The 1,045,266-nt window shown below is 39.2% G+C and overlaps 11 protein-coding genes, 3 long non-coding RNA genes and 1 other non-coding gene across 38 annotated transcripts; 6 read left to right on the top strand and 9 right to left on the bottom strand.

Annotated features, from left to right (window-relative positions):
• Positions 1-73,175: 73,175 nt before the first annotated feature.
• Positions 73,176-462,301, top strand: vps13b (vacuolar protein sorting 13 homolog B). 5 transcript variants are annotated; one of them, XM_003226609.4, is made up of 62 exons: positions 73,187-73,343; positions 74,394-74,560; positions 80,385-80,528; positions 110,776-110,893; positions 112,837-113,004; positions 114,291-114,472; positions 117,894-118,068; positions 122,070-122,326; positions 124,669-124,764; positions 125,698-125,820; positions 126,354-126,491; positions 129,731-129,818; positions 131,770-131,961; positions 133,122-133,291; positions 133,537-133,731; positions 134,031-134,155; positions 142,932-143,113; positions 201,032-201,166; positions 207,489-207,662; positions 239,225-239,334; positions 249,782-249,923; positions 253,272-253,402; positions 264,912-265,146; positions 269,419-269,639; positions 273,794-274,000; positions 279,271-279,442; positions 280,689-280,803; positions 286,396-286,537; positions 288,476-288,884; positions 291,414-291,525; positions 309,361-309,564; positions 320,384-320,510; positions 322,153-322,296; positions 346,655-347,348; positions 348,816-348,953; positions 354,753-355,160; positions 370,192-370,394; positions 379,768-379,975; positions 380,259-380,443; positions 390,744-390,940; positions 393,485-393,666; positions 396,462-396,811; positions 409,316-409,477; positions 416,915-417,070; positions 418,083-418,346; positions 420,157-420,240; positions 420,412-420,587; positions 421,110-421,280; positions 422,951-423,152; positions 427,000-427,188; positions 428,410-428,556; positions 429,387-429,658; positions 433,268-433,395; positions 433,718-433,917; positions 439,188-439,303; positions 440,349-441,172; positions 447,553-447,729; positions 449,278-449,448; positions 455,008-455,184; positions 459,086-459,188; positions 459,707-459,956; positions 460,068-462,301. In XM_003226609.4, the coding sequence occupies exons 2-62, from the start codon at positions 74,414-74,416 to the stop codon at positions 460,314-460,316; spliced, it is 12,063 nt and encodes a 4,020-aa protein (XP_003226657.2). In that variant the 5' UTR covers positions 73,187-73,343; positions 74,394-74,413; the 3' UTR covers positions 460,317-462,301. The 5 variants fall into 5 exon arrangements, with proteins under 5 accessions (XP_008117694.2, XP_008117697.2, XP_003226657.2 ...); XM_008119485.3 differs by lacking the exon at positions 286,396-286,537 and adding an exon at positions 285,781-285,847; XM_062980141.1 differs by having other exon boundaries at positions 73,187-73,347.
• mir875 (microRNA mir-875) lies at positions 301,584-301,663 on the bottom strand. The gene has a single exon (NR_129987.1). It is a non-coding gene; the product is annotated as a microRNA mir-875 (primary transcript).
• A 5,225-nt stretch (positions 462,302-467,526) lies between the features above and the next one.
• On the bottom strand, positions 467,527-473,357 carry LOC100560876 (cytochrome c oxidase subunit 6C-2). Of its 3 annotated transcripts, none has more exons than XM_008119484.3 (4): positions 473,220-473,357; positions 469,897-470,023; positions 469,433-469,588; positions 467,527-467,633 (listed from the first exon to the last, which is right to left on the bottom strand). In XM_008119484.3, the coding sequence occupies exons 2-3, from the start codon at positions 470,008-470,010 to the stop codon at positions 469,463-469,465; spliced, it is 240 nt and encodes a 79-aa protein (XP_008117691.2). In that variant the 5' UTR covers positions 470,011-470,023; positions 473,220-473,357; the 3' UTR covers positions 467,527-467,633; positions 469,433-469,462. The 3 variants fall into 3 exon arrangements, with proteins under 3 accessions (XP_008117691.2, XP_008117690.2, XP_016852451.2); XM_008119483.3 differs by having other exon boundaries at positions 469,462-469,588; XM_016996962.2 differs by lacking the exon at positions 467,527-467,633 and adding an exon at positions 467,646-468,471 and having other exon boundaries at positions 469,462-469,588.
• Positions 473,358-479,836: 6,479 nt separating this feature from the next.
• rgs22 (regulator of G protein signaling 22) lies at positions 479,837-576,403 on the bottom strand. Of its 2 annotated transcripts, XM_062980139.1 has the most exons (28): positions 575,957-576,403; positions 572,365-572,393; positions 567,763-567,825; positions 563,325-563,564; positions 557,760-557,845; positions 555,058-555,223; positions 552,858-552,999; positions 551,084-551,161; positions 548,066-548,699; positions 547,262-547,423; positions 543,338-543,515; positions 541,552-541,706; positions 539,737-539,845; positions 536,509-536,634; positions 534,587-534,688; positions 519,101-519,295; positions 518,112-518,204; positions 516,696-516,868; positions 515,771-515,933; positions 513,532-513,690; positions 510,987-511,055; positions 505,724-505,885; positions 500,791-500,970; positions 497,663-497,812; positions 494,957-495,082; positions 493,879-493,987; positions 492,846-492,980; positions 479,837-481,325 (listed from the first exon to the last, which is right to left on the bottom strand). In XM_062980139.1, exons 1-28 carry the CDS (start codon positions 575,979-575,981, stop codon positions 481,309-481,311), a joined length of 4,026 nt encoding a protein of 1,341 aa, XP_062836209.1. In that variant the 5' UTR covers positions 575,982-576,403; the 3' UTR covers positions 479,837-481,308. The 2 variants fall into 2 exon arrangements, with proteins under 2 accessions (XP_062836209.1, XP_062836210.1); XM_062980140.1 differs by lacking the exon at positions 563,325-563,564 and having other exon boundaries at positions 575,957-576,402.
• An 8,211-nt stretch (positions 576,404-584,614) lies between these two features.
• fbxo43 (F-box protein 43) lies at positions 584,615-605,401 on the bottom strand. Of its 5 annotated transcripts, none has more exons than XM_062980135.1 (7): positions 604,746-605,401; positions 600,394-600,463; positions 597,121-597,180; positions 594,390-595,912; positions 592,225-592,327; positions 585,889-586,074; positions 584,615-585,202 (listed from the first exon to the last, which is right to left on the bottom strand). In XM_062980135.1, the coding sequence occupies exons 3-7, from the start codon at positions 597,139-597,141 to the stop codon at positions 584,954-584,956; spliced, it is 2,082 nt and encodes a 693-aa protein (XP_062836205.1). In that variant the 5' UTR covers positions 597,142-597,180; positions 600,394-600,463; positions 604,746-605,401; the 3' UTR covers positions 584,615-584,953. The 5 variants fall into 5 exon arrangements, with proteins under 5 accessions (XP_062836205.1, XP_062836207.1, XP_062836206.1 ...); XM_062980137.1 differs by having other exon boundaries at positions 597,121-597,176; XM_062980136.1 differs by having other exon boundaries at positions 604,991-605,401.
• Positions 605,402-610,728: 5,327 nt separating this feature from the next.
• On the top strand, positions 610,729-616,597 carry polr2k (RNA polymerase II, I and III subunit K). Its single transcript, XM_003226601.4, has 4 exons — positions 610,729-610,872; positions 612,920-612,983; positions 614,065-614,157; positions 616,437-616,597. The coding sequence occupies exons 2-4, from the start codon at positions 612,923-612,925 to the stop codon at positions 616,457-616,459; spliced, it is 177 nt and encodes a 58-aa protein (XP_003226649.1). The 5' UTR covers positions 610,729-610,872; positions 612,920-612,922; the 3' UTR covers positions 616,460-616,597.
• Positions 616,598-619,291: 2,694 nt separating this feature from the next.
• On the top strand, positions 619,292-655,276 carry spag1 (sperm associated antigen 1). Its single transcript, XM_008119481.3, has 19 exons — positions 619,292-619,414; positions 621,983-622,124; positions 622,660-622,819; positions 623,261-623,383; positions 626,492-626,559; positions 627,842-627,954; positions 628,688-628,793; positions 630,991-631,121; positions 631,819-631,925; positions 634,435-634,591; positions 636,700-637,116; positions 637,512-637,611; positions 641,808-641,960; positions 646,294-646,451; positions 646,829-646,970; positions 647,537-647,663; positions 649,530-649,694; positions 653,523-653,894; positions 654,008-655,276. The coding sequence occupies exons 1-19, from the start codon at positions 619,354-619,356 to the stop codon at positions 654,137-654,139; spliced, it is 2,934 nt and encodes a 977-aa protein (XP_008117688.2). The 5' UTR covers positions 619,292-619,353; the 3' UTR covers positions 654,140-655,276.
• Positions 655,277-663,454: 8,178 nt separating this feature from the next.
• On the bottom strand, positions 663,455-722,889 carry rnf19a (ring finger protein 19A, RBR E3 ubiquitin protein ligase). Of its 6 annotated transcripts, none has more exons than XM_062980132.1 (11): positions 722,838-722,889; positions 721,744-721,990; positions 683,293-684,069; positions 678,911-679,119; positions 676,880-677,027; positions 674,797-674,959; positions 673,585-673,699; positions 671,856-672,017; positions 669,188-669,401; positions 668,058-668,201; positions 663,455-665,621 (listed from the first exon to the last, which is right to left on the bottom strand). In XM_062980132.1, exons 3-11 carry the CDS (start codon positions 683,907-683,909, stop codon positions 664,928-664,930), a joined length of 2,466 nt encoding a protein of 821 aa, XP_062836202.1. In that variant the 5' UTR covers positions 683,910-684,069; positions 721,744-721,990; positions 722,838-722,889; the 3' UTR covers positions 663,455-664,927. The 6 variants fall into 6 exon arrangements, with proteins under 6 accessions (XP_062836202.1, XP_008117685.1, XP_008117686.1 ...); XM_008119478.3 differs by lacking the exons at positions 721,744-721,990; positions 722,838-722,889 and adding exons at positions 711,188-711,319; positions 716,158-716,298; XM_008119479.3 differs by lacking the exons at positions 721,744-721,990; positions 722,838-722,889 and adding exons at positions 711,188-711,319; positions 715,908-716,116.
• LOC107983405 (uncharacterized) lies at positions 716,250-719,924 on the top strand. The gene is made up of 2 exons (XR_001730843.2): positions 716,250-716,389; positions 719,820-719,924. It is a non-coding gene; the product is annotated as an uncharacterized LOC107983405 (long non-coding RNA).
• Positions 722,890-736,479: 13,590 nt separating the features above from the next.
• Positions 736,480-907,338, bottom strand: pabpc1 (poly(A) binding protein cytoplasmic 1). Of its 4 annotated transcripts, none has more exons than XM_062980134.1 (15): positions 906,793-907,338; positions 898,623-898,816; positions 898,408-898,523; positions 897,453-897,592; positions 895,213-895,307; positions 894,681-894,818; positions 894,496-894,591; positions 892,357-892,629; positions 891,462-891,552; positions 891,246-891,356; positions 890,919-891,073; positions 890,028-890,112; positions 889,605-889,735; positions 889,412-889,509; positions 736,480-736,489 (listed from the first exon to the last, which is right to left on the bottom strand). In XM_062980134.1, the coding sequence occupies exons 1-14, from the start codon at positions 906,983-906,985 to the stop codon at positions 889,417-889,419; spliced, it is 1,911 nt and encodes a 636-aa protein (XP_062836204.1). In that variant the 5' UTR covers positions 906,986-907,338; the 3' UTR covers positions 736,480-736,489; positions 889,412-889,416. The 4 variants fall into 4 exon arrangements, with proteins under 4 accessions (XP_062836204.1, XP_003226647.1, XP_016852448.1 ...); XM_003226599.4 differs by lacking the exon at positions 736,480-736,489 and adding an exon at positions 887,660-888,091; XM_016996959.2 differs by lacking the exon at positions 736,480-736,489 and adding an exon at positions 887,660-888,088.
• Positions 800,786-814,413, top strand: LOC134298814 (uncharacterized). The gene is made up of 3 exons (XR_010005905.1): positions 800,786-800,908; positions 812,727-812,813; positions 814,107-814,413. It is a non-coding gene; the product is annotated as an uncharacterized LOC134298814 (long non-coding RNA).
• ankrd46 (ankyrin repeat domain 46) lies at positions 805,464-825,373 on the bottom strand. 2 transcript variants are annotated; one of them, XM_008119475.2, is made up of 6 exons: positions 825,175-825,324; positions 819,221-819,351; positions 818,318-818,392; positions 814,418-814,758; positions 811,975-812,133; positions 805,464-807,398 (listed from the first exon to the last, which is right to left on the bottom strand). In XM_008119475.2, the coding sequence occupies exons 4-6, from the start codon at positions 814,726-814,728 to the stop codon at positions 807,182-807,184; spliced, it is 687 nt and encodes a 228-aa protein (XP_008117682.1). In that variant the 5' UTR covers positions 814,729-814,758; positions 818,318-818,392; positions 819,221-819,351; positions 825,175-825,324; the 3' UTR covers positions 805,464-807,181. The 2 variants fall into 2 exon arrangements, with proteins under 2 accessions (XP_008117682.1, XP_003226648.1); XM_003226600.3 differs by lacking the exon at positions 819,221-819,351 and having other exon boundaries at positions 825,175-825,373.
• Positions 828,739-869,830, bottom strand: snx31 (sorting nexin 31). Of its 2 annotated transcripts, none has more exons than XM_008119473.3 (14): positions 869,638-869,830; positions 866,027-866,101; positions 862,796-862,910; positions 861,215-861,279; positions 847,090-847,200; positions 845,983-846,073; positions 844,298-844,385; positions 842,143-842,212; positions 839,325-839,417; positions 836,154-836,357; positions 834,148-834,246; positions 832,428-832,505; positions 830,173-830,226; positions 828,739-829,762 (listed from the first exon to the last, which is right to left on the bottom strand). In XM_008119473.3, exons 1-14 carry the CDS (start codon positions 869,701-869,703, stop codon positions 829,664-829,666), a joined length of 1,308 nt encoding a protein of 435 aa, XP_008117680.1. In that variant the 5' UTR covers positions 869,704-869,830; the 3' UTR covers positions 828,739-829,663. The 2 variants fall into 2 exon arrangements, with proteins under 2 accessions (XP_008117680.1, XP_003226651.2); XM_003226603.4 differs by having other exon boundaries at positions 830,173-830,229; positions 869,638-869,829.
• Positions 907,339-966,897: 59,559 nt separating the features above from the next.
• Positions 966,898-997,847, bottom strand: ywhaz (tyrosine 3-monooxygenase/tryptophan 5-monooxygenase activation protein zeta). 3 transcript variants are annotated; one of them, XM_003219460.3, is made up of 6 exons: positions 997,742-997,847; positions 992,688-992,991; positions 973,102-973,225; positions 968,421-968,584; positions 968,236-968,331; positions 966,898-967,939 (listed from the first exon to the last, which is right to left on the bottom strand). In XM_003219460.3, the coding sequence occupies exons 2-6, from the start codon at positions 992,979-992,981 to the stop codon at positions 967,880-967,882; spliced, it is 738 nt and encodes a 245-aa protein (XP_003219508.1). In that variant the 5' UTR covers positions 992,982-992,991; positions 997,742-997,847; the 3' UTR covers positions 966,898-967,879. The 3 variants fall into 3 exon arrangements, with proteins under 3 accessions (XP_003219508.1, XP_003219506.1, XP_003219507.1); XM_003219458.4 differs by lacking the exon at positions 997,742-997,847 and adding an exon at positions 997,062-997,220; XM_003219459.4 differs by lacking the exon at positions 997,742-997,847 and adding an exon at positions 997,044-997,217.
• A 17,997-nt stretch (positions 997,848-1,015,844) lies between these two features.
• Positions 1,015,845-1,042,271, top strand: LOC134298813 (uncharacterized). The gene is made up of 3 exons (XR_010005904.1): positions 1,015,845-1,016,104; positions 1,041,812-1,041,917; positions 1,042,152-1,042,271. It is a non-coding gene; the product is annotated as an uncharacterized LOC134298813 (long non-coding RNA).
• Positions 1,042,272-1,045,266: the final 2,995 nt, after the last annotated feature.

The following is a 1,045,266-nucleotide window of genomic DNA, read 5'->3' as shown; positions in this document are numbered from 1 at the left end:
ATATTGCAGTTGGCCACCTTAATTAACCTTTAATGGCCTTGCAGATTCAAAGCCTGGCTGCTTCCTGCCTGGGGGAATCCTTTGTTGGAAGCAAATAAAAAACAACATTCTGAAAACGGGAATTCCAGACATGAAGCAATCAGGGCCAGCTAACATCTCCTAACAAAGGATTCCCTTGGGCAGGAGGCAGCCATGCCTTGAATCTAATCAAGGTGATCAACTGCAACATTCACACCTGCCACAGACAGACAAGAATTCTTTCTCCCAACTTGGACTTTCCACAGATATATAAACCCCGCTTTCCCTCATTTCCAACAGACCTCATACCTCTGAGAATGCCTGCCATAGATGTGGGCAAAACGTCAGGAGAGAATGCTTCTGGAACATGGCCATACAGCCCGGAAAATTCTCAGCAACCCAGTGATTCCGGCTATGAAAGCCTTTGACAACACACAGAAGTCCAGCTATTGAAGCCAAATGTATTTCTGCATTTTAAGTTTTTTGTTTCCTCTGGGAAAACATTTTGATTTTTTTAAAAAAAATTCTGTTATATTTGTAAAAAAAAAAAAGAGCCTCTCTTTGCTGGTGTTTCATGGTGAAATCCTTTTGCATGTTTACCCAGTTGTAAGTCCCACTCAGATCAGTTGGACCTTGCCACTTGGAGACAAAAGACTGGACCCTTCCAAATACATTGTGCAAATATTGCCTTTTGCCCTTCTTTGTGGATTTTTTTAAAAAAGAAAAAGCTATGGAAAGATGTGACAAATTTGAAAAGGAATATAATGGCAGTGAAATATTGGAAATAACTGCACCCAGTCTCTGGGCACATATCCCTTTGGAAATAAGTGGCAATCATTACCTTATTGAAAAGGGAAAAATGATGTCATCCGTTTGGCAAATGTGAATCTCCATGAACATGTGGACACCACCTTTTGAAAACCACTACTCAAGAAAAGCATGTTCTTGTTAGAAGTTAACCCTTTGAACAAGTGCATTCACAAGCATTCATGTAATGGCACACAAATAACTCAGCTGTTAGACAGAAGAACCATGTCACTGAACAGCCAAGGACAAAGGTATCAATGAAGTGCATAAGTCATGCTTCTCTACTGAAGTCCAAACAGCAATATGCATCCACCTTCAATGAGGTGTTAAGCCAGCATGGACAAACTTCGGCCCTCCAGGTGTTTTGGACTGGCCTTGGGCCTTTTCCTTTCCCCCCTCAGCAGCAGCTGAGGGGGAAAAGGAAAGGGCCTGAGGCCAGGCATTGTGGGAGTTGAAGTCCAAAACACCTGGAGGGCCAAAGTTTGACCATGCTTGTGTTAATCAGACACCTGCACCTCCACTGAGGTGTAAAAGCAGACACAGAATGTAAAATGGAGTCCTGAGTCTATAACCTCTCCCACACCAAAGTGGTACAGTCAAACTGGCAAATCAACATACACATAGAATACAGGCCAGCAAATATATAAACAGTAGAGTTTCACTTATCCAACATAAACGGGGTGGCAGAATGTTGGATAAGTGAATATGTTGGATAATAAGGAGGGATTAAGGAAAAGCCTATTAAACATCAAATTAGGTTATGATTTTACAAATTAAGCATTTGTTATATAACAAATTTGACAGAAAAAGTAGTTCAATACGCAGTAATGCTATGTAGTAATTACTGTATTTACGAATTTAGCATCAAAATATCACAATGTATTGAAAACACTGACTACAAAAATGCGTTGGATAATCCAGAACGTTGGATAAGTGAGATTCTACTGTATTAACAAATAAACAGTGAAAGGCTTGGGAGGTTGCTATTTCCAACATGAAATTCCTTTTTATGTTACATTACACATTGATATTTGGAGACAGCAAATACAGTAGAGTCTCACTTATCCAACATTCGCTTATCCAACATTCTGGATTATCCAACAAATTTTTGTAGTCAATGTTTTTGTTATATCGTGATATTTTGGTGCAAAATTCATAAATACAGTAATTACTACACTGCATTACTTCGTATTGAACTACATTTTCTGCCAGATTTGTTGCATACCTTGATGTTTTGGTGCTTAATTTGTAAAATCATAACTTAATTTGATGTTTAATAGGCTTCTCCTTAATCTCTCCTTATTATCCAACATATTCGCTTATCCAACGTTCTGCCGGCCCGTTTATGTTGGATAAGTGAGACTCTACTGTAACTAGGAAGTGAATGTAGCTTCAGTTCAGTGCTAGCCAATGGCCATGTTAACTGATAAGTCAGTTCATTCAATTCATGGAAGTCAGTTCAATTCATGGGAGTAATAACGATGGGACTTACTCCTAGGCAAAGGGGACGAATTTGTTCACAATGTGGAGGGTGGACGCTGATGTCCAACGTGCCCCCCCCCCCACACACACACCTTTTAAACTCTTGACATCTTGATCAATCCTCTCTGTCCTTCCCAGCCCACCTTGTCCCCCGCCCCGCCTGCCCCGGATTCTCCCTACAATGACCCAAGAAAATGCCTTGAAATCCTCTCTAAAACGATTTATTAGTAACTTATTGGCAATCAGGCTCCAGAAGCAATCCTCCCGGGCTCTTCTCTAAAGATGGCCTGAGATAGCCTCTTCTTCCTCGCTTAGACTTTGGACGGGGAGGGGGATGCCTTGCAGTCAGAGCTTGGAAGACAGGGACTTTATCCTCCCCAAGACGCGCCTCGGGAAAGCAGGCTCCTTCAGGCACCCGTTGGGGCTCCTCGGAGGTTTCTCTTGGTGGGAACTCTGTGGGAAGAAGGGGCTTCCGAAAGGAGGGCAGGAAGCGCTGGAAACCCACCAAAGCACCCCGGGTCTGGCCATCCCAGCAAAGAGATTATAGAATGTATGACTACACAGAGAAGCCATTGAAATCCACAAGCATGTGGACAATTTCAACAGAAAGGAGGAAACCATAAAAAATGAACAAAATCTGGCTACCAGTATTTAAAAACTCTAAAGTTGGGACAGTAAATAAAGAGCAACACTCAGAAGACAGAGGAATTTAAGACAAGAAACAATCAGGGCCAGTTAACACCTCCCAACAAAGGATTCCCCCAGGCAGTCAGCAGCCAGACCTTGAAGCTGAGAGGCAATTCAAATGCTAATCAAGGTGGCCAATTGCAACATTCACACCTGCCCCCAACAGACAAAGAGTCCTTTCTCCCATCCTGGACATTCACATTGGCCTCCAACTGACAGAGTTCTTCTCTCGCCCTGGACTTTCCACAGATATATATAAACCTTCCTTGCTTAGTTTCTCCATACCTCACAACCTCTGAGGATGCCTGCCATAGATGTGGGCGAAACGTCAGGAGAGAATTCTTCTAGAACATGGCCACACAGCCATACAGCCCGGAAAACATACAACAACCCTATTCCACAGATGTATAAATCCCACTTGCCCAGTTTCCAACAGACCACACAATCTCTGAGGATGTCTGCCATAGATGCAGGCAAAATGTCAGGGAAGAATGCTTCTGGAACATGGCCATACAGCCCGGAAAACGCACAGCAACCGAGATGTTTGAACTGGAAGAGACCCCAAGCCCCATCCAATCCACTCCCCTGTCACGGGTGCACACAATCAAAGCACCCCTGACAGATGGCCATCCAGTCTCTGCTTAAACTACACTCAGAGGCAGCCAAAACAGCTCTTCCCGTCAGGAAGTTCTTCCCCGTGTTCGGATGGATTCTCTTTTCCTGCAGTTTGAATTTATTACTCCACGCCCTAGTTTCTAGAGGGGCAGAGAACAAGCTTGCCTCACTGTCCCTTCAGATGTTTAAACATTGCGATAATCTCAGCCTGTCTTTCAAAGGGCTTGGCTTCCAGACCCCTGATCATTTGGGTCGCCCTTCTCTGGAAGCTTTGATATAGCCTTCTTGAATTGGCTGCCCAGAGCTGGACCGCGTGCCAAGGGAGGTCTGGCTAAAGGAGATTTCCCTCCATCCACAATACTCCTCTATGAAAGGCACTCACCCAACCAGAGAAGTCAGCCATAGCAGAGCACTTGATAAACCAACCTATACACAGCGTATTATGGGAGAACACAAAAATGTCGGACCACTCTAACCACCACGTCAGACTACACAGAGAAGCCTCTGAACTCCACAAGCATGTGGACAATTTCAGCAGAAAGGAGGAGGAAACCATGAAAATTAACAAAATCTGGCTACCAGTATTTAAAAACTCTAAAATCGGGACAGTAAATAAAGAACAACACTCTGAAAACAGAGGAATTCCAGACATGAAACAATCAGGGCCAGCTAACACCTCCCAACAAAGGAGGCAGGAATCAGCCAGGCTTTGAAGCTGCAAAGCTTTTCAATGCTGATCAAGGTGATTAATTGCAACATTCATACTTGCCTCCGACAGTCAAGAGTTCTGGTTCTTCCGCAGATATATAAACCACACTTGACTAGTTTCCAACAGACCTCACAACCTCTGAGGATGCGAAACGTCGGGAGGGAATGCTTCTGGAATATGGCTATAAAGCCCGGAAAACTCACAGCAACCCATTCCTAGATTCCTTCAGGGACAAGAGCTCGAGACTTGTAAACGTGCGGCAAACGCCGGCCAAGAGCTGCCTGCTCGGCTTCCCTTCTTGTCTTCGTCGGGAAACACGCGGTTTTCTTAGGAGGAATGAGATGAAGCCCTGCAATGCACCTGCACTGTGGAATGAATGCAGTTTGACCGTGGCTCAGTGCCATGGATTCATGAGAGCTGCAGTTTGGTGAGGCACCAGCAGCACTCTTGGGCAGAGGAGGCTAAAGAGCTTGTAAGACAACAGCCATGATTCCATAGTCTGATTCCAAGTGATACCAAACTGCATTCATTCTACAGTGTAGATGTATCCTTAGATCATTTAAGCGGCTGAGGGGGAAAAGGAAGGGACCTGAGGCTGTGAGGAATGGTGGGAGTTGAAGTCCAAAACACCTGGAGGGCCCAAGTTTGCCCATAGCTGGTGTAGACTCATATCATCCATTTCAAAGCAAATAATGTGGATTATCTGATTTGATAATATGGATTATATGGCAGTGTAGATGGGTGTCAGAGTCTTTCAGTGTGACTCTATTTTCAATTTCCCCCAGTCAAGCAAAATATTTCTACAGAAAGTGCTATTATATGGTCAGCTCCCAATGGAAGCTTTGGCAGGGTAGTGCTGGAAGTCCTACAAATTCCCAGAGAGATGTTCTCTCCGGTGAGAAAAGTATTATTTTTATTAGCAGTGTTTTACTTTCCCAACCCCAGCAAATGTGAAGGGCTGACTGTATGTAAGAAAAGAATCAGATGTTGTTTCTGTGATGCTCAGAGATGAACCCTGCCATGGAAAAATGTGTTTAAGAGCACAAAGTGTTTGTGTATGTGCCTTCAAGCCACCTGTAGACATATAGATTTTTGCAGCCTCTTTCTCTGAAATACAGCCTATAGCATCTGGTATTAGTCTCCCACACAAGCACGAATCAGGGCCGGCCCTACTTAGCTCAGGTTAATTCTAATGATCATTTTGTTTCACTTTTGGTATTACAAACTCAAATGCTTATAAGCCAACTGCATACTGAGCACTGGTTGGTTCCAGTGGAGAAATTCCTGTCACAAGGGGCCATGCCAATGAGATCACAGCCAGTGCCAACACCCCCATTTTATAGGATTCAACTGTATGTTTGAAGCCCCTCCAACACTCTTAAAATCCTAAACAGATCCTTCAATGCAGCCTGTGCTGCCCACTGCTTTATACCATATGATATTTCCTCAGAAATTATTTATATGTATTGAAATCCACAAGCATGTGGACAATTTCAACAGAAAGGAGGAAACCATGAAAATGAACAACATCTGACTACTATAGTAGAGTCTCACTTATCCAAGCTAAATGGGCCGGCAGAAACTTGGATAAGCGAATATCTTGGATAATAAGGAGGGATTAAGGAAAAGCCTATTAAACATCAAATTAGGTTATGATTTTACAAATTAAGCACCAAAACATCATGTTATACAACAAATTTGACAGAAAAAGTAGTTCAATACACAGTAATGTTATGTTGTAATTACTGTATTTATGAATTTAGAACCAAAATATCACGATATATTGAAAACATTGACTACAAAAATGGCTTGGATAATCCAGAGGCTTGGATAAAAGAAGCTTGGATTAGTGAGACTCTACTGTAGTTTTTTAAAAAACTCTAAAATCAGGACAGTAAATGAAGAACAATACTCAGAAGATAGGGGAATTCCAGACAGGAAACAATCAGGGCCAGCTAACACCTCCCAACAAAGGATTCCCCTAGGCAGGAAGCAGCCAGGCTTTGAAGCTGAAAGGCTTTTCAATGGTAATCAAGGTGATCAACATTCACACTTGCCTCCACAGATACATAAACCTCCCTTGCCTAGTTTCCAACAGACCTCACAACTGAGGATGGCTGCCTAGATGTGAGTGAAACATCAAGAGATAATGCTTCTGGAACATAGCCATACAGCCCGGAAAATTCACAACAACCTATATATATGCAGTTTTATCTTCTGCAAGTATAATATGCAGTCAGATTTTTAGCCTTGCTATGAAGCAATTTCTTTTGCTTCCAATGACAGTAATAAATATTCTGCCTTCCATTAGCCTGTGGCTTCTGTTGGTATATTGAGCTTTAGGTACCGTTTACATTTTAGAAGGTTGCTAGACATAATGTTATAAAAGAAAAAGAACATTTGGCCTGCTGGTGGTGTTTCTTACTGTGTTTCCGAATAGGACTGAGAACATCTCTGTGTTTCAAAAGCATGGTGACATGAATGGAATGGACCGGCCTTTCTGTGTATTTTGCTGCTCCTTTTGTTTATAACAACATGATTGCAGGGCTTTCATTTGCAGCACTGGCCTAAACAAGTGAAACTGATATAAGACAATGCCTAAGCCCTGGCTAAAAATATTCAGGCAGCTGGAAGCAACATTTCTCCGGCAGCACAGAGAGTGGGTGGTTTGTGTTTAAAGACTCTGCAGTAGCATTTCCTCGTGATACTAAAATATGGCGGTTCATAACACCTGTCATGAGTTTCAACCACAGTAAAACAGAGAGCTTCAAAACATGAATATTTTTCAACATAAAAATCGTTCTTAAATCATGCTGCATTTTTCAGACAGACTCCATGATTTTGTGCTGAACTTTCTTGGATGACAGTTTTGAGAATTTTTTGCCCAGTATGGCAATAACAATGTGACTTGAGGGACCATTCAACAAGTAATGTTTCCAAAGTCAACCTAAAGAAAAAGATCACTCTCAGATCATTCCTTCAATATCTCTGGGATACAGTAGTTAGCTGAAATTCATTTGGGAAGTCACAATTTCAGGGCTTGAAAGCTGTTATTTAAACATACAAACTGTTAAAATGTATTAAAGTTGCTCTTTGGCTGGATTACACTGTAGAATTAATGCAGGTTGCTTTAACAGCCATAGCTCAATACTATGGAATCCTGGGATTTGTAGTTTGGTAAGGCACCAACACTCTTTGGCAGAGAAGGCCAAATGACAACTTTCACAATTCCATAGCACTCAGCCATAGCAATTTAAGTGGCGTCAAGCTACATTCCTTTTACAGTGTAGATGCACTTTCTGTGGTGTGTGGCACAAGACCATTTTCAGTAGATAGCAAGAAAAACATGTAAAAATAAATTTCAAGATGCTTTCAGGAAAAAGAGGACAACCATTGCCATTAATTACTCTTATGACAACCACCCAACACTTCATAAATTTAATTGGTTGGCAATACAGTAGAGTCTCACTTATCCAACATTCTGCCGGCCCGTTTATGTTGGATAAGTGAATATATTGGATAATAAGGAGGGATTAAGGAAAAGCCTATTAAACATCAAATTAGGTTAAGATTTTACAAATTAAGCACCAAAACATCATATTATACAACAAATTTGACAGAAAAAAGTAGTTCAATACGCAGTAATGTTATGTAGTAATTACTGTATTTACGAATTTAGCACCAAAATATCACGATGTATTGAAAACTTTGACTACAAAAATGTGTTAGATAATCTAGAACGTTGGATAAGTGAGTGTTGGATAAGTGAGACTCTACTGTACTTCATATTATTAATGTAGAAACAGGAGGATTCTAGAGGTACATCAAAGATGGGAAACCTATTTTATTTCATTGGTAGTTTGTCTCCAGTTTCTATCAGACCCATGGCCAATGTCCTCCAACTTCTACTGGACACATGGCCAATGTATCCAACTTCTTTCAGACTCTGGAAGGCCAACATTCAATAAAAGGAAAAGGTCTTGTGATCAAACCGAGGGAAAAATTCTAGAACTACAGCTTGCAGAATTTCTTAGCTAACATACCCATTGACTATGCTGGCTAGAGGATTGTGAAAACTTACACACCAAAAATAGTATTTCCAGTATAATGCTTTATCTGGCCTTTGGTACCTGCTGAGATGTGTTTCCAGGGCCACCAGTTCTGTAGATGCTCCAATTCAATTATACACCATGGTGTAGTAAAATGGCATAGTTATATAAAAAGCTGTACTGCTTAAACAAGTGTCTGAAGGAACCTGGGGATCTGTGAAATGGCAGGAGGGTACAGTGGGGTCTGCCTCCATAACAGTATAAAACCAATGCTGTTTTTGGATTTGTATCTCCTCAAGGTATTTTTTGAGCCATCGTTGGTTGAATCTGTGGATACAGAACTTATAGATATAGGCTGATTGTACTTGAAAAATGCAGAACAATGGAAGAACAATTTGTCTCACTGCTCCAACTCCAGAAAAGCTGGAGAGCAAATAGACTGCATAGTAGCACTTCTTAGTAAGAAGGTGACAAGAATGACACAAGAAAGAAGACTGTCAGAAGGGAAGGATCAGATTATCCTCTGAATCAGGAACCAAGGAAGCATATTCGTGGTTGTAGCACACTGAAGTCATGTAAGTCTATCACTTAATAGTTAGGTTATTGTGGGGCAAAGATCAAAACCATACAACTCTTGAATTGCTTTGGATTGCAATTCCCAGCAGCTATGATTAGCACACTCAGTCTTGAGGAATGCTTTGAGTTGCTGCCCAATATCTGGAGGGTCACACAGTTCCCTGCCTTTGGGGCTGACAACCATGAAATAATCTGGGGCAAGAAGGAACTAAACCAGTCGCCAGTGAACATAAATGCTGCTATAGCTAAAGCCCTGACAAGATGTAAAAGCTATGAGGCTATTATTGGGTGATCCAAACACAGAAATGACATAACCACTGTTAACAGGTAAGTTCATTGATCTATAGCAGGCGTGGGCAAACTTAGGTCCTCCAGGTGTTTTGGACTTCAACTTCCACAATTCCTAACAGCCGGTAGGCTGTTAGGAATTGTGGGAATTGAAGCCCAAAACACCCGGAGGGGCGAAGTTTGCCCATGCCTGATCTATAGCCTGGTAAATTGAAAAAGACTGGCAGCCAGGCCTAAAAGTATAAGACTTCTGACAAATTGCAAATCATGAGTTTCAAACATTAGTACAGTAGAGTCTCACTTATCCAAGCTAAATGGGCCGGCAGAAGCTTGGATAACCAAATATCTAGGATAATAAGGAGGGATTAAGTAAAAGCCTATTAAACATCAAATGAGGTTATGATTTTACAAATTAAGCACCAAAACATCATGTTATACAACAAATTTGACAGAAAAAGGAGTTCAATACGCAGTAATGTTATGTTGTAATTACTGTATTTACGAATTTAGCACCAAAATATCACTATATATTGAAAACATTGACTACAAAAATGGCTTGGATAATCCAGAGGCTTGGATAAGCAAGGCTTGGATAAGTGAGACTCTACTGTACCTGTTACAGGTTGCACATCCCTTATCCAGAACTCCAAAATCCAAAATATCCCAAAAGTCCAAATTGTCCACCTGGGCAGCTAAGACAGCCACCCTTTTGCTTTTTGATGGTTCGTTGAACAAAAATTTCACCGTTTGCACAAAATTATTAAAAATGTTGTAAATAAAATTATCTTCAGGCTATGAGTATAAGTTGCACATGAAGCATAAATTGATTTCGTGGTTTGACTTGGGTGGCATCTCCAAGCTGTTTTGCTGTGAATATACAAGTATGCTGACACACAAAAACAAATCCAAACTACAGAAGACTTGTTTTTCCAAGTCTTTTAGATCAGGGGTATTCAGTCTATATTACAATTATTTCCAGTAGTTGGTTTAGAAAGGTGCTGGGCTCAAATCTGTGATTAAGCAAGGGAGGCAGGCCTCTTCATGCAGTTGATCATTTGGGGCACAATTAAAAAGCACCAAGCTGTCAGTTCTTTAATTAAATCTTACATTTTTACTGTGTGAGAGAAGACTTGGATTTTCTGCCTCTGATGTCAAACCTTTTGGGCTGACTCTGGTGGGATGCATGTCAGTTTGGAAGCCGTCCTGCTTAATCCCATGAAACCTGCTATGAGCTATGATTACTCAGAGATAACAGGAAGTATATTCTACACATGCTTAGGGGCACTATTTTCTGAACTGTTACACATATATTCTAGTGCGGAGATCTTGTTATTGTAAATACTCTGGATGAAATGAAGTCCTGATTATCTCCTCCACCTTCACAATGACACACAAATGGGTTTTCATAAATCAAAGATCCTCTGGTTAATAATCATTTGGTTACTATGATGTTCAGTGTGTGGTCCACTGAATATTTAACTTCAAAGTTTGGAATTATAAGGCTTATGACGTTAATTTCTGTTATTATCCTTATTGATACCATTAGTTTATTCTTTTTTGCAATTACAAACATAACAACAATACATTGGGGAGCTATGGGGAGTTGGTTAAGAAAAAATAGTATTATTTATGTCATTGCTATTATTATTTGATACATAACAAGATTAGTATACTGTACAGCAAAGACGATCACTATGCTGGCTGTTGTATTGGATCACATGTCAGACACTTCCCAGGTGTCTAGGACTGTGTGATATATTGGCAAATAATGCGTGCAGATCCGAATAGGGTGGCCTTTTGCAGCTGACATGGTAATTTTGTCAGCGCCAATTGTTTTTAAGTGCTGGCCAAGGTCTTTAGGCACTGCCGATCACTGGATACAGTGTGTGTTGTTCCTATTATTATTATTATTATTATTATTATTATTATTATTATTATTCCAAAATGATTTAATTGAGTTGATTAAAATGCTATTTTTATTTTCCTTATTTAGAAACTGTATTTCTTTTATTCAGTGTTTAAATCAAAATGGAGGAATACAAGGATTTATTTGAGAAATATCAGCACAGTTAAATACAATACAAAATTATAAGGTCAAAAATTGTTAAGTGTCTACTGGTTTTCTCTCTTCGCAGGTCCCAGTTCCATGGATAAATTTAACTGAAGCAATCATATTCCATGAATTGTCAAAAAGACAAATAAATGAGTCATGCAGCAAATCAGGACTGAATTCCCGCTTGAAGCAAAAATGACTAAACTAAGGCTATTGTACATAGGACATAACATGATATGATATGATATGACAGACTGGAAAAGGTAAAACTGAAAAGTAAAGTTGAAGGCAGCTGGAAAAAAGGAGATGTCAGGTAATGAAAGCTACAGCCCTGAGTTGGTCCGATCTGAGTGTTTGGTGAATCTCTTGGAGGTCTATTGTACTCATATAGAGTTGTTATTAATCAAGATCAACCTGACAACATACAGAAAATTCTGGGCGGACCTATCAACATGCAGTGAAGTGAATTTCTGTTTTTCCCTGAACGTTTATCACATTTTGGGAATCAACCTCTCTTAGACTAACCTAGTGGTCTAAAATAGCCCTCCAGGCCATGTGTATTGCAGGATTCATGGGCTGTACATGCATATACACATGCATACATGCACAGCCCAGCTATCCTCTCTCTTTGCTGGGAAGGGAGACTTCTCATGCCACCACAATTTTTCCTGGAAGCCGTGAGAAATGAAATTCAAGTAATCTGATAACATGTTATTTTTCTAAATAACAGCAACACAATTAATGCAGTTTCACACCACTTTATCTGCCATGGTTCAAGGCTACAGAATTATGAGAGTTTTAGTTTTACAAGATCTTAAGACTTCTCTGGTGAAGAGCACTTGAAGCCTCATCAAACTACAATTGAGCCATGGAAATTAAAGTGAAGTCAAAAGTGAAATTAAAGTGAAGTCAGCCATTCTGAGTCCCCTTTGGGGTTGAGAAGAGCGGGGTATAAATATAGTAAATAAATAAATAAATAAATAAATAAAATGCTTTGATTTTACAGCAGAGATGTACCCTTAATAACATTCAAAAGTAAAGCAAAACATAGGAAGGATGCTGAAAGACTTGTAATGTTTGCTAATTCCTCACGTTACACTTCAAAATACATTGTAAGCATAGTTTAAAAAGTTTTATGCCATTTTATTATCAACTTTATTTTTTCTGACACAAAAATAATGAAAAAGCAAATGAAAAGTAATCATAAATGAAAAAAATCTTGCCACAGCAATGATAGTCAATTACAGTTTTGGGGTGCTGGGATGAATTACACAGCAAATTGCTATTAAAATTTTATTTTCCAGGCTCTGACACAATTACCCTTTATATAGAATGGTTTGTATGAGATTGTTACAAATTGCCAGGGATGGAGATCCAACAGTGATGGGGGATCCAGGCACTGTGGGGAGAGTTTTAAGGCTAAGGAGGGATGTTTTTTGGGAACCTTTGATCTGAGGTTGAGCATTTTTAGCATAAATCATGAACAAGCGTCAGTTTGATAGCTAACACTCAACATGGTGCCTGTGTCGTGTTAGATCCTCTCTCACACTGTGGGTAAAATAAATGACATGCATTTGCTAAAGCCGTGGTTTTCAGTCTCTGGTCAATGGATGAGGGCCAGCCCACAGGCTTCTTGTTCCTGGCAGTGGAAGGGCCTAACATCCTCTGGCTGCCAGATGGAAATGTCTGTTCCTTTCTCCCTCTAGTCTAGCTCCAGGGATCAAGTGCTGAAGGAACAAACCAGGGGAAAGTTACAGCCTAGACTACATTTTTGGACCCCAACCCCCAGAATTCAGCAAGCCGCAATATTACTGGCCACTTTCCCAAACTCTGCCAACTCAGTGTTTGAGTTTCTGAGCAGAACAGACTGGAGTTGATACATTTCCTCTCAGGGGATCTAGGAGCTGCACAACCACTTTTGTGGAAGTACACATGGAGATTAGTAAGCAAATAAGAGCAACCGAGGCTAACTTTTTAATTTTGTCTTCTTCGGCCTCTCACTTCCCGAACAGGAGGAACTCTTTACACATGCTGCTATACTTCACCTCTAGCATTCCATCTATATAGAACGGATGGAGTGTAGACCTAATGCGGTGCTTCCCAAACAATGGTCATCCAAGTGTTTTGGACTTCAACTCTCAGAAGCCCCAGTCAATTTGACTAAAACCCAGGAACTCTGGGAACTGAAGTCTAAAACATCTGGAGAACCAAAGTTTGGAAACCATTCTTCTAAAGCACATTTTTCTCTACACAGGGTGTGGATAGAGCAGGTATGGGCAAACTTGGCCCACCCAGGCATTTTGGACTTTAACTCCCACTATTCCTAATAGCTTCAGGACCCTTCCCTTTCCCTCTCAGCTGCTTAAGCGGGAGCTGAAGTCCAAAACACGTAGAGGGCCCAAGTTTGCCCACACCTCGGATAGAGGATCTTCCTGTCTGTCAGGGATCTTACTAAAGCTGAATATCAAGAAAACAAAAATTATGATCCAAAATAATTTACAAAACATGAAAGTGGACAGTGAAGACATTTCCATAGTTCATGATTTTCCACACCTTGCCTCAGTCAGAAATCAAAACTGAGACTGCAATGAAGAAATCAGAAGAAGGCTTGGACTTGAAAGAGCAGCTGTGTGGGATTTAGATAAGAGCTTCAAGGGTAAAAATAGATAATTGAATAAAAAAGCCAGAATCATCCATGTCTGTTTCTGGGCATGGTTTAGAAATCTGGGCAGTGAAGAAAGTTAAGGGGAAGAGAATCAACTAATTTGAAATGTGGTGCTGGAAGAACGTCCTATGGACATTATTGACTGGGAAAAGCAAAAGAAAAAAGAAAAGATCCTAAAGCAAATCAAACCTGAATCCTGCCAACCTAGCTGTTTGAAAACATGCAAATGTGAGTAGATAAATAGGTTCCACTTCAGCAGGAAAAGGCAAAAGAAGCTCCAAGCAGTCATGCTGGCCAAACAACCAGGAGGTGACAATGCGGCTCCTTGGCTTGGAAATGAAGAAGAGCACCTCCGCCAAGAACCAGAGATGATCTCCACCTCCAGAAGCCAGAAATGAAAAGAGAAGCCTTTGCCTTTGTCTGTGTATGTGTGTCTCATTGTATTGAAACAAGGCATTGAATGTTTGCCTGTATCTGTTCATATATACTGTGATCTGTTTTGAGCCCTTTGGGGGGAAGGGCGGAATATAAATAAAGTGTATTATCATTACTAAAAGCAAAGATGATTAAATTGAGGGTGTCATATTTTTGACATATCATGAGAAGGTTTGACCCTTTGGAAGAGATGATAATGAGTGGTTAAATGATTGGTTAAAGGCAACAAGAAAGTAGGAAGATTATATGTGGATAGACTCAATCAAGACAGCCATAGTCCTGAGTTTAGAAAACCTGAGCAGGGTGGCTAATGACTGGGTGCCTAGGAAGTTTACTCATTTATGAAGTCTCCAAAGCGAACTTTATTTATTTATTTATTTATTTATTTACAGCATTTATATTCCGCCCTTCTCACCCCGAAGGGGACTCAGGGCGGATCACATTACACATATAGGCAAACATTCAATGCCTTTTAACATAGAACAAAGACAAGACAAACATAGGCTCCGAGCAGGCCTCGAACTCATGACCTCCTGGTTACAGTTACTAATAACAATAACAATATAGGAGAGAACTCATTGCAAACCCTCAAAAGGGTAGTTTATTGCCATTAATGTGGTAATTTTTTTGGAAAAGTATCTCATTATGTTATTTAATTATTATTTTTATTGTGGACAAGGATGTAAAATGGGCGAGAATGGGATAGAACTTGAGAAATTCTGCAAAGAACATTACCAAACTGCCCATTTAAACAGTATTTTAAAAGTAGCTTTTTAACTATTTATACCCCAACCCAAAGACGGCTTTGTTGCCACTCATTATATATTCCCTTTCGAATGTAATGTTATTACACTCTTGTTACAAAACTTGTAATAAGAATTGTTACGAGGAACTATATTACCTCCAAGGCTTGCTCAGAGGGAATGTCTTGGTGGATGGGGATGAAGCCAGTAATGGTGGGTCAGATCAAAAATCTCCCCTCTTCTCCTAGCCCTTTTTCTTTCCCATATCTTTAGTTGTCAGGGGAAGGTTAGGTCAGTTTTGCTATAGCGACAGTTTTGCTATAAGTCTTAATAGAATGCCCACAGAGGACTTCTGCAGTCAGGCCAATGGACAAAGATTGCCCACTGCTGGCATAAGTCATGAAGGCAGGTAATGTGCCAGTTTTCAGAGGAACCAAATGCAGTTCCTTAAGTATTTGTTCAAAACATTTTTGTACAATTCTCTACCCCCACCTAAATAAAAATCACAGAGCAACATACAAACGTCACCAGTAATGCAATATAAAATACATGGCAAAGGGAAATGTAGGAGCAGGGAGTAATAAAAGAAATCATGGCCAAATTCTTTGCTTACCTTGTTTTAAGAAACTAAGCAATGAGAGGATTAGTTTTTGCTTCTTGAATTTAACATTTTTATGTGCCTGGTGCAGATGTTTAAATGAAATTTCTTTGGGCACCAGAAACACATCTATGGGTTCTTCAAGCAGTTTTCAAACTGTGTTCGTAAAATATTTAGATCTCAAAAGCAAACCAGACGATTTATAACAGCAGACAAGCTTTCCAGTACTATGGCTACAATGTTCAGCAGATTAATTGGCCAGATAAGTTAATTAAAACATGCTTGAGTGAGCTGAAAGAGGACAGATAATTGAGGAATGGTTTCATTTTTTAAAAAATCACCTTCACTGAAAAATAACCCAAAACAATAGACTGGTGGATATAGTGGTAGTGATGGTGAGGGGAAAAAACAAATTGTTCAAGTAAACTTGTATTATCTTCAGAATATAAAACTTATTGGCTGGGTGATTCTGGGTGCCAGGAAAGTACATTTTCTATGCTCTGCACACATTAACATGATCTACTGAACATCAACTTCTAAGTGTACAAACAATTCAGATTTAAAATGGTACAATTACTGTACCAGAAAATTACAAACTGACAATGGGAATGATTAAGACAGCACAAGAACTTAGTATAAAAATATCTTCCTGCAATATTGGTTTGCAAAGTCAGTTCTAAACTAAGTGCAATTTACTCAGAACAAGCTAATTTCCAGCAATGTCTTGTAATAACAGGAATAAAGCTAAGCTGGTGACTTTGGTAGCTATATTACAGCTTGCTTGTCTTTTACTTATATTTCTTTGTGAAGTAATTTTTCTTTTGTATTTTTAAGGTTTAAGTAAAAATATTTGATGGATTAGACCAGAGTCTCCAATTAACCAGGTAGCATATTTTTTAACTATTTAAAATATAACAAATGTAAAAAAAAACCCGGCAAATTACCCATGCCATCTTCAAAGCTTTCTTGTACTTTTTTTTTGAAAAGAGGAGGAATGTCTTTGAAACACAGTACTTTTGTGATACATCAGCTTACTGCTTAAAAGTGAAATGTTTCTATCTTAAATACAACATGTTTTCCACCAACAAATTTGTGCAGATATAATCAACAGGAATGCATTATCTTACAGCAATAATTCTGAACCATAGGTCTTCAGATATTGCTGGACTACAGTATCCAGAATTCATTACCATTTCTGGCTAGGGATTCAAGGAGCTAAAATCCAAACACCCCTGAGAGCCATGCCACTGTTTTGCATATTTACCTGAAAGTAAATCCAGCAGAATCTCATGAGCCTTGCATGTCTGAGTAAACAAGATCTAATCTTTGTCTCTCAAAACTGGCATCCTTAGGAGAGTGATAAGGGAAATCTAGGGTTTATTTGTAACCATCTCTTTTAGGATTTTTACAGAACTAAATGTTTTGTCTTTGAAGGCAGTGTGGACTGCATTTCAGGGGAGAAATATTTGGGCCAGATCACCTTAGCCCCCATCTACACTGCCACATAATGCAGTGTAGATGAATATAATTTGGTCCAATCTATATTATATGTGTCTGTGGCCCCACCTACACTGCCACATAATGCAGATTGAACTGGATTATAACAGCCTACACTGCCATATAATCCAGTTCAATGCAAGGCCTTAGTTTTTCTGTTCTGGACTGTTGCAAATATGACTTAGAGTGGATCTCCATACAATCCAATTTCTGGATCCAGATTATCTGCTTTGAACTAGATATTTGTCTACATTGGCATATAATCCAATTCAAAGCAGATGATCTGGATTCAGAAACTGGATTATATGGCAGTGTAGATGGGGCCGCAGACTGAGAGTAGATTATCTGCACTGCAGAATTGTAGCTGTTTGTCACCACTTTTAATTGCCATGGCTCCATCCCATGGATTTCTGGGAATTGTAATTTCTTGTAATACTCTTGAGTTCTCTGACAAAAAAGTAAAAAACAAAACAAAACTACAAATCTAAGAATTTCATATCATTGACCCACAGATGTCAATGTGATTAAAACTGCTATAATTCTCAGTGTGAATATAGCTCAAGCATACATCTACACTGTCGAAAGATTGCAGTTTAACAGCACTTGAACCACCACGGCTCTATGCCATGGAATCATGGCAGATGTAGTTTTATGAGGTCTTTAGTCTTCTCCTATAAAGAGTGTGGTTGTTACACCAAGCTACAACTCCCATTATTCTACAGCATTCATGACAGTTAAAGTGGTATCAAACTGTGCCAATTCTGTGTAGACACACCCTAAGTCTAGATTCAGACTAATATCTTTTGCTCATCATCACCTAATACATGAAAATCCCAGTTAAATCTCTACAGGATAAGAAGATTTGAGGAGAGTAATGTTTTTTGACCTAAAATGTGCCCAATGGCATTGATACAGCGAATTGTTGAATTAATTGAGTAAAACTGGCTTCTCTTTTACTATTGTAACAACAAGGTGAAAAGGCTCCATGACTTTTCCAGTAGTGGAAAACCTTTATCATTTTGTGTATGTCACACAAATAAATTAAATGTGATGATTGATTTGACCAAAAGGAAAAAGGTAGCCAGACATTTTGCTTTGTCTTAATGAAAACTCCCAGTACTTTGCAAAGCAGAAGCACTCTGAATTGTCAACTGACATCCTTTGGCGTCATTACTATCTTTGTGAAAGTGCTGGGATTTCTGCCGGAGGGCGTTGGAGAATGCTTCAAGGTGTGTCACCCATAAGACATGTCAATCCTGTATCTCCTTGGCATGGATTGAGCAGTACAGTTTCTAAATCTTCTGGTGACCCATTATTTATGGATCACCGGTAAGAAGGAATGCTATTGCTTCTGTCTATCACATTTTTACAAGTTTGGCTCTAGATACAAAGCAAGCCAAACAGCTACATATTTTACTGTTATCTTCAGGTTGAAGGTTGGGCTAGAAGCAGTAGCATTTATCAACACAGCGTAGTGAGCAGTTTGAGTCACCTTATGCAACGCTGTTGTGTAAGTTAAGTAAAATTCCAGCTCTAGTGCAAAGCATATAATTTATTCATCAGATTTGTATTTGCATTTCTTCCAAAGGACTCAAGGTGATGCACACAGAGTGAATCTTTCTTGTCTTCACAACACTATTGTATGTAGCATATGAGGCTGAGAAATAGTCCCAAGGCCACCCAATTTGCTTCAAAGCCAAGGTGTTATTAGATAAGATGTTGACTAACTACTACATTAGCATCACTTGCCCAATTACTTAAAGATCTCGTGGAGAATGAATGACATTTCTGCACAATTACCACTCATGTGATTGCCACATGTGTGATGCACCCAGAGGTTGTTTCATGGTCGAACCGCCAAGATGTTTTGCTTAGTTGACATTATCTTCCAGTCCTTCCCATTTTGAGCTTAGCTCCACTCCTCACAGTAGCTCTTTGGGAAATGGATATTCCTAGCAGCAGTACGTTTTGTGATGGAATATATTTTAGTCTTCATCTTGAATCTGCATTTAAATCCCATTAGTTTTACAAAGTACATGCTTCTGGTACTATGAGTAGAACTGGTTTGCTCCTACTGACATTTAGGAATAATCTCTGGGACTGCATTGATGAGTGTTTGCACATCAATTTTCACCTCTGTATGCTGGTGCAAAATCCTTTACAAACTGAATTAGAGGTGGAAGAAAGAACATCAGTCTTAATAGATGCTAAATCACCCTCCTCTGGCTATAATTCTACGATCCCTTATTTGAGAGTGAGCATAAGTAAAGCTAATGAGGATTTACTTTCAAAGACTATATTTCATCGATCGTAAGATCCACACTATTTTCAGTACCACCAACAACCAACTATTTTCAGTACCACCAACAGATGGATAGATATATCAGCCACAATTCTAAGATGCTTTCCATCTTTAGAGATGTTTATATTAGGGGAAAAGTGTGTCTTAGAATAAAAGAAACAGGATCCTGTTGCAATAGCATTAAGAAGCCATCCCACCAGTGTACACATTTCAGAGCGTGGAAATGTTATCTTTTGGGTGACAACTCCCAGAATACCCCTAACTACCAGTGCCACAGGGGACTGTCGTCAAAAAAGTAAAAATTTCCAAGTTCCCAGAAAACTACATAGATATTTACATCAGGTTAAGCTGTCCATCATTCTGTCTACTTTGAGTTTCAGGCTTTTCCCCTTCACCGGCTACCTGATCCCTTTAACCGGAGATGTAGTCAAGGCATTTGCTCTACCACAGAGCTATGGCCCCTTCTGCCCTTAATATACGGGTTGAAAGCCTCATTGTGTTTGATGCATGGTCCCCACACGACAGCCTTTGCTCTCCCCAGCACGACTCCTGAGGGAGAACAGATATGCCGGGGCCTGTGCATTCAAAGCAATGTGTCTGGAGGTAGCTGAGGGCTACAGAGCCAAACCTGGTGGGCCGCTTCTGTCAAGCGGCTGCTGCCAGTGAATGAAACCTTGCCCTGTGCTTCCATTCTCACCTTTTTACCTGCTATTTTTCAATCTGTATCAGTTGAGCAGCTTTGATCAAACGTCCTAATATTTGGGTAACTGCACTGTCATTACACTCACAACCCTATCCTCCTTACAAATTTTCTGTTTGGACACTTTGCTAGTAATTACCAGCACTGGTAGAAGAGTACAAAGGGCTTCTTTATCTTCAGCAGATGCTAATTAATTAATTTAGTCTGAAGACAGATTGTTACCGGAGGAGCAAAATGAGGGCATTGCTCCCAAATGAGAATTCCACCTCCTCAAATGAATCTTTCCTTCGTTTCCCACATTTCTAACATTGTAGTAACTTAATATTTCAGTTGAACATTTAGAAATACACTTTAGGCATCCAAAGGCAAGGGGCAGATAAAGTTACCAAGGGAATGTGAAAATAGCAAATTTAAGAGTTCTAGGTGTGAATTATTTTCATTGTTAGAAATTTGAGAACTGGAGGGAATTTTTTTATTTGAGAGGTATTTGACCTATTGTTTTCTGTGTCAATTACTTCTAAGGAAATGTGCATAGGATTGTGACTTAAGGCATATTTACCTGGGAGTAAGTCTTAATGAACTTAGTAGGATTCATTCCTCATTGCACATACAGTGTTGAAGAGACAGCCTAAATTTTGCAGTCTCTTTTCTTTTAAAGAGCCCCGGTGGTGAAGTGCGTTAAAGCGCTGAGTTGCTGAACTTGCAGACCGAAAGGCCCCAGGTTCAAATCCCGGGAGCGGCTTGAGCGCCCGCTGTTAGCTCCAGCTCCTTCCAACCTAGCAGTTCGAAAACATGCCAATGTGAGTAGATCAATAGGTACTGCTCCGGAGGGAAGGTAACAGCGCTCCATGCAGTCATGCCGGCCACATGACCTTGGAGGTGTCTACAGACAACGCCGGCTCTTCGGCTTAGAAATGGAGATGAGCACCAACCCCCAGAGTAGGACACGACTGGACTTAACATCAGGGGAAACCTTTATCTTTACCTTTCTTTTAAAACATATTTTTTCAGACCAATCATTTGGTGATCACAAAATGGCTGTGTCTATGGTAGACAAACCATGGCTAGAAAAAGTTACTTTTTCCATATTACAGTCCATGCTGTAATCTGGGAGTTCCCATGCAAAAACTAGCTTTTCCAAACTCTGGGATGAACAATCACTTCCCATGTCTTGTGGCCCCACAGGCAGGAGTTGGAGGGATAGAGTTCCTCTCGTCTTTTAAAAACATAAGTTGAATTCCTTTGAATTTTTTGTAATGCTCTACTCTCATTGCTTCCAGTAGGATGCCAGCTTTTATTATGGCAGTCTCCCTCCACGTGCCCCACAAACCTGAGGATATATATTTATATATGAGAAGTACAGTGTGGCTTTGGGTTGTCATCCTCCCTCCAATCTCCTGCATCATGTCTTTCCCCCCTTGTGATATCTAGGACACTGATTCTTAAACAATGGATCCCGACCCCAAATGGGTTCTTAGCTCAAGGTTGAGATCACAAAAAATGGCAACAGTAAAAGGTTTCTGAATGCAAACCATTTACACAAATCTGTTAGCAAAAACATGCAATGTTTACAGTGGACTCTGTAGAAGATGCTTCAGCTGTACTTCATAAAAAAGAAAATCAGGCTTTTTAACAAGCCTTGAAAATGCTGATTTATTTTCAGTGGTTTTTATACCTATTTTATGTGCTGGGGTCGTGTAAACATTTTTCATACAGAAAGGGGTTGAAACTGGAAAAAGTTTATAAAGCCCTGATCTAGAGTAAACATAAAAGCGAGTTCTGCTAGAATCTATCCCTGGAACAACCTTCAAAAGATTGCTGCTCAAAGCCTTACTCTCTCCCTTGTGAACAGTTTCTTCTGGAAAACTCTCCACCTGCCCAGCAATAAGGCCATTAGACAGCCAGATCCAGGCACTGGGGACTTGAGCCCGACTCTTCTTTCCTCAGCATGATTCCACACCCACGGGCACAGCATTGATCCCTCCTGTGCGGCTGCAGTCTGGGGTTTTTTTAAAGCAAGGTGGCAATTTTGAGGAGGAGGTTTGCTGCTCTACAAAAGAGAGGATTAGCCCTTCCCTCCCCACCCCACCCTTTAAAATGCCCTTTCATGCCGCAATTACTATGCTTATAAGAACCGCCATTGCAACCGATGCCTAAAGGCAGCATGGGGGTGGGGATCCAGGAAAAATCTCTCACCTCCTATATTTTATCAGGGCAAATTATGTGCCTGTTTATGCACATGCCTTCAGATAGCCTATTGGTTTAGGACAACCCCGGTTTTTCTTAGACAAGGAATATTCAGATGTTTGTTAATACCTTTATCTGAAACAAGAGCCCACAGCACCTGGTATTTTTAGTAGTCTGCCATCTAAGTACTATCCAGGGATGAACTTGCTTAGCTTACAAAGTCAGCTGTCTTCAGAGTATTTAGGTCTGAAAAATCATTGACCTTTCATCAAATATGAGGGTTTTCTTCCAGCTTCAGGGTGGGTGAGATGACATTGGAGCGAGCCACATCTGGCCAACAGATCATGGGGACTCCATCTTCGTTTAATCACCTTAAAACTATTGCCAATCAGATTTTAAAAACCAAATTATTTATTTCAAAGTTATGAAAGTATGTTGCCTATAGGTGGCAGAAACCATCCTGGAAAATGTATTTCCTCTTCTCTTATTCAGAAGGGAATGCCTCTTCTAAGATGGCTCTCGTTGCTGTCCTTCAAATTTATTTATTTATTTATTTATTTATTTACAACATTTCTACCCCGCCCTTTTCACCCTAGGGGACTCAGGGCAGCTTACAAAAACTGGCAAAATTCAATGCCAAACAATCAATAAAAACAGCAACACATCTAAAATCATTTACAATAATCCATAAAATACAATAAAGCATAAAACATATAGTTACTGTTAAATATATCATTTCTATTCTGATGCAAATGTGTTTCCTGATTGATGATCACAGTCCTAGACGCTAAGAAATAATAATCTTTTACATAATATATTTAAATATTCAAAGATGAGTTTAATTGCACTTCCCAAAGATCCGGCAGGCTTTCCAAGTTCAGAAGAGAAGAAATGGCATATTGGGTAAGACCAAAGACACACCTAGTCCAGCGCTCTGTTTATAGAGTTGCCAACTGGCTTTCACTGTGGGTTTCATTTTATTCTCCAGAAATGGAGATTCGGAACCATACCATACTGTCTCTGTTGTGGAAGCTGGTATATATCAGTTCTAAGTGATGGTGCTAAAATCCCTGAATTTGTCTTCGTTGTTGGCTGCCTTCTACTCAATTTGACTTATGGTGACCGTATGAATGAGGGACCTCCAAGTCATCCTATCATCAAGAGCCCTGCTCAGGTCTTGCAGACCCAGGGACATGGCTTCCTTGACTAGGACTATTAATCTGTAATGAGTCTACCTATTTTCCTACCGGTCTCCACCTTTCTAAACATTATTGTCTTTTCTTGTCATGCTACGGCCAAAGTATAACCACCTCAGTTTAGTCATCTTGACTTCTAGGGAGAATTTGGACCTGATTTGCTCTAGTGCCCTTTTGTCTTCTTAGCAGTTTAGTATCCTCAGAACTCTTCTTCAGCACCTCATCTCAAAAAAGAAGTTTTTTTTCTTCAGCTTTCTTAGGCCCCTTCTACAACACTATATAAAATCCAGATTCTCTGCTTTGATTATATGACAGTGTAAACTCATATAATCTTTCAAAGCAGGTAATGTAGATTATCTACTTTGATAATCTGGATTATATGGCAATATAGAAGGAGCCTTAGAACCATAGCATTGGAAGAGATCACAAAGGTCATCCAGTCCAACCTCATTCTGCCATGCAGGAAAAGCACAATCAAAGCACCCTGACAGATGGCCATCCAATCTCTGTTTAAAAGCCTCCAAAGAAGGAGCCTGCACATCACCATATATACCACTGAATACTAAAGTTAGCATGGATCATCCTTTAGTGCTCAGTCATATATCTTTATAGCTCAGGATCTTGGCTAAATGACTCATAGCTGCCCATCCAAACTCCTAATTTTCTTCAGCTATCTTGACTGCAGTTTCCATTCTGATTAATGATCAAGGTATGGAAATTCTGGAACTATTTCAATATTTTCACTGTCTAAAATCATATAAATTATTTGGCAGTCATTATTTTTATGTTCTTAGTATTCAGCTTTCTGCCTTGAGTTTCTTCAATATTTGTTTGAATTCTTTTCTATTTTTGGCTAATAGGATGGCGTCATCTACATATCCTAGATTGTTGATGTTCCTTTCTCCAATTTTGACACCTCCTTCTTATGAATCTAATTATGTTTTACATAATATTTTCAACATTAAAATGAAAGAGATGAGATGATAAAATGCAGCCTTGTCTGACCCTGTTACTATTCAGTTTCTTTAAGAGCAACTCACAGCTTTTCATGATAATACAAAGGCTTTGCTGTAGTCTACATTCTATAAATACAGATTGGGAATAAATATTTTTGGTATGTTCCATTATCCAGTGTATGCTTGCAACATGATCCTTAATGCTTCTTCTTCATCTATAACCCTGTTAAAAATCCAAGCTGATGCTCACCATTACATCATGTGGCAGTGAATTCCACTGTTTGCCTACATGCTATTTAAAGAAGTAACTTCCTAAGTACACATGATGGTCAGCTCTAACTCAAGCAATAATAGGAAGTTGTAATCACATGCAGGCAACTGTGATTCTAGAGGCAGTTGTTTTTTTTCTCTACCATTTTCCAATTAAGAATAACCTCTTCCAGCTTGCTCTTTCTATGTGGGAGGAGAGTGTGTGATATTTTGCTTTCTCCTCACAAGCATGAAAACAGTAGGAGTGGACGTTCTCAGAAAAAGGTTAAGCAACTCCTCACTTCTGGCATTTCTGGTCTTGATTTCTGATTCCCACAAATGCTTTTCATTATTTGAAGACTAAAAAAACTGACAGGAGGAAAAACAATGAGGCTGCCCATCACATGCAGTTTGGTCCTCTGTGTTTTGTTTTTATTGGCGTGTTTCATATGTGGAACTTTCATTCCAGATAATCATGATACAAATAAAACATTTCCTCACTGGAGTGGAGAAAATGAGTCAACTGAGATTCAAGTCAGTCTGTCTAAAGTTATTTTGATATACAGCAGGTCCTGTTTTTATTACCTGAAAAAGACTATCAGAGAAAGCATCAGTGCTTCTTACACTTCTGAGTTTTGGCCCCTTCTTTTTGCTGTTCCAGAAAAAGCAGTTTGGTGAGAATTTCTCAATCATTGCTGTCTCAAGATGTTGCTTCCAGGAGGACTGTGCAGTTTAATATGGGCTTTGTCTTGCAAATACTTACCTATGCGATCTATTTTAATGATGGGGGCAATTAAATATACAGGAAGCACCTGTATGAATGTGTCAGGATTATGGTCAGAACCACATCAACCATATAATGTGTGTTTAACATCAGGTGACCTAAAACGTGTTAGTCTTCAGGACTCTAAAGAAATGAGAGCTGGATTTCAACATTCTCACAGTGAGGGCTGCCATTTAAGAAGCAGTAAAAATGTGAAGTGTGAGGAAATTTTAGTTGCAATTAAAGTAGACCCATTGGATCCATAGAACTGACATAAATGTTGACTTGCTAAGTTTCCATTAATTCATTAAGAGTACAGCTGAAGTGTAGAATTAATGCAGTTTGACACCATTTAAACTGCCATGGCTCAATGCTGTGGAACCACAGGAGTTGTAATTTTACAAAATCTTTAGCCTCCTCTGCCAAAGAGTGCCAGTACCTCACCAAATTACAAGTCTCAGGATACCGTAGCATTGAGCCATGGCAGTTAAAGTGGTGTCAAATTGCATTAATTCTACAGTGTAGATGTGCCCTAAGTCTACTCTAGCTAAGACTTAATCAAACTTTAATTATGCCAATGCTTTAATTAGATGAGGTTGGGGAGGAGGATTTATATTCAAGATGATTGTGCCAGGGACGTGTTGAGGCCTGTGAAGCCTCTGAGAATGAGTACGAGGATTTTCTGCTTGAGCCTGATGTTTTTGTGGGGGAAAGTGAAAGTGTTTTTCAAGAAGATGGGAATGTTTTGAGTCGATCTGTTGTCAGGGAAACAGGCAGTGATTCTCATGAGGATCGGCCAGGGATGGACTCTGAAAGGAATGTGGAGGAGACAGGAGGGTTACAGATAACCCAGCATTTACAGATCAGAAGAGATAGTGCGAAACAGAGACAAATCCAGTGTTCTCAGAGACGAAAGATAAACAAAGGGAACCCAGGTGTGAGAAAGAGTGATGTCATGAGCAAAAAGGAGTATTTTTAAGGAACTGGAGTCAATGTTGGATGGGGAGATCTACGTTTTATTTTCATGTGTCAAGTTGCCTGTCTTGGGAGCGCTGAGTTAGGAGTTCTAGTCTCAGGACTGTGTCTTGTTTTCCTGTTTAAGTTCCTTGCCACCTATTTGGATTACAAATCTTGTTTCAAGTTTCAAGCCATTGGGATTATAGTCAAGTTCAAGTATTAAACCTTTGGATTATGGTCATATTCCTGCTTTCAAGCTTTTGGATATAATTTTAGTTTAAATGCAACAACCCTTGGATTACAGATTCTTGCTTTTGCCTTAAGTGATTTTTGGAATTTTTGTTCAGAGTTGGTCATTGCTTTTTGGTAAATTTCTGTAAATCTCGCTCATAAATGCCTTTTGAAACTGTTTTATATTACACTAGCTGTGCCCGGCCACGCGTTGCTGTGGCGAAGTCTGGTGGTCTGGGAAATAAAGTCTTGAGGAATTGGTGGTAGTTAAGGTCAAGGGTCAAGGGTTTCCCCAGACATTAAGTCCAGTCGTGTCCGACTCTGGAGGTTGGTGCTCATCTCCATTTCTAAGCCGAAGAGCCGGCGTTGTCCGTAGACTCCTCCAAGGTCATGTGGGATGACTACATGGAGCGGCGTTACCTTCCCACCGGAGCAGTACCTATTGATGCACTCACATTTGCATGTTTTCGAACTTCTGGGTTGGCAGAAGCTGGGGCTAACAGTGGGGGCTCTCTCTGCTCCCCCAATTCAAACCTGTGGCCTTTCAGTCCAGAAGTTCAGCAGCTCAGTGCTTTAACACACTGCGCCATCAGGGGATATTATTTCCTAAAGGTTGTGAATATACAATATTTCTGATTGGGTTTTTTGTTTGTTGGAGGCAAGTATGAATGCTGCAATTAGGAAAAATGATTAGGATGTAATGGCCTTGCAGCTTTAAAGCCTGGCTGTTTCCTCCCTGAGTGAATTTTTTGTTGGGAGGTGTTAGCTGGCCCTGATTGTTTCCTGTCTGGAATTCCCTTGTTTTCAGAGTTGTGTTGTTTGCGATATTTTATGTGATTCTACTGTCTGTGGCCCTGAGAAAACAGAGGATTTTCCAGACTTTGATGATGGGAATACTTTGTTGGGAGGTGTTAGCTGGCCCTGATTGTTTCCTGTCTGGAATTCCCTTGTTTTAAGAGTGGTGTTGTTTGCGATATTTTATGTGCTTCTACTGTCTGTGGCCCTGAGAAAACAGAGGATTTTCCAGACTTTGATGATGGGAATACTTTGTTGGGAGGTGTTAGCTGGCCCTGATTGTTTCCTGTCTGGAATTCCCTTGTTTTCAGAGTGGTGTTGTTTGCGATATTTTATGTGCTTCTACTGTCTGTGGCCCTGAGAAAACAGGATTTGCCAGACTTTGATGATGGGAATACTTTGTTGGGAGGTGTTAGCTGGCCCCGATTGTTTCCTGTGTGGAATTCCCCTGTTTATTTACTGTCCTGGTTTTAGAGATTATATTGTTCTGCATTATTCTATCCCAGTAATTATTTCATATTAAAGAAGAATCTCACTTATCCAACATTCGCTTATACAATGTTCTGGGTTATCCAACGCAGTCTGCCTTTTCATAATCAATGTTTTTGTAGTCAGTGTTTTAAATTCATTGTGATATTTTAGTAGTAAATTTGTAAATACAGTACAGTAGAGTCTCACTTATCCAACATAAACGGGCCGGCAGAACGTTGGATAAGCGAATATGTTGGATAATGAGGAATTAAGGATAACCCTATTAAACATCAAATTAAGTTATGATTTTACAAATTAAGCACCAAAACATATGTTAGACAACAAATTTGTCAGAAAAGTAGTTCAGTACACAGTAATGCTATATAGTAATTACTGTATTTATGAATTTAGCACCAAAATATCACGATATATTGAAAGCATTGACTACAAAAATGCGTTGGATAATCCAGAACATTGGATAAGCGAGTGTTGGATAAGTGAGGCTCTACTGTAAATACTACATAGCGTTACTGCGCATGGAACTACTTTTTCTGTCAAATTTGTTGTATAATATGATGTTTTGGTGCTTAATTTGTATAACGATTACCTAATTTGATGTTTAATTGGCTTTTCCTTAATCCCTTCTTATTATCCAACATATTCACTTATCCTGCCGGCCTGTTTACGTTGGATAAGTGAGACTCTACTGTATATTGATAATCTTATATTATCTGCTCAGAACTGGATTATATGAGGCCCCTTCTTCACAGCTGTATAAAATGCACACTGAAGTAGATTATATGGCAGTGTGGAGTCAAGATAATCCAGTGCAAAGCAGATAATATAAGATTATAAATGGGCTATATAGCTGTGTGGAAGGGCCTTGAGTCTACACTGCCATATAATCCAGTGCAAATTAGATAATCTGTGGAAGAAGCCTAAGTGAGGCCTAAATCTGCCTGTCCCCTAACTGAAACCTGGCTGTCCTTGGTTGCTAGGCAACCAAGTGGGCAGAGATTAGCCCTCTAAACTGGCAGCAATTGGATAAAAAAAAATTATTGCTCTCCCTCTAATTAGGACTTTATTTTTCTTTTCTTTTTGTTGTATCAACCTTGAGGCGTGGATGATGGGTTGTGTTGTCAAATTTTGAGGTTGGGGGGCCTGTACTTTTGTTGTTTTGTGAATTGCCATGATGCCATCACTCTTTTATATATATAGATATTCTTTCCTTAATAAACTTACTATTCTTGTTCATATGTGAGATGTTTGGGTGAAAAAGGGATCAAGTAAGCAGCTGGGCTGCAACAGGGTGAATACTGCTTAGCCCTCCAGAAGTTGCTGAACTACAACTCCCAGCATTCCTCAGCATAGTTATGCTGGCTAAGAGTTCTGACAGTTGAAGTCCAACAGTATTTGGAGGGCTTCATAATTTCCATCCCAAGGAAATTATGTCTCTCAGCCCAAAGGCCAGGTTCAATTTTAGAGAGGAGGGCAATGGCAGGGTATTCCAATGTCAGACAAGACCAACATCAGAAGGTGAGACCAAAATTAAAACATATTTTAGCTAAAGTTCCTACCAATAGAAACTAAGCCATAAGAGAGGTATTTCAATCTTTTGAATTGTGAGAAAACAATTTTAAAAACAAAGTGATGGTGTCATGAGGTAAGGGATGTGGCCATTTGGGAAGCCCGGACTGGAACCCTCCAAGGGCCAATTTTAGCCTTGAGACCGGATGCTCTTCAGCCTTCTCTCATGCCTGGAGGGGAAGTCCACAAAAACAACAGAAACAGCAGACATGCCCACTGCTTTTATAGTAAAAACACATGCCACAAATATTCAGAAGGCAATTTACTCATAACAAATATGACACATATCCATGTCACCTCTGCATCATTATACAACATACAAACAATGCCAGAGCTCATCCAGACTTTTGCTTTTGATGGCAAACCAGCAACAACTTCACTGCTGTAAGTTTTTGGGCACTCCTCCAGATTTTTGTTTTTACTTTCAAGGTTTTAAGTCAAAGCAAATAAGAAGAATCCAATTATCAGGTGAGGAAAGGTGTGTGTTTCAACCAGATCAGAATAGGAAAACAGCATGGCTGGAATAATTATGCAATTAAAATGCTAAAAAATAACTGGGCTTTGATTAGGCATGATTAATGGAACCATGCATTCTTGAGATTCCTGCTATATTCATGTGGAAATATAAACAACCACATTCCAATGATGTGTAATCCTTGCCTTGCTGAAACTTTAGGCAAAGGTCTTCATAATTTTTCAATGTATTTTGAGCAAAACTTTGACACAGTTGAAAATATATGTAAGCATTGCCTTAATTTTGAGTGGAGGCCTGGTCATGCCCTGCTAAAATCACCTGCAGGCAATATCGAAAAGTTAAAACACACATGCGTTCATTTTCTTTCACTTCATTTTGAGCAAGGTTCTCATATTCTCGGGATTAAGATGGAATATGTTATGACTATTTTTGGGCGTGAGAGAGGAAAGTACACATGGTTGTAGAAAAATGATACTTCCTCTTGATCTAAAAAGACACTTACAGTAAAAATGGAAATGCTGTGACTAAACAGGGTATTAACAAAAAGATCTGAACTGCCACAATTTTATTCATTCTTGTATTTAATGTGTGCTTTCTTTTCCAAACTGCTCAAGGCAATTGAAAAGCACACATTAAAAACATTACCTTAAGGTTCACAGCTATCTAAATACTATATTAAGTCAGCAAAGTTGGGTAAACATGGCACTGCACATATACAGCTGTGATATTTGGATTACAAGAGCAAATGTTTAAGGTTGCTTCTCCCATTCATGTAGATGACATTTATGCAGAGAATTTCCCATTTGATTGTGTTTCAGAATTTTTGTTCTGGAGTTTTGAAATATTTATGAAAGCTCTCATTATACCTGAAACACCAGTTACCTATCATAAATGGGGGTGGGGTGGGGAACAGAAATGCAGAACCTGTATGATGTTTATTGCAAAAGATTTTCCTATATATTTAACAATTTTATAAATTGTTAAATATATTGACACAGCTGAATCCTAATTCCACACCTCCTATGCCAGGCATGGGCAAACTTTGGCCCTCCAGGTGTTTTGGACTACAACTCCCACATTCCTAACAGCCAGTAGGCTGTTAGGAATTGTGGGAGTTGTAGTCCAAAACACCCAGAGGGCTGAAATTTGTCCATGCCTGTCCTATACACACTAGAAATAGAGAAGAATTGACTTCAAATTAACTAGAAGAAACCATTTACTATATTTGTACTTGCCAAATAAAACACGTAAACTGGAACCAAAACAGAATCTTCACTTCTCTAGTTTTTGAATTACATCCTATTCCCCACCTTAAAAATTAATACAGAAATATATTTTAAGGGAATAGTTCCACACATTTATATTAAGGAATTATAAAAGGGAAAATAGGTCACAAAATTTATATTTTAGGTCAACGTGCAAATAGAAATGCATACATTTGGCAAAAGTAAATACTTTTGACAAAATATATGCATGCAATAACCAACATGAGTTTCCACGCTAACATTACAGGAAAAAAATTGTACACCAGTAAGGAAATAGAACCCCGGTGGCGAAGTGCGTTAAAACACTGAGCTGGAGACCGAAAGGTCCCAGGTTCAATCCCCGGGAGTGGAGTGAGCGCCCGCTGTTAGCTCTAGCTCCTGCCAACCTAGCAGTTCGAAAACATGCCAATGTGAGTAGATCAATAGGTACCGCTCCGGCGGGAAGGTAACAGCGCTCCATGCAGTCATGCTGGCCACATGACCTTGGAGATGTCTATGGACAACGCCGGCTCTTCGGCTTCGAAATGGAGATGAGCACCAACCACCAAAGTCAGACATGACTGGACTTAACGTCAGGGGAAACCTTTACCTTTACCTTAAGGAAATAGAACAAAATTAACTGAAGTCTTCTGATATGAGAAACTTAAGAGAAACTGAAACAGACAGGTATGACATATCAATCATCAAGCCCATCCTTGTTAATATCTCATCTGATTCTAGGTCAGTACCTTTTCATCATTATTTGTCCTTTAGACCCACTTTTCCATCCTGCCCAATTGAGGATTTGTCCATGTATCGTTTTACAAAACACGGCCTTATTTCCATTAAGCTAAGCTTCCTGCTGATGTCATTTTTGCATTACAAAGGTCTTAATTCAAACCATGACATAAATGCTTTTCATCAGTTTGATTTCATTTTGCTCTTTCTGCCAAAGCTCTTGAATTTTCTTTTTTTGAAAAATAAAGAGTATGTTGTATAATAATTGCTGCAGGACAGACTACTTTATTCTCAAATGTAGAAGACAAATGGGGTGTGACATGCATATGTTGCAACACCCAAGAGTTATTTCTTCAGGACCTCACTTTCCCCTATTCTTTTCTCCACTGAATAGTTTGCTTCCTTTTAATATGACTGAATAATAATACAAAACTTTAAGCAGAATTCCCAGCAACAATTGGGCCAGGAGGTAATGTTTGAAACATCCTTCTCTTCTCATCAGGAAAGTATGGATTAGGATTGCCAGAAGGGAAACTAGAGAAGGCGCCTGTATCTTTAATGGCTGTGTAGTAGGGGGAATTTCAGTAGGAAGTACTTGTTACCTGGTTGCATGCTAAGCAACACTTGCTTCAATTCCCTCTCCTATGTATCTGTTATAGGTACAGAAGCCCTTTCCAATTTTAGATCCCTATTAACACCTTCAAAAAAACTTGGAGTGATTCTCTCAATTTGTTTTATAGGTGGCTTACCAATAGCAAACTTACCAAATCTGCATAGAAATATAATACCAGAGATCATATTATCGGTTTCTCTTGTCTGATGGGATGTATGGCAACCAACCACAACTACTTATGGTAACTCTCCCCATTTCCAAAGAATAGCTTCAAATTCAACATAACTAGTATCTATCTACCATCACATTACATAGGTGTTTCCCTGTAATGTTACAATTAATAAACTGGCCTTCAAAATTTTTATTTCTCTCTGAACTAAGTTTCTGCGGTTTGGGTTGCTGTAAGTTTTCCGGGCTGTATGATCATGTTCCAGAAGCATTCCCTCCTGATGTTTCACCCACATCTATGGCAGGCATCCTCAGAGGTTGTGAGGTCTGTTGGTAACTAGGCAAGTGGGGTTCATATATCTGTGAAATGTCCAGGATGACAGAAAGAACTCTTGTCTGTTTGAGGCAAGTGTGATTGTTGCAATTGGACGCCTTGATTAGCATTGAATAGCCTTGCAACTTCAAAGCCTGGCTGCTTCCTGCCTAGGGGAAACCTTTATTGTGAGGTGTTAGCTGGCCCTGATTGTTTCTGCAGTTATTCCAGTAAAGTTGCACTTGTTATTTCATGTTTTTTGATACATCGGTTAACCAAACTATTGGATATTCTATATTTTTGTGTGTATATGTTCCTTTAAAAAATAAAACTCACATTACATGTTATCACAGATATTTGGCAGGCATTATGTTATGAGAAGATATATGGAGGGGAAGTCCTGACAGTGAAGTATCTTCTGTGAATGCTCTCATAATGCTTGCGTTCTCATATTTCAAAGAAGTGCTAATTTTACACAATTCTCAACAAGCCATTCTTTAAATACATTATTACTTTTTGATATGAAGCTACAGGGTATAATGTCAAAAGAGAGATAATGTTAGCAAGATATTTACTTTTCTTCTATTGTAAGGGAAGGGAAAAAGAACAGGCTCATAAATTTAAGAAGCAGGCGTGTACCCATAAAAGATTTATTACTGCATTCGTGCTTGTTGGATGTCAGCTACTGAATTAATTTAAGTATAGACAAACAAAAGTTCATTTGAGGAGCATTTTTTTTGGGGGGGGGAATGGATTTTACATTGCACTTGGGGGGCATTATGTGGGGTTAGCTCTGAACACAGTTCAAAGATATAAAAATCACTGCCCATGTGTTGGTAGTGTAAAGAATTTTTAGAGCATCCCATTTGAAGCCAAAATTACATTGGATGTTTCTTCATAGCCAGGTCCACTTTAAAAGGGCGGATACTGATCCTAACGGCACCTCATCTCATTTTATCTTGGAAGCTAAGCAAGCCCAGCCCTTGTTAGTACTTGGATGGGACATCTCCAATGAATACCAGATGCTATAGGCTGTACAGGCAGTCACAAAGTTATGAACGAGATAGGTTCTGTAGGTTTGTTCTTAAGTTAAATTTGCATGGCTGTCTGTGTCCCTGTTCAGAAGATTTCACTTCACTTTCTGCCTCTATGATAACTGGATTTTGAAAAATGTGGGTTGTTGTGGAAACAAGGATTGGTGTGATGCTTGGTGGAGATACTTTTTCCCCATGGTAACTCTTCCAGGAGTGAATTTCCCCTCCTAGGGGTTGATTTCTCTCACTTCCTGTTGTCTCGTTCCATTCTTAACTATGAGTTGTTTGTAAGTCAGATTTTTGTAACACTGAGACTGCCTGTATTTCAGAGGAAAGAACTGTCAAAACCACCTCTGAGTATTCCTTGCCCAAGAAAACCCTATAAAATTCATGGGGTTTCCATAAATCAATAGGTAACTTAAACACATACATACACAGTGACCTAAAGTGATTAAAAGTGCTTTTAATGTCTTAAATTAGGAGTGGACAACTTTATATCATGGGGCAAAATCTAGCCTACGTGAGGTTGCAGTCTGGTTGTCTGGAGGTTCCTCAGAGCACTACAGCCCCCTTCCATTATACCATCATTTGATGGTTTCCCACATTTTGTATGTTTCCTTCTAAAAGACTGAAATGCCTCCTCTAAGGCATAACTATTTGTAGGAAGAACTCAGAGATAAAATAGGCTGATATTTGTATTCCTTTGGACTTTACTCTTGCTCAATCTATGGAACGTTGTCCCTGGAATCTTTCTGAAACTCAATTTGGACATTTTGCTGGATGAAGTTCCCTTAAATCAGAGATGCCAAACTTGTCGCCCTGTAGATGTTTGGGCCTCCAACTCTTAGAAGCCAGCTTGTCCAATGATCAGGAATTCTGGGCAGTGAAGTCCAAAACACCTGGAGGGTCATGAGTTTGACACCATTGCCCTAACTGGTCTGAAGTTATGTTATCCTAAGGCAGGCATGGGCAAACTTCGCCCCTCCAGATGTTTTGGACTTCAACTTCCACAATTTGTACCAGCTGTTAGGAATTGTGGCAGTTGAAGTCCAAAACACCTGGAGGGCCGAAGCTTGCCCATGCCTGTCCTAAGGACTATCTGCATCATTGTCAGCCAGCTTTGGGCACTGACCATGGCTGAAAAGAATTCTGCTCTCTTTCGGAGCTCTCCTGGGTCCTGAAAAAACTGAATTTGCAAGTGATTCCCACTTGGCTATTGGAGGCCAGCAACCTCCTGTTGTGGCCCAACAGCTTCCTAAGGTTGCTCTGTGCCTTGGATACCAGAGGATGGAAGTTGTTTCTGTGTCAGATGTGACAGAGCTCCTTACTTGATGTACCAAAACATGTAAAATGTGAAGTTGTATCTCTTTCAAAGCAACAGTATAAACCATTAGGTGAAACCACGAGGTGTGTGTGTGTGTGTAGCAAAATGATGGCTTTGCAACTCCTAATTAGAATTCTGCACCCTCAATGTTATTTTCCCTTCTCCAAGTTTTAGCATTGATACTTGTAAATACCTCACACTTTTCTATTTGTTGTGATTGCATTCTCTTAGTAACTTTGCCTGGTCCTTTCTGTTTGGATGCCTAAGTTATATTTCTAAATGCTCAACCAAAACTTTCAGTTACAACAATGTGAGAACTTTGGAGTCTGAAAGAAAATCCCATAGGGTTGCAGAATTTTTATTTGTGAGCAATGCCTACATTTTGCCCCATCTCCTTGAGATATCCCTGGATGGAGCTCTTCTAGATAGGGAATCAGAGCACCTAAAATTTGCTGCCCATAGACCTGCCTTATTGGCACCGTGGCATTGAATTCCTGAGAGCATCAATTTTTTTTTAACCTCAGCACCGCGTAAAGTCTATATTTCCTCTTCCAGTTTATTCTTCAAATAGGAAGAATGTTATTTCCTCAGACTGAATTAAACTTCAGAACAGGAAACTACTGCTTAAAACACTATTCCTATCAGAATCTCATTAAGTGACTCCACAATGTGCAAATAATACTTTTTTAGGACTGCAACTTCTAAAATCTCTCAGAGGAACTTTTAGTCAACAATGTAATGCTTCCATCTCTTGGTAGCTTCAGGAAAACTGCTCTCTTGTTTTCACTTTCCATTTACAATATGGCAACAATAATGCTGACTGCTTTATAGGGTTTATTTAATCAGTATTGGTTGGTTTTATATCCTGCCTTTCATTCAAAAATAGAACTGATGACAGTTCACAATAAAGACGGAATAAAAAAGCCAATAGAAGCACAAACCAAGTCCAGATAGTAGTAAAAACACTTTAAAAATATGTAAATAAAGAAAATGCAACACCCACCTAGTAAAATACTTGTTCCTCATGAGTCATAAAAGGGCTGCCTGAATCAAAAGGATCAACAGAAGGATCACAGGAAGCGAGTCGCCAAGTCCAAATGGTCTACTCAAAATGGTCTCCAAACTGGTGCTCATCTCGGAGGAATTCATGGCTGGTCCACAAAGAGTTTCCCAGAAAGAGAGAAGCAATTGTATCTAACAGGAAAAAATCCTGGTGCTGCAGCTCACCCTGTTCTATGTGGTCAAAACAATTCTGGATTTCATGTTAATAAGAGATTCACATGCATGCTACTGGCATGCCCCTTTAATCCATTTTATAGCTGCACGTGGCTCATAAGACAAGTTCAGAGTTGGACTAAAAACTTTGGTGTGGCTCATCGGAGCTGATTTTGACAAAAATAATCCAAAGCAGATTCAACAGAAAATTCCTCATAGGTGTAGTTGGTCCACATAAGAGAAAGAACCATCTTCTGTGGCACTGTAAGTTTTTTAATTATATTGTAAGTGTATTTCCAAAACTGTTTTTAACTATGTGCCTCCAACAGAACTAATGTTTAATTGTCTAAAATCTTTTTATATAGTACATTTAAAACTTTTTATTTAAAACATTGCAAACAACCCTGTGTCCTTTGGCAGGGGAAAAGAGTGATATAAATGGAAATAATAAACAAATGCTATCATGTCAATTCTGCCAGGGTTTCACAAACAGGAAAGAACATGTGGCTGCCCTGAGGAAATTATCACATGAGTGCAGAGTGACAGCTCTATGTGTGTGTTATTCACATTAACTGAGCATTATTTTCTTACATGAAATTATGAGGAACTCCTATATGTTTTCAAGCATTCTTCTTCTTCATTCACTCAGTTGTTTCCAACTCTTCATGACCTCATGGACCAGTCCACGCCAGAGCTCCCTGTCAGCTGTCGTCGGCCCCAGCTCCTTCAAGGTCAATACTTCAATGCCATTCTCATTTCTACATCCTTCTCATGCACTGATAGTGCTTCAGGTTGGATTTGCATATATATATATATATATATATATATATATATATATATATATATATATATGTGTGTGTGTGTGTGTGTGTGTGTGTGTGTGTGTGTGTGTGTGTGCGCGCGTGTGTTGTAAACTGCATTACATGGTCAGTGCTATAGACCCTGACAATGCAGTTAAACTGTGCTATATGGGTTAACACTTTTCCTACAATAAGCATTGCTTGAATATCAAACAAAAAGTGAGTGCTAGAAACAATATCATATGGAAGCTGACTGGCACATCCTGGGGATCACAACCAGACAAAGTGAGGACATCTGCCCTTGTGCTTTGCTACTCTGCTGTTGAGTATGCATGCCCAGTGTCGAACACATCTCACCACGTTCAAACAGTGGATGTGGCTCTTAATGAGACATGCCGCATTATCACAGAATGTCTACGCCCTACACCACTGGAGAAATTATACTGTTAAGCTGGTATTGCACCATCTGACATCCTCTGGGATGTAGCAGCCAGCAATGAAAATACATCTCCAGCCCATCCCCTATTCAGATATCAGCCAGCACGCCAATGACTTAAATTAAGAAATAATTTTCAAAGATCTACAGCGATACTCACAGGCATGCCTCAGTAAGCGAGAGTCCAAAAATGGCAGGTTAGAACCCGGAACCTCAATCCATGGCTGATACCAAATGAGAGACTCTCTCCTGGGCACACAGAAGACTGAGCAACTTGGAAGACGCTGAATAGACTGCGCTCTGGAACCACGAAATGCAGAGCTAACCTTAAGAAATGGGGCCACAAAGTGGAGTCCACAACATGCGAGTGTGGAGAAGAGCAAACCACAGACCACCTATTACAATGCAGTCTGAGCCCTGCCACATGCACAATGGAGAACTTTCTTATAGCAACACCAGAGGCACTCCAAGTGGCCAGCTACTGGTCAAAGGACATTTAGTATAATACCAAGGTTGTAACTTTGTGTTTTGAAATACATTACAACTGTACCCTCGGTTCGCTTCAGATACGATAAATAAATACACTGACCATATAATGCAGCTTCAAAATGGAAATCCATCTTCGGTTACCCCTTCAAATAATGTGGACTATAAGCCTGTTCTCAAAAATGAATGAAATCTGAATTATTTTGGGATTATTTAAAAATGTATTTCATGAAATGCAGAATCTCAAAACATGTCTCTCTAGGGGAGCTTCCCATAACATTAGCTGAGTAATTCGGGGCAATAACTGAAGTTTGGAAATGAATGCCTGAGAAAAGCAGGTAGCGACTGATGTTCCATTTCATGTGCCAGCCCTGCTCCTTCCTGTGAACTATCGTGTATGAAGATACCTGAAAGAGATCAACCCACACACCCCATGTGCGTACATGCCACAAGACACTTCACAAATAAGCGCACAGATGGCCCGAGGCTTATAAACCCCGGCAATAAGACCTATTACATAGGTATGGTTTTCAATAGTGCCTCAAAGCCTTATCAGATGCATTGATGGCATCTTAGGGGTGTTTGCCCCACATGTAAAGAAACGATCAATACCCACGGCAAAACAAACACTTTAAAACATGAACAGACTACACAGTGTTTAGCAACAGTGGAATGTATCCAGTTCATACAGGGACTGTCCTCAGGCAATTCAATCATCGTAATTGCACTTTCACACTGTGTTTTCTGACATATTCTTCTCTGCAGAGTCCAGGACCTGGGATTCTTTATTTTCGAATGAACGTAGATACCTCCTTCAGGGTCTGAAAGAGGGGAAAAGAACCTGTCAACCACATTCCAAAATAAACTCGCTTACATGAAAAATGACTGCTTGCAGTACACAACTGCTGCAGATCCTTTTCTTTTAAAATTATGTGCAAATCTGCTCTTCTTCAGAACCAGTGAGAGAAGCAGAGGTGATCAACATTAAGTCTAGAGTGAGTTCTATTTTATTCATTTTAGTAGATGAGATTTCCCATTTGGTTTAAAAGAAAACAGCATTTTTTATTTTTTTATGGGCCAGTTTTAAGGGTCTGTCAAGATGTATAAGCTAGATCATGCATGGGCAAACTTTAGCCCTCCGGGTGTTTTGGACTTCAACTCCCACAATTCCTAACAGCCTACCAAAACACCTGGAGGGCCAAAGTTTGCCCATGCCTGAGATAAATGGTTTCATGTTAATCGAGATGAGTATGAGCATTATTTTGTTTACTAACATCCATTGCAATTGGTGGCTCACTGGGAGGCTAATAAATTATTAGGGAAATGGAATATCATTATCACACTTGGAAAAGAAATTGGTGGTGGTGGCTGCTATGGATAGTAAAGTGCACCTGTCTGAATCCTTAAGGAGACCCACTCCTTAAGGATTCAGACAGGTGCACTTTACTATCAATGGATTGATTTAGTAATTATCTAAGCTGAGTAGTGGAAAGAGAGCATCCAAAATGCACTTCTTTGTAACATCTAAAGCAGGGGTCCCCAAACTAAGTCCCGGGGGCCGGATGCGGCCCATCGAAGCTATTTATCCGGCCCCCACAGCACAAGGGCAGAAGGGGGTTGGGCTAAATGACCCAAGGGGTCTCTTCTTCTCTTACAACCATTATTATTATTATTATTATTATTATTATTATTATTATTATTATTATTATTATTATTATTATTAAAATTGAGGCTGGGTGGCCATCTATCAGGGATGCTTTGCTTGTGCTTTCGGTGCACAAAGGCAGAAGGGGATTGGACTCAATGGCCCAAAGGGTCTCTTCCAACCTTCTTTTTTTATTATTGTTGTTGTTGTTATTATTATTATTATTATTAATTATTATTGCTCAGTGGCCAACTATAGTCTGGCCCTCAAACGGTCCGAAGGATCGTGAACTGCCCCCTATTTAAAAAGTCTGGGGACCTCTGATCTAAAGTATCTGTGAGAGCTTCAAACTTGCCCAGGGTTGTCCAGTGGGCTTTCGTGGCTGAGCAAAAATTTGGACCATGCTGACACATACATTTTTTGAACATTGCAAAGACAGAAATTTGGGAGATTACTTCTGTGTCATAATTTACTCATGACTTAAGGAGTGCCAATGTGGTATTAATGGTTTGAGGGTTGAGCTAGGACTCTAGAGAACTAGGGTTCAAATCTCTGTTCTACTGAAAAAATCCTTTTGGGTAATCTTGACCAGGCCACAGACTTTAAGCCTCAGAGAAAGGCTAAGACAAACTTTCCCTGTACAATTTTTGACTACAAAACTATGTGATAGGATCATCTTAGTTTCTGACCATAAGTCAGAAACAACTTGAAGGGATACAAAATAAATAACTCTTTAAACTAAGACAGGGCACAGCTTTTAGCTCCTTTTAGAACAGTACTTTTCAAGACATGGGTCCCAATATATATCAGAGTAGATCACACAATGAAATTGGGTTTTTTCCATTCCCTTTTCACTAATCATTACTGTTGTGTGGCCCCTTTAAGACAGGGGTGGACAGAAGAGAGATTGATATCCAGTCCAGGTAGTAAAGGTTTCTGAGTCTCAATTGCCTAATAACCAAGAATTTAAAAAGCTCCCTCCCTTAAATTATATTGATGGAAAAAAAATGCCAGGAAAGAGAACAGAAATAGATCAGTGTAAAGAAGATGGTGCCCCTGGTGGTGCAATGGATTAAACCCTTGTGCCGGCAGGAGTGCTGACCTGAAGGCTGGGTTGCTCACCTGAAGGTTGCCAAACCAAATCCGGGAGAATGGGTGAGCTTCTCTGTCAGCTCCAGCTCCCCATGCAGGGATATGAGAGAAGCCTCTGACAAAGATAGTAAAACATCAAACATCCAGGCGTCCCCTGGGCAACATCCTTGCAGACGACCAATTCTCTCACACCTGAAGTGACTTGCAGTTTCTCAAGTCACTCCTGACATGGAAAAAAGTGTAAAGATTATAAATTTGCTTCTACCATTTGCTATACATTCTGGACTGAGTGGAGTCAGCTAGTTCTTTAATTCTTACTAGGTGTCCATTCACCTTTTCTTACTAGGTGTCCACTCACCTTTTTTTCCATGTCAGGAGCGACTTGAGAAACTGCAAGTCGCTTCTGGTGTGAGAGAATTGACCATCTGCAAGGACATTGCCCAGGGGACCCCTGGCTGTTTTTGATGTTTTACCATCCTTGTGGGAGGTTTCTCTTATGTCCCGCATGGAACTGGAGCTGACAGAGAGAGCTCATTCGCGCTCTTCCCAGCTTGGATTCAAACAGGCAACCTTCAGGTCAGCAACCCAATCTTCAGGTCAGAAGTGATGTTGGCACAAAGGTTTAACCCATTGCGCCACCGAGGGCTCCACAAAAGTCATTGCTTTACACAAATTGAATGGACTTCAAGGTTCTAGGAAAACACAATAAAACAAAAGACTCGGTCCTGAAAACCCAGGATTTGCCTGCTCCAACTTGAAGAAATGAATCTCAACTCCACTCTCTAAGTCATACTTACATTTTACATTTCTTAGGAAAAAAAAATCAATCCTCACCCCCTGTGTTGCCAATAACCCCTTGCTGTCATCTCAGCTGAATTGTCACTCCATGGCTGATTTTGGGAAAGTTAGTTTTAGGTTATAGCTCCCAGGGTGGCCAATTGGGATTTTTTTGTACTTCAAAAAAGTTTTGTGACCTCATGCAAACCATCATGAACAAGTTCATGACAGCTTTAGCAAAGAGATCCCAATGTCACCAGAGTAGGTATTCAAACTCATCTGTTTGTCTTTAAAAAAGAAGGTAAACAAATCCTCTCATGATGTTTACAAGACAGACTGATGGTATGTATGCATGCTGTGTGCCAGGTAAACTCCCTTGGAAAGGACAAAAATGAGTAAGAAGAAAGGTTTGCTATTGCTTTAATGGGAATTGCAGTTACAACAAGCAACCTAATCATCAAGGTACAACCTTTAACTTTCCCAGGCTATATTAACATGAATCTTAGAGCATGTGACACAAACTTTCAGGGCTACTTGCCATGACACATTGGGCTTGCGGCAATCCAGACAACGTGAACTTCTATCCAGGCCACTTCAAGGTGAGATGATTATGTATGTGTTGTCATTCTGAATTGGAGCTCAATACTGTGATGCATTTAGAATTATATAAACCCACAAATCCATTTTGAACTGCATTTCTTAGGGGATGCAAAACACTGACAAAATCAAATAAATAAAAAATAAAGTAAAACAGATAAATAAAAAACAAGTCATTTTGAATAAGCTTTCAAAAAATCCCATCTTAACTGTCAAAGGTCTGTCTGAATAAAATGGTATTTTGCCTGAAAACGGAAGCTAACCTCTGTTGATAAAGAATGCAACAGCTTAGGAGCAATCGGTAAGAAACCTCTTTGTGTCTTTCTTCATGCATTTCTATAGGAAGGTGACACAGGAGCTTTTCACTAAATAATTCAAGGCCTGAGCAGGTTTATATGGGAGAACAATCTTTCCGATAGGGTAGCCTGCACCTAAGTCAGATATCCTAGTCCAAAATTAACACTTTGAATTGTGCCTGGAAATAGACTGGTAGTCAAAGAGCTTCCTGTAAAAGGGGAGATACATACAGTACGTTCCCATTTATTACGTTTCACATTGTGTTGTCGAAGGCTTTCATGGCCGGAATCACTGGGTTGCTGTGAGTTTTCCGGGCTGTATGGTCATATTCCAGAAGCATTATCGGCTGACATTTCACTCACATTTATGGCAGCCATCCTCAGAAGTTGTGATGTATGTTCTTTATTTACTGTCCTGATTTTAGAGGTTTTTTTTTTATACTGGTAGCCAGATTTTGTTCATTTTCACTGTTTCCTCCTTTCTATTGAAATTGTCCACATGCTTGTGGATTTCAACACTCAGAAAAAACAGGAATTTTAGACATGAAACAATCAGGGCCAGCCAACACCTCCCAACAAAGGATCCCTCCAAGCAGGAAGCAGCCAGACTTTGAATCTGAATGCTAATCAATGCCAATCAAGGTGGCCAATTTGCAACATTCACACTTGCCTCAGGCAGACAAGAGTTCTTTCTCCCACCCTGGACCTTCCACAGATATATAAACCCCACTTGCCTAGTTTCCAACAGACCTCACAACCTCTGAGGATGCCTGCCATAGATGTGGGTGAAGCATCAGGACAGAATGCTTCTAGAACATGGCCATACAGCCTGGAAAACTTACAGCAACCCAGGTTTTACGTTATTTTTGAAAGGCAAACTACATGTATGACATCACAGTAGACAAAATGTGATGCAACAAAAACATGCACCAACGTGGTCAGATTTGCCTTTTTTTAAACAAATAGAACATACTGGTTTTAAACAAAAAATAAAAAACAAGTCCCAATCAGGTAGAAAAAGAGAAAGATCATGAAAGAGAATAAATAAGAGGTGAAAATACTTATGGTGAAAAATTTGAGACAAGAAGGAAAAGGAAATAGAGTGGCATTAGGATTGCAATCTATGGCTAGGAAACTATCACATGTGTCCAAGGGCCTACTCTGTCACATCCATTGGGTTACTGACTCCTCTCAGCTTTTGAATTGTAGAGTCCTATGCTCTATCGTGAGGTATTATGGGAATTTCCCACAATTTCAAGACAGATTTGGCATGCATACAAACAGAAGTACAAAGCCTTCTTGAACATGTGGGACTCTTGTGTAGTCCCTTGGTTCCAGGACTAGGTGTGCCGGTAGGCTGTTAGGGATTGTGGGAGTTGAAGTCCAAAACACGTGGAGGGCCAAAGTTTGCCTATGCCTGCATTAGATGCTATATATAGTGCTTCATTTTTTGAATTCATTTTGGACATTTGAAATTTCTAACATAGTTACAATCCTTGTTTTAAGACTCTGCACCTCGCTTTGCACTTTTTATGTTGGAAAAAAGTGTTATAATTTGGATAGATTCTGTCTATAGCTTGAAACAATTCTAGTATTATGCCATCTGTTCCTTGTAATTTATTTTTCCCAAGCATTTTGACAGCAGCTTTCAGTTCCCTTTCTTAAACTGAATGTTCTTCTTCATTGTCGGATGGTTCTTCTTTGAAAGAATCTGTCATTGTTTCATCTCTGCAGTGTATTGCTCCCATCTTGCCTTAATTTTATCCTCGTCATGAAATGCTTGCGCTGTTGATCTTTCAGCCATCCTTACTTTCGTTGCTTGTTTGGATCTTGCGGGTCTCTTGTTCTTCCTTTGTTGTCTGCCATTAACAATTTGAATGGTTTCATTTGTTTTCTATTGTGCTTTTCTTTTTTCTTGTCTACAGATGTATATTTTTTATACTGTCACATATGCTGTGATAAAAAATACTGCTGGTAATGATGGAAATGAAGGCTGGATTGATAGGAAGTGGGCATATATCATGTGAAATCCTAAAGTGTATCATCCACCCCTTGAAATAAACAATCTTCTGGTACAGTTTCTGACATGAAACTCCTCAATTCTTTGTTAAACTTTTAAAATGTACGGTCCCATATGTGTATTTTCTATAAATATGGGTCTGATAGATTTTTAGAGTTCAGACATCTTTGAATCACTTAGTACTTTATTATTCCAAATCTTATTAAACATTAAATATTATGTGAAATGTATTTTTTAAAAATAGTATATGTATTCGGCTTCCTTGAATCATTCACTCTCGTAATTCAATATCCTATCCTTGTCTCTGTCTGACAATATATTTTAATATGTGATAGCTCAAAACTTGGCTGTGTAAACAGGCATTCGACAAATAACACCAATATCTAAGCAGCTAAAGAAAATCATAGGAATGATGCAATCTTTAAATGTCCTAGTGTTTTAATGGCTAATGCTTTATCGTTATACTGTTGGCATATATTGTTTTAATGATTTAATGTATGGCCGTATGCGATCGTTTTAAGGTGTGTAATATTTTTATATATTTATATGGATTTTATATATTTATATGGACATTGAATCTTTGCCATGTATAATGCTGTACACTGCTTTGAGTCCCCCCAGGGGCGAGAAATGTTGTCTATAAATAAATGAATTAATTAAATATCCCCAAGCCCAATTTTGGAAAACTGATTTGCAGCTTTTAGACCAAAAAATAAATCCCCTTCTACACTGCCATCTATAATCCAGATTATCAAAGCATAGAATCATAGAATCATAGAATAGTAGAGTTGGAAGAGACCTCATGGACCATCCAGTCCAACCCCCTGCCAAGAAGCAGGAAATCGCATTCAAAGCACCCCCGACAGATGGCCATCCAGCCTCTGTTTAAAAGCCTCCAAAGAAGGAGCCTCCACCACAGTGCGGGGCAGAGGGTTCCACTGCCGAACAGCCCTCACAGTGAGGAAGTTCTTCCTGGTAAAAAGCAGGTAAAAAATGTAAAAGTAAAGGTTTCCCCTTAAGTCTAGTCGTGGCCAGCATGACTGTATGGAGTGCTGTTACCTTCCTGCCAAGAGTTATAGTTATTGATCTATTCTCATTTGCATATTTTCAAACTGCTAGATTGGCAGAAGTTGGGGCTAATAGTGGGAGCTCACTCCATTCCCCAGATTCAAACCACCAACCTGTCAATCAGCAAGCTCAGCAGCTAAGCAGTTTAATCCACTGCACCATCGAGGGCTCCATCAAACTGCTTTGAACTGGATTATATGAGTCCACATTGCCATATAATCCAATACAGAGTAGATAATCTGGATTTTATATGGCAGTGTAGAAGGGGCCTAAGAAGTGCAGTATCTGACCTATAGTCTCCTGCCCTAACAAGTTGTTGAGTTGAGACCTCCCTCTTCCATGCTCTTGAATGCTACAAGAAGCCTTCTCTTTGCCTGGTTCACTTGATGTCAGGATGATAAATTTTCCAATTACTTGGTCATGAAGGAGAGAAAGATTGAAAGAAAGAAGCTTCCATTTCATCTGTGAAAGCTTGTGTTTTTCAGCCTTGTTTGTATTATCTTTGACAATCCATTTCATTCGTGTCTATATTTTGATCTGTTCTGTGGGAACTGTTAAATGCTCTGGAGATGAATTGACCATGTTTGCACTGCACTCCTTAGATGTATCATTAAAATATATATGGCCTAAGATGGCATTAGGTCTTTCATATGTTTAATCCTTATTTTTCTTAATTCAAACAATATTGGTAAGAAAACAAAGAAACAAAGGAAGAGAGGGTGGGGAGAAGACAGTGTGATCATTTGCGTCTCATTTCTTAAGAAGCACTCGTAATTTTTCTCTCTCATCAGTCATCCTGGTTGCCTCTCGCATTCAAGCACCGCCATTCTATCCCTGTATTTACACATCTCAAGTATCCTTTGCCTTCAGCTTTTCATGGCTTTGCAACAGCATTAAAGACACAACAGTAAGTAAGTACTCGTTTCTCTTGCTAAGGATGTACACCATACTTACATGTTACTGGCAGAAATGTAATCATGCTTCTAAATTATGGTCAAAGTTGTAAAGCTGTAATTAATCATTAGCTGTCACGTATATCCTCCTTTTTAAAGCCTCCTTTGGCCCCATTTCCCTTTTGTGTGTTTGTTATCTCAGTGCCTTCCCTGCTTGAAAAATAAATAGTTTCACTTTACTTTTCTAAGTTAATGAAATCTATGTTTTCCATTTATACCAAACAACAGCATTGTTGACAGCTATGAACTCATCCTGATCCACCCCCACATACTTGTCAATCAAATGCGATATTGCCTAAATAATTGCTTGTGTTGAAATGGAAACACCCATATAAACAACATTATTCTACAGTTAATGCATCCATGGTTTTAAATGAATATATTATATTTGCTTTACATTTGTATGAATTAAGTAGCAGCTATACATTGAACAAAAACAAGGCATGCTGCCCTTCTAGTTTCAAAATGCATGACTTATTGGAACTATCAGTCAGTTTGACTTATCAATTCATGTAACATTCATCAATATTTTTAGAGATGCTTTTTTAGACTATCATTTCCCCGTGCTGTTAAAAATTACTGTGAAATAATAGGTTACACTTTTCATGTCATGCAAAATTAGAAAATTTGAAAATTCCCCAGAAATAAAAATTTGATACATCATTTAACCCCATGACAATGGAAAAGTTGATCAGCTGAACACGGTGGAAACAGTTTTAAATCCGCAGTGCAAACCTTATAGGAGAAATACATACTCTGTTCTAGGGCTGGAGATCATGTGGATTTCCAGATACTATTGAATTCCATGTTGGTCCTTGCCAACACAGTCAATATTGAGTAATCATGGGAGCTGCAGTCAAACATAATCCAAAGGGACATGTGTTCGACATGAGGCATGGGCAAACTTTGGCCCTCCAGGTGTTTTGGACTTCAACTCTCACAATCCCTAACAGCCTACTGGCTGTTAGGGATTGTGGGAGTTGAAATCCAAAACACCTGAAGGGCCAAGGTTTGCCCATGCCTGTTTGTGATGACTCATGGGCCTTGTAGTCCTGTTCCTAGTACTATTGTGGCAGACGAAGAGGACAACATGGGATTTTCGCCGGTTCAGCAAGAGCTGGAGTCTCTTCACCTGCAGGATGTTGATGTTTGTCCTCAAGAATTCAGCCAAACAGGCCTTGGGCAGAACTCCCCCCCGTTTTCCAGGAGGGAAAATTATTCTAAAGATAGGGGAGTCAGGGAGGCTAATCGCAGAAGCCTGAGAATCGCTACCAAACAAATGGCTGATTAGGTCTGCTTCCCTTGGGAAATTCTAAGGAGTCATGCATCTGGACAGAGTTGGGTTTCGCTTCTCGTTCTCTAGGGAAAGAGTTCTGTTGGCGGGAAAACGAGACCCAATATAGGTGTTTGGTGCGAGGGATACTTTGCGGAGTCAATTGATCAGCTTGAGGAGAGAGATTGTGTGTGGACTTCGTAATCCCAGTTCCTTGCTTCCCGGATCAAGCTTCAAGCCTTGCCCTGTCTCACGGATTTACCACGGACTCTGTTTCATGCTTCATGTTCGTCTTGCCTCCGGTCACGGATCTAGTCGAGAATCAAGTTTATTTCCAGCCTTGTTGTCAAGCTTCATTGGACTTTAAAGACTCTGTTATTTCCCCACACTATTGCTTGGCAAAGTGTGTGTTTCGGTCAAGTGGATTAAAACTTTGAACTCTAATATCTTATATTGGACAATACATTTCTGGACTATATTTGACCTTATCTGAAAGGTCTGCTTCTGAACTATATTCTTCACTTGTTTTTATTGATTTTATATATTTCTTTAATAAAGATATTAGATAGAGACTGGCCTCTGTGCAAGGTTATTGGTGCTCTGCAGCCAGGGTCCTGACACTGTTCTACATTCATACTCTATCAACAGGTGCTCTCATTACTATCACATCATTAGTGCACCTCACTGCTTATATTCCACAGTGGTTCGAATAACGGGAAATTTACCTGCTACAGCTACTGATTAACTTGGTGACTTCTGACTGGATGACAGAAATGGTGGTTAAAAGGAATAGAAATCAGGACAAAACACGACCAGGTGATTGGTATATCAGTGTTGTATATCACTAACCAATATTTTGCTAAATTTGGACTTTTAGTTATACTATTTTCTCTTATGAAAAATGCGGAAAAGGCTCTTTTCTTAAGCCTAACAATGGATAAAGAAACAAACATTTCAAGAGGCTGATTTTTCAACAAGAAATTATTTGACAGACAGACATATACACAAACAGCATTTATATAATGTCATCAATATAATGTAAACATCTCTCTCTCTTCCCTTTCTGCCATCACACACATACACACAGGAGCAGCAAGCAGCTCCCCAAGGCAAGCCTGTCCATCCATCTTTTACATCTACATGATGGCTAAAACTGAGGAACAAGAGGGAAGGGAAGGGAAGGCTGAGGACTTTTTCAGACGTTACACTTCCCAAGCATAGGTACCAAACAATGAAAAGGTGAGGATAATCTCTTGGAAAGTGGTGGGAAGTGGCTTTGTGCAATAACATTTTAGTGCAAACAGATGCTTTAATTCTGCAAAGATTTCATAAGTGTCCAAAGTAAGAGAGCAATAACATTTTTGCAGAAAAGACAATTGCTGCAGAATAGGATTATGATTTCGGACTGCGTGGTTTCAATAATTGGTTTTAATGTTGAGATGTTTTAACTTTTTGGTTTTTAATGTATATGTTTATTTTATTGTGTGTATGCTAAGCGGCATCGAATTGTTGCTTATTTGTAAAGCCGCTCTGAGTTCCCTTCGGGGTGAGATGCAGTAAATAAATAATAAATAATCCTCATGCAATAATGCTCTTAGTAGGTTTGGTGAGATGCAAAGCAATTAACTGATTGACTTGAAGAAGGCCCCTGATCTGTCTCACAGTCCATTCAACACATACATCTAAGATTGGGAAAGAGAAGTTTAAGACAGATCTGTCAGATTTTGTTCATTGATAGATATCTTTCCAATTCTTGCTGCTTTCTTTCATATAAACACCTTTGGAGGACTTTATCCTGAGAACAGAGAGGCAATGATCACTATTGATTCTTTTGCTGACCAAGAAAAAAACAGTAGTTCCCCTTTCAAACACAGTTTGAAACAGCTATGTCTGTCACAAGAAACGCTTAATAACTTGCCTATCCCAAAGTAGATTGTATGCTGCTGTTGCCAGGCTGCTAAGGTTGTGTACTCTTCTCTTTCGTTTCAGTCTGACATTCTTGTAGCACAATTAGCAAGAATAACAAATGTCCTTTTTGAGAAATACACTGTATTATGAATAGATTCAAAGCAAATCCAGCTCATGGGCAGGTGCTGATAGACTGATTATATTTCATATTGGAGAAAGTCACAGTTGAGTGGCATTACACTCTTCGGTTTAGTTTGCTGGCTGATATGCAAATAAATATGAGACAGAATTTCTATCCATTTCTTACTAGTCAGGCTCCAGCAATCTTACCTCTTTGAAAAAAAATGTTATCTTCGCTCAGATCTTATGCAGTAGAATATCTATGAGTCAATCATAAAACAAGAGGTTTACACCAAAGCATTTTTCTATTAAAATACATTGGATGTGCATGAATACTATATATACAGTATATACTAACAGGTCCTATGGGTAGCTTCATGTGAGTTATTTGCAGTGCAGTCTAGTTATACTAAAGTCAGAGACATGCAGCTACTTCAGTGGCTGGACCCAACTCCATGCAGTTGTTGAAGTGGGCCACAAAAGCTGGTGCCAAATAAAAGAAATCAATCTTTCGCTTTGTTGTTTTTGTTGAAACTGACTATAAATGGAGGAGATTGGCCCCTTTCAGCTCTCTGGTTTCATGACTGTGCTCATCCCGGGAAAGGAAGGTAAAAATGTTTCACAAAACCACACAAAAAGGCAGACATGTTCCAGTGATGACTGCAATGCTAAGAAAATTTAGATACTACTAGACCAAAGTAATTTAGAGTTACTGTCTAGCTATGGAATGCATTTCGTGTTAAATTTTCTTGCAGGTCATGAGCAAACTGTAACCAGTCAATGAATGGAAAGACAGATGAGAAACAATCCATCCGATAGCAACTTGCTGTTAGTTAAAAAAAATGCAAAGGTTTCTCCTTGACATTAAGTTTAGTCAAGATCAACTCTGGGTGTGGTGCTCATCTCCATTTCTAAGCTGAAGACCCAGCATTGTCCGTAGACATGCCCTAGGTCATGTGGCCGGCATGACTGCATGGAGCATCATTACCTTCCCACTGAAGCAGTACCTATTGATCTACTCACATTTGCATGTTTTTGAACTGCTAGGTTGGCAGAAGCTGGGGCTAACAACAGGAGTTCACCCTGTTCTGCGGATTTGAACCACCAACCTTCCGGTCAGCACGTTCTGCAGCTTAGCGGTTGAACCCACTGTGCCACCATGGTAAAAAGCTTTTAAAAGGCTTGTTAAAAAGTAGATTGTGTGCTTTCTTTGCGAATGATTGCCAAGCACCCCTTTTCTGCCCATGTTGTAAATAAAGGTTTCATTTTTTTCATCCTCGAACTTTGTGTGTTAATTGGCACAAATCCAGTGTTCTTTTGGGGGACAACAGCAGCATACCGGGAAACATGACAGCTGGCACCCATGACAGCAGTCAGAGACAGCTTCTCTATGCTGCCCACAAACCAAGTGGCAATGGTGTCATAATGGTGTTAAACCCATTACTACATATTGCTATGCACAACGCACAGCCACTAGTCCTCTACTCCATCAAAGTAAGTGCTAGAGAAACACTTATGATGCAGAGGTACTGCTGTAATGGTATATTTTATGGCAAACATCTTGGAGGTCCTTGCTCTTCATCCAAAATCCAATCCAAATGATAAAATATTCAAAGAACCTCCAAACAGTGTCAGTCACAACTGAGATAGTCAAGAGTATTGGCTACTCCAACAGGATGGCTCCTGCATGAAATCACCAACATTTTTGTCACTTATAAAAATCCACATCCTTATGACTGATAAACAATGACACTGAACTTAAAAAATTCCTATCCAGATGCCTATAAAATGTTTTGAAATACTCTTTAAAATAACTAGAAAACATTATGCATAACACAATTTAAGGAACCTTGTTGTTTCTCAATGCATTGCTTTTGAGGTGTAGCTTCATAGAAGTATCTTGTTACGTTTCCATAGCCAGAATCAAAATGATTACTTTAGGTCAGCTGCTGAGGGCTCTGGAAGATGCTGGTGGACCTCAATGAAGTACTTGCTCTCCTAGCAGTGAAATCATGAGACAACACAATTATGTGGGTTTAACTATGGGCAGCTTTATTATATGTTGCCAATCAATATCTGTGTGACCCACCAAGCAAAATAAAGGGCGTGAACATAAACTTGAACTCGCCCTTGAACTTGAACTTGAATTTGAGCTTATACTTGACTTTGATAAGCAATAAACTTAAGGCCTTGACCTTCCAAGGTCCACTCATACACCAAGATTCAGCGTAACATAATTCCATATTTAGAATGACTACGCTATGCTCGGCAATGCACAATTGCAGACTATTTGTGATGGCATCTTATTCTATTATCAATTTGATGAATAGCTTGAATGTTGGACTAGGACAAATTTGAAAGCATGTTGTCCTTAAGAAAAAACACCTTAGTCACCATCAGTCAGAAATAACTTCAGGGCTCGCAACAACAATAATTACCAATTCTTGTGCTGTCCTTGAATGTTTTGTAGCACAAAGTTCTGCATTTAATCTGTAACATTAATGGGTCGTTCCTTGCATGTCCAAGCTATATTATGGGTTCCATGCCAGCAGATGTTTCATTTGACTATAATTTTTAAAAAGGACAACAAAATGTCTCCTTTTTGTTTGATTTGTTTTTCTTTTCCCTTTTCCCCATAGCACACAAAATAGATTGCTTAAATGCTTACAAGAACAAGTCAGGCAACAGTTTAACCTTTGACAATGGCAGTATTTTTAGATTTAACTGAAAGCACTTAGTTAAGAAAAATCTGTTTCCACTTTGCTGATGAGATGTTTTTAAATAAATGGCAGGTTACAGCAACATATGGCAAAATGATGACTTTACTGAGGACCTGAGCTTCCAGCCTTTACTCCGGAGAAGTAATGGGATGTAATCAGAGTCATATGATTGACAGTACAGATTCTGAAAAAGAAATCCCAAATGAAATCACTCAGAAAACTTTTCTGCCCTAAACCCCACCTAAGTGGTTTCTGATTTTTCCCCAATTCCAAGGTAATAGTACATATTCACATCTGCTCAGAGGGAAGACCCACTGGGTTCTTTAAGGCATTTCCAGCTGGGCATGTAGATGATTTCAGTATCCTGCTATATTTCTCATTAAATTACTGTTTAGTCATATGCACCACAATGTAAGTATTAAAATACTAAGGAAAAATCTGGCATTTTGGAGTAAATGTGTTTCTGATGCAAGTGTTCTCATAAATTTGTTGAAAATCTTAAGTATGCACAATTTTTACAAGTCATATTTTTTGGAATACCATATGACATATCCTAGTCACATTGTCCTATCAGGGACTTAACACAGTACCGTGGCATAGGTAAGTGGCATGAAGTGAAACCACAGATTTCCAGAAATACAACACAAGAATGAGACTTTAGAGATCTCTGTCTTGCAAGAATTCCAAGTATGACCTACAGCCAGAGATCTGAGCAGGCATAACCTTTTTCCATTCTTGTGCACAGTAATGCAATCGTATTCCCTTGATACTGATTTTGTCCATCTTATACACAAACAGCGTGGCACTCCCATTTTCCTTCTTCTATTTTTGATGAATTTTTCTAGATGAAGAATGCTGTCAAACTATTTCAAAGGAGGACATTCTTGTAATTTTCTGTGTAGGCAAAACATTATTTTCACTGATCTCTGGGTGTAATTATTTAACTGTACAGAGCAATCGTAAAAGCAACACATTGTTTTGTTCATGGTATACATGTGATCACACAGATCCATCATTTGTACAATTTGTAGAAGCAACGTTTCCCCATATCTTTACCACTTCTGTCTCCATTGCCGCATGTGTAACTCTGCGTCATAAATATATAATCCCGCAAACCACTCTCCAAAACAACTAATGTTAGAACAAAGGTTTAGCCAAACTTTCTTTCTGTTACGTGTTTCCCTTTTCCAGAGGGAGAATTTGTATTTTTCTTCCATTTTCATTTCCAAGCTGAGCCTGAACCAATACAGACTTGTAGGAGAAGCATTGACTTGATTCTGCTCATAATATGAATTGGAACTTGGATTCACACTCCTTTCTCTAGTCATTTTATTGGAATAGGTAGCACTTGTGGACATAGATTTCCTATGGGATCAGGAAAGCATTAATCTCCTGTAATTGTTTTTACATCACATGTGATTCCAAGTAATATTTCCTTTCTCACATTGTCCTGTTTTGTGTATCTTTCTTCTCAAATCCAACTAAATTCTGAATCCTGGTGCAATGCTTTTCGTTTGCAAACCATCAGAGGGATATGACTTCTATAAAGGCCCCCCTCCTTGGTAGAACCTGAATAGACTTTGAACAGTTGATTCCTTTTCAAATATTTGTCTCCATTTGTACATGCAACATAAGCAGCTGAGAACACGGAACAGAGAAATGTTTCAAATGATGCTGGGAGTGGAATGAAAGGAAACTCAGGGTTACTGTCAAGTTAAGCTACAGTGCATAATGATCCCATCCTTATTGCCTTTTGGGATTCGGAACAGGCAGAGCCAGCTGTTTAGAAGCTGAATACAGACATCCTGAGTGCTGAGTGCTAAAGGCTTAAATTGTGCTTAGAATCAACAAATTACGATGTTAAAAGGAAAACTGCCTCCCTTTCTGACCTTCTCCCAGAATTGTTAATTCTGTTTTCGTATTTCCAGACCAATAGTGCTTGAGGAGAATGAAGCTTTCTTGTTGCTGTTTTTACAACATCGAGCAAAATTTTCTCAGTAGACTATTGGAGAATGTTTTATTCAGTGATGATTAAGACTTAATTGCAAAGCTTATTTCTAAAATTTCAACTTAAAAACCGAAAGAAAAATAGATTGGCACATCTAGTCAATATGACACTAAAGGGACTTGTGAACTGCAAATGTTATGACTAAGGATGGATAAATCAATCAGTTTCACTTTCTGTAACCTTCACATTTTCAAGAAAAATCTCAAATAATTTCCATTGCTGACGAAGAAAGTTGTGACTTTATGTGGATTTATGAAGCAATTGGAACATTAACATCATTTTGGAAAAGGTTGCTATGAAAAAATAAACCAAACAAAACTCACCCATTCTTGATCATTATTGCATATCGAAGACGTTCTCATTCAGGTAAAAGCTTCTGCCTGCCAAACAACTCATTGGAATATATCCGTATTTCACCCCAACGTGCCTCACAGGGTTTCTGTTGTGATGGTAACATGAGATAAGCATTTTAGGGCAATTTAAATGGATTGTAAAATAATTAACAATAATTGCCTCTAACCGAAATCATAATCACAATCTATAAATCATATGATGTGCATTTCTTTTGCAAAAATAACTACAAATACATCTTGATCAAGTACTTCAAAGGAGTGCTTCGTTTACATTAAATTAGACTAACACAATACTCTGCTGAACTGTCCATCCACAAGATCTAACATACAACTTGGAGAGATGCGGGAAAAGCAGTTTCCAGCACTGAAGTCATCTCATTGAGTTGATGATATAAACCAGCAACGTTTTCATAAAACAAAAATACAATTGGAATAAACATGTGTGCTCTACAGAAAACTAAAATGGGAGACAACTGAACAAATAGACATCTAAACCAACAAAATATGGCAGTGTGAATTATATTTCCTCTTTTTCTCGTTGGTCACTTTGAGAGAAAAAGTGGGATATAAATAAACATTATTTATTTATTTATTTATTTAATTGTCATCTGGTTGACTTTGACTTATGGAGATCCTATGAATGAGAGACCTCAGGAGGTCATCCTGTCATGAACAGACCTCCTTAGGTCTTTCAGACTCTGGGCTGTGGCTTCCTTGATGGAAGGTGGTCTTCTTCTTTTTTTGATTGCTTTCCATCTTACCAAGCATTGCCATCATTTCTAATGGCCCTGTCTTGTCGTGATATGTCCAAAGTATGACAGTCTCCATTTAAAGACATAGCTGTGTTAATCTACTCACCTTGACTTTAGGAACTATCTTTCTTTAAAAAATGCAAACTAATTGGCAACAGTCAAAGCAGAGACTCAAGTACACAGGGTACAATGAGACTGAAAAATATATTAGAAACTAATGGTTAAAGTGAAGCATCAGAAGTATCATCACACCATAAAGACTTTCCAGAAAAGGGTTTGATGGATAGTTGAATGAATGCAATATACTAGATTTGCTATTGACATAGTCTATTAAGGGAAACCAGGGGCCCATCTACCCAGGTCAAATGAGGCTGGGAGGGTTGAGTGGCCTCCATGGCATCCTTATGGGCCCATTCACTTCAACACACACCAAAGCCACCTCTATAATAGCCAATTTCATAAATATAGTTTTTTATTCTCAAAAATAGTTTGTTAATGATGGACTGCTTATTGGAAAATCTTTGATGAGAAGGAGAAATAGAAAGTGTTTAAGAAAGAAAAAACAACTTTGGCATAAAAAGTATCATCAAAAGAGCTTTTTGGCTAGGCATAGATTGTTTCAACTATAACCATAATTTAGTCTTCCACCTGCTCATAATTTTGGAATTATAAGAAATAGTCTGATCCAGAACATTACAGATTATAATACCCAAGTATTGAAATATAGATGGATTTAACTTCAAGCCCATCGTAGGGTCCTTCCACACATCCAGAATATCAAGGCAGATATTCCAATTATCTGCTTTGAAATGGATTATCCGAGTCCACACTGCTATATAATCCAGTTCAAAGCAGATAATGTGGATTGTATACAGCTGTGTGAAAGGGGCCGTAGTTTGCCCGTTTTCTTTGTTTCATTAATGGAGTGTTTATACACATCATAGTGTATTTAGGAAAAATGATTTTCAAACCAGCAAATAAACCAAAGCAGTCTGATGTCCATTTCAGTTCTGCATATAAGATTCCAAAATGCCAAAGAAAAAACACAATGTCATCTCCAAAAAAGGAGTTTTTGGTAGTGGCCCCCCAAAAAAGGATAATTCTGCTTAGTGCCATGAGATAAGGTCATGGGCATAGATTCCATTATATAAGTTGGTGAGTCTGTGATTCATTATATAAGTTGGTTGAAATCCTCAAGAAGTTGTTACTGAAGTCTGGTTTGCTTATAATCCCAAATGAGCAACTCCATTCCACTTAAAGGCCATTTGAGCATCAAGGGAAACCAAGGAGACTTAAGAATGTGGCAGAATAGAACAGAGAACCACATCAAAAGTGTGACAAACTGAATCTAACAGGCACAGCCCCAAACACAAATCCTATTTGATCTTCATCTGTCAATTCAATAATGACATGAATATCACATCTTGGTTGATCAGGGCGATTAGACAATATGCTGAGGCTTCTACAGTATTAAGTCTCTTCTTGGTTTGTGTATAACAGTAATCTTTCAGCTGGTTGGAAGGTGGCCACCTTTCAATAATTCATTAAACAAATTAACCAAATGTGGGGACAATTGATTATATAGTAATTTGTAAAATTCACCTGAGCATCCATCCAAGAGGAGAAATTTCCTGTTTTAATTTTTTATGGCCAGATTTAGTTCATCCAGTGATACTGTTGATGAAGTTATTCTATCTATCTATCTATCTATCTATCTATCTATCTATCTATCTATCTATCTATCGTCTAATGTTTAATGTCCTTTCTTGCTATTTAAAATCATATGGCCCTTAGTGAGAGTTCAGGCTTAATTTGCTCTTGGACTCTTTTTTTTTTTGGTCTTTTTAGAGGTCCACGGTATTTGTAGAACTCTCTTCCAGCACCACATTTCAAATGTGTTGCTTTCTTTCTTTCTTTCAGATTTCTTCACTGTCAAGCTTCCTCTTCTAGCAAACAATTATCTGTTCAAATTAGTGGGGAATAAATATTGATTGATAAAAATAGAGGAAGTGTTTTTAAATTATAGCTACTTCCTCTTAGCATAGTATTTATATAATGTATAAAATATATTATGTTCTATCACAATCATATTTAACACCACAAGGTTATGGAGAAACAGCTTCATTTTTTAAAAAATTAAACACTGAATACGTTGTCTCCCTGTTAAAGGTGGTACATTTCAAATAGCTCTCAGATAGCAGGAAAGGTCTTCAAAATAGAGCCAATATTACGAAAGAATTGGACAAACAAGTACCCAAACAGAACTACACCATTGAAAAGACCATTCCACCAGGCACATCAAGAAATGTTTCTTAGCAGATAGTGACACAACAAAACAATGGAAAGAGAGATAGTTTAGAAAATGGAATCACAGAATAATACCATTAAAAAGGGTTTCATGGGCTATGGAGTCCAACCACCTGCTCCGTGCAGGATTTCCGTAACACAAAACACCCCACACATGTACATGTGTGGTCACAGAAAAAATGCAACTGCATAATGGAAAGAAGTTAGACGTCGCCAATAGGTAAACTCAGAATTGTGGCAACACATCTTTGGAATTGCAGTGATAAGAAGAAGTGATACAGACCACATCCTTATGGAGTCTCAAGACAAGACATTGCCCCATGTAGATAAGAAACTGGCTCAAATATAGGATGAAAGTTCTCAGTAAATCTGTCCTTAGCTGATAAGAGGTTCTGATATGCCATTAATAATATGCAGTATCATTTTACACTGCCACTGAAGACATAATAAGCTTCTCATTTGGCTTAAGATAGGCATCTGCTGATGGGTGCATGCTGCACTCGTTGGAGTTGGCTTCCCATTGTACCACAAGCTTGATGGAATCATGTCATCAGATAATGAGGTCAGCAAACAATTAGCAAAGTTTCTCAGTGTTGTCACACAAATAAAGACCCGTGTCATCTCAGTTCATTCTGTTACATCATACAATAAATAGAAAATAATTTGTTAATGACCACAACCGTAATGTCGTATCCAAAACAGAAGCAGTGAAAGTGAGCAGACATCTTACTTGCTACCAGTGTTAAATGAGAGCAATTCCCCAGCTGCTACATGGCATTGTATAGGGATATTTTTGGAGCTTGTTTTGTATGGGGACCCAGGATTTATAGCCAGATTTCTTATAGCCAGATTTCCTGGAAGCATGCTGTGCAGGTTGCATGTGAAATCTGATTGAGGTGAGTGAATTAATGTGGTGGCTGTTTGGAATGTCGTCCAGCTGCCAGTTAGAATTATGTTTGTTTGCCTTTGGCACAAAGTGTGAACGGAGCAGCCATACATTTCAGAAGTGTGAACGTACATTTTTATATCTCACACTAATGAATACATTTTTTTGTATCCCGCTCACTTGGGAAAATGCATTTGTAGCCGTTGTTTACCACTTGTGTGGTAAGCGGGAAGGCGCGGGGAGACTTTAACCTCTGTTTTAATATGACAGCCACAACATTAGATAGATGGACAAACTTTTACTCTATTCGCAGCTAGAACCAAAGTGAGCCCAGAGGAGTTTGGCATTTTCAAAAAAAGAAATTGAGTGGCTGAAAGGAAGTGTTATAACAATAAAACATTTTGAGAGAGAAAGGTTACTGAAAGATTTAATATCTGTTGGCATTAAACTATATTTCTTTTGGGGAACTTAAAAAAAATAAAGCCGCTAGTTTCACATACACACCCTACTCCCCATCTCAATGCATGACCTCTTCTTTTATCAACAAGCTGATGGGATTGCACTTTACAATGTGTTTTTGATGTGAAAGGTGCTATATAAAATTGAATTGCTGTTAGTGCTGATATGACTAGATTTTTTCCCAACTACAGCTGTCAATAACTGACACTAAACCAATAAGGTACAAAGTACATATGAAAAGTGTCATGGTATCAGACAAAATAAGCTTCTTTGCTTTCTCTCTACAGAAATAATTCTCAAGATTCCTTGTTTTAGATAGTCTTTTTTTTAAAGCAGATTAGGTGTTCAATTGTTCATGTGTATGGAAGGGAAGAGAGATAAACAGAGTTGAAAAGAAACATTGCATTTATGCATCACTCAACGTTTTAATCAACTTCTTATTTCTATGTACAGAACTATTCCTGTTTTCTCGTTTATACAATTTTACTTGAAAAATGTTGATGTGCCTGTGTTTCCCTAATTAAATTTCTTTTGTGCGCAAATATGTGGATTTAAATAGTGGATGTCCATAAATGCTGATGTGTCAAATTATGTAACCACTCCAAGAAATTTACTTTTTAATATGCTTTTATTTCTTCATGTGGGCAATTCTATACATAAGTTGGTTTGTTTTTTTAAAAATGAGTATGCCTTCAATGTACAGATATCCAAGTACAAAGTAGAATATGCTTAATCACAAATAAAAGATGTGATTATTTGTAAATGGTGGGTGATGGTGATCAGGAAAAGATCAGCTATGCCCGTTCCATTTTAAAGTGAAATTATAAATGTATATTTTAATACATCTTTCCAAAATTATTTGCTTAATAATAATAATAATAATAATAATAATAATAATAATAATAATAATAACAACAGACAGACAGAGTTTTGGAGCACAGTACTCCTGACCTCACAATTGTGTTAACAAACAAAGTATGGATTGTCGATGTTACAATCCCAGGGGACAGTAGGATTGAAGAAAAACAACTGGAAATGCTGATACTATATGAGGATTTAAAGATCGAATTGCAAAGACTCTGGCACAGGCCAGTCAAGGTGGTCCCAGTGGTGATCGGCACACTGGGTGCAGTGCCTAAAGGCCTTGGCCTGCACTTAAACACAATCGGCGCTGACAAAATTACCACCTGCCAGCTGTAGAAGGCCACCTTACTGGGATCTGCACACATTATTTGCCGATACATCACACACTTCTAGACACTTGAGAAGTGTCCGACATGTGATCCAATACAACAGCCAGCAGAGTGTCTGCTGTGGACTCATCTTGTTGTGTTTCTAATAATAATAATAACAACAATAACTTTATTTATATCCCACAACCATCTCCACAAAGGGACTCAGGGCAGCTTACAGACAGCACACAATAGTGCCATAAAACACATAAAATGCGGACATTATACATCAACATTGCGATAAAACATCATCAAAAACATAAAGCAACACTTATAAAAATAAATCCACAATATCCTTATTATACTGGTCAATATAATCACATAATAATTCAATATGTGTATGTTACCAAAACATATTTGAACTTGTTGTTCTGTACCGTCAAGTCATTTTTACCTATGGCAGACTTAAGGCGAAACCATCACAGGGATTTTCTGGGTAATCAATGAAAGTAATCAATTAATTTTGAGGCTGAAGAGGAATGACTTGCTGAAGATCACCAAGTGAGTTTCCATGGCTGAGGATTTGAACCCTGGTCTCCAGAGTCATAGTCCAATGCTCAAATCACTATACTAAAGGGCACAATATTTGTACTAAAATGTCACATCCAGATCTTCACATGAAAAATCCTCTTCTTGCAAATGGAAAAGGCAAAGCAAATTTGGTGCTAAAAGAACTTGTGTTAAAATAAACACAACATTAGAGAAGAATGGGAAAGGGAAAAAATAGATATAAATGTGTGTATTTTGCACAAATTATGATTAATAGATACAGAGCTAAATCCCCACCACCAAATAACAACAGCCCTGCAATTCCCCATGTTTTGCCTTTCATTCTGGGGTCATCTGTGTCATCAAACTAAAATCTAAAATCTCCAGGGGGCTTGTGTGTTTTTTTGTATTAAAAAACTCAGAATGGAGGTTCAAAATTAGAATGCAATATTTCCAATAGTTCATAGTGTTGCTTTGCTTAGTTTTCTCCATACCTCACAACCTCTGAGGATGCCTGCCATAGATGTGGGCGAAACGTCAGGAGAGAATGCTTCTGGAACATGGCCACACAGCCCGAAAGACATACAACAACCCAGTGTTGCCTTTGTTTCCAGTCCAAAAGCTCTCAAGCACCAACAATAAAAAGATATAACATTTAATAGTAATAATCATAATCATAATAATGCTTTATTTATATCCCGTCCCTCTCCCCAAGGGGACTCAGGGCGGCTTCAAGGATTTTGTTTTGACCATACTTTGATATTGCTTGACTGCACATGTTATAGGTTTTCTTTGTGAAATGTTGGTGGGTATGTTGACCTGCCCGGATGTTAGGAACTTCAGGAGAGACTTTCTCCAGGCCTCTTTGATGGTCATGCAGGTGAGGACTTCCTCTTAAGTTGTTTTTCCAATACACATAGTTTTGTTGAGCTTCTATCCTCATTGCTGTTTGGAAAGGAATGAAGCATCTGTCTTCAACTTGGTCTTTTAAACTATTTTGTGATGATGCAAAATATATTAGCTGTGGCTATGATTCTAACATTTTCTTGCTTATCTTTTTAAATAATAATTTGCCTTGTTTTTCAGTGTTTGTTATCTCTACAAGTCTTGTCTTTTTTTTTTCTTTCTTAGTAGAAAGGATATAAATGTAATACATCACACATAAACAGACACAGAATACTTAAAAGCAAGCAAAGAAGACAATGACCTAAATTTCAGGAAGATTAGAAAATTAGAAAAGTCTCATGGAGCAACACCTAAAGTTTCAAAACACCACAACTATGGTTTCAGGATTGTTATTATTAACTTAATGTATTTCTGTTACAATGCATCTTAAAAACAGATACTCTTCCTGAGTCTTTCTTTCACATTTAAAATTAGATCAATTTCCCCCAATATTTTCTTATTTTGCCAAAATGGCTGCATCAGTAGCAAAATCTGAATAGGATTTTTAGCTGACTTGTGCTCCCTCTCCTGGTTGGCATCTCCCTCTGCAACAAAAGTGCAAAATTAATTAGCAAGTACTGTACTTAAAAATTTGCCTTGTACATGCATTAGTTTTTATAATTAATGCTGCAATATTTGTATCTGGGACTCCATGAGTGTTTCATGGCTGTTAGCTTTTATGTGAAAGTCAAGAGGTTGACAAAGGAGGACACAGACACACAGCACAGATGGATCCATTCATTGTCCTATTTGATTTACCTGTACTATATGCACTTTTCATCTTTGTGCAAGGCATAAAATCAACCACATTACTATGATAGCAACACTTCGGTAGAGCACAGGATAAATCACAAATGCTGAATGTGTGTGCCCTGGCATCAGACAGTTCTTAATTTTTGCTTTGAGCTGTCTATCAAAAGATTCCCTACCATATTTGCCAGTGTTTGGTTTAACATTAGGAGAAATGCTAATGCTAATGAATAACATTAGGAGTTATTCCACCATGGAACTACGTATGGAATTACCTATGTGCTTGAAGTCTCATTTCAAGCAATAACTGGATGTTCATTTGCTAGGTATATTCTAGATTTCAAGCACTGGAAAGCAGATTGGACCAGAGTACTTTCCCACTCTTACAGTTCTGAGAATCGTGTTTTCTTCTCAGGATTTCACATGGTGCACTTTTAAGTCTTTGTCACTTGGGTGCTGCTATCGTTAGTGATTCACTATTATGGAGCAACTTTACAAATGTTATAGCTGCTGTTTCCTTACTGAACTCTGAAAGCTATTTGAGATGTAACAGAAGTGAGCAAAAATTAAACCTCTGAGCTTTAAAGACAATTTAGACCCCAGCTAGAGCATGGAGAGAAAGAAATTTATTTCTGAAAACTATGAAAGCAGAGATAAGAATGTGCAAGAATGTGTAGATAAGAACGTGCAAGATCTGACAAGAATAATTTGAGTGCTAAGAATTTTGGGTTTGGCCTTTAGCTGCATGGGGTGAGACCAAGATGAGATTCTCAATTGGTTACCAATATAAACATTGGTTTTTAAAAAAATAATTACCCATATTTACAAAAATTGAAATTTCCTTTGTCCATTTGTTGTGCCATACCTGGCTTAAATTTGTATTCTATACACGTTAGAGCACATCTATTATTTATGCAGGTTCTGAACAACAGTAGGTGGCATGTTGTTTTCATTATGTACATCTTGGTGCTCTCAAGTATTCAGCAGAACCTAACTTTCTGAGACACCACCATCGTATTGTGATTAGGCCTCAGTTTAAGTCAGTGGTTCTCAACCTGTGAGGCCCCAGATGTTTTGGCCTTCAACTCCCAGAAAACCTGACAGCAAGTCCATACATATACCTGTCAGTCCTTGAAAATGCTACTCCGCTGTCCTCACACCTTCCTCTGATGCTGATTTTACAAGTCCACAAGATGAAGGGAGGGGGGCAGAGAACATCCAGCAGAATTTTTTTTAAAAATATCTCTAAGATGCGCTGGACCACATATGCACACATGCGGAAATCCCAATGTACACAAAAGCAGATTTCTTATTCTCTTCACCCAACTCAAAATTCAAGATCTGTTTAATATTATAAAGATCTAAAGAAAGAAATGGCTGCAGAGAGTTCTAATTGCTTTCCAATTGTGCTTCCCTTTAGCCACTTGTGTGCCCATGGCTGCATTTTTTGACAGCCCAGTTAGGCTTTTAAAAAGTGCACGTGGGCTCACATAGGAGGATGGGAAGGAAGTCACGTGTTTTCCATGATTGCAGGGATATACAGTCATGCAAAGATGTGCAGTTTAGCGGCGGAATCGGGTTTTAAACACACTTTTAAAACTGGTGCTTTTCAGCTGTTAACCCGATTCCACCCACACTTTCCCCAGATGTCATTTAGCCACCCCCACCCCACTTTTATTCTGGTCACTTCTGGGTTTTACTGCATGTGTAGAAGGGCCCTGTGGGTTTTCACATCTTTTCTTGATTGCTGACAATGATTTCCAGAGTAAAGCTACAAACAGAAGACAACTGTGGTCTGGGTGCTAAATGACCAAGTTGTCATTCTATATGCAAGCACACAGAATAAGAATTCCTCTCTAGACTACTGTGATAATCCAAATGTCCAACAATTTCCAATTACTTTAATTACTGGCTACATATAATTACACACAATTGCCACATCCACTCCTTGTCCTTATTCTTTATAGCCAATCAGTAAATAATTACTAGGACATCAGAAACTTAAAGGAAACTGCAGGAATTGAAATAGATGCAATTATTCAAGTGATACACTGAATGTGCAAAGAAGAAAATGATATGCGAAAACACGCAAGAGTGTATTCTTCTCATATGTGCATTATCAAAAACATATGAAGATATTGACAGGGACATATTTATAGCTGCTGGTAACATTAATTTGCCACCAATTTATATAATCTAATAATGTAGGAAATACACACATTAAATGGAATCAGTCTTAATCCATGCCTCTGTAAACTGAAACATTTCCCAAGTGCTTGGTTATGGTCTCCATCACGTTTGCTCCTAATAAGGAAACCTTCTAAGCTCCAAAGAGCTGTAAAAGAATTGCCATGAAAGGAATACAATTAAGTAAATGGAAACATAAAAGTATTACTACCGTGAGGATTAAGTAGTACTGTTCTTGTGAGATACATGTTACCCTACTTAAAAAAACTAATGGCACTCATGTCCCCCCCCCCCCCCAAAAAAACACCTCCATCCTTTATTTCAATGTTTTTCAAGAAATGTGGGTGGTATAATTCCTGCAGAAGTATATACTTTTTTTTGCATTTGCCTCCTGAAAAGCAACAAAATCAAGCTTATTGTGGCTTGAGAAATACTCTTTCCAGATATTTGTATTATAGTAGGCTAGGAGGAGGTTCTTGCCCTGATTAGAAAGGAGTAGGAGGAGAGCAGACCATTGGGATGTCAAGTCCATTGAAGAAGGGAAAAAGACACATCTGTTCTCTATTCTCCTTTCTCCCAACGTCTGGAAACACAGAGATCTAATTTCTCATTGCAGCTGGCCACAGGGAGGTCAATTTGAGTGTATGACTATTCTCTGAAGATTATCTCTAGAATGCTTTGGTTTCAGTCCCATTTTCTATCTGCCTTGCACTTCGCAGAGTTCATTTTGCTTATATACATTTTGTTGCAATTTATGTGTGATTCTTGAATCCACTATAAAGTTGACTCCTGAGTTCCGCAGAAAGGAATTCAGCTCTCCCCTTCTTGGTTCACATGTGTTTATTGCTTTGTATAAAGATGTTCTTCAAATTCTCATCCCATGCAATGGTTCATGAATCATTGCCCACTTGTTCCTAACTTCCTCCGCTTCATGTTTAGATATTAATCATTTTCCTTGGAATGTAATGAGTGGTCATCTCTGCTCCTGAAAAGAAACTCTCCAAGGCTATTGACAGGATGTTTTGGTAGATCCTAATTAGTGGAACAGGCAGAAAGAACATTATTTCTAGTCATACATGCTATTCGCTGTAGTGAGGTGTGGACAATAGAGGTAAAAGACCCACCTGAAGAAGAAAGAACTTTAATGTGCATGTATAATCTCTAATCGTATTTGTCCTTTAGACCTAGATTTTGCCTTCTGAACTCAGATGATACAATATAGTTGATGGAAACGTATGATGTTTTGTAGACATATCTTGGGGAAAGATCCATCTATAGAAGTTACAGTTGCTGAAATAATCCGACAACTTTCCTCTTCATTGTTCTTTGCAGAGCATTTCCTGCAAATTGTGGTTGTGAGCCTTCAAATTGTTTCCAGTTTATGGCCACCCCAAGGCAATTCTACCACAGGGCTTTCTTGGCAAGATTAGTTCAACAGATGCTCCCTTTTTCTTCTTCTGAAGCTGAAAAGATGTGGCTTGTCCAAGGTGGGTCTCTATGGCTGAGCAGGGATTTGAACAATGGTTTCCAGAGCCATACAAGGCTCAAACAGTTAACACCATGCAAGTAAATGCAACTGCTTATATTCTGAAAACAGGAAGGTTAGTTAGATCTCAGCTGAAATGTTTACACCAAATGCATTTCTGCCATTAGGGGGCATGCTTAACAGGATACCCTGTTTCCCCTAAAATAAGACATCCCCAGAAAATAAGACCTAGTAGAGGTTTTGCTGAATTGCTAAATATAAGGCCTCCCCCGAAAGTAAGACCTAGCAAAGTTTTTGTTTGGAAGCATGCCCATCGAACAGAACACCAGAGCATGCAGGATCAATAAATGTATGTACCATATACATGGAAATAATGGTAGTAATAAGAAATTCTTGGTATGATTCACAGTTTGTCTGGTTATGCTGGTTTGTGATGACAACTACTGTACAGTATATAATAAATGTTCATTTTTTTTGTTCAACAATAAATGTGAATTCTTCTTCATGGAAGAATAAGACATCCCCTGAAAATAAGACCTAGAGCATCTTTGGGAGCAAAAATTAATATAAGACACTGTCTTATTTTCGGGGAAACACGGTAGTATAGGATAGAGGGAACTCCAATCCTTCAGGACATCTAGACTTCTGCCATGGACAATGATATTGGTGTTGTATATCTGGAATGCCAAATCCCCATGTTATATCCTGATGATTCCCTCATCAGGATTCCTAAGGGAATAATCTAAGATTCTATTATTCGATAGGAGCCACTTCAAGAAACTTCTAAAGAAAGAGCAGTTACAAAGAGTTAAATGTTATTCTGTCTTCATGTCCCTCTTCTGTGCATCCTCCATTCCAGATACCGCAGGCCAACTCCATCTACAAAGCATGAAAATCTGATGAGTAGTCTAATTTTTGACCAATGGAGCCATATAACCCACCAGCCATGTATTGTGACCAACTGGCTACCTGGCAACCTCACATAGCAGTCAAAAGTAGTAAGAAATATTAGAAGATTTATGGGGACTCTATAGCAGTGACAGACAACTTGTTGTCTTCCCAATATTGTTGCAATACTAGTAAGAAATGATAGGAGCTACATGTTGCTATCATATGGCTGCTGAGTTGTATTTTGTTTAGTGGGTCAAAAGCTTGAATAAAGTACTGCAGCTAAAGATAATATTGAAGAATATGAAATCTTGATGATTCCTTCACTCTCCATGAGAGATAAACTAGGATTATGTAGGTTTGGATCTGTGAAGAACGATTTCAACTGCTTAATCATTTCAGTGGTCGCAAATATTTCAGATGAGATCCAAGGGCACGTAAGAAGCACATAGTCATGATAAACTCAGCGACCTTCACAAAGGAAAACATTTCACCTTCTGAATAGCCATGCACACACTCCATACCAGTTTCAGAAGCATCAGAAAGTGGAGCGCACCTTTGACCACAGTTCATAGATTATCAGCCAAAGCAATGTTCCAATGAGATCAATGTGGTGAAGATATTATGGAAGATCATTCAGTCAATGGAGATATAGATTTGTTCCTTTGAAAACATGCCTCACAAGAGTAATTGTTATAGTGACTCTTCATATACTATGAATATTAAAATGACAAAGTGAATCTGTATCTCCAAAACAAATAAAATGAACCTTCAACTGTGCTCCACAAATTAGAAATCCAATCACATGTTCTGAACCATTAGAATTTACTTCCTTCAGAGATTTCAGTTTGATGGAATTTGATCCTGCCAGAAAATTTAGCTGGTTAAAGATCAGGGACAAGGAAATCAATTAATTGCTGAATCATCTAATTTTGGCCATTTTTTTCTAATTGTCTGGCAAGAAGAATATTGTATAAAATCTGGCATATATATGGTGGGAACACAGGTCTAAATTTAAGGTGAGATGTTGATTTATTATGCCATCAGGCTGTTCTCAGCACTTTGGCTAAGAAGAGGAAACAGATTTAGTCTAACCTTAAAAATACAAGATTTAGAGAAGTTAGCACTTCCTTAATGTTTCTTGTTGGAAAGCTTGGGATCCTCTCCTGGAAGTTTCAACTCTTTTTCAGATCAGTAAAACAACATGTGCCTCTCTTTCACTAAGGATGGCAGAAAATGTTCTGTTTCTGAAAGAAAGAAAATTGGGTTCAGACCCTATCCTTTGAACATACGTATCCTCTCTCTTTCTTACTTTGAAATGCAAGCCTATGTGTGACAAGGAACTTTTATAACATCCTGAGAAGAAATGTTCACCAAAGCAACATTTTTTAAAAGTTAAATTGCAAAAAGGTTAAATTTGAGATTTTTGTAAGTGTAGTATTTCAGTAAGAATCCTACATTTATTTGAAACTTTGCAGAAACAAATAGCTAAGACTTGAAAGGGCAATATTAGGCACACGCACACAGTAAAATTAATGCAGTTTAATTTTTACAAGCTCTTCAGTCTTCTTTGTCAAATAATACTAGTACTTCACTCAACTACAACTCCGGTGATTCCATAGCACTGAGCTACGGCAGTTTTTCCTGCTTCTTGGCAAGGGGTTGGACTGGATGGCCCATGAGGTCTCTTCCAACTCTATGATTCTAATGTGGTGTCAAACTGCATTAATTTGACAGTGTAGATATGTCCTATGAAGCAACTAGACAAGATCCTGAAGTGTAACCTTGTATAATGTGCTTTTCCTGCATGGCAGGGGGTTAGATTAGGTGGCCCTTGTGGTCTCTTCCAATTGAATACTGATTGAAGAAAAGCAACTCATTTGAAATGTGTTGTTATAGAAAAGTTCTACAGATAATGCAGAATACTAAAAAGACAAATAAATGGGTTTTAGGGCAAATCAAATGCAATCTCTTCCTAGAAGTCAAGATGACAATAATGCTTGGTAAAGGAGAAGGCAGGAGGAAAAGATGAAGATATTACAAGCAAATAAATCCAAATCAAGAATGCTACAGCCCTGAGGGCCCTTCCACACAGCCATATAACCCAGAATATCAAGGCAGATAATCCACAATATCTGCTTTGAATTGAATTATCTGGGTCCACACTGCTATATAATCCAGTCCTATGTGGATTTTATACAGACGTGTGGAAGGGGCCTGAGTCTGCAAGATCAGAGCAGGGAGTTGAGGACAGAGTGGCTTGGATGTCTCTCATTCATAGGGTCACCATAAGTCTAAGATGACCTGATGGCAATTAACAACAATGAACAAATTCTTTCACAAAAAGAAACTGTTTTCAAGTCTCACTTTGCAACATCATAAGCACACTATTTAAAGCCAAAGATGTTACCCCAAAATGCCCACTTCCATTTGGGAATAGTGTTATTTTGTTGTAGCTTGCATCTTCCCTTGAATGTGAGAACTGCAATGATTGAAGTGAGGGTGAAGTCGCTTTTATGAGTTCAATTTTTTTTTTCTTGAGCAAGGAAGACACCTGTGGGTTAGAATAAATCATGGTGCATTTAAAATATATAGCACTAATACTTGTATATCATGTACTATAAGAAGGGAGAGGCATTTTGATTAATGTTTCTTGGTTTCTAAGGTGTTCACTCATGAGGCGTTCAAGTGAAATGTTGCTCAACTGAAGCATCAAGCACTGAAAGCTCTGGAAAGTGGCCAAATCCCCTTAGATCAGAAGGATCTTACTATTTTGACATTCAGTTATTTGGTAACACATGTGACGCAAATATAGAGAAATAAAATGCATTTGCTCAGTGCTAACAACTCATTTTAGGTTACTTTGGCAATAGGTCAATGGGAATAACTTCTAGAATATTTTTCTCCCCATCAAAGCAAAATACAAGAGGCTTTGTTACTAATAAGACACTGTATAATCTATTGGGTTTGTTTCTAATATATGAAGACTGAATACCTGCATTACATTTTAGAGCACTATGGTTTTCAATATAGACAATAAAATAATATACAGTATGTACAATTTGTGTAGCTATAAATGCCTGCAAAATATTATAGGAAGGGCAGAATACTAGTTTTACTACTAACGTGGGCATCAAGAAGGCCCTTGCTCACATTTTTATCCTCTGAGATATGTCAAATACTGTACGAGTTTTCTAAAAAAGTAGGCCAATTGCACAGCTAAATGTTTCTATCTTAGCATTAAGATGCTGTGAGTGCCAGGGGAAAGAAATAAAGGAGAAAAGGGAACTTTCCCACATTCTTGACAGTACTGCAAATATTAAGAGTCAAATTAAAGTGGCAATAAGTAAAAAAAAAAAAAGTTCATGTACCATGTATGAAAACACTTCAGGCTATGTTGTCTAAATTCAAAAATTTCTTTATTTGGAAATGTCACTGAGGTTAACAGGATATACTCCCAATGAATAGACAGTGTTACTGGATTGGGAATTAGTTGACTGGTCGAACCCAAAGGCTGCTGAGCAATGGCTCCTTCTTCATCCTGGAGAGAAGTGACCAGGGTCCATAGCAATGATGTGGATGATAGCATGCTCATCTAATTGGCAGATGAGATGAAATTGGGAGGGATCGCTAATACCCCAGAGGAAAGGATCAAAATGACTTCAACGGATTAGAGAGCTGGGCCAAAATTAACCAAAGGACTAACTAACCACTAACAACTACCATTTCAGACTACATTGAGACGTTTCCTGACGTTTCGCCCACATCTATGGCAGGCATCCTCAGAGGCTGTGAGGTCTATTGGAAGCTAGACAAGTGGGGTTATATATCTGTGGAAAGTCCAGGGTGGGAAAAAGAACTCTTGTCTGTTTGAGGCAAGTGTGAATGTTGCAATTATCCACCTATTTTAGCATTGAATGGCCTTGCAGCTTCAAAGCCTTGCTGCTTCCTGCCTGTGAATCCTTTGTTGGGAGGTGTTAGCTGGCCCTGATTGTCTCCTGTCTGGAATTCCCGTTTTCAGTGTTGTTCTTTATTTACTGTCCTGATTTTAGTTTTTTAATACTGGTAGCCAGATTTTGTTTATTTTCATGGTTTCATCCTTTTTATTGAAATTGTCCATATATTTGTGGATTTCAGTGGCTTCTCTGTGTAGACTGACATGGTAGTTGTTAGAGTGGTCCAGCATTTGTGTGTTCTCAAATAATACTCTGTGTCCAAGTTGGTTCATCAAGTGCTCTGTTATGGCTGACTTCTCTGGCTGAGTTAGTCTGCAGTGCCTTTCATGTTCCTTGATTTGTATCTGGGCAATGCGGTGTTTAGTGGTCCCTATGTAGACTTGTCCACAGCTGCATGGTATACGGTAGACTCCTGCAGAGGAGTTATATGGGTCCACAGTATACTTTGCAGCTGTGGACAAGGAGTCTTGCTTGTCTGGCTACCAGTACAGTAGAGTCTCACTTATCCAACATAAACGGGCCGGCAGAATGTTGGATAAGCGAATATGTTGGATAATAAGGAAGGATTAAGGAAAAGTCTATTAAACATCAAATTAGGTTATGATTTCACAAATTAAGCACCAAAACATCATGTTATACAACAAATTTAACAGAAAAAGTAGTTCAATACGCAGTAATGCTATGTAGTAATTACTGTATTTATGAATTTAGCACCAAAATATCACGATGTATTGAAAACATTGACTACAAAAATGCGTTGGATAATCCAGAACGTTGGATAAGCGAGTGTTGGATAAGTGAGACTCTACTGCATTAAAAAAACTCTAAAATCAGAACAGTAAATAAAGAACAACACTCTGAAAACAGAAGAATTCCAGACATGAAACAATCAGGGCCAGCTAACACCTCCCAACAAAGGATTCCCCCAGGCAATAAGCAGCCAGACCTTGAAGCTGAAAGGCTATTCAATGCTAATCAATGTGATTAATTGCAACATTCACACTTGCCTCCCAACAGACAAGAATTCTTTCTCCCACCTTAAACATTCCAGAGATATATAAACCCCACTTGCCTAGTTTCCAACAGACCTCACAACCTCTGAGGATGCCTGCCACAGAAGTGGGTGAAATGTCAGGACAGAATACATCTGGGACCTGACCATATAGCCCTGAAAACTCACAGCAACCCAGTAAGTATTACTTTGATTCATCCACATTAGCTGACCAGTGTACAAATCCTGGAAGACCAGTTATATCACTTCTCAGCAGCCCTTTGAAAATGTAGGGCGAGAGCCATGATTCGAATCTTCCTGGATCCTATTACATTCCATCCCATTCCCAAAATTGTGTAGATACTCATTACTCTGTACTGCAGCCAAAGAATTGAACGCTTTCCTTGCTCTCAGCAGATTCATTGAAAGAGCCAGGGATTCTGACCCGCCCCTTACAGACGGTGACCACGCCCCCTTTGTAGCCTCGCCCCGTTCGCTTTCCAAGCGGAGTCCCTCTCTTCCTCTTTCCTTCTCTCCCGTCTTCCGCCGGATGGTGTCTCCTCCAAACAAGTCCGGCGAAAACAGGGAGGGATTTTAGCGTGAGGCACCAAACCCGGAACTGCCTCAACAGCTGTTGAAGTCTCAACCCTGGGTGACTCCTTCGTGGAAGATGGCCAGAGACGGGTGACTGTCGGAGGGAGAAGAAGGGTTGCCTCAGCTGATGTGAGTGAGTTAAAGTTACCTTTAAGACAGCTTCCTCCTCCTCTTCAGGCCTGAGGGCTTCTTTCTAAGCAGATGCTGTTGCATGTATCTGTTACATATACTGTATCTATATATACCTGTCACTTAAACATGTCTCAGGTGGAAAGGTTTAGGATGTTGATCTAATCCACCCCCCTGTCAATAAAGGCTGGGAGCCATTAGTATAGGCCTGGGCAAACTCATAATAAAAATATAAATGCTATTGAACACTTCACTCCAAATGTGTTGCATCCTACTCCTGGATATCATATATAGCTATCATATACAGTAGCTGATTATATACAATGGGCTCTTGGTATCTGCAAGGGTTTTGTTCCAGGACCCCATGTGGTTACCAAACAAAAGGAAAGCCCAAGCTTCATATACAATGGCATAATAAAATAGTGTCACTTAAATAAAATGGCCACAGTCAAGACTTGCGTTTTTAAAATAATATTTTCAAACTGGATGGTTGAATACTATGGATACAGAATCTGTGGATATGGTGGGTCAACTACTATATTTTTATTTATGAGCACCATCAATTAATTCAGTTATAAATGGATATCAGTAGAGAAATAGACATAAGTTATGTTTTTCTTGTTATACTTTACATTACTGTGGGATCACTCCTTAATAGCCAGTGCTGTAAACCAGTTAAGTTGGGGTACTATACAATAAATTGGCATATAGATTAGTCCTATGAAAAATACATTAAACTGAGTTCAATGTGATCCATTCTGTTACAGTCAGTTTTGTGCATTATTATTGGAAGTAATTAGAGTGGGGAAGTTTTCATTTAATGATGAAGGCTCTAATTCTACAGCTACATTTGTGGGAATAATCCTAACTCTGCTAAGGGAGACTACTCAGTAGACATGTATGACAGCACCTTTAGGCTTTCAGGTTAACATTTATGGTTGTTAGAGTTTTGACTCCAATCTTTGTGATTTAGATGCCTTGCATAAAGTGGAATTAGATGTGTTCTGAACTGTGTTATGTATGCTAAAGTATAACATATGTTTCTTTTAGATTTTGTCAACAAAGGCATCATGCTGGAGTCATATGTGACTCCTATTCTAATGAGCTATGTGAATCGCTACATTAAGAACTTGAAGCCTTCTGACCTTCAGCTGTCACTCTGGGGAGGAGATGTGGTTCTTAGCAAACTTGAACTAAAGCTTGATGTACTTGAACAGGTATGTTGTCATTCTTCCTAATTTGCACTCAAATAAAATTACATTTCAGGCTGCTTTGTTATACTCAGGTAAGTGGAACTAAGGCGAGCCTGCTAGGAATAAAATAATATTAATTTGGGATGCAAATGATGACGATACCTTACTACTGAGACATATATTCTGCCATTTATTCTACTTGTTATTGTCAAGAGAAACTACAAGATGTGGGTATGGTTCTAGTTGTTTTCTCCAGAAGAAGATGTATTAATCATAGATATACAGAATTTCAATTCCGTTTTTCTGTCCAGGTTTGTTAAGTTAATTTAGAAATATTAACAAATTTTTGCCGAAACTCAGTGCCTTTGTCTCCTTCTTGATGCCAGTTTGTGCAGTATCTATATCAGTGAGGAGGAGCTGCCTATTCCCTTGCCATTTTAAAGGCATCCCAAAATAGCTCCAGAGGATTGGGAAACTTTTGGAATAAGTTTTTTAGGCAGGCATTAGCAATTTAAAAGAGAGGGTAAGATCAAGTTGCATTATGTATACAAATATCATATTAATCTGCCCTGATGCATACTCCTGTTGAATTTGGGGGGAAAATAGTTCTTGTTGATAGGAATGCAGTGTGTGGGAGAGCCGTGCCAGCGTCTTTTTCCCCTTTGGAGCAGCAATATTACTGCTGAACAAACAATTTGCAGTGTGATTGCAGGAATGAGAGGCGAGATATTATTTCAAAACCAGGAAATAAAAGGATAATAAATAATAATAATAATAAAACTTTATTTATACCCCGCCACCATCTCCCCAATGGGGACTCGGGGCGGCTTACATGGGGCCATGCCCAAGACAATACAATAAACCATAACATAATACAATTAAATAATACATTACATAAAATAAACAGTACAACATAAGATCAAAACAGCAATATAACACGAGCGGGCCGCATGAATACTACATTTAAAAACTAGATTAAAAATTAAAACTCTGGGTGAGAAAGGGATCAGAATAAAACCTCGAGGGACGGGACATCAGATAGTGAACCAGTCTAGAGGATAAATATCGGGGGGAGTAGCATAAAACATTTACTCTCCGAAAGCACACCGGAAGAGCCATGTTTTTAAATCTTTCCTGAAGGCTAAAAGGGTGGGGGCTTGCCTGATTTCAATGGGCAATGAGTTCCACAAGCGAGGGGCCACCACAGAAAAGGCCCTCTCCCTTGTTCCTACAAGGCGAGCCTGAGATATAGGTAGTGGCGACAGGAGGGCCTCCCCTGATGATCGGAGAGGTCGGGCAAGGTTATGGTAGGAGATACGGTCACGAAGGTAGGCGGGTCCCAAACCGTTTAGGGCTTTATAAATGATGGTCTGCACCTTGAATTGGGACCGGAAGATGAACGGCAGCCAGTGGAGCTCCTTAAACAGGGGAGTAGATCTCTCCCTGTAACTCGCCCCCATTATTAGTCTGGCGGCCGAACGTTGGACCAGCTGTAACTTCCGGGCCGTCTTCAAGGGAAGCCCCACGTAGAGCACATTACAGTAGTCCAGTCTAGAGGTAACTAAGGCATGCACCACCGTGGTCAAGTCAGACTTCACGAGGTATGGTCGCAGTTGGCGCACAAGTTTGAGTTGTGCAAAAGCCCTCCCGGCCACCGCCGACACCTGCGCTTCAAGCGTCAGCGCTGAATCCAGGAGGACCCCCAAACTGCGGACCTGTGATTTCAGGGGGAGTGCAACCCCGTCCAGCACAGGTTGCCACCCAATACCCCGATCCGACGAGCGACTGACCAGGAGGGCCTCTGTCTTGTCAGGATTGATCCTCAGCTTGTTTCTCCTCATCCAGTCCGCCACAGCGGCCAGGCACTGGTTCAGCACCCGAGGGGCTTCCTTGGAGTCAGGTGGGAACGAGTAGTGGATTTGTGTGTCATCTGCGTAGAGATGGCAACACCCTCCAAAACTCCGGATGACCTCTCCCAGCGGTTTCATGTAGATGTTAAAAAGCATGGGGGATAAAATAGACCCTTGCGGGACCCCACAGGTCAAAGGCCAGGGGTCCGAGCAGGTATCCCCCAGCTTCACCATCTGGGAACGGCCCTCCAGGAAGGACTGGAGCCACTGCAAAACAGTGCCACCGAGTCCCATCCCGGAGAGCCTCCCCAGAAGGATACCATGGTCGATGGTATCGAAAGCCGCAGAGATGTCCAGGAGAACCAGCAGGGTCACACTCCCCCTGTCCAGTTCCCTGCGGAGGTCATCCACCAAGGCGACCAAAGCCGTCTCAGTGCTGTGCCAAGGCCTGAAGCCAGACTGCGAGCGGTCCAGAAAATCAGTGTCATCGAGGAACTCCTGGAGCTGCGTGGCCACCACCCGCTCCAGAACCTTGCCCAAAAACGGGAGGTTGGAAATTGGTCTGTAGTTGTTACATACAGATGGGTCTAGCGAGGTCTTTTTTAGTAACGGTTTTACCACCGCTTGCTTAAAACAAGATGGAAATGACCCCTGACCCAGGGAGGCATTTATTATAGCCACAAACCAATCCAACAACCCCTCTTTGGCCTGCTTAACCAGCCAAGAGGGACAAGGATCCAGAGCACAAGTGGTCGCCCTCACAGACCCACGAATCCCCTCCACGTCATCCGGAAGAACAAGCCGGAAAGAATCCCACAAAATCGGACAGACAGGTGCCTCGGTTACCTCCGCTGGAACTACACTTAAACTGGAGTCCAACTCATGGCGTATCTGAGCAACTTTGCCTGCAAAGTGGTGCGCAAAATCGCTGCAAAAGGATGACTTCATGTATGGTTTTCCTGGTTTTGGCCAGTTAGCATAGTATACAAAATTTATGTTAGGCTCAGGTTCTTCCTCTTTCCATGCAGCCATGGAAGCATTTGGAAGCTTTCAAAATGAGTTTGTGTCATTTGTGGCAAATGTTTTGGTTAATATTAATTATGGACTGTTTTGAAAAAGTTGGTGTCAAATATAAATTATACACTATGGGTAAAATATTTCAGGATTTAACATATTAAGATGTTATGAATTAAGTGAGGAGCATACGTTCTCTGCAGATTATTCTCATCCTCCTCAGAGCTTTCTGAAGTGATTCCCCTCATAATCAGTCTTTTCCCTTCGCTTTTACTTCCTTTCATTTTTTCATTATGACTACAATACTATATGTACCTAACTAGAAAGTAATCCCCATTCATCAGTGAAAATTCTTTCTAAATAACTGTGTGTAGGCTCAGACTGCAAGAAAATGTTTTTTGTAGATGTTCTTTAAAACAGTGCTACTCAAACTGATAAGTGGTCCTCATGGATTTCCAGGGAAGAAATAAACAGCCAATGAACATCAAAATAGAACCAGTCCCTGACACTTTAGGTGGTGGGCACTTGCTGGTCCCTTTAAGACCGCATGCTCACCGCATGCTCACTTTGTTTTATCACAATGTCATTTGTAAATTACCTGTGAAAGTCCTGTTAGATTGTTATATAGTGAAACAGGATTTTCATGGCCACTGATCAGTTAGATGTATACAAATTATATATTCTGTATTTTGTTGGTTGTACTTTTTTTCCTCCTTGACTGCAAGCATGAAACTGATCATAAAATGCTAGCTTATGACAGTAGAGAATATGGTTGTGCAATATAGCTTTATGTATATTGACTGTACACTTGAAGATTGCTATAATATGCTTTTGCGTATAAGGTATTATTTGTTGTGACTCAGCTTGAATCTAGGATTGACTCTGATGAGGAAAGAGGGGTTCAGGTTTAGAATCTCCCCGAAAGGCCTGTAGATTTAGAAGATGAGGAACAGAGTGTAGGTTCAGTTTCCCACAGGGAGGGTTGGAGTTGATGACCCTGAAGCCAGCCAGGTGCACACTGACATGGGAACGGAGGAAAGGAGTATAGAAGGTTCCCAGCTTAATAATGAGTCTCAGAGAAATAACGAGCAAGCTGACCTTGATGGGATGGGCTCCTTAGATAGAGCTGAGCGTTTGGAATTGAGGGTATGGTGTAGTATGAGAATTGCAAACAAGCGGGTGGAGGTGAGGGGGCAGAGAAATGCTTTCATGTTTTGCAAAGAGTGTTAAAAGGGGTGCGTTCAGGGAAAAGCTTTTGTCAAAGCAATTTCCCTGCTACCGGAGAAACAAGCTCCAGTTTTTCTGTTGTGCTTTGGATTATATTGCAGCCCATGTATCCATGTTTCCTGGAATTTGCCATGCTCTCTTTGGATGTTGTTTATTTCTTGTAAGCTCTGGACTTATATCTCAAGACTATAGTTGTAACTGACTTTTGGTGCTTTACTTTTGCTTTTTGAAGGACTTTTTACTATCTATCTTTAATAAACTAAACAGACTAAACAGACCTGCTGTGGAGATTATGTGTTAGAGCAAGGTAAATCTAGGATGAGGTGCGACATTATTGTGCATTATTTCATACTGACCCATAGAAATAACCATGCAAGAGGCCATTATCCTTTTCATATTCCATTTATTTACAAACTCTTATGATGCAGGATACTTTCCAAATATCCAGCTATACTCTGGTAGTGACAATTAGGTGCATACAGACCCAACATATTGTTACATAACTATATATTAATGTATAAGTCTAGAATTTTTAGTTTAAAAGGCTTGGGTCAACTTATCCCCAGGTCAGTGTGAATACTATGTCTTAATTCCCTTCAAAAAAGGAATACAGTGTTCCCTTACTACTTCACGGTTCGCTTTTTGCAGATTTGCTGTTTTGCGTTTTTTTAATAAACTCTAAAAGAATCTTATAAATCATACAAAAATTACAATTTACAGCCTAAGGAAGGGAGGAAGGAAAAGGTCTTCTTTTCAGGGGATGTCTTATTTTTCCATGAAGAAGAATTCACATTTATTGTTGAACAAAAAAAATGGAACATTTATTATATACTGTACAGTAGTTGTCATCACAAACCAGCATAACCAGACAAACTGTGAATCTTATCAATAATTCCTTGTTACTACCATTATTTTCACGTACAATATTCTATGGTGCGTACATTTACCAATCCTGCATGCTCTGGTGTTCTGTTCGACGGGCATGCTTCCAAATACAAACTTTGCTAGGTCTTACTTTCGGGGGAGGCCTTATATTTAGCAATTCAGCAAAACCTCTACTAGGTCTTATTTTCTGGGGATGTCTTATTTTAGGGTAAACAGGGTACTAAAATAATGTATAAATATATAGCGTCCCTACTTCGCGGATTATCACTTATTGCGGGTGGTCCTGGAACCTAACCCCCGCAATAAGTGAGGGAACACTGTAATCCTTTTCTCTGAGTAGAGTAACAAAAGACCAACCTCCGTGCTCTCTTAGCCATGGTTCTGCTTCTGGCTTTTCTGGATGCCTTTATGGAGAAATTGTGACAATGATGAGGGGAAGCTGGCCTCCTGAGGCGACTGTTGCTTTCCCCTCTCCATGAAATAACCCTCGAGTTATTCATGAGGTCGATTTATATACGAGTATAAACAGAAGCATGTCAGCATGGTGAGATGATTTCTCTGGCTCCCTAATGTTTCTTTCTAGTACAAGAGCCGTCATTTTGACTATTCATGTTATTTCTATGATTGTGTTTAGAGATGATAAGCTGTTACGAAATCATAAGGCCAATTCATAGATTCTGCCAAATCATGGACTTGGATTCCAATTATTGAATCTGATCAGGAGAATTAACTGTATGGGAAACTGTGAAATAGTGAAATGCCTTTTAACAGGAAAACCATTAACATGCAAGCATGTTAACTTATGTATTCATCCAGCAATTAATTTTATTACACAGCTGACTCCGTCATTTGCTATATCTTTTGTTTTAAAGGAGCTGAAATTACCATTTACATTTTTAAGTGGACATATTCATGAATTGCGTATCCATGTACCATGGACAAAGCTTGGTTCCGAACCAGTAGTGATCACAATCAACACGATGGAATGCATCTTGAAGCTAAAGGATGGAGTCCAGGTAAAAAAAATGCAAATATGAATAATACAGAACATAAGTTAGCTGTTCTCTCAGAAGCCAATGGTGGCATCTGTTCTTATTTTTGATGTTCTGAAAATTGTTGCTGCTGTCTTGCCCACTAAGAATGAGATGGTTTAGAGAAGGATTAGAACCTTTTGTCTTCCTTTCCTGCTTCCTTTTCTTTACTCTGCCAGCCACCTTTTTTTTTTGGGCAGATCCAACACTGTTTTTCCTTAATAAATGTTGATGATTCTAAACTTATTATACTGCCCTCTGTTTGATTTTCCCCCCCAAACTTGTTATCCTTAAGATGCCCATCTCCTTTGTGAATGGAGTAAAACTTTTAACAGACTTTTCATTCTGATAATATATTATGATTCATCTCCAACACTTTTTTCACATAGGCTGCAAAGTGTTTTAATACATGTCTTTCCTAGAATATTATTTTAATGAGACAACAGATTTATATTGACAATAATGGCACCCTAAATTCTTTCAGTTTTCTTTCAGATAAGAATCTGGATTTTGTTCTACTGTAGTTGATTACTGGCATCCTTGCAATACCAGAAAATGATGTATGACTGAATTTTTAGTTCTAATATTATAGTGTTGCATTCTTTGGCACCAGTGCACTTATTACATTTACAATCATTCAACTTCTCTTTCTTGTTGTTCCTGAACTAATTGTCACAAGTGAGTTTTGTCCTGTAATTTTACACTCTGGATACAATTGTACCATCTTTTTCCTGTAATTGTAAACCACGGTTCTTAACTTTTCTGTCAGTACAGTGTTGGATTTGCCCAAGGGAAGGGTGGAATGTTGAGATGGAGTTGTCAAATGGCAAGTTGCTGGGATTGTGAACTCTCCCAAGTTCTAGTTTCAGTTTAGTAGCCAAAATTAGCAAGCTGTGTATTTGAGAATGTGCATTTGCAAAATGTCAAGTAATTTTTTAAAAGAATTGTGAAAGAGGAAAGTTTCTACAATGGAGCAAAATACAGGTTTGTTTTAGGCATTCATGTGCAAATGTATATTTCTTTAATGGAGCTGAAGTTTGGTGCTGGCTGGTAAAGATCGTAAAAGCTGCCTTCAGTCCTATTAGGGAGAAAGGCAGGATTGAAATGAAAATAATAAAAATAAGTATAATTAATCATATACTTCTCAAGCCACTCTTCATCAGGCCTTTTTTAGCTTCACCATTCGGAACTGTGATGCTTCCTTCCTGCTCTGCTAAACCTTTCCTGTATTAATTTAGTACCTATGATAGTAGAATCATAGAATCATAGAGTTGGAAGAGACCTCACGGGCCATCCAGTCCAGTCCCCTACAAGAAGCAGGAAAATCTCATTCAAAGCACCCCCAGCAGATGGTCATCCAACCTCTGCTTAAAAGCCTCCAAAGAAGGAACCTCCACCACAGTCTGGAGCAGAGAGTTCCACTGCCAAACAGCTCTCACAGTGAGGAAATTCTTCCTAATTCAGGTGGAATCTCCTTTCCTGCAATTTGAAGCCATTGTTCTGTGTCCTAGTCTGAAGGGCAGCAGCAAAAAAGCTATCATGTCTCCTTTCAGCCTTCTCTTCTGCAGGCTAAACAAGCCCAGCTCTTTAAGCCGCTCCTCATAGGGCATGTTCTCCGAATCATTTTAGTCGCCCTCCTCTGGAAACTTTCCAGCTTGTCAACATCTCCCTTCATGGCTTCCCTGAATCTAGATGCTATACCCCTATTTATGCAGGCCAAAATCCCATTGGCTTTTTTCGCCGCTGCATCACATTGTAGGCTCATGTTTAACTTGTTGTCCACGAGGACTCCCAAGATCTTTTTCACACGTACTGCTGTCGAGCCAGGCGTCCCCCATTCTGTATCTTTGCATTTCATTTTTTCTGCCTAAATGAAGGATCTTGCATTTGTCCCTGTTGAATTTCATTTTGTTAGTATCAACCCATCTCTCTAATCTGTCAAGATCATTTTGAATTCTACTCCTGTCTTCTGGAGTGTTAGTTATCCCTCCCAGTTTGGTTTCTTCTTTTCTCAGTCTTCTATTTATTTTATGCCATTTCCTCATCACACTATATATGCTCTAAAAGTCCACATGGACTTTTGTGCGTATTCCCTGTCTAATATGTTTGTGCACAGCTTATACAGTCTAGAGAATGTACATTATTAAAGAACTTGGCATGAATCACTAGAAACTTAATTTGAAAAACCGAGAAAGCACAACTACCAGTACCTTTATGCTAACCTGCTGTCTCAGTGGAATCTGGCCTTTTAGAAATATTTGTATAAAAGTTTGTGTTCTACAGTACTGCAGAAGTGGTTTCCCAAAACCTAAAACTAAAATAAGCAAATACATGACAACTGCTATCAGTATATAGTTTGATTCTGTTTTTGCCCGTTCTCTGGGAAGCACGTTGTTGGTGCCCATAGTATAGAGATAGTTTAAAACAGTAGTTCTCAACTACTGACTCCCAGAAATCCCAGCCAGTTTACCAGCTGTTAGGATTTCTGGGAGTTGAAGGACAAAACATCAGGGGACCCGCAGGTTGAGAACCACTGGTTTAAAAGGAAAGCTGGGAATGAACTTGGGAATGTATCTGAACAAAACTGTGATACTGGTAGAACCTTAGAGAACTTTCAACAAATCCCAAAATGCTTGCACATGACTCTTTTTTATTTTACATGTATGTCCTTAATACAGGCAGTCCCTGAATTACAAACATCCGACTTATAAACTACTCATAGTTAAGAATGGGTATGAGACAACAGGAAGTGAGAGAAATCTACCCCTCGGAAGGAAATTCAGTTATCATGAGGAAAAGCTGTCTCAGCTGAAGCTTTAGCACCAATCCTTGTTTCCACAACAAGCCATTTTTTTTCAAAATCCAATTATCACAGAAACAGAAAGTGAGATGAAATGTTCTGAACAGGGGCACAGGTAGCAAAACAAACATCACAGAGGTGCTAACCCTTCCCTATGTTATCCAAAGCTAAAATTTTATATTTTTGGCTGGAGTTACACTTTAAAAAGTACCTTTTCCAACTTATATATAAATTGAACTTAAGAACAAACCTACAGAACCTATCATGTTTGTAACTTGAGGACTGCCTGTATATTGGTTTGCTATGCTGGGTTTCCTTTATATAAAATATCATTCCCATGTGAACTTTTGCAGTACAGTGAATAGAAGGAAAGCCCATACTGCATGCCAGAATGAGATATGTTGCTGATGAAGCTCCCATCTTATTGGTAGTAAATGTAGTTCTTAAATTATAGGCCTACTTAATATATTTTTCCAGTTGTTATTAATTTTACATTAGAAAGATTCTCATGTGAAAAGTACAACACACCCAAACTATGATACAAATGTATTGATCTCTTTAATAGCATCAAGATTAATAATTGGGTTTTCAATTCTATTTACTCTTCTTAGATTTTGAAATATATTTATGCTTAATATTTTAGAAAGAATACATGTTTTAAGAAGTCTGGTCCTCGTTATGCCCCCCCATGCAGTCCTATATATTTAGAAAGAGTGCAGAATTCGAGTTTTTTTCTTCTTCTGCTAAAGTAGATATTTTAAGGCTAGAATCCCATAAGAAACACATTTTAAATGCAGCAAATAACGACTAATTATAGAAGCTGCAGAAACAGATTTGTAACACATGACTTTGTGCAACCCAGAACTAATATTTGATATTGGACCATGCAGATGGCTACTGCTGGAATGATCAGATTTCCTGCTTGCCTGGTATTTGAAACTTGAATTTTGTGGCACATACAGCAAAAGGTCAAATGTCACAAATGTAAAGCACTCCCAAAACAAGTATTTGTTACAGATGTTTAAGAATCTATAGCAAGAAAGGGGTTTTGAAAATTACAACTGACATTTGGACAAATTATTCCATGGTATGTTCACCCTTGGAGAGTAAGTGTTGGATTTATGCCAATGATAGGATTTATCTTTGTAATAATAAGAATGTAAATGAAAGCAGTCTTTTTCCTTTTCTAAGCATATATTTAGGAAACTATAAATTCATTTTATTTCATGACAAATAACTCCTCCTAAATTGCTAGTTTCCAAGTTCTCCCCTTTCTCATCTGCCCTTAAGAGCTTCAGAAATCTGTCTAAGCATCTTTATTGGTTATGTTTAAATATAACTTACATTCTTAAGTGGCTTTCATTGGAAACTGATTTATGCATATTAGCTGCATGTCGTTCTTTGTGTTGATAGGCTATATAGTATCACAAGTTATACCTTCATGTTAACATTTTTTGGACTTTATCATATACTGAAACAAACAATATTGTGTCAATGTCTTTGTGGAGGATAGCAATAAGGAGATAGGTGATATTAAGTACTTGGAAATAAAACTTTCTGGACTTTACACTGTACTTTCTACCTGTTATTAACCGTTCTGGTAGCATAGCAAGCCAGAAAAGTCTTACCTGCCTCTTTTTGCCTTGTTTTTGTTTTTCTGCACACCAAAGCCCTTAAAATGGTACAAACTTAAAAATAATTGTGCAGTACATTAAATAATAACAGAATAAAAGTTGAAACAATTTCTTCCTTGAAAGAGGCCATAACAGTTTTTAAAATCTGTAAGAATTCAGTGTACTTCTAGGATGCTCTTGCAAAAAAAGATGGTGTCTTCAGCAGATACCTTGTAAATCTCTTTTGGGGTGTATCATATAACAGGTATAGGCACAATTGATTTATAATTACTAAAATGAGCTATTTGGCAATAACTAAGAATCAGTACTGGTGTATCTGCATTGTCACCCCTAGCTTAAAGTTTTGGAGAGAGAAAAACAATTTTCTGGGAATAAAAATTCCTGCACACTTGTTCTGAAAGTCTGCAGAGAGTTATTTTGATCTTCAGTTATCTGCTCATGCAGTGGATGTTATTGGCAGTGTGTTTTGGGAAGGGGAAGTATATTTGTACACATAAAACTATAAGCATGTAAAAAATGATAGTAGACATACTTAAGATAAACTTTAACATGGCCAAAGGCTAACAGTGGCTGGGATCAGAGTCATGTGCACACTAGATTATGCGGTTTTACAAAAGCTGGACTAAAAGATTGCCAGAAAAGGGAGAGAATAGGGGCAACATATTTGAAGAGTTTCAAGTTGGGGAGAGAGACTCAGTACCAGGAATTGGGAAATGAGATTTTATAGTGGATGCAGCAGCTAGTAATGACTGAAGAGGGTTGAATTAGTCTCCATAGCTATGACAAAGTGAATGGTTTGGTTCCAGCAACAGTAACCATAGCCCCTCTGGTCATTTACTTTAGAACATGATCATGGTTGCTGCTGCTGAAGAGAGGGAAGTGAGGCAGAAGCACAGGGTAGGATCTATGAGAGAAAAGAGAAGAGTCACCTGTCCCAGAAGCCTCCCTAAATGGGGGTGCCTTAGAACAGCACAGAGCAAAAACTGGTCTGCACTTTTACCTAGTGCTCAAGAAAGCCATGCCTAGCATAAAAGGTAAAAACGTGGACTGTTAATTTACAGCATTAGTCCCCAGCCTTGGTTTCCTCAATAATGTTGGACTGTATCTTCCCAAATACTCGATTATGTGAAAATATTTTCAGTTCAAGAACATCTTCTGGGGACTTACGGTTGAGAATTAATTTAGAATTACAGTACACTGCTTCAGGAAGTTACAAGAGGTTGCAAAACCGCTATTAACTTCATATGGTGCAGTTACCAAGTGAACGTGAGCTGCTGGAGGGCAGGACCAAGATAAGGGACAAAGAGAGGTAAAATGATGTACAAGTTTTGGCCTTAAACCAGGCATTTCTTGTGCCTCATTGACATGTTTGTGGCCTTTCTCCTGACTATATTCCCTAAGGACTGATACACATTAATCTCCCTACTGCAATGTTGAGCATGGCTTAAGGAATTGACTGCCCAGTAGAGATAGTGAAAGAAATGAGGTGTCTGTCAGGACTTCCATGAATCCTAAGAAACTTATTATGACTCGTATGTACCTGGTTGCAGAAGAAGACATGTGAGTTTATGAAAATCCCCAATTCTGTGTACCTTTCTGTATATTATTTTCAGCATGTGACTATATCTGGGCACATAGAATCAAACAGACTTGGTTCAAGAATTACAAAGTCTTCCTTCTACTATTTCATTAGTTACTGTAGTATTTATTTTGATATATTGTACTCTGTGTAGGAATTCTTGATGCTCACTAGTACAGATTTTTTAAACTATATAAATGAAAGTGCATTTTGTGACTAGTGACTTTCTTTCTCTTCTAAAAGCTTTGGAAACAAGCTGTACCACTGGCAGTTGATTGAACCAGCAGGCATCATTATGCAGCAACGTAGATATAGCAGGGAAAGGTCCTGTTGCTTATATAACAGATTTATCATCCCCAGGCAGAAGCGTCAGTTGTGACTACTGTTGTGATAACAAAATCAGTCTTTCGGTGGTATAAATGTGGAGTCCTTCTGCTTTAAGATAGATGGATGAAGCTGCTTCAAGACTACAGATTTCCTTTAAACTAGCAACATATAATTGACAGCCATAGTCTATATATGACCCTTTGTTGTGGGTTTTGTGCCATCGACTCCTCTCCATCATAGTTCAGATGGGTTACTGGGAAAAGTTGGCTGTGCAAAAATCTTGATTGTGATTACTGGATTGGGAGAACTGGAGGTCATCTTCAGCTCTGTTAAGGAAGCTCCATTCTCATTTGCTTCTAGGAAACAAGAGCATCATACATATTCACACATAAATTGATTTCATGCATAAGTTAAGGGCAGGCTTGTAGGATGAAATTAGGGATTTTGATATTTGGATAGGTTGACATTTGTTTTGTAGAGAGGAGGAAGCACCAATGCAGACTCAGTGGGCCAACCACCATTTCTCCACACAGGAATTGGAAAAAGGTGAGAGGGGGCCAGTGCTTCTGTCAATTTATTCCAGGGTGGATTAAGCTCTTGCCTTTCACCACTCTACTCAGAGAAGGGGATGGCTCTTTGTATATAAGAGGTAAGGGTACAGTTCTCACATTAATCTGTGGATAAGTTGATTCAAGTTTTTTGGATTGGTTTTTTGTCTAAAATGTCTAGACTCATACATGAAAATACAGGATCGTTGTGAAGCATTTAAGTAGAACTGAGTGTTTAAGCTTCAAAGAATTGAGTTGTCTTCTCTGGATGTAATGGTGAGCTTTATGTGTTTGGTGGGGAAATGTCTAAACTGGGAAGAAGCACACACATGTATGCATACGTGGTCACTGTCCCCGGTAGCTTACCCCCCCCCCCCAAAAAGGTGCTATGTACTGTTTGAGATCTTTCTTATTGTTAAGATGTTTATGCCCTAAGGCAGTTAAAAAGTTTCTCTGAAATATCTAGGGAACCAATGATAAATAGTATTATAGGTCATATTTGGTTGGATTACTTGTTTTGTCTTTAATGCTGTAGGCTCCCAACAGATTTTTTTGGGCAGTACTGTATTTCATCAAATAAGAGTCGCCATTGCTCTTTTTGGGGTCCTGGGTAGGGTGTTTAAGAATTCCTCTCATAATAGTCACACACTTGGTTCACAGGTGTGACTATTATGCCTGGGGGGGGGGGGAGATACCTTCCCAATTGCCTCTTCCCTCTGAGCTATGGATGATTGCTTTGGAAATGGCAGCCCTTCGTTGCTCAGAGGGAAGAGTGATTGGGTGAGCGAGTTCAGCTGCTGCATTGCCTCTCTTCTCAGAAGTGATGGCTCTCTCAGTCTTGTAGTTCTTGTTGGCAGATGTATGGGCGGCATTGCTGCTATTGGGTTTCCCTCAGCTGGCAGTTAATTGCCCTTTTTGGGGTCCTGGTTAGGGTATTTAAGAATTCCTCTCATGACAGCCACAGCCTTGGTTCACGGGTATAACTATTACGTGTGTGTGTGTGTGTGTGTGGGGGGGGACACCTTCCCAATTGTTTTTTTCCTCTGAGCTACGGAGGGTTGCCTTGGACATGGCAGCCCTTCAAAGCTCAGAGGGAAGAGTATGTTGAATCTCTGGATCACCTCTCCTCTCTGAGCTGTGAGAGCCGTAGGGGCTCGTTCAGTCCTGTAGATCTTGCCTGCAGGTACGCAGGTGGCATTGCAGCTATGGAGTTTCCCTCAGCTGGCAGCCATAGCTGCAAAAAGATTCATCACATAATAGTCACCCCCTTCTTTTACCCAAAAATGGGAAATTAAAAATTGACTATTATGCAATGAAATACAGTATTTAGACTATTGGCACAATATTTAGTGAGGCAACATTGTTTTGTGCACCCTTTCTCTTGCATCTTTTTCTTTTATGCCATTCGTTCTGCTGATGGCTGTTTCATCATCAGCAATTCCACTGTGTCAGGTGTTGCCAAAGTAGAAACCATACCCAGTTTAGCCATACTGAAAATTCTACCGACTGTTCTGCAATACTGTGATTTTTAGGAATATCAGGAAATCTTCACTTGGGAAGGTTGCTGATTAATTTATAGGTTTTCATAGCTAGTCATTCAAGAATTCTGCTACTTTTGCTAAAATTAGAAATCATTTGCTTTTGTAAACCTCAGCCTTTAGCCTAGTATGTAATTGCAAAGTGAAAAATGTTATATAAAAAGGGCTGAATTTTTTTCTTGACTAGATCATTCAATTTTTACTGTTGAGCCTTGTGTTATTGTTCTATGCAGGACCATTATATCAGTCTACCATTTCTTGCAGTTTACTAAAGCCATTTAATTTCGGCATATTCGCTTACATAGAAGGTCATATTGAGTCTTATATGTATTCCCTTGTAGGGAGCTGCTCTTGGGAAAGAATGTATAGAATCTTCCTAAAATTTAAATTTATTTCTCTTGTCAGAAAAATTATATCAAAGAAGGGTTTGCCATATGTCCTAAAGTTATTTGAATTCCAAGTGGCTGAGTTCCTAGGGGAGTACATTCTGTAGTTAGATCCCCTCAACCGATAATGCTTTAGCTCCGGATCTCATGCATTTGTCAGGAATTTGTAAATGTCATTGTCCCATAAGAGTGCAGCTGTCTTGGTGGGTCATGGGGATGCAGTTGCAGATGTACTGGGGCTCTAATTAGTGTGTGTTAACTTTGTATAGTAATCTGAAATCTTGAAATGCAGAAGAGTACATTGCAATCTGTTTATGAAGGGCTGATCAGTTCCTGATATAATTGCAATAAAGGAATGTGTTTACTGATTTAAATTTCCTGCTTTTTAAACTGTTGATTGAATTTCATTTATTTAAACAATTAAAGCTACTTTTAAGGCTGGAACATCCCCACCTATAATATATCTTATTTGAAGATGTATTAATATGCTGTTTAACTAATTATTCAATGAACAGGATAAGAAAAAAGCATACAAACCTTTTTACATAGTATACTTCCTAGAGATATGTTTGAATACTATATTACACAAGAGAATTTATATAGAACTACAGCTGAAGTGTAGACATTTTAAATTATTTGCATAATGGTTTAGGACCCGCCTACCTTAGTGACCGTGTTTCCCCTATGAACCTGCACGATCTCTTCGTTCATCCGGGTAGGCCCTTCTCTTGCTCCCGCCTCCATCGCAGGCTTGGTTGGCAGGGACGAGGGAGCGGGCCTTTTCGGTTGTGGCCCCCCAGATCTGGAATTCCCTCCCTAGGGAGATCAGGCAGGCACCCACCCTTGCATCCTTTAAAAAGGAGTTAAAAACTTTTTTTTTCATTGCACATTTGAATAACTTAGTCCCCATGATCGAAATTTAAATTAATACATTTTCCTTCGCACTGTTTTCTTCTCCTATAATTAATTTGGACGTTTGTCTCCCTTCTCAACTGTCGAGATATGTTTGCACTTTGTGCTCTTGCCCCGAAGCACTTTATAACCATACTATTGCACTTTAGTTTAAATGGCCCCTCCATGCTATCCCCCTCCACCAAATTGGTGGTCCATCTTATTTTATTATATTGTTACTCATTTTATGTTTTAAATGAGCTTTTATAAATTGATGTATTGTTTTGCATAATGTGGTTTTATTGTGTTTTTACTCTTTGTAATGTTTTAATTGTTGTACTTATTGTTTTCGGGCCTTTGTCCTGTATTAGCTGCCCCGAGTCCCAGCCGGGAGATGGTGGCAGGATAAAAAAAATAAAGTTACTTACTTACTTACTAATGATATAATCAAGTTGCAACTACCTGCATTGTGCATTTTTAAACAAGAAATTGCAACAGGGATAGAATTATCTCAACAAAGCTATATTTTACCATTGGAATTTCCTTTGCCCTACTCAGTGTAAAATACGATTTTGTGGTCAAAACATAGCAAAAAATCTCAAATCAGAATGATAGTTTGGAGAATGATCCTGTCCAAGGAAAATGAAGTAGCAATTAGAGTCAAGGATGAAAAGAACTTGATGTAGACATCTACAGACAGAATATCTGTTTGGGAACACCCAGATCCAAGAAGGATACGAAGTGCTAGAAGCTGCTCCTTAAAGAAAGTATTCCATACCATGTAATCACTGAAATATACTGAAAGGAACTACCATAAGTGTTCTAATAGAATAACATAAAGAACAACAACCAAAAATCCACCATACCTTCATTGAGTCAAGTTTTTAAAGCAATCAGGCAAAGATGTTCAAAATAGGAGAAGAAAAGTGGCAGTGTTGGAATGCAAGGTAAAGCTTTCATTTGGACCACAGTTGTCAGAGATGGACAAAGAGATCAGAATGTTTGCTAATATTGAGATATTAATAGATTTGACTGTTAGTAAAGTCATAGCAGGTGCAATGGCTGATGGAATCTGCTGGATAGAATCTGCCAAAAGTCAAGCCAAGATCTAGTTCTACGTGTTTTTTTTAAATAAAAAAACTCTGAAGACCTGGAATCTCATCATATCAACACTGTTTATTTTGATTGGATGACATCAGCAAGTTACCGCCAGCCCTTTTTCAACAAGACGGGTGATAACTGGGCAGATAGTAGGAAGATAATAAAAGAAGCCTAGAAGAGGCTGTAATCAGACTCCTCTATCAGTCTCCTTCATATAAGAGAGAGCTACAACATAGCTTGAATTCCACTCTGTTATCCACACCCATTCGGGATAAGTGGTCACTTTTCTCTAATCTAGAGTACAGAAGCATTTTGGGGTGATTAGTATGCTTCTAGTAGTGTGGGCATCAACTATTACAGAGAAAGGAAGATGATAAATGTATGTGACTAAAAAGCAAGTGGCTTTAGGGAGGAAAGGAGAGCACAACACTGAGAGCAAGAACTGTTCTATTGACAGTTTTGTATGCAGAAAAGTGACTTAGATGTTATTGGCCACCTTGAGGGATTCCAAAAAGGTAAGCATAGATAAGCATAGAGCACACACTGAGCAGAGCAATGTCAAGTTAGGTTATTTTTCAGTCAAACATATTTTGATCTAACTTTAATGGAGACACAATGTATTCTAAATTTTTAATGATCAGGTCTTTCGCTTTTTAGATCAAAGGAATAAAAATGTAGAATTATTAGGTGTGAAATTTCCAAGAAAAAATGTTGCTATTGAAAAACAACACTTTGAAAAATTGATGATGTAAGGAAATATTATAATGCATTCAGCCTTCTATATTTACCAATTCTGTATCCACACCTTGAATATGTGTGCGTCCATGTCCCAAAAGCAGACCTTGAGTTTGCCATGTTAGTATCAGGGACACCATTTTACTATGCCATTGTATATAATAGGACTTGAGCACTGATGGATTTTGGGTCTGTGGGGGGAGAGGACAGGGGGAGATCTTGGAGCCAAACCCCAGTGGAGACCAAGGGCTCACTGTATATGCAATACTTATGTTCTTGTTAATATGACAAGTTCAAATGTTATTATGATCCTGCTAAACTTGCTTTATTTCATAGCATTGTATTATTTTGTATATATATTGAATATTTTGTTGTATTCAAATAATATTTCCAACAGTTAGCAATGACTGTTTAGTATTTTTGGACTTTCCTTGAGGATGCACTCTTGGGGATTGTCATGAAGAGCACTTGAACCTTAAATTTTGCATTGCTGAATGAGGCAAATTGAGAAATAATAGGAACTATTCCTTCTATCCTGGTATGAATGGCTTTGCCAAAGACATTACCAATTAAGACAGTTTCCCATTATGCTTTCATAGGGGAACTATGATAACAATACTGTTTCTAAAAAACGGCATCAGATTGGGATTTGCCTGGTAGCAATATCATGGTTTTCATTATTGTAGAAATATTTGACATTGAATGTATTTCACATATTATGAACACCTATCTGTTGTGGGCTACTGTGTGATAGAACTCACAGTTCTTTTGCCCAGGGGGCTTTTCAATGCATGTGATTCACCCTAGAACACTATATTTAAACATAGCCTGAGATGTTCTTCTGTTATCACTGAGTAAAGGCTATCATTGTGGCTTCCAGTCAGCTCCTACGATGGTATTTTCACATCAGAAGCTTTATATCACCGGTTTCAGTGAGAATGATTTATGTTTTTGTCACCAGTGGGTGGGAACATATTTCCTGAGAAAATACTACATTATCCAATATTCCTGTGGTGAAATAGGAGAGGTCTGGTGGTAGCTAAGTGCTTCTTCTAGCTACTGAACTTTCAATAGTGCTAGTTCGTGTTATAAAACAGCCACAAAATCTCAGATGCGATTTTCCTCTCTATGATTTAGTTTTGCTAATTAATATAAAACCGAATGCAAGTAAATGTTGAAGTATAGACAAATGATAGAGAAAATAGGAATTTTCCTATGAAATTAAAAAAAAGATACTGTGTATTACTTCTTTGGAAAATATACCAGCAAACCTCATAGTGTTTTCTATGCTATTTAAACATTATGGGATTGACTTTTCATGGGGCTAATAAATCTAGTTTTATTTGCCACACAGAAATTATTGTAACCACTGCTTTGTCCTCAATAAATCAACCCCCCCCCCTCTTCACCATACATTCTTTTTGAGCCTGTGGTAGTTAACAGAGACCCACATTGCCATGCATAACATTCTAATGGTATAATTGAAACCAAATTTTGTGAGAGAGAGACCAGTATGTGCTAAGTGAGCTATTTTGGTGACAGTAAAAGAAATGACTTCATGATTCGCTGTGTTAGAAAATAAATTCTTTCCCACCAGTAGTGTCAGGATTCAATTAATATATGGCAGCAGCAGGTCCTATGGTGTTTGTAGAACCATGTGATTTTTTTTTTAAGCTTTACTTGCCCTTCCTCTTTTTGGGTACCTCAAATTAGATGCCTAAGTTAATTTTGGCTCTTTATATATATGGGATTAAGGGGAAAACCTTCAAACCTCAATGTGGTTGTTTCAGAAGATGGCTTAGTTCAGAACTGCAGTTACTTAGTTCAGGACTGCAGTTACTTGCAGCTAAGAAGCTCAGACCTGATCCTGCACATCTGCCATTAACATGAATATATTAATTTGAAGTAATATATGTTTAATATCAAACATGTAGACAAAGGTAATTTTTTCTTGTGAGATCTACACATAGAGAATTTATGTGCAATACCTCAACAATAAAAATTACTTGAGAGTGAGGTGCGGAAAATAGCATAGGCACACATTCAATTTCAAGTTGAAAATTATATTTTTGATACATACGTGTGGATGTATTGTGAGTGAAAACAATGGCTTGGTTAGTCTTGGTTTGACTCAGCCCCCTTCTACACTGTCACATAAAATCCAGATTATCTGATTTGAAATGAATTATATGGCAATGTAGACTTTTATAATCCAGTTCAAAGCAGATAATGTGAGTTATCTGCTGTGATAATCTGGATTATATGGCAGTGTAGAAGGGGCCTCAGGGTGCATCAATGCCTTGGAATCCTGCCACAGAGGTACCAGCACTCTTTGAGAAAGAAGGCTAAATATCTATCAAATTACAACCCTATGAGTCCATAGTGTTGAGCCATGGCAGTTAAAGTGATGTAGTTGTACCCACAAGGGCTTTGAGGCTGTCCTCATGGTGCACCAAAACAAAAGGAACTGTTGTTCTACTCTGGAAAATGAACAGAAATGCCATGGAAGTCTCAAGCTGCTTGATGGGGTGAACGGGCTGTGCCCTGTAGCATCCATTGTATGGAAAACAGGTACTGGTGTGTAAAATAAAACAGAAGGGATACCCATGTGCTGCCTTAATAATTCTGCCTTGCTTGGCAGGCAGGAATACTCCAAGAAATAGTCCTTTCTGGTGCTCTGGATTGAGCAGGTACAGGTAGTCTCAGCTAGTTTGATGGCAACTTAATAGTCAACTAGTCATGTACTGTTTCTATAATTTGATAAGAGAAAGTTTTGTTCATATAATTAATGGAGGAGACGCATATGCATTTACTGTGGTAATTCTGCAATCATCTGAGGTAGTCTTATTTCCAACTCTTTGGTCTGGACTAGAGTCTTAAAAGAATATGAACAGTGGCAAGATTTCAAACTTGGAAGAATTTTAACATTGGAAATTGTTTAATTGTTTTTAAAACTAAATCTTATATTTGTGCTTTTATTGACATTTTGTTTAGTTTTTAATTATTTTGTTTCAAAATATGTTAGCTACTTTGAATCCCATTATTGGGGAAAAGGTGGAATATTGAGTGTATGCACGTGCCCCTGCAAATCACCTCGTTGTTTATGGTGACCTCATGAATTTCATAGATTTTTGATGCAATAAATACTCAGAGGTGGTTTTGGCAGTTCTTTACTATATGTTACATCACACTCATGTTTCTGATTCAGCAGCTACAGAGCATTGTTCAGCTATTTTTAGGGCTCTACTAAGCTTTTATTCTTGTCTTAGGACAGTATCTCTCATGCTATCTGAAATGGGTAATTCACAATTGGTTTTTTTCTGTTTTACCTTGCATTAAATTTATTTATTTGGAGACTTGTCAGGGACATCTAACCAATAGCCAAGGTATCAGACATTGTGTAGCAATGTCTTAAGGATTGGGTAGCATTACAGACTCAAATCTCAAAGCATTGCATAATCTAGGCATAAAAGCAATAAACTGGAATGCAGATCTGGATTGTGCTGCAATTATCCCTTTCTACAAGATTTTACCTTTTCAGTAAAATGGAAAATGCTGTGGCTAGTAGCTAAAAGATGGACAATTGTCATAGGTTAGGGAGCTGCATTGAGATGCTCAGACCTTGGAGGACAGTCTCCTGCTACAGCCATCAGTCCTAATTTATTAAAACATTTTTTAAGGAAAACCCACTCATTAAATATAAATATTTTTGAATCCCCACTCCAACCAAAATATTTCCCTTTCTGCTCTTGTGAATCATGTTATACTACATCCTTCTACCTTTGGCTGTTTTAGACCCAGGAAATACCTTTTTTTAAAACTAAGAAGCAAACCAATAGTCAGATTTAGTTTTGAGGGGTATTTTTGTGTTAAAATTTTATTTCCTCCATTTAATATCATGTTGGAAGATATTTAGCATGCAAAAAAGAGCTATGGGGTTCATATGGTCAACGAGATACACTTTGGTCACCCATGTTATTACTAGAATCAGATAACCTGCTGGCATATTGGTTCCATGGATGCGAAATTCCTTACTTGGCTCTAGTACCTCATTAGTTGGGACTAAATATTCTAAAGACAGTAGGGCCTAAATACTCTGCAGTGTTTCTCAAACTTCGCTCCTCCAGCTCTCACAATTACTAAGAGCTGGTAAACTGGCTGGGATTTCTTAGAGCTGAAGTCCAAAACACCTGGAGGAGCACAGTTTAAGAAACACTTGGCATCACATCCTGTCAGTCCACAAAAAATCAGAGCTAAATTAGTAAAGAAATGGAAATGGAGATAGTTTGGGATGATACAAATCAGACATTGTATTGTTATCACATCACTGCTACTGTAATTTAAAGTGCCAGTATACAGAATAAGTTTCAATGTTTATATTGGAAAGTGCTTATTGTACTTTAAAAGGTTATATTACTTGATGTCATGGCGTATGTCTGGTACAAAAAAAATCATTCATTCCTGTCTGATTTTGGCAGTTAAGCAGGGCCAGCCTTAGTTAGTACTTAGATGATCAGATGCCAGGGCTTTGATTGCTCCTTCCTGCAGGGTAGGGGCTTGGACAGGATGGCCCTTGTGGTCTCTTCAAACTCTATGTTTCTATGAATACCAGGTGCAAATAGGTTGTATTTCAGAGAAATTAACTGGCAAAATTACCTTTTGAGTATTCCTTGCCTAAGAAAACTCTATGAAATTCATGAGGTCACCTAAGTCAACAGGTGACTTGATGATACACACATCCAGTACCTAATTGGCTCCAGGCTTAGAATCTGTTACCAGGAACTTACGTATTTACAATTTCTTCCTGCTCTCATGCTCGGAATGAGATTATTCTGTGGCTTACTTAGGCTCATAATATAAGTAGATCAGGATACCTAGAAGATACTGTTCTTCTGAATCGAAAGTTGTTTATCTGAGCATGATTTATGTTCCTTTGGATATGGATTTCAGGGTGCAGATCTGTTGATAAAGTTATTCCAAAACAGGTAATTTCAGTGCAGGCAAAGCTTTATTTTTCAGTGTATTATAGAAAAAGAATTACATATCTTCTGAGAAAATCTAACATATACTAGCTTTCATACAATAAATGTCAACATGGAAGGCAGCTCCCTGTTTCTAACTGCATTTTTAAACATATCCCTTGAACTGCTATGAAGTATATAATTCATTAAGAAGTTTAACATAAATAAGATTTTTAATGTAAAGGAAGTTGATAATTTTCAAATGCTGATGGCAGTGAGTTGCGTGGGAGAATAATTTTAACTTTTTTATTATTGCCTTTTGAATTTGAGATCTGCCAACAAAACCATTACACTTCTGGCAACTTTCAGTGATAGAATTGTGCTTTATGGTGTTGCATATACTGTTGACTGAAATGCTGCCATGAGATGCCTGTGGGAGTTCTTTTCATACTCATTGGTTTGGCTGTCACTCAGAAAGCTGCTTTCAAAACTATTTTGGTGAACTTAAGGATCATATGAATAATGAGTCACATTGTAAAACTGAGTAGCCTGCAACTCTTCAGAGACACAACCACTTGTATTGAGGGGATCACATCAAAAGCAGATACTAGACCACTAAGGAAAATATTTGCATTTTCAACTCTGCTTGAACAAGCCTGTGTCTTGCCCCTTGTCTTCAATAAATTGTAAACCCCCACCCCCCTTTAAAAGAATTGAAATAAAGCTGCTACTCTTCTTTGACTGACGGGCACTTTAACCTGTTTCTTCTTATTTATAGTTTTCTATAGTCTTCTAGTTTTGTTTGCGTGTGAGAGAGGGACGCTTCTGCAATTAAATCGTCAACTATCATTTAGTTTTTATAAAAGGCTATTGTTATTTTTTTTTAAATCTTAAACTTTGGGGGCCAAGATTCAATGATATCTAATGATATATAATGTCTGTGGGATTCTTTTCTTCCCATATTCCTGCCGGTCTCCAAGATGCAAAAGCCCGGTAGATATAAAATCACCTGGATCCAAGAGAAGGATGCTATAGGATTCTGCAGTCCTGAACTCTCAGCTGTGGATAAGCTCAAGGGAATACTTTTGATTAGACATATATAGGATTGTAGTGTAGACTTTTTTTTTGCTATTTTAATATTTAAAATGGAGATCTGATGGCCTAGACTCATCGAGAAAAGCCATTTTATCCTGCATTTTTCCTTCAAAGCCTCTACCCCCAGAACAAACTAAAAAAAGATTTAGAAAGGTTTTTCAGAATCATGAATAAAATGACCAGATGACTTAAAATAAGACAATGCAAAGTACCTGATCATTGTAAATCCCAGTATTTTCTCTGCTTTGTTTTTGTTTGTTTTTTGAACAAATGCTTTATGTATGTTGGACTCTATGGATGCTAGAGAAGAGAAAATAACTCTCTGTTTTACTAATGTTGATTGTTTCTTCTCTTTTTATCATTTTTGGCCACCTTGTAATAAAACGATCAAAGCAAAGGTATTACTTAAAGTTCTGTAACCAAAATGAGGGGACGGGGATGAGACAGGACAAACAACCATTTCAAAAACAAAGAAATAAGGCTGCCCCCTCCCTCCTCTCCTACAAAAAACAACGAAAGACCTATCTCTGCTCATTAGCATATGGAGAGGAGGAGGATTAATTAATGAGAAACGGCTTCCGGATCCTGATTGGGAATTATGCTGTATCTGGGCTTTGTTAGTCTATGTCAGCCCATAAGCTACATAATCCAACCCACACAACTGTGTTGAACTTTTGTAAATTACTGCGGACAATTATTTAGATCTTATGTCACTATATAATTCTTGTTTGATTCTGTCTGACTATATTGGTTTAATTTATCAATGTTATGTTCAATTCACTGATATTAGGTTTAATTTGATGTTAGGTTTTTAATGCTGTTTTCATATGTGGGATTTTATGCCAATATCTATCTGATTTATGATGGCATTGAATGTATGCTGTTGTTTGTTGGAATCCACCTTGAGTCCCTTCGGGGAGATAGGACGGAATAGAAATAAAGTTGTATTATTATTATTATTATTATTATATATTAAATTAACTTTATTTTAATATGCCAAACATAATTGTATCTCAAACAAAATTGTATAATGTATACAACACATGTTATGATTCTAAAGTAATAAAATCATTTTCAATATGCTAATATATTTTTTACCAATTTCCCATTTTTTAAGTCTTTTCCAAAATTTACCATCCCCCATGCATGTCTTAAACATTTCTGGAAATTTTGTACATTAAGATTTTATCACACTTTGCATAGTAAAATATATGCATTGTGTATTATTTTTATCAGTTGTCCTACTCCATGCATACTCAACTTTTAATCCTGTGGGTATGTGTATAAAATAAACACAGAACTGTAGTATCTCTTAGTTGGCTGAGAAAACAATCTACCTCCGGGAGTTGGTGTTTAGGTGGCACAGAGAGCTGAAGTAAGGAAGGAAAGAAAGACCTCAAACCTCCCAACCTCTGAGGATGCCTGCCATAGATGTAGGTGAAATGTCAGGAGAGAATGCTTCTGGAACATGGCCACCCAGCCTGGAAAACTCACAGCAATCCTATTGCTTTCTTTCTTTAATCAAGTGTGAGCTGATGAAGCTTTCAGCATTTACGTTTTCAATTTAAAATATACTAATAATTGTATTTTGTTCTAAGTTAATGGTACATCTCTAGCAGATATTTAGCCAAACACTATTCATAATCCTAAATTATTTTTGAAATGTTAATATGAAGAGACTACATTGTTTTTTGAATCAAAAACTCACTAAAATTATTTGTTATTCAGTACATGCATTCTTAATCTGTTATAATTTAGATTTAGATAAAGATAGATATAATTTAGATAATGTCTCGGTAGGTAGATTTTTTTAGATGTTTTCCTAAGATGTTTCTTCTCTTAATTTGGTCCAATAAAGCTGTATATTTATTTACTGTATATGTTACTTTCCTAGTACAGTATATTGTGCTGGGTTTTATTGCATTTCACTTTTGAGAATACTAAATAGGACCCATATTATAGATTTTAGAAACTTTTGCTCTTACATTTATATATCTACCATATTTGACTGGTGCATCTTGAGAGTTAAGGGACATGGAAACATATAGGTGAGGATCCAAAATGCTTGAGCTGACAATAATTTAGATGATGTTTCTTTGAACATCTAATTTCTCTATTGTATCACATTTGTTAGGAAATTCCTCCCTTTTTTCAAAACCAGTTTACTTCAAACATAACTGTACTCCAGGAAATGAAGAAACAGAAAGAGGAAGGCTATTTAAAATGCAAATTGTTTTAATATAATAATAATATTAACAGAGAAAAGAGGGTTGGTTGCTATATTGCAGGCACTATAACAAAGCAATTTAGAAAATCGGTTGATCACTGTTTCATTATGTAGTTTTTATAATCAAGAAGACGGGAGTTGCACGAGGTTCAAAAGGAGTTGAACTCTGTGATTAAGCCTTTCAGAGAACTTTGATATGATAAACTGAATTTGAGGTTCTTGATAACACAGAAGGTCAAAAGACACCAGACAATGTTATGTTATCAACTAGTTGACAAACTAGCACTTTGGCCCAGGTTTTTCTAGATTTTATCCAAGATTTTATTTTTGTCCTTGAATGTGATTTTTATTACTTGTTTTTATTGTTATTTGATCTGTTTTATTGCTTTGTTTTATTGTTGTGGACTGGGCTTGGCCCCATATAAGCCGCCCCGAGTCCCTCCGTGGAGATGGGGCGGGGTATAAAAATAAAATTATTATTATTATTATAAGGAGGAATTAGGTGTTTTGGCTTTCAATTTGTGGCCAAATATTGTAATTCAATAGCATCGTCTATATAGGTTGCCATTACTTTCTATGTAGATTGCCATCACTTACATTTTATTTTTTCTGATATATCAATTATAACTTAAAACTATTTTTTCATGAGATAAGGAACCTTATTTCTACATATCCAGAATAGCAGTCAATTTCATGTTGTTCTGTCTCTATAAATAATATATTTTATTCAGACTATATCTGCATCCATTTTTGTTTTAAGTTTTAGTAACATTATAGTTTTTGGCAGTTTATTAGAGACGTGAAAACTTGTGAAAAAGGCGCATTTCTATCAATAACAACATTTAACTATTTATGTTAGATTAGGCACTTAAAACCCTTACCTGAGTGCAGGTGAAATATCCTATCTATGATTTGACTCCTTATTGTACTGTTTTTGATTTCCGCTTGGAAGAGAAAGGTTCTGTCTCATTCAATGTGTATGAATTTCTTTTTGACTTCACTGATTTCTTTTCAGAGTGAAGTTAGGGGAAGAGTTGGTGTTTCAAAATTCTGTTTTTTCTTCAGAGTGAGTTCAGAGAGTTAGGTTCTCTTGGTCTCTCACTTCACCAAATGTTTTTCTGTGCGTTGTCCTTCCTTCTTCTGGGTGTCTCTTGTCTTCTTTCCCTCCTTCTGTTTTCTCTTTCTTCACATGTTTCTCCATTCTAACCATACTTTCTTTTCCCAAGCATGTTTCTGTACCAAGAGGAAGCGTGTTGCGAATTCCTCTTCCTGGCTTTCTTTCCTTTCTATCTGTTCCTTGCTGATCACCATGATGAAGACATTCAAAACTGCAATTCAGCATACTTTTAACTCACGGATTTTGCTCTTTGCAAATAAGATATTTATACCGTTTGCATTTTTCACTCCTTCATCACTTCTTCATTTGAGCTTCAAAGGGGCAGTCCCATTTCTCTGTGCCGTTTACTAGTTTACATGGCAGCAGGCTCAAACTGTGTGCCTTTACTGGCTGTTGTCAAGGAATACGTGTCTTGGAAAGTAGCAAAAGAATCTTGGAATCTGTTCCAGTTTAAATATTTGGAAGAGATTTGTTTTTAACTGTTACAGTTTTAAAACCTTTTATAATATAACAAACACTTTCTGGATTTCCATGGATTTTTGGGAGGATAAAATAGACATTTTGCTTGCTTTAGGTTGAATGGGTGTCTGTCCTTATCTCTTCTGTTTTAAAGTGATACAGATACCCTATATATTTATTTGTAGTATATGGTTGTTTGTTTTGAAGGTGTTAAATTGGAACATACAATTTTGATCTTTATCTTATAAATGATAGTTGAACTTCTTCCTTTCTAGAATGTTTGTACACTTTGTCACTAACAATGATGGTAGAGCTAGAATGTGTTACAGTTACTGGAATTGTTCACTCCTGTATATCTATGTCTATAAAATATGAAAACTGCTCACATGTAAACAAAAGTATTTAGGCTGATTTCAGGCCCACAATCAGCAGTAAGTACCATAACACCCAGAAATGAACTACAGATCAATGCATTATAATTATAGACATGCATTTCTATCCATTTCATTTCTGGATGTTAGTTACTGCTAACCAATTATTGTCCAGTATTTTTATTTTTATAAAAACAATTTCCATATCTTTATATGCTCCTGGCTTTATTTTTTAACTTTTTCTGTAAAGAATAAACACATTTTTGCTGTTTTTCAACTGACATTAACTTTATAAATGACAGTGTATATGAAGGTTGAGTATCCCTTATCCAAAATGCTCGGGACCAGAAGTGTTTTGGATTTTAGTTTTTAAATTATTTTTGAATACCTGTGTTTGCATATTTGTACATAATGAGACACCTCAGAGATGGGACCCAAGTCTAAATACAAGTAATTTATGTTTTGTATACACTTGTAAACATAGTTGGAATGAAATGTATGCAATATTTGTAACAATGTGTGCACATAGAACCACTAGAAAGTAAAAGTATTATCTCAGCCGTCTGCATAGACAATTTTGTATTTTGGAGTATTTGGGATATTGGACTTCCAGATAAGGGATGTTCATCCTCTCCAGTAAGTCTAGTGAACACTAATATGTGATAGCAACAATAGCTTTATAAATGATACATTTTGAGATGCATTGTTGTGTATGTTAAAATAAAACATTAGCAATACTTGATTATCCATTTATGAAGAACATGACAATCTGTTTGAGTTTGTGCTCACTTATCTGTAAATACTTCAATGAGTTTGCAGGATGAATTATACACAGATAATAAAACACAGTGAAGCTTATCATACATGTAGTTATTTTATTATCTTTAAGATATTATTTGCATTTCTTAGTATTGTGTTAGAAACACCCTCTTGCCCCAAATTTCAATTTTTTAATGTGGATCATAGAAGTTTCTCATGATGCTTTGAGATGGAATAAGTTTATCTGTGAAAAGATTTATATATGGCATGTAGATCCTTGGCTAAATCCAACATTGAACAGGCCACAGTGGAGCTTTTTCCTTTCCTTTCCCATTCTGCTAGTAGCTGAACAAATAATTCAAAAACCAATTCTCCAGAGCTTTTTGAGGGGCGAATCAGGAGATCTGGAGTGCCATAAATGACTCTCCTCCCCTAGAGTCTTCTGGATTCCTGTATTCTGACAGTGAAAGTCCATGGTTTGATCCTGTTTTGTTTAATTAAAACAAGTTAAAACATATAATGGTACAAATAACCACACAGTTGACAGGTTTGACTTTGCTTTGGATATATACCATTGCTAAAATAGGTTATGATATAAGTAATATTGTTGAATGTTTATCTGTGGATTGCTTTAACTTGAAACACTGCACTGTCCACTCTGTAGATACTGAATATTCCCTGAGCTGCTTCAGTTTGGCGTTATGTGAGAAAATTAAGTGATGTTTCCAAATTTTCACTTTCCCACACTTTCTTCTCTTCCCATGTTCTTTTATATATATAACTCCTCTGACCTGTTCACCCTGCTTTCCATATAATTGGTGAAGTTAGTTGAATTCTATAATATAACTGTGTTTTATCCTTCTCAGAAACCCATCCCTTTCTTAGATTATCTGAAATCAGTTCGGTTCTTCATATTGCATTTTTCATATGATAACTATATTTTTTTATCTTTTTCATAAATAGTACTTGATAAAACAAGATTATTTATTTGCCACAATTATGGCACAGTTTACTGGCAAAAGAATACATGTAAGCTTTGACTTGCAGTGGTTCTCAACTTGTGGGTCCCCAGATGTTTTTGGCCTTGAACTTCCAGAAATCCTAACATCAGGTAAACTGGCTGGGATTTCTGGGAGTTGTAGGCCAAAAACATCTGAGGACCCTAGGTTGAGAACCACTGTGTTAGAAGCTTGCGGGCATTGTTTTGAATTATTTGACAAGATATTTAATATATAAAATTCTAATTATTTAGTGATATTTGTTTATATATATTTTAACCTATTTGAAGTGTAGACTGGATTGAATCCAGAGAAGCTCATGTAACAGCGATGGCCATGGAGGTGTGTGGCTCTTAGGTTTCTGCATGTTTCTGAAAGCAGTTTGAGAAAGTGATATATATTCAAATAAGACTTGAGGATACTCAATGTTTATCAAATAAATGAATAAAGTTTGAAGGAATTGGTTATTCTCACTTCAGAAAAAAATCAAGTAGTAGTATTGCTGAGATTCTTAATTATCCCACTATATTGTTAGTTTATTGTTATAGACCAATGATGGGCAACCTTTTGTGCTTGGTGTGTCAAAATTCACCAAAAAACTTGGTGGTGTGTCATTTTGAGAGAAAAAACATAATTTCACAATATGTATAGCTTAAATAACAAAAATGTATAATTGTAATATATAACTGTATTTAATAAATCAAAAACTATTTACTACCATTATTTCCATGTACAACAATCTATGGTACCTCTTGCAGTTTCCACACTGATTTCTCTCTATTCTAGTTTCAATGTAGTCATGAATAATTAATATAATAATAATATAATAGTAATAATATGATAATATACTACAATAATAATAGAATAATAATAGAATGATATAATAATCTATCTATCTATCTATCTATCTATCTATCTATCTATCTATCTATCTATCTATATAAATGTAATGTGCATAATTCCCATGGAGTAAACAACAAAACCACTGGACCAAATCACACCAAATTTGGCCACAAAAGGCATAGTCATCTAATCAATCTGCATGCAGCAGCGTGTCAGCAAAAATGGCTAGGCGTGTCAGTGCTCACACGCGTGTCATAGGTTGGCCATCACTGTCCCTTTACCTTCTATCTCCAGTTGATTTTTTATGTCAGCAGAAAGGATTTATTTTCCCTTTAGCACCATTCTCTTAGAAAAGGGAGCTAATCTTCATTCATGTCCTCCTGTTGCCCTGAGGAGAAATTTGGACACTTCTGTTTCAATTTGATTTTTAATAACTGTTAGGATATCATCTGAACTCTAAACTATGAACGATCTTTAAACCGCTAAGCTGCAGAAGGTTGGCGGTTCAAATCCGTGGACAGGGTGAGCTCCCGCTGTTAGCCCCAACTTCTTCCAACCTAGCAGTTTGAAAACATGCAAATGTGAGTACATCAGTAGGTACTGCTTCAGTGGGAAGGTAATGGTGCTCCATGCTTGCCACATGACCAAGGAGGTGTTTACGGATAACGCCGGCTCTTCAGCCTAGAAATGGAGATGAGTACCAACCCCCCAGAATCGGACTCAACTAAACGTAATGTCAGGGGGAAACCTTTACTTTAAGAATTAAATCAGGAATTGAGGATGAGTTATAAATCTGAAATAACTATCACAATGATGCCTTCCAAGTCCAGTTATGTTTTTCTTTATCTGATGCCTATTCAAAAAAAGCCCGACTCTGAAGAAAAATAGCTTAATGGAAAAAAATAGTAACAAATCAAACTTTATAAAAATATGTTCCAGCAGCTTATAGGTAAGCCATGTTTGTTATGAGTTTATAAGCAGTTTCAAATCTTAAAACAGGCAAACACCTTGATGTATTTTATTTATGTATTTATTTATATGTGGTATTTATATATCACCCTTCTCAACCTCGAAGAGGACTCAGGGCAGTTCACAATGTTGGCAACAATTCAGTGCCCTCGATAAAAAACAGTATAAAATGTCAAAGTTGACCCTCCCCTAATAAAACATTAAACATTATTAAACACACCACATAAAATAGCATCATATATCACACAAAACATAGCCATTGTCTGTAAACAGTCCTGCACTTTAACTTTAAATATTCCTATTTAAACATTTTTAATGCTGATGCAAACAACTGAAGGTAACGAGAAAATCTACACAGAAGTTAGATTAAGCCTGTGGGTTCATGATCCAGTGGTTGACATCTGATTTTTAATCATGTTTAATGGCCTGTTAACATTATGCCTTGACCTCACTGTACTGATCAGTGTTATGGGCTCACACCATTTGAAGTTAGTGCTATTTAATGTGCTACTTTGTGATTTACATATATTTTAGTATAGCATAAAATGTTTAAGCTTTTTACATTACAGATGATCATTTTTCCAAATGTCTATATTTTCTTTAGCTTTTGTTATTGGTTTTGGCAGCAATTTAACAGAAATAATCTTGTTTTCAGCTATTTGATTTGAATGTAATCCAGCACATTTTATTTCATACTAATCCTCTTAAACATGCTACTTGTCTCTGCTTATGAATAATGAAGGTGTTACCAAAGATTGATCCTATTGAGTATTCATTACTTTCCCTCTGCTGCCTCTTAAACATTAGAATAGGAAAACAATTACATGGTGAAATAGCAAGGAGGTACACAGGCTCTGGTCTTCTTTAATATCATGTACATTCCTTTCTTGTGTATCCTCCAAAATTTGTGAAATTACTAAGGAATCTATAACCCAGTACCTCAATAACAATCACCAGGACAAGAAACTTATCTCTTTTGGCTGTAGTACTAGACCATAGTTAACAAGGGTTAAATAAAGATGGATCTGGCTTGCAGATATTCAAACATATCATTTAAAGTTGGTTTGCTTAATTTGCCTCCATTTATATCCAGACGCTATATCAAAGTCATTTACAATGCCCAAGTCTTGACAAGATGACTCTGTTTCACCCTTGTTATACAATTGTGTCACAGCAGAAATGGCCCAGGGGTCAAATATTATGCCTCTTTCTGGGATATTTGGCAACTTCAGGGATATTCTGAAGGCAAAAAATAATCACAAACTCTTTCTTCAGTCCTACATATCAAGGTTGAAAGCTTACGAATCTTCTTTGTTAAACCTTTTCTTAAAATGTAATTTCTTCTGAAGCATTCCATCTGCATATACAGTAGAGTCTCACTTATCCAAGCTAAACGGGCCCGGCAGAACGTTGGATAGGCGAATAACTTGGATAATAAGGAGGGATTAAGGAAAAGCCTATTAAACATCAAATTAGGTTATGATTTTACAAATTAAGCACCAAAACATCATATTATACAACAAATTTGACAGAAAAAGTAGTTCAATACGCAGTAATATTATGTTGTATTTACTGTATTTACGAATTTAGCACCAAAATATCATTATATATTGAAAACATTGACTACAAAAATGGCTTGGAAAAAGAAGCTTGGATAAGCGAGGCTTGGATAAGTGAGACTCTACTGTACTTAAATATCTCTTGTTATTGCTGTCACCCAGCCATTGGTTACTCCATTTCAGTAATAGTAATGGGTGGTTAAATTTACACAAAACATTGCTGATGCTCATTTTATTAAATGCCACCATTGTATATTTATAACCATTCTGAGAGTCTCATCTTTATGGCAGTTTTAGTGATCAACATTTCTTGCAGGCTATATATAAATAGCAGATGTATTTTCATCTGTTTACCTTATACACTATAAAACCTCTTTTCACTTGTAAACTGTCTCAGAAAGCTATTTTGAAGCTGGAATTATAGCTGTATAAGATATCTTCACACACACATACCTTATAGATCAAGGGTCTTCAAACTTTTAAAGTAGAGGGCCAGTTCACGGTCTTCCAGACTATTGCGGGACCTCACTATAGTTTGAAAAAAACATGACCGAATTCCTACACACATTGCAAATATCTTACAAGAAATTAATTTGTCCCCCCTCTCCCCAAAGAAACATGAAATAATACTATATTTAACACAAAGAACAATTTTAACCAACATAAACATACAAGTATTTCAGTAGGAAATTTGGGTTTGCCTTTGGCTGATGAGATCGTCAAGTTAATTGGGATTGTTGTCGTTGTTGTGTGCCTTCAAGTTGTTTCAGTCCCTAAGTCTAAAGTTTCGGGCAGAGACCAAGTAAATGACCTTTTAGGGCTGCAATTGGCCTGTGGGCCTTAGACTGGGGACCCCTATTATAGATAAATACTATATTTGCAGATATATTTTGTAAGATAAGTCAATTATAGCTGGCTAAAAATAGCATTATTATGGTAAAAAAAACCTCAAATTTTTCTGCTTAGTGAGATGGTGATGTAGTTTTGGAAGGAATTGCATTATTTTCCCTGTATACCTGAAACTTGGTATACCTTTCCCCAAATAACCACTTTTCATCACTCTGTAGTAAAAAGACTAATTCAAATTATGCCCCTGAGGCAGTGTATGATTCCCCCAAAGTAACTAAGATTGCTCCTTTTTCTGTTAAAAAGGGGGTGAATTCACTCTAGATATGGAGAGTTTATATATCAGTCATAGCCCTTCCTCCCAGGACCAATTTTATTTCCTCTTCATATTTTGGCAGTCTATGCCCCTTATAGAAAGACATCAGAAAGCAATTGCCCTGGATCTGCATTCACTACTTTCAATTATGGTAAAAAGGAATGAATAAAGAAGCAAACTTTAGCAAATTCTTGGTCTCAACTAGAGTAAATCAGTTGAATCGTTAGGAAGTTGATACTAATTTGAAGTGTATTACATCATGATAATAGTATATAGTAAAACCCCAACTTACGAGTGACTCAACTTGCGAGTTTTTTGAGATACAAGCCATCACTTCTCCTGTTTTCCCCTCTGAGTTACAAGCTAGGGTGAGAGGTAGCACTAGCATGAGAGCATGCCACCTTCCATGGGAGGGGCTTTCACCAGCAGCAGCATCAGCACTAGGAGGGAGGCTGTGGGAGGCTCAGACCAACCGTGAAACAATATGGTGGCCTAGTGGATGGATGCCCACTAGCCGGGTGGGAGAGGGGTTCCATGCAGGGAATGCCGGGCTTGGCCTTTTGGCTGAGCTTTCAAGTGGAGCTGGTGTTTACCAGTTCCTTCCTGTCAAATATTGTCTCCTCCTGCCCCTGGGACCTTGTGCGATTTTCCAGTGTTCAAGATCAGGATGAGGAAGAGAGCTAAGGTGATGGAAGAAGTAGAGAATCTTCAAAGAGGCAAGCATTAATCGGTGAGAAAAGAGACACAGAAAACTGCCCATCAGTTTCTCCCTATCTGGTTTGGAAGGGTGATGGTTTTTGTTTCCTTGAAAATTAATTTTTAGACATTATTTGTTATTTATAAAGTACATTTTTCTAATTTAAAAACATGTAACAAAAGTTTGGTATGGTTTTTGGGGGGCCGGAACAGATTAATATCATTTCAATATAAACATCTGCTTTGAGATAAGAGCAATTTGAGTTAAGAGCTCAGTCGTGGAACGAATTAAACTCTTAAGTGAAGGTATCACTGCATTGAACAATGAAAGAGCTTTTGTAAAACAATTGAAAAAAATCTTTAGAGTTCTTTCAGAATTGGGCACAACTATAATTTAATCTTTGGAATAAATCCTACAGTTACTGAGAATCTGTTATGAAATCCTGTATTAGAATTCAACCTAATAAAAATGGCTTTTGGAATGGAAAAAAATATCATTTGCATTTTTTAAACTCTAAAATGTTTGTCATACGGTGTGACCTAGATTTATTAGACTGTAGTAGTTTAGTGCAATTTGGCTGGAAGTTTGTCATGACATCAGTGTAATCTCTATGCAGTATGTGATTTCAGTTGGTTCCAGTGTTAAATACTTTCATAATTATGCTAGTTTTGGCAGTTAACTTAGAACTTTTTCACATTTCTTTTAATGAACATGGTTTATTTCTGGGCTTGGGAGCAGCCACATATGTTCGAGAAATTAATTGTGTGTTTTCAGAGTTAACACTGAACAGAAATATGTATGACTACAGTTTCCTTTTACAGAAACAGGTCTAAAAAGAAGCATAGTTCTTGTAAGGTCATGGCCACATGATGTCCCTCTCAGTAATAGAGTCTAAACTTTATTTTATAAAAGTGTTAGTAGCCATTGTCTTTTTATTATTTTAAAGCCCACATTTTGAGAAATTTCTTTTTACATCTTTTTTAAAGGTTTTGGATAATTTTTATAGTTAGAAAATTGGAATTTAATGGCGGATTTCATCACTCCGTATATTCCATATGAACTTCACATTGCACCTCACTTATATTGATATTTTGAATTAAGAATAACTTTTTAAATTCTAGAAGTAAAATTTTGTTAGACAGGTATTAATATATCAAGATTTAATGCTGTTTATGTTTTAGTGCTGAAGTGAAAATGTCTTCCTCACTAAAGGAAAAGTATAGATGAATTTAACATATATAGCTATATTAAAATTTCTTGTTGCAATGAACAAATACAAAAGATAGATGAGACAGAACTAGGTGTGGAGAATCAGTGACATGATTTGTAGAATTTTGTTGAGTTTAAAAAAAAAACAATCCAGGCACTAGACAAATAAGTAAATATGCAAAAAAGATAATAAATTGATTTCTTCTTGTCTGATTCAAAATTAATCATTTTTCCTTCGACAATACAATAATTTCTTACATTTTACAGGATGACCATGAAAGCTGTGGCTCCAGTTCAACAAATCGTAGTACCTCAGAAAGCACAAAAACATCAGTGAAACCAAGAAGAATTCAGCAGGCTACTCCTGACCCTGATTTGCCACCAGGTAGTTTGTTCGATAAGTTGTATATTTTGGCACTTAATATTAATTGTAATGGTGCAAGTTGGAACATAATTATCTTCACTTTCAGCACGGTGAAACATATCCCCTCTCAAATTGATTTGATCTTCTCCTGGTTGAGAAGTATGTTTCTGGTTGAACACTGTGTAAATGTTCCACTGTACAACAGGAGCACCGTACATGGTTTTGGAAACTAGTGATCTATCCCTTTCTGTTGGGCATTTAGGTGGAAATTACTCTTAAGTCTGCACTTAGGCAAACCCAAATTGTTTTTTTTACATAATTCAATATTTTCATTGGGATTCTGCTTGACATTAGCAGAAGGATATCTCTGGCTATACACTTTTTCGCTGCATGAGGATACGGGAAACACGTAATTGTAATAATTATATGAGTCATAAGAACAAATGAATATGCACTTTCTCATATACTTTCCATAAGTGCATATGGTTATGCTGCTACTTTAGCTGACTAAAGATGTCTACTTTTTACCTTTTGCCAAAATTATGAGATTTTCCTCTCCCATGTACCATCACTTCGAGGAGCTAGAATGATGAACAAATGTTCTTTGTACTGGCACCCTGGGAAGGGAAGTCAAACTTGTTCCATCCCTTTTGAGTTTCTGTCAGGCAGCTAAGTATTTATTATGTAATATTGTTTTCTGTTCTTAAAGTTCAAATGGCTGTTTCAACCTTTTAAAATATAATAATAATAATAATAATAATAATAATAATAATAATAATAATAATAATAATAATAATAATAAAATTGTATTCCACCCTATCTCCCCAAGGAGACTCAGGGCGGATTCCAACATACAATGGCAAACATTCGATACCTCCATAAACAAACAAACAAACAAACACTGACATAAATTCCAGAGAAACCCCGCATATGAAAATAACATTAAAACTTAACATCAACTAGATTAAACCATTGTAGTCTGATTATAAATGTTTTTATCTGTTGTGTATTACTTCAGGGCACTAGTAGGCTCAAGAGTGATTGATGTGTCACATAAATAAAATAACTGTCTCACAGAGACATTGGTTTTGCAGTACAGGTTGAGTATTCCCTATCCATAAGGTTTCAGACGAGAATGATTTCAAATGCTTTTTTGGATTTTGGAATATCTGTATTAGTATATGTGTTCATAATGGAGGTGGAAGCAAACTTTAAGCATGAAAATCATTTATGTTCCATTTACACCCAAAAATGTAGCTTAATTTTTTTTAAAAAAAACAACAACACAATTTTAAATATTTTTACACATGAAACTTCATTCATCAGAAGGAAAAGGTATAATTATCTCAGTCATCCATGTGGACAGTTTTGGATTTTGGAGTATTTTGGATAGGGGATGCTTCATCCTTGGCAGTAATTATTAAATTCCGCTTAAGATCATACAGCCTTCAGATTGTGACATTGAATTCACTGCTTCTAGAGCTTTCTTTTCTACATCAACTGTGACATTTACAGTAACTGTTTTCTCAGTATATGGACTACTTAATGGTTTTTTAAAGCTCATTGTTCTTTGGACGCAAGTTACATTGAATATAGTGAAACCTGTATTAAGGTCACTGAATAGAATAGTATAACTTTATTGTCATTGTACATTGTACGACGAAATTAAATGCTTTCCCCAGCACACATGGCAAAACAACACACCAATTCCTCTACACTCCCACCACCACTGCACAGCCCCCAATGCCACATCAATGCGAAGTCACTGAGTTCCATATAGTTACAGCTGTAGGATGAAAGTTGTCTCTCAGTCTGTTTTCTGAATACAGAAAATGTTAAGTTTTTGTTTTGTCTAAACCATCTGCCTCCTAGTGTACCACACTGATTGAACCTGGTTTTGTATTTTGTGATTTGCAAATGAGTTTCGCAAATAAAGGATTACTAAATTCCTATTTCCTTTCTAGGCTATGTGCAGAGTTTGATTTGGCGTGTAATTAACAATGTCAATATTGTCATCAATAATCTCATACTCAAATATGTGGAGGATGATATTGTTCTTTCAGTTAATATCACTTCAGCAGAATGTTACACAGTGAATGAATTTTGGGATCAAGCATTCATGGATATTTCGGGTAAGTGTCTTTCTGTTAACTTTTCTCCTGTAAGTTGGAATCATGGAATCACAGTTTGAAGAGACCTTGTGGGCCATCCAGTCCAACCGCCTGCCAAGAAGCAGGAAAATCACAAATACAGTAGAGTCTCACTTATCCAACACTCGCTTATCCAACGTTCTGGATTATCCAACGCATTTTTGTAGTCAATGTTTTCAATATAACGTGCTATTTTGGTGCTAATTTTGTAAATACAGTAGTTACAACATAACATTACTGCACATTGAACTACTTTTTCTGTCAAATTTGTTGTATAACATGAGGTTTTGGTGCTTAATTTGTAAAATCATAACCTATTTTGATGTTTAATAGGCTTTTTCTTAATCTCTCCTTGTTATCCAACATATTCGCTTATCCAACGTTCTGCCGGCTCGTTTATGTTGGATAAGTGAGACTCTACTGTAGTTCTAAATATTGCTCAGGAATTATTAGAGGAATGAAAGCAGGATTGGGGAGGTGCACTCTGATCTTTAAAGTTACTGCTATTACAATAGAGTCTCGCTTACCCAAGCTTCACTTATTCAAGGTTCTGTATTATCCAAGGCAGTCTCCCTTTTAGTAGTCATTGTTTTTGTAGTAAATGTTGCAATGTTTTGGTGCTAAATTTGTAAATACAGTAATTACTACATAACGTTACTGCGTATTGAACTGCTTTTTCTGTCAGTTTCTTGTAAAACATGATGTTTTGGTGCTTAATTTGTAAAATCATAATGTAATGTTATGTTTAATAGGCTTTTTTCTTAATCTCTCCTTATTATCCAAGATTTTCACTTATCCAATATTCTGCCGACCCGTTTATCTTGGATAAGTGAGACTTTACTGTATTTATTTAATATGTATCCAGCTTTCCTCCTAAAATCAGAACCAAGGCATCTCACAACAGGTCAAATCAAAATACAATTTTAAACTGTCATTATAATAAAAATAATTAGGAATAATTAAATAAGCAAACCTATTAAAATTAGTAATTTCAAAACATTTTCAGCATGTTATCCTTAGAATATGAGACACTGCAAGTCTTAACCTATCAGATTCTACACTGAGTATCTTTAATAAATACAGAGTATCAGATAGCAAAATGTATTTGAAACTACTAGTGCATTCTCTAGTGTTCCATATATCTCTATGCAATATGTTGTCCTTTTAATGTGTATCTGATAATTATTCAACAGTGTGTAAGGCATATGAGTTTGTGTCTACCAATTGCTTTAATCTATTGAAACAGCAGTATTTTTTTCTTTTCAAAGCAACTGATTTGGTACTAAGGAAGGTGATCAATTTCTCTGACTGCACCGTTTGCCTAGACAAAAGAAATGCTAGTGGTAAAATTGAATTTTATCAAGATCCACTGCTTTATAAGTGCTCATTCAGAACTCGTCTACACTTCACATATGATAATCTTAATTCTAAAATGCCATCTATTATTAAAGTAAGTACTTTTCCAGATTCATTTTATGTTTCATTCATAAATCATTCTTCCATGTGCACTCCTAATTCAATAATTGTTGTTGCTGGAGAGAGAATGTCTATTCTTTAGGGATCCTTTATTTTTTGAGCCTCCTGATGTAAAAACACAGGCCTAAATGGAATTGTTAGTTCTTATAGGCAACATTTTACAGGAATTTTGCTGCTAGTAGCTACTTTATCCACTTGCATATCCTTTTGATGTTTCTCCTGGCATCCATATTTCACTTCTTGATTATCTGAGATACCTTACTCTTTTCTTACCTGAATAAACTATGGCAGATTGGAATAAATATTCTATCAGAATATTTCTGAGATGGGGTGTTCTCTCCCAATTTCAAAGCTAGATATACCAAAATGCATATCTCAGGATCAGTCTAAAAGATCATTATGACATGTGCTATGGATGTTTAACCTAAGTAAGCCCATCTATTTTTGAACATGCTTCTATGTGACTGCATATATTTATATTAGTGTGCAGCTAATTTTACTGAAATATAAATAGTAAATAGTAAAAATGTTGGAGGGGGTATTTCACACATATATCTGTCTAGTTATTGGTCATTTTAATTTTAGTTGTAATTATTAGGTAGTTGAGTTTAACTGTTTTTTAGTTTGTGTAGCTAGGGCAAGCCTCAGTCAGATTCTCAGTCACAATCAAACAACTTAATTGTTATATAGTGCTGCTGCGTCACTATTTGTACTGAGCCCTTTGTAACTCCTCCCCTCCTCTCTCTGAAATTCATTTTTATTTGAGCTTTCTGGTCTTTTCAATCTTAGTCTTAAATATATCTTATTTTCTACACATATTCCATGTTGCGATTGATATGCTACTATCATTATTTGATTATTTGATGCTTCCTATCAAAATAAATTATTGGAATATGTAGAGACATTGGCATAGATCTGCTACAGTATTTGAGATGGTCCTTCAGGACCCATCTGGCTACAGTTTCTCAAATACCTTTGCCAGTTATTACTGCTATAATATCCTCCCAGACAGTGCTGACATCCTTCTTCTGCTTGATGGGTTGAGCAGGTACCAGACTACAACCCAAGTGATTTTGTTAGTGGGAGCTCCACCATTTTCAAGAGTTACATGATTTCCAGTGTGTACATCGGTTCCAGTATCCATCATGAAATACTCTTAGTTCTTCTCAATCTGATCTATACTGGCACCAAATATGTCATTCAGTTATATAGACAGAATTGGTATAGTGATTCACAATGTAGAAAGGTGACAACTCAATCACAATGTGATTTGTTTGACACCAGATTCATCCCTGTCTGACTCACTGTTCTCATTGACATCACTGGGCCAAATGGATGAAGACACTACCTTCTTGTTACCATTAGAAGATCAATGTGGCAAATATTGCAAATCTTCTCCTCTAGCAGTGTTTGGCTCAATATTCAACAGAATTGAATAGATCAACCTGCAGCAGTGTTAGTTCAACTTTTACTGTGGTTGACACCAGTAGTTAAATAGGCTTGGGTAAAATCTTCCTTGAGAAAAAAAGAAATGCCATACGACTGCTTTGGATAAGAAAGGTTGAAAACCTGATCTATTTGGAAGATGAATTTAGTCCTCAATTGTTCTTGCATTAAATATGTCATTATGGCTGTTTAACAACAATTTCTTTTGGAGAAAACTGGCCATACTTCAACACCTTCTAGAACAATTGTTCTCAACCTTTGGGTCTCCAGAAGTTTTGACCTTCAACTCCCAGAAATCCTAACAGCTGGTAAACTGACTGGTTCTAGAAGAATGTAAGAAATATTGCTAATATATTTCAGGCAAAAGCTCATAAATTAGCAGCTCAGCAGGCTAAATCTGCTAATAACATGGCTGACTCCACTTCAAAGTCTGGAGTTGATACTATCTAATGGAGGAGACATGTGTGATGGTGTTCAGGCAGAGTGACAGAGAACATGTGGGCCCCAATCAAAAACATGCCCTTTGAAAATGAAAAAGTTATTTATTGTACAGACTGATGAGCTTATGGATCAGCTGCATAAAACCAGAATAGCAACCAAAAAGAGAGGCATCGGTAGCCAGTCTTACATTTCCAGATAATACAACCATGCAACGTAAAATCCCTCTTCTTGCTAGTCTCACTAGAAGGTCCTTTCACATTCATTAAGACCTTTTGTGCAACAGTTCTGACAATCCAAATAATACAATGGCTGCAAATTTAATTATGACTTGGCAATCAGTTAAAAATGCATACACTAGTTTAAAAGGTTTTGGCATCAGTAAAAAGAACATGAATTCAATACAATTAATTCATACTTTAAAATCCATAATTTGAAAATAATCTGGATAGGCCTGCCAAAAGAGACTGGTATTTAATGCTGTTTTAAATTCAGTCAGTGAATCTATCTGTCTGGTCCTTCTGCAGTTTGAGGTTGGCTGAAGAAAGAGTCACCTGTTTGGCAGTTACCAGCCTAGTCTGGAGTAAATGTCCCCCAGAGGAGCTGAGTGTATGGGGCAGATTATATCGGAGAAAGCAATCCCATGTGTAACCTGGCCCTACCATATGGGGTACAGCATAGCAGTACCTCCTTTTCTCCTAAGCCTCACAACAGAGTAGAAAAATATTATCTTCTCTGGATGTCAGGGAATCTCTTATTTTATATCAACAGACAATCTGATTTTTTTCTTTGTGGCATTTGTTTGTATATTATCAAGGTGAAAAGAAGGATCAACTTATTTATGTTCAGTTGTATTTTAAATAGAGTCTCCATGTCATTTCATTAGTATACAGGTTGCCATATTTATCTCAAGGTGCATTCAAACCAGTTTGACAGTTTGACCCATGCTGTATGATGTCTTTTTACCAGACCTGTGCCAGACTGCTACATGAGATGAGCTGCCAACATTCATGAAGATTCATGATACCAGTGTTAGTGCAGGGTTGATTTCTTTGCTTTTGGAATGATGTGTCCACCCCTCAAGTGGGTGAGGCAAATGTTTATCTGTTTGTGGGAGTTGGGGAGTAGGATTTCCCCAAATTTGGTAGTCAGCAACCTTAAAAGCATCTGTATTAAAACTGGCCATATTTGGATAACACATTGAATATTTGAAAGAGAATATAATTTTATTGAGCTTTTGTTTTTTTGTGGAAAATATCTGCTCTTTTTGTGTTTTAAAATTTATTTCTGCTTTAAAAGTTTTGTTGCCCTTTTTAAGGACATAAGAATTGGGTATTAAGTTGGTGGAATTTTTCTTATATGCGTTTATTTCTTTAAAAACTACCACACTGTTTCCTTTATTTGAAGTCTGAGGTGTTAATGTTTGATAGGGCTTTTTGATAACAAACCTACGGTTGAACAACTGGTTCTTCACCTGATCTTTATTTTTATATATTTCCTTGTATTTGCAGATTCATACATTAGTTGAGAGTCTAAAACTTTCAATTACCGATCAACAACTTCCTATGTTTATTCGTATAATGCAACTTGGAATATCTCTTTACTATGGAGAAATAGGCAATTTTAAAGATGGGGAAAATGAAGACCTCATTTGTCACACTAAGGATGTTTTGGGAAACATCTCAGGTAATAAAAACTGTACCCATTTGTATACTTCCAAAATAGCTTAAAATTCATATAATGGAATGATTCAATTTTAATCATGCAAAACCTATCTATAAGATTATCTAGGCAAAATAGATTTCATTTTTATGCTGTTACAGGCCACTAATAAATGTTAAACTACAAATATTTGTTCAAGTAACAATATAATGTGCATGTATCTGAGAGCAAGAGTACAAATTTCAAACTGTTCATCTTTGTTATGAACTTGAACAGTTCTTTTCTTGGGTTGATTAGAGGTAGTCCTTTGACACAATTTGAGAAAATTTCAAATGGACCAAAAGCTGAAGATTTATGAGAAAATTTGGCAAAATTAAAGGTTGCCAGTTAATCCCAAAGTTGTACAAAAATGCTAGAATCTCAGGCAAATTGTAAAAATTGTGTTTTATTAAAATTGGTTAATCAATGTGCAATCTAGGGCAAACAAACGCCCACAAAAGGCAAACAAAGAACCTTCAAAAGAAGTAATAATAAGAATAAGAATACTTTATTTCTATTCTGCCCTATCTCCCCGAAGGGACTCATGGTTTGATCTAAAGCTTTACTAATGTTCCCAATTCCCTCCCATTAGATAGTACATCTAGTTTAGAGGCTCTATGAATGTTAATTCGTACACTGTAAAGGCAAGAAAACATTTAAAATATAAAATAGACTTTTTATTAACCTGAGAGATGTGGAGCCATTAGGATGTTAGGAGTCTTTATTGTCTGGTAGTGGAACCAAATGGTGAAAGGGCAAACTGACAGTATTTCCTAGTCCAGAAACTGATCAGCAATATGAGAAACATAAGAAACTAGAAATATGGGGGAGCTAATAAAACCCCATCTGTTTCTAAAGCCTGTGAGAGGCAGGATCCAGGAGCCATGGCATGGCAATAAATGAGAGTGGCACGTATGAGTTGAGAAAATAAGGCAGAATAAAGAAGCACCTGAAGTGGAAGTTATGGTGTAAATCGGGAAAAGGAGAGCTGGGGCAGAAACTGTAAAGCAGAGAGGCAAAGAGGAGAAGGGTAAAAAGAACAGGAAAAAATCAAAAGGATGGCAGATGGAAAAGAAAAGAAATGTTGGGAATATAGCAGAGTATTTTAAAAATTGAGAAATAATTTCTACATAGCTTTCAATATTTCCCTAGAAAACTAAAGTTGCCTGTGGGCTGTTCTGGAAGGCTCAATTTAAGGAGGTATATTTGGGATGCTAAAAGCCTTTGATTTACCTCTTTTCCTCATACCTGCCTAACTATATTTACTCAAGGTCTTGTGGGCAGACTATAGTTTTAGGACCATCTCCCTTTATGCTCAGACTGATTATCTTCCCAGCCGTAAGACTAGTAAATTAGGCAAGTGGGGAGACAGGCCAGTATCCCTGTTTTCCCCACCACATTAAATAAATCAGTAATGGAAGCACTCTAGTTTGTTTAGCTGCTCCTACTTTGCAGGAGGAGCCAAGCAGAAATGACCAAACATTTTTCATCAGCACATTAGCTCAGTCAAAACAAGCCAGAATTCTAGAGAAGCCGTTGAAGAATTCCATTTTATTTTGACATCTGAATCTTACCTGTGTCTGCATTGGTTCTCTGTTTAATATTTAAGGAATGTGTTGAATGCTGGGCAAACGATTTAACTTTGCATCTGTAAAACCTCAGCTCCCACTTTCATGTGATGCTCTTGACATCTGTGATTTGTCCAAAGCAATCTGTCTACTGTCCAAAGCAATCTCCTACTCCATCAGTCCTAATTTGCTTATACCAAAGAGAGTTTTACTAAAACTTTGAGGAGAGAAAGCACATTCTGACTAGGATAGTAACATTTTAGAATGATTCTATTGACTGACCCCAATAACAAAATGCACATCCGGTTCTTAAAGTTTCTGTGTTGAAATTGTCCTTCTAACCTTCTGTGAGATAAAAACAAACAAATATAATTTGTGAGTTATGTTGAATGAAAATGTCATTTAGAATTTTCTAAAATGTTCTATGCCAAACTGAAGAACCTTAAAACACACTGAACTTTCTTAAGGTACTGATCTGATCGCGTGTTCATAGGCAAAAGCTGGAAAAATTGAAACTTAATATTTTCCCGCTGCTGACATTTGTCAACACCTCACAGAGGAAAAGTGGGAACAAAAAACATTTCTACTTTTGAAGGAGACTTTTTTGGAAATCCTGTACTTGAAATTGTTCAAGAACAGTTAATCCTTGTGTTAAGATTGCTGGTAACACTGCCAAGGCTATGGTCCAAATTTGTTAAGAGGCATGTAAGAGCTGAATGCCTAAAAGTAAGAATTTTGTCATTATGAGTGATATAAAAAATTATTAGGCATTCAGCATTTTAAAACACAGATTTAGCTATTGTTTTATAATATATAATAATAATAAATTTATTCTTATATCCCGCCCCATCTCCCCGAGGGGACTCGGGGCGGCTCACAACAATAATAAAAACAGTGACAAATTACACATTGTAAAATCAAACATGAAAAGCAGTCATACAATCAATACATACATCACATGTTAAAAACAAGGAGATAAAACAGTTCTAGGCCGAAATAGAGGGCTTCTGTAGCTAATACTAGAATCTAATTTACCTCCTTGATTTTGTATCTTATTGGTTTACATTTCCATTCCATCTACTTTAAAAACCTAGGCAGTACTGTTATCAAGTTTGTCCTTTTAAAATGGTACTGAGAACAGAGCAGTTTTGATGTAATCTCTCTTCTGAAGAAGGTTTACTATGAATAGTTCAAAGTTCATTATATGAATTGTGACAACAATGTATTTCATGACTTTGAAGAGTATAGTTTCCACTCCCAAATGAATTCTTTAAGCAGGATGTCATGTAATATAGTGCTGACTTAATTCTGCAGTCTTTCATTATGTTGGCAACTGTGTTCAGTGGAGGGTTTTTTCATGGTTGAAAAATTGTAAAGTGCTCAGCTGTTGGGGCTCATCTTTTATTCAGCAGCCCTTCATCTAGAAACAGATTGTTTCAAATAGATACTTCTTTTGACATTTTTGTACAAAAGATTATGGCTGAGTCCAGAAAACCTTCCATACAGTTTTTCCATTTGAACCCCCAGACCTTTCCAATGTTTCATTAGCTGAAGGTATTTTCTTGTCAGATTCCCAAACCACTTTTTAGATGTTGGGAAATTTGAAGTCTGTCTTGTATCTTCCAAGGTAAATAAAAAACACCGGTTTCAAAACAATTTTGTAATTCAGTTGGATTTTTACTTTTGTTAGTACATTGATAAAATATCACTCAGACAAATGTCCCTGTTTAAAAATAATATCTGAATATACTATACATTAACATATTAAAGGCTTTAGTGTTATTTTTTATTTAATCCATGACCACAAATCAAACACAAAAGGTTACTTTTCCACATGAAAGCAAAATCAGTGGCAAACCACTTTATTCTTTGCTTGACACAGTGCGTTAAAGCGCTGAGCTGCTGAACTTGCGGACCAAAAGGTGCCAGGTTCAAATCCCGGGAGCGGAATGAGCGCCCGCTGTTAGTCCCAGCTCCAGCCAACCTAGCAGTTTGAAAACATGCAAATGTGAGTAGATCTGGCGGGAAGGTAACAGCGGTGTCTACAGACAATGCCGGCTCTTCAGCTTAGAAATGGAGATGAGCACCAACCCCCAGAGTCGGTCACGACTGGACTTACCATCAGGGGAAAACTTTTACCTTTACCTTAATACTTAATAAATTCATGCCATGTACTTCTTGAATAAAGTCATAGCTACATTAGATCCTGTATAAGTAAGCTATCAGAGTAGGTGTTATGGCTGGAAGGCCTTTCTTAAAGATGTAAGGGTTACAGTGGTTCTCAGCCTGTGGTCCCCAGATGTTTTTGGTCTACAACTTCCAGAAATTCCAGACGCAGGCACTGGGCTGGCCTCGAACTCATGACCACTTGGTTACCTACTGAATAATTCTGTTGTTCCTGCTTCTTTGTTTTTAAAGGTTCAGAAGATGAAATAGGCAAAGACATGCAATATATTTCTCCAGAATCTTACACTCAACAAGATGATGACCAACAACAAGGATGGGTATCCTGGGCCTGGTCTTTTGTACCTGCCATTGTGGGTACTGATGATGAAGAAGGATATTATGTTGGCACAGATGATGGAACAACAATCAATCAGCAGAAATTACCAACAGTTAAGGATCCTATTGCTTCTATAGGATTTTACTGTACAAAGGCCACTATCACTTTCAAGGTAAATATTTTATCCCAAACAGACTTTATCTCTCCTCAGTGCTAGGACAATATAGATAGCTGTCTGATTTTTTTAAACAGTGTGAGCCTGTATATGTCTACTCATAGGTAAATCCCATGAAGGATAATTGCACTCCTATGTAAGCATAATGATAGACTCCATGGGCTAAAGAGAAATGGATGGATCTTAGAACAACTCAAATCAGAAATCTCACTGGAAGCAAAGATGAGGCTGTGGTGCCTTGGACATATCATGAAATGACATGACTCCCTTGAAAAGGCAATAATACTTGATAGGGTAGCAAAGAGTAGGAAAAGAGGAAGATGGCACTACAGGTGTCTTGTATCAAGGAAGGTACAGCCCTGAGTTTTCAAGATCTAAGTTTTCTGTGGCTCTTGGAAAACTCATTCATAAGATTAACGTAAGTGAAAGTCAACTTTAGCAAATAGCAGAACCCAGTTATTGTATAGGAAGATCTTACCTGTAGGTTTCAGCAGTTCTGAGAAATTCATATCTATGTCTTGCCTTTTTCTTGGTAATAGGAGGTCATTTGTCAGATAGCATAATGACCAAGGTTCTGTTATTAGTGTAATGTATATTTCTAAACTGTTTCTGTTGGATTTCACAGTTGTAATACTGATTATGTTGTGGATGCTGAGAACTTGACTTCATCTGTTACATCATGCGATCTTTTGAATCTTCACTGGCTTCTTCTTAAGATGAAGATGTTAAAAATCATACAGAAGTAAAAAGTGACAATGTTAGAGTCACAAGCATCTGTTTTATCTCAGATGTTAGTTACTTAGGTTGTCACTTAACATGGTCTGTGGGCCATTTTCCTTCTTAACCATGTGGAGACTTATTCCAGTAGCAATAAAAAGTAACTTCCCCTTGAAATCCTGTCCTGTGAGAAACTAACTTCAGGGAACATTGATTTTCTGAAGAAGATCTTGTGCTGCTACATTTGTAAAAACTTTTAGGTGTTGTATAGATAGAATTTGCCAATTGTATTCCAAATGAAAGGGTTAAGTTGCAGCCCGTTAGTTCCCTCTTGTTCAGTTCCAATGTTCAATGTAAGTTTTTAAAGAAAAATATACTAACATTTTAAAATATTGTTTTAACGAGAACCCTGCACAGAATGCAATGATCCTTACTCAGATTTAGATATTATCCCCATTAGATATGCTAGTGTAAACAGTGGTCTTTCTTAAAGTAACCAAAAGTCTTTAAGCTTTACTTTGTGTTTAATAGTTCTTATGTATTTAGCATCATACATTAAAATAATTTTACCACATCCTAACATCTTGAATGTTATATTCTACACTATAAATTTCCATGTATAAGAGAATTATGGTGGCACTTAGAAGGAAAACATTAGAATTCATTGTTCTGCTTGAATGCTAAGAATGTATGGAATTAATTTGTGGTTCATATTTTGGTCAAAAATAAGGTCAAGTTTCTGCATTAGCATTCTGAATAGCTGATACCTTTCCAGTTTTTAAAAAATCATGCCAAATTAAACGTAGCATTTTCCTAATAATGTTGATAATTGTTCTTGCAGGGTTTGAGTTCTTTTAATCAATTAATTGCTTTTCCTCTACAGTAATTGCACACAGCTGAAGAACAGCTCTTTTTAAAACTTGCTTAAGTTGAGCATTTGCCTTACAGAATTTTGCTCCAAAACAGCAACAGTGTGCAAACACAGTTGGAAATAACTAAGTAATCAGAGTTTTTAGGAAATTTATGTTATAAGAAAGTTTACAGGGAATTATTTTGGCAATTAAATATGTCGGAGCATGAAGACCTAAGAACCATTGAGGTGTAACATTTAAAATTTAATCGTTCTCCTTCTATTCAGTTATGTTAAACTATGAAAGGTACACTGCTGATCTCTTCTTGTTTAATGTGTGTTGACCAGAGAATACATAAAAACTAGGGTGCGTTTATGATTGAAGTTCACAAGCTTTGATTTGACACATCCATCTTGTGAATTATTTCCTGTGCTATTATAAGAAACCTATATATTCAGCCATGTTGATAAACTGTGTGACACCTGTGTTAATACATCTTTTCTTTTGAATGTTTGTGTAACTGGGAAACTAAAAACATTTAAGCTTTTTGATTTGTGCCAATACATAGATTTAATTGCCATATTCAACTCAGGTTGTTATTTTCCAGTTTGGATAATGTGATACAGCTGTTCTAGCACACCTGTTTCCTGCCCAATCATATTCGTTAATAGTAAAATGTAATTTGTCGTCATCTTTGTGCAATAATGATTGCTTATATGTGTTTAATACTAACGTTGACTAATGGTAAACCTTCGTCATGTTGTTACACAGCTCACTGAAATGCAAGCTGAAAGTAGTTATTACAGTCCACAGAAAGTAAAATCCAAAGAAATAATATGCTGGGAACAAGAAGGAACTACGGTCGAGGTAATTTTCCATTACTTCTGTACATACATTAGTTTGTAGTAAATGTCTTGGCATAAGTAGTTTTCATCAGCATCATTATTTTGTACTGGGAGTTGCAATAATGATCTTATATTCCTCTGTTACTGGATATTGTGTGTATTCATGTGTGCCTTCAATTTGTCTCTCAACATATGGCGACCCCATGAATTTCATAGGGTGTTTGTAGGTAAGGAATACTGAGAAGTGGTTTTGCCATTGCCTTCCTCTAAAATATAGCCTATATCTCTTGGTATTTATTGGCAGTCTCCCATCCAAATGCTAACCAAGATTGACCCTGCTTTAGATTCCAAGATCAGATAGAAATGTAAGTGTATTTAGGCCTATATTGGATATTATAGTAAGCTAAATAAATCCTATTTTGGATTATAGTTATAATAATGTAAGCAGTTAGTATTAAATTAAATCTGATTTAAATGACAACTTTTTAAAACTTATTTACTTGAGTATTTTAACTTACAGTAGTGGAGCCGTGGTGGTGCAATGGGTTAAGCCCTTGTGCCAGCTGGACTGCTGAATTGAAGGTTGGGTTGCTGACCTGAAGGTTGCTGGTTTGAATCCGCAGGGGTGAGCTCCCGTCTGTCAGCTCTGGCTTGTGGGGACATAAGAGAAGCCTCCCAGCAGGGCAGTAACACATCCTGGCAACCCCTGGGCAACGTCTCTGTAGATGGCAAATTCTCTCACACCAGAAGCAACTTCTCAAGTTGCTTCTGACACCATAAAAAAAAACCTACAGTAATTGTGTGTATACTTTAATCCATGCAAATATCCCTTTCACTTTATATAGATATGCACAACTGTGTGTAGATATACATCTATAATATTTGAATATTGGCCTTTTCAAGTTGTTTATGCACTTAAATAATTTTCCTCAGCATGTTAAATGTGTTCCCTTAGATCCTCATGAGTGGAGAACCTTTCTTTGATTGCCAGATTGGCTTTGTTGGCTGCCATGCTCTTTGTCTTAAAAGCATTATGGGAATAAAAGATTTTGAAGAGAATATGAACAGAAGTGATGCAGTAAGTACAAAAATTAATACGTTACTGGTTTGGAGATTTAATAATTGTTGCAGGATAATATTTTTAGAACTTTCCAAAAAATTGTGACTAGGAACCGAAAAACCATATGTTAAACTTATGTCTCTCAAATGGGTTTGCAGTGCTCCATGGCTTATGATTATGTTATCTGAGCTTGAAAACAGGAAACCATTGATACTAGTGAATACCATTGAAATGAATGATTTCTGCCAGAAGTTTGCTAGGTCCTCCAGTTTGTGGTAACAACTGGTCGAAGTATAACACAATTACCTGGAAAACCTAGGCAATCCATAGAGAGGACATATTTTATTAAATATGGGTAGGTGAAAACTTGGTTACTGATCCCATGAGTATGGTGATTGTACTGTATATAAAACAGCAGCAATAACCATCGTAACCAAGTGTTATACAGTTTCTTATACCTTTTTAATGATCAAGATTTCAGGTTGACACATGATAGTATCTTTATATGTTTTAAATTCAGAACTCACCACTCTGTTTGTTTCTTTTAAAAGGAGGCTTACTTTCTCCATTGTGGAGAAAATTTGAGCACAAAGGGGATGACGTATCTTACCAACTCACTATTTGATTATAGAAGTCCTGAAAATAATGGAGTTCGTGCAGAATTCATTTTGGATGGAACTGCTCACAAGGTCTTCTTCCCTTCCTGTCCTTATGTGATTTTTTTTATCATGTGACTTTTTAAAAATCTCATCTTGTTTCCTATATAATTGTCATTTATTAACTTCCTGTTAATGTTGGGTGTTGGAAAAGTAAGCAAGAGTGATGCCATAGTGGACTGGTTGAGTTTGTTTTAACTTTTCTTGAATGTACAGGAGCTACCATTTAAGATATAGTCTACTTTGTAAGGGAAATATGAATGACACCAAATGAAACTTAAGGAATAAATACATGAAGACCTGGATGTGGGGCCAAGCTTTTGGCCCATTTCAGGATACGAGTTGATATAACCTGATGTATTCGCTGGATTAATGTGAAGTTGAATACAGACTGGCTCTGACGTTTGGCCCAATGTTACTACTGGCCCTGTTGTAACGGTCACACAGTGGCTTACTGTTTTAATTGAGTGTGATATTGGTTTTTAAGTGTGTTTTACGATTGTTGGTTTTTACTATATTTTGTATTATATGTGGCAGTAATCTTGCCATTATGTAAGACCGGTCTGGGTCCCCTTGTGGGAGAAGAGTGGTATATAAATTAAATAAATAAATAAATAAAAATAAATAAGAGCTAATCCTGAATAATGATAATAATAATAATTTTTATTTGTTACCGGCTCTCTTAATGGCTCGAGGTGAAGTACAACAAATTCAAAACATATCAACATAAAATACTTAGTTGATCCCTCGTAGTTCGAGGATGATGGTCCTCCATTTCTTGGAAGACACCTGTGCATGATTTTTTTAATGTGTGGAGGTCGATGCATGGCCGGTCAACACACAGTCTTCACAGATTGAGGTCCCAGCAGTGGTGTGATTAACACAACGAGAGTGGCTTCTCAGTCTGTTGCAGCCTTCTTCCGCCTTCACAACCGTTGTAACATGTACCATGTTATCCTCCACCTGCTCCACCGTTGAGGTCTTTGGGTCTTCAGATTGTTCTTGGTCTGGATCCTCCCCTGTGGCCACTCCTGGGAGTGTGTGACTCCCGTGGTTGTGCCCGCAGGTTCATTGGAACATGCAAGCCCCCTCACCACGTCAAGGTGACAATCCATCGATGGGGCAACATAAAATACATATAATGAAATACATATATCGAAACATACCATTCTAAAAATATGCACTAAACACAGGGTACAAAGATCAACATATAGCGGCAATAGAATGCAATCCAAAACTTATGATTCGAAGTTGACTGGGTAGGCCTACTGAAAGTGATGGGTCTTCAGTCATGTCTTAAATTCTAAAAGCTGAAAGTTAAAATTCTTAGTTGTGTTGCTCATTGGCTCCTTTTGGCTCTCTCTCTCTCTCTCTTGTAAAAAACCCCCCAAAATACTAGTGTCATCAATCTAAAACAGTCTTAAGGGCTAGTCATGATACCCATTTTTGCATTCAGGTAGGGTTTTATATCTAGACTATAAAACACATAACTCTTATCTCAGATAAAAAAGACACAAGTGTAAACTGGATATATTCTTTAAAATCCAGACAGAGTGGCTTGATCATTTCCCTGTTCAGATACTTTTAGAGTTTTAAAGTTTTGAAGTTTTAAAGTTTTAAATTTCCCAATGCTTAGACCTGATGTGTTTGTGCGGGACTGTGTCCCTCTTCTTATGAGCTGGTCATTGACTGTAATAAAGTGAACTTGAACTTTATACATATATCCTTTGCACTTAATTATCAGTTGTTTCAGTTTTTCTTCTATTCCCAAATATAGAATTAAAAGTAAGATCCACACATCTGAATATCAGATTACAAACTTCCATGTAAAACAAATTAAATATTAAGCTCTTTTAAATCCTTGGTTTGTTACACATTGGTCTGGGCTGTGCTTTGCAGTTTGTGTTTTTTAGAAACACAAGTGCCCTGCAGAGCTGGGTTGAGCATTCATCTAGTCTAGCATTCTGCTTCCTGCAGTGGTTAATGCAAACCATAGTCTTTATCTCTTGTGGTTCCCTTGAAATTGTGGTTCATTTGTGTTCTACCACTGAATATGTAAGTCGCATGTAGTCATCTTGACTACATAGCCTTATTCTCCACAAATCTATCTAGTTCATTTCCATACCTGTTTAAACTAGTTGCAATCTCTAAATATTGTGGAAGTGGATTCCATAAATTAAGAAAGCAGAGCACCAAGTATTATGAAAGAGTACTTATTTGCAAAAATTTTCTTAATAAATTCTTGTGTGCAGTTACAGCTATAGTACAGAACTCTGAGTTGTTATGTTCATAGAGTTCATGCATCCCTATTTGATATGTGCTGGTTAGTCATCAAAAGTTTATACCCAGGTACTGTAGTTAAATCTGGGAACAGTTAAACCAGCTTACACGGAACTTTTATTTGAAAACTATTTGCAGTGTTATTTTGTTCATCCAGTTTGGAAGTGATCCTTTTAGGACCTCCTCACAATTTGATGCTGGTTTCACCATTTAGAATAATTTGTTGTAATTCACACCTTTGATCATCTCATTATCTCATCCCTAACTACATCATTTCTAAAGAAGTTAAATATGCTGCTCTCAGTTTAGCTCATGAAGGCACACACTTCTTATATATTTCCATTGAGAGATGTCATTTTACATAATGATGTTCTTGCCAGCTTCAAAGCAGAATGAGAGGAACTGAGAATGCCATTAATCTAGAAAAGGCCCAATAAACTCATCATGTTAAAGCAGAGGATTCTCCTTTACTGACAGTATTTATAGATTTTTCTTACCTAACATTAACCTTCAAGTTTAATGACATTATTACAATGTCATTCGTGGGTTATTGCATCCTCTAAGGGCACAAACAAGTTCCTACTGAGTTCCAATAACCTGAGTATTTTCTAAATGCATTTCCTAAAACATTCCATAAATTACAGGTGTTGACTTTGTAAGGTTGCATTCATCAGCTGGTTTACTAGGAAGTAAGAGGTCCATATTAAGATACTAATTAACTAGGTGCTATTGGTAAAAGCAGACCAAACATCTAGAGGAGTTATAGATGCCATTTGAGTGGCTGGGTGTAGATATTGCATTAGTTATCTGACGGATGAATTCTTTGGCTAACCTCTGTCCTTTGTATTGATAAGCTTTACTATGTATTCATGCACAAATGTAAACAATCATATATCTCTCCTACTTAAGTATAGCTCTGCTAACATTGAGTTCTAATCTGAAGATTCTTTCTTAATGGAACATTAGTTGTATGTACTTTGCTTTGTTGGTAGGAGATGTACACAGAGATAACTGGAATGCAGAGGTTTGGGGCTTTCTACATGGATTATCTGTATACAATGGAGAGCACCAGAGGCAAAGGTACTTAATTTCTTTGTTTGCTTTCTCTCTGAATAACAGAAACAAAGGCTTCTTCAGAGGCACTGGACAGTCATTGACCGATTGTCCTCAGTTTTACCTTTCTAAAGCCTGATGTAGAATTTGGTGTGATTTGCTGGAAATTGTAACTGGTTTTGTTTGGCCACCCAACCACTCCCTACCTTATTCTCAATTCTCCATAGAAAATACTACATCTTGTTGATTTTATTATGTAGTTTTATGTTATAGGAATTTCAGATTTTGAAAACTGGGTTCAAAGCTATAGTTAACACAGTAATTTGTGGTTGTTATAAAGATAGATTTGAGAACGAATAGAAAAAGATGCTCCTACCACCTTGAAACCTGGAAAGAGATGAGACTAAATATGTAACACTGAATACCTGATCTTGTGCCCTTCACATAAGGATTGCAACCTGAGTGTATTGAACATCCCATTCCCCCTGGAGTTACACTTAAAAAGTGTATCTGTTCTGACTTACAAACAAATTCAACTTAAGAACAAATCTACAGAACCAATCTTGTTCTTAATTTGGAGACTGCCTGTATATTGGTTTGTGATGATGGGTTTCCTTTTATATAAAATATCACTCCCATGTGAACTTTCAGTAAAGGGAATCGAAGGAAAGCCCATATGTTGCTGATTAAGCTCTCTTCTTAATGATGATGAAATTGGTTCTTGTAACCACCTTAATTATTGGCTTAATATGTTGCCTTTCAGTTGTTGTTAATTTTACTTTTGAAAGATTCTCATGTGAAAAATACAACACACCCAAATTATGATACAGAATGTATTGATTTCTTTAATGGTGTCAAGATTGATAAGCTGATTTTTCAAGTCTATTTGCTCTAAACTCAAGTTTAGAAATATATTTAAGCTAGTTAATATTTACATTCAATTAGAATCAATGCATGTTTTAAGAAATTTGGTCCTATTTATGCCCTCCATGCAGTGCTTTATATATTCATAACTTGGGTGTTGCCTGTACTGTATAGCAGCAACTTTCCTTTCCTTTCCTCTGCACTTGCTTAGGAAATAGATAGTTCTGGACTGATACTGACAGTTCAGTGTTATTCATATGACTATCACTTTGCTTGGTGGAGTGTATTTGTGTAACAGAATCATAAAGATGGAAGCAACCATCCCTCTGCCTTGTAGGAATACACAACTAAAATATTCCTAAATGGTAACTGCCCCACCTCAATCTTTCATCCTGTTCAGTATTTACAGTATTGTAAGATAGACTTATGACTTCATAAATGTATGTATTTACATTTACAATTGCTGCCCTATTGCCATGGTTGCAAATGCGATCTAAAACCAACCCTAAAGCCCAGACAGTTGCACCAATGTAAGTAGTTGTGTGGTACTAGGTAAGTAGGGTGCTGAAATATGGTATGTCCAGCCCGCTCTAGAACTCCTTTAATGTAGCTGCCTTCTTTTAAGCTGAGTTTAGGGAGACAGATTTGGAGATGGATTGTAGCAATGCTGCATCTCCGTTGGAGATCTCAACCCTTAGTTTTGCTACCTCAATATTTGAAACTAGTCTCTGGTTAGAAATAGCCTCCCCCCCCGCCCCCGCTCTCTCTCTCACACACACATGCACACACTGAGCTGCATCTGATTTTGCATATAAGTATTCTCCTTTTCACTTTCTCCAGAAGCTTTTCATTGCTTTGGGAGTTTCATTGAATTTTTGACTGAATTGTAAACATGCAATTTTTGCTCTGAATGCTCTTCTGCAACTGGGTTGTAATCATTAGTTTCTATGGTATCTAGTTTTGCACATGAATATTTGCTGATAAAATGATTCTGAATAACTATAACATTTCTAACTAATCTGTGATTATGTCAACAAAACAGTCTGTCCTCCTAGCATTTTACTAGTTGTTATTAACTGTCTTGGGGGGGGGGGGGGGCTTTATTGTACTTCAGTGTCTGGAAATCAGCCAGATGTGACTTCAGTGAAGACTGAAGACTTCGGCAATATTCAAGAGATGTCTACAAAAAGCCTTATTGTAGGCCCTCTCAGTCTTCGCCTTGATAGCAGTGCAGTACACAGAATCATGAAAATGGTTGTTTGTGCTTTAGAACATGAATATGAGCCTTATAGCAAGTCTAAGCCAGGTATATTGTCTCTTATTACTTATTTATATTTTAAACCAATACTGTAAAGTAATTTCAGTGGGAAAATGTTGATAGCAGATAAAACAGAAATGAATTTTTGTGTGTGAAAGTTTGACAATGAACGTTTTTGCGTATTTTGTGTTGCTTGTCATAAGAATCCAAATGGAATTGTTCAGAAATGCTGCAGTGCAACAGTATGACCACTGTAGTGTCTGTTTAAGAAATGTATTTTGTAGTACCTTTGAGAAGTGAAAGGGCTATGTGACCTCACAACAGCCAGGTTTTTAAGATCCCAGAAGCATATTTAGCCCCAAATTGGAAAGGGATGCTTCCAGCATTCATATTATTTAAACCAGGGCTTCATAAATTTTTTTCCACTCATAAACCCTTTCCTCCTGAGAAATCTTTACGTGATTCTAGGTATATTGACATCTAAAATAGGCATAAAAATCAAACATTAGTGGTAATAAATTAGCATTTGCAAGGCTTGCTGAACAGGTTGATCTCCCCCCCCCCCTTTTCTTTTTGAAGTACAGCTGAAGAATTTTCTGCAGAGTTCACTGTAAACACTGCATGTTGTTGTTAACAAATTTGTGTAAATGGTTGTCATTCAAAAACATTTTGCTGTTAGCAATTTTTTTGTGACCCAACATTGACCATTTGGGGTCAGGACCCACAGTGTAAGAAGCAGTGACTTAAACAATCCCATATTGTTTTAAAGATTGGAACGTCAAAAATTTACAGTCTAAAAATAAATAGTGAGAAGACAATAAAAGAAGGGGAAGGAAAGGCCAGGATCATGTTGAAATACTGTGCCAGTGTAAAAATATTTGTGCAAGCAGTTGCAACTGGTCCAAAAAGTAGTCAGTTTTGGGTGAAGAGCTAATTGACAATTGCACAATGTGTTGTTGTTTTTTCATTTACATATGTGCAGGTTTAATTACAATATGGAACTAAAAAATCAAAATTAGGATTGATGTTATGGTGAACAGAGCTAGTACAGATATATAAGGTTGAGAAAAATAATTCTCCATAGAGTGCAACATATCTGGGATTATGAAAGTAAAGAAAAATAAAATGAGCCACTTGAAATAGCAGTTAACGAATACAATAGACATCTAATTCTGTCGTAATGCTAACTTTGAGTCATTCTGTTATAGATTTTGTAGATGGAGCTAAAACTGTTCTAGTCTCAGACGAAGTAGCGGCTTTGGAAGAGTATATTCCAACTCGAATCACAAACTTCACAATTGTGAAATGCTCTGTTATTATTCCTATGGCTGAATTCAACTTGCTGGGCCATTTGCTGCCTATAATCATGGGTCAAAAGGTATTGTCATCTTGTTTGTAGTTAATTATATAGTATATTTGGTATTTAAGCACTTGCACCTATTTGGTTTGATATGCTTGTTTTAGATAGGTTAATGTAGCATGCATATATTTGTGTATGCACTGTATAACTAATAGATACCAAGTTTTTAAATTTAAATTTGGAAATGTTTGTCTTAAAGGTAACACATCCAAGATCTTTTAATCAAATTGTCTTGTGTATTTTTCCAATTGTATTTCCCGAAGAGTTCAAGTTGCTTCTTAAATACTGCAAATCTTCAGCCTTTACGACCTCTGCCTTGTATCCAGATGCATGTGGACAAAGTCGTCCTCGAACACTCCGTGCCAATGTATGCTGAGCAGCTTGTGCAAACTGTCAGCAGCCTTAACCAACCATCTGATAACTTACTGCACTATTGTTATGCACATTGCTATCTTAAGGTAACTATTGTCATTAAAATAACTCAATTTTTTATCAATTCATAGACTTTTCAGAACTACTGTTACACCAACATCTTGCTAATGTCATAGAATCATAGAACTTTATTAGATTTGGATTGATCTGATGTTTTCAGTCAGTGATTTAATATGCTTTTATGTTAAGACTTTTGTACCTTATATTACCTATTCTGTCTAAAGTTTTAGTAAAATGTTACGCTACTAAAAAGTAAAATAGTATAAAATATTAGTTTTTGTATTGTGTGCCCCACTACAACTTGATATTTTTGGTTTTGTTTCAGATATTTGGTTTTCAGGCAGGGCTCTCCTCACTGGATATTAATGGATCTTACAGTTCACCAGCTTCAGTTATTCCTCCATTGAGTACTGCCTTTTATGGCAAAATGCTTCAGCTTCCTAAACACTGGTGAGCATTTAGTCTTTAATACAAGAAAGTACAATAATTATTATCAGATATTTGTATACTTCACTATACTAAATTATTTATACACAAATGTGTATGTGTCAGGGAGGCATATAAGTGCATGCATGCACTTACATGCACACAAGGCATTTCTGTAGAATTCAACAGTAAATAATGATGTTCTGCTTTAACATGATGTAAACATTCCAGTCTTTGGTCATGTTATTATGGTTCACCTTCCAGCGAGACAAATCTTTACTGATAAAGTGTAGTTATTACATATTTATATTCTTTTTTGAAATGAATATTACAGCTTATGGGCTGAGACTTAACACATGTGTTGAAAATCTCTTTTCTCACTCAACTCAATATCCTCTAACACTGAGATCTGACACCAACAGCAGTAGCATCATAAATAATCTAGTTTACCTAGAGGGGCTGTAAATGTTGTTTCAATTTACATACCAGCAGTTCTTTGGCACTTAATGCTATTAAAAATAAATCTGTTTCAGTCCTTGGTCTACCTTGTTTTGTTGCTGTTTTGCATGAATCTTGGAATCTTCCAGTTGTGTTTTGTAGATGTTTTGTTTATTCACACTGATTTAAGTAGAACAGCTTATATTCAATGGAATATTTCTGTATGATGTTCCAGGAAGTTGGAAAGATCTGCTTTATTTAGGTTTGCATTTTAAGAAGCACATATCTACTGGACTTGGTTCCAGGATCCCCGTTGTTACCATAATCCGTGGATGCTCAAGTTCCATTAAAGTGAAATTGTATCCCTTATATAAAATGGCCATAAACAAGGGTTGCTTTTTAGAATTATTTTTTGAATATTTTCAAGCCATGGATTGTTGAGTCTACGGATACAGAGTCTGTGGATACAAGGACTGACTGTATTCTAATTAATACAGATGATAGTTTACTTTTTCTAAGTTGTTTGTTTTATTGGTACCTCACAAAGGACCTGTTAATTAATTGCATTGATTGCTTTCCTCTCTTCCTAGTACGATTTTAGTGCTACTTTTAAGATTTATAATGGTGTGGGTGGGTGCCCATGAGAGGGAGGGAGGGAGGGAGAGAATGAAAACTACTTTCTGAATAATTCAAGGTACAGTAGAGTCTCACTTATCCAAGCTAAACGGGCCGGCAGAAGCTTGGATAAGCGAATATCTTGGATAATAAGGAGGAATTAAGAAAAAGCCTATTAAACATCAAAATAGGTTATGATTTTACAAATTAAGCACCAAAACTTCATGTTATACAACAAATTTGACAGAAAAAGTAGTTCAATACGCAGTAATGTTATGTAGTAATTGCTGTATTTACGAATTTAGCACCAAAATATCACGATATATTGAAAACATTGACTACAAAAATGGCTTGGATTATCCAGAGGCTTGGATAAGCGAGGCTTGGATTAGTGAGACTCTACTGTAGTATCCTTATAATTTCTGCCTGGAAGCAGGGAAGCTTGAAGCAGGGAAAATGCCATGCCAAATATAAATAATAATGTATTTCTCAGGTGATGGAGTTCTGTTTTACTAAATAAATTAATAAATAAATTTCAGAGTGCTGTATAGAAAAAACTGAACTTCTACTTAAGTCTTAAATAGTTTTGTAAGGATACATGCATAATGTAACAACTTTATTTGTTTTCATATATATTTTTGCTAGCCAATGCAATGATTGGACTGGATTAAGTAATTTAGTTCAACTTCATTTTCTTCAGAAGTGCATGTACATGCTATTTATTTATGTCTGTGAATGTGTCTATATACACGTATTTGTGCTAAGAAAATAAACTGAAAAATAATAATTTGGGCAATGAAGTAGAAATAAATGAGTCCTGCAGCCACAATCTTAAATGAAGTGTAGTATGAAGTGAATAAAACTCCAGATGAAATTCATCAAATAGCACTTGAACTAAATCGAAATCAGCATGTGGACTGAGAGCTTCATTGAAGTCATGCAATGAGTGGGAACTAGTCTGGAGAATAACCTGGTAATGTCATTAAACTTTTTTAAAAAAAATTATACCACCTGCTTTATTTGGATTTTGAGATTTCACATTCCAGAGTTACTTAAAGTACACACATCTGATGATACACATGTTCTATATACACAACAGGTCATAGTTTCTAAAAACAAAGACATTTTATGAACTGTTATGGAATCTCCTAGGTAGTATGTTTTGAATTAGCAGTGAAAATCTCAATTTTATTTCTAACATAAATCTGCAAAATAGCTTTCATTTTTCTTCTTTAAAAATAATTCCAAACAATATACATCCAATATATAGTATTACAGTAATATTTGCACTTTTCAAACTGTATTTCATGGACTTGGACAACATTTTTCACTGACATAGATGGCATAGCTTAATTAGAATTGGACTGTGTTAAAAGAATATTTGAAATCATTGTAGAAAATAGTATTTTGATGTGCTTCTTTCTACTTTTGTTCAAGGTACCATGATATTTTGAACAGAATATCAAATAACCTATTTTCTTTGCTATTGACATTATAGTTATTTATTGATGCTTAATACTGTTGAAGCTCCTGATTTCAAAACAGAAGATGTAAATTTCTTGTTGTGAAGAGAACCAGAAGAGATGAAAAGTGATCCAAGTGTTGAGAAGTTAGGTACAAGTGACAGAAGCAAGTCCTTCACATTACATTTTTACCACAAAGCCAGTTGAAATAAATACATAGGCACACACACATACACACACTCATATGAAGGCACTGCTTCATTACGGCTTTTCACCCTTTGCTTTCATTCACTCTGTTCAGAAATTGAGAAGTATGAAGATGACTTGTCTGTGGAGCTCATAAATAAGATTTAGAGACCTTTAAGCCTTCTGTTGCCACAAGTATTGCCAGCCATCATCCCACTTTTAATTTTGATAGTGGAAATCTTATTACTTTCAATAATTTTGGACAGATTAAAAATAACCAATAATTCTTAGTAGAGTCAAACCATCAAGCACCTCTCTTTTTCTCACAACTATCATTTGATTTCCAATGAGATGGTGAAGTCTCTTTGACCACATTTTTTAGAGATAGATTTTTGACAGCTATACCATTTGAGGATTATTTCTAATTCCCACCATATTGCTTCATATCAAATCCAGTTATATTGCACTGAGTTCCTCAGGTGTTAAAGTGCATTGAAACTTACTCATTTGAGATATGAGTTCTCTTTGAATGCCCCGGGCTATATTTTTTACATATTTCTGAATTTGACTTGCTATAAATCTAATGACAAATGTAAACCTGGAATTAGTATGTATTGTAAACTATTTGTGTGGTTAAAATTGGCCCTGATCAAAACAGCAGTGAAACCTTAAAAAGGCACTTCAGAGCAGGAGTACTGTCCATTTAGTCTTGATGAAAATGCTTCTACAAACCTATGTCACTTTCTAGATTGAGTAATTAATCCTAATATTCATTTAAATAATTGGTGTTTCGCTAGGACAAAAGCATATAAAAATTGCTGATTTAAAGGGAAGATTAGTCAAATTCTGTTAATTATTTGCTTAAAATAAATTAAAGTCATTAATATTTAAATAAATCTAAATTTTGAAAACATCTGTAAGAACTTTCAGTTTGAATTGAGATGTTCTTCAGTTATTTTGCTCAATGTTTCGGTTACTGAATAGAAGGAACATACCCTTGTTGCTCTTTCCATTCATTCACAAATTTTAGTTCAGTGTATAGTCATCTTCTGAATTATTTTTGCTGGATTGATGCCCAGAAAAAAGACATTATTTCCCTATCCTCACATTCCAGGTTTTTATTTTTCCATGTAACCTTGAACATATTCTCTTGTTCTCACAAAGGGATAGAGTTACAGTAATTTTTCACCTGGGAATATATCCTTTGGCTTTATTTTGAATTGTAATCATGTTGCCTTCTTTGTAATGATGATTCTGAATACTGTATCTGTATGTAACATTTTGTGGTGGGTGGTGTGGGTTTTCTTGAAAAAGTAGAGTGGAAAATTTCTTAATGCTCTGAATTCTGCTATCTGATTAGCACATTTGATGTAAGTATTATTTTAATGGAATATTTGTAATAATGTAAACAGAACAGCATGTACTTCCCTTCTTAGCAAAAAGTTACTACACATAACTAAACATTTATGTAAGGTTAAACATCCAGGAGAACACTAAAATGATACACGTAAAATCAACAATTTAACTTTCTTTTCCTGAAGTAGAACAGTAGTACTTTGAGCACCACTCACTTGCTCAGTCACACTACTTACCGGTTCCATTATGAATGGAAAAATATCTGCTTCAGTAGAATTGATCATTTTATTTCACTAAAGCAGTGATTCCCAACTTATGGGTCCCCAGATGTTTTGGCCTTCAACTCCCAGAAATCTTAACAGCTGGTAAACTGGTTGGGGTTTCTGAGAGTTGTAGGCCAAAACACCTGGGGACCCACAGGTTGAGAGCCACTGCACTAAAGGATGCATGTGAGTCTGTGGGGATAGACAACTTATAGTTTGTCCTGACTCCTTCTAGTAGTGACTAATTGGGAAACGAGACATTTTGAGAAAATAGAAACAAATTTAGCAGTGAATTCCTTTCTTAGTCTGTTCCTGTGAGCATTAGAATTTGCCAGTGCTTGTCTCCTTAGAATGATAAGTCCAATTTAATATTCTGTGTTTAGCCCATCCAATATACCAGCAATTGATTTTAACCAGTTAACCAGTTAAAATTCATGAGTAGACCAGGTTTTGGGTGGGGGAGGGGGGTTGAACCCTTTCGGGGGGGTTGAACCCTTAACCCTCCCCCCCCCCGTCTGTGGCCCTGCCAGTCCATACAACTATGGGTATATAATGTGTGTATTTACACACCACACACACACTCTTGTGCACGTCTATATAAATATGTATATGGTGTGGAATTCTTTCTGTGGTAAAATATAGCACAAAACATCTTTTCAAATCATTTCCACAGTAGCAAAGATGTGAGTTATTTAATTTATCACATTTATATATCCTCTCACACACTGAGGTATCAGTGGTATGTATGAATTTGTTGTTAATGTGTCTTCACATCGTGCCTGTGTTATGGTCATCATAAGGTGAATCTATCACATGCTTTTCTTGGCAAGATTTCTTTGGTAGGTAGTTACTTTGGCCTTCCTCCGAGCCTGAAAGAGTATAATCCTAGCCTCCCAGAGTCATAGTCCAACACTCAAGTCACTACACCATACTGGCTCTCATTTGTATGCCTTTAATAGTGGTGAAAACACTCGTTGTACCAGTGTAGGGCCTTTTCTTTTAACCCAAATAGTATTTTCTCTCCCCCCCTTTTAATTATGAATGCTTACATGCAGTCAGGCCAGCCACATGACCTTGGAAGTGTCTATGGACAACTCCAGCTCTTCGGTTTAGAAATGCAGATGCACATCAACCTGCAGAGTCGGACACGACTAGACTTAATGTCAGGGGAAAACCTTTACCTTTTACAGATGTGAAAGGATGCTAAAACCAAAATTCTGTCATGGTTTTTGATGCTCTCCTTTCACATTATAGAGATGGTGGCTCTAATTTTCTTTCATCTGGAAGTGTGTTTTGGGTGACAGATCAGCACCTTTCCTCATTTACAAGATGATGATTCAAGATTTTCAGTGCCTGGGTTTCTTCCCAAAGCTTACAAACATTATTATGCTATCTCCATGAATGCTAGGCTTCTGAAGTTTGGGACCAATCACTCTGCAAATTCTATCAAGGTTGAATGTAGTTATCTGGAGTTCGGGGTTTAATCTGTTTAATTGGGGAGGATATCTTGCCTATCTTGTTTCAAAGATTTGTATTTGCCATCTGCAATGCTTGAATTCTATATTGCTTATGATTCTTAGTTGTAAACCTTAATTAGTAGCATCTTTCAGTATGATTTGATATGTTAAGAGGTTCCAGAGCTGATTTCCAGGCTTTTAGTAGTTTTATTCTCTAATTACTGTTTTGACTTGCATTTCTGATGTGGAATAGTCCTGAGTCCTTCCTCCTTTTTTCCCTTGAAGGAGTCTGGTGTCATTTTATAGTCTACCGACCTTGTTTCTTTGTTCTTTTCTTTTCTTCTAGAGATTTTGTAATTTTAAGATGATTATAGGTAGTATTGGCAGCCTTTGAGAAGTAAAAAGGGAATAGCTTGTGCTACGTCATTCTGTGCTATTCTTTGATACAGAGAAGGTTTCAGTCCAACAAAATGGTCATGAACAGAATAAGTGTAATATTTCACATAGTGAATCAAAGCAATTTGAAAAATGCATGTTAAGGACAAGACAAATGCCATTTGGAGGGCATTTTTTCCTTTTTGTTTTTAAAATATTATTTTTTTTCTGGAAATAAAGAAAGTAAGAGATCTAGGAAACAAATTAATGTATCTTTAGATGTGGAAAAAGACGGAGCAAGAGCAATGGGCCTAGTAGTCTGTGATTATAATGGGGTTATTGGAATTAAGTTTGTGCTGTAATTAAGTGACTTAAGTGAATACATCAAGCATTTTCTTTCCTTTTACATAGCTAAATAGGTTGCAGTTCACCAAGAAGAACTTTGTGTAGGTGCCATCTTAAGTGTATTCAGGCTTTTCCCTCCCTCCCTCCCTCCTGAATGTAGTCACCGAGTTGTAGTAGCAGGTCTTGTGTTGGAAAAAATGAACTAATCTTTTTTTTACTGTACAGGATATGAGTAATAAAAAAATAATTTTTGGAAATACTTGGCAAGTTCCAGCCTTACATTTTGAGGCTCTGTATAAACTTGTAGAGCCAGCTGTTCATTGCAGTGTTCTTTCAGTCACGGGAGGTGTTGATTTTAAAGGAATGAGTTGGTTTTTCTAAGGATACACATTGCTAATACTTCATAGCAGGCCTGTGAACTTGTATGGATTTGGTTACCTGAATCCAGCTACTTGGCGGCCAAATCATGCTTTTATTGAAGAACAGTAATTGCAATTAGTTTAACAGTACATCAGATTTATCTTAAGACTTTAATTGAAATTAACTCAAAATAAAGATTCAAAATGAGTAGAGATTTTTTTAAAAAATAAACAAACACGATAGCATTGCATAATGAACATTGCTTGTTCCGTCTTTAAATTTACACTGGAATTGTTCCAACTTCAGCTTTAATGAGTGGCAGATGTCCTTAGCTATATAAGGTTTATCTCTCCCTAGAGAATAATAATAGATTGATAGGTTTTTAATCTGTTCTGCTAAATGTATGTAAAATGCATATTTTAAAAGGCAAAGGATTAGATTCAAGCTATCACAAATTATTAACAAAATTGTAAGAGATGAGGGGGTGAAAGATCTGCTCTATATGCTACTGTTGTCATATTTCATGATCCTTTATTTCATCCTGAATATCTGAAAGCCTTGCAAAAGCACAATTTATATTTCAAAATGTTTACAGTGAAAATATAATTACAAAATATTTCCTTCTCTCACTCCCAGTTCAAATGTCATTTAACAAACATTTGCTGACCATATGTGACAACACAATATACTGGTGTGTGCATGTGGATGTATGTGTGTATCCACTCTGCCTTCAAAAACACAGTATTTGCTTTAAGTTCTCCCCATTCTCTCAAAATCTGTGTCCCAAGAGAAATATTAAAAACTACAGTAAGTTTTTAAATTTGCATATTGTTAGAAAAGGTTTTATTTAATATAGTGTTATCAGTCATCAGGGAACCTTTTATGTGAAAGCTGTAAGTTTGAAAGTCACTGTAGTTCAGTACAGTAGCAGTATTTCACATCACACCAGAGACTTGTTTTAAAATGAAGTTATTCAAAGATTTGATATTAGAGATAGTTGTTATTGTTACTCATATTAAAATCTTACATATATTGTCAGAATCCTATCATGTCAGAGAGAGGGAGCATCACATTTGTCTACTCCTACTTTTCCTTTGTGTGCTTGCTTGATTCAGATATATAGTGATAAATTATTACACACCATTCTTTACATTCTTCAAGCAGAAAGGAAGAGAACTGATACCAAGATAAATCGTTTCCAAAACTGAGTAGGGCTTTTTTTCTGTGACTTTTCTACTTTTTCATTCTTTTCATGAATTAATTCTAGTTTTTACTACTGGGAAAAGCTTTTTTCATCCAAAACAGCACAAATCCATAGTGCATTGAAATTTCAAGCATATTTCTGTCATTGCTTTAATAATACATGTGATACCTTGAACTAGGGGTGGCAAAGAGACTCCACAGGTCCTGTAAACCCTTGTTCCAAAATGATCTATGGGGTGCATGGGGTGCATTTCCATCTTGTTTTTCCCCCAACCAGACTAATTCTGATCTCAGGCAAGCCTGATTTAAATTTGGAAGTGGTTTTTGCTTACATCCTACAGGCCTCTTTGGGGACTAAAATGGCTGAAGAGGGCCCAAAAACTCTGTGAGAATGCCATCCAAGCTCACTCCAGGTGACTTGAGACAAAAATGGGATGATTTTTATTTTGTGAAGATAGGGATGTGCTGCCCCTCAATGTCCCTTGAGGGACCAATGTGCCCCCCCCCCCCCAGTCTTCCTTAGTTGCCTACCCTGTCTGGAGACAAAAGAAAAATTGTATTCTGTCATACTGGAGGACTACTATAAATAAATTTTGATTTCTTTCTAGAACATATGAAAGCCCTCTGTTAGTGGAGGAGATATTTTAAAGAAACTGATGCCAAGTGTGAAAACTTCCACAGAATAGCCACACTAACAATTCTACTATATTAATCAATTCTTTTTATTTTTATTTCACAGGTCAAAGTGGTCTAATGTTGCAGTGAATGAATGCATATTTGAACTTCCAAATCTAACCATTCAAGCAACAAGGGCCCAAACCTTTCTAATGCAAACAATTTGGCAGAGTTGGGCTTACACTGGAAATGTTAGTTCACCAGTTGTGAATGAAGCTTTAGTGAATGAAGTCTTCCAACTGCCAGGTAAATGTTACATGCTCTGTCTGAATCATAGAATAATGTTGCTTTGTATTAGTAAGTGATTATAAGCAGAATTTTGTATTGCAGCATCTAGTTTTTAAAAATGTTTAAGTTTGAAAATAAATATTTCATATATACAAATTTTCATGGTTATAATCCATGCTACATCAAACCATTGGCATTTTTTCTGACAAAATTTTGTAAATGTTTTTTTCACCATTACATATGTAATTACCTGAGATAGTTCATGTGTACAAATCAGGAGTAAGTGAAGCTTAATGTGATTTCTGGCATCTCTACCAGTTATGGGAGTCATACATCTTTCCAGAGTTGTTGCAGTCCAAGTCTCATCAGCCTTAGTCAGCCAATGAAGAGGAATGCTGGCAATTTTAACCCAGCAATATCTGGAGGGCTTGCATGTGGCAATGAACTCAACAAAATGTCTCACTCACCCAGCCATTATTCCAAATTATGAGGAACCTGATGGGATTATGATAAGAGAAAACAAGAATTGAGGCCATGCTTCCCTGTTGTGGTACATTTGGCAGGCATTTGGCAGGGGGTGGGGGAGAGAAGGTTATTCATATTTCCTTGGAACTTGATACTGCAGTTCTTGCAGTATGTCAAAGTATCCAGTGTTCCATCAGTATCATTTTTGGAATCAATTCTAGTTGTTGTGATTTGATGATGTCACTTGAACTATCTCAAGTGAGTTTGCACATCTTGGCTGATAAGATCAAATAAGGTGGGATTGATTGGGTTGGCACAGGAGATGGTAAAATCCCTAAGACTCTCAAGGGAAGAATTCTGCCACTTCAGAATCTGTCTTGTCCTCACTGGATCTACATGCATGTGAGAACTACTACCAAATTTCTAACATTTTTATAGATATTGCTCCCGTTTCTTCTGCATCTTCATTTGCCTCATTTCGTATCTTTGTGATGTTCCCCTTGCTTGTTTCTTTCTTACTGTTAAAGACACTACTCACTTTTTATCCCTGCTACTTTCTCCTTCATCTTATCTTGTATTGTTGCTGTTCACTGCTCACTTTGCTGCTTCTGTGCAATTGCTTGTGCTTCTCATTGTCCTGTCTCTCCTACTTCTTCCCTTGGTTCACCGTGCGCCATCTCAATGAGCCCCTTGCTTGCTTGTTATACACTACTACTTGTACTGCTCACTAACACATCTTTCCTATTCCCTTCCTCCTCTTAACTTTTGTTTTCATATTGAGTCAACTGCTTGCCTCTTGCACACTGCCACTCTCATCCTATCACAGAGTTGGAAGAGATCACAAGGGCCATCAGTCCAACCCCATACTATGCAGGAGCACACAATCAAAGCACTCTCAACAGATGACAACTCACTACTCACTCTCCCTTCTTTCTTAATCTCTTGTTCTTACAGCGACAGTTCTCCCCTTGTTACAGGCCAGGGCTGATTCAGTTGTCCATTTTGAGGCCACATAGAATACAGAGTATAATATGCTGATATATAACATCCATATTATAAGATATAACACAGAAAGTTATAAATCTGTGTTACTGGTAATAAAGTGACAGGCTACGTCCAGACAGAACACCTATTTAAATGTAAACAAAGATGAGAGCACCTACATTTTTATCAAAAGTGAGATATGAGCAGATTTGACTGCTAATAAATGCTTAACAGGTGCTGAAGTAATCTGATGAAGGCAGTCAAAAGTCAAGATGTAGCAGTACCTGGGTTTCTTTATATTATCTCCAATAATCTTATTGGAGGATCAGATTGTTGACATAAATAATGCACTGTCAGCACCTTTGTTTGATTGAATCGGCTAGGCTGGGCTGGGCCTGCAGAAAGAATAAAAGAGCAATCACACTGTTTTCACACCTTATGAAGAGAAGGTTGCAACACAGCCTCCAAGTCATTTGATAATTTCCCGGACATGTTGCAAGATGCTACAGGTATAGATAAACATCTAGGCTACGCCAAAATAGATATATTTCCCATCCTGATTGTAGTGGAGGCCTGTTATAGATGTTTATAGCTCTGTAAGAACTGCTATTAGGTTTAACGATGCCCAAGGATGCTAATACACTGGCTTATATAAGGAGACACAGTCTTTCAGATAGGAGACACATGGCAATACAGCCTGAAAAACTCACAGCAGTCTAGTTTTTCAGATAGTCTGGATCTGGGCTATTTAGGGCTTTACTGGGCAAAACCATCACTTTGAATTTCTATCCAGGAAAAGACTAGTAACCAATGCAGCTATTGCAGTGGGGGAGTTGCATGATCCAGTCAACAGCATTTTGGAGCTCTGTATAGTTTCCAAAAACAGCCCCACATAGAGTTCATTTCAGTTGTCCAAATGGGATGTCATCAGCGTACATATGACTGCAGCCAGATCTGACCTCAAAGAACGAGCGTAACTGGTGCATTGGTTTTTACTGTGCAGCTACAGTCTTGGCTTGAACCAAAACATGGACATCGAGATTCAGACTAAGTCCAGGGAAATGCCCAAATTGTGAATCTGAGATTTCAGCACAGCCTGAATACCTATTTTCCAATCATTCTTCCAAATGATCAGGAGCACCTCTAAATCATCTGGATTAAGTTCCAGTTTGTCTACCCCCATCCAGTCCATTACTGATAATGGATACTAGTGTCATACAGAAACAGTATAGTATAGTATAGAATTGTCTAGTATATATAGTACTAGCTGTGCCCGGCCACGTGTTGCTGTGGCAAAGTATGGTGGTATGGAAAATAAATTATTTAGGAATTGTTGGTAGTTAAGGTAAAGGGTAAAGGTTTTCCCTTGACATTAAGTCCAGTCGTGTCTGACTCTGGGGGTTGGTGCTCATCTCCATTTCTAAGCCGAAGAGCCGGCGTTGTCCGTAGACTCCTCTAAGGTCATGTGGCATGACTACATGGAGCGCCGTTGCCTTCCTATTGATCTACTCACATTGGCATGTTTTCGAACTGCTAGGTTGGCAGAAGCTGGAGCTAACAGCAGGTGCTCACTCCGCTCCTGGGATTTGAACCTGGGACCTTTCGGTCTGCAAGTTCAGCAGCTCAGTGCTTTAACACACTTCGCCACCAGGGCTCTTGCAATATAATCCAGTTAAAATCTGATAATCTGTATTTTATAGGCAGTGTGGAAGAGGCCTAGGTGAGGCCTAACTCTGCCTGTCCCCTGGGGTGAGTGGGTTGCTAGGAAACCAATTGGGCGGAGCTTAGTCTTCTAAGTGGCAGCAATTGGATAAAAACAATTATTCCTCTCTCTCTAATTAGGACTTTATTTTTCTTTTCTTTTTGTTGTATGAACGTAGAGGCATGGATGAGGGGTTGTGCTGTCAGTTTTCAAGGTTGTGGGGTGTTTAGTTTTGTTGTTTTGTCCTAGGCCGAAATTTCATTACCCTTTTATATATATAGATAGTAAATTTCACTTCAACCTCAGCTTATTTGGTGGCTTCTGGCAAGCCATAGTTTTTTGGCTTCCCATAATTATAGTAGTGGCATAATTAGTAAAAAATGTATATACTCTGGAAGCAAGATTGGTATAAAGATTTGTGTCACATATTATATACTGTAGCAACAAAATTTGTTTCCCAATAAATAACAGTAACAGTAGTTTGATACTTACATGATCACATGTTTTGACATCACTTTATCATAACCCTACTGGACGTAAAAGGTAATGGATGAATATACATCTTTAATGGGAAAGTATTGTCACTGAAAAACTATCAGTACAGCTTACCTTTTGCCTTAAGGATTTCATAAATGAGTTCTAGTGTTTTGCTGCAGCCACATAGATCTGCCTGGAGAACCTAGATGCAGTTACATGTGGCTTTGGTTTTCTCTAGAAACTGGAACTTGCTACTCATTTTCCTTGTCCTGTTCAGGTAGTTCATAATTTTGTTGACAGTCCAGTTCTATTAATTGAACATTTTTAGGAAAATTGCTTGCAGAAGTTAAATTTCTCTGCTTAAGGTGATCAAATAGGCATTTGAGCCCCTCATGTAAATGATGTATTAAAGTTAAAATAAAATCTACTTTCCAGAAAGTAACTGCAAAACTATTTTATGCAAGACTTCATGTGGGATACCTTAATGGCTGAATAATAAATTTTACCTCATAAAAATGAAATTCAATAATACAGTAGCTTTCTCAGCGCAGTAGCATCTGGTTAAATCTCAGGAGAGCCAATATTTTCCAACTCATTAGAATCATGTCGTTCTGTATGTCGTCAACATTGACTTAGCCAAGCTACCTTTACTTACATAACCGCCAAACTATTAAATAGGTCTCTTGTGGAGTGAAGTCAAATATTCCTCTTATTTTCCTTTTGCCTTGGAAGAAGAGAAGAAAATGTACATGTTGTAACATTTAAACATCTGGTCAAAACCACATCAGGGTAATGCTGAGGAAAGTAACAGGATTCAGAATTCTTCCCAGGTGTGCATATAAAAAGGGTTTTGGAGTTGCTGCATAGTTCTTTAACCACTTAGGAAAAAGATTGAAATATAGTGATTTGCTGTTCTAATGCCCCTGTTTGAAATTGCTCTTACCCCCATTCTCTCTTTTTTTGGAAAACATTTCTGAGTTCAGTTGTAATGCAGGTTGTTGAGCTTTAATCATTTCCTTCCAATGTACTGGCTTGGAATGTGTGTTCCATATAATACAGCCAAGATTGGCACTTATTTCGAGCAGTACAGGTCTGATTTTAAACAACACACAATATGTGCTTTTATGAGTAACTGCTTGATTTGTGACAGACCATGGATGCAAGGACCTTGCTGAGTGTAAACATTTTCTTTTCCTTTGTAAACTGTTGTGCATTTGAGAGAATGCCATTCCAGAGAGACCATCATTGTAATCTTTCAGGAGTTTGTGGCCGTTCCTCTGCATTCAGAAGAAGAGAGTTAGTTTATAGCTGGCCAAGGCAGTGTAGAGAACAATCAATGGAATGATTCAGTAGATTCAGTCTTTTGGATTTTCAGTCTCAGACATAAGAGTAAGGTTCAGGATTCGCATTTCCTGCAGAGAGTTACAAGACTCTGCAACACAACTTTCCAAACATTTAATGGGTGTGACACACTTTTTAGACATACATCATTTCATGACACAGTAATTCGGTTTTACAGGCAAACCGGAGGTTAAACCAACCCCTTATAAGAGATACATTAATTGTAATCATGAAATGTATGGGTACACAACAAACCTGAGGTACTCATATTTATCAAGTTAAATCAAATGAATTACCGTAAATTAACTAGCATGGATTAAAATAAATGACTTAAATAGATGATTCAAAATTAAAATAGCAGTATGATTGATGAAGTAAAAGTAAACTTTATGCAGAAGGCTAGTATTGATCTGGAAACCCTCAGATCTACAGCCAAATTCCCTCCCTCTGAGCTATTCCAATGCACAAAGAAAGCTACAAAAAGAGTGGAAACAAAAGCCAAGTGAAAGAATCCCTTAAGAAACACATGCCTGGCCCCAGATAATAAAGTCTGTCCTTCCCTTTGTGGAGGGACTCAGTTGACCCCCTCATCCTTATGCAGTGTGGCCGCTGCTGTGACCTGGGAGGAGCTACTAATCGGAAAGTTTGCTACGTAAAATGTATGCAAGCTGGTATTGCTTGTTTTACATAGAATTAAAGGTTTCACTTTACATTTTAGTGACACACTTACACACCGCAGCCGACAGGCTAACATGTTGCAACACACAGTTGAGAAAGCCCTTCCTTACAAATTAGTTTCAGAAAGAAATGTTTGTTTGTTTTTGAGAAGAGGAGTAGTGAAGCTACTTAGATATGATTTTGAAAACAGTTGAGTTCATGGATCCTACCTTTTTAATTAGCATTCAGATTTTTTAAACAAAACCAATTTTAAACAATGTATTAACATTTGTCATCAGTTTTTATGCAAAAGAAAGACATGGTTAATATTTGTGTTTTCCTGCATGCCGTGGAGTTGAATTGGATGGTCCTTGTGGTTTTTTCAACTCTATGATTATTGTGAATATTTAAATGATATAAATAAATAATTTATTGGGAACACAGATGCTTCATTGAACCCTTCAGTAAGTGTTCTGTTTCTTTTACATTTGTTTGCATTTTTTAATGCTAAAACAACTGTAAATATTCTGTTCTTGTATATCTTGGTGTCTAATTAAATATCCTGGATTTTAATGTCACAGAACATCCATATGCAAATATTCTGATTTTCTAATATAAGACACTATGCCAGAGTTGAAAATCCCACAGTGGATTTAAGTTGGCGGCAACAAGAAAATGGCAGCCAAGCACAACCTTCTTGCAAATCTGTGTAAGAAATACGTACTCTACTCTTGAGCCAAGATAGATGCTGACAGCTGAGATAGCTTCAAAGCTTTTCCCATTCTGAATTCTGGCAGTAGAAAGAACTTCAAAGACATACTGACTCAGCTGTTTTTCTCTTCCCTCCCCTTAATCCTGGGCTTTCATTACCTGTCACTTTTTTCTTTGCTAACTTGAAGAATTATTTTGTGCTAGCACTTAAATCAGTAGAACTGAGCAGGTTTAATTGTAAGAAAGAATGGGTAAAAATTGCTCTCATTTTTTATTGCTGTTTGTTGATTTTTATTGCTAAATAAAGCTTGTCCTTAGTGAAAACTTTATTAAGACTGAACTAAAATTCTGATTCTTCTGCTTGTGGAGAAAAGAGTGCTGATTGGCTGCATATCATAGCCTTCCCCCCTGCTCTCTAATGCTCCCGCAACATTTCTCTGTTGGGCATACTTGAATGCTCCAGTATATTAAACTTTCTCTGTTTGACCGTGAAGTATTAACTAGAAATTTGTCAAGAGTCAGACGCCAATTAAGAAACAAAACAGAGTTTATTCAAGAGATAGGCCAAAAAGTAAACGTAAACACAGAAGATGGCTTTAAACACTTAGCTATCAGTGTTTAAAAGCAGTCCAAACAAAAATATATCAAAAAGTATGTTTTAACAAGCCAACCGGATTATCCACCCAGATAAAACTAAAAAGGTGCTTCACTTCAGCTCAAAATAGATTAAGTTGGCTTAGAAAAGTAGTCAAAACAAACAAAGACTTGGAACCTTCCAAGAAACTCCCAAGAGCTACAACTAGTAGTTTAAACACGGAGCTCCAAACAGAAAACAAAGCCAGGGAAAAACAGACTTGGAGCCGATGCAAAAAGAACTGTGGTTCCAAACCCTTTCTGTTGCAGGCAGCCGGCTCTGGGGATTTAAAGGGACAGTTCACAAAGATGTCACCAAACAGGTCCGGAGACAAATTGACAGGAACAGCAGCAACCTGCTTCAAGGATGCAGATAATGCCAGAAGCTCCTAGGATATGGTGAAGAGGCGTCGTCAGGTTGATCCAGGGTCAGGGCAGGAGACAGCAGCAGGGTCAAGAAGGCAGGCCAGAAGTCAAGAGCCGTGGGTAGACATCAATCAAAGGGTGAAGGCAGAAACAGGGTTGAATTCCAGTCCAGGGTCCAAAGGTTGCAGTCATCAAAACCAGGTCCACGAAATGGCACAAAGAGCCAAGGCAACGAAGGCAACAGCAGCTAGAATAGTAATCACAGTGCAATCCAGGGAAACCCACACAGTTCCAGCCCTCCGTTGCAGAGCAACCCAGATAACTTACATCAGAAGCAAAGTCCCAGTCCAGTCTTCTTGAATGAACAGAAATCCCAATGGTGCTTCAGCAACACCTTGCCACACGCAAAGTGAAGTGACCAAACATTCCCCATTTATTCCCATTCCTCTTGAGTGTCCAAACACCCACACCCAAACAACAGGTGTCCCGAATCCTACTCAGAGTCAGAACTCCACACAGCTAGGGCTTGTGGATCAGGCGTGCCTAATTGCTCGTCAGAGTTCCAATCATCCTGCCCACACCCAACCCCATGCACACTTGAAGATCCATCCTCCCTTCTCCAAGCAGCCCAAGTGGGATCTGCTCCTGAAGATACCCAAGGTTCAGCAGTATCCATAGGCCCCAATTCCCCAGACATCTCCGGTGACCGTACCCATTCAGTGCCCACTTCCTCAGCCACCACCTGTTCACCAGCATCCATTTCTTCCACAAACTCCCCATCTGAATCTTCCTCAGAAGATTCCCCATAGAGATCCCTAATTCTTTTCCTGCGCAAATCCTCCAACGAGCCCTCCTCGTGAGGGTTTTTCCTTCCTTTCCTGATCCCACCACCATCATCCATAGTCCCCGAAGGCGCAGTCACAACAAAATTATAATGAAAAGTAACTCAAAACTGGATTGGCTTATTTGCAGGTCAGTGTAAGTCCTGTACTTTAACCCTTATCAAAAAGACATTTCCTTCTCTGAGTCGAGCAGTGAAAAGTTAGCTTGGAAGAAAAAATGGTGGTGGCAGCCAGAGACGACTGGTCCCTTGAGGTGACACTGATGCTTTCTTGTCCATAGAATAATGCTAGACTTACCATGGGTCATATACAAATCCATAATTTTTGCACCCAAACTTGCTTTCTGTTTATAGATGAGGTCAGCTTATACACGAGTATATATGGTCATATTTTTCAAATCCCCATATGTGTCTTATTATTTCCACAATTCCTACTGCTGTTCTGTGTATGGAAATTTGTGTGGGTAAGTGATTCATGGAATACATCAAGGTTAAGAACTGGAAGTTAATGCTCTGACAGTATACAGTGGTAGTGTATCTAGTATCAAATCAGATGGCATGGAAAAAAAATGAGTTTTCTGCTTTATTATCCTTTTAGATAATAATTAGGATCCTGTCCTGAAGCCCTGAATATTATATATTTACAAATACTAAGGAAATATTTTAAGGTTGCAATGTGATTGGAAGATGCATTTATTTCTTTTCAGTCTTTCAGTATTGCTGCTTCATTGTCAAAGGTAATTTCAGGAGAATATACGGTAAATGAAAGATAGTAATAGAACTCTAAAAGTTAAATAGGTGCATACAAACTCTAGTAAAGTAAAGGTAAATGTCAAGACACAGAGGCCTTTTTTTTTTTCATCGAAAGTGGGAGAACATTTATTTTTGTTAGAAAGTAGGAAAAGAGAGTAGAGAGGAGATAAAAAAATAAAAGATAAAATAAAATAAAAGCTAATTAAAAAAAAAAAGGAAAAATGTTGACTTCCATCTTCCTTTGACTGGTTCTACAAAAAAAAAATTCTGATAGTCAATCAAAACCATATCCCCTTTGTCCTTATCCGATTCTAAGATTGAATTTATTCAGCAGATTAAATTTTATTTGTTTTAAATAGTCCTTTACCCGGTCCCAGTTGGTTTCTTTCTTAGGCAAGCCTTGACTTGAAGATAACCAGTAAGTAAGCCTATCCATGTTCATCACATCCAAGACTTTAATCAGCCATTCCTCCTTATTTGGGGTCTCTTTTTGTCTCCACCTCCTAGCATAAGTTATTCTCGCCGCAATAACCAGATAGTTGAACAGGATCTCTTTATCTTTGTCATATTCTATATCTAACATTCCGAGTAGAAAATATTCAGGTTCTCTTCTAATCTTTATCTTCAAAATTGATTGTATTACTTCATTTACCTCTTTCCAGAATTGTTGGGCTCTCGGACATGTCCACCATAAGTGAAAAAATGTGCCTGTTTGATGCTCACACTTCCAACATTTATCTGAGGAATTTTTATAACATTTCGAAATTTTATAGGGGGTTATATACCATCTGTATTGCATCTTTAACCAGTTCTCGCGCATATCATACGCATAAGTATACCTGAGGCCCTGATTCCATACCTTCTCCCAACTTTTTAATTGAATTGGATGACCCACATTTTGGGCCCATTTTACCATGCACTCCTTTATCTGCTCCGTTTCCGTGCCCCACTCTAATAATTTTTTATATAGTTTCGTAATTAATTTGTGCTCAGTCTTCATTATATTGTCCCAAAAACCATTTCTTTCTGCAAAACCTGTTTCCTTGTCTTGCCTAAAGAGATCATATGCCTGTCTATAATGGAACCAAGAGCATTTCGGAAATAAAAGTTTAATATCTTTTTCCTCTTTCAAATCAAATTTCCCTTTTTGTTTAATTAGTAGGTCCTCGTAAGTAGGCCACGTTCGCCAACCTAGTTCTCTCCTTTGGAAGGCTTCCAATGGTGAAACCCACAGAGGGGTTTTCGTATAAAATTTCAATTTATATCTATTCCAAATTTTTATCAGGCCGGCTCTGATAAAGTGATTAGAGAAATTACTTTCTACCTTTGACTTATCGTACCATGTATAAGCGTGCCACCCCTTCCGAAGATCAAATCCTCCAGGGTTAGGATTCTGCGTCTTTTTAAAGTCGTCCATTCTTTAATCCAACATAGGCCTGCAGCTTCATAATAAAGTCGTAAGTCTGGTAGGCCAAAACCACCCCTTTTTTTCTCGTCTATTAAATTTATCCTTTTGATCCTAGGTTTTTTATTTTGCCATATAAATTTTGAAATGTCTTTGTGCCAAGTATTAAAGATGCTTAAATTCCTTATAATCGGAAGGGCCTGAAAAAGATATATCAGTTTAGGTAAAACATTCATTTTAATGACTGAAATTCTTCCAAGTAGAGATAACTTTAGATGTTTCCAATTATCCAAATCCTTTTTGACTTCCTTCCATTTTTGTTCGTAGTTGTTTTTCATTAACTGAGAATTTTTACCTGTTATTGTTAAACCTAAGTATTGAATTTTATCAACCACCTGAAGACCAGCAAGTTTAGATAGTTCTTCTTTTTTCTCTTTTGACATATTTTTAATTAAAACCATTGATTTTCTTTTATTTAATTTGGGACCTGCTAATTTGCCATATTCTTCTATTTTTTCAATCCAATTTATTATATTTTCCAATGGATTGCTAATAATACAAATCACGTCGTCGGCGTAGGCTCTGATTTTATATTCTTCGTTCTTTATTTTTAAACCTCTCAATCTAGAGTCTTGTCTAATCTCATTCAGCAGAATTTCCAATGACATGATAAAAAGCAGTGGTGACAAGGGGCACCCCTGTCTGGTCCCTTTGCCTATTTTAAATGTTTCCGAATCTTGCAAATTAATTGTTATTTTTGCCTCCTGTTGGTCGTATATGGCCTCTATAGCGTTCGTAAATTGATATCCAAAGTCCAATTCTTTCAATAATAATTTTAGGAAGTCCCAATTTAGATTATCGAACGCTTTTTCCGCATCCAAACTTAGCAATGCTAATTCTTCTTGGTTATTTTTCTCTTAATACTCGATTACATTTAAAATCGTTCTAACGTTATCTCTTACTTGGCGTGTGGGGAGAAAACCCACCTGCTCTTCCTTTATCCAATCACTAAGAAAATTTTTAAGTCTTCCGGCTAGTATGTTTGCAAAAATTTTATAGTCCACATTAAGAAGCGAAATTGGTCTATAATTTCTCACGTCTTTTGGGTCTTGCCCTTCTTTCTTTATCATTGTTATAGACGTCTTTTGCCATGAATCCGGAGGTTTTTGACCTTGAAGTATCTCATTCATAATTTTATGGAGGTGTGGCGTTACTTCCTCAATCATAATCTTGTAGTAGCTGGCCGAAAAACCGTCCGGGCCAGGAGCTTTACTTGAGTCCATCGCTCTAATAGCCTTTTTTATTTCCTCTACCGAGATCTCCTTGTTTAGTCTCTCCCGCTGTTGCTCTGTTATTTTTTCAAGATTCTGTCTATTTAAGAATGACATAATACTCTCTTTATTTATTGTATCCTTGGTATATAATTTCTTGTAAAATTTAAAGAATTGTTTCAATATGTCCTGATCCTTTGTATAAGTTTTCCCCTCGGATTCAATTTCTGTAATAAACTGCGCTTGTTTTTTTCCCCTAATTTTCCTGGAAAGCCATCGTCCTGGTTTGTTTGCATTCTGAAAGTTATATTGTTTAACAAATTTCATTTGTTTAGCTATCTTTTCTGTTTCTAAGTAATCCATCTGTGTTACCCAGAAATTCAGGTCTTGTTTAAGTTTCTCATCAGAGGGGTTCGCTTTTAAACCTGCTTCTAATTTAATTAATTGTTCTGTGACTTTATCGTATTTTTTGTCACGACCCAGGCGGCAGAGGCACCAATAACCATACACAGAGGCCAGAATCTAACTAATATCTTTATTGAAGGAATATATAAAGTTAATAAAAACAAGTATAGAAAATAGTCCAGAATTAGACCCTTCAGGAAAGGTCAGAATTAGTCCAAAAAAGCAATGTCCAATAAGAAATATTAAGGTCCAAAGTTGTAATCCAATAACCGAAACACTCACTTTGCCAAGCAAAGTGAGGGGAGATGACAAGGTCCTTAGTCCATAAAACTTGAGCGTGGCTAGGAAATAACTTGATACTTGAAACAAGGCTTGAACGTGGAACAAGGTAACTAAGAACAAGAACAAGGTCCGTGGAATAACTTGGTAAAATCCGTGAAACAAGGCAAGGATTAGTCCTGGGAAACAAGGCAAAGTCCGTAGGTAAACAAAGGCTGGGAAGCAAGGCGAAGGCTGGATAGCAAGGCAAGGCTTGAGCTGAAGCGAGGCTTGAATCGGAGCGCGCTGTCCAGACACAACTCGCTCCGTAGGCTGACGAATTGACTCCGCGAAGTTGCTACGCGGGCAAAACACCTATATAGAGTCCAACTTTCTCACCAAAGCGGTTCTCTGGGAATCAGAAACGAAAGCTAAACTCTGAGACCAGATGTTAAACTCCTTAAAGATTCTCACGAGAACCAATGTTAATTGGCAACATTCTTAGCTGCTATCCTCGCACTCCTGCGCGAAGCTGAATCCAAACTTCTCTGTTGTTTACAAAACTCCCGGCGCAAGAACACGGGAGAAGTAGGCTCTGGGGTTGTTTGACATACTTCTGGGGCACAACTTTCTTGCAGGTGCAAGGTTTCCAGATCTGCCTGGGAAGGATCTGGCTGAGAGGAATCCAGTTCAGACTGGGAAGGTAAAAAACCCAAGTTTTCATCTTCATCAGGGATTACAATGTCCTGAGCAGGACTACAAGGCCCATGGTTCATCACACTATCCCCCTCCTCAGGGCCCCTCCCAAACTGGGGTCCTCTCCCCGAGGCGCGAGGTCGCGGTTTGGTGGGATAGGTCAGATGGAAGCGACGGGTTAGATCAGGAGCATGGACTGTGGAGGCGTCTTCCCAAGAGCGTTCCTCAGGCCCAAAACCCACCCAGTCAATGAGATATTGTAGGCGGCGGCGATGAAAGCGAGAATCCAAAATGTCCTCAACCTCGAACTCCTCCTCCCCATTCATCAAAACAGGAGGGGGGGCCGGTTGGTCTGTATCAGGACGCATACCATCCGCCGGAAGGAGCAGGGAACGGTGAAACACTGGGTGAATGCGCATTGAACGCGGAAGTTGGAGTTTGAAAGTCACGGGGTTTAATTGCGCCACCACTGGATAGGGGCCAATGAAGCGGGCATCTAACTTCCGGCATGGGCGGTGGGAGGGCAGAAAGCGAGTGGACAGAAAAACCCGATCTCCTACCTTGATTTCGGGGCCCGGCTGGCGGTGTTTGTCAGCGTGGCGTTTATAGTCCTCCTTGGCTTGGTCCAGTTGCTGGAGCAAAAGTTGTTGCACCGCTGTGAGTTCCTGCAGCCAATCCTCTGCTGCGGGAACTTCTGAAGTTTCAATGACAGGGGGAAAGAAACGTGGATGGAAACCGTAGTTTGCAAAGAACGGCGTTTCTTTTGTAGAAGCTTGAACTCCATTATTGTAGGCAAACTCAGACAGTGGTAACAGAGAAGCCCAATTGTCCTGTTGGTAGTTTACATAACAGCGAAGATACTGCTCCAAAGTGGCATTGGTGCGCTCCGTTTGCCCATCTGTTTGGGGATGATGAGCTGAAGATAAGCGAGAGTCTATGCCCAGTAGTTTTTGTAGTGCCTTCCAAAAACGAGAGGTGAATTGAGATCCACGGTCTGTGACTAAACTCTTGGGCAATCCATGTAGTCTGAAAACATGCTGAAGAAATAGATCCGCAGTTTCTTTGGCCGTGGGGAGGCCTTCGCAGGGAATGAAATGGGCTAACTTGGTGAATAGGTCCACCACCACTAAGATCGTGGTGAATCCACAGGAAGGTGGTAGGTCAGTGATGAAATCCGCGGAAATTATTTCCCATGGGCGAGATGGGGTAGGAAGGGGGTGCAAAAGCCCTGAGGGCTTCTCCCTTCGTATCTTGGAGCGCTGGCATACTGGGCAGGTGTTGACATATTTTTCCACATCCTTGCGGATCTTGGGCCACCAAAAATCTCTTAGGATCAAATGCATGGTTTTAAATAGTCCGAAGTGTCCTGCTGGTTTGCAGTCATGACACAGACGAAGCGCTTTTTCCCTGCCCGGTCCGGGTGGGATATAAACATGATTTCTATAGCAGAGCAGCCCATCTTTAAGCGAAAAGGGAAAATGCAGACCTTGGCGAAGTTGGTCCTGCGCCCAGGCATCTGCTTGCTGACTAGCCCTGATTTCTTGAGCACAGATGGGTCCTGGAGTAGAGGAAGTTGAACCAATGGGACTGGATTTGGTGTTCCCCACTGTGAGCGTGGCAAAGTTCTCAGGTTGTAGCAGTTGGGATTCAAAGGTCTCCTTGCGTCCTGCAGCGTATTCCGGTTTACGTGACAGGGCGTCTGCTTGCTTGGTTTGAGCTGGGGTCACATAATGGATCTGGAAGTTGAAACGTTCAAAGAATAAAGCCCAACGTTGCTGCCTCTGATTTAGTTTGCGGGCAGTTCTTAGATGTTCTAGATTACGATGATCAGTGTGGACTTCAATGGGGAATTTGGCCCCTTCTAGCCAATGTCTCCAAGTTTCAAAGGCTGCCTTTATGGCCAGTAGTTCTTTTTCCCAAATGGTGTAATTCCTCTCTGGTGTGGTTAGTTGACGAGAATAAAAGGCACAGGGGTGGAGGTGATCTCCCACCGGTTGTAAGAGTACAGCCCCAATTGCCACATCAGAGGCGTCCGCTTGCACCACAAAAGGGGTTCCAGGATTTGGGTGCTGTAGAATTGGCTGGGAGGTGAATAGTTTCTTCAGTTGCTGGAACCCTTTCTCTGCTTGATCAGTCCAGCGGAAAGGCTGCTTTCCACGGATGCAGCTAGTGATGGGGTCGGACCAGCGGGCAAAATCTGGAATGAACTTGCGGTAGTAGTTCGCGAACCCCAAGAAACGCTGCACCTCTTTCTTGTTAGTTGGCGCCCGCCATTCCAATACTGCTGAAACTTTGGCTGGATCCATGGAAAGCCCTAGAGGCGAGATGCGGTAGCCAAGGAAATCTACCTCTTGTAGATCAAAAGCGCATTTTTCTAGCTTGGCATAAAGTCCATGATCCCGCAGTCGTTGCAACACCATTTTGACGTGGTTCTCATGTTCTGATTGTGATCTGGAAAACACCAAAAAATCGTCCAGGTAGATTATCAAGAATCTGTCTAGATAGTCCTGAAAAATATCGTTGACAAAATGCTGGAACGTTGCGGGAGCTCCGCATAAACCGAAATTCATAACTCGGGACTCGAATAATCCGAATTTAGTCTGGAAGGCGGTCTTCCACTCGTCCCCTTCTCTGATGCGAACTAGATTATAAGCCCCCCGAAGATCCAGCTTGGTGTAGACCTTGGCTCCTCGAAGTCGGTCCAGTAGATCCGAGATTAAGGGCAGGGGATAGCTGTTTCGCTTGGTGATATTGTTCAATGCTCTGTAGTCCACCACCAAGCGTAATTCCCCTGACTTCTTCTTCACAAACATCACTGGGGAGGCGGCTGGGGATTGAGAGGGTCTGATGAACCCCTTGCGAAGGTTTGTCTCTAAGAATTCCCTGAGAGCTTCTTGCTCTGGTTCAGTCAGGGAGTAGAGATGCCCTCGCGGGATCGGGGCCCCCTCCACCAAGTCAATGGCACAGTCATAAGGTCTATGTGGGGGTAATTTTTCGGCTTCTTTCTCATTGAATACATCCCAATACTCGGAGTACTTCTTTGGCAAGGTGATGATGGGCTCGGAGTCTGTGGCATGGCATACCTTGGCTACGAGGCAATGGTTTTGGCAGTACGGTGAAGCAAACTGCAGTTCTCTGTTGGACCAGGAGATGTTAGGGTCGTGGAGTGTCAGCCATGGAATTCCCAAAATCACAGGGAAATGGGGAACCTCGGTAACAAAGAAGGAAATCTCTTCCATATGTTCCCTTATCCACATCCTGGTGGGTTCCGACCACTGGCTTACGGGGCCCGTCTTGAGGGGACGGCCGTCTATGGCTTGCACCACACGGGCATTCTTGAAATCATGATATTGTAATCCCAGAGAGTCGGCATACTCTCTATCGATGAAATTGTTGGTAGCTCCAGAGTCTATCATGGCGTGGATCATGACGGGTCCCCTTTTTGCTGACCATAATGTGACCACGAGAAGGAACAGGACCCCGGTTGGCGGCTCTTGGATGGATTTTTTGACCGGGTTGGCGAGCCTCTCTACACCCGGTCGTTGGCTTCCCCCGCCGGCTGTGTGCCAGTCGGCTCAGACGCCTTCGACTCCGTGGAGGACGCCGCCGCAAGCCGGGCGGCAGGCTTCCCTTTGGCTGGGCACTCTCTGGCGAAGTGGCCCCCGTTCCCGCAGTACCAGCAGAGGTTCAAGCGTTGACGACGGGCCTTCTCGGCGGCATCTAGTCTGGGACGCACATTGCCCAACTGCATCGGCACCTCCTCGCCTCCTCTGGGGTATGGGGTTGGCGGCGGGGGTCTCCACACCGGACGTGGCTGAACACTGGCGGGAGCGGGGGGTTTTGCCCCGGCTCTACCGCCCTGGCCTCGAACCCATTGTTTCCTGTTGGCAATCATGACTTCAGCCCGTAAACATTGATCAATGAGTGCCTCGAGGGTCTGGGGAGGATCCACCTTGGAGATTTCTTCCAGCATTTCAATGTTGAGACCCTCCCGAAATTGTCCTCTGAGGGCTACATCGTTCCAGCCGGTGTTGTGGGCCAGCACGCGGAACTCGGCTATGTACTGAGACATGGGTCTGTCTCCTTGAAGGAGGCGCCGGAGTTTGTGACCGGCTGCCTCCAAATTGTCCTCGATTCCCCAGGTCTCCTTAAGGTGATCCAAGAAGCGTTGTGCTGAACTTAGGTGGGGGGAGGCTTGATCAAACAGGGCCGTCGCCCAGCTAGCCGCTGGTCCGTCTAGAAGACTGTAGACCCACGCCACCTTGATGTCTTCTTGGGGAAACTCGGCATCACGGGCCTCTAGATAAGCTTGACATTGGCGGCGGAAAACATGAACCTTAGCAGCTTCTCCAGAAAACTTGGTAGGCAACGCCATGGCCGGGAGGCGAACTCCGCGCTCCCTCAACCCTTTTATTTCTCCATCCTGCGCGTTGAGTCTGTCACGGATGCGGTCCACTTCGTCCTTGCTGATGGTGTAGCTGAGCGGCTGTCCAGCCGGCGCGGCTCCGGTAGACATCCTGGCCTCGGTTAGTTGGTGCTTATGGGCGGCGGAGTCAAACTGTCACGACCCAGGCGGCAGAGGCACCAATAACCATACACAGAGGCCAGAATCTAACTAATATCTTTATTGAAGGAATATATAAAGTTAATAAAAACAAGTATAGAAAATAGTCCAGAATTAGACCCTTCAGGAAAGGTCAGAATTAGTCCAAAAAAGCAATGTCCAATAAGAAATATTAAGGTCCAAAGTTGTAATCCAATAACCGAAACACTCACTTTGCCAAGCAAAGTGAGGGGAGATGACAAGGTCCTTAGTCCATAAAACTTGAGCGTGGCTAGGAAATAACTTGATACTTGAAACAAGGCTTGAACGTGGAACAAGGTAACTAAGAACAAGAACAAGGTCCGTGGAATAACTTGGTAAAATCCGTGAAACAAGGCAAGGATTAGTCCTGGGAAACAAGGCAAAGTCCGTAGGTAAACAAAGGCTGGGAAGCAAGGCGAAGGCTGGATAGCAAGGCAAGGCTTGAGCTGAAGCGAGGCTTGAATCGGAGCGCGCTGTCCAGACACAACTCGCTCCGTAGGCTGACGAATTGACTCCGCGAAGTTGCTACGCGGGCAAAACACCTATATAGAGTCCAACTTTCTCACCAAAGCGGTTCTCTGGGAATCAGAAACGAAAGCTAAACTCTGAGACCAGATGTTAAACTCCTTAAAGATTCTCACGAGAACCAATGTTAATTGGCAACATTCTTAGCTGCTATCCTCGCACTCCTGCGCGAAGCTGAATCCAAACTTCTCTGTTGTTTACAAAACTCCCGGCGCAAGAACACGGGAGAAGTAGGCTCTGGGGTTGTTTGACATACTTCTGGGGCACAACTTTCTTGCAGGTGCAAGGTTTCCAGATCTGCCTGGGAAGGATCTGGCTGAGAGGAATCCAGTTCAGACTGGGAAGGTAAAAAACCCAAGTTTTCATCTTCATCAGGGATTACAATGTCCTGAGCAGGACTACAAGGCCCATGGTTCATCACATTTTTCTCTTTTCAGTTTATTTTTCCTGGCATTCTGCTGTATCAAATGTCCTCGCATAACGGCTTTGCTCGCGTCCCATATTACTTGAATCGAAGTCTCCTGGGACGTGTTCAGCTGAAAATATTCCTTCAAAATTTCCCTATTTTTTTTAATATCATCTTCGGATTTCAACATATTCTCGTTAAATTTACATTTAAAGTTATTTATCCTCTCGTCTAGTCTGAATTCTATCGGGCAGTGGTCAGAAATGATTCTGGGCAATATTTTAATTTTAGAAACTCTTGTTGATAAAGAATTCGAGGCCCAGGCCATATCAATCCTTGACCACGATTGATGTCTATCTGAAAAAAAGGTAAAGTCTTTTTCTTTTTTATGTGTTATTCTCCAAATATCGGTTAGATCATATTCTTCCATTAAATTCACAAATTGTTTCGGGAGTTGACTCATTTTATTTCCTAATCTATTTTTCTGAGTACCAGATTCGTCCAGCTGTGGGTCCAAGACCCCATTGAAGTCTCCAACAATTATCAAATTGTCAAACTGTTGGCTCAGTATTTTCTCTCTTAACTCCCTCACAAAAGATGTTTTGGCGCCATTCGGAGCGTAAATGTTACAAAAGAGCGTAATCTGGTTATTCTGGTTTATACAAATCGCTATCATTCGACCCTCTTGATCCTTAAAGGCCAATTTGGAATCCAATCTCGGATTAGTATAAATTACCACTCCTCTCTTTTTTTCATTAGCTACGGAATAGAATTCTTTCCCAATATTTTTTTGAGTTAAATTTGAGACGTGTTTTTGACAAATATGCGTTTCCTGAAGTGCTACGATATCATATTTCCCTCTTTTAATTTGATTAAATAATTTTCTCCTCTTATTTGGAGAGTTCAGTCCATTAACATTGTTACTCCAACACTTAATTTGCATAACAAATTTTTATTATATATTTTATTTACTATGATTTGTTCCCAAGTCCGGTTGAGGTGCATTCTTATTTGTGGACGTTGGTGAGAGAAATCTAGCTCGCTTCTTTTTTCTCTCTTCTTCCTCTTCCGGTGACAGCCCAACATCTTGATCTTTCATCAGCCTATCATAAAAAGATTTGGCCTTTTCCTCTGATGTAATCCATATCTTCTGTTCCCTATATGAGACCTTCAGGCCTTCAATCTTCTCCCACCGGAATCGAATATCCCTTTTTCTCAGCTCGTCAGCCAAGAAGTTGTATTTTCTTCTTTTCATCAAGGTGGAAGCTGGGTGTTCCTTGAGAATAGATATTTTGCAACCTTTATAATGCTGCGGATTGGCACTATTGCTCCTCAATATTTCTTCTCTTAAGTTTCTTCTTGCAAAATGGACAACAATGTCCCTTGCCACCTTGTGTTTTCTAGAGTAGTTTGTCGTAATTCTGTATACCTTCTCAATATTGTCCGCCATCTCTTCTTCAGTACGCTGCGTCATCTCAGCCGTAATTTTAGTTATGATCTCTTTTAAGTTCTCCTTAGCTTCTTCTTGGATGTTTCTAAATCTCAGCTGGAACTCTGCTTCTCTTTGTTCTATTCTTTCCTGTCTTGCTTCCAGTTTTGTATTTAATATTTCTAGTTTATTCATCTTCCTTTGCATTTCTTCTTGAGTTTGCTCAATTTTTTTGTTTTCTTGTTTCATCTCTTTTATCTCTTGTTGTACTTGATCAATTTTTTTTAATATTACTAAATTCATCCGTGATTTCCTTTCTCATGTTCAGCATTTGTTCCTGAAACGTATTTTGACTTTCTGACAGTTTCATTAATTCCCTCATAATATCTTTTAGGCCCAGATTTTCTGGCAGAGATTGTCTTCGTTGTAGCATCTTAGGGTCTTCTTTTACCTTGGGGGTAGCCATTCTTAATAATAGACTGTATAAACAGATAGAGTTCTCAAAATGAAATTAGCTTTGATTTGATTCCTAATAGTAGAATGTATAAACAAATAAAATTCTCAAAATAAAATTAAATTTGATTTGCCCTCCAGGCAGAACTGATATTTGTTTCCCCTAAGTACTTTTTGGAAATTTAATAGTTAATTGAAAGTTGATTATAAATATTCAATTGTCAGGGGTATCAGGGATGTACAGTATCAGGTATATGATGTGTTAGTGATCCATTGGTGCTTCATTTATGTAAAATTTATTTACCCACTTAATTTATTTAATATGGATAGAGTCTTTAATTAATTAAACACAATTGATTAGTTGTGAGTTAATGGCCTAGATAAATTTATTCTCTTTGATAGATTGAAAAATTATTTCTGATCACCAAATATAGATTTTTAGTATAACATATATATTTTCAGATGTTCTCTATTTTATTTAATTTAATTTTATATCGTTATTTAGTTTATTTTATTTTATATATATTTTATTTAATATTTTATTTATTTATTTATTTATTTATTTATTTTGCCGCCTCTCCCTTTTGGGGTGTCAGGACCCAGGCTGCAAGGCACCAATAACCATACACAGAGGCCAAAATCTATCTACTATCTTTATTGAAGGAGTATATAAAGTTGGTAAAAACAAATGTAAAAGTTAGTCCAGAAGCAGACCTTTCAGGAAAGGTCAAAATTAGTCCAAGAACCAATGTCCAATATGCAATATTTAGGGCCAAAGTTGTAATCCAGTAACCGAAACACTCACCTTGCCAGGCAAGGTGAGGGGAGATGACGAGGTCCTTTAGTCCATGAACTTGAGCAAGGCTAGGAATTAAGTTGATACTTGAAAACAAGGCTTGAATCGTGACACAAGGTAACGAGGAACAAGAACAAGGTCCGTGGAATTACTTGGTAAAATCCGTGAAACAAGGCAAGGTTTAGTCCTGGAAGACGAGGCAAGGTCCGAAGGTAAACAAGGCTGGGAAGCAGGAGCGAAGGCTTGAGAACAAGGACAAGGCTTGAACAGGAACGAGGCTTGGAACGGAGCGCGCTGTCCAGTCACAACTCGCTCCGGAGGCTGACGAATTGACTCCGCGAAGTTACTTCGCGGTTAAAACACCTATATAGAGTCTAACTTTCCCGCCGAGAGCAGTTCTCTGGGAACCAGAAACAAAGCTAATCTCTGAGACCAGATGTTTGACTCCTTAAAGATTCTCACGGAAAGCAGGCTTAATTGGCTAAATTCTTAGCAGCTATTCTAGCACTCCTGCGCGAGGCCGCTTCCAAACCTCTCTGTTGTTTACAAAACTCATGGCGAGAAAACACAGGAGATGTAGGCTCAGGGTTTGTTTGACATACTTCTGGAACACAACTCTCTTGCAGGTGCAAGGTTCCCAGATCTGGCTGGGAAGAACCTGGCTGGGAAGATTCCAGTTCTGACTGGGAAGGTAAAAAACCCAAGTTTTCTTCTTCATCAGGCATCACAATGTCATGAGCAGGACTACAAGGCCCATGAGTCATCACATGGGGTGTCCTGGTAGCTATAATCTGTCTATCCCTTAATCACAGTCAACTGTCTACTGTTTTCTGTCAATGGGCCCTATTAGTCACCTGCCTCCTAATCTCTATTCTCTCTCCTTCGTTCCCTCAGTCCCCCACTCTTGTTTACTGTCGGTCCTCGTGGTCTCTTCCTCTCCCTCTCCGTTGTCTCTCCGTTGTCCCTGCTCGCCGATCCTTGCCGCCCCGTCCGTTTCGTTGGGTTCTTCAATACTAGGACTGGTGTACTGTGCTGTCCGTCATCTTCTCTCCGCGCCGCCATAGCTCCTTCTCAATTTAATTTAGCAGTCTTGTTATTACACTGCTGTTTTGCGTCACTGGTACAAATTGTTCTATGAGTTCTGTGAGCTCTCCGTCTCTTTTCTCATGCAGACTATAGAGCAATAGTCTATGGGCTTCTGTCGTTGTCCCTCTATCTCATATCTTCCTGTCTCTATGGCCTTAAAGAGCCACACACACCTTTTAGTCCAACAAAAGGTTTATTGTAAAACAAAAATATGCTCAGAGACACGTAACTTCAGTGTCTCTGGCCAAAACTCAAAGAATTTGCCCAAACTGGGCTCCAAAAAGCAAATGGAAAATAACCCGGATTAAACAGAAAGAAAACCCGGGTTAAAACACAGTCAAAGCAAGCAACAAGCAAACAGCGCTGTAACCAAAAGAGCTCCAAAAAGCAGCGCTGTACCCAAAAAGTTAAATGCAAAGCGGAGTTATCCAAGCCAGCCGAGGTCCCAGATTCGCCGTAGAGGAAGTCCAAACAAACGTCGTTTTCAAGGTAGTCAAACAGAGCCGTAGTCGAGTCAGTCCAAGAGTCCAGGAAGGGAGAAAGCCACACTCACAATAAGCCAGTCCAAGTTGAAGAACCACGAACGCCAGGCTGTAGAACCTGAACCCAAAACCCAACAGGAAAACAGGCAGCGACAAATCCACACGATACTGACACTTTACCTCCTGCAAAAATTCCCCATTTCAGAGCCTACTTTAAACTTACACATCATTATCCGATGATGAGCTGGCCTCCACCCCATCATCATCTCTTACAGCTGTCCTTGTCTTCACACATGAACCCGTTACCATCTCTCCAGTTCCTCCATCTCCTGTCAAGACTTAGGTTTCCCCATGACTCGGATGTATCTCCTGTTTGACAATCCTCATGTCCCGAAAACCCCACAAACGTGTCACTAGAAGTTGGCTCTGCACATATGTTTCTTATCTCTTGTACCTTAGTCCAATCCAATGTGTTCTCCCCATCCTCATCACTCCCAGACCCATCATTCCTAGAGAAACCCATAAGCGACTCATCATCTGTGGGAGCAGTAAGTATATCCCGGATCTTCTTCCTCTCCCGTTCTTCATCTGATTCCTGCTCCTGAGTAACCCTCTTAGTGCCTCTGTTCCCATCCACCACATCTCCTTCCTTGCTCATCGATTCCCCGCCACTTGAAAACCCTTCAAATGTGTCTTCATCAGTAGGTGCCATAAGTATATACCAGATCCTTTTCCTTTGCTGTTCTTCATCTGACACCTGCTCGCGATTAGCCCTTGTCCCCCTACTGGTACTCATACTACTTCTTACAACATTACTTATTGGCTCGACTACAACAGTAAAGGTTTTCCCATGACATTAAGTCTAGTTGTGTCTGACTCTGAAGATTGGTGCTCATCTCCATTTCTAAGTCGAAGAGCCGGCATTGTCCGTAGACGCCTCCAAGGTCATGTGGCTGGCATGACTGCATGGAGTGCGTTACCTTCCTTCTGGAGCAGTACCTATTGATGTAGTCACAGTTGCATGTTTTTAAACTGCTAGTTTGGCAGAAGCTGGGACTAACAGCAGAAGCTTAGCCCGCTCCCCGGATTCGAAACACTGACCTTTCAGTCAACAAGTTTGGCAGCTCTGCAGTTTAACCTGCTGCACCACCGGGGCTCCATATAAACTCTATGTCTACCAAATAAAAATCAAAGCAATTTAAGTTGGTAGGTTTAATTAAAAATTTAAAATTTCAGCTCAACTCCAAAAGCCTGGATAAGCAGAATAATTTCTGTTTGGTACAGAAAATAATCTAAAGTCAGGATGCCACTTCAGATAAAGGCTTCTCTTTAAATGAACACTAACTTTCCCCATGATATATAAGGGTGTGACACCCAAGTATTTATGCCTCAGAAATACGATATAGCAGACTATGGGCAATAGTCTAAATCTAGATTTGAATATTTAGTGTTCTGCAATTTGATTTTTTAAATAACCCAACTGCCTGAAAAATTAATCATGTTGTTCTAGCCAGGAGTGCTATTGAGAAAGAATGACTGATTGCAATTTGAAATTGCTAAAATAAATAAATTAGTGATTTTTGTAACAAAAAGAAATGTTCAGTGGTAAAATGAATGACATTTGTTGCATTCTAGATTTTTCTGGAAAATACACTATGCTTATGTTAACTTTTATACAGAGTCTTTCCTAGCCATCTATACTTTAAACAGTACTCGATACTATGGTAGTTCAGGTACAAGGAGACACACAACTTATTTTATCGTTTGGAAATATTTCCTTAACTGGAAAAATAAAGTAGTCTTTATGAAATAGTTTATACAATATATTTTTTAAAAAAAAATCTGATAGTCATTCTTTCTTACGTACCTTCATTGATGGATATTAACATGTATGTGCTGCTGTTTTATTCTTGGAATGTCTGTGCATTTTTGGGTCTTTTCTGTGTGTTGATACGGGAGGATAGCCTTTTCAAGAGGATCAATTCTAACCTGTAGTAGCCAAAGTAATATTTTGAATTATAAAATAAACAGGTCCTCTCATCCTTTCTCTAGGAACTCTGAAACAGTATTGGTGCAGATGGTTACCCGTCTTAATTCTATATACATAATATGATTGTTTCTGATTCTGCCATATGTAATATCTTTATTTTTATCATTTGCCTCTTTAGTGTTTTGACAATGAAGAATTGTTAATGGCGACACAAGAAAAGCTGTTTTTACAACTAGAAATTAGGAATTAAATTCCAGGAACTGTTGTATATCAGATTATCAAAGTTCTTACTAATATAACTGAAGTCTGTTCTTGAATCCATGTTGCTAAGGCTTGTTTAATACTATTTTGTGCACTTCTACACCTGTTTCACACAAAAGGAACTGTTTCCTCCAGATTTATGTACACAACAGGCTTGCCTTGGAGACTTGTTTTCATCTGTGTTGGTAACCGTTTGCTATTTAAATTGTGTGACTGTTTCCCAACAAAAGTAACGTGACATCAGCACGGAGGTGCAATAAGAGCTCTCTCAGGATTACTTTAGACAGAATGGAAGACTTTGGGTATGCAAGTTTGTGTGGCCTTGAGTATAGTTTGTATTTGATATATGAGCTGTCACATAGCTGTTGCATGACTGAGATGTGCCTGTAAGCAATGTAATATGCAGATGGGTTTTCTCTGAAACAAAGCCAGACACTAAATCTGAATGTGTTCACTTGGAGGGTGAAAGAATACTTCATAAAACCATATGGAATCATTTTTTTTTATTAAATAGCCCTTTTACTGTTTAAGAGGCTTTTATTATGTTGAAGCTGGTTACCTGAACTCACTGTGTTGCAATCTGTATAAGGAAAAATAGAACAATGTGGTGAGGAATTAGCTTGTTTAAGTTATTATATATATATATATATCCCATCTCTCTGGAATAACATGTTTGCCTTGAAACATAATAGGTAGTCACATACTTTTGCTTAAAACAATGTTAAATTAGAAGAAGTATTATATTTTAGTACTTTTGCTCTTCATCTTTACTGTAGCAAATACTTAACATAGTGGGGAAAAGGTAGAGAGGATAGGTATGACTCTACTATAAAAGCTTCTTGTCAATTGTTCTTTTAGTATTCAGTTGATGTCCCTCTTTGGGAAAGGGCAGCAGAAATATGTAATTCACAATTTAAAATTTTTACAAAATATGGCACTCTCATATTAGAGTTGATCTTTTACCTTCACAAAGATCACAGGTACAATATCTCTGCAAAAGTGGAAAATCTGTTAATATAAAAACCATGATTTTTAAATAATCTTACAGAACACTTCTCTAGGCATTTCTAGGTCCTCCAGTGCATTTCTATGGTCACCTTCCACCAGCTGTTGACCATAGAATTGCACTGCAGGACCTTGAAATGCCTAGAGACAGAGGGAGCATACTTTCTTATCGTGTATAGGTTAGCAAATAATCAAGCATTCAAACCATAATGTGATTTGAGATCTGGGTTCCTGCTCTATATTTATTACATTCATTTTATTTTAAAAGTTCACCAGAACTAGTATCTCAGTGTCTTCTAAAATATGTACTGTATTTATAATTTGCTTTTTAAAAACTATGCCAAGGTGGGCTAGGATCATGCACTTATTGCTGTATTTCACTATCTACAAAATATTCATAAGAGCTTTTTGTAATACTTGGTATGCAATACAGTATTGTAAGAGAATAAATAAAGTATATTTATGTAAGTGGAGACAATTCCCTGAGCTCTTAATCAGCCCAGAATAACCACTGACGATCCTCTATGGTTAATCCTCTCACAATGCTGCTTTTGATGCTCCGAAGAGGTCCCCCCCCCATAGGGCCATTTTTGGGGTGTCGAGCCAAACAGATTTTTCCTCTTTGTTTGATTCCCACTTTTAATTTCTCCAGGGGTTTTTACTTCCTATGGCAAGGCTAATCTTTATATCAAGTGCTTGAATATTTATTTTGTCCATAGACTGTGTGGTCACTGGGTGGAACAGCAGCAACTGTTTTCCATTGTTTCCATCGTTTTCTCATCATTTTTCTTTCTGCAGGTTGTTCTTAAGTGCATGGATCTGGGTATGCTTATTTCAGAAATAACAAGACAATAGCAAAAGATTGATTTATTTAGCTTCCAGAGCTTGAAGTAGTGTCTGTGTTACATTGCACACGCATTTCCTTGGAGTTCTTTTGTCTTATGTATGAGCAATAAAAAGGATCTGGTCCCATTTAAAAGAACTGCCCGTTTCATTGCTATTGAAAAATTCAAAGGCCATTACAATGGAACTTTCTGTGTCATTTGCTGATAATGTCTGGCCCCAAAATCAAATGTTTATAATAGACATTGATGCCTTAGCCCCTGTGTTTCCAATTTTGTCAAAGCAAGTCTCATTCAACCTACTGAACTTGCTTCTGACTAAAATATAATGACGTTATTTATTTATTTAAAACATTTTTATTCCGCTCTTCTCACCCCAGGGCGGAGTACAACATATATAAGGCAAGCATTCCATGCCGGGACATAAAATAATTATGAATATACACAAACATTAATCAATTATATCTACTTTAAAATCAGCTGTTTAAACCAACTCAGGGCACCATGCTGGTTCCAGTCAGTGGAGTAGGTTTCCTATTATTGCCTTATTGTACTTCCCCAAAGGCTTGGTCCCACAGCCAGGTCTTTGCCATCTTTCTGAAGGACAGGAGGGAGGGGGCTGATCTAACCTCCCCAGGAAGGGAGTTCCATAGCCGGGAGAGGGGGCAATCATCGAGAAGGCCTTGTTTCTCTCATCCCTGCCAAACGCACCTGTGATGATGGCAGGACCAAGAGCAGGGTCTCCCCAGAACATCTTAGTCTTCGCAGTGGTTCGTAAAGGGAGATGCGTTCAGACAGGTAAACTGGGCCGGGGCCGTTTAGGGCTTTTTAGGCCAAAGCCAGCACTTTGAATTGTGCCCAGTAGCAAACAGGCAGCCAGTGGAGCTGACATAACATGGGAGTTGTGTGCTCTCTGTATGCCGCCCCAGTTATTAACCTGGTTGACACTCGTTGGACTATTTGAAGCTTCCGAACAGTCTTCAAAGGCAACCCCACGTAGAGCACATTGCAGTAGTCTATCCTAGATGTAACGAGAGCGTGGACCACCATGGCCAAGTCTGACTTCCCAAGGTACGGGCATAACTGGCGCACAAGTTTTAATTGTGCGAAAGCTCCCCTAGCCACCGCTGAAACCTGGGGTTCCAGGCTCAGCGATGAGTCCAGAAGGACTCCCAAGCTATGAACCTGCACCTCAAGGGAAGTGTAACCCCATTCAGCACAGGTTTTAGTCTACAGTCTTCCTGGTTTTCTCTACTTTTTTCTTCTAATGAAGATATTTTGGATCTGAATATAAATAGCCAGAGATAATTAATAACTCTATGATGTTAGAACTGTCCCTGAGAGAGCACATCACACTTCTAGTCAATTGTGATTATGTTTTTTCTTCGTGTACTCTGTGAATGCACACTAATGGAGAGACTGCGCCTGCGCAGGTTCCAACGGAAACTCTTCCCAAGCTAAAGTTTAAATTTTGGCGGTAGCCACGCCCCCCGTCCCCAGAGGGCATATAAGGCGGCCCTGGGCGTCCGCTCTCCAGTTCCTTTTTTTCCGCCGCAAGGTTCACTTCGGATTCTCATGTCTACTACTCGCTTCAAACGCTGCACTCAGTGTGCCGCTAAAATTCCTGACTCCGACGGCCACGCCAAGTGCCTCTTCTGTCTGGGAGAGGCCCATGTCGTCGGTACCTGCCGTTTTTGCCTAGCCCTAACGGCTCAAGCAAGAAAAAATAGGGCCGCGAGACTTAGAGCAGCGCTCTACGAGAAGTCACTCGCCCCTGAGCCCACTCCGTCGACGTCGGGCGCGTCGTCGACGCCGAGTCTGAGACCGATGTCGGCACCGGCTGCTAAGGCCTCTTCGGTTTCGTCGAGGGCGTCTAGGGCCTCCAAATCAGCTAAGCCCGTCAAACCGCCGTGCACGCTCACCACGGTCACCATGTCGACTCGTTCCGGCAGACTTGGTCCCTCCTCGACGTCGAGCTCGGTGGCCTCCGTGTCTTCAATTCGAACCCACCTTGGGTCTCCTCCATCAACCTCCGCGATGAAAATCGCCTTTAAGAGAGCCCACGAGGAAGCTCGTCGGACCCAGTCTGATTCAGCAATGGTCCCTCCGACGCCGGGGAAATCTCTGAGGGCTCCTTCTAAACAGCCGCTTGCTAAGAAGAGAGCGACCCAACGCTCCTCTTCCTCTGCCTCTTCTAAAAAGGACATCCCTTCTTCTTCGGCGGCGACTTCTAGGAGATCCTCTCCGATCACTCCTGCACAGCGGCCTCGTCAACCCTCCCCTCGGGTTCTGTCTGATGGCGAACTTCAGGACTCACCCCACCACTCCACCCAAACAGTGGTCAGGGTGCCGTCGCCTCGACCTGCTGCCGTGCATCGTCCGTCACGCCAGCAGCTTTTTCCCCCGACCTCGACACCGGAACGGGGTAGACAAACCACCCGCCTGGCTCGAGCTGCCCAAGCTTCGGCCTCCAAAGAAACTCGGCCTCAGATGGCTCCTGCTCTTGAGGCTTTGCCTCCCCCAGAGACTGTGCTTTCATCTCCCCCTCAGTCCCCCCAAGGGGCTGAGGACGATGAGATCGATATCGACCGTCCTGACTCTGCGCTCTCAGCCTCGGTGGTGTCTCTCGGCCTCGACCTCTCTCCTCCTCACGATGCGTACGAGGTGGATCCTCCCTCACCCACGGACAATATTCGGGCCTTTTCGGACCAGATGGTGAGAATGGCCGATGCTCTAGGTCTAGAGATCAAACAAACTTCTAAGGCGGTGTCTGATCCGGTTTTCAAGCGGGTCCAAGCCCAAGCCCCCCCCGGCCACACTGCTTCCGTTCTTACCTTACCTTCTGGACGTCATCCAGGCATCGTGGAAAACTCCTTCCTCGATCCCTCCTACCTCAAAACGGATCGAATCCTGGTACCGCACCGATGACGATGCCTTAGAGTGGCTAAAACACCATCCCGACCCAAATTCTATGGTCGTTAAGGCTTCACAGACTTCCGGTCGTGAGTCAAATACTCCTGCGGATAGAGAGGGTAAAAGGTTTGACGCGGTGGGCCGAAAGCTCTATTCTGGGGCCCTTCTACTTTGCAGAATGGCGAACTATGGGGCCTGTATGGGTGCATATCAGCAAATCCTTTGGGAGAAAGCTCAGCCCTTCTTCTCAAAGTTGTCTGACGAGGACCGTTCGGTGCTGTCTACACTTCAGCAGGAGGCTGACTCCCTAGCCCACCATCAAATTCAGATGGCGAAACATACAGGAGACACTGCCGGTAAGATGATTGCCCATGCCATTGCCATCCGCCGTCACGCCTGGCTGAGGTCGTCGGGCCTGTCTTCTTCTTCTAGACAAGTTATTGAAGACCTTCCGTTCGACGCCTTGGGTCTTTTTAATTCCGGCACCGACGATAAACTCAAGACTAACCATGACTTTAAAGTCCTAGCTACCAAATGTGGAGACCAGCCTCAAACTCACCGTACCAAATGGTTTCCTCAACGCTTTCGCCGTTTTCCGCCTCCTTCTTACCGTCACCAGTCCTTCAGGCGTCCCTCGGTTTCGAATAACCAGAACCGCCAACAACCTCGTCGGCCTACTCATCCTCAGAAGCAGCGCGGCCGTACTACTCCCACTTCCGGCCAGCCTCAGCGGCGCTCCTGACGCCCTTTCTCCTTGTCGGGCCTATACCTACGGTACCGATGCAAGACCCATTCCTCCTCAGCCCTCCCCTCTGCTACATCAACCTCACGGCCTCTTTTCAGATCGCCTGGCTCCTTTCCTCCATCAGTGGGAGTCTATTACTTCGGATGCCTGGGTTCTCCGAATTGTTCGAGACGGTTATGCCTTGGAGTTCGAAGAGCTCCCGCCCACAGGGCAAATCCTCCTATCCAACCCCTCTCAGGAAATTCTCGCCGAAATCGACACCCTCCTTGCCAAAGGGGCTATTCGGCCTTCTCCATCGGTACAGGACCCTCAAAACTTTTTCTCCAGGTACTTCACGGTCCCGAAGAGGGGAGGGGGGCTCCGCCCCATTTTGGACTTGCGCGTGCTCAATACGTTCATACGCCCTACAAAATTCAGGATGGTATCCATCGCTTCCATTCTCCCTATGCTTCAACGAGGGGACTACTTTGTCTCCATAGATTTACAAGACGCTTATTTCCACGTGGCGATTCGGGAAAGCCACAGGCGCTTCCTTTGCTTCAAAGTCCTCGACCAAACCTACCAGTTCACCGTTTTACCCTTCGGCCTCGTCACAGCCCCAAGGGTTTTCACCAAAGTCGTCGCTGTCGTGGCTGCCCACCTCAGACTCCAAGGAATCACAGTCTTTCCATATCTGGACGACTGGCTTCTGGTCGGGCCCGACCCTGTCCGCCTCCGTCGTCACGTCGACATCACCCTCAATCTTCTCGACTCTCTCGGTCTCCAGTTGAATCTCGACAAATCTCACCTTGTCCCGTCGAACAAGATCCGCTTCATCGGCGCCCTGTTCAACTCACTCTCTCAAACTGTCTCCCTCCCGCTCGACAGGTTTCTCGCTCTCCGACACCAAATCTCCCTCTGCAAAACCAGCCGGAGGATTTGAGCTCGGTCCATCCAAGTACTCCTGGGTCACATGGCCTCCACAGTCCTTACGACCCCGTTTGCCAGGCTCCATCTTCGCACTCTGCAGCGTTGGTTCATAGACGTCTTCAAACCATCCCGCCATCTCAACTCGAGGTTTCTCTCCATCCCGCTCCATGTTCGTCGGTCGCTCCGCTGGTGGAAGTCCCTCTCCAACGTTTGCAGGGGACTCACGTTTCACCAACCTCCTCCTTCGATCACCGTAACCACGGACTCCTCCAATTACGGCTGGGGAGCTCACCTGGGCAGTCTCACCATACAAGGCCTTTGGTCTCGCTCCGAAAGGGCCAATCACATAAACTTTCTCGAACTTCTCGCCATCTTCAAAGCTCTGAAAGCCTTCTCCCGCCTGATCTCCATGAAGTCTGTCCTCGTTCAATCAGACAACACAGTGGCAGTCTTCTACATCAACAAGCAGGGTGGCACGGGTTCGAGGAAGCCCATGCTCCTTTCCTCTCAGCTGTGGTCCTGGTACATAAGCCGCAATGTGCAGATCCTGGCAGTCCACCTTCCCGGGATCCAAAACGACTTGGCGGATGCCCTCAGCCGAATGACGAGTTCCTCCCACGAGTGGATGCTCGATCCCGAGACTCTTCTCTCTCTCTTCCGAAAGTGGGGATTCCCCACTCTAGACCTTTTTGCCTCTCCCCAGAATGCGCAACTACCTCGTTACGGCGCGAGACTTCCCCCGGCTTCTTTTCCGGGCTGTCTGGGAGACGCCTTCCTTCTGAACTGGTCGTCGGAACCGATCTATCTCTTTCCGCCGTTCCCCCTGATACCGAAGGTCCTCCAGAAACTCCGGTCGATTTCGATGTTGGCGATCCTAATAGCACCAGCTTGGCCTCGACAGCCTTGGTTTCCGGCTCTTCTCCACCTCTCCAGAATGAACTTTCTCACTCTACCTCTTCTACCACACCTCTTGTCGAGGGAAAACGGCCAGATCCTGCATCCGGATCTTCCCTCTCTACATCTCACTGCTTGGAGAATTCTCGCCTAGCCTCCCTCCCGCAAAGCCTGCAGGAGATCCTCCAGGCGTCCCACAAGCCGGCTACGACAAGGTCATACACTTATAAAATCTCCCGCTTCCGTGCCTTTCTCCAGTCTCGGGACATCGCTGTTTTTCCGACCTCGGTGCCGATAGTATTGGACTTTCTTATGACTCTTGTGGATCAAAAACTTTCGCTCTCTTCTATGAAGTCCTATCTGGCTGCTCTTTCCTGGTGTTTCCAACAACATGGTAGACCATCTTTATTCTCTGACCATCTTGTGAAAACCTTCTTAAAAGGGTACAACAACATCCGTCCGCCCTCCCAGCCACCCACGCCGGGCTGGAACCTCGAGCTCGTGCTCTCCCAGCTGACTTCCCCTCCTTTCGAGCCTCTAGCGTCTACCGACCTGCGTCTACTTTCTTGGAAAGTAGCTTTCCTAGTGGCCATAACTTCGGCTCGCAGACCCTCGGAGCTGGCAGCCCTTAGGGTTGATGAACCTTATCTCCGCTTTCATCACGACCGAGCCGTTCTTCGCCCGGACATCACCTTCCTCCCTAAGGTGGTCTCAGCCTTTCATCTTAACCAGGACATTGTCCTACCTGCTTTCTTTCCGAACCCTTCGTCCCCTCGGGAACGAAGGATGCATCTCCTCGACGTTCGTAGAGCTCTTCTCTTCTACCGGGACCGCACCAAAGACATTCGTAAGACTCAGAGACTCTTTGTAGCCCATGCCCCAGATAAGCTGGGTAATCCTATTTCCTCGCAAAGACTGTCTCACTGGATTGCTCAGGCTATTGAACTTGCCTACGAACTGGCTAAACGTCCACCTCCCCCGTCCGCTCGCCCGCGTTCGACGAGAGGACTTTCCACATCAACCGCCTTTTTAAGGGGTATCCCGCTGGACTCTATTTGTAAGGCGGCGATCTGGTCTAACCCCCTTACTTTTGTCTCTCACTATAGAATGGACCAAAAAGCCTTAAAGGACTCAGCCTTTGCTAGATCGGTTTTGTCCTCCTGTTTGTCCTAAGGGTTTATTATCGATACTTACCTACCACTCCGCCCTTGGGGGCCCACCCTCATGGTTCTTTCTATCAGATGCCCCCGTGTTTGGCCATCTCGTTGTGCCATGTCTATGTTCTAGTTTGCACTGTTTTCTGAACTATTGTGCCTTATGTACTTCTCCTTCCTCCTCTTCGGAGACGATGCACAGTACTTATTTTTCCTCAAGCTGGAAATTGTTTATTTGGTGTCCTGCCGGATTCTTCTCTCGGCATGATGCTTGTGTTACTATTTGGGTCCTTCGGGCCATGTTATTTAGAATCATAGAATCATAGAATCATAGAATAGTAGAGTTGGAAGAGACCACATGGGCCATCTAGTCCAACCCCCTGCTAAGAAGCAGGAAATCGCATTCAAAGCACCCCCGACAGATGGCCATCCAGCCTCTGCTTAAAAGCCTCCAAGGAAGGAGCCTCCACCACGGCCCCGGGGAGAGAGTTCCACTGTCGAACAGCTCTCACAGTGAGGAAGTTCTTCCTGATGTTCAAGTGGAATCTCCTTTCCTGTAGTTTGAAGCCATTGTTCCGTGTCCTAGTCTGCAGGGCAGCAGAAAACAAGCTTGCTCCCTCTTCCCTATGACTTCCCTTCACATATTTGTACATGGCTATCATGTCTCCTCTCAGCCTTCTCTTCTGCAGGCTAAACATGCCCAGCTCTTTAAGCCGCTCCTCATAGGGCTTGTTCTCCAGACCCTTAATCATTTTAGTTGCCCTCCTCTGGACGCTTTCCAGCTTGTCAACATCTCCCTTCAACTGTGGTGCCCAAAATTGGACACAGTATTCCAGGTGTGGTCTGACCAAGGCAGAATAGAGGGGGAGCATAACTTCCCTGGATCTAGACGCTATTCCCCTATTGATGCAGGCCAGAATCCCATTGGCTTTTTTAGCAGCCGCATCACATTGTTGGCTCATGTTTAACTTGTTGTCCACGAGGACTCCAAGGTCTTTTTCGCACACACTGCTGTCAAGCCAGGTGTCCCCCATTCTGTATCTTTGATTTCCATTTTTTCTGCCGAAGTGAAGTATCTTGCATTTGTCCCTGTTGAACTTCATTTTGTTAGTTTTGGCCCATCTCTCTAGTCTGTCAAGATCGTTTTGAATTCTGCTCCTGTCTTCTGGAGTGTTAGCTATCCCTCCCAGTTTTGTGTCATCTGCAAACTTGATGATCGTGCCTTCTAACCCTTCGTCTAAGTCGTTAATAAAGATGTTGAACAGAACCGGGCCCAGGACGGAGCCCTGCGGCACTCCACTTGTCACTTCTTTCCATGTTTCCATGTTCTTTCTATGTTTAATAAAGATGTGTTTGGACATCAACTTGTGGTTAAGGTTTGCCTTGTCCCACCATCCGGGACCTAAGCGTGCTAGTCTCCATTAGTGTGCATTCACAGAGTACACGAAGAAAAAGGACAGGTTGCTTACCTGTAACCGTGTTTCTTCGAGTGTACTCTGTGAATTCACACAAACCCGCCCTTCCTTCCCCTCTGGCAAACCCTCTTCCTTTCTCGTTGCCTTGGCGGCGCAGGAACTGGAGAGCGGACGCCCAGGGCCGCCTTATATGCCCTCTGGGGACGGGGGGCGTGGCTACCGCCAAAATTTAAACTTTAGCTTGGGAAGAGTTTCCGTTGGAACCTGCGCAGGCACAGTCTCTCCATTAGTGTGAATTCACAGAGTACACTCGAAGAAACACGGTTACAGGTAAGCAACCTGTCCATATTGCGGAGTCCAATGCAATGTTCTGTTGCAGTGGGAGTTCCTGTTGTGCAGTGAATCCCATAGTTTTCTGGTGCCTATTGTGCAGTAAGTCCCATTATGGACCTCAAGTGTTAGTGGCTCCATTTGCAAAATGGTCCCAGAGATGTAACTGCATCCCTGCTCCCTCCTGAGAATATGAGTATTACTTAATGTTGCAATTGACCTTGTGATCTAGAGTCAGGTTTACAATGACATAAAAATCTAACAGGATGCTAGACATTATATTTTGGCTTGTTTCATTAATGGTGTAATGTTACGTCTCTGAAAGTGAAAGTACAATGTGTCATTTCCATAAGTGCAATGCAATGATATCTCTAAATGTGTAAGTTGATTGTTTTGTACACTGTAGTTTATATTTGGAATTCAACACCTCCTGCAGGTGCAAATGAATTTAATATGTCATAGATATCCAGAAGAAAATAAGCTTGTAAAAAGAGCACATCTGCCAAATTAATATTTAAAGTGAAGGTTTAAATCAAAATTTAAATTAAGCTGAAACTCAGTTTGGATAGCAAGAGTGGGTCATTGAATAATGTTCATTCTCCAGTTGTCATGTTCTCTGTCATCAGCATTGCCTATCTGAGTTAAAATAAACTTAAATACTGTTGTAAACTCACTAGAGAGATTAATGGGAATTTAGCAGTGGCCCTTCTACTCAATAGTTTTGCTTTGTTTTTTGGGAATTTGTATTTGATCGGGTTCACTCAGACAGTCTCTAGTTCTTTAAAAAGGCATGTTTGCATGCTCTGTTATTGGTAAATGTATATACTTGCTGTGCATCATTGAAATTTCAACCCGTTTCCTGCTAGACAGAATGGAGACCTTAAAAGTAAAATTACAAGTTCAGTATGTAGTGGTTGAAATTGCAAGTGTTCCTGAGAGAAATGTGGGCAAAAATCATAGTGTGATGCATTTCAGTATTGAATTAATTTGTAAAAGAATGTCTGCTTTTATTTTGAAGATAAAACTGTATTAATGTATGCTAGGCATATGAAAACAATTATGGAAATAAGGGTGTGGGATCTGAGCTGCATTTTCAGTTGGAATGTAGTACAGCTTCTGTTAAAGACCCATGTAATTCAACACCTCTGCTAATAGAGATATTAATGTTTCTTTTTAAGGGTAATGATCTTTTCCATCTTTACACTTCTGTTTTTGTTGGGAGGGATATTGCCATGTATAGTCATAGATAAACTGCACTGAAAGCTCAGTGTTAATTGATTTTTGACATACTTCCTCTTCCCCTTGATCTTTGCTTGTAACTAAAACAAACTGGATTCACATTTAGTCCCCACTGAAATATAACTATCAAGGTTTTGTTCAAATGGGGGACTGGCATCTCTTTCATATAAAACAGTATTTTTGAATAGCATATCTTACACTGAATTTCTTGCTATGTCTCAGAAAGGGGATGAGAAATAGAATTATAGTATACCTGACATTGTGTAGTTTGTGTTTGTTTAGCAATTTCCCCAGTTTGACTGTTCTGTAAACTCTTGTATATTATTCACTGAACAGATGTGGGTCCATGGATCGTAATAAAGTTATATTGTATTGTATATTGAATTATAGTATAAAGTATAATGCAGTGGTGTACTAAATTTTTAAATTTTGAATCATTTAACAAGCCCATGAAATTATCTCAAACATCCATATCAATTGGGTTTTATGGCCAATCAGAAAACTATAAACATTTTACAAAAAAACATGGATGGGCAGTCTTCAGGCTTGTGGGATGTAATTTGGTGGGGACTTTTTTTTACAATATATTTGGGACCCACTTAATGGAGATTAAGGGGAAAGACAACAAAACAAGAAAAATAAAAATCAGAGTCTCTCAAATTGTTTAAAACATGGAAGCTCATTATTCTGTCACACATAATGGTGCACAGTCATGTTTACCGAAGCATTCTTTTCATTTTGGCAATGATATACTTAATCAATTCATAGTCGGAAATCCTTTCGTTTGAATTATAAGTCACATTGGTAGCTCTATTGCTACATCCACTCCTCTCTTCTGCTATTTGGGACTACAATGACCAACCTAACCTTCCATATACAGGTAGTCCCTGAGTTACAGACATTCAATTTACATACAACTCCTAGTTAAGATCTGAGGTGAGACAAAAGGAAGTGAGAGGAGATCTACCCCTTGGAAGGAAATTCACTCCTGGAAGAGTTATCACGGAAAGGGGTCTCCACTGAAGCTTTTTCAACAGTCCTTGTTTCATGTGTTGTTGAAGGCTTTCGTGGCTGGAATCACTGGGTTGCTGTGAGTTTTTCAGGCTGTATAGCAATGTTCCAGGGGCATTCTTTCCTGATGTTTCACCTGCATCTGTGGTAAGCATTCTCAGAGGTGTGTTCAGGGGTCTGTTGAACCTCTGAAAAGACCTCTGAACAAACCTCTGTGGATGCTTGCCACAGATGCAGGCAAACATCAGAAGAGAATGCTACTGGAAGATATTTAGTGCATCAAAATTTTCAAATGAAAATATGTGTGTGACTAATAGCATTAGGTGTCTTATTAACATGTGCATTTAAGATATTAATATCTGTGACATCAGATGGCTGTAGACAATGTGCTGATAGAACATGCAGTAAATTGTGACTTTGTGCCATTTTTCTCTGTGTTCAGCAGATTTCAATAACATTATTGGTTTTATCTCATTTTTATCATGCTAATCTTGCTTCCCTAGCTATGAATGCATTCAAGACAGATTCATGAAGTCTACATTTTCAAAAAGATTTCATTTTTATTGTTCCTTTACATTAAAATAATGCAAACTCAAAACAGTGGTAGCCTACTGATTCAATTATGAAGAGATGGAAGAGATAGTATTTACTGGAGGCGAAGAAGTTCTTAAAGATTAAGCAGTTGTGTTGGTTCCAAACAACTAACAGAGCACACATTTTGCTAACTGAAGACATGCCTTAATTTCATTAACTGTGGTCTAATATGTTGTGCATCCCACTCCTGGTAAACCACAGTGGCATTTACTGGCGATTGCTTCAAAGCACTACTGTTTTTCATCCTTTTTCATTGACGGAATGTGTCAGAGCAACATTAACTAAAGTCTGGAAAATAGTTCTCAAGGATTTCGGTTTAATAAAAAAATCTAACATGTAGTGCACTTGCTGATATAATCAAGTCAATGGAATTTTCAAAATCTTGACTCATTGTCTTCTGAGTCTGAAGCAATAATTTTTGAAGTAGCTTTAAAAGGCATTTGTTGAGGTAAAGAGCATATGGATTAGAAGGGTCTGTTTGTAACAGCAATCAGCAGTGATCATGGTATTCTATTACAATCACCCTATAAAATAACCAGTATTTTTCAAAATTGAGAACTAAAAGAGAACTTGTGGGTAAAGGGGAGGTATCCATATTTGCAAAGCATGTGAGAGGTCTGGAGCCTCTTATATTTTGAGATTGTTTCTCCAGCTGTTCTGATGAACATTAGTTTTCAGTCTGCAAACTTCTGTGACTTTAGCTTTCATTTTAACTTTGTTTATAGTAATTATGGTTATGGTGACTAGAGAGAGATTTAATTTTAATGTTTCCCAGACCCTTGTAGTAAAAGAATCAAGGCAAGAGTTAAGCCATATTTTAAAGTACTTGCAGTACTTCTCAACATAGCCATGAACAGCCAAAATAGGCTTCCCTGTTTCCCCCCTATTTACTGTTCTAGCCACTGGTTCCATTTAGCTGCTTCTGAATCATCTCAGACATATCTAGTCTCTTGTGTGATTGACATTTGTTGTTATTTGTATGACTAGTTAAATACTTTATTTAAAATGGCCGTGAAAAAGAGCACTATCAAAACATTTCTCCTCTATTTTTTCCTGTATTGTCTATTAATGAAAGTTACTTGAGCCATACAGTGGGAATAAGCAAAAGATTCTGGAGCATCTTACAGTGCTCACTTCATAGAAAACATTTGATGTTGCCCCTTAACTTTATAGACTGAGCATCATTAGTTTAAAAGTATGTCAAGATCCTAGATCAAAGGAGAGTTTTCACAGCATCTTTCATAATAGACAACAAATAGAAGCATTGCCAGACAAGTATTATAATATTTAATATACTCACTATTTTCAGTCAACCACATCATGTGGAAAGCAGTAGCAGTGGTGGTGTTTTGGAGTGTCTATTCAGCATAAAATCTATGTGACAAATTATATTATGACATCTGCTATAACCATCATTGTCATGCAAAGTTGTTTCTCGACAGGTTCCCTACAGCTGTTTCAATATTGCTTCCATGCGGTAAATGAAGAAAAAAACATGGAGTGATCATTTACTAGGAAGCAGGGTCCTCACACCTGACATGTTCTGGCTTAGTTGCCATTCTTTTTGTAGGATATGCAAACTATATTCTGCTAATTTGAGAGAAACGTATTGACTCAGCTGCTCTTAAATTGTATCTTTAATTTTTGGCCTTACAGGATGGAAAGTTTTAGACAATTTTGTAATTACCAGATTCAAATCTAATTCAAAGCTGTCAGAAATTTGCATAAGTCCATTATACAAATGTGATATTTTTTTCAAAAGTCTTTTCTTCCTAATTTGATATCAAGCTCAGAACTCTTAAATATGGTGTTCACACACATCGCACAAGCCTATTTTGTGAAAACCTTTTCCACAAGAAGAAAATGCCACATAATAACAAAATACATAACGAAGTACGTTTCACAGTCCACTAATTTTTACTGATTTCAGTGATTTATGTCAGTAAAGCCAATACAAATAATAGTAAAAATTTGTCAAAAACCAACAACTAACATGAAATCCTTTTAACATTTGGCACATAATAAACTATTTTATATATAAACTACCTTATTGTCTATATTACCAACTAGAAAATATTCACTTTTTTCCAGCCTTCAAACAAATCTTTAATAAGCAGACGTTGCATAAAAATGACACAATCCAGCAGTTATTTCGGAAGGCTAGCGTAATCATAAATTTGCCATCCATGCTGTTCCAAAAATACTAACCCATATTGTTCTCCCTGGACCTGTTGGAAGGATGATTAATCCAGCTGCTGAGGTTTCCCTTTATGCGTTTGATGGAACACTTGGCTTGCTTGGTTACAGCTGTGTGTTTATGTGTAGCGCACACCTGCAGGGCCGCCTGACAAATAGCCATAGTATGCACGATATACAAAATTGCCCTGGCAGCGCTGCAAATAAGGAAGTTTCTGTTTTTGAAGCCCATATGTGTGTGAGCTTGAGATGCCAGCTGGGGTATTTATGTTGCATTGCACAGATGTAAAACTGCCAACTGATTTTATACCAAATAAAGCCTAATCTTTTTATACATACTTGGTGTCAGAATTATGAAGTGGTGTGTAAGAATGTTCTCACGATTTAAGCATCTTTTAAAATAGAAGCTGAACATTAAAAAAAAAAACTAATGCAGAGTATGAGAAAATGTAGAATTTTAAAAATAAGGAATATGAATTGCATTTATTTAGATAAATACCATAGTACAGTTTTTTTTACAAGGTTTTATGATTAATGATGTATAGTTATTAGGTGCAAATTGTGATAAGGATTTGATTTATTGTATGCATATCCACTATATTACGGAGCCTTTTTTTCCTGTAGGTCACTTCATCTCTGTGCTGAATCCATTTTATGGGCTCTGAAATGTGAAAGCCAAATGTATATTGCTACTTAGCTTGAAAGCTTTGCCTTCCTGTTTTCAGGAGTATAATTTGTAACAGACTGAAATATATAAAATCAGTTAGATACCGTGTAAATGCTTAGCATTTAGTAAGTCAAACTTTCGAATGTGCATTATTTTCTAGCTAATATAATATGACACTGTTTTTGAATGTGTACATAAAAGAAATACGTGTTAAAGTAGTAAATATTAGTTGAGCTTCTGTAGATGTTAACAACCAAATCCCTGTTAGAAGTTAGATTACTATACACGAGAATAAAGTAGATAACATATATCAGGTAACTTGTTAAATGAGGGGGTTGAGAGGAACCCTACCTCTTAAATATATCTGTTTCTTTGTTGAACTTTGAAAATATATTAAAGGCATAATTCAGTCAGAGCAAGTTCTAACTTCAGTGGAGAATTCCAAGTCACAAGTTGTATCAATTACTGTGGAAGACAAGAGTTCTGGTGAGCAGTACAAGGGGACACAACAATTTCCTGTAATAATAGTCATAGAAAATAAAGGTCAGGAACCAGCTAACAGAAAGGAAAATCAAACCAGAAGTCAAAGTTTCAGCCTGTTCTTTGCAGAAAAGACAGATGTTTAGGAACTAAGGAGTAAGAACCAGAACAAGGAGGATGCTGTCACGACCCAGGCTACAGAGCACCAATAACCATACGCAGAGGCCAGATTCTATCTAATATCTTTATTAAGGAAATATATAAAGTTAGTAAAAGCAAATGTAAAAGATAGTCCAGAAGCAGACCTTTCAGGAAAGGTCAAAATTAGTCCAAAGAAATAATGTCCAGTATGAAATATTAAGGTCCAAAGTTGTAATCCAATAACCGAAACACTCACTTTGACAAGCAAAGTGAGGGGAGATGACAAGGTCCTTTAGTCCATGAAACTTGAGCGAGTCTGGAAAATAACTTGATACTTGGAACAAGGCTTGAACGTGGAACAAAGGTAACTAAGAACAAGAACAAGGTCCGTGGAATAACTTGATAAATCCGTGGAACAAGGCAAGGATTGATCCTGGGAAACTAGGCAAAGTCCGTAGATAAACAAGGCTGGGAAGCAAGGCGAAGGCTGGATAGCAAGGCAAGGCTTGAGCAGGAGCGAGGCTTGAACCGGAGCGCGCTGTCCAGACACAACTCGCTCCGTAGGCTGACGAATTGACTCCGCGAAGTTACTTCGCGGGTAAATCACCTATATAGAGTCTAACTTTTCCCGCCGAAGCAGTTCTCTGGGAACCAGAAACGAAAGCTAATCTTTGAGACCAGATGTTTGACTCCTTAAGGATTCTCACGAAAAAGGAGACTTAATTGGCAGAATTCTTGGCTGCTATCCTCGCACTCCTGCGCGAAGCAGCTTCCAAACCTCTCTGTTGTTTACAAAACTCCCGGCGCAAGAACACGGGAGAAGTAGGCTCTGGGCTTGTTTGACATACTTCTGGGAGACAACTTTCTTGCAGGTGCAAGGTTCCCAGATCTGCCTGGGAAAGATCTGGCTGAGAGGAATCCAGTTCAGACTGGGAAGGTAAAAACCCCAAGTTTTCATCTTCATCAGGAATTACCATGTCCTGAGCAGGACTACAAGGCCCATGGGTCATCACACTATCCCCCTCCTCAAGGCCCCTCCCAAACTGGGGCCCTCTCCCCGAGGCGCGAGGTCGTGGTTTGGTGGGATAGGTCTGATGAAAGCGACGGGTTAGCTCAGGAGCATGGACTGTGGAGGCGTCTTCCCAAGAGCGTTCCTCAGGGCCAAAACCCACCCAGTCAATGAGATATTGTAGGCGGCGGCGGTGAAAGCGAGAATCCAAAATGTCCTCAACCTCGAACTCCTCCTCCCCATTCATCAAAACAGGAGGGGGGGCCGGTTGGTCTGTATCAGGACGCACACCATCCGCCGGAAGGAGCAGGGAACGGTGAAACACTGGGTGAATGCGCATTGAACGCGGAAGTTGGAGTTTGAAAGTCACAGGGTTTAATTGCGCCACCACTGGATAGGGGCCAATGAAACGGGCATCTAACTTCCGGCAAGGGCGGTGGGAGGGCAGAAAGCGAGTGGACAGAAAAACCCGATCTCCTACCTTGATTTCGGGGCCCGGCTGGCGATGTTTGTCAGCGTGGCGTTTATAGTCCTCCTTGGCTTGGTCCAGTTGCTGGAGCAAAAGTTGTTGTACCGCTGTGAGTTCCTGCAGCCAATCCTCTGCTGCGGGAACTTCTGAAGTTTCAATGACAGGGGGAAAGAAACGTGGATGGAAGCCGTAGTTTGCAAAGAACGGCGTTTCTTTAGTAGAAGCTTGAACTCCATTGTTGTAGGCAAACTCAGACAGTGATAACAGAGAAGCCCAATTGTCCTGTTGGTAGTTTACATAACAGCGAAGATACTGCTCCAAAGTGGCATTGGTGCGCTCCGTTTGCCCATCTGTTTGGGGATGATGAGCTGAAGACAAGCGAGAGTCTATGCCCAATAGTTTTTGTAGCGCCTTCCAAAAACGAGAGGTGAATTGAGATCCACGGTCTGTGACTAAACTCTTGGGCAATCCATGTAGTCTGAAAACATGTTGAAGGAATAGATCCGCAGTCTCCTTGGCCGTGGGGAGGCCTTCGCAGGGAATGAAATGGGCTAACTTGGTGAAAAGGTCCACCACCACTAAGATCGTGGTGAATCCACAGGAAGGTGGTAGGTCAGTGATGAAATCCGCAGAAATTATTTCCCATGGGCGAGATGGGGTAGGAAGGGGGTGTAAAAGCCCTGAGGGCTTCTCCCTTCGTATCTTGGAGCGCTGGCATACTGGGCAGGTGTTGACATATTTTTCCACATCCTTGCGGATCTTGGGCCACCAAAAATCCCTTAGGATCAGATGCATGGTTTTAAATAGTCCGAAGTGTCCTGCTGGTTTGCAATCATGACACAGACGAAGCGCTTTTTCCCTGCCCGGTCCGGGTGGAATATAAACATGATTTCTATAGCAAAGCAGCCCATCCTTAAGCGAAAAGGGAAAATGCAGACCTTGGCGAAGTTGGTCCTGCGCCCAGGCATCTGCTTGCTGACTAGCCCTGATTTCTTGAGCACAGAGGGGTCCTGGAGTAGGGGAAGTAGAACCAATGGGAATGGATTTGGTGTTCCCCACTGTGAGCGTGGCAAAGTTCTCGGGTTGTAGTAGTTGGGATTCAAAGGTCTCCTTGCGTCCTGCAGCGTATTCTGGTTTACGTGACAGGGCGTCTGCTTGCTTGGTCTGGGCTGGGGTCACATAATGAATCTGGAAGTCAAAACGTTCGAAGAATAAAGCCCAACGTTGCTGCCTCTGATTTAGTTTGCGGGCAGTTCTTAGATGCTCTAGATTGCGATGATCAGTGTGGACTTCAATGGGAAATTTGGCCCCTTCTAGCCAATGTCTCCAAGTTTCAAAGGCTGCCTTTATGGCCAGTAGTTCTTTTTCCCAAATGGTGTAATTCCTTTCTGGTGTGGTTAGTTGACGAGAGTAAAAGGCACAGGGATGGAGGTGATCTCCCACCGGTTGTAAGAGTACAGCCCCAATTGCCACATCTGAGGCGTCCGCTTGCACAACAAAAGGGGTTCCAGGATTTGGGTGCTGTAGAATTGGCTGGGAGGTGAATAGTTTCTTTAATTGCTGGAACCCTTTCTCTGCTTGATCAGTCCAGCGGAAAGGCTGCTTTCCACGGATGCAGCTAGTGATGGGGTCGGACCAGCGGGCAAAATCTGGAATGAACTTGCGGTAATAGTTCGCGAACCCCAAGAACCGCTGCACCTCTTTCTTGTTAGTTGGCGCCTGCCATTCCAATACTGCTGAAACCTTGGCTGGATCCATGGAAAGCCCTAGAGGCGAGATGCGGTAACCAAGGAAATCTACCTCTTGTAGATCAAAGGCGCATTTTTCCAGCTTGGCATAAAGTCCATGGTCCCGCAATCGTTGTAACACCATTTTGACGTGGTTCTCATGTTCTGATTGTGATCTAGAAAACACCAAAAAATCGTCCAGGTAGATTATCAAGAACCTGTCTAGATAGTCCTGAAAAATGTCATTGACAAAATGCTGGAACGTTGCGGGAGCTCCGCATAAACCGAAATTCATAACTCGGGACTCGAATAATCCGAATTTGGTCTGGAAGGCGGTCTTCCACTCGTCCCCTTCCCTGATGCGAACTAAGTTGTAAGCCCCCCGAAGGTCCAGCTTGGTGTAAACCTTGGCTCCTCGAAGCCGATCCAGTAGATCCGAGATTAAGGGCAGGGGATAGCTGTTCCGCTTGGTGATATTGTTCAATGCTCTGTAGTCCACCACCAAGCGTAGTTCTCCTGACTTCTTCTTCACAAACATCACTGGGGAGGCGGCTGGGGATTGAGAGGGTCTGATGAATCCCTTGCGAAGGTTTGTCTCTAGGAATTCCCTGAGAGCTTCTTGCTCTGGTTCAGTCAGGGAGTAGAGATGCCCTCGCGGGATCTGGGCCCCCTCCACCAAGTCAATGGCACAGTCATAAGGTCTATGTGGGGGTAATTTTTCGGCTTCTTTCTCATTGAATACATCCCAATACTCGGAGTACTTCTTTGGCAAGGTGATGATGGGCTCGGTGTCCGTGGCATGGCAGACCTTGGCTACGAGGCAATGGTTTTGGCAGTACGGTGAAGCAAACTGCAGTTCTCTGTTGGACCAGGAGATGTTAGGGTCGTGGAGAGTCAGCCATGGGATTCCCAAAATCACAGGGAAATGGGGAACCTCGGTAACAAAGAAGGAAATCTCTTCCATATGTTCCCTTATCCACATCCTGGTGGGTTCCGACCACTGACTTACGGGGCCCGTCTTGAGGGGGCGGCCGTCTATGGCTTGCACCACACGGGCATTCTTGAAATCATGATATTGTAATCCCAGAGAGTCGGCATACTCTCTATCAATGAAATTGTTGGTAGCTCCAGAGTCTATCATGGCGTGGATCATGACGGGTCCCCTTTTTGCTGACCATAATGTGACCACGAGAAGGAACAGGACCCCGGTTGGCGGCTCTTGAATGGATTTTTTGACCGGGTTGGCGAGCCTCTCTACACCCGGTCGTTGGCTTCCCCCGCCGGCTGTGTGCCAGTCGGCTCAGACGCCTTCGTCTCCGTGGAGGACGCCGCCGCAAGACGGGCGGCAGGCTTCCCTTTGGCTGGGCACTCTCTGGCGAAGTGGCCCCCGTTCCCGCAGTACCAACAGAGGTTTAAGCGTTGACGACGGGCCTTCTCGGCGGCATCTAGTCTGGGACGCACATTGCCCAACTGCATCGGCACTTCCTCGCCTCCTCTGGGGTATGGGGTTGGCGGTGGGGGTCTCCACACTGGACGTGGCTGAACGCTGGCGGGAGCGGGGGGTTTTGCCCCGGCTCTACTGCCCTGGCCTCGAACCCACTGTTTCCTGTTGGCAATCATGACTTCAGCCCGTAAACATTGATCAATGAGTGCCTCGAGGGTCTGGGGAGGATCCACCTTGGAGATTTCTTCCAGCATTTCAATGTTGAGACCCTCCCGGAATTGTCCTCTGAGGGCTACATCGTTCCAGCCGGTGTTGTGGGCCAGCACTCGGAACTCGGCTATATACTGAGACATAGGTCTGTCTCCTTGGAAAAGGCGACGGAGTTTGTGACCGGCTGCCTCCAAATTGTCCTCGATTCCCCAAGTCTCCTTGAGGTGGTCCAAGAAGTGTTGCGCTGATCTTAGGTGTGGAGAGGCTTGGTCGAACAGTGCCGTCGCCCAATTGGCCGCTGGCCCGTCTAGAAGACTGTAAACCCACGCCACTTTGATGTCTTCTTGGGGAAACTCGGCATCACGGGCCTCTAGATATGCTTGACATTGGCGACGGAAAACATGAACCTTAGAAGCTTCTCCAGTAAACTTGGTAGGCAACGCCATGGCCGGGAGGCGGATTCCGCGCTCCCGCAAGCCCTTTATTTCTCCATCCTGGGCGTTGAGTCTGTCGCGGATGCGATCCACTTCGTCCTTGCTGATGGTGTAGCTCAGTGGCTGCCCACCGGGCACGGTTCCGGTAGACATTCTGGCCGAGGTTAATTGGTGCTTAGGGGGGCGGAGTCAAACTGTCACGACCCAGGCTACAGAGCACCAATAACCATACGCAGAGGCCAGATTCTATCTAATATCTTTATTAAGGAAATATATAAAGTTAGTAAAAGCAAATGTAAAAGATAGTCCAGAAGCAGACCTTTCAGGAAAGGTCAAAATTAGTCCAAAGAAATAATGTCCAGTATGAAATATTAAGGTCCAAAGTTGTAATCCAATAACCGAAACACTCACTTTGACAAGCAAAGTGAGGGGAGATGACAAGGTCCTTTAGTCCATGAAACTTGAGCGAGTCTGGAAAATAACTTGATACTTGGAACAAGGCTTGAACGTGGAACAAAGGTAACTAAGAACAAGAACAAGGTCCGTGGAATAACTTGATAAATCCGTGGAACAAGGCAAGGATTGATCCTGGGAAACTAGGCAAAGTCCGTAGATAAACAAGGCTGGGAAGCAAGGCGAAGGCTGGATAGCAAGGCAAGGCTTGAGCAGGAGCGAGGCTTGAACCGGAGCGCGCTGTCCAGACACAACTCGCTCCGTAGGCTGACGAATTGACTCCGCGAAGTTACTTCGCGGGTAAATCACCTATATAGAGTCTAACTTTTCCCGCCGAAGCAGTTCTCTGGGAACCAGAAACGAAAGCTAATCTTTGAGACCAGATGTTTGACTCCTTAAGGATTCTCACGAAAAAGGAGACTTAATTGGCAGAATTCTTGGCTGCTATCCTCGCACTCCTGCGCGAAGCAGCTTCCAAACCTCTCTGTTGTTTACAAAACTCCCGGCGCAAGAACACGGGAGAAGTAGGCTCTGGGCTTGTTTGACATACTTCTGGGAGACAACTTTCTTGCAGGTGCAAGGTTCCCAGATCTGCCTGGGAAAGATCTGGCTGAGAGGAATCCAGTTCAGACTGGGAAGGTAAAAACCCCAAGTTTTCATCTTCATCAGGAATTACCATGTCCTGAGCAGGACTACAAGGCCCATGGGTCATCACAGATGCAAAGTCTGAAGGCTAGAAAAACCAAGTATCATTGGTTGATTCATTTAGATCAGGCATGGGCAAACTTTTTTGCATTGAGACCACATTGCGGGCCCGACCAGGAGGGCAGGGCAAGGAGGGGGGGGACACACTGGGTGGGGAGAGCCCCAAAGAGGGTGGGGCCAGGAGGGGGCAGGGCAGGGGCCAGGTCATCCTCAGGTTGGCTTCCCAGAGTCCCGGCTGCTTGCACCATCCTTATGCTGGGAGGAAGGCGAGACATGGTGACTGCCCCGATCCGATCCTCCTTCCCTGATCTGATCCTCCTTCCCTGATCCGATCCTCCTTCCCTGATCTGATCCTCCTTCCCTGATCCGATCCTCCTTCCCTGATCTGATCCTCCTTCCCCAATCCGATCCTTCTTCCCCAATCTGATCCTCCTTCCCCAATCCGATCCTCCTTTCCCGATCCTAAGGCTGTCATCTTGCCATTATACTGAGAGGGAGGAGGGTGAGACAGGCAATGGCTGAGAGTGCTCCAGAGGGCTCTCAGCAGCCGCATGCCTTCCTCGAGCCGACCTCCTGGCATGAGGATGAGGCTGCTTGTACCATCCTTATGCTGCGAACAGGGCGAGACACATGGTGACTGAGAGAGCTCTAGAGGGCTCTCAGCTGCTATGTACCTTCCTCCCCCATTTTTTTTTTTGCCATAAGGACATGACGGGCTGACGTGTCCTTCTGCCAAGAGGACAGGGAAAATGAGGAGGGCCTGAGATAAGCACCCGGGGGGGGGGGGCGTATCCAGCCCCCCGGGCCTTAGTTTGCCCATACCTGATTTAGATACTGAGGCTAGGGCAAGATATTTTGACAACACCTTGTGAGTTTCTGATACGCAGAGGGCAATGGAGGCTGACACACCCTTACTCCAGCTTCAACTTTACCATCCATTACAGAACTGCATTTTCTCCCTGAGTGAGGCAGTGATCTAAGAGGATACATGCTGGGGGATACATTAGAGAAGAAAAATGCAATAGGGAAACAATAGGCAGGAAGGCAGGAAGCCCCTTTTCTCTGTCTACTGCTCATCATCTTTCAAATCCTTCCCCTTTCACTAGATATAAACCTTGTAGTGGAAATCCTGTGTTTCCTACTAAGTATCTGGCTCTGTCCTGTTCCAAGAAGAAAGCAGAATAAAAGTAGAATGTGGTGTCTAAGTCAGTCATCTATGAACCAGGCAGTCGCCCAAGATTAAGTGAGAACAAGGAGCATTAGGCTTTAATCAGTGATGACCTGCAATTACACATAATCCGTAACAGGTTTTTTGTGTGTGTCAGGAGCTACTTGAGAAACTGCAAGTCGCTTCTGGTGTGAGAGAATTGGCCGCCCAATAAGGACATTGCCCAGGGTACGCCTGGATGTTTTTGATGTTTTTATCATCCTTGTGGGAGGCTTCTCTCATGTCCCTGCATGGAGCTGGAGCTGATAGAGGGAGCTCATCTGTGCTTTCCCCGGGTTGGATTTGAACCAGCAATCTTCAGGCCAGCAACCCAATCTTCAAGTCATCAGTTCTGCCAGCACAAAAGTTTAACCCATGGCACCACAAGTTATGTGTGATTGATTGGTGACCAGGCTGCATGTAGTCTCATAATTTCAGTATTGCATCCCTAAAAATGTAGATTTGAGATCCCACTCTGGCACTAAATTTCTCAGTTCCTTTTTATCCATAGTTCCAGTGGAAGACTTGGAGGCTTGGGCTACAGCAAGGGGTATTTCACTTTAGGTTAGATAGTTATTAAATGCCTACTTCACAGCTCTGAAAAGGAAAGTAGTTTCACTGGTAATTCATACTACTATACTAGTTGTATTATTGATGTGTGTACCAAACTTTTGTGCTATAATCAGAATATAAATGGTTCAAGTGAGCTGTATGCTTGCATTCTGTGGGCTCTACAGTTTTGTGTAAGATTTACTGTAAATTAATTGGCTAAATTGCTGTACCAATATTCTTTGGAAAGAAACCCTTGCATTTTAGAGAATGGACAAAAAAGGGAAGAAAGGGACTGAATCCCAAAAGTGTAAAATAACGTCCATCTAGTAGGCAGCGATAAACTTAATTATTTCCTGCACCAAAGGGATAAAAAATATATTTCAGATATTACAAAACAAAATAAAAATTAGATGGGGTTACCTGGTGACAGAAACTGTAGATTGGACAATGTCACAGAATAGTATGTGCATCAAAACGTTTCAGAGTTTAAACGGGTTATTATAATGTCAATATAATTTATACACATTTTGCTTGATTAATTATCCTAGCACATCTGACTCTGTGTTATTATGAGTATCTGGATAATGTATATAACTATATATGCATTTAAAATAGTTCATAAATGGCTATAACAGGACAATATTGGACCTCCTATGAGGCGTTATGCTGCAGAGATGGCCATTTCCCCCTGTGACAGCTTTAGCACTTCTAAAAGGGGTTTTTACTTCAAAGTATCACCGCCACCACAGGTTGCATGTATACAGTTGAAAGCTTGTCATTCTTGACTCGTGCACAGATGTCTTTCAATAATGCTGGCCTATAATGCCTTTAAATTGCATGGTTTATCAGCAGCATATGTCATCAATCCACAAGTGCTTGCTGGAGTCAGGCCTCAGAATTCTTAGCTTACAAATGCAGCTGCAAACAGGTGAACAGGCAGAAAGTAATTTGTGTAGCTTGGTGGCTGTCAGACAAAAGACAGACAATCTGTGTTTTAAACAGATTGCAGACCTTGTGTGAGCCAGACAAAAGAGATTTCTACAACTGCAAATAATTCCAAGGTTGACATATTTTCCTTTCTGCCATTAGGTGATTTGTTACAATTGAAAACAATGAACGTAATAAATCTAAACAGAAACTGGAGATAAGATGAAAGAAAAAGGTTTGCACTCTATAGAAAAGTATAGAATTGGTATTCATGTAGGTCTTTCTCTTACCAAGAAATGCAGAAAAGATTTTTTCACAAACCTACTTAATATTCTTAAGTTAAATTAGGGCAAAATATTTTAAGAAGCTATTACTAGCACAATAATATTGTCAGCTGAGTGCAAAAAAAGGTTTTCCCCCACACACCTTTTTTTGCTTAACTTTGGAATGTTTAAGTTGTGTTTCTTTGGGAAGCTGATGGTGCTAGATGAACAAGTTATATCCACTGGTTTGATAAGGTGCAATATGTGACCTCTGCCTAAATACTTATATTGCATATATCCACAGAGGTGAGATCATAATCTAATGAAGAATGGTTTCAATTTGTCTTGGTGAATCAAGTGTATACCATATTTACAGTGGGAAAATGCACTCATACAGGTTGCTGTCTGCAGTCCAAATTGCTGATCAGAGAGTCTTTGTACACATTGGCAATGTTCTGTGCAACATAAGCTGAAATATATTCCACAAGGGAGGAAAATGGAATAGTTTACATACGCTGTTTCTAAGTGCAATGAGTATAAAACTCCATTACTCACGTTAAGCAGGTGCTTTTTATACGAGGCTTTAAAGAAATATAAAACTGCTGATGAAATGATTGGTTTGTATAGGCATGACTTAACTTCCAGTGGCCTGATCAGATAAAGAGGCTAAAAATGATCCCACAAACATTTGTTTAATGTTTTCAGGGATTAAAGGTTAATATCTTTTTGATGGAAGGAACTGTTATTTTGGATAGTAAAGTCAAAAATCCTGAAATACTGTGGTTGTAGAGCTTTGTGGAGAGCTTCCTGCAGGTGGATAAATCGTGGGTCTGATGGGACTAAATAGAAACATTTCAAGGCCTTTTTTTAGCATATTACCAGTTGTGATTTCTTCGTATTCTTTAAGACCTGTGGCTGTGATGGAATAGCAACAGGGATCAAACTTTCTTTTGTTTAAATATATGTATAGAATTTTTTGCGGCAATTATACTTTAATTGCAAACTGGAAGTGGTACAAAGAAGTGGAATGTGAATGGGAGACGATAGCCTTTTAGATTAAGATTAAAACAATGTGGACTGCTCATACTATAAAAAAACTGAAAGAATTTTTGAAAGCACTCTACAGATACATTAGAATGGCTTTCATTACAGGGGTAATATCAGATACCTTCAGGTTGAGCTTTAAGAGATTTTAAATTGCAGTTGAAAGTAGATGAATTATTATACCTTTCTCTTAGTTGGTTTTAATTTAATAAATATATAGGTCAATGGAGGGCCAGCCTTCTGTTTTCAAAAAGAGTATCTGTGGGCTTAAAATGGCCAAAGGAGGCCTAAAGCATGGCACAATATGCTCATGGACATTGGGGAGATTTGAAGGCAAACATTTAATTTTTGGGGGGAGGGCGTTGTGTGATGAAAGGCACCCCCAAGTATCTCCTGAGAGTTAATGCATCTTTCTAGCATCCTATATTTGCCCACTTCTTATATAAGTGGTCAATCTGTAAAAACCTTTGGTTTGAATTTAGAGAATGCCTAACTCCATAAAATCTGTCATTGCAGAAGCTCACTGTACATCTGGCTGTTCTCTTTCTTTCTTCTGCTGGTCCTAACATATTTCTTTGTCTTTTTCTTAGAGGTTTTTGAACTGAAATTTAATTTGTTATCAGCTTGAGGTGGGGCACAACATACGTAGTAAAACACAACCATGAAATACACACAATAAAATGCATATATTAAAACAAATTACAGTAGAGTCTCACTTATCCAACATTCTGGATTATCCAACACATTTGTGTAGTCAATGTTTTCAATACATCGTGATATTTTGGTGCTAAATTTGTAAATACAGTAATTACTACATAGCCTTACTGCATATTGAACTACTTTTTCTGTCAAATTTGTTGTATAACATGATATTTTGGTGCTTAATTTGTAAAATCATAACCTAATTTGATGTTTAATAGGCTTTTCCTTAATCCCTTCTTATTATCCAACATATTCGCTTATCCAACGTTCTGCCGGCCCGTTTATGTTGGATAAGTGAGACTCTACTGTACAATAAAATATGTACATGGTACAAAGATTAAATTGCAATAGAATAGAATGTAAATTTAATGGCAGTAGCTCCATTCTTTTGCATATGCCTCTGTGATCATTTGCTCATGTTCCCCTCCATCTTGTGAAGGTGGTCATCCATGCACACCAGTAATAATAATACTTTATTTGTATTCCACCCTATCTCCCCGAGGGGACTCAGGGCGGATTCTAGCAAACACAGACACAAGGCAAACATTCAATGCCTAGAAACAACAAACACAGATAAAGGTAAAGGTTTCTGCTTCCGGCTCTGAGGGGGTGCTCATTTCTGGCTCTGGGAGGTGGTGTTCACCTCAATTTCTAAGCTGAAGAGCCTGTGTTGTCCATAGACACCTCCTGGGTCATGTGGCTGGCATAACTGCATGGAGCACTGTTTATCTTCCCATCGAGGCGGTATCTATTCATCTACTCACATTTGCATGTTTTTGAACTGCTAGGTTGGCAGAAACTGGGGCTAACAGCGGGAGTTCACCCTGTCCCACGAATTCAAACCGCCAACCTTCCGGTCAGCAAGTTCAGCAGCTCAGCAGTTTAACCCATTGCACCATCGCTGCCCCAGTGAATGGATATTCAATCGTAAATAAATATGGCTACTTGTTAAAAACTTTTTTGAAAAGGATTATTCAGGAATAACTCTTCTGGCTATTACTCATAAGTGGAACCAGTAAGTATCTTTCATTCCCATACTGGGAGAAAGATGGGATACAAATTAAATAAGCACAACTAAAATTAGTATGCATTGAATTACTGTATACAAGTCACAGACAAGAGGAGGCGAGGTTGTTCTCATTGTGGCCTTTTTTTGAACTTCCCTGAGGCATTTGTTGGATAATGTGCTAGTGTGAAGAATGCAACATTGTTAAGACAGTTTTAACTGGTGAGTATTAACTAGAGATAAGGGATTCTTAATTAGATATGTGGGATTTGAAACAAGAGATGATATTGTGTATTACTTTTTATTTTTCTGGAAGCTCTGTGCTTGAACCTGGGATTCTAAAATCTAGTTCTTGTGGGCCTTTCTTTTCTCTCTGGTTTATTGTTAGCCACGACATGGTTGATTTCATAGGGATTCTTGTATTTGGAGTAAATGGAGTAATTGAGAGACCTGAAATGAAGGAATGGAGGGCTGAGAATGGAAAACACAGAATAGGTGAGAGAAAGCAGAGCAATCATGTATTCAGGGAAGCAGCACATAATCCAATTTATTTGAAGGAAATTCTCATCCTTTTTTTCTTTGCTTCTGCTTATTCTTACATGTTGCAGTAATAAGAGGTCCATCCCCATAAAACAAATTACATTTTGGTTGGATATCATTTTTCTATGTCTAGTTTAACCAGTTCTAAGAAACAGATATTTAGGATTAAGGTTGCTGAACCACAGTATCAGTGTAGTATCTGGAATGTGATATCTGAATGTGTGATACAATGTGGTTTTACCAGTGTCGTTGGGAGCAAATCAAACTGGGGTGTGATTAATAAGAATAGTATCTCTGTAATAGTGTAGCCTTACTACAGCTCCCCAGGCATTTTAATGATGTTTAATTGCATTGTCCCATGCTATTTTTCCACAAGCAGGGATAGTTCTCTTGAAAAAAGCCTGTTTTCATCTTTCATTATGTGGCACCTTTGCTTTTAAATAGCACCTGGCCACAAGGATTTATCGTGGAAAGAATCTCTTTCACTTGTTTTACTTGTTATAAAGCAATCAGTGTAAAGCTACTAACATGGTTGTCACATTGCACACTGATTGCTTTATAACAAATAAATCCAGGGATGACATTACCATTTGGACATTACAGAGCATAGAAAGCATGGAACATGGAAAAACTTGCACTTTTCATATATATGAAAGCAAATTAGCACATTTCATAGAGTACGCCATTCGATCATGCTACTTGGTCAATAACAGTAAAAGATTATTCAATTTCACAAAGCTTTCAAGCTGCACTCTTAAAATGTGCAGCTTGAAAGCTTTGTGAAATTAAATAATCTTTTGCTGTTATTGACCAAGTAGCATGATTGAATGGAGTACTCTTCTCTATGAGATGTGCAAGTTTTTCCATGTTCCATGCTTTCTATACTCTGTAATGTCCAAATGGTAATGTCATCCCTGGATTTTAAAACATGTACATTTGGGTTAGGAAATCTCTTTCTGTCTAGCATGATGCTTGAAAAAACTAATTTGTTCCTATGGCTAACGGTTGGTAAAGCACACTGTTTGAATGCAGAAGACAGCCATGAAGGCTTTGCTGGATCTGCCACATTTCTTTCATTTAGGTATCTAACCCTTATTTAACAGTCTTCTCCTGTTTTTCTAGAGCATCACCCACAGAAAATATGGTCTCCATTCCCTATTTGAGATAATACACAGCTGTATGTGTAGGTGTTACAATGCTGAGCTGCTGTCTGACCCGGAAAAAACCATAAATACAATTAAAGTCAGCACTGTTCAACTAAATAGAACAGATCCATTTCAGTGAAGGTTATCTGCAGTGACCCTTCTTTCTGAAATGTTGAAAGTGTGAAGGCACTATATGCATAGGCTTTTATAACAATAAAATTATGGATGCTTCTTGGGGGGTTTTGTACAAGGAAAAGCACATTCATTTATGTAAATTGTGCGTTGGGATATTTTGGTAACCATTATTAATTTATTGGTTAGGTGATTGCTTTTTTCTATGTATAGAACACAGAAAACAATTTTTACCAATATATTCAAAAAGGCTTAATTTTTGTTTCATTTATCATTTTAATTTAACATGGAAAGTTTTAGATTCTTCAGGAATCATCCTATTGGATATAGTTCTATAAAGAAAAACCAAATTCAGTTATGCCGAGGTCTATGTTTCACTATACTTTCAAAAAGTGAAGTATTTTGCAAAACACTGGGCAAACTTTGCCTCACAGATTTTTTCTCTGAAATGAAAAAAGTGCATTTATGGAATATATGTAAAGTAGATAATAATATTACAATTGTGTGTTGGGTGGTTTGGACTAATTTTAGGTGGGGGTAGGCTGTATATAGTCAATATAAACAACATTAACAATAAACATTATAAAAACATTGGTTTAAAACATCATCATTCCTATGAGTTAAAAGGGGCCTACTACCTGAATTGAGCCATGCCCATATTATACAGAGGCCTTGTCCACATTAAAGTGCTAATCATTGCCAAAAGTGTATTTAAATAGCCCTATCTTCAGATCCCTCCTAAATGTTGTTAGGGTGTGTGCCTGTCTATTCTCCCTGGGGAGCGTGTTTCAGAGTCGTGGGGCCACTACTAAGAAGGCCCTCTTTCTCGTCCACACCAGCCTCGCTTGTGATGGTGGAGGGATTGAGAAGAGGGCCTCTCTGATGATCATAAGGCCTGAAGAGGTTCATAAGGGGGGATGCGGTCGTGTAAATAGGCAGGATGAAATAGATAAAAGTTTACCTGCATTTGGAATGTGTCTAGAACCTGACTACTGTGAGGTAATTGTTTCTTTTATAGATCTATATTTGATATGCAGATTCCTGGATTATACAACACAGTGTTCTTAATCTTTTTTTTATTCTGTGGACCCCTTTGCCAGTCAGGTGAAGACCACAGACCCCTTCTCAGAATGTAGTAGCAAATAGTTTTATGACACTCGACATCAGTATGTCTATAAATTAAATGTAAGAATTACTCAAAAGTATGTTTTACAACTTTCCCACAATTTCAATACCCAATAACTTAATGTGGTGAAATATCTATTCAAACTGTCATTTTTGGTAAACATTTAGGAATTCGAGTAATGGGAAATGAAATGAATACTACTGCAATTTATTGCATGCATTCATTAATGAAAGAAATGTTAGATTTCAGTTAGAGATCAGAAAAAATAAAGATAAACAAGTTGATTTTTTTTCCATTCAAGCCCATGTTTTTCCCCATATCATTCCAAGGACCCCAAGGGGGTCCACTGACCCCTGGTTAGAAATCCTTGATCTAAAATTTCCCATACTAAGTGGAAGAAAAAGCTTAATTTCAAACATGGACAGCTTGTGTTGGAAATTCTCATGGCCATGGTTTTTTTGGTGGGAGGGTGCAGGAGGAGACACTGATGTTTCAAATTTCTTAGATTCTTTTTATTCACTTTCCAATGACCACATAATTCTTCCAAATCCTGTGAATACATATAATTCTCAAATTGCTGTAGTTTATTAAATAATAGAAATTACTACAGTGAAATGTAATGTAGGTGGGTGTTCAGTGAGCTTTGCCGTGCAACTGTGCCAAAGTTCTGCTCTCCTGACCTGTTATGTCCCTCGCCGTTACAGTTCTAGGTTTCTCTTCTGAAACGGCTGCCAGTAGGCACCGAGTTGTGCCAAATTGTTTGGTAGTCTTCTTGAGTGTGTAAGCAGAGAGAGAAGAGATTATCAAACCAATTTTCCCTTTTGACTTAAACTGAAGTTTGAACTTTGATTTCCATAAAGAAATGGCAACTGCATTTACCTGCTGTGCAGCTCGGCTGTATATATTAATTTTTATTTTGCTACTGAATTGGATGGCATAGTGAAACCTATTTTTTATTCATGTTAACACCCTAAAACTGCAGGATTAAATCTAGTTAGAGAAGCACATTTTGCCTGTTTTGTGTAACATAAGCAAGGGTGTATGGATATATAAAGATGACTTGCTAATTAATTTAGTGCAACATTTTATGTTCGTATACTCTATTTTGTGTATGTAAGTTCATATGTAGGAAGTATACATGCTCAGATATCATATATGTAACCAGGTAAACGCCTATTAAGAGATTCACCTTAAAGGTCCAAGCAAAAAATGATATAAGACTATCTAAAGTAGATAATTAAAATATAATTAAATTTGAATGCTTTGGTGAAAGAATATAAAATATTCAAATTCAGCAGGCTAGTACATTTGCAGTTTTCTTTTATTAGGTGTGAAATCTAAGAATCCCCTGCCAACTCTTGAGGGCTCAATCCAGAATGTTGAACTGAAGTACTGCAGCACATCATTGGTCAAATGTGCCTCTGGGACCATGGGATCAATAAAAATTTGTGCCAAAGCCCCAGGTATGTGCAGCTGGACCATGTAAAACTTTACAGCCTGTGTAGGAGAAATGGCCTTGCTTTTTACAAGGAGAGTTACTGAAACAAGAATTTATTCATTGTTCCTATGAATCAGAGGTATTTTTTGTTTTTGTTTTTAGAAACGGGATAGGATGATGTATTGTATAGTAAAAAGTAAGAAATGCTATTGAGCTGTTTGGGTCATTATAAATCTTCTAAATCTACAAACATCACTTATAGATATTGCTTTGAATATGAAGATAAAAGACTGAATGTTACATCTTTGCAAAGGAGCATGCACTAACCAACTTGTTTCCCCTAGTTGTTTTGGACTAGAACTCCCAGCAATCTTGACTAGCTAGCTGGGGCTTTTGGAAGTTGATGAAAAACAGCTGGAGGACACTTTGTTGAAAATATTTCCATAAAACTTAAGCTTAAAAAAACTATTCTTACGACATGCTTCAAGATAATTACAATGTAAATCTGATTGTTTTATATTTTAAAATAGTCAAATGTTCATTGAATTACAAACATGGGAGACGGATTCTGTGATAGAGCTTTTGCCTTTGTGATTTTGCATCCTGTAGTGCATAACTGCAACAACAGTTTTACTTTTGCATCTAAGAATAACACTTTTTCACGATAAGATGATTAATAATTCCTGGACAAAATATCAATGCTGCCTTGCAATTAATTTTATCTTTTTTATGAACTTCCTTTTAGATAATATCAGAGAAATCGGAAGAATTTTTTTTGGCAATCTAAATTTTTTTAATCAAAAGGAGAAAACAATGTTGCTATTTGCAGGTGTGCCACCTGCTACACGTTATTACTTAGGTAGATTTTCTGCCTTTGCACAGAAAAGGTTCTGCTTCTGATTTCTCCCTAAGGTCTCTATAAATGAGGTCAGTCCTGTAATTGCTACCAGAAGGACAGCTATACCACACAGCTAAAAGATAACAAAACAGCAAAGCCGCTTTGTGAAAAAGGAGACGGCTGAAGGGTTGATTTCAGTATTTTTGTTATTGCCGAGCAGGGAAATTGATTTATAGTAATCAAAAATATTCAGATAATTCCATAGAAATATAGGTTGCTGATACATGAATGAACTCATTACAGAACACACCAAAATTGCTTCAGAGGGGTTCTCAGCTCTTCAAAGTAGGTTGAGAATACATCAGGAACTTCAGGGCTATGAGAGAATCATACCTCCAGGTTCTGTGGCAACTGTGTTAGTAGAACCCCCACTGGATCCCGGCCAGCTTCTTATAAGGTAATATATTAGCAGTTGTTGCAAATAATGCTACATTTTAAATCACTGGCCAGAATTCAATGTCGTGTTCTACTATTGGGGTTGCTTATATCAACAGTACCAGGTGCCTCTGCAGCCCCTTACACATTCTCATAACTTGCTTGAAAGGATTGGAAAGCAGTTTTGGATATTGTTATGGAAGGCTGCTAGGGAAGAGGCAGGGAAGAATGGCCAATTGCAATAGTGGCTACTTGCTGGTGCAATGATTTGCTATCATGGGAGTTGTAGCTTTGCAAGTGTCTAACCCTTCTCTGCCTAAAAATATTGGCGCCTTACTAAACTACAGATCCTAGGATTCCCTAGCATTGAGCTAAGGCACTTAAAGTGATGTCAAACTGCATTAGTTCTACAGTGTAGAACACTGACACAGGAAGAGCCTCCTTGAAGACTGAGTAAATGCAGTCAGGCGTCCCCTGGGCAATGTTTCCTGTAAATGGCTAATCTTTCCAACCCAAAAGCATTGCTTTAACAACATTTTAACCTGGAGGTGTGTTTGTTTCCTCCACAAATGGATGAACACCAATGTTTTTTTTTTTATCAAGACCACTGTTAACGATTATGTCTATTAATATAGAAAGTTTGTCACTTGCTTAGGAAGAGCTACTGGCCAAAATGTCTGAGGACATTTCCTGTGATATTTTAAGTATACAGGAAACACACAGAGACATCACAATGAGAAGACCAAAAATCCTTGGAATGCAACAGACAATATGGTAGTGCCGATCTGGTGTAGCAATTTCTACCACTTCTCACACAGAAGTGAACAACATTGAAATCCTATCTGGGAAACTTGATAGCAGCAGTGTATCATCACTCTTTATAAACACCTGGGGTTGATTTTTATTTTACTCCCCCAACCAATTATCACAATAATCAAGCCCATTTTGTTGTGGGAGACTTCAGCAGCCATAGCTGCGCCTGGGGCTATGATGAAGCCAATAAAAATGGCAAAGCAGTTCAAATTTGGGCTAACAATAGTATAATGAGTCTCCTCCATGACAATAAATTACCACCATCATTTAATAATGGTTGATGGAAGCATGGTTATAAACCTGATTTGATTTTTGTAAATGAAAGCATAGTTCACCAATGTATTAAAAGGGTATTAAACCCAATACCTAATACTCAACATAGACCAATATGCTGCCTAGCATATGCAGCTGTAAGACCAAAAAGCGTCTCTTTCCATAGAACATATAATTTCAATAACGGTAACTGGACAGAGTTTACAGGGAACCTAGAAGCAGCTGTTTCTGATATAGAACCTTCTACAGAAGGCTATGACGTGTTTGTAGAAGCTGTGAAAAGATCCCCGAGGCTCTCAATCCCTAGAGGTTGTTGTACAAGCTACCTACCAGGCCTAAATGAAGAATCGCTAATTCAACTACAGGAATGCCTCAGATTATTTCCTAGATAATCCATACAGTGAGAAAACTGTAGCAGCAGGCCACAAATTATCTTCAGCCATAGCTAATGCTACAAAAGACTGCTGGATAGTGCTACTCAAGAACTTTGATATGTCCAAGAGTAGTCATAGAGCCTGGCAATTGTTGAGACGCCTGGATAAAGATCCTCTGATATCAACATGCAAACATAACACCAGACCAGATGGCACACCAGCTAATTCAGAATAGGAAAAACAATTGCACCAGAGTAAAGGTGAAAATCATCAGGATGCTAGAACTTAAAACCCACTAATTGTCATCTCCCCTAAACCTGAAAGAACACAGAGAAGCTATTAAGCAGTGCTAAACTGGTAAAGCACCTGACCTAGATGACTTAATGATGGAACAAATCAAACACTTGAGCCCCAAAGCTCAAAACTGGCTTTTGAATTTTTACAATCAATGCTTGGTGCACAAACAGATTTCCAGACTGTGGAGGAAAGCTAAGATTATTGACATTTTAAAATCTGGTAAAGACACCTCCAGTGCCAAGAACTACTGACCAATCTCTCTCTTATGCCATCTGTATAAAATATATGAGAGGATGCTGTTAAGGTGACTAGGCCCTGTTATTGAACCCAGTTTATTGCACAACAAGCAGGCTTCAGATCAGGGGAAAACTGTACGGCTTAAATTCCTAACTTGACCGAGTATATCGAGGAAGGCTATGAGAAAAGTTGCATTATGGGAACTGTTTTGTGGACCTTACAGCAGCCTATGACACGGCGCAACATAGGAAAATGCTGCATAAAGTCTACCATATCACCTGGGACTATGATTTTAAAAAAGCTATCCAGACGCTTCTAGAAAACCACAGCTTCTATGTAGAATTTTAGGACAGGAAAAGTAGATGGAGGAGGCAAAAGAATGGTCTACCTCAAGGAAGCATTCTTGCACCAACCTTGTTTAATATTTTTACCAATGATCAGCCACAGTCACCACTCACAAAAAGTTTCATATATGTTGATGACCTTGGCCTAAAAATGCAAGTAAAAGACTTTGAAACAGTTGAAAACCAACTTATTAATTCCCTAAAAGATCTCTCCAGCTACTACAAAGATAACCACCTGAAGCCTAACCCTGCCAAGACACAAGTGTGTGCTTTCCGCCTACGTAATTGTGAAGCCAACAGGAAATTGAAAGTTATCTGGGAAGGCCAAGAAGTTGACACTGTTTCCATCCTAAATATCTTGGTGTCACCTTAGATCGAACACTAACATTTGGGAAACACTATGTGAATACCAAGGACAAAGTAGCTGCACATAATAACATCTTGTGGAAATTTACTGATAGCACATGGGTGCAGACCCAAAATTAGTAAGAACATCAGCCCTGGTCTTGTCTTACTCAACTGCTGAGTATGCCTGCCCTGTCTAGCATAAATCTGCCCATGCGAAGCAGGTGAATATAGCACTGAATGAAGCATGTAGAATAATCACAGAATGTCTCAAACCTACACCTGCTGATAGACTTTATAAGCTAGCTGGCATCCCCCCCTCCTTATGTGTGACGGGATGTTGCTGCCAATTGTGAGAGAAATAAGGTTGAACACTGAAAGCCACCCTCTTCCCAGTATACTTCAATCAAGGAAAACTTTCAAGGAAAACACCACTCCTCTTAATATTCCTTCAGCAACAGGAGGAAAAATCTGTGGACAGAAAAATCAGGCAATTCCAACTGGAAGATCCTACAAGGGTCCTCCTTCACGGGCAAACCAAAAATGGGCAACTTGGAAGTCTCTGAACAGACTCAAAAGTGTTGGCAGATCAAAAGACAACCCGGCAAAATGGCACTACCTAGAAGAATCCTCCACCTTGTGCAACTGTGGAGCAGAATAAACCACTCAGCATCTTTATGTTTGCCCCAATATCCTGCCTCATGCACAGAGGAAGAACTGTGTAAAGCTACAGACAATGCGGTCGCTATTGCCTATTTTTGGTCTAAAATTATTTAGCTGCCTGTACTCCCTTTATCAGTTTTATACATATTTATTTATGCAATGCTTTTGACACAAAAGAAATAAAAAGTGCACCCTTCGGCAATGAATGCAGCAGCTGTATTAAATGGTGATACCCCATTGGTCCTATATACAGAAGAAGCTTCAATTAATTCTTTGTGGAAGTAAGCAGTGCACATTTTTTCAGAGATCTGTCTTTTGCCTTGTAGTCTCAGTAATACTAGAATGTCAAGGCTTTGTTCAGACTTCCATGTTCTTATAGCCCAAAGAAGATTTATCATAGAATCTGATCTCCATAGCAGGAGTGTAGCAGTTTTCCTATGGCAAAGTGCTCGTTATCCAAACACTTTTTTTAGGCGATTCACCATTTGACTCTATTGATGCATATTTATTACGAATTACTTCTGTCCAAGAGTTTGATCCAGCAAAGCCTTCTGTCACTGGGATAGTAAGGGAGATAATTTATTCCTTTTCACCCTTGCAAATTTCACATGCTGTTCTGTGTTCCAGTATTCTGGAGCACACTTAGGGGACACGGGGAGCCTGCAGTGTTAAAGGGGTAATTGGACCTCTTCTACTGACAGAAGTCTCTGCTGAACCAGAGTAGAGAGCAGAAGGTTGACATTAAATGAAGCCTAGTGAGAGTATATAAGGCCAGTGCCCATGTTTTCGATTAAATGATTTCTCCTTGTTCTCTAGAAGGATGAAGGATGTTTTAAAATATTTAAAATATAAAAATAAATATCTTTGTTTTGAAATAAATGTAAATGTTTATAGTACATTCATTTAAAGCAGTTCAGTTTTAAAACTTAGATTTTGAAAATACCTTATATGAGTCCCCTCTCTGGGGTGAGAAAGGTGGGATATAAATGTTGTAATAAATAATAAATAAATATTCATGTATAATTTTAGTTTTAAAAGGCAAAAAAGAAAAACCCATACCCCAGCCCCGGTTGACTTATTCGTGGGTCAATGTGAACTATAACTTATATTAAAAAAGGAACCACCCTCTCCTTTTAGTAGAGTGGCTAAAGTCCAGTGGTTCTCAACCTGTGGGTCCCCAGATATTTTGGCCTTCAACTCCCAGAAATCCTAACAGCTGGTAAACTGGTTGGGATTTCTGGGAGTTGTAGGCCAAAACACCCACAGGTTGAGAACCACTGGCTCATCCCAGGAGAACCTACAGAAAGCAGTGACCCCTTCAGGCCTTTTTGAAAGCCTGGGCGGGGAATGGTAGTAGTAGCAGCCAGGGGTGACTGCCCCCCTGAGGCAGCATTCATGCCTTTCCTCTCCACAGTCTTACCAAAATCCATACTTTTGGCCCCCAAACCTGCCCTCACCATGAGATCTATTTATACATGGATATATCTGAATTTGCAGGTTACTTTTGATTATTGTTGTCTTTTAAAATCTGTTCAGTAATTACACATTATTTAATACATTTCAAATTCTGAAAAATTAACATTTGAGGATTATTTGTTGTTACAAGTAATAAAATAGGAAGTAGCAGTTTATTTAGTATAATAAATGACATGTTGTTTATATTGTTAGCAGCATTCTGTGAAATCTATTGGATTCCTTGAATCACAATGTTTTAATCACGTGTTTTAGGTGATGGAGGGAAGGAGAAACTGATCCCGTTAATTCAAGGACCATCTGATACTAGAGATTTACACAGCAGCAAATGGCTTAATGAAAGCAGAAAACCAGAGTCTATTCTTGCTCCAGATCTCTTGGCCTTCACAGTTCAGATCCCTCAGCATAAGGACTACAGCTATAGTTCTGGTGAGTAGAGAATTCTTAAAAATGAATATTTGATTGTCTTTGAGTGTCAATTGTAGTATTTAGTGTTTTGAGATTGCAAATTCTAAAATTGCATTGCAGCTATGCTCACTTCTGACTCTTTTCTTCATGGCAGAGAGGGAGATCATCAGTAACAGCAAAATAGAGCATGGAAAGTGAAACCCAGTTATGGCTCCTGTCCAATTGTCCAGCGCATTTGGTTTTTAATTTATTTTTTCTTTTAAACACTAATTTTGGAAGGAGTCACCTCTTAATAGTCAATGAAGAAGCTACAAAGAACTTGCTGGTTTTTAAATTTTTTTTATTATTGCTTGTTTTAGTTAAGCATCTGAAATAGTTTAAGAAGGTTATTCAGGCCATATTCCCATAACTTCTGATTTAACAGCAATCTGGTCTACTTTCCCACTTTCAAACAATAGGAGCAGTTATGGACATAGTTTAATTGTGACATGACCTGGGTCTTAATTGTTTGTACATATCAGAGTAGACCAGCATATTCAGTAAGAAGTCAGTAAATCAACACTAACTATAAGTTCCACCAAGTTGATCCCTGTAATTGTTGGGAGCAACACATGGATATAGCCATGTAGTAAATCATTGGCAAGGGAAACTGAAAGAATGTAATGAGTACCTATATAGATGCTTTACAAAATCTGTTTATTTTTTTTACAAAGTTTATCCTGTCTTTTGACCTTCAAAAAGGCTCCTAAGGTGGTCATTAGGCCGAGTTGTTAAAACCTATCTAGCAGGTGGATCTCCAGTTTCCTATCTGGAGTAGTAACCAGACCACCTGATTTTGCAGAAGTTTGAGCTTGTTTTCATTTTATATTGCTAATACTGTTATTCAGTCTTGTTTATAGATCTTATAGAGAATGACGGAAAGACATTAAACTTGTTGTGTTTGGGATAGAGTTATGAATTTATTAAGGGTCTTTGCAGTGGAGCAGAAGATATTTTTCAAAATTATATCTTAATTTATCTCCTGAAATATACATAAAATATATTGACTTCTGCATCTTAGTTATAGTATTTCTTGAATGTTTTGCAGTTGTAGGATATTTCTTTTGTGAACGTTTTGCTTCCCCCTCAAAATATGAGGAGCATCCCACATACTGCATCCTACAGAAACATAAATTGAAACAGCAACAACAATGTTATTTGATACTTCCATACTTTGTAAAGGTTAATTTTGTTCAGTGGGGTTAATTGGAGAGGAAGGGATGGGCATGAAACTCAGGTTTGCTGCCTCATTTTCTTTTAGTACTCAAAGGAGAGTAAAATGAAGTTACTGATTTTCTTATCCCAAATTCTATCAAATCTAGACTGCAATGTAGGTTTTAAATAGCATGACTTTAAATGTGTATTTTACTTTATGATAAACAGTTGTGTGATCAGAATATTTAGTACATGGGTTGGAGGACTTTAAAAAGATTAAGCAAACGGGCAAATGCAATGTAGTAGTTAAAGACAGTTCACATTTATGATTGGGCATAAAAGTATAAAAATTATACTATCTATCTTGTTACATTTCCTCTTCTTTCCCTGAGGACTTAACTACGTACTTTATCTATAATTGTTGCCAGTTTTCTATGATGTTCCCACTGGATTTGTGCTCGGAAAAAAACTTATCCTCCTGATGACAGAGCTTGCTGGAATGATTTCATGCTCTTTGCATTTTTGTTCACGGGAATTAGAGCAAAATGGAGCTACAGCTGAACACAGCATCTATTTTTATAATTTTGAAGTGTATACTCTGTTATTGGAACTAAGTGAAGAGATACAGGTGTTCTCCAGCTCAAATCTATGGGGATTTCTTGATGGCTGAGGCTTGAAAAGAAAATGCATGTGTTTCCAGAGTCAAACAGCAGCTGTGAGACAAGGATTTATGCTTTTCTCAGAACTTTGGGATTTCAAAATGTTACATTTAATCACAGGCACAGAAAGAGAGCAAATGTTAAAGATGTTGCATATAAAAGGAGGGGATTGATCTCTTTACCATCCCAGCCAGTTGTGGGAATAGAAGAACAAATAGTCTTTAATCTTGATACGAATAATTTCAAGTGGTTTTTAATAGTTGCCAAAAACCCAGTCGTCAAGATATTTGTTCTTGTGCAGAATAATTTAATTTTTCTTACATGACCCAATATATTCTTACTGCTTTGAATACTATTAAAAGGAAAATGCTCTAATTGACATTGGGTTTTATTGATATAAGTCAGTCAAGTATTATATTTAATTTGTTGGAAATGGCATGTCAGACTAATGTTGGAAATATTTAACTCCCACTGGATTCAATTAGAGTATGTTAAGCAGATACTTAACTTCCCCCTCAGAATCAAGTGGGTTTAAAACTGCCCTTTTTGAAAATCTGAGATTAGGTTAAAAGCAATTTAACTGTACTATAAAGCTTTCTAGGTCAATATCTATGTTAAATATTTCATTGTCTAATCACTTTTAGAAATGTGAGATTACCTTTATTAATTTTATTTTTCTAAAATTAATAAATTGTTTTTCTGTCTCTCGGAAATGAGATTCAAAATGGATTGAAAACAAAGAAAGCCAATAGACAGTGGCAATAAAATAGCTTCACCAAAATTATTTTTGGACACATTTTTACATGTTAAAACATTTAAAACAGTGGTGCTAGGATGAATGATCTCCAGAGCTCTAAAACAAAAGATTTTACCTATCTCTTAAAACTTAATAACTAATTATTTCTCATGGTATGTTCCTTTTTGGGAGGGAAGATTATACATGTTTTGCCACCTTCACAAAACACCATTTGTACTTAGTTCCAAACGAACACATAAGAAAATCTCTCTAGAACACAACATGTTTTATGGGAGAGGGGAATCCGCCTCATATGAAGATTTTTTAAAGGGAATTTAATTCTATTGAATCCTTTTCATATCCATACCATTTCAGGCTTCATAGCAGTAGTGACCAGTGATATCTTTAATTAAACAAACAGGTTTGTTTTTAATTTTCTAGAATAAAATTACACTCACATGGCACTTTTTGGATTGCTATATACAGTAGAGTCTCACTTATCCAAGCTAAACGGGCCGGCAGAAGCTTGGATAAGCGAATATCTTGGATAATAAGGAGGGATTAAGGAAAAGCCTATTAAACATCAAATTAGGTTATGATTTTACAAATTAAGCACAAAAAACATCATGTTATACAACAAATTTGACAGAAAAAGTAGTTCAATACACAGTAATGTTATGTTGTAATTACTGTATTTACGAATTTAGCACCAAAATATCACGATATATTGAAAACATTGACTACAAAAATGGCTTGTATAATCCAGAAACTTGGATAAGCGAGGCTTGGATAAGTGAGACTCTACTGTATTTTAAAATAGATGTTTTGATATGTTATATTGTCGAATTAGGTTCTCCTTCATAATCGCTATTATATATCATTATGTGGAGAAGAAGTTCTCTCCCCCCACATGCAGACTTTAATCTGAGGACTTAGTTCTGTGTTTATGTTGCAGTGTTCTGTCCTTACAGAAATTGTGATATACTGTATAGCAAATTGAGCACTTCAGATTTTTCTCTATTTTAAATAAAAGGAGCGGAAGGAATGGGCCCAAATATTACTATAAAATTAAAATATAAAAATGCTGACTTAGAAGAAAGATTTTTAAAAATTGTAGCTATGAAAAAGATTTAGCTAAAGAAAAGAACTCTAATCTCCTTTTAAATTGTTTCTACAAGTGTAAGTGATTTCTTTTACACTCTGTAAAGGAGCTTTGGATATTTGAGAGAAGACTGTTCAAACCTAAACCACTTCTGCATCTGCTCACATATAAAAAAAAACTTGTGACAGCTTTAAGGCTGTGAAATGCTGTGATGTAGCTACCTATACCAAGTGGGAAGCAATTTCTTTCCTGTGTTGCATCTGTTACCGTAATCTTCTGTTATAAATACAGCCTGTGTTGGAGTAGATGACAGTGCCTGTTCAAACTTCTTCCAATAGTCATGGCTGTTGGTAAATCAGATGGTCTGAATTTGATCAGAAAACAGGGCTGGTTTTATAGGCAAAAGAAGTTATTTCCATACTCTATAGTTCTCCATCACGTGAATGACTTCAGAGAACAGAAGGTAATCACAACTTCAAGCCTAGCAGAAAGGGAATGTTATTTCGTATTTCATTTGGCTTGACTAAGGACTCTGTCGTTTGACTCCATGGAGCATAATATGGGAGTGTGATGTGATGATCTTTGAATAATGTTATTTCTGCTTTTATCACGACCTTGCTACTGGTACTGCTACCACCATCATAAATTACTATTTAATTACTAGTTGTAAAATCCCCTCAGTATGCAGAAACACAGGAGAGGATACAAATAGAAATAAATAAATACATAAATAACTATACAATATTAGCTTTAAGAAAGTATTGCTGTGATTTTGATCCTCTCAAATACATTGGCTGCCAAAAATATAAGAGGCCTTGGTGGACTTGGTCTACCCAAACAATGTGTACAATCCTTTATTCTCTTATTTTCTAGGATTTTATTAAATAAATTAATGCAGTTTATATAAGTTGCATATAAAGGTATTATGTCGTTGCCAGTTTTATAATTTCTTACTAGATATGTTTGTGGTGTGATGATTATGCTTATTTTAATGCTCTGTAATGTTTTTGTTGCATGTTTGTTCGCTGCTTTGAGTACCGATTGGGAGAACAGCGGGACAGAAATATAATAATAATAATAATAATAATAATAATAATAATAATAATAATAATAATAATAATAATACATGTAACTGTAAAAGCCCAAAAGCTAATCTTCACATGACGTGGATTGACTACAAAAGGCCTTTGACTCACTCCCACACAGCTGGATCATCAAGTGCCTGGATGCCATCGGGATTAGTAAAAACATCGGCACCTTTATTGAAAACATGATGGAGCACTGGAAAACTGAACTGTTGGTTGGAAATGAAAGCTATGGACTTGTCAACACCAGAAGAGGAATTTTCCAGGGAGACTCATTGTCCCCTCTGCTTTTCATTATTGCCATGATCCCTCTGTCAACAATCTTACAAAAAACAAATCTCAGCTATCAAACATCTAAGAAATCTCACAAAATTTCGCATCTGATGTACAGGGATGACTTGAAGCTGTATGGGAAAACGGAAACTGAAATCCAGTCTCTGACTAACACTGTCCGAATTTTTAGCACTGATATCAGCATGGAGTTTGGTTTGGACAAATGTTCAACAGTGGCATTGAAGAGGGGAAAATCACTGAAAGTGAGGGCATAAATATGCCTAATGGCCAAACAATATAGTGTCACCAACCAGAGGCCTATAAATACCTGGGCATATTACAGCTGAACAACATCAAGCATTAACATGTGAAAACTGTGGTCAGCAAAGAATACACACAAAGGGTCAGAAAAAAGCAAGCTCAATTGAGGCAACACCATCAAGGCCATAAACACTTGGGCCAAACCTGTCATAAGATATACTGCTGGCATCATAAACTGGACACAGGCGGAACTGGACAATTTGGACAGAAAAAAACTCATGACCATTCATCATTCACTGCACCCCCACAGTGATGTTGACCGGCTATATCTGCCTAGAAGATCAGGGGGCAGAGGACTCTTACAAGTAAAACAAACAGTCAAAGAAGAAGAACATGCCCTGGCAGAATGTGTAAAGCAAAGTGAAGAACCTGCTTTGATTGAAGTAAAAAATCAGAAACTCTTCAAAACACAGCAAAGAATCAGTACAAGAAAACCGCACTACAAACTAGAGCTGACAGCTAGCACAACAAAACATTGCATGGAAAATTCCTTGACAAAATTGAAGGAAAAGCTGATAAGGAGAAGACCTGGCTATGGCTCACGAATGGGACACTAAAGAAGGAGACAGAAGGCCTGATCCTTGCAGCCCAGGAGCAAGCCATCAGAACAAATACAATTAAGGCCAAGATCGAAAAATCAGCTGATGACCCAAAATGCAGACTGTGCAAGGAAGCTGACAAAACCATTGATCATATCCTCAGCTGCTGTAAGAAAATCGCACAGACAGACTACAAACAGAGGCACAACTATGTGGCCCAAATGATCCATTGGAACTTATGCCTCAAGTACCACCACCCAGCAGTAAAGAACCGGTGGGATCACAAACCTGCAAAAATATTGGAGAATGAGCACACAAAGATACTGTGGGACTTCCGAATCCAGACTGACAAAGTTCTGGAAGACAACACACCAGACATCACAGTTATGGAAAGGAAAAAGGTTTTGATCATTGATGTTGCCATCCCAGGTGACAGTCGCATTATGAAAAACAACAAGAAAAACTCAGCCTCTATCAGGATCTCAAGATTGAACTTCAAAGACTCTGGCAGAAACCAGTGCAGGTGGTCCCGGTGGTGATCGGCATATTGGGTGCCATGCCAAAAGATCTCAGCCTGCATTTGGAAACAATAGACATTGACAAAATCACAATTTGCCAACTGCAAAAGGCCACCCTACTGGGATCTGCGCACATCATCCGAAAATACATCACACAGTCCTAGACACTTGGGAAGTGTTCGACTTGTGATTTTGTGATATGAAATCCAGCATGTCTATCTTGTTTGCTGTGTCATAATAAAATAATGATGATGATTATAATAAATCTATCAAATAAAATCATGCCTTTGGATGCAGTTTACCTAAGATAAATAAATATATCTAACAGTGTGTCTGTTTCTATTCCCTCTGAGCATTGTTCTGAGGTAATATGCAGTCATTCACATTTGCAGTTTTGACTTTTGCAGATTTAATTATGAATTTGCTTTGAAATGTTACCTCTAGGAATGTTTAGGTGCTCCAATGTGAGAGGACTCTGTAGTCAACCTCCTCCAGTCATGCTGGAAGCCCCAGGGATGTCTAGAGAGAACATCTCTTTAGGAATTTTTAGGTCCCCCCCCCCCCCAGTGAAATTCTGTGGTCAGCCTGTAGCAAAGGTTGACCATAATAGATTCATGCTGGAAGACCTGGAAAATCCTAGAGAGGTATTCTTTCAGGTAAACAAATAGCCCTTTTTATTTGAATTTTTTAACTTTCACTAGGGGCCTGTGAATGTGGAGAATAACAAAAGAAACAAACAAAAAAGGGGTAAAAAAGAAAGATATCTTCCTATTTTTCCTGCTCTTTAAGTCTTACAGTCTTACCTTCCACACAATCTGTAGATTACACTTCGTCTGAACATTTAATTCATGTCAATTTTCAGAACTAACAGTCCTGAAATCTTGAGTGAAATGACAGTATATTCAAAACAAACACTTCTGATCTCTGCCCTGATATTGCTCCAACTCTGAGGATTCCTGAAAGGGGAAAATATACTATACTTGCAAGAGTAATGTTAGTGATGGAGTTAGGGATGAAAGGATCTTATCAGATTGTGTGGTCTCTTTATGGTTGTTAATAAATATCCCTGAATTAGGGAAGTACTGCTGGTTTGTACATATTCTGGTATCTTAGCAGCTATGTATGAATTATAAGGGCTACAATTTGGATTCCAGCTTTAATTGTATAATAGCTACCTGCTTATTTCCATTGAGAGAAAAGGGCAATAACTGCTGGGTGTGTGACAATTTTATATCTCACTAATGCCAAACTTTTGCTAGTAACATTGAATGTCCTTGAGATCTGAAGTGTTTTGGATTTTGTTTTTTCCTTTCAGATTTTGCAATATTTGCATACACATTATGAGATATCTTGAAGATGAGACCCAAGTCTAAATTATTTTTATGTATTTTTTCATATTTTTATACATAGATTTTAAATGTGGCAAGTTTGTTCCAGGGGAGCAAGCAATTTAACTCATACTTGACAAATAGTATACTGACAGTTCATAGTTCACGTTTTTACTGTTCTCAACAGAAAAGTTTTTTCATGTATTCTAGATGTCTGGGATAATCTTACTGAAATGTACTTCAGTAATTAATTTCCCTTAATTTTAGACCTTATGTTTAGAAAATGGAGCCCTCTGAAAGGGGTGCACTGCTTATGCTTAACAAAAATGCTGATGCATTTGAAGTGAAACATCTTTATCAGGTTAATACAAGGCATAGTTGACCCTACTTGAATTACTCATTTGTAATAGCTGAGCAGCATGTGGACTTTGAAATCCTGGGAAAAAAAGATGTGTGCATGCATTCTGATTTCTTTGCTTTAAACAGCTGGAATATGTTCCAGTGAGTAGTCGGCTACTAACTGTTGCTTGCTGTTTCATCTTCAGGGAGGCATGCTCAGTTGAATTACTGACCAACCTCATTACTCCTTAGTCACATTCTAAATTTGTGAACTTGATTGTTTTATAACTTCAAGGTTCAGCTGATCATATTAGGTAATTATTCTTCTCCTTTGTCTCTTATTGCCCTTCAGTAACTTGACCTCAATTATAGTTGAACAGGGCAGTTGTCAGTTTTGATGTGTGTCACCAGGATGAGATCTAGAATTTCACAAAGTTTTGGTAAACTGAAAGCTAATGTAAGTGAAGTGAAAATGTATTTTAGCATTTTTTATTGATTGTATGCTACATTCATGTATTAAGAATATGATTCATGAAAAATATGTACATAAACAAACAATTTGTTTGGTTTGATATGGAAGACAATCTCTGTCCCAAAGAGATTTGTCTAATAAAATTAAAGTGGCAAACCAGAACAAAAAAAGCAACTTTAATAGTAATCTGGCTCCTTTGTCTTTGATTCAGAAGTATATTGACTTCTTCCTTCATGCATCTCCAGATAATAATATTTGACCAAATGTACTCATGGTTTTCTATGTTTGTCCATTTCTTTTATCTCTATAATATGACCTACATATTTTCAGGCATTCTCTTAATCCTCCAGTGTAACTCCATGGCATTCTTAACCTAGAAAGTCCTTCCTTTCAGTAGGATTTGCTGTTAGCCATTAAAGTTGTGTGCAGAATTTGTTTCTACCATTTCTTTTGTGTCTTTCATTTCTTCAGGAGCTCGAAATGGGCAGCCCCCTCCCTGCATGGAAATCAGCTCGACAAGAAAGCTTGCTTTTGTCTGTAGCTGAATGTCTCCGAGAAGTTGCTTTCTTGCCTTGGAAAGAGTGCATGTGTGGCATACAGGGCCAGAAAGTGCGCACACACCTGCCAGTAACTACAGCCGAGCACTTCTTACTCTAGAGTAAGAGGTGCTTGGCTGTAGGCACTAGCAGGCACATACGCTTTCTGGGCCAGCACACCACATTTGTATTCTCTTTCCAAGGAGAGTGCATGTGTGGCGTGGCATGGCGTGCAAGCAGGCCTGGAAAGCATACACTTGCCAGTGCCTGCAACTGTGATGCCTCATGGGCCTTGTAGTCCTGTTCCTAGTACTATCGTGGCAGATGAAGAAGAAAACATGGGGTTTTCGCCGGTTCAACAAGAGCCGGAGTCCCTTCTCCTGCCGGATGTTGATGTTTGCCCTCAAGAATTCAGTAAAACAGGCCTTGGGCATTACTCCCCTCCGTTTCCCAGGAAGGAATCTTACTCTAGAGACAGAGGAGTCAGAGAAGCAAATCGGAGGAGTTTACGGATCGCTGCCAAACAACAGGCTGATTAGGCCTGCTTCCCTTGGGAAATTCTAAGGAGTCATGCATCTGGACAGAGTTGGGTTTCGCTTCTCGTTCTCTAGGGAAAGAGGTTGTTGGCGGGAAAACGAGACCCAATATAGGTGTTTGGCGCGAGAGATTCTTTGCAGAGTCAACAGATCAGCTTCAGGAGTGAGATCGTGTGTGGACTTCGTAACCCCAGTTCCTTGCCTCCCGGATCAAGAATCCAAGCGCTGCCTTGCCTTGCTGTTTAACCACGGACCTTGTTCTAAGATTCACTGTTTGCCTCGTTCCTAGTCTCGGACCCTGTTCCACGCTTCACGTTTTGCCTTGTTTCTAGTCACTGACCTAGTCAAGAACCAAGTTTATTTCCAGCCTTGTTGTTAAGCTTCATTGGACTTCCAAGACTCTGACATTTCCCCACACTATTGCTTGGCAAAGTGTGTGTTTCGGTTAAGTGGATTAAAACTTTGAACTCTAATATCATTTATTGGACAATACATTTTTGGACTATATTTGACCTCATTTGAAAGGTCTGCTTCTGAACTATATTCTTCACTTGTTTTTATTGCTTTTATATATTTCCTTAAAAAAGATATTAGATAGAGACTGGCCTCCGTGTATGGTTCTTGGTGCCCAGCTGACAGAGGTCTGACAGTAACCAAGTGCCTCTTACTCTAGAGTAAAAACAGCAGTTAAGAAGCCACCTTAAAGCGTACACCAGGAAAGGGAGCCTGGGTGAGAAATCCCCCCCCCCCATAATGGTCCTATAGAAAATGGATCTTTTGGGGCCCTAAGCCGAAAACAGATATCTGCCCTTCCGATTTCGGGAGGCTCACAAAAAACAGATCGGGGGCCCCATCGAAAACCGAGACACAAGATGGGGCAAGGTTTACCCCGAAAGCACAGCCCTATTAGCCATGGTTCATGTATTCACGTGAAGTCTGGAAACATATCCCTCACAAATACAAAGCTTGTACTGCGTAAGTAAAAATAAAGTATAAAGAAAAGCACATTTAAATAATATAACCTTTTTCATTAGAAAATTTGTAACATGACTTCTGTTTATATCACAAAACACAAAACATTATCCATGGTTCTCAAACTATTTTCTCTTCATTGCTGAGTAACATGGATATTTTTTTTGTGTTTTGTGATATAAACAGAAATAGAAATTAACATCAGTTATGTTAGAAATTTTCTAATGAAAAAGGTTATCTTAATTAAATGTACTTTAAAATGTTAATTGATTTACTTAAACTTATCATTAAATACCTGACTGAATTTTATAATTAAAAGAGTGTCTGTGCTAAAGAGTCAACAAATGTAAAGTTTCCCAGCCGGCTCCTCAGTAAATGCAAGTGACTAGAGGAATCTATTTTTGTTCATGATTAAAATATGATATTTTGCCCTTTACTTATCTATAGGCAACTATCTATAGGAACAATCCATATTTTTGGCCCTAAAACTTGCGATTGACTTATATACAAATATATACTGTAGAAACTTATTGCAAGTGAAAAACATGTTAATCACTTTTACTATTTCTGGAGCAGGATTTGGATGCCAGCCATACAATGATAATTCCACTTATTGGTATCCATTCTGCAGCATTCCTTCCCTTTTCTATCTGAATAAAACAACGTGCTGTCTTAGTTCTCTATGTTGGATATTATTTTTACATTGCATCAAGGGATTTCAGAATTTCAAAACGTTTTTAAAGCTTTAATGGGTAGCACAGTGCAAATTTTGGATGCCTAGAGACAGAAACAACAGTGTTTGTTCCAAGAATCTTGAGAGAATAGAGAGATTATTCATATTTTAAAGACTGCAGCTGTTCATGTGTGTTCTGTATCTTCATCTGTTGAGGGAGTAGCTATAACTCAGTGGGGGGAATATTTTTAGCATGCATGAAAACCTCATATCTCTAGTTAAGGTATTTTTTATTTCAAGAAGAAGTTCATCTCTGGGACTCTGCAGAACAGTATAGTGGTGGACTCAAACAACTATAGGGTTCATTGCAATACAAGCCAGGCTGAGTTTAGCTCTATTCCAGTTTCTGTCTGCTCTGTGCGTTTGTGTTTTGAGATGCATGCCAATTTCTCACTCTTGGACATGCTTATAAAACACTGGAACAGGCTTGTTGATGATTTTTTGGGGGTTTTTTCTGTGCCAGGTGGCATGACATTTTCTAACTGCAAGAGTTCCCTGCCTCAGTAATCCCAAAAGTCAGCATAGGAGAAATATAAAATGGAGGGGAGTGCATGCAAGGTTAAATAGGAAAAAATTAATATCATACCTATGCATTTTCTGGATGATTTACATTTTTTTAAAAGAAAGCCAATTCTGTATCCATGGGAATATTTGATACAAAAAGTAAAAGAAATGAGAGGGGAACAAGAAAAATACACCTGGGACTAATGCTTTATAAATATGCACAGTACATAATAAACATTTAAAACAATGGTGACTGGTCAAGGACTTTAGGGTAAACCAAAGGAAAAAAAATCTGATGTCAAGGCCTTTGCTCACAGGTGGAAATTGCAGTTTTCCAGATAGAATTGAACTACAACTCTCACCATGTATCACTATTGTCCATGCTGAATATGGCTGCTAGGAAATTGTTTAATTCACAAGTGTTTTACAAATCATTTACAGTGTGGTAGGGCTAGATGGGGATGGATGACTCAGTTCATTCCTAGTTTTTATCAGGTTAATGTATTCGTTGAAAAAAATCATTCCTTCTCATTTCTTCATTAATGTGTGGATTTTTAAAATAAAATTCTAGTATAACAATTCATTTATAAATGCATTTTTAAATATATTGAATATCCCCCCTATATGCATTCTTCTCAAACACCAGGTTACAATGCTCCCACAAACTTAGAATTGCCATTCACAAACTGTCTTATCCAAACTGTATTCTTAAACATACTACCAGTCACCATTCATTTCCACACTCCATTCTCTCTCCCCTCCCAACAGCTATTTACGTCAAACTCCCACAGTAAATCAAGCAGCATTTTAATATACAAACTCATGACATCTCATGGAATACGTCAGTTAACATCAGAGTTTTCAATGGTTGGATTCCTCAAGTATAAGCACTGGGTTTCCAAGTTCATTGCCCAGTTAACTGCAAAGTACCTTTATCTAGTCATATTAAATTACCATTGAATTAAAAATGTTTACTGACTGATTGTAAGCTACAACAGTGCTACTGAAAATGATGGTTAAAGGTGGAAGTGGCAGCACAAAGTTTTGGTTTTTGGACTCTTTCAAATTTCCAGAAAAGGGAGACTCAATCAATATATACATTTTCTTGTCCAACTGTGATGATAGGAGAATTTTTCCACTACTGTGCTCCAAATTATTCCAGCCAATAGAAAATACATGGTCAGTTAAACCTTTGTTATAACAGTTTTTAACTCTAGGAAAGGGATTTTGATTTGAAATATATTTTGCTGCCACGGTCCTCCAGTGACTAAGTATGGTGTGCCCTATCTGCACATGACAGCTGTGCCACTATTCTGGACAGTAGTGTCTTCAGGCCAGAGCTTGGGACAAAAATGTAGGATTCTAATCAATATTTCCTGCTTCTTGGCAGGGGGTTGGACTGGATGGCCCATGAGGTCTCTTCCAACTGTATTATTCTATTCTACGACTGGGGTGGCAGGGTAGCAGAGCACAAACACAGTTGGGCTGGCTTACTACACTTTGAAGTAAGTTCAACAATACATGTAACCATCCAAAGAGCCCTTTCCCAAGGCCATTAAGTCCAGATACTCAAATTACCTAGCTGCACCACTGACTCTGCATATTGTCCTTTTTTTGCTGTGGAAGTAATAGGTTATAGCAGCATTCCCAGAGTAGAACAGGCTGCTCTCCATGGGTTTCCCAGGCATAAGAAGGATTGTTAATCTCTTTACACATTTCAAAAAAGCTGAATACAAGTGGTTGGCATAATTAAATTAAATTTGGGCCTAAAATTCTAGAAAATGTACAAGAGAAAAATTATTTATTGCTAAGAGCTGAACCACATGCTCTTTGAACTCTTCTAGCTGTTTGTTCAAGTAGCACATATAAAATTTGGCTCTGTAATTTTTTTTGCCATAGTATTTATTTATTTTATTTATTTTATTTATTACAATATTTATATCCCACCCTTCTCACCCAACAGGGGACTCAGGGCGGCTTACAATAAAACACATATATAAAAATTGTACAATGCACTATAAAACAGTTAAAAATTATTAACTTATATCATATCCAGGAAATTACTAACAGCCCGGTCACATCTAGGGCTGAAGTGATACATATATGGAATATAAAGTAAGGTGGCACAGCTGTATGGACCCCTGACAGGGGTTTCCTCCCCCACTGTTGTAATATCTGCTTACAGCTACAATAGTGTTAGATGGGCAGAAATATTATCAAGTTTCTTGAGAAATTGAAGTATATTCAGTGACTTCTTTTCTGAATTAGAAACTAGTCTTGTGCTTTTTCTGATTATGGCCATTGTCCAGAGAATGGAAAAATTCCTTTTTTAAAGTGTAGTTTTCTAAATCGTGTAACCAGTTGGCCGAAAAATTCTAGGAGCTGAAATCCAGAAAAGCAATTTTTCCAAGCTCCAGTGCTTTCTTTGTACAAAGGGAGTGACAGTTTGTCTATATGGTGAACAGCACAGCATATGATTTGAGTTTTAAAAGTTCTTAAAAGCTTTGTACTTATGAAAGAAGTATGTAATTGTTACTTAAGTCCAACTTATATCTTTTACAGACTTTACCTGTGCTAGTAAAGAAGCCAAATAGCCAGTAGATATTCATCAGACATAGTATATGCATGAGATATATGAAAATTGCTCAGATGTAATACAGTAGAGTCTCACTTATCCAAGCTAAACGGGCCAGCAGAAGCTTGGATAAGCGAATATCTTGGATAATAAGGAGGGATTAAGGAAAAGCCTATTAAACATCAATTTAGGTTATGATTTTAGAAATTAAGCACCAAAACATTGTGTTTTACAACAAATTTGACAGAAAAAGCAGTTCAATACGCAGTAATGTTATGTTGTAATTACTGTATTTACGAATTTAGCACCAAAATATCACGATATATTGAAAACATTGACTACAAAAATGGCTTGGATAATCCAGAAACTTGGATAAGCGAGGCTTGGATAAGTGAAACTCTACTGTAATACTAAATATGTGATACTAAGCAAAATATATTATTAATTTACTGTTCTACCTTTTGCCATCTACATTTATTCAAACATACTTAGATCTACTACGTAGGATCTAACATTTTTATTTTTTTGGCCACAGATCAACATTTAAAGATATGAGAGCAGGAAAAGGGTATGATTAAGAGTAGATACTGATTTCTTTCCTATTGGACCTTTCAGATTCTAACTGTTTTTGCTTGTAGGTGCAATTCAATCCAAGTTATCTGTAGGGCTAGTTACATATGTTATGCTTTGGATCAAAAGATAGATAAAAGAGCTCATGTTACTAAGCACAGAATGATTTAGGGTTTTGTCCATACTACAGAAGGGAGCTGACGTTAGACTTGCAGTGAATATTTCAGAGCGGTTTTCTGTGCCATTAGCGGAACAAATTAAACTTTCACTGGTTGACTGCATATACCTAAACAGTGTAGTGTGGGAGGATTATCAGCCAGTTAGTCTTGTTGGTTTATTGGCAGCAGAGCAGACTTAAACTAAGTTTTCCCATGGCAGGAGTACTGTACTCAAAATTCCAGAAGTTGGACTAAGAAATTTATGAAGTGGTATGAAAGTAAATTACTGAAGAGTCATCAAAGTAAGCATGCTATTAATTGACAATTTATTGACTTCATCCCTGGTGCCAGTTTAAAAAAAATAAAAGAGGATTAACTTACAGACTCTGCTTTGAAAGCTGTGTGAGGTCTTCTGTTTAAAATACTTCAGTTAAGCTGTAATTAATTACCTTAATTAAACAAATATTAGTAAGAAAACAAAGCATGCTTATGCTTATAGAACTGAAAAGGCAGTAGTCATGAGATCAGTGTAAATACCTAATCGAAAGTGTGAATCTGGATCTAGTTAGAGCTGAATGCATCAGAGGCTATCTTTGATCTTCTGAGAAACTTGGGACCCATTCAAGTGAATCTCTTGCTGACAGCACTTGACTAATTGCCTTAAATTGCATGATATGTATGCTCCTGGTTGCTGATGGCTAATAATATATAACTTGCTTATACTGCTGAATGTACATTTTATGCTGGTACTGTAAATGTAGAAGCTTCTATAGCAGCAAAAATGTATATTTGATCCCCCAGGTTGGAGGCTAGTATAACTTAATTGTATCAGAAACATTGGCAGAGAAAAGCCTACTTTATCAGCAAGACTGAGTTCCTACCTAAGATGTTTACCAGGCATGAGTACCAGTCCCTGTGAACCCACAACTGAAGAAACACATTGTATAATTACTATATAAAGAGATGCATACCCATAGTTATAAGTATGTTTTACTTTATGGGAAGGACTTTACAAATAACAATGTGTTGAGGCTTCTGCAATGTCCCACTTGTAGATGTGTTCTGCAAGGGTACTCCCATCCTTTTGAACATTCTGACACTAAACAGGATTTGGAAGAAATATTGCCTGATACCCTGGAGATCCTCTGCCAGTAAAAGTTGATGACAGAAAGCTGGATGGATCAGTGATCCGACTGAGTATAAGCCAGCTTATATACACAGCTTATTACAAAACTAGACCTATTTTGTAGTAGGAGAATCTGAATAAGAATGTTATAAAAAAGAATAACTATATTAATTTTACTTTTATTGTCATATGGGTTTGTGGCTGGTATCCTATTGGCATTTTACAATGCTGTAAGCCGACTGATGATTGTGCACAAAAGTCAAAATCCCAGAAGGGAACTGTTGTTGTACTTGCACTATTCAGACCATTGCACAAGCAGAGTGGCTGGTGTGCTACAATATATAAAATAGTAGCACTTTTTGAACAAGGCTGCCCTTTACTTGATGACATTGGAAGTGGGTGGGGGTAGGGGTGGCCCCCACGATTCAAGTTGAAATTCACTTTATTATGGTCAATGACCAGCTCATAAGAAGAGGGCCCCCAGGATTGCAGAACGTCCTGAATGCACTAATCCCAGCTGATGTCCCCAGCTTTTGTAGTTATGGTCAGTACATTTCGTCAAAATATCTTCCTCAAGGGAATAAGAGTAAGAGAGCCTCTTCCATTGCTCTCATTAAAATATTTAAGATTAAGTTTCTGTATTCAAATGGGCATTACAGATCCCAAATCAACAGAACAAACATTAGAATAAGATAATTTAGTTCTTGATTGCAAATAGTCACTCTTGCATGTTGCATAAAGCAACTGATTTTGTATTCATTAGATCTAAATCTCATCCATTTTCCAAGGACCTCAAGATAGTATACATGGTTTTCCACATTTTATCCACACAGCAGTTTTATGAGATAGGTCAGCAGAGGAAGAAACCAAGGTTCTAGTTCTTGGACTGGAGACTGCTAATGAATACCATTGTATACTATATTTCAGAAGAAGGAAAACCCTATGAAAGGCAACTTAAAGCCCCCCTCTACATTTTTTTTTTACATTTTTGAGCTATTTTGAATTTTTCTTAGACCAGATGTACAACATATTTAATGATTTCATTAATCTGAAGAACATACAGTTTATCTCATCTCTTTTAAGTGAAAAAGCTGCTTTCTAATAATGCCCTTTTGGGAAGCTTTCCCTATGTTTTTAATTCTAATAATAAATGTATATTAGCATTAACACCTTCATTTCTGAATAAAGTACCTCAGACCATATTGTGTGGTTGTGTTAAAAGGGTTTTCATTTCCTTTAGTTAAAATGAAATATACGAGGGCTATCTAGAAAGTAGATCACGTTTTGGAATTAAAAATGAACAAAGTATAGGAGAAAACATTTACCATATGCAGTTGAAAGCCACACCCAAATACCACTTCTCAACATAGTTGCCATTCAAATCTAGGTACTTATTATAGTGATTAATGAGCTTGGAAACTTCTCCCCCACAAAACTTTCCCGATTGGTCCTCAACCCCTTTCTGCAGCTGTGGTGTCGCCAAAACGCTGTTTTGCCGCTTGGTTGAGGACGCTACCATTAGTCCAGAAAAGCCACGCCACTTCCCAAAAAGAGCTTGATTATTGGGGGGCATGGCTGAGATGAGAAGAGGGGTGAAGCCCAGAAGGTGTCAAACTCATTGACATCAGCCTTATAGTTGCTTTCAAAGGACAGTTGAATTCATGGATGCGGAATCTGGATACAGAAGTCCAGCTATAAGTTTTTTTTACATAGTTGATGTTATTGAATGACAACTCCCGTCACTTTGGGAGTTGTTTTCTTTGTAGATTGGGGATTATGGGAATTCCAGCCCAAGAGCATTTTTGGTTCTGAGGTTGGGAAGAAGTAAAAGACATGTTAAAGTCAGATACCCTATTCACAGGCCTTGTATCTAAATTCAAACTCCACTACCCTGACTAAACAAAACAAACTGCAACCTTCTAGATGTTACTCTATCACTACTTCCATGGCTCTAATCATGACGTCTAATGATGAATACTGGAGGGCCACATAAAATTATGTGGCGGGCTAGATTTGGACTGTGGGCCTCTAGTTTGACAGGTGTGAACTAGAAGAAAGGCAAACATTGTTCCTCTGGCTCATTTTCAGTTGGTAAACAGTCATAGATTTGGAAAACAACCATTTCTTCTGGTCATTAAAAGATGATATACCTGGCTGGCTGTATTAGATAAAATAAATTCGTGCTTTTAGATTTCTCCCAATAAACACAACTATTCAATGGAAAGGTATTTGCAGTAAAAAACAAACAAACATGTGAGCACAGTTACAGAGACATTATGTAAACTGATCTTAATTTACTATGTGTAACTGTGAACAGGATCATAATCGAAGCTTGCAAAATTAAGTTGGAACTGCCAGCAGCAGAAAACTTTGAAGGTCCAAGTTAATCTTAATAGTTTGTTTTTGGATCAGAATTACAGTTGCAAGAATTATCAGCTTCTTTTTCTGTGACTGTAGCAGGGATTCAGCTGCAATTGCTAACTCCAGAAGCCAGAGAAAATCCATCTGCCATAGAGGAAGCTCCTTATTAGTTCCAAATTATGGAGAAAACTGATCTCTTTTCAGTTCTTAAGCTACTTCCATCTGCAGTGAACCCTACAGTTCCTTCTGGTAGTCAGCTGGAGTGATAGCCATCAGCATAATCACCAGATATGTGCCATAACTTTGACCTTCTTCAGTCCTGAATAGGGCAGAGCCTGTTCTTTGCGCTAATAACTTGACACAGATAAGCCATTTCTTTCTCTGCACCAGAAATCTACAGTAATCTGGTCATGTGAGGCTGTGACATATCCTTCCATCTATTTCTCATTTGTAAGCCAAACATTTTGCACTAATTGTTTGTTTTTTTGTTTGTTTATGTATGTGTGTGTGTGTGTGTGTGTGTCTGTCCGTCTGCCTATCTATCTGTTTATCTATCTATCTCTGGGGATTGCTCTGGATTTCCTTGAAAACAGAAGGAATGGTTCTTTTGTCCCTAAAACTGGAATTTTGATCATTTTCTCCTGACATCCTTAAAGAGATAATTATGGATATATAACTCCCATTCAGTCACGTCCACTCTTAACACATCAGCACACGATGGTTGTGAAAATATTTTAAATGCTGTGGTTGTTGCTTCATATGTTTTTTTAATGTGGATGTAACAATAATCCTAAGATTTAGTAATTCCTACTGTTTTAGGGTAAATAAAAGCCAGCCTGTTTATGGTGAGTGAAAACTATGGAGAAATGGGGAAATAAAAATCTTACTATGACTACTTGTCATAATAATTATATATTGTTTGCTGTATCACTAGCCATATGTCTTTTTATATCAGTTTCTGATAAACACAAGCCAGAAAATGCAATTGGGTTTGTGGGTTTCTAAGAGCCATCTAGTTGAATACTGTGTAAAGAGAACACTGGAAGAATTAGGGATAGCTCTTAAGCCCCCACATTTATATGTGCTAATATAAAATTGAACTTTTGAAATCCAAATATGGAGATTGAACGGTTTCTTCTTGATCTTAAGGTCTCTGTGCACTATTATTTAACACTCGGTGCTCTAAAGGCAACAGATCCTGTTTGATCTCAACACTAAGCAGGGTCAGCTCTGGTTAGTACTTGGATGGGAAACTGTGAACAAATACCAGGTGCTATGAGCTGTATTTCAGAGGAAGGAACTGGCAAAACCTGCTGTGAGAATTTCATAATGGCCCTGTGAACCCTGGCAAAAGTGCATCTGAACACATCTGTCCTTATTGTGCACCAGTTCAGTTTCTCATGGAATTTTATTTACGGCACACAAAGACAGTTATAGGGCAGGGCTTCACAACCATGGTTTTTGGAACCCTAGGGTACCATGAGAGATCATGATTGGGGAAAAAATCAAAAATTTTGAGCTAAAGAGATAAATCTTATTCAAAGATTCCCTGAAATACACAGCTTGTGAAAGGATGCTATGGGGAATATGCTACATACAAAACACATTCAGTGTGCTTATGCAAACAGTGGTAGCAGGTGTGGGGATGGGTGCAAGTCTCCTCTAAGGTGAATACATCCTTAGAAGGCTAATGCACAGTTTCCTGTCCCTGGTCTAGGTTAGCCCAACTCATACATAAGTGACTCCGACTTTGGTAGATGATGTTCTTCATAGGATGATCCTAAATTTAATCAAGATAGCAGAGTTTGGAATAAAAAGTGAATGTAATAATATGGTAAAGCTGTCTGTCCACAACTGAGCAATGGAATGATTTTGCTCAGTTGTGGACAGTTTAGCAACCATGTTTGCTAAAGTCAACATGTTAAATATATGCATTGTTGTTGAAAGTGCATTTTAGGCAGCAGAACTATACTTCTGGATGGCTTGTCTACACACATTTGGATATACAAGTATGTTGCTGAATGTTTTCATACTTACTGCCTGATTAGTGAGTTTCAAGTATATCTTCTGTTTAAGGAACTATTTCTGATGCTTGCTTATTACAGTTCTGGCACCGGGTGCTCATTAGCTGTCTACCCTGCAGTTCTTTTGTAATTTTGATTTACTGGGTTTCTCCTTTGTATCTGGTGATGCCACTGTCAGTCTTCATGGGAAGCTATATGAGGCAACTCATAATACACATTCAAGGACATTCAAACACAGAACTGGGGTAAGATGTCACTGTAATTCTTGTGAGTTCAGCAGCCTGCCAATACTGTTTCTTTATCTCTTGTAGGAAAATACCATTGTATTGGGAGCACATTAAAATACTGCCTCTTAATAAACAAATGCACTTGGTTTTGAATAATTATCTAGGTCAGTTTTGAAAGCTGTGACATTTGTAAAATAAGAAATAATAATAAATGTGGGAAAGACACACAGCAATGGTTAATCCTAGGAACATAGTAACTACATCAGGATACCATCATGACTGAAACAGGAATTGAAAAGTAGAAATGAAGATGTGAAACTGCCAATTTACTGCTGAGAGGAAAATCTTGCACACTCTGGAGACACAGTTGGACACTGGGTGGTCTTAAATATGATTCTTCAGTGGCATTTTAAAAGAAGGCTATTCAGCAGGCCATAACCTTAAGATTTTATATTTGCTACTTTCCGACTAACAGCTGTATGTGTTTTTTTTCACTGAGAAAATACAAGGAGGTTTTCAGAACAAATGATGCAGGTAACTATAGTATACAGTAATTACTATTTTTGTTAAACATTACTGCCCCCATATGGACATAGTAAGGAACATATGGTTAAAGTCTAGGTAGAAATTTAGTAATTGTGTTGCATAACTTGATACTTCAAAATTGCTGTAATCTAGTCAGACAACAAGATGTTTTGAAGGAAATATTAATTTAAGAAACTTAAATTGTTGTCAGAAGTTTCCCATGCTTTGGCCTAGGTAAAATATTAGGATCTTTTGCATACCAAAAGTTACTGATTTAACCTGAATTGATTTGCACCTGCAGTTAATATTTAGTTTAGTTTCTTTTTATTGTACTTAAATTTTTATCGTCTTATCTTTCCTGATAATAAACCTACTGAGCTATGGTTCTTGACATTTTCCTTCAGAACACTTGGCAAAGTCTGATAGATTTGGCACACAATAATAAATATCTTGCTTTTCCCATATGTTAAGCGAAATAAGAGGTGGCTTCATGAACACTAGCAATTCCAGGGAGTGTCAAGCTGCATCTTCAAAAACATGACTCCCAGATGTTGCAGTTATTCCTTAGTAGAGTAGACTGATTAAATCATTGGGATTTACCTACCTATTGACTCATCTTTCCCATAGTGATTTAATCATAGAATCATATAATAGTAGAGTTGGAAGAGACCACATGGGCCATCTAGTCCAACCCCCTGCTAAGAAGCAGGAAATCGCATTCAAAGCACCCCCGACAGATGGCCATCCAGCCTCTGCTTAAAAGCCTCCAAGGAAGGAGCCTCCACTACAGTCCGGGGGAGAGAGTTCCACTGTCGAACAGCTCTCACAGTGAGGAAGTTCTTCCTGATGTTCAGGTGGAATCTCCTTTCCTGTAGTTTGAAGCCATTGTTCCGTGTCCTAGTCTGCAGGGCAGCAGAAAACAAGCTTGCTCCCTCTTCCCTATGACTTCCCTTCACATATTTGTACATGGCTATCATGTCTCCCCTCAGCCTTCTCTTCTGCAGGCTAAACATGCCCAGCTCTTTAAGCTACTCCTCATAGGGCTTGTTCTCCAGACCCTTAATCATTTTAGTCGCCCTCCTCTGGACGCTTTCCAGCTTGTCAACATCTCCCTTCAACTGTGGTGCCCAAAATTGGACACAGTATTCCAGGTGTGGTCTGACCAAGGCAGAATAGAGGGGGAGTATAACTTCCCTGGATCTAGACGCTATACCCCTATTGATACAGGCCAGAATCCCATTGGCTTTTTTAGCTGCCGCATCACATTGTTGGCTCATGTTTAACTTGTTGTCCACGAGGACTCCAAGGTCTTTTTCGCACACACTGCTGTCAAGCCAGGCGTCCCCCATTCTGTATCTTTGATTTCCATTTTTTCTGCCGAAGTGAAGTATCTTGCATTTGTCCCTGTTGAACTTCATTTTGTTAGTTTCGGCCCATCTCTCTAGTCTGTCAAGATCGTTTTGAATTCTGCTCCTGTCTTCTGGAGTGTTAGCTATCCCTCCCAGTTTTGTGTCGTCTGCAAACTTGATGATCGTGCCTTCTAACCCTTCGTCTAAGTCGTTAATAAAGATGTTGAACAGAACCGGGCCCAGGACGGAGCCCTGCGGCACTCCACTTGTCACTTCTTTCCATGATGAAGACGACGCATTGGTGAGCACCCTTTGGGTTCGTTCGCTTAGCCAATTACAGATCCACCTAACCGTACTTTTGTCTAGCCCACATTTTACTAGTTTGTTTGCCAGAAGGTCGTGGGGGACTTTGTCGAAGGCCTTACTGAAATCCAGGTACGCTACATCCACAGCATTCCCTGTATCGACCCAACTCGTAACTCTATCGAAAAAAGAGATCAGATTAGTCTGGCATGACTTGTTTTTGGTAAATCCGTGTTGACTATTAGCAATGACCGCATTTGTTTCTAAGTGTTCGCAGACCACTTCCTTGATGATCTTTTCCAGAATTTTGCCTGGTATTGATGTGAGGCTGACCGGACGGTAATTGTTTGGGTCGTTCTTTTTTCCCTTCTTGAAGATAGGGACCACATTCGCCCTCCTCCAATCTGCTGGGACTTCTCCCGTTCTCCAAGAACTCTCGAAGATAATTGCCAGTGGTTCTGAAATAACTTCCGCTAGTTCCTTCAGTACTCTTGGATGTAGCTGGTCTGGCCCTGGGGACTTGAATTCGTTTAGAGTGGCCAGGTGTTCCTGGACAACTTGTTTCCCTATTTGGGGTTGGATTTCCCCCAATCCTTCGTCCATTCCGTGTTGCTGAGGTTGAAGATGGCTTTCTTTTTGTGAGAAGACCGAGGCAAAGAAGGCATTAAGTAGTTCTGCCTTTTCCCTGTCCCCTGTCGCCATCACCCCATCTTCTCCTTGCAATAGCCCTATCGCCTCCTTTTTCTTCCTTTTTCTACCAATGTAAGCAAAAAAGCCTTTTTTGTTGTTTTTTATGTCCCTGGCAAGCCTGAGCTCATTTTGCGCTTTAGCCTTGCAAACCTTTTCCCTACAGGTGTTGGCTATACGTTTGAATTCTTCTTTGGTGATTTCTCCCCTTTTCCACTTCTTGTGCATGTCACTTTTGAGCTTTAGCTCAGTTAGAAGTTCTTTGGACATCCATTCTGGCTTCTTTGCACTTGTCTTATTTTTCTTCTTTGTTGGCACTGTTTGCATTTGCGCCTTGAGTATTTCACTTTTGAAAAACTCCCATCCACCCTTAACTCCCTTGTTTTTTAATATCAGCGTCCATGGAATGCCGCTCAGTAATTCCTTCATTTTTTGGAAGTCAGCTCTCTTAAAGTCCAGAATGCGTGTTTGACTTGTCTTAGTTTCAGCATTCCTTTGTATTGCAAACTGCAGGAGCACATGGTCACTTGCCCCTAAGGATCCAACCACTTCAACTGTATTGATCAGGTCTTCCACATTTGTTAAGATTAGATCAAGAGTTGCTGATCCCCTTGTTGCCTCTTCTACCTTCTGGACCATAAAATTATCTGCAAGGCAAGTGAGGAATTTGTTGGACTTTGTACTCTTGGCTGAGTTTGTTTTCCAGCAGATATCGGGATAATTGAAATCGCCCATGACTACTATATCTCTTCTTTGTGCCTGTTTGGTCAGCTGTTGACAGAAGGCTTCATCAAGTCCTTCATCCTGACTCGGAGGTCTGTAGTAGACACCCACGACAAGATCTTTTTGAGTCCCAGTTCCCTTGATTCTTATCCAGATGCTTTCAAGCTGGTTTCCCGGATTACAGTCTTGCATTTCTTCTGCAACGTAACTGTTTCTGACATATAAAGCTACTCCCCCTCCTCTCCCCTTTGTTCTATTTCTGTGAAAGAGGTTATAGCCCTCAATGGTTAAATTCCAGTGATGGGAGTCATCCCACCAGGTTTCAGTGATGCCTATGACATCGTATGTGTGGTGCTGTGCTAGGAGTTGGAGTTCGTCTTGCTTATTGCTTTGGGATTATTGTGCTCTCTGTACTTGGTCCTTGCTGTGTTTGTGCAGCCCTCCGTTTAGCCTTTCGGCGGTTCCCTGTGGTCGTCTGTAATATAGTGTTCGCCAGGCTGTTGTTCCCCTCCCCCAGTGGATCTAGTTTAAAGTGCGCCTGATGAGGTTTGTGAGTCTGTGTGCAAAAAGATGTTTTCCTACTTGTGTGAGATGCACCCCATCGCTTGCCAGTAGTCCATCCTCTTGGAAGAGTAGACCATGGTCAAGGAAGCCAAAATGCTCCTCTTGACACCATTTTCTGAGCCAGTTATTGACCTGATCTGCCCAACAAGATGCCAGCTTTTGTGTCCAAGGGGTATGCAACTTGAATAACATCAAAAATTACTGCTACTGCCAAGGCATGTGTTTAAATGGAGGGTGAAGGAAAACTTCTTAATTTTTAGATTAGAATTAGAAATGCTATGTGTCAGGACAACTATTTTGTATCATTCCAAATAATTCATTCACAAAATATTTGATTGTATCTGAGGGTACTGTGTGAAAATCGCTTTTGCAAGTAAAAAAAATTGGAATTACACAAACTGTTCTAGTTTGGTCCAGTTTGTTTCATGAGCTCTGGAATAGTTTCTCTTTTCAGTTATTTACTGTGTGTACATGTTTATATTTGTATAAGTTGAAGTTTTGGGACCAAAATTATGGCTTTTACTTCAATTTATGGATACGTCAAAGGCAAAAGTTAGGACAAGTAGCAAACAGGTATTTTCTTCTCCTTTTAAAAATACACAGGGGGAACATAGTTATGAAAAGCTAAAGAGAAAGAAGAGGACCTACCTGTTTGAGGCGTTGCAATGGGGGAGTGGTAAATTGCGTTGCTGATTTTTAAATGTCTACATCTATGCAAATACAGACACAGAAAGGAGTATAAATGAAAAAAAGAATGAGAATGCAACATGGAAAAAAAAGGGGGGGGGAGGTGAAGCAAAGAACCCAGTCTATTTCTGTTAGGGACCGAGCCAGAAGGCAGTGTCAATAGGCAAAAGTGAGAAGTACTCCCATCCTATTAATCTTCCCATGCTCAAAGAAAGCCAGCCTTCCCTCTTTTTTCACCTTCTCTTTGAGTTTGATAAGATTTAAGTAGCAATGTGAGCAAGTCATTTTGGGTGTTTGTGGTAGAGTGGAACAGCGGTGGCCATTTTTAATACAGACTTATTGTAAAAGATGGTTATAAAGCTTGTATATCAATCAACCAATTTTTTTTATGGGGCGTCTTTTATATTTATACACAAGTATTTATGGTAACGACATTCCCAAAGATAAAAGCTGAAAAAGCCCAGGCCTGTATTTGAGAAGACTGAAGATACCTCAAAGACAGAAAAGGAATAATGGGAAAAGAAAACCCAAAGAGAAAGAGAGGGCCAGTAGAAAATGTTCAAGAGGAAAGCAGAGGAAAAGAATGGCCAGTGGGGAATTGTTTACATGACTTAAAGATTTTGGAAGTCAAGAAGGCTGTGGTTCACACGGTAAACTCAAGCCAGATATGTTTTGGGGTCCAGTTCTCGCTCCTGGAAGTTTTAATAGTGATCTTGGCACTGATTCCAGTTTAATCATTGCCACTAAGCTGGGCCAAGCCTAATTAGAGTTTGGAAGGGAATCTTCTAGGAAATGCCAGGTGCTGTAGATTGTATTTCAGAGCAAGGCAACAGCAAACACCCTCTGAGTATTCGTTGCCTAAGAAAACCGTATGAAATTCATGAAGTCACCATAAGTTGACAAGTGACATGAAAGTACTTCATCTTTTTGCTTATAGCTGTACTATTTAATAGGTGTCTTAAAAAATGAGGAATCAGAATGGAATGTTTTCTAGTAAAAAAAACCAACCCAAATTATTATACCTGAGTTTCCAACATCATTTTCATGTAGGTTGAATGTTTTGTTTACTCAAATGGTGGTTATGGTATGTTGCTAGAAAGTGATTCAACGAGTTTATGGAGGATAGTCTAGATATCTACTTGCCTCAGATGGGAGACTGAATGGCACATTCTTGTGCTACCCACAGTACCATATTTTAAAGGAGCTTTTTATTTCAGATGAATTAGTTAGAACAAACATGCAAATCTTTAAGCGGTTTACCTTTTCTTTCCATACGACTGAAGACTTTTGGGGCCTCAGAACAAATAACCAAGGTACATGCGTTCAGTAAGCTACAATAGAGACTGTGGATTTATGCAATATTTATCTCTTTTTTCATATTTACCAATGAAATACTTGAGTGAATAACATGGTCCTATTCATGTTATTCACTCAAGACTTGCATAAGGATTCCCCAACCTTTTGGACCAGGAGTGCACACTGAGTTCTGAGAAAGTATCATTGAAGTTGTGAGAAAGTGTTTCCCCAAGCACAGCATGGTTGTAGAAGTGGACCCAACCATCCATAAAACACCCATTTCACAGCTAGGCAAAAAAAGAAGGTGCTCACATGAACTCTTGAGCAGAAGACAGAGATGAGGCAATGATCTGAGTGCAATAACACAAAATCATTTTTTTTCAAATACTGTTCTCTTTTGAATAGCCTTCCTGAAACACTCTCTTTTCTCATCTCCCCCAAACATCTATCCAAGCATACAAGAACAACTTGCTCTGTTTTTCAGAGTCACCACCAAACATTCCGTCTTGCCAAAATTGACCACACACACAATATTTTCAATTCACACATTGCAAACATACATGTTTCCCTACATTTCCTCCCCTCAAAGGGGTCTGCCTTACAAGCATTCATTGTCGTTTGCATTAGTCTCAGCAGCTCTCCCCAACATAGTCCTGGGGTCCTCTGGCCCCATATCAACCCCGGATGTTCACTTTCTCTATCAGATCTTCCTTATTTCCTCCCAAAACGATTCCCGGACTGCTTTCCAAAGTATTGAACGTAGCAAGGCAGCAACCTTGTATTTTCATGATGTCTCTGAGTCCATGTTGGGCCAAGGATCATCCAGAGGAAAAAAGATTGCAGTTGGTGGAAACTATTAGTTTACTTTGAAGTGCTCTTTGCTGCATTATATTTTTCTAAATAAAAATGGGTATCTGCCAGGGACATAGCAGATACAGATACCCAGATATTTCTGGCTCTCCTCAAAAAACATGGATACGCAGGCAATACGCAGAGAGATTCAATGAAGCTACATTCATGTACTTTTGTGAAGTATATGAGTGCAGCCATATACTTCACAAAAAAATGAGAGAACCAGGTGTAGAGGTAAATACATATTCACTCCAAGATATGTCACTGAGAAATCTTGAAACAACCATCATAATCGCGCATCCCACCAACTTTGGGTGGGGAGCCTCCATGAATGTCTTTGTAACCAGGAAATCTGATGATCATTGAGCATGTTTTTTATTGATTCAAGCCACTCAAGTGGCTCTAATGGATTTCCGGGAAACAGTCCAGATATATGTATCTTAATATGAATGGACAGTGTGCTGTTTGAACCATATATAAAGAGACAGAGATGATACTGATGAGGTCATTTCTGAGTACATATAAGGTGGACCCATGTAGAATTACACACATTTATGCTTATACACAACAGTTGTATTAGAAAATTTAGTTAGACTTTCTTTAAAGAAATACTTTTTTGTGTAAACATGTAAAATCTGAAAAGAATACTAGTCCATGTTCCAAAATTAGTCATCTTGATGAAATCATAAAACATCTGTAAGATTATGTGTTGTGTAAATAAACATTGTGTTCTATCATAATCATGAAGATTTTACATAGTTTATGTAAAAGATTTTTTAACATCCAGAATAAGATTTATATAATCATGAACATAACCTATGTTTCTCAGAAATGACCATGAGAACTACTTTTCTTCGTTAGTATTTTTTAAAAATTAAGGAAATAATAAGTACAATTATAATAAAAGATAAATAGATAGCATAATTTGTATGTATTTTCCTGATAATTTAAATGTTGATTCATTGTTTGTATTTTAAATAGTCCTACATCATTTTTGTGTGGTGATTCCATTACTGAGTATTTTTGATACATGATACATAAACCTTGTGTGTATTTGTGTACTGAACAGAACTTACTTTTCTGATGTAATGAGTTTTAGTTACTTGTTACATATGAAACATTGGTCAAGGAGAGAACATGAGGGATTTTACTTACTTTAAAGGTTTTGAAATAGCAGTAACTAAAAATTAAAATTGAGTATTTTACTAACAAGCAAATATACTGTGAGTAAGGTTACGAGTCAGGCCTGACAATTTTTTAAAAAGAAAATAGCAAAACTGCATTAACATTTTAAAATAATATTTCAAGTCTCCTTATATTACAATTACAAACACAGTTACTTCAAAATAATTCTTGTTTTATCTATAAGATTTATTAAAAACTAAATGTGCTTAAGACATTTTGGAATGTATCTCAATAAATTTGACTGACTGTAATTATTTATATACAAAAAGAAAAAGTTTGTCGCACCTGTCTCTAAAATTCTTCTGCAAATTTATGATGAGACCGATATAAGAGAGTTAATGGAAATCTTTTTTGTTAACTTCTAAGAGAGGATCAACTCTTCAGTTTTGGTATATTTACTGAATTAGATACTATGTGACCATGACCTAGAATACTTTCATGTTTTAATCTTTTCATGAAATATTCCCATGGAAATTTCTGAGAGCTTTGTTTTCAGTAATATATATTTTTGGTAGCTATGTTGATATAAAAGAAGCTTGCTAAGTCAGTGTTACAGGAAACATTTGGTAGGCATGTAGACTTACCCAGTGCTTAGACTTAACATTATTCTATTTTATCAAGCCTATGGTTTCAGAAGGGACTTTTTAAAAGGGAAGGATGAACTACGTCTCCCCACTACAGTCCATCAGTAAATAGGACAGAATCACCTCTCAATCTTATTTTTGAGTCCTTACTTGTGACTTGCCAGGACGAATGGGTCTATGGCAATTGCCATATTATCTGTTATATGTTGCAGAAGCCCAAATGGTATATGTGGACTCCTTTTTAATCTTTCTGGGTCACTCAATTAGGAAGCTGGCAGACTCTTCTGGGGTGTGGGATCCACTCCTAGGCAGAGATCGGATGTTTTCTCTCTGGTCTGCCTGGAGAGCTTAAAACTCCTCTCTCTTGAGACCTCATCACAGTTAGAAAGAAAGGATATAGTTTAACACCAAGAGGCATTGACTATTCCATCACATGAAACTACTGTAGAAGAATATTTAAAAAGCAATGAGGATTAGTTGTACTCATGGGATACACAAAATTTCATTAGCTAGCAACTGGTATGTCTTGCAAATACATGAAAAATAGGTCATTACTTCCCTTATACTTCGTTGCAATTTCTGAGTGTTAAGCAAAGCATGAGAAGTGATAAGACAACAAAAGTAGTAAATGGTATGAACAGAATACAGCACATATAGTTGAAGTAAAATGGGCCAAAGCTTTACTGAGCGATATAGCTGTAAAGACTTGGCACAGTATGGAACTCTTTTTTAGCATCCCAGGATGGTAAAGGAACAGTCCAATGATGAATAGGCATGCTGTCCATCACACGATGTTGCTGGACTTCCTGTTAAAACCTCACCCCCAACTGGAGTGGAAGCATCGTACAACGCTTCCCTCCTAACATGGGAATGCTCCTGTGTTGTGCTGGTTTCAGCAACACTTCCCCCATGTGATGGAGGAAGCATTGTCACTCAGGAGTGGTGTGCAGGGAGACAGAGTTCCATACTGTGCCAAGTCTTTACAACTATATAGCTCAGTAAAGCGTTGGCCCATTTTACTTCAACTATTTGTGCTGTATTTTGTTCTTACCATTTACCACTTTTGTTGTCTTATCACTTCTCATGCTTTGCTTAACACTCAGAAATTGCAATGAAGTGTAAGGGAAATAATTACCTATTTTTCTTTCATGTATTTGCAAGACATACCAGTTGCTAGCTAATGAAATTTTGTGTATCCCATGAGTACAACTAATCCTCGTTGCTTTTTAAACATTCTTCTACAGTAGTTTCATGTGATGGAATAGTCAAGGCCTCTTGGTGTTAAACTATATCCTTTCCTTTTAGATGTCAGAGCTGCTGAGATAAAATCAAACACCAAAGCCCTAATGTCTGCGCAGTTTTTATTCTTGTTTTGTTTGACTCTGAACTCTACTTTTCTCTAAAGGACTTAAATTCAAAGCAGCTCACAAAAACTTACAAACAAGAATAGAATAGCTATCAGCCAGGGCAATCAGGATATGATAAAAGTGAAGTTAGAAAATATCACATGAAAACTGTAAGTAGTTGCTCTTCTGTGTGATTGGCAAATTGAATAAAGGCAAGGGAGGGATTAGAGGAAATGCAAACTTTTATAGCTAATCAGTAGGTTGAATGATTATGTAAGTAGAAACAGAATAATGAAGAAGGACCACTACTGGGACTTACAGAAGAGTTATTAATTCTTTGACATAATGAGTTTACAACTTTGATAAATATCCAACATGAAATATCAAATTACTAATAGATTCATGGGAGGGAAGGTATGAGGTAGAAATGTAAAACTACTATCAGTGGCTTGAAGGAGATTTTATAAAGTCATCATGAAAAAACTGGTAATGGGCCCCAAGATTTGAACTGTGAGTAATCCCAACAAAGAAAGTGAGCCTTGCCCAGTAAAAACATTGAATAAGCAGCATTATTATTTTGTTGTTTTTATGCAGGAGCTGTGCTTTTAGCCAGTGTACAAGGATTAACCATCAACATTGATCCAGTTTTATATACTTGGCTCGTGTACCAGCCTCAGAAACGAAGCAACAGACCAGTACAGCAGGTAGGAAATGCTGACAATTTGCTGTATGTATTTTGTAAGAAAAACCACACAGGGTATGAGTGGATCCTTTTAGCTTCTGCTTTTAGAATGCTATAGAAAAGCGTTGATTTGGCCACAGTTAATGGGGAAAAAACAAACTGCTCTCCCACCTCTCATAGAGTGAAGGTACAGATTTTTTTTTTTCCAGTAGGAGAAACGCTGCTTATTGTTAAGAACAGCCTTCTATTTTATATTGTATTTCCTAACCAAGATGTTTGTTTTTATATTCACTTGATAATTACTGTAAAATTATACTTGGACTTCTTTCTGTTTTAACCCACTTGTTTTGAGGATAACATCAGTTAAAAAGGGAATAATATTTATTGAAAGATAAAAGTGGGAAAATGTGTTATATAATATTATTTCTAAAGAATTTACCTAACTTTGAGTCAGTCCCAACCAATTAACCTCAAGAAAAAGCTTATATTATTCTCAGAAGATAAGCAGAGGTAACCTTGGGGATGCATGGTTGAATGGCAGCTGCAATGAACCATTCTCTGACCTTATATGATACCAACAAACAGATAGCATAGTTAAGTATAGTTTTCAGTTTCTGACCTCTAGTGTTAAATGGACACTTCTGTCGGCTAATCACATCTATAAGATGGCAGATTGGGAGAGGTTGCTTTAAATGATACTTCTTTTATGTTGGTCTTTCATAATGCAAAAGAGACTTTGAAAAGGAAGTGGTGAATCTCCCCAAAGTACAGGAAATGAAAATTAATGAAGGTGTCATAAAACTTAATACAGGGGTTGATCATCCAGGGTCAGGTATCATAATGCAATCCTGATGCACCCCTTTCAGTATTCTGAGCAATACAAGAGGCACCTAATGGCTCTAGCTTATCCTCAACATTTTTTCAAGTTCAAAGGTGCTACAGGAACCCTGTATATTTTTAAGGAGCATTATTATTACTCTAACTTGAATATTTCTACTTCTTCTGAAAAGAGCTATTTCAAAACTTTGGCTGCCTGAGATTAACAAGGTAGGGGACATCTACAGTGTAGAATTAATTCACTTTGACGTCAAACTGCAGTGTCACAATGCTAGGAATGCTAGGAAATTGTGGGGATTCCCATTTCTCGCTAAAGTATGCTGATGCCTCACCACACTACAACTCCCAGGATTCCATAGCATTGAGCCATGGCATTTAAAGTGCTGTCAAACTGTATTAATTCTCTATTGTAGCTGCATCCATAGTGGTTCTCCCCATCCAGGTACAGAAGGGAGCCAGGTTCCCTGTTGAATCTTCCTTCAACACTGGCGATGGGACATTATCTTCTACTACACTTAAATCAGAAAAAACCTAGCTTGAGTGGGAAAACACAGGGTACATTATGCACACAGCCCTGTCCACTTTGTCCTCCTTCCTTAGAATCTGCTACAAGAGGCTGGTGCTTCAGTATGCTCAAAAGTAGCTATGACCCTGGTTCAAGATATAATTAACATGGCATCAGCCTTCGTTTATTGTTCAGATAACAGACTCTCTTCAGTGACACAAAACACTAAGTCAGTGCATTGCTTTATTACAGAGTTTGGACCAGTGCCCAAGAGGATTTGGTTTGTCTTGTAAACCCTCCTCTATCCGCTTTTAAGTATGCTATGGCAAGTCCTTTAGAACTTGATCTTAGGTTGCTGTGACCCTTAACTAAAAAGCTTTAATGTTTAAGTTACTTGTGCAGCAGAAGTCAGAAGTGGGTGATCCTTGAGGGGAGGTATGGTATCTCATAGTCCCTATTTTAGAGCAAACATTTTCCATTCCTTCTCTGCTTCTTATTGGTCATGGGTAAAAACACCCAGAATTTATACATGTGCTTATCAGTAAGAAGAAATAAATATTACAAACAATTGCAGACTTTTAGATACCCTTCTAATTTCTTAGTGTGATTTTTCAATTAGTGGAAAGCCTGTTGTTTTTTAAACCTACAGTTTTGCAAATAATCCAGTATTTGTTATAATTAACTTTTGCATAGCACCTTTGTTCCTATCTAAAACAAACAGTTTCATTAGGTCTATTAAAGGAGGAAAGATATTTAATTATCTCTCCTTGACGTACAGTGTTCCCTCACTACTTTGTGGTTTGCTTTTCGCAGTTTTTTTAATAAACACTAAAATAATATTATAAATCATAAAATAATATTATAAATTCTTTTTTCTACTTCCTTCCTAAGGAGAAGCCTAAGGAAGGAAGGAAGGAGAAGCCGAAGGGAGAGAAAAGGAGGCTGAAGCAGCTTTGCTTTTGCCTTACAAGGCAGTGGCAGTGGCAGTGGCAGGAGCGTCCCTATATTGCGTCCAAATATAGCGTCCCTACTTTGCGGATTTTCATTTATTGTGGGTGGTCCTGGAACGTAACCCCTGCGATAACTGTATTAGCCATTTTCATGGATTTGCCTTGGGAATTTTTCCTCTGTAGGTGTCTGTAAAGGAAACAGAGTCTCTTTTCTTAGCTTGAATAACACCAACAGTGGCTTGTCTCCTTCCTAGAAATCTCTGACAGTTATCATGGATTTGCTATCATGTTGAGAAGATAAAGAAGCCCCACAATAAACCATCTGAAAACTCCCAGCGTCTCAGTAACTAATACGTTTAATATATATCCTCATCACTATCAGATGTTGAGTGGTGCTCAAGACTGGGAAACAGATTTACCAGATGTCAGAAGTTACAACCCAGATAATAGATTTTGAATGAGAGATGTTGATAGTTTTTAAAAAAGCACAGATTCACTTTGTGTGATTTTTTGTTTTGTTCTGGATGCCACTTTGAGACATTAAAGCCACTGAAAGTTGAAAGATAGTGTGAAGATATCCCAGGAAGTTATCATAGTAATAATAAATACATTGAATTTGATTCATAAATATAATTATGGACGATCCATCAAGAAGATATGCTCAATTCTATGATGGTGGTGATGTTTGTTTATACCCAGCTTTTTCTCTCCACAAAGGAGACTCATAGAATATTTAGATTAATATCAATTTTTCCTTGTTATTTTGAAGAATCTGTTCTAATGAAGTATTCCATATGGTGCTTTTGTTTTAAATAATTCCCAAAGCATTCCGATACAGACCAGTAATACAGCAGATGCTGATATAAAAATAACTTTTTAACATTGCTAAGATCATAAAATTTACCCTCCTTATGGATGTCTCTGATATCTAAATTCTGTTGACGTGCTTTAAATGTTATTTGGAAAGAGGAATTAATTACAGGAAAATGATTTCATTTTTAAAAAATGATAAAATGGGATATTTACCACTTTAACCAATTATAGTGGAAATCTGAGAGGTGACAACTACGACATGTATTCTGGGTCCTTTCCCTTCCTGTTCAATCAAACAGGCCAGAGGGGGACTGGCAGAATGGGTGAACGTGGTGGTCAGTGCCTCCTTGGAACAAGGCAAAGTTCCAACTTACCCAAAGGAGACAGCTGTGAGGTCTATATTTAAAAAGCCATCCTTGAACCCCTTTCTGAGTAAAGCCTTGGAGCATGTGGTTGCCTCCCAACTCCAGGAATTTCTGGATGATGCTGATTATCTATATCCATTTCAATCTGGTTTCAGGCTTGGTTATGGAATAGAGACAGCTTTGATCCCTTTGGTGGATAACTTACACAGAGAGCTAAACAGGGGAGTGACTAGAAACCCCTGTTAGTTCTCTTAGATCTCTCAGCGGCTTTCAATACTATCAACCATTGTATCCTTCTGGGTTGTCTCACTAGAATGGGACTGGGAGGCCCTGTCTTACAGTGGCTCTGGTCCTTCCTGGTGGGCCATACCCAGAAAGTGGTGCTGTGGGACTCCTGTTTGAACCCCTGGCCATTGATGTGTGGGGTTCCTCAAGGTTCCATTTTGTCCCTCATGCTATTTAGAATATACATATGAAACCACTGAGAGAGGTCATCCGGAGTTTTGGAGTTCATTGCTATCTATATGCAGATGACACCCAACCTTACTACTCCTTCCCACCTAAAGCCAAGGAAGCTGTCCTGATCCTAAACCAGTATCTATCATCAGTAATGGACTGGATGATGGCAAACAAATTGAAACTTGATCCAGACAAGACAGAGGTACTCCTGATCAGTCGGAAAGCAGATCAGGGTATAGGGATCCAGCCTGTACTGGATGGGTTACACTCCCCCTGAAGACACAGGTTTGCAGTTTGGAGATCCTCCTGGATTCAACACTTAAACTGGATGCACAGATGTTGGAAGTAGCCAGGAGGGCCTTTGCACAATTAAAACTTGTGCGCCAACTACGCCCGTTCCTTGGGAAGCCAGATCTGGTCATGGTGGTACACGCCTTATTTACATCCCGTCTGGATTACTGTAATGTGCTGTAGATGGGGCTGCCTGTGAAGAGTTCTCAGAACTTCAGCTGGTCCATAGAGCTCGAGAAAGGTTGCTAACTGGGGCTGGCTTCAGGGAGCAGACAATCCCCCTGTTGCAGCAGCTCCACTGGCTGCTAGTCTGTTTCCAGGCACAATTCAAAGTGGTTCAGGTCCCGGTTATTTGGCTGACTACATCCCTTTGTACAAACCTGCCCAGGCCCTGAGACATCTCAAATTCAGTTGTTGGAAACGAGAGAGTGGACCTTCCTTCTTGGTGGCTGCGACTCTGAAACTCCTTGTCCAAGGAAGCCAGAATGGCTTCATCCCTGCTGTCCGTCTGGTGGCAGGCTAAAATAAAACCGTTTTATTCAGACAGGCTTTTAAAGATGAAGGTGTTTGAGATCTGGTCAAGGAGTGCTATGGTTTTGTGTGCTTTTCTGGTTTTAATACTGTTTAAATATTTGTATATTTTAAGTTATATTGTCATGCTTTTAATTGAGAGCCACTTGGAGTCTCCATATGGAGAGAAAAAGTAGGCTATAAATAAATATAATAATAATAATAATAATAATAATAATAATAAGTTTTAAATAAAAATCTTGCAATGTCATGCTCTCATCATGTTTGTGAAAACTTAGAAATTGAATTGTTTTATGAACATATTAACATATGGAGGAAACTGCTGGAATAGGTCTGAGTATAGATTTTCAATATAACTTTAGTTAGGAGGATTGTGCTTTCAAAATACAGCATATTGTTTTAAATATGTGCTTTTCCTCCACATATAGAAATACAGGCCAAGTTGTGGTGGCTGTTACATATTTTGGTAAGGATCTATGTAGTTCCTGTTGCAACGATGCAGTTACAGCTTTAGGGGCAAAGAGGATGTTTTTCCATATCCACATTTGGCTTCTGCATGCATCTGAACATTTTTTTTTATTTTGAGTAATGAACAATGTGGACATTCAGTGGGGGGGGGGGGGGGGAATTCTTCACAGAGTTTATGAGTGCCTGCATAAATCTGCATACCGCCCTGCTTTTATTCACTGGTCAATATTAAAATAAGGCACTTATCTATTTTTTCTTTTAAACAGATGTTTTAGTACAATATGAAGTTTGGGCTTATGACAAATATAATTTAGATTTTCTCCAGTAAATGCCCATTTATAGTTACTGTGAGGAGATGTCTGGAATAAATAGCTAATAAAATTGTTCCCATTGTCACATAAGAAATCCCTCAATTAACATAAACACATTTGATATGCTAATATTCTGTCATATTAATAATTGTAGAGTAGAGAAATATTAGATATTTTCAGTCTATCGCTTGGATACAGTGCTGTAGCGGGGGGAGGGGGGAGGGTTTCAACCCCTCCCCTGAAATTTTTCAGGTTTTTTAAGAAACTTGGTTTACTCATGAATTTTAACTGGTTAACCAAATCCCTATGAGTGTCCACTGAAGTTTATCTGTCTTGAGCGTCCACTGAATTTCTAAATTATTTTGCGTTATGGAACTATTCTCCATGATTCATTTTAAAAAAAGTTTCAACCCCCACCCACCCCACCCCCAATTTTTTTTCTGGTTATGGCCCTGCTTGGACAGTAAAACATTACTATAATCCTCTCTAAGAGAGTTGATGAATTTGATATTGTGGGATTAAGGCACTAGGTGAACCCAGAAAATGTTTTTGCATGACCCTTCCGTAATTTATATTGGGAGCTAAAAAATAGGTTTAAAAAGCTCCTTCAGCTGTTTATAAAACAAAATATTTCAGCACGCTGAAGGTGCTTGTTATTAGATAATTTTCCTTTTTTATCCCGTATATTTTGTCTACATAATTTTGGAGATTAGAAGTATCTTGTGTTTTTAAGGCACTATGGATAGGGAAGCTTTCATTTCTAAAAGTGGTTGCTTAACAGAGAAGCCACCTCCTAGATTGTCCAGTGTTGATTTCTAAATCAGTGCAGTACTGCTTCATGCTCAGTATGAATTTGCTAAAATAGCAGTTTTCACTGACCTCCCTTTGAGCTATGGCTGTTATCTTTCAGGTGACTACAACTCCCATTATCTGTAGTCAGCATAGATTGAAAGCTGAGCTATGTAATATTTAACAACTGGACCATTCCATTGATATTTATTTGCAATTTCAAGAACCAATCCCCTCTATTCTCTTAGCACCTCTTTGTGTGGAAATACCAAAGAGTTTCAATTTTTTCTTTGAGCACTCAGAATGCTCAGAAGTATCTTCCAGACAGAGATGAGATGGCGTTGGTGCTTCTTTTTTATTTTCCTGTGACAGACAAAGCCTTTGCCTTTCACCACTGTACTCAGAGAAGGGGGTGGTTCCTAATTTGATAAGAGATAAGATACAGTACATAAACTGATCAAAAAATAAATTGACCCAGGAATTTGGGGTCAATTTTTTGTGTGTATGTATGTGTGTATGTATGTGTGTGTGTGTGTGTGTGTGTGTGTGTGTGTATGACCACATATTTATAATAGACATGTTCACGAAAACGCATTAGTTTTCCATTCAAAGTACAGACTGCACAAACATCAGTAACGCCACTACAAGTTGGTTTTTGGAGTATTTAATTCTCAGTTGGCATGTTTATTTATTATTTATTTATCATATTTATATCCAATCTTTCCAGCAAGCAGCTCATAGCCTCCTATATATGATCTTCCTCTCTTCCACAATTTCATTCTCATAAAAGCTCTGTGAAGTACTAAGCTGAAAGAGAGCAGCCTAGGAGATCTACTGACCTAAATAATAAATAAATAAACTTATTCTTATGCCCTGCCCCATCTCCCCGAAGGGACTCGGGGCGGCTTACACAGGGGTAAGCCCGAAAAACAACATAACAGCATTTCATGTGTAAAATTTAACAGCAGATGAAACATTCCAACAATAAACAGAACAACATACAAGACAGTTACTTAAAAGCCTGAGCATCAATTGGCTCAATTGATTGACCTAATTGGCTAAATGGAAATTTGAATCACAATTACTGCTGTTCTATTCCCATATTCTAGTCACTACATCACACTGAACCATTTGGCACCACTTATGCTTCAGTTTAATCCACCTGGATGTAAATTTTCCTAATTCATACATGAAGATCTTTAATTTTAGTTTTTAATAGAATTAGAGAATACTATAATTAGTGTTTAGGAAAAGCCAAGTTGGGTCAATCTAGTGTTTGTTAAATTCTAGTTAATTTCCAAGAACTGCATGTGGTTGTAGCCACATAAATCCCATTGACTTCAACAAATATAAAACCTCTTCCCCAACTTTGAAAATATACTCCTTAATGCTTGCTTTGTGGCTTTATATGTTTTCCATAGCAATGCATTAAAATGGTTAGATAAAAGCCATGTAATTATTTTGCATTCTGTATAATCCTGTGACTGTTTAAAAGAAGAAGGGCAAAAGCATGTGTCTATATATCTTGTACTATAACCATCTGGTCTACATCAAGACAATATTTGCAGTAAAAAAGCACAGTAGTGTTTTGGATTTGTTGGCATCCCTTGAATTATAGTTTTCTGGTGGCGACAGAAATGTCCCATTTAGACATTGTATAAAGAGAAGTCATATGTAGAACAGGGCTATTGAGCTTTACTTCTGGCCTGCTCCGGGATGCTGAGCATCATCTTACCACTGCTCAGTTACAGATTAATTCAGCATGGCATTGATATTCATTATTTTTAAATGGACATTGCTACAATCTCGAGGACAAACATTATCGTAAACTAGAGAGAGTCCATTGTTTGTTTAGCTGTTTTTCTTGTAAATTAGCGGTAAGTTGAACGGGAGTAACTAAGCAGCATATTACTTGATCCAAAAATAACAAGGTACTACAGAAGCTTTTGTTCATTAGAAGCATTATATTTGAACCAGCCCACTGGTGTCTTTTTCAGTTTTAACAGCCATTAATATTGATCTTTTAAAGATCATTGAAATAGTTGAGACTATTTTAGCTAGCAAGACAGTATGTATTGTTCAGGAGACACAGAGTGGTTGTAATTGTTTGAATGTTGGACTACAACTTTGAAGACCATGGTAACAACAAACAAGGTAGCTCAAAACAGATAATTACACCCCACCTCGGCATCCATTTGCATTTCTCTTGGTTGCTTTATCAAAATTGTTGGCTTATTCTCCAATTTTAGTACTAAAATTACCTCCTTTGTTACCTGCAGATCATTCTAGCACCATTCTCTAATGCAGAGTTTCTTAAACGGTGCTCCCCCAGATGTTTTGGACTTCAGCTCCCACAGTTCCTAATAGCTGGTAAGTTGACTGGGACTTCTGGGAGCTGAAGTCCAAAACACTTGGAGGAGCAGAGTTTGAGAAACACTGCTGTAATGCAAAACAATCCTACGTCTTTCTGAAAACAGCACTCTGACATTATTAGTATGGGTTTCTGAACAATTTGAATCTATAATACATTCCCTCAAATGCCATAGTTTTCTTATAGACTTCTAGACAGGCGCTGTGTTCTTTAATGTTAAGGTAGTTGTACATAAGAGATAATGAATCAGTATAATTTCACTTACAACAGACTCTTTCTCATATTATCCAGCTGTGTTTCAGTTGTCATTTGCAGTTGTCATTTGCTATTTTTCTCCAGCTGCAATTTCCTTTTGGGTTTGTGGCTATAACCCAACATCTTGATCATTTTCCACCCTGTTTAAGATTGATCTTTCATTTACTTTATAGCTACACCCAAGATTGCCAAAAAGCTGGCAAAATTGCATTGGGTGTCATCAGCATCAACTTCAAGCCTGAGTTCAGTGAGCAAAGATGAAACAGCTGTTTCATTGTCCAGATCATCACTCTATATATGGCTGTAATTTTTTCCAGCTTTCTTGGGCTGTGATATCTTTGTTTTCCCCCTCATTTCAAATAGTATAGCATATGATTGATCAATCTCTACCATGATGCCAGTGTCTTCAAGGCGTATTTTGCGTTTTACCTAGTCGCTGTGTCTCAAACATCCCCCCCCCCAAAGTTTCCAGGCTTCCTTCATATTGGGTGTAGTGGCGACAGTACATTTAGGAAGAGATTGCAGTTTTGCTTTGTTTCATGTTTTAATGAGACAGTTTTGCATTTTCTTTAAACCAGAAATTATGTCCAGGTATACTTTAGAATTCAAATGGCATGGATCAAAACATAATATGTACTAGACTCCAGAGCTTAGTAGAAGGGATCACCTAAGCCTTTACTGTTACTACTGAGATTTGGCTGTGCTTACACTGTCTTTGTCTATGTCAGCAATATTCTTCTGGAGACCTGAAAGCATTTAACACAGGGTTGGATGTAACATAGCATTCCAGATGTTGAATTGCCGTTTCCAGCCTCCCCTCACTATTAGCTATGCTGCCTTAGAACTGCAGTACTACATGAGTTGGAGAACTGCTAAATGCCTACCAAGATGTAGCAAGTGTCACTATAGTTTCCCAGTGGAATGGGTGCGCCACCCAGCCACATACACATCACCTTAAAGAAATCAAAAATGATATTGATTCAGAATGCTCCCCATACCTCCTAGTTAGTGTAGGAATCACAATATATATTGAGACTAAAATAAATGGAAGGGGGCTTCTTCCAGAAAGAACAATTGATAATTAGGGAGATGTGCTCTGATGGAGCAGAAATGGCAACAAAAGCACCAATCTTACCAAATGTGATGTCAGTTTTAAAGAGTTTCAAAATATAAAACGCTAGAACCTACCTTTTCTAAGATAGAGACATGTGCAGCTTCTAGAGGGACAAAAGCAGGAGCAGTCGCTGATCCCAAAAGGCTTGGCTACATTCTCTGTAATTGTAAGAACAAATTAAAGCTGCTTGCTTTCAAAAAGCAGGGGGTTAAAGCATTTCATCATTCGATTTTTAATATTTAATTTGCTTTGGCTAACCGTGTGCTTCAGTTAGAAAGTCAAAGCTCTTTCCTGAAATTAAGATGATGAGGTAACTGCTTATAATGCCTCTTCTGTGATGTGAAGTATCCTTTCTAATATTCTGTTTGCAGATGTTAGTCACTGTGTTTTCTCCTCTTTGCTTCTTACAGTCTGGCTCTGTATCTCTGGGGACACCAGTAACAAGGAAAAAAGAAGATGAGGCCTCAATTGGAAGTACACCGTTGCCCAAGCAGCCATCAAATCAGGCCTCTGAATATGCCAGCAGCCCTGTCAAAACTAAAACTGTAACAGGTATATCCTATTCTCAATTAAATCAAGCCATTCTCATACAACTTTTGCTTCATGAAAACTGTGTACAATCCAGCACATTCAGTTTCATAGATATAGTGGGATGCATTTTTCTATTAATATGGTGATTCATAGTATTTTAATGTTTTCAATCCCAAGGTGTCATATCTTGAAAATGAAATCACTTTTCCTAATAAATTGTAATATAATTATACAATTATGTAATATTTCTTATTTTTCAATACATTAGTATTTCATATCAAGAATATTTGTCCAAAAAGATAACTATAGCAAATGTAATAGTTTTGTGTTGGTTTTTTTTGCAACAAAGCTATGCAGTTGCATTGTGATAATTTCTAGGAATGGAAATTCTAATAATAGCAATAATAATAATACATTTTATTTGTTACCCACCTCTTCTAATGGCCCGAGGCAGAAGGCTTGAAATTCTGCTTCATTCCTTTTTGAAACCAATAGCAACTATGGCTGTAATAGAAAAAAAGAGGATGGAATTAGAAAAGGATTATTTACGTGAAAAATAAAAATGCCCGCTGTACACTAAGAGATACCACTGCTGTCCCTGTCTTTTCTGAATTCTCAGTATTTTTTTTTTCAGCTGACATATTTTTATTCCTCTGCTTTTTGGAGACAGCCAAAAGGTTATGTCATTTTTGGGTCAAGACCTACCTTCCCATTGCAAAATATTCCCCAGGCCTTTGTTTTCCTTACTGAACATTCAGCAGAACTCCGGAAATGTAACACTTTTTCAAATGTTGTAGAACATTGTTTGTAGTTCATCCAAGGATTTGTCTCATAAACTATTTTTAACATTTGTACAATATATAACAACAATGAAATATGAGCACTAAGTGATATTAGAACACATTTTCTTCTAGCTCAACTGTTTATTACCATCAACAAACAGTTGATTCATTTACCCACTGTTTCTTAGTTATCCATGTTGTTTGAGTCACCTAGCAACAATTTAAAGAAAAAAGGAAAAGGTATATGAATGAGAAAAAGGAAAGCATTCCCATCTGTTGCAAGAGATTCTTGAAAATAACCTCCAGAATCCTCATATATAATCAATCATTTCATGTCAAGAGTTTGCCAGGGGCATAACAGAAGGTGTGAACTCTAGTTCCTGCACGCAGCCAAAAAAGTATCAGGCAAAACAATTGGTTGCTTCAAATTGAGTGAAACATTTCTAGAAAGTTTAAAAAATGTAGAATTGGAGATAATCAAGTTAATGATCCTCAGTATGTTTAAGGAAATCCTGGCCTTGGGAAGTGTACAAGGAAATAGAGGAAGCAGTAGATAATAACAATCATTCCATTTGTTAAACCTTGTCTTATAAGGTTTCACTAAGGTGGTCTAATTGCCTAGAGGGGTGCATTGAGGCAGCTTTGGAGGCTCATTTGATTGTTTAACTACAAGCGGATGGCTTCTGAATTTTTCAAGTATGCAACACTCAGTGGAATTTTTGAAGACATACATTGGTCATATAATACACTTGGACATATAATACACTGAGCTTGCATCTGTCTTTTCTGTATTCACCATTCCGCCAATCTGTTCCCCTTTCCATTTTTGTCATGTCTTTTGGAACCCTAAGACCAAAATTTTATTATTGGTTTCAACTAAAAAATACCCACTGAAATTTCTTGTACAGACATTATCTAAAAAGAAGTTAGTAATATTTGAATTCATTTGATTCCATTAGTCTGCTCTACTTGGATAAATTATATAATTTAGGCCTAAATCTGCAGGCAGGAACTATCTTTTAATTGATCTTTGCCATTTACTCTGAGGGTATTTTTTTGCACTGGAGAACAGAGTAGAAGAGCCTGTAATTAGGATAATAAAGAATTTTCTTAAAAACCAATAATAAATAATGAAAATTAATAACAAAGTTACATTTTCTTCCTATAGTCATCCTCTTTTGTTTGTATGTTGTATCTCATTTAGATTGTAAGCTTGAGGGCACAGAACTGTCACATGAATTTGCCCTGGGAGCTTTATTGGCTGTAGAGTAGCATATAAATACTGTCAATCATAAATAGGCAACTCAATCAAGAATCAATATGAATAAAACTAAGAAACAAGCATTACGATTAATTCTATACAAGCTAGAAATTCTAGGAGATTCAGTGCCAGAATATAGGTGTTTCTTACTTATTTCCTTCTTGCTTAAAACCCAGCAAGTAAATGTTATTAGAAAGCAAAACTTTATTTTTTTTAAATGTTAGATTTAAGCAAGTTGAGAAAATAATTTGGCAAATGATAAATCACTCAAAGGCACTTAAGTAGGTAAATCACACAATTATGTCCAGTTATTCAGGGTTGCTGTTTGTGTTTGCCTGCTGTGCAGTACTTACTTGAACAAGGATAGCATATTAACTAGACATAAGGAAAACAATATTTTTATTTAAGTCTGATCTTTTCCCTAAGAATTGCAGTGGTAGAAGAACATGTTAATGTATACTTTTCTCATGTTGGCAATAGTCCATTGTTTTGTAAAGGTTCTGTTTTCAACCTGAACTATTGACTACAATAAGTTTTAGTCCTTTTATTGAAGAACGTTATTTTAATCTTTTCTTTTTCCTGCATCAATGTTTTTTCCCTTGGAAATTGTTCAGACATACTATATTTGATTAAAAGTATTGAAAGTATTTCTATCATGCCAATATTGCACAAAATAATGCAGCATTCATGAGCTCTCATACAGGCCTGCTGTGAAGAATTTGCAAGATACTTTGAAGGCAAAATTGCTTGGATCCACTCAATGAATGTAATGTTGTCACCTGCTTGTCCTGTATAATTGGATATATTTCAGTTTGGGCAGCCTTCCAACTCCAGGAATTCCCAGAGAAAATAGATTACTTAGATTCATTTCAATCTTGTTTGGTCAAGATTTGTTCATCTTGGTGGATGATTTATCCAGGGAACTGGGCAGAGGGAATGTGTTCCTATAGGCTGGACCTCTCCGTGGATTTTGATACAATTGTCATGATATTTTTCTTGGCCACTGTTCCATAATGAGACTTATTTTTGCTAAAATTATTGATTCTTATACTACTGCTAATACAGTTGTCCTGGTGTTTTAAAGTTAACCAATACAATTTATTTGCTATTTTATTACTTTGCAATTTAAGTAAATGTAATTATTTCAATGAACATGCAAAAGAGAAGATAATGGAATATGCTAAAAACCTGAACTGTGATTACCTATAATTCCACTTTTTTCAGGAACATTTAATCATGACTAATTTAATTTTGATAGTGGCTGCTATATGTCAGATTAAAAATAGTAAATTCAAGAAGTTGATTTATCTTCCTTTTATTTTTAAGAATCGAGGCCTTTATCAATTCCAATGAAAGCCATGTTGAGCTCACTTGAAACCTGCAGCAAAAGTCCCGAGGAAAGAATGAAAGAATGTATTGGAATAGTGTGGAATGCAGTTAAGCGCCTTACACTTCAGGTAAGATATACTTGTAATAGCTTGAGTATGAAAATTAATATGTATTTAAGCAATGAATATTTTCTGGGATCTTCATTTATTTTCAAATCTATGGCCAGAAGTTTCATTAGATTGAGTGAAGTGATTGCCTCAAGCAATAGATTTTGATGTTATTAAAAGGGGACCAAATTGATAGTGATTTAAGCTGTTGTATTTTGCCTGCTAGGTATGAGGAGAAGTACTTGTGGAATTTTATACCTCTTGTTCCAAAAACGTGTCTCTGGGTAAATATGCACTTTGGATTGGATGGGAAGTTCCACCCATATGCTCCTCTGCTTTAGCCCAGACACATTGAAAACCCTCAAAAATAAGTTGCCAGATTTTGTCTCTATAAATGAAGCCAAATTTTACTACAAAGCTGTCTTGGTTTAAATGGGAAGATAACTAAATCTAATCTTATATACTGTACTTATGTGTGGTCTCTTTTGGTGTCAAAGACAGAACGCCACCAGATAAAGTTCAACACAGTTTATTAAAGTTACAGAACTAAAAAGTGCCCGTATGAAACAAAGGACTAGGCAAACACTTGCCTTCAGTGTAAAAGATACACAAAAAAGACTCCGCTGATACTAAAAGTGGTTCAAAAGATAAACCGGATTAAACAGGAGTTTAATCCGGGTTAAACAGAAAATGCTTACTTCAGCCCGGCAATTTAAACAAACAAAAGTTGATAAACAAGGATTTAAAGAAACATAAATAGCTGGCAGCAGATTCCTCTCTGCTACTCGAAAGCTGCAAATGGGAAACTAAGGTTGTTACTCCTCCGTGCAACAAACGGAATCCGGATCCAGGCACTTCAATCAGGGTAGCAACGGTCAGCAGGGTCCCAGTCCGGTCCGAGGTCGAAAGCCAGGTACAGATGTCTTTGGTTCACCAATTCCACCGAAAGCCACAGAAGGGGTAGTCCGAGGTCGTAGTCAGTCAGTCAGTCCAGCGTCAATCCAGAATAGGCAATTAATGTCCGTCAAGAAGACGACGGAGGTCCAAGCTAATAAGATTAAACACAGGTTGCACAACAAAAGCCCACACAGTTCCTCCCGCCGTCTATGCCCAGTGTCCTTGGTAACTTACGTATTCAGCAAACGAAGCACACCCGTCTTCAGGAAATTCCCAACAAGAGCCCAAGCGTTCGTCCAGATTACCTTGCCCAACGCAATTAGCCCTGGATTCTAAACCCCATTTTATGCCGGTTTACAACTCCTCATCGCTGTCAGCTGTTACCCTAATTCCAGGTGCCTCATCATCATCATCCTCATCAGAGCTAAAACACCTTTGACTACGCCCCACAGCATCCCCAGCTGTGGATCCCGTTCCATCCCTCCAACTCGTCCACGGGTCTGATCCTGCAACCCGCCAGTCGCCTCCCACACTAGCATTGCCGGTGATACCCAAATCCTCCCTCACACGAGTCCATTCCATGTCATCCTCCTCTGAGCTAACCACCTCTTCCTCCATTCCCTCGGTAAAACCCTCAAAGGAATCTTCGTCTGTTGGTTCTGCAAATAAGTCCCGCAGCCGTTTCCTCTCTCGCTCCTCAAGAGAGTCTGACTCTCGAGGAGTCTTACGACCACGTCTCCCAGTATCGGAGCCATAAGGCTCAACCATAACATTTGGTAGTAATGTGCACTTTTATACAATCTTTATTTTCATGTGTATCTTACAGACTTAAATTTATTTGATGAGATATATGACTAACTGGATAATGCATTCTTGTATTTATATAAGAATGCTATAGGTCCACTTCCCAGTTACACACTGAAGAAAAATATTAATCGCAAAAATGTATGTACTGCAATATTTTGCTCCATTGCATTTCCCCACCACTTTTATTTGAATAGATGTCAATGTTATTGTGGCAGGCATGATAAAGCAACAAAGTGCTTGCCTTGTTAGGAATTTTACCCAGGTGGATGTTTGGACCATCTGCAAACTGAAGAAGGTGTTTTTGTCCATAGAGGACACAACCAAAATGCATTGCATGCCTTCAACCTCAGCTATGTCACAGAAGCAGTTGGGGAGAAAAGGAAGGGTGAAACAGCAGCAAGAAACTTTTTAAAAAAAACTAAGGACATAGAGAGGGGGAGAGAGAACAGGCATTGATTAAAGAAAATGAACTCTGTAGTTAAACATGGATCTGAAATCTGTAATTTTAGGGGAATTTCAGTGTTGCTATAGAAGCATTTGTATTTTCAGGCTGCTTAACTGTTAAGAGTATTTCAGCATGTTTTTGTTTTTGTGGATTTCTTCAGCTTTGCTAATCTTACTTGCAGTGTTGTTAAGATAACCAATTTTGGATCTTTGCTAGCTTTCGTGTAGTGTCTAAGTTCTGCTCCCCCATTTTAACAATGTAATCATAAGTTTGTCCAAAATTCTAGTACTTTGGCCTTGTCTCCACAATCTACCTTGGAAACTGTATTTGTATATAGTGATTTAGGGCATAGACTTTATCTTATGACAAATATAGATTGAAAAAGTCCTTAGTTGTCAACAGATAAATCAGAGCTTCTTTGTAACTTGAACTCCTTTGAGGATTGTTATTCCATGTGAATTTAGAGCAAGTAGATGCATTCGGAAGGCAAAACACCTGGGAAGTTTACTTCGGATCCAAGGCTAGTGTTTACTTAGCCTTGTCTGGTTTTTGCTCATGCTAATATCCTGCATGACAGCTCAGCGCTGTTTAGCTCTTATGATGTCAGTGGGAAAAAAGCTTCTTTTAACTTGATGATTTAAAAAGGCTTATTTGTAGATGTAAGTCTCTTGGCAGTTATAGTGTGCAGAAGGGAAGTGTTCACTTTTCCTGTGTTCTTGGTACTAGAGTCTTTGCTAGAGTGAAGAAACATGAACACAGTTGGTTGTTAACTGTTATTCTCACTGAAACTGAGCATTTTCAGAGTGCAACCAAATGAGTTAATGATGAGTGCCAAGTAAGTCCACATTGTTAGTGATATGTTTCAGATGAATATATTATTTTAAAATATTTCTTAAGTATTTTAAATGACCCACCTTAGTTACTTGAAAATACTTTACAAACAGCAGAAACGATTAAAAACACATTTAACCCAAAGTACATTGAGCTGAAATTATGATGTTAGTAATGGTGTTCTAAGCAGTTAGTATTATATCATGATGTTAGTGGTTCACTTGTTTCTTGCCTTTGTTAATGTTATTATGTGCCTTGGAGATCCTAAGATTTTAATGTATTATCATTATTATGTTGAATTGTTTAACAATACAAAGAGTTTAATGCACATTGTTTTATTTGTATTGTCATATTTATTATTAGCTGCCTTGATTCCCAATATTGGTAGACAGGTAGGATAAAGATAAAGTGAGCGAATAAATAAATAAATAATAAGATGAACCCATGTGAGATTTTTCCTTTGCCTTCTTGAGACTGAGAGTGTGCCTCTGAATTTGCCAGGATTTGCTCTGTTCCTGCTTATGACTCTTCTAGTATAAGATTGTGTTTTTAAAAAATCTTCTAATTAGGTCTGAAAGGCATTTTGAATCAAATATTTCTATTTCTTCTATGGAATTACTTAGAAAATAAGTAAATGCATATTCACAAAATAGCTTCTTGGTTCGTCCTTTGGCCATGTTCCTTTTATAATATGTGATTCATATTTCAATCATTGTAATAATTTCCGTAGAGGCAGTGTGGTCTAGAGGTTTTGAGTGTTGGACTTGCATGGACTTGGAATTCGAGACGGGTTCAGATCCTCACTCATCCATAGAAACACACTGGGTGGCCTTGGGTTGCTATGTTACTCTTTTGTGGTGGTGGTAGGGGTCTCCTTTTGTTGAATATATCTCTTACAGACTATAGCCCACTTCATCTAGTGCACAGAGTATTATATCAATTTTGGTTGTATATAGTACATATGGTTTGGACTAGGATGTTTAAACAATGAGTCAGAGAAAAATTAAATGTAGAAAGTAGTACCAAGTATAATTTCTTCAGATAAGAGCTAGCATAATGTAGTTGTTAAAGTCATGAAATGTTAGCAGGAAAAAGTTAATCAAATTTTGAATAACAGATGAGTCACTGAGCAGGTTATTAAACCCCCCTCTCTCAGTCTTGAACCTGCATATGAAATAATTAAACTGCAATACTAGCTGTAAAACCACCCTTAATGATTTGATTGAATAACTGCTGAGATAATGTGAACAAAGTATTTTTAAAGTATCAAAAATACTACATATTAAAATATTCAAACTTTATCATTCTTAATAATTGTAAGAAACCAAAACTCTATTTGAATAACTTAGCATTTTTGTTTAGTTTATTGTAGTTCACGTTACATAACAAGGATATTTTAGCTTCTTCCTAAAGTCAAATCTATTATTATTAGTGTGGAAATTGTCACGCCTTTGTGGATTATACATGTTATCAAGTTCAGAAAATAAATATCATGTGTTTTATTTACATTTGCCTTCACTTGGTCTGTATCTACATGGCAGAGCAATGAAGGCATGTTGGTTTCATTGGTATGTTATTAGGCATAGGCAGTGCTGCATCACAAGGTTGGTAGTTAACATAATCAACATAGGAGGTGATTCTATTTCAAGAATTTGCAATAATTCCTTGTCTTTAACACACAAGTATGTTCAATATTGGCAGAAGAACATGTTGCTACCAAAACTGAAATATGATCCTTGAAACAGAAAATACGTTGCCATGGAAAAATGAAGTAACACTAAGTGCAGCTGTGATGCATTAATGAATAGGATTTTTTTTTACAAAAAAAGAGATCATTTGTGTTTGGTGTGGCTTAGAGGGTCCCAACCAGATGGTTTCCATGAACAGGATCTGACCCCCAGCTTGAGGACTTCTTACTGGCAGATTACTTCATTTTCTTTCCTTTGGATTGTCAGATCCTTACATTAATGTAAGATTTACTGTGCCAGATTTATATCCAGTTATATAAATCAGTCACATTTCACATTAAATTCACAATTTTAGACATGCAGCTTAATACTTATATATAAAGTGTAAAAAGATTTTTGATAGTTTTAATGTAAGCTATTGATGTAACATTCAAAATACAGAACTTCAAAGGTTTTTTGATTATATATGTTTTAAAACACTGTTCTTATCAATGAAGTGAGCTGTGACACGTTTTCATTTTTAATCCAAAGATTAATATTTTAAGTACTCTTCCTAATTTTAATGTAATTTTAAGTAATGTGGCAAAAAGTATATTCTCAGTGCATGGAGCTATCTATGTGTATGTGCTGTTACATGCTTGCATGTGGATATGCAGGTGAGGATAGTTAATGTGGATTTTGGACAGCTAAGAGCTTAATAGATGTTTCTCAAGATCTTATATATTCTAGGACTCAACTGATGACATAAACAATCCATATCTGATAGAAAATATGGATTTACCCTGAATAAGCTTTTTTTTAAAGTGCTTTCTTTTTGTAGTAATTTTGTAATATTATACAAAGTACTTCTCTATACACAGAAATAAAAAAAAACCTAATTGGGACAAGATTCGTTTTTTTTTTTATATGCTACTTTATTAATCACTGAGGAAGAAAAGTTGTTGGAACTGAATCTCTGTAGAGATGGCTAACTTTGATGATATTTATGGATGGTTTTCAATCTGCCCCCTCAAAAGAATTATTTTCTAAGAATTTGTCAAAAGGAGTTAAGTACCTTTTTTTAATACAGACCTAGGAATTTTACAGAGCAACTCCAGGTATAGCACCAACAAAAGAAAGGTGAAGAATTAAGACTAAATGGACTGTATTTATATCAATTAGATCATGATTATATGCTCTGGCATTCTAATTATCAACAAACAAATGCTATATATAGTATACGTATAGCTAGTGAGGTACTAAAGGTGGTGCTGTGATGAAGTGAAAGAAGAGGGAACTAGAGTGTGTGTGGCGATTGGAGCGCAGCGAATCAGACTGAGCATGGCTATGTTCCTATCTTAGGACATATGCCGCAGCAATAAAAGCCTCAAGGAAAGCTTGCCTTTCGGCCAATATTGCATCCACAAAGAACCGTCCAGCAGAGCTGTTTCGGGTTGTCAGAGGGTTGTTAAATCCCACCACTCAAGGTGGGATCCCTGACAGCTCGGCAGCCCGCTGTGAAGCATTTCTTGGTTCTTTGAGGACAAAGTTGCTCTGATCCGCTCTGACTTTGCCGCCATATTAACGGCAATCTCTGAGGATGTAACACGAGCACCTGCTTGTCCATTTTTGATGGATTCATTTCAATTGGTTGAGCTTGAGGATGTGGACAAGATCCTTGGAGAGGCGAGGCCAACTACATGCATCCTAGACCCCTGCCCATCCTGGCTGGTGAGAGAAGCCAGAGGGGGCTTGGCCAAGCGGGTGAAGGTGGTGATGAATCCCTCCAGGAAGGCAAGTTTCCAGGGAGCCTAAAAACGGCTGTGATCAAACTGCTGTTCAAGAAGCCATCACTGGACCCTCCTCAATTCGGTAACTTTCGGCCTATTTCCAATTTCCCCTACTTGGGCAAAGTCATGGAACATGTGGTTGCCTCGCAACTCCAGAGATTCTTGGAGGACACTGATTTTCTAGATCCGGCACAGTCTAGTTTTAGGCCAGGGCATGGTACTGAGATAGCCTTGGTTAACTTAATTGATGATCTTTGCTGGGAGCTGGATTGGGGGAGTGTGTCCCTGCTGGTTCTCCTGGACCTCACAGTGGCCTTCGATACCATTGACCATGGTATCTTTTTGGGACGCCTCACGCAGAATGGGCTTGGAGGTACTGCTTTGCAGTGGCTCCACTCATTCCTGGAGGGTCTGTCTCATATGGTGTCATTGGGGGATTCTGTATTGTCTCCCATGTTGTTTAACATTTACATGAAGCCACTGGGAGAGATCATCAGGAGTTTCAGAGTGTGGTGTCATCTCTACGCAGATGATGTCCAACTCTGTCACTCCTTTCCACCTGTCACTAAGGGGGCTGTCCAGTTCCTGCACCGGTGCTTGTCAGCTGTGTCGAACTGGATGAGGGCCGACAAATTGAAATTGAATCCAGACAAGGCAGAGGTCCTCCCAGTCAGTCGGAAGGCTGTTACAGCCTGTGCTGGATGGGGTCACACTCAACCTGAAGGCACAGGTTTGCAGTCTGGGGGTGATCCTAGACTCATTGTTGAGCCTGGAGCCCCAGGTCTCAGCGGCAGCTAGGAGAGCCTTTGCACAGCTGCACCCGTATCTTGGGAAGCTGGACTTGGCCACGGTGATCCATGCTCTTGTTACATCCCGATTAGACTACTGCAACGCACTCTATGTGGGGCTGCTTTTGAAGGGAGTCGCGTACAGGGAGCGTACGTACAGGGAGCATACTACTCCTCTGTTACGTCAGCTCCACTGGCTGCCAATTAGCTACCAAGCACAATTCAAAGTGCTGGCTTTAGCCTATAAAGCTCTAAATGGTTCCGGCCCAGCTTACTTGTCCGAATGTGTATCCCGCTGTGACCCACCATGTAATTTAAGATCTTCAGGGGAGGCCCTGCTTTAGGTCCCGCCAGCCTCACAGGTGCGGCTGGCAGAGACGAGAGACAGGTCCTTTTCAGTGGTGGTCCCCATCTATGGAACGCCCTCCCAAGTGAAATCAGGCAGGCTCCCTCTCTCCTTTCTTTCCGTAAAAGAGTTAAGACGTGGCTGTGGGACCAGGTCTTCGAACAATAGAGGCAGCACTAACTACAACACATGTTTCAGGATATAATTGATAGACCGGTTTGGATGCGAAATGCGCCTAAATGTTTATTTATATGTGTATTTATGAATGTTTTAATGTAATTTAATTTTAAGTTGAATTGGAATGTTACTGTGATTGTTTATATATGCGTTTTATATTGTAAGCTGCCCTGAGTCCCTTTATTGGGTGAGAAGGGCGGGGTAGAAATACTGTAATAAATAAATAATAAATACAGTCATTTGAGGGTTGGTTTCGGACTGGGGATTTGGGTTCATATCATCATTCAACCATGAAAACTCACTTGATGACCTTGGACAAGTCATACTTTCTTCAGTATCAGAGGAAGGAAATGTCAATACCCCTTCCCCATCACATAAGTCTTGCCAAGAAAACTTTGTGATAGGGTTGCCATAACTCAGAAATAACTTGAAGGGACACAACACCAACAAGTAGAGCAAGCTGCCCATTGCAGCCTGCAGATCAGGAGGACTCTAAGCTTTCCAGTTTATAGAGCTTGCCCCCATGAGTAAATAAAGTACAGCAGAAGTGGAGGACCCAAAAGTCCTACCTTTAGGAGTTCTACCTCCTTATCACAATGACTCAGACAGCTTGGCCTTGCTTAGCCAAGAGACATGTATTTCCTGGTGATTGAAGGTGTTTGTTATGTAGGGAAGCTGTCGTTTCTTAGTGCAGGGTTTAATCCACTTTAGATGAAATTTGGGAGCTTATAAAGTTTGCTTTTTTCGGCATGTTTATGAATCCTGAATTTAATCCTCACGCCTGGTTCCAGAGGATTTCATCAGCAACCCTGACATGGATACAACAAAAGCTGCACTGATTATAACAGTATAATCATGGTAGACATGATTATATATCATAACCATGCCACCAATGGCTGATGAACCAAAAATATACGTATGTCATTGCAAACATCTTGTTAGCAGCCCATTGATTATACAGACCTGTGAAAATACACAGTCTTTTTTGTCCAATTTAAAGAATACTTTGTACACTTGAATCAATAAATACCGAAGATAAAATTGCTTTGTCTTTCAACTTTAGATAGCTTTAATATTAAAAATGAGTATATGAATGGATCATTGTATTTATTGTTGTAAATTGAAGCTATATTTATGTATTTGTCAGTTTTGTTTAAACAAAACTAGAATAGAGAGAAATACATACATAGTGTTTATCATTCAAGCAAATTATTTAAAGTTTTTCAATGCTGCATATCTTTCATTTGTTTCTGAGGCAAGGATAAAGGATACCTTATGCTGTGTAACAGTATGCCCTTTGTAAATTCCATTTTGCTTTATGAAGTATACTAAATGGGGCCTCTTTTGGAAATGAAGTACATATGACTTGAAATAAACTGTATAAGCATATATTGCTTATACAGTTAGAAGAAGGGTTGAAGAGGATGTCCTTCAGCATATTCATTTTTTAAAACCCTTTTTGAACATGAAAAATTTATCAAAAGCAATTCCATTTCCATGTCAAGTAATTATCTTTCTGTGAAGGGTTAAAAAGAAAACACATCTTTGTTGTTTGTCTATGTATTTCTGCCTAAATTCAGAGTTACATTTATTCCAAAATTATTAAGATTCAGGAACACATTGGTAACAAAAATTATACAGATGAAATAATTGAATGCTTTTGGTTGAATCCACATTTAGGTGTCTAGCAGTTGGGCTGACATAATTTGACTTATGTCCAGTTCTCTGTCCCCATCTTCCCTAACCCTACTCTTTACTATACAGGAGATGAATGAATTTGCTTGAATGTGTTGATATGTGCTCCGGAGAAAAGAATTATACCAACAACGTTCCTACAAGATGTGAGGTCCTTTCTAAATTTGCAAAGATTTCCACAAATCTTATTGGTACTGTCAAGAGTCAGGGCTTTATTTTATTTCTACTAGTGCAAGGACCTCCTCTTTGTCTTACTGTTGTACCCACCAACTTCGAGGACTTAATGGATGCTTTCAAGGTTCCCATGAACTATGGAGACTTAATAAATGTCCAGTTCCTGCAAATGATATTATTTAACTTGTATCCCTACTGACACCAACTTCCTCTCTTTGCTTCCACCACTCTATCTGAACCGCTTTGAGCTTGTTTTGTAGAGAGGGAAAGCAATATATAAATAAACATAATAACAACAACAATAATAACCCTATCTGCCTGTCTATCTGTAGTATTGAGGCAGGTCAAAAGCACATCCATAACAGAAGTTGTAGGTAACAAAACAGATTAATAATTCAATACGTTTAAAACAAATATTTTATTCTGACTCTCACAGTCCTAATCTTTAATCATTTCTTACAGCACACCACAGCTCTCTAACTAAATACAGGCTTCCCCCAACTTTGGATGACTTGCTTTCTGATGATTTGCTCTTTCAACACTTGCAAATTACAGACAAGTTCCATTAATTTGAGGAGTGCGTCTACTCTTCCATCAGTTCTTCTTGCCTTTGAGACTCACTGGGGACTCCTCTCACAAATGCTACAGTATGCCATAGTGTGTTTTTGTTTTGTTTTTCAGAAGCCAAAAATGCACTTGCAAGTTAAAAACTTTCACTTTCAACTGATTCAACTTTCTGACAATGTTGTGGTCCCTAACCCATCAAATAAGCAGAGGCTTCCTGTAATACAACTTTATTCAGATCCCCTCAAGCATTTTCATCATTTTACCGATCCCCATCTTCTTACTCTATTACCATAACATCTAATGTTCAAATGAATATTTTCAACTAAAAGCTCATGACATTATAAGGATACCTCTAAATATAGTAGTATGGCTTCCCAGAAGTGGAGCCTTCCACTACTAGAAAGGAGATTCTGGATCCAGCCCTTGGTTCTTGATTTTCATGTAAACTTCATTAATGTATACCTTTTATTTTAAATGTGACAAGTGATCTTTCAAAAACATATTGAAAATTGAATTAAAATAGGTAATTAATAAGGCTTGGCAATGGGAATGGGGATTTTGTCATAATTGGTGGACCTGAATCCTGACTCCTTTTGCACATACTGTATGCATGCTTTTCCCATTGAAAGTTAATTGCATGCACACTTTCAGAGCTTTGTTCTGTACAATGAAGGTTAGAAGAGTTGAACTTTAAAAAACACCATAAACATTAAGTCTAAATTTCCCAGGAATCTGAGCCAGTTTTCACATTCCATGTGTGCATAATTGCAGAAGGCATACAGTATTAGTAATGTGTGGTTTTGGCAATAATGAGCAACATTTGGCAACATAACAAAAGTCATACTTCTGTAATGTTTGCTAAGAATGATTCACTGTTCATAACGCATGTTATTTTCTGCAAACCTCATAGAAATGAAAAATTCACACTGAAAATACAAATATATAGCCAGTAGTCTGTTTGGAAGGCTTTAGCTGGTGCTAACAAAAAGATAATAAACTGCAAAGTAGAAGGATTTTCCCTTTCTCCTTTTTTTTTACAAGTACATTTTCCAACTCAATCACCTCTCTTGGAAGGAGGTGCAGAAAGGTAGATATATGTGGAGCTTTTTGTGCTAGTGTTTTTCTGAACAAGTTTATAGGCTAAAATGACACCTCTTCAGGTGTGACTTTTTCTGAGTGTAAATTACAGAAAAGTAAAACACCTGCTGCTGGTTGACTTTCTTTTAAAAACAAGCTGTGACATTTAAAAAAATATATTTGGAAATGATTATCATTCTTGGTGTTGTGTACGATTTTGATCTAGAAGTTCAGTAAACACGTGTCAAGGAATGTGTTTTGTTTTTCAGCTTGAAGTGCAGTCCTGCTGTATGTTCATTCCAAATGACAGCCTTCCATCTCCTAGTACAATTGTGTCGGGTGACATTCCTGGGACTGTGCGCAGTTGGTATCATGGACAGGCTCGCATGCCAGGAACACTGGTCCTGTGCCTACCCCAGATAAAAGTTATGAGTGCCGGTCACAAATATATGGAGCCCTTGCAAGAAATTCCCTTTGTTGTGCAAAGACCAATTCTTGAAGAAGGTAGAGTATAGCAAGTTCTAAAAGGGTTTGTTTTTGGTCACATTGCCTGTTATTTCTTGTGAATATTTCATTGTGATAATTAATTTCATTGAAAGGCATTGTATCTAAGATAAATTCTGCAATTCTGTCGTTGGATTTTGTTGCTACAGTATTTGTTAACCACCTCGAGTCCTTATGGAGACAAAGATGGGTTATAAATAGATATAATGATGATGATGATGATGATGATGATGACGATATTCTCTTTAGTATGTGCAAATCTTTCTATGCCATTATTTTCACATTTTTGTTGAATTACAATTATTTTCTTATTCTGGTTGTTATATCATTTTTAGATCTTTCTTTCACTTACAAACTGTTACTTTCCTTTGGATTCATTGAAAATTTTGATCGTTTCTTATTTTATTGTTTTCTACATTGAGTGCTACTTCAATTTTAAGGAAACTAACTTTTTCAAATGTAATAATGTTAGTATTTAACATTTGATGGGTGTGATGCTGTTGACAATTTCTCCCCTTTAACAAGTCCCAGTTTAGTTAAATGCTTTTTATACCATTTTCTTTGGCTTGTCTGTTGTCTTGACATGCCCATCTAAGATTTATTAATTATTCTTTGGGGATCACAATAATTTAATTCTATTACTTCTACTTTAGTATGCTTTTAAAATATAACTGTTTTTAAATAGTTAAATGATAGTTTTCAAATAGTTACAATTTTTAATTTGAACTATTTGTTTTTTAATACATGACAAAGAAATGGAACTGAAATGACACATAATATTTGGTGTTTAAATAAGCATGATGTTTACAGGTTCATCCTGTCAAGAATCTTTAATCCAACAGCCAATGTTGGTTACCCTCATAACTCATAAAAAATGGGTGACAAATTTGCCTGACTACAACAATATTGTATACTATTTTTAATAGAGATGTTCTCAGTGCTTGTAGAAAATAAATAATATACGTTTTAACAAAATATTGGAACAGCCATTATAACAAAAGAAAAGAAAAAAGGTCTGAAAATACAGAAGGAATCCATTCTAAAGCCTTAAAACTGGCAAGCAAATTGTCTTCCCGAGGTGTTAATTTTGTTGTAACATGGGTAAGAAGCTAATGTTTAAACTATTGCACCAATAACTAATGATAGCTATCATTTGGAATACTTTGTGTTCATTTTCTCAGAATTCTCAGTCCAGTACCCTAAATCGATGGGATTGATTTCATGGTTTCATTTACTTGTGCGTAACAGAATAATTATCTAGGCATTTTCTAGATCATTGAGTTGAGCTTAGAGTTGCACTGGACCACCTTGTGATTCCTGAAGAAGTGTCTTCTCTGGGATTTCCTAGACTGTCTAGTGCGATTCTATAGAATACTTGCACCCGAAATAATTTGTTCAATAAGGTTCACTAATATCTCTGATTTTCACTATCTGGGAACATGTTCCAGTTTGCACATGTGGTTTGCATTTGATATCTGATATGTTTATAATTTAGATATAATTTGAGACGTGTTCTTCACATTATTGACAGAGAAGTATACTCTAATATAGATATAATGCATATGTACTCAAAACCAGGCTTCTTAAACGTTTCCCGCTTGTGACTCCTTTCCGACAGAGAAACATTTTCATGATCCCTTTCTGCCTGATAAAGTTTTATATGCCCCACATATATAGGTATATAAAATAGGTAAAAAAAAACCAAACATTTATCAATAATAATTCAGCGCTTGCAAGGCTTGCTAAACAGGTTGATTTTCCTTTTTATGAAGTACAACTGAAGCATTTTCTACACTATAAACACTGCATGTTGTTAACAGATTCATGTAAATATCTAGGTGGAGTTCAGAAACCGTTTCCTGTTGTCAAATCTTTCATGACCCCAACATTTTTCCAAGGGAGTGTTAGGACTTACAGTTTAAGAAGCAGTGCTCTTTACTGTTGTCTGTCCTGTCTGTGTATAACAGCATTAAATGTTTGCCATATATGTGTTCTGTGATCCACCCTGACTCCCTTTTGTGGCGAGAAGGGCAGAATATAAATACTGTAAATCTGTCAATCAATCAATCGATCAATCAGTCATTGCTTTTGAAAATGTGGGTCACGACTCCACATAGTCTCCTCTCAGCTCAGTGTTGTGGTCAGAAAAAATTTAGCAACAATAACAATTTTCTGAACATCACCTAGTGGTTGTTTTAGACATTTACATGAATATCTTCAATGTTTACAGTGGACTCTGCAGAAGAAGCTTCAGCTGTACCTCATAAAAAGGAAATTCAACCTGTTTACCAAGCTTTGCAAATGCTGATTTGTTATCGGTAAATGTTTGATTTCTATACCTATTTTATCTACCAACATACCTGTGGTCACGTAATTGCTTTCCTTAAAACAGAATCAGTGAATGAGTGGAAATAGTAAATCAGTATTTCTATATACTCGTTTCCTGAGTTGGTCTAATCTAGTCTGAACTAGTGATTGGCTTTAGGAGTCCTGATTTTGCTATGCTATTAATGTTCTTTTGGCTAACTTCCCATTTTGTGGTGAGGTCTCCATCTTTGGAGGTTATAAATAACCATCCGTAAATGAGTGCTTTAGTTGTATATTCCTACACAGCATGGGGTGTGTAGGACCCTTCTGGTCTCTTCCAAATCTATGATTCTTACTCCATAGTGACTCGCTTATTTGAAGAAAAGAAATCCCCAGAACACATTCCATTCTTTGATGAATTTATCCAAGGTTTTAATTTTATGCCCTTTTCTTCTCAGCATAAGATCTCTTCATGGCCTATCAATTATATGAACTTCTGTGAAAACCACAAATGTGTCTTAAATGCATCAAATAGTTCAGTATAACAAGGGATACATTCTGTAATTCTGAAAGCTAACATTTAAGCAAATGAAATATCTTTCATGCTCTTTTTAAACTCAAGGGGTACAAACGACTGTCTGTTTATGACTCCATCATTACCTCTGCCTTTAATATCATGTAGTGTTATTTTTCTAACCACAATAAAAATAGCTATGTAAATCTTGTGTTAATCTATGTACACAGATCAAAACAAAAAGGGAGCCCAACTGTGGCCACACACCTCATCATTTCAAAGATTACCTAATATTCTTAAATATCCTCAAACTCACTCAGTTGAAATCAAACAAAAAAAATCTGAAAATCTGAATTTAAAGCAAAAACATGTGGCTAGATAGACTTAAAGCACAATTCCCTATAGTTTATATGTTGAATTAAGCTGCTGTACACATGTCAGTGACTTTGATTCTTCATTCAGTTTCCAGACTTGTTCTTCATCGAAAACCTTTTTCATTCTATTTGTGGTAAACTCATATATTTCTTTTTAATGTTAATCATTTCCCATCAGAGACAAAGATGCAGAAATGTGTTTAAGAAGTTAGACCTGTGTGTATGATATTATTAATTTAAAATGTATATTTCTATCTTTTTCACACTGTAAAGATCTTCCCCTTGCCATAGTGGTTGGAGGCTTCTTGAGTGCTGCAGTACAAAAAAAGATCAGCACTTCCAAGTTCTATTTCATTAGGTCTGTTGAAACATTCATAATATGCCTTTTTGACGTGAAGAGAGAATGGAAAGGAGGAAGCATCCAGACTTTGCCCTCTATAAACGCAAGGGTGCTCTTTGTCTAAAAATTACTTATAGTCCAACAGAAAAAAGTATTTTTTAGAAATAGGGTAGATTATCATTTTACTGATGTATTCCCCACACCTTTCCTGCTGTCTTCCCTTCCTTCTTCCAAAACGTTGGGGGCACCCTCAGATAGCATGGGATATTGCAATGAACAGCTGGTGAAAATCTCTTTCTCCTCTCCCTTCTTCACTAGAGCATCCTGAATAGAACTGTGTTTAAGGACTAATTTCTGTAGTTCTCAAACTCACTTTTTTATTTCCATTCCATTTTTGGAATAATCTAAATCAGTGTGGTCCAACCCGTGGCCCGCGGGGGCATGCAGCCCACCAATTCATTTTTGTTGACCCTTGCCTTTCTTACTGGAAAACTATTTTCATTATGCAATTCAATATTAATATTTTAATTATGTAATTCAATATTAATTATGTAATTTGTTTTCTTTCTGGAATGCCTCTGGCCCTCACATTCCTATGCTAAAGTTTGATTGGCCCTCGGGTAACTAAAGGTTGGACCACACTGATTTATATGATCCATTTGATAATTTTATTGATCAAACTTCTGAAATTATGTCCTGGTTATTTGATGTTTTGCTTTGCTTTTTTCCATCACCAGGTGATGCTTTCCCTTGGACAGTCAATCTGAATCATTTCAGTGTGTATACTCTTCTTGGGCAGCAAATGACTCTTAATTTAATAGAACCTATGGGCTGCACTTCTACTCTGGCAGTCACTTCACAAACGCTTCATGTTGCGGGACCCGAATCCAAACATTCATTTGTTGTGTGTCTCCATGTTGACCTTGAATCTCTTGAAGTGAAATGCTCAAATCCTCAGGTTGGTGAATTTATTTGATTTACTGAAGTAAATTAAAAATTGCTTGATTTAAAGATTATTACTATAGGGTTTGTTTTTTAAAAAGATTTTCTTTCAGGCATCTTTATACCCTAAAAACTGGGCCATCAATATCTGGGTACTTAGATTAAGATTTGCTTTGAAGGTCTTTCAAGTTTTGTAATTTAAATTAGTTTCGCAGTGTAATAGCTACAGCACATAAATGCATCTTTTGGCTGATGGAATGAAATCACTTGCAGATGTACTGTTAAATGCTGGGCCCTCCTTTTTTCTTTTATTTGCTGTCGCTGTGGCTACATCTGTTGAAATGATCTAATTTAGTCTTTGTAGAAATTAACACATACTTGTTTTATATTTTCGAGCCAAGTAATGATACCCTCTGTTACGGGGAGAGGGGGACATCCTTTATTTATTTATTTATTTATTTATTCATTCATTCATTTAGCCCAAGGGTGGCCCCTCATGTCCATAAAACCAATATACACAGCTTCGTTTGCCTATGATTTCACTTATTCACTTAAGGCTTTCTGTACCTTTTGCTCAGTACCACCATCATTCATCCCATTTAAAATAATAAAGTTTGCCATTATTTGTAGTTTTGATTATCTATGCGAAGTCCAGGAATGTATCCCTGTGGATATGGAATCATACTGTATTCTAGTTTCCTGCTTGTTGCCCATACAAATCTTCAAGGGGGCTAGTCATAAATCAAGCATATAAACAAATTAAATGTCAGTCATTAAAACTCAGAATCAACAAAATCAGAAATCAATATGTATAAAAAGAGAAAGCAGATAGTCAGTAACACCTCAAGGCATATTAAGAATTGGAAGGGAGGGAGGGAGTCAGTTGGTTACTCAAGGACAAAATATTTCAAAACATGGATATCCTGTCATATATCTATCTATAATTTATCCCATGTACACACATGACATATTTCAAAAGTAGTATTTTAAAGCTTCAAGTTGGTTTATAGAAGCGATGGCATTGTTTAAGAAATCTGTGCTAAATCAATTTTGGACTTGGAGCGCTCCTTATTCGGCAATCAGTTGCAGGCTCTGCGAGGCCTGGGTTCGTAGGCCCAAAGCCTACACCCGTAGGCCTGGGAGCTTTGAGCCTATGGGTGCTGGCTTTGGGCCTACGCAACCGGGCTTCGCAGGGTCTGCTGCAGGGTCTGCAGCTGAGCGCCAAGTAAGGCATGCTCCTCACATGGCGCTTGGATGTAGAATCTGCAGCCGACCCTGTGAGGCCCAGCCATCTAAGCTCAAAGACTACACCCATAGGCCACGCAGGGTCTGCTGCAGACTCTGCAGCTGAGCACTGAGTAAGGAGCACTCCTTAAGAATGGGACAAATACTGCGCACACTAGTTACTACACATTCATCTGGGCAACATACAAGCAGTTATTTAAACTCCATTTTTTCAAAAGGGAGAAAGAAAGAAAGAAAGAAAGAAAGAAAGAAAGAAAGAAAGAAAGAAAGAAAGAAAGAAAATCCCATACTAGCATTGTTCTCATGGTTTTAATTTTGCTATAGTTATAATTTTATAGATAAGCTACTAGAGCTGCCACAACATTTAAGAAGTACTGCCAACACTGGGAATAAAAGAGACCACATACCAATACTGGCTTCTCTTAATTATTAGATGTGTACATGGAAATGATTTTGAAAAATCATTTTTGAGACATTGCCACCAACATGCAAAATAGAAACCACCACTCGTATAATAATCAAATGCAGTCAGTAAAATAGATCCATTTCATATCCAGTAAAAACTTAGGTCTACTACTATTGATCCATGATGCTATATCTTAATGTTTCTTTTGTTCAATGGGAAAATACCCTTTTCTGTATTTTGCGTCTCAGCAACTAAATTAAATACGTTTATTTGTTATTTTCTGATTAATGTTGTTAATCTGTATGAAAATAAAAGGATCATAGAGGGATTTGTCCTTAATTTTTCTAGCAGTTTGTCTACTGAAGGTATTTATTTACAGATATGTATCTCAGGCACATAAAAAAATTTGAAATCAAAGTGACGGATATTTATCTTCTGGATTACTGTGTTTTAAGGAAGATATATGAAAAATAAGAATAGATATAGCCATTATATTGTAGTGAACTCCAAAAATGTCCAAGTTACTGAAATTGAAAAGCAATGCTTTTAAAGTTACTTTACATGTATAGTATATTCTTAGTAAACTGGTACCTATGGGGATTGATAGATACAAGATCAATGAAGTTTCCGGTTGCTTGAGAGTTACTATTTAAAATACATCTCACTAATACTATACACCATATTATACCATACCATAAACTCTGCAATATTAATATTGAAATGCAGTAATTAAAAGCAAATAAAGACAAATGTATCTTAATGTAACATTTCTGCTAAAATTGATTTTATTTTTATTTTTATTTTAAGTATTATTTCTTCCATTTTTTCTGATTGTTTGAGTAACTGAGAGTATACTGTATATGGTACTGCAAGCCAGTTTGAATGTACCTTTAAAATGGAAATATGGAAATATAATGATTAAGCATTCTTCTTTGCTCTCTTAACAGCAAAGAAATATGTTGATTCTTTGCTGTAAATATTAAATTTCAGTATGAAATGTGAACACTGAAATATTGAGGTGAATTCTGCAGATTTGTGGAGCATGTGTCAACAGTGTTAGAGAGAGTGGTGGGAATAGATTACATTTTCATATCCCTAAAATGAAGTCCTGTTTTTTATCAGATCATAACAGACAACATCATTTTTCTGCATTTGTTCTACCCATATTAGAAGTAAACATCATTCTCTGGGTATGTCCTGGGCCTGAAGATTTTTTGTAAAGTTTGAAAATTCCTCTTACCCATGGCAAGCTGGATATGGTATCCAGCTGTATATCTGCTTATGTATTATGTTTGGGAAATATATCAAACTGTAGTTATGCAGTTCCTTGAATAATGCTTGTTTATGAAAACATATATAAGGTATATCTGTATACCGTATGTACATGCTGAAGGGAGACATGGTGGCCATGTATAAATATGTGAGGGGAAGTCATAGAGAAGAGAGATCAGGCTTGTTTTCTGTGTCCTGGAGACTAGGAAAGGAAAGGAGACTCCACCTGAACATTAGAAAGAACTTCCTAACTGTGAGACCTCTTCAACAGTGGAACTCTCTCCCTCGGAGTGTGGTGGAGGCTTCTTCTTTGGAGGCTTTTAAGCAGAGGCTGGATGGCCATCTATCAAGGGTTCTTTAAATGTGATTTTCCTGCTTCTTGGCAGGGGGTTGGGCTGGATGGCTCACAAGATCTTTTTAAACTCTATGATTCTATGTTCTTAAAATTAAGTCAAAGAATGTACATGTTATACAGAACGTTACCTGGATATTCAATGATCCATCCAAAACAATTGCACAGTTGCATATTGGTTGCTGGTTTTCTAGTTCATATATACCATGGAAAAAACGTCCTGCATTGTGCAGAATGGGTTGTTGTTCTGTTTAGAATTTGGAGCTGATGCACTGTTCTCTGAAGGGACAGCTTGAATAGGAGCCCTTGAAATACAGTAGAGTTCCAGTTATTCGACATAAACGGGCAGGCCGAATCTCGGATAACTGGAACTGATAGATAATAGGGAGGCCCTATTATCCCTCTTGGCAAGCCGGTTTAGGGATGCTCCATGCATGTTGCTGCCTAGCAATGCACACGGGGCGCCTTCAAAGGGCCGAGTGCTCGCTGGAGGGATGAGCCTCTTCCCTCTGGCAAGCGCCCGATTTAAGGAAGCCCCGTACGTGTTGCTGCCTAGAAACATGCACTGGGCTTCTCCAAATGGCTGACCTGGCATGTTGGATAATACGGTAGGTCGGATAACCAGAACTCTACTGTATCCAGAAACTGATATAGAGTTTGTTTTTTTAAAAGCTGTATCTTCATGTTTTACCCAATAAGATGCAGTGATTCTGTTTTTTAGACCTATGTCCTGTACGTTGATAATCTTCTTTCATGCAGAATTTTCTTTCATAAAAATTAAAATACTAATGTTATGTGGTAATTTTAAATGGGTGTATTTATAATTTGGAGTTCTTAAGGGAAAATATTGCTATTCAGATGTTTGTTAAAGCTACTGTATTTCTTTCCAATTAAGGTACAATTGCTGTATGAACTAACAGATATAATGAACAAAGTCTGGAATAAGATTCAGAAGAAAGGCATTTTGCACCACTCTCAGGCCTATACAGAATCTGCTTCAGGGCCTGCACCTCCTAGCTCCCCGATTAAAAGCAGTGTTGGGACAGCTCCACTGGATACCAGCACATGTAGTCCATCTGCTGACTTTGGGACAACTACAGAGGTAATTAAAAATTATATTGGCATGTAATAGTGATCTGGGATATAAAGACTGGGCAAGTGACCAAATAGAAATCAAAAGAATAGAAGATACAAGTTAACTAACATGAGTAAAGATTAAACAAGTGCTCTAACAATAAACATGCAGCACACAAACATTTAATGAATCGTGTTTGAAATTAAACTTTGAACACAATGGCTGTGTTCAAACATTATAATAAACAATGGCTTCCAGCTGCCCCTGCCCTCTCTCACTTGGCTATGAGCAGGCACTTGGAAGGTTTTGCTTCCATTTTTGATTACCTGCTGTTTAGCTTTCTGCACAAACTATTAACTACTAGTCCCCAAAGCAGTGCTGTCTAGATAGATTTGATTAAATCTATCATACTTTCCCATCTAGTGTGCTCATGGGCCTTGTTTATGGTTTGGGATAATTGCAAGAGCCAAGTGTTTGTTCTGGTAATAAGGGTTACATACCTACAATATCCAAGACTTGGTTGCACCATTCCAAGAGGCAAAATAAATTCTTTTACACTTTATTTGGCTATGCCTCACAGTTTATTCCAGTGTGGCATTCCAGGGCATGTGATCACCTGCTTTCCTGAGAAGATTTCAGATACTGTGCGCATCCTCCTTTAATCGTTTGTTCTTACCAGGAGGGGGTATATGGGAGTGAATTTTTTCTCAGTTGCCTGTTGGCTCCTTAGGCTCCAAAGGAAAAGAAGAATCCGTTTTGCAACCTCTAGAGATAACCTTTTCAATTATGTTATGTAATTTGACTCCTTACCCAGAAGGTGAGAGCATTCAGTCCGAATTCAGAGTCTGTCCTACATCTCCAAAATGTTTCACATCAAGCAATATAAGCAGACCACCTCAAATTGGTTAGTAGAGTCTTGGTCACAACACTTTCCATCTCCTATCTTTTATTCCATTGTAATGTTTAGTCTTCTAAGACACAGTTGAAGCAGGATTTTATCACATCAGTCCATTGTCTTGTTGCCGTCATGTTTAAGCAAATGGAACCATACCATTATTGGAATACTCTCTTTCACACTTTGGTGCAATTCTGCAATACTAGCACTTAATTGATGCAAATTCCCACAATCAGTATTCCTCACAGCCTTACTTTCTTTCTATGTTTATCCTAATCATTACAGACCTGCATTTTTTTTTTAAAAAATCCTCTATTTTGCAACAGCTGCGCAGTTGCACAGTTTTGGTGTTCTTGCAAGACCTTCCTTTGCCTTGCAATACTGCAGCAGAAGGAATTTGTCACACAAGGAAGAGTGGCAGAGCAACAGTGATATCGGATTCATTAATGGCGTTTTCCTATCAATGAAAGGAGACAATCCAATCACAATTCAATTGCAATGCACCCATGGGATACTCATGATGTTTTATGACAAGCTGTATCAATAGGCACTTTTATGCTGCCGTAATTGCATTTTAGCAGCCTTGTGTAATGAAGGCTTTAGACTCCATCTATGAAAGTTTAGCCTACAAACTTCTTCCTCTTGGTTAGTTTCAAAGGTGCTGGGGAGAAGAGCGACATATAAATTAAAGAAATAAAGAAATATCCCTCTGTATCATAATATTAAGTCTGTGATTCAATTTGTCTGTTAAAAGTATTTTCAAATAGAAAGGTTTCCTTAAACCTTTCCCAAGTTTCTTTTTGGGTTATCTGTTGAAGTGAAACTGTATTTGTTTGCAGTAGCAGAAGGTCTGGTGGTGAGAAGTCCTAAGTTGGTAATTTTTCCCTGTTGAAGTAATTCTTTTCATTAAAACTTTATTATGGCTTAAGCCTAACTTGGGCTTAACCATTTACCAAACATGCATTCAGTTCTAATGAAGAAAGTCACAGAGGGAGGCAGCAGAGCAACAGCAGTACTGGCTCAAATGTAATGCTTGAAATTATTAAAGTAAGGAGTCTTTAAGAAACTAGGTTAACTTACAGACCATAAATCAAAATATCTCAATATAGTTTCTTGAAGATGATTGGGGTTTTTTCTTACTCAGTATTGTAAACAGTAATAGTATAGGTAGGCTCATTAAGTTGAAGAATTTATTTCCTCGGGGTTTATAATATTTTAGTTATGTTACAATTACTGGAATTTGCTATGGTGTAATGTTTCCTGGATATATTTAGATTATTGTTGTATCAAGGGACCACTTTGAAATTTGTTTCTATTTTGTTTATACGTCCCTTACAATTCATGTTTAAAGCCTTGAACACTGTCAAATAAAAATGTGCTGAACCTTATGTATGGGCTTTCCCCCTCTTTAGATATTTTCAGTTAAAATGTCCTACTTCTCTGCTGGGCCAAAATGATTATTTTGAAAGGCTTTCCAGTTCTTTCATATATATTAGGCTTGCTGTAAATGAAGTGGAGGTAGAAGGGATGGTGTGCTATGACCCACTCCAACAATTGTTTGTATTAAACAGCATATGAAGTATTTATTTATACTATGGGCAGATGATTTATACTTCTAAGCTGTGAGTAATTCTTTTCATGCTGACAGGTTGAGAGGGAGTGCTGCACTCTTGTGTGGGTAAAGCAATCAGGATTCACGAATTTTGCAAACTGGGTGGTGGCGAGGATGGAAACATGAGTGAAAGGCTTAAGTATCAGGGCTTAGAAACAGTTAATCATTTTAACCACCCCTGCATTGGAGCACAGGTAGTACAGACTACAACAGACCACTTGTTACCGTTTACTTAAGTACAAACAGTTGAGGAAGTGTTTAGTCCTTGGGGAAGCCGAGTGATTGAACAGAAACACAGAAGTTATTTTGATAAGGCAAAGCAGTAATTTACTCCAAACTCTGATCATCCCTGAGCTTTAGTATGGGCCAAGGATGAAGGCCTTATATGTTTGGTTCCTCCAGATGAATAAAGATAAATTCCCCTAAGAAAAATAAATCCTTCATTTTGGGTCAATTTGCAAGAACTGGCAAAATAATTAAATTGTGTATGTTAGGCTTTGGCATGGAGAGTGGTGGGAAAATAGTTCCACCTTTTAGATTCTGTCATTATTTCTGTGGATTTAGAAAAATTGTAAATTTACATCACTAAACATGATAGAAACCAAATATTAAGCATTATGAGAAACAATTTTTGACAGAGCTTGCTGTTTTGATTAAAACGGTATATTTTTAAATAGTAAAACTTCATTTTTTTAAATAAAAAGGCAATTGAATATTAAATTAGTTTCTTTCCTACCCCAAAATATATTGAATCCTTTGGCACACATCTTTATACTTTTTCTTATAATACTCTAGTAATTTCTTTATTACCTTCAAATCCAAACTGACACAGTTCATGTGAAACAATCATGTAGTAAGGTTTGTGTTTTAAATTCTAATGAAGGAGCAATAGTGTGTATAGAAAAAACATTAAGACCATAAAAAGATTAGAAAACAATACAAATAACAGTTAAAATATGTTATAGCATAAGCACAATTTTACTTGTTGACCAAAAAACTGTTAGTAGAAGAGAAACCAAGACTGAGCCAACTGGGCCTTTTTTGGGAAGGAATGCTAGAGTCTGATCGGAGCCAGCTATTAAAAGTACCGTACTTATTTTCTGCATATTTCAGATGCGCTATAGGACCACTTCTTACAAAGCCAGTGACGGCTACAAATGCAGACAATAGTCTAATTTCATTTTCTGGGAGCGGGGTGTTCAAATTCATCCAAAAATGCAGCAACAGGATAATAGCAACACAGTCTTCTTGATCATGGACATTTGAATTACATTTAATTTTTTCCAGATTGGCTAATTGCCCCCGGTAAAACATTACACTTTAAAAATAAGCTTAAGAATTTTAGCCTCTATTACTTTGAAATAACATTTAAAGTCAATCTACAAAACAGAAGAAGTGAGTAATTGTAAAGTGCTAGAAATTTCACTGTCGGAGGAAGATGAAGTATTGAAAATCATAGATCATAGAGTTGGAAGAGACCTTGTGGGCCATCCAGTCCAACTCCCTGCCAAGAAGCTGGAAAATCGCATTCAAAGCACCCTCGACAGATGGCCACCCAGCCTCTGCTTAAAAGCCTCCAAAGAAGGAGCCTCCACACAGTCCGGGGGAGAGAGTTCCACTCCTGAACAGCTCTCACAGTGAGGAAGTTCTTCCTAATGTTCACGTGGAATAGAAATATTTAAGTGTGTGATTTATGATGATAGATATTATGAAGAGATTCAAGGAATAATAAACAGATTGAAATTATGATATGTTGCATACATTCTCAAAATATTTATTGAAAAAACTCTCTGGTATATAATGTTATTTCCACTCAGGTGTCTCCCCTGCTGCGTCAAAACCGATGACTCCTATTATGCAAGATTGTTTGACCTGTTTGTGAAGATATAGAATTGAAACTGTTCATATGATTTCATAGAGCAAAAAAGCCACACCTTCTTAAGAGAGAAGATTAATCTGTACTTTTGGGAAACATCTGAAAAATGTAGTCATGCCAAGAATTAGTATTGCAATTTTGCCAATCTAAATTGTCGTATCGGTGAGGGAAATTAATATATGATCTGTGTTGGAGAAAATTATTATTATTATGTTTATTTATACCCTGCCTTTTCTCTCCACAAAGAGACTCAAAACATCTTATATCAAAAGCATTTCAGTACAATTTAAAATCTAGTGGGTTGGTTATGTATTTTATGTATTGATGTATATGTATTTGTGTTTTTAAACTTTCATACGCTACTTTGACTCCCACCCATAGAAAAAAATGGCATAGAAATGAATTAATAATAATAATAATAATAATAATAATAATCTACAAATATATAAACATTAAAACAGAATTAAATATCATGGGTATTAAAAATTCAGTTAAAATCAATAAATATGTATTCAAACTAGAAAAATACAGTTAAGATTTGACATGACAGCCATTTCAAGTATTTCACAGGATGGAACAAGCTTGTTTTGTGCATCTTCAGAGACTACAACTTGGAGCCATGGATTCAAAATACTATATAAAAAATGAGATGATTCCTGTTTCTAATTCCCCTACATATCTCATAAATTGTTCTTTATTCATTTTTTCATTCTTAGACATGAGTCTCATCTCCAAGATATATAATTATGCATATTCATGAAAATACAGATAATCTTTTAAAAAAGTAAAATATAAACACTTCCGGTGCCAAACATTTGAGATAAGAGGTGCTCATCAACCTGTAAAAACAGTTAGTTTTTATGTATTTTATTCAAGTAAAGTTGGGTAATTACTTGTGTTTTCCCCTTTGGCAGGGCGAATCTCTACAAGGTGGTGATGATTCTCCATTCTCTGACTCTATTACCTTAGAACAAACAACAAGTAACATTGGTATATCAAGTGGACGTGTTAGTTTATGGATGCAGTGGATGTTGCCAAAACTCACTGTAAAGTTGTTTGCACCAGATCCAGAAAATAAAGGCACAGGTACTGCACGGTGAATATTATTTTTAACAAAGCTAGTAGTTTCACATTTCCAGGTAAATACATTTTATTTAGTATATTAATTCACTAGAATTTCTACTCAGCATTATCCATGATTTGAATGAAACAAATGTTTGCTTGATAGCACCTGCAATCCTTAAAATTTGATTCACACCAAATTCCATGCAAAATGAACCTAGACTAGGCATTTTATGAAAAAGCTGACATTTATTGCTGTGCAAGAAATAGCTCAGAAGGTTTGTAGTATAAGATTCTAATCTGATAAATAAAATAGTTTATGGATAAGATCCAAACTTTAGTCCAGACTTCATTTGGTATCAGTAAATAATGTGACACATTTGTTGACCGTGACCAAGCATTTAAATTAATAAAACATGACATATGGTTAAGCACTTTAAATACAGTATTGATTTATGTATGTATGGAAGTCAAACTTATTAGTGAAGGTTCAGAATATATTCCAGTCATAATTATGAAGAAAGATAGGCACAATCCAATTTCAATATCAAGGTAAGAGCAAGATTAAATCCTTAATTGATTACTTTCTATCACCACCCTACCTGTGATTTACTTTTCTTTGTCTGCACATTAGTACCTTAGTAACAGATGGGCACTGTGCAGGTTCTTTTCGGCACAGGCTTTTTAAATCTTGGTTTGAAGATAGATATAACACCAGTGAGATCAGTAAGCTTTGGCCCCTTCCACACAGTTGTGTAAAATCCACATCAAACTGGATTATATGGCAGTGTGGACTCAGATAACCGCTTTCAAAGCAGATATTGTGGATTATCTGCATTGATATTCTGGGTTATATGGCTGCGTGGAAGGGTCCTTTGAGTGCAAGGAGACTCAATCTAGCCTACTCCTTTGTCTTTTTCCTTTGCCTCCAAATCTGATTACCAATTTGACTGATGGATAGGGTCAAGATTGGTACGTAAAACACCAGATTGTGTGGGAAATTACTGATATCCCTAGGGATTTACATGCTTATCACCTTTGTTGAGCTAGATCAAAAGTGTTCAATGTAAAATGGCAGGGACATTGTCATTCTGAATACAGGTCTCATCTTTTGTGAGATGAGTACTGTTAACTGTTTAAGAAACTATCACCTTTGTTGCAGATAAACTTAAAGGAAAAAATGTGTTTGATAAATCTCTCAAAGAGTTTTTGTCTTTTATGGGTGAAATAATGATTGAAACTCACATCTAATTTTTATTATATGCTGCAGAGATCTGTGTTGTCGGTGAACTGGAAGACCTCAGTGCCTCAGTTGATGTACAAGATGTCTACACTAAAGTCAAGTGTAAAATAGAAAGTTTCAATGTTGACCACTACAGAAACAGGTAACAAACAGATCTGATGTGCATTGTATTTAGGTGAAAGTATTGTACTGTTTCATATAGATAGCACTATTTAACATGAGAGAGATTAATGATTTGAAATGTCCCATAGTTTGCACAAGTACGTATATAAAAAAGTACAATTAATTGTAATAAGTTTATACAAAGTAGAACAAAGAATAAATTAATAGGCTCATGGCCAGTTTTGAATGTCTGATACAGATATTTTCGTTTACAGTTTTTGGATATCACAACTTCAGGTTACCACCTTACCCTTACTCCCATTGTTAGTTTGGAGTGAGCAGCATTGGCCTTCCAGGTTGCAATTCCTTTAATTGCTGGCAGCATATTATCGCAAAGAATTATGGGAGTTTGAGTCAATTCCATGTGAAAGGACACAAAATTTTATGTCACTGTTTCCCACTATTGCTTTAATTATTCTTGCAATCAGTTCATAGCAAAAAACTGTATTTGCTTTCTAGCATTTACAGTGGGGGGGAAAGTATTTAGTCAGATACCAATTGAACAAGTTCTTCCACTTAAAAAGATGAGAGAGGCCTGTAATTGACATTATAGGTAGACCTCAACTATGAGAGACAACATAAGAAAACAACATGAGAAAACACATCCAGAAAATCAGATTGTCTGATTTTTCACGAATTTATTTGCAAATTATGGTAGAAAATAAGTATTTGGTCCATAACAAAAGTTCCCCTCAATACTTTGTTATATATCCTTTATTCGTAATGACAGAGGTCAAACGCTTCCTGTAAGTCCTCACAAGGTTGGCATACACTGTTGCAGTGATGTTTTGGGGCTGTTCCTGGGCAACACAGATTTTCAACTCCCTCCAAAGGTTTTCTATAGGGTTAAGATCTGGAGACTGGCTAGGCCACTCCAGGACCTTGAAATGCTTCTTATGAAGCCACTCCTTCATTGCCCTAGCAGTGTGCTTGGGATCATTGTCATGTGGAAAGACCCAGCCACGTTTCATCTTCAGTGCCCTTTCTGATGGAAGGAGGTTTGCACTGAAAATCTCACGATACATGACCCCATTCATTCTTTCATGTATACGGATCAGTCGCCCTGGTCCCTTTGTCTTTCTGCCAAACAGTTCTACTTTGGTTTCATCTGACCACATGACATTCTCCCAATACTATTCTGGATCATCCAAATGCTCTCTAGCAAATTTCAGTCGGCCCCGGACATGTACTGGCTTAAGCAGGGGACACGTCTGGCACTGCAGGATTTGAGCCCCTGGCGGCATAGTGTGTTACTGAGGGTAGCCTTTGTTACATTGGTCCCAGCTCTCTGCAGGTCATTCACTAACTCCCCCCGTGTGGTTCCGGAATTTTTGTTCACTGTTCTTGTGATCATTTTGACCCCACAGGGTGAGACCTTGTGTGGAGCCCAGATCGAGGGAGATTATCAGTGGTCTTTTCTAATTATTGCTCCCACAGTTGATTTCTTCACACCAAGCGGCTTGCCTATTGCAGATTCAGTCTTCCCAGTCTGGTGCAGGGCTACAATTTTGTTTCTAGTGTCCTTGGACAGCTTTTTGGTCTTCACCATAGTGGAGTGACTGGTTGAGGTTATGGACAGGTGTCTTTTATACTGATAACAAATTCAAATAGGTGCCATTACTACATGTAATGAGTGGAGGACAGAGGAGCCTCTTGAAGAAGTAGTTACAGGTCTGTGAGACCCAGAATTCTTGCTTGTTTGTAGGTGACTAAATACTTATTTTCCACCATAATTTGCAAATAAATTTGTGAAAAATCAGACAATGTGATTTTCTGGATGTGTTTTCTCATGTTGCCTCTCATAGCTGAGGTCTACCTATGATGTCAATTACAGGCCTCTCTCATCTTTTTAAGTGGGAGAACTTGTACAATTGGTATCTGACTAAATACTCCCCCCCCCACTGTATATCAGCTTCTCATGGCAGCATCTATATGATAAGGTAGAAGACACTAAGTGCATCATGCATGAATAACAGGCAAAATTCTTGCTAGTTATGAACTAGAAGACTCAATTTGAAAAGTTTAAAGTTGAGTAGATTGGAAGGGATACCATTTTGCCTCCCCCCAAACGACTGTCCCCTCTGTTTCTCTCCATCTTTCCTTAGAGCGGCTTTACTTTGGGAATCTTTCATTAAGTAATTTTCCTTGTTTTTTCTTTTTATTTATTCTTATCTCTTTTTGATAGTTTTCTTACTACAGTAAAATATATTTTAGTTTATCTCAAGTTTCCCCCATTAATCTGTATTCTTTGGCCTCAACTGCCTTGTCCAAGCTGTATTCCAAGTGTGATTGGAAAGTTTACCTTTCTGACACACACTTTGTGTTTGGAAGAAAGGCATGTTGTAGAGTTGCCAAATGTGTTGAGGATTTACATCTCAGGTCTTTAAGAATTGTGGAAGGAGTCTCTAGCTCCAATGTTTCATTTTTCGCCTTCTACCCTTGCCAAGTCTAAGAAATTTAAATCTGTGTTGGTACTGATGGTTCCCTCAGTGTCCAAGAACACTCCAGTACTATCATGTGCCAAGCATCTGCTAGGGAGTCCACATCCTCTTTGTCAGTCAGACTTGCTACTCTTACACTGGTGAAGTATTCTGTTTCTGTATGAGATAGAAGTCAGACAAGTCTTCCTATTCGAAATCTAGTTGGATAAGGCCGGCTTCTCCTGTGGGTTATTCCAAATCCCATGAGAAGTATGATGCACCTACTGTTATAGAGAAGCCAAGCTCTCCAAAAATCATGTTGTATTAAAAGCATCTTAATAACATTGGTAAAGCAAATTCCCATTTTTGACACATCTGTTTAATCTCCACAAGTTCCTTGGTGCCTGCAACATATGTATTAGTTCATCAGTCAGACCAATCTATTGAGCAACATGTTCCTGTCAGTACCAACTCACATGACCATCGCGTCAAGATTATCAATACAGGGGAGGATTCACCTATTGTCCAGAGAGTTTGATTAGGTTATGAATTAATTAGCCTGTTCCTGAAGGCTTGTATATGTGTCCATGGAGAGCTATGGCTTCATCGGCATCTCTGCTACCTGGAATATTATCTGACCTGTGCAAAGCTGCTATGTAGTCACAGTAATCCACATTCATTTACCACTATAGACCAGATGCTGGTTTTGGTCATGACATCCTCTCTGCTGTTCTTCAGTGACGGGAGGTGACAAAAAGAGGTATCCTTACTAATCTACTCAGCTCTAGACCTTTCTGGATGAAATCTGCACAGGCATAAACCTCATTTGTGTGAGAGCACAGATGACCACTTGGAAGAACGCCAGTTACAAGAAAACAACATTTTTTCAAAAAAAAATCCTTGAATATGATTATATTTAATTTTTCAGAGATCTTGAATAAAACTCCTAGGTTCAGTAAAAATATGCAAAACATATCCATATTCCATACTATACTATCTGCCTTATTTGTCAATATTACAAAATGTCACATTAATTTTTTTCATCAGCTATCATGTTTAGGTCACTGTGTCATCATAGCAGCTCATCTACCATCTGTGAAGAGTAAGGATGGGATTACAAAGTAATACTATTTTGCTCAGGTTTTACATTTTCACTTTTCCTCACTCACTTCCTGCACCTCCACCCCTAATTGACTTTCTGGCAAGATCCTACATCAAGAAATCCGCTCAAAGGATATAATTATCTTTCCCACTGCTACATCTCCCACTGCTAACCTTCAAACCTATGTTTTAAACTATACAGCCACCCATTTTTAAGGTACTGAGGAGGGGGATGGTGAGCAATGACAGGCCCAGCCTTCTTCCACTAGTGGAAGATGCTGCCAACAAGCAGTGAAAGGGGTTTTGTTGCAGTTGATCTTACATTGCACCCCACTTCCAGGAGAGGGATGGACACACCATCATTCACTGCCATTCTTCAACACCTTAGGAGTTCCTCTGTTAGGCTTAAAAGTAGGTTTTGTGGTGCACTTTGAGTAGTTGGAATGGTGCAGTGACCATAAAGGTGAATTAGTGTAATTATGACATATGCTGGCCTACAAGAGCATAATTACTGAAATGAATTCTGGCGATCTTTTAAAATTTCATTTTGAACAAGTTCTGATGTTGAATATGTCTATAGAATTATTCCAGGACTACTTAATGGGTTCCTGCTCTTAAAGCAATGCATGTCTTAGATCTACCGTGTTTCCCCGAAAATAAGACAGTGTCTTATATTAATTTTTGCTCCCAAAGATGCTCTAGGTCTTATTTTCAGGGGATGTCTTATTTTTCCATGAAGAAGAATTCACATTTATTGTTGAATGAAAAAATGAACATTTATTATATACTGTACAGTAGTTGCCATCATAAACCAGCATAACCAGACAAACTGTGAATCCTATCAAGAATGTCTTGTTACTACCAATATTTCCATGTACAACAATCTATGGTACATACATTTACCGATTCTGCATGCTCTGGTGTTCTGTTCGGCGGGCATGCTTCCAAACAAAAACTTTTCTAGGTCTTACTTTCGGGGGAGGCCTTATATTTAGCAATTCAGCAAAACCTCTACTAGGTCTTATTTTCTGGGGATGTCTTATTTTAGGGGAAACAGGGTATAGTTCTTCTTCTACCTGGTTTTTTCCTTCAGAGAATGTCATAGCACATTGAATATATTAATAATACTTAGTAAAATATTTGCAGTAGTCTAACTACTAATATAATCCCCTTGCATACAAATTAAGAACAGATATTCTATTTCTGTACAGTCGACTGAATTCCAATTAAGAAAGTGTTGTGTTATTTCTTTGATTGAAACAAATCTTACAAAATAAAGTAGTGTATCTCTATATATTAGGTGCCATTATGTTTGCAAATTAGAATGCAAATTCTGTGCATTTTAAAATACTCAAAATTTAGTTTTCATGTGCTTGAAATGTATGGAATCCTGAGCAACTACAGAGAACAGATAAGGTGAACATTGTATTTTCCAGACCAGGAGAAGGCTGGGAATCTGGATTTTTTGAAGGCGTGTTTCTGCAATGCAAAGAAAAGCTTGTGGTGAGATTTCTGTAGTGGAATAAGACATTTAACCAAATAACTTTCCTAAAATCCTAAACATTGCAATTAGTTCTCATAGAATGGAGAAGGATCGCAAGAATTATGCTATAAATCACCATGATTTTTTAATAGGTGAATTTGTTTCTGTGGAGGATGAGGGGGGTTTGCTACAATGTTATAGTGTGTAGTTTTTAAATTCCTTAATTCTTGCAGTCAACCTCCTTCCATTCTAATTGTTTTATAATTAAAACAAATCAAGTTATGCACATGTTTCACATGGACAGCATTGCTCCACTTTAATCTATGATCTTTTAAAAAATTCTGCTGAGTTGCGGCTTCAAAATAATAAAACTGGGAAATATTTTGGAGTTCACGATTTTCCTTTCTGAATCATTTGAATTGTGATATTTGAGATGAAGGACATGCAGGTCTGTTGCACTCTGAAACTGGTTGTGGCAGAAACCAACTGATTTTTTAAAAAATGTTTGATTTTTTCCCTCTTATGGCTTGTATTTTTTCTTTGCTTTTTTTGCCTGTGCCACTTCAAGCTTTGGGGAAGACTCTTGGTCTCTGGGGAAATGTGGAGGTGTCTTCCTTTCCTGTACTGACAAGCTGAACAGACGTACCTTGTTGGTTCGACCCGTCAGCAAGCAGGACCCTTTCAGTAACTTCTCTGGCTTCTTTCCTTCTGTAAGAAATCAATGCAATATGTTTATTACAGAACTTCCATTAGCAAATAATATTGAAGTTTGATGATGCCTGTGTTCATACAAAAGCCTTATATATTCCATTTCCCAGTGGTTTCTGAAAATAACAATTTAAAAGTATGGGTCAGAGTAGCAGTGGAAGAGTATTTACCTGGTTATTTGTGTTCAGAATATTATCTTTCAAAACTAGAAGGAAATATTTGAATATTTAAAACTAATCATATATGGAAAAATATTTGAGGGCTACAGAAGTTTCAATTGTACAAGCTGGCAGTTAAGAGCAGGGAGAAGAAATGTGCAGCCATCCAAATGTTACTGAACTACAACTTCTATCATTCATTACCATCATCTCTACTGGGTAAAGCTTATAGGTGTGGCAGCCAAAAATACCTGGCAACTGCCAGCTTTCTATTGCTCAGTTGCCATATGCCCCTTTTAATATTCAACAATTTTACCACTGATATAGCTGCTGAAAGCCTACTAAAATATTTAGAATTAGTAGGTTGGGGTTTTGTAATTATAACATCAAACATATTGTTGAAATTCAAGAACTTTAACAGGGCCATGGTAACCTTTATTAGGACTAACTGAAGTGACACAGTATAGTGAACATGTTTTCAGTGCTCCAGACATTTTCTCCAGGCTTGGCAGCATGATGTGTGTGACCACTTAAAACTAATCTCCAGCTTTGCTAGTATGAAAACTACAAACCCCATAAAAGAGATAAGAAAAGAGATAGAAAAGATAAAACTTGTCTTATGACGATACATAAACATATATATGAATCCACATTAGTACACATTGAAGGACCCACTATGTTCTCATCCTTCAGTGCCCCCTGAAATATGATTTATGGGTAGCAAAGACTAATCTTATGAAGTCCTTGCATATGTACTTCATCTGTTACAGATGTCAGATTTTTTCCTTCCAGCATCTTAGTAATTTTTTTCTCTTTCCTAATTTTTTTAAAAAACTCTCTCATGCTTCATAATACTGACCTTATTAGTTTTTTGTGTTTTTTCTAATCAAGAAAACTGTATTTTGCTTTGTAGATATCTAAAAAGGCCCATATCTCAGATTTGAACATATAATTTATGTTTTGAGGCTTAAGATAGATGTCATATCACTTACAATTATTGCTGTTTAAAAACATTCATTTATTTCCTAGAGAAATCTCAACTTGGTGAGAGTATCTAGTTTTAACACCTTACTTTGTTGAGGTAGAGAGAAAGTAAAAGTTGTATCTGGTTATGTAATGTTTATTGAAGTGATGCATATCACTGGCCACCTAATTAAAATCCACTTTCAATCAGCAAAATATAAAGTGGTCAATAAATGCTACATTCATATAAGCATAGTGTAGACTTGCAGAAGAGTAAGAGCCAGAGATTCAGTTGAGGAGGGTTTGAATGGAAAATATTGAATGAACTGATCCAGTAGTTGTTAAGGAACTCAACCAGGTAAGTTTAATATTTTAATGTTACTGGAAGTTCTGTTCCATTTGATTTATTTTGCAGTCAGAAGCATAAAAGATTATTGCTGATACTTATCAAATTATTTCATTCTAACCCAAATTAAGCTAATATACTAATGTTACAACTTACCATAGTCTTATAGATTTCGACTTTCAGAATTTAAAAAACAATAGTTATATTTACATAAGAATTTCATTCAGAATATAAATTAATTAATCAGTGATGTGTTCATGTTAAAGAAGAATGCAGTGACTTATTAAATACTGGCTACTTAATTCTGTAAGGAGCCATGGTGTTTATCATTTCACACAAACTTACCAAAGATTTTTCTGATCTCCAGTAAAGATGGAGGGAGGAATATTGATTAAATAATTAATTGATAAGTGTTCATAATATTATAAGCATTTGGGATACTCATTTCTGGCCATATTTATTTCTTTGCATAGGCTACTGCAAAACTTTTGGATGGTTCTCACCAACAGCATGGGTTCCTCTCACTGACTTACACAAAAGCAGTTACTAAAAATGTCCGTCACAAATTGATTTCAAGAAATGAAAGAAGAACTTTGCACAAATTATCAGAAAGTTTCACTGATGGTTCTCCTCACTTCCTTCATGAGATTCTTCTTTCAGCTCAGGCATTTGATGTGGTGCTTTGCTTTCCTTTTCTCAATGCAATTGCAAGTATTTTTCAAGCAAAACGTCCACAAAGTCAAAAAGAGAAAAGAAAATCACCGGGACAGCCCTTGAGGACACACATTCTCACATCTCGCAACTTGCCACTTATTTATATCAATACTGGAGTAATAAGAATATTTTTCCCCAAGATGGACGAAAGGCAACAGAATGTAGAAGGTACAATTTTATCATGATAATGACAGAATTCTTGAGTAAGTAAAAAGTTTTATTATGCCAAAGTACAGGGTATCCTAAGTTGCCATTATTCCATCTTTGTTTTGTCCATTAATCATTTTGCTTTTTGTTGAATTGTGTACTGCAGGAATTGATGTTTTGGATATCCCTTTTTTAAGATTTTCAAGATAGTTTAATGAATTTTTAGTATCCCATTAATTTGAATGTTAAGACTGTTCACTGGAAGTCATTTTATTATTGCTTTGTAAGAAAGATTAAAGTGCTTGTACACCTTTGGTGGTGTGCTCCTTAGAGTTGCATTTATTCAGTAAACTTGGTTTAAAAGTCTACATATAAATGAGAGTCAATATCAGGTTTCCAGTGTGGATGATTTGGTGTCAAAACTCCTTTGAAATCACTTAAATAATAAAATGCATAAAAACATCCACAAAAACAATAGGAGTTAAGTGACCATTAGCAAGAAGCTGAATTTGATGATTTAGAAATGTTACCTATAAATATCTTGTATGTTTTTAATAAAAATAACTGCCTTTGAGGCTGGCTTTAACATTTCTCCCAGTATAATGCATATAAGCATCCAGAAGTTAAAATGAACAGTAGCCAAAAGCTGGGTTTGATGATTTAGAAATGTTCCATTTGAATACCTTATACATTTAAAAAAACCCCACTGCGTTTGAGTTTGTCTGTAACATCTTTCCCAGCATAATGTATATAAGCACACAAAAGCACCAGGGTTTATTTGAGCATTTGCAAGAAGCTAGGTTTGATGATTTAGAAATGTTAACTATGAATACACTGTTTTTAAACACTGATTTCAAAACTGGCTTAAACATCTACCACAGTATTTGCAGCTGAAAGAAGGCTTGGCCTAAATTCAACTATTACTCCTAACTAAAGTATGATAATTGACTCAATGAAATTTACATGAACATTTATGAAATTGCCATTGGGTCTGACAGCTAAATTTAAATAACTATGCATATATTGCTAAGTTGAAAATGCTTGTTCTCTTCCCTTTGTGTATACATTACTCTGTTGAGCCAAATCATTCTTATTTGACCCAAATAAAAGATAAGATTCTTCTTTATGCTTAGTGCATTCTGTAACTATTTTATGGAATTATTTGTATCCCATTAAAGCTGTGTGTCTAGGTCATTGATCATGACCTCAATTTAGTAGTTAGATTCATCCAAGATGGGACTCTGTGGTGTGGAAAAGCTGGTTTACACACACACACACACACACACACACTTTCTCTTACATGATTCTTCTGAGCTGAATGTGAAGTTTGTTTGCTCTTTCCACATCAAGCAGTGTGTTATTTAGCAAAGTACTTAGCACTCACCACATTCTTAGCATCTGTAGCTAAAAGCTTAGCTTTCAAAACAATTGTCTGGGAAATCTCACTGGGTGGCCACAGATGGAAAAGGGGAATGGGAAGCTTAAGTACATCCTCAAAGCATTGTAGAGAACACTAGGCCTGCCTGTATGTATATATCAGATGTCGTTGTCATCTTCTAAAATATAATGAAATCCTTCATGGGGCTAAACAAATGTTAAAGAATATAGAATACCAATTTCATTTCTGCACAGAGTGCTCACTTCTTGATTTCTATGTGATATATCAAACAGTAGAAAGATAGGGAAACATTAGTACCCATGGACACACATGGACATACTAAAATTGCTTTCCATTCAATGAAACATATTGGGTTCAATGGCGGAGCTGCCATCAATTTTGGGGACTCCAATCTAGAAGAGAGATCTGCTTCAGAAAGGAGGCCATTTTCATTTTACTGGCACTGTCCCACTATTTGATAGTCTCTGAATTATTTGTTCAGATGTGAAAGTGACTATGGAGGGGAAAGGGAATCAGCAGAAATTGCTATCTATCCAGCATGGATGGGACTATCAAAAGAATGGAATTCCATTAAGGAGATGCTTTCACCATTTGAGCATTAATTAGGATTCAGGTTACTGTTAAACCTTCCCTTTTGGTGTTAATACAGGGGTACTGTATTATCTGTCACACTACGAGAATATCATAAAATGTCAGACTTGATAGCCTAAGTAGTGTGATAAGTTTCAATATTTATCTCTTTGTGTCACAAATAATTATGCAGCATGACAAAATCAGCATGCTATTATTTTCGCAAGGAAAGATTATTAAGAAATGTAGAGTGTTAACCAACTAAATACACCTACACATAGTATCTCTCTCTCTTTCTCTCTCTCTCTGCATAATAAGAAAAACACTCCTTGATGTCTTCTTCTATATTCAGGGGCTGCTAACTTACTCAGTGATGGCTACAGTAATTGTTTGTGAATATGGGTTAGATGCCATCTTCAGATAGTATTACTTCACTTTTATCACTTGAATAAATCTAGTTGCTCTGGTCAGAGGTCATCTCACTGATGTCTAAGCATTTGAAATTGCCAGGTAGCATGTCTGTCTTTGTACATGTGCATAAATATAATCCAGATATTTGTTCTCTTTCATTTCAATTGCAGATAGTAAGACAGACAAGGAAGATACTTTGGTACTTAAAATTGGTTCTGTATCGATGGCGCCTCAGGCTGACAATCCCCTGAGTAGAGTTGTGTTGAGGAAAGACATTTATCAGTAAGTATTTTTTTAAAAGAAGTCTTTGAGAGAAGACAATCTCATGACAACCATAATTTAGGATTGGGATTGCATTAGGTTTCCCCCACTTGTGATGTACACATGCAGTGGTATTTTTACAGGGAGCTATATATATGTATATCCTAGTGTACGTAGGCTGCATTTGCACAATTTAGTCAATATGAATTTAAGGCATGCTCATTGGGGGCTTTGTAAATAGGATTTTTTACAAACATTAAAATCAGTATACAAATAACTGACATACCATGGGCAGTATACTGATTATTTCAACAATGACAGTTTTATGTCTTCATAGAATTAATATGAAAGTGATATATACAACTTAGATCTTGGTGGATATATTTTGGTTGGGTTTGTTCATTTTATTTTCAAGTTTGGATACACCAGGCAAAAAGGTACACAGCATATATTTTTGAATCACAAATATTCATCAGGCTGTTGCACCATTAGGAACATGATCTGAATGGCTTTTCCTTGCTTGCAAAAATTCAGTTAGGAAAGACATTTTTTTTGTAAAGATCATTTCTCTCGGTAGCTACATAGTGTGAAAGTGATTTTCATAATGTTAAATGGTTAGCAGACATTCAAAATGCTGGGCTGCTGATGTCATGTGGATCAAAGCTGTGAAAGAAAGCAAACTTCTAAGGCAAAGTTTCACAGTAAACACATTTTTTGTATGAATGTCGTGCTCTGGATTGTGTCATTGACTTCGTACAAACCACACTAATCATGTGAAGGGAGAAAAACTGGAGAACATATGTAATCAACATGATAAAAATAATATATGATCCTTAGTAGAGTTGGCACTGCTAAGAAACATGAAAGTAAAGTTGCAAATAATACCAAGTGAGAAAAGTCACAGAAATACAGATGAACAAGTGTATTATGCTTCCTGTTGGTCTGCTTCTCAGATGTGGCAATATTTCTTTCTTCTTTCTTTTCTTTCCTTGCTTTTTTAAAGTATACTTCAATAGAAGTAAGTTGCAAACATCAAAATCTTTTCCCAGCAGTAAAACACTTTACAGCTTTGAAAATGACAGGTTTTACTTTCAATCAAGTGTCGGAATTTCTAGAATGGTACATACTTTTTTGCTCTGAAGAGGAAGGAGATGTTTTTATTTAGTACACTTTTAAAGGAAGATTTGCTTCTCAATTCCATATCAAAAAAAATCAGGGGGAAACATATTCTTTGAAGTGGTTTCATGGAAATGTGGTGCAATTGTCTCAAAAAAATTAGATGAAATTATACAATAGAATGATTATTTAGCCTACTAACACATAAAAAATAAAAGTAAATGGTAGAGAACCTATGGTAGGAACTTGGGTGAGAGAGAATGTTGATAAAATTGAATAGGCTGTGCATTTGAAAATTTGTAAGGATTTGAGCACACATCTATGATATATGGTGTATTTCATCAGAAAAAAATTGGTTATTTTCTTGTGCAAAATACCTCTTTATGTGAAAGCTATAACATTTGGAGCTACCTTATTGCTTACTTTATTGCATGAAATTTCATAACATTCCTGTAGAAAAAGTCAGAGACTTGTAATAGTTGTTATGTGAATAAAAACATTATGGGAATAAAAAACTTTAGTCTGTATGGGGTTTAGTTGAGTTGTAAGCCACAAATTTTTGTTTTTGTTTAGAAAATAGCATTATGTAAAATAAGAGCAAGTTTTAGGGAACCAGATTCTTAACTTCACTAAGTAATTGAAATAGGACTAAAAACCATTATACTAAAGCTTTGTCACTAGTCTCAGTAGTAGGTTGCCCTTACACAGAATAATAGAGTTAGAAGAGACCACAAAGGCCATTCAGTCTAACTCCCTGTCATTCTTGCTTAATTTTTTTTATCGTGTCAGAAGTGACTTGAGGCAAGTCACTTCTGTTGTGAGAGAATTGGCCAGCTACAGAGACATTACCCTGGAGATGCCCGGATGTGTTCCTATCCTGCTTGGGAGGCTTCTCTCATGTCCCTGCAAGCTAGAGCTTAAATAAAAAGCTTATTTAAATAAAAATGTATTTGCCTGCTGGTGAAGGAATAGCAACCTAGTTGCCCATAGAAGGACACTCCACAGGGTGGAAGTAGCTACAAACAAGGCCCTCTCTCTCGTGTCCCACAAAGCAAGTTTGTGATGATGGTTGGACAGAGAGAAATCCTTTTCTTGAAGATCTTAGTGCCCTGGCAGGTTCATATAGAGGCATATGGTCTTTCAAACAGTCTCAATCCAAACAGTATAGAACTTTATAGGTCATAACCAGCAATTCGATTTGGACTTGGAAACATTCAAGTAGCTAAACTCCCTATAAATGGCTCTAGTCAGCATTTTGGCTGCAGCATTTTAAACCTGCTGGAGTTTCCAAAACACTTTTCCAACGCTGTTCCATGTAGAGTGTGCTGTAGGAGTCGAAACAGGATGTAAACAAGACATGTGTCACCATGGCCAGATCAGATCTCTCAAGGAATGGATGCAGCTAGAGATTGGCTGATAATTATTCTGATTTGTGGGAATTAGGGAAGCCTTTTAAAGGTAATGTCCTCACTACATCATCTTTTAGGAAACTTCCCTTGCTGCAGTGAGGATTTCAGCACTCCTTACCCATTCAGCTGCTCCCCTTTAGCTGCTATCAGTAGCCCAGGAGGACAAGGGTACACGTGGTGGCTCTCACCTCTCCAAAGTTTCTATCCACCTACCCAGGCTGTACAGACTGAAACATACCCAATAAAGCAATGGACAAGCAGGTGCCAAGACCACATCCACTTGAACCTGTTCCAGCTGTAGCATCCAAGACAGAGTGAATCCAAGCAAGTTAGTCTGTAAAGTGTCTTGCATCTATATCATAGTGGGCTTGGAGTGGTCTTTGTTCCTTCTTGAGGGCCTGAATGTAAGTTCTAGTCCATGTTTGGTAGTGCATCGTTGTCACTCTAGTTTCTGTTCCACCCGTTTCATCACTGCCAGTTTTCTGGTGAACCAGGGGTTTGTTTGGTTTTACTTTGTGGGAGGGGACACTTAGGGTGATTATATCAATCAGTCAGGGCCTCAGCAGGATCACCTGCTAATACAATAGGAAACTCCCCATGGATCCGTCTAGATCAGGCATGGGCAAACTTCATCCCTCCAGTTGTTTTGGACTTCAACTCCTACAATACCTAATAGCCTACCAACAGATATTACTTGGAACTGTTCCATGGTTATTATAATGAACATGAATTCATAAGCTGCTCCTAACAACGCAATATCCACATGAGTGTTGAATTCCACCAGTATAACAAGTCAGGGACCATAAATATTTGAAAGAAAGAAAAGGAAAACTATGTAGAACTAATGGTTGAAATCATCTTGGTGCCACACAATTTTGTACACATAACACTTTGACTAGTTTTGATGAAGTCTGCTATCCACTAAATGTTTCTCTTTGAACTATAACAGTATGATACCCTGGTATTCATTTTACCTATGATGCAATGACTTTCTAGTTGGTCCTTGAGCATATAATAACATTCAATTTATGCAAATCCTTGACTTTCCACAAAATGTCTGCCCCATATGTACTTCCAGCTGAATTCAAGAATATGTTTTTGAACAATCATTTCAAGTATACTTTGCTGCCATATATGTTTAGAGTTGACATATGAAAGCCTTGGTTGTGGTAAACAGTATAACTGTAAAATTGAGAAAAGCTTCACAAAGCTTACTGTTACCCCCTCCCCCTTAGTTTTTTTTATTAATGGTGTGTGAATAAATATAATTTACATTGTATTTGGTTTCCACAGATGTTTTGTTTGTTTGGGAAGTATTTTCCAGTAATATCTGAAACAGATTATTTTCTGTCTTTTAATTATCATGGAATTTTAAGTTGAATATAATGTGAAGACTATGCTTCTGTTACTAAGAGAACCATATCCTGGTTGTAATGAGACATTTGTTAACTTCTGTATACAGCTTGTGGTTCATTCCATAAATACTTGTGGCTTCTCTGATGTTCTTCACAAGGTTTTATCTATGACAAATTTTTACCACAGTTCTTGAAGTACTTTGTAAGAATGGGTGTTGGCTTTCTTTCTTTCTCTCCTCCTGTCTTCCTTTTTCAAATTGTTCCATAAAATCATTGCACATTTCATAGCAAGCCTCCTTTAGTTTTATTGCAATTTACCTTATTTTAAAATGCATTTTACCATAAGGATTCTGTTGATGAGGATTTATCAAAAACTATTTATTAATTTAATGAGGAATAAGCTCTTTGTTGTATTCTAGTTGTTGTGAAACAAAATTACCATCATTTTTAGATCATATTTTGGTAGAATTTACACAATATTAAACAATAACTCTGCATTTCTTCTACTTACCGTTTATAGTTTTGTTTTTATAAACAAAAAATGATCAGGATATAAATACTTCCAAAAAATCTTAACATCTGTGCCTCTTTCTTTTTTTTGCAGGGGGGGGGGGAGGGGATATTTGCTTCTATGCATCCTCAGGTGGAAAAAGTCTGGTGGTTTGCAAACAAAAACTGATCTAGGGAAATCAACGTAAATGGCCTTCTGATACTACAAACATAACTTTGTTAAGGGGCATTTCATTACCGCAGGATATATTGGAATTTGGATTAAAGTATTAAAATGTCTCAAGAAGTGTTCATGTATGGTTTTTAGTACTTGGATATCGACCTTGAGTACAGTAAATATCTTAACAAAGGAATCAAAATTATTATAAAAGATCTTTATGTAACATGGAGATGATGATGATGCAGGGGAAAATGGAAGGAAAAAGGAGGAAGGGCCAACCAAGGGCAAGATGGATGGATGTTATCGTTGAAGTGACTGACTTGACCTTAAAGGAGCTGGGAGTGGCCACGGCCTACAGGGGAGTCTGGCGTGGGCTGGTCCATGAGTTCACAAAGAGTTGGAAGCGACTGAACAAATAAACAACAACAACATGTATGCCCCATATCTTTATGCATACCTGTGCATTTTCATTTCACATGATCCTTGTTTGTTAGACATTCTCAGCATTCTTTCTATAGATATTTTCTTTTCCAAAAAGAAAAACAAGCAAGACTAACTTTTGGTGTGGAATCCTTAGACTTCAGTAAATCTTTCTAATTTAGAATAGGGTCACTGTAAACTAGAGTGGAATTGAAGGTGTGTAACAGCAGTAAAGCTGATCATACCATAGGCAAATGTTCATTTGTGTAAAGAACAAACAAAGGAAGTAGTTGTCTTCAGACACTTTTGAGCAATAGTTTGAAATATTGGATGTCAGGCAGCTTTGAACATCTGACTTGCATCGTCTGATACCTTCTTGTACCTTATGATTCCTGATAGGAGGCTGAACTACAATTTCAAGGAGAGCAGCAAAACTATGAAATCATTAAGCTGCTAAATTTTCTTTTGGATTGAATTTTATCAATATTTGTATGTATGTTTTTATCCTTTACAATTTTATCTTGTAAATCACCTAGAGCATCTTGGATGGAGGGCGATTAATAAGTAATTAAATGATGGTGGTGATGATGATGATGAATTACAATTTGGCTGCAAGTTATTGTTTTTTATTTGAACTTAGTTACAAAGTTTATTCACAATAGTGGAAGTGTTTTACTAGGAGAAATAAAATGTGAAAGTCCATATTTCTTGTCAAAGTAGAAGAGTTGTCCCTTTCCCTTGTGTGTACATACAGCATATTTTAATACTAGTGATATTAATTCATCTTCAACTTATGTACATTAATATTTTAGTGTTATCTTTTTCAGTTATTGTAAGTTACCTAAAATTCCATTTGGGAGAAAATGGGATATACACTCAATGAATAAAATAAAATAAAACTGATAAATTTAAAACTTTTCCATCACTGTCTGAGCAGTGGTTCCCAACCTTTGGTCTTCCAGATATTTTGGACTTCCAACTTTCAGAAATCCCAGCCAGCTTACCAGCTGTTTGGAATTGTGGGAGCCAAAGTACAAAACACCTGGAGCTAAAGTACAAAACCCCACTGACCCAGAGCCCTTCCACACAGCTATATAACCCAGAATATCAAGGCAGATAATCCACAATATCTACTTTGTATTGGATTATCTGAATCTACACTGCCATATAACCCAGTTCAAAGCAGACAATGTGGAATTTTATACAGCTGTGTGGAAAGGGCCCTAGAGAATTAGACCGACCTTCTTTGATGCAGAAAAGAAGTCATGGAGAACCAGAGGCAGGAGCTCCCGTTGGCACAGTGGGTTAAACCTTTGTGCCAGCAGGACTGCTGACTTGCAAGTTGGGTTGCTCACCTGAAGGTTGCCGGCTCAAATCCGGGGAGAGCGCGGATGAGCTCCCTCTGTCAGCTCCAGCTCCCCATGCGGGTATATGAGAGAAACTTCCCACAAGGATGCTGAAACATCAAAAACATCCAGACATCCCATGGGCAACCCCCTTGCAGACGGCCACTTCTCTTATACCAGAAACGATTTGCAGTTTCTCAAGTTGCTCCTGACATACACAAAAAATGGAGAATCAGGAAGCAAGCAATATAATAGGATCCATTTGTGACTTCATACAATCTCTTCATAGAAGCATGGTGTTTGGAAACTGCTTATTTTATTTTTTAACCAGATGGTAGATAACAATATGTATATTTTTAAATCCAGCATGGTTTCAAAGTACCAAACCTGTCCCTTCTGTATCATTTTACAGTTTTCCTTATATAAGAAGTGGACTGGAAACAAAATACCTCATTTCCCCTTTTTTAAGTTCAAAGCTATTTAGCATACAAAACTTTCTGGATTTCTTCAAGGGAATCTCATTTTCTCTGAGGCTGCCTGATCTAGTCCAATCCAATATGGGTACAGGCTGAATTGGGCTCATGTACTCCATCATTCAAGAGTTAGATGACTGACAGGCAGAGCTTTACTAACCAGTTATCCATTACATTTGCAAAGATCAGCTAATACAAATGTCAATATATACAACAATAAAGAATCATTTACCTGTTGTACTAGAGAATTAAGAAAGAACCTATAGTTTAATGGTGAATTCTTTGATACGAATAATCCCTTAGTGATAAACTAGGACCAGTCTCCTTTGGCAACGTGAAGAAAAACAGCTGGCAGAAAACCAGTATTCAAACATTTCTTTGGTATGTTCTGATGTTTAACTGATTTCATGTGGTTTTGCATTTGACTTTGGCAGTCATAAAAAATTGGTGCACTCTGTGGCTTCCTGCAGCAGGATATATTGACTTTCATTGCCAAAATCTAGCTTAACAATACCATTGGACATGCCTCAGTGCTATACTGTGTGTTATTGTATTTAGTTTTAACTATACAGATTTTAGAAGTTCATTTTTCAGCATTCTTTCCAGCTTCTATTGAACTTCTCTGTGCTTTTTTTACCAGTAAAATACATTTTCATGTTGAATACATGGGCAGACTCTTTTCACTCTAGAGATCAGAGAATCTATGTTATGCTTTAGACAGGTGTATGTTTTCATTCCTGTGCACTTTTTGTCAAGAATCATTCCTAAATGAATCTAGTGAGGGTTATGTGTAAGACGCAGTTTTATACTTGGGTCCACTTGAAATCTGAGCATGTCCTACACCACGGTTTTCTGGGCCAGTGTACTCAGGACTCTGTATGTTTCTATAGCCATCTTCCCCATACATATTCTGAACTAGGTGGGGGAACATGTGTAACATGCCTGCATGGATTTCTCATCCACAAAAATTTTATGTGTGTGTGTGTGTGTATGTGTGTGCACCATTTAGTAAAACTGAAATCCTGCCTACCGCTTGTTCAATAAGAGGAACACAAAATTCAGTGTGGTATTGCAGCATTCCAGCCCTTGCTCAAAAATCGTGACATGCTCTCACAACTAAGACCCAATAGACAGTTAATTATATTTAGTTTCGGACATATTTACCCATTAAACTTCAGACTGAGATTATATGAGAGTATGGTCGGGAAATAATTTGTTTTTATTCATTTCTTCATAATTATTGATGCAATTTGAGATAGAGGTTACCTTTTCAGTATTTTTGTTTTAACTCTGGGGATGCTGCAAGACTTTTTTTGTATGTTCATGCTGTTTTTGATTTTATGGTTTTATTTCTTTGCATTTTAATTTCTTATACTTGCTGATAAATAATTGCCTTCAATATTTTATGTTATTTGATGACACAAATGTACAAATTAGATGCATAGATGTATGTGAACCTAAAAAAATAACATTCCTTCCTAGCATGGAAAATCTATTGGGGCTAGTAGGAATAAAGGAATACAAAAATTCTCTGGCCTCTTCCTATGATAGACAAAAGGGATGTTAGCACCTTTTTGCACGTGAGATCATATTTCTGTACTGGTCCTTTTCAAAAACATAATAGGTGAGGGGATCATGGGAAGGACAACATCTAATCTGTGTAGCACTGTGAAACTAGCACCAAGTCTTCTCTCAGATGAATGAGTGAGTTTCTCACACATTCTCTTTTGCCCCACTGCCATTGTTGGAGCTTGGATTGGCCTTAGGTTGAATGCAAAAAGTAAAGCTCATCTCTTAAATCTATTGAACTTCAGATTTGCAGTGTGTGTGTGTGCATAACTGAGTGTTGGAATAACTGGAAAGCCACTTTAACATAAGTGGGTGACTTAGGACAAATTGTATTCTCTCAGTCCTAGAAGAAGACAAGGGCAAACTCCCTGTAAACATGATAATTTTCCTTAGGGTCATCGTATGTCAGAAACTACTTGAAGGCAGAAAACAAGAAATACAATTGTGGGATATGATTTGCATAAAAACTATAAAGCCAATCATTATTATATGCATGCTAGAGGGAATGGGGCTATGGCGAGAAATTGTGAGATGTGCTAACCCTTCAAAGTAGCCCAGTGTTATATCCATCTTTTAAAACAATCAAAAGTCATATATGCTCCAGGTTCCTGTAGAAAAAAAATAGTAAACATTTCTTTACAAAATCACTGGAAAGGCTATCTCATCTAGGTAAGAAAATTTTGTCCCAACAGTCCTTCAAATCACCGTTAAATAAAAAATGCAATATGAATACTTAATATATTCAATTGCAGAAGCAGTGAAATTGTGTAATATTTGTAAAAATTGATATCAATAGTGGTAAATTTGAATCTAAAAGTTCTCATGAAAGTTTAGTTAAAAACAACGAAAAGGACCAATTTTACAATGATACAAGTAGAAAATGTATGATACATCAAAGTTCTAAATTATATTCAAACATCTAGGTTACCTTCTTGGCTATCTTTATGTAATAGCTGCATTAAAATTATTTTTGGGAAGGATGTCTTAACATGTCTGCTATTTCTGCTTTATCAGAAATGTTTATTATCACAAAGTAATGCTGAAAACAGGTAGAAATTAATGTTTGTGGTAATCAAATTTGCATTTGATATAATATTGAATTACCATATATGCCACTTCTAAGGCAACTGTTGACATGCATGAGTTTCAGCCGTTAAAGCAATAAATATGTGAGGCCAAAAGACATCTGGCTTCTTTTTTTTACATAGAAAGTATGTAGCATCAAAGTTAGTTTTGGCCATACCCCCTATGAAAGTGAGAATTGAACTGTCTGAGGTCTTGATTAAGAGAGAAAAGTGGGGTAATAACTGTTAGTCCATATTTCACCATTATTTTTAAAAAATATAATTTCAGAAGTAGAGATACAGTGAGCATCAACAATAGTTGCTATAATTATTATACCACCTGTTTCTCAGTCTGAGACGCATTCATATGTATGCACACATACACACAATTGATATCGTGTTCACAACTTCTTCTGAAATAATTTCATCACGCTTAAATAAGCATGATGAAATTATTTGAGATGTCCATATTGAGAACTGAGACATTCATGTATGAAAAATAGTTAAAGCCATAATAATTTCCATATATGGATTTGATAAACCGATACAGTGGTGAAAAAGGATTCCTGTCCCCATGGTAGGTGATCAAGAACATTATGGATGTTCTCCCTTTCTTCTCATGCAAAATAACTACCACAGAGTAAACATGAAGCTTATGTTCAGTGAAACTCAACCTCAGTACTTCCAGGTGAATATATACAACACCTGATAAGGCTGAGGTATTGTACCACTAAACAAACAGAACCTGAAGCAACCCCAACAAATATTTGGTAAGACTAGATTGAAATTGCTGAAGAATTAGAAGGACATTGTTTGCCGCAATTTAATAAGATTAATTTAAGTAATGTTTCTAGCAACCAAGTCCTAGTGTCGTATCACAAGCAAGCAATGCTGCATTTCAAATTAAATTGATTTCATTCAAGAAAGAAAAAATTCAACAGAATGTGTTACAGCTTTTCTCCTTTTACCACCAATTATTTCTTATTGCTGCAAACCTCATTCCCTGTTCTTTCTCCTGTCTGAGTCTATTTAGAAAAGTTAGGCTCTTCTTGTGACTGGTGAAAATGATCACTCATCTAAACATATCGGCTACTTTTAGAATTAGGCATATATATTGTTTACATGGCTATCAGATTCACATTTAAAATATGCCCTGTAGATTTGTGAATGCTTAAAAGTAGATCAGAGTTACCCTGTCAGAACAGAAAAAGTAATCCAGTTATACATTTAACCCCTTGTTTGCCCTTCATTTAACTGTTTGTTAAGCAAAATAAATTGGCAACTCTTTTTAGAATTACCAGGCTCATTATATCCATTTACACACAGAGAAAAAGTTGAATATTGCCAAAAGCATTTTTACACACACATACACAAATTGATAGCTGCAAATATATTGTACCATTGCCATTCTTTACCTTTTCCCTCCAATTGTGCTCCAGATACGAGACTAGTAAAAGACAACTGCAGTGAGAAACAGTCTTCTGCTTATTTGTGTTAAATTACTTTACATGGAGCTTTTTTAGAACAAGGCACTACTTTTAAATGTTTGGCCACCTCGTGGGATATGTAGTGCATTTCCTGCCACTGGGATAAGAGGAAGGAAGCAACAGCCAAAACGTTTGATGTGTGGTCTACTGTAATTCCTTTCATGTGTTCCGTGGCTTTCATGTGATCCTTGATGATCCTTGTACTACAATCAAGTCTGACCATGCTGTGGTCCATTTCATTACAGATGACCTTCCTAAATGAAAAACAAATCCCTGTTATAGTGGTATTCACCTGCCACCATTATAATGATGGGGTTAACATTTTGCCCTCAGGCTTATTGCTTTGCCAAGTTTTACAGAATGTTTCATTTGGCATAAAGATAAATTTCATTTTAGGAAATAGATACTAAACAAAGAAAGATAATAATATGAAATCAGACACAGTAACTAATAGTTTAATGATCTCGATGAAATCAGCATAATTCCTCAAATATTTACATTTTAAAAACTTCTAAAAATCATCTGAAACACACTGCATATTTGGGCCCTCTTCACTTGCGTCTTAGGCTCCTTCCACACAGTTGAATAAAATCCCACATTATCTGCTTTGAACTGTAATATATGGCAATGGGTGACTCGGATTTTGTGGGATTTTCTGCCTTGATATTCTGGGTTATAGGGCTGTGTGGAAGGACCCTGTACAGCATTGGATGCTACCTTTTTGAAACTATGTCAGGGTAATTGTAGGATTACTGCCACCGTACATTTTTCAATACTTAATGCAAAACATTTCTGCTGTGGGATATAGTTGGGTGACTGCAGGAAAAATAAACCACTGCAAGGCAGTTTGTGTGGTAAATGTGTACATACATATATAGACATACATATACAAACAAACAACATAGCTTTCCATATGTCAGCTCATGTTCATGTGAAATTTTCACTTCCGTTTCATGTTTCAAGAAATGACAAGTTTAATCTGGCAATAAAGAGTATTGTTGTCAGTGTAAATATCAGTTTATTTTCCTTTCAGTTACAGTTGCATTTTTGATAAACAGTTCATCAACTGATAACCATTCAAGATTTGGTCTTGGTATATGGTTGAATGTAGAGACAAAACACAACATCCCTGAGATAGTTTACAAATCATCATCATCATCGTCTGTTTATATAGCACCATTAAATGCATAGCACTTTACAGTAAAATAACAAAAAACAGTGGATCCTGCTCAAGACATAGAATCTATAACATATTTTGTGCACAAACACAGAGGGGGAAAGGAATAACAAATCACAAAACATACAATTGTAAAATAAATTATCTTGATAAAATACAATTTTAAAAATCCCAAAATATAACAATAAGCAAATGATAATATACACAACCAAAATATGCATGACTACAAATCAGATCATATGATGGACCCATTTTATAATTAAAAGGCTTAGTTTTGAGGAGATTAGCTAATATGTGTGCACAGCTAGATAGAGAGAAGTTAGCAAGGTGAAATGCAGTGGGATATAAGTCAAATACCTGCAGAAAGTGAGCTCTGCAGAGATTGGCTTGGGATTGTTTGACTGTAGTTCAGATGGGTCTCAGAAGTGAGTCCTGAAGGGTCATTTAACGAATAGTCAATGAATGTTTCCTTGTAATGCAATTCAGTATGCATAGTAGTGAAGGGGAGGTGAAGAGAGAAGGCACCATTTGCAAATATGTTGATGAATTTTAGGAAAAGGTGGAAGTAATGCACCATTTGTAAATGTGCCTTCTCTTTTTATCTCCTCTTCATTATTATGCATATTGAATAACTGAAGTTATATAGAACAGGGAGTATGTGAAGGCAAGTGTAAGGGAAGCTGAAGCAGAAACTTTCAGTTTGGTTCTAAGAATTGGGATGATACAGATAAAACGAATTGAAACGAATAAAATATGCATATGAGAGAGTCACTGGACTCCATGAATGATTAGTTTCTTCACATAATTTTTATGGGAACATGTAAATAAAAAGGCAGCCTGAAACAGACTTTATCAGTTTTGTATAGGAGGAGCACTTATATGTAAATAAAAAGTATTTTTCTGTCAAAGTTCTCCCAAATCTGCTTGCTGCTCAGCTTCGTTCATATTTAAATAAGAGCAAGTGAAGGTAAAACAGTTTCAAACTGTTTTAGGCAGTTTTTCAAACTGTCAGATTTAATATAAATGAAATAATATTCAGGAAAGTAGTTATATTTGTCAACTGATACATTTTTAATTTTCTCTGTGGGATTTAAAAATTGTCATTGTAAAGGAACAAACAGAATGTACTCTTTGGTGTATGTATTCATCATTCTTTGCCATTTATTTTCAACAAACAAATTGTAAAAGTACTTAACCTCAAAGACTGCTCATGTTTGTTCTGACACATTGTAAACATCACAAATCAATTATAATGTAATATCCTTTAATTACAGAAAATGTCCTGTCTGATTCCATTTAACAGCTGTATTGTTCTTATGATACTAATTACAACAACTGTAGAAAACCTCAGTAATAGTCAAACCTTTAAGAATTGCAGTTCCATGGGACAGTTCTTGTATTTCTCTAGCTGTGAGAGCAGCTGCAGTGTTGCTAGTTCCAGGGTAATATGAGAAACCCAAGCCACAGATGAGGAGCACATACCACAAGGCTAATGGGTTTATGGAGAAGAAGAATAATGCGGGCTTTCCTCAAGTAGCCGTAGTGGTGTACAAGAAGGTATTCCAATTGCTCCCATAACTTTAGAACAACACAAATACCAAGTCAGAGGACCAAACTGGATGTGTCTCAGATTTGTCAATGGAGTCTTCTGTATATAGCAGCAGGATTGTGTGATTTGTATAGGAGTCATGGCACCATTATTTTCTAAATGAAAATCACCTTTCTACTTTCATATCTCTAGATAGCTCTGTTTTATGGGGAAGAAATATTTTGAAGTGGAACATCCAGCAGCAGTTCTCATGAAGATGACAGTAGGGAAAATTATAAATCCTTCTTCAGCCCTTATCTAAACTCCAGAGTCCATCTCACTTAATTTTTTGTTTTGAGTTGGGTAAGGGAAGATAATATTTTTGTATTTTCTGCACCACGGCTGATTTTCTCTTGAATTTGATGTTGATACTGTGTCTGTAATTTTGAAGCAAACCTAACTATTTTAACTTGGTTACCATTGAGTTAATTAAAAGCTTGTATCTGGCAAAGTTGATATGGGTTGAGTATCCCTCAGCCAATATTTTTTGGGACTCGAAGTGTTTTGAATTTGGGCTTTTGTTTGGATTTTTGAATACCTGTGTTTTCATATACATACATAATGAGATATCTTGAAAATAAGACCTAAGTTTAAACACAAATTTAATTTATGTATCATATACACATAGTCTGAAGAGATACGGCATTAATGATGGCATTAAACAGTTGGTATGACCCATGGAAAATGTATCATAAAGAAGGTATCATGTAGAAAAATGATGTAATTTGTTTTTGAAATTCTTAATAAATTGAGTTTTTAAAAGTGTAGAAACCTTTTGAGAACCCTTGTATTTCTCAAGAAGATGGAAAAGGTTATTGTACATTCCGTCAGAATTCAGTTTAAAGCAAAATAGCATGTTGAAGTGTAAGTGGTGTTTGAACATTACAGTAGTTATCTTTGCTTTGTATGGATGAGAACACCTACTCTAAGTGGTGGTCTCTGTACTATTGCCAGTCCCTGGACCATTGGCTGCTGGTCTCTGAGCCATTCACAAGCTCCTAGGAAAGTAAGAATTACAGCCAATAAGCACATATATAGTGTCAGTCCCTGGTATGTTGGGGGTTGTGGTGGGAATCAGATAACCCAAGAAGCACTGGATTAGATTTTAAAATTGCAGGATGCTTGTTTTAGGGTTGTGTCAGAGAAGGTACCTGCACAGGAACCCTTCTCTAACAGCTTCTCTAATTCTGAGCTGAAAAAAGAAAAAGTAAGGCATAAAAAAATTTAAATGGGAAACATAGTAAGTGCATGTCAGCAGTTTTTCTCCTTGCAAAGTTTTTATACCTGATTACTCAAATACTTTGGAAACATGATTGCTTCTGTGTATGAGTGAAGTGTGGAATTAGTTGAAAATAGAAACAGTACATATGTGGTCTTTGAATTATGCTGAAGGGCGGGTTAGAGTACATCCATATTGCATATTTTATCTTCATAGCAACCCTGTAAACAGTATATTAGGCTAAGGCACAGTGGCTTTTCCAGTATCACCCAGGGAGCTTTTAGCTGCAGAACAATACTATCTAAACTATATATCCTACCTATGTAATCTCTGACTTTGGAAAGTGAAGAAATGTGTGAAAGTGGGACTTCCTATAATAAATATGATTAAATTATACATAATTATTATTTATATCCTTTTTCAAAATTTACATTTTTTTGTTTCGGGTTTCTATGGCCTTTTATAATTCTCAACTGACCTGTAAGGGAATACATTTGACTTTATTTCAATAAACCTCTGATTTATGGCAATTCAGCTGTGAGTAGTAACTGTTTCAACATGAGTTTTTTCTTGTGTAAACATACAAAATGCCCGACCCAGACTAAATCAATTTAAAAAGGAAAACATTAAAGTTATGTTTCCTGTTACATGCTTAAGGTCTTCTTTGGGTGCATTACATTACTGTATTATTTACCCTCTATAGTGGGCTTTTGGTTTGTTCTCCAATGCCACCTGCAAGAGGATGGTAGATCATGTAGGAAACAATAAAAAGTAGGTTTAATTTTAAATATCACAGCAATTAGATAAGGTTTTGTACTGGATATCAGGAAGTCTCTAGCATTGCTTGTTTTCCAGATTTCAGTTTGAATTTATGTTTGCATGCTGGTTTTCATGTTAAAGAATTCAGTGAGATGACGTTAAAAAGGAAAGTGCATTGAGTTTGGTTGCATACTAGAAACTTGTGAAGAGAAACAGACTGAAAACCTATTCTCATGCCCAGAGTACACAACTACAATGAATATACCTGAGCTTGATCGATATGTTTCCTGCCTCATAATGTGGCAAAATTATATAGTTATGAATTTCTTACTTTTATACTGAGTAGAAAGGAGATGATTGTAAGTTGGAGAGAAAATAATATCTCAATTTTTATGGATGGATTATCACTTTGATCAAGTGAATCAGACTTTTTCTAAAACAGTGGGCCGGTAAAGATTATCAGAGGAAGCTAAGTACACTCTACCAAGTTACTTTTTTTGCCCCATTTATCTCATTTTTGTCTATATTCTGTGCTAGTAGCTCTCCAATATTTGAAAAAAGGATGTTGTTTAGCTCCATTAGCAGATACAAGCAGTTGAATCTTGCGCTTTCTGCACTCAACCATATGCTCTCCTGCTGAGCTATAAGCCTTCCCCAAATAGTTTAATTACAAAGATGGATGGGACTAGAGTTTCCCATGTATATTTCTGCTGACACATTTTGATGTACTGATGTACTGTACCAAAGAGATTTCTTGAAAAGTGGGTTATTTTAATTTACGCATGAGCTCTTAGCCATCTTCTAACTCTTTGGGCTTCTTCTTCTTGGACTTATCTTTGTTTTCTAAGAAGTTACAAAACATAAGATGGGATGATCATTATTTGGAAGAAGACCTGTGATAAATGTGACCTTTTTTTTTGATGATAACCTAGGTCTTATCAGAATTTTTCTATTAGTTGTTGCATCTGTATCAGTGCATCCTATTTGGCTCTTCATGTGCATGTATTCCAACTTGGATGCCACTGTTGAAGTAAAATCAACCCCTCCCTCTTAGAATTTGTAGTGGATGAATTGCTATTGCTGACACCCAGATAAGTGTTCTGTTGAAGGGAATTGTTGCCTGGTAAAAAAAAAAACAAAGAGCAGGGAATGGCTGATGTTCTGTTTGTGCTTTACTTTGGGAATCCTGAGAACATCTGAATTCCTACAAATGGGAATAGTATACTGGATTAGATGGACTTTTATTCAGTATTATTCTTATTATGTATTAAAAGTTAAATGATAAACTGTTAGTAAACAGAGGTTTTTTTAATCCTTTCTGAAATGTATTAGATGGGACTAAATACATGACAGTTTCAAATTTCCCTTTCTAACCAAGTTTGCTAAATTAGGGTGTATCAGGCAGTTCCAGAATATTCTAGTTAAAACAGATGTTCTAGATCAATGATTCCCAACCTTTGGTTCTCCAGATGTTTTGGACTTTAACTCCCAGAAATCTCAACCAGCTTACAGGCAGTTAGGAATTGTGGGAGCTGAAGTTCAAAATGCCCGGAGAACCAATGGTTGGGAACCACTGTACTAGATCCTTCTTAGTCTAGTTTTCATCCAGCTTTGGGGCTTAGGCCATTTTTGTTCCCTTCAGACAGAAAACTCTGCAAGACATAGCAGAAGTTTGGCCTTTTTAATATTCCTCGACTTCTCAAAGGCTTTTGATACAATCTGAAAGGGGATGGGGCAGAACTGATTGTTGTAGTTATTCCTCTGGTACCTGATAGGTAGGTAGGTCCCAAAGACAGGACTTGTTTCTATCCATGCCTTGTGTTTAGCAGGTGGATAAAGTTTTCCCTCATAATTAATATTAAGCTTAATTCTGTAGCTCAAAATTTTAAGGAGGAATAGTCAAAGGGAAACAGAAAATAGAAGGAACTGAGTAATCTTTAGGTTATGAAAAAGGAAAAGCAAAATTCTCAAATTCTCTGTAGCCGATGGAGAGTCCAGGTTGGTATATCCTTGATATTATTGCTTGAAAACAAGGAATCAGTTCCCTCATAATTCTACATCCTCTGACTAATGACTGTCTTGACCCAGTGCAACTCGGAAATTAATCCCGTTCACTGATTATGGCCTTAAAGTACAGATGGAAAGTACAAATAAAAATGATAGAAACGTTTCCTTAACCTTTCCATTTCTTTCTGTCTTCATAGGAGAGCACTAAATCTGGGGATTCTTCGTGATCCTGGTTCAGAGGTTGAAGACAGACAATATCAAGTAGATCTTCAGTCCATCAACATTGGTACTGCTCAGTGGGATCAGCTGAAGCCCGAGAAAGAGAACGGTAAAGGCAGGACAGTGCCAGAGAATGAGCGGAATTCTCAGAATCCAGCGCTTGAGTGGAATATGGCAAGTAGGTAAGAAACTACTTGAAAAACAACACCTTTTGAGTAAAAACATTACGACAATAGCATTATATATATCTGAGTTAACCGCTTTGGTAGTTTTACTTTCAGCTATGTGTTTGCATTCTATTTCAAACATGTTTTTCATGAACAAAGGATCTGAACAGTACATTTCAAATAGTTGTTTGTAGCATTGTTTCACTATAATCACCATACAGATACAGTTATGTCTACATTTCCATAATAGCTTATTATATGGCCATAAAATCTAACTCGAGGCTAAAACCTGGCATTCACATTTCCAGTCTATGAACAACAGAGTTATTATCCCCTTTTGTACTTCTATAGAGTTTGAACAAAACCAGTTTAGACATTTTTAAGCCATCAGAGGAAAAAAAGATTTTCCTCAATTGGCTCCAAACCAATTCTTGTGCTTCTGTAAATGAAAACAGCTGCCATTTCTGAAATGACAAATTTCCGTTGATTTGTTGATATGCAAAAGAAAGCTTCCAGCTCAAATCTGCTTGAAAATGTTACTTTGACATCTTCCATTTTTGATTATGCTGGTAGACTTTGATGGTTTTCCAAGTGAGAGGTCACAGTAGTCCTGTGCAGATGACAAGTTGTGTTCAATGAACACAGGAGAAGGAATTGGGATTGTGCCTGCTGAACAAAGCCTGTGTAAACTTTGTCTGCACAATTTCTACCCTGCAAAAATATTGACTACGGGTCTCATAGAGAGAATTTGCATACAGAGGCTCTTTTCAGAAGATGAAGTGGCTGTGCAAAGGGCTAATGGATGCAGTCTTTCCATCCATTTATTGTACATACTTAAATGCTCAAAATGTGGTAAGGAGTTTGTTACATGTCTGAAAGATTAAAGAGTAAGCGATAAAGGACTGCATTAAGTGAAAGCGTAATTTCAAGATAATATTATGAAAGGTTTTTGCCCTTTTATTTTCATAGACAATTATCCAAATTGAGTACTGACATATGGGATCCTAAATTAGTCCAGTAAATAAATATTAAATATATAGAGATAAAAACAACTTGGCGAAGTTGACCTCAGAAGGGATGGCAAAAGTTGTTTCCTATTTGAAGAGTCAAGCCTAGCGAACATAAGATCAGTTGGATCATCTAAAAGACCGGTTTACTTCAGCAATATATTCACATATTGTACAACCAGCACAATCTATGGGAGGTCCAAAAACAAGACATGCATACAAGAGCACACTCCTATTTGTGCTCTCTAGTACTTTCTGTAGTATTTTGGGTACTACAGAAAAAAATATATATTAGAAGCCACTAATAGTTAAGTCAGTGTTTAAAGCAGTGTTTAAGTCGCATCCCTGCATTTTGCATAAGTGTATTCCACGGTTTTATGTGATAGCTAAGGAAATACTCCTACAGTATTCCTAAATTCCTGGCTGCCATTTCAGTTGATTACCCTGTATTCTAGTGTGATGAGAGACAAAGACAAATCTGTTCACCACGTCATGCATAATTTTATACATCTCTATCATGTTTTGACTTATTTTCCCTTTTCTTAAACTAAACTGCCCCATTGTAACATTACTTGACAGAGGAGTTGCTCAGCCATCTTCCTATCTTTTCCAGTTCTGCAATTCTTTTGTGTTCTGGTGAACAGAACTTTTCGTGTTATTCCAACTATATAGATTAGGAGCCTTCTTTAGGATAACATGTTGGACATCTGTTTTAAGATCACTTAGAAATTTACATTGAAACCTATTATTGTTGTTAGCCTTCAAGTCATTTCTGGATTTATGGCAACTCTAAGGCCACCATGTTTTCTTTGAAGTTTGCCTTTACACTTGCCCTAGGTCACCCAGTGTGTGGCCATGGCCGAGCAGGAATTTGAACCCTGGTTTCCAGAGTTGTAGTCTAATGTTCAAACCAGTACTTTTTTTAAAAACCTATTGTACTATTGCTTTACAAATGTACTGTATAATTAGACTCTTATGCAGGTGATGCTTTTGTAATTGACAAGGCACCTGTGTTAATAAGTGGCTCTTTTTGAAAATGTGTTTTCATGGAAATGTCCATGTGTGAACATTGCAAGAGAAAAAATTGTCTATGATATGTAAACAAAAATAGAGACCAAGATGTACTTGGTGAGCTATAGTAGTATATGTAGCTTGAAATGGGGATAGCAAGAGAGAAATACTGTATTTCTTCCGTTCTAAAGCCCCATCTACACTGCCATATAATCCAGTTTCTGAATCCAGGTTATCTGCTTTAAGCAGAATTTTATTTATTTATTTATACCCCATCTTTCTCCCCATGCGGACTTAGGCGGCCAACAATCCCACACTTTGGTAATAGCTTTAGAAACAATACAAACATTAAGAAACAGTTCAATAATACTGTGTGGATTAAGTTAAAAACAGATTAAAATATAATAAATTCACTTAAATTAGCCTTTAAAATTCACAATCCCCCTCCCAAATTCCACCCACACTTCCCAGGCAGCATGTATGTATATATGTAAATGTATAACTATATGTATATGTGTCTGTGTGTATATATCTTGATCATACTGGAATTAATATGCATTTTGCAAATGATAGCATCTTAGAATCAAAGAAATGCGGTAACTATGGATGTAATACCCTGTTTACCCGAAAATAAGACATCCCCAGAAAATAAGACCTAGTAGAGGTTTTGCTAAATTGCTAAATATAAGGCCTCCCCTGAAAGTAAGATCTAGCAAAGTTTTTGTTTGGAAGCATGCCCGCCAGACAGAACACCAGAACACCAAAGGAGGCGATAGGGCCATTGCAAGGAGAAGATGGGGTGATGGCGACAGGGGACAGGGAAAAGGCAGAACTACTTAATGCCTTCTTTGCCTCGGTCTTCTCACAAAAAGAAAGCCATCTTCAACCTCAGCAACATGGAATGGACGAAGGATTGGGGGAAATCCAACCCCAAATAGGGAAACAAGTTGTCCAGGAACACCTGGCCACTCTAAACGAATTCAGGTCCCCAGGGCCAGATCAGCTACATCCAAGAGTACTGAAGGAACTAGCGGAAGTTATTTCAGAACCACTGGCAATTATCTTCGAGAGTTCTTGGAGAACGGGAGAAGTCCCAGCAGATTGGAGGAGGGCGAATGTGGTCCCTATCTTCAAGAAGGGAAAAAAGAACGACCCAAACAATTACCGTCCGGTCAGCCTCACATCAATACCAGGCAAAATTCTGGAAAAGATCATTAAAGAAGTGGTCTGCGAACACTTAGAAACAAATGCGGTCATTGCTAACAGTCAACACGGATTTACCAAAAACAAGTCATGCCAGACTAATCTGATCTCTTTTTTCGATAGAGTTACGAGTTGGGTCGATACAGGGAATGCTGTGGATGTAGCGTACCTGGATTTCAGTAAGGCCTTCGACAAAGTCCCCCACGACCTTCTGGCAAACAAACTAGTAAAATGTGGGCTAGACAAAACTACGGTTAGGTGGATCTGTAATTGGCTAAGCGAACGAACCCAAAGGGTGCTCACCAATGCGTCATCTTCATCATGGAAAGAAGTGACAAGTGGAGTGCCGCAGGGCTCTGTCCTGGGCCCGGTTCTGTTCAACATCTTTATTAACAACTTAGACGAAGGGTTAGAAGGCACGATCATCAAGTTTGCAGACGACACAAAACTGGGAGGGATAGCTAACACTCCAGAAGACAGGAGCAGAATTCAAAACGATCTTGTCAGACTAGAGAGATGGGCCAAAACTAACAAAATGAAGTTCAACAGGGACAAATGCAAGATACTTCACTTCGGCAGAAAAAATGGAAATCAAAGATACAGAATGGGGGACGCCTGGCTTGACAGCAGTGCGTGCGAAAAAGACCTTGGAGTCCTTGTGGACAACAAGTTAAACATGAGTCAACAATGTGATGCGGCTGCTAAAAAAGCCAATGGGATTCTGGCCTGCATCAATAGGGGAATAGCGTCTAGATCCAGGGAAGTTATGCTCCCCCTCTATTCTGCCTTGGTCAGACCACACCTGGAATACTGTGTCCAATTTTGGGCACCACAGTTGAAGGGAGATGTTGACAAGCTGGAAAGCGTCCAGAGGAGGGCGACTAAAATGATTAAGGATCTGGAGAACAAGCCCTATGAGGAGCGGCTTAAAGAGCTTGGCATGTTTAGCCTGCAGAAGAGAAGGCTGAGAGGAGACATGATAGCCATGTACAAATACGTGAAGGGAAGTCATAGGGAGGAGGGAGCAAGCTTGTTTTCTGCTGCCCTGCAGACTAGGACACGGAACAATGGCTTCAAACTGCAGGAAAGGAGATTCCACCTGAACATCAGGAAGAACTTCCTCACTGTGAGAGCTGTTCGACAGTGGAACTCTCTCCCCGGGGCCGTGGTGGAGGCTCCTTCTTTGGAGGCTTTTAAGCAGAGGCTGGATGGCCATCTGTCGGGGGTGCTTTGAATGCGATTTCCTGCTTCCTAGCAGGGGGTTGGACTGGATGGCCCATGTGGTCTCTTCCAACTCTACTATTCTATGATTCTATGATTCTATGTGGGATTGGTAAATGTACATACCATAGAGTGTTGTACATGGAAATAATGGTAATAACAATAATTCACAGTTTGTCTGGTTATGCTGGTTTGTGATGACAACTACTGTACAGTATATAATGTTCATTTCTTTTTTTGTTCAACAATAAATGTGAATTCTTCATGGAAAAATAAGACATCATGGAAAATAAAAACCTAGCGCATCTTTGGGAGCAAAAATTAATATAAGACACTGTCTTATTTTCAGGGAAACACGGTAGTAGCAAAGGAAGGAAGCTGAAATTATAGCTGTTTGCTTCCAAGAAGCTTGTTTTTCTAGTGCTTGGCTTGCAGTGGATCCTGAGGGCCAAGTAACTCTAGTAAGTCTGGCTTGGTCTTGTGAACAGGACAGATTATCATTTAAGTCAGCTCTTCCTTAATGCTTGTGTCCAAGGACACTGAAGTCAGGAATTGGAAAAATAGGCTGCCCAGAGTTCGTACCTTACTTTCCCAAGAGTCTGTCTTCATTCTTTTAGTGTTGCTCCTGACCTTGGAAAGAGTGCAGTGGCTCACATAATGGGCTTTTACATGAGAGAGTGCACAACTTAGTTCCAGCCACATTCACTTTGTTATTCTGAATGGCTTTTCTTCTCAGTAGGTTTTTCCAATTCTGGTCTCCAAATTGTCAGATTTTTTTAAACATGTATTTTGTTTTAAAATTTGTTTTTCAGATGCAACATGTTAACTGAATGTGACATTACTTAATTTTTAACATTGTTTTTCACATTTATTTATTTTGTGTCAAAATATTGCATAAATAAATAAGTTTAAAACTAATAAAATAAAGGAATCACAAGCAGCTAAATATTTTTAGACCAAAAATGGGCAACAGCAACTGCATTGTCTTCAGCTTTAAACAGTTCTTCCTCTGTGCATGAGGCAGGGCATTGTGGTAAGCATACAGATGCTGACTTGTTTGTTCTGCTCCACAGTTGCACGAGGTGGGGGAGTCTTTTGAGTAGTGCTATTTTGCCAGGTTGTTTTTTGACCTGCCCACTCCACTTCTGAATCTGTTCAGGGACATCCAAGCCCATTCTTGGTTTGTTCCTGGAGGAAGACTCTTATGGGGGGCCATCCAGTTGGAATTGCCTGATTTTGCTGTCCACAAGGATATTCTTGCTGTTGCTGGAGGGACATTTAGAGGAGTGATGGTTCTCATGAAACATTTTCTTTTTCAAATGCAACATATTAACTCAGCCTCATGGACCATTTTAAAGTCATACTTGTTTGCCCCCTTTTTTGGGAAACCTATGTATATGTGTGTGTGTGTTTGAGAACTAAAAACATGTTACCCTTGTTTCAGTCTATAATGGCTTTTAATAGCAATTCTATAAAATCTGCAAAAGTGCAGTTTATGGTGGAAACACTAACATGATAACTCGTAACTGTGATCATGATAACTCTATAGCATGCACATTTGAAGACTAAACCACAGGTGGGGCAAAGCTATCAGATTCTCTGAAAAAGAGCTTTTAAAGGCTTGGCAAATGATTCATTGTTCTTATCTATTAGATGAAATAAAATGTGCTGATGCTTCTAACTCTTGACATAAAACATCAAAAACTTCTCTGGAGCTTTCAGTTGAAGCACTTAAGGGTTGAATCAATGACAGTAGTTTAAATGATTGAGGCATATTTAGCTTTTAACTGTTATCAGGAAGACCAGATAATGGTCAGGCTGTAAGAGAATTAGATCATGGTGCACTCCTGCATCAAAGTAAATTAAGAAAGAGCCTGCAAGTTTTTTGGAAGATAATTTTCGACCCTTAAAAAGATTTATAAACACAATGCATATGTGCCACATAAGGTCCTATATGTCTTATTTCAAAGAGTTTCAGATATATCTGGCACTTCCTAGCCAGAATCCTATTGGAGTAATGGTCCACATTAGTGCCCTTTTTGCAGGATTATACAGCAGGAGTGCAGGAAAACAGGGAAAATAATTGGGGCTGTAGTTGGAAGATGATGATTCTCAGGTAGCTTGTTTCTTTAATTCCTGTCTTCTGGGTGTTTTAGAAAGCTTGAAAAAATAACTTTTTATGCCCCCCTCCTACTTGTCCTCCAGGCTAGCACAGAAGCCAGGCATTGCTGAAATAGGTTGCCTAGGAACTGGCTACTTTTTTCCCAACAGTGGCTTTGCTAATTTTCCCTGCCCCAACCCCATACGCTGGATACATTTTTATTTCAGCCATTGTTGCAATATCTGTACTGCCATGCTAGCAATGACATAGCTACAATGAATCCTATCAGTAGGATCTTGGCCTAAATATTCTTGAGTTATTTATGGATATAGAAGTGGTTTCAAATACATTGTGAGTGATCCGCATGTGGAAAACATAAACCAGGAATGGAAAGTATAAGTGGATTTCATAGAAAAGCTCTGACAAAAGAATACTATCAGGTCTTACACTCTGATATATCTTGCAAAAACATGTGGCTGTTCAACTATGCAGGTTTTCCTTGATCCAGGTTCAAATGTACCATATGCTAATCAATAGTAAAAAAGTATTTTTAATTTTATTGGAAAATATTTTGTTAGACGTTGCTAATTTAAAACAAAACAATGCTGCTTTAATAGCTTTTTGCAGTAAATAGGACAGCTGTATCAGTTTCATCTATTTTCCAGCATGGCTGCATGACTTAGGTGTCCCATATGACTTATGTGCACAACTGTAATATGCTGCACGCAACTAATATACTATCTATCTGTCTAAGTCAGTGGTTCTCAACCTGTGGGCCGCAGCCCAGCAGCGGGCCATGAGAATGAAAATCTGGTCCGTGAACCTTCTTCCTCTTCATTTATTTATTTTTTTATTTCCACGCCTTTCCACAGAGCTGACTACTGCATTGGATAGACCACATCAGCTCTAGATGATTAAATATGGTTTTCTGTGGGCGAGCAGATGGCAACTACTGGATGGCATACGTTTTGTATCAGAAACCAGAGCTGATGTGGTCTATCAAAGTGCAATTTTCTGAATCAGCACCCCAAATAACCAAACCGAATCTAAAGTTGACCAAAAACTGATTTGGTCTCTGATCAAAGTGGTCCCTGTTCAAATGGTCCCTGTTCAAAATGGGCCACTGTCAAGTGGGCTCTGGTAAAAAAAAAAAAAGGTTGGGAACCACTCGTCTAAGTCAAAGTATTATGTTTATTGGTTGGTTGATCTGGACTAAACCTGGCAGACATACTCTTCATTACTAAAATTAAAATAATCGAGGGGTTTCAACTGGAAAACCCATCACACTTTGAGAGAGAGTCCCTAAAAATACAAAATATATATGTAGAGCTCAGATGAGAGTAGTATATACAGACAAAGGCTACCTCAGAGGGAGAAATGAGAAATGTAGAATGCCAACCCTAGGCATAGAGATATTTTCAGACATTTTAACGTGCACGTGCTATTGAGGGGGCGGGCCACAACAGCCTCTATGAGGGGAGTGTGTGTGTGTCTTTGCAGTCCCTCTCTGCTGGCACCATTTCGGCTTGCAGCAAGCCAAAGTCTGCCCGACCCTCTCTACCAGGGTTTGAACTGGACCCTGCGAGTTCTGTGAATACCAGATACATATGGTCGTTTACTTAATAACAATCATGGTCTATACCATTACTATGTATGGACCCATTTCATTGTTTTCTCAGGATCGTCCTCTAAACAGATGTTCTTTAAAAGAATCTGAAGACTGACAGCTACTTTAATATTTGTGAGAGGCTTGTCTTCCTTTTAAAGATATAAATATGTAATAGAGGCCTAAATAGAACCCACAATGAATAAACTGTAGTCATAATACTGTCACTACACCATTCCTTATTGAAGATGCTCATGTGTAAAGTTAGCATTTACATAGAGTATAGTGATAGTACTGTATGAACGACTTAGTAAAGAGAGTTTAAGTTTCTTTTTTACCTAGGGTCAAAAGAAGGATCTCTCTTTTATATATATCTTTTTCTTTACATCTGCATTATTTCCAGCACTTGTTTTATCCCCTTCCTAGAGACACATCTAAATATGCTGAGGCCAACAAATCCTGGTTGTAAGAAAATTAGCACACTGAACATTCTTCCCTTTTTCTGGACATCATTGTGAAAGTACAAATAAAAATGCAAATGCTGAAAATATCAATTCTGCTCAGATTTTGATTTTGCCATTTATTTATTTTCAGTTGATACGAATATCCATGAACTTAATTTAAACCAGTCATATAATCAGTAGCAAAACTATACTCTCAATGGAATAGATATGTCACCATTGTCTGTTAGTAGTCTCTTTCTTTTTATCTGAATAGAACCTTTGCCCTTCCCATGTTAGCCCAGTGTGGAATGACAAAACTGCTAACTACAGTACTGGATTGTGGCAGCAATAAGTGTATTATAAAAGTTATGTAATATGAGTGATAGGAGGCAATAGGTGGAAAAATGGTTGAAATGAAACCAGATAAAGAGAGCGCTAGCAGACAAGCAAATGAACACACAAAAAAGGAGATTGCATTCTCAACTAAATTGCTTATTTGAATAATTATAAATGTGATTTCCAGAGCTAGCACTTTGTATGCTCCCTTTCTTATTTGGCTGACAGGCAAAGTCTGGAATGGTTGATTTACATTTCACCTAATCCGAATATTTTTCAGCTTTGCCATTTTACACATTCACTCCGAGTTTTAAAAGTTGTAAAACAGTAGCAGGAGTGGCAGCTTTTAATGTTTGTTGCAGTAGGAGTGGAAGAAAACAAATTGATTGTGTTTGTTTCTTCTGCTAAAACTATTCAGTGCACCATGCCGCCTAATTACAATTACAATATGTATATGTATGAAAACCACATAATTAAGATAAATTGAAATCAAAGTTAAGGAAACAGTTTCTAAAGCCAACCACAACATATATTACAAATAACACTTCAAAACAAAACACAGAAACCAAGCAGCTGTAAAGATCAAAGGTCTTACATGTTAAAGCCAGCATCAGTACTCATTGACCATTATTGCCTATTGAAAAAGCCAATGTGATTCTAGGCTGCTTCAAAAGGAGCATAGTGTCTTGATTTATCCTGCTTTGGTCAGACTTCACCTGAAATACTGTGTCCTGGGTTCCACAATTCAAGAAGGATATTGACAAGGTGGAATGTGTCCAGAGAGGAGTGGCCAAAATGCTAACAGGCCTGGAAGGCAAGCCCTATGAGGAGCCTCTTTGGGAGCTGGGTATGTGTAGTCTGGAGGAGAGATGGTTAAGCAGGGGCATGATAACCATGTTTAACTAACTGAAAGAATGTAGAATTGAGAAGGGAAAAAGCTTGTTTTTGGCTCCTCCAGAGACTAAGACATGAAGTAATAGACTCAAACTCAAGGAAGAAAGATTCCACTAAAACTTCCTGACAGTAAAGAGCTTGTTCAACTGTGAAATGAACTGCCTTGGAGTGTAGTGGAGTTTCTTCCTCTGGAGATTTTAAAATCAGAAGCTGAATGGTCATATGTCAGGAATGCTTTGCTTGTATATTCCTGCATGACAGGGAGTTGCACTGGATGGCCCTTGCGGTCTCTTCTGATTCTATGATTTTATTAAATAGATTGAAAATACGCACGCACATTTGAAAATAAAGCATTTAATTTGAAAAGGATTGCCTCAGAGATGTTGCATGCTTTTGCTTTCCTATTTCATCTATGGCTTTTAAACCATAGAAGCTAGAAGAAACAAAACTTCTGCTTAAGCTCAAAAGAAGCTTCCTTATACAGACCCTGAACCATTGGTCCATCAAACATAGTATTATAGACTCTGGCTCACAGTGAATCTCCAAGATGCCAAAATATTTTCGCCCTTCCATATGAGATCCTTTCAAAGCTATAAATGCCAGCCCTAAAGAGGCACCTCTGCCTCCATGTTAAAAAAGAAGGTGGACAGCTACCTGCTTGGGATGCCCAAGCTGGATTCCTGCATTGAGTTTGAGGTTGAAGACATGGCTTATGGGTCCCCTCCAACTTTGTGATTTTGTCCTTCAATACGTATAGCATGTATTCTGACACTGATTTATGTTTTCTCCCCTGAACTTTTGTTCTTGCAGCAATGTTCCTGTTACTAGCAAAACAAACCTCTGATGTAGACATTTATCATCAAAACAGATTCTCTCTGTCCACTTTCTGCTTACAGATATTTCAGTCTTTTCACTAGACGAAGAAATGAATGTTTCAACTCTTTACAAATCTAGGCAACCTTATTCCTGCCTCAATAATGTGTAATCCATGTTGATTTTATTTTTATTTTAGCATAAAGCGGCATCAAGAAAGGAGAGCTATTTTAACCCCAATTTTAACAGACTTTACAGTACGAATAACTGCAGCTCCTGCCATCATTTTCACAAAAGTAATTTCACCAGAGAATTTGCACACAGAGGTTAGTGTTTAGTCGCTTTACTTCCAGGGCTTCATTGGTTATTCTAATTGTCGAGATGCTACATTATGTTGTGTTAAAATAAGGCATTACATTCCACTGTGTTGCTACATAGCATTGCAAACATTGCTAGCTGAGGAAATTTCCTTCTATGTGCCCCCTGAATTTGCTCATGAAGTTTTGGGGTGGCCCTCCAGAGCAGGCTTGAAGGGACAGGATTTGCAGGAGAGAGGAAAGCCCTGCCCATTGAGAAGATTTGCTTGTGAGTTGTTGCCTGAAATACAGTATTTTCCTACCAGGCCAATTTTTGGATTTAACATATAAGATAAGGATAGTGAGATGTGCATGTATCTGTGTTACTCTTTACTTCTTTCTTATTTTTTAGATCTGTAATTTTCTGCATTTGCACTCTATGTTTGTAATTGGACGTGTAAGAAATTTGCTCCATATCTTACTTAAGTTGTTCCTTCAATTGTTTAATGTAAAACACTAACACAGTGTTAATCCAAAGGCTAGTTCATGCCTAGGCTATGGATCCATGGCATGCAAACAATATGCACCTAAGCAATTTGGTCTAGTTTAAATGAAATGCCAGCTGGGTGGAATGGCTCATCAATATATTTTTTTTTCTTACATCATCATCATTACATCAGTTCTGAGTAGGAGATTTTTAGACACTTGTTCAGATTTTATACATTCTTCAAACTTAGACCATTTAAGAAAGGGCCTCAGATCCTTTCACTAGAAATAATGAGAATTAAATTTGGAATGAAGAAACGCTAAACGTGCAATACATGTCAGGCCTGCTGAGCTGTGGCTCTCAACTGTGTTGACTGCTACTACATATTTGCTGGAATAAGGATTTAAAGAAAAATATTAGATGAGTTTAGGGAATTGTCGAACTATAGAGTGAAAATAACAGATGAATGTTACTGTTTTCTGTCAAGAATGTAACATTTTTGGCTGCTCTAAATCTTCCTGAATCTGTTCTCTCAGTGATGAAGGGAGGTTCTGTTATAGATTAGCAAGAATTTCAGTAATGATGTATGTGCCCTACAAGATGGGGTATGAGCTTCTGCTGAACAAGGAAACTTGCTTATCTTCTGCTTTCCATGTCAGAAATAATTTGCCAAAAATGGTCAAAAGCTATTGTTGGGTATCTATTGTTAAAATCATAAATCAAAAGTAATTTAACTTTAATTCTGCCAAGATTTCAACAGTGATTTACAGGAAGCTGTAAATCAATTAAATAAGTTATAGTTGTCAGCCAAAATGAATTGTTACTCATACATACACAACTGAAAAGGGAGAATTGTAAGGATCTGCCAAGAAAATGAATAAGACAGAATAAAATTTGGGGCAACAAAGGAACAGGACCTCACACAGGAATCACATGAAACAAACACAATGTAGCTTTACTCATTACATTTCCTGTTGGAGGCATTATAGTATGTTACCCTACCACTCCTCCACCTGATTTTCCTTTGCAAATCATGAACAGTACTTTTCTGGCTGAAGAGGTTAGGAAATATTACTAATTCAAATTTAAAAGCATAAATAGTCTATACTGTGTTTGGTTAGAAACACAAATTGCATAATTGTGTAAAAACAGCCGGTATTATGTTTTCCAAACTTCTTTTCACAGGAAATGTTAGTCTGTGGCCATTCTTTGGAAGTGAACATGACAACAAGTTTGGACTTCTTCCTCAGTGTGGCTCAAGTGCAACTCCTACAGCAGTTAATACAAGCCAATATGATTGGATTAGAACCATGTAATAAAGCTACAGAGGTAATGTCTATAACCAGGTTTTTTCAGGGGTTCTGTGGCTATTATTTTTAAACACATTTAAAGCTACATTTTTTGTGGAAATATGGCACACCATAATGATTCTATGATAATGGCATATTTTCTGTTGAGCATCCTTGATTTGAACTTCAAAAATGAATAAGTTTCTTTTCTCTATTTGTTAGACATTTATCTTAAGCATCCTTTAGAAATCCTATCTTACATAGTCCCGCATGCCCAAATCTATAACTGCTTAGTTTCATGAATACAGTAGAGTCTCACTTATCCAACATAAACAAGCCGGCAGAACATTGGATAAGCGAATATGTTGGATAATAAGGAGGGATTAAGGAAAAGCCTATTAAACATCAAATTAGGTTATGATTTTAACAATTAAGCACCAAAACATCATGTTATACAACAAATTCGACAGAAAAAGTAGTTCAATACGCAGTAATGCTATGTAGTAATTACTGTATTTATGAATTTAGCACCAAAATATCACGATGTATTGAAAATATTGACTACAAAATGCGTTGGATAATCCAGAACGTTGGATAAGTGAGTGTTGGATAAGTGAGACTCTACTGTACTGCAGGATTCACTTGATTCCAAGGGTGAGTGACTCTCAGTAGAATTGAACAACAGTTGTGGAGCTTATTTTGTGCCTGTCTAATAATGTTGGTCAAGGTAAATGTATGTAACTTTAGTTATCAATTATTGATGTGTATGGAAGGTACTGTGGGAAATAAGCATTAACAGAAAAGAGCAGTGCTTTGTTTGTGTTGAACTGCTTAATGCAAGATGTAGAGTGCAACTTTATCTTGGATAGGTTTACAAACATGAGTTCTCTCTCAAAGTAAGTAAACTATGAGAATATTTATAATAAATAGCTTACAAGACAGTGTTTCTAATTTTTGGTGGAATTGACAGAATCATTATGTTGAATGCATGCCCAGAATTTTAATTTAAGGATTATGCTTTTCAGAAGTGTAGAGCAGGCAAATATTCAAATGATTTTCAAAAAGGCATAGATTTATTACATATCCAGACTTTCTTACCCTCTGTCTCTGTCTTGGGATAAATTACTCTTAATTTGATACCTAGCCATACAAATCTTGTACAATTCACTGGGAGTTTTTTTTTCTGGACAAGGTCTTACATGAGAAACATGTATAAAAACGTGTTGATGGATTTCAGTATTGCACCCTTTCTTTGTGTGTGATCATTGTTTTAAGAAAAAAGAGGGGTGTTATGTAAAAGTGGAAATGTTGAGAGTAAATAAATAGAAGATTCAAATGTGGTTGGGGGAAAAAACTCCTTGTGGATGAATAGAAAAATAATCATTCTGAGGGATAACTAATAGGTTTAGTACCAAAGAAGAACCTTGAAGTGGCAAGATGCTTGACGGCTAGGAATCATAATAGTAAAAATTACTCTCCCATGAGATACAAATCTTCTAGCACAAGAAACCATATGAATGCACTGCACTTCTGCCTGGAAAGGGGTGTGTCTCGTGGTTTTGTTCATCTTTAGAACATTGCTTTGTTTCTTCTTATATCCCCAAAAGTGATCCTTTAAATCTCAAACATCTCAGTAGCAGAAGTGGCACAAAAGTAATTTGCACATAGATATGCATGAATTCACACAGGGATAAATTATTCTGTTACCAAAGAGTATACAGGCAATGATCTAAAAATGAACAAGTATAGTAAAATGTTTTCATTGTAGGCTTCTTGTCTTCTCGCTACCAAGGTGGCGAGGGTGACCCTTCAGGTTCAGTTTCCATAATCCCTTTCTGTTGAGTATTCTAGCTGTGGGTGATGGGAGTTGCAGCCCAAAAACATCTGGAGGGTCACAGTTGGCCACCTCTGTTGTCTATGTAAATAATCCTCAAAATTGCTTTTTAGACTTTTATTTCAGCATATGAACTGTCTGAGTAATTGCTGTCACTTTGTGGAATACTGGTAGTTCCTTTTATCTTTTTCTGGGAGGAGATGTGACATTTTATAGCAAAGGGCTTTTGTTTTCCCTTTCCTCCCTCTCAAAGCCTGAAGAAGAACTAATAAAGAGCCAGAAATGTGTTCCTTTTCTATACTCTTTCCAGCTCCCTTTAGAATTTATTTTACCAGAAAAAGGAAGGCCATTTTCTTTTTTCTGAACTGCACACATCTCCTCTAACAGACAAATCTTGGAAGCATCTACAAAGTTCAAAGAAAAACAACAAAATATTATAGTATTTAGATTGATTGATGGTCAAGGTTTTTGAAGTTACATACACATAATTTGACTAGGAAATGACAAATGGAAAACAGCCATAAGTCTTTAAATATAAAAAACTAGGATGTGAATACTGAGAGTCAGAGGGAAGGAGCTTTTAGAACTTAACAAGAGATTACTAGAAATCGGATACTAACATTCAAAGTGATACTGCTTTGTGAGGAGGTATTTGTGTTAAGGAATTAGGATGCATAATTATTATTTTAATTGACTTCTGTTATTATTTTTTTAAAATTAACTTCTTTTAATTAGGCACACAAAATTGTAATGGCCCTTGTCTATTTCTGTTCCATATGATTCTGTTTTCATCTGAATTTTGAATAGTCACTTGGGAGCTATATGATATTTTATAAAAGGATGCTGTTGCTGCATTACAATAATTGCATCATAAGCTTGTTTTAAAATGTGGGCAGGGGAAGCTAAGTGTATCAAGACTGCCTGGGTTAGATGAATTTAGAAGCAATAATTACTTTGTTCACAAATACCAAGTAATCATCATATTAAACCAATTTTTAGAAGAACCATATGTAAGGAACAACATATGTATATGTTTTCTAAATACAGTGTTATAGAGTAAATTAAAAGTTTATATTTTCACAGACTATAAACATATTGTTTAGAGGATTAGATGGGGCCACATAATTAAGACCAAAAATGGTTGCCCTTTCCTTTCATCTAAGTAGCTGCTAAAAAAAAGAAATGTTCCTTTATATAAAGGTAACATTCTAAATTTTGTTTAGTTCCTTGTAGTATATTTCTGAGATTCTAAAATATAGGCAAGTATCTTGTTTTGGTTTAATGTGTTTTGCTAACAATTCTATATTCTTTAGTGCTTGTTTATCTTTAATTAAGACTGATGCATTTAAGAATAGCATAGCAGCTTCTGGGGGATTGTTTGGTAGAAATTAGCATAAGAAAGCTCTCATGGTTCAGTATATTAAAATTTGCTGCACAAAGTCTTACATCACTTAAGGAAATACAAAATTTCAACTAAATCCTTTGTTATGTTACCGCATGGTCAAAATATTTGTTGACAATATGCTGAAGTGAGTATGCTTTTCTCAAAACACTTGCCAGGGTAGGAATTGAGCTAGAAGCAGGAGGAACACAAACAGATGTTAACAGAACCTCATGAAAAGTTCAGGTCCATACTTCATAATGGTTGCAAATTGAGTGTTACCTAGATTTAATTGATTGAACTATGCTTGCACCAAGTATGATGTGAACAAAAAGGAATGGCAACTTCTTTTGACTGTGTAAAGACTATTTTTTATTTAAATGTGTCTCTCATACGTCCATAGGAATCTGTTCCAAGCAGTCTGAGTAACTTCTAGTTTTTACATATTCAAATAGATAAGAGTAACTTTTCTTTTTCTCAAATACTTTCTTGAATTTCTTGTTTCTGCCTTCAATTCTACTTCCATTTGTTTATGTATTGTGAATAGTTTTTTTCCTATCATTCCACTAAGTATGCCCAGTGTGACCAGCAACAGCAGTAGTCGCAATGATGATAAAAGGTATCAGTATAATGAGCACTTGCATTTTTTTTAAAAAAAGTCAAAGCTATCTTTCAAAGCTTTTTGAAAAATAAAATTTAGCCTTTAAAAAAAAAAGAAAATGACTGAGTAAGCCTTCCAGTGTGAAATATTCACCCTTTTGCTTGTTGCATCTCAATGCAGTTTAAATGCTCTCAGAGTATTTAGGGGGAGACTCCCTAATTAATCTTAACTTTCAGGCACATTCATATGTTACATCTACTAGCAAACTGTTTTCATTCATAAATGAGGATAAGCTTGTGTTTTATAACAGAGTACATATCTATTATCACCTTACCTAATTTTTTTTTTAGCTGATATAAACACTAGGCTTTGGTTTAATCAGCATTAACCTAGACAAGTTATGGGAAGTCTATGTCAAGATTTCCTTTACAGTTAGAGAACCAGCCATTGACCTTCTTCCTATCAAATTTTTCCTAACATTTTAAACATACAAAATGGTTCACTTTTTAAATAATAATGTAGAAAGATTCAAAAATGGGTGTTAGTGAAGTATGATTCAAAAACTACCATGTTATTTGACAAACATTTCTGCATTATGTTGAAGACTAGCTAAAAAATTATAATCTCTTCCTCATAATATTTTAAATTCTTCGCTGCTGATTCAAATCAATCAAATGTATTTTTAGTTCTAGGAGCAACTACAGAATATCATTCACCAAGAAATTAAAGGTGTTATGTTAATCAGGTATTTTCAATATTAAAAAGTGTAAATCTACCACCTAATTGTATTAACAAAATGAGTAATAGTGTCAGGACCCAGGCTGCAGAGCACCAATAACCATACGCAGAGGCCAGAATCTATCTAATATCTTTATTAAAGAAATATATAAAGTCAATAAAAACAAGTGTAGAATATAGTTCAGAAGTAGACCTTTCAGGAAAGGTCAAATATAGTCCAGGAAAACAATGTCCAATATATGATATTAAAGTCCAAAGTTATAATCCACTTCACCGAAACACACACTATTTGGCAAGCAATAGTGTGGGGAACTGTCCATAGTCTTTGAGGCTTAAGGTAAATCCGAAGGAAAGGAAAACAAGGCTGGAATCCGAGGAGCAGGGTCCGTGGTTTAAAACGCAAGGCAAGGCAAGACTTGAGACTTGGCAAGGTCCAACTTGAAACAAGGCAAACGTGGAACAAGAACTGAGTCCATAGAAATCCGTGGAACAAGGCAGGGCTGGGAACTTGATTCAGGAGCTGGGAACTGGAGTACGAAGTCTACACACGATCTCACTCCACGAGCTGACGAATTGACTCCGCAAGGTTTCCTTCGAGAGCAAACACCTAAATAGGATCTTGTTTTCCCGCCAAAGAGCACTTTCTCTGGGGAACAAGAAACGAAAGCCATTCTGTGTCCAGATGTTTGACTCCTTAAAGTTTCCCAAGGGAAACAGACTTAATCAGCTAATTGTCTGGCAGCTATCCTGGCGCTCCGGCGAGTCGCCTCGCGAGTGCCTCTTTGTTGATTATAATAATCCCGGCGAGAAAATGGGGGAGATTTCTGCTCAAGGCTTGTTTGGCTGACTTCTGGAGGGCAAATATCCTGCAGGTGCAAGGGCTCCAATTCTGGCTGAAACGGTGGGAAATCCAAGTTTTCCTCTTCATCTGTCACAATAATACTAGGAACAGGACTACATGGCCCATGAGACATCACAAATAGCAACTCTATAATACAGCAATAATATATTTTGTTTAATTTTTATTCTAATCTGGATACGTACTTTGCCAAGCACATACGGTACCTTTAATAGTAATAATTGCTGTAGACCTTTAAGCAATTGTGAACTCTTCACTGTTTTCAGATATTTGAAATACCAGTTCTGGATTTTGTTCAGTAATTTATTTTATTTTATTTTATTTTATTTGGATGTCAACTTCTTTTCTATTCCATGCCATAAGTTGACAGAAGGAAATTCAATAACTACAATATATCAGGAGAATGTTTAGTTTTAATTGTGTTACACTTTATGTTACTAAAAATATAATTTTTCCAAGAAAATAATTATTTTCACCAATATGTATCATAAATCATAAATCATAAATATTATAACACATATCCCAAGAAAACACGTATTTAGGCTTCCAGACAGCATTAGTGTAAAGTGTGTGATACATGTTTTCTGCAGATGTCTGTAACTGTGATCCTGATTGAAAATGTGTATGGTTGAATTTTATTTTTAACAATCTCTATTATTTTTACATTCTATCTTATCCATTTATCTTAATCCACATGATTTTAATCTTAAAATCATAGAATCATAGAATCATAGAATAGTAGAGTTGGAAGAGACCTCAAGGGCCATCTAGTCCAACCCCCCGCTAAGAAGCAGGAAATCGCATTCAAAGCACCCCCGACAGATGGCCATCCAGCCTCTGCTTAAAAGCCTCCAAAGAAGGAGCCTCCACCACGGCCCGGGGGAGAGAGTTCCACTGCCGAACAGCAGGGAGTATACCAGGGAGTATATGGTTGAGACAAGTGTATTAAAAATAGCCTTTGTGAGTGTGCTGCTGTTGTCCCTGCTTCTGGAAGCTTGCAAGAATGAACTAGCTGGAATCCATTTTTCATGTTGCAGCCACCATGTGGAGACCACATAAAATTGCCTCTGGATAATAGCTGCTCCATGAGATTATCATATTTATGGGCCACTACAAATATTACCAATCTCTGCACTATCACAACCAACTCAGCCATCATATAGACAAATCATAGAATCATAGAATAGTAGATTTGGAAGAGACCCCATGGGCCATCCAGTCCAACCCCCTGCCAAGAAGCAGGAAATCGCATTCAAAGCACCCCCGACAGATGGCCATCCAGCCTCTGTTTAAAAGCCTCCAAAGGAGGAGCCTCCACCACAGTATATATGTAGTAAGTGCAAAATATATGTAGTAAGTGCTGTGGGCCACTTCAAAAAAGTAGGGCTGTAAAGAAGTGTGTTTTATTTTGATTTATAGATGACATGTTTGTTTGATTTTGTTTAAACAGTCAGGTTTGGCTATGTTTAAAATGGGTAAGTATTAGATTTGATAATATGTAGGAAAAGGTAACCAGCTCAGCATTCTAAGACAGGTTACCCTAGCAACGGGGGCGGAGCCAACCGCTGTTTGAAGGAAAAAGGAGGGAACGTTTTAAAACCCAGTCAGTCAGTGAGAGTCTGTAATGGTAAAATTACAATGAGGACTGATTCTCAAGTGGAGGATCAGGGTGGCTCAAATGAGGGAATTTGAGTCAATTCTAAAATAAGGTGACTTATTTTAGGCAGTCTGTGATTTTTAGTCACAGGGAACAGACTGGTTTCAGGTTAAGGAAACCAGGGAGGCAGACCTCTATTAGGCCAGACTAAGCAAGTTAGGTGACTTGTTTAGGGTTATTTATAGAGGCTGTGGATTAGGGGAAGTTAATCCCAGTGGATCCAAGAGGATCAGGTTCTAGTTAGTTTTGGAGAAAGAAGTATTTTGAAAGTTGTAACACCTCACATCTATTTGTAACCGTTAATCTAAGTGCCTTAAGAAGTTATTGAAACCACTAAGCTCTGTACATGCAATAAACTTGTTTTGATTTTTATTCCATCTAAGTCTCTGTCACAATCATATACTAAGTTAAGCAACATCACTAATTCAGTAAATAAGAAGAATTAAAAAGAATAAATTATCCTCTGCCTGACATCTCCACAATTGGTGGCCAGCATCATCTTTACAAATTGGCGGCAAGCGGCGGGATACGTATAACATCACCTTCTGAAGTAAATAAAGAAATCTTAAAAATAATAAGGGCCATCTGCCTGACATCTCCTCCATTTGGTGGCAGCGAAGATAATTAAATATATAATAATATTATTAACATCATCAACAAGACATCTTTATAATTGGTGGTAACTGTGTGGTGGGAAATAAAAGATTCCATTCCTGTCACCTCACACTCCTGTACAAATTGGTGTGTGGTGGGATAAAAAAGATTACCTCCCTACCTCAGTCCTTTACAAGGGCCATCACATAGACATTGGTTGGTTGCTTGCTCCACATTGTATATCATTATCCATGCCATGACTTCCCTTGTGGAACAGCTGCCACACAGAGACAGTTTGAAGTATGAATATTTGAGGCTTTGTGGAAGAAAACCACAGTGCAAGGTACAATCGAAATGATGAGCTGGCATAGACATGAAGCTGCATCACATGGAGGCACTTTCAATAGCCACCCTGAGAGGACTATATCATGAGAAGCGGCCCACACAAATAGCTCATGATGTGGAGTAAACATCATACAGAGGCAGTGTCTGGCAGACTCCATGTGGCAACCATATGGTGAGAAACAGTTCATAGTATTTAAGGAGCTGTGTGTGTGTGTTTCTATGGACTGTTGCATTCTTACTTTAGTGTTCACGTGTCAGAATAACATTTCATTGTACTGTGAACTAGCGCAGAACAAAATGTAATGTTACTGGACAAATAACACTCATTACAGTTCTTCACATGTGAACTGATGTATTGATGTCAGTAGATTGATTTCAAAGTAGGGGGAATCCAGAAACTGGATATTACTAGTTTTAAGAGAGTGTTGCTTTTTCTTTCATTTTAATTTAAAATGTACAAAATATTTACCTAGTGTGGATAAGAGTTGTTCATTAGAAAACTTTATTTATTTATTTATTTATTTATTTGCTATATTTATACTCCCACCCTCTCTCACCCCGAAAAGGACAGAGCAGTTTACAAGTAGGCAACAATTCAATGCCACATAAACAGACATAAAATAAAATAAACATATGCATTAAAAACCAAAAAGTAAAAACATCTAACACTGAAACCGATTGTTGAAAACCACATAATCCAAAATCATGGACCAGGAGCCATTCTGGTCATAATTGCACTTATTCCGTCTTCACTTACTGCAGTGAATTTACTGTCTAAAGGCTTGACATCTAGTGTTCTCCTTGATAAGATGCCTTCATATATACCAGGGGAGGGTCATTTGTATGCTTTAGAAACATAGTATGCTTTAGAAACATAAGAATGCACACAGTTATGGGAAAGAAGCTAGAATTTTTTCATCTTAAGAATTGCTCTACATCGGAGTACTTCACAAGCAATCAGTGTTTTCTCTCACTTTATATAACCATCCTAGTTAATGCAAAGGCAAAGAGGTAATAATAGCTTTATTTATACCTCGCCACCATCTCCCAAAAGGCTTACAGAAGCACATACAAGTGCCTATTAGATGCCTATTAGATGGTAACTGTGTTTTAAACTATGTTTTATATAAGGTTTTAGTGATGTACTATTGGGTCTTCTCACAAAGCTTCCACAATTCCTTTACAACTAGGAATTGAACTAGAGCAATTCAGTCCTTATTTATTTATTTTTAACTTATACCCAGCCTTTCTCCTAATAGGGCCCCCAAAACACAGATTAAAACAACATGCAGCTAAATTGTAGAATTAAACTTGTGGGCCATCAAGTCCAAACTCCAGCTAAAGCATCACCATCAGGTAGCTTTCCAGTCTCTTTGAAGAGCCAGAGAAAGAGACCCCACCACCTCTCCATGCAATTGGTTCTAGGCCAAACTGCTCTTTTTGTGAAGTAATTCTTTCTAATCTGCAATCACAATCTACTTTTCTGCAACTTCAGACCTTATTCTACTGCCTGGAGCATCAGAGAACAAGTCTATATCCTCTCTGTGACAGCTCTATTGGGATTTAAATAGTGCAATCTTGTCACTCTTTAGTTTTCTTGTCAACAAGCTGAACATGCCCAGCTCCTTCAACTTTTCCTCATATGTTTTGTTCTTTATACTTCTTAATATACTTGTCGCCCTTCTCTGAACTGGCCTCCAGTATGACAGTTGTTTAAAAGACATTTTCTCAAGAACTAAATTCACTACAAATTACATAAAGAACAGTCAATTACAGGTTTCTACCCCTTCACAAAGGAGCCAAATTATCAACTAATAAGGACAATGAGGTGTCAAATACAAGTACAGGGTGTGATCTCTTACAAGGTTAATGGGGGGTGGGAAAATTGATTACAAGCTATGGCTGATTTATCATTTCCAAACCTTTCGGGAAAGTTTAGAGATAACTTAGTGAAGGACTTAAAAATATTGGTCCCTATCCAGAGCCGGCCCTAGGTATTTTTCAAGTGTAGGCGAACAGAATTTTGGCACCCCCCCCCCCCAAACCAATCACTGAAAAATAAAAGTGTTGGATAAGCGAAAATGTTGGATAATAAGGAAGGATTAAGGAAAAGCCTATTAAACATCAAATTACATTATGATTTTACAAATTAAGCACCAAAACATCATGTTTTACAACAAATCAATAGAAAAAGCAGTTCAATACATGGTAATGTTATGTAGTAATTACTATATTTGCGAATTTAGCACTAAACATTGAACAGGGATATAGGGTAGTGTGGACTTAGATAACCCAGATAGCCCTCAGTATTCAAAAAAACTCTAAAATCAGGACACTAAATAAAGAACAACACTCTGAAAACAGAAGAAATCCAGACAGTAAACAATCAGGGACAGCTAACACCTCCCAAAAAAAGATTCTCCCAGGCAAGAAGAAGCCAGGCCTTGAATCCACAGGGCCATTAAATGCTAATCAAGGTGATTAATTACAACACTCACACCTGCTTCAAAGAAGAGTTCTTTCTCCCACCCTGGACCTTCTACAGATATATAACCCTCACATACCTAGCTTCCAAGTTCCCACAGACCTCACAATCTCTGAAGGCCCCAAAGGTGGGCTCACGTGGTGCGAAGGCAAGCCCGCGCCGGCGGGAAGGCCCAGCATGGCCACCGGAAGGCCCGAAGGAGAAGGAGGCGGAGAGTGGCGTCCTCCTCCCAGGACGATGGCGCCCCCGGGACGATGGCGCCACAGGCGAGTGCCTAGTTCGCCTTATGGTTGGACCGCCTCTGTCCCTATCCCACAAGTTCATAAGCTGTCAAAAATCGGGAGCAGAATACAGGATATCAAGGACACAGCTAACACTATGTATGCTTCAACAAGTGAATTGACATAAAGGCTGAATTAATGAAGTGAATGAACCTAATGGTTCTCTCCAAGGCAAGGATTCGAAGAAAAAGGGGAAATGACTCAACCTTTGTCTAAAAGGGATTCCAGAATGTGAAAAGAGAAGAGGATTACATGCCTTTATTATGTCCTGTATAAATTAAATTCCCTTCCCTGCCCCCAGCATGGGGGCGAAGTGCTTTGCCCCCTTCCAGTAAAGGGGGAGACAAAAAAGTCCCATCTAGGACTTGTTGTGGGCGGGGCAAGCGAAGGAGCGCTTCACCGCCCAAAACACTCTCCAGAAGAAGCTTGGGACTAAGCGGACACTTGTCCCTAATCAGTGGCAGTAGAGTGAGCCCACTTAACTCAAGGCTAAACAGTACACCTGATTACCAGTGAGGTTCCCCTTAAGTGCAACACGTGGGTTGCGTACGGGGGACTGTGGTGTCTCGCCATTGTTGGGAGTGAGTTGGTCTTGGAGGGCCACTGCCTCAATTTTATTACATGCCAAATTCAAGTGTAAGTTCAGGTACAAGTTCAAGATCAAGGGCAATGTCACGTTTATATTCCTGCTCTTAAATTTGGTTGATAGATCACACAGAGCTTGACTGGTAACATATAATAAAGTTGCCCATAGTTAACCTAAATTGTTGTGTTGTCTCGTGATTTTACTGGTGGGAGAGCAATTTGTCAGGAGCTAGCCTATTTATTTATTTATTTATTTATTTTATTACAGCATTTCTACCCTGCCCTTCTCACCCAATAAGGGGACTTAGGGCGGCTTACAATATAAACACACATATAGAAATTACAATAACATTTAAATTCATTTTTTTTAAAAAAATGTTACATTAAAACATTCATAAAACATTCATAGCCCTAAAGCAGATGCAGAATCTTTTAGCTTTACAAAAGAACTTCTTCTGGTGGAGATAAAATCTATAGATTTATTTAAAAATTAGATTAACAGAGCCACCTTAGACTCTTCTTAAAAGTGACTCTATAATCATGAGTGAGGGCACTTCAAGATTTATCACAACATTGCTGCCCTGAAGCCTCTAATTCTTCTCATTGAGTGTCCTCAGAAATAAGCTGCACAAGTGTTCCCTCACTTATCACTGGGTTTAGGTTCCAGGACCACCCGCAATAAGTGAAAATCTGCAAAGTAGGGACACTATATTTATTTTAATATTTATACATTATTTTAGTAGTAATACACTATTTTAAGTCTTCATCAACCAATTGTATGTTGATAAATCACCTCCTTCTCCTCCTGTTGCTGCTTGGGCTCATTTTCTCTCCCTTCAGCTTCTCCTTCCTCCCTTCCTTTGGCTGTAAAGTGTAATTTTTTATGATTTATAATATTCTTTTAGAGTTTATTGAAAAACCGCGAAACAGCAAATCCACGAAAAGTGAACTGCGAAGTAGTCAGGGAACACTGTATATAGACTTTGAAACATAGATAGATGACAGATAGATAGCTAGATAGACAGACAGACAGATCAATCTTACTGGATACATCTTATTTTAATTATGTTTTGAATGTATTCAAAAGCTATAAAAATCTGATTCTGACTGATCAAAATTCATCAGCATTCTTCTCTCTTTTGGCATAGCATGCAAAAGACAAATCATTTACAATGTATTTTAAACAGTTTTTTAATTTATTTGTGGTTATCAAACCACAAAACATTAGCTCATGGCAATTAATGTTTAGGGATGGATATGTATCAGGCAGACCTCCCTGTCCTGCTTGGTTGATTCTGCTAAATTCAGTGATGTATCAGTTCCAATTTTGCTTAAAACGAATGCTCATAGTTGATTTTAAGCATCATTCTTATAAAAAGCAGCAGAGGTGGTCTGGAGGTTTACAGGGCCTAAGCTATTAATCATGCCTGCTATCTTAAATATCTGGCACACTACATCCTAAGCATTTATTTGCTGGCAGAGCGAGTCATAGGAATTTAATATGGTCTATTTATTTTTCTCTTATTTCTTACAAAAATCTGACCTTCCTCTAAATATTTAGCATGATTCTCCAGAAGTAACTACTACCCTACTCATGTGATCTTGAGTTCTTATATTATTCCAAACATTTATTGCAATCCATTATGTAATACTTGTTGATAAAGACATACTATTTCCTTTTTCCTCTATTAAAATCTAGCATCCAGACTAATGGCCAAGTTAATTGCCGAAGGAGATAGATGATTTCCCTTAACAAAAATTGTATAGTCCAAAATTTGAATACTAAATAATGTACTTTAACCAAAGCAGATTTTTAAATGTAACTAAATCTAAACTATTTTTATTTAGTTTGCAATGTGTTTAAGAACTAATCCTTATGGATAAAGCAGTTTTAATCTGAGTGTTAAGTGCAAGATTGGGCACAGTCCAGATTTTAAAGTCTATGTTATTTGGTTATATGAGATAGACCTCTTTGTTATTGAGATTGTATTTCTTTCATCCTTGTATAACCTTAGTGTAGTGATTTTAAAAGATGTATGTTCTAACCATCCTCTTTTGGAAACTATCAAAATATTGATTAAATGTAGAGGGCTTTGTTTTATGTTTTATCTATAACTTAAATAAATCTTCCAATAGAAAAAACGTTACAAGACTAGCTTGGTAGCTAAGTGGATAACGGTCCACTTATATTTTGACCTTTTATATTTTAAATAATTGCATTTATACCTAAGCATATAAGTTTTTATTTTACATTGCTATGTATTCAAATATGTACATCTCAGTTATTTTTTCCAAGAAGGTTTTTTTAAAAACTTTTCTTTATCTGTAAGAAAACTGTAAATTTTCTCACAGATAGATCTGAGTGGGGATTGCAAGTTTTAAAGGCTATTTTAAGTGTATTTATTACAGTTTAATCTATTTTGCCTTAATCCACACTGCATTATTCAATTGTTTTTAATTTTTTGTATTGTGATTTTTAAACTATGACCTAAGTGTGGGATTGTTAGATGCCTTAAGTCTGCATGGGGAGAAAGGTGGGGTATAAATAAAGTACATAAATAAGGAAATAAACTTACAAAACCTTTTGAAAATAATGGATGTGCACACATCTTACATAGCTAGTATTTGACTTAATTTAATATAATTAATATAATTTAATGAATATATACCGTATATACTCGAGTGTAAGCCGACTTGAATATAAGCTGAGACACCTAATTTTACCATTAAAAACTGGGAAAACTCAGTATAAGCCGAGGGTGGAAAATGCAGCAGCTACTGGTAAATTTCAAAATGAAAATAGATACCAATAAAATTACGTTAATTGAGGCACCAGCAAGTTCAATATTTTTGAATATTTACTGTATTTCAAAGAAAAACAGTAAACTAGCTCTGTAAGTGGAAAAGTCGCGTCAACAAAAACAATATGGTATTAACAATAACTTAATAACAACAATAAACCCTATCTCCTCATGGAGACTCAGTCTGGCTTCGAACATAGTAACAGGCAACATTCAATGCCTATATAAACAATGCAGAGATAGATATAGATCTATAATTATATATACTAATTTCACATATGCATTTTTGCCTGAAATGTTTGAAATCCTCTCTATATATGTGCATTTCCTTCCTGCATCTATCTAGAAATCTCTCTCTCTCTCTCTGTGCATTTCCCCTGTAGTATTTCCAAGCCCTATATATCTATAGTCATATCTAGCTAGACATCTCTATATAAATAATTATAAATATTTATAATAGATAAATCTGCATAGGATTTGCAAAGACTTGCAAACATGGGAGGCAAAAATTCATGTATAAAAATTATGTATACACAGAGATTCAGATATACAGGTACATGTATATAGAATTTGCAAAGACTTGCAAACATATGAGGGGAAATTCATATATAAAATTAATATATATAGAGAGATACAAATATTTAGGTACATAGGGATTGCAAAGGCTTGCAAGGGGAGATTAACAAGTATTTCAGGGGAAAATGCTTTTATAAGATTAATGGATATATATGTATATATATTCTTCTTCCTGACTTGCAAGGGCTTATTTTCCTTTTCAAAACATTTTCTTGGTTAAGAGCGAGGGAGGCTTTGCAAAATAAAACACACTGATAAAGGAGGAGAGAAATATATCATATATTGCAAGCAATGGACTCCAGGCTCCTCTGCCCAACTTGACCCCATTATAAGCCAAGGGAGGCTTTTTCAGCTGATAAAAAGGATTGAAATACTCGGTTTATCTTCAAGTATATATGGTGTATACACACACACACACACACACACACACACAAATATTCATTTAGTTTCTTTTGGTGCAATGAAGTAAATATCTGCAGTAACACTTTCACATAATGAAGCTACAATTTTGCAAATAAAATCTCTCGCATAAGAGCTGACTTAGATGCTGTCATTGGAGCAGGGACCAATAATGACGTATCCAGCAACTCTATAAATGGGATTACACTGAATCAGTTTCAATTGGTGAGTACTGTTGATGTGGACAAGCTGCTGAGGCAAGTAAGGAAGACAACCTGCCTTCTTGATCCCTGTCCATCTTGACTGGTCATCTAGAGAGGAGATGCAATTCCCCATCGATGGATTGTCACCTTGACGTGGTGAGGGGGCTTGCGTGTTCCAATGAACCTGCAGGCACAACCACGGGAGTCACACACTCCCAGGAGTGGCCACAGGGGAGGATCCAGACCAAGAACAATCCGAAGACCCAAAGACCTCAACGGCAGAGCAGGCGGAGGATAACATGGTACATGTTATAACGGCTGTGAAGGAGGAAGAAGGCTGCAACAGACTGAGAAGCCACTCTCATTGGGTTAATCACACCACTGCTGGGACCTCAATCTGTGAAGACTGTGTGTTGACCGGCCGTGCACCGACCTCCACACATTAAAAAAAATCACGCACAGGCGTCTTCCAAGAAATGGAGGACCATCATCCTTGAACTACGAGGGATCGCCTAAGAGTAAGCAATTCGATCTCAAATACAACAAATTATTAATGCATCTCTCAAGGATGGATACTTTCCATCCTGTTTAAAAGAATCAGTAGTTAGACCGCTGCTGAAAAAAAACCCTGGACTTTAATAATTACAGACCAGTGTCCAACCTTCCTTTTTTGGGCAAGGCGATTGAGAAGGCAGTTGCTTTCCAACTCCAGGCGGTCTTGGGTGACACACACTTCCATGACCCATTTCAAACTGGCTTAGATTGGGATACAGAATTGAGACTGCTATGGTTGCCTTAGTGGATGATCTCCGTCTCAATACTGACAAGGGTTTTGTGTCTCTGTGCTTCAAAACCTCTAAGCAGCCTTTGATACCATCAACCATGGTATCCTTCTGGAACACCTGGAGGGACTGGGAATTGGAGGCACAGTGCTGCAGTGGTTCTGGTTGTACCTCTCAGGCAGGTTCCAGATGGTGGTGCTTGGGGATAGCAGCCCCTCAAAAAAAGAGCTGTTATCTGGCATCCCATAAGGTGCCAATTTATCCCCAATACTCTTTAATATTTACATGAAGCTGCTGGGAGAGATCATCCATAGGCATGGGGTGGGGTGTTATCAGTGTAGTGATAACACCCTCATATTTCCCCATGCCTTCCAAAACAGCTTCAGCTAAGGATAACATGTCTCCTCTGAATGAAGGCCTGGAAAAGGTAATGGACTGGATGAGGAAAAGCACACTGAAACTGAACCAGACAAAACAGTGGTGCTTGCCATCAAGGGTCCTCATCTGGGGATGGAGGTGTGTCAACCAGTTCTGGATAGGGTTGTACTCCCCCTGAAAGACTGTGTTTGCAGCTTGGGAGTGCTCCTGGATCCGTCTCTCTAAATGTCAGCTCAGATAGATGCGACGGTCAGGAGTGCTTACTATCAGCTTTGGCTGATCCACCAACAGTGCCCCTTCCTAGATTTGGAGGACCTGAAGATGGTAGTTCACCCATTGGTCATCTCAAGGTTAAACTTCTGCAATGCGCTTTACATTGGGCTACCCTTGTACCAAGCTCTGAAACTCCAACTGGTTCAAAATACAGCAGCCAGATTGGTTACGGGACCATCTAGGAGTGAGCATATTACACCTATCCTAAAGTGGCACAGTGTGTCAAAGCGCTGAACTGCTGAACTTGCGGACCAAAAGGTCCCAGGTTCAAATCCCGGGAGCGGAATGAGCGCCTGCTGTTAGCCCCAGCTCCTGCCAACCTAGCAGTTCGAAAACATGCAAATGTAGATCAATAGGTACCGCTCAGGCGGGAAGGTAATGGCACTCCATGTAGTCATACTGGCCACATGACCTTGGAGGTGTCTATGGACAACGCTGGCTCTTTGGCTTAGAAATGGAGATGAGCACCAACCCCCAGAGTCGGTCACGACTGGACTTAACGTCAGCGGAAACCTTTACTCCACTGGCTGCCAATTAGTTTCTGGGCAATGTACAAGGTGTTGGTTTTGACCTTTAAAGCCCTATATGGTTTGGGTCCAGGTAACCTAAAGGAGCGCCTTCTGCTGTACAATCCGCTTTGCACACTTCAGTCGTGGGGGGGGGCATCTGCTCCAACCAGCCAGAACCCCACTAGCAACCACCACCCAGAAGACCTTTTCATCAGCCACCCCACCACTGTGGAATGACTTGCCAGAAGAATTTTGACAGCTAAAAACATGTAAATACCTATCTCTTCCAGCAGGCCTACCCAGTCTTTAAACATGAATTTTAAATGTGTGTCTTTTGTTTTATCTCTGTTTTGTGTATTTTAATATGTATTTTACATAGATACATTTTGGTGTGTAATTTTTAGAGAGGTACATTTTAATATGTGTATTTGTGGTGTTTTTGCTGTGCTTATGTTTTTTAATTGTTCTGTAACCCGCCTCGAGCCATGAGGAGAGGCAGTAACAAATTATTATTATTATTATTATTATTATTATTATTATTATTATTATTATTATTATTATTATTATTATTATTGAAAAATATTCCCAATTTTCATTTAAATCAATACCCAATCAGGTTCTTTCACTTGTTTAAAATAGAGGTTTTAGGCTATTATTCATTTCATACATTCATTCCTTCATGTGTGTATTAGAACTGTGTGTAGTGCAAGCCATGGCTGCAAGTAACACATTAAAATTATATTGTGTTGTTAACTTTCTGTAATAAGTACTTTAAAGCATTTCCATGACAGTAATCTTACAGTTGGTAATTTTTTTTAGTGTAACCAGTAACATTTACTTATTAGTTCAAAATATTATGGGGGTTTATTAGTGCAAGCTCCACATGTTTTTCACTTGTTCAGAATGGGACCTGGAGGTTATGCTTATGAAGTGTGGCCAAAGGTGTTTTTATCTACCTATTTGGGAGTTATTTAAAACTTTTAAATATCACATTCTGCTTCAAATATTTTGAAAACATGATGGAGAAAAAACAAAAAAGAACAACCATGAACTTCATACAGTGACAAAGATATGCACTTATTCCTCATGTGAGAATTTTTATTAAATATTTCCATTTCATTTTCACTTCATGCAGGTACGAAATGTTTGGCATGTTTTATTTTAAGTGATTTTTTAAACTAGTTACTTGACAATGTATTATTATATTTATCATATTTATTTATTCATTTATACCCCACTTTTTCTCAGAACTCAGAACGCAATACAATTACAAACATATAAAAGGTAAATATTAAAATAGACTTAGACTTGTACAAGGTTCTTCCACTTGTTCAAACAAATAAATTAAAATACAGTTAAAATAAAACAACAAGCTTTAAAAAACAATTCATTAAACCAATGCAGGTTCTTTAGAAATTATCTGTTTAAAATGTCTAAACAGAAAGGTTTCTGGCCTCCCTGGGAATTGAGTTCCTGAGTCTAGGGGCAGCCACTGAGAAGCCTGTCTTTCGTGTCCCCCATCAACTGTGCTTATGATGGTGGTGGGAATGAAAGAAGGGCCTCTTCTGCTGATCTCCGAATCCAGGCCAGCTTATACAGGTAGATATGATCTGTCAAATAGCTTGGACCTGAGCCATATAGGGCTTTATAGATCATAACAAGCACTTTGTGTCCTTTGGGACTTGGATAAAATACAATTTTTTCCAGTGAATATATAGGAATGGGGATCCTTTAAATGGTTAGAACAATATGACTGCCGAAAATGTTTTGTGGTATATCGTCATCCTAATAATAAAAAACACTTGAGCATATTTACTGTGATGTTTCAGGATACCCATCAACAAGGTGGACACATACTATATAGTCCTTATCTCTTTATCCTTCCCTCGATGTTTTTGAATTCAAGGGGTTAAGCTAGTAAAGTCACTTATCTCAACACATGACAGGAAAGAATTTGCCAAAGTCTTCTAGCTACCAGCATAGCTTTCATCACCTTGGAAGGGGAGGGGGGGGGGAGGGCTTTGTGACATGGAAGGATGAAAAAAATGCACTGAAGCAATCTAATAACTAAACTATCAGCTTGACATGTTTCAGCAATCGAAAACTTTTTCACATTGCATTCAGACAGAGAAACTGCAGAATTCCTCTGATTTTTTAAGAGGCATCTGGTTATGCTCAAGTGTCTAAAACTGTTCTCTCAGCGTACAAAATTTCCAAGTCCTGCACTACTTTTCCTCACTAAACTATCCATTTTTAAGCCACAAGTATTTCCCCAGTACTTCTAGATTTTATCTAAAAGTATGTTTTATCAGTATTTTAAAGTTTTTCTAGAACAATAACAATTTATCTTGATAGATGACATGCAGTCTTTTTTCGTTTTATTTTAATTAGCCATTGTGAAACCGCATTCCCCTTTGTTTTATTCCTTTGAATACTGTTTAATTATGGTTATCATGCCAGATATCTCAAAGGTTATTTTACCAATACAGTTTCATCTAACATAAGCCATATGGAATCAATAGCACTGTTTCCTAAAGTAAATGCTTGGAAAATCTTACATTCATATGTTAAGAGTGCACATCCTTTCCTCATTAGTTGGAAAGTACAGGGATTTTGGCACAGGTTCTGTGTGGAAGCATTGTGCAGCTTTTATATGGATTTTGTTTTTAGCCTTTGATGACACTGTTTAGAATAGGAAGTATCTAATAAGTAAAGCATTTTGTCTAATGTGCTGCCAGTGTGTTTAATATATGCCTGGAGGTCTGAAACATTATCTTCTCCACTGCAGTAATATGCATTTAATTCTCTGAAAGCAGAAGGTTGAACTTTTAAAAGGGACTCAAAGTACATTTTCAACTAAAATAATTTAAAACACATGTGATAGGGGACCTGAGTAATGTACAGTTGGTTTTTATGGTTTAATCATGATCATGTTAATGCACACCAGTAGCTAATTAAAGAAAACTTTTATTGTTCATTTTAAATGGGTTATGTAAAGAGTAAGTGAACTGATATTAATGCAGCTCAATGATAAATGTTCCCATTACATTTGCTATCAGGAAGCTGATATTGGTGCATTTGACATCTTTAAAATATTGGCCTACTTCTTTTATAACAAAGCGAGGAATTTTTTTTAGAGTTCTTGCATTTGGAATTGTTCACTAATATAAAAGGATATTCAGCTGATGCCCAGATTTATTATCAATCTTGCCTTTTAAAGTTAATAGCTGCAAATCCTAATTCAGCAACGAGCTAAATGACATGTAAAGCTATATATTCTCCAAGAAAGCATCCATATGATATTTCAAGGATTCTCTGTTGCCATAGTCCTCAAAACTGGATCCTATAAATTCTTTCTTGGTGGTATTGTCTGTGTGCTCAATTAGATCATTAAGATAGGATATTGTCAGTATAACCTCTGACTGTAACACTAATTTATAACCAAAATTGAGTCTTTCTTGAAAGCAATCTGATTTGTGATTCCCAATGGTTAACAGATTTATCTGTGTTTCTCTTTCATTGTTGGTATACTGGTTTTAGTGTTTTATTAATATATTTAATATGGCTTAATATTGCTTGTGTTTTATACATCAGCTTAACATTCTGAAATCTCTGAGCCATCGGCAGTTGGTCTGCAGCAGATCTTCAGGAAAGAAAATCAGTGTTACAGTCACTGGGTTCAAATATTTTGCTAATGCCTAGGGTACTACAGGAAAAGCTTGCTGCGCCACCAAATCACTGCTCTAAACATTACAGCCACAGATGCTTGTCTTTTAAAGCAAGACTTGTTTGGGTTCTGGTATTTTCCAGATTACCTGGTCGTGATCCACTTAGTACTTTATCATACCTTACATTGGATCCAAAAACCTGTAAGTAGCTTATGTAACTGGCATTGTGTTTTAGAATGCCTAGAAGAAATGAAAACACATTGCTTTTGATGCTTTTCATATATAAGCACTTTCAGGAATGCTTCTTATGGTAGGGATATTCTTTACTTGTACACTTGTATGCCTTTTAATGTCTTTATAATGTTTTCTTAGGATTTTAATAGTTTATGGAATTATATTGTTAGGTTTTAGATTATTCTTTTTGTGAGCTGCTGTGAATCACGTTCTAGGTGAAAGGATGCATAGAATTTGAATAAATAAATCTATATATATAAAAGAGTGATGGCATCACGGCGACTCACAAAACAACAAAAGTACAGGCCCCCCAACCTCAAAATTTGACAACACAACCCATCATCCACGCCTCTAGGTTGATACAACAAAAAGAAAAGAAAAACAAAGTCCTAATTAGAGGGAGAGCAATAATTTTTTTTATCCAATTGCTGCCAGTTTAGAGGGCTAATCTCTGCCCACTTGGTTGCCTAGCAACCAAGGGACAGCCAGGTTTCAGTTAGGGGACAGGCAGATTTAGGCCTCACTTAGACTTCTTCCACAGATTATCTAATTTGCACTGGATTATATGGCAGTGTAGACTCAAGGCCCTTCTACACAGCTATATAACCCATTTATAATCTTATATTATCTGCTTTGAACTGGATTATCTTGACTCCACACTGCCATATAATCCACTTCAGTGTGCATTTTATACAGCTGTGAAGAAGGGGCCTCATATAATCCAGTTCTAAGCAGAAAATATAAGATTAGAAATATACAGTAGTCTCACTTATCCAACTTAAACAGGCCAGCAGGATAAGTGAATATGTTGGATAATAAGAAGGGATTCAGGAAAAGCCAATTAAACATCAAATTAGGTAATCGTTATACAAATTAAGCACCAAAACATCATATTATACAACAAATTTGACAGAAAAAGTAGTTCCATGCGCAGTAATGCTATGTAGTAATTACAGTAGAGTCTCACTTATCCAACACTCGCTTATCCAACGTTCTGGATTATCCAACGCATTTTTGTAGTCAATGCTTTCAAAATATGATATTTTGGTGCTAAATTCATAAATACAGTAATTACTATATAGCGTTACTGTGTATTGAACTACTTTTTCTGACAAATTTGTTGTCTAACATGATGTTTTGGTGCTTCATTTATAAAATCATAACCTAATTTGATGTTTAATAGGGTTATCCTTAATTCCTCCTTATTATCCAACATATTCGCTTATCCAACGTTCTGCCGGCCTGTTTATGTTGGATAAGTGAGACTTTACTGTACTGTATTTACAAATTTACTACTAAAATATCACAATGAATTTAAAACACTGACTACAAAAACATTGATTATGAAAAGGCAGACTGCGTTGGATAATCCAGAACATTGTATAAGCGAATGTTGGATAAGTGAGATTCTTCTTTAATATGAAATAATTACTGGGATAGAATAATGCAGAACAATATAATCTCTAAAACCAGGACAGTAAATAAACAGGGGAATTCCACACAGGAAGCAATCAGGGCCAGCTAACACCTCCCAACAAAGTATTCCCATCATCAAAATCAGGCAAATCCTGTTTTCTCAGGGCCACAGACAGTAGAAGCACATAAAATATCGCAAACAATACCACTCTGAAAACAAGGGAATTCCAGACAGGAAACAATCAGGGCCAGCTAACACCTCCCAACAGAAAATTTACTCAGGGAGGAAACAGCCAAGCTTTAAAGCTGCAAGGCCATTACATCCTAATCATTTTTCCTAATTGCAGCATTCATACTTCCCTTCAACAGACAAAAAAAAACAATCAGAAATATTGTATATTCACAACCTTTAGGAAATAATATCCCCTGATGGCGCAGCGTGTTAAAGCGCTGAGCTGCAGAACTTCTGGACTGAAAGGCCGCAGGTTTGAATTGGGGGAGCGGAGAGAGCCCCCACTGTTAGCCCCAGCTTCTGCCAACCCAGAAGTTCAAAAACATGCAAATGTGAGTGCATCAATAGGTACTGCTCCGGCGGGAAGGTAACGCCGCTCCATGCAGTCATCCCACATGACCTTGGAGGAGTCTACGGACAACGCCGGCTCTTCGGCTTAGAAATGGAGATGAGCACCAACCCCCAGAGTCAGACACGACTGGACTTAATGTCTGGGGAAAACCTTTACCTTAACTACCACCAATTCCTCAATACTTTATTTCCCATACCACCAGACTTCGCCACAGCAACGCGTGGCCGGGCACAGCTAGTATAATTATAAGAAATCAAGTTGAGTTTTCTGCAGCTAGTGAGCCTACTGAAGATGCTAAAAGTACTTCCAGCCACTGATATTGCCAGTATTTCTATGTTAAGTTACAAGTCCAGGAGGACTCCCAAAATCCATACCTGGCTTTTTAGATGTAGCTCAACCCCATCCAAAATGAGTAGCACATTCCCAACCAGATCAATGGATTTCCATCAGCCACAGCATTTCCATATTTTTTGGATAAATTTCATCTTCCCTGCTCAAAAATGCTTTGACACCATTCAGTGTTTCCATCGTATATTGCATTATAGTTGGCAGCACAGATAATCTGGTGACAGGGTCAGAACCTAAACTTTATTCTCTTTTTATTAAAACACTTTAAATCTCTGAGCTCATTTTAGTATGTTGGTTCATTTCTTTTCATTTGTATTTGTTGGTTGATTTTAGTCATATTTTAGCATTTTATTCTCACCATAATTGGGGATAAGAAAATAAAAACCGCCTTTCCTTCTAACAGCATATATTACTTTAAAGGTTCGGGATAGTTTACATTTACTTCACTGCTATAAAAAGATTTCTATTTACATTCAGTTAATTTTTAAAAGGCAGATAATTCATCAATTAAAATTTCCTTGATTGTTGATCATCAATTATTTTGGTTTTGATTATTTTAGTATAAGTGTTTCCTAAATGGTTTCCTAAGTGATATCCAAAGAAAAATAGTTTGACGTAAGAGGTATTTTGTTCTACTGCCACATCTTTCTTCAGCATGTCATTAAATGTGAGTCATCATTTCTCTGGAGCAAGCACCTGCTGGGTTTTCATGAGTGATTCCTATTTTAAAATTTAACTTGGCAAGTTTGCCTTTAAATAAAATTCTCTCTTTTGACTTCATGTTTATATAGCAGTTATGTTATAAAGCTGAAATGGAAATACTTTGGATGAGGCTCTTTTAAGCTAATATAATATTTTCCCTCCCAGGTTTCCAAACATGAACAGAAGAAAATGGATACATCTGATGGAGGTATGGCTGAAACATCTTCCCGTTACAGTGGCGCTCAAGACAGTGGCATTGGAAGTGACAGTGTTAAAATCAGAATAGTTCAAATAGAGCAACACAGTGGCACAAGCCATCACCGCATTGCACGCCCCTCTCGACAGTCTTCCATCGTGAAGAACCTAAACTTTATTCCATTTGACATTTTTATTACTGCAAGCCGCATCTCCTTCATGACTTATTCCTCTACCAGTTTATCTAAATCAAAATCAGCAGAAGAACAGAGAGATGGTGAGAAAACAACTAAAAGTTCTTTAAACCTTGGAGAAACAGTTGATTCTGACTGCAAGAAAACTGTTGGAGCAGGTATTTCCTCAATAACAGCAGATGAAATCTTAAATAGTAATAATTCACAACCTTCTGGAAAAAAGACGGGTCTTCTATCTCTAGAAAGTCTTCATGCTTCCACAAGATCATCCGCTAGGCAAGCCTTGGGTATAACCATTGTCCGACAACCTGGTCGCAGAGGAACTGGTGACTTGCAGTTGGAGCCATTTTTACATCTTGTTGTATCTCAGCCTTCTTTGATCTTAAGCTGTCACCACAGAAAGCAAAGGATGGAAATATCTGTGTTCGATGCTATTCTTAAAGGTGTAGCTTCAGATTACAAATGTGCAGGTAAGACCATAAATGGTATAGTATATTTTTACTACGGAGTTCTTTATTTCAAAGACACCAAAGGAGAATTGTTCTCCCCAACTTTAGTTAGGTTTTGATCTCCATTAACATAGGCTGCTTTTTTCATGGGCAAATTTGCTTACTGTTAAAGATCAGATTGGTTGTTTTAAAAGCACATCAAGAAGACTATATAGTGTGTGTGTGCGTGGGGGGGGGGGAATAAGATGGACTGATTTTTTTGTATTGGTAAAGTATATTGTGTGCAGTATAGATATTACTATAAAAATCCAGTTTCTGAAAACTGATCAAGTCATGATATATAGTGTTTCTAAAGTCCTCAGAGTTGGCTGACTTTTAATCTTTTTCCATGCACACCTAAAGCTACGGCCAATTGGTTTCTTTGTGCCCTTTGCAATTGCTTGCGGGCCCACATATGCCAGGTTTTATTTGAATCATGTGATTAGGTTAAGAAATGCATTCGAAGACAGATTGTATATGCCCACTTTGCACCACTCTGCTGTATGCTTCTTCTAAGCAACGATATGCAAAGACTCTGCTTAAAAAGAAATCCATCTTGAGAACTAAATGGTTATGTAGTGAAACTGTATAAACATCACCAAGTGATATTTTCTGTAAGAATTGCTGTATAACAGAAGACAATTAAGAAAAGCAATGGTAGCACAATATGTCATAAACAATTTTGTAGCTGAAATTCTGAAAAAAATGCTCTTTTAAAATATTGAAACACTGTAGCCCTATTTTAAAAGGCCTATTTAAATTCTTCTTCTTATCATCATCATCACGATTCTGCATTGCTAAGGGTACAAAAGGCTTTGCAGTGATGATTTCTCATGTACATTATCCAGAACATGAAGAAAGACACAGAAATGAAAAGTACCAAATGTGAACTTTTAGTAACAATTGGGAATGTTAAGGATTCAGCAAAGGGGTCCCATTAAAGAGGTCCATGAGGAAAAGCTACTGAAGTTAACTTCAAAAGCCTAGCTGTAAAAAGGGATTGCAATGTCAGTGAAACTGCAAACTGTATCAAATAACCCATAAGTAGAACCACTCCATTGCATCCCCAAGCATGTGGTTTTCTGATCTTTAAAACTAGTGTATTGTTAATTCTTTCTCTTGCTGGCTTGCTTTTACTTTTGTGTAAATAATTTTAAAGGTTGGCTAAGGAAAATTTAAAGTCATTACCATTAGGGTGGAATTTAGATCAAAAACTTGTTTTAGAAACACAACTCAGATATGTTGCACAGACGGGAATAGTAACAAAATATGTATAATTATTAGAATACAGGATTTGTATGAGTTGTATATGGATCATGTCACTGTGTTTATATAAGAACAATCATAGGTGAATATTAATTATATAAGCATGTATATAACTTTCCTAGGCAATACATTGTTAGCTACTGTTTTAGCAACATGCCATAACTTGATTCTTACTGCTAATAGATCCAGGAAAAACTCTCCCAGAGACTCTTGACTACTGCAAGATGTGGTTACAAACAGTGGCAGGAGAAGCTGATGCTAAAAGTGGCATCCCGCCTCCTCTTATCACATTGCAGATTAAAGACTTCCTGAATGGACCGGGTAAGATTATAGCATGCAATGTTAGTTTCTTTATTAGGACAGTACGTAAGGACTGAATGAACTCTTGATTTTACCTGATTTTAATTTTGAGGTGAACTCGAATGGAGTAATTGCTGGAATCCCCTATACGATTAAATAAATGCAAAAGTGTTCTAAGTCCAGTCTATAGCCAGGGAGACCATTTCAAGCCACAGAGCCATACAATAATAGAAATGTACAGTTGGGAGGAATCCCAAAGGCCATCTTGCCATACACTCTGCCAATGCAGAATATCTATAGCAGTGGTTCCCAAACTTATTTGGCCTACCGCCCCCTTTCCAGAAAAAATATTTCTCAGCACCCCCTGAAAATTAATTTTTTAAAATTTTAATAGAAAGATATATGTATTAATGTTTCTACCTGTGTCCATCACCGCCCCCTGGATCGCTGCAGCGCCCACCAGGGGGCAGTAGCGCCCACTTTGGGAATCACTGATCTATAGCTAAACCTTCTCTGGCAGAGAGCCAATGAATCTCTGTTTCAAAACCTGTAATAAAGGTGAATATGCTGCTTTCCAGATAATTTTCTTCCACTGCCAAAGAACTCTCCCTGTCAGGAAGAGGTCACAGATGACCACTTGAAGAACCTCAGATACAAGCAAACAGATGGTTCTTCCTCATGGTGGGAAGAAACTGGTGTTCATAGTATGTCATGAAGATGGAATAAGGAACAGGCGCAGGATGATAGGAATATAATTAGCTAAAGTCCAAAAAACAACATAAATGTAGACTTACGCAGAGATGGTTTACAAGGGAAAAGTGGAAATCCAGCCATGCAGTATTGCTTATTATTCCTTATTGATGCATAGATATGAATCATATGAGCCCATTGAATAACCATAATTTCTGACAGACAAATTCTCTGGACACTAACTTGAACAATTCATTTTCATAACATTTTGTGGAAAATGCTCCCAAGAATTCATGTATTTCAGAGAGCTTCAAACAACTGCAACAAATGGGTAAAGTTTCATTGTAGTGACCAGGCACAAGTCCAGTAGGGTAAAAGAGTTTTTAACATGTTGTAATTTTAATTTTTACGGTGCTTTTAATTTTTCTAAACTCAGTGGTATTTTAACATTATATTATAATAATATATTTGTGTTTCAAACTTTTTATCTCCACTTGCTTTTATCTATATGAGTTTTAATCCTTTTGTGAGCTGCTTTGAGTCCCAGTTGTAGGGAAAAGTTGAGGCAATAGGCAAATAAAACAGAACAAAATAAATAATGGCTTCAAATTGGAATTCTTCCAGTTCATTGTATGTGTGGCTGTCCTCACGCTGATCCAAAAGCCACATATAACAAGAGTTCTTTCACAACAAGATCAGCAAATACGCTGCTCCACCTGAGGCAATTGCTTCACCCCATCTTACATATACGGTATATGTTTTTTCATTGGGAAGAACATTTGACAGAGATAATTATATTTGGAACTGGTCTTGCACTGGCTGAAATGTCAATCCTCCCCCCCCCCCAATGGTTTCGGTATACAACACTTCCCAAACTGACCACTCAGGTTGGTTTCATATTGGTATTAGCAATGACAATATTTAAGAATACAGTTCTCAAGCTGTATCCAAACCTTTTCAGTAACTTTGGAATGACCCCTATCAAAATCAAACAGGTAGCATCCCCACGCACACAGAACAGGAATATATATATACAGAGAATAAATAAATATTCCAATAAAAAATGTCAGTGATTAAAATGTGTGCCACTTTATAAATATGCTGTCTGGTGGCTCATGTTAAACAATCATTAAAGATTATATTGCAACTATAAATATTCTGAGCTGTATACATTTGTTACTGATGGCTATGGAGACAACAGAACTAAATTTGTTTTATGGCACATTTATTTCAGCAATACAAATGCTAGAAAAAATATATTTCAACTATCTCTGAATTCAAAGTAAAAAATAGATGTCAAATTATGCTTTCTTTTTGAACCACTGTTGCTATTTATATTTTAAGTTTTTCAGTAAAGAATGTTTAGATCGCTTTTATTTAACATCCAGAATAGCATATGATTTATTTTTATGCTACACTGCATGCTAGTAATTGCTAATCTGTTTCTAAAAGATTTTCCTCCATAAATTTGCATTAGTGATGAAATTCAGTAAAAATTGAAGCTTGACTATGTTTACCTTTCAGGTGCATAGGATGGTGACATAGTAGCCATTTCACCATAGAATTTTGCCAAATTATTGATGAACTATTTGGGTTAGGCTATTAACTATTTGTGTGTGTTTTTCCACCCACAAGCAACTACTGAAGTGAAATGTTGTATTGGATGTGTGCAATCCAGGCATTAGTTTCTGTACACATGAAGTCAATTTACATAGACATTCCCCAACTGATGTCACATCCTTGTGGTGTGGCTCTTATGGCTCTGAGCTTGTATGTTACAGAATGAAGACAGTCACTAGTCAAATTGTAATGTCGCATGAGGCCCTGAAGAATTTGGTTTTATTTCATTTGAGCTGACACATTTCCTGGAGGAAAAGTGGGGTCATAACAATGCAAATAAGAATAAGAGGAGGAGTAATATGCCATCATGATCGACATGAATATATAATTTTGAAAGCTGTATATATTCAGGCTGATCAGTCAATTGCTGGCTATCCTGCCAATGAGTGTTTTTTATTACCTCACTCTTATTTCTAATGAATAGCTTTTTGTTTTCAATGATAAAAACATAGCACATGGGGATTATAGTAACTGTAATTGATTTGTGAAATTTGACACATCTAATAATTGCTAATTACAAGTCTAAGAAAAATGCAATTTCTTTCCTGCCAGAGCCATAGTATAATTCAGTGGTTCTCAACCTGTGGGTCCCCAGGTGGTTTAACCTACAACTCCCAAAAATCCCAGCCAGTTTACCAGCTGTTAGGATTTCTAGAATTTGAAGGCCAAAACATCTGGGGACCCAAAAGTTGAGAACCACTAGTAGAAGTCATCTATTTGGAAATATCCATATGTATTGACATTGTTAAACTTATTTACTGTTTCCTGTCGGAATTCTTTTCTGTAGTACATTTTATCCAATTGAACAAAGACATATAATTCTTTATATGTCATTATAAAAGAGGAAGTCGTAGCCATTTTGTTTGTCTACGAACAAACCTAAAAACTTTTGTTGCTTGTAACGTCTGATGAATACTTTACCTCCAGCCTTTGTAGGGTTTCCTCCCTGCTTACCTCCAACAGTAACAATTGTACCCATTAGCAAGGTCAGTGGTTGGGAGGAACCTGGAAAAGAGCAGCTACCAGAAACCCACTATAATAATATCTCCAGCAGGTGATAGATTAGTTGGAACAAATTGGAACCATTGCGCTTCGACAATCCTGGTTTCTTTCAAGCTGTTTTAAAATGTCGTCATTTTAATACACAATCTCAGCCCTGCGGAACCGTCCACAGCAGGTTAATTTGAATCATATGATGTGTCACTGCCCTCAGTTGACATGAGCCCCATTCCATGTGTGAAGCCATAATAAATCCATTCCCAACCGAGGCAAATTCCCTGTGAGAAGGTGAACTAATCCAGGCCTCACACTGGCATGTTAGCCCTTCGTAATTGAAAGCAGGGCCACCTGTTCCCAGCACAGTTAGCCTATAGAGAGAGAATTAGCATTAGATCAGATACTTACTATATTGAAAAATCATTCATACTTCTTGCAAGTTCAGCTGTGGGCTGCTTAGCATGACATCATATATAAACCCAGGAATGTGCCCGCTTGATCCGAGTTTAACAGTTTTGTTAACCATGGTGTTGGTTAACTTTGAAATGAGAATTTTTTGATTTAATGAAAGCTGACATGTGAGAAGGGGAGCTGACCAGGGTGCAGACTTTTCTAATTAACTTAGGGTCATTTGCAAAAACACTTGAGCACTCTAGTAGGGTTATTTTTTTCCCTTTTAAAAAAAAGGTGAAATTATGACATAACCATAATGCTGTATTTCTTAGTAGAATGAAGAGAATTATGCCAGATATTAAATATTCATATAATACAGGTAAGGTTTCCGTTGTCTCAAACCAGTTCTAGGAAATACTTCAAGTACATTTTGTTAATGTTTCCATCATTTTTATAGTTCTGCTTACACGTAATTTCTCTCCCATCCATACCCACTCTTTCATTTTTACAATTTTCATAGTATGACCCTTAATTTAAGGTAGAATAATGGTTGCTAACATTTTAGGTGAGATAGATTAATTGTTTCAAGTGATATTAATTAACCAGTAAATCCTTGCACACAGTTTCTAAGTTGAGTTTTGGAAGTTAACTTTTAAATAGCAATCCATTACAGTTATATTTGCTAGAACCCCATTGTTAGCTATTATTATACTTAATTTTTGAGGAAAAGCAATTATGTTTTTCTATTTATCAAAAGTGGCTTAATAGTTAAGTTTAGTTACTAGATACCTAACATCTATGCCAATCTCTCTATTATCCTTTTCTCCTTTCCCAATGCCGCTTCCTCTCAGTCTTTTGGTTTTGAATGAAGTATGTAAAAATTAGTATGACATGAGAAAAGTGAAATACTTCACCTCTTAATGCAAGGTTGTGGAAACTGGCCTTCCAGATCCCAACAGCTCCAGTTCTTCAGCCAGGCCAGTAGCAAGGGGGGCGGGGGTCAGAGAAATTGTAATTATTTGCTGAAGCAGACCAAAATGCCACAGATCCCCTACCATCTACCTCCACCTGTACTGATGAAGTCCTCTGTCAAATTGTGATTTTTTTTTCACTCTACATGATGTCCATTAAAACTGATGGGGCAAAAATCAGGATTATTAGGGGATTATTAGGGGGAAAACCAGTAGACTTTTCTGTTCTTGTTCATCCTCTAATCATGCCTTGAGACAAAGGCACTTTCCACACAGCTGAATAAAATCTCTCATTTTCTGCTTTGAACTGGAATATATGGCAGTGAACTCAGATAACCCAGTTCAAAGCATATTGTGGGATTTTCTGCCTTGATATTCTGGGATAATATGGCTGTGTGGAAGGGCCTCTGGTCTTCATTTTCTAGAAATCAAAGTAGCCATCTGTCAAAAATGCTTTGATTGTGCATGGCAGAGGGCAATGGATGGCCCTTGGCGTCTTTTCTAACTCTAGGATTCTATAATTGTCTGTTATAAATAAATTCCATTTCTGATGTCAATAGTTAGCATATACATCTGATGTAGCTGTATTGATACAGAAATATAAATTCATAGCTTTTCACTTGTTGTTAAGTATTATGGATGGAGCACATAATTTTGGACTACTTCTTTTTTATTCTTTACTAGATGTTGGAAAACTTCAAAACTGTAATTAGCAAATTGCAATTGATCATCATGGAGTAATATTAGTATGTGTGTAAAACCTACAAAGCATAATATTTATTTGAACATAATGTGACATGAGTAAACACTCAAAGCAGGGAGAAATTTTATATGAGGAGCTAGATTAGGGTATTTCCAAATAGCCTGGCTAGGGAAGTAGGAATGTCATGTTTGAATGAAGTGAATTAATTGGTATAGAGAGCACATTCAATTTTAAATGTGACAATCTGGAACTTTATGCCACAAGTGGAAACCCAGGTTCTTACTACGGTACTTGGAAATGAATTTAACTTTGATGCTAGCTTAATATCAATAATTGTTTCAGGGTACATTATTTTTATTTTATTTAAAAAACTAAGAGGACTATCCCTTTCTCTTTCTCTCTCTCCCCCCCCCCTTTATGTTCTGTTTCATTTTGTTTTCCACACAGCTGAGGTAAATGTTGATATAGCAAAGCCTCTGAAGGCTAATATCAGCTTTGTCAAGCTAGACCAAATAAAGCAATTTCTGAAAAAAATCAGAAGCAAAAGTGATTATGAGACCCAGGAGGAAAATGTTTCAACAGCTGATAGCCTTTCAAAGAAAGATGGCACATTAACATCTCAGTGTTACAAAAGCAGGATTCCTGATTCGGAAGATCACAGTGATGGAGGGCAAAAGTTTTCCAGCCAGAAAAATCTGTGGACAAGCATTTCCTGTTGTCAAAAGATTTCTATTCATACTACTCAGATGGTGATTTCAATTGAGACTTTCCCAGATTCCAGTAAACCCTGCCTGCTAGCATCTTTATCAAGCCTCAGGGGAAATTTACATGTTAAAGCTAATTCTAAGATTAAAGGTAAGAATTTTAATCTATTTGTTTATAAATTTGTTAAGCATTCCATATTTTGTTATGAATTTATTTTTAATATGTACGCTTTTAAACTGATGATATATTTTAATGAATCATGTATTTTAATTGGTGTTTCTTTTTTAATAGTGTTACATTTCTATTTATCTTTTATTCCCTGCCTCAATATATAAGGAGATGAATTATTAGTATTGTTACATTTTTACTGTAATGGCAATGAGTTGTGATAAACCATAGTTTGGCACAAGGTTTCTAGTAGACCTAGAAGGTGATGAGCTTTACTTTTCATTCTGAAGATTTAATCCCAATCTTAGTGTGGTTTAGGATCATGTTAATCATATTACTGTACATTATCTGGAATACATTCACATTGTCCAGGGCCACTTATCATTAGCTGAATGAAAGCACCATCTATTACATAGCAGAGCTTAATTTCAGTTTCAGGTGAAGTTAGTCCAAAAGATACTGTCATTTGGTTGAACCCTTAACAGCTCCATTCTCTTGTAGTGCTAGTAGTCAGAAGCGTATTCAAAACTAAACATGCTAACAACGTGTAGATTTCTTACTGTAATGGGTCACAGGTAATAAAGCATAATGTCCAAGATAGATATACCTTAGTGCAGTTGCTTTGGAAAGAATGAATCTCTCGAGTGCTGCATTGGATGTTGCCTCTTGTCATTTTAAGCGAGCCACTTGAGATGGTCTCTGCTTGCCCTTTGGCCTCAGGTAGCATTGTTCACCCTGAGGTTTGACTTACCTATCATGTGTGTTCAGGAAAATTGCTTGCCAGAGGTCTTCCTCTATTTATTTTTATTTATTTTATTTACAGTATTTATATTCTGCCCTTCTCACCCCGAAGGGGACTCAGGGTGGATCACATTATATACATGTAGGGCAAACATTCAATGCCCATATACACATAGAACCAAGACAGAGACAGACGCAGAGGCAATTTAACCTTCTCCTGAGGGGATGTTCGATTCTGGCCACAGGGGGGAGCAGCTGCTTCATCATCCACTGTGATGGCACTTCCTCATTCCAACGTTGTAAATTAGTTAAATTTACCTCCCCACTTTATAAGTGTTACCTTATTTCCTACTTGATAGATGCAACTATCTTTCGGGTTGCTAGGTCAGCAACGAGTAGGGGCTATTTTTTTATTTTTTAATTGACGGGTGCTCACCCTGCCACAGGCCAGCCTTGAACTCATTACCTTATGGTCAGAGTGATTTATTGCAGCAGGCTGCTCAGCAGCCCGCGCCACAACCCGGCCCCTATAAACTTCTATGAAGAAGTTTATCTCTTAAGCTTTCCTCACTACAGAACTGAGTCTGCCTATCTTTGCTGGGGTATTCTTGTAAACCTCGAATTAAAGAGGGATCAAGAGAGAAATAAGTGTGAGGACATGTGCACATATATGTATATATATTCTGTTGTGGGGTGGGATGACTGAACCTTTATTTATGTCAGCAATTAGGCTTTTGGGTTAGCATAGGGCACAGCTCCATTCACTTGCCATTCAATGAAGTCCCTCACTACAAAATCCCTGTCTGCTGGGACAGCCATGAGGTCCCCACAAGGGTATTTATTACTTTTAATTTCCTGCTGCTGTGTGGGAGTGAAGCACATCCTAGAGCTTTTGAGATTGGCTTGCCCTTGACTGATTTCATTCCCAAAATCCTTTAAAGGAATCCCCAAGGTTGAGAAACAGGCACACAGTCCCACAACCACCACCACCACCACCACCAAGGAATCCATCTAAGAGACAAAACCACTTTCCAAAGGTGTGTCAGGGAAAATTAGAATAACACAGCTGAGGGAATAGAACAAGATTCATTTCAACTGCTGAGGAAACACAAAATCCATAATGTCCAAAGCCAGGCTGGGAAGTGCCAATGATGACTGAGGTAGGGAATGCTTTTAAAGTAGACAGCAATAAAGAGGTCACTTGAGTTTGCCAAGGAAGATCCACCTCTTAGCCTTTTCACTGCAGAAGTCTTCACTCTGATCTGCCTATGGACCTAAAAGCATTCCCGGCCAAGTTTCCCTGGGAAACTTCTCTCATAGGTATTACCAGGACTGTTGTGTTTCTGGGGAAGAGTGTGGAACCTGTGCTTTTGCATGCTCTAGAAAAACATTCTGGGCATCCGAGAAAGATGGAATTATTGTAAATCTCCTTTACAGTAATCATCTGCACTAAAATATATATAACAAACAAGCAAAAACATTTCCCTTGCACATAATGCCCTACAGATTATATTCCTCTCTCTCAACCTTTTTCTCTCTGTTCTTTCAACTGCTCATGTCTGTCTGCCTCGGACCACATGGCCCATCTTTGAAGCTTGCCATATCTTCACTTCCCAACCATTATAGGCACCTCCTTCTTAAAGTTTGCCCTCACTGTGTGCCTCAGTCTTCTCCTTTTCCACCTAAGTCTCCTGGTGTCTTCAGCCTTCTCCCACAACTATCTTCTTTACATTGTAGAATCTCTAGCACTCTTCCCACTCAACATTGTCTTCTGTCTGTCCCTGCCATCTCCTATCTTCCTCTCCCCAGTTTCCCTCTTTTCATTTCTTGCCATTGCTCTGTTCTTCTCTTCCTTTTCTCTTACTCCTGTCTCAATCTGTGCCTTTCCGATCCACTTGTCATTAAACCCCCATTTTCATTCCCTTCTGTACTGCCCTTCTGATAACCTCCTTACACCTCCGTCTCTTCCCCTTCTTCCATTACCATGTCCTCCTTCTCCTTCCTTACCCATGGTCCTGCCTTTCTCTTTCCTCCTCATTTCCCTTATGCTTCCACTTTTATCTATCTCATTTTGGCAACTGTTGTAAATTTAAATGGTGCAGTGATGTAAATCACAACTTACTTGTATATATTAATACATCTTGGAGTTTTAATAAATGAAATCTATAGATTGTTCATTTATAGAGTTGGAAGACTTTTGTTCTGAAATTAAGACCAAAAGTACCACATTTTTCCACTAAATATTTGTTTTGAAAACATATAAAGAGAAACTAAAACCTAGCTTCGTTTCCTTTTTAATAATTAAAAAACGTAAGTAGTTGCAAAGATAAACTGAAAAAAAATATGACTTATGGCTGGACCTCCATTCCATTTCATGTATTTGCAGTGAGATTTGTTGTTTTTAATGCTGAACTAGGAATGCTATTGTTAAAATATATTTATGAATACATTTTTCTCTTTCTGGATATTAATTAGATTTTAAGGAATTAGTATAAATTGCATAAGAGCTAAAGACAACTATTTGTATCTGAAAAGTACAGGTTTTAGGTCATGTCGTAAATAAATTACTGTCTGGACAAGGACAGCAAAGACATTTCCATACTTTTCTAATATCAGACATGTCTAATAAAGTAATAACAATGCATTGCTTAATTAAAATGAAAGTTGCTGATGTAAGTAGAACTTCCTTAATCAGGTTGTAAACCAGAAGAGACAAAGTGGTTTAATATTTCTCCTACTGTAATAGAACATATTTTTAGTGAAGTATTACTTTTGAAATACATTGTATATTACATTTTATTTATATTTTTGAAATTTTTAATAAGTTTAAAACAGATTTGGTGTGACTTTGCAAAGATGTAGCTTGTTTCAACATTCAAACAGCAGTAGCTGCATCTCAAATATAGCAAGAATAGCCCCCTTTTTATTTTCAGAGTTTTATGGATATACCTTTTGAGCCAAATAGAGCTGATGTTGGCATATGAAACTAATACACAAATACTTCACTGTGTTTCGGGTTTTTACAATCACATAACTATGGTGACCATCTGTAGCAGCTGCATTTTACGAATTATTTGCTGAAGCAGACGGCATACAATGACAAAAAGTAGTCATCTCAGATGTACTGTTAAAAAAGACAAAATAGCATTGCTTGCCTTTTATATAGAATGGCCATCTGCTGTACAGATGTTATAATAACCAATGACTTCACATTCAATAATTGTACAAATTTTTCATTAAAACCTCAACAATTTGCACTTGTTTACTTGAATCTACATAATTCTCCCATGAGACAACACAACACACTGGGGTATTTTTTAGTTCTCACTAGCAGTGGCTTTGATCCTTTTTGATGTGCAGCTTTAATAAACATAGTCAAAAGGCGCTATTCAGAAAACATCATGGAAAAAAACTACAAAGGAACAATTATAGCAGCAGAAACTACTCTAATCCTTTACTTACGCAAGCTATTTTTAGTGAAATATGTTTTTTTTACAAATTTTATGTGACAGTATTTTATAAACAGTGTAAACGGCCTCTTTTCCAGATGAATCTTTGTGTAAGTGATGGAAGTTGGTTTGTAATGTAAGAGGAATCTTATGTGCTGAGAAGCATTCTTTAAAACCTGACTTGGGAATGTGTTGTACACATGTTTCTTCCCTCATACGGCAAAACAAGCACTTACGACCTCTCCTAATGACTTTAAAGGAGTTTTAATTAACTGACAACTCTGCATTAAAATGTTTTATTTCAAAATTATTAATTAGGATCCTTTAATCAAGAATTTTAATAGTCAACCACCCCCCTTCTACTTTCTACTTTAGAGACTTTGGAAACGTGGTTGTTTTTATGAGAAGGAAATTAAGATTTTATTTTATTAAACTAATCTTTTTTCAAGTATGATAGGGAAATGAAATGCATGGGACATATTGTTTCATCCTTACTACTTCGCTTTATGTGATGGTGTAATTCAGCTAGTTTATTAGGACAGCTTTTTTAAAAAAAAAAACAGAGACTGGGAAGGTTAAAAGGGGAACAAGTGAAGTGAAGTAGGTGGAAGAGAGCAGAGCTGATCAGGAGGGCAGAGAGTTAGAGGGAAGCCACGGACATGAGGATTGGTTATTAATTATTTTGAATGACACTGCTGGTATTCTCTAGGTATAGAAAGAAATTTATGCAAAAAAAATCCCATCTGGATTGGAACACTTAATTAATTGATCCATTCCCAGGCAGAGCTATGATGTAGTCTGGCTAGCCTTTCATATGGGCATGTCTGTATCTTAATTCGGGAGTGAATATATATCCACACTGTGGGGTTTTTTTTTGCACATGTTGGCTTGAATTGGTACCACTTGTTCAAATGAAGATTTTAAACTTTTAGTGGCAGGTGTTGCTCACTGATGGTAGTCCAGATGTTGCCCTGCCGTTCCCATCCTCACTAGGTCTGAAGAAAGCTGCAGTCTGGATTGCCATAAGTTGTGTCTCCATGTTCTGTAGTATGGAATCTATACCCATTTTTAAATATCTATTCTGCCCAAAAATTTCCCTTTTTACTTGAATTTATTAATTCAAAGAAGCACTTGTGCTAAATGAAATTGTTATATTGTGCTTAGAGTATTTATGGTGCAGGAGCTGTTCAATTACATCTTCCAGTCTATTGAAATATGAGTTTTGATTTTAATGAAAACAAAATCAACTCCATTATTGAAGTTACAATGCAGCACAGCTAGAGTAGTTGGAGGCCTTTAGCTTTTGGTTTCCATCTTGGACAGCTCACTTATTATATTTCTAATAGTTATTTGCTAAGATTGCCACTGAAATAATAATATTGTCATATGTGCTCATGGTAGAATCTTCTTAGAATCAAAATAGAATATGTTTGCTATTACAATTATAGTGATTGCAGAAATGAACCATTAGAAAGCAAAGATGTCACTATCCCAGCCACTCATATGATCAATTTCAAATTTTGGAGAGTTTTGGATTTTCACAGAAGGGATGCTCAAGCTACACTAACTCCCTGTAGTCACACTTGAATATCCAGAATCATTAAATGAATGTGGTTGAAAATTGGGGAATACATATTTTTGTATCCTAGTCAAAAAGTTGAAACTTTTGTAAGTGCTAGTGATTTTCTTTTCAGTAAGTGCTAGTGATTTTTTGTGATTAGATTTTACTAATCACAATGATGTCCAAAGGAGTTCTTCATCCTCACAGCTACTCCTTAGTGAATTTCCACCACTCAGAACATAATACATGTCTTCTTCATATAGTTTTCTGCCATTTGGTAATATTATTCAGCGATAATATTCATAACAGTGATTTGCACGAACATGCCATATGAAGTGGTGCACTCATACTTCAAACAGAATCTGCTTCTGATAGTGTCAGACTATAGACAATGAAATCACACAAACACAACAGTCAGTGCAGCTTAATAATTGGTATATCTGGAGTTAACACCTTCTATCATACAGGAGCCAATTTTCAGTTCTGGGACTTTGTGGGCAGTACATCGACTCCTAAAGCACTTTCCTATATAAAAATGGAAATAGCCAAAAGTCCACCTCTTTCTTTAAAAAAAAAAGTTCAACAGAATGAAGTTGTTGCAACCCATTTTTAAAAAATGAAGAAAAGCTTTTTGCCAAAACCCAGGCAGTCTGATGAGAGTCAGGGCCTTTCAAACAATCTTTGGACCACATGTAGCTCCAGGACTGCACTTTGCCTGCTGCTGAAAATGCTTATTGTCTAGCTTAACAGCTCATAGGCTTGTGTTCTTGTTTTACTGAATATAAAATCTGTAACTTCCTAAAATAAACTAGCACTATAATTGCAATCTTGAAGAAAAGAAAGTTGCAACATTGTTCAAACAGTCTTTATTTTCGTCATAATACAAGCACATCTATGAAACACATTTTGCTGAGTTTCCACTGTTTTTCCATGGCAAGTTCTGATACATATTTTCTTATTATAGTTGTATAATATAATGTGTATAAATAGTTTAATTAATTGAACTGTACCTTATTTTTGGAATGGGTGCAACACTGCTGCATACCTAAAACAGATTCAGAAAAAATAAATGCAGTCTCCAAAACAAAAGGAGGAAATCAGTTTTTTAAAAACCCCTTATTTGGTCAAGAAAAAGTGCCTTGGGCCACAGAAAGAAATGGAGCTACAGTTCAGAATAACTTTCATTGTTCTCATTTTTATATATAAATATGATTGTTTCCACTTTTGCAAGAAAAAAAAGAAATGATTTGCAATTGCCAAAAGTTCTAAACCTTCAACATTTGAAAGGTGAAATACTGAAAACCTCTGCTAGGTAGACAACAGTGCAGTCAATGATAATACAAGCAGAAAATACTGCCGTGTGTGTGTGTGTTTTCTCAACTGAGATTTTTCAGGCTCCCAATAGAAAACTTTTCTAAGATGTTACTGTAGACCTTCGATCTTTAAGATTTTGAAGTTAGCCGAAGGAAAAATAAAACATTAAATTAATTTTGACTACCTAAAATAATTTGCTAGAGTAACAATCCTTTTATTGCACCCAGAAGAAAGAAGCATAAACTCTTTCCAGCACTTGAACAATAGGAAATGAATTCTTTGTCAGTAAAAGCCAGAGGACAAACTAAACATTTTAATGGCCACTGAGGATTGAAGTGGAAGTTCAGCCTGTAGACAGCTATACAAATCACTAACGAAGCGTAATGAATATTGGGTGTGGGCATCAGGGTCCTGTCAGTTTTGACACCGTGTCCCAAGTAGCTTAAACACAACACTCAAGGAAAGGTGGAGACCTCATCAGGTCTCTAACATCTGGGATTTTATTTGTCATTTTGGCATACCCTACAAGCGCAAAAGAAAGAGTAAAAGGGGATTATCTTGACAATGAAATGAGTTACTGAATCTTGTGATAATGAAAAGCAGAACAATTCTAATTCCTTTCTATAGTCCCAGAGGTAGAGGTGCGTTTATAGGTCTGCAGAAGTAAATGTAGGAGGGAAGAACAGATGGCCGAAAATCCATGAAATAAGACGCCACCTAATCCCAGGACTGAGTACCACTATTAATCCTGGTCAGGTTCCCTACTGTTACTTTATAAAAGAGTTCAGAGTTGCTACTGATGAACTGGCATGTCCTATTTTTTTCAGGGGGAAAAATTAACTGAAGTTTGCTGATTTGGAGAAAGAAAATGCTGGATGTATAAAGGTCCATTAAAAATGCTGTTCCACCTGCCAGTTCACTTATGAAAGTGCAAAGCAGGGATGACATTCAGATGGAACAGCCTCAAACTATTTGGGTTTTTTTTCAAAACCTTTTCCCCCTACTGTTACATTCATAATGGATGTAATAGCATATCCTCTGAGAAAGGAACATTTTGTTTATTAAATTGATATATGTGCTGTGCAGGATAGCTGTACACTGAAGTCGTGGGTCCAACACTTTATATTTTACTATTGTAAAACTACTATCAAAATGTTGTTAACTGTAAAGTTAGACTTTGTTGGAACTGCTGCACTCTAATAAATGGAAGATGTCACAGTGAATCTCAAAACTAGGGACACGGTCTTCTTGAAATGTCTTTTGCACAAGACATACAGTACTTGGTTTTGTGCCATTAAAATTGGAAAGTGCTTGTTGATCATTTTGAAATGACCATTCCAACATTCAAAACATTAAGTCCATGCATTCGTCTAATAGTCATGTCTGTGTTTTAGTGTTTTTATTGTTCTATGGACAATTTGTTATATTTTTAAATATAAACTTCAGACCTCTGAACTAGCATTCTTATAATTTCATGTAGCAAATTATAAATTGTAGTCAACCAAAATTGCAAAATTATATATTTACTAGAACAATAAACTAAAACAATAGATACATCAGATACCATTGGTCATCTTGTGATTTCCAGACTATTGAACATTCAGTATTGAACATGGAGTACCTGCTAAGCTTTTCTTAAATGGAGATGAGCTCATTTTGTAAAGATAACCATCTTTGACTTTGCTGCTGATTCATCACTGGCCTGAACTTCATTTGAACCTTGTTAGACACAAAACAAGCAGGACGTCTGGCCCAAGCTATAAAATATAATTAAGCCCTTTTCAAAAGATGTGTAAGAGAGCATTGCTCCCCGCTGCTGCCCTCAATATATATCCACTACCACCAGTACAGCCAATAAAGTTAAATCAAGCACTGCCTGCAATGGATTAAAATAATAGATGTCTATGATAGTTAATGTTTGAAGTACTTAAACAAAATACACACCCATGCTGCCAGGGCTTCTGTAATGCTGGAGAGACATATATTCATAATGAATTCAAGATTGGTCTGTTCAGCATCATTAATTTCTATTTACCATTGGTAGCACATCTTGCGTTTTTACAGAGCCCACATGTGGTCATATACAATGCTGGAAAACTCCTTCAGTGATGAATGGTTAATTGGTAATGTAGAAATATAGCACTCCTGGGGAGAGTGAACCATTGCAAGACTCTGTTTTACACTAATGAGAAATCCAGTAGTCTAATTTATTGTACTGGATCATTGCTGGCATTTTCACTTAGCCTGATGTCTTAACCTGCTGATGTGTACTTGACCTAGCACAGCATTTCGGTTAAATGGAGTACCTATTCGAGAGGTCTGTTCTTTCATCTTTTAATGTTCAGGTGTGTTGGTCTTTGTATTGTTCTGAGACCACACTGGCAATTTCTAATTAGGTAGCGAGAGTGTCCAAAAAGGAACACACATGTGCTTCATCTGGAAATTGACCATGGGCCTTCAAAGGGCAAACCGTAACAGGGTCCTCCTCTTGTTAGTCTGACCATTTTGACAGTGATTCTCCTATCATTTTTATAAAATCTGAAAAATATCCAAGTGCAGGCTTTAAAGTACGGGTGGAAATCATATACACCCCCCCCCCCCAAAAAGTCCCAGGAGCCATAAGCAATGGCCAACGGAATGCAAGGAAGTGCTGTTCATTGTCCAACAATGTTTGGAGAGTTTTATGAAACCCATCACTCCTTTAGAAACAGTAAGGAAAAGTGGTTGATAGCAGCACAAAAGAGTGAAATACAGTAGAACAGGCAGGAGGATGCTCATCATGTTGACCTTTTTCTACAAAAATATTCTTGATACAAACTAAATGTACCATAAAAATTAAATTAGAATTGGACTGGATTTTAAGTATACAAACACAACTGTTAAAACATGTAGACTTGAAACAGCTGAGTTATTTGGATAATATTTGTATCCCATGTTTTTAAGCTTTTATTACTATCAGTTGTACCTGGGATATTGGTTGCAAGAAGATGTTTTCTTGATCTTTATTCTTGGCCTTACTTCGGTGTTGCAATTAATCCCACTTCCTTGGTTTTATCATTGAGACACATTGTATTCACCTGGAATAGCACCATAGGTAGTATGTATGAGCTTGAAATATATCTGATGTATAGCTCAGTTGTAGAGCATATATGTTGCATACAAAAGGTTCTTACATTCAATTCCTCACACATGCAATTTTAAAAGGCTCAGGTAGCAGGTGATTTGAAATAACTTTCTATGAGACCCTGGAGAATCAGAGAAAACAGTACTGAGCCAGAAGAACCCAGGATTAATTTGTGTGCAGAGGCAATGCAAGAACATGTGCTCACTAATGGTTACACAACACACAAAGTATCAGTTTGATTGGGAATTGTATCAAAGAATGTAAAGAAGAGTTCCAAGATAGCTACTATGCATTGTAGAAGCAAACATATCTTTTTGGATCTGCTTGTATCCTTTGCTGTGGTGTACTGTATTGGATTATAGCCCAGAGAATAAACAATTGGAGTTAGAACAAAACAGAATGTGGCATTAAAAACTTTATGCGAGAGAGGTAATGCAACTAAACAATTAGAGTTTCTCTATTCTGTGGAATTTCTTCCTGCATTTCATTGGGGAAAACACAGATACGTGGATCATGAGAATTTTGTTATTCAGTTTTGCTGTTCTGTTATAGCTGCTTTCACTTATTGGGACTTCGCTTACATTTATTTTAATATCTCCCCTTTACAAAAAGTTATTTAGTCATTGCATTAAGTTTAATAGTTTGGAGTTTTTTGCAATTGTTATGCCAGTTTACTTTTTTGGACACTATCTACCATGTTCCTGCAGATTCCTCAAGTTTTTCTAATCTAAACCATTTCCAGCTGCACAAAGAGTACCTGGATATTCCTTGCTAACATGTGTCATCTCCGTCTGTTCTTCATAATGACATACAGAAACTTCATTATAAAGAAGGTTGATTGTCCTTTGCGCCATTAGCACAGTGATACATCCAAGTGCTATTACAGATCAAAGTGCAGCCTGGTAATGTAAGACTGGAATATTCTGTAAATATTATCCAACCACTTTTATTAGAGTCCTGAATGGTTATTTTTAAAAGTCATGAAACATTTTGCTCCTTGAGCCAAAGTATTGCACTGACCAAGAAATATGTCAGAGTTCAGGAAGCAGCCATTCAAGTACGGTGTGCTAACTTCTGGATATCCCAATAGTTATTTAGGGAGATAAATATGGTTCTTTTGCAAGCTGCCATATCAGCTTGAATGGAAACAGTTGCCATGGTATAATCTGTTTAAATTTTAAAGAGGAGAATGAATCCTTCAGTAGATTTTTAGAGAAGCCTTAGAGTACTTAGTGAAATGATGTGGGGCAGGCAGGGAAGGAAAAGGGGATATTTCATTTTCTCAGACTGAACCATCATGTTTTAGGAAAGTAACCTTGTAAGTTCAGCTCATAGTTTGTAATTCAATCAGGTGCTTAGAAATCCAAAAATAGGACTCTGGGGCATGCTGATATGTACGATCAATTTTTCAGCACTCCTATCCTTTGGCATGCAAATTCCTTTTGTCCACACATGTTAACCTGTTGGGATTCCTCTATATTTGATGCTCCAGTGAAAGAAGTTTACTGAATCCCATGCCTTATTTCACTCACCATTACTCTTACAGTACATCTGTAACCATCTGTCCTCAGCTGTTCTTAAGTACTTGTTTTTTAACCCTCTTGTGATTGTACTGACAACATTTCTCTTTAGGATCCACCCCTCCCTCTTCATTAAGTGTATTATGATTTATACAGCTAGATTTATTTCACCCCAAAGAGGGAACAGAACAGCTGAAAAACAAAAGTATAATGTCCTGTAGGAAAAAAATGGCTCTTAATAAAAATTAGAATAAAGAATGTTTCAAAATTGTCTTCAGTCCCAGTACAATTATTCTTCACAGTATAAGTAAAAAAAAATTCTGGGTTTTGAGGGTTTTTTTTCCTTTTTATAATGGATCATTGGTTTAAATTAAATTGGTGTCAACTAGAAAAGAATATTCTATCTCTATCAGTACCCTACAGATTTCAAAGCAAGAATATTTTGCAGCATTGATGTAGTGATAGGTTTTGAAACATGATTTTAAATGTTTGATGCACGAATGGATACTCTTGGACAAATGGTTGCATTATAAAGCTTTTGCTGACCTAGCAAGCCATACTTTTTAGCTGCATTCATGACTAAAACATGGTAGTAGGATTCCTTGCAATATTAGTATTAACACCGATGTTGAAATGCTCCATGGAACATATGTATCAAGTCATACAGTATTGATACTTGTGGCAACATGAATAATTTGAGATGATCCTTGGCTCACCAGTAATAAGTTAATACAAATGGTAGAAACCTAGTCAAATCCTTAACCTTATCTCCCAGCCCCATTCATAATTTCTTGAATAAGAATGGATGTCAATTCCAACATAAGGAAAACTCCTGGATGATTATGATATTTCCTTTATTACCCAATGTCTTTATTGTACTTAAAGCAAGCATGGAAATGAACTTTGGAGAAGGAAGGCACATGCCTGGTGGAAGCATAAAATTGTTTCTTTATGGGAACATTTCCAAGATTCTCAGAGTCACAACTTTTAGAAGTGAATCTAGAACCAAATGAAAATCTGGGTAAATATTTGAAGAGGGAAAGGCGTCTTATGAAGGGATAAACTTTATTAGGTGAAGGGTGTAAATACTGTATTTATATCTTTCTGTTATGCTTTGGAAGGATCCAATTGAATCAGGATAGTGGTACGTAGTTTGATGTCATTCGCATTCATTGTTTTTAATAGAAGGAATACTTTTATTTTCTTTGCTGTGGAATTATGTTTTCTGCTCTTAGGTTGGTTTGTGCCACTCTTGAGAAACTGGAAAATACAATTTCTTAGATAAGACTGTACTAATTGACATATTGGTAGATTGCCATTGTTGATTGTGTCACTGAAATGTTATATATTATCTGAATTGGCAGTATGCTCTTCATGAATTTACTATGCTTGTCTTTGTTATGCTGTTTTGACAGAAATGTCTTCATTATTGTCAGTGACCCTTACCTCAAACTTGTTTTTGAAAAACCTCTATATAAAAATGGACAAATATTAGTATTGTGCCTGAAACATTGTGGTGAGCTAATATCCATAAGAACAGAGGAATAAAAATTTACAATTGTTGTTCATAATCAGTTTATCCTGTGGCCATAGTTAAGAAAAGTTGTATATTAAGTCTCTCTTGTCGATTCTGTATCACAATTGTAAAACTGATGTATATGTGACTATTCATTTTGGCATATAGCTTGTTTTCCAGCTTTGGCCACCTGGATAATTCTTGCATTATGGCCTCAGTCTTTTCTACAGTTTTCATATTAAGTTAAAGTATTGAGCATGTATTTGCAGCAAAAAAGGTCAATGAAACATTATTGTTTTGTAACATAAACCTTATTATTACAGAGTAATAACTCAATACATTATGAAATTATTCTTGGCATGATATATATATTTGGAAATTTTACATTAAGGAAACTGACCAATTTTCCTCATTTCTAAAAGAGATTAAATAAGGAAATCTCTCTGTTTCACCCTACCCACCCCACCTCATTTGCCACAGGTGTCTCTATGGATAGAGTTCTGACTTACTGAAGTCATTCTTTTTTTCTTTTTTCTTTTCTTTTCTTTTCTTTTCTTTTCTTTTTTTTGGCAGAAGTTTGAAAACTCTGCTTGATGAAACAGCTGCCTGGTGTAGAACCTAGGTGTTTTTTAATCTTTCATCTTTTATAACTATTAAATTACATTAGGAAAATAAGCTATAGGCATTGCAGATTAAGTATGTTGAAATTCAATATTCACAATGACAATTCCAAATATGAATAACATAGTTTATAGTGGAGCCCTCAACTTTCAAATCCATTACTTTGTATTTGTTGTCCTAAGGATTTTCAAGGACTTTAAACTGCAGTAGAAGTATAGATTTTTAGGGAGGCATTTATTTCTTAAAAGATATATGTGTGTTCAGAATAAACAGCAAACATAAACTGCAACTGGATATATTATAGAATTAGTTTAACTGGGTTGTCTAGCTGAGTTTTCAACATTTTTCTAGAAAATGTACTTCCATATCAGGTGTAGTTAGAACTGAGTTTTATCTGCTTCGCCTTATAAATCTATTCCAGCATTATAAATCTATTGCAGCATTATCTAGGCCAGTTATTCTTAAGCTCCCAACCCCAAATGCGTCTCCTTAGCTCTGTATTGGAGTCTTGAAAAATGTGGAAACAGTGACTGTAGACATTTACATGAATCTGTTATGCTGTATTTACAGTGGACTCTACAGAAGATGCTACAGCTGTACTTAAAAAAAAAAACAACAACAACAACCTGATTAGCAAGCCTTGCAAATGCTGATTTGTTGTACCTATTTTATAATGCCTACATACCTGTGGTGACATAAAGATTTCTCAGGCCAAAAGACCTCGTGAGTGGAAACGTTTATGTTTTGATCTAGACCAATGGTCCTCAACCTGTAGGTCCCCGGATGTTTTGGCCTTCAACTCCCAGAAATCCTAACACCTGGTAAACCAGCTGGGATTTCTGGGAGTTGTAGGCCAAAACACCTGGGGACCCACAGGATGAGAACCACTGATCTAGACAATAGCATATTACCTCTGGTTTGTGTGATAACATACTAGTAGACTTATTGTAATGGGAAGGATCATTTTTGTTTAGAATCAGTTTTGAAAATGTTCATATGAGAGTTGATAGTTTACTATCTGTCAACTGGTTGATAAGTCATTAACTGGTCATATAAGATGTAAGTGCCTTTTCAGCAGCACTGGCTTCAATTCTTTCTGTATTTGAAATAAAAATACTACAGTAAATTTAATGATATCTAACTTTAATGTTTTTGTTTATATATTAGGTAGAATTAATGGATCAACAATAATGCTTGACATCAATGATTTCCTTATTAAGACAAGTCTCCAGGAAAAAAGCAGAACACTACTTGGACCTGTTTGTTGTTCTGTCACTGTAGAAGCCAAATGGTGTAAACACAGTGGCAATCCTGGTCCAGAGCTGTCAATTCCAAAAGTATACATTGATGTGAGAGGTGGACTGATGCAGGTCTGTATGAGTAATTCCTGAGTTTGGGGGCAATATGAAGTTGTCAGTAGCATGAGAAAATGTCCTAAGTCTGAGGAAATTTGAGAATGTGTATATTCGTTTTCATACATGGAAATGACTATTAACTAGACCTTGTTCTTTATTCTCTTCCTTATGCATGTTTTTCTCTGTAATATGGGCAGTACTCGAGTTACAAACATCCGATTTACAAATGACTCATAGTTAAGAATGAAGGTGAGACAACAGGAAGTGAGAGAAATCTATCCCTCAGAACTGAAATCCACTCTTGGAAGAGTTATTGTGGGGAAAAGGCGTCTCCACTGAAACCAATCCTTGTTTCCACAACAAGCCATTTTTTTTCAAAATCCAATGATCACAGAGCAGAAAGTGAGGTGAAAGCTTCTGAAGAGGGGCACAGACAGCAAAACAAACACACAGGAGTGTTAATCCTTTCCTTTGCAATCCAAAGCTATATATCTATATATGGCTGGAGTTGCACTTTAAAAATGTCCCTGTTCCGACTTAGGTTCTGTAGGTTTGTTCTTAAGTTGAATTTGAATATATCTTGTTCATAACTTGGGAACTGTTGTTTATTCATTCAGTCACTTTGGACTCTTTGTGACCTCATGGACCAGCTCACACCAGAACTCCGTGTCTGCCATCACCGCCCCCAGTTCCTTGAAGGTCAAGCCAGTCATTTCAAGGATACCATCCATCTATCTTGCCCTTGGTCAGCCCCTCTTCTTTTTTCCTTCCATTTTCCTCTGCATCATTATCTTCTCCAAGCTTTTCTGTCTTCTCATTATGTGATCAAAGTACTTCATCTTTACCTATAATATTATCATCATCATCATCATCATCATTTAATTACTTATTAATCGCCCTCCATCCAAGAGGCTCTAGGCTCTCAGAATTTTCCTCCAACACCGCAGTTCAAAAGCATCTATCTTCCTTCGCTCTGCCTTCCTTATGGTCCAGCTCTCACATCCATAGGTTACTGTGGGGAATATCATTGCTTTAACTATGCGGATCTTCATTGCCAGTGTGCTGTCTCTACTCTTTACTATTTTATCAAGGTTGGTCATTGCTCTCCTTCCAAGAAGTAAACGTCTTCTGATTTCCTAGCTGCAGTCTGCATCTGCAGTATTCTTTCTGCCTAGAAAGACAATGTCTGTCACTGCTCCATGTTTTCTCCCTCTATTTGCCAGTTATCAATCAGTCTGGTTGCCATAATCTTGGTTTTTTCTCGTGTACTCTGTGAATGCACACTAATGGAGAACGCTGCGCCTGCGCAGGCTCCAACGGATACTCTTCCAAGCTAAAGTTTGAAATTTGGCGGTAACCCCGCCCCTCTTCCCGGAGGGTATAAAGGGCGCCCTCCGCGCCCGCTCTCCAGTTCCTTTTTTTCCGCCGCAAAGCTCACTTCGGACTCTTCGTTCTTATGTCAACCACGCGTTTTAAACGGTGCACTCAGTGTGCCGCTAAGATTCCAGATTCCGACGGCCACGCTAAGTGCCTTTTCTGCCTTGGCGAAAGCCACGTCGTCGGTACCTGCCGTTTTTGCCTGGCCTTTACAGCTCAAGCCAGAAGAAATAGAGCTGCGAGACTCCGCGCAGCTCTTTACGAAAAAACTCTTGCTCCTGAGGCTTCCACTTCCACCTCAGCCTCGATGGCGTCCAGGCCTGCCCCGTCGGTGTCATCTAAAACCTCGAAAACCTCGAGACCGCGACCGACCAAACCGCCCTGCACGGTGACCACCGCTACGGTATCCACCCGATCGGGCAAGATGGGCCCTTCATCAACTTCGAGTTCGGTGGCTTCGGCCATTTCCACTCGATCCCGCCTGGCTGCGCCGCCATCTTCTTCCGCCATGAAGATTGCCTTCAAGAGGGCTCAGGAGGAATCCAGATGGGCTCAATCTGACTCGGCAGCTGTGTGCCCGATTCCCCCGACGCCGGGAAAATCGCTGAGGGTCGCGTCGAAACAACCCCCAGCAAAGAAAAGAATGATCCAGAGGTCGTCCTCCTCAGCGTCTTCGAAGAAGGACGTCCCCTCCTCTGGGCCTTCCTCTAGGAGATCCTCTCCTATCCAACCGGCACAACGCCTCCGCTCCTCTTCCTCTCCTCATGGTCAGTCCTCGGATGTGGACGCTCAAGCCTCCCCCGACCGGTCGGTCAGGACGGTTATTAAGGCTCCCCAGCCGGCACCATCTCGTCTTCCGGCTCGACAAGAACTCTTTCCCCCTGCTCAAACACCTGAGAGGGGTAGACAGATGACGCGCTTAGCCCGCGCCGCCCAGGCCTCCGCGTCCAAGGGCGTTCCTCCACAGCCGGCTCTCCCTGCTCCTGAGGTTATGCCTCATCAGGACTCTGTGCTTGTTTCTCCTCCCCGGTCCCCTCAAGGGCCCGAGGAGGATGACCCCGATATCGAACGCCCCGAGTCGATACTCTCCGCCTCTGTGGTTTCTCTCGGTCTCGACCTCTCCCCGCCTCATGACGCCTACGAGGTCGACCCACCTTCCCCGACGGATAATATCCGGGCTTTCTCCGACCAGATGGTCAGAATGGCAGACGCTCTGGGGATGGAAATTAAACAAACTTCAAAGGCTGTTACCGACCCCGTTTTCAAGAGGGTTCAAGCCCAAGCCCCGCCGGCCACCTTGCTGCCTTTTCTTCCATACCTCCTGGACGTCATCCAGGCATCTTGGAAGACTCCATCTTCGATACCTCCAACCTCTAAGAAAATAGAGGCCTGGTACCGAACCGATGACGAAGCCTTGGAATGGCTCAAGCATCACCCTGACCCAAACTCCATGGTGGTAAAGGCCTCCCAATCGTCGGGTCGACAATCCAACTCCCCGGCCGACAGAGAGGGCAAACGCTTCGATGCGGTAGGCCGCAAGCTGTACTCCGGTGCTCTCCTCCTTTGCCGCATGGCAAACTACGGGGCCTGCATGGGCGCTTATCAACAGATCCTCTGGGAGAAAGCCCAACCTTTCTTCGCCAAACTTTCTGACGAAGACCGGTCAGTCCTTTCGACCCTCCAACAGGAGGCGGACTCTCTCGCACACCACCAAATTCAAATGGCTAAGCATACCGGTGATACCGCCGGAAAAATGATTGCCCACGCGGTCGCGATCAGACGGCATGCATGGCTTCGGTCCTCAGGACTCTCTTCTTCCTCTCGACAAGTGATCGAAGACCTTCCTTTCGACACCCAGGGCCTTTTCAATTCTGGCACTGATGACAAACTTAAGTCCAATCACGACTTCAAGATTCTCGCAACAAAGTGCGGGACCGATCAACCTCAGGCTCAGCGGACCCGATGGTTCCCGCAACGGTACCGTCGCTACCCTCAGCCTTTTCGTCACCAGCCGTTTCGACGCTCGTCGAGCTCGAGTCACCACAGTCATCAGCAACAACCTCGCCGCCAGCACCAGGTCCCGAAAGGTCGGGGCAAAGGTCCTGCAGCTATGCCACAACCCCAACGTCGGGCCTGACGCCCACTCTCTCGGGGATCTTTCTATCTCCACTACTACTGCCACTACCATGCCGTTCCTAGGCCCCGACCAGATCCTTCCTCTCTGTTCTTTTCTCGACCGCCTAGCTCCTTTCTACCGCGAATGGGAGTCTATCACCTCAGATGCCTGGGTTCTTCGCATTGTCAGAGACGGCTATGCCTTGGAATTCGAAACTTTGCCACCCACGGGTCACATCCTCCACACCGACCCTTCACCGGAAATATGCGCCGAGGTCGACTCCCTTCTGGCGAAGGGCGCAATCCAGCCTTCTCCTTCCGAGCAGGACACTCGAGGTTTCTTCTCGAGATACTTTACGGTTCCCAAGCAGGGCGGAGGCCTTCGGCCTATCCTCGATCTACGGGCTCTAAACCTCTTCATTCTGCCTTCAAAATTTCGAATGGTTTCAGTGGCCTCCATCCTCCCGATGCTCCGACACGGAGACTACTTCGCCTCTATAGACTTACGCGACGCGTATTTCCACGTCTCGGTGCGTCGATCCCACAGACGCTTCCTTTCCTTCAAGCTCCTGGGACAATCTTACCAGTTCACAGTTCTCCCTTTCGGCCTCGTCACGGCCCCAAGGGTCTTTACAAAGGTGGTCGCCGTGGTGGCAGCGCACCTCAGGAAACAGGGCATTATGGTCTTTCCTTATCTGGACGATTGGATGATTGTCGCGTCCGATCCCTCATCCCTTCAAAACCATGTCTCACAGACTCTTTCTCTCCTGCAACGGCTGGGCCTTCAGTTGAATGTCTCGAAGTCTCAACTCCTCCCAACCACAGAAATCCGTTTCATCGAAGCTCTCTTCAACTCCATCACGGAAACCGCCTCCCTACCGAAGGACAGGTTCCTAGCCCTTCAACAGCACCTTTCCCTCCTCCTCCGCAACCGCAGGATCCGAGCCCACGCGGTCCAAGTTCTCCTGGGTCACATGGCCTCCACGGTCATGGTTACTCCTTTTGCCAGACTACGTCTCAGACCTCTCCAAAGATGGTTCATAGACTCTTTCAAACCCCATCGGCACCCGAGCTCAATGTTTCTCACGGTACCGAACCAGGTTCGCCTCTCCCTTCGCTGGTGGCAGGACCCAGCGAATGTTTGTGTGGGACTTCCCTTCCATCCCTCCCTTCCGTCAGTCACCATCACGACCGACGCCTCCAATTTTGCGTGGGGAGCCCACATGTCGAACCTCACCGTCAGGGACCTGTGGTCCACCCAAGAAAGGTCTCACCACATAAACTTTCTAGAACTGTTATCAATCTTCAAAGCCCTCCGGGCGTTTGCTCGCTTTCTTCCCCACAAGACCGTTCTGATCCAAACGGACAACGTAGTAGCCATGTACTACATCAACAAACAAGGGGGTACGGGCTCGAGAAAACTCATGGCTCTTTCGATGGACATTTGGCTATGGTGCATAGCGAGACACATAACTCTGTCGGCAGTTCACCTTCCGGGGGCTCAAAATACTTTAGCAGACTCTCTAAGCAGAATAACGACCTCCCCCCACGAGTGGCGTCTCGATCCCGAGATCCTGAAATCCGTCTTCGACGATTGGGCCTGGCCAGCTCTGGACCTTTTTGCCTCCCCCTCGAACGCTCAACTTCCTCGATTCGGAGCGAGACTACCTCCATACTCGACTCCGGGCTGTCTCGGAGACGCGTTTCTCCTTGACTGGACTCTCGAACCCGTCTATCTATTTCCTCCCTTCCCTCTCATCTCGAGAGTGATAGAGAGACTCTATCTAACACCGACATCGGCCATCCTGATCGCCCCTGCATGGCCACGCCAGCCGTGGTATCCCACGCTGCTCCGGATGTGTGCGGATCCCCCCCGCACCCTCCCAATTCTCCCTCATCTACTATCTTCACAGAAGGGACAGGTTCTCCACCCCGACGTCCCGTCCCTGCACCTGACTGCCTGGAGGATACTTCCTTAAACTCTCTCCACCCAGACCTGCAGGCGATCCTGCGCGCTGCTCACAAACCGGCCACATCGAAAGCCTATGCTTACAAGCTGGCGAAATTCCAAACTTTCCTTCGGGACCGACGCGTCGATCCCGCCTCTACTTCGATCCCGCTGGTCATGGACTTTCTACTTTCCCTTGCGGATCGTCAACTTTCTCTGGCCTCGATAAAATCCTATCTCGCTGCTCTCTCCTGGCATTTCCAACGTCAGGGACAACCCTCTCTCTTTTCTAACAACCTCATTAAGACCTTCCTTCGAGGTTACAACAACTTGCATCCTCCAGTCCAACCTCCGACTCCCGGATGGAGCCTCGAACTCGTCCTTTCTCAACTAGCTTCAGCTCCCTTCGAACCTATGGCCTCTGCAGACCTTCACCTTCTCTCTTGGAAGACTGCCTTCCTCATCGCTATCACCTCTGCCCGCAGGCCTTCGGAACTGGCTGCTCTCCGGGTGGACGAACCCTACCTCCGTTTCCACCACGACAGGGCTGTCCTTCGCCCGGACATCACCTTCCTACCTAAGGTGGTCTCTGCTTTTCACCTGAACCAGGACATAATACTTCCTGCTTTCTTCCCCAATCCTTCTTCTTCTCTAGAACGGAAACTCCATCTCCTCGATGTCAGGAGAGCCCTCCTTTTCTACAAGGACAGGAATAAGGACATACGTAAGTCACCTAGACTTTTTGTGGCTTACGCTACCCACAAACTGGGCGAACCTCTTTCTTCCCAAAGACTCTCACACTGGATTGCTCAGACCATTGAGCTCGCTTATCAGCTGGCCAAACGCCAGCCCCCCTCTTTGATCCGCCCTAGATCTACAAGGGGCCTTTCCACCTCTACGGCCTTCCTGAGGGGCGTCCCTCTCGACTCCATCTGTTGAGCGGCTATCTGGTCCACTCCATCCACCTTTGTTTCACACTACAGGATGGACTCAAAGAACCTCAAGGACTCGGCTTTTGCCAGGTCCGTCCTCTCCTCCTGCCTTACCTAATGTTGTTGCCTTACTCAAACCCATTTTTCGGGTTTATCCTTCTTACAGGCTGACCGTTGTCATCCACCTCGTTTGTAATCAATGTGCTCAGGGTTTCTTTAACATAGTGCTTGTGTACTATACTTACCCACTGCACTGAAATGTATTTTTTTGAATGCTTCTCCCTCTGTTTTCAGAGAATGAGTTTATGCCTACCTCTGTATTTTCTTACAGACTATTGCCCACTTACTATGTTATGATTGTGTTCTGGATCCTAACACAAGGATCGGTTTTATTGCACTATATGCTATTGCATCGCTTACTTGACCATTGCATTTGCCTGTTTTTTTTTTTGCACCTTGTGCTCAATAAATGTGTTTGGACACTAGACTGGTTATCGGGTTTGCTATCCCACCTACCTACACCTTAGCTTGCTAGTCTCCATTAGTGTGCATTCACAGAGTACACGAAGAAAAAGGACAGGTTGCTTACCTGTAACCGTGTTTCTTCGAGTGTACTCTGTGAATTCACACAATCCCGCCCTTCCTTCCCCACAGGCAAACCTCTCCCTTTCTCGCTGCCTTTGCGGCGTAGGAACTGGAGAGCGGGCGCGGAGGGCGCCCTTTATACCCTCCGGGAAGAGGGGCGGGGTTACCGCCAAATTTCAAACTTTAGCTTGGAAGAGTATCCGTTGGAGCCTGCGCAGGCGCAGCGTTCTCCATTAGTGTGAATTCACAGAGTACACTCGAAGAAACACGGTTACAGGTAAGCAACCTGTCCTTTCTTGATGTTTAACTGCAACCCAGCTTTTGCTCTTTCTTCTTTCACTTTGATTATAAGGCTCCTCAGCTCCTCCTCGCTTTCAGCCATCAATGTGGTATCATTGGCTTATCTAAAGTTTCTTCCAGCAATTTTAACTCCAGCCTTGGATTCATCAAGGCCCGCACATTTCATGATGTGTTCTGCATACAAGTTGAATAGGTAGGGTGAAAGTATACAGACCTGTTGTACTCCTTTCCCAATCTTGGACCAGTCTATTGTTCCATAGTCTGTTTTTCTGTTGCTACTTGGTTGTTATACAGATTTCTCAGGAGACAGACGGGGTGACTTGTTATTCCCATACCACCAAGAACTTGCCACAATTTATTATGATTCACACAGTCAAAGGCTTTAGAATAATCAACAAAACAGTAATAGATTTTTTTCTGAAACTCCCTACCTTCTGCAGTATCCAGCGGATATTGGCAATTTGATCTCTTGTTCCTCTGTCTTTTCTAAACCCAGCTGGTATATCTGGCATCTCTCGCTCCATGTATTGCTGGAGTCTACCTCGCAGGATCTTGAGCATTACCTTACTGGCATGTGAAATAAGTGCCACTATATGAAGGTTTGAACATTCTTTAGCATTTCCCTTTTTTTTGATATGGGGATATAAATTGATTTTTTCCAATCTGATGGCCATTCTTGTGTTTTCCATATTTGCTGGCATATGGCATACATCACCTTGACAGCATCATCTTCCAAGGTTTTTAACAGTTCAGCTGGGATCCCGTCATTTCCTGTTGTCTTGTTATTAGCAATGCTTCTTAAGGCCCATTCAACCTCACTCCTCCGGATGTCTGCTTCTAATTCACTCACCACACCATCAAAGCTATCCTCAATATTACTATCTTTCCTATACAGATCTTCTGTATAGTCTCGCCACCTTCTATTGATCTCTTCAGCATTCACACTGGCCTCCAACAGACAAGAGTTCTTCCCCCCACCCAGGAACTTCCACAGATATATAAACCTTCCTTGCTTAGTTTCTCCATACTTCACAACCTCTGAGGATGCCTGCCATAGATGTGGGTGAAAAGTCAGGAGAGAATACTTCTGGAACATGGCCATACAGCCCAGAAAACACACAACAACCCTGTGATCTAGACCATGAAAGCCTTTGACAACACATCTTCAGCTTCTGTTTGGTCCTTTACATCTTTGTTTTTGATCATGCCCATTTTTGCCTGAAATTTTCTCCCATATTTCTAATTTTCTTAAAGAGATCTCTTGTCCTTCCTATTCTATTGCCTTCTTCCACTTCCATGCATTGCTTGTTTTAAAATAGTTCCTTATCTCTTCTGGCTAACCTCTGGAATTGTGCATTTAATTGGGCATATCTCCTCCTATCACTGTTTCCTTTTGCTTTCCTTCTTTCTTGGGCTACTTCCAAGGCAGATCAGATGGCTCTTTTTCCCTCTTAATTTGCACCCTCTTAATTTCAGTTCCTCCTCTTGCTCCATTCTTCCATTTGGCAGTCCTTTTCAACATTCTGAAATCTAAAGATACCCAACTCACTCAAAAATTTCTTTGAGTTTCCAAGCAGTTTACCATATTTGTTACTTCTCTCTGGACACATTCCAAGCTGTCGATACACTTTTTAAACTACAGTGCCCAGAAGCAGACACAATGTTGATGTCTGACCAAAGCAGAATGGAATACTACAATTACTTATTTTGATATGATCACTTTATTTCTCTTAATACAATGGTTTGGCTTTAAAGGATACTACATACTCATATACAGTTTCTCCAGTAATTATCACTTGGCTTGTGAGGAGAGGGAGGAAAAACCAGGAATCTTTGTCTGTTCTATTTTCTTCTATTGAGGTATAATTTTTTTCTTGATTTAAGGAACTTCGCTGTGAGTTGTTGTAAGAAACTGTTCTGCACTGTGTTCACCACTATAAATACATCTGCTTTTTCAAGTATTATGTGGCCAAAATAACTGGTCTTCCAAACTCTTCAAAATGTACAAGCTTATTTCTCTGTTAAGTCTGGAGAATTTCTAGAATAAACTTACTCACACTTATGCTGGCTCTGTGATTGTCAAACCAAAGTGTTTAAATGTTTTTGAATCTACTTTTGTCTTCTCTTTAAGGTTTTTTGGGGACAAGAACATTTAAATTGCTTAGTTCTTCTGCATGAGCGTTTGCAGAGTTACCTTCTACAAGAAGGCAAGGAAAACAGACAGGGTACCACTCAAATATATCCTGCACAGATTCCTGCAGAAAGGAACCAGGGCTCTAAAACAGAGCATACGTCAGATGATCTACGTACAGGCCTGTTTCAATATATACAAGACACAGGTACAAGTATTTTTAAAAATACATTCCAATTTTAAAATAATTTCAGCAGTAGCCCATTACATATTGCTTTCCTGCAACAGATATTTTGAACCAATATTATCTGTTAGAATACATTTTGTCATTTTCTCCATTTTTACTATGACTCTTTAAAACTTAGGTAGATTGCTCCCCCCTCCTTTTGAGCCAAAGGGATTTGTTTTTAACTACTGTGGTCTCATAAAACAGCAGGCTCCCTTTTTAGAAATTATATAACCAATTATGGCTTCCTCTCCTAATTTGATAGAAGCACAAAAACTCCCGAGTGCCTATGAAGTTGTGTTTTACAATGAAACAGAGGATAATCCAGGAATGATGCTGTGGAGATACCCAGAACCCAGAGTGCTCACCCTTGTAAGAATCACACCAGTTCCTTTTAACACCACTGAAGATCCAGATATTAGCACTGCTGACCTTGGAGATGTTCTTCAGGTTGGTTGAATTTTTGTCAATTTGGAAAGTACATTTAAAACTGCTGTTGGAAGGTGTTTAAAATACTTTAAATGTTTTTTAAAAAATATTAGAGTACATTTCAAAAGAACAAGAAAAGGTATTATGATGAGTGGAACTGGAAAAAAAGGGGGGAGGGGGGGATCCCAGAGATTTGAAGTAGGTCCAAACATAATGCTATTAAGAACAAAAGTCAGACGTGGCTCATGGAATTGTATGCTCTTTGGTCAGGTATGTCAACCTAACACCCTATGCATGGTCAAATAATCCAAGGACAAGTCTAACCCTGAATTCTGTAAAGGATCCAGTAGGACTCATCTACTAATAGCTATCTGTTTCCCATTCATGTTTATAAAAGTCTGTGCATCAAAATGTGCATTTTTAAAAGTATCACATTATTATGATTGGTAGCAGCTGTTTGCTGAATACATGTTTCACTACCTACGTATCAGTCACAACTGATAATCCAGGCAGAGAAGAGCATTGTCAGGACAAGGACAATACCCATGCCTCATACATTTTAGCAGCCTCCAAGCTGTGCACTCTTCCATTTCACCTCTTCTTCTGGTGTGACTCTGAAGATTGGAAATTTGCCCTTTAGAATTACCTCTCAGCTGAGGATGAGAGAGCCTGACTAATTTAAACAGTCATTTATTCCAGCCAATAAGGATCATGAAATATGGTTTGACCCAACCTGTTTGAAAATCTTTCTTCCCTCTTCCCTCATCCAGTTAATCCTGGTTAGGTGCAGTAAGAAAATCTGTCAATTTTCTGGTCCCATGTCTTCTTTAACAAATGCTCTGAGAGGCTAGCCCAGGAAAAAAATGTTGGTGTCCAATAAGAAATGATGCCATGGGATGCTCACTAGAGAGCTTTACTTCAGTTTTTTTTTTACCTTATTGCCTTCACTGACCCTAATAACTTAATACATTATTCCACTTTGTATCATCCTTTGGGTCTTCTCTAAATATTAATTTTTTAAAAAACCCAGAAAAACTGTGTTCTTTTGGATAGCCAGGATGTGTTACCAGCTCTATTTTGAGTGCAACATAACCAAGAACTGCATTATTTATGGATCATATTCAATATTTTAACTTTACCACTGATTCCAAAAGCTTTATGACAGGTTTGGGTTGGATTTATAGGATATATATTTATGATTTATATTTATTGTAATGAAAATGTGTAACTTCAGATGAAACTGACTATTTCATTGCATTAAAAAACGTTTTTCCTTTAACAGTTTGAATAGTTTGCCACTGCTTAAAAGAGTAGCTAAAAGAAATGTGAACTTCAGAGTGACTGGCTTTAAATGTATAACTTGTCATAATTCAGGAGAGATTTGACATTATAGTCAACAAAAATTTATATCCAGTTTCAACAACATTCACATTTTTTCTAGTTTAACAAAAAAATCTCAGTTTTGACTGACTCCATTCCCATTTCATCTTCCATTCACTATTGAGACTATTATTTTGAGGTGCCATTGATATTTGGGGAAAGGTTTCTTGGTAATCCAAACATTCTACTGATTTTAAGTCCTTTTAGAAGCAGGTGTTTTTGAAATCCAAATGTTTGTATGACAAGATAGTGATTAAAATATATGGCATTAGCAAAGAAGGCTGTAAATACTCTGCAACACTTATCAATGGCAATGATTAACACTTGTATCTTTTTAAAAATGACCAGTATACTAAATGATTGAGTTGTTAATACACAATATATTTCCCAGACAAGCAATTATGAAGATAGCCCAAATTTATTAATTTACTTTATTTCTACCCCGCTCTATTTCACCCTGAGGGGGACTCAAAGTGGCTTCCAATTTTGGCAAACATTCAATGCCGCAAACGTACAAGGATCAAATAAGCATATTTATTATCTTATATTATCTGCTTAGAACTGGATTATATGAGGCCCCTTCTACACAGCTGGATAAAATGCACACTGAAGTGGATTATATGACAGTGTGGAGTCAAAATAATGCAGTTCAAAGCAGATAATATAAGATTATAAATGGGTTATATAGCTGTGTGGAAGGGCCTTGAGTCTACACTACCATATAATCCAGTTCAAATCTGATAATCTGTATTTTATAGGCAGTGTGGAAGAGGCCTAAGTGAGGCCTAACTCTGCCTGTCTACTGGGCTGAGTGGGTTGCTAGGAGACCAAGTGGGTGGAGCTTAGCCTTCTAACTGGCAGAAATTGGATAAAAGCAATTATTCATCTCCCTCTAATTAGGACTTTATTTTTCTTTTCTTTTTGTTGTATCAACCTAGAGGCGTGGATGAGGAGTTGTGCTGTCAATTTTCGAGGTTGTGGGGTGTTTAGTTTTGTTGTTTTGTCTGCTGCCATCACTCTCTCATATATATATATATATATATATATATATATATATATATATATATATACACACACACTATATAAAATAAATATAATATAATAAAGAAGATTGCTAGGCTCAGATATATATAAGCAGTTTTGAGTCGCCTTCGGGAGAGATAAAGCGGAGTATAGTATGTATATGGAAAAGTTAGAGCTTTGTGCATATTTATTTAGAGCTTTGTGCATATTTTATGAAAACCTAGAGCTTTTTAGCTTTATTTTTTAAATCTCAAGGTGTTGAAAATATGATTTAGCTACAACACTTTGATCTCTCTGTTAAAAATATATCTATATTTTAAAAGTAAATTATATCCAAGGAGACTTCTATGATCAGCGATTTTCAGTAGCTTTGTATTTTTCCTGGGCACCTTTAATATAACAAGAAAGATAACAAACAAAATGTGGTTCTGGAATCTATGCCTATTTTTCTATATTATTTCTGTATCTTTTACAAAATGTTCTGTTAAAGAAGGAATGCCCAGTAATACATCTGTTTTGTTAACTGAGATATACTTCTATACAACCCGAGGTCTGATTTCCCCTTCAAGTAGTAGGGCTGGGAAAGTTTTTTTTAAAGTCCCCCGGCCAAGGCTTTGGAGATATACAGCCCTACTCAAAGTAGAGAATCCTGAGGTAGATGGACCAATCATCCGACTGTTCATGCGAGGCAGCTTTATTAATCAGTTGATTATATTTGCCTTACATCTATTTAGACTATTTTAGCATCCAAACTCAATCCCCATGTGACAAAAAACAATTGTTGTGTGCCTCCAAGTCATTTTTGACTTCTAGTGATCCTGAGGTTATCCTATCACAGGGTTTTCTTTGCAAGAATTGTTTAGAGGGGATTTGCCCTTGGCTTTCTCTGTGGCTGAGAGGGCATGACCTAATCAAGTTCACCCAGGCAGTTTTCATGGCCAAGCAGGGATGTGAACCCTGGTCTCCTGAGTCATATCACTGTGCCACATTAGCTTTTCAGAGAAACAGTACGGCCATGTTGTTGTTATTAAGCATTGTTATATAAAACTAGTGACAGTGGCAAAACAACCAAATAGCATTGCAGCCAAATCCTTAAGAAGGCCATTAAAATATACAAAGCAATTCCATAGAAAATAAGTGAGTCTTGAAAGTGTTGTAGCTTGACTTAATTTGATAATGCATTCAGGAGGTGTTGGACCAACTGCAGTAAAGGCAGGACTGTCTTAACAGCACTATAGGCCCCTGGGCAAAGCAATGAACTGGACCCCCCACTCAATCCCACTTGACCTCACAATCGAAGGGCGGGGGTGCTTCCCTCATTGCTTGCCTATAGAGCCCTGTTTATGCACGGCCAAACATGCCTTTCTTTAAGCATGGCATAATGCACCCATGCCCCCTTTTCAGTTAATTTCAGTTAATTCACCATATCTGGGAGGAAGAAGGGGAAGGAGGAGGAAGGGAAAGATGTGTTAAAATGGGAACAAATGGGAAGTGTACGTCTTTATTACAAACAGATATGCCAACTCTCCGATACAAGTTCTACAAGTTTTTTCTCCTTTTAACAAGTGAGAGCTTTGAAAATTACGTAGTGTGAAATTCTGGTCTTTGCCTAGATTAGCATGGAGCCTCCATACTCATGGGCTCCCAGGGCAACTACCAAGCATACCCATGTGTTAAGATGGTACTGAATAAAGACCCTCTTTGCCTACTTCCTAGCCCAACTGTTCTCAGAAGTGTGCAGGCACAATGATCCCCTTTTGTTTATGTTAAATATAGGCAAGCAGATACAGGTGAAGTTACTCAACTCCAAACCAGTTAAGAACTTAGAAATTTACTACCAGCTAAATACAGACAGAATATTTTTCGATATCATGTGATTTGAAAACATAACTTCCACCAGTATTTGGGCAGTCACTTTGTGTTCTCACTGAAATTCTTGAAAAGTCTTTAAAGACTGCCCAAAGTATATTCCAGCAGATGTGGTGTGTATGTGTTTGAAAGAGAGAGAGAATGATGCAATATGTAAAGCATGGCTCCTATTGAACCCCACTTCTATTTTTTATCAGTTTCTTGTTCCTAAAATACATTTCTTTTCTTTTCTTAATGTGTCATTGTCTTCTTCAGATGTAATTGAGAGAAAAATAAATCCAAAGCCTGTTGTATTTTATAGGTTTCAAAACCAAATATCAAATATTAAGACTAGAATTCTTCTATCATTGTTGCTATCAGACTTTGGAGTCTTCTAAAGGGCATGTGTGCAAAAAAAAAAAAAAGGTGTGAAGGCATTTCTTGTAGGAAATTATTTTGATACTTATCAACACACTACTTGATTGTATAGGTGTATGTGTCTACATTACACATTGTTCCTCTTTCTGTTCTTACAAAACTTATGTTTTGCTTTTTTAGATTTTAAGGAGAATAAATCCAGTCTTTGTGGCACACTGCAGTCCATAATTCCATTCAGCACACCTGCATTTGCTCTAAACCTAGTAGCTTGATGAATTGATAAGATAAGCTGGCCCACATGCTTTTTCTAAAAATAAAGGAATGCTACATATTTCTTTCTAAATGTTAAAAAGTATTTCTCAGGGCTCTTGAATTACCATATTCTGATACCAAGGGAAAATAAAACCTCAGCTTAGAGTCTTGTTTGTACTTAGAGGGCTTTCCGGACAGGAAGGCAATCTTGATGCAATGCAGTAAGCCACAATACCAGTGGGGCATTACAGGTGAAAAGCACACAGCTGTACCCTGTACCACAATGTATTACAATCATACAGTGGAATATTTCCTGTACAGAAATAGGGCTTGGTTAACTTTGTTTCCCAAGAGTAGATCACATTAAAATGTTATAAAATCATGATTTCCTGCATTTGAATACTTGTGGTTTCTCAACTGGTTCCAATATTACAGTGGGGGTTTTATGGCTTCTATTAGTTGAAGATGTATGGAATCCTCTTTCTCAAATCATCTAAAAGCAAGGAGTAATGTAAAAAGAGAACTATTTTTCCATGCAACATGATTTTTTTTGCATTTCATCTGTATAACTGAACATCTATTATTTGTTTTGTCAAACTTAATATGTGTTCAGGTTTTAATAGAATGAGTTTAAACTGTCCTAGCATTGAAGAAATCTCAGTGTGTTTACTTAGAAATAAAATACAGGAATAATGTTTATTTAATTTTAATTTTTGTGGAAAGAAAGCAAATGGATTTAAGGCAGTGTGTCCTATTACATTCTGATCTCAGCCCCACAACTTTAAAACCAGTGTGTTTGTGACCGTACATCCAACAAGGTTGCTGAATCTGAACAATTGGATTGATATCCATAGCTCATGCTAAAGCAAATCAGTTTTAAAGGTTCTGATTGATTTCTTCTTTTTATCCACTTTCCATTTTATAATTATTTGTGAATAACTTGATTATATTTCCCTATTCTTCTTTGTGGTCTCTGTGAATGCACACATACGGAGTTTCTGCGCCTGCGCAGGCTCTAACGGAAGCTTCTCAAGCTTCTGTGATCTTTCAAACGGTAATCCCGCCCACTCCTCCCTAGGGTATAAAAGGTGCCTTGGCTCCTTTGTTTGTTTGTTTTTGTTAGGCTGCCAAAGTTAATGTGCTTGCTTTCCAATATGATGATAATTTGCATATACAGCAATCATTCTGCAATGTCTTATTTGTACTATATTACAAGAACACAGAAAGTGAGGAGGGTAGCCTATAGAAGAGCAGACTATTCATTCTTTTCCTGTTTCCATTGAAAGCTCAGAAGTGTAGTCCCTGCAGATCTGGGGATTATACTGTATGTAGGACAGATGACAAAAGGGCTGGTAGACAAGAAGGAAGAGGGGGAAGGAAGCGTTGGCAAATACGGGGAAGCAGCTATGAGGAGGACGTCTGGGCTGTTACTGGCTTCTATTGCTTTAAATTCTTACAAAAGCTGATAAAACATTGCTGTTGATTGAGAAGCCTAATTAACAAATAGTTCTAAGATGAAGCAGTTGTTGTTGTTGTTGTTGTTGTTGTTGTTGTTGTTGTTGTACACTCCTGAATTCATCATACCTTCGTTTCTCAGGAGCTATCATGCCACCTGTTGGGTTTATATCACATTTGTAATGAGAATAAAGTAATCCACTTATGTGATTAGCTTAACATGGATCTCTCTGTTTTGATCCCAGACTTTGTTCCAGAAAGTTAATGTTAGGATCTGCAATAAGAATTAGTCTTGCATTAGGCAAGACTTTCTCTCTTTTTTTCACTGACTCTCCAGACCTGCACGTTAAGGATTAGAGAGTAAAGCTTTCAGATTAGAGGCCCGACTTCCAGGCAGTCATGGTCCTGGGCATCTCTAATTTTATAAATTAATCACTGACTGTGAGGTATGTTAAGATCTAGCTTTTGGGCTTATCCATACCATTTGCCTGAACTACATTGGTTTGCCTCAAGTGATGTTCAGATGGCAAATTCGCTTGAGGGAAATACTCTGGAAAAATTTATAAAGGAGAAAAAAAATCTTGGGAACATTTCTCAGATAAACATCTTATGGATTGTAGATTTTTACAGAATCTTTGTGAGCATGGATTCATGTAAACGTTTAAAAGAGAATTGACTGTAGGAGTTGTTCTCTTATTTTCTATATTTTATTCTACATCTTTTTAGTTATATGTCCTAAATAAAAGATGATTGAGTTCACATTTATACAAATAGATAGGCCTCTTCTATAATATATCTGCTTTGGTGTACAGTTATATTTGTCAGGCATGGCCATCCTTAGGAAAAAAAATTAAAATATTAGACATTGAAGCTTCTGAGTAATCATATAAAGTGTGATCCAGATATAATAATGTTGATACCTCCCCAGTTTCAATTGAATAGTCAACACATACATATTTTTTTGTTAAATCAATTAACCTTAAATGCAGTTTCCTTGGAACAAGAAGCACTACTTTTTTGGCAGTTGATAATATATAGGCAGCTATAAGAAACATTTGCCACCAAGTAGTTACTCAAGGGTGCTATTTTTATGAGGAACTAGATACCAGCTACACAGCTTCTCTACATTTGCTACTGCTATGTAATGCATGAACATGTTTTATTTGTTTACTTTCTCCTAATTTTCATTGTTAAGATTGTGTTCTGATCTTTCATAATACCTATGTTGATGGGTGAAGTACTTGGTTTGCATCTTACATTATTATTTTAGAAACTGCGTTTGGAGCCTCTGAAGGTAGTAGCATTCCTATATGGGTTATATTGGTTTCATGTTTTGAATATTGATGTTTAGAATGTCAGTCATCATGAGGCTTCAGAGCAGCTTCCAAAAAGTGTTTAAAAACGTTTTTAAACACTTAAGACATTTTCAACCAGCTTATCAGTACAAAACTATCCTAAACACAGAACTGGAAAGTGAGAGACATGTAAAGAACATTCCAAAGACAGTGTGCCTCTACTGTCACTCAAGTTAAAATCTTCACTAGTCATCAGCAGCAGCAATCACTTGTGGCTGAGTATGATTGTCTTCCAGAAGTAGAGTCTTGGCAGTGGGTTCGTAAGTGACTGTAGAGACCTATTCTAGATCCGCATGATTTTTCACAATAAGATTTCTAGATGGAAGCTGATCCCGACAAGGGTTTGCTTGATGCACCTTCCTTTTGGCATGTTTATTCCTTTCGCCCTCTATTTGTGCCTCTTCAAAATCCACAGCACTGTTGGTAATAGCTGACTTCCAGTTAGAATGCTTGAGGACCAGGGCTTCCCAGTTCTTGGGGTTTATTCCACATTTGTTTATGCTAGCTTAACCAGTAAACCTGAGCTCAGATAGAAAGGTAGCAAATTCTATCTTTCCAGTACTAAAAAAGGTAAAGGTTTCCCCTGAAGTTAATTCCAGTACTTGCATACAGTTATTATTGTCAGGCTGACTATCATAGAATTGATTTCAGCTCTTCCTTGGTTTTTGTAACAACTCATTTCCCGTTACAGATTTCAGTAGTAACTCATTTTCGAGAAGAGAGGCTCAAGCAGCCATCATTTTTGCCTTGCCATGTCACTGTCTCTGTGCCACTGAAAACTCCTTTTGCTGCTAGCTTATGGAAGGTCCAAAGTGTAGAGCAATGCTTTGGTTTGTGTGAATGTATGTTTGTAAATGAGAGTGTATGTTCGAACAGCACTCTTTCAGTGCCCCTGTTTTAAACTTTTATGGCAGCAATGGAAGAAGAGCTATCCCTGGAGATAGCCATTATTTGAAATGTAGGTAAAGTATTAATCATGTTTTTCAGGACAAAAGGAATATAATTTTATTTCACTTATGGGACATTTTCTAGCTCAACTAATATCTTCACTTCCCCTGCCATGAGTCATTTTGTGGAATATACTTGATATCCAAGTTTCAGAGTATTATTTTTGGCAGCTGCTACTGCACAAAGCATTCATCTTCCTTTAAATTTCCCAAGCTGGGCCATTAGTAATACCCTGCATCCACCCACAAGAACAAATGATGTGATATGGTTAGGAATATAGAATTCAAATAAGTTTAAATTCACAAATCTAGTTCCCAAAGCTCTCTTCCACTGTGCAAACCCCCTATGGGTTTCAATGGGACTTTCTTTCGCCTTTGAATATCAGATTATCAATCTCGTTTTAATATTTCACATTACGAACTTTGCTATTTTAGTATTTTGGTGACTTCTGAAATCCTTAAGGGGGTCACTAAAGGATAAATCTGCAGTTTCTATTTTATAGCGTGCATTATATTTTTACTGCATTCTACATATTTGATGACATAAAGGGCTTCCATGTCTTAAACACCTTAGAATGAAGTATTGTGTACAAAGAAATCTGCTTTCTGTTGCTGCTCTGCATGTGTGTGTGTGTGTGTGTGTGTGTGTGTGTGTGTAGCTTTCATATTTAAACAGTTAAGCCAACCTTCACAATGATTATTTGGCAGAAAAATAAAATAGACCTAATGCATGTCTGATTCTCTTATGTTAATTGCTTAGCCTATTTGACTCATGGATAGTCTGCATAGTAAACAATCAGGATCCTGCAATCTGTTTATTTCAGTGCTAGCAATACACAGTGATGACATTTGAAGGGAATTACAATGGATGGTGTTTGCTCTTCCCATAGGATATGATACGTATGGTGTCTCAGACTTACACTTTATAATATTTTTTGCTGAATATCATTATGACAATGGAGAGAGGGAGTGTGAATTGTGAAGGACAGTAACCTCCAAAGCTGACCACACACCGCTCTTATTTTTATTCTTGGCTGAATAAGGAGCAATAAAAACCATTCCCAATAGATGCTTAGACACAGCAGTGGGCAGGATGAGGGTTAACAAGCTGGTGCTCAGTCTAGATAAACCAACACAATGGTTCTTAGGAGAGCTATTATATCTTTACTACTAAACTGCAACTGGATGTGGCCAGTCTTCCTGGGACAAAAAGGTCCTCAGCGGATAATTAGCTGCTCACCCTAGTAATTACTGATTTCTAACACAGATTTACAGTGGGAAATTATTTCTATTTGTATATGTGAGAATTATATCAAAAATTTCAGTCATTTAATCAAAGGCCTAGAAAAAACTTTCCTAATATGAATTTGTAATTGTTACTTGGTAGAGTTTGCAACTACTTAATATCTGTGTTTCTCATATATTTTTATGGCGATGTTATTTTTAGTAGTTAGTTAAAATATAACCAGATGCTAGTGAGGTGCATAAAAGCCTTTATTAATGTCAAATAAATTAATATTGACATTCTGGAAGAAATATTTAAGAGTGTGACTGAAGAGATGACAGCAAATAAAAACATCTTCTATTTCCTTTTTTTAAAAAAGTGGTTATAATATAAATACATGTTTTTCTATTTGTCTCTAAATGACTTGCAACTAAGTTTTGTTTTGTAAAATGTTACAGATTCCCTGCAGCTTGGAATACTGGGATGAGCTCCAGAAGGCATTTGTTGCTTTCAGAGAATTCAGTCTATCTGAAAGCAAAGTCTGCGAGCTGTCACTGCCTACCATCAACTTAATGACTGACCAGAAAGAACTTGTAGCCTCAGACCTTTGGAGAATTGTCCTAAATAGCAATCAGAATTCAGGGGATGACCAAAGGTAATCAAAATTGCAACTATTTAATGAGATAGAGAATTCTGTTATTGTAAATTGAGAAAGCAGGATCATTCACTCTGCCCACAAAATATTTTTATGTGGTGTCCAAACACAGCCATGATCTATTCTGGCACATGCAGTAGGGGAGGGTATTTAAAACATACCTGATGAATGCCCATTCAAGTTGTGTCTAATATTTTTTGTTTGGCTCTTATATTTTAATATTTTTTTCTCTATAATAACCTAAGAAGTGTGTCCCTTGCCTGGCTTTACTGTCATAGTAGATTTAAGTTAAGAAATAGTGATTGGCATAGGATCATCTAGTGAACTTCATACCTCAATAGTATCTTGCAGTCTTATTTCCAAAACTCTAATCTATTACTTGAGCCACTGTACTGGCATTAAATCTTAGACTTCACACAGCAGCACCAGATAAATTTTGTGGCTTATAAACAATTGTCTCCTACACAGCAAGCCAGAGTATGTATGTTGAATATTTGCTTGATTGCACACACAGCTTGAGATATAAATACATATACAGGCACACACCAAAAAAGGTAGACCACAAATTTGTACCGTAGTCTGCACAATTCTTGGTTGCAGTTTGTCTGTGTGTATAAGAATCTTGAAAAAAAGAAAAGGGATAACAAATCAATAAAAAAAATTAACATCTGGTTTCCATTGATCATATCAGGTTAAAATGATCTCTTTATGTTAATTGCGAAGGAATGCATTTTCATCTCTGAGAAGTTAAGCATTTTAGACAAGGTTAATTCCTCAGAATGTGGGACCGTCACAAAATCACCTTTGTGGTTAGCTTAGTATCACAGAAATATGAACTCTTTGGGAACTAGGCATAAAGCTGTGGAGTGTAGTGGACTTTTTTCTCATCAAAGCATTTACCACGATAGTCAAAATCATTGCTACGTGTTCATTAGGGACTTGCCACTCTGGTTAATATTTCCTTTAAAAGTATTCTCTGGAAAGGCTTTGTCAGTGATAACCCTGACAGTATGTGAAGAATTAATGTCTGTTGCAATTGACAAAATAATAATGTAACTCAGAGGGTACTTTCAGGCAACAACAATAATAATAATAATAATAATAATAATAATAATAATAATAATAATAATATAATAATAATAATAAAACTTTATTTATACCCTGCCACCATCTCCCCAACGGGGACTCGGGGTGGCTTACATGGGGCCATGCCCAGAACAATACAATATAAACAGCATATAAAAGAACCGGCTAACATGGGGGGTGGGGGTGGGGGGTTTGAGGAGGTTGTATAGTTTTATTCCTTAAACAGCAGTCTGCTATATATGCTGTGTAGTAGTGATGTTCCTAACCACATAACTTCCTCTTCCCCAACATTTCACACAAATCTCTTCATATGTTGTTCCTCTTCTATGATAATAAAGTTGGCCTTTCAATTTCTCTTATTCTTGGCATCCAGAATATATATATTATTGCATATGAAGAAAATAATCTTTGAGTTCATTAAATTTAAATGCCCAGAAGTAATCTATCAATTAAAATTCATCTATCTGTCCCTCAGATGTGAATGGTGAGTTCATGTGGCCCTTAATCTGCAGCTCACTATAGTGGTCTCTGCAGCTTCCAGTTGCCACCTGCACTTCGGCCACTACCACTTTATTTGAAATTGAAATATGCAATGAAAGGGTCTCTGTTTTCAGGGACCCTGTGAAATACTTGGGTATCCACCTGCTCTTTACATTGTTTTCGCATGTACTGCTGAGTTTCAATAATTAGATGAAGCAGCAGCATAATAAAAAGTGGTATAACCCCATTTGTGTGCTGGAGTATCTGGGAATTTGCCTGCTTCTGAAATACGCTCACACAGAGAATGAGAACAAGAACGAGAGAGAGCTCTTACGATACTAACCTATGTATTATTACCAGCACAATGTTATGCATGTCTACTTGGATGTACCATGAAAAGAACTGAAGTGTTAGAAATGGGGACATTTTAAAGTGTTTGTGGAATAATTTTTGGAAGCATTTCATGATGCCATGATACTGGAAGACATGCAGCACCATATATTGAAAATTATAAAATTACGTCTTTAGAATTCTGTTTTAAAATCCCACATTGAAATTGTTCTCTTTCTGAATGATTGACAGTGTAGTAGTACTCAATGTATACAAAAATATGAAGAGTGTCATCTGTTAAAATAATTCTATTTCATTGTACTTACACTTTTTAAATGCTGTGTTTCATTGATGAAATTAATGCAATGAAAATATGTTTTAACTGTTGTTGAATGATCACACTCTTTTTCCTGTTCTAACAGATTAGTATATTTAATTTGTTCTCCCTAATTAAAAGTGGTAAATGAATTGAAATATCTATCAGGCAAGGTCTGTCTAGAAGTTTTATGTGCATCAGTTGTTGCAGTTAGCAGTTAAAATAATCTTAGTCATTTCTGTATTTTTGCCCAAAGTCAACAGTACAAATGGCCAAATACTTTGATAAGTACTAGGATGTGTTCAAGCAATGCTCTTTATTTTTCCCTTCAGCTCTGAAAGCGAATCAGGCTCCCAAAGTGCTTGTGACCAGCTTGTAACTCCTACTGCCCTAGCAGCTTGTACTAGGGTGGATTCGTGCTTTACTCCTTGGTTTGTGCCTTCCCTTGGAGTTTCAATCCAATTTGCTCATTTGGAGCTCCATCTTTGCCATCATCTGGATCAGTTGGGCACAGGTATGTATGTATCTTACACTCACAAGATGAATGCTATAACTTGCTTTTACTTGTATTCATCATGGCTCCACCTGCTTTATATTTGCAGTTTCTTTGTTGCTAGAACCATATGTTCAGATAGCGTACACCTACCTATCGGTAGCAGGAATGTGTGGGAAAAAGTGTTTGATTCAGTAACTGCAGAAGGTGCTACACTTTCTAAGTCCTGACTAATGGTTGCAAGTGCACCATCACTTTGTTCTGAACTATCTGATAAAACAAATCCAGCTTTTTAGTTTGGCCAGAATTCTTGTACTTTTGCTGAAAGTTTTTACATCCATTGAGCAGAGATTAGAAAGAAAACTCTGAGAATCGAAAACTCAAGTTATTGTAAAAAGAAGGGGAGAAGTCCATCTGTTTTTATTCACTAGTATGTGCTGTTATACAAATGTTGATTTTATTCCAAAAATTTTTTTTAAGTTGTCTGATTTCAAATAATAGTTTCCAAGAAAGATGAACAAATATATACTTAAAAAATAATAATGGGGCTTTGCAATGAAGTAGTTTGTTTATTCCTTTACCTAAAAAAGAAAAAAATGACACATTTTCTGACATGAATATTAAATTAACGTAAAACAATGACATCATTATCATATAACAATAACAATAGTAATAATCATTTTTATTTGTTAGCCACCTCTCCTCAAGGCAAGAAACAGCATAGTTAAAATACATTATAGAAACATAAGACAATTAAAACATATATATTAGAAGACATAGCCATGATTAAAAACACAGTAAAATCATTTGCACCAGTAAAATGTAGGTTTAAATTCATGAGTTGAAATTGACCTGGGTTAACACTGTCTTTAGCTCTTTCCTGTTCCAGCTACTGAATCCATTTCCATATTTTTTACATTTCATGTTACAGACAGTGAGAAAAGCAAAAGCAGCTTGAACCAAACACAACACATATTAGCATATGGACTTTCCTTTTTGAGAAAGAAGTATTCTTAGACTGCTGTTAATTATCATTGTTTTCTTTGCTTGTTTGTTCACAGCGAGACAGTTAAGTATCCACAACTATGGGTATTGTAGATGGACTTTCAGCCAATTTAAGAATGGTTTATTTCTAGTATAATTATTTTCTACATTCTGAAAGTAATCAGTTGTTCTACACTTTGGGTAGTCATTTATTTAAAGTAGGGATGGCAACCTCATTCTCACCAAGGGCCACATAAACCTTATGGTTGCCTTCAAAGGGCCAGCTGTAATTGTAAGATAATTACATTTATTTATTTATTTATTTATTTATTTATTTATTTATTTATTTATTTACAACATTTATATTCCGCCCTTCTCACCCCGAAGGGGACTCAGGGCGGATCACATTACACATATAGGCAAACATTCAATGCCTTTTAACATAGAACAAAGACAAACAAACATAAGCTCCGAGCGGGCCTCGAACTCATGACCTCCTGGTCAGAGTGATTCATTGCAGTTAATTGCAGCTGGCTTGCTCTCCCGCCTGCGCCACAGCACTGTTGCTCTTGCATTGAAAGCTTCATGAGTCACATACAATGACATGGTGGACTGAATTTGGCCCACAAGCTTTGCATTTGACACATGCGAGTTAAAGTAATGTATGTGTGTGGACATGCATGTTTTAAGTCACTTGTCGACTTACGTACCCCATGAATGTGCCCATATCATCATGTTTTCTTAGGCCCCCTCTACACTGCCCTATATCCCAGGATCCGATCCCAGATTTTCTACTTTGAACTTTATTATATGAGTCTCTACTGCCAGAAAATCTGGTATAAACAGATAATCTGGGATCAGATCCTGAGATACAGGGGCAGTGTAGAAGGGGCCTAAGGTAAGGAATATTCAGAGTTGGTTTTTCCAGTCCCTTTCTCTGAAATATAACCTACAGCACCTGGTATTCATTGGCAGACTCTCATGCAAGTACTAACCAGAGCTCATTCTCCTTAACTTCTAAGCTCATTTGGAATTTGGTGCCTTTAGGATATTTAGGTACTCTAAAATACTATGTGGCATATTACAGAAGTAAGAACTGGAAAAAATCACCTCTGAGCATTCTTTGCCTTAAAAAAAACTCCCATGAAATTCATGAACACAAACACACACAATTACATACTGTACACTGCTTTTAGCCTCCTTGGGGAGAGAAATAGCAGGGTATAAATAAACATCATCATCATACGCATTTCTAGACACCTGCATGATTCCACTAATGCATGAGATGGTGCTTTCTTCTGGTGCCTTTCAAAAAATACACTTGATAATGGGATATATTAAAAACAATTTTACTTTTTCATTTTCCCTGTGCATATACTACGTGTTGATCCATATCGCCATTAACAATGTATATTTTATCACTGTGTGCTCCAGAATTAAACAGATGTTACAAATGGGTTTATCCCCCATGTTCTCTTAATGCTAATTTGTTCTCCAGCTTTTAGTTAAAGATCTGTGATTTGGCTCTAGTTTGTTAGGTGGCAATTATTATTTCTGCTGTTATTGCCATAATCATTATCATCAAAATGTGTTGTATAAACAAATGGCTATAGTATACTGCTACCTTCCAAGAATGCTGATTTTTTAACAATACACACATGTGTTTGTGTTCTTATAATTGTATTAATAATCTCAATAACAAAAATATACTGGTCTGATATAGAAGATGTGTGTTTTGCTTCATCAATGATACTGCTCTCATCAACAGTTAGAGTCAGTTTTTGTATGTCTTTCAGGTTTATATCCTGGGTCTTTTTTGTTTTCTTCTACAGCATCACCAAAGTTTCTTCATCCATTTATCTCTGATAAAAATGTGCCATCTGAGCTAGAATACTCAATTATTTCATTCAAAAAACCACATATCTATTTAAGGCAATGGCGTGATGGATCGGTTTTCAAGGAGATACAATTCTCTACCAAGATTCACTGCAAACTCTTGGAATATAGAAACGTAACAATGCAAGATATTGTAAAGCCATTTGGTGTGTTTGGGCAGATTGCTATTTCTGGCAATTTAGTGGAAAGGTTATTGGATGGACAAGTGATGGTGGATCCAATATTTATCAGCTTTGGACAACATGCTGTTCACTCTCTTCATAAAACTCTTCAAGCGTGGCAACAGGTAAGGCAAATAGCCAAACATGAAATGAAAAAGGCTGTCTAGTTATTCCAGTTCAGGATTTTTAAGAATGGAGAAAGTTGGTAAGATACAGGGAAAATATAGGGTTTAGCCAGCTGGCAACAAGTGGAACCACAGATGTTATTGAATATGAATTGAGAGAACAGGCATGCAAATGCAATACGTAGAACCAATTCAAATGTAATGCCAAACCCAGATTAAATGAGCAAAGTTCTGACTTTTGTGTTCTCTCCTCTCCTTGTACAGACAGTACTGCTTTTTAAATAAAAACTGTAGCAAGCTATAAGTACAAGAACTTGTAAACTATAAGTACAAACTGGGATTTAATTGTAGCTTGCAATTTTATTTTGAGGAGCAAGCACACATCATAGTTTTCTGTTTCAGATATAACAGCAGTGGGTGCATTGTGTTCCAGTAGTTATTGACTAACTAGTCCTGTGGCGTTCTGTGGAGTCAAGGCAACACAAAGTATGACCCTAATCCTACAGGCCATTAATTAGATCTGAAGAATGGAAAGACATTTTCACTTTCACAAAGAATCCCCCCAATAACATTTTCTATTGATTCCTTCTACTGTAGACCCCTGTTCCCGTCATCCCAGTACACTGCACACACAGACACAAAAGAACAAGGGCCTGAAATTGCAGTGTTATTGCTCAGAATGTGAATTCAAGTTCATTTCATTATTCTAAATGAATTTAATACTGTATAGTAGATACAGAATCAGACCTAATAAATCATTGTAGTATGAAGCACTGAAATTTTATAAGCTAATAAAATCAAGGTTGTATATGACAGGCTACCCTGTTTCCCCGAAAATAAGACATCCCCTGAAAATAAGACCTAGTAGAAGTTTTGCTGAATTGCTAAATATAAGGCCTCCCCCGAAAGTAAGGCATAGCAAAGTTTTTGTTTGGAAGCATGCCTGCTGAACAAAACACCAGAGCATGCAGGATTGGTAAATGTACGTACCATAGATGGCTGTACATGGAAATAATGGTAGTAACAAGAAATTCTTGATAGGATTCACAGTTTGACTGGTTATTCTGGTTTGTGATGACAGCTACTGTACAGTATATAATAAATGTTCAATTTTTTGTTCAACAATAAATGTGAATTCTTCTTCATGGAAAAATAAGACATCCCCTGAAAATATGACCTAGCACATCTTTGGGAGCAAAAATTAATATAAGACACTCTCTTATTTTGGGGGAAACACGGTACTCGGGAGCAAGCTATCTGTGAAGGTCGAGACTTCACTATAAATTTCTCTCTTTTTCTTTTAGTACGGATTACAGTATTGTGCTGCTAGTGCTGATAGCTGTTGATTTTGTCAGAAAAAACAATGCAGAGATCTTAACCATTTCCTTCAGCTTCGTGTCACCTTCCTCAAAGCTTCTGTTAGATGAAAAAACATCTCCATTGCATTTGATGCCTTGCATGTATTAGTTTTCCCCTATTAATCTAATTGAAAGTATTCACTACATAACACACTGTATTATATTCTGTACATGCAGAAGTAATCATCCAAAACAATCAAATATGTTCACATATTTTTGCTGTTTATTCAGAATGTCTTGAGTTATCCACAGCTATCCAGTCCTATAAGAAAGAACTTCTCTTTACCAATCCAAATGCTTAAACAAAGTTCTGTGCATTAATTACCCATCACAAACTACAATGGTAAAGCTAGAAAAGATAAAACATCTGTTTCATATCAGAGTTTCTTTTTTCAAGGCATTCCATGGTTTTCTTATTGTAAAAGGACGTTCATAAAACAAGAGCTAGTGTGATTTAAATCTTTACAGCTGGTTCAAATATCACTGTGAAAAAAGAGTCTTTGTAGCTCCAATTTCTGCTTTTTGTCATATTTTGAGCAATGTGCTTAACAGAAAACAAGCAAACAGAATTTTGGATGAGACCCATTACGCCTGGGCTCGTGGGACAGCAACTACTGCAAAATGGCCTTCAGAAAAGTGTAGGAGTCTGTGAAGTTAAAAAGTATCTCAGACAGAATATACATAAAATAAAATGCAGTGTATAAATATTTAAATGTTTGAGAACCACATCAGAGTGTGAATGACTGACTTGGACGGCATAGTGCCTTAAAGGAATATTCTGGGTTGGAAACAACAGAATTGTATATTTGATTAAACAGAGCCATATGTTACATGACAGTATACTCTTAACAGGTATGTTCTGTGAATGGTTGGGTCTGAAATATACATGGGGGTGGCAGTGTCCAAATGGCCCACAGGTGGATATGCTTCTGTAATGGTTGCTGTAATTTTCTTGTTTCCTCTCATTCGGGACTTCTTGCCACCCTCTTCTGATGTGGTGGGTGGGTCTTGATTAAAACCTCACCCTAGTTTTCAATTAGGGGACATCAGATGCAGACGTGGGTTCAGAGCTGCTTATTAAGGTTAATTGTTAACAACATGTTCCTTATGTGGCTTCCCCTCTGCCACATACCCAATATGAACTTCCCACTGGTAAGTGTTATTTGGTGTTTTGCCTTCACAATCAATACATTATGCTGCCAGACAAAATCAAGAGCTCCACCATTAGTAAGATTTTTCACATTTTCCAACTGAATATCAGAGACAAGTAATTTTGTACATGGTGTAGATGGAAGCTGACATATGAAGCATAAAGCAATTTGGCCTTGCACCTTTAGGTCAAGAGTTCAAGATTAACAGAAGCCTCTGTCAGTATTTGTTTCTCCCAATATGTGGGAGAATTTTTTTCTTAAATAATGATTGAAGTTTCAGAAGTAGATTAGGCTTTAAAGACATCGTCAGCCTCTTGGCTTTATAATTCTGCCTCACATGTTCAAATCCTGAAACGATGGGTCTTTTTCTTTTACGAGATGATTAATTCACTTCTGTGGGTTTCCTAGTGCAGTCTTCCTATGCATATTTCCTTGAGAGTTGGTCTCACTTAACTCAGTGGGATTTACTCTTGTGTAAACCCATATAGTATTACACTGTTATATCTAGCAGTGGAAAATATACCCTGAAACACAAGGGTTATAGACCAGCCCAAATCTTTTTTATATGCTTAGTTTCAAGCACCTGCTAAATTTTCCCATTTAAATTGATTGCACATAACATTTTAAATGATGGACAGGTCATGCACAAGTGTTTGTACTTAGGTGTGTAACTAATTAAATGCCATAGAGAAGTCATTTACTATTCTAGTGTTTCTGAAAGTCTGTATTTTTCTGCCATTAAAACATTGGTCCAATTAAACTATTTGCCCCTTACGAAGTTTGAGCTGTAGTAAGTTTTTGTTTTGTTTTGTTTTAAATCTATTAAATATGTAATGATGCTTCTCAAACTATCTGATGTAGTGGACTACCAATCAGTTTTCAATTGCAGTTAGATTGACAGATCTCAGGACCTGGCTCTGAGACTCCATGGATCATTTCCAGATTGGAGACAAAAGTGCAAATTATCCAATTTGGCAGGTTTGGCTCCAAGCAAATGGAAATAACCATGTGCAGCACAGCTATAAAGCAGCACATTGCTACAATTTGTGAGCCTTATTTAATGTGTTGCTGCAACTTTCAAAGACTCTCCTGGGTGTATTTATTTTGCTAGATTCCATCTTGCCAAAGCTTATGCTGTACTCTGCTCTCTACTTTCTGACTTGAAATAAGTAACCTAGAAGTAAGTAACCTAGATTAAATGTTCCTTACCCCAACTTCCTAAGTAGGTGAGAAGAATAATATCCTCATTTCACCTTGCTTTGAGAATAGACCCTTTAGCTAAGCTCTGTCTTAATTTCCAAACTTGTTCTCTCTATATGCATGTGAATGCATACTAATGACTGAGTCAGTGAGTTTCTTCTAATAGGAGCAACACCTGAATTTAGCGCATGATTCTCTGGCCCCTTCTTTATAAAATTCTTTATAATAAATCTTTATAAAATTCACATGGAACTGGATTATATGCCAGTGTGGACTCGGATAATCCAGTTCAAAGCAGATATTGTGGATTATCTGCTTTTATATTCTGGGTTATATGGCTGTGTGGAAGGGCCCTCTGAACAAGGAAGATGATGAAATAGCATCTGTAGAACAAATGTGCTACTTTTAGCTAGTCTTGCACAAACATGCTTTCATTTGATACGCTTTAACAAACAAGTGGATCTCCACTAGCATTGGATCTCCATAACCTGCACGTTGACTATATGTTACTTATTTTCATTGTTAAGTCAATAAAGTAAAAGAGCCCTCGACAGCAGTAGTCTTGTTGTAGAAAATGTAGAACACCTTTCCAGAGATGCTCATGTTAAATAGTACCTACAATTCTACAGAAATTCTGAGAGTTTGTTTTTTAAAAACATAAATCAATCTTCATTCCATCACATCTTGGGGTGGTTTAACATTTTGTAAAGAACTTAATGAGTGCAAATAAAGCTACTTCAGTGATGTAACAAGCAGTATTTTGTACTTATAAACATTACTTCTGAAGGTAATTTTAAAGCATTTATTTATTTATTTATTTATTTGCAACATTTATATACCGCCCTTCTCACCCCGAAGGGGACTCAGGGTGGTTTACAAGTATATATACATACAATATATTATATTATACAACTATATCGCAATATTATTAGCAATATTGCATGTAATATAAATATACAATTATAATAGTGAATTATAATTATTATTACATTGTATTACATCATAATATTATTATTAATATTACATGTATATACAATGTATTATAATATTAGTATAGTATAATATTATTATATATCATTAAATTGATACAGGAGACATGATGGAAAGATGTCTTCCCGGCCCCGCCTTCTTCATTCTGCTCCAGATATAAAACTAGCATAGCATGTTATTGCAGATAGGGGCCTCTAGCTGATGTAAAAAGACAAGATGGAACTGTCTTCATGGCTCCCTCTTAGCTCTGGCATCCGAGCGTCAGTTGGAGATGGTGGGAGGGGCCTCAGCTGATCTCATTTTGACAAGAATATTGCAAGTTTTATGCCATTCTTTTGTTGTAGCTGGAGAAGCAATGGAAAATAATTGAAAGCTGTCCCATAATGCATTATTTAGTAATGAACAATTTAGTTTTGAATTTCTGTAACAGATAGAGAGGGAAGGAAAGAAATGTTAAATTCAGGAGAGGTTTGAAGGTGGCATGTCTAATATCTCTTCCATGCCAGAACAACATATGCCAGCAAGTGAAGGTGAAAGAAGAAAGATGTGCTCACTTAGTATTCTCAGGAAGAAGTTGCCAGAGACCAATCTCAATTAAAACCCTTGATTTTTCATCATACACTTGGCCCTCCACTTTTGTGTGTTTGAGTTTTGCGAATTTCATTAGTCACATATTTGTCTAGGAATCTCTAGGTTATCCAATGTAACTTCCACTAGAAGTTGATCATAGAGTAGTTTTGGAAGATCTAGAGATTCAAGGAGAGGTGTTTTCTAGTTTTTGCATGGTTTTGTTTTAAAGGTTGGCCAATTAAGTAGCTATAGTTTGAAGTCAAAAGTTGTGCTGATAGCCACAAACACAACGTTATAAGATTTGAGTAACAGGATACAGGAGGCTGCCGGGCAAGATAAATATAATACAAATGAAGTTACATCTTTATATGTCATACTATACACACAAGGAGAAATAGAAAATTGCACCCAATGAGTTCATTTGGAGAAGAACTACTTAATTCAGTCCTGGTATCTGCCTTTGTTAGTACAGTGTTGTGGCATTTCTCCTTTGAAAGGAAAAAACTTTATTTCTTGCATCTTGATATAGCCAAAATATTTCCAGTGGTGGAAACATTCCAAAACATTGTTCCAGAAACAACAGGAAGGGCTCTAGTTTTCAAGGCGGGTGTGATAGGTCTAGGTCACAGATCATTATAGAAAATACTTCTGTTTTATTTCAACTCTCTTCTGAGCAACCTCAGGGTGGGATGAATAGAGTTTTATCTTTACAATAGCCCTGTAAGGTAGATAAGGTGGGAGATTGTGATTGACCAAACCCACCCATAGTGTTTAGTGGCTCTACATGGACTTGGAACAGGGGTCTCTTTGTTCCAGTTCAACATGCTGTTCACTATGCTGGCAAGAATGTTCTCTAACTAGAAGCAGATAAATGAACAGAGAGCCGTGTGTTGAGTGAAAGTCTATAGTTCAGGAGTACAGTTGGTTTGTTTTTCTCCCTTTCAGTTTTCACAAAAATATCTGAAATTCTCCAGATATCCCAAAGGGAGAATAGAGGTCTAGGAATCTTGTTGAGGGGATGGTGGTGCTATTTCTTTAAAGTTGCCTTGCTATAGACAGCTCGGACTGCCTGGTGTTGAGTCTTTTGATTTTAAAAGCTTTAATTCAAATGTTTTATTTTGTAAACTTTCATCATGGGGTCCCATTTTTAGTTAGTCATGTGGCCTCCTTCCTGTTTAAAACCAATTTAGTTAATTCAGTTTTTTATGCAATAAGTTCAGCACATATATGCTCCTTACTGATTAGGAAAGTGCCAGTTAACCTTCCCCAAAATGGCAAACCTCCCCCCCTCTCTCTCACCTTCATGTTTCCCATAATGTCCAATTGTGCTGGCTCACTGTGATGGTAATTATAGTAGAACACATCTGCGGGTTGACAGATTGGGGAGGATGATCTAAGATGTTGGGTTAAGATTGCTCAAAATCATTCACAAAACCAATTAGAGTAATAGGCTTTATCTGCTTTTTTGTCCCAGGAAATTGGATTTTCTAATGACTGTCATTGTATCTGGGAATTTCACTAAATGTGATGTGGAATATGAAGTTACAGAACTTTTCCAGACTTCGTATCGCTTCTCTAATCCATGACAAATACTTAAATACTTACTGAGGATATAAAACTTTATGATCCCATTTTTTCTAGTTCTGTGATCTCACACAGTATTGCAAGATCTCTAGTTCCTTAAGCAATTTAAGAATATATAAGAACTTTTGTGAGTCGGAAACGACGATATAAGAACTTTTGTGTGAAAGGGGAGATCAGTTTTGGCTCATCAGATCTGATTCAAGTGTTGGATTGTGTCCATGTAGAATAGAGCTTCCTCTCATCAATGACAGGATTGCCCATATGCCCTACACTCAGATATACTTAGCAGAGTTGGGGGAATATCACCATTTTAGAAAGGGTGCAGGGGATTGTTATTTATTATAGGTTAAGACAATGATAATTCTCTAGTCCTAAAACTAAGGACTAAAAATGACCTCACAGTCAATAAAGCAAGATTAAATTATCACCAACTGAACTTCAAATTTGTGCAGGATAATGATCACTTCTTTTATTTAAAGTATTTCTTAATCACCCTCTTTATCAAAAAGATTCCACTCATATATCAAAGTGCAGTTTCTAAATCTATAGAGCTTATTTTAAGAGACAGTATTTGTGCTAGTAACTAAACACTGGAAACACTGATTGCAGTGTAGACTACAACCTTGATTTGTACCATGAAGGCCCAGTCTCTTACAGCCTCCAACAGATGCTTAACATTTCAAATACCATTCTGGTTTTACTCTTTAGATTGGAATAGAAAACCACTTTCTTTTCCAGATGGTGGTCTTTGAGCAGAAGTATATGTGCTTTACAAGCTGACCTTTCTAACCCTCACAACTGATGAGGCACCATATACATTTGGCACCAACCAAAAGTATGAACCTCACAGATCTGCAGCATATGTGCTATGGCATAATGTTATGCACAAATATGTACATTTATCTATTATACAATGCAAGATGTAGAAAAGATGAGTAATACTTTTCAGTATACTACTTCAAACCATGTTTCCTTTACCTAATGAGTAAAATTGGAGGTAATTTCCTTCACTACTCTATTGAAAATCTTTCAGAGTTAAAGGGAACAGCTTAAGAATGCATAACACCAATTGGTCCTGTTTTAAAGTACAGTTCTTTCAGTATTTTATCACACCTTCCCCAATGAGAGTTTTATACCTGTTCATAGGGTTACTACTTTTATTACTAAATTTAGAAATTATTGGAAGTGTATACAGTTTTTCATTTCCAAGATTAGAATTTTAGACAGATATTAAGATTAGTAGAAAATTGTGAATTTGGCATTCTTTGTACAAGTTTTCATCTTCTAGATGTTATCTCAGGAGCGTACAACAATATTTTTCTGCCATTTGATCCTTGTTCCTGTTAAAACATTCTATACATAATGATTTACTGTAGGAATACCATGTATACATAAATAACTTGTCAATAAAACTTCAAATTGACATTTTCCACTAAGATAAATTTTAAACATCTTGCACAGCTAAGCTTCCAGTCATTCTGTCTACAAAATTAACAAGAAAATCCAATACGGAGAAAATGGTTTAGATATTCTTATGTTTTACTTTGACATACAAAGATCCTTAGATGTTAACTCTTCCTTTTAAGAAGAACATTTTCTAAATCTGGAACAAGAAAATCCATGTTTGTGGGTACTTCTTTGAGCATATGGGTATGGCAGCCTGACAGTATAAAGTCACTGATCCACCATTAGAGAATGCCAAAACAAACTCTGTGATCTCAAGTGATGCCAGGAATGTCAGCCTTGCTTTCCTCAGATACTACTGCACATACAGATGCTACTTATAAAATGTGAATCTTTCATCCTTTTGTTGATGTTTTCTGTGTGGAACACGTTGATGAGAACAGTACCACATTAAATGTTTTAGATGATATTATAACAAAGATCCTATGAATCTGGAAGTTCAACATGAGAATGTCTTACATGCAGCTCTACCCAGCCCTATCATCAGTACTGTTCCTGAACATCACATAGTGACTAGAGTGGGTATAGAGATGTACTACAAACAAATTGAGGAGAAAAGAAAACACTGTTTGGGAAGGATACAAAATACGTTTTCATGAGAATACTGCCATTTTCTCCATTCCTTTTGATTATTTTTTTTCTGGAAAAGAAAGTAATGAAGCCAAAGGGGAATGCTGAGAAAGCACAGGAATGCAGGATTTGGGTAGTTTTTTTAAAGTACATAATGGAAAATGGAGTATACACATTTGGTCACCATAGATACCAAGCTCTGCTTGGGGATGTTCAGGCATCTTACAGATGTTAATATATGTATCCAAGGATAATTTTGCATAACTCTGAAAATTAATGGATCACATACTTTATATACCTCAGAAGCTAGCATTTGGCCTGTCATGTTTGTCAAAGTGAAGTGCTGACAGCGTCAGCTACCAAAGTCAGCTCTCTGAAAAACTGGTGGCCAAGAAAGAGTTGGCTAGCTAGAGAAAGCTGGCCTCCATCCTTGTTTTTATATGCTTATTTGAGTTCCTTGGCAATTTGCTGACAGAACCTTGAAATAACTGTAAACAAAAAGGGATGACCCAGCCTGTTGATCGTGGGAGAAGATGCTGTGTAAGAAAAGACACTGGAAAGTAAGTCTAGCTCTAAGAGTGAAGATAATAACAAAACTGACAAACAACCAAAGAGAGGGGAAATGGTCAGAGAGAAGCAAAATACGTAAAAGGAAAAAAAATTAAGAGAATTTCATGAGTGAGGGTGAAATAATGTGATATGTTATTTTATTGGATGGATTATAGTTGTGAACTAGAGTAACGGGATAGAAACATCTTGCATAAGTGGTAGGGTAAGTAACATGTTGATGCACGTATGGCAATGTTGCCAGTTATCGTCCTCCAGGCTTCAAATTATTATTGTTGTTATTATTATTGACACAACGACATTGTATGACACAGCAAACATGATAGATATGCTGGATTTCATATCACAAAATCACAAGTTGAACACTTCCCAAGCGTTTAGGACTGTGTGATGTATTTTCGGATGATGCGCGCAGATCCCAGTAGGGTGGCCTTTTGCAGTTGGCAGATCATAATTTTGTCAATGTCTATTGTTTCCAAATGCCCCCCCCATAGGTGCCACCTTGTCGTGGGGGGGGGGGGGTTAACGGTTCTAAGGATGCTGAGAGCTGTGCTGGCGGTAGTGTAACTACCGGCAGGTCCAACCAAGCCAGAGAGGTCTCAGCTGAGGAGTGGAACTAAGATCACCTAACCCATTAGCATTACGGAGAATCAAACCAAAACGAAGTCTATACTGGCTCGGTTGTCGCCCAGGATAAAAAGGACCGCGTTGGATGCTGCCGATTCTGGACATCCATTGACAAGTGGGCTACAGAATCAAAATACAAATGAACAGTCACAGAAGCGGCAGAAATATACAATGCCAGAAAACCGCATTGTTATTATTTCATGTATTACCATATTAAATAATATAATAATTTATACAGACTCATGAGTGATTTGTAGACTCTTGACTAAACCTGTTGCTACTGGTGGAAAGATACCGGATGATCTTTTCTTCAGTCTGATCACTCAGTGTATATTAAAACCAAATACAAATTAATGAAGAGTTGTCATTGACATCTTCTCACTACTTTCTATTGAAGTTTAAAAATAAATTGAGCAGCGTAATATATTCTGTTATAAATTAATACATTACTTCCTCTATGAGTAGACCTATTGAATCAATGGGAGCTTGGTGAGTGAATACTCATATATTGTATATACAGTAGAGTCTCACTTATCCAAGATAAACGGGCTGGCAGAACCTTGTATAAGCGAAAGTCTTGGATAATAAGGAGGGATTAAGAAAAAAGCCTATTAAACATAAAATTACATTATGATTTTACAAATTAAGCACCAAAACATCATGTTTTACAAGAAATTGACAGAAAAAGCAGTTCAAATACACAGTAATGTTATGTAGTAATTACTGTATTTACGAATTTAGCACCAAATCATTGCAGCATTTACTACAAAAACAATAACTACTAAAAGGCAGACTGCCTTGGATAATACAGAACTTTGGATAAGTGAAGCTTGGATAAGTGGTACTCTATTGTACTCATATATAAGTCAACCTCGTGTATAAATTAAGTTTTGGGACCCAAATTATGGATTTTTATACAGCACAATGTTGTTTCTGGGCCAGCTGCCCATTATTACTGCCGTTTGCCTGCCCCAGCATTCAAAAAGGCCAGAAGAGACACGACAGCAGAAGAGTAGAGGGGATGGTTGTGCCTTTTAGGTGCTTCCAGGACAACCTGAGCTCTCGCCTTTTGCCGCTCTACTAAGAAAAGGGACTGGTTTCCTCCTTTGATATGCATTCATGTACCATCCTCATACTATTGAGTTGCTTAACTGAGCTTTTTTGTTTTATTTTTAGTAAAGTTTCTAAATTTATGCCGTTTCAGTTGTTGGGGGCTTAAACATCAGACGTCCATGATGTATTAAAAAAAAAACCTTATGGATATGCAAAAGTACTGTTTCTTTCACTTCCACATTTCTTGCTATATATGCATTCTTATATAAGGTTGAAGCTCCTGAAGCATTTGGGACTTGAGTAATTCACTTATGTAGAGTGAAACTTGTGTTTCAGTAGTCTTCCAAGATTGGTTTTCAAGTTTAGGGGGCTCCATTGTTGTTTTCAGATCTTATGTTACCCAATTTTACCAAGTAGCTAATCTGCCTGTTCCAGTCTGCTGAATCTTCTTGTTTATCCTAAGCTGTCTAAGGGCAATATTGTGATTGTTGCTGCCAGAAGATAAATAAAAAAGCTTGTTTTCTAAAAAATAGTGTCCAAAAGTGTGTGATGTTGGTGGTTGCCATGAAGTAGAAGAAAATATTGATCAGCTCCTTACATAAGTTCCAGAAAAGTTACTGTTTTGTCATGTTCCAAACGCTCTGTTTACATCATGGGAATGGCAAACACAATTGTTTAATCCTTTCACTACATAAAATCAACTGAATAGTTTAACATGTTGTTTGCACATATCCTGGCACAAAAGGACATGACTGTATTTTATTTGCTTACATCAGAGCAAAACAGCATTTCAGAATCTCTCTGTGAACAGTAAATCTTATCCCAGGTCAAGGAACATTTTTTTTTAAAAAAAGTCAACATTTAAAAAAAGTGAAACATGAGCTTGACAATTTAATATTTCACATATCTGCTTCAAATTAGGGGAGTGTATTAGAGTTTGTGTGTGTAATCAAATGTCAGTGGCTATATGCAAATTTCAGTACTGCTGTGGTAATACTTTTAAGTTCTCAGAAGTAAAAATTATTTTTCAGACTTCACACTTAATCTTAAAACATTAACTCAGTGCACTTGTCTATAGCACAAATGGTACTTTATTGACCACACATATTCAATTCAAACAATCTTTTAAAAATTGAGCTTCCATTGTCTTTTTTGGTCATTTGTGGTTTACAGTTCAAGGAATATAAATTAAAATACATTTTGGGGACCCATAAATTGCTTTGCCATTTATGATACGGAAAGAAAGTGTTCTAGAAAACCTTGTGATGGGAGTTTTTTGGTGCAAAAACTTTCGCCACTGGGCAGACAGCTGCCAAACATCTTGCAATTAATCTGACGCTTGTTTGGCTTTCATATTCCTTTCCTTTCAGAACCAGTGCCCCGAGGCAGAAGAGTTGGTCTTCAGCCATTTTGTAATCTGTAATGACACACAGGAGACACTGCGGTTTGGCCAGGTGGATACGGATGAAAATGTTTTGCTGGCTAGCCTCCACAGTCACCAGTACAGCTGGCGTTCTCACAAGTCCCCGCAGGTATGTCAGAAAAAGCCTTATAAGTGCAACGATTGTTAAAACCTGGTGGTGGTTTAATAATTGATTCTGGTTTTTATTCATGCATTCAGCTATCTTTAGCCTCCCAGATTTCAGCTGGGGTCACATGCTTTAGCTGTGAGAGACACAAGAGATAAACAATAAGAATGAGGAAACACAGAAGTGTTTAGATTTCATTCAAGTTTGGAACCATATGCCCACACGCTTTCGAGTTTTTGAAAAGAGAACATTAGGCTTTTGAACCAGAGCATAGCAATTTAAGAGGAGGAGGTCAGTCTTCAGGTTTTGGGATGTTGATCCACTGCCGGCACAAAGTCCTGGAGAAATTTGAAGGGTAAATCACAAAATAAGGCTTCAGGGGAAAATGTCATGTGAAGCTTCTTCCATCTATAAAAACACTGATATTCTTCCACAGATTCTAACCACATTTTGGGGGGAATTCATAGGTATCAAAACGTATGTGCGATTGTCCTTTACAAACAAAGACACAAATAAACCACATCACATTTAAACAATTTCTAAAATGCCTATAGTACTGTACAAGATTTCAGAGTTACTGGAATTCTTTTTCAGGTTCCAAAAGGGGATGTGAAAGAGGGTTTAGTGGGCATGCTAGAAAGGTCAATCTGCTTACTATAAGATTCTCAATTAAATAGATATTTTGTAGTCCATCATAGCCATGAAATCCTTATGACAAGACAATGCAAAGTAAAATATGACATAGTATTGAAAGATGAGATACCCAGGTCAGCCACTCCACTAGCTATTGAGACAGAATGGACGGCAAATAGGAATAACATTATAGCTATATATGAAGCCAAAAGATGTTGAGCTGCTCAGAAAAGTACACATCTGCACAACAGATATAGGAACATGGAATGTGACAAATACAGTAGCAAAAGAAACTAGAAACTGTAAAATAAGAAATGGAATGTATAGTATGCCTCAGGTCAGGTAGATTTTGTATTCATGTACGTAAACAAAACATTTGAACCTTCTCAAAATCATTTGAAGATTTCTCCCACAATACATTTCACAAGCCTCTGTTTTTCTTACGATTTTCATTTTGGTGGCCATACTTACAAATCTTACCAGAAAGTTAAAGATTTTCTAAACCTTGGCTCAGTCATCAGTCAAAACAAACAAGTTAGTCAAGAAATTAGGGGGAATTAGGGGGAAATTAAGACTAAAACTAGGAAGGGCTATTACGAAGGAACTAGGTAAGATCCCTTAGCCTACAAGTGCATAATAAAATACCAAAGTTAGAATTATCTATGCACCAATATTCCCAGATTCTATGTAGGATTATGTCAAATGTGATCTAACAGAAAGAAAATGAACTCATTTGACATGTGCTAGAGCTGTGGATTGCACCCTCCGCCCCCAAAAAAACTGATCTGAGAGCAAATGAAGTTTGAATTCAAGAAAATAGGAATCGGGTGCTGCTGAGCAACCCAACTATCTGTTATTAGAAAACAGACAGAATTGGTCTCAGTGGTCACTCAGATGAATTCATTATCTAGTGATGTATGAGGAATGAACACTGTGCTAGCAGGCAGGAATAACTGAGCAAGTATGAAGCAAAGAGTGGGAGAAATTTGGAAGAGGAAAAAGCAAGTCAGCAACTGTGAGCAGCCTCTTTCACTTGCAGGGAAGCAGGGCTTGGCTTTCTGAAACTAGAAATTTTCGATTTAGGTAATGAAGAATAAAGAAAGGAACTAACTTAGTTTTCTCCATACCTCACAACCTCTGAGGATGCCTGCCATAGATGTGGGCGAAACGTCAGGAGAGAATACTTCTGGAACATGGCCACACAGCCCGAAAGACATACAACAACCCTGTGATCCTGGCCATGAAAGCCTTCGACAACACATTAACTGGGTTTTGTTTTTGCATGAGCTTTCATGGCAATAAACCCACTTTCTGGATGTACTACAAAGTGATACAGTATGAAGGCCTTAGGCATGAAGCATATTTATACAGTTATGGGAGTGGGATAGAATGTTCTAGGACACAGAATGGTGCAAATCATGACTCTTCTCCTAAATTTTCAAAGGGCTACTGGTGATAAAAGTCTTTACAGAGGTCAGTTAGTGTTGATGTGTGAAAGCAATAAATCTGCATATCCAAAGTCAGTTTCCCAGAGTTCAAAATTTGTTATCTGTACAATAACAAGGACTAGTATATTAATACATGTAGCATGCCATAAAGCCACTGTTTTTGTCCTTAGCTCTGCTAAGTGGATTCAATCCTTGGCATATTCAAATGTACATAATGTACACATGTTTTGTGGTGGTGGCAATGAAAGAAATGCCTCACTACCACTTCCCTAGAGAGAGAGCATTGAGCATGAGCCGGATGGCCAAGAATGATACAGTGGCAGTGCTGCGCTCTTCTCCAACTGAATGGCAACAAGACATATCTTCCATAGCCACTGCCACAAAGTGTTCTGAGATTGTCCATATGATCCTGAGTATCTAAGACTAATTCACCAATTTGCATAAACTCTGTGCTCCTGCTGTTGCTGCTACTAGCAGTGGGTGAATGGATCTTTTGGGCCCTCCTCCCACTTTAGATCCAGGCAAAGCCAGGTCAGGAATGGGGTGAAGATGAGTGTTCTCAGAACGGTGGTGACCACTCATTCAAATGCTGCTGGTACACTGGCTTCTCTGTCAGCTAAGTCTGACTTTGTTTGGTGAGCTTCCAGCCCCAGGGAGCGCCCTGTTTGATGATTGCTTAGGTGCCCAGTCCCCAAACAATGTATGCAATAGATGGCTTTTGCAGAATCAGCGGCAACCTCTGCATTCACCTGCTGCCCTATTCCAGTTTTAAGTGAACATGTTCATAGTCTCTCTGCAAGCTTCATAGATTGAATCCATTTGGTTGTGAGTCTTGAGATTGCAAATGTATTCACTTAAAAATGGTGTAGTGCAGCAGCAGCCTGCCTCCTAAACCATTTTTAATGGGGACTTAACCATGCTGTTTTTGGCATCTGTGTAGGGTTCTGGAACCAAGCCCCCATAGATGCCAAAGGCCCACTGTAATTCAGTCCAATAGCTTCCCTTTCTAGTCTTCTTTTGTAATTTTCAAGGACTACAATTTGTACAACACAGCCCGCGGTGGCACAGCGGGTTAAACCGCTAAGATGCTGAGCTTGCTGACCAAAAGGTCGGGTGTTCGAATCCTGGTAGCGGGGTGAGCTCCCACTATTAGCCCCAGCTTCTGCCAATTTAGCGAGAAGGTAACGGTGCTCCATGTAGTCGTGCTGGCAACATGACCTTGGAGGTGTCTTTGGACAACACTGGCTCTTCGGCTTAGAAATGGAGATGAGCACCACCCCCAAGAGTCAGACACGACTAGACTTAATGTCAGGGGAAACCCTTTACCTTTACCTACAACTTGTACATTCCTCATTGCATGTTCAAAATGTTAATATATTCTTCCACTCAGTTTTGAATACTGCCATTTTAATGTCTGATTTGTGTCCATTAAACCTCTTGTGTAAAGACTGTCCTGTTTGTCCAGTGAGAGTGTAGAAGTGCATTGCTGGCCTGGAATGGCATATATCACATTGGAGAAGAACAAGTAAATTTACCTCTAATGTTGTAAGTGATGTTATTGGCTCCTGCAATATTGATCCTAGTGTACAGGCGGGAACATAATTGGCATTTGGATTTATGACAGAGTATTGTCCCTGTATTACCATAAATGAGTAAGATTTGGTGGCTGATTGTACACCAAAAAGGCCTATCTCCCATAGCTTTTGAGAGGGTGTGTTGTTCTCCAGAATTGATTATAGGTCATGGAAGAGGCATCTGAGTAGTCTCAACTGGGAACTATAGGTGACTGCTAAGGGTATTGTGCCATTTTGTGGTTTTAATCGGTTGTACTAAATGGTTCCTAAGTCTTGCCTTGTCAATTTGTTTCTTCACCTCCTTACTGGATTTATCTAAATATGAAATAATGAGCTAGTAAACAAATAGCTGTTGAATCCCATTGACCTCCGCCCATCACAACACAAGCCTGGCAATACTCATATACATTGTTGTTATTGTCTTTGTCGTGTGCCTTCAAATTGTTTTGATTCACAGCAGTCTTCTCTTGGGTTTTCTGGCACATGATTTGTTCAGAAGGTGGATTGCCTCTGCTTCTTCGAAGGCTTAAAAATTGTGATCTGACAGGAAGTCAGCCAGTTGGTTTCTATGGCCAAGCAGGGGTTTGAACTCTGGCCTCCAGACACCTAGTCCAGCCATCCAGACAACTATGTCACACTGACATTTTATTTTTGTTCTATTGGTATTTTATTGCTGCTCACATGACAATAGAGTTTTGAAATGGAAATAAAACTTTTGGGTTGCTTGTCAGGTTGCCAGAAAATAATGGACTTTTCACACAGAAGACTAAGCATTCACGAAATGTTGTAAAACCACTTCACTTGGTTGTACAGTTGAAACCCAAATAAGCAGTTGTGATGTTGTATTATATAGAAAGGATAGTGAACAGTTTGACACTTGGCTAAGCAAAGTTCTTCTGTTTAACAACATGTCTTAATGTTTCATGTAGAGTATATTTATACACAAAAGAAATTAATGCAACCTCATTGGAATTTCAGCATGTTTTGTGTATCGTATTGTGACACCTTCTAAATTGCTCCAGTGCTGGAATGGGTTTTGAGGAACTCATTATCCAAAGGTCAGAATAGTGCCCAAGCATGGACAAGCCGTGCGAGTGTCAGATTAATGGAATGGCGGATGACTTCATAGTTTTGCAGCTATTTCATTTCTCCTGATAATTCTCATCTTGCCAAGTGAGTGAATTTTAAGAACTCTGAGAGCAGATTGTAAGATAAATGTGAAATATGAAATAATCCATACTTTTGGAGTCAGGGACTTTCTTCTAGGCATTAGTTCATGTTTGACTTGCTTGACTCACACTTGGGAATAAAATGAGTTAGGACAAGGTCTCAGATACCACATTCCCTTACTAGGGGGAAAACCCACTCACAGAACTTTGGTGAGCTCATGTTTCTTGTTACACAGGCACTAAGCAGCAGAGGTTGCCATAAAATACTTTATTTAACCTTTACAAAAATGTTTTTTTACTATGGCAAAGCAGGCCAGTTAAAATGAAAATAAATAGTTTTCAAAGGATTGGGTTTCATTAACATTCATATCATTTAAAGTCTTAATTTTTCTTTTGCTGATTAAAGTTGAGAAGAGGTGTTGTAATTGCCCATTTTAATACATTATAAAAATAAATGAAAGAAGTCTTAAAATTCCTTTGGTTTTGCTACAGTGGTATAAAGCTAAAACCTCAAAACATATTTGCTTCAGATGTAAATTTATATAAAGAATTGAATCATGGCATTCACAAATCAATCTTTTATTTAATACTTACTTTACAACAGTAGAAAAAAAGAAGTTGTGTTTTAATATATCATATTTTACAAACCCTCTGAAAATCTTAATGTGTATGAAGGATTTGGGGGTGGGGGTGGAATACCCTGGAATTCCTCAATTTATTCCTACTGTTTTATTCTTTCCCCCCTATAAATGTCCTGCTTCTAAATCGTTCATTATATTTGGTTAAATTTTCATTTCATTAGTTCAAATACTTTTTCTGAATTCAACCACTTGCTGGCTCATATGTGGTTCCACTCAGTTCAGCAGTTGCAAAAATTATTCCAGGGCTCCATAAAAGTCTAGGGAGAATATGTGGGAAAGTAAGAGTCACGTTTGTGAGGATGTGAGGCAGCCTCAGTTGGTCTTTGCTATTAAACCCATCATTTCTTCATTGTAACCAAACAGAAACCATTTTGCTCTCCAAGAGATGAAGAAATGTGAACCACACAGAATTTAAAGGTGGAGGAGAGACCTGAGAAGCCAAGCACATACAACCATTATTGGGTGCCAGATAATATACAGGGTGGCTATTGAACCTGGCAGGTAGCAGTAGCAGCAGTAGTAGCTCCTTGCCTTTTCTTTCTTACCTTCCTATCTTTTTGCCTTTTAAAGATCAGAGCGGTGTATGATGCTCTAAAATAGCCTTCTTCCTTTAGGTGTGGTATAAGATGCAACCCTCCAACCTTTCATGCATAAAACCCAGTGCATATGTGTCGGTACAATTAAAATGCCAACTATGAAAGCATTTACAGAAGGGACCAAAAATAGTTTCATACAGTGGGAAGGATGAGAGAGATTTCCTCCCAGAGATGACTATTTTTCTAACCTTTTCATAATCCTTTCTTGCATAGTCTTAATTTCAAATGCATATAAATCATTGTGGTGTAAAGTCAGAAAATTATTAAGTCAGGTTTTGTAATCTGATGACTGCTAGATGAAAACTGACAGTATATTCCTTGGCGATACTCAGTTAATGAACTTGCTGTTTATACAAGATTGGGGGGGGGGGTGCGGTGCTGTGGCTAATTACATCTTAGTCCAGAGTATTTCATTTTGCAGTTATGTTGTTAACTGGGGTCAACCAGACCTCCATTTTGTTTTTCCTACTATAGTGCTTTTTTCTAGGTTCAAAGGCTTTTACCTCTTATGTTTTAGAGTATGTGGTACCCCAGCTCAACTTCAGCTGTAAGCAACTTGGTTTCAGTTGTGGCAGTTTTGTCTTTATTCTATGACTAAGATTTAAATATCAAAGCTATCTCAGGCTTTTATGTCACAGAGTACATTTTCCCTTCAGGGTACTTATTATCCTGTATATTTGTGTTAGGAGTCAAGGCCTAACTCTTGTAATTCAAAAGCCACCCACTGTTTTGGACATGTTTGTTTTACATGCAATTTTGTGCAGAGGAGAACAAAAACTGCCAGGAGGCTACTGGGTTGGAGCATCTTAGCAGTTTGTTATTGTGGCTCCTTCTTAAAGGTCAATGTCAGACTTCACTGGAAAAAGCATAATTTCAGTGTTTAGTCCATTAGCCTTGATTCATTGTCCTTGCTGTGTGTGGGGAGGGCTCTGCTATCTCATTCTCTAAACCTTCGGGCTTTGTTTTGTTTTGATCATACAAAGGATATAAGAACTATAACATTCTTTTGTAGGATAGGTAGGTATGTCCATCAGTACAAATAACTGTATCGTAAGCCTGGATCATTCTCACCTGTACAGATTAACCCCTGTTACACATAGCAGAGTAATCTGTAGGATTTTTCTTTTCAGGACTGAAGGTTATTTCCTTTATTAAGTATAAAATAAAGGATTACCTAGACCTTTGACATTCCAGCAAATAAGCTTTCTTGGGTAATTGATCTTGCGTATTTTTCCAGTACAAGTGCTAAATCTGTTTATATAGTAATTTTAGAATTTTTCTAAACAATATAGGTTTGTTTTGTTTTTCTATAAGCATAGCTAATTATTGTATACTATTAGTTCTAATTGCTTGCTTTTGTTTTTGTTTATTATTTTCAGCTGCTACATATCTGTATTGAAGGTTGGGGAAACTGGCGGTGGTCTGAGCCATTTAGTATAGATAATGCAGGGACATTTATCAGAACTATTCAGTACAAGGGAAGGACAGCGTCACTTATCATCAAGGTCCAGCCACTCAATGGAGTACAGAAACAAGTAAGTGTGCAGTACATGATAGTTTTTACACAGTGATTCCTTTCCCTTCAAAAATAAGTTGCTTGCAGATGCCACTAACAATAATTGTGCCCAGTAATGAAAATACATATGTTAATACCTTATGAACAGATATAGTTTTGAGACAGTTCATGTTACCTGAACAAACCAGATAAAATATTTTGAAATCAGTGCTGATTTATAGTGGAACAATCCTGCAAAGTTTTGTAAGTTAATTAAAGTTGTATTTCAAGCCTAGTGGACAAAATAAGAGTGTAAAAAGTATGAGAGTTGCCATTGCTAATGATTGTTTAACCAGTGCAAAGAGGCCTAAGCATAATGAAGCTGCAGTAAATTACAAAGCCATTTGCATGATGACTCACACAAGTGAAATGGGGTGTTTATCGAAATGAAACAAATGAAAGCGAGATATAATTTGTAGTTTCTGGAATTGAAGTTTTCTCTTTATGTATGATTGCATTTATGGGTCAGTCACATCTGATCTTGGAAGCCAACAAGGGCCAGATATAGTTCATATTTGAATGGGACACTACCAAGGGATACCAGAGGCTGTTGGCTATATTCAGAGGAAGGCAGTGGTAATTGAACAATCCTTGCATAAGAAAACGCTATGAAATTAATGGAGCTACCATAAATTGACAGGTGATTTGAAGGAGCATGGCTTAATTGCCAATTTCAAATATGCTGATTTTGTAGTGCCATCTAAAGCACCATTAAACTAAGTTTCTAAGTGCAGGGAAGAGCAGTTTAACAAACCACAGCATTTTCCTCAAGGTCTGGCACACACAGGGAAGAGCAAAGAAAGAACATGGATCACAAGGCTTCTTTTTCATGTGGTAAAGGATAATTTATCTGTCAGAGATCATTGTATTGCCTGGAGTGTTATCTGCACAAATGCCCACAAATATACATGGCAATTTGTACACTGGGGATTTCATACTTGGCTTTGATTTCTGTATAATATATATCTGTGTCTGTCTTCTTTCAAACCTAGATTATCATTTGTGGAAGACAAATTGTGTGCAGTTATTTGTCCGAAAGCATTGAGATAAAAGTTGTACAGCATTATATTGGACAAGATGGACAGGCAGTTGTGAAGGAGCATTTTGACTGTCTTGCACCTAAACAGAAGCTCCCGTCCTATGTCCTAGAAAACAATGAACTAACAGAATTGAGTGTGAAGGCTAAAGGAAATGAAGACTGGTCAAGAGATGTGTCACTTGAGTCTAAACACACTGAATATAGCACCGTCATCCAGGTATGCAACAAATATTTTGTAAATCTGTAGTTTTTGTTGTTTAAAAAATAATACCTTTTCCTAGCCAAAGCCTCTACCCTACATGAGGATAATGGCTGACTAAGCAGTATCCACTCTCAAACTCACTACCAATATAGTGCAGCGATGTTTTATTTTAGAATTAGATAGATTATCACATTGCCTGTTCTATAACAGAGGTGAGGAATGTATGGCTCTCCTGATGTTGTTGATTTTTAGTTCCTATCATCCCTTAAAATAATTTCTACTGATTAGGCATTCCTTTCTTGCCAATTTGCTATTCTCTACATTGGTTACCATCATGCTCATTTTGCCCACAAAGATATTTGTCACCAACACTTCTGACCACAGCAATTCTGTTTAGATCTCTTCTTCTGTTTCAATTCTACTGTTCCCAGCTGTTTATCTTGTGACTTTTACAATCTGCTAGTGGAGCCCAGGTGGCGAAGTGTGTTAAAGCACTGAGCTGCTGAACTTGCAGACCAATAGGTCCCAGGTTGAATTCCCGGGACCGGCTTGAGCGGCCGCTGTTAGCTCCAGCTTCTGCCAACCTAGCAGTTCGAAAACATGCCAATGTGAGTAGATCAATAGGTACTGCTCCAGTGGAAAGGTAACGGCGCTTCATGCAGTCATGCCGGCCACATGACCTGGAGATGTCTATGGACAACACCGGCTCTTCGGCTTAGAAATGGAGATGAGCACCAACCCCCAGAGTCAGACATGACTGGACTTAAAGTCAGGGGAAACCTTTACCTTTACCTAGTCTTCCATTCTAGGAGGCATTCCTTGTCCATCTGCATCTACTGCCACTGCAATACCTCCTCCCACTAGCCATCCAACTACAGTAACAGTCACAACTATAGTTCCTTCATCTACATCTGTATCACAGGAACATGATTCCTCTGATGATGATTATTATTCTGACTCTTCCGCCCCAACATCACCTTATCCCCTTACATCCTTTCGTACTGCTGCTGTTGTGTTGTTATTGTTGTTATATCTCACCAAACAAGCATGAGAAGGTTGTGGGATGAAGAAGGACCCATCCAGATATTTTAGAGCTGTATCTGGGATTCTCTGAGGGTTATATATGCCTTGCACAATCTTCCCTCTGATTATTTTCCCTATTTATTCTCTGATTAATTAAAAAACTGAGGGGACTAGCTTGGTGGACTTGAATATGCACAGCCAATGGGTGAGGTGACATTCCCACCAAACTCCTTATCCCTGGGCTATTTCAAGTAGATCTCTGTGCAGCTGCTAGAATCCATTTGCATGAGAGCATTGATGACTACTTGAAGAACCACAGTTATAGGTGAGCAACATTTCCCTCCTATCTGTGTTCTGTGGCAGCCCAGCACCTGCTTTTTGCATTGTGAGGTAATTTGCAATTAAGATGTTATTTTTCTTGGGAGTTTTCCTCCCAGTGCAAATGGGCGGGTTGAAGGCCCTGATTCAGAACAAGATTGAGAATACAGAATTGCAGCTATCAATTAAAAAAAACTCTGTCATGGTGCCAATACATATTTACTTACTTTTCCTTAAAAAAGCAAACAGTCATTCAATTGTTAATTGTGTAGATGGTTTCACATCTGATTTTGGGTCCTAATCCCAGTGGCCTATATAATTGTGTCTAAAAATAATGCGTAAAAAGCAGAGACAATTTTTCTCTGAGAACTGTTTCCCCACTTAACTGGCACTGTTTCTTTTGTTGTTGGTGGTGATATAAAATATTTAGCTCTGTAAGGCTGCAATAACCTCGGTGAGTGCCTATCTTGCTTTTTGTCTGCAGGTGCCATCGTCAAACAACTCCATAATTTATGTTTGGTGCATGGTTTTGACTTTAGAGGGCAATTCTCAAGTGGAGCAACGAATTGTGAGTACATTCCTCACTGTCCAAATTGATCTTACATCATATGTTCCATAACTACGGTCAGATTGACCCTGAATAGAGATTTATTGACAGTTTGTTATAGCTATAATGCTGCAGCTGGATGGCGAGATCCAAGCTTAATGCTAAAGTTGTTCTGCTCTTTTGTATTTGTAGATTGTTTTCAGCCCTCTTTTTATCATGAGAAGTCATCTTCCCGATCCCATCATCATACATTTAGAGAAAAGGAGCCTGGGGCTGAGCGAAATGCAAATGATTCCAGGAAAGGGGCAAGAAAAAACATTGCAAAATATAGAACCAGATTTAACTCATCACCTGACCTTCCAAGCCAGGTATATCTTTTGAGATTTTTCCTATTAAACACATAGACCTAAATTCACCATAGTGCTGCCTGTGTAGCACAAATGTGTGGATGATTCTCCCCCTTCCCTGTTTCTCTCCACACCAGCCAAAGATTTTGGAGATGTAGATGGAAGATTACACCAGTCCCATTTCTTCTGAATTAAGGAGTTTCAGCAGTGAAAGTCCATTCCTAATTGTGTTAGAATCTAACACAATTAACAGTTAGATTATAGAATATCTTCAGCTAATGCAAAGTCTTGTCAGAATTGTCCATGTATTGGACTAGTAATGCCATTCTTCACACAGCAATAGTTTCCTAAATTGGTTTCCCAGATACTGTTGGGCCTACAACGCTATGCATGCATGATAGTTGATGTTGTCCAGAACTGTATTCCAACATCATTTGGGAACACTAGGTGGGACACTAGTACTGTGAAGCATACAAACAGCTTTTTTCTAATAAATCAATGTTATTAATATCACACCTATTTTGTTCTATATCCATGTGACAGAGAAGAAGATGATCCATCTGAATGTGCTGTTCCAATCTCAACAACCCTTATTAAGCAGATAACCACCAAATCTAATACAGGTGGTACCGCAAATGAAATACTTGCTGATTTCTATGGATGTGGCAATCTTCCCTATTCTGTATGGCCATATACAAAGAAGGATTTTGTCAGGTACTTTGTCTTGTTAAGCATTTCTCTTTGAATGGGTCAGTCTTAGTGAAAAAGATGTGTCTGAAATAGCTTTCTTTGTTAAATTATTTTAAAAGGGTATGTATTTTATTTTTCTGTATGTGATCGCCAGGATTCCCCAGAGGTTAAAATGCCCAGAAATGACCTTCAGGGTATTTGTGAAGCTCCTATATTGGGGAAATGTTGGGATAAAAATAAAATAAATAATTAAAGTAAAGTTTAGGGGGGGATTCTACCACATTTGGAACCCCTTTGTGGCCTGCAGGGGTCAAAACAAAATTATGCAAAGTTTTACACACACACACACACCCAAATTGCCTCCAAATGTGCTCTATGTAGGACCCAAAACATGCCCCCCAAAATAAAAAGAAATCTGGCCATTCAGTGTGTCATATGAGGCTAATAGTAATTACCCCCCCCCCCTTCTTCCATTCTAATCTAAAGCAGTAGAAACAGTTCTTTGTTAACAAAGTAGATATTTTCTTGGGCATTACTACTTTAACAGAAAATTTGGTACCAAGGTAGAAATAACATGGGAAGAGGGATCGGCTCCTATACCACATAAAAAAGAAAGGTAGTTGAACACAGTCAAGCATTTAACTCAAAACTAACATTATGCACATATGAAATGAACATCCAGATCAACCAAGCCTTGGATAAGAACACAAAGCCTTCTTAACTTTCATCTGAAGACTTCTTTCTAAGTTCTTCATGAGATGACTTTTTCGTTTACCAAACCTTTGTAATGGTTCCCATTTTGATGGACCAACTTATAGCTATGTTATTTTTAACATGCTGTGAGTAGCTGGTAAAGCTCATATGCTTTTTTGTGTGTTTTGCTGTTAATGCATGCACAGCAAGATATCCTAGAGGCAACTGCTATTTGCAGTGGTTCTTGTAGGCAGGCACACAAAACTATAAAGTAAGATAAAATAAAATCCCAGTCTTTCCCAACTCAGTCTGTGGGAATAGGAAAAGGAAAAAAAATGGAGACTAAGGATAAGATTTTCCAAAAGGAAACTTGACTTTGTTAAATGAAGTATAAACTAGAATCAGAACATTTAATATTATAAAATAAAATATTAAAAGAAAGCAATCTAATAGCAAAATAGTTGGTAGGAAAAATATCCATGGTGTTAGAGCCTAGATTTCAAATTTTTTATGAAAAACAGATTTTAACAACAATTTTGAACTTTGAAAACAAAATTTTCAAGTATTTTCCGTTCCCATGGTGTATTTGTATATATTCTTGTTCCACTGTTCCTGTGCTTTTTTTCACACAGCAACCTAGGTAATTGAGATTTTTAAAAATCACAAGAAAGAATATTTTCTATCATTTTTATAGGAGTAAAAAACAGGGAAGGAGACTAAATGGCAAGTTCTGAGACACTTTTAATCTAATTATTTAAAAATATGACTTGCTTTTTGATCCTTGAATAAAGGTCTATTTGAATCAAAGAGAAAAACCCACCTAAATCAGGGACAGATTTACTCTGGCAGGTTATCTTTATATTTCAAAATCATATCTGTTATCAAGAGACACTGCAATGTAACTAAAGCTTTAAGAATGGCTGAGATGATAAACGGCAAACTTTACCAATGAATTAATAATTTTCTTTTATCTCTCTCCTTTGATACCTTGGTCGGAACAGCGGTGAACAGCTCACTCAGTGGGACAGCCCAATGCGGGTGAAACTGTCAGTGTGGAAGCCATGTGTGAAGACGCTGCTGATAGAACTCCTGCCATGGGCTCTGCTCATCAATCATTCCAAGTGGGATCTTTGGCTGTTTGAAGGTGAAAAGATTGTGCTGCAAATACCTGCTGGGAAGACCATGATACCCCCAAACTTTCAGGCAAGATTACTGTTAAAGTCAATATATTTATTTTGTTTGAAGTTATTATATTCATTTCATGTTGAGTGGCATGGACCTGATCAAAGGACATCAGACCTGTGCTGAACTATGTTGGAGGGCACTGACATTCAGATGTATATACAGTGGCAAGCATTTTCAACTTGGTTTACTATGTACTTTCCAATTAAAGGTAAAGACAAAAAAAAAGAAAAAAAGTAATAGCAAGAAAGAACAGGAAAAAAGGAACTTACATTTGACTTCTGACTTTCCTAATAATAATTATACATCTTAGTATGTAAAATACATTCTGCCTCTATAATTACTATTGATATATTTCTTCAGTTTAATCAAGCCTACTAATTATTAAAGCCTATGGCTTACATAGTATTTTCCTTTTCCAACAAAAGAAAAGATTCCCAGTCTTTCGGAAATGTTTCCAATGGCTTTTCTCTAACCAATGTTGATAATTTGTGTATTTCAACTGTATCAGTCAGTTTCAAAAGTCAGTCCTCATTTGTTGGAATTATGGTGTTTTTCCATCTCCATACTAATCCTGCTCCCATGATCAGAGATAGTACCCTTCTGTATATCTTCTCCAATGGATTATCCATCAATCCCAGTAAAAGCAATTTTTGTGTTGAAATTTTTGTGTTGAAAAACTGAATTTTTTGTTTCAGTTGATTATTAACATAGTTTTTAGTACCAAATTATATATTTGTCTCCAAAATTTCTTAGCTTTCCCACAAGTCTACCAACAGCAGCAACAGCAACAACAATGTATTTGCTATCCACCTCTCTTCATGGCTCAAGGCAACATACAACATAATTCAAATAAACTTGCCAATATGCTGCTCACATTTCCAACAAATATTATTTATCTATTATTTATTTACTATATTTCTACCCAGCTCTTCTTACCCCAAAGGGGACTCAGATTGGCTTACAGATATGGCAAAATGCAATGCCACATTACAAATACAAATAAACACATAGAGCAAATAAACAGATAAAAGCATATAATACAATTAAAACAGATTAAAAACATAATGCCTAGACCCATATTAGCAGGCCTGTAGCGAGGGGGGGGGGGGTTAGGGGTTTAACCCCCCCCCCTGAAATTTTTCAAGTTATAAAAAAAATCTCGTTTACTCATGAATTTTAACTGGTTAACCAAATCCCCATGCTAAGTCTATGAGATGCAAAACATTAAGAGTCCCTCCAGGCACTATCTCAAGCAGATATTGACAGGTTTGTAGCGAGGAGGGGTATGTGCTAGGGGTTCAACCCCCCCCCCCCCCCGAAATTTTCAAAACCCCTCCCGAAATTTTTTTCTGGCTACGGCCCTGCATATTAGATATATCTTTATGCACTTTGGCCAAATTTTGAGATAAAATATCAATGGTACACTCACTTGCCCATCTTCCGCCAGGAATTGAAAACATGGATGTTTCAGAGCGCGTTTGAATGAATAAGCCCATCAGACTTGTCATCAGACTGTTATCTGCCTATGTTTACAAAACCGTACAGCACTTTATCACTGTCCCTTACTCCATATGATATAGCACTTTAATGGAACCAGTCCCCGTGTTTATTCATTCTGATTTTACCTATGGACCCTTGAGCTCTGCACTAGTCACCTTTTGCCGTGCATAAAAATCGATGCTCAGGCTTTTAAAGTAGTTGTCATGTTATGTCGTTTTTGTTTATTGTTGATATGTTTTAAATTACTGTTAAATTTTGTGTATGTAATGTTTTGCTATGTTGCTGTTCGGGCTTGTCCCTGTGTAAGCCGCCCCAAGTCCCTTCGGGGAGATGGTTGGCGGGATATAAGAATAAAGTTATATTATTATTATTATTATTATTATTATTATTATTATTATTATTATTATTACTACTTGAACCACATTTTCCCCATTGTTCCATTTTATATTATATCAAAAATGTTAAGCCAATTTTATTATACATTCTCTGATTTTTTCTTCTTCCAGCTCAATTTTTAACAAAAGGTCATTCATGTTACCAGTCACATGTGATTGGTAAACCCTTTGGGTTTGACTAGCCAAACCTTGTACTTCATCCTGGAGAGAAGTAGCTTGTGGGGTGCCACAGGGTTCTGCTTTCGGTTCAATGCTGTTCAACATCTTTATCAATGACTTGCATAATGCAATAGAGGGCAGGTTTAGCAAATTTTAAGATGACACCAAATTAGGACAGACAGTTAATACCACTGAGAACAGGATCCAAATTCAAAATGATCTTAACAGTTTGAAGAGCTGGGCCAAAACTAACCAAATTAATTTCAATTGGGAAAAATGTAAGGTACTAAACATGAAGAGGAGAAATGAAATGCATAGAAATACAATGGTAAAAATATATAGGACTTAATAATGTAAGTGCTGCCTGTTTCTCATTATACTTCTGGAAAGATTCCAACAGCGTTGCCTTCAAAAAATCTTGCAAATCTCTTGGGAAGATAAGCGAACAAATGTCAGCTTTCTGGAAGAAGCAGAAGCCAGCAGCATTGAAACGATGATCCTCTGCCATCATCTTTGCTGGACTGGCCACGTTGTCCAAATGCCTGATCACCGTCTCCCAAAGCAGTTACTTTATTCTCAATTCAACAACGAAAAACAGAATGTCAATGGACAGCAAAAGAGATTTAAAGATGGGCCTAAAGCAAACCTAAAAATGTGAAATATACCGAGAACTGGGAAACTATGGCCCTCGAGCGGTCTAGTGTGAGATCATCTGTTACCAACAGTGCTGTGGATTTTGAAGAGGCAGAAACAGAGGACAAATGGGAGAAACATGCCAAGAGGAAGGCACATCAGGCAAGTCCTTGTGACTGCCTTCCATATGGAAATTTATGTCCTCAAAGTGAAAGACCATGTGGACCCAGAATAGGTCTTCACAGTCCCTTGCAGACCCACCACCTAGACTCTACCCAGTGGAAGAGAAATACTCAGCCATGAAGGATCACCTATTATGATGATGATAATCCAAAAGACATTGAATATTATCACATAACTGCTTAAATGACAGTTCCATTTGTCTTCTTATCTACTGCTGAGACAAATTCCTTATTTTCAGTTGGTTCTAATGCAGTGCCTCCTAGTCAAAACTTGCCATGTTTTGAACAATAAATACTATTAAAGGAAACTTAAATGAAGGAACATAGATAATAGCCTCATCATCTTGGGTTGTTAATTCAATTTAGCCATCTCTCTTTAGTTATTATGGACTGCAGATTATTTTTGACAGCATGGGCCAAGAAGAAACCATTTATTTCTGGACTCATTTTATCATACTGTTTTGAGTGTGCAAGAAACTAAAGGGATCTTAATCCTAGTAGATATATACAAGCAGTGGCATTTGTGTCTCTTTTCACACACAACAGTTTCAAGTGTCAGATAGTCCTGTCTGATCTGTTTGCCAAGCAAAGCAACATAAAATCTCAGAATCAAACATAATTCAGCATGCATGTTTCATAATTCAGCATGTCCAGTTTTTATACTGTTTTATTATGTTACTGTTACTATTTGACTGTTTTATTATGTTACTGTGTTAGTATTTTTACCTCCTGATTTTTACCTCCTGATGATGTCATGTATGTATTTTATTGTAATTGCCTGGGCTTGGCCCCATGTTAGCCTCTCCAAGTCCCTTTGGGGAGATGGAGGCAGGGTAAAAAAATATTATTATTATTATTATTATTATTATTATTATTATTATTATTATTATTATTATGCATATTTATTTCTGCCATACAATACAACAAGAAAGGAAAATAATAATAAAATGTAAGCATGAGGATGTGCTGAACATGATAAAATGCTTTTTGTTGTAGGAAGCTTTCCAAATAGGAATCTACTGGGCAAACACTAACACTGTACACAAGTCGGTCGCAATCAAGCTGGTCCACAATATGACATCACCCAAATGGAAGGATGGTGATAATGAGGAGGTGGTGACTCTGGATGAAGAAGGATTTGTTGAAGCTGAAATAAAACTTGGAGCCTTTTTGGGACACCAAAAGGTTAGAAATATTTGAGATTAATCCTCTTGGTTTAAATGAAAGAACCTGTTCATTTTCTGCATCATCAAATTCAAAGATATTTATGTAATTTGAGAATAAGACACATTAAGTACAGTAGAGTCTCACTTATCAAAGCTAAATGGGCTGGCAGAACCTTGGATAAGCGAATATCTTGGATAATAAGGAGGGATTAAGGAAGAGCCTATTAAACTTCAAATTAAGTTATGATTTTACAAATTAAGCACCAAAACATCAAGTTATACAACAAATTTGACAGAAAAAGTAGTTCAATACGCAGTAATGTTATGATGTAATTACTCTATTTACAAATTTAGCACCAAAATATCACAATATATTGATAACATTGACTACAAAAATTCATTGGATAATCCAGAACCTTGGATAAGTGAGATTCTACTGTAGTATATATAAAGTATTGACTGGTAAAATATATCCATAAGAAAACAGTAGCTAAGAATGGTCTGCTTATTTATCTATTTATTTATCACATCAGAAGTGACTTGAGAATGCAGTTATAATGTATAAAAAACCACAAACAAAGTTAAAAACTTGGCATTATACTAAATTTCCTTTGACCAGAAGCTGGCCACTTGGAGTGCCTCTGGTGTCACTGTAACAAAGTTCTCCATTGTGCATGTGGCAGGGCTCAGACTGCATTGTAATAGGTGGTCTGTGGTTTGCTCTTCTCCACACTTGCGTGTCATGGATTCCACTTTGTAGCCCCATTGGCGCTGGATCTTGTGGTACCAGAGCACAGTCTGATCAGTGCCTTCTAAATCTTCTAAGAATGGTCTGTTGAATGGTGTAAATTCAGATTAACATGTTATTCCTGGACACCAGTATATCTGTTTCTGTGTGCTTTCAAGTTGCCCGTCAACTTATGGCGACTCCATGAATTTCATAAGGTTCCAGTATACCAGGTACCAGTCCCTTAACATTGACATAATATAACTATGGAGGCAGTCATTGTTGCTGTACCAAATTGTGCTGCAGAAATTACTTCAAATTGCAGTTTTCCATGCAATACTTTATGCCTTAAGCTGGTGACTAATACATTCCCCTGTAAATGGGACAAAATGTGTAACAGTCTCATTGGGTAGGATTCAACATTACTATGTTGTTTCCAGGAGAATTTATGTGCCTACTATGTTGGGAAATATATATTTATTCATAATATTTTATTACTGCTTTGTCCTGCAGTTGTGTCAGTTCTGCATTTCTTCCAATGTTCAACGTGGTATTCAGATCCTGCAAATTGAAGACAAAAGTATCATTGTCAATAACACTCCATACCAAATCTATTACAGACCACAGCTATCTGTTGTGAAGTCCCAGCTGACTGAGGAGGTAAAATATTAACAATATTTTTATTTAATTTTGACAATGAGTAGAAAGTTATATTTATATAAAGTCTAAACTTCTTATTGAAAGGAAAACAATGGATCAGGAGTTAATAAAAGTCACTCACTTTAGGCTGTTTTAATTAAAAACATAGATGCCACAGTACAGTCAGCTCTGGTAATTTACTATGATCTCTGCATAGTAGAAGATCTCAATACTTTGTGGAATTAGGTTTGCCTGGTCCCCATGTGTTCAGAAGCTGAGGGCTGCGGTTGAAACTGAGGCAGCATAATCTATAATAGCTGTTGAAACAGTTCTAAGAATGTGTACAAAGTTCTCATATGGAAGAGGTACATCTGCTTAAAGGCTAAAATTGTTTACAGCACCTAAACTTAAATTTGTTGGTTATAAATATTTCAAAGCTATATGCTCTTTGTGGCCTTCAATCACATTGGTCATATGTATATTTCATTCTAGCAAAATAAACTTCACATATGCATAGATACCACTGTAATTTTTCTGTAACATGGCAGCTTTATAAATTCCCTGAAAAGAATGTGACATTTGTGCCTGAATTATTTTACATTTTCAGTTTTATTGACGATGAAATATCTATGGGTATTTCATTGTCCAGCTCAATCATACTTCGGTCTGGCATATTAAGTGGTAGTGGCTATGGCATATTTGTATAAGATTTACATAAGATTAATATAGTCTGAATTCTGCTTAACCACTACCTATCCTATGAATTCTGAAGGAATTTAAAGTTGCAATTAGAATACATTAAAAAGTACAGGGAAATGACAGCTTGTAATTTCTTTGTTGCTTTTTTCCAGTTCTCACATGTTCCAGACAGCAGTACTTTCAGCATCTGCTCAGCTATGGAGTCAGGTGCTGCCAAAGCAAGTTCCATTCTTTTCTGGGACTTTGTGCATGACGCCAACTATTCTGTCTCTGATGCACTCCCTCTTCAAAAGTATATGCTGCTAAGCCTCAAACATGACACCGGTCCATCCTGGGGGCCACCAGCTATCATTAGGCAGGAATTTCCAAGGCAGAGCATAGCCATACCTATTTGTGGTCGAGATGAACAAGGATTCTCCACCAGGTATGTAGAGTGTGTGTTAGGGAGGTTGAAAATACTGTTTGATGTTCTAGGTTCCTTAATAAAAGGATTAGTTGTTCTGTTTGTATGGCCTCTTCATGAGATGTACATGATTTATTTCCCCCTGTTTATTTGTTTATTTATATCCAACCTTTTCCCCAATTCAGGACTCAAGGCATCTTTTAACAGTTAAAAACAATCTTAGATAAAAAGTAATAATATGCAAACATTTAAAATAATTAAACTATGGAAAAATGAAAACCAATTAGAAACATAAACTTTTAGACAAACAGATTAAAAAATCAAGCATGTTATACAGGCTTATTTGTCCCTTTAACCAGTCTAACCAATATAAGAAGGAAAATTCAGTGCCTTGAAGGTTCTCTCCCAATTTCTCACTAGGTGTATCTGTGATGGTGATGGGACAGAGAGAAGGGCCTTCCCAGGAGATACTGTTGAAAAAAATTAGGAAGATTTGTATGTGGGAATTATCATCACCTCTCCCTCTGTCTTTAATTAGATTTAGATTAGATAATTTAAAGGCATATTTCTTACATTAATTTCATACTACACAATTTTAATTAAAAGAAAAGAGGGGAATAATACAATGTATAATAGGATAATAGACATATAGTCTAAGGTACATTTGTAATGAGGATTTCTTGACAAGATTTGTTTGAAGGATGGTTTCCAATGTCTCTGACTGGGATTCAAATCTCCACTCAGCCATACACACTGGGAGACCATTGGCAAGTCACACTGACTCAGCCTCAAAGGAAGGTTAAGATAACCCTCCTCCAAACAAGTTTTTCTGAGAAAACCTCATGATAGCTCTCCCTAGGTTCCCATAAGTTGGAAATGGCTCAAAGGCACATAAGAACAAACATTTAGCCCTCCAGCATTCTTCAGTATAGGCTACACCATCTACAACTGCTGGTAGTAAGTAAGTAAGTAGGTAAGTTGATGTAAGGAAGTAAAAGTAAAGTAAGTTGATGTACAATAATTTCTTTCTGGCCAGGTAATTTCAATTCCATATACTGTACATACATATAAATCTAAATGTTTTAGTTTTTAAAAATTGACCAAAGAAACTTGAGTAAACATACCTACAGGTCAGTGTAAGTACTGTATTTTAACTCTATCAAAAAGGAACCATCTCTGAGCAGAGAGGTGAAAGATTAGAACTCCATCCATCCTGAGAGAACCTAAAAGAAGCACGAGACCCTTCCACTCTCTGTGCTGTGATTATACTTCTGGTCTTTTTGAATACCTAAATAGGAAAATGATAGTTGTGGTGATCAGGGGTGACTGGCTCCTGAAGCAGTTCTGGCACTTTCCTTTCTCTAAAAATGACCCTCAACTTCAGGTCATATCAAAATCCCTATTTTTTGCCTTGAAGCCTTTCCTCATCTTATACATGAAGTTGACATATGCATGAGTATATACAGTATATTAAAATGATAATAGTAAACAGTAGGAGACCAAGGTCAAAAGCATTTCCTCCTGTATTCTCCTAGAAACAGTGGTTTCCTCTATGCTCCTCGGTAATCTTTAAAATGAATGGATTTTTTGACCACGCCTTTAGTCTGCCTGCAAAGGCAACCAAGAAGGTACTGATGGTTTCTTATGCATTTCTGGAAACCCATTCCTTTGGAGATTTAATTCAATCAGAACCTGAACATTTTGATAAAGCACTGCCATGAGTTTTTGCATGGGCTGGAAAAAATAACTTACCAATTCAGCACCAGATAAGGGATTGTTCATGTCTGGCTTTGCAAATATCCATAAAAAGTTGTGCTGAATACAGTTTCTTTATCTGTAAGATACCACAACATCCTTTGTTGTTCATGATATTTTTATAGCTGTTTTCCACTTAGCACGAATACTCTTAATTTCAGACATGAAGGAATTGCACTCTTACTATTGGCAGGGCATGCTATGCATTTGTTTCATTAAAAGATCTGTTCCGCAAATCTCTTCATTCCTTATGGCAGACATAAATTGATATGATTATTTACTTTTTTCTCCATCTGGATAGGTTGTAATTTTCATGCACTTTATGAACAGTTTTATTTATATAATCTAGTTTTCTACATGTCTGTACAAACTTCCAACTTTCTAAAGATCTACAATGTGAGAAAAAGAGATGAAAATAATGTAAATGTAAACAGGTAGAACTTAAATCAAGAAACACAGTGATCTTAGGAAAATAAAAAGAAAAGCTTTCCAAGCCTGAAAGCTTACCTATAAGCAAGTTGCATTTCCTGCTTTGAAAATAAGCAGTAAAAATTCCATTGCTGAGTAGAAGACTTGATTTCCATTTCCTGGCCCAAAATTAATTTTGTTCTTGCCACAAAATGCAGAAATAAATAAGGAGCAATATAAAGCTCTCTCAGCTCTAAACCAGCCATATGGCCTTGCCCATGTTGTGAGCTGTGTGGGAGATGCTTTGAAGACAACCTGTTTCAAACCCTGATTATTGAGGAAGGGAATTCCTTATATCATTTCAGTCTTTTGAATGATTTATGAACAGCGTAGCTGGACTCAAAGAGATTTCAGTGCAGGTCTTGGAGGAGAAGATGTTGACAAAATACAGTGATCCTTGTCTGAGCAGGAGGCAGTCGCAAAAAAATAAATATTCCTTCCTCCACAAAATACATTTTTATCATATTATTTTATCCTGTTTATATGTTCTACAAAATCACTTGAATGCACTAAATGTAAACAGGCAAGTAAAAAATCTGTTGCAACTGGAATATACCCAATATGTGTGGGAGCCCCATGTTGAAGATAATCCTATCAGAGGGTGTGCTGGTTGATATGTTAGTTCTGTCTGTCACTTTTTTTGGCTCATTGGATACTGTTGCTACTCTACATGTCTTTTGCATCAACAGTGTGCTAAATGGCTGTTGTATAATTCTGTTAAGCATGCAATAAGGCCGTTTATACCTTCTTGTACTGCATATAGTGCTAACTTTGATGAGACTTAGGGGTGTACTATCTATACCATAGAATTAAATGCAATTCGATACCACTTTAATTTCCATGACTGAATGCAATGGGATCATGGGAGTTGTAGTTTTACAAGGTGTTTCTTTTTTTCTGCCAAATAGTGCTGCTTCCTCCCCAAACTACAACTCCTATGATTTATAGCATTGAGCCATAGCAGTTAAAGTGGTGTCAAACTACATTCATTCTGCAGTGTAAAAGGTCATTTATTATCCTTTAAAATCTCATTCCAAAAGTCTAACATTTACATATTGATTCTGTCCATGGAACACACCATCTTTATATCAAGTGCTTCCTAGAGATAGTCTAAAACTGTACACAGATCCATGAAAGCTGAGGCAACAACTATACATTCTTGTAGACATGGCTATGTTTTTTCATATGAGATACGATTACTCCTTTGTAAGCTTCCTAATGATGGTCATGCTGTCAGATTTTTCTAAAGGCAGCAGTTATTCATGGGATCTTTCTTTTGAGAGAAGGGGAGAGACACTTCCCCAAAGTTATTCTTTTCATATGTTATTAAGTTGGCAAGGGGGGTTTGTAATAGCAAATGAAGCCTGTGTGAAGATGTGTGTAATATTATAATCTTGTTCCCTTCAGGGCTATAGCACTGACTTATCAGGAACATCTTGGGGTGACATACTTAACTCTATCAGAAGATCCCAGTCCTCGTGTAATTATCCACAACAGGTGTCCTGTCTCGCTGCTTATCAAAGAAAACTTCAAAGGTGTGACATTTATACTGTTACAGAATAATGTTTTGAGTCTTTGAATAAAACAGCTGGCTTTCTTCTCTTTGTTTCTGAAAAAAATATTCATAATTAACACTTCTAAGCTGGGGGAACCATTTGTATGGGTAAGACCCAAAAATAAATATCTGTAAAATAGCCCCTCCCCTCAAAAGTAGTGGTAATTGTGTGTACTGATAATCTATGAGGCAAGCTCCATTAGAGGCTAGCATGTGTGCATATATTGAGATAATATGGAATTGTGCCATAAGTACAAACATCTTTCTTGAAAGAGCCTGTTTGACCTTTTAATGCATTCCAGACACACCAAAGTTTGATGTTTACTGCAAGCATGTTCCAGCTGAAAGTTCAGTACATCATGAGCTTTATCATCAAGTGTCCAGCTATCCAGATTGCAAAATGAAAGATTTGGTACCCAGCATCGTTTTGAAAGTGCTATCATCAGAAGAATTAACAAATGAATGGAGTGATTGTGTGGACATTAACAACCAAGGCACCCAGGTTAGTGTTTTGTTTGTATTCTAAATTTGTGGAATGAAACATTTTGAAGCAGGTGATTGAAACAATAAGATCCTGGAAGACTTCTGTATGACTGCCTCCATCATAGCCTTCATTTCTTTCAAGCACAAGCTTAAACAAAAGGAGACATTGTTACATATTCAACCTTAACATCTTCGTTATGGGGTTTAATTAAATGTGTTTTAGAATTATGATTCAAAGTCTTAATTTACAGAGAAAATTTCCTTTCCGTTCACTATTGAATGTGTGAAAAAGTGCACACATTGTGTGTTTTTGTAACTTCCCTTTACTTCTGTATTGGTTTGTGTAGAAAAGAGAAGAAAAAAATATTCTTATTTGCTCATTCTATATGGCTTTGGAATTCACTCTTAAGAAAGACAGACACTAGTTCAAATGTATTTTTCTCCTTTTGTAAGAACTCCTTAAATTACCTTTCACTTAATTATGTTTACCCCACTCTCCATTTAACAGGTTGTTAGCAGAGTTGTAAGTGGCTCAGACTTCTTGTTTTAAATTCAGTGAAGAAGTTTGAGACCATTCTTGGGCCAATGCATTACCAAAAGCCAGTTGATATCTTTGAAAGGAAGAAGAAATTACTCTTCCCTTAGTATAAGAATTTGGATGTTTTCCATGTATTCAGTATTGGTGAAGAGTTTTATTTGCATATATCATATTTACCATTTGATTAATTAATAACTAAAATGTATAAGTTCTTTCATATCTATTAACTAGGGTTAACCATAGAACATAAGGCAACAGATGGTGAAACAATGTTACCACTCTCCCACCAACATTCCTCCACAAAGTAGAAATGTCAAGATAGAGGCAGGAGATATCATTTTGACTCTTTAGTCAAGGGGGAAAGGTAATATTTGCTTGTGTTAATTTCAAATACTTTAAAAAAGTCTATTACTCATTATTACATACTGAAATGGTAGAACATCTAGCAGAGACAGTCCACAGTTTAGATGGCTGGGCCATCAATCAACCTTACTAACATCTACTGCATTTTCCTTCCTTCTGCCTTCACTCAGACATGAAGCCTACAGGGTGATCTTGGTTGGGTCACATTCTCTCGGTCTCAGAGCAAAACAATGGCAAAGCTCTTCTGAACAAAATTTGCTGAGAAAACCTGCGATAGGGTTACCTTAGGGACACCATAGGTCAGAAATAACTTGAAGACACGCAACAACAGCAACGGTATCATAGGTCCTTTATAGATGCCTGTTGCTCTACAAAAGTAATTTGGGAAGTCCATGGATTACAGAAATTCTAATCAACATATTGATAGCAGAAAGATAAAAGTAGCGTAAGCAGAGAATTAACAAATACGACGGTAATTTAAAGGGAACTTGCAACAATAATGGGAGATGATAACATCATATGATATAGATGTCATGTCTAAAAGAATAAAAAGAAATAAAAACTCTATACTGAAAAGCAGATTTAAATACAACTCTGATCTTGGCCACTATGAAGCCATCAGAAGTTTCCTCCTCTCTTCCCATAATGTCTGTATATCTAAGTGCTTATTGCAAAGCACATTATTCCTAACGTGGAGATATTTTTATTCTGAACATGTCACCTTTCATTCATTCTATTTTATGCAGTTGTCTTTTTAATTTATTGTATATTAAAGTTTAGACATCTGTGCAATGTGTCGGCTAAAAATCTATCTCCCAAGAGAAATATGGCTCTCTTGGAAACCTGAATGTTGGGGATGGAATAAATTATGCAAAGAAAGCAATTCACTATATAACAAAAATAGAAATTATCTTCCTGGTTTGAAAGTGTTATTTCCTGTTTAATTATGCAGTACTTACTTTGAAAGTAGTTGTTATACTCCAGAAACTTCATTTTGTGGCTGCCATTTTTGACCTTTTATATTATATTTTTAACCTTTTATGCATACCTCAAAAACAAAGTTTTTTTCAGTTTAATAAACATTTTCCACATTTTTATGATAGAATAAATTAGTTAATGATATTTATAGCCTAGGAACAAAAATGGGTTACATAGTGTTAATCATTAATCAGAAGTGCAGAACTTGTTTGCTTACTTTACACCAGAATATGATTGTTGCAGATGTTGTTCCAGTACAGAATATATACACCTCTGATCTCACAGGATTGTGAACCATTTATTCTTTCAATCCAGCTGCGAATTGAAGCTAAGTGCTCTTTCTTCCACTTGTAAGAAAGCTTTACAAGTATTTACTGAATTTCACATCTGCCATCCGCTATCAGAGCTAGCTTTGGCTCAGATTCCAAAACGATTTGATTGAAGTTTTCAGGAACAGGCAAGAGTTGCAAAGGCAAAAGGCATTTTCCACAGTGTAAGATTAAAAGGATACTTGGTGAAAGGGAATGTCTGTTAATGTAAAGAAACTAAATAGGAATACTTCCTCCACTATGTTTATTTGACCTGTGGAATTAATTGCCATCAGGAAATCTTCAAAGAAATAATTTAGCAAGATGTTATTTCATGTATCAGAGTAGTGCTATGGCCACTAATAACATTTCTAAGCCAAGATAAGGGTAGTCCGGAAACAAAAAAGAATAACTTATCCAGCTTTTAATAACAGAGAGTTGCCTTGGAAAGGACTGTTTCTCCCCACTGTTCTGTTAGTGTTTTCCATTGTTATTTTTCTGACTCAAAGCAAATATGCATGGGTTGAGTGTATAAAAGAATGAGCCAGACCAGTGGCATGGTGATGCTGTTAGAATAAGGAATGCAAATCTCATTCTGGATTAGTCAGGGACGTCTCACTGTTTCAGTTCCCTCCTATGGTTAGGAATCATACAACTCTCCAGATGTTGTTGTACTAAAAGTCCCAGCAACCCTAGCCTGCATAACCAATGATGAAGGATGCTGGGGTCTGAATTATCAGGAGGGCCGTGTAATTCCTACCCTTGATGCTTATCAACAACCAAGTGGGAATACAGATTCCCTCAGGGTCTGAGGGCTGTTTTGTCATCACTCCCAATCTACCATCACAGTCGGTGTCGCACCACATTGCCAAAACTAAGATGTACACCGGGGGAAAACAACAACTTGTAAGACAATGCATTTGGGGATTGTACACCTTGTTCAGGAGCATGGTCGCATGTCAGGCAGACTCCCAGGATTAAAGTTCTATCTTCAGAACAAGGCCTGTGCTCACTATGAACCTAGCTATCATGTTCAGCCTATAATTTCCTATTGAGTGTGAGGTTTTTCTTTTAAAAGGGAAACCCAGAATGGGATCTATAGTATAGCATTAGGATCACTTTAGCCCATTCTCCATCACTGATGCAATTCCAGGACAGATATGGGGCCCTTGTTTGGAAAACTCCAAAGTAAAGGCCAAATGCAAGTGTGGGCCCCCACTCTGAATTGGACTTTCTGAAAGAAAAAGCCTATACTTAAGGACATATTAGTGTCGCATGTAGATTGGCTTTTAATGGAGACTTGACCAGTGATTTACTGGCATTGCTCCATCTAAATTTTGGCTATTCTTTAGATATCTTCTGTTTGAGTGAGTGATGCTGGTTAGCTTGTGTATTCAACCTGCTACATAATATCCGCTCTCCATGCTGCTGTTTGATTTCTTGTTCCACAAAAAAACAAATGTTATACTTCGACTATGGAAAAAGTAAACCAGGCTACAGCTATAACAACATTTCAAGTTGTTTGGTTTGTTAACTCAAAACCAAGAGCCATCCTTAAAACAGCATGTCTTACAAACTACTGTGTGTTACAAATGTTCTCGCTGTTGATCTATCAACAGTTGGGCTTTCCATTCAGCAAAGATACCTACTGAGTTTCCTGAGTCTTTTAGGTTTCTTTCTCCACAAACGCTCCCGCACTTCAGCTTCACATTAATTTCATGCAGGGCTTTTGCATGTATGAAATGTTCTTCTCTTAATTTTGCTGAAATAAATTCTGGTGCTTATAGCAAGCAGTCTTATACATTTACTGATGTTTCCTTTAAGTTAAGGATTTGCTTTATTTTTCAAAAGCTGTGCTACAAAAAATTAGTCTTCTTGATTTAATGTTGTTTTTATGTGATTTCCTGAAGACCTTTCTCACCATTTGTCTGTTTGTTTCTTCATCTGTTTACATCACAGCCTAAAATTCAGCATCTGATGGACTCAGACAGCTTTATGCTGGCTGTTTGTGACTGGAGGACAGGATATACTGCATGGGAGTAATGTCACAATTGAGGATATTTTGCTAGGGACTGCACCCAATGCTACATCTGCAAGGACCGCATAATTATAGTGCACCTAGTACTGGCAGTAGACATTTTCATAATAAGAAAATTACAGCTACCTCCACAGCTGCAGCTATTTCACAGTTCTATGTATTACTTCAATTTCCTGCAGGGAATCATTTGTGTGAAATAATCCCAGTATCAAATATGCAAACTTGGTCAACTCATTCCCTTTTAATCTCTGGTGAAATAAGCTGTTCTACAAATATTACTTTTAAACACTTGCACAATCTCCCAGCCTTAATATTACTGAGGACTGCACTTCTTGATGGTGCAGTAAATGAAAATACAAGTATAACACTGTGGATGGATATAGTACAACTTAGCAGTACAACAGTAGGAGATGTCTCCTTCTACATCTGAAGTAGATCAATTCTCCTCCTGAGCCAGAATCCAGCACTGGTAATTGGGAACACTACTACATTTGAGAAGTGTGAGTGATGTGAACTCATATGCTCTCCATATATGCCACAGTGAGACAGACATGACAAATGGCAAGAGTACATTAAGAAGGGAAAATGCATTGTTCCAGGTTCTGCTTGAAACAACCAGGCCGATTGATTTTTTGGGATACCAGAACCTGAGCCATATGTTTTTATCTAAACCTGAGTTCTTAATCAGAGATGCATGGATGGACTTCAGGGAGTTCGTGAACTATCTTTTAATCTGTGTTCTTTGGTTTCCTTTGTGTTACTTGTGAAAACTATACTTAAGTGGGTTTTGCTGAGTAGAGGGTTAATGACTTTCATCCGATTCTCAAAGCAGTCCATGAAAAAGAGAATGTAGGAACTGCTTTGTAGATCTGGGATTTTTCTTTCATTTGCAACAGAAAGCAAACATTAAACATCACTGTTCTCAAGACTACTTGTTTCAATACAGTTTTACAGATGTTACCATTACTACTGTAGAGTAACTGTTCTGTCCCAGCAGAGCACCATGATTGGATCAAGGTGTACCCACGTTTTGCAGATTACTAAGTACTGTTTTTCCATCTTAGATCGTGTTCTTAACTGGCTTTGGCTATGTTTATGTGGATGTTGCTCATCAGTGTGGGTCAATAGTGATCACTTTAGCACCTGAAGGAAGACCAGGACACCAGACCAGTTTGAACAGGTATGTTAAAACTGCTTAGAAGTAGGAGATCCTAAAGAAAATTGTCCTCTGCAAGCTGTTCACCCTTTAGGTGTGAAATGACTTATTAAATATAGCACCACTATTTGTTTTGTCTGGTGTCCCTGCGTTTGTGTGGCGTATGTTTAGACCACATGTTAACATTTTGTATATCACAGTAAAACATGACAATCTAACATCTGAGGTCAAGTCACTCTAGGATAAACACAAAATGCCTGGTACAATAAACAAGGCTCAGAGCAGACTCACAAGTTTAAAGTTTATTTGGCCAGATAGGCAGCCCTTACTTGCACAGAACTCCCATTGAGGTCTGTGGGAGTTCTTACTTGTGATGAAGGACAGAAGATTGGTCCCGTGCAAACGGTGTAGTCGATCATCTTTATTACACTTCCTTATGTGCTAAAATTGCAAAATCTTCATAGCAAGTTCCACTCAAATTATAGCATCACCTATTTATAAACTGGCCAAGTGTTCAACTTCTAAAAAGAATGTCAAAGGGAGAAGAGAATGCATTACTGAGAATTTTTAATATACGGGGTGCCTTATTGTTAAGTATGAATCACCTTGAAAATAGTTATGATCAGTGCGTAATAGCCCACTTGTTCATTCAACTCAGCTGGAGCAGTCAGCACTGTGGAGCAAACAGCACTACCATCCGTTTAAAATGATCATGGTCATTTAATTGAAGAAAATACACTTGATAATGTGGAGTTAATGATCCATAATAGAAACACCCTATATCATCTGCTGCAGAACAGCCAAAATCTGAAAACCTTTTCAACATGTTTTCCATTGCCTGCTTGAGTAAATATGATTGAGAGCCACTGTGCAGAAAATGTTACAGAAGAGTTCAGACACAAGTTTTTGCTAAAGGGGAAAAAGAGTTACTTGGCAGTAGCTTGTAATAATATTCCTCTGGGTATGTTGACTGTAGGTAATTTGCATCCCCAGATCTAGTTCATATTAATCACATTGGATTTTAATTTGATTTGAAACTGAAGAAATTGTTTTTGTTTTCTGTCTACAGAACTCAAGAGCAGAGCCTGGTGTTTAAAACATTCATCAGCCAGCTGAGTGTTGCTGTGAACGATGACATTACAAACCCCAAAATGTTGTCTGAACTTCTACGATTCACAATAGACCACATTTATCTTCATATGGTTCCAGTTGCCAGCTACCTTAGGCCTCTCTCACATGAATTTAATGGAGAGGCCACCAACAGTATTCAGCAGTTTTATACTCTTCAGATCTACTGTGGAGACTTACAGCTGGACAATCAGCTTTACAGCAAATCCAATTTCCATTTTCCAGTCTTACTGTGCCAGGGAGAGAAAAATGAAAGTATACAGTGGACCAAAATGCATAGCCCTGTGGGATCCAGCAAAGATTTGGAAGAATATAGCGAAAACTCCTTCATCAAACTCTGCCTCACTTTGTCAGAAGAACAGAATTTACTGTTCCATGTGAATGAACTCAGCTTTGAAATGAGACCAGCTAGGTTATATGTGGAAGACACGTTTGTTTATTATGTTAAGACTTTATTCGAGACCTACCTCCCAGACAGCAAAAGCATTTACCCTTCCACCAAAGCCTCAGCAAGTAGCCAGATATTACCTGAACAAGTGAGGCAGCATGCCAATGCTTTAGTCAACCCAGTAAAGTTAAGAAAATTAGCCATCCAACCAGTGAGCCTCTTAGTTAGCATTCATGCTTCACTGAAGCTATACATTGCTTCAGACCACACCCCTCTCTCCTTCTCTGTGTTTGAACGTGGACCCATTTTCACAACTGCCAGACAGCTCATTCATGCATTGGCTATGCATTATGCTGCAGGAGCATTGTTCAGAGCAGGTATGTTTATTCTTTGACACATTTATATCATTTTGAGATCGTGTTTCCAAGTGATTGGAAAATGTGATTACACTTTTGAACATTGGCACTTGAGGGTACACTTGGTCGTATGGTGATCCTGACCAGCAGTCTCCCGTATTAAGGAAATCAAAGATAACCATATTGTTTATCACAGGAAATTGATGGACTGTTATACCATCAATTGAAGTAAGCTAGGTATTGATTATATTAGACATTTTTATTTCATCCAGAAATTATCTCTGTGTGTGTCTATGTCTTCAGCAACCCTTTGACTTTTGGCAACCTCATATATTTCATAGGGTTTTCTTAGGCAAGGAATACTCAAGAGATGATTTTGCCTATTCCTTCCTCCTAAATTTAACCTACAGCACTTGATGTTCTCCCCATCCAATTATTAACCAGAGCCAACTCTGATTAGCTTCCAAGATCAGATTGCATTTTGTGCCTTTAGGGTATTTAAGTGGCATCAACACTGCTACAGTCAGCTCCCACATTCGCAGGCTGCTCTGGACTTTGGTGCAATCACCGTTGTTCTGTCTTTCCTAAGGTATGAACAGCAAAGGGTGTGTGTGTGTGTGTGTGTGTGTGTGTGTGTGCGTGCGCGCGTGTGCGTGAGAGAGAGAGAGAGAGAGAGAGATTTAGAGCCTTTGGAACCAGGAGGGAAAATGCCTTTCAACATCAGTCATTGACTTCTGTTATTGGAAAAAATGGAAGGGCCTTTCTGTTTTCTTGGCTCCTTCGATGGACCAGGTGCTTCCACACACGTTTGGCTACAGGGGAGAGAGTCCCTAACCCCACAACTATACAGGGATAGCTATTCTTTATTCCTATTAATTATTTTGTCTGAAGAAATAGATTGTCTTCATAAAATTGGTCTTTCAGGAGGGGTTGAATGAAATGAAAGTACTGAGATTGAGGTTAACATGAGACAGCAGCAGTTGGCTTCCTGAAGGATGTTTGTAAAGTTTGTGAGAAACTGAGAAATACATTGTGTTACGTTTTTCATTTTGTTACCATAGTCGGCCCCTACATCTCAGAATTCAAAATTAATTCTTAACATGGACTTACAAAAGGATTTTCTTTCCTCGTTCTGTCTCTGTACATTTGAAACAAACCATGCGATTGAACACTGTTTTCTTGTTCAATCTCCCTTTGGCTGCCGTTTATGATTAGCAATCTGTCTTTCTTCACAAAATCCTCATGCTAGACTGGCACGCAGATGTTTATTGTCCTTTGATCTGAGGAGCGTGTTTGTTTTACTGATTCTTTCCCATACAAGATCAATAGTGAGCAAACAGTCTATTAGATTAATGGATGCCTTGTCTCACTTCCATACATGTGCATTCATGAAGTGACTCCATCTCTGCTGCACCTTTGTCCACATAGAGCATGTACATAACAATGGATCGGAAAACACCCATAGCTGGAGCTTTCACTGAACAATGATTATCATCATTCTCTATGGCAGTTGTTGTGCTCTGTACCATTCTAAGCAATGTGCTTCTATGTCAGTCAGTGCATGTGACTGGGAAAGGACCATCTAGTGTTTCTGTGTATCATGTACAATTCAGAAGGACATGTTTGGAGGAAATTTGAGTGCTCTTGAACATACTTAAAACTCATAATGGAGCCATGTAGGAACTTCAGGCTGTGTGAGAACTGAATTTCCCATATGGGATATACCATGGGTCAATTCTAGATTACATGATTTGCATGCATATGTTCCTAAATTCAATCCCTGGCCTTATCCTAAAAAGGATCAAGTGGGTGATAAGAAAGACCTCTACCTATGACCATGAAAGCCAGTCAGAGTAAATAGTACTGGGCTAGATTGTCTGAACTGTTGTTAGAGGGCTCCATAGCTTTATGCTTTCAAATGAGGCAGTCCTTTAGAATGACTTTCCTTATGCTTTTTCTCACACTCGGTGTGAACATGAAATAGAGCACCAGCATAGTTATACAAACAGTTGAGTTTCTAGAACACTAGTGAAATAATATGAAGTTTAAAAAGTGGTGGGCTCATAATACTATAACACAGGCATGTATAACCGGAGCCAAGCAGATGTTGTCAGATTACAACTCCCATCAACTCTAGCCTGTATAGCCAGTGATGAAACATTGTAGGAGTTTCAGTCTGAAGACCTGCAGTTGCCCAGTTTGTGGTAAGAAGATTAAGGAACAAGATTTGGAGTGCATGATGTTTGGGCATTGTTTTTTTTAAATCGTGTCAGAAGTGAACATACTGTATGTCGCTTCTAGTGTGAGGGAATCTGCCGTCTACAGAGATGTTGCCCAAGGGACGTCTGGATGTGTTACCATCCTGCTGGGAGGCTTCTTTCATGTCCCCGCATGGGAAGCTAGTGCTGACAGATGGGAGCTCACCCTGTCTTGCAGATTCAAACCGCCAACCTTTAGGTTTGCAGTTCAGTTTTTTTTATTTTATTTCAAAAGCATTGCATAATAAATAAGTTTAAAAGTGATGAAATAAAGGAATCACAAGCAGCTAAATAGTTTTAGACCAAAAGCGGGCAACAGTGACTGCATTGTCTGTAGCTTTAAACAACTCATCCTCTGTACATGAGGCAGGACATTGTGGGCAAGCGTACATATGAGGAGTTGTTTGTTCAGCTCCACAGTCACACAACGTGGAAGATTCCTCCAGGTAGTACCAGCTTACCAGGTTGTCTTTTGATCTGCCCACTCTGCTTCTGAGTCTGTTCAGGGGCTTCCAAGTTGCCCATTCTTGGTTTGCCCCTGGAGGCAGAACCTCATGGGGGGGGCATCCAGTTGGGATTTCCTGGTTTAGCTGCCCAGAGGGATACTCTTGCTGTTGCTGGAGGAACATTAAGAGAAGTGGTGGTTCACATGAAGCTTTTCCTTGATTTGAGTCTAGTGGGAGGAGGCTGATAGTCATGAAGTGGATGGCTTTCACAATGTTCGACCTTATTTCTCTCACAGTTAGCAGCAATGTCCCGTTGCACATCCGGGGGGGGGGGGGGGGGGGAGAATGCCAGCTAACTTGTAGAGTTTATCAACAGGTGTAGGTTTAAGGCATCCTGTGATTATTCTGCATGTTTTGTTCAGTGCTAAGTCCACCTGCTTCGCATGGGCAGACTTGTGCCGGACAGGACAGGCGTACTCAGCAGTTGAGTAAGACGAGGCCAGGGCTGTTGTTCTTTATTAATCGTGGGTCTGCACCCCATGCACTGCCAGTAAGTTTCTGCAGGATGTTGCGTGCAGCTACTTTGTGCTTGGTGTTCATGTAGTGTTTCCTATATGTTAGTGTTCGATCTAAGGTGACACCAAGACATTTAGGATGGAAACAGTGTTCGAGCTCTTGGCCTTCCCAAGTAACTTTCAGTTTCCTGTTGGCTTCACAGTTACGTAGGTGGAAAGCACACACTTGTGTCTTGGCAGGGTGTTATCTTTGTAGTATCTGGAGAGATCTTGCAAGGCATTGGTGAGTTGGTTTTCAACTGTTTCAAAATCTTTTGCTTGTGTTGTTAAGCCAAGGTCATCAGCATATATAAACCTCTTCGTGAGTGATGACTGTGGCTGATCATTCATGAAGATGTTAAACAAGTGCAAGAACACTGCCTTGGGGTAAACCATTCTTTTGCCTCCTCCTTCTACTTTTCCTGCCCTGAAACCCAAAACTCAAAGATTGTTACATGAGTAAAGAGTGAGCAGAATTGCTGATTGTGTTTGTTTCCTGCCTTGAGTTTCCATTCTGGGCAATAGGTAGGATGTATGTTTTTACATATGAATGAGTCCCAGAACACTGCCCAGATATTTGAGGGCTCTTCATAAATACCAAAAACACATGTCTTTGTATGTACGAGTTGTGGGGAGATACAACTTATCAACAAATCCATGTGGCAAATACCTCCCCAATCCATTTCCATATACAGTAGAGTCTCACTTATCCAACACTCGCTTATCCAACATTCTGGATTATCCAACACATTTTTGTAGTCGATGTTTTCAATAAATCGTGATATTTTGGTGCTAAATTCGTAAATACAGTAATTACTACATAGCATTACTGCGTATTGAACTACTCTTTCTGACAAATTTGTTGTCTAACATGATGTTTTGGTGCTTCATTTGTAAAATCATAATCTAACTTGATGTTTAATAGGCTTTTCCTTAATCCCTCCTTATTATCCAACATATTCGCTTATCCAACATTCTGCCGGCCCGTTTATGTTGGATAAGTGAGACTCTACTGTATTACATTTCTAGCAAGTGTTTATATATATTTCTGCTAAAATCATATGAAGATGCCATCTTGATCCGTACTTTTCTATATCAAAAAAACGTAACTTTAGAAAAGTACGTAGATATTGCCTCAAGCAGAAGATAGACTCTGCCATGTAAGTCAGGAGGAGATAAAACTGGAAGACAAGAATCCTGCCCAATCCTGCTTTGTGCAAGAAGATGGCAAGGAGTGGAAAGGACCCTTGTGTGTGTGTGTGTGTGTGTGTGTGTGTGCATGCATACGCCTTCAGGTCTCCTGTTGACTAGTGACTTCATGAATTTCATTGGGTTTTCTTAGACAAGGAATATTCAGAGATAGTTTTGCAGTTCCTTCCCCTGAAATACAGCCTAAAGCACCTGATATTCCTTGGAGATTCCTCAGCCAAGTACAAACTAAGGTTGACCCTGCTTAGTTTTCAAGATCGGGAGGGATCTGGTACCTTTAGGGCATTTAGGACTATAATGTTATTCTTCAGCTTTACCATAGATTTTCAACGAAAGTTGCAGTTTTTGAAATATACAGCAATGAAAAGGAGAGCAGTTCTATTTCTTGAACCTTTGCTGTAGAATAGAAGAAACCACTTCTGACAAAATAGCTTCTGTCCCATGGAAGTTTATGCTTCAATATGTTTGTTAGCTTTTGAAGGAGCCACAAGCCTCTTGAGTAGTTTTATACATGTTGTTCGGAGGGGAAGCTTCCTGTAATGAATCTCACAATGTTAAATTTTACCTCTGTGCTTGGCAAATTAAATGATGTACCAAATTTATCCTAGATTTTCCACGTAACCTTCAAATCAAATATTTTTATTTTGATCAATGACCAGCATTAAAGCTTGTTTGACTCATGAGTTGATAGATTATTTCACATTATGAGGCATGAGTCAAAAGATTTATGTCACGTTATGATTTGCTACCTAAGTTGCAGAAGCACAGCACTGAGTTAAAAAAAAAAACCTGGTGATGTACAGAGTCATCCATCTCTACGCTTTTCCTGCTGTAATGAGCACTGTCAGTAGATAAAGGCACAATCTTCACTTCATTCTGGCACCCAAAGGAGAACTTACTTATTTTGAAGATGCGGGTTCTAAGCAGCCTAGATGGTGCCACTACTTTGGCTGCTGCTGCAGCATCCAAGGGAGAATTTTTAATTTTCTTAGGGGAATTTTTAGGTAGCCTAGATGAGGCCATATATCGGCTGCTGCAAACAACAGCTGTGAATTTCCAAACTGTTCCAATAAGAGTTTTATTCTGGCTTCCAAACCAACATTGCAGCACAATTTATAGGAAACCAAGTGCATTGCACTTGGAGAGCGAGCTATTAGCCAACAACTGTAATTTTATGTAAGGAAGCCAGTTCAAGGAATCCTCCAGCCTCATCCCCTTGTGGGCAACTCATATGGGATCCTCCCTCTGAGTAACCTAATCAGCATGTAAATGCCATTTCTGTTTACATGACTGTGCTGAGCAAAAAGCCATTTATCTAGCTACAACTAGACTCTACCAGAAAGTGATCAGTGCAGAGCTGTTGGGCTGGATTAAAATAATTCCTTACACACTTGTCAAAAACCTGCATCCCCTTTCCCGGCACCCCATCAAGCAGCTGACCTTCACACTCCCCCAAGGCCATGCACTGTATCACTGTAAACTAGCTGTCATGAGTCTTTTGCTGAGAGAATGTGAAATAACAAAGTTGCTTTGCAAGATGTAAAGCCTCCTAAGCAAAAATAAGCCCCTGCTCCTATTACTCCGAGCCATTTGAACGCAACGTCCATCTCTCCGCACATAGTTTTAGCAGAAATACGGGAGGCTCATGGAAGGAAGTCATTTCAGAGCTATTTGTGATTTTGCCAAAGGGATTTATTTGATTTAGAAAACATGAGCGACTGCCATTGTTGAATCTGTAGTGGATGAGCTATTTCCCGTGTTTTTCTCAAAGGAAGTACATAATGTGATAAACTTTTAGTGTAAAAAATGACACGAGGGAGCAAGAAAGTAGAAACGTTTCTCTTCCCTTTAAAAAAGGAACACTAAACAACTACTGGTGTTTCTGTGATTTTAGTCAACCTCAATGTTTTGTTCTCGCTTCTCTTGCAATGTAGGATGGGTGGTTGGATCTCTGGAAATTCTCGGCAGCCCAGCCAGTTTGGTAAGAAGCATAGGCAATGGGATAGCGGACTTCTTCAGGCTTCCCTATGAAGGGCTCACCCGAGGTCCTGGTGCCTTCGTGAGTGGAGTCTCCAGAGGAACAACATCATTTGTGAAGCACATCTCCAAAGGTAGATATCCCAGCCAACCACCAAGGCTTGAAAGGATGGCACTAACACTTTTAGAGGGATTTATCACCCTTGGCTTTGTTCTAACTGGTTGAAATGCTAGCTGGGTAACAAAACTAATCTACCTGCTGTGTTTTAAACAACTCCTTTAATAATAGTATCCTAGAAACACTGGTGATTTAAACTTTTTTGCATAGTCACTTTGACATACAGTAACTAAACGGAGATGTTAAAGTTCAATATTTCTGCTGTACATCAGAAATCCTGCACCACATTGCCTCATCATCTGTATGAGCACTGTTCTTAAATATTTCTGAAAATATTTTTGATGCAAGGGATACATCTGGATGTCCCTGGACTTGAACACAGACATAGTGCCATCTTGTGGCTTCAGAGCACTGCTGCAAAATGAAGAAGATTCAAAGCAGGAAAAATGTTTTGCCAACATTTTCATGGAGTGCAAGTAATCCTTGCATGCGTTTGTTTTCTGAATCTGCCCCTCCACTGCCTTTTTTCCAATTATATTCATGAATGGTTTGTGATTACCTAGTGAATTATTAATAGAGGATTTGCTAAATTAGTTACAGCATGAGAAATTAGGCTAAAGGGCTGTGTTAAATCTATACTTCCCATCAATTCCACCCATCCTTTAAAATTAAAGAGAAAGGATGGCATTCTGTCTTGCAGTTACAAACTTATAACCTAGAGTTACAGATCTGTAGCTGTTTCATATTCAGTAAGACTATACAGTTGTGTTGTAATACTTCATAAATGTCCCTACAAGCTCAATTTAACATCTAGTAGCCACACTGGATAAAATAGGTCTTATCCACTCCAAATTGAGATGTAAGGAGTTGGACTTTTCCAGCCCCTCCTTCCAGCAAATGAGACAGGAACAATCAGAAGCAGACCTACATTACAATTCCTTATTGCATTGGTTGGTGACAGTTAGAAACATCCTCCCCCTGCACCCCGATCAGCAGCTGAACACTATTTTTTGGTGAATATGGTTGATAGCTGGTGAATTGGTCTTGTGAGGGAATCATGCCAGGAGATGTTAATTAGCTGTGCATAGATAACTAAGAAGCTGGTGCAGAATGTCAGTTGTTTTTTCTATGTCATGAGTATGACTTAGTTAGACTGTTGTGCCATATATACTCATATATGCAAATTTTAGTCAAAAAACAACCCCCAAAAACTGGGTCAATTTATTAGGGAGCCGGTGTGAGTCCTTTTCCCTCTCTGCAGAATGTCTCTCCGTGTATCCACAGGTCATATCAAAATCCATAATTTTGAGCCCTAAACCTGCCCCCAACATATACAGGAGTATATAAATAGTCTCATTCATTTCTAAATGAAGGAGTTCAATCCCATATTTGGTAACATTACTTTTTTGGGCTATAGCTCATCCTCCCCCCCCCCTCCCCGGCCCCAATCCAACATGGTCAGTGGTTAGACTTTTGGAAGTCCCACTAAGGGAGGAATGCATCCTGGTGTCAGTGCCTTCATTATAACTAAAATATTAATTTGATCATTGAACTTTGCATTTAGGTACACTGACATCAATTACCAATCTGGCAACGAGCCTGGCTCGGAATATGGATCGCCTGTCCCTGGATGAGGAGCATTACAATCGGCAAGAGGAATGGAGACGGCAGCTCCCCGAGAACCTGGGAGAAGGGCTGCGCCAGGGCCTCTCTCGATTGGGCATCAGCTTATTAGGTAACCATGTCTGATTTCCTGATCATTGTATCAGAAGCTTTGCGGAATGAAATCCAAAACTGAACTGCAAAACACATATTTATATTTTGGGCCATTCATTTGGAGATTTGGTTTTTGTAGATGTTGATAATGCATTTGGTTGTGATTTCTAGGTTCTTATTTTCTGTTGCCAATTTCAATTCATCGGGGTGAGGGGAATTGCTACATGAATGACAGAGGCAAGAGGATTGTGGGCTGTGACATAAAGTGCAATTTGTGCCGAGCAAAGTGCATTCCCTTCACTACTATTGGCTCTTCTAGTTCTTCTATTTAGCAACTACTAACCAGTATGTTTTCAACCTTTTCTCTGCAGTCATAGCCAACTGCAAATATTTTTTTTGGCATGATGGACTTGTGTCAGGCCCATCACTGTCAAGTGCAGATAAAAGAATGGGGAACGCGTATAAGGAAGTTCCAGAGATTTCAGATCTACACCTTGTGAAGTCCCCTCACCTCTGCCAGTGGGTGAACTTATTGCCACTGTCAGGCATTTTTCTCTTATCTATTTTGACTTGCAAGAATAACCACATCCCATCACTTCAACCTGATATAGAAAGGAAGCTCAGGAAGAATTTTCAGGGAGCTGACAGTGAGGAGGAAAAGGCATTCATCACATGGTAACTTCAGAAGGAACTTAGAAACATTGGCCCAGAGCCAGTTTGACTTACAAACTTTTAAGGAGGCCATATTTCACCATATAGGCTTGCATGCTCTAAGTTTCTTATAAATTAAGTCACTTGATAGTCCCACTTGTAGTTCTCCCATATTGACTTCTAAGATTACATATGCTAAGTCCAAACTTGTCATAGTCTGAAGATGACATGTACTACAAAGAAGACTAACAGAGTACATATGAGAATCTGTAAAATAGTAAATAATTATATCTGTGATCTGTGCCATCACAGCTAAGCAGGTTTCAGCATTTATCGATAAAAATTTAAATATGAATGGGATTTAATGCATTCATTGAAACAAAAATAGCATATAAAACACAATAGAGGGCTGTAATTTCTTCATTTCATTAATTATGGGATTTTAGGATTCTATATTTTTATTTCATTTACATATGTATCTAAGAATGAAAAAAATATTTGGAATTGGTTTCTTTGTAAACAAAATACATAGAGACAGCTGTTAATTTTTTTCCTTTTCATAAATTATAGGAAAACTTCTTGAACTTGATTATTTCCTTTGTATCACAGATAATCTGGATGCTTTTTTTGTTTGCAAACCACTTGAGTGTAGTTCCAGTGTCAAGTAAACTTCCATAAAAACTATTTCTCCAGCAAAAACATCCATAGCATACCAACATTATGCTAGAAATAAGCAAACATAAAAAATTAGAAGAGACTTGTTTGAAAAGATTTGTTCTGATTTGTGTTCCTAGTTGTTGTTTGATTTTAGTTTAAGCTAAGGGTGAAAGTATACATTATACAGCCTTCAATCTGCTATCAGAAATAGCCTTCATTCTCCTTCTCTCTGGGAACCAGTGCTGATTCAGAGCACAAAGTGACTTTGTGGGGATTATATTGGGAAGCTTCTGATTTCAATGATAGATCCTTCTTTTGATTGGTGTGTGGTTCCTTCCTAAGAAAGGGCAGATTTGTGAATTCAGTGGAAATTAAGTTGAGGTTATTGGGAATGATTTCACAGATAAATATCAAGTTCAGGTCCAGCCTGGCCCTACAGTGGGAAGAAGTCTGCTTCAAGAAGTACTGTGCGTATGTAGATGAGAGAAAAGGGAAAAATTGTATCTGAATGGGGCATCGAGACATACCCATATACAGTAGAAGATAATTTGGAAGTAAAAGAAGACAATAAAAGAAAACATGAACAGTATGGTGAAAAGCTGAAAAACTAAAAACCAGTATTCCGTGAAAGTCTCATAGAAGAAATAAATATCACTGAATTGAATGGAACAATGTTAAGAAGAGTTATGTATTTGTTAAATATTAGTATGAGTGTGTGCAGAATTCTCTACAGCAAAAATAAATCAAATGAAATGTCATTGTGGTTTTTAAGCTGCACTGTTTCTGGTTTAGCTGTAAAAGGAGGGAGCAGTGGCCACAAGGGAGGAATTGTGGTATGTGATTAATATATGTATATCCACAATGTCCAACATTGAAATAGTGCCACTGAATCCCACACAAGACAGAGCCCCATAGAAGAGATCTCCAACAGTTCTAGCAATCTTTCGAAGTTGCTTTGGATGGTAAAAATTATACTGTTATTATATTCTCATTACTTCTAATTTGGATGGACTGTTTAATTATTCTGCTTAATTATTCATGCTGTAGAGATACCCTAAAAGACTCTCATGGTTATGTGAACATTCTTTGATTTTGCTGGAGGCAGAGACTTTAATGAGAACAGTAGAACTTTGACTATGGAGGAGTTTATATATTGTGGTAGGAATCTGAAGATATCTTTTGTATTTAAACGTAACAGATTTTTTTTGTTCTGATTTGTTCTCTTTACTCAAGATAGCAATGAGGAACTTATTCCATCCATCATTTTGGTTCTGTTTACAAATACTTTGAGTCCCCACTGGCAGAAAGGCTGGATATAAATAAAGTAAATAAAAGAAATACCTTATTGATGAAATATCATCCCAAATACATATCTACAAGTGCATAGTGATGTGAATAAACAGAAGCCTAGAATGTGCCTTACAAGTGAATAGTTAGCAGACACAATGAATCATGAACACAAATTATACGTTTGAAGGTCTTATGTTTCAGCCTGAACTATTCTTTAAATTGTTTAGCCACCAAAACCAGCACAGAATCCTGGGAATTGTGATTTCAAGAGAGGGAAGATCTTTAGCAGTAGCATTTCTTACAACCCAAGGATCTTTGGGGTGGGGTAGGGTGGGTATAACAACATAGTAATCATACACTAAGCATGTTACTCTACAGCAGTGGTTCTCAACCTTTGGGTCCCCAGGTGTTTTGGTCATCTGCTCCTAGAAATCCCAGCCAATTTACCAGCTGTTGGGATTTTTGGGAGTTGAAGACCAAAACATCTGGGGATCCACAGGTTGAGAACCACTGCTCTACAGAGAGCCTCTTCTATCTGTAGAAATGATTCACAGATGTTGCAGGAGCTTCCTGAGTTCCAACTACATGGATCTAGAAAACACTCAGATTCAGAACCATTATCCTCCACATAATGAAGGATGGTGAAAGTCATAATGGAGTGGGCAGAGCTAGCACATTTCCTTCATCTGTTGAGTAAACAAGTTTTGTGAATGATTGAACAGGGCTAGTGTTTGCCATTCAAACATGTTTTCATTGCTCCTCCTGGATTTACTCTTCCTTGTGCTTAAGAATCCAATTGGTCCAGTGTCACATCTCTGCAGCAGTGAGCACTACAAAGGCTTTTGAAGCCATCCTTCTTTGGATGACAGTTCTGTTCAGCTAAAGGGGAGATGTTCCACTGACATAGAAGGAGACATGATAGGTGAGATCATTAGCTAACTAGCCATAAACATAGCAGTAGTTCTGTTTCCAGTAAGGCCTGTCATATGAGTATCTGCCTTCCCTAGCTTCTTTCCTCCAAGTTTCCTAACAGAAAAGAATATAGAGTGCACAGGAAGCATTTATTAGCACACAGTAACATTGTTCAAGTGTGTTGCGGAAAAGAACCTACAAGTTTCAACATTAAAGAAGGTTTAATATGTTTAATAGGGTAATCATGTCTGAGAAGTCTCTATGAATGACTAACAGAGATAGGATGAAAGAAGCCAGTAGAGTAACATAATATTGCCACAGGGAAAAACACAGAATATTTTGCTTTTTTTCTTCTGATGCTTTACTGTGATACCAAACTAAAGGAAAGAGGGAGCTTTGTTGTTTTGCAACAAGGAGCTGGTTCAGGTTTCATCTAATTAGCAAACTATAGGAAGGATGAACTGTTAATGAGGGAGGAGGAATTGAAAATACTCTTCTGCCCTGACAGAATGGACAAGAATGTCATGCTTCTGAAGGTCAAACTTGACATTACACTGTATGTAACACAAACCTGTTGCCCTGCAGACATGAGGGTGCTTCCCATTTTAGCCATTTATCACCTAAAGCTCTCCTCTATTCAGCCCAATTGCTTTCCTGGGAATCGAGTCCAATGTTTCTGAGAGATAACTACATGCCCAGTGAGAACAGCAACAAGGGTAAAGGGAGCTAGGAAACAATGAAGTATTTCCAAAGTTTAAGACCATATTGGAATGTACCTTTTGAAAGCCAGCATAGTGCAGTGATTTGAGCATTGAGCTATAACTCAACTAGGACGGAATTTTTACCGAGCCATGGATAACCTTGGGCCAATCACAAACTCTCTTTGAACAACTCTTACCAAGAAAACCCTGTGACATGGCCTTAGAATTGCCATAGAAATTACTTGGAGGTATGCAACAAGTAATCTGTTTTATGCTTTAAAAAACCAATGATTAGGTTGAGAAACAGTGGGGGAACATCTCTAACATTTCTAAAGGGTAAAATGTTGTGCCATTTGGACATAACAAAGAGCATCATTCCCTGTGCCGTCCGCTTACCATCTTCCACATGAGACCAAATATACATCCTTCCCTCTGCAGCTGCTTGGTCTGTTTTTCTATAAACCTCCAGCAAAGAAGTCTGCAGGCTTCATCTGCCTCTGTGCCGAACAATGACCTTGAGCTCAGGCACTTCAGACTCAAATTGCCGTCACATAACACCTTGTCATTCTGTTCAATCATTGTCCTTTTAGTGATTTCCAAATAGCTTATCCATCAAAGTTACAACAACGAGAGACATCTCTCTGGTAAGTGGCTTGAGTAAACGGGAGATCAAAGAGAGATCCCACCTTACATACCTGTTTACATTTAGGAAGATTTAAACTGCAGTCCTCTGTTGATACTAAAAGCCAGAGGGGTCATTAAGGCACTTGTAAAAGTTTGACCCATGCACATTAAAGTAAAATATGGTTGTGTTCTCAAAGACAGTAACAAAAAGTCCCAAAGCCTAATTCTGCTAAGCTTAGCAATATATCAGAGGTTGCATTAGTTTATGAGCATTTCTGGCAATAGAAGGGAATATTAAAATGATATATGAAATGCAGGCATTTTTTTTCTTATGAAGTCAATCTTAGGCATACATGAAAATTTCATTTCCATGGCAGCTAAAAGTCTCTCAATACTAGTAGACATTTGTTACCATCTGAAAGACCAACAGTATTCCAAATTCTACCACAACAAAGCTACTTCAAAAGAAAACATCTGAGAGAATAAATTACACTGTGAAGTCACAAAGTGTAAATGTTTATATGAAAGAGAAGCAGAAGGGGAACAAGCAGGAGAGAAAGGGGGATCCTTGTTTGAATGAAAGAAACTGGACTGTTGCTCATGTTTCACTGGTATTTCTTATTGCTGCATTCGGCAAATGGCAATCACATTTTGCATTCAAACAAAACTTGTTTCAAAGCCACACTCCATGCTTATTCTGTTCTGTTATACTTCTGTAAAATGCTTGGAAATTCTCATTACAGGTGCAATTGCTGGGATTGTAGACCAGCCGATGCAGAACTTCCAGAAGACGTCAGAGGCCCAGGCATCTGCTGGACACAAGGCCAAAGGCGTTATCTCTGGAGTGGGGAAGGGCATTATGGGAGTTTTTGCCAAGCCCATTGGAGGAGCAGCTGAGCTAGTCTCGCAGACGGGTTATGGTAGGTTTTCATGAACCTGTAAATTCAGTATGGATAGTAGTGGCCTCAGATTGACTTCAAGTTTTCAGTTTTTAAATATGTTCGTATGTTGCATGCTTGCATTATTTTAAGATGTAAATGTTTTATTTCCTGTTATCATAATCCTCTAATGCCACAGTAATCTTTTTACTGAAGGTTTTTAGACTTCGTTCAAAGAATATTTGAATCATAACAAACACTGTTAGACGTATTCTATGCACAAGACAAACTGGGCAGCTGCTGAATTTTATGGAAAGTGAAACTGAGGTCAGAATGTGGGAGTATATAAAGTTTCAGCTAGTTTTCAAAATGGTATGCACTTCATGACTTGCATGTGACTGAGAGAAATGTAGTTCTGCTAGAGAGAATTGAATGGACCAGGTGGGTTTTTGCAAGCTATCTCCAGTCCATCACAATCACGAGGATTGCTCCCATCTCTAATCAAATCTTGTGAAAATGCAAACATTTCCAAAGAAAGCCAACAATTGCCTGTTCCAAGTTATTAAAAGCTAACCCAAACAGGAAATCCAGCACAGCAGAGGTAGTCACAGGCTTAACTGTTTTGTAATGGAAGTGAGGTGGTTCCTTAACTGCCAAGCAGCTATAAAGAACCTGCCTTTCAGTATCATGATCATATCAGTGTGGAATACAGAACTCCTGTCCAGTTTTGGCCAAAACACGAAAATGGAGATGGCTGCATTTTAGCATCATCCCACCCAATACATTTACAAGTTATGTTGTTCAATAGAAATTAATTCTGACTCATATGCCCTTGCTTATCCTAACACACTTAGGATGCCTTCCTCTAACTAGACTAGTGTCGTTTGTTTGAAGCATTCTTTTATAACACTTTTTCCCAAGAGACTTCAAAATGGCTAACAAGGTTTGTGAATGATACCATATAAAAATCAAAGTTCAAAGATTCACAACCATCAGCATCAAAATACTTTTTAAAGGAATCTACTTTTATTTTAAATCTTTTAAAGGCAGAAAGGATCCATTAATGGCAGTACATTGCAAACTTTCGTCGAGTTCCAGAACCTAAGGTGACAGGTATATTTCGGAGGTCATTAGGGCATATGCAGGTTGCCAACTGAGTGTCTACATAGGGAGAGAGATTCATATAGGCCAAGGATATCCTGACCCCAAGCTGTAAGGAATGTTAAATGTCAGTTTGAAGACATCTAAGTTCCATACTTGCATCACTGTTGTGTTCAGGCTATTACATTGTTGACTATTAAGCCTTGAGGACAAACAGATGGCACATCCTATTTCCTGAAGCAACAGGTAGATTCTGCCTACCAGTTCTTGTGCTGGAAGCTGGACTTTCCCTCTTATATTATACAAAACTTCCACAGTTACTAGGAGATGCCAAGAAGCCTATTGCTGGAGAGAGGGGACATTTTCTAAATTTCCCTATGTCAAGGTATCTGAGCTCTCTCACTACACACCATTTACTCGAGTGTAAACCAGATACATATTTTTCCATTAATGATATTATTATTATTATTATTATTATTATTATTATTATTATTATTATTATTATTATTATTAATGGAACAATTAATCAAACAAATACTTTTAGTTTTTACCTATATAGTGTGAATGTCCTTTTCATTAATGGATTCAAGTTTTACTTCCTTAAAATATTAGTCACTGATCATTCAACATTGGCAGGGTCTGACTTCATTTTTTAGATTTCCATTAACTAAACCTTTAGCCATCACTCTGCTCTCAAAGGTGCACCAAGTCTAACCATATAATCTTTCTGCTCAGCTCACCCGTAGGTTTTGAAATGTATTTTGGAGATAATCATCCTGTGTATTAGTTAGGGTCACAGGTTCAAAGTAGAGCCTATAAGGCACTCTTCTATTATACACTGTAGTGGAGAAGGGGAACTTTACAGTAACTTTCAGATGCAAAGTCCTTCCTGGAGAATCATGAGACCTTCAGGAAAGCTATCTATCATCCAACTAGTAAAAATCGTATAAGCTAGAGCTGGCAAGGATTTGAATGCAAACTCAGCCATGAAAACCCGCCGGGCAACCTTGGGCAAATCACATTCTTTCAGGCTCTGAGGAAGGCAAAGATAAATCCTATCAGAACGAATATTGCTAAGAAAACCCCATGACAACAGTGTAGAGAAAGCAAAAAAAAAAATCCATGATGTGAATAGCATCCTGCTGTCATTTTGCGGTTTTGTGTGTGAATGTGCTAATCTTTAATTCACTGAGTGTTTGGCAGCTTGAAAAGCAGATATAGTAGCTTGTGATGGCTTAACTGAAAACCAAGCCTTCAGGGACCCAGGTTAAAGTAGAATGATGATAAATTGATCAAGATAAGTAAAAAATTTAATCCTCTGTACTCTTCAGAAAGAAGTTCAAAGTAGGGAGATAATTGTCTGCAATAGATTTTCCATGCATTTGTTTTCCAACAGTTTCTTTCTAGAGTCCATCATAATGGAGGGATGTATTTTACCGCAAACAATGGCCTGGATCCAGAGAGCTACTTTAGGAAACCACAAGGACTTGTGTGCACCCAATCAGGTTTTTTTATTTGTTCCCTTGGAAAGGCAGGTGTCCCCCTTGAAACATTACCAACTGAGACCCCCCTCAGTTTGAAAAATACTTTGGAGCGCAGTTGCCTTGGATACACTGAACAAGTTGCACAGTTCTTTGGATCCTAGCCAGTGTATACAACATCTTAGCTCCCATTTCTATGTGGACAAGGGAGCTAAGAATACAGAACGAGCCATTTCAAAATAGATGGCAGTGGATGGGGGAATATCTTGGCCACCACTAGATTGCAAATGGGATTATGCCTACTGAGAGAGGAATGGGAGACCACACAGAAGTCAACACATGTTCTCGTTTTTGCATAACACTGAAAAACCTCAGTTAGTTAATTGTTGTAAATGGAATGCATTTTTTAAACATTACCATTTGCTTCTATGTACAACATGAAGCTGTATTTCCCCCACAACCAGTGTATTGTTTAATGAAACACACCCAGGTTGCTTACACCTTAGTGCAGAAATGCCTCTTGTGTCACAAGAGCATGCCGATTGTGACAGCCCTTCCCTTGGCACCAGCACCATCACTTCAATACATACATATTCAAGCTCTGTTCCCTGTGCCCTGTAATTCTGTAGCACCGGGCTTAGTCTAGCTTCCATCAGTCTTGTAAAACTTTTATGATATCTGTGAAGTTTTTACACCCCGCTAATTCACAATCTAATGACCATGCCTTCGTTTATAAAAATTTACAAGCCACTAGAAAGCGCACATGCCAGGTCAGCCCTTAGCTCTGGCAGTTCTGCTCAGAACAAACAGGAAAAGAAGCCGCTCCAGAGAGCTCTACCTTGGCACAAAGAAGCACTCCTCATATTTTGGGTGCCCCAAGAGAACTCATAAAGGTTTGGGATCCATGTTTAACAGCTGGATTAAGTGACCTCTATTGAAATGCAGTATCTAGGGCAAGCGTTCCTTCTAATGTTTACTAATCATGACATATCTATGGAAGAATTCAGGAATGAAACAAGGAAGTTAAGAGTGGTCTTGTTTTATACATATGTTGTTAAATGACATGCCCAAGCCTATTCTGAACGGATGGCCCTCGAGAGCATTATGTTTCCCCTAATTGCTAGTATTTGACTGTCATACTGATTTTTGTTTATTCCTAGCTAATGTTAAAATCCGCTAGGGTTAAGTGAATGATGGTTGTATTTTAACGTTGAATGAATTATCTCCATTACACCATCCAAAGAAATGACATCAATTTGGATCTGCGCTGTTTTATGGACTGCTCTAAGATGACATCATTGCAGCATGTTCCTGTTTTCAAAACGTCCAACAAGTAAAAGCCCTTCCTTCTCTTACCACAGGTATTTTGCATGGAGCTGGACTCTCTCAGCATCCCAAACAGCGCTGTTCTCCAAGTGATCAACATGCTGAGCAGGCACCAAACAGCCACATCAAATACGTCTGGTAAAATTATGGGGACACTTGTTCATTTTTAAATCTACATCATTGATGAATAGATTCTGGCCTGAGTTCTAGTTAACAGCCTGTTGCTCTGGGAAAAGGGGAGGCTACCATAGTTTATTTAGGAATGCTAAACACAAAAGTTACTGCACAGAGGCCCATTTTGCGCTGAACAGATACTCAGACTTTGATACTAGTCCAAGTCTTGTTTACCAAAGATTTTGCTTAGTTGCCTATGCACTGAGGTCAAGTACCATATGACTCCTGAAATAGCTATTTTATGTGTTTGATTCCAGCTACTTAGGAAATGAGCCAAAGGATTATGACTATCAATTAGGTCAGGCTGGCTGCAGATGGTTGAAGACCTTTGATAATGTTACAAAATAAATATGACACCTCTTAGTATGATGTGCAAGAACTAGTGCTGAATTTTCTGTGTGTTTGTTTATAGCATCAGCTTCACAGAAAAGCATGCTCCACTTGAATTCAAGTTCCTATTTTTGAGTTGTTTTTTAAAACAGGAAAATGCTTCAATCTCTTGGGAGACCAGAGGCTCACATGGCCTTGGATGTGGTGATTGTGAGTGGATCAGGCCAAGAACATGAAGGGTGTTTGCTACTTACCTCAGAAGTGCTGTTTGTGGTTAGCATCAGTGAGGACACCCAGCAACAGGCATTTCCAGTGACAGAAATTGAGTGCCTACAAGACAGCGAGCAAAGCAACTTGCTGAAGGTGCAACTCAAGCAGCAAAGGGTTCCTTCTGACTCAGAGGTAAAGCTGGACAAAGAAGAATTCATGACCTTTAAAAGTAGTTGTTTGAGAGGATGGTAATTTGCAGAGAAAGAGTGGGTATTTCAGTAAATCTGTGTCCTCTCATTTCAGGCAGATGGAGGCAGAGAGAGGTTGTCTGAACAGCAGTACAATCGGCTTGTGGACTACATCTCCAAGACATCCTGCCACTTTGTTCCTGGCACTGTGTCTGTACAAACCGCAGCCCCAGTGGTAGCTGCAGAACCCATTCCTACAACAGTTAAGACTCATCAGTATCTTGTTGATCCTGTTTTTGCCCAAGTATTCATCAGTAAATTCACCATGGTAAAAAACAAAGCTTTGAGAAGGGGATTTAACTGAAGATACCCTGTGTGGGAAAATGCTTCCATTTGTAAAGTAAAGTAAAGTCTATGCAGTTGCCTGATGTGAACCTTTTACTCCAACTCGCATTAAACAGATCTGCTTGAGCTTTATTGGCTGGCACAGTAAATAGCACAGGTTTTTTTTAAAAGATTATATTTTCTGCCCACCTCTATATATAATGTGTTAGTTCCAGCTAACTACTTGAGGCAGAATTGAACAAAATACTAAAAGGATGTTTGTTACAAGCTAAAGAGAACTGTAACAACTCCAAAGGAAGGCAGTGAAGTCTTTTGTTTTTTCTTAAGTCTGGAAACCAGACCTAAGAGAATAACACAAAATGCACATTTAGGTATTCTTCTCCAACAGAGATTAATCCATTTTTGCGCTGTCCTATTTTAGGGTCTGCCAGTTTCTGTTATAAGCAAGGTTTATAACTCAGCTGTAAAAACTTCCTCAGGGCTGAAACTTTTACTCCAAGTGCTCCATCCTTAGAGCAAAACATTTCCTCCCACTCAGTCTGAAAGCACTGAAGTGGTCATTTTACGTTACTAGTGACAGCTGGGTTTTAGCACTGCTTTAACCTTATAGCTGCATCTTTTATTTGACTGAAATCTTGCAGGACTCTAGTCCTTACTATAATCTAGTGCCTTTGTGTAGTTTGGACAGAAAAATGGGAACTACAAAATTAATTTATTTTTGAAACTACCTGTCTGTAGTACTCTTATGCCCTCATAAGACCTTTTTTCAGACTTCTGAATGTATATGCTGTTGTGAGTTCTTTGACTATACCTAATTATGCAAGAAATGTTATTGGTTATTATTGTGGGACCAGCAATATGCATTGTATAAAGCTTTAGGAGTGATGTGCTCAGTCAAATGTACCAAAAAGAAATCCAAAACATCTAGATAAAACCCAGTCTCTCATTGAAGATGTATTTAGTCCAAGATTAGCCCCCCTGAAAGATCTGCTTCCAAGTACCATGCATAGAAGTCAGCAACATAAGTTTCAACCAGAAGATGCCGCTGTCCATCAGTAACTTCTCTTTAGGCTCATATGTCCCTGCTTTCCCAAAAATATACACAATTTCCCTTCCCTGAATACAAAACTCTGTAATTTTGGTCTTCGTGGGGGGGGGGGGTGTCTTTGGGCCCTGCGGCCAGAGGAAGGTAGTGCCAATTCCCACAGTGCCCAAACCAGAACATCTGCACACAAAAGGGAAACATACCTGTGCAGGTGTCTCACAGAATTTCTGTCTGAAATTGTGATTGATGTGATTATGGGCACTACACAGTCTAGGTCCCAGTTATATAAACTCTACCACTCACTGGACCTGCCCTTCTAAGTTGACTGTCCAAGAAACTCTGCCGCTTGTGCTTTTAGGACTTTAATGATGTTTCCAGACAAATGTAATTTGTTGCAGATGCTTCAAGCTCTGTTTTACAATCTGGCTATCTCAGTAACAGCGATTAGATTTATTTGTGTATTGAAATTGGATCAGCAGACTTCCATTTGCAGAAATCTCCTTGATGTGGGTTCTCAACTATTATCTGTTTCTACTTGAAAAGGTGGGCCTAAGTAGCTCAGATTTTCAGGTCAGAAGCTCAGCATCAATATGTGGAGAGGCTCGCTATACTTCAAAACTGGGTTTAAGACAAGAACTGAAATTAAATCAAATCACTGCCTTTAGCCATTATCTAATTTTTCTTGACAATTCCAGTGCATATTAGCTCACTCAGATACAGAAAACTAAGAATGTATTGGTTCTAGTATCCTTTTGGTGTATCTCATTTTGTTACTGAGTTACCTCTGGAAGACTCTATTGTTTATTGATTATGCAAAGTGTGAACCAAGCCTAACCTCTGCTAACATTTCATGTTTTATCTCTGAAACTGGTCAATGTTTACCTGTAAAAGAAGCACTACTTAAAAATTAGTGGGTTTCATTCCTGAATCTTTTATGAGAATAAAGAGTTATATTGCCAGTTTTGTATACAGACTATATATATTACAGCCAAGGAAACAATTTTCCTGTATTTAAAGACACATACAACCAAATCGCCACAGCAAGACAAAGAACATAAGGGTTATAATCCACCTTCTGAGTCAAATTACCATACAGCAGTTGTATAACGCTCCTTCAAATCATGGTACCTTTCTTAAAATCCTCTCAAAAGCAACTTTGCCTCCAAATCCAGTGGCATGGAGATCACTGAATTCTGACAATTTACTGGAATATGAGCACTTGAATATAAATTTGATGTAAACTACAAGACTACAACAAAATGACAACGCTATCTAGCCTGTGCATCAGGGTATTTCACAGATAGCAAGCCTAATGGCTAGTACAATAAACCATTCATTCATTCATTCATATAGCAATCCTAATGCAGAATGTCTTCATTATATTAAAGATTAATAACAGAAATATGATCTCCACAATTTGGCTTATATTTCAGTAGCAGATGTCATAACTCTTACTAGTTATTCCTGATTGTAGTTCTATTTGAGAATGATGACAGTAAATTACTGGGTATCTAGAAATTATATGCCTTAAAGTTTGCATTAAAAAAGCATTTACAAGCAGCATTTGTAACTACCAGGAGCCTCAAATAACTTACAGATATCCATCTGACACATTATTTCTACCACACACGTCCTCAAAAAATCCAAAAGAATTACTTGCTCAAACAACCATCTGGCCAACTAAACCTGAAGACCTGAACTATCAGTATCTTTCTTATTCTTTTCCCTACAAATATGGCTGCCTTCCTCAGAACACTTTTGTTATTGTGTGCCTTCAAGTCATTTCTGACTTATGGCAACTCTAAAGCAAATGTATCACAGGAAGGGGGCTCTTGGCAGAATTAATTCAGAGCAAATTTGCCATGCCCTCCTCTGTGGCCCAAGTGTGACTTGCCCAAGGACATCTAGTGGATTTCCATGGCTGAACCCTGGTCTCCCAGTCTCCTAATCCAACTCTCAAAACAATTCATCACACTAGCTTTCATAACACTTTGAGCATAGCACAAAAGCTCCAAGGTGTACGTAGTTGCATGTTTAACATCAGTGGCATTAATAAGGTATATTTCACTACTTTTTTCAAGCTGATTTAATTGCACGGGATTCTAGATCATCTTTTTTGAGTTTACCAAAGGTGCTTCCATCTGATTTTCTGAGATTCCACTCGCTTCTCACACACACCACAATTTACAGTACTATCGACTAGCCATCCAATATTTTAGGACTCTCGGGAAGGAGAGGTTGCTATGGGAGGAGGAGCAGGAAAGTCGACTTCTGCCAGCTCAGTTTCAAGAGCTTACATGAGATCCAGCCTATCCATGTGCAGAGGATTGTATCAGTATCAACAAAACAGCCAACTGCAAAATTAATTCTGCTGGTTCTGCTGCATATTTTATAACTTGAAGTTGCACCCTGTGAACATCATCCCAACCAAACAGAATTCTAGTATGAAGGCAACATCTAAAGATGCATTTATTTCAATATGTTCAAAGGGCATTGTTCCTTCTGATTACAATTACATTCTGATTACACTGAAAAAGGCAAACTGATAACAAGTTCAATAAAGTGCCTTCTCCCAAAGGAAGGGCTACAGATTTGAGACTTACAGAGAAAAGTTACGACACCAAAACTTGCAGTTTCCCAACAAAACTGATTAGATGCAGCTTAATTCAGTGACACACGATATGCAGATTACCATTTGATAGGAGAACATGGAGTAAGATAATATTCATGATGAATACCTGTTACCATCTAAGCTATCTAAAAGCAAACTCCAGCATCATTGCCACACAAAGCTAGTTTATAAGCAACAGCAGCAGAGATGATTTATTACTACCAGGCATTCCTTATGTGGGAATCGGACCCGAGAGTTGCGCAACAGGTCAACAGTGAGATCATATAGTCCCTATATCTGTGTCTCTTTTGTTTCCTATGTGGCTGCTATACTATTTCTTGCAAACACACAGCCTTCATGGAGAAGCTGGTACCAATAGCATCTTTCTATGGTTCTTATTTACCACCAGATTTTTTAAAATATGGTGAATTTGTAAGACTGTGTAGTCTATTCAGAGCAGGACTGAAAGAGGGAGAAATCAACTTATACATAGCTGTCCATATATCTTCTTTGATGGAAACAAACACAGAATAGCACCGCCTGTGCTTCACTGATGGGAACCTGGGTTGTTTTTTCAAATAAAAATAACTGTACTTGACTGAATGGTTTCAGTAGCTCCAACATAGCCGTCTTACTAGCTTCTACTACCTCTGGCAATCCTTTCAGCTATTTATAAAGTCTTCACATAGAATATGTTTCCAAATTAAACCATCTGTATTTTATTTTCAAGCTTGTAAATTCAATTTCTGCTAGCCAAACATCTACTTCAAATGGACTGTTAACATCTCACCACTATCTATGAGAAAACATCCAATAGTTCTAGTGAAGCTACTTAGCAAGTTCTTAGTTACTGATTAAAAACACCAAGCAGTAACAAAGGATCTTCAGACCTTCCAACTTCTTGTCTTAAATTAGGGAATGCGTTTTTATTGGCTTTTTTAAACATCAGGATTGGAAAAGCATTTTAATAGCCAAACTCATTCATACACTCCACAGTTAGAGGTCAGCTGGAGAGTGGTTTAATGCTGAAGTTACACTGTAAGAAATTAGCTGACAGAATTCAGGAAAATGCAACCAGCAAAAACATCTAGAGAAAAGTTAGCATTAAGGCAGCCAGGAAAAGAGGTGAAGTTTTAAAATTATCAAAAGAAAATTAACAAAATTTCTCCTAGATTTCCTTAAGGGAAGTACAGAAATCACTACTTGAGTACCAATTCTGAGGAAATGTTGGGACATAAATACAGTAAACCAAAACAATTCAACCACTGGCATCAGATAAATCACTGCATACCAGCAACAGCAACTCTTCTACAGTTGCAGAACAATCATATTATAGCATGTACTTCTGAAGTATACTTCATATGATAAATATCTGGTGACGACTATAGCCTACGCCACAAACACTGCTTTCTTTACCTTCACAGTAGTCACCTCTGGCTACATCTATTATTATCTTGTAATGTCCATCCCAGAACAGCTGCAATTATGAAGTCAACAACCAAGACTGCATATCCGTAGTATTTCATTACAACATGTAAACATTCTTCCAAGCAAATTTTAATTTAAGGATGCAGCTGCAACTTTAATCTCTTTCACATTATTTATATCCCATTTGAAATGGAGGTATCCTACAGGAAAGTTCAGTCTAGCAAGCAAGCCAATCTCACAACAGAGCTACTGCTACACTTCAGATTGAGTGGCAACATCTCAAGGCCTCCATTACATGCCAGAATTCTCTCCGTTAAGCATCCTATGGATTCCCTGTGACAATTTTTTTTAATTTATTGGATGATTTCTGAAAGATGAGACCTAAGTCCTTATACAATATCATGCCATCTGAGGAAATACAAGTATTTTGAAATCAATAGCACAGTTATCACTAGTGATACAGAAATACTCCATTGCTTTTACCTGCCAATCAAAATGTTTTGATAATTGCTTCAGAGATTATCTCAAATCATCCATCAGGTTATATGTAGTTTTTCCCCTTTAGGAGTGGGGAGGATGTGGAAGTTGACTGCTCTTTGTACATATGGGTCATAGAGCATAAGCACTACACTGTTGCCCAGCTATCCATCAAATCTATGATTTAATGAAATAATACACTGATGCACTCCTTTAAATGTGCTTTCTAATGCACAAATCAACATGTAGAGAACTGAACATGGATCAATAACATGAGTAAAATCTAATGTGAAAAGCCTGTAACTAAAGTTTTTTCCAGATCCTCAAAGCCAATATAGGATTTAAGTCCCATATCAAGACAAGAAAACAAGAGGGAATATATAGTGCACAGAGCAATGCTGCTAATGTACAGTATTTGCGTATTTAGGCCACAATTCTCACATTCAACCCATCAGAACAGACCCACTACATCACTGGCATTTATCTAATTATTGTTTCATCAATAATTGATTGAGTGGATCAACTTTAGTTGGGACTAACACAAATTGTCAATCCTACATGTAACATAATTAAGCTACAAAGAAAATCTGTTTGCACAGCTCCTTTTCAAACAGCAGAGGCTTCTTCTTTGGGGACTTGGGAACCATTTCAGGACAAAAATGGCTGCCAAGTTCCCAACTTTAAAAAAACTTCTTTGGAGTTTCAGAGGCCAAATACAGTACTTTCCTGCCCACTGCCCAAGGGAAAGAGGAAACACATATTTCATACAACCTAAGTCATGATAATTTCAATGGGATTACCCTTCATCGAACTAGGGCCAATCCTGAGAAGCAAAGATACCATTAGATAAGGGCAAGGGAAAGTATGGTCGACAAAATTGATGTAGTTTCACAGGGTAATTTCAATGGTCCCCAAGGTCCTCTCAAAAACACATCAAAACAATTACATAAAAGCTTGTGTCACTTCCTGTAACTTTAAAAAAGCCCAACAAACTTCTCCTATGCCTACAGCAGTCCAGGGGGCCAAAAATATGGATTTTTTTTCTTAAAGAACATCTGAGACAAAAAAAGGAAAATAGCTTTTTTTGCAGGTTGAGATACAGTGTCCTGAGACCACCTCCTAGAACTTAGCAGTTGTCTATACCTACATCAGATTCCTTATTGTAAAATAGCTGTAAGATAGATGCATAGCTATCTTGCTAAACAGTTTTCTGGTATGCTGTAATAATGGAAAATTATTATAAGCAGGAAATATATTAAGTCTCAAGATGATTTACCTACTCTAAGAGCCCAACCTCGAATTCTTCCTTTTTAATTTGCTCAGAGCAGGAATGGCCTGATTGAAATGATGCTGGACTCCAAATCCCATCAGACCCAGCCAACATGATCAAAGTTCAAGATTAATGAAAAAGTAGTCCAACATCACCTGGAGGCCATAATTCCCCTGCTCTCCCTCCCCAGTTCAGTAAGGTATAAGGGAAAATCTGCAAATGTTATGTTCATATCATCACAACTTCTTTCAATCACATCTTCATTGAAACTTGTGTTGATGAAAGTTTGATGAAAGGTAGGAGCCTGGTTTATAAATACTTTGTGACCAGTCTTACTAACTCCTATCTATTTAAGCTTGAAATGTTGTCATGTCAATTAAAGAGGCAAACACATATCAGACAGGTACTTCATTTAATGAGCAATATTATAGTATATCCAATGTTGATTTTAACCACGTAGCATAGTTCTCTGAAAGAGTGGTGCTTAGTTGTCATCTGTCCAAATCTAAAACAGAAATAATAATAATAATTTTATTTCTTACCCAGTATTTCTTACTCTTTTCATGACTTGAAGTGTATTACAACACTGCTAAAACACATAATCAAAACACACAACCATTTAAAAACACTCCGTAAAATACACATATTAAAACATATTTCCATAAAATATGTATTAAAATACACAAAACAAAAGTTAGACATAAAGTGGAAGTTTAAAATTCATCATTAAAACTGTCTGAGTAAACCAACAAATAATAAAGATCTCAAGACACAAAAACATTTTAGTCTAAACTGAGCAACAGATTACTTTTTCAAAATATTTATACATAATTAGTTTCCATGCTACATAACAGATATTCTTTACCTGCAAAATAGGACCACAAACCAGCAGGCTTCTGATTTAAAAATGATAACACTATGTAACAAAATTAAAAACCTTGTCTGTTCCTGGTTTGAAAGTGTTATTTCCTGTTTAATTGTGCAATACTTACTTTGGAAGTACAGTAGAGTTCCAGTTATCCGACATAAAGGGGAGGGCCAAATGACGGATAACCGGAACTGTTGGATAATAGGGAGGCCCTATTATCGAAGCCGGGGCTTGGCAAGGAGGGAAGGGACTTTTGCACACCATGCATGGAGGAGCCCTCCAGGGGGTGCAGAGGGGGAGGCCAAATTCAAGAGGCACCCTTTCAGCAACTTTTGAAGCTTCTCTCTCAGGAGGCAGTGGGCAGGTGCCTCGAGGAAGGCAGGCTCCGGAGGGGAACTCAATTCAAGTTTTTCTAGGCAGCCATTCGCAAGGGGCCTCTCCAAGCTCCGGGCACCCATGGGGAGGGGCGAGAAGCCTGCGCATCAGATAATACGGTGTGTCAGATAAGCAGAAGTCCGATAACTGGAACTCTACTGTAGTTGTTATACTCAAGAAACTTCATTTTTTTGGCTGCCACAAACTATTTTGAATTAGTTGAGACTTTATCAGATATTCATTGAAAAGCTATATCAAAATGTCCTGCAGTTTAATAAACTCTTTTTATGATAGAATCAATTGGAAAATGACATTTATAACCCAGGAACAAAGATCATGTTACATAGTGTAATTGTGCATGCACCTGTCGGGGGTGCTTTGAATGAGATTTTCCTGCTTCTTACAGGGGGTTGGACTGGATGGATGGCCCGCAAGGTCTCTTCCAACTCTACGATTCTATGATTCTAACAGCTGCACTATGACCATGTAAAATAGCGAAAAAAAATGTTTGAAAAAAGTAGCTTTTGGAAAAGGGATGAAAATGTCATAAAGACTATACCGGTAAGTACTCTGGAGAAGAAGCCAAGCAATGGATTTGTCTAGTCTGCTCTACAAGAGATGAAGGAGGCAACAGTAGTAGACTCACAAGAGTAGGTATTTAGTAGCTATAGACAAGCTACTAACAACAAGCACCAAACATAGTTTTGGGCCCTTGGGATTCTTGATGCTTAATCATCATGAATCTACTGCCAAATATACACACTACAAATTCAAAAGTATGATTTGCAAAGCAACACCTTCCTGTCATTTCCATTTCCATTCCCCCTGTCCTTGTTTCTTCATACTACTTATTCCCTAACACAAAGTACCAATTTATCATCATCAAGTAAAAGCATATTACAGATACATAACTTTACTATCTCAGCCTTCGTATTAATCTCAATTATCAAAAAGTTTTGTTCTAGGTTACACAGCAGAGCTTATCAAAAGACTGATACCATCCACTGTGAGCCCTTCTAACACAGTAGATTACACAGATATAGCTTGCCAAAAAAAACTACCTTGGTGGAAGTGAAAACCCAGAGGATACCTTATTTTCCTTTGGGTCCCACACTCTGAAAAATCCCAGCATCCCTCATTTGCTCGAAGTCCTTCATGGCATCATAGTTTCTGTAAAAGTCTGCATATGCTTTTTTCCTGGGTTCAGCCACACCAAACTGAAAAGAGAAAAAAAATCAGATTGAACAACATATTCAAAACTACATTTTTAAAATATTTCAGGCCACCTTCTATGAAGGAAAATGTAACCAGTGAGCAGCCTATATTATTTAGGGGCTCAGTTGCTTATAAAACATATACTGCAACAGCACTGAGCAGCTGAGCAACTCCACTTTCTTATTAAGGCTTCCATCATGTATGGATTTACAAAGATGAAAGGTCAACTTAATGTTATAAGGCTTATTCCTCAGTGAACAAACACGGGATTGTGAAGGTATTGTAAGGAACTTATTTCTCATATACTGACCTTGTAGGAAGCTGCACATCCTGCAGCAAAGATAAATGCTATTACCATGTGTTTTCTCAGACGTTTGGCCAGAAGGCCTCGCATCAGTGGTTTGGGCAACAAAGCAGCTGACATTGTGGTGATTCTCCTAAAAAAACAACAACAAAAAACAGAAAAGCATCAAAACAAAAGCAGGCCTTGTTATCACAGAACAATCACTAAGATCAACAAAGAAGACAAGCAACAGCCATGAGGTTAAGATGATTAAAATCATGAAATATACTGGGGCTGAGTCCCACTTCACAAGACAAAGCTACCCATATATTCTTAAGCAATTCTTCAGCTTGCAACAAATATTTAATGAGTGCTATCTATACAATGTTTTTTCATCTCTTGTACTGTTGACTATTCCCCATTTGTAGGTTTAATTATAACTTTACACGTTTGGAAACAAACATATTCAACAACAGAGATATTAGCCTTATGCAATACTACTACAGCCTGAGTTACCCAAAATACTTGAAACAAGACGTGTTTGGGATTTTGGAATATCTGTAGTTGCAGAAATTGCAGAAGGCCCCAAATCTAACCATGACATTTATGTTTTATTTACACCTTATGCACACAACCTAAACGTAATTTTATACAATGTTATAATTATTTTGTGCACAAAACAAAGTTTGTGTACACTGAACATTACAAAGCTAATGTGCCACTATCTGAGCCAAACATGCGGACAATTCTGGAACATTTCAAAATTCCAGGTAAGGGATGCTTCACTTGTACTTATACTTTCTGTTTCCATAGTCTTCAAGATGAAATCCATTGTCACAATCTCTCCTATTGTCCTATCTGCTCTAGCAGGAACTAGTCCAAAAACACCCAGTGAACTTTCTGACTTTATGGGAAAATGAACTTAATGCATCTACAATATAGAATTAATGCAATTTAACACCATTTTAACAACCATGGCTTAATGCTACAGAACTGTGGGAGTTGTAGTTTTACACGACTAGGATTGGGTTTTTAATGTGCACTGTGCTACTTTGCAGTTTGTCCAGGCAGCCTTCCATATCCATTGATTCCACTATCCATGACTTGAAAAGATTTGATTCTCCTACATAAGGGACACTATTTTACAATGTCATTGTACATAATGGGACATGAACATCTATGGATTTTGGTATCCATGGGGAACCAAACCCCAACAGATACCAAGAACCCACTGCATACAATCTTTTAACTAAACATAAGGTCTTTAAATTTATAAACTGTTTAGATGTCCTTTAAGAGACTTGTATTTATTTAAATTTTTCTGTAGTTTTAATCTGTAGTTTTGAATGTGTCATCAGACACCTTGAATCTTCGTATTGAGGGGAAAGGTGAGATATAAATGAATATAACCATTTTAAGGTAGCAAGTGGTGAAAACTAATTTCCTTCCTTCAGCAGGGGTGGGATATTCACTGTTCAAGGCAGACTGGGATAATTACCGAAAAAGCTGCTCCCTCATCACCAGAAATCTTGGTTATCACCAAGGCCAATCTTGTATGGGCTTTCTTTTAAGTAATCTGCCGTAGTAGTAATTGTTAATTTTTTAAAAACGTAAGTGATGGGTTGGCAGATTAATCTTGCCAAGATTAATCGAGAGGCATGTCAGCTCCAGCTCCATGCAGGAATATGAAAGAAGCCTCCCACAAGCATGGTAAAACAACAGAAAAAACATCCAGGTGTCCCCTGGGCAACATCCTCGCAGACTGCCAATTCTTTCACACCAGAAACGACTTGCAGTTTCTCAAATCGCTCCTGACACAGAAAAAAAAAGATCAATCCTTAATCCCCAATAATTATAATGCATATTTGTAGAATTTTTATATAGTATTTGTGTGTTTTAAGTGTGCTGGGACCTGCCTCGAGCCGGGGGGAGAGGTGGGTAAGAAATAAAATTATGACATTATTATCACATAGTGTCTCGCTTATCGAATCTTTGCTCATCTAACGTTCTGTATTATCCAACGCAGTCTGCCTCCCGCCCGTATCCACAGCTGTTTCTCTAGGCAGCAATTCCATCTTTATTTGTAGTATTTTTTTAATAGTCAACTGTTTTTGTAGTCAATGTTTTCAATACATTGCAATGTTTTGGTGCTAAATTTGTAAATACAGTAAAGTCTCACTTATCCAACGTTCTGGATTATCCAACGCATTTTTGTAGTCAATGTTTTCAATACATCGTGATATTTGGGTGCTAAATTCGTAAATACAGTAATTACTGCATAGCATTTCTGCATACTGAACTACTTTTTCTGTCAAATTTGTTGTATAACATGATGTTTGGATGCTTAATTTGTAAAATCATAACCTATTTTGATGTTTAATAGGCTGTTTCTTAAGCTCTCCTTATTATCCAACATATTCGCTTATCCAACGTTCTGCCGGCCCGTTTACGTTGGATAAGTGAGACTCTACTGTATAGCAATTACTATGTAACATTACTGTGTATTGAACTGCTTTTTCTGACAATTTGTTGTAAAACATGATGTTTTGGTGCTTAGTTTGTAAATTCATAACGTAATTTGACGTTTAATAGGCTTTTCCTTAATACGTCCTTATTATCCAACATTTTCACTTATCCAACATTCTGCCGGCCCATTTCTGTTGGATAAGTGAGACTATTGTATGTGTAAATTTATATGTATACCTATATAATGACACACACACACACATATACAGTAGAGTCTCACTTATCCAACACTCACTTATCCAACGTTCTAGATTATCCAAGGCATTTTTGTAGTCAATATTTTCAATATAACGTGATATTTTGGTGCTAATTTTGTAAATACAGTAATTACAACATAACATTACTGCGTATTGAACTACTTTTTCTGTCAAATTTGTTGTATAACATGATGTTTTGGTGCTTAATTTGTAAAATCATAACCTATTTTGATGTTTAATAGCCTGTTTCTTAATCTCTCATTATCCAACATATTCGCTTATCCAACGTTCTGCCGGCCCCTTTATGTTGGATAAGTGAGACTCTACTGTACTAATATTCCCCTAAAGCAGGCCTGGGCAAACATGGGCTCTCCAGGTGTTTTGGACTCCAACTCCCACAATTCCTAACAGCCTACTGTTAGGAATTGTGGGAATTGCAGTCCAAAACACCTAGAGGGCCCATGTTTGCCCAGGCCTGCTCTAAAGACCCAAGCGCTTCCAGGCGTTTAGGCCTAGGCCCTCGTCCAGGCGCCTCCTCGAGTGAAGCCCAGGGTCACTCTCGCCGCCTCAGCTCCTTTCGGGAACGCGGAGCTGAAAAGAAACCCAGCAGCGGCCCAACATACTCACCTTTCGCCACAAGCCCAGGGGGGAAAGCCGCCTCCTTCCTGCTTCACTCGCTCGCCTTGGAAGAAGCCGCCGCTGTCCTTTCTCTGTCACCTTTGGAAGCGCAGCTCCCTTCTGCGCATGCGCGATACCACAAATACGGCGCCGCGCTTGGGCCAAACTTCATTTTTTAAAAAAACCTCCCTCTTTGCGCACCTGCCGGGGTGGGCGGGGCTAATCTCGAGGCTGGACACAACTGAATACAGTTAATGGAGCACCTTGATTTGTTCACGTAGTGAGCAATATTTCAGAGCAAGGAACTGGAAAAACTATGATGATGTTTTATTGTTGGGATATTTGTTTTATTGTTTTGCTGTTTTTGTTATATTGTTGTGTTGGGCAAGGCCCCATGTAAGCCGCCCCGAGTCCCTAGGGGAGATGGGGCGGGGTATAAGAATAAAGTTATTATTATTATTATTATTATTATTATTATTATTATTATTATTATTATTATCCCTGAGTATGCCTTGCTTTGAAAAAAAACCCCACGGGGTTGCTATAACTTGCGATTTTAATGCATTGTGCATAAGATCTGGCCTTGGTCCCCTTTCCCAAAATGATGCAGGCTTCAATTTCCAAAGCATGGGAAGGGGCGCATTTTTGGACTGTCACTCCCAGAATCCCCCAGCCAGAATGAATGGGGGTGCATCTACATTGCAAAATTAATGCAGTTTCACCCCACTTTAACTTCCTTGGCTCAATGCTGTAGAATCTTGGGACAGCACTCTTTGGCACAGGAGGCTAAAGACCTTGTGAAACTACAACCCCCAAGATTTCATAGCACTGAGCCACGGAAGTTAAAATGGTGTCAAACTGCATTAATTCTACAGTGGAGACTCAATCAGCAGGATTGTTGTCACCATATTGGCTCATAGGAGCATGGAGTCCTACTTCCATAGGGAAAGGCAGTGGTGAATAATATTTCATATTGGAGCGTAAGAAGCTCAGCCACTGTCAAGACCTGATCGAGAAATAATTAGTGGGAAATGTTTCCTTTAGAGATGACATCCACTCAAAGACTTATAACGTGCCCTGGTGTTACGAACAAGGTTTCTTTCTAAGTTAAATTTGTATGTACGTCAGGACAGGTACATTTTTAAAGTTTCTTTCTAAGTTGAATTTGTATGTACGTCAGGACAGGTACATTTTTAAAGTGACTCCAGCTATATATACACACATACACACACACATACATGTATACATATATACCGTTTCTCCAAAAATAAGACATCCCCTGAAAATAAGACCTAGTAGAGGTTTTTCTGAATTGCTAAATATAACGCCTCCCCCGAAAGTAAGACCTAGCAAAGTTTTTGTTTGGAAGCATGTCTGCTGAACTCAACGTGCAGGATCAGTAAATGTACATACCATAGATTGATGTACATGGAAATAATTGTAGTTCTTGACAGGATTTCAGTTTGTCTGGTTATGCTGGTTTGTGATGATAACTACTGCACAGTATAAATGTTCACTTTTTGTTCAACAATAAATGTGAATTCTTCTTCATGGAAAAATAAGGCATCTCCTGAAAATAAGACCTAGCACATCTTCGGGAGCAAAAATTAGTATAAGACACTGTCTTATTTTCAGGGGAACACTGTAGTAGAGTCTCACCCAACATTTGCTTATCCAACATTCTGGATTATCCAATGCAGTTTGCCCCCCGCCCTGATCCACAGCTGTTTCTCTAGGCAGCCAGGATTGAACTTTTTATGGATGTAATTTCCAACAGTGTTGATCCTGTAAGTTCATTTTATGCAATTCTATCTTTATTTGCAGTCAATTTGTTAGTAGCCAATTTTTTGGTCAATGTTTTCAATATATTGCAATGTTTTGGTGCTAAATTCATAAATACAGTAATTACTACATAACATTACTGTGTATTGAACTGCTTTTTCTGTCGATTTGTTGTAAAACATGATGTTTTTGGTGCTTAAATTGTAAAATCATAACATAATTTGACATTTAATAGGCTTTTCCTTAATCCTTCCTTATTATCCAACATTTTCGCTTATTCAACATTCTGCTGGCCCGTTTTATGTTGGATAAGCGAGACTCTACTGTATAAACTTTGGGCCGTGGCAGCGCAGAAGGTTAAACCACGAGCTGCAGGAAATCTGCCAACCAAGATTAAAAGTTCAAAGACACAAGTTGGGATGAAGCTAGGGCTGACTGTCAGCCATAGCTTCTGCCAACCTAGCAGTTCGAAAGCTTGCAATGCAAGTAGATCAATAGATAAAAGGTAAAAGGGTGCCTCATGCAGATATGCAGACATGCCGGCAACATGATCGGAGATGTCTATGGACACCAGGCTCCTCGGCATGGAAAAATGGAGCAAGAGCACCTCCTCATGGCCAGAGTTGAGTATCGCCTCTAGACGCCAGAGACGAAAAGGGGGAAGACATTTACCTTTGTCTGTATATTGTATGTCATTCACTGTTGCATTGAATGTTTGCCTTTTATGTGTATTATATGTATTCTGCAATCTGCTCTGAGTCCCTCCAAGGAAATAAAGTGGAATATAAATAAAGTGTATTATTTGGATAGGAGCCCCGGTGGCGAAGTGCATTAAAGCACTGAGCTGCTGAACTTGCAGACCGAAAGGTCCCAGGTTCAAATCCCGGGAGCGGAGTGAGAGCCCACTGTTGCTCCAGCTTCTGCCAACTTAGCAGTTCAAAAACATGTCAATGTGAGTAGATCAATAGGTACCTCTCTGGCGGGAAAGTAACGGTGCTCCATGCAGCCATGCCGGCCACATGACCTTGGAGGTGTCTACGGACAATGCCGGCTCTTCAGCTTAGAAATGGAGATGAGCACCAACCCCCAGAGTCGGACATGACTGGACTTAACATCAGGGGAAAACCTTTACCTTTTACCTATTATTTGGAAAGCATAGGGAAGGATTAACATCTCTGTGGTGTTTATTTTGCTGCCTGTGCCTCTGTGCAGAAGATTCCACCTCACTTTCTGTCCCTGAGAACTGATTTTGAAAAATGTGGCTTGTTTTGGAAACAAGGATTGTTGTGAAATAAACTTCATTGGAGACTCCTTTTCCTCAGGATAACTCTTTCAAGAGTGAATTTCCCTTCTTAGGGATGGATTTCTCTCACTTCCTGTTGTCTCAGCCCCGTTCTTAATTATGAGTTGTTTGTAACTTGGAGATTGCCTGTACTAGATATCTCCTCGAACAACTTCAAGAAAGCACTGAGGCTGGCATAACTCACAATTACTCCAGTATAAATTACTTAAAAGGATTGCAGCCATAAACATTGTATCTTGTAACAAACAAGTTTCACACGAGTTCTTTTGTTTCTATAACTAATATTTCTGCGCTTGAAACCATAACAATATTCTTGGTGACATTGTTTGCTTTTTGCATTGAGCTCATTCTTGCCATGACATCATGGCAAGGGAGAAAGGGGGAAAAGGATGGATGCTCCCACGAGCAAACCTCCTCTGAATCACCATCTTAGACTCTATAGTCCTTGGCATCAACCTTTTCTCATTGCAAAATGGCCTGTTTCTACTTTATTGTTTTGTTAGAAAAAGAATCTAATTAAGAAGTTGTGGGTCTCGTGTTCCCTCAGCATTGACATGTTTGAGCACGGTGATTAACAGAACTGGCAGGAGATAACAGTGTAAACAGTCTGAGTCGAATATATTTTGATTGAATGAATTTGGTACACGTTTTCCCAAGGCAGACTTGGCCACCTTCAGTCTGGTAGAATATGCGTAATGGGGAGGGGGATTGCGGCATCCACTATTTTCTGCCCCTATAGAGACAACATGGGACTGCTGCGATCCCTAGCCCCCACCCCAGAATTAATTAGATTGTCTCACCAGCCAGAGATGCAATATATATAAATGAAATTCTAGAACAGCACCAGAAAGAACAAGATGTTGGAGCCAAATGGAAAACATGAACCCATAAAAAAAGGCTGAATCAGTAGAAGTGCAAGACTGCCCTTTGAAGTTGTTTCAAAGTACTGCATGCTTTAATTTTGGGGTAATCATATGACAGTGGATACAAACAAAATAATGCGGGATCAGTTTGTGTAATTTTTTTTGGACCAAATGGAAATGATGAATCAACATGTTGATGGTTACCAGTGATTGCCACAGTCACTAAAAACACGGCTTGTTGTTAAGTTGGGATTTCTTAACCAATGATTTGAGAAAGATTCGTGAGTAGGGGGACTGCAACTTTCCCATGCCAGCACTTCGTAATGGGGTTTAATCTCAGAGCTTCGTAGAAAGTTTAACCCAAATAAACCAGATGGTCCGGGTCTTTTGGCAAGCAATAACAAACCTGATTTTCTTCATTTCAGATGTTTGCATACCTCATTCATCTTAATGAGACTATTTATGCTTAATTTCCTGTGACAGAACGGGAATGATAAATGTGCATGAGACAAGCAAGTTTGCTACTCTCATTCTCGAAAATTGCTCTTTTTTTGGCAATGTTAACACATTTGTGCTATATCCAAGATAAATGTTCCACATAAATATCCACGTTGTCTCCTCTCTGCTGCTTGGTGTGGTCATAGGAAAACCTGAGGCTTCCTTGTCGTATTGTCAGGCTCTTTGTCCACCTACTGCCATTTCTGACCCGACAACAGCTGTTTGTCATCTTCCCAGTTTTTCCTATCATGTGGAACCTCATTGGACCTGACCGAATCTAGAATAAACCTGGGACTCACTGAAGTAGATCCAAAATAGCTCTCAGTAGACCGAGGCAATCTTTTTGATTTATCCTTCCCTTGCAGCCTTCTGAATAAACTTCAAAACATGCTAATGCAGGGTGTTGCCATAAAAAACCCTATTCCCCCTATCTGAAAATAAGATCAGCCTGAAATTATTTCAGCATGACTAATAGATTATTCATTTGCAAAACAAAAACATCCCCCCCAAAAGAATCAGTGTCGTTTGCATTTTAAAAACTATCTCTTTCTTCCAAGTACTTGGTGAGTCAGTATTCTCTTTGAAGCAAAATTCATCCCTCTACATCAGGCATAGGCAAACCACGGCCCTTCAGGTGTTTTGGACTTCAACTCCTGCAATCCCTAATTCCACCTGGAAGGCCAAAGTTTGCCCATATGTCTGATATAGAATCATAGAATTGGAAGCGACTATAAGGGTTATCCAGTCCAACCCCATCTGCCATGCAGGAATACAGAAAGCATTCCTGACAGATGGCAGCCCTAACCTGCTTGAAAGCCTCCAAAAACTTCACCACATGGTAGGATCCTAGAATTACCAGGTCAAGGCTATCTCTGCCCGAAGCCTGGGTGCTGAAGCCTGAGACCCAAGCATGATCAATGACCTTAAAACCAGCATGGCTTAATGGTTTGAAAGTCAGAAGACCAGGCTTTGAATCCCCACTCAGTCATATGGTTGTTGTAAGTCTGAGAAGATTTGAAAGTATTCAACAAAAGCCACTCAAATGAAAAAGAACCTGTATAACAAATAAGGAAAGTATATATAGATACTCCTTTTTTTAATGAATCTCTATTACTATGAGATTTCTCTCCTTTAGCCCAAGGACAGGAGAAAAGGGCTAGACCCTGAGGTCTGTGAACTCTTGTAAGTTTCTTATGAAATTAATCTTTTAACACAACTGGGAAGTTGTACTGCAAGGGTGGTCCAGGATCTGGAGTAATGCTGCAGTTTGTTATTTGCTGATTAACATATCTTATCCCAAAGTTCAGCTACTAATTCACAGCTCCATCCCGTATGATATAAGACACCTTATATTCTGCAAAGCAGTAAAAACAGAACCACTATTTTACATGTCTACAATTAAAAATTCCAACAATGGGTGCCTCCTCAAAACACATATTTGTTTAAATTATTTAAGCAACAATAATAATGAAAATATTTGGGCTTTATGGTTTTAGATATTTGTGATTTTAGATGTATAGCATATAAGTTTAAATTTTTTGATGATCAGTGTTTCCAATTTAATTGTGTACCTATGAGAGTATTTTTTATGTAGGACTACTAGCTTTTCTGAGATCTTATTAAGAAGGATACAAAATGCGGGGAAATGTGGCCCTCAAACTTCACTTTTGCTGCACCTAAAGTCACATTTCAGTTCCTCAAAATCCTTGAGCACCCACATTTTGGGAGAAAAAGATGACATTTTGGACTACTTTCCTTCCCCACACTCTAAACTCCATGTAAACATTTGTTGCCTTTTCAATCTCACAATCCCTCTCCCCGAAACAAACAAGCCTTTTCTAGCTAGCTTTCAGCCAAAAATAGAAATCCAGAAATTGTCCAAATCCATTGATTTGTTGCGAAGTTGGAAAAGTATTTTGTATCAGAAATGTGGGGACGGTTATTGTTTTCTCTTACAGTACACATTTGATGAAAGAGGGGGGAGAAAGTTGCTTGCATGTAGTGTTACTTCTTCATTGCAATAATTTCTGCTAACAGAGAACAGAATGTGTCCTGATAGCATTTTAATATAGGAGGAAAACAACTGGAAGAAACATTTCTGTTTGTTCTTCTACCTGTTGCCAAAACTGAGACTCAAAATCTCATTGCCCTTTTCATAGAACAACCAGAGGCAGTTCCCATCATAAACAAAAACATTTTATTTCTAAGTAGAAGTTGAACTTTAAAGAAAATAATTTCAGGTAAATCACAGCAAAACAAACAGGCAAACAAACACAAAACAAACCCTTTTCTGGATAATGTTTCTCTAGTGTCAACTGATTGGATGGTGTTACTCTATAATTTTGTTTACTGGTGGAAGGGAGACAGCAGAGTCTTCATGTTAAAACACTAAGATTTTTGGAATATTGTACCATTAAAAAAGAAAGCACCCAGATCTCCAGAACAGTCGTAACAAAGACAAAGAGACCTATGATAAGCCAATTTCCTATAGTGCTAAGAAATCTTGATATTTATTTGTCCTACCATCTTATTTCTTCCTTGCTTTTCCAGGACATCCCAAAAGTAATAAATGCATTTTTCTGTAGCAAGAAATTTCACTTTTTTTGGAACAGTTCAGATCGGTCTGGAGATTAACCTACACTAAGTCAACATTGCTGAATTTCTTCATCACTGAACCAGAATGGTGAGAAAGGGTTTTCTTTTTGTTATTACCCGCAGTTCAATTTGCAACCTATAGCAAGAATTAAATTTTGCTTTAAAAATGGGACTAGATAACTTGTCTTTGTTCCTCCCACCTGCTCTGAAGATATTGTTGGATTGTGACTCACAGCATTCTTCACAGTTGGCTGTTCCAATAATGGCTGATGGAAACTGCAGCCTAAAAATATTTGGAAGGCCAGGTGCATCCTAGCCCTACTTTTAAAAAATATGACTCAGATATAGGAATTTTCCTTGTATCTTCGGGTGCATCTGCACTGTAGAATTAATGTAGTTTGGCACCACTTTACTATATCTCAATGCTATGCAAATCCCTGCAAAATCATCAAATGAGTGAAACTCTCCGATGCCACCTAGATCCCTCAAGCTAACCTTGACTGAACTGCAACAACATGTAAATTTCAAAGGGAGGTTGAACAAAGATACTTATGATATGCAAAATATTCCATATAATTCTATATTGCTTATTGTAATGGTCTTTAATTTGGTCCTCCAGATGTTTTGGACTTCAACTCCCAGAAGACCCACTAGCATGGCCAACAATAGACAAGGATTCTGAAGTATAATATCTAGCACATTCAGAGAACCAGATTTGAGAATCACTGACTCTACTGCTTCAATCAAGAGTCTCGCCAAAACCTATCTAGAAATACAGGGAACTGAATTTTTTTAATGCAATGTGCGTGACCTGTCATTGAGTCCAAATCTAGCCTTACCAACACTTGTTCGACTATAATTCCTTTGCAAAACCAAAAGAACGATGACATAATCCCACAATAAATAAGGTTGCCATTGGAGTCCGTTTCTCTTCCATAAACAACTCTATTACAAGACAGATGTCAACCTTCTCTGAACATGAGCAAAAGCTAATAACCTGCACTGGTTTATTCCTACAATGGCTGCAAATCCGTGTATAATTTCTTCATCGCCTTCCTTAATTTCTTGGAGTTCCTGTGAAGAAGGAAAAACATAGAAGCATTACTATGAAATAAAGTGTGACATATCTATGAAAAAGAAAAGTTTCCTGCAGAGATGGTTAAAAATTCAAATGAGATCAGTCAGATTGTGTACTTAAAAAAATTCATCCCAAATGTTGAGAATTCCTTCTTTCCACTCATTTCTCACCTGTGAATATGGCTAGCGGGACAACTGGTGCCAGAACAAACTTTTATATGATATTCATAGCAGTTAATCAACAAAAATGACACTTGTGATGCTCAAAAAAATATGAACACATAGGAATCCAAAGAACTGATTTAAGGTATGACAAAGAGCATGAATGTGCCTGGTATGCATTATGACAGGACCAGCCCAAGGAATTTTGGTGCCTGAGGAAGCAGTGTCACTCTTTCAAATCCAGAAGCTGACAATCATAGCAGGAATGGACGGCAATGAGACAGAGATCTTCATCACACCTGAAGGAACCAGCCAGTTTGGGAGATACAAGTAGATCCCAAATGCCCTTGAGGGAATATGGCAGCACCAGAGTTTTGAGTCTTCCTTGTGGCTCTAGAGAGCATTTTGAAGCATTTTTTTTAAAAAGCAAAATTTTGATTTTTGAGGTTCAGGGTGCCTCTAAATCTAAAGGAATTGTCCTCCTCACTCCCCGAGATTATTTGGGAGCAAAACAAGACATATTCCAATTTTTTTTTTGGACTATTGTATACCCCTGGAGCCATAAAACCACCTCTATGCGTGGGAACATGCATTTCACAATCTGCCCTTTGCCTATTCCTGACTTAAACTGATATTGTCAGTGTTGGCCAGCCATGACTCCTCAGGGTTTCAAGGGAAAGTCTCTCTTGGTCCAATCTGGAGATTGAAACTGGGTCCTGCTCTATGAGAATATGTTCTTGGCCACTTATGCTATGGTCTGTTTTGCTTCAAATTCATCATCCTGCCATAACACCACATATTAATCATGCAATGTTATATTACTGCTTGCTTTCAGCTTTATTTTTTTCTTTTTAATCAGAATTTTGGGTCCTCTTAAATACTTAGGTTTTTGCACATTTTATAGTTTGTTATTACTGGATTTTGTCTGATCTCTTTAAGGAGAAACTATTGGATAGTAATCGTTTTCAGTATATTAATTATTTTAAGTAAATAATGATAATTTTATTATCTTACATAACTGTACAAAAAAAACTATGAAGTACTAGAAATGGTATTTAATTTATATACATTTAATACAAACCTTTAAATGTGTCAATTCAAACTGAAATTGATTTATGTAGACACAATGTGAAAAGACAGGCATAGTGAATTTCCAGCTGTCAACTTTAGCATGCCTGAATAAAATCTCAAGCATAGTCTAGTTGGTTCTAAAAAAACAACTCTTTCCTATGAATGGAATACCAAATGGCAAAAAGGTATGGTTCATCAAGGCAGCGTATTTTTAATGGCAAATGGGACTTTCTACATCTTTAAATTTTAGTCTGAACTGAGCTATTCCCAACGTATGTTTAGGATAGCCTTTTTTGAGGTTCAAACTGTAATGTAGAGTTACCTGACTGACATGGAAGCCACTTGCTGCTTCTCACTTCCAAACAAATATGGGATTATAGTTTTCATCAAAGTTAAAGTATCTGGTGAAAGTTAAGCCCTTTCAAATCCCATCAGTTTCAGTTGAAAATACAATAGGCAATCTACTTTTGTGGAGGTTAGTGGTGCAAGACCCCCACCCCCAATGAAAATGGGAAAACCCTTTAAGTTTTTATCAGAAAGGACAGCTCTCCAAGGATCTCTGGGTTCTTCAGCATGACTATGGATGATGTCCATAGAATTGGACTGGAGGCCCTAGAAATTTTTTATTTATTAATTTACTTACTTCATTTATATCCCGCCCTTCTTACCCCTAACGGGACTCAGAATGGCCTTAGAGAGAACATATTGATCAAAGCCGTGGATAATCAAAACCACAAATGTTAAACCTGCAAATGTGGAAGGGTGGCTTTAGTTTAATATATTCTAAACATTTTAAAGCATAATTTACAGTATTTTATTTACAGTATTTATATTCCGCCCTTCTCACCTGAAGGGGACTCAGGGTGGATCACATTATACACACATAGGGCAAACATTCAATGCCCATAAACACATCAAACAGAGACCGAGACAGACAGACACAGAGGCAATTTAACCTTCTTCTGAGGGGATGTTCGATTCTAGCCACAGGGGGGAGCAGCTGCTTCATCATCCACTATGATGGCACTTCCTCATTTCAGGTCATAAATTAGTTAAACTTGCCTCCCCACTTTTTTTATAAGTGGTACCTTATTTCCTACTTGATAGATGCAACTACCTTTCAGGTTGCTAGGTCAGCAACGAGCAGGGGCTATTTTTAATTTTTAATTGACGGGTGCTCACCCTGCCACGGGCTGGCCTCAAACTCATGACCTCATGGTCAGAGTGATTTATTGCAGCTGCTCAATAGCCTGTGTCACAGCTCGGCCCATAAGCTCTTGGGCTGAATGTTTACTTACCTACAAGTGAGCCCCACTGAGGGCTATCTTAATACACTTTACTTGGACGCAAGACTTCAGTTCTGTGGATATTCTATCTTACAGGGGATTAGACTGGATGGTCCTTGCAGTCCTTTTTTAACTCTATGACCAGATGTCATACAGGAATTCAGAACTACAACACTCCTGAGAGGTGGCCATTTAACTTCTGTTTAAATACCTCCAGAGAATTAGAGTCTACTACACTTTAAGGCAATCCATTCCTGAATCAAATAGCCCTTCCAGAAAATACATTCTTCCTGATTTTTAGGTGGAATCTCTTTTAGAGATATCATTGTGATTCTGTTTGTGTTCATTCACAGGCATGTCCTATCTAATTTAACCGGACGAGGGACCTAGTCACATTGATGGGGTCCTCTGGATTCTGTGGTGAATCAGAAGGGGGAACAGGACAATCCCAGCTTTCAAATTAATGTTCATGCTCTTGAAATTTTGATTTCTACATGAATAAGTACAGTATAGGATTTAGCTATAATTACCACAGTCCTTAGTGGGGTTCATCCAAGTAAAGCTTCAGCCAAAGAACTGGGGTTTATTTCAGTAGATAGCGTAGCACATGTTTATTAACTATTTCCAAACAAAACAGATGAGACTTGAAAGGGTTGAACTCTGGTTGAATAATACCTAAAACATGTGAAAATGTTAATATTTGCAAGTGAGAGCCCTGGTGTGTTGGCATGATTTCACTGTGCAGATGGGGAAATCAGTGATAATGAAATAAAATGAAGCTGTACCAGAGCCAATGATTAGTGTGACTTTGGCAAAACAAGTGGGAGAGGCAGCAAGCCCCACATGAGCAGATTTTCCACGCTGTGAGTGGGATGACAAGAGTATGAAGTCAACACAACTCGGATGGAAACACAGAGAGTGTCAGTGAAAATGCTGTAGCAACAGGGCAGAGCTTTCATGGCCAGCCTGCAAATACAGCTGGACCGGCTTATATTTGCAAGGAGGGGGAAAGAACATCATTAAACAACGCAAGAAAAACCTAGCAGTCCATCAGGACTTTGAAACCATTGAAGAAACTCTGAGCAATTATATTCCTGCATGGTATGGGGTTGATTGGATGGCCCATATGATCTCTCCCAACTCTATGACTAACAAAGTTGTTAATCCTTACTCATTGTAATTATTTAATCATTATTACCATTATGACTAAGAAATTGTGGGATGATGGTGTCTTACAAAAATTAAAACAGATACAATAAAAGCTCACATAATAGAAAAGACAGAAAAAGTCAAAAATTTCTAAAGTTCTAAAATCCAAGAAACGTAGAGAAAACAATACATTGTTGAAACCGTGAACAGTCCCAAATGGCAGTAAAAACAAAACAAAACGTCTCCTTTTGGGAAAATGTATTTTATGATGAAGCTCCCAGAGACTCCCAGAGAGTATGACCAGTGTCCATAAAGGCCAAGGATTCTAGGAGCATTCACCTTTCAAAATAAGTTTTCCAAGCTCACCCATAGATAGTAGATTGTTCTGGTTCCTGATTATATGGGTTTTAACTGTTTATTTTTAATTCTGTTAATGTTTAAGTTGATATTTTTAGGTTTAAAAGTTTATTATATTGGTTTTATTGCTGAGCAGCTTTGAGAGAAATAATACCACATATAATAATAATAATAATAATAATAATAATAATAATAATAATAATAATAATAATTGCATGGAAAGTTGCTTGACAAAATTGAAGGAAAAGCTGATAAGGAGAAGACCTGGCTATGGCTCACGAATGGGACCCTGAAGAAGGAGACAGAAGGCCTGATCCTTGCAGCCCAGGAGCAAGCCATCAGAACAAAGGCAATTAAGGCCAAGATCGAAAAATCAGCTGATGACCCAAAATGCAGACTGTGCAAGGAAGCTGACGAAACCATTGATCATATCCTCAGCTGCTGTAAGAAAATCGCACAGACTACAAACAGAGGCACAACTATGTGGCCCAAATGATTCATTGGAACTTATGCCTCAAGTACAATCTCCCAGCAGCAAAGAACTGGTGGGATCACAAACCTGCAAAAGTACTGGAAAATGAGCACGCAAAGATACTGTGGGACTTCCGAATCCAGACTGACAAATTTCTGGAACACAACACACCAGACATCACAGTCGCATTGATGAAAAACAACAGGAAAAACTCAGCCGCTATCAGGACCTCAAGATTGAACTTCAAAGACTCTGGCAGAAACCAGTACAGATGGTCCCGGTGGTGATCGGCACATTGGGTGCTATGCCAAAAGATCTCAGCCGACATTTGGAAACAATAGACATGGACAAAATTACAATCTGCCAACTGCAAAAGGCCACCCTACTGGGATCTGCGTGCATCATCCAAAAATACATCACACAGTCCTAAACACTTGGGAAGTGTTCAACCTGTGATTTTGTGATATAAAATCCAGCATATCTATCTTGTTTGCTGTGTCATAAAATAATAATAATAATAATAATAATAATAATAATAATAATAATAATAAATACAGTGAGCCCTTGGTATCTGCTGGGATTTGGTTCCAGGACCACCACCACTCCTTGCCTAGAGGGGAAGGAGGGGCAAGACAACTAAGATGACAAAGCTTGGAGACAAGGACAAAAGGTCACTCTCAGCTGAGGTGATCATCCTCATTTCTCTTCCCTGTGCAGCTGAGATGGGATGCTTCTTTGTTACTGTGAAGACTTGATGTGATGACAGGGATTGGAATCCCTTCGGATCCCACCTTTGCCACCAATTATGCGAAGGGTTCACCTTCTACCTCTATGTATCTTACTTTTCAATGTTATCGCTGCCACCACCTTTGAAAGATGCTTTGCTCAAACAATAAGCAACATTTGATGAAACAGTAACTGGTTTATTTTATAGTACAAAGCTTGATGGTTGCAAGAATGTTATAACTTAAGTTGAACGATGTTACTTCTATACAGTAAGTGTTGCAAGACTTTTCAATCGTTTCACTGAGCTTAGTATGGTATTAGCTTTATAAGACTCGTTTCTTTCAGTCAGGAATACTGTCCTTCTTTAAACTTAATTGATCTGTACCCGATCAAACTTGGACTGGGGAGTTTAACTGGTTAACCCTAGTCCTTCTATGACTTAGGGATGCAACCTCAGCTCTTTAGTTATTCCTACTAAAGGCTCAGCAACTTCAATTTTAGCCCTTCTCCGCTAAAACCCTCTAGCTGCTCAACTTCCTCCCACAATCCCTTTATTTCGACCACCCTCCTTTCCCACTGAATAGAACCAACTGCTCTGCTCAACCGACCAACTCCAACTGCCCAATTCCAACTGCTAAATGTTGAATTCTAAGGCTTCCACCAGCAAAGTGAAGCCACGCCCCTTTTCCTGGCCGTGCCTTAGAGGTTCCCAGCTTCTGTACAAAAACAGCTGAAATACATAACCTTAAACAGTCAACCTAAACATAGCAATCATGAATAAAACACAATGATCATGACATCTTTACATACCTTCCAACCCGGAAAGATTATTTTTGCTTTTTCTAGACCCAGAATAAGCAAAAATAATAGAGAGTAACACAAAATACATATCTATACATAAACATAACATCATACCTTAAACTCTAAATACAAACCTGTAAGTCTTCCGATCAAGGTGCTCTGGATAGAGCATCAGCTACCACATTACATTTGCCCTTTATATGTTTAATATCAAATGTAAAGTCCTGTAGTGACAAACTCCATCTCAATAATTTGTTATTGGTCCCTTTTACATTATCCAACCATCTTAGGGGTGCGTGATCAGTTTGTAACGTAAACTTCCTTCCCCACAAGTATGGTTTCAGTTTCTTTATGGACCAAATTATTGAGTAGCATTCCTTCTCGATTGTGGACATGCTAAGCTCATTAGAATGCCACTTCTTACTGAGGAATAGTATGGGCCTATCCTCTCCATCTTCATCAATTTGACTTAGGACTGCTCCTAGTCCAGTGTCTGAAGCGTCACAAGTTAAAATGAATGGGTCATCAAAATTTGGGGCTTTTAAAACCGAATCAGAAGTAAGGGCCTTTTTTAAATTGTCCATGGATTCCTGACACTTGGGAGACCATATTACTTGGTTTGGGTGTTTCTTTTTTGTAAGGTCTGATAATGGGGCAGCTAAATTACTGAAAGACGGGATGAACTTTCGGTAATATCCGGCCAAACCAAGAAATGATCTAATTTGTTTTTTTGTTTTCGGGATTGGCCATTGGTGTATATCTTTGACCTTGGTAGGATCAGGTCTGATACACCCTCCACCTATAATATGTCCCAAATACTTAGACGTATGGTTTCCCAACTTGCATTTAGAAGCTTTAATAGTTAACCCAGCTTCTAATAACCTGCCCAACACACAATCAAGATGCTTAAGATGGTCTTCCCAACAATCACTATAGATACCTATGTCATCCATGTAGGCTAAACAGAACTCACCTAAGCCGTAGAGAACTTTGTCTACCAGCCTCTGAAATGTCGCGGGACTATTTTTTAAACCAAATGGTAAAACGACGAATTCGTAGAGTCCCCCTTGAGTTCTAAAGGCCGTTTTGGATTGGTCTTCAGGTGCCATAGGCACTTGCCAGAACCCCTTAGTCAAATCAATACTACTTATAAATTTGGCTTTTCCAATTCTTTCTAGTAAATCATCCAAACGGGGCATCGGATACATGTCGTTTTGGGTGATTTTATTTAACCGCCGGTAATCTATGCAAAACCTTACGGTTTTGTCTGGCTTCTTTACTAACACTATGGGCGAAGCCCAAGGGCTGTTAGATGGCACGATTATATCCAAATCTAACATCTCCCTGACCTCTCGCTCTATGCATTCGCTTATCTTACCCGTCACCCTATAGGGAGGGGATGCTATCGGTGCGGCGTCACCGGTGCATATTTTATGTTGCACTCCCTGCACTCTCCCGGGTAAATCCGAAAACATGACTTTATACTTAGCCAAGATTCCTTTAACCTCTCTTTGTTGTGATGGAGATAAGTCTGAATTTATGGTTACTTGATCCAAGTTTCTATGTATCTCCCTATTACCTTCCCAAAATGAAAAAGGACCTGTATCTTCCTCTGATACTACACAGTAAACATTTGCTGACCTATTTACATACGGCTTAATCATATTTACATGCACCCGTTTCTCAATCCCTGATTGTTCATCTAGGATGTCACAGTTCACATGGTTCTGCTTCCTGACGATCCTCCACGGTCCAGTCCAGTCTATCTGTAGTTTGTTGTTCTTGTTGGGTGTTAAAAACAGGACCTCATCTCCGACGTTGAAGTCTCGGGGTCTCGACGTTGCGTCGTACCGGGTCTTTTGTTGCTCCTGGGCCGCCATAAGATGTTCCTGGGCGATGTCCCTGGCCATCTTTAATGTTGACTGAAGATCCTTGATGTAGTCGTCGACAGGAACAGGATCTGGTGTAGGGCTTGCTTCCCAGTGCTCTCTGATCAAATCAAGGGGTCCACAAGCCTTCCTTCCGGATAACAGTTCAAAAGGCGAGTAACCAGTGCTGTCTTGTGGGTTGTCATGGGCCACATCTAACAGTTGTTTCCTGTGGTTTACAGGTACCACTATTTGGGTACGTGTTTCTGGCTTATTCAAAGTCTTATGGCTTGTACTTTTCCTGTATAAAACTCCCTCCTTAAGTATGAACTTAGGAGTTTTACTTTCTTCTGTTCCTGTGGCGCTCTGAGCTTGCAAGAACAAAGGTTGTAATGTTTCATCTGCTAGCTGCTCTCGCAGTATCTCTTGTTTTCCCTCCATTCCGCTGGTCAACTCAGTGATGTTCGAACTAGACTCAGGAAGTTGCTCTGAGCTAGCTTGGATGGTTAAACACTTGGCTTTTGGAGTGTGGACCTCCATGTTGCCTTCATGTTTATCAGCTTCTTTCTGCCAATTCCTAACTTTTCCATTTAAATCATTCCCAATCAAACATTTGTATGGGATATCCGCGCAGACTGCGAAGTCCCATAATCCTTCCCAGCCTTTGTACTTGATGGGTAAGGATACTACAGGGGTTGGTATCGATGGACCTATTCCCTTTAAATTTATCTCTGAAGAGGGATGTTGGTATCTCTGTGGGACCACTTCAGGACGTATAATGCAGACATCCGACCCAGTGTCTCTCCATCCCTGCGTGTGTATCTCATCTATGACAATAGATTCTAAATAGTCTTCAGAGATTTCTCTTGAAAGGATAAATAAACATTGTTTTTCTTTTGGCCTCACATCAGGGCTTCTAGATTTAACTTCAGGTTCCACTTCTTGTTCTATTGGAGCTCTATTTACAAAGAACGTGGACCTGTCTTTCTTGATTAAGTTACATTGGTATCTAAGATGCCCTGGCCTTCCACAATGGTAACATTTTATCTTTTCCTCAGGCCTGGCTTGGCCTGCAACTGCCTCATGCTTCCTATAGGCGGTGTTTTCTCCTGAACCTCCCCTTTGCATCGGTGTGCGTGCGTGAGGGTAAAACGTCGGCTTTAGAGGTTTTTTCTCCTTTGGTTCTTCCTCCTTCCTAAAGCCTTCTTTCAAGGTAATTAGCTGGTCAATCATTACTGCAGCTTCGTTGGCTGTCTTTGGGTTTCGGTCTTGAATTAGCCATCTGTATTCTGAGGGAACTAGGTGAAAGAGCTGCTCCAGCTTCAATAGTTCCTTAAGTTGCAGAAAGGAATCTACTTCAGAAGTCCTCACCCAGCTGTCAAAGTATTGTGCTTGCTTTGAGGCAACTTGCGCAAAACTTTGGTGTCTGTCCCTCTTTAAAGTTCTGAACTTTAATCTGTAAAATTCAGGCGTCAACTGAAACTTTTGTTGTACCTGCAGTTTAAACATCTTATAATCTCTGTGAGTGTCTTCAGCCATATCACTGTATATTTCTAGAAGCTTTCCACTAATTTGTGGCCTCAGATATAACATCCATTTGTCTTCACTCACTTCAAAATCTTTACAGCACCTTTCAAAGGATATGAGGAACTTTTCTATATCATCTTCCTTGTTATATCTGGGAAACCTTTTTAAAATTACATCAGGTGCTTCAGCTCTCAAATCTCCTTCCTGGGTATCAGCGTGAGGTTGAGAGTGTGTCAATCTTTGTTTCTCCAAATCTATTTCCATTCTCCTCAACTCTAATTTTGCCTGACTGGCTCTCTCCTCAGCTTGTCTCTCTCTCTCTTTTTCCTCCCATTCTCTCTCTCTTTGCTTCTCCTCCCATTCTCTCTCTCTTTGCTGAGCCTCCATCTTTTTCAACTCCAATTCCAATTCAGTCTGCCGGGCTCTCTGTCTCTCCTCAATCTCTAGTTTCTTCATCTCTAATTGATACTTGAGAGACATTTCAGACAAGGTTACTTGTTCTGAATCTGAGGAGGAAAGCTCTCCTGCCTCCTCTGCCAACTTCTTCTGTTTTCTGGTGGCCATTTCCAGACAAAGTTTACCTCAGCCCTTTTACCTAAAGCTGATCTCCGGCACCAAACTGACTTTTGCCACACGAATTTCAGGCACTGAATCAGTTTTTTGTTACACGTATCCCAGGCACTGAATTAGTCTTTGTTACACGTATCCCAGGCACTGAATTAGTCTTTGTTACACGTATCCCAGGCACTGAATTAGTCTTTGTTACACGTATCCCAGGCACTGAATTAGTCTTTGTTACACGTATCCCAGGCACTGAATTAGTCTTTGTTACACGTATCCCAGGCACTGAATTAGTCTTTGTTACACGTATCCCACCGCTGCCACCAAATATGTGAAGACTTGATGTGATGACAGGGATTGGAATCCCTTCGGATCCCACCTTTGCCACCAATTATGCGAAGGGTTCACCTTCTACCTCTATGTATCTTACTTTTCAATGTTATCGCTGCCACCACCTTTGAAAGATGCTTTGCTCAAACAATAAGCAACATTTGATGAAACAGTAACTGGTTTATTTTATAGTACAAAGCTTGATGGTTGCAAGAATGTTATAACTTAAGTTGAACGATGTTACTTCTATACAGTAAGTGTTGCAAGACTTTTCAATCGTTTCACTGAGCTTAGTATGGTATTAGCTTTATAAGACTCGTTTCTTTCAGTCAGGAATACTGTCCTTCTTTAAACTTAATTGATCTGTACCCGATCAAACTTGGACTGGGGAGTTTAACTGGTTAACCCTAGTCCTTCTATGACTTAGGGATGCAACCTCAGCTCTTTAGTTATTCCTACTAAAGGCTCAGCAACTTCAATTTTAGCCCTTCTCCGCTAAAACCCTCTAGCTGCTCAACTTCCTCCCACAATCCCTTTATTTCGACCACCCTCCTTTCCCACTGAATAGAACCAACTGCTCTGCTCAACCGACCAACTCCAACTGCCCAATTCCAACTGCTAAATTTTGAATTCTAAGGCTTCCACCAGCAAAGTGAAGCCACGCCCCTTTTCCTGGCCGTGCCTTAGAGGTTCCCAGCTTCTGTACAAAAACAGCTGAAATACATAACCTTAAACAGTCAACCTAAACATAGCAATCATGAATAAAACACAATGATCATGACATCTTTACAGTTACCCAAGTTGTCTCCCCTCTTCAGCAGATAAACTATCAAAGCAGCACACAAAGACGTCCCTAGGGTTTCCCAGATGGTTGAAAGGAAGTTTTGGGTGGTACACGAGGAACTAGTGAATAGTCTTTGGTTGGTATCTACACTGTAGAATTAATGCAGTTTGACATCAACTTTAACTGCTATGGCTCAATGCCATGGAATTATTGAAATTGTAGTTTTATATAGTCTAGCCTTCTAGACCCTACAGGGTTCTAGTCTATCTGCATTTACTTCTTGAACCATTGCAAGCCTCTTCTGGTTTGAGGACTGGCTAATGAATGAACAATATTTCATGGAATTTTAATAGAAGTGGAAAACCGTGGTTTGCTGAGCTGATTCCAAAAAGAAGGATTAATCAACTTTTATGTGAAACTTACTTTCATTGTCTTTGGATTGATAGGGACGTTGCTGCCTGACAAAGGCTGAGGTGAAGGGTGTTGAGTGAGCCGGACGCTCAGGCACTGGGTGGGCCACGTGGTGGTCAGCCTTCAGTGGGAAAATGGTGGTCATCCCTGTAACCACCAACAAAGGAATATTTGAAAACTGCAGATCATCCAAGAATTTTAGAGCATTAACAATTTCAACTGTACATAACTCAGATCAACAGAATGCGTGGAACAGAATTGATGCTAAAATTTATGAGATGGACAGTAAGAAATTGTAGTACAATCTAAAAATAAGCTGTGTGTGTTCACTTGGAGCTTTAAAACAAACTTTCATTGACAGTATCAAGGTAAAACACTTCATTCATGAGAATTAAAATAAAAGAATTAAATCCAATGTTATTTCTACTTAGATTAAACTCTTCGAAATCAATGAAATTTACATTAGGCGACTAGCAAGTTCCAATCATTTTAATGGAAGTACTCTCAGGACTATTGGATTGATACCAAAGTAAAATTAATAGACAGTTTAAGGTACTATGAAGGCTTTAAAAAACTTAATCATTTTGTAAAAAATAGACAATAGATTTCTATGCAACCAAAATACATCTGAAAGATGGAAAGAAATCTAACATTGGAACGTACAGATTGCGAGCACTTGTTGGGTACAATCACTGTCCAAAAAAAAAAAAAAAGGAAGGAAGGAAAGAAGGAAGGAAGGAAGGAAGGTAGTTTTCTGAAGAGAAATCCAAGTAAGTGGATGTGAATAATATGCACCTGAGCATGGTTTGAAAAAGTTACTATTTTACACATTACCCAGAATACCTCAGCCAAATTGCCCATTGAGAGTTGTCCAATGTGCATCAAACTTTTTCAAACCTTGAATCAAAGTAGTAAATGATATTCAAAACTTTCTAAAAAAATAATGAATACCAAGATGGTGCTCAGTTCATGTCATAAGAAAGCAGGCTATAAGTTGATTCCCTAGTAATCTCTTTCCAGCTGCACAACCCAGTTAAAAGCTGACCTGCATAAGTTGGTGGAACGGCTGCTTTTTTCTCTAGATCATCCTGAATCTTCAGGAGAACTCTTTCCTGTTGGAGCGCTTCTAGATACTTTGAATAATTCCAAGAAAGCTGCAAAAAATGGAAGGAAACACCTTTGTTCATTCATTCATTTAAATATAGCTATCCTGCTTCACTTCAGAAGATATCATGTTGGAGTATAGTCAATAAAAAACAGCTCCAAGGTCATTAGAAAACAAATAATTTGAAAACCATTAAACATAAAGAGCAGAGGAAAAACAAAAGAAAGGATGAAATATGCAATCTAATAACTAAGATAGCCGTAATTACCCAAGTCTTGAAAACTTGGGTGAAATGAGGTCAACATTAGGGGCTGTTTGACCATGTTATTCTTCTTTAAAACACAAAATAATAACATAGGCTTATAAGAACCTCATGGCTCTATTGGGAAGAGAGAAGGTGAAACAGGAAATGCTTTTGTGGCTCCTTGATATCACCTGTAAACATCACCACAGCTGTAATTCTTCATTAGAAGATGTTCACTTCCACTTTACGTATTTATGATTTAATCAGATACCCTGGCACAGGAAGTCAATAGTGATATGTTTGCCAAACCATTTTGCTTTTCAAGCATGAGTAAAGATGCATCAAAAATACTGGCAAACACATTTTGGTGCCTCAAATGTTAGACCTATTTCTGGGTATATTCAACCTGCTGATTCCAAAAATGGCAAAAGTTTCCCCCTATCAGCTCTACTTTTTGAGATATAGCAGATATGCCATCTACCAGTTGCTTTCTGCTTGCCCACAGAAAGCAACGATAACCATAGCTAAGAAACTAGAGCTGATGAAGTCCATCCAATGCAATTTTATGAACCAGCACCCCAAATAACCCTAGGGAAAATCCTAAAAACAAAGACACCAAGATTTCTTTTTGTCAGGCTGTGTAATCTGACTAGAACAGATCTAGGAAACATTACTTTTTGAAATAGTAACTCAAAAGGCAGCATCACAGAGTAAACCTCTCTCGTTGATACAAAAAGGAACTACAGAATTGCCCATTTTTATAACTTAAATTACTTGTCTGCCAAATCCAGTAAAGCTTGGCGTAGATGAAAGTTCACTCTGTCGCCTGCCAGCAAGACGGGAAGCCGATGATTTCCCTTCCATTCTCTTTAAATATGTGGCAGATCTCGTCCTTTGTTCCTAGCAATAAAAAGAACAAAACAAAAATTTGAATCAATCTCAGTTTAAGGTGAATTAAAGTATTAGACACAGAGGTCTCTGTTGGGAATCACCCTGGACTACTCAAGTCTAAATGTAGTTAGATAGATGATAGAGTTAGATTGAGGGAATCCTTTCTCTGTTTCCAAAGCATGCCTAGATAGGCTTTACTGTGTTTCACTCTATCCTGTTTATGTCACATCCCTTACTTTGAAGTTAGTAGAAATGTGAATCTTTAGGGACACTAATTTCTCATTGGTCAGAATGTCTTTTATGGCCCCAATAAACTGGACCATGAGGTTGGAACCATTTTGGTTCACTCTTCTCCCTTTGTTCTTCTATCTAACAAACAGCATCTTGCTGTCTCTTCTGGCAAGATGTAACTATTTAGATGTTTGTTATTTTTCCTTTCTTGTTTTTCCTTAGAAATCAGTCTAGAGTAGACTAGACAGCTCCCAAGCCTTTCTATCTACAATGGAATTCTTTTTACCTGAATAAACGTTTTTGAACTTTTACTGAGACTCTGCAATCGATTGCCATCCTAAGCTGAAAGGCTACTCTTTGCTCACCGCGTGTAAGTAACTGCTGCATTTGAAAGTTTTGCTTTTGCTACTCTGCTACATTTTGGTGGAATCTCCCCCAGAGAGGGTTAAATTGAGTCTAACCGCTCAGAGATTACCACAACAGTCTCAACCTGTGGGACCCCAGATGTTTTGGCCTTGAACTCCCAGAAATCCTAACAGCTGGTAAACTGGCTGAGATTTCTGAGCATTGTAGGCCAAAACACCTGGGGACTACATGCTGAGAACCACTGCATTAGAGCATCATTGGAGGATTTGTATAGCATTACATTGCACTTTATTTGTCATTACCAGCATTTCTTAGAACAGTCAAGAGAAATAACCTCCATGCCATAATATGTATGGTGGACAACTAGAGTGAATACAAATATTTTCAAGAGTTCTTCCTTTCATCACTGAGTTTTCTATTGGTTTGCATTGGTTTGCACTGAGTTTGCATCAGTTTGAATTATGATCAAGTCTATGAACTTGTTAGACTTCAGACAACAAGACATGCAACAGTTTGGTAAAGAACACACAACGTGAGCAGAGATTAGAAGCAGGATAGAAACATAGGGCTATGGAGAAAATTGGAGAAACATATTGGTTTTGTTCCTATTTTTCTCATCATTAGGGGATCCTTAGTCTCCATCTCCAAGATGACACACAGACACAGGGCTCTGAGGGAACATCTACACTGGAGCTTGGAACTAATCTGGTAAATGAGTGATTTATTAGGTTGACAGATCTGGAAGTGATTACATTGACCACAGAACGTGGCTTCAAACTGCTTAGTTCCCCCAGCCCCATTTCTGGGAGGGTTGTGCATCAATGCTCCAAAGGCAGGCAAGATAAAGGGGGGGGGGGGTGACAACTAGGAGTGGAGGTAATCAGTCACCCCTCCCAGGAGATCAATTATCCCCTTACTAGCCCTTGAAGCACCTTTTTGCAGACCCCATTCTGGAGTATATAATGCGTTTCAGCAGGGGCAGGTGTTTACAATACGCTTCACATTTTGAAGGCCAGTTTCAGCTTGGATCTAGGAAGCATATATGTTCACATCCTTTTATCCAATGTACTACTACTCTTGAGATTCTTCATTCATGTCCTGAGAACTGGAGAGCAGGGCTGGGGTCTGACATTTGGCAAATCCCCCCCCCCCCCCGCCCCAGCCATATTTTCCATATTTCCTGCTGTTGTTAGAAAATCCGTTCTATACTGCTTTCCTTTTCCACCAGAAGTTGGGGTCTCTATCAACCATTACAATTGTAGTTCACAAACTTATTCCCCAATGTTCTTGGACTAGAGAAGCCATAACCAGCATGGCCAAATAGTCAGGGGTTTTGGGAGTCGCAGTGCAGCAACATGCAGGAAGTTAAAGTTATGTTAGACCAAGCGTGGGCAATCTCCTGCTCTCCAGGAGTTTTGGACTACAAATCCCAAAAATTCCTAACATAGCATCAGGCGCTTTCCTTTTCCCCCTCAGCCGCTTAAGCTATATTCGGAATTGTGGGAATTGTAGTCCAAAACACCTGGAAGGCCGGAGATTGCCCATGCCTGTGCTGGACACTAGTTTTCTTGCCTTCTGCTTGGCCTTAATGTATGAGGAGCCCAATTTGTAAGTACATGTTTAATTTTGATGATTGAGACATGTACATATGGAAGCAACTCTCTGCAATCATACAATGAGTCCTTTCCTTTCAGGAAAGATCTTTAGCATCACTAGAAATTGTTTTTATTTGGATTGACTGGATAGGTTTCAGTTTGCATTTTGTTTTAGCCACATTTTGATATATGTTTTACTTTTAATTTAAAATATTATTACTTCCTTCAAGGGCATAGGAAGGCTGATATCGAACATAATAACTGAATCAGACAAGCCATGGAGAAAAAGAAAATACCCCACAATGGTGGGTCGTCCCCTGTTTTGTTTGCTTCAGAGTTTGGATCAGAGCTATATCTAGATGGATTGTTTTTCTGTAGCTTCTCAGGATTGTCTCACCCTGTCTTCTGCTTCTCTTGCTCTTCTCATTTTTTCTAATTTTCTCGCTCTTCGCTTGTCCAAAAGAGGTAGAATGTTCTCATCGGCCAAATTGCTTCGGAAGTCACAAAATTTTGGCCAAAATTTAAAGAGAAGTGCAAAAATAGTCATCTAGAATAGAAAGGAGGAGAAAGAGACATACCGTAAAAAGGCATAGAAAGAGATGGCCCCTCCATGCAATAAGAGTGTTTCAGCATCGCAACGAAACAAGCTTTTCTTATTTCATATACATCACGAAGCTTCACTCCTGCCATCACCACCAATACTGTCTCTGAGTATTTTACTCTGGACTTGCATCTGCTTCTCATCAGTATGTGTTTATTGCTGATGAGAAATCTTCCTAAACCACAGTTTAAAAAAAGCAATTCCTTTCCAAACATCACTCTAAATAACTGCTTGCATTAATAAAAACATCAAGTATTGTTATTGGGTTTTTTAAAAAACATGTAGGTATTTTTAAAAAATAAAATATGCCCCAGTACTGTTGTGTTTAATCCAACAGTTGCCCAACATATCCCACTTACAGAGACAAGGGGCCTTCTATTAAAATGTTACTTTAGAAGGGGATTTGGCCTTTGGAGAACTTCTAAAAACAACATTGCCGAACTATGAGGAATTTCAAAGTGATATAATCTCATTGCAAAGTCTGTTTTAAACTAAGAGGAGGAAAACAATGTTAAAAGCAAAGACAGAGATTCAAAGTATGACCTCAATTAAGGCATTAACACTGTAAACCAATAAAGTGATGCATACTTTTGAAAGGGACTCTTAGAGCTGAATTTAATTCTGCAGTTCTGGAAAATATCATGGGGGAAATGGAGCGGATTCAATGGCAGTTTACATCTCACACCAAACAACAATGGTGGGTGTATTTATTGAGACCAAGGGTTGTGGAGAGGAAGGATTTTTTAAAATGACGTTCTACATATTTTGATCCATTTCCAAAGGAATACTGTCCTGCAGTTGCTATTTGAAGTTCAAAAAATAACCATGCTCCATGGAGCTGTGTATTTAGCATCTGTTCATCAGACCTCATGCTTTCTTCTTCTGTCAGGCTTAGATAGATAATGGGTCACAATGACTGTTCCTCTCCCTCCATTGCTAAGAGTTTGTTCAGAGCTTGGAGATGCTATCTTTTGGACAACAACTCGCAAAATATCCCAGCCAAGACAGACACTAAGAGATTCCATGAAATTATCCAGATAAATTATATTTTCAAGGTTTAGTTTTGCTTTCCATCCTTATCTGGCTTTTTTAAAACCTCAAATACCCTTTTACTTCACTCTTTTCCCAGACCTGTTTATGCTATGAATTGTGGAGTTGTAATATGATATAGAAGACTAGGGGCCTTTCCACAAAGCCATATAACCCAGAATATCCAGGCAGTACAATATCTGCTTTGAACTGGGTTATCTGAATCCACACTGCTATATATTCCAGTTCAAAGAAGAAAATGTAGGCTTTTATTCAGCTGTATGGAAGGGGCCTCAGATGCTATCATACAGTGATTCCACTATGGATAAAGGATTTTGAACTGTTTTGAATCCTGTAACTGGGAAAAAGGGAATATAAATGAAATAAACAGATAGAAGGATAGAATGATAGATAGGAGATAGATTAGATAGATAGATCAATATCGTATGCTTCCAGGCAACAAATTATGTTTGTCTGACTACTAGTCTTGTGCATTTGTATAGAATTGCTATCAGTTTCTATTTGTTTCATTCTTAAAGCCCCGTTTTTGTTTTCGAGCGCCTCTCCCAAAAAACGGGTGCCTTTCCAAATGAGCTTTTTTGTCCCGTATCCAAAAAAACAAATATTTTCGTTCCATTGGCAGCAATAGGTGGGCTTCCCATGCTCCCCTTCCCCTCAGTTTTAGGGATAGAGGCCAGCTCCACCGCCATTTCTTACTGCCATTTCCTCTTTCAATCGGGAAACCTACCTTGCGCCATTGCTGCTGAGTCTCTTCATTGAAGCTAGCGGAAGACTCACGGTGGGATCCTTGGTGTGGGTCTGGAATGCGCCACGTTTGCTGGCAGCTTGCCAGGACTTCACTTCCATCGCGTTTGCCAGCAGCCTTGCTCCGCAACCATGCAGGCCCAGAAAGACACACACACTCTCTTTCCAAGGAAAGTGTGTATATGGCTTGTTCCTGCCAGGGCCTGCAGCCAAGCACCAAGTAAGGAGCATTAAGAGGCACTCGGCTGCAGGCCCTAGCAGGTGCACGAGCTTTGGGCCTGCATGCCGCACACACACTCTCTTTCCAAGAAGAGTGGATGTGTGGCATGCAGGCCCAAAGTGCATGCACCTGCCAGGGCCTTTCTGGGCCTGCATGGTTGCAGAGCAAGCCCAAAGGAAAACGTGATAGAGGGCAATCCCTGGCAGGCTGCCTGCATACGCGGCCCATCCCAGCCCTGCGCCAAGGATTTCACTGTGGGTCCACCACTAGCTCCAATGAAGAGACCTCAGCAGTGTTAGGTTTCCCTGAGCATAATCTCTCTTTTCTCCTCTATAAATGTGGTGCCGAAAAGCAGGCATGGAGCCAGAGCCCACTCCTCCCTGCTTTCGTTTTGAGTTTATTTTTGTACCAGGAGGAGCCTTCCCATTCCATACCTCCAAAGGAACAAAAGGAAAGAAATAAACAAATGAAATGGGAGAAACAAACTTCACACACATAACTACTGACTACTAATGCTGATTATGTAATGAGTGTACTGGATTTTACTGCCACTGAAATTACAGCTTGGTATCATTATTTTTAATCCATATATGTTAATATTAGTATTACTACACCAAAAACAACTTGATGTTACTCTTTTAAAAGTAAAGGAACATTTTGAAATATTTTGGTAATGCATTAATAGCATGTTCCATTGACATTTTTATAAATACTAAAAATAACCCATATGTCCTTCACAAAATAATGACATAGCAATGAGGACTGCTATTCAAAAATACGTCAAGTTGCCATTCTAAAAGAAAAGATGCTCATTCTCATTTTAAACAAAATGAACATTACTTTTATTACTTCCAAAATTTGCTTGGGACCAGCATCTTCCAATCAAACCTAGCAGACCCGCTCAACGTACCTGTGCCTCCCTGAAGACGTAAGGACCTAGTTCTTTCCTTTGCTCAACAATCTTCTGGGCTTGATCTTCAGGGATGTCAATCTGAATTGTTGGTGGAAGGGGTGAATTAATGAAGCAGTTGATGATTGATGTGATCTTATTCTGGATTATGGCGTCATCACAATGAGAATGACACATATCCTGCAAAAAGAAAATTATGATGTGTGAGGAATGTGTGGGAGCCACTCTTAATATGTTAGATCTCAGATTTTACAAATAGCCACTTGTGTTTGATTTCAGACCCCCCTACCCTTGGATACCAAAATCTATGCGTGCTCAAGGTTCATTATACAGTGGACCCTGGTATCTGCTGGGGTTTGGTCTCAAGACTTCCTATAGATACCAAAAAATGTGAATGCTCTAGTCCCACTATACACAGTGATAAAATTCTGTTCCTTATATATAAAGCCAAAACTAAGGCCTGCTTTTGGAATCTTAAATGTTTTTCAAACTGTGGATAGTGGAAGCTATGGCTGCAAAATTTGTGGATAAATAGCATTGGCTGTACATGGAATATATTTCTGTCCCTCTCATCAGCTGAAATCTCCCAGAACTACGAAAAGAAATGTTTAAAAGAATGCAACGCAATACAAATATGCAATGCAATCCATAGCTTCATAGAAGTGTAGCAGATGTTAAAAACAAACAAACAGAAATACAAATTTAAATCAGTTTAGAAGACTGTGTGTAAAAAGATGGGATAAATGCAAAGGTCTTCTCTTTGTGCCAGATAGCCTTCAGATTCATTGCCAAGTGAGCCTTCCTGAGCAGAGCAGAATCACAGCACAAAACCGATTTTCAGAATCACAACACACAACTGTGCAGGTTACCTTTCAGGTTGCCATGTGCCTAACTTCAGTGGAAAAAGGGACCTAAATTAGAATCTCAAAGAAATATTTCAAAATAGGTACATTCATGGAGGAAAATACATTACTTCAGGTAATCTATTAAAGTCTAATATCAGAAGGCAAGTTCTCATTTACTATCCTTTTAGTATACTCCTAATAATAATAATAATAATAATAATAATAATAGTAATACTTTATTTTAAAATGACATTTTAAAACTTGTCCAAAATTGGTCATTCTGTGCCACTGATGACATTTATTTTACTAAAGCACTGAACTAAAGCACTGCTTAGGTAAGGCAGGTTGCACACAGATAAGAGCAAATACTATAATATATGGTAACAGGCTGAATTTTCTAACATCTCCATGGCAAGGATTTCAACAAAGCTCTTGAACTGTCCCTGTATGTACATGGGCCAAATAAAACTAACTCCCCTCGAACCTGTTGTGATCAGTCCACACAGCTCTGCTTCCAGCCTTTTATCCATCATAAGAAGAACTGCAGGTTACTCCAGAGCTTCCAAGAAACTCCAGAAAGACCCCCTGGTGTTTTTGATGTGTGGACAGCTGGATCCAGCTGCATCTCACCACAAAATCTTAGAGGTGGGAGAGACCAAAACAACCATCCAGTCTACCCCTCTGCCATGCAAGAACACAAGAGCAAAGCAACCCCCTTCAGCCTCTGCTTAAAACCCTCCTGAGAAAAAAGACTCCACCACACTTCCAGGCATTGTAGAACAATTCTTACCACCAGGAAGCTCTTTCTAATGTTTAGGTGGAATCTTCTCTCCTGCAATTTGAATCTATTGCTCCGTGTCCTAGTTGCCAGAGCAGCTAAAAACAAGCTTCTCCCTCCTCAACGTGACATCCTTTCAAATACAGTAGAGTCTCACTTATCCAAGCTAAATGGGCCGGCAGAAGCTTGGATAAGCGAATAACTTGGATAATAGGGAGGGATTAAGGAAAAGCCTATTAAACATCAAATTACGTTATGATTTTACAAATTAAGCACCAAAACATCATGTTATACAACAAACTTGACAGAAAAAGCAGTTTAATACGCAGTAATGTTATGTTGTAATTACTGTATTTACGAATTTAGCACCAAAATATCACGATGTACTAAAAACATTGACTACAAAAATGGCTTGGATTATCCAGAGGCTTGGATAAGCAAGGCTTGGATAAGTGAGATTCTACTGTACTGTGTTTCCTCAAAAATAAGACACTCTTATATTTATTTTTCTCCAAGACACACTATGGCTTATTTTCAGGGGATATCTTATTTTTATTAAGTATGGTACAACAATCTACATTTATTCAAATATAGGTAAGTCATCTTCTTCTGGAACATCGTCATAACTCTCCAAACCCGGAATTCCAGCCTGAATTTCTTGCAACTCCATTTCCTTTAAAACCACTGACCCCAATCTTTCATGTTGAGCAATAGAGCTCTCATTAAATGAGCAGCTCTTATCCATGTAACCTGCTTGGAGTACATTAGCAACAATGCTGTCAGTGATCTTATCTCTTGTTGAAGGGGTTGCCTGTACCGCTCAGGTCACTTCCAAGATAGCAGCTGTCACGATGGGGCAGATGAGAAGGCTGCCCATCTTCTTTATCGCTCTGCACCAGTACGCTCCATAGCTACACCTATCACTATGTCTTATTTTTGAGGTATGGCTTATATTGCGCAAATACTTAGAAATCAATGCACTGCTAACCTTTTAGCCTTGTGGACTGCAAAGTGGCTTTGTGGTGCTTGTACATATGGATTCCCTGCAATGCATCTAGGGCAGCTCTGGAGAAAGCAACTCAACATTATTTCATCTGGCATACACATAGACTATATTAGGAGTTCACTCGGATGAAGGCATTCAAGGCCCGTCTTGTTTGTGTCTTTTCTCATTTCTGCACAACAAGCCACAGCTGGTTTTATCCAGTTGTAATCATGAAGAAAAGAAACAGAAAGCTGGGGGATGGCATAGCGTGGCTTGAAAGAGAGCTGCCCGAGACCAAACAGGAGCAATCTACACTTCAGTATTTTGTTTCATGTCTCCCTTCCCAACTTCAAATGGTCACACAAGCCTTGTAGAGTAGCAGACCACAGAAAAGCAAGGCAGGCACACTTTCATTGTGGCAAAATGGATTCTTGAAACAGCTTAAAGCCCTCACATTTAATAAACATTCAAGTTTCATGATTCCATGATGGATCTATGAATTTATTTTGAGGGGCCACCATCTTTTAGCATTAAATATTTGTGGTCAGCAAACAAGGACTCTTTGTTCCTTATAGTTGGGGTCTCTTGTTAGGAACCACAAAGCTGCCATCATAGAATAATTTAACATCTTTGCATGACTCTCATGCAAATAACGTGAGTTTTCCCCCCATAAAACATAAACATTAATTCCAAGCCTTCTACTCTTTCAGCCACATACTTACTGGTAGTATTCTCTTTATGTCATGAAAAAAATAAGGATTCATGATGAGTTGCATTTATATTAGGATTTAAAGTAGGAGTAAAGATCATTCTCTTATGGTAGGTTTATCCAGAATTCAGGCATCCTCAAACTGTAGTCTTCCAGATGTTTGGGTCTCCAACTCCCTGAATTCCTGACCATTGAACAAGGTGGCTAGGGCTTCTGTGAATGGGAAGCCCAAACAGCTGGAAGGCCACAGTTTGAGGATGCCTGATCCAGATTATTGGTGTGTTTTATTATTCATTGGTTTTATAGTTTTATAAGCACTTTTAGCTGGTGTTGAGTGCTACGTTATTTGCTGTTGTTCTCCACTTTGGTGCACAGGGAGAGCCAGCAGGTAACAGTAGTAATAATAATAATAATAATAATAATAATAATAATGGTCCTTCGCTAGCTCCATGGCTAATAATAATAATAATAATAATAATAATAATAATAATAATAATAATAGTGAAATTATTGAAAGGAGAGAGTTGTCTGCCATATATCCTGCCCTGAAGTCACCTTTGCCTTCCATCAGCATAATCTTTTTTTCTTCCAGAAAACATGATGGAGCACAATAGTGGTCCTTCGCTAGCTCCATGGCTGGAGCAAGCTAAATTGGCCCAGGTTATTAGTGGTGAACTGTTTGGAAACTATTACTATTCATACCCAGACCACTGCAAAACTATAGCAAAGTTAAATAAAGCCATGGCTAGCCCAAGATGTGTTGCTGTCTGAGACAAATAAGAATACCAATTCAGGTATGAATGCTGATGGGATTATCAGGTGAATCTTTTTTTTAACACTGACAATTCAATTACAGCATCCACCTATTATATCGGAAGGCAAAGGTGACTTCAGGGCAGGATATATGGCAGACAACTCTCTCCTTTCAATATCTGTTGCCTAAGATAACTGTCCAGCTTTGGTAAAAGGTACACAGGGGGGTCGCAACTACACTACAGAATTATTGCAGTTTTACACCACTTCAACTTTCATGTTTCAATAACATGGAATCATAGGAGTTGTGGTTGTATAAGTACTTTAGCATTCTCTGCTAATGAGTGCTGGTGTTTAACTAAACTATAACTCCAATGATTCCATAGTACCGAGCCATAGCAGTTAAAGTGGCATCAAGCTGCATTACTTCTACAATGTAGATGCACTCTTGACTGTTAAATAATACCATGGAAAGGAACTAACAGGGAGAGAAGATGAGGGAACAGGGAGCCCATGGCATGCTCTCAAGAGCATGATGCCTCACAAGATCATTATGTGGCAGGACTCCTGCCTGTCATCTTGACAAATTCTTCCTTCTGTTTCCTACTTGAAGCCATAGTAGACTTTCTCCTATGTAATCTGCCAAGCTAGAAATTTTATTGCTTCTTCTGGTATCACACTCTAAAGCAGGGACCTCTTTATCTTGCCCACCAAGTCAGTGAAACGATTTGCCATGGCAAGAGTTGTGGAATCAAAGCGTCTTCCCTTTGTTTCCCATTCCTCAAAGAATGCCTTTGCTTGAGGCAGAAATATTGCAGCTTTGGAGAAATTGCAGGTATGTCCATTTCTTGACAAAACTGTACCTTATATTTCTGCACCTCCCGCCAGAAGATTACTCCGTTTTCCAGTAAATCTCCTTTCAGTGATACAAAGCGCTGAAACTGATAAGCTGTGATGGGATTCAACAGGGCTTTGCGGAAAGTAATCATTTCCCGAGCTGAAGAAATCCACTTATTGTCCACATGCTGTCAGAAGGTGGGGGGAGATAGAAGGAGAGAAAGCACACTAAGTAAACTCCATCTGTAAAAATGCAGTAATACAAGCATTCGTTAGGACAAACTGTCTGATGCTTATCTTTGCATTGACCCTAACGTTCAGTAGTTTTATTACATGGACACAATAGAACTTGGCAACCATTTTCTCTCTCCCACTCTTTTGTTTGATTTGGGCAGCATTTCTTTGGAAGGGACGAAAGGGGAAAGGAAATGACTAACAATGATTTAGAACATATGACTCCCTACTGTAAGAATGGAAACAGCAATCGTTGTTGGTCATTTCAAGAAATGATTTAGGGAGAGAGGGGTTACGAATAGAAGGATAAGATGATCAGTCTGGGATCTTCTAGAAACAAACAACAGAGTGGAAGAAACAGGCAAACCACAAAGCTTCCAAGTAGAAAACTCCCTTTGACAACAATCTTGCTAGGAAAAAAATTGCTTTGAAATGTATTGCCACGACTGTGGACAGAGCATAATGTTTTTTCTAACTTAAACGTTTCACTAACAGCAAAAGCAGATATAAAATCATCAAAACATTCAGGAGAACTTTATGCTGAGAGAGCAGAAGCATGAAAAGCAGGTGTAAACATATATGAAGTTTGCAAGGAGACTGAATGATATATACAGAAAGCCTAAGATTACAAAAAAGATCACCTAAAAGCCAAGATCCAGTGTTGTGTTGTAGCTTCGGTATTGGATTATCAAGATCAATGATGCATCTATGCTGTAGAATTAATGCAGTTTGACACCACTTTAACTGCCTTGGCTCAATACAGTGGAATCAAAGGAATTGTAGTTTCACGAGGTCTTGATCCTTCTCTGCCAAAGAGTGTTGGCACCTAACCAAACTACAGCTCCCATGATTCCATAGTATTGAATTATAATAATTAAAGTAGTGTCAGACTGAATTAATTCTACAGTATAGATGCGCCCCAAGCCATGGAAACTCAGTGGGTGATCTTGGGCAAGTCACACTCTCTCAGCTTAAAAGGAAAACAAAGGCAACTTCCCACTTCCCAACAATTTCCTCCAAGAAAACCCCATTATACATTTGTCCGAGAGTCATCAGAAATTAGGAACAACCTTAAGGCACATAGCAACAAAAGACTAAAAGCCCAATCCAGTGAATACCATTGTCAAGCTCTCAGAAACAGAGATCAGGTACTCAAAATTTGACTTGTTGCCCATCAACTTCAACTTTTGGAGGAGCACTGCTCAGCTAGGAAGTTTCTACCATAATTTGGGAATAGGGAATAATCTGGTAATCTTTCCATAAGACATTACGCATGTTAAATAGTTCATAGTCTTCCAAGTTCATTTCTTTTAAACCTTTTTCAAGTGATCGTTTGGACCCTACTAAACTCTGAACTTTCACAACTCCAATCAACCTTATTTACTGAAATGGTAGTACAGTAGAGTCTCACTTATCCAACATTCTGGATTATCCAACGCATTTTTGTAGTCAATGTTTTCAATACATCATGATACTTTGGTGCTAAATTCGTAAATACAGTCATTACTACATAGCATGACTGCGTATTGAACTACTTTTTCTGTCAAATTTGTTGTATAACATGATGTTTTGGTACTTAATTTGTAAAATCATAACCTAATTTGATGTTTAATAGGCTTTTCCTTAATGCCTCCTTATTACCCAACATATTCACTTATCCAACGTTCTGCCGGCCTGTTTATGTTGGATAAGTGAGACTCTACTGTAATAGAATTGTGGTCCAAATCACCTTGAAAGTCAAAGAATATCACACACAAAGATTGCATTTAAGTATCCCCTCATTATCCTCAATCATTCCAGCTCAGAATAAGTAGTTGAAGACCTTAACAGAGCTTAGGGGGTAAAAGTATGTAAAACTGTCTAGAAAGATCTTCAACTTATAAGTTGGTTCTCAATCAGACTGTGGCAACGCTGCCTTATACCAATCTGCATTTTGATATGGACCTGCCTTTACCTGGCTCCTCTTCAAAGGTTTCTCTCTGCTTGCCCTGTATCCTTGCAGGCCTTTCTTGCATGCTTATTTATTTATCATATCAGAAGCAAACCGAGGGTACAGTTGTAATGTATTTAAAAATACAAACAAAGTTAAAAACTTGGCATTTTACTAAATGCCCTTTCACCAGTAGCTGGCCGCTTGGAGTGCCTCTGGTGTTGCTATAAGAAGGCCCTCCATTGTGCATGTGGCAGGGCTCAGGCTGCATGGTAATAGGTGATCTGTGGTTTGCTCTTCTCCACACTCTCATGGCATGGACTCCACTTTGTGGCCCCATTTCTTAAGGTTGGCTTTGCATCTCATGGGGCCAGAGCTCAGTCTGTTCAGCGCCTGCCCGGGGGGAGTCTCTCATTTAGTATCAGCCATGGTTCCGAGTTTTAGCCTGCCACTTTTGGACTCTCGCTTGCTAAGGTGTTCCTGCGAGTATCTCTGTACATCTTAGCAAACTATTTCTTGATTTAGGGGCATTGGCATACTGGCTGATATCCAAACAGGGGATGGGCCAGAGATGTCACTGTCTTGGATCCTTCATAACAGGCGGCTACTTCCCGGGGGATGTCAGGTGGTGCAAGCAGTATCATTTCTCCAATGGTGTTGGGCATAGACATCCTATGATATTGCTGCATGTAAGAGCCACATCCACTGTTTAAATGTGGTGAGATGTGTTCCACTGGACATGTGTATTCAGCAGCAGAGTAGCAAAGCACAAGAGCAGATGTCTTCACTGTATCTTCACAAACACAGTGAAGTCCTTGCATGCTTGTAACTGTATATCCTGAAGTACATCCCAGTTTTTTCGGTGTCTTGCCTTTTCCTGGATTCCCTTGTGTTCCTAGAATTCTTCTCCCAACCTAGCAGTTCATGCTTACATCTCAGCTGGCTCCCAGCATTGGCTAATTAGCAATATGGAACCCAGACAAAAAGAAAAATTCCCCACGCTTCCAATAAATGTAGACAGCATGTGTTACAAAGAGTTTTCTGCTCTTTGACAGAGAAAGAAAGGGAAGATGAAAAAAAGAAAAGAAACCCACCCTTCCTGAGCTATGTTACACTGCTTTCAGATGTTTAATAATTGATATGATCTTCACAATAGAATGCAATTCTAAACGAAACAGATACTGTGAGTTATGATTAATCCTGCCCACTTTTCCTGCATACTTCAGATTCTTTTTTAGTGACTGCACTTAATCGCTCTCAATAATAAGTTATCTTCCAGATGCTGGAGTGAACAGCTTGTCCCAATGAGTCTAGCAAATGTAGAATGTACAGAAAATATGCATTAAGATTACATACATTATTTCCTACATTAATAGTCATGGCAAACAATAACATGTCTCTGGAGTTTGATAGCAATGATGGTGGGGTTGAGAAGCCAGTCATCTCCTTTTATACATGCAAAGTATTGAATTACATTTTATTTTTGTGCATTAAAAAACAAAGGTAACCTCAAAGCAAACAAGAGCCAGCCAATTGTCCACATTTGCTGCAGGTGGCACTGGAATAAAGCAAAGTGATGTGAACTATTATTGTAATAAATTTAGGGCTCTGACTGACAGAGAAAATAACATGCCTGGCTCATCAAGATGCATATTATTCCTGTGGTCTGAAAATATTACATAATGCCCCCCTTATTGCTGCCTTGGGTCTTGTACTAGAAGAAGCTGCTTTGAGTCTCCTTCAGGAGAGATAATGCGGGCTATAAATAAATATAACAATAACAACAACAGCAACAATAAACAAGGGAAGAACTGACACTTTTGTTTCATTAGAAAGTACAGATAGTTTATATGAAAGTCTAATTCTAACAAACTGTCATATCCCAGAGCTGGAATCCCTCTGACCTTAAAACACCACAACAGTTGAGTGATTTCAGCAAGAAGTTTATTGAAGAATATATAAAGCCAAGCCACAAAAATGATATAAATGTATAGTCCAAAAAGGTATCTTCAAAATATCACCATAAGTCCATAACTTTCAAGGTACAAAGATAAGACACAAGGTACAAAGTTGTAAAATCCAAAAGCACAAGGGCAGCATAAAATCCCAATAGTCAAAACATGAACTTAGCAAAACTGGCGCCAAAGACCTAAAAACCACTTGGAATCAAAGAACAGGAACTTGGCAAAAACAGAAATCGTGAAACTAGACATCCACTTGGAAACTTGGAGGATGAATTTGGCATTACTGGCATGAATAATCAACATTGACCCCAATGAAGCAAAAGGCATTTCCCTTAAAAAACCCTTCTTGTCTCATGCAGTGAGAAAAACACATTCCATTTCACTTTCCCACCAGATAATTTACCTTCCCACTTCCCTCGAAGGTGAGCTGACCTTTGAAGAGCCTGTTTACGGAAGTCTTGCCATCTATCTTCAAGCTCACTAACCTCTACATCTGCATCTGACAAATCCTCAGGACTGCCCTCTTGGAAATGTGGCCTTGACTTTCCTCTTTCTGTTCTGCAGAAACTTCCAGCTCAAAAGCAAGCCTGTCAAGAGCAGACCTGTCAACAGGCTCAAAGCCAGGCCTGTCCGTATGACCATCATCCCCATTGCAATCAGACCTAGGCCCAGAAACCTGATTGACATCAGACATATCAGACACTATCAGAGGCTGGACTACAACATGAATGAATGAATGTGAATCAACACTAACCACAATTCGAATATATCCTTACCTTCAATCTATTTATATTCTCACTAAAATCTGAAGTGCAATTTCCTAAATGCAATATTTCAGTCAATAAAATTTAAACTGATTGCTCTAACTACACCAGTTACAGTAACAATGTGGCTCTTAGGTTTATAGCAGCCTCTTCACCCTGAGATCCTCCCAATGTGTTTGCTTTTCAGCTATGCTAACTTTGGGTGATGGAAATTGTGGCCTAATACATCTGGAGGGCACCAGGTTCTGAAAGATTGGCTAGGCAGTTAACAACAATGACTACACTTGCTCAATGCTCAGCAAACTTTGGCTTTACATTGAGAGGGCTATGGAACACCAGCAGGCTTTAGAGACCTGTAAGTCCATAAAGTGATCAAAAGTAAAGAGACAAAGCTTGCCTTCCATGGTTCAAATTTCTTCTCAAATCTCTGTATCAAAATATCTTCTGCAGCATCATGAAAGTGTGGCTGAAGGCAAAAAGAAAAAAAACATGCTGAAGGATATGTGTTATAGTTCAAAATTAATTTTCAAAATTAGAATTCATTATACTATTTCTAAAGAAAGCAGTTTAGAAGACAGAATATAAGGATGTTAACAATCTGTCAATCTGCCTATATCAATTTTGCTAAAATATGATGGAAGTGTGAAAAAGACATCCCAGTTTCCTTAATGAATTAGATGAATCTGTCCACTTTCAGAAAGAAAAGCTACTTGGCTGAATAAAGCATTGCTGAAAAGCATAGCCACTCATGTCTACAAATGCACTTTAAAAAGGGATTATTTATTCTAACCAAGAAATGTAATTATTCATATTAATAGGTCTTGAAGAAATGGAGGGGGGCACAAAAATGAGCGGAGGGTTGGCAGTTCGAAGTCATGAGTTGGGGTGAGCTCCCGACTGTTACCCCTAGCTTTTGCCAACCTAGCAGTTTGAAAGCATGCAAAGTGAGTAAATCAATAGGTACCGCTTCAGCAGGAAGGAAAAAGGGCACCCCATGTAGACATGCAGAAATGCCAGCAAAACCTGATTGGAGATGTCTATGGACAATAGTCTCCTTGGCATGGAAAAATGGAACTAGAGCTCATCACTATGGCCGGAGTTGAACATTGCTCCAGATGCCAGAGATGAACAAAGGGGAAGACCTTTACCTTTACACAGACAAACCTTATGTTAAATACAAGTGCAGGTAAATTACAGGTGTATGGTATGTCATTGTTGTGTAAAAGGCATTGAATGTTTGCCTTATATGTGTACTATAATCTGCTCTGAGTCCCTCCGGAGAGATAAAGTGGAATATACGTAAAGTGTACTATTATCATAAAAAATAAAGACTTGTTTGTTTCTTTCCCTATATATAAACAGCCATTGAAAAAGCAATTAGTCTCCAGTGTTAATATTGTATGTTTTATGTTGATTTTAACGATTGTTTTTACTGTAATTGATGTTTTTATTGGATAACTGTTTTATTGCTGTGTTTTGATATTTGATTGTTTTATCGTGCAAGGCCCCATGTAAGCCGCCCCGAGTCCCTTCGGGGAGATGGGGCGGGGTATAAAAATAAAGTTGTTATTATTATTATTATTATTATTATTATTATTATTATTATTATTAATGATGACTCTCCAAGTGCACCAGTTTTTGTTCTAAATTATATAATCAGGGTCAGCATTACTTCCAACCCACTAGACGAGACATGGGCAAATTTGGGCTCTCCAAGGTGTTTTGGATTACAACTCCCGCAATTCCAAATAGCTTACCGGCTATTAGAAATTCTGGGAATTAAAGTCCAAAACACCTGGAGGGCCCAAGTTTGCTCCTCTAAAGGCATCAGATCCTGTCTGATATTGAAAGCTCGGCAGGGTTAGGCCTGGTTAGTACTTGCATGAGAGACTGGCAATGAATATCAAGTGCTGTAGGCTGTATTTCTGTATGGTCTGGTCTAGGGGTGAACCTGTAGGGTGACACCATGAGTTACCGCACTAGGTGACACCAGCCCTAGTGATGCCACGGAATTAGCAAATAATAATAATATCATCAATCAGTCACAGGCATGGCTCATCACCATCACAAAAACTGCCTACGGAGCTAGAACAAGGGAACAAAGCCATTCACGATAGAATAGGCATTCCCAGATGGAAAGCTGACAAGGCAGCAAGGCAAGAAACAGACACAGCGGAGTGCCATAAATCCATGCTCTTTTTCTTTGGGATTGTTTTCCTCTGCGCTACTCAACAGCTCCCAGCTTCCATGTGTCAGGGAGGGATGCTGTATGGAGGGGGGAATTCTACAGCAAAAAGATCAAGCTCCCTGCACCACGACCCCTCCCCAATTACGCTCTGGAAAACATGCCAGATGCGGAGACAGGCTTCGACTGCCTCTGATGTCTTCAGTGGCCAACAGGAACACCAGCTGGATGAGGTCAATTAGAACAAAAACTGCACATGTTAAAAGCACGTAGTGTGTGGCTAAGCTTCAGTTACTTTCTTACTCCAAAATAAATGAACGTGGGCCTCATCTGGACTGGGACTACTGTAGAGAGAGGCAGGGCTGATTTAAACCTCCCCTCCCCGAAGCCATTTTCCCCTTTTCGGTGTTGAAGGAGTTTTTAAAAGTGGCGAAAGTCCCTTGTTCCCAATGGACTTGCTTTATTTTAGTTCCTGAACTAAGTGTAAGAATTGAGTTTAGCTGGGTTTCAGCCTTCCCAACTGACAAATGATTGTCTGGACTAACACTGGTTTGTGAATAAGAAAAAAACCCTGTAATTTACTTGCACTTCTTGTATTTAACATAGGGTTTGGTTTAGCAGTAGATACTGGCCTACCTCACATATTCTGATGTTTATATCACCTTAAAGATAATTGATCATTCTTTTGTTTATGTGTCCATGTATGATTACAGAAGTAAAAGACATGGCACCATGAAAATGAAATCAGTAATGTTACCTTTGGTTTTTTTGGTGCCCCATGTTCTTCACTTCCAAAATACAGCGGCAGCCACTTTTTCTCAAGCCTCGTCTGGATGCTTTTTTGAACCTCTAGCAGGACCACAGGCCGAACCAGTTCATGAAGTACTTGTCCCCAGCCTCCACCTAATTTCATTATCTTTGGAGGGAAATGCAAATTCGTCACTGGATGACTGAGACTTTGATCCAACAACACCATAATGCTTGAAATGTCTACAACTCCAACATTTCCCAGCCAAGAGTGGACAATATGGACTGGGAGATTCTTGGAGTTGTAATCTATCCATTCTTATCCCATCCATCCATCCTTACCCCAAGATCTAACAGGATAGAATCATAGAATCATAGAATTGTAGAGTTGGAAGAGACCTCACGGGCCATCCAGTCCAACCCCCTGCAAGAAGCAGAAAAATCTCATTCAAAGCACCCCGGCAGATGGCCATCCAGCCTCTTCTTAAAAGTCGCCAAAGAAGGAGCCTCCACCACACTCCGGGGCAGAGAGTTCCACAACTGAACAGTTCTCACAGTCAGGAAGTTCTTCCTCATGTTCAGGTGGAATCTCCTTTCCTGTAGTTTAAAGCCATTGTTCCGCTTCCTAGTCTCCAGGGCAGCAGAAAACAAGCTTGCTCCTTCCTCCCTATGACTTCCCCTCACATTTTTATACGTGGCCATCATGCCTCCTCTTAGCCTTCTCTTCTGCAGGTTAAACATGCCCAGCTCTTTAAGCCGCTCCTCATAGGGCTTGTTCTCCAGACCCTTGATCGTTTCAGTCACCCTCCTCTGGACACATTCCAGCTTGTCAACATCTCCCTTCAATTGTGGTGCCCAGAATTGGACACAGTATTTAGCCCAAAGACTATTGAGTCTCACTATTGCATCTAAAACTCGCCCAATTATTTCCTAACAAGTTGCTGATTAGAAGCATTCTAGTGTTTTCTAGGGTACAGTTAAAGATCATTAATTTAAAGAAACCCATTTGTATGGAGGGACCCTTAGCAGTATGAAGCAATGGTTAGCAGTAATTAATTACAAGGAACACTGTTATTTGTAATGTGTAATTCTTAGTGTAGCAGAAAGGCAAAATTATTATTTTTAGGGGGGGGGGGGAATCCATATTGACTGACACTGTTATTTTGTACAGTAGTTGATTCAAAAATGCATGGGAAGGAGTCATTTGAGGTAATAGCCTTGGCTGTTTATGTATTTTTTCAATTTAAAAATTAACATAAATCCAATTTAGAACATGTTATCTGATACTTGAAAAAAAACACATAACATATTATATTCCATTTAAAAACAAAACATCATGTATGACATCTAACAAATTCAATTCTTAAAATAATATTCTAACGTCTGAGCTGAAAGTTTTAATTAGGATTACCAGGTAATAGAACCAGGTTTTTTTCTTCCTGGTGTTTAATTGGTTAGTTGCTTTTAAAAACTTTTGTAACAATATGGTTATACCTAAACTCTTATTTTAAATTCTATAAGCTTTGAGTCTCTTGATGGGAGATCGATGGGAATAAATTAAATGAATAGAATAAATACATAGGAATGCTTATTGTGGGAAGGACAATCTGCCCAAGCCATATGGGTTGTATCATTTACATGCTTTGTGGGAAGGCATAATGAAAAAGGAGCTTCCATGTGGCTCTGGTTTGGGTTGCAAGATGTTGCAGTTAAATGAAACTGTAGTCCACATCTTACATTATGAAGACTCTAGCGACAGTAAATCTGCCCGAAGACTGATTCAGTTATTGATGTGCTAGCTTTCAAATACGATTCCCTCAAAATGGCAAAGAAATCTTTTTTAAAATGGAAATTAACTTCAAAATTAAGAGAACAGCACTTTAATAACAACAACACATTGTGCCTTGAAACATTCACAAATTCAAAAGGCCAGCAAACTGAACATAATACACTTCCAACATTCCTTAAGAAAAAGTGGACCAAAATTAGGAGGTCTTAAGGTTTATTTTAAGACTTGATACAGAAGGAATCAAACCATATTTTGGAGGAAGGGAATTTTGGAAGTTAAGAAGAATAAATGGAAAAGCCCTATCCCCCCTATCCATGAATCCACTTGTTGCTAATAATGGGGGGAAAGACAGGATGGATGTCAACAGAGTTCTCCTGATGCAATTTGCATTTTCCAAATGCAATAAGAAAATGAATATACAGCAGGAGTATTTATTAAGATTTTAGAAACAAAGAGTTACCTGTTCTTGTTCCTCTTTTGTCGCTGGACTGTCGGGTCCAAAGAAGTATTTCTTATTTAGATATTTATTTTTAATCTCCTTACATTTTTCTTCTCGCTGTGCTTTGTTTTTATGGAGCATCCTCCTGAACTGTTCAATGTCTATCCAACACATGAGGTCTACACTACAAATAAAGAAACAAAATATTTCTGTGGTACCTTTTTTTTCTAGCACTTTAATAAACTGTGGCTTTAATACAAAAGATCCTCATATGTTTTTTGGAGGAGGAGTGTGGTTCAGAAGTAAAGCACATTTCTGTGTATTTTGCATGAGCTCAGACACTCATAGCTACTCATGAATGCCATCAGCTGGCAACTCAAGAGCCCAAAAATCCCATTCTTCCTGGTGCAATAGATTTTCTTTTGCTTTGGACATAACGTCCTCATAGTTGTGACTGTCAGAGTGTTAGATTACATTTTTAGTTGTCCCCAGCCAACATTGGCAACATTGTCTGGGGGTGATGTTTTTTTTTTTTCCATGTCAGGAGCAACTTGAGAAACTGCAAGTCGTTTCCGATGTGAGAGAATTGGCCATCTGCAAGGACGTTGCCCAGGGAACACCCGGATTTTTTTAAATCATTCTTGTGGGAGGATTCTCTCATGTCCCCACATGTAGCTGGAGCTGATAGAGGAAACTCATCCGCGCTCTCCCCAGGTTGGATTCGAACCGGCAACCTTCAGGTCAACAACCCAACCTTCAAGCCATCAGCCCTGCCAGCACAAGGGTTTAACCCACTGCGCCACCAGGGGCTCCATATTGGGGGTAATGTGAGCTGCAGTCCAATCTAAATGGGTGTTTGTGTGCCTGGTTGGGGGATGAGTATCAAAGGTATCCACTAAGAAGATAGGTTTTCATGGCAAGGTATAGCATGGCATAGCAGAAATACCTGGCAGATTGCTGTTCAAGGAAGAGTCTGAATTGTTCCAGGCCCAGCCGGTTTTGTAACAATTCAAAAATGCTGTATGACTTAAAGTCTTCGGGGAGGATCAGACTTGGGCGTTTTTCAATTTCAGTGGAATCAGAGGGCGGTGGGACCTTGTCTTCTTCCACTGCCAAAATCTATAGTGAAAGAATTATACAATTCAGTCCAGATAACCTCGTAACCCAGCTTTTCCTGATTCCCATAGGTTTCGCTGTCTTCCTTTTTGTACACATAGCTCTTCCATAGATTTCAGGACCAATGATTAAAGTGTCAGCTATTTGCATCAAGATTTGTGTTCTACCAAAGATAATAATGGTTGTAAAGTCTCCTGTCAGTGTAATAAGATTTACATAAGAGCCAGTTTGGGAAAGCAACGTTTTTGGATGGTAAGGATATTACTGCATTCTTGCCACTATGCTGCACCAGTCACATGAAGTCAGATAGCAGCAATTTACTGTCATGGTGATGTGCGGCTTCATAAAGCTACTTTTCATGTGTGTGTCAGGAGTGACTTGAGAAACTGGAAGTCGCTTCAGGTGTGAGAGAATTGGCCATTTGCAAGGACGTTGCCCAGGGGATGTCCAGATGTTTGATGTTTTTACCTTCCTTGTGGGAGGCTTCCCTCATGTCCCCGCATGGAGAGCTGGAGCTGACAGAGGGAGCTCATCCACACTCTCCCCAGACACGAACTGGCAACCTTCAAGTCAGCAACCCAACCTTCAAGTCAGCAGTCCTGCCAGCACAAGGGTTTAACCCATTGTGCCACTAGGGCTTCTTATATAGTGGCATCATGCAATTGCAGTGCACTGGCTGTATGAAGCTGCACTTCCAGGTGAGCAGCCTAATTCTCTTTTTTTACAGGCATTTCAAAATAGCCTCTAATGGTTTCATCATGAAATGAGTGTGGACTGGCAAGTGGTATCACACCATGTTGGGCAATGGGAGCCACTGCCAAAGATGGTGGTTCTCCGACTGTGCCAGGTCACCATCTGTGTGCGATAAAGTCCATATTCCCAGAAACTGCCTGCGGAGCTTGTGCCACCCAGAAAATTAAGATCCTACAATTGGTAAGCAATAGCATCAACCACTGATGAAAAACAGAGAGAGAGAGAGAGAGCTGATTAACATTGTGAATTGGTTCAGCAAGCCATTTCTTATTAAATGCATATGACACCCCTCAGGCTAAACTGCAGTGTGTTTGTACAAAGTGGGCTTTCACGTGAAGAGCTCCTCTAGAAAACCACCAAGGCTGAGACTTGGCACGTAAAATACTACTGTTTCTCACAACTTTTGTACCAGTCAGGAAATACAAAGTGTGAAGCTCGTGATGGTAGGCTAAAATAAAGTGAATTTATTTTCACGAGTAGGTGCCTGTCTTACCTCACTCTTCTTGGAAATACTTTTTTCATGCAAAGCCTGCAGCTTTTTAAGGAACACTGAGTCCAGCTGTCGGGTTTCTTCCACCAGCTCCACCTAACAAAAATAATATCTTATGTCATCCACACAGTGCGCAGTATAGAAAAGACAGATGAAGAGGTAGGAGAGGCAGGCTGCCAGAGACAGTGGGCAGAAAGGAGCAACATTTGCCAACAGCAAGGCAGATGTTTAGAAGGCATGTCAGTGGGTGCTGCATCCCCTGAAGCAAATGATTCAAGAAGATTCAGTAAAGCAGCTGAAGCAAACATTTCTTCTGAGAGTTTGCTGTGTTTCTCACTCAAGGGTTAAATGATGGGATTCACAGACACAGGCTATAATGAAGGTCACCAACTTGGATTACACAAATTCATGGAGAATAATCTATCAATAGCCATTTGTTGTGACGGTTATGTTTCTATTGCCTCCAGCATTGAGAGCTATATGCCTTTGAATGCTGTTGAGGAAAAAAAACTTGGAAAATGCCAGGACAGTTTTGCCCTGCTGTGGGCTTCTCACAAGCAACAGGATAGATGGAGTGCTGTGAGTTTTCTGGGCCATGTTCCAGAAGCATTCTCTCCTGACATTTAGCCCACATCTATGGCAGGCATCCTCAGAGGTTGTGAGGTCTGTTGAAAACTAAGCAAGTGGGGTTTATATATCTGTGGAAGGTCCAGGATGGGAGAAAGAACCTTGTCTTTGGAGGCAAGTATGAATGTTGAAATTGGTCAGCTTGACCTCACAACCTCTGAGGATGCCTGCCACAGATGCAAGCTAAACATCAGGAGAGAATGCTTCTGGAACATGGCCATACAGCCCAAAAAAACTCACAGCAACCCAGTGATTCTGGCCATGAAAGCCTTCAACCACTCAACTGGATAATAATAATAGAGAATAATAAACTAGAGAAATCTTTGGTTTGATCCAACACAGCTTCCCTTCTATTCTTAAGTTACCTTTCTATAGATGCCTCTGTCTTGTTCCACCATCTTCATCCATGGAACCAAAAGGAGAGTAAGGATGTGTTCTTCTGCAGAGTCAAAAAGATCTTCAAATGGTGGCTCGATTTTTGAATAAATCTCAGTTTTGGTAGCCTGCTGTAGCCCAATATCCATAGTGGCAGAAGGAGCAATGTAATTAGCATAAAGGAACTGTTGTAACGGAAAGAGAAACCAAAAGTTGCTTACTTTGCTTCCGCTCTAATAGGCACAGCAAAAATATTTCTTTCTAAGTGGAAAAATATTGAAACTATATACTCAACAATACCTTGTTTTGTTCAGTACCAAAATTGATACTATTATAGTTTAGTGAAGGTAAAGGTTTCCCCCTGACGTTAAATCTAGTCAAGTCTGGCTCTGGGGGTTGGTGCTCATTTCCATTTCTAAGCCTAAGAGCCAGCATTATCCATAGACACCTCCAAAGCCATGTGGCCAGTATGACTGCATGAAGCGCTGTTACCTTCCCTCCAGAGCGGTACCTATTGATCTACTCAAATTTGCATGTTTTCAAACTGCTAGGTTGACAGAAGCTGGGGCTAACAGCGGGAGCTCACTCCACTCCCCGGATTCGAACTGCCAACCTTTTGGTAAGCAAGTTCAGCAGCTCAGTGGTTTAACCTGCTGCACCATCGAGGGCTCCTTGTTATAATTTATTTATTAGTAATTATAAAATACAGTATCTCTCCCCTATAACTTCCTATAATAAATCCCACTGCTGTTGGCCTCTTGGCCTGGAACAGAATTATACTACGAGTTGGGATTATTGAGTATGCAATTTTTCCTGGAAAGAAGCTATGCCCTCATATGAACTCCTTTAGCAACTCCTCATATCAGGACTTAAAATGCTTACTTTTTTGGACTAGCACTCTGAAAACCCCAGCACAGTATTAATTTTACAGTAACGTAATTACTTTTAAAGTAGCTTTTCCTCCATATACAGTAGAGTCTCACTTATCCAACATTTGCTTATCCAACGTTCTGGATTATCCAACGCAGTCTGCCTCCCACCCCGATCCATAGCTGTTTCTCTAGGCAGCAAGGACTGAACTTTTTACGGATTTAATTTCCCACTATGTTATTACTGTAAGTTCATTTTATGCAATTCTATCTTTATTTGCAGTCAATTTGTTAGTAGTCAAAGTTTTTGTAGTCAATGTTTTCAATACACTGCGATGTTTTGGTGCTAAATTCGTGAATACAGTAATTACTACATAACGTTAACATGCATTGAACTGCTTTTTCTGTTGATTTGTTGTAAAACATGATTTTTGGTGCTTAATTTATAAAATCATAACATAATTTGACATTTAATAGGCTTTTCCTTAATCCCTCTTTATTATCCAACATTTCCGCTTATCCAACGTTCTGCCGGCCCATTTATGTTGGATAAGTGAGACTCTACTGTACTATGTTTCCCGACAGGCTTTCTGGTGGTGGTAGAAACAGAGTTGAGAGTGTGTCATTGGTATATTCCAGAGAGGAGCAATATAACCCCTAATTCTGGGAAACTGCTCTGTCTTACAACATCCAAAATGCAGCTCTATGCATCTTTGTCCATTTCTCCAAAGTGCAACCTATCTACCCAACATTTTCCTAAACCATATTGTTTTTATTTTTAACCGAAGTATTTCCTTTTCAGGAATCTTCTAGACATTGAGAAGGATGTTTGTTAATAAATATTAACTCACCAACAATTTTGGTATGACGAGGGCTGGAATTAGTAAGAGTTGTCTGAAACATCTAGATCAGGCATGGGCAAACTTTGGTCCTCCAAGTGTTTTGGACTTCAACTCCCACCATTCCTAACAGCCTCAGGCCCTTTCCTTTTCCCCCTCGGCCGCTTAAGTGGCCGAGGGGGGAAAGGAAGGGGCCTGAGGCTGTTAGGAATGGTGGGAGTTGAAGTCCAAAACACCTGGAGGGCCAAAGTTTGCCCATGCCTGATCTCGAACGCAACCAGCTTGACAAAGTTTCTTTTCAGATGTAATTAATTTAATTAGACCAAATCTTGGAGGCTATGTGGAAAAGTGATGCTACGATTACATCACATTTTAATGTTTCACATGTAAAAGCCTATGTTACCCAAGAACAGAATGAGCATTAAACAATGCAACGTCTATAAAGCCATTTATATGCCATTTTATTCAGGCTGAGCTGGGAAGCTTCAAGGCTAAATTGATTGCTCTCCTATGACTCGTAAACCAACACTAAGAGCTGAGAAAAGAAAAGGGATGAAAGGAAGAAAAACGCTTTCCGTGCTGAAAATGCTTTCTCACCAAGTGTGTTGGAGGCTCAAATATCGTATTTTTATATTATTGTCTTCTCACATGCCTGCAGAACAATTCTATAGACATAAATATGCAGCGAACAAAACAGTGACTCCTACGTTTGGTTATAGTAAAACCATCATGTTTTCTTCCACGGCTTCATACATGAGACTTCTTAAAAATTCAGCTTTAGTTCCTTCTAAAAGTATCTTAGAGAATTAACATAGTGGAATAGTTTTAAGTGTTGGATTACAACTCTGGAGATCAGGTTTTGAATCTTTGCTTGGCCATGGATGGCTTTGGGCAAATCCCACTCAATCTCAGAGGAAGGCAAAGACAAACTCACTGAGAATGCCTTTTGACAAAAAAAAAAATCCTGTGAAAATATCACCTTTGGGTTGCCATAAATAAGAAACCATTTGAACGCACACAACAGCATCAACACACAAGTATCTTAACTGGAGCGAGAAATTTCTGAGTGACACAAATGTGGGGAAGGGGCATAACACTGAAACAGATCTGTACCTCAACTCGCATTGATTCTCTAGGGCTTTTTGAGGCTAAATTGGACATAACATATGCAAGGACAGTCCCAATTAATACTCTGCCATCCTACTTTTCCAACTGTTTTTTTTAATAAAAAAATCCTAGTTTTTCTCTCTTCCTCCCTCTTTTCTCTTATATCTACAGTTTGCTTCAGGTTCAGTTTGAACCTAAACATGTCAATTTGTATTTTGGAATGTTTTTATGAATGTTGATGTAAATTAATAATTTTTAATCTGATTTATGTGTACTGTATAATTTTTATATGTGTGTTTATTGTAAGCCGCCCTGAGTCCCCTCTCGGGTGAGAAGGACAGGATATAAATGTTGTAATAAATAAATTGTTGTAATTGTGGGGTTGTTGTATGTCTTTCGGGCTGTGTGGCCATGTTGTAACTGTGCAAATGGAATTCAAAATACAAAGGTAGTTTACATCAAGTGATTCAGTGAGAGAGAGGAGAGTATTGACTCTTTGCAGTAGACTTGGGCAAAAGCAAACTGCTGCAGTTAGTCCTAGCTTGTGCTTTCTTCCTCGGTGATAATTCTTTTCCGTCTTGAGCACAGTCTAAATTTGCTTGGTTACATGTGCCCCAGTTTTCATGAAACTTTGGAAGATATAACATCGTTTTATTCACATCTTTAGCCCTTGCAAAAGTGCCATTTTAAAAATAAAAGCCAACAACATACATAGCAGCTTGAATCAGATTAGAATGGAGGCATTGGAGAATATTTGGGATGTGGGCTAGATGTGGGAGGAAAGGGTGTTTAGCTTTTTGTTATTGTAGAAAGAAGTCAATACACATTTTCTGCATACATAAAATCCCTGGTTCAATCCTCAATATCTCCAAGTAGGGCTAGGAAAGATTCCTACCTGAAATCCAGCTGAGACTGAAGTACAAACAAGACTAACTTAGATGAAGGAGTAACTTAACTCACCAGCTTTCTATGCTTAAAGAAAACCTTGTAAGTACAGTAGAGTCTCACTTACCAAGCTAAACGGGCCGGCAGAAGCTTGGATAAGCAAATATCTTGGATAATAAGGAGGGATTAAGGAAAAGCCTATTAAACATCAAATTAGATTATGATTTTACAAATTAAGCAGCAAAACTTCATGTTATATAACAAATTTGACAGAAAAAGTAGTTCAGTTCGCAGTAATGTTATGTTGTAATTACAGTATTTACGAATTTAGCACCAAAATCTCATGATATATTGAAAACATTGACTACAAAAATTGCTTGGATTATCCAGAGGCTTGGATAAGTGAGGCTTGGATAAATGAGACTCTACTGTATTGTACAAATCTTTTCCAAACAAGGGGACACCATTGAAAAGACCCTCTTTTCAGTTATTGCTTGCTTAGCCCTTGATAGAAAACACAGTCAGGGAAAACTCTGTGATGCCAATCGTAAAAGTTAAGCAAACATTTTTGAGGCATTGAAGATACAGTAAGACAAATACATTTCCAAGGTTACCACTGATATATGAAGTCATGATTAACAGCAGATACTATTCTTTTAAATGGGATGAAAAACTGGGGTGCAGAGAGGAGGGGTAGCTTACAGAGGAAGTTCTAAAACTAAAACCTGACAGACTTCAAGAATTTCATCAAAGTAAGCTGGTAACTCAGTCTATAACTGTAGTGTAAACCCTTATACAGTGAAAAACATGAGAAAAATTAGAGCACAAGGTCACTGCATCTGATTTCCTCATCCTTCAACAAGCAAGAGTCCAAAAGTGGCAGGTCAAAATCCGGAACCTCAATCAGTGGCTGATACCGGATGAGATACTCCCTTCTGGGCACAAAGAAGCCTGGATGACTTGGAAGGCACTGAACAGACTTGGCTCTGGCACTACGAGATGCAGAGCCAATCTTAGGAAATGGGGCCACAAAGTGGAGTCCACGACATGCGAATGTGGAGAAGAGGAAACCACAGGCCACTTACTACAATGTAACCTGAGCCCTGCCACATGCACAAGGGAGGACCGTCTCACAGTGACACCAGGGGAACTCCAGGTGGCCAGCCTCTGGTCAAAGGAAATCTAGTATAATGCCAAATGTTTAACTTTGTGTTTTTAAATACATTATAACTGTGTCCTCAATTAGCTTCTGACATGATAAATAAATAAATCTTTCATTGCCTTCCAGTTTCCATTGAATACATCTGTACAGCCCAAGTGTCTCATGCTACTATCTGCTAAGATATTTGCTTTTTAATATTTCTTTTGCAACTCTATTTTTATTCAATTACTATTGTTTTAAGTGAAATCTCTGATATGGGATTTGCAGATATGGTGACCTTACTGTGATCTCAAATTGACAGAGCTTTTGAGAATCTCAGTTGTTGACTGTGTCATTTAAGGTTAGGTAAAGGTTTTCCCCTGACGTTAAGTCCAGTCATGTCTGACTCTGGGGGGTTGGTGCTCATCTCCATTTCTAAGCCGAAGAGCTGGCGCTGTCCATAGACACCTCCAAGGTCATGTGGCCGGCATGACTGCATGGAGCGCCGTTACCTTCCCGCCGGAGCAGTACCTATTGATCTACTCACATTGGCATGTTTTCGAACTGCTAGGTTGGCAGGAGCTGGAGCTAACAGCGGCCGCTCATGCTGCTCCCGGGGCTTGAACCTGGGACCTTTCGGTCTGCAGCTCAGTGCTTTAACTCACTTTGCCACCGGGGCTCCTGTGTCATTTAAAGACAGACTAAAAACAAGTGACAGAATTTAAGTCAAAAGGTGACCCTCCAGGTGTTGTTACACTGCAATATCCATAAGCCCTAACTATCATAGACAATAGTGGGGATTGTTGTGGAAAGATGGAGTCCACAAAGAGGGCCTGGGGAAAATGAACTGGCTCCTGGATCTGCTCTACACCATGTATAATTGGATACATCTTTCTCACTTCTGTCCTTACCTGCTTTTTTTTTTCAAGGCTAAGAGCCCTCATATATTGTCACCTTTCTTCCAGCTCCTTGGTCATTTTGTCTGCTTTCATCTAGACTGATGGCAACTATGTCCAATTTAGAGTATTCTTTTTCTCAATACTGAAGTCTCTCTTTTAATGGTCATTTTGTTTTCCACTCCATATGTGTTTTCCAGAATCTTGCTGGAACAGGAAAACCCCTCAGTGCCCTTTGAATAGGACAGGACTCCAAACAATTAAAGCGTGATGCTGTCCATTACATGAACAAATATATTTTAACTGGGTGTCTATAAACGCCTGAAAGGTTCAGACAAAAGTCACAGCACTTATAATGGCATATCAGACTTCATTTATCCAGTGATTTCTTTTTTAACTTCAGTAAAGGAAGAATGCATTTTCCTATATTGCCTCTATATATTTCCCAATAATATAAAATGTATTGAAGTTAGAGATGGGCCTAAAGCAAATTCCAGATGTGGACTCTGCTTAGCGTTTGCATCTTTATATAATTTACAAAGCCAAAAAACAGAGACAGTAAATCCAGATCTCCTATCCTCAAATCAGATCTGCATTCAGAAAAGCAAATAGGTATTTGGCTTAGTTAAAGACAGAACTTGTCTTTAGGTATGTATTTCTGAAAACCAAAGAATCATGGTTGAACCAGAACTGAGCATTACATCTGTTTGATTTATATGGGAAAGTTAAGCCATTCTATGTCATGTAATGCCAGAAAGTTAGGTAATGTCAGAAAGTTGGGATCTGTGATTGTACATCCAGGTTGTCAGCATAATTCTCAAGCAATTTAATTCCCTTACACAGAATCATGGTTATTCTTTTTATTTAAATTATCTATGCAATAGGAACAATATATTTCCCATAACTGGCTTACTTTTTTCTACCTCTAAATAGTATATTTTCCCAGCGTTGATTTCCACATGTGTTTGTCGTTTTCCTTTTCCAATACATTTTGCACTGTTCTATGTGTTTCTTCAGCAAAGTAACAATACACATTCTTTTTGGAAGACATTCCTTTTGCAATACATACACAAAGAGGAACTCTCCCCCTGGAACACATTACTATATCTTTGCTATGCCATAAAGCTTATATAGATGTGCACTGAAGAAATGTAAAAGAACATTTGGTACATATTTTCAGTAGCCTAATAAAAATCGGAAATAATATTTCTGACTTCTATGTAGAGACGTCACCAGGGTCGGTGTCACTAAATGTGGTAACTCATGGTGTCATTTCCATGGTCTTCCATCCATACTGTACTATAGTATCATAGCTAAAATACCAGAAAATTTGAAAAAACAGAGTTTTTAAAAAATTCAACAGCAACAAAAACAACAGTTCATTGCTTGCAGCATCTGCAGATGAAACCATGCAAATCAAAATCATATTGTTATTGGATAATACGCTATTACCATGGAGGATACTTCCTGAATGTATAGTGGAAACAAGACACTGGATAACGGTGAACCCTTTTGAGATGAATGACTTTCCTGGAATGTGTAATAAAATCACCTGGGGGACCTAGAAATGTTCTAAAGAGGATATATTTTGTTGGTTGCGTGTAGGGGAAACTTCAGACACTGGTCCTGGGAGTATGTGGATTGTATTGTAATGACAGCTTTATGCATTAGAAGGTTCAAAAAGTTAATCAACATAAAGTTTTATGTATATTGATACAATACATGTATCAAGATATATACAATACAAGCAAAATTCAAAGTGCTGGCTTTAGCCTATAAATCCCTAAACGTTCTGGTCCAGCTTACCTGTCCGAACACATCTCCTTTTATGAGCCAGCTAGAACACTAAGATCTGCCGGGGAGGTCCTGCTCTCGGTCCCAATGCCTTTGCAGGTTTGATTGGCGGGGACCAGAGACAGGGGCTGCTCGGTGGTGGCCCCTCAGCTGTGGAATTACCTCCCCATTGAGATTAGATCTGCCTCCTCCTTCCTAGCATTTAGGAAACAACTTGAGACCTGGTTGTTCAAGAAGGCATTCAGTGAATGACAGAATTATTGGAATATGGAAATAGTTAATCTCAGGATCAATGCAAGATGTAAATGTTTTATGTTGTGCTGGTGATTTTTATTTATAGTTTTATAGTTTTAATGGTTTTAATCTATTGCTATCTGTGGTTAAATGTGATATGTGATGTTTTATACGTGTAAGGCATTTGATTTTGCCATGGATTATGTTGTGAACCGCTATGAGTCCCCTCAGGGGTGAGAAAAGCAGTATATAAATACAATAAATAAATAAATACATGTAAGCAGGGCTTGCAAAAATGTTTGGGTGGTTAGGTCTAACCACAATAATATTTTTAATAAAAATTAATACATTTTGGTTGAAATGCTGCATAAAAAATTATAGACAGTTTATTTGGTGTTATCCCCCTTCTGATGATGACACCTGGTGCAGTTCCATCCCCATTCATCATTGTTTCTATGTATAGTTGTGAAAGCTGAACAGTGAAGAACGCTGATAGGAAGAGTATTTATTCATTTGAAATGAAGTGTTGGAGCAGGACTATACAGATACCATGGGCTGCCAAAAAGACAAACAAATGGAATCTAGAGCAAATCAAGCTTGAACTCTCCCTAGAAACCACGATGACTAAACTGAGACTGCCTGACTTTGGACATATCACAAGAAAACAGGACACATCATAAAACACAATATTACATTGTCAGATGGAAAACGGTAGAAAACAAGGGAGACCACCTTACAGGTTGGTCAACCCAGTCAACAATGCCCCACTCTGAGTTAGCAAGATCTGATCAGGACTGTGGAAAACAGAGTGACTAGGAGATGATCATCATCAGTCAAAGTTGACAGCAACTGATAATAACAAATAAGTGCATGAAAACAGAAAAAAGGTGAAAAAGCTTTGCTGGCGGGAAGCTGCCATGTGCAAAGGCTTCTGAGCCCCACTCTGAGGGCTCTTGCACAACTTCTCAATGTCCATACAAGACAGGTCAAGGACTACTGATGGATTCCATGTCCATGTGTGTTGAGTCTTCTCTGAGTTTTAGGCCAAACTTTGATAAACTGAGTTGCTAAGCACAGCACTTTGGATAATAAAGGCTAAAACCCAGAGAACATTCACTGCTCCATTACTATCATCTGCCCATAAAAGAAAAGTGCTCCACAGCGACAGACGTTTGGCATCTCTTTCATTATCATAGTAGCATCCTATAGAAAGTTAGGGCTAGTAGTTTGGTGAAGTATTTAGAATTTTCTGCAAGAGAGTTGTAGTGCACTCTTCTTAATTACAGCAGTAAATTTCATTTATTATTTTTAAATATTTATACCCTGATTTTGATTAAAAACTTCCAAGATACCTAAACATCCAGTTTCTAACCCTAACAAACACAATAAAGAAAAAGTTAGAATACTTGTTTTTTAGACTTTTCCTTGATTATTTCTCTAACTTTTTTTGTGTTATCAGTTACCACAATTCCTAATTAATTGGTTTTAATTGATTATTTGATTGTTTTATTTTTGTGTTATTATATTTAGAAAATTGGTTTATCGTGCATGCTTTTATTGTAATCTCTTTGAACATTTTTAAAGTGAAAATTACATAGAATTTTCTCAAATAATTAATTAAAACTTATTTGAACAAAAATATGAAACTGGGAACTCTCGGACTGCTGAAATCTGCCCGCAGTACAACTTAGCATGTGCTAAGAAGACTAAAAAGCACTCACAGCAGCAATAAACAGTTAAAAATAGTAACAAAGTGACAGCAATATGTTATTCAATTCCCCTCATCTGTTCATGGGTATGATCAAAATAAACATTACATGAATTGTTGTTCCAATGGTGAGGGCAGAGTTTGGAAATGTACAGTGACCATAAGCAACCTCTTTCCTTGATTGGATGCAGCTTGAGTTTCATCCATTCCAATGAAAATTTGAAGAAATAATCATGAAAAAGCAAGCAGCTATAAAAAGCAAACTCAAGAATGATGTTGCTGCACATGTGTTGATTTGTAATGTTCAACATTTGGGCTGTTAGTTATGCTAATGGAATAGTTTCACATCTTGCATTTTGATTTGCTTTTAATGGCAATGCAGATAAAATATTTTGCAGTTTCCTAGCTATACTCTTATGTGCAATGTTCTGCTGTCACCACCAGGTCTAGTCTGGTAATAAAATTAAAAATGGGGAAAATGAGCAAGAGATTAAAAATGGGGAAATCAACAAGAGCACAATTATATAGATGTTTACTCAAGAACTAAATCCCATTCAATGAGTCTTAGGTCCAGTTAATGCAGTAAAGCTTTGCAGCCTACTGGAAATAAAGAATGTTTTACAGAGAGTTGGCTCTTCATATCCATCAATTCTGCATCCACAGATTCAATTAAGATACCACATGTAGGCAGGAAAAAATGAAATGCACATATACAGGATGGGTAAATATCTTGGAGTTTTAGTGGACTGTGTCCAATTCTGGGCACCACAATTTAAGAGATATTGACACGCTGGAAGGTTTCCAAAGGAGGGCAACTAAAACAATCAAAGGTCTGGAGACCATGCCCTATGACTAGCAGCCTAAAGAGACTGTTTAGCCTGAGAAGAAAAGACTGAGAGGAGACATGATCACCATGTTTAAATATCTGAAAGGCTATTATAAGGAAGAGGAAGCAGGCTTGTTTTTAGCTGCCTTGGACACTAGGACTCGGAGCAATGGGTTCAAAACACAGGAAAGGAGATATCACCTAAATATTAGGAAGAACATCTTGGCTGTAAGAGCTGTTCAACAGTGGAACCCTCTGCCTCAGAGTCTAGTGGAAACTCTTTCCTTGGAGGCTTTTAAACAGAGCCAGGATGGCCATCTGTTAGGGTTATTTGTGTTTTTTTCTGCATGGTGGAATAGGGTTGGATTAGATGGCCCATGTGGTCTCTTCCAATTCTATGATTCTAATCCATTGTTTGAAAATATTCTCCCCCTCAAAAAATTTCTGAAAAGCAAATCTTGATTTTTCTCTTGTATAAGGTGCACCATTTTCCTATACATTGTATATAGTAGGACTTGAGCATCCATAGATTTTGGTATCCTTGGCAGGCCCAGGAATCAAACACCAGCAGATATCAAGGGATCACTGAATCCCTATGCTGCAGCCACTGTAGCGGACCATGAATCATTCTCATATACACATGGCCATATATTGATATGCATTCCCACTGAATTTAATGGCACAAGTGCCAAGCAAGCAACTTCTGAAACATAGCCCATTGGCCAAGATTTAACTAAGAATGAACTTCTCTTTCTGTGTCTCTCTCTCTTTCTGATGCTCCAAGATAGCTGCCATGGCTGTTAAAAAGGATTCAACCAGATCTTGGAAAAGTCACTGTTCTGGGTGACAGCTCCAAGTATTCTCAGACAGCATGGCTACATTTCCATGCTCTAGATTGTACAAAAACAATCCTGTAACAACATCTCCTCTGGATTGTACAAAAACAATTCTATATATCTTGTCAATGGTGCTATGATAACTAAGTTTGTTTTTTCAGCAAAACCAGATGCTGGGGACACATAACAGGATGGCTAACTCAGCTTCACACCCTGGTTGCAAATGTTCTGTGGTATTGAGCTGTCCATGCTACAAACACAATCCTACATTGGTTTTGTCCCCACCAATACAATTTTTATTATTTTATCATCATTTCCAAGCTCAGTTCAAAGTTCTGGTTTGAACTAATAATGGTCTACAGGGCTAGGAACCTTGATAAGAAATAGAATATGTCTTTTTTGTGCCCATCTGTCTTTAAATTTACCTATCTGTGCCTTAGCATCCTTTTCAGGCATCCCTCACTCAGACATATGAAAGCTGGTTTCTAGGGGAAGAAATATAATGGTAGTGACCTCCAGCAAGGACATATTGTCTTCCAAGAAGATTTACTTGGCATCAACATTGGTTTCCCTGTTTCACCATGATAAGATTTTTCTGTTATCTGAGACCTTTTAAGATCCCTTTGACATTTTGATAGTTTTAGTTCCTGTGGTTGTTGGGTGTTAGCTCTTTAAGTTGTACTGTACTGTATTTTAATGAGTTGGCTTTTGTATTGCAGCATTGTTAGACTTTTGTAATCTTTGCTGTTGCATTGTTGTTCTGTTTTAGCATGACCATAGAAGACCTAGGGAATTTGTTTTATAGGCTTGGCATAAATCAATATAATATTTATATAATAAGTAAAATTATACCAACAATAAGTCAGTAACAGCGCCTCATGCAGTCATGCTAGCCACATGACCTAGGAGGTGTCTACGGATGATGCCGGTTCTTCGGCTTAGAAATGGAGAGCAGCACCAACCCTCAGAGTCGGACATGATTAGACCTAATGTCAAGGGGAAACCTTTATTTATTTATTTATTTATTTACAGTATTTATATTCCGCCCTTCTCACCCCGAAGGGGACTCAGGGCGGATTACAATGAACACATATATGGCAAACATTCAATGCCAACAGACAAACAACATATATAGACAGACACAGAGGCATTTAACATTTTTTTTCCAGCTTCACGATTCTGGCCACAGGGGGGGAACTGTTGCTTCATTGTCCACTAGTGGCTGTACTTCCTCATTCCTTTCCTCGTGTTTTGCTGGCAATTTTTTATGATGTTGTAAATTAGTTAAATTAGCCTCCCGCATAAAGCGTACCTAAATTTCCCTACTTGACAGATGCAAATGTATTTTGGGGCTGCATAGGTCAACAGCAAGCCGGGCTATTTAATGGTCGGGGGCTTAACCCGACCTGGGCTTTGAACTCATGACCTCTTGGTCAGTAGTGATTTATTGCAGCTGGTTACTAGCCAGCTGCGCCACAGCCCGGCCCTTTACCTGCTTTAAGTCAGTTCATACACACTTAAGAGTGCAATTCTACGTGCATATATTTAGATGTCGACAACAATTATTTTAATAAATTGTACTCCCAAGTAAATATATAGGGTCTAAATACCCTAAAGGCACCAGATCACATCTGATCTTGGCAGCTAAGCAGGGTAATCTCTGATTAGGACTTTGATGGGACATCACCAATGGATACCAGGTGCTGTAGGCTGTATTTCAGTGGAGGGAACTGGCAAAGCAACCTCTTTCATGGCCTAAGAAAACTGTAAGAAATTCATGGAGTGTCCATAAGTCAACAGGGACCATCAAGGTACACACCCACATAATGGTCTATGTGACTGCCTTGAAATTGCTTGTCGACTTACACTGACCCCATGAATTTCATGTTTTTCTTAGGCAAGGAATACAACCTAAGAATGCAAATTACATTCTCTTTGGCAACGGTAGAGCAGCAGCTGGCAAGAGGCGTAAAACCTGGGAGAACATAAAACAAAATCTTGCACCTGGAATGATGCTTCTGTGGCAACTGAAGTATTCAAGTTCCTTTCATGTTTATGTCCTTTTCATCAGCCAAGAAATAACCTAATATTTCAGTAGTTCCAGCAAAACGTGGAGTTCCAGTGAGGAATGCGCTTACATTTGAATGTTTTCTCTAGACATTATGGGCTGCTTCTTTACCATTGAATACAGAAATAAAAACAAATTCTTATAGGAAAGATGTAGTGAAAGAATAATAATGTGGACAGAATGAGAGGCATTTACTTAAGCAGATGTGTTATAATTAAATGAATCCAAATGGATACACTGGAACTTCTAATGTATTTATTAAGATGGAATGTTTATTAAGGTGGTATTTTAAAATACTGAAATCATTTTTAAAAAATAATTTATAATGTTATATTAATAGTTTACTGTGCTTTATAGGTTTTAATAATGTTTTGCTCGAACTGTGGCAGAAAAGCAGGATATGGATAAACAAATGAAGGAGAGAGGATGAGTATGTGTGTATTAATAACAGATTTCCTCCCAAAGTGTGTATTAATATCTATTCTGATTTTCAATATCTCTAAGCAGCTACAGCATAATGAATTCCCAGAATTAGTTGCAGAATTTAACTTCTGAACCACAGCAGCTCATTCATACATGATTTGGAAAGATGTGAGACTCTGAAATTGATGACACCAAACTATACAGGTATATCACAGTTAACAAAGAAGACATGTTTCTAAGCATTCCTTTTTGAACCCAGCAAATTTGGTACCAGAGGTAGAAAAAACATGGAAAGAACATGGATATGTTCCTTTAGCACAAAATGAAGGCAGGCTTACCCTGCTTCAGCAAGCATTTTACTTAAAACTAACAATATGCACATGTGAAATGAAACAATCAGTTAAGCAATCCTTTTGTAAGTAACCAAAAATCTGGAATCTTCTAGAGACCACTTGAAAGCATCTTCCAAATTGTATTAAGGGGTTCCTTCTTTCTTTCTTTGGCTTCCACTTTCATTAAGATTTCTATTTAGGGCTAGATTCCTATGCTCTAGCATGCTGGCATAGATGGTGAGGCTGACTTATTTAAATCTTGAGTCACATTTAGAACAATAACTATCCTTGTAACCAACAGTCAATCAAAAGATTATGTCTATATACCGTCAAACTGTCCTGATTTGGCAGGAACATTCCTGATTAATGATCTCTTGCCCTACTTTTTCAGCTGTTTTTAAAATGATAGTTTACTTTTCTTCTTCCCCCTTCCCCCTTTTGTCTTCAGTTTACTTCAGTTGCTGCAAACTGATTTCAAATGCAAAAAATGGTTTGCATTAAATTAAATCAATTAATAGTTTGCACTCAGTTAATTCAGCAAGAATGGAAAGGGGAGACAAGAATCTTGCCCTTTCCAGTAGGTCAGTGGTTCCCAACCTTTAGTCCGTGGACCACCAGTGGTCTTCAAGACCTAAAATATGGTCCGCGGCCTCACTGTTACTACACTGTTGCAACAAGAGTGACCGGTCTCGCGAAACCTTCTTATAGTGCCAAGGCAAAGGGGATGTCAGGAGAGGAGAAGTTGACTACCCATGAAAGGTGTGACAACAAGCCTCCTGACTGCTGTTTCTCCTCCTCCCTCCCTCCCTGAGTGGAGCCGTTCCATGTGACGCCTGGAAGCAGAGGGCCCTTGGTGTCTTTGTTTTTAAGCCTGCTCCTGGAGTTATTTGGGGTGCTGATTCAGAAAATTACATTGGATATATCATATCCACTCTAGATTATTAAATATGGTTTTCTGTGGGCGAGCCAGTGGTGACTACTGGATGGCATATGTTCTGTATCAGAAACTAGAGCTGATATGATCTATCCAATGCAATTTTCTGAATCAGCACCCCAAAATAACCAAACCAAATCTAAAGTTGACCAAAAACTGTTTCGTAACCCCTTTGGTACTAATTTTGGAGAGTGGCCCTGGTCAAAAATGGTTGGGAATCTGTGAAAGGTTAGAGGGAATGTTGCACCTGGTTGTAGTGCCACACAATGAGTGTGTTCACTGCAGTTACAGTCATGCTTTCAAGACCTCAAAAATCGGTAATGTCAATAAATAATCAATGTATATAAAACAAAAGAGGGTTCTATTTCCAAGTAAGAGAAAGCAACAGTGCAGGGATCATACAAATATGAACACAATCCCTAGAATCCAGAAAGAAGACTTTGTGAAAGCTGTGCCCTGGTTAACATTTAGACCACGTGTCCCACCCCATGGTAACTATTCAAAGTTTTGTTTGTTGATCATGACCTCAGAACAATTTTCCTTGGGGTTAGGGGCACTTGGAAGAAGTCTTGTTTATGACTTACTTGAGCTTGTTTGCAGACTTTGAAAGGGTGGAGAGTTTCCTGATAGAAAAGTTGATGGTAATCCTGTAGGTCAAACCAAAAGTACGTGCTGTTCTTCCATAGCTAGAGATAGCAAAAAGAAAATTGAAGGCATCACTATGCATTTTTTCGTTTAAAAAAATAGTTTTATATTTCTATAGAGAAAAACTCTTCAGTTCCTTGGGGTTATCATAAATCACACCTAATTTAGAATGGTTTGAATCATGCATTCTATACTAGCAGCATATGTGAAGCCTCTGCCACTGTAATGCATGCTGCCTCTTTTATTGTATCCTTTGCATATAATTGGCTATTAAAATTGTTAATGTTATAGTTAACATTTGAAGATTAACCACATTTGGTTGCTATTAAGCCAGGGGTTCACAATGTGCATCTAAAATTGATGCAGTGCTAGGACAGCATTTTTCAAGCAATTGCTGAGATCATTAAATGTTTTTATCCTGACGATCGTTACCATTTTTTTATTATATGCCTTTCAACCATCCCTCACTACAGCTTGGTGCTGTTGCATGGAGCTAAGTACTTCCAGAGGGACAAAAGCACTTCACAAACCCCATTACCTCAGACCCTGCTCTTCTTTTAAAATGAAATTCTTGGAAATGTTAAACAAACACCAATGCTTGTTGTATTTGAACATTTCTGCCAGCCAGACTGGAGACAAATGCAGAGTTTGACCATAAAAACTGGATTGCATATGAAATGAAGAAGTATAGCTGCAATTATATGGATGAATTCTGATCATTTGATACATAAAATCTATAACATGCATTTTCCCAATTATAAGTTAAAGGTAAAGGTTTAGTTGTGTCCGACTCTGCGGGGTGGTGCTCATCTCCATTTCTAAGCCAAAGAGCTGGCATTGTCCATAGACGCCTCCAAGGTCATGTGGCCGGCATGACTGCCAGAGTGGTACCTATTGATCTACTCGCATTTGCATGTATTTTGAACCACTAGCAGAGCCGGTCCAACAATGAGGCGAATTAAGCAGTCGCTTGGGGCACAAAACATATGGGGGCGCAGTTGAGACTGCTTTTTCTGTTGATTTCTTGTAAAACATGATGTTTTGGTGCTTAGTTCGTAAAATCTTAATGTAATTTGATGTTTAATAGGCTTTTCCTTAATCCTTCCTTATTATCCAACATTTTCACTTATCCAACGCTTTTATTTTTCAGTGATTGGTTTGGGGGGGGGGGTGCCAAAATTATGTTTGCTTACACTTGAAAAATACCTAGAGCCGGCTCTGACTACTAGGTTGGCAGAAGCTGGGGCTAACAAAGGGAGCTCACCCTGCTCCACACATTTGCACCACTGACCTTTTGGTCAGCAAGTTCAGCAGCTCAGTGGTTTAACCTGCTGCACTATTGAGGGCTCCATACTTAATTATAATTTCATAATTAAATACTTATGGAAAGTTAAGGGGATGGATGCCTCTGGAAATTGTATCTAACTGGGTCAGAGTATTTTTCTAACTGTCGTTTTCCACATATTTTGGACTCCCAGAATCCTTGATCTAAGGCACCTGGGACTTCTTGGAGATGACGTTCAAAACTCTTGGAAGACTCAGATTCAGGAATCACTGAACTAAGTAATAAATCCAGCTGACTACAATGGAGTATGTTCAGGGTTAAGCTCTTAGGAATGGTGAATTTGTTGTCCCCTCCTACTGGTGTTTTGCAGAGAAATTACTGCTTTACACACAGCTCACCCGAGGCCATTTTCCAAGTACCAGGCTCTGAAAATGTCCCACTTCTTTCTATATAGCCAGGTATTCTCTGTATGGCAGACACTGAGGACCTCTCAGAACCAAGTATTGTGGATAAGCAGGGGAAAGCAGGAGATTAAACCAAATCAATATATTATTTGATAAAAGGAAAGCCTTGTACCGTATTTTCTGACTTTTCACAAAAGTTTGTAAAGACATAGCCTGCTCTGTTCTCTGTATTAAGGGACTGAAGCATTCTCTCCATCGTAGAACTTCCCAGTTCAGGAATATCTTGGGATATTTTACCCTAAAATAACAGAAAGCAAAGTTGAACAAAGTTTTGTTGTTTCATTCTATCTCAGATCTGTATAACGTTGTAAGCACTGTTACTTCTTTTCTCTTTAAAAAATGGAAATAGAAAGGCAGTAAAGCAGATCTAATGGATTATCTCCACTGATTTCTTCTCATAATGTTCTTAGATATGCTATTTCATTTTGCATTTTATTCATTGTTATGCCTTTCTTTCTTTTATTTCCCCCTGTTTTCCTCCATATTATTGCTATCAGACGTAAAACAATTTAATCCACTTTTCTTCTCTTCTTTCCTTTTGACTGGCATCTCAAGTTTAGAAGGCCCATTGAATCAATTGTTGAATGGTGAATAAAAATGTATATAAATCCCATTGAATCCATGGATTTACTTCAGTCAGGATTAACCGTAGGAATTGGACCATGACATGAAGCAACATGTAAAAATGATGGTGAAGCATGTTAAATCACTCCCTTCTTTGGCATATACTTAGGTAGTGCCATCATTGATGGCACTTTATAAACAAGAACTAATAAGACCATTATTGATGCAGGCTTATTGCTCTATAACAGATCTAAAGAGGTCCTTAGGAATGTCAAAGCCTTGAGATTCTGTTTTACCAAAATAAATTTTATCTCTCCAAATGAATTTCCTATTGTGACCCTATATAGGCAGTTCCCGAGTTACAAAAATCTGACTTACAAATGACTCAGAGTTAAGAACGGGGCTGAGACAATAGGAAATGAGAGAAATCTAACCTATGGAAGGGAAATTCACTCCTGAAAGAATTATAATGGGAAAAAGATGTTTCCACTGAAGGTTTAGCTCCGATCCTTGTTTCCATAAAAAGCCAAAGTTTTCAAAATCCAATTATCAGAAGGACAGAAAGTGAAATGAAATCTTCTGAACAGGGGCACAGACAGTAAAATAAACACCACAAAGCTGTTAACCCTTCCTTACGCTATCCAAAATATACCTATGTGTGTGTATGTGTGCCTGTGTGTCTGTGTGTGTAGAATCAAAGTATTGGAAGAGACCTCGTGGGCCATTCAGTCCAACTCCATTCTGCCAAGAAGCAGGAAAATCGCATTCAAAGCACCCCGACAGATAGCCATCCAGCCTCTGCTTAAAAGACTCCAAAAAAGGAGCCTCCACCACACTCTGGGGCAGAGAGTTCCACTGCTGAACAACTCTCATTGTCAGGAAGTTCTTCCTAATATTCAGGCAGATTCTCCTTTCCTATAGTTTGAAGCCATTGTTCTGCATCCTAGTCTCCAGGGCAGCAGAAAACAAGCTTGCTCCCTCCTCCCTATGACTTCTCCTCACATTTTTATACATGGCTATCATGTCTCCTCTCAGCCTTCTCTTCTGCAGGCTAAACATGCCCAGCTCTTTAAGCCACTTGTTCTCCAGACTCTTGATCATTTTAGTCATTCCAATTTAGAGACAACATCTCCCTTCAATTGTGGTGACCAAAATTGGACACAGTATTCCAGGTGTGGTCTGACCAAGGCAGAATATTGGGGTAGCATGACTTCCTTGGATCTAAACACTATACTCCTATTGATGCAGGCCAAAATCTCATTGGCTTTTTTATCACAACATCACATTGTTGGCTCATGTTTAACTTGTTGTCCACGAGGACTCCAAGATCTTTTTCACACGAACTGCTGTCGAGCCAGGCATCCCCCATTCTGTATCTTTTCATTTCATTTTTTTCTGCCTAAGTGGAGTATCTTGCATTTGTCCCTGTTGAAGTTCATTTTGTTAGTTGTGGCCTATCTCTCTAATCTGTTAAGATCATTTTGGATTCTGCTCCTGTCTTCTAGAGTATTAGCTATCCCTCCCAGTTTGGTGTCATCTGCAAACGTGATGATCGTGCCTTCTAACCCTTCATCTAAGTCATTAATAAAGATGCTGAACAGAACCGGGCCCAGGACAGAACCCTGTGGCACTCCACTAGTTGGAGTTACAATTTAAAATGTACCTGTTCTGACTTACAAATAAATTCAAGTTTTTTGTATCCTGGGGACTGCCTGTAATCTGCAATTATGAAAGAAATAAAAGCAGAAAATGTATAGTTGGAAGAATTGTGTTTTCACCCATCTCTGCATCAGCTTCTCCTATGAAACCTGTATCACCCTAAAGTTGTTTTGAATTTTCCTTTAAATGCTTGAGATTTGTTTTATGCAGGCTGACACTGATTTGTATTTTTAATATTAAGGTTTGGGCAGACAGCAGACCTGGCCAATTAACAGCCTGTACTGGAAGGTCTGGCCCCTGTGACTATTTTGTCTGAACCTTAACAGCCTGATTAATCATATCATGCCTAGTTTAACTTCCAAGGAATCCTTAACATTTTGAAAAGTAGAATTAGCATATTCCATAGTTTTGACATCGCAGTTTAATATTCTATCATTCTCATTTGTTATGAATGTAACATCCAATATAGTCAAGTGTATGTCATTTGTGTCATAATGGTACACTTCAGCACATATGTTCCATAACTAGAGAGCCCTGCTTATTCCAAAATTATGACAAATAGCATTATGCAGTTTGCAGGGCCACCTCGGTTATTTTGTAGCCTAAAGCGGAATAGAAAATGATATCTCCCTCCAACACACCCAAACATAGTAACCAAAGCCAGTTAAGTTATTTTGGCACATGAAACAATCTTACAAACACCTCTCCCCATCTGTAACAATAAAAATAAAATTTTAGCAAAAGTAAATAACTAGAAAATTGCTGCCTTTTAATGACACCAAATCTCTGCTGCTGAGGCAGCTCGTTCATTCTGCTTGCCACTGAGGCCAGTTCTGCCATCCTCTGTGGTCATGGAGTGGAAGTGACAAAATCGGTGTAAACTCAATAGACTACCAAGGCCAATAAACACTAACCAAAGGGGAAAATATAGTAATCTTTATCAATGATAGCCAGTTTTCATTTCAGCCACAGATTGTGTTCTGGCCTGGAAAAATGTCGACCCTGGGTAAGCCATAATGGAAAGTGACCCACATCCAGACATGAATGGAGTACATTTTCTCATACTCTTGTCACCAAACCCTTTTCATAACATTCAAGAACTCCAAATGGTACTCACTGGGATTACGTCTGCATAGGTGTATTTTCTTTCTAGCTGTGGCTTCAGATAATCTGTCTTGTCAGGACACACCGTCTGGCGAGTCACGTTGCTACCCACTGTTGCCGGTCTGGATCAGTTAAGAAGAAATGGGTTTTAAAATGTACTCACACAATCTGTTTCAAGTATCACCAAGGAAGAAAACCTACTTTGCAACAAAATCTCTTCTGGGTTCACATTTCCAGATTTATGTCTGGAATCTAGGGATGTAGTGGAGAATGAGGGGAAAATGAATCCACTGCCCTCCCAAGAAGAATTCGGCAACTCATGAGGTTTTCCTCCAAATTCCTATCATTTCAGATACTGAAAATTGTTCACATAAAGGGCTTTTCTATTCCCTTGGTTGTTCTGCCAGCCCCTTTTGCTTTGGATGTCAATTCTGTTGCTAAATGTTCAACTGAAGACATAAAGTTAAGCAGTGCTAGAAATATGTGGACAAAATGAAAATGTCATGATATAGCAGAATTTTTAATTTGTGGGGACAATGCTGTTATTTTGCTACATCTCTATGGGAATCCATGCTTTTAATTTTTAAAGCATCTACCAATTCCTAACAGCTGGTGAGCTGACTGGGATTTCTGGGAGTTGAACTGCAAAACAATTGGAGGACCAAAGGTTGGGAACCACTGATCTAGACAATGAGATAACACATTTAGTCCATCGCCATTGCTTTTCTCCAAGAGCCTTTGCTCCTCTTTTCCTCACCTGTTTTGGGACATACTTAAGAGTTCATCTAGCAACAGCAGGAGAGGAAAGAAAACACAAATGAGAAAGAAGGACTAAGACAGGAACCATAGCAGAGGCATTTCTCAGTGCCTCACTAAAGGGTGTAAAAAATTCAAAATCCTGACTTTACAGCACTGGTGGGCAACTGTGGAAGGTTGGGGAACTACATTAGTCCCATAAGAGAGCTATACCAGTTCTCTTAAGAAAAAAATATAATTGTGCCCAAACTCTTCTAGAGGTGATGGGGTCATTTTCATCATCATTTGAGATACAAAAAGGTCTCTCATGGGCTTCAGTTGGTTTGGGAGTTGCAAAAGGTGGTGAAAATGTATCCTTTTGGAGCATGTTGGGACAAAAAAAGTGTTTTTGAAAAGTTTTGCAAAAAATTATTCCTAGCCCTTGAATGCTCCAAATATAGTGGAAATTCTCACCTCACACCTGGAGTGGATTTGAGACATTTTAGAACAGGCATGGGCAAACTTTGCCCCTCCAGGTGTTTTGGACTTCAACTCCCACAATTCCTAACAGCCTACAGGCTGTTAGGAATTGTGGGAGTTGAAGTCCAAAACACCTGGAGAGGCAAAGTTTGCCCATGCTTGTTCTAGAACAATTTTTTTTTTTACTCCTGGTGGGCCCTGTGGGTTGCATTTTGCCCATTCTTGCATTATAGTGTTAGATATCTAGGCTCCATCTGCAACTCAAGATATTTTTCTGTCATTCATGTTCATGACGCACTAAATAAATATGGAAAGAAAAAGGCAACAGATAAGGATAAAACAAGCTAGAATCCACACTTGAAAAAGGTTTGAGCAAGAAAACAGAGAATGCTGTGCCACCTCCACATCGGTTTTCTATTGCTTCCAACCTAAGGAAAACAAACCAAGTACTAGAAAGATCACCCGTTTGCCTCTACATGCTGCACAGCATGTTCATAGATTCATAGAATTATAGAGCTGGAAGAGGTTTAAGACCCATCAGTTCCAACCCCTGCTATGCAAGAACACATAATCTGAGCATTTTTGTATTTGGGGTTTTAAGTATTTACTGTACCTTTGTGTACTAATATCTGCAATGAAGCCATCAGGATCTTGCCGAACAGCACTCTGACTTCGTGGCAGGATTGCTGATAACAGTCTGGGAGGTCTCGGGGGATATGTATCTACTACACCTTTTGATAGAGGTGTTGGTGAAATCATTTCTTCTCTCTAGTCAAAATAATGAAATGTGGAAGAAAGCACTTCTCAGATATAACTGTTGCCTTATCAATATTTTTGGTCTGCTACATACCTTCCTTTCACTGTTCTAGGTTTGACAAAGAAGTCTTGCTAATAGCCTTTCGAAGTTCTTTAAAGATTATTTTAGCATAATGTGAAAACAAAACCAACAAAAACACAGATCTTTCTGATTCAAAATAAGTTAAAAATCTGTCTGAGGAGTTCTACAGAAACAAATACTGAGGGCCCTTCCTCACAGCCATATAATCCAGGATATCCAGGCAGAAAATCCCACAGTATCTGCTTTGGACTGGGTTATCTGAGTCCACACTTTCACATATTCCAGTTTAAAGCAGCTAATGTAGGATTTTATTCAGCTGTGTGGAAGGACCCTGAGAGAGAACTCTCAGGCACATTTATGTACACATGCATTTAGCAATGTAAACATTACTACTTGAGTAAAGAATAATTTCAGGATTTCTTTGGGTGGAAAGACTGGCCAAAATGTCCTCAGTGGTCCTTATTTGTTTAGATTCTATTTATATCCCTTCTTTCTCCCAGTTTGAGGCCTAAGGTGGCTTATAACCATTTAACTCAAAGTACGGTTGACTCTCTGTATCCCTGGACTCAACCATCCATAAAATGAAAATATCCCCAACCAACCAAAAAAATCTTTAAAAAAACCCCCAAATTTGATTTTTCCATTTTATATGGGGACTGAATTGTGCTATGTATAATACTGTATATAATGGAACTTAAAAAGCCACATGCTTTGGTATCCACATCTGGTCCTAGGACCAAACCCCTGCAATACCAAGGGCGTACTGCACAGATAAAACAATGGTCACCAAATATATGGTCACCAAATGCACCTCTGATGGTGGTGATCAAAGAAAACCTTCATGTGAAGTCCTTAAAAATTGACCAGGCTCATAGATCAAGATATGGTCTTTCAGATAGCCTGGTCCTTCAGTGCAACCAGCTTCTCTTCAATGCTGTTGCTTCCATTCATTTAGTGATCCTCTTTCTCTGGGACCTGTTCTGTGAAAATATTCAGAAACCAAGGGTTTGTTGTTGCTTCTTGATTGCTTGATCACTGACACAGACATGGATAGAGGGCCCTAATGTACCCACAGATGTATAATGGGAAATTACATTACTTATTATCAGGGCGGTTTTTAATGCATTTTATAGGGGGTTTTAATGAGTGTTTCACAACATTTGTTAATATTTGTGGTTTTAACTTGTTTACAGTTTTTATGTTTGTACTGGCTGTAAGCTGCCTTTGGGACCTTGACTGGGGAAAGGAGGGGGTATAAGGTGAAGGTAAAGGTTTTCCCCTGACACTAAGTCGGTTGGCAGAAGCTGGAGCTAACACTCACCCTGCTCCCCAGATTTGAACCGCCAACCTTTTGCTCAGCAAGTTCAGCAGCTCAGTGGTTTAACCCACTGCGGGATATACATTTCATAAATAAATAAATGGCATGTCAATGGACCCATAGCAATTTACTGCACATGCTGCAAGACTGACCAAATTCTTCTCCTGTACACATTTTCCAATACCAGGATTTCTAATTGCATATGTAATACAGTGAGCCTCTATTTCTTTATACATGTCATACCTCAAAGAAATATACATTTTTTGGCATGCAGGATTTAGGTCTCAGTGGCAACAGTGACACCATCTGTGGGAAAGGATCCACATCCATCCGCGGCTTTTGTTGTCGTAAATGCCAGATTTTCAACTTGTTATTTATAGTCTGTATGGCAGCTGTATGGATGACACAAAATCTGGGACCCCTGAAAGGTAAACATGAAGAAGTGGTTCAGTTAGGGTTGCCATAACTCAGGAAGAGCATCTGTATCTGAAGGAGCATTTAGAACAGCAAATTTCAGCAAGTATTGCTTGTGATAAGCAAATTCCGTCTTCTACACAACCATTAAAATTAACATGCAGGAGCTATCTCCAGTCTTTAGTCTGGAAACTCTCAGTTCAATATGGACTCAAGGTCAAGATCAGGCATGGGCAAACTTTGGCCCTCCAGGTGTTTTGGACTTCAACTCCCACAATTCCTAACAGCCTACCGGCTGTTAGGAATTGTGGGAGTTGAAGTCCAAAACACCTGGAGGGCCGGAGTTTACCCATGCCTGATCTAGATTAACTATAGAAATAATGTAACAGAAATTAGAAAGACAACTGCACCAGACTACTCGGTCACTTCTACTTGACTTCTCCAGCCAAAATATCTTGGTAAGATCCGAATTCTTCAGATGCATCTGTTTTAATATTTATAAGACCTCTTTAATCTTAAACTGCAAAAAGATATCATTACACATATTGACTTATTTGAAAAAGACAACAATATCAATAAAGGTGAAAGCAGTAAGAAAAGAGGAAGACTGCATTACAGGTGGATTTTCTCAGTCCTGAGATTCCAAGATCTCGGCTGAGTTAACAACAAGGTCTCTCATTTGCTGCATAAACCAAAGCCAACTGGCTAACAAAGAACAACCACCACAGGTTTCCTGCAGGCAAGTTTCCAACCTAAATTTCCAGATGTTACATTTTTAACATAGATTGTAACAATCATATAATAACATAACTTAAGACTGAAAATGTCAAAAGTACAGCCAAAAATTAAACAGGAATGGATGGAAAGGTGTGCGAGAGGACGCAGAGTTTAAAAACACCAGAGAAATGAAAGACTAGTTCCTATTAATATGTTTATTTGTCTAAATCTGGTTAGTACCAACTAGGGTAGATCCATTTAATCAAAGGAAACACACTAAAAGAACATTTATGTGAGTTCAAAGTGTCTATGGCATTGACATTTGTATCCAGATCACTGCATTTATATCCTGCTTTTCCCCTAAAAGTGGGCTCCAAGGTGGCCCATGGTGATACTGAATAATGAAAGCATAATCAAAACACACAGCAACATTAAAACAGAATGAAAACCCTACTTTAAAACTTAATTTAAAGCACACTTGACTATTAATAAGCTGGCAGCCTGTTGGTAACAAGTTCTTTCCTCAATAACCAACCCATTTGCAATAAGCTTGCCTGTTTTTGCATCAGCCTCCTCAGGAAATTTCAGAAAGAAACTTTGACAAAAGAGCTCTGGGATCACAACAAGAAATGTGTTACACCTGTGCCTCCTCCACATAACATTCAGCTGGGCCTCATAGGTAGACTAACAGAAGGCTTTGTTCATATAGAAGTAGATGTTCCCTGATAATGAGAACTGTATTAAACCATTTTTTGGCAGAGGTGGACAGACAATACGTTGGTCTGGAGTATATGTCTGACCCCCTGCTGAATAGGATTGTATGTTGTAAATCTACTATCTCCTCCTACATTTCATTTTAAGACTGTGAGAAAATGAGGATGCTGGCCCACATTCAGTTATTAGACTCTAGGAGAACAGGCTCATTAAATCAAAAGAATTTACCTAAATGTTGACTTATCAAATTCTCATTGATTCAACAAGAATTCTAGTGCAGTTTAAATTAACAATTGGCTTTTGAGCTAGTGTCTTCATCATGAAACCAGCTCCCAACCCCTTTCCTCTGGTTTATTTGATATCCACACATTGTAGAGAATTCTAAAGAATGTGGAAAGTCCACAATCACTATTTCATAACACTTTCTTTAGTTCTAACTAGTGGTGGTGCCCAGGTTATTTGAAAAAGGCATTATTTGTCTTTGTATATTAGGTATTCTCAGTTTGGAGTAGGCGAACTACAATTCCTAGAATCGTGGGTCAATCCTCCCCAAACCCTGCCAGTATTCAACGTTGGCCATTTTGGGTCTGTGTACCAAGTGTGATCCAGATCTGTCATTGGCTGGTCATCGCCTGGCTGCAGTGTTCTCTGGATGGGGGTGAACTACTACAACTCCCAGATTTCTGGGGCAATTGTCCCGAAACATCTGTCAGTATTCACAGCCTGCTGTGTTGAGTCTGTGTGCAAAGTTTGGTCCAAATCCACCATTGGCTGGGTTCAGTGGTCTTTGGATGCAGGTGAATCACAACTCCCAAAATCAAGGCCCATTCCCACAAACCCCTGCAGTATGTTCAGTTGGTCATGAGGCTTCTCTGTGCGAAGTTTGGTCCTGGTCCGTTGTTGGTGGGGGTCACTGTTTCTCTGGATACAAGTGAACTATAACTCACTTTTCCTCTAACTTGTCCAATATGTTCTATTAGTTATGGGGACTCTGTGTGCCAAGTTTGGTCCTGGTCCATCATAGGTGGAGTTCAACTGCAGGTGAACTATAAATCCCAGTACCTACTACTCCCAAATGTCCAGGCCAATTTCCCTCAAAACCTCCCAGTTTTCAAATCTGGGCATATCAGGTAGGCATGGCAAGTTTGGTCCAGACCCATCATTGTTTGGGTTCATAGCGTTCTGGGTGTAAGTGAACTACAACTCCTCTAAATTCCCCAGTAGGAGTCACAGTGCTCTGACTTGATGCAGGGTGAACGACAACTTTCACCATGCGGAGTCAATCCCCAAACTCCTCCAGTAAGTTTAGTTGCTGCTCAGTTCTGCTGTGTTTGTTCTGCAGACAGATTTGAAAGGGAAGGGCAGTGGGCAGGGTCATGCAAATTCCACACCAATGGAGAACCCTGGGATGCCTGCCTGTGGCGGAGGAAAATGCACAATCTAGGATGAAATGGTCTCCAAATGAAAGCATTCCTTGGGTGGGCCGTAGTGTTTGGGGAGGACATTGGCAGGGGTTGGGGCCACATATTCAAGGCGCTTGCTGTAACCGCAATGTCAGTGGATGGGAGTGACTTGCTGGCTCCTCAGCACTGGGAACTATAGCCTGTTTGTGGAGGCTGTAGGCTGTCTGTGTGAGCAGACACCCGTGCCACATACACACATACAGGTTTTCACTTTTATTATGATTATGGATATGGATATAGAATAGAATATATAGAATAGATATAGATTAGATAAGATATAGATAAGATATAGATATAAATTGTGTAGCTGTGGATTTTGAATATTTGTATTATCTGCATATGTGTGTATATAAAAATCCTGGAGACAATACATGGTGTTGCTAAAAGTGTGCTACATGTTTCACTTTGTGTTGCTAAATGTACTTATCTGTTTGTATCATTTTTATAATTCATGTTTGTGTGGCTTCAAAGTCACCTATGAATTTCATAGGCCTTTCTTAAGGCAAGGAATAATAAGATGAGCTCTTGCCCTCTGAATATAGTCTACAACATATGGCATTTATTGGTGGCCTCCAAATATTAACCAGGACTGATCCTGCTTAGCCATGATCAGATAGGATCTGATATCTTTAGGGCAGTGGTTCTCAACCTGTGGGTCTCCAAATATTTTGGCCTGCAACTCCCAGAAATCCTAACAGCTGATAACCTAGATGGGATTTCTGAGAGTTGTAGGCCAAAACACCTGGGGACCCACAGGCTGAGAACCACTGCCTTAGGTATTTAGTATCTTATATGTTTGCCACTTTGCAAATAGTACAGACAGAACTGAATGGAACAACTTAATATTTAATCTTCTTACCAATAGAGAAGCAAAGGTTTCACTACTTCAGGCTGAATATGTCTTAGGTTATGCAAGTTCCACTGATCTCCATCCTCTAGATTTAGTTTCTGCAGAACTTCAGAGGTAAGGAAATAATCTCCACTGCTCGCCAAGTAGATTTTTTTCATCCTCTCAAGCTGTCTTGAATGAAGGAAAACATTCACCACAGAATATGTACAAACAAATGTTGCTAGATAATCCAGAATAATCAATTTTCCCCTGGTGACCGGTGGCTTCCAGTCAACAGGGGAACTTGGACATGATCTTGTTTCTGGAGCCATGAAAAGCTAGAGGAAGGAAGGTCATCAGTGATGGGTCAGAGAGCACAAAGTACAGTGGGGAAGAAGCCAGGAACTGGGTTCAAAGAAAGGATGGAATTATTTGTCCGGCATTGTCCAATTCCCAATTATCCAGATGTGCTGGACTAATGGTCTCTATGTAGGTCATGCATGAATTATGGAAGTCCATCTGGAAAATACCAGCTCCAACAATATTGCTGGTCCATTTCTAGCTCTCTCTCCTGTTTCATTTGGTGCTTAGAAAGTAATGGCAAATAAGTTTAATTTGCGTTCCTTTCTCTTCATTTCTTGGAGAAGCCTTATACATTGTTATTGCATTACAATTCTGATTAAAATACTGCATTCTATAATGGGGAAAGGGATTGATAAATATATATAATCAGATCTGTAATTCACAGTTTAATAAATTCATCATCCAAGGTCCCTTTCAATTAAACTAATTCAATCAAATTAAAAAAACACTTATAAGTATTAAAAACAATACCTTTTCTGCCTTTTAGGATCTTTCAGGATCTTCAGTCTTTCTATGTCCATCCAGAGCCACCAGTATCTTTCACCCAAAGTCCCTTGGATGAATCTCTTGAACCTTTCAAACTCATGCCTGTTACCAATATCATAAGTCTTGTGACTTAAACACCAAGACGCCCTGGCTTCAGTGGTATCTTTTTCAGATTTTGTGCTGATTTCACTCTGTCTTTCCTCTGTATCATCGACAAGAGGGGTTTCTAGCAGAGGCTCCATGAAAGGACGACTGTCTTCTATTTCATATATAAGGACTCTTGACACTCTACTGAAGTTGATGTCTGTTGGGCTGACTTCGGGAGGCAGCCCAGTGACTATAGCAATAGAGTTCCTAAGTATATACTGAGCATAGGCTAATGAAAACTCATCTACGGTCCGAAAGCATGCAAGTTCTTGATATTGATCATTGCCATCGCCTGTTCCTTCCTGGGAAGCAGAATCCCAGTTCTGTCCTACATATGCTCTTAATATGGTGTGTGAAGGAGTATCAGGAAGTGATATAGACTTGCCCTCATCTATGCTTTGCCTGGCTTTAATCCGTGGAGGAAGGGGAGAACTTGTTTGTAGCTGCTTCTTCTTAAGCTTGGCATCTATGTCTGCATTGAAACAAGGAAAGATCAGTTTCCCAAAGTCCCTCGTGATACAAACAAGAACATCCTCTTTAATCTCTCTCTCTCGCTCTCTCTCTCTCTCTCTCTTTCTCTCTCTCTCTCTCTCTCTCACACACACACACACACACACACACACACGCGCGCGCGCGCCTTCTTTCTCTATGCTATCACTGCCAGCAGACAACAGAGTTCTTATTAACATCTGATGGTTTCTCCAAATCACTGGTTTTGTGTCACCTGCCTGAGATGCACTTTCAGCTCAGATGCATTTTTATTTGGATGCTGAAATATTTGTGCTGAACTGATGGTGAACAAACAACATGCTGGTCTGATAATACTTTGAATCTACAGTTGGCCCACCAAGTTTGCAGGTTTAATTTTTGCAGATTTGGTTAACATGTTCTATCTAGGAATCTTTAAATCTTCTAGTGCAACAATATGGTTAGCATCTGTCAAAAGTTGACCATACAGTTATGCTGAAGGACCTAGAGATTCCCAGAGAAAATTTGTAAGTCCTCCATGACAATTCAATGTCCACCTTGCAACAGAGGTTGACTACAGAGATGCAACAGAAGAGTGAAAGATTTCTAGAGATGTGTTTTCTCAGATTAAAAAGTTACTTTTTTAAATGCATAATTTTTCCAGTTTCACAGGAGTCCTGCTCCTCCAATCCCAATGAATGTGAACGGTCTATTATAGTTCTACAGTGTCTCTCCATATGCTTCATCTTTTATGAACAAAAACCATTTAATAAATCAGGGATTAGCAAATGATTTTTTGGTTTATGTCAGAAGCGACTTGAGAAACTGCAAGTTGCTTCTGGTGTGAGAGAAGTGGCTGTCTGCAAGGATATTGTCCAGGGGACCCCCAGATGTTTTACCATCTTGTTGGAGGCTTTTCTCATGTCCCCGCATGGGAAGCTGGAGTTGACAGACGGTAGCTCACCTTGCTCCCTGGTTTCGAACTGCTGACCTTTTGGTCAGCAGTTCTGCCAGTACAAGGGTTGAACCCATTGTGCCACCATGAATGATGGAATGGATCCTTCCTACTGCCATTTCAGAGGATGTAGCCATACCCCTGACTAGAGCTTGGAAAAATGTTTTCTTGGGCTTCAACTCCTAGAATTCCCCAGCCAGTCTGGACTTTGACCACATTCCTACACTACCATCTAATTTTCCTTGTGCTTCAGATCTTTTTAGATTGCAAACCTGAGGCAGGAAACTGACAAATTAACCATTGTAAAGTACCTTGTGCACTTGTGGGGCTATATAAATAAATGATGGTAATAATGATGATGATAGGGTTGTTGTATGTCTTTCGGGCTGTGTGGCCATGTTCCAGAAGTATTTTCTCCTGATGTTTCACCCACACCTATGGCAGGCATCCTCAGAGGTTGTGAGGTATGGAATTCGACAACACAATGATGATGATGATGATGATGTCATCCTGTTCCATTGAGAAGTTGTTGTCCAAAAATACTTTTTCCAAGCATTGCTCTGACACAAAGGTGAAGCCATGCTGGCTAATAACAAGCACCAACTTCTTAGGTAAAGCACTATGTGGACCTTTTCCAACCAATAGACAAAATGTTGGATCCATTCCCCCATGCTGCCCACAGAAAAAAAGAGTGGTGAGCAAAGAATGTGACATTTAGATGGCACATTGAGATCCAGCTTATTCCCAATGGTTCGTGAGGCTCTGACTGAGCTTCAATCTCTCTTTGCTTTCTTTCTGATAGGGGAGAAGTGAAGCCAGGTGGACTCAGCCATCACTTCTCTCAACCCTCATTTTCCCAGTTTGGAAAAGACGAGAGAAATAAAGCCAAATATGTTCAGCCAACACCTCTCTGATTGTCCTTCACTCTTCCCACCTGCCTTTCCAGTCCAGGGAAAGAAAAGGAGGCGGAAAGCCAAGTGCACTAAGCTGGGAGTTTGAGAGCCAGATGAGTCCCAAGATCAGCTGGCTCTCACAAGGCCCACTTGACTGCATTTGACTCCCTCCCCACACACAAAGGAAAACGAGAGCGAAGCCAACTGCTCAGCTGGGAAGATCTCTGCCTCTGCTCCCTCTTTAAATACAAGGAACAGGGCTTAGAAATGGGAGAAGAGAAGATGGGGATGGTCCATGGTTAAATTGGAGTTGCTAGTAGACAGGATGAAGCCTGCAAAAGGGCTTTTTGTATGCCATCTATCCCACACAAAGGGTCTTCAGAATACATAACATCTTAGTGTCACAAAGGAAATGATATTTCCAAAAGCTTTCCTGAATACTTTAGCCCCAAAGTGAAAAATCTTAATTTTAACCCCGTTCTTGCTTTAATGTTTACTTCACATTGGCATTTAAAGCTTTGAACTATAAATGCCCCTTACCTGAATCACCACTTCTGAAGGAAGTTGCATTGAGAATGGTAGAAGAAAGCGTAGGCACGATATCTTGAGCTCCAAAATCTGAAGTAAATGAAAATCAAATCTCAAGGCTAGCCACAAGAAATATTACTAATGTACTCTATTATTTTTACTCAATCTTCACTCAACCAACCCTATGGGTTGACTCCTAATTGTCCCCTGGGTGGGTTGACAAAGCGGGATCTACTTGTCTTCCACTCAATATGATTTGCAGCCTCTTTGAGCAACATGCAGCCCATTTGAGAACAAGGTCCACTCTCCATCCATTCCTTTATACAGTAGAGTCTCACTTATCCAACACTCACTTATCCAATGTTCTGGATTATCCAAGCCATTTTTGTAGTCAATGTTTTCAATAAATCGTGATATTTTGGTGCTAGATTCGTAAATAGAGTAATAACTACATAGCATTACTGCGTATTGAACTACTTTTTCTGTCAAATTTGTTGTAAAACATGATTTTTGGTGCTTAATTTGTAAAATCATAACCTACTTTGATGTTTAATAGGCTTTTCCTTAATCCCTCCTTATTATCCAACATATTTGCTTATCCAACGTTCTGCTGGCCCGTTTATGTTGGATAAGTGAGACTCTACTGTATTAGGTATGCACAAAGTTAGGCACTCCAGATGTTGATGGATTGTACTAGCTCTCAGGATTCCTCACTGTTGACTATGCTGGTTTGAATTTATATAATATGCAGCCTAATGTCTAATAGACTGTGCTTTGCCGATCTCTGCTATAAATCATGCCCAAATTCATTCAAGATTCAAACTTCTAGCAAGTAGGTAGGTAGATGGATAGATATTTTCTACATTTGGAGTATTCTTTATCCCAAAAAGTATTTGATTTTTTCCAGATTTTGGAGTACTTCTGTGTGTGTATGTGTGTGTATATATATAGATATAGATATATACACATACACATATAAATACACACATACATATACACATATAATGAGATCTATGGGAGATTTGACCCAACAAAATAAATGTATGCTTCATTTACACCTTATACATATAGCCTAAAATACTTTTATACAATATCTTTAATAACTGTGTGCACGAAGCAAAATTTGTGTATACTGAACTATCAAAAAGCAAAGGGGTTACCATCTCAGTCACCCATGTAGACAGTTTTGAATTTCTGAATATTTTGGATTTTGGAATTCTGAATAAGGGGTGCTCAACCCGCATATAGGTGCCCCCGATGGAGCAGCGGGTTAAACCTCTAATCTGCTGAACTTGCTGACCGAAAGGTTGGCGGTTTGAATTCGGGGAGTGAGGTGAGCTCCTGCTGTTAGCCCCAGCTTCTGCCAGCATAGCATTTCAAAAACATGCAAAAGTGAGCAGATCAATAGGCAGGGAAGGTAACGGCGCTCCATGCAGTCATACCGGCCACATGACCTTGGAGGTGTCTACGGACAATGCCGGCTCTTCGGCTTAGAAATGGAGATGAGCACCAACCCCCAGAGTTGGGCACGACTAGACTTAATGTCAGGGGAAAACCTTTACCTTTACCTAACCTGCATATGCATTCACGATGAAGATAAATGCAACATAAACAGGTTCCTTCCACTGTAATGGTAGTGCATTTTCAGTTGTAAAGGTAGGAGGCTTGGAACAAAGCTTAGAAAAGTTACTCTTTGGAGCTTGTGGATTTTAGAAGCTGAAATCCCTAAAGTTTTTTTTTCTAGACTCTGACCTGGATTCAGCACATGGTATAGTGGAAATCTTACCTAAAAATGAAGATGCCTTTGGAGGCTCAAAAGAAAAACGAACATGGGAAGATGACAAAGGGCAAGTAATAGAATCTGTAGTGATCAAGTTCTCACTTTGCTTGGCTAGAGTAAACCAATCCTTTGCCTGGGTGACAGTAGCCTGTTAAATAAAACATTAAAGAGTGTACATTTCTAGCAGCTTAAGTCTCTAATCATGCTTGACGTACCAGAGCTTTAATTGTAAAGGTGGTTTATATAGCTACGGGGCCTTGATTTCAAAACAAGAGAACAATACTACACATAAATGTAGAAGTTGTAATTAACTAAACACTAACAGGCCATTTCCCCTAAAACTGACTGGTTCAAAAAGGATGATTTTTGAAGGACGGCAGCACAAGAGATAGGTTAACTGTTCTAATCCCAAATATCATCCATTTCTTGCATAGCAATTAATCTTAGAAAGTTCATTGGTACAAATGTTTTTTCTAAGCTTCATTTCTATGCAGGGTTGAGGAGTGGAGGACACAGCCACATTCAGAGGATCAATAAATTCCTGTCCCTGTCCCAGGTTAAAGTGCTGCACCGGTGTTAAAGTCTCCATTTAACTATGAAGTGGAGCCTCCGATGGCTCAGTGTGTTAAAGCGCTGAGCTGCTGAACTTGCAGACCGAAAGGTCCCAGGTTCAAATTTGGGGAGCGGAGTGAGCGCCTGCTGTTAGCTCCAGCTTCTGCCAACCTAGCAGTTCGAAAACATGCAAATGTGATTAGATCAATAGGTACCGCTCCGGAGGGAAGGTAACGGCGCTCCATGCAGTCATGCCAGCCACATTACATTGGAGGTGTCTACGGACAACGCTGGCTCTTTGGCTTAGAAATGGAGATGAGCAGTTGGACACGACTGGACTTAACATCAGGGGAAACCTTTACCCTTTTACCTAACTATGAAGTTCAGACAATGATTTTGCTTTCTTCATCCTTCACCCTGATCTACCTCACAAGATGCATATGAGTAGTCTTTCTCAAATTGATTACATTGTAGGAACCCTTGAAAATAATTTCAGACATCAAGGGATGCTTGCACAAATATTATTATATCTATAATTCAAAAAAACAGTTTTCCCCCAGTCATGATTGTGATGGAACTGTATAAGTCCCAGCTCCTCTTGTTAGGCTACTCACAATTAGAGAGGAATCGCTTTTCGGTTAGTTTCATGAAGGTGGAGCTTAAGGAGAGCCCTCCTGGTTTGGATCAATAAGTTGGCCTGCTCCTTTTTGGCCAGGGAAGGCAAGCCATCTTTAGTTTAGGGTTATTACCACCAGAGAATTTTAGAAGCAAGACATGTCTGTAGTTGGTCCCAGCAAGATCCAGGCTTGGACACACTATTTCAAGCCAACAACTAACTAATCTAGGAACTCATCCTGCTATACTGGACTATCTCTGGTCAGTGACAGTCAGTCAAATGTCCAATGCCTTCAGCAAGGTGCCAGGCTTCAATAGGAGGGACCCGCTCTCTCTACTTCTGGCCTGACTACTTTAGGCATTGGGAACCCAAGAGGCCTCTCTAGCAGACAAAGTGAGCAAGGGAAACTTCCATCTGTTCTTCATCTCTGGAATCATTCACAATCAGCAACTTCAAGAACACCGGTACATTCAAACTTTAAGTATGGACTTTGTTGTGGGAAAATCAAGATAGTGCCTGGGTGGAGATAGGTCCAAGACCAATTAATAAACGGTTATCGTTTCTTGAAAGCAAAAGTGTGGACATTGATTTTGTCGGGATCTTTGCTCAAATAGGAAGACAACCCAGCATCCCCCAAGCTGAGAGGAAACTGGGACACGTTAACGCTAAAGACATTAAAAGCAACTTGGGTGCAATGGCACAATGATATTTCACAAAATTCCTAATGACCTCTCAGAAAACCCTAGCTACAGACCCTTCTACACTGCCATATAAAATCCAGATTATTTAGTTTGAACTGGATTGCATGGCAGTGTAGACTCACATCATCCAATTCAAAGCAGAAAATGTGGATTATCTACTTTGATAATCTGGACTATATGGCAGTGTAAACCCTATATGTGAGGATAAAGTCAGGGGAAGGTGTTATATAGCGACTTTTTTAAAGGATAAAGGCATAAAATGTAATATTAAGAAGTTGGCTTCCATTCATTTTGATTCCACAGGGCTCCACTCATTAAATTGCTAAGTTTATTTTACCTGGCCAAGAGAGACATAGAACTTTCTCATAATCATGTCATCTTCATCTTCTTCAGACAGTTCTGTAGGTGGCAGAGGTTTTGTGAACCAAGGATAATATTTTGTATCTATAACAACATTCACACCTGTTCTGCTCCACTCCACCTGTGATATAAGTTTAGCTAACCTACAGAGAAGTGACAGATAATATAGTCACAAGGTTATCCCATTGAAATCAGCAGACATTGAAACATTGAAATCTACAACATTGAAATCAGCAGACTGTTCACTGTTATTTTTATAAAGAAACCAACATCATAAAGTCATTATTATGAATCTGCTGTTCTCATCCTTTGGATTTATTGAAAGCTCCAATGGTATAGTAAATTTTCCTATCCAAGGAGGAAAGGCTCAAAGCAATTTAACAAATGAACAATAATTCAAAACAAAAAAAGCTCATAAAAATACCAATATAATAACACTACACATATCATGAAAAATCAAAACCGTGAGACCAAACATAAAGCTGCATGGAACAGCCACAGCTCATTTGCCTTGATGTCCATTTAGTTATTTGCTTATTTATATGAGCCACTTTGAATCTCAGTCCCAAGAGAAAAGCAAAGTACAAAGAAATATAATTATAATTTAAATTAAATGTGTATTTTGTTTTCGTCCAGATACAACATTCAACTGAAACCAAAGCAAGAGAGAATTAAAACCACATCAACGGCAATTGTGAAGCAAATATGCCTTTCCTACATCTTATACTTTTCCCCCCTATAATTTTCTAGACACCTTTGGATTTGACTGTTCTAAGAAAGGCTTGAAAGAAAAGAAAATTTCTTCCCGAGAACAGAACTCCTGTTCAACTCAGAGCAGCTAAGGAGGAATTGCAGCAAAACCAGAGTGAATTCATAACCCTACAGCAGCAGGCCCATCAACTTTCCCTGTCCCAATGCAAGGTACCAAAATCTCACAGCTAAAAATGTTGACTAATATGATCCCTTGGAAGCATGTGTGATGTTATGGTTTGTTTGGTTTTGGATGCATTTACATTGTGGAATTAATGCAGTTTGACACTACTTTAACTGTCATGGCTCAATGCTATGGAATTACGGGGGTTGTAGATTTGCAAGGTCTTTAGCCTTCTCTGTCAGAGTCCTGGTGCCTCACCAAACTACAGTTCCTAGGAATCCATTGCAAAGAGCCATAGCAATTCAAGTAGTACCAAACTGCATTATTTCTACAGTGCAGATGCACCCTTAAGACTCCAAGAGACCAAGGTTTGAATCCCTGCTCAGCCATGGTAACCCACTAAGTGACCTTTGGCAAGCGACTTTCTCTCAGCCTTAGGGGAAAGCAATTGTAAATCCTATATGGTTATCGTAAGATGTAAATAATTTGAAGGTGCACGACAGTGATAATTATGCAAAAAACACACATTTCATATACAGTAGAGTCTCACTTATCCAACATAAACGGGCCAGCAGAACATTGGATAAGTGAATATCTTGGATAATAAGGAGGGATTAAGGAAAAGCCTATTAAACATCAAATTAGGTTATGATTTTACAAATTAAGCACCAAAACATCATGTTATACAACAAATTTGACAGAAAAAGTAGTTCAATACGCAGTAATGTTATGTTGTAATTACTGTATTTACGAATTTAGCACCAAAATATCACGATGTATTGAAAACATTGATTACAAAAATGACTTGGATAATCCAGAGGCTTGGATAAGTGAGACTCTACTGTATATGGAAGCTGATCAGACTAACAGATGAATCTCACTTTGGTACTTATTTCAGTATTGCCACTACATCTAAGAGCAGCCAACAAGCTTAGGGGATACACAACAGGTTGCACAGCACACACAAATCATAGAATGACAGAGTTGGAAGAGACCACAAGGGCCATTCAGTCCAACCTTCTGCCATGCAGGAACAAAGAATTAAAAGTCTGTCTTCCAACAGAAGGGATGACTGAGAGCTCTGAAGAAATGCTACTATCTAACATCCCACAATATCAGTATCCACTGCCTGAGGCAGCTGCCTCACTATCTAATGGTAGAAACAATACTATGAAAGATTAGGGTCACACCCAATGAAAGAGATGATAACAAAACATATTATTGAGTGACATACTTCCATCTCTTGACCCTGGTTCAAGGTTTGCATACACCATTTCTTAAATAATGTATTGTATTTACTCAAGTCTAATGCACACCTTTTTTGACTAAATTACCTTCCCGAAATTAGGGAGCTCATTAGATTTGCATAATAGAGTAAATACCTTTTTGGGTTTCAGGATATTGAAAATTGAGGTGCAGATTAGATTTGATGGCGCATTAGACTCGACTAAATATGGTATACATACATGCTGCCACAAAATGTGTTTTAAAAGAAAGGCATACAGATAGATATGTAGGCCAGATTAGGCAAAATGAACTGCTATGAGAACACTGTGGGAGAGATCATTTCATTAAATACATGCATGCCAGTAAAATTTGGAAATTATTAAATATGGTCCATAAAGTAAAAACAATAAATGACTTTTGCCCATGAGATGCTATAAAAATGGCATTATTTTCATCGTTATTGTTTGCAGGCATCATTAAGTAATCTAAGCCAAAAGCATTTGAGTATTCTAATTAACATTTTTGTAAAAACAATTTGGAATTTTTACAACTTGTACTTTAGTTAGAGGTTGCAGTACCTGTACTCAAGGTAACAATCACTTTCTAAAAATGCAGGCAGTCTTTCCTTTTTAATCCATTTAATGGCTTGTTCTCGATCCAAACACTAGAAAAGAAAATCTTTGTAAAGTTTCCTTCAGGTTTGACTTCTCTTAGAGTTAATCTGCTGACAGTATAAAACAGTGATTATCAAAGAGTGGAAGCTGATCATAGATTCTACAACAACAATCTACAACAATGCTGGAACCATTTATTTTTAATGTGTCATTCCACAAAGGTCTCCATGATGGACAAATCTGCTGTGACAATGCCCAGGAATATGCTGTTTTCCTTCTAAAATATGGTGCATTCTTCCACTGCTTCAATGCTACTTGTAAATAAGATGCTCAGTGAGCATGCACCTTATTTAAAGGAAAAGTGGTTGGAGACACTAAATGGTGATAACAACAGTGGTTGTGGATAGGATTCCCTGTTAGCTGGAGGGCAGTGTGGTACTTCGATGCCTGGAAGTTGCCTACTCCTCCCCTAAAACAATATTTTCCAATCTAGGTTTAACATTCCCAGCATTCCCAAACAACACAGATAGTGATAAAGAAAATGGGAATTACAGACCAAAATCTGTGAGGACTTAAGAGCAGCATTCCCAAATTATGACCTATCAACATGAGAAAAATCTGCTCACTGTATATGTTTCCCAACCTCTCTGTAGTCCCAGGCAGACATTAGAAATAGTCATTTTAATTCTTTCAGTGGGGTCGCCATATACAGCTGCTGGGCTCCATGCAGCTTGGCTTTCCAGTATTTTTCTCGGTTATGTCACCATAGGAAAACGCTGGGCATGTTTTAAACTCTGTTTATGAAAACTCAATACTAGAGGACAAATTTTCATGTAGAAAGTTCCTAGCTTTTCCTTTTTAAAAAAATCTGGAACTCTGGAAAGCTGCTGCCAGTCAGAATCAACAATATTGGGCTAGGGGCACCATGCCATTTACCTTCCAAGCCCAATTCAAGGTGCAGGTTCTTACCTACAAAGCCCTAAACGGTTTGGGACCCGCCTACCTTAGAGACCGCATTTCCCCCTACGAACCCGCACGATCTCTTCGCTGGTCGGGGGAGGCCCTTCTCTCGCTTCCACCACCCTCGCAGGCGCGGTTGGTGGGGACGAGAGAGAGGGCCTTCTCTGTCGTGGCCCCCCAGCTTTGGAACTTGCTCCCTAGGGAGATTAGGCTGGCCCCCACCCTCTTCTCCTTCCGGAAGAACCTGAAAACCTGGCTTTTCCGGAAAGCCTTTGATGAGTGAATTCTGTTGGTTCAAGTTGTCTGCCTACATAATAATAGACCCACTGATTCGCCTTCTTATTGTCATTATTGTCATTTCTAGTACTTTCATGACTATGTCAATTACGTAACTACCTCCCCCCGATTTGACACATTCGCCCTTTGGCCTAGACTTGTGTTTTATATCTGTTTTTAACGCTTTTTCCTGCAATATTGTTTTTATGATGGTTTTACTGATATTGTTGATTTATTGTTGTAAATTTATGTGTTTTGATTTGTTTTTATATTGTGATGTTGGGCAAGGCCCCATGTGAGCCGCCCCGAGTCCCTACGGGGAGATGGGACGGGATACAAGAATAAAATTATTATTATTATTATTATTATTATTATTATTATTATTATTATTATTATTATTATTATCTGACTTGATCTAAGGCAGTTTTCAGCCATCAACTTCAACATTTTGTGGGAAAGATATATGCAGGTCATGTAAATCAATAAGGAAACTGGCAGGAGACAATAGTCAGGAATCCTAACAAATATGGCCAGGGTATGAACTATAGGTATGTCCTAAAACCCAGAATCCTTTGCAATGTAATAGACACTGGCCTCCAACAAACAAGAGTTCTTTCTCTCACCTTGAACCTTTCACAGGTTCACTTGCCTAGTCTCCAGCAGACCTCAACAACCTCTGAAGATGCCTGCCACAGATGTGGGCGAAATGTCAGGAGAGAATACTTCTGGAACATGGCCATACAGCCCAGAAAACACACAACAACCCTGACTAGCAGAAGTTCAAAAACCACTGATACAAGTGGCTTCCTAATATAAGTGGCCAAGTTAGATGGGAGATTCTGGAAGCTGAAATCCAAAAACTTCTGAAGTCTAACACTATGCTAATTGCACTACATGATTGCATGATATTTCAATTAATCACACATAACGTCTTTGAAAAACAGAGTGTGAGCTGAGATCACAACTTGGCAGTGACAAGTCAGAGCCTCGACGTGAACAGTCACCAAATTTGTCTGAAAGTTGATTGTCAGAGTCCATTGTAAATGGCAAGGAAAGGCTCCCAAAGGGATGCATGAAATCCAAGAAGTACTGCTACTTGGCAACCTCCAATTGTTTCTATATGGTTGTGTTCCCTGTTGCCTATGAACATCTGCAGTAGACATGGGAAAACTTCATGCAAAACAATGCCTCAGCATAAAGAATGCTGTTGTTGGCTGTGGGTCTTATAATATATTTTGCAGAGGCAGAGGGCAGTTGCTCTTGTCTAGTTTGAATGTGCCCCTTATGGCTTATTGATAATAGTTTCTGGAAAGAATGAAGACTGCTTCTTTATTTTGGCCATTTTTTTGTGGATGGAAGAAAATCAATTTGCAATTATTTATGTTGAATTGAAGGAAAGTCCAGCCTTTTGTCTGTAATATGTGTGAGAAAAGAAGATATGCCAAAACCACACTTATCATCTGAGAGAAATCGGCTTCCAAAATTAGATTCTAAGTTTCATGAAAGCATACTCCTTTGTACGTTTACTGCATTCACTGAGTCTATTTTCCTTAATCTATATGGGACTCCAGTTTAACTAGATGATGGATGATGATGAAAGTATAAAAACTACCATCTTAAAAAAGGAAGTTTAAGCCCTGCACACAATATACGCAAATGTATGCTAGCATTCCATCAGTTAATCTCAACTAGAGTGGACTCACTGAATGATTTCTTTCAAAAACAGCCTCAGCTAAGGATAGTGTGTCTCCTCTGAATGGATGCCTGGAAAAGGTAATGGTCTGGATGAGGAAAAACAAATTGAGACCGAATCCAGACAAAACAGAGGTACTTGCCATCAAGGGTTCTAATCTGGGGATGGAGGTGTGTCATCCAGTTCTGGAAGGGGTTACACTCCCCCTGAAAGACTGTATCCGCAGCTTGGGAACGCTCCTGGATCTGTCTCTCCAAATGTCAGTCCAGGTAGAAGTGAGGTCAGGAGTGCTTACTATCAGCTTCGGCTGATACTCCTGCTGCGCTCCTTCCTAGATTTGGAGGATCTGAAGATGGTAGTGCACGTGCTGATAACCTCAAGGTTGGACTTCTGCAATGTGCTTTACATTGGGCTACCTTTGTACCAAGTTCAGAAATTCCGGTGAGTTCAAAATACAGCAGCCAGATTGGTTACAGGAACATCCAAGAGTGAACATATTACACCTATATTAAAGTTATTTCACTGGCTGCCAATTAGTTTTCGAACAAAGTACAAAGTGTTGGTATGACCTTTAAGGCCTTACATGGTTTGGGCCCAGGTTACTTACAGGATTGCCTTCTCTCGTACAATTTGCCCCAAACACTGAGGTCCTCTGAGGGGCATCTGCTCCGACCAGCCAGAATCTGACTTAGAGGACCTTTTCATCGGCTGCCCCAAGATTGTGAAATGACCTGCCAAAGGAGCTCCAACAACTAAATGAGCTATTGGAATTTAAAACACATTTGAAAATCTATCTCTTCCAGCAGGTGTAGACAGCTATTCTAATCACAAATTTTAAAACTTGAACAAAGAACGAAGATTAAACTTGTTTAACCTTTATTCTGTGTATTTTAGTATGTCTGTTATAGAAATATGCTTTAATATGTGTATTTTATAGAATGTTTTAGATTATTAGTAGTGTTTTTAATGAAGTTGTAACCCACCTTGAACCACAAGGAGAGGTGGGTAAGAAATAAAATAAAAATTATAATTATAATAATCATATTTCTTGAATGGTCAGCATAGTACATTCAGCTCATTCAATGGCTCTTGTCTAGTGAAGACTAACAAGAAGATTAAGGCCATAATCATGCACAAGACTCAAGAAAAGTTATTTCTTTGGGTTGCTGTGAGTTTTCCAGGTTCTATGGCCATGTTCCAGAAGCATTCTCTCCTGATGTTTCACCCACATCTATGGCAGGCATCCTCAGAGGTTGTGAGGTCTGTTGGAAACTATATATCTGTGGAAGGTCCAGGGTGGCAAAAAGAACTCTTGTCTGTCTGAGGCAAGTGTGAATGTTGCAAATTGGCCACCTTGATTAGCATTCAGATTCAAAGTCTGGCTGCTTCCTGACTGGAGGGATCCTTTGTTGGGAGGTGTTAGCTGGCCCTGATTGGTTCTTGTCTTTTACTACAACTCCCAGAAATCCTCCAGTCAATAGCCATGCTGGCTTCAGGATTCCTCAGTAGTCCAAAAAGTAAGCTTTCCAAACTATCCAAGAAAACAGGGAGGTCGCAAGTAGAATGTGTTAGGTATAAACTTTACTTTCCACATACTTATTCCATAAACATCTTTTCTGTGAACAGGTAGTACTCATGCAGAGTGATTTAACAATATGAACCTGATCCAATTAAATCTATTTTAATATCTATATATATAAAAGAGTGATGGCATCATGGCAACCCACAAAACAACAAAACTACAGGCACCCCAACCTCGAAATTTGACAACACAACCCATCATCCACGCCTCTAGGTTGATACAACAAAAAGAAAAGAAAAATAAAGTCCTAATTTGAGAGAGAGGAATAATTGCTTTTATCCATTTGCTGCCAGTTAGGCGGCTAAGCTCCTCCAACTTGGTCTCCTAGCAACCCAATAAAAATAATAAAAAACACTAAAAATTAATACAATAAAATACTATAATAACAGAAAATAACTAAAAATAATACAAGAAAATAATAAAATATAATAAATAAAAATATAACTTACAATAAAATTAATTTAAAAAATGCAAATAACGTCAAATAAAAATTACACAGCAATTTTTAACCAATACCACCACCACTTTGCCACAGCAACGCGTGGCCGGGCACAGCTAGTGAACTATAAAACAAATGACATCCTATTCTTCTAAATGGTACACAAACAAGTCTGAGTAGATATCAGATATATTGTAGATAGTATAATATAGTAATATTAAATGCTTATATTGTGCTGTACCAATAATATAATATATTGTATGTACCTATAACTTGTAAACTACTCTGAGTCCCCTTCGGGGTGAGAAGGGCAAGATATAAATGTCACTAATAAATAAATAAATAAATATAATCTCCCTGAGATTTTTTTCCTCTTGTGTGAGTCATGAAAGATTGCCTCTTCCAAGATAGCAGTGCCATCCACAGTTTTTATTACCGGTAAGTACTAAAACACAGAACTATATTTAATAGAAGATTTTTGAACAGCTGGAGTATGATGCTTTGTGGAATGCAAATGAATAATACTAATCTCACAAAGAGGAGGAGGAAGAGAAATAATAATCAAGCAAACATTCTTACCATTGCAACATAGTTCAGATCAACATTTAAGTATGGTGGTGGTGGTGGTAATAGTGGGCGACTGGGATCTTTAGAAAGAGGAATTTCTGGTTTCGTTGGCCTTGTAACATCATAAATGGGATTCCGAGGTTTCTGTTCATATAGCAACTTTTTCAGCTGATTTTCTATCCTTCCTGGAGCATCACTAGCGACTTCAAAAATCCCAAAATCAGGATTATATTTAATTGCCTCTGCGAATGTCTACAACGACAATATTTAAGTATGAAAAAAACAATCATTAGCAATATTTAAAAAAGCAATCGATAGGCTGCAGTATAACTGCCATGCATTTTATCAATTGCTTGATGTGTCGGAATTCCACTCAGTATTTTAAGGGGTTTCTCCTGGATGATTAACTTATCATTTAAAGTAACATAAGAGCTTTGTTTTTCTTTCTTTCTAATTTTCTAAGTCTGTGGTCCCCATTAATTGATTCATAGTAACCCGGAAACATTCTTGGTGATCACTGCTTCGTTCCTACACTCTTTTCTGCAGATTCAAACATTAAAACAGTTCTCAAACCTCTCCAAAGGATGGCCAAAGTTTGCTCTGCCTATATTAAAGAATATCAATAAGATAGAAATCAATGCTATCAGAGTTGTTATATCTTGATTTTTTACATTCTTATTACATGTACAGTAGAGTCTCACTTATCCAACATAAACGGGCCGGCAGAATGTTGGATAAGCGACTATGTTGGATAATAAGGAGGCATTAAGGAAAAGCTTATTAAACATCAAATTACATTATGATTTTACAAATTAAGCACCAAAACATCATGTTATAAAACACATCTGACAGAAAAGGTAGTTCAATATGCAGTAATGCTATGTAGTAATTACTGTATTTACAAATTTAGCACCAAAATATCATGATGTATTGAAAACATTGACTACAAAAATGCATTGAATAATCCAGAACGTTGGATAAGTGGGTGTTGGATAAGTGAGACTCTACTGTAATCACATGTATTACATCCTTTCCCAGATTATTTGTAATATCCATTAAGGAGACATAAACTCCCTCCTAGCCTAAGATATTAAATGAACCAGAACTTTCTTTCCAAACTAACCTTCTTATGTTTGATGTCTATGTGATTTTGACCTTTTCAACTTCATCCCTGCCTCCCCACAGGAAAAAAAAATCACAACCATGCTCTGCCTTAGCAATGCATTAATGCATATTTTGAGTTTGAAATTTCATTGTTTTTTTATTTGAATACCTAATTTAAAAAAAGGAATCGATGCCTCATTCCAAAGTGTTGAATCCTTGCGAACTTATGTGAACATGCAAATGAGGCACGTAGTTCTGCAATCTGGAACGATTTGAATAGACACGAGATCCTTTTAGTTACATGATATTTACATAGAAAACTAACCAAGGATAACATTAATTAATCACTCATATCTATTTTTAATTCCGCTTCTAGCAATGGAGTCCAAGGGCCCATTTTCCAACACGCATTCCAATTAGCCAAATTGAAAACATCTGGCTCCTTTAATGTAGTAAAACATATGCCAATAACAATGTTTAAAATATAAATCATATTGTCATTTTGGATGCTTGGCCACCAATCATTTACAAGGTATATGCAGGAATGGAATGAAACAACCAATTGCCTTCATTAGTGTATTTAGCGCCAAAGTTAATCAAAGGCACATGACGCTATCCAATAATGGGCTTTGTTTTTTCTGAACTGAGCCCCACACATGCAAAGGGGTTCTGTGCAGAGTTTGGCAAAGTTCCCTTTTGAATTACAACACACAAGATTCCCTAAGTACCATGGCCAGGAGCCATAGGATTGCTTTTTTGTAAAGGGATACATCTTATTGTTAAACAACAAAGAAGTCAGAAATTCTTATCTATTGCAACTCACCCAGAGATCTACCATTAGATGCCCATCTATGTACACTCATTTTTGGGTATTGCATGGTTGCATCCATAAAGCCTGCCAACTTATAGATTCGTTTTAGATGTAGATATCTAACTCTAGAGTCAACGTATGCTACAAGCCACCTTTTTCTATCTAGCACAGTGGTTCTCAACCTTATTAATGCCGCAGCAGTGGCTACAGGGAGCAATGTCAATTGCCTGGAACTGGAGCAAAATGTACAAACCCATTCATCAATGAAGTTGGTGAAATATATATTTATCCAGTCCCTCATGTTATGGTGACACCCAACCATAAAATTATTTTCATTGCTACTTCATAACTGTAATTTGCTACTATTATGAATCATAATGTAAATATCTGATATGCAGGATATATTTTCATTCACTGGACCAAATTTGGCACAAATACCCAATACGCCCAAATTTGAATTGAAGAGGTTGAAGAGGAACTGATTTTGTCATTTGGGAATTGTAGTTGCTGGGATTTATAGTTTATTTATTTATTTACAGTATTTATATTCCACCCTTCTCACCCCGAAGGGGACTCAGGGTGGATTACAATGAACACATATATGACAAACATTCAATGCCAACAGACAAGCAACATATATAGACAGACACAGAGGCATTTAACATTTTTTTTCCAGCTTCACAATTCCGGCCACAGGGGGAGCTATTACTTCACTGTCCACTAGTGGCTGTACTTCCTCATTCCTTTCCTCGTGTTTTGCTGGCAGTTTTTATGATGTTGTAAATTAGTTAAATTAGCCTCCCGCATAAAGCGTACCTAAATTTCCCTACTTGACAGATGCAACTGTCTTTCGGGGCTGCATAGGTCAACAGCAAGCTGGGCTATTTAATGGTCGGGGGCTTAACCTGACCCAGGCTTCGAACTCATGACCTCTTGATCAGTAGTGATTTATTGCAGCTGGTTACTAGCCAGCTGCGCCACAGCCCAGCCCCACCATTTACTACACCAGTTGTAGTTAACTTACAATCGAGCATTCCAAACTCCACCAATGATGGAATTGAACCAAACTTGGCACACAGAACTCCCATGACCAACAGAAAATACTAGAAGGGTTTGGTGGACATTGACTGAGTTTTGGAGATGTAGTTCACTTACATCCAGAGAGCACTTTGGACTCAAACAATGATGGATCTGGACCAAACTTGGAACACATACTCAATATGCCCAAATGTGAACACCGGTGGAGTTTGGGGAAAATAGACCTTGACATTTAGGAGTTGTAGTTGGTGGGATTTATAGTTCACCTACAATCAAAGAGCCCATTCAACCACACCAAACATAGAATTGGGCCAAACATCCCACACAGAACCCCCATGACCAACAGAAAATACTGGAGGGATTTGGGAGGAATTTACAGTAATTTAGGGGAGATGTAGTTCACCTATATCCGGAGAGCACTGTGAACCCAAACAACGATGGATCTAGACCAAATTTGGCACAAATACACTGAAATTTGAATACTGGTGGGGTTGGGGGGATTTATTTTGTCATTTGGGAGTTGTAGCTTCTGAGATTTATAGTTAACCTACAATCAAAGAACAATCTGATGTTCTTTGGCGACCCCTCTGACACCCCCCTTGCAGCCTCTCCGTGGGTCCTGATCCCCAGATTGAGAAACGTTGATCTAGCACATGCTTCTCTGGGTCAAATGGCATTATGCAGTTCTTTCATAAGCTCTTGCCTATATACTATGCTTGTACCTGAGGTGTGTTTCTAGGCAACAGCTGCATAAGCATAACAAAGATAAAAAGCCAAAGTGTAATGATGTTTTAACAGGGGCGTCACATTCTTACTGAATAAATCGTGTGATGAGCTGCAGCAGAGTAAAACTGGAAATATAAAATGTTCACATTAACCGTATTAATGTTGAGGAGAGGAAGGTCTCCTGAGAAAATCAAATTATGATGAGGTCAGGATTTCTCAACAGCTACTTTCCATTTCAGTGCTTTGACATGCCTTGCAGCATTGTTCTCTCAACCTAGAAATCCACATTGGGGTTTCCGGCATGACATAATTCTTTACACAGTCAAATTTGTTTCAGAGGACTGTTCTCCAGGAGACTTCCATGGGCAACTGCATGTGCTCACGCTCTGGAAATGCAACTCAGAATTTGCAATGGCATGGAAGCAATGGGAAAGGTTGGGCAACCAATGTATCTGTCCTGCATTAAGAATATAGATGTGATGTTACTGTCTTACACAGTTTTGTGACATGTTTGGTGTTGGCTGCCTTGAGTCTCTATATCCCAGGTATGGGCAAACTTCAGCCCTCCAGGTGTTTTGGATTTCAACTCCTACAATTCCTAACAGCCGGTAGGCTGTTAGGAATTGTGGGAATTGAAGTCCAAAACACCTGGAGAGCTGAAGTTTGCCCATGCCTCTATGTTAAGAGTAAGTTGGGATACAAATATATAAATATCCTTTATCTTGATATTCACATTAAGCATTTGATGAAGAATTAAGATCACGTACTTACCGGGAGACCCAAGAATTCATTAAAGAAGTCCACAAGTATGTCATCAGTAGCTAAATAATCTTCCTGCGGGGATAGGAAAGGCACAAATATTAACTGAGGGATGGAATAAGAATGGGTTACTTCTAAGAAGGATAGCAATTTGCAGTATGCAACAATCTTTCTCTTCCCGCAAATGTATATACAAACCCTCATACCAAGTAATTTGTTGTTGATGTTATATGTCTTATGATAACACTATCACAGGGTTTTCTTGGAAAGGTTTATTCAGAGGAAGCTGCTTTGATGCTGAGAGAGAGTGACTTTCCAAAGGTCATTCGGTGGGTGGCCATGGCTGAGTGGCAATTTGAACTCCGGTCTCCAAAGTCACAGTCCACTGTTTAAAATATTACACCATAGGTAAAGGTGAAGGTTTTCCCCTGACATTTAGTCTAGTTGTGTCCGACTCTGAGGGTTGGTGCTCATCTCCATTCCTAAGCTGAAGAGCCAGTGTTGTTCATAGACACCTCCAAACTCATATGGCTGACATGACTATGGAGTGCCGTTACCTTCCCGCCGGAGCGGTACTTATTGATTTACTCACATTTGCATGTTTTTAAACTGCTAGGTTGGCAGCAGCTAGGGCGAACAGCGGGATCTCACCTCACTCCCTAGATTCAAACCACCAACCTTTCGGTCAGCAAGTTCAGCAGCTCAGTGGTTTAATCTGCTGCACCACTGGGGGCTCTCTGTTATACCATACCAGCTTTCATATTGTGAGTATATTATCCCATGAGCACATTGCCTGAGATTATGAGTATAGTACTCTTAACCCTATATATAATTACATACATCTATACACCTTACAATATTTAGGGTTGTTTAGCTTGGTGAGTGAAGGGAGACATGATAGAAAATTTGCAAGTAATATATGCATTCTAGAAAAATTTTATTTCCCTCTCATATGACACTAGAACCCAAGGTGAATGGTGGAAAATACATAACAGAGAAAATGAAGTACTTCTTCAAACAGTGCAGAAACAGTAGAATCCTCTTGCATAAGATAAAGTGAAATACAGCAACTTGGTTTGCTTCAGAAAGGGACCAAAATATTACTGGCAGACAGTTAATCAACATGATGACTATATATTCTTAACTGTGGTTGGCTTTAATGGCTCAGGCTAGTAGTTGATGACGTCTAACAACAGTTGAAAAGCCACATATTCTTACACCTGGTTTACAATTTAAGGGCTTCTAGAAAATCGTTGATCTGAAAGTAAGTTGAAAGAGTTGGGGAAAACGTCTGAGATACTGTTCATCCTAACTCAGGAATAGGCAAACTTCGGCCCTCCGGGTGTTTTGTACTTCAACTCACACAATTCCTAACAGCCTACCGGCTGTTAGGAATTGTGTGAGTTGAAGTCCAAAACACCTGGAGGGCCGAAGTTTGCCCATGCCTGATCTAACTGATGTGAATACCTCTTTTTTGTTTCTTTGCCCTGTAACTTCAGATCCTTCTAAGAATCCCTCTCCTCTATTTAGGCCAAATACACCAAGATTTATGACCAAGTTCTTTGACCCATACACACAAACATAAAGTCCTGCTGCCTTCTGGCAGTGGCTACAGGAAGCAATATCAATTGCCTGGAACTGGAGCAAAATGTACCAACCCATTCATCAATGAAGTAGGTGAAATATATATTCATAAATTATTTTAGTTTTCTGTCTCAGCCAGCAGTCAATACAATATTGAAAATGGGGTTTATACACTATCCTCTACCAACTGTGGAAGGGACACAAAAAGTGGGCATGCGTTCTCATGACCACTGAGGCTTTGTAGAGATATAGGAGAAAGAAGACTCCTTTTATATTGCTTTAAAAAAAACGGTAAAATAAAGTATTGTAAATGAAATACTGACAGTTAACCAGTATATGACAGCAGAGTGATATAACAAGATGGTTCTCCAAACTGATGGCTCTTATTATAAATGCACTTTTTAGTTGCAATTAGAACCTAAGCATTTTTCCTATCTGTTCAGTTATTTCAAAAATATGACATTAAGATTGTATAAACCAAAACTGCTTCTAAGAGTAATTTTGAAAAAATAGCCATGTTAGTCTCTTGCAACGTAAAAGGAGGAGGAAAAAAAGAAATGCAGTAGCACCTTTGAGATTAACTTCTTCAGTGGCATCCAAACAAGCTCGTGCTAATATAAAACCAGTCTTAAAATGTACTGCTATATTCCTTGTTTCCTTCCTCCTTTTTACGCTTCTAAGAGTAATTAAATTAAATCATGCTATCAAAGTGGGGAAATGTCCATAGAAAAACATGCATAGAAAAAACATGCATAGTAAAATCTAACATCTTAGTAAAAACTAAAAGCATCTATCACTTTGCTTCACTCTACAACACTTAACTCAGGCATACATCTTGTTGAGATCAATGGGATAAATTCCTGAGTAAATGAAAACAGGAGCCCCCGGTGACACAGTGGGTTAAACCACAGAGCTGCTGAATTTGCTGACCGAAAGGTTGGCAGTTCGAATCTGGTGAGCAGGGTGAGCTCCCACTGTTGGCCCCGGCTTCTGCCAACCTAGCAGTTCGAACACATGCAAATGTGAGTAGATCAATAGGTACTGCTCTGGCAAGAAGGTAACAGCGCTCCATGTAGTCATGCAGGCCACATGACCTTGGAGGTGTCTACGGACAATGCCGGCTCTTCAGCATAGAAATGGAGATGAGCACCAGCTCCCAGAGTCAGACACAACTAGACTTAATGTCAGGGGAAAACCTTTACCTTAAATGGAAACAGGGTTACAAGCTAATTTTAAATTGGCATGCATAATATGAGAGGTATACTACAAGTACGTATAGTCAGACTCTGCATAGTTTGGGAATCTTAGTTAGTATTCTTTGATAGTTGGCACATAACACCAAAAAATTAGGAATAACGTATAAAAATACCCAAAATAAATGCTGGAAATGTAAGAAACAAATAGGGACTTATTTTCATGCTTGGTGGAGTTGCCTGGAAACAACAAAATTTTGGAAGAGAATACACGAAGAAACACAAAAAATACTGCAAAAAACATTCCCAATGAAACCAGAATATTATCTTCTTGGATTAACAGAGAGCATAACAAATTTTAATCAGAATAAAGATATCATTTTTACATATATAGCGACTGCCGCAAGGATAACCTTTGCTTGATATTGAAAAGTAGAAGAAATCCCAACAAAAGACCTCTGGTTAGATAAACTAAACGAAATCTATGATATGGACAAATTAATGCACTTAATGAAAGTAAACAGAGGCAAAGCAATAAGAAGGACAGATTGGAAGAAATATGAAGAATATAAAAAGAAGGCAAAGGAATAACAAACAAAAAGGAGTACCCAAGAACTGAAAATATGAAGGAGACCAAAAAATAAGGAAAATCAGACAAGAAATGAAGATTTTACCACAAAGGGTAAAAAACGGAAGATCACAAAGACTTTCATCCCTAAAGCCCTACCCCGTCACTACCAATCCTTCTCCTCTCCTTACCTTTCCATCATCACATAATCCCATCCCCCAAACCCAGTCCCTTATTTTCCTTCCATACTTATACATATTTACCTATACCTCTTGTATCTTTTTAACTATGTATATATAAACAACCGGAATAAAAAATTATAAAAAATATATTCTTTGATAGTTTAATTACTGTATATACTCAAGTATAAGACTAGTTTTTCAGCCCTTTTTTAGGGCTGAAAAAGCTCCCCTCGGCTTATACTAGAGTGAGGATCCTGGCTGGCTTATGTTCGGGTCGGCTTATACTCAAGTATATAGGTAATCAGACTTAGACAGTCTTATCTTATTAAAGTCTTATTATTATCATAAATTACAATTTTATGCCTCAAATAATGTAATTTTATTAGTATCTATATTTATTTTTATTTTTGAAATTTGCCAGTAGCTGCTGCATTTCCCACCCTCGTCTTATACTCGAGTCAATAGGTTTTCCCAGTTTTGTGATAAAATTAGGTGCCTCGGCTTATATTCAGGTTGGCTTATACTCGAGTATATACGGTAATCGTAGTTTTCAAATTAATTTTCCATCTTCCTGGTATTTTCAATGTTGACTATGTCTAAAACTGTTAATTCTATATACCGTACATGTTTACACAAATAGCCAGTATGCTATAGCCATTTTAGCACTGGACTAGGACTCTGAAAGACCAGAGTTCAAATCCCCACTCAGTCATGGAAACCCACTGGGTGACCTTTGCAAAGTCATACTCTCTCAGCCTCAGAGGAAGACAATGGACAACTTAATAATTCTTGCCAATAAAGCCCCATGATAGATTAAACTTAAGGTCGTTGTAAGTAAAAAAAAATGACTTGGAGACACAATACAACAACAAAGCTGCATCAATCCCATTTCCAGGAAAAGATGCGTAGAATCATGCTGTTAGTTAAAATAAAAAATAACACATTAAAGAAATCTATTGATTTGTTTCTGATTCTGATTTATTGAATGCATTATTTTCTATATTAACTCTGTGACAACAGTTGAAATAGTCAGATTTATATTTTCACCAACTATTTGTTTTTTATTGAGATAGAAACAACTACTTACAAACTCATCTTCTTTTATACTCGGAGGCACTGAAACACATATAAGAATACAATGAAATATTGAACATTAATCAACCAAAGCATTTATAGTTATTTTATAAGTTATTTTATATTTTTAAGCAGCTGAGGGGGAAAAGGAAGGGGCCTGAGGCTGTTAGGAATGGTGGGAGTTGAAGTCCAAAACACTTGCAGGGCCAAAGTTTGCTCATGCCTGGTTTAGACCAATATCTATTAAAAACAAATAGCCCATTCATAGAACTTCAACATGGCAGCAATAATATGGGAGATGATGTTAGATAGGTCCTGTGGAACTGTGAGTAGAGCCCCATCCTATGCTCTGAAACTCCCTATTATGTGTACAACATTTATGATTTTGACTTTTGTGGGTTGTATTTTTCACAGATGTGATTAAAACGTCCTGTCTAGGAAACTCTCGGTCTTCTAGTGTGATCTTATGGTAATGATCAACCTCTGGCCGACCTTGACTGTGTTGTTGTTCTGGAGAACTTTACTAAAATATAGCATTTTAAAAATATATATGGGTTTCCAGTTTTGTGTGGGTCTTGTGCCCCTAATCCTAGTGAAAGTGGAGAGCTAACTGTGTAAGTGTGTGGAAAGAGGGAGCACTAAAATAGATTTAAATACCCTATGTGCCTTGCCAGAAAATGGAATTGCTGTTTTCCCTCGCCTATAGTATAAATGAAAACCTTCTATTGTCAGAATATATATTCAGCTAATGACTGTTTTCACAGCTGAAACTTAACAGCACAAGCCCATCCATTTCCATTCAAAAACAAATCCCATTAAGATAAGTGGCTGCAAAATTGCTGTTCAAAAGTCATTTCATGACTAGAGTGGATAAGTATGATTCTCCAAATGTTTTGGGACCTTAATTCCCATCAGCCCTATCCCTCCCGACCTGTGGTGAAGGATCAAGGGAGCTGGAATTTAACATTAGGAGGGTTATTTGCGATTCATATTGTTTGTCTCAAGTGAAACTTCTGACAACAGAGGATGAAATGCAGGACTGAGCACATTTTGCTACCTGATTATGAGCAGCAGATGGTGCCTGTCCTGACATACATGTGGCTAGTCAATTTATTTTGGCATCAGAGGCAGGAAATAAATGCATTTTTCCTCCTTAATAGCAAAATTACAATAACATTGTACCACATAATCTAACACTATGCTCACCATTCATGGATGCACAGAACTGGCCCAACCATTTGAGAGAGTGGTGGAGACCATGAGGGCACCTCTTCTGTTTATTTCTGAATGTAGGATAGTTTTATATTCCATGTGATGTGCTCCCGGTTCTTTAACTTGGATTGCATCTACAACAGGCATGGGCAAACTTTGGCTCTCCAGGTGTTTGGGTTAGGAACTGCCACAGTTTCTGTTAGGAATTGTGGGAGGTAAAGTACAAAAGACCTGAAGAACTGAAGTTTGCCCATGTCTAATCTACACTTTTGAGTTAATGCAAGTTAACATCTTTAATTCAACATTATGGAATCCTGGGATCTGTAGCTTGGTGAGGCATTTGAATTCTTTGCAGGAGAAGACTACACAACATGAAAAACAACATCTTCCATTATTCCACAGTCTTGAGCCACAGGAGTTAAAGTGGTGTCAAACTACATTAATTCTACAGCACAGACGCACTCTTAAGTTCTGTTGTGAAAGGCAGTGAAAGATGCTGTCCCATTCCCAGTGCTGAAGTTGGGTTCAACTCCCATTTAAGAATTGGAAAAAGAACCTTCTTGCCCTTCAACCTCAGACAGCACTATGTATTGGGCCACCAGCACTCTGCCAAAGAGAAGAGGCAAAAAGCCCTGAAGAAATAGAAAAGAGACAAGGAATGGACGTGAACAATTCATAAGTGTTGTTAATAACTGCTGTCAGGTTGACTTTGACTTATGCTGACCCTATGAAAAATAGCTCTCCAAGAAACCCTGATATGTATTTATTTAATTTATACTCAGGCTTACTCTCAGTATGGGACCAAGACAGCCCTTTAAGGTATTGCAAAATGTATCCCCAAACACACATTCTTGGTATCAAAAGAACTAGGGTTCCAGGGCCCTACATGGATATGTTCAAGTCCCTTGATATGCAATGGCACAGGAAAAAGGTGTCCCTTATATAGAATGGCAAAATCAAGGTTTGTTTTGTGAATTTTTTTCCCAGGAATATTGTCAAGCTGTGGATGCAGAATCTGTGGGCATGTGGGACCAATTGTACACATAAACATACACATTAATGTCAATGTATAATATAAGCTGGGGTGTTGTAGGAAATGCAAAAACTTGAGCTTCTTGTAAAAAAGCAAACCTCTAAGATTGGTCTTCTTCCACAAAAGCCCCTTTTCTCTGTTGGAAATAACAACCTCCCAAGCCTTTCACTATTTATTTGTTAATGTAATGCTAACATATATTCTATGTGTATGTTGATTTGCCAGTTTGACTGTACCTCTTTGGTGTGGGAGGGGTTATAGACATGTGATTGTACTAAGCATGTTCAGACTCAGGACTCCATTTTGTAGTCTGTCTACATTTACACCTCAGCGGAGGCGGACGTCTGTCTGTTTTACACCTCAGTGGAGGTGGATGCATGTTTTGCATCAGACTTCAATGAAGTTGGATGCATGTTGCTGTTTAGAGAAGTATGACTTATGTACTTCAGTGAGTAAAACTATACCTAAAGACTATGGACTATTGATGAAGAATGATACGCTGTATACTCAACACAGAGAGAACTATATTCTATCCATAACTGAACCTTAATAGAAAATGTCCTGTATGATGAATTAATACAAGATGTTTGTGAGTAAACAAGATATGTTATTTTTCAAAGAAGACTTTGTTTTATTTTTATCTCTGAGTGCATATTTTAAACTAAGAAGTTTTAAGGGAATGCACATTTTTTGGGCAATAGCAACTGCAAAGAAACAACCATCCTCTGCTCACCAAATACATTTTTGTAGTGGCATGTCTTTGTCCTTGGCAGTTCAAAGACATGGTTCTTCAGTTTAACAGCTGAGTTACTTGTGTGCCATTACATGAATGCTTATGAATATCACTTGTTCAAAGGGTTGACTTCTAACAAAGTAATCCTTTTCTTAACTAGTTGTTTTCAAAAGGCAGTCTCCACATGTGTATGGAGATTCACATTTGCCAAAGAGATATGACATCATTTTTCCTTTTCATTAAGGTTATGATTGCCATTTATTACCAAAAGGATATGTACCCAGAGACTGGGTGCAGTTATTTCCAATATTCTCCTCCATTAGCAGGCCCCTATAACATGCAGGAATGGTGGGAGTTGAAGTCCAAAACACCTGGAGGGCTCAAGTTTGCCCATGCCTGATCTACACTGTAGAACTAATGCAGTTTGGCACTACTTTCACTGCAGTTGCTGAGTGCTATGTAGTCTGATGAAGCGCCATTCCTTTTTAGCACAGGCTATAGACCCTGTAAAGCCACAATTCCAAGGATTCTCTAGCATTGCGCCATGGTGATGAAAGTGGTGTCAACCCGCATTAGTTCTACAGTGCAGCTGTGGCTCCCCTGCGCCTCTGGTGCCTTCCTACATACCAGTGGTCAGCCTTTTCTCTCGCATGGCGAAGCTGCCCACTTCGGGCGCCGAGTTAGAGCCTCATTGTCCTCAGGCGGATTCCTCAGAGAAACTTGGGACTGAACTTCGAGGTCTGATCTGAAGGCGCACGAAGGGTTTGGAGGCCGGTCGTGGAGTGGATGCGGGTTTTCTCCTCTGGAGCTGTGCTATGGATCTACTGCAGGCAATGGTGGAGGGGAAGCAGCTTTGTGGTCTGCATGAATGAATAATTGAAAGAGCTCCAAGGTCTTTCCCCGCCTCGTTTTGCCGGCGCGGTTTTGGGTAGCTTTTGCGCCTCGACTCTCCTCTCTCCAAACTTTCTTTCAAGAGTGTAAAAGCTGCCTTGGGAATGAGTTCCTCCGTTTGCAATTCCCCGCCACATCCAGGCAAGACGTCTCGGGCGCCAATGAGAGGGTTATGCCATTATTTTTGATATAATTTCTCCCAACCCAGGCGGGCGCAATTGTGATGCGTTTGACAACAGCCGAGGCTGCCTTGGCGACGGCCGCACCGGGAGGGACTGAGATCTGTTGTCCAAGGTTTTCATGGCCGGAATCACTTGGTTGCTGTGAGCTTTCTGGGCTGTATGGCCATGTTCCAGAAGCATTCTTCCTGACGTTTCGCCCACATCTATGGTAGGCATCCTGAGAGGTTGTGAAATACCTCACAACCTCTGAGGATGCCTGCCATAGATGTGGGCGAAACGTCAGGAAAGAATACTTCTGGAACATACAGTCTGAAAAACATACAACAAGGACTGAGATCTGGCTGGTCTCCCTCCCAAGCAAAGGAAAACCCTTCTGTGTGTCCTCCAAGGGTTTCATCCCCGAATTCGCTGGGCTGCTGTGAGTTTTCACAGAGAAGCCACTGAAATCCACAAGCATGTGGACAATTTCAACAGAAAGGAGGAAACCAGGAAAATGAACAAAATCTGGCTACCAGTATTATAATAAAACTCCAAAATCAGGACAGCAAATAAAGAACAACACTCAGAGAACAGGGGAATTCCAGACAGGAAACAATCAGGGCCAGCTAACACCTCCCAAACAAATAATAATAATAATAATAATAATAATAATAATAATAATAATAATAATAATAATTTTATTTTTGTACCCCGTCTCCATCTCCCCGAAGGAGAGTCATGCCAGACTAATCTGATCTCTTTTTTCGACAGAGTTACGAGTTGGGTCGATACAGGGAATGCCGTGGATGTAGCATACCTGGATTTCAGTAAGGCCTTCGACAAAGTCCCTCACAACCTTCTGGCAAACAAACTAGTAAAATGTGGGCTAGACAAAACTACAGTTAGGTGGATCTGTAATTGGCTAAGCGAACGAACCCAAAGGGTGCTCACCAATGCGTCGTCTTCATCTTGGAAAGAAGTCACGAGTGGAGTGCCGCAGGGCTCCGTCCTGGGCCCGGTTCTGTTCAACATCTTTATTAATGACTTAGACGAAGGGTTAGAAGGCACGATCATCAAGTTTGCAGACGACACCAAACTGAGAGGGATAGCCAACACTCCAGAAGAAAGGAGCAGAATTCAAAACGATCTTGACAGACTAGAGAGATGGGCCGAAACTAACAAAATGAAGTTCAACAGGGACAAATGCAAGATACTTCACTTCGGCAGAAAAAAATGGAAATCAAAGATACAGAATGGGGGACACCTGGCTTGACAGCAGTACATGTGAAAAAGACCTTGGGGTCCTTGTGGACAAGTTAAACATGAGCCAGCAATGTGATGCGGCAGCTAAGAAAGCCAACGGGATTCTGGCCTGCATCAATAGGGAAATAGCGTCTAGATCCAGGGAAGTCATGCTCCCCCTCTATTCTGCCTTGGTCAGACCACACCTGGAATACTGCGTCCAATTCTGGGCACCACAGTTGAAGGGAGATGTTGACAAGCTGGAAAGCGTCCAGAGGAGGGCGACTAAAATGATTAAGGGTCTGGAGAACAAGCCCTATGAGGAGCGGCTTAAAGAGCTGGGCATGTTTAGCCTGCAGAAGAGAAGGCTGAGAGGAGACATGATAGCCATGTACAAATACGTGAAGGGAAGTCATAGGGAAGAGGGAGCAAGCTTGTTTTCTGCTGCCCTGCAGACTAGGACACGGAACAATGGCTTCAAACTACAGGAAAGGAGATTCCACCTGAACATCAGGAAGAACTTCCTCACTGTGAGAGCTGTTCGGCAGTGGAACTCTCTGCCCCGGACTGTGGTGGAGGCTCCTTCTTTGGAAGCTTTTAAGCAGAGGCTGGATGGCCATCTGTCGGGGGTGCTTTGAAAGCGATTTCCTGCTTCTTAGCAGGGGGTTGGACTGGATGGCCCATGAGGTCTCTTCCAACTCTACTATTCTATGATTCTATGATTCTAAGGGACTCGGGGTGGCTTACATGGGGACGAGCCCGGTCAACATAGTTAAAATATAAAATATGAACATACAGTAGAGTCTCACTTATCCAAGCTAAACGGGCCAGCAAAACCTTGGATAAGCGAATATCTTGGATAATAAGGAGGGATTAAGGAAAAGCCTATTAAACATCAAATTAGGTTATGATTTTACAAATTAAGCACCAAAACATCATGTTATGCAACATATTTGACAGAAAAAGTAGTTCAATACACAGTAATGTTATGTTGTAATTACTGTATTTACGAAATTAGCACCAAATTATCATGATATATTGAAAACATTGACTACAAAAATGCCTTGGATAATCCAGAACCTTGGATAAGCAAGTCTTGGATAAGTGAGACTCTACTGTACTAAGTACATGCATGGTACATAGAAGTGCATAAACAGTAACATAAAAACAGAGAAATAAGAACATTACAACAAAATCAATCAATCATCAAACCACAAATTATTCCCTCAGGTAGGAAGCAGCCAGACTTTGAAGCTGAAAGGCTATTTATTTACTTATTTGCAGTATTTACATTCCGCCCTTCTCACCCCGAAGGGGACCCAGGACAGATCACAATGCACATATACATGGCAAACATTCAATGCCATTAGACATAAGACATATAGATACACACAGAAGCAATTTAACTTTTTCCAGTTTGCAGCTTCACGAGGGTATGCTCGATTCCGGCCACAGGGGGAGCTGCCGCTTCATCGTCCACTTGTGACACTGAGTCCTTGATGGAGTACTTCCTCATTCCTTTCCTCACGGTGCTGGAAGTTTTTATGGTGTTGTAAATTAGTTAAATTAGCCTCCCTGCATAAAGTGCTACCTAAATTTTCTACTTGACAGATGCAACTGCTTTCAAGCTAGGCTATTAATGGCCGGGAGCTCAATCCAACCGGGCTTCGATCTCTTGACCTCTCGGTCAGTAGTAATTTATTGCAGCTGGCTATAACCAGCTGCACCACAGCCCAAGGTGGCCAACTGTAATATTCACACCTGCCTCAAACAGACAAGAGTTCTTTCTCCCACCCTAGACCTTTCACAGATATGTAAACTCCACTTGCCTAGTTTCCAACAGACCTCACAACCTCTGAGGATGCCTGCCATAGATGTAAGCAAAACATCAGGAAAGAATGATTCTGGAACATTGCCATACAGTTGAGACAACCCACGGAACACCCTTCTTTTTTCCAGGAGTCTCAAATACTATGTTATGACACACAATGGATGAATACACTGGCAGAGCCTTTTTTGATTCTGAAAACCTCCCACCTCATAGATACCCTATTCAGAGATAAGACAGTCTTACATTGTTTTGAAGTAGTTTTGTGGCACATTAAATGGTAAAGGATGTGTCTCCACTATAGAATTAGTGCAGTTGGACACCGCTTTCACTCAAATGTTGTCAAAGGTCCTTAACCTATGGGTTGCTGTGAGTTTTCCAGGCTGTATGGCCATATTTCAGAAGCATTCTCTCCTGATGTTTTGCCCACATCTACAGCAGGCATCCTCAGAGATTGTGAGGTTGCTCTATGTCAAACTCCACTTTATGGCACAAAACAACATGACCAACCTCCAATCAAGATGCATAGAGCGCAAAGCTGACCAAACTTGTCTGGCAGAAAATCTCCCAAGCCCACGTCTCCCTCTCCCGGCAGTAAAAATGTAACACTTGCACTATTTTATTATCTGGGATGTTCCCTTCATTGTAACTAGTGACAGTTTGGTCCTGATGAAACAAAGGGCAAGCTGAGTTTTTGCATCTCTGTATTAATGGCAGGAGTAATGCAGTCTTTCAAAGACCACAAGTTCTGTCCAGTCTAGCTCCCTGCCATGCAGGAATACACTATCAAAGCACTCCCAACAGATAGCCAACCAGCCTTTGTTTTAAAATATCCAAAGAAGAAAAACCTCCATCACACTCTAAGGCAATGTATTCTATAGTTGAACAGCTCTCACAGTCAAGAGGTTCTTCTTGCTAATATTCAGGTCAAAAATCTTTTCTTGCTGTTTGAATTCATGGCTCGATGTCCTAAGGTGCATCTACACTGCAGAATTCATGCAGTTCGACAGTACTTTTATGGCTCAATGCTATGGCATAATGGGATTTGTAATTTGGTGAGGTACTAGCACCTCCTGATATTTGTAGAAGGCTAAAGCACTTGTAAAATTACCATGATTCCATAGCATTAAATCATGACAATTAAAGTGGTATCAAACTGCATTAATGAGGCAGTGTAGATTCACTGATAGTCAACAGCAGAAAACAAGTGTGCTCCATTTTCAATATATGATTTTTTAAAAAATCTCTGCTAGCTATTTTAGACTTACGTTTGGCATTCAAGGAAGCAGAGAAATAATAAGCTAGTTCTGAACATCCAGCTTCTTCTTGCCTTAGGGGCTTTAATTCATTGGCCTTCTTGGTGCTATAAGTTATAACTGATGGCCAAAGAAAACATATTTTAACTATTAAATATACATTGGTTATAGTTTGCAGCCAAGATTGGGGTATAACTCTATGATACAAGTTTACAATTGAACTGGATGGCCTGTAAGCATTAGTACATGATTATGATTATCATGAGGATGATTAAAAGCATTTTCAAACTAGTCTTTGTAGGTGAATCTTTGATGTCCCCTAGTGGTGGAAGTCAGTATCTTTCAATGAGCAACTTGAGCTTCAGATTTCAGGGATAAATGACGTCTGATACTATGACCCAATTCACCCCAAACCTTCCTACATGCCTGTCATAACAAGCGTCTCTAAAGATCCAAAATCAACATTGAAAGAAAGGCCCCAGTTTCTCACCAGATCATCTGGCCGCAGCTGAAACGATTCAGAGGGAGCGTGGGTGTTTTAGCTGTCTGTTTTACATCACTTGGGTTTGTATAGCATGGATTCTGCTAAAATCAATTTTATTCTGGTCATGGAAAAGCAAAGGCACCTGCAGCCAAGATACTCCCACATCATGACATAATTTTTGGAGAATTATTTCTACCTCTGGGTTGTTTCTGGAGAATATTTCTGCCTCTGGGTTGTTTTCTTTGCCCCGTTTTTGGACACCAATTAGTAATTTCAATGTCATCTCACTCAGCATAACGCACATCAATTGACCATCTTCTATGAGTGAATCCATAGCTAGTCATACTCACTGTTTGGATAACTTCTGATTTAACCTGATTTTTAAAGAAAAGTTGAGGTTTTATTTATTAATCACTAATATTGTCATTCTGTAAAAACATATTTTCAAATCTGAAAGAAATCATATTGTTTCAAGGTAAAAGTGTTAACCTGAATAACCCTTGGTATCACTTTCAAATTGATACTAAATTTGGAACAGGTGTTAAATCTGTGTTAAAGCTGGGACTGAAGTAGCATATTTCTGTCTTAAAGCCAAAAGTGCTATTTTTGTACATTTATGTGTATGTGTGTAACCACCTTATTGTTCCAAAACCAACCTTTTTTCCTCCAAATAAAATAGGGAATTGAATGAAAAAAGTATTTGTGAGCTGACAATAGTCTAAAGCAGACTAGCAGGATGTATTTTTCACTTCAAGGAAATTTGGGATCTAGAAGCATTCATGACCCACAAGTTGCTATTAGATAGTAACTTTTAGCTGATCTGCATAGCACAGCCAATACTAACAAATGTTCGGTGTTGCAGTACAGCACTGTCTGTTTGGTAATGATAATGGTGGATTATCATCCCGTGTTTAAGGAAACTGAGCCCAGGTAAAATTGACACCCTTGAAACTTCTCACCACCCTGAGAAGTAAAGTAAGATCATCATTGTATAGTGTCTTACTACCATGTTTAAAATAGTTGCACAAGAATCTTTTAAAACAATTATATGTTCAAATGGTGTATCATAAATGGCTATTTCATAAGGATAGATAATAGAGTTGTGCATTCAGGGTAAACCCTGACCCGCTTCGTGTCCTGGCTTTGGTGGGGGACCAAGTTCATTTATTCCCAAAATCGAGAGCGCAGATATCTGGTTTTGCTCTGGGGTGCCAAAATATCACTTTTCTATCAGCCCATTATGGGGAAGGTGCTTCCCAGGCTTCTTCTTACCTGCTGTTTCTTTCTATTCTAGAGGAGATGCTCGGTTGCAGGCACTGGCAGGCGTGCTCGCTTTCTGGGTCTGCACACTGCACATACACTCTCTTTCCAAAGCAAGGAGGCAAGTTCTGTTTCTTACTCTAGAGGAGGCACTTGGCTGCAGGCACTGGCAGGCACACGCGCTTCCCGGACCTACATGCAACACACATACTCTCCTTGGAAAGAGAGTGCATATGTGGCATGCAGGCCCAGAAAGCATGCACACCTGCCACTGCCTGCAGCTGAGCACCTCCTCTAGAGTAAGAATTTAGAGGAGGTGTTCGACTGCAGACACTGGCAGGTGTGTGATTTCTGGGCCTGCATGCCACACACACGCTCTCTTTGCAAAGCAAGGAGGCAAGTTCTGGGAGGTACTTGGCTGCAGGCATGTGCGCATTCTCTCCCGGACTACACCACATCAGTCAGCCACGCACTCTTTCCATTCCAAGGCATTTTAAGGAGGCTTCCCACTTCCAGGTAAGGAAGAGCAATGACCTCCTGGAAGAGGAGAGTAGTTTTTAGGGAATGAGGGTTTATTCCCTTTGTTTGTTGAGGAATAATAAAAAGATTAAAGTGTGATGCCAAAAAGCAGGCTTGGAGCCAGGATCAACTCCCGCTTGCTTTCGTGGCGAGCTCATTTTCATACAGGGAGTGAGGTTCCCCATATGTGCTCCTGAAGTACCAAAATAAACTAAGGAAATGGGAGAAATGAATTCCACACACAACTAGGTAAGTATTCAGGTACAGAATGTGAATCGGTGAACATGCTGTGGTTGCATATTTAATTCAAACATATACATGCCATTACAGACTGGGCACTGATTTGAGTTATATTTTGTGAAATTTAAAGACATTAAAACCTGAGAAGTGTGTTTGAAAAGCATAAAATATAAAACTTTGCAAATTGTAGAGTTCAAGGCAGGAAGCCAATGGAACTATAAAAAAACGATAACCCAGAAAGAGAAACATAACCAACAAATTGGCTTAATATGAATGACACCATATCACACCTACCATATTCTAGGAGTAGTAGTACTGCATTTAGGGTGCAACATTGTTATTGTTATACCATAGAAGTGCCTGATCCTGGAACCTAAGCAGGATCAGCTTTGGTTAGAACTTGAGTGGGAGATCATCAATGAATAACATGTGCTGCTTTCAGAGGAATCAAGAAACCTGAGCTCATTCTGCACGTTGGCTTTTCTAACTTTCTCCTCTGGGGTTATTTCTCCTTTTTGTAGATATGCAAGAATACCATTGTTTTTCATGACAAACCGCTGTTAGGACATGGTCAACCATATGCTGCAGAAGCTTTCTGATCCAGTTCATCACTCATTGAAATATACTTTTTTTTTTTGCTTTAGCAGCCTGAAAGATCAGGAAGAAATTTGTACAATACATCTATTTCTGTTCCTTCTTATGGTGATGGTTTGTTATAAACACAGCTTGAGAGGAAAGCAGTTTTGTAGGAGGAATTATATTTTGTTTATTCTGTGCTGATTATTCTGACATATATTTGTATGTCTTCCAGATTGCCCTGTGTTTGATCTACTTGGCTTCAAATGCAATTGTTCTAGCACTGCAGAAATATGGGGATTATGCTCTGGCCCATCCATCAGCCTGAGGAATATGGGTTGCTGGATTGCACGTGTATATGTACTTGCAGAGAGAGCCACTTATCCTGCTCAGATGATGTAACTTGAAGAACTTGTATTTCTGTTTTATAATTATTATTTTTTTCATCCATTCTGATTCCTTTTGCTATTGTGTCATGTCATTGTAGAGGAGGCATGCAAAACCTGTGGCTTTCCAGGTGTTTTGGACTTCACCTCCCAGAATTATTGACCATCGGACAAGTTGGCTTGGGCTTCCGGGAGTTGGAGGCCCAAACAAATGGAGGCTCACAGGTTGTTCAGGCCTTTTTAAAAGTATGGAACTGTGAATACTGTCTCATCTTGTAATCTCTGCATCCCATTGCAAATGTGAGATGCTTTAGAAGGTAATAATTCTGATGCTGAGTTTAATGAATTCCATTGAGTAAAACACTTTGCCTTAAATAATGTATAGCACTGCAGCACATTTCTTATATAGATATATTTTATTAAAAATATGGAAAGTAGCATAAACATTGAACTCTTTTTTATTTGCCATTGCGATCACTACCTGTATGTTTAAAAGTTTCGAACAGCATTGTAAGACATACTGAAAACTATGCTGAAAGTACTTTATTGAAAACTCATTATGTGTATATGACAAGACTAAACAGCTTAAAATGTTTTCACTTTTTTCAAGAATGTATGAAAGGTTTAAGATATTTATATGTAGAGAATTATCAACTTGATTGATGATCAAAACTATCCTATATAATACTTTTAAAAATACATAATTATTAAAAGTGCTACCTATAGAAAATAGAGAATAAAGGGTGGGGGAAAGGAAATTAATCTATTTTCTCCAAAATATTTAGAGGCGTTTTAAGTTTCTTTTACTTTTGGCACTTCCTGGCAGGGCATATTTTGTATTTTGCCATTTCCAAGATGAAGTGCTACAATCTCTTGATCCATGAAAATCGCATAAGCATAAACTGCAGAAGTCAAATGCACAATCTTCTCGGCTACAGAGTCCACGTTTTTTAAAGGATTCGTATTTGGCAGGACTCTGACACTTTGGGCAGGGCTTTAAAGCTTCACCAGTGAAGAGGGTTTGGGCAACCTGTTCCAGGAGAATAGACAATCTTTAGAATATAGTCATACATTCATTTTGGGGAAAAAATGTTACCATATATAGTCATGTATAAGTCACAGGCAGGTTTGAGGGTAAAAACTATGGATTTTGATATGAATTGTGGATAAATCAAGGGTCATTCCTGCTTGCCACTGCCATTTTTCCCATCCTGGTATTCAAAAAGGCCAGAAGTAGCCCCATAGAAGAGAAAGTAGAGAGGCTCAGTCCTTCTTTTGGGTTCTCCCAGGACCACCAGAGAAGGTAATGACTCCTTGTAATATGAGTTATAGTATAGTGCTTACATTGACTCATGGATAAGTTGACCTAAGTTTTGAGGGTTGGGTTTTCAGCAAAAAATTTTAGAATTATACATCAGTATATACAGTAAATAATTCTTTGTCATGTTATACATTTCAGTAAGTTACATTAGTAAATTGATTTTTTAAACAGAAATATATTAAGAAGGAATTTTTACCACATGGTAAGAAGTAAGAGGCACTTGGTAAAATGTAACGTGAAAGCCTGTTACTTTCCATGCTAAATCTTCCAGAAATCCTCACTTATGCTTGCCAGCCAAAAGGGCAAATTAGACATACGCTTTTTCCACAGTAACCCTGTAGAATTAAGTTCTAGGTTTCTCTGTTTTGTTCTCACAGTTGCTTTTATTTGCTTACCTTTACATATGCTTCATGTTTACTAGTTGATTGAAGAATGGAGCTGCATCCCTGAGGTGTCAAAGATTTATTTAAAACAGGCTGTGTTTTTAATGCTGGAGATTTTCCTTGAGCTTGGACTGGCCGTAGTGCAAGTCTAGTCATCATTAGTCTAGTAGCAGCATCTTCAGCATTCGCTATGTTTCTCTGTTAAATTTACCAAACACCAGAGATTACATTTGTAAAAGCAATTTACCACTGTATGTGAGATACATTTTTGAAGAGAACTGCTATAACATATTACATAGGGCAATGATGGGCAATCCTTTGCACTTGGTGTGTCAAAATTCACCAAAAAACCTAGCATGACTTGGGTGGTGTGTCACTTCGAGAAAAAAAACCCATAATTTCACAATATATATAGTTTTAAATAACAAAAATATATAATTGTAATATATAACTGTATTTAATAAATCAAAAACTATTTACTACCATTATTTCCATGTACAACAACCTATGGTACCTCTTGCAGTTTCCACGCTGATTTCTATCTATTGTAGTTTCAATGTAGTCATGAATAATGAATAATATAATGAATAATATAATAGTAATAATATACTACAATAATAATAGAATGTGTATGTGTGTGTGTGTATGTATGTGTGTATATATATATACACACACACACACACACACACACACATATACAGTAGAGTCTCACTTATCCAAACCTCGCTTATCCAAGTTTCTGGATTATCCAAGCCATTTTTATAGTCAATGTTTTCAATATATCATAATATTTTGGTGCTAAATTCGTAAATACAGTAATTACAACATAACATTACTGCGTATTGAACTACTCTTTCTGTCAAATTTGTTATATAAAGATGTTTTGGTGCTTAATTTGTAAAATCATAACCTAATTTGATGTTTAATAGGCTTTTCCTTAATCCCTCCTTATTATCCAAGATATTCGCTTATCCAAGTTTCTGCTGGCCCGTTTAGCTTGGATAAGTGAGAGTCTACTGTGTGTGTGTGTGTGTGTGTGTGTGTGTGTATATATATATATATATATATATATATATATATATATATATATATACACATACATGTCAGAACCCTGCTACTAGAGCCTGGATGTGGCTCTGAGTTTCAGGGTCACTGACATTGATAAGACACCTGCGTCCCAGGACTCGGAGGAGAAACGGCTGATGGACTTGGCGGGGAATTTGCGCGGGGTTTTACTGAGCGGGAAGAGACTGTTCAAATGAGGGGGAGGGTATATAAAGGAGGGTTGGCCGGAGCCTCCCATTCTTGGCTTTTCTGATGTTCATGTTTCCTACAGTAAAAGTTCCTGGTGATACCACAAAGAGTCTCATGTGTTCATTCAGGAGCGGCTGTGGTGAGCTGACACTAAGCCGGTATCTGAGTATGCGGAGGAGTTCCAATGCCTCGCTGAAAAGGTGCCGGAATGGTCTGCAGTGACAAAGATAGAACTCTTCAAAGAGGGGCTCAGGCGGGAGATCCTCTCCTGGGCGGTGCATCGTGATGAGCCTGACACACTGCGCGGATGGATTCAGCTGGCGGGGCGCATCGAGACATCGCTGGCCCAGGCGAGGAGGCACCGAGGAGGGCTACAGCAGCGGCCGCAGATGAAAGAGGGGAGCCGGAAGGAGGGATCAACCCCAGCCGGGAGGAGAACGGAGCCGACAGGGAACGTGAGCACCAGCAGGAGGGGCTGCTTCGTGTGCGGCCGTTTGGGCCACAGGGCTGCCGAGTGCTGGCAGAGAAAAGGGGAAGGCGGAGGCCCGCCCAAACCAAGAGCCGTGGCAGGGAAACGCGCCGAGGAAGAACCACCGATGAGGCACCACTCGGGGGGGTTGGTAAGTCAGGACAAAGCCATGATAGTGGTCCCCATTCAGCTGGAAAGTGGCAGCAAACAAGCAACCTGCAAAGCATTTGTGGATTGTGGATGTTCCAGGAACATCATCTCCCCTGAATTAGCCGAGGGATTGGGATGCGAAAGAACGAACCTAGAATCCCCAATAGCTTTTTCGCAGTTGGACGGATCCACAGCATCGGGATCATTAGCTAAGTACAGTGCCGAAGATGTAAAGTGTAAGATAGGGAGTTGGGAAGGAAAGGTGTCATTTGTGATATCACAAATAGCCAGCTATAATGTTATACTAGGCATGCCATGGCTGGGGCAGGCCAACCCGCAAATCAACTGGGAGGATAAGAGCATGATCTTCAGGATGAAGTTGGAAGGAGGGAGCCAGGAAGTGGAAAGGGAGCCGGGGAAAAGGGGGGAGGAAGACTCTATCAGGATAGCAGAACTGGCAGATAAATTACCCCCAGAGTATCGGGATTTTGTGGACGTATTTGATGAGAAGGAAGCAGACAGTTTCCCACCGAAGCGGAGAGTTGAAGTGAAGATAGAGCTAGTCCCAGGAGCAGAGCTTCCTAAGGCAAAAATATACCCAATGTCGGCTAGGGAAAAGGAGGAACTGAGAAAATACATTGATAAAAACCTAGCGAGGGGTTTCATAGAGCCTTCAAATTCCCCTCTAGGGGCGCCTGTGTTGTTCAGGCGCAAAAAGGACCAAACGCTGAGGCTCTGCATTGACTACAGGGGCCTGAATGCAATCAGTTCTGGAAATAAATACCCCCTACCTTTAGTGAAGGACTTGATCGCCCAGTTATCGGAGGGACAGATATTCACTAAATTGGACTTAATTGAAGCGTACCATAAATTGCAGATTAAACCAGAGGACAGGTGGAAGACGGCCTTCTCCTGTGCATTCGGATTATTCAATTATCGTGTGCTCCCTTTCGGTTTGTGCGGCGGAGGCGCAGCGTTCATGCAATTAATCAACGAAGTGTTGCATCCATTGTTGTACAAGGGAGTCTTTGTTTTTTTAGATGACATATTGTTAGTATCTCGGACTAAGGAGCAACACATAGAACTAGTCAGGGAAGTCCTGCAAAAGTTGAGAGAAGCAAAACTGTATGCGAAGCTTGCCAAGTGCGAGTTCAATAAAGACCAGATAGACTTTCTGGGGTATAGGATTTCCTCCCAGGGAGTGGCGATGGACCCTGCGAAGGTAGAAGACGTGAGGGGGTGGGAAGCCCCCAAAACACGGAAGCAGCTGCAATCCTTCCTAGGGTTCGCAAACTTCTATAGAACATTTATCAAGGACTTTGCGCGCCTCACTTTGCCATTAACGGATTTGTTAAAGACTAAAGGTAGGGGAGAAACAGCCAAAGTGAAGGCCCCAGGGGCCAAACTGACCTGGACAATAGAATGCCAGGAAGCTTTCGAAGCCCTTAAAAAGCGTTTTACTGAGGAGCCTGTCCTACAGCACCCTGATATGTCTAAAGCCTTTGTATTACATTGCGATGCGTCAGACCGGGCATATGGGGCAGTTCTGCTACAGAAAGACGAGGGGGGGAACCTGAAGCCATGTGGCTATCTGTCAAAAAAGTTTAGCGATACAGAAAAAAACTGGCCGATTTGGGAGAGAGAAGCCTTAGCGATTCTAAAAGCACTAGAGTGCTGGAGACACTTCCTGGAAGGAAGTGGAACACCGTTTGAGGTGTGGACTGACCATAGAAATTTACAGTATCTAAGATCCCCTCGTAAACTATCAGCGAAGCAAATTAGATGGGCCCAATATTTCAGCCGTTTTGATTTCAGACTCAGATTCTTCCAGGGGAAACATAATATACTCGCTGACGCTCTCTCTCGGATGCCTCAGCACGGGGGAGGAATTCAGGAATCTGAAGGGAGTATTTTTCTTGATAAGCAATGGGGCCTGGCAGTACTAACTCGAGCACAAGCGGCCAAAGAAAACAAACGTACTGCCATTTCCACGGGGGGAGGAGAAATATGGGAGGAAGAGTTGAAGCGAGCGTATGGAATGGACAAATGGTTACAAACTAACAAAGAAAAGGGAGAATTGTGTGGGGATTTGGTGTTTGTAAATAAGAAATTGTATATTCCTGAATGTTTAAGACGAGAAATGTTAAGGAAGTACCATGATAACAAGGGTGCGGGTCATCTAGGCCCCACCAGGACTATTAAACTGTTGGCCAAACAATGCTGGTGGCCCGGAATGAGGAAAGACGCCAGGGGATACGTCACGCAGTGTGAATTATGTGCAGAGGGAAAAACACCACCGGGGAAGCCCCAGGGGCTATTGCAGAAGGCGGTGGAGCCCATGAGGCCATGGGAATGCGTAGCCATGGATTTTGTAGGCGAACTACCCCCCAGCAGAGGCCACAGATACATTTGGACAATATTGGACCTATTCTCAAAACAGGCACACTTTGTGGCTCTGCCAAAACTTCCTTCAGCTGAAAAACTTGCTGATTTGTATGTGAAGCATGTATATCGCCTACATGGGTGTCCCGACAAGATAATTAGTGACCGGGGAGTCCAATTTACTGCAAAATTTTGGGGAAAATTCTTACAGCTGTTAGGAGCAGAAAGGAACCTGAGCTCGGCCTTTCATCCCGCGACCAACGGGGGGGTCGAACGTACCCAACAGACACTGTGCCAATTCTTAAGGATGTACACCAATTATAGACAGGATGATTGGGCGGACCTTCTTCCGTTTGCTGAGATGGCTTTTAACGGGGCCGTACATTCGGCCACAGGTCGTGCCCCATTCGAAATAGTATACGGACAGGAGGTGGCACCTTTCCCCAGGCTACCCGAGTGGAAGGAAGGGGAGGGCCAGACCGACGAGGAATGGCCGGCCAAAATCAAGCAAGGGTGGCAAACCGTGGTAGAGGCATTGCGGGAAACACAAAAGAAGTACAAGCTCTTTGCGGATCGTAGGCGCCGAGAGGGGGACAAATTGGGCGAAGGAGATCTGGTTTGGCTGAGCACAAAAAACCTGAAATTGGGGTTCCCATCCAAGAAATTGGCTCCACGCTATATAGGGCCATTCAGGGTAGCAAAAAGAATAAACGAAGTGACCTATGAGCTGAGGCTACCAAAGGACCTAGGAAAGGTACACCCGGTATTCCATTGCAGCCTGTTAAAAAAGTATAAAGGAACTCTGGACAGCGGAGAACAATAGTTGTGTTTAATCTTTTCCTTCCAGGACGAAGGGGAGGAGGACGCCATGTCAGAACCCTGCTACTAGAGCCTGGATGTGGCTCTGAGTTTCAGGGTCACTGACATTGATAAGACACCTGCGTCCCAGGACTCGGAGGAGAAACGGCTGATGGACTTGGCGGGGAATTTGCGCGGGGTTTTACTGAGCGGGAAGAGACTGTTCAAATGAGGGGGAGGGTATATAAAGGAGGGTTGGCCGGAGCCTCCCATTCTTGGCTTTTCTGATGTTCATGTTTCCTACAGTAAAAGTTCCTGGTGATACCACAAAGAGTCTCGTGTGTTCATTCAGGAGCGGCTGTGGTGAGCTGACACATACATACATAAATGTAATGTGCATAATTCTCATGGAGTAAACAACAAAACCACTGGATCAAATCACACCAAATTTGGCCACAAAAGGCATTAGTCATACAATCAATCTGCATGCTGCAGCGTGTCAGCAAAAATGGCTAGGCGTGTCAGTGTTGACACGCGTGTCATAGGTTGGCCATCACTGACATAGGGTAAATAGGCCATCTCAAATAAAGTACTCTAACACAAAATTCCTATAAAATTATTTCAATAGTGCAGCAGCTCTTTCAACAGACAACTGTTTTTCATGTTTAATAATCTGCCAACTCAGATATAATACAACCATTAAGCAGATAGAGGGCACTGCTCAGGCCATTTGGCCTTCATGTTGCTTTCATCAACTTTGTGCATACCATAGATGACACACAACAGTTTTTGGCCTTTAGCGAACAGTTTAGTGAAAGAGATTTTCACTAGCTCTTGAGAAGCAAAAAATTGTTTGGTTACAAAAAACAACAACAACAAAAACAAACAAGATGTACTCTTGTATATCAATGATTTCATAAAGATTGAAACACTACCTTGTGTTTGCATAGTGCGTATCTGTACTCCCACAGTTTCATGTTAGTTGTGCTATACTACCCTTCTTGTTCCACTGTGATCCTTCCTTGTTCCACTATAAACTGAAAATGCCCAGTAGCTTTTTCTAATCTCATTGAATAAAGTGGCACATTAATACATGTTTGACACCAAGAGGATTCTAATCAATACATATACTTGAAGAGTAGCTGAATTCTGATCCTTTCATTTAGTGAATATGTGTATACAGAAGAACAAATACAATGAAAGCTTTTCCTTAAATATTTGCAGTTATCTCTAGTCATCTTTCTGTTCATGCCTCCCCAAACAGCTCTGAAAATGCTTATACACTGATATGTTACCTTAGTCGCTGCTCTCAGCTGTTTAATGTAGAACTTCCTCCTCCGATTTGCTTGTTTATCCAATACAATAATTTCCCGCCAATTTTGACAGACATTCCACATGCTGGAACAACAAAATGTTATAAGCTAGTATTCAAACATTGCATAGGAATATAGTAGATTGAACTGCTTTGTCCTAAATAATGTATTTGAAATGAAGATCCATCTTGATAGATCTGAAGAAAACTGGAGTCTACATGAAAACAAAGCTTGGAGACCACAGTGCTAGAGCGAGGAGAGAAGATACCAGTATTACGTATATTATTCTCCATATCTCAAATATTGGGTAATTTGAAAGATGTCACATAAAATTGAGGGCAGATCCAGATTAGATATATGTTCCGATAACTCAGTTAAAAACACAGATCATTTCATTGTGCCTGCTCACATTCATTTCTTGTTAAATATTTACACAAACCTTGCATTTGTTTGTAATCTATAAAATGTTTACTATTTTCAAGCATATTCCCATCTTGGTAATCAATATGTGGGCAATCACCTAGCATAGGGACATTAACATTATAGCAGACAATAGAATGGGGAGAGGTGGCAAGCTTTGCTTTGGTGTTTCCATGTAAGAGAGGAGGAAGGAATTGGAGTTTCAGTCTCACCATATTGAGAAATGCATTTGCAATACATATAAATAATGGTAATAAAAGTTATATACCGTAGAATTTAACATTATAATGAAATAAAATTTAAAGATGAATTGGTGTGTGTGTGTGTGTATAGATATTATAGATAAAGGTAAAGGTTTCCCCTGATGTTAAGTCCAGTCGTGACCGACTCTGGAGGTTGGTGCTCATCTCCATTTCTAAGCCGAAGAGCCGGCGTTGTCCATAGACACCTCCAAGGTCATGCGGCTAGCATGACTGCATGGAGCGCCGTTATCTTCCCGCCGGAGCGGTACCTATTAATCTACTCACATTTGCATGTTTTGAACTGCTAGGTTGGCAGGAGCTGGGGCTAACAGCAGGTGCTCATTCTGTTCCCGGGATTTGAACCTGGCACCTTTCGGTCTGCAAGTTCAGCAGCTCAGCGCTTTAACACACTGTGCCACCAATTATAGATACATATAGAGAAATATGAAGGAAGGGAAGCTCAAAGTTCATTGAAATGATAGGATAGTCCAGCAGTGAAACACAAAATCAAAAAATCATCTTAACCAAAATATTGTTTCAAAATATCCAATAATTAATAATAAATGAGAGTTTGAGATAGTTGAAAAATTCGAGGAGATAATGTTGATGAGCTAAAAAAAATGGCTAACATAGAAAATGTGGCAAATTTTAGAAGGGGGGTGGCAAGTCTTATTCAAATGATGATGATGTAACATATGTCGACAGGCCCTATATCTCAGGATCTGATCCCAGGGTTTCTGTTTATCCCAGATTATCTCACAGCGTGAACTCCTATAATTCAGTTTAAACCAGAAAACCTGGGATCAGATCCTGGGATATAGGGCCTGCCTGGAAGGGCCCTAAGAAGTACAGTAGAGGTGGATACTACAACAGGGAAATACACAAGAGAAAAGAAGCAAAACCTGTACTTGAACTTCTGAACCAGTTAACAGCATTTGTAAAACTCCTGATTTTTTGGGCAGGGGGAAATATTTGTCATGCACCATGTAGTTTTTCCAAATGTGAATTCAACACTAGCAAACCCCAAAACATACAGCATGTTCATATCTTACCAGATGCTCAAAACACAAAATCAGTAGAGAAATGGGACCTACAACAAATATTGCAGTGTAAAAGTACTTCTATTATAACTTCCAGCTATTTAATTCAATCAGTCGTCCTCCTTGTAACCATCAGCCAGCATATTGAATCCTCATAAATTGGTTTATGGGATGACCGGGCTGGGGGGGGGGGGGGGGGGGCTTCGTGTTTTTCTATCAATTTTTCTAAAAAAGTATTTTAGAAAGTGAACATATTTGTTATACCTATGCAAATATTGGTACCTTCATGATATACTATCTCTCGCTTGTTCATGAATCGTGCCTTTATAGGCAATCAAAGAATTAATGTCATTAATAGTACATATGAGTTCCTATCGGTTATATATGGACAATATCACTGAGGAACACTGAGAAAGTTTATAATCTTTCAAATTATCTCTCTTACCTGCATAGGCTTTCCACAGTCAGGATATCTAAAATCATAGTAAGAACATGTTTTAAATGTCTGTCTCTCAATTCTGTTAATATATCTAATTTTTTGATGCCCATTTTCTTGCCAATGAGTTGAGCAACGACACACTTTAACAGTGAAATGTCAAGTCCACCAGTATTATTCAACAAATCACTTTCTTCCTTTTTTTTACTTCTGTTTTGCATAAAGAGTGTGTGAATTAGTTGCAAAGCTGGAGTCCTTGAGAGATTTTCAGGATTTGGAACCATGCATCTATTGTCATTCGCACTGAAAACCAAGTCACTGTCTTCATTGCTACATCCAGCAGATATTTTTAGATCGCATTTTGAATTTGAAAAAGTGCTGTCATTTTCTTCTTTTTCTGATTGTGAACCACGTTCTGAAAGAGTTGACAGTCTTCTTGATCGCTGTAGCTTTCTTAACTTTCTTTTAGACTTTACAGTGCTAGATGGTTCACTGCATTTCCGAAGTTCTTGGAAAGAACCATCATGCTCAGAGGATGAATCTTCCGATTTATCACAGCTAAGGGCTTTGTAGCTAATACTATCAGGAGTTAATAGGCTCAAGTTACCAATTTCTGTAACCGGAGGTGTAGTTATTTCAGCTATGGTAAGATGAAATCCTTCTACAATACTATTGATGGGTGTGATAGATTTATCATCATTTGTTCTAGGCAACCTACACTGAGGAGTTCCAACTAATTTTGAACACGTATTTTTGTCATTAATACTTTGAAGGGCACTGTCAAAGAAACAGCTGTGTGTGTCTGCAGAGAACTGAGGCTGGATTGGGGACAAACTCGGTTCTGACAAAAGATTGCCTTTGGGCTTTGAATCATCTATTGTAGAAGTCCTCTGTTGAGAAAATGCAAGTCTCAGTCTCTGAGAACCTGAAATAGTGTCTTCGCTTTTTAAAGTACTGGTAGCCAATGGCTGATAGCTTTTGTCTCTTGGAGAATCCAAAGCACTTTTTGAAATTCTTTCATCAAAACTGTGAAAGAGAGATGAACATGTCTTTTTACAGCTGTTTCCTGAAGGTGATAGTTGTCTTTCCGAACATCCCAAGGCACCAGCTGACGCTGCTTTGGATACAAGCAATCTTCTGCGAATTGATAATTCTTTTTTAGCAATTCTGGGTGTTTCAGAATAGTCTGTATGTATACTGGCTTCCTTCCTTCCTGATAATAAGGTAGTATTATGTTTATTTTCAATGGAAGATGACACTGAAGCACATAAACTACTAGGGTGGGCATGTTTAGAATACTCAGGCAGACCTCTGTCGTTCTGTTCTCTTTTATGTTCTGCTTCTGCATAATTAAAGCTTTGGTCTTTTAATGATTCGTTGTAGCCACTGTCATAAAATATGGAAGGAGAGCCAGGATCTTTAAAACTAAAGTAGCTTGTATTGTTGCCAGGAGAAGGTAGTCTGACTCTTTTAAAAATATTAGAGAGGATTGAATTACTTTCTGACATCTTGTGTTTAGAACTGGATGTGCTCTGTAAAGGGAAAATATTTATATCAGAAATCATGAAAATAATTTTGTCTAATTTCATACATTGGTGCTCTGAGTAAACCACAGAATATTTATGTGCGACTGGTCTCCTGAGGCGATATTCCTACTTTCCCCTCTCTGTGACATGACCCCCAACTTATCCATGGGTTATATCAAATTTCATAATGTTGGCCCCTAAACCTATCCTCAACTTATACATAAGGTCAACATATACATGAGCATATAGCTGACCTTTGTGTTATATACCTGTTACAAAGTAAAATTAAAAACATTTCATATTATCTTGTAATACACAATGTTTCACTATGTATCTTGTAAGATTCCACTCTTGCCACTTCATCATTAAAGGATGGAGCCCCTGATGGCACAACGTGTGTGCCATCAAGACTGCTGACCAAAAGGTCAGCAGTTCAAATGCGGGGAGCGGGGTGAGCTCCTGTCTATCAGCTCCAGCTTCCCATGCGGGGACATGAGAGAAGCCTCTCACAGGATAGTAAACATCTGGATGTCCCCTGGGCAACTTCCTTGCAGTCGTCCAATTCTTGCACACCAGAAGCAACTTGTAGTTTTTCAAGTCGCTCTTGAAACACACACAAAAAAAAACCCATTAAAGTATTATCATGTCTGATGGTACATACTCACAAATAATTATATTACCATTTATCCACTTCTGAATATACTTAGAGATTTATTGTTTATACTTTGAAGGAATACCATAATTCAGAGGCTAATAAATTTGAAGCATAAAAATCCTCAATGAAAATGTATTGAATTCATTTCTATCATCAGAAGCAATATGTCATTCTGCATTAGCTGCTGGAGTTTGGAAGTTGAAGAATGAGCTTTCAGTCATGTCCTAACAGTAAGCTTCCCATGGGTGACTGATTAGCTACTGTGTGAGCAGGGTGCTGGATTCAACAAACTTTTTATCTTATTCAACATGGCTCTTATGTGCATATACACTGGTCACATACAATTAACAAAGTATACAGTACTTCACTATGTATCTTGTAAGTTGCCACTCTTGCCACTTCACCCTTAAAATGTTATCATATAAATGGCAGAAGCCAGGAGATTTAAGAATTGATATTACAAAAGTGGGTCACTTTTGTAATATCAATTCTTAAATCTCCTGGCTTCTGCCATGGGTCATCAAGGAACTGCCTGAAGCCAGTATACATTGCTGATTACCTTATACAGGAGCCAACACATCCAATGGAAAATTATTGTTTGCCAGAAGCTGGTACCTGTCTTAGAAAGGAATGGAAAAGAACACAGAATTGGATCGTCTCAAAAGCGAAACACTCCTGAAGAAACACACACAGTGATGAGATGTAGATTAAATTAAATACGCAGATTCAGTTTGTAGTTATATGCAGTACTGCTTTTATTTTCTTTCAACATAAAAAGGACATTTAAAAAACTTCTGTAGTATTTTGTGAATGTTGCTTTACAAATATTCTCCTGCCCTTACTTGCACCCAAAACCAAGTTTTATTTCACACTAAGAGATACTAAAGTAGCTCCTTTTGGCTCCCAATAAGTTTCCAATCCCAATTCAAAGTGCAGGTTATTACCTACAAAGCCCTAAATAGTTTAAGTCTGGCCTATCTTCGTGACCACATTCCCCCCCCCCCCATGAACCAGAAAGGGCTCTAAGACTGGCCACGGAGGCCCTCCTCTCAGCCCTGCCACCTTCTCAAATGTGGTTGGTGGGGACGAGAGAGAAGACCTTCTCAGTGGTGGCCTCCCAGCTTTGAAACGTCCTCCCAAGGGAGATTAGGCAAGCCCCCAAAGTGTCCTTCTTCCATAGGGACCTGAAGACCTGGCTGTTCAAACAAACTTTTGAGAATGCCTGATCCTTAGGTGATCTACGAATTTGTTATGCAGCCATGCCCTCCTCCCATGGTTACAGCTCTGAACTTATTCCTATTCCCTTGCCCTATTTTTACAGCCTGGCCATGTTTACATTAGCTACCACCATTGACAGATGAGTGCTGTTTTATTCTGAGTTTTATGTTGTTGTTTACATGCATGCTTATATGGTTTATTCAATTGTATTTTATAATGTGTTTTATTTCTTGTCCTGCTTTTTAGGCACCTTGTGCCTTGTGTAAACTGACCCGAGTCCCTTCGGGGAAATGGTGGCGGGATACAAGAATTAAAGTTATTATCATTATTAGTATTATTTTAGTATTTTTCCTCAATCAAATCTGTTCAGCATCTGTAAAATTCAGCGATATATTTAAATCCATTTACTTTGACAGATATAAAGGGTATACATTCACAAATAACCGTATTACTGTTTATCGACACTTGCTCTGTAAAGTGGAATAATACCTTCGTAATATAAAAATGTATTATTTTTAAAACCCCTTACAACTGAATCATTACCATCTATCACATATGATTTCAATGTTACATTTCTAAATAAAATGGAGGAAAACACAGTGGTGGAAGAATTCCCAGCCTTTGATTCTAAGCATTAAAGTGGATTATATTTTTACTATAGACTTTCTACAAGGACTATCAAATCATTGTATACATACGATGTAAAAGAAGTCTACTGGGGGCTCATCGGGTTTGTTGACTAAGCATATTTAAATGATGATTTATTTATTCTTTCCAACTACCTGAACTGTTAAGTTAGGCAATCATGAGTATTTATTACTGTACTAACTAAACAATATGGATATTTATTTTTCATCTCATGGAGAAAATCTATTCTGCTCAGTCGATGCCAGCCCAATCATCTGAACAGTTACAGATGCTTAGAGCTCAATCCTATGTATATTTTATATAGAAATTACTCCCACTTTGTTCAGTGGGTTTTCCAAATATGTGCCAAAATCTACAGAATTATTTTTCATGGAACTCAAGTGATGGATAGACTTCATCCAAGTGGAATTGCCTAATGTACTCTTGCTAGCTGATCTACCAGCCCGAATTCGGTGCAAAAGACAGGCTGAATTATTTGGGTGTGTTGTGCTAATTGTTCACTTTTTAAAAGAAGGTTGCACAGTAATGGCAAGGAAAGATGCTGCTCTAAACAGCATATTTCTCCAGTGTCTTACATTTCCTTCACAGCCACAGTGACCACGTTTAGATCACCAGCAGGATTCTGGCCATGCAATAAGAAGCACAGAATTCTGAACCCAGGTATTTCTTTGTTATGTCTGGCCTTATAACACCTCTATACAAAAAAATAAATAAATCCCTAATCTACCATTGCACTCGAGCAATGAAAATTTAGGGGTCATTTTGTTGCTGCTATTGTTGAACAACTGGGAATTGGCAGTCCTTATCCATCTATTGCAAACTATCCAGAACACTACAAATACATTCAGATCTTCCTTCTAGCCAGGCTTAATCTTGTTTTGTTTTATGTTTACAGACAAAGCAAAACATAGCTTTATTCTGTCTCTAAACAGGCATATTTTAGCAGAGCAAATAGCATGTGTTAAGGATGAAGGAAGACTTCCAATTATGCTCCAAAATGGAATATACTGAGCTGCAAATCAACATGTTTTGTTTTTATAACAATCAGTTACTAAATGTGTTTGGGTGGAAAATATATAAATGTTAAAACTGGAAACTTGATTTAAATCATTGTCTTAAACTCATCTTTCTTCTCAGCAATCTACAATAAATACAACCTATGAAGGACTTATTATTATTATTATTATTATTATTAATAATAATAATAATACATGCCAGACATCACGGTTGTGGAATAGAAAAAGGTTTGGATTATTGATGTCGCCATACCAAGTGACAGTCAAATTGACAAAAAACAACAGGAAAAACTCAGCTGTTATCAGGACCTTAAAATCGAACTGCAAAGGCTCTGGCATGAACCAGTACAGGTGGTCCCGGTGGTAGTCGGCACACTGGGCGCCATGCCAAAAGATCTCAGCCGACATTTGGAAACAATAAACATTGACAAAATTATGATCTGTCAACTGCAAAAGGCCACCTTACTGGGATCTGCACACATCATCCGAAAATACATCACACAGTCCTAAACACTTGGGAAGTGTTCGACTTGTGATTTTGTGATATGAAATCCAGCATATATATCCCATTTGCTCTGTCATACTCTGTCTTTTTGTCAATAATAATAATAATAATAATAATAATAATAATAATAATATATATCCCACACCTATCTCCCTGAAGGAACTCAGGACAGTTTTCAACAAAAGAATGGCAAACATTCAATGCCGTAATAAACCAACAAAAACAAATAAACAACCCAACCAAATCCCAGAAATAAATCCACATATAAAATAAACTTATTTTAAGATTATCTTAAGTTTTGTTTACTTAAACAGTTGACTCTCACTACAATTCACATTCAGAATAAAAAATAAAAAAGACTTCCACTGGGATCAGAAAAGTACTCAGATATGCCTTTAGATCTTGGCCAATATTTGCAGTGGTTCTTCAGAAATGCTGTACTTACCCTGCTGGATTCACAAGGAGATTGTAGTTTTAAAAGGTATTCCAGAACTCTATAGACATTACCTAGAATGCTGAAGAGAAAGTATGTGATGATACAAAAGTTTCCTGGATTTCATAAACATGTCTATATAGTAAGCTCTCTTAAGATTGAATCCAAGTTACAAGCTGCACATAAATCAGCATTTATCACATATTGGGAATCAGTGAATAATATAAATACAAACTCTAAAATTCTGTCCTTAGACTTAGACCTACTGTTAGCCTGTCTTCTACAGGCAGTAGATTGTGACTGCCATAAAATGGCAGCAAATATTTAATTAGTTAATATAGGTTGAATATCTCTTATCTGAAATACTTTGGACCAAATGTATTTGGGATTTATTTCCAAATTTTGGGATATGTGCATTTGCATGTACATACAACGCAAGCTATCTTGGAGATGAGATCAAAATCTAAGCATAAACTTTATGTTTCATATACATCTTATATCCATAGCTTGAAGGTATTTTTATACAATGTTTGTATTAATTTTGTGTATGAAAGTTTGTGTACATTGAACTACTAGAAAGCAAATGTGTCACTATTTCAGGTACCTATGTGGACAATTTTGCAGTATTTCAAATTTTGGGTTTTTTGGATAAGGGATGCCAAGCCTGTATTGGGTTGTATCTACACTGTAGAATTAATGCAGTTTGACACCACTTTAACTGCCATGGTTCAATGCCATGGGATCATGGGAGTTATAGTTTGGTAAAGCACCAGTGCTCTTTGCCAGAAAAGGTCAAAGACCTGTAAAACTACAATTCCCATTATTCCGTAGCATTGAGCCATGCCAATTAAAGTGCCTTAATTATGCACCCCCAGTTTTGTGTCTACTGCTAAATGATGAGGAGAGGTGTTTGGCAGATTATTTCCTTCATTTCCCAAAATAATTTGATTGTCTCCAAATATTTTGCTGCAGGCAGCTATCTGTATGAAACAGGTCAGAGCTGCACTGTCTTCCTAATCTGACCAAGGTGTTTTAAAAATGGACTTTCCATTATTATATAAGAGCTTCGTCTCTTATGATCCATATTTGACACGTTGGGAAAATACATTTGCAGTGCAATCCTATACATGTATGTTTACTGGATTCAATGGCCCTTATTCATGTGTAAAAATAAAGGATTATCTGACTAATACAACATAAATATATTTAAATTAATTCATTGTTTTCCTTGAAAGTTATTTTTAATGGAATGATTGTAGAAGACATGCCTAGTCTGACTAAAACAGTGTGTCCATTTGCCAGGGAACATCCATTATATGCAATAACAAAAATCTAACTTTGAGATCCAGCATAATGTAATGGTTTAAGTGTTGGACTATGACTCTGGGGATCAGGATGCAAATCTTTGTTCAGCCATGGATGTTCACTGAGTGACTCTGAGCAAGTCACATTCTCTCAGCCTCAGAGAAAGTTGCCAAGAAAGAATCGTCTCAGGGTTGTCACAAGTTGGAAATAACTCGAAGGCACTCAACAACTAATCCAATATCACATACAAACTGAGGCAGGCACATTGAATAAATCACTAAATTGAAAGTGAAGGTCACTGACTCAGTGGGTGCATTTAGTATTAGCAATTACGTTTAGAATAATGAGATTTATTTCTGAGCTGAGAGGTTCAAGATAGATCAGGCAACAGCACACACTTCTCTTAAATTATTATCTACATTAAGAAAAAAAATGAAGGCACCAAAGTCAGAACAATAAACATACTAATAATGATACCTGTGAAAAATTATGTAAATAAATATGCCTTTCCTAGAAACAGCTACCTGAAGAAGTTGATAACAACCTAGATTTGACTAATGTCTACTCCAGTTGTTCAGTCTTGTGATTTTAGTGCAAGGACATTCTAAAATTAGGAAGTTTCCACAGTAATACATAATAGTATAATATTTTCCTGCCTTCACCACTGAAAGGACATGGAGAGAGAGAAAAATCCCCATCTACATTCTGTCTTATGTACAACAAGACTCAAGAGTTACTGATTACATTTTGCTTGAGACTGGAGAACTTAGAACAGAAAAGAAGGGAAGTTTGGTAACAATGGAATGGAAAAGTCCCTTTGGAAAAATAGATACTGTGTAGCAGCCCCCAAAAGGGAAATGAAACTTGATGCTTTATATCATTATTATACAATTTATATTGTCATTTAAAATATTGACCCACTTATCTTAGGCTGCAAATCCTCAAACATTTACTAGGAAGTAAAATGTGCTGGAGACAGCTAAAAAAAGCAAGTAAATGAGTCCCAAAGCAAATCAAACCTGATTTATCTCTGGAAGCTGAGAATATTAAACTGAGACTGTCTTGCTTTGGTCATATCATAAGAAGACATGATTCACTAGAAAAGTTGCACACTCTTAATTACCAACCAATGAGAACAAACAGCAGCATATCATATCTCCCCAAGATATATGAGTGCTCAAAGTTGCACATTCTATTATATATTTCAAAGATGCTTAGAAATGGAAACCCAATTGGTGGTCTTAAGCAAGTCACTCTCTCTCACCCTCAAATGAAGGCAAATTTTGCCAGGCGAACTCTGTGATAGGGTTGCCTTAGGTTTGCCATAGGTTTGCACCACTTGAAAGCACAGAGCAGAAGCTTTTATGTTGAGTGAGAACATAGCATTTAAGGGTATAGTAAAGGTTTCCCCTGACATTAAGTTTAGTTGTGTCTAACTCTGGGAGTTGGTGCTCATCTCAATTCCTAAACCAAAGAGCTGGCGTTGTCCAAAGACACCTCCAAGGTCAAGTGGCCGGCATGACTGCATGGAGCACCGTTATCTTCCCGCCAGAGCAGTACCTATTGATCTACCCACATTTGCATGTTTTTGAACTGTTTGGTTGGCAGAAGCTGGGCCTAACAGCAGGAGCTCATCCCACTCCCTGGGTTCGAACCACCAACCTTTCAGTCAGCAACTTAAGCAGTTCAGCGGTTTAACCCTCTGCACCATGGGGCACGGGGGGGGGGGGGGGGGTTGGCTAAAGGATATAGACCTTAGTATATTTGAAATGACAAGGAAGAATCGTTCTGTCCTGCTCAGAAATATAAAGCTACAAATGGGCTTTAGAATGCTTAAATATGAAGCCAAGTGTCTGTTTTAAAGAAAAGCCCCCAGGCAGGAAGCAGCCAGGCCTTGAAACTGCAAGGCTTTCTAATGCTAATCAAGGCGATTAATTACAACATTCACACTTGCCTCCAAGAGACAAGAGTTTTCTCTCTCACCCTGGACCTTCCACAGATAAACCCCACTTGCCTAGTTTCCAATATACCTTACAACCTTTGAGGATGCCTGCCATAGATGTGGGCAAAAGGTCAGGACAGAATGCTTCTAGAACATGGCCATACAGCCCAGAAAACTCACAACAACACTTAAGGAAAGCTGTTTGAACAGAATGTCTTAATACGAGTAAGGTTTTTCGAGACTAATATTTTCAACATCTCACTACAAACTAACAGTGTAAATCAACTCTTAAGGAAGTGCCATTGTTTCCAATGAGAGCTACTCCCAGGTAAGTGTATGCTGTGAGCTTGTAACATTAACTACTCAGAATATTTTCCTCCATCAGCTAGTACAGTAGAGTCTCGCTTATCCAACGTAAACGGGCCGGCAGAACGTTGGATAAGCGAATATATTGGATAATAAGAAGAGATTAAGTTAGGTTAATTAGGTTATGATTTTACAAATTAAGCACCAAAACATCATGTTATACAACAAATTTGGCAGAAAAAGTAGTTCAATATGCAGTAATGCTATGTAGTAATTACTGTATTTACAAATTTAGCACCAAAATATCACAATATATTGAAAACATTGACTACAAAAATGCGTTGGATAATCCAGAACGTTGGATAAGTGAGTGTTGGATAATAAGAAGAGATTAAGGAAAAGCCTATTAAACATCAAATTAGGTTATGATTTTACAAATGAAGCACCAAAACATCATGTTAGACAACAAATTTGGCAGAAAAAGTAGTTCAATACGCAGTAATGCTATGTAGTAATTACTGTATTTACGAATTTAGCACCAAAATATCACGATATATTGAAAACATTGATTACAAAAAATGTGTTGGATAATCCAGAACGTTGGATAAGCGAGGCTTGGATAAGTGAGACTCTACTGTATATTGAAAACATTGACTACAAAAATGCGTTGGATAATCCAGAACGTTGGATAAGCGAGTGTTGGATAAGTGAGACTCTACTGCGTTAAGATAGGTCCTTCAAGTATAACAAAACTGAGTTAGCAAAGATGCTGAGTGTGAGAAATTCCCAACCTTCAAAGCAGGCAACTTACCAAAATTAGTTTGAAAACCAGCAGTTGCTTCAAATGAAGTGCTTCATTATTATTATTGGAGGAGGGAAAATAAAACAAAACAAAAAAACCCAATACCCACTCCAAAAAAAACCCTACTAAATGTATTAACTAAGTAGTAGCATTCTAAATAATTAATATCTCAGGTATAATAATTTGAAGCAAATCAAGGGTTCACACAAAACCAATGAGCACCGAGCCTAGTAACATTCTGGATGCATTCTTACTCTCTTCAGGAGCAAGGATGACAGGAGGAGGGGACACCAAAAGCAGCAACTCTTCATGACACAACTAACAGGAGAGTCACCATAAAAGAGCAAAAGGAGGAGGAGGAGGAAGGGTGGCTCAATGGAAGGGGTTTTAAAGCGGAGACGGACTCGAATTGAGAGAGAGGGTGGCGTCAAAGGAGCGGCGCTGAACTCCTTCTGAGCGTTGCCTCGGAGAAGAAAGAGGCAAAGAAGCATCACCAGCCTGTCCTCCTCCTTCTCTTTCTCCCTGTTGTCTGTCTCAACCGGCTCCTCGCGTGCTCCTCCTCAAGGTTTCCCTCGCTCCATTTTGAACTGCCCGCCTTTCCCAACTGATCAGGCTTCTCCCCTCCTCTTCCTCCTCCTTTTTCTCCTCCTTTGCTGCCAAGGAGAAGAAGCCACAACAAGAAAGCGCAGCCAAGAAGGCAGCAGGCAGCTTCAGCAGGCGAACAAGTAGCTTTTCTGCAACACTACATTGGGTTCAAGATGCTTCTGTAGTAGAAGGGATTCAATTTCACACCACATTCATTTCCATGAGACAATGAAAGACCTTGCAAAACTACACTTCCTACAATTCTGTGGAACTGAGCCACCACCACAGTGAAAGTGACCCTAAACTGCATTGTTTCCACACTGTAGATCAGAGGTGTCAAACTCATTTTCCCATCAGCTTTAGGGTTGCCTTCGAAGAGCCATTGATGGAAAATGGAAACTCAGTGGATACAGAAGACCAAGTACAGTAGAGTCTCACTTATCCAATATAAACGTTGGATAAGTGAATATCTTGGCTAATTAGGAGGGATTAAGGAAAAGCCTATTAAACATGAAATTAGGTTATGATTTTACAAATTAAGCACCAAAACATGTTATAAAACACATTTGACGGAAAAAGTAGTTCAATACGCAGTAATGCTATGTAGTAATTACTGTACAGTAGAGTCTCACTTATCCAACACTGGCTTATCCAACGTTCTGGATTATCCAACGCATTTTTGTAGTCAATGTTTTCAATATATCGTGACATTTTGGTGCTAAATTCATAAATACAGTAATTACTATATAGCATTACTGCGTATTGAACCTTTTCTGTCAAATTTGTCTAACATGATGTTTTGGTGCTTCATTTGTAAAATAACCTAATTTGATGTTTAATAGGCTTTTCCTTAATGCCTCCTTATTATCCAACATATTTGCTTATCCAACATTCTGCCGGCCCGTTTATGTTGGATAAGTGAGACTTGACTGTATTTACAAATTTAGCACCAAAATATCACAATGTTTTGAAAACATTGACTACAAAAATGCGTTGGATAATCCAGAACGTTGGATAAGTGAGACTCTACTGTAGATTGTTTTACCCATTCCGTGGATATGGAGTGCCTGACAGCCCATCTCTTTTGAATGTTCGCCTTGCAGACTGGGGATAATGGGAATTGCAGCCCAACAATACTTGTGGCTCTCATGTCGGCAAAGGGTTAAAAAACATTTTAAATATTAAAAACTTTTGAGTTGCTGTGAGTTTTCCAGGCTGTATGGCCATGTTCCAGAAGCATTCCCTCCTGACGATTCGCCCACATCTAAGGCAAGCATCCTCAGAGGTAGTGAGATCTGTTTGAAACTGGGCAAGTGAGGTTTCTATATCTGTGGAAAGTCCAGGGCGTGAGAAAGAACGCTTGTCTGTTGGAGGCAAGTGTGAGTGTTACAATTGATCACCTTGATTAGCATTGAATTAGCTTTAAGGTGTGGCTGCTTCCTGCCTGGGGGAATACTTTGTTGGGAGGTGTTAGCTGGCCCTGGTTGTTTGTCTAGAATTCCTCTGTATTTGAGTCTTGTTCTTTATTTACTTCCTGATTTTGGGGTTTTTTAAATACTGGTCTCCAAATTTTGTTCATTTTCATGATTTTCTCCCTTCTGTTGAAATTGTCCATTGATTCCGACCATGAAAGCCTTGGACAACACATAATTTGTTTTTATATCCCGCCCTATCTCTCTGAGGGGACTCTGACCTATCCACAAGCTAAACCCACCACTCTCTTGAAGTAATAGAACTGCTGCAGCCTCCCAGATGTTACAGTATCACAACTCCCATCAGCTCTAGTCATGATGTCTAATGAGGAGGAATACAAATGTTGTAGCCCAGCATATGGAGGGCCACATCAAATGACACGGAGGGCCAGGTTTGGCCTGTAGGCAATGAGTTTGACACATCTGATGTTGATTCTTGTATTGGTTTCCCACCTATCCTAATAGCTCAAGGTGGGGTACAACACTGTCAAAACATCAACATAAAACACATACAACAAAATACATATATCAAAACGTAGATGTCCAAAAAATAATGGGTAACTATTAAAGAGTGCCTTTACACTGTTGTCTGGTGCATTACCATACTACAACTCCCATGATTTCATAGCATTGAGCCATAGCAGTTAAAGTAATTTCAAAATAGTTAAAAATAGAAGTCACCCCCCTTTCTAGGTGTCATTGGCCCTCCTTTGAGCCAATGGTGAGGAAAGCTGAAAATTGGAATCCAGCAACATGTGGGGTTCATCTGCACTTAATGCTCTTGATGCAGATATATCCCATATGTTGCTGGTGAATTTGACACCACTTTAATGACCGTGGTCTAATGTTATAGATTCCTGAAACTATAGTTTTATAAGGCCTCTAGCCTTCTCTACCAAAGCTGGTGCAATTATGGGCCCTTCCACGCAGCCATATAACCCAGAATATCAAGGCAGAAAACGCCACAATATCTGCTTTGAACTGAGTTATCTGAGTCCACACTGTCAGGTATTCCAGTTCAAAGAAGATAATGTGTGATTTTATTCAGCTGTGTGGAAGGGGCCTATAACTTCTGGAAAGAAAAGCTGAAAACCTGTTTTTTTCAAGCCACCTTTGACTAGATGAGCAGTTCATTGAGCCTGTTTATGTTGGATAAGTGAGACTCTACTGCAGGGGTCCTCAAACTTTTAAAGCAGAGGGCCGGTCCACAATCCTTCAGACTGTGGAGGGGCCGAATTATAATTTGGGGAAAAAAATGAACAAATTCCTATGCACACTGCACATGTCTTATTTGTAGTGCAAAACAACAACAACAATGAAAGTACAATACAATATTTAAAAATGAAAACAACATAAACCTATCAGGATTTCAATGGGAAGTGTGGGCCTGCTTCTGGCCAATGAGATAGTCAAGTTAATTAGGATTGTTGTTGTTGTGTGCCTTCAAGTCATTTCAGACTTTGGGCAAGCCTAAGTCTAAAATTATTTATTTATTCATTTACTACATTTATTTATTACATTTATATCCCGCCCTTTTCACCCCGAAGGGGACTCAGAGCAACTGTATGCACATACAATATATTATATTATTAGCATAGCACAATATTAGCATTATATATTACTATATTGAACTATACCACTATACTATAATATTATATGTAATATATATCATATAATTAATATTATTATATGGTATTATTAGTATTATATTGTATAACATTATATTATTATCAATATTATATGTATATACAATATATTATATTATTTAAAATGATATAAAAATATTATATTATAAAACTGAGGGCGGGGGCCAGGTAAATGACCTTGGAGGGCCGCATCCGGCCCCCGGGCCTTAGTTTGGAGGCCCCTGCTCTACTGTATATTTATAATCTTATATTATCTACTTAGAACTTGATTATATGAGGCCCCTTCTACACAGCTGTATAAAATGCACACTGAAGTGAATTATCTGGCAGTGTGGACTCAAGATAATCCAGTTCAAAGCAGATAATATAAGATTATAAATGGGTAATATAGCTGTGTGGAAGGGCCTTGAGTCTACACTTCCATATAATCCAGTGAAAATCAGATAATCTGTATCTTATAGGCAGTGTGGAAGAGGCCTCAGGCCTAACTGTGCCTGTCCCCTGGCTGAGTAGGTTGCTAGGAGACCAAGTAGGCAGAGTTTAGCCTTGTAACTGGCAGCAATTGGATAAAAAACAATTATTCCTTTCCCTCTAATTAGGACTTTATTTTTCTTTTCTTTTTGTGGTATGAATGTAGAGGCATGGATGAGGAGTTGTGTTGCCAAGTTTAGTGTTTCTGGGATGTGTAGTTTTGTTGTTTTGTCCTAGGCCGATTTTTTTTATCCTTTTATATATATAGAAGATTGGCTACTAATATATCAGATGCAATATGCTTCTTAGCAGCAGTTATTGAAGAACACATGTTTTGGGCCTTCCATAGGCATCTGCTTGCTTATTTAGGAGAAAAATGATAAATCAGGCATGGGCAAATGTTGGCCCTCCAGGTGTTTTGGACTTCAACTCCTACAATTCCCAGCTGTTAGAAATTGTGGGAGTTGAAGTCCAAAACACCTGGAGGGATGACATTTGCCTATGCCTGGGCTAGATTCAACTTTTGTCTCATCCAAAGCACTATTTCATGTTTTTATTATTTTTACAGCAAGATTTGTTCAGAGGGGCATTTGTAATTGGCTGAGAGTGTGTGACTTGTTCAAGGTCATCCATGGATAAGCAGACATTTGAACCCTGGTCTCCCAACACTCAAACCACTACACCGTCTTGTTTTGTTCTTGTATTTATCCAGAAGTAAGCATTATCGAGATCAGTGAAGTTTACCCCCAAAGTGTTTCCAGCATTGCACCGTTTTAATTAGCTTCTGATTTCTTTTTCAGTCCTAGTATATATTTGTTGTGGTAGGTTTTTTAAAAAATGCTTTGTTACTTGTACTTGGTTGAGGACCCCAGTGGAGCAGTGGGTTAAACCGCTGAGCTGCTGAACTTGCTGACCGAAAGATCAGCAGTTCGAATCCTGGGAGCAGAATGAGTGTCCACTGTTAACCTCAGCTTCTGCTAACCTAGCAGTTCGAAAACATGCAAATGTGAGTAGATCAATAGGTACAGCTTCGGCGAAAAAGTAACGGTGCTCCATGTAGTCATGCCTTCCACATGACCTTGGAGGTGTCTACGGACAACGCTGGCTCTTCGGCTTAGAAATGGAGATGAGCACCAACTCCCAGAGTCAGACACAACTAGACTTAATGTCAGGAGAATGGCTCTAATTGTTTCTTCTCTGAAATTTTTCCATTTTTGTATATTTTCATTTGATTTAGTTGAAAGTACAGCTGACACTCTCCTTAACTGCAGACCATGTACTTTTAAAGATACAGTCCAATTTTTAGTTCCCCAATCACAACCACTACACTGAATTAAAAATGTGTCTACACTGTAGGATTGATGTAATTTGATACCACTTTGCCAACGACTCAGTACTGGGAATTATGGAAGTTGTAGTTTGACAAGGGCTTTAATCTCCTCTGCCTGAGTGCTGGGTCCTCACCAAACTACAACTCCCATGACTGCATAGCAATGAGCCATTGCAGTTAAAGTGACCTCAAACTGCATTAATTCTGCAGTGTGCACCAGGCATGGGCAAACTTGGGCCCTCCAGATGTTTTGGACTACAACTCCCACAATTCCTAACAGCCTACCGGCTGTTAGGAATTGTGGGAGTTGCAGTCCAAAACACCTGGAGGGCCCAAGTTTGCCCATGCCTGGTGCAGATGCACCTTAAGAAGCCTAAAGCTTTCACCCTGATGTGGAATTGCAGCTGGGTTGCCAAGGCAAGGAAACTCGGTGTTCATTTTCAGCTTGTCCCTTTAAGAAAACCTCGGAGCGGAGCCAATTCAAACGCCTCCTTGTGTCTGAATTGGAAAACTACTCCTAATGCAAGAGGTGGAGCTTAAGGGTTTTTTTCCCCTCCTCCCTTTTGCAGCGCTTTTAGACGTCATCAGTCTGCGCCATAAGAGGAAGGCGCGCGTGAGCTGTGCATGAGCTGGTAAGGCGCATTGTTTTCATTCTGATTGTTCATGGGAATTAGTTTGTGTTGAAAAGTATTTGTTTCCTTTCCATTGAAGGCTACATAGACCAGACTCTCCCAAGGATCAGCCTTACAGGAGGCAGTAAATTGTGTGTTGCATCCAAAGCAAATAGTGTGCTTTCCATTTTTTGTGATCTTCTTGAATTTGGGCTTCAAAGTCAATTTATTCAGGAGTATCCCTACGCAAAGGGACCTAGGAGCATTTTAGGAGACCAGGGGTGCATCTACATTGTGAATTTAAAGCAGTTTGACACTTCTTCAACAGCCATAGCTCAGTGCTATGGCATCATGGGCTTTGTTTTATAATGATGATAATAATACAGTAGAGTCTCACTTATCCAAGCCTCGCTTATCCAAGTTTCTGGATTATCCAAGCCATTTTTGTAGTCAATGTGTTCAGTATATCGTGATATTTTGGTGCTAAATTCGTAAATACAGGAATTACAACATAACATAGGACTGGGCTGTGGCTGGAAAGCAAGCCAGCTGCTACAAATCAACAAATCACTCTGACCAAGAGGTCATGAGTTCGAGGCCAGCCTGCGTCTTGTCTCTGTCTCTGTTCTGTGTCATGGCATTGAATGTTTGCCATTATGTGTGCAATGTGATCCGCCCTGAGTCCCCTTGGGGTGAGAAGGGCGGAATATAAATGCTGTAAATAAACAAACAAACATTACTGTGTATTGAACTACTTTTTCTGTCAAATTTGTTGTAGAACATGTTTTGGTGCTTAATTTGTAAAATCATAACCTAACTTGATGTTTAATAGGCTTTTCCTTAATTCCTCCTTATTATCCAAGATATTCGCTTATCCAAGGTTCTACCGGCCCGTTTAGCTTGGATAAGTGAGACTCTACTGTATAATAAATATTCATTTCTATCCCGCTTTTCTCCCTCGCGGGACCCAAAGCAGCTTGCAACATATTAAAATCATGTAAACAACAAGCCAAGTACATCAATAATAAGTATAACACATCATGAAATAAACAGTTTAAGGTCTTTAGCTTTCTCTTCAAGATAGTGCTGGTGCCTTAGCAAACTACACTTCCCATGATTCGATAGCATGGAGCCATGACAGTTAAAAGTGGTATCAAACTGCATTAATTCTGCTGTGTAAATGCACCCCAGGAGAATGAAATCTATACCAGTTGAGTATCTCTTACTTGAAATGTTTGGATCTAGAAACATTTTGGAGGAGATTTTGGAATGCCTGTATTTGCATGGATGTACATACCGAGCTCTCTTAGAGCCCTTCCACACAGCCATATAATTCACAATATCTGCTTCGAACTGGATATCTGAGTCCGCACTGCCATATAATCCAGTTCAACATGGATTTCATAGCAATGTGGATGTTGTAGCAGTATGGAAGTGGCCTTAGAGATGGGACCCAAGTCTAAAAATGAAATTCATTTGTTTCATTATAAACCTTATAGACATTTTGTATAATATTGGGTGTTGTTGTTATTTTGCATGAAACAAGGTTTGTATTTATTGAACCAGCAGAAAGCAAAGGCATTGTTATCTCAGCTGCCCTTGTAGACAGTTTTGGATTTTAGAATTGCAGATAAGGAATGCTCAACTTGTAGCATAAGCTTTCACAAATTTTCTGCTTCCTCAGATGCATGGACTCCATGAAAATCCATGAAAGTTTATGCCAACTTTGTTTTCTCAGTGAGGCTCAGAGGGCCCTTCCCCACAGCCCTATATCCCAGAATATCAAGGCAGAAAATCCCACATTATCTGTGGTTGGACTCAGATAACCCAGCTCAAAGCAGATATTGTGGGATTTTCTGCCTTGATATTCTGGGATATAGGGCTGTGTGGAAGGGCCCTAAGAGTGACAAGATCGCTTTGCATAGTGTATGTTGAGTCTCATTTACCTCTCTGGGTTGAGTCTTCTTTATAACATTAGCAGTTGAAGGATGTTTGAATGATTGAAAAAGGCTCTATGTGTTTGAAAGCTATAATTGGTATTAATGAGTTGTCTTCCTTTTACTAACAGAAGATGGACACCCAGAATGATGCACCTCCACCAAAGCAGCAACCAATGATATACATCTGTGGAGGTACGTCCAGTGCAATGTCATTGTAACAGGAAGGAGCCTAAAAATGAGACCCAGGAAAGTAGATGAAGATAATAAAAGGGTATTTCCAGTGGAGGCTTTCGCTTTGAAATTGTACACCCTCTTTCTGGAAGCTTATGGGAGCTCTAGATAATGATGTCTTCAATTTGTATCCTCCAGAAATAAGAGTGGTTTCTTCTGTCTTTTCTCTAAACAGAAAATTCCTTTAAGGAGAAAAAATAGAACGGAAGCACGGCTACTTTCATTCACTGGAATTATTCTATTAAATCATTTGGAAAATTATTATTTGGGTATTGTGCTGATGTTCAAAGCCCAAATTGTCATTAGGTAAATGAAATCAGTAAGCTAAAGAAATGAAAGCTACATATATACAATGGAATTAATGCAGCTTGGCATCACTTTAATTGCTATGGCTCAGTGCTGTGGAATCATGGGATTTGTAGTTTGGTGAGGCACCAGCCCTCTTTGGCAGAGAAGGCTAAATACCTTCTGTGTAAAACTACAACTCCCATGATTCCACAACATTGAGTCATGACAGCTAAAGTGATGTCAAACTGCATTAATTCTACAGTGTATATGCATCCTAGGAGTCCTTTTCTGGAGCCACTGAAGCTGCCTTGTTTTGCTTTAACATTTAACAGGTGCCTACTCTCTACTACAAAGCCATCTACTATCAGTACACTGTGGGAAGGATGCTAATTTGCATTTCAAAGACTGTAGTTCATGATGTATCAATATATTGTGTGAGCTGCTTTGAGGATACTTTAAAAAACCTGATATAAATGTATTGTTTTGACAAATTCCAACTTGTGAATTTTTAAGATTCTTTCATAATCATGGTGAACTCCAATTTACAGACTACATTGAGGAGAGGTTCTGTAGTTCCTCTATTTTAGTTAAATACCTCAATTAGTCAAAGTCTACTTTTAAACAAGAATGTTTTTTTAAAAAAACAATTCATCATAAAATGTCTAATTCTTCTGTTGCTGTATTCTTAGTTGTTTTACAACTAAGTGGTTTCCAGCATTGCTCTCAGAATATAATTGTTTTTTCTTTCTTTCAGAATGTCACAAAGAAAATGAAATTAAAGCAAGAGATCCTATCAGATGCAGAGAATGTGGTTACAGAATAATGTACAAGAAAAGAACAAAAAGATGTATCCTTCTATACGTGTGGCTTCCTTGCTTTATTTTTATATGCTGATTCGAACTACAGTAGACTCTCAGTTAACCGAGACTCCGTATCATCCGAGGTGCCGCGGGGGCGCCCCTCCTTCTCCCTCTCCTCCTCTCAAGCGAAGGGAGCTCGAGAGAAGGAGAGGGAGGAGGAAGTGCCCCGCAATCGCGACTGCAACAGTGCTCACAAGGTTCTTCCCTGGGCCAAACCCTCCCCCCCTTGGGAAGCACCCCGCAAGCGTTGCTAAACAGCAGCGATCACAGGGTGCTTCCCTAAACCGGATTGCTGGTTTATCCAAGCAGTTTGGTTATCCGAGATTGGGCCCCCTCCCCTTTATCTCGGATAACCGGGACTCTGCTGTATTTGAACTTCTAGCATTCCTTCAAGCTGCAATGTTATACACAGTAGATATGTATAGGATTGCACTGTTGGTATCTCTCTCCTGCCTTGCCTTGATTTAATGCTGATGAAGTAGTCTACATCTATATATACAGATCCAAATTTATGTAAGGTTTGTATTCCTCAACTTGTGAAATAAATTGTGATGATTCTCATTGTAATTCCAAGGGGAATTGACTTGAGTTGAGATAGCTTGCCAGTAGACAATAGTTCCTCTTCAGAGGATCAAGCAGGCAGAGATAACTTAAGAACTGTGTTCTTCTCTTGTACTTTCTCCATCTGAAGTGGAGAAAGTGCATCAGAGAGAGATTTGGGGTATAGGTAAGCAGTAAGCACCCATGGTTTCAGTCTTCCCACTCAGTCTTCAATGAGTCCCTTCATCCTTCAGTCACCGTTTCTGGCATTGTTACTGCTACCTTTTATCTTCCCACTATATCCCCATCATGTAAACAGGTGCCTATGAGCTATGTGGGTTGAAGGAGTTTTCATTTATTTGTTTATTTCTGGAGAAACATTTTAAATTGGAAATGTTGTAACTGTGAGTAATGTACGTTGATATTTACCTGTACCTGTTTATTTTGTGCTGAAAGTATTTGGTCTATTCCATATATCATAGTACATTTTCATCACTGTGGTTGGGAAAGATGCTGTCTTCCTGCTTTATCGTAAGTGCACAAATAGATAATATATTGTGAATCAGAGTCCATTTCCCACAGTGCTTTACTTCTCCATGCACTAAAGCCAAATACCTGTTTTATTCTGCAAAGTGATGGCAGGAAGTAAAGACACATCTTTTTTGTTGCCTTTTTGTTGCCTTTTTGAAAGGGATTGCAGAAGAAATATTGGAAAGAGTATGGTGCTTTAGGGTGTTTAAAGGATATTGGGCTGTTTTTACATATTTTCATGAATTTGAGAGGTTAGGGTAAAAACTACCCCCAAATCACATTAAATTTTTTGGCTTTAATTTAGGGTGGTTTGGAGAACTGCAGAGGGGATTCAGAACCACAAAAGTCAAAAAACGTATGAACAGTTTCTTAGGCAGCATAGCTGCTGCTTTTATTAAAGGTGCCACTTTATTCTTGGGGCCTTGGAACTCTTGAAAAAAAAAGCAATGATTTTAAAAGATACAGAAAGTGCATTTCTTCTGCTAAGAAGAGAAACTCTGTCTGTGACATTTTTAAAAAATGTTGGTTTTGCTTCCGAAAGCCATTAGAATTGTATTTTTTAAAACTGTGAAAACCATTCTGCTCTTGCTCAGAGGAGTTAGGAGCTGCAGCACTACAGCTTTCCCCCTCTTCTGAGCAAGGTTGGCAATTTATTTTAAAAGACATGTTTCTGGAGGAGGGCTGTTGGCTGTTGAAATTCAGCAGCAAATGGCAATGGATGGGTTGAGCCAAGGATTGGAGGAAGGGAACTACCATGGGAAGACTGTAAGGGAGAAGCTGGAAGCAAAAGTAGCAAAATTCCCATCGTAAACTAATAGTTGTACTGAATATGTAAGTACAGTACTATTACATTTAGTAGCTTTAATAAGTAACATCTTGATTATAAGAGAAGATGAGCAAACTGTACACTGATAGAAAGAAGCATGGAAAATGCAAAAAGCCTGGGGCACACCTTCTGTTCATCCATCATTTGGGATATCTGAATGTTCTTTTGCGTGGAGGCCAAATTCTACTTTCTCTGTACTTAAACACATTGTGTTGGCAGGTTCCATCCTCCAAATGCAGCAGATATGGTCCAATGATGATATTCCTATATTGGTTCCTTCTGATCTACAAATACAATGCAATTGTTTGTGTAATTTGTTACAATTATAGGAATCTGTTTTCCAGCTTTTTTCTTTAACTCCAACTATAGTGGTTGTGTTTGATGCCCGATGAAGAGAAGATGCATCCAATTGATCTAAACATGTTTCAAATTCTTCATATGTTCTCTTTGAATTCATATTTGTTGTGAACAATTTTTTTGCACTCTGACAATGTAAGTTATTCAATTATCACAATAAATTGTTGAAATAGTTTGTTGGGTTTTTTCTATTGCTGAAACTTGTACAAATTTAACTATTTTAAATGTTTATATCTAATTATTTTTATTCAATCCAAAACAGCTTACTTGTGCAAACGCTAATTCTAGACTGAGGCACCTTCTACTCTACCATATAAAATCCAGATTACCTGCTTTGAACTTGATTATTTTGCAGCGTAGACTCAGATAATCCAGTACAAAGTAAATATTGTGAATTATCTGCTTTGATCATTTGAATTATATGGTAGTATAGAAGGGGCCTGAGTGATGGTTTGTGGAGCAAGGAGGAATCAGCACCAATATGCTGGAATGTGTGGTATATTAGATTTTGTCCCCTAATACACTGCCATATAATCCAAAATGAAAGGGCTTATAGCTGTTTAACTTGTCGGAGTTGATGTCCAAAACACCTGGAGGTGTGCCCACACTAACATGTCTGGAAAGCTCTGATCTACACTAGCATGGATGCTGTTTGCCACTTTTAACTGTCACAGTTTAATACTGTGGAAGATACAGTTTTACAAACTCTAGCCTACTCTGCCTAAAGTGCTTTCCCAAAGTACAACTCCCAAAATTCCATAGCATTGGCTCATGGCAGTTTAAGTGGTGTCAAACTGGTCCTCACTGTGAGGACAATAGTTCAATAGTTTCTACAATTGGCAGAAGTTTCTTTGTTTTCTTCTGCTTGATTGAGCTTTCATTTGGTCAACAGAAAAAAATCTTGTTCATATAAATGGCACAGCTTCTTCTCTTTGCTCCTGTTCGATGGTTTATTTGGCAGGGCTTGGATTAGATCAGCATTTCACAACCTGGGGGTCGGGACCCCCAGGGGGGTCATGAGGGGGATGTCTGGGGGGTTGCCAAAGACTATCAGAAAACAGATATTTCTGATGGTCTTGGGAACCCCTTTTGGCAGAGAAGACTGAAGATCTTTCCACCTGTCCTCTTCCTTTTTGGAGTGCTCTTTGATTGTAGGTTAACTATGAATCCCAGCAACTTCAACTTCCAAATAACAAAATCAATTCCCCCCCAACCCATCAGTATTCAAATTTTGGCATATCACGTATTTGTGCTAAATTTGGTCCAGATCCACCATTGTTTGGGTTCACATTGCTCTCTGAATGTAGGTGAACGACATCTCGCCTAAATCATTGTCAATTCCTCCCAAATCCCTCCAGTATTTTCTGTTGGTCATGGGGCTTCTATGTGGGAAGTTTGGCCCAATTCTATCATTGGTGGAGTTCAAGGGGCTCTTTGATTGTACGTGAATTATAAATCCCAGCAACTACAACTCCCAAATGTCAAGGTCTATTTTCCCCAAACTCCACTAGTGTTCACATTTGGACATATTCAGTATTCATGCCAAGTGTGGTCCAGATCCATCATTGTTTGAGTCTACAGTGTTCTCTGGATGTAGGTAAACTACAACTCCAAAACTCAAGGTCAGTGCCCACCAAACCCTTCCAGTGTTTTTTTGTTGGTCATAAGAGTTCTGTGTGCCAACTTTGGTTCAATTCCATCATTGGTGGAGTTCAGAATGCTCTTTGATTGTAGATTAACTATAAATCCCAGTAACTGCAACTCCCAAATGACAAAATCACTTCCCCTCCAAACGCAACAAAATACAAATTTGGGGATACTGGGTATTTGTGTGAGAACTTATCCTGCATATCAGATATTTACATTATGATTCATAACAGGAGCAAAATCACAGTTATGAAGTAGCAACCAAAATAATTTTATGGTTGGGAGCCACAACATGAGGAAATGTATAAAGGGGTTGTGGCATTAGGAAGATTGAGAAGCACCGGATTAGATGAATCGGGTCCCTTCCACACAGCCCTGTATCCCAGAATATCAAGTCAGAAAACACCACATTTTCTGCTTTGAACTGAAATACAGTATATGGCGGGGCCCCTGGTGGTGGCGCAGTGTGTTAATGCGCTGAGCTGCTGAACTTGCAGACCGAAAGGTCCCAGGTTCAAATCCCGGGAGCGGAATGAGCGCCTGCGGTTAGCCCCAGCTCCTGCCAACCTAGCAGTTCGAAAACATGCCAGTGTGAGTAGATCAATAGGTACTGCTCCAGTGGGAAGGTAATGGCGCTCCATGCAGTCATGCCAGCCACATGATCTTGGAGGTGTCTATGGACAACGCCGGCTCTTCGGCTTAGAAATGGAGATGAACACCAACCCCCAGAGTCGGTCACGACTGGACTTAACGTCAGGGGAAAACCTTTACCTTTACCTTACAGTATATGGCAGCGTGGACTCAGATAACCCAGTTCAAAGCAGATATTGTGGGATTTTCTGCCTTGATATTCTGGGATATAAGGCTGTGTGGAAGGGCCCCCAGTCAGTGGAGGACACGCAGTTTCCAGTTTCCTCCATTTTCACCTGCAATCCAGGTCAAATCCGCTTTGTCTGCCAGCTGCGGTTAGGCCAACTTGGTCACTTCCATTATGTCAGCTATGACAGCTATTGCAATGTAAATCAGTAGAAAGGTAGGTAATGATAAGTGTGAATCATCCAAATTTGGTCGAGATAGTTCTGGCTTGCAGTTCTGGAGGGACCCTAATTTTTGCTTCTCATAGACCTGGCATGGGGATTTGGTTAACCAGTTTAAAATCATGAGTAAACCGGGCAAATTTTTGGGGTTTGAACCCCTCAACCGCCCCCTTGGCTATAGACTTGCTGCTGTTAGGCCTGTCTCCGCCTCAAAGCAACGTTTCAGGCGTTGAAGCAGCGTCGCCATGGCAACCCTTCCCTCCTGCAGCCCGGGCAGGCCGAGAGAGCAGCAAGTGGCGCCCAGAGGTGAGGACTGGAAGGCCTGTGTGTTGTTTTGAATGCCTTCAGTACGATTGGGGGAAAGTCATTGAATTTATTTTTCTTTACATTGAGGTTTGTGTGTATGTGCAATATCTTGGGGTTGGGGGGGGGGGCTTTGGGGAATTTAGCAAAGGCTTCAGGACCACAAAAGTTTCCACTTGTGTGAGCAGATGCTTAGAAAACAATTTGAATTGGTTCAGGCAGCTAAATAGTTCCTCTTAGGCCCCTTCTAAAAAAGGTAAAGGTTTCCCCTGACGTTAAGTCCAGTCGTGACCGACTCTGGGGGTTGGTGCTCATCTCCATTTCTAAGCCGAAGAGTCGGCATTGTCCATAGACATCCCCAGGTCATGTGGCCGGCATGACTGCATGGAGCGCCGTTACCTTCCTGCCAAAGCGGTACCTATTGATCTACTCACATTTGCATGTTTTCGGACTGCTAGGTTGGCAGGAGAGGCCCCTTCTACACAGCCATATAACCCAGAATATCAAGGTAAATAAATACTCACACAGTATCTGCTTTGAACTGTGTTATCTGAGCCCACACTGCCATATAATGCAGTTCAATGTGGATTTTGTACTGCTGAATGGAAGGGGCCTTAGGACATATTATGGAATTTTCTGGGACTGAGCTCCCTTCCGCACAGCTGTATAAAATCCACATTGAACTGGATTATATGGCAGTGTGAGTGCAGATCATTCAGTTCAAAACAGATAATGTGGATTGTCTGCTTTGATAATCTGGATTACAGTACATGGCCATGCGGAAGGGACCTGAGTGAAGAGAAGATGACTGCACTCTAAATGCCTCAAAGGCCATCACAGAGGAGGAGTAGTTCTGGATCTACACTGCAGTATATTACAGTTTGGAACTGTGTTATACAGTCAGTTTGGAGCCATATAATGTGCTTCAATAAACTGTCTTATATGGCAATTTATCAACAATAACAACAACTTTATTTGGATCTCGCCCCATCTTCCTGGACAAGATAGCCAGCAACAATACAAACAAGAGCAGCATAAAATATACAACAATACAAATGTGCACCAAAAGAAAACAAAAGTTAAAACAACAATTGAAATTTAACATATAACACCTAAAATCAAAATGCAAGAAGCAATAAACATAGCAAAGGATTAGAAGTTAAAACGTTTAAAACCATAGTATACTTCGATAACCTGGATTACAGACCATATAGTGAAGAGAAGATGATTGCACTCTAAATGCCTCCAAGGCGGTTGCAGAGGAGTAGTCATTCTGGACCTACACTGCTTTATATTAAACTTTGGAACTGTGTTATATGGTCAGTGTGGAGCCATATAATTTATTAGAACTTTATGGCAGTTCAATAAACCACATTTATATGGCTCTACACACTGACTACATCATGCTGTGTCAAGCTGCGTTATATGGCAGCGAGATCTACAAGATTGAATTGGGAATAATTACAACCAGGGCCCCTTCCACACAGCTGAATAAAATCCCACAATATCTGCTTTGAACTGGAATATATGGCAGTGTGGACTCAGATAACCCAGTTTGAAGCAGATATTGTGGGATTTTCTGCCTTGATATTCTGGGTTAGATGGCTGTGTGGGAGGGCCCTGAGTGTCATGGTTTGAGGTTACAAATTGAAGCCAGGGTTTGATTCCCTGCTCAGCCATGTTAGCCCATTGGGTGAGTCACACATTCTCAGAATAGTGGACAACCTTGTTTTGTACAATTTAAGAGTAGGATTTCTCCTGTTCTTCAATCGTTCACACTTATTCTTGCTTTGCAGTTACTGTATAATTGTTTTGCAAGTGTTCTCCCATATTCAATTGCTGACATAATCTTATCAAGAAGTTATGATTAACTTTATCAAACGCTTTATAGACATCCAATTTAAGAATCCCCCTTTTTTTCTTATTTGTATTTGCGTGATCCATTGCAATTATCATGTTCTTATTGGGTCCTCAATTTTTCTTCCCTTCATAAATCCATATTGATCTTCTTTAATTATTTTTGGCATTATTGTTTCTAATCTATTTGTTAGAATCTTAGTAAATATTTCATAGTTCTGATGACATAAACTAATGCACGTGTACTGGTTTCAAGCTAGGTGTCACCCATCCTATATCTGGGGATTTGGGGTATAAACAGAAAGAGTTGGAGAAGAAAAGAAAGCTAGTTGAAGTACATTCCATAAATGCTGTTCACATAAAGTTTGTTTATACAAGTTACTCCACCATAATGGACTGAAGGTAGACATTCTTGAAACAGGTAAAGATGGCAAGTAGACCTAGATCGTATTGCACCAGAAACGGAAATTATACTCTCACAATGTTCTCCTGTAACTGAAAAGCTATAATAGGAAGCTCTGGCGTGGACTGCTCCATGAGGTAACAAAGAGTCGGAAACGACTGAATGAATCAACAACAACAACAACTGAAAAGAGTTTGCAAGACATGGATAAGACTACTTTATACCTTTTTTTCAGTAAGCTTATAAATCTATCAAAATATCTCTGAAAACACTCAATCATGAAATGTAATTATTCTTTTTTATATTTTTAGCCATCAGTGTTGACCAGGTGTCAGCCATGTTTAGTCAAGGAACAACAAAAACGTATCACATTCCTATTGAGCATCTGGACTACAAATACATAGAACAATGTACTGATGTTAAGTATTTGGAAAAGATTCTCAGGATATTAAGGTACACCTTTATGCAGTGTATTCGTTTCTTTAGTAGAATTGAATCTTGATATGGATTGTAGTGATTCTTGCCATAAATAAAGGAAAATATTATAATCATTTATTTTGAACATGATGTGAACTAATAGAAAATGGTAATAGTTTCAATTTATACAATTTGTAAATTTGCTATTTCACTGTAACTATAATACACATTGGAGATAATACAGACTAGAAGCTAATTGGATTGTAAACTAGAAACGGGGTGATAGATTATCTTCTTAAATTTTAGAAATGTTCTGCCATTTGGTTTTTGATAAAAATTTTTACGTATGAAAGCATTGAAGGGAATTTACTTTAAAAACAATCGTTGACAAGAGAGGTCAAGATGAGGATGATCATCAAGTTGTCCAAGCATTAATATTTATGTTTCATTAGATTTTAAAAAATGAAAGAAAACCAACACATCGAAGCAGACAGTATTAAAATAAAATTTAAAATAAAACATTGTAATCAGCACTTCAATGCAGTGATGTATTTTATCTGTTTATTTCGAGATCTGGCGAGGAAGGCCTTTATCCTGATCTTATATTATTTTGTGAAAAACACATTGAGACTTTGGCTCCAAATAGCAAAGTTTTACGAAGAGAAAAGCCTGCAGCTACTGCTTCTGACTTTACTGCTGAGGAATGGGAACAAATAAACAATGAAATGAAGGTATCGCATAATGCTATTTTCAAAATAATGATTTAAGGCCTTATTCAGTATTATTTCCCATTCTTCCCAAATCCTTATTCTGATCTATATATAAATTTATTTTGCTCAATGCAGTCCTCAGACTGGTCCATGTCCTTACTGAGTAGCAGAATACTTGTGACCCCCAATAATTGTCATAAAAGTATATTTCATCTGTTTAGCATATTGGTTCCTATGGTTTTGGTAACAAGGTGATTTTTTTCTGTTAAAAATTGCTTACTTTTTTGGAGTTTTTAAAAATGAAAAAATTAACTGGGCTAATTCAAGTCTTTGGCTCGATATTTGCCTTTCACTCCTGAGCCATAGAATCATGTTTCCGCTAATCTTTCAGGAAAATATTTTGGAAATCATATATACACATTCACCATTCTGATTTTGAATTGTTATCTGCTTATATTTCAGAATTGGCTTACAGAGATGAAGGAAGAGGAATATAAAATGCAGTATGCTACAACGGATGTTTTCAAGGACCACCTGGAAAATTTGCCACCAGTTCGCAATGCAGACTCTTATCCCATTTATCAGGTGTGCCTGTTTGTTTCTAGCTTTCATGTTCAGTATCTGCATACTTTTTACTCTGGGTATATACTTTTATCCATGATGTGAATTTGAAATACCCCTGTTCACCAGATTTGCCCACACTGCAAGTAGGAATGTACATCTGTTTTGGATGAAGTTTGAGCAGTAATGGATTAAATTCAAATGCTGTTAATGAAGACAGACTGATTTCTAAAATAGCAACTTTTCTGTTGAAATTGCCTTGGCTGGCTGTGGGAGAAAGATAAAGTGAAATTGAGTGGCTGACATTTCTTCCTTCTAATCCTATGATATGTTTTACAAGAGGCTGCTCAAATGCTGAACCTTCGAAAAGAGACTATAACATCAACATTTGATTTCTCCTCCCAACAACAGCACAGTTCAGTAGTTAGAAAGCCTTAAATTGGATTTCAAATATCACCATGCCGATTTCTGGCTTGGGATGTTGAGATGCCTTATTTAATGTCCATTCAAAATAAATAAAAAAAAGGGAGAATAAACATTTTTTACTCTCTTTTCACATGGACCTCTGGAGAGTTTTCTTACTTAGGACAATGCTATATGCTGGCTATCATTTTTATAGTAGTGGTCCATTATAAATATAGAGTTATGAAGTGTATGCTTCTTTGGATAGTTCTAAGTGAGTTCAGTTAGAGGTAGTTCTAAGTGAGTTTGTATAGAAGTGTAGCATGAAGCTGAATTAACTGTCTCAGCAGGAGCTTCTGGAGCTGGAATGCTAGGAAAATCAAAATAGAGAAGTACAAAGAAATGGAAAGGAAATTTATTTGGAAATGGTACTGAACCCCAGCACAACCATCAAATATGATTATTGGTAAAAGTTCAACATGTTGGCACTGTGGATTAAATAAAGGATGGTATGCTCACATGTGGTGGGAGTGTCCAAAGACAAAAATATGTTGGGAACAAATAACGAAAAAAACTGAGAAATTATTTAAAATGCCACTTCAAGTAAATATGGAGTTGATGTTGATGGAAATATTAGGAAACAATAAGATCAATGTAAAATATTAAGATTTATTCAAAGTGATAATTCTTGCAGGAAAGACAATAATAGCTTGGGGCTGGAAAGGTGAAAAAATGTAATATGGTAAATTGGAACAATTACTTGTTTGATCAGATATTATAGCAAGTGTAATCTGTGAGGATAAGAAGGAAGATAAAATGAGAAAAATGGTTGATATATACGAAATGGATAAAAAGGGGCGAAGCCAGTGTAAATATTGTACAGAGATGGGAAAAGCTGAGCTAATGGATGAAATTAAAGTTCTAATGGAAATTGTGGTATGGGTATGGGGGGGAGGAAAAAACAAAAACAAAGGAGTGAACAGAACTAAGCTATATTAGATAAATCAGTGGATAATATAGAATTGAGGAAGAGTGAGAAATAGGAAGAGGGAGAAGAAATGGGCGTATAGATAAATGACGTGTATGGATTAAATGTACATAATCTACTCATATGACAAAATACAATATTAATAAAATATATTTTTAAAAAGATTCCAGTTTAATTGCCATGGCATAAAGCTATGGAATTATAGGAGTTGCAGTTTTACAAGGTCTTTAGCCTTCTTTGCCAAAGAGTGCTGGTGCGTCATCAAATTACAGCTCCTAGGATTCCATAGCATTGAGCCACGGTAGTTAAAGTATTGTCAGACTGCATTAATTCTATAGTGTAATTGCACCCTTAGTTGTTCTTGATACCACTCTATAGTCTTATTTTGGACAGTATCTCTCATTTGGGAATCAAGATACCAGATTGTTTGAGTCAGCTTCTACTTTCAGGGCTCATACCAATAGATGGCGTTGTGGGGTTAAGACATACTCATTTCATTTGCAGTTGTGTTTTCAGATCCTAGGGACCTTTGTTCTTTGCCTATGTGTTTCATTTTAGTTTTTGCTTCTAAATTATGATACTTCCGATATTTTTCAACATTTTACTTTGCTTTTGTCCTTTGTTTTGTCCACATGGGTGTTTATTGTTTGTTTATATACATCCAATCAATAACAAAAGAGTAAGAATCTAACGATGGGTAATAAAATTTAGACCATTGCAGGTAAGCAAGGGCATTTCCTATGAAAAGAGCAGACAGAAGGGTAGACTAGTGTCTTTTTCCTCCCTCCAATTTTAATCTTTCCAAGTTCCTACTGTATCTGTTTTTAGGTTTCAAAACAATAACTAAGAGCCCTTCTAGACAGGCCCTATATCCCAGGATCTGATCCCAGGTTTTCCACTTTAAACTGGACTATATGAGTCCGCACCGGGATCAGATTCCGAGACATAGGACCTATCTGGAAGGGCTCCAAGCAAGACTTTAAATGGACAAGGAAAGGTTATGTCAGGAGAAAAAGAGTCAGGTAGAGATTATGCTGAATGTTCTTTCAACTCACCTAATCCTTTGTCTTTCCTATTACTTTTGCTCAAAGCTTCCTTTACTCAGGCATTTATTTTATGGAGAAAAACAATGGAGAGAGATGAGTACTGGGCGAGAAAGAAGAATTCAGCATATCTCTTTGTGTGTATGTGCCTTCAAGTCATCTGTTGACTTATGTCAACCCTATGAATTTCATAGGGCTCACAAGCAAGGAATAGTTTTTACCAGTTCCTAGCAATCTCCCATCCAAGTACTAATAAGTACTGACCCTGTTTACCTTCCAAGATCAGTCTACTCTGCTCACCATATACATTTGGGACAATCTGCATTCTAATGAACACATAGGACTTCAGTACAGGCCAATTTTAAATTAGGGTGCCCTTCTTAAGATCTGTTACCTAACAAAAATAAAATACATTCTTTCTCTCCCTCGCTTCCTCTTATAATGAAGCTGCAGATCAGATCATAACTGCTTTTCAGTTTAGAATATTTAATACTGAAGTTAGCAATTGATAAGCACATAATTGTAGAAAGAGCAGCAAGTTAATTGGTCATTTAATGAATATAACAGAATTGAAAATTAATAGATTTATATTGAGTGTGAATTCAATGTTAGTCTTACATAGCAGAATATAAACAATAGTGGAAAAAAATACTGTTATGAACAGTTTATTTCATCACTTTGTCTATATGTTCATTATAGAGCAAACCTTCACAAAAGGGACAAGTAAAGAAGAAAAATATACCCAGGGATTACAAGGAGTGGGATAAGTATGTCACAAGTCTTTCACTAATTATTTTATGTACTTATTTGTTCAAATATTGAATATTTACATTGGTCTTTAGGAAACTATATTTTAAGGCATTTGTGAATACATTGATTGACTTAATTGTCTGAATCAAACTCATCTTTAAAAAAAATCAGAAGTATAGGTATATATATGTGTGTGTATATTTATTAGCATTCAGCAATCTATGTTCTGGAGCTCTCGGTGGCGCAGCGGATTAAAGCGCTGAGCTGCTGAACTTTTTGACCGAGAGATAAGCGGTTTAAATCCAGGGAGCGGGGTGAGCTCCTGCTGTTAGCCCCAGCTTCTGCCAACCTAGCAGTTCGAAAACATGTAAATGTGAGTAGATCAATAGGTACCGCTCTGGCAGGAAGGTAATGGCACTCCATACAGTCATGCTGGCCACATAACCTTGGAGGCATCTATGGACAACACTGGCTCTTCGGTTTAGAAATGGAGATGAGCACCAACCTCCAGAGTCGGACACGACTAGAGTTCATGTCAGGGAAAACCTTTTACGTTTACCTTAATCTATGTTCTAACATAAAATATACTAAAATAGAACACCTTTTTAAAAAGAGTAGGGGTCTATACTCATACATACTTGGCTAAAATACAAGGAACTACAATGTTAATATATGTGTCCCATTTAGGATATACTTGAACCTATTTTTCTTCTTTCTCAAGAACATCATCATCATTATAATATTTCTTTAGACTCCGCTTTATCTCCCCCCAAGGGGACTCAAAGTGGCTTGAACTCCTTCTTGTGGTCATTCATTCAAACAACAAAGTTATTAAACTTCATCCAAAAAAATTCTGCAGACTCATCCATGTTTAGATTTTGACTTTATGCAAGGAATGTCACCACGGCATATGTCTCATCTTTCTGGTGTAATATCAGGAGCTCTAAAGATATTCCACCATTTTGACACCTGATGGAACATCACCACAGATTCTTGAGTCCTAATTCATCTCAGCTTCTTGTATATCTGCATTTTCAAATATTCTTCCAATTGGAATTGTTTGAACCATACAATTTCAAGGGTTCTGTGAGATAAAATTGTACACACTGCATATTAAATGGCCCTGAGTTCCAGATTTACTTCCCTGACAGATTTTTTTCTATTAAAGCTGAGGAAAACAACTGTCTACAAATTTGGTATGTAATTATGATTGTTTTGCCTCAAACTATGTTATAATAAGGCTATCATATACTTACACACACACATAAATATATTCATAAAACATGTTTTCATTTTAAGGTTTGATGTGGAAGTCGAATGTTCAAATATTGATGGAAATGAAGGAAATACATTTTCTAAAAGCAGTTTTAATGTTAATACAAAGCTACCAAAAATGGAAGTAGACACAACAGGTACGTAAGTGATTGCTTAATATCTCAGTGATTGGTTTTTTTAATTGCAGCATGAGAAGTCGAAAAGCATATACAGTTTTCCTTCACTACTTTGCGGTTCGCTTTTTGCGGCCTCGCTGTTTTGTGGGTTTTCAATAAATATTAATGTACACCATTTATCGTGGTATTTTTGCTGTTTCGCGTGTTTTTGCGGTGTGCGCGTAGGTATGTTGGAGAGGAAGGGAGGGGGCGGGCTTATAAGAAAGGGTTTTGGAAGGGGGAAGGGAGAAATAAAGGGAGAGGGGGGGGGTAGGGAAGGGTTGAAAATAAAAAAGGGTTATTTAGCTTCTATTATTCTTCTCTGCCGGGGTACTGTATATTGTAACTGCTAAAATAAAGTAAAAATAAAATAAAGTGTCCCTACTTTGCAGATTTTCACTTATTGCGGTGGTCCTGGAACGTAACCACTACGATAAGTGAGGGAACATGTATAGAAATTATTTCCTGATTTAAAAGAAGGTGGCCCCTGTGCCTAAAAGAGTATAGAGGGGGACTGAAAATTTGTTGAACACCCCCCCCCCCACATACACACAAGGATGAACATTATGAGCTTCAAATAATTTTGGGAAGAACAGAAACATAAACAGTCCCATGAGATTGAGAAGTTGCTTACCAGTCTCATAATGTTTTATATCTAAATGGTTTTGTTCAGTCTGAAAATTTTATTCATTTACTGTAAAATCAATATATGTAGGTATGACTACAAAAGAAAAGAATTTTGTTGCCATTCGCGAAAAAGAGAAAGGTAATGAAGCATTTGTGACAGGAGATTATAAAGAAGCAATTGCCTACTATATTCGGTGAGTTACTGCTATTTCAGGTTTTTGTTTTAATTTATTACTGTACATGATTTTTGAACTAATTAAAAATATCATACCAAAAGTTACTACATTTCAAAACTGAAAATTCTGTCCAGTTGTCCTGAAACAACCTCTGAATTCCTCTGGCTCTAAATTTCTAAATTTAGTACAATAAATATAGGATGTGGTTTTGTACCTGTTTAAATCCTGCCTGCTTTTGTGAAGTTTAGCAAGCCTGAGCAGTATTGTTATTATAAGCAATAGTTGTAGTAACTTTAGAACAGCCTTGATGCAAGAGGCCATTAAAGTTATAAATTCCATTTGAGCAAAGGGACTTTCCCAAGCTATCAAAATAAAGCTTTTCTTTACAAATACATTGGTTAAATTTATTTATAAATTGGTACTTAAGCATCAATTTGTTTAAAAAAAGGTTGCTTGATTGATTTTGGGAGTATGAGCTAAGTAGCAATATAAAGAGAATTAGGTGTTGCAGTAGATGCTGATTGTCCAAATGTTTAAAGGGATTTGTATGAGTCAATTGCTGAATGTCAATTGTGAGTACAGTGGGAGTTAGAGTGGAAGTTAGTTAGCCTACTGTCAGAGAGTTAGAGAACAGGGGTTGAGGCTGGATCTACATCACCCTATGTCTCAGGATCTGATCCCAGATTATCTGCTTTGAACTAGATTGTATGAATCTCCACTGCCATATAATCTGGGATCAGATCCTGGGATATAGGGCTGTGTGGAAGGGGCCTGAGTAAGACTGGAGATCAAGGGGGTTGACTTGGGTGATGGATAAGGGTCTGATTTTAGCTTGAGAAGAGTCCAGAGTGATGCTGTGATTTACTTCTGTAAATAAAATTTTGTTTTTTGAACTTGGTTTCAATCAAGATATTTATGGCAGTGTTTTGTATGAAGATAAACAGGCAACAAACAATAACTTTGGCCAAAGGATCTCCAAGTCCCAGCACTCCTTTCCGTCCAGCTTATTCACAGCACTAGTCGAGGCAGATAAGTTCAACCCACAGAGTTATACAAACAATGACAAAAGTGCACATGAACAGTATTTAATGCCTACACTAAAGACTGTATTAAGATTTTGCTTATTGATGAGGAAGTTTATCAGGAGCTGGCACTCTGTGCAACCATAATTTATGGTTATTTGCACTGGGAATATAACATTGCAGTTACAGCATTTCTAGCAGAGCACAAATGGCAGATTATAATGCTGGTCACAGGGAGAATTTGGTTATTGTCAAGATGGAGTTGACCAGGCTTACTGAGATAGAGAGCATACAGTTGAATCTTTAATATGTACATTTTTGTCAAACAGTAGCAGCATTGAAAATAGAGGGGCAGTGTCCTGTTGTAGATAAAGTATAGTATAAAATCTCACAGCTACCCTGAGGGCATTTACATGATTCCACAGGTGGTTTCACAAAAAAGTAGACAGGTCTTTAAATGTGATAGAGGTGGGGACCAGGGAAAGCCCTCATACAGAATAATTACAGAAAACACTAGGAGGGCTTCACATATGGTGGGTTAAAGTAAGTACTCATACATTTGGCAACAGCGGTGGGATTGCTTGAAAGTCATTCTCACCGTTGGTGGCACTAGTGTGAGTGGAAAATCCCACACTTGATGTATATAGAGCTGGGATAAAGGCTGGAACTCTCAGGAAGTGGTGGGATATAAGCTGAAATTTATTTATTTATTTGCGACACTTCTACCCTCCCTTTTTCAACCCAGGTGGAGACTCAAGGCAGCTTTACACATAGGCAACTATTCAATGCCTTAAAACAATGTAAAATTCAGATAAACATTTTAAAATAGAATTATAAAATACATTAAACATTTAAAACATTTAAAAACATTTAGAACAATACCTTCACTACTAACCATGCTATCCCTGCTATCAAACTCATTTTCACTGATGGCCACATCAGCCTAATGGTTGCCTTCAAAGGCCATTTGTAATTGTAAGACTGTATCAATGTAATTATGTTGCCCTGGCACTGAAAGCCAGATTTGTTGACAGGCCTTGCGTTCGACATACAGTAGAGTTTTGCTTATCCAACATAGACGGGCTGGCAGAACGTTGGATGTTTATGCAACAATGGTCTTTAAGGTCTTCCCAGGCTCTTACTGAAATGTCTATATTTGTTTCAGTTTTCCTGATTCTTTCAATCTTTTAAAGGAGCATATCAGCATATCCTACTGTGGCTGCATACAATAACAAAGCTCAGGCTGAAATCAAACTTCAGAACTGGAATGTTGCTCTTCATGATTGTGAAACTGTATTAAAAATGGACCCTGGAAATATAAAAGGTAAAATGAAGGGCATTTTGTCAGGGAACATTTTGTAGATTTAATGGAACAAAGTTAACACAAGTGAAAAACTACTTCAGTTTAAATACTTAGTGGATTGCAATCAGGATTTTTTTAAAAAAACAAACATTTTAGATTTACAGTAATTAACAGTTTGCTGGTAATAACTAACAATCATTTTCAAAGCTGTTCAATCTGTTTAGACACATGGTAATCTGGGTCAGTCATTCTCTTTGTCTAAAAGGCAGGAAATTCAATCAGTGTTTATTAAATTCAGTGCATGGGAGGAATCACAGAGATAAATGGTGAATAACAGCAGAGAGTATACAGCATTGTTTGGTTCTGGTAGAATCAGCAAATAACGTATCTGTTGATACAGTCTTCTAATTTCCTCCATGAGATTTCTTGAGAAATGTCCTTCAATTATTTTTAATGTTGCTATGTTCTTAAATATTGTAATTGACATTTACTAACGGTTGATAACTATATTTGGAATAGGAAAGTGGGACGGATCAAAAGTTTAGCAGCATAATTGTGGTAATGCACTATTATTCTTATCTGTCACTTATTCCTTAAATATTTTCTGCTTTTCAGCCCTGAAGTTTTTCATTTGTAATTTAAAGATTACACTGAAAGATTTCTATGTGTTATGTTTAGAATAGTGATGTCAAATTAATATATCCTTATTAATCTGCAGCTCTTATGCGTCGGGCCACTGTTTACAACCATTTGCGGAATTTCAAAGCAGCTGCAGAAGATTTGAAGAAGGTGCTACAAATGGAGCCAGAAAATGCTATAGCTGAAGTAAGTAATTTACTTCAAGGTTGTTGTGCAAACTAGTAACAATTCTGTATTATTTATAAGACATGGGCTGGATCTACACTGGATCAGTGTAGACTCATATAATGCAGTTTAACTTCATTAAGATTCAAATTGCATTATATGGCAGTATAGATTCAGCCATGGAAACAGGCATGACACTGGAGTATTCTGGTTGAGGTATTACAGGAAGCCAATGCTGTTCTGACCGGAATTGGTGTACACTGCTGACACGAAAGATGCCAGGTTAGTTATCCAGACAAAGCGGACAATCCAGACAAAGCAGTAAAAATTAGCCAGCAGAACTGCCTATGGAATTGGAGTTGTCTGTGTGATGTAAAAAGGACAGGGGAGTAGTACACTTATCACAGTACACTTAACACTCTGAAGTCATAGCCACACAGCCACCAAGGCCTTTACACTAACCATTAACTTCAGAGGGGCCAGTTTAAAAATAGACAGGTTTGTGACAACAATGACCCCTGCCATGTTACCGTGGCAAAAATATAAGATATGGTGTATCTCAACATTCAACCATGGTATACCACCAAAAATATGTAAATTTACACAGGGATACTAGAACATTCTTGACTATTCCACTGGTATAGTAGCAATATATTTTCTCCTTCCCGTATCGGACAGCTTAATTTTTAATATAACTGTAAAGAAGTGTGATGTTTTGATTTATGGATGACATGTTTATTTGATTTTGTTTAAACAATCAGGTTTGGTTAAGTTTAAAATGGTAAGTGTTGGAGCTGATAATATGTAGGAAAAGGTAACCAGCTCAGCATTCTAAGGCAGGTTACCCTAGCAACGGGGGCGGAGCTAACCGCTGTTGGAAGAGAAAAGGAGGGAACGTTTTAAAACCCAGTCAGTCAGTGAGAGTCTGTAATGGTGAAATTACAGTGAGGACTGATTCTCAAGTGGAGGATCAGGGTGGCTCAAATGAGGGAATTTGAGTCAATTCTAAAATAAGGTGACTTATTTTAGGCAGTCTGTGATTGTTAGTCACAGGAGATAGACTGGTTCCAGGATTGAGGGAAACCAGGAAAGCAGACCTCTAGTAGAGCCAGACTAAGCAAGTTGGGTGACTTGTTTAGGGCTAGTTGTGGAGGCTGTGAAGTAAGGGAAGTGATCCCAGTAGATCTAAGTGATCAGTTTCTAGTTAGTTTTGGAGAAAGAAGTATTTTGAAAGTTGTAACACCTCACATCTATTTGTAACCGTTAATCTAAGTGCCTTTAAGAAGTTATTGAAACCACTAAGCTCTGTACATGCAATAAACTTGTTTTGATTTTTATTCCATCTAAGTCTCTGTCACAATCATATACTAAGTTAAGCAACATCACCTTCTAAAGTAAATAAAGAAATCTTAAAAACAATAAGTGCCATCTGCCTAACAACTCCTCCATTTGGTGGCAGCGAAGATAATTAAATATATAATAATATAATTAACATCATCAACAAGACATCTTTATAATTGGTGGTAACTGTGTGGTGGGAAACAAAAGGATTCCATCCCTGTCACACCTTTACAATTGGTGGCAGCAGTGGGATTCAAAAGGATTCCATCCCTGTCACCTCAGACCTTTACAATTGGTGGCAGCGGTGGGATCAAAAGGATTCCTTCCCTGCCTCACCTCTTTACAATAACAAACTCTCATTTAATAATGTACTCTCCAAACAATTTCATTTATTTTGATATGGCTAGATTTAGCACTTTAGGACTACATTAGGGAGCATCTACACTAAAATTAATGCAAATTGACACTTTAACTGCCATAGCTCAGCATAGGACTTGTAGCTGTACAAGAAATCATTGGACCTGTTTAAAAAGACCTTTAGCCTTCTCTGTCAGAGTTCTGGTACTGCACCAAACTACAGCTGACACTCTTTGACAGAAAAGGCTTAAAGACATTTTAAAACTACAACTCCCATGATTCCACAGTATTGTGCCATGGAAGTTAAAGTAATGCCAAACTGCATTAATTCGACAGTGTTGTTGCACCCTAAGACGTGCTTAAGTCGATTCACTGAAATAAACAGGAGCCAAGTTGTAATGATTGAGGGTCAGGGTTCGGGGATGTTTCGATCTGGCATAAGTCAGTTCTTTCATTCTTCCCTTTTTTCTGACCCTTTTAAACACTTTTGTGAGCTAATAGCCAGCAGAGCAATTGTGTTGGCAGAGCCGCTTGTATACTGATCTCTAAAATCAGCACAAGGGGATTATGCTAGTGAAAGGGCAGTTCAGTTGGCAGAATACCAGTTCGTCTGACGCAAGAATAAACAGAATCAGTGCATCCTCGAGATTCAATAGCATTGTTAATTTAATCATCCTGTTTTTCCATCCCTTTGAATTTCACCTGGTCTAATCTAAACATTTTAAAATTACATCTCATCAAGGATTAATATAGGAACCACAGCAATTATCTTTTACTACTAAAACTTTTGATTTTATTCTCTAAATAAATAAATACTGTTCTTATATGACAGAAGAAGCTGTCAGATATTGAGAAGAATCTGAAAGAGCTAGAACAAAAACCTCAGAGCCAGATCAAGGGGAGAAGGATATTTATTCGTGATATAGAAGAATCTGATGGTAACGAACAACAAGGAGGAAATGAAGGAAAACTAGAAGATGGCAATAAGGGTAAAAGTAAAATTAAACCTTTTAATTGTTTTTATTTCAAGACCAATGATTGTACAATACAGTATTCATTTGAATATGGGACTCTTCTTGAATCAAGGTATTGCTTCTTTTAACTCAATATTTTTATTATAATTTTAGATTCCAGGATTGAAGGTGGTTAGTTCTGTATATAAAGTTCTACTACTGGCCTAGTTGAGAAAAGGCCATAAACACATACATGCACACAATTATACCACATATCCATCTCAAATCTATCATGACAAAAAATCCAAAGAGCTTTATGAGAGTAAACTGCACAAACCTGAACGGCAATTGTGCATTTCCTTTTAGACTAAACCCTTCCAAAATAGAATGCAGCAAAACCGTAGAAGTATAACGAAATAATCAGATCAAGAATTTTAAAATGCAGTTAGAAAATCCAAATTAAAATTAGAGGCTGTTGGTAACACAGTGAGAATTTATATAAAGATGTGGTCTTATATTTTTTGTTAAAATTAAAAAACAGAACAGATTTCTCCTCAAAGGAGTATATTAAGGTTCTCAAGAGGAGGGTGACCAAAATTGCAAAAGGTTCCAAAACTATGCCCTATGAGCAGTGGATTATGGCTGCTGGGTATATTTAGCCTGGAGAAAATTAAATATTTGAAAGGATGTGATATTGAAGATGTAGTCATCTTATTTATTTATTTATTTACATCACTTTTACCCCGCGCTTCTCACCCGTAGGGACTCAGGGCGGCTTACAACAGTCGGCAAATTGCATTGCCCAAAACACATTCAATAAAACAATAACAAGATCAATAAACAATAGAACAATACCACATCAATTAAAACTATAAAACTCTATTAAAACATGAATTATAAAATTTTAAAATGCATATGTAGTTATTTTCTGCTGCTCCAGAGACTAGAACACAGAGCAATGTATTAAATCTACAAAAAAAGAGATCCAATATAAACAGTAGGAAGCACCTACTGATGGCTGAACAGTTTGACAGTGGAATGCACTGCTTGGGAGTTTGGTGAATTCTCCTCTGGAGGTTTTAGAAAGAGGTTGGGAGTGCTTTGATTGTGTATTCCTGCATAGTTGGAATGGATGTCCCTTGAGGTTTCTTCCAACTCTATTTTTATGATTCTATGAATGTTTGCCAAACATTTCCTTTTAAACATGGATTTTTTTTGTTTTGGAAAATCATTATTTCTTTACATTTTATGGAAAACAATTATTTCTGAAGTTGACACATTTACTGTTTAAAATGGCAAGCAAAGAGTCTCACAGCACCTTAAAAATAACTAAGTTTTATTTGTCATGAAGATCTGTGGACACAACCTTATTCATGTAAATGAAATTTATTAGTATTTAAAATTCCACAAGACTCTGTTGTGGTTTTTCTTCCAATAGGTTAACTTGAATATTTGTCTGGGAAAAAGTTTACTGTTTTACTATTTCTTTCTAAAGCTTCTTTCATCCTCTGATAAAAGCTATTTATTGAAAGTGCATGCTCAATCTGAACCAGCATGATGTTGTGGTTTGAGTTCTGCAATACAGCTTCAAATTCCAGCTCAGCCTCAGAAACCCCCGGGATTCCATGACTTGCTTACACAGGAATCTAATAAGTTGAGGAATAAAAAAATATCCTCAGTCATTGTTTGTTTAGAGAGCTTGGCAACAAAATTGTATAGTATTTTTTTGGGTTCCAATAATTTTAGTGCCTTATACATCTTTCCATAACTGTAGATATAGTTAAATTGTGACTAGAAATGTAATTGCTGTCAGGTTTGTAATCAGAGTAGCTCTTTGATTTGAGCATCTGGCATTTGAAAGGTTAATTTTAAGGTGAATTGTGTGCTGTTTTGAAGAAACTATTCATTCCTTTAAAAAAAAACAGCCCAGATTTGTTAGTATGTATTAAGCTCCCACTGTGGAGAAATGTTGATACTTTTCAGTTTACATTGTGTTTTCTGGGAGCACATCTTGGAGTAAATGCCCTTCAGTAAATTGTCTTACAGACTCTCTGTTGCATTCTTTTAGTCCACCCCTCCTTTGCTTGTACAATAGTTCCTTCTGATGATGCAAACACTAACCAAGCAGATTAACTTCCCTATAGAAGCTGCGGTGCTAGTGGGAGGAGATATCACAAGTGAGAAGACTGAAATGGGGAATGCACAAAAGAAGTTCCCCAGCAAAGGAGATGGCTATAAATCAGAAAACAAGGATACCCGGAAGACCAAAGACCCTTCAGAGAACAGCAAAAAGGGTTTTCCTGAAAAAAAGAAACCAAACATTTTGCAAGAATGTGAAAATGACACAAATGGTTATTTGAGCCGTGGCTCAAATTCTAGTGAAAACAGGGAAGAAAAACCGAAGGTTGCGGAATCATCCTCAGCCGGAGTAAGCAGACCTACTTTGCTTCCTCCTATTGCAGCAACACTGAAAGCCGAAGGAAATGAATTATTCAAGAATGGACAGTTTGGAGAGGCCACCCTCAAGTACTCAGACGCAATTGACAATGCCATCAGTTCAGGTGAGTTGTATGTCTTCTTAGAACTGCTAAATTGTATTTATGGACATTTTAAAAAGCACACACAATGTCACTCTCCCCTATTTGTTTTGTGTCCAGAGCAAATTTTACTGAAAATGTGTAAAATATAATAAATAAGCAGTTATAAAAATATCTGCATACAGTGGCCTAATGAAACATATTATTTCATGTAGATATAATACCAGAGATAAAATGGTATATTAAAACAGAATGTATTATTATATACTATACTGAATAATGAAAATATCTTTGAAGCTTTGCTTCATCAGCAAAACTGCAGTGCTGCAGTGTTTCTTGGAAGATAACAAGGCATGTATTTACATTAATAAAAGTTTATTTCAGTAATCCATTTTCATTCTAATTATATATAATTTTAGGAATCCAATGTCCAGAGGATCTATGTATTTTATATTCAAACAGAGCAGCATGCTATCTGAAAGAAGGAAACTGTAGTGACTGCATTCAGGACTGTAACAGGTAAATAACAAACCTTTTGCTGGGAAGCAACACACCCATAATTACGATAACATTGGAACATAATTATGACAGCATTAAAACTGATCTTAAATAGTTTGGAAGGTGTAGTGTCTAATAATGTTGTTATGGTGTTCTATTAAAATATGTTGTGAATCACTTCCTTGTTAACCAAGTGTGTAAGAAGGCAAGAAATGTTTATCTTAAGTTACATATTTAAATATAAAGCAGGTGCATTACTAAATAGTGTGTAGGTTTCTATGTACTCTCATGCATACATAATTTCATGCTAAATAGATAAAATTAGGTTTGATTTTATCCCAAACATTTACAAGTAGTTGCATCCTAATTGTAACCTGATGAGAAATGGTATATTAGTAGTTTAAGAAACAATCCATACAGCCTTGGTATAATGCAGCATGGAGTATAGTACTGAAAGTGAATGCATCCAGCCATTTATTTCTTCTAGAGCAGGGGTCCCCAAACTAAGGCCCGGGGGCCGGATACGGCCCTCCAAGGCCATTTACCTGGCCCCCGCCCTCAGTTTTAGACTTAGGCTCTCCCAAAGTCTGAAATAACTTGAAGGCACAACAACAACAATCCTACTTGATTATCTCATTGGCCAGAAGCAGGCCCACACTTCCCACTGAAATCCTGATAGGTTTACAGTATGTTGGTTAAAATTATGTTTATTTTTAAATATTGTATTGTTTTTTCATTTACCAATATTGTAAATGAATGATATAGTAATAATATAATATATTGTAATATAAATAAATAAATAAATATTGTGTATACATATAATATTGATAATAAATATAATGTAATACAATATAATATTTATTTATTTATTTATTCATTTATTACAGTATTTCTACCCAGCCTTTCTCAGCCAATAGGGGACTCAGGGCGGCTAATAATAATAATACAATATAATAATATTGTATAATATAATAATATTAATTATATATTATATATTAAATATAATATTACTAATAATATTACGGTATAATGGTAAAGTACAATATAGTAATCTATAATGCTAATATTGTGCTATGCTAATAATATAATATACTAGCTGTGCCCGGCCACGCGTTGCTGTGGTGAAGTCTGGTGGTATGGGAAATAAACTATTGAGGAATTGGTGGTAGTTAAGGTAAAGGGTAAAGGTTTTCCCCTGACATTAAGTCCATTATAAATGGGTTATATTGTTGTGTGGAAGGGCCTTGAGTCTACACTGCGATATAATCCAGTTAAAATCAGATAATCTGTTTTTTATAAGCAGTGTGGAAGAGGCCTAAGTGAGGCCTAACTCTGCCTGTCCCCTGGGCTGAGTGGGTTGCTAGGAGACCAAGTGGGCGGAGCTTAGCCTTCTAACTGGCAGCAATTGGATAAAAACAATTATTGCTCTCCCTCTAATTAGGACTTTATTTTTCTTTTCTTTTTGTTGTATGAACGTAGAGGCATGGATGAGGGGTTGTGCTGCCAAGTTTAGTGTTTCTGAGATGTGTAGTTTTGTTGTTTTGTCCTAGGCCGAAATTTCATTACTCTTTTATATATATAGATTGTATGTACATACAACTTGTAAGCCACTCTGAGTCCCCTTCGGGGTGAGAGAGGGTGGGGTATAAATGTAATAAATAAATAATTGTTGCTGGAGGGTTTTTTTGCACTACAAATAAGACATGTGCAGTGAGCATAGGAATTTGTTTTTTGTTTTTTCAAATAATAATTCGGCCCCTCAACAATCTGAGGGACCATGATTCGGCCCTCCACTTAAAAAGTTTGAGGACCCCTGTTCTAGAGTATGTTTCACTAAGTGTACTGACATTTTAAAAGTTCTGCTACAAATATTTTTAATTGGTGTCTGATGGGTCAAAGTGCAGGAGTTCGACGTATCAGCAGAGCCTTAACTGTCCAGGCCTTTAGTAACTATAACAATTATTAGCTGCTGAATGCACTGTTATATTGTTTAATATTGAAAATACATTTGATTTACGAAGTGTTTTTGGATAAAATTAAGGCTTCAGAACTCTAAATTTTGACCGAAACCCTACATCCTCAGAATTATGACAGTAGAGCTCCATTATTTTAGCTGTGACTGGTGACATCAAACCTTGCCAACAAGATTACTGAGGTGCTTCAGAATGCTTGGAGGTGATGTCTGAATTGCTCTCTCAGTCATGGAGCATGTTGAGAACAGGCAGCTGGAGAGACTCCTTAGGGCACTGCCACAACTGCTTGTCTCAATGCACCTGAGGAAAGCTATGACATCATGTCTGGCTAATTTTTGGGATTCAGGTTTACAAAGTTATCAGATCGTAAGTCTGCTTCCAGTCTTGTAACTCCTGAACAAGATGGCAGCAATCGTTTATAATTAATAAGCAACTTCATATAAGCTTTCAATATCGGAGCTGTCTGAGATTGGTGATGTATTGCTATGTTGGTCCTAAGCTGCTAAGAGGAATCTTCTGGTGCCTGGTCCTACATGTTATGGGGAGAGTGATGCAGTAGAGGCAGAGATGTGTGAATTCTGCACTCATAGGAAAGAATCCTGGTGGTTACTTATGCTCACATCCCTGCATAAGTTCATTTTAGGCATTGTAGAAGGAAGCATCTAGCATCTCCTTGTGTAGCATCTTTGCTGTGATACAACTCCCCCCCCCCCTAGCTATTGTGTGGCTGCAAGAGTACACTTGGGCATTGGCTATTCATGTGCAGCTGGGTAAAAGGCAGCATCCTTTGCCTTTATCAAGTAAATGGATCCATAGTAGATAGTGATCTCATTCCTTCAAACATGGACTGGGGGTGGATTGATATGGAAGACTCTTCTGTTACCAGTACACATATGGGGAAGAAGAGGCATGTTTTGTCTTACAGGTCATAAGCATAGTTGGTCAGCTGAGACTTATGTTCTGCCACCAGCCCTACTGGATCTAGGTCATATGGTGGAGATGTAATTGGCAGCAGAATGAATCTTTCTGAAAATTTCTGCTTTGTTTAAGACAAGGGTTAATTGTTCTGGGATTGCAAATCCCATAATCTCCACTGTTGATTGTATTGGAGAAGGCTGATGGAGTTCTAAGACAAAACACCTGTAGGTTTACCTTTACCTACTCTGGGTTTAAACTATGCAGATTAGCTTGAAAGTTGTGAACAGCATTTAAAACAGTCTGAACCAATACTGGCTGAATTAATTTCCATGGGCCACAATTTGGTTTTTAAGGCCTTTCTCCTCCCAATGGCCAGCTCTCACTAGATAAATTATGCAAACTAAGTAAATCTTTTCAGTCCTAAAATCGTCAACATATACAAGGTTTAAAATTCAGTTTTTCTGCATGAAAAATATTGATGTGTAACATGAATCTATCTTGTTTAACTTGTAACCTAATTAAATGTTAAAAATCCTTCCCCTATTAAAAAGAATAATTTGCACTTTCACAATTTAATAGAAGTCACTGACTATTAAAAGTTACTGCTTTAAATATAATGGATTAGATCTAGAGGGAATTGAGTGGAATTCAGTTTGTTCTACAAGACCTTAGTAGAATTCATTTGAAACAGTGAGCATTATTTTTATATCATGCTAAAAGCATCTTGTGATTCAATTTATTGATAGTTGCAGAGCTTGCCTCATAATGGGATAAACTCTCTGTGGTAATTGAACATTTGATGTAACAACACTATATAACTTCCAATCAATCATGACAAATATCAGTAATAATTAGGTATGTGCATGGCCCACGTACTTTGCAGTTGAGGTAGACTGTAAACAATCATACAAGAATCAATAACCTGTCTGATAAGTTATTATTACCTGCCTATATACCGTATATCAAATGTTCTACAGCCAACATTGTGAGATAGAAATGCAGGTGCTGCTTTAAGAAGAATAACCATTAATCCCCTAGGTTACTGATCTACTGCTAAGTATTACTTGACTTAAGTCTCTTCCTTGGCCATCTGATTAATAGGCTTTTCAAATATGCCCCTAATGAAAATGTAACAAAATAGTTATAGACTGTCTGGTTCAAACCATATTATTCTATCATGTAAGCTTGTTTTAGGGCAGTCCCAATATAACAATCAGAGATATGTATGTTTAGAACTATCTTTTAAATCTATATCAATTTCCTGTATTTCCTTCCTTCTTTATCCTTACAGTACTTTTGTATTAATTTCTGTCCATTTTTCCTCAGTGCACTGGAACTTCATCCATATTCTCTCAAACCTCTCCTGCGTCGAGCAATGGCCTATGAGTCTATAGAACGATATCGACAAGCATATGTTGATTATAAAACATTACTGCAAATAGACAGTGGAATCCAGGTAGCAAATGACAGTGTTAACAGGTAAGTATATGTCATATTGATACAAAATTATCAGATGCCAGTTTCTGGATGCAAATTATTCCCTTGGGACAGCCATTGAGGCAGGAACCCAAAGTTATTTTAAGTTTTAAAAGTTAACTCCTCTCTTTATTCCTTAAGTTTTTCATTTTCTTCTTGTCATATACCTAAGTTTTTTTTACTATTTCTTTCTACTTCTGATTTTTTAAAAGACTTGGTTAAATACAGTGGCTCAGTCACTGAAGGAAATAGAACATGTTCACCTTCTAATAAAAAGAGAAAGCGGACGGATGAGGAGCCAGCCCTAGTTTCCACTCTTTTCTGCTGCCTAGCAGAACATGAAGTCTAAAAGGGAAAGAGTAATATTCAAATCAAATGACAGCTGAGCAGCAAGGTTCTAAACTGAACTCAGAATCAATATTTTTAAAAAATTGATCAAGTGAAAGTGAATCTGAGGAACTAGCCATTCAGCCTCCACAAAAGCGGCAGGCTACAACAACACTGAGGAGGAGAGCAGACAAGATAGAGCAGAATGCAATATGACCCAAACAAGCATGGCAGAGAGGGTTTGCTTTATTCTGTAGCTGAGCAAGTGAGACTTGCCCAAGTGGAGTTCCATGTCTGAGTGGGGATCAAACCAAGGACTCTCAGAATCTGAGTCCAACACTCAAGCCACTACACTTTGCTGGGTCTCAATCATAACCTAGTCTCGTATTGGAATCTGTACACTTGGCATACCCTTAATCTGGTATTTCATATTGGCCAGGGTGATGATGTTTTGGATAATTTAATTTGGTTCTGTAAGCATGGAAATATTTAAGTAGTAAGAACTCTGTCTTCTGCAGGGAAAGAGAATCTATTTGGAACAGTTTGACCCAGAAACATAAGATGCTTCCAGAGATTTAACTCCTTTAGGACTCGCCTTGTTGTGGCTTGAGCAGTTGACACAATTGCATTTAAATGCCAGTATCCCTTTTGAACTAGTGAAACGACGACGATCCCTTTGGAGAGCCAAGTCAACCCTCTGTTTTTTTCTGGAGAAAATTGAATAGTGAATAGAACAGCACTAGAGCAACCGTGTATAAGGATTCAGAGGGAATCTTAACTTTTATGGGGTAAAACCCATTTTAATGTTTTTTATGATGTAGAAGGTGTATGGAAATGAAGGAACAGTTGCAAGCCATAGAATATTCAGACATGATGGGAAATAGCTGCCAGACCTTTCAAAACAGGCCCATCCAAATTTATATATTTTATTCCACAGGATGCAGCAGATAAATCTCCAGTGGTTTTCTCTAATTGATTTACATGTCAATTCATGAGTAAACCCATTAATATCTGTTCCAAATTTGATTCTTTAGTAAATGCAGTAATTCCACAGTGGTGGTTTATAGATTCTGTTTGTCCTATTACTATGAGTATTCTTAATCTTCAGGGTGTGTCCGAGATCTTTGTGTGTGCGCTCAGACTTTGCCAATCCTAGCTAATTAATGCAATCAAAGCTGGGAAGGCTGGTTGGATGGCTGTTTCTTTGAAGGAGGTAGGGTGCTGAATATCCTAAAGAAAACCATGGTAATGCACTCAATGTTTACAGAGATACACTTGAGAGAGAGTTAAAGAATCGGGGAGAAATCAAAGTCTCATGATATCCGGTTCTGTATCATTACCATGAAGCTATGATGAGGCCATGGAGGCCCTGAATTGTTTTCTTAGGGAAAGGAACGGGGGAAAGGTTAATCCAAACAAGAAATAAGTGCTGTTTGTAGGAAAGCTAATGAATGCTACAGCCTGCTAAATGTAGAGTTGTGGTTCTTTTGAAAATCCAGATGTACAACTTGGAAATGTTCATGGTTGCGCCCTCTCAACTATCAGATAAGCATGCTTTCTTGCAGGTAAATTTGGTAATTGCCATGCATGCTTTAATCATATCCAAATAGTAGTTTTAGAGCATGTCTAATATGATCCTTCCTTTGACTCTTAATTGACATCTAAGCACAATTCAAATGGCTGTTTATTAACTTTAAACCCAGAATGGTCAGGATGCTTGAAAGGATTCAAACATTTGTCTTCCTAATCAGATCAACTATGACTATAGAGATACCGTTAAAGATGAAGAGCCAGTGTGGTGAAATTGTTGTACATTGGACTACAGCTTTGGAGATCAGAATTCAAATCTGCTCAGCCTTGAAAAGCCACTGGGTGACCTTGGAAAAGTCACACTTTCTCAGCCTCAAAGGCAACCCCCTCTGATCAAATCTTGCCAAGAAAACCCCATGATAGGGTTGCCATAAATCAGAAACGACAACAACAAAGATTCAAACATACCATGCACATTTTGATAAATAATTGATGTAATTAATCTTTTACATCTCTCTAAATATCATACGTATTACATATCTCCCAGAATCCTAGTTCAGCACTTATATCACTATATCACATTGGTTTCTGATTGAGTCTTATAGTATTCTGCCATCTTTTCCCCACTTCTTATAGTAAAGATTAGAAGTAGGGGATTCTCTGATTACACTGTAACAAAACTTGAAAGATTTTCTGATCCTGGTTTAAAGGTGTTATTTCCTGTTTAATTGTGCAGTACCTACTTTGAAAGTAGTTGTTATACTCTAGAACGGTGGTTCCCAAACTTATTTGGCCTGCCGCCCCCTTTCCAGAAAAAATATGACTCAGCACCCCCTGGAAAGGGTGGCGTGGCTTAGAGGGGTGGGCGTGGCTCTTGCTCAAGAGGGCGGGGCCTCTTCGCAAGTGCCTGCCAACGGGGCTGAACCTCTATACCCCGTCCCCGTGTTCTAACAATTGCCTCAGGAGAGGTCTACAGAGGCTCTTGAGAAGAGGCCCTGTCCCTAGCCCGGCCTCTCAGGAGAGTTATACAGGCTCAGCCCTGTCTTGGGCTCTTGGAAGGAGGCCCCACCCCCTTCCCTAGTTCCGCCCTTTGTGTCCCAACAAGCGCCTCATGAGAGGCATAGATTCTCAGCCCTGTCTCAGGCTCTTGGGAAGAAGCCCTCCCCTGGCCCCACCCACGTATCTAATAGGTGCCATCACCACCCCCCGGATTGCTGCAGCACCCACCAGGGGGTGGTAGCACCCACTTTGGGAATCACTGCTCTAGAAACATCATTTTTGTGGCTACCACAAACTATGTTGAATTGGTCAATACTCTGAAATATTAATTGAAAAACTACAGCAAAATGTGCTACAAGATGTCTTTCAAAAACAAAGTTTTTGCAATTGAAACTTTCCCCATGTTTTTATGATACAACCAAATAGGAAATGACATTTATAACCCAGGAACAAAAACCGTGTTACATAGTGTTATTTTTTGCTTTTACTTTTACATAATGGGTGAAAACTCTGGGTCCCCCTGGGGGAGAAGAGCGGTATACAAATTAAATAAATAAATAAATAAATAAACTATTTTTCAGCCTTTGCTAGAAGTAGTGGAGGGGAGTAAGAACGCAACGATGAAAAGATTATCAGATTTGTTTCAGCATAAGTTCTTTTAAATCAGTCAGTTTTTGAGATACATTCACAAAGTGGATCATAATTCATAAAAATTCATGCTAAAATAATGTGTTGGTCTTAAAGCTAACATTTTTTCCCATCTACTCTTCTATATATGAAGTCTAACATAGTTATCTCTTTAAAAATGGCATCAATGGTATTTTAAAATATCATTTAAAATGTTGAACTTGCATGACATAAATCCGTGTTCACATTTACACAATTCCAAAACTGCACAAAAAACATTTTCTGCTTGCTTGCTTGTTCTTTAGAAATCCTTCTGTTTTGTTGTTCTTAACACAATGACTTTTCCCCCCTTCTAGGTCTTATTTATGCTTTTTGCTTCACTGCTTATTACTCCTTCCTTCCTGGCAACCTATCTCCCTATTTCAACTGCTTCCTTCTCTTCCTCCTCCTGCTGGTAATTCATTTTTGCTCGCAAAGTATTTGTTTCTAGATTATATATTCTGGATTATAGAATATATAAACTATAGAATTAAACAAATTTGATATACACTTTAAAACTTAAAAATAGTATTTCCAGGGATGTCATATTGGTTTTCAACATTGCCACAATTCATGATCAGTGGGATGAATAATGCAGCATAGCATTTAAGTTAGTACATGTATATATTAGAATATAGTTTGAGCCGACAATTTAAATGTATAATTGTTTTAAACTGTAAAGATCGGAATATAATGTATATAAATGTTATTTTTGAAAGTTTCCCTCTATTGTAATAATTGGTTAGTTTATGGCAGCTTAAAAATGTAACTACAATCTGTGGTAAAAATGTGTTTTTGTTTGTTTGTTTTTTAGGATAACAAGAACGCTAATAGATCAGGATGGCCCAGACTGGAGGGAGAAGCTGCCCCCAATTCCTGTTGTTCCTGTGTCTGCTCAGTTACACTGGTGGGATGGAGAAAACTTTACTTCAGAGGCAAAACAAAAGAAAACTTCAGCCAAACAGTCAACAAGTGTGTATTTTCATGCAAAGTTGTGTCACTTATACATAGTGATCCATAAGTAGGACTGGTAGTAAGCATTTATTACACTGAGAATTTGGTGCATTTCTAAGGTAAATTCAAGAAACAAATCCAAGCACTAACCATACCTATTGATGCAATTGCAAGGCGCTACAAGGCACCTCGGGGAGAAGGGGGTGGGATATAAATAAAGCATTATTATTATTATTATTATTATTATTATTATTATTATATTTTCAGCAGTAGACAAAAAGGAACTGAAGGTTTAGGTGGGAAGCACACTGCTATGCCTGAGAAGTAGGCAGGGCTATTAATAAATTGAATGCCAGTCTTGGCTCAAAAATACTTTTATCTATTTTGGGAAACAGGTGACAATCCAGAAGAAATCTTCAAGATTCTTAAGAAACAGGGAAATGAATTTGTCAAAAAGGGTAACACTGAAGGAGCATTGAAGAAGTACAGTGAGTGTATAAAGTTAAATCCCCAGGAACTGACCATTTACACTAACAGGTAAGAAGATATCTAAAAGGCTTTTGAGTGTTTTAATGGTGCTTTTAGGGTGTTTTAGGATGTTTTTTTAAGATGTTTTTTAAAGATGTTTTTAAGATGTTTTTTAAATTGTTGACTTTAGCCGGCTCTTGTAAGCCGCTCCGAGCCCTAGGGGAGTGGCGGGCATATAAGTTTGAAAAATAAATAAATAAAATCTGGAACCCATTTTCATTCAGACCAACAGGATTGGTTATTAACTTTATTGGGAATTGGATTGTTTTCCAAGACCCATCATTTTTTGTGATTGAAAACAAATTTACACAATGAAGTTATACGTAGCCTTATGCTCACATATGAAAAACTCTGTAATTTGTTGTGCAGGAAAATATTAGATATCTGGGCACACGATCTCCACACTGCCTTTCCATCCAGTTTATACAACAAACAAACAGCATTGCCACTGTTAACACATTTCTTCACATACATACAATAGGCCTTGTGTGCCTTGTGATAATTTGCTCTAGGACTGGATGAGTGTGAGAATATATTCTTAATACTGTTGTGTCTGTCTTTTCCTACTGTATTAGGGCTCTTTGTTATTTGAAATTATCTCAATTTGAAGAAGCCAAAAAGGACTGCGATTATGTTCTTCAGACAGATGGCTGTAATATAAAAGCTTTATACAGAAGAGCTCTAGCATTCAAAGGATTAGAGGTAAGGACAGGGAGTAGCATGCCTGTTGACATATAATTACTGTTTATTAGCTAACATAATATAGCATTGTACCTGCATTAGATGTTCTAAAAGCGTTTTAAAGAAAGTAAAGGATCATACACATTTGAGTAAAAATAGGAAATGCTCCTAAATAACCCCCTCCTATTTGTGATCTTTCTCTTGTTTCTGCACTTTTTTTTCCTCTTTTTATCATGTAGTGAGTGAGAAGACATTGTAAAACTAGGAATGTTGCTATATAGCATTGCCATTTGGGGCAAATGAAGGAAGTACTACTTTCCCTGGGTGCAACTGGATGGATTTTCCTGACTAACTGTACTGCTGAGGTTTTATTAGCCGCCCACCAAGTGTAACACGGAGATAGAAAATTTGTTGGCTCTCTAGGTTTCCCAGCCCGTGATTCAACAAGAATAATTGCCAAACCATTGTTCTGCCTCCAATTTTTCTCATGAGTCAATAAAAATTTGGAGGTAACACCATGATTCTAACCATATTTTTACTTTAGTCTGAAATGGGTGATGCATTTATATACGAGGGTTGAATGAAAAGCAGGAAGTGTCACCCCAAAGGAGATTCATCAGAGAATGCAAGCTGTTTATGGTGATTGTGTTGATGTGAGTACTGTGCGTCGTTGGGCGAGTAAGTGTAAAGATGTTGAGGTGGGAACATCTGACTTGCGTGACAAACAGCCAAGCAAAGCAATAATGCGACCCACATGTTCTTGTGAAATGCCGATTATGCTTGAAATTTCTCTCTGAGTGATACGACGATCGTCCTGAATCAATCTGTCGACCTTTTGCTTGTGAAGCTCGGTGGTTGCTGTCACAGGACGTCCAACTTTTTGTTTGTCATGCAAGTCAGATGTTCCCACCTCAACATCTTTACACCTACTCGTCCAACGACGCACAGTACTCACATCAACACAATCACCATAAACAGTTTGCATTCTCTGATGAATCTCCTTTGGGGTGACATCTTCTGCTTTTCATTCAACCCTCATATATAAATGCATCACCCATTTCAGACTAAAGTAAAGATATGGTTAGAATCATGGTGTTACCACCAAATTTTTGTTGACTCATGAGAAAAATTGGAGGCAGAAAAATGGTTTGGCAACGATTCTTGTTGATACCTTGCAACCGTCAAAGACATTTATTTTATTACAGGGCTTTTAGAATATAATTTTATTTTATCTGTTGGGACTGTTTGCCTATTGTGTCAAGTGATAACTCATTCATAATGTCCCTAGTGGCTGAGTGGTACAATATAAATTAAGACAGTGATGATGGACAGAAACAGGCATTTTTTTCCTCATTCCTGCAACCTAGAAGCCTGTCTAGCAGATCCATTCCCTCACCACACTGGTGAATGCCTGAAGACATGTGTCTTACTGGATTCAGCCAGCAGCTTAACATTTGGAAACATCTATACATGCATGATTTTAAGTGTTGGACTGTGACTGGAGATCCAGGTTTGAATCTCCGCTCAGCCATGGAATCCATTGGGTGACTCTGGGCAATAATACTTTCTCTGCCTTGGAGGAAGGTCAAGCCAAATCTCTCCTGAGCAAATCTTGCCAAGAACAAGTTGAAAGTTCACAACAAGTGCAGTATTTTTAGCCCAAATCCTTATTGCCAAGTCTTTTTCTGTCTTCTAAGCATTTGCAAACATTTGCAAATGTTTTCTAGCAGTTACAAATGTGTTAGGATAGATTAACACATTGGTAACTGCTTCCTATTCATGCTTATGGTTGTGGCATGATTGCAAATATATATGTAACATTGTCTGTACACTCTCATGCATTGTGTCGTTTAAAACTTGATGACTAATTCTATTTTTAAATTTCAGAACTACAAAGCCAGTATTGATGATTTGAATAAAGTTCTTCTAATAGATCCACATATTGATGAAGCAAAGAAGGAACTGCAAGAAACCACTCGGTTGCTTAAACTCAGAAATGATGTTACGGACAATACACCACAAAAGCAAAGGAAAAAAATTGAAATTCAAGAGGTACTCTGTGCTTTTTAAAAAGACAAATTCCCAAAGGAGGCCAATATTAACTCCTTGCTATGAAAATGTTGCTCTGAATAACAATTCCCAAGCAGTTTTTTGTGGGGTTGTATAGATGCGTTGTAGATAGGAAAGTCAGGACAGAAATAGGGAGTCCAAGTAGGTCACATCTCTCAGGTTTTGGATCATACTCCACTAAAATTATTATTTTTGTGCTACTGTTGTTATCATCATTGTTAATCATAATCTGACTTAGTTTTGCATTGTGTATCACATTGATGTTAAGAAGTACAGCACACTAATCATTTCCTATTCAGTACAGTAGGACTTCTTTATCTATAGGAGCAGTATCCCCAGCTGGAAGTGCCCTACATTTCAGTACAGGTCATGTATCCACATGAAGTCTGGGAACATATTCTCCGCAGATATGGGGGGTCACACTGCATTTGTCTTCAAAACTCCATGGGCAGATTGACTAACTGATTGCACTTCTGTTCTTTAGCTGTAAGGAATCTGAGAGCAGCCTTTAAGTAAATAGAAACTAGACAGTTCCTGATACCAAGTTTCCAGTCTGAAAGGGCATGGAACAAAACAAAAGGGATGGGGAGTGAAAGGCAAAACAGGCACTTAATTCTAATTTTAATTGAAATGGGCTGATCATAACTCAGAGGCAGACCTCAGTGGATTTCCAAGGAATGCCACAGCTACTTAACTTTTCTTGCCGTGGCTATTGTACGTAATGGCATATATATATAGTTCCCTGGATGTTGTTGGACTACATGTCCTATCATGCAGCTTCTGCGTAGCTATGATGGTTGCAGCTGATGAGAATTTCATTCTTGAGGGCCACATATTTCTCGCTCCATTTCACAGGGGGAGGTTTTAGCTTTCCAAGATCTAGCTGGAATCTGCAATTAAGTAGCCTAGATATATCCTGCATTAACGGAACCATAGTTCCGTTAGTAGACCCACTATGTTCTGCACTAGTCAGCCCTCATTTGGATTACTGATTGCAAGTCTGAGCATTTCATGTTAAGAAGGATATAAACAAACTTGAGCAAGTTCAGAGAAGAGCAATGAATGATAAGAGATAAGGAGACCAAAATATTTGAGGAAAGGTTGAAGGAATTCAGCCAGGGGAAGGGAAGCCTAAGGAGCAATATAACTGTACTCTTTAAATACCTAAAGAGTTGTCACACAGAGGACTGTATAGGTTTGTTCTCTGCTCCCCAGAGAGTAGGACAAGGTTTAATGGTTTTAGTTTACAGCAGGGTATACTTCAATTGGAACTTTCATTGTGGTAATTTAAATAGCATTTTGCATATGCCATCACTCACAGAGAGAATTTTATTTAGATGAACAGGAAACAATCTTTAAAAGATTTCCCCTGCCACATTCTAATTCAGGGGTCCTCAAACCTTTTAAGCATGGAGCAGGTTCATGGTCCCTCAGAGTGGGGGGTGGACTATAGTTTGAAAAAAAATCATGAATGAATTCCTGCGCACACTGCACATATCTTATTTGTAGTGCAAAAACCACAAAATAACAATACAGTATTTAAAATGAACAATTTTAAACAACATAAACTTACCAGGATTTCAGTGGGAAGGGTGGGCCTGGTTTTGGCTGATGGGATAGTCAAGTTAATTAGCTATTTAAAGTTTAGGGCAGGGGCCAGGTAAATGACCTTGGAGGGCCACATTTGGTCCACGGGCCTTTATTTGGGGACCCCTGCTCTAATTCCTTAAGTATTATTAATATAGTTTCTCTCACTTCCTGTTGTCTCACCTCTGTTCTTAACTATGAGTCATTTGTAAGTTGGATGTTTGTAACTCGGGGACTGCATGTACTTAGCTGTGGAACATTCCTATATGGTCTCTGCACAGACATGAAAAGTCATTTGTGTGAGTTCACAGATGAGCTTTCAAAGAACCACAGTCACCAATAAACAACTTTTATGCCCTTCAAATGGGAAGCCAGATGTAAGAAGATCACTGCAGGACAATGCAGCTGAAGAGTGTCTCCAGTTGGACAGAGACAGTGGCATGGTTTTTTAAAAATACAGTTGATGATCCAGTGAGAAAAAGAATGACACATCCATAAAACTGAAAAAATATTAAAGCTAAAAATACCCATGCACCCAGAAATATTCCTACTAGGAATAACAGACGGATCACTGCTGAAGTCATGCGATAAACTCTTCACCTTGATGACAACTGCTGCGAGAATAGTTTATGTACGAGCCTGGAAATTGGAGGAAACACCAGAAACGGATCGTGAAAGTGTGAGGTGGCTGAGATGGACATTCTGACAGGGTATCTCCAGTCAAAAGACCCTTCCGAGTTTAGGAAAGACTGGGAGCCCTTCAAAAGGTTTTTAGAAGGAAAGACTATTTCAACGTGGGGGTTTCAAATTTGACTATTATAAATTTTAATTTTCACCACTCGTTTAACTTCCTTCTGTAAAAAAAAAGGTAATGATGAAGAAAAAAAGAACTAGAGTTCACAATTGCTGGTGGCTTGTGAACAGGTTGTGAAACAGTGAAAATAAGCAGATAATTCAGGTGTATTTCAAGGGATTCTGGACCTTGTGCTAAATAGAAAACTAACTGAGCATATTTATGGAGAAATTGTTATATTCCTGGGAATATCTGAATAAGCATGGAGATCTCTGGGATATCTTACTGGAGTGCTTTACTGGAAAAGCAGGGAGCTAGACTGTTTAATTGATGACCTCTGGAACAATAGATAGTATAATTAGAACAGGATGGACTCAACACTGGTACTTTCATTAAGACATCCTAGTCTATATATTTGTAGAAATGCTCTGACTCACTGCCTGCGTATTATAATTTATTATGCATTATTTTATTTAATAAAATAACATTCCTAAAATTAAAAAAAGTGATACAATAGACCATAGAATAATTCTGCCTGAAATGCAGGCATTTATAGTCTACCATCTAAGGGAATCCATTAAAAAGTATTCTTGATGTACTAAAAAGCAAAAATTTACTATTCTAGGAGTAAGAACATGATTTATTACTAGCCTTAATGAAATATAGACTTATCATAAATGCACGTTATTATTCTTCTATATCTCTGTTAACCAAATGATGACATACTACTTGGAAATCCTGACTATTAGTATTACTACTACTACTACTACTACTACTACTACTATTATTTTATTTTCCAGCTGTCGTACTGGAACAACGATTGTTTAGTTTAACTTTAACAGTTTTTGGCAGTTCTTTGTTAGAACATTACCAATGTTAGCTGCTTCTAACCTAGCGATTTTATTCAAAGTGTTTAATGCTAGCGCTAATGCTTTTTGCTTTTTGGTGTGTTTCTTTGCCAAGTACATTTGCATTTTTATATCGCCATTTGTTCAGATTTTTTTTCTTTTTTATATAAATATGGACACTTTAGCTTTGTTTTTGGTTTTTGGTTTTTTCTCTCTCTCTCTCCCTTTTTGATTCTTTTTTAATCTCAGTTTTCCTACTTTCTATACAGTCAAATGTTCTCACTCTTTTGATGTTAATTTACTCTATCTTATAAGGTAAAACTTCAATATATATATATATATATATATATATATATATATATATATATATGAAAAAAAAGAATGACACATCTAATTTCTCCATAGTCAGACTTGGGAGTACATGCAAATGGATTAGTAATTCCGTTTATGATAACATTGTGGTAAATGTGGTAGTAAGGTCTGTGATGAAATGAATATCATTTAAAGTATTTTGGTGATAATAGCTGCTTCATAGGAATCACACTGTTGCATATCTATATTGAAACCATCTTTCTTTTGAAGGCAAATGATAATGAAGAGGGTGCAGAAACCAATGGTTCGGGAACTGCTGCAGTAAAATACCATAGTGCTAAAGGAGAATTTGAAACAACGGTGCCATCGAATAGTTCAGAGAAGCTGATAATTTCTAAACCATCAAATGCCTATGAATTTGGTCAGATTATAAATGCTGTGAATGCCAGTAAGGACATCACTGCTTGTGCAGAGCTCTTGAGAGTGACTGAGCCAAAAGATTTGCCAGTATTTCTGAGCAACAAACTAGATGGAAGTATTTTTTTAATCTTTATCCAAGCCTTGCAATCAGATGTGTTTTGCAAGGACCCTGACCTTGTGTACCAGCATCTTGTTCATCTGAGTAAAGCGGAAAGATTTAAGGTAGGCAACTAAAGTATTCAGTTATTACTTGAGTAAATTACTAATAATTGTGTTGACTAGTTGTTTGGACAAATGCAAGTGCTGACCACACAAATATTTGTTCCTCTTTTCAGATGGTCCTGTCTTTACTTAATAAGAATGAAGTGGAACGAGTTCGATGGCTATTTGATTCTCTTGCCAAAGAGCAAAAACAACAGTTTTCTTTAGGTGATCTGGAGAGCCTTAAGAGAGACTTTGAACTTTAAAGAACTTCATTTTGGATTTTGCCTCTTGCATGCAATCCCTTGATGCTTGTAGGACAGGCATATAAACTATGCAGACGTGCATGGGACAAAAGCCAGTCTTTTATCTGGACTGTTTGATAATGCACATTTTTAACATGCACACTGAAAATCTGTTTTTCCATCCTGCATATTTTTATCCTAGTTTACATTTGCATGACTGTATATTAATGGGCCTGTTTACTCACTACTTGGCTCATTTACATACTCTTCTCACTGGGTGAGTAGTGGTCAGGAAGAGAATGGGAATGGACCTGAGTCTGAGGAAAGGATTATGAGCCAACAAAGGACATAGCCCTCTGTGCCAAGTGGACAGACCTCCTCCCCACAACTGCAGTTCTGTAAGACAACATGTTGATCTAATAATCTACTCTACTACAGTAACATTAATTAAGTTGTAGGTATCAATTCATATGTTTTTGGTTGTATTTTCTCCCTTAGAATACTGACAGCTCTTCTAAAGATGCTGCTGCTCAGAGATGGCAACTTCTTTGTCAGCCTTACTGGCTGAACAGGAATTATACATTTCTCTTTCTTTCTGCAGGGGCTCATGCTAAAAGGCATTTCCGGCATATTTTGCTTTTTTCCTGCTCAGTGAGATAACCACTGTGCACTTTAGTGCAGTTGAAGCCAACCCTAGCTTTCATCTACCACCAAGTCTATTTAAGGCAGACACTCACCTCTGGCTCCCATGAAGTGTAGCTTGAAGGAAAAACTGTGGCTCATTTCTTCTCATCTTGCATCAGTGCTCCAATTAAATATGTACAATAACATGTTCTAGAGAGATGAACATGGGAGTCCAATCAACTTATGACAAGTTGGTATAAAGGTGATTTGGCTCTTTTCTGTACTTCTTTCTTTGGATACAGAAAGATCTTTCTTGTGCATTGTGAACAGCAATGCTGAATCAAATAAGGGATATAAAATGCTTTAAAACAATATAACTATTATATTTTTAAACTGGAGCTTAGTAATTTATTATTAGTGTCCATATCAAATTTTATTGTGAGAGGTTGCTCAGGTACTTGTATTATATTGAAGGTGAGATTACTTTGTCCTTAATTAAAAATTAAATAAACTGAAATGTTCCATATAGCTGAAGAGACTATCTACTGGAAACTCTTTCCTTTGAAGAACTTTTGCAACTAATATCAAAGGATATATGTGAGACTCTTTTCACTGCTACAATGCACTATGGTAACAATTTTTGTATGGTTTCCTGGAAAGTTATGAAACGTAATTTAGACTCCAGTTGTTGTTTATAGTTCCAATGTTTATTTCATTTTCCTTCACACCAAATCCTCTAAATCTCAAAGCTTCATTTCTTTTCAGTCCTTTCTGTAGATCATTTGAAATGATAATTCTAGGCAATGAGAGACTAGATATTACATTACAATGCATTGTTATGCTAAGGAGAAAAACATGATATACTCTGAATCAGATGCAGATTGCATAACATTTAATCATTTCTGACAGGTTTCATTTTAATGCATAAGTCTAGATCCTTCCATTTCAGAAAACAATTAGATATGTTTCGTAGTTTCTTTAGACAACTTCACATCAGAAACTTTTATGAGATAATACATTTGTGAGCAAATGCCATGCTTTATAAGTATTTCCCCATCTCTCCAATGAGAAAAGTAATTTTCCCTTCCTTTCCCTATATATGTGCTTTTGGAGGCTAAATTTTCGTCAACAAACAGAATCGTACTTGTAATTGCTACATTTGCATGAACTGCTAAAACATTATTAGTGCTGCATGGGATAACTCTTCAAGTATTTAGAATAGTGCGTGAAGCCTATTTTTAAGTAAATCACGGTTTGTTAAGTAAATAAGCTTGGAAGGTCATGGCCCAGAATCTTATATCAACAAGGAGTCCTCGGGCCTCATATATTACATAAGTTACCATGCTCCGAACAATTCCTCTTAAGATTCTGGATAAGCTGTAGATATATAGAAATATATCCACATAGCACTGAAATATACAATAAGCCCTGTGAGTGTAATAAAAAGCTTGGACCAACTAAAACTTTGCTTTTATATCATGAACTACCTATAGAAACTCATTTTGAAACATGTCCTTATGGATAGCACAGTTAGAAGGCCCCTATTTTATCATCACAATAATCCTAAATAGGTTAGAATTACTGAGAGAGGAAGCTTTATGTGTAAGGAAGCATTGAGCTCAGGGCTTACTACTAGTGAGCTCCAAGTGCAAATACCTTACATATGAAGCTTCCCCTCTCAATCAATAATTCTAATCACTACAAAGAGATAGGTGTTCTTTAGCAATACGGATGGCATTTTACCTTTTAAAAAACGTATAGTTATACTAAGTATAACAACAATTCTCATGGTGAGTTGAATTTGTACATTAATTGGTATGTTAAACAAAAAGGCTTTTCTTCTCAAAGCCAGATCCCTATATTGTTAATTCCAGCAATACAGAATTGGAAAACTGCTTAAAAGATTCCAGTAATTTAAAGAGTGTGGCAAGACCTCATTACTCTTACTTGGGTGGGGGGGGGGGGGGCAGTGTCTATGACTACACAGATGACATTTTTGGAAATGTAAGAATTGTTGAAATGGCTATATCAGCTGTTGACCAAAACTTTGCCCACTCTGGTCTAGACTGAATTTCTTTAGCACAAGGACCTCCATAATCTGTCACTGATTACAGATGCACGGGAAGGAATCTAGCTGGTCTTCTAATGCTAATAGGTTTACTGTAAAATGCTGCTATAGTTCTTCATTTAGAACTTGAGAGTAATTTTAGCTTACTCATCCCTTGATCTCTTCTTCATTTCCATCTTAAACTGAATTAACCTCATTCTTGCTATCTGATAGTCACAATGTGATGTTCAGCAAACACACACACACTTTTTGGCACTAGTGTTTCATTCACAACATAAACACAAAGCTGACTATAAACCTAACATGATATAACCAAAAAAGTATGTTTTCACTATAAAGAACAACTCTATCAAAGAAGTATTTCATTGCACTATGTTTTTCCATATTTGTAAGAAGATATTTAGGGAAAGACAGGCATTCCTCATTCCTCAACAATCACCATGATTTGCTGAATCATTTAGGCACTAATAGAAATTGGCAATCTAGTACTTAGAAGCCAAATCTGTGTCAATTAAATCCAGATGACAGACTAAGAATATTTGCTGGAGCATCAGTTTTAATTGTGTAACTTTTAAATGTGTTAGAAATGTTAAACTTTCATAATTGCTTAGAAGAAATCAGATCAGGAACTACAAGATTTAAGCTTCATGTACTCCAAAGGAAATTCCATGACTTCTTACATTTAGTCAGGCGTGGGGTATGGAGAACATGCACAAGCGCTTTCCTATCTTGACAACCGCTTCTTTGCTAGCCTGGGCCCTGCAGTCACATAAAAGTATGAGTGAATCGACCAGCATGTGTGAGTTAAAGTAATAATAAAAAGATGACATCAACATATTGGGAAGATTGTACAAATACTTTCCTTTACAATCATGGTTTATGGAGCATATTTTACAATACATTAAGCTTTGACCTTAAATAACACTACCCATTTAGGTTGCCAGCAGTGCTCAACCAAGGCATTACAACCGCAGCAACACTTCATTTGTTTTCAGAAGGAGATAGTATTCAGTTGTATACTAGTTCTGAATAAGATTTTGCTTAGTTATCTTAAGAAAAGTGTCTTCACTTTTTAGACTGTGACTACAATTGCATCTTGTGATCCTGAATTCCATAAATGAATTACACACCATTTTCTCATGAATTTTCTCATCTGTCTTTCACAGTAGTACTGAGTCACACATTCTTTTTCTTCTGCAAATATGAAGTTATTATCTGGAAGATGGGTAGAGAAGTCCATACACTGCCAGACTCTTGAGATGAGAGCCATATGATTTTAGCTAGTTTTTAAAAAGCAATCACATCAGTGAAATATATAAAGATATGGTTGTGTGAGTGAAATAAATAAATATAGCTTACATAGCCACACACCAATACCCTGGAACATTATCTTTTTATTGTTTTCAATTGAAACCATTAGGAACACTTGTATCACACTAATTTGAAGATATTTCATACGTGGTTAGAAATATTAACCAGGATAATTTTGTACTCTTGTTACAAAAATCAAACTAACAAAATGTTAGTCATATACATGGAAATTAGACCGTGCATGTAACTGTGTATTCATTGTTAGCATCTACTATTGACATTGGAAACAATGAAGTAAAATTTAATTTCCAATAAACCTTTAAAATTAGTAAGAATAACTCTGAATGTTCAAAATACTAAACAGCTTATATGCTCTTTTTAAATAGACTCAAAAGGGAAATTAGAATACTGGAAAAGTGCTTTTCTCCTAAAGGGTGTAGCCATCAGTTACTCAATAGTTGTTCCCGAGGATGAAAGTAAACTGGATGCACCAGTACATATTCAGATGATGTTTCATAAGAATGAATGGAATATTTCACTTCATAAGAGGGAAAAGGGGAGAAGGCTCTGAAAAAAATATTGTGTTGGTGTCTGTGTGTTGTGAGCTCACCATATGTGAATAGGCTTATTTATACTCACAAGACCTCCTACTGATAAATGATTATGGATGCAATCATTCAGTTCACATCATGAGACAAGCAGTATGAAAAATGCTTTTAAAAGTCAAGAGAAACATGTTTCCAAATCTGAGTAAGAGAGCTGTGAAATAGACTATTCCTTGCAAATAGTATTTTAACACTAAGGCCTCAACATAATGAGTGGATGGAGGAAAATAAAAATATACATTCTACGAAATCCTGCTAACAACGCTCCTGTGGCACTGGGGAAAGCTGTAATCAGAAGCTATCTCTCGATAGTTGGAGAAACCCATTATGTTAGCAGATCTGGATCCAACAAAAGTGGTCTTCTTGGGAACGTGAACAAAAGGGGCTGCCTTAAAAACAGGCAAGAACTGCACATTGACTTCCAGCAGTTAAAGATGGGTTAATCCCAATATATTAGATAGACTAGGACAGTACAGACCTTTTGAGGGGCACCCTCTAGTGAGAACAGCCCCTTGTAAAGTAGGCCAAACAATCAACTAAGATGTCCAAAAGCTTAGAAGTCAAAAAAGGTAAAATAAATGAAAACAGGAAGCTATAGCACAAAAATAAAAGAGTTGCTAACAGCTAGTAATTGTAATGGGTCAACATGAGCAGTGATCAAATCTTTGTTGGGTGGGAAGAATGCCACCGTTCACTCTTGGAAATGAAAGTAACATACATGAGAGCCAACATTCCCTTTTTCCTAGCAGTGAAAGGCTGAACATACTAATATGGGATATAGCAGAGCTCCCCAAATCAGCAGTAGGAACACATACTACTGGTGTCCCTCACATACACTATTGCTGGCTGCCTGTTGAGCCTCTGCCTGTCAAATGAGACTTCTGCAGAAAAAAAGTTTCTTTCTAGGCATGAAGATCACTGCAGATGCAGACTGCAGCCAGGAAATCAGAAGACGTTCACTTCTTGGGAGGAGAGCAATGGTCAACCTTGACAAAATAGTGAAGAGCAGAGACATCACACTGGCAACGAAGGTCTGCATAGTCAAAGCAATGGTATTCCCCATAGTAACCTATGGATGCGAGAGCTGGACCATAAGGAAGGCTGAGCGAAGGAAGATAGACGCTTTTGAACTGTGGTGTTGGAGGAAAATCCTGAGAGTGCCATGGACCGCAAGAAGATCCAACCAGTCCATCCTCCAGGAAATAATGCCTGGCTGCTCACTGGAGGGACAGATATGAGAGGCAAAGCTGAAGTATTTTGGCCACATCATGAGACAGGAAAGCTTGGAAAAGATCACAATGCTGGGGAAAATGGAAGGAAAAAGGAACAGAGGCCAACCAAGGGCGAGATGGATGGACGGTATCCTTGAAGTGACTGGCTTGACCTTGAAGGAATTGGGAGCGGCGACGGCCAACAGGGAGCTCTGGCGTGGACTGGTCCATGAGGTCACAAAGAGTTGGAGTCGACTAACGACTGAGCAGCAGCAGCTGAGTGACAGATGCCCAGATGGGGAGGCCATATTGGCAAGCATATAATAGGACTCCTGGTGAGATGAGCAACAAGGACCTCTAGGACTTATAGCTTGAATTGATCCAGGTCTTCATCTATCTGTTGAGCAGGGAAACTGAAAGCCACCATTCTTATGGACTGTGGCTGAAAGGAAGAGGAAAGTGAATCAGTCAAAGCGAACTCATCTGCTCTCTTTAGATAAGTTTGGAAACCCCTCAGGTGTCCAAGGTTTGCAGGATCTTCTCCAATGGTTTCTTGAGATGAAGACAAAAAGATTCCAAAACTAACTTCCTGATCTTGGAGAAAGGAGTCAACTTTGGAATAAATGAAAGAACCAAGAGTAGAATCTCTGTGAAGTTCTACAAATGATTCTCTTCTATTCTTGTGCCTTGTAAGTGGAGAGAATAGCCATCAGATAAATTACTTTTCAGGGCAGGTATTTCAAGGTATTGTCTATGACGGCTTTAAGGCCGATACAATGAAAGCATTTAAGACTATGCAGGGTCCCAGGATGGGTAGTGGTGTATACCTGGCAGACATGTTAAGGAAAGGCCCGATAAACCTTTCCCCATACAGATAAGAGAAAGGTTAACTGCTTGCACAATAAAGGGAAATTATTACCAAGCACTCTCTCTAATGACAGATCTTGAGGATTTAACCCACAAGAATGTGAATGGCATAGCATTACATTACTCTCCCCAGAAGGGCTATGATGAATGGAAGAAAGGGCTAGCTTACCAAGGTGTTTGTGAGTTCCTAATAACTTCCATTCTTACAGAATGGTCTGAAACAAGGACTACGGCCCCACATTATGAGAACACAATTTATATCTTTCAGTCCCACTTGTATTTCCTGAAATCTACATTTCTCAAAAGCCCTCATGTCCTGGTGGGAAGGCATAAAGACATTCCTTCAGCCAAGGTACTGTTAATGCATCATTTGCCTCTGCCGCTTTGTTTCTATGTATTGAAAAATACTTTTTTAACCTGGTATTCTTTGCTGAAGCCAGTAAATCTACTTGAAATGGCCTTTATTCCCACATCTATTCACCTCGATGAAACCTGTCCTGACTTAGAAAATCCACACAAACACCTCACTTTCTTTCACATGCACGATTCTATGCTCTTTTCTGCCCACCAGAACTTGTCTGATTCTTTTCTCAGCAGTATGGAATGTAGACCTCCCTGACTTGAGATGTAGCCCAGATACATGTTGTCTGTCCAAACTTGAACACAACATAATTGAACCACTGATGCAAATCTTAAGTAGTGCTAATTTCACTACCTTTAGTTCAAGAAATTTTATTTTCTTTCCTGTGCTGTTAAGTTGTGACATGCTGTTACTTTTACACAATCTGGAATCAGTAGTGGAACATCGTCATTCAAGTTTGAGTATCTTAATCACCTTTTCAACCCTTGTCAATTGAACAGAAAATTCACTGCACAATGCTTCCATATGGCTTGCTGATTCAGAATCAAAAGCCTCTGAAAATTTCTTCCCCAATACAACTCAAGAGAAATCAGTGCAATCTAATTTTAGATTAGTAATTCTAGGTTTAAAATTCAGTCTGGAAGTACCTCAACTCAAGTTAACTTATGTTTAGAACAGCATTTGTTATTCAGTCAGCCCTGCAACTATCTCTAGTGACAAATCATGTGCTGCTCTATGTAACATTGTATAGGATTAGTCATGTTTAAATATTTTTTTAAAAAACTCGAATCAGGCATCATATTATTTAATGGTGAATAAATAATATGTGATAGTTTTGCCTTACAAGTGTCAAAAACTGGAAATGACTTGAAGGCACACAATACCACAAATCACACTGCTGTCTTGGGACTGTTTTATTCTCTCCACATCTCTGCATCACACTGATGCTGGTGGCACTGCTCACGACCAAACTGTGTAGTTGCTTTCTCACACAGACCCTCATTGCCCTGGAATCCACACATGCTCAACATGAAGAGTTGAGTTGTAACTCTGCCCATCCCATCACCTTGGAATTGTGGATTTGAAGATGCTGCTCTGAAACTACCTTTGTGGATTTTGCTGCCACATTTTTCTCCAACAATTGACTGTAAGGCCCATTTAGGCCTGGGATCTCCCTTTTTACTTATTCTCCCCAATTGTGCAATATTTTAGCACATCTTTCACTTTGGAGTAATGTTTTTCCCTCTCTTCACCAGACATATTACAAGCTTGCAGAATTCATTCCTTTGTCTCTCACACACTTAAGAAAACACTCCATAATTCCTCTTCCCTTTTTTCACAGACATGCAGATTGGCAGCCATCTGAGTAGAAATTTTCTTTACTTTTTCCACCTACCCCCCAACCAGCTGATCAGCCACCAACGAGAGGAAGTAGTCTTTATTTTATACTTCTGCTGACCCCCCCCCCTACAGTAGCCTTATCTTCTCTAGCACCCACCCCCTCATTTCTATCCTTACTCTTCTAATTTTATCACACAAAATTTGAAATAAAAGAGCAAACATATCCAGTTAGTACGCATTAGAAAATACTGTTAGGGAAAGGGTGGAGCCTAACAGTTTCAACTGAACAAAGACATGGGGCTCCTGCCTTGTCTGAATGGTACACAAGTGACAAAACCAAATGTAGTGGACAGCTCGTCATGCCATCCCAAGAATGGAGGGGTTTCCCCTTACCTGCTAGCCCTACATGGACTCCCTTATTTGTTTGAGGAGGACAAGGATTAGCCCACTTGGCCCATGTAATGGGGAAAAGAAGTCTCTACAGGTGACAGCAAATTCCTGCTTGGGAGGAGTGGGTCTTGATGAGGAAGTGGAGGAAAGTTGATGCCATTTTGTTGCTGTTATAAAATCATGTGAAGAAAATGAGAAAAATGTATCTATGGGGCGGAAGGCAGGAATGAAGATTGGTCTTAACCAGACATTTTTCTTACTGGAGGGCACTCTTCAAAGGTCTGTACCATCCCGCCTATTGGGGAAGAGGGTGAAGCAATTGATCCCATGATGTTCAACCTTCCACTGCCAGGAAATGTTGTAATTCATAAATATTTAAAGCCAATCTTATGGAAAAACCAATTTTAATTGAGGGTGGGGCTGAAATGCAAGGCACTCTACTTTTAGGTACCATGCTTTGAAAGTAAACATAGGCTGTTGCAGGAAGAAAGAAAATCTAATGACTACCTGTGTTGTGAGTAACCGTGGTTTTGTTCAGTGGAGAGAAGACAAATGAAATAGTACTCATACATTTATTCAGGTAAAATGCAGTTTACACACATCTTGAGCAAATGAAAATAGCAAATATACAAATATCATAACAAGTGTTACCAAGTAACGTATCTGGCACTACTAGTGTTAGGTGATTAAAGAAAATGGTAAAGGGAAACCTGGAAGAGGACTGCAGCCCATGGCAGGTATCTTCGCATATGCTATACTTTCAGTAGCACCATTAAGGGGAACTTACCAAAAATAATATAATTAAAAAACAAAAACAAACCACAAAACAAAATATTGGAGACTGTTCTGCCAAGATTCATGTCTCTCTCAGGTGAGTTCAGAGGTAAATCTCCACGAACTGTGTAGCAAGCATCTAACAATGCAGATGCCTGAGCTAGTTCCAACCTTGTGTTCGGCTAAAGAGCATCCATAAGCAGGGCAAGCAGGGCTCCCCTCCCCAAGCTAGCTATAGCTGGAGCTCAGCTTTTGTATATGTGCAAGCTCGGCACTGTGCTTTTTCCCTCCGCATGTGATTTGCAAAGGGATGTCAGAAAAGCTGACTGCTAAAAAGCCTGAGTGAGTCTTTGGTCATCTAATACTTCAGTATTATGATACTCCTTAATCTACCACAGTACACTGATCTGCTATAGTTTTCCTTTAGATTCCAAAAAGCTGGCAAAAGAGGACATTCCGGAAAACTTGTATACAGTGAAAGTATAAGACCAGGCACTCAGAACCCCAGTCTTCTCCAAAGGCACCAAGAATTAAACAGCATAACAAAGTCCCCTTGTGAAAGGTGACAATCAGATTCTCTACAATGATTACAACTTAAAATGATTTTCAATTTTACAATATATAGCTATCATAAACCTTATCTCCTGCTGTCAGTTGAAAGTATACTTAAATTACCTCCATTGTCTTAACACGGAGACGTCATTTTGCTAACTATTATATTTCAAGTACCTTTTTTGTATTTAAGGTTAAGCTAAATACCATAGCCTTGCTCAAAGAATGGGTGTCTCAGCATTACTTAAAACAGATTACATTCTGCTCCAGAAAAAACATTGTCACACTGAAATATATTTGGTATGATTACAGCAATTTACTTTTGCTAGGTACTGTCTTACAGCGGCATGATGTTAAGACACTGCTGTGCTAGAAATCCACTTAGAAAGTTCTACATTAAACTTGAACCAAACAGTCATTCTAGCCTTTATTGTGTGCCATCTTCTCCTGCTTCCAAGTACACCAAATACAGACCTTCAGCAAAGTTATGGCAAGAATACAAAACATCAACATACTGTTTCATTGTAATGCACTTGTTAAAACCTTCATGTTACTTCACATAGTTCTGCAACAGAGTTCCACGTAAGCCTTAATAGAGACATATATAAAAAGTAAATTGCATTGGAGCTTTGTTTCTCCTGGCCACTTCAAGTTACCTGACTAGGGCTCTTAGTGGTAAACAGATTTCTGCAGCACAAAAAAGGTTTAAATCTCAGTCTGAATTGTAGTGTTTAATTCAACAGCATGTTGTGAATGATTGTTGTTGGTTTCTTTCGGTGTTTCCCTAGTACTCACATCTGCACCACTGGAAGTCCCATTATGAACACATTCTTCAGCAATGTAACTCAGTTGGGGAACCTCAGAGTTTGGAGCCGCTGGGATCAGCAATGAGTTACCACTTTGGTGTGGAGAGTTTTCTAAATGGTCATTTTCTACCTCTGGGAGAATATTAACCGTAGTAAAGCGGGTGTGATAATCACTGGAGCCATGGCTACATGAGGTTTTCATACTTTCCATATCAGAGCAACTAAACTCAGAAAAGTGACTTGAGTGAGAATCAGCTACAGATGGGATACTGTCACTGAGAGAGGGAGAGTCAAATTCACTGGAGTTTGTACTTCGTTGCTCCAACAATTGAGCATCCATGTCCTCTCTGGTCTCGTTAATCTTCGCGCTACTCTTTTTTCTTAGTTTACCTTTGCATTTTTTCCCTGCTGATGCATCTTTGGCCCACTTGGTGGCACTACATTTGTTTTCCGATAAGCAGGCTGAGGAACAACCAGCGTTACTACGACCTGCGGCACTACCGTCATCAACACTACTGCTTCCACTATTGTGTCTGAATTTTGTTGGCTTCGATTCAATGTCTACTTGCACTTCCATGCTGCTGCTGCCATCCCTGGTTAGGAAACAGAAAGGACAGAATTTCATCATTATGCCTATAACAAACTATCATGTTATCTTAGCCAAATTTAAAGCAATGTAAAAAAATCTTTAAACAAACTAACAAAAATTAAAAAGGTTAAAAAAGGTTAAACCTGATTACCCAGTCTGCCACTCATCACAACATTTATTATAGATAAACTTTCATACAGATATCATACTCCTCCTCCTGCTTGATGTTGTGAATACTATCCATCCCTATGAAGGGTGTGCTCAAAAGACATGTGGCATCTTATGACATAATTTCCTTTGTATATTTTTTCACATGAGTTCATAACTTTGGAATATTTAAGACTCTTCACACGGAGGGACATTTTCCTTGTTGTTCATAGAGGGAAATATGCTATGTGAATAGCCCCATCAGCTCTAGAAGTCTTGCAAATAGGTCCCTTAAATATATTATCACACACTTCTTTTTAAAAGCCGGCTGCTTGCTTCATGAGTATTATAATGTCAGACAGACTCACAATCTAAGGTAGGAGGTTGTGAGCAGACATCTTACAGTCATTTACTATCAGCATCACCCCATTAAAATAACATGAAGTTATTATGACTCAAATTCTCATATTATGATTCTACCAAGTCATAGCTTTGATTATATACCTGTTAGCAAACAGAAAGTAGCTCTGTAAATGAAATTCTCTGCTACAACCATCAGGAATGTTTCCAGTGTCTATTTTGTTTTCAAGGCCTATATTGTATTTTTGCTAGAACGGTGAGATATACAAACCAGAGCCAGAAATCAAGTGGTTATTCTGAAGTCAATCATCCACTACGCTCCCTGAATCATACACTGAGCTAAATGCAAATTGACTACTGGAGATGAATGATTTCCCAGCAGCAAGTTGGGAGAACATGGGGGAGGGGTACTTCTCCTTCTCACTCAACAGACAGGAAGAACAGAGGCATTTTGGGAATGTCACTAATTAAGAACAAACCCTGCTACAGCCAGTCTTATTCCTGGCTATCATCCTGTAGGTTGTCTCTCTGTTATGTTCCCCTTTTTATTTTCTAAGTTTCTCTTTCTATTAACAAGTCAAACCTCCTTCCTGTGAGGGCAAGACAATACGTCTCTAGTGAGGGCTGTTTCTCTCACATTCATCCCATTGGAAGATAGTCTGCATTCCAGCAAAGCAATGCTAAGGATTGAGCAAGATGGGAAAGCAACAGGAATAAGCATTAAGGGGAAATCCCTCCATGATGTTTCTTCCTCACAAGCAAGAGAGGGAAAATTGTGACTCTATGTAATCAAGGCATCCCATCATGAAAAAGGTAACCCTCATATAGAAGCTCTAGGTTGAGACCTACTGTTAAAGTCATGAGACTATGGATCCAGAAATTTCCTTTTTTATCTAAAATGCTTGATTTAGATAAAATAAAATAAAAAATTTAGATAAAATTTAGATAAAATGCTTTCAAAACAAGAGAAAATCAGAGAGGTTCCAATGTTCTGAGTTAAAATGTTTGGCCACATGTTGAGAATATTAACCTGGGTGTTCTAAAAACTGCCAGCTTGCTTTACAAACTCACTTTTATTTTAAGCAACTGTAGAAGACAGAAACTGAAACATTTTGCTTATTAATTAAACCATCCTGTTCTGCTCTTAATATCACTCTAATCTCTATAGATCAGTGGTTCTTAACCTGTGGGGCCTCAGGTGTCCTGGCCTACAACTCCCAGAAATCCCAGTCAGTTTACCAGCTGTTAGGATTTCTGGGAATTGAAGGCCGAAACATCTGGGGACCCACAAGTTGAGAACCACTGCTATAGATAGAGAGAGGGGGTGGAAAGATAAACTGCATTTAAACCTGTGACAAGTGCTATTTATTTGCTTTTAAATCGTCTACTAACACACACATATATGTGAGCATTTATACAAATACATACACATACAAATATGTATGAAGAACAGGGTGCTTTTCAGTTTATCCAACGCTAACTACAGATAATGTTTATTAGCAGGTAATCATAGGCTATCACAGGCATGGGCAAACTTCAGCCCTCCAGCTGTTTTGGACTTTTAATCCCACAATTCCTGACAGCAAGTAGGCTGTTAGGAATTGTGGGAGTTGAAGTCCAAAACACCTGGAGGGCTGAAGTTTGCCCATGCCTGGGTTATCACCATAAACCTGAACTCAGGTGACTCTTTGTTACACATCTAAGAGAAACTTTCAGGCAGACTAATTTTTTGATTGACTTTTTTTGAAAAAAGATATAAAGGTCTAAATCCTAGAAAGCTTAGTCACAATCATACCAGAGACATTTCCATTTAGGAGAACTCATTCATGTTGCGATCACTGATTTTAGTACTTCCATGGTAAATATTTATGCTTTTGTATTGCTTAGGCAGGGAAGATCCCTCCTCATACAGTTTCTACACCATCAGTCTTACCTGTCCAATGGGATATAGGAATTTAAAATGGATCCAGCCATTGCTTTGGTGCTGGCATTATCACTAACTGTTCCTAAGCTAACGGTGCCTGATTCTCCACTCAAACTGGATCTCTCCTTCTGCACATCTGCTTGGACTTCCAATCTACGGGAGAAATTCAGTATTATTTCAATAATCACATTCAGTAATTAGGTAGTTTCCAAACTATACTACAGTTAGAGCTTTTATGACCTTCCTTCGAATTTTGGAGGGGGGATCAATGCTTTCCTTCCTCCAGTGTTAATGTGGCAAGTATGCTCAGATTACAGTGGTATCCCAAGTGTTCTCCAACCTAAAGCAGACTCCCTCCCCTTCCCCCAGTATTCCTGAAACTTCCAAGGCTTAACCATATTATATCTATACCCAAAGACACAATTCCTTATGCTATAGTTTCACATACTCATCATGACCAACTGAAAATATTGGTAGGCTTTGGGAGACAATGACAGAGGAAGATGGGACTTGTAGTTCACCTACACCTAGAGCAATGTGACTCCCTCTGCCAGTGGATCTGGATCAAACTTGACACACACAGCCATCATGACTATCTTAAATATTGGCAGAGTTTGGAAGGCAATGCCAGATGATGAGAGTTGTAGTTAACCCACATCCAGAAAGCACTGTGAACACCACTGATGGTGGATCTCGATCAAACTTGGCACACATAGCCATCATGATCAACTTTATACTGGCAAGGTTTCAGGGGGGGATTGACAGGATGATGGGAGCTGAAGTCCACGCACATTCAAAGAGACATATGTATTTCCAATGGGACCATTCATAAAACCCAAAATGAAACCATGGGTATTTCTTATAAGTAGCGTTACAAAATATGTAACCCAGGCATCACCAGTTTTAAGGTACTTCACCTTATTCATTACAATTGAGAGCCACAGAAATCGAGAAAGAGAGCTCTCCTATAATCCAAATGTGTATAATCCCTTCTTTTAAACTGTATAACAAAGTATAATCAAAAGACATTGATATGATAGAATCATTGTAAGCAGCTGCAACATTCTCTCAGTGCAATTTGCTTCTTAGACACAAAAACAGGACTCAACACTGGGCTAATACTGAGCAGATTCTTTTACCTGTTAAAGCAGTTGACCATTGCACTTCCTGATAAACTCCCTGTTATGCTGGCTCCTGCCAGAGCCATGGTGCTGGCCGTCTCACTCAGGTTATCCCGAATGGCTCCTATTCTGTCCATGTGGCTGCCACTTGCACTCAGGCTTCCAGTTAATCCTCCAACACTCTCCTCTCCAATGCTAGGGTTATGACGTGCCTCCGCTACTGATGTGGTATCTACATTTGAAAAGAGGTGGCAGTTAAAAAAATAGCAGGAAAAAACATTTTATTAAGCTTTTCCATTCATCCCATGAATTGAAAGTGAGCTATTGGTACCAGACTAATATAACTGAAAGGGCAAGACAGCATCTACTACCTATCTACTGATTATGGGCAAGTTTAAAGTAAATGGAATAAAATAGAAAATAACAAATTATATTTTAATTTCAAAGAGCATTATTTTTTCTTGAAAAGAAAAGTGGGAAGGGATAACAGTACAATTGGTTTCACAACCCTAATTCTTTGGTTTACTGCCATTTTGAGGATGACAAGAACGAGAGACCTTGTTCCAGAACTGGAGTTACAAATAACACTGATTACAAAGAAAGAAAATATTTTATCACATTTATGGTTAAGATCTGTATTCCACCTTTACAAACTATGAATAAAAAAGAAAACAATGAAATGTTGCCAACAAGACAAGGAAGAGCAATACATGTTTTACTGCCATCATTGGATCTGCAAGGAGCCATTCAACAGAGCTGTTTAAGGGGTCAAAGATCTATTAAACATTGGTTCTCAAGTAAAAAATACATACCACTCAACAACCAGCCATGAAAAATTTGCTTAGAACTTTGCAGATAAAATTGCTCAAAGCCACTTGGATGCTGCAGCTTATATGGTTGCAATGGATGTAACCTTGGCTTCTGCTTGTCCTGTATTATTTGATACTTTTCCATTTGTGCAGCCTGCATATGAGGGCAGGATACTTAGAGAAGTGAGAGCCATCACTTGTGTACTAGACCCTCACCCTTCCTGGCTTATTAAACAGTACAGAGGACTACCTCTGCCTCTTTATCTAGATCCATTTCAATTTAGTTTCAAGATTGGCTATGGACAGATACACCTTTGTTGGTTTTATTGGACTTCTCAGCAACTTTTGATACACCTTTCTGCAATGTGAATTGGAGGCACTGTTTTACAGTGGCACCACTCCTGTTTGATCCCTGACCATTGGCCTGTAGCCTCTCTCCGGGTTCTGTTTGATCCCCCATGCTATTTAGCGTGTGTATGTATGTATATGTGTGTGTGTGTGCATGCGTGCGTGTATGTATATGTATATATGAAACAACTGGGAGATTGTCCAGAATTTTGAAGTGTGGTGCCATCAATACACTAATGACACCCATCTACACTACTACTCCAATCCAAGGAGGCTGGTCTTGGTCTTAAACTAGTGTCTGTCATCAGTAATGGACTGGATGAAAACAACAAAGTAACATTTAATCCAAACAAGATAGAGGTGTTCCTTGTCAGCTGAAAGGCAGATCAGGAAATAGAGATTCAGTCTGTGTTAAATGGGTTTACACTCCTTCAGAAGATAGAGGTTCTCAATTTAAGTATTCTCCTGGACTCTGCTTTGAACTTGGAAGCCCTGTGTTCACCAGTGACTAGAAGTCCTTTTGTACATTTAAGGCTTGCATGTCAATTGCAGTAGCTTCTTGGGACATTAGATCTTGCCACAGTGGTGCATGTCTTAAGTTACCATATATCCTATCCACACTACTATAATGCATTGTACTTGGGGTTACCTTTGAAGAGAGTTCATACTGGTCAAACTGTTAACTTTGACCAGCAGGTTTCATACTACACCCCTGTTTAAACAGCCCCACTGGCTTCCACTTTGTTTCTGGGCACCATTCTAAGTGATGGTTTTGACCTATATGGCACAGGTCATGGCTATCTATTCAGGCTCTGAAATCATCAGGAGAGGTCCTTCTACCAATTTCACAATTCTATCACCTTTACAAGCATAAGTTGGGCAGAAAAAGATGGGGACTTCTACCAAATTCTGGAACTCCTTTCCAAGGAAGGCTAGAATGGGCTTCTCCCCGTTATCATTTCATTAGGCTTTTAAAATAGGAAGTTTTAAAAGAACAGGTCAGCAGGTGCTTAATGTTCTAAACTGAATTGTTTTTAATAGCATTTCATCATTTTAAAAATTGTTTGTATTCTTTTAAACCTAACATTTGATTAATTTTAATATTATGAATGGTTTTTTGTAGTGAATGTTAAAATAGAATTCACCAATTTGGGGGAGATGGGATACAAATACAACATTGATGATAATCAACAGCAGCAATAGCTTGCTGGGGCAAGCTATATCTAACAGACATTTAACCATTTCTTCACTGGAGTCATTGCAAAGACTTAACTGCAGATTTAAATAGGCAGCCAATAGAGAAAGGGCATATGAATTAGTATGTAGTTGAGCTGCTTCTAGTTTAAATGTCTCTGTCATCCCCTGACAGAGAAGGATCACTGTGGGTTCTGGCATGAGAAAAAGTGTTCACCGAGCAATCAAAAACCAGAGCATGCAATATGTCATAACGGTTCTTAATGGTCCAATACACCACTAGCCTAGAAATAGCAGCAATATGGCCTGCATAACAAAAAAATAATATCCCTTACCTACTGCTGCATTGGTTCCACCAACAGTAATATCATTTTCATCATCAAATTCTATTCTGACACCTTTCCCATTTCCAGCAGATACGCCACAACCTCCACTTCGACAAAGGGAGATGGGAACTACTCCATACACATAGGCCAACATAATTGGGACACCTATACCTGGAAAGAAAATGAAGGACATTACAATACATTTGGATACATTGTGTACCTCTTTCAAAAAACCCTCTATCTCCTAAATGTGCAATTTAAGAGACTATAACGAAATAAACATATGGGAAAACATACCGGCCTTCAATACATAGTAAGACAACACACTCCATTATTATCTCCTCCTAGATACAGGAGTTTGGTAACATAGAAATCTATGCCTACAACACCTTCCCCTTTACCTTGTAGGTCTATATCATTGCTTCCCAACCGTCAGGACTCCAGGTGTTTTGGACTTTCAGCTCCCACAGTTCCTAACAGCTGGTAAGCTGGCTGGGATTTCTGGAGGCCCAAAGGTTGGAAACCACTGGTTTATATTGCACACCTTTTGTAACTATGAATCTTATCCTTTCTTTGAGATGGGACATTTAAAGCATGTATTAAGCACACATACATCTTCAAAGCAAAGACTCAGTTTTTCAAGAGAGAATGCTACTACACCTACTTTTCAAAAGATAACTAGGAGAAGCACCAAGAATTCCATTTCAGCTTCTTAAAGTTGTTAAACTAGTTTTGGTGTGAAGCAACACTTTTGACATTTTTAATTTATGTCTTATGGCTGCATATTTTAATATAAAATGCAACTTTTTTATCACTGCCTTTCTGGGAGGCTTGTAAAGGATTGTTATATTACACAAACAACTTAAAAATAAAAAAATAGGCGAATCTCTGATTGCTACTTTGATAATGATGTAATATAGCAAATCAAAGTCTCTTTACAAGCCATCAGAACCCCAATTCAGGTAGCTCTTGATTTCTGAGATTATATTGTTAGAATTAATGTTCTGATCCTACAATGGAACATGGTACATTTAAATTCTCCTTCAAGTAAAATATCCACAATCATTAACATTTTATTTATAAACAATGCAATGATTTTTGTTATGAAACTTTATTCCAAAATTCAACAAAACAGAGGGCAGGAACCACAGAAGTTTGTGAGGTCAAGAAATATTTTTTGAAGTAGACTGACTTTGTCAAGGGTGTAATACAGGCTGTTTAAAAAATTCTTCAGTTCGTGGGAATCGACAAGGTTCTGATATAAAACCTTATAGATGCTTAATATAGTCTAATATTAATTTTAAGTCCATTGTCTATATCATCTCTCAGGTAAAGCAACAGGACTGGATTAAAAATCAAAGGTGAAGCGTTCGATATTTGTTGCATTTTAAACAACAATTGTTGATGTATTTGTTAGTCTTGCTCAAATATGGCAGGATGTGGTATGAAAATGTCTAAAATAAAAACAGGATAAAAAAATTGTTAAATTAGTAGTAGTAGTAGTAGTAGTAGTAGTAGTAGTAATATTTTAAAAAACTTTATTTGTATTTGGCCCTATCTCTCCAGGGGGGCTCAGGACGGATTCCAACAAACAAAAAACACAGAGGCAAAATAGTGAAAGTAACATCCATTTTTTGTGCCTCACATTTCAATTAAGATATACATAATGATTTAACTTGGTGTATATATTATCTAAGAACATATTTTTCTGATCATTTTAGCTAGTAAATGTACTTACCTACAGTGACTGCAGCTACCACTGGTGAAACAATTACAGACAAGGTTACACCACCTGCAATGGCCAAGTTCCTCTTATGCTTTGAAATGTCTTTGCCCTCATAGCGATTGTGAATCTTAGTGAGAAAAAGAAAATAACAAGATTTTAAAGTTCATCGTGCATTTCACAGCTGGAATATTATAAAATATACAGTAGATGTTATTTCTTCATTTATTTATTTATTTATTCATTTCTATTTATATATTCTGTATGTACCTGAGCAATTAAGCCTGCCTCTAATAAAATTCCATTACTTCCATTTGATATGTACATGGTGACTGTTGTAAAAAATCTCCATATCAGGGCATACTAATATGCAAAAATTTAATATAATAATCCACGACTTTTATCTCTGCCTCTTTTTCTTGCATATTTCATACACTATGCAACTAACACAAGCCTCTTACTCTTCATTCCTCAAAAGGCCATTTCTTTCAAACAGTATTTTCTGGACACCAATGATTCACATGTTCCTTGCTTCAACTGTATGCTAAACCAAATAACTCAATTTTCACCCTTCAGTAGGCATAATCAGCATATTTATTACACTTTACTCCAAATCTTTACTCAAAACTATGGCACTTCCATAGTTCCACTAACAATAATGATAACACTATGTAACAAAATTTCAAAAAATTCTGTTCCTGGTTTGAAAGTGTTATTTCCTGTTTAATTGTGCGGTATTTACTTTGAAAGCAGTTGTTATACTCCAGAAGCTTCATTTTTGTGGCTGAGAGTAATACTATTATTTCCTTCAGTATAGGGCTCTAGGTATTTAATTTGTATTTTTTCTTAATGAAAATATGCCATTTTTAACCTTTCAATGTGCGGACCGCAACAAAGTTTTTGCAGTTTAGGAAACTTTTTCCATGTTTTTATGATAGAACCAATTAGGAAATTACATTTATAACCCAGGAACAAAAATTATGTTGATGATGATGATATTGTGAGACTACAGGGAACAAAGTCATAAATCAACAAAGCCTTAACAATCTATTAAGGAAAAGCAAATATATTTAAGAAAAATAGAAAAAATAGATACAAATGAAAATGTCTGGGTGGGATCAAAACAACGTACAGTGTAATACTGGTCAAACAAAGAATTAGGCATTCCTTTTATATCTGAATACTATCTGCTCAAACAGGCATTTAAAAAAAATACAACAACTTTACCTTACGCCCCACATAAACCGGGATTCCAATAATCATAGCTGGAATAGCAATGCCTGCTATTAAGGCAATTCCAACAGGTGCACCTACAAGCGTTCCCAACTGCCACAGTATTTTCTTCTTCCGACTCCATGGTTTTTTCCCCCAAAAGGTACAACCTGAGGGACTACAAAAGATATTCAGTTATGTCTGGTCAAGCAATGACTGAGAGAACAGTTACCATTCATACGTAATCAAATTCTTTTTTAATACAGATAGTATGTGGCCATTAATATTTCATTGTCTAATATTTTAATTCTTTAAAACAAATGGAAGGGAAATGGGGACAAAGTTGATTGATATGAAAATGCATTTCCAGCAGTCCAAAAATTATTTTACACAGGTTGAATCTTCCTTATCTAAAACACTCTAAAAACTAAAAAAATTGCTATCTTTGGGGAAAGGGACTAGTCATTGGTCTAGTGCCTGCTGAGATTTTCCTCAGTGTTCCAAGGGAGAAAAGATAACAGGGAGAAGGGGGGAAGACTTTACTTATAAAGGCCCAGGTAAAAAGCAGATGTCCTGGAAACAGGCCATGACCGCGAGAGTGAAGCGACCCTGTTTATGACCACCTGTAACCAACCCAGTTCAAGGCTACTTTGCTAAGAGTGTGGAAAGTGTGCCAGAGAAGCATCCAGGATGTCTGATTTTTGCAGAGGCTTTTTCTAAGTGGATCCCCAGGGAGATTAGGTTGGCTCCCTCTCTACCTTCCTTCAGGAAACAACTGAAGACTTGGATGTTTCAGCAGGCCTTCGGAGATACAGTCATTAATTAATCAGCCCCAGAGGGTTTTTAATAATCTATCCTATATTTATTATGGTCTTACCTTTTATGTGTTTTTAATGTATTTTTTTATCCTCTATTGTTGTTTTAATTGATATATTGCATTACTGTTTTATCTGTTTCATATTGTGTTGGTATTATGTTGTTTATATTTTGCCCTTATGTTGTTTGGGCCTCTGCCCCATGTAAGCTGCCCCGAGTCCCCACGGGGAGATGGTGGCGGGGTATAAATAAAGTTTTATTATTATTATTATTCCTCCTACCCCCTTTCCCCTCATCAGAATTCTGGTAGTGATGGAAAGGGACTTGGGGGGGGGGGGGTGTCACAGTTAGCACTGGACATGTGACTTTTTAACACCATGTGAATATGCCTTCTTACACAACTGAAGCTAAATTTGGGATGATTTAACAATTGAAACTTGAACAAATATTTCTTGGTCTATGCATTAAATCAGAGTCCTTTAGCCTAGGATGAAGGGTGTATGTGACACACTGTTTTGGTCAATTTCTTGAAAACCATTTGACAAATTGGGCTTTGTGTTTCTCTGCCTTCAAAAAAGAAGAGAGTAAGACTGCATATGTATGTTCCACATGTCTTAATTATCCCTGGGCACAAGCTCCAAAGTCTGTGACAGAAGACATGGAAGGAAGACGTCCTACTGGGAACCAACACTGCCACACAGAGAATACAAAGTGAAAGAATGGCAGATTAACAAGAAAACCTTATACATTGTTAACAGACTAATGTAAAAATGTCTGGAGAATAATTTGGTAATAATAAATAAATAAATCTGTATTTCTATACCACCCTATCTCCCCGATGGGGACTCAGGGTGGTTCACAACATACAGCAGTAAACATTCAATGCTGTAAAGTGCGACCAAAAAACAAACAAATCATAAATCAACTAATCACATATTAGACATCAACATAAGACAATAGTGAAACATGACAACAAATTAGGCACCACACAGCTAAAATACATGTTAAACAAGTAAGCATTTGAAAACAAAACTTAGAAATTAAAACTAATAGGATGAAAACACTGAAATTTTAAAAGCCAGAATAACAGGTAAGCATATTCTTCTGCAGGAAACACTCTAAAAGAGAACTCTGTTTTGTCTACACCAGAAGATTTCCCTTTCAAGCACTTTAAAAGTCAATGCATTAGGATTTCATGATGGCATAGATTACAGAATGGATTAAATACGCATTTCCAAGAGAAATTCAATTTTGTACATTTAAAACTATTTCCCATACATACCTTAAATAATGCAAGTCTGAAATCTCCTTCATACACAGCCAACAGAATTCACAACCACACACAGCACATGTCATGTGATTGCAGCTTCCATCGTTCATCTTTATTATATAAGCAGCACAGCGCGGGCATGGCTTTATGTCATCAGCTGCTTAGAAAGAAAATTTTAGAAATCAAAGGACCACATTGCTTCCAAGAATAAACACAATTAAACTATAGTTTGAAAATGTTTTTGAATTTTAACTAGATGCTTCCATGTTCATGCATTAGAATACAATGGAAATGTCACTGAACCCAACAATTATCTATGCACTTAATTTTTCCATGTTTACTTCTAGTTATTTCAGTACATGTCTGATTTGATATTACTGACTGAATGTGCTTTCAATTTCTTTTCCACAACGTATAACATTTGGATTTTAGATACAGGCCACAACAACAAAATCCATATCAACACATAAGCATCTACAATTTGAAATTTTCAAATTCCTCTGAATGTAACAGAATTACATTTGTCCTCCAGGTGATACTTCTACTAGAAGTTACCATGAAACCGCTCTGGAGGACACAGGAATTTACTAAAGATGTATCCTCTCTATGAATTTTAAGGTTCTCCAGGATGACTCTGTGATAACTTTTAGCACAGTGGTTCTCAATCTGGAGTCCCCAGATGTTTTTGGCCTACAACTTCCAGAAATTCCAGCCAGTTTACCAGCTGTCAGGATTTCTGGGAGTTGAAGACCAAAAACATCTGGGGACCCCAGGTTGAGAACCACCGTTCTAGCAGAAGCCATTCAATTCAATAGTGATTGGTATTATCCCCAGTTTCCTGTTTCCATGGTAAGTTGAGGAATGTATCAGCTCGCATTGTACTGGTTGGTTGAGTCTGCTAGGCAAATGTAAGCCATTCTGTGTCTGCTGCATTGTCTTCCTTATTTATTTTCATTCCTTAAATGTGTGTTTCAGATGAAGTTGTAATAACAAGCATACTGTAATGAAAGAGATACTACTTTAAGGAAGTAATAATTTACAGCAGAGAAATGGGAAGGATGCACTGTGGCCTGCTTTTTTGCTCTGAAGGGGTCGTCTCCCAAAATTGCTTTGTGAGAGAAAAACGGCTTGAGTAGGTGTTATATTAACTGTGGCCTCCTCTCTAATATGATCTTGTCTGCCCTATCAATGCTTCTTTGATAGCAAAAGTCCAAACATATGTATAATTGGAAAAAAATGTTTAGAATTCTAGTCCTTCTTATTCTACTTAAATCAGTATTTTTACAGTTTCACGTTCTCCCCCCCCCAAATAACAGAAAATATGTGGCCCATTTCTGAAAACTCTGAAACAAGAGTTCTATCAACAGGCAGAGCCAAGAAAATAGTTTCACCAGTCTACTACCTCCACAGTTCTTCATTAATGTCAGCCACCAACATTCATCTCAAAAACATTTCTAACTCTTGCACTAACAACAGTATACGAGGGTTATCCAGAAAGTTCAGTACGAAAGTTCAGAGCGATATTCCTCGATCACTCTTTTGTTTTGCAGATGCTTGCAAGGAAGGTTTTTTGGGACAGGAAAGGTGTGCTTCTTGCAAAACCTTAGAAGAGCACTTCTTTGCAAGCATCTGCAAAACAAAAGAGCGATCGAGGAAGATCGTGCAGAAAGCTGAGCGCACCATTTGACATCTGAGAGAAGGGAAACCAGCCTGGTTCAGGACGCAAGCCAGGCGGGAATCTTGGGGGGGGAGGGCTTTTCAAACACTTTTATCGCTATGATAACTACCTAGAATTCAGTGGGGACTATGATGAGAACTAGTATTTGGATCTGGCTTTCAACTGAATATGGTAAATGTTTTCTCCTATACTTTGTTTATTTTTAATTCCAAAACGTACTGAACTTTCTGGATAACCCTCGTAGTATTGAAACATGTGCAAATAAATAAAATCTCTTATCTTTATGAATAGTCAAGATAAGTAAACAAGAGTTATGCAAAACGGTATGTAAAATGGTTTAATACATCTGTTTCAACTACAAATACCTGCAGCTCCAGACTCCTGGCTGTAGCTAATGGAGGAAGAACGAATTGTTCGTAAGCGTAGACTCTGGGCTCTCTCCTGGCGAGCAGCATCACAGGTTTGGTTTGGATGCCAAATTTGCTTACAGTGGTAGCAGAACTCAGTTTCACAGCCTTCACGCCCACACGTAAGTTTGGGGCAGCTTGCACAGCCAAAAGCGATCACAGCATACCTTAGATGTTAAAAGAATGAGCAGCAAGAAGGTGTTTTTCTTTTTCCACAACGTTTTAAATACAGAGCTTTACTAAGTTTTCTATCTGAACTCCACATAAAGTTGTAGAAAACATACAAAAACACAGATATACATAATATAAGAGCAAAAAGACATTAATCATACACAAACGAATCAACAAACCAATCCATCAAAAGATGCTGAAATATTCAAGTACCACTTAAGAGGAAACCATTGTTTAATCTAGAAAGAATTTTTACAGTGAAACATCAGGAAAGAAATTCTCCCCAGAGAATGCTGTGCTTTGTTGGTGGACCATACATGCCATTGTTTAAAATACACTATTCAATAAAAGGAAACAAACTGCCACAAAAAGAAGAGGCTACCTTATTATTTCTCATCTCTTTAACACTATCTGTCAATTTACCATAAGGGCTGAAACCCATATATTAATGGTGCTGTTTAGAACAGTTAAAGTTAGGGGGGAATAGGAAACACCATTCTTTATGCAACTTGGGGAAGCTCAAAATTCATAAAGATTTAACTAAGACACATGGAACAGAGTTCTGATTTAGAGCATTTAATATTTCAGTCAGAAGTATGTATTTCTGAGGCCATGTCAGAAGTTTCCAATATGATGATATGTCCTGGATCCTCAAATTTCTAAATACCTGGAATTCGCTTAAAACCTTCACCCAAATGCATAAATATTTTAGCCCTGATGTTGTTTGACAGCCCTAGAGTTGCTGGAGTCTCCTTCTTTGGAAGTTTTAAAATAGAGACTGGATGGCCATCTGTCAGGAGTACTTTGAATTTGTATTCCTGCATGGCAGAGGGTTGGATTGGATGGCCCTTGGAGTCTCTTCCAACTCTGTGATTCAATGAATAAATACATATGCATATATAATGCAATTGTTAAACTGAATTATGTGGTTGCCAGCATTCCATGTTAGGCAATGCAATATTGCTAAAATGTCTACATTTTAGTGAATTTGTGAGTGTAAATTCTATTATTTTTGTACTTTTATCAGTTTTTGTATTTAGATTTTTTTAGACATGATACTTTGTTTTTAACATATTGGGAGCCTTTTGAAAACAGGTGCTTAGTAAAAGAGCATGCGATCTGCCCTAACAAAAGTAACGCCTTCATCACTCTGGAAACACACAAATTATCCCTAACAGAGTGATCCTAGTATATTTACTCAGGACTATGTTCCTATTGGGCAAGGTCGTGGAACGGGTGGTGGCAGCGCAACTCCAGGCATTCTTGGTAGATGCTGATATTCTAGATCCGGCACAGTCTGGCTTCAGGCTGGGGCATGGTACTGAGACAGCCTTGGTCGCCTTAGTCGATGATCTTCGCCAGGAACTGGACAAGGGGAGTGTGTCCTTGCTGGTTCTGCTGGACCTCTCAGCGGCCTTCGATACCGTTGACCACGGTATCCTTCTGGGACGACTCGCCAGGTTGGGCACTGGAGGCACTGTTCTGCAGTGGCTCCGGTCCTTCCTGGAGGGACGATCCCAGATGGTGTCACTGGGGGACACCTGCTTGGCTCCACAGCCATTGCCCTGTGGGGTCCCGCAGGGGTCGATATTGTCCCCCATGTTGTTTAACATCTACATGAAGCCGCTGGGAGAGATCATCTGGAGTTTCGGGGTCCGGTGTCATCTGTACGCAGATGATGTTCAGCTCTGTCACTCCTTCCCACCTGTCACTAAGGAGGCTGTCCAGGTCCTGAACCGGTGTCTGGCCGCTGTGTCGGACTGGATGGGGGCCAATAAATTGAAACTGAATCCAGACAAGACGGAGGTCCTCCTGGTTAGTCGCAAGGCTGAACAGGGAATAGGGTTACAGCCTGTGTTGGATGGGGTCGCACTCCCCCTAAAGACGCAGGTTCGCAGTCTGTGGGTGATCCTGGACTCATCGCTGAGCCTGGAGCCTCAGGTTTCAGCAGTGGCCGGGAGAGCCTTCGCACAACTCCGCCTCATGCACCAGCTGCACCCGTTCCTTGGGAGGTCTGACTTGGCCACGGTGGTCCACGCTCTGGTCACATCCCGGCTGGATTACTGCAACGCACTCTACGTGGGGCTGCCTTTGAAGACGGCCCGGAAGCTCCAGCTGGTGCAGCGGGCGGCAGCCAGGTTAATAACGGGAGCGGCTTACAGGGAGTGTACAACCCCCCTGCTAAGCCAGCTCCACTGGCTGCCGATATGCTACCGAGCCCAATTCAAAGTGCTGGTTTTGACCTACAAAGCCCTAAACGGTTCTGGTCCTGCCTATCTATCCGAACGTATCTCCTCCTATGAGCCCGTTAGAACCTTAAGATCTTCCGGGGAGGCCCTGCTCTCGATCCCACCTGCCTCGCAGGTGCGGCTGGTGGGCACGAGGGACAGGGCCTTCTCGGTGGTGGCTCCTTGGCTGTGGAACTCTCTCCCCAGCGATATCCGGCAAACCCCATCCCTCCTGGGATTTAGAAGGAAACTAAAAACTTGGCTCTGCGCCCAGGCATTCAGCGAATAAGCTCATTGGCTGATGTAATCGGGTCGCAAATCTGTAATTGTAGCAGTATTGAATGACTGAGGATGGTGCAATATCGCTGCCTTGCAGCGTTTTAATTTTTGTATACTTTTTATCATGTTTTAATTGTTTTGTTTTATAGTATATTTGTTGCTGGCCCTCGTGGCAGAATGTAAGCCGCTCTGAGTCCCCTCGGGGAGAAGGGCGGGGTATAAATGCATGTAATAAATAAATAAATAAATAATATGTTGTATTGCATTCAATGGGGTTTACTTCCAGAAAAGGATGTACAGAGTTGCCTCTCAAATTTAGGAGACAAGTTATGTTTTTTCACAAAGTTTAACCCAGTCAACAGAAAATAAGCTACAACTAATGTTCACGATGCTGGGGAAAATGGAAGGAAAAAGGAAGAGAGGCTGACCAAGGGCGAGGTGGATGGATGGTATCCTTGAAGGGACTGGCTTGATCTTGAAGGAACTGGGGGTGGCGACGGCCGACAGGGAGCTCTGGCGTGGACTGGTCCAAGAGGTCACAAAAAGTCGGAAACGACTAAGTGAATGAGGAAGAAGAATGTTCTTTGTTCTCAACGATCATGTATGAGCACACAGATATCCCTATATAAGCTCACATCACTATGAGTCAACACAAGGGTAAAGCAAAAAGTCTCTTGCATTTCCCTGAATTCAAAGTCAGGAAAGAATTTGCTGTCTCCCAGGCAACAGTTTTTGGAGGAATGCCAAACACTAAGAAAAAAGAGCTTGCAATAATAAATATTTTTTCAAAAAAAAAAAACCAGTATGATATTCTAAGGTTGTGCTGTTCAATTTTGAGTTCCAATAACGTAGTTCAATAATGGTTTACATACATTGTAAAATTCTTAATAGTCTAATTTAAAAGGTGTGATATAGCTCAATCTAATAAATGAAATCTGCAGTGCTTAAGCTATAATATGCAGCAAAACAGCATGCATTCTGATCTATAAATGTTTTGAAAGTCATGAACTAGATTAAAAAACTATTCTGCATGCATTATTGCACCCATATTTGCAACAATAAAAAGAACTATAAACATAGCTTTGTTCATAATTTCAGATCTTATTTAATTGTTGAAAAGACACACTAAATATATATAGTACAGTGATGACTGTCACTCAAAATTCCAGACATAACACAGTTACAGAGAAAAGGCACTCAGTACTTGGCTCAGAGCCTCTTATTCTCTTCAAAAACCTTTTCAGTTCAAATCTCTAATGCCATCTATGCATTTCCCATTTCCCAGCTACACACATTTATACTTGGTAATAGGATAATGTGACACTTCAGCTCAAACTATATGCTTGTTTACAAATATAACAAACCTTTTTGTTATTCATGACAACACAGAAAAGTGCTTAATATTAAAGCAATGCATTTACAATTTAAAGAAAAGTATTCTGACATTAAGCAACTCGCTACTGTCACTCGCTAGGAAGAAACAAACATTTCAAATCCTAAGGAAAAAGCAGAGAAATATCAAGTTAACATTTTAAAATGTCACAATTATATTAGAATATTTACTGCATAAAGGCATATGATTACCTGAACCATATACTTCCGGAAAAGGACAAATGTATGCACAATAGTGAAAGGACTAGGGAAAGGAAGATAACTACCTACCCACAATCTGGAGCAGGGCACCACCTACAATCAGGGTCTGCAACAAGCCATCTTCTAAGCATAAATTCTTCATACTTTTCCATCAAGATGTCATCATTCAGGATCAATCGAATATCATGGGGATTAAATCTCTCAGAACACTCTGGACAGCTGATATTAACTCTGCTCTCTGAGATCTCTATCCGGAGATACTGACGTAAGCAATCTACACAAGATCTATGGTGACAAGTCATTATTTCCGGAAACCTCTCCTTAGAGTGCCGCAAAAGGCACAAGGGACACTCCATAAAGTCTCCGCTCTGTTTGCTGCAGATGTTTGCTCCATTCTCAGGGGACATATAGGCAGAAAAGAATGAGTTCTTGTCAGTACACATTTCTGAGTGTATAGTTTCAATACTTGCAATCCCATCCACACCGCCATTGATATCTCTGGATTTGCGTTTTGTATCCCTTTTTCTTCGAAACAGAGATCCTAGTGAAATTCTTCTTTTCTTTGGTGCCTTTTTAATTGAAGGCAAGCTTACAGATGAAGCCGAAGACTGCAGGTCTCTATCAGATCCCATTTGCCGATGTAAACTCATGGCTAAAATATTCATTAGAAATTGATCAAAGCACATGGGCAACCCTAATCATTTTAAGAATAAAATTACTATTGAAAAGCAGCATATTCAGGTTATCCTGAAAGGTGGGTTGAAGTCATTTTAGGCATCATCAGGTCATACTTGTATATGCACAAAATTCTTCACAGCATGTAATTCCAGGGATTCTTCAAAGATTCTGTAAATGAGGTAAGGCACAGGTTAGAAACACATATATTCACATCTTTGTAATTTTCAAATGATTTCATACGAAGAAGGAATACAATACAATTACCTTATCAACTCTGCTCCTATCTAATTTGCTTCAGACACCTGTTGCACTTCTGTCAATTAGCTAGTCGATATCATCAGAAGACAGAGGTGTCTTTATTTTAAAATAGAGAGCACTAATAATAATAATAATAATAATAATAATAATAATAATAAACTTTATTTTTATATCCCGCCCCATCTCCCCAAAGGGACTAACACAAAAAGGATCAAATCTCAATAAAAAATACATATCCTGCAATGGTGAAGGTACTATTCTTACTTTCCATCAAAATCGACAGTACTGTAAAAACCTTTTCTCTGATTAGTTCATGATGCATTCGTTCATTATTTTAATTTTCGAGGAGGCCTTAGTAAATGTTATTTAAGTTCAAGAAAAATGAACTAAAATCCAAAACTGTCTAAATTGAAATATAAACATCTGCAGAATTTTTAAGCACACAATTAATCTCTTTTGAAATTTCATAAACTTTTGTGGAATTTCAATTTCATCTAGAACAGTGGTGGACAATTTAAGTCAAGGAGCAGTCCTCCAAGCAGTCATCCAAGATTGGCAAAAAAAAAAAAGCCTCCTCAAAACCACTGCAAGAGGCTTTAAATATATTCAGCCCTTCACATCCCCTGGTGTTAGAGGCACAGCATCCTCCTGAAAATAGGAAAATGTGAATTTAAAAATCCTAAGAGAATACCTCCAGTGCAATTCTATGGTCATCTTCTGCTAGAAATTGACAACAGAATTGTGTTGGAGAATCTATATACCAACAAATGTGCCCTTTCTAGAAATCTACAGGTCCTCTAGTGGTCAAGAAATTGCACTGATGACCATAAGATTTCTAGGGAACGTATTAATCATATCTGCAAAAGTTGAACCTGTAAATGCAGATATCTGATTGTTGAGTTAAGGCAGAGTTTGGAAGATCAGTTTGTTTACCCATAACTCTAGCTTTTCAAGTTTTCATCTATAAACTTGCACAAATGGGGTCACTTGTGCCTGCACAGTGCATTCAGAACCTTCTAGTGTTATTACACACGGCTTTTTTGGCAGTAGCTTTGCCACATGCCATACCACGTTTCCCACCAAAATCCTCAATTCTTTTGTCTGCTGTAGCAGGATGTGTTCATTTTTCAGATGCAAGAGAGCTATGTTCCTATTTAAAATAGTTTAATCCATCTATCAGACTAAAACAATCTCACATCAGCTTACAAAAATTAAGGAAAAAGACAGTCCCCACTTAGGCCAGAATTTTTTGGGGATCTAAACAACAGAACTACAGTAACATGGCAATAGGAAATGGGGAAAGATTACGAAGGAAGGCATGCAATGTCATCTTCACTGTTGATAGCTTCAGGCATCCTATTTCTCCAAAGCCTTGCTTTCAGATAGGTCATGATAACCAAGATATTTGAGAAAGAATGCCTTGGAAAAACCATTTACTGCATGGCAGTGGGAATTTTCTAAGACAGCCTTCCAAAAAGACCTTGGTGCCAAGGATCCACTTGAAGAAATTGGCTGTTTGAAGTCTTCTTCATTGTTCTCCAAACAATGGTATTTGCCTGCCTTTTCTTGCAGACATTGAGCAACCAAGCAAAAAATGCAACACTAGCCAAACAAACCATTACACCAGTAGACTGCAATATCCTAGTTTTACAATCTAAGAACACAAAAGTAAAGAGATTAGAAAAAGGAGAAAACATTAACCAAAAACCTTAATTCATAGTTACAAGGTTCAGTTATAGTGGCGGATATAAACAAGACAGAAGAACCTGCTGCTTCTGGGGTCTTTGATATCTTCAAAGGCACTAGATTTTAGGTATAAGGAGACTTTCCGCTGGAACTGTGTCCTGGAGCAATGGAAGGATGCTTGACTTCTGCTTCCTTATACTGAGAAGGCATTATCACTGGCACTTATTAACTGTAGGGTGGTCAATAAGATGGTAGACAAATCCATGTGTGCTGGTTTACTAAAACCTGATAACTGTTGGAAGGTTGTATGACTATCTAACCACAAGTGTATAAAGCTGCATTCAGATAAACACAGAACAAGCTTTAGAATATTGTGTGGTGTTAGCAAATTAACTAGTTATCTACCCAACTACAGGCAAGCTTCCATTTGCATTACTCCAATTAACAACTTTTTATTTTGACATTTCTTTAAAAATAAAAGGTTGCCATAGATCAGAAATTACATGAAGGCATTCAACAACAACAGAGAATAATTTCTGGTATTTTATGGTCCAAACCTCTTTAAAACAAGTGGAATGTTGACTAATATCATTTTCTGGCTATTTTAAGCTTTGATGGAATACATATACATAGAAGTTTTTTGTGAAAACCACTTTTAAGCCTATAAAAGCTAAGTTGGAGAAAAGAGCAAATAAGACAAAAACAGTAAATGAAAGTAGTGGTCTAGATCGGATGTTGGCAAATGTAGAATGCAGGCCACATGTAGCTCCCATTTTTTTCCTTCAAATTACCCAAAAGGACTTCCAGGAAGTGTGGAGGACATTCCCAATATGACTGCAATCCTGAATAACACCCAGCATGGAACAAAAATTTGCATAACAATAACAACAACAACAACGATTTTGACTCAAAATGCTGTCTAGAGGCCCAGGAGGACTACCTCCACACACACCCCACCCCCAAATATGGCGAGAATGCCCTCATGCTTCCTAGAGCAGGGGTTCCTAAACCTTTTTTCGCTCATCCTTGGGACCCTCAGTTTAGGAAGCAGTGCCCTAGAGAGTGTTTGAGAGCATGAGGGTGAAAATGGTTTGTTTTGTTTTGCAAGACAGCATGAAGGGAAGTACTACCTTCTAAGATTTCCTGGGGGCCAATTCAGCTCCTTAGTCTCCCATAGTTGCCTGTCCCAGGGCCGTAGCCAGGAAAAAATTTCAGAGGGGGGTTTGAAAATTTGGGGGGTGAGTTGAACCCCTGACACCCCCCCCTGCCCCCGGCTACAGACCTGTCAATATCTGCTTGAGATAGTGCCTGGAGGGACTCTTAATTTTTTGCGTCTCATAGACTTAGCATGGGGATTTGGTTAACCAGTTAAAATTCATGAGTAAAGCAGGTTTTTTTTTTTAACCTGAAAAATTTTGGGGGTGGTTTGAACCCCTAACACCCCCCCCCCCCCCGGCTACAGGCTTGCCTGTCCCTGAACTAGATCCTAATTTACAAGAACAAAATAATCATCCTTACCAACCTGCATCTCCATATTCTAGATAGGAATGTAGAAGAAACACAAGTTCCCAACATGAAAACCTTAGAACAACATTATTAAAAAATCACCAAAACAGTGTAACAAAAATGTGAGACTGTAAGTAATCAATTCGCTACTTCCTTGACTTGCATTGTCTATGCACACTCCCTTACTTTTAACATTGTTTTACAAACAATGCAAAGACAAAAAATTAAGAGAAGTAATGAAGATGTAAACACTAAAATACGTGTGCACATACACACATGCATGTTACACTGTCTTGAAAAACTAGTGGAAGAACAAATCAATGATGTCATGTACTCAAACTGCATTTATATTCATATAAACAAACTGCATGTACTGGAACATGACAAATGCTCTATTGGATCCAGATCAGATAAATTATGTTTTAACTCTATTAACAACAATGGAACAAGTTAGTTGTGAAGAGATTAAATCCAACTAATGGCAATGATTCTGAAACATTACTGACGTGATTTAGATCTAACTCATTATCTGATAATGCAGACAAATCTGGTCACAATGGGTAGTATATAATCAATATGTTAACTAAAATGAAGGCACCCTGAAGGCACAGCTGGGTATTCTTTCACTACCAAAAACGTATGATGTGAACTGTCTCTCAAGGTACAAGCAAGCCACATTTAAGTGTAACACAAACTACAGTACGCATCACAGTCAAGGACAATTTGGAATGTATTACTGGAATTAGAATTATATTAGCCAAAAAGATCAGACAACACCACTGGAATTGAGAGGGAGAAGTTTGAAAACCATCATTGCACACACTCCAGACATCTGGAACAGGAATAAATGTCACTGGCCAATTTAGTGCAGTATCATCAGCTCTGAATGGCATCAGTTCTGCAGTGTTTTAGGTAGTATTCTTTCCTAGCCTTGGTAAAAAGCAGTCCCAACCCTGTTTTGTTTCCAAAATCAAACCAGACTGGCTGTTTTCAGGATGGCAGGGTGGAGCAACCAAGGAACTTTGCTCTGTAGTTTGTTTACTGGATAGTCTAGAAGTTGTCAGTTTGTCTTTCGGTTTCTTCCCTACCATGAAATCGGAGAAAGAACCCAAGACTTCTTTTTAGCCTCACTTACTGGCAGGGGAAAAACAGAGAAGGGAAATTTCCATATGAAATACACATACTGCCAAAGCAACTCCAGGTTGTTTAACCACGTCCATTGAAGCAGAAGCAACTGAGTCAAAAGGTACAAGCACAGAACTCATTCACCATTGGCAAAAGTTCTCACTGATTCCTGTGTAATTTTCTTGTCCAAGATGTGGTTGACGTATAAACTCAGGAAAGTTTAAAACTTCTGGAACTGGTTATATGGTATTGCTATTTCTAAAGTTAGATTTGTGTCTATTTATTCTTTTGCATACAGGCTATCTTGTTTGTCTAGTGTATAATGTACAGAGGCATTGATGTATGTCAAATTGAAGGAAGAGCATCTAATGCTGCGGGGGGTGATATTCTGGCCCCTGTATTATCACTCTGTACTAAATCTGGTTTAGTATCCAAGAAATCTCATTCTAAAAAGAATCTAGTTAGTCACAAAGTACTGCCATATACAATGTTTTTTTCTTCCCATTTCTTCCTACTTCTTATGTTTTTTTTAAGTGAAGGGTACTAAACATATCCTTCCAAATCATTAAAAATCATTTTGATTCTTATTAGCTATTTAAAAATTCAACTTGCTCCAAAATATTTCACTATTCAGACTTAATATTTCTTCATCAACCAAAGATAATAAAAATCATACAAAATCAAACAAAAGGTGATGGTGTTAAGAGTCACAGGCCTGCATTTTGTCCCAGAGGTTACTCTGTTGTTAGTGAAGATGGGCCATAGCAGCTTAACTGTTCATCTTGCTTTAAAACAAGTTAGACCTGTATTAGGGCCACAGTGCATACTTGATTTAAACTGTAAATTATTGCTAATCTGTTTTTAGGATAATGTGTTGTCGAAGGCTTTCATGGCCAGGATCACAGGGTTGTTGTGTCTTTCGGGCTGTGTGGCCATGTTCCAGAAGCATTCTCTCCTGACGTTTCACCCACATCTATGGCAGGCATCCTCAGAGGTTGTGAGGTATGGAGAAAACTAAGCAAAGAGGTAAATATATATCTGTGGAAAGTCTAGGGTGAGAGAGGTCAGTGTGAATGTGTGTAGTTAATCACTTTAATTAGCATTGAAAAGCTTATCTGCTGTCTTCTTCCTGCCTCTGGGGCATCCTTTGTTTAGAGTCGTTAACTGCCCTAGGTTGATTCATGTCTGGAAATCCTCTGTTTTCAGAGTATTGCTTTTTATTTACTGTTCTGATTCTTGAGTTTTTTAATACTGGTAGCCAGATTTTGTTCATTTTCATGGTTTCTTCCTTTCTGTTGAAGTTGTCCACATGCTTGTGGATTTCAATGGCTTCTCTGTGTAGTCTGACATGATAGTTGTTAGAATGGTCCAGCATTTTTGTGTTCTCAAATAGTATTCTGTGTCCAGGCTGGTTCATCAAATGCTCTGCTATGGCTGATTTCTCTGGTTGAATTAGTCTGCAGTGCCTTTCATGTTCTTTGACTCTTGTCTTTCATGTTCTTTGACCTCTGAGGATGCCTGCCATAGATGTGGGCGAAACGTCAGGAGAGAATGCTTCTGGAACATGGCCACACAGCCCGAAAGACACACAACAACCCTGTTTTTAGGATAGTTTTGCTACTTTTTGTGATTTCTTTCATTAAGTCCTTTTTGAGAAAGTTTATTCTAAAAGGCAGCTTATATATTTTATATAGATGATATTTTAATTGATTTTCAAAACCTGACCTATTGCTATTGCTGTATTTCCTTTTATAGCAGAAATCCCATTGCGTAGCTATTGTCCTACACAATGACAACTACACTCCTCAGCCCTTCTTGAATGTGTTGCTATACAAGGAATCCTTGATACTAGTACCTAGTGAACAGTTTGCAGTTCAGACTTTAATATTTATTTCAAACTGAAAAAGATATTGAGTCAGCAAGACAAAATGCCAGTTCTTTCATTTTCTGACAACCTGAACTCTCCCCACATTTCCAGAAAGATGCCAAGTGCTCAACAGCTTTTAAGGTCTTGGCAGAACCTGAATTATTTGAATAATTGAAAGTTACTGCAAGCCTGTCTTAAACAAGAAGGATTCATTTGTTATTTAGCAGTTACTTTCAGTTATGTAGTAAAAGCATGCAATTGCATAAGGTTTTCAGAATCACTGGCATTAAATAAAGTTACACTCAATAGGAAAAATTACATACATAAAACCAGTAAAAGATAAAATCAAATACAATCTCAAAAACAATATATCCTTCAAAAATGGAACAAAGGAAACATCAACTGGAACATCTTCCTAAGAAAGAAAAACAAAAATCTAGTAGGAGAAAAGATCTCAAGTAAAATTACTGCACTAAGAATAGCTTTTTCCATAGCTTGACTGTTCTGCTTCATTTAAACTCTAAACAAGTATAAGATTTTCCTAACATAAGAAACAGAAATTACAACTGTTTAGGTAAATATTAGCTATTGTTACATATCTTATTTGTTATAGTTAAAGCAACAAAGGCACAACCATTTCCTGGAGAAAAAAAACAAGATTGTGTTAATGGTAACATGACTATCTTATCATCTCATTACCTCACACTACCCCTTATTTGCTTCAGAAGGTTCCCTAGTCCTTTAAAGCAGGCCCCCCCAAACTTTTTAAACAGGGGTGGCAGCTCAGTGTCCCCCAGACTGTTGGAGGGTCGGACTATAGTTTTTTAAAAAACTATGAACAAATTCCTGTGCACTCTGCACATATCTTGTTTTGAAGTAAAAAAATGAAACGGGAACAAATACAACCTCAATATTAATAATAATAATAATCATCATCATCATCATCATCATCATAAAATAATAAAGAGGGTTGGAAGAGACCCCTTGGGCCATTTAGTCCAACCCCCTTCTGTCTTTGTGCACCAAAAGCACAAGCAAACAGGCACTTAATAATTAATTATTAATTAAATAATAATTAAAATACCTTTATTAGCACAAGCAAAGCTTTGGAAGGGAAGAGGTGGGAAAGGCTCGTGCAGTGAGAGGCAGGAGGCGGGAAAGGCTTGTGAAGTACTGCAAAGGCTCGTGCATGCGCCTTTCCCTCCTCTCTCGCCCTGTGTGCGCCTTCTTGGCAGCAGTGAGAAAGGTGCGCGTGGGGCGAGGGAGGAGGAAGAGGTGCAAAACACATGTGCCTTCCTCAGTGGAGAAGGGGGCCACCATAGCGGGGGCTGGATAAATGGCTTTGAGGGGCCACATGTGGCCCATGAGCTGTAATTTGGGGACCCCTGCTTTAAAGTATATATGGGTAACAACTGTTGCTATTTCATGGGAGAATTGATAACACTGGATTTTATTTGACATTTTTGTATACAATATTTTTGTTTTTTTATTTAAAACATTTTATTCCATGTTTCCTGAAAAGTTAAAGTAGCCGACAAGGTAAGTATAGTACACAACTACAGCTACAATTAATTTTTATTTTAAAGCGCTGTTTTTATGTTAATGCCAGGTTGATTTATTTCAGGCTTTTTTATGTACATGAATAGAAAAAAAAGCCAGTTACAGTAATTCAACTGAATAATTAATACAGTCAATGATCAAAGAGTACTGATTAAACAGACCAAGAAAGTCACATGCAGCTGAGTTCTGATGATAGTAATGCAACCTCTTGAGAAGTACAAGCTTAACCCACACAGACCAGGGCATTTAACTAATTTGTGACAACACTAAAGAGCACATAACAGATTATTTAATGCTGATAGATTTTTAAATTATATGTTAACTATAGCAAATGTATCAATATTTTTAGAAAGACCTATAAATATGTAAACTATGAACACTGAGCACAATACTAGATATTTATAAACACAATGTTTCAGTGGCTTTTTATAGCAGAAAATGGCGGTCTCCTCCAAGGAATGTCAAGTTTGCTCAACCCTTACTGGGTTTCAGATGGGTGGTAAATTGCATTGTTACAGCGTTGATGTATTGTTAATATTGTTTTGTCTTTTGTAGTGAAGCATATTTATAATTTTATTGCGTAGTTGTTTTAAATTGTGCTTCATTTTGAGGGCCTAGTGCAGTGGTTCTCAACCTGGGGCCTCCAGATGTTTTAGTCCTACAACTCCCAGAAATTGCAGCCAAAAACATCTGGGGACCCCAGGTTGAGAACCACTGGCCTAGTATGTAAAAAAATTATTTGTCATTTTAATAAATAATAAATAAATAATAGTTTCCTGGGCCACTATATGTTTTTTTTTAATTGTCTAGTGCATTCCTTGTTCTATGACTGCCTCAGAGCAAAGTCTAAAATATAAATGAAGTGGGGGCATTAAAAGAAAAGAAAGACAATTTTCAAGTGTTCCTGCATTTTCCTATATAATAGGTCCCACCACTTTCACTGGGGCTTGGGGTTCAGGATCTCCACATAAATGGGAAAACCATGAATAAAAACAGCACTAGCCTGAGAGAACATCTCTCTAGGAATCTCTAGATTTTCCAGAACGATGTTTGGTGGATGATGACCATAGAGATGCCCTGAAAGATCTGAAGATTCTTAGAGACAACCTGTTAATCAAATCCACAGAAGTCAAATCCGCAAATGTGGAGGGTCAAGTATATATGTCCTTAAATGGTAACCAGTGGCATATTTCTTCTTCTTACTGTGTGGGATTACTACACAAATATATAGATTGTCCAAGGTAACAGCAAACTCTACCTACATACACAATACACAAAGATAAATTTATCAGGTTCCACAAGATAAACTTTTGAACTCAAGGCTGTTGAGAGGGAGTATTTCAAAACTCTGAGAAAAAGTGCTAGAGTACAAATACCACAGGCATGTATTTCAGGGGTTAAAATACTCGAGGGACAAAGGTTAGGTCTCTTAACCTGCACTCAGCAGTTTTATTCTAGCACTTAGGTATTAGTCCAGAGTTCAAGTGTATCTCATTCCACTGAGCATTTAAAAACTGGAAGACAATTTGCAAAAAAAGTTGTTCACAATTAACAGTGCTTTATAACTACTTGGAAAGTCTTTTGAAGGCCTGAAGAATAGCTGGTTTCTACTTTTGGCAGCAGAACAGCTGAAAAACAGGAAATGGCTCAGACTACAACAGTTAAACTTAAAACATATGCATTGGAAGACATGAGATTCGGCCTTGAGAAGAAATTATTTTATTAAGAGGATCACTATAAATTTTATGTCTTATTGTTTATCACCAAAAAGACAGTAGGCAAATAATTGATGGAAATCACTGGAACAGAATTAAATAAATAAATATATTGCCAAGCAGACAGCCCAAATTTTCTCATAATTAATATCAAGAGGTTTCCATCTTAAACCACTTGCCTGCTTACAATTCATTACTAGGAATTCCAAACAGCAAGCTGTTAGTAATTAATAAAGAAAGAACAGAATTATTTTCTTCCTTTACTCACATGTTCAGCCTTCATGACTGCAGAGGAAATGAAACTCCTTCCATATGTAGCATAGAAACCAATTGATATAACTAAGCAGAGATGTAGGTTAATTACATCTTATCCAAAAATGTTTTTTTTAAAAAATTGAAATCTTTACATATACATAATGAGATATCTTGGAAAAGGGTCCCAAGCCTTAACACAAAATTATTATGGTTCATGTACACCTTATACACATAGCTTGGAAGTACACAATATATTTTTAAATTGTACATGAGATAAAGTTTCTGTACACTGCACCAACAGAAAGCAAAGGTGTTACTCTCTCAGCCACCCATATGAATGATTTTGGAGGATTTTGGATTTCGGAATTCAGGATAAGGGATAATTAATCATTCTATATTGACTCAACTTTCCAACCCAATTCCCATCTGTACAGACGAATGGATTTTATATGCTTCAGAGGTAGAACAGACGCTTATCAAGCATGTAGGCATCCAAGGATTTCTACTGAGGGTATACAAGAGGCAAACCCCCTTCATGCGTGTCCAGCTCAGAAAATCAGAAGGCATAGACCACATCCTTCCTTTACGAGTTCACTTTGTTTCCATGCTCACAGCAGAGCAGTATCAACTAAAGTAGCAGAGGAGGCAGAAAAGATCCCCAGTCTCTCTGCCAGCTTACTATATCATAGCTTTAAAAATCGTATAAGCAAAAATATAGCAAATATTTTATTGCTTGTTAACAATGGGCTTCACACGGTTGGATCTGACCTGAACCTTAAAAAAAGATTTGATAGCAATCTACTATTTGGAAAATATATGCATTTTATATTTCCTTTTGACATTTCATTGCAGGGAGCTATTATTTTTTGTAACTTTGATTTGAAAATGTACTTCTACCAAATTATGTATCTGTATCAATTTGGTTAAGTGACATGGGCCAAAAAGGGAATACCAACCACCTATTCGTACAAATATCTCCCAAATTTTAAAATGTACTTACAGTATTGGGTTATGTCTAAGATTAGAAGGAGGAATCTTTAACTGTCATTCATGGAAGCTTATATCTATGCAAAGTTTTACATTTTATCTACTATGCTGATAATGGGCTTGGGGGGCTGAATATCACTAACCACCCTCACCCCCAAGGAATAACTGCCATTCTGAGCCAGAATGAAGAAGGGGGCAGGAAGACATCATTCCACCATGTCTCCTATGTCATCAGATGGGAGCCCCCCACCCCCAAGGAATAACTGCCATTCTGAGCCAAAATGAAGAAGGGGACAGGAAGACATCATTCCACCATGTCTCCTATGTCATCAGATGGGAGCCCCCCACCCCCAAGGAATAACTGCCATTCTGAGCCAAAATGAAGAAGGGGACAGGAAGACATCATTCCACTATGTCTCCTGTGTCCATATAACTATATATATATATATATATATATATATATATATATATATATATATAGGTAATGAAATTTCGGCCTAGGACAAAACAACAAAACTACACATCCCAGAAACACTAAACTTGGCAGCACAACCCCTCATCCATGCCTCTACATTCATACAACAAAAAGAAAAGAAAAATTAAGTCCTAATTAGAGGGAGAGGAATAATTGTTTTTAGCCAATTCCTGCCAGTTAGAAGTTTAAGCTCCGTCTACTTGGTCTCCTAGCAACCCACTCAGCCCAGGGACAGGCAGAGTTAGGCCTCACTTAGGCCTCTTCCCCACTGCCTATAAAATACAGATTATCTGATTTTAACTGGATTATATGGCAGTGCAGACTCAAGGCCCTTCCACACAGCTATATAACCCATTTATAAGCTTATATTATCTGCTTTGCACTGGATTATCTTGACTCCACACTGCCATATAATCCACTTCAGTGTGCATTTTATACAGCTGTGTAGAAGGGGCCTCATATAATCCAGTTCTAAGCAGATAATATAAGATAATTTATTTCCCATACCACCATACTTCACCACAGCAACATGTGGCCGGGCACAGCTAGCAATAATATATAATAATCATATTATACTATACTAATAATATATTGTATATGCATATAGTAATATTATAATGTAATACAATATAATAATCATAATAATAATACATTATTATAATGGTATATTTTTATTACATGTAATATTACTAACAATATTACAATATAGTGTTATAGCACAATATAGCAATATATAATGCCTATATTGTGCTGTACAAATAATATATTGTATGTACATATGACTTGTAAGCCGCCCTGAGTCCCCTTCGGGGTGAGAAGGGCGGGATATAAATGTAGCTAATAAATAAATAAATAAATAAAATAAAGGGTAGAACACTGAATATATATGATATTGTTATGCAACAAGTCAACTCCTTTTTATGGCCACTTTTCTTGGCAAGATTTATACTGAGGCTTGCAACTGCCTTCCTTAAAAGCTGAGGACTCTTTCAGACAGGCACTATATCCCACTATCTGATCCCAGATTTTCTGTTTATCCCAGATTATCTGGCAGTGCGGACTCATATAATTCAGTTTAAAGCAGAAAATCCGGGATATAGGGCCTGTCTGGAAGGACCCTGAGAGAGTATGACTTGGGCAAGGCCATCTGGGGTTGTGGCTGACATTACAGTAATGTATACCACAAATAATACTTTCCACAGACTAATTTGACAAACCGATTTACACTACCGTATACTCACTGGATATGAAAAACAGGTACTGTATATAGTCGAGTATAAGCCTAGTTTTTTAGCCCTTTTTTTAAGACTGAAAAAAAAAAACCTCAGCTTATACTTGGATGAGGGTCCTGGTTGGCTTATATTTGGGTCAGCTTATACTCGAGAATATATGGTACATTTATTATTTTTCTCTATTTTTATTGGTATTATTACATTTATTATTTTTCTCTATTATTGTTGCTACTATTACATTTCTTTTACTCTATTTTTATTAATAATACATTTATTATTTTACTCTATTATTATTAAAAGGATACATAAGCACATTTACATTGAAGAAGATGAGAATAATGATTTGATCGGAGTTGGACAGTCTAATCTTAAATTTGAGCTTTATGTAAATATTCAAAAACATTTAACCTACTGATGCCTCAATTAATGTAATTTTATTGGTATATATTTTTATTTCTGAAATTTACCACCCTCGGCTGATACTGAAGTCAATGATTTCCCAGTTTTTTTGTGGTAAAATTAGGTGCCTCGGCTTATATTCGGATCGGCTTATACTATATACGGTAATTCCTGTGCTACCAGCATAATTCATTACAAGGGTCATTACAGCTTAATGTGCAAATCCCAAAATCTTTTGGGAAACTTCTGGCAAATTAAATTTCTTTATGATACAGTATTAAGTATTTTCAAGTAACCCTTTGTTGGTGCGCATCAGCCAAAATGTTTAACATACTTGAGAAGAAATTCTACTAGACTCAACAGGGCTTGCTGTCAGGTAGGTAGCGCAACCTTCATCCTTAAGGGTTTAAACTCTTGGGTTATTTTCCAGTATCATGGAAATGCCAATGTTCTTTATAAAACTCCATATCAACAGGATGTTTGTGGACATAGATTCTGGGTTATTCCATGATACCCAAATATCCACATCCAGAAAACACATGTTCAGGTGATGCAGGATATATGTTTTGAAGAACCAATAGGACTTTTCCTGAAAAAATTGAATCATAATAATTTCTGTGTCCAACAAATACTACTACTGTTCTTCACAATTGAGAAAAAAACCCCCAAAATTCTGATGAAAAAATGAAATCTGGTCATAAAGATAAATAGCTACGGCATTTTTGGAAATTTGTAGAAAGATTTAGAATTAATAATGGCATGATATAATTCTGACCCCTATAACAAAATACTATATATACTCATGCATAAGTAGACATGTATTAACTTGAGGGCAAGTTTGGATGCCAATATAATAGACTTTGATATGACGCATGGATAAATTGAGGTTAATTCTGACAAGAGGATAAAGTTTCAGTTTTGCATCAGGGAGTCATTTTCCCACCCAGGCATCCAAAAAAGCAGAAGCAGTACGATGCTGGAAGGAACAGACGAGCCAGTGCATCTTTTAGATTTTTTCAAGATGAATTAAACTCTTGCCTTTTGCCACCCAGAGAAGGGGACTGTTCCTTTTTTGGTAAGTGTAAGGGTACAGTACTTATACTGACCCATGGATCAGTATATAAGATTTTTTTGGTCGATTTTTTGACTAAATTGTCTAGACGTATACATTTGTATATAAGGTAGTCACTGCTCGGGAAAATGTCTCACAATGTAGGTCTGTTTTATGTACCAACTGCTCTCCAGACAATCACAGCACATCATTTAGATACTGCAATGCAATCTGATTTCCCATATGCAGTGTACTGTTCACTAATTTTCTTATCCACTGCCCTACTGCAAAAGTAAAAGAGGAGATTTGTGACTCATTCTGTCAAATGGAACCAATGGACATTAATCTTTAAAACTGGCAATAGTGCTAATCAAACAGAAACCAGTGTGCAAATATGTTTCCCCTAGCGTTGTTAATAGAGTGGGTCCTCATGGTATTTGGAGTGCTTGCCCATGTAAGATTAGAGATGTGTGGTCTTAGCATTGCAACCTTTCTACACCATCACTTCTAGTTTGCTCAGAATATGCATTTACCTTTGAACTCAACCAACTGTTTATCAGAAGTTAGAACCTGATGTAGTACATGCAAAACTCATCAACACTATCAACAAATTCTGAAAAGTAACACATTTCTAAGCAACTCTATGCATTGCCCTTCTATTCCCATTGTCAAACCTCAAGTACTTTGTGAGTCCACAGAATATTTTTCAGACTCATCTGTGCTTTATTATTTATTTATTTATTTATTACATGCATTTATACCCTGCCCTTCTCCCCGAGGGGACTCTGAGCGGCTTACATTCTGCCACGAGGACCAGCAACAAATATACTATAAAACAAAACAATTAAAACATGATAAAAACATGATAAAAACATGATAAAAAGTATACAAAAATTAAAACGCTGCAAGGCAGCGATATTGCACCATCCTGTCATTCACTACTGCTACAATTACAGATATGCGACCCGATTACATCAGCCAATGAGCTTATTCGCTGAATGCCTGGGCGCAGAGCCAAGTTTTTAGTTTGCTTCTAAATCCCAGGAGGGATGGGGTTTGCCGGATATCACTGGGGAGGGAGTTCCACAGCCGAGGAGCCACCACCGAGAAGGCCCTGTCCCTCGTCCCCACCAGCCACGCCTGTGAGGCAGCAATGCCATGTGATTGGATGCCATGATTCCTAAGGTTTCATATTTTCCATAATAATATCCCAAATAGCAGCAGGCAACCATATCTTCAGCTTATTAATCTCAAAAGTCTCACATGCTGTGACCTTGGGAGGGTATATGAAGACCTGGCTTTGTGAACAAGCGTTTAATGAATGAATTATGTTGGCTTTAACTCGGTCCGGATTAAAGTTTACGTGCAAGGTTTTTGTGGACGAATGGTTTAAGTATTTTTATTGTACTGTTTTAAATGTATTTATTGGATTGTACTAAATCGATTGTTTTAATTGCTTATGTTTTATTTTTTGTACTGTACACCGGCATTGAATTTTGCCAGATTGTGAGCTGCCCTGAGTCCCTTTGGGTGAGAAGGGCGGCATAGAAATGATGGAAATAAATAAATAAATATCACGCATCTCTACTTCACAGTTTATGTTGCAAAAAAAATCTTCTATGAGTCGCAATTCAAAGAACTCTTGTTTTTGTCTACATCCTATTTTGGCCTTAAATGTTAGTAAATTATGTTCCTGGTTGATGTTCAATGAACTGTCCATGAAAAACTGTTCTGGAAAGCTATACTACAAAACAGAAATAGATAGAGGAATAATAAAAAAGGCCCTGATTGGATGTTTTTAATTGTAAAGACTGGGCAAAATATTTCACTTTCAGTTATAGTGTAATGATACCCAGAATACAAGAAATGAAATGAGAAGGGTTTGCTTTTTTACTGAAAAAGAATCCTGAAAATATATCCCACTTAGAAAAAATTGATACTTTGCATTATCATAATCATACACCTAAAACAGTGAGATAAACCTAAGAGAATGGCATCTATAGCTCCTTTAATGTAAATAATCCAAAGTAACAGCAGTCCCTGAGTTATAAGCATCTGACTTACAAACGAAAACGACTCACTGTTAAGATTGGGGGTGAGACAACAGGAAGTGAGATAAATCTACCTCTAGGAAGCAAAATTTATTCCTGAAAGAGTTATCATAGAGAAAAGGTGTCTCACCTGAAGCTTTATCACCAATCCTTGTTCCCACAATAAGCCTTTTTTTTTTCAAAATCCAATTATCACAGGGACAGAAAGTGGGGTTAAGTCTTCTGAACAAGGGCACAGACAGCAAAACAAAAATCGCAGGGGTGTTAGCCCTTCCCTATGATATTCAAAGTTTGTTTGTTTGTTTGTGTATACACACACACACACACACGCACACATATACATATATACGATATAGGTCTAGAGTTACACTTTACAAATTTACCTGTTCCAACTTACATACTAGGCTTGCTCAAATAATTCGTTTTCCCCGTTTACCGTTATTGATTCGTTATTTTCGTTTGTTTTGAAGCAATATCGAACCTTGGTTGTCCACACGCCTGGATATCGCGGTTTCGAACCGCGATTGGCCGTTTTCCGTTATGGCGCCTTTTTTTTCGTTTTTAAAAAATGCTTTGGCAAATCATCCAAACTTGTTTAAGTCCACTGGGGCAATCTAGCGTGTTGTTTGCACCTTGTGGCCAATCAGAGAGCACGTTTAACCAGGGGGAGGGGCTGGTAGGACGTCCTGAGCGTGCACACGCCTCGTGGCTCAGTCGCACTGAGAATTTTGGAGAGGGTGGAAGGGAGATTTTGGTGCAGGCACTGGCAGGCAGGAAAGATTGCTGCGTCACAGCATGGCTGTGTGAAGACCGGGAGAAAAGGTGGGGTGGCTGGCTGAGTTTGGGTGGTGTGTGTTAGTTGGGTCTTTCTTTTTCTTTTGTTTTTGCAAAGGGCTGTCCTGTGGGTGTTTTTTTCCTGGCGCAGCAATTTTTCTGCTGCGCCATTTTTCCTCTTGCGGGCGGGGTGGGATTTCTCCTTTCTTTTTTCCACGCAAAAGTGTTTTTGGAAACAAGGGATCCGAGCCAGGGACGCTTCCTGATAATCCTAAGCCAAGTTTGGGAAAGAGTTGCATATCCCATACTTCCCTGTACAAAATACAACTCCTTTTGGGGAAAGAAGGGGGGGTGCCTTTGTCCCTTCACCGCTCTCAAACACAAGCGGGGCTGCTTGTGTCTCAGCCGGGGACGCTTCCTGATAATCCTAAGCCAAGTTTGGGAAAGAGTTGCATATCCCATACTTCCCTGTACAAAATACAACTCCTTTTGGGGAAAGAAGGGGGGGTGCCTTTGTCCCTTCACCGCTCTCAAACACAAGCGGGGCTGCTTGTGTCTCAGCCGGGGACGCTTCCTGATAATCCTAAGCCAAGTTTGGGAAAGAGTTGCATATCCCATACTTCCCTGTACAAAATACAACTCCTTTTGGGGAAAGAAGGGGGGGTGCCTTTGTCCCTTCACCGCACTCAAACACAAGCGGGGCTGCTTGTGTCTCAGCCGGGGACTACACCAATTTAACAAAGTTTCAGCCACAAAAACAAAGTTTCTGAAGTAGAGCAATGACTTTCACAGTAAAGACAACCCAATTTAACAGGAAATAAGACTTTCAAACCAGGAACAGATTTCTGCAATTATTAAAAAATGGTTTATTATAAAAGCTATGAAAATTTGCCAAAAATCAGAGGATAAGGGAAACGTTCCACATTTTGGTGAGCTATCAGTGTTAAATGTGTTCTACCACTGTACCAAGTTTGAAGAAGATCACTCAAAAAATGAGGGCGGGAGAGCCCCCTAAGTCCCCCCCCCTTGGGCTGTTTTTGGGCCACCGCGCATGCGCGTCCGCCATTAACGAATTAATTTCGAAAATAACGAATTTTCGTTAATTTCGAAAAAATTTGGGGGCCAAATTCGTTATTAGCAACAAAAACGAAAAAATGCCCCCTCTAGTTTTGAAACGAGTTTAGAATCAAATTTTTCATGGATCGATCAAGCCTATTACATACTCATTCAACTTAAGAATAAACCTATAGAACCTATCTTGTTCGTAACTTGGGGACTGCCTATACAATGGGAGAATGTTAGAAGATTGGGTTTGTTTGGCACAGCACCACAGCTAAAGGAAAGAATGAATAGCTAAACAACTGTCTGAACACAAATGCTTCTACTTCTCTGGTTTCTGAGAACTAAACAATGTGGTTTGTTCATCCACCTTCTCTACAAGCAGAAATTATTAAGAATGGTTGATGGTTTAGATGAAGGTATGGGGGGTCATTCTGTATATTATTTAGGGCACCTGAAATTTATCTCTTATTAATTCCGAGGCTCCAGGAAGCATTAACTTACATTTAAAAGTTATCATATTTAACAAGTTTTTATAAAACTAAAACAGGCTTATTAAATAAGATTGAAATGATATAATGTAACATTAAATGAAAATATAGTTTCAATGCGTCTATTCCTATACTAAAAAAAATTATAAAAAAAGAATGCTATGTAGTTGTTATTTTGTGCACTGTGCATAAAGATACATAAAAGCATGTATTCCATGTCTGGTAGTGTACTTCTCTAGTGGTTAAAACCATTAAGCAAAAACATGACTCAATGACTAAATGCTCTGCTGGCATAACACCAGTGTATTCAATAATGTTATGCCAATAGAAAACACTGCCGACTAATTCAGTTTGTTCCTTAACCACATAAGTATTTTCTTCTCGAGAAATGTTGGCAAACAATTTGCAAAGAAATTATTTTTCATCAGATGGTTAGTTACACAGTTGTTTTGTTTACACTGAAAGCAAAGACAAATACTTCAAAAATCCAGACTACTGTTATAACACACTGCCTAATTTGTTCAAGATATTAATTAATATGTACGGAGACCATAATGATAGTACCCTTTGATGCTGTAAAACAAAAATTATTATAACTACTAAACAAAACCAGTTTATATAATTTTTCTTAAGCTAGGGCACCCCAGACAAGTTCAGAACCATTTGTAGTATGAACAAAACATGCAAAATTAATTGAATGTAATCTGTTGTTGAAGGCTTTCATGGCCAGAATCACAGTGTTGTGTGTTTTCATGGCCATACACAACCCACAACAACCCTGAATTTAATCTGTTAAAAGTCCTCACTAAGGCACTCTACTATTGTATGATAAACAAGAAAGTTATAAAGCCATTTTATAAAACTATGCCCTGCATTTCACTCCACATTTTAGAGGAAAAACAAAATCCATTGACACCAAATCCATTTAGGCTTTTAAAAATCCTGAGCTTCTCATGTATGCTTCTTTAGGAAGATCTTTACAATAAGGTGACAGAAGTTGAAGCATGAACATTCTTGATTCTATGTCACATTACAGGTGCATGGATATATGAGTAACTTTCATTCATGCCAATTCAGATCAGGATGAAAATGTAAACAATACTCAATGAGCCACCTGAACCAGTGTCTGGCCACTGTGTCGGACTGGATGAGGGTGAACAAACTGAAGTTGAATCCAGACAAGACAGAGGTCCGCCTGGTCAGTCGTAAGGCCGAACAGGGTATAGGGTTACAGCCTGTGCTGGATGGGGTCGCACTCCCCCTGAAGGTGCAGGTTTGCAGTTTGGGTGTCCTCCTGGACTCATCGCTGAGCCTGGAACCCCAGGTTTCGGTGATGGCCAGGGGGGCCTTTGCACAACTCAAACTGGTGCGCCAACTACGCCCATACCTTGGGAAGCCTGACATGGCCACGGTGGTCCATGCTCTTGTTACATCTCGTTTGGACTATTGCAATGCGCTCTACGTGGGGTTGCCTTCAAAGACTGTTCGGAAGCTGGAACTAGTCCAACATTCTCCAGCCAAGTTACTAACTGGAGCACCATTCAGGGAGCATACAACTCCTCTGTTGAAGCAGCTCCACTGGCTGTCTGTTAGCTTCCAGACACAATTTAAAGTGCTGCTTTGGCCTACAAAACCTTAAACGGCTCTGGTCCAACTTACCTCTCTGAACGTATCTCCCCCTATGAGCCACCCCGCAGATTAAGATCTTCGAGCGAAGCCCTGTTCCCAGACCCGCCGCCGTCACAGGTGCGTTTGGTGGGGACGAGAGACAGGACTTTTTTGGTGGTAGCTCCGTGGCTGTGGAACTCCTTGCCAAGGGAGTTTAGGGAAGCCCCCTTACTCATGTCTTTTAGGAAGCAGCTGAAGACCTGGATGTGGGCCCAAGTTTTTGGCCCATTCTAGGATACGAGCTGATATAACCTGATGTATTCGTTGTATTAATGTGAAGTTGAATACAGACTGGCTTTGACGTTTGGCCCAATGCTACTGGCTCTGTTGTAACGGTCACACAGTGTTTTACTGTTTAATTGGGTATGATATTGGTTTTTAAGTGTGTTTTACGATTGTTGCTTTTTACTATATTTTGTATTATATGTGGCAGTAATCTTGCCATTATGTAAGACCGCTCTGGGTCCCCCTGGGGGAGAAGAGCGGTATATAAATTAAATAAATAAATAAATATGTCTAGAAAATGGCAACTACTTTCACTAAGTGTGTATCTTAGAAAGTGAAGCAAGAGGGATAAATACTAAGTCACACCTACTTAATATCCTTCACCTTACTTACAATCAGAATCTGCTGTTATCCAAGTTGCATTCCTTCCTAGAACTTGAGGATCTAGGAGGGCATTGCATGTGCTGGTAATAGCAGGGCTGGACTTCTGTAATGTAATGTACTTTGGGTTACCTCCATACTAAGTCTGGAAACTTCAATTAGTTCAAAACATGGCAGACAGATTGGTTCCTGGTATATCTAAGGGTAATAATATTACATCAATATTTTTTTAAAACTCCACTAGCTGCCAATTTATTTCCAGGCAAGGTACAAAACTGTGGTTATTTTTCAATCTCTACATGGTTTGGGTTCAAATGACCTACTAGGGCAGTGGTTCTCAACCTGTGGGTCCCCGGGCTTTTTGACCTACAACTCCCAGAAATTCCAGCCAGTTTACCAGCTGCTAGGATTTCTTGGAGTTGAAGGCCAAAACATCTGAGGACCCACAGGTTGAGAACCACTGACCTAGGGGATCATCTTCTCCTATATAATCTGCCCTGTCCACTCAGATCCTCTGGAAAATCCTTACTTCAGCCACCCCTAGACGGTGGAATGACCTACAAGGAAGAATTTCATAGCCGGATACGCTGCCAGAGTTCAACACAGAACTTAAAATTAATCTCTTCCAACTAAGTTAGCTAGATGATTTTTATATTATGAATGTTAAAATCCTGAATTGAGAGTTTTAAATATGTACCAGTTTTATCTGCTCTTAATGGTTTTTTATGCTCTATTTATCTGTGTTATACATTTAAGGTATTGTTGTTCCTCACTCCAATCCATGGGGGAGATTATGAGATTTTCTTCTGTATGTTTTAACTCTGGGGAAATATCTTCTTACTAAAGTATAAGCTATTTTAATATCATATTATGGTAGAACCTCATGTAAGTATATTCAGAGCCTAAAGATAGAAGAAGCAATTTAAAAAGTAAAAAATAAAAACTATTCTCACAGGATTATTAAGGTCCACCATTATAATTCTGAAGAAAAGAAAACGACAAGGTTATGAAAATTAAGTACTGAATAGGTAAGATTAAATATTTTGTTTTTTACAACATTCACACCTTGATCTTTTTATGTCTTATGAAATTACCAATTTTAGTCTTCAAAACAGAAGTTCTTACTCTTTAGGTTTTATTAAAATTGTTAGTAAATTAAAACTATATTAAGTTATTAATCTACTGAAGTGTTTACTAACATTGGATTTAAGATTCAATTATATATTACTAGTTGTGCTCGGCCACGCGTTGCTGTGGCTTATGGGAATCATTTGTTGGCCAGGTGGAATAGCAGTGAATGGCCTTACAGCTTCAAAGTCTGGCTGCTTCCTGCCTGGGGGAATCCTTTGTTGGGAGGTGTTAGCTGGCCCTGATTGTTTCCTTTCTGGAATTCCCAATTTCCCTGCTTTCAGAGTGTTGCTCTTTATTTACTCTCCTGGTTTTAGAGATTATATTGTTCTATATTATTATACAACATAATTATTTCATATTATATTTATAATCTTATATTATCTGCTTAGAAGTGGATTATATGAGGCCCCTTCTACACAGCTGTATAAAATCCACACTGAAGTGGATTATATGGCAGTGTGGACTCAAGATAATCCAGTTCAAAGAAGATAATATAAGATTATAAATGGGTAATATAGCTGTGTGGAAAGACCTTGAGTCTACACTTCCATATAATCGAGTTCAAATCAGATAATCTATTTTATAGGCAGTTGCTAGGATACGAAGGGGGTGGGGCCTAAAGGCATCGGGGAGGGGGCTAAAGGCAGCAGAGCCTACCTTTCTAACTGGCAGTTAGGGGGAGAAAGGCTTTTCCTCATCCTCTGTAATTCAAACTATTTTTCTAGGTTTTTTTTGATTGAAAGACATATTTTGGATGATTATGTCTTTTGTGGCCAAATTTGGTGATTTGGTTCAGTGGTTTTGTTGTTTACTCCATAGTAAAACGAACATTACATTTATATAGATAGATAGATAGATAGATAGATTTAATATGAATCCTGATATTATTGACTTACTTAATAAAATGTAGAATTTTCTAGAACAGCAGGACTTTCATTCTATTTCCATTTCCACTGTAGACCTATGTCTCTCCAGAAAACATGCTCCAGATGATTTCCCAGTCCCCCTCAGAGTAAATCTTGAGTATGTTGAGAGGAAGGAGAACATATCACCCCCCAGCTTCCACTGACGAAAGCAATTCTATCAACAGAATGTTAGTACATAATCTAGCCCATTGTTATATACATTACCACTATTATCTTATCATGCTGTTCTTGTCGTGAGATACTTTGGGCATGTTCTATTATGGGAAAGCACCAAACAAAATTCTGCTGATAAATTGTACTGTATTAAATAGAATTTACATTCAGGTCAGTAGACGCAGGCAAGGTTCATCACTATCAACTCTCACAAAAGCCATGATACAGGAGAACAATTAAGCAACCAAAATCCAAATGGATAATCTGAATGAACACAGATGTGTTCACATAACTTATCAACAATATTTATCCAGGATCCTTAAACAAGCTTAAAAAAATAATTTCAAAAGCATTCACTTTATTTAAATTCTCACATTTGTAATGGACCCTCCTCCAAAGAATTCAGAGCAGCAAATAAAGTTTTCGAACTATCTGATTTGATAGGTTACCAACCACGTTTCTCCAATTCAAATCCAAAGAACTTTTCACTAGACAACATACTGTATTTTTAAAAATGCATGGAGAAAGAACGAGGTTTGTCTTTTCAGGAAGGAATGCTTTCACTGCAAAACAGTGCTCTCCTGAGTATCATCCCAGCAAGGTGGCTAAGGAGACTGTCATGACTGATGGTATTGAAACAGATACATACCAGAACTGAGTGAGGAGAAACAAATTGAAATGTAATTCAGAAAAGGCAGAACTGTTCCTGGTCAGTCAAAAGGCAGGTCAGGAATAGGGATTCTGTCTGTTTTGGGTGGGATTATGCTTCCCTTGAAGACATGGGTATGTAGCTTGGGTACACTCCTGGATTCAGCCTTGAGCCTCAGAGTATTGGGAAACTTCAGTGTTCCAAAGACCTGCAGTCAGATTGTTAACTGGTCTCGGCTAGAAAGAGCATACAATTCCCTTCTTGCAACAGCTCCACTGTCTGTTAGTCAATTTCCAGGCACAGTTCAAAGTGCTGATTATGAAGTTTACAGCCCTAAATGGCTCAAGTCAAAAGTTATCAGAACGACCTTGTTCTCCTTTAAGAATCTGCTTTGAATATCTGCTTTGAGATCCCTGTCTTTCTATCTACCCCATCACCCTCACAGGTGCGCCAGGTGGGAACACAGAAAAGACCCTTCTTAACAATTGCTCGGAGGATCTGGTACTCTCTCCTGGGAGATGTTAAGACTGACACCCTCCATTCTATCTTTCCACAAGCAGTTTAAGGTTTTTTAAAAAAAAAATATTTTAGTAGGCTGACTACTCAAGGTGACCGAGTCTCATGGAATTTTGCTGTATTGCCTTTGTTTTGTTTATTTGTTGTGTTTAATAGTTGTGTTTTGAACTGGTTTAAAAGTTATGAACAGTTTAATTACATTTTGAAATTTTGTACTTGCTGTATTTTTAGCTATGTCTCTTCCAACTGTTGTGTATCCCACACCAGAAAAAGGATATAACATTTATTACATTATATTATCTAACATAATTATTTATAGTATTTGCATTCTCCTGTCTCTCTTTCAAGATTATATTATTATTTTTGCTGTTATTATTATTATTATTATTATTATTATTATTATTGACACAAAGACATAGTATGACACAGCGAACAAGATCTATATGCTGGATTTCATATCACAAAATCACAAGTCGAACACTTTCCAAGTGTTTAGGACTGTGTTGTTGTTGTTGTTGTTATGTGACAATTCATTCCAATTAATCTAAATTACTCAACCGGAAAGGTTTCTATTACCATTCCTCAGTTGACTTTTTCCTGTAGCAAACCTTTTTCTCTCTTTCCTGTAGTCTCAAAGGCAAAGCCTAGTTTATCCTCAAAAATGTACAATTACCAAAGAGGAGCTTTAGCTTCAAAGCACTTCTACTTCCTCAAAGAGTCTGAATACCTAGAGGGCCAAAAGAAAGGTGGCCATAACAGTATGAGAGTTTTCAAAAGGAATGCCTCCAGTTGAGCTGTACCTGTTAAGAAACTTTAAAACATCGATAAAGAAACTTTTGTACTATTTAGATAAACATTCATCTAAGAATTTTCACTAAGTATACAAGACTGTTAGGGGGGTGGTCAACTGAACTGCTGCTACTTCTCATTCTTGAAAGATCTATTTCTATCTTCGTGCTAAGTATTTTCTCCATATAATATTTTGTCTTTAAAGAATATTTTACAGCATGAGGAAATCAATGTATGCACTGCAAGATGAAAAGCTCTTTTACCTCTGTAACCACTGTATGTACCTTTAACCTGCCATTTTGAATAATCCATCCAACTTACAAATTTCTTGAACTTACTGTATTGTGGCTATACAAGAGCAAAACTGAGTTCCAATAGTTTCATGTTTTTGGGGTTATCCACATTAAAGAACACATAAGAAAAATACATCACATGTGGCATATCATCCGTATAAAAGAACCTCTCCTTGCCCCTTTGTGATCTATAGTTGAGAATTAGTTTAAATCATTTTTGTTAAAAATATTCCTTGTAAATACAAAGACTGTACATCCAGCATCATAGAATAATAAAGAGTTGGAAGAGACCACATGGGCCATGCTGAAAAAGCACAAACTACCCCTGACAGATGGCCATCCAGCCTCTATTTACAATTGGAACAACTGGAATATATTAGATTGATCTGAATTCCACAACTAGGTTATTTAGATTTTGCTTAGTAATAGTAACAATCGAAATACTACCTAAAAACACATATGAAGAATCTCTCCTGTGAAAATTGCTTTGAGCCCCAAATTTAGAGAAAAGCAGAGTATAAACAGATGATGGTGATGAACCATTTGATGGCTCAAGGCATGGTACTTCTGGCATTGCTTTAAATTCTGGTGTGGGGGGCAAGTAGCACCAAAAACAGGAAAACGGTTCAACTTCTCAAATAACCTCATGACGACAGCACTGATAGAAAGAGTTACTGTATATAATAATGTATAAGCTCATTTTTTTTACAAAAATCAATCCAAAAACTTTGGTCAACTTATCCACAGATCAATTCTAGAAACACTGTGCTCCCTGCCATTTTGGGTACTTGAAGACAATGAAAAGAAGCAGCGGCAGTTACTTCTAATAAGGAGTTTCCTGTGTAAGTCTCTAGAGGTTTGGCACTCTCTGCAAGCCCCACAATACTTGCAAAAAGACTGCAATAAGCCATTATTAAAAATGGCCACCATAGCAAGAATAACAGTCAGCACCACCTGAAAATCCTATTATCATGAGCCGACTTCTGAATGTTCTTCTTGAACTGAATGAAGAAAGTGACATTGGCTGATTCAAAAGTCTGTTTCAAGAGTAGACTCATAACACTGAACAAGTGCATTCTTAGAATATAAAACCACATTTCAGGTACAGTTGAAAAAAAGAATGAAAAACAAACCAGATTCAGAGGCAGTATTATTTAAAAGTACAAACAACTAAGGCAACTATCATGTTATAAGATAAGCATTTTTACATTGTATTCAACAGATTTTGTCCTTATGGACGTTGTTGGTTTGTTAGCTCAAACGTTAGCAACTGAATTCTCTAGAAGTCTGACTTTTCCTCATCTATGGTCTTTGGGTTTCCCCATTTATACAACAAAATCTGGAATATAGAATTATTATTATTTTTTAATTCGTGTAAGGAGCAACCAGAGTTGCTTCTGGAGTGAGAGAATTGGCCGTCTGCAAGGACGTTGCCCAGGGGACGCCCAGATGTTTTGATGTTTTTATCATCCTTGTGGGAGGCTTCTCTCATGTCCCCGCATGGAGCTGGAGCTGATAGAGGGAGCTCATCCGCGCTTTCCCCGGGTGGGATTCGAACCTGGCAGCCTTCAGGTCAACAACCCAACCTTCAAGTCACAAGGCTTTTATCCCCTAGGCCACCGGAGGCTCCAGAATATAGAATAACACTTTCCTTTGGTAAAAATGTTAAGATGTCTTTGGCTTTATGTTAATGTTTGAATTGGCTAAATGCAGACGGTGAAGGAAATTTATGCCAGACCAAAATTCAGTAAGGTTCCCAATTGGATAGCAGTTCAAAATGTGGATCATGTGACTTATGTAATTTAAGGTTACTGCAGAACAAACCAAAACAGCTCTGAATGCTTTTTGACTTGAAGAGTGAAAATGTATTGCTTTAAAAAGAACAAGCTAAGTAGCTTTTAAAACATGAAGAGTCATCTCTTAGAAAAAAATAGCCTTGTCAAAACACAACTTGAAAATAAGCTTTCCTTTTACTCAACATAGCTCCTATATTTACAAAAAATAGACATATGCACTGATGGGAAAGTAGCAATAAGTAGCGCAATCAAACTGAAGTCTTATTACCTTCTTGAATGTTGTCCACCATGTGCAAGTTAACAAGAGAACTTCAAAAATCCTGTTCTAACTGATAATGCAGCCATCTGTTGAATTTATCTGTTGCATTTTTGTCAACTAACATGAAAGTAAAACTTGCCGCTGAAATGTAGATAAAAGAAAGAGAAACTAATTAGCTCCATTATGAAGGTAACTAAGAACAGAAAATCCTCTTAGAATCTACAAAATTTATAATAAAAAGCATAATAAAAGTTGTAATTCCAGTGTCATTTATATCTTTTCCTTAATTCCTGCTGGGTGATAAAACCAAGCAATGTTTCAAATCCTGAATTTCTGCAGGGATAGCATATCATGTCCAAAAAAACTCCACATAAAACACCTGACAGCTACAGTAGTTTTCAGAGAGACTACTGAAGTCACACAGACTATGCTATAAAAGAGATATAGGCAAAGGAAAGCACGAATCAGGCATACTTGTTAACCAAATCACTAAGCTAACACTTTTTCACATCACTGCCTCCTCATATCATTTGTCAACCACTCAATCAGACTACAGAGCAGAGAGAGAAAAACAGATTTCATGTAAATGTTTATGGAAATCTCCCTATAACCAGCATTTTTTCTTGTCAAACATTTTCTTATACAATTATAGGCCTGTTCTGGAAACTAAATAATTAATTATACTTAATTATCTAAGTCACCTAACTCCCTTATATTTATACATATATTCTTGGTGTTCAGCTATTTTATTAACACTTACTATATTTTCTCATAAATGCAAATTAGAAAGGTGGGAGAGGGAGTTGATCCAGGGCCTTTGGTCACTGCTTTATATTAATTTATATATGTAACTTAGGAAATCCAAATTAGCTGGGTTAGGTAAGAAACTTTTCTAATGAAAGTATCTTGGTTTACTATTATAAACATAAAAAACTTTATCATGTGTAAAGTCAGCAAGATTTTATACAATGACTTACACAAATTCTAAAAATAACACTAAGAAATAAGGTTCTATGTGATTAGTGTTCTGTTACATCATTTTACCATTATATCCACAATCATCCTGTAATCATTTCAACCTTCTTGATAACTAATATGACTTAGCAAAATATAACAATACTCATAGGAAGTTTCTGGTAGAGGCTCTGCTATTTTCATTCCCCACCCGCTTCACAAACAGCAACATTTCAATTTCCTCACTGGAAGGCACTCCCTCAAGCCTTTGGTTTCTAATTGAGAAATCAACAAAAGGATCCTCAGGCAGACCCACCAAGGTTACTTGCTAAGAAACAGAAAGGGAAAATTCCACCTTATTTCATGTTGACTTTGTAAGCAATTCACCACAAAGGAACAAATTACTTTCTGCTTTTATTAGATCTAACCTTTAAAAAATACGTTGGATGTCTATGTAACTCTCAGAGATTAATATAGTATGAATGTGTCTACTTTTGTGACCATTATCTCACATCTGTATTCACAACTCATACTAGCCTGCTAGATGGTATAGATTAAACACTTTTATATTCCAAACAAGTTTAAAATACTTCCAGGCAACATCATGGTAAAATGCCAAGTCTTGCCACAGAACTGACTGTACTGTACTGTATTTGTTTCTTCAGGTCCTCCTCTTCAAAAAAAAATTCAAGACACTTTACCACTAAAAATGACAGCACAATCCAAAGAAATATTAACATATGTCTATCAACCCTTTGGATATCAGCTTCTTTAAAAGGATTACATTTAAGACTTCTTAACTATTAGCATTCTCCCAAAAGTCAAGCAAGAAAAGGGGGGGGGGGGGAGAAAAGAAATTTAAAATTCTCTTCCGGAAGTTATAACTGGAGGAGGAGCAGAGGAAGAGGACATATTACTACATAAAAGCAGCTACAGTCTCGCCCCAAATTTAGATTTGGGCGGATATGGGAAGTTTTGTTTTCCTTTTCCCCAGCAGACTTCCTTTTCATTTCGGCTTTATAGGTGGCACCCAATTTACTACAGACATAAACATACATATATGCCCCAAATTAAGACTTGTGGTGGATATGGGAAGTTTTATTTCCCTTAGGAATAGACTTCCCTTTCCTTTGAACAATGAATCTTTCTAGTGAAGTCCAATTTAGAACAGAGTTAATAACTTTTTGAAAAGATTTTACATGTAATTAAATGGAATGGAATTTTATTTTCTATATATACAGTGTATGATGCTATGACATTGCAAATTAAAACAAAAAAGGGATTAAATATTGAAACCACTGTGTGTATTATGGAAAGTAGCCAAACTATCTACACACACACACACACACACATATATACATATAAGGAAGTAGCCATGCTTTAAGATTTGTGATGGCAATTGGAAGTTTTATTTCCCTTTTCCCTAGGAGTAGACCTCTTTTTTCCTTGGAACTCTGTATCTTTCTAGTGTAGCCCTAATTACTAAATACATAAATACACACATATATGGAAAGTAACCAAGCTGTACTACATATACATAGACATACACACACACACACACACACATATGAAAAGAAGCCAAGCTATACAAAGATAAAGTAACCAGCTATACATACACATATATAAACACATGTAAAGTAGTCAAGCTATACCAATATGTTTTTGTGTGTAAAGTAACCAAACAACACAAACTATACAAATACATATAGAAAGTAACCAAGTTATAAATACATATATATAAACATATGTAAAGTAGCCAAGCTATACCAATATATGTGTGTGAAGTAACCAAATTATACAAATATAAATAGAAAGTAACCAAGTGATATGTGTGTGTGTGTAAAATAACCAAACTACACAAACATAAATAGAAAGAAATTAAGGTAAAGATACATGTGTGTGTGTAATCAAGCCACACATACATATAAACATATATAAAGTAGCCAAGCTATACATACATATATATAAACGTACGTAAAGTAGCTAATTGATACCAATATGTATGTTGTGTGAAGTAACAAGATACAGTATACAAATTAAGTAACCAAGTGAAACAAATAGAAATCAAGCTATAGATACATGTGTGTGTGTGTGTAAAGTAACCAGGCCATACATACAAACATATGTAAAGTAGCCAAGTTACACAAATATGTGCATGTGTGAAGTAACTAAGATATAAAAATATAAAGTAACCAAGTGATATAGAAAGATATCAAACAAATAGAAAGAAATCAAGCTATAGATACCAATGTGTGCGTGTAAAGTAACCAAGCCATACATACACAAACATAAATACATATTGTATGTGTGCTTATATGCATGTGCATAAAATAACCATACTATACAAACATAAATAGAAAGAAATCAAGATATAGATATGTGTGTGGGTGTAAAGTAACCAAGCCATATAAGAATATAAACATACATACATATGTTGTAAGTATGTTTATATGCATGTGCGTAAAATAACCATACTATACAAACATAAATAGAAAGAAATCAAGATATAGATATGTGTGTGAGTGTAAAGTAACCAAGCCATATAAGAATATAAACATACATACATATGTTGTAAGTATGTTTATATGCATGTGCGTAAAATAACCAAACTACACAAACAAATAGAAAGAAATCAAGGTATAGATACATGTGTGTGTAAAGGAACCAAGCTATACATACATATAAACATACATAAAGTAGACAAAATATACCAGTGTGTGTGTGTAAAGTAACCAAGCCATACATATACATAAACATAAATACATGTTGTATGTATGCTTATATGCGTATGTGTAAATTAACCAAACTATACAAACATAAATACAAAGAAATCAAGGTATATACATGTGTGTGTGTGTACAGTAACCAAGCTAAACATACATATAAACATATATAAAGTAGTCAAAGGATACTAATAATATGTGCGTGTGAAGTAACCACGCCATATATACATATAAACATATATAAAGTAGTCAAAGGATACTAATAATATGTGCGTGTGAAGTAACCACGCCATACATACATAAACATATATAAAGTAGTCAAAGGATACTAATAATGTGTGTGTGTGTGTGTGTGAAGCAACCAAGCCATACATACAGTACATATAAACATATATAAAGTAGTCAAAGGATACCAATATGTGTGTGTGAAGTAACCAAGCCATACATACATATAAACATATATAAAGTAGTCAAAGGATACTAATAATACGTGCGTGTGAAGTAACCAAGCCATACATATAAATATATATATAAAGTAGTCAAAGGATACTAATAATATGTGTGTGTGAAGTAACCAAGCCATACATACATACATATAAACATATATAAAGTAGTCAAAGGATATCAATATGTGTGTGTGTACAGTAACCAAGCCATACATACATATAAACATATATAAAGTAGTCAAAGGATACTAATAATGTGTGTGTGTGAAGTAACCAAGCCATACATACATATAAACATATATAAAGTAGTCAAAGGATACTAATAATATGTGTGTGTGAGGTAACCAAGCCATACATACATATAAACAAATGCAAAGTAGTCAAGCTGAACCATGATCAGGGAGGGGGCTTTGTGTTGTTTGCGCTGTTGCCCTGGCTCTGACCAGAAACACCCAAAATAGAGACAACAAACTTATTTGGGCGTCACAAAAGCCAAGGGGAGGCGGCGGTTCCTCCTCGTCCAACACCCCCGTCCCGTCCCCAATAATAATACAAAGAAGGAATGGGGAGAGGGGGGTCCTTTTCGTTCTGCCTGAGGCAATTTACCCAGCGGCTTGGGCGAAGCAGGCAGGCGGGCCCGCTCCCTCTCGGCGGCCGGCGGTCTGCCCTGTGCCGGGGCGGAGGGAGGCCGGGAGGGGGGAGAGACAATGGCCACGATGACTTCACCCTCCAGCCGCCAACGCCCCCGCCTCATCCCTCCTCGGAGGTCCCGAGACGAGGCAGCGGGCGTTGCGAGAGACAAAAAGCAGGCCCTCAGACCTCAACCGCCAAACAGCCCACCCGCCTCAGTCAGTACCTTTGGCTCCGTCGACGCCTCACCAGCAGGCCTCACTGAGAGAGAGAGAGAAGGAGAAGGAAGGAAGCCAGGCAGCAGGGCAGGGCTGGGCTTCGAAGCCTTTCCTGGCCAAAGCACCACCACCACCACTAGGAGGAGGAAGAGGAGGAGGTTTCCTCCTCTGCTGCTGCTGCTTCTTCTTCTCGGCCTCCTGCTGCTGAGCTCACGCGAGCGAGGCGGGGCGTTGAACCCGGTGAGAGGAAAAGAGAGGGAAGGAAGGAAGGAGGAGGGAGGAGAGAGGGAAGCAAGCCGGCATTTTACACAAAGGAGAAGTTGCGTTTCTTCTCTCCAAGCGACCCTGAGGCAGCGAGCCTACTCCACTGAGAGAGCAGTCCAACTTAACTGTTTTGTTGTGTACTTTTTTGGCACTCTATTCTAGGCCTGGGCAAACTTGGGCCCTCCAGGTGTTTTGGACTCCCAACTCCCACCATTCCTAACAGCCGGTAGGCTGTTAGGAATGGTGGGAGTTGGGAGTCCAAAACACCTGGAGGGCCCAAGTTTGCCCAGGCCTAGAATAGAGACAGCCACTTCAGTCTACATCAGTGGTTTTCCAACCTGTGGGTCCCCAGGTGTTTTGGCCTACAGCTCCCAGAAATCCGTAAATACAGTAATTACAACATAACATTACTGTGTATTGAACTACTTTTTTTCTGTCAAATTTGTTGTATAACATATTTTGGTGCTTAATTTGTAAAATCATAACCTAATTTGATGTTTAATAGGCTTTTCCTTAATCCCTCCTTATTATCCAAGATATTCGTTTATCCAAGGTTCTGCCGGCCCGTTTAGAGCTTGGATAAGTGAAACTCTACTTAAAAACTCCCAAGTTAAAAAGGAAGCACAATTAAAGCCCTGGCAGACTGTGCAAAAAGAATCTGCGAACCCCACCTCCTCCAAGGGGACTGAATTATTTATTGCCCTAAACTGGGCTCTACAGGCCAATGGATACACCACCACAGACATTGGAAGAGTTGCAAGGCCAAGAACAAATCATGATATTATCCTAAACTGGGCTCTGCAGGCCAATGGATACACCATCACGGACATCGGAAGAACTGCAAGGCCAAGAACAAGCCACGAGAGTAAAGACAAAGATCCAACCAGAGGAAAAGTGTTCTTACCATACATCAAGAGAACTAACTACTGACTGCTTAGGGAAGCTGATGAAGAAACCTACAAACTATCTACAGACCCTCTAAGAAAATCCAACAAATGCTACGTTCAGCAAAGGACAAAAGGGATCCACTCACTTCTGCAGGGGTCTACCATATACCATGCAGCTGTGGACAAGTCTACATAGGGCCACCAAACGCAGCATTGCCCAAATATGAATCAAGGAACATGAAAGGCACTGCAGACTAACTCAACCAAACAAGTCAGCCATAGCAGAGCACTTGATGAACCAACCTGAACACAGCATGTTATTTGAGAACACAGAAATGCTGGACCATTCTAACAACTACCATATCAGACTACACAGAGAAGCCATTGAAATCCACAAGCATGTGGACAATTTCAACAGAAAGAAGGAAACCATGAAAATGAACAAAATCTGGCTCCCAGTATTTAAAAACTCTAAAATCAGGACAGTGAATAAAGAACAACACTCTGAAAACGGGAATTCCAGACATGAAACAGTCAGATAACACCTCCCAACTAAGGATTTCCCCAGGCAGTAAGTAGCTAAACCTTGCAGCTGAAAGGCTATTCAGTGCTAATCAAGGTGGCCAATTGCAACACTTACACCTGCCTCAAACAGACAAGAGTTCTTTCTCCCACCCTGAACATTCCACAGATCTATAAACCCCACTTGCCTAGTTTCCAACAGACCTCAAAACCTCGGAGGATGCCTGCCATAGATGCAGGCGAAACGTCAGGAAAGAATGCTTCTGAAACATGGCCATACAGCCTGGAAAACTCACAGCAACCCACTGATTATGACCATGAAAGCCTTCGACAGCAACTTAATGGCCGGTTTGCCTTACAGTAACTATAAATTGGCAAAGATTTGAAGACACAGAACAATAAAGGCCAGGTGAACTTATTCTTAATAGTATTGTGCTATAAGATTCCAATGCCTATTATGCATTGTTTGGAAGAATACAGTATTGAGTTCTGCTGTCTGGAGAATTCTGATTCCTGAATACTATGTGGTCATAATGTTGTGTGCCTTCATTGCAACCCTAATACAAAACTATCATGGGTTTTATTTTCAAGATGTGTTCAGGCAAGTTGGCATTTCCTTTCTCTGAGGCTGACAGAGTGTGACTTGCCCAAGGTCACCCAGTGTGTTTCCATGGCAAAGCCCAAAGCCTGGTCTCCAGAGTTATAGTCCAACACTCAAGCCAATACACCATACTGGTTATTCATATGTCACGTGCTGTAGCGTAAAAAGGATGATTTCTCTCAAAGTTGCATCTAGCATTCTTAATACTCTCAAGCATTCAGTTCAATATCAAATATTTTTAAAGTCTTGTTTCAAAGTCTACTTTCCACCCTCAATTATGGCTCTCAATGGCTATAAAGACAAGTAGTTGTTGATAGGACTACACCTATAATGGAAATCTGAGGAAAGGCTCCTGTAAGACTCAACAAAACTTACTTCTGAGTAGAATGGATCCAGTAACGATTTATTCTTGCCTAGGATTAGGTTTTAGAAACGGATTTAGTGCTTTTTAAATAAATATTAACAGTATAGTCCAAAGTATGTGTTTTACGAATTAAAATACTCTCAAATAACTGTGTTTAGGACTGCAGTCTAAGGTTGAAAGGAAACTCAGACATTTAATATTTTGAGGAACAAGCAGAAATTATTTCCTTTAGATACCTAGCAATGGAACAAGAGTCAGCTAATGAATTTGTGCTGGGTACATAAATGTCAAAGTTACAGCTTTGGCAGGGAGAAGATGCTTTCATGATCCAATATAGATATGAACTGAAATAAAACAGTCTAAAATGCAATTTGTGTTTAATTAAAAATACTCATTGTGGCCTTAACTCCCTCTTGCCAATCAAAGGTTTTATATGCAGCAGATTCAACTAGTACATTGGATTAATACCCACCTATCCTTCCGTTATGATATGGGCATGCATCAATTAATAAAGTAGATATGTTCTTGGGCATTGCTGAACTTCTTTAACAACAACAACAACATAAGTACCAGAAGCAGAAATAGCATGGAAAGGTTCCTACGCCACAAAAAATAACAATATACACAGACAGTCAGGTCAGGTATTATTTGCAGAAGGGAACAAAATTATGTTGAACATTCTGGAGACCACATTAAGACTTTCACAATGCATCCAGGGATCATCTTTTCTTTCAGCAGCTTTCACTTATCTAATGATTCTCCATTTGGTGTCCATATTTTTAAAAAACATACTTGTAGGAAACTGGTGTGGCAGATCTGCTTTTCCCTTTTGCTTTGGTCTTCCTGTTTACACATGTAAGTAAGGAATATGGTAGGCAACTGCTGTTTACCTTGCCTGTTGTAGGCAAGCACACAAAAATACAGTAGGGCCATCTAGAATATAATCCTACTTTCTCTCAAGCATTGTTAATTCAGTCATTTACTGTAAAACATGCTGTTCCAACCTCATGCCAAAATTTTGTGTTTCTCCAGTCCTCCTTCAACATCCCCCCCAGAGCTGATGCTGATCAAGGTTTCCAACCAGACAGAGCATGAGGAGGAAGAGAAAAAGACTTTATAAAAGATGCTTCTTTGTGAGATGCTTTGTTAAGTACTATACATCTGTACTATTTGTGAGAAACAGGAAAGAGGAAATTTCAGTAAGTGTTGGTTGCATGACAAGCGACACCTGATGCAATTCCCAGTTCTACATAATTATTACAGGTACATGAGCCCTGCCCTGTATTTTACCTGGCAATCCTAAACACAAACACACAGTGGAAAAGCTTACTTGGCAGGGAGTAGCGCTGAATCCATCTTCCTGGAGTATTAGATTAAATGTAAGGGAAAGTGGTTTTAGTTTAATTTTTAAAAATATTGTAGGAGTATTCAAACATTCTAGCATTTACCTGTGCTCTGAATAAACAATACTTCCCTGGAAAACTATTATCACTGCATTATACTGCATGTATAATCATATAAATGCCTCTCCCTCCTTTTCTGGGTATGGCCAGGGCTCCTCCCCCCATAGGTGCAGAAAGTATTTTTAAAATTACATATATTAGCTCATCATCCCTAACCTATTAGCAAAGACAGATCCTTTGAAATCTTTATTTTTCCCCCTTTCTCACCCACACAACTGTGATTAATTTTTCTTTCCAAGTATGGGCATAGATGTGGGTGAGACTAATAGAAAACTGAGTAGGCCATCATCTGTATACCACGTCCTCACACCCACATTCTCCCAAAACTTACATTTTAATTAGTTTTTTAAAAAACATCCACTTGTATTTATTATTTGTTCACACGCTTCTCTATATGTCTGAAAACATTTGTATGCTATATACAATTTTAAAACGACATACTACTTCACACCCACACACATATTGTACATTCAGTTTCCAAAGTGTTTTCGCCTGTTACTTTTGATTATATATGCTCTTTATACAGAGTTGAAGATCCCCACTCTTAAAAACTGGATTTCCAGTACTGAGAATGAAAGATTTAAATTCTCACTCCACTTACCTACTCACAATCTGATTTGTGAACAGTATTTAACAAAAGACACTTAACAGGCTGACTCAATGAACTCTTACTTGATAGTTAGCCCTATTAAAGCAGGACTTAGTTGTAAGTAAATAAATACAGAGTCAGCTTGGCTCTTGCTTTTTGTAATTTCTGTATTAGCATAATGACATAAGTGTAAACTTGTGTAATGAATGCAAAAATGTACAATAGTACTGCTACTACTACTAGGAAATCATATCCAAATGTATTTTTGTATAAGAAAATTAGTATTTATTTAAGGGAGGGATGAAATGTGAATAATATTGACCTTTAAAAGAACAGCTACATAAGAACAGAAAATGATATGTCCATCCTATCACTGAACTTGTCATTTTTCTTAGGACTCTGAAGTTGAATGAAATGCTATGCTTACACATGTTGCATTAACTGCATGAGCTGACTGAAAACTATGTTTAGTGACCTTTAAACGTCCATAAACTGCAGTGTGATAACAATTCAGATATGGCTGTATGCAATGGAAGAGTAAACAAATACTGATGAGCATTTTCCAGTGGGAATAACACGTTCCAAATTTAGTATAGTTCTAATAGAGCTTATGGGGATTGTGGTACCGTAACATCTGGAAGGCTGCACTTTGTTCTGATTAGTAAGAATAGTGGAGTTTGAATTTAAATACAAAGCTTATGGGTATGATTTCTGACTTTAAATGGTCTTTAACCCTTTCTCCAACCTCAGAGCCTCAAGTGCAGTTGGGTTGCAATTCCCATTGTCCCCAGTCTGTATGGCAAATTATCAAAAGTGATGGGAGTTGTCATTCAATGATACCTGAGAATCCAAACTGGGTAAAAACTATGATATATATATATATCTCCCCTCGATGGATTGTCACCTTGATGTGGTGAGGGGGCTTGCGTGTTCCAATGAACCTGCGGGCACAACCACGGGAGTCACACACTCCCAGGAGTGGCCACAGGGGAGGATGCAGACCAAGAACAATCCAAAGACCCAAAGACCTCAACGGCGGAGCAGGCGGAGGATAACATGGTACATGTTACAACGGCTGTGAAGGCGGAAGAAGGCTGCAACAGACTGAGAAGCCACTCTCGGATCATCATCCTTGAATTACGAGGGATCGCCTAAGAGAGAAAGAGAGAGAGAGAAATAGTTGGCTCCTTGTAGCCATTGATTCTCCATCCATGGATTCAGCTGCTCTTTGAAGACAACTATAAAGCTGATGGACTCTCGATGAAAAAGGGTTTGACACCCTTGCCCTAAAGGCATCCTGCCTGTTGTTAAGCAGAGTCAGCCCTAGTTGGACCAAATAACTAGCAATAATACCAAACACTATGGGTTATATTTCAGAGAATGGAACTGGCAAAACCATCTCAAGATTCTTTTCCTAAGAAAATAATATGAAACTCTTTGACACTGATATATTTAAGCATAAGCTTTTATGGGCTTCAGTCCATCTGATGCATGGAGATAGGGTTGCTTTGCTTTAAAAATGAAATGAATAAGGAGAGACATGGGGCAAAATACCAGATCTGATTTTTGAAGCTGACCAGTGCTAGCCTTGGTTAGTCCTTGGATGAGAGATTGTGAATTAAAACAACATGTGTACAATCTATTTTAGAGGAAGAAACTGGCAACACCATCTCTGAGTAGTCCTTGCCTAAGATAACCCTATGAAATTCATGGGTCATCAATCATAAGTAGAAATTCATGGGTCATCATAAGACAATTTTTATTGTATTTTAATAGTTTTTAATTGATTGTATGTACTGTTTTTGATTTATAATTTGTGTAGGCATTTAATTTTGCCAATTGTAAGCCACCCTGAGTCCCTTCAGGTGAGAAGGGTGGGATATAAATGCTGGGAATAAATAAGTAGACAGATGACTTGAATACACATAAAGACACATATTTTTAAATGCTTATTGTCAAAGAATCAGGTATGAAATAGGGGTTGACATACATAATCACCTTTGTTGGCAGGGACGTTGGATCCAGGAGAACTTCAGTACTTGTCCAGGTCTTATCCATTTCCCTTCTCTCTGAAGTAAGAGATGTAATGACTGTAAAGGTTTCTATAGTGAGTTTAGCAGGGAACTTGTAGTTTTACCATTCTAAGGTTCTCTGTGTCTTTCTTTCTTTCCCTCTCCATCTCTCTTTCACTCAAGGAGCAGAAAGAGCTATCTTAAAAAAGGTAAAGGTTTCCCCTAACGTTAAGTCCAGTCATGTCTGACTCTGGGGGTTGGTGCTCATCTCCATTTCTAAGCCGAAGAGCCAGCGTTGTCCGTAGACACCTCCAAGGTCATGTGGCCGGTATGACTGCATGGAGCACCGTTACCTTCCCGCCCGAGCGGTACCTATTGATCTACTCACATTTGCGTGTTTTCGAACTGCTAGGTTGGCAGGAGCAGGAGCTAACAGCGGGCGCTCAAGCCGCTCCCGGGATTTGAACCTGGGACCTTTCGGTCTGCAAGTTCAGCAGTTCAGCGCTTTAACGCACTTCGCCACCGGGGTTCCAAGAGCTATCTAAGGGGTGTGCAAAATGACACAATTCCCTTTTCTTGTTGGAACCTCCCCCTCAGTTCTGTTTTCAGGAAGATTCTTCCTGAAATGGAAACAGAACTCAGGATTCCAAATTATGAATCCGAATGGCCCCGTCCTAATTTCCCAGAATCTTCCCGAAAACAGAACAGGTGCATCCGAAATTGAAAACGAAAATAGAACTAACTGATTCACACACCCTGACCTTTGAGAGAGTCTGCTTTGAAACTTACAGTTGTACCATAAACAGAAAATTGATGAATTGGATCCAAACTTAACCATTCTTAGAGTGCACCCTATAAAATCAACATGACTTTATTTTTCTTTACATGTGGCATCAGCTGGATGGTAATTATGGACAGGAGAAATAAATTATTATTTTTCCCGCTGTGCTTGTCCTAAGGGATTTCCTTTCCTTGAAAATATTATTTGCATTGAGAGAAATTCCACATTAGTCTCACTGTAAACACAGAACCATTACAAATACGATTGTAACAGTGGGGACAATGCTTGAATTTCCCTCCTAGCCTGGTTTAGATCTGATAATAGCCAGCTCATCTGATAGAATTGTATTTTTTTGCAAAATATTGTAGGCATAGGAACAGGCACAGGTGAGGGAGCCGGTGCCTCAGATTTTATGATGGAGCTGGTCAGATTTTTATTGTTGTTTACATCTGTATCCCAGTTTTCTACCAATGAGCACTGGGGAAATATTTAGCCCTCTTTCTTAACCTTCATAACAACATTTTGAGATAAGATCAGATATGTGTGTGTGTCAGAGACAGAGAGAGAGATTACATTTCCTTTTCCCTAGATTGGATCTGGAGTCTTGGTACATTGTGATCCAAAGGAATTTTGAGAAGATTAAGTTATGCACTGCCTGTCATTCTAGCCAAAGAAAGGAAGAAGAAGGTCCTTGAGACATACTGATGACACATGTCAAACCAACTTATGCAGAATGCCTTCAAACCTAACTGGGAATATAACTTACTACTTTCCAATTAACAGCGTCATCACATGGATGGATTTCTCCATTTCTCAGCGCTGCTGGCACGAAGTCCGCTGGAGCCCATCAAATGATCCAGGGCTATTTCCAGCTCTACAGCAGTGCAGAGAAGAGTAGCTACACCCAACTCCTCATACAAGAAGCTGAGGAGGACATGGGAGGAAGCTGGGAACAGCACAAAAATATCATGAGATAGAATCCTATGACTACTGATGGTAAGGGGATGAAGTCTTATGCTGTCCCATGGTTTCCCCCACTGTCCCCCAGCTTCTTGACCTCCATGTGATGAGGTTCTTACCCAAACCTTCTTCCATTGTCTGAAAACTTCTTCTTTAGACTACTGTGACTTTCTGTAAATACTGAAACAACTTGACAAATTCATACTTGAGAGGTTGTCCCTTCGCACTCCTTTGTGATGAAGTATGCACAACAGGACAGTTACATAATAAAAGCAATGTGTGGATGCTTGCTTAGTAAATGGGTGGCAAGAAATACACTGATGATAAATCTATCATATGATGATGTTTGCAATGAAAGCTCAGAATTTAAGCTTTATATTCATGTTTGTGGCTAGATACTGATGCTCCACATCTATGAATTTCCCTGAGACATATGGCAACTTATGACTGCAGCAGCTATACTGATATACATATTAGCCTTGCCAGTGATGTTAAGGTCTTGTGTTGATCTTACAATAATTCAAATTAGAACAATAACTCTGGCTATTGTCTCATATCTAAAATAGTTAATTGGTGAATGACTCATTTCCCATCTCAGTAGAGGTCTCTTGTTTTATAACACCAACTGCATCAATTTTACATTCAAATCCACAAATGTAAACTGTAGAAAACCGGCAGAACAAAATAAGTACATCTCTGGGGTGTAGAGTTTGGATGCACCTTTCTGACTTCTCTTTGCCCCTAGAGTTGAATGATCCTGAAAGAAGTATGTCTACATTTCCTCATCTATTGTTCTGTGTGAAGATATAACAGGAAGAAATGTTGAAGAATCCAAGGATAATTCATGTATGTGAAACCATCAATCTATTTTGCTGTGCACTTGGAACAGGGATGCTCAAAGGAAATTTGATTAACATGTAGGTGCAAGCACTACATCAGTCTTAAGCATGTTTATTGTTGGTGACGTGTCTTTGAGCCGTTCCCAACTTCATATGAAGCTATCCTTGGATTTTCTTGGCCAGGGTTCTTCAGAGTGGTTTTACCATTGCCTTCCTTTGAGACTGTAGCTTGCAGAGGGTCACCCAGTGGATTTTAATGACTGAGTAAGGATTTGAACCAGGTTTTCCAGAGTCCTAGTCCAATTTAAACCACTGCACAATGTTGGCATATACAGCAACTTTAATACAAATCAACTGATAACTATATATAGCATTTCCTACTTTTCATATTTTAAACTGGTCCTTTCCCTTTTCTTTCCATAAGAAGTTGTGAAGCCAACACTAATTTACTTTGGCTTCCTTAGAAGGAGAGAACAGAACATATTAGTGGCATATTAGGAATATAGTATGTTTACAAAATATACAAGTTGGGACATAGCATGCATATTCCTGCCAAATATACAACTCCATCACCACACACAAGATCCCTAAAAGATGCCCTTTGTACTCTGCCAAGTGCCCTGCCTTCCGGAAAACAGCTCAGCTGTTTCCCATTGCACTCCCCCCCCCCCAATTGCTTCTTTTGTTACTTCTCTTTCTTCCCCTCCTACAAAATGTGATGTTTATTTCTAAAAAATATATCTGTATCCAGCAACCACCTTCTAGCTATTGCTTTTCATTAAGGAATCATCCACCAGTCCTTATGGTCCATCAACTTGCAATCTTCCTCACAAAGGAAGGCTAGCCAGACTTAAAAACATCTTAAGTGCTAGGATGATCGATCATATGCATTGTGATTAATCTGTTTTATGCATTCTTCCTAAAATAATTACTACCCTTTGCATTTCTTAAGAACTTTGGAAAGGCAGCTGAAGGATTACCATCTACCTAATATTTTCTATGCAACTCAAAAGTTTACATACTTTCTCGTTAGTATGGTGTCATTGAATGATGGTTTCACTTCAAATATTATCTCCCTATTTTGGAATATATACATTTAGTAAACATTTCTTTTGAGCAACACGAACTCAGTTGTTCTTTGAAGCAGTTTTACACTCAGTATTACTTTACTGTTAAAAGAGCAACACAGGGCAAAACAGTGGTCTTTACTCTTCAAAGTGCAACACACACACACACTGATACAATTATTATTACAGTAGAGCATAATCAGGGTAGCTGTGGTCGCTATACAGCAATGTACACATTACTGTTTTTAGTGCAGCATAATGATAAATGCAGGAACTGGAGTGGGACCCAGGTTCAAATCCCTGCTGAGCCAAATGTTTACCAGAGGATGTTTTGGGCTAGTTTCACATTATCAGCTTAGCTTGCCTCACAAATCTGCCCCTATTATGAAGATAGATGACTTTGAAGAGCTACATTGTGAGGATTTTATTATAGCACAGTCTATATTCAGATTAGAATTGCAAAGTGTTCCTGATTTGTACTCTTCCTAAAATAACACTAACATACTAATAAGTAATCTTCCTGAAATAATACACTAGTACGTAAAATAACTAATAAGATAAGTTCCTTGTTTGAGGCTCAGAACCTTGTGTCTTATAGGGCTGGCAGGTGCTCCTTATTATGAGGGTTGAAAATATTTTCCTTTGATATTGCTTCCCCCAAACCATGTAGTTTGGAGTGTGGGCCTTTCATAAAACAGAAATCCATGCATCATGTAATTTATGATTGTGCATAATGTGTTAATTTTACAAAGTAAGGTTAACTGAAAACAGTACTTTCATATGGTATTTAGATAGCACTCAAAGTTGTTAATATCTTCTCCATAATTGTCAGCCCATGTCATGAATGTGTGCCCCCCATGAAAACCTGCTAACATCAATTCAGCCCTACACTCAGTGAGTTAATTTACACTATATAGTTACAGCAGTTAGATTCCACTTAAATGGCCATTACTCCATCCTATAGAATACTGGGATTTGTAGTTCAATCAGAATTATCTAATGCCTTCAACTACAAATCTCAGAATTCAACAGAAGGCACTTCCACACAGCCATATACGAAGGTTGAATGAAAAGTAATGCCTCCAACTTTGTTACTTGGGTTTGGATGGGAATATTTTAATAAAACAAACGCAGAAATAATACTTAGAACGTGCTCCTTAACTACCACTATTCACTTTTCCACATAATCACCAGACAATTGGATACATTTCTGCCAACAATGAACAAGTTTTCTGAAGCCATCACAGAAGAAGTCAACACTCTGTTTCCGCAACCTGCATCTCATAGTACCCATTGTGCACAGATTTTCTGATAGCCAAGCAAAGCAATAATGTGACCCACACGTTCTTGTGAAATGCCGATTATGCTTGAAATTTCTCTCTGAGTGATATGATGATAGTCCTGAATCCATCTGTCAACCTTTTGCTTGTGAAACTCGGTGGTTGCTGTCACAGGACATCCAACTCTTTGTTTGTCACGCAAGTCAGATGTTTCCACCTCAACATCTTTAAACTTACTTGCCCAACGACACACAGTACTCACATCAACACAATCACCATAAACAGCTTGCATTCTCTGATGAATCTCCTTTGGAGTGACACCTTCTGCTGTCAAGAATTCAATGACTGCACGTTGCTTAAGTCGCATTGACCAACCGTCTGCACAGGGTTCCATACTTCTAACTTTAACAACACAACCATTCAATGCTAAAGCTTCCCACAAAATGGAATTGTAAAGAAGAGTCTACTGAACAACCCAGTACCTGCCGCATACCAGTACTGTCATCTGTTGAGGAGTTACGAAGGTGGAGGCATTACTTTTCATTCAACCCTCGTAACCCAGAATACCAAGGCAAGCAACCCACAATATCTTCTTTGAACTGGATTATCTAGGTCCACACTGCCATATAATCCAATATGGATTTATACAGCTGTGAGAAAGGGCCACAAACATCTGTAACAATGCAGTTCCCAGACATTCACTATTGCATGGAAATTTTCCTTCTGCAAACCTCCACATCATCCAGTCTTTAGGCCACACCTATGTAGCTTTTTCATTTTCATTCATTTCAAATAACTAAATAATGTGAAGAATACTGTTCAAGAAAGAAGACAAATATGTTTTTAGGCAAAATATTACTATCGTTTTCCCAAACCACAAAGGAATATTAAAGTAATTATTAGCCAGTTTTGGCTTTTAGATTAATAAGCATGTTGTTGCATCTATTTACTTACATGGGAGTGTTAAGGGCACTCTTCTTGAACATGATAATTATTCTATGTTATTTTAAAAAATCTACCATTGGGGATGGCATTTGCTCCTGGCTGCACAATTTGCACCATCTTATTAAATCCATTCTGGTTTCTCTTTTGCTTTCTTTTGCTCTAATCACATTGTGGTTGTAAAAGTTCCTCGTCCCTAATCACTTTAATGTTGCTTTCCTCATATGGAATGTGAAAATGAGAAAAAAAGCAGTTATTCACGAGGAGAAAACAGGAAACCTTATAAAAATAGGCTTTGTTAATGGATTTAGCCTCCATCAAATGGCAACCTCTCACCTTCATTAAAACACTTTTCACATAGTGAAAGTGACAACAAAGGTGTTGGGGAAATGTGCTGTCTTTAAGAAAGGAAAGCAAAGAATGCTTAAATTAAACTTTTCTCCACTGAAATAACCTGGTCTACATATACAGCAGAGTAAGGTAGGCCCCTTCTACACAGCTATATAAAATCCAGATCATCTGCTTTTGAAGTGGATTATCTGGCAGGGTAGATATAGATAATACAATTCAAAGCAGATAATGTGGATTATCTGCCTTGATATTCTGGATTATATGGCAGTGTAGAAGGGCCTGTAGAATGAGTTCATAGTACTGTAGCGGAACCTTCGTGCTACGGTTCTTGTTGGCGCAGTGGAGGAATTTTGAAGACGGACAACTGAAGGAATTTCCCAGAAAGCAGTTTTATTTCGCTAATGGCCACTAGGGGTCCCCCTAGCACAAAGTAAGTGCTTCTCCAGGGGAACCGCCCAGTGACATGCTGAGTGAACATTTATACACACTACAGGGTTCGGGTTATGCCCGCCCACAAGCAAATTCATTGGCTTAGAGTTGTGACGCTGCCCAATCTGTGCTGACCAGCAGGCCGGCTGCACCCTTTTTGTGCCGTGCTCACAAATCTTTCAGAGCGCCTGCGTACGCATGCTCTGTTTGTTTATCTATAGCTTTCATTTCTTCAGAAACACATGATTTCCCAGAAGTCACATGTTTCTGTGAGTTTATGCACCCGGGTCGCTAGCTGTCGCCATCTCTGCCCATATATGGTATTTCCTGGGGTTCCTTAACCCCCCCCGCCTCACTCCCCCATTTTCTTTTTGCGAAGCGCATGTACAAAAGCTGAAGCAAAGCATTATGGTTCCATCCAATCCCGCTTGGCTTGGAGTATGGCTATCTTTTTTTCAGGTAAAGATTGTGTGACACACCTAGTACACATTTGCATCATTATTGGAGTGCAACACATAACTATGAGAACAATGAACAATCCTAAAATCCCTACCAACAATATGTTCTTCAACCATTCTATTGAGGGTAACCAGCTAGTCACCCAGGAGAAGGGAGACCAACCTTCTATCTCCTGGACATTATTGTAAATTAACTTTTGTAATGACTCGATGTCATCTTCAATAGTATTATTCAAGTTATGAAATTTCACTACACAACGTCCTCTAACCATGGCGCATAACCCCCCTCTGGCCGCCAGTAGGTAGTCAAGGGCCAACTTATGCTGTAGGGCCATCTGGCTGATTTCTTCTACTTCAGACTGGATTTCCCGGAAAATTTTACCAGTGGCATTTATGGACTTTTCAAGGCGGCAAGTCAGGCCTAGAACACTTCTACGGTTTGCTTGAGCTACAATCCCTGGGTAAGCACCCAGTGTCAACAAGCCTGTGATCAGGCCTCCTCCTACACGGGAGGCTTCTGAACCTGACAGGGCCTTGTTGATAATGACCTCATCCGAGCATTCTGGTCCTAGAGGGCCTGTTTGCACAATGTCCCGTTTCAGGCGCTGATGCCCTTTGTGTAAGACCTGAACTGGGAATGTCAAATAACCCACACCGACACACTGGTAGTTGCCGGGGTGATAATTTGTGGCCCATTTATCAAAGAAAAACCATAGATTTGGATCCCTAATTTGCCATAACGGACAGAGGCTTTTACCTAGGCTCAGTTGGGTTAATTGTTGCAGTATGTTCATATAAGATTTTAGGCCCTCAATAGAATCATTCACACTAAATGTGGGATAATCTGGATACATGCTAGCCCACTCGGTTGCGGTTAGATTTAATCGTGAGACATAAGATGTATTAAATCGTCCATGTAGATAGAACCGGTCTCGACAATGGGAATAATTGCCTAATCGGGAAAAGAACGCCTGCCTAGTTCCCCAGTGTTTCCACTCAGAATTCCATATTCCCGATCCTCCACAACAGAAGCACAAACCCCTGGTGGAGGTATGGTATCTAAACCGTCGAAACCGAGTTTTATTTATCCTTTGCGGTATGCTAGAAAACACGGTAGGTGGACCCTCCTGAGCCTTGGACAATCCCTCCAACACAATCTGTGGTTCATCAATTAAATCGGGAAGAAATGAAAAATCTCCTACGGTGAGGGGGTGTTCATATATTAATGCTACCTCTTTCCCGTGCTGCTCAAACATATAATTGGCATGTTCTTTTATCCAATTCCCATGTGCTCTTTTTCCAAAAGAGAGAATAAAACTCAGCACAAATAATATACCAAACACAGTGCGCTTTCCTCCCCTCCTCATAGCTTGTCTCCCACTTTTTCCTCTCAAAATGTCTAGCCACCATCTCCCGGAGAGCGCCTTTGTTGGGCCATGCTGCGACATACTTGACCACCGACGCTCCGTTGCACCCGAAGGGATCAGCTTCATGGCCTTGTTGACCCCTTAGGGAGTTGCCGGATGATCCTGAGTCTCAGGTCCTCACCAGGAACTCGCTCCGTCCGCCACTCCTCAGGTGCTAATTTTACACGGGTGTAATGTATCCACGGCTTAATCTCCTTCACCTTCACTGCAGTGGGGGTAGACAGGAGCACAACATAGGGTCCTCGCCACTTGGGTCCCAATGGCTCAATCTTCCAATCCTTGACCAGAACCTCGTCACCTGGTGAAAAACAATGTAGAGGTGTGGTAGGGAATGGTGGGTTCAATTCAGAAATGTATTTTTCTAACTGCTGCATTTGTCTGCCCAAAGCCTGAACCTGGGCCAATGTCTGTTTCTCTCCTATGAGGTGCTGCTCAGCTCCTGTCTCTAAGGCTCCCTTCAAGTTCAAAGGGGGTCGTCCATAGAGTCTTTCAAAAGGGGAGAGTCCTGTCCGTTTGTGTGGTGTACATCTGATTCCTAATAATGCCATGGGCAAAACCACCGTCCACGGCAATCCTGTCTCTTGGCAAAGTTTCCCAAGCTGAGCCTTTAATGTCCTATTCATTCTTTCCACTTTTCCAGAAGATTGGGGTCTATATGCACAATGTAACTTCCACTTTATGCCCAAAATTCTACATAATCCTTGCACAGCCTGTTGAATATATGCGGGGCCATTATCTGATCCAATTTCTAAGGGTATGCCAAATCTGGGAATAACATCTTTCATTAGAGCTCTTGACACCTCTACAGCCTTCTCAGTTCTTGTAGGGTAAGCTTCCACCCATCCTGTGTATGTGTCCACGAACACCAGTAAATATTTGTATCCTTTGTATGGGGGCATTTCTGTAAAGTCAGTGACTAAAGCTTCAAAGGGTACCCCACCCACATGTTGGACTCCTGGTGGCTTGAGGGGTCCTTCTCTGGGGTTATTTTTGATACATGTCCAGCATCTTCGGGCTGCTGCTGCCGTTAGGCTATGTAATCCATCGATATACAACTGTCGTCCTAGCAGATTTGCCAATGCCATTTTTCCTAAATGTGTGTTTTGGTGCATGTGTTGGACTAAGTGCCATGCCAAGTCCTTAGGGACGTAGACACGGGCGTCTGGCATCACTATGAGTTCTCCTGACCACTGACCCTTCTCCTTTAAGGCCCATTCTTCTTCCTCTGGTGTATATGTAATGTTATGTTCAGTTAATTCTACCTGTAGGGCCATTACCTGATGTTCAATATAGGGCAGCCTAGCTGCCTCTTTGGCTGCCAGATCAGCCTGCCTATTTCCTTGCACTACGGGATCGTCTCCACGTTGGTGCCCTTTACAATGCATCACAGCCACCTGCCTTGGCTTCCAAACCGCCTCCAGGAGATCCACAATCTCTCCAGCATGTTTCACGCACTTTCCTCCAGACGTGAGGAGCCCGCGCTCCTTGTACAGTGCTCCATGTGCGTGGAGGGTGGTGAAGGCATATTTTGAGTCTGTGTAGACGTTAACCCGCTTTCCGCTTGACAATTCCAACGCTCGGGTCAGGGCAATCAATTCGGCCTTCTGGGCAGAAGTCCCCGGGGGCAGTGACTCTGCTTCCAGCGTCTCTCCCCCCCACCGAACAACCGCATAACCTGAGTGTCTTTGATTATTTTCCATAAAGGAGCTTCCATCTGTGAACAGAGTGTCGTCCACCTTAGTTAGTGGCACATCCTTCAAATCCGGTCGACTGGAGAATACCTCATCCATCACCTGGGCACACTGATGGATCGTGGTGTCTCCTGGAGTCGGGAGCAAGGTGGCCGGATTCAGAGTGGAGCAAGTCTCCAGGGTCACCAGTGGGTTGTCACACAACAATCCCTCATATTTCATTAACCTCTCACTTGTGAGCCAGCGCGGTCCCTTAATGTCTAACAGTGCCTTAACGCTATGGGGCACCTTAACTGTCAGTGGCTGTCCTAGGGTCAATTTATTCGCTTCTTTGATTAAATCTACTGATGCTGCCACAGCCCTCAGGCAAGGTGGCAATCCACGAGCCACTGTGTCCAATTGCTTTGACAAGTAGGCAATCGGCCTTTGCCATGAACCTAGTGGTTGGGTCAATACTCCAACCGCTGTTCCTTCCCGCTCTGCAGCGAACAGAGTGAATGGTTTTTCCAAATCGGGCAGTCCTAATGCTGGAGATGACATCAATGCTTCTTTTAATGCCTTAAATGCCTGTTGACATTCTTCTGTCCACTCAAATGGATCTTCTCTTCCACCTCTCGTAGCCTGGTACAGTGGCTTAGCCAACACGGCGTAGTTGGGGATCCACTGTCTACAATATCCTGCTGATCCCAAAAATTCCCGCACCTGTCGCCGGGTACTGGGAGTGGGGATGGCACAAACAACTTCCTTTCTTTCAGCTCCTAACATCTTCTTTCCTTCGGTCAGATGGAACCCCAAATATTTCACCGTGGGACAGCACAACTGGGCCTTTTTCTTTGACACTTTGTAACCCTTTTCTTCCAATGTCTTGAGAAATCTCAAAGTATGCTCTTTACAGCCCCCTAGTGTCCGGCAAGCGATAAGCAGGTCATCTGCATATTGAAGCCAAATTCCCTCTTCCTTAGGTATTACAAAATCCTGTAAGTCTTTGGCCAGGGCTTGACCAAAAATGGTCGGGCTATCCCGGAACCCCTGAGGAAGGCGTGTCCAAACATACTGGGTCCTTTGCCCTGACTGCTGAGATTCCCACTGGAAAGCAAAGATCGGTTGGGATACAGGGGCCAATCGAATACAAAAGAATGCATCCTTTAAATCCAATACAGTAAACCATTTGGCAAATGCTGGTACTAGACTCATCATGATGTATGGATTTGGCACTACCGGGGTTAGGGGAACGGTGACTTGATTTACAGCCCGCAAATCTTGAACTGGGCGATATTCTCCTTGTCCTCCTGGTTTCTTGACTGGGAGCAGGGGCGTGTTCCATGGGGAACTGCATGGTACCAATATCCCATGCTGCAGAAGTCGCTCTAGATGCTTTCTGATCCCCTGCACTGCCTCTCGACTGACGGGATACTGTGGCTTGCATATGGGCCCCATTCCTCTTTTCACTTCCACCACCACCGGTGGAACATATTTAGCTAATCCTGGAGGATTATCTTCTGCCCACACTAAAGGAGTCTCATGCCATGGCCATTGTATTTCTTCAGTAAAAATCCTAACTTGAAACAGTCTCCATTCCTCTTCCATGGGAAATGATAGCTCCACTTGTCCATTCTTCATGAACTGGAGTTGAGCTTGTAATTTTGATAAAATGTCCCTTCCCAATAAAGGGACTGGGCAGTCTGGGAGATATAACATCTTATGCTTGACCTGATGTCCGGCCAGATTGCAGGTGCGTTCCTTAAGGAAGGGGCACTTCTGGGTCTTCCCAGACACCCCTATTACTTTCGTAGTTTCCCGAGTTGGTGGACTAATTTTTGTATTTACTACTGATTTTTCGGCACCTGTGTCCACTAAAAAGTCCAATTGTTGGTCCCCGATTTCAAGTGTGACCATCGGCTCCCCGGGGTCCAACAAAACAAGAGCCTGGCTTCCTCATTCCTCTCCTCCATCCATATCTTCCCATTCTTCTTCCATCACAGCTGCTGCAGCTATCACCTCTCTTGCAGGAAAAGGTACGTAGTTCCCACGCCCTCTTCCCCTTCCTGGGTTTCTTCCTCTCTCAGGCCTTCCTCTTTCTCTCGGTCCTTCCTGACTTCCTTCTCTTCCTTCTCTTCCTTCTGGGCATTCACCTTTCCAGTGTCCAAACTTCTTACATTTAGCACATTGGTCTCGACCTAACCTCCGAGGGGGCCCCCTTCTTCCTCCTTGTCCCCCTCTGGCATATCCTCCTCTTCCTCTCTGTCCACTTGCACTTTGTTCCATCATGGTAACTAATGCTTGGTATTCCTGCTTCTTCTTCCTGTCCTTCTTCTCTTCTTCTACCTGGTCCCTCGCCATATAAACTTGATCTGCGAGTGCCAACAATTCATTCATAGTCTTTCCTAGAAATCCTGGTTGCTTTTGAATCTTTCTCCGGATGTCAGGAGCCGCTTGACTGATAAAAGACTGTTGAATCGCCCTCCTACCGTTTTCATCCTCCAAATTATACGGGCTATACTTTCTATATGCTGCCTCCAGCCTTTCCAAAAAGGCTGTTGGTGACTCAGATTTTTCCTGTACCACTCCCTGAATTTTTACAATGTTGACGGGTCGCGGCGGGCCCCTCTTTACCGCTTCTACCAATATACGCTGGAATCCTCTCAGTCTCTGCAAATGTCCTTCTTCTGCGGTGTCCCATTGGGGATCTATTTCCACAGGAAACCTCTGTGCTCCCCACTCGGCTGCATCACCATCTTGTGGGGCACCAACCTGGGCTATGGCTACCCCATTATTCAACACTGCTCTTCTCTCCTCTGATGTGAACAACATATTCAACAATTGTCTGCAATCTTGCCAGGTGGGATTATGGGTTGCCATAATCCCTTCCAATAGCCTAGCCATAGCTTGGGGTTCTTCACTATAAGGTGGAGTATTATTTTTCCAATTCAAAATGTCACTACTACTGAAAGGCACTACCTGGTATGCTTGAACTATCTCATTCCTGTTGTTTATCACAGGCACCGTTCTCAAGGGCATCTGGAGGGCCGGTCCGGTCGGTGAATCACCAGACCACACCGGAGCTCCATGTCTCCGAGTTTGTGCCGGAGAAGCACCACTGGGCATCCGTTGTGACTTCTTCTTTTCCTTTGTTTCCTCCTGATATTTTTCTAGGCTAGGATAGTGTTTCTTGGCCGCTTCGGTTGACTCCGAAGAGTAGGGTGGGGGTCTCGTTCCTAGTGTGGGGGCTGTTCCCTGGGGTGGGGGGGGCGGTGGCAAGGGTGGCGGCAATAATTCCTGTTGTCTAGCCTGTACACTCAACTGTAAATCTGGGTAGTCCTCCTCATTGGATTGGAAAACTTCCTTCTTTTTCCCCTCCTTCTTCACCACCATACATTTGCCATTCCTGCACTGTCGAACCCAACCTGGATCTTCTCTAACTACCCGTTCCCACGTAGCAATATAGACCCACTGGTTCGGATGATTCACAGCACAATATTCTTCCACTGTTCGGATCAGTTTCAGATCCCACGTTCCTTCTACTTGCCAACCTAAACCAAAATCTGGCCATTCTCCCTGACACAAATTTCTCAGTCTATAATCTCTTAGGTCCCTTGGATTCCCTGCTACGGCTCTGCTAGCAAAAGAGCCAAAATTATCTAAGATGCATTGTAAGGGAGTGGAGCTCTTTGAATTTTTCCCTCCCATCCTGCCTAATAGAGGGGACTGTCCTGGCCTGGGCACCCGGCCACTCACGGCATGCGTCAGGAAACACAAGACAGAACCCCTTTCTACCTCCCTGGGAACTTTTTTTTGTCCCTCCCAGCGCTGGCGTTCCCTTAATATCTCATGCAAACCCCTATACTTGCCAGATTTCTGTAGACGTCGGACCAACCTTCGCCCCTGGGCTTTTTCCCCTGGATCCTTTTCCTCCTAGCCGGTTTCTGTGGAACCTCGCTGATGTTGCAGCTCTCACCGTCAGTCGGCGTTGGCAATCAGAGGCAAGCACCGCAGCCGGTCGTGTAGTATTCAGGGGCCCCTTCTCGTCTCACGGTAGTTGCCTCAGGCCCCCACCGCTGAGTTGAGGCCGTCCCGCCAACGGGATCCGTCTCCAAATCTCCTGGCCCGTCTTATAGGAAAAAATCACGTCGGGGTCACCAGAAAATGTAGCGGAACCTTCGTGCTACGGTTCTTGTTGGCGCAGTGGAGGAATTTTGAAGACGGACAACTGAAGGAATTTCCCAGAAAGCAGTTTTATTTCGCTAATGGCCACTAGGGGTCCCCCTAGCACAAAGTAAGTGCTTCTCCAGGGGAACCGCCCAGTGACATGCTGAGTGAACATTTATACACACTACAGGGTTCGGGTTATGCCCGCCCACAAGCAAATTCATTGGCTTAGAGTTGTGACGCTGCCCAATCTGTGCTGACCAGCAGGCCGGCTGCACCCTTTTTGTGCCGTGCTCACAAATCTTTCAGAGCGCCTGCGTACGCATGCTCTGTTTGTTTATCTATAGCTTTCATTTCTTCAGAAACACATGATTTCCCAGAAGTCACATGTTTCTGTGAGTTTATGCACCCGGGTCGCTAGCTGTCGCCATCTCTGCCCATATATGGTATTTCCTGGGGTTCCTTAACCCCCCCCGCCTCAGTACCTCATTCTACCTGTTCCAATTTAGACTGTGTGGGATGATTTTTTAAATTCCCCCATTGCGCAAAAAAATCATGGTAGTTAAAACCCTGGCCCCTTCTACACTGCTGTATAAAATCCAGATTATCTACTTTGAACTGGATTATCTGGCAGTGTAGACTCATATAATCCAGTTCAAAGGTGATAATTTGGATTATCTGATTTAATAATCTGGATTATATGGCAGTGTAGAAGGGGGCCCAGTCTCCAGAGCCTGGGATGGGTTAGACTTGAACCTTTGTCTCTCTTATTCTACATTTAAAACAGCAATTCAGAATTAGTATTCATTCTATCACCAGATACTTCTGCATGTAGGTATGTCTGTGTCTTCTGACAGTGTGCACACAGTTTGAATACAATGAAGTAAATTTATGTTAACTGTTCACTTATCAAAGCGTGGGATGCCTGACAACTAAGGCACCTTAATTAGAAGCTAAGGTTTGTGCACAAGTGTTTAAAGCTGTCTGTCAATAACAATCCACTCAATTGACAAAACATTTCCCAGTAAAGGATGGAACTCTGAAATTAATTGGAAAATATGGTTTCGAAAATGTATGAAAAGTAATATGCAAAAATGAGAGGCATGAATGAGAAAATGGCACACAAGTACACTTCATGCCATCTGCTTATTTCAGTCTGCTAGGAGTTGCCTGGGAAGCCAAAGACTGAAGGGTACTTAAATTATACAGCTTAATGTCTGGTTGCATCTGACCTCAAATGTTCAAAATTTAGATTTAATTCAACCATGGGATGATTTCTGAAGTAGAATCTGCCTGGTTATCTTATCTTTTTGTAGTTTCATCTACCTGTTTCCCCAGGGAGATGCAATTGCCAATCCAGTAATACATTAGGCATGAACTAGTCTCTTCCTTTTTAATGCATTCTGAAACAAATTCCTGCTCCAGTGAAGAAATGCCAAGACAAATGCCAGTAGGAAATACTAAGGATTTTCTCTCATAAAAAATAGAACAGAAATTGGAGATATGCTTTATATCGGGCAAAAGGGCTACAATTAAAAAAATGTGGAATGACAAAATCCTGCAGGAAAAAATATATTATGTGGAAGAAAAGGGGCTCCAGGGTGATGACAGCTTTGAGTGTCCTCTACAACAGCTCTTGCTGTGAACAACATGGATTAGTGCTCTTGGGCTCTGTCTGTGCCTGCTTTGACTGCTATAACTGTCAAGCACTGGCTGAAGGTCAGCACTCAACCAGCCTCCATAATGTACATCAAATTCGTTTATGTGCATGGCTTATGCTCTGCTGTGTGTATCTTTGCCAAAACATCTAGATTTCAGACTGATGCGATTAATAATGTGCTTGTGTCACTGAGGAGGCCTCATGATTATTTTTTTCAGCTAACTGAAAGCACTATGGTTGCCTGTTTTGATGGCTATCTAAAACCACCAAGATTAAGAACATCAGAAGAGCCACGCAGGTTCAGACAAAGATTGTCCTAATCTAGTAGTATGTTGCTATAGCAGCCAATCATAGGAAACAGGAAGCCCATCAGGAGATCATGAGTGCAACTGCAACATTGAATTGTGTCCTCTCGAACCTGATATACAGATACTGCCTTTAATGGTAACTGTATGTAGCCATCGTGATTTTTTCTCATCACCGAAGCCTTTTTCCCATTGCCTTTTACAGCAATTGCTGGGGAACAAATATCATTGTTAATTGCCATCAAGTCGACTTTATGGTAACCCTATAAATGAAAGATCTTTAGTCATTCTGGCACCAACTGTGCTTTGATTGTGTGTTCATGCATGGCACGAGGTTGGCCTAGATAGCCCTTGTGGTCTTATTCAACTTTAGGGTTCAGTGGTTCTACGATTCAGTCCTTCACAGGACCAGTGTTTCCCTGAGTCTATCCATCTGAGATGTCTTCCTCTTTTCCTTCTGCCTTCTACCTTATAATTCCTGTTTTTTCTAGTTCCAATTTCCAGTTCCTTTCCAAAGTTACTTGCCAAAGAGAGACTTTTTACTAACTTAGTTCAGGTTTTATGTTGTTCTCTTTGCTGAAGGGTTTTTCTCTCTCTCAAAGGATCAGAAAAACAAAGAGCATAGCTAGCACAAAAATAATATGATTTATTTTTCCAACATTGTAAATAGAAATGTATCACTTTTCAGACACTATAAGAAGTCATGGGAAGTAACTTTCCAAGCTGTGAGACTCTTCACACACATAAAATGTGGAGAGAGGGATGGAAAACTTTCCCCTTTCTCCTCAGACCTGCTTTACCATCATATCCAAATCCCGCACAGATTTCCAGCTGTTATATCTGTTCTACAAAAGTTTTCAATCACTAGACCATGTCAGGGCTCTGAACTGCACCACAAATAAAAGATCTGCTCAATTCATTGTATTGTTCATCAGAATTTGGGAATGCAGCCTGAAACAGAGGCACGTAGTGAATAAACAAGGGTTGTATGCAACAAAATAAAGCCATTAGCAGGTGCAGCAGAGTCTCGGTGATAAGACAAAGTTGGGTTCAGGCAAAATCTGAGCTAATTCAAGATTTAAACCACTACACCACTCTTTAATTCAATGTATCGTGGTCCTTCCACTTCTGCCACACCTTTATCATTACAACATTTCAATGAGATTGAATCTACGCCACTGGGAGTACTGAGAAAAGCATGCAGGACTACCTATAAACAGAGATCCATAGAAAAACTAAATGGAAAAGAAGGGCATCTAGGGAAAGTCCAGAAATAGTAAAAAGGAGAATATTGCATTGAAAATGTATTTTCATTATTTTTTCACAAACCAAGGGTTTGTGAAAAATTTCTAGGAGCAGTTCATCTAATAAATAGGCTGCAAAGTGTTTTTGCACCAATTATATTTTTAAAATATGCCAATTTTGAATCCAGTAGAATATTATGGTCACAATCAGTTTTTTTTTTAAAGCATTTTTGAAAATCCATGCAGTCCTCAGGGAGCCACACTATATTGTCCCATTATTAGGCTTTTATACTACTGAGAAAACATGCTTAAGAGCCAAAATAGTGTAGTGGTTTGACTAGGGGTGCATCTACATTCCAGAATTAATGCAGTTTAACACCAGTTTAACTGCTATGGTTTGTTTCTATTAATCTTGGGAGCTGCATTTTGGGAAGGCACCAGCACTCTTTGGCAGAAAACACTACAGATCTTGCACAACTATAGCTCCCAGGAGTCCATAGCATTGAGCCATGGCAGTTAAAGTGGTGTCAAACTACAGTAATTCTATTGTGTAGATGCTCTCTTGGACACAAGGACACCAGGGTTTGAATTCCCTATCAGTCATGGAAACTCACTAGGTGACCTTGAGCAAGTTACATTGCTCAGAGGACGGCAAGGGCAAATTCCCCCTGAATAAATTCTGCCAAGAAAACCCCATTATGTGTTCACCTTAGGGTCACCATAAGTCAAAAATTGCTTGAACATATATCAGTAATGACACAACAACAAAACATACTTAAAACTGCACTATGGTTAAAGACAATTGGGGTTAGGATATTTAAAAAATGCTTTTCTCTATATAATATTTGCAGTTAACAAATACACTCCTGTACCGAGCATTGTCATATGTTAACACTCCCAAAGAAGGTCTTTCAAAGGTCACGCAGGTGGAATTGGAAAAGGCTTTAGCATTTAGACTCTGGAAATGTGTGGTTTCTTTTTATTGTAGATGGGAAACTTATTAACATCTGGAAAAGGGAGAAAACAATCAAATGCTGGGAAGCACTGAGATGGAAAATGAATTCAAGGCCAGTGTCATCACACAGATAAAATACATATTCATGGGTTAATGGCTGCTTCTCGCTCTTGCCTTGCTCCCAAGAAAAACTTGCCATGCTAGCAGCTTCCTAGCCTAGTGCTCAGAATAATAGCCACATGGGGCCTGTCATTACATTTTCAGCATTCTCTGTGCATAGCAAGAAGAGCTATGAATTTGGCCAAAGTGTCTTTCTATTAATTGCTGTGTGAACTTCCTCTATAAAAATCACCCACGTCTCAACAGTAAAATCTTCCAAAAATAAGTTTAATAAACCATGTTCACATTTCAGGTCTAATTTAAAAGCAAAAGCAAGCCAAAGGCCAAATGCAAGACAGATGAACAAAAAAGCACTCGGTAATCACACACAAAAAAAGGAGCCTCTGGTGGCGTAGTGGATTAAAGCTTTGTGACTTGAAGGTTGGGTTGCTGATCTGAAAGCTGCCAGGTTCGAATCCCACCTGGGCAGAGCCGGGCTTAGGTATTTTTCAAGTGTAGGCAAACAGAATTTTGGTGCCCCCCCCTCAAAAAACAATCACTGAAAAATAAAAGTGTTGAATAAGTGAAAATGTTGGATAATAAGGAGGGATTAAGGAAAAGCCTATTAAACATCAAATTACATTAAGATTTTACCAATTAAGCACCAAAACATCATGTTTTACAACAAATCAACAGAAAAAGCAGTCTCAACTGCACCCCCGTATGTTTGGCGCCCGAAGCAACCACTTAATTCACCTCATTGTTGGACTGGCTCTGCAGGATGATAAAAACATCAAAACATCCGGGCGTCCCCTGGGCAACGTCCTTGCAGATGGCCAATTCACTCACACCAGAAGCGACTTGCAGTTTCTCAAGTCGCTCCTGACACGGGGGAAAAAAAACCCCACACAAAATAACAGAAATGTATATTTAAAGTAGACTTGGTTGAACAAGGTTTTCTTTTAAATTATCTGAGTATGTTTACCTCCTATAAAGAGTTACACACTTAAAAACCATGCTGGATATAACACATAAGCCTAAATATTTTATTTATCCAAGCTGTTTTCATAGTTTTTTCTAATGTAGAGGTAGTTGAAGTGCTGACATTCTGCTAATCCTCACTGGTGCTGCAGTTAACAGGCAAACCTTTCTGGAAGGTTATCATTGCTCAACAGCTTGCCATCCCTTTGAAATCTTAGTATTTCAGTAGATTTCAGAACATTTCTTTCTTTTTAAAGATTTTAGCTCTTTTTAACACAGCAGAAATACCTTAATTATCAACTCTGACTCATCCACACCTCCCCAACACTGCCCTCCTCCACCAGAACTATAATTAATTTTGCAACGTATCGTTCACTGAGAGTCATAGACAGGTGAATACAGACAACACTATCCAGAACAAACAGAAGACTAGGAAGTACAGAATGACCTCACTTTAACAGTCTATATGGGCTCCACATTGTCTTATACATTGCATTCAAGATGTGTTGCTGGAAGAGAGTTCGATAGATATTATGGATCACCAAAACGCCCAAGAAGAAATAAAACCTGAGCTCCCATTAGAAGCCAAAATGACTCAACCAATGCATTTGGGAAATGATTACTATCATGATAATTAGTAATGGGGGAGGGGGGGATGGAAGCAAAACTAATGCAGTCCAGTATACAAATGTGCATGCTAACAAAGCGATTTGTTAAAAGTGTACTCAATGTTTCCCTAAAAGGCAAAGTGCATACAAATATTACAAAATCAACAAATGTTACAGGCAAATAGGACAGATGGATCGTATATAACCATGTTGTTATTATAATATGTAAGCTTGTCCTTCCAACTCCTTTCTTGACATTTTTAAAATTCAGACTTTGTGACTGTCCTTTCTAAAAGGGATCATATGATGTAGCTTCAGGGAGAAGTGATGCGAAGGAAACTGAAACTAAAAGCTGTAAGTTTTGTTTTTTTTAGCACATCTAAGTTGAAAGAAAATGAATGATTAGCAGTTGTGGTTTCTTGTGAACTTCAAGAGTTTATTTGATGCATTTTGTAGCAAATAATAATAGGGAGGAAGCTATTTTCTTCTGGTTTAAAACAAATGCTTTTAAGACAATACATAACCTTTATTCTCAGCAGTAACTATTTTGCAACTCACATAGCTACTCTAACAGTACTGATGTGGAACCTGGGCAAAAGCAAATATTCAAATAGAAAATAATCTGCATCCACTTAATTGGGAATTATAAAAGAGCACAAAAAGAACAATAGCAAACAAGGAAACAGCAACTAAATTGAATGCAGGGGTTCCTGGTACAATTTTGTGCTTAAGCTAAACATTATGGTTTGACTTCTGCATTTTAAAGTGTTATTATCCTGCAGCAGACTTCAGCATAAAAAATATATTAAGCGAAACACAGCTGCTGTGCACAAAAGGAAGATATTTCCAGCCATTAAGATTCTTGCCCCAGAGCTGGGTTTTATTGGGATTTGTCTGTCTCCTGCTGCTCTTGCCTAACTATAATCCCCTCTTTCATCCATAAAATATGTTTTCTCTTCAGTTTACTCCTGGTCATATGCTTCTTAATATCAAAAGTGTATAGCTTCTTTCATTGTGATTTCAAATGTTCATTAGTCACAATTCTGATGTTGTCAACAGATCAGATTCCTCATTTATGACTACTTCTGTTTTTAAAATTTCGCATCTGTGAAGTAGTGGGGTCATAACTAAACTGCAGATTGGCTACACTGACATCATCAGTATTTTCATGGGAGCCGGAACAGAATCCTTAGACTCACATGACTTACAACAAAGCTATACTGTACTGCTCTGAACAGACAAGGAGTGCTTACAGCTTGAGGAGGAATATAGCAATACCTTTGAGACTGACATATTTCAGCACAAGTTTCCATGAACCACAATCCACTTAATCTGATGTGTGGAGAGGTGGCTATGAAAAAAAATGGAATATTAAGGAGAGATATGGACCTCAATATTCTAAAGCAGAGGTCCTCAAATTTTTAAAGCAGAGGGCCGGTCCACAATCCTTCAGACTGTTGAGGGGCCGAATTATCATTTGGGGGGAAAAAACGAACAAATTCCTATGCACACTGCACATATCTTATTTGTAGTGGAAAACAACAACAATAACAATGAAAGAACAATACAATATTTAAAAATGAAAATAATTTTAACCAACATAAACCTATCAGGATTTCAATAGGAAGTGTGGGCCTGCTTCTGGCCAATGAGATAGGTTAATTAGGATTGTTGTTGTTGTTGTTGTTGTTGTTGTTGTTGTTGTGTGTCTTCAAGTCATTTCAGACTTTGGGCGAGCCTAAGTCCAAAATTATTTATTTATTCATTTACTACATTTATTTACTACATTTATATCCCACCCTTCTCACCCCAAAGGGAACTCAGCAGCTGTAAGTACATACAATATATTATATTATTAGCATAGCACAATATTAGCATTATACTATATTGAACTATACCACTATACTGCAATATTATATGTAATATATAACATATAATTAATATTATATATTATTGTTAGTATTGTATTGTATAAAATGATAATATTATTATCAATATTATATGTATATACAATATATTATATTATTAAAACTTATATAAAATATCTATATATATATAAAAGGGTAATGACATTTCGGCCTAGGACAAAACAACAAAACTGCACATCCCAGAAACACTAAACTTGGCAGCACAACCCCTCATCCATGCCTCTACGTTCATACAACAAAAAGAAAAGAAAAATAAAGTCCTAATTAGAGCGAGAGGAATAATTGTTTTTATCCAATTGCTGCCAGTTAGAAGGCTAAGCTCCGCCCACTTGGTCTCCTAGCAACCCACTCAGCCCAGGGGACAGGCAGAGTTAGGCCTCACTTAGGCCTCTTCCACATTGCCTATCAAATACAGATTATCTGATTTTAACTGGATTATATGGCAGTGTAGACTCAAGGCCCTTCCACACAGCTATATAACCCATTTATAATGGACTTAATGTAAGGTAAAACCTTTACCCTTTACCTTAACTACCACTAATTCCTCAATACTTTTATTTCTCATACCACCATACTTCGCCACAGCAACGCGTGGCCAGGCACTGCTAGTCTATATATATAAAAGAGTGATGGCATCACGGCAATTCACAAAACAACAAAAGTACAGGCCCCCCAACCTTAAAATTTGACAACACAACCCATCATCCACGCCTCAAGGTTGATACAACAAAAAGAAAAGAAAAATAAAGTCCTAATTAGAGGGAGAGCAATAATTGTTTTTATCCAATTGCTGCCAGTTTAGAGGGCTAATCTCTGCCCACTTGGTTGCCTAGCAACCAGCCAAGGGACAGCCAGGTTTCAGTTAGGGGACAGGCAGACTTAGGCTTCACTTAGATTTCTTCCACAGATTATCTAATTTGCACTGGATTATATGGCAGTGTAGACTCAAGTCCCTTCCACACAGCTATATAACCCATTTATAATCTTACATTATCTGCTTTGCACTGGATTATCTTGACTCCACACTGCCATATAATCCACTTCAGTGGGCATTTTATCCAGCTGTGAAGAAGGGGCCTCATATCATCCAGTTCTAAGCAGAGAATATAAGATTATCAATATAGAGTAGAGTCTCACTTATCCAACGTAAACAGGCCGGCAGGATAAGTGAATATGTTGGATAATAAGAAGGGATTCAGGAAAAGCCAATTAAACATCAAATTAGGTAATCGTTATACAAATTAAGCACCAAAACATCATATTATACAACAAATTTGACAGAAAAAGTAGTTCCATGCGCAGTAATGCTATGTAGTATTTACAGTAGAGTCTCACTTATCCAACACTTGCTTATCCAACGTTCTGGATTATCCAACGCATTTTTGTAGTCAATGCTTTCAATATATCGTGATATTTTGGTGCTAAATTCATAAATACAGTAATTTCTACATAGAATTACTGTGTATTGAACTACTTTTTCTTCCAAATTTGTTGTCTAACATGATGTTTTGGTCCTTAATTTTTGAAATCATAACTTAATTTGATGTTTAATAGGCTTATCCTTAATCCCTCCTTATTATCCAACATATTCGCTTATCCAACTTATCTGCCGGCCCGTTTATGTTGGATAAGTGAGACTCTACTGTACTGTATTTACAAATTTACCACTAAAATATCACAATGAATTTAAAACACTGACTACAAAAACATTGATTATGAAAAGGCAGACTGCGTTGTATAAGCGAATGTTGGATAAGTGAGATTCTTCTTTAATATGAAATAATTACTGGGATAGAATAATGCAGAACAATATCATCTCTAAAACCAGGACAGTAAATAAACAGGGGAATTCCACACAGGAAACAATCGGGGCCAGCTAACACCTCCCAACAAAGTATTCCCATCATCAAAGTCTGGCAAATCCTGTTTTCTCAGGGCCAGACAGTAGAAACACATAAAATATCGCAAACAACACCACTCTGAAAACAAGGGAATTCCAAACAGGAAACAATCAGGGCCAGCTAACACCTCCCAACAAAAAATTCACTCAGGGAGGAAACAGCCAGGCTTTAAAGCTGCAAGGCCATTACATCCTAATCATTTTTCCTAATTGCAGCATTCATACTTGCCTCCAACAAACAAAAAAAAACCTTTCAGAAATATTGTTTATTCACAACCTTTAGGAAATAATATCCCCTGATGGCGCAGCATGTTAAAGCGCTGAGCTGCTGAACTTCTGGACTGAAAGGCCGCAGGTTTGAATTGGGGGAGCGGAGAGAGCCCCCACTGTTAACTCCAGCTTCTGCCAACCCAGAAGTTCAAAAACATGCAAATGTGAGTGCATCAATAGGTACTGCTCCGGCGGGAAGGTAACGCCGCTCCATGCAGTCATCCCACATGACCTTGGAGGAGTCTACGGACAACGCCGGCTCTTCGGCTTAGAAATGGAGATGAGCACCAACCCCCAGAGTCAGACATGACTGTACTTAATGTCAGGGGAAAACCTTTACCCTTTACCTTAACGACCACCAATTCCTCAATACTTTATTTCCCAGACCACCAGACTTCGCCACAGCAACGCGTGGCCGGGCACAGCTAGTTATATTATAAATGAGGGCGGGGGCCAGGTAAATTACCTTGGAGGGCCGCATCCGGCCCCTGGGCCTTAGTTTGGGGACCCCTGTTCTAAAGGAACCAGATCCTGTATGACCTTGGAAGCTGAGCAGGGTTAATCCTGATTAGTCCTTGAATGGGAGTCCACCAATGAATGAATGTGCTGTAGCCTATATTCAGAGGAAAAATCTAGTAAAATAACCCCTGGTATTTCTTGCCCAATTACATTCCTTGAAATTGATGGAGCCACCTTAAATCAACTGCCACCTTGGGTTTCTTCTTAGAAAGATCAATCAGGGTAGCAGCAGCAACAACTACACAAGGACAGACATGACACAATGGTGTCCACATAAAAGTTTCTATACCTTTAACTTAATTCCAATGTTAAAAACAAAAGCACCAGCACTTATAGTAAGTAACTGAAACAGTAAAATAGACAGTTTTTGATGTTTTCTTCTACTTCTGTTTTCTAGATCAGTACTGGGTTTAGGCATTTCTTCTTTCCTACTTTCTCCAAGGTTGCCTCCAGATTTCTCTTCTTCCAGCTATAGTGAAGGTTTCTCCATAGTGGTTGTTTGAGCAAACTTGCATACATGGAAGCAAGCAAGGAATTTTTGAATAAATTTACTGAAATAGTAATGTTCTTTGTTTTTACCTTAGTACCTTCATTCATTGAAGTTATACATAGAACAATTAGAATTTATCAAAGGTTGTTGTGCCTTCAAGTCAACTAACACTTAAGGTGACACTATCATAAGGTTTTCTTGGCAAGATTCATTCAAAGGAGGTTTCCCATTGCATTCTCTAGAAGTTGAGTGTATGCAGACCCATAGCCAGAAAAAAAATTAGGGCGGGGGAAGTTTGAAACTTTTTTTAGTAAATTATGAAGAGTACCATATATACTCAAGTATAAGCCGACCCGAATATAAGCCGAGTCACCTAATTTTACCACAAAAAACTGGGAAAGCAGTTTTTTTACTCGAATATAAGCTGAGGGTGGGAAATTCAGCAGCTACTGATAAATTTCAAAAATAAAAATAAATTGCATTAATTGAAGCATCAGTAGGCTAAATGTTTTTGAATATTTACCATATTTCAAAGAGAAACAGTAAACTAGCTCTGTAAGTGGAAAAGTAGGGTCAACAAACTCAATATGGTATTAACAATAACATAATAATAATAATAATAATAATAATAATAATAATAATAATAATAATAATAATAATAAATTATTTGCACCCCACCCTATCTCCCCATGGGGACTTAGCGCGGCTTCTTACATAGTAAGAGGCAAACATTAAATGCCTATATAAACAAAAAAAACCATACACATTTTAAACAAAAGACAGTACTAAACATTGTACAATAAGTTAAAATAAACAGTTACATTAATTACCTTTAAAAGCAATTTAAAAACCAGCCAACATAAAGTGTCATATAGTTCCCTTTTGCCTTCTCTCAGGCTTCTCCTATTGATGCAGCCTAGAACTGCATTGGCATTTTCAGCTGCAAAATCATACTGTTGGCTCGTGTTCGGCTTGTGGTTGATTAAGACTCCTTTCATAAAATCCTAAAGTTGGAAGGGACCTCTAAAAACTATCTAGTCCAACCCCCTTCATTTTGCCTTCATGCAGGGAAAGCACAATCAAAGCACCCCTGACAGATGCCCATCCAGCCTTAATAATAATAATAATAATAATAATAATAATAATAATAATAATAATAATTCCTCTGCTTGCTACGAGGCCTCTTGCTGCCAGCGCAGGCCCCTCGCAGCAAGAGGAAGAGGCTCTGTAGCCGAAGGCAAGTCCGGGCACTTGGAAGACTTGGTAACAGTAGCGACGGCAGCAAAGCCCACCCCGGCTTATACCTTTACTCAAATAAAAGCCGAGGGGAACTTTTTCAGCCCTCAAAAAGGGCTGAAAAACTTGGCTTATATTCGAGTATATATAGTAGTTCCATAACGCAAAATAATTTAGAAATCAGGCGCCATCGATACTTCAGTGGACACTCAAGACAGATAAACTTCAGTGGGCACTCATGGGGATTTGGTTAATCAGTTAAAATTCATGAGTAAACCAGGTTTTTTTTAAACCTGAAAAATTTCAGGGGGCAGGGTTGAACCCCTAAACCACCCCCCTCCCTTGGCTACAGCCCTGAGTGTATGTGACTTGCTGATAGTAACCCAATGGGATTTGAACTCTCTTCTCCTGGAGTCTTAGACCAGCAATGAAATCACAAATACTATGGTTCCAAATAGCTTTACCATCATATTGCTATGAAGGAATCAACAGGTGGCACTTTGTAGGGCCATGGAGATAAACATTATTTCTGTTTCTGAATTAGTCTGCATTTAAAGGCTTAGGACTAAAGCTAGTGGTAAAAAGTTGGCAGACTTAAGTGATGAGATGAGTGCTCAGGAATGGAATGATTAAAATTGCTTTTGTTAAAAATAAAACATGAACAGGAGCACTCAGACTCTAGCTCTGAGAGTCACCTCTTTTTAGGGTACTCTTTAGACAAAGATACCTTCTCACCTGCTTTCCCAATATGTTTTCATTCTATATTTACAAGTGTACATAGTTCATATAATCCCTAAGCGCTTTGAGAAATGAGAATTTGGTTGAATTAATAATGTAGAAACGAACAAGGGAGAAGATAAATGTATTTGGTTTCCTCTGCAAACATTAAAGAACAAACTGGACAAGTATATTTGTGATTTTCAACTCCCTCTTTTGGGCACCTGAGCTATGCAATTTCTAACCTCAATGCACATTCCAGTGACGACGTGTACTATGTTGTTTGCTAACATTTTCTAAATGCTAGATCAGAACTGTGGGTATTTCACAAGCAAGAAATGGTGCCAGACCTCAGCAACAACAATTTACATGGGCATTTTGGATAAAGCCTCGGGACCATATGAAAACTGCTTCACTCATAAGTCTATTGAGAAAGTGCTAATTTTATTTTTGGGGAACAAACATACTAAATAAATAAGCCCCAACAAATTTTTGGTTTTTCAGTTGTTATCGAGGACCCCCAAGCACCAGCTAAGACCCATCTCCTGACCAATCAGAGGCTTGGAGGACACTGGCCGGCTTCTTGGTGCCGGCCAATCAGGGGAAAGGGAGAGAGTTTTCAAAACATAGCAATGCATGAAATTCTTGCCTACAAGAATTTATTTATTTATTTCCAATATTTCTATCCTGCCCTTCTCACCCGAAGGGACTCAGGGTGGTGTACAATTGGCAACAATTCGATGCCAACACATCATTAAAAACAACAACATATTAAAATGTATTGCAACCAATTAAATACAGTATAAAATATATGAAGAATGTCAGCTTATAATTGTGCTTTTACATTTGTAACCTTTGAGCATCCATGCTGTACAAGTGTTCCTTTTGTGCAAATTGAATACATCTCTGTCGTTTGCTTTCAACCTGGTGAGATTCCTGGTTCCTGATTACTGTTTAGTTCCATCCATGGTTACCGAAGCTTGCCAGGCGTCCCTCGGCTATCCTTGGGATCTAGAAAAACTCTAAATTTCTGGCATCACAGTGATTGTAAAAATAAACATATAAATCTGCACATTCTGTAAAATTGAACATCAGGACATTTATAGTCAGTTTATGTGTTTGGTACATTGCACCAAAAGATGAAAATAAGAAAAGGTACCACAAGAATCTTTCAGCAAAAGGAGCTGTTAGCAATATTAAAAAAGTAAAGAAAGATTTCTTCATTGAATAACTTTAGTTGAACAAAAATGTATACATAAGTAAACTCATTGAAAGGAACTGCTTTGCTTTGTGTTTGTGTGTGTGTGTGTGTGTGTGAGAGAGAGAGAGAGAGGGGGGGGAGAATATTGTACTTTCTGGAACCCTTCTGGGATCCTTCAAAAGAGAGGTTAACTAACGAAAGATATCATTTTGCTCATCATGATTTTTCAAGCTACTGGAGGATAGGGCAGAGCTTGAAAAAGTTAAATTTTTGGACCACAACCCCCAATATTCCCAGGGAAAACAACAGCCATTCATCTTTTAAACAGGTTGCAGGGGGGCTTCATTGTTTAATGCCCTCTCCCCTTATTCAAAAGTAGAACTAGACTTTGGCCTCTTCTGGCTTTTTTAATGTTTGCAAGAATAACTGATCCCCAGACCCACCACAGTCACCCATCTCTGCCCTAGTTCCACAAATTATCCCAGGGCTGCTCACGGGAAACTCCAGTGGAGCAAACATTTTTCCAGATAAACAGAAGTGAGCAGTAAAAGCATGGGGGTGGTTTCTGGGCCGAAAATCAATACTGGTGTTTTAGGGTTTCTTTTTACTTTTTTAGATCTGAATGCATCCTGTTCATAAATGACGAACAGTATTGACTCCTTGAAAAAGCAGCTGAACAAATCTTTCTGTAAGGGCAGTGGCTTAATAACTTGCTTACATTTTTACAGCTCTTTGGGCAGCCTCTTCTTCATGACCTACAATGTCAATGTTATCTTTCTGTGATTAATTATCTCTGACATGTAGCTGGCAACCTTATCAGAGATGCTCTTGCTGTGTCATAGTCTAGTTTGACCTCAGGCTGGTAAGTCATTTCTGAAGCCATTTTAAAATGTTACACTTTACACAATAATACAGGAGGTGAGAGGAATGGCACAGCTGAGGTTGTTAGCAGCTGTTTTGTGAGTTCTTTTTTGTGAATGGGAGGTACAGTACTCAGATTTCAGGTGCCATTTTTATGTTGCATAGCGTACACCATAGGTACTAATGTAAATAAGGAATAGTACAAAATAAATGTAAGTGGTACAGTTGTTCTCTCCATGTTTTCAGTTTTGACTGCAAATGTGGAGGGATTTAATTATCCACAGATTTAATTTAAAATACTCTTCCTAGAAATCGCTATTCCTCCAGTGTGACTCTACTGGGGACATCCTCTAGTTATGATGGAGGACCTAGAGATTTCTAGGGGGAGCACCTATCTAGGGATTTCTAGGTGCTCAAATGCAATTTTATGACCAGCTCACAGCAGTTTACCATGGAGATGTGCCTGAGGAGCTAGAAATTCCTAGAGAAGTGTTTTCTCAGATTAAAAAAATATTAACATTTTTATCACTTTCACGGGGATCCTTGAAATGTGAAAGCCTGACTATAGTAACAGTAGTATGTGGTGAATGGTGCTACCATCTTCATCATAATTTCATGAGCTATTCAAATAGATGACTCAGTTTGTATGAGAGTGTCCTTTACTATATTCTTGGCCTGAACTGTAATTAACATTAAATGCTTGGATTAACATAGTTATTACAAAAGTGATTGATACCCAGTTGCAAGACTAATCATAATTAGGCCTTCATGGATGAGAAGGAATTTAACCATTTCCTTCTCTGCCACATTCCCAAAGAAATACTTCTCCTTCTAATGCAAAATTGTGCCATAATGCCATAATCCCATGGTTTTTGTCTACCAGTCAGCAGCAAGTACAAAAGATGTACATTTAAAGAAAATGTTCCTGTTTTAAGCATAGGAATTGTGTCCAATCACTTAAATACCCTAAAAGCACTAGACGCCATCTGATTTTGGAAGGGTCTGCCTTGGTAAGTGCTTGGATAAGAGTTGTAGGCTATACTTCGGAAAAGATATCTGGCAAAACCACTTCTAAGTATTCCATGATTAGAAAACCCTGTTAAATCAATGTGGTCACCATTTGTCAACACACACAGGCTTTTAAAACTTTCCAAAGTAGGCTAATCTAGTATTTCTCCTTTTTTTCACTCTTCACATTTGCTAAGTGATTTTAGAGGCATCTGCTAACCTTGCCTGTTGTATGTAAGCACACAAAGCTACAGCAGAATCACCTGCAAGAAAAAATCCACCTAGAGAGAAGATAAGAAAATTGGGGAATAGAGGTGAGAGCTGGGCTGGGCTTCTCTAAAAATACTTTGTAAATAGGAGTTTCTTTAGTGGAAGCTTTGTCAACTGAGGTATGCTTGCTGAATATAAGGTGGGAAAGGTTATTTACCTTATCTGTTTTAATTCATCCTCTTCACTCATGCACATATTCGCATAGGGAAAAAAAGAAAAAGAAAAGAAATATATAAAGAGATACACAGTAGCAGAGGGTCTGGAGATGGAGGTGCTCTTGATACATTGTAGCTGTTTGGATTGTAACTTAATGATAAATACACACAAATGTCTATACTAGACAATGTCGAAGAGATAAGCAAACACTATAAAGGTTCAAAACATAAAAAGAGATGTGGCATGTAAAGGCCACAGAAATAGTCAGGCCTCTCTGAGTATAGAGCTATCTTCTTTCTATGTGAAAAAGATAAGCAAATACTATAAAGGTTCAAAACATTAAAATGCACTATTACGCGCAATCACATTTCAGCAAACTGACACTGCGAACCTATAAACTGAAGCAGACCCAACAATATACAAATTGAGCAGAGCCAACAATATACAAATTGAAAACTATTTGCTGCTTATCCATTGCCGCCTACCAGAAGAAGGACAACCGAAACTGGAGTAAACCCGGGAACCAGTACAACAGTTGACTGTACTTATAATTTTCGTTATTGTTGTTAACTCTCAGGTAATAATGTTTGTACATGATGCTCTAAATTACATAGTGCATTTTATGTTTTGAACCTTTATAGTATTTGCTTATCTTTTTCACATAGAAAGAAGATAGCTCTATACTCAAAGAGGCCTGACTATTTCTGTGGCCTTTACATGTCACATCTCTTTTTATGTTTTGAACCTTTATAGTGTTTGCTTATCTCTTTGACATTGGATTGTAACTTAGTTGGAGAAAGGCAGAGAGAAAGATCATGAGTGACCTCCAGTGAAGCTCTGAAGATTTGTTGCTGCGGACCAGTTTAGGCTGAACAGCTGAGCCGGGTGTGTGTGCACGTGTGTGGGGGTTCAGAGTCTATGGAGTTAGGGTTGAGGATGGTCTTGGGAGGCTCGGGAGAGGCTGCAAGGATGGTGGCCATTCCCATTTATCTGGCCTCATGGGAAACTATAACTTCTGCAAGAACCGAATAGTTTCTTTCTCCCTTCCAAAAAAGGCAGCTCCAATGCGTCCCTTACATACACTGAAACAACCCTGACCCCAGACTTGAAGTATTTAACACCTGTACATCAAAATCTCCATTTGGCAGGTTAGGAAGAACTTGGGTCACTTCCCTGACATGACAATGTGAGCATTTTTATTTTCTCCCTGCCTGCTAGACCCAGGCGAAGCAGTAGACCTTTGTCACTGGGAGACAACCAGCTCTCTTTGAAAACAAATACTCTTTCAGATAAAGTAATGAGAGATGACTCAGTCTGAGAATGCTGGCGTATTTTGGCAGGGGCTGAGAATAAATAAACCTGTTGTGAAAGACTCATCCTCCAGAGTTTAGCCACTGACAGCTATTTACATTATTGTCATTCTCTATAAAGAAGTAGTCAATCAAACCATATGTGCATCTCTACATGATCAGGTCTGGCTCTGTTGTCAAGGCAGTGGAAAGCATCTGCCTAAGAAGGCAAAGGGCAGGGAGCGAATGCAAGGGTTTGGAGGGCAACTTGCCCTTGCATGTCCACCACCACAACTGCTCCACGTCATTTTGTTGACATTTGGCACAGTGGACCTTGCTTTTCTGTTGTCAGCACTGACATAAGGTCCATCAGAGAGTTTTCTTGTCTTCTGTACATGGAACAGAGATAGAGGACAGGAATATCTTGTCCTCTGATTGAAATAGAAACATGTCTTGGGTCAGACCTACATTTTTCAGAGCCGGTGTTTCCTGTTATTCAGTCTGGAAATAAGGGATATGTGTGGTAAGGTGGACAGATGGTGTCATGGAGCTTTGCCTCCTGACTACATACATCCTTTAGGGCAAGAATAAGAAACTCCTTTCCTGTTCTGGGCTGCATTCTACTCCAAAGCTCACAAAAGTTAAAATTATTTGTGGATGTCAGCTTCCAGTATCCCTCAGTTCGAATGTCAGCTTCCAGAATCCTTCATGAGGAAATGTTGGGAATCGTACAAAACACATTTTTTGTACATGCTGCATGTGCGTGCAGGCAGGCATGAGCATGCTGCTGTGAGCTTTTGAATCATTTATGACATATATTGACTCTAAGAGGAAACCATCACAGGGTTTTCTTGGCAAAATTTGCACAAAGAGGGTTTGCCCTGGCTTCATCGGAAGCTAAGAGGGTATGATTTGCCCACAGTCATCCAGTAGGTTTCCATGGCTGAGTGAGGATTCAAACCCTGGTCTCCCATTATCTTACTCCAACACTCAAACCATTATACCGTGCTGGTTCTATGCATGGACATGATAATATTTGCAGGATCAGTTGTTTATTTCCCTCCTCTAGGAATATGCTTGCCAGATTTCAGGGTCTCATTAAGGCAAGGGTACAATTACTACAGGAATTTGGGCGGGGGGTGCAGTGGGTCAGCTGCACAGGAAAAAGATACATAAGGTAAAAGGTAAGGTAAAGGTTTTCCCCTGACATTAAGTCTAGTCGTAATCGACTCTGGGGGTTGGTGCTCATCTCCATTTCTAAGCCGAAGAGCCAGTGTTGTCCATAGACATCTCCAAGGTCATGTGGCCGGCATGACTGCATGGAGTGCCGTTACCTTCCAGCCGGAGCGGTACTTATTGATCTACTCACATTTGCATGTTTTCGAACTGCTAGGTTGGCAGGAGCTGGGGCTAACAACGGGCGCTCATTCCGCTCCCAGGATTTAAACCTGGCACCTTTTGGTCCGCAAGTTCAGCAGCTCAGCCCCCAAGGATACATAAGCAAGCCTTTATTGGGCATTGCTATAATCTAAAAGGACTCTTTGGGGTATTATGTGAGTTCAGCTCCCCAAAATTGTGGGGTTCGAAAGCTCTGGTGTGTCCCAGCTATTCCAAAAGGCCAGATCAGGACACGGACAGGTGGTTTATATTCTCAATGGCCAAAGACAGCACCAGTAGAGCTGGTGCTCAAAGTATATAGCTCGATGGTGAACACATAGGTCTATTTATAGTACATTTAATAGTACAAAAGAAGCAGTGCAGAACAACTGAAAATAGCTGTGCTTGTTTCCTATTCGTCCTGGAGGGAGCTGGCTAGGATCCGCAGCCGCATTGGAGGAGGTGTGAGTCTGCTTTTGCCTCTGAGCCAACCACAGGCAAGGCAGGAAATGAAATAAACTATAATTGCTCAGTTTGAGGGTTTCTTGCTGTTGCTGGTTCCACCTCCTATGGGGTGTGTAGAAGAAAGAATGTGGGTAGGTTTGAGGTAATGGGTGCTAAATGATGGTAGGTTTCCTAGCCTGGGGAGGACAATGGCCTGTGCTGGTGAAACAATGGATGTGAGCCAGCCTGAATGAGTTCCCAAGAGGAGAACAAAAGAAGGTGTCAGGCAATTTCCTGACCTCTGGTTTGATTTGACTGAGATTATGGTTCACATTCTGGAGAATTTCCAAGGAATTTCATAGAAAGGTTACTTTTTAGGGCAATTAGAAATAACCATGTGGCCAGCTATAGTTTACCTTAGAGCCACATCTTAAAATTCATTATTTATATAATTTGTATTGTTGAGTGGCCTGATTTCTCAATATCAAGGAGCGCTATGAATTGACTTAATTAGTGCCTTTCTCTGTCAGTTGTTGTGATACTAGGAGTCACCCTTCACTCTACTCTATATCCATCTCCTGGCTGTGAGCTAGATTAAAGATTCCTTATCCATTTCCCTAAGTAGGCGAAAAGGAATAATCCTCTGATTTTACAGCCCTTTTATGTCTTGATTTCCAAACAGAATCAGTCTCTGTGTGCGCGCCTGTGTGTTTGCTTGAACCACTAGCTGGAACAACTACAATTAGTACTTAAAAGACAATCCTTAATGACATCAGCAGGGCTATCCCCATGTCTCACATTTTGGCCCAGAAATCTCCAGGTCTAGGATGATCTTGATCTGGCAACTCTCAATGGGAAACTAACCAGTGTATGCCTGTCCTCCCATTTCCTGTATTTTATTCTGTGATTTACGCATAAGATCTTGGTTTTTTTTTTTAATGCATTTTGTTAAGGAGCCTTTAGTAAAGAACATTTTGCTAATCCAAACATACATTATCTCTCAGTTTGCTCTACCTAGTGACTTTCTCAAAGAATTCTAAGCAGTTAATGAAGCAAGACTGACCTTTGCAAATGCCAGGCTAGTTCTTCCGCACCTTACCTGGAAAACCTGATCCTTTACAACCTTAATGAACTAGGAGGCTTGTACAGGTTGCTTAATCAGGTAGATGATTCAGGCATTTTCTTCCAGTCTGGACTTACCTGTATTCTAAACCTCTCTCTGCGTTTCTTTCTCTGTCATTTATAACTGTATAAACTGCTGTATTTATACAGGATTATTTACAGGACTAGTATGCTTCAGTTAATTTTTCAATGTCTGGCAAAATATCTGCTCGCTAGGCATTTTCTAGCTCTTTCAATATGATTCTATAGTACTCTTGAGCCAAAAGTATTTTATTTCACTTTTATTATCTACAGATCCACATATCCATGCAAAGTCAAGAATGAGCAATACACTTTGCTCATTTGTAAAGGCAAAGTGTGATGTGGAAATAAATATGATATTTTTCTAGTGCTATTTCTTTTATTTTCAAGAAAACTGTATATCAGGAAGTGGAAATATGGAGGGAGGAAAGACTGAAAGCAGAAATAGAGCCTTACCCCTTTCCCAAGGCCGAGCTCACATAACAGATAACAAGGAAGAGTAGCAGAGCTTGGTAACAGCTTTTTACAGTTTATTTATACATCCTGCCTTTCTTTCACACTGAGATCCAAGGAGCGTTACAATAATTTTTAAAATATTAAACTAAAACATTAAGTAAAAGAAAATAAAAAGATTTTTTAAAATGTGAAAATGTGCCTTGATCCCTCTGGCAGCGAAGTTGGTGCTGGTCGCCATCACAGACCAACTTCGCTGCCAGAGGGATCAAGGCAGATCAGCGCTGCTCGTGTTATTGGATCTCACAGCAGCATTTGATACGGTCGACCACAATCTATTGACCCACCGCCTAGCCATGACGGGGGTTAGGGGGATACCCCTGAAATGGGTGTCCTCCTTCCTCCAAAATCGGGGACAGCAGGTGGTGAGGGAAGGGTTGGTTTCCGCGTGGTCTCCACTAACTTGTGGGGTCCCACAGGGAGCTATTCTCTCTCCTCTATTATTTAACATCTATATGCGACCGCTTGCCCGACTGGTGCGGAGCTTTGGGCTCGAGTGCCACCAGTACGCTGATGACACTCAGCTCATTCTGAGGATGGAGGGCCAGCCGGACTCCGTACCCGATAGTTTCCATCAGTGCCTTGAAGCCGTTACTGGATGGTTGCGTGCCAGCAGGTTGAGGGTGAATCCAGCGAAGACGGAGATCCTTTGGCTGGGCTGTCCGGGTGGGAGGGAGATCCAGCTGCCTGCCCTGGATGGTGAGACACTACGTCCGTCATCTTTGGTAAAAAGTCTTGGTGTCTTATTGGACCCTCTGCTCACAATGGAGGCCCAGGTCTCTGCTGTGAGCAGATCTGCGTTTTTCCATCTACGTCAGGCTAGGCGACTGGCTCCCTACCTATCTAGGAACGACCTGGCGACGGTGATCCAGGCGACGGTCATCTCGAGGCTCGACTACTGTAACGCCCTCTACATTGGCCTTCCTCTGTCAGTGATTCGGAAACTGAAGCTGGTGCAAAACGCGGCGGCTCGTCTTCTCGCCGGGGTGCCGGCGAGGTGGCGTATCACCCCAATTCTTCAACAGCTGCACTGGCTACCGATTGAGTACCGGATTACTTTCAAGATACTAGTACTAACTTTCAAGGCCTTACATGGTCTGGGGCCAGCGTACCTGAGGGCCCGCTTATCACCCTACCAACCCCAGAGATTACTTCAGTCCGAAGACCAAAATTTGCTTGAAGTCCCTAACATACGGACTTATCATTTGTCTTCCACTAGGCAGAGAGCCTTCTCGATTGTAGCCCCTCAATTATGGAATGCCTTGCCAGTGGAAACTCGAACCACCCGAGACTTACTTGCCTTTCGGAAAGCCTGCAAAACCTTGCTCTTCCGACAAGCGTTCAATGGGTGAAAGACTCGGGGCTATGTCTGTTTTTATTGTTGCTTTTATTGTTGCTTTTATTGTTTTTATTGCTATTTTAAAGCCAAGTGTATTGTTTTAATCTATTTTTGTAAACCGCTCCGAGCCAAACCGGGAGTAGCGGTATATAAGTTTAATAATAATAATAATAATAATAATAATAATAATAATAATAATAATAATAACAGTTGAAACACTTAAAAGAGATTTAAAATAGTTTCCATGCTGGCACTAGCTTTTTGTCCTAAAGCAGAATTGACAAAATATACCCTTTGACCCCAAATCTCATTTTGTGACCCATTTCCCAACTGAAACCCTTCCTCACCTTAACTATGGCCAAAAGCCTTCGAAAGAGGCACCTCTAATAGCCAATGTGTACATGGAAGGGCAATGGGCTTTGTAAGGCTTTGATTAGCTGGTTGTCCAGGAGGGATTGAGGGAGACTTCATCTAAGAGACGGGTGCTGTTGCAGTTCATTCTGGCCCTATGTCCTTGGAAAACTATAACTATTTCATAGTCAAACTATAACTCTCTTTTATTAGGGATGGGGGTAGTCGTGTTTGATAACACTATCTTCATTGTTTGTTTCCCCCCCCCCCCCCCCCCCATTGTTCGGCTTTACAGCCATACATAGGGTAAGTTGCTGCTGCTGTTGTTGCTGCTTCTGCTGCTGTGTACCTTCAATCATTTCCAACTTAGGGTAACTCTAAGACTATCATGAGGCTTTGTTGCCAAGATTTGTTCAGAGGAGGTTTGCTTTTGCCTACCTTTGAACTTAAGAGACTGTGACTTGCTCGAGGTCACATATAGTATTACTAGCTGTGCCCGGCCACGCGTTGCTGTGGCAAAGTCTGGTGGTATGGGAAATAAAGTATTGAGGAATTGGTGGTCGTTAAGGTAAAGGGTAAAGGTTTTCCCCTGACATTAAGCCCCCTTCTACACAGCTGGATAAAATGCACACTGAAGTGGATTATATGGCAGTGTGGAGTCAAGATAATCCAGTTGAAAGCAGATAATATAAGATTACAAATGGGTTATATAGCTGTGTGGAAGGGCCTTGAGTCTACACTGCCATATAATCCAGTTCAAATGTACATTTAAATCAGATAATCTGTATTTTATAGGTAGTGTGGAAGAGGCCTAAGTGAGGCCTAACTCTGCCTGTCCCCTGGGGTGAGTGGGTTGCTAGGAGACCAAGTAGGCGGATCTTAGCCTTCTAACTGGCAGCAATTGGATGAAAGCAATTATTCCTCTCCTTCCAATTAGGACTTTATTTTTCTTTTCTTTTTGTTGTATGAATGTAGAGGCATGGATGAGGGGTTGTGCTACCAAGTTTAGTGTTTCTGGGATGTGTAGTTTTATTGTTTTGTCCTAGGCCGAAATTTCATTACCCTTTTATATATATAGATTATTATTATTAATAATTTTCCCATGTTTTATGATAGCGCCCATTAGAAAATGACATTTATAACCCAGGAACAAAAAATGTGTTACATAGTGTTATCAGGTACCTAAGGTCCAAGCAGACAGGGTATTTTACCCTGTTCAAATCACGGGCCACCTCTTGATTCCATGTGCCCCCTTGATGTCCCCCCCCCTTCCCATTTGATTTGAATGTTCAACGAGTCCCCTGAGTGCTTAGACACTTGGGAAAATGGAATTGTTGATGTATCTGGCGTCGTGTGTGGATATTAAGAAAAGAAATAGCAGTTTGTCCTTGCTTTTAGCAGGAGATTAGAATGTGACCTTCTGTTACAAAGTTCCATGCTATATCACTTCCTTCTCCAAGATATCTGGTTTCAGTGGAGTAACCAAAGCCCCTTTCTACTCAGTTGGATACCACAGTCAATCTCCTCCCCAATCTACAGGACAAGATAAGCATGGTCTACTTGTCACAACTGGCTTTGAAGCAGGATAAAGCTTCTACAAGCAACCTGCAGTTGAAAAATTCAAAACACAGGAAAGCATTCACTCAATGATAGTAATCTTTGTCTTGTTGTTGGATGCTTATAAAATGAAATTTGGAAAAGTGTAGCAAACATAAAATGAAAATTATGTTCACCTCCTTATGCTCACTAATTCACTGCAACATTGGGCAAACATAACTTTCCTTTGAGGTGTGTTCACCAAATTATCTACTCAGAGTTATCATGGTGTAGTGGTTTAAGCACTGGACTGTGACTTTGAAAATCAGGATTCCCACTCAGCCATGGAAACCCACTGAGTGATCCTGGGCAAGTTACACTCTTTCAACCTCAGATGAAGGCACCACTGGTCTTCACATACATAGAACAACGCTTAAACCACCGGCCTTCATGCTGGTGGTGGAAAATGGGAGTTATCATCCAAAAACTAGTTTGTCCACTTTGACTACATCAATCAACTTAAATTTTGATTTTTTTTTGTTCTTAAGAAAGAAAATACAATCTTAAACAAGTCTAGTCAGAATAAAGTTCCATTGAATTTGGTGAATCTTACACTGGAATGTGGCTATTTAACTGAAGTCAAAGATTGTTCTTGCTTGGAGGTCAGCCCGCAGTCGGAAATAGCTTTGAGGAGCAATGAATTCCATTAGCCTGCCATTGTCAGGGCAATTTCTAGTTATCTTGCTAAGTACTTAGATTCAAACAGGCCACCCTGATAGCAAAGCCCACCAGAATTTCTGTTACCAGCCCTCATCTCACTCTTTGACCCCCATTGAGCAAACAATTGTTCCTGGATCAATAGCCCTTCCACATTACCTCCCCAAGGCTTTGAAGTATTGTAATATAGTACTGATTTGTGAAGGAATTGCATGTCTTTGTGCAAAAAGGGTTTACATAAGAAACAGAAAACAAGAGGAAGCAAATGGCAAGAAAAGAGCCATTCCTGGCATTGCTAGAGCGGGACTAGGACAGAGAACAGAACAGATGAAACAAGATCATCCTATACTCACCCTGGTTGCTGCAGGGATCTCCAACTGAAAATATGCACTAGTCTAGGGATATTAAGGTTCAGACAGTAGAGCCAGCAGGAATCAGTGGTTTAAGACTATGACTCTGGAGACCAGGGTTTGAATCCACCCTCAGACATGGGAACCCTCTGGGTGACCTTCAACAAATCACTGTATGGCGCCAGCCATGGGTCCAGAGATTTCACCTCTCTTCTGTTTTTTTTTTAACCTTTCAATATTTAGCTATTTTAGCAAAAACAAGAGATTTTTGTAACATTGTAAAGTTGATCAAATCTGTTTCCTAAGTAGCAAAAAGACATTATGTTGTTTTCCTTATTCCATCTGCATTTTTCAGCTTCTTGGAGAGGGTAACGTTTTTACTGGTTCAGCAATATGTAAATTATTGCTGTCAAAAAAGAGATAGATCACATGTGTTTATGTGTGTGTGAAGTTAAAAGTTGAATCTGGGCTACCATATGTAACTTTGCAATGATGGAAAGCCATCCTCTTCATGCAATGAAACCATGTTCCAGAATTGCAAAAAAATGTGAAATAGGATATCTTATTATAAGATGTTGTAATTTGCAAAGGGGTGTCACATAATGTAGCAAAATGTCAATGTACTGTCTGTACTTTGCAGAGGCGCATCCAGTATCAGGCCATGACAAAAGCAGCAGTGAGCCTGCAAATGTGAGTGTCACAGATTACAAACATCCAATTCTTCATTATTGTTGCACAATGGTTACCTGCCATGGAAAATACTTTGCCATTGCACATTGTGATATTAATGAGGCAGTTATGGCAACACTCCCCCTTTGAGAATGCAATTGTTGCGTAATGCTGCATTTCTAAGCTGGCAATTGTAGGTTGGTTTATGGCAGTGGTTCTCAACCTGTGAGTCCCCAGTTGTTTTGGCCTTCAATTCCCAGAAATCCTAACAGCTGGTAAACTGGCTGGGATTTCCGGGAGTTGTAGGCCAAAACACTTGGGGACCCAAAAATTGAGAACCACTGGTTTATGGCATTGCAAATACCAGTCAGCTGACATTTCTGTAATTAATACCTCTTGTCCAGTTGACAAATGTTGGAGTTTGGTATGCTAACAAATCTAAGGTACAGTCAATTGAACTGCATGCATATCTAACTTTTATACACAGCTGTTTAAATTACCATTGTCCATTGTGATTTGATGTGCTAATTCTTCATCTTCGACTTATGCTGACCCTATGAATGACAGACTTCCAAACCACCAGACCAGATTCAGACTGTGGCTTCCTTGCTTAAGTCTATCCTTATGTACTATAGTCTTTTCCTACCACCTAAGCATTACTATCTTTTCTTCTCAGGATATGTCCAAAGTCTCAATTTAGTTATCTGGGCTTCTACGTTATCTTTAAATTTCAGAGCAATATTCTTCAGACTGTGATTTTGACATGATAATTTATTCTTCTTTAGCTTTACTCTCATTGTTGATATTAGAACTTCATGGTCTGTGCTACAATGTAATCCTGTTTTTGCAAAGGCTTCATTTTTTTTTGCTTCTGATTATGTAGTCTATTTGATTTCTATGTTGGCTATCAGGTGATGTCCATATACTCAGATATCTCTTGGCTTACCTGAAGAAAATGTTTATAATGAACGAATTGTTGGACATGCAGCATTTAGTCAGTCAATCTTCTGCTTCATTTCTTGATTGTAGATCAAATTGTTCTACAATCTACAATAATCAACATGGCCTACCTTGGTAGGTGGTCAATTTCCTCTTGGATTCTAACACAGAATCTTCCAATTTCTTCTGTTTCTGATTCTGTAATTGGAACATGGATTTGGATCATGGTAATATTGAAGTCTTATTGATATACTACAGTCAGACTTTGCATTCTATCCCTTGAATGCTTTTGCTACATCTCTCCTCACTCTTAATGCCATTCCATTTCTTCTTGGATTTTCATTTCCTTAATGAAGCACTGTGTGATTATCTGAATCACAGTGTCCCATTACTGGCGGCATGTGCTGATTCCTTGATAGTTTTATGACAGAGCCCACCAGCTCCAATCCCATGACACAGAGGAACTTCCGATGGGGCTCCATTGTAAAACTATCAAGGAACCAGCGCATGCCGCAGCAGCAACATAGGACATTTCTCGTGTTGCAGCAGAAGCAGCAGGATGGTTAATGCTTCCCTCCATGAGATGAGGACTCGGGTGAATCAGTCAATGTGGGGCTTGGGGTGACAGGTTCCACATACCCCCTAATGGGCACTGCCTGAATTGCCATGATGCGTGACAATTCCAACGGCCTTTGTGATGAGTGCCATCCAACCTGAGTGCCATCTTCAAGCACAATCTCGCTTTATTTTGAGTTGCCCCATCATAGGATTTCTGTGTTAAAAGACATTCAGAAGGGGTATGCCATGCTTTCATGCATAGTATTAACATGCCTTAGCGATAGCACCACTGTCTTTGTCTCGGAGAGATCCTCTGCTAGGGTCAGCCAGCACTACTGCTGGCGTCCAGTCACTGTTTGGCATATATAGTCTGCCTTCTCAGCAAAAGCCTGTCTGGCATGGGACACCCTACCAGCAGCACTGCTATGATCAACATAGTCATCTGTCTAACAGGAGGATGAAAGCCTACCACCATGGAAAGATAGTGCCATGGTGAGAGGACATTATACAGCTGACTGCAAATATTCTTTTTAGGCTGTGAAACAGGTTTCGTGCCTTGTAGTGATTCAGCTTACAGTGGAATGCAAAGCTGAGGATAGTTCCCTGAAAACGTACTGTCTCTCATAAATTGCTCCACCACAAGCACACACACTCATAAAAGTTAGTAATAACATATCATTGGGATGTGTAAACTACAGAATGTGGATTACTATTTAATAAACAAAGTGGGAATTTTGAGTCAGCTCACATTAGCACATTTTATGTCTTTAAAGAAGCATACCAGCTGCACAAGAGAAGGCATGGTGTTGAATGTGTATTGGTTCTATAAAAGTACAGAAAAGGGGAAAAGATACAAAAAAACTACAGTCTAAAAACCTCTAATTTTATTTTTCTAAAGTATATTTTTAGCCTGAGCACTACAGGGCTGAAATGTCCACAGTGCAGCCGATAGTGATCTTAGTAAGATTTCTAGCTAAGAAGAGGCAGGCCTTGGTTACTAATGGTGGGAGATAAGTGAAAAACATGTATATCTACCCAGTTTGTGTCATGTATAGTATTGCAATTTACTTATTATCTTTGGAATGGATGTTAATTAAGTTCAGGAGAAGAATATGGGTGTGTTAACTTCCTGCTCATTGTTTCAGATAAAATTCTGAATTTTCATCATTCTGCTGTTTTTTCCCTATCCATACTGCACCAATTTATCTTTTCATTCTTTCCCCTAAGCCTATAAGTTATAAGAGTTGCTCAATAGGACATAGGGTGTACAGACTACAATGCTAAATGTAAAAATAGACATCTGACACATAGCTACATTTCCTAGTAGCATGTATGTGTCTTCAAGTGCTTTGTCTTATGGTAGTCCTTTGAATTTCATAGGGTTTTCTCAGGCAAAAACCCTGTGCTGTGTATAATTGAGATGATAGATTAATCATAATCAAGATAAATCTATCTTGCTGCCTGTTGTCTTTCTTTAAAAACCCTGACATCTTACTAGTGGCTTTATGCCATTTTTGGTTGTTGTGGAGGTTGAAATACCACACAATGACCACCATCACACATATCTGCATTGTAAGCAGTCCAATATGCTGACACTGGCAATTTAGAAAATATGTATGTATGTGTGATGCCTCCTTTCAAATAACAAACTGTCAGCAGGGGAGGTTAAATATCCTACTCTACAGAAAAGCACATGGCCACTTCATTTTATGATCAAATTGAATTCAGTTGAACAATTTAAATTCATTCAGTTCAGATGCCCAGCAACAACAGATTTCAAAAATATTCTGGTTTAACATGTCATCTAAAAGAACAGAGTGAAAAGCAGCAAGATATCCACCTATGTGTGGTTCAAAATCATGATCACACCCATGGAAAAGATAGTGATTAGATCAATAAATAATCTAGGAAACCTGTTCTTACCAATTTCAGAAAATATACATGTGTATATAAACACCAGAACTTGTAAAAGTCTCATTTTTGGATGTTAAAATACAAGAAATGTCCATCTAGCACTGTCATTCTATCTGAAGGAATTCTGATAGTGAGTGCTGACTCTGTATCAGACATCCTTTCAGGACTGAAAGCAATAAACCTCTGTTCCTTTTGCCTTCAAACCCGGTTTGCATGTTAATCTTGTCTGCAACGTAGGAGGATGCACCGGGCACTACTCCTTAGTGGGTTGCTGAATTTCAACATTGCTATGATTCTGCATCAGTTACATTGTGTGTATTTCACCACGTGTATGTATTCATTCTGCTACTTAACTCTTGTCTTGAAAAGCAGCATTAGACAATGAATACATTTCTGAATGTACCACCACAGGCATATCCAAATGTGCATGCACATCCACACCCAGAGTGGCACCACATGTGCCATTGAGAGACGCACAGAGAGAAACATCCCTTCAGGACACCCTGTCCTGGGTGGCACTGATGAAGATAGAAATCTAACACTATTGAAGACATTAGGATGAGGGAGATGGCTTTATACTTCTTATAATAAATTGCTATTTTGGAAGGAGATGTTTCTGCTACTTATGGAAGAGGAAAGAATTCACGCATTATACATGGTACCAAAGATTCTCCCTGCTTTGGCTGCTGGACATCTACAGTTTCTGGCCTCTGAAATATTATCAGCCACACACCAGATCCTGTCTGATCTTGGAGGCTTAACAGAATCAGCTCTGGTTAATAGTTGGGAAACTGCCTAGAAATTCTAGTTTTGCAGGCTATATTTCAAAGGAAGGAACTAGAAAAAAACACCTCTGATTATTCCTTGCCTAAGAAAATCCTATGAACTATAAGTTGACAGGTGACTTGAAGGCACATACACATATACACTTCCCACACACTTTAAACATAGCTTCATAACCATAAGTGCTAACACCTTTAAAATATATATATAAAGGTGAGATTTTGGGAGTTTTAATAAACTTTTCCAATTTGTGCCAATATCCCACCCTGTATTTCTGTGAGAACCTCATCACATGTAGAAATGTCCTTGTCTCTACACATTTTAAAAATGAAGTTCTGTGGTGATGATCACACAAAGCAAAGCTACTTTTGGACCCCATTTTTATATTTCATAATAACACAGAGTTTTTGGAGTCACGTATCTATCAACTTCACTTGTCTCTATGCACGTGGAAGTGACAAAATAAGTGAACTTTCATGTGTGATGGAAACTGTTGGAGTTATTTGAGTAATATCAATTTATGACATATATTTGTGGGTGGTCTTTACACTTTCCCCACAATGTTTCTTTTACCGCCATTACTTCTTGAGGACTAACCCTTTGGAGGTAAGTTTTCTTTTCTTTTCTTTTTTGGACATTCTATAATTACTCAGTCTTCATTATTTGATGCATTGAAATATACTCATTTCTTTTGAAAGATTTCTCCTTTTGAAATAATTTTGAAGTAATTTTCGAGGTGACTTTGAATGAATTTGTGAGATAAATAACATGTGTGCACAGTTCAATAGAGAAACATCTGTTTCATTAGCAAGACGGCCATTTGATAGGAACGTTTCAGTAGGGAAACGTCTGGAATGGCCAATGGAATTTTTCTTATCATTTTTCTGTCTTCTGCTGTAAACCACATTTTTCTTCACTGAGAAGTCCCATTTCTCAAACATTGCAAGGTTTCATACTTTCAGGGGGTTTTTAAAAAAGGAAAAAGAAAGCAAGATGGGCAGGGACTCCACTTCTCCGAGTTATGGCAAATGAAGCTGGGGATTGCAGATGAGATGGACACATGATGGGGGAGACTGAATTCTCAGTTTTATTAAAACACAGGCTACTACTGAACACTATGATAAGGTCTGGTTCAACCTGCATTTTTTGTATAATGTGACGAGGTCCTAAAACTGCAGTAAATACAGGGCTGTACAATGTCTGAGACAGTACATCATTATATTATATTCAGGAATGCTGCTGTTCTCCACTTTTTCTGCCTCTAGGTCTCAAGTTGGTATCATGAATTTGTTTGTTAAAGAACAACACAATTACACACATTCTCCATAGATACGAATGATCTCTGTCGTGTTTAGCCTCTCTTGTGAATAACACTAATTTAGTGACCCCACCATAGGTAAAATAGGGGACACATTCTCAAGGAATAAGGTTGTTCTAGCAATTGTGCTAGAAAATAAAAGGCAGTACATGGCTAATACAGCTGTAGATTTTTAACAAGAGTTTTAGCACAATTAAAAACAAGAGCTGTGAAAAAACTAGAGAAGGATGACGCCATATGAAGTGAGTGAGTTAGGGCCATGATTTGGTCTAAGTCAGGTTTCAAACTGATCTCAAATGTCAAGGAATAGAAGAGTGATTTGATTATTGTCATGCAGAAGGATAAATGTGCAATATTTTAGGACATGTGAAAATCTGCACTGTCCAGAGGTCTCCACTAAATAATTTATCAATATGTTGTCGAAGGCTTTCATGGCCAGAATCACAGGGTTGTTGTATGTCTTTCGGGCTGTGTGGCCATGTTCCAGAAGCATTCTCTCCTGACGTTTCGCCCACATCTATGGCAGGCATCCTCAGAGGTTGTGAGGTATGGATAAACTAAGTCAGGAAAGGAAAGAATATATATCTGTGTAGAGTCCAAGGTGTGGCAAGAGTTCTTTGTCACTGGGAGCCAGCATTAATGTTTCAGTTAATCACCCTAATTGGCACTGGAAATGTTTTGTCCCTTGCCTGGGGGCATCCTTTGTTCAGTCAAGTCCTCATTGTGTTGGTTCCCATCTACTGTTTTGATTTTGGAGTTTTGTAATACTGGTAGCCAGATTTTGTTCATTTTCATGGTTTCTTCCTTTCTGTTGAAGTTGTCCACATGCTTGTGGATTTCAATGGCTTCTCTGTGTAGTCTGACATGATAGTTGTTAGAATGGTCCAGCATTTTTGTGTTCTCAAATAGTATTCTGTGTCCAGGCTGGTTCATCAAATGCTCTGCTATGGCTGATTTCTCTGGTTGAATTAGTCTGCAGTGCCTTTCATGTTCTTTGACTCTTGTTTGGGCGCTGCGTTTGGTGGTCCCTATGTAGACTTGTCCACAGCTGCATGGTATCCGGTAGACTCCTGCAGAAGAGAGAGGATCCCTCTTGTCCTTCGCTGACCGTAGCATTTGTTGGATTTTCTTCGTGGGTCTGTAGATAGTTTGACTGAACAAAGGATGCCCCCAGGCAAGGGACAAAACATTTCCAGTGCCAATTAGGGTGATTAACTGAAACATTAATGCTGGCTCCCAGTGACAAAGAACTCTTGCCACACCTTGGACTCTACACAGATATATATTCTTTCCTTTCCTGACTTAGTTTATCCATACCTCACAACCTCTGAGGATGCCTGCCATAGATGTGGGCGAAACGTCAGGAGAGAATGCTTCTGGAACATGGCCACACAGCCCGAAAGACATACAACAACCCAATTTATCAATATTTCCTGGAACAAGGAGTAACATCTGACTGCAAAGAAACATAATAATGTAAATGTAGAAGTTTAGGATTATCTGGGGGTGCATCTACACTGTAGAATTAATGTAGTTTGATACAACTTTAACTGCCATTGGTCTATACAATTTTCTGGGATTAGTAGTTTGGCAAGGCACCTGCACTCTATTTCAGAGAAGATTAAAGGCCTTGCAAAATTACAACTTCAATTATTCCATAGTATTAAGTCATAGCAATGAATATGGTATCAAACTGCATTAATTCTATAGTGTAGATGTGCCCTGAAACAATGATCATCCCAATTGTGCTCCTAGCATTTGCCTTTAATGGAAAGCATGTTCTCCCATTCCTCCCACAAGATTTGCTACTAGTACTGATATCTTTTGGGCTGGCCTATTTAAAAGGAAATACACAACAATCATTTGCATCCTCATAATTCAGCATTCAATCTTATTACAGATTGGTTTTATGGGGCCTTGAACAAGGCAACAAGGTTTTCATAGCTCAGGTTGCCCTGGTTGCTAAGAGATTGGGGTGTATGGAATGAAAATGGCTAGATATGCCAGTGATTCCAAAGTGGCTAAAGCAAATAACATTCTTAATTTATCAGTTAAGAATGAGAAGTGTACAGAAAATATGATAAAGTCAGTAGACAGCTTTTGGAACTAAGTTTGAACTTGTCTTGCTTCTCTTCTCACTTCAATCTTGGAGGCAAATTCTTGCTTGTTTCTTTCTAATGCAACACTTTCTACCTGCTTTTGTGGAAGGTCATCCTTCTTTCCCTTTCACACTACCTCTAAGATTCCCTATATAACATCTTTGTCCCAAGTTTCCATTATCTCTTAGGAAAGAAGAGAAAATCAAGTGTCCCTCCAGATATTCTTAGACTATAACTCCCAGCAATGTTCATCATCGGCTATATTTGCTAAGACTTGTAGTCAAATAGAAGGCCTCCTCTGCTCTTGGAATTAGCTGTCCTAGTGGATAGCAACTAGGACCTCTTCACACCTCTTCGCTGGCGAAAGGACAAGGTGCGTTGAGTGAAAGGGCAGCAACCATTTCCCCCCTCAAACGGAGGAAAGACCAACAAAATGCAGGTAGTTTCATTGGAGCGACCCAAAATATACTTTCATCTCAAGGAGCTCAGTAGGCCCTGTCCAAAAGAAGCAAAAGGCATTTAAATCCCAATGTGATGAGGTTGTAGAATTGTATTCTCTGTTAGAAATACCCAGGTATATGACATCTGTACAATGTATTTCAGGCCTTTTCTTCTGTCAACTAACCAATTAAATAGAATGAGGTCTAAGAGTCAAAACATTGTGGACAACTGACATTTTGGATCAGGGACAATTAAATAAGTTCTCCTCCTTATGTGCAACAGTAAATGTTGGTTCCTGACTTATGTCTTTTTTTGTGTGTCAGGAGCAACCTGAGTCACTTCTGGTGTGAGAGAATTGGCCGTCTGCAAGGACGTTGCCCAGGGAACGCCCGGATATTTTGATGTTTTTACCATCCTTGTGGGAGGCTTCTCTAATGTCCCCGCATGGAGCTAGAGCTGATAGAGGGAGCTCATCCACGCTCTCCCCAGGTGGGATTCGAACCTGGCAGCCTTCAGGTCAACAAGCCAACCTTCAACTTACAAGGCTTTCATCCTCTACACCACCAGAGGCTCCCTGACTAATGTCAAAGTACAGTAGAGTCTCACTTATCCAACATAAACGGGCCGGCAGAATGTTGGATAAGCGAATATGTTGGATAACAAGGAGAGATTAAGAAAAAGCCTATTAAACATCAAAATAGGTTATGATTTTACAAATTAAGCACCAAAACATCATGTTATACAACAAATTTGACAGAAAAAGTAGTTCATTATACATTAATGCTAGTAGTAATTTCTGTATTTACGAATTTAGCACCAAAATATCACAATGCATTGAAAACATTGACTACAAAAATGTGTTGGATAATCCAGAACGTTGGATAAGTGAATGTTGGATAAGTGAGACTCTACTGTATGTAGTATCTAAGAGCACCCACAATTTGTGTACCTCACCCAATTAACTTCATTTTAGAACTTGGTTTAGTTAACATATTTATTTTGATCTAGACAATAACGGGTATCGCTGGGTAAATGCCAGTACAACATTTTCACAGTCCATTGTCTGAAAGCATTTGCAACTATATCACAGCTGTATTTTACTCTGACAACTCCCCTGTGTTAGGCACAGAGATAACCGAAAACCACCTAGTAGCTTGGCTGTGAATCAGGGATTTATTTTTTCATTATATTCCCCTAGTTTCCTCCAAGAAGCTGAAGGTAACATACACAGTTTTTCTTCATCCCCCCCCCAATTTATTTGTAAAGCCCATGAACCTGGATTCCCTATAACCAAAAACTTGTATGCCTCAGCTGCTCAAACTCTAGCTCTCTCTGTTGTGAAGGATGATGGTTAAATTTGGTGCCTATCTAGTCCACATTATTGTTTCTGGGGCAGAAAAAATCTGCAAGTTCTTGCTGACAAAAAAATCCCACACTACAGTGATAATACATATAACTATTAATTTGCTGCCCTTTTCTGACATCTTAGAACTTGCTGCCCTTGTTATTTTGACCATACTGTGATGTCACTTGATCATAGGTGTCCTAGTTTTCATCAGGAAAATGTTGGAAGGTATGTTCCTCCTCAGCCAGGGCTTTCAAACAAAGAGGCTTCTTACCTGAGTTTTTAAAACTTGGAAGTGATACATTTCTGGAATACAAGTCTCAGAAATCTGGGGGGGGGGGGGGGGGAAGAGTACTGGGACGAGTATTCTTAAAGTAACTATACCAAGTTCTGCTTTAAAACTAGGATGGCTAACAGGTACTTGGCAGACAACATACCAGGTTGGCAGTTGGAGCTTGGCAGGTTACATATTGCAAAGCCCTGGAGCAGCTCTTCTGGATGTTTACTTGTCTGCAGTGTGCAATTTGGGTCCAGTTAATCTTGCCGCTCCTTTACGAGGCAGGGAGGCCTACATTCCTCTCCCTGCAGAGCAAAGGATCTGTGACACATCCTATTTGGAGTGCCTTTTTTGAAAGGGTTGTGTGTGTTGCATGCGCTTCTGGCCACATGCCCAACCCCGCAAGTGCAGGATCAGGATCTTGTTTCATCTGTCATGCTGGAAATAAAATAGCTATTTTAATGTGGTTCTTCAAATGCAGAGAGTGAGAGAGAAAGAGACAGCCGCCAGTTCAGCCCAGAGCCTGGTGTTGTTCTGAAACACGCCCAGTGTTACACATGGCTCAGTCGTTTTTCCAGAAACATTTCTTACACTGGAAATGTGTTTATTTTTCTTTAAAATGTGTTTTATTTCCAGAAAGAGTATTTTAATCACAATAAAGAGATGGCAAAAATGAAACAGGAGGACTGATGAAAAACAATTACAATTGAAGGTACTACTAGAGGTGGAATTCCAAAAAAAATCTTCACTTCCAAGTCCTTTGAGAGGAATGCTTGCAAGAGAACTTTGCTTCAAGGAGTTTTTGTCCTATATGAGCAGCTAGTCTGGTTTGCTCCCACAATTTAAGAGAAAGCGTCCAGGGTTTAATGGTGTCTACGTCTGGTTTAGTGCCGGAAACAAGCCAGAGCAGTGGCTGGATACATACTCATTCAAATGCCATGGTTAAACATTTTACTATTCCTGTTGCAAGTGAGAATATTCAGGCAGCATACCTTACTGCTTGTAGACTTTGGGGATACATGAGAATGTGAATTTCCTATGAGACTTTCAACAGTTTGGTTGTTTGACTGAGACCTTTTAGTTCCAAACCGAGTTTAATTCAGTTTAAGCTCAAAGGAAATCCTTCTGTGACTGCAAAGACTTGTATATTTACTTTATTGTTCTAATATATGTAGAAAAGTGTTATTTCGTTGCTAATCCTATATGATTTCAGAGGACTTAGTGTTGATTTGCATTGCATAACGTGATATATGGTACTATAATATACACATCGTGTACTACAAACGTATTAGACCATTATTGTTTATATTTTTATGTATTGATACATGAGAAGGACCAGCTAAGGCTACAAGGAACAGTAACGGGACCATTTATGTGCTTGGGCCTTGGGAAGTGCCCAGTGAAATCAACCAGTAATAGTACAAGTATGGTAATAAAATATTAAATATATTTACTAGTATCCAGGAGACTGGGGTTTGAATTCTCCCCAGCCATGGGTGACCTTGGCAAATCTTGCCAAGAAAACCAACATGAATGGGTCGTCATATGTCAGAAATGACCTGAAGGCACACAACAGTAAGAAATGTGTTAAGTGAGTAGTTTATGTTATAGTCCATCTGTAACACAGTATAAAAACAGTATAAAACAGTTTTTAATGTAAACAAGAATTGAAAAACTGAAAACAGAATTCAACAATACATTCAAAAATAGAAGACCCAGAATCATTCCCAACTCGGAAAGAGTGTGTAAACAAACTTGTACTCAACAGGTATTTAAAGCTAAAACATTTATAGTCCTTGAACCACAGAAGGCAAAATTTTGCTAGCTGGAAATTATTGCTGTGTTTTCCTTTATGAATCATTGGGCTAGTTTACTCAAAAATTATGAGCATTTCTAAATAAGGGGATGGATGGACAGACTGGCTGGCTGACTTTGGGATTCTCAGAGCTGTGGTTCAAAAAGTAACTTCTCAAAGCTTTGAACCAGATGGAAGAACAGAAAAGTAGTATAATCTTTTTCAGTATAAGATTTTTGGGCTATAGTCTGCTAAATGTACTATCCCAAAATAAACTGGTTAATTTTAAAGATTCTACAATATATTTCCCTTTTTTTTACTTAAACAATTTAACATGGCTCTCTCTTTAAAGGTAAACAGACAGATCCCAATGGTAGAATTGGGGGTGGTGTGTGTGTGTGTGTGTGTGTGTGTGTGTGTGGATGATGGCTTAGAATATTTAGGCCAAGTCTCATGCTGTTAGACCGAGTTTCACTGATGTGACAAATTTCCACTCCCCTGATGTGACCATTTTAATGCTCATGCCCAGTTGAGATATAACAGTCACACCTCTAGCATTTTTTCGACTCTCCTCAACTACAAGTGAGAATGAGGAAAGTTAGATGACTTCGCTCAATGGTAAAAGTTCTTAACAGGCTGCAATGGGGGAGAATTTGTCAAGGACATAGTTTTTTTGGCAGCATCCTGTGGCTAGACTAATGTATCTTGTGGGTCTCAACATTGATTTCTGTGGCAGTTCAAGGCCCAATTCAATTGCTTCACTATTTACTATACCATGGGAAGATATTTGCATCAAACAGGCCATTCCCCTCTTAAAATAATGCATAATTTCAGCAGACCTTGAAGTTTAAAGTGTTCTCATCTGTGTGGTCAACTTTCAGTTTTAAAGTATTCTATCCATTGTGGTCAACTTGCAGGTTTCACATGAGCCTTATCACACATTTTTCCAGATGAAACCGAGGACATAAAAGCCAGTCCTATATTTGGTCTTCACCAGTTCAGAAATATGTCTGGAAAACAACCCACAGTTGTTTATTTAAATACATGAGAGATTCAGTTTTGTGTCAAAGCTAATGAGAAACAGAACTGCAATACAGATTTGCTTTTCAGTTGACCCTCAGTGTAACAAGAACAGATAAGAACCATTCCAGAACAGAGTGCGTCTTTTACTCTATTAGGCTACAAACAAAGGCAAGAACAGATTTAGAGAGCACAAAATGCTCTGAGATTCTTTAGGGGTTTTTTTTTTGGTGATGTGAAAAGTAAATCAAAGGACCTGAGAACTGCTGTACCACAAAGCTTTGAAAGTATTTGGAAAACTGCCATCTGTACAAAGCCTGAGGTCTAAACTACATACCACTTAAAACCAGAGACTTTTTTTGGTTTTTTTCACACTGAAGTAAGTGTGTGTGGTCTGAATCCAGATCTGGAACACCATACTCTGGTCGGAAAGGTTTCAAAAATCTTTCCCTCCAGTCAGTATTTACATGGAGACTGCTGGAGCATAAATAAAACACAACAGTGACAAGCTGGTACAGATGTTGGGTGCTTTTAGCTAGAACTACCCGTCAATGTTAAGCATGCCAGTTTGAAATATCTCATGTGATCAGGTCACAAGGGAATACCATAATGGTGGTGTATGTATTATTAGTCTAAAGAAGTTAGTGGATCAGCATATGGAGCTCATCTACCATAATGCCTGAACCAGCCATTTGCAAAGCCATATTCCCTACACAGCTCAAGATGCACCTAACGCCTGGGTTTCCAGGCCCAAACCTGTTTTTCTTCTTCTTCATCATAATGCATTAAGTACCAACCACAGTTGCTCACTACTTGTAATTCACACATATACACACAGAAAATGTATGTTCATGTTTGCAAATTGAGACAGAAATCTTAGCTAAAGGGGCTGTTCTAAAATCAAGATGAAGTGAAGGGATTATTCCTTCTCATTCACTCTGTGGAGATGGGATAGGGAACATTTAACCTATCTTGCTTGATTCTAGAGAGTGATCTGGGTGCAGAGTGGATGGCAAATCCTAGTACCACCACTGCCACCAAAGATGGAAGATAACAACCCTATTTACTCAGATATAAGGAGCCCCAGTGGCAAAGTGCATTAAAGCACTGAGCTGGTGTGATGACTCATGGGCCTTGTAGTCCTGTTCCTAGTACTATTGTGGCAGACGAAGAGGAAAACATGGGATTTCCGCCGTTTCAGCCAGAATCGGAGCCTCTCCACCTGGAGGATGTTTGTCCTCAAGAATGTAGCCAAACAGGCCTTGGGCAGAATTCCCCCCCGTTTTCCCGGAGGGACAATTATAATAGAGATAGGGGAGCCAGGGAGGCTAATCGCCGGAGCCTGAGAATCGCTGCCAAACAACTAGCTGATTAGGTCTGCTTCCCTTGGGAAATTCTAAGGAGTCATGCATCTGGACAGAGTTGGGTTTCGCTTCTCATTCTCTAGGGAAAGTGTTCTGTTGGCGGGAAAACGAGACCCAATATAGGTGCTGGACGCAAGGGGAACTTTGCGGAGTCAATTGTTCAGCTTGAGGAGAGAGATTGTGTGTGGACTTCATAACCCCAGTTCCTTGTTTCTCGGATCAAGTTTCCAGCCTTGCCTTGTTTCACGGACTTCCTTGGACTTTGTTCATGCTTCGTGTTTGCCTCGTTCCAAGTCTTTGATCTAGCCAAGAATCAAGTTTATTTTCCAGCCTTGTTGTCAAGCTACATTGGACTTTAAAGACTCTGTCATTTCCCCACACTTTGCTTGGCAAAGTGTGTGTTTCGGTCAAGTGGATTAAAACTTTGAACTCTAATATCTTATATTGGACAATACATTTCTGGACTATATTTGACCTCATCTGAAAGGTCTGCTTCTGAACTATATTCCTCACTTGTTTTTATTGACTTTATATATTTCTATAATAAAGATATTAGATAGATTCTGGCCTCTGTGTAAGGTTATTGGTGCTCTGCAGCCTGGGTCCTGACAGCTGGAGACCGAAAGGTCCCAGGTTCAAGGCCCAGGAGCGGTGTGAGCTCTAGCTCCTGCCAACCTAGCAGTTCGAAAACATGCCAATGTGAGTAGATCTTTTGCCCAGTAGCTGGCCACTTGGAGTGCCTCTAGTGTTGCTGTTGTGCATGTAGCAGGGCTCAGTATGCATTGCAGTAGGTGGTCTGTGGTTTTCTCTTCTCCACAGTTGCATGTTGCAGACTCCACTTTGTAGCCCCATTTCTTAAGGTAGGCTCTGCATCTCGTGGTGCCAGAGCACAGTTGATTCAGTGGCTTCCAAGTTGCCCAGTCTTCTGGGGTGGGGTGGGGGTGGGTCTCTCATCTGGGATCAGCCACTGATTAAGGTTCCAGGTTTTAGCCTGCCACTTTTGGACTCTCGCTTGCTGAGGTGTTCTTGCAAGTATTTCTGTAGATCTTAGAAAGCTATTTCTTGATTTAAGGCATTGGCATGCTGGCTGATATCCAAATAGGGGACGGGCCGGAGATGTCAATGCCTTGGTCCTTTCATTGTTAGTTGCTACTTCCCGGCAGATGTCAGGCGAACAGAGTGGCAAAGGGCAAGAGCTTAATCTGTTTCAGAAGTACCAAAGGAACCGGAGACTTGCATACAACTCTTTCTTGCTTGGAGATGACCCCAACAAAACTCTAGAAATTGCACCCCATCTCCAAATTGGATACTTAGTTCTAAGCCCTAATACATAACAATTTTACTTGCACACCAAGAAGGACCACTCCTTTGAGATACTTCTTGTTTCACATCCTGTGTTGCTGCTCCCATCCAAAACTGCTCAGTCATCCATCATCTGAAAGCACACAACTGGTAAATGTATAGTTGAGGCCACCAGGGATGCAGGAAATTGTCACCCAGTCACCCATACTGGCTGAGAGCTCAAAAGAGATATAATACAAGAAGTTATTTGTCCTAACTATGCAGTCAGTCTGAGAGCTGCATGAAGTTTTGGCTAGTTATCCCAATTTTTACACAGTTGATAGAGCAAATGTACACTTTTTGAAGAAACTAAATATATAACTTCAATGCAGAATACAAATGCTAGGTGTATTTTTAGCTATCCAAACCACCCATTGCTGCTGAACTCTTCTTGAGCTTTGGGCTACACGGTGAAAACTTTATTCCTAGAATAGGGAGCAGCCAAGCACAGATCCCGGTTATACTGGCTGGGGGATTTTGTGTGGTTCCAAACAGCAATTTTTCCAAGCCAAGAAACTAAAATTATTTTGGCACATGAGGCAGAAAATCCACAGGCCTCTCTCTTTCTTCCTGACAGTAAGAACAAAATAATAATAAATTAAACAGTTAAGAATTTTCTGGTCTTTCATAACACCCCAAATCTGCAGCCTGAGGTAGCTGACTAATAGCAGGGCCGATCCCATTTGGGATCCATTCAACTGCCTCCAAGTGGTGACAACCTAACTCTTAACCCAAAAGGTTTTTATAACCACTGATGCATTTGGGACTGACTAGCTTGGCAACTATACTGTGAGAAATGAACTCCCCATACAGTAACTTCAGGCTGAAGCTTAACAGAGCCTGGAGGAGGACGGCTTTTTAAGGAAAAGGGAGAGAGATCCGATTTCCCTCACATGAGTCACTACATCAGCCCTCCTAGCTGATCTTGCCAGGAGTTTCACGATTACTTTAATCCTAATCATTCACACCAAAACCAGACGTTTCTGACAATCTTATAAACTGCTGCTCAGTTCAGAGGCAGGAAAGAGTTTATGAGTGGCTTGTAGAAAATGTAAGAGATGGCAAGATGCCATAGGTTTGTTCTTTCCTTCACAGCTTTTGCATCTTTTTTTTTTTTGGCATTTCTGTCCTAAAACTGATGCCACTGACATCACCCAGAAGAACAATGGCTGTATTTTGTAGTTCAAAAACCAGATCATAGAGTTGGAAGATACCACAAGGGCCATCCAGTCCAATCCCCTGTCATGCATCCTTCCTAACTTTAATTTAAACCTGTTTAATTCTAAGGAAACGGTTGGTTAGTTTACCCATGACTAAGGAACCCTAAATGAAATGGTGGTATCATGAGTTCTCCTCAAATGAAGAGAGCCAAAACTAAGCAAGAATCCCCTCCTCTGCAGAAAAAAGCACCTAGATGCCAAGTTGTCCCATTTGTATCAAAGACGCCCACACAAAAAACAGCTGGGCAAAGGTGAAGCTGCCACAGAGAGCCAAATTCAAGAGAAACTAATAAGGCAAAGGCCAGACTAAGCGGTATCAGCTGAACTGAACTAAATGGCTGCCTGGAAAATACCCATTAGAGGTATGAGGTTGTTGGGTTTAACACTGTTCTTCCAGTCTGTTGCCTTCTGACTCATGAATTCCCTTGGCTTCCTCCTCCTGATGTGCTCTTTGCATTCACCTCCTCCTTGATTGCTTCAGAGATTGGTGGGACTGTCTTTTGTGTTTGAACTTGGGTTGCCTCTTGTCAAATGTTTGTGTCTACTCCTTTAATGACTAATGTCTTATGACTCCCTGAACTTGACCCTTGATTGACTTTGACTCAATTGCTGGGTATTCCCAGTCCCATGTTTGCTTGAACTGGATATTAGCCATGGTGACTTGGTGACTTTCATGTCAGTAGCATAGTGTAGTTTGAATTTACATAGCTTCTTTACAGGAGCCCCCGGTGGTGCAGTGGATTAAACAGCTGAGCTGCTGAACTTGCTGACCAAAAGGTTGGTGGTTCGAATCTGGGGAACGGGGGTGAGCTCCCACTGTTAGCCCCAGCTTCTCCCAACCTAGCAGTTCAAAAACTTGCAAATGTAAGTAGATCAATAGGTACTGCTCCGGCGGGAAGGTATTGGCGCTCCATGCAGTCATGCGGGCCACATGACCTTGGAGGTGTCTATGGACAACGCTGGCTCTTCGGCTTAGAAATGGAGATGAGCACCAACCCCCAGAGTCGGACACGACTGGACTTAACCTTAGGGGAAAACCTTTACCTTTTACTAGCTTCTTTACAACTCAAACTAAAGAGAGTATCTACACTATAGAACGGGCATGGGCAAATTTCAGCCCTTTAGTTGTTTAGGACTTCAACTCCCACAATTCCTAACAACCTATCGGCGGTTCTAGATGGTGTCTTCTCCCACATCCAAGGATAATGGGCCTAGTTTGAGACATGATCAACAAAAAATAAGAGGCATACCTCAAGGTGCTCAATGGATTAATGATTAACAACATATAAACACAGTCATCCACCACTGTTGTAAACAAACAGATGGTACGGGAAAAGTACTCTCTTCTCATTTTTGCTATCTGTTTTATAATCTGTGAGTCACCTATAATACATTCCCTTTCTCCAATATTCTTTGGGAGCCCAGATTGCCTTCTTCTCAGTCTGGGCAGGTTTGCAATGGTTAAGAACCAATGCGCTGAACAGAAGTGTTAGTGAATGCCAATGTAATCAAATGTCATCAATTGCCCAAGATTAGATAGTGTATGAAACAGCTGACCTCATAAGTGTTATTTGGTTGGGAAATAATTATTTCTACCTGGAACTTCAAAACTTTTTTTGTGGGGGGAGGAATTTAGAATTTCATGGTTCTATGACCAAAGTTTTAAAAATTACTTTTAAAGAGAATTAGTCTTTGTTTATATCCCTAAAAAGTTATTTCTGTAGTAGCAGTTTGACTGAAGTAACTCTTTACCTATACAATTAACTTTCTTGTGTGTATATGGGCTGGGGGATTCTGGTAGTTGTAGAAAAAATTATCATCTTTATTTTTTTCCTCCTTCGTTTCTTGAGGCAGCAGAACTGGCCTAGATTTTTTGGTTTGGAAAGGCAGGAAAGGCCTTAATTCAGTGTAATCTGTCTCCCTTTTTTAGATGCCATAGCCAGCTACCTGCACGTTTTTGTGTTTATTCCTAAAAATGGTCCTGTGTGATAAAACAGAAATTCTGTTGACATATTAACAACATTGATTGTAAGATAGTGTTACAACCCTAGGTTTATGGATCGTCCAGAGTAAGACTGCTGTTTTCAGTGTAGTTTAGAATGTTTTTATCACTATGATCAGAACTAGGAAAAATTATTTTAGAAGTAGTTAGTCATATTTCCAGTGCCTCAAGGAATTACTATTTTAGTTTCAGTTTTTCCAGTTTACCTTCCTAGTTACTGATTTAGCTCTTCGTTGCATTTTAAAATATCAACACACACTCTCTCTTCCCATTTACATCATCACCTCTTTCCAACCATCTCTCAACGCCCACAAAAAGCACGGGATAGCAGCACATGATGCAGGACCACTTCTTAAGGAGAAACAGCAGTTATAACAATGGTTGCTGGAAACAATTCAGCAGAGAACGTGCCTGAAAGAGCTGCTGCTTCAGCAAAGCTGTGGAACTGACCCCATCTCCCTCTTCGGCAGCTTGATGGAAGATCCCATTCCTGTTTAAATTAATGGACCTAAAAGTGCTTAACCGTGCTGGCATTCTTAAGATATTAGAGGAGGGAAAAGGCAACGGCTCCAGCAGTCCTCTGCTTTTTATCAATTCCCTTTTACAGGAAGGAGATAGGCACTGGAGGCATGGGTGGTGAAGGAAAAAACTTTCTCCTGGCCAAATCAAGATATGAACGGAACAGAAGAAGTTGGTGGACTCACCTCGTAAATCTTTCTGCATCCATACAGACACCTCCCCAACATTTGGCACTGAAGATCAGTGAAAAAACAAGCCAAAGATGAATATTGCTGAACTGGCTCACCACCTCTGGCTCCTGTGAGTGTCAGTGTCCTGCCTGCCAATCCACCTCTGAGTATGGTTCCTCCTTGTTCTTTTTTTACACTCCACTTCCACTAACGCAGGACATATCTGTGATTTTCAGATATGGTGGGAAATGCTTCCATGGTTCTGACACAAGCAATCTGAGCCTTTCCAAAGAGTAGCTAAGACAAAACAAGCATGAGTCAGCGAGCAGAACTTGCTCTTACTCCAGGCACAGAGCCAGGTGGATCAATGGAAAGGGGAAGGAATTTGGCTTGCTTTTAAGGTCTGTGTTAGTGTTAAAGGAAGGAAAACTCTTGCAAAATGCAAGCAGTTCTGATCTCAAGTGCATTATCCTATTCAATGATGCATCAGCAAGGAAATTTGTGCAATAACACACAATGCTGTTATACCATCATAGCAATACGTTAGTCTTGTTTTTGTCGTTGTGTCCCAGGCGTTGTTGTACTACAGGGCCTTTGAAAGGTAAGGTAGAATCTAGTTGGATGTCCTACTTTCCTGGCAACCCCCCCCCCCCACACACACACACAAAATTGAGTGACACAGGGCAAAGGAAAAAAGGATTTTTTTTGTGCTAAAGGTGAATATCTCAGGGACTCAAACTGTACAAGAAGCTGTTATCAAGATAAAGAATTGCCACCTGAAGTCTGAAAATCCAATACTTGTTATATCCTTGGCTTCAGGAACGAGATGGGGAACGTAGAGAGGGGTGCGAAACAACATTGCCTGTTACAGACACAAAAAGCAGACTGTGATACACAAAGGATGAAAGTTGTTATGTAAAACTAATTTCTAGTTTGGCCTGAAATAGAAGCAAACACTGGTTGGATGGCCTACTTTTCTGATGAAAAACTCAGCTTGGAGATACAGCATGTCACACCAAAAAACTGTCCTCTAAAGTCAATTAAATCTTGATTTCTAGCCGATATATCTGAGGACAGGAAATTGTTTCTGATCTCCTTCAAAGAGCTTTGGTGAATAAGATGAGGAGTCTTGCACTTCATTTGAGCTGATAATAGTTTATGCCTATTTACCTGAGAATAGCTCTACCAAACACAGAGATTAATTTGTTTCAGCATAAACATAAGGTTGGGCTGGTAAAGAATTTTTCCTTCTCTTTTTTTCTGTTGATGATCTATATCCAATAGCCCAATAATATATTGAGGTAAATAAATACACTGTAGAATTAATGCAGTTTGACATTTTAGCTGCCATGACTAAATGCTACAGAACAGTGAGAGTTGTAGATTTACAAGGTTTTACCCTACTCTGCCAAAGAGTACTGATGCCTCTCCAAACTACAGCTTTCATGATTCGATAGCATTGGGTCAGGGAGGTGGTGTCAACCCGTATTGATTCTACTGTATAGTTGCAGCTGAGGTTATTTGAAGGACAATTAGCACAGGCAACATGTTAGAAAACTGCATCCAAGTAGGGAATATGTTGTTTTTGGTCTTTAAGCTCCATGTTATGTTTGGACAGTAATGCCAAGCACAACATGGGCATCTATAAGTGGCATCTTGTTGGACTCCAGCTCCCATGAGTTCTAGTGAGGATAAGGAATGCTGGAAAGAAGAAGAAGACGGGGAAAGGCACGGTAAGCATGAGGGATAACTGGCCATCCTTGAAGATGGAGAAAGACGGGAGGGAACAATGTAAGATGGTTCCCTTCACTTTCTTCTGCTTTCCCCCCGCCTGTTTGATGAGGTCCTAAGTTATCATTTGAACCAGACAATATGGTTATTGAAAATTAAAACCCCAAATTATCAATTATTACCTGTGGCTCCATTGAGATATACAGCCAGCACGTACTGGATTTTTCTTGCCTGCTAGGAACCTTTTACAAATTTCCCTTGGAATGTTTTAGAATGTTTCTCACCATATCCTAGGATCTTGGGGAATGGCTTTGTAATTATCACAATCCTCTCATAATACCCTGGAAAAATCCCAGGACACATAATGGGTTTTCTCATGAAGAGAAACAAAGGTTTCTCACCTTTATCTGATATCATCTAAAATTTTCTCCTGGGAATATTGCCTCATCAATTGCACCTATCCAGACACCCTGTAGATTGTCCATTGTATGTAACTGTGTCTTAAACTTTTTGTCAATTGGCCGGCACCTCCTTTGTTTAGATGGCATTGGACCATCAGAACCCATCAAACTGCATTCCACCCAGATGCACCCAGTTTCTGGGAAGGATCCACAACAGACAGAAACTTTAAATCCACGTATGACAGTTTATTAAATTTCCCACCTTGCCTCTGATTGGCTCAGAGGTAGAAATGACCTTGCACCTCCTCCAATGGGGTTGCGGATCCAACACCCTCCAGGATCAATGAGGAACTGGCTCAGCAATTTTCAGTTGTTCTGTACTGCTCTGCCTTTCTGTCAAATGTACTATAAATAAACCTATGCGTTCACAGTTGCAGGTTTGTCAGTTCTTTGGAGTGCTTTCTCCATTGACATCCTCTCTGGTCATTGAGAATAAAACCTCTGATTCAACCCATCTGTGTCGTATCTGGCTTTCTGGAAGTTTGACAGTCTGGGCCCCGAATCCAAGATTTTAGTCGAACTAAAATCACACAACAATATCTCTTCACTACCGAATGTGGTTGAATATTATTACTACTAGCACAATTATTTTCATTTATAGCTTACCATTTTCACAATCTCAGTGGCTTGCAATTTAAGCTACAATATAGCTAAAACATACAAGAAATCAGCATTAAGATTGAATTTAAAAAACCAACCATGTTTTCAATGTGCAGTGTAACAGGATAAAAAGCAGTTTATAACAGTGCAAAACCCACTTTTAAAAATAAAACTTTCCTTTAAAATCTTCAGTTATATATAGGCACAAGCTTAGTAAAATTGTATGATTTTGAGGGATCTCTAAATATACCAGCAGTGAGATGGCATCTCAGTCTTTCTCTGTGGTTTATTTTTGTTGGAGGAGTTAGGGTCTACATTAAAGGGAATTTTTGCCACTCACTTTTGGACTGTCATAACATTCAAATCTGTCTGAAATGTACATGCTTCAAGATATTAATGCACCACAGATCACAATTCAAGAGATGTATTTGACCCTTTTCAAAGTCTTGTTATAATTCGTAGGCATATGGAATGGCAACACAATAAGGGGCATTTTAGTGGCCATTTTGAGGTTCTAGACCTCTCTTCCCATGCTGACTAAAAAGGCTTGCTCTTTTCTATCTTTGCTGATATTCTGGCAAGCATTTTTAAACTGACTGCAAGGACATTTAATGCTGTGCTGTTTCGTTTACATTCATCTTTTGTATTTTTCATTTATTTGTTTTAAAAGGTTTTACTTCTAAGGAGAGTTTAACTGCATTTTAGAACTGACTTTGTGCGTGTTTTTACTTATGTCTTGTAATGTGCTATTATCTTCAAATTTTATTTTTGTAGGCTGCTTTGGGCCGCAGCTTTGGAGAGAGAGGTGAAATATAGCAAAAACTTGCATTTTGTAAGAGTAAATGGATAGAAGAAGACAACTTTCTGGACCACGTGGTTGGGATGGAAATGGGACTGCGTCCACACCACAGAAACATAGCAGTATGTCACAACATTAACCGTTATGGCTTAATGCAATGGGATTCTGGGATATGTAGTTTGTGAGATATCACCTTTCTCTATCAAAGAGCTTTGGTGTCACAAGAAATTACAAATTCCAGGATTCCATAGGATGGAGTTATGCTAATAAAAGTGGTGTCAAACTGCTGAAATTCTTCAGTGTTGATGGCCTTCCGGAGACACTGGTTTCCATTTTTCGAAATAGAAGACAGTTATTGAAAAACTCTTGCTTTACACCTTGGTTCTTTGCATACTGTGTTCCGCAGAGTTTTGCCCACTCTCTATAATTTTCAAGGTCTACATGTGACTCACAGGGGGGGACAGTAATACATGGAAATACACCCACATTTGTGGCTGAAAAACAACTTCAACTGTCCCAATTTGGCAGTGACACTCCCAGTTAATCCTACAGCATTTCACTTTTACACCTGCTTTTAAAATATCCCAGTTTCTATCTGTTCCTTTTCTCCCACTTTCCCATTGTCCTCCGCTTACTTAAGTCCCTGCAAATTGAATTCAAAGTGCAACGGTACTGTTTGCATTCAACTCAACAGGAGGGAAAGAAGGGGATGGGAATTTTGTCTTTCCCAGTAGGCTCCGGCAAAAGCAAATTGCTGCAGCCTGTTTTATCTTGCGTATCCTTCTTCATTAATACATTTTGACCGCCCTCTGATGTTGCTTGTTCCAGTTTGCAACTGTGAAATGTTGGCTGGTATGAAGCAAAGTAATCAGACAGGTTTGTGTGACGATGATGATACAGTACTCATAACCTTCACCCTCCCATAACCTTAGGATATTTATTAATGACTTAGTTATGACTACGCTTGGCATTTGCCATGGACTTTGTTTCTTGTTGTTACTGTGGACTTAAGAAGCAGCAGATGATAAACAGTGACAGATTAAATAGAACAGAAACACATATCATTTTGTCCTGTTCTATTCCAGAGCTGATATTATTTCTTCTTTGCAAAGACAGCCTCTAGCTGTACTGTAAGTGGGAGGTTTATGAAACTGTGTTGCTAGGAGTCTTTCTGAAACAAGACAGAGAGAATACAAGCTACTTGTTCCTCGGCTATGTATTTTTTAATAATGACGAGGAGAGAAGAGAGAAGCAATCACAAATGAAACATTGGCTGGTAGGGTACATTCCTGGCCCTGGATCTGTCCTGACTAATCAAAGGGAAGATGCCGGAAAAGCAAATATTTTTTGAAAAAAGAGAAAATTTCTTGTTTGATTTCCATGAGATGACTTCTCTTATTCAAAAGAACCTTTGTGTTTTAACACATGATAGATTGGTAAGCTTGCATCCAATTCTTGGCCAGTTAGGCATTGAATTTAGTATTTATAATTCATGACTTATGATCCAGAGTGGTTTATTGGCAAGAAATAGAATAAGCTTGTGTAGCCCTGCAGAGTTTTATTCATCTCTTTCTCCACTGAGACACCAAGTTTACTCCATGGCGAGCTTCTAAAACGGCCCTCGTTCCCAAAGTAACATGGTCAGAGTCTTTTGAAAAAGTCTCTTTCATCATTAGGAGTTTATAATCCAACATTATTTATACAGATTGTTAAAAATACAAATTGTATCCAAACTGTTAGTGAATGTCTGCCACAAAAACAACTACTTAATGTTAAGTGATGATTTGATGTAAAAGTTTAAATTTCAAAATGTTATTGCATGTCATCACTCATTCCTTGGCAGATACATTGCTTTTAAAAGCCACAACTATGATTATTTTGGTAGAAAGAAAAGGCCCTGTGTCTGGGCTCAAAAGAATTGCTTTGCTGTCTATCGACCCCTGTTTAGGCCCAGGCTGTGGCGCAGGCTGGAGAGCAAGCCAGCTGCAACCAGCTGCAATGAATCACTCTGACCAGGAGGTCATGAGTTCGAGGCCCGCTCGGAGCCTATGTTTGTCTTGTCTTTGTTCTATGTTAAAAGGCATTGAATGTTTGCCTATATGTGTAATGTGATCCGCCCTGAGTCCCCTTCGGGGTGAGAAGGGCGGAATATAAACGCTGTAAATAAATAAATAAATAAATAAATTCATGCAGGATCTACACAGGTGTTACTAAGATAGTAACAGGTAAAAGAAACGGGATTATGTACATCTCCATGAAAGACTCTTAATACTTTCTTTTAGTTCAGAGGAAGACAAGAGAAGGGACAGTTTCAAGATTCAGAAATACTGAAAAGTGCTGAAAAGTACAATGTACATTTAATGCGTTCTTCTTGAGTACATAGCTGCCACCATAAAGGTACCTACAACCATGTGTCAATAAGTGTAAAAGCAGTATCAGCCAAAAGCCATGGTGATATGAGCATTGGACTATAAAGCTGGAGACCAGAATCCAAATCCCAGCTTGACCATGGAAACCCACTGGGTAATCTTGGGCAAGTCATATATTCTCAGAAGAATACAAAGGCAAACCCTTCTGAACAAACCTTGCCAAGGAAACCCATGAAAGGTTCTCTTTAGGTTTGCCATAAATTGAAAATGACAAAGGCACACAGCAACAAATTAGGGGAAATTATTTAGTAATATACGATCAAGAAGAATGTTACATAAACTTGATGATTTGAAATATGAGTATTGATTTGTATATATATTTAACTAATGTGGTTAAACCCCTCATATAAGAGATATTGGATAGTAGAAAGTTTGTGTAGTGGGAAAGTGAGGAGATGAATGAAAAAGATATGTGCATAGTAGATTAAGTGTATGTAATATAAGTATATATCACCTTACCCAAGGTGGTGGGTAGCACTGAGGGTGGGTTGTGGGGTTACTGTACTGTGGGTGGTGGGTTGTCTATGTATGTGTATATGTTTGTAATGTACATTGTAGGTGTATTACAATTTAAAAAAATATTTTTAAAGTATATATAATACTAACTTATTAACAAATAGATAAGTAATAGTTTTCAAAAAACAGTTTGGCAATAAGAAGAAACAACCAAACAGAAACCATCGAGAAGAATCTTCAAGCAGAAAAGGAAAGAAGATCACCAACTGTTTAAAGGACAGTAAGATCCCTCTGTTATATAGAACAAACATAGACTTTCCAGAAATTTTAGTAGTGTCAACAATGAATGTTAGGGTAATAGAGATGAAAACCGGAATGTAATGCAATATAATGTTTTAAAAGGTTCCTTATCTACTCTCCTCACCACCCTCCTGTTTTTCATGATTCGTTAAAATCTCTTAAACTAATCTATTAAATTACTAACAATAACATGAATAAATCCTACCTTCCCTCTTCCACTTCTCTACTATACATGTCGAAAAATAATAAAATAAAAATCAAATTAGGCAAGATAAAGCAACTATGTATCTGAAATGTTAGAAGAGATAAAAATATTGTGTATAAAATTACCTTCAGCTTGCGTGAACAAGGTGTATATGAAACATAAATGAGTTTTGTGTTTAGATTTGGATCTCAACTCCAAGATATTTCATTTTGTGTATATATGGAAATCCAAAACACTTCTGGTCCCAAGCATTTAAGATAAGGGAAACCCAACCTGTATGTAACTCAACAGTACACAGCCCTGGGATGTGAGGAATGGCTGTAGCTCGGTGCTAGAGAACATGGTCTACAAACAGTCTTGGGTTCAATGGTGTTATTACTGGGAAGGAGTCTCACTTTACTAGAGGGTGGCTGCTCATGAATCAATATAAGCTCATTCCCCGCGGGCAATTTCATCTGCCTTCTCCATATAAACTAGTGGTCTTTGCATAATGCGATGCTATGCAGAAGGTACAATCCAAAAGGAGAGACCAAAGGGTATAATTTCCAAGTTTTATCTTTTTCTCTCACCTAATTTTCAAGACTTAGCCTCTCCTTTGTTTTAGCCTCAAAACACTCTTGTAGGATAGGTTCAGAAGGAATGCCTAGTTCAAGGTTGACTGTGATCTATTCAAATAGGATAGATATAGTCATTCAGTGTAAGTATGTTTATCTATCTATCTATCTATCTATCTAGCTATATATGGAAATAATTACTATAGTTTACATAGAAATAGATTAATACCTCCTAGGGAGGGATGCAATTATTTCGTTACACGTTGTAAGTCGGATCAAATTTGTTAAATTTGTACTTGCGATGCAATATCCAATGTGCGGGCATGGCCCGCGGCAAAAACTTAAGACTTGAAACTTACCCAATCCTTTTTCGTTTGAATTTTGTAAACCTTGGAAGCCTCCCAAAGTCAGTTTTATTTTCAGTGCAAGCAAGCAAAGCAAAGCCAAAACGGCTGCCATTTCTCTTTAAATTAATGGTCTCTCGACACTAGGAGAAGGAAGCAGCAAGGAGAAAGCATAGTTTGCTGCAAAAGAGACTGAGAAAGCACAGAATTCTGGGAAACGTAGTTTGGGAAGCCAAAGAATTCAAAAGACTGTGCTTTAAATTGTTTTAATTCTATAGGTTGTTGAATTTTTAAAATAACAAGCGCACACATATATACACTTATATACATTTTAAATATCTACTACTTTGATCATTTTAAAATTACCTTGAATCTCAGTACTGGGGAAAGCCGGAAAACTATTATTATTACTATTTATTTATTTATTTTAATTTATTTACAACATTTATATCCCGCCCTTCTCACCCGAAGGGACTCAGGGCGGCTTACAAAAATTGGCAAAATTTAATGCCCTGAATACAATCATAAAAACAAAACAGTAACAGATATATTAATAACATCGTTAAAACACATTATAAAACCTTAAAAACGTATATATAATTAATTCCATTCGTCCGAGATCCTCATTCTTCATCCTTAAATCAGTCCATGTCAACTTTGTCATTTACTCATCAAAAGCTTGGGCACATAACCATGTTTTCACAGCCCTTCTGAATCCCAGCAGGGTAGGAGCCTGTCGGATATCTCCAGGGAGGGCGTTCCACAGCCGGGGAGCCACCACCGAGAAGGCCCTGTCCCTCGTTCCCACCAGCCGCGCCTGTGAGACAGGTGGGACCGAGAGCAGGGACTCTCCAGATGATCTTAGTGATCTTACTGGTTCATAGGAGGAGATACGTTCGGACAAGTAGATTGGGCCAGAACCGTTTAGGGCTTTATAGGTCAAGACCAGCACTTTGAATTGGGCTCGGTAGCATATCGGCAGCCAGTGGAGCTGGCTTAGCAGGGGGGTTGTGCGCTCCCTGTAAGCTGCCCCAGTTATTAATCTGGCTGCCGCCTGTTGTACTAGTTGGAGCTTCCGGGCCGTCTTCAAAGGCAGCCCCATGTACAGCGCGTTGCAGTAGTCCAAACGAGCTGTAACCAGAGCGTGGACCACCGTGGCCAAGTCAGACCTCTCAAGGAACGGGCGCAGCTGGCGCACAAGACGGAGTTGTGCGAAGGCTCTCCCAGCCACCGCTGAAACCTGAGGCTCCAGGCTCAGCGATGAGTCCAGGATCACCCCCAGACTGCGAACCTGTGTCTTCAGGGGGAGTGCGACCCCGTCCAACACAGGCTGTAACCCTATTCGCTGTTCAGCCTTACGACTGACCAGGAGGACCTCTGTCTTGTCTGGATTCAATTTCAATTTGTTAGCCCTCATCCAGTCCGACACAGCGGCCAGACACCGGTTCAGGACCTGAACAGCCTCCTTAGTGACAGGTGGGAAGGAGTGACAGAGCTGGACATCATCTGCGTACAGATGACACCGCACCCCGAAACTCTGGATGATCTCTCCCAACGGCTTCATGTAGATGTTAAACAACATGGGAGACAATACAGAGCCCTGCGGGATCCCGCAAGACAAGGGTTGTGGGGCCGAGCAGGTGTCCCCCAATGACACCATCTGGGAACGACCCTCCAGAAAGGACTGGAGCCACTGCAAAGCAGTACCCCTGAGCCCCATCCCGGCAAGGCGCCCCAGAAGGATACCGTGGTCAACGTAATAATACTATTATTATTAATATTATTATAAATAATAATAATAATATTAATAAAAGCAAGATAAAATTATTAAAAGCTGGACTTATTATTATTTCCAGCTTTTATTAATTCTGTCCAGTTTTTCCAAAACATGGGTGCTCAAACATCTATTAGGCAAAAGACACAATCCAAAAATGCTAATATGATAGAGGTCACCAAGCCATAGTAAAATCTCAGAATTGGAAGAATTATGTGAAACACTCAGTTCGAAAGTTGAATGGAAACGAAAACTCAAGAGGAATATCAGCAAACTAGGATGTGGGAGGAGTAAAAATAAATTGCAATATACTAATATTTTATTTTAGTATATTTACTTGTGGGCGATTTGTTGAGAAAGAAGGATTTTGTACTTTCAAATGAAAGTAGAACTTGCAGGTTTTCAAAAGTCTTTTGTCAAATTTGGATTGGTCCTAATAATGTATGATTCAATTATAGTTTGTTTGATCTTTCTGTTGCTGCTTTTAAAAAAATGTCCAACTGTTTAACAACACTGAGCATTGGCGGTATCTCTTCCCAACTACATGTCCTTCAAACATTCCCTGTGTGAAATGAGACTTCAGAAGAAAAAGATGAGAGAGAAAAGGGGAAGCAAAATGGGGAAATGAATTTATGCTAAGGGATAAGGCAGAACACCAAAGCAATTTATAGGATTGGGGATTTTTTTTAGTTCACAAGAATAGTACTCAAGTTCTAGATATGTCTTTTCAAAATAGAAACTGATGAAGGCATTGGATGGACTGGTGACCCAGTATAGCTTGCAACATATTAAAACACATCTGTAGATAGAATGGGGAGGATGAGAATTGTGGCTCTATCTTTTGAGTGATTTCAATTTGCTAAAACCATGGGTTTGGGAGACCCAACGAGTCTAGCTTCCCAGAAGACCAAATCAGACTCAGACGGGTAAAAGGCAAAAGCAGACTTTTATCCTTAATAGCGAGAGAGGATGTCAGCAGAGAAATCACTCCAAAGTACCAACCAATTGAAAATACAAAGCATTTTCTTTTCATTTGAAAGCCATTCAAGAAACCCATGCCAGCTCCTGGTTGGTTGAAAAACTGTCTGGCTAGGATCTATGTTCTAAGAGGCTTAGGACTCCATCAGACGTCATCGTTGGTTGGCTCTTTGTGGTGGCGGGAAATTCAATAAACTGTCATTGGAGCATTTAAATGGTCAGTTCGTTTAATGGTCCACCTCTGAGAGGGGCACAATCCAATAGGAATGCAGTGTGGCAATATGCAATGAGTCCTTGATGGGCTTAACAGGTTGCTTCTGGGTAACACAATAGGGTTAGTCCAATGTACACAGTGGGGATGATGACAATTTCAATAGGTGAGGCTGACTTGAGGCATGGGTGCTGGATCTTTCCCACAGATAGCCCTGATCTTATCAATGGAACTGGGGAGCGATGTTGTAGGTTTATTGAATAATTTCCCCGTCTTCTAGTTCATTGTGAGGGGATTATGGATATTAAAGGAAGGGGCTTTAGGCACAACTGGACAACATGCCAAAGACAATTCATAACAAAGGTTAAGGTGAGGCACGGGCACGTGCTCGCTGGGTCCTGGCACAACTTCCATCCATGCTTTTATACATTTCATTATACACTTCATAATTTGGGGGTCCGGTTTCTTGATATCATACTCACATTGAACATTACAAGCAATATAGCCACAAATGAACCACAATGCCTTTGGTGTGTGCCTTTAGTTCTTGCTTGGCTGTGAAAACTCACTGGGTGTCCTTGGGCATGTCTTGCACTCCCAGCCCCAGCAAACCCCGTGGTTGGGTCGCTATAAGTTGTAGTTGAAGGCAGTTCACAGCAACATTGCACCTTCAGAGATCCAGCATTGGACTAGGACTCTGTAGACCAGAGTTCAAATATCCACTTACCTACTGTGTTACCTTGGGCAAGATATGCTTTCTTAGCCTCAAAGGAAGGCAAAGGCAAATATGCTATGAGGAAACCCTGCCTGTCAACCAGGGCCAACATGGCACGCCAATTACGCCTCCGAGTTGGGCGCACGTCGACGGGGGGCGCTCTCGGGCAAAACATGTGCCTTGGAAGCTCTCCGTGCGCCCCGTACCCTCCATGCCTTTTTCCAGCTGATTTTGACATGTTTGTCCCTGAGTGGGATTCGAACTCACAGCCTCCTGGTTCTGAGTCTGGTGCTCTTTCTGGGAGCCACCGACTGCCCTGTAACAATAGCAATCCGGAACTTATAGTTATTCGCTCTTTGTAATCATTCATCTTTTCCCTTTATCTTCTAAGAATAAGAATAATAAAACTTTATTTATTTATTTATTATTACGATATAATACTGATAATAATGCAATTTAATAATTTTAATTATATGTTATATATTAAATGTTATATATTAAATTGCTCTTTTGCAATCAGTTCATCTTTTCCCTCTATCGGGGCCATCCTGGCCCCGCGCCTTCCCAAACTTGGGGACATTCCTTCCTTCATCCCTCTCTTTAGAGTCCCCCAGGATTTATGTGCCAAGGAGTCTGGCTTGCTAGGGTACTTTGGGAAACTACATCTCTCATGTATATAAAGTTGCCCTAAAAGCTCAGTGTTTCTGTTTATGTGTTCCTACTTGCCCATGTGTTATGTTGCCTCATTATGTTTCTGAGACCCCAGCCCCTTCCCTTTGGCGGGAAACGGTGTTTCTGACCCCATAGAAGTCCTGCATCCCACATAATCATATAGCCTGTGGGGACGAAATCAAGCTGGGAATTTCCTCATCATGTATAATTATGTGAGAGGCAATCATAGGGAGGAGGGAGCAAGCTTGTTATCTTCTGCCTTGGAGACTAGAATGTGGAAGAATGGCTTCAAACAAATAAGCCACATTACCTGCTTTGAACTGGGATATATGGCAGTAAGGACTCAGACAATCCAGTTCAAAGCAGGTAATGTGGGTTATCCTACCTTGATATCCTGGGTTATAGAGCTGTGTGAAAGGGCCCAAATTCTTTCTCCTTCTCTGCCAAATAATGCTGGAAAGTGTCCAGAGGAGGGCCACATCTATGGCAGGCATCCTCAGAGGTTGTGAGGTCTGTTGGAAACTAAGCAAGTGGGGTTTGTATATCTTTGTTGAGAGGTGTTAGCTGGCCCTGATTGTTTCATGTTTGGAATTCCCCTGTTTTTGAGTGTTCTTTTTTTACTGTCCTGATTTTATTTATTTATTTATTTATTTATTTCCCATACTTCTGTCCCGCCCTTCTCACTCGAAGAGGACTCAGGGTGGCCTCACAATTGGCAACAATTCGATGGCCGACATACAAATTCCAATAATATAATGACAATTAAACTCAAACATTAAAACAAAAACTACTAAAAACAACAATTACAACCACATAAGTTCAAAATCATAGTCCAGAATCAGTCCAGTGGTCAATACTTAAAAAGTCCTCAATTATTGCACTGCTAGGAATAATGCTCAATAACCATAACCATGTCTAGCAAGGCTATTCTATGCTAATTAAGGTGATCAACTGCAGTTATTCACACTTGCCCTTCATATTATCCAACATTTTTGCTTATCCAATGCTCTGCTGGCCCGTTCATGTGGTTTGGTGTGTGTGTGTGTGTGTGTATGTGTGTGTGTGTGGGGGGGGGGGGGCACCAAAATTTCTATTCGCTTACACTTGAAAATTATCTTGGGCCGGCTCTGCTGTCAACTTACGGTTTTGCCATTATTTCCTCTTTTTACTGAGGTTTTTATAAAGTAAGGAGAAGTGACAAGAAAGGACATGACGGGGCAACCACCATGAATCATGATTCTTTCTCCAATGCTGAAACAAAGGAATGTTTTGAGAAAACCACAAGTAGATTTTGTGTAAGAATTCTGAGAACCTAATTATAATACTGAAACTGATTCCTAAAATGAGATTCAGTTAAGGAATACATTTTAATCTTTTTATACTCATGCATGTCTGTCCCACTATGGAAAAAATAGTTCCAGTTACCGGTTTTGGGCAATCAGTAAGAAATTTTCAATTTACCTCACAATCCTGAAGTATAACCACATCTCAAATAGGAAACAAACTTTACTATTATGCAGCGTGAGACAATACCACTAACAAGGTTGTCTGGGGGATTCAGGGATTTGTAATCCAAAAAAATACTTTTCCAGACTCATATGCCACATACTTTTAGATGTGTATGGAAAGTGTAGTCTTTTCTGATTGGAAAGAGTTAAATGTTATAAGATTATTCCCTTTTACTATTTTTTTCCTAAAATGGGTAAAGAGAACACCGAGTACTTTAAACTGAGAAGGCAAGTCATATTTTAATTCCTGTTTTAAATCTGACCCACTTTGCTGCTATGTATCTTACCACATCTGGGTTACACAGTTCCAGTAAATTTAACTTACGGTTCAGCAGCTGGAAGAGTGAGAAAAACTGAGATTTCTCAAGAACTCAGTTAATGGGTTTCCTGCCCTGTTCTGCTTCGTTTGATGGAAAATTTGTGCTCTCTCAGGAAACTGCTAGTACAGTAGAGTCTCACTAATCCAAGCCTCGCTTATCCAAGCCTCTGGATAATCCAAGCCATTTTTGTAGTCAATGTTTCCAAAATATCGTGATATTTTGGTGCTAAATTCGTAAATACAGTAATTACAACATAACATTACTGCGTATTGAACTACTTTTTCTGTCAAATTTGTTGTATAACATGAAGTTTTGGTGCTTAATTTGTAAAATCATAACCTAATTTGATGTTTAATAGGCTTTTCCTTGATCAGTCCTTATAATCCAAGCTATTCGCTTATCCAAGCTTCTGCCGGCCCGTTTAGCTTGGATAAGTGAGACTCTACTGTACTTGATTTTTGTGCTTTTCAACTTTTACAGAAGGATTTATTCTATTACCTTTAAATATACATTCTGTATACACACATTATATCTGTGGTGGGTTATAGTTGCAAACACAGATACTAAAATTATTGGCTGAGATGCTGGATCAAGAAGTATTGTAAAGCTCTGCCAGGTGGAATTACACCATGTCTCCTTCCTTAAAGGTAAAGGTAAAGGTTTTCCCCTGACGTTAAGTCCAGTCGTGACCGACTCTGGGGGTTGGTGCTCATCTCCATTTCTAAGCCAAAGAGCCGGCGTTGTCCGTAGACACCTCCAAGGTCATGTGGCCGGAATGACTGCATGGAGCGTCGTTACCTTCCCGCCGGAGCGGTACCTATTGATCTACTCACACTGGCATGTTTTCGAACTGCTAGGTTGGCAGGAGCTGGGGCTAACAGCGGACGCTCATTCCGCTCCCGAGATTTGAACCTGGGATCTTTCGGTCTGCAAGTTCAGCAGCTCAGCGCTTTAACACACTGCGCCACCACCAGGGGCCGATCTCCTTCCTTGCCTCCCTCGAATAACAACAACAACAACAACAACAACAACAACAACAACTTTATTCTTATATCCTGCCCCATCTCCCCGAAGGGACTCGGGGCGGCTCACATGGGGACCAAGCCTAGTAACAGAACAATAAAATACAATAAAATTTCAATTGCGATGAGCTAATACATGAAACATATAATACATAAAACATACTCAAGCAATAGCTACTAGTCAGGTGCAGTGAACATATTCCACTGGGGGCAAGGCAAGTGTTGTCTGTATACAATATCTTATAAACCTCTACTGAATGGACTGGAAGAAGAGTAGTAACTGGGTCTAGGTAGAGGTAAATCCGCTTTTATTTGCTGCTCTGCCCTCTCTCCCAAGCCATTCACTGTCCACTGGAGAGCAGGACAGGGAAGCATCCAGTGATGTTTCTATATCTGGATGCAGAGCAATGAGGCATTCTTTAAGAGATCCCAAGGGTCCTTCTGATATCTTAGGCTTTACCGCTGTAGATTCAGTTTATAAGAATACCATTACCCCTACATACTTAGTAGATTTGATTATTCATGGATTTACTGAATATGTTCTCTTTAGGAAACTAGGAAAAGGCGCTCCATACAGTCATGCCGGCCACGTAACCTTGGAGGTGTCTATGGACAACGCTGACTCTTCAGCTTAGAAATTGAGATGAGAACCAACCCCCAGAGTCAGACATGACTTGACATAATGTCAGGGGAAAACCTTTACCTTTACTTAGGAAACTTTAGATCCTCTTGGATGATCCCATGGTTAACCTTTGCTGGAAGTTGATCACAAATTTGCCATGGAGGACCTAGAGATTCTTAGAGAGAAGTTATATCAGGGGTGGGGTGTGTGTATGTGTGTGTGGCAGTTTTCCCACTTTTGTGAGGGTCCTATGGCCCTAGTCCCTTGAAAATGAAAGGCCTACTGTATATCAGGATGTTTCTTTGCTCTTTGCTAGCCAGTAAATAGCTGTTGGGGGCTTGTAGCAATCATGAGTGAGCTTGGAGAGGTGCTCTTTGCTAGCCAGTAAATAGCTGTTGGGGGCTTGTAGCAATCATGAGTGAGCTTGGAGTCACTGTTTTAGCAAATTCTGACTTCCATAATTTTAGAATAATGACTTACACGGGTATAAATTGAACATCAAGATGCTAACTATTGTGTCTGATGCACTGTGAGCAGTCATGAATACTCAAAGGTGGCTTTGCCAGTTCCTCCCTCTGAAATATAACCTATAATACCTGGTATTTATTGGCTGTCTCCCATACAACTGATAACCAGAGCTGGTCCTGCTTAGCTTCCCTGATCAGACAGGGTCTAATGCATTCAAGGTATAGTCAGATATTATTTGCCAGAAATCATGATATTTATTAACACTAAAATACATCATGAGGTTTAGCCAAGAGCTGGAAGAAACTCAGATGGCAAGCCATTGGTGGTTTTTTAAACATTTACTGCTATTTTAAGACTCTTTCCTATTCAAAGCTATTTAAAAGTCTTCCTTTTTGTCCTTTCATAGTATTTCACTACTAGGACAAAGGAGAAAAACACAATTTTCTGTCCTGAATATTCTCATAGAAAATCATCATGTCATTTCAGGTATGATGAAACTATTTCTGAAAAGAAGGGATCAGACTATCTTTAATGCCTAGGAGATGTAAAGGATCACTATATGTATTTCTTAAAAGTATTTCCAACCAACTTTTACTGCTGTGACACAAAATCAATAAACAAAAAGGATTGCAAGCCAAATATAGAACATCCCTATTATTATTTGGACTAGAATAAAAAAAGCTTAACATGTATTTAACCAATTGCAGAAGGAATGTCTCCACCCTGACAATGGGGATTTCTTTGGAAGCATGAAGCTGGTTATTGCTGTGTCTCTGTATGAATCACCAATGAGTCAGCTGGAGCATGACTGATGCATCATTGTATAATTATTATTACTACCATTGTATTTCTATCAAGCTTGTAATTAACTACTAATTTTGAGCTTTTTCTCTCAGTTAACATTTCCTCTAGAGAGCAAGCATGTTATAATGGTTTGAGCGGTGGAATATAACTCTAGAGGCCAGGGTCCAAATGCTGTGGAAACCCATTGGGTTAACTTGGGAATGTCACACTCTCTCAGCCTCAGAAGAAAACAAAAGCAAACCATATCTGAACAAATCTTGCCAAGAAAACTCTTTAATGGGTTTGCCTTAGGGTTGCCATAAGTCAGAAATGACTTGAAGGTACAAAACAACAACAATTATCCCTAAGTCTTTCTTGCTGTGGGCATCTTTTACATTTCATTGTCCTTCACATATCTAAAGATATCTTAGCTTTTTATGGTTAGAGGAGATTACTCAGCTTTCCATAACTGTCTTAATTTGGCAGGAACAGTCCTCATACCTGCCATATGGCTTTGTGCAATTATCTGGGGCAAAAAGAATCACACATAGTTTTAAAATGTGTAAACTATATATACAACTCAACAGTTGCCACAGTAAATGTAAAAACATGGCATGTGATAAAGCTTGGAAGTTGTCACAATATTAAAAATAAATACAAGAGGGGATTCTGTAGCAATTATATTCAGTTTTTATGGGGACGTATCTGCAGCCTTTAAAGGAGGGATGAGCAACTTGTATCCCCACAGATGTCGACCTACAACCAGCATCAGCCCAAGCCAGCATAAAAAAGTGAAAGACTATGCATGCGGCAGTCCAACATATTTCATACTACATAATTATAGTGTTATGATTCTATTTTAACTGCAATAGGGTCACATTCCATGGAGCCTTGTGTTTTGCAGTCCAGGAATTTGCAGTATTTGGAATTATCTGCCAGAGAACTCTAGGGCCTTAATAGACTACAGAACCCAGGATTCTCTAAAATGTTGTCCTGGCAATTAAAGTAGTATCTATAAAATGTCATAAGGGTGCAATGTGAAAAGATCCCTGGTGGTTCACCCCATAAAGCTTCTGAGTGACTTCCAAATGCCATTAGATCGGGCTCCAATGACCCCTTGGTAAAGGCTTTGCTGGCTAGGGCCCCTTCTACACAGCGGACTCAGATACCCAGTTCAAAACAGATATTGTGGGATTTTCTGCCTTGATATTCTGGGTCATATGACTGTGTGGAAGGGCCCTAGGACTCATGGAGTTACAGTAAAGCAACATCTGCAAGGACTCACATGCACCATCCATGGTTTAAGTATAGAAGTTTTAGATCTGGAGTTTTGTTAAAGCCTGGATAATAGCCTTTTGTTTTTATTTTTTTAAAATACAGTTCTTGAGAAGAAGTCTGCTATCTATCTGCTGTTCCAGGGATACAAACCAAATACCATAAATGGGAAGAGGATTAGGAGTTCTGTGTGGAATCAGATTAGCAATAAGTCCCTGGTCAGTATGTACTTTTTCTTGTCCTCCTCTCCCATTCTTGTATCACGTTTCTGACTTTTTGCCTGCTCTCCACAATGGCACAACACCACAATGTAGAACACCCAGCTCAGATCTATGGGCGTCTGTCTTCTCTCTCTGTCTTCCTGCTCTAAAACATTTTACAGCCATAACAAACAGAGAGGTTAGTTGTTAAGAAGTTGCCCTGAGGAGAGTAATATAGAGACAAAGAAAAGCTATTAACTCCTGTTAGAAGCAATTTCTCTGTCTTTCCTAGCAGTACTGGCACAGTTTTTGTGAAGCAAACTGACATGACTGTGCTGATTATTTGACAGGGGAGTCCAAGTTCATTAGAAGGAGACTTTTTCGGAAAAGAAAATTACTACTAGCTCCTCAACACAAGACTTAGGGGAGGAGAAGGGTGGAAGGATGCCTTTCATTCTACAGAAAACAGTTATGTATATGAGAAAGACCCAAAGGCAGACATTAAAGCTGTATATCTGAATATGAATGGAAGCAACAGTAGATACAGTCATACTTGAAGGAAACATGCATGACATTAAACTGGTGAATATAAATAATAGGTGGTTCTACAGATGCAGGCAACATTGTCCCTAACATATACATGATACACCTCCCCACACAGGATGGGGTTTGAACAAAGGGTATTAGATATGATATTGATCAGTTGCTTAAGGCTATATCCCATTGAGCTCTACGCGGCTCATTTATGAGTGAAAACATTTTTTACTTATTGGCACAGATCTGTTTCTTTTTTATATGAGAAACAATCTTGAGTAGCTTGCAGTTGATGACCACTTAGTAATTTCAAGAGATAATATATAGACAGATGGACAGATAGATATCGATATCCTCTTTTTTCTCAGCCCAGAATTCAAGGCAGGCAGATCTTCAATAACATGTTTGCAGATGTTTAGCGAACCAGATACAATATAAATGAATTTCCCAAAGATAACATCCCAGTGTGGTAACAATTTTTTTTAAAGGCAACATATCTTTCCCTTCTCCTATTGTTGGCCATTTCTGAGTGAATATATACAGTATATAGAATACAGAAAAAATTTCAATATTCACCCAATGCCAATTGTTTTCACCTACAACTTGTTATCTAAGGGAAGTGTTGTTTTGTATTAGATCCATTTTTTTTGTATTTAAACTGTATGATGTCCAACATTTTTGTAAAAAAAAGAGGAAAAACAAACAATGATGTACAGACTGTCCCTGAGTTACAAATATCCTACTTACATCTGACTCATAGTTAAGATCAGGGGTGAAACAACATGAAGTGAGAGAAATCTACCCCTTGGAAGGGAAATTCACTTCCAAAACAGTTCTCACAGGGAAAATGTGTCTCAACTGAAGCTTTAGCACCAATCCTTGCTTCCACAACAAGACAGTTTTCAAAATCTAATTTTCACAGGGACAAATAGTGAGGTGAAATCTTCTGAACAGGGGTACAGACAGCAAAGCAAACACCACAGGAGTGTCAACCCCGATGCTATCCAAAGCCTATAGAAAGATGGTTGGAGTTACACTTAAAAATGTACCTGTTCTGACTTGAATACAAATTCAACTTACAAAGTTATCTTATTTGTAACTTGGGGATTTCCTTTATAATTGTTAATGGCAGGATCCAATGGAATAGTTCTGCTGGATTCCTCTCCTTGGACAGCCCTGCTTTTCTTCTTTTGCAGCCTCCCCCCCCCCCCCCCCCCAAATCTCTTACAAAGTTCTCTACAGCAGGTTTTTAGCACCTCAGGTGGATGCAACAGGGAAGAGGGGGATGTCCCTATTCTGGTGCTACTGCATATCTTTGGGTCTTGGCCAATGATAACATCATTCGGAAAGCTTATGACCTAACATCTATGTTAAAACTCAGCCAGTCTATGCTTGTTCAATACCTTGGAAATCTTGGGACATACCACTGATATTCTATGGAAATTTATTAGAATAAAAATGTAGCCAATTAATGTGGGATATAAGGATCTTTGGCTCTGTCTTACAACATGGTCGCATGTAATCATGTCTTGTAATCCCTAACCCAATCAAGAGTTATGAGGAAGCATGTCACTCTCCTGGGAACTATGACTGGAATCCTGTTGTTACATGAGACTAGCACATGCATTTTTTCCAGGGCCATGAAGGAGCAATGGGAAGCCAAAGCCTGGAATCACGTTGTTGAACTATGATTGTGCAAGATGGATTTACAGGATCACAACTCACTTTCTGGGTCATTGCAGAAGTTAAACCTCTTTACTGACCATGCAATGACCAAACTTGCCTTTTGAGCAATGTAGCTGCCCCAACCCAACACTGCTGTTGAAGAATGGGAATATCAGTGGAGATGTGTCCACCTATTCTTCCTGCAGCTGGAGAGGCTGCAAGGATAACATCTACAGATATCTCCTGGGGACCATGCCAGAGGACCCTGTGGATGCTTGTCAGAAAGCATTGATATCTAGGAAAATAGATGGATGCATTTCTGTTGGTCCCTATACTCTTCAATGACATAGACATGGCTATGTGAAGCGGGGCTCTGGAGCAGCAGAAGACAAAGTTATCCTACACATACATTCCACACATACATCTCCTGAAGCAGGACCCTAGACTAAATATTTTAGTTCTGAAAGGCCTCTTTCTTTACTACCTTAAAAAGTCATTGATGCGGCACCTATTATCTTTTAGTACACACTACACCAATGCAGGTAAGCCAGTTATGACCCATGTCATAATTTGGAGGGTTTTTTTTCTTTTTCTTCTTGAAGAGCCAGTATGGCAAGCAGTGAGTTCCTTAGGTCAAGGAAGCTCACAACAAAACATGTACAGTATGAATGTACTTTTTAACTTAAAACATAACAGACTGAAAGTTCATTGGAAATTATTATGCAACAAGAAAGAGATGAGATGTGGCTATAAAAATAGTTTCTCAGGAATCTGAAAGATACAAGATGACCTTTAAAAAGCAGCGTAACCAAATTTTTTGTTTAAATAATAATTTTATAAGGATAAATAAAGTGTTCCAAAGAACCAAAATAGTGTTGTGACAGCTCCAAATGCACTATTACGCCAGAAGCTGAATCCAACAGTTCGTGTTGCTTCGGCTTCTAGGGAACAATTTAAACTCAATATGGGTCAGGTCTGATATATGTATTCCTGAGTTGCTCCTTAGTTACCATAGTAACAAATACTCTTTTAAAACCTTAATTAGATAGATGCAAGAAAGGCTATGGCAGAAGAATGATTTGTCCCTGCTTATGCAGAGATCAGAATAATGGTTAAATTTGACTGTTTGCAACAGCTGGTTCCTTCTAGGTTGCAGTAGCTGGAACAACTACAGAGAACTTCTTACGCCATTGTGAATCACAATCCTCAGATCTCTGAATTGCTGCTGTATTGAGAAACAGGCCACAACTTGTAGGAACACAGCTGTTCTTCTACTCTCTTCTAGGTCCTGCCAGTCTCATTGGAAGCAAGCGCAAACCATTTAGCCTGATGAGAAAAACCTGCCCTCCCCATCTTAAAAGTGTGTTTAAATCACTAACCAAAGAAAGTTCTACAGATACTAGACTACTGATATGTGTGTGTGTGTGTGTGTGTGTGTGTGTGTGTGTGTGTGTGAGAGAGAGAGAGAGAGAGAGAGAGAGAGAGAGAGAGAGAGAGAGAGAGAGAAAGTATATTTCTCTGTAACTCAAAGGCTGTTGCTAGGTGAAGTGACCGTCTGTGATGTCACTGGGAGTGAAAAGTGATGCGTGTGAAGGGAAGGGAGGAAAGACCCATACAAAAAGCCATCTTGCCATGGAGACATTGAGAGGTAGGCTCTCTAAGATCTGGAGAAGGGAGAATGGGAGGGAAGGGAGGGAGGGATGGAAAAAAGGGGAAGAGGTATGAGGGAAGGGAAAGAGAAGAGACAAAAGCAGGTGGCAACAGCCCCTCCAATACCTAGGCAACATTGGGTATATACACTAGTGACCAATAAATGGATCTCAGAATAATAATGTGAATTGATATAGAAAAATAGCACATAAACCAACAAAGCCAACTCCTAGTCATTCATTCAAAATGCCCATTATGAAATCTTCTCGCAATAGCCTTAAAGTTTCACCTATTAACCTAAACCACTGACACCTCATAGTCAGCATGGATGCTTTCAGACTTTCTAAGACCTTTGAATAGTATGTATAGAATCCACATCCACAATTTATCTGGTTTCAAGTATCCCTTGGACAGAGACAGAAGGAGAGTTAGAATCAGGTTTTTATATAAATAAATTCCAATCATTATTCTCAAGTGAAAATCATAAGTTGAAAGATTAATTTAAAAATCCAAAATAAGCAGAAAGTCTAATCAAAAAGCCAAAATAAATGTGTTATAGTAAACAAAAGTAGTCAACAAATTTTTCAATCTGAAAATAGACGTATTTCCTCTTGAAACAAATTTTTAAATGGCCAGTGCAAGAAAATAGTCCCGAGAAAGTAGAATATCAATAACTGCTACTTTTCTTGGTCAAATATTGTACAAAAAACCCTCCACACATATATATTAGTATATACATTTATTTGGAATATACAGTCATGCTTAGAATGTAACTAAGTCATTACAGGAGCATAACATGGAAGAGAAATTGTGAGGTCATACAAATTCTATGTTAAAGCAATCCTTACTTACACCAGTTGATATTATCTTTTATTCCTTAAGTATAACTATTTGCATACCAAAGTGACTACTCAATTATTTTGTATCCTAATTTGGAATTTTCCTGATTTACTTTACCTTTTATAAAATGGTGAAATGATTTTCAGTGGGTCTATTAAGCCCATACCAATCTAATTTTTGGGAAAAGGTGCCTTAAAAAATGATGAATTTGGCTGGATCATTCTCAGGTTACGGAAAGGCATATTATAAAGGGATAATGCTTGCTATTTGTTTGCCTGTAATAATAAATACCTTCAAGCAGCAATTTAGGACAGGAGCTTATAAAATGCTTCAATATCCTTTTGCTTCATACAGCTGCTAGGAATCCCCTGCCAGATGAATAGATTTGACATTAAACTCATTTTTGGGCGGTTGCATTTACCTAAAATTCTCCCTGTCTGTCCCATAGTCGTGTGTGTTGTGTGCATTGTGTGTGCGTTTACAAACACGATCATTGGGTTCTGCTCTAGAAAAATCAGATCTGTTCTCTGACTTCGGCTCTGAAGCCAGATGGACACATGAGCCATAAAGATGCCTCTGCTACCTAGCTGCTAGTTATACCATCTTTCCAAGAGTGCATTAGTAAGATTTTATAGCTATGGAAATCATCAACATGACCTCAAACTGAGAGTACTGCTAAGCCACATATCAGTTCACCAACAATAATCTTACATATTGAGAACATAGGACACTCGGTGCATCCCGCAGCTTTATGCTGCCTGAAAAGTTATGAATATTAGAACAATACATTTTTTCACAATTATGACATTTAATGACATGCTAATGTGATAATCTTTTCTAGTTCTTGAAAACATCTAAAAGACCGATATTTTACACAGACAATTTTGCTGAATAGCACAAGTTTGTAAGTGAAAATTTATTTTTGAGAAAAAGATATCTCCCCAATAGAGAAAAATAAACACATTTCTGAAGGCTGTGAGTGTTTATTTTTATAACAACAAAAGAAAATTCATTTAGAAAGAGTTATTAATATTGCCCAGCTAGACTAGGTAAACTAGAGAGTTAGCGTGAAGCAATAAATGAAAATCTAACACATTTAAAATTAAAACAAAGGAAATAATAAAGATATGGCATGTCATTTCATGAAATACATGTACTTGTTAGTAACAAAGATAAGTGCCCTTATATTACTATAATATGGATATTTCTGGCAAAAAGTCATGACCTTTAAATACCCAGAAGGACAGACATGGTCCACTCACATAACAGTCTGCTTTAAAGAAATGTTAATGACTTGGTCCCATTTCCAAAATACACCTTCCTTCTCTAGAAGAATCCAGGACCCTTTCTATCTATCACTGAACTTATCCATACAACATGCTAATAGTAACGTATGACCCAAGACATGTTACAGGTATCACAGAAATAACTATAAGTTTAATTCTGTTTATCTGGAATTAATGCATCCTCAATTCAGACAGGATCCTCTATGTGGGAATATATAGAAACATCAACAGTATGTAGGCGGCAGCTGCCTGTACTGAGGAAAACAATCTGAGGAGCTAAAAATAATAGTAAGAGCACTGTTTATTTACATGGCCTTTAATGGAGCAGTTCGGGCTGATTTTCTACAAAAGGAAGCACTCCACTGACATAGTATGCAATCCCAAGGGAGAGCAAGGCGATGACAAAGATCAAGAGCAGCACTCGCCAGAAGCCAAGGTCCTCCACAAACTCTTGCCATGTCGTTCGGAAGCTGGAGAGAACTCCTTCACCTTGCTGCAGATTGGGATTGAGAAGGGAATGGCTCTCCATTGCACTATCAAAGGAACACAGACATGAATTACATTAAGCGGAAAATGCAAATGAACAGAGGTCATTAATGATGACCCAGTTGTGCCAAGTACCTGAAAAGGGAAACCTATCTAGGTTGGTATTTGGGCACAGAAAATCCGGGTTCAAATGATCACACCTCTTAATGACACACTTGGGTTTGTCTCAATTATAGGAGTCTTGCAAAATTTCCCATAGAAAACAGACAAGTGACAGAAAAGCTTAAGAAGAACTGCATGATTGTGATATTTAGAGAAGATAATTGTAGTATCTCATGCATTTGTAACTTCCCTTAGGAATGCAGTTGGACATTTCTGTCCAAATTGGAATATCCATTTTTAGTCAAGTGGACTTTACACATTTAAATAATTACCACAGTGAAATAATTGAGAGTAAGAACAATGATATACAGGTTTAAACAAAACTAAGTTCAGATAAAGAGAAAAAAAGAAAGACTTGGCATTTCATTCAAACAGATGGAACCAACCAAACCTCTGCAGGATGTTCTATTTTAAACAGTGCAGGATGCAAAACTGGCTGGTATCATATGATGGTGAGTTATTCAAAATGGTACCAAAGGAAGAACAGAGTGAAGGACTGGTGGATAGGGTTGTTACACCTACGGGCACTGAATTATCGCGTTTTTCCAGGCAGGAAGATAAATCTTGGAAGAAGACTGTAGGAGGAGATTACAATTTGATTTTTGCTTCAAAGCCTGGTCTCCCCTATTCCCAGCTTGTGTTGGGGCTCATTAGTTCAGACTTAAAGGGGCCATATCACTTGGACAGAAATTAGTGTATAGGGAAGAGAGAAAATGAGTGCATGGATCTGGGCCAATTATGTCTTTTGAAGCAATAAAGGAAGTGGAATGCAAGCATCACAACTCTTGTTGTTTCAGAAGCTGTGGCAGCAATGGGTCTTGTTCTAGGAAGAAATGCTCTCTGAGGGCTGGCAGTGAATCTCCACAAGTTCCACTAGAGGTATAGAGTCTAGTATAAAGTCCCTCTGTATTCTACCGATAAGGTCGTATGAGATGGGAAGAACAGTAAGGCCGCAACTGCTACAACTGTTGAATACGTTGCCAGCAACATAGCCACAAAAAAGTTTCTACCCTTCTAGCTCTGCGCTGCCATATGGCCTCATTCATTGGGCTGTCCCCTGATTGCCCTCATTCCCATTCACATAATCAGCTCAGCCCAGAAGCAATTCTGGCATCCCCTCAATCGCTGCATGCCTGGACCTGCTAACTTCATAAGGTAATATCCTTAGTTTTGGCTGTGAAACCCTAGGGTCTGGGATCCTGCTAACTTGGCCACCCTACCCATGGACAAAAATAGAAATATGTGCTCCCTGAAAGTGATACTGTTCCACCAAAATGTTTAAACAGACACACTTGCTTTAGCTTTATTTAGCATTTAGCCAAAATGCTGGAAAGGGGAGGGTTCCAAAGGGTAGAATGTTTCCTCTGTTCTTTCTTTTTGTTGCTCTGCATGGACTGAGGGCAAACCTAAAAGGAACCTATCATAGGGTCACCTTGCCTAGATCAATGGTGGTTTGTCTTTGTCTTCTTCTTGCTAGAGTATGACTTGCCTGAAGTCATCCATGACCTAGCATGGATTCAAATCTTGGTCTCCAGTGTCACAGTCCAGTGCTCAAACCACCACTGGCTTTCTGTGTGATACAGCTTGTTTGATGACTGGCTCATAGCTATAGGTACTCTATAGCTGCAGTTGTGTACTCAAGAAGAGTGCATTAAATGTGCCTAGTGTTTGACTGTCCACATAGTTTAAACTTCAGCTCCCAGAAACCTCAACAAGTTTGGTCAGTAGTCAGGGATTCTTGGAGCTGAAGTCTTAAAACATATGGAGAACCAAAAATTGACAATCAGTGGTCTACAATATATTACCAAAGCGAAGCACAGTCACCAACTGTCAGTAACATTCACCAGCAGAAAGCATCTGACTTTTGAAATAAAACTTTCCTTTAAAAAAAAAAAGGGAGAAAGCTATTCAGCATGTCATTGCAGGGCCAGTAATCTCATCCATCACATAGAGATGGGGAGGAGACTTTGTTTTTAAGGGATCCTTTGGTGCACACAAAGAATGTTTATTAATTAAGATTCAACCAGTTAATCTATAACTGCTATAGAGGTTAAATCAAGGTACAATGTAATCTAAGTGGAAAGGTGACATAGTTACTGAAAACAAAACCAGGCCTGTTTCTTTGAAAACAGAAAACACCTGGGTTATTTTCCATAACATCCAAATTAAATTCCCAATCCTAACATGGCATCAAGTGCTTGAATACTCACTATTTTGGAAGGACCTGGTAAATAACATAAATCCCAGATGTTATTTCTGTGGCTAAGAAAAACAAGATGCATTTTGGAGAGATGTTGCTACCAACACCGCAGTCAGTGGTTAGTTACAGGTCCCTCAAAGCCATGTAGAGAAGTAGAAGATATGCTCGGTACTAAAATACCTCCACATGACAATGAAAAGTATGGGAAAGGTAAGCCGCAACTGCTACAAGCTAAACCAGGGAAAGATTAGCAATCAATTTGATCAAAAGAGCAGGAGGGAAAAACATTAGGAAAGAAACCAAACTGGTAGCACTCTGCTTTCTAATAATTATGACTCTATCCAACCCCAAAGCAGTATACATGTATGGTCGGAGGCTTAGTGTTATTCAAAGTAAGGAAAAGCATATTGTCACAGGCATATTGGCCAGGAAACTGTTAGCTATTTGTAGCTGAATAAGGTATTTCACTTTGGCCAATGGGAGAGTTATACTAAAATTAAATTACATTTTAAAAGATCAACAAAAATACAAAATGTTTGCACATGCCATGTACACAATTAAATTCTAAGCCAAATAGTTGGAGACTGTATCAAAAGGCAGTAGTAGTTCACATCTCACACAGCATCAGCAAAAGAAATCATGCTTTTGAGGTGCATCTACACTGCAGAATTAATTCAGTTTGACAACACTTTAACTGCCTCGACTCAATGCCATAGAATCATGGGAGTAGTAGTTTCGTGATCCAAAACCACTATTTGACAGAAGGCTGAAGAGCTCATAAAATTACAACTTATATGATTCCATAACAATGGGCCATGGCAGTTAAAGCAGTGTCAAATGACATTATTTCTATAAACATAGATTCATCCTTGATATAATTTATTCTATTTGTGGTAAGATAATCTTGAACAAAATCAAGAAAAAACTAAGGGGGAAAAGTTTTTTTTATTTTCCAACTTATGCTCTTTGAGGGACAAGCAACAATAAATGTTTATCTCCTGCCTCAAACTTAAAGGGTAAATATTTTATGTCCAATGGTAAATATAAACTTTTTAATAAAAGCATTACATACAAGCATAAATATGTACAAACTTGGTAATGTACTGAAGTATAATACCTCATCATATATCATGCCACAATATAAACTACAAAGTTTAAGACTATTTTAATTGCTGGCAACAGCAGGGAAGGAGCAGCAGGCTCCAGCAGAGCTGACAAAGCCAAACCTTCCTTCCTTCTTACCCAATCTTATGAAAGCTCTACACAAATGGATGTCCAGATTGGACTGCTTATTCATCTAACCCAGCGCCCTATCTATTTCAAGCCTTCAAAGGTCTTATCATACTTTTATAGAAACATATCACCTTTAAAAATATATCACACTCCTCTAAATATCTGAATTTATTGTTGAGGAGAACAAGACAGAAAGTAGAATTGCACAGTTAACATTTGGGCCCCTGTGTAAACAGAAAGGCCTTTGGTGTAACCCGACATGACTCTTTCTTAGGTTCTTCTGGCATAATTACAGCATCCATTGTGACACATACAACGGACATAATGGAAACTTTATGACTGTCACATAAAACAGTGCCCAGAGACTTTGGATGCTGAAACTTCACATGAGCCTGGTTCTCAATGTGTTTGGTTTTATAGCTCTTAAAACTACAGTTGGGACAGAACGTTCCTCTGTACAAAACAACCACCAACAATCTAAATCCAACTATGAATTCCAACTAGAATATAGCTACTGCATAAATGAGAACTTGATAAAACAACATTTATGTAAGTTCCATTGATTTAGTGGATTAACTATAGCCAGAGCAAGCAATAGACTTAGGCCATAATCATTAACTGCACATAGAAAGCTAACACAGCATGGAGAAAGTTGGGCTCCCAAGCATCAATTTTTATATTTTCGTGATTTTTTTTTAATTGTGGGGGAATTTGAACAACTAAGCACCTTGTTGTGGTCAGTTCAGGACAGGCAAAAAAATTACTTCCTCGGTGAGGATTGTGGCTAGTTGCTGAAGCTCATAGATAGTCCAGCTTTTAAAGAACTCCTTCCTTTGAAAAATAAGCTCAAATGCTAAAGCCAAAACAGACAACCACAGACTATAATATTTTATGGAAACATGTCTCAAAAGAAACCATGACCTTTCTACTACGCAGCACAAGCACCAAATATGACGAGTCACTCAGCTATCTTGAACAAGGAAAATAAAACCAACACTGGGGAAAAAAGATTATATTTCTGGCAATACCTTTCACTTTCAGCTGTCTGCATAGTTTCCAGCTTTGAATGAGCTCCTCTGTTGAATCCTTTGACTTCTTGTTCTTCCAGAGATTCCAGCAAGCGAATCACATCTTTATTGACCCCTCTTCGTTTTGCCAAAACAAGAGGAGTTGCACCTTGGTGGTTGCTGTAGAAAATAAAGATATTTTTTTAAAAAATAGAGTCCATGAACTCTTTCTACTTCAAACAAAGGCAATTACTCCCTGTATGAAAAATTCAGTACACAGGCTACTTTTCAGAAGGACCACAATCACTATTATGTTATCAGTTAGACTTATGCTGACTGTGTTAACAAGGCTGTTAATTGGTGCCTGACAAGTGATGAAATATTAATCTGTTACATTAATAGCATCTTATGACATAGCTAGTCGACATGGCTCCCTCTTGAAGTCCGGCACTTTGATCTACAGTTTCCTAGGTCTAGTTCCTATGGCTTAATGGGGCTGGAATATGTCAGCATCATCTTCCTTGTGGTTCAAGCAAAAGAGTACACAAACTCCCAAGAACAGCACTGGCAATTTTCAGGACTCTGCAGAAAAGTCTTTCTAGATTTGTCAACTGGAGCATTTTAAAGGCATTTTTAAAAAAGATAAAATTAATTAATTAAGATTAAACAGTATAACAAATACCTTGTAATTGCATTTCAAAATCATGAAAATATAAGCCATGTCCTATATAACTATTGTTAATGTTCCTGTTTTGTTGCTCTTCTTTTTGGAGACAAATTTCCAGCCACACAGAACTGATTTCTGGAGCCATATACACTGAATCTGAGCATTTGAACTAATCCTCAACTAGCCTATCATGGTAAGTAGCATTAGTATTGTTTAATATTTTATTTTGTTATTAATTTTAGTAAAATTCTTCAGTTTTCTTGTTAAATGAAAGCTCCTCTTTATTTATATTATTTATTTTAATAATTCTATTTTCCCTGAATTGGATGCCAACAAATGATAGGAGAAAAAATAATGCAGAGGCACTTAACTTATTTTAAAATACAGAATGCTACATATTATATCACACTGAGGCTGTATTGTTATCTTTTCCACTTTGCTTTTGTTATCTAATGTTCAGATTGGAGAGTCCCAATATCCAACATATGTTCACAACAGTAACAGTGCTGATAACTCTTCACAATTTTCTACTGAATTATCAAGGGCATAATTATCCCAGTTAATTGTGATGGTCTCAGTAGAATTCATACGAAATATAGATTAACTTCATATGACTTGCCATTTTCTAAATCTCTTAGCCACCACAATCATATACTATAAACTCATATTCAAAAGAAAAATAGAGAAGACAAGTTTATCATTGCTCATTTAAGGCTGGTTACCAGTTTTAAACCATTAGGATGCGTGAGCATATGGTACAGACAAGAAACTGTTCCATGAGGATTGTTAATTGTGTTTGTCAAACAGCTATTTATTCAGTACACTAAGTGCTTTTGTCTGGGCACTGGCACATGACAGATGTTGAGAGCTTGGTGGAGTGAATATACAATATTTCAGAGAAAGATTGAGTCAGAGACTGGGGGCAGGTGGGGTGAACACTAGAAAAATAGTGTTTTCGCACAGAAATTGAAAAGAAACAATGGACTCAAGTAACATATGTGTGCATACATAAAACATAAAAAGATGTTATTCTGTGACATCTTCCTTCTTTAATTAGCAATTGAGATCAGCATCAGAAAAATGCCAGACACCAAGGCTGCATCAAGCTAGTAAGTGCCAGCTTACAGGTACCATGTGGCAGAATCTGGAAATGCTATCTGACTGCTGGCTTTCCAGATGATCCATAGCAGCATAAAATATGGCCACTCACAATGTACTCTTATGATGCATGAAGAGAACCAGGAACAAGCAGTGCTTGTCCAGAAACAATCCCTATGATCTTAGAGAAGCACAACACTGCGTGTGTCACAGTAACTGATGTGAGAAAGCCATTGCATGAAACTGTTCCAGCTTGCTCAAGTGAGAAAAGGAAATATGTAGACAAATGCTGAAGGAGCTGCCTGTTTTGTTTTGTTTGATAATCTCCAGCTGAGTGCAAACCCAGCAAATTTCATGCTTGTTTTTTTTTGTTGATTTTCTTTTGCAGTTCCGAAGAAGAAAGTGGAATGGTTTTAACTTCTTTCATCAACTACTAGAGATTACCAGGCAAAAAGTAGCCATTCAAAATTTAAAACACAGATTCAAGACTGGCATTCCCATGCATTTTGTATCAGTCAACATGCCCATCTGTATTTTATAAGTGTTTTTATGAATGTCTGATGTAATTTAATAACTTTTTAATTGATTCACAATGTATTGTACAATTTTATATATGTGTTTTATTGTAAGCCGCCCTGAGTCTCCTATTGGGTGAGAAGGGCGGGATATAAATATTGTAATAAATAAAATAAAACTTACCAAATATCTATTTTGAGTCCATTGGAGACCAGGAACTGAATGGTATCCACATGCCCACACAGGTGAAGGGCTGTGTTACCTTGGTAGTCGGTAGCCAGAAGATCAGCACCAAATTTGTGTAACAGCTGACTGATGTCTACGTTTCCTCGAGCCGCTGCTAAGTGGAGCCCTGTTCGCCCTCGGCTGTCACGAATATTTGGATCAAAGCCACTCTCCAGGAGTCTCTTGGAATAATTAAAGTCTCCATCAATGCAAGCTTGCAGCAAAGGTACGCTTGTCTGGGAAGAATCATTTACAAACACATAGGACATGACTGCTGGGATCCAGAAAATGTTGTAAGCCTATAGGTGAAAATGAAATGACAAAAATGGTGAGCTATGAAGAACAGAAGCTCTCTTTTGAATGTTTTCAAACAGCTTGACTGGGAAATGTACCACCTCCAGCACTAAACAAGGGTTGGTTGGATGGCTATTAGGGATCTTTAAATCTGGCACTGACATATACACTAACATATAGGAAACACTGCATGAACTCCAAGCACAAAGTAGCTGCACACAATAACATCCTGCGGAAACTTACTGGCAGTGCATGGGGTGCAGACCCACAATTAATAAGAACATCAGCCTTGGCTTTGTCTTTCTCAAGTGTTGAATATGCCTGTCCTGTCTGGCACAAGTCTGCCCATGGGAAGCAGGTGAACATAGCACTGAATGAAACATGTAGAATAATCACAGGATGCCTTAAACCTACACCTGTTGATAAACTCTATAAGCTAGCTGGCATTGCCCCCCTGATGTGCGATGGGAAGTTGCTGCTAACTGCGAGAGAAATAAGGTCGAACATTGTGAAAGCCATCCACTGCATGACTATCAGCCTCCTCCCAGTAGCCTCAAATCAAGGAAAAGCTTCATGAGAACCACCACTCCTCTTGCTATTCCCCCAGCAACAGCAAGAGTATCCCCCTGGGCAGCTAAACCAGGCAATTCCAACTGGATGGCTGCCCATGAGGGTCTTCCTCCAGGGGCAAACCAAGAATGGGCAACTTGGAAGTCCCTAAACAGACTCAGAAGTGGAGCGGGCAGATCAAAAGACGACTTGGCAAGATGGCAGTATCTGGAGGAATCCTCCACCTTGTGGGACTGTGGAGTTGAACAAACAACTCCACATCTGTATGCTTGCCCACAATGCCCTGCTTTATGCATGGAGGAGGAGTTGTTCAAAGCTACGGACAATGCGGTTGCTGTTGCCCGCTTTTGGTCTAAAACTATTTAGCTATTTGTGATTCCTTTATTTTATCGCTTTTAAACTTATTTATTATGCAATGCTTTTGACACGAGATAAATAAATCTGTGCACTTGCAAGATTAGTTTATCCTTCAGCTCCCATCCAACTATACAATTCTACAACTCTGGCAATGTCAGTAGAACATGCAACTGTTTTGTGAACAAAAAAAGGTCCAAAGCTTGAACACGATTTGACCATATTGGTGATTCACATGGTAGTATGGAATTGGTAGTCCAAAAAAGAAAGTTCAAGTATGTGGAAAAGCTGTATCATGAGAATGAGCTCTAAAAAGCCATATTGTGCATACAGGCAATGCTCTCTGAAGCTGTATTAATCAAAGCCCTTTCTTTCATTTCTATTTTGTTGATTCAAGGACTTGTAAGTCTCTCACTTTTAAAGGTTGATTCAAGTCACTACAATGACTGTCAGACAGTTAACAAATCCTTGCTAAGAACAGAGTGCCCTGATCTCTGGATCTTAATTTCAGAATGTAAAGGGGGCACAGATTGCATGGGAGAAAAAGCAAGAGCAAAGAAAGAGACAAAAATGTATACACTAGGCTGTTTCAAGGTAACAGGTATAGTAACACAGATCAGACATTCTTATACTTGCTATAAATAAAACAACTCTTAATGGGATTACATTTCTCATTTATCTGCTCCTTATTTAACTTTGAACTTCAGCACTCAGGCTATGGCAACTAGTCACTCAGCAAAAGATCATCCTTTCCACATGTATCAGTTTCCCATCAGATTTGCTAGAAGAATTTCTACCACCTCGTTTATTCTATGTTTTTATTTACATAAGATGTTTGATTCAAGGCAATCCAGCAAGTGGCCAACACAGAGACATGGAAGCAAAAGCAAACTTCTAAGGATTGAGAGTACGTAACGCTTTTTCGTTTTCACAGATAATTATATGGGAGTCTACTTAATGCTCAAGCAGGAGCAGTGCAAATTGGCCTGCATCAAAAGGTGACCTGAAGTGATCAATAGGCAAGGAAAAGGAGCAGTGGTGAAAAATACAGTTTGAAGTTAAGAATGCTGTTTGAAACTTTATAAGTAATAAAGTTCTACGGTTGAGCACAGATTCAAGCCCTGATCTCCTGAACTGCTAATCAAACTCTCAAAGTATTATATCATGCGGGCTCTCAAGACAAAGGTATGTAAAGGAAATGAAGGTCATGATAGGGTGAACTCATCAACTTTTTTGGTGTGCTAATTCTAAAAGTACACAGGATAAGATCAGAGGCCTATCTGACCTACCATTCTGTTTGCACAACAGTGGCCAAGGAAATCCCTTTGGGAAGCCCACATGGGTGGACAATGTTTCCTCCCACTCATGTTCTCCAGCAATAGGTAAGAAGGAGCAGTTCATGACTAGCAAGCTATTGATAGCCTAATCCTCCATGAATTCAACTAATCCCCTTCTAAAGCAGTCCAATCTAGTGGTCACCATTACATCATGCAGCAGCAAATTCCTATATTGTTTAACTATGTGCTATGTGAAGAAAGGGGGAGGTTGGACTTACTACAAAACCCATAGGAGTTGTAATGTGAAACATATACAGGGCACCAGCTTCCCTGCACTGTCATACAATTAAGAGCTGCAACCTTGTGATAGGTTCACCTTAAGGTCACCATTAAGTTGGAAATAATTGAAGGCATACATCAAATTAAAGCAAAGCTAAAACTTTTGAAATTATTTCAATTAATTGTGTTTTTGTTAGGATCATACTATTTGGCTATTTTATATTTTAAAAGTTTACATTAGACCATTCATCCCTTGAAATTCATAAAAATAAATCATTTCTTTAGAACATTGGAAACAAATATATATAAAAGAAACAACCACTGAACAGAGTACACCATCAAACTCAACGTGTTATAAACTCCCTTCTCCATTCAAATACTACTTCTGTAGAGAAATGCATGGCCTAAGTTAGCTACATTTTTCCAGTCTCCTTTGACAATAAAAACACATTTTGTAGAAAAGCTCCACAAGACTCATAGTCTACCAGTGCCCTCTAGAGTAAGAACTTGCTTATTTTAGTTATACATGACAGAACAAAAAGAAATTAAAAGAGGCATCAGAAGAGAAACCAGCCTTGCAACCTGCCTTCATGCTCACCTTAATATGCAGTTAGGTTTGGAGAGCTGAAGGGCTCACTGTTCACATACAAAAGAAAACAGGCTTTCTGGGTTACTTATCCCAAAAATGAAACAGCAAAGCTCTGGTTTCAGAAGCCCTTGCTAAGTCAGGCTGCACCTACACTATAGAATTGACACGACTTTCACTGCAATAGCTCAATGCTGCAACATAATGCGAGTTGTAGTTAGATGAGGCACCAGCACTATTTGGCAGAAAAGGCTAAAGACTCTAACTCTCATGATTCCATAACATAAAGCAAAAGCAGTCAAAGTGGTGTCAAACTAATTCCCTCACTTTCCCGACTCACAGATGTTAATGGATCAGTTCTGCAAACCCCCCCCCCCCCCCCCACCACCACCACCACCACCACCACCTTGAGAACTCTGATTTGGTTTGCAGCAAATTAGAATTATAGAGTACTTTAAATTTTGCTTACATTACAGATGACAGTTTATATAGTCTTACCTTCAGTAACCACACAACTTATTCACTCGGCTGTTAAAATTGTTCTAATCAAGTATTTGGCAGTCTAGTACAAATCTGTAAGAAAATTGAGGAGTTATATTACACAAACATTTCAATATCGAGTTAATTGGATATTGCAATTAAACTTAATTTGAGAAGAACATGAGAATGAGATGTACTTTAACTGCTACCCTGCTGAAACAAAGACATGATCAATATTTAGTATTTTCAAATATAATTGTATTAAAAATCTGATTCAATTTGAAGACTAAGATGGGCTCCAAAGAACAAGGAGTCCTACAAATATTGTTAGCAGAGCAAGTGGCAATTTGCAGTTCAATTACATCTGAAGAGCTTCATGGTGTCCACAGTTTCTTTAAACTGAAGTGGGTTTTTTTAAAGAATGACTTTAGATCTAGTTGAGAAATCCTGTAGACACAATGGAGGACAAGCTGATTGTGCATTCTTCCTTCTACATTCCACTATGGCTCCCTTCCTAAGCCTGGCACAATGGCATGATCAAAGGATGTGGGCAGATTGTTCGCCACTTTGAGAAAAAGATAACTATGCAAATCTAAATGCCTATGTTTTTCTATGATATGTTCTCAATGTATAATTTTTCTTTTCAAGGTGTTCTAAGCGAAATTTTGGTTTTGACATTTTTGAGCTAATTACTTAATCCTGCACTTGATTTTGATAGCTGTTTATACACTTATGGCTTAGTTATGGGGATTATATTAAAAGTCTTAGTCCTTCCCTTCCAATGCTCAATATATAGATAATTCATACAAAAAAGATAAATCCAGTTTGCTTTCTCAGTTAAAAATATGTTAAAGCTTTCTCAGTTAAAAATACATTTACACTTTGGGATCAAGGCATTAGTAAATAGGATGTTGGTCTTACCTGTGGCACATCTGTTTCTAGCAGATAAGGGACAAACCTCTTGCAGATTTGGTTTGCTCCTGCTGCATCCTCCAGATAGGCAGAAAAAAGGAAAAACCTTCCAGCCCCAAGTGGAGAAGTAAGTCCTAGAACTTCAACACATTTTAACACTTTAAGATGGGGCAAGCAGTTTGTCTCTTATCTGCTGGAAATATACGCAAAACAAGTAAGAACCAATGTTCCTTTTGCAGATAAGGGAAGAACATCTTGCAATTGGAATTGGTTACCTGGTTGGGGTGGGTGGTGCTGTCATTCTAATGGATGAGGATTTATCTACTTGTTAATAGTATCCTCCTACCAAAATCAGCTTTGACAGAATCAAAGCTGTCAAGTTTATAGTGTTTGATGAATGTGGAAGATAACTTCTATATGGCAGGGCTGCAGATTTATGTCAATGGCATGTTAGTAGTCAAGTCGCCATGCTCCTGTTGGATTGCACTACAACATCCCTCTGGGGCAAGAGGGAGCAATTCCATAACCTCATGCCCAGAGGCAATGCAGAGCCTGATCCATCTGCTTGAGGTGAAAGTGGAGATCTTCTTGCCTTTGGAGGGCTGGAAGGAGAGGAACATCAGATGATTGGAAATTACTTCTTCTCTTCTGGTAGATTTGGATGGTTTTGTGCTCATCCAAGGCATGTTACATCTTTTCCATCACTTTTGATGATTGTGAGCAGAAGGATGGAAGGAGCTGCACTCACTGGAAAGTGGTGTTGACCTTGGCAACAAAGGTTGGGTTTAACTGTAGCATTACTGAATCAAATCTGTGTGCTGAGAATACTCTTAATTCTGTCAATGCCTTTATGACAATGGGAAGGCTCCAGGATAGGAAGTGGTACACTGTAGGTAGACAAAGTTGATTAGGCTTTTGAGGAAACCACACACATAGGGATATAAGATCTTTAGTGCTTGGATGGGAGGCTACATTCAGAGGCTTCATAGTATTCATAGTTATTTAGCATGTTTTGCTTAAAATCCAGGTGTGCAGGTGTAGCCAGTAGAAGTTCCTGTATTAGTCTAGTGTCGCTGAGGGCAATCACTTTCTGGCTTGTCTTAGTTAAAAGTAGAGAAGCCCTGGCCAAGATGAAGGTAGATTTCCTGACGTACCTTCTTGTCCTGAGCCATATCAGCTCGGAAAGTGTTGGATGACTGTCAGGACACCTGTATACAGGTCTGTGTAGGAACAGGTTGCAGATATCTGCACTGTTATAATTCCTGTTGCAGAATCCTAAATCCTGATGCAGAATGTGGGTTCCTCAAACCACATTAAATGACTTTTCTCTTGTTTAACCAGATCAGGCAATGTGTATTTTGTGGCTATCCACAGGATGATCCAAACTCACATCGACCTAAATAGTCAGTGTAGATGGGGCCTAATTCCTGCCCTTCATCCTCCACTAGGACACTTTAGATGTCTTCTTGGGTCATATGGTTGATATTTCAATAATGGGCACGTCACCTTTGACCCATGCAGCTTTGCTTGAAACAGAGCCAGATCAACTACTACATCTTCCAGGCTGTAAAGGATCTTGTGTGCCCAACAGGTTCTCAAATGTCATCAGAGCTGAAGCTGCAAGTACTGTGTACATAGGACCGGGAATTGCACTGCGAGACTTATAGTATCCATCTACACATCAGTCTTGGGTTTCTTGGGCTGCTGGAGCCCAAAAACCCGAGACAGCCCCCCCCCTCCCAAAAAAGCGTAAAAAGGGAAAATAACTTACCTGGCCACAATTACTCTGCTGTCGGAGCTTTCCTGGCGTGTCATTTCTACATGCCAGGAGAGCTCCGGCACCAGAGTAATGGCGGCCGGGTAACTTATTTTTCTTTTTAAAGGCTTTTCTGGGGGGGGGGGGGGGGGTTGTGTCCCGATACCCGCTAGATAGTCTAGCAGGGCATCTGGACACACACACCCCAGGAAAGCACAGATGTTGGGGGGAGGTATCTGGACTGTAATCTGGGAGAAACTGCATTTAAGAAACGCGATTCCTCCCATGTTAAAGGCCTGTCTGGAACCACCTGCAGTTGTGATGGTTTCCTGGCCAAAACCAGGCTGCTAGATTTGACTGGGTTCACTAAAAAGGGTTCATCTCCATCGCTGTGTTTGTTCACCTCCACAACCCTAGGCCTGGTTCAGGCTGAACAGAGACCATCTGGTATAGAGTGATTTCCTCCCACTTGCCTGTTCCCATGCTCCTTGTCTTCTCCAATACTGATTCCTGTGATCTTGCTGCTAATGGAAGGCAAGAGATCTGGAAAGGGGAGAGTCAGTGGAAAATATCTCCCCAGTCCTTGGAAACCTTTGCCATGCTGCACTTCCCTTCATGCTTTCAAATAAGAAAGAAAAATAGAGATGGAAAAAGTGGGGCGGGGGGAGAGCCAAGTAGGGTGGAAGGATTTGGAACTAGAAGGAAACACTTTTTTAAAAAAAAAAATTAAAATTAGGAGGGACGAAGTAAGATAAATGAAGGGAAAGTCAATGATTTTGGGTTTTTTGGAAAATAAGGGCTGTAACAGTTATCAAAATGAGATCAATGCTGATCATATTCTATCTAAGCAAGGGACAAAGAAAGGTCTTTCTGAGTTGCTGTGAGTTTTCCAGGCTGCATGGCCATGTTTCAGAGGCATTCCCTCCTGACTTTCCACTCACATCTATAGCAGGCATCCTCAGGATGAGAGGCCTGTTGGAAACCACGAAAGTGGGATTTATATATATGTGGAAGGTCCAGGTTGGAAAAAAGAACTTTTGCCTGTTTGCGGGAAGTGTGAATGGTGCAATTGGCCACCTTGACTAGCACTGCATAGCCTTGCAGCTTCAAAGCCTGCCTGCTTCCTGCCTGTGGGAATCCTCTGTTGGGAGGTGTTAGCTGGCCCTGATTGTTTCCTGTCTTGAATTCTCCTGGTGTTTTTTTTAGTGTTGCTCTTTATTTATTTATTTACAGTATTTATATTCCGCCCTTCTCACCCCGAAGGGGACTCAGGGTGGATCACATTGCACACATATAAGGCAAACATTCAATGCCATAACATAGAACAGAGACAGAGACAGACACGGGCTAGCCTTGAACTCATGACCTCTTGGTCAGAGTGATTTGTTGCAGCTGGCTGCTAACCAGTCTGCACCACAGCCTGGCCTATTGTCCTGATTCTAGAGATTTTAAATACTGGTAGCCATTAGCCAGATTTTGTTCAGGATAAAGGTCTTTCTTTTTCCTGCCTATCCAAAGAAAGTGGAAGGAGCAAGCTGAATTTGCAAGAGTTTTGCCTTTTATTTGCTGGAAAACGTTTTAATTCTAGAAGTGAACCTGCCTTATCTCCTCTTTGTCTCAACTAGCAATATTGCTGGATTTTAACAGCAACAACAGGAAGGTTTTTAAAACATTTTTTTTTCAAAAGAACTGGGCCATGGAATGCTGTATGGTGTTAGGAATGTTTTTTAGCAATTGTTTTAACTTACTCATTTTAATAAGATTTTAACTGAACTGTATTAATAATTGTGATATTTAAGGTTAATATGTATATTTTGTAGGTTCAAAATGTTTTAAAAACCTTCCTGTTGTTACCGTTAAAATCTAGCAAGCCAGAAAACTAGGCAAGTGAAGTTTATATATCTGTGGAATGTCCAGGGTGGGTGAAAGATCTCTCGTTCGCTTGAAGCAGTCTGACATGGTAGTTGTTAGAGTGGTTCAGTATTTCTGTGTTCTTACCATACATCAAGGGAACCACTGACTGCATAGGGAAGCTGATGAAGAAACATAACCTACAAACGATCTATAGACCCACTAAGGAAGTCCAACAAATACTACGTTCAGCAAAGGACAAAGGGATCCTCTCACCTCTGCAGGAGTCTACTGTATACCATGTAGCTGTGGACAAATCCACACAGGGACCACCAAACGCAGCATTGCCCAAACACAAATCAAGGAACATGAAAGGCACTGCAGACTAATTCAGCCTGATAAGTCAGCTATAGCAAAGCACCTGATGAACCAAACTGGACACAGCATATTATTTGAGAACACAGAAATGCTGGATCTCTCTGACAACTACCATGTCAGACTACACAAAGAAGCCATTGAATTCCACAAGCATTTGGACAATTTCAACAGAAAGGAGGAAATCATGAAAATGAACAAAATCTGGCTACCAGTATTAAAAAAACTCTAAAATCAGGACAGTAAATAAAGAGCAACATCCAAAAAGCAGGGAATACCAGACAAGAATCAATCAGGGCTAGCTTTTTCCCCGTGTCAGGAGCGACTTGAGATACTGGAAGGAAATCCATCAGAGAATTAAAAAAATTACAAATAAGGATTAAATTGAAACCTAAATTCTTTCTTTTGGGGATGCTAGACATAGAAAAAGAAAAGAACAAGGAAATACTATTCAATTATATGGTAACAGTGGCAGTGATAGTCTATGCCAAACTGTAGAGAGACAAAGAGGTACCAGCAATAGATCAATGGATTGCAAAAATAATGAACATTGTAAATACGGACAGGCTAACATATTTGATATCAACTAATCATGGAAAACAAAAACAAAAAACCAAACAGATTGGCAACTATTCAAAGACTACTTAACAAACAAAATATGAAAATATTAATTTGAAGGAAAAAAGTAAGAGAATAGGAGAAAAATGTCTGTTCCCAAGTATTAGAGAAAAAGAAAAAGGATGCTAGAAGAAAAAGGATGAAATGTTTCAGGACTTTGTGAAATGTTTTTTCACACACAGCACCATGTAGTAGATGAAAGTCTAATTGGTTTTTTCTCTCTTTTTTCTTTCCTTCCTCTTTTTCTTTTGTTTTCTCATTCTTCTTTTCTGCTTATTGATCTTCTGTTTCTATTGTTTTTATACAACATTTATGGAAAATATTCTCTTTATTAAAAATATTTTTCAAAAAGAGAGAAACAAGTTGCTTCTCTTGTGAGAGAATTGACCGTCTGCAAAGATGTTGCCCAGGGGACGCCCGGATGTTTGATGTTTTACCATCCTTGTGGGATGCTTCTCTCATGTTCCTGCATGGGGAGATGATAGAGGGAGCTCATTCGCGCCCCCTGGATTCAAACTGTCAACCTTCAGGTCAGCAACCCAACCATCAGGCCAGCAGTCCTGCCAACACAAGGGTTTAACCCACTGTGTCACCGAGGGCCAGCTAACACCTCCCAACAAAGGATTTTCCCAGGCAGCAACCAGCCAGGCATTGAATCTGCACGGCCATAAGATGCTAATCAAGGTGGCTATCTGCAACATTCACACGTGCCTCAAGCAGACAAGAGTTTTGTTCTCCCACCCTGGACATTCCCCAGATAAATAAACCCCACGTGCCTAGTTTTCCAACAGATCCCTCAACCTCTAAGGATGCCTGTCATAGATGTGGGTGAAACGTCACGAGGGAATGCTTCTGGAACATGGCCATACAGTCCCGAGAACTCACAGCAACCCAACAAGCAGTTTCTAGGACAAGCCTGGGCCCTCCAGGTGTTTTGGACTTCAACTCCCACAATTCCTAACAGCCTAGCGGCTGTTAGGAATTGTGGGAGTTGAAGTCCAAAACACCTGGAGGGAAGGCCCAAGTTAGGCCATGCCTGAACAAGCGTGGGCCATCCAGGTGTTTTGGACTTCAACTCCCACAATTCCTAACAGCAGAGCGGCTGTTAGGAATTGTGGGAGTTGAAATCCAAAACACCTGGAGGGAGGGCCCAAGTGAGGCCATGTCTGGACAAAGGGCTTCACCCTCTCTGCCTGGTGGTTTCATTTTCTCAGCTTTCCCTCCGAAGTCTCGCCACAGAACAAAGGCCTCCTCGCTCTAATAAGCAGCCGACAGACAGGCCTGGCTGGGGACCCGCGGCCCTTTCCCAACCGAAGGTCCCCAGCCTTCCTGCCTTGGTCCCGCCCCAAAGCCGCATCCTTACAGCATGGGCAGCTCTCCTTCGTCGTCGTCTTCTGTGTAACGAGGGGTATCCGCATTCCCACCACTGACTCCTTTTAGGCCTTCATCCCTCCAGCTTGAAGCGCCAGGCAGAGCACAGCAACAACTTCCGTTCCCCCAAAGCACCCCGGTCCCTCACCTTCTCTTTTCCGTCCCTCCACTTCCGGTAGAAGGCAAAAGCAACCACAGTTCTATCTGTGCCAAAGAGGTTTTATTTATTACGAGAGAGTTTTAACCGACACTTCCGGCTTCTCAGCGCAGCTCCTTGGATCCTCCATATCCAAGAGTGGTGGCAGCACTCGCGGATTTAAAGGGACTGCCACATTTTTAAACCCTTTTTTCTGTTTCTTGTCTGGAATTCCCGTCTTCAGAGTGTTGTTCTTTATTTAAAAAGGTAAAGGTTTTCCCCTGACGTTAAGTCCAGTCGTGACCGACTCTGGGGGTTGGTGCTCATCTCCATTTCTAAGCCGAAGAGCCAGCGTTGTCCATAGACACCTCCAAGGTTGTGTGGCCGGCATGACTGCATTTTAGAATTTTTTAAATACTGGTTCCTTTTAATCAAGAAACATGAAAGGCATTTCAGGCTAACTCATCCACAGCACTTGATGAACCAACCTAGACACAGCATATTATTTGAGAACACAGACTTGCTGGACCACTCTAACCACCACCATGTCAGATTGCACAGAGAAGCCAATGAAATCCACAAGCATATGGACAATTTCAACAGAAAGGAGGAAACCATGAAAATGAACAAAATCTGGCTACCAGTATTTTTTAAAAATCTCTAAAATCAGGACCGTTAATAAAGAACAACACTCAGAAAACAGGGGGAACTCCAAACAGGAAAGAATGCTTCTGGAACATGGCCACACAGCCCAGAAAACTCACAGCAACCCAGTTAAGAGAAGTGCTGGGGCGTCGACAAGGAACCGATACTGTAGGTGAAAAAACATTGAGACCTTTTCCCCTTGGGATCCTGAAGCCAGGCATTGAAAAGGCGCAGAGGACAGAACAGAGTCTGCAGAACCTTGTGAGGCAGCGCCCCCTGCAGGTTGGTAGGGGAAGAAGCCTCTCTTTTTTGCTGGCAGGCAAAACCACTTGATCACACAGGTTTGTCTGTAGTTGTTGCAGAAGGCATCCCCTGATTTTTTGCTTCATGCGGGACTTAGGAGAATTTTACCTTATGTAAAAAAGTGTTTTTATCTGTGTCCCCCATTTTCTTAAGGGTCCTGTGCCTTAATCCTAGTAAATATGGGGGTCTGACGATAATCCAAAAAGTTACTCCAAGGCAAAGTTAGACTCAAGGACCACCCATATGTGCAATTTCATTTTGGTTACACCCCCCCCCCAACCACCAAAAAAAAAGCTTTAATTAGATTTATCTTCTAATTAGTATTTTTATCCTTAATATGGTTGGTTTCTACCCCTTAAGATATGTATGCCATCCAGATTGCATTACTTTCCTTGAGTGTAGGGAGAAAACCTTGACTTTATGACACTGTTCACATAAAGAAACATTGTGGTTTCATATTAATTTTCATAGGCGTTTTGGAGTGCATGAATCCAATGTCACTTTCAGGCTCTTTTTAAGACCTGGTTTGAGTCTCTCTGAAGATAAAAAAAAATAGGGACGAGGAAGAGGAGGAAAGAAAAGGAGAAGGAGAAATGGAAGAGGAAGAAGAAAAAGAAAGGAGGAGGAGAAATGGAAGAGGAAAGAGAAGGAAAAGGAGGAGATGAAGAAGGAATGAAAGAGGAAGAAAGAATAGGAAGAGATCTCGTGGGCCATCCAGCCCAACCCCCTTCTGAGAAGCATGAAATCGCATTCAAAGCTCCCCCGACAGATGGGCATCCAGCCTCTGCTTAAAAAGCCTCTAAAGAAGGAGCCTCCACCACAATCCGGGGCAGAGTGTTCCACTGCTCTCACAGTGAGGAAGTTCTTCCTGATGTTCAGGTGGAATCTCCTTTCCTGTAGTTTGAAGCCATTGTTCCGCGTCCTAGTCTGCAGGGCAGCAGAAAACAAGCTTGCTCCCTCCTCCCTATGACTTCCCCTCACATATTTATACCTGGCCCTCATCATGTCTCCTCTCAGCCTTCTCTTCTGCAGGCTAAACATGCCCAGCTCTTTAAGCCGCTCCTCAGGGATTGTTCTCCAGACCCTTGATCATTTTAGTCACCCTCCTCTGGACGCTTTCCAGCTTGTCAACATCTCCCTTCAACTGCGGTGCCCAGAATTGAACACAGTATTCCAGGTGTGGTCTGACCAAGGCAGAATAGAGGGGGAGCATGACTTCCCTGGATCTAGATGCTATACCCCTATTGATGCAGGCCAGAATCCCGTTGGCTTTTTTAGCTGCCGCATCACATTGTAGGCTCATGTTTAACTTGTTGTCCACAAGGACTCCAAGATCTTTTTCACATGTACTGCTGTTGAGCCAGGTGTCCCCCATTCTGTATCTTTGCATTCCATTTTTTCTGCCTAAGTGGAGTATCTTGCATTTGTCCCTGTTGAACTTCATTTTGTTAGTTTCGGCCCATCTCTCTAATCTGTTAAGATCGTTTTGAATTCTGCTCCTGTCTTCTGGAGTGTTGGCTATCCCTCCCAGTTTGGTGTCATCTGCAAACTTGATGATCGTGCCTTCTAACCCTTCGTCTAAGTCGTTAGTAAAGATATTGAACAGAACCGGGCCCAGGACGGAACCCTGCGGCACTCCACTCGTGACTTCTTTCCAAGATGAAGACGACCCATTGGTGAGCACCCTTTGGGTTCGTTCACTCAGCCAATTACAGATCCACCTAACCGTAGTTTTGTCTAGCCCACATTTTACTAGTTTGTTTGCCAGAAGGTCGTGGGGGACTTTGTCGAAGGTCTTACTGAAATCCAGATACACTACATCCATGGCGTTCCCTGTATCTACCCAACTTGCAACTCTATTGAAAAAAGAGATCAGATTTGTCTGGCATGACTTGTTTTTGATAAATCTGTGTTGACTATTAGTGATGACCACATTCGTTTCAAAGTGTTTGCAGATCACTTCCTTATTGATCTTTTCCGAAATCTTGCCTGGTATTGAGGTGAGGCTGACCAGACGGTAATTGTTTGGATCGTCCTTTTTTCCCTTCTTGGAGACAGGGACCATATTCGCCCTCCTCCAATCTGCTGGGACTTCTCCTGTTTTTCAAGAACTCTCAAAGATGATTGCCAGTGGTTCCAAAATGACTTCCACTCGTTCCTTCAAGACTCTTGGATTTCGTTGATCTGGTCCTGGGGTCTTGAATTCATTTAAGCGGCCAGGTATTCCTGGACAACTTGTTTCTCTATTTGGGGTTGGATTTCCCCAAATCCTTTGTCCATTTCAAGTTGCATGTTGAAGGAGTAGAAGAATTGGAAGAAGAGGAGGAGAGGAAGAATGAAGCAGCAGCAGCTGATTACTTTCTAGACTGGTCCAAAAATAAATGGTTTTACTTAATTTTCTAAACTTCAAATCTTGGGTCACTTTGAAGGTATAGACATTGTATTTTTTAAAGAACAGTGACAACCACTGAATTGCTTTCACAGTGTTTATATTTAGCATATCGGTAAGCTTTTGCTACAAGTTACCTCACCCCATCCTGCATAATTATTGTTTAAAAATTCCGTATATAAAATGCAATAGGTTTTAAAAAACAGACAGAGGCTGTATTGTATTGGAACAGTTAGAGGGGGGGAGGCAAGTCCCAAGAGCCCTGAGGGTAACAATGCATTCCAGCAAAAAGGGGAGGAAGAGATTTAACAAACACGTTAAATGCACATTTTCATGCGACAGACAGATCGTAGGGGAAGCCAAAAACTCCAGAAAAGTCTTATAAATAAATACAAGATCAGGAAGAGATTGCACCATGTACTATGCATATAGGAAGACCCTACCAGAATGATTTGGTGCGTAATGTTAATTTACCATCGGGGTGAAAAGTGGCAGAGAAAATGTGCCTCCCTTGAAACAGAATAGAACAATAGTCAACATTCCTGTGATTAGCCACTTAATGCAGGCATGGGCAAACTTCGGCCCTCCAGGTGTTTTGGACTTCAACTCTCACAATTCCTAACAGCCGGTAGGCTGTTAGGAATTGTGGGAGTTGAAATCCAAAACACCTGGAGGGCCGAAGTTTGCCCATGCCTGACTTAATGTCACATTTTCTCCAACACTTGCAGTAAACAAAAAGCTGTCTTCCATTTTTTTTAAAGTTCCTGTACATATTTAGAAAATAAAATTAAAACAAAGTATATGTGCAAAAATATTTACAGATTTCGTTCCAAATGTCATAAATTATGGCTCGTCCAGGCATGATTTCCTAGTGTTTTTAAATTATCAAGAATACAGACATTCTATCCAAAAAGGAGATAGAAAATATAGGCTGCCACTTGAGGACAAACGCAGTAAAAGTTGACTTTTCCTTTTGGTAAAAAAAATCCCAGTTGCAGCAGCTGAAGATCACAAGTCTTCTTCACTTATTTTCTCAAACACGCAGTCATCCTCGTTTGATCTGCTAGTCGTGATCTTTTTTCTTGACTTAAAACCGGAATGAAATATCTGCACAAAAGCAAAGATGTATTAAAATGTTAACCATATATGAAAAAAATTGGCTTAAGCGACTGAATGGGGAAAAGGAAAGGGCCTGAAGCTGCTAGGGCCTGTTCCAGGAAACACATATCCACAAACCCTTGATACCTAAATCCATGGATACTCGAGTACCATAATATACAATGGCATAATAAAACGGCTTCCCTTTTATAAAATGGCAAAATTGAAGTTTCCTTTTTGGAATTTAAAACAAATACATTTTCAAGCCATATACAATTGAATCCATGGATACAGAATCCTTAGTGGGCCGACTGCATACAGGATTACAAAGAATTGATGCAAGCAGCCCTGTGCCAGTGTAGCAACCATTACTATATCTCTCTCATCTCTGCCCAATTAACAACATTAAATTCACAAACCTGACTTGGATGGATGCTTGCTTTCTTTGCTTTATCCGGTTGAGGAAGCTCAATCTGCTAAAACAGTTCATTAAATGAAAATATTTGTTTTACCAAAACAGAGAAGCACACAAGCAGCCAACAGCTCAACATTATTTCAGATTAAGAAATTAGTTACAGTTGCTTCTTTTTTCATTTTATGAGCATGGTATCAATTGCTTATCAAGAAGTTAAGAAGTTACTTAGACGCTATACCAGGGGTCCCCAAACTAAGGCCTGGGGGCCAGATGTGGCTCCCCAAGGCCATTTACCTGGCCCCTGCCCACAGTTTTAGACTTAGGCTCGCCCGAAGTCTGAAATGACTTGAAGACACAACAACAACAAATCCTACTTGATTATCTCATTGGCCAGAAGCAGGCCCACACTTCCCACTGAAATCCTGATAAGTTTACAGTATGTTGGTTAAAATTATTTTTATTTTTAAATATTGTATTGTTATTTCATTTACCAATATTGTAAATGAAATACTGTAAATGAATGATATTGTAATAATATAATATATTGTGTATACATATAATGTTGATAATAATAATATAATGTAATACAATTTAATATTTATTTATTTATTTATTTATTACAGTATTTCTACCCCACCCTTCTCACCCAATAGGGGACTCAGGGAGGCTAATAATAATAATACAATATAATAATATTGTATAATATAATAATGTTAATTATTAGTATATATTACTAATAATATTACGGTATTATGGTTTGGTACAATATAGTAATATATAATGCTAATATTGTGCTATGCTAATAATATAATATATTGTATGTACATACAAATTGTAAGCTGCTCTGTGTCCCCTTCGGGGTGAGAGAGGGTGGGGTATAAATGTAGAAAATAAATAAATAAGTAATTGTTGCTGGGGTTTTTTTTTTTTTGCACTACAAATAAGACTTGTGCAGTGAGCATAGGAATTTGTTCATTTTTTTTTTCAAATGATAATTCGGCCCCTCAACAATCTGAGGGACCATGAATCGGCCCTCCACTGAAAAAGTTTGAGGACCCCTGCTCTATACTATGCATCCAGTCAAACATTAGATACTAACTAATGATTGTTAAAGTTTATTTATTTATAGTATTTATATTCCGCCCTTCTCACCCCGAAGGCACGAGCGAAGACGCAGGCACGAGCTGGCCTCGAACTCATGACCTCTTGGTCAGAGTGATTTGTTGCAGCTGGCTGCTAACCAGCCTGCGCCACAGCCCTGCCTATTAAGTTACTAAGAATAGAAGAATATCTTTACCTATCTTCTTTTCCTCACACCATCTATAATTTTATGTACCTTTGTACAAACAGATCCTACGATTTTGCTTCAGTTAGTAGCCTTATTCCTAGGAATCAACATAGATTCCCTTTCCATACCTGCTGGTATGAACTCTCTATAGTTGCAGTGACTCTGTTTACACATAAAGTACAATCTCCCCTGAATTCAGTGGCATGTACTTCCAAGAAAGCATGGTTGGGGTTATAATGGTTTCCATTATTATTGAAAGCAAAGGAACTAGAACAGTGGGTACCAAATATTGTTCTAGCAGGATCTAGCAGTTCCTTACTGAATACAGTTATATTTCTGTTACTGTGTGGGCATACTTTTGAATTGTCCTGGATTTGTACCAGTTTAATTTGTACTTGTTTAACTTTTAACTGTCAGACTCTAATAACCTTATGTGCCTAAGACAGAACAAAGTAATTCTAAACACAGGACTTATTTGAAACTGTGGAATTCACTGCCATAAAATATAGTTATGGCAGCCAGCCTGGAAGCTTTAAAAATGAATTCAAAAGATGAATTCATAGAGGCTAGAACAGGCATGGGCAAACTAGGGCCCTCCGGGTGTTTTGGACTTCAACTCTCACAATTCCTAACCGCCTACCGGCGGTTAGGAATTGTGGGAGTTGAAGTCCAAAACACCCGGAGGGCCCAAGTTTGCCCATGCCTGGGCTAGGGCCATTAATAGCTACTAGTCAGGAAGGCTATATATCCCTGGAAGTATTCAAGACAATATATCTCTGTACATTAGTTACTGGTGGTTATGAAGTAAAGAAGACACTTCTCTTTTATATTCTTCTTCCATCTTGGACACAATGTTGGACTTCAACATTCATTTTATTATGTTCTAATGTGTACAACTGTCATTTTCCAAGGGTAAAATGATAAGATAGACTCTCGTTGACAGGCAAACTGTATTGCAAAACTCTGCTCACCATTTCTTGATCACTTTTGGTTGCTGTCATTAGCTGCTCCGATATTATCTTTTTCAAGCAACTGCTTAGTAGAAATGCCTAAAAATAGAGGAAATACATTTTAATTTTGGGTTCTGATTATTTTTTTAAATCCTTTTTTATTGACTGGCTGTAGATTAGACTATATCAATCTTGCTCTGTGATTCATTCGTGGCTTTTCAACAACAAAAATTCTTGCCAAATGTTTAATCTTCCTGAGTGCATCCCTACAAATCAGTGGGACAGCACGTATAGCTTATTCAATTATAATCAGGCTTCTCATATATAAGTTCAGATGTCTCTACTAATATGAAATGCAATGACAGAGAGAATAGCTCAAGTAGCTAAGATTGTAAAAGTTACCTTTTTGGACAAGTACTCCCAAAATCTCAAGCTGTGCTACTTGAGTTGTGTCTCCCACACTTTTTTTCTGGCTGATATATGTACACTAATAGTTATTGCTGTTTGCCTTGTAGCTGTGTATGTAAAATATCCCAGGTTTAATTTAACGACAATGTCAATTATAGGAATCTCAGATCAGAGGAAAATGTCAAAAGTGTGTTAGATAAACCTATTCTTCATCATATTATATGAAAACTTCACAGTTCAGAGAAGTTATTTATGGCTTTTATGGGCACCATATTTGATTGTCCTACACCAATATAATGCATGGAACTGATTGGTTTGCTTTTATTAATTTCACGAAGCCATTTCATCAGAGCAGTTTTATAAACATAAACACAAACAATATGATGGCAGGAGAGAAAAGCAATTTAAATGAGGAAAAACACTAAGAAAAAGCTATGGAAATAATTAGGCAGGTGGTTGGGAGTTAATAAGTGGTTTCCTCCAAAATTCAAAGCAGATTGGACGAAACACGGACATACCAACATATGACAACACAAAGGAGGGAAGAGTAGAGGCTACTCTCAGCAAAAGAAGGCCAAGTATCCATTTCCATTTGCCCATAGGTTTTCAATTCCTGTGAAAACATTGGACCAACATTCTCCAACCTCAGGTCTTCCAGATGTCTTGAAAATATAACTCCCATTATACATGACAGGGATGATAGTCTTTTTAGTTCAAGGAATCTGGAGGGTACCAGGTGGGGAAGGCTGTACTAGAACAGTGGTTCTCAACCTGTGGGTCCTCAGGTGTTTTGGCCTACAACTCCCAGAAATCCAAGTCAGTTTACCAGCTATAAGGATTTCTAGAAGGCCAAAACACCTGGGGACCCATAGGTTGAGAACCACTGCACACCTAGCAATTGCTACTTCTATTAAGAAGTTAAGAAGACATTTCATTACTTGGATGAGAGAAGCACCTGAAGGGATGTGACTACAGCAGGCATGGGCAAACTTCAGCCCTCCAGGTGTTTTGGACTTCAATTCCCTACCGAGTGTCACGAATTGTAAGAGTTGAAGTCCAAAACACCTGGAGGACCAAACTTTGCCCATGGCTGGACTACAGGGTCTTTTGGTTTGTTTAACACTTTCCCCTCCCTGGGGAGATGCCTAGAAAAACATATTTTGAATGTGTTATAGGGGAAAGCAGCTCAGATTTGGAGTAAGCAAACTGTAGCTGGCAAAGGATAACTTACGCTCATCCTTTGCTTCTTTTTCCAAAAGTCCCTCCTCCAAAATATATTAAAATAAATTGGACCTGGGAATGACTCTTTTTAAAAAATGTCACCAGAACAAACCTGTTTTGTGTTGAAGACGATCCATCTCCATGTATCTGAATCGTTGTACTCAAACCTGAGTTCCAAAAACTGGTCAAGTCCTTGACCTGTAACAGATCCCTGAGCATTTAAAAAAGAAAGAGAAATACAATGAAGCAGTGCTACTGATTCAGATATTTTCCAATCTGCATTGCTGCCAAGTAATATCTGCAACAAAATCTGGATATCTCAGGCTCCTTCTACACTGTCATATAATCCAGTTCAAAGCAGATAATCTGTATTTTATATGGCAGTGTAGAAGGGGCCTCAGTTGTTTCAGTGGCAGCTCACTCTTTTAACCATAAAAACGACCCCAAAAAAGCGGTTCCCACCGCAGTGTTTTTGCTTTATGTGCCATGCTCCCTTGCTAACCAGATTTTCTCAAAAGACAATTCCCAAGGGAATGCTACAAAATGAACTGTATTTTGGGAGAGAGGGTTGTATTTTTGGGAGGATTTTTAGGATGACTTCTACAGCTTGCCCAAAATTGCTCATAGTTTCCTTTGGGAGGAATCATAGAATTAGATGAGTCCACAAGGGCCATCTAGTCCAGGGCTTAGTAATAGGAAAACAGGTGAGCTCGATCTTTTCTTGCTGCATTAAAAACAGTTATTTTAAGAGATTGGAAATATAGGAACAAGTCAAGAGTACTCTTCTTCATCACTTGAAATGTTGGGTAAGCACAAAATCAGTTTGTCCAGGCTGGGGTTCTACTCCCACTGAAATCACTGCTGAACTCAGCCCTAAGTCCCAAAGTCCATCTTTTGGGAGCCATTAGAAATAAAAGGTAAAGGTTTTCCCTTGACATTAAGTCTAACCGAGTCCGACTCTAGGGGTTGGTGCTCATCTCCATTTCTATGCCAAAGAGACAGCGTTGTCCACAGACTCCTCCAAGGCCATGTGACCAGTATGACTGCATGGAGCGCCATTACCATCCCGGCAAAGCGATACCTATTGATCTACTCAGATTTGCATGTTTTCAAACTGCTAGGTTGGCAGAAACTGAGGCTGACTATGGGAGCTCACCCTGCTCAGTGGATTTGAACCACCGAAATTCCAATCAGCAAGTTCTACAGCTTAGCTGTTTAACCCACTGAGTCATCACGGGCCCCTGCCATTAGAAATACATGCACATAATTAAGACGGGTGCACCGATAGTGTCCAGATCTACCGAAATCCACAGATTACATCCTGTTTCAATTGCTGCAATGCACTAAATATGGGTCTGTTTTTAGAAAGTTTTCAGAAACCTTCAAAATCTTGTGGCCAGATTGATGACCAGGGCTGGGTTACAAGCAACACATAACACTCTTGTTGCAATAGCTTCAAGGGCGACTGGTTTATTTCTGGTCAGAATGCCAAGTATTGCTTATGACTCATGAGGCCCTAGACTGCTTGGCTCCAGACTATCTGAAAGCTCATATCTCCCTATATGAACTTACCTGAGCTTTAGAGTCCACGGGGAATGGCATTTTCTGAACTCCACATTATTGCTGTGTGATTCCTCCAAGACCACAGGACTCTCCCCAGTGGCCCCCTCTCTGTTCTCCAAGACCTTTTCCCTAGTTGAACATTTGCCACGGACTGGTTGTGCTAAAGGGTCTTCTACTGAATATGTTGTTATCCTAGTTGCGTTTTATATGCCTTTTAACTATTCCGAATTAGTGCTGTTTTTAATAGGATAGTTTACTTAATTGTCTTTTAACACTTCAATTAAAATAATTTTGTTCAGGTGTATTTGTTTTCATCTGTGCTGTGATCTACCTTTGGGTCCCATGTTGGAAGAAATGTAGGACATTAAATAAACTGATCTCTCAGAATCCTCCATCCACCTACCAATGCCCATGCTGGCTGGAGGACTTTGGGAGTTGTAGTCCAACCAAGTACTTTCCCAAGCTCTGCTCCTTTGTAAAGAAAGGCAGTGATAATTCTCAGTTAGCATCACACACTGTGGTTAAGTACCTGAAAAGCATCAAGTTGGTACTTACCAGAAATGTGACCTGCCAGCACCTCACCCGGTTGATCTTGAAGCTGACCTCTTTGATCTGGTTACTAGGCAACTTTATGCAGCAGCTAATCTCATTATTTCCAACATGAATAGCAGCTGTACAGCCTACTTCGGGGTAGTCACAAGAGCAAGGATCAAGCTGTATATAGCCATAGTGCTGGACCTCCTGAACCAGCTCTAAGAACTGTACAAGAGAAACAGAAACTGGAGGAGAACAGTGGGTTATATATGACATGATGCAGGAAGATGGCAAGGGCTAGCAACTTCACCAAGTGACTGGAAGCCACATGCTATATTTTTATTGTAAAAGTTACTTATGTAGACTACAGCCCCCCAAATCCTTTAGACAACATGGCCACAAGGCGATGTTAGCCAGACCCTCTGTGTTACAGCATACATTATAATCCAGTTCCAGACTCTGGTACAGAGCTCCTGTAGATATCCAGAAGCTAATAACCAATACTACAGTTTACGATCCCAGGTTTAAAGAGCCACGGTCCTACGTTTAACATTAATGCAGGAGTTCTCCCGCTGCTCACTTTGAAGTCAAAATGTCAAATGCCATATGTTAGGTGGGGAATGATTAATACGTTGAGAAGAATTTACAGCAAAATTCCAGGAGTTGTTGAGCACTGCTTATTTAATTAATGCTCTGCTAGTAATCTGCACAAGGCATTCTTGACAATGTCTTCAAACAGGAGCAAAAGTAATTGCTTTCCTTTTTCTTGGCAAGTCATTTGTGAACCTCACATTTGCTGGGGTTCAAAGCACATGACCCAGATGAAAATGAAAAACTGCAAATAAAAAAATTGCTATTTTTCATATGAGAACATTGCTCTAAAACTCTCCAAGTCCTCCAATACAACTCTATGGTCAACTTCAACTGATGATCAAAGATTTTTAAAGATAACATTTTCATCAAATCAGTGAATAATCAAATCCACAAAAATCAAACCTGCAAATGTGGAGGGTCGGCTGTACAGTCTTGGTTTGTATGCTCAAGTATTTGGCATTAACCAGGATGGGAAATACACAGCCCTCTAAATGTTGGTGGACAGCAACTCCTATCTGCCCTAATCAGCAAAATTAATAGTGAAGGATCTTAAGAACTACAGGATCAAATGTTCCTCACCTTTATACTATAGGAAAATGGCAAAGTGAAATTGCCACTTGTGTTTCTTTATGAGGCCCCATCTACACTGTTATATAAAATCCAGATTATCTGCTTTGAACTGGATTTTATTTATTTATTTACCATATTTATATCCCGCCTTTCTCAACCCTGAAGGGGACTTCAGGCGGCCTTACAACAGGCAGCAGTTTGATGTGACACACACATATATCAAATAAACAATTACAATTAAAACCAATAATTAAAACATGAATAATTAAAAACATCAATTAAAATCATGCGATCCAAAATATAATCCAGGGCTGTCCCCTTTGTCAATCACATTGCTTCATAGTTACATATTGCACTGCTCCAATTACTTATCGAAAGCTTGGTCCCAAAGCCATGTCTTGAGTTTTTTCCTGAAGGTCAGGAGAGAGGAGGCAAATCTGATCTCACTGGGGAGGGAGTTCCATAGCAGTGTAGACTAATATAATCCAGTTTAAAGCAGATAATTTGGATTTAATATGGCAGTGTAGATGGGGCCTCAGACACACAGCAAGTTACATTTCCACCCCTAAGCAAATATATATAGTACAAGTCGTATTTGAAAGAATGCCATTGTTCCTGTAGAGAAATGGAAATGCATAGAGACAGAGGCCAAGGTAGCACAAATATATGCCAGCGTAGTTATGTTGGATCCCAAGTTAAACAACCAACTACATAATAGGCAGTATGGCCTTGAATCCGCCTACCGAACAATATTCAATTATTTCCATATTCCCAGGTCAGAAGTGAGAAAATAACTGTGTGTGCTTTCAAAATGATTGGCTGCCCGGGGACTGCATTTGTGCAACCTCTGCGAAAGCGCAACAGCTTGCATAATGATTTTTTTACGCTAAGCTAGTAACTCAGCTGGATTTCAAGGATAAAGATAGTTGTAAACACATCAGCACAACAGCAAGGGTTCCAGTGGACTGGGTCTGCCTTCACCTCTGTCTCCTCCTTCAAGCAAATGTTTCAAGTAGAACTGCAACTAACTGGAGGCATACGTAAAACAGTTGCATTAATGGGACAGGACTTCTTTAAAACCCTGGGTTTCGTTGTTTCCACCATCTGGAAGTTGAACACAATCTAGCACCCCTCCATTACAGCAGGGCCCTCCAGCAGGAAATGGATTTAAGAACGTGGAAAAGTGGGAATTGCACTACAATCTTATGTTGCATTTGACCTCGAGCTGTGGGGAGAAGTGGGTAATTGATAATCATAATTATCATCATCATCATCGCCAGATTGGACACACACTGCTGCTCTGTACAGGGTTATATTTATAAAAACAAAAATGGAAACAATTGGATATATTAGATTTTGAATAACTACAGAGGCCATACTGTAGTTACTCAAAATACAAAGCGTTTCAAAACGATAGACCCAATTTCGAAGCAGTAGTGATTGTATAAGATATCCAATACAGTAAGATTTCTGAACTTCATGTCAACATTCGGAAGCCACAGATAATAGCAAAACCTCTTGGAATGAAGAACTTCTGGCCCAGGAATACCATAGAATTGCATTACAGGATCTAGAAAATGCCTAAACAGAGTAAACTCTAGGAATATCTAGTTTCTCCAGCATGACTGTATGGTCAATTTCTGTCAGATTGTACTAGAGGAACTAGAGATTTCTAGGAATCTCTAAGGCCCCTTTTACACTGCCATATAACCAAGATTAACAAAGCAAATAATCCACATCTGATCTGGATTATATGAATCTACACCACCAGAAAATCCAGTTCAAAGCAGATAATCTGGATTTATATGACAGGTCCCTCCTACAAGTCCTCCAGCTTGATTCTATGAGCAACATTTGATGGAATTTGACTACAGAATTACACTGGAGGACCTAAGGTTTCCTAGAGGAAACATTTTCATCAAATCCGTAAATAATCAAATATGCAAATATTGAGTTGTCAAATTGTATGCAGTTGTCAAACTGTAGCATTGTATTTGAAATGAGCCTAATACTTTTTTAAAGTGTTACCTTCATTTTGTTTGGTGCCTTTTGGAAGATCTGAAGTTTCTGCATCTGCCCATCACTAGGCCTGAGCCACTTCTTTTCAATTTCCTGTACAACCTTTTAAACACAAAAAGTCAAAAATGTTGATACCTCAGTTATCTCTAATTTATATATTCTTTTCTGCGATGCAAGCAGTAAGTCCAGAATCTTTTGGGACCTTGGCCAGTAACCCCTTCTAGTACCTGCATTACAAAAGTAGCAGCGGAGAGAAGTTTCATAGTAGCTGTAAGTTTTCCAGGCTGTATGGCTATGTTCCAGAAGCATTCTCTCCTGATGTTTCACCCATATCTCTGAGGTAGGCATTCTCAGATGTTGTGAGGTATATTGGAAACTAGGCAAGTGAAGTTTATATGCCTGTGGAAAGCCTTCAACAACACACAGTTCCATGGTAGTTCAGAGATGATAACACTCATCATTCCTATTATAAAGCAAGTCCCATTAGGACCATAAAATACTGCTGATGCAAGTACCATTGTTTGCATAATCGCAATTCAAATTACTGTTGTGGGCTGAACTGTTAAAACTATAGATTCATAGAGTTGGAAGGGACCACAAGGGCCATCCAGTCCAATCCCATCCTTCTATTCAAGAACACACAATCAAAGCACCCCTAACAGATGGCTAGCTTATTTATAAGTCTCCAAAGAAGGAGCTTCGATCACACTTTGAGGCAGAAAGTTCTACTATTGAAATATCTTACAGTCAGGAAGTTCTTCTAATGTTCAGGTGAAATCACCTTTCCTGTAATTTGAACTCATTGCACTGAGTCCTACTTTGAATTAACTTGCTCTGCATGAAGAAGGAGCCAAACGTCAATTTGATATTTAGGGTAATTACAATCTAATAGAGAGAGCTATTAGGAGAACATTCATATAGCTATTAACTCTTCTAAGTTAGTAACTATAATGCCGTTAATGTACACTACATTGTGTAGATAAGGCATGGACAGACTTTGGCCCTCCAGGTGTTTTGTGTGAGGATATGTAAAAGAGGCACCATGATGTGGTGAGTTAGCTAGAAAGGGCATGTGGTGACAGCTGATTGGCTGAGCCAGCTAGGAGCCAGAATTCCAACTGGCTGCTGTCTCTAGCTTGGTACTGAGGCAAACGGTTTTAACTGCCACTTTCATCTCGGAGAGGGAGGAGAGCAGCTGACTGAAAATGGTCAGGAAGGAAATGGCTGCCATACTCTCCAAAGCCTGATTATTTATAAGGCAAATGAGGCATATTTAAAGATGGTTTAAAGGGACTGTTTATTCCTTATGTTCTCTGTGTGATTTCAGAAAGACTTTTGAACTGAAGTAAAGATACTGTTACTTGTTACACAAGCCTGAGTGATATTTTATTATACTGCAGGTTTTATCTTGATTCAGAAACTGTGGTAAAGCTTCTATTTATTTATTTCTAAAACCCTCAGCATTAACTTAGACTACATCGTGTAGATCAGGCATGGGCAGACTTTGGCCCTCCAGGTGTTTTGGATTTCAACTCCCACAATTCCTAACAGCCTACCGGTTGTGCTAAAAATAAAAACTGGTTGGATGTCCCTTATCTGGATTTCCAAAATGCTCCAAAATCCAGATGACATCTAACCAGTTTCCTCCATCAATTACAGAAAGGACATGGGACAAATTGAAAAAAATCCAAGATATGTAAGCAACACCTGCATTATAGTGCAGCTCGGTCTGAGCTAAGCCTGGAATGGTGGCTGCAGATCTGACTTCTGAAACCCAGATTTTCAAGAACGGACTATCTTTCCAAAAGGGCTTTCAATAGTTTGTTGTACTACTTTTAGTTACTTTTCAGAAATGAATATTTCACTGTTAAAGAAAAATTTGTTTGCCATTAAATCAAAATTGCCTTTGACCTTTGTGACTCTCCTAGTCACTCTATTATTAACAGGTCTTGCAAATTCAGAGCTGTAGCTCCATTGATTAAATCAATCCATCTGTAATGTGGTCTTATCTACCTCCTTCCAATTTCCCCATAAATATAATTTCCCCCTGCAGAGAGTCAGATCATCTCATGACATCTTCAGTTTGGTCATTTTGGCTTCTAGTGAGAGTCCAGGCTTGACTTGCTCTAGTATCCATTTATGGGATTTTCTGGCAGTCCATAATTTCCTCAGGTCTGATTCTCTGCTTTAATTTATAAGACATTTTAATTACCTTTCAAAATTACCCTTCATATGGGTGAATTTGCCGTTTTAATTACAATCTTTTTTTGTTTTTGCATATGCTTGCAGTGTATTTACATTAATTTTGCAAACCTTCCTGAGTCTATCTTATCATGAAAAAGCAGGATATAAATGAGAAAATCTGTTACAATGTCAAGGAAACTGTGTGCATCTGATTTTAACAGGAAAAAAGAGACAAAAAGTACAAAACTCTGCAATGTTTTATTGCTTATATTGTTAAATCAGCCTCTCTCTGACTTTTTCTCAGCCAGGTTCACGCTTTAAGTGCCCCAGTGCATAGCAGGGGAGCAACTCTAAGAAGCAAACCTTGGAAGAGGTTGTTAATAATGCTTAGCTATGGATTTCTTCTGCTTTTAACACCATCATGCTGGTTTTATATGGCTGAGTCAGCTTAAATACCATATTTCTGCATTCACATCTAGTTTTGCTTTGTTTTTCCTGTATAGTTTACCTGATTAGTATATATATAAAAGTAGTGGGGTGGAATGGTAGCCAGGACATGTTGTCACACTTGCTGTTAAAAAAAATCCTAATTTTAAACAATTTATTTTCAGAAGCACAAAAAACTGCTTGTTCTGGATGTTACCTGCATATAGAGTAAATTCACTGCAGTTCTACAGTCCACAAGCATTTTATCGAGGGAAGGATCCATGTACCTGTCCAGTGAAAGGAATCGTGTTAAAAACATATACAGAACAATGTGACATGAACAAAAAATATATCTAACAATTTTCTAGCAAAATGAAATAGCTCCAAGTGTTGTGCTTAAAATGGGATTTAAGCAACAAATGCTTATGAGAAGAAGCAAAGGTGTCTTGACAAGATAACAGGTTCATTAGTTAACATATTGTAGCATCTGCTGTGAGGCTACTTTCCGAGAATACTGGAAAATAACTACTGTTAAGTGCGGCAGGAAAAGGTGTGATATCTGCCAACGCATCCTTAAGATGCATGCTTTGATTTGTTTCAATTTAAAAAGTTTAACTAGGACTGGATTATTGCCACTTTGCCAAAATATTGGACAATCAATTACAATCTCCCTAAAAGGGCAGAAATAATTTGGCAATAATATAAATCAGGAAGTGTGCAACCTATTGTTGTAGCCCAGCCTCCAACTGAGCTGTCAGGTGAGCCTGAGACTGGCCCCATTCACGCTGTGATTGTCCCTGCACCTGCCTTGCCAGAGGACTCTGGTTGTGGGTCTGAGATGCAAGCAACAGTTTGTCCCAGTGGATTCTGGGACCAGAGACAGAGTGGTTGCAAACAGGCAGTTTGAACTGCATTCTTCACAGCAGTCAAGGTCGGATCTCCAGGTGTCAGATGGTCATTCTACTTTGGATGAAGGAGCTGATAAAGTGGAGAGAGATAATGAGTTTGACAGGAAGAAAGTGATAACTCACCAGAGGAGGGAATGGGAGTTTGTGAGAAGAAGTAGACGGTTGGTTTTGAAGCAAAATAATGAGCAATCTTCTCATGGAAAAAAGACATTGAATTTCCCTTAAAATGTTTTGCTTTCTCCAACACAGCCAGAGGTGGTAATATTGCTAATCCAAGAGAGAAAGATCTTTGCTCCGTGTTCCTGTGCAGCTTTGGATCTTGCTTCAAGTTCCAGCCTTGCTTCTACCTGTGAATCTAGTTGAGTGTTCTAGTGACTTTGCCATTTGGATTTCTATTCTAGCCAAGACTGTAGCCTTGTGTTCCAGCATTGACCTTGTACCTTGGATTGCCTTGGAGTTTGATCCTGCATTTTAGCCTTGTTTCCTGTGTTTCCAGTTTGTCTCATGCCTTAGATTTAATCCTTGATATCTGGTTTGGATTATTCTTTATACCTTTTGTGGGACTTACTTTGAAATTTGGTTTGGACTATGTTCTTTGAGTGACTTTTATTGACTCTGGCTTCAAGATTTTCAAGTTCTTTGTTCTTGTGGACTCAAACCACAATTATTGACTTTGAACTGATTTTGCTATTGCTTGCATAATCTTCAATAAACAACTTTTTTGCTAAATTCTGAGGCTTCAGTGTGGTTTTGAGGTGCCTACGCAGCCTAGGGGTGCATCACTATTAAAGTCCATTAATGAAGAAAGCTGTTAGCTCAGGCATGGGCAAATTTCAGCCTCCAGGTGTTTTGGACTTCAATTTTCACAGTCCAATAGCCGGTGTAAGCTACCCCGAGTCCCTTCGGGGAGATGGTGGCGAGATACAAGAATACATTATTATTATAGTTGTTGTTGTGGTAATGGAAGTCCAAAACACCTGGAGGGCCAAGGTTTGCCCATGCCTGAGCTAGCTTCAACTTATAGTGACCCCATGAGTGAGAGACTTTCAAAGAAACCTTCTACTCTAATCAGATCTTATAAACTTAGGCTGAGTTACTCCACCTGTAATACAGTCTCCTCCTTCTCCTACTGTCTTCAGTTTTATTGAGGATTGTATTTTCCAATGAATCATGTTGTTTTATGATGCGTCTAAAGTATGATAGCCTCAGTTAAATAATGTTTGCTTCTTGTGAAACTTCAGACATAATTTATCTTTTTGGTAATACATGATATCTATAACATACTCCTCCAGCACCACAAATGCATTGATTCTTGACCCTACCCCCTTTTATGTCAGTTTTCTTCCTTGCTGGTACTCAGCCCGTAGAAACTGAACAAATAGCTTTTTCCTCCTCTAACATATTCATTTTAATGATGAAAATGTAATACATCTTGCTTATTAAAAACTTCAGTTTCCTGCTCACCATTTTCTGATCCCAATTTTACAAGACGGCTCCTTCATGCTGCGAAGACTCACATAGGGCAGTTCAAATTCAGCCAGTTTTTTCAGTACTAGAAGGATAAAGAGGGGGAAAATGACCATTTCTGAAATGCCATTTAATATTGATTTTTTAATATATTTAAAACACATATGAGTTACACAAAAGGTTGTGTACACTATGCTAAATATCCTGTATTGATGCAAGCTTTGTACAAACAGAAGCTGAATTCTGTGACTTGTGAACTATGGAATTTTTGCATAATCAACCTTCCTTTCTTTTCTCTCCTTTCTCTCCTTTCTTTCTTTCTTTCTTTCTTTCTTTCTTTCTTTCTTTCTTTCTTTCTTTCTTTCCACTGGTCACAAAAGGTGCAAGGAGCATTTCTATTTCCTTGTATTTTTAATGAGGAAGGGATGGGTGCAAAGAATAAATCTCAAAAATTACTAGCATTAGAGAAAACGACATAATATTGTTGCTCTTCTGAAATACCCATTACCAGGTGAAGAAGCCTGATTAACATTTAGATTATTTCTTAAAATGCACCTGTATAAGAAGGAACTTGGCCACGGTTCCATGTGGGTCTGTTAACATCCCAGCTGAATTACTCAATGCATTGCAAATGGACCTGTTTAGAAGCTTCAACGAATGCAAAAGACATTAGCTACAATTTAACTGGCACTGTCTATGCTGCATGTATCACACCAGCAATGAGAATTTCCTGGTTCTCTTAGTACATCCAAGCGCCATTCAAAGAGTGGTGCTTTCTTTTAAATTCTGAATGGCTTGGGGTCATAGGCCTCTTCTACACTGCCATATAATCCAGATTATCAAAGTGGATAATCCACATTATCTTCTTTAAACTGGATTATATTCTTGAGGGCCAAAGTTTGCCCATGCCTGCTTTAAAGTAACTTTTCTACACTCTGAGTATAGTAGTTTTCATGGCATGAATTCTTGGGCGATTTCTCATTCCTGCCTCACCATGAATGATGCTGAAATGTGCTTCCTCCATTTTGCCTGTTGAAGCCAAAAGTAAGTGGCTGTTAGGAATGGTAGGAATTGAAGTCCAAAACACCTGGAGGGCTAAAGTTTGTCCATGCCTGCTTTAAAGTACTACAGCTCTCTGTGTCCTCCATCCAGCATGTCCACTGGCTACACTAGTTGAGGAATTCTGGAATTTGCAATGCAAAAGTTATTATTTTCAAATACTGCTGATACTCATGCTAATCTCCTGTAAAAGCTACATAGTGGAAGCTGAAGATATGCATATGCAACAGGACACTCAAGTCCATATGATTCCTTGTCCAATCCTATACATCTCCCAAGACACATGCTTCACTCTCTCACAAAATACAACTTGAACATGTCCCAGTTCAAAAAGCAAGACTTGTGGAGCAAATCACCATCATTTTTCTAACTAAAAAATAGGAGCAGGCAAGGAAAAGAGAGTGTAAATGTAAGCCAAATTGTCCTACATTTTACATGTGATGAAAGCTTTACTTCTAGGAAGTGGTGTATCTAAATTTGGCCCTTAAATCTAACGCCATACAAATTTGAAAAGAAATAGTTACTTCCACACCACTGTCTCCCAGTTTCCCGAACATTCAAGACCAGCAAAGGAAAGTGATTGCAGCGCTTACTGGGTGATGGCTACGCAAAGCATTTCTTACCAGACAGCTCTCCATTGTTGTGATCTTGAATAAGAAATAAGCTGAAATATCCTATTAGTTCTCTTGAAAGCTCAATCTTGTAGGATACAACCTGGGGGAAAGAGAGGAATACTTTTCTTTAAATCTGTGAAGAGAAAAGCACGCCAGACAACACCTACTTAAAAATAACCCTTTTCAACACCACGGAATAGAAAAATTCAAAAAACTGATCTTTGTTGTTTTCTTGCAGAGACTGAGAGAAACAAAATCACCAAGGTGATACATTTTAATGGATTAATGGTAATTGCTGCAAACTTTCACATTTCACAAAACATGATGTGAATATGAAAAGGCTCCTACATGTCTACTGTTGCCAGTTCTGTGGGTCTATTTGCCCCAGTTCTTTTCCCTAGGAATTAGAGATATAATCAATTTTAATTATTTATTTTAAGTTTATGTTTTATGCCTAAAAGCACTGCACAAGTGCTGTTTGTAAGCCGCCTTGAGTCCCCCTCGGGGTAGAGAAAAGCGGGATATAAAAATGGTAAATAAATAAATAAAAATATATAATCCAAATAGTCATCATTTACAACTCCGGGTTGTGTCAATAAGAAATAAGCACCTTTTACAGAGGTATAGTCTTCCAAAAATTATTTATGGTTTATGAACAAATAACTACATATTGATGTTTAAAACAAACTATGTGCTGCTATATGTCTGGAAGAATAAAATCTGGTTTAAAAATAAAACAATTCCTAAATATAACTTTTTTATTGTATCAGAAGCAAATTGAGAACATACTGCAAGTTGCTTCTGGTGTGAGAAAATCGGCGTTACCCAGGGGATGCCCGGATGTGTTATCATCCTGCAGGGGCCTCTCTCATGTCCCCACATGGGAAGCTAGAGCTGACAGGCAGGAGCTCACCCCGTCTTGCAGATTTGAACCGCCAACCTTTAGCTCAGCAGTTCAGCCAGCAAAAGGGTTTAACCCATTGTGCCAAAAAAACTAAATAAATATAACTGAAAATGGTTCATATCTGAGAATGTTAATCTCATTTGTAAAAGAAGCATATTTTGGAAGATTGCCTTTTTCAAAGAAACCTTTGCCAAGTTTTCAAAATGAGTTACCTCTAGCACTCTTTCAGCAGTATCTGAGGTCTGGACATCAATTCTGAGATATCTCCCATCAGGAAGATAAACATCCAGAAAGGCTCGTTGGGTCTGGATTTTGAAAGTGTCCTGCAAGATATGAAAACACATTTGAAGCCTTTGCTGATGATGGCAAGAAACCTTCAAATTCTTTAGACAAATATGCTGGGTGATGAGCAAACTGGGAAAGAATGGTGACTTGAAAAAAGAGGTAAAATATTAACTGTATGCCCTTAACTGAAGTATAAAGAAAATGGATAACATTATAGTATGGAAAGACTCAAGAAAAAGATGGTAATATACAAGGCTGCAGCATTTATCATGCTAATCAATTACAGAATTTTCACTGCTATGGCTTCATCCTGCAGAATCCTAGTTTGGCAAGAGACTAGAAGTCTCTGGTAGAGAATTCTGAATACATACAGAATGCCAAATCAAAGGAATCTAGACTTTATCCTCGGTATTCCTTTGATTTGGCATTCCGTTAAAGTCGTATTGAAGAGCTGCAAAATATGCACTGTGAAAGAGATGCAGTTAATAAGAGTTCTGATCTCTCAAAAAGGTGCTCCAATGACTATATTATTTTCTGTGTAAGTGCTTATGAATAAATGGAAGGGAGTCAGCCTTTTTAGATAAGGCATTTCTCTTTTGTTCACACAAGACGTCTCTTCTGAAGTACCATTTGTGCAGCATATGACTGCATACAATGAAGAACAAAGCACATTTTCCTCTTTCAGAAGTATATAGAAATGTATATAGATTTGATTAAAACCCATAGTTTGAAATAACCTTAATCAAATGGCAGCCTTACTATCTAGACAGTTGTAGACTCCAGATAATTGGTTCTTCAGTGTTTCCCCTTATCATTAGACTTTTCATGATTAGCAGAAGTCATTATGAAGATAACAGTGATTCTCTGTGCTCCCATTTGCTACACTCTTATATCCATTCAACTGAGAATAAATTCCACTAAACCCACTGGAATTTGTTTCTGAGTATAGTGATACAGGATGCTACCATTAAACCACATTTGTCAGACTCAAGGCTCACAGTCCCACCATGTCACCAGGGCTCTTAAGATGCTGGACTACAACTCCTATGTTCCTCATTATTTGACATCATGACTAGAGCTGATGGGAGTTGTGATACAGCAACATCCAGAAGGCTGCAGTTTGTTTTGTTTAGTCAGGAGAGTGAGGCTTGAATTTAGATGCAAGACTTTTGGATATGATGTCTGACTTTGAAATGTTATTTAATTTTTCCCCAACCTCAGAGCCACATGTGCTGTTGGGCTGCAATCCCCATTATCCCCAATCTGCGTGGTGGATAATTGAGAGTTGTCATTCAATACATTCTGAGGGCCCAAACTGTGTCAAAACTAAAGAGCAGTGACTATGATATAAAGAAGTTAGAGTTGACCCTCTGTATCCACAGATTCTCCATCCATTGATTCAATGGCCCTTTGGAGGCCATTCTGCATGTTAAACTGTTGGTCATATTTTTGGGAAAACAACAAGACCCTTCTCCAGTGGTTCTCAACTTGGTTCTCAAGTAGTGGATCTACTCCAGTGGTTCTCTCCAGATGTTTTGGCCTTCAACTCCCAGAAATCCTAACAGCTGGGATTTCTGGGAGTTGGAAGCCAAAACACCTGGGGACCAACAGGTAGAGAACCACTGCCCTACTCGGTCCTCTTAAAATCTGCTCAGAAGGGTTGGAAACCTCTATTAAACAATTTTGGGGTGTTGTGGAAAACTGCAAAGAGGACAGAAAGAGATGGGGAGATAAAACAGCCAGTTTGCCACTGAGTTTTGTATATTGAAAACGACAGTAGGCTCACATCCATGTTCAATCATTGAACCTTCTTAGAGTACAAAATTCGACACTGAAGAACTATGAGCATTATTTTCTGTTTGATAGCTACAAACCCACGTAATTGCATACTTTTCTCTCCTAATCCTTCTTTATGTTTCTTTGGAACACTTTGCAAATAATAGCTGACAATCAGAAGAGTCGAAATAACCTAAATGCACTTAATCTCAATATATTTATTTCTCTCCTTTATGTAAGTACTTTTTCTTTGCTATCACAAATCTCCTTGTTTGGTGCATGAAGGTGACAGAAACAATTCTGTTATTAAAGCTAAATGAGGCATAGTGATTTGGGTTATAAGTACCATTAAACGACTGCAAATTGCTAGTTGCTTAATATGTTATATTTGTACTATTGATGTGGATGAATAGTCCCAACCGGACTGTTTTTTTCAACCCTACAATGTCCTGGAGCATTTGGAAACTCCTACTAGCAATAGCCATCACAAAGAAGAATACTAGTGATTTCAGTCCAACACACTATGGAAGGCCATACTTTGCTTACTTGATGTAAATCTAGGTATACTAAAATTCCCTTTAACAGTTTACCAATTATCACTGATGTACCCACCATGTCCTTCTTTCCAATCTATATCCATATTGCTGGGAGATCCACAGCCCAGTTCCTAGGTCTTTTCCATGAATGACCTTATTGAAACAGAACGTACAGTAATGTCTCACTTATCCAACCTTCACTTATCCAATGTTCTGTATTATCCAACACAGTCTGCCTCCTGCCCGGATCCACAGCTCTTTCTCTAAACAGGAACATGAAGCGGCGCAACACACCCAGCAATGCTCCCAAACAAGTGGCAGACTTGTTGTAAAACATGTTTTGGGGCTTAATTTGTAAATCATAACATAATTTTATGTTTAATTGGCTTTTCCTTAATCCCTTCTTATTATCCAGCATTTTCGCTTATCCAACGTTCTGCTGGCCCGTTTATGTTGGATAGGTGAGACTCTACTGTAATGGATTTCTGGTTTCAGTTTCAGGTGAGGAAAAAAACCATGAGAGTTTGTTTTTTAAGGAAAAGGAGCCTACTGCTGAAATACATCTATTATGCACAAGACAAGTTCAAAAAAAGTTGTGAAAAGCCTCAGGGCCATTAGCATGTAGAGGTTGGTGGTGTGCCCTGCCCACAACCATCATAAAAAGCTATTCTTGCTATATAAAAAAAATAGGAAAAAGATAGGAAATGGAGATCCTTTAAGCTGCCTCCTACTCTTACTGTGTTTATTAGTTAGGGGGTCTTTCCAAATGGCATACTTTGTTGTTGACCGTTCTATGAACGAGAGTCTTCTTAGTCACCCTCTCATCAAGGTCTTGCAGATTCAGGGCCATGGCTTTATTTCCATCTGTAATGCAGCCTTCCTATTTCCTTACAGCCTTCTACCTTACCAAATACGTATTATTGACCTTTTTAGTGAGCCAGGTCTTTCCATGATATATCGAAAGCACAACTGTCTCAGTTTGGTCAAGTTGGCCTTTGGGGGGAAGTTCAAGTTTCCTTTGCATAGCCATCATCCTAACAGACGGCAGTATCTGAATAATTTTTCTCCAGCAACATTTCAAATAAGTTCATTTTCTTCCTATCAGCACTCTTCACTGTCCAGATTTCACGACCAGAAATAGAAATGGGAAATGTGATGGAACGAACAATCCTAACTATAGTATTCAATGATAAATCCTTACATGTCAGATTCTTGTCTAGTTCCTTCTTTAAACTATCCTTCAACTGTAAACCTGCCTTTCCACTTTGCTGTCTTTAATAAAAATTCCGAGTCTTTGCTATTTTGTGCTAGTATGCGATATTATCTGCACATCTTTTTTCCTCAAATTCTCACTTCTCTTTCCTTTAGTAAAACAGATAGGGTGATAAAATGCAGTCTTGCCTGATATCCTTGCCTAGTGGAAAGTATTCTATTTATCAGTATTCTGTCCTGACAGTAGCTTCTTGTCCTGAGCACAGTTTACACATCAGAACAATCAAATGTTTGGCACACCCATTTCTTTAAGAACGAACCATAGTTTTTCATAACTTACATGACCAAAGGCTTTACTATGAACTATGAAGCACAGGCTGATTTTATTTCAAAAATGTGGTGCTCTCCATTATCCAGCAGATGTTTTAAATAAGGTCTCTAATGCCTCTTCCTCTCCTGAACCCAGCTTGGATAGCTGGCATTTCTTCCTTCCAATAGGTAAAAGTATTTGTTGTAGGATTTTGAGCATCACTTTAGCTGCACAACAAATTAATACAGTGGTAGAATGGCTACTGTTTTCATTCACATCCTCTTTCTTGGAGATAAGAATGTATATTGAGTGTTTCCAATTTGTGTGCCATTCTTTTATTTCCATATTTGGTAGAACTAGAATAGATTCTCTGGTGTTCTGCTATCTGTTTCTGATTATTTATTTCTCCCAAATGCTATGAGTACAGATTCCACTTTACTTGTCAAAACTGAATGTTCATTTTCCCTTGAATTAATCTATCAATTCCTTCCTCTCTTTTATAATGTTCTTCTGCTTACATCATTTTTGTATTTCCACTTCCTCATATAATGTGCTCTCCTACTGATCAGTTTTGTGTTAATTTTTCTCTTTGATTGGCACAAATACCAACTGATGATCTTGATGCAACCAATTAAAAACATTCCTGTTTATACAGGCCTTTAGTGAAAGAAACTAAGCTGGAGTGATAAGAAACACCATAATGTGTATGGACTGGAACAAAGTGCAATATGATCTGATGTGATGCCACAAGAATGTGAATGTATATTATTGTTGTTTTAAACTGTGTATTTTATGATTTATACTTTTTATCGATGTATTTGGATTGTTGCTAATATGATTTTAATATGTTGTAAGCTGCTTTGGGTCCCGTGAGGGAGGTAAGTGGGATATAAAGATGATGATGATTATTATTATTAGGTTACTTTTAGAATGTAGCCCCAGAATCCCCACCCAGCATGGCTCTGGGATGTAGTCCAAAAGTAACTTTTAAAAAGCCAAATGACATGACAGTGACAAAATTCCAAAAAATTGTGTCATTTTGGCAGAAATAATAATCCCTCTTCTCCCTTATTCCCCAAAAGCAGGTAGCTTGAGTCAGTGAAATAAATAGTAAAAAAAAATATATACATTTTTGAAGAAAAAAGTACAACTTTCAAAAGAAGAAACAGCTTCAGGATTATATTATGGCATCAAAGAGAGGGAAACCCTTTTCCAAAAAAGTTTGGCAGCTTTTTTTAAAAAATGGGAGTGGGTGAGGTTCTGAAAGACTCTTGAGTGAGAGAACAAAAACACATTCAGCATCCATTGAGCTTCATATTCTGCTTTCATCGTTTGGGCCATCCAGGAATTATAGACAAGCCTGCCATGATATATATAACTGTAGTCCTTTTAAACAGAAGGAAATGTTTCTTTTGATCAAAAGTATGAAGTGAGCCCCGTCTACATATTTCCTTTCAATTAGATCACAATTTCAATGTTAGAAGGAAGCTGGTGACAGAATGGGAGTGCATTTCAAGAAGAAAGCACAAGAGTTCATACGAGGATCCTCCTCACTATCTCCCATAAGAAGCTATAATGCTGCCTTGGTCTATTTTACCACAGCTGACAGATTGTCAACACTTCTCCAACTTATCAAGCAGAAGTCTCTATCTTTCATCCATGTGGTGAAGCACTGATCACCACCAGACATTTGGACCACCTTCCTGTAACAAAGGTGTTGTACAGCCCAACTAAGATTTTTTTCTTGGGCAAATGTTTTCAAACTGCAGCCAGCCTAGGTAAAGGTTTTCCCCTGACATTAAGCCTAGTCGTGTCCAACTCTGGGGGCTGGTGCTCATCTCCATTTCTAAGCCGAAGAGCCAGCGTTGACCGTAAACACCTCCAAGATCATGTGGCCAGCATGCCTGCATGGAGTGCTGTTACCTTCCTGCCGGATTTACTCACATTTCCATGTTTTCGAACTGCTAGGTTGGCAGAAGCTGGGGCTAACAGTGGGTGCTCACTCCACTCCCCGGATTCGAACCTGCGGCCTTTTGGTCCACAAGTTCAGCAGCTCAGCACTTTAACATGCTGCACCACCGGGGGCTCCTTACTTTTGCAGTCAATCTACTTTTGTCCTATTTAGTTCAAGTATCCCTTGTACTGTAATTCCCAGCATTGTTCAACATTGGCTATTCTGTCTAGGAGTGATGGACCTTGCTATTCAGCAACTCTAGGAGGCCAACATGAATTAGATGGTCTACAGAACAGCTGCTGAAGAGTCAAGAATTAGAACTGTACATAAGTTATTTATACTGATGACAGAGATCTATGTTGTTTCAATCAAGACTAGATTAATGGTGAGGATACATGAGGCTGTGACCCAAAGGTCTGTGGTCTGTATAATATGCCACTAATTTCGAGAGTGAAGGAGATGATGAGGAGTTCTAAAACTGGACTATGGTAATGTTTGAGCTTTGACCTGCATTAATGTAAATAATTTTAATGTGGTTCACCAAGATCCTCTGCAAATTTCAAGTAGCCCATGGCCTCTGTGTGTGTGTATACATACGCACATATATATTGGAAACAGTTGTTTCTGTGTGTTGTCAAAGACAGAAGGCAGCTGTCACACACACTAATAATAATTAATAATAATAATAATAATAATAATAATAATAATAATAATACTTTATTTATATCCCACCCTGTCTCCCTGTGGGGACTTACTTAGCCTTCTTATTAGACTGAGGCAGTCATCACAAGCAGCAGACAGTGTCAGTAAGCAGCAGCAATGTTCGCATGGTCTGCCTTATGCCTCAGAAGTCTGTCTGCTGTCTTTACCAGATGCTACCTTATCACCAATACCGAAGTAGGATTCAACTGCTGATCACATTGGCTTCAGTAGTTGGGAGTTTGGTGGGGAAGTTGAATATCATCTTATCCTTTTCCCCAGACATTATATTGACTTGGGCTAATCACTTGCTCCCCATATGCTCCTGATGTGGAACTCTCTGCCTCAGAGTGTGGTCAAAGCTCCTTACTTGGAGGCTTGTAAACAGAGCTTGGATGGCCATCTCTTGGGGGTAGTACTTTGATTGTGTTTTTCCTGCATATCAGGGGGTTTGATTGGATGGCTCATGTGGTCTTTTCCAATTCTGTGTTTCTAAGTATTAAGTCAACTTTGTGTATAAGTCAAGGGCAAGTTTTGGGGCTCATTCTGCAAACACAGAAAAGCACCAATGCCTCCAAAATTTTTCTATTCAGGCATTCCAGAAGGCAAGATGCAATGCCATGGTGGAGAGCAGAGAGGGGGTTGGTTCTTCTTTTAAGTTTTTTTGCCTTTTTGGCTTTTGCCTTTCACCACTCTACTCGTAGAAATTGATGATTTTTGCTGGCCACACTTAAGGTACAGGTACTCACACACCCAGTCGACCCAGGTTGATTTTTCACCTATACTTAAACATAAGTATACAGGGTAGATTTGTCTGTGCAATGTGTTTTAGGCTCTGATGACACAACTGCTTTGTAACTCCCTTATGAACAGAGAATTTCAGCCTCTTACAACCGTCTTCTTTTCTAGCCAGCACCTTAAAAAACACATACAGGCATGCAAGGTATTTCTGAGCTGCAGCATTATGCTAGTTTAGAGCTTTAAACTAAGAAAAGTAATTGTAGTGGTAGGCCCAAGAAAGAAGTCATCAGCAGAACAGGCAATTTAGATGAGAAAGCAATATAGAATTCAGCTACTTTACACTGGCTAAGCACTGGCGCTAGTTTGCTCTACTGGGATTAAGGTTTAAATTACAAAACTAACAAAGGCAGCATATTCACATTTCAATATCAAATGCCAATGTCTCCCACCACCTCCTCCCATGCTCACTGGATGACCTTGGACCAGTCAAATCTCTCAGATTAATCAACCTCATAAGTTTTTTGTGAGACTAAAATGGGCGGTTAGAGAACAGTGCAAACTGCACAAATCTCTCCAGAGATGGGGCAGGGTAAAATAAGGGCCAGACAGAAGTATGTGGGAAAGCTCAGGTGGCTGCAACAACCAGGAGTGCCTTTTCAGCAGCTTGGTTTGGTAAGACAGCTGCAGTCCTATTTGAAAAGGCTGACCTTGCCTCAGTTATCATAAACGGCTATGACAATATGTTCTATAATTAAATCCATTTTAAATATGATCCAAAAAATGTCAACCTAACAAAATGTGGTAACCTAAATGATGGGGGCAGCAGCTGTTATGAAACGTGAAAGCATAATCTCACCACACATTTTTGTATTTCTTTGGTTGTTATAGAGGTTAGTATTCTCTTCCTTCCAATTCAACAACCAAAGGTCCCAGCCAGAATTGACCATATTAAAGTCAGATGTCCACATTTGCAGGTTTATCTTTTCATTACACTTTTCTCTCTGGGAATCTTTAGGTCATCCAGTGCAATTATATCGTCAAATTCAAGCAGAAGTTGGCCCTTGATTCATGTTGGAGGACCTATAGATTTTTAGAGAGATTTTCTCTCTGATGAAAAATACTATGTTTTTATTCATGTTTTCCCCACTTCTGCATGGTCCTGTATAAATGCAGAGGGCTGACTGTATTCAGATAACTTTCCTTGTCAGCAATCTAGTGAACAGCTGATGAGATTGCAGAATCACCTGGCTACGTTCCTGTAGCCAGATATAAAACCAATGACAGTCAGCTAAAACCTCTGTAGGCCACCACCAGATCTTGGTAGAAGCTGCCCTTGATTTGAAGCTAGTTATGGAAACACAGCCAGATCCTTCTCTAACTCTGTCCTTAATGAGTTGTAGAACGTAATTAGAAGAACATAATCAAAGCATGAATCCAGGCGCTGGTGGGAAAGGAGTTAAAGCAGAGTTTGTTTATTTATTTGCCATATTTATATCCCCCCTTCTTACTCCGAAGGGGACTCAGAGTAATTCTGCATTCAAAATTTTCATACTGCATCCAGTTATATAGGCAGTGCCCAAGTTATAAACATCCAACTTACACACAACTCCTATCTACAAACAGGGGTGAAATAATATAAAATGAGAGGAAATCTATGGCTAAGAAGTGAAATTCACTCCTGTAAGAGTTATCATGGGAAAAATCTGTCTTCCACTGAAGCTTTATCACCAATCCATGACAACCCCAACATTTTCTAAATCCATTTATCACAGGGACAGAAGTGAGGTGAAATCTTTTGAACAGGGGCACAAACAGCAAAACAAACACCACAGTGGTGCTAACCCTTCCCTATGGTATCCAAAACAAACAAACCAACTTTTTTTTGCTAAAGATATACTTTAAAAACATACCTGTTCTGGCTTGCATACAAATTCAATTTAAGAACAAACCTAGAGAACCTATCTTGTTCACAACCTGGGGACTGCTCTTGGACTTACATTGCCAGACATTTCTGAAACCAATGCAAAGTTCCAATTAAGCAGCCCATTGACTACATCAGTGGTTCCCAACCTGCGGTCCATGGATCACCAGTGGTCCCCAAGAACTAAAATATGGCCCGCGGCCTCACTGTTACTACACCGTTGCAACAAGAGGGACTGGTCTTGCGAAACCCTCTTATAGTGCCGAGGCAACGGGGATGTCAGGAGGGGAGAGGTTGACTACCCACGAAAGGCGTGACAACAAGCCTCTTGACTGCTGCTTCTCCTCCTCCTCCCTCCTCCTCCTGAGCGGAGCTGTTCCATGTGGTGCCTGGAGGCTGGGGCGCCTTGGTGTCTTCGCTTTTAGGCCTGTTACTATGGTTATTTGGGGTGTTGATTCAGAAAATTGCATTGGATAGACCACATCAGCTCTAGATTATTAAATATGGTTTTCTGTGGACGAGCAGATGGTGACTACTGGATGGAATATCTTCTGTATCTGAAACTAGAGCTGATGTGGTCTATCCAATGCAATTTTCTGAATCACCATCCCAAATAACTAAACCAAATCTAAAGTTGACCAAAAACTGATTTGTAATCTTTTTGGTACTAATGTTGGAGAGTGGTCCCTGGTCAAAGTGATCCCTGGTCAAGTCGTCCCTGGCCAAAAAAAAGGTTGGGGACCACTGGACTACATGAACTGTTTGGAAGTTCTTCTGTGTAGCCACCAGACATCCTGTGCTCTTTACAAGATTGCTCAAAAACAAAAAAAATATATTTCCAGATGGAATAATCCTCCATCTGGAAGCTGTTTTAGATCCCTACTACATCTCCTTTAGACCTCAAATGATACTTTTAGAAAACCAGAGGCGACTTTACATCACTTCTGATTTAAAAGAAAAGGGTGAGTGGCCCAGGAAGCAAGTGCAATGATGTCTGCTGAACCTCTGGAGTTGCCCCACCCATGCTTTAGATCTTAAACGCCTGGGTTTATTTCTTAACAGACGTGAAAAAAATTGTACTGTGACTAAAATGGTGCCAGACCAACAATATATCAATACTCTGGTAAGTTCTGGACATAAAAGAGAAATGCTGCATTTCTCTTTCAGTTGTTTGTAAATTTAGCTTGAATGTCTTTGTATATGAAGACATGTGTATAGAAAAAGTGCTATGTTTCTGACTATAATAATATGAAAAGATAGAAACAAATCCCCACCATGTGGCAACCACATTTATGGAGCAGATAAATAGAGCAGATAAATTATCTGCTGAGAAAGTGAAACGAAATGTGTATTTCTCAGGGGAGGAGGTTTATTAAGGCAAAGGGTAAAGCCTGTTACTTCATTGGGGTCAATGCTAGTGTTTCAATCATTCATGCTCATTCATGTTCTAAATTTCCTATATGGATTTTGCTTCATGGTTCCTGTCATGCCAAGTTTTGCTCTTTGAATCCAAGTGTTTTCTTTCCTGGTTCCAGTTTACCAAGTTCATGCCTTGTCTTTTGGGATTTACTCTGCCTTGTGTTTTTGGCTTTTACAACCTTGTATTTTGAATTTTATTCCTGTTCCTAGGAAGTGGTGGACTATTCCTGATGTTTTGAAGAAAGCTTCTTAAAGTTTACCTTTTAATCTTTTTTATTGCTTGGCTTTTATATATATTGTTCAATAAACTGCTTGCTGATAACATTCAGCTGGTGTGGTGCCTTAGGGTCAGAGAGGTGTAGCTTTGGGATACAACATTTAGTCCAAATTTGAGGAACTATCTAAAGAAGCTAGATTGAAGACTGGGTTCTTCACCTTGGAAAGTTGCTTCAAAGTTCAAACTAAACCCTGGAGCAGATCCTTTCCCTGCTCATATCAGAGCCACCAGCCTTGACTATCCGATGTGTATGCAGAAATGGATTCTGGTCCACATACTAAATTTATTGGCATTTAAGGTGCCACCAGACTCTCTGTCATGCCACTTAAATGTCAGTGCTATGACATTTAACTGAATACAAATATTGAGGAAATGATGACAGCTCAAGTTTGCTATTGTTTGTTTATGTTATTTATGTACCCATGTTTCTCCCATATGAGTCATCCTTCAAAATTTGCAGGGCCTTCCTTATTCCTCCACCTTGTTATGATGCACCTTATGTCCCACGACTCACACCTAGATTGTCAGCCACAAAAAATACAGGGAAAAAACCCAGATGTTGTAACCTGAACTTCCAGCCTCAAAGTACGTGCCAGACCGGAGCTGTCAGCACCATTACGAGACAAGAAGATGCTGACATTTTCACCTCAACATACTTATCGTTACGTGTCCTGACACAACCCAAAGCTTATTTATTTAGTGCTAAATCCCAAGAAGCCTTGTCATCTTTTAAACAAGGTCTCACAAAGTTTACTGGGAATCATTAAAAGACAAGAAGAACATGAAACATTTCGCCTCTAAGGAATTAAAAAAACACAGCAGGTGGGTAATGCTTTGCTTACAACATAAAAGTGGGAAACTGAGCATGTTGGTGCCATTTGGGTAGCATAATTGAATACAGAAAGGAAGAGTTTTATTAGGTTGAAAAGTGTAGATTAAAACAGAAGTTGGAAAAATTATTATGGTTGTTATTAATTGGATTCCAAGAGCCAGAATCCACCAGTCAGCAGGAAACCCTATTAATCTGAGACCAAGATAAGTGTTTACCAAAAGTTTTAGGTCCTATAATTGACTACAGCTGATTCTAAATCAGGCATGGGCAAACTTAGACCCTCCAGGTGTTTTGGATTTCAACTCCCACAATTCCTAACAGCCTCGGGCCCTTTCCTTTTCCCCCTCTGTCTGTTCTAAACACTGAACTGGAATTCTATCCATGCACCTATCCCTAATGTTTACTCAATTGTCGATTTCAGTATTGTTTGGTCTGGTAGCATTTATTGTGGTTTTATTATATTTTTTTAACTGATGTATACAAACTTTCTGGAAACCTGCTGGCTGAACTGGGACAGAAACAGAATAAATTACATTCTAAAAGGATTACATTAAACAGCGTATACCCAAAAAGAAGAAGAAAAGAATTGGGCCAGACAAACTCATTCACGAAGCACCAGCATTCTCAAAGGTGGAACTGGAGAAACTAGCTGTCAACAACTATCTACTGTGAGAAGACGAGCAGGAAAAAAGCAAATCTCGTAGAAATACATATTCTATCTAGCCACAGGATATACAAAGGGAAGAGATCAAAACATCAGTTTGCTCAACAAGTAACATTCCAACGACAATGCAGATTCAAGAATATCACATTATTACCATATGCGTAGGAGCCCCCAATGGCACAGTGAGTTAAACCCTTTGTGCTGGCAGGACTGATGACTTGAAGGTTGGGTTGCTGACCTGAAGGTTGCTGGTTCGAATGCAACCCGGGGAGAGCACGGATGAGCTCTTTCTATCAACTCCATTTCCATGAGGAGACAGGAGAGAAGCCTCCCACAAGAATGGTAAAAACATTCTTGACCGGGCTGTGGCACAGGCTGGAAAGCAAGCCAGCTGCAACAAATCACTCTGACCAAGAGGTCATGAGTTCGAGGCCAGCCCGGTGCCTTGTCTCTGTCTCTGTTCTATGTCATGGCATTGAATGTTTGCCTTTATGTGTGCAATGTGATCCGCCCTGAGTCCCCTTCGGGGTGAGAAGGGTGGAATATAAATGCTGTAAATAAATAAAATAAAATAAATAAAACATCAAAAACATCTGAGCCTCCCCTGGGCAACGTCCTTGCAGACAGCCAATTCTCTCACACCAGAAGCGACTTGCAGTTTTTCTCAAGTCGCTCCTGACACACACAAAAAAAACCCCATATACATATAATTTAATGTCACATTGGTAAGTCATATATTAGTATAAGAATCAACTCAAAATCAAATTATAACTGTCATCAATTCTTATCAGGGTTTGGAGGCTAATACAATGCAACCAAAAGATCTAAAGTAATATTGCATGTTGGTAGTGTGGCATATGTCTGAATCTGATATAATTTATGCGGTCATAACGGCCCGCTGACCTTGGAGGTGTCTACAGACAACGCTGGCTCTTCAGCTTAGAAATGGAGATGAGCATAAACCCCCAGAATCGGACTTGACTAGACTTAATGTCAGGGGGAAACTTTTACCTTTACCTAAATATTCAAATAATAAACATATCAAATCCCTAGTTTTGAATGCAACTTGCAAGGGGCTGTTTCAATATGATGGATGAAATTAGGTTAAGTTAGTGGAGCAGTATACCCTACAGAAATACAAATATTCATTAGGAAAAATCCTTAACTTGGCCCAAGGTGGAATCTGGCTTGGATATATAAAATGAAGGCTGACTATTGAATGTAGGGAGGCAGACAGAGAATTGGTGAAGAAATGGAATAGAGTATCCCACAAAAGGCTATGAAAGGAACCACAAACACAAATAAGGTAAAGGTTTTCCCCTGACATTAAGTCCAGTCGTGTCCGACTCTGGGGGTTGGTGCTCATCTCCATTTCTAAGCCGAAGAGCCGGCGTTGTCCATAGACATCTCCAAGGTCATGTGGCCGGCATGACTGCATGGAGCGCTGTTACCTTCCCACCGGAGTGGTACCTATTGATCTACTCACATTTGCATGTTTTCAAACTGCTAGGTTGGCAGGAGTAAACACAAACAACCTTCATTAATACATTTTGTTGTTATTTTCTAATAATAAGCTAGTTTTCAGCATACCTAGATAACAGTTTTTCTTCCTTGCTCTGTGTGCTAGAAAATTAAAGTATAAATAAATAAAAGAATGCAGCCAAGAACAACTGGTTGATAAACACACAAACACTGTAACCATCAAACTTACCTGCTGTAGTTTCCTAAAGAAACTGATAAAGACTTCACTGTTTGTGATACTAGGATCAATGGACACTGAAATGCAAAGGCACAAAGATCAGGGCTGAAAGCAGTGAGAAAACGACATACATAAAACAAAAGCTGTTTCATAAATAATGCAGAAACAGACACTGCATTTTAAAATAATTGGTACCAGTTCCAATAAATACATGGTAGGCAATATTGAAAGATGTGCATACATTAATTCTAATATTATTATAGCACAATGGAGAGTTCAGAAATGACACTGAATGGTTTTCAGGATGGTCATGCCCAAATTAATGATATGAATTTTTAGGGATTTCCACCCCAGACTTGGATGTGTATTTCCTTGACTATGGAGTACTAATTCAGGGAAGATGTTTAAATGTAAGATGCTCACACAAGAGGAGTCCTGTCCACTTTCCTACTGCAGTTTCGGCTTACAAAGACACTCCAAAGTAAATTCCCTTCCTCTACAGCTGGCATGGGCAAACTTCGGCCCTCCAGGTGTTTTGGACTTCAACTCCCACATTTCCTAACAGCCGGTAGGCTGTTAGGATTTGTGGGAGTTGAAGTCCAAAACACCTGGAGGGTCGAAGTTTGCCCAGGCCTGTGTTATAGCTATAGCTAGTTGTTCCCACATCCCAACCAGCAAAATTCGGAAGAAGGAATTTATATATTTCCTGTCCAATCCACATTTAATGTTTCCATTTGTAAAGATGTCATGATCATTGTGTTTTATTCATGATTGCTACGTTTAGGTTGACTGTTTAAGGTTATATATTTCAGCTATTCTTATACAGAAGCTGGGAGCCTCTAAGGCATGGCCAGGAAAAGGGGCGTGGCTTCACCTTGCTGGTGGAAGCCTTAGAATTCAAAATTTAGCAGTTGGAATTGGGCAGTTGGAGTTTGTCGGTTGAGCATAGCAGTTGGTTCTGTTCAGTGAGAAAGGAGTGTGATCGAAAAAAGAGATTGTGGGAGGAAGTTGAGCAGCTAGAGAGTTTTAGCGGAGAAGGGCTAAAATTAAAGTTGCTGAGCCTTTAGTAGAGATAACTAAAGAGCTGAGGCTGTATCCCTAAGTCAAGGAAGACTAGGGTTGACCAGTTAAACTCCCCAGTCCAAGTTTGATCGGGTATAGATCAACTGAGTTCAAGAAGGACGATATTCCTAACTGAAAGAAACAAGTAATATAAAGCTGATACCATACTAAGCTCAGAGAAACTATTGAGAAGTCTTGCAACACTTACTGTACAGAAGTAACATCATTCAACTTAAGATATAACATTCTTGCAACCATCAAGCTTTGTGCTATAAATAAACAAGTTACTGTTTCTTCAAATGTTGCTTATTATTTGAGCAAAGCATCTTTCAAAGGTGGTGGCAGCGACAACATTGAAAAGTAGGATACATAGAAGTAGAAGTTGAATCCTTCGCAATTTGGTGGCAGCGGTGGGATCCAAAAAGATTCCATCCCTGTCATCACATCAAGTCTTCACACCATTGTACATCACTAAAATTATTTTTTTAAAACAACAGCCAAGTAGAATAAGAAAAAACAAATCCATGATACCATTTTGTAGATACTGCTCTAGGTTAGCTCTCCTTTCATCGGCCATTGACTTTGTCATTGCAAGGTAGAATTTCGGAGGAAAGGAAGGAATGCCTCGTCCAAACACACGTCTCAGCTGAAAGAAAAGTCAAACTGTAGCAAGGTACCAATCTATTTCTGACATTTAACAACCAAGCAATGTTCCAGGGTGACAGATAAAAAGATATACTGATAGGAAGATACACATGTACACATATCTAAAGACAATGGCCTTCAAGGAAGTTTGTAAACCTAGATAGGCTCTTCATCTAGCTATATATCTATAGAGTGATGGAATCACGGCAGCGGACAAAACAACAAAACTAAACACCCCACAACCTCGAAAATTGACAGCACAACCCCTCATCCATGCCTCTAGGTTGATACAACAAAAAGAAAAGTAAAATAAAGTCCTAATTAATATCAGGGAAAAACCTTTACCCTTTACCTTAACTACCACCAATTCCTCAATACTTTATTTCCCATACCACCATACTTCGCCACAGCAATGCGTGGCCGGGCATAGCTAGTTCCATATAAATGTAGTTGTCAGACGTTGCTGCATTAATTCATTATTTTATTTTTCATCACATCTATCTACCTCAAGTGGCACATAAGGTGCCTAACAATGTTATGATTCAAATAGAAACAGAAAGGCAATTAAAATGCAATGGCAGCTTTAAAAAAGTGTGAATATACAAAATTTAAATATATGCTCAACAATTTAGCCCCCTTTTAACAACAACCCAGGCATGGGCAAACTTAGGCCCTCCAGGTGTTTTGGACTTCAACTCCCACAATTCCTAACAGCCTACCGGCTGTTAGGAATTGTGGGAGTTGAAGTCCAAAACACCTGGAGGGCCTAAGTTTGTCCATGCCTGTGCTAAATGCTTTTGGAAAATAACCCTGAGTTGTGCCTTCTCAAAAACAGCACTTGAAGGCCACATGAAGCCCTGCTCTTTGGCCACCCTTGAATGAGTCAATGATCTACCAGCCTAAGGAGATACAGCAGCTTCTTTAATAAAATCATACAGCTGGAGGAGACAAGGGCTATCCAGTCCAACCATCTGTCATGTAGGAATATACACAAAGCACAGCTGATGGATGGTCATCCAGTCTGTTTATAAACCTCTTCCTAGAGGGAGAGTCCACCACACTCTGAGGCAGCATAGTCAACTGTGGAGTCTGGGGTTCAACCAACTATAGTTGATCATATCTCATACCTTAAATGGCAGCAACATGTATGCAGATGTGCTTGCATAGTCACATGCACGTCATCACAATTTAATAATATGGGTCGCAACCACCCACTTATTTGTCATTGGCAGGATGTTCTGGAACCAATCCCCTGCAGATCCAGAGGGTTCACTGTATTTAACTAGAAAGCGTGGCTTGATATCATATCTCTTTAATACTCCTGACTTCTTTTTTATGCTCTTACTCCTAGTTCTTACTGGCTATTGCAAAATAACAGAAATACATTACCCCTCTAACAGAAACAAAAGGGAATTAGAATGAGTATAGACCAAGCATGGGCAAACTTGGGCCCTCCAGGTGTTTTGGACTTCAACTCCCACAATTCCTAACAGCCTACCGGCTGTTAGGAATTGTGAGAGTTGAAGTCCAAAACACCTGGAGGGCCCAAGTTTGTCCATACCTGGTATAGACTAATATAAGATCATAGTGCAGATATGGAACGAATATTGACATGAGTAATGGATACCAAAACCTTGGGTGCTGTTATTGTTCAAGTTGTAAGATGCCTCTCTCCCTCTATTTATTTATTTTTATTTATTTATTTACAGTATTTATATTCCGCCCTTCTCACCCAGAAGGGGACTCAGGGCAGATCACATTATATACATATAGGGCAAACATTCAATGCCCATATACACATAGAACCGAGACAGAGACAGACACAGAGGCAATTTAACCTTCTCCTGAGGGGATGTTCGATTCTGGCCACAGGGGGAGCAGCTGCTTCATCATCCACTGTGATGGCACTTCCACATTCCAAAGTCGTAAATTAGTTAAATTGGCCTCCCCACTTTATAAGTGGTACCTTATTTCCTACTTGATAGATGTAACTATCTTTTGGGTTGCTAGGTCAGCAACAAGCAGAGGCTTTTTTTTTAAATTGACAGGTGCTCACCCCACCAAGGGCTGGCCTCGAACTCATGATCTCATGGTCAGAGTGATTTACTGCAGCAGGCTGCTCACCAGCCTGCACCCATTTTCCTATCTATCTCTTTATGCCATCACACAATTTTCAGAAATTTCTGTAGGAGGCAAATAGACTTTTCTCCCTGCAGCAAGGTCTCTCACCCAATGTTCTCCCATGCACAAATGTTCCCACCCTGCAATTTCGTTGGGACTATTAGCCAGCCTGGTATTGTTTGCGCAAGAATTATTGGGTGTATGAAGCCTAATTGTCCTTGACTTTTGTAATAGGAGAGAGAAAACTGCTTCTGTTCCTCCAGTTCTAGTAACAGTCTCAGGAAATAGACCACAAGGGCATGGAAAGAGAGCGTAAGAGCAATGAAAGAGACAAATTGGTTGCTCCTTGAAGAATATATTCAAGATATGACGAAACGAAGAAATCAAATGTAATGAAGATGGAAGTTAGCCGATTGGAAGTCAACTCCCCCCCCCCCCCCGAGGGTTCCTTTCCTAATTGTCGACCCCTTAATCCTTTTTTTTCTTTTTTTCTTTTTCTTTTTGTTCCACATGTCTCCTTCTTCTTGCCCCGTAACAACTTAGTTGCAGCTTCCCATGTCACATCAATCCCTTAGTTTACCCTCCCCCCCGTATTTCCCGTTTCACTGTAAACTTTGAAATTTGAATTAAAAATATTTTTTAAAAAAAGAAAGAGAGCGTAAATGTAATTAACCTCTTTCAAAGCACATGCCCACCAAGTTTCAAGTAACAGTAAACTGCTAGCCTATAGATAATCTCATTCATGTACAAATCAAGAAGGACATCAGGCACTTCAAACTGAGAGAATATTTAATACTGCCATCTGTCAAAGTTTAAAAGATGTATCAATATAGCTGAGATTCATAAGTGATGCTGTCCCTGCTTGGGGACTAAATGGATGTTATGTTCAATGTTCCACTTCTGTGTGAACCACATCCTCTGAAAAATCCGCTGGCAGAAGATGAAAAAGGAGCAGCGGTAATGAAAGAAGAAGCCCAATGAGCAGGAATGCCTTACCTGTTCATTCCAGCGGTGCAGTTGACTGTAACGAACTTTGCAGAAAAGGAAGCCTTCCAGATACACAGAATACAGCTGAAAAGACACAATCTTTAAATAAATCCTCTTGGGAGAAGTAAGCAAATTTGAGATTACGCATGACCTACGCTTGCACCTTCCCTTAGTGGAGCCGTACAAATTTCCCTATTCAGGTCTTGCCAATTATTTAGATCCGCGTGGATGACAAAAACACATAATACCCATAACACAAACATATGCACACTACACAGTCTCGCCTCCTCTTCATAGACAGACTGTCTGTCAGCTCTCAATTCCCATTACACAGATGTCTGTAACTTTGGATGGGTACAGACTCTCTCTTTATCTACAAATGCCAGAAATCCCTTATTTTATAATACAGATCAGGCATGGGCAAACTTTGGCCCTCCGAATGTTTTGGACTTCAACTCCCACCATTCCTAACAGCCGGTAGGCTGTTAGGAATGGTGGGAGTTGAAGCCCAAAACACCCGGAGGGCCAAAGTTTGCCCATGCCTGATTTATATTATAAAATAAGGGATTTCTGGAAACTGTAACGTGGGTGGTGGGCTGTCTTTGTATGTGTACATGCTCGTATATGTGTATTGTAGGTGTAAAAAAACAAACAAAAAAAACCCACAGCATTTTAATACATGTGTGAATGAAACAAAGCAAATGTATCACTGTCTTCATCATCCATGTAGATAATTTTGGAGTATTTTGGAATTCCAGGGAAGAGATGCTCAGCCTGTATTAGCAATGCCCACTCACAGGGCACCAAACTCTTCTGCATATGCCAATGTTTCCCTCTCCATTTTGTGCGGTCTCTGCACATTGATGTATGCAGACATCTTTGGCAGCCCCACAAAAATAGCTTGCCCACCACACCCTCCTTTTAAATATCCCTTATTCCAGATTATTACAGCTCAGGAGGAGTTGTTCATCATGTGGCATCACAGTGTGACACTTCATGTGACAAAAATATCACCTTTGACAAAAATAGTATGTAAATCAATCTTCATAGGTTCCTTGAACTTAAAATAAATGAATTGGTGCACGACAGCACTTTACCCTTGCTCATTTTATTTGATAGAGCTCCAACCATGCCACATTCCCTCAAGTAACAATCACAGGCGCTGTTCACAATGTGAAACAATTACATTAGTTTATTTATGAGTTTATTTATTGCCTTAAATATATGCAGGTGTGCAGTTACATCTTCCAGAAGCCATCCTTCTGAGGCACAGGCAGACCTTTCTGGGGTTTTGTGCTTTCCAGAGTCCTCCTTGTTGCTGTTGTTTATTCGTTCAGTCGCTTCCGACTCTTTGTGACTTCATGGACCAGCCCATGCCAGAGCTCCCTGCCACCCCCAGCTCTTTTGAAGACAAATCAGTCACTCCAAGGATATCATCCATCCATCTCACCCTTGGTGGGCCCATCTTCCTTTTTCCTTCCTTTCCCCCCAGTATCATTCTCTTCTCCAAGCTTTCCTGTCTTCACTTTAAGTGGCCAAAGTACTTCATCTTTGCCTCTAATATCCTTCTCTCCAGTGAGCAGTCGGTCATTATTTCCTGGAGGATGGACTGGTTGGATCTTCTTGCAGTCCAAGGCACTCTCAGGATTTTCTTCCAACACCAAAGTTCGTCTATCTTCCTTCGCTCAGCCTTCCTTATGGTCCAGCTCTCGTATCCATAGGTTACTATGGGGAATACCACTGCTTTAACTATGCAGACCTTTGTTGCTAGTGTGTTGTCTCTACTCTTCACTATTTTATCAAGGTTGGCCATTGCTCTCCTCCCAAGAAGTAAACGTCTTCTGATTTCCTGGCTGCAGTCTGCATCTGCAAGTCACCTTCGCGCCTAGAAATATAAAGTCTGTCACTGCCTCCACATTTTCTCCCTCTATTTGCCAGTTATCAATCAGTCTGGTTGCCATCATCTTGGTTTTTTTTATGTTTAACCGCAACCCAGCTTTTGCACTTTCTTCTTTCACCTTGGTTATAAGGCTCCTCAGCTCCTCTTACTTTCAGCCATCAAAGCGGTATCATCTGCATATCTAAGGTTGTTAATGTTTCTTCCAGAAATTTTAACTCCAGCCTTGGATTCATCAAGCCCCACACATCACATGATGTGTTCTGCAGGCCTGTAGCTGGGAGGGGGGTTAGGGGTTCAAACCCCCCCCCTGAAATTTTTCAGGTTTAAAAAAAACCTGGTTTATTCATGAATTTTAACTGGTTAACCAAATCCCCATGCTAAGTCTATGAGTCGCAAAAAAAATAAGAGTCCCTCCAGAACTGCAAGTACTATCTCAAGCAAATATTGACAGGCCTGTAGCAGGGGTGGGGGTGGTAGGGGTTCAACCCCCCCCCCCCCCCCGAAATTAAAAAAAAAAATCCTGAAAATTTTTTTCTGGCTACAGCTCTGGTGTTCTGCATACAAATTGAATAGGTCTGGTGAGAGGATACAGCCCTGCCGCACTCCTTTCCCAATCTTGAACCAGTCTGTTGTTCCGTGGTCCGTCCTTACTGTGGCTACTTGGTCTTTATACAGATTCCTCAGGAGACAGACAAGGCAACTTGGCATCCCCATATCACCAAGAACTTGCCACAATTTATTACGATCCACAATCAAAGGCTTTAGAATAGTCAATAAAACAGAAATAGATGTTTTTCTGAAACCTCTACCTTTCTCCCTTAACCAGCGGATATTGGCAATTTGGTCTCTCCTTGCTCCTAGTATCAGAAAAGCATTAATTCCTTTCCAAAGCTACATGGCAGCCTTCCGAAAGGTCTTTCTCTTTTTCCCTATACCCGCCTTCTTATTTTTTATTTATTGCCTTATAATCAAATAGATGGTTGGTTACACCTTGCAGAAGCCATCCTTCCCAGGCATGGGGGAACCTTTCTGGGTCTTATGGCCTCCCGGAGTCTTCCTATATTAGGGAAATATTTTCTTCCCTTCCAAAGCCACATGGCAGCCTTGGGGCAGCTCTGCCTCCCTCCTTCTGTCTGTCACAGGCACGCCTTCCTTCCACGCAGGCTGGGCTGCTCTGGCACCTCGGTCCCATTGGGGCAGGGAGGCTGCCAAGTCCTGCGAAGCCCCCTCCCCAAAAGATCCCCCTCCTCCGCCCACAGAGAGCCTTCCCAGGGCGCCCAGCCCCCTCCTCCTCCGCCTGCCAGCCAGGCTCCCTTCCCGCCCCCCTTCCAGCCTTTGCAAGCCCACCGCCCCCATCTTGCCTTCCCACCGCTGGGCTCGCCCTTGCAGACCCCTTCTCTTCTCAGGAGTCGGGGTCCAGGCGCCTCCTCCTCCTCCTCCGCCAGGCAAAGATCTCCCCACTTAGACCCCAGCGAGCCTCCCTTCCCCCGGCCTTTGTGCGCACACCAAGGGGGCGGCGGCGGGGGTCCTTCTCCGCCTTTGTGCCCCCCAACCCACCCATCCATCACAGCCTCCTCCTCCTCCTCCTCCTCCCCCCCCCAAGTGCCAACTTGTGCGCCTCGGAGCCCCGGCCAGGTCCCCTCCTCCCGCCACGCGGCGAGCCCCCCAAACCCACCCAGCCTCCCTCCCTCCCTCCCTCCGCCCCACTGCCTGCATTCACCACGTAGCGGCCGCCAAACTTCTCGAGGAGCTCCTCGGAGAGCGGGATGCTGAAGTGCATCTTCATGTCGGAGGCGGCAAAGGAGGGAGGCAAGGAGACGGAGACCCCGCCGCCCTCCCCTGCCTGCCTGCCTGCCTTCGCCGCCGCGCCGGGAAATGGGGCAGGGCGGCCGCGGGAGCGTTTGTTTTCCCCACGTGACGGAGGAGGAGGAGGAGGAGGAGGAAGGCTGTCCCCGCCTTCTGGGTCTCTCTCTGGGGAGGGGGTGGAGTGGCCGAGGAGGTGGAGGAGGAAGGGGAGGGGGTTGGACACCCGAGGGAGTCCTAAGCCTTTCTGCTGCAAGAGATGGGCTCCCTCTCCCCTCCCATAGAAGTCAGGCAGGCCTCAAAGGTAGAAAGTTTCTTCAGAACCAACCTGGGGGGTGCTGTATGGTGACTGAATTATTTTATCCATTTTTACTTTTTTTAGGTGTAGTTTACACTGACCTTGTATGTTTAATTCTTTTTTTTGTAATATTTATATTTTATAGGTATTGCATTGTACTTAGGTGATCCCTCGTAGTTCGAGGATGATTGCCTTCCATCTTGGTTGTGTGTCTGTAGATGGCTGAAGAGACTTTATTATTTATTTATTTATTTACAGCATTTATATTACATGCAGATCAAGACTTATTCTTGATCTGCATGTTCTCCCTCAGTGAGGACATGGGTTTCCAGGTGGACTTTACTTACTTAGGCGATCCCTCGTAGCTCGAGGACGATTGTCTTCCATCCTTGGTGTCTTGGGGGTGAGCTCTTAGGTGGCTGAAGAGACCTATTCTTGATCTGCGTGTTCTCCCGCAGTGAGGACATCGGTTTCCAGGTGGAAGGCAGTCCCGGTCAGGGTTAGCTTGATGCTCCTTCCTCTTGGCACGTTTCTCCCTTAAGCCCTCCATTCGTGCCTCTTCGAACTTTGCAGCACTGCTGGTCACAGCTGACCTCCAATTAGAGCGCTCAAGGGCCAGGGCTTCCCAGTTCTCAGTGTCTATGCCACAGTTTTTAAAGTTGGCTTTAAGCCCATCTTTAGATCTCTTTTCCTGCCCACCAACATTACGTTTCCCGTTCTTGAGTTCGGAGTAGAGTAGCTGCTTTGGGAGACGGTGATCGGGCATTCGGACAATGTGGCCAGCCCAGCAGAGTTGATGGCGTAGGAGCATCGCTTCAATGCTGGTGGTCTTTGCTTCTTCCAGCACGCTGACATTTGTCCGCCTGTCTTCCCAAGAGTTTTGCAGGATTTTTCTGAGGCAACGCTGATGGAAATGCTCCAGGAGTTGAGTGTGATGTCTGTAGACCGTCCACGTTTCGCAGGCGTAGAGCAGGGTTGGGAGGACAATGGCTTTTTGCATTGTAGGTCTTGAGCATTACCTTATTGCCAGTAAGGGAATGCTCAAGATCCTGCAAGGTAGACTCCAGTAATACATGGATCAAGGGGCGCCAGATGTACAAGCTGGGTTTAGAAAAGGCAGAGGAAGGAGAGACCAAATTGCCAACATCCGCTGGATCATGGAGGAAGGTAGGGAGTTTCAGAAAGACATCCACTTCTGTTTTATTGACTATTCCAAAACCTTTGAGGGTGTGGATCATAATAAATTATGGCAAGTTCTTGGTGGTATGGGACACCAAGCCACCTTGTTTATCTCCTGAGGAATCTGTATAACGACCAAGTAGCCACAGTAAGAACAGACCACGAAACAACAGACTGGTTCAAGATTAGGAAAGGAGTACGGCAGGGCTGTATACTCTCACCCGATCTATTCAACATGTATGCAGAACACATCATGCAATGTGCGGAGCATGGTGAATCCAAGGCTGGAGTTAAAATTGATGGAAGAAACATTGACAACCTCAGATATGTAGATGATACCACTCTGATGGCTGAAAGCGAGGAGGAGCTGAGGAGCCTTATCACCAAGGTGAAAGAAGAAAGTGCAAAAGCCCAACCAAGATGATGGCAACCATATTGATTGATAACTGGCAAACAGAGGGAGAAAATGTGGAGACAGTGACAGACTTTGTATTTTTAGGCGCAAAGATGACTGCAGACGCAGACTGCAGCCAGGAAATCAGAAGATGTTTCCTTCTTGGGAGGAGAGCAATGACCAAAATCAATAAAATAGTGAAGAGTAGGGACATCACACTGGCAATGAACCACTGGTTTAGGTGGAACATTTTTTCTTTGTAGTTTGGATCCACTGCTCCATACTCTGGTCTCTGGCAGAAATCTAGCTTGTCTCCTGCTCAATACAACGTCCTTTAAAAAATAACTATCATGTTACCACTTAACCTTCTCTTCTCCAGGTTTAACATTCCCAGCTCCCTAAGCTGCTCCTCATAGGGCTTCACTTTCAGACATTTTGTTTGCCCTTCTCAATTGCCCTTTGTCAATATTGAATGGTGGTAACAGAACTGGACACAGTGTTATTCTAAGTGAGGCCTGACAAAAGCAGAAGAGAGTGGGACTGTGACCTCCCTCAATCTGAATGCTATATTCCTATTGAAACAGCCTAGAATTGCATTGCCTCCAGTTCAGACTGCTCAATGAGTTCTTGGGCAAATTCATGGAGGCAGATACTAGCTATGACTAATGTATGGTTTTAACTGAACTATTTTAAGGGCATTTTACTTTTTAAAAATTGCATTTTATTATTTGTACTCTACTTAAATTTGTTTTAATATTGTAAAGTGTTTGGTTCTGTTTTAATATTTACTGTGTGTATGTTTCTAATTGTACAGCAGGCCCTAAGTATCCACTAAGCATGTGCAAAAAAATTGGGAGAGTCGGAAATCTTAAGAAAATCCGAAGTTTTGTAAATTGGAAGCCATATTCGAAGCGTTTGCATGGCAACACCAAATATTTTAGAATCAAAACTTGTCATGGAGCCAGATCCCAGGGCTGAATTTCCAAGCCCTGAATCTGACTTCATAACATAAAACAACCCTGCAAGCACCTGGCGGGAGAAGATAAAATGAGCCTGGGAACTCAGAGTTGAAAGTATAAACAATTATAATTGCTGTAGTGTGTGGGAATAGAAATCATGGTAGAAATGTGATCCCGAAGGTGGGGTTTGATGATGATATTTGCGTGTGATATTACGTTGCATCAGAAGTGATAAAATTAGATGTATGTAAACATTAGGTCATTCTCGACTTTTCCAAAGTCATGTATTCTTCAATAAAGATTGAATTTGAGAGCAGCTATCTTTGATCTGCGTTCAGACTGGTCCTTTGAAGTGAGCCTGACATTAAAGTCGAGAATCCATTTCTCACCCTCCTGCGGAATTCGCAGTGAAGTGATAATGAGTGAAGAAGGAGATCAAAGCCCAAATGGGGCAGAGAGGCCTTTGCAAGGGGCCCGGCCGAAGAGAGAAGAAACGCTGCAAGCCATAGCTTCCTCTACGGGGTACCCCAGGCCGAACGGCGTGACCCAGAGAATTCCCAGGGGAGGAAGAGGCGTCTCTGCGGCTGCAGAAACCAGTTGGGGATCTGGAGGAAGTATGCCGGAGACCGTGGCCCTGCGGTTATCCATCCTGGAAACTAATTTATCCAGGCTGTCGGAAACCGTGGGGAGATTGGTGCCATTACTGGAAGAGAATCTCCAAAAGGAGCCCAGCCGATATGGCGCCGAGAGAGAACCAAGTAAAGAAGGAGATTGGAGCCAGAGGGGCCAGCGAGCGTCAACGCAGAGTCCCGTGGCGGCAAGGGACGAGGGAGATGAGGAATACTGGCGGGAGCTGGAGTTCCGGGACAGAATGGCGCGAGAAGTGGAGCGTCAGCGAGCCCTGGGAACTCTGAGGCCGCCATCTCCAACAGAGCTCCCAACCCCCCGAATGGGCGTCGGGGTGGAAAGGCCACTGGGGCCAGGGATCGGGTCCAGTGGATTGGCAGACGAAGGCGGAGAGGAGCGGGGGATCCAGGAAGAGGAGGAGGATGTGCCGTACGACGAGGAAAGGCGAGATGAGGGGGCTACAGCAAGGCCAGTATGCGGATGGGCGGAAGAGCCGACAGCGGCGGCAGACTTTCGGGAGCCGCGCAGAATGACCACCGGAGTGGGGCGCGGCGTGTTCCAAGGAGCCGCCCGAGGAAACCTGATGCAACCCTTCCCCATGCCTCCCAGACAGCATCAACGGGCTGCAGAATGGATGCCTAGAAGGGAAGATCTCAAACTAGAATACGGAGGGGAATCAGATGAACTGAACTTTTTTCTAATTAGCATCAGAGGATACATGGAAGACAATGCACACACATTCCCCTCCGAGGCAAGCAGGGTTCGAGCCATCGGCAACACACTAAAGCGAGGAGCAGCCAGCTGGTATGTGCAGCTTCATGCCAGACGCGACCCATGCCTGAGGTCAGTGCCCCGCTTCCTCGCCGCACTGGAAAACCGGTTCAGAGACCGGCTAGAGCAATTGAGGGCTCGAGACCAGCTGAAAGGAATAAAGCAGAGGGACAAAACAGTGCCAGAGTACGCAGAGGAATTCCTTCACCTCGCGGAAAGGGTACCAGAATGGTCTGAAGTGACCAAAGTGGAATTATTTAAAGAGGGACTACGCCCCGAGATTTTCAGCTGGGCAGCGCACAGAGACGACCCCGAAACGCTCCAGGGATGGATTCAACTAGCGGGGCGCGTCGAATCCACCCTGGCCCAAGTAAAGCGCTTCAGGAGCGGCAGCGGCCAGCAAAGACCGGTGGCGAGGGGTCGAGGAGAAACGAGGAAGCAGGAAAGACCCGGAGGGAGGCCGGGGATTCCCTCCAGAGGAGACGACAACAAACCTAAACCGGGATGCTTTGTATGTGGGAAGACGGGCCATCGAGCAGCAGAATGCTGGGCCCGGAAGGGGGAGCCGCCAAAAGCCCCAAAGCCCAAGCCAGCAACCGGGAGGCGCGCGGAAGAGGAGGTGCAGGCCCCAGAATCTTCAGAAAAACTGGTGAGTCGGGACAACCGCATGATAGTAGTGCCAATCTGCCTCTCAGGGTTAGAAAATCGGGCCACCTGCAAGGCATTTGTGGATTGTGGGTGTTCTAGAAATATTATAACCCCGGAGTTAGCAGGAGCGCTGAAATGCCAGCAGATGGCGCTTGACTCCCCAATTGCATTTTCGCAGCTAGATGGATCAGTCGCTGCTGGGGAAGTATCTACAAAGGAAATACGGGGAATCCCATGTAAAATAGGCAAATGGGAAGGAAGAATATCCTTTGTGATAGCCCCTATTGCCACATACCACGTAATATTAGGGATACCATGGCTCGAACAGGCAAATCCTGAAGTAGATTGGAGAGGAAAAAGCCTAGCATTCAAAGAACAGCAGATGCAATGGGAGATAAGCAAAATTGCAGAAGAGGAGGACGAGGAAGATGAAGCAGGGGAAATAGACCCACAGCTATTGCCACCTGAATACAGAGACTTTGTGGATGTTTTCAATCAGAAAGAGGCCAGTAAATTGCCTCCCAAAAGGAATATAGAAGTAGAAATTGAAATAACCCCAGGAGCAAACTTACCCAAACCAAAAGTGTATCCCATGTCTGTGCAGGAGAAGGAGGAATTGAGGAAATACATTGATAAAAACCTGGCGCGAGGCTTCATTAAGCCATCCAATTCTCCTCTCGGGGCCCCAGTGTTATTTAGGAGAAAGAAAGACAACTCCCTAAGATTGTGCATTGATTATCGAAATTTAAACGCAATTACTAAGGACAATAAATACCCTATGCCCTTAGTCAAGGATTTAATTACCGTATTGAAGAAAGGGAGCATATTTACTAAACTGGATTTAATTGAAGCGTATCATAAATTAAGGATCAAACCGGAGGATACTTGGAAAACTGCATTTTCCTGCGCATTCGGCCATTTTGAATACGAAATTTTGCCTTTCGGGTTAAAAAACGGAGGCGGCTGCTTTATGCAGCTTATAAATGAAATACTACACCCGTTATTGTACAGAGGGGTATTCATATTTCTTGATGATATCTTGATTGTAACTGAAGATAAGGAAAAGCACGTAAAATTGGTCCGGGAAGTTTTGCAGAGACTAAGAGAAGCAAAGCTGTACGCAAAACTGTCCAAATGTGAATTCAATAAAACTCAAATTGACTTTCTGGGGTATCGGATATCTCCAGAAGGGTTAGCTATGGATCCAGCTAAAGTAGCAGATGTGAAAGAATGGGGAGTGCCTCAAACAAGGAGGCAATTACAATCATTTCTGGGGTTTGCAAATTTTTACAGACCCTTCATAAAAGGTTTCGCGCAAATAACCGCACCCCTTACAGAACTTTTAAAAACAAAAGGGAAAGGGGAGACAGCAAAAGTGAAAGCTCCTGGCGCCAAACTGAGTTGGACGCCAGAATGCCAAAAGGCATTCGAAACCTTAAAAGAATGCTTCACTGAAGGACCCATCCTAAAACACCCCGATATCAGGAGCCCTTTCATAATCCATTGCGATGCCTCAGACTGTGCGTATGGGGCAGTACTATTGCAAAAAGATCAAAATGGGAACTTAAAACCCTGTGGATATTTGTCACGGAAGTTCAGCGAAACTGAAAAAAGTTGGCCAATATGGGAAAAAGAGGCATTAGCCATATTAAAAGCCTTAGAATGCTGGCGACACTTCCTCGAAGGAAGCGGAATCCCATTTGAAATTTGGTCTGACCATAAGAACCTACAGTATTTAAAGTCTCCTAGAAAATTGTCCCCCAAACAAATTAGATGGGCGCAATACTTCAGCAGATTCGATTTCCAATTAAAGTTTTTTCAAGGGAAGCAGAACGTCTTGGCAGATGCTCTTTCACGCATGCCTCAACACGAAGGCATAACCACAGCAAAAGAGGGGACAATATTCTCTGACAAACAATGGGGCTTAGCTGTCAGGACAAGAGCACAAACCCAAAAGGAGAACACGGCTTTTGTTGAACTCGGCGGGGAAGAAAACTGGGGAAATGAACTGAAACGGTCTTATGAAGGAGATCAATGGATCGCGTCCAACGCAGAAAAGGGGGAACAGAAGGGGGGATTTTGGTTTGTAAACAAGAAACTGTATATCCCAGCAATATTAAGGATTAAGATTCTGCATCGTTTTCACAACAACCAGAGCGCTGGTCATACAGGAATTACAAAAACAACAAAGGCAATAGTAAAACATTGTTGGTGGCCAGGAATGAGGAAGGACATAAAGAATCATGTTGTTCAATGTGATGATTGTGCCAGAAATAAATCGGGAGGAGGGAAGCCTATGGGATTGTTACAAACAGTAGCGGAACCTACCAGACCTTGGGAATGTGTAGCTATGGACTTTGTGGGAGAACTGCCGGTTAGCAAAGGACATCGTTATATTTGGACAGTATTAGACCTGTTTTCTAAACAGGCCCACTTTATAGCGCTGACGAAACTACCATCGGCTGAGAAACTAGCTGAATTGTACATAAATCATATTTACAAACTACATGGATGTCCCAGTAGAGTAGTCAGTGACAGAGGAGTACAGTTCACAGCAAAATTTTGGGAAAAATTCTTGGAAATGCTAGGAGCAGAAAGGAGTCTAAGTTCTGCTTTTCACCCCATGACAAACGGGGCGGTAGAACGTACTCAGCAAACGCTTGGGCAGTTCCTTCGAATGTACTCTAACATGAGACAAAATGACTGGTCTAGGTGGTTGGCTTTTGCGGAACTAGCCTTTAATTCAACTATACATTCAGCAACAAATAAAACACCCTTTGAAGTAGTTTACGGGTATGAAATACAGCCTTTACCCCAGTTGCCAAGGTGGACAGAAAATGAGGAAACAGAGGCAGGGAAGTGGAAAACGCAAATGCTAGAATGTTGGAGTCAAGTGACTGCATCCTTAAAGGAAGCACACAAAAAGTATAAAGCGTTCGCAGACAGAAAGAGGGTGGAAGGCGATAAATTAAATAAAGGAGATCTAGTGTGGTTAAGTACCCAAAACATCAAATTGGGGCTACCTTCAAGAAAACTGGGCCCCAAATATATTGGACCATTCAGAATACAGGGTGTTATCAATGAAGTGACTTTCCAGTTGGCATTGCCAAAAAGTTTAGGGAAAATACACCCAGTATTCCATCGCAGCTTACTGAAAAAGTATATGGGGACTTTGGACAAAATGGACACATAGAGTTATTGTTTGATTTGTTTCAGAACTATGATGAAAGAAGAACCGAAGAGGAGGGCGAAGAAAACGAGGGCGCCATGTCATGGAGCCAGATCCCAGGGCTGAATTTCCAAGCCCTGAATCTGACTTCATAACATAAAACAACCCTGCAAGCACCTGGCGGGAGAAGATAAAATGAGCCTGGGAACTCAGAGTTGAAAGTATAAACAATTATAATTGCTGTAGTGTGTGGGAATAGAAATCATGGTAGAAATGTGATCCCGAAGGTGGGGTTTGATGATGATATTTGCGTGTGATATTACGTTGCATCAGAAGTGATAAAATTAGATGTATGTAAACATTAGGTCATTCTCGACTTTTCCAAAGTCATGTATTCTTCAATAAAGATTGAATTTGAGAGCAGCTATCTTTGATCTGCGTTCAGACTGGTCCTTTGAAGTGAGCCTGACAAAAACTTACCCCATAACTTTTCATTTTAGTTTTGTAGATCTTGGAAGGCTCCCAAAGTCAGTTTCATATACATTTAGAAACGAATCTCCAGCACCCCACAATTTTGTAATGACTTGAATCATTTTTTATGGATCGCACTTCTAGGTGGGCAGGTGAGCTGGGGCTGATGGGTGCTCACCCCGACCCAGGCTCGAACTGCTGACCTTTTGATTGGCAGGGTTTTTCTGCAGCCCAGTGGTTTAGCCCGCTGTGCTAAGCCCGGCCACAAAATAAATGAATTGTAACCAATGGTCACAAATATGGTGCAAATCCATGGCACGTTGGGGGAAAAATGTCAGAAACAGTTTTAGGATGTTTTGTTAACTATTTTGCATTCACTTACAGAAACATATACATTTTCCCCTTTCTTGATATATTCCTTTTGATGTTTCAATAAATGTTACAATATTTGATTTAGTTTGACTCCTTTCATGGTTGTTACATTAGTAATTGCTTTCATGGGTTTGTTATTACTCGTTTGATGCAATGTATCTTGTGTTTTCACTGGCTTGTAAAAATGTACCTGAAAGGAGGCAAAATTCAGACCCCCACCTGGACATGAAAAATGCGCCTGAAATGTATATTTAGATGTATAATTATGCTGGTTTTTAATTTATATTTTAATTTTTATTGTAATTTTTAATCTTGGATGATTTTTAACTGTGTTTCCGATGTATATTGTAAGCTGCCCTGAGTCCCCCGATGGGTGAGAAGGGCGGAGTAGAAATGATGTAATAAATAAATAAATTCATAATGACTCACTTGGGAGTCTTGAGGCGCTTCACTCCTTCCCTCAAAAAGAGTTTCCCATTCCGACGTGGATTTCCCCTGGAAAAATACAGGGTGTTTCAAAAAGATGGAACCGATTTGAAATGGCTATATCTCTGTAACCATAAACTGCTGAAGAATTAAACTCTTACCCTTTGGAAGAGTAGGTTGTGGAATTTCAAATGATTACTGATAGAAGCCTCTCCCAACACATAAATAGCCCCTAGCCTCAGCCATTTATAAGATGGCAACCCCACAACATAATACAGGCATGGGCAAACTTGGGCCCTCCAGGTGTTTTGGACTTCAACTCACACAATTCCTAACAAGTAAAGTTCCTACTGAAATAGCATTTGCGGAGAACAAACGATAGGATTGAGGGGAAATCGCCTGGAGCAGATTTTCAAATTGCTCCAAGGTGAACATGGGGAAGGAAAAACGTATGCCACAAATGATGTTTTATATACCTTCCCACTTAAATATGAGCACTCTTTTGCAACTGAAACATTACTCTGTAGTCTTGCCTTACGTAATAGCCCCATGTTCAGTGCACCTGATACTTAAGAAAGATGAGCAAATACAGTAGAGTCTCACTTATTCAAGCTAAACGGGCCGGCAGAAGCTTGGATAAGCGAATATCTTGGATAATAAGGAGGGATTAAGGAAAAGCCTATTAAACATCAAATTAGGTTATAATTTTACAAATTAAGCACCAAAACATCATATTTTACAACAAATTTGACAGAAAAAGCAGTTCAATACGCAGTAATGTTATGTTGTAATTACTGCATTTACGAATTTAGCACCAAAATATCACGATATATTGAAAGCATTGACTACAAAAATGGCTTGGATAATCCAGAAACTTGGATAAGCGAGGCTTGGATAAGCGAGACTCTACTGTATTTATTTTCCTCTTTGAAAGAAAGTTTAGTAAAAGGAGCAAGATTTATACAATCTCAAATATTAAATTTAGTAAAGGCTTTTACTACCTTTAAAAAAATCTTACCTTTTACTTTCTTGTCCAGGAAGCATTCCTCTATTTTTGTGTGAGGCTGTGGCTTAAAGGCCAGTAAAGCTCACCATTGACCAAGGCAACATATTAATAATTTTTGATAACTGCAGTATCATTAGTATTTAATAAGTTCAATTTAGGCCATTACTTAGGATGAAAAGGTCAAAACCCCTTCCCTTTGCTTGGCCACATTCCATTTCCTGTTTTAATAGGCTGTGAGTTTTTAGGGTTGCTGTGTGTTTTCCGGGCTGTATGGCCATGTTCCAGAAGCATTCTCTCCTGACGTTTTGCCCACATCTATGGCAGGCATGCATGTAGCCGGGGGGGGGGGGGTTGAGGGGATTCAGCCCCCCCCCCCCAATTCTTAGATGGTCCACAAGAAGGCCTTACTGGTATTATTTAAATTGTTATGTTTATTCATATCATGATCTGATCACCGTGCTCAATATATCCCATATGCATGGGGGTATTGGGATAACGATGCAAAAGGTTTGCTAGGGTAGATCCTCTCTCACTCAGGCTCAGCCCCCCCCCCCACACACACACACAAACACACACACAATCAAATTCCTGGCTATGGGCCTGATGGCAGGCATCCTCAGAGGTTGTGAGGTCTGTTGGAAACTAGGCAAGTGAGGTTTATATATCTGTGGAAGGTCCTGGGTGGGAGAAAGAACTCTTGTCTGTTGGAGGCAAGTGTGAATGTTGCAATTAATCACCTTGATTAGCATTGAAAAACCTTGCAGCTTCAAAGCCTGGGGGAATCCTTTGTTGGAAGGTGTTACTTTTAACATGAGTTGTTTTGCTTTTCCTTTTAAATTTTCACTACTCTTAAGATTTAACTCTCCAGTCCAAACTTGTCATTTTATTCTCTGTTTCATGCAAGATGGTGTGTTTGAGTCTATAACCATCCCATTAGCCAGGCGTTGTTTGGACATGCTTTCATGATTTGTCATTTTTAAGAGTATTTACTTTCAAATGCCCCGCCTTAACAATTCTGTATTTCTTTCTGAATACAGTGGTTTTGTAAAGTGCCAGAATAAGAGTTGAAAGGGTGTGTTTTTCTTCAGTCAATCCATTGTATATAGGGTGATGCAAACAGTCAGGACTACATATTTTTGGGAACGAGGGGAACAGAACCCTTTCAAATGTGAAAAAGTGCGAACAAATGAATAGCTGTTTGTCTACTAGAGATAATACTCTGTCTTCTGGGTGCAGGTCTTTATTTACTGTCCTGATTTTAGTTTTTTTTAAATATCGGCAGCCAGATTTTGTTGATTTTCCTAGTTTCCTCCTTTCTGTTGAAATTGTCCACATGCTTGTGGATTTCAATGGCTTCTCTGTGTAGTCTGACATGGTAGTTGTTAGAGTGGTCTGGCATTTCTGTGTTCTCAAATAATATGCTGTGTCCAAGTTGGTTCATCAAGTGCTCTGCTATGGCTGAATACTTCTCTAGAAATCTCCGAGTCTTTCACCATGACTCTGTGATAAATTTCTAGTGGTAGCTGGCCATAGATTTGCTCTGCAACACTGGAGTTTCCTAAATAAAACATTGTAATCAAATCTGCAAAAGTCAAATCCGTACATGCAAAGGGACAACTGTACATAATAGTACCTACAGTTACACACTATCACAAGAACATAAAATACAGCACTTCGACTCTTTATGTCAAAGACTGCCACTTCCGTTTAAAATGCCTGATGAGATCTCCATGGAAAGAAAAAGGCTCAGAAAGGGTTGTCGAAGGTTTTCATGGCTGGGATCACAGGGTTGTTGTATGTCTTTCGGGCTGTGTGCCCATGTTCCAGAAGTATTCTCTCCTGACGTTTCGCCCACATCTATGACAGGAATCCTCAGAGGCTCCATGCCTCACAGCCTCTGAGAATGCCTGCCATAGATGTGGGCAAAACGTCAGGAGAGAATACTTCTGGAACATGGCCACACAGCCCGAAAGACATACAACAACCCTGAGGCTCAGAAAGATTTTTACGTGTCAGGACCTCATACAGAACTGCGTGTTTGCCCATTTCAAGGACAAAGTGGACAAAATATTTCTCAGAGCCCCCAAAATATGTTCTGAAGATTCAGGAGATTCTGAAACAGATCAGAGAAGCACAGGAGGTACTAGAGGGAGAAGGGTGCCCATTCATATAAGAGGACACAAGTAGAAGAAATTATACAAAGCAAACCAATGAACACAAACATGAAACATGCAACAAAAATTTTAAAAGTATGGAAGCTAATCCCTAAGAGGAGCAGCTTAGGAAGCTGGGAATGTTTAGCTTGGAGAAAAGGCGGCTAAGAGGGGACCTGGTAGCTATGTGTCAATATTTGAAAAGATGTCAAAGTGAGCAGGGGTAACACTTGCTTTCGGCTACTCAAGGACAATGAATTCAAATTGCGGGACAAGAGATTCCACCTAAACACTAGGAAGAATTTCCTGGTGATAAAAGCTGTTCAGCAGTGGAATAGTCTGCCTCAGAGTGTGGAGGAGTCTCCTTATTTGGAGGTTTTTTAAGCAGATGGCCATCTTTTGGGGGTACTTTGATTGTTTTCCTGCATGCTAGAACGGTATTGGACTGGATGGCCCTTGGAGTCTCTTCCAACACTATAATTCTATCCTGATTTTATGCATAATTTTCTTTTGAGGCGCTTTTGTTTTTTGCTGCAGTTAGACCTGCCAATACTGGAGTTAAGACTGCAGCACTTTCTGAAAGCTGTGATATCCTACTCAGAGGCAGGTTTTTGGAAGGAAGTTCTTTCATTTTCATTGTTCAAATCATTTCAGGTTCAACTGGCAATCTTATCCTTATCACCTTAGTACACAAAGGAATGCAAAGGAGAGCGTAAAATGAGACAAACACTAGCACATTTTCAAGGCACCCTTGGAACGTGTTGAACCATGTGATTGTCAGTGACGGGAAAAGTAAAGAAACAGAACCCTGCATACAGACTTTGCAAATGACAATCCAAACCCAACAGATTAGAAAGACCTTATCAATGTCAAACTTTCAGACATGGTTTAGCCCCAATATTTTTTATTGGGCCCAAGGATGAAAAGTGGAGAAAGTCAGCCTTAATTGCATTATTTCGATTTGTCATTGGGCGATAACTAATTGCTTGTTTGGTAAGGGTTTGTTTGCTGCACTTGTGCAACAAATCTCACAAAAGCCCCTTGAAGTGAAATGCACACTGGTAAGACATGAGGCAGAAGGAAATGGCTGAGTAAGCAGATTGAAAGCTAGAAAACAAAAACGCTGACTATTCAGCATACAACAAGCAGCAAGAAAGGGAGCCTGCAGCAGACTGTGTTAAAAGGAACTGCTCCATAGATGGGAGGAAATTTGAAAGGGAATACATGCCAACTTTTGAGACAGGAGGCTGTGCGTCAAGAAAAACTGTAGAACGGGGTACTTGTCCAGTCACAATAGATAGTAGAAGAGTCAGAGAAACATTATTTCTAAAGGCAGAGGGGCCATGCCTGCCCTCAGCTATGCAGGAAGAGCTTGGAAAAGTTACTGTATATATTCAATGTACATGCTACTTTTAGGAGGTACAACTCCCAAGGTTCCATAACCAGCAATGCTACTCCCCCCCCCAAAGCTCCACACTTTAAAATCTCCTTGTAAGTTCTGTTCCCAATAGCAGTGAAATACTCAAATCCAGTTTATGGTGTGGAAGAATGCTTATAGGAGAAGGCAAAAGGTAAATAGCAGCACAGGAACATTAGTTTTCTCACTACATGGGGAATGTATGAAAAAGGGATTTTGCATTCATAAACTATGTCCTTGAGGAATTGTGCCATGCCACTTTCTCAGTCTGGCAAAGGATACATGAACATGGGAAGCGCAATGCCCACCTCCCCAATGATGCTGTCAAATGTACATTATGTTAAAAGCAATGCAGAACTAGCAAAAAACATTCACTGTAGGTATTGCCAATTAAAGTGGCTGCGTTTGGAATTTTAGGAGCTGGAACCTTAAAAGTTCCCATTTCCAAGTTTTGGTTCAAAATTTGTATTTGCTCCCCAATAGAACGTTTACATCAACAGTAATTTTTCTCAGCTCAGGATATGCATCAAAACACACACATAATTCAGGACCTTGGTTTCTAAGCCAGCAAGCGCTGCACTCAGAAAGCCTTTTCATACATTTATGTTCCTAGCTAAATCAGGTACAGAAAGACAGAAAGGGAAAATGAGTGAATGTATCTTCTTTCTTACACCATGCACATACTCACGGAAATATCTGAAGCAAAATAGAAAAGGTGCAAAGACTTATCTCGGTATCCATGAAGGTGATAACATTTCAGGACTTTGAGTGGAATAATAGCAAAGCCTGTATTCTCCACACTTAGAGTCTAGAAACCTCCCCTTCACTCACCTGCTGTCCTGCAGGGGAGAGTATCCAAAAAGAAGACTCATGTGTTGCCACATGGCTTGTTCTCCTTGCTCACCAGGATCAGCTGGAGCGCAAACAGCCGCATGGCAAATGGCTGTGACTCCAGTACAATAGCTCCTGCTGCCAGCCGAGATCCACACAGTCACTAAGTCAAGAGCAGTGGGAGACCAGGCTGCCTACTGTAGAAGTGAGAGCAACTACCATTTTTAAACTCAGCTGTTTTGCAAGCCACATGTTGCTCCTAGCCAATTCCATGAGATCTTTCCCATTTGAACTTTTTGTCAAAACTCGTCTTGGAAATTAGACTTGCACTCTCAGGCTTTAGACTTTTCTCTCCCTCTTGCATCTTTGTGTAGGATTGCTATCATTTCTGCTCAGATTTGTGTAACTGATAAGGGATTAATATTATGGAAACTAAAGGGTAATTATGAAGTAAAAAGTATTTTCTTCTGATTAACATTAGATATGGTAATGTGGTTGCAGAAGAATTGACATTTGTTCCAAGGCAGGGTGGGAAACCCATGGGCCTCTGCATTAGGTGGTGTTTTTACGTTTACCATCATTGACCTTAGGCAATATTGGGCATGGATAAAGAAAGTTACAATTTAGCGTTTAAAAGGCCAAGGTTTCCACATCCTCAATCATAGGCTTTGATAAATTTCTCTGAATTTATCCTCAAAACCTCTAATCGCAAAGATGTTTACGTGAATATACTTGAGAACAGAAACAGATATGAACTCTCAAATTTTCACAACCTAGAACCTATCAGCAAGGTGTTTCTCCCCTTGTTCCTTCTACACCTTACATAAATCATCTGTGGTCTGACAGCACCACCCAGTGGCACAGAAAAACAGGCACAAAAGGCTATGCATCAACTATGGATCACAATTTACTGAACAGCTCTCTTGTAGTATGTTTCTGTGGAAACACTTAGCCTTGTTTTTCAAATGCCTCATTTGGTTGATAAAGGGTTCCCCACTAGCTATGCCACTGCTTTCTCAGAGCTGCTTGAAGAATTGAGATTACTCTAAAGGCAGAACAAATGCCAAGTGCAATGTTCAGACAGCAGTGACCTTCTTAAGACATATGAATAGCTTACAGGAACTCATATAGCTACTGTGGTCCATGGAGATCACATGTGCAATATTTAAACGAGTTTATAGGCTGGGGGGGGGGGAGGGGGGAATCCTGCCCATCTTTTCTTTGTAAGTCATCTGGGAATGTACAGGATTTCAGTACAGGCAGATAATATGGTTTTTGGTCACTTGCTACACTAAAACAGTCAAGAACTCAGAGCTTCACTATTATGCACTGAGATATAACAGCTCCACAGTGGAATAGGGAAGTCAGAATACCATCTTGATTCTGGCCCAATTGATGGGAAATTCTTTGCAGTTGTCACATTCAGTTACAATGAGCAACTGTGTTGAGGGCAGAGCCACATTCAGTGGCCACTGTATGAGAATGAAAGGAGACAGGATACTATTGTGCAGAAAATTCTAACCACAAGGATAAGATGCATTTCCTACTTCCTGCATTCTGAGTACATTGTATTGTGCATTGTATGGCATTGGCAGGGTTTAATTTTTTTTGGTGCACCATGCAATTAGTTATCAGTTTGCAAATAAGTACGCTGCAATATCTTCATTCGGGTACAGGTGTAAGTATAAGAATCTCAACTGTGTATACTATCATAAAACACTGCCTTGAACTTACAACTTGAAGAAAGGATCAGTAGGGAATTTAGTTAATTTTCCTCAACATACTTACAACCTGCTTCCCCACTTCATCCGAGGCAAATGAAAAAATAACTTTCAGGATGTAGTTGCATAGTCCATTAAATGTTTGGTAATTTGTCTGTGCCACTCAGGGCATAACTTAAGTCACCACAGATAGCACCTGTTTGTCATGTGTAGCCAACTGAAAATACTGGAATGGGACTAGTTCGTTTTGCTTTCATTCTAATATCTATAAGCCTCTCCTCATGAAGGGAAGATTTTGATAAACAGTCTAGTGCAGGCATGGGCAAACTTCCCCCCTCCAGGTGTTTTGGATTTCAACTCTCACAATTCCTAATAGCTGGTGGCCTGCAGGGCTGAAGTTTGCCCATGCCTGGTCTAGTCTGTTGATTTTTGATGGTTAATTTATACTTTTAATTCTTTATTTTGAAGTAGTAACTAGTAATTTCAAACAACTTGTTATTTTGCTTTATGGAAATGGAAAGTGACACTCCATCGGTCTTTTAAGTTTTAAAAAGATGCATACCTGCCCCTAAAAGGACTGGCTTGAACTAGTTTATTCTTCAGGTGTAAGTTATACAACTGAAGTAAAGCCACTTATTGCACACTGAAATCACCAATATTTTAAATAGATTCCAACATGGCAGACAGTTTCTGGCTGTGGCGCTTTTGGAATACACAACCCTCAAACATTTTGAAGATTGCACAGTATACAAACTCTTTCTCCATGTACTCAGAGGAATCAGATGGCTGTGCTTCACATGCTACTTGGCTGAGCTTATAGTTAAAAACGAAAGATTAACATACAGGTCTAAGCCGTCACCACGCAACAAAACAACCAGCCTGGTTTGATGCGACACAAATGGATACCAAACAGCTGCTTCTACAGCCTCCAGTTCTGACATCCCAGAAATCATTGTTCCCATCTCCTCTAGCCTAGTAAATTATGTGACAGCTGAAGCCATGTCGCCTTGCAACCACATTTGAACAGACTGTTACTGAGGACTGCCAATATATCTGGATTTGGAAATCTGCTCTGTGCCCTTTTATTGGTTCTGCTGTTACCATGAAAAATATATTCTAATTTACAAGCTAAACAGTCATATAAAACAGGCTTTTGCAAACAGTATGGCCTGAAACTGGGAGTAATTCAAACCTTATTTATACAACTAAACTCAAATGTGTTTACGCCTCTAGAGTAAAGTTTATACAAGTATGAAATTTTTTACATTTTACACCTCAAGCCATAAGTGATGTTCAGCTCTAGAAAATGCTGGCAAACATTTTAAGCTATAAAGAAATGAATCTGGCTATTTCAATTAATGTTAGTGCTCACAGGCAATCCATTAACAGGTGGCTCAATGTGGATTAATCTTATTTGAAACAGAATTCATAATATATTGCTTTCTAAATTCATACTTCATTCTGACAGTCTCACTAGAAAGAAAGAATACAAAATGGTCAGTGTTTAAGGATTTTTATTAAAGCAAGAATTTTATAATCCAAATTATGGTTCTTTGCTCAGCTATCAATCCTTACTGTTAACTACAACAGTAGCGATATTCTGAGCTTTTCCACAGTAAATTACAAAATTAAAGAAAGGAATGCTTTAAATTTCTGTACTGTGTTGAAAATTATTTCCCTCGGGTTTTATAAAACATTAATTTGTTTTTTTTCAACTTTTGCTATTTTTTTGTATTTTAAATCAATAGGTAATCTAGGACTGTTTTGCTAGTCCTGGCATTTGTTGTGTACATAAGCTTCAAAGTTTCCTTTCCTTTTTTTTAAATGTATTTTATATTTTTCAATGTTTTTCTCAATATTTAGTAGTTTTTCCATGTTTAGATTTTTTTCTTCGGTGAAGCGAAATTATAGTAAGTAGTCCCGGATCTTCTGCAAGCAAGAGAATTCATGTATTAATATGGCAATATTACTACTTTTGAAGTACAAATTGTCATATAATCTTCACTGAAATTACAAAGCAGTATACCCTGACAGCGCACACATTTAACATTTTGTGCCTCTCCTGTAAATTGTTAGGATGCAGAGAACATACTATTATTATCATTATGTTTATTTATACCCCACTTTTTCTCTCCAAAAGGAGACTATAGATTTTGTTGGATGGTGTTCTCTATTAGACATACTTATCAAAGCATGCATTGTAGCTTGAACTTAAAAATCCAAGCTCTCTGGACAAAGATCTGAAGAAACACTGAAAGCTACTCCTTTGACTCTTGTTGGTGTGCAACAGGTCAGTTCTTCAACCAAAGGTATTAACATTCTATAAACAGTCAAAAGCCTCTCTAGGGCAATAGGTGGGAGAAGCATCAGAGACAGAAATTCAGAATGTAGCTTTTGAATATACAGTAGAGTCTCACTTATCCAACGTAAATAGGCTGGCAGAATGTTGGATAAGCGAATATATTGGATAATAAGGAGAGATTAAGGAAAGGCCTATTAATCATCAAATTAGGTTATGATTTTACAAATTAAGCACCAAAACATGTTATGCAACAAATTTGACAGAAAAAGTAGTTCGATACATAGTAATGCTATGTAATAATTACTGTATTTACGAATTTAGCACCAAAATATCACGATGTATTGAAAACATTGACAACAAAAATGCGTTGGATAACCTAGAGTGTTGGATAAGCGAGACTTTACTCTGTGTGTATGTATGTGTGTGTGTGTGTGTGTGTGTGTGTGTGTGTGTGTGTGTGTATATATATATATATATATATATATATATATATAGTTCATAGAGCTACCATAGTTCACTCTGGATTTGGTTAAAAACAACCAGGTCAATATTGATCTTGGCCTAGAAAAATTCCAAGAACTATAATAAACATGCTTTGTTACTTGCTAAGCAATGATGTTATACTCCATTTTTTAAACGGAAAGCTTAATTTCCATTAAGTGGGGATCCTGATAAGTAAAGTAGCAATAATCCAGAAAATGTAGACACATAATATACTTTTGGCTGCAACTTTGCCTCACAGTTGAGGATGAGAATTCATAAAACAGGTGGGGTTGCTATGCAGATGTTATGCTTGTAGCAGGAAATGTCAGTGAACATTAGAAATGCGCCAGCACAGTAAGGTAGGTGCTCCCTACAATCTCTAGCTTGCCAAGACTACGCTATTCCCGAACATAGCATTTCGCAGTGCCTTGCCATATTTAAACTTTATTTTCAAGAATACATACGGATGTTAGACGCTTGGAACACCCGCTGGGTTGTTAACTGCTTTCTGGGCAGCTTCTTTAGCTTGATGGGCTTGCAGTACGGCTACAGCTTCGTCAACCTAATAAAGAGCGTAAAAAAAATCATTTACATTTTTGTACCGATAAGCCAATTCAACAGCTAATACTGCACTGAAAGAAAGAAAAAAACACCAACCTTCGAACGAAGAGATTCAGGAGACTCAAGCATATGGAGGAGTTCAGAGTTATCAATCTCTAACAGCATACCAGTGATTTTGCCCGCCAGAGTGGGGTGCATGGCTTGAATCAGGGGGAACAGACGTTCTCCTAGAAAAGAGCCAACAAGTTTGCAAGGTTTTTATTCACCGCTGGATTACTTTTGTCAACAATTCTGAATGGATCTGACATGTAGTAGCCACATATTCATATTTAAAACATGTTCCTTGAGAACAGCATGGTGCAAATTCAAGCAGGATTAAAGGCCTATTATAGCAATGTGTTATTGAATACCCATTTCAGTATAACCCTATTAGTCTGAGCCAATGAAGTCAAACTATGGGCTGCCCACACCCAATCCGCTCGCCATGTGACCACTACCACTCATAAAACACTAACTTACCCAGCATCTGCTTTTGTTCTTGTGGAGGAGCAGAAGCCAACATGGAAGCAGTCAAAGGTTCTTGACCCTGAACATGGACAGCAGGCTAGAATATGAAAAAAGAGTATTAAATTCAGGATTTTTTTGTCAGAATGTACATGGTAGGCAGTTTTAGCTTTATTGCTGGTACTTAGAAAAACAACTCTGGCAAACAATGAATGCATAAATGCAAATTAGTAGCAGTTTGTCAGGTTATTGGTAAAACGACTGACTTTGAGTTCTACATTTACATTATTTGTGATCTTAAAAAAGCAAACTGATACTGAAGTTTCCTTTAAATCTGGCCTTTTAGCTGGATCTCTATGCAAAGTTAATGTTGTTGATATCAATAGTCCTGGATGGATCTAACTGTATTGGCTCAGGCTGTTATCACAAAACTCTGAAGATAACCAATACTACAGCCACATAATTTGGTAGCACAATTGTGTCATAATTCCCCCTCCACCAACCCCCAGTTCCATACTAAACAAAGTATGTACTCTTCAGTATCCCTCATTTGAATCCATTTTTAAAACTACACTTAATGCAAACATTCTTTGCCAAAAGAGACAGTGGCCCTATGCTTTCTCCATTTTAATGATCAAAAATAAAAACCAAAAATACTTTGTCATTTTCATTTTTAAAATCTCTACACGTTACGCCTAAAGAACCTAAAGATCACCTGCTAAAACCTCATCTAGATCTCTACAGACTTCTCTACCTCCTTCAATCTCTCAAAGTTACACAAAAACATCAGCATCAATTTAATTCTCCCACTGATTCAAAAAACATTTCTGTACTTTTTTAGCTTACAAAATAAAGTCCATACACTATTACTATTTTAAAAGACCATGTACTAATTGCCACACTCACCTGCTGCATAGCAACTTGGGGTTGGGTGTTAAGATGCTGCTGAGGATTGCGAACACCTGCAGCGTACTTATATTGTGGACCAGTGCGCACAGCTGGAGTAGCTGCCGCAGCAGCAGCAGCTGGACGTGGACCCATGGTTTGAGTTGATGTGTTTGCTGGGGAGGAAATTATTTCTGGTTAATTGTAGAACTATGTCAAAGCTACATTTTAAAGGCCTGAGATAATCTTTTAAAAATATATTTTGTCCAAACATGCAGGAAAAACTAAACTGCACACACTGATTAGTACTATCCAGACTAAATGAAGTAGCAGAACTCCCAAACTCACCAACACGTTGTGTGGACATGACACGTGGAACCTGTGATGAAGCTGGCCTCATGGTACTGAATGGGGGTCTAGGAGCTGCAGGGCGGATGGCACCTGGCATGTTCTGGAAGGCTACGTTCAAGAACATTTGATTCAAGTAAGAATTTTGCAACTAACAAAATTACGTCTTAATTAGTTAAGCCCAAGATACCCCTTAAATAAAAGCAAGTGACTTACGATGTGGTCTGGCACCCTGAGCAGTCCAACGAGGACTTGGTCTAAGCTGAGCCAGTTGGCTAGTAGGATAATATGCAGCACGGTTCTGTGTCTGTCAAAAAACAACAGAATATTAATTAATTTCATCTATCTCCAATATTTTACTGTGGCAGATAAATGTCTGCAAATTTAACATTTAATCCACATGTGCATAATTACATTATGTGAAACTATTCTGGGCTTTCTACACAGCCCGATTACTGTAATACGTAATACTTTGTTAGCAATCTATTTCTACCCATTAAGTATAACTTTATTAGCCATATACTTCTGCTAGGCATTGTTAGGGATTCCTCTTCTTCAGAAAAGGAAGGGGAGCAGGAAAGTGTTCATGAGTCAAGAGGGGCAGTTGGAATCTGAGGAGCAGATTCTGCAAGTACCCACATTTCAGGAAAGGCGAAAGAAAAGAGAGCAGAGATGGCAGCCAGAATAGCTGCCAAAAATGCAGCTAAGTAATTGGGAACCGCCCTAGCAGCTGTGGGGGAATTCAGGCATATAAATCAGAAGCAGATGCTGTCAGCTTTTGCTGGTAACAAACTGGCTCTAATGCCTAGGCCTTCACTCCCCTTGTGCCTGCTTTGAGTCTGCATCTGGGAAACTGCCCCTAAGGATTTATTGCTGTTTCTTTGTCTGAAGTAAGACTGCTACTTGATTTGGGAATTTATCAGACTTAAGAACTGTGTTTGCCCTAAGACTTCCTTGCTTTCTTTTGCATTATGCCACTGAATGTGCTGTTCTTTATGTTTTGCTGAAGTAAAAAAGTTTTCATTAACTTACCACATTGTTTTAAGGCTGTTCTTGAAAGACAAAACACGACAGGCATTAAGTGTAACAGGGAACACAACTCAAACCATACCTGTGGAATGGCGGCCATGAAGTAACCTGAAGGTGGTGCAGGCTGGTAAGGATTGATGACTGGATTGGGCACTGCTCTTACACTTGCCATCCTCTGCATGTACTGGTTGGTGAGGTGAGCCTGGCGTTCTTCTTTACGCTGGGCTAAGGCTACATATAGGGGTTTGGTAGCCACAATTCTACCATTCATTTCTGTAACTGCTTTTGTTGCTTCTTCTGGTGAAGAAAAGCAAACAAACCCAAAACCTTTGCTGCGTCCGCCTTCCATCATGACCTGCCAAAATAAAAATGCAACCTTACAAATGTAATATAGAAAATGAAACAGTATCCTAAGAACACAGGAATCCAATCACAGGCCTATTTGGTGCAATATTCTGTTTAACAGTTACTTACAGCATTCTCCCGAAGGACCTGAGTGCAACTGAATCCCTCCCAAGCAACTGCTGTAAAGAAGCATATTGTCCGATACTGAAAAAAGTAACAGCCATCTTAACTAACACTGGATGAAAGTAACCTCTGTTAATTTATCTAATACTCTTCTGAAGCCATTAAAATTGGAAGCCAATATCACATTCTTCAACCATTAATTCTCCAGTTTATGCATCGTGTTAAAAAAAACACTTCATTTAACCTGTCTTAAATTTGCCACCAGAAGCTCATTCAGCTTCAATAGATTAGCCCAGATTTCAGAATTACAAAACAGAGATAAGTGCCCTCTTTGCTTTCTACACCACACCTAATTTTAACAGAACTATCTTTATTACTCTTACTCATTTTTCTCCTCTAACTTAAATAGCCCCCAATTTTTTAACCTTTCATCCTGGGACAGTCCCTTGATGATTTGGGTTTCCCTTTTCTAAAGCTCCTTTTCTAAAGATCAACCTTTTTTCTTAGATACAGCAGCCAGAACTGAACAGAATTCTCCTTTATGTAGTCACATTACAGGGAAAGTTGGGGACTGGCAGCTTTATTATTGGTCCTTTTCTAGTTACATCTGAGCTGACAGATACTTAATAGACCAACATTTTCATGAAGCTGTCTAGGAAAAGCCCAAGATCATCAGCTTTAGTCACTGCCAGCCGAGATCTTATCAGTGTACACATGTGCACTCTGTACCAATATAAACAATTTAACACTTAAAAGTATAGCGAGTTCCATTTGGTGCTATTACTTCCAGAGTTTGGAGACCTCATTTTGGATCTCTGCAATCCACTTACGTTCCCTCCATCTTAAACAGTTGATGTAACCAGGAAACTTGGCTCTCACTACTCACTTCTAACTCCATATTCTTTCATAGACAAGAATCCCAAGGCCAGATCTGGAAAGGAGCTCCAATGCTCCTGTATCTCCACTGAAAGAACTATCAATTTATTTTTACTGTGCTTCCTGATATTTGACTAGTTTTTAAATTGTAAAATGACTTCTTTTATCTAATGAATGTTAACTTAGATCAGGAGTGATTGATGTAGGCCACTATCAACACAATTTCAAAGTGTCTTTTGACTACTCAAACAATTTGCCAAACTCTAGTATACAAATGTGTGTATGTGTGTAGTACCTTCAACTCATCAACAATTGGCTGCCCATTGAATTTCATGGAGTTTTCTTAGGCAAAGAATCCTTTGAAGTGATTTGCTATTTTTTCCTCTGAAATACAGCATACACTGTATTCACTGACAGCCCCCATTCAAATACTAACCAGAACTGATCCTGGTATGAGATCTTGTATATTTATTTTAAATATAAAAACTCAGTATTCCTTTGTCAGCTTCAATCTGCACAAAGCTGGCATCATCTGTTGATGAACTACCCAACTGATACATGGAGTGATTTGTATTTTTAGATTAAGTATTCCCACCCCCAGGGAGCCAGACTGACTAAAAAGGGTTTTTTTTTGTGTGTGTAGTGATGTCTGACAGTAAAGAAGGAATGTAATTTTACATCCAAATATCTACTATTCATTTATTAATATGTCAATTATGCTTAGGTTTTAGTACAATGTTGTGTACAGCCACAAATTTTCATGTTTGTACTTGATTCAAGTTAACTATAATGAAAAGCAGCTAAGAACTGCATTTTGGAATGAATTATTCTTTCTCCAAATAATCATAAAAACATGAATGGAATAAACGGATGTTACCTTTGCACTAGTAATTGTGCCAAATGGTGAAAATTCTTTACGTAGGCGTTCATCATCAATTCCATCATCTAGATTTTTCACATAAAGGTTTACACCCTGGAAAAATATAAAAAATATGTCAAGTATATGAATGTGTACAACATATATAAAACAATGAATTCTTATTTGTTCGAATGAAGATCTACCTGGTATCTGGTGATCCTGTCCTGTTTCATTTGTTCAAATTTGCGCTTCAGCTCTGTTTGCCTTTCTACTTTTTTCTGAGCTCTACCAACATATATTTGTTTTCCATTGAGTTCTTTTCCATTCATCTCATCAACTGCCTTCATTAATAAAAAAAAGATATTTTATCATCTTTGCATAGTTGATTCTATACAGAATTAAGCCCTACAACAAAAATTAAAATAGGAGAAGCAAAGAACTGAAATAAACACTGACAGTGAACTAAATATATAGCAGACTGAAACGTACTTCTGTCCTTCCAGAGAGGAGACTATACAATAAGACATAAGCATTCAAATTTAAAGGAGATTTGCGAAAGTGGGAAAACATGATTATATTCCTTGGCTCACTCTCAGATGTACATTAGATGTGCATTAACAAACTAAAATAGCATAAAGACTATTTGACAGATATAAAGGCATACCTGACAAAAAGACCAAAAACCTCAGTCTTAATGAGATAACTCACAATATCCACAAAACTATACATACTTACTTTCTGAGCATCTTCATGTCTTTCAAAACTGACAAAACCAAAGCCTTTGGATTTTCCACTCTCATCAGTCATAACTTTCACGCTCAAGGCAGGTCCTAAAAGGTGCATAAGAGCCATTACATTTATTCTCCAGTTTTCAAGAGTGTGGTCTGGAAAGCTATAATTTAGTAAACATGTTGGAAAAGCTTTTCACTCAGATATCATCTCATAAAACTGAGATAAGGCCCCATTTTAAAGACCTTTTTTCCAAATGCAGGTAAGACTAATAATTGGGCAATACAATGTCAGCATTAGACTCTACTCTTTGCCTTATCAAACTTATTTTGAAAGAATGCCCTGACTTCTCGTGTATATAACAACATTAATCCAAACAAAGCAATATAATCACATATCTAATAGGCTGTAATGTACAACATTTAAGACACGGATGAATTATTTTAAGCATTTTACTGGAATAAAATATATACATCTAATATTATCATTCCGCTCTAGATTAAATCACATGGTTATTTCACTGTCGCAGGCCAGAATGTCACTCATTCCCCTGCTTCATTTCATTTAATGCTGTAATTTTCAAACTTTTGGATCACAGGTAAACAACTGAGAACAGACTGAGGGATCATATGCCCACAATATTTCTTTTTGGAGCACATATTCCTTTTGCTGGCTTTATCTGAGATTAATGCCAGGTCCACAGTAGCAAAAAAAGTCCTTTGTTTTCAGTGTTGCTGGAACATGGCATTTTTGCCAATCTTTAAAGCAAACATGCTTATTTTAGGATTTAGTGTGATTTAAAATAACTGTCTAGTTATTTTTTGAATGTCACTGATTTTTTAAAAAATAAGTGCCTCCCTGCTTTCAATCAGTGTCACCCGAGGCAGTCATTCATCCTCTCTCCCATTCCTCTTTCCAGACATCACTTTAAAAACAATATGGAAAGGAAGGTGTGGACTTGGCACGTGAAGGGCCCAACATCACTACTACGGTAGTGTGTGAGTGTGGCTAATCCACTGGAAGGTCGTCCATAGTTCTTTCAATTCAAACCATGAACCTTCAGGCTCCAACTGAGCGTTTGCAGCTTGAACTGGGGGCACTCTGTATACCTTTCCTACCCATACCACACACATGCAGTGTTTCCCTTCTTTCATTTTTCTGTTGGCTGTTTGATCATGTGAGGAAGTCTGCTTCACTTGCTTTGCCCTCCCTCAATCTGTGTCCCCATATTGTTGCAGCATTGCCAGTTTGTAATTTCAAGTCCAGTGCCTGAGCAGAACCCAATAGCCATAGGGTCGCAATTATCTATCACTCTTTTTGTCTTAAAAGTACGGATGGAGAGTGTTTAGGGACATCTAATTATCTCACACCTGTATCCCTTCCCACTTCCCCAGTATTTCAAAATATAATGTGACAGAGAATAATCCAATGTAGCAATCACATAAAAATGGTGGGACACTCCATTTAATCTTGAAGTAACTTCTGGAGGGGAGATGACCTAGCTGTCAATATGCATTAAGTTTGTATTAACATGATGCTGTTGGGAATGAAACCGGGGCATGATAATGCACAGGTTTTTTTCATGTCAGAAGCAACTTGAGAAACGGTCAAGTCACTTCTGGTGTGAGAGAATTGGCCGTCTGCAAGGACGTTGCCCAGGGGACATCCAGATATTTTACCTTCCTGTGGGGGGCTTTCCCCATGACCCCACATGAGCTGGAGCTGACAGACAGGAGCTCACCCCGGATTTGAACCGTCGACCTTTCGGTCAGCAGTTCTGCCGGCGCAAGGGTTTAAAACTCATTGCGCCACCGGGGGCTCTAATGCACAGTTGAACAGATTTGTATTGCTGGTGTGGATTAAGCCTCTGTATTAAACTGGTAACACCTGTAATACAGTTAAGGAATGAGGATTTAAAACCAACTTGGTTTCATTCAAATTCTCATTAAAATGGAGCTCCAGGTAATCTTGATGGACAGTCAAGTTAATGTTATCATACAGGGTTATGGTCAGTGGCAAGACACCTTTACTCTACAAGGTAGAATCACAATTTAGTAATACAATACATGACACATTACCACAACATATGTCAGGCTCAGTTCCTAATATCTTCAGTTAAAATGTTAATGATCCCCTTAAAAAGTTAATGGACTCAGCTTAAGGCAACCTTGTTATAGGGGAGTCAAAGATGGGAGCACATCAGCTCTTAATTAGTTTTTATATACATGGAAAGGAAAGGACATTACCAAACTTGCCAAAGAGTTCCTTAAGTCGCTCATCGTCCATATCTTCTCCAAAATTCTTGATATAAACATTAGTGAATTCCTTCGCACGAGCTCCAAGCTCTGCTTCACGCTCTTTACGAGATTTAAACCTTCCAACAAATCTGGTTTAAAAAAGGTGAAAAATTACTTAGATTTCTTGACAAAATTAAAGGTCTATACAGTTAAAATATTTAAGGCTGCTAACCCATGGCACACGTTGATTCCCTGGATGCAAGCACCTGCCATATTACACACCCCCAGCTAGGAAAACAGAGAATAAAGCTGTGTTTGGTTGTGTGCCTATCCTGGTAGACAAGACTGTTCAGAACAGGGCATCCAGATCCCTTCATGGTGCTCCCTCACACAGCATGATATAGGGACTTCCAACTATGACATAACTGCCTCTCTCATAGTTCCTGTGCAATGTGAGTAATTTACCTTCACACACACCTTGGACAGACCATCCAAGTGTTGACTCCCTTAGTCACTGACCATGCTGTTTGCGGATTATGAGGACAGCAGTCCAAAAGCTGTGAAGCATACCAGGTGGAACACCCTGATCTAAATTAATATTGAAATATCAGTATATAATATTCTTATATATCGAATTTGTTAAAACAAGCTTTTAGAACATCAGATTATATCTATTCATGGTTTTCACTAGCAACAAGAAACTTCATTCATATAAAATGAGGAACCCAATTTCCCTCCCTTATGTAGTGTCGCCTTTAGACTTCCTCCTCTATTGTATTGAATAATACTCTAATATTCAGGCATACCTTTCAGAGTCACAAAGGACTTGAGGGGGTAAGAAAATATAATCAATAATCATGTGTCCTGCCTTGTACAAAGTGGAAATAATTTTATGGAAGCACAAACCACCATTCCATTAAGTTCTGAATTTTAAGAACTCCATGAAAAACACTTGCATACTCACACTTTGCGATCATTAAGAAGCATTCCATTCATTTTTTCAATAGCTCTTTCTGCAGCTTCTTGCGTTTCAAAGTGTACAAATCCATAGCCTTTGGATCCATTTTCATCACACACAACCTAATAAAATATATTAAAATGTTTGTGAAACTATCTGATTGCAATTATATTAACTCTTGATACTAAATTAGTATTCTGTTTCCATTTCTCTCAACTTACCTTACAAGAGAGGATGTTTCCGAAAGCAGAAAATGTGTCATACAAAGCTTTATTGTCAATTGATTTGTCCAAATTTTTGATAAAGATGTTACCAACACCACTTTTACGTAGAGACGGATCACGCTGAGACCACATGATACGCACTGGCTTCCCTTTAATGACATCAAAATTCATGGTATCTAAAGCTCTCTCAGCTGTAAAAATAAATAAAGTAGTGTTACTAATGCAATGCTTGTGACCTAGCCTACAAAAATCAGGTTCACTCTCATTTTTCCAATTCCACAAAATTGTATACTATTCCTATTTATAGTGTTCAGCGACGACCATATTATTCCAGGATAGAAGAACATACTGGAATGAGGGCAAGCACTGAAATGAAAAAGACTGTGAAATTAATGTGACCCATGGGTAGGTTGTTCTAATTAAATCCCAAAAATCGATTTGCTCAATGTCTTCTGGAGTAACACTTTAAAACAAGTTCTTAAGATCTGTCCTTTGTATTTTAAGAGACACTCCTCTGTACTCCATGATCCCTAGAGGATTCTGATGATACTACTTCTAAATTAATGCAAGTATAACATTACAGCCCCTTAAAACTGACTGTAATTGCCCTTTATATACATAAAAATGTTACAGAAGTTATTGATTTGATGGTAATATGAAAGGAAAAAGCAGAAAGGTTCTCAATAAAGTGTTGCTACAATCAAAGTACAAAGACAACAGATCTTTCTATTAGCAAAAGAAGGTCAAAAGCCCTGCAAGACAAATACATGAAAGCTTCTATGTCCTATTTGTTAAATATTCAACCCCTGCCTCTAAACAAGGGATGGGACAAGTTTGGCACCATCCTTTTGGAAGTTACTTCTGCCCATTTCCTGTTTGGGGAGAAAGGAGTCCACTGGGTAAAAAATGGGTTTAAGGGAGGAGCACAAAACAGCACAATTGCATGGAATCACAACGAACTGGGTATAAACCACTGAATACCCAGAATATCTCCCAATATCCTCCTTTCCCCACCCCAGATTCTCAGACAATTCCCTTCAATGGCTAAAATCCACCCTGCAAAATATACCGTAGCAGTTTTGCTCAAACTCCCAACTGAAACAGGAAGTGATATTCTATCACGTCCAGTTTCATTTGGAAACAGCTGCATGACCAGCTGGGGTGCCAACAAGGTACAAAATGGCACCTCTGGCACAGATCCTGCTTGGGTGTAATATTATCTCCAATCTCAAATTACATTGCTTTTTTCCATAGGAAAATACCGTATTTTACTAGAATCTTATGCTTATCTTTTTTGGCTAAATGATCTTGCCAAAATTGGGGTGTGCATTAGATTTGCATTAAACAATAATCTTACTGCTGAGTCAAAACAAAAGGGAAAGGTGCTTCAGAAGCTGCACCCGGAGCTCCTCTTTGAGGGACATCATCTCTAATTAAATGGCCAGGGCTCAATGCTATGCAATCCTGAGATTTGTAGTTTGGTGAGGCACCAGCATTCTTTGGCAGAGAAGGCTCGAGACCTTTTAAAACTACAGCCCCCATGACTCATAGCATTGAAACAAGGCATTTAAAGTAAATTGATTCTACAGCACAGACGTACACCAAGGTTTTCTTTTCCATCGCTGGAAGCTTTGGTGTTCTAACACAATGGTTTATAATGAAGAAATTCTAAGCAGGCATCAATAGTAATGCACATTTTTTGGGCCAAATTACAAAGACTACACTTTTTGCCACTGCACATTACATACAGCAGCAAATACTTTTTTTGTTTTGGGGTTTTGAAAATTGAGGTGAGCATTAGATTTGAGTAAATACGGGTAATATTTCTCGATTCATCTATGAGAATGTTTATAATAACTATGTGGCAGGGAATTACTTTGAATTAATGGCAATATATCAGATGCGATCCATTCTCTCAACTCAGAATGTAACACAAGGAAAGGGCCATATTGTCAACAGAGTAGTTAACTATAGACAGAAAAGTGTCTGGGTCTGGGTATTAGATATCACACTTCTCCATACCCTCACAGGGAAGGCTCGGATGAAGGAAACTGTAAGAAACCCCATCACTACTAACTCTTGCCACACAGGTGATGGTAGCTAACAGTGGGAACCTCTGACAGTCTTTAAAACTACCTGTTATAAAAGCAGAGGAACCTACCCACATACACTAATGCTGCTACAGCCTTTTGTTTCAATATGAATACCCCATGAAATTCCACAGGCATGTAACTCTCCTTCAAAATCACCTCTTAGAATTAATCTTTGAACATCTTAAAAACAAAAACTAAGCTATTTTTTAAGTGTCTAAAACCCTGACTCTTCCATGCAAAGGAAACAGCCAAATCCTATATCACTGCTCAAATTATAGTGCCCTATGAACCAAGTGTCTCTGGGTAAGCATTTGGGAGGGCAAGCTTCTCAAGCTCTGGGTGCACTACTCAAACAGTGTTTATACAGACTGAAGAGACTTGAGTGAACATTACTCATTCAAGTGGTCTACCGATATAAAAGCATATTTCTTTTTTGTTGTTGAAAGATCAGTCATGTGCTTGGAAACAAATGAGAGTGACCATCCCAGTCAGAAGGTAAAGATGTCATTATTTCAGCCACCCATGTGGACAATTTTGGAGTATTTTGGATTTCAAATTTCTGGATAAGAATGCTCAGTCTGTATGAATTTTCTACAATGCAACAGAGAAACTACTTTGGTAGAATTTGCAGTAACGGCTAATTTCATATAGCACTATGCCCTTTCTGCAAATTCAAAGTCTGTACTGAAGAGTATCAGAATGAAAAAGAATGGCTCAAAGTTCAATGAAGCATGCTACATTAATAAATATGTCTTGTGATCTCATCTGTAATATTAGTTCAAATATAGGCCTATTTTCCACTGGAATGCTCAATCAAGAGTTTGAAATATTAACAAATATAGAATGCAATGTTTTGTTCATAACAGTACTAATAATTGAATATGACAGCAGAATAGAGTGACAATGTTGAAGAGCTTTTCCTTCCAAATAAGACAATGTTTGCTTAGACAAGTTTTCCATTTAGGACTACTTGTTATAACGAACATGTCCTTCAAATAATTTGAATGCTAAATAGTTTTTCAGCATCTATATAGAACACTGCTCCAGCTCTGGATATTTACTCAGGTAAGCTAGTAAAAAAAAACCCTAATCTAACTTTTAAAGCAAACTGAATTCCTTCACTTTTAAAATTCTGTGAATACAGTAAGAAAAACCTGGCCAACTTTATTCAATTCAATAATTAGCCTTTCCAAGATAGTGATTAACTTATTCGCTACTATTTGAATGCTCCTTATCCTGAATTTATCAAAATTCAACTTAATTCAATCACCACCTGAAGAATGAATCATCAGGTGAGCAAAAGCTAAATTTGGAGAAAGAAAAGAGTAGAACCCTACAAAACAACACTCACTTCTGGACACAATTTGGAAGTGCTATTGGATTAATTTGTTAAACAAACAGACCCAACACAAAACTAAAATCTGTACTCAAAAAGTATGTGAAAAGATCTAGTTAGAAGCACACCTTTGAGATTTTAACTACAGCTTGATTCAATAAATTGTTCTCATCTTGTTTGCTCATCATTGGCTAATTTATGAGATCAACATTGTAGTGTTTAATTAAAAAGAATATAAACTGGGTACATTGATATTAACCAAACAAACCTACCCTTTAATTCCTGTTGGGTCGTTGTAGTTGTGATTAACGTACCTATATTTACGTACGTATAATGCACTATAGAAAATAATGTGCACTTCAATTTTGAAGGTGTGCATTTGCTATCGAATGTAATGCAAGGAGGTTTGGCCACAAAAAGGCTAGTGGGAAGTCGCAGCCCTTCATCTGGCCTTCCCCGCAGTCTTTTCATGGCCACCGCTGCCTCTTCCTCTTCTCTCCCCAGCTGGGACCTCTTGCCTAACAGAACAGGTGGGTTTAGGTGCACATCTCAATTTTAGTGGTGTAATTTAACCAAAAAGATGAGTGCTAAGACATGAGTAGATATAGTAGATTTCAATTTTATGGAGATTTTAAGGCAAGCCTGAGAGAAGCTGTGTGGTTTGAGTGTTGGTCTAAGACTCTGCAAATGAAGGTTCAAATCCGCACTTGGCCATGGAAACCCATTAAGTGACTCTGGACATGTCACACTCTCACAACCTCAAAGGAAGGCCAGGGGCAATTCCCTCTGGACAAATCATATCAAGAAAACCATGTGATAAGTTAACCTTAGGGTAAGATTACTGGCTTGAAGGCATGCCATACTGCAAGGCAAAGTACAAAGTGTTGGCAATAACCTTTAAAGTCCTACATGATTCAGGTCCATGTTATCTGTAACATCACCTGTATAATACAGTTGAGTCTCACTTATCCAACACTCGCTTATCCAACGTTCTGGATTATCCAACACATTTTTGTAGTCAATGTTTTCAATAAATCGTGATATTTTGGTGCTAAATTCATAAATACAGTAATTACTACATAGCATAATTTCATATGTAACTACTTTTTCTGTCAAATTTGTTGTATAAAATGATGTTTTGGTGTTTTTATGCTGAATGTTTTTATATTGTGGAATGATATTTTAAATTGTAAGCCGCTCGGAGCACTCTGGTGGAGAGCGACTAATTAAGAAATAAAGTCAAGTGAAGTTAATTTGTAAAATCATAACCTAGTTTGATGTTTAATAGGCGTTTCTGGATTATCCAATGCATTTTTGTAGTCAATGTTTTCAATACATCATGATATTTTGGTGCTAAATTCGTAAATACAGTAATTACTACATAGCATAATTTCATATTGAACTACAATTTCTGTCAAATTAGTTGTATAACATGATGTTTTGGTGCTTAATTTGTAAAGTCATAACCTAATTTGATGTTTAATAGGCTTCTCCTTAATCTCTCCTTATTATCCAACATATTTGCTTATCCAACGTTCTGCTGGCCTGTTTATGTTGGATAAGTGAGACTCTACTGTATGTCGAATACACTAAGGTCCATTGTGGGCCACTTACTCCAACTGGCCAGAACCCAGCCAGCAACCGTCACTCAGAGGACTTTTTCATTGGCCAACCCTAGATTGTGGAATGATCTGAGACAAGATTTGCCAGTTGAATGAGCTGGCAAAATTTTAGTCACAATTAGAGAAAGATCACTTACAGCAGGCCTACCCAGGCAATTATATTTTAATTTATGTATTTTAACGGTATTGTGTTTTATCTGTGTTTTAACTATGTTGTACCCTGCCCCAAGAAATGGATAACAAATAAATCATAACCAGGGGATTTTCTTAGAAAGATTTGTTCAAAAGGAGGCTGATAGCATGCAACTTGCTCAAGGTCACCCAGTGGGTTTTCATGGCCTAACAGGTATTCAAATTCTGGTTTCCAAAGCTGTAGTCTCATGCTCAGACCACTACACCATACTGGATGCCTGGTAACTACACTCAGACATACAAGGTGAATCTCTTTAACAAGAATGAGACTTGGAAAGAGAAAACAGGTCTTCCCAGAACTATCTCCCTGTTGGTTTCTATGTACCAACAGAAAGTTTATTAGGCAGCAATGCAACCAACTTTATATTTCCTTACAGCTGCAAGCGGTGTGGAGTTCCCCCTTCTCCTTTCCCGTTTGGACTATACACCATCTAACCAAGAAGAAAGTGGTAGGATAGTTTCTCGACACTTATGAAATAGCCAGCACTTTATGTACTCTACAGAAACTCAAAATGTTGCCCCTGGTCATTGAGGTAGCTTTGAAAACATTAATAAATCTAATCTACTAAACATTAATTAAAAAAAGACTTAGGAGAGAGGAAAATATTTTAATAGATTTTAAAACCACTCAAAACTGGGGATTTAAAAATCACACTGGAATGTCACTTCACAACCCAGCCTCTCGAGAGAAAAAAGGCAGCCTGCTCGGGGACACATTCCTGGCGTTACCACTGTGGGTGAGCGAGAGCCTCCCTCGCGCCCCATTTCTCCACCGTCCTCATTAAAGGCGCTCATTGTTCTGGAATGTCCTCGGCGCGGCCTCTCCTCCCGGCTCTCCCCTCCCTCCCTCCCTCCCTCCCTCCAGCGACGGAAGCCAGCGGAAGGCACGCCCTGAACGGGGCAGGCGTCGGGGTTGTTTTTTGTCCGGGCCGGGCCTGCTTGGCGAGCCCCGGGAACTAACGCCAGGCCGGGATGAGTGGCCCAGCAGGCCGGCCTTCCAAGGCGCCTCCCAGCCACGAGGCCTGGCGGCTCCATCCCCTCCCTCCCCCAGCACACTCTCCGGATTCCCTCTCACAACCCTCTTTTGGGGCGGGGGAGAGCAAGCTCCTAGGAAGCGACGGTCGCGCCTTAGGCCCCGTCTACACCAGCCATTTAATTCGGTTCGGAGGCGAGGCCACAAACTGCCCCCAAAGCGCGCCAATGAAAGTGTCATCATCATATGACTTCCGATACTCATTCGCACAGCACATGGTGAAAGTGAATTAAATGGCCTGTGTAGATAGGGCCTCGGTGGTAAAATGGATGTTCCGCGGTGGAAGGGGACTGAGGGCACAGGAGTCCGCGGAAGAGGAAACGGAAGTGGGCCCGAGGAGGCGGCGGCGAGGCCTAGGCTTTAACCAGGCCTCTTTCATCATCACCCTATCTTGGCGGCGCCGTCTACTCTGCCCATTTAACTCAGTTTTGATTTGCAGGCCACAAGGCGCACCATCAGAACAGGTTCCACGGGGGTTTCTCTGTAATCATTAACTTCTATGCTGCCATATAAAATCCAGATTACTATTGGCAATATAGACCAGGCTCTGATCAAACTTTGGCCCTCCGGGTGTTTTGGACTTCAACTCCCACAATTCCTAACAGCCTGTGAGGGCCGATGTTTGCCCAGTATAGGCTCTTATCATCCAGTTCAAAGCAGATATTGTGAATTATCTGCTTTGTGTTGTAGGATTTCATGGCCAGAATCACTGGGTTACTGTGAGTTTTCCTGGCTGTATGGCCATGTTCCAGAAGCATTCTCTCCTGACTTTTTGCACAAATATATGGCAGGCATTCTCAGAGGTTGTGCATTATACTGGAAACTAGTTAAGTGAGGTTTGCATATCTGTGGAAGGTCCAAGGTGGAAGAAAGAACTCTTCTCTGTTGGAGGCAAGTGTGAATGTTGCAATTAATCACCTTCATTAGCACTGAAAAGCCTTTTAGCTGCTTTCTGCCTGGGGGAATCCTTAGTTGGGAGGCGTTAGCTGGCCTTGATAGTTTCATGTCCTGAATCCCCCTGTTTTTGAGTGTTCTTCATTTACTGTGCTGATTTTAAGAGTTTTTTTAAAAAATACTGATAGCCAGATTTTGTTCATTTTCATGGTTTCATCCTTTCTGTTAAAATTGTCCACATGCTTGTGGATTTCAGTGGCTTCTCTGTGTAGTCTGATGGTTGCTAGAGTGGTCTAGCATACAGAAGTGCTCAAATTCTATGCTGTGTCCAGGTTGGTTCATCAAGTGCTCTGCTATGGCTGACTTCCCTGGTTGAATTAAGTCTGCAGTGCCTTTCACACTCTGAAAACAGGGGAATTACAGGCAGGAATCAATCAGGGCCAACTAGCATCTCCCAACTAAAGAAGCTGCAGGCAGGAAGCTGCAAGGCCACTGAATGCGAATCAAGGTGGCCAACTGCAACATTCACACTTGCCCCCAACAGACAAGAGCCCTTTCTTCCACCCTGGAATTTAAACAGATACATAAACCTCCCTTGCCTAGTTTCCAGCAAATTTCACAACCTGTGAGGATGCCTGCTATAGATGTGGCCGAAACATGCTTCTGGAACATGGCCATACAGCCTGGAAAACTCACAGGAACCCACTTCTACACTGCCATATAAAATCAGACAACGGCCTGGGCAAACTTAAGCGGCTGAGGAAAGGGCCTGAGGCTGTTAGGAATGGTGGGAGTTGAAGTCCAAAACACATGGAGGGCCCAAGTTTGCCCAGGCCTTGTATACAATCATACAATCCAGTTCAAAGCAGATGTGTATTCTCTGCTTTGATAATCTGGATTATATGGCCGGGTTCCCACGGCACGCGGCCTCCCCTTCTCCCGAGGCCCACCCGAAGCCGGGGCGTCGCGTTAGGACGCCCTCCCGCGCCCTGCTCACCGTCGGCGGGCTGTTGGAAGTTGACATAGGCGTATCCGAGGGAGCGCCGGGTGATCATGTCCCTGCAGACGCGGATGGAGAGGATGGGCCCGGCGGGGCTGAACTTCTCGTAGAGCATGGCCTCGGTGACGTCGGGGTGCAGGTCCCCCACGTAGAGCGAGGCCATCGGGTAGCTGGGGGCGCTGGGGTTCATGATGGCGGGAGCGAGGAGGCCGAAGGAGAGGAGGCAGGAGCCGTCGCGCGCGCTGAGGGGAGGGCGAGGAGGATTCGAAGCTCAAGGCGACGGTTGGTGTCGGTTAACGGCTCCTTCCTTCCTGCTGCTTCTTCCTTCAGGCGGTTCCGGGACTTCGCTTTTCGCTTCACCGGGTTTTATTTTTCTACCAAACCGGCCGGTTTCGGGTTGAAGGAGGAAGGGGGGATTTTTTTAAATATTTTTGAGGGATTTTAAGAATTTTTTTGGATTTTTAAAGGTTTTTTTTCTTTTAGTAATAAATGGTGCGCCCGGGAGAAGGCCGGAGCACACTGCACGCGGCACACGCAGCACCGTCAGCGGCCGGGGGACAAGGGGGAGGCCTCCGCCCCGGCCGTGCGCTTTATATATGCGCCCCGCCCACTCCAGCGCCACGCGCAGGAAAGCGTCACCACGCATGCGTCGCAGGAGGGAGGAAAGGAAGGAGATGGGGACAGAGTGAGGGGAAGGAAGAAGAAGAAGAATCCGGGCGTTCCATTGCGTGCGACGTCATAGCCTGCGAGTCGACGCAGCTGCCCGGGCTATGGTAACTCTGATTGCGCATGCGCATCCGATTGAGCCCAACCTCATAGGGTCTATTGTGCAAAGAAGGGCGGGAGAGCGAGCGATCAAGGCGTCACCACGCATGCGTCGCGTGAGGGAGAGGATTACAAGATAGTGAGGGAAAGGAAGAAGAATCCGGGTGTTCCACTGCGTGTGATGTCATAGTCTGCGCGTTGACGCAGCTGCCCGGGTTCGGGCAACTTCTGGTTGCCCATGCGCCAGCGCGTATAATAGATTCCAAACCTCACAGGGCTATTGTGCAAAGAAAAACGAGCAAGCTCTGGGACTTTGAAGCGCATGCGCAACGAGAGTATGCCTGTGTCATGCAAAGAGAGTAAGGGAGGGAGAGGGTTATGAGAGGGTGAGGCAAAGAAAGAATTCTGGCGTTCCACTGCGTGTGACGTCATAGCCTGCGTGTCGACGCAGCTGCCCTCGTTTGGGCAACTCTTGCTACGCATGCGCAAATAGATTACAAACCTCAGAGCTATTGTGCATAGAAGGGCGAGCGAGCGCTGGGATTTTGAGCGCATGCGCAAGGAGTGCATGACCGTGGCATGCAATGAGAGTAAGCGAGGTTGCTTTTTTTTAGAAAAACAAACGCTCAGCGGAAATGAATTTACGGGAAGATCATGTGATTTTGGGGAAACTGAGGAGCAAAAAGAAAATGATCTCATGGTTAAGATAAAGGAAAAGAAACGACTAGCCTAGGGCGTACCTATACTATAGAATTAATGCACAGCATTGAGCCATGGTAGTTAAAGCGGGGTCAAACTGCGTTAATTATACAGTCTAGATGCACTTCTTGAAAATGTAGGTGTATTGGCATTTTAGAGCTTGTTTCGACCCCTTTATGGCAGGGGAAAAGGTAAGAGGTAAAGGAATTCATCCTGACCTTCAGCATCATATGGAGCCGCGGTGGCGCAATGGGTTAAACCCTTGTGCCTGCTGAACTGCTGACCTGAAGACCTGAAGGTTGGCAGCTGGAATCCACGAGACTGAGTGAGTTCCCATATCTTAGCCTCAGCTTCCCATGCGGGGACATGAGAGAAATCTCCCACAGGATGGTAACACATCCGGACATCCCCTTGGCAACATCTTTGTAGACGGCCAACTGTCTCACGCCAGAAGGGACTTACAGTATATTCTCAATTCGCTTCTGACACGATAAAAAAGCATATTTGGGTGCATTGTGGCTGGATGCTTTAGTTCAGGCATGGGCAAACTTTGGCTCTCTAGGTGTTTTGGATGTCAACTCTCACAATTCCTAAGAGTCTACCAACTGACTTCACAACCTCTGAGGATGCCTGCCATAGATGTGGATGAAATGTCAGGAGAGAATGCTTCTGAAACATGGCCATACAGCCCGGAAAACTCACTGCAACAAAGTGATTCCGGCCATGAAAGCCTTGGACAACACATTAAAGACTTTTATGATCTGATTTGTGGGGGCAGGATGACCTGTGTCCACGCAGAAATACAGCCGTATCCACTGGTTCTGTATCCACAGATTCAACCATCTACAGTTTGAAAATATTCCAGTTTCCTCACCAAAACAGAAATATCTTAATTTTGTCATTTTATATTAGGGACACCATTTCACTACCCCATCGCATACAGTGGGACTTGAATCAATTTTGGTATCCACTTGGCTTCCTTGAACCAGACCCCAGTATGTGCCAACGGCCCCATTTTCATTTTGTATTTTTCTTTTTGGAAACCATCCCTTTAAAAATATTTTTTAAAGAATAGTACTGTAAAGAGACTATCATTAAGGGAGGTATGAAGAAGCCAAGCTGCTTTACCTGAAGTCATCCATCCAGCCTAGTATTATCCACTCTGATGGGCAGTGGCTATGGAGTGACACAATATGTCAGGAATTGAACCTGGGGCCTATGACATACCAAATATATGCTTTACTTGGGCTTTTTCTTTAGGGTTAAACCTTTACTAGAGATATTTAGTTTATTTCACTTTTGTTTTCCTCCTGTTTGAACAGCAATTGTTTTTATAGCATTCATAGCCTGTTCGTAAACATTCCTGATCAGGGCAGCTTATATTTCTTCTCAATTTCTGTACATAACCTCTGTGCCTTGAAGCTGGATTTTAGTGAAAAATTTCCACCAACAAATACTTAAAAGCCTTCGACAACACAGTACTTAATTATGTTTCTAACATGGCTGATTCGCTATGAACACTTTTATTTATATTGCATCCCACCTTTCCTCAAGATAGCTTATGATGATATACGAAGGGCTTCCTGCAGGTCTTTCCATCATTCAGGCTGTGGGAAATCCTTGACCTGCTTGGCTTCATCAGGGGGCACATCTGTATGGACATTCAACCCTGAAACAAGGGGTGATCAGCTCCATGGTGTTTACATGATGCTGATTTGGGCTAATGCGGCCTTGAACTGCATTAAGAAAAAGTAATGGTTACTGAAAGTAAAGGCTTTTGACTTCTGCCAAGGTTTTTATTGACTTTTGTTCATAGAATCATAGAGTTGGAAAAGGCCATGTGGGCCATCTAGTCCAACCCCCTGTCATGCAGGAAAAGCACATTCAAAGCACCCGACAGATGGCCATCAAGCCTCTGTTTAAAAGCTTCCAAGGAAGGAGCTGCCACCATACTCCAATGTAGAGTGTTTCACTGTTGAAAAGCTCAGACAGTCGGGAAGTTCTTCCTAATGTTCAGGTGGAATCGCCTTTCCTGTAATTTGCACCTATTCAGAAATACAAAAAAAACGTAGAAGATACCTTTGGTTATGAAAGCCCTTGGTATCCAGGATAGTTAAGGATACAATTTTAATTTATTTTTAAAAGTTCACTCTGTTTAACTTGTTTAATATGGTTTTAGTTTATTGGCATAATAATAATAATAATAATAGACATTATTTTTAAACTGCTGCTATAATTTTAGTGTTACCCAGTCACTTTCTGCTTTTGTTGTTGTCAATGGTTCTCCCAACATGTTTTATTGTATTTACAGTAGAGTCTCACTTATCCAACGTAAACGGGCCGGCAGAACGTAGGATAAGCGAATATGTTGGATAATAAGGAGAGATTAAGGAAAAGCCTATTAAACATCAGATTAGGTTATGATTTTACAAATTAAGCACCAAAACAACGTGTTATACAACAAATTTGACAGAAAAAGTAGTTCAATACGCAGTAATGCTATGTAGTAATTACTGTATTTACGAATTTAGCACCAAAATATCACGATGTATTGAAAACATTTACTACAAAAATGCGTTGGATAAGCATGTGTTGGATAAGTGAGACTCTACTGTATATACAAATATGCTCCCCCCTGTGGCCAGAATCGAACATCCCCTCAGGAGAAGGTTAAATTACCTCTGTGTCTGTCTCTGTCTTGGTTCTATGTGTATATGGGCATTGAATGTTTTCCCTATATGTATATAATGTGATCTGCCCTGAGTCCCCTTCGGGGTGAGAAGGGCAGAATATAAATACTGTAAATAAATAAATAATGTAAATAAATAAATATATTTTACTTTTTAGCTGTCTTGAACTTTTAAAGAACAATCCTGCTTTGGTAGTTGGCCCAGTCTTGACTGCCTTGTTTCAAGGTACTTTAGCACAAAAACAATTAACAATTATTGTCAGGACAAGACATTCAGAAAGTGTTCCAGAATAAACAGAGAACTGGTTCCGCTGGTAAAGCAACCAGATCACGCTGCTGTTATTAAGTTGGGGAAAACTCCAGCTATCATTTTGGTCTCTGTCCTTGAATAATTTTAGTTGTGGACTTGGAGGGTTGACGTTTTTAGATTTTAATTATTTTTAAGATGCTTATGACATGAAAATGTCAGGGTTTTATGCATTTAACTATTCTTATTACAGACAGCCCTTCATATCCACCGATTCAACCATCCACAACTTGAAAATATTCAATAAAACAAAATCCAAAATGCAAGTCTTGATTTTGCCATCTTATATAAGGACAGGAGGCCCCGGTGGCAAAGTGCATTAAAGCACTGAGCTGGAGACCGAAAGATCCAAGGTTCAAACCCCGGGAGCGGCCGCTGTTAGCTCCAGCTTCTGCCAACCTAGCAGTTCGAAAACATGCCAATGTGAGTAGATCAATAGGTACCGCTCCGACGGGAAGGTAACAGCGCTCCATGCAGTCATGCCGGCCACATGACCTTGGAGGTGTCTACGGACAACGCCGGCTCTTTGGCTTAGAAATGGAGATGAGCACCAACCCCAGAGTCAGACATGACTGGACTTAACGTCAGGGGAAACCTTTACCTATATAAGGAACACTATTTTACTACACCATTGTATATAATGAGACTTGAGAATCCATGTATTTTATAGAATCACTAGCTTTGCCCGCCCACGCGTTGCTGTGGCGAAGTCTGGTGGTATGGGAAATAAAGTATTGAGGAATTGGTGGTAGTTAAGGTCAAGGGTAAAGGTTTTCCCCAGACATTAAGTCCAGTCGTGTCTGACTCTGGAGGTTGGTGCTCATCTCCATTTCTAAGCCGAAGAGCCGGCGTTGTCCGTAGACTCCTCCAAGGTCATGTGGGATGACTACATGGAGCGGCGTTACCTTCCCGCCAGAGCAGTACCTATTGATGCACTCACATTTGCATGTTTTCGAACTTCTGGGTTGGCAGAAGCTGGGGCTAACAGTGGGGGCTCTCTCCGCTCCCCCAATTCAAACCTGTGGCCTTTCAGTCCAGAAGTTCAGCAGCTCAGCACTTTAACACGCTGCGCCATTAGGGGATATTATTTCCTAAAGGTTGTGAATATACAATATTTCTGATTGGTTTTTTTTGTTTGTTGGAGGCAAGTATGAATGCTGCAATTAGGAAAAATGATTAGGATGTAATGGCCTTGCAGCTTTAAAGCCTGGCTGTTTCCTCCCTGAGTGAATTTTTTGTTGGGAGGTGTTAGCTGGCCCTGATAGTTTCCTGTCTGGAATTCCCTTGTTTTCAGAGTGGTGTTGTTTGAGATATTTTATGTGCTTCTACTGTCTCTGGCCCTGGGAAAACAGAGGATTTTCCAGACTTTGATGATGGGAATACTTTGTTGGGAGGTGTTAGCTGGCCCTGATTGTTTCCTCTCTGGAATTCCCTTGTTTTCAGAGTGGTGTTGTTAGCGATATTTTATGTGCTTCTACTGTCTGTGGCCCTGAGAAAACAGGATTTGCCAGACTTTGATGATGGGAATACTTTGTTGGGAGGTGTTAGCTGGCCCCGATTGTTTCCTGTGTGGAATTCCCCTGTTTATTTACTGTCCTGGTTTTAGAGATTATATTGTTCTGCAATATTCTATCCCAGTAATTATTTCATATTAAAGAAGAATCTCACTTATCCAACATTCGCTTATACAATGTTCTGGATTATCCAACGCAGTCTGCTTTTTCATAATCAATGTTTTTGTAGTCAGTGTTTTAAATTCATTGTGATATTTTAGTGGTAAATTTGTAAATACAGTACAGTAGAGTCTCACTTATCCAACATAAACGGGCCGGCAGAACGTTGGATAAGCGAATATGTTGGATAATGAGGAATTAAGGATAACCCTATTAAACATCAAATTAAGTTATGATTTTACAAATTAAGCACCAAAACATCATGTTAGACAACAAATTTGTCAGAAAAGTAGTTCAGTACACAGTAATGCTATATAGTAATTACTGTATTTATGAATTTAGCACCAAAATATCACGATATATTGAAAGCATTGACTACAAAAATGCGTTGGATAATCCAGAACATTGGATAAGTGAGTGTTGGATAAGTGAGACTCTACTGTAAATACTACATAGCATTAGTGCTCATGGAACTACTTTTTCTGTCAAATTTGTTGTATAATATGATGTTTTGGTGCTTAATTTGTATAACGATTACCTAATTTGATGTTTAATTGGCTTTTCCTGAATCCCTTCTTATTATCCAACATATTCACTTATCCTGCCGGCCTGTTTACGTTGGATAAGTGAGACTCTACTGTATATTGATAATCTTAAATTATCTACTTAGAACTGGATTATATGAGGCCCCTTCTTCACAGCTGTATAAAATGCACACTGAAGTGGATTATATGGTAGTGTGGAGTCAAGATAATCCAGTGCAAAGCAGATAATATAAGATTATAAATGGGATATATAGCTGTGTGGAAGGCCCTTGAGTCTACACTGCCATATAATCCAGTGCAAATTAGATAATCTGTGGAAGAAGTCTAAGTGAGGCCTAAATCGGCCTGTCCCCTAACTGAAACCTGGCTGTCCCTTGGTTGCTAGGCAACCAAGTGGGCAGAGATTAGCCCTCTAAACTGGCAGCAATTGGATAAAAACAATTATTGCTCTCCCTCTAATTAGGACTTTATTTTTCTTTTCTTTTTGTTGTATCAACCTTGAGGCGTGGATGATGGGTTGTGTTGTCAAATTTTGAGGTTGGGGGGCCTGTACTTTTGTTGTTTTGTGAATTGCCGTGATGCCATCACTCTTTTATATATATAGATAGAATCATAGAATCATAGAATAGTAGAGTTGGAAGAGACCACATGGGCCATCTAGTCCAACCCCCTGCTAAGAAGCAGGAAATCGCATTCAAAGCACCCCCGACAGATGGCCATCCAGCCTCTGCTTAAAAGCCTCCAAGGAAGGAGCCTCCACCACGGCCCCGGGGAGAGAGTTCCACTGTCGAACAGCTCTCACAGTGAGGAAGTTCTTCCTGATGTTCAGGTGGAATCTCCTTTCCTGTAGTTTGAAGCCATTGTTCCGTGTCCTAGTCTGCAGGGCAGCAGAAAACAAGCTTGCTCCCTCTTCCCTATGACTTCCCTTCACATATTTGTACATGGCTATCATGTCTCCTCTCAGCCTTCTCTTCTGCAGGCTAAACATGCCCAGCTCTTTAAGCCGCTCCTCATAGGGCTTGTTCTCCAGACCCTTAATCATTTTAGTCGCCCTCCTCTGGACGCTTTCCAGCTTGTCAACATCTCCCTTCAACTGTGGTGCCCAAAATTGGACAGTATTCCAGGTGTGGTCTGACCAAGGCAGAATAGAGGGGGAGCATAACTTCCCTGGATCTAGACGCTATTCCCCTATTGATGCAGGCCAGAATCCCATTGGCTTTTTTAGCAGCCGCATCACATTGTTGGCTCATGTTTAACTTGTTGTCCACGAGGACTCCAAGGTCTTTTTCGTACACACTGCTGTCAAGCCAGGCGTCCCCCATTCTGTATCTTTGATTTCCATTTTTTCTGCCAAAGTGAAGTATCTTGCATTTGTCCCTGTTGAACTTCATTTTGTTAGTTTTGGCCCATCTCTCTAGTCTGTCAAGATCATTTTGAATTCTGCTCCTGTCTTCTGGAGTGTTAGCTATCCCTCCCAGTTTTGTGTCACATCTGTTATTCACAGATGGTTCTTGAATCAAAGCCCTAGATGCCTATAGCCCACTGTACTTGTCATGTTTTTTCTTCATTTGCAAACTTTTCTTTTGTCTTTGATGTTTGTGTGGAAAGTTGCTTCGTGACATATAAGTTGCATCATTACTGCTGTTTATTTTGCAGGAAACAGCCAAAAGTTTATTTTGAAGTTTATTTTGCAGAAGTTTATTTTGCAGAAAATAGCCAAAAGGCAGCATAGTGTTAACTTACACAGTTTTCCACAACATATTTACAAACTCTTCATGTATGTATACTTCAGTCATAGTGTTATTGAGAAATCAGACCCCCGCTCCCAAACAATATGGATTATATAAAATATATTAATGGTGAGACATGGCTCCAATGGAAAATACAGCCAGCCACATGGACATTTCTAATTGCCCTAAAAAGTAACCTTTCTATAAAATTCTTTGGAAATTCCCCAGAACGTGAACTCACCTTACCCTTGCTTCACCCTCACCTAGAAAAAAATTACCATAATCCAATTTCCTTTATCTATCTGACATGTTGTAATCTAGGCTACCCCTGAGAACATTGCCTCATCTATAGCACCTTATCCAGACTTCCTCTGTGAATCCTTAATTTTATGCAATTGTGCCTTAAACCTTTTTTCCATCAGCTGGCATCTTCTTTGTTTAGCTGGCATTGGACCATCAGGACTGCATTCTACCCAGATTCTCTCAGTTTCTGGAAAGTTTCTGAAAATGACTAAGACGCAAGACTTTAAATCCATCTTTATCAAATTTCCCGCCTCACCGCTGATTGGCTCAGAGGTTGTTGAGGCTTGTGAAGCCTCTGAGGATGAGGACGAGGATTTTCTGGTTGAGCTGGGTGTTTCTGTGGGGGAAAGCGAAAGTGTTTTTTGAGACAATGGGAATCTTTTGGGTAGATCTGTTGTTGGGGAAACAGGCAGCGGTTCTCATGAGGATCAGCCAGGGATTGACTTTGAAAGGAATATGGAGGAGACAGGAGGGTTCCAGATAACCCAGTATTGACAGATCAGACGGGATAGTGCAAAACTGAGACAACTTTGGTGTTCTCAGAGGGTGAAAGATAAACAAAGGGAACCCAGGTGTGAGAAAGACTGATGTCATGGGCCAGAGAGAGTATTCTTAAAGAGTTAGAATCAGTGTTTGCTGGGGAAATCAACGTTGGATTTCATGTGTCAAGTTGCCTGTCTTGGGAACTCCGAGTTAGAAGTTTTGTGCCTGGGTCTGTATCTTGTATTCCACTTTGGATTACAAATCTTGTTTCAAGTTTGAAGCCTTTGGGATTGTGTTCACGTTCAAGTATCAAGCCTTTGGATTATGGTCAGGTCCATACTTTCAAGCTTTTGGATAATTCTAGTTTAAGTACAACAACCCTTGGATTACAGTTTCTTGCTTTTGTCTTAAGTGATTTTTGGAATTCCTTTTCAGAGTTGGTCATTGTTTTTTGTTAAACTTCTGGAAATCTAGCTCCTGGATGTATTTTGAAACTGTTTCTATATTATATACATGTTTCTTAATAAACATACTATTCTTCTTCATCTGTGTGGTGTTTGGGTGAAAAAGGGATCAAGTAGGCCGTTGGGCTACAACAGTGGTAAACGCTAACTCCCGTCTCTTCCAGTGAGGCTGCGAATCCTAGCTGGCACTCTTCAGGACAAATGGAAACCAGCTTAGCAATTTCCAATTGTTATGTCCTGCTTATTATTTCTGTCAGATATACTATAAATAAACCCTTGTGTTCATGGTTGCTATATGTCAGTACTTTGGAGTGCTTTTTCCACTGACATCCCCTCTGGCCATTGAGATTAAGGCTCTGGTTTTGCCTTCTAACCCGTCTGTGTCTGATTTGACCTTCTGTATTAGCTACACACTTTGAGCTCCCAGAACCCACAATTCTAGAGGAGCTGAAATCATACAACAAATTGGAGGAAGAAACCTAAGCTGTATTTTTTTTTCCAACAAAACTTTGTTTTCATTTCCTCCAGCTATAGTTCTTGTATTTATTGAGAGAGTGAGTATGTTCTTCAGACTTTTTCGTATCTTAGCAAACTCAAAATTACATTATCTCTAATGAGAAATCTTTTCCATGGCAACTGGCAATTTTGGAAAATTAACAGAAGGAAAATAATTAGATGGTTGCTGCTTTAGTTAGTGGATGTTAGCTATTGGCTCTGTGCTGATCTTCCTGCAAGCTCTGGTTTGTGAAGAAGCCCATCTGAACAACAAAATAAACAAACACATAATTCCAGGGTAGAAGCAGAGTCAAAGGAGAAGAAACCAATTTAGCAGGGAAGACAAAGATGCACAAAATCAGCTTAGCTTAGCAACTGAAGATGCTTTGGGTAGCAACCACAGGATCTGATGGTTTTTCAAACACCATGGATGACACTTACAATTATAATATTGGGGAGCATAGCCCATAAATGTTTTCCATTTCTCTTCCCCAATGGAGCCTCCACAAACAAATGTCTGGAACAGTGGTGTGTGATTTGCAGAGGGAAGACACACAAGAGATGTTTTGAAGCAGGGATCGCAGTTGCGGGGGGGGGGGGGGGGGGGAGTAGAAAATCAGGAATCTTTTTTGCTTGGCCAATGTCCAGAATTTTTTTATCATGTCAGAAGTGACTTGAGAACATACTGCAAGTCGCTTCTGGCATGAGAATGGCCGTCTACAGAAACGTTGCCCAGGGGACGCCCGAATGTGTTACCATCCTGCTGGGAGGCTTCTCTTACATCCCCGCAAGCTAGAGCTGACAGGCGGGTGCTTACCCTGTCTCACAGATTCAAGCTGGCAACCTTCAGATCAGCAACCCAGCCTTCAGGCCAGCAGTTCAGCCGGCACAAAGGTTTAACCCATTGCACCACCACAGCTTCCTAATATCCAGATGAAAGCTCTATTATTTATAGAGCAACTAAACATATTATATATAAAGTATTATAAAGATTCAGATCTTTCATTGGGGTTACGAGATCATCTGTTCTGCAAAGCTATACCTGTCTGATATCACTAACTGCTATGACTCTGCCCCACAGAATGCTGGGATTTGTAATTCATCAAAGTACTTACAATTATTTGTTGGATCACCCTAGAGTTGTAGTTCAAGAGAATACATTGGAGTGCTGTGATTGAGACCTGCAGTACTGTACAAAATAATCTGTCCTGGGTTTTTCAAAAGATTGCTTCATAATAGTTGAAGTGTTTTAGATGCGTAATGTGGAACTCTAAATCAAGATTAGGCAGAAAGGGGTATGGGAAAGCATGCAAAATAGACAGATCGAAGAGAGGCAGCGCACACAAATAGAAGAAAACAGCCAGGGAAGAAAGATAAAGGGTTAAAAGGAAATGTGGAGAAATGTCCTATGACATTTGGAACAAAATATTTCTAAGAAAGACATATCTCACCGGTAAAGTACATGCCCTACAACTGTCCTGATTTGGCAGGAATGATCCCAATTAATTATTTGGCATCAGTCTAATTCAGTTGCTTTAAAAATGTCCCAGTGTCACTCTTTTTCTTTCACTTTTCTTCTTTGTTATCAGTTGGTGAAAAAATGAGATTAAAGTGCAGAAGTAGTTTTCTCTCAGTAAAGAAGAAGATGAGGAACTACATCTTGTTCTTCCCAGTAGAATCCAACAAAAGCAAACTGCTGGAGTGTCATTTACCTTCCTCATCAGTAATAACCATTCTTGACTGCATTCTGATATTGTTTGGCCACATGTCTTTCAGTTTTTATCTGTGAAGTGTTGTAGAGTATGCAAATGTGTTGCATGGGATTTTTTTCTCAAAGCAAAGGCTTTTGCTGGAGAATTTGCAAAAGCTTTGTGAGTCAGTCCTGAATTGCTGGACCAGTGAACTATGGCTGCCTTATGCGGTCAGACTGCATGCCTAAGGGGCTTCAGTTTGTGTAAAGGTCTCCTTTCTAAGATTTCTGGGTCAGATGAGAATGTGAATCACTGAAATGTGTTGTATGACAAGGCAATACTTCACACTCAAGATTGTTAAACAGTACAGTCACTGGTAGGGTATATCCCCTGTTGTATGTAAAACTGGATTAAATAGGAGGCTAAATATAATATACAGTAGACCTTTGCTTGAGACCAAGAAAACCTTGTGGTAAGGGCTTTATTAATTGGAAACTACTTGAAAGGGCACGCCAAAAGCAAAGCCTTTGGCTTATGCGGCAAATGAATCTGTAAAGAATATATATATTTACTCAGCTTTATAACTCGCTTCGGGCCAGGTTAAACAAATATTTATACATAGATATTTAAGAGTTAATAAAATATATAGCTAGAAGCAGAAGGAAAAAATGTGTTGTTGAAAGCTTTCATGGCTGAAATCACTGAGCTGCTGTGAGTTCTCCAGGCTGTATGGCCATGTTCTAGAAGCATTCTTTCCTGACGTTTCACCCACATCTATGGCAGGCATTCAACAGACCTGACGACCTCTGAGGATGCCTGCCATAGATGTGGGCGAAACGTCAGGAGATAATGCTTCTGGAACATGGCCATACAGCCCAGAAAACTCATAGCAACCCAGCAGGAAGAAAGCTTGTGGGATAATGCAGGAGGAAAGGTTTGGATTGGATGGATCTTGTGCCATCCTTACTCTGTTTCCAGTGGAGTTGTTGTTTATTACACTTGGACCAAGGGTGACATAGCCTGCTATACCACACCCGCTCAAAGTTCAGCAATTCACTGTAGATATTAAGAGTGTTCACTTTAGGTCCCAGGAGAAAAGGAAAAGGAAGGATGAGGGAGAGAAAGGGAGTGAGGAAAGAAGGAGAAAAGAAGGGAAAGGAAGGTATGTAGATGGGAGGGAGGGGTGAGAAAGAAAGCAAGCAAGAAAGAAAGCAGGCAGGCAAGCAGGCGGAATGCAGGAAAGAAAAAAGAAAGAAAATGGAGGAAGGTAGAAAAAAGGAAGGAAGGAAGGAAGGAAAAAATAGCAAAAGAAAAGAAAGAGAGAAAAGTGAAGGGAAGAAAGAGAAAAAGAAGGCAGAATAAGAAGAAAGGCAGGGAAGGTGTATGAGAGAAAGTAATGAAAGAAATAAAGATAAAAGGAAGGAAGGGAGAAGGACTTGGAAAATCAAGATTCAAATCCATATATTTACTTAGGTGATCCCTCATTGTCCAGGTATGATGGCCTTCCAAATGTAGTGTCTTGGCTGTGGATACATATGTGACTGTGGAGCCCTATTCTTGACATGCATGTTCTTCCATAGAGAGAACATTAGTTTCCACGTGAAAGGCGGTCCCAGTCAGGGTTGGCTTGAAGCACCTTCCTCTTGGCACGTTTCTCCCTCTGTTTGTGCCTCTTCAAATTCCACAGCACTGCTGGTCACAGCTGACCTCCAGCTAGAGCACTCAAGGGCCAGGGCTTTCAAGTTCTCAGTGTACATGCCACAGTTTTTAAGGTTAGCTTTAAGCCCATCTTTAAATCTCTTTTCCTCTCCACCAACGTTTGTTTTCCGTTCTTGAGTTGGCAGTATAGTAACTGCTTTGGGAGAGGGTGATTGGGCATTCAGACAACGTGGCCAGTCCAGCGAAGTGGATGGCGTAGGAGCATGGCTTCAATGCTGGTGGTCTTTGCTGTGGAGCCACTACTGAGATGGCCCTCGTCCCCACCAGCCGTATTTGAGACGGTGGTGGGACTGAGAGAAGGGCCTCCCCAGCAGATCTCAATGCTCGCGCCAGTTTGTAGAAGGAGATGCAGTCTCGAAGATAGGTTGGACCTGAAGCATGTAGGGCTTTATAGGTAATCACCTGCACTTTGAACTGGGCCTGGAAACTTGTCAGAAGCCAGTGCAGCTGCTTTAGGAGGGGTATGGTATATTCCCTAAAGCTCGCCCCAATTAGTAATCTGGTTGCCGACCTTTGCACTAACTGCAAATTCTGAGTTGTCTTCAAAGGCAGCCCCACATAGAGTTAATTACAGTAGTCCATTCTGGATGTAATTAAGGCGTGGACCACCATGGCCAAGTCAGGCTTTTCGAGGTGTGGTCACAGCTGGCGCACAAGTTTTAACTGCGAAGGCCCTCTCGGCCACCGCCAACACCTGAGTTTCAAGCTCCAGTGATGAATCCAAAAGGACCCTCAGACTGCGGACCTCAGGGGGTGTGTGATCCCACCAAGCACAGGTTGCCACCCTATACCCCGATCGGCCTCGCAACTGAGCAGGAGGACCTCTGTCTTGCTTGGATTTAGTCTCAGTTTGTTGGCCCTCATCCAGTCCATCACAGCTGCCAGGCACTGCTGGAACAAACCTATAATGGCACAGCATGACTTCCTCTTCAAGCATTGTAATAGATTAAAGATGGTCAGCAAACTATCTGCAAGGAGATATCAATATTCAGTTTTCCCCTTTTACCTACCTTGGTATTGTTCGTTTGAAAGAAAGCCGTGTTTTAATTTTTGCCCATACATACTTTTGTGCATTTGCCAATGCTGTAGAAGTTTGATTTTATTGTCCAGAACGTGTTTGATAGTGACTTTTTGTCTAAAACAGACAAAGCAGGCCCATTCTATTCCTGCAGTGGAAGAATTTGCTGGATCACACTCATTTTTTTGCCCAAGCTCTTCATTGTGCTTAGCAATTGATCCTCTTTTCAACACTGAGTCCCACTGAGTTTTCATTATCCTCGTGTTCTGCCACGGTTCTGAAAGAGATCCTGAAGATATGGGCTGTGAACCACTTTGTGTCACCTTCAAAAGGCCAGCATTTCTGTATGCACTTTTTTTTATTCCGTTAGGTTTCCATCCCTGACCTACAGCGAGCACACAATAAATTAATTTCCTAGTGCGGAATGGAAAGAAAAGAAATAATTGATCTGAACATTATGTGCAGTTCCTAGAGACAGCATGACAATGATGTTTGCTTTCAGTGATCTCATATTTCTGCACTTAAAATGGAGGATATTCATCAGCAGGAGTGTAGTGTCTACACTTTCTGAAAAAGTATGATTTGCTTCTCATGGTTAGGGATTTAACAGGATTGTAGCCAGCTCTCTTGCCCCATGATAACGTGGTGTTCATAATAGCCTCAATAACATCCCCAGCCTCTGTTTTGGTTATGTGTTCAATGCTGATGAGATAGGCTTGGATTCCAAAAACTATGAGGGGTATGGAGCTGGTGAATTGGGACTTTTCTTGGGCCTTTCCTTTGGCAACCTTAGGAAACACTATGAACACTAAGCACAAAGTAGCTGCATGCAATAACATCCTGTGGAAATGTACTGGCAGTACATGGGATGCAGACCCACAATTAGGAAGAACATCAGCCTTGGCCTTATCTTACTCAACTGCTGAGTATGCCTGCCCTGTTTGGCATAAGTCTGCCCATGCAAAGCAGGTGAAAATAGCACTGAATGAAACATGCAGAATCATCACAAGATGCCTCAAACCTACACCTATTGATAGACTCTACAATAGTGGTTCTCAACCTGTGGGTCCCCAGGTGTTTTGGCCTACAACTCCCAGAAACCCCAGTCAGTTTACCAGCTATTTGGATTTCTGGAAGTTGAAGGCTAAAACATCTGGGGATCCATAGGTTGACAACCACTGCTGTACCACTGCCCCCCCTCCCCAATGTGCGACAGGAAATTGCTGCTAACTGCAAGGAAAAGAACACTGAACACTGTGAAAGCCATCCACTGCATGGCTATTAGCCTCCTCTCAGTAGACCTAAATCAAGGAAAAGCTTCATGAGAACATCACTCCACTTAGTGTTCCTACAGCAACAGCAAGAGTATCCCTCTGGGCAGCTAAACTAGGAAATCCCAACTGCCCCCCCCCCCCCCCCACACACACACAGAAGCAAACCAAGAATGGGCATCTTGGAAGTCCCTGAAAAGACTCAGGAGTGGAGTAGGCAGATCAAAAGACAACCTGGCAAAAAGGCACTACCTAGAAGAATCTTCCACCTTGTGTGACTGTGGAGCAGAACAAACAACTCAGCACCTGTACGCTTGCCCACAATGCCCTGCCTGATGCACAGAGGAAGAATTGTTTAAAGCTACCGACAATGCAGTCGCTGTTGCCCGTTTTTGGTCTAAAACTATTTAGCCGCTTGTGCTCCATTTTATCAGTTTTATACTTATTAATGGAAAAAATAAAGAAACGTGTCATTTGAGGATATCTGCCATAGATGTGGGTGAAACGTCAGGAGAGAATACTTCTGGAACATGGCCATACTGCCCGGAAAACACACAACAACCCTGTGATCCCAGCCATGAAAGCCTTCAACAACAAAATTGAGATATTTAAATTCAGCAACAGACGCAGTAATTTTAATCTAGCTGATCCTTGGAATTGGGTGAAGAAGATTACCTTTACCTCAAATATTGTTTTGCATTGAATAAATAAACCTCCTTCAGAACTAATATATTATTGCATTCATATAGGACCATTTTATGTTATCCTTCTTTATCCATTCCACCCCCCCACCCCCCGCCTCAATAACTTTTACATTTTCCCATAGCATTTTGCCATGTACTGAAATACTATTGGGAAAGCCACAAACAAGGCCTGAGATCTGTGCCAGGAAGATAAGACAGGAACATGTAGCTTTGGTCAGGGAGTGTAACCTTCTTTAAACTGATAATACTGTGTTCTTGATAACACATTATGGCTTACTCAGTTTGGACACACTGTTCCGTAATGATCCTTTAGGCATTTCCAGTGCAAAGTAAAATTTAATGGAGGGTATATTAGAAAGCTTTAAATCTTGGGTTAACTCTGCTTGTTCTCCTCATTATAGGTAATCAAAATACCCCATTAACATGAAATTTATTTGTATGCATTTTTTAGTGTTTCAGTGAACTGGAGGAAATACAAGGAAGTAATTTGCAATAACTAGGAGAATTCCCCTTTGCTTCTTGAGTAGATGTTATGCAACATTATTGTTCTATAAGCAGGTGTAAAACAAAGGACAGGCAATGCCTATACAAGCATCTGGGAAATGCAGGCGAGCACTTTACTGGAATCAGAGGGCCATAGTGCCAACTGTTGTTCTTACCTGGGTAAAACATAGGTTCGACACTAGTACTTTACGAATTCAAAAAGTATGAATCATTCTTGTTACCTAGAAAGCAGCCAGAGACTCTATGGGTCATTGGAGAAGCTGAAGAGGGAGAAGTCAGCTCTTTCTGCCTTGAAAGGATTCACTCAAAAATTGCCTCTTAGATAGTTTCTATTTGCATTTCAAAGGAAACCTTCATAGGTACTTGAAATGCAAATAGCAGTTCTAATAGGATATTTGTGCCTAGACCATGCTAAAGAGATAACCCACCCTTTCACCTCCCAAGTCTCATTATGATTTTTAAAAAATCAGTATATTAATTGAATTCACACAGTTACATTTAGCCCTGGAATCACCTTGGACATTAATGACATTAAACAAGACAAACTTAGTTGACTCCTTCATAGCACTTATGTTGTGTGTGAGACAGTTTGGGTGCCAGAGGAGGAGGCTAAAGCTGGATTTCCTGGATACTTCATCCCAGGTCAGATTAAAAGATGTAGCATTTCTGAGCAGCAGGAAGACAATTCAGAATGAATAATCTGGTGACCCTGCCCCAAGCAACTATCTCAGAATTTGCATACACTTCAGAATGCCAATGTTACAATCACAATAGCTCACAATGAATAAACCCATACCTCACAAAGACAACTTCACAATAACTGGGCATTTGTGGTATGAGTGTACATGCGTGCATATACATGTGCGTATGTATGTACTTCAATGACAGTCCCACTGTGCTGATCACATGGTTACACATCACAATCAGCATTTAACACTGTACAGTTATCAGTGACCAGGTATTCGTTTTGGTTATGGTTAATGAATATGAATGATATAAAAATGAATTCTATACAATATAAATATATTATACTTTGACTTAAGACTTTAATTCATTCAGTGACTGAGCTCTTAACTCAAAATACTCTTATCTCAGAGTGAAATTTTGCATTGAAATGCTATTAATCTGTTTTGATCACCCGAACCCCCACTTTTTGTTACATGTTTTTAAATAAGAAAATGTATTTTATAAATAAAAAAATAATGTATACATGCACATTTACATAGAAAAATAAAAAAGGAAGATCAACTTTGAAATCGAAGGACAAAATTGTGGCAAGGAAGCACATAGCACAAAGTGAAGAGGCAGAAGCATAATTTTCTTCATGCTCTACTCATTCCAGTCTCCCTCCCTCTCTTGCTTCCTCTCTCCCTTCATGAAGCCAAACATACCACAAAGAAAAACCACACAAAATCAACTAACCCAAAGTTCCACAAAGTGGAAAAGAGCAAAGCAGACAGCAATCTCCCAAAGCGGACAAGGGCATGAGGCACGGAGGCTGCTCCTTTGAAGCCCTAAAGCCCTGTCATCTCGCAGTAGCATTCCCTCTGGCACTAGCTCTTAACTCAAAATGTTGCTCTTATGCCAAAGCAAAACCTGGACTGAATGACAGCTCTTAACTCAAAATACTCTTAAGTTTGGATGTCCTTAAGTCAATTTAATAAATAGAGTTTAAGAAATTATAGAGCCAGTACGGTATAATGGTTAGACTAGGATTCAAAAATCCTTTCTTGACCATGAAAACCTACTGAGTGACCTTGGCCAAGCCATAGAATCATAGAGTTGGAAGAGACCACGTGGGCCATCCAGTCCAACCCTTTTCCATGCAGGAAATGTGCAATGAAAACACCCCCAACAGATGACCATCCAGATTCTATTTAAAAGCCTCCAAGGAAGGAGCCTCCTCCACACTCTGAGGCAGAGAGTTCCACTGCTGAACAGCTCTTACAGTCAGGAAGTTCTTCCTAATGTTCAGGTGGAATCTCCTTTTGAACCCACTGCTCTGAGTCCTCGTTTTCAATGCCGTATGGCATTGTTTCAAACTTGTAAATCATCCTGGCAAAGGCAGATCCTCTCTGAACAAGTCTAGCCAAGAAAACAAATGATTGAAGGCACAACAACAACATCTGATGAAAATTGGGCTGTTCTTAGTTGCCATGCACACAAACAAGCTCTTAGCAACAGCAACAAGATGCAGCTGATATTACATGAAGCAGCTTTCCACACAAACATCAGAGAAAATTAGCAACCCAAGAAAAAGAAAGAAAGAACTAAGTGCATGAAACACTAGCACTGTTATAATTATACGTAGTATGACAACACTTAATTTTACCATTGGCTGGAGAAAGTTGCCACTGATAAATGAGTCTCACATACTAGGGTAACCAGACCTTGACCCAACAGCTTGTCTTCACCTCATCCACAATTTTTAGAAAATGACAGGTTATGCAGGTAAATGGATTTTGAGTATACTGATGCCCACTGGACTAAAGCCGTTTGTTATGAAATCCTTTCTTATTAAAAACGCACACGCTTTATACCCAGGGATTTACCCACTTGGCATCTCCATGGTTACAGATGCTCATTTTGTTCCATTGTGTCTTTAGTCATTTCCAAGTACAGGTGTTCAGGGTGAGAGTAACAGCACATTCCTATTTTATCCCTATTGTCATAACAGTGCTGAGAGCTGGTGTGGTGTAGTGACTTGAGCATTGGACTCTGAATTCCATGGTTAAAATCCCCACCCAGCCATGGAAATACACTGGGTGACTTTGGGCAAGTCACTCTAACTTTATCACATTGAGAAATATCCCAGGCGTAGGACACTTCAGCCTCTTTTCAAGCATGGAGAGGCATCACATGAGTTAAACTACTCTTGGCTGTCATGCATAGCCTTCTGTGGTTGAGAAGAAGCAGAAGTGTCCTGAAAGGAGGGAATTCCAGCAAACTGACCTCATCACATTGAGAAACTCCATCCCCCACCCCCAGGACATGAGAGCCTCTTTTCAAGCATGGAGAGGCACTGAGCTCATCCATGTTCCAGGGTTGAAAAGAGGCTGAAATGTCCTGAAAGGAGGGAACTGAATGCAGCCCAGCAATTGTGTTCAGAGCTCCTACCTCTTATCATATTTTACTCCCATCTTTACAACTAAATAACAGATGGGATGGGAACCATCAGAAGTTTCTCATCCTGTTTAATTGCCCGGCCAACAGCAGTCTGTTCTTTCCTATGGGGTTTGGTGCATAATAACAGGATCCCATGGAAAGCAATGGTTTTAACCTGGAGCACTGTCCCTTGAACTCTATGGGGTTTGGTGCAGAATAACAGGATCCCATGGAAAGCAATGGTATTAACCTGGATCACTGTATGTTGTATTCTATGGGGTTTGGGGCAGAACAATAGGATTCCATGGTAAGAAGTGGTTTTAAACTGGTACCAGTCTCCTTTAATGTAACGGGTTTTGGGGCAAGGCAAGGGATCTCTTGATTTTCGGATACTGTTGGTTCTCCTGATTAAATAATAATAATACTGACCTTGTGATGAATGTAAGATGAATGTATTGCCAGCTCTTAAGTTTCCACGTGTGAGTCTGAAGGGGAGGTGGAACTCCACTCGGGCGATTCTCTCCCTTAAAGGGATGGTCACCCATGCTTTCCCCTCTCAATGTGATGAGGTGGCTAGTCTTAGAGAAAGGCAAAAGTCCTTTGAACAAGTCTTTTGCCAAGAAAACCCTGTGACAGGTTTGCCTTAGGATCGGCATAAGTCAGAAATTACTTGAAGGCATACAACAACAACAGCAAGACATTGTTCTAGTGTTGTATCTCCAATATGTACACTATTGTAGCTCCAGTTTCTTTCCTTTTTTCTAATATTCTACTAGCAAGCAGTATCTTGGATACATAACACAATCTTTCTCTGCACAGCCTCCCTCTTCCCTCAATCCCCAGGCCTTCCTTCCTCTTATCTTCCCTTGAACAGGAACAGAGTTAGATGCTTCTCTGTGCCCCACTCTACTCCCCATCAGTCAGAAAACAGCTGTGTTGTGCCCTGCCCTTTGTGTGTATCTGGGTGGGTAGTAGCTAAAAAGTGGATCTGGGGATAAGGGAGGTGACACAACACATTTCCCCCTGAAAAAATATCATAGATCCAAGATCTTTTAATAATTAAAGCTACAGGAGTTCCATAATTCAACCTGGCCACCCTTTTCAATCATCATAATATCTTCCTAAATATACTTACCATCTAATGTTAACATGCAAGTAGGCAAGTTATAGTACAGCCTCTTGGATGTCACACTTCCCTAGTCAGCATGAAAATTGGGCATACAATTCTGTATACACTGGAGAAATGCAAGGAAACCCTTTGCTTTGATGGAAATCCACTGTACTAGGCTAACCAAAGCCATCCTAAAAATGCCGCTGCCCAGATGTGTTGGACTTTTAACTCCCATCATCCTAGACACTTGCTGACCTATAATGGGAGTTGTAGGAGTGTGCAAACTGCCCAGTTCTGTTTTCCCATGCATTCTAGCTTTCTCCATTACAAATATGCATAAAGTTTGTAAACTCTTCTAAAATAAACTGAATGTTATTTTTTTTCAGACATTACTTTTCACTTAATGAATTCAATAGTACAGCAGTTTCAAGCATAGGGAAGGCATATACTTATCTGTTAAGTAGATATGAAAGATGAGGATATTTCTTAAAAATATAGGGCAACATTAATTCAGCATTGACCTTCCAGAAGTCAAGACGCTCAGGAATCAGTTGGTAGCTGGGAAAACCAAGATAGGCAGAGGGACATGCAAAAGATGAGTCAGGATCAAGTTGCAAAGTTCTAGGAAGCAAAGCAGGGTCTCCAAGCTGGATCTCATCTAGTCTGTGTACTAAAGATAGAGGTAGGCACTAGGCAACCATAGTAATGTGAGGCAATTTTGTGCCTGTGGGGCCTGGTGGGGAGGCCATAAAAGTGTCTGGAAGTCCACTTCTGTTTCTTAAAAAAAGTGTATGTCTGTATTTTCAGTGTTACACACCACTGGGATGGATGAACTGTAATCTGTTTGATAGATGACTTGACACTTTTTCCAAGGAAGCTTCCAGGAAAATGTTCACTTTTTTGGTGTGCCCATAAAAGGGGCTGTCTGAGGAGCCAGGGGTCAATGGCCACCAAACCAACTTTGGGAACCACATGTGCACTTTGCTCATCCCGGATTTAAGAACAGACATATCCTGCAGATGATTTATTTGGCTGCCTGCTGTGTCAAAAATGTTTCTTCTTAAAATACACCTCTTAAACTTCTCAATTTCCAGAGCTATGATGTTCTGGGAATTATAATCCAAAAAGTAACATTTGCAGAACTCCAGTTCTGTCTGTGTAGGTGTTACACAAAGCCCTGTTATGTAATTAGAAGCAGGAAGTACACCAGGAAACCCCAAATATAGAACAAGATTTCACCGTAAAGAGGAAATGGATATATGCTTTACAGCAGGGGTACAGACTTCTAGGTGTTGCTGAACTTCAACTTCCATCATCGCTAGGCAGCATAGATAGTGGTGCTAAATCCTGGGAGTTACAATCTATCAACATCTGGAAGGCCACACCTTCCTCAGCACTTCTTGGGGAAAGCCTACTATTATCCAGCAATATTTTTTGTTCTCCAACCATTGTTGTTCACAGAGCACAAGTTCAAGTCTTTGCACTTCCAGCTAATGAATTTCAACTGTTAGTGCAAATAAGGCTATTGTGCTAGAGGCTTTGGGAAGACTCTACCTGACAATAAATAAAATAATCACAATAAGTAAAATAATGCCAGACTAGTCATGACTGGGTTGGCTGGTGGGGAGTGGCATGGCACGCAGGAAAGCATTGCTGCAATGAAACTCCATACATGGATTTAGTGTATCTCTCATGTATAGCCTTGCAACAGTATTTCATCAGTTCATGAAACATTACTAAACTGGTGCATCATTCTGAACTACAGCCATTACACTGCAGTGCTGATTCTACTTGGAATCATGGAGTTAGTCAAATCTTGCATTCGCTCATCTTTACCATCTTTTAGTGTAGTAATGGATGAGTAGCATTGTTCCATGTGAGGGAATGTGTGAGAACATAGTGACCAGTTAGGCTTCAGGTGAGTAATGCTGTTGCTGCTTACATCAGCTGCCAAACTGTTTTATCGGAAAATAGAAAAAAGCCACAGCACCATTGAAATAAATCAGAGCATGATCACATGCACAGGCACACGTCCAATTTTATGCTTCCTCTAATTTCTACTAAGATTGCTACTGTGTCCCCAAATTGCTTGGTGCAGCAAAAATAACAATGATAACATTAACAATAACAATAACCTCAGGGTGCCAGGTGCAATTATATATGCATAAAAATCTAGGAAAGTTGCATTTGGATGCAAAGGTGCACTTTCCCATTCATTTTGGGAATGGAAAATTAAAAGAGGAGGCATTTCCTTCTTGCATACCTGAGAAGGGACAAGAATGAATTCTTCCAGAAACAGAATGATCTGGTGTCTGTTCTGGTTGGGGGTGGTTACTGAGGGAATCGTGAGTAAAGGAAGCAAAACTGCCATATTTGGGATTTTTTCCGTGTCAGGAGCAACTTGAGAAACTGTAAGTCGCTTCTGGTGTGAGAGAATTGGCCATCTGCAAGGATGTTGCCCAGGGACACCCAGATTTGGGGTAATTTAGCATGACTTGGTGCTATTAGGAAGTGGGGTAGTGCCAAATTTAACTGTGGTGCATTAGAAATGCCTAGGAGCTTGGGGAACACAAACATTGAATTACTGTCTGTATTTCCTTAACCCTGCACTCCTATCTCAAAGGTTTGAATTAATCTCGATTTGAATTAAACTCCTTCCTAAAATGCTTACATTCCTCTCTCTTTAGCTTTTGTGATTTTAATTAAAAAAATAACTTAAACAATGTTCAGTACCAGCCACACCTATGACCTTATCACACCAGCCTATTGTCTTGTAGCAATTGCAGTGTTTAAGCCAGTGGTTCTCAACCTGGGGTCCCCAGATGTTTTTGGCCTTCAACTCCCTGAAATCCTAACAGCTGGTAAACAGGCTGGGATTTCTGGGAGTTGTAGGCCAAAACACCTGGGGATCCACAGGTTGAGAACCACTGGTTTAAATAAATGGAAACATACTAGCATAGAGACAACCACATTCACATTTCTAATAACATTATGATGATTTCGTGATGCAGGTCCTCGCAATCAGTCTTTGCTTGACCCTGACTTCCTATTTATGTTGCTGAATATTTTTTAACATCTTGCAATTGTGCAGTTCTGATGCTTTGTGCAAACTGAGGGTGATGCCTTAATTGCGTAACTGCAGCATGACATGGCAATGCAAGTGCACAATTATGCGAAAACAAAAATGGAAAAATCAAATCAAATCTGAGAAACAGAGTACTGCACAAGCAACATTGTTTCTGTCCACCATAAAGAGGAGAACCATGTGTGCTTATACCACATGGCTGCTGGCATACTGGAACTGCAGCAGAATAAAATGATTGCACCGGAAAGAAATATTTGATCAACGTTGATATTGGCGCCATTAATGTTTTTCTTTCTTTCTATGAAAAGATGTGATCCAATAACCAGGGAAATGTAATACAACAAAAGAAGAGTCATGATGTTGTGCTATCTTCCAACAAAGTCCCTAGATTATGAGAGGCTTTGTGTTGTCTTTGAAGACAGAAATTTCTGGCTCAAGGCAGGCAGAATATTCTCTAATAACTGATGTTGCACTTCTGACTCTCTGCCACCAGAGAGCAGCTCTTTAATTCCAAGCCGCTGAACACAAAGAAGAAAATGCAGTAAAATAAAATATTGTCATTCCTAGAATTCTCAGACTGTTCTCTTGCTGCCAGTCCCACAGGGGGATCTGGGAGGTCTACATAATTCACCGGGTAATCCTTGGAATTAAGCGGTTCCGTAGAAATGTAAGGTGTCCTGTTTCACTTATGTTTGGCTCTTGAGATTTGAGCTGCTGAGGGTGGCAATATGTCTCCTGAATAACCTTCATTGTAAACAAATGTGGTATGTTTTCCCTGTTTTATTGACAACCCTCCACCGCCACTGTCCACTGCTATCCTCCTCCTTTGCTCCTGTTGATGATGCCTTTTCAAAGGCCTGGCGCTTTCGAGTTCTGCATTTCTCAGACAGATACGAAAATATGCTCTTTGTAAGGCTATGCTTTTCTTGAATGTCTGCCAAAGGTAATACCTACATTTCAAACTAAAGCCTATAGAGTCATTAACACTGAAATCCTATGCTTACCTCCTCAGTCATATCCATGAGGTTAAAAGGGACATATTCCCTAGTGAGAAGAGGACTGTCACTTAAGTCACTGGAATGGATTAATTTCTGTGCTGGCTCCCTGAATGATCTGTTCCATTTACCTTTTAAGGTCACTGTAGCAGCAGTTTTCCACAGTCTTCAAAGCAGAGGAAACTCTCCTTTCCAATTAACACTGCAAGTATTCCTCCATAATGGAATAAAGCTCCATTACAGAATAAGGAAATGGAAAGGGAGATGCAATGGCATCGAGGTAAATGCTTTACATTCCTGCCTGGCCTTTCTGACATATGTCTCTACCAGGAATCTTCATATCCTGGCCCATTTGAGGAAAATTTAGACCACTCGACAGCCCTGTGAATACCGCATTTCATCACATAATAGTCACACTTTCCCCATTTTAAAGTGAGTTAAAAAGGGGTTTATTGTACTGAAACACTAACTTTTTATTAAACTGACATCGAAAACAACTTGAGAAAATATACAAGAATGTCCAGAAAAACAAATTTACATAATTAATTTTTTTTTACCACTTGTGGGACCCTTTTAGCAAGGGTTCATCACTAACTCGCTCAACCCTAAAGTCCCACCCACCCACTGCTTCACTCATTCACTCACTTGTCCATCCACAACCACCCAACCATCAACTCATCTATCCACCCGCCCATGCACTCAATCCCATGCCCATTCACCCGCTCACTCACTCACTCACTCACTGTCTCACTCACACACCCATATATTGCACTTGAAGTGGCATTCCTGGAAGGGGGTGGCTGAGAGATGGATGGGCATGTAAGTGAGTGTGTGGGTGGTTTGAGTGGATGGATGGACATGAAAGTGAGTGAGTGTGCATGTAGGTGTACAGGTGAATGGATGGATGAGTGGGCAGGCCTTTGGGAGGGTGGGTGGATGGGTACGTGAGTGGATGGGTGGGCAAGTGAGTGAATGAGTGAAGCTGTGGGCAAGTGGGTCTGTGGGCGGATGGATGGGTGAGCAGATGGGCGAGTGAGTTGAAGGAAATGCTAGGCTGTTTAAATCAAGGGTGTGACTGTTATGTGAGGTAAAATGCCAAAACTTGGACCCCAAAAAAGGGGTGAAACAATTATGCGATGATAACTATTGTGTGATGAAATACAGTAGCTTGTCCAGCTCTTGCAGACAAAATAGTTCAGGTTTGTTCTGATTTGAATGACGTAATTCATTCAGGTCCAATGAATGTTACTTTTTCCCTCTCATGATAATATTTACTTTTCAGATTGAATAGCCCAAGGATGTGGATAGGATTCTTGGAGCAGTGAGAGCCACTATATGTATCTTACTTGCTCTTCCTAGCTCAGTAAGAAAGTCAAAGTTGGACTGTGTGGCTAGAAGAAATGCTAAATATTTCTGTTAACGAAGTCAGAATTCCATTATGCCTAAAGGAGTATTGAAAAAGCTTTTCCTGGATTCCTCCATTTTGGACAACTGCCAGCCAGTAACATTCAATTTTTTGGACAAGATGCTTGTATGGTGACTTCCAAGTTCCAGAGATTTCTGGATGAGATGAATTATCTAAAATCTAGATTTGGTCAATTTCGGGCTATTTTCAGGACTGGGCAGGGATGAAGGAAAGATGGGTTGCCTTGGTGGTTGACTTATGTAAGGAATTGGATAGGGTGAATGTGCTCCTGTTGGCAGGGCCGGCCGGAGATATTTTTTAATGTGAAGCGGGGGTGCTGAAAAGCGCCCCCGCCACCGGCCCCGCCTCCCGCGCTCTGGCCCCGCCCAGCGTGCCCTGGCCCCACCGAATAGTGAGGGAGGCGGGGCCAGAGTTGGCCCCGCCCCCCGCCCAGCGTGCCCTGGCCCCGCCTCCCACGCAGCATGGGAGGCGGGGCCAGGGCACGCTGGGCGGGGGGGCGGCGCCAGAGTTGGCCCCGCCTCCCACGCTACTCCCGCTCGCCCGTCTGGCCTTTTCTAGCAGGCCAGACTGCAGCGGAGGTCCCTCCAGGCCGCGATTGCGGCCTGAAGGGACCTCCGCTGCAGTCTGGCCAGCTAGAAAAGGCCAGACGGGCGAGCGGGAGTAGCGTGGGAGGCGGGGCCAACTCTGGCCCCCCCGCCCAGCGTGCCTTGGCCCCGCCTCCCACGCAACGTGGGAGGCGGGGCCAGGGCACGCTGGGCGGGGGGGCAGGGCCAGAGCTGGCTCCGCCTCCCACGCTACTCCCGCTCGCCCGTCTGGCCTTTTCTAGCTGGCCAGACTGCAGCGGAGGTCCCTCCAGGCCGCGATTGCGGCCTGGAGGGACCTCCGCTGCAGTCTGGCCAGCTAGAAAAGGCCAGACGGGCCAGGGCGCACTGGGCGGGAGGCGGGGCACCGTCAGGGCGGTGCCCCGCCTCCCGCCCAGCCTGACGGCGCCCCCCCGGGCCTGCGCCCGAGGCGGCGGCGTCAGGGGCCTCTATAGTGGGGCCGGCCCTGCCTGTTGGTTCTGCTAAACATGCTATGGCTTTCAATAGCACTGCACATGTTATCCTTCTGGCCTGCCTTGTTGGGATGGGATGGGATTTGTAAACACTGTTTATGCTGGCTGCATTCCTTCCTATATAGGCATAAACCCAGAAAGTGGTATGGAGGGTGCCTTTTTTGACAATCTGGCTATTGGCTTGTGATGTCTCTCAAGGTTCAGTTTTGTCCACCATGCTGTTCAATATATATATATAACTAGTGGGAGAGGTTGTCTGGAGTTTTAAAATTCATTATGATGGGTATGCTGTGACACTCAACTCTGTCTCTCCTTTCCATCTAATTCCAAGAAAGCTGTTTTTTTGCTTAATGTCTATTATCAGTATGTGGGCAAACAAATTGAAACATAATCCAGAGAAGACAGCGGTGCTCCGAGGTCAGTTGAAAGGCAGATTAGGGAAGACGAATTCAGCCTGTTCTGCATGGAGTAACACTCCCTTTGAAAACTGAGATTTGCAGCTTGGGTGTAGTCCTGGATTCAGTCCTGAGCCTGGAGCCAAGGTATTGGTGGCTGCCAGGAGTTCATTTCTACAGTTAAGGCTTGTGTGCCAGCTGTGCCCATTCCTAGAGATGTCAGATCTGGCCACAGTGGCATTAGTTACATCACATTTGGATTACCGTAATGCTGGTGGGAGATGTTTTCTGGAGTTTTGAGCTTCACAGTCATCATGCTGTGACACCCAACCCTGTCTCTCCTTTTCAGCTAATTCCAAGGGAGTTGTTTATGTACTTAACCAATGTCAGCTATCTGTAGTAGACTGGATGAGGGCAAACAAACTGAAACTGAAGAGAAGACAGTGAGGTGGGGGATTCAGCCTGTTCTGGATGAAGTTATATTTCCCCTGAAAATGGAGATTTGAATCTTGGGTGTAGTCCTAGATTCAGTCTGGAGTCTGGATGCCAAGGTATTAGTGACTGCCAGGAGTACATTTTGTGCAGTTAAGGCTTGTGTGTCAGTTGTGCTCATTCCTAGTTACGTTAGTTTCATCACATTTGGTTTACTATAATGCCTTCTACATGGAATTGCCTTTGAAGAGTGTTGATAAGCTTCAACTGGTCCAAAGAGCAGCAGCTACGTTGTTAACTGGGGGATGACTACAGGGAGCAGGCTTCTTCTCTGTTGCAGCTGCTGGTCTGTTTCTGGATACAATTCAAAGCCCTTACAAGCTTTAAATTGGTCCACCTGACAAATAAGCTTGGCCCAGGAACATCAGGCTCTGCCATGCTGCTAGCCAAGGGTGCATCTACACTGTAGAATTGGACACCACTTTAACTGCCATAGCTTAATGCTATAGAATTATGGGAGTTGTGGTTTTCCAAGGTCTTTAGTTTTTTTTTCTGCCAAAGAGTGTTGGTGTCTCAACAAACTACAGATACCAGTATTCCACAACACTGAGCCATGGCAGTTTAAGTGGTGTCAAACTTCATTAATTCTGCAGTGTAGATGCATTCTACAACTTCCCTTAATACATAGAAACATAACTTTTCTTTAGTGTATAAATACAGCTTATTCATGAAAAAACCCTCAACTTGACTGTCTGCTCTTTAATCTCATTATGATGAATATTATATCATTCTGCTTTTTTTTTCTACCAACAGGAAATCCTTTAACATGAGCTTTCACATGTAAATGACACTAAAAAGAACTTTTTTTTTTTAGTGTCAATCGTGTTGTTAAAGGAGACAAGCAAGAAATAGTATCAACTAGCATATGATTACCAAGTTTGGAAAGGTCAAAGTGCTAGATTTGGAGTAGAGTGTCCTGGGTTTTAGTTAAGGTGTAATTTATCTTCATAAACTGAGGGTTCTGCCAATAGTTGTGGTAAATTTTGGAATATTAATATTTTAATGTGTTTTAAACATTTTATATCCTTGTTTTGTTTTTTTTTGTTTTGTTTTTTGAATTCACAGCCTTGGATGTTCTTGTGGGCTGGGAGGCCATACAGAAATTCAGCAGGCGCTCTACTTTCGTGGAAAAATCACAAATAAAATAACCTTCTCTTTTATCTGAGAAAACACCTCTTTAGGAATATCTAGGATGGTCCTTCAAGGCAACACTGGGTAACCTAGAGATTCCTATCCACGAAGAATCAAAACCAACAAGCTAAACTTGCAAATGTGGAGATATAGTTGTACTATGAATAACAAACAAACAAATAATGTGGGGTTTCACACATGGTTGTTTCTGCTCCTACATTCAGTTATGCCCTAAATAGACTAGTGTTTTGAGTTTTGTTTGTTGCTGGTTGTGGTTTGTTATTTCTGTCTCTCGCTGAATGTGATTAAGCTGTGGTATGGACATGTTTTCTTTTTATCGTTGGCATCCCCTCTATCAACAACACTTCTTTCCATATTTTCCTTCCCCAGTCCTTACTGCATGGTTGAATTGTCTTGCTTCTTGTAATTGGGGTGAAGGTGATTTTAAGAAGATACAAAGTAACACATTAATCTCATCTTCATGTATTTAAGTGCATGGGTGTGTAGTTACAAATTATTTCTGATTGATTATAACTATCTCTGGTTTGAATGTTAAACAACTACTCTGGAGAGTGCCTTGGACCGCAAGAAGATCCAACCAGTCCATCCTCCAGGTAATAATGCCCAAATGCTCACTGGAGGGAAGGATACTAGAGGCAAAGATGAAGTATTTTGGCCACATCATGAGAAGACAGGAAAGCTTGGAAAAGATCATGATGCTGGGGAAAATGGAAGGAAAAAGAAAGAGAGACAAGATGGATGGACGGTATCCCTGAAGTGACTGGCATGAACTTGAAGGAACTGGGGGTGGCGACGGCCAACAGGGAGCTCTGGCGTGGACTGGTCCATGAGGTCACAAAGAGTCGGAAACAACTATGTGAATGAAGAAGGAGGAGATCACAGTTTGAATCCCTGCTCAGGCATGAAGATGCACAGGATGACATTGGGCATGTTACACTCTCTCAGCCTCAGAGGAAAGCAAAGACACCCTTTGCTATAAACAGATCTTGCCTAGAAAACCCTATAAACTCTACAGTAAGTCAGAAATGATTTGAAGGCATGCAACAATAATAGTCATCATTGACTTCCAAACTGGTGGAGTGAGGAATCCTGAGTCAAGATTTCGGACAGCGGAGTAGTACATGTGTGCCATGGAATCTGCTTTTAGTTTCCCCCTGTGAAATAGGAAGACAGGGTGCATCTTGTCTTTTATTCGGGTAGCAAAATCAATTTGGCTCGCTCTGCTTCCAAAGCAACTTGTAGTGAAAATTGATAGAAATTAAGATGGACATTTGCGAGTGTGTATTTGAGAGTTCTTCTCCCTGACAGTTGATGACAAAGTCCAGAATGGTTTCAGGGTTTTTCTTCCAGAGTAGAAAAGAGCTCACAAAATGGATGTCTGATGGCAAAGATGCAATTTCATAGATCAGAACACTCTGTTACAGAGTGCAGATCTATGAAATGCATATTCCATAGAGCTGCCTTCTGCATAGATTCTATTGATCTGCCTGCTCATCTAGCCTGTGGCCATTTATGATATTCTTCTAAGGACACAATCTGAAAAAGCAGTAAAATATGACATTGTTAGTGTGGTTATTAAATTGTTGTGTTATTGTGAAACATCATTATCAGTATCAATTAATATTAACCACCTCATTGTCGGATTGTTTCTTTTAGCTGTGATGTTCTCTGGCCTGCATTCTGCTCCGGCTTCAGGAGAAGAGAATCAATGAGCTGATGGGTATTTTCCGTCGCCGGCTGCTACAATCCCAGCCCTTTTCGCAGTTCCTTGAACCAGAGCCAGAGCAAAGTGGCCAGCAGCAGCATTGCCAAGTTGCAACTCCCAGCCATTACTGCTGCTATTTATAATTCTGCCTCAGCCTGTGCTATGCTGATGAGATAATACCATCACTGTTCAGCTATGCAAAGCTAACACTTCCCGCTCTGTCTCCTCCCCGCACACCAATCTACTGTATTATCATTGTTTCCCAATTGTCTTTAATACTAACTGTAATTTTTTCTCTCTTTTTTCTGCAAAATAAATGCTGGTCTTTATTAGGACTGGGGCATGTCTTCCTGGAATGCACCTCCCATTAACTTTAGGCATCACAGCCAATTGTGAAAGATGCTGAGGAATGCAGTTCAACAACGTATGGAGGGCCACATCTCTAACATATACAGCTGAATTGGGAAAACTGAAGAACAGCAATGGTCTGGTGGCCTCTTATCAAACTGCACACCTCCTTCTTTGGTCATATCCCTTTTAACTAAAGAGTTTTTTACCAATACAAAGCATTGGACAACACCAATTTCCTTTCAGGGTATTTGTTTGGGTTTAATTTTTTTTTAAATGACCTAGAAGACAGTACATTAAGATTTAGCTCTCACATGGTCCCAATATAACTTTCAGAGGTTTCCAGTATGGCGAATTCTTTATAATTTGACAATTTCTTAATTTTTCTAATTGCAGAAATTTGTAATGCTTGTGCTGACATTTAATTAGTAGCAATATAATAGACTATGCTGTCAATTCTGATTCAAACAGATTTCCTTTGGACCTGTCTGTTATTGCATGTAGCCCTACAAACGACTCTGAAATGGACTCTGTTATTCTTTGCTTTAGAACTACAGTACCACCACTTGACGCAGAATGTTTTGCATAAACTGGTTTCTTCATAAAGCACCTGATTGCATATAATATTCAGGGATGCAGTTATGGGTGTCCCCCATAATAATTCCTTCCCTCTTCAGTTAAATTTCCCTGTAGTCCACAAATTTCTAAAATTGCAATAATTCAGAACTTCTGTTGAATGTTTAAAAATTGAGTTTAGCTATTAAAAAAGACGGCAAGAAGCAGGCAAAGTTATCAAGAGAATGAAAACACATCAAATAGGCGTAAATGATATGCAGCGTCTCATTCTCTGCAGTGATAGACATTTGGGGACTGAAGGCATTTTTCATTAAGGGGATCAAATTAATATTTGATGGAGGACAATGTCTTCATTTTGCGCATTTTCCCTGTAGGTACATCCCTGTGTAGCGCTTGGCTCAAGCCACTTCACAAGGTAGGTGTAAACTCAATTTTTCGAGACAGTGTGGTAAGCCAAAGTTCTATACAAGAAGCAATGAGCAGAACCTAACAGCGCTTTAGGAATTCAACTGAGGTATTTACCAAAAAGCAGAAATCCTTGCAAGAATTATAATAGACATCTAACTTCTGTCAAAATAACTTGTGACGCATCAAAGCTGTCCTGACCCTGAATCAGTACTTGTCATCAGTTATTTACTTACTTACTTTTTACTTATTTAGGCGATCCCTTGTAGGCCGAGGATGATGCCCCTCCATTTCTGGTGTCTTGGGGGTGGGTTCGTAGATGGCTGAAGAGACCTATTCTTGATCCTCATGTTCTCCCGCAATGAGGACATCGGTTTCCAGGAGGAAGGCAGTCCCTGTCAGGGTTGGCTTGACGCTCCTTCCTCTTGGCATGTTTCTCCCTTAAGCCCTCCATTCGTGCCTCTTCGAACTCCACAGCACTGCTGGCCACAGCTGACCTCCAATCAGAGCGCTCAAGGGCCAGGGCTTCCCAGTTTTCAGTGTCTATCCCACAGTTTTTAATGTTGGCTTTAAGCCCATCTTTAAATCTCTTTTCCTGCCCACCAACATTACGTTTCTGTTCTTGAGTTGGGAGTAGAGTAGCTGCTTTGGGAGACGGTGATCGGGCATTCGGACAACGTGGCCAGTCCAGCGGAGTTGATGGCGTAGGAGCATTGCTTCAATGCTGGTGGTCTTTGCTTCTTCCAGCACACTGACATTTGTCCGCCCTTTTCTGAGGCAACGCTGATGGAAGCGCTCCAGGAGTTGAGTGTGACATCTGTAGACAGTCCACAATTCGCAGGCGTAGAGGCAAACAAATTGAAACTTAATCCAGACAAGACAGAGGTGCTCCTAGTCAGTCAGATGGCAGACCAGGGAATAGGGATCTATCCTGTGCTAGATGGGATTACACTCCCCCTGAAGACACAGGTCCGCAGTTTGGGGGTTCTCCTGGACTTGGCACTGAATCTGGAGGCCCAGGTATTGGTGGTCGGGAGGGCCTTTGCACAATTAAAACTTGTGCACCAACTGCGCCCATTCCTTGAGAAGCCAGATCTGGCCACAGTGGCACATGCCTTAGTTACATCCCATCTGGATTACTGTAATCGCTCTAGGTAAGGCTGCCTTTGAAGACTGCTCGGAAACTTCAGGTGGTCCAAAGAGCTGCAGCCAGGTTGCTAACAGGCTGGCTACAGGGAGCGGATAACCCCCCTGTTGCAGCAGCTCCACTGGCTGCCAGTCTGTTCCAGGCACAATTCAAAGTGTTGGTTATGACCTTTAAAGCCCTAGACAGTTCAAGGCCAGGCTATTTGGCTGACTGCATCCCTTTATACAAACCTGCCCAGGACCTAAGATCTTCAGGAGAGGCCCTTCTCTCGGTTTCACTTCTATCGCAAGCTCTGTTGGTGGGAACGAGAGGGTGGGCCTTCCTTCTCAGTGGCTATCCCTGGACTCTGGAACTCCCCCCCAGGAAAGCCAGAATGGCCCCTTCCTGCTGTCCTTCCGGCGGCAGGCTAAAACCTTTTTATACAGACAGGCTTTAAAAGATTAAGGTGTTTTAAGTTCTATTCAGGGGGTACTGTGGTTTTTAATTGTTTTGACTGTTTTTTTTAGTGCTGATTGTGTTTAATTCTATTTTGATTTTTGTATATTTATATATTTTAAATTGTATACTCCTTCCTTTATTTCAAGCTACTTTGGGTTCCCTTTGGGGAGATAAAGCGGGGTATAAATAGTAATAACGACAACAACAACATCATATTCCTCAAAGCAAAGTATTGTGACCTGCTAGATCATGGGTGGAAAACTACAGTGTATCTGTGGGTATTTTTTCTGTCTTAATTAAGGGAAACACTTATATCTGGATGATTCCAGAATTTCGCCTATTTTTTTCTGGACAGAAAAAGGATAACCTCAAACATCTGGAGAGCTTATAGGCCACCAAAAAACCTTGAGGAGGCACTGTGACTTCATGAACCCCCTTTGCCTACACCAGTGGTTCCCACTACTTGGTCCTCCAGTTGTTTTGGACTTCAACTCCCACAATTCCTGGGATTTCTGGAGGACCAAGGTTGAGAACGACTAGCCTACACTATCTAGAGCAGTGGTTCTCAACCTGTGGGTCCCCAGATGTTTTGGTCTACAGCTCACAGAAATCCCAGCCAGTTTACCAGCTGTTAAGATTTCTGGGAGTTGAAGGCCAAAACATCTGAGGGCCCGCAGGTTGAGAACCACTGATTTAGATGAAGTGGTCCACATTTTCCACCATCTTTCACTTGAGATTTGGCCTGCCCTGGAAAGTGAGGCTTCAAGAAATTGTAGTAGTGAGTCTGATCCCAGCTGGGTGCTGGTGATGATAGCATGACATCATTGCTCAGGTGTTTTGTCAACTATGGTGGATACCTCACTCTGTTTTATGAGTGAGCCAGCCCTGCTTGACAATCTGCATTTTTGAAGTCCCAGGAGGGCATTAAACCCACGCAAGGTAGCCAGCCTAATATGGAAGATGCCCTGTTTCACTTTGTAGTGAGTTATAGCACCTACACATCTGCCCTTGAAGACACCCAATCTCCTTTCCCCATCTATAGTGAGAATTTGAAGATTGGTGCCACTGCTTGAAGCATCAGGAGAGTTGCAAAACCAATAGTTTATCTCTCTGTGTGTGTATGTGTGTGTGATGTTACAGTTAGGAAAGGGGAAAAGTTGTTGCATTTATTATATAAATTAAGAATAATTGAGAACCAACATGGAATAATAGTTTGAGCATTCAGCTATGACTCTAAAAACTTGACTTTGAACCCCCAAGGGCCATGGAACCCACTGGGGTGACCATTACACCCTCTCGGCTTTAGAGGGCTGAGAGGCCTGCTGTTGTGCTGCAGAAGAGGCCAGAAACATCTCCAGCCAGCCTGCCTGTTGCTGCCTCTGGACTCCTTGTGAGTAGACTGCAGCCCCAGGCCCTTTCCATCTGGGTGTGACTCAGCACTTCCTAGGAAGGACCATCTATAAAGCCTGAGTCCACAAGGCCCTGGCAGGGCTGAGAGGCCTGCTGTTGTGCTGCAGAAGAGGCCAGAAACATCTCCTGCCTGTTACTGCCTCTGGACTCCTTGTGAGTAGACTGCAGCCCCAGGCCCTTTCCATCTGGGTGTGACTCAGCACTTCCTAGGAAGGACCATCTATAAAGCCTGAGTCCACAAGGCCCTGGCAGGGCTGAGAGGCCTGCTGTTGTGCTGCAGAAGAGGCCAGAAACATCTCCTGCCTGTTGCTGCCTCTGGACTCCTTGTGAGTAGACTGCAGCCCCAGGCCCTTTCCATCTGGGTGTGACTCAGCACTTCCTAGGAAGGACCATCTATAAAGCCTGAGTCCACAAGGCCCTGGCAGGGCTGAGAGGCCTGCTGTTGTGCTGCAGAAGAGGCCAGAAACATCTCCAGCCAGCCTGCCTGTTGCTGCCTCTGGACTCCTTGCCTACTGCCCCCCTCCCTTTTTCCCAGCGCTGGTGAGTGGACATAAGAAGGGAGGGAAGACTTTTAAAACTCCAAAGCCATCCGGAGGAAGAAGGCAGAGGAACTGACTTTAAAATCATTCTGTCTCTTGCTGCAGGCCTACTGCCCTCCTCGCTTTCCCCAGCATTGGCTATTGAACTAAGAGTCTGTCTTACTGAGGTCCACTCATTATTTATATATTGCTGCTATAACAATCTTTAAATGCTGTTATAATAACTATTATGCACTGTGAAGCCTGGTCCCCCTGACTAGTTTACTAAGTCTATCATCTCTAATTGGTCCTGCCCTGGCACCTTATAATACCATATTGCACCATATTGAATTAGTTCACCATCATAATCCCCACTGCCTGCCTTGCACTTTAGTCAGCTCAGACCCCTATACCTATGCTGCTCATGCACCCTCTGCACTTTACAACTGCATTTGCACTTTGTATTGTTGGAGGGGGGTGGGGGAGGCTGGAGGGTTATGGGGACTGCAGGGTGGGGGAAGGGAATGGGTGTGAAAGGATGCCAATCTATAACAGAAAACTAGTAAACCAAATAACATCGTTTGGACCAGGGGAAGAGAAAGGGAAAGGACAGTGTGATAGGGGAGGAGGGTGTTCTGATGGGTGGGGAGCCCCTATAGAGGTGGTGTCTGGGAGGGGGAGATACAGGAAAGGGAGACCAAATCATTTAATTCGGCCTAGGGTTTTTGGTAGGACATTAATAGTTCCAAAACGGTCTCCTGACATAGCTAATCTGGGTAGCCAGGATGGCGGTCCCTCCAGGTTAAAGGTGGTGCTGTTTAATGCCAGGTCAGTGAACGGAAAAACATCTTTCATCCAAGATCTCATCTTGGATGAGCATGTAGACCTGGCATGTATTACGGAGACCTGGCTGGACGAGATGGGAGGAGTTAATCTCACCCAGCTCTGCCCGCCAGGTTATTCCGTACAGCACCAGCCGAGAACTGGAGGGAGGGGAGGTGGGGTCGCGGTGGTCTATAAGGATTCCATCCCCCTGACCAGGTGCCCCGTCCCACAGTCGACCATGTTTGAATGTGTCCACCTGTCAAGGACAGAACGCCACAAGATTCAAGATAACAGAGTTTATTGGATTACAGAACTCAAAAATGCCCGTAAAATACAAGGGCCAGGCAGTATTAGCCTTTAGGAGCAAAAAGGGACAAGGAAAAACGTTCAAAAGATAAACCGGATTAAACCGGGGTTTAATCCGGGTAAAAACAAACTGCTTGCTTCAGCCTGGGGATAAACAAAACAAAAGCCGAGGAACAAAAGATACAAAAGAATGCAACTAATTGGCAGCAGATTCCTCTCTGCTGCCAACACTGTGCTTAGAGTAACTTGCGTCGCTCCCACACACACAGCAGACAGGATTTCCAACACGAACAGATCAGCCAAGGATTGTAGCAGTAGAGTAGACCCAGTTCCTTTCCGTAGATCAAAGCCAGAAGCAGACGTTTGTAGTTTCCAAGTCCAAGAAGGGGGAAGTCAAGCCGTGGTCCGTTCAGTCCGAATTTCAAAGCAGGAGATGGCGTCCGTCAAGAAGACGACGGAAGGTCAAGCTAATAAGAGTAAGCACAGGTTTGCACAAACAAATGCCCACACAATTCCTCCCGCCGTCTGACCCTGAATTCCAAAACAACTTACGTATCAGCACACGAAAACACACCAGTCTTCAGGAAAGCGTCCCACACAGATCCCAAGCGTTCGTCCAGATTACCTTGCCCAACGCAATTTGCAATTGCTCCCAAACCCCATTTTATGCCAGTTACAAATCCTCATCACTGTCAGCTGTCCTCCTTAACCCGGGCGTTTCCTCATCACTTTCCTCATCAGAGCTGGAACACCTCTGACTACGCCCCACAGCATCTCCAGCTGTGGATCCCGTCCCATCCCTCCAGCTAGACCATGGGTCTAATCCTGAAGGTCCCCATTCATCTTCTATCCCATCATGGCCAGTGGCACCCAATTCCTCCCTCACCCGAGTCCAATCCATCTCATCCTCCTCCGAGCTAACCAGCCCCTCCTCCATTCTCTCCGTAAACCCCTCAAAAGACTCTTCGTCAGATGGTGCTGCAAAAATGTCTCGCAGTCTTTTTCTTTCTCGCTCCTCGAGAGTATCTGACTCTCGAGGAGTCTTACGCCCACGTCTGTCAGTAACAGAGCCATGAGGCTCAATCATAACACTATCCCCTCTCACAAAGGCCTCCTCCCCCGATGGCGGAGAAGTGGCAGTGATACCCTCCGCTATAGCACCACGACGACTGGAGGTATCTAGTTTCAACAGCGAACGATGGAAGACTGGATGGACCTTTAAACTAGACGGTAAACGCAAAAGAAACGCAACGGAAGAAATCTTTTTAACGATAGGAAAGGGACCCAAATACCGAGGCGCAAACTTTCCCCCAGCCTGTTTAATATGTTTGGAAGATAACCACACCAAATCCCCTTCTTCCAACTCCTCCCCTGCCTGCCTGTGGCGGTCAGCCTGAGTCTTTTGCGTTGCCTTAGCTTCCAACAGTAAGCGACGGGCAACATCATGCAATGCAGCCATTTCCGAAGAGCGGTACACAGGGTCCGAAGAGACCACATTGGTCGACGGCGCCACACTTCCCCGTGGGTGAAAACCATAAGTTAGCTCAAATGGCGTATGCTGACTAGACGTGTGCACCGCATTGTTGTAAGCGAACTCCGCCACCGGTAACCACTTCACCCAAGCCGTGGGTTGATCTAAACAAAAACAACGCAAATACTGCTCTAAGAGCCCATTAACCCGTTCCGACTGTCCATCCGTTTGCGGATGAAAGGCTGAAGAAACGTTTAACTTAGTCCCTAAGCACTCATGGAAGTGTTTCCAAAAGCGTGACACAAATTGCGGAGCCCTATCCGAAATAATCACCTCGGGTGCTCCGTGCAAACGATAGATGTGCTTAGTAAATAGTAAGGCCAACGTAGGGGCCGCCGGAATGGTTGAACAAGGAATAAAATGAGCCAGTTTGCTAAATAAATCCACCACCACCCAAATACAAGTATAACCCCCAGACTTAGGCAAATCTGAAATAAAATCCATGGAAATGATTTGCCATGGCCTCTCCGGAACAGGTAGAGACGACAACAACCCTCTAGGGCGCCCAACAGGCGTCTTACTCTGCTGGCAAACAGCGCAGCTGTCACAAAAGCGCAGAATGTCTTGCCGCATCTTTGGCCACCAGTAGCTCCTGGTGATAAGCTGTACGGTCTTGAACCTGCCAAAGTGCCCAGCCATGGGTTCGTCATGGTGGGCTCTAATCACCTCCAACCTGAGGGCCCCCACTGGTACGTAGACCTGCCCCCTGCGTACCAATACTCCGTCTTGATCTTGTAGATGCGGCAGTATTGTACGGTTACCTGCTGATAGCAGCATCAGTTGCTCCTGAGTCCACACATCATCCCTCTGAGCCTCAAGGATCTGGTCATGTAACCCGAGCTCATTATCTACAACACATAGAGAGGCAGTAGGCAAGATGGTCTGACATACTACCTGCTCATTGGTCTTAAACTCCGGCTTGCGGGATAAAGCATCGGCCCGCAAGTTTGCCTTCCCCTCCACGAACTGCACCTTGAAGTTAAACCTGGAGAAAAACAAAGCCCATCGGATTTGACGCTGGTTTAACTTCTTTGCTGTTTGCAAGTGCTCTAAATTCTTGTGATCAGATCTGACCACGATCTGGTGCCGTGCCCCTTCAAGCCAGTGCCGCCACACCTCAAACGCCACCTTAATCGCCAACAACTCCTTCTCCCATATGGTATAGTTCTGCTCGAAGGGTGTTAGTTGCCGCGAGTAAAATCCACAGGGACGCAAGGTCCCTGAGGAATCCTTCTGAGACAATACAGCCCCCAACGCGTAGCTAGAAGCGTCCGCTTCTACCACGAACGGTTTGTCAACATCAGGATGTGTTAGTATGTTGTCCAATTGAAAACTAGACTTAAGTTGTAGAAACGCATCGTGAGCTTCCCGCTCCCACACAAATGGCTGTTTCTTACGCAGGAGCTGCGTCAAAGGTACCGTGAGCTTTGCAAAATTCGGAATAAACTCCCGGTAGTAATTAGCGAAACCTAAGAACCTTTGTACATCCTTCTTAGTCTTAAGCTCCTGCCATGAGTTGACGGCGTCAACCTTATGTGGGTCCATTTTAAGTTCCCTACCTGACACTACATGACCTAGGAACTCCACTTCAGGCACATGAAAGACGCACTTGGAAGCCTTGGCAAAAAGCCCATTAGCCCGCAGACGGTGCAGAACCTGCTTGACATGTTGACGATGTTCTTTCTCGTCCTTAGAAAAAATCAAGATATCATCCAAATAAATCACTAAAAATTGGTCAATTAGGTCCCTGAACACATCGTTCATGAACCTCTGGAAGACCGCAGGAGCATTGCAAAGTCCGAAAGGCATGACTCGGAACTCGTGGCATCCGAAACACGTGTTAAATGCCGTCTTCCATTCATCCCCTTCCCGTATACGGATTAAGTTATATGCCCCCCGCAGGTCAAGCTTGGTAAAGACCTTGGCCCCTTGCACCCTTGATAACAGTTCCGAGATTAAAGGTAGCGGGTACCTATCCCGAATGGTGTATTTGTTTAGGATCCGATAGTCGCAGACCAGCCTAAGTTCCCCAGTCTTTTTGGCTACAAAGAATACTGGTGCCGCAGTTGGAGAGCTAGATGGGCGAATAAACCCCTTGGCTAAATTTTCATCTAGAAACTCCCGCAAAGCTTGCCTTTCCGGTACAGTCAAGGCATACAGCCTTCCTGCTGGCAATTTCGCACCTTCTGCTAGCTTAATGGCGCAATCATATGGCCTGTGCGGTGGTAATTTGTCCGCTTCTCTTTTACAAGATACATCAGAGAACTCCCCATACTCAGCAGGCACTCCCTCCATATCAGATTGAGTAACATTCAGAGTGCAACAATCCTGCCTCTTTAAGGTCAATTTACGTGTCGCCCAATCTACTTGTGGGTTTACTACAGCTAGCCAATCCATCCCCAGAATCACATCATATCTAGGCAAGCTCGTAATATCCCACACAAACGTTCCCGTTACTCCCTGCACTTCCCACATTACTGCTGAGGTTTCATGGTTAACCACCCCAGTCTCCAGCAGTCTCCCATCTGCTCCTTCCACCCACACGTCGCATGCCTTGCGCACTCTAGGAATGCCATGCTTCTTAGCAAACTCAATATCTACATAAGAGACCGTAGCCCCTGAGTCCAGCAGTGCCAAAGTAGAAACAAGTTCCCTTCCCCCAACAGATAATGTAATGGGTACGAAAACATGCTTCCTCCCCTCAGTTGACTGCTTGAGGAGCCCTAGTGCGTTGGACTCACGTCGCACTAGGGCTGGCCTTTTCCCGAAAGCTGAGAAGGTTTCACATTACAGTTTTTGGCAAAATGCCCAGCATTCCCACAGTACAAACACAACCCCAGCTGCCTCCTACGGCTCTTTTCCTCTGTAGACAGCTTTTTAAAGACCCCAAGCTCCATAGGCTCTTCCCCCATCACCACAGGTGCCCTGGTTACATGCATGGGTGGCGCACACATTGCTTTCGAGTGTTTACGAGCCTCGAACCTTGCGTCCAAACGCAGCACCTTAGCTACTAAGGCGTCCCAATTTTCAGCCGGCTCCAAGCGTGCTAATTCATCCTGGAGCATATCACTTAACCCAGCAGTAAATAAAAGCATGAATGCATTTTCCCCCCAATCCAGCTGGTGGCGATACAAGTTAAACTTATTTAAGTAATCCAAAACAGTCCCCTTTCCCTGTTTCAAACGATACAGAGCCCACCCAGCATTCTCCGTGCGGAGAGGATCCCCAAAAGTGTCAGTTAATAACTTTTTGAAATTATTCAAATTGTCCTTGACTGGGTCATTTCCCAAAATTAAATTAGTGGCCCATTGTCCTGCGGAACCGGTCAACAAACTCAAAATAAATGCCACCTTGCTAGTGTCTGTAGGAAAAGCATGAGCACTGAGCTGGGAAAAATAAAGCTCCACTTGTGCCAAAAAGGTTGGCAACTTGCACCTGGTTCCGTCAAAGCGTTCAGGAGTCAAAACATGTCCTTTCACAGCATGAGCTGCTTGACTGACGGTAAAAGCCGTTTGTAATTGCTCAAATTTGGCCCTTAACTCCTCCATCGTCTTCCTGACGGGTTTATTACTGCAATAAACTTTTTATGGGCGTTGGGCAATCTGTCAAGGACAGAACGCCACAAGATTCAAGATAACAGAGTTTATTGGATTACAGAACTCAAAAATGCCCGTAAAATACAAGGGCCAGGCAGTATTAGCCTTTAGGAGCAAAAAGGGACAAGGAAAAACGTTCAAAAGATAAACCGGATTAAACCGGGGTTTAATCCGGGTAAAAACAAACTGCTTGCTTCAGCCTGGGGATAAACAAAACAAAAGCCGAGGAACAAAAGATACAAAAGAATGCAACTAATTGGCAGCAGATTCCTCTCTGCTGCCAACACTGTGCTTAGAGTAACTTGCGTCGCTCCCACACACACAGCAGACAGGATTTCCAACACGAACAGATCAGCCAAGGATTGTAGCAGTAGAGTAGACCCAGTTCCTTTCCGTAGATCAAAGCCAGAAGCAGACGTTTGTAGTTTCCAAGTCCAAGAAGGGGGAAGTCAAGCCGTGGTCCGTTCAGTCCGAATTTCAAAGCAGGAGATGGCGTCCGTCAAGAAGACGACGGAAGGTCAAGCTAATAAGAGTAAGCACAGGTTTGCACAAACAAATGCCCACACAATTCCTCCCGCCGTCTGACCCTGAATTCCAAAACAACTTACGTATCAGCACACGAAAACACACCAGTCTTCAGGAAAGCGTCCCACACAGATCCCAAGCGTTCGTCCAGATTACCTTGCCCAACGCAATTTGCAATTGCTCCCAAACCCCATTTTATGCCAGTTACAAATCCTCATCACTGTCAGCTGTCCTCCTTAACCCGGGCGTTTCCTCATCACTTTCCTCATCAGAGCTGGAACACCTCTGACTACGCCCCACAGCATCTCCAGCTGTGGATCCCGTCCCATCCCTCCAGCTAGACCATGGGTCTAATCCTGAAGGTCCCCATTCATCTTCTATCCCATCATGGCCAGTGGCACCCAATTCCTCCCTCACCCGAGTCCAATCCATCTCATCCTCCTCCGAGCTAACCAGCCCCTCCTCCATTCTCTCCGTAAACCCCTCAAAAGACTCTTCGTCAGATGGTGCTGCAAAAATGTCTCGCAGTCTTTTTCTTTCTCGCTCCTCGAGAGTATCTGACTCTCGAGGAGTCTTACGCCCACGTCTGTCAGTAACAGAGCCATGAGGCTCAATCATAACACCACCTGAGGGTGGGAGACCGGGACAGATTAGGGATTCTGTTAGTGTACCGACCACCCCGCTGCACTACAGTCTCCCTGCCTGAGCTAGCTGAGGTGGTCTCGGGCCTGGCATTGGAGTCCCGGCGGCTCATAGTGCTGGGGGACTTCAATGTCCATGCCGAGACCAACCTCTCAGGTGCAGCTCAGGACTTCATGGCCGCCATGGCAACCATGGGGCTGTCCCAATTAGTAACAGGCCCCACCCACAGTGCGGGACACACACTGGACTTGGTCTTCTGTCAGGGATGGGTAGAAGGTGGCGGTGTGGAGGAGCTCACCATCGCTCCGTTGCCATGGACCAACCATCACCTGATCAGGTTTAGACTTACTGCGCCCCCCAACCTCTGCAGGGGTGGTGGACCTAAAATGGTCCGCCCCAGGAGACTTATGGATCCAGAAGGATTCCTGACGACTCTTAGGGAATTTCCCGCCTCCTCGGCAGGTGATCCTGTTGATGCTCTGGTCTCTCTCTGGAATGGAGAGATGACTAGGGCAATAGACACGATTGCTCCGGAGCGTCCCCTCTCGAGTAACCGAGCTAAACCAGCTCCTTGGTTTACTGAGGAGCTGGCAGCGATGAAGCGAAAGAAGAGGGAACTAGAGTGCGTGTGGCGATCAGGGTATAACGAGTCAGACCGAACACGGCTAGGCTCCTATCTTAGGGCATATGCCGCGGCAATCAAAGCTGCAAGGAGAGCCCACCTTGCGGCCAACATTGCGTCCGCACAGAACCGTCCGGCGGCGCTGTTCCGTGTCATCGGAGGGTTGTTAACTCCCACCAATCAAGGTGGGAGCCCTGATAACTCGGCAGCCCGCTGTGAAGCATTTGCTCGGTTCTTTGCGGACAAAGTCGCTCTGATCCGTTCCGACTTTGACACCATATTAACGGCAGTCTCTGAGGATGTAACGAGTGCACCTGCTTGTCCAGTTTTGTTGGATTCATTTCAATTGGTTGAGCTCGAGGATATGGACAAGATCCTGGGAGAGGCGAGACCGACCACATGCATCCTAGACCCCTGCCCATCCTGGCTGGTGAGAGAAGCCAGAGGGGGTTTGGCCGAGTGGGTGAAGGTGGTGGTAAATGCCTCCCTTCGGGAGGGCAAGTTTCCAGCGAGCCTAAAAATGGCTGTGATCAAGCCGCTGTTGAAAAAGCCATCATTGGATCCCACTCAATTCGGAAACTTTCGGCCTATTTCCAATCTCCCCTATTTGGGCAAGGTCTTGGAACATGTGGTTGCTTCGCAGCTCCAGGGTTTCTTGGTTGACACTGATTTTCTGGATCCGGCACAGTCTGGCTTTAGGCCGGGGCATGGTACTGAGACAGCCTTGGTCGCCTTAGTCGATGATCTACGCCAGGAACTGGACAGGGGGAGTGTGTCCCTGCTGGTTCTGCTGGACCTCTCAGCAGCCTTCGATACCGTCGATCACGGTATCCTTCTGGGACGCCTCGCGGGAATGGGACTTGGAGGTACTGTTTTGCAGTGGCTCCACTCATTCCTGGAGGGTCGGTCCCAGATGGTGTCATTGGGGGATGCCTGCTCGGCCCCACAACCGTTGACTTGTGGGGTCCCGCAGGGCTCTGTGTTATCTCCCATGTTGTTTAACATCTACATGAAGCCGCTGGGAGAGATCATCAGGAGTTTCGGGGTCCGGTGTCATCTGCACGCAGATGATGTCCAGCTCTGTCACTCCTTCCCACCTGTCACTAAGGAGGCTGTCCAGGTCCTGAACCGGTGCTTGGCCGCTGTGTCGGACTGGATGAGGGCCAACAAATTGAAATTGAATCCAGACAAGACAGAGGTCCTCCTGGTCAGTCGGAAGGCTGAACAGGGTACTGGGTTACAGCCTGTGCTGGATGGGGTCACACTCCCCCTGAAGGCGCAGGTGCGCAGTCTGGGGGTGATCCTGGACTCATCGTTGAGCCTGGAGCCCCAGGTCTCAGCGGTGGCTAGGGGAGCCTTCGCACAATTAAAACTTGTGCGCCAGCTGCGACCGTACCTTGGGAAGCCGGACTTGGCCACGGTGGTACACGCCCTTGTTACATCCCGTTTAGACTACTGCAACGCACTCTACGTGGGGCTGCCTTTGAAGACTGTTCGGAAGCTTCAATTAGTCCAACGGGAGGCTGCCAGGTTAATAACTGGGGCGGCGTACAGGGAGCGTACTACTCCTCTGTTACGCCAGCTCCACTGGCTGCCAATTAGCTACCGAGCACAATTCAAGGTGCTGGCTTTAGCCTATAAAGCTCTAAACGGTTCCGGCCCAGCTTATCTGTCCGAACGTGTCTCCCGCTACGACCCACCTCGAAGCTTAAGATCGTCAGATGAGGCCCTGCTCGCGGTCCCGTCAGCCTCACAGGTGCGGCTGGCGGGGACGAGAGACAGGGCCTTTTCAGTGGTGGCTCCCCGCCTATGGAACGCCCTCCCCATTGAAGTCAGGCAGGCTCCCTCCCTCCTGTCTTTCCGAAAGAGGACAAAAACGTGGTTATGGGACCAGGCATTTGAGCATGAGTAGCAGCAAAAATGAGATAAGAATATATGACCTACTGACAGACCCCACATGAACATGGAAAGCGCCTTAAATGTATATTTAAATGTATAATTATGTATATTTTAATGGCTATTCTTAATTTTATTGTAATTTTTAATCTTGATGGATTTTTAAATTTGATGAAAACTGCTTTTAATGTGTATGGTTATACTGTAAGCCGCCCTGAGTCCCCTGATGGGTGAGAAGGGCGGGGTAGAAGTGATGTAATAAATAAATAAATAAATAGAGGAAGGCAAAGGCAACCCCCAGTGAAATTTTGTATTTCATGCACAAAATTATATAAAATATTGTATATGAAATCATCTTCAGGCTATGTGCATAAGGTGTCTATGAAACATAAATGAATTTCACGTTTAGATTCAGGTCCCATCTCCAATATTCTCTTATTATATATATGCAATTATATACAATTATTTCAAAATCTGAATAAAATGTGGGACATATCTGGTTGCAAGTATTGTGGATAAAATATACTCAACCTCTAGTACCAATCAATACATGTAAAGAGATTGCTTTTAGTAGCTTTGCCAGAATGTACAATTAAAGGCATTTCCACAGACCAGTACTGGCTGATTCTCTTTAAAAATGAAAATGCTGCTCCCATCATTCTTGACAGCATTATGAGAACACAGTTTAAAAATAGTAACAAAAGCTTTTCCGAAAGTTTTACATCTTGTCGCATAGAGTGATGCTCTGTTACCACCACTGACATGTATGCTGCTACTCCACAGAAGAGCATCAACCTAGGAACAAAGGCCTAAATCCAAATGATAGTCCTTCAACTAACTCAATTACTGAATTGTAAACCAACACTAACACCAATGGCATTGACCATTGGCTTAAGGCATCTACTGTCACTGAAAGCTGTGATAGGGTTTAGGCCAAAGGACCTTTCACGGAGTCACACTATCGGTTTCTCAAAACTAGCATGGTCAACTCTCTGAGGTTTCAGGCAGGAGTCATTTCCTAGCTCTGCCTGGAGATCTCTTGTATTCCCTGATGATCTCCCATCCAAGAACTAACCAGGCTAATCCTGGGTGTGGCTATACTGCCAAATTAATGCAGTTTGATGCCACTTTGACTGCGATGGCTCAATGCTATGGAATCCTGAGATTAGTAGTTTGGTGTTCTATAATTCCTCATAGGAATCTTGAGGACATTTAGACTGGCCCCTCAGTTGGTGTCACACAAAGGGGGACAGGATGAAGTCCTTTACGTATGGTATAATTGGGGATCAGAGAAATCCCTCACACCGAGTGTTTGCAGAAAAGACTGGTAAGGATTTAAATTTGGTGAGTTAAGGGTAAACACTCCCACATTTTTCACAGTGGTGGCATTGCATTGGAGAAATCTTCAACGTTGATGACACTGAAAGGATATAAACAGAGAGACATACATTTGATGTAAGCAGTGGTAAGATGTAAATTGAGGACATCTCAAATTATCTATTCAATGCAGGAATTCAGAGTATCCTTAGCAGGTAGGTACCTATTTCTTTTTGAAGACATCCATAGAAGGCATCCATAGACGGAAATTCCACCACCTCTATGGGCAATTTTCCATTGCCAAACTGCTCTTACTATCAAGAAGGTTCTTCTAATGTTCAATCAATATGTAACTTAAAACCATCTTTTGCAGCAGCCGTGAACAAGCTTTCAGTCTCCTCTCTTTAGATATTTAAAGAGTGCAGTTATGTCATCCTTCACCAACCGAAGAGACCCAACTTCTTCAACCTTGCCTCAAATGTTTTGTTCTCTATACCTCTTACCATTCTGGTTGCCCTACTCTGAACCCAACGTGTCCATATCCTTCTGAAAATGAAACACTCAGAGCTGAATGCAGTATGATAGCATTTTATGAAGTATTGCTTTTATAAAACCATCTGAGGTCAGAAGTTGCAACTTGGATTGGTTTTTGGGGAACCAGACAGAGATAAAGGGCATGATATAGACCAGGCCTGGGCAAACTTCAGATCTCCAGGGGTTTTGAACTTCAACTCCCATAATTCCTGACTGTTAGAAATTGTGGGAGTTAAGTCCAAAACACCTGGAGGACCAAAAGTTTGCCCATGCCTGGTATAAACTGAATAGACTCATAAGAACATAATAAAAGTCCTGGTGGATCAGAACAAAGGCCTCTCTAGTTCAATATCCTGATGACACAATGGAGAATGTGTTAATTATAGGAAGCACACCAAGAATAGAATCCCACCCTTCATCTTTTGTTCTTCAATAGCCTTCTGCCTTTGATGCTAGAAATTGCTCAAAGTCTTCTTGACTAGTAGCCACTGATGATCTGAACTTCTAAGAATTTATTTAGTCCCTTTTAAAGCTATTTAAGTCTGCATCCATAACAGTGTTTGTGGTAGTAACTTTCACATCACTTGGAAAGATTATTTTTCTGGATTACAACTCCCAGAATTTCCAACTGGCATGGCTGGACAATAACGGCAAGGAGATTCTGGGTATTGTAGTCCAAGGAAAACTAACCTTTCCATTCTCTGCATTAAAGTTATCACCAGCTGTAAATCTTTTGTTAGCTATGTCAAAAGATGGCATGCATTCAGGATATACCTTCTGAAAAAAAATGTATAAAACATGGAAGGAAAAGAATGAGGCTGTTTGGGCAAAATTTGGGATTTTTTTGGTGGGGTAAGAATTTCCTGTCATTTCCCTGTGGGCTTCCCTTAGGGAACAAGGGGTGGAGGAGTCTGGAATTTTACTTTTCTGGCTCCTGTTGATTTTCTTTAATGGGAGCCATGTGCCAAAAACTGTGCAGTGCTTTGAAAATTTGGGAGTGGGGTAGCTGCAGATGGCAATGCGCACGTCAGTGCACAGAAATGGAAATGCTAATAGTTCAGTCACAGTATGGGGCAAGGCTTGAATAGAACCACTAGATTCCTTTCTAACAGCTGCAATTTAGTGCTGGATTTGGGGCAGGAAACACTCAAAAAGACATATGGAATGAAGAAGGGGTTTTTCTTTCCTGGGCTGGTAGAGATACGAGAATAGCACATACAAAGCTATTGCAGCTTAAGCATCCATGGCCTATATGAGTCCATAAAGGCTTACAGAGCAATAAATTGGTTTTAGAAGTGCCACAAGACTCCTTGTTGATTTTGCTACTGGAGATTCAGAGTGTGTCTGCCCTGCAGTTTAATACTACTTTAACTGTTATGGCTAAATACTATGGGATCATGGGAGTTGCATTTTGGTGAGGAACCAGCACTATTTGGCAGAGAAGGCTACAGACCTTGTGCAATTATAAATCCCAGGATTCCATAGCACTGAGCCATGGCAGCTGAAGTGGTGTCAGACCTGGATTCTATTGGTTAATCCTCACTAGAGAGGATCCATTGAATCAACTGTTGAATGATGAGTCAACACATAGATCCCATCAGTTCAATAAGGCTACTCTAGATGGGTCTAATTAGAGAGAACTAGAGTTCAAGTTTGCATAGGTATCTTGGCCAAGTGGACTTGGCTTGGTTTGAGTACACAATGAGATGACTCGCCTTTCAGATGGCTGCACACTCCCCATTTCTCTAAGCATTGAGAAGTTGTAGTAGTACTACAAAGTTACCCTTGGAGCTAGGCAATCATCATCATCATCTTGTGTGTGTTAGGCTTTAACTGCCTTTCCAAAATAAACAGTGCAGAAATCATATAGAACTCATAAAGAGCTCATGGAGAAAGTAGTGGACTACCACAAAGAAGGCTCTTGTATACATTAGCATCATATAAATATAGTGAGATGTAGTAAAAGCTTATGTGGAAGATCTCAGCTTTCAGGCAGAAATATACAATATAGGAATTGAGGAGAAGCTAAAGCTCTGGGGTCAAACCTGCCTTTCCCGGGGTTCCCCAGTTAATTATGACCCTTCTCCATTACATCATTATAGGGTCATTTTCCAGTTGTTATCCATTGTCCTTCTTTCTAAAATACTAAAATGCCTCATCTAAATCAGGTTATATAGTAACATGAAGCTTAAATGTATTTGAATGTTTGATCCCACCTTTGGCCTTGTTTGCCACTTAGAATGGAGCCCCCAAATAAATTATCTGAAATTGCAATTTAGCTTTGAGACTGGAATAGATTCTCTTTCCCTGATCAAAGGGTGCATCTACACTGTAGAAATAAGTTTGACACCACTTGAAGTGTCGTGGCACAATGCTATGGAATCATGGAAATTGTAGTTTAGAGAGGTACTAGCTCTGTTTGGTAGGGAAGACTAAAGAGCGTCAGCTCCCATGAGTCCTTATCGCTGAGCCATGGCAGTTAAAGTGGTCAAACTGCATTAATTCTAGTGTAGATTTACCTGTAGTATTTCAGGGCCCTTCCACACAGCCATATAACCCAGAATAACAAGGCAGATAATCCACAATATCTGCTTTGAATTGGTTATCTGAGTCCACACTGCCATATAATCCAGTTCAATGTGGATTTTATATAGCTGTGTGGAAGGGACCACAGGGCCCTTCCAGACAGACCCTATATCCCAGGATCTGATCCCAGGTTTTCTGATTTAACTGGATTATATGAGTCCACACTGCCAGATAATCTGGGATAAGCAGAAAACCTGGGAATCAGATCCTGGGAAATAGGGCCTGTCTGGAAGGGTCCTCAGGTAAACTGTCCCGGGTTTTCCTAGTCCAGGATTCTCCAAATCTGTATCTCCAGCCAACATAGAACATGGTTTGGGCAGCTATATGAATAGGCAGCGGTATGGATGTTTATTTATATAAATGAACTGTGAAATGTGGAAGTACAGTCAGAAGGTTAATGAATCACAGCCCCCTGAATGCTGGGGGATTCAAAGTAGTCTAAACCACGCATGAGCCTCTTTCTTTCTTTCCTCCTCCCACTTCCCTACTCCTGAATCCAGCTTCACTTATAGCTCATAGTTTCCAAAGCAGATGCGAGGATTGGACAAGGCTTGTCGAATTACCTAATAGAAATGTCTGTGAGGCTTGATGGAAATACCACAGCATGCTCAGAGCTATTGGGGAACAATTATGTAACGTTTAATTGCTGGAAGGCACTGAACACCAGCTACTATTTCTGGTATGAATATAGAAGTGAGCGTTTATTCAGATTTCTAAACCATGTAACGACAAAGACTTTCTGTTGAGTTAGTTATCCCTAGACATCAGCTACAAAGCAGCACAAATTCCAAATACAGGGCAACCTCTATTCTCCAGATAGTCTGGGGAAACAATATGGGTAAACAGAGTGGTATAGGTATGATGAAGGATATGAAAGCAAGCTGGAATTTTGAAATTTGTATTTTAAAACCTAAACACAGATAATAGATTTTTAATGGTGATTTTGTGGCCCTCCAGATGTTATGAAATTGCAATTCCCAGCACTCCTAATGATCAGCTACATATGTTGGAGTTTAATCATATTAAGAGTCCTTATAACTTCTACTTGTGGCTTTGTCTCATTAACTCAAAGAGACTAACATGCATTTAAATCTCTACTTTGATGGGAAACACCAACCGTTATTTGGTGCCATAGGCTATATTTCAGGAGAAGGAAATGGCAAAAACCACCTCCTTCCCTAAGAAAACAGTATGGAATTCATTTAGTTGATAGACAACTTGAAGGCACACACACATACACAAAACACACACAATTTCGTTGACAAACCCTAATCCTCTGTCTGTTTTGCCATGGTTATGTAGAGACAATTCAGAAATGGAAAAATACAGCCCTTCCTCTTTCATATTGCTTGTAAAAGAAATCTTCTTTGAAGATGACTCATTTGCTACATTCATGAATGAATTTAGAATGAGGAGGAAAACAAGCATACAGGGTGGTTGAATGCAAAAACATAGCTGTGTCAGTCTGGAATATCAGTATGCAAAGAGATTTTGTAGCACCTCAGAGATTGAGAGAACAAAACTGGTAGCATAAGATTTCGTAGACTAAGGCTGTATTCACACTCCAGAATTACAGCAGTGTGACACCACATTAAACGCCATAGCTCAGTGCTATGCAATTCTGGAGTCTGTAGTTTTGTGAGGTATTTACCTTTCTCTATTAGAGAGCCCTGGTGCCCCAGCAAACTACAAACCCCAGAATTCCTTAGGATGGAGCCAAGGCGGTTAAACTGGTGTTTGAACTGTCAAACTGCAGCCTAGATGGTTTGAAAATCACTCAATCCAGATAACTGGGGGATATAAATAAAAGATAAAAGTGGGATATCACACATCTCAATTGAGGTAAAAAAAAAGTGACTTATCAGGCATCTCATTTGAGATAAAAAACGGGATGATGATGATAATGTCTGAGATTTATCACTACATCAAATTGTTCTGAAATTTGGGGATCAGAGAGGCTTCTCACTGTCCTACCAACCTCAAACATACGTCTGATGGGAACACAGGACAAGGGCCTTCTTGGTGACAGCACCGACCTTGGGACTCTGAACCTTCCTCTTAAGGAGACTAAACTGGGACCCTCCTTGCAATCCTTCTGTAGACTTTCATTTATCTTTTTGTTACAACAGGATTAATTCTTCATGGGGAAAGAGCCTTTAGTAATTGTGGTGGATTGTCCATATTTGTTGCTTTTCTTTTTAATAGGCATGATTTTAATTCTATAGATACATTTAATTACATCTTCTGTGTGATGTGCAGTTCTAGCTGTATCCATTTTAACATTTGTGAATTTCCTTGAGTTCCAAGGCTGTTGAAAAGGAAATACAAGCTAATAAAACAACAGCAATATACACTGACAGAAGGGGAAATCCAGAGGAAGTATGTACCTGGAATTTTACACTGCAAATGCACCGAAGGGCATCTCATTGCAGAATCTACGTGTTTTCTGTAGATTAGCCCATCTCTTTATGTGGAATGACATTATTTGTGAAAGATAGATGTGGAATTTATAACTGGGAGATGTAAGGCTAAAATCTGTCACTGACTTCCATAAAACATATAATCCTACACATTTAGCATATGACTTTAACTCTTACTGAAGAGTCAGGCCAGGATACCTTGATTTAGTTGGGATTAAGAGTTATTTAAACCAGGGATGATCAACCTGTGGTACCCCATATGAGGATGAAACTCCTCTAACAGTCTGAAACAGCATAGCCTGTTGTTAGAGGTGGTGTGAATTGTTTTGTAAAATCTGGATGGCACAAGTTGCCATTTGCATTTGCATTGGGCACTAGAGAGAGATGAGCAATCTTTGCAGCCTTGAGGGCTCTCCATAGCTTGCTTCGGTTAGTAACTATAAAGACGTGGATGCTGACATATGTAACTCAGTACTTAGGAACAGCGAATTTAGGTGGCAGCATAGCGTACCCGTTTGAGTGTTGAACTAGGACACTGGGAGAGCAGGGTTTGAATCCCTGCCCAGCTATGAAAACCTACTAATCACAATGTGAGACCAATGTCTGGATCATTGAAGAAGAGAAATTATCATTCCTGCTCTTGCTGCTCAGTTACTAAACATGTAACTAGAGTCACACCAGATCTGGATTTATATGTCGTAAAATAGTTCAGCATTTCTGGGAGGAATAATCCTGGACTTGTCTACATTATGTATAATTCAAAACACAAGGTATTGTGTGGCCAACATGATATCACTGAAGAGTTCTCACCTTGTGTAGAACTCTTTGAAGTGGGAGAAAAAGTAAAGCAAGGGAATTGGGAGTGTTTAGAGTTCCAAACTGGCAAAATGTTTCCTCTGGCTTTTGCAAGTGGAAAAACAAGTACCATGACATTGTCTGCAGAAATAGAAAAGTGGATGACTGATTCCTGTATACGCGAAAGATGCACTCTGCCCAATAAAGTTTAAGTGCTAAATGGAAAGCAGGTTCTTCTTCATTCAGATCAGTGAGTATACATTGAGAACATACTCTATGTGTACAGTTGTGGTGACATTCGTTTAAATTAGGGTACACTGGAAGTGAGCCTTGTCAGAGCAGGCCTGGAAAACTCATCCATTCAATTATAATCAAGTATTGGACTGGACTCCTTGTTTCATCCACAGAGTAAGAGATTCAGGTGTCTGGCAGTGACTCCCGTCCTAAGCTGCCATATGTGGTAGGCAATTTCTTTCACAGATTGTTGATAATACACCACTAGTACAAAGTCTAAGACTTCCTGTGGCACTCCCAAATACAGTTTATGTGTGGCAAAACTAGAGTTGTAAGGTAGAACATCCTTTGCAAGGGGGGTGGGAATAGTACCTTGTAAATGGAAGTTGATATAAATTATAATGTATTACAACTGAGACACATGTATGAGATCCACTTTCAAATGTGCTCAAGCAAGTTTGTCAGGTGATGGATCCCCATTTGTCATTCTGGGAGAGAAAGTTCTCCCCGTGCTGTTCCCAAGACAACAACCAAAACCACAGAATGCAATGAGCAATTTTATGCTTCAATTGGAAAACATGAAATTGCAAACATAACTGATAACTACAACTGATCTGGATTCCTTTCATCTTCACTTACCAGACTTGACCAGAAAGCTGTTCAGTTACCAGGCTCAATGGAAATTTTGTCTTGTATGCAAACCTGAGAAAGCAGCAGTGAGACTGAAGGACCGGGGACATTTCAGCACATTTATCAGTTTGGGAGAAGGTATAGTAAGGAATATTGTGAACACACCTGGAAGCCTTTCTGAAGATGGAATTCGCTCAATGTAACATGTGATGTTGGAGATTGCCATCACTCTGTGGTATTTGTCTGAGCTCTGAGATATTTGGAATGGTATCATGGATCTCATGTCTGAATAACAAGAATAACAACGTTGCTGGAGTGCTAATGCATACTACTTGAAATGTTCTTCCATATTTATCATTATCTGGAACTGGGAGGCAACAGAGAAGACAGGGAGGAAAGGAAAAAGGTCTTGAATATCCCTTAGCAATGAACAAACCCACAATACCTAGCCTGATCAACAAAGGAACCTATTTTCCTGGATCAAAGAGTGAAAAAGTTCTCTCCTCTGGCCACTTTTGATGCCATTGCTTGGACTATAAACAATAATACATAACTACATTCTTGAAATTATGCACAGAGATACTGAATGGAGGCGGTTGTCATTAACAACCATTTAATTTTGTTTAACTCCCTATGGTTTTGCACTACCAATCTGGCAACCATTTTGCATCCTCCACACTGCCTTCCATTTAGCATTATTCTACATGGCTTCAAAAACAGCTTCAACTAAGGATAGTGTGTCTCCTCTGAATGAATGCCTGGAGGAGGTACTGGGCTGGATGAGGAAAAACAAATTGAAACTGAATCCAGACAAAACAGAGGTGATTTCCATCAAGGGTCCCAATCTGGGGATGGAAGTGTGTCAACCTGTTCTGGATAGTTACACTCCCCCTGAAAGACTTGTGTTTGCAGCTTGGGAGTGCGCCTGGATCCGTCTCTCCAAATGTCAGCCCAGGTAGATGCGATGGTCAGGAGTGCTTACTATCAGCTTCGGCGGATACACCAGCTGCGCCCTTTCCTAGATTGGGAGGACCTAAAGATGGTAGTGCATGCACTGGTATGCACTGAGCTTTATAATGGGCTACCTTTGTACCAAGTTTGGAAACTCCAGTTCGTTCAAAATATGGCAGCCAGACTGGTTACAGACAGGAGTAAGCATATTACACGTATCCTAAAGTCATTCCACTGGCTGCCAATCAGTTTCTGGGCCAAGTACAAGGTATTAGTTTTGACCTTTAAAGCCCTACATGGTTTGGGTTACCTAAAAGATTCTTTCATACAATTTGCCCCACACACTGAGGTACTCTGGGGGGTAGCTATTCCAGACAGACAGAACCCAAATGGCAGCCGTCACTCAGAGGACCTTTTCATCGGCTGCCCGACGACTGTGGAATGACCTGCTGGAAGAACTTTGACAGCTAAATAAGCTGTCAGAATTTTAAAATCATCTAAAGACCTATTTCTTTTGGCAGGCCTACCTAGACAGTTTTTAAACACATTTTATAGAAATACGTTTTAATATGTATATTGTGGTATTTTTACAATGTTTTTGTGTTTTAATTATTCTGTAACCCACAAGGTTACAGCCACAAGGAGAGGCGGGTAAGAAATATAATAATTATAATAATATTTTGCATGCATGGTGGGTAGGCAGCCACTACTAAAATAGTGGCAAAAATTCTACAAAGTGGCCATTAGGGCTGTGCAAGATTTTGATTGTCTGTCCCAAATCAGATCTAATACGTTAGATCTGTACATACAATGCAATATCTGGTGCGCGGGCATTGCCCACACCAAAAATTTAAGAATCAAAACTTTTGCCTGGTATTTTTTAGTAAGTGTGCATAGGTAAAAATTGTTGTAATTAACCCAGTTGTTCTATATTCCATGCAGAAGGCACAAAACTTTCACAGCAATGTAACAGAAACAACCATGAGGTCATAAGAGTCCTGGATGGCTCAAGACATGACACAACACTGAAAAAAGTTGAATCTTATGTTTGTAATTTCTGTTGCTTTGAATCACACCCATGAGAGAAAAGCTGGATAAAAATAAATAATTGAAAAAAAGAAAGCCCTGCAGAAATAGAATAAGCTCTGCCCAGTGATCCATAGTTTTTTTTTCTTTTTACCCAATAATAAAGTCATAGGTTTGATCAGAGTTTACACAGTAACATCATTCTTTCAGGAAAAAGGCATATAAAAGTTTATCACAGCTGCATTACAAGGTAAAACCGACTATCCAAAATGATTTGAGACATAGGGACCTAGAGTCCAACTGAATTTGGCATTGAATTATTGCCAGTTTGTAAGCCACCCTTCAGGGTTGGGAAGGGCGGGGTATAAAAAAAGAAATAAACCGATAATGCAAGTTAGAGGTTGATGGGCTCGACCATGTGGCAGCTTTAGAAATGTCTTCCAAGGGTATACCCCTCAAGAAGGCAATTGAAATTGCTGTGACTCTAGTTGAATGGGCATGGATATGGTGTGGGGCATGGTGACCCAATAGTTCATAGCAGGTAAGTATGGTGTCCATAATCCATTTTGAGAGTCGCTGAGCCAAAAGTGGAGACTTCTTGTTGACCCTGTAATACATGAACAGTTTTTTCATAGAAGAAAAAGCCGAGGTTCTGTTCAAATAGAAGGCCAAGGCTATCCTTTTGTCCAGACAGTGCAGCGAACTTTCCAAAGGGTGTTGGGCTTTGGAAAAAGGCTAAAGGGGTGTGTCCTGGTTAATATGAAAAGCAGAGACCACTTTTGGCAAAAAGGTTATATCTGCCTAGGGATTCTAGAAAGTTCTGCAGGCACAATTACCCAGTTGTGTGATTCGGAGACCACAAAGAATACTTGTCAAACCAATTATTTTCCCCAGCTCTGTCACTCTTCAGAATATCACATTTTGGGCAAGTAATTCTAGATAACCTTTTTTTAATTTCAGATGCTTGTAATTCAGTTCTTCCCTGTAAGCTGTGAATCAAGTATGAGAGAGGGCTTTTACTACCTCAAGCTCCAGAAAAGTGTTTTGCCAAATTTTCTCTCTAAGTCTCCAGAAAGTTATTTTGCTATGAATGAGGCTCCAATTTGTTTCTCTCATTCTGAGAATGTTAGAATTCCTTTTGGTGGTACTTTCAGTCTTACACATACATGGCTAGACAGCTGAGGATGTTGTAAGATTTTGCTTTTTTTCTATTGCATCGCTCTTCATTGTATCTGTCTCTTCCCTGGCTGCCCATGACTCCTGATACGAAAAGACCTGTGAGAGGAATGAATCCTTCTTCAAGACTTTAACCCAAGGATGGGGAGCCAAAAAGGCTACTGCAAATAATACAAATGTACAATGAAAACAAAGGGGGGATGGGGGACGAGACAGACAAGCAACATGAAGAGCCACCTCCTAAGTAAGGTAAGCAGTGAAATCCAGAGCATCATTCACAAGAATTTCTCTAAAACATTCCCAAACTTCGCATCTTCAGCATGCCATCAGCTATATGCTGACATTTGAAAATAGAATTGACAAGTCTTACAAATTCAGTGTTACACATCTTCCATCGTTTATCTATTTTATATAATAAAACAATACTGCATCACTCATAAATACAAGATTTGCTTGGCTCTCGTTTCCGTAATGATTTATCTATTTTTGTTTCTTCAAAAGGTGGTTACAATGGGCAATTTGACAAATAGAAACACTTTGCACATGTAATCTCTCACCTTCTGACCTGACACTTTAGAATGGGAAATGAGAAGTCACAGAAGATAACCCTCATTTCCCCCGGGAGACATGCCTACTGTGTGGGAAACAGAAACTTGTGTTCAGATTTTGGTCTTGATTAGCACTACTCCCCGAGCTGTCTGGCTTTGGAGGCAATAACGGCCATTGCCAAAATAGGATATTAACTTTCATCTAGGAAGATAATGGCCCTCCTGCTGAGATATGGAAGAGAGACTTCCTGGAGAAAAAGCAGTGAATTTGGCACTGCCAATATCACTATGCTCCCCAAACAGTTATGGTCCTTAAAACATGGGAGGAAAGGAAAAATCAACTTTCCTTGCTGATTTACTCATGGCAGAAGAAATCTACTCCTCTCTGTTTGAAGTTCACTATTGCTGCTTTAAAGATGGAATGAATTACCATATTTCATTAAATAATAGTCACAACTGCATAATAGTCTCACCCTCATTTTTGGGTGCCAAAAATTGTCTTTTTGTTTTCTTCGCATAACAGTTACACTCCCATTTGAGGCTGATTCCCTCTTCCTTCCCCGAAGGCAAGACAGTTTAAAAATGACAAAATTGAGGTCTCTGGAGCTGCACTCTTGTGCCCTTCCTCTCTCTTCCTAGTCAAGGCAGTTTAAAAAACCTGAAATGAAGGTCTCTGGAACTCAGATTGTCCCTCTTCCCTCCTTTCTCCAAAGAACTCCATTCCAGGTTTTGTAAACTGCCTTAACTTGGAAGCAGGGAGGACGAAGGGCATAAGAGTGCAGCTACAGAGACCTCCATTTTGTCATTTTTAAATTGCCTTGTCTTTGGAGAAAGGAAGGGAAAATCTGCCGCAAATGGCTCTACTTTTTTTTAAAAACTAACAGAAACGGGGCTGTTTGTTTGCGGCTGGATTATTCCTCCTCATCCCCTTTCGAAGGTAAGGCAGGCCTACCAAGTCCATTTGAAATTTAACTTTACATTTTATGAATACTGATTTCAATCTTTCTTCTCTGTATTTTAATATATGCAATTTAATAGTATTATATCTGTGTTTTAACCATGTTGTGCACCATCTTGAGCTGTGAAGAAAGGCAGATAACAAATATTGTGTTTTCATGTTCCCCAACAGATTCCCAAGGAGTTGGTGTATGAGGTTTCCATGCATGCAAAATGTACTAATTTTCTTGCAGTAGGAGGCAGTGGTTTATCGTAAATTCAGGACATTATATTAAGCTTTATTCTAGAGCTTCAGGATACACACAAAATCTGACTTAGGGCTAAATCCAATGTTAGTCTTGCTTAAGAGCAGAACCACTGAAACAAATGGAACTAATCACAAATAATTTGAGTTCCACTCATTTCAATGGATGCAAATTTAGGCAGAATGTTAGTTTTAACATATTAGCAATGGTACTCAGATGAAGAGAAAAACAACTGACAGTGCTTGCTCCAAAACACCAAGGTATCCTGGAAAAGGTGTACAGATGTACAGGAAAGCTACAGAGAAAGTAGTTGAAAAGTCCATTCATAAAACTTTTATTCCACTTACATCAACTTAATACACATGTTCTTAACAGTTATGCTTAGATTGTTCATGAAAATTTTCAGGAGACATTAAACAAAGCTAGCCATCATCTCAAGTTATTTCCCTGTTAACTATTTTTACAGCACATGCATGTTAGGCAAAGTATCAAAAAAAATCACAAAAGCAAAACCCTAAAAAAGTTAAATACATGGGTTTGTTTTACTGCTGTGCTCGATATACAGTGTAATTATGGATATCAAGCATCTCATTTTTACTGCATCTTTACTTGTACATTTGTTCTTAGGTTGCCTAAACCATTTAAATACAAACAAATCGTGTAGCAAAAATAATGAAAGCAACAGCAGGTAACTTTACAAGTAATGGAATGTGAACCATTTATGCCCTTCCCTAGAGAAAGTTCACTGGGTTAGCAAACCACCTTAGAAACACTTTCCAGCTGCTATCAAAGATGTATACTTGGGACTGAAGGTTCCACAGATTCACATGATTGACATGTAATATCCATGGGACATGAATTTTCCTTGCTGTGTGTTCCACCTTTGAAGTACCCACGTTCACTACACCTGTGTGGCTGCAACCAATCATCCCTTTTTAACCACTGTGACAGACCAATATGCAAGCAGTTTTTTTCTTTGCTCAACATAGGAAGCTGTTTAACATTGGCTTTTGTGGGAAGCCACAAAGTACCAAGATTACTATGCCAAATGTGTAAAACTTTTATAAAAATTCCACATCCCGATATTGGCCACCTTGGATGAACAAAAATTCCCCAAATGTTAACTGGCTCTATTCCCCTAATATTAAACATAAAACCACATGGGAAATATAGAAATCCAAATAGAAGTAACATAAACCTGTCATAAATCGTAAACAAAAACTATTTGTGGGACAGCATGGATGACAAATGGTCTACTGTGTAAATTTTAGAATGAGGCAGACAAAAATTGGAAGGCTGATTAATTCTCCCCTCCTTCTCCTGCTTCAGCTTCGTCTCCTTGGGTATCTGATGTCCACAACTGTTTAAGAAAAATACAGACAGCATGTGTTACTGATTAAACTTTTAGATGTCTGAATTAGTATGCATCATGATCTCCAAGAAAACTTTTCCTTGCCTCTTGCACACTTTCAGGAGCAACACAAGGAAGTGAAGCAAATCCATGCTACATATTTCATTAAACAATTAACTTCATTTTTAAAATTTAAATGTTGGCTATCTGATAACAGCATTACAGTGTTTCTTGAAACTACACTTAGGATTGCTATTTTCTTCCAACAAACTGAATTGCCAACTAAAAGCTGTTCAAGTACTTACTGTCAAATTGTCTCTCAGTAACTGCATTATTAGTGTGCTGTCTTTGTATGACTCTTCGCTTAATGTATCAAGTTCAGCAATGGCTTCATCAAAAGCCTATGGTAAAGAAAAAAAGGGGGAGATTTGTACAGGTAAACTTATTTTAACATTGTACATTCCGTGTAATAATTAAGCTATTAACTCACAGTCTTTGCAAGGGAACAGGCTTTCTCTGGAGAATTCAGGATCTCGTAATAGAACACAGAGAAGTTTAGAGCCAATCCTAATCTGATGGGATGTGTTGGCTGCATCTCTTTTTTGCTGATTTCAAAGGCTTCCTGATATGCCTGCTGCGACTGTTCCACTATCCCTTAAAAATTAAAGAGCAAATGTGTAGTTAGAAGCTGTGTGTGGAGGATGCTGAAAACAAGTACAAAATGAAATCCTTAACATAAAGGTCATGAACTCTACATAGTTTCAGGAAGTTTCGTTTTAAAAGGTACAAGTAATATTTATCAGAAGTACACCAATTGATAGAAAAAACATTTCCCTATATCACAAAATTCTGCTAAGCAAAAGATCAATGATTTAAAAGATTACTGACATGAAATTATGTCATTTCATAATAAATATAATTAGAAATTTGATTGGTTTTGATATTTCTATAAAGGCTCAAGACAAAATTGCTTTCTAGCAGATCAGATATATTTTTCAAATTTGATTCATACAAACAGGATGAGAGATTACCTAGACCTTTGAAAAGTCTGACAATTCTATTCAATTTTCATGAGCAGCTAGAAAGTGCGCTAGTTTTTCAACTGGCTGAAGGATCAAGAAGTTTAGATTGACCTGGTTTTCCTCACAAATTCTAGGCAATACTAACATCTCCTGCAGATAGATCTTGCTTTCACAACAGACATACTTGGATCCAAAATGATTTTGATAAAAGGAAATGCATTTGAAGATAGAGGCCTTGATTCTATCTTTTAACAAGCAAGGTAATTGTTATTGATTACATGTAATGCTAAAAAGTGCAACGTTCAACTATGAAAAATATGTTCAAGTACAGAAAATAAAAATAGCTGACTATTATACTATTGAATAAGGCTTGTACAACTATCCACTGCTGCAAACAAGTGAAACACTGAACTACAATCGATTAAGAGGAATATGCATTTGAGAAACAAGGAGTACAAATAATAATCCCACTACATTGGCAACTGTTCAGTCACAATTAGAATGCCATGCCCAGCCTAGCCTACTGAGAAATGAATCTGCTCAAGTGATCGGCAGGTTTGTTAAGAGTTTGGAATAAGTATCTTCTGATTAAGTAGGCATGCCTAGCCATGTAAGAAGAGGGAGAGAAAGGAGTGCACACATTTATGAGCAGTTAGGTTAACATTTGATCCACGACAGCAGCTCTCTTATAAATGACTTTAATGTTTCAAACATATGGCAGTTATTTTTTTAACCCTCAGAACAACTGAGGCTGCAAACTGCCCAACATGCCAAAAACAAATAACAAAAATCCAAACTACAATAGAAGTGGCTAAAAGTTCACTTCTGATATTTAGAGATAGTGGGATTGGCCTTGTCCTGCTGTCAGTTTTCCTTTGCTCCTGACTGAAAATCAAACACTATTATCTACCATTTGTCATAGGTAGCAGCCTTCCCAACACCTATGCCCAAGCTGTGTTATTGCTGATAGTGGGTGGCAACCTAGTGATACCACATTGTGGGCAAGCAGATGTGCTAATTAAAAAAGCAGGAGATATTCTGGAAGATAATGACATACTTTAAGAAAAGGAAAGCGGCGTTTCTTCCTCTGATTTGAGCAAAAGAGCGATAATGGGATGGGAGCTTTTCATCTCTGGCTCTAGCCACTGCCTTGCAGTGGGCCACTATTTTAGCATTGACCTGTGTATAAGTTGACCCATTTTTTTTTTGTTTAAAGTACAACAAAATAGACTTATACACAAGTAAGCACAATATAAGTAACGGTCTGTCTGTCTTTCTGCCGCCAACCTTCACCAGCATTCAATAAATGAACAAAACATCAGCAGCTTAACAACTACTGCTGCCACCGTTTCCTCCTCTCTGCCCACTGGGTGCTTTCTCAGTGCAGACACCTTGCTATTATGAACAGATATCTTTCAGCTTGCAGCCTGAACATGGATTACTACATCAAGGAGATTGTAGCCTCTTGGCAAGACAGACATGTAGCTTTGGGAAACTGTCCACCTGCCTGTGTACTGCCTACTTCCACTATCTGCCTGGTCTGCCTCTGCAGTGATGCATGTTCCCTTGTTGTTCTAACCTATGCTCTCTATCACTCCTTTACTTTTGTCTCTGTTTGCCCTCAACTCAAAAAAGTAGTAGGAAACCATCAAGGAATTATGTTTTTGGATGGATATTGGATTTCAAAAATCCAACCAAGTAAGACTGATGCCAATGCCCAACTATAGAACACAGGATGGAATGAGGCAGGATTGCCATTACAGATAAGTCAAGTGGGACAAAGAGTCACTTTAAGGTGTCTATTTTTCCAGCAACACCACATAATTACAAATTAAGACTATAAACTATTTCTCAGATATCAGAACTCCCTAGTTTCTGTTCCTATCCTTCCGAATCTCTGCAGGTTTCTTACTTAGGACATCCCTATACTATTTTCTAAGCAATGCTCCCCAAGGAATCTAGAGACATAAGCACACTCTTTTAAGGATATCTTTCAAATGGCTATTCTAAACCCTAGTTGTTTTAATTCTCCCAGAACAGTCATATGAAAATCTCTTTCAACTATACCAAGAAACAGAAACATTATCAGCAGTCCTCTCCCTTTAAAAAAACAAAAAATTTCCAGGTACATAATACAAACTTCTGCACACACATTTGGCAGGCATAACTAAATAGGCATATAAAATAAATAAAATAACCCTGAGGGGGTACTACTATTTTAATTGGGGCTACTATTCTTTTAATTTTATCTATTTTTCACAGACAAAAGAAATTAATAGCTTTTAAATTACTAATGATAGCCCCAAATTTACATTTGCAAATTGTGACCCAAGTTGATTCTGATGGGCTTTGAACTGGCCAGAGCTGAATCTGGTAATGAATCTAAAAAGTACAGTTGCCCTTTCTCCCATATTTGTGGGAATCAGGGTGCAGGACCCACACAAAAATGGGAAAACACAAATTCAGTGGGAAGCAGTGGAGGCAAAGGGGAAACACAAAGACGTTTGCCTGGTAGCCTGCTCCACCACCACTTCCCAAATCTCCAGACCACCTTATCAATGGGCACACAAATAACCTCAGCCTGTTTTTGGGGGGGACGGGCACAAAGAATCACTGCTGTCGCCAACCCTACTGAAAACGGAGGTCACCATGAGTACAACCACTTCTGGTTTCAGGACAAAGTTGGAGGCTGTGACAATTCTTCAGGGTTTCTCTTCCTAAAACCCAAAGCTGTTGAGTGGATATGCACCTCAACAATCAGGAAGGAGATGGCAGTGGCAGTGCCGCCTGGTTGCCAGGTACAATTTAGTCCACACAATTTAGTCCACAGAGATAGGAATACAGGCATAGCCATGGTGTAGAAGGCTGTGACTCAGTCTATATTCCTATCTCTATGGACTATGGAATCAAAGTGTAGAGCTGCTTCCATCCTGAAAAGTGGGAGAAGATGGCTGCAGTGGAGCAGATATTAAACTTGCCAATTATGGAATCTACAGTGAATGAGGAGGGTTGATTGTACTTTAAAAGTGTCAAACTTAGCACCTAAATATTTACACCTTCAGTTGACATTACCGAGACAAACCCAAATACTGAAATTAAATATTATGAATTACTTCCATTAGTTCCCCCTCCCCAACAAAACATCAAATTTAATTTGAAAATACATTAAGCAAGACAGTATTGATAAACTTTAAGTAATGATGATGATAATGATGATGTTAATGTTTTATTTATATCCCACCCCCTCTCCCCAAAGGAACTCCCCAAAAGCACTACTTAGCCCATTTCCAAATATGTATCGAAGCCTTCACTACTCTTTTTTGACGAATTAAGTCAGGAGATGCAAAGTCAATCAATGCAGTTGATCACAGAATAGAAAGTTTAAAAATCAAGATTAAGAGGCAGAGAAGTGATGCAATAGTACTCCCTAAAGCAGCAATGCAGGGAAATAGCAATGAAGATAGCATGGAAGGGGAGACAATATCTCAAGTAGGTCTGCTCTGTGTTTCCTATTAACTTCTCCTAAAACGAGTATGTATATATTTTTCCTTCTTCTTCCAATAGCAAAATTAAAACTCTTAGTACTTATGAAAAAATACTAAGAGTTTCAATTTTGCCAGCATAGCACTTTTCAAAATTAGTGTTAACTTTAGAGAGCATTTGTTTGAGTATACAAAGGATATGCTTGGATACAGAGTTTGCATTAAGTCACGAACATTGTAATACCTTAGTAACAGAGTCTTAAACAATATATTCTGAGACACTGTTCCTTAAATCAGAGTGTTCCAAATATTTCATGTTGCCAACACAATGTTTAGACCTGGATCATTTTGCAACACAGTAATTCAGTTTTACTGACAAATCGGAGGTTTAAACTAACCCCTTATAAGAGATACGGACACATAGATTAATTGTGATAATGAAATGTATGGGGACACAACATATCTCATGAAAAACTTACAAAGTACCAGATTTCTTCATGTGTCAATATGAAAATCAAATATTTTAGATCAGTGTCCTTAAAGCAAATATTCAGCAACACTACTGGTATAACTCAAACCATGTTTTCTGAACTAATCCATAAAAGTATTGAGGTCTACACAAGTTCACTTGCAGTATGATAGATATCAAGAAACCAACACACTGTACCTTTCTTGTCATCACCAGCAGCAACTTCAGCCAAATAACGGTAGTAGTCACCTTTCATTTTCAAATAGAAAACTTTGCTTTCTGCTTGTGAGGCATTAGGAATCAAGAACTTTTCCAACAGAGACTGTAATTGAGAACAAAGAAAAGTCAGCAAGCTATTGCAGACATTGACAATACTTGGAATTTCACACATATGTGAACTTGTAATAGATTAAGACCTTTATTTTCCAGCAAGCTCTTGGAAACAGATTTTAACAGAAATTACTTTCATGGTACTGTTTTTAAACTGCTTTAAAGCGAGATTGCAATTGGGTTATATTCTGTAGTTATTTAATACCGTCTCAATATTGTTCATGTATATTTCTAACTATGTCTTATTTTATTTTTGTCTTTTTGTAAGTTGCCTTGAGTCCCAACTTGGAAGAAAAGATTTAAGTAAAGTGATGGATGGATGTAATCCTTAAAAGTCCTTTATGCTCCACAAAAATATTTTTTTAACTCTGGAATAGATACATCTACAGTAACAAAAAAGAGTAAAGACTTACAACGCAAGTATACAACAATTGCAACAATTTCTACATCATACAAGCTTCTATGACCATACATATCTATATAAAGCTTTCTTGCCTTAAAATTAAAGAACAAGATACATGAAAATACCGTGAAGTTTCCCTTCTTGGTCATCCAGAGACAATTCTTATTTTCCTTGAGTAACAAGACAGTAGCAATTTACACGCTTGATGACACAGATACTTTGCTAGGCCATCTACTCCCCACTCTACATACAAAATAAATGTGTCCATTCACATTTTATTTTATGTTATGGGAGTAAAGACAGCTATACTCATCCCAGTCTAGAAGCCTGATCCTATGCTGTGTCTAGCTGCTCTGGTGTCAGCACCTATGTACAGAAGAGAATCAAATCCCCCGAATGTGGTTCCATCTGCTTTTTAAAGCCCTGGAAAACAAGAGCTTACTACAGGGTTCAGTAGTTCAGTGTTGGGCTGGTGCTAGAACATGTCTGCACCAATAAGCTCCAGGCTGTGATGTAAGGCACTGCCCTGCCATTGAAAATAACATTACACAAGGCATTTAGTGATTCTAGCTTCTTAAAACTCAAATGTATCTTCAAAATAATTCTCATCATCGCTGCTACTTTTATTTTAGTTGTTTCAATTGCTCTTTTACCTTGTTAATAGAATTTATTAATGTTCTTACCAGTTCTACAAAATGTCTGTACATTCTCTAAAATTTAAAAATATTTTAAATTTTCCAGTTTAAGGAACTCTATTCCCACTGGAGTATAACTTATCTCAAATCAAGTTATTCAAACTTAGATCTTATTCAGTTGTAGCTAGATGAAATGCTAAGCATGGGGAATATATGTTCCCCCAATTTTGATGAAATGTCATCAACATTATCTGCTATTATTGGCTATGTTGACTAAGTCTAATAGGCAATACAATTGAACCAGACACCCCTCATAACTGATATAACAGATTAAATATTATTTCAAGTATTGTTTCAATATTGCCTACGTGCAACATTAATGTCCTAATTCAGACCTTCTCAAGACAACTTATTTGAAGGATGGGAATTTCTTTTTCTGACATGGCAGAGACCGGTTTCATATTTGTGCCCACAAGATACAATTGTTTCTTTGCCTGGAACTTCACTACAGACTGGCAGGCAAGAAAAAATGCAGAGTAGCATCAATCCACAGGTAACCATTTTGGTCTACTTTTTCGTTTAAAACAATATATGCTGCCTGTTGTTTTTAACAGCTGATACTTTTTGAAAGTGGTGATCTCAAAAGAAAAACCTTTCAGCTATCTCATATGGAAAAACCAATCACTGTAATCTTGTATACATTTAAAATGTATGTATGCTATTTTATCTTTTGTTTTAAAATGTTAATTGTTTTGTAAGTCACTTTGGGAGAAATATGGCATACAAATGTAGCAAATGCAAAGCAACACTAACTGCTTTCAATGCACGCTGTTTAAATACATTGTGCTGCATTTTTATATCAAATCCAATTGTCAGTAATCAAAGCTGTGTGGTAAAAACTGTACAGCCGGCCTTCAACTTTTGTGGATTATTCTTCTGCAGATTTGATAATTGGGTAGTGTTTCATTATCTGGACGGAGGCCAAAAGGGGTCACTAGACAGAGAACAGTCCATTTTAGAGGGAGACAGGTTTCCTGTTTCCTCCCCACTCATGTCACAGTTGTAGGAAAAGCCCTTTGTTTATGACATGAGAAGGGGGAGTGGAATAACCAGAAAAAAATGGGGAAAATGGTTTTCTACCTTCAACTCCCCCCCCCCCCCCCGGTAAAATGGAATATTTTTGTTTAGCACTCCCCTTTGGCCTCCACACAGATAATGGAACAGTACTGATTATTTGTGACACTGTAGCTGTCGGGCTGCTAGTCTATAAGTGTTCCTTGTTGTATCTCCTAGAACACCACTACAAAAATCTCCTGCAATGTTGTCATCCTTCTCCCCCTCCCCCTTTTCCTCTAAGTCTCCTTTCCTATTTCATTCCTGGGCTCAAACTTTTCCTACTTTAACACGGCAACTGTCTCTGCCTTACTCCCAGGCTCCCTCTGTAGTCCCACCCCCTTAACGTGATGCTTCCACTTCTCACCCACCTACCACCTCCTCTGATTTGGATCTGGGCACAGAGTTCTTGCTCACTTTCTGGCCAGAGAAGCATGGAAGGAAACACATGAGAGAGTCGAGATGCCCAGAGCGCATCCCAGGTGGCAATTAATGGGTCACAATGACTTGTCTAGATTTCTTTTGAAGACATAATACCCCCACTCTCAAAGCTGGCCTTCCAAACCAAACTTATGGCCTTTCTGCTGTAACCTGAGCACCCCTGCCTCTACAGATACCTCCTTTTGCAGCCCAGGAACAGAGGAGAATTCAGAGTTCCTGGATCAGGGGAGTATCATGTGGGAGTTATGGCAAAAGGACACAGAGTCCAGCACTCATCTAAGCTTGGAAGGAAGAAGAAATTCGTATGGAAGGGAAAAAGAAGGATCGAGAGGTTCAGCAGCATTTTTTTGGTGTTGGGGGGGGTCACAAAAAAGTCCCACCTGCCTGGGAGATGAGATTACAGAGAATTAATCAGGACTATTCCTGCCAAATCAGGACTGTTGATGGTATGCACGCTCATTGAGTGGGCTGAATTTCTCAGTGGGGCATAGAAACTAAACTGGCTTAATCCAGATCTCCAGCCACTAAACTGCACTACTTCATGTCTGAGGCAGCTCTCACTGGGATAGTTTAAGCCATAAATGTGTCCATGAGACATCAGCTTATACTGACCCATCACCAGTAGCCTCAGGCACGAACTCCCCCCTTTTATGTAGGATGTCTTTGCTGGGCTGATGTTCCACTGCCCTTCCCCATATCCAGGAGAGAAATGAGGCCACTTTGGAAATGCTGGCCAAGGGGTGGGCACAGAAATCTAGCAATAAGTGTCTTAGCAGTAAAAGGGAAACCTGCTGCCAAGCTTTCCTTTTTCCTCTTTTCACTTTTCTTTTCTTCTAATCAAAACCAAAACCCTTTTGAATCACAAAAGGGGGTGCTGGTGGAGACAGGTGCAGCCAGGGGAGGGACAAGGGTGTCTCATATCATCATCATCATACAAAAAAAAATCCCAGGAGGCAGTTACATCCCAGCAGCCACCACCTGCCGCCGCCACCACCAGAGCTCCTCTCCCTATGTGTGCATTCCCTTCTGTGCCTCTGGCCAGCAAATGAGTGATGTCACATATGGGAAGTCGCAACAATGTGTAAATGCTGATCCTAGCAACAAAGCAGGGAGGAAGAACATGGCTGAGAAGTGCAATGGGGAGGGGGAGGAGGGTGGGGAGACAGGGGGCGTTGGATTTGTTGTGGCGCCAAAGTAGGAAAGGAAGATATGACCTGGAAAAGATGATGAAGAGAAAGAGGAGGGAGAGAAGGAACATGACATCGTAGAAGATTTTTACAGCAGAGTCATTGTCCTAGGAAGATGTGTGGCAGAGGCAACCTTGGATCAAGGTGGATTTTTTTTCAGCAGCAGATCCTGTGGGATACATGTCAACAGAGGGGCTTAAAAATAATTCTTTTTTCCTTAAGTACCCAGAAATGAATACACCATGTGTACATATGTGCCTTCAGGTCGCCTATCAACTTATAGCAACCCCATTATTTTCATAGGATTTCTTGGGCAAGGAGTACTCAAGAGGTAGTTATGCTCAGCATAAAAATGCAATTCTGTTTCTGGTTTTCTGCAGGATTGTTAAAAAAAAAATCCACTTCCAGACTAGTAACCTTAGAGTACACTATTTGTCAAAAAATAACAAGGCAGAATTAAGACTAGTCAACTTATAAAAAGTTTCAACTTTTTTCCAAACGGGGAGCAGGTTTTTTTTTTTTTTAAGTAACAGACATTATCTGTTTTTGATTACATGGACTTCTGATATCTGATCTATTAAGAGGCAATTTTTAAAGAATGTAACAAACAATACATTTGGGTTTGTAGTAGTAAAAGATAAGACAAGACAAAAGGGGGATGGGTGAGAAAGAGATTACATACACCTGGCCACCAGTATCTGTTGGCTACATCAGCAACAGCAGCTCCATATGCCTTTTTCAAGTTCGAGGTAAAGGTGGGAAATGTATGGCCTTAGAGCTGTTTAGATTCTACATCCCACTGGCTGATGAGAACTGAAGTCCAGCTGTACCTGAAGGGCCACACATTATCCACCCTTAGTTATAGAATCAGGAATTATGAAGCTGTAATGTAGCCTGATGAGCTTCTAGACAGGTGGATCAGCACCAACTACTAGTGGACAGCACTCAATTGCTGCCAACAGAAATGCTAGATTCACTTTTGGCTTTCGGCTTATTCCTGAAAGAGTTAAACTTAAGGTCAGAACTGTATGTTTGGAATACAGGAATAAAGAAGGCATGGAACAGCAACAATAGCATAGACAGAAAGAGGAGGCGTGTCAGTGCCAAACCTATCTGTGCTTGCCACTTTTCCAGTTATCTATTCACATTGAGCCATCCCACCTGACAATATATCTTGTCAATACGCAATACCAGTCAGGGTGAAGGATTAGAGAGAAAAGTGATATACAGGAGGAATTTTTAATATGCCTTGACCTGCATATTTGGAATCCCACTTGCCATCATGTGTAACATCTTGCTCCACTTACAATATTATGGATCAAAGTAAATACATACAGTAGAGTCTCACTTATCCAACCCTCGCTTATCCAACATTCTGGATTATTCGACGCATTTTTGTAGTCAATGTTTTCAATATATCGTGATATTTTGGTGCTAAATCCATAAATACAGTAATTACTACATAGCATTACTGCATATTGAACTACTTTTTCTGCCAAATTTGTTGTCTAACATGATGTTTTGGTGCTTCATTTGTAAAATCATAACCGAATTTGATGTTTAATAGGCTTTTCCTTAATGCCTCCTTATTATCCAACATATTCGCTTATCCAACATTCTGCCGGCCCGTTTATGTTGGATAAGTGAGACTCTACTGTATACCCTTCTAAGGGATGCCTTTTCAAGAACATGAAACCATGAACTTGTTCGTTGAATTCTATCCATTTTATTTCTAATAGCAATTAAAAGGTATCTCTATAGTACTGTGTAACCAAGAAATATGAAACACAAAGCTAAGAAATTCTCTGAATTTTATATTCTTCAAAACCAGTGAGGTAGCTCTCACTGTAATATGTTAAAATGCATTTGAGTGCAAAATAAGATTTTCTTTTGATATTAGTGTAGAATAAAAAAATGTACTTTTATCTCGATAAGCAATAACTCAGTAATGCTAGAGAGAGAAAAACAGATGCTGTCATCCATTTTGTTTAAGTATTATATGTTCATGTGGGCCTTAGAAAAGTGAGTCATTCTGCCTTTGACAAAGTGGTACATCATCTTCTATACTATAGATTCTATAGCATAATAGAGGGCTGTAGGAAGTCACCTTCTAACCTCCACCCAACTTGCAAGCATTCTTGGAATTCTTAAGCAGCTAGGATTTATTTTTGTCCACTACCTTGAGCTATTACTCTAACCTTTTGTGGTGTTTCAATTAAAGTAAGCTGTTAGTTCAGTTCATTCATGACCAACTACACACCCCAAATACCTTCTCATTATAACCTGAATCTGCTGCCACTAGTGTTTTTAATTCATGGCATCCCAGCGTATCTTCAAACACTAGCCCAGATTCCAAAAAGAAAGAATACAGAGACAAACCAAAAAAAGTGTCTCCCAATAAGAAAGGGCATTAAGTGTTATAAATTTAGAGAACAATGTTATGCTTTTGACTTTCAGTGGTTTGATTACTGTATTTAAAAACTGACTCTAAACTCTACAAATACAGCAGTTTAGCAACTTCAATTATTTTACAAGTCTAGAGCTTTTGTTTTTAGATGCAAACGGGGCAGATGTTACGGGAGAACAAACTTGTCCAATACAATGTTGTGGTGATCTGTTAGGAGGAAAGAAGGACTTGGTTTTTGAACATTCAGTTTCTACTGCGTGGATTCTACCAATGTAACAACTGAAATTACCTAAGGACTTCACTAACTATATTACTGTTTGCCCTACAGCATTAATGATAAAGTGAGATGTTTCACTTGTTACAAAAAGATCCTATGCTGTACAACCAATACAGCAAAAAGTTCTTCAAAGGCAAATTTCTAACACCCAAACAACTGTGATAATTTATTACAATATTTTTTTAAAGTTTACATATTTTCAATTATTTATATACTGAAAAGTGTCCCAATTGATGATGATGATAATAATAATAATAATAATACTTTAATTATAACTAGTCCTATCTCCCTGAGGGGACTCAGAGCGGTTTCCAGCAAAAGTAACGAAGTGGCAAACATTCAATGCCGAAAACAAATGACAAATCAAAACAGTGGATAAAACGATCTCAATATAAAATTATAAAACTGAACAGAAAAAACGTAAATATAACACATTGGATTAAAAAGGTTTTAAAAGCTAAAATGGTTTACAACTTTCAGCAGGCGGAATTAAGTGCCCAATACCCAGGCAAGGATATTTATAGAGATGTACTAGCCCTCCTCCTCTCTGTAAGATAAGGTGCAGAAGTAAGTTTTTAAAAGCTTTTCAAAGGAAAGGAAAGAGGGGGCCATTTTCAGTTCTTTTGGGAGGAAGTTCTAGAGGTGGGGAACAATCACAGAGAAGGCCCCCTTTCATGTTCTCACTAACTGCACTTAAGACGGGAGTGGGACCAAGAGCAGGGCCTCCTCCATAGATCACAGTGCTCGTGCTGGTTTGTATACTGAGATGCGCTTTTTCAAATAGTCCAGGCTTGAACCATTTAGGGCTTTATAGGCAATAACCAGCACTTTGTATTTAGCCCGGAAGCAGATCGGCAGCCAGTGGAGTTGCTGTAACATGGAAGTTGTCTGCTCCCTGTACGGCACTCCAGTTAGTAATCTGGCTGTCGATCTCTGAACAAGTTGTAGCTTCCAAACTATCTTCAAAGCAATCCTACCTAGAGAGCATTGCAGTAGTCCAGACGGGATGAAACTAAAGTGTGGACTACCATGGCCACCACTGACACTTGGGGTTCCAGGGTCAGCAATGAGTCCAGGATCACCCCCAGACTGCAAACCTGTGTCTTTCAGGGGAATCTGATCCCATCCAACACAGGATGCAACCCCACACCCTGATCCACCTTATGACTGATGAGGAGTACCTCTGCTTTGTCTGGATTTATTTTCAACTTGTTAGCCCTCATCCAGTCCATTACTAATGCCAGGCACTGGTTTAGGGGCAGGATAGCATCCTTGACTTTCAGTGGAAAGGAGAAATAGAGTTGGGTATCGTCTGCATAAATTTGACACCAAACTCCAAAACTCCGCATGATCTCTCCCAGCGGTTTCATGTAAACATTAAACAGCATGGAGGACCGAATTGAATCCTGAGAGACCCCACAGGCCACCGGCCAGGGAGTCAAACGGGTGTTCCCCAGCACCATCTGAGTACGGTCCTCCAGGAAAGACAGGTACTGTAAAACAGTACCTCCCAATCTCATCCCGAAGAGACGACCCAGAAGGATACCATGGTTGATGATATCGAAAGTTGGTGAGAGGTCCAGAAGAACTAGTAGGGACACATTCCCACTGTCTAGTTCTCTTCGTAGAACATCCACCAAGGCCATCTCTCAATTGAGTTCTTTTGTAGGAGAGAAGCCTAGCTATATGCAAAGAAATCAAGAATTGGAGAAGTACTACATTCCTCATGATCCAAGTACAATGGGACTTCAATATCCAGGAACCTTCCCACCCTGATACCGAAAAACATGCATGCTCAAGCCCCTTTTTAAAATGATGTAGGGAAGTGGCAGAAGTGGCTGTTGCCCATCAGTACTATCCTGAAGGCAGAAGTGGGAAGTTAGTGTGTTTCCCACTGTAGATTCAAACGTGCATTAGGTACATTTGAATATGCAGTGGGATGAATCCACAGATTGTACGCGCATGGATACAATAGGTCCACTGTACAGAAAAATCTTAAATGAGGTGCCAAAATCATGATTCCTTCCTTATTACCACAAAAAAACCCCAAAACTCCCCCCAAAAAACAGTCTTTTAAATTTTGGAATGAGCCTCTGACACTCTCCAGGCACATATTGATTCATTCTAACCTTCAGCACAATTACAACTCTTCACTCCCTCTATTACAGTGGTTCCCAACCTTTGGTCCTTTAGCTGTTTTGGACTTCAGGTTCCAGAACACTGAGCCAGTTTGGCCAACTGTCAAGAATTCTGAGAGCTGAAGTCTCAAACAGCAAGAGGACCAAAGGCTGGGATTCTGACTTCAGGCCTGGCTATGGGACAGAAACAGCCTTAATCACTGTGTGGGTGAACTATACTAGAAGCTTGTCTGAGATACGTCTCTATTGGTTCTGTTGGACCTCTTGGCAGCACAATATGCTTTTGGCTTCTATGGGATCTAGGGACATTGTTTTGCAGTGATTCTAGTCTTTTAGAATAATTGTTCCCAGGCAATACTGTAGGACTGCTGTTCAGTTTCCTGCTCATGAGCCTGTGGAGATACATAGGGCTCAGTACTGTTCTTTTTACTTTTCAATATCTACTACATGAAGCCACTAGGAAATCACCTGGAGCTTTGGGGTCAGGCACCTTCACTATGTTAATTTTGTATATCTTTTACAATGGATTCCAAGCAGGTTCAGGAAGTCTTGAGTCACTGCCTCGTGCAGTGAAGGACTTGATGTTGGTAAATAAATGGAAGCTCAATTCATATAAGAGGGAACTTATGTTAGTCAATAGAAAGTCTTGGGATTACAGCTGTTGTGACCAGAAGTGCTTTCAATTAGTGTCCCAGATATTTCCTTTATTAGGGAAAGTTAATTACCTCCCTATTAGACAACTTAATGCACTCTATATGGAATAGCCCTTGAAAAGAGTTCAGAAGCTATAATTAATGCAAAATCCAGCAACCAACTGTTGTTGGGTCTACATTTTATAGACCATATAGCACTGATCTTACAAAAACTGTAAATACTTCCAATTTGTTTCCAAGCTCAATTAAAGATGCTGGATTTGACCTACGAAACCCTATAAAGCTTAAGACCAAGATATCTGAAAGACCATCTCCTTGAAGGCCCTGTTTCGTATCCCCTCACTTCGCAATGATTAGCACAACTTTCTTTATAACTGTTCCTAGAATGTGGAATTCCTTCCCAAGAGAATTCTGTGTCGTGCTGATGCATTTGTGTTTTCGGCAAGCAAGTTAAAACGGTTACTTTATATGGTCTTTGATTCTTAAAACCACAAGTGCCTACTCTGGCTGTTTTACATGATTTAGATAAATTTTAGTTCAGTTTTTTTATTCATGCACTTAAATCTTTTTAGCCATTGTACTTTACTTTGGGAACCCTATGCATGAAAGAAGATATCTAAATATTTCAAATAAAGAAATAAATTCACTCTGCTCAAGCATGAATTTGAGTAGGAGACTGTGCAGCTGTTGTGGTGGGCCTCTCAGGTACTGAGCATTTTCAGGCTCAAAGTAATGTCACAATTATGGCACAAATTTGGCAGAAAGGCCAAATCTTACCTAGGTAACAAGATTAGCTGTAGTTTCTGCATCTCTAAAGTGTTTTCCTCAGTAATATGTTGAATACTTCAACTCATAGTGGCCATTACATAAATTGTAATAATATCTTACAGAGAATATACTGAATTGTGGGTGGAGGGAGAAGAATGAATTATTTTTAGTGCAAAGGTATCCTAACGCAAGAGGTCAGCTGTCACTCTGACATGATGCATAGAAGTTGGAAACAGGTGATTATACTGGAGTCCACAACAGTGCCTTCCTGCTGAAAACTGAAAATCACATTTAATCTAGAACAAATGTTTGAGAAAACTGTACAGTTACATTACTTTACTGAGAATAAAATTATGGTCTTTATAGCTTGCATATTAATTAAGAGATTTACTGTTGGGACTCAAAATAGTAACAATAGCACAAGACTCACAAGAGGCTTCAGGAGGCATTTACAGAAGCTGCAGGCCTAAGAAGACATACAGTTCTGGTATCTGCCCATTGGAATCAACCCAGAAACACTGGCACACCTTAAATATAAATGCACCATTATTCATTCTATATGCAGGAGACAGCACACAATCGAAAAATATCAGGATAAAGCACGCACAAATTAAAAATTATCCTGTATACAATAACACGAACTCACTTTCTTCCCTTTTAGACTAAAAGACTGTCAAAGAATAAAGTCTGGTCTCAACTTATGCCAAGCTTTATGATGCTATAAACTTGGGCAAGGTCTAGAAATTTTAAGTGGACTGTCAAATAACATCAAATGTCTAGCCCAGGGGTCCCCAAACTAAGGCCCGGGGGCCAGATGCGGCCCCCCAAGGTCATTTACCTGGCCCCTGCCCTCAGTTTTATAACATAATATTTTATATCATTTTTAATAATATAATGTATTGTATATACATATAATATTGATAATAATATTATAATGTTATACAATATAATACTAATAATAATACCAAATAATATATTAATTATACGTTATATATTACATATATTACAGTATATTGGTATAGTTCAATATAGTAATATATACTGCTAATATTGTGCTATACTAATAATATAATATATTGTATGTACATACAGCTCCTCTGAGTCTCCTTCGGGGTGAGAACGGCAGGATATAAATTTAATAAATAAATGTAGTAAATGAATAAATAAATAATTTTAGACTTAGGCTCGCCCAAAGTCTGAAATGACTTGAAGGCACAACAACAACAATCCTAATTAACCTGACTATCTCATTGGCCAGAAGCAGGCCCACACTTCCCATTGAAATCCTGATAGGTTTATGTTGGTTACAACTGTTTTCATTTTTAAATATTGTATTGTTCTTTCATTGTTGTTGTTGTTTTGCACTACAAATAAGACACGTGCAGTGTGCACAGGAATTTGTTCGTTGTTTTTTTTCACAAATGATAATTCGGCCCCTCCACAGTCTGAAGGATTGTGGACCGGCCCTCTGCTTTAAAAGTTTGAGGACCCCTGGTCTAGCCTTTGCTCCAACCTTAGAAAAGACTGTATGAGAGCAGACACTTTCTGCTATTTTTTTTAACTGATTAATATAACTATCCCTCCAGTGAGCATTACAAACGTATTTTTGAATTTATGAAATTGGGGGTGCTTGCATTTCAAAAAATTTAATTGTGTTCAATGGTGGAATAGCAAGATGGAATTTAAATTCAGCAAAATTCCAAAATCTATATTGAGGCTATTCACCTATGCAGAAAATGCAAAGGAAATTTTTGAGATCTCCAAATTTCTTCATCAAGCAAAAAGATGAAGAAAAGGAAAGGGAATATTAAGACAGAATCATATGATTCCATCTTAAGTGATACAAGGAGAGCAACTTTAAATGGATTATATTTTAATATGTGTCATCCATTTTCAAGTTACACTTAGGATGGTGATTTATCTAGAACTGGAGAAAAATCTAAGTAACTGTTAATTTTATATTTTTGAAAAACAGGATAATTATCCATCACATGTTTGTCCATTTAAACTATGCTAGGTGTGACTTGTAACCCATGACACTTACAAAAGTCCAGTCCATGTCAGCATCTTATCCTGCAGCCAATCCCAAGATTTCAACCATAGAGGCATTACTACTTCAATGTCCCTGCTTTCTTTCATTTCCCATATGCATTTTGTGTGAGAAACCTTGAGATCCTGAAAGCTTGCACATGGTTTGCTCCTTAAAAAAGCATTACTTTACTTTGGAGCCTCAAATCCTTATGGATTAGTATGTTTTGTTTGCAATGTAGGAAATTACATTAGTGTGGTATCCAATGCCAGAGAGAAAAACATCAGAAGAGAAAGCACGATGAACAACTTTGTAGCCCTATTAATTTTCTATTTGAATGCAAACTTTCATTAACTCCAGAATATATTACTACTCTCAAAACTGTAATGAAATCAATTGTTTTTTTAAATACCAACTTGGGGGGGGGACGGACGGACGTCCCAGTTAGCTATTTAATTTAATTAGTCTCCATTTTATTTTCTATTTCTATTAGTTTTCTGGAATATGTTCTAGTGCAGGGCGGTATAAAAATTCCTTAGTCATGGAAGTGGCTTTATGAAACTGGCTTAAAATTTCCAGATTTAATAAAAAATACATTAAGGTTAACATTTTAAACATTTTATCTTTTGCTCTTCAACACAATATTGAATTTAAGTTTACTGTGCTTTGTAAAAGTATAGTAAACATAAATGCAGCCTCATGAGTATGCACTTTCTCAAGTAAGTTGCAACTATTTAATTTCTGAATCAGAGGATGGACACTGACTTTTGATCTTTATTTCATAGGGTCTTCTTAAGAATATAAAGATGAGTTTACCAGTTCCTTCCTTCCTCCATAAGACAGCTTTCAGCACCTGGTTTTTATTGGTGGTATCCCACCTAAATACTATCCAGGACTAATCTTGCTCAGTTTAGATCAGTCAGGATCTGGTGCCTTTGGGGTATTTAGCCCCTCCACCATCCAACAACTGCATATACTAAAATGCATTATTCCAGTGAATGAGTCACTCAACTTTCTGTGCTGCATTCTGGCTTTTGTTCTCACAATATGACCGTGAAGCCTATGGCAGGGACATAGAACCTCTTCTTATTAACTGAAATTCTCAAAACTGTACTCTTCAAGTAATATTTTAATGCTTTTCCTTTTATGAAAATACAGCATTTCACAAGTGGCTTTAATGTCTCAATAGATATAACAACATAAAAGGAGAAAAAATGTGATCTGACTAAAGGTTTTAGATCTCACTACAAATATTATTTAACTGTAAACTGAGTGTTTCAATATCTAGCACTCATTAGGATGCAAGTTTTTTAGGAATTACATAACTGAAAGTGACTTAAATCAATTTAAATCTATCCACATCTTATTAGGATTTAATAATTTCACCAACTTGTTTTATCAACCCCAACAACTTTAAGAATTTAAAAAAGAAAATCTAAATTTTACAGTTGTGCTAGGGGATATCAATGCATGGATGAACACACAACCGTGGCAACCAAGACAAAATTTGTAGACACTTAAGGCCTCTGTTCAATCCCTTTAGAAGAAGTTTATGACTGCTACCTAGAACCAGGGATGCTTCCAGACTACAAAAGTTGATACTGAAGGAAAAAATTGAAAAGATACACATACACACACACAAAAGAACTACATATAGATGTCACCAAATAGGAACCTCACTTTTCAATAAAATTCTAATCATGAGATAGGGAAAATGGCCAATAAAAGCCTTGTTTGAAAGCATCCCAAGTCTTCTATTCAATGTACAGGAGTTCATGCTAGCTCCTGATCTTTCAGTCTGCCTTGAAAGGAGGTCAAAGATAATCACCTGCTCCATTCCCCTGCTCTTAACCTTTAAAGCTGTGGAAAGAGAACACAGACTTATTTTTTATGATAGCCAGCTTGGAGTTAGACAGGGAGACAAATCTTGTACACTGCTGCACTGAGCCCTATAAGCCTCAGTTCAATTGTGAGGGTGACCCCTATCTACCCACTTCCAAGCTAAGCTAAAGAAGAAAACTTGGTAATCTATCACAGTTTCCAGGAAAAATACACTTAGGGGAAATAAGAGTTCTCTGAACTGGTAATTGCATACAAAACCAAGACATTCAATTGAAACAATTTGCACAACTGCAATGTCTGAGTTGCTGAATCATGCCTATATGATGGATTCTAGAGTTCCATGAGCTGAGTGCCACTCATAAAAGGGATTTTTCCTATCTCTCACTTTGCATGGCCACCCTGCAACTCCACCCGATGAGAGATCCCTTTGGGGTGGTATCACATGAAAATAAAAAGCTACAGCTAGAGGAAGTATCTTCTACTAATGTAAATGCAGAAACATTTTTTCTTACATATAAGGGAGATTTATTGCTTTTATGAAAACATGCTTCAACCTGGTACATAGAGGAAGCAAAATTTGGCACAAAGAACAGCTTTGAGATACAAAATATAGTGTTCCCTCACTACTTCGTGGTTCACTTTTCACGGATTCGCTGTTTCAGTTTTTCAATAAACTCTAAAAGACTATTATAAATAATAAAAAATGACGATTTATAGCCTAAGGAAGGAAGGAAGGTGAAGCCGAAGGGAGAGAAAAGGAGCCCAAGCGGCAACAAGAGGAGGAGGAGATTTATCAACACACGATTGGTTGATAAAGACTTAAAATAGTGTATAACTACTAAAATAATGTATAAATATTAAAATAAATATAATGTCCCTACTTTGCGGATTTTCACTTATTGTGGGTGGTCCTGGAACCTAACCCAAGAGATAAGTGAGGGAACACTGTATTGCTCAACTATTTAAAGCAGTTATTTTCAACCTGGGGTCCCCAGATGTTTTTGGCGTACAACTCCCAGAAATCCCAGCCAGTTTACCAGCTGTTAGGATTTCTGGGAGTTGAAGGCCAAAAACATCTGGGGATGCCAGGTTGAGAACCATTGATTTAAAGCTTTTGAAGCTCAGAAGTCTAGATGAAAAGCCACATGAAAATCATATTAAAACATCTCTGGACTTTTTTGATTTTGTGTGTGCGTGTCAAACAAAACTCACTATGGACAGGCTTCATGAACATAATGTGATGTCTTAAGAGTATCCATGTTCACTTCCGCATGAAATCATTCATTTTCATGGGTGAAAATAATATGCTGCTCTCAGGACAAGCTGCAGGGATGGGAATTCTCTTATCCTACCCTAAATCTCAAAAACTTGTTCCCCTATATGAAGTGAAAATAATTCCCTTTTTTTTCAGGAGGCTAAGGAAGGATACGGTAATATATTTGGCACACCCGCCTGGCCCAATGAGACTCTCTGCAGCACACTCAGTGATTAAACGCTGTTTGATTTAAGTGAACTCAAAGTCCGGTGAAAATAACTGTGTGGATGTGTGTGTGCGCGTGCGCACAATAATGAATTTCCCAGGTTTTCCCTCCTGAAATTAATGGACTTTTAGAGTATGCCTTTATTTTAAAGCCAATTCTGGGTCATCTGGTTCACACTGTAAATTCAAGAATTCAGGAACCAGAAAAAAACAACACAAAGGCTATAATCTAGATTTAGGTTTTCATTACAACTCTGTCCTTGAATATATCAGGCTCACTTAAACAGCTTACAAACACTCATTTGCACACATTACTGGAATGGAGGCATGGTCTGTTGTCACTGTGTGCCTGCGTGTTGTTTCCAATTCATGTCGAGCCTAAGGCAAATCTATAATGGGATTTTCTTGGCAAGATTTGTTCAGAAGTTGTTTGCCCTTGCCTTCATCTGAGGCTGTGACGTGCCCAAGGTCATCCAGAGGCTTTCCATGATTAAAATGGAGATTCGAAACGTGACCATTAGAGTCATAGTGCACCACTCAAACCACTGACTCTTGCAAGCATTGTCCCTCCTTCTTTAAATAGTGGACTAGCCAATCTCCATCAAAAAGCTCCTGATATGCAGGATAAATAGAAGTTAATCAATATTTTAATTATATAAGAATTTTTTGTCCAGCTATACCAGGTATGGGCAAACCCAGGCCCAGGGGGTGGAACCCTTGGGCTCTTTTCTCAAGCCCTCCTCTCTCTAACCATCCTATCCTTCCTTCCTTATCCCTTTCCTTCCTCCTTCCCTCCCTACCTTCCTTACCTCCATCTTTCTCCCTCCCTCTTTCTCCTTCCTCCCCCTTTCTTTCTTTCCTTCCTTTCTTCTCCCTTCCCTCCCTCCCCACCCTTCCTTCCATCCTTCTCTTCCTCCCTTTCTTCCCTCCTACCCTCTTTCCTCCCTCCTTCCCTCACTCTCTTGCCTCTTTCATCCTTCCTTCCTTCCCTTCCACCTCTTCATCCTCCCCCCTTCCCCCCTTTGTCCTTCCTTCCCTTTTGTCTTCCCTTCCATCTCTCTTTCCTCCCTCCTTCCCTGCCTCCCTCTCTCCCTCCATTCCCTTCCACTTTCCTTCCATCCTTCTCTTCCTCCCATCTCTTTTTCCTTCCTCCTGGGGGATGTTTAGCTGGGAGAATAAACGGTTGAGAGGGAACATGAGGACCATGTTTCCAGATTTAAAAGGGTGTCCCGTTGAGGAGAAAGGGGACTTTTTGCTGCCCTAGAGACAAGGGCACTAGGGAGCAATGGGTTCAAATAGAAGGGAAAGTGATTTGACTGAAAAGATGAGGAAGAACTGAGAGTAAGAGCTGTTCGAGAGTGCCTGCACTGTCTCTGGAGGCTTTTCCGCAGAGGCTGTCAATATGGGGTGTAATGGATATGCATTTTATCTCCCATCTACCAACTCATCCTGACCAAGGCCAACCCTTTTGGGATCCGAACATTTCCCATCTTTCCTTCACTTTCTGTCTCCGAAAGTGAAGAGGAAGGCGAGGAAAGGCAGGGAGGGAACTTGGGGAGAACCCCCCTGCCTCCCAGCCCACTCACCCCACTCTGGCCCACCATGCGGCCCTCAAGTTAGAAAGTGTGCCAAAGCCTGAACTATACTATGCTACTACAGAAATCTGGAAATAAAATATTGTTTAATTATGCAGGTTTGGTTGAAAGGGCATAATAAACAATAATTATGAATACTATTTCATTTTTTGTTTTAAATCTAAGATCAACAAACATCTGATGGAAACTGAAATGAAGCAGATTCATAAATGAATGAATGGAAAAGGAGGAACTCTGAGTATACTCAGTATTGAATATTGACAGTTAGTAGAACTTCATTAGTGAACTGCTTTATTTGAAACACTCTGGCAGAAAAAACTGGCTGAATACATCACAGAACTAATTTAATATTAGAATAACAGTGCAAGATAATCCTGGATATATACCCTGTTTCCCCGAAAATAAGACATTCCCAGAAAATTAGACCTAGCAGAGGTTTTGCTGAATTGCTAAATATAAGGCCTCCTCCGAAAGTAAGACCTAGCAAAGTTTTTGTTTGGAAGCATGCCCGCCAAACAGAACACCAGAGCATGCAGGATTGGTAAATGTACATACCATAGATAGTTGTACATGGAAATAATGGTAGTAACAAGAAATTCTTGATAAGATTCACAGTTTGTCTGGTTATGCTGGTTTATGATGACAACTACTGTACAGTATATAATAAATGTTCATTTTTTGTTCAACAATAAATGTGAATTCTTCTTCATGGAAAAATAAGACATCCCCTGAAAATAAGACCTAGAGCATCTTTGGGAGCAAAAATTAATATAAGACAGTGTCTTATTTTCGGGGAAACACGGTAGCACTGGCCTGATCTGATAAACTGAAAGAACTTGTGGTAAATCTCATATATCATTATTCAGTCAATTTTGAGACTTCGTGATTTTTATTTATTTGTTAGTTAACACTTTAACAGAACTTCTATAGGAGCCTGCATAGTAATTTACCAGTCATTATTATAGTACCTTGATAAATAAGTAAAAGCCACCCACTTATCAGCAAATTCTAGAAAACGTCTCCAATTTCATTTTCTTCTATAGCTTTTATATGGAGAGTATCCAAGATAAACGAATGATGTTCAAAGCAGTGTGCTTAAAATTTGGGCTCTACTCTGCTGAACTGAACACACCCAATCAGATATTTGTGCAGCTGGTTTCAAAATGTATGTAGACTTTATGATGATATGGCTTGATTCAATGCATGAAAAGATTGATTCAGTTCAACAAGAACTGGCTAATTTATCAAATTTGATTTCCCCTGCCTATTAGCAAAACACACATTAACAATATAATGGCATATCAGTAACTGTAACTTACATTATTATTCAAATTTATATAATTTATATGTTTAAAATACCCTCAATTCACTGGTCAGCTGTAGATTGCTTATTTTGAAACTGCTATGGTTTAAAACTATTAAACTTAAGGTAAGCCCCAGTACTGCTGCCACTTCCTCTCGCGACTTGCAGCGTTCTGCATGGGTGAGTCATTGCTAAGATTACATCATCTTGTCCAGGGAGGGGCCTGATTTCTATAGTGAAAATTACAACCTTGAAGGAACCACACAGAACATGCTCTAGATCATATAGACAGTTATATGCCTTGAAAAACAAATAAAGTCAAAGGTTGACATTCTTTACTTTTCCTAGCTGTTACTAAATTAACAAAATGTGCAATATATGTAAAATAAGGTGAAAGGAGAAACAATCACTATAATAGAGGTTTCCTGTTACAGCAGGGATGGGCAAAAGATGCACCTCTGGCCATTAGCCTCTTTTTTTTCAATCTCCAGTTCCCTCAAAGCCTCCCCCCTCCCCAGCTTCCATTTTTATTTTTCAGAGACAGAAATTATCTAAGAATTGCACAAACCACTGCTAGAATGTCTCAAAACACAGTTGTTTGGCCTAATTAGCATTCTACAAGACCCAATGCCATAATTTTAAAAATCTGTTGAAAATACATCAGAATCAATACCTCCATGTGGCCGGTGTAGGGTGACAAGACAAGAAAACTGTCTACCATTCCAATTATTCACCCTTGTGTCCCATTTGAGGGAGATGAAAGTCACCCACTACAGTCAGCCCTCCACATCTGCTGGAATTAAGGGGCATAACACCCCCTTGAACGTGTAAAATAATTTTTAATTGCTATTTTTTAACCTAAGAAAGCATATCTCTAAGAATATCAAAAGTCCTCTAGTATGACACTATGTTCATTGGAAGCTGACCACAGAATGGCACTGGAGGACCAAACAATTCCTAGAGAGAAATTTTAAATAAAAATCTGTGAATTATCAAATCTGCAAAAGTAAAACCTACAAATGTAGAAGGTTGACTACATATTTTCCATACAAAGCAAGTCCAGAGATTTGAATGTATGAGTGAATATATAGTCTCATATTTTCACAAGTACAGAGACTGTCTCTGGATGTTAAATGTTTTCTTTTTTAAAAAAGAGATATAAATAGTTAGATGTCATTCTCACCAGCACATCATTGCAGATATCCCTTAGTTCAGTCTCAATTTTCTCTCTGTATTCTCGGGCCATTTGCTGCTTTTTCTCAGCACCTTCTGTCTTTTGTTCAATACTTGAGACAACCCTCCAAGAAGACCTACGTGCTCCTACAACATTTTTGTAAGCGACAGAGAGAAGATTCCTCTCCTCATTGGACAATTCTGCTCCTTGCTCAGTCACAGACTTCATGCAGGCTGCCATGTCATCATATCTCTCAGCCTGCTCAGCCAGTTTGGCTTTCTGCACCAGCTCGTTTTTATCCATGCTGATTTTTCTGGAGAATAAAAATATCAAAGTATTATTCAGACATCCATCACGCAAAAGCTTTTACAACTATGGCTATCACTTAAGATGTGAAAGAATATACTGTTAAGATTTCAGTCCTGCATACAAATGCAACTTTTCAGTGATTCTTGTTCCCAAGTATGCTCAGGATTGCTATGCTTTGCTAGGATAAGAGCGTTTTATTAAATTATACAAGTGTTGAGAGGAATATTCTGATATTCTGCAATCACAAAAACCTTCTAAGCTGACTGGAGGAATGCAAGCTATGCTTCCAGAAGCCCCAGTCATTATTCCCAAGACTGTCCTGGTACTTCATTTCAAACGGCTAGTATCACTATTTTGCTATTTGGAGAAAAATTCCATGCTGTTTTGTAAATTTTGAAATCCCCAAAATTTTAGCTCTCAAAGGGTTGTGAAAGTCATTATTTTATTTCTCAGAAGTGTCTCAAGTTTATGATGCTACCTCTTTTCATTGTAAAATTTGGTATTAAATCTTTCAGGATTGATTAAACGCTACATAACTTAGTCAGCATGGGTTAAATGTGTGGTATAATTTCACTGATTTCAATGGAATTGGTATAATTCAAGACACAATCTTTAAGCCCCTGACAATTCAGTGTTCTGCAGTTCACAACCATGTTACTTTGGCCACAACATTTTAAAGCATGATTTTGACCTCAGTGGTTCCTCTTACTTTAATCCCAGGCCCACAGATTTACTATGCACTTACACTATAGAATTAATGAAGTTGATACCCTTTAAATTACTATGGCTCAGTGCTATAGAATCTTGGGATATGTAGTTTGGTGAGGAACCAGCACTCTATGGCAGAGATATTAAAGAACTTGTAAAAAATACCCATGATTCCAGAGCATTGAGCCATGGCAGTTAAAGCGGTGTCAACTGAATTAATTTTGCAGCATAGATGCATCCTAAATTTATGGAGATAAAACTAAAAACCATTTTGTTATATAGCATCACCTGTTTTTACCAGAGAACACACATACAAGCCACTGAGAAAAGCCTCTGCTTTGTAACTGAAAGGAGATGGGTTGTGTGTGAAATGACTGAATAATTCACCTAGAATAATGTATCCAATGCTGTGTCCAGTTTTGGGCACCACAATTCAAGAAGAATATTGACAAACTGAAACGTGGCCAGAAGGGTAACCAAAATGATCAAAGGTTTCGAAGCCAAGCCCTATGAGGGGCGGCTGAGGGAGCTGGGTATGTTCAGCTCGGAGAAGAGAACACTGAGAGGGAACATGGTAGCCATGTTTAAATATTCCAAAGGATGTCACATTAAGGAAGATGCAAGTTTTTTAATGCTGCTGCAGAGACATGGATTCAAGTTGGAGGAAAAGATTACAGTAAGAGCTACTTGACAATGGAATAATGCAGCCTGTGAGTGTGGTGGTGTCTCCATCTCTAGGGGGTTTTAAGCAGAGGCTGGATGGCCTTCTGTCAGGAATGCTTGGACTGTATTTTCTTGCATGGACTGTGTGGCCTTTGTGGTCTCTTCGAGCTCTATGATTCTAATTTCCTGTATGGCAGGTAGCTTTGGCTTGGCTCTATAAAATGGTGCTCTTGCTTGGTGCACTCATGGTGGCTTTGGGGCGTGTTGCCGCATCTGGCACAGTGACAAAACCTGGCAGTGGGGGGTTACGAATGCCAAACCGAAGCAGATCCTGATGTGGAAGACAACGGGGCCATCTACACCGGCTAGTTAATATAATTCCAAACTGGTTTCACTGGGGAAAATGTTCCCACAGGAAATCCCGGTACCAGTTTGAGGCACTTAAAACACAAACCACGTAACACAGAAGTGCCTTCTATGCTGTGCTTTTTTTGTGGGAGCTTGGTCACCTGGCCTCCGCAGTCTGAACTGCATTCAGAGGCCAGTGCAGACGGGGCCCCTCCCAGAAGGGGAAGATATGGAAGCTGCCTTGCTTGCTGCTGGGCTCTTTGTCATGGCGGATTCGTGTCAGAGCCCAGCCCACTTCTTCTGTGCGCGTTAATCCCCCTCCCTTTCACCTCCGCCCCACGATGGGAAGGAGATGCAGCAAGCAAAGCCAAGCCAGCAGCAGGAGCAGCATCTCCGCCCAGAAGAAAGGGGCAAAAAGGGGAAGTCCAGGCAGTGAAAATGATGATAAAGATAATAATGAGGGTGCCTTGCAGCTTCTCAGACCCACCTTTTTTCACTCTCAAAACCACCCGCTTTCCACAAGAAAGAAGGGAGGGAGAGAGGAAGGAGGCGGTGGCCTCTGGGCGATCCCTCCCTTCCTCGTTTTCCGGACCGTATGGCCATGTTCTTGTAGCATTCTCTCCTGACGTTTTGACCACATCTATGACAGGCATGCTCAGAGGTGTAAGGTATATTGGAAACTAGGAAAGTGAGGTTTATACATCTCTGGAAGGTCCAGGATGGGAGAAAGAACCCTTGTCTGTTGGGAGGCAAGTGTGAATGTTGCAACTGGCCATCCTGATTGAAAAGACTTGCAGCTTCAAGGCCTGGCTGATTCTTGCCTGGGGGAATCCTGCTGGGAGGTGTTAGCTGGCCCCAATTGTTTCATGTCTGGATTTCCCATTTTCAGAATGTTGTTCTTTATATACTGTCATGATTTTAGATTTTTTAATACTGGTTTTTTATCATGTCAGAAGCGAATTGAGAATATAATGCAAGTCGCTTCTGATGTGAGAGAATTGGCAGTCTACAAAGATATTACCCAGGGGACACCCGGATGTGTTACTATCCTGTGGGAGGCTTCTCTCGGGTCCCGCATGGGAAGCTGGGGCTGACAGATGGGAGCTCTCCTGGTCTCGCGGATTCAAACCGCTGACCTTCAGATCAGCAGACCAGCCGGCACAAGGGTTTAACCCATTGTGCCACTGTGGGTCCTTTTTAATACTGGTAGCCAGACATCGGCGCCAGCTAACACTTCCCAATAGGATCCCCCCAAGCAGGAATCAGCCAGGCCTTGAAGCTGCAAAGCTTTTCAATGCCAATCAAGGTGATTAGCTGCAGCATTCACACTTGCCTCCAATAGGGATAAGTTATTTCTCCCACCCTGGACATTATTCCCACTTGCCTAGTTTCCAACAGGCCACACAACCTCTGAGGATGCCTGCCACAGATGTAGGAGAAACGTCAGGAGAGAATACTCCTGGGAGATGGCTATACAGCCCGGGAAACTCACAGCACCCCAGTGATTCCGGCCATGAAAGCCTTCCTCCTTCCTTTTTCCTCCTCCTCCTCCTGCGGCGGCCACACCCTTTCAAAAAAGCGCCCGAGATGAAGGAGGAGTGGAGGCGGCGGAAGGAAGGGAGGGAAGGAAGGAGGGGGAGAAAAGAAAGCGAGGGCAGTGAGGGAAGAGAGAATGGAGGAGGCACTGTGTTCCCCAACATGGCGCCCCACTTCGCCTGCCTCACATGGGAGCCGCTTCCTCGCCCTCCCCCTCCCTCCCTCGCCTTCCGTTTCGAACTGAAGACACTAAAGGGAAGAAAAGAGGAGGTCGGTGGCGGCACTTCCCCTTCTTGTTCCATCATGGTTGAAAGAGGGAGAGAGCGAGAGAGAGAAAGGAAAAAAAAGGAGAGGTCTTTCTTTAGCAGAGTCCCCTTCCCTCCCTGCCTCCATCTTTCTTCCTGGCGAAAATAAGGGACACCGCCCTGAGGGCTTCACCTGCCTCAGGAAAAAAAATGGCGCCCCCGCCTCGCCCACTTCAACCCCCTCCCTGGCAACAGCCGCTGTTCCTTCCTCCTCGCCGCCTCCCGCCTCCGACCTGAGGGGCGAAAAGGGGACGGGAAAAGGACAAGGGACGCACCTGCGCCCCAGCTCGGAGGGAATGAATGGCAAGGAAAGGCCGTCTCGAGAAGGAAAGGCCGGCTCTTCCCTCTCCAGCCGCTCCCCCCCCCCGCGCGCAAGAAAAGGCCGGCTCTTCCCGCCACTGCCTCCCCTCCCCCCGGAAAGAAAGAAAGGGGGAAACCGATAGATAGACAAAGGAAGCGGATAGAGCGGGGGGGGGAGGGGCTGAGAAGAGCCCACCTCGAGGCCGTTGGTTACCTGCTGGGGGGTCGACAATACGAGAGAGTCCCTTAGGCGGGTGACCGGAGCGGACTGTGCCTCTCGTTCGCGGCTCGCTCCGCTGCAGCCTCTCTCTCGCTCGCTCGCTCTCTCACACACACACACGCACGGGGTCTCCGCCAATCAGCGCGTCGCAACGCACGGGCAACACAGAGCCCGTGACGTCAAGCGGCGCCATGGCAACGGCGAGCGGGCGGGCGGGCGCGCGCTGGCGGCGCCTACACTTTCCCTCCCTCCTCCCTCTCGCCTCAACCTCCAAAGCGATGACTGCACCAACCGCCGCGAGAGCGAGCGAGTGAGCGAGTGCGCGCCTGCCTCACTCTGACACCTCTTCCGCGAGAGAGCGCGCGCCTGCTTCTTCACCGTGAACCCCCCCCCCCCCTTTCAACCAACCAACCAACCAACCCTCGGCGGGAACGCGCGCCGCCTTTCCCTTCTCCCCCACCCCTCCCACTCCACTGCAGAGCGCGTTAGCTCGCGCATGCGCCGCGGGTCCCGGCCCCGCCGCGCCTCTTTCTTTCCTCTCAGAAGAAGAGCCTGTTTCCACCCGGAGGCAGTCTTCCGAGTTCAGGCTACGGGGCGAGGCCGGGTGAAGAGGACCACGACCTGGACTCTTCTCCTTCTCGCTCCTTTGTGAAGTAATACAATGCCACACTCACCCTAGTGCTTGTGTTCAACGGTCGCACAAGGGCATCGCCTCCTCAAGTCAAGGAAGCGGCCCGCTTCCAACTTGAGCCGCCGCCGCCGCCGCCTCCTCCTTTCCGGTCTCCGGCCCGCAGAGGCCTTGAGCCAAAGCTCAGTCATTCAAGGCCACTGTGAGGGAGGAGGAGGAGGATGTGACGAAGACGTGGCCTTCAGGGGTGCATGTACACGAGGCCTGGGCAAACCGGGCCTCCTTCCAGGTGTTTTGGACTCCAACTCCCACCATTCCTAACAGCCTCGGGGCCTTTCCTTTTCCCCCTCAGCCGCTTAAGCCCTGAGGCTTAAGGAAAGGCCCTGAGGCTGTTAGGAATGGTGGGAATTGGAATCCAAAACACCTGGAAGAAGGCCCAAGTTTGCCCAAGCCTGGTCTACACTGTAGAATGAGTACAGCTTGGCACCACTTTTACCTGACCAAATGCTATGGAGTCATGGGAGTTGCAGTTTTCCCAAGTCTTTAGCCGCCTCTGCCAAAAAGTGCTGCTGCCTCAAGAAGCTACAACTGTTTTCCCCTAGCATTGAGCCCTGGCAATAAAAGTGGTGTCAAACTGCATTCATTCTTCCGTGTACACTGCTTTCATTCTACAGCAGGACCATAGCCAGAAAAAAAAATTCAGGGGTGGGTGTTGAATTTTATTTAAGCGAATCATGAAGAGTAGTTCCATAATGCAAAATAATTTAGAAATCAGGCTCCATCAGTAGACTTCAGTGGACACTCATGGGGATTTAGTTAACCAGTTAAAATTCATGAGTAAATTCATGAGAAAAATATGTTAGAGGGGGAGGTTGAACCCCTAACCCCTTCCCCCCATTACAGCCCTGTTCAACAGTATAGAAACTCCCACAATTCTGTATTATTGAGACAAGGCAGTTGAAAGTGGTGTCAAACCGCATCCAGTCCACACTTTAGACCAGTAAAAAGCAAACTAGGGTCCTCTACATGTTTTAGACTTCAACTCCCACATTGATCATCAAATTTGCAGATGACACCAAGTTGGGAGGGATAGCCCAATACTCCAGAAGACAGGAGTACAATTCAAAACGATCCTAACAGATTAGAGGGATGGACTGAAACTAACAAAACGGAGTTCAATAGGGACAAATGCAAGATACTCCACTAAGGCAGAAAAAAAAATGAAATGCAAAGCTACAGAATTGGGGGATGTGTGGCTCGATAGCAGTATGTGTGAAAAAGATCTTGGGAGTTCTTGTAGGGAGGAAGATGAACATGAGCCAACAATGTGATGCTGCGGCTAAAAAAGCCAATGGGATCATGGTCTGCATAAATCGGAGTCTGGTGTCTAGATCTAGGGAAGTCAACAGGGATAAATGCAAGATATCCCACTTTGGCAGAAAAAAATGAAATGCAAAGATACAGAATGGGGGATTCCTGGCTCAACAGCAGTATATGTGAAAAAGACCTTGGAGTCCTCGTGGACAACAAGTTAAACATGAGCCAACAATGTGATGTGGCAGCTAAAAAAGCCAGTGGGATTTTGGCCTGCATTAATAGGAGTATAGTATCTAGATCCAGGGAAGTCATGCTACCCCTCTATTCTGCCTTGGTCAGACCACACCTGGAATACTGTGTCCAATTCTGGGCACCGCAATTTAAGGAAGATGTTGACAAGCTGGAAAGTATCCAGAGAAGGGCGACTAAAATGATCAAGGGTCTGGAGAACAAGCCCTATGAGGAGTGGCTTAAAGAGCTGGGCATGTTTAGCCTGCAGAGGAGAAGGCTGAGAGGAGACATGATAGCCATGTATAAATATGTGAGGGGAAGTCATAGGCAGGAGGGAGCAAACTTGTTTTCTACTGCCCTGAGACTAGGACGTGGAAAAATGGCTTTAAACTACAGGAAAGGAGATTCTACCTGAACATCAGGAAGAACTTCCTAACTGTGAGAGCTGTTTGGCAGTGGAACTCTGCCCCGAACTGTGGTGGAGGCTCCTTTGGAGGCTTTAAGGAGAGGCTGGGTGGCCATCTGTCGGGGGTGCTTTGAATGCAATTTCCTACTTCTTGGCAGGGGTTTGGACTGGATGGCCCATGAGGTATCTTCCAACTCTATTATTCTAAGTCATGTTTCCCTGGTCAGACCACACCTAGAATACTGGGTCCAATTCTGGGCACCGCAATTTAAGGGGGATGTTGAAAAGCTGGAATGTGTCCGGAGGAGGGCGACTCAAATGATCAAGGGTCTGGAGAACAAGCCCTATGAGTAGCAACTTAAAGAGCTGGGCATGTTTAGCCTGCAGAAGAGAACGCTGACAAGAAACATGATGGCCATGTATAAATATGTAAGGGGAAGTCATAGGGAGGAGGGAGCAAGCTTGTTTTCTGCTGCCTTGAGACTAGGATGCGGAACAATGGCTTCAAACTACAGAAAAGGAGATTCCATTTGAACATTAAGAAGAACTTCCTAACTGTAATTGCTATTCAGCAGTGTAACTCTCTGCCCCGGAGTGCGGTGGAGGCTCCTTCTTAGGAGGCTTTTAAACAGAGGCTGGATGGCCATCTGTTGGGGTGCTTTGAATGCGATTTCCCTGCTTCTTGGCAGAGGATTGGACTGGATGGACCACGAAGTCTCTTCCAACTCTATGATTCTAATGGAAGCTGAACACAATTCCCAGAGATAACATTTTCATCAAACCTGTGAATAATCAAATATGTAAGTGGCAAATCTACAAATATGAAGCCCTGCCTATTTCACAGAGTTGTTGTGGAAATAAATGGACAAGAGCTATTCATCAACATTTTACTGGAGAAAAAATGAGATATACAGATCACGGGCAATGGCAGGGTTGGAGTGCGGATGGCAGCACTCAATATTGGTGAGGGCACTGGTGGGAGGAGGAGCATTGTATCAACATCAGTGTGGTCAACATAGTAAAATTTATAAATGAGGAACACAGAAGCTAGGAAAGGCTGAAGCAGTACAGGCTGTCCCCAAGTTACGAAGAAGATAGGTTCTGTAGGTTTGTTCTTAAGTTGAATTTTTATGTAAGTCAGAACAGGTAATTTTAAAAAATATAACTCTAACCTATATATATGTGTGTGTGTGTGTGTGTGTGTGTGTGTGTGTGCGCGCGCGCGCTTTGGAAGGGTTAACACCCCCATGGTATATATTTTGCTGTCTGTACCCCTGTTCAGAAGATTTCACCTCACTTTCTGTCTGCCCCTGTTATAATTGGATTTTGAAAAATTTGGCTTGTTGTGGAAACAAGGACTGGTGCTAAAGCTTCAGTGGAGACACCTTTCCCCCATGATAACTCTTTCAGGAGTGAATTTCCCAAGGAGTAGATTTCTCTCACTTTCTGTTGTCTCAACCCTGTTCTTAACTATTAGCCGTTTGTAAGTCAGATGTTTGTAACTCAGTGACTGCCTGTACACGTAGCCTAACCATCAAAAAAAATGTCAAGGTTACGATATTGCAAAAAACTGGTAAGATATATTTGTCCTTGTGGGAGTGAACTATTATCTTAAATATAATGTTTTAGTAATGCTTTTTCTTTATTTTTATAAATGATTTTATTATTTTACCCATCTGTACTTCTATGTAGCAAGCCTTTCTGACCACATTTGTGTTTATGTAGTACATTTAAATCTAAGCATATTTGTTGAGAATGAAAACCAAGTGATTCAGAGAAATTTGCTGCCAACAAGTGAGGAAAGCAGCTTTGGAACCACAGCCTTAGGCTGCATTTCTTGAACAATTATTCTGCACTAGAGAGCATAAAAATGATTGTTTACATTAAGGCCTTCCAGATTCGTTCTCTTTATTTGTTTCATTTGCCTCCAAAATGCTTAGTGGTTCTTTGTTATGGGGAATTCAAATATATTTGCTCAGATAAGTTCTTGTTACTTGGTTGTTGCATTTTCCCAACAAGGCAAGCAAAACGTCATCTGAAGCTGATTCTAGAAAGTATGAATTTAATTTATAAAGTGTACTCAATATATAATTAAACCATAGGTTTTGATTCAGAATAACAAGTCAAGGTGTTCAGTTTAATTATGAAAAAATAACTTGGGGTGCATCTACACTGTAAAATTAATGCAGCTTGACACCATAGTAATGATTCAATGCTATGCAATCTAGAGAGTTATAGTTTGGTTAGGCATCAGAACTCTTTGGCAGAGAAGGCTCAAGATTGTGTATAACTACAACTCCTATGATTCCATAGCATTGAGCCATGGTAGCTAACGTGGTGACAAACTGCATTAATTCTACAGTGTAGATACACACTAAACCAATAATATATTTTCCAAACTATTTGAAAGCATTGGTTAATAAACAATAAACCTTTATGGTTGTAATGTGTTGGATAATACACACAAAACAGTTATCTCTCTCTGATACCAACCTGGGGTCTAACCCTTCTTTTGTTCTTCCAAGTTTATGTGCATCTTGTTTTGTTGATTTCCTTTTTTTTAACACAAACTTCACCAGGTTGAATACAGGGCTGTAATGGTTCTTCCTCTAGAACTGCAGCACTGGCCCCATCTACACTGCCATTTTAATGCAGACTGAATCGGATTGTATGGCAGTGTAAACTGATTTAATCCAATTCAGTGCAGTTCAGTCTGCACTGACCATATAATCCAGTCCGAACTGCATTATATGGCAGTGTAGATGGGGCCATTGACTGTCATCTGGATCTTGGCTGAGGAATTGTCGCTGTCACCCACTGGCTATTGCTAGTGATACTTTGAACATTTTGGGTTCCTCTTCCTCATTAAATGTTTACCTTTAATCTCCTGCACGCACACACACACACCACTTTGTAATAGTGCAGTATCCCAGCATCACCAGGAAAATGCTCTTCTAGCAGTAATGTTTTCCTTGAAATATTTTCCCACAAATCTCTATATTTTGTTTATGAAATAGCAGTGGTTGGATTCAGCAGGATTAACCAGCCTGGCAGCTGATGTTCTTATTATCTGTCCGTGTTTCATGATAGATAGTATGGGTAAGGTTCAGTTGTACACATTATATCTCTGAGTTAGGAGCACAGGAAGCACAGGTTGCACATCCCTTATCTGAAATGCTTAGGGCCAGAGTGTTTTGGGTTTTGATGTTTTTTGGGATACCTATACTTACATATATGTACACAATGAGATAATTTGGAGATGGGACCCAAGTCTAAACACAACATTTATTTTTGTTTCATATACACCTTGTACACATAACCTGAAGGTAATTTCATAGCTGTCTTTAAATAAATTGGTGCATGAAACAAAGTTTTATATACATTGAACCACCAGAAAGCAAAGGTGTCACTATCTCAGCCACCACTGTGGACAGCTTGGGTTCTAGATATGGATTGCTCAATCTGTACTATGTACTGCATCACAGCATGAATCAAACTAGTCCACTATTAATGTAATCTGATTGACAATATCTCTCCAGGATCTTAACTAGTGGTTTTTCTCTTTTAAACAGAACATAAATTCTAAAATAAGGTGTCAGGTTGAAACTTGAGAACTTGTGCTTTATCATTGTTCTCTTATTCTTTCATGTACTACTTACTGGGATGTGAGATGTTATATTTTTAAATGTTGCTTAATTTTAAATAAATAAATTACTACTGCTACTCATTAACTAACATCACTGCTTTAGTTTTTTTTTACTCAAAAATGTACTCTTGATAATACAAAAAATGGTCCCAAATCTTCCCCATAAGCAATATCCTCAAAAAGACCATTTGCTCATAATGCTAAAAAATAATGATGGGTGTATCTACACTGTAGAATTAATTCAGTTTGACACCATTTTAACTGCCATGGCTGAATTCTATAGGATCATGGGAGTTACAGTTTTACATTTTTTTTCCCTGTCAAATAGTGGTGGTGTCTCACCAAATGACAACACCCATAGTTCCATAGCATTGAACCAGGGCAGTCAAAGTGCTATTAGACTGTATTGATTCTACAGTGTAGATGCACCCAATGTTGCCAGTGATTGTGTGTGTGTGTGTTTTTTTTTAAGTAACATGTCATTACCTCCTTCCCAATGTCACATATTACAGATGATGACATTGCTTGTGAAGTATCATCATCATCATCATCAACAACAACAACCATCTACAGTAGAGTCTCACTTATCCAAGCTAAGCGGGCTGGCAGAAGCTTGGATAAGCAAATATCTTGGATAATAAGAAGGGATTAAGGAAAAGCCTATTAAACATCAAATTAGGTTATGATTTTACAAATTAAGCACCAAAACATCATGTTATACAACAAATTTGACAGAAAAAGTAGTTCAATACGTAGTAATGTTATGTTGTAATTACTCTATTTACGAATTTAGCACCAAAATATCACGATATATTGAAAACATTGACTACAAAAATGGCTTGGATTATCCAGAAGCTTGGATAAGCGAAGCTTGGATAAGCGAGACTCTACTGTATTTATTTCTATGGCACCATCAGTATACATGCTGCTCTCAAGTTCTGTTATTATCTGGTATTTTAAAATGAGTATCTATTTTACAACTATCTCTCATTTAGTGGGTAATATCAGTGAGGAACTAATGCAGACAATGCTTGACAAAAATAGCATTGTGCAGGAAACTAGACAGGCTAAGTATATGGGATGGCAATTCTATACTCACTTGTCCAAACAAGAATTTAAGAGTTAAGTCCCAATAATATGTTTAGGAAGGAACTTTATGTTTTTATCTAAGATAGGTAACATCAAATGAATTTGTGAGCACATTTTTTCCTTGAGGCAATCAATCAAGATCTTTTACTTTGATTTCAGTTCCATGGGACAAGAGAGATCCTGAAGTTTTTCCCACAGACTAATTTATTGGGCTTTGTCAATTTCCTTGTTGTCCAGTGATGCTGCTAATGCATTTTCTTTCTTTGACCTTTACGGAACAAGAAAAAAGGGTTGTCTGGAGTGGGATTATGTTTACTTCCAAATGTTTTCCCAGTTATAGACCCACAAATAACAAACTTTCAAGGCTTTGGCTATTCCTTATTCTATGTCTAAGCTCAGGAAATGAGTTTGAGAACTATTGCTGTACTGTCTTTCACATATATATCATTTTTTTCACAGATAAATAGCTTTCCAACGAAGGTCTTCTCATGACGTTCCAAATTTGCTACATCTGTCATTGTCATATGTGAAGGTGAATGAATGTAGCATTATGTCAGTCTTCACTCCAAGATATTCCTACCAATTTTTCCAAGGAAGTGAATTGGATAGACTGTCAGTCATTTATAAGCCACAAGCGTGCATACCCAGTTTTTCATGGGGGTTGGAGAGGCTGCTGTCCTCCTACCTTAATCCTTCCTTTTTCTTTCCTCCCCTTCCCTCTCCTCATACCTTTCCCCTTTTCCTTCCTCCTTCCCTTCGTTCCTCGCCCCTTTATCCAGCTCTGAGAAGGCCTACCTCACAATGTCTTCATGGCAAAATGGCTCTCTTTGTGGCTGTTTCCTTTCTTCATCCTTTCCCCTCATACACATGTCACCTTTCTTTCCCAATACATCACAGAGGGCCCCATCACTTAGCAGCAGCCGATCAGTTCACATCATAGAGAGCCACTTCACTTAGAAACAGCCTTTGTGACACAAAAATGATACATACTTTGACTTTTATTTATTTATAGAGAGGGTGCTCACAGAATACTAAGTTCTGTATCCTAGAACAGATAAATTGATAGAATTAAGCCAGAACGATTTCAAATTGAACTACCCACCCTTATAGGAGTCACTCATGAGACATCCTACCTTTTTCAGCAAAAAACCCTGGCTTCTCCAGAAAAATTAAATTTGGATATAATTTAGCTTAAGATTTAGGGGCCAAGACTAAATTTTCTTCTTCAAGAGAATCAAGTATTTCCTTAATCCAGTATATAAAAACCAGATTTTAAAAACTCTCCACATTAGGAAAGGCAACGGCTTTAGACTAGTACACAATTGTGCACCCCTAAGTCTCTTTGAAATAGCAGGGCTTTAGTGTGCATACGCCTGTGCTGGATCTGTTCCGATATTGGTTATACAAGTTGTCATCTTAAAATGGTTAATATTTCACATGTCTGTTAAACATTTATTTTCCTTTTATTGTTTTAGAATCTTGATAAGGCTGGGATTCTGGTTACAATCATTATCATACACACTGATAAGGAATGTATAACTTCTTCTGCTGATAATAGTGGCAAACAGTAGAAAATGAGTCCAAGAAAGAAGTTATCTGCCATGAGTATGAAGTATCCTATCACACATAATGCTTTGAAAGAGGATCACTGAAAAGCATTTGCAGTATGTGGGTGGGAGTGGGGAAGGGAATGAGCAGTGTTGTAGCATAGTCTTCATACCAAAGGAATTGCCTAACATGGTTCATAGCCAATAGCATGGCATACATGCAAATATAAGCAACATAAAGGTGAAGAGGATATAACAGAGTTAAGGGGAGGGCAAAGACCAAGGTTCAGAATTGATTCTAAGGAAGCTAGAAAGTTCAAAGAGCATTGGGTTGTTTTTGCTGAGGTTTGTTTCCAGTTACAGAAGAGAAAGGAGTGTGGAAGGCTTTTATTTGTTGCTCTGACGGACCTTTAAAAAGTTATCATTTTGGACTATATCTTCCAGAATCTCTCAGCACATTTGCAGCCTAAAGAAAGTTCAAACCATGTAAGGAAAATCAGATTTTTTAAATTTCTGCAGGGCCGATTTTCCAGTAAATGTTGAATCTTTTGATTGTTCTGGAGCCCAAAAACAGACATTGAGGAAGAAATGTTTAACAATGGTAGTACCAAACAAGAGTGTGGAAATACAGTAGAGTCTCACTTATCCAACGTAAACGGGCTGGCAGAACATTGGATAAGCGAACATGTTGGATAATAAGGAAAGATTAAGGAAAAGCCTATTAAACATCAAATTAGGTTATGATTTTACAAATCATAAGCACCAAAACATTATCTTATACAACACATTTGACAGAAAAAGTAGTTCAATACACAGTAATGCTATGTAGTAATTACTGTATTTACGAATTTAGCACCAAAATATTATGATATATTGAAAACATTGACTACAAAAATGTGCTGGATAATCCAGAACGTTGGATAAGCAAGTGTTGGATAAGTGAGACTCTACTGTAATGACTTATAAACCTAAGATCAACCCTGTGTAAGGGTCTCATGAGGAATAAAGTTATCAGTCTTCGACATTGAGCTACCCATGTACTACCCATTTTTTCTCCCCTAAGCAGATTTCAGCAAGCTAGTATTTCTCTCTGCATCATTTATTAAGATGTACCTAAAGGACAACTTGAAAACCACAGAGACCCAGAATCATAGAATCATAGAATCATAGAATAGTAGAGTTGGAAGAGACCTCATGGGCCATCTAGTCCAACCCCCCGCTAAGAAGCAGGAAATCACATTCAAAGCACCCCCGACAGATAGCCATCCAGCCTCTGCTTAAAAGCTTCCAAAGAAGGAGCCTCCACTACAGTCCAGGGGAGAGAGTTCCACTGCCGAACAGCCCTCACTGTGAGGAAGTTCTTCCTAATGTTCAGGTGGAATCTCCTTTCCTGTAGTTTGAAGCCATTGTTCCGTGTCCTAGTCTGCAGGGCAGCAGAAAATAAGCTTGCTCCCTCCTCCCTATGACTTCCCCTCACATATTTGTACATGGCTATCATGTCTCCTCTCAGCCTTCTCTTCTGCAGGCTAAACATGCCCAGCTCTTTAAGCCTCTCCTCATAGGGCTTGTTCTCCAGACCCTTAATCATTTTAGTCGCCCTCTTCTGGACGCTTTCCAGCTTGTCAACATCTCCTTTCATCTGCGGTGCCCAAAATTGGACACAGTATTCCAGGTGTGGTCTGACCAAGGCAGAGTAGAGGGGGAGCATGACTTCCCTGGATCTAGACGCTATTCCCCTATTGATGCAGGCAAAAATCCCATTGGCTTTTTTAGCTGCCGCATCACATTGTAGGCTCATGTTTAACTTGTTGTCCACGAGGACTCCAAGGTCTTTTTCGCACACACTGCTGTCAAGCCAGGCGTCCCCCATTCTGTATCTTTGATTTCCATTTTTTCTGCCAAAGTGAAGTATCTTGCATTTGTCCCTGTTGAACTTCATTTTGTTAGTTTTGGCCCATCTCTCTAGTCTGTCAAGATCGTTTTGAATTCTGCTCCTGTCTTCTGGAGTGTTAGCTATCCCTCCTCCAGAAGGAGGCTTAATGCATTGAGAGAATTGGGCTAATAAGTCCTTGAGGGATCATGCATGGAGTGTGTGAATAAAAACAGTAACAAATGTGAAGCAGGCGTTCTTCACTTGCAATTCATTAAATGAATGGAAGAAGAGCATTAAAAGGTGGGTTTGACATTGGTTTCAAGGATTATGATCCATGCCCCATGAGTCCTGAGAAAACACCTATATCTTTTCTGGAACATACGTTGAAGAATTATAGTCTTAACCAAGATGCACAGATATTCACCTGATATACAGACATTAAAAACTGAAGAACACAAGATTGGTCTTTAAATGTTTTGCTACAGTGTTCTGACTACCTCTGAAACAGGTGTGGGCTGGTCTCTGGCTTGTGGGATAAACTTTGAAATCTATTAGCAAATGCAAGGGGAAAAGGGTCTGAGAGGGTGGATTAAACTATGAGCCAATACACTGCATATACAAATACCATTCTATATTACTATTGCTCAGACTATATGGAAGTCTATAGGTAAGAAGCTGAAGAGAAGCAATTAGCTTAAATTAACCCTTAGCAGAGATTTTTCTTTGAACTTGCATTTTTAATTGCTAAAGTGTTGGGGACAGAAACCTTTGGAAATCTACTTTTGTCACTTAATAGATCTCAATCCAAATTTGTGTTCGAAAGGGCATTTTGTGTGGTTTCCAGGTTACAGTGACACACAGGTGAATCTATCACAGGAGTTTCTTGGCAAGAATTGTTCAGAAGTTGTCTGCCGTTATCTTTCGTGGTTAAGAGAATGTGACTTGCTTAATGTTACCCAGTGGGTTTCTATAACTGAGTGGAAATTTGAATTCTGGTCTTCCAGAATTTTAGTCCAACACTCAAAACTATTGCATCATTGAAAAATGAATCCAATACACACTTGGCTGGGAATAAAGCTTACACAAGGGGGCTTCCTTTTGATTCAGGTGAAAGATTGCACTCTTAGTAACACAAACTTTCATTCCTTCCTCTCATTTGTTATGAAAGGGTGGTTTCGGCAGTGGAAAAGTTACTTTTCTAGCTAAAGTTTCCAATATCCCACTGTCAGTATAGCTAGTGGTCATGCTCTCTAGGGGATTCTGAGAGGTTTGGTCCAAAAGAGTGTATTTTAATATTACTTTATTTGGGTATCCTTTCTGACGAAGATGACAGGCAACAACAAACTGAATGTACAAGAAGGCAAAACGGACAGATCCCCAATTTAGGCTGAAGGTCGAACATTGTAGCTCTTAAAATTTAACTTCAGATCTCAGTGTGTTCAGCTGATTTTATGGTGTGGAATTTGGATCACCACTTTTTTTGATAGGCTTCTCATACAACATGATTTGCAGCTACACAGCAGGGATGTAGGATTTTAATAGTGGGAATAGCCATACTTATTGAATTTGGTCAGTGCAAAAGGCAGACTTTTCCACTGTTTTGTTTTTGATCAGCACTATGCAAAATTTGCAGATTTCTTTATCATTCTGATAAAACAAAATGTATTGGATAAAAAATTATTTATGCCTATCTGTTGTTAATATATCTGGACATTTTAGCATATTTTAAGAAAGGTTTACATGCATGTACACTATTAAAGAATATTATTGATCAACTGACTGATCAATAGAAGAGGGCCTAATTGGACATCTAGCCATTGCCATAGGTCAGGTTCAGCTTTCATCAGAAACTGTAGGAAAGCTGTTGAGGGCTTGGCCTACATGAATCAAAACTTGCATTGGTAAGATCTGGAACAAGACACAAAGATTATGCCACAGGCCTGGCCACTGTGTGCACACCTCTTAATTGCCTATGGACCGAGCAATATATAACCAGCTCTCAGTATCCATAGGAGATTGGTTTCAGGACCCTGTCAGAACCCCTGATCTGGAGAAAAAGATTAAGAATAAGAAAAAGCAAAGAGTCTTTCAGGTGCTCATCCACAGTGACCACCTGGACAGCTGGTGTGCAGGTCATCCAGAGCCCTTTTAAACTATACAATTATAGTGTTAAGATTCCATTGTAATGGCCAGGGTTGCATCCCATGGACTCCTGAGAAGTGTGCTTTGGTGAAATACTAGAGTTGCTCTTTTACCATTCTGTCAGCCCTCCTTAAACTACAGACATTAGAATTCCTTAGGATAAATCCGTGAGAAATATAGGTGGATCAAAGTGCTTTTATTGTGTACTGTGACTATTTGATATTTAAATCAGAACTTGGAAATAATACTGTTAAAGTGAGCTACTCTGGGGGGGATTTATTACGCCTTTTAATAAAGTAGCATGTTATATGACTTGTACTACAACATCTCCATTAAAAAACTAAATTAAAATTGAACCCCCCACCTCACCAACAATGTGTTAAAGAAGTGGTGCTCATTTCTAAAAATGTTAACGTCATGATCATGTTTCAAGTAACAAGGTTGCATGTGTTGCTAACAAATGTGTAATGAATAATGGTCTTCATTTCACTGAGTTCCTTCCAAGCGCTGATTTTAATTATAGTAATTATAATCAGCCTATGTTAGGTGTAAGTTTCTTTCCATTTTTGCATGCATATAAAGAGTGAGAGAAAAAACAAGCAAGTAAATCACAGGGTTAAAACTGTTAAGAATTATTCATCCAGGTCTAAGTGAGTTCCAGGGAAATGGTCAAGGGTTCCTTGTTCTCCAAGTAATGATCATTCCTGACTTGGCAATGTTTATAGAGGAGTGGGGGCTTGCCACATAACCAGCTCTGGCTAATGTTATTCAGAAGTCATCTCTCTGGCATGTGAGCACCTTGTAATTGCTTCCTTTGGCTAACTGGGGCCTGATGGTGGCCCTTCACATGGGTCAAATTCTTGTCTGCCACACCCTCAGGTTAAATTCCTGTGTCTGTCTTGTAACTCGAGAATGAAATCTGTGAAAAGTAACAACAGAAAAGTATGTTCGAGGGTGCATCTACACTCCGGAATTAATGCAGTTTAACACCATTTTAACTGCAATGGCTCAATGCAATTGAATAATCAGAGTTGTAGTTTTACAAGGTCTTCAAACTTCTCTGCCAAAGAGTGCTGGTACTTCACCAAACTATAAATCTCATTGTTCCATAGCATTGGGCCTTCATAATTAAAGTGGTGTCAAACTGCATTAATTCTGCAGTGTAGATGCATCCTAAGGTAGGAGGGAGATTTTTGGTACAATTCTCAGCTTTACTCAGTCATAAGCCCCCTACACTAGCATTTATTCTCACTGGTTAGGTATAAAGCTAAGGACTTTGTGCTTTCAAAGTTGTGTGTGGTATATAAATGCACGCAATACATTACTTGTGAAATCTGCATTAGTAACACATCTGTGACATGCATTGTGGACTGAAAGCCATAAGGCTCTTTTTTGGAAGCATTTTTTGGAAGCATTTTTTGGTCACAGCATTTTTGGTAAATGTAGCTTAGTGTAGCAGCAGGGAAAAGAGACATGCAAGGAGGAAGGTAGGAAAGACTGTTCATTTTGCATGGTTTCAGCAAATGGCTTCTAGAGACGGCTTTTACTGCTGCAATTAGGAGCTTATTGCTGGTATTGTAGTTTTACTACCAAATTTGGTGGCAAAACCATGTTGCAGAAAACAAAGGACAGTTTGATCTTTGGATTTCAGTGTCTGCATGATTCCTACCCCTGGATTAAATGTTTATTTTAAGTTCTTATATTAGTTGCTCAATGATAATGATCTGTATTTATTCTTGTTTAAATCCAACTGAATTCATGGAGGCTGATGTAAAGGTTTATAGTGTGAATTATGTTCAAATATCCTACAGTGAAAAGTAATTTGGATAAATATTTTTAACTGCCTTTCATCCCATCTGCTTTTGCTACTTTTATGAGGATAATATTTTTCTCCCAAAAACTGTTCCCCCTAACTTATGTCCACTTAATTGGCAGACTCAACAAGTGTATTTTATCAATACCCCTTTTAAGTAATTATCTCTCCAAGCAAGATGATTAATATGGATTCATCTCTAATTTGGCATATATTTTGCACTGATATGTTGAACTTCAAAATCCATGAGCACCAGCAATCAGCTTCCTTATGCGGTCAGTGGATCCCTTGATGTATGGTAAGAACACTTTTCTTCTGGGTGGATCTTTGTCTTTACTCTCGTAGCTTGTTCTTGGCCTTGCAGCTCTTCTGATGTCTGTTGTGTAATAGCCTGTAGAAACTGATGAAGGAATATGACCTACAAACTATCTACAAACCCACCAAGAAAATCCCACAAATGCTACGTTCAGCAAAGGACAAGGGATCTTCTCACCTCTGCAGGAGTCTATTGTATACCATGCAGCTGTTAATAATGCAGCATTGGCCAAACACAAATCAAGGAACATGAAAGGCACTGCAGACAACAGTAACTCAACCAGAGAGTCAGCCATAGCAGAGCATTTGATGAACCAACCTGAACACAGCATATTATTTGAGAACACAGAAATGCTAGACCACTCTAACCACCATGTCAGACTACACAGAGAAGCCATTGAAATCCACAAGCATGTGGACAATTTCAACAGAAGGGAGGAAACCATGAAATTGAACAAAATCTGGCTACCAGTATTAAAAACACTCTAAAATCAGGACAGTAATTAAAGAACAACACTTAGAAAACAGGGAAATTCCAAACAGGAAACAATCAAGGCCAGCTAACACCTCCCAACAAAGGATTTCCCAGGCAGGAAGCAGCCAGACTTTGAAGTTGCAAGGCTATTCAATGCTAATCAAGGTAGCCAATGGCGACATTCACACTTGCCTGAAACAGACAAGAGTTCTTTCTCCCACCCTAAACATTCCACAGATATATAAACCCCACTTGCCTAGTTTCCAACAAACCTCACAAACTTTGAGGATGCCTGCCATAGATGTGGGTGAAACGTCAGGAGAGAATGCTTCTGGAACATGGCCATACAGCCCGGAAAACTCAGCAACCCAGTTATTCTGGCCATTAAAGCCTTCGACAACACATTTTCTTTCTTTCTAATCATTCCACTTGAAAAAGAATGTATCGTATCGTTTCAGGTTTTGTTATTAGTTCTCTGTAAATAATGACTATAACTGTGGGTTTGCCTTTGGACAATAGCTGATTAAAGTCTCCTTAGAAAAGGAATGTCAGTAGATTGGGGTATCATTCAGACGTTAGCTCTCAATGGAAGATAATAGTTAGAAGCACTTCTTGACAAGCCCACTCTGCAATGTTCTGAATAGAAAAAAGCTGACCAAAGAAGGAGGTAGGAGGAATACCTTTCTCATTAGGAAACAGTGATGTAATGTAGGACTCTCTGTGAAAAGGAGCAATAGAAACTGCAGTTCTGGGTCAGGGAATAAGGTACAGAGAAATAGAGAGAGGTCTACAAACTAACAGCAAGGTTACATGCTGGATGCTTCTTTCTATCAACTTGATGATGCAGTGGATTTAGTTGTCTGTTAGAGATATACTTCTATTTATGTTCAGCCTGCAGATTTGTTAATATTTATTTTTGTAAACATTTACTGTGGAGCACCCAAAGCCTCCAGGGATTTCCTTCCTCAGAATTTGACCCTGCTTCAAGACTGGGGTGAATCTAACAACACAAGATGATTGGGAAACACCAATGAATCAGAGTGAATTCAGATATAAAATGGTAACTCTGTTTTTGTTGAGTGATTCCAATTAATATGTAACATATAAAGTGGCTCTTTTTGCTTTGACTGCAAAAAAAGATCAGAACTAGATAAAATTGCCATAAATTGCCAAGGGAACTCAAAGTGCTAATTTGATTTCCCCCCCAAAATGTATCTGTAATTATCTACAATTTACAATGTTTTAATTCTTTATGTGAGCATGATAATAACCTTTGTTTAGTGTCTGCTTTATTTACTCTGAACATTCTGTACATTTTGCAGATTTTTACCATAGCTTTGGGCTCGTACAGTAAACATATTGATTGAGTGAGTGATTGATTGAATAAGAATACAGATATAGCAGCCTCTTTTCCAAACAGATACCCTCCAGATGTATAGGATCGCAACTCCCATCTTCCTTCTATCAGCATGACTAGTGATTATTCTGGCTGGGGATGGTGGGAGTTATAATCCAAATATCCCCTGCATGTGGACTTGAAAGGGCTGGTACATATATAGGTTTTGCTGCCCCTCATTTGGAGATGCTGATGTTCTTCAGCTTTTCTGAAATGCCCTGGTATGTCTGTATGTTCTGAGTTCCTGTGCAGATATATAAACCCTATGTTAGGCCTCTATAGCAATAAGAAAATACTAGCTTAAATGTTAATTGATGATGACAACAACAGCAATGCAATGTAGCTGCAGACACGACACAGGGCCCGTGGGCTTGCAGACATGCCAAGCAGTGGCACGTGGCTGGGCAGCTTGTGGCAAGCCATTTCATGGCACAAGGAGTTTCTAATCGAGACAGGCTGCTGCAGGTTGTTCTGGCAGGCATGCTGGCTTGCTGGCCAGCTGATGCTTCTCAATACCACTATTGAGGAGCATTTCTCACTTGTCAAGTGGCTGGCAACTTTTCCAGCTAATTCAATGCACTTTATCATCAAAGAGACCCCTTGTCTGAAAATGTAGAATACGATGTGGTGGGAAAAGAGGCACAGCACCACCATCACCTTGGCCCAGAAAAGAGTCCCTTTGAAACGTAATGTCTGTGATGTGGGGGAAGAAAATGTTCATCTAAGAAATATCTTGAGCACTGGATTCTTAAAAATCAGAAAGGGTAAAGGGTAAACAGACTGCAATGAGAACGAGTAGGATGGAGTGGGGAAGGATGAAATCAATTTTGTGGTCATGCTGACAAGCAATTTCTGACTTATGGCAATCCTATGGTGAACTTATCATGGGGTTTTTCTTGGGAAGGTTTGTTCAGAGAGGCTCTGAGGCTGAGAGAGTGTGACTTGCCCAAAGTCACCCAGTAGGTTTCCATGATAGAGTAGGGATTTGAGCTATACTTTCTCAGGATTCTAGTTTAGTATTCAAACTAGCTCTTTGGTAATGTTATAAGGTGCCTAAACTGGCTCTCTGGTAATGTTATAAGGTGCCTAAACAGGACAGCCTGATATGTACAATTAAGATGTGTTGCCTGTTCTCATCAGCAGTAAGTGAGAAATAAACACTTCCATTGAACTGGAATCCTATACAGATTCCATCTTCAGGGCTTATCCTCCTTTTAGATACTGTGACATTTAAAATCTTTCAGAGCCTTCAAGCTGAACAGCTGGGCAATTATTAATTATATTTCTTTTGTGTACGTTGAAGAAATGAGACTATAATCTCCCAGTGCTTACACATGCTCTGACGGTTTCTTCTCACTCTGCTCTTGAGGAGGTTTACAATGTAGCCTTTGAAACAATTTCAGTCAAGATGGGCAAATGAGCTTTATCAGTCAATGTCCAGACAAGAAATAGTAGATACATGTCCCAGGTCTTTCCCCTTAAGTTAGGAGCAAATGATGGGACTTTCTAAAAATTGGAATCCCCAATATTTATTTGAGGTTATGGAAGGAATAGTCACTATTAGTTTGTCGTCTCACTCGTTCAGTCGTTTTTGACTCTTCGTGACCTCATGGACCAGTCCACGCCAGAGCTCCCTGTCGGCCGTCACCACCCCAAGTTCCTTCAAGGTCGAGCCAGTCACTTCAAGGATACCGTCCATCCATCTTGCCCTTGGTCGTCCTCTCTTCCTTTTTCCACTATTAGTTAGGGATGCTATTTCTTATATTTTTATCCCACCATTCCTCTAAGGAGCTGAAGCAGTGTACGTTCACACATGAAACCTGTGAAATTCAGTGGGCTCCTTGGTATATTCTGGGATTTGGTTCCAGGATCCTCGTGGATACCAAAATCCATGGATGCTCAAGTCCTATTATATACAATAGCCTAGTAAAATAGTGTATCTTGTCAGAAATACTAAAAATTTACTAGGTATTTTAAATTACAAAAATGTGAGTTACTCAAAGGGTTAAATGGATGCAATGACTCAGCAAAAGCTGCAATTCAATATAAGCAGGTGTGCCTGTAGCTTAGTAGTCCTCAGTTTGAGGTAAGCCTCAGTGTGTGAGAAGGTCTCAGTGTGAGAAGCTTTGGTGAGAGAAGCCCCAGATTGAAGGCCTCAGGTGAGAAGCTCCTGTGTAAGTTCGGTGTGAGGGAAGGCTCTGTGAGAGCGAAGCTGTTTATCTGCATGTGAAAGAAGCCCAGCGTGGAAGCAAAGAAGGAAGTATAACGAACTTTATTTGTGTTATGGAAACCTTGTTTTTATAAATAGTGCAACCATATTATTTTGCTACAAAGAAAAGCCTCCTAAGGAAGAGATAACATTGGTCTGTGTGTTTTTGTTCTTTTTATCACTTTTGGCTACTAGTGCTGGATCATGCTGCTGCTAATAAGTTACTCTGCTATACGTTTTGGTGATGGTCTTTTGTTAATAAGCCCACTCGCCCAACATATCTTACATAAAATAAAATTTAAAAAATCAAGGTTTGCCTTTTAGGTTTTTATAAATATTTTCAAGCCATAGATGATTGAAACTATGGATGCTGAATCTGTGGGTACAAAGGGTTGACTACACTTAAGGGAGACAGAGAGGATTTCCCTAAGATCAACAGATCGGTTTCATTGTTCAGTGGGGATTTGTACCTCTGGATATCTCAATCTGCAGTCTAGCACTCCAACCACACCATCTGGAGGCAGCTGAATATCTCCAAAACCTGTTTCATCTTGGAATTTGTTTAAACTAGGGATGAACAACCTTCACTACATGTGGTTCAACTGCAGTTCTCATGATCCCTCATCATTGGCTATGCTGGCTAGGGCTTGTTGTATTCCAACAATATCCAGAGAGCCACAAATCATGAACACCTAGTCTGAATTATGGCTAATCCAGATTTGTCTGTTTCTTTAATTACTTTCTACGTGAAAAAGTCTCATTTTCTCTTCCCCTCCACAAAGGATGCTTGCTGATCTAGTCATCCATCCTCTTTCCCTTCTGGTGGTGCTTTTCATTTCCTTGCTAACAGTGCTAGGGAAAAGGAAAGACTTCAGTGACATCCTTTATTGTAGAGAAGGAATAATCTTTTTTTATTTCATGGAAGGGGGGAGGTGTTAAGCCAATTGAAAAGAGATATCAAGCCAAGTTATTCTGAAGATTTTTACTGGAGGCTGGAGCTGTTTCAGACGCTATTTTTATACATAGACATTAAGTTCTTATGGGAAACGAAAATTTAAAGGACAGTTATAATTAGGTTACATACTGAGAAACTTATTACACTTTTTTTTGGCTAAACTGTATCCCATGAGAACAGAACCTAAGTGATTTTTGTATCCTGATTTCCATCATCTTAGTCTTCACTTTTCCATACTGAAGTCTTTTTGGCACATTAGCTAAAATGGGATAAAGAGAGAGCTGGCACTGCTAAAGATTTCAGTTGCAGCCTTTTGAAATAAATGGTGGGAGGGCTTTAAGTGCTTGTACATTTAACCGCCTGCTAAGAACATAGAGCAGTGGTTCTCAACCTGGGGTTCCCAGATGTTTTTAGCCTACAACTCCCAGAAATCCCAGCCAGTTTAACAGCTGTTAGGATTCCTGTGAGTTGAAGTCCAATAACATCTGGGAATCCCAGGTTGAGAACCACTGACATAGAGAGTGCTTGGTGCATAGGTGAGATTATGGTCCCTCGGTCTCAAAAAATGGGAATTACTTTTTCTTTCCAGATGTTAGTGGACTGCAACTCCCAAGATTCCTCATCAACTGCTATGATACCTAGAGTTGCTGGGTGTAAGTTCAACAACATTTAGGCCACGTTTGTTCTATCTGTTCCTCCCTTCTCCATCATAGCAACTACAATTCCCATAATGTTCAGACAGTATGGGCGGATCTACACAAGGGCTATAGCCCAGCTCCTGTGTGCACTTTCCTGCCCCAGATTGACTCTGAAAATGCCACACTCCCCTATTTCAACCTGAACTCAAATTGATCTTGAAAGCTACAAAATTCCCCTACCCTAAAATCACAAATTTTCTACCATTGTCATGTTTTCATTGTATTGGATTATTTTAGTTCATACAATTGCAGCAGTTGTGTTTTGTTTTCTTCCCAGCATGGATTCAGATACTTGCATATCCATATACAGTACTCTTATGTACTAAAAAGCTTTGTTTTCCTGTTGTTCTTATCATCCATCTATGCTCCCCATCCCACAAACATTATGTTGTCATTTAAAAAATCTTCAGTTCTGTATGTGAGTATCCGAAAGTTGCTTGCTATGTGTGTGTTACATTTTATTAAACATAATGGGACTTAAATCCTGGGTTCTAGTAAAGTCATCTTGAATCAGTATGTGTAGGCTGATATCAATGTACAGTATTTGAAAACCAGAAAGTTTAAGATCTTTGGAGTGTTGTGTGGTTTCTGGGCTGTATGACCAAACACGGCTATACAGCTGGGAAACTACATAACACTCCAGTGATTTTGGCCATGAAAGTCTTCTACGATACATTGAGATTTCTATTTTCTGGAAGTGTATGTGTAATATTTTATCAAACTCAATTGGAATTTAATCCTGTGTAAAGATGCCTTAAAAAGTGTATGTATTCTGATATCCACATATTTGTTGACCCAAAGTTTTGAGACTTTCTTCTTGTTGCAAGTGGGAAAGTTACTTTATTTAACTCAATGGGAATTTAATCTCGGGTTCTAGTAAAGATGTCTTATGTCCACATACCTATTTGTATATCCAAAGGTTTGTGGTTCTGGTGTGTGTATATATGTATTATGTATGTTGCATTTTATTAAATTTAATCATAATTTAAATCCATATTTTAGTAAAGACTCTTTGGATCAGGTTGCACTTCTAAATCCATTTATTTGGAAGGAAGTGAAGTTCATTGACACAGGCACTGATGTCCAGCTAAAGGCCAAAGGGAAAACATGAATGGCCAATGCTTCTGCTCTACCACTCATTAACAGTGGAATGTATATGTTCCTACAAAGAGGAAATAATAGGGTAATGGGAAGCAAACCAGAAAGGACTCAACGTGTTGTAGCCAAATAAACCAAAGAACCGGAAAGTTAATTCTGGATACAGCAAATAAAGCTCTAAACTAAGGATTATTATTATTTCATATGCTCTGGAGTGGAAATATTGCCACTGGAAGTGGAGTTGAGCAATGCTGTGATTAAGCTCCTTGAGGTTAATTAAACACACATGACAAATTAGTGAATTCGTTCTCCCTTTTCATACCAATAAGGAGATCGACCTTGGTATTGTAGCTTCTCGGTTTCCAGTGTAAAGAAGGTTAGCTCTGAATCTACAAGAGGAATTTGCGATCACTTCTCCTATCCATAGCAGCCTTTGTGAGAGGGATAATGAAGAGAGTGAAGTTAATTCTGCCTGGCTTGATAGTCTTACATTGCTTAACCTAAGGAGCATATAATGCAAATATACACATTAGAGACTAATCTCAGGGCTAAGGTTGCCAGATCAAATTTCAGTACTGAAGGATGATTTGGAGTTCTGAACAAAGGGACAGATATTGCCCTCTATGGAACTATCAATTCATGGAATACTCCTGAAGATGTGGAGGAGGAAAGCAATCGCTACCACCAAGACATGCTTTACAAATGGAAGTCCTAGATTAAATCCCTCTCAGTTTCTTCTAAAGGACTGGGTGGCAAACGATGAGAAAGACTTGCACTTGAAATTCTGGAGACCTGCTGATTCGAAACCTGGCAGACTGGGGCTGAAGGCAAATTGAATCCAACAAGATCCAGAGAGACATAGGTTCTCCAGTCCTGAAACTCTTATTACAGAGTGTGGATCTTTTCCAACAGGATGAGGTTTATTTCTAAATTTTCACATCAATTTTCTTTCAAACAGTTTTCCCTTATTCAATATTCTTCTGATGGCTTGGGCTATATCTCCCATCTATTCTCAGCAACATGGACAATGGTAAGAAATTATGGGAAGTGGAGAATAATCTTTTGGATACAGAGAGCAACCCTCCCAAAACTTAAACGTCTTCCCCCTTTGCTTGCCCCAAATGTCTTTATTCTATGAACCTAATTACTTTTTCAAGGCAATTAAGTCTTTGTTTCAGAGTTCTAGCATGTTTGCTTCCTTTTCAATTACAGCGAGGGCTGCAGATCTAATCAATTGATGATTGATTTGAAGCTTCGGCAGCTGAGCTTTGCCTTTGGTTCAATGCCTCTAGCACCAGCAGAAGGTTACCGGCAATCGTTATGATGATCTAAATGTCTGCCAGCCTGAATCTGAGAACCAGAAGATCAGGCTGGTGTGTGTGGGGTAGGGGTGGAGTTCATCTGAGCCGGCTGACCCCTTCCCAAAACACCCATGGAAAAAAATATCATCACACAAAACGGTTCCATAAAATGTGCATGTGCAAGCGTATATGCATAGTTGCAATGATCAGAAATGATCGCTATAATATACATACGGTATCATACATCTTACCCCAGTGAGAAGACTGTCACCAAGAAGCCCTTATGCCTGCTTAGTCTGCTGTTCAAGTTCTCCCTGTTGATGGGTAACTTTAAAACTTCTGTTCTCTCTTCTTGAGTCATTAAATCACACTTGAGATGGATAGCCCTTCAAACTGAGGACTGCGCTTTCTAGATCAGCATCAGTTGTCTAGGGCCATCAGATGGGCACTACTCACCCTACAAAATGTGTTAAACAGGAGACTAATATTTTCACAGCAAATCTCACTGTCTGAATGATGCCCCCCAGGGCCATCCTACTAGGCTCTCCTCTGTCTGCTATAATTGAAACTGAGTGTACAATCAGCCCTCTATATCCACAGATTCTGTATCCATGTAGTTAGACATCCACAATGGGAAAGTATTGTCCCCTCCTCAAAAAAGAACAATTAATCAAACCTTGACTTTGCCATTTTATATACAGGACACCATTTCACAACACCATTGTATATAATGAGGCTTGGGCATCCACGGCTTTTGGTATTCCAGAACCAATCCCAAATGGATGCCAAGGGCCCACTGCAATAATACCAAGTACCCATGATCAACCCTGTCATACTTGACTTTTATAGTGCCTTTATCCCACTTTAACTGCCATGGTAACATCCTGTGGAATTATAGAATTTGTGGTGTTATTAGGCCCAATTTTATGACTGAGAATTCTAACTGTCCCTCCCAAATTGCAAATACCAGGATTCCATATGGTTGCCATGGCAGTTAAATTGCAACAATAGCATGATAACAGTGTAGTGTGACAAAAACCCTGTATTTGTGCTGCATATTCTGTTTTGTGTTCCCTAAACAGTTCTGTTCTCTAAACAGAGGAAGCACCCAGTGGCGCAGTGGGCTAAACCACTGAGCTGCTGAACTTGCTGACCAAAAGGTCGGTGGTTCAAATCCAGGGAACGGGGTGAATTCCCGTTGTTAGCCTTAGCTTCTGCCAACCTAGCAATTTGAAAACATGCAAATGTGAGTAGATCAATAGATACCGCTCTGGTGGAAGGTAGCAATGTTCCATGCAGTCATGCCGGCCACATAACCTTGGAGGTGTCTATGGACAACGCTGGCTCTTCAGCTTAGAAATGGAGATGAGCACCAACCTCCAGAGTTGGACATGACTAGACTTAATATGAGGGGGAAACCTTTAGCTTAAACAGATCTGGTGGTGGACCCTATGCCACTGCTGAACTAAGGTTCAACAGCTGATCCAGTCTGCAATCTGGACATAAAATAAAGAGAAGCACTGTCTAGTCATCTGCCCCAGAAAGCAAAAAAGCATTGGGTCCGGCCAAATTATTCACCTATTAATAATTCATAAATATGATGTTAAAATCTCATAACAGATGTAGTTATGCAAGAGCTTTGATCCCACCATTCTTTGTGTCCAATGGCTTTGACCCTCATTACTGGAGAAGCCTTTTTCTTTAAAAAGAAGAAAAGAAACTGGAAGTGGATTTCCACAAATTTCAGGTTTGACTAGAAAGGCAAGGGATATCCCTTTGTGGTTCCAAGGACAAACCTGACCTAAGGCCATGTAGATCTACCTACATCTTCCTCTCTGTCCATGTTCTCCATTTGAAAGGCTGTTCAATTTAAGTCTAGATTGTGAACAGCAGGGATTTAGCATGCTTCAGGACTCATTGACTCGAAAGCGCCTTGCTCTTCCATCTTCATCTTTGTGATCTGACAATCCCAGTGGATAAAAGAGGATTCCCTGTAGAGGGTCCATTTCCCTCTCAGGTCAGGACTCAGCTGGCATTTAATGATTTTGGCCCCCTCCCCTACAAAGGGCTGCTGATGGGGCATGGGTCCCTTCTGTATTATGCTTCTCCAATCCAAAAACGCAGAATGCCTTCAGACAGAGAGGAAGCTTCTTAATGTCCACTTAGTTGCTCTAGCTATGTATAAAAGTGCTGGCTGCTGCTTACATTGCTAATGTACTTGGCAGGAGCCCCTGCAGTCAATGTATCTCCATTTGCAAATGGTTTGTTCTATACACTCAGTCAGCCCCGCACATCTATGGATTCTACATCCACAAATCCATAACCCAAATACACACACACACACACACACACACACACACACACACATATACACACACGTTATGAATGAACATATAACAGCAGAAGTTGCTACAGATCATAGCCTGAACTATCTTCTACACAAAACTACCATTCAACATAGTCGCCATCAATTTGTAGACATTTGCGCATTGTTTAACCCAGGCATCAAAATCATTTTGGAAAAATTCAGGGTTTTGCTTCATGACCCATGATTTTGAAGCTGTTTTAACTTCATTCAAGTCATTGTAACTGAAACCATGTAGGTTGTCTTTTTGGACTTCTGAAAGACAACTTACATGGTTTCAGATTCAATGGCTTTTTCCAAAACATGCTATATGTTCATTCATAATGTTTTTATGACACAGGAGGCAAACCTTATTGACCCACCCTCGTATATATTAACAATGCAAATGTTGCTTTTACCATTTTTTATAAGGAGTACCATTTTACTATGCTATTGTATATTATGGTACTCGAGCATTTATGGATGTTGGTATCCACAAAGGGTCCTTGAATCAAATCCTAGCAGATACTGAGGCCCCATTGTAATAAAACAATTTACAGGATCATGTGTAGCCCTTTAGTTAAGGATCTGATAGAATTAAGGCCTGGGCAGATTAATCAAAATCAGTAATTTAAATCACTAGGAAAAAATTATAGCTCAAAGAATTCATTTAAATCACCCCCTGTGTGTTCTGAGTCATGTATTTCTTGAAAGAAATGTGCTCAAATTGATTGTCACAACAATTAAAACATCTCTTTGCACTGTGATAGTACAAACAAGGATAATCTAAAATCTCTAGTTGTCCAACCCAGTGGCTTTTTGTATTGCAGAATTTCATATGTTTAAGGGAGGAAAGGTGAAATTGGACAATGTGGCAGCAGCTGATCAATTTATTCTAACCTAGCTCTGTGTGGGTCACTTATAGCAGGGAATGGGAAGGAGAAAGGGGTCCAGTCACTTGAAAGGAATGGGATGCCATTCCTTCCATGCAACATCTAGTGCGGACAGAGCATGAACATGGCACCGTCTAGTTCAGGAGTCCTCAATTTTTTTAAGCAGAGGGCTGGTTCACGGTCCCTCAGACTTGGAGGCGGGGGGAGGAAGTGGACTAAAATTTGTACAAAATGTGAATGAATTCTCATGCACACTGCACATATCTTACTTGTACTGCAAAAAAAAAAAAAACCCACCCCATCCCATAATGAAATAATACAATATTTAAAATATTTGAAATAATACAATATTTAAAATGAAGAACAATTTTAATCAACATAAACTTACCACTATCTCAGTGGGAGGTTTGGGCTTGCTTTTGGATGTCATAGTGAAGTTAATTAGGATTGTTGTTGTGTGTCTTCAAGTCTAAAGTTTAGAGTGCGGTGGGGAGGGTAAATGATCTTAGAGGGCTGCATCCAGTCTGAGAGCCTTATTTGGGAGAGGGGGGGGGGCGCTGCTGTAGTTGATGTTGGGCTGTAACTCCCTGCATCACCATTTGCTATGTTAGCAAGAGCTGATGGAAGCCCAAGTCCTAAAGAGCTACACCCCCAGATCCCCCATTCTGAATACGATTCTCAGGTGCCTTCCAAATGTTTGGAACCATAATTCCCATCAGCACCAGACAACATGGCCAATGTTGATGACTATTTATTGTACTTTTTAATTCAAAGTACAGTTGAATGGGAATTTCTAGGCTCTGGTAAAGGAATAGGTGGGCTTCAGACATCAGGCAGTTGCCCACTTCTGGACTGGAATGATACTGCAAAGGGACGGAGGAGGCATTCTGTGTGTCCCTTCCAGATTCATGCTTTCTCATTCAACTTCTAATGGCAGAAAAGAACATAAAGAAACCACCCAAAAGGCTTCATGGTTTGCTTGTTTGTTTTTCTCCCTTTTTTGCTGTTAGAGAATACAGGTGCTTCCAGAAGACAATTTGTGAGACTAAGTGTAATAATAATAATAATAATAACTTTATTTTTATACCCCGCCTCTATCTCCCCGGAGGGGACTCAGGGCGGCTTACATGGGGCCAAGCCCGAATAAAAACAGTAGCAGTATAAAACACAGCAATAGACAACAACTTGCACAATAAAAAAAAAATTAAACATTAGCCAATAAAAACAAGAACTAATAAAAACATGGATTAAAACTGAGAGATTGTAAAAGTAGACTGGGTAAGGTGCACCATATAAATATTGTAAACACAAGGTGACTGATAAAGTGCTGCAAATTCTGGAAGTGCAAATTGGGATGGGAATAGACCCTGTGTAGAAGGAGAGGGAAGAGTCTTCCTTCAGATTTCTGTGTTATGAAGTTTGACAACTACTGCTACTGTCACCTACAAGTCTCTGGAAATATGGTGGCTTTTTTGGCTGGGGGATTCTGGGTGTTGTAGTACAATAGGATAGAATGCAGTGAAGCTAAAGATCCCCCCATGGCAGTTAGTTTAGCGGTCTTAGGGTTTTATTGAAAGTCTGTTCTTTTACAAATGCAGTTTGAGCATCCCTTACCTGGAGTATCTTGAAGATGGGACCTAAATTCCAAAATACAAAGTACCATACTACAAAATCCAAAATTGTCCACATATGTGGCTAGGATAGTATCACCTTTGCTTTCTGATTGGTCAAAGTACACAAAAATGTGCTCCACGCACAAAATTGTTGGATATAAAATTGCTTTTAGGTTGGTTGTATAAGGCATAGGAAACATACACAAATTTCATGTTTAGATTTAGGTCCCATCTCCAAGATACTTCAGTATGTATGTACAGTAGAGTCTCACTTATCCAACATAAACGGGCTGGCAGCACATTGGATAAGCTAATATGTTGGATATTAAGGAGGGATGAAGGAAAAACCTATTAAACATCAAATTAGTTTATGATTTTACAAATTATGCACCAAAACATCATGTTATACAACAAATTTGACAGAAATACACAGTAATGCTATGTAGTAATTACTGTATTTACGAATTTAGCACCAAAATATCATGATATATTGAAAACATTGACTACAAAAATGTGTTGGATAATCCCGAATGTTGGATAAGTGAGTGTTGGATAAGTCAGACTCTACTGTATATGCAAGTATTCCAAAATTCGAACAATTCCAAGATCCAAAACACTCCTGGTCTCAAGCATTCCAGATAAGGGATACTGAATTTGTAAGTGCAGTCTTGACACACAGACAAATGCTCCTTTTCAAAATTACCTCTTTCATCTTATCTCCAGCATTTCCCTGTTTTTATAACTGAAAAGAAGTTAATAGCCAAGATGTCTTAACATTCTGGCATTCATAAAGACAATGCAGCAATCTGCTCTTTCTAGGTTTCTGTAGTGTCAGCATGCCTTTTATCACAGGCAAACATCAAACTCCAAATTCAGAGCTGGCAGATATGTTTGTCCTTCTGTTCGCATCAGAAGTGCTGCTGCTGCTGCTTCTCTTCATCCTTCTTCTGGAGCTGTTGGAGCACTCTGCATAATATATCTCAATTTTGCATCCCCCACCTACATGCTGGATGAGAACGATTTGCTCTCACTGCAGCAAAGAGATGGATAATGTCTTGAGACTGAGCCAGTTTTCAGCTTAATGTGGTTCTTATCCACTCTGGATGAATACTGCAAGGCGGTTGCTGGGTGCATGGAGAAGCCGAGATAGCTCTCTTCCTTACAACTCAACTTTGCCTCACCTTTACATTGTACATGTTCAGCACATATAGAAGTACCCACTACCCATTTCTGAGATGGGTACACTCTCCACATTTGATGCAGACATCTGCTCCCATGACATCTCCACATGTTCCCAGCCTGAAAATGGTATATGATAGAAGGAAGGAAGGAAGGAAGGAAGGAAGGAAGGAAGGAAGGAAGGAAGGAAGGAAGGAAGGAAGGAAGGAAGGAAGGAAGGAAGGAAGGAAGGAAGGAAGGCAGGCAGGCAGGCAGGCAGGCAGGCTGGCAGGCTGGCTGGCTGGCTGGCTGGCTGGCTACATTGCCCATTGGCTAAAATCAGAAATTATCACACGTTTCAGAACTTCATTAGGCTAGCCAAAAAACCCCTATTAAGTCATGTGTGAAGTTTTGAAATCTCCAGATATCTCACTACCCAGTGCTTTTTGTAACACAGTACGATCCCATATCTGTGTGGGATATATTTTGGAACTTACAGCAGAAATCTGAACTGTGGATAAAAGCAAACCCTGTCGTGGAAAAATACCATATGACTGTGCTGGAGAAACTACAAAATGCTAGAGAGAACATAATTTTTTGCACATGGTAAATGAAACCATAGGTATTAGTCCCATGGACACAGGGGTCATGCTGAATCTTGCCTGAGAAAGAGATCTGAAAATCTTGAAAGTTTGCACCTATTTTTGTGCCTTTTTGGTTGGAATAATAAAGCCCATACCTAATGATGGTTTTTGAATTTGTTTGAAGATCCTAGTGCAACATTATTGAAGGAGGAGGGAATCTGATGTTGTTGGGCTCCATTTCCCATTAATTTATCTGATGGGTTCATGGATTGTGTAGTTTACAACAGCTGGGGGTCATATGTTCTGCACCCTTGTATAGGACTAAGAACGACTATTTTCATTCTTTTTTTTTTTTTGTAAAAACAAAACAAAGTAAGTCAGTCATAGCAGTTTTAATTCTTCTAAGCCTAGATCCTAGACTGGAAGGACACGGGGCAATGCTGATTAGAGGGGTTGAGCCCCATATCTTCCAACCTTTCATAGATAAAACATGGCATACATGTGGCCAAGCAATACCAACATTTTATAAGTTATCAACAAGAACTAATACACAAGCTAGGAGATGCTGTTGTAGTTAGCTTTTGCCTGAATGCACTGGAAAGGACACAATTCCACGTCCTCCCATTCTCTCCTCTGTAGCTGGTTTCTGACAGTCTAATCAGCTGTGGGGGATACACTTCTGGGAGAGGACGACCTCAGGAAGTTACCGTGATCATATTTAAAAGTCTTGGGGGCTTCTGACTAGCATAATCGTTCAGTTTTGGATGATAAAGATGGGGTTATAATAGTGAAGTGTCCAGGGTCCCTCAAACAAAGGATGATGATCTCTGCTAAGGGTCCAGACTTAGATCTATATAAATGGTTCCCAAACTTATTTGGTCTACCGCCCCCTTTCCAGAAAAAATATTACTCAGTGCCCTGGAAATTATTATTTTTTAAAGTTTCATAGCAATTAAACAGAAAGATATATGTACCTGTGGCCATCACCGCCCCCCTGGATTGCTGCAGCACCCACCAGGGGGCGGTAGCACCCACTTTGGGAATCACTGATCTATATTGTGAATCCTTGTCTTTATAGCTGACGGTGTCTTAGCCCAAGTGGACATTTGATTGAACAAATATCGACTGGCACTTATCACATTGGGAGCAGAAACCATCTGTTGATTCACATGTGCACACAGTGGGTCCCGATTGTGCCCAGAAAATTCCTCAGTGAGGTCATCAGGAAGGTGAAGACCCCTGTAGCTTGCTTTGGCAGAAATCATATAACTGATACATATATTTGATATATATTTGATACATATAGGAATAGGTCAGGGAGCAAGGGATATAAAGCGGACAGAAAGTCTGCTCCTTATATATGCTTATACATACCACCATATATTTGTAGACTAAAAATAAAAAGATAGAAAATAAAAATGAACTTTTAAGGGAGGGTTGTGTTTGCTGGTCTGTTTGCCACTCTTGCTTTTGGCCAGACTACTGGAGTACCTGCTTCTTAGGAGAAGATAATATATATTGGTGCAGAAGAGGCATACAGTCATTAACATCTAAGAAACTTTGTTTAACTGTTAATCAGTTTCAAAATCTCATGTACAGCATAGATTAATTTTGCCTTATCTTACCATCTGCTCTATGCATTGAGCTGAATTCTCTTTTACTACCCGAAACAAATTGAGAAAGATCTTAGCATCCAATAAAATATAATAGAGTATGGGAACTTATAAATCATCTCTTCGTACTCAAGGAATTTCACACCATTTGCAGGAATGGAGATTTCTAGGATGGAGGCCCTGCAGGCAAATGCTGCCTGGCAGAAGTCGCTCTATTCGTCTGTGTCAGTTCTCGGCTGCCAATTCTTTTATTAACCCTGGAGTTGTCAGGGGACTAGTTTTAAATTGGCCCATAATTCAGGGCAAGTCAAAGCTGATGGTGGCTGATCTGTCTGTTTGAATCCCAGGCTGCTTCAAAAGTAAAAAATGGGTAGGCGGGTGGTAGGGAGTTGATGTTTTTATGCACACCTTCTAACACAGATGAAAAGTGGGTCACACCGAGCCAAGCAACATCAGAGTGTGGTCAAAGCGGCAGAAGTCATTAATGAGGAAGAACGCATAAGAGGATGCTACATTTTGCTTTTGCTGAGCCTGCTGGGAAGGGTAAGATTTTTCGCCTCCGGTAATCTCCCTCCTACTGAGTTAATTAATGGCGAACTACTTTTGCACTTTGAACTAGAGGCTTATCCAGACAGGAAAAGGTCTGTAGAAATATCAAGACTTCCCAGCTCCAGAATCTTTCCTGGAATTGATGTCAGGCTGACTGGACAGTAATTGTTTGGGTCCACATTTTCCCATTCTTTAAGATAAGGACCAGTGCAGTCATGTAGCCGGGAAGGGGGGGGGGGTTGAGGGGCTTCAGCCTCCCCCCCCCCCGAAATTCTCAGGGTGGTCCGTGAGAAGGCCTTACATTTATTATTTAAACTGTTATGTTTATTCATATCATGATCTGATCACCATGTTCAATATATCCCATATGCATGGGTGTATTGGGATAACGATACAAAAGGTTTGCTAGGGCAGATTCTCTCTCACTCAGGCTCAGCCCCCCCGAGCCAAAATCCCAGTCCCCCCACCCAGCCCCAAATCAAAATCCTGGCTACTGGCCTGGGGTCCACCTTTGCCCTTTTCCGGTCTGCTGGGACTTCTCCTGTTCTCCAAGAATTCTCAAAGATTATTCTCACTGGTTCTGAAATGACTTCTGCTAGTTCCTTTAATACTCTCGGATGTAGTTCATCTGTCCCTAGAGACTTACCACGTTATTACATCAGGGCTTTAAAGCCGCCTGCAGAATTCTAGGAAATATAGTTTAGGGTGGGGCCAGGCCCATAGGCAGGATTTTGATTCGGGGGGGGGGGGGGCTGAGACTGGGCGGGAGAGAATCTACCCTAGCAAACCTTTTGCACCGTTATCCCAATACCTCCATGCATATAGGATATATTGAGCATGGTGATTAGATCATGATATGAATAAACATAACACTTTAAATAATAAATGTAAGGCCTTCTCGCGGACCACTCTGAGAATTTCAGGGGCGGTGGTGGCTGAAGCCCCTCAAGCCCCTTCCTGGCTACATGCCTGGGCGGGGCCTTTTGAATTCTCAGCTACAGAAGTCCTCACCTTCCCAAACTACATTTCCTAGAATTCTGCAGGCAACAGAAATGTGGGGCTGCCTGCTTTAAAGCCCTGGTGTGACAATGCAGTGAGAAATTACTCATAGTTAAGAATATGAGTGAGACAACAGAAAGTGAGAGAAATCTACTCCTTCAAAAGGAAATTCATTCCTGAAAACATTATCACAGGGAAAAGTTGTCTCCACCGAAACTTTATCACCAATCCTTGTTTCCACAACAAACCAAATTTTTCAAAATCCAATTATCACAGGGATAGGAAGTGAGGTGAAATCTTTTGAACGGGGCACAGACAGCAAAACAAACACCACAGGGGTGTTCACCTTTCCTTAGGCTATCCAAAGCTACAATAGTTACTCCAGCTTTACACTTTAAAAAGTCCCTGTTCCGACTTGCATACAAATTCAACTTTAGAACAAACTTACAGAACCTGTCTTGTTCATAACTTGGGGACTGCCTGTACTGCTTCAGCCTTCCTAGCTTCTGTGATCCTCCTTATTTATATATTTTACTGTGTTGACCACAATCTGATGTTGACACAATACTCCTCCTCCCACATTACCTTCACCAATATTGAGTGCCCCCCCTGCCATTGCTCATGATAGATGCTAGTTGCTTGGCTTGGAAGTAATAAGTTACTTGGTAATAAGTTGACTTGGATCTATGGTGAAGTCATGAGTGAGAGACCTCCAAACCACCCTGTTCTCAACTTCCCTGGTCAGGTCTTGAAGACTCAGGGTGATGGCTTTCTTGTATGCATCTTTTCATCTGGAATGTGGCCTTCCCCTTTTTCTCTTGTCTTCTGCTTTACCAAGCATTGTTGTCTTTTCTAATGAATAATGTTTTCCCATGATAGACCAAAGAAAAGAAGACTTACTTTAGTCATCTTGGCTTCCAGGGAGAGATCAGGACTGATTTGTTCCAGGAGCCATTAAATTGTCTTTTTGCCAGTTCACAGTATTCACAGAACTCTTTTCCAGCACCACATCTGGAATGAGTTAATTTTTTCTTCCTGTTAATATAGCTACTCAGAACTACATCAAAATATCTGTAAGGGTCATGCCCTATGGAGGGCAACTTAGGGCCCTTCCAGAAAGGCCCTATATCCCAGGATCTGATCGCAGGTTTTCTGCTTTAAACTGGATTATACGAGTCTACAGTGCCAAATAAACCTGAGATCAGATCCTGAGATATAGGGCCTGTTGGGAAGGCCCTTAGGGTGCTGGGTAGGTTTAGTCCACAGAAGAGAAGGGAAAGAGCATACATGATAGCCATATCTAAATATCTGAAAGATGGTCATATGGAGTAGGCTTGTTTTCTGCTGCTCTGGGACCAAGAGCAACTCTAGGAAAAAAAGGATTCCACCGAAACATTAGGAAAAACTTCCTGATGGTTAGTGCTGTTCAAATATGGGATATGCTGTCTTAGAGTGTAATGGAGTCTTTTTCTCTGGAGGTGTTTAAACAGAGATTGGACAGCCATCTGCTGGGAGTGCTTTGATTACATATTCTTCCATGGCAGAAGGTTGAACCGAATGGCCCTTGTGATGTTTTCCAACTCTATGATTCTATGATTCTTTTAAAAAAAGAAAAAATGGGCAGAAGGAATCACATTTACTAGTATAACAAGCAATAGGTTTTAGTTATTTTCAAATATTACTTTTTAAGGGCATTAAGATGGGAATTTTTCATGTTCTATGTCATTTTATTTATTTTGTTTATTTATTTACAGCATTTATATTCCGCCCTTCTCACCCCGAAGGGGACTCAGGGCGGATCACATTACACATATTAGGCAAACATTCAATGCCTTTTAACATAGGACAAAGACAACAACATAGCTCCGAGCGGGCCTCGAACTTATGACCTCCTGGTCAGTGATTCATTACAGTTAATTGCACTGGCTTGCTCTCCCGTCTGCTCCACAGCCCCGGGCCATTTTCTTACTAGTTTTAAGTTTTCTTGTATCAATTAATAGTGGCAATATCCTACTTTTTGAACACTATAAGGAGGAATAGGGCAAATTGTTTCATAAAAAGTAACTGTCAAAAACTTTGCATATTTCTTACTCAGTTTGGAGAAATCCCCTAGACCACACAAAGAGGTCTCAGGGGTCTCTTTCATATTAATATATCACCTTGTGATTGGAAAGCAATATGAAGGCTGCAAAGTGGCAAGGCCTTGTATACATCTTTATTTTATTTTATTTATTTATATCCTGACTTCTTTCCAGTATGGGACCCTTGCCTAGAGAACAAGACAGTATTATTTGCTTGTTCCAGTTTAACCTGCAAGTCTAACCTCATCATAGGGATCCTGAACTGGGGAATAGACCTTCTTGGTCCAACAGTCCTAGTTTGGATCTGATCCTCAAAGCCTGCCAGTGCATATATTGTTCAGTCTGGGACCGTAACTCCCAGAATCTCCAACCAAAATGGCTACCGGGCAAGGATTCTGGGAATTGCAATTTAAGCAAGCAATGACCAGAACGCTCTTAGTGATTTATGGTGGCATGTACGTGAATTTGCATACACTTTCAATTATTTGTTGACTACACTAGTAAACAGGAATGTTGTGAGCATAGCTGCAGCCAGTGTCACATCAAATGCCACCAACTTTCTACACAGGCATTTCATGCATTATGCTATGAGTCACTGTAAGATGAGATACTGAATGGTGTTTATGTGCTTGTGTAAATCATCCCTGAATCATGCCTGAGAGATAAGGTAGCTGACTGCAGAGACATCTCTCCTTCCTACACACGAATGTACACATTTATGTCACGTACATGAGAAGCAAGACAGAATGAGATATTCTGATGCCTGACCAATGACTTCTCTGAGTTCATTCAAAACCAAACAATCTCCATATTTTTTCAGACTACAACAGAGTCTATGATTGGAGAGTCTGGGAATAGTAGTCTAAAACATCAGAGGGCACCCAACTGCTTAGTCCTGTTGTAGCCCTTTTACTTGCTTGGCAAGAGAGAGAATGCCAGGATTACATAGCTTTGAACCATGACATTTTAAAATGGTATCAAACTTCATTAATTCCACAATGTAAATGCATCCTGGGAGGGAGGGGAGTCTATTGTGTTTTGGTCTCCTCTACCATGTGTGAGACCAGGCCTGTAGCGAGGGGGGGGGGGTTAGGGGTTCAACCCCCCCGAATTTTTTCAGGTTATAAATAAAAACCTGGTTTACTCATGAATTTTAACTGGTTAACCAAATCCCCATGCTAAATCTATGAGACTCAAAACATTAAGAGTCCCTCCAGGCACTATCTCAAGCAGATATTGACAGGTTTGTAGCCGGGGTGGGGGTGCTAGGGGTTCAACCCCCCCCCCCCCGAAATTTTTTTCTGGCTATGGCTCTGTGTGAGACACTCAGTTGCAACATATGACTTCCATGTCAGTGTGGGCAAGGAATCAGTTCCACAAATAAATATATGCTTTTTTCCTTTTATTAAAGGGTAGTTGTAATGACTCATGGGCCTTGTAGTCCTGTTCCTAGTAATATTGTGGCAGACGAAGAGGAAAACATGGGATTTTCGCCGGTTCAGCCAGAGCCGGAGCCTCTCCACCTGGAGGATGTTTGCCCTCAAGAATTCAGCCAAACAGGCCTTGGGCAGAACTCCCCCCGTTTTCCCGGAGGGACAATTATACTAGAGATAGAGGAGTCAGAGAGGCTAATCGCCGGAGCCTGAGAATCGCTGCCAAACAACTAGCTGATTAGGTCTGCTTCCCTTGGGAAATTCTAAGGAGTCATGCATCTGGACAGAGTTGGGTTTCGCTTCTCGTTCTCTAGGGAAAGTGTTCTGTTGGCGGGAAAACGAGACCCAATATAGATGTTTGTCGCAAGGGGAACTTTGCGGAGTCAATTGATCAGCTTGAGGAGAGAGATCGTATGTGGACTTCGTAACCCCAGTTCCTTGCTTCCCGGATCAAGTTTCAAGCCTGCCTTGTTTCACGTTTTGCCACGGACCTTGTTTCATGCTTCATGTTTGCCTCGTTTCAAGTCTTTGATCTAGCCAAGAATCAAGTTTATTTTCCAGCCTTGTTGTCAAGCTACATTGGACTTTAAGGACTCTGTCATTTCCCCACACTATTGCTTGGCAAAGTGTGTGTTTCGGTCAAGTGGATTAAAACTTTGAACTCTAATATCTTATATTGGACAATACATTTCTGGACTATATTTGACCTCATCTGAAAGGTCTGCTTCTGAACTATATTCTTCACTTGTTTTTATTGACTTTATATATTTCTTTAATAAAGATATTAGATAGATTCTGGCCTCTGTGTAAGGTTATTGGTGCTCTGCAGCCTGGGTCCTGACAGTAGTCCATAATTGCACAAGTTTAAAGCTTTAGAACTTTCTAACCCTTCAAGAAATTGAATCAATTTCATGATTTCTGTGTAACTTATATCTTTTAAACTGTATACTGTATCTATTTCCTATATCAAAATGTAACCTAGAGACATCCATTCCTCTGTGACCCTGTGTAGATAATCTCATGGGAATGGACAGGGTAAACAAATCCCTCTAGCTATTTCCCAAACCAGATAATCATCAGGTCCATTGTGTGTATGCAGGTACTGGTGATCCAAGGTGAATTTTACCTGAGGCTGAGAGTCTGCCGCTCTCCACAGAAGAGGGGGCTTAGTGTATGTGCATTCATTAACTTTCTTTATAGACAGCCACGTCCTTGATTACCTAAGATCAACCTCTTTGTCTCTTGAATCTTGCACCTTTGTCTGCTGAACTCCATATCTTTGTCTTACAAGAAACCAGATGTTTAAGCTAATCAAAACCTCATCAGCATATCTGCACCATTGTTTCCTCATGGATTATGCCCTCCCAGAAGGCATCTCTGCAGCCAATTGGCTCCCTCCATAGACCAATCCCTGGCTGCCATTCTCCTTGCCAAGGGAATCCCTGCCTGGAGGCGGTGACATCAATAGAGCTCCCAGCCAATCGCAGCACAGATCCTGGCTGGACCTTTTCTTAGGCAATCAGGGGAGGGAGTGGAGGTTTGAATGGCTATCAGAAATGTTTAAGATTGCTTGCATTTCTCTGTCTGTTTATGCTTTTACATTTTGAAGCAAATTGCTCATACTTGCATTCTTTTTGGCCTTAAAGTAATAAACCTCTTTGGCTTGTTTTTAACCTGGCAAGTTTGTTTCTCTGACCTATCTGGTTTAGCTTACGTTTGCCGGGCACGGATCCTCTTAACAATGATCCTAGCTGAAATAACTACACAAGTATGTATTAGTTTGAAGTTTAAAGAAGGTATCCAAGTTGCTGAATCTATTTGCTGGATAAGGTCATTGCCATGAAGGCCCCTTTAAATTTAATTAATAGCTGGTGTTGATGTACTGCTCCTGCTGGCATGGAAAACCATTCATTGCAAGGGAATACAGGGGTGCTCCTCTAGTGTGTCACACTGCTGTTTTATTTCCCTAATTTTCCGTTCCTGGGATGTCAGTTCTTCGGAGCCCTCTTTCCAAATCTGGTTGGAAAACAGTATTGGTATTATATTTACCCAATTTTGTTTTAGTGCTTGTCTTCATCAACCCCAAACCCCATATTCACCATGAATGGACCATAGACAGTCTCCACGAACCACATCGGCTTCCAGTGAATATCATGTTGTTGATTTTTTGGGTATGCTGCAACTTTGCCCTGCTTTGGGCAAATCCAGGGGATCTTCCAGTGTTTGCTGAAAACTCTGGAGTATCTGGGCCTTCAGGGCAGCTTGGACAATGGGTTCAGGTCTAATTTGACTTGATCTGCTGTTCATATGGACACTCCTGCCATCACCTTTCTTCTCCATTGATCAGAACAGGGAAAAGGATGGATCATACACATGTTGTCACTGCCACCTTTCCTAGTTGGCCAGGTAGCTCAGTCTGAACTCCCAGAATGAGGTTTGAAATTGCTTTAACTGCTATGGCTTTTTATAGAAAATAGCATTCTTTGGAAGAGAAGTCTTGAGACCTTGTAAAATTACAACTCCCAGGATTCCATTGCATTGAGCCATGTCAATTAGTGGTGTCAAATTGCATTAATTCTACAGTGTTTATATACCTCTGGTTGGAGCCCCCAGATGGCGTAGTGGACTAAGTGACTTGAAGGTTGGGTTGCTGACCTGAAAGCTGCCAGGTTCAAATCCCACCTGGGGAGAGTGTGGATGAGCTCCCTCTATCAGCTCCAGCTCCATGCGGGGACATGAGAGAAGCCTCCCACAAGGATGGTAAAAACATCAAAACATCTAGGCGTCCCCTGGGCAACGTCCTTGCAGACGGCCAATTCTCTCACTCCAGAAGCAACTCCTGTTGCTCCTGACACGAAAAAAAAATACCTCTGGTTGTTGTGTGTGTCTCTCCTGATGTCAGAATGGGGCACCTGTATGGCCAGAAAGAAAGGGGGGAGGGAATCCCTCATATAAACATAGAGAACTCTGGTTCTCACATTCCCAAAAAAATTAATTTTCCTAAGCTCTGCTAAATCATCAGCAACAGATCTTTGTGTATGAAATGGGAATAGAGTGGGCTCAGAGATTTAAAAGTGGCAAATCCACTTTTTAAAAAAAATATTCATGCCATTTGACAGCCAATTGCAGCCCCCATTTAAATGTAATTATTTTATCCCCAGGGAAATAAATCTAGGCCAGTTTCCAAGGGAAAATGGATTGTTTATCTTTTTACAGGCAAACACCTCCTTCCCTATCATCTTGCATGGCTAAGGTGCAGCTAGTAAAAGCAAGTTTGTGAAACATGAGATGAGGAACATCATAACATGTTGTTATTAAATGAAGAAACCAAGGGGCTGGTACAAATAATACTGCAATTATGAAAACAGCCTATACAGGTCTATTGAGGAAGGACTGTTTGTTCATTTGCATATGTTAATTAAAAGAGAAATTTAAGTGCTGCAGTTCTTGTTCTCCCTTGTGTTTGGTAAGCTCATCTTAGTCTTAGATCTAATATATAGTTATGTATTAAGTAAACATGCATAGTGGAGGAATATGAAATCGGAAGGAGGAAGAGGCAGCCTTAGTGAGATTTGTAGTTTGGTGAAGAACCAGCACTGTTTGGCACAGAAACTATAACTCCCAAGATTCCATAGCACTAAACCATGGCAGTTAAAGTGGTAGCAAATTGCGTAGATGCACCGTTGCTTGACCAAGAGTAACACAAAAACATGGAAATGCTATTTTTGTGTACTGAAAGTATTGTTGTAGCCCCAAAAGGTATTTTTCTGTGCTCAGGGTGGAATTTTATCTATAGAAGATACTTACAGTTTGCAATTTCCTATTTGTCAGCTTGTAGAATCAGCTCAAAATAGTAGTAATTTGAGAGAAAGAGGAACAATTACCTCAAGCTATTTCTTCTCACGACTTGTATAAAATCTCTATCATGTCCTCAGTGGCTAAGTTATCAACCAGAACAAAAATATTTTAGTCTTTACTCACAGGAAGGTGGTCATTAAAATTGCCCTTGTTTGCACATTTCCATCATTGTTCTCTTCATCCTATATTAGTGGATTCTTCCAATCATACATTTTGAAATGTGAAAAATATATCTGTTGAATAAAAATCTATCAGTTCTCTTTAAAATGCAATGTGACATTCTTGTAGTAATAGCTGCAAATAGCAGAGCATGGCAACCAAATTATAGCTAATTTCAGAGCATTCATTTTTGTTCCTTGCTATCACTCCCAGTATTTAGAACAAGGAAAGGGGTCCAGAGCAAAACCTGATTTAAAATCGACTAGATGACTCCTTACTTCATCCAGCAACAAAATAAATGTGTTTTTATGGTAGTTATGGACAGCTATTTCTCTTGTATTTTCTTATTTTACTTGCATTCTGAGATCCAGAAGTCAAATTACTCTTTGGACTATGACTTCCCTTGATCTAAGACTCTATACTCCTATTGATGCAGCCTAGAATCGCAGTGGTTTTTTTTATCTGCCACATGTTCAACTTGTGGTCTACTGAGGCTGCTAGATCCTTTTCACGTGTACTGTTTTCAAGCAAGGTGTCACCCGTCCTATATCTGTGCGTTTCATTTTTATTGTCTAAGAAGAGTATTGTATATTTCTCCCTGTTGAAATTCATTTTGTTGGTCTTGGTCCAGCTCTTTAATCTGTTGAAGTCATTTTGGATTCTGATCTTGTCCTCTGGGGCATTAGCTGTCCCTCCCAATTCCCTGTCATCTACAAATCTGATAAGCATGCCTTCTATTCCATCACCCAAGTCATTGATAAAGATGTTGAATTCTCATTATTATCCAATTACCATATTGCTTTCAATTACATGGTTTTATCTGCATGTGTTACCAAGCATAAATTGTTGTTTTTGATACTGCTGATTTTTTTTAAAAAAAAATACTTGCCAATTTTGTCAATTTTTCTAGTATTGTGGACTGGCATGGGGGGGGGGGGTTGACATCTTTAGTTACCTCACTGGGTAATCCCAATCCTTGTGACACTAATGATCATGCCCTGCTCAGACAATGAGGAGGATGAGCAGGTGGAAATGCTAGCAGCCGAGCTTGCAATGAACAACTCCAAGCAGCCACTTACCTTGGAGGTTTTGCTAGTTCCAGTAGCTGAAATTGGAGCTAGAAACTCCCAGAAAGTTCAGGACAAAACACTACATTGATGGAGAGAAGTCAGTGAAGGGAGGGGCTCAGGAGGTGCTGTTGCCTTTCTGAGAAATGCTGCTTTATCAAGAAGCAACCAGGAGCTATACATCAAGTTGCACAACTCTTTGCTGCTGCAGACAATGGATCCATTTTGACCTGCCTACTCGTGCCTTTGTGGATCTGACCTCAGACTTAAGATCATGACTCTTCTGGTTCAACCCCAAATGGACTTATTGATTTGGTTTCTTTTGGTTAAGACCTCGGCTCAGCTCCTATGTCTCTTATCTTCTGAGAGTTTGTTTTGTTTGGACAAGTCTTTAGAGCCACTGATGTGATTAGGACAACTGATGATATATCTCCTGATGCAGGGTCTCAGCTTTAGGTTTTTGTTTTTCTTAAAGTAGTATTTAAGAAGCCCTTTAATATCGGAGGCTCTAAATTGTATTTATTTACAGTAGAGGCTTGCTTATCCAACATAAACAGGATGGAAGAATGTTGGATAAGCAAAAATATTGGATAATAGAGGGATTGAGGAAAAGCCTATTAAATGTCAAATTACGTTATGATTGTACAAATTAAGCACCAAAAACATCATGTTTTACAACAAACTGACAGAAAAAGCAGTTCAATACATGGTAACATTATGTAGTAATTACTGTATTTATGAATTAAGCACCAATGCATCGCAATGTATTGAAAACATTGACTACAAAAACATTGGCTACTAAAAACTGACTACAAATAAAGTTAGAATTGCATAAAATGAACTTACAATAACAACACTGTTGGAAGTTAAATCCGTAAAAAATTCAGTCCTTGCTGCCTAGAGAAACAGCTGTGGATCCAGGCGGGAAATAGACTGTGTTGGATAATCCGGAACATTGGATAAGTGAGACTCTACTGTAATTTGGATATGCATCTGTTCCTGTATCCAGGTGCTGACTACAAATATGAATTGTATGGAGGGAAGAATCACACAAATTATCAAACACAAGGTTTGCGGACCCAATTTGGCCCACCACATCACCACATAGATACTGACCACAGGAAAATAATAAGCATTTTTTAAAAACTGAATTTAAATACATGTGAATGGTTTGTGCTTACATTTTGTTTTGTGTTTGTTGTTATTTTCAGACAGTCATCAATGGATGAGGATAGTATGTGATATGTTAAGGTGTAGTTACATTATACAATCTTACAATTATAAATGGCCCTTTGAAGGTAGCTGTAAGGATGATGTGTTCCTTGGTGAAAATGAGTTTCACAGCGCTAGTCTAAGGAGTGCCTGGATGCCAGTGGCTCCATCCATTTCTGTTGTCTACTGAAAAAAGGAAAGAGATACTTCTTTAATGCCTCCCACAGTCAGGTTTGCTGTTGCCAGCCAGAACAACGCAGGAGTGTACAGATTTCAACTAAAGTAATGAGAACCTTGACAAGAAAAAGATTTCCCTGTCATAAAGCACAGTAATATACTCTTGACAGTTTGGCGACTTTACTGTTGTCAACGATCTGAAAAGTTGTGTGTAAACAACTGGTTATGATCTGATGTTATCTGGAATCAGGTCTTGAAAAGGTTACTTTTTTGAATGACAAGTCCTCGGGTGTATCTACATAGTAGACTCCTGGGAGTTGCAGTTTGGTGAGACAACAGTGCTCATTGGCAGAGAAGATTAAAGACCTTGCAAAACTACAACTCCCATTATTGCAAAGCACTGAGCCATGGCAGATAAAGTGAGGTCAAACTGTATTAATTTAACAGATTGAACCTCTAGATTTCCTCAACTGGCATGGGGAGTTATAATCTAAAAAGTAACTTTCTCCAGCTCTTTGTGCAAATTTGCAGTAGGCTCCAACTGAAAACGAATTCATGGTCAGGATGGCTGAGGATGTCTAGAAGCCATAGTCCAAAACTTTTCCTACTTTCTCTAGACTTAGGTTTTTGAGAAAACATGCCAAGGTTTTCTTTGTCAGTTTCCAAACAGGGAAACATTTCTCAACTCTATTTACATATATTTGATTGTGACAACAATGTGGCTATTCCTCCCAGAACCTGTTTAAAGGTCAAAGCCTCTCAAAACTGACATCTCACTAGTTTCAAATTTAAATGAAATTTTAAAAAATTCTTCTGAATGATATCTCAAGAACAGAACCTCTCGCCTAGATTTTGTTCAGTTGGCAACACTCTTTGTTATGTCTGGGACAAGTAGCAACAAATGTGTGGTCATGAGCATTCCTACATAGCACACGGGAATAAGTCAGGCTAACTTCTAAATTAAAAGAAATATTTACACTAAGCATCATAGTATATAGAAGAGGAAAAGGGGAAAACAACTGGCATAAAAAAAACAAAGAAATCAAGAAATGAAATAGCAGGTCTGCTGTTGCATGGAGGATGTACAAGCATGATTATAAATGTTTTTTATCAATGTATTAGATGTTCATACCATTCAGTAACTGATGTTTCCTAGGCGATGCAGAAAATTGAAAATATTGGAGAGAAAGTAGCAATAAAGCCATGAAAATAAACTAAATAAAGACAAGCAAAAAACCTCAGACGTATCATGCAATTTAATAAAAAGTAAAACCAGAAGAACCCATGAATGAAATGTTGAAGATATGAAACCACAAGCACAAAATACTTCCCTTGGGAAATAAAAGAGTTTTCAATAGACATTGAAAGTTCATCATACAGTTAGCAGAATAAAGTGTTCTTTTACAAACAGAGTATCACAACTGGTAAGATATCATCTCCTAGGGTGCATCTATACTGTGGAATCAATGCAGTTTAACACCACTTCAACTGCCATAGCTCAATGCTGTGGAATCTTTGGAATTGTAATTTGATAAGGCACCAGTACTCTTTGGCAGAGAAGGCTAAAGGCCTTGTAAAACTACAAATCCCATGGTTCAATAGTATTGAGCCATGTCAAACTGCATTAATTCCACATTGTAGATAACTCTTGCAGTCACATGCTCTGCTTTATTGGGCAGGGGCATCATAAGAGAGCTTTGTGTGGCAACCTTCAGATGTTGACAGCTAATATTGCAAAAAAAAAAAGGTGCTCTTTGGGGTGCTAAATCATTTTGTTTGGCTTGGGTTCAACCATCAAATTCTAAAACAAACACTTGGGATTGATATAGAAAAACACTCGCAGTCATTTTTTGTTGTTTTTTCAGAGATTATGAGAACATACTTACACCTTCTCCAGCGTCAGTAAAACGCTTTCTTCCAAGAAACATCTATTGAGGACAAACCTTTGACACCAGACTCTGAAGGACTGCAGTAAGTGTTTTAACACAACCAACTTATGAAAACATCACTTGGAATCTGAAGGCATTCCTCCCTCTGCCTCCTGCCTCCTTTACACATATGTCATTGACTTTTTTTATTTGTGAGTATGAAGTGGTATGAAAATTACCTTGAGCCTATAGCTGCTGAGCTGTGTGGTGGCATCAGCGAGGCTTGCTGGAAACAATGGAGACATCTAAGCTAACACTTCTTCTTATCCTGTTCCAGACAAATAAAGAGGCTGAAGGATGCTGGGCAAGATCCAATGGGAACCAGTAGAAGCTACCTGGTCGATGAAAAGAGATCTCCTGTGAGTGGGGGCATATCTACAGTAAGCATTTAGGTTGGTGTAGAATTGGATTAGCCTTGTGGTGGTTACCTAACACATGATCTGTGGTAATTCAGGGCAAGGCCACCTTAATGCACCCTTATCCTACGTTACCCAAAGTTGGGTGAAACCCAAATCCAGCCTCACCATCTTCACTCTGTCCTACGGCAGCTGAGAGAGTCCCTGTGTGGACACATTTTGGGCCCAATCAAGCATCAATCACAGCAGATCGAATCTGAAAAATGGGTCAGTGCAGAATAGATGGTGATTGGTCTGACCCAGTTTCTTCTGGATCTGAGACAGCTTCCAGGGGAAAACAGAGGTCAACAAAATTCTTTCCCCTCTCTTAGGACTGTGTTACATGAGGTAGGAAAACTGGTATTGCAACTGGACTGCTACCAAAAGTACATCCATGTAATTACTGCTACTGGTTTTCCATTCCCTTCCAGTTCTCATATCCCTATTGATGGGTAAAACCCATCAATAGTTCCCCATTCTGCTACATTCCTATCACCTACCATGGTGTGATGGGTCTCTTCCATTATCTATGTAGCCATGGGGAGCAGGATTCTCCTCCTTCCCCCTGATAGTCTCAGTTTTCTTATCTGTCTGTCTATCCCCCCATCTGTCCGTCAGTCCATCCATCCATCCACCCATCCATCCATCTGCCTGTTTTTAGTGCTGAAAATGTGAAATTGCTCTACAATATAATTAAAAATCACAGTAGGGCAGCAAGGCAGGGTTCTGAGAGTATATGGAAGTATGCTAATGGGAACATGGATTAGGGAATTGGTGCAATTGCACCACTGAATAGAGATGTGATATTGAAGATGGTCTACATGGTATATATCTATTATCTATGTTAAGGGGACTGTAGTGGACCAGTGGGTTGATGTGATAAAATCTTTTATTCCCAGGGTCCTATCCTTTAAGACAAGAGTCAAGGAACATAAAAGGACTTTGAGCCATGCAGTGTGGAACAATTGAAGGGTATGACGTGGCATCTTTCCTTTCCTCCAGTGGGGAAGTTCTAAAAGAAGTGTTAGGGGATCCTATATATTTGTTAGGCTATCTTTATGCCTGGTCTTCAATTTGGAGCAACAGAGGTCAGTAGAGTAGCCATATGTGGAATGTATAGTCCCAAAGACTTCGTGCGTGATGTGTCTCTTGGAAATGAAATGTTTTTTGGACAACAACTCACAACCCACCCTCCTCAGCCAACAAAGGTATTGTAGTCCATATATTTAATCTTTCAAGGCAAGGGCTTCTTAATGTGGAATGGATGAGAAGATGACATCTTGTCTTTTGTCTCAGACAAAAGATCTGGTTTTGTGGGGAGAACAAACTATATTTACATTAGTTCATGTAGTTCATACCGGTGGTGAGGAATCAGATTAGACTGTACCAGAGTTTGAAACCTTTCTTTTAGCAGGAACATTGGACATGTTTGCCTGCGGATTCTAGGAGGTATAATCCAAAAAGTAATGTTTCTAAGCTCCACAGTGTGTGCAGCTCACATGTATCCTTTCAGCAAATGTTTTGTCTCATAAAACATGAGTCTGTATTTACTTTAAAGTGAATAATGTGATGTGTTTTCTCCCTACATTCCACCAGACCATATTTACTTCACTTCTTTGCAATATGCAGGAAGTATAATAAATGCAAAAATGCCCTTTAAAAATACAGCCAAGCTCTAGAGAACACACAGTAAATTAACTTTGCAAGCATAAACTACATATAAAAGTATGCAGTAAACCAGCCTCACATGACATAATAATTATTCATTACATTGATTGTGGTTCAGCCTAAAGACTAACCAAGAACAGGGCTCCTTTGTGCTCGGCAGTGGGAAAATGTAGAGTGATATACTGTCCCAGGCCTCCAAATGAACGAGACAGATCCAGGTTAAGTGAAAGACATAATGAATGATCTCATAGATTAATGGATGCAATATTCATTTGGTATTTTTTGTTTTCCCTTGAGGAGAAAGAAAAGAGGCTAGGGTGAGGGTGGGAATGGGTATGTATATACTTTGAATTATTTCTTTTCCTAGGCTCCCATGTTAAAATAGTTACTTTGAAGCACATCCCATAGATTTCAATAGAGCTTATTTAAAGTTAGTTAGCTTTAAATGTAAATGAAATGTTACATGTAGATGCTGGGTGTTTTATTCACCCCAAATTAACCCAGAGCATGGGGAAGTTACTTTTTGGGACTACAATTTCACCAAACTACTTCCAAAAGTAATGTTTCTACATAAGCCCAAGTTAGGGTTTGAGGAGCTGAAAAATAACTTTCACAAGGTTTTAAATACCTGTTGTTCCTTTGAAAATTTCTCTTCCTCCCCCCTCTCAAAAGGGTACTTGGGTAGTCATTTGTCATATTTGTATATCATTACATTATAACCCGCCTACTCATCCCAATCTAATGCAAACCAAAGAAGGTAGGAAGCAAGGAATGGTGCATCGAAGCTCTAAGGAACAGTATTTTATTTTTGTATTCATTTATTTAACCTCTGACCAAGTAACATGTATGAATAGCATGACTTTGCTATTTGATATTGGATGATAGATTGTTATAAAAGGATGTTTCTTTGTATTAAATGTAAATGGATGGTTTGAAAAATGTTGCAAGTCAAACATATATATGGGATAAGTCAGATATATATCTATCTATCCTGGAGAGGTAATTACAAGAGATATTATTTTTAGTGAGATATATTAGGAAAGAGATGGCTGTATTGCTAGAAAAAGACGGGTAGGCTGTCTTATTACGAAGAGGAAAGACTTTATTATTTGAAATGTCTTATTAAGATAGATTGCCTGTTAAAAGTGGTTAATATCAGGAGCTAGGATAATCCTTATGTTAGCTGATGAAGATTAATAAGATTAATAGTGTGTTATTTGATAAGGATTACTAACCCTTTATTGACTTTTTGTAGGAAATGAGTGCAGTTGGTTCTCCACATTTCCAGGTTTGATTATTCGTGGATTAATATAGTCTCTCTCGAAATCT

Source organism: Anolis carolinensis, chromosome 4 (assembly GCF_035594765.1).
Source record: "Anolis carolinensis isolate JA03-04 chromosome 4, rAnoCar3.1.pri, whole genome shotgun sequence".
Taxonomy (NCBI): Eukaryota; Metazoa; Chordata; class Lepidosauria; order Squamata; family Dactyloidae; genus Anolis; species Anolis carolinensis.
The sequence above is the reverse complement of the archived record's forward strand: the minus strand, read 5'-3'. Positions and strand labels throughout refer to the sequence as shown.

Bases quoted from the DNA above. Each gene is read 5' to 3' on its own strand.
- vps13b (XM_003226609.4), top strand. From the start codon at position 74,414: ATGCTGGAGTCATATGTGACTCCTATTCTAATGAGCTATGTGAATCGC. The intron at 279,443-280,688 runs GTACTGCACGGT...TATATGCTGCAG, and splicing joins TCCAGAAAATAAAGGCACAG to AGATCTGTGTTGTCGGTGAA. The intron at 417,071-418,082 runs GTAAGTGTGCAG...TTTCAAACCTAG, and splicing joins TCAATGGAGTACAGAAACAA to ATTATCATTTGTGGAAGACA.
- LOC100560876 (XM_008119484.3), bottom strand. From the start codon at position 470,010: ATGTCAGCTGCTTTGTTGCCCAAACCACTGATGCGAGGCCTTCTGGCC. The intron at 469,589-469,896 runs GTCAGTATATGA...TTCTCTTTTCAG, and splicing joins GATGTGCAGCTTCCTACAAG to TTTGGTGTGGCTGAACCCAG.
- rgs22 (XM_062980139.1), bottom strand. From the start codon at position 575,981: ATGCGAGAGAAAAGGCTGACCACTG. The intron at 547,424-548,065 runs GTATTGTTTTTA...CCTTCATTCAAG, and splicing joins GATCCTAAAAGGCAGAAAAG to ACAGCTTGAGAGGATGAAAA. The intron at 500,971-505,723 runs GTACAGTTTTGT...TTCTTTTTGCAG, and splicing joins GGGAGGTGCAGAAATATAAG to GATATGTGTCATTCTCATTG.
- fbxo43 (XM_062980135.1), bottom strand. From the start codon at position 597,141: ATGTGTTGGCTCCTGTATAAG. The intron at 592,328-594,389 runs GTAAGAGAGATA...TTGTTGTTCCAG, and splicing joins ACTGTGGAAAGCCTATGCAG to CATGTGGAATGTCTGTCAAA. The intron at 586,075-592,224 runs GTAACATATCAG...TAAATTTAACAG, and splicing joins AGCTGAGAGCAGCGACTAAG to AGAAACATAGCGAATGCTGA.
- polr2k (XM_003226601.4), top strand. From the start codon at position 612,923: ATGGACACCCAGAATGATGCACCTCCACCAAAGCAGCAACCAATGATA. The intron at 612,984-614,064 runs GTACGTCCAGTG...TCTTTCTTTCAG, and splicing joins AATGATATACATCTGTGGAG to AATGTCACAAAGAAAATGAA. The intron at 614,158-616,436 runs GTATCCTTCTAT...CTCCAACTATAG, and splicing joins CAAGAAAAGAACAAAAAGAT to TGGTTGTGTTTGATGCCCGA.
- spag1 (XM_008119481.3), top strand. From the start codon at position 619,354: ATGGCAACCCTTCCCTCCTGCAGCCCGGGCAGGCCGAGAGAGCAGCAA. The intron at 646,452-646,828 runs GTGTGTATTTTC...TTTGGGAAACAG, and splicing joins TTCAGCCAAACAGTCAACAA to GTGACAATCCAGAAGAAATC. The intron at 646,971-647,536 runs GTAAGAAGATAT...CTACTGTATTAG, and splicing joins CTGACCATTTACACTAACAG to GGCTCTTTGTTATTTGAAAT.
- rnf19a (XM_062980132.1), bottom strand. From the start codon at position 683,909: ATGTGCTTTGATCAATTTCTAATGAATATTTTAGCCATGAGTTTACAT. The intron at 679,120-683,292 runs GTAGGTAGTTAT...TTAACATCTAAG, and splicing joins TGCCCTGCTCCAGATTGTGG to GTATGCTGTGATCGCTTTTG. The intron at 668,202-669,187 runs GTAAAAGAATCT...TTTCTCCCGTAG, and splicing joins ATGGTCAACTGCTTTAACAG to ATTGGAAGTCCAAGCAGATG.
- ankrd46 (XM_003226600.3), bottom strand. From the start codon at position 814,728: ATGTCCTATGTGTTTGTAAATGATTCTTCCCAGACAAGCGTACCTTTG. The intron at 812,134-814,417 runs GTAAGTTTTATT...TATTTTCTACAG, and splicing joins GGACTCAAAATAGATATTTG to CAACCACCAAGGTGCAACTC. The intron at 807,399-811,974 runs GTATTGCCAGAA...TTCCTTTGATAG, and splicing joins CAGACAGCTGAAAGTGAAAG to TGCAATGGAGAGCCATTCCC.
- snx31 (XM_003226603.4), bottom strand. From the start codon at position 869,703: ATGAAGATGCACTTCAGCATCCCGCTCTCCGAGGAGCTCCTCGAGAAG. The intron at 866,102-869,637 runs GTGAATGCAGGC...GTGTCTTTTCAG, and splicing joins AGTTTGGCGGCCGCTACGTG to CTGTATTCTGTGTATCTGGA. The intron at 844,386-845,982 runs GTAAGAAATGCT...TTATCCTTCTAG, and splicing joins CAACAATGGAGAGCTGTCTG to TACTGAAAAAACTGGCTGAA.
- pabpc1 (XM_062980134.1), bottom strand. From the start codon at position 906,985: ATGAACCCCAGCGCCCCCAGCTACCCGATGGCCTCGCTCTACGTGGGG. The intron at 894,592-894,680 runs GTAGATCTTCAT...ATATTTTTCCAG, and splicing joins ACAGGATCACCAGATACCAG to GGTGTAAACCTTTATGTGAA. The intron at 891,074-891,245 runs GTGAGTTTGGGA...TTTCCTCCCCAG, and splicing joins CATGTCCACACAACGTGTTG to CAAACACATCAACTCAAACC.
- ywhaz (XM_003219460.3), bottom strand. From the start codon at position 992,981: ATGGATAAAAACGAGCTGGTGCAGAAAGCCAAACTGGCTGAGCAGGCT. The intron at 968,585-973,101 runs GTACAGTGTGTT...TTAATTTTTAAG, and splicing joins TGCTGGTGATGACAAGAAAG to GGATAGTGGAACAGTCGCAG. The intron at 968,332-968,420 runs GTGAGTTAATAG...TCTTTACCATAG, and splicing joins CCTGTTCCCTTGCAAAGACT to GCTTTTGATGAAGCCATTGC.